Source organism: Microcebus murinus, chromosome 6 (genome assembly GCF_040939455.1).
Source record: "Microcebus murinus isolate Inina chromosome 6, M.murinus_Inina_mat1.0, whole genome shotgun sequence".
NCBI classification, from domain to species: domain Eukaryota; kingdom Metazoa; phylum Chordata; class Mammalia; order Primates; family Cheirogaleidae; genus Microcebus; species Microcebus murinus.
Genome location: NC_134109.1, coordinates 5729228 through 6843079, shown reverse-complemented (window position 1 = coordinate 6843079; position 1113852 = coordinate 5729228). Strand labels below are relative to the sequence as shown.

Sequence of the window (1113852 nt, the reverse complement as noted above, 5' to 3'; positions counted from 1 at the left end):
CCTTGGCCCAGTGGGTGACCGGACTCCAAGCAGCGGGACCCCGCTCCCTTCTCAGGGTTTGTGCAGCCGCGGCCGGGCGGGTCGGGGCCAGGCTGGGGCTGGGCTGGCGGCGCGTCCAGCTGCATCCACCCCACTCCGCCCCCGGCCTGGCCCCCGCGGCTCCACCGGAGCGAGGAGCGAGGCCCAGACGCCTGCGGGCGCGCCGCCTCCCTCGGGCTTTTCCTGGGGGCACATGGGGGTTTGTTCTCCCGGAAGGTCTTGGGTGGGGGCGGTGGCACCAACAACTTAACAGCGCTCAGCGCCGGTGAGGGAGGACAGAAAGGACTCCCACCCCTTAAAAAAATAGTAACAATGAAACGTACCCCTGCTTGCAGCTTTGCGGACTGTGGGCTACAGGGTCGGTGGACACGAGGCCCAGCGGATGGAGGCGGTGGGGGGGGCAAGCTTGCACCTCCTCCCACCCCCGACCTCGGCCAGCGGACTGCACGCAGTTGCCCCCCCCCACACACACACACACACACACTCCACCTCCACGTGGTCCAAAGTCTAGAAGAGCCTCCCTCTCCTTCCATCCCACCCCGCCACGCAAATCTTTCCAGGAAAGTGGCCTAAGTAAGGAAAAAAAAAATGCCCACACGCGCCTTTAATAAACTTAAGATATCAATAAACTGCCCATCCTGACTCACCCAAACTGTAAACTTGAGAGCTCAATTAGCCCTCTCTTTTTGAGAACTGGAGATGTGAAGCCCAGAGAGGGTTACCACTTAGCCCAAGGTCACACAGCACATCAGGGACAGATCTGGACTCAAAACGCTGCAGCGTGCCTGCTGCCCCGCACCACCGGCAGTCCGGGCCCCAAATCCGGACACGCCACCTTCATCTTCCCCGGGCTGATTACAAGAGGGGAGACCAATGGCTGTGGGGAGCGGCAAGATGCCCCCAGGGAAGGCCCCCCCGCGGGCGGCGAAGGGCGCTAGGGGATCCCGCGGCCAACACGCGAGCGGCCAGGCCTGGGGAGGGAGCACCCCCGCTCCACCCCCAGCAGGAAGTGGCGGGCAGGGGGCGGCGCGGCCCGACTGCCCGGGGAGCACTTCCTCATTGGCCCCCGCGGCCCCGACGGCGGGAAGAGGGACGCGCGGGCGGGCGCGAGCAGGGCCGGACACGCCGCCGCCGCCGGCGCGCTCCACCTCGCGGCAGCCGGGGAGAGGCTGCCCTGCCCCTGCCCGGCCCTGCGCTGGCCCCTTGGCCCTCCTCCTCCCCCTCTTCTTCCTCTCTTCCTCCTCCTCCTCTTCCTCCTCCTCTTCCTCCTCCTCCACCTCCTCCTCCTCCCCCTCTCCCCCCTCGTCCTCCTCCTCCTCCTCCTCCTCCTCCACCTCCTCCTCCTCCCCCTCTCCCCCCTCGTCCTCCTCCTCCTCCTCCTCCTCCTCCTCCTCCTCCTCCTCCTCCTCCTCCTCCTCCTCCTCCTCTCCCGCGAGGCGGCCGGGCGCAGGCAGGGAGCGATCCCAGCTGCCACTCCTGTCTCCTCTTTTTCCCTCTGCCCGTCTGGCACGGGCATCATTAGCGCAGAAAGCTGTTAATGTCTGGTCTCACAGCTCCCCCTTTAGTCTTGCTGCGCTCCCTGTCTCGCGTTCCAAGCCGGATCAATAGCCGCCTCCCGGCCGACCTTGACCTCTCCCTCGACCCCGCCCGGCTTCGCAGCTGGCCCGCACCAATGCTTCCCCACTCTCCGGACGCCCAGACAGCGGGCGGCGCGGGAGGGGGTGGCTGAGCCCGGGCACAGCCCGTCCCCACCGGTTCCCCAGCACCCCGGGCGGCAAGGGGGATCCAGGACCCCTCGGAGAAGGTCGGGGCACCAGGCCACCCCACCCCTTCAGCTACCAAGCCTTTGTTTAGAATAAATGCCATTCTCAACCCCCCCAAGATGGGGTGCAGATGGTTAACATATAAGAATGTAAGAGGAAAAAGTGCAAGGCACAGATATGGTCCTGAGCTGGTATCAGAAAGCTTCCGATTCATTTCGCCAGCACCTGCTGCAGGCCTACTGTGTGCTCTGCCCAAACCTGAGGCTTTGTGCATACTGGAATCAGATGGAAATAAATGCCACATTTTTTTCACTATCTTTAAATACACACACACACACACACACAGCAGATGTCAGAAAGCTTTTTGAACTCACAAATATTTCCCTGCTATTCTTTTTCTAGCTTCACAGTGCATTCCAGCAGATAATCCCCCATATTCTCAGTCACTTTAAATTTCTTTATAGAGGAAGAGTTCAGAAATCAGAAATCATTTCATCAAATCAGAGTGCATTTTTATTAACCTTGTGTGGGGCTTTAATTCCCTGTGTGTGCCGCATGTAACACGCCAGGCAGTGGGGGCAGATTAAACAGACACGTGACCCCCACGCCGGGCTTTTTGTTTAAAATTCTTCGAGCGATTCTCAATACTTAACTCAGCTGAGGTTGGACTCTATTCGAGATTCTACAATGTTATCTTTGCCTTCTGAGCTGTTATATTTTATCTTATGTCTTTACAAAAATTTGGAAAGAATCAAGATAAGAAGTGTCAGTGGAAATGGGAGCTCCTGCAGAGAGGAGAGAGAAAACTGACATTTCATTTGTTTTTGTTGTTTTCTTTTTAACAGGAATCCACCGTCTAAAATGTAGTCAACTTTGTAGCAATACAACAGCACATCTTACCAAATTACTTTGGGCTTCCTTTCTGGTGCTTTAAAAAAATAAAAGAAAGAAAAAGGAAAAAAAAAAGAACTCCATACAAAGAGAAGGCGGATCTTTTCGTATTCACAGGTATGGGGCAAACTCAGAAGCAATCTGTGTCTGCTAATTTCTGTTCCTCTGGATCTATAAACGCTATTGACTATAAAGATGAGGATAAATACAATGTGCCAATCTGATCAGCGGATTGATTGACTTACTCTAACTTTTGAGGAAATCACAGAGGAGGCACTAAACAAATCGTATTTATGTACATAGTAATAAGGCTCTCAAGATGGTGCTCATCTCCTTCCTTAAGGTTCTAGAATCCTTAGGAGCTATCCAATCTAGAAGCATAAAAAGACAAAAGAGGCCTTTGGGGCTTCCTGGCATATCTTCTAGAATTCTCGTATGTCATTTCTGGAAATTGCAGCAAATTTCTGGGTGCCACAAGCACTCAACTGAGGCTTTACTGGATTTGGAGGGGTTTTTGCATTGTCACCTGATGGCAGAGGCAGGACCACAAAGCTCGCCTTTCAACAATTGTTTGTGGCTCTCTCCATGTGCTGATTTTAACAACATTGCTTTTCTTAAAAGATGACATCATTTGCACCTTATTTTTTTCTGCAAGTAATACTCGGGCTTGATACGGTAGTCGATTTCCAACTACTGCTTAACTGCGTGAAGCTCGTGGGTAGGCTCGAGGAAAACCAAGGCATCGTTGCCTGCTGTCTTGATATCTGCAGCCTGCAAGGGGTTAAGCCAAATTCACTGTTCCTGATTCATGTATTATTTTCCTCAAAAAAAAAAAATACTTACCCAGCTCCCCGTATATGAAAAAGACTCACACCCACATTGAATGTTCCTAGCTCTGTCCCTGTCATCAGAAATGATATTGAATGGCTCAGTACTAGGGGATCTGGAACTATTTCTACAGCTTTCTCACCTCATTTGGAATTTTCTTGCCTTGCTAATTTTAATTCTTTAGTTGAGTCATCAATTCAAATTTGGTAGAGACTGGCATCACCCAGTTGGTCGACTTGGGAGAAATATTGTTCTCGAAGATAATCAGACTCCACCAGACCCCACCCCCACCCGCCCGCATATGCAGACACCAGAATGGCTGTGGCCTGGGTGCCCGTGTGGGCGTGGGCTGTGCACAGGGGTCTCGGCTGCTTTCCCTCTCCTCACCGAGTCTCCGAATTGTAGAGCTGCAATTGCAAAGGGGACAATTTTCCTAAGGATGGTGAAAGCTCTATTTTGAAGACATAAACACACACACACACACACACACACACACACACACACGCATGAGTTTGAATGCCGTGGTCCAGTGCCCTAGGTAGAGCACAGACACGGAAGAAAAAGAGAGCTAAAATGGTTCATCTGGGGAAAGCTCTGGGATTCAGAAGGGAGTTTTCAGTTCCGAGACTCTGGCCGTCAGACAGACAGCGAGCCTGTTGGAGAACGCCAGCGACAATGAGGTGTCTGGTGGTAGGAAATGGGGAGGGGCCGGGGACGGAGGCAGTAATGATCACCTTCCTAACAAGGGTTTTATGAGGCTGTGAGGATTAATTAGTTTGTATCCTTAAGCAGTTGGAGAAAGAGGAAGTTTCAGTAAATGCTAAGCTGGAGTCGTAGACAAGTCTGACTCAGCTGAGAGCTCCCCCCTACCCCCAATCCCAGACTCCTCCGAAAACTCCTATCTGTGCCGTGATGCACCACAGAGGAAGTGAGGGAAGAGCAGAGAAGGGGAGAGAGGCATGAGTCAAGCTAGCAGCCCTCCCAGTCAGCTAATGAGAGCACCTGCAAGGGGGCGCTCACCAAAAAATAAAAATAAAAACCAGCCAGCACCTTGTTTTAGGCATGCCTTCCAGAGCTGGGGAAGAAAGAGAGCTCTGGGAGATCTCATCTGCTGTTTTGTAGTTTTAGAGACAGGCACGTATGCTTTCGAGTGAATTCAACGAAGGTAGTCTGTACCCTAGGACACACATACGTGGCTTCCCTCTGTCTCATAGAGAAGGGTTAAGGTGGCGAGACGACGACAAGGCTCCACGACACAAAGTTTTAGCTGCAGCACGTTATTGAAGATGAAATAATATTTCTATAGTATGTGGAAGTTATGAAAGTTGTCCCATTATGTGCACATTAAAACATTGCATCTGCTTGAAGATGCGCTTTCAGCTCAATTTACAAGGCAGACAATTTCCTACAACAAAAGGTAATTAATGCCGCCCGGGGAAAACCCGAGACGCTGGATTGCTGTGTGTTCTGATATTAGTTTAATCTGGGTCCTTTAAAAAAAATGACTTCACTGTGATTTTTAAGCCTTCGGAATCATCGAAACAGCAATGGCTTCTAAAATATGGATGTGGCAATAACATTTTCCATTTGAACTTGCAACAAAACCCCTCTGCCTGCTTCTCTCTCTCTCTCTCTCTCTCTCTCTCTCTCTCTCTCTCTCTCTCTCTCTCTCCCCACGCCCCCACCTCCATTTCCCTCCCACATGGATCATGAAATCGAACCCTGGACAGGAGCAAAGAAGCCCATCTCTGACCTGTCTCCAGACCACCCTGACAATCTGGATTCTAAGTAGGACAGATTTACGGTCAGTTTTTGAAAATCTGCATTTGGACCCCCGGATTCAAACGGGCAGATTCATCAGCTGTTGGGATTTAGCACAGGCATCTGCAGTTTCATTATTTGTATCTGCTTAACAGGAACAATTAGAGAACTGAAGAGTGAGGACGCCTGTTTGGGGACCGGTTCAGTATTGTACCCAGACCACACATTCCGGCTGGGAAGGAACACAGTAATGTATAAAGCATTAGTGGATTTAACGCTCGGCGTTGTGCTTGGGGAATCGAATTGTTGATGTTTCTGGCAAGAACTCATACTCCAGTTGAAATCTATCAAACACCTTAATTAGCTCCGGGTACCTAAATGCACCCAACCCAGAGGCAAGTTGGAAAGCAGGAGAAGGGCAAGGACAGGAGCCCACGCAGAGGTGGCACAGGCCTCCCCCGGCACCCCCAGGGCCCTACGGCCTCAGTTTCCAGACCAGGATGCATGGGCCATGGTGCGAAGTCAGACAAGTGGCGGCTCTCGCTGCGGCAGCCCTGAGGACGTGAATGAGGGTGCTTGGACGGCCTGACCGGGGTTGGCGAAGGGGATGAGAAGAGGCCGCAGTGACACAAAGCTGTTGCCGACAATAACCGGAGCCTTTTTCTGAGCCAACCGTTCCACCTGGACCTCAGTACAAATTATTGTTTTCAATTACCACCTGTGTATTCCTTCCCATGCAACTTATTGATGTAAAATTACAGCTACACCGGTATAAATAAGTTATGCTGCAGTTGTAAAATGGAAGAAATTTTGTTGTAGCAATTATGTTCAGCAAGATGACAAAATAAATTTCCAGAGCTGTGCCTGCAGTAACCTGGGGAATTTAAACCTCATAATTTCCATTCATTTCAGATAATTTGGAGTAATTTCTATATGTAATAACTTTGTAATGAAAAACACAGCGGTACTGAAGTGATTTCGCTCTGTTTTTTTCTCCTATGGTATACATGGCACAAAATAAATGATAAAAATATTATTTCCTTTTTATATGTGTGTGTGTTGAGTAATTCCTTCAGTAAAAATCATAAACTAATACCCAGACTAAATCTCTGTCCACAAAATGAAAAATAAATTGAGTTAAAGGAAGTGAAAAAGTATGAAAGGCTTTGGATGTTTTATTGTGACTTTATTGAATTGTTTCGCTCCCATGCTCCTTCTGATCTCTGAGGGTTACAGTTCCCAAGTAAGAGGAACCTGCGGGCAAGCCCCCAGACTGCCCGGGGCGGGCGGCAGGGAGACCCCAGCAGGCTGGAGTCCCCTGGCCAGGGGGCGATTTCCCCCTGAAGCGCCAGGACACTCCTTCGCCTCTCGGATGCGCGAGGCTGTGCTGAGCGGCCGATTCCCACCGCAGTCTTCAACGGCAGGTGCCGCTGCAGATGGAAACGACCTGCCAGGCTGGGCAGTGGTCATGTAGGCTCTGACACATTTCCTCCTTTAATTAAAGACAAGGCGAGGTGGAGCTGTGCTCCCCGCAGCACCAGTGCCCTGCCTGGCCTCCAACGGTGACACCTGCGACTCATGTACACAGCCCCTGAGCGGCCCGAGTTATTCATCGGAAGCTCCCACTGAGCTGTGAGAAGGTGACAGGAATCACAGCGGCAGCATTAGCTCCAGCTCCACGCAATTAGCCCCCGCCGCCGCGACAGCACCCATCAAAGGCTTCCTCTCAATGAAACATGGAGGCTGGGTCTGGGTGAGGTGTCCACCCCCTAAAACCTGCCTGCCAGCAGGAATGGCCAGTGACTGTCAGCCCCCCTCCCCACCAGCCATGAGGGCTGCCAGCTGCCTTGAACCAGAGCCGCTTCCCTGCCCTGCAAAACCCGGCCCACTGCACGCGGCCAGGGGTGCAGATCTGGAGGCTCAGGCTTCGTGAAAACGTGCCCGCTGGCAGGGTAGCCTGTGGCAAGGGTGTTCCTTTCCCAGACTCCCTTGTCAGATGGGCCTCAGAGCTGACTTAGTGCCAGCGGTGAGTGGACCCATGCAAAGCAGCTGGCCGGGTCTCTGCCACACAGCAGTGGCTTTGTGAGCATCACTGTGATTCTTTCCTTCAACACACACGCATGCATACACATGCATACATGCACACATGCACGCACACACATGTGCACGTACATGCACATATGCACACATATGCACCGACACATGCACACACACACACACATGGGCCACCTGCTGTGCAGGCACACCACAGGGTACTGAGCCCAAACATGGCAATATCGTGCCATGGTTGTGCTATTGATACCCAATATTGTGCTATTGGTACCCAGGTTCCAAGGTCAGACAGACGTGACTTTGACACACCACCCCAGCTACAACGAACAAAGTGAGGTAAGGCAAAAGCTGAGGCTGTGGTTGTACTGTTACAGTAGTGACAATACAGCCCACCAAATGCAGTCTTGACTGTGTCCCAGTTGCCAGGGAGCAAAGGAATGGGCGAGTGGACCCCTGCAGGTGTCCCCATGACAGTGCAGAGCTCCCCCAAGAACCTCAGGCCGGCTGATCACAGAGAGGCAAATAATTATGTTGTTAGGCATTTTATGAGAAGAGAAAGACCTTCCTCCCCGTTACACAGGAAGCCCGAGGCCAGCGGCCAAGAGGTAAAGGCAAGATCAACCCCAGGCCTGTCTCTGAGTGTAACCACCGCACTGTTCTCCACCCAGACTCGCTCCCCCTCCATCCTGCAGGCCGGGGTGGCCGCTGGACACCTCTAGATGTGGAACTAGAACAGCAAGGACAAAGCCAATGCTGGTTCAGGACACAGAGAACAGAAGAGAAAATTGCAAAGAGAAACAAGGTCTGAAATGAGGAAACAGAGTATATCAGGTCAGAAGAAGAGATTTCTTTTTTTTCCTTTGGGACAGCAAAATCCAAGAAGACATGACCATGGCTATGAAACCAAACAACAGAGGCAGAGAAATTTTGAAACAAACAACTCATATGGGAATAGAGTTTTACAGTGTACAAAGCTCTTTTGCTTCCCTGACTTGAGTTTGTCCTTCCAGGAACCTTATAAGAAATTCAGGACAGGGCGCAAACAGCTGGCCATGTACGTCCAAAAGGCATGGGGTTCGCGTCCCCGCTGCACTGCCTGCTAGCTGGAAGGCCTCATGCGGCTTCCCTTCTCAGCATCCTTGGTCCTCGCATACTCTGTCCAAGGCCGCTGGGAGGATCGCGTCAGATAATCCATCAGGAAGCCCCCAGCACAGGCCTGGCGCATAGTAGGCATTTCATAAATTACGCATATGATCATTACACACGCCTTACGCTCGGCTGCAGAGAAGCTCACATTCAATTCCATCTATGGAACACACTTCAACATTACATTTTGGGAGTGACATGAGAAATTTCCCTAGATGTCATTTGTAAACATATTCAGCAAGTATTGACGAAGTACCTTGTCTTAGTCCGTTTGTGCCGCTGTAACAAAATACTTGAGACTGAGTCGTTTAAAAAGAATGGAGATGTATTTCCTCACATTTCGGGAAGCTGGAAAGTCCAGCATCAAGGCACTGGCAGGTCCGGTGGCTGGTGAGGGCCCCGGTCTCTGCTTCTAGGATGCTGCCCTGCTGCTCCACCTGCAGAGGGGACCGACACCATGTCCTCCCATGGCAGGGACCAAATGGGCCTCAGCTAGTTCCCTCCGGTGCCTTTATAAGGCACAACGCCATTCATGAGAGCAGAGCCCCCATGACTCAATTACATCCCAAAAGGCCCCCGCCTCTTCATACCACCACAATGAGGATAAAGTTTCGGCGTGAATTTTGGAGGGGACACATTCAAGCCACAGCACACCACTGTGGCGAGGCTAACCTTGGGGATACCCAGAGGAAATGCCATCGTCATTATCTGCTAGTGTGGGACGTCACTGGGCTCTGAGCTTCTCCAAGCAGACACTGCCTTGTCCTCTCTGCCCGTGACAGGGGCACATAGTAGGGCATCAGTGACTCAGCCAGCTAGACCTCGATACAAGGCCCTATGCATCTGCAAACGAGAAGCCACGCCCCAGAACAAAAACTGGAAAGAGGGCATTTCGGAGACAACAGGGATGGGAAAGGGATTGTCATTCATTTTCTTCTCTTAGTCTCCAAATTTCCTATAGTCCGAATTTATGGGTTTTTTTATAATCAGCCCCCAAAAATTAAAAATTAAAGGTTGAAGCAGCTGAACCTTTTGGCTAATTATTCAAGGGGAAAATAATAAACAGACTACATATGAAAAAAAAAGTCTGGAAGGAGATTCGGAATGACAGCCGCTATTGTGTTAGAATTATGAGATTTAAGGACATTAAAAAAAAAACAAAATTTTATTTCCCAAACCTCCAACATGTCACCGAAGACTCGCGGTATATTTTTACGAACAGTTTTGCAAAACTCATCTTTGTGGAGGATCAAGGGAGCGATTGCTGTGCTATGAAGCAGAGGTTCCGCGGCCGGCCGGGCCTTGAGATTAGGTGGGAGGAGGTCGCTGTCCTGGTGCGAGACCACCCTGGGTGCAGGGAGGACTGCGGGACATGGCTGGACGTGGCCCTTTTTATTTTTTGAGACAGAGTCTCACTTTTGTTTCCCAAGCTAGAGTGCTGTGGCGTCAGCCTGGCTCACAGCAACCTCATTCTCCTGGGCTCAAGCGATCCTCCTGCCTCAACCTCCCGAGTAGCTGGGACTACAGGCATGCGCCACCATGCCTGGCTGATTTTTTCCATATATTTTTAGTTGGTCAATTAATTTCTTTCTATTTTTAGTAGAGACGGGGTCTCGCTCTTGCAGAGGCTTGTTTTGAACTCCTGAGCTTGAGCAATCCTCCCGCCTCGGCCTGCCAGAGTGCTAGGATTACAGGCGTGAGCCACCTCGCCCGGCTTCCTTTTTATTTTTTTATTTTTTTATTTATTTATTTTTTAAGACAGAGTCTCACTCTGTTGCCCAGGTTAGAGTGCCGTGGCATCAGCCTAGCTCACAGCAACCTCAAACTCCTGGTCTCAAGCAATCCTGCTGCCTCAGCCTCCAGAGTAACTGGGACTACGGTCATGTGCCACCATGCCCGGCTAATATTTTCTATATGTTTTTAGTCGGCCAATTAATTTCTTTCTATTTATTGTAGAGACGGGGTCTCCCTCAGGCTGGTTTCGAACTCCTGACCTTGAGCGATCCTCCCGCCTCGGCCTCCCAAGGAGCTAGGATTACAAGCATGAGCCACCACGCCCGGCCTGTTCTTTTTTAAAAGCTACCCTGTTTTTTCCTTCCTTTCCTTGTGTTTGGGGGCCTCCGTCGTGCAGAGGCAAGACGATGGAAGGCTCTCTAACGACGTCCAAACAGGCCGGTTTTAAATGCCACCTCTGCGCACCAAACCTGGTGGAGCTCGCTGGGGCTTTCTGTGCATGGCGGCAGCCTCGCTGGGCTCTCCGCTGGGAGTGCTAAGTGCGGGGCACTTTCAGACACTCCCAGTGAAGAATGTCCTCTAGAAGCTTCCCCCTCCTTCCCACCTTCTGTCATCCGGAGAGATAATTCATTTATGCAGCTTTCACAGAAGACTGACATTTTCGACTTTTTTAGCAGAATAAATTTATAAGGTAAATTAGGGGGTGGGAGCCCGAGTGTCCTAGGCAGATTCAAACTGGTAATTACAGAGGGCCTAATTATGTATTCACCACGGAGCCTTCTGGAACAGCGAGGGCTACAGGATGGCTCTTATTCTTCCTGCAGAGGACCGTCTCCCCTGGAGCCTTCACCCGCAGCCCCCGGGCCACGGCAGGAAGCTCTCCCGATACCCACAGAGAGAACCCCGACACTCAGCGAGCCCAGATTCCCCCCAGAGTCATCAGGGCAAATATTCTTCAGATCAGGGCCCTCACTTGGATAAAATAAAAGTAAAAAATACAGTTTTGTATTTTTGACAGTTTTTTTGAATCTCATTCTGCCCCGTTTTCCCTCAATCCTCCTCCCCAGTCCCCGAGAGTTCTAGATCTACACCTACCAGGTTTTAGTGTCAAAAAGTATCATTTTCACGGCCTTCTCTCCTGCTCAGCAGGGAGCTCCTTGGGGCAGGAACTGTGTTCTTTACTCCCTCTGGTCCCAGCTCGGCCTGGGAGCTGGCCGCAATATAGCTGCTGCATGAAGGAATGAATCAGTACAGGCAAGAGTGCACGGCGGCCCTGGGAAGAGAAAGACCCCAGTAGCCCAGGCCTTTCTCACCCAGCATGGGATGGACCAGCACATTTTAAATGCGAAGTCCTCCTTTCCGGGTCCCGCCTCCCTTTCCAATGTGCTCTCCGCTCTGGAAGCATCCCACTGTTCACTTGGGAGCCATGTCTTGGGCTCTGGTGTGGGCCAAATTGTGTCCCCTCAAACTATGTTGAAGTCCTCACCCCGTCCATGCGAGTGTGACCTAATTTGGAAATAGGGTCTTTGCAGACGTAGTTAGTTAAGATGAGGTCGCACTCGGTTGGAGCCGGCCTCAAATCCAACGACCGGTGTCATAAGAAGACAGTCATGTGAACACAGAGACACACAGGGAGAATGTCACGTGACAACGGAGCCAGAGATTGGACCAGTACGGCTGCGGGGAACACGGAAGAACGCTGGCAGCCGCCAGCAGGCAGGGGAAGATCTGTCCCTGGAGCCTTCAGAGGGTGCGTGGCCCTGCCACACCTTGATCTCAGACTTCTAGCCTCTAAAAGTGTGAGACAAGACAGCAAACGTCTGCTGTTTCAAGCCACCCAGTGTGCAATACTTCCTTGTGGCAGCCCCAGGAAACTGGCACAGGCCCCCGCCCCTGCTGGGCAGTGAACGAGGCCCACGGGAACCATGGGTCACCAACCCTGCCCTGGGGCTCAGAGACCACAGGCCTTTTCTACGAAGCAGTAAAACACTGTGAAAAGCTTCCCCAGCTTTTTCATTTGCAAAGAGGTTGACAAGAACTGCTGGCCATAGTGACTGCACTGCCAGTATCTCCAGGCCAAGACAGTGGACGGTCACCCCGAGCTCAGACATCCCACGCTGACCTCTCGTCCTAGCTCAGGACTTTGCACACAGCTCAAACTTAAAGGCACGCTTTGGGGTGAAGTCACACTCCAGCGGAGGAAATATTTGGGTGCTGAGCAGTTGCCGTGGCCTTCAAATCACACCCTCCAAGTAACCACACGCTCAGCATCTATGTAAGGCTGACCCTAAAATAAGCCTGCACCCCTCCAAAACCCTTGAGCCACTGAGGTGTTACCTCGGTTGTGTGGTTGGGTTTCATTTTCATTTTTGTGTTTAATAAACAAAGAATAAAAAGCAAGAGGCAACAAAGAACTAACTACGTCTTCGTGGCAGCAGTGGATCACCACACAAGGAAAATGGAATTGGATGGAGGACTCATGACTCTGGCGCTTACGGGAAACCATGGACAGCAGACGGTGAAGCGGCCCTGCTTCCTCTCCTCCCACCCCATCCACCCCCGAAATCAGTCAGGCCCATAAAACCACGTCTGCTCCCACACATGGAAGGGCAGAAAGAAGCCTCTCCACCTTGATTAAGAAAAGACCTGGCTCCCGGCCACCTGCACCGCTGCATGTGCAGCCAGGGGAGGCAGCTGAGAATTCACACTTCTGAGAAGCTCGGGGTTCACACCCAGACTCAGGCTTCTGCAGCTCTGACCAGCGTGCTATGGCAGGTGGACGTGACCTCACTGTTCATGGGCTGGGAGCCTTCAGAGGGAGGGGAGTCATGGGGCTGGGGTCACAGAGGAGAGCTAGCCCGGGCTGTGCCCCTACTATGCGCCAGACACGGGCTGGACAGTTGACATCCACTCTCCCAGCACACCCACCGTGTCAGTTGGACACCGGGGTCTCATGTCACAGGACGGAAGCCACGATGTGCAACTTGCCCAAGGCCGTACGGCCAGCAGGAGCAGAGCCGGGCTCAAAGCCAGCTTCCCCAAGGACATGGGCACTCGCTGTGTCCACCGGCCCTCATGAGTCAGGACGAGCCGGGCTCTGCTGCTGTAACAACATGCTCTCCTTATCTGTAAGGTTTGTATTTATACCAGAAAAGTTCACATTGTCTCTGTCGCTTTAGGCTGTTGGCAGCCCTCCTGTCCGTCTAACCACCCCTTGTGGCCTCCAGGGCCACCATGGCAGGGGAAGAGGAGCCAGAAAAGTCCCACTGGCTCTTAATTGCCTCAGCCCAGAAGTGGCACCTGTCACTTCTGCTCACAGCCCCTGGCCAGAGCCAGTCACATGACCCAACCTAGCTGCAGGGCAGCCGGGCAGTGCACAGCCTCTGGGTGTCGGTGGCTGTGCTGGCCAGGAAGCGTGTGTGCACAGTGACCGTGCGCCGGCAAAGGGCCAGGTGGGCCTTCCCTGGAAGCTTCTTCACCGGCCAGTTTGGGGAGCAGGGCTGGGGCTCCAGGACAGCGCAGCACACCTGGGTTGGTTACACAACCTTGCTTGGGACTCCCATCCTGCGCTGATTGGGTTTTTCCCCTCCATCCTCTGATGTGCAGGGATGGCACCATCTCCCCACCCGTCACTCTCGGCGCCTGCCCCCACCACACCGAAGAAGCATGGGACCTTCCAGGTGACACAGAGGTGACAATCTCGGGGACTTGATTCCTCCTTGAGCGATTCGCCCTCGGGAGCAGACGGACCGGCAGGATTCGGAGGTGAGCAGCCAGCTCCCTGGAAAAGGAGCCTCACCGACGGACCCCTCTGGTCCAAAAATGTGTCCACTTGACATGCCAATCAAAAGAGACGTGAGAACTCCAGAAGGTGTGAGGTAGGTGTGTGGGATAAGGTAAAAACACCCAGGCTTCACTTCAAAGCCCTCAAAATAGTGTTTGATGGATGGATTTAGAACATGGAATTTTTAAGCTGGAAGGAACCAGAAGCTAATGCAGTCCACCTACTGCTGGAGGCAGCCTGCGGCCGGGGGAGGCGGAGGAGGCCCACACCCAGGGCGGGGCCTGACTGCCAGGCCCGGGACTGTTGCCCCAACCTGGTCCCCAAATCCCTTTTCAATCTGTCAATCCACAAAGGAGAAAGAAGCGGTTGGGAAACCATAGACCTGTGTCCCCAGTGGGCCTGACAAAGGCTTGGAAAAGGTCATGCACCCCATGACTTAGGCACTGGTGACAGCTGCCTATGTTGACGGGCATGTTGGTGGCCGTCAATCTTTGGGGAAGGGCGGTGGAGCACTTCGGGGCCTCTGTCCTCTGTCTCAGTTCCGGCCGCCCCAACAGAACACCATAACCTGGTGGCTTAAACAACAGGCATCCAAACCGGCATGTACTGCCCGCCGTTCTGGAGGCTGGGAAGTCCAAGGTCAAGGTGCTGGCAGAGCCAGCGTCTATTCCCGGTTTGCAGACTGTCTTCTCGCCAAGTCCTCGAGTGGTGGGGGGAGAGATCTCTCTGGTGTCTCTTTGTACGTGGGCACGACTTGCATCGGTGAGGACTCCACCCTCATGGCCGGTCACCTCCCAAAGGCCCCACCTCCAAATACCATCGCAGTGGGGGAAGGATTTTAACATGTGAATTTGGGGGTGGGGGCACAAACATCCAGAGCACAGGAACTGTCACGTGCCCTGCTCCTAGCTTCCGCTCACTGTGGCCCCGTGAGTTCCACTGAGCCCTCCCGGAAGCCCGAGAGGCTGACCTCGCCCCAGCCCAGGCCCCTCCCCTTCTCCCTACAGGGGCCACCACGTTCGCCAAGAAACCAGGGGCTTCTTCATGCAGAGAGTGGACATCCGGTGGTGACAAGCACCGTGCCACTCCACGTGGGTACCTCATTGACACATAGCGGGCTCCCCGACAGGCAAACACAGCACCCCAGCGCGGCTCGGCTGTGCTCTCCCCAGCTGGTGCCGAGCCCGGGAAACCCAAACTCTCTGAACCGCCCGGGACTCAGAAACGATTTCTAAGGAAGCTTCTTGTCAAAATGGGTCTGGGTGGATGTTATTCCACAGTGCACGTTCAGTCAAAGGAACCCTGCAGATTGTCAGGTTACAGTTGGGGAAACTGAGGCCCACCAAGGGGCAGGTAGTACAGTGAGTTCTGCAGACAGGGCAGGAATGCAGAGCAACCACTTTGGCCAGGGAGGACTAAGGGCCTCCAAATAGCTTGTGTCACCCCCTCTATAAGGCTCCCCGTGCTCCCCGCTGCCTCGGTACAGAGTCTGGGGCAGGAGGAGGCCCCTGGCGTCCTGTCCTCACTTCCCAGCCTCATCGCCAGCTGGGCCACCCCCTCCACTGCACCTGCAGACCCTGCAAACGAGGCGCTGTGGTCACCATGATGTTGGACCATTTCCTCTTGCCTGAGGGGCTCTGGCCAGGTTTCTACAGAGCATCCCGAACGGAAGCTGGTTGGCCAGGGCCCAGCCAGCCCAGGGCCACCTCCTCCAGGAAGTCCACCCTCCTTACAGCTGCTTCCCAGCACACACCTGCTCTGCCTAGCTTGTGCACCACTTAGTTCTGCTCCTGCTCCTGCTTCAGCTCTGCAGCAACCACCAGGTCCCAGGCTCGGCTGGATTTTCTTTCTGTCCCTCCCCTGGGCCACGAGTAACTGTGAGCAGGGAACGCAGCTCACTCACCTGCGGGTCACCCGCTCCCACTCCACGGAGACTCCTGGGAAACGTGGGTGGTGATGCATGGACCGGCGAGTCCATGAGTTGTGTGGATGAGGGGCTGGACGAGAGAGCAAGTGGGGGCCAATGTGTGCGTGGCCCTGTGTCTGCTACACCCAACCCACCCCCATGCTGCCTCCCCACCGGGCAAGCCCAGCAGGGCACAAACCCGCACATACCTCAGGATCCCAATGAAGAAAAAGAAATGAGGCCAGGCCTGGTGGCTCACACCTGTGGTCCCAGCACTTCAGGAGGCCAGGGCGGGAGGATCACTTGAGGCCAGGAGTTTGAGACCAGCCTGGGCCACATAGACCCTGTCTGATTTAAAAAAAAGAAATGAGTCAAACAAACAAATAAAAAGACTTGGAGGGGGAGACAAGGGCTTCAGTTACATTTGTAAGATTCCTTAAAGTGAGTGCTGTGCACACAGATGTTTATGAAATGGTCACCTGCCTTTGTTGTAAACCTGAAAATGCTTCATATTTTTTTAAAGATTTTTTTTTTTAAGAGCAGTTTTAGGTTCACAGCAAAATACAGCAGAAGATGTAATATATACTCATCCTGTTCCCATGTGCCCCCTTTTCCCCATGGGCACAGCCGCCCCTCTGTCACCACCCCCAGAGTGGTGCCTTTGTCACAGGGTGGGGCCTCCACCGATGCCCGGTGTGTCGCCAGTGCACAGGGCGCATTGGGGCTCACTCTGGCCGCCATGCGTTCTGCGGGCTTGGACAGACACACAATGACATGTCCCCACCGTTAGAGTAGCATACGGGGTAGTTTTACTAATTTTTAAGGCCAGGCGCGGTGGCTCACACCTGTAATCCTAGCACTCTGGGAGGCTGAGGCGGGCGGATTGAGCTCAGGAGTTTGAGCCCAGCCTGAGCAAGAGTGAGACCCTGTCTCTACTATAAATAGGAAGAAATTAATTGGCCAACTTATATATATATAGAAAAAATTAGCCGGGCATGGTGGCGAAGGCCTGTAGTCCCAGCTACTGGGAGGCTGAGGCAGAAGGATCACTTGAGCCCAGGAGATTGAGGTTGCTGTGAGCTAGGCTGACGCCACAGCACTCACCCTAGCCTGGGCAACAAAGCGAGACGCTGTCTCAAAAAAAAATTTTTTTTAATAGTTTATTAATTTTTTTAAATAAAAGGAAAGGAAAGTGGAAGGCAGAGAGGAACAGAGATAGAAAGAAGAAAGGAAGAAGAAAGGGAGGGAGGAAGGAGAAGAGGCAGGAGGAAGGGACGAAAGGATGGAAAATGAGGGAAGGCAGGAGGAAGGGAAGAAGGGAGGGGCAGACGGAAGGCGGCCAGGGCGGCCAGGGCGGCCGGGGCGGCCGGGAAGGGGCTGTGCGGCTGGTTTCCTTGAAGGTGATGCTGGAGGGTGTAGCGGAGGTGGGACACGGCACACGGGGAAGGTCCCTCTGCAGGAACCGCTGGAGAGGGCGACAGGGTGAAAAGGCAGCGGGGGGCCACACCTGGTCTAGACGCAGAAGGTGGGCCCACCTGAGCAAAGGCCGTGCTCTGGGGTGGCGGGAAGCGCCTTGCTGGGGCTGTCCCCTTCGCTCCCGCCACCTCCCCTCGCCCTCCCGGAGCAGAGCCCGCCCCAGGGCCCAGGCGGCCAGCTCCCTGGGGGCAGACCTGTGCAGGCCGAGCTGTGTCTGCAGAGTCAGCAGGAGACTGTCCCCTCTCTGGCCTCTGCGAAATCCAGCCTCACCGCACTTTTGTGTCATGTCAAAAGGCGTTCCCTGCGCCCCTACTGTGCGCAAAGGCCTGCGAGGTAGAGTTGCTGGGTAGAAACCAAATCGGACTCCAATCAGAGCTCGGATGCTTCCTTGCAGGGTGACCTTGGGTGACGGACGTTCTGCAACCCCAGCAGGCCCCTGAAGCCCTGACAGTCGCCCCTGACCTTTCTCTCTCTCCCACACCCAACGTCCGACGCGTCGTTAATTGCATCCTATGGTGTCTACCCTTAAGGTCTTCGCAGAGCAGGAACTGGTCCCGCCACCCCACGGCCGCCACCCTAGACCAAGAGCCTCCTCCTTGGTCCTTTTGGTTCCATCCTTGAGTTGATTCTCAGAGAGCCAGTGTAACCTTTTGAAGCATACGTCAGAGCACGGCACTGCTCTGCTCAAAACTATTACTCAGAGTAAAAGCCACAGTCCCCCAATGGCCTAGAGGGTCCTAGGTGATCCGCTGACCTTACATCCATGGCTCTTTCCCTCTCCATCCCTCTGCACTGGCCTCCTTATTGTCCTGCAACACACCAGGCAGGTGCATGCCCCAGGGCCTTTGCACGTCCGTTTCCTCTCCTTGCTACCCTCTTGCCCAAGATGTCTTTGTGGCTTGCTCCCTCCCCTCCTTCAGGTCTCAGTGTATCTATTGCCTGCCCAGCAAGGCCTTCCAGGACCTGCCTATTTTTTATGAAACACTGACAACCTAGATAAAATGGACTCATTCCTTGAACAACACCATGTATACAAATTGACATAAGAAGAAACAGAAAACGTTAAGAGTCGTGTCTGTTTAAGATTGAATCTGTAATTTAAAACCTGCCTTTCTCTGCCTACCACTCCACCACCCACCCTACAAAAAAAAAAATGTCAAGCCTACATGATTCCCCTGGCTAGTTCTGCTACACATTTAAGGAGGAAAATACCAAGTTTACGCACACTCTTCCAGAAAATAGAGAAAGAGCCAACACCTCCCAACTCATTTTATGAGAACAAATTATAACCCTGGTACCAAAACCTGATGAGAACGTGACAAGAGAAGACCACTGCAGGCCGTAAGCCCTCGTGAACGCAGACAGAAACAAATTATTAGGAAACTGAACGTGTATCAAAAGGGTAACGCCTCATGACCGAGTGAGTGAACTCAGGACGGCCTGGTTGACTTACTCACGTGGAATCATTTCTGGAATACAGTAGGAAGTGAAAAACCGCGAATGTCTATAGCAGACTACAGTTGGCATAAGAGAAAAGGAGGAACGCGCCCGATCTCGTCTGATCTCGGAAGCTAAGCAGGGTCGGGCCTGGTTAGTACTTGGATGGGAGAAAAGGAGAAACCAGAAAATATACATCGATCTGCTAATCTAAACAAAAGAAACTGGGAAGATAAACCACAGATGAGTGAGGCTGTCACTGTGTTACCGTGTTTCCCTGAAAATAAGACAGGGTCTTATATTTATTTTTCCTCAAGAAGACACCCTAGGGCTTATTTTCAGGGGATGTGTCATTTTCCCCCTCAAAGTCTCAGCTCGCAGCTCACATAGGATGGCCGGGACCTGACGGGGGGAGCCGACCTTGTTGGTGGGGCTGCCCGCACCTTTCGGGTCACCTCTGGGATAGTAGCTGCCACAATGGGGCAGACGAGAAAAAAAGGCATGGGTTGTGCAGATGCGCTGCGCAGCCACGCCCATCACTAGGTCTTATTTTTGGGGTAGGGCTTCTATTGTGCACATGCTTAGAAATCCTGCTAGGGCTTATTTTATGGGGAGGTCTTATTTTCAGAAAAAGACAGTAGTCTGCAAGGGATGCCCTAGGCCAGGGCCAGGGACCGGGTGGCTTAAACAGCAGCCACGCCTTTCCTGGCAGTCCTGGAGGCCGGAGTCAGATGGAGGTGCTGGCGGGGTCGGTTTCTTCTGGGGCCGCTCTCACTGGCCTGGAGATGGCCACCGTCTCCCTGTGTCCTCACGTGTCTCCCTCCGGGTGAGTCTGCGTCCCCTTCTCCCCTCCTCAGAGGGGATCGGGGCCCACGTGATCCGACGTGTGACTTTGAGGGGACACACTTCAGCCCACCACAGTTCCTGGGTGAGGAGAGTCTGGTGACAGAGGTGACAGGAGGTGACACTTCTCCGGTTACGGTTTGTATAATGCCGACCGTGTTAATGTAACACATGCTCAAAAAGAGAAAACCCCTGTGAAGTGGGGAGGGAACCTAACTTAGGATACCGACAGAATACAGACCTACATTTCGAATAAATAATGTAACCACACTGAGCTCGGAGAACTACCGTGTTTCCCCAAAAATAAGACCTACCCGTAAAATAAGCCCTAGCAGTACTAGAAAGCGGAGGGGTATGGGCAATATATGTAACCTAAACACTTGTACCCCCATAATACGCTAAAATAAAATTTAAAAAATAAATTAAAAAAAAAAGAAGCACAGTAAAATAAAAATTTTCATAGTTCATAAAAAAAAAAAAATAAGCCCTAGCAGGATTTCTAAGCATTTGTGCAATAGAAGCCCTACCCCGAAAATAAAACCTAGTGATGGGCGTGGCTGCGCAGCGCATCTGCACAACCCATGCATTTGGTTGCAGAGCGGGAAAGAAGACGAGCAGCCCTTCTCATCTGCCCCATGAAAGCTCTAGTGCTCGACAGGAGAGACTGGGGCCAATGGTTCCAAAGGAAATAGAGTCACAAGAAATTCAGGATGGGATTCGGGGTTTGGAGAGTGATGATGATGTTCCAGAAGAAGACGACTTAACTCTATTTGAATAAATGTAGATTGTTGTACCGTACTTAAAAAAAAATAACACAGCCCCTGAAAATAAGGCCTAGGGTGTCTTGTTGAAGAAAAATAAATATAGGATCCTGTCTTATTTTCAGGGAAACACGGTAGGTAACTTTTGAACACAATATTTGGGTTATATACCCTCAGGCAATGGACAGAAAGAACTCTAAACAGACGTTAAAGTCTGATTAGTAGGCTTCATCTTTGCAGATGAATGGGTTAGCAGTTCTGAAACTGCTCTCTGTGAGTTCCAGGATTGGACAAATACGTGAATATATGGTTGGTAACAGGAGCCAGCTCTTTCAGCGTTGATAGGGGAGTTACCAATATGGGAAAGGAAGAAGATAAAATGAACCACGAGGTGTTGTTTGGAATTGGAGACATCAGTGTGATGTCTCTGTAGGTTTGATAGAGAGATAGAGAAATAGACATAAATGTGTGTGGTGTGTATATGTGTATGCACGAGTATTCTCTGTCTGCTAAAAGACCCTTGTTGGCCGGGTGCAGTGGCTCACGCCTGTAATCCTAGCTCTCTGGGAGGCCGATGTGGGTAGATCACTCAAGGTCAGGAGTTCGAAACCAGCCTGAGCAAGAGTGAGACTCCGTCTCTAATAAAAATAGAAAGAAATTAATTGACCAACTAAAAATATATAGAAAAACTTAGCCGGGCATAGTGGTGCATGCCTGTAGTCCCAGCTACTTGGGAGGCTGAGGCAGGAGGATAGCTTGAGCCCAGGAGTTTGAAGTTGCTGTGAGCTAGGCTGATGCCACTGCACTCTAGCCCGGGCAACAGAGTGAGACTCTGTCTCAAAAAAATAAATAAAAATAAAATACCCTTGCAGCAATGAGCATATGTACAGACAAGGTCTTGGTTTATAAATACTACTCTCCAATCAAAGGAATTGATGGCTAATTCCAAGACTGGAGCAAGGAAAGCACAAGATGAGCTTAGAACATCTTCTTGCAACAAAAAGTAAGAAAGTGCTCAAAAGTATTATGGAGACGTGTCAAAGGCACATGAACAAGACCGGAGGAGGGTCTTCCACTGGCCAAATCTGGGAAAATTTGAGCATCAAAATAAATAACGGCAGTAAATGGTTATAACCTATAGCATTAGGTAAGAATCTGTGAGTCCATACTGATCTTACAAATGAATAAATGAGGAGAAACCCAACTAGTAAAAGTAGAAGGAATGATAAAGCTAGAAAATCACCACTTGGCAGTCACAATGACAATAAGAATAATGATTCAGGCAAGAGGCATTAATGGATGCTGAAACTGGTGGATAAAACTCTGAGGACTAAGAGGATATTTGCATAGTCTCCAAGTATATTCTCAGACGATACTCTTTAATTGCGAAGGGTAAAACAGTAGCCAGCGTGGAGAGACCTGCCAGATGCCGGCAGTGATCAAAGCTACCGTCACCAACAACAGGACTGACCACCAACAGGCGCCTCCTGACAGCAAGGCTGAGGAGGACACAGCGTCACCCCGTGACATTTCCTCCAAAAGTGCCTCGCCTTGCCTAAATGCAGGAGCCGTCCGGAAACCCATTCTGCTGTGTTCTTCAGAAGGGCCAGTGTCACAAAACAGAAAGCTACGGAGGCATGACCAATGCGTTCAACAGTTTAAAGGATATTATTGGGACCATTCTAAATAAGGACTATAATTTAGATCATAGTTTGTACCAATGTTCATTTTCTGATTTTGATCACTGTGCTGTGGTTACGTAAGAGAAATCCTCGTTTTTAGGAGGTGCACAGGCTGAAATAGAGCACTTTACTCTTAAATAGTGAGAGAGAGAGAGAATATTTTATGTAGTAAAATAATAGCATTTGGGGAGTGTGGGTGAAGGATATCCAAGTATTATTTGTACTATTCTTGCAACTTTTCTGTAAGTCTGAAATTATATCCAGAAGCAATCAATCACTGCAGTAAAATTGCCGCACCATGTTGGGCACTTCCTGTCTCCTCCTTGTGTTTATTTTTCTCTGTAGCGGCTAGTGCCGTATCAATACAGTGGATTTTACTTATTTTGTTTATTGTCTGTCTTTACCCACCAGAAGATAAGCTCCCAAAAGGCAGAGAGCTGCATGTGTTTTGTTCACTGCTGTGTCCCCAGCAGCTAGAGCAGTTATTGCCACAGGATCTTAGCAATATTTGTTAAATAAATGATTTGCACAGAATTGTGTTCAAAAAAGTAAGGTCGAGCTGCGCCTGCAAGGTGGGTGCTCTCAGCCAAAGACGCCTGCCAGGTGAGGAGCAGTCCCTACGGCCCCCAGATTCATGTGTGAAGGTGAACCTTCGTGGGACTGTCCCGACAGAGCGTCCTCACAGCCCGTCACTGGACCTTACCGTGTTTCCCCCAAAATAAGACAGGGTCTTATATTTATTTTTCCTCAAGAAGACACCCTAGGTCTTATTTTCAGGGGATGTGTGTGTTTGGTTTTTTTTAAGTACAGTACAACAATCTACATTTATTCAAATAGAGTTAAGTCATCATCTTCTGGAACATCATCATCACTCTCCAAACCCCGAATCCCATCCTGAATTTCTTGCGACTCTATTTCCTTTAAAGCCATTGGCCCCGATCTCTCCTGTCGAGCAGTAGGGCTCTCATGGGGCAGATGAGAAGGGCTGCTTGTCTTCTTTACCACAACGCGATGAAATGCACGGGTTGTGCAGATGCGCTGCGTAGCCACGCCCGTCACGAGGTCGTATTTTCGGGGTAGGGCTTCTATTGCGCAAATGCTTACAAATCCTGCTAGGGCTTATTTTATGGGTAGGTCTTATTTTGGGGGAAACACAGTACTGCTGTGTTTACCCAACCTGGCTTTGATGTGTCTATTCCCACCCCCAACAGGAGTGCGACTGCGGTTGGCACAGCCCCGGGAGAAACGCCCGAGACATGGTTCCACTTACCCCCAGAGCTGAGAGGAACAATCCTCCTGCAGCCACCAGAACCCACCCAGATTTGGTTGCAATCCCAGGACGATGAGTCAAACCTCCCAAAGTATTGTCTCTGAGCAGACTCAGTGCTTCTCCTCGCAGGCAAGACTGGCCGCACGGGGAGATCCAAGAATGCCAGATTTATAGCACAAGTTTGGGAACAACTGGGGAAGAGGCAAAGGGACCCAAGGGAATTGAGGCAGCAGAGAAAAATGCCTTCTCCCTCCTCTTCCTCTCCTCACTCCCTCCCAGAAAGTCTGTAATCAGCTGCCGCGCTTTGGCAGCTCTGCTCAGAGTATCATTGTCATTGCTGTCCCTTATTCTAGAGCAGCAGTCCCCTGATTGTAGAATCATAAAGCGCACCTGGGAAACTGACTCGCGAGATCTGGAGTGGAGCCCGGGAATCTGTATTTTTAACAAGACAAAGGATCAGGACGGAAACCTGGGATCTAGCTGAGAGCCCTGCCCTCCACCCCTCTGCTGTGCCCCTCTGATTCCCTCACAGGGTCACGCAAGTGCCCGGGAGGCCGTTCCAAGCATGTCCACTGTAGCACTTTGCAATATCACAACATTGGAAACAAAGTTAATGTTTACCAAGGGAAGTGATTAATTAAATTATGATGCCATGGAACTTTCGCTTTCAGCTAGGATGGAGTAGCTTGTAGAAGACCAGCATGCCTGTTAAGAACAACTAAAAAGGCCAGGCGCGGTGGCTCAAGCCTGTCATCCTAGCACTCTGGGAGGCCAAGGCGGGTGGACTGCTCGAGGTCAGGGGTTCAAAACCAGCCTGAGCAAGAGCAAGGCCCCGTCTCTACTATAAATACAAAGAAATTAATTGGCCAACTAATATATATAGAAAAAATTAGCCGGGCATGGTGGCGAATGCCTTGTAGTCCCAGCTACTTGGGAGGCTGAGGCAGCAGGATTGCTTGAGCCCAGGAGTTTGAGGTTGCTGTGAGCTAGGCTGACGCCACGGCACTCACTCTAGCCTGGGCGACAAAGCAAGACTCTGTCTCAAAAAAAAAGAACAACTAAAAAATCTAGATAAAGTTAAAAACAATTTTTTTGAAAGAAGCAGGACCATAGGCTGGATCATAAAACGATACTCAACACATTTCAAAAGACTGACATCATTCAGAGTCTGCTCTGGGACCAGGGTGAAATTAAGCCAGAAATCAATAACTAAAAGAACCAAGGGGAGAAAAAAATCCCCAAATGTTTGAACATGGACCAAAATACTTCTAAATATTCAATTTGACAAATAATAAACCAAAATAGAAAGTTTGGTTTGAAATGAAATGAGACTAAAAATGCAACATATGAAAACATGACATAGAGCTAAAAATGTGATTAGTAGGAAAAATATAGCCTCAAATGCAGATATTATCAAGAAGAAAAAAATTTAATGACCCAAGTATCCATGTCAAGTTATAAAAGAGAAGCAAACTAGACACAAAGACAAAAATAGGGAATAATAAAGAAGAGAGCAGAAAACACACCTATAACAGAGAAAACCAGCAAAGGCAAAAATTATTCCTTGTGAAAAGATGATTACATTGATAAACATCTAAAAAAAAAAAATCAAGAAAAAAAAAGGGAGAGAAAAATATTCCCAATATTAGAAATGCAATGTAGTCATCACTGCAGACCCTATAGGCACATCATGAACAACTATTTTCCAAATCATTTGAACATTTAGGTTACAAAGTCCTAGAAAAGCACTTTTCCAAACTGAGGCAAGAAGATATAGAAAATCTGACCAGCTTATAAATATTTTTAAATTATTGTGTAACTTGGAATCTTCCCAAAAAGAAATGTTTAGGCACAGTTTTCCTGGTAAATTCTTTCAAACATTTAAGGAAAAAACAATGCCAATATTATACAAACTTCCGGAGAATAACAAAGAAGGAATGCCTTCCTACTAATTTTATGATATCAGTACAATCTTAATGTTGAAGCTCCGATGAAGACATTATATGAATGGAAAATTATGGATCAATCTCTTTTAAACGAGATGCTAAAATCCTAACAAAATATAAGTAAATTGAATCCAGTGATTTTTAAAAAGAATAATACATTATGACCATATTTGATTAATTTGAGGAATGCAAACCTGGCTTAATATTTGAAAATCAACCAGTTTAATTCCCTGTATTCTCAGGAGATGCAGAGAAATTATTATCACCTCAACAGATACAGAAGAAATACGTGATAAAATTCAACATCCTTTCCTAATTAAAAAAAGTTCTCTAAGCAAACATAGAATAGAAATAAACTCCCATACTCTTGCAAAGAGTACCTATTTTAAAAACCTCCAGTGACTGTCCTCCTTAGGCTATTTCTCTGATATAGAAAAGACCAGGATTCTCAACACCACCATTTATAAAACATTATTCTGAAGCCCCTAGGCAATATGGTAAAGAAAAATAAAGAAAAAATTAAAGAATTAGAAAAAAAATGAAATTGTCATTTTTCTCAGACAACATAATAATGTATGTAAAAAAATCCCAACCCCCCCCAAACTGTTAAATTCAATGAGTGAAGTTAGCAACACTAACTCGATGGCTAGATAGTAGAACAGCACAAAAATGTCATTCTTATTCCTATATAACAGTAGCAAACATTTAGAAAATGATATGTTGAAAATGATATCACTTAGACTTCTGCTTTATTGTCATAGCGGAATTAGGCAGACACTCTCAAAGATAACAATTGTAAAATCTGGAAAAATGTTATTACAAGAAAAACCATTTCAAGACACCGTAAAGCAATCAAAAGAAGGCAGAAACCAAGGGAGATTTTTGTCATGAGATGGCTATTGCAATGGAAAAGAATCGCAAATTTGTGGCTTTTTTTCTTGATTTGATTGAGGGTGATCTTTAATCCTCACAAATCCTATGGTAGAAAAACCTCATTTTTATATGCTAGATGAGGTAGAGGAGTAAGCTCAGGGCTAGCTGAGTAGCTGGAAATTTAGGGGGGCATTCCTGGAAACAAGAGGACCACAGAGGGAACAAGAGTCAAAAATCTGAGCACAAACTGCCCAAATCCCTGGCTAACTTGCACATGTGGTGGTGGTGGGAGGGGAGGGGTGGAGGGGGGGACCCAGGCAGCCCAGTGAAAAAGAGGCAGAAATCTAAGAAGAGTCTACCCTTGAAAGATAGAAGTGCACTGAAGAGATTTGTCAGTTTGCCACATTTCTGACTAAGGGCATTCCCCAATATGCAGAGCTCAAAGCAGCAGAAATGCGAACCCTTACTGGCTTAAGGTGTTAGAGGTCAGAGAGCTCAGTATTGGCAGAGCAGCAGGAATTTAAGAGAGAAACCATAGAAGCAAAGAAGTCACGGAAAGGGCGAATGCCAAAATGTGGATATAAACTCTTTCCGAATCCTTGGCTGACCACCAATCCATGCTGTTGCAGGAGAGACCCCAGGAGCCAAGCTAAAAATCCAGCAGCTGGAAGACGAAAACAACTCAGCATAGCAAAGACAGTGTTTAAAGACTGAGGCTGGGCATAGTGGCTCATACGCTTTGGGAGGTCAAGGCAGGAGAATCACTTGAGGCCAGGAGTTCGAGACTAGCCTGAGCAACATAGCAAGACCCTGTCCCTACCCAAAAAAAAAAAAAAAAAAAAATAGTAGCTGGGCATGGTGGCACACACCTATAGTCCCAGCTGCTTGGGAGGCTGAGGCAGGAGGATCACTTGAGCCCAGGAGTTGGTGTTGCAATGGGCTATGATCATGCCACTGTGCTCTAGCTTGGAGGACACAGTGAGACCCTGTCTCCCTCCCCTCCCAAAAAGAACTTCAAAACATAAATATTGAGTCCTGGAAAATTACCTATCTGCTAGAACAACAACAACAACAACCAATAATGATTAGAAGAATATAACAGAATCTAGAGTCACTACAATATATTGTCCACAATGTCTAGTTTTCAAGAAAAATACTAGGCATGCAAATAAATAGGAAAATGTGACACATACTCAAGAAAAAAGGCAATAAATAGAAACTAACTCTGAATGGCACAGATGTTGGATTAGGAAAAAATTTCAAAGCAGCTATTATAAATATTTAAGAGAAATAAAAGAAGATATGGTATTTTAAAAGATTAAATGAAATATGGTCTTAATGAGTGAACCAATAGGAAATTTTAACAGAGAAAATAAAACTTTAAAAAAGCTAAAGGAATATTCCATCGCTGAAAAGTGTGTAACTTTGCATTTTCTACTTGAAATGCAAAATTAAACAATTATTAGATATGCTTCAAAGCAGAATGGATATAGACAAAGGAAAAATATCAGTGAATGGGAAGATTAATGAATAAAAATTATTCTATCCAAATCAGAGAGAAAATAGTCTGAAGGAAAATAAACATCAAAGAACTATGAGAAAATGCCAAGGAGTCCAATGTAGACGTAATTGGAGCTCAAGAATGAGGGCAGAGAGAGAGGGACTAAAACACTTGAAGAAATAATGATCTAAAAGTTCCCGTACTTGGTGAAATAGAAGCTGAACAAATCCTAAGCAGAATAAATACAAAGACGATGATACCTGGAAACTCCATCGTCAAAAGGCTAAAAACAAGGTAGAGAGAAATTCTTGAAAGTAGCCAAGAAAAATGAGAGAAAGCAGACTAAAATTAACCACTGAATTCTCATCAGAAGCAGTGAAAATCAGAATGTATTGAAATGACTATATTCAAAGTACTCAAAGAAAAATAAAACTGCCCACAAAGAATTTCATACTCAGCAAAATAGTTCTGCAAAAAGGAAAGCAAAATAGAGACAAAACATGAGACAGTTAGTTCTACATTACAAGAAATGCTGGACGGCTGACTGAGGAAATGACACTAGATGATAATTTTAATTTATAGTAAAGAATAATGTGTACCAAAAATAGAAAATATGTGGATAAGTATTATGGATCTATATTTTTCCTCTCTTAATGTCCTTAAAAGCCATCTGATTGTTTAAAGTGGAATTTACAACACTGTACCATAGGTTTATAGTGAATATAGATATATATGATGATAGCATTAAATGAAAACATTGCTGCAAAGTTTCTAAATTTTTTCTGAAATATTTCAATGTAAACTCTAAGTAGACTGTGATACATTAAAGACATCTATTTTAATTTCCAGAACAACCATTAAAAATAATGCTAATATATAGCTATAATACTGATAGAGGAATCTAAGATCTAAATAAAACACACACACAAAAATGTGATTAACACAGACAAAGATAGAGAAAAATAACCCAAAAAGGAGGAAGAAATATATGGAAAACGAATACCAAAATGATATATCTAAGTTCTAATAAATGGGTAACTAGATTAAATATAAATGGAGCACACACTAAAATTAAAAGGCAGAGATTGTCAAGCTAGATAAAAATACAAAACTCAAGTAAATGCTATTTGCAAGAGTTGCACTTTAAATACAATAACATGGATAATTTGAAAGTAAAAAGATGCAGAAAGATGTATCATATAAACAGTAAGCATAAGAAAGACGGAGTGGCTATATTATTAATTTTAGACAAAATAGATTTCCAATAAAAAGTACTACTAAAGGGAAAGGGGACATTTTATAATGATAAAAGAATTAATAGAGCAGGAATATGTGAAAATTATAAATATACATGCACTTTGAAAAAGAGCTTCAAAATACATGAAGCAAAAGCTGGTTGAAATAAAGGAAAGAATAGATGAATCAATAATCAGAGTTGGAGAGTTTAAGACATATTTTTTAAATCATTGATATACCTAGGGAAAAAATCAATAAGGATATATAGAAGATATAGCAATAGTATCAAGTACATTGACTAATTGATACTTACAGGATAGTACACCAAACATCTGCAAGGTATAAATTTTTTTCAAGTGTATATGAAATGTTCTCTGAGATAGATCATACACTAGACCTTAAAATAAGTCTCCACAATTTTCAAAAGTTCCAAATCTCACAGAGCATATTTCCTGACTAAATTGAAATTAGTTATGGAATTGAATTACTTATCAATAACAATGAGATGCCTAGAAAATCCCCGAGTATTTGGAAATTGAACAACCTATGGGTCAAAAAAGAAATTTCAATCCAGATAGAAACTATTTTTAACTGAATGACAGCAAAAACACAACAAAAGAAAATGTGCAAGGTACAGATAAAGTGATGCTAAGAAGAAAAATTATAATTTTTAAAAGCACATAGTAAAAGAGAAGAAAGGCCTAAAATCTCTGCTATAAGCTATTATATTAAGAAAAACTTTTAAAAAATAAAAATAAAAGTAAGCAGAATAAATAATAAGAAGCAGAAATCAATGAAATGAAAAACAGGCAAACAATAGAGAAAATAAATAAAGCTAAAATCTCCTCTGGAAAAAATCAATAGAATTGGTAAACTTCTAGCTAGAGTAATAAGGGGGAAAAAATTTATCAATTTCAAGAAGAGTGGACACAAGTACAGATCCTACAGACATTAGAAGGGTAACAAGCCGCTCTGTGCTGGTGAATCAGCTACCCGCGGCAGGGAGAAAAGATCTAACGGCAGCGTTTGCCAACGTCCCTGTTGTAAACACTCCCTCACGGCTGCTTTCAAGCTATGGATGTGACGTCACCGAAGGCAAAGTTAGAGAGGGACATCGCGTCGACTCCTGTGAGCCCTTACGATCTGGCTCCATACATTAAAATCCCCCCAAAATAGACACAAAACCCCTTCTGAGATACGATAAATAACTTTATGCCAATAAGTTCCACAATGTAGACCAAATAAACTTTTTGAAAGACATGACTTAGCTCAGGCTGCTATAACGAAATGCCATAGACTGGGTGGCTTAAACATCAGACATTATGTCTCACAGTTCCGGAGGATGGGAAGTCTAAGATGGAGGTGCCAACAGATTCAGTTACCGGTGAGGGCCCTCTTCCTTGGCGACCACGTGGTGGAGAGAGAAAGAGAGCTCTGGTTTCTCCTCCTCTTCATGGGAGGACAGTAATCAATCCCATCATGCCTCACTTCAACCTAATCACTCCCCAAAGGTTCCGGGGATAAGGCTTCCACATGTGGATTTGGGGGGAACACAGACATTCAGTCCACAATCATATGAATTACCAAGAGTAACTAAAAAAGAAATAAAAAAAATAAACAGCCCAACAACTATCAAAGGAATTGAATTTGTAATTCATTAAATAAAAACCCTCCCACAGAAAAACAACGCTCAGGTAAATATAACCGACTGGTGGCTTCTATTAAACATTCAAGGAGCAGATAGTACCAGTCCTACACAAACTCCTTCAGAAAATACAGAAGGCAGAAACGCTTCCTAACTCATTTTGTGAGGCCTTAATGCCAAAATCACACAAAGATATTATAAGAGAAAGAAACTATGGACCAAATTCCTTAGAAAAATACACAAAATTCTTAATAAATACTAGCAAGGCAAACCTAGCAATCTATGAAAGTGATAATACCTTATAACCAAACGGGATTGATCACAGAAATGAAAAGTTGGTTTCAGATTTCAAAATCAATCAATGTAGTTTGCCATGGGATCATCTCAGTAAATGCAGAAAAAATATTTGAAAAAGTTCAACACTCATTCTCTCATCCTTGTCCAAACTAGCAATAGAGGGAAACTTCCTTATCTTGATATAGGGTGCCTAGAAAAAACTATAAAAAACCTAGAAAAAACTAACATCATACTTAATGGCTAAGGAATGAATGCTTCCCTTCTAAAGTTAGGAACAAAGCAAGAATGTTAACTAAAACTGAATATATGTACAACCTATAATTCACTCCCCAACAGAAGTGTGAATATGCTGGCCTCAGAAGACATGTTTAAAATTTTGCATAGTTGTGTTATTCATAGTTGTGTTATATCCCCAAACTGCAACCAGTCCAAATGTCTATCACCGATAGAATGGATACATAAATTGTGGCATGGTCGTAGAATGATCATACTGCAGATGAAGGTCATACTGTAGATCAATGAAGCATGGCTATATGCAGCAACATGAATCAAGCTCACGAGGCCAAACACCTACATACTATGAGTTCATGTACACCAAGCTCAAAAAAAGGCAAGATAGGTCACAGTGATAGGAAGTCAGGCTAGAGGTTACATTCGAGGGAAAGCAGAGACTGGAGGGGGCTATGAGTAAACTTCCGGGGTGCCAATAATTTTCCGTTTATTGCTATGTGTTGGTGGTTTCACAAGGGGGCTGGCCTTCAAGGCATTCATTAAGTTAGATGATATGGGTTGGGTATGTTTTCCTATGTATGTTACAGTTCAATTTTTAAAATTACTTTACAAGTTATGGTGCATCTACACTATAAAATGCCACATAACTATTTTTAATGAGATAACTTTCCCCATACATAATAATTTTAAAATTCCTTCAAGTCACTTTGAGGGAAAATAACAACAACAACAAAAAAAACCCATGTAACGTATTACATTTTTAAGTGGTCTATTTATTACACATTTAAGAGAGAGTATGTCTTAGTCGGTTTTCTGTTGATTTTCACAGAATCCTTGAAACTAGGTAATTTTAAAGAAAAGGGAATTATTTCTTTCAGTTATGAAGGCTGAGAAGTCCAGGGTCAAAGGGCTGCTTCTGATGAGAGCCTTCTCTGTGGTGGGGACTCTCTGCAGGGTCCCCAGGCCATGCCGGGCATCGCGTGGGCAGGGGGCTGAGCACTCTAGCTCAGGTCTCTCTTCCTCTTCCCATAAAGCCATCAGCCCCACTCCCGAGATAACCCATCAATCCATTAATCCCTCATTGGAGCCATCACGACCCAATCACCTCTAAAGGACCCACCCTTTGGTAATGCCATATTGGGGATTAAGTTTCAACATGAGTTTTGGAGGGGGACAGATAATCAAACCACAGCACACAGAGAGAGAGTATACACACACATTTTAGATAGATGGATGGATAGAAAGAAATAGTAAGTTGATAGTTGTGGATGAAGCACCAAGATATAATAAATTTGTAATTCAGAAGTGAAGAGTGCCGACCAAGATGAAAAATTTCAAAGGAACTATCTCACTCTGTGATTTATCGAGGTGGATTCTGGAGATCGGTTCACTCTGTATGCAGGCAACTGTCTATAGATAATTTTAAAACAATAATAAAACCAACTAAAAGTTGATCTGCCTTTTATTACTACCTTGCATTGGCAATTCTAAATAATGCCCGTGATAAGATATTCCTCCTTGGAAAAAGAATTTTTGTTGATCTAAGTTCTAAATAATTCCTGCTATTACAGTTGAGTTTTAATAATACCTATGTGTTTCAAATTAGCACATTTTATTACTTATCCTTTATTAACTATTGTACCTTACATGGAAGTTAATATAAAGAACTTCCAGTTAAATGGTTTGCACTCAACACACATGAACTCAATTACAATGTTTATTTGGAGAGGAATTTCACAATGCTTGGAAATCATTCAAGCTTGCAAACTAAGAGGTGTAGCAGTATTTTTGCTTGATAAGTGAGAATTTCAGTTCATAAATAAAAACTTTCATTGAATTTCAATAAAATATAATCCAAAAATTTTATCTTTAAAAGTTATTTTTTAATTAATTGTTTTAGAACTAACAAATCAAAAACTAATGGTTATTACTGATATTGAAAATAAATTTGTCACATTGAGGAGAGAAAGTGCTAAATATGATTTGCTCCACGTGTTAAATATACTAGGTACACAGCTGCCTACTTCTCAAAGACACAGTAAGGATCAGATAAGAAAAGGTATATGGATCCATAGTGCCTAATGTATAGTAGATGCTCCATGCATGGTAGCTTCTGTTATTAACATTCGTATGTGACTGGTCCCCTGCCCACCTTCCTCAACCACCTGTCCCTCCACTCCAGACTTTGTCCGGGAAGTCGAGATTCAAAGTCCCAGCTATGTCCGAAGCCCTGTGCTTAGCGTTTTATATGCATTATCGGATTTATTTCTCATAAAAACCTCATGAGCAGTATTTTTATCCCCACCTATCCTATCATAAAACTATTCTTGGGGAGTTATTAATTTTCTCATTTAACTAATAAATGAAAGTTTTATCATCAAGCCTAAGTTTTTCTTTTTTCTTTTCTTTTTTTACCCCACTCATTTTTTTATTTCAGCATATTATGGGGATACAAATGTTTAAGTTACATGTGTTGCCTCTTCCCCCTGCTCCCCCCAACCCCGGAGTCAGAGCTTCAAGTAGTTTTTCTGACATTAATCCTGCATTCTCTCCATATGATCATCCTGCAGGTTGTGTGCACCACCGTGGTGACCATCATCCTCATCCTCGTCACTGCCGTTTGTGAGCACCTCCTCAGCGTCTATCCACCAGTCATCACGTACGTGACTAGACATGGCTTTGGTGGCTTTCTTTGTTTCTTTGGGTTTTTTTAGAGACAAGGTCTCACTCTGAGGCCCAGGCTGGAGTGTGGTAACACAATCACTCACTGCAACCTCAAACTCCTGGGCTCAAGGGATCCTCCTGCCTCAGCCTCCAAAGGAGCTGGGACTACAGGTGCATATGTGCCACCATGCCCAGCTTATTTATTTATTTGTATATAGTTTTAGAAATGGGGTCTCACTATGTTGCCCAGCTGGTCTCAAACTCCTGGGCTCCAGCGATCTTCCCACCTTGGCCTCCCAAAGTGGTAGGATTACAGGTGTGAGCTAGTGTGCTCGGCTGTGACTTTGTTTAATATAGTCCATATACAACAATTTTTACCTGCATATTTACCACTTTCCTTTTAGTCCTGTACCCCTTCCTGCACCTCAGACCTTCTATGGGTATGTTCTTTGGAATTCCTTTAGTGCGGGACTGTCGGTGGCAGATTTTCCATTTGCCTAGCTGAACATGACTGTATTGCATCCTCATTTTCGAAAGCTATTTTCGCTAGGTATAGAATTCCTGGTCGGCAACTATTTTTTCTCAGCACATTGAGGGTATCATTTCACTGTCCTCTGGCTCCTTGTGTGCCTGTGGGAAAGCCACCCACCCCTCTTCTGTGAGGACTCCATCTTCTCTCTCCTGCTTAGAACATCTTTTTTTTTATTTTTGGTGCCCTGCAGTTTCATTGTGTTATATTTTTCTTTTAATTTAACTTGGAATGTATCGGGCTTCTGAGGCTTGTTCCTGTTTCAGATCTGAAAAGTTCTCAGTCACCATCCTGCCCCATCACCCACCCTCTCCCTTCCTTCCTCCTCTCTCCTGTCCTCTTCCTTTCTGCCCTCTCCCCGGGAGCTGCGATGACACGACCTTTAAACTTCCCGCTCAGTCCCGCAGGCCTCCTAACCTCGTGTCCGTGTCTTCCATGTGTGTGTCTCTTTGGGCTGATTTTCAGTAATTCCCTCATTTCTATCTTCCAATTCCATAATTGTCCGTTAAGCTTTGTTGGCCGATAACTCTGTCTATTGAATTTTTTAACTCCAATTTTTTTTTTTCATTTCTAGGAGTCTGTTTGCTAATCTTCCTACTTACTCATCTTAAACTTCCTCTTATTTCTTAAGCTAATTAAACTAATATATTAAACTAATATTTTGCATTCTTTGTATAATCACCCTAATATCTGAAGTTCTTGAAAGTCTGCTTGTATATTAACACTCTCATTCTCCTTTCTCTCTCTCCCGACCTGTGTCCTTGTGTGTCCAGTGACTTTTACACAGGAGTTGCTCATTTTCTATGGAACTTTAAGGAACGTTTTCGAAGCCCAGGATGAAAGTGACGTTCCCCCAGAGAGAACTTGTGCTGTCTTCCGTCAGTGCCTGGGCTTGTTCCCCAAACAGGGCCACTCACTGTAAGCTGAAGTCTTGGCTTAACGTTCTTGGGCTCCCAAGTTTTGTGAGTTCAGGCTACAAATTGACCTCAGTCACAAATCCTTGGAGGAGGTGTTATTTCCCCTTTCGCCCAGCACGAAGCTGCAAGACTGGCAGTTCTCCTGGCAGGCTGGGGTTGGGGGGCTCCTGCACCAAGGGTGTCCCCTTTGCACTGGTACCTGCCTTCGAACTTCCCGCTTTGGCAGTCCCCGCGCTGTGTCTTCTCACTCCCTCGCTTCTAGAATTATAAAATCGGTGCTCCCGCTGGCCTGGTGCAGCAAGTGCCTCCAAGTCGAAAGCTGCCTCAGTCCCCTGTGGACCTCTCTGAGTCTCGGTCTCCACTTACTTCCTGGCCTGAGTACACCTTACCATCTCGTCAGCTTATAGATACATTTAAGATGTTTTCAGTCCAAGATTTCCACCTGTTTCCAGGAAGATGGTTGTCTACTTGGTCCACAGCATTGCCAGAAACAGAAGTACCTGGGCCTCAGTCTTCTTATCTTCAAAATGGGCTTCTACCCCTGTCCCCCAGGGTTACTGCGGGGACCAAATGAGCGAACAATTTTGCAAATAAGCGGTAAACTGAAGTTTGCGTGATGAGAAAGAGGAGTCTGATGTCCTCAGGGAGCAGTGGTGACACACACAAAGGTCTCCATGTGCATCCTCCTCCAAGGACAGGCGGTCGCCCCTCAGTGCCACAGAGAGCCTCCGCACCCGCACTTGCCTCAGCATCTTGGTGCCAGGACACCCCATTCCCGGCAAGCCGAGGGCCACGGGAGCACGGGCTTCAGAGACGAGGGGACGTGAGCCAGCCCTGATGGGGGCCCACAGGGGGTTGGGGAGAGACAGGAGGGGTCCACGCAGGCAGACATGGCAGAGCCTGGAAGCGAAGGTGGGTGTCAGTGACTGACGCCTTGTGTGCTGGGCTGAGCAGTTGCCACTTCGTCCTCGGGCACTGGGGAGCCCCTGCAGGCTCGGGAGCAGAGGACTGGCACAATCAGATAAACCGAGGCAGAGACTGTGTCTGCTTCACTCATCAATCTATGCCCAACACCGAGCGCATTGCAGGCACTCAACCAATATTTGACAGATGAATAAATGGATGGACTATTGGCCTGGCCTCTCCAAACTGAGGCATCCAGACAACACACCTTTGCCAGTTTAGTCCGGACACACGTGGAAGGGACAGGAGATAATTTTAATGAAAGTTTCCAAGCATGCATTTGGTAACTCCCTGAGTCGTCAGCTACCCACCGGCAGTCCCAGAATCTCCTTCTTGCCCTTGACGAGCTTCTCCAGACAGTCCCGTGCCATTCCCTGGACACCCCGCCACCTTCCTAGCAAGTCTCACTCCGTTGCAGTCTTTTTAAGCTCAAAACGGCTCCCCCGGCTTACTTGTCCTTGAAGGACAGATCTCAGCCCCTGAGCACAAGGACCAGCTCATGATCCAGGCTGAGCCTCGTCCTGGACATGGGTCTAGACATGACCAGGAGACGGAAGCCAGCCCTCTGAATCCTGCCCCGGGATGGGATGTTTCTAGATGGCACCTGTGGAGATGTCCCCTTTCTGCTCAAGTCATTTGGCTGGAGGGTCTGATTCTGGAACCGCCTGTGGCCATAACCTCCTCTCCAGCCCCCTCTCCACACAGGCCACCTGCAGAGAGGAACAGAGGTAAGCAGAGGGAGAGACCGAGCTGGGGGAGCCAGAGGAGGCAGTGTTGTCTGACCACGTGCCCTGGAGGGTGTTTTATTGCTTGAACCAACAAATCATACTCTTTTCCCTGCTTAAGCCAATTTAAGTTGAGGTTCTGTCATTTGCCATCAGAAGGATTTCAGCTGTTCAGAAAACTTGGCATGCGTGTCACTCTGAGGATGGAGTGCCACCAAAGGTGTGCGGCCAGTCCTCTCCAAGTCCACCCAGCACACTTCGTCATCAAGGTGGGCTCACCACTCCTTCCCCTCGCTGAAACCTGAAGACACCAAGGCCCAGAGAGGTCTGGGACGTGCCCCAAATCACACAGCTACCAGGTGATGGAGCTGGAAACCAAGCCCGGGTCTCTCCACCTGAGGATCGTGGGTGAGGCTGAGCAGAGAAGCTCTGAATGCGGGTGGCCCCTGGGCTGCCTTTTCCTGCTGGGTGGCCTCAGCCTCCGTTTTTACCAATTTACGCCATGGGCGAGGGCTTGGTGAGTGCCCGGTGCGTGTTAACTATCATTATTTGTACAGGACAGAGAACAGATTGGTGGGATGGGCGCAGGCTGAGGAGAGCAGGTGGGATTGACCACGAAGGGCAGCCTGACGTGGTTCCTTTGCACGGAGGCAAGAGCCGCACATCTTGATTGTGGCGTGGGTTACATGGATCTATAGGGGTGACCAAATGTAGAATTATACACAGACATACCAGAAACAAGTGCATGCAAAAAATGTGAGACCTGCATGAAGGTCTATAGCCCAGTGCATTGTATTGTGCCAGTCCTGGTTGTGATAACATACATAATTACATCCTATAATATGTCACCACTGGGAGAAGCAAGTGACAGAGTCTCTACTATGTTTGTAACTTCTTATGAGTCTATAATTATTTCAAATAAAAAATCTTAAAAAGGCCGGGCGTGGTGGCTCACGCCTGTAATCCTAGCACTCTGGGAGGCCGAGGCGGGTGGATCTCTCGAGGTCAGGAGTTCGAAACCAGCTTGAGCAAGATGGAGACCCCGTCTCTACTATAAATAGAAAGAAATTAATTGGCCAACTAATACATATAGAAAAAATTAACCGGGCATGGTGGCACATGCCTGTAGTCCCAGCTACTCGGGAGGCTGAGGCAGCAGGATCTCTTGAGCCCAGGAGATTGAGGTTGCTGTGAGCTAGGCTGACGCCACAGCACTCACTCTAGCCTGGGCGACAAAGCGAGACTCTGTCTCAAAATTAAAAAAAAAAAAATCTTAAACGAATAAATATAGGCAAAAACCTCAGAAATACAGGTTATGCCTGTGACTTTGTTTTTGTAGATATCATGCAATGTAATTTTCACCCATCACTCTTTTGAAATGACAGTAGCTGGTAGCCTGGTGGCTAGAACTTGTTCTGTGGTGCATTCATAAAGAAGCACATGCACTCTCTCAAATTTGTTTTTCAATATTTTGATAACTGTATTTCAGTATATTTAGCTTCCTTTGTCATCTTCGGGTTTTATTTTATGCATTCAGAAAACATTATTCTGAGAAGGAGCTCCTTCGACTTCCTCCCGTCCACAGCACAGAAAGATTAAGAGTGCTGCCCTGGAGCACCTGGGGCCAGCAAAACACCTGGTCCAGGTGAGGAAAGCGGGGTCCAGAAGGTGGGCGTTACGACACCTCCAGGTCTCTGCTTCCAGACTCACGTGGAAGAAATATGTGTCCTCCAGGAGGAAGGGAAACTCCTGTCCCCGCTGGTACCGGCCACCTCTGGGTAGCTGTTTACTCTACCAGGTGGAGTCCGTCCCGGGTCCACTCCAGGGCCTCATGGTGGCCTTTGAGACGAAGAACAATGCCACATTGTGGCCCTGGCTTCAGATAAAAGAGAAACTTGGCCCAACTGCCCAGGCAAGAGCGACTGTCCGCTTAATATTAATACAAGGAGGGTGTGCCCCTGGCCCACACCCTCGCCACTTTGGCCGTTGCGGCGGTTGTGTAGAATGTGATCCCACTGCCTTCTCATGGGTGGTCAAAGGCCAGCACACCGGGCACTTTTATTGTCAGCTGCCTCAGTAATCTTTAACCCCCACTGGCCAAAGGGCTGAAACCCAGAAAGACAAAACAAACATGGGTTGGGCACCAGAGAAGAGTGACTCAAGTGAGCCAGTTCACCCCTCCACCTGTGTCGTGCCTCCCGACACCCCTAAGCCCACAAAGCTGGTTGGAACGCTGGGGACAAATGCCCAAGGACCACCCACTGGGATGCCACCTGCATCTCTCCCTTGGCGGTGGCAGGTTGAGGAGCCCGGGGTTCAGGGAGAGAGGCAGATGCACTCCAGCCACGCTCACCCCTGGCCTGGGGCTGGGGCTGGGCCTGCTCCGGGAGCAAACACTTCACTTCAGCAAACACTTCGGTCAGTCCAGGAGGGAAAGGGGCTGAGAGGGGCAGCAAGTGCGTAGGCTGAAGCTGACCCAGCCCCACCATTCATCTGACTGCCCTCCTGGAGCCTCAGTTTCCTCATCTGTGAAATGGGGACACTGATGTCTTGTCTCAGCCTCATGACCAGCCATTGCCACGTGCTGAGCATTTGCCACTGGCGAAGACATAACTTTCTTCAATCGCCCCACACCTGAGACAAGTGGGCTTTGCTGTCCCCATTTTGCACACCGGAAACTGGAGGGAGGTGGACTGGCCCAATGGCGACACCGAGACCTGCACCCAAGTCCTAATGATTCCAGAGCTGTCCTCTTTCCACCTGGCTGCACTTGGAAAGCCCTTTCAGTGAACGTGTACTGATTCCTCTCGTGGCGGCCGAGATGTGGGGGTCAGCCCCACTGGGCAGATGTGGACACTGAGCCTCAGCCCCCATGCGGGGGAGGAGTGGGTTGTAGCTGAAGCTTGAGTCACTCGATCCCATGTCTCCTGAAGTTTCCAGTACATCTTACTTCCTCTTAAACTGAGGAAGGCTGTCTATATTCATGGGCAACTGTTCGTGTCACTAGCATGAGAGGGTTTAACCACCAGGGCCCGAATCCATTTTGGGGTGCAAAGACAGAGATCCACGAGCCCCTAAATGGTCCCTGGTGGCTCAGCAGTGCCTGCTTCTGTCAGTTGCCTCACTCTCTGATCTGAGCAGTCATCACTGTGCAGAGGAGACAAGGAGAAATGGACCAAATCCAACCCCGGGCAGGGGTCTGTGGACTGGGGGAACACAGTGCGGGTAGACAGGAATGTCTTAGCCTGGCTCTGACTCCTTATAATCCCTCTCTCCACAATGCTGGGTCCCTGCTAAGCTGGCAGCATGTCCCCGCTCTCTGGCCATCCAGGGCTGGGGCCCCTGCCAAGCCCGCAGCAGCCCTGCTGATAAAGGTGCCTTCCGTGCCTGGGGCAGAAGGTCGGGAAAAGCCAGCAGCAGTTGGAAGAAGGTTATGGTCTTGGGGCTCTGCACCAGGGTGGGGCGTGGGGAGGGAGAAAGATAAGAGTGGACAATAAAAGCCGGGCAGAAAGGGACAGTGAGGGGAGCTGGCATGGGAGCATGGCCCCCGGTGGTGCCATCTCTTTATGACCCATAAAGGGCACATAAACAGGCAGCAATGACAGCCTTATCTACCCCCTGAACCTGTAAATGATCACCCAGAGTCCACCACTGGCCTCCAGAGCAACAGCTGTCCTGGCCGCACAGTGGGAACCGAGCCCGGGTCGGAGAGGCGGGGAGGTTGAGCTCCCTGCTGGGAGGCCTGGGCCTGCAGCTGCTGCTCGACGGGGCCCTGGGTGTCCCAAGTGACAGGCGGTCTTTCCTCGGCCGGGCGGCCTGCGTCCGGATGCTGGCACGGACGTCACTCCCACGCGGGTGCTGCCCAGGGGAGTGCAGGCTGTTAGGGGCTGCTCTTTGCAGCATGACAGGTCCCCGACGGCAGGGATGGCACTGGAGAGCAGGCCTGACCTGCGCTGTGGCGCCTCTGAGCAGGGCGGCGGCATCCCAGCAGCCGGGTGCGGTGAGAAACCAATGCCGTGGTTATTCATCGCGGGCCTTGCAACAGGCCTGCGAGGGGTGTCTTCCCACCTGGGCACGTGACAGTGCACCTCGCCGACCTCCAGGCTTGAGGGGACGAGGGGACAGGCTGAAACTACGGCTCCTGCCCCCTGCTATGCTCTGAAATCCATCACTGGGTTTTTGACAAGGCCGGGTCTGGCTTCCCAGGGGCTGCTCCCAGCCAGGGCCCGAGCACGGCAGGCTCCTCAGGCCCCCCAGAACCCCCCCCGAAGCCCGGCGGCATGGCTGCCCCCAGGGTCTTTCTAAAATACGTGGGCATGGCATGGGTATGGGGTGGGGCTGCCCTTGACACCCTGGAACTGGCAGCCAGTGCCCAAAGCCACCCACATTCTCCATGGGCCACCAGCTCCCCACCCCACAGCCTGTCCGGCCCTGCCCTGCCCTGCCCTGCCCTGCCCTGCCCTGCCCTGCCCTGCCCTGCCCTGGCCAGGAGCCGACCCCACTCATGGCCGGCCCCCACACCCGCCCCTGTGCTCTGCCCTTTCCTTTGGGCACACGTTTGCAGCCACCGTCCTGTGGGTGAGTGCTGCGGTGCCAGCGTCATACCCGCTGTCACCAGTGCCACCGGGACACAAATACAATACACACCGTGCCGGCTCACCGCTGTGACGTCGTCCACAGTACGGAGGCACCAGGCAGAGGCGGAAAGAGCTTAAATGTCAAAGCCTGGAGACTTGCAGTATGCAGTAGTTCTGTGCCTAGCAGCCCCTGTGTCCAACGTTTAAACACTGAGTGCACACCTACTGCGTGCCAGACACAGCAAAGCGCTTCTACGAGTTCTCTCGTTTACTTTTTGGAGAAGCACCAGCCCCCCGCCCCCACCCCGCCTTCACTGTGTGGCTCTGCACCTCTCTGCACCTCAGTTTCCTCCTCCATGAAATGGGATCATAATGCCCCATGACTATCCTGGACTGAGGACTGAGGGAGTCTGTGTCCAGCTTACTTGGGAAAAGGAGCATCTGCGAGCATCCATCCGCCCCGGGGGGCCGTGGGCCTCTGGGGACACAGCCGCCTCCCTGGTATTCCTGACACCCCAGCTTCCCAAAGTCTGGCACAGGAGGGGGCTCCTGAGAAGTATTTTCTGGACAAATGAATGTCCAGAATGTTCTACTTTTTTAAATAAATAATTTGAGGGCTTGTGATTTTTTAGTAGAAGGTCAAAACAAAAGAACACACAGGTGAATTGCATTTTGTGGGTCCCAAATGACAAGGATTCGCTGCAGCATGACGTGATGAGGTGAGAGAAGTCTAAGGGACCCGTGGAGCTGGAATCGAGGCACATCCCACCGCCCTCATCCCCACGGGAGAGCTCAGCAAGAAATCTCTTCTCAACGTGGGTGGGGCAGGGCCACTGCAAACTGTCCCCGCTGGGGCCACAAGGGGGCGCCACCTTAGCAGGCGCGCCCTGGTCCGTGCTGCGGTGGCCCTTGGCAGTCTGTGGGCCCTGGCACTCCTGCACACGGCAGTTGCTCCCGGGGACAGCAGTGGGTGGTGCCAGGGGCGCGCTGGCCCTCGGGAGGGGCCCTAGGCGTGCTGGCCCCGTGTGCTGGGCTGAATGCACTAAGGTGGCAGATGATGGGCTGAGAGGTCAGTGCCAGTGAGGTCAGGTGGCTTCTTAGGGGTGCAGGGAGGCCAGGGCCAGAGACCCCAGGACCATCACGGGTGTGTCCCGTGGAGCCGGCCCTGGCAGAGCAGCACCCCCTGCCCGCGCCCGGGGAGCCGGGTGGCCGGGAGAGGTGGCCCGTGGGAATGAAAGCCTGGGCTGGCGGTGCACGAGGCGGGGGCCGGGGCCGGGGCCTTGTGGAGAGGGTGAGAAAATGCCTGTGAAGCGAGCACCGGGCAGGTTCTCACCTCCGCCCACCCGTGTGGTCTCTGCGTCCACTTCCTCCCTGCGCGGCCCCAGGTCTGGGCCGCGACCCGTGGCTCCGTTGGCGCCCCAGGCCCGGGTCCAGCGCGGAGGACAGCCTTGGCTGACCAGACACGCCAGGTGGCCGATGGGCCAGAGCACCTCGCCCAAGGCACACCTTCCCGGGGCTGCTGCACCTGTGCCCTGCCCCGGCAGGTTCAACGGGAGGTCACGGGCCGCTCACGGGCAAAGTGCGGGGCTCTGACCCCCGGCCGGCCCAGACTGAGGAGGTGGCCCTGCCTCCCCAGGACGCCCCCGGGCGATGCCCAGATCCGGGCCACCTGCCGGGAGCTCCCGGCCTGCACACGCCCCTCTCCGGAGAGAGGCCGAGGATCCCACGGCCCCAGCCGAGCAGCCCTGGCCGTCCTCAGCCAGCGTGGGTGGGTGCTGCGGCCCGGGCACTGCCCGCCAGCGCAGACGTGCACGGGCCATCCTCGCCCCTCGCGTGCCGCCAGCAGGCCGCAGCCCACGCAGGCAGCCCGGCAGCACCGCAGAGTCTGCGCCCAAACACACCCTGGGTGGCACTGATGTTGCTCTGCAGGACGTTGTCCTCATGGGTTATTGAGGGTAGACGCACATGTGAGTGCACACACGCTCAGGCATGTACTCACACACATGCACACGCCCCTCCCCCCAGGCACACTGACAGCCCCAGGGAAGAAGATTCTAGAAGGTCCCAGGCCCTGCCGTGGGATGGGTCTGGAAGCCCAGTCATGGAGTCTAGCCCAGCCCCTGAGAACAGGGCCGTCCCCGTCCTCTCTCGACCCCGAGACCCCTCCCCAGTTCACGCCCCAGGATGGCAGATCACACTTCTCTCCCAGCAACTTCATTTGTCACCCAGGCCTGGTCACCTCTGTGCACCTGGACACAGACCCGACCACGGGCTGATTGCCCAGGCTCAGATCCTGCCCTCACCTGCCTATTCCTACCTGCACGGTCTTGGGCAAAACTCATCTAACACCTCCGAGCTCCAATATATTTGTGTCTAAACATCTCAAAGACATACATGGCTGAGAACACATCTCCATCACTTCCTCCACTCTGACCGAATTCCAGCTTACTTCAGCTGCCACCGCCTCCTGGAAGCCCTCCTCGATCTCCCCAGGCAGAGTCAGCACCTCCCGCTGCGGCCACATCGTCCCTTCACCTCACCCGTCTGTCTCTCCCTCCTCGTTGTGACGGCCTGACGGCAGGGGCTGGCGAGACCCCCGTGCCCATCGAGGCAGGCCACAGAGCCCCCAGTCGCTGTCTGCGGAAGGCCTCGCATGGCGCAGGAGGGAAAGGAGGGGTGCAGGCTGCCTGGGAGGGCTGGAGCCCCGGCGGCACCTCCCGTGGCGAGGAAGACGCTGGTTTTTCCGTATGTTTTGCTCTCTCCCCGGCCCGGCATTTGCCTGAGGAGCAAACCTGGGGCTTGGCAGCGACCCCAGGACTCCACGGTGTCCGTTCCTTCCAAGCTCCAGGGAGCATCTTCCTGCTCAAAGAAGTCTGGATGCTGAGGGGAAGCTTCCTGGGGACGCAGTGAAGGGGGTCCCCTCCCCAAGCCAGTTCTCCCTCCCGGGCACCCCCGTTTCCTGCCGCCAGCTCCCTGGGGGAGAGGGAAGCACCGGGACGAGGGTCTGGGACAGGGCTGGCCTTGCGCAGCAGCGCCCGGCTCCGGCCAGCTGGTGTCCCAACCCGTGGCGCTGACCCTCGCCCGTGGCTCTCGCGCTGTCCGTCCGCGCCCTCGGAGCGCCTGCCTGCTGCGGCCCAGCCCCTGTGCCCACCGTGGACCGAGCTGTGCCAGCCTGTGCGAGTCGTGTCTCGGCCTGACCCGGCCCCTCCCCGCCCGGGGCCCGACCTGCCCAGCGCTGGCGCAGGCGGCCCCGGCCCCAGACGAGGCCCGGGCACGTCCCTCCCTACCAAGGTCGGCGATGCGTCATTCGGAAACCCATTTTGGCCAAGGCTGGTTTCCAGCCCTGCTGGACTGAAGAGCGTAGACCACGAGTCAGGACGCTGAGGTTTGCGCCTGGCCTCCCTGTGATGTCACCATAGAGCTTGGGACTCTATGTCCCCCTCTGCAGGGGAGGGGCAGTAGCCCCGACCCAGCGTGGGCTGCGGAAGCTCAAAGAGCAGGTGCGCTCGCTCCCATCCTTCCTGAGACACTGGATGTGAGCACAGTCCCGATCTGTCCACCCCTGCTGTGCCCCCCCTGGCCCCACCCAGGGTCCACACACTCCGGACGCTGTGGCTAAGAGCACCTCGATTCGAGTGCGAGCTCCCCATGAATTAGCGGTGTGAGCCGAGGCAAGTCACTTCACTTCTCTGAGCCTCCTCGCGACATTACAGCGTCGGCGTCTGTGAAATGGGGTCGACAGAGAAGATCGGAGGAATCGTGTGCCCACAGGGCTCTGCACAGAGACTAAATGTCAGCAACTGCTATTGTCATTATCACCCGCCTGGGAGACTGGGGCGCAGGCTCCCCGGGCTCTGTTTGTCTGGGGGACAGGGACGCCTCCTTGGGGAGGAACCGCCCTTAGGTATCAGGGCTTGGCCAGGGACCGCAGGCCCTGGGGAAGGGAGGCTGACGCAGGGCGGGGACACTGCCCAGCTGTCACCGAGGGACCGAAGTCTGCGCCCAGGAGGAAGGGAAGCCCGGCTGGCCCTCCCCACACCGCTGAGGGGTGCTCGGGGCAGCAGCGGACCTCCAGGGCCCAGCGGCATCCGGGGGCCGGGCTCTGGCAGCCATGGAGGCAGGGTCCGGGGGCCCCCGGTGGGGACAGTGCCAGAGGGAGAAGGGTGGCACCGGGAGCCCAGCGGGGCCTCTGGGGGAGTCTTTGCCTGCGTGGCAGCAGGGATTGCGAACCACGTCACCCTTACAGCCCCGATTTTGTGGAGTGGAAAACTTGCTCGTTTTTCCCTCATTGAGAGAAAACGTTAGCTGGGAAATTTGATGTCAGCTCTTACGAGGACGAGCCAAACACCTTTTGCCTGTGGTCCTGAGGGCGGCCCCTACAGTGCCCCTTTTTTTCAGTATAGACTTATAGGGAAGGACGTCTGCCTACTCAACACATTTTTTTTTACTTTTTATTTATTTTTTTATTTTTATTTTTATTTTATTTTTTGAGACACAGTCTCGCTTTGTTGCCCAGGCTAGAGTGAGTGCCGTGGCGTCAGCCTAGCTCACAGCAACCTCAGACTCCTGGGCTCAAGCAATCCTCCTGCCTCAGCCTCCTGAGTAGCTGGGGCTACAGGCATGCGCCACCATGCCCGGCTAATTTTTTCTCTATACATTAGTTGGCCAATTAATTTCTATTTATAGTAGAGACGAGGGTCTTGCTCTTGCTCAGGCTGGTTTCGAACTCCTGACCTTGAGCAATCCGCCTGCCTCGGCCTCCCAGAGTGCTAGGATTACAGGCGTGAGCCACCGCGCCCGGCCACTTTTTATTTTTAATTAACAAATGAGAATTATATATATTTATGAAGTGCAATGTGATATCTTGATGTGTGTACATATATAATGGAATGATTTGACTCAACAAACATTCACTGGGCACCCTCGTTGTGCCGGACCGGGTGGTTCTGTGTTGAACAAGGCAGCCCCGGGCCCCCCACTGCCTGACGGGGAGGGGCGTGCTGCCCAGAGCTGGAGGGGCGGCCCCGGCACCACACAGGCTCACGCTCAGATCCCAGCTCGGCCACGTGCTGCTCTGGGCCTCCGCTTGCCCATCTGTGAAATGGGCATGGCAAGCCTGACTCCCTGCCTTCCCAGGAAGATGAAAAGAGATAGGCTTTTTTAATAAAGTGTTTTTTTTTTTTTTAAGTGAAACTAAACAGCATACTTTTTGGAATATTTACATGTCAAAAACTGTGATTTTCTTTCTTAATTCAAACACGAGATTCAGGAGTGTGGTCGCTGGGTGAGGGAGCGCGGAGGCCCTCGGTGGAAGCAAGTTCTCGGGAATGTTCCGGCTCTCGTGGTGGGTGGTGGGCACTCGGGGTTTAGTGCTCACATACACACGTAAGAACACATGTCGGGCCAGTCCTGAGCGTGTGGCATAAACAGAGGACCAGAGTGACCCAGTCCTGAGCTCCTGAGGTCCTCATAGGAATAAAAAACCGAGATGGCATGATGCACCTAATAAATGCCTCTTCCCCACCTCCCTTCCGGAACATGACATTTCCTCTGCTTTTAAAAAGCAGACTCGTGCCGTTCGGGGAATTTCAGAAGAAACACAGAGCACTTCTCCCTCCCGAGAGCTCGCTCTGCTTCCTTCCTGAGGCGGCACCGGGAGCCTCAGTCACCGCACAGGCGGGCCACGACCTCCCGACCTCCCGCGGCTGGGCCCGCCACGTGCACCCAGCGCCTCCGCCAGCCGGGCGAGGCCACCTGTGCCCGGCGCACGAGGCCTGCGGTGCCAGCCCTGGGGACAGCTGCAACCGGCCGAGCTGCCAGGGACGGGAGCTTCAGACCCTGTACAAGTCAGGGGTCTTCAGAGAAACTGGACCAATGGGACACACACACACACACACACACACACACACACATACACACACATCTAAAGGAGTCGCCCTCACAATTATGGAGATGGGATTACGGAGACAGGCAAGTCCAAGGTCAGCAGCTAGAAACCCAGGAAGAGCTGATGTTTCAAGTCTGAAGGTGGCAAAAAGCCAGTGTCCCAGTTCCAAGGCCATCAGGCGGGGAGAATTCTCTCTTACTAGGGGAGGGTCAGCCTTGGATCTTCTCAGGCCATCAGCTAATTGGACGAGGCCACTCCTCCTTGGGAAGGGCGGTGTGCTTCACTCAGCCTGCAGACCCCAATGCCAAGCTCATCCAGAAACACACCTGGATAATGCCTGGCCACATATCTGGGCACCCTGTGGCCCAGTCAAGTTGACACGTAGAATTAACCATCCCAGCCGCCCAGAGCCCAGAGGAGGGCTCGGCATCCTGGCACCTGCTGACCTGGACCCACGGACCGGTCCCGCCGGCCTGCACCCCTGCGTCACGCCTCAGCCACGGCGAGGGCAGCGTGGGAAGCAGCCAAGAAAGTTCCTAGGGCCCTGGCAGCACCGTCACCCCATCAGATTCAGGAAGTAAAAATAAAAGGATGCCCGGTCAAATGTGCATTTCAGATCCCTGGCGAACGAGTATGCGGTGTGAGTGTGCCCAGGCCGTGATTGCACACACTCTGTGCACTTCCACACTCGTGGCCCCCTATTTTTCCACCATTGTTTTTCCTTCCAATTCCCTCACCTTCTTCGGATTTGGAAGGGTGGACAGAGACGAGACACAGGGCCAGCCCTCTTGCCCTGCCCTGCTCTGCTCTCTGCAAGAATCACCTTCCGTGTGGCCCCACTGTGTGGGCCGGGCCCCTGGGGGCTTCCCACCTTAGCCTTCCCCGAGACAGAACCCTCTTCTCTCGCCTCTCCTGGACTGAAGTGCTTCGCTTACTTGGGGTTCGGCTCTTGAACCAGACTGTACTGACTGAGCACGGTCTGTCCGTGTCCCAGCACGATGCTCGTGGCTCCTGTTCCCCGACCAGCGGCCGGGGTGCTCTTCTGGGAGTCACTCCTCCCAGGGCACCCGTGGGGCCCCTGAGGCTCCCGCAAGCCAAAGGCCGTGAGCCAGGGGCCTGAAGGGCCACCTAGTGGAACTACTAACCTCAAACCCCCAAGATATGCCCGCTGGGCCTGGGGCTGGTGGCCGCAGGGGTGTGGCCTGGACTGAGAGCTGGGCAGGGCCCCATCTGCCTTGGAAGGTTACGGGCACCTTGAGCATTCCACTGCACCACTCAGGCCGGCTTCCTCGCAGCCAGGGGCCTGCCTGTCACCCTAGAGTTCGGTCTTCCACCCAAAATTCTGCGATTCTATTTACGGATAAAGCCGATAGTCTGGCTGGTGTGGAGATTAGGAGGGTAGAGAGACTCTGCTAATATCCAGTCTGCCCCAGAACAAATATTCATCCCTTTGTTCAACAAATGACAAAGGTTTGCCCCTTGATCATGCCTAGAATGTGATGACCCCACACTCGAAATGCCCACAAACGCTGACGTTCAGGGACGCAGGTTGGTGGTGCTAATGTTGGAAAGAGTGGTTTGGTCTTCCAAGACTGGACATCGGCCATGCCTCTCTGGCTAAGGCCAAAAGGAGCCAGCTGAACTTGACCTTGGCTGGAGTGCAAATGCTGCCATTTTATTTGTGCTGTGCGTAGAGGGAGCAGACAGAGAGCAAGGGCTGGAGGTAGAGAGGGGTGGAGCGGGGCGACTTTGTGACCTGCCTCTGTCTCCCGTCCACACCACACGGGGCACAAAGCGGGTCCTTGCTGGGCAGGCAGAGGATGGGGGCGACCCCTCCCCCCTCCCCTGCTGTGAGGTTCAACTTCAGCACCAGGTTCCCTCCAAACTCTCCGTAAGAACAGAGTATGAGGTCTTCACACCCTCCACGGCAGCATTAAATCCATCCACGCCCTCAACTTCAAACTGGAATGATTCCTGTACATCACCTGAGTCTGATATCTTAGTTCATGCTTTTACTAACGGGGAAACTGAGGCTCACAGAGGGAAAGTGGCTCGCCAGAACTGCACAGGCAGACAGAGTCCCGTTCCAGCCACTGAACCAATTGAAGGACTCTGTGGCCCCATCACGGGCCACTTCCCCCAGAAGTTCCACCCAGACACTGGCTGCCACGGAGCAGACAACCTTCCCTTCCCAGGGTGGTGACCCCACACACCAGCGACCATTGGTCACAGGGCTCCGGAACACCAGACGTCGGTCTCAAAGGGACTGTGCCTCCAGTTTTGAGACGAGGACAGTCGGGTGATGGGAAGAGCCTATGCCGAGACCAAACATGCATCAAGCTGACTTCGGCAGCGTCTGGAATCCGGGCTGCACGGGCAGCCAGCTCACCCCCTCCGCCAAGCCCTAACATGTTGCCAGCATCCCCCTGGGTGTCCGTGCTCGATACAGGGAGGCCCAAGCACACAGAGGAGATGAATCGCAGGAATTTGATCTTTCAACACCCAAGGAGCTGGAGCCGGGGGCGAGAAATTCCTTTCTGTCCCTTTAAGTGGCTTCAGCGCTTCTCAGACAGCTCAGAGCAGGATATTTACTGCTAGGCCTTCTTCTAATCTATTCTCATTCACTCATCCGCCAGCAAAAAGGGAGTGAGCGCCTACTGTATACCAGGCCACTGGGGCCCAGAAATGGGCATTGCCATGCTTCCCCCGCCCGTGCTGGGGACACTGCACCCCTCCCCCTCGGGGCACACCTCGCCCCACTCACACCTGCCTTGGTCGCGTCTTGTTTTCCCGCCAGCCCGTGAGAGCTCCCGGGCAGAGACTGGCACACCTGCAGATGATCGGGTCAAGGCGAGGTCACCGGGGTGGGGCCTAATCCGATACGGCTGCGTCCTTATAAAAGGGGAAATTTGGACACAGTCTACAGGGACGGTGCCACGTGAAGATAAAGGCAGAAACCGGAGGGGTGCGTCCCTGAGCTAAGCAGCGTCAAAGATCGCCAGCAGCCACCAGAAGCCCGCAGAGGAGCAGGGACCGGCTCTGGCTCCAGCCCCCAGCACTGCCAAATGATGAACGCCTGCGGTTTAAACTGCCCGCTGTGCGGGTCCTCCCTACGGCAGCCTCCACAAAGGAAGGCAGATCAGGCAGATCGGGTAGAGGTTTGGCGGGAATGGACGCCCATCGTGCGTGCACAATGAGATAGGCTGACATCCCGCCTTCGAGGAAGGGGTCCCGAGTCAGGTGCTGACGACAACAGCAACGTGGGCTGAGCACTTTGCACGTAGCAGGCGTCCTCTAACACCTTCCACGTTTCTCACCTGCCCGGCGAGGTGGAGAGGCGAGCAGGCAGAGACACGGCTGGCGGCCGGCTGGCGTGCAGGCGGGATTCGAACCCAGGAGGTCTGGCGCCAGGGCCCGCACTCCTAAGCAGCAGGCTCTCCTGTTTCGTGGGGAAGCTGCGTGCTGGTCCACGCTCTGCCTCTTACCAGCCGCGCTGTCTGAGCGAGTGACTCATCTCTCTGGGCCTCAGTGTTCCCACCCACAAAATGGAGCCATCAACGCCTTCCTCCAGAAGCAGCAAGGGAGGGAGCCAGGAGGGGATGTGCCCAGGACGGAGCCTGCAGGGGTGGCGCCCCCCGCAGAACAAACGGGGCGAGACTCGTGCGCTGCTGGTTCTCAGACAACTGGGGGGGGGGCGCTCAGGGCCGTCTGAGAGAGACCGAGAGGGCGCAGGTGGGGGCAGCCCCCTGCAGAGGTGGCCTCAGACCGCCACACCTGGCGGGGGAGCGCTGGGGTTAGCACAGACCCTGTCACCACCCGAGTTGGAAATCCAGCAGGGCCCTTCACAAGCTCGTGGGAGAGAAGGGCGCGGGTCTCTCACCCCATTGCCGCATCCGGGGGAGTCCGGGGCTCGGAGGTGGCTCGCTGGGCGCCCCAGGCCCTGGGTCCTGCCCCCGTCATCTCCCCACGGGAGAGGTTAAGGCCTCTCTGCCCCGCTGGCTGTCCCAAGACAGCACAGGAGGGCGTGAGGGGTGATGGGGCCGCCTCCCGCCTCCCCTTCCCGCTTCGCGTCTCGCCGCCCGGACCCCCACTGAAAAGGGGTGCCTGGGGACAACGGGCTCCCCTGCTCCCTCCCCTGAACAATCCGTTCCATCCAGTGCCTCGGGTGTCCTTCCCCGTACCAAGCGGTTAGCGCACACCCCGGCCGGCCAGGAGAGGGGCCGAGAGGCTGTCCACTCCACTCCCAGGGCCGCCTGGCTCCCCAGCGTCCACTGCCGCCTCCACCGCGGGACCCCCACACGCTAGAACACTTGGTGTCCCCCCACGCCCCTGTGGACTCCCCCACGGCCCCTGCCCGCCTGCGGGAGCCCAGCCCCCATCCCTCAACTCTTCAGCACACCTGACTGCTGTGAAGGCCGCCCTGGAGCCCTGCCGCGGCCCTGCCCCACCTTCCTGCCCCGGAGCTCCATGTGGTGGTCAGAGGAGCTCCCCACAATACGCCAGCGAGCGTGTCCCTCTCCTGCTCAAAAACCATCCATGGCTCCCACTGCCCACGGGAAACCCCATCTCCTCGCCCTGGCCTCTGCCTCCTGGGTCTGCCCACCGTCCCCCAGGGCCTCAGCCCTCCCACCCACACCCTCTTGTGGGGCTGGACACACCGGGGTGACCTCGAGCATGTTCCTGTGTGACGTTGGGCATGTCACGCCCACTCGCTGAATGTCCGTTTCCCCAGCTGTTCCTGGGTTTTTAAGGCCCCCGTGGCTCTACGGTTCTCGTGCTGGAGGAGGCGCAGAGTCACGACTGTCTCCTCGGGGTCACCGGGCCGCTCAGGAGGCTGCCGGCCAGCCAGGCAGCCCTGGACATCTGCGGAGGGCTCGTGAGCGTGACCCCGCGCTTCCGTCTACGCAAACCACTAACCTTTGGAGTCGCAGAGAGGACTAAAATAGGAAGCCGTCTCCGCCTCCCACACGGGGTAGACGGTTTTCACAGTTCACACGGCTCTTTGGCTCAGAGAACCGCGGCTGCCGTTCCAGCATTTTCAGACGTGACGATCGACACTTGAAAATGGGTAAAAAAGGAAAGGTGAGCGGCGATGCTGGCAGGCCGTCTGGTTGCCAAGGCCTTCCCCTGCCCACCAAGATGCCGCCTCTTGCCTCCAAGCAGGCCCAGGGCAGGCCCTGCACACGCACGCGCGCACACACGCACGCGCCAACACGCGCACACAGACGTCCACTCACCGGGTGGGTGTTCTGTGAAGCCGACAAGTCAAGCTTCAGGGCTCCTCGCCAGCAGGGCCCTTCTAAGGTCTGCAAAGAGCAGCGGCAGGAGGCCCGGGCAGCGGCCACGGCCAAGGCCGGGCAAAGTGGAACCCAAGGGGACATCGGCACGGAGCTGGCCGGGACAGGCCCTTGAGGCCACCCAGCCCCACCGCCTGCAGATGGGGCCCTCCTGGCCCAGGGGGACAGCGGCACTGGGGGCAGGCAGGAGGCCCCCCACCCTGCCCTCTTTCCGCACCTGCCGCTGCCCTGGCCTCTGACACCGGGCACAGGTGGCCTTTTCTCCAGGCGGCCAGCAGGTGGTGAGAAGGCCGTGAGGCTTGGGCTCTGGGCCAGCCAGAATGCAGAGCTCCGGGAGTGCCATCTGTTCACGGGACAGATACTGATCGAGCCTGTCTGTGCCAGAACCAAGGTCCGGTGGGGGCGGCACCGAAACACTGGATCCTGTCTCCACCCTCGAGAAGCGAGCGCAAGGTCCGGGGAGGCTGCCCCGGGCGAGAGCAGAGAGCAAGGCCGCGGCGGCGGAGTGGGCCGCAGAGGTGAGGGCCCGAGCTCCCGGGAGCCACAAGTGTCTTGGCAGGGCCGGGGCGCCGGGCTGGGGAGCCAGGCGCCTGGCGCGCCACCCCCTGCCTGCGCGGCGGGCGGGGTGGGCTCCTGGCAGCAGAACCGTTTCTTCTGGAGCTGCTGGCTCCCAGAACCCGGACCAGGAACCTTCCTCGGTTCCTCTCTAACAGTTTGCTTTCTGGGCAACCTTTACTGTCTCCGAGTCACACGCTCGGAGGAGACTTCGGGGTGTCGCGCTGACATTTCCACTCCTCCAAGTGCTTGTCACCTCCGCGCTTCACTTGCACGGGGCGTGTAAGAGGGTGGTGTCTGGCCAGCACGGAGCCCAGGGAGCGGGTCTGGCCTTTCCTTGGGGAACGTTTGAAAGGTTCTTGGCAGGGCCCTGCGTGTGCACCAGAGCGGCTGCCGGGCGCACTGGAAAAGCTCCAGGGCGAGGGAAGAGAGTGCCAGAAGCCAGGGAGACTTTCTGAGCCTCCAGTCTGAGGAAAGCACCTGCTGGCAGGCTGCGCTGACCTGGGTTGGGGAAGGCAGCGTGGTAAGCTTGCGAGAGGCCGCCTGCCCCCAGAAACAGTGTGATCCAAGCAAAAGCAGGCAGGGTCTGGAGCTGGAAGAAGCACCCACGCTCCGGGCCTGGCTCCGCCCCTCTCTCTCGCTGTGTGAGGCTTGCCCGTCTGCTGGGCACCTCTGGGTGTCAATCGTGTTCTCTACAAAAGCGGAATAACAACAAATAGCTCATGTGCTTTGTACAGTGCCCACACTTTGTGCAATGGGAAAATACCATCTGCACAGGAGGGGTTATTGCCCTTGATAACAGACACCATGCAAGAAAAACCTGAATCCCTGAGTCACTGCCAGGAGCAGAACTGCCTTTGTCACTCAGCCCTAGGGAGCGTCACCTCAAGTGCGATGCAACTGGCACCTGTCAAGTGGGCTGGGCAACATGCATGGCACCGGTGGCCAGAGAAGATTCTGGAAGAGTGTAAAGACTTTCGATTTCAGCCGCAAAGGGGAGGAGGAAGACGTGGGGTTATGGGGGAGTCATAGGGGACCCACGGAGAGTTTTGGGGAAGTTCTTGAGTTTATTTAAATATTAGTGGAAGGAGCCGGCTGTGGGGGAGGGAGGAGGCGGGTGTGCAGGAGACTGATCGCGAGAGGTCCCTGAGAAGAGGAGCTGAGCGGGTTTGACGGACAGGTGGAGCGGCCGGTCCTATGTTGGCCGGTGGACCCATCTCAGGTTGTCGCTGTGAATATTTAATAATATGAACCATGTCAAGTGCTTAGCATAGTGGCCGGCACACAGTATGAACCAGCCCACATTACATGATATTATTTAAGAATGGGAACATGCCGAAATAAAAAAATAAAAAATAAAAAAAATAAAAAATGAAAAAATAAATAAAATAAAATAAAAGAATGGGAACGAATGTTCATTTTGATCAAATGCCTTTAGGCATCTATTGAGATAATCATGTGTGTTTTTTCTTACGTAACCTATTGTTGTGATTTCTTTTACTAATAGATTTTCTTTAACATTAAGCCATTCTTACATTCTTGGGACAAAGTCTGTGGGACTTTGATGAATAATTAACATGCTATTGAATTTGACTTGTAGGTATTTTATTTATTTATTTATTTATTTTTCTCTCCTTTTTAATTTTTGTTCTTTTCTTTTCTTTGAGGGGAGGACATCACCAGAGAAGAAATATTTAGAATTTTTATATCTGTGTTCACAAATGAGATGGGTCAATTGTTTTATTTCGGGGTTAGCTTTGATAGATTTTTAGTAACAAGATTATTTTAACTTTGCAAGATTATTTGGGTAGCTTTTGGTCTTTTCTATGCTTTGGAAGAGTTATACTTTCCATACATATAAAAATATAATACATATAAATAAATATTAATAAATAAATATATAAATAAGCATAATATGTAATATAAAGGAACAAATAAAATCTGTTCCTTGAATATTCTAAATAACTCACATTTAAAACAACCTAACCTACAACCTTCTTTAGACAATATTTTCATGGTAATTTTAGTGTGTTACATAATTACTGAAGTTTTTGATATCTTCTCAAGATTTTTGATAATTTATAGTGTTCCAGATAATTATCTATTTTCATTGAAATTTTCAAAGCATAATTATTAATGTATAGAGATATATTATTCTTTTATCAGCTCTGTGAAATTGTATTCCCTTTACTGCATTATTTAAGTTTTGTAATTTTTTATTTAACTAAGATCACCAGATTATCAAATTTTCTTTAATTTTCAAATCGATTCACATTTATTTGTCAGCTGTTTTCTACTGCATTGACTTTGGCTTTATCCTTTTTATTTTATGGAGGTTGCTTTTTCCTCTTTTTCTAATTTATTGAATTGGATACTTAAATCATCACGCTTTAGCTTTCTTTCTTTCTTTTTTCTTTTTATAAATAATGCACTCAATACTCTACATCTGCCTTGGAGAACAGCTTTATTCTTCTAAGGTATAATGTTTTTATTTTCATTACTTTCCAAATATTTTCTAAATTGCATTTTGCTCTTCTATGTTTCAATAGCTTTTAAGAAGACTTTTAAAATTTTTTACAGTTACTTATGGTTTAATTTTTTTTTTTTTTTTTTTTTTGAGACAGAGTCTCACTTTGTTGCCGTGGCTAGAGTGAGTCCCATGGCTTCAGCCTAGCTCACAGCAACCTCAAACTCCTGGGCTCAAGCGATCCTCCTGCCTCAGCCTCCCAAGTAGCTGGGACTACAGGCATGCACCACCATGCCCGGCTAATTTTTTGTACATATATTTTTAGTTGGTCAATTAATTTCTTTCTATTTTTAGTAGAGACGGGGTCTCGCTCTTGCTCAGGCTGGTTTCAAACTCCCGACCTGGAGCAATCCTCCCGCCTCCGGCCTCCCAGAGTGTTAGGATTACAGGCGTGAGCCACTGCGCCCGGCCTAATTTTGTTTTGATCAGAAAATGTGATCTGTGAAATTTATGTTATTGTACAACAGTAGGATCTAGGATCTTTCTGACCTCTATATGCTCAGTTCTGGTCAGTGTCCCATGGACACCTGAAAATAAGATATATCTATAATCTCATGCACAAAGGAAAACACCTTTCTGGTTATATTATTAAAATCCCTATTAGCTTATTTTTTTTATCAGTTGACTTCTCATTGCTTAAAAATTGTGTGTTCAAGCTTTCCTTGCAAAGAATTTCTATCACTTTCTCCAGATATTTCCAATAGTTTTGCTTTATAAAGGTTGAGGCTACATATTCTACCCACATTGTGAGTTATGCCTTTATTCCGTTCAAACGGTCCTTTTTGCCTTGTGTTGGAATCTACTTGGTCTACTGGTAAAACTAAAAATCTTGAAGCCTGCACACCCATAGTGAGACTCCATCTCAAAAAAATAATTGTTTAAAAATTAGCCAGGTGTGGGGGCCCATGCCTGTGTTCCCGCTACTCAGGAGGCTGAGGCAGGAGGGTTGGCGGAGCCCAGGAGCCTGAGGCTGCAGTGAGCTCTCACGATGACACTACACGCTAGCGTGGGCAACAGACTGAGACCCTGTCTCTTAAAAAAACAGAACAAAAAAACCTGAAAATCTTTTTTATTATTTTTTTTTCATTTAAATTAGCCTAACACATATTTGCTCGCATGCTCTGTGTGTGTGTGTGTGTGTGTGTGTGTGTGTGTGTGTGTGTGTGTGTGTGTGTGTTTCAGGCATATACACCTGAGCCCCTTGCCTTTGTAATCCATGTGCTGCTTCCTCTTCCCAGACTGTTCTTAACCGTCCCTCGCCATCGAGTCCTCACCATCACCTCCTCTCATCACGTACTCTCTGATTCCCTCCAGAGAGACAGCACTCCATCGCAGGTAAGTGCTATTTCCACGCTTTGATCAAAGATCACCTCCTCCAGGAAGTCTTCTGAAGCTCCCGCCGCTCTCTCTCTCCGTCCTTCTCTGAAACACCTGTCACTTTGCATGGTAATGATTTTCAAAGGCGTTCTCCCAGTGACCAATATATTTCCCCAGTTAGAGCTCAGCGTGTGGGATCCGTCTATATGACAAGTGTGCTCTGGCAGGGGGAAAAAGAAAAAAAACTTGATAAGCTTGGAATTTTTCTGGAAAGTCTTGGAGATTCGGTCGCTAGATTTTCCTTCTTCCACTAAGAGAAAACATGACAAAACAGAGCTGGGCAGACCTGCTTAGCCACCTGGGCAAGCCCTACCACCTCCTGAGACTCAAGCTCACGGTCTGTAAAATGGGGACAATAATGTTGTCATTGGGGTAGTGGGTAGGAGAAAGAGGCTCTGGGGTTAATGTGGTAACAGTGAATTAAAATGGGCTTTGAAGATTACAAACCATGCCTGTGCTAGATAATAAATCCCTTGCAAGCAGGTTCCACAAGTGTCTCCTCTTTGTGTCCCCTCAGTCCTCGGTGTCACTGTCATGGGAGACTCATAGGAGACCCCTCCATTGGCCTAGGATTTCTGTCCCCACCATGCAACTATTTTTCCCTCTTATGGAAAACAGATGGGATTGACAGATTGCAACTATTGTCTCTTGTTCTTAAGCAAGGTACACAAGGATCTGTGTGTCCCCTCGCAGAAGACAGGCTCTATAGCTGCCGCAGGGAAAGGAACATATGAGGTCTGCAAATACCCTCAGATTTCCTCTCTGTTTAGAAATCAAGCTTGCGTGGTGTATCGGTTAGGATCATGTTCAACCACATGTGACTGAAAACCCAAAATAAAAAAATGACTCAAATACAAGAGAAGTTTATTTCTCTTCCACATTACAGAGACACAGAAGTAGGAAATACGGGGCTGATGTGAAGGACACAGGGCCATCAGGAGCTGGGCCCTTTCCAGCTTATTGCTCCACCATTGCTGAGGTGTGACCCTCATGATCTAAGGTGGCTGCTAGAGTTCCAGCCATCACAACCATTTTCCTGGTAGTAGGAGGTAGGAAGGAGCAAAGAAGGGCATGCTCCTACTCTTTAGAGATGACCTCTTGGAAGTCCCACAGGAGACTTCTGCTTATACTTTTTGGCCAGAAATTATTTACTTAGCTGCAAAGTAAACTAGAAAATGTAGTGTTTTGTTGTTGTTGTTGTTGTTGTTGTTTAGCAGTGTGTGAGCTAAAAATCAAGGTGGCTCCACCTAAGGTGAACTGGCAGGAGAAAATTCCAGGGAATTCTGAAGGGGGAGAGCAAAGATGAGGAACAAGAGATCTTGCCAGGCGATGTTGGGTTTCTTACAGGTGGGGCGGGGGGGGGGTGTTGTTTCCAGAACAGTCTGATTCAGCCACACGGCACAAAAGGGATCATTTAAAAAGCCGCAGCTGGGGTTGTGCCGATTGGACCATCCTTCTCCAGTGGCTGTTATGAAGACCCCGGCCTCAGGGGGGCGTGTCTGGGTCGGCGACAGTGGAGACGGCCTTGCTGGCTGAGTCCCCGGTAGCGGCCAGAGGGAGGGAAGAATGGCATTTTCACTCCTGGACCGTGGGGGTGATGGGCTGTGAGTGTGATGGCTTTAGATGCGGGACGGTGTGTGTGTCCGCTTCTTATCCCGAGCTGCTGAAAAGCAAGTATGGGCTGCGTGCGGCCACGTCGGATTCGGTCTCAGCGTCCGTGGGACCTGAGCTCCTTTTTGCCGGAGAATCCTCACCAAAAGGTGAGACGGGCAATGCTGGGACACGTGTGCCCATGTGGAGACGCCCCCGCTGGCACAGCACTTTCATCCTAGATAGGGAAGGGCCAGTACCATGATCTACTAAACCTGGAGGGGCTCTTAGAGCTCCCTCATGTGCATGTGCGTGTACACACACGCGCACACACATGCACACGCACGCACACATGCACACGCACGCACACGCATGCCTGCACACACGCATGCACACGTCTGCACACGCATGCACACATGCACACACACACACACACACGCACAGAACCTTGTTTTGCAGGTGAGGAATAAGACCAGAGAGGTAAGGACTTGGCCGAAGCGGCACAGTGACAGAGTCCCTTCTCAGGAGCCGAGAGGGAGGCGACTGTGAGACAATGACGATGGCAGCACCTCGGAGCCGCACATGCGGCGGATGGGCTCCCGCTGCCGTCCCACCGGGAAGATGGTGGGAGCTGTTTCTTCTCAAAGACAGATAAGCCAGTCCCCAAGGGGACTTCTGATGACTGTCACCCCAAGGAGAGGCTTGCCCCAACCCCTGGAGCCCAGCTCTTGACTCAGCCAATGGGGAATCAGCAGAAATGCAAACGTGGCCCACCCGAGCAAAGGGGCGAGAGGAGGTGGGACCACGTGGCCACGAGGTGGATGGGCACATTGATTTGTCCTGAAAAAGCGCCAAGCCAAGAGTTCCACGTCCCCCACTGCTATTCTAAGATAGCGGCGGAGATGGAGCTGGGCAGGTGGCCTGACAGAAAGAACACAGCCCCAGCACCCAAGGACCCGGCCCAGAAGTCTGAGGCATCTTGGGCAGGTCAGACAACGTCCCTGAGAACCTGTCCCCCACCCTCAAGACGTGAGACCTCTGGACCAGCTGATCTCAGAGCACCAGCAGAGGTCGGCGGACACGGACAGGCACAGCCTGATGACACCCAGGACATCTGTGTACCGGAACTGCCACTGCAGTCTCCACGTGGCCGTTTCTCCTCTCCGCGCCTCTGTTTCCTCATCAGCAAGACGCAAATGCAAGAATGCAAGTCCCGCCCTAGCTCATAGACTCGAGTTGGCATCTAAGCATGCTGCGTTGCCAGCTGCCAGGCAGTAAGCACCGTGCACAGGTGGGCATTTTTTAAATTGCATTTTTAGTTAATTGGATGGAGAAGCAAAAGTCACAGACTCCAGTCTTATGATCTTGGGGGAGCTGCTTTTCTCTGCCTCAGTTTCTCATTGTTCCCACGGGAGGCTAGACCACTGGATGACCCTGATGACTCCTCGAGGCTCCTGTAGTACTAGTTCTAGAACCAGATACCCTCTCACCTGAGCCTCAGGTGCCCTAGGAGGGTGGCAAGGCCGGCTCTGGGTTTCTTTTTTTTTTGAGACAGAGTCTCGCTTTATTGCCCAGGCTAGAGTGAGTGCCGTGGCGTCAGGCTAGCTCACAGCAACCTCAAACTCCTGGGCTCAAGCAATACTTGAGCCTCCCAAGTAGCTGGGACTACAGGCATGCACCACCATGCTCGGCTAACTTTTTCTCTATATATTAGTTGGCCAATTAATTTCTTTCTATTTATAGTAGAGACGGGGGTCTCGCTCTTGCTCAGGCTGGTTTCAAACTCCTGACCTTGAGCAATCCTCCCGCCTCGGCCTCCCAGAGAGCTAGGATCACAGGCGTGAGACACTGCGCCCGGCCTGGCAGTAGGTTTCTAAGTCCTCAGATCCCAGAGCCAGCACTGGGCATGGTGACCTGCTGGAGTCCCGGCTCCCTCTCCAACTCGCGCCGAAGGGGAGGGTCACTGTGCGACGGTGTTTAGGACTGCCCAGGGGGTCACTGCCTTGGTGTCTTATTTGACTGTACGTGCCATGCTGATGAATAGATGTTCCCGGGGGGGATCTGCCTTGCTCACCGTGGCTTTGGCCCGTTCATGTGTCCAGCCTGGCTCACTCGAGTTGTAACCATTGGAGGCAGGTGGGAAGAGTGAGCCACCTGTCCCTTTGGACTCCGTCACCCTGTTTAGCCACTATCTATTTTTAACGCTTAGGGGACTATCCTCTAGGGATATAATAATAATAGAAGACAAGGTTCTGTGGAACACTGTGGAATTTTGTCAGGGTTTCGTGACGTTTGCTATTGTCCCATGGAATGTGATGGGGCTGGAGGCAGTGTCCTGGAGACACTGGTCAGCGGGGTCCCAGAAACCCCTGATGGGGTTCCTGGAGGGCTGGCCATTTCACAAGCCAGGGCAGAGGTCCCTGCCAAGGTCTCGGTGGGGCCGGGACCGGGAAGCCAAGGAAGTCCAGGTCCGCGAACACGATGGGTGGGAAGAGCGCGATGAATGTGCCGGGTTCAGAGCTGGCGGAGCCCAGGCGTTGCCCGGGACAGCAGCGGAGCTGTAGGTGCAGGGAGCTGAGCCCGGCACAGCAGGGGGGCTGCAAGCAGGGAGGGGCTGGAGCATTCTAGAAGACAGCAAAGCAGGGGTCAGAGGCTCTCACAGGCCGGGCAGAGGCAGAGAAGCCAGGGAGTGTTTGTCCCCAAGGTAGTCAGGGACCACAGCGGGGAGTAACAGAACACGTACTTGGGTCCGGATAGAGAAGGATGTCACATGACACCCCTGGCGCACCCGTCACCTGACATCATTCTTCCCTCCTACTCTTTCAGTTCCCAGCCCCCACCATGAGCCACGGGCTGCCCTCCCCTCCCCCCACCTCGTCCTGCCCCAGGAGCGGGGCTCATGCGTCAGGCTGCCTGGCAATGCCAAGCTCCTCTAGGAGGTAAGAGAGGGGTGGGAAAAATTCCTCCACATTCCCAGGGACTGGATGGAAATCTGATTTTAACCCATGCTCCGGCCTCACTAACCAACGAGAGCAACACACGCTTTGGACTTCCACCGGTCTGGCTACACCGTCTACATCAGCACCCACTCACCCGCAGTTAGATGCATCCCCGAGAGTAAATCAAATATTACCAAAAAATTTTATTGTGTCTAGTAGACATTTTTTTCCAAAGTATGGGGTTCCTGGCAGGAGTGGAGGTGGATGAAGCCAAAAGGGAACCACTGACCATTGTCCTCCTACTGGACCCTGGGGTCAGGAGAGCAGGGGCAGCCCCGCTCCACTCTGCACAAGACCCAGAGGCTGTGGCCAGCACCCCCCGCGTGCTCGTTTAGTGAGCGACTGTGGGTCCTGTGTCCTGCCGTTCTCGCACCTACCTGCTAAGGTGGCCCCCAGCCCCTGCAAAGTCGCCCAGCACACACGTGCTCCGGCTGCAGTATTTTGGGGACTCCCCTGCAGGGGTGTGACGTGAGCTCATGCACAGAAGCAGCAGCTCTGGGGCAGCCTCGGGTGTCACTGCTTTCTCTTCCTGCCCAGGGCCCTTCCACCACGCACAGCCCATCTTCCCAGCCTCACCCCCGACAGGCTTCCTCAGGTCACCCCGAATTCCCCCGGGCACCCCCATCTGCTGCCTCTGAGCCGGGAGCGTGCGGCATTCTCGAGGCTTCTGGGAGAGACGAAGGTGGGAAGAAAGGCTTCACTGTCACCTTTTCTGACCTGGGGGGCTGGGGAGGCGCTTGGGGACCCAGCCCGCATCTGAAGTGTCAGACATTCTGAGCTAAGTCTGAGTGAGTGACGTTGATATTTTACTCGGCTACTGATCCACAACGTGCCAGTCAAGATCCACTATCTGAGCAGCGTCCGCGAACCTACACGTGCTGGGTGCTTCGCGTAGGTGAATTAGACGAGCCCACAACCGCCAGGTAGAGGTGGCAAAGGCAGCTATCAGTAACTCAGAAAAGGGAATTCGTTTAAAGCAGCAGCTGGCAGACTTCTTCTGCAAGCCAGAGACCAAATGTCTTTGCTTTTGCCGGCCACACAGCCCTTGTCACGTCTATTCCGCTCATGGTGTGACAGATCGATGAACGGGCGTGTGCACCAGTAGAACCTGGTTTATAAAAACAGGCGGCGGGCAGGTTTGGCCCGTGGGCTGTGGTTGGCTGACCCTTGGTTTAGGGTAATGATAGCTGTGGCCATAAACAAAGCCGAAAATATGCAGCTGGAAGTTTCTCTTTCACTTACGGAGAGCCCCGCCAGGCGTTTGTGGGCAGCGGGCAGCTCTCCGCCAAGTCTCCATTCAGACGCGACCCTGCGGGCGGGCGGCCCCAGCGCCTTCTGCACGGGGTTGCTGCGGTGCGTGTGCCGCGGCGTCGGGGCCAGGAGAGGGCACGGGACAGGCTGGGAGCCCCGGCCCTTCTCTCCTTGCCTGCAAGTGACGGCGTCCCTCAAATCCCACTGGCAGTGAGGCTCCCGGGATGCGGACGGAGCTGGGAAAGCCTCTCCCAGCCACTCCTCCCGCCCCCTCTGCCGCAGAGGCCCGCGCCGGGCATGGGAGAAACGCTAAGTCTGGAGAAGACCGGGGTTCGAAAGGAGCCGGACACCACCGAGAGCCGCCGGGAGGAGAGGGCGCCCCTGCTGCGGGCCGGGTGCCGAGCGGGGGGCTGGTGTCCAGACAAGGGGGGGCAGAGGGAGGGCAAAACTCCCAGACTTGTACCGCGGAAAGGCGGTTCTCCCAGCCTGTCCGAGGAGGCCCTGGAGAGCAGGAGTGGGAGGCCTGCAGCCCAAGAGTTACTCCGACAGTCTTCACGGGCAGTAGCGGGGAGTGTGGGAACAAGAGAGAGAGAGAGTTCTAGAATGTTTCAGGAGGTGAGCCCATAAGGCTAACGGGTGGCAGGGTGGCTGGGTGGGTAGTGGGGACCTTCACAGAGAACAGAAAGCCGGGCAGGGCAGGTTTGGGGAGTGGGGTTGAGCTTTCCAGACGTGCTGAATCGAAGCCGTCCAGGGGACGTTGGGTGATGGGAGACTGGGGGAACCACATGCCCACCAGCTCCCCAGGCGACCGGCCGGGATCCCGGAAATCATCCTGCAGCCTGAGCCAGCAGGGCGTGTGCCCGCCACGGAGATGCCGGGAGAAAAGCCGGACCGTGGCTCGGTGCACAGGACATGTCACAGTTGACACCTGAGAATATTGATTTCAAACAGGTGGAAAATGCGGGCCGGCGAGGGTAGACAGGAAAGAGACCTCACCACCCATTCATCATCGGCTGCAGATCGGGGAGACCAGATGTTTTTGCACAAAAAAAATGCAAAGAATTTCATAATTTATCCCGCAGACAAGAGGGGCCTGTGAAGGTCGGGGCAGGCGGCCCGGAGTTTCAGGTCGGACAGGAATTCTCAGGCAGGAGGCGGTCAAGGCGACTGCCCGTTACCAATTGATGACCGGCAGTGTCAGACACGCCTCGCGGCGCCTGCTCTGGGGGCAAAATCACTGCCATGGAGAAGCGGCAACATCTGGATCCCCACATCCCAAAGCTGGGCTTCTGGAGGGCCCCTGGTGTCCCAGGCGTTCTGAATGCCACCCCACCCCAGAGGGCCGAATGCCACCCCACCCTGGAGGGCTGAATGCCACCCCACCCCGGAGAGCCGAATGCCACCCCACCCTGGAAACCCACCATTCAAGACAGGAGGGTACAGGTGCTATTGTCCAGCACCCCACCCCCACCCGGCCAGGCCTCCACCCATCTTGTGCCATCCTCACCACCACCGGCCTGGCGAGGGGGCTGAGGGCAGGGAAGTAAGGAACGTGCCCGGCCCCACGCTGGGCCTCAGCAGAACCCATCCCAACACCGGCTTCGGAGTTAGAACCAGGGATCGAACAATAATTATTTCCAAAATGCTTAAAGAACGAGTGTCTGATACCTTAACACCCAGCTGGGATTCCAAAGCCCAGGTTTTTCCTACCAAACTGCACTTGTTCCCAAAGTGCACACTCCGGCGAGCGGAGCCCTGCTGTTTGCACAAGCGGCTCGGCCTGACAGTTCCTTCTGTGAACTCGACAGAGACGAGTTACTGTGTCAGCCCTCGGAGTTCATAGTCTCTCGTCCCGTAACAACAAAGGCCTCTCGGCCTGTGGGGCGCGTGCTCAAACGCAGCCTGTGCCACCTTTGAGGAGAGACCAAGGAGTGAGAGCTGGGAGTCCCACCCGAGGATTGCTCCTGGGGACATCAGCCCACCGCGGCCCTCTCCCCCTCGCCCCTGCACGGGGCCCTGCAGCCCCGCCAGCACTCCAGAGAGGGCGCCGGCCGTGGGTGGGGTTTGAGACACGCTGCCCAGGAGGGGACGCTGCCAGCAGTGGAGCCAGCAGTCTGGTCCCCAAAAGCAGTGACAGAGAAAGGCAGCAGGTCAGGGACAGGGACGTGCCAATGACCATCTACAGGCCAGCCAGAAATGGCATCTCTGCGGCTGGACTCAAGCTCCCAGGAGGAAGGGCCTCTGCCCAGCCCTGGGCCTGGCAGGTGGCAGGTGCCCAGCTGGCACTGTGGGGGGGGGTGGAAGATGCGGGTGGGGGAGGGAGGGCCCGGGGGAAGGCCTTTGGCAGCAAGGATTTGACTCCAGGCAGGGCCACCCAGACCTCTGGGGCAGTGGAGTTCTCAGGGTGGCCTGCCTCGGTGGTCCTGGGAGGAGGAGAACCTCCTGCCCATGTTCCATGTCCTCGCCTCAGGCTGGGACAGGCGCCTCTCTGGGTCCCCAGAGCCCCTGGGCGTCCTCGTGCTGAACCTGACTTCTGGGTTCCCCTGCCCTGTTCTTGCCCATCACCCGACTCCCTGGCCAGGCCGGGGCCCCCACGGGCCCAGGGGCTGTGTCTCCAGCCCACCCCAGGGCTGTGCACATGGGGGGCGCCCGGGATCGTTTGCCGAGTGAGCGCGAGGGGAACAGATGGGCTGCGCAGAGCTTCAGAGGTGGGGACGGAAGCGGATGGGGCTGCAGGGAGGAGGAAGAGGCGGAAGGAGGTGAGGCTCCCTCCTCCACTGCCCCCCACGGGCCTCTCGGTCCCCGGTGGCTGGGCCCCAGCAAGGGAGCCGGCGGGGCAGCCGCGTCCTGACTGCCGGGAGCGGTGACTCAGCTGCCATCTGTTATTTAATGAGAAGATGACAAGCCAATTGGCATGTTCCCCCCCTTAATACAGCAAATCGAAAAATGTGACTTCTGTGATCTATATTTTAATGATTCTGACTTGCTCACTCTTACTTCTTTTAATTCAGCAGTAAACAAAGCTGTGATTTGCCCAGGAATCCCAACTGGGGATTCTTTTGATTTTGTGTTGGGGTCCGGGTCTTTTTCTAGCAGGCAGGAAGGCTTTGCCAGGTTACGCACAGGAAGGGGTCCGCTCCAGCTCAGGGTTTGCTCCCTGAATCACAAAGAAATGGGGCCCCGGGGAGCCCCAGCACCCCAGCCCTGCTCAGGGAGGACAGGCCGCAGTGGCGGGTGACAAGCTGGCCTTGCAGGGCAAAGCCTGGGGCTGCACCGTCAAGGCAGGGAGACCTGGGCCCCAGGCCGGTTCTGCAGCCGACCCTGAGTGACCTGGGGAAGACCCTTCCCCCTCTCGGGCCTGGTGTTCTCTGTCTGGCGGATCCCCAGGGTCCTGAGAGGCGGCTCTGCAGTTTTGGGTCTTGTGGGCGGGTTTCCAGGGCTTTGGGTGAGCGCCGGGAGCCTCCGGGCACTGCGCAAGAGTGGATCTGGCCTCCACCCACGTGCCTAGCGCGGCCTCGGGCAAATCCCACCTGCCTCACAAGCCCAAGGTCCGTTCGTATCCATCCGTGGAGGAGCTTGGCCTGGGAGACATCAGCTACGGCCTGCGAGTGTCGCCTCTCCTTGCTGTGCAGAGGCGGCAGGAGGGGCAGTGAGCACGCGTGCACCTCAGCCTGGCAAGGCGGCACGGCCCTGCCTGCGACTGGAAGGGTCCCCTCTGCTACCCGGGCCCTGGTCTCTCTCCGATCTCAAAGATTCCAGTGCACAGAATTCTAGCCCCAGAGACTTTTTGCCCTAGCTTCAAGCTCAGGAGGCCACACGGTGTAGGGAGAACACGGGTTTGGGAGCGTCACGGATGGGGGTGTGAATCTGTATCTCAGCTTGGGCGAGAGACCCCTCTGAGACTCAGTTTCCCCATCTTTTCAGGTGAAAAGCCCACCCCCCACTGCCATGGGGAGTGAATGAAACATGAGGGGCTGAGCTAGGGTGGAAAACCAAGAGGGACGGCCGGTTTCTCCTGCTGGTAGCAAGTCCGGCCCTGAGTGCCCGGGTCTGTGCCCCTCTGCTCCCTGCACGGGGCCCCCCTGCACCCCTCAAGCTGGCCACCAGGTCCCCTCCCCCCGCCTGGACGGAGGGGCCCGTGGGGGGCTGAGATCTAGCCACGTGCTCTGCCTCAGTCCAAAGCCACGCTCACGTGACCATCGACAGCGGATTGATGAAATTAAGCACAGATGGCTACTTTGTTGTTGTTCTTTGAACTGACAGCTGCTGGTATAAAAATAAATTAAATTTCACATAAGTCAGACTTTTTTGTATTTTCTTTTTAAATGATCTAAGTTTTTCGGTGTTGTTGTCGTTAAATTGTTTTCTTTCTTTTTAACATACGGAGGCAGAGAAAACTCCAGGGCAGTAGAAACAAGAATTATAAGGAGACTGCTCCAGCGTGACCCCAGGATTGGGAGAAAAGTCCCACTCCACCTCCCCACAGCCCCGAAGCCCCTCAAGCTAAAAGGCTGCAGAGCTGCAAGGTTAAAATCTCAGCTGCTTCATCTCCAGAGCGTAGGGCCGGAGTGTTAGGCGGTCCTGGGTTTGAATCCAGGTTTGACCCCCAGTTGACCACGTGGCCCTGGTAGAGTCATTTAGCTTCTCTGTGCCTCATTCTCCCGGTCCACAGAGGAACGGTAATGGTGACGCCTCCCGGGGAGGGTCCCTGTGCCTGGCACCCCAGCACTCAGCAGTTCTTAGTGGCTGCATGGCCTTGAGTAAACGGAGAATCTTCACTCTCCTGGAAGGACTGTCAAGAAGATCAAATGCAAGAGTGTTCAGAAAGAAGTCTCCAACCCCACTTGTCTCACAGCAGGTTCTAGAAACACATTCCCCAGAACTGGTCTCACCCACCCTCTCAACCCACCTTCCTCTGCCTCCCTCACACCCTGTGCGCTGAGCTGGCCGCTGGGTGCAGCCTTCGGCAGGCAGAGGAGAAGTGGGAGGCTTGGCCGGGTCTGGCGTAGCTGTGGAGTGGGCGTTTATGGCCTGCCCAGCCCTCGGTTCCCTGTCCCCAGAAACTTCCTTCCCCATGGCCAAGCCAGGAGCACCTGTTCTTAGACAACCTGCCCCGCAGCCACAGCTGATTGGTCCAGGGATGAGCACTAGCCCAAATGAGCCAATCAGAGCCCTTCCCTGGATTTTTCTAATGGGAACTGAGGGGGGTGGAATCTTGCATAGGGTGGAAAACTAGAAACCTTTGGAGCTGCCCCGGCATACCTCCCGCTGTGGGGCTGAGTGGTCTGCAGAGAGTGAGGTGGCCGACAGCCAGGGGCAGAGGCTGGAGCTGGAGAGAAAGCCCCAGCTGCACCCCTTTGCACCCCACGGCATCCTCTTCGCGCTTCCTGAGATTAGGCTGTTTAACTTGCCGTGGGCCTCTCTGCCTCCGCCGGCCCCAGCTGGGTGGCTGTCATGCGACCACGCGGCTCTACTCGTCCTCGCTGACGGTGGAGGGAGAACCTACCCTCCGACTACAGCAGCGGCGGAGCTTGCAGGGTGCCGGTGGGGCGGGGATGCAGGGTCTCCAGGCTCTCCACAGACGGAGAGGCCAGTTCCAACAGGGAGCGGCAAAGCTGCTGGAGGAGCAGGTCCCGGAACCCAGACAGAGGCAGGCGGCCCTGGACCTGGGAGGAGGGAGGGCGTCCAGGCAGAAGGCGGTGGGAAGACGGGAAAGCCGCGCATGCGCGTGGAGGGCGAGTGGAACAGCGGCAAAGGAGGCCGGGGGCAGGGCGGGCCAGCCAGGAAAGGCCCGGATGCGCGGAAAGAACAAAAGTCGGGCGTCGTCCAGGACGAAAGAGCTCGGCAGGTCCTGCTCTTCCCGCTGGCCCAAGTGTTATCTCCCACCGGGGTGGGACACGCTGCAGGATCCTTCTTAAGGAAGTCTGCTCCAGGCACCATGCTGCGCGCAGCTGCTGCCAACTGACTGCGGTGGCCCCGTGGGGACAACCTACTTGCCATCCCTGTCGCCCCTGACTGGGAAGCTCATGGCTCTGCCGACGCCCCACTCCTCCTCCCTGCCCCCAGGGGAGCCACCGGGTCCAGTCTGTGTGGAGCAGGGCACTGCTGGCTCTGGGAGGGAGCAGGGAGACCAGTGAGGAGGCCACTGTGCTAACCAAAGAGTGCTGGTGGTGTGGACCCAGGCAGAGGAGAGACCCAAGGAGCTGTAAGGGCTCCGCACCTGGCTGAGTGTGAGGGAGGGGGAGGGGGAGTTGAGGCTGAGTCCAGGTTTACACCTGGCGCCGGGAGGCAGGCCTGGGTTGGGGAAGGTAACAGCTTTGCAGTTAACCTATGACCCCTCCAGGGGCTGCATTTCCAAGCCCACTGCCACACCTCCCAGGGAGGAATTCTCCAACCCTTTCTCAGCCAGAGGACACCAGGGTAGCCCAGTGGATGAATGGAGGGTCTCATGGTGGGGAAAGAAGGTGGATTTCCGAAAAAGATGAGTTCACCTGCCCCCACGAAATACCTTTCTGAGACTCTACAGAAATGACCAGGGCACTCACCTGCCTTTAGACAAGACCCTGCCCTTTGCTAAGCCTCCAACCGGCATCTGTCTGGCTCGGGCAGCTATAATAAAATACCTTATACTGAGTGGTTTATAAACAAGGGAAATTTATTTCTCACAGTTCTGGAGACTGGAGGTCCAAGATCTAGGTGCTGGCAGATCTGGTGTCTAGGGAGGGTCTGTTTCCTGGTTCACAGATGGCACCTTCTCTCTGTGTCCTCACGTGGTGGGAGGGGTGAGAGAGCTCTCTGGGGTCCCTTTTATAAGGACGCTAACCCCATTCATGTGGGCTCCATCCTCATAACCTGATCACCTGCCGAAGGCCCCACCTCCTAATACCGTCACCTTGGGGGCCGGGATTCCAACATACAAATTTAGGGGACACAAACATTCAGACCAGGGCAGCATCCATAAAACAAGGCACAAAGACAAGCCCTGTGACTTTCAAATGTGTGTCTGTTAAGCAGTTGCAGCCTCAGTCATATCCCACAATGCCCCTAAGTATGTAGGAAGGGTCCCACCAAAAAGTATATTACGTCTCTGCTCTAGGGAGAGGTGACGAGACCAACCTTGGCATCATCTGAGTTCACTGTCCTGAGGGCAGAAGTGTGTCTGACCCCTCCTACCTAGGCGACCCTTAGGGTGGGCAAACCCGTGGGTGACTTGGACAATGGCTGTCCTGGCCTGCAGAGCTGAGACCCACATCCTTCCTCTTCTGGGGGCCAGAGGAGGTTGGCTCTGAGCCAAGCCAGGCCTGGGGAAGAGGGGCACTGGCCTCCCTCCGGGAGGCTCCCGTGCAGCCTGGGGTCAGCGACAGTAACCCCACATCCTGCAGCAGACAGGTGGGGGGCTCTGGGTCACTCAGACGCAGCCCCTGTCCCCCTGGGCAGAGGAGGCGGATGCCGGCGACAACCATCGCCCTCTGGAGTGCCTGAGCCCCAGGCCCCGCCAGCTCTGGGGAGGGAAATGATCCGGGCCAACGGGAGACCCGGACTCCCCGCTGATGGAGGAGCTTCCGCTGTGTCACTACAAAAATGACGAGACACAAACGTTAGAGCGTGTGGGGCAGTTCTTACCAGTTTGATACAAAACAGGAAACAGAAACTGCTCACGTTAAGGAGATGAAAGACATTCCTACGCCCAGGCCTGCCCACGTGCCAGGTGGGCTCCCACATCTGAAGCACCTGCGGGAACCCCGGGCCACGAGGGCCTCTGGGAGCTGCCCCCACGCTCCACTCCCACACCCCAAACTCCGCTTTCAGGGGACCCTGGAAAGCGCCCTGGACTAGGAGTCAGAAAATCATGGTTGCTGGTCCCCACTGTGCCACCTAATGACTAAGCCGCCTTGTGGCGGTCACTTCACCCCACCCTGGTTGGACAGACCTTTCTGCAATGCTGCAAGTATTCTGTACTGTTGCTGTCCAGCACGGTGGCGACTGGCCCCGCCTGCCTGTTAAGCACTTCAAATGTAGCCAATACAAGTGAGGAACTGAAAACATCTAAGTTAAAATTTTATTTAATTTTAGTTAGTTTAAATAGCCACCATGGTGGCTAATAGCTACGATACTACCAACACAACTTCAAATTCAATCCTGAGCCTCTACTTTCCAACCTATAAAATGGGATGATGAATCCTTACCCGTGGGGGGATTTAGAGAATGAAATATAATAACAGCAAGCATAATAACAGGACGTAAAGGAACTTCATAAACTCAAAACTGGTAGAGAAACACACAGGATTCCATTCACGTCTTTCATCCCTTCGCTTCCCAACAAAGCACTGGACACCGGGCTGGGGGCTGGGGGCTGGGGACTGGGGTCCAGGGCAGGGAAGATGAGCTCCTGCCCTCCTGGAGCTATCATCGCAGCAGGAGAAACAGATTCTGAAGACGCATTCATCACAATAAGTGTCACGATTGTGATAAGTGCAACGAAAGAAAGGACAGTCCAGTCACGTAAGTGGCTGTAACTCGGGTTTGTATTCCTGGAAGAACAGCTGCTCCAAGCCGCACGGGTGGTCCCAGGAAGAGGCCTTGGGCAGGGCTAATGTCACCACAGAGCTCCCAGAGGTAGAGCCACTGGCACTTGACTTCGGAGGGCCTCTCCTGCTGCCCAGTCTTGTGGGGATCCTAATGGAGGACGGGGCTGCTCCGATTCCGGGGACAACCCCAGACTCAACAGGAGCCGAGCCTGCGGAACCTTTCTCGTGGAGATCCGACAAGTCGGTGCAGTTGTTTTCAGATGCAGGTGCTTTTGTTTTTCCATTAAAAAAAAAAGGTAGGGAAGAGGAGGAAGAGGGGTGCAACAAGGAAGAACAGAGGGCCCGAGTTCTAATCTCAGCTCTGCTAGTCCTCTGTTTGACCCAGGTTGAGCACAGCATTTCCCTCCTCTTGAAATTGGTTTCCTAATTTGTAAAAAAACAGAAGTTGGACCAGGTGAACTTTTTGGTCTATAACAGCTGTGGCTTTCTCTAATCCTAAAAAAAAAAAAAATCTACATAACAACTACAAAAACAACTGCGATGGTGATGGTGATGATGGCAGTTGCAACTGCTGTTGTAGGAATGCCAGAAACTGAGCTAGTGGCTTCACACTAAGGTTTCAATCCCCTGTACCGAGGGAAGGATTATGACCTCCCTTTGGTAAAGTCAAGGCTCAGAGAGGGGAAGTGCTGCGCCCACCAGGGGCAGAGCCAGCTGACCACTCCAAACACTCCACTATCCAGACGCCCGGGCCCGGGGCTGTCGGTCTGATCCACCTATAACGTCCCGTGGAAGGGACCTGTCCTCCCTGCCTCTGGGATAGGGGTCCTGAGAGGGTGCTGAAGACCCAGGAGAGAGTATCACACCTGGGATCTCAAAAGTAGGACATACAGACACCACGATCCTAATCCCCCAGCCCCAAGGTGGGGACCAAGCCCTGGAGGAGGGAAGGAATGTGCCTAGGTCCTGTGGCCAGTGAGCAGTGGTGTATCTGATTGAAACCTGGCTCAGAGAAGAACAGGAAAGGTTTCTGTCCCTGAGACAGCCCCTTGATGATCTGGGGCAGCCTATGGTGTGGGAGGAGCCTCTGGGGATGACAGACAGACAGACAGACAGAGGGGAAATGGCAGCTTTGCTGATGCTATACAGGGAAGCAGCCTGGGCCAAGGCACCTCAGTTCTCTGAGTGTGCTTCCCCATCTGAAAATGGGGGTGACAACTGTCCTGTCCCAAGGAGGAGACAGCAGAGGCATGGCTGGCACAGCGGAGCAGCTGCAGGCTCAGCTCTGGGCGCACAGTGGTGCTTGGGGAGTGTCAGTCATCTGAGGACTCAGGACAGCTTGCTGTGCCCAGGTGCTCACGAGGCTCTGAAGTCCTGACCAGGAGAGGGTCACCCCACTGCCAAAGAGCCGGCCATTGGGAAGGACAGGGAGCCACGGATGGAGCCCCTCCTTCCACAGGGCCCGTCCTCAGGGCTGAGTCCCCAGCCACATGGCCAGAAGAGCCTGGCAGCTGCCCGTCCCAGTAGCAGCAAGCGAAGAGGATTTCACGTAAATTAAAAACAAGCATGTGTGTTTCTCTTGGGCCCATCTGTGGCACTTTCTTGAAGCACCAGCTCTTGGAGTGGAGGGGAGGAACAAGGCGGAAGTAGAATGGCTCTTGGAGAAGCTGGAAAAATTAGCAATTAGGAGGGAAAATTGTAATGAGAAAATGAGCCTTAATAAGGCAAACACAATACTGCTGTGGCTTCTTTCTTGCTCTCTCGCCGCAAACAAGTGGTGACTTCATGTCTGGGTTTCTTTGCTTTGCGCCAACTGGGAAAGAGCTGGGGAAAAATGTCTCCATTGTCCCAAGACAGTGTCCCTGGCATCCAGGAAACAAAAGGGCTGCTGCCATGAAGGACAGGAAAGTCTTCCCGGCTGCTGTGTGTGGGATACCTCTTCCGCTGCAGGCCCCCCATGGCGCCCACACTGTGCATTCGTCAGGATGGGCCAGGTCGTGCTGCGGTGACAAGGCTGCAGTGACACTCCCAGTGGCTCAACACCACATTCATTCTCACTCACGCCATCCGTTCTGCACACCTTGGCAGCAGAGCTCTGCTCATCACGGCCCTTCAGGCACCTAGAGTAGCCAGAGGGCCCAGGTGGATCCACCTTCTGTGGGTGTCATCCCAGGGGGATGGGACACGGTGACTCTCTCTCATTGGCTGTTTGAGCTTTCACCTGGAAGGGACACTCATCTCTTACACTCACATTCCATCAGCCAAAGAAGTTGCTTGGCTGCACGTAATTTCGAAGGGGCAGGGAACAGCATCCTCACGCACACTCAGAGGGGACCCGGAAAATTCGTGACCAGCCCTAATGACTTCCAGGCATGTGTTATCTGACCCACCCCACCAGACATAGATAGTAGCTGTCACTTTACGGATGAGAAGACGGCCTCGGACTAGTTCCTTCACTCATCCAAGTATCCATTTAGGCTTGACCCCTTCTACATTCATTCAACAATTAAGTGTGTCTTAACTCCTTGGCTTCCAATAATTCACTCAACATTCAGCCAACATTTCTTGAGGGCCAGCCCTGTGCGGGGCACTGGGGATTTAAAACACACACAGTCTCTGCCTTCATGGAGCTCATGTTCTAGAACACACAGACAAATAAGAGAGCAAGTGAATAGACATGAAAATTATGACGGTTATGAAGGATAAGAAGGAAGTTATTAGAACTGTAAGACAAGCCTGCCAAATGAATGAATGAATGAATGAATGAGCGAGCACATACACAAGGTGAACGGATGTTTTCCAACTTTACCCCTCAGGACCCAACCTAAAGGCCAGGCAAGAGCTGGGGCGAGGGCCTTGGAATCAGAAGCTGAGCTGCAGGTTCCATTTTCACCATTTATCTAGAGATCTGGTCTTAAGTAAATTGTGTAATCTCCCTGGGCCTCAGTTTTGTTATTTTTATAAAGATGAGGAAGTTTACCATTGAGGGCTTTACAAACTTCACAGATAATTTATACAAAGTGCCCAGAATAAGCCAGGCACACACATCCAATAAAAGGGTGGCCAGCACTGTAATTATTTACCAATTAATAGTAATTGATTAGATGGAGGGGCCCGATAGTTCATTCTGATGCACAGAAAACTGTGAGCTCAAGCCTGGATGGAGACTGGGCTCTGCTGCTGCCTGGGCTGGCATCCCAGCCTGCACAGGGGAGAGTTTGGGTTGGTTATCCCTGGGCCTAACACTTAATACCCTGAGGGGCAGCAGACAGGCCCTCTCGACAGGGAAACAGCCACCTCTTTTATAAATGTTGATGCTGATCAATATCGCTGGGCCTCGCAATATATAACTCAGCAGTCTGTCTGCAGATGCAGAATTCACTGGGGGTGATGTTGCTGATAGCCTGTACCTGCCCGGCTGTCACTGCGATGCCCCTAGTCCCCTCCAGAGGCCTGTCTCACCTGGGGGCATTGGGACAACCTGGGAATTTAGTCCCCAGGTGCTGACCAGGCACCAGAAGCTGCTGGGGAAGGCAGGGAGCAGTGCCCACGCACGGCGGGATCACAGGAACGGCAGGTGTCCTGCAGGAGGCGTCTGGGCAGCCCAGGTACAGCCTTCCCTGAGCATTTATAGCTCTCTCCCCATGAGGCACGCTGATTGGCCTAGGTTGTTGCTATGGAGACCTTTGGCTCCGCCCCCAGGCCCTTGTCTAATCAGCCCCTAGGCAGGCTGCGCCGCAAGGGGCACGTGCCCTGGGGCCACCTGGTGCAAGAGCCCCATGTCGAGAGAACTCGGTCCCTCAGCTGCCACCACCGCTACCTTCCCGGTGGTCTTGGACTAGACACTTCCTCCCTCATCTGCAAAATGGGGCGAGCAGATGGCACAGTTGCTGCTGGCCCTGCTCGGGTCGCCTTATACCAGGTGCTCAGAAACTTGTTCCTGGGCTGTTCGTGGCACGTGGGGAAAAGGGCAGCCCAGCCACCACATGCACGGGACTGTGAGGACACGCGTGGAGGGGAGAGCAGAGTGGAGGGGCAGGGGACCTCCAGGGAGGTGGCCTGAAGCCCCCAGCCCCACGTCCACAAAGCGGGCGCGTGAACAGCAGCACGTCTGGGCCGTCGTCTGGCCTCCCCACGCGCCAGACCGGCTAGCGGGGCGCCAGCACCATACCTGCTGTGGGCAGAAGGCGTCTGTCTGCCAAGCAGTCAGCAGCGGAGTGTTTCACGGCCCTCCCACGGCCAAACCCGTCCCTTCCAGCCAGGGAGCGGCCAGAGCCGCAGAAACAGCTGGGCTTCCTGCGCAGCCCAAGTTAATGGGAGCTGTAATTTCTCCTGCGCCTGCACCTAGAGATGGGAGCGATGTGCATAATTTATGGGGGCCTGAGTCTGCACAACCAGGCTGGGCACCCGGCCTGATAGCTGGGCGGATGTGAAAGAATGGAAACGCACCCCGAGGGCAGCCTGCCCGGAGCTGCTGCCCTGGCCTGGCTCCGCAGCCCGGTCCTCCAGAAATTGAGCACCCACCAGCTGGAGGTGAGTCCTGGAGCTAACACTTCTCTGGGCTGGCTTACCTGGGACAACAAGGTGAATGGAGACAGGCTCGTTTTATTATTGGTGGCAGCTTTTACAGCTTTGAGTCACCAGCCCGGCTAAGGAGGGGGCGTTCGAGCAGCCATGGGGTCCTCTGGATTGCCCTCAACCCTCACTCCAAACTGGAAAATTGTTTGTTGTCGGACACACACACACACACACACACACACACACGCCCCTTTCCGTGAGAGCAAGGATCTGTTTCACTGACTGTCATTTCCTCAGCATCTAGAATAGGGTCTGGTCCATAGCACGTGCTCAATAAATGCTTGTCGAATGACTGAAAGGGCTCCAGATCCCAGCAGCAATGAAGGGGTGGTTGAGAGAGAAATGAGTTTGAATGTTAATCCCACCACTGGCCAGCTGTGCGACCTCGATCAATTCAAACCTCTTTTTGCACTCTCTGAACCTTTGTCTCCAGCTCTATAAAACGGGGATAACTGGCTTATTCTCTAGGGATCCTAATGGGGGCGTTTTCAGGTTGGGAAGGGAGCCGGCCAAGCAGCTAGCTGGGTGGGCAGGGGCCTGAGAACAACCCCACCCCCACCCCTCAGGGATCAACACCGCAGGGCTCAGGAATTCGTTCCACAGACCAGCAGTTTGCAGCTGGAGGGGGACTTTGGCGATGCCTAGAGACATTTTGGTTGTCACGCCGGGGAATGCTACCAGCATCTAGGGGGCACAGCCAGGGATGCTGCCATACACCCTATGGGGCACAAGACGGCCCCATAACAAAGAATTACCTGGCCCAAAACGTGAATAGGACCGAGGCTGGGAAACTGTGGTCCAGACCAAGGAGGGCATCTGGGGCTCAGTGCCCATCTGTAGGATGGCAGGAAGATCAGGGGGTCCACGCGGGCAAACTTCCACCCCAGTCAGAGCCCAGAGGGCAGTTGGGGAAGAGGAAACAGTGGGTGCCCCCCCAGGGGGTGCTCACCTGAGCTCCGAGGGAGCAGGGAATATACCTGGGGAGGGGAGGCTGCCCCTCCGGCAAGCGGGGTCTCCCCCATGTAAATCAGCTCAGGAAGGCAGGCGCAATGGCAGCCCTAACTGGTGGCTGAACAGCTTTGTCACAGTTCAAAGAACTTTCCACTATTTCTCGTGTATTGTACCTTTCAGGGCAAAGCGGGGGCACCTGCCTTCACTGCTGCCAGGTGCTCACTCCCTAAACCTTGTTTCCCTGGGTGGGCTCTGCCCCAGACGGGTCAAAATGACCTCTGCACAAGTGTGACGGCTTCAGGTTCCCAGGCTGGGCATGCTGGGTCCCAGAACCACCCCCGTGGTTCTAGAGCCACCGACTCTGAGGTTCCAGACCTGCCCACTGGGATTCTGGAACCGATGACTCTGGGATTCCAGAACTGCACCCCGGCCGTCTCGCACTCTAGAACTATGCTCATGTGTTCAAGAGGGCAAAGGTTCAAGGATGAGGGGTTCTAGAATTATGGGCTTAGCATTCCGCACCTGGCTTACGGACCCAGATCATGCTGGCCTCATGGGAGCCGGGCCGTCAACAGACGAGCAGGGCTTTCAACCTGATGGGTCTGGGCGTGCTCGCAGGCACAGGGCTGACATCAGCGCTGAGACCAAGGTGTCCCAAGTTCCAGGTTTTTCTTCTGGAGGTTGGCTCCCCACAGGGATTGAGGGAAGAGCGCCCAGTACCCGAAAAGCCGCCACAGTCACGGCGCACTGGGCCCACGCCACCCGGGAATGGGCTCTTTTTGGCTTGGGGCATGGGTCTCCCAGCAGTGGGGACACAGCTGAGCCGTTTTGTCCAGGAGTTTGGTTGGAAAGCGCCCCGTGCTCAATAATGCATTCCCCCCAAATGAGGACATCCATCAGGTGGCGGAGGCGGCCCTGCCCCCTCCTGGGTCAGGCCAGGACGGCGCATCTGTCCTAGCGCAGGCTGCCTCGCAGAGACGGGCGGCTTCCCGGCCCGCAGGGGCCCTTTGTGAGCAAACAGCGCAGCCAGCCCTGACAGGCTCAGTTCCTCTGCCCGCAGCCTGAATATTCCATGGGCCTGAATAATGCAGGCCCCGGTCGCAGCAAACCAACTGGGGCGCTGGGAAGCTGCAGAGAGAAGGTGGCAGGCTCCGGATTCATCCCCCCAGATCATGACTGCTTCAAGCAAGAAAAGGCCCACGCTAAGCTAGGGAGGAGGCCTGATACGCAGGACAGGGCGGGCAGGGACCCTGTGCCACTCCCAGCCTGGGCTGCGTGCGTTCTAAGCCCCCTGCGAGTCGGAAGGGAAATCCAGGTGTAGGCGCCCACCCCGAGATTCACTGGCTGTGAGCCCTACGCGGGGCAATGAACCTTGCTGAGCCTCTGTTTCCAAATGCCCAAAATAAAGATACTGCCTCCCAAGGTTAAATGAGGCGGGGTAAGCAAGGGGAAAGTGCAAACTGGAAATTTCAACATGCATCGATCCTGCTCCTCCTCCTCCTCCTCCTCCTGGGTCGTCACCATCATGGCCACCACCACCACCACTGCCTTCATCATCTTCATCTTCCTCACCATCAGTCTCCACACCCCAGGCCAGAAGAGCAAGAGCCACTTTCCATCCTTGCTTTCATCATACCCAGTGTTCTACAGATTTTTCCGGACCACTTCAGAGAGCATATTTAGCTAAAAAATTGGGGGTCTGAAAAGGAAGACCTTTCCAGAAGGCAGCTGAAATATCCAATTGTGAAAGGTAAAAGAAAAAATGAAGAGAGCCCCTCAAGCTTGCATCCTAGCTCTCTTTTTAAAATCCTTTGTTTTGTAAATGCAAAACAAAAAGATACATGTTCATTATAACAATTCAAACAATAAAAATGTATTTATAAACCTAACAGCCTCCCCCACTCTGTTCCTGTCCTTCGAGATAACCATTGTTAACAACACAAAAGGCAGTCTTTCCTCACCCGCTGTGTGTATAAACGCATAAATACATGAGTTAATTTCTATTTCCATTGCTACTGTGTGTGTGTTAGTTTGCTAGGGGGGCAAAGTGGGTACCACAAACTGAGTGGCTTAAACAGCAGGTAGTTATTGTCTCACAATAACCTCACTGGAAGTCCAAGATCGAGGTGTCGACAGGTCCTTTCCCCTCGAGGCACTAGGAAGGGTCTGTTCCAGGCCTTCCTCCGAGCTTCTGGAAGTTCCTAGGCTTGCGACAGCCCCATATCACCTGGCGTTCTCCCTGTGCATATCTGTCTCCAAACGTCCCCTTTTCATAAGGGTGCCAGTCACATTGGATTAGGGGCCACCCTACTGCAGCGTGACCCTAACCAATCACATCTACGCTGACCCTGGTGCCAAATAACATCACATTCTCACGCACTGAGGGGCTGGGCCTCAACACACAGAGTCAGGGGCAAAGAGGGGAAGAGGAAAATGCAATTCTACCCCTAACACCCCGCAACTTTCTCTTTCCACTTAAGCATTTATCATGCAAATCCCCCTAGGTCAATTGTTATAACTCATTCTTTAAAAACCAAACCCAAAACAAACAAACAAACAAACCCTCCAGCTTTATTGAGCTGTAATTCACATACCATACCGTTGACTCACTTGAAGTATATAAATCAATGGCTTTTATGTGTATTCACGAATATGTACAATCACTGTCACAACCAACGTTAGAACACTTTTGTCACCTCAAAAATAAACTCCAGGCCGGGCGCGGTGGCTCACGCCTGTAATCCCAACACTCTGGGAGGCCGAGGCGGGAGGATTGCTCGAGGTCAGGAGTTCGAAATCAGCCTGAGCAAGAGCGAGACCCCGTCTCTACTATAAATGGAAAGAAATTAATTGGCCAACTAAAAAATATATACAAAAATTAGCCGGACATGGTGGTGCATGCCTCTAGTCCCAGCCACTTGGGAGGCTGAGGCAGGAGGATCGCTTGAGCCCAGGAGTTTGAGGTTGCTGTGAGCTAGGCTGACGCCACGGCACTCACTCTAGCCTGGGCAACAAAGTGAGACCCTGTCTCAAAATAAATAAATAAATAAAAATAAAAAAATAAACTCCACACCGTTTATCTACAGTTCACTCCCTTACCACCAAGTCCCCTCCTATCCCCATCCTCCACGTCCCTAAGCCACCATTATTCCACTACCTGTCTCTCTAGATTTGCTTCAGGGCATTTTATATGAATGGAACCATACGCAACGCGGTCTTTTGTGACTGGCTTCTTTCACTAAGCGTAATGTCATACGATGCACCCGTGTTGCAGCTTGTGCCGGTGCTCCGTTTCTTGTTGTGAGCTAACACTGTTGCGTCGTGTAGATACACTGCATGCACCTGGTTTGTCCGGTCACCAGTTGACAGGCATTTGGGTCGTTCCCATCATTTGGCTATTATGAATGATGCTGCAATAAACAGTTGTGTACAAGTTTTTGCGTCAATATGTTTCCATTTCTCTTGGGTACATACCTAGGAGTGAAATTGCTGGGTTGTATGGTAACTCTGACATTTAACCATTTGAGGAACTGCCAGGCTGTTTTTAGAAGTGGCTGCACAATTTTACATTCCCACCAGCAAGGTACAATGATGGTGTCAGTTTCTCTATGTTCTTACCCTTCACTTATGGGCTGATTTTTTTTTTTTAAACCTAGTCATCCTAGTGGGTGTGGAGTGGTATTTCATTATAGTTTTGACAATTAATGTTTAACATCTTTTCATGTATTTATTGGCTATTGGTATATTTTCTTTGGAGAAATGTCTACTCCAGTCCTTTAGCCATTTTATTTAGGTTATTTGAATTAAGTAATTTGTCTGATGGACAAGATGAGTTATTTATATATTCTAGATACAAGTCCCTTATCAGATACCTGATTTGCAGATATTTTCTCCCATTCTGTAGGTTGCCTTTTCACTTTATGAATAGCATCTTTGAAGCACAGAGGTTTTCATTTTGAGAAAGTGGAACGTATCTATTCCTTCTTTGGTTGCTCATGCTTTGGGTCTCATACCTGAGGATGCACTGCCAAAACTGCCGAAACGAAGATTCACCCCTATGCTTTCTTCTGAGAGTTTTATAGTTTTACTTGGGTTTAAGTCTTTTATCTCCAGGTTGAGTTAATTTTTCTATGTGGTAGGAGATAAGGGCCCAGCTTCATTCCTTTGCTTGTGACTATCCAGCTGTCCTAGCGCCAATTGTTAAAAAGATAGTCCTTTCCCCATTTGACGATGTTGGCACCTTTGTTGAAAATCAGTTCACCATAGACATATGGGTTTATTTTTGGACTCTTAGTTCTATTTCACTGGCTTGTCCACGCCTATTATTGTCTTGCCAGTCCCACACAGTCTTCATTACTGTTGCTTTGTAGTAAGTTTTGTTTTGCTGTTGCTGTTGTTTGTTCATTTTATAGGTGAGGGCACAAGTGCAGTTTTGTCACCCGGGTATATTGTGCAGTGATGAAGTCTGGGCTTTCAGTGTACCCACCACCCGGACAGCACACACTGTACCCAATAGGCAATTTTTCAACCCTCACTCCTCTCCCACCCTCCCACCTTTTGGAGTCTCCAGTGTCTCTTATCCCACTCTGTTATGGCCATGCATGGAGTCAGTTTTGCAATCAGGAAAGTGTAAATCCTCGAATTTTATTTCTCTTTTTTAAGATTGTTTTGGCCATTCTAGATCCCTTACGATTTCGTATGAGTTTTAGAATCAATTTAGAGATTCCTACAAAGAACTCAGTTGAGATTCTGATAGGGATTGCGCACTGAATCTGCAAATGATTTGGTGACTATTGCCATCTTAATAATACTAAAGTCTTCTAATCCATGAACATGGGATGTTTATTTAGATCATTATTAGATCATTTCTTTGAACAATGTTTTATAGTTTTCAGAGTATAAGTGCTGTGCTTTTGATAAATTTCTTCATAAGTATTTTATTCTTTTTGATAGTATACTAAATGGGATAATTTTCTTAATTTCATTTTCACATTATTCCGAATCTATTAGCCTTCCCTTGTAATTAACATGTGACTTTTCTCTTGCTCCTTTCAAGATTTTCTTCTTGTCTTTGGCTTTCAGTTTTTTTACCATGAGGTCTCTGTTCATGGATCTCTTTGCATTTGTCCTATTGATCCCATTGATGTGTGGGTTCCTAGATTTGTGGGTTAATGTCTGTCAATAAATTTGGGAGTTTGCCATTATTTCTTTGACTATATTTTTCTGCTGCTTTCTCCCTCCCCTCAACTTCCTGTGCTCCATTACATTTATGTTGGTGCACTTAATGATGTCTCACCTCTTTCTGAGGCTCTGTTCATTTTTCTTCATTTTTTTTCTCTTTTCTTCAGATTGTATGATCTCTCTAAACTTATCTTTCTTCAAGTTTGCTAATTGTTTTTCATGGACTTAAAATCCATTGTTGAGGTCCTCTAGTAAATTTTTTTTTCTCTAGTAAATTTTTAAATTGTAGTTATTATACTTGTCAACTTAAGAATTTTCGTTTTGATTCTTTTTTAAAAAATAATTCTGCCTGGCTTAATAAAGCCAACCTCTGCCAGACTTTAAAAATATTCTCCTCTATTCTAATATTTAATTGTTTTAACTTTAATATTTATTATTACTTCATCTGGAATTTATTTTCATATATGGCATGAGGTAAGGATATAACTCTTTCTTTCCAGATGATTGCCAGTTGTATCAAAACCACTTATGAAATTATCTATTCTTTCCCTCATTGCCATAACATTTTCACCAATGCTAGGCATGTAAGTATATTTGCATCTGTTTCCAAACCCTCTTTTCCCCCCTCTGATCAATCTTTACTGATTTTGGTGCTAGTTCCCTATTTATTTGATTAGAAAGGACTTATAAAAAAATTTAATATCTGGTGGGGTATCTCTACCTTTGCTATCCTTCAAATTTTTTCTTGCCAGATCTTTGGTATTTACTTGTCCATGTAAACTTTAAAATTATTTTGTCTAATTTGCCCTCCAAAAAAAAAAAAAAAACAAAAACAAAAAAACTTACCAGGATTCCCATTGGAATTGCATTAAAAACATATATATTAATTTCAGAATTATTGACTTTTTAATGATACTTTTCTTTCTATCCAAGAACATTGTGTTTCTTCCTATTTACCCAAATTTTGTATACTGTCTTTCAAAAATGTAGTATTATTCCCATTGTGAATGTGATGACCTTCATTTCCATTTCTCATTATTTTTAATATAAAGAAAAGTTACTTTGATTTTGCTTATTTATCTAGTATCTAGCCACCTTAGTTTTTTTGTTGTTATTGAATTGCTTGAATTTTCTAGATATATAATTATATCATCTGCAAATAAAGACAATTTTGTCACTTTTTTTTTACATGTTTAGATTGTCACAGTTCATTTTCTTTTCCAATTGCATTAGCTAGAGCAGTGCTAAATAACAGTGGTGATAACAGGCATCACTTTCTTGGTCCTAATTTTAATGCAGTGGCTTTAGAGTTTCTATTTGCTGTTCATTTTGTGTAAAAGGTCTTTGCATGTTTAAGTGGTTTTCCAATATCCCAGTCTTACTTAGGAGAGTTAAGTAGATAAAGTCAGATGGTATAAGACTGAATCATAAGTTACTTACTACATTTGTACCCTTAAAGAATTTACTCTAACCTCAGTCTTCTCATCTGTAAAGTGGGGATAATAATAGCACTGACCTTATGGCATGATTGTATGATTACATTGTTCCTTGTTCTTCTGACTCTTAGGGTGGAAAATGAGAAGGCTGATTTCCATTGATATTCTCTTAGTGAGTGAATTTTTGACCTCCATCTGGAATTTTGAAATCTATTAAAAAGTTTTCCCTGGAATTTAGGAATTTCACCAAGCTAATCCTGCCTGAAATTTGGTATGCCCTTTTGATTTGGAAGTGTATGGGATCCACTGAGGGGGAAAAGGCAGTGACCTCAGAATCCTATACCCAATCATGTCATTCACATGAGTGCCAATAATTGAAAGTGTAAAAAATTTCTAGGCGATGACAATACCAAGTATTGATGAAAATGTGGAACAATGGGAACTTCTTACTGGTGGGAGTCTACATTATTAAAGTTGCTTTTTATGTCATGCGGTAAAGTTGATGAAAGAAACAGCCTACGACCCAGCAGTTCCACCCCAGGGTATCTATAATAGAGGATTCTGGCCAGAAGACTGGCCATGTGTAAGCAGCACTGTTATAATAGCAAAAACAAACAAACAAACAAACAAAAACACAACCCAAACTAGAAATCACCCAAATGACATCAGAAGAATGACCTCGTAAGTTGTGGTCTGTGCATAGGACGGAATGCTACACAGCAGAGAAAAAGAGAGAGCTGCTACTCACCCACACAGTATGGGCAACCTCAGGAACAGCATATGGAGCAAAGGAAGCCGCGTGCAGAAGAACACACCCAAGATAACTCAACTGCATGAAGTTCCCGAACATGCAAAAGTAAACAAAGTGATCATGTTTAGGGCCACCAGCCTGTGGTAAAACAATCAAGAACAGCAAGAGGATGCTCAACAAACAAAACTCAAAGCTTCTTTCTGATTGCACTGAAGGTGCAATCAGAGAAAGGAGGGAACGTGGGAGGGTCCACTGAGGGCTTCCAAGTTCACCTATTGTCCTGTGTCCTAAACCAGATGGGGGGACCTGAACGTCTGCGGGTCGTCACTCTTCATACCTTGTTGCATTTTCACAAATACTCTTCTGTATAGTGTCAGTATTTAACTGAGCAAATATTTCACAAAGAATGGGCGGTGAGGAAGTGGGGGCAGGGGTTGCTGCCAAATGGGGAGAGAAGAGGCAGTGGTCAGAGAGCACGTAGGGTGGGGGGCAGAGCCCCTCGGGAGGGGGGCAGGAGGCGTCACCCATCACGCAGAGCACAGCCGGCAAAAAGTCAGTCTGCTCCTTGTTATCACCACGTGCCTGCAAGTCTGTACTTGTCAGTGATAAATAACCCCTCTGAGAAAGAGTCTGTCCTCTGAGTTCTGGACAACTGCTGTAGTTACTATTGGGTTTTAATAACAATATGTCTATGCTCCAAGTTGGCTATTTTATTACTTATTCTTAATATTGAAGTCTACGTGGAAATAACTTCCACGGACCCTTGAGACAGCAGACTCAGCTACACCTGGGCACCTGGTCTCTTCCCTGTCCCCACCCGGGAGACACCCACCCAGGCGTTCTGCACCTGTCCTGGGCACCCACCACGCTGCATGGCACACAAGCCCCAAACAAGACTCAGTGGGCCTCCCCGTCCAGCTGCTGCCCCCTGCCCGTGTCCCTCTCCATACTGCTGTGTCTTCCGGGGACTACCTAGAGGCTGTCCCCTCCAGGCAACTGTGAGGGGCTCTTTCCTAGGGTTGCCCGCCCCCGCTCCACACTCCCCTGTGAGAATGTGGAGGGGGCAGTCCCTCAGAGAGGCAGGGGTTCCTCACCTGCCCCTGGGTCACTCGGCACCCGGCACCCGGCACTGTCACAGGGCGGGGACTCAGCGAGCATCCAACGGGGTGAGTGAGGGGTAGTGTTGAGCCGGGTTGGAAGCTGTCCTTCCAGTCCAAAGGGAGGCCCCCCAGACCCTGGTGGCCTCGCCCTGCTCAGGAGGGAAACGCTGCACCTGCCACTCAGGCCACCTCTGAGTGCCATCGGAGTGCCCCACACTAGGCACCCTGACCCTGGGGCCAGAAATGGCCTCTGCTGTCCAGAGCGCGTGGGACGCCCACCTTCCTCGGAGAGGTGGCTCCTGACTCAGCAGGAAGCCCCTGCCCACCCCCGCCGTGCCATGTCACAATGCTAAGAGTTAATATTTTGCTCCGTTTTAATCCCCCAATCAATCTATAAATTCCACACAACCTCTATCAAAACCTGATCAAGATCTTAATGGGGCTTGACAAGCTGATTCTGATATTCAGAGGGGAGAGTAAATGTTCAAGAATAGCCGAGACAGCTTGAAAAAGGGAAAAACAAAGAGAGGAATCTTGCCCGACAAGATGTCAAAGCATATTATAAGGTAACTTTAATAAATATAACATGATATTAGCACACGAATAGATAAATAGATCCTTGGAACAAAAATAGAAGATCAAAAATAAAACAGACCCACGTATATACTGGAATTTAGCATATGAATAAAGATGGCATTTCAAATCGGTAGAGGGAAAGCAGGTTATTTGATAAATGATGGAACAATTTTCTGCCCATAAAAAATAAAATTAAAATTTCCCCTTCAGACCATTAACAAAAATGAATGGAACAAAGAGAAAATATTAAAAAAAAAAAACTGTAAGAGTAAGAGAAGAAAATATTGGAAAATATGTTTATGGCCTTGAAGAGTTTTAAATAAGATTAACTGAAAAGCAAAATTCAAAAATTTAACTGCAGAATTTAAGAATCTGTATGAAGAAAGTTAAAAGATCACCGGCAGATAAGGAGGAAGTATCACTATATATAAAACAAACTAAGGATTAGTCTCCAAAATATACAACGATTCCTTCAATAAGAAAATAGGAAAAATTCTTGCTTAAAAATAAAAAGAAAATAGGAAAAGGGTAGGAACAGACAAGACAGAACAGAAATCACAGGGTTAATACGCATATTAAGAGACGCTCAACTTATTAGTAAAAAGGGAAACGCAAATTAATCTGACATATTTTTTTCTATCAGATTGGCAAAAATTTAAACGTGCCAACATCAAGTGTGAGAGGGCTTGTAGGAAAGTAGGTTCTCTCCCACACGCTGGTGAGATTATAAATGGGTAAAGTCACTTTGGAGACCAATTTGGCAACATCTATTAACATTTAATACACAGCCTGCCTGCCTTATTTTTTTCTTGAATACTCAGTCCGAAAGCTGTTCGATCATGCTGAGCAAGGTCGGTGCCTGCACTGGGAGGGGGGCCAAGGGACTGGGAGGGGGGACACCCTGGTCCACATTGAGGACCAACAAATGGGGTACCAGGAGCCCGAGTGGGGTGAGAGGGCATCGTGCAGCCCTGCATGGAGTAGCAGAGAAGTCACAGACAGAGGCAGGGGAGTGGGGTCCCACACACAGGTGACAGCGGTGGGACACTGGTGGGACACTTCCTGGCAGAAGGGGGGTTCCTTGAAGACTGGTCACTTTTAAGGGCTTGATGGGTGAGCGAACATTTAGAGGGCAACGGGACCCTCAGTTCTCAGGCTGGAGAGGGCAGTCGCCCACATGGAAAGGGAGAAGGCGAGGGTGAACTCTGCGGTGTCGGGTGGAACTGCAGGCGTGAAGTCATGGCGTCCAGTCTGTACAGACAGGTGGCGAAGTCTGGGGGAAACGGGCGCACGGGGTCACGTGCGTTTGGCTCTGTCCCCTGAGAGGGCCTGGGACACTGAGCACACGAGGGCCCAGCTCTGGGTCACGAATGCTGTGCTCCACGGAGACAAGCTGGGCTGCTCCGAGAGACGGGGGTCGAGGGCCGGGCTGCAGAGCACAAGGCAATCGACGTCTGGCCGTGAGGCAGGTACGGAGGCGCCCCAGGAACGGGGCGCGCCCACCGGCCAGCCTGCAGGGCTGCCGCCGGCCCAATCGCCGGCAACTTGAGCGTCGAAATAAATACTGCTGGTACCAGACCAGGCAGGTGTGTGCCCACTTGCATGCGCGCACACACACACACACACACACACACACACACACACACACACACACAACGTAACCACCACACACACATGCAATGTAACCACTACCACCTACATATACACACAATGTAACCACCACACACACACACACACAATGTAACCACCACACACACACACATGCAATGTAACCACTACCACCTACATATACACACAATGTAACCACCACACACACACACAATGTAAGCACTACACACACACATGCAATGTAACCACTAGCACCTACATATACACACAATGTAACCACCACACACACACACACAATGTAACCACCACACACACACATGCAATGTAACCACTACCACCTACACACACACAATGTAACCACCACACACACACACAATGTAAGCACTACACACACACATGCAATGTAACCACTAGCACCTACACACACACACACACAATGTAACCACACACACAATGTAACCACCACCACCTACATATACATACAATGTAACCACCACCACCTACACACACACAATGTAAGCACCACACACAAATGCAATGTAACCACTACCACCTACACACACACAATGTAACCACCACCAACTGCACACACAATATTACCACCACCACCTACACACACACAATGTAACCACTACCACCTACATATACATACAATGTAACCACTATCACCTACACACACATACACATACACACAATGTCACCACCACCTACACATACACACAATGTAACCACCACTACCTACACACACACATGCAATGTAACTACTAGCACCTACACACACACAATGCTACCACCACCACCTACACACACACAATGTTACCACCACCACCTACACACACACAATGTTACCACCACCATCTACACACACACACAATGTTACCACCACCACCTACACACACACAATGTTACCACCACCATCTACACACACACAATGTAACCACCACCACCTACATATCCGTACAATGTAACCACCACCACCGACACACGTTAATTACAAAGGGAAAAGTAACTCTGTAGCTGGCAAGTCTGGCAGAAGCTACCATAATCAAGTGATCCCGGGCAAAGGGACAAATTGACATCTTGTACCACCTGGTAGGACGCAAGGAGCAGAACGCAGCATCACTTCTGTGGTATTGCTGACAGAGATGCAGAGCCTAAATTTCATCACGGGGACACAAGTGACAAGTGCCAGGGGCATTCTTGTAGAGGGGCATTCTACAGAGTACCAGGCCCGCGGTCCCCGGGAGTGTCAGAGTCACCAGCGTGGAGGGATGCTGCACAGTCCAGGCTGAAGAAGACCACAGAGGCGCGACGGCCAGACGCGAGGCTCGGCCGGGACCCTTGCACTATAAAGCTCACTATCGGGACAACCGGTGAAAGCAGACGGGTGGTAGTATCAGCGGTAATTTCCTGATGTGATGGCTGTGGTGCGGTTAAGTAAGCGAGTGTTCCTGTTTGCAGGAAATGCACACTGAGGGTTGATGGGGCATTGTGTCAGCACCTTCAAATAAAGAGTTCAGGGAGAAAAGTTCTCTGTGCCCTTCTTGCTTAGCTCGTGTTTGTCGCTGGGGAAGGAGCAGGTGCCCAGAAGGGCGCTGGGTCTGGCTCACTCACCACCAGGTCGCTGGAGTGTGGGCTGCCTCGCTGGAGCTCGTCTTTGTAAGGGGGTTTGGGGATCCGGAAGCCAACCTGCTCGGCAGAGAAGTCTTGTTCCCAAGAACCTGCTCATCCTTGGTTCCTCCAGGGATAGGTCAGCTTTGTGCCTTTGGGCAAAACCCTGCACCCACCCCCAATGTTTCAATGTTCTTGTTTGAAAACCAAAACAATAATAATTGCTTGATTGGACTCGACACTCTGTTGCAGCCACGTGGAGAGGAACTGAAGTCCCAGGCTCCGTCTCAGGGTCCTGCGCCCCACCCTTTCCCCTCTGAGAGTTCCCGGGCGCTGCGATTGGCCAGCCCTTGAGGACCCATCGGACGTGGCCCCGCCTTCAGTCTGCTGGGGGCAGCAGACACAGAAGCAACCAGGACACAGTGGGGTCTCAGGGCCGGAAAGAAAGAGACTGACAGCCGTCCTGGGTTGGAAGAGCAAACCCTAGACGGGACTTGGAGGCAAGGCCAGTCTGGCTAGTTCAGCCCTACACCCCGATGTCTCACACAGCGCCAGGCACGCAGGGGCGGCCGACGTAAATAGAGCGACAAGTCACTCCAGCCGGTCAGTTGAGCGCCCACGGAAAGTATTTGATGTGGTCCATGAAACGGCCCTGTGAGACAGGTGCCGTTACCGCCCCGTTTTACAGATGAAGACGAGGCCGGGGCAGTGAGGACGCGAACACAGGCGACCTGGCCTTCCACGCTGCCTTGCCAGCGAGAGAATGAGTGACCCGGCGCATAAGCCGGGAAGTCCTTGCCGCAGTGTGCCCCGGACCCCAGCTCGTCCCGGCCGCTGGCGGGGTCAGCATCCGTCGCCACGAAGGCTCCTGTGAGGCAGAGAAGGCTCCGGCGAGAGCCCACCCAGGGCCTCACGTTAGCCGGGAGGATTTACATTCTTGTTACTAGAAATGTCACAGGAAGTCCACTCGAACGTCTGAAGCCACTGCCAAGAGTGCACACGTTTGATATTAATTAAAGCAAAAGATGACAGCCCCCAGGAAAAGCAGTAATTCTCTTCTCTCGGATAAATGACCTTTCAGGAGAGCTTGTTCTTCACTTCTTCTTGGTCGTTGCCAGAAATTACTATTTTCAATAACGTCGGGATTGCGGGCTCTGTTTGCTGCTTTCGGCCTCCCGACAAGCGGAGGTGGCTTCATTCCACAGGGACCCCTCACCATCGGTTTCACGCAGCGGATGAAAGAATGGCGGCCTTGGTAAATTGGAGCCCTGTCAAAAGTCCCTTTCGAAATGAGCCCTTGGCCTCCCGGGCCCCACACAGCCCCCGTCTAGGGGAAATTCGCTGGCCCTCACTCCTGTGCTCCAGCGTCTGCCTGTCGCTGCACCTGCCTGTCTCTGCACCTGCCTGTCGCTGCACCTGCCTGTCTCTACACCTGCCTGTCTCTGCATCTGCCTGTCTCTACACCTACTTATCTCTGCACCTGCCTGTCGCTGCACCTGCCTGTCTCTGCACCTGCCTGTGGCTGTACCTGCCTGTCTCTGCACCTGCCTGTCTCTGCACCTGCCTGTCTCTACACCTGCCTGTTGTTTTGCACCTGCCCGTGGCCTCGCCCCGACCTGCTCCACACCCCTCTGACAGCAGTTCCAGCCTCCTGGTGGAGCCCCGCCCTTGGTCCCTCCCATCACACCCCTCAGGTCCTCCCCTGCCGCTCACCCAACTGGGAGCCCTGGGCCCCACATTTTGTCCCTTGGGGGCCTCATGCCCCTTGCCCCTTTTTCTGCAAATGCGCACCTGGATGTGGGTTTCACCAAGCGGAGCTGAACTTATCTCCCCGCGCCTGCGCCGCAGACAGTGGCCGCAGAGTGTGCCCTGGCACCTCCGCTTCTCTTTAGCCTCTTGGTCGCCCCTGCACACCTACAGCCCCTTCCTGGCGTGCATCTCTCTGTCCTCCCGGCACCGCCTCTCAATTCCCCCAGACTCCAGTCCTGCTCCCCACACCCCGATGACACTTACCGCCTCAGTTATGAGAACCGGCACAGTGGGGTGGCGCTCCCTCGCCTCCCTCCCTCAAACCGACCCAGCTTGCAGCTGTGCTGCCTCTGCCCTCGGGGAGGAGGCTCACTTCCCTGAGGGGACAGCGTCCTGGCCCCACCTGACTCCTCTGCACTGGCCCACGCCCTCCGGGCTCTGCCCCCACCCTGTGACCACGGGCAGTCCCGCCTCGCTCCCGTGGCCCCTGCCGCAGGGCATCCCGTGCGTCCCTGCTGTGCCTCCACGCGGCCGCTGCCCTGCAAGTGTTGGTCTTGGGCTGGGGTCCAGGATGGCCCGGTCCCACCCGGAGCCTCCAGGAACCCGGGTGCCCTCCTCCACACGACTCACCATGCAGCACCCCCAGCTCACCCAGCAGGGGCTAGGGGACCTTTCTGTGCCTTGCACCCCTGACCCCAGGCTCCGTGTCCTCCCCAGGGAACTTGCCGCAGCCTCCCCACCCCGGCAGGCCTGCCCTCTCGAGCACCCGCTCCTCGCCAACCTGCTCTGCGTCCCTTTGCTGCCCGCAGTCCTCCGGAGTCATCCCACTGTTGCCGCTTTGCAGCTCCGGGACTGCAGCCCCCTCCCTGGGCAGGGCCGAACGCGAAACACCTGAGCCACGAGTCGTGAGTTCCCACCTGCTTAGTCTGCCCGAGCCTCAGTTTTCTAATCTGCAAAATGGACCAAGCCACACACGCTGCCCATCCCAGCCGGGCTGAAGATCCGATGGGATTGCCTTGGGGCCTGGAGGTCGCTGGGGGTGTGAGAGTGTGACCTGGGCTCACCCCGCCGAGCTGCGCTGCTTATCCAAGGCCGAGAAAGGCCCAGTTTATGCCCAATTTGATGCACTGGTGCACTGGTTCTGCCTCTTTTCCTGAGTCACTTGTTCCTCCTGTCTGAGGTTCCTTCGCTGGCCCCGAGCTTCCCCGGCACGCCATAAATTTCAGTCGCACGAATCAGACGAATAAACGCTGAGCCCCTTTTCTGTAATAGAGAGTAAGCTTCTTTAGAATTACGACTTCTCTTTGGAAGATAAATAGATGGCGGAAAAGTAGTGCCACATAATAGAATATAGGCAAGGAAGGGAGCGCTTTAATAGAGTTGTGCGCAGCACGTGGGTGGTGAAAAATAGCTTGTTTTTAATCAGAGAGAAGAGAGGAGAGCAGTTGCGTCCTGGAAGCAGAGGTTCCTACACGGGGCGGCGGGCGCACGGTGCTCACGGGATCCCAGGCGCGGAGTTCTCGCTGGAGAGAGGATGCGGACCAGAGCCGCCAGGCCGGGACCATTCGAGTCTCAGCTGGATCTGGTCCTGGCAGAGTGACCAGGTTACCACTCACCCCTAATAGGCTGACCCTCCACCTCCGGTCCACGCCCCACGGCTTTCCTGGGGTGCACCGAGTCATCCGTGGGTAAGAAAGCCCTTGAACCTCACAGAAGCCTGTGCAGACAGGAGGGAATGAGTTTGACCTCTGTGGGCCTCAGTTTTCCTCCTCTAGAAAATGGGAGGAATAGATTTTATACTCTTGCTGGGCATAGAAATTTAGCCTTGTCCTGGAAGGGCATGGGCAGGGGGCAGGGAGGGGGTGATCCTTGCAATTTGGTGGAGAAATAAGACGTGCTCAGGTTGCGAGGATTGCAAGGTGAGACGCAAGAGGCCCTGGCAGAGTGTGGCGGGTGTGTGCTGGTCATCCATCCTGCGTTCGGCATCCCTGCCCGGAATGAACATCCCCCAGCGGCGTGACCCAGGGCTGAGCACGTGGACGTCGTGTAGTTTAGTGGCGGGGCAGACATATAAGCAAATCGTTCCAGACCCACAGCAGAGGCGGGGCGGAGTGATCCATCGGAGCCACACCCTGGAGGGAATTCCAAAAGTGGAATTCTTCACTCCGGGCTCATTGCAAGACGTTTCTTCTTCGATTTAAGATCAGAAGGGCCACTCTTAAGCCACCAGAGGCCGACCAGCTGCATGGGTGGAGGGCAGGCTGCCGGCGGAAAGCCCCACTTGGCCTCTTTTTGTCTCTGTCCCTTTGGTGGGTCACAAGCCTCTCTGGGGCCGGTTCCTTCCCCAGAAAAAGGTGCCAGTCTCACCTTGCAGGGTCGTGTGGGGCCGGTGGTGCAGGGGATGAGGGCAGAGCTCTGCAGCGGCCTGCTGGGTCCGGGTCACACACGCACACTGCACACACATACGTGCACACACGTCCTCACACACGGTCACACACGTGCTCTGACCCGTGCCTCGTCTGCACACTCACGAGTGCATATTCACACACACGCTCACACACGCACTCATGCGCACACGCACTGGCCTCACTGGGCCTCGGCATCCTCCATCTGCCAAGCAGACCCAGTGACAGCCTCCTCCAGGGGGAGCTTGGCACGTGGTGAATGTCCGATAGGAAGGACAGACTTTGGGAATCTGCCCCATTCTTTCTTCCTCCCATCTCGCCAGTCACCGAGGGCAGCCTTGCAGGCGGCTCTATTGACCGGCACCTGTGCAGGGCCGAGGCTACAGGGACAGTGGGGCACGCCTCCCCGCGGTGTGGGGAGGGTCACCAGCCGGAGTCAGAGGAGGTCAGGCAGGCGGATGGTGGCAGGAGGGCACTCCGGGCACTTAGGCCCAGCGGGAGGCAGGGCTGGGCACTGCAGCCCCCGCCCCGAGCCTGGCTGGGAGCAGTGGCCGGCACCTGCAGAGCCGCCACCCGGAGAAGTGCCCGGCACGCGTCACTCCCCGTCCCCTGGCGACGGAGCAGCAGCCTGTGTTGCTGTTGGCGGAGTCTTACACACTGCCTGAAAACCCTGTCCTCTTTCCTTTGTGTGGTCTACCAGCCTCTCAGTATTTCATTCGGAAAACAAAAAAGCAACACTTGGACCCTTATGTGCAGCTACAGATTTGTCTGCAGTTCTTGCTGTACTTTTAAAAAAGAAATTGAAAAGCTCTCTGGGCAGCCTCGCAGCTGACTTCCCGGAGGCCCCCAGAATGCAGCCACCGGCCCTGGGGTGCTGTCCTTGGAGCCCCCCGCCCCGGGCTCTCATGCAGACCGCCCCATCCCGCGGGACGACTGGGACCCGATGCACAGGCCTGGGGCGGGCCTAGCCTGGACGTGGGGTTCCGTGTTACTTCGCTTCCAACTATTTTACGCTTACAGAAAAGCTGTGACAAGGGGCAGTTTCCGTACATCCCTCACCCAGCTGCCCCTGAAGTCAACATCGCACAGGACCCTGGTACAGAGCCAGGCGGCCGACGCTGCACAGTGTCACTAACGAGCCGCAGCCGGACTCAGGTGGCACCGTCTCCACTCCAGCCCCCCACCCCCACCCCAGGGTCTCCTCCTCTCCCTCCTGTCGGGGACGGCTCCTCGGCCCGTCTTTGCCTTTCATGGCCCGGACACTTGGGAAGAGGGAGCACTTAGTCACTTTGTCGAGTGTCCCTCAGTTTTGGTTTGTTGGGTCTTTTGTTTTGGGCTGAGTTTGTGCATTTTTGGCAAGAATCCCACAGAGGTGATGCCGTGTCCTTCGCCAGGGTTCGTGGTATCTCTGTCTCAGTCACCGGTGATGCTGACCCCGATGGCTCGGCTAACGGGTGTCTGCCGGGCTTCCCTGTGAAGTTACTCTTTCCTCTGTAATTGATGACTAGCTCGTGTGAATCCCGTTTCTTCTCAAACTTTTTTTTTTTTTTTTTTTTGAGACAGAGTCTCACTTTTTGCCGGGGCTAGAGCGCCATGGTGTCAGCCTAGCTCACAGCAACCTCAAACTCCTAGGTTCAAGGGATCCTCCTGCCTCAGCCTCCCGAGTAGCTGGGACTACAGGCATGCGCCACCATGCCCGGCTAATTTTTTTTCTATATATTTTTTAGTTGGCCAATTAATTTCTTTCTATTTTTAGTAGAGACGGGGTCTCACTCTTGCTCAGGCTGGTTTCGAACTCCTGACCTTGAGCGATCCTCCCATCTCGGCCTCCCAGAGTGCTAGGATCACAGGCGTGAGACACCGCGCCCGGCCCCTTCTCAAACTTTTGCCCACGAAAATTAGCATTCATCGGTGGGTCTCTTCAACACTTATTACTGTGATATTTCCCTAAAGGTGACTTCCTATTTTCTTCTTTCCTTTTACATTAACAACAGGAACTCTACTGAAGGAAGAACTGTCCCGTCTCCCCATGTATTCAATCGATTATTCATTTACATCAGCACGGACTCGTGGCGATGTATTTTGTCCTGTGTGCTGTACTCCATAGAATCATCATTGATTTTGTGGGGCAGATTGTTGCAGTCTGGCCATTGGGAGCCGCTTCATTTTGGGCCCCTGCGTCCTTTCCACAACCCCCCATCTGTTCTGGGCATGTCCTCACTTTCTGACACCACAAGACGTCCCGGGTCATCTTGTATTTTCACTGCCCCGGGCTTGAGGGTGTTCCTCTAAGGAGCCTTTCTGGGAGGGTGCTGCTGAGAAACAGGGAGTGGGTGCTTGGTGTGCCCGCTGTCAGTGGGGTGTCGCGGTGCCCACGGCCACTCAGTGGACAGAGCGGGGAGCACGTGCGCCACATGTGGGCTGAGCCACACGCACGCACATCTGTGATTCTGTGTCTGGTTTTTCCTTGTTTGTTTTTGTTTCAGGCAGGGTCTCACTCTGTCACCCAGGCTGGAGTGCAGTGGCAGGATCGTAGTTCACCGCAGCCTCGAACTGCTAGGCTCAAGCGATCCTCCCACCTCAGCCTCCCCAGTAACTGACGCTACAGGCGCTCGCCGCTAAACCTGGCTAATTTTTTTTTTTTTTTTTTTGTAGAGACGGGGTCTTGTAATGTTGCTCAGACTGGTCTCAAACTCTTGGCCTCAAGCAATCCTCTTGCCTTGGCCTCCCAAAGTGTGGAATTACAGGTGTGAGCCACCACGCTGGCCTTGGTTCCTTTTTAGTATTTTGTTTGTTTTTCTGAGGTCTGGGGGTCTGGCTGAGGCTGGTCTCGAATGCCTGGGCTCAAGCGGTCCTCCTGCCTCATCTCCCGAGGAGCTGGGATCACAGGTGTGTGCCGCTGCGTCTGGCATGTGTTACCACATTAAAAATCACGCGTTCACACTGACACTTGTGCTTCTCGTACACCATGACATCCATTTCAGCCTCCCCTTTTCCTTGTTTGAAACTTTTTCTCCAACAGTGGGAAGCCCAGCTCTTATCTACAGCATGGTGACACACTGGTCAATTCTAGTGGACAGACAGGGTGGCTTCAGGCCTGCCAGCCCATGCCCCGTAAGAAACACGCCCATCGGCCAGATGGCGGCATCTGAGTGCCATCTTTCTGCCTCTGGCCTGACAGCATCTGGTCGAGACGGGGCTTTCCAAAGTTGCTTAGGTTACTTCTCTCCTTCCTGCCCCTTCAGCGGTTGGTCACGTTACTCATCTGTAATATGGCTCAGTCCACTGCTGGGGATCTCGTCCCATTTTGGGCTCTCCCTGTATGCTGCTGTATTTTATTTATTTGGGAGTATGGGCAAAGGGCCTGGGAAACACTGCGAAGGTTAGAGGAGTCAGAGCTACACAAAAGGTACACTCAGAGCCTCGCCCGTCCCTCCCCAGCCCTGCCCCCGGGTTCTGTTCCCCTCCGCCTGCTCGCTGAGACTAACCTGCTTAGCATCTGTTTTGTCTTTCCCACATGTCTTTTGCACAGATGAGCAGATACAGGTGTATTTCTTTATATCTCCCTTCTTAGGGGAAAGGTAACATATTACAGAAACTCCTTTGCACTTAGCTTTTGTTCCCTGAACAGTACATCCTGGAAATCACCCCATCTCAGTTAGTAAACATCTTCCTTGTTCTTTTTCACAGCTGCATAGTACTTCACTGTGTTGATGTACCATCGTTTATTCAACCCCTCTCCTATTTGTGAACTTTCGAGTGGTTCCCAATACTTTGCAATTACAATGTTGCAACAAATAACCTGTGTGTACCTATTTTTGTTGCAGGTGTAGCTTTAGGATAAATCCCTACAAGTACGGTTGGTGCGTTGACAGGTAAGTGCATACAGTTGTGTCTGACGTCACCAAATCCCCTTCAAAAGGCTTGCACGAATTCGCGCCTCTGCCAGGAGTACAGGAAGGTGTCCGTTTCCCTGCAGCTGTGCCAACAGGACATGTGGCCACAGTTTCATTTCGGCTAATCTGATCTGATAGGTAAGAAATGGTATTTTAGTGTGGCTTTAAATTGCACTTCTCAATGATGGGTGAACTTGGGCATTTTTTCTTGTTTGAGGACTTTTTTGGGGGTGTGAATTGTCTGTTCCTGCTTCTTCCCCATTTTTCTTTCAAGTTTTTGGTCCTTTGTCCTTCAGTTAAGAGTTCTTTATGTAATAGAGATATTTGTCCTTTCTCTGTGGTTGATGAATATCTTCTCCCAGTTTATTGGGGAAAACAGTCTTTGACTTTGTTTATGCTGGGTTTGGGGGTTTTCTTTGTCATGCAATGAAAACAAATTATGTAGTCAACTTTATCCATCCTTTACTGCCTCTGGGTTTTGAGGGATGGCCAGAAAGCCTCTTCCTACGAGTGGGTGCAGTTCTTTAGCACAGACCCCACGGGGGTGAAGGATCGGGCAGGGCGTCAGGCTCCGCTGGGAATGTGAGAGGGGCCAGTGCATTGGGAGCTGAAACGGATTACGAAGGGATCCACTCACACAGGTGGACTATTTAAATTTGGGCAGGTTTGCCAGAACTGAGCTAAACACCATGCTCCGTGAAGACGTGGATTTATTTCATGGCGAGGTGGAACTGCCCCCGGTTCCCACATCCTCCCACGAGTCAGCAGAGGGAGGGTGGAGAGAGGGGGGAGTCCTGTTCCAGTGTGTGGATCCAGTCCTGGTGCTTGCCCACATTCCCTCCCTGCGTTCCCACTTTACAGCCGGAGAAACGAAGGCCAATTAAATAGCCCTGCAAAGATCCAAGAGGCAGTGGAGGAAGAGTTGGCACGAGCCCATTGTCCACACTTCACGTCACTCACTGCAGTCTGCTGGCTTCTGGGGAGCAGGGCGCTGAGCTTATTTCTCCCCTGGGGAACCTGCCGCTCATTTCCGTCCTTGAGCCAATTTAGAGCATGGCATCCCCACCCCCAAGCTGTGGTCTGGGTGGTCCTGGGCCCCTGCCATCCTCACTGGGATTTCCCCCTTCCACCCAAACGTCTCAGACCTGCCCTTCCCCCTTGGGCTGTCGGAGGCTGGGCCTTCCCACCTCCCTCGAGACACCTGAGCACTCCCCACCTCCAGCCTAGCACCCCCAGCACACTGCACCCCACAGGGGCTCACCGAAATCCAAAGAGCCACTACCTAGAAGGGAAAAGCCAAGCTGCTTCTGCCTGGCATGGGAGACTCTGCAATGGGCTTGTTCCCTTCGAAAAGGTTCCTTCTCCACTTCAGCCCAGCCCCAGAAGAGCCAGGCACCAGCCCACCTCCCTGTCCACTGGGAAAACCTCTATCTGCTGGGGCTGGGCTCCCACCTCCTGCTCCGGGTGACCTTGGGCAGACACTCACCCCTCTGATCTGCCCACACCTGCCCCACCCACTTCGGGGAGCCTGGCCCCCTGTGGGTACGGAGCAAATTGTAGATACAATAACATCCGGAAGCAGTGCACTGAGGAAAGGGAGAGGAGAAGTGGAGTTACAAAGAATGGGGGAAGATAGGGAGGGAGGAGGGGCCCGCTGGAGCCAGAGGGAAGAGGAGGAGACAGAGAATCTTTGGTGAAGTGATGAATCCTTCTTTAAAAAAAGTATTGGTGAGAATTCAACAAGTGAAAAAAAAATAAAAAAAAAAAAAAATAAAAAAATAAAAAAAAGCAAGTAACTGCCCTGCGCTTCCTCCCGCCAAGGCATCTATCCATATTTGTTCCTGCCCACACGCGAAAAAAGAAAAAAAAAAAATAAAAAAATAAAAAAATAAAAAAACATATTTGTTCCTAGGCATGACCTTGATGGAGCTGTTGGGAAGAAAGCCTTACAGTCAAAGTCGCCATTCTAACAATTTTCCGAATTGCATATTTTTAAAGATGATTTTGTTTGGTTCACGAACAGTCTCAAGGCCACCCGCTGAGCTAAATGGCTTGGACTTTTTTTCTTCGGAATTTTCTGGGCATCTGCTATGTCAAAGGAACAGTGCGTACACAGAGCTGGGTCCGGCAGGGCCCTGGTGACAAACAGAACCTGGAACGTCACCTGCAAAGTGGAATCTGCCCAGGGAGGCGCTACACCACGCAGCGGCAGCCGGGCCTCACCGTAGTCTGAGCACAGAGAGGCTGGGCTGCCCTGGGGCAGAAGAGGCGGCGCTGGCTCCTGTCCCTCCTTGGTACCTGTTGGACAAATAGATGCAGCGTAAATCTGGTTTTTACAACAGAACAGCAGCATGAGGTTGCAAATGCACCAAATGGAAACAAAAAGCCACCCCTTGTCTGTTTCTGGTGGGGCCTCTACTTGGGTCTCACTGGGCAGCATCCTGGCTGGCTGTCAGGTCCAGGCGGCACGGCCACCAGGGGGCGCAAACGGAGCAGGGGATCTGAGGATTGTTCCAGAGGGAGCTCCCCCAGGGCTAAAGGGAGGGCAGGTGGCTCTTCTGGTTTTGACAAGGGTGGAAAGGAAGTTTCGGTTTACCTTGCCGGGTGGAAGAGGAGGGCTCTGTGGACCTTCTCTGCTGTTTCCCAGGCCGTGGCAGATTCTAAAACCCGCTTCCTAAACCACACGCCTGCCCTGGTCCAGGCTGGGGCTGGCCCTGGTTGGTGGTGTGGGGGAAGGGCAGCCCTGGGCTCCCCTGGGCTTGGCCCCTGGTCACACTGTTCATCCTGTTTGTCCGCCTGTCTGTGGATTCATTTGAGGGATGCAGCCGGGTGGGCGACAACTGGTTCTTAGCTCAAGTTGTACTTTGTTGCAAGTTTGCAGAAATTACTTATTTTAAAATGTGCAGATTCAATAGTTGAAGCCTGAAGTCTACATAATTGAATGACTAGAATCCTGAGATGATTTAACAAGCGCATATACTCACATTATCCTACTAACTGCACACATTATTTGGGCTTAATTTTTCTATTTCCTCAGCTTGTAATCTACTTTCCTTCCCATCAGATACACAGCAATTCTATTCTTCCAGTATCAGCTGTTTTATAATCATCACCCTGACAGCAGAACTACATCCTTGTACTCATTTAATAACTATTTATCATCCTCTATCTTCCCATTTTCAAAAAGGAATAAGTTAAATGCTCCAGAAATTGGAAAAAATTGAAATTTGACCTTTATTAACTGGGTTAATTGTCAAAATCTCTGCTTGTAAAAAAAAATTAATGACCAAAAAGTGTAACTTTTAGAGTTTCAAAGATTAGGTTAATGTCCAAGGAAGTATAAACTTTGACCCTTTTGACACATGTCATAAGAAACATCTATCCTAATAAATTGCTACCTGTGAGCAATTATAAAATTTTCCCTGTATCCAATCATGCAATTTAATTGCTGCTGGAAACCCTGGCTTCCTTCGAGATAGCCTGGAGAATCATTTGATGCCTACCAGAGTCGTTTCGTATTTGTTTCAGGGAGGTGTATTTGTGCATTCAGATTTCTAGACATTCAAATACTCATGGACAGAGATCCTAGCTGCTTTAGACACTGGCAGCTTGGGCAGGAAACAACAAAACTTGTCACAGGAATGAAATGGAAACAGAAGACAAGATTCTATGCTCAGATACGGTCCATCATGGAACAAGGGGTTTCTAATTTCCTTATTTATTGTCTATTTAAGACATACTATAGTAAGTGTGGCTGGTGTGGTTTTCCCTGTGACTGGTGACAGTCAACTGACCCCCAACTGGGAGTATGAGGTGGTCCCTAAATGTCATCGTCCTGGGAATGGAAGGACATCTACAAGCCAGCACTGGGACACCCCACTAGTGCCACAGACCCGTCTCATAACCGGCGTCAGGTTTGGCAAAGGACACCGTCAGGTTTGGCAAAGACTTCACCGTCACTTATCGGGTCACCCCAAGGCTGTGATGCCCAGGTCCCCTCTTCTGATTGCACTGCTCATTTGGGAGATCCCAGGGTGTTAGAAAATCTGGAAATGGGGTATCTCAAGGAGGCATGCTTCCAGAGCACTTAAATTGGGGGAGGGGCGGCAAAGACTTAAATTCTCTATCGTTTGGTGACAGAAATGAACCTCTGTGGGGGCAAAAAGTAGCCGTTAGACTAAGAGAAAACACACGGGTAATCTATCATTTTGCATATGGTGGGGATTAAAAGCCCTGCCCAGCCTATTTTTCATTAAGAAAGAAAAATGGGACGCACAGCTCAGGCACAGCTTCCCCGAGGAAGGCCTGTGGTCTCCGGGGACGGGCTGGGTGGCAGTCCTGTTGCCCCACGAGCACCCCGTGGTTCTGGGTCTGCAGCCCCGGCCCCAGCACAGCGCCCAGCACCGTCGGACGTCCGGACAGCTGCCGAGTGGACCCGTGGACGTCACCGATTCGAGGCGTATTGGGGAAGAAAACACGGCTGAGACCATGTGGACATCCGCGTGTCACTTTCCCACTGGCTCAACACGGTGACTGGACAGAGACGTGTCTCCGTGAAACAGGGCTCCTGCCATCGCCTCCAGCCCCTGGGTGTGGCAGGGGCTAGCAGCGGCCACGCCTGCTTGGCCTTGGGCCTCCAGGGCCCGGCGTCTCTGGAGCTCTGGACTCGGTGCGCGGCTGTACCTGACCTGTGGTGGGAAGCGAGTGTCCTCTGGGTGCCCTTTTCACCCCCTGCCCCCCTCCCCGGCCAACTCCAGGTCAGTGGGCGCTCAGGGAGTACCTGAAGGAGACAGCCTCTTCCGTGGTCGCTGCAAAGAGAAGGCTGCGAGCCGAGTGCTACTTGGCGTTGGGCGCACTGAGTGCTCGCTCGTCCTGGTTAACTAACTCATGCAGAGTCGCCAGAGCCCTTCCCCTAAACACTGTGTTCTGAGTCGGTGGCTTTTGTTAATGTTGGTGGCGCATGAGTCACCGGCTCCCACGGCACCCCGGCAGAAACGCGGAGAACCACGCGGTACCCACTCAGAGCCCAAGCCTTGCAAAAACAACGTCGTGAGAGGCTTTTATGTAAAACGCCACCTTTGTCAGAGCCGCGCTGGTAGCTGGTACGGTTGCAGTTGTGTCAGGGTCTCTACTGCAGCGCCTCTTTTTCAGGGGAGGAGGGACGTGAGAAGGGAAGGAGGTCATTAACGTGCCCTTAATTTGATCTAGGCTGATACTCAGCACAGAAGAGCAGAGCCGGGAATAAGATTTTCCTTTTTTCCTGATACAACTTTTCAAAAACACTCATTCTGGTCCTTTTAAAATCCCAGGAGTGTTACAACTGAATTTCCTGACTATAATTATACTGCAGCCTTAATGGTATCAACACTTACGTCATCAGCCACCATCAGCCCAAAGCTTGTTATTTTGACAATTGCCAATGACCAGAATAATACAACCCTCTTCTTTTAATTTCTGTATGAAAAAGCAGTAACTGTTTTCCCAGACGCATTTCAGGATTCATTTGACATGTTCTGGTGCTAGAGTATTATTTCCAAAATCAGGCTGGTTGAGGTGGTACCCGATCCTAACTGCCATCACTTCTGTTCAGTCAGCTATCACCTGCACCTGCATTTGGGGGAGGGCTTGAATTGTAAGATTTACCTGAAAACTTAAAGCCAAGAAATTCAGAGGTGCATATTAGGCTGATGTTCACACTTAAAAAATATATATATGTATAAAATAAGTAAACTAAATATTTACAGTTTGAGATACGTGCCCCCAGTGTGTGGAAGGGGAGGATATGACAGGGGTGTACTGAACTGAGGCCCAAATGCTGACTGAACCACAGGGCTGATGGAGTGTCTCGCCATCCGCAGAACCTCAGAATATGCCTCTCGCCTGCCAGTTCTGAGTCCAGTTCTTGGGTTCACTGCTGGCAATCGCCCAATCATGGTGAGAACCAGCCACTGAGGCCTTGCTACGTTCTTGGTCCTGTGCTAGATTCCCATGCATTATCACGGCAACCTCGTAGGGCTCTTCCATTTTACAGATAAGAAAACCAAGTCTCTGCACCAAAAGGCTTGCTCTGGGCCGCTGGCGGTGGTAGAGAAGGTCTGCTGATTTCAAAGCCTGTGTGGCCCACGTGTTTCCGATGAGCAGTTTCTTCTCTGGGCTAAAATCTTGCACGGGCTAATGTGCAAATAATGCTCTTGAAAGATCTCTGAGTCTTACCAGCAGCTGACGCTGCAGTGAGAGTTTGTTCAGTTCCTTCTCAGAAAAGCAAGTGCTGTGTGAGTGAGAGGTGGACAGAGCTGAGGACAGGCTCCTGGCACACGCTGCAGAGAGGGGCAACGGGCTGCAGACGGGCGTGGGGAGGCCCCTGCTGGCCTTGTGACCCTAAAAGTAGCTCCCCCATAACCTGGTTAAGATGGAAAAGGACGTTTGAGGTTCAAGCCACAACGTGATCCTTTCCTACCAGAACACTCCCGAGGAGAAAGAGGACGGCAAGGAGACAGACGGGGCTGGGGTGGAGACGGTTTCAGGAAAGAGGGGAGATTTCAGGGCCGACAGTCAAGGCGCCCGGTGCAGCCCTCACCGCACGCCGGGTGCCACACGAGGTCCTAGGAATTCAAACAGCCGGCAGGCGGCAGCGCCTACCCCCACCAGAACATACACGCTTGTTTTGTTGTAAAGTGTTGCCTAAACCACGGCCGGTAACTTCTCTGTTGCCTGAAGTGGAAGGATGTGAGATTGGGAAAGTTTTATAGACACCCACATATGTATGCATCCACATGTGTGTATGTATGTGTTCATATATACAATATATGTTTATATATAAAATACACGTATAGACACGCATGCACACGGATATGCTCAAGTCTGGGCCAAGAAAAGTGGCCCAAAGAAGTAAGAGGCTGTTAAATAAAGACTAGGAGTTGGAGTTGACACCAGCGTGACAGTCTTAAGTTCCCAACTCCACAAACTGTGCTAAGGAGTCCAGGAACACAGGTTTCTAGGCACTTTTTACCTTGTTTCTAAGGAACCTACCGAGGGTGGCATTTGTGTTGAAGGGAGCTGGCGATCACATTTTTCCCTCCTAAAGTTGACTCATTACAAGATCTGCACAACCGCACGTGTGCTCTCCTCTCAGGCACCAGGGCTGCAGCAAGGCACTCAGGAGTCACTCTTGGCAGGATTCCTCCCGGGGGCCTGGACTTCTCAGCACCCCTGCAAACAGCTGGCACGCCCGGGCCTCCTGGCTGCCCTCAAGGGCTTGCCCCACCTCCACATGCTCCCAGACGGAGCCCCTAAGCCCAGCCACATGCTGTGGCCTCCAGTGCTGCTTTTCCCTTGAGGGCCAAAGCATGTGTCCACGATTCCCTTGGGCACCACGGCGCACTCTGCCAGTTAGGGTTCAACAGTCTGCCTCAGCACCGTGATGGCAGGGTTTCTTACGAGTCTCTGAATCGCCCATAGAACCTAGCATTGCACCACCACCACCACTGTTGCTGCGTCCAGGGCTGAAGTTCCTGGATCAGTGAGCAGAGGGTGCTCGATGCTTCCGGGCACAGGGCAGGGATAATCTTGCTAACTCCAGTCCCGCAAACACTGTCTGCCCCCCCGAGTGGCTTGGACTTAGGAAACAGTAATAATGACCAACATTAACTGATGTTTCGCGTGTGCAGACATCAGACATCGTGTCAGAAGCTCGTATAGGCATCAGCCCATCGGGTCGGCCCAGCGCTCCCTAGAGGAGGAGCACTTGGTGCCCTGAAGGAGGCTACAAAGCACCCAGCAAACGGCCAGCAAACGGCCAGGGTCCCTCGCCCGGGAGAGAAGCAGGCTGCCCAGAACCAGGTCTGTGGGATGCAGAACTCGAGTCCCGGCTACCGTGTTTGCCTCCCTGATGGTCTGACAGCCTGTCCACATCCAGGACAACGAGCCTGAGCCTCTCACGGCCATCTCGGAGAAAGTTCCCTCTCGCGGCTGAAACTGCCTCCCCGAGCCGGTGGTGGGAGTGCCTTCTGCAGAAGTCCGAGCCTCCACGCGACAGTTCTTCAGATACGTGAAGACAGGAAGATCATGTCCCTGCCAAAGGCTTCCTCTCTCCAGCCCAAGCACACCAGGACCGGCACCTCAGCTTCATTTAAATAACAAATTTGTCAGTGCACTTAAATACAGTTTGAGTTACTCAAATTCAATTTACACACAGAATTTTTAGGAATATATTATGTAAGGTGCTGCTGATTAAAATAATGGGGTGACCCTTAATGAGGTTACTGGATTCTACTCTATACCCACCTCAAATTGACATTTAAATAACAGTGAGCCAAACTCTTGGGTCAGGTCATCAGCTATACCCTATAAAACACACTCACTTCGCCAGATCAGTCACAAGAGGAACACTGACCACACAAGACACCATATGAAAAGCTTCTCACCATAGCTATGGCTGGTCACAGTGACACTAAGATCTGGGCTCTCTGAAAACCACCCATCAACCATCACTGTGTCTCTACAGAGTCAGTGACATTTAAGTTCTGAGCTCAAGTCACAGGTACTTTCTTTGGATTAGCTTTTTTATTCTTTCTTTCCAACATGTACATATTAACCACCAAAAAAAATTAATGATTTACAGAAAATTAATTTCCTTATTTTTAAGTGGAGGTTTAATTTAGCATAACCTTGTATGTTGGGAACCTGGGAATATTTTTAATGTCTTACCCCATCTCTTAAAAGAAAATTAAACACATCTTTTAGTGAGCCTATTCTAGAAACTATTGGGGGAAAACCACCTATCGAATGCCAGTTTTCATGAAAAACTGGGTGTTTTTTCTAGGCTGGTGCAATCTAATTGCTAACTGTTTACACAAATAACACACAGAGCTAACGAAACAGAAGCGGAGCCTGGCGTTTTCCCAATGACCAGCCTGGGCAGCTTCTTATCCAAAAGCATTAAGAAGAAAGTAAACTTTAAAATGATTTGAGAGAAAGGTCTATTTTCATGACAGATGGCAACGAGGGTTCTTCAATGCCAATCTCATCACTTTCCCGCAATTTTCAAATGCTTAAGTTGCAGCTCCAAGTGTCTGTACGGGCAGCTCTGCAGCTGCCGAACCGGAACAGGGCAGAGAGGCGCCCGACGCGTGCGGCGGTCCCGCCAGCGGTCAGGAGTCGAGTTAGGGCAATTCAACCCAGCTCGGGCCAGCAACGCCGCCCAACAGATACTGACTTCGGACGGGAAATGGTTCTGTTCTCATGAGCACCCTACTATGTCACAAACGCAGAAGGTGCTCTCGACTGGAAGCATAACTTACACAACTTGACAGATAAACTGTCCATGAACTAATTGACAGGAAAAAAACGGTCTCGGGATTTTTAAGCAAGGACCTTTGACGATTTGGTGCCGTTCTTTCGCCTTACAAGTAATGAAGAAACAGGTCCCAGGGGCAGGCTTGACGACACCCGTTACAGGTGGCATCGGGCCTGGAGCTTGGGACCCCGTCCATCCAGCCTGGCCTCCTCCAGCTGTGTTGGAATGTGAACCTTTTCCAAGAAACATTTTGAAAACTATCCTGTCTCCTGATGCTATTTTACATTTTAGCTGGGTATGTGTTTTTTTTTTTTTTTTTTTAAAAGGACATTTTTAATATTAGGCTTAAAACTTTTCATCCAATGAGAAAAGGTATCCATAGGCAAAATGGCCATGAAAGTTCTAGTCTCTTGGGCTCCTGTGCTGGAGTGGAAAACTCCTTGAGTGCCACAGCACGTTTGCCTTTTGGAAATTAATAGGTAAGCTTTGCAGGCCATCCAATACTTGTAGTAAACCGTCTCAGGTGTAAGGCTGACATGAGAGTTGGTGATCACATGCTTCCTCTTATCCGTAAGTTCAAACTGTGTACACAACAGCTTGGGAAAGTTACAGGTGTCAACACCAACAAACATTCCCAAACCCCCAGAGATGAAGCTGCCACTAGTGTCCAGTGTAGCTGGCAAACCTAACCGGCTGGGCAATCCAAGGCAATGACTTCAAGAGTTATTCATCTGAACTATCAGGAGAGAATTAGGTAATCTATCTGGGTCTTCTCCAAGGAGAAACTCCAAGAGCATCCTTCAGACTACCTATACTGGGGCAGCGTTTATCAAACCAGTTAGGTGAATAGTTACATAGCATTTTCAAAATAAGCAGTGTACTTAATAGTTAGGATATCAGAGACAATGTGAAAATTTGTGACTGAGGAAGACGAGCAATCATTGACCGGAAAACTGGTGGCTTTCTGGAGACAGTTCCTGCTCTGACCCCAGGAAACTATCCCAACCTTTTACTTCCCCTAAAAGCTAAGTACTCCTTTTCCCGTGTTCCTGCTGCCTTCGTGGGCAGGTGGGTGAGGGGCCCCACTGCAGGCCTGTCGGCCCCATGGCTGGCTCTCTCACCCCACTTTCTTGTTCCTCTCTGTGCGCCCAGGTGAGCAAAGCCTGCAGCCCAAGTCAGGGTTCAGACAATGCTTGGGGAATAAGGATGATGGTTTGCATAAAAGCTCGACTCAAAGGGCCTGTCCCACTCCCCAAAAAAAGTAATAGACAAAAATATTAATCATGTTTTCCTTTTAATAAGGGTTTTTACTCAAAAGTGTAGCTTTGAAAATCTCTAGCTTGGTGTGAAAACCAGAAAAGCTGGGGAGCTGCCTCACTTTGAACACCACCGTGTAAGGCTGTGGGCCGCTGTGTTTGCAAACTCTCCATTACCAACGCTGGAAATCAAATGCACCACTTTAAAATCAGAGCCAACATTTAAAATTAGGAGGATGATGCATGTCCTACTTTGATTCAAGGAGAAAGGACAAGTTTTTAATACAGTAAAACAAAACACAAAAAGTAAACAAATCTTTAGAAATCACTAGATATATATGTGTGCATATATATATATTTATGTAATTAGGATTATCATCAACATTTAAAACTATTAAAAATAAGGTTGCCACCTTACCTTTTCTTTTGGTACTGGGGTGTTTTTTTTTTCCCAAGGAGAAAAACCAAAGATTTTGCCCAGACTCTAAAGTTTCCCAACTTCCATCCTATTTTCTGCTGTGCAGTCTCTCCACCTTCATCTGAATACCCAGAGTCCCGCCAGCAACTCATGTTGGCAGGAGGCAGAGCAGGCCTTAATTCTGGCTGTCAGGATGACAGGCCTACAAAAGCACAGCTGATAGAAGAACTGAATTCTTCCCCAGGAAGAAAATACATTTGCCCACAATGGGTCTGCAAAATCTTCCAAAGGCACCTTTTCCCCCTTTGTTGTTGTTTGTTAACTAGTTTGTTTTCCCTAAAAGTAAGATGGCAATCTTAATCAAAATGGGAAGCTAGTTTTTTTAAATAACTTAAAAAAATCATTTTTATATAAAGCAGCAAAAACATATTTTCCTCTCTGCAGAAAGAGAAATGTTAACAAGGAAACACAGCGATGTAAATGGACTGTCCATAAACTTTTGCTAAACTGAATTTCCCACCAGCTCGAGCCTCATCTCGGAGCTACTTTTTAACCTCATCAGTGCTGTCTGAAGAAGATCCTTTGGCATCTTCAATCGCTCTTTTACTTTCTTCTTGATTTAAATTTTCATTTTCGGAACTGGTCCCGTTAGGGATAGAGTTCTCACCATTTACCAGCCCGCTGTCTGTAGCCTTGGCTTTGCTGACGGCCTCTCTGATGTTCAAGGCCTCCTGCACTCCAGCCTCCTCCTCAAGGTTTCTCAAGACCAGGGGGAGCCTCGAGTCCCCCACGCTGCTCTCCAACAGCCCAAGGTTACTCTCTTCGTATTTGGGAAGTGGAGCCTTTTCCTCCATCTGTTTGCGGTAGTATTCCCGGTTGACAGCTGCACTCTTCACTGCCTTCTCCAAAATCTCTTTTTCACCTAAACGCAGTTTGATGGCCATTGTCGCACGGACAGAAAGGTCATGGTTTTTCAAGACGGATTTATCTTCCTGGAAAACAAAAAGTGGCAAAATTAATTACAAGAAGTCAAAACCAACAAAACTATAGAGACAGAAGGCAGGTCAGCTGTGGCAGGGGATGGGGAATGAGGGAACTTTTTGGGGTGATGGAAGGTTCTAACACTTGCCTGGGCAGGTGGCTGCATGACTAGACACATACAAACATACGACTCAGAAGTGTGAATTTTATTGTATGTAAACTATACCTCAATAAAACTGCTATAAAACCAGAAAGAAGAGCCTGAGCCAGTGTCACCACATCTGACAGAGAACTTTATTTATTTTTAAAACCATCCTCTATCTTGTGCGCTGCCGAAGCCCCCAGGGCAGCAGCTGGGTGAATGGTACCAGTGGATGGCTGAGAAACATATTTGAAGTTAGTGGCTCAATGGTGAACTTTAAAAGTACAAATGAAAACTTATGTTTGTGGAATCACATAAATGAGAAATTATAAAAAGATATTAAATAATTTAAAAAGTATATCTTCTAATGAACAATGCCTAAATATGATATTTTTGGTTAAGTATAAATATGTTAAACAAAAATAGTAATATGTTAAACGAAAAACGCCAAATATACAATTTATTTTGCTAAAAATTATAATAATTTACATTTAGGAAGAAATCTCTTATTAAACATCTATAAAAACACAACAAAGTGCGGGCCGGGCATGGCTCACGCCTGTAATCTTAGCACTCTGGGAGGCCGTGGCGGGCGGATCGTTTGAGCTCAGGAGTTTGAGACCAGCCTGAGCAACAGCGAGACCGTCTCTACCAAAAGTAGAAAAAAATTAGCCAGGCATGGTGGCGCATGCCTGTAGTCCCAGCTACTTGGGAGGCTGGGGCAGAAGGATCTCTTGAGCCCAAGAATTTGAGGTTGCTGTGAGCGAGGCTGATGCCACAGCACTCTAGCCCGGGCAACAGAGTGAGACTCTGTCTCAAAACAAAACAAAACAAAAAAACCCCACAAAACACAACAAAGTGCAAATTCTCATTTATTCAATCTAATTACCTCAATTGTTGTTTTATATGTTTTTAAAAGGAGTGAGGCTCTATCTTCAAGAAATGTCCAAAGTTTGACCTCATTGTCCCAGCTAACAGGAAATTCAGAGTTGCCCAAGGTGAAGATTCTATCAATAGCATTGTCTCCTAGCAAATGTTCTTTCAGTTCTTCTACAAAAAATACAAACAGCAATCTGTTAGGAGGAAAACACAGTGCTACTTCTCATTTTAACAAGCAATCTACCTTAGAAAGTATCTTTTCCAACAGTGTCATTTTTCCCTCAGTTAAAACCCCTCCCTGATCAATCAGCCAGGCCATCTCTAGACTCTCCAAGGTGGGGACAGAGCTAAGTTGCAGGGGAGGTGAGGTCTTCTTTATTTGGAGTCCAGGTTAAGCCTTGGCATGGCACTCCATTTTTCATTGTTTTTATGAAGGGAACAGAGAACCGCTAGATAGTTTTACAAGATTTTTTTTTAAAGACGATCTATGTGCCCACATAACCCTTGTTTTGACAATAGCTTTTCAACTAGCCCTGAGCTCAGTCATGCCAACTGGGTCAAAAAGACATCCAGCTGAACAACGTAAACAGTGAAAACAGACAGCAGTCCCAAAGATCCAGTGATCCCTCTGCACTGAAACCTGAACAGCGCTTCCTCCAGCAGCTGACCTGCAAAGCTACTCATCTCATCTCACAACGAGTAAGCCACAAACTGAAACAAGAAAATGGACTATAAAAACCTTAGGTAATGAAAAATACGACCATATCTTTCACTTGTCAGAAATTTAAATGGGAATTACAAATAAACACAAAGTGAACATCTCAATTACCTTCAAATATATTTAAGAAGAGGAAAGAATCCAAGTAACTGCTCTGAGCACTTTATCTCCCATTTTATCTCACATTATCTCAAAAAGACCAAAACATGTCGATCCTATTCATGCTCAAGAAATATACCCACGCTTCTTATATCATTATGAGACAGTATTTCTTTCAGAGCAAAATGCCCCACAGCTGTCACTATTTACAATTCAAATGGAAGAACTTCTGCTGCCAGCAAACCAAACTTTTATTAGTATTAGAGTAATTCAAAGAATACATCAATTGTCTTGACATGACAAATTGTCTTCCTATGACTAATGAGAAACTAAGGAAAATCAACGGACTTAAAAGGATTCAAGTACTTTTTTTTTTTTAAAGGAAACAGAAGTTATCTAATGCTCAAAAAAGAAGTTTATTAAGTTGTATCTAACTTGTATTTACTTAATCATGTAAAGACCATGATAATATTCAGGTTAGATTTTTGATTCTTCATTTTAAATTCTTTGTATAAAGCAGTGAAGTTTTTTTTTTTTTTTAAATAAAATCTCCCTCAGTGGTCACGAATTCCTTTCCAGAAGCCCCAAACACTAAGGTTACTATTTCCTTCAACCCGCCCAGGTCTTCCTCTGCAATGAAGAAAGCTAAGGGGTGAGGAGCAGAGCTTTCTCTCTGCTACTTATAACCATGAAACTGGACTCATTTCACATTCCTAGAGAAATAAAAACCTAAAAAAAGGGGAGTAAGACAACGTGAGCTGCCTGGAACACGGAGAGGAACCAAGTGCTCCTGGAGCAGGTGTCCACCCGCTTTCTGCCAGCAAACAGGTCCCCGATGCTACTCCCTGTGCTGACGTCAGCCACATCCCTGTTCGGGCCCACGCAGCTGTGTGTTTGGTCACACACCGGAGAGGGGCCCAGGGCCCTGCCCCTCAGCCTGGCTCCTGCTCAAGCTCCTCCCTCTGCAGGGAATGTCCTTATAGCTGTCCCCTCCTCCTACTCCTCCTCCTCCCACCAAACCCAAACCTTTATGATGCCCCAGGGTCTAATGCAAATGCTGTTTCCTCCAAACCTCCAGAGTGCCAGCAATGTTTTCCATGGATTATGTTAACAGAGCTGGGTTCTATGTCAGGGTCATAACTTGTTAGCTGAGTGACCTTGCCAAGTTACTTATCCTCTTTCCATATCAGTAAAATGGGAATACTTATCTGATAAGATTAAAATTAAGCATATTGCACATTTAGTATGGCGCCTGGAACATAGTGAGTGCTCCACAAATTCTAGGAATATCATCACCCTCAGGTCTCTTAATTATAAATTCTTTGAGGATATGAACTGTAATATTCAATTTTGTATCTATCTACATATGGATATATGTAATTTATCAAGAAATATATATACACACATATATATGGAAAAAAGCTCAAGTTAACCCTTAACTTGTGGTCATTCAATTGAATTGATGAACCAACACCAAAGCACAAAAATCTCCAAAAGCTCCCACTTGAATGACAGTAAAGCTACAGCAATGCAGTTCCTTATAAGTAACAATTACGATATTTCACTTCCTCTACTTTCCATGCCTGGTGTCTAAGTTGCCTCTCTGTGTTCTGGGACTAAGTTTCTTCTGCCTCCTATGTGATGTCAAGCCTTGGACTTAGGCAGCACAGCTCCCTGGATGCAGACATGAAGATTGGGGGGGGGGCACAGACAGCAGGGCGCAGAGTGTCCCTGCCACAGGCCACAGCTGCCTGCTCCGACCCCACTGCCCTCTCCCTAGTGCCCGGGCAGCTTCCTTCCAGGAGGAGACTTACTTGTCTGTACACTCAGTTGATCATTCATGCATTCGTTCACTTATTCCTACCCAATGTGTTCTGCACAGGATTTAAGGCAGTCTACCATAACAACAGTATCACTACACACACACACACACACACACACACACACACACACACACTTAAAAATGAAAGCTAGGACCAGGGAAATTGGAGGAGTACATTTTAGGATAAAAAATAAAAACATAACCACCACAAGAGGTCAAATCTCAGTATAAGAAACCCCAAAGGACTTGTCTTAAGCAAATATAAAAGAAGATGCTCAATACATGTATTTAACTCTTTCTAGGCCTGATATGCAAGCTATAGTCAAGAACGTTTTGTGCTCTCCACACATTCTGTCTGCAATGTTAACAGGTGCCTGGCATTAAATACTTGCTGGCAATTTCAGAGTTAGAATGCAGAATCGGTTAGCAAACCAAGTCCTACGGTCCACATACACCACTGCAGACGATATGACACCAGTGTCAACTGATCATGAACTTCTCCAGTAAGTTAGAGACTAAGGTCCTGTGAGTGGAAGTATGCCCTTGTCAGTCTTAGGTAATAAACACATCAAAAACTCCCATCTACAAATATAGAATTTTTATAAACTTAGACAATCCAAGATGCTTTAAGTTTCTTTCTAATGCAGTAGAGAATTACTTGTGTGTTACAAATGAATACTGGCAACACATTGAAGATTTAATAAAACATTTCCAGGGTAAAACAGATCAATTTCCTCTTTCTTCAGTATTGCCACCTTAATGATTCCCAAAAGTGCTTTACTTTTAAACAATTTCATCTTTAATCTGAATCCCTATGCTTTACACTTCCATGAATTAAAAAGAAAAAAGTCACCATCCCTTTTTTCCCCCGACGTGATTTACCTTCGGTCATGCAGAAGACTCGGAGAAAAGCCAGAAGCTGGGCAGAGATGGGTGGCTCCGTAAAATGCAACGCGAAAACGCTGGAACTGACAAAGCAGGAAGCAAGATCAGTCACCCCGCAGCAGTTACCCTCTTGTCCAAAGTGCCATCCTCAAGGAGAGCTGAGCTGGAGTGAGTCATTCCGACCCCTCCTCTGAACTAGGACTGCACAACTGTCAGTCCTGGCACAGTGCAGCAGCCGGGCTGACGGGCCAGACGGCCATGCCTTGGTGGCCCATCTCCCCAGCTCTGCTCACAGTCTAGCAGCAGGGATCTTAGGTTGCATACAACACGTTCAGAGAATTAAACATATTTATGGTTCTTAAAAAATGTTTATAATAATTTATGTTGAGTTCACACTTTAATCATTAATCAAATATTGACAAGCTCAATAAAAAAAGGTCTGGATAATCCATTTTCATTAAGAATGGTTCCTCCATTCCCTGGAGAACTAATAAATCATAATTCCTGTCTTCTTTATCATTTTACACTGCAAATGCAAGAAAATCTTAAAGAATTTAACTTGAAATTCTTGAAATCACTGAGGATCATGACTTCATTATAGACACTAATGGTGGCAAAGAATTAAATGAAACAAATTGATCCAGGTCATTAACCTTTTCAAGGTGAAAGACATTAATGATACCAAAGTTCTTATTTAACTTAATGAGGATTTCAGGCCATATCCCCTAGAACTGACTGCAAATGCTCCCAATGACACAATTCTGTTTATCTGAAACTGCTGGTAAATCACCAAGCATCACCATGGTTTAAATTTGCTGTGTAGCAGGGATAAAGGGATTAAGACAAGCTACTGTAGAGAAGTTTTATTAACACACCAAGTAAACACTAGGCAACTGGAAATATTTCAAGTTTTTCTACGTACGTGGGGATGCCAGCTCGAGCCAAGACCTCGGCCTTCATGGCGTAGAGCCTGTCACTTTTACTCACTCCAAGCTTTATTTTCACTCTGTCGTGTGAGTTATTGTCAAAGAAAAAACCACTGTGGATCACAAACTCTGCATTTGACCGAGTGCCATAAAAAATGTAAATCTGAGATGCAGTAAAGAAAAAATAAAAGGACATAAAACAAACTTAGCATGCATTCTCAATACAGAGCAGGGCAAATCATTAGTTCTCGTATATTTAATGCTACTTTACATTAACGAGACAAAATAGCTTAAAGTAACTGTGCACTTATTTGATATATCATGTGTTGCGAAGGTGAAGGTGTGCCATTTTCCCAATTTCCCAAACTGTCTGAGATGCAGTGAGGCTGAGCACCCACTTGTACCACCACATGGCAGAGGGGAGACCACCAAGGAGAGTACTCACCGAGGCCTTCACCAGTACACAAAGGATCCCAGATTCCTGGGGTCCCTGGGCCTTTCTTACAGTCCTCTTTCTTTTCCAAGGGACAGCAAGGCTATTACTTTAAGATCACACTTTAAAATTCACCATGTTCTTCCTCTCCTTTTAATATAGGAGAGACTTTTCTTTTAAAGCAATATCTGTCAGACATTTATTTCTAGATTCTGTGGCAATTAATTCCAAACCTAGCAGGAGAGTTTGGGAACTTTTCTGAAGAAAGACCAGATCAGTAAGTATTTTGTTAGACTAATATTTTTCATTTTGTCTTAACTGGAATGTCAATAGTCTCTATCAATTCTGTTTTTGTATTATCTGCTTAGGTGTAACACTGATAGGTAGAATGCAGGTATTTATAGATGCATATTACTGAAAGGCTTAACCCTGTTCCCACCCAAATCATTAGATTAAAAAAAAAAAAATCACAGATTAAAGTGAAAGTGTAAGACAACAGATCTTAAGATTCCTGACTCCCTTATGGTTTTGACATTTAAATACTACTCCTTTAACATAATATCTCTTTATAAAGAAAGTTCCATTCCACAGAAAAAGAAATAAAAGCAATATGGTTTATGAAATTAAAAAAATTATTTTAGTACCATAACACAGAGTTTATTTCCGGTTAAGAGTGTTACAAATACTTGGTCAATTGTGCAAATAACTGCACTTAAATCATTTTTAGTACACCCAAACAACAATTCAAAGCACAATATGTGTATTACAGCTTTGGGTCTCAAGATACGTTCCAGAAAACAAACAATCCTAAATATGAATCCCAAATGTTCCTTCAAGTTAAATACCTTTTTAAAATTGCCAACACAGTATTATTTCCACGCCCAACAGACAGCCCACATTCTGCAACACCCTGCATGAAACCTACTATGAAACCTACCTGCTCCCCAGCCCGAAAGTCCTGCAGGGCAACACACTCACAGCGGTCGTCCTCCAGGTTGTAGCCGGTGGTGATCTAGCCGCGGAGAAAGGACAAAGTCATGATGCAGCAAACATGTCTACGCATCGCTCGATCACGAAGTTCTTTTTTGGCAATTGAGGATAAAAGGTATCCAAAGGTACTCAAAAGTGCGTAGCTACGTGCTTTATAAAACTGAGCAAAGAACTGCTTGAGTATTTTGATTAATCGTAGCTATACCAGAGATTCTTATGGAAAGTTACTTGGCTGAAATGAAGGAAGTACAGCTAGGAAAATACATCGTGCAGATTATCACATGCTGGTCTCAACCAAACATAATCACTTATTACCAAGTACCACCTTTGAGCCCTCCCACTCGGCAGTGAGGCACAGGCTACGCCTCCCACGCAATGCCCCGCCTTCCCTTTACACAGCCTCTATTCTCTGGTGTTCTGGAGGAAGCAGGATCTCTGGAGAACTCTCATTTAGGTGCAAGTATTATCTTCACCTAATGTTTGGCCATTAGGAAACCAAAGTGGGTTTTCCACTGGACAAATGGGAAAAGCAAAGCTCTGTTTCTGAATTGTATATATATATATTACTCTGAAATTAGAGAAATTGAAACTTTCTGGCAAGCAAAAGCAAAATAAAATAACTTAGTCGTTTCTTATTCCCTTTCTCTGCTGCGAGATATAATGTGAGAGTTTCTAAGCCCATTAAAATAAGTACAGGAAATCCTCTAACTATACCCTAAATCTGCATCTTCTCCTACGCTCTCCTGTCTTAGTGAGGGCCAGCCATTGCCATGGTCTCAGCACAACTCAACTGGTCAGCATTTTATCTTCTTAATATTTTTCAGATTATTTCTTTCCTCCTCATTCCTCTGCTACAGTCCTTATTCTTTGTTGCCTAGCTTATTATTTGCAAAAACCTTCCAATTTTTAAAACCAGGTCTCAGAATCCAGGACTGTCCTCCCTGCATTGCTAATTGTACAATGTCACTGTACTGTTTAAAATCTTTCTATGACTCCACTAGGCCTTCAGAATAAAATCCCAGTTCCTGAGCAAGGCCAAATTAAAAGGAGGCCTGCATTTCCCTTCAGTCTCAGGAAGTGCCACTCACCTGCCATACCAGGCACTGTTCCAGTTCCCTCTTGCCTGGGAATACCTTCTACTCTTGGTATGCCAAAGAGACACAGCCGAGGCCTGGCTTCTCTGAGAAGCCGCGCTCATCCCACCCTCCTGAGCATTCCCACAGGCCGCCCTCACTCCCTCCAGCCTAGAGTCATGTCACCTGTGCTCCTGCCTCCCGGCCCATCAGAAATGAAAACCCAGAGCTCCCAGTCAATCTCCATGTCCCCAGTGCTTAGCACACAGTACCAAACACCTGGCACTGCCTTCTAGAACATTAATTTGATGCATGAATCCCCAGGGGAAAGAACAGGTCCCTAACTTATGTAAAAAGCTCCTTCTCAGAGTTCTGTCCCTCAGAGGAGCCCTCCAAGCTCTTAGATTGTCTGTTCACGCTTATCGACTGCTTTTTGACCTACTCATTTATCCTGGACAAAGACTGAAGACAGACACCTACAAGTGCTACTTGCCAATAACGGTATCAACATCTTGGATTCAAAAGAAGATTACTTTTGATTCTAGGGAATGACATTTTGGGAGAGAAGGCCACGTGACACTAATCTTTAAACCCAAGATCCCCAGAACCAATTGTTTATTAACCATATGTCTAGAAGAAGCCTTCATACTTCTGACCTGCAAAGACCAATGAGCAGTATGCAGCAATGTGAAGTAAAGGAGGCCAAGGATTCTAGAACATTTTCACTCATAGAATATTTTAAATACTTTATTTGAATTAAAATCAGATCCATGAAGTTCCTGTCCAACATCTGACCCCAAAACATCGCCCTGATAACAAAGTATGGAATAAGCAATTGCCTAGAAGGGAAAGCCCAGGCACTCCTGGGCATCAGCAGCCGTGTTACACAGGGCCCCTACCAGCAGCGTACCCAGGAAGGATGGCAGTGAGGGGGAGGGGGAGGAAAGTCAGGGAGATGATGGAGAAAGGATCACGGGTGTTTAAGGATATTTTACAGATATCTCCCACTCTCAGTAACCTCAGTGAACAGCAAGGCTTAAGAAATAGCTTCCTGTGCCCACAAATAGGCTTAGTCCCTGCCTCCTCCTGCAGCCCTTTCTCAGCAAGAGGCAGAATGTTTTGAGGCAGAATGTTTAACTTGGTGGCATCAAAGATTCATCAAAATGCAAGGAACCACAGACCAAGCCCCTCCCTCGCCTGAGAGCAGGGCAGTCCATAGCCTGTATTCTCAGCCTCTGCTCTCCCTGGGAATACCTGGCTGTTATTCAGAAAAGGAGGCCAGTGCAGGCAACCACAGAGGCCTTCCTGGCTGTTGGGACCCCACTGCTCGGCACAGGCCCTCTGGCGGGAGCCCCTGGAAATTACCACCTACAACCAGGAATCTGCAGCCACTGACCAGCACCGACTCAAAGCCCAGGCGGGACAGGGAGGGGCTGGGTCCCTCCACATGCTGCTTCTCCCGCCCTCAGCTGACTTCCCTTCTATGAATATTTACTAAGTGCCCATTCTGTGCCAGGCCCTAAGCTAGGCACTTGGAAAACAGGGTGAAAGGCCTCAGTCCCCACCCATAGGGACATCTAGTGAGGGGCAGACATAGGAAAAGAAAGGAAAACACAAGAGCACAGTGGAGTTGAGAATAGCGCCGCAGGAGCTTGCTGGCAATACTGGGGACATGGGCGCATACCAGGGAGGGGGCCACGGCCTGCGTGTGTGCACCTCACGACTCTCACTCGTGCTGGGCTCTGGAACACGCTTGGCCGGCAAGGTCCACAGCTGTATTCTAGTTTAATTTACGTTAGAAAAGGAATATAGGAGGAAGACCATGACACACACACACACCCTTTAAGATGTAAACTGAGTGAGGATTATAGATAATTTAAATTTCCTTCTTTTTTACATTTTTCACACTTTCTGCAAGTACCTACTATATTGCTTTCTTCGGCAGGGGGTGGGGATAAAGTAATATAGGCTTCTCACATAAAATTTGGAAAATATTAAAAAAAAACAAAGACAGGCCGGGCGCTGTGGCTCACGCCTGTAATCCTAGCTCTTGGGAGGCCGAGGCGGGCGGATTGCTCAAGGTCAGGAGTTCAAAACCAGCCTGAGCAAGAGCGAGACCCCGTCTCTACTATAAATAGAAAGAAATTAATTGGCCAACTGATATATATATAAAAAATTAGCCGGGCATGGTGGCGCATGCCTGTAGTCCCAGCTACTTGGGAGGCTGAGGCAGGAGGATCGCTTGAGCCCAGGAGTTTGAGGTTGCTGTGAGCTAGGCTGATGCCATGGCACTCACTCTAGCCTGGGCAACAAAGTGAGACTCTGTCTCAAAAAAAAAAAAAAAAAAAAAAAAAAAAAACAAAACAAAAAAAAAAACAAAGACAAAAAAGGTCAGAATCACGTTAACATTTTGGTTTACTTCTCTCTGGTCTTCTTTCCTAGGCATGGGTTTTCACGTTCATTTATTCACCATTCATGAATTCATTCAAAAAATACCAGGTACTGGGATATAGCAATGAACAAAATAGACAAAGAAATTCACCCTGCCTTCGTGGAACTTCCATTTAGATGGGGAAGGAGGTAAACCAACAATATACAAAAATAAATAGGTAAAACGCAGGATATGGACAAAGGAGGGAAACCCAACAGGATGAGAAGTAGGGTTTGCGGCCGGGAGGTGTAGCCTCGCTGGCGTCCGCGAGTCCTGGGAACGGCTGAGGACCCGGCAGCTCAGGCAGAAGCAACAGCAAGTGCAAAGGCTCTGAAGTGGGTGTGTGCTGGTGCCTGAGCCACAGTGCGAGAACCCGAGGCTAGTTACACCTGTGGGGTGGGCGGGGGTCGCAGGGACAGGCTGTGTAGGGGCCTTGGTCACTGCTGTAAAAACTCGGGCTTTTACTTTGAGACTAAGACTCATCTAAATCTAAATGTTTTCGATTTTTCTTCAAAACACAAACGGAAAGAAAGACCTCAGCAACAGCTTCCCTCCATTCTGCCTGAATTCTCAGCTGTCCTTTCATGCTGGCTGGTAGAGTCGCATATTCAAACTCGAGGGCTGAGGACTCCAGCAGGCTGCATGAACTGGAACTAACTGCTGTCTATAAACCACTTAAAGGGATCTTTCTCAAGTAAACTTAACAACTTCAAGAAAGAAAACCTGCTGTTTATGTTACAATAATTTTGGACAAACTGTGCAGGATAAAAAGACAGGTTATTTCTTGTAGTTAGGACTATACCTTCTAACCTTTCCTACATGTTTCTCCGGCCGGCTAGGAGATCAGTGCACATTCACCACAATCTCCGGTTAGGTGTGCACTCAGCCTTTTATTTTCTCCTGTACTTCCTCGCTGTTACTGGTTTGTCATTACTGATATCGACTTGATTCTTTGGTTTCTACTGCCATAATCAGGTTTTTGGTACACGGTTAGAAGCAGACAGTGTTGCTGGGTTACAAATTTCCACCTACTCCCGAAGTGACAGTTGGGATAGACTGACAGTAAGAAAATGATCGTCAGGATAGACGCACACACACACAAAAAATCTCTTGTCTGAAAAGCTTAGCCTTGATTTCAAGTACCTTATTTTAAAAAAGGTTAATTAATAATTAGATTAATTATTAATATGTATAATATACAACTTTATAGTATTAAAGAAGAGAATTTCTTAAATTCTACCACAGTAAATTTCCCATAAAGTCTTGTGATTAAAATGGGAAACGGTTCAACAAAGGTGTAAAGTATGCAGGGAAAATAACCATTATCAGAAAAAGTACCAGCATCTTGAATAAGCCTTCTAAAGGTTAGCAATGTTTTTGCCAGGACTGTGGTAGCTTAAAAACTATTTGAATAGTATTAGGGAAAATGCAGCATTCATTGTCATCGATTATTTTTATTTGGAGATAAACCTTTTTTTTTTTTTACTTTTACTTTTAAGGGAGAAAAGGGTGAATCATTTTATTCCATTTACATGGAAGCAAAACAAAACCCAGCACGCATATGAGGGTGTGATGGTGCCAAAGCGCAGCAACAGGATGGGAGAGACTTGAAGGAAGCCACAGACCAGAGTGACCTGAGGCATCAAGGGCGCCGTGGGGCGCTGGGAAAGGGACCTCTCCTCTTACTGGAGAGGCTTCTGTGTTGTTTAAGTCTTTCTGTTTGTTTAAAGTAAAGCATGTGCATTAAAAATAATTTTTTTTTTTTAGAAATAAGAAAATAAATCCTACAGATCAATCGAGTTTGGGAGCCAATGATCTAATCCAAAAAGAAAAAAATACTATAGTCATATATTAAAAGCTATTTGAAAATTTTTAAAAGTTCATAATCATAAAAGCTTATGATCAGGTTAAAATATCTCTGAAGGAAAGAAATCAAAAATTACAAAATTATATTCATCAATGAACACAATTTACAAAACATGCCACTATTTCTTAGTATTGCTAATTAAATTAAACATATCTAAATTATGGCAAATATGTAATTATAAAGGCAGAACTATTCTTTCTTACTACAATTTAAATACGTTTAAGATTCAAGAGCTTACTTGTTGCTAGACCTTCCCAAATTAGCACAAGAATATTCTATCTTAAGTGTCTGGCATACATTACATGTGTTTTGGCCATTTTGTAGAATTAGATGTGAAATAATCATTTACAGCACTTCTTTAGTCTATTTATAACACTGCTAATAATAACAAAGAAAGCTGACATTGAGAAAGGATGAACAAAAAACTAACCAACCAGTATACTAGTAGAATAATGTCTAAAATTTCAAAATACTCTTAAATTTCTCATATTTCTACCTATTAACATCAGGAAATCTTTCTCAAATAACCACCTCAGCATAGAGAGCTTCAGCTTGCGCTGTTGCTTGGAATCCCAAGAATGCGGAGAAACAGAGAGCCGTCCCCCTGTGCTAGCTGTCCCCCTGTGCTAGCTGCACTTCGCAATAATAGTAAGTCTCCCACCCAGTGCTTCCCATGTCTGATGACACCAACTGCCTCCCACATTCGAGGGACAAGAGGCAAAGGTGCAGTCCCCCTTCCTCCCCACCCCTCCACACCAGGGAAAGTGAGTATTGGATCCTGAACAGAAGCAGGTTAATAAACACGGCCAGGGATTTGTCAGCCTATCAAGGAAGGGACAGGGGACAAGAAAGAATCACGGAAAAGTACATAACGGGAAAGAGAGAAAAAACAAAACATGCGGTTTTTGAAAATGGTATAAGATTCAAATTCCCAGTTTTTAGTATTAACACAGTGAAAGAAAAACACCAGCTTCTGTTTGTGGGCAGTGGGGAGGAGTGGCCCTTTTTGTTTCTGTTGGAGGGAGGGAGGGAGACATGATGGTGGGGACTGGCCACTTGGAAGCTCAGGTACAACCGCCGCCCGGACCCAACACCGCACAGAGGAAGGGGACGGTTACCAGGCCGTTGGTGTGATTACACATGTCCCACAAAGGAATCAGAGCCAGGGTCACCCGGGAACCGTCCTCCGTGGGAATTTGGTTTTGTCGAGTCATAACAGAAGAGACTGCCCACCTATAACAATAAGAAAAAAGGTGATTTAAGGCTGGAACATTTAAAAGCCAATTGCAGTAAGAACAATCCGACCAGAAATTTTGGTTCGGCTGACCTCTCACAAATTTTAAAAGCCTTTTCCTAAGTACCAAAGGTAATGTTTGGCTTTCATCATCATTTAAAACTAAATCTGAGCTTTAGGGAATGAGAGGAAATGGACGGCCAGGGAGAGCTGGAGGAAGTGCAGGGAAGAGAGAAAGGAGGCCGTGTATTGGCAGGGAGTGAGCGGGAAGGCAGGCTGTACACAGGTCTCAGGGCCTTCCAGGGGGGCTTCATGATCCACGAAACCTCCTTCTCCAAACCAGCTCTACCCTCTTTTCCCCAAATGCTGACTCTCACCTACATTAAGCCTCAATGAGAAGCAAATGATAAAACTGCTTTCTGATCAGAATCCTCTAAGAATTGTTATGAAACGTAAAATGTGATTTTTTATTACATTGTGCAGTGAATTAAATCTTTTCTTTTAAAAAAAATCCCCATTTTACACTAATGTAGTCTTTTTTAAATAAGAAAAAATATCCTTAAGACCACCGAACACTAATGTTACTCTTAAGTAGCATTTGGCTACCTCAACTAATCCTCTACTACTACAGGTTAATGGCAATTTCCACATGGCTATTAAAATGCCGATACTTATCCAAGCTGCTCATTATAACTTCTGAAAGACTATCTGTTTTGATGCTTTAAATGGTCACAGCAGGCCACTTCTTACTGAAGCATTCCCCTCACTTCCAACACCCCACATCCACTCAGAAACCACCCCTCCACACACACATATGTACGTACACACACACACACACACACAGCCTGTACCAACCTGTAGTCCTCATAAGTGAAAGAATCCTTCAAGGGCAGTTTGTTGGCATGAGGATGGGTCTGGGAATTAGAAGTTTTAGAAAGCAGAGGTGAAAAGAGAAAAAGGGAAAACAGAAATCAGTCAGCGGAATTTCATTATTTAGCTGCCTAACAGATCCTAACAAGAGCCAAATGAAGCAGGAGGCGTCCAGCCGCGCTACTGAGGGATCACCGTGCTATTATGCTCTCATACATCACTGTCAACTTAATTTGTTGTGCCCAGCAGCCGCCATAAATCTGCTTCTTCATATTTCGATAGGAGCACCCACAGACACCGTGCAAAATAGAATTTAAGGTGGACTGACTTTACAAAAGGCAGGCACACCCACACTGTGAGCCTTTGATCTACACCGCAGCAGAGCCTCCAAAGCCAGGTGTCCGTCCTGGCCTTTCCTTACACCCCATGCCACGACGTGTCACACAGGCTTTTGGAATAGATTTCAAATCTCTTCTTGTATCAATAAAATGAACAATTAAAGGCACTCTAATAAATTAAAGGTTCTTTCATTCACCTCTTACTTAAATCACTTGATGGGAATCAACTTGCTATGTGCAAATGAATCATATACATGGCAAATATGGATCAAGTGCAGAAAATCCAGAGTACAGTTTTATGAGATTATAAGATAAATAAGATAAACTAAGATATAAAATAGGATTATAAAACAAATAAGATAAAGATAAAACAGAGATCAGCATATGTAAATTTTACTACTATTTTTTTCTGGACAAAAAGAACATTTGGTAAAAATATCCAAAACTTCACACTTATGAAAAATGTTATACGTTTCATATTCTCTCTTCACAACATCCCTCCCTTAGACCTTTTAAGCACTTAAAAACTTTGTCTCAATTAAGAAATTAAAAGCTGTAACAGTATAATTTTAATCTTCAGTTTCAATTACAGTCTGATAGACAGATTGCAGTAAGTGATCAAATGAACAAATGGTTGTTTCTGAGACACAAATGAAATTCTGCTGTGGCTGTCTCCGCACCACTGTTAACGCACGAAGCTCCGTGCAGCGTGCAGTTTTACTCTTGACGCATTGGCATCACAAGTGCACTGTAATTTATCATCGCTCACTGTAATGTACTCGCTGGCACTGTGTGCAGGACAGTAGGGGATGAGGTAAAAGTGGCTCAAACCGTAAATCAATTAGAAAACAAAAGCTTGTGCTCAGCGCGCAATTTTAGGCAAATTATGTATTACAAAAGGCTGCCAATGGGTGTTAGCTCCCAGGTGCCCGCCTCTCCCCTCTAGTCTTTAGCCCAGTTTTAACCCTTTGGAGGAAAAGTCAAAATGTAAAAATATATTCACGTAATTTTAAAAATGTATTATCTGTGACAACAAAAATGAAATTAAAGGAGATATATTTTAGGTCAACATATAAAATAACATACTGCCCAAGGAAATTTTCTACCTGGTACAGAATGATCAGGAAATCCCATGGGGGCTGGGGGAACCAAGAGCATGGGCAATTCAGCCAGGAGGTGAGAGTCCCAAGGGATTGCAGCCTCTTGCTTCTGAGGGTCCTAAATATGTTCTCCACTTAATTATTAAACTGAACTGCAACAGCATGCAGGCTTTACCTTATAAAAGTGCAAATTGGCATATAAGAACCACCTCACCTCAAAACTAATTTGATCACAAGAAGTACTACAGAAAAACTGAGAAACTGCAAAGAAAGGGAATTCCATTGCTAAAATTTCTTTTCACTTGAAATGAAATTTCAAATTATCTGATCAACTGGGAACTTTGCACATCCCGTCTGTTTTCATGCACTAGGAGGCAGGAAAGTGTTGTTTTTGTTATTTTTAAGTATTTGAATTCATTTAAACTGTACGAATTTTCTATGATATTTTGAAAGTTGGTAAATTCCAATGCTAAACCCCACAAGTACTAAAAATTTGACACTCTCAAGAAAAAAGTCTGACTTATTAAATAGCAGAAAAGTTCACAATTATCAGCATTATTGGAATGCTGAATCTCAAAATGACATGAAGAAGAATCTCGCAACACTCAGATTATCTTGAGCCTGGGACCCGATAACACTATTCAAACATGGGTGATATCAGGGACCAAAGAGATGGAAAATTAACTCTCCAAAATGTTTCCCTTTCTACTAGTCATACATATTTCTTACCCAACATATACGTTTATGCTCACAGTCCTGATGAAGTTGTAAAAGAAAAAAAAAAAAAACCACAAGGAAAAAAATGTGTAAATGCATTCTTCAGATTGATTTTGAAGATTATTTTGGCTGTATCATATAATATTTGCAGAATCTGTTAGAAATCGTTGTTCTTATCTTCTTTAAAACCCAGGGTGAGCCCACTGTATGTAACTCTAGTATAAAAAGCTATTCTGCCACTGACACATGCAGTTACAGCAAAATGTGACACTGGAGAAAGGAAATAACTTTCATTTTAACAAGGCTCTGACTACTGGAACACTATCGCCACCTACTGGCTCTAGGGGAGAGTAGGTTATAGCCACAGAGTTCCTGAATTATTTCCCAGGGCAAGGCCTCGGCGGCAACTTACTCTAAACCAAAACCGGGTGTATCCAAGGAACGTGGCTACTGCTTCAGCTTTACGCAAGTAAAATTTGGTTTCTAAAAAACAATTATATCTCACCTCTCAAAATCATTATATAATAGTTTTAAAATTATTTTGAAAAATTATAATACTGGAAATGATTTGTATGTAAAAAAATATTTAACCGTGAAAATAAATGTTTTTACTTATTCTGAGAAAATGAACAAGGATAAGGCAAACATCTATTACAAACAAATTTCACTTAAGCTCTAGAAAGGATGGTTTTATTTTTAAAAACACCAACCCTTTTCCCTGTTGAAGATCAAGTTATGGTTGAAAAATACATCTTCCAAAAATTATAATATTAATCTGAGGTTACTTGAAAGTTGCTAAAATGTTCTTAGATGGAAGTATTTAAGCTCACACCTTATAGAGAGGATAAATGAACATTCCTCACTTCACAGAGTGAACTCCCAAAAGGGTTTTGTTGATCATAACAGCCTTTTCCAACAGAAGACATTCCTAGCCTATACTTCAAAAATAAAAATGTAAAAATTAAAACAGAAAACTTACTCTTTGTGGCCAATTGATTTTAGCATCCAACCCAATTGTAACTTTGATTTCTAAGAAACAGCTACACACGGAATAGGTGAGGAGGGTCCCAAAAGAGCTTCGTCTGGCCACTGTCGGGAAGATGACAGAGGCAGGGCTCCTCAGGCACAGGCCCCACAGGAGCAGACGGTGGGTCTGCCCAAGCATGAACTCCCCACAACCCAAACCTCCCAATAAATGCAGGGTTAGAAACTAGCCACTAATTTTCTGAAAACTTCTTAAGTGATCGATATTTTTACTTTCTTGAGCATATTAAATATTTGAAGTTGGAAAAATGAACAATTGCCGTAGCTCATAATTAGACGTGGAACACTGAAGAGCCTACTTTCAACAGAGGATTCTGGTTTTCCTTCTGCCAACCCAGGCAACCCACTGAAGCACCCTTCCTGTTTCCTTTTCCATCAAAAGGAGGCATTCCTTGTGAGACAGTAATATTGTACCTAGTACAAAATAATCACTATGTTTGGGAAAGATTAATATCTAAAATTGTTTGTTTGGCTTCAATAAAAAGGAGCAATATTGCTAAATATGTAAGTATGACATTTTGAAGAATTTACCATATTGCATGGGTCTGCTAGCTATGCTTAAGGAAATTAAAAACCACTACAGTCAGCATATTTGATCCTTATTAAAGTTCTATCTTGAACTATCGCTCACATAAAACAAAAATAACCAAGAAGAAATTTAAATAAAACCTATGGATTATAAGTGTTTGAAGATGAAAAAATGAACAATATTCCGGCTTAAAAAAAATTGATTTAGCATGCAGCTTCTCTTTATAGTCCCTTGATAAAAATGAAATCTCCCTAACAAACACTTAATAAAACCTGTCAATATCTCTGGAAAGAAAAATGACACAAATGCATTAAGTATTAAATACCCTTGGAAAAAGTCACATATTCCATGAATTTTTGATGTACTATCTTGACATTAATGTAAAACCTTGATATTTATAATTGACAGATATTTAATAAAGTATAAAAGAAGATGGCTGCTGTGCAGCATGCAAATCGTTCAGGCTGATCAGAAACAAGAGATACAGATGTGCACTTACACTAAACACACACTTAATGTGTGTTACACACATCAGCCGTAGTCCTATTTGAAGCTCATATAACAAACCTTTGTGGAGAACCAAAATAAGCAGAATTCGTTATTATGTGATTCCCTAATTCAGAAACATCTAGTGTGTGAAACAGCTTTGAAACATTAATAGCTCTGTACAGAAACAAAATATTTTTAAGTTAAAGGGGTTTTTTGTTGTTGTTGTTGTTGTTTTTTGATATTTAGTAAGCATTTTTAAAATAAATAAGTACTTCCATAAATATATGGAGAGATATTTCCAAAAACAATTCTTAAAAAAAATCCCACATTTAACCTAAAGGAAGATGCAAAATGCTCTGAAGGAAAAAAAAAAAGAAATGATTAGGACACATACATGGCCTTTAAGACACAAACATTTCTCAAAATCTAATCTTTACTTTTCTAAAGAATATTCTTTTCTACCTAGACTGATTTTTATAAGGAAACCAAGATGAATACATTAAGTAATCACCTTCAATGACGCATTTAAATATACTAAAAGGAAAAAGTTGCTCAATTTATAAAAATGACTCCTAAATACTATATTTCAAAGAATTTATATCTTTGCTATACCATATAATTATTAGTTTCAAAAATATATATGGTAGTTCAGTGACTCTGCTCTATTCGATGACTCTATAGCATCAGAAATGACAAAATTTAATTCAGAAGTTGTACCTAGCTTGTTCTGATAAAAACCCATAATACCAGGCAATTGCATTTTTCTGACTAAAATACATCTGGATTGCATTTTTCTTTACTTCTTAAGCATACATAAAGAGGGACAGTCAGGGGCTATAATTAACACGGACAGACACACCTAACTCTAGTGATGGTTCCACTCCACTTATTTCTACAGGGATGTGATCCGTCACAGAACCTCACATTCAACCTTTTGGGATGGATGCAATTACCTAAGTTTCAGAAACATGACCCCATCTCACGTGACCAAGGCCCCATCTCTGTTGCTTCCAATGCCACCTGAGCAATCCCTGCACGGGACAGCCTGCTTGCACCCTCCCTAAGCCCACTACAGATCCCAGAGCCTTAGCAAATACTGTGTTCTTTGCAAACTGAGAAGAAAGAAGAGAAGCAACAGACAGTTCCCTTGACCTGTCCTGGAGAGACCCTCTTCCTCTTCAAAGCAATGCTGCACCAACCACAGAGGGGAAGCGACAGACAGGAGAAGGAAAGAGGGATTTCTCCGGAAGGAATAAGAGTGAAATAGGAGATGGGAAACAAAAAGAAGCTGATAACTGAAAAGATGGCAGGCGGGAGAAAAATTTACATTACATACCTCAAGGTTTCTCCTCTCTATCCCCAAATGAAGGCTAATTAGAAGCAGCATGCAAGACAGCAAGTTTCTAGTGGGTCAATCAACCCTTTTGCTGGTATTTTATTCTCTAAGTTGATACAACAGAATGACAAACTGCAACACATCTACTGAATCTAGAATTTAGTTTTGATGACAATAAATCAGAATCAAAACATGGTTCATATATTTGGCTCTTGAGGGAAAAAGTCAATTTTTAAGACTCATTTTTAACACAGATTACATCCAACTCTTCAGGGAATTTTTCATCATAAAGTTCATTGAATTCACTCAATATGATCAAATAAAAATTTAAATATGTCAATACACATTAAATTAAGATTTTCTGCTTTTCACTTATATATATAATTTTTCTATAACAAATGTGTATTACCTTATAAGTAAAAAATTTAAATTAAGAAAATGAGATTAGTGGAAAAATAACATTGTTCAATAAATTTATAAAATTGCTTTATGGTGGGAGATTTTTTTTTCCCATTAGAAGACATTGAATCTATAATCTATATCCAGTTTAAATTTAATTAAAATTTTGTTTAACTATTATAAACATATGCCTCTTTAAACACTTTTTTATTAGTTATCATTTGTATAACCCGAAGATGGACAACCAACTATGAACCAAATTTAGTCATAATCCATCAACATTTTTGACTGCCATTTATTCACTCAACAAATATTTCTTTTAGAAAGAAAAAAAGTGATGATAGGTGAAGACTAGAAATTCATCCATTCAACAAATATTTTATTTACTGAATGTCCCCAAGTGAAAGGCACTATTAGGTGCCCTGTGACATCTTAACATCCTCAGGTGTTTATTGCCTAACAGCAAAGACAGGTCTGCGAACGACAACAAAAAAGGACGGCAGCTCAAACCCCTCTTCCTCAAGGGCACCTCTGCCCTCCCAGGTCTCTGTGGAATCCTCCTCTGGGACCTGTCTTCCATGCCATCCTCAGGTGACACCTGGCAAGTGCCTGTGCTGTGGGCATTGACTCCCACACCCCCCACAGGTGGTAAGCCCAGCAAGGCAGGGCCCACATCTCCTTGGACCACTGTGAGTCCCTGGGCCTAGCACAATGCCTCATTGGAAGAAATCCTTCGTCCCAGCTAGAGGGAACACTTCTGCCCTTTTCCCTGGGACAGGGAAGGAGAGCTGTGACCCGGTAAACTTCGAAGGCTTCATCACTATCAATCTGAAAGGGCCTGAAGTATAGGTAAGAATACAGGAAATAATGACTTTCCCAAAACACCAGACCCTAAAGTCCTTGAGAGACAGCCCGAGGGGAATCTGGTCTCCACATTCCTCTTCAGAGAGCTCCAGCCTGCAGAGCTGGAGGTGCTCTCTGAGACACCCCTGCCATACCAAGGCAGTGCCACAGGATTTCAGAAACACAGCTTTCCACTTCCTCTTCTTCAACATTCCATTTCTTTTTGTTTCTTTGTTGTTTTTTTTTGAGACAGAGTCTCCCTTTGTTGCCCAGGCTAGAGTGAGTCCCGTGGCGTCAGCCTAGCTCACAGCAACCTCAAACTCCTGGGCTCAAGCAATCTTCCTACCTCAGCCTCCCGAGTAGCTGGGACTACAGGCATGCACCACCATGCCCGGCTGATTTTTTGTATATATATATTTTAGTTGGTCAATTAATTTCTTTCTATTTTTAGTAGAGATGGGGTCTTGCTCAGGCTGGTTTCCAACTCCTGACCTCGAGCAATCTGCCCCCCTCGGCCTCCCAGAGTGCTAGGATTACAGGCCTGAGCCACTGTGCCCAGCCTAACATTCCATTTCTTAAGAACAGAGTATTCTTCTACCATCTAGGGGTCAGAGAATCATCTCTATTTTTTGTTTTCAGATCTGTCTTTAAACACCTTTCAGAAAGCCCTACTCTATTTTAAGAACCCAAAAGAAGCAAAATAGACCAAACCCACCAGTTCTCTGTATCAAATGGTCACCAAAGTTCCATCCACTACATTCCAACTCGGCCCCAGTGCACAGTGCACACCCTTTGAAGAGGTTAGCCCAGCAACTTGCTGGGTCATCACAGCAAGCCACCCAACCCTCTTGTGCGTCTATTTCCTCCTCTGAAAAGGGAGTCAGACAAGTTAATTCCATCTTCCTTAAGATCTTAAATCGTTTGTTTTTCTGCCTTTTGACACTTCCCCACCCCAAATACCCCAATCTGCCAGATGACTTAAGGACTCTAAAGCATGATTAAACCTCATTCTTCGGTCTGCAAAAAGTCAACTTCACCAAGTAAGTGATCAATGCTGATTCAAAAGGTACATGCACTTGCAACTCCTCAATCTTATCATTAAACACACTAGAAATAAACAGAATGGTAAAAGCAGTTATTTTATAAAAACACACATGCATCAAAAAAGCAGGCTAAAATTATTCATCATCAGTTTCATAATATACTATTTCATTTTCATTTCAGCTATTTCAGGTTTCAATGATTCAGGATACTTTGGTCTCTTGTTTAAATAAGCTAGCATGACCAGAGTCACCAGTCATTTATAAGAGAAGAGCATTATGACCACCATTATGAAACTGACTTCTTTTATAAGGTAACTGACATTCAGAGCACGAGTACAAAAACCCTGTCCTAGAACAGGAACGGCCATGGTTAGTACACAGGACAGCTGGCTGTTATCTCCATGAGGATGCGAAAGTGGGAGAGTGGGAGACAGATACTAACAATCACCATTTGCTAACCACTCTGTACAAAGCACTAGATTGAGAACTCTAGGTTGTATTCAATTTAATCACAGCACTGTTATTAGCCCTATTGTACTGATAAGGAGACAGAGGAACAGAGAGGTTAACAGGCACCCAAGGCTACCCAGTTAATAAGTGATGAGGCTGGGAGAACAACCCAAACAACAGCTTTTTGGAGTTTACTCCAAGGCAAAGAACAGTTAGTTGTCCTATTTTTGTAAATAAAGTCTTATAAGTTCTGATATGGTAAATACATCTTTGCTCAGTGAAATTCTAGAAAAATGTTTAGCAAATATTGCTCTCATTTAAAATTTGCCATAGAGATATTATAAAAGGCATTCTAAAATTTAGAGCCAGGCAATATTTGCAAAACTAAGACAACGAATATTATTTTCCAAACTAGCACTGAAAGGACACCATGTTTAGTTATGTCTTTAACTTCAGTCATAAAATATCAGACGTGGGTGGTAACTTAGAGATTATCTGATCCAATTTCCTTCATTGTGGACATGAAGAACTCTGTCCAGAAAACACATGTATATCAAAGACATGTATGATAGAAGGCATATGTGAAATTCGTTCTCTGGTATTTTCTTCACTAGAATTATGCCACATTGCTATCCCAATAACTTCCAATATCCCATTATCTGGAATTCCTATCATTTTCATGATAACCCTAAATAGTCTCTAAGACACCCCACAGCTTTATCAATCATTAAACCAGCATATCTCTAAGTTATTACACTGGCATTATCTTTTGGGCTACTTTCAACTTTCCTTGTAGTCATGCTGTTAGGGAAATGAACTTTGGTTCCTTAAATGTTCTGCCTCTAAGCCTAAAGGAAGTTGAAGACCTCTATGAGTGGCTAGTGAGTAATGAGCTCTAGGGGTGCGGCAGAATCTGAGAACCCATATATTTGGGGTTCTGGTAAAGGCAAATTCTGACGTAGTAAGTCAATCCCGGTGATTTAGGAAGAATGCCATAACTGAGTGAGCTCTGAGAGATCCACATTCTCAGGCACCACGCGAATCCATACATCACATATACTACTTTGTCACCAGCGGCCATGAGTTTGCTGTAGAGAAGCTCACTGATAACACAATCTAGGGTAAAGGTCCCTGGGGCACCATGCCCGCTGCTGGCCACAGAGGAGGTGGGTGCAGATGCAGGGCTGAAAACACCGCTCACAGCCTCCTGCACCAATGAAGGCCGGAGGCACGACCCCGCTCAGCCCTGCGGCTGCACCAGGTGCCCAGGTGCCCAGTTCTGTGGACACAGCGAGTTGTGGGTGTACTGGCTCCACTCTTTCATCTTCGGAGTCTCAGTAACTTGAGGGAAGCAGTTTTCAGTTATTCACACTCCCGCCTTTTCTCTATTTCCCACAGTTAAAGAGTGTTCAAAAGGTAATAATCAGAGAAAATCCCAAAACTATTTCTCTAGGTCATTCTGGGCAGAGCAAAATTACAAATATTCTTACCAAGAGGAGAGAGGTATATGGGCCTTTGAACAAGATATAAAAAAATTATCTTTTTGTAATATGAAATTACTAATAAAGAGCTATAGCTCTGAAAAATCTAAATAACCTTTTTTTATATCTTCTGAAAAGGGAACTTTCAAACACACTACCCTGACATTTAATAAATAAATATTTCAACATTACTGGTAAAATGTCCCCATTAAAACTGCAATGAACTGAATTATAGGATTATAATTTATTAGAGTCAAAACAGAATGTTATTATACCGGTAGTAAGTCAGGACTTTCACCCAAATTACCAAATGTAATTTAAGATGTGCATGCCTTGGGTAGAGTCGCTGAGAGTTTTCTTTTTGATTAAGCAAAATTATTTTATATTATCCTCAGTTAATAAAAAATTCCCTCTTATGTCATTAAAAGTCCAAACCAAAATAGGTACCAAAAGTCTCAAGCATTGTTCTATTAAAAAGAAAAAAAAGGTGACACTAAGATGTCATCAGTACTTGCTGGATATTTCACCATTAGCATTAAGATTCGTTAGGAAAAAAAGTCATAAACAAAAATTCTTTTGTAAAGTATTGTTAGACTCTGCCTTTAAACTGAACAAGGTATAAAATCCGGGAGAAGAAAGCAGCAAGGCTAAACTGTACAAGGAATGGACCACATTTTACCTGGTTTCTATCTTATAAGGCTAAGACAAATGACAGCCAAAGAGTACAAGTTAGAAAATGCAAATCTGACTACTTCTTTTTCCATAAAATATTATATTTTGCCTTATATTTTCTTAATTAAATGCTTTACTAATCAATAGTTATGAAATGGATTTCACTCTGGGTCCTCGGCCCCCCCCGCCAGAGAAAATAATATCTCACATTCTAAAAGTAATAGCATTTTGTTGGAGCAGTCAATTTCTGTAAACAAATATTCAGTGAAGGAATAGTTTAATCAGTGGTATCGTTTAAGCACTACCTCAAAAACAGATAATTATTAAATTTTTCACTTGGAACAGAACGCAAGAAATTCAATATATTGACTTTGTTAAGCCATCTTTTGATATAAGATGACATTTGATTATAATCACAGATGAGAAAAGACTTCAGAACTGGGTTATGAAAACCATGTCAGCTGACTCCCAACCCAAGGCCCAGAAACTCAGGGAGCACTTACATTCAGGGACAGGAGTGATAGTGCCAGGGAAGCCTAGAGAGGAAAGAGCAGGAAGGTGCGGAGGCAAGGAGACCGGCGGTGACACAGGCCACTGGCCCTGTAACCCGAGACCCAGAGCCCTAAGAGGGCAATGCCCTACAGGCAGCAGGGGCTTGAAGAACTCTCTAGTGTGTCATATTCTTGATAAATGTCATGATTAAACACAAGGAAACAGAGAAAGTTGTTATCCCACAGTCTTTCTCCGCAGAGTAGGAATGAGGGAAGCCAGGAACAGCTGAGACAAGAACAGAGAAGCTAGTAAGACACAGGAGTAAGACACAGCGGCCAGGCGGAGGAGGCTGGACTCACACGGTGCTGTCATGCAACCTGGATACTCTTCACGACATTCCAGGGCCCAGGAACAGAAGCTGAGGAAGGGGACAGTGAGGAGGTTGTGGGGTTGTCGATGATCACAAACGTGAGAAATCTGAGAGTGCTACAGAAGGGTACCCCTCAGACACAGGAGGGCAAGGCAGACCAAAGGGAGGACAGGTACGCTCCAATCACGCCTAGACCAGGCTCTCTTCAAACACTCTCTACTGCTTTGAAATTAAACTGTACCACACAAAAAGAAACAGGACTAGAAATGATTTCCACGTGGATGTTAATTGCTGTATTACCACACAAAATAGCACTCCACCAGGTTTGCTGAACTAACGAGTCCTATTCTCTACAAAATGAGAGGTTAGCAGACTACCTTTCCAAGGTCAAGCAGGGACTCTGTCATCAACGTGTCTACCTTGGTATCAACTCTCCTAGGGCAGAAGCTACCAGGGGCAGGTACACGTGAGAACAAGAAAGGCTTGCTGGTGGGCGTAGGGGCTGCCATCTGGCCCAGCAGACCCAGTGGTTAGAGCACCAGTCCCATGTCCAGCCAACTCTGAACACGGATGACCTGCAGCCCAAGCTTTCTGTGCTCAGTGGAACACTCTTAACAAGCAGTAAGCGTGCAGTTAAGTGTCAGCTGTTATTATTATTCTTTAACTTCTGCCATATTCATTTTGTACATGTCAGCTGCAGAGGGGATTATGTGACTTTAAGCCAGGTACTGGCAGATGACTTGCTTCAAGCCTAGAGACGACCTCAGTCCAAGTGATCGTCAACAGCAATCCAGCTACCTCTTTTGTAAAAGGCATAAGACAATGTGGAATGTAGATTTAGCCTCAGATTACTCAGGCTGCGGAAGATGGTACAGAAGCAAGCTTCTTCCTAAACACTTAATGAATCCACTGCAAAAAGAAAAAAATCTGTTTTCCCATCTGCACTTCCAGACACATATAATCAAGTGACATTTTCCAACATAGGTTTTTCTAGATCATTAGTTTTGTCAATTAAGACTTTATGCTCAGCAAAATGACCGTTATTTTTTTATTCACCTTTTAATTTCTACAACAAAACCAAAACACCCAAGGTACAAAAGCTGGATGTAATCTTATTCATCCTTGAAAAAGTACGACGTGGAATAGTTTCCTTCCATTTTCACAATTTTCCAGACTGTAATAATCCCAACACCTTCCCCCCATTCACTTAGCCAAATCCTAAAACAGGGTTTAAGATCCCTTTTCCTTCAAACCTTCACATGACCTCCAGTGACCTCTAAATTTTTAACACATGCAGTCTACAAAATGTCACCGAGCACTTTAGTTTTACACCATATTAAATTGCTCTTGAGTTGCTTCACGGCATTTGTTCACTCATTCAACAAATATTTACGGAGTGCCCACTGTGTGAAATGGAAAACAAGAGAGTGAGACATCCAGTTTCTGCCCCCGGAGGCTTCCTGCCAGGTAGATGGTCGACACTGAGGAACCATCAGAGTGGGATGGGAGCAGCGAAGGAACAGGATGTCAGGGCAGGCAGAGCAGGTGGAGGCGAAGGCTGGGGCCTAACCGTGGAGAAGGGTGGGAGGGGGGCCCAGCAAACAAGGTGCCGACAGACAGGCACCAACCCCTCATTCACTGTTGCCACTTGGTGTTTTCCCCAGAAGTCATAAACTTGGTTTAGAAGAAAAGGAAGAGACTGTCCATCTTGCAGTGATCACCGCCAATGTGTAGATTTCTTTCTCAATGGGTCCTTTATTTAAAACGAACATAAAAAGGAGGTGGCATCTCCCAGGTGGAAGCACATTTAAACTAACACTGGAAGAGCCACAGCGCTTAGATCAAGAAAGCAGCTCCCAGTCCCAGACACCAGGTTCAGGACCGCCCCGTCCTCTCATGCCCACTTACAACCTTGCTCAGCCAAGGAGGGCAGAGGCCTTGCCTTTCATCTTTATGTGCCCTCCCCTGCTCCCTCCCACACAAGCACAGCCCCCACGGGCACTGCCCCCTTGTCTAACAGCAACTCAGGTGGCAAGTACAGGAAGCAGGAGGCTATGACATTCCTGTTTGGGCCTGGCAGAGTGGCTGGTTCTGAAGGGAGCTGGGTGGGCAGTGGGGAGTGTCCTGGGCACTTTAGAGTGTCTACTAACTTTCCCACATGTGGTCATTTTGCAAATTAACCTTTTAGTTTGAAAAATAAAGCTAATTACTCCAAATTATTCTGGGTAACTTAATGGTGCTAACAAAGTAAACATACCTTTGGATTATTTGAAATGGACAACTCCATTCAATTCAATAACCACTGACGTTTAGTGAAAATAGGTTACCCATCATAAAATAACCACAGTAACCACATCTTTTGGCTACTACTTAACATGCATGTCCATTAAAAGAACAGGACATAATAAAATAAATGTGATATTTACTGTACTACTCTTGTGAGCAAGTACTAGCGTGAAAACTAGGATGAACTATATCTGCAAAAAAGTAGGAAAAGAAACAGGTGTTAAACTTTTAAGAAAGGTTTTGTTTAATCTCAGAAGAGTTATCAAAGTAGCTATTATTTCAATAATAAAGAAAGTCAAGTCAATTAGTTGGAACAATTTTATCCTAGATGTGCTATGTTTCTGCATCCTCAATGCTACTTTAAACCCATTGTAAAGCTTTCTAGCAAAGCTTCACTCACCACCTCCCCAAACCTCCACAGAGTGTCTGCTACATGCAAGGCATCGTGGGGGAACAAGTAAGACAGGTTCTTGACTCTCAAGAAGCTAAGGAAGTCATACATAGCAGGGAGTCCAGATGGGCAAGCTAGGATGTGTCACACCAGGATAAACGACATGTGCTGGAATTCAGAGAAGAGCTGCAGACATTGTCGGGAAGAGAGAGATATGGCAATGACTCATGGAGGAGGTGGCATGTGAGTTAGCTCTCTAAAGATGGGCAGGTTTTTTCCACGTGGGAAGGGAGAACACATCCTGGGCAGAGAGCACCAGAAATGGCAGCAGCAAGCAGGAAAGGAAGGGCTTGTTTGGGAAAGCCGAGCAGCTACAGTTTGCAGAGTCAACTGCACGTGGTGGGGAGTAGTGAGTGAAGAGGTGCAAGGCTGGTGGAGCCTGAGCACACAAGGCCCACGGACAGCGGCACAGTGCCAGAGCAGGAGTGCCAGTCTCAACTGCGTGGCCCTGAGCAGCCACTACCTGTCTGTTGTCAGTTTCACGCGTAAAAGACAATGCCTACCACTGAGGTTTTCTGGCACTTGGGAGGCTTCAGTAAGTTAGTACTCTTCCAGGAACAAGGACTTAGTAGACATTCGTAAATTAACGGAAATGACGAAGAGGACGATCACCATAAAAGTAATCTAACAAAGGATGGATAAAAACGGGGGGGGGGGGGGGGCGGGAGGAGAGGGACTGGTAAAGCTTGAGAATCTGAAAAAAACTACAGGTCTTACGTGCCAAGGAACTGAGGCTGTCCTCCAGCAACCGCCAGCAAGAAACTGAGGCCCTGAGGTCCTGAACCCTGCTGCCAATCACATGAGCGAGTGTGGATACAGACCTTCCCCAGTCAAGCCTCTAGAAGAGACTGACTGCAGCCTTGTGGGAGACCTGCAGCAGGGACCTAAGCCATGCCTGGATTCCCGGCCCAGACAAACTGTGAGATAACACATGTGTGTTGTTTTAAGCCTCTAAGAAACAAATGAAAAAAATTTATTTTAAATTATGAACTTCTGGGTATAGTCCTCAAAAATATTCACTCAAGACAAGACATGGTCAGTTCAGGCTAGAGTTTGTCATAGTTAAGTTTCTTTAAAACCTCAGTGACATGTCATTTCTCAGTCACTGCATGTTCCCTGTGGGTTGGCTATGCCTCTGCTCATGGGATCTTCACTTTAGGACCCAGGCACCTGGTAAATGTTAGTGCCTTTCTGCCTTCTAGGAAAGAGGAACTGAACACACTTGCAGGAAAAAAGACACGTGGGCACCACACTACTGAAAGCACAGGCTGGATAAGGACAGAAAAGTGAAGAAAATGAGGATGGTTGAAGGTATGGGAACATTCTAAGAAGGGGCAGAAAGAAGCCAAGAAAACTAAATTCTCTCCAAACCAAAGGCAGGAGACTGCTTAGGGTGAGTGCACTGGGTCTGTTTTACTATGATCATTAATGTAGTGATACAATTTCCTGTCCTTTTTGTCCTCCTTTATGCTCAGCATTCACTCAGGAACCTGAAGACTAATATTCTATTTCAGTCCTAAATTTATGGCTTTTGACTGTATCCCAGTTCTTTGAAACATATGCCAAGCACTCTGAACAAAGATGCTGGCTAGTTAAACGTGATGAATAGGTGCTTCTACACTGGTGGTCTTGAACAGAACCAAATCTAATATAGAAACCCACCTGAGTTTCTTCAATTCTCAAAATTACTTATGAAAATCAGGCAATTTTAAGGCCTCCATAAGGCCTACCTTATATGTTTAAGGACTTATTTTGGTTTCTTCAATTCCACACACCTGTTTTCGTTCTTTGAAACAGATGAAAACTGTGAAGTATAAAGGAAATGGTAAGATAATTCTGGAGTGGCTCCAACAGCAAGCACTGGCTACCCCCAGTCCTGCAGCCCCAGATGCTGTTCTTGGGGTGTGCTGCAGCCTGGCCTTCAGTCCAGGCCTGTGGGCCCAGAGAAGGGAACCCAGGAAACACCATTTCTAACAAGTTTCCCAGGTGACTTATGCTCAAATTGAGTTGAATCTGGGAACTGGGTTCAGTGCTGGCTCACACAAAGGAGGAGAACAGTGAAGATCTTTGCCATCTGATTAAATCCCTCCCTGTCCCCGGCACACACAGATGCACACACATCTGAAGGGTGGAAAACAGAGTATGGAAGAAGCTGAATTTCACACTAGGCTTCCTGGCCCTATCTCTGTCCAGCTCTTCCCACTTGAAGTTCTGGGTCAAGGAAACCCTGTCGAACAGAATAAATGAAACTTTAATTTTCCTCCTTATGCTAATTTATATTTTCTAATATTTTATACTGTATGTATATATGACATAATTTTTTTAATGATTTAATTTAAAAAGAAAAGAGGAAAAAGGTCAAAGGTCTCCCACATCAGTGCCAAAATCTCTGGCCGTGTTACTTTTTCCTCAGGATAACTAATACACCTTTTGACCTAAGCTTCAAATAATGAAAATTTATTCAACAGACATTTATTAAGTGCCAAACATTAGACTAAGAACTGTAGAAACAAAAAGGAAGAGAGTTTGTTCTCAGCCCTCTAGGGGCTCAAAATGGTGCTGTTAAAGAAATTAGTGAAATAAAGCAGGTGACTCATTAATGAGTGATTAAACCTCTGAATCTGCTGAGCTAAAGAGGTGCGTAAATGGTGAGCATCTGGCTCACACGCCACTTTCTTTTCCCATAGCAGATCCTCCAGGAACCACCATGCCTACTTTACTATTCAGTGCTGACAACCAAAACGAAATATTTCAAGAGTGAATCAGACCTGTTTCAATGGACTGGTCAGTTTATGCAGAAAAGGGTCTGACTGAGGTAGGTCCTGAATTTCACTATTATTTAAGTCAGCTCTAACAGTAACCCTAAAAATAACATTTACTGAGGGTCTACTATGTGCCAGGCACATAAACTATCCTAAGCTTTTTATATGCAGTGACAAATTTAGATCTCCTGACCCTGCAAGATGGGTGCTACCATCACCCCCACTTTACAGACAAACTAAGGCCCAAAGAAAACATGCCCAGGTCATCCAGCAAGTAAGTGGAGGAGATTCCAACCCCCCTCACCTGGCCACCTCCAGTGCTGTCTCTATACAAATACATCGCATAGGACATTTTAGGGAAAAAAATGGGTGGGTCCACGAAGTTGATTCCTCATATTTCTGTGAAGATTAACACTTCACAAAGTGCTCTCATACCTCTCATCTGATCTTCCCAATATCAACACAAGGCAGTGACTGGCACTCCCGTTACCAGATGGGCAAACTGAGGCTAGGTGATCTGCCTGCCCTTTGGGTATTTAGAGGTAGAACTGTGACCCAAATCAGGAGTTGTGATTCCAATTCCAACACTCTTTCCAGTGCACACCATTGCTGCAACACAGAGAAGCACAAGAGGGAGCCAGCAGGCCCCAAATAGCAGCACTAGAAAAGATTTTATCAATAAAACAAGATATTAGTGTCTAAACCTAGATCATCCCCTTACCAGAGTCAGTTTCAACAGCAGAGCAATTACTACCCCATCCTTAACTGGGATTACCACTCTATAGCCATAATTTTTTTTTTTTTTTTTAGATACGGTCTCTCTGTCACCCAGGCTAGAGTGCACTGGCTTCACCATAGCTCACTATAGCTTCAAACTCCTGGACTGGGCTCAAGCCTCAGCCTCCTGCCTCAGCCTCCCAAGCATCCAGGACTACAGGCACATCCCACCACACCCGGATGATTTTTCTCTCTTTTTTTTTCGTAGATATGGGGTCTCACTGTGCTGCTCAGGCTGGTCTCAAACTCCTGGACTCAAGCAATCCTCCCACCTTGGCCTCCCAAAGTGCTGGGATTATAAGCATCAGCCACCATGGCTGGCCACTTAAATTCTTGTGTAGATTTTAATACAAAGATACTATGAATTTTTTCAACATGATCATGAACACAGAGAAAAGTTTTAATAATAACATTTCTCCATCATTCTCTGTCTTGAATGACACACAGCTGCCCATGTGTTCAAGAACACTACTTTTGAAGGTATTTCTTGTCTTCCTATCCTAAATTACTAAGGTTCATATATTTAAATGACTAGTTTTATGGAAGACCTGACAAGTGGAAATAAAAGTGAGCTACAAGGAAAAAAATTAAAAGACAAATTCCCCTCTCTCTAGCAAATGTCCAGTTAATCATGACACTTAAGGGCAAAGAACAAGATAACAGTTCTGATAAAAAACTAACAGCATTCTTTTGAGTCAATTTATTTTCTGAACTGAATCATTTGTGCAGGGGAAAAAAAGCTAGTATTTCAGTTTTCATCATGGTTGTGAACTAAAAGTTAAAAAGCAACAAAACTCTAAATCAAGTTATCAATAATCATATCAAAGGGTAAAAGAAGAAAAATCTTTGATTCTGCAAAAGCCATTTACATTTATACTTCAGATATTGCTTTCAAACCACCAAATAGCAAAACTTTAGTTCCATATGTGAATATGGTCCACATGAAGCTCCTGGTAATTAACGTACTGAGTTTTGTTTTGAAGAAAAGTCTAGGGTCATGTGTGGAACGACCAACATTTCTCTCAGGTTCTTCTCATCACATCCATAAGGACTAAGGAGAGATGGATCACAGGCATAACCGTGAAAGGCAAAGCACTAAAAATTCTAGAAGCAACTATATAAGAACATCTTCACTATCTTATGCTACACCAGGGTTTCCCAACTTCAGCCTACTGACATTTGGGGCCAGATAATTCCCTGTTGTGGGGCTGTCCTGTGTACTGTGACATATTTATAGCATCTCGGGCCCAGCTGTGACATATTACTATACCCCCAAGGGACAATCACCCTCAGTTGAGAATCACCGATGAGACAAAGCGTTCTTATAAAGGACAAAAAAAGCGCTATCTTTAAAAAATAAAACTGATAAATCATACCTCATTAAAATTAAGAATTTCTAGTCATCAAATAATGTTATTAAGAAAGTGACTAGACAAACCACAAACTAGGAGAAGATAGTCACAAAAACCTATGTCTTATAAAGGATACATGTCCAGAAGAAAATGCCGATTAAAAAACAGGCATAGGCCGGGCGCGGTGGCTCACGTCTGTAATCCTAGCACTTTGGGAGGCCGAGGCAGGCAGATTGCTCGAGGTCAGGAGTTCGAAACCAGCCTGTGCAAGAGTGAGACCCCATCTCTACTATAAATAGAAATTAATTGGCCAACTAATATATATAGAAAAAATTGGCCGGGCATGGTGGCGCATGCCTGTAGTCCCAGCTACTCGGGAGGCTGAGGCAGGAGGATTGCTTGAGCCCAGGAGTTTGAGGTTGCTGTGAGCTAGGCTGACGCCACGGCACTCACTCTAGCCTGGACAACAAAGCGAGACTCTGTCTCAAAAAAAAAAAAAAAAAAACAGACAATGGTGGGGAGGGGAGATGGAGAGTTACTACTTAACATGTTCAGAGTTTCTGTTTGGGGTGAAGAAGTTTTGGCAATGTATAGCAGTGACGGCTACACAACATGCTGCATGCAATTAAGGCCACTAAATTGTACACTTACAAATGGTTAAAATGGCAAATTTTATGTGTATTTTACCATAATTTAAAAAATAATGTAATATAGGCCCCCCAAAAATACAGACTAGATTTCAAAGACTTATAAAAAATAATATAATTCAGTTCTGTGATGTTCCATGAAAAAAAAAAAAATAATAATAATATAAAATATATCACTAATAACTTTTATATTGATTAGATGTTTAAAGGATATTTCAGATATACTAGGTTAAATAAAATATATTATTAAAATTTTTTTTTAAATGAGTAAAAGATTTGAACAGGTACTTCCTAAAAGAGGATATCCAAGTTGCTAGCAAGCCTGTGGAAACATGCTCAACACCATTAGTCATCAAGGAAATGAAATTAAAATTACAATGAGATACTACTAGACATCCATCAGAACGCCCCCAAAGACCACGCACTGGTGAGGCAGTGCAGCAACTAGAATGCTCATGTGTTGCTGATGGGCACGTAAACTGGTTCGACTGCTTTGGAAAACAGTTCATTTATCAAAGTCTACTGAAAATAAGCATATGACTGCCCAAATACCCCAATAATTCTTCTCCCAAGAGAATACCCAGAAGAAATAAATGCATATTTCCACAAGAAGACATATACAAGATTACTTATAGCAAGCAACTTCACTTACAATAGCTCCAAACTGGAAGCAACCAAAATGTCCATCAACAGAAGAATGGGTAAAAAAAAAGTATGGTACATTCATACAGTGAAAAGTCACACAGCAATAAAAAGAGAATAAACTACTGCTACACCCAGCAACATGGATGAATCTCACAGGCATTTCACTGAACCAAAGAAGCCAGCTGCAAAAGAGTTCGCACTGGGAGACTGTTTGTAAGTGAAACTCACTAACAGGCATAGCTACCCTGTGGCAACAGAATCACAATAGTGGTCAACCCTTAAAAAGGGGGGTGGGTGCTGACTGGGAAAGGACTCTGGTGAGTTTTCTAGGGTGGTAGAAATGTTCCATAGCTTGATCTTGGTCCCGGTTACTTGAGTGTAAAAACCGATCTACATTTAATACGTGCGCACTTTACAATGTGTAAGTTAAATCTCAATTTTTAAAGAAGTGCAGTGGCTCACGCCTGTAATCCTAGCACTCTGGGAGGCCAAGGCGGGAGGATTGCTTGAGGTCAGGAGTTCGAGACCAGCCTGAGCAAGAGTGAGACCCCCATCTCTACTAAAAATAAAAAGAAATTAGCTGGACAACTAAAAATATATAGAAAAAATTAGCCAGGCATGGTGGCGTGTGCCTGTAGTCCCAGCTACTCGGGAGGCTGAGGCAGAAGGATCGCTTCAGGCCCAGGATTTTGAGGTTGCTGTGAGCTAGGCTGACACCACAGCACTCTAGCCCAGGCAACAGAGTGAGACTCTGTCTCAAAAAAAAAAAAATTTAAAAAGTCAAAGTCAACAGAAAATTCACCAAACTGTTCATCTTTGATATAGGAGGTTACTATTCACCTGTTTAATTACATATTTATTCTATTTATATTGGCCATTTTAAGGAATCAGTGAAGTAGTCAAAAGCCTATTCTTTATTATTATGGTACCATTTATCAATAGGCACATAGTTTTACCTTTTTCTATCACTCACCCTCTATATTTTCTGGATAGACTACAGATAAATCTTACAAAAAACAGTATATAATAATCAGTGTTTGGAAGCTACTGTTAATTGCCTTTAGTGTTTAGCTATATTTCTTACATATTAAACTCACTTAAGTCTTTTAGACTCACTTGAGTCTTTCCTGCTTCTGAAATTTTCTCAGCAATTTTTTTTTGGATACAAGGTCTCACTCTGTTGCTCGGGCTAGAGTGCAGTGGTATCATCATAGCTCAGTGCAGCCTCTAACTCCTGGGCTCAAGTGATTCTCCTGCCTCAGCCTTCCAAGTAGCTGGGACTACATACACATGCCATTACTCCTGGCTAATTTTTAAAATTTTTGTAGAGATAGGGCATCTCAATATTGCCCAAGCTGGTCTCGAACTCCTGGCCTCAAGCAATCCTTCAGCTTTGGCCTACTCAAGGGCTAGGATTATAGGCATGAGCCATCATGCCTGGCTTCAGCAATTTTTACCTAGAATTTTGGTAATTAATCCTATATCTACTGGTGAAATCCTTCTTTTGTGACAAACTGCTATTCAAATATTTTATTGTCATTTAGCTTTTCCCAATTAGTCTTATTTCCTCAACCACCTCCTCAACTCAGGAACAAAGAGAGAACAGCTGAAGCTTGCGCCTTTCACACCCACAGATGCCTTGAATGTACCAGTTATTCAGTAGTTCACTAAGCTGGGAAGAACCATCACAGGCCATCCACCTCATTTCACACCTAATCCAAGAATCACCTCTTCAACACCCTGGAAGGGCAATAACAAGTAGTTTCTTTTTTAAAACATGCATTTGTAAAATCCTCTATATCTGGAAATCTTTCCTGATATTTCTCACCTGGCTTCACAATCTCATAGGGGAAAAAAGGCAGTTTCCACTCCCCTCTCCCCCTTTTTTAAATAAGTGTGGAAACTAAGGCTCCAACTGCTTGAAGGACTTGTCCATGGTTATAAAACAAGTAATTGACAAAGAAAGAAGACAACTCCAGGGCTCTGATGTCTGGTCATCAGTCTTCACCGTGGCATGCCTTCTAGGTCTTCTCCATCCTGCCTGCAGTGTAGGCAAGACAGGGTCTGGGACAGAGCCTGGGGACCAGCCACCAGAGGCCTCGCTGCAGCCAGACAGCCATCCACCAACTGTAACCAGGTTGAGGTGGCACCTCTCCTTTACAGCACAGTGACAGGTGTCTGGCTGAGATTAAGCAGCCCCCCTCACATTCGTAGGGAAAAAAGCAAGTCAGGTGGGATCGGAATGACTTTTTCTTAATGCACACTTGCTTTAGTCCATTGTGTTCTTAGGATGCTTCAATTCCTCGGGCAGACTCCCCAGGAAGGTAGCGCCCACCCACACACTAACAGAAAGTCCAGCACTGTGCTGCAGAGTGCTGATCCTACACACACAGTTACTCCAGCTCTTGGCCCCATACAGGAGTTGCATTTCTTATTCAGTAAGTGCTCACTCAGTCCTAACTACGTGTCAGCACTGGTCCAGGTCCTTGAACAATTCAAGCAAAACCCTTCCATACTAGCAGGATTCCTGAGCACCTCACGCTGCTGTTTAAAACATTTCAACAGCTTGTGTGGAAATATAAATCAGCAGTAGGCGAGCAGTAGGCACTCAATGGAAGTTTATGGAATGAACAACCAGCTTCCATGGTGATGAGATTGAAGTCAGCACGATATGGTGGCTAGAGAAGATAGATCAGAGTTAGACATGAATTTAAGTTCAGGCATACCACCAGCTACCTATGAACTGAAGTCCTGAGACAGACCAGCAAACAGGCCTCAATTTCCTCACTGTCAAATGGGAACAGCAGTAACTGGACTTCCCAGGATGCTGTGAGGATTCAGTGGAACTGTGGTCATGCAGACACTGGCAATGAGTGGCCACACTGTGCCCTTAGTCCTCCACCGGGCAAACTCCTAGACCTTCTCCAGCGGTCAGTGATCAGGCCCCTCTCTGGGAAGTCCTTCCTGATTCCCAGCTTTCCTGCTACTTTCCTTGCCTCTGGGCTAACTCCTACTGCTGCTTCACATCACCTCCTGGATCTGGTTTTCCCTAGACTGAAAGCTCCTTGCAAAGAGAAACCACATGTACCTCTCTGCAGCCCCAGCCCCTAACCATGTTCCTCACAGATCAGCGGTACTTGATAATAGGTGGTAACCATCAAAAAAGAAAAGGCACTTGATACAGGGAAATTCCTGTGTGATTGTGTGAGTGGGGGAGGGTGTTAGGGGGCAGAGAAGAAGAGGGTGGGAGAGGATTGAGAAAGGGAGAGAGGGGGAGAGAGACTGATTCTTCCCAATAGATTTTCCTCGGTTTGGGAATACTATTCCTGAAGACCTCAATGTAACCTGGTCCAATGCTTCAATGGCTCAAAGAAGCTCCATTTCACACCCACATTAACTGAAATTCTCCCTGTGTCATTCCATCATCTACAGTCCAGCTAAGAAGTGTCTGCTGTTAAGATACCAGCACCTGTATCTATGCAGTCCCTCAGGTTAGTCCACCTGCCCATTGATGGGAAGCCCTTGTCCTTCTGGTTCCAGAAACCACAGCCACCAATTCACTTTAAACTAATGAAAAGACCACATGAGAGCAAGGACTTCAAAGCCAATGGCAGCATTTCTGTTGCAAACTCTATCAAATATAAACTGGCTTATTAATTTTAAATGACTTCACAGTATTTAAGGAAAAAACATGAGACTGATACAAAGATTTTAAAACTCATTCGAGTCGGTCTTGAAATCATTGATACATTTAAATTGAAATCTGCTCATTCTGACAGCTTTTCCTGCAGACTCGCTAATGTTTGTGTGTCACTATGGTTAAGGTTGGGTGAGCACTTCCATTAAAACCTTCACTTTCACAAGCTTATAATTTAACAATAAAAATTTGCTCCAGGCTTGACTTCTGCATACAAAAGTTTTCTGCTTGAAATACACATTTCAAAATACAAAATAAACCTGTCTAGACTGAAGGATCAGATGCAAAGTAGATTACTTTTAGTGTGTCTTGGGTTTAAACAAGTTAGAGTAAGCTAGGAATTTAGGATTGAAGATTTCCTTTCTCAATCATAAAGGTCTGAAATAGAGAAAGGTCAATAAAGTCACTTTATGAACAAGCTAAACTTAAAACCAATTTATTCCAGAAACCTCAAGACCACCCTTGACTATCTCCCAAATGCTCCACATCCAGTTTGTCACCAGGCACTGTCAATTCTGCTTGTAATTGCTTCTCAGATTCACCAGGGTATCTGGTCTTCTAGCCTCCAAACCATCCACCTCCCTGCTGCTGAGGTTATCTTTACACAAGCAAAGAACCCACACCAATCTGACCATGTGGCTTCCCCAGATCACTGTCACCTGCAGGACACACTCCCAGCTGCTTAGCTGAAGGCTCTTCATGGCCTGGCCCCTCTGGCCCCTTTCCCTCTCTCTGGGGACAGGCCTTTCTGTTTCGTCTTCTTGCCTTTTACATCCAATACAGGAATTTCCTTTCCTACATCACAGAAGGGTGCTCAAATCCAGCTTCTGGTTAATTACATTAATAGAATGTTTTGTATTTTAAAAACGTATTTATATTCATTATAGCTCAGCTGAATTTGCAAGTCTGAGAGACAGGGTAGGTTGTAAATATGGAAACTGAGGCTCAGGGCAACTGAGTAGCCTGAGCGGGTGTCACATAAATAGAACTGCTAAAGCAGCAGCCATTTCACCCCAACTCTGGCCTGAGCCACAGGAGCTAGAGGCATCCTTGGGAGACCCACGCATCAGACTCCTGGGCCTGCTCCCACTGCAGATGCACAGCTGGCTTCCGTCCACTCCAGGGCTGCGCCCTCTGCTAGGCTCAGGTTGCTCTTCTCATGCTCCTCTGTATATGCCCGGCTCCCCCCTAACTCCAGACCTTTGCTGACAGTATTTCCCCCAATGGGATAATTTTATCTTCAAGCCCCACCCAGGTACCACCTGAATGCCCCAGGCTCCACAGAGCTCAGACAGCAGAGTCACTGCCTCAGTTTACCATTTTTGATCTTCAGTATTTCCTGCTTATTTTTCTCCCATCTCCACAAAATATTTCCAGAAGGCAAGGATCTCATGTTGCTTTTATATCTCCTCATAGCACCTACAACTGAACTATAGGAGAAGCATTCAGCAAAGCTCCATCACTATCAGAAAATATTTTAAACAGGTAGTTATTTGACTTCTTTTATAAGAATAAGAAATGAATACTAGTGTTATTTTTTCCTGATGAGACTGAATGTAAAGAAAAATAAACACAGTATCTGTGCCATGTTTTCTATTGCTAATTTTAGAACTCATTTTTTCTTTTAAGCTGAAAGAACAAAGTTGACTTGTGAAAGGACAAAATTACCCGAATCATAATGTGTGACCAAGCCTGAGGACTACAGAACACAGGCAGGCCTAAAAGTAACAGCCTCCAAAGATAGAATCCAGGTTTCCACTGTTGGTGGTTACAGGGCATTTGCTACACGAGTGAGGCCGCCACACCCAGGGATTTCCAGGAGGAGACAGTAGGGGAGGGGTCAGGAGCAACACAGATGGCCTCTGACGTCCACACGACACACAGAGTTACGCATGTGAGCACCACCAAGAGTACACCCGAGCCTCGGCATTGGAAAGCCCAGGCTGGAGAGCATGCACGGTGGAACAGGGCCACAGGAGGGTGCTCCAGTGAGGAGGAGGAGACAGAGGGCACAGGCGTGCCTGCACAGAACTCCTTGAATCTGGGGGAAAAGGGCCTCATGGAGAACACTGCGTGAGGATGAAAGAAAAAGCAGGAGTTGACCGTGTCATGGCAGTGTATTTCACATCACCCCACCTTTTGGAGAATATAGAAGGCACTTGTTTTTTCTAACAAGGAGAAAAATACAATAACTCAAGAGAGCATAAGGCAGTTATCTGGAGAGCTTCTGCATTAAATCTGTTAAAAGCCGAGGATCTGATAATTCTTTCCTCACTATGAATTTCATCTCTCGGAAGACAAAAAAAGAAAGGACAGGAACACCAAAGCTCAGGGCCACCAAAGGCTGTGAGCAGAGTGACAGTATGTTCTGTCATACCCCCGACAATCCTCATTTACCTTATTTTTTCCTGGCTCAACACTAACAGACCAAAAATCCTCATTTCTGCCGGCTACTCTGAGGTCCCATCGAGCTAAGCATCCATCCCAATAAGGATAAAAGAGTCTGAGAGAGAAGAAAGTGTCCACTGGGGACCTATGTACAAGCTGGGAAAAGTTGCCCATCTATGAGGACCCAGTCTGGTGGAGACATGGCTTGGGTGTGGAGGGTGGCCGGACAGTGGGCTCACCCCCACCTAACCAGGCACTTCCACGTGCATAGAGGGCTCCCTGCCCTCAGAGGCCCAGGCCACACTAGGCTTACATGTGGAGAATCAGAAGGCAATTGCTTTCCCTCTTCAACAAGTGCTACCTGAGTCCTCCTGCATGACAGGCGCCGGGCCAGGTGGCAGTGCCACATCAGTACCCAAGGAGCCAAAGGCCTAGCCCCTAGAGCTCACTCTGTGGAGGAGGAAACAGGTAACAAATACAAAGGCAATCACAGTGACACATCTGGAAAAGAAGGAAATAGCATGCTAACCAGACAACAAGGGGCTGTGCCCCACGCCAGGAAAAGGCTCGTTCAGGAAGCGACTCTGTGCTGACACTGGAAGGTTGAGGATAAGTGGGGAAGACTGCCACAGGCAGACCAAGAGCAAAGCCCTGGGGCAGGGAGGCTCACAAGTCCCAAGGCCTGGTCCAGGCCAAGGGCGTGGACTGCAGTGAAGTGGCGGAAGCAGCAGCTGGGCAGCCCTGGCCTCTGAGCTTGTTCTCAGTGTGGCACGACAGGATTTATCATTTATGTTCCAGAAAGATCCCTTTAGCTCTATACACAGAGCTAGACTAACAGAGGCCAGGAATGGAGAAGGAGGCATGCTTCTACTGAGAAGTTTGAGGGGGATGTTTAACTTCTGTTTTGAAACAGGAGAAGTGGAATTTGGAGAAGATTTCTTGTATTCAGACAGTTCTCTAATTGTCCATGGTTTGTAAAAGATCACCAGCAACGCTGTGTACCAGTACTTTAAATATTCAGGGTCAGATTTCTTTTTCTGGAGATATTTGGATATTTAAAACGCCTGGAGCTTTCTTACTATTTCTCTCACTTTAGATTCGATTCCTCCCCAGTGATGACTCACTCTGTCACCCAGTCCAGGCCACTGTCCTCTCTGCTAAAGGGTCTCCAGAGAAACTGAATCTAAAGTGAGAGAAATAGTAAGAAAGCTCCAGGCGTTTTAAATATCCAAATATCTCCAGAAAAAGAAATCTGACCCTGAATATTTAAAGTACTGGTACACAGCGTTGCTGGTGATCTTTTACAAACCATGGACAATTAGAGAACTGTCTGAATACAAGAAATCTTCTCCAAATTCCACTTCTCCTGTTTCAAAACAGAAGTTAAACATCCCCCTCAAACTTCTCAGTAGAAGCATGCCTCCTTCTCGGAACTCCCACGATTTTGTTTTTGTTTTTAAACTGTGCCCTAACATTTCACTTTTTACTGAATTAATTATATATACACCCAAAATGTGAGCTTCAGAAGACAGGAATTATTCTGATTAATTTTGTAAATCTTTGGTTCCAAGCAGGTGCCTGACAAAAAAGGTATCTGCTGGATGAGTGTTTCAGCTGGTGAGCAAGAAAGAAGATGAAGTCAACGCTCTTGCTCTAAAAGCCAGAAACAAAACTACTAGATGAAGGTTAAAGGGAGGCCAACTTTGCCTCTACATAAGGAATGCCTTTCTAACTATAAAGTCTTCTAATACTGGAAAGGGCTGCTTAGCAAAACCGGATCTTGAGCAGGGTCAGGCTCCGGGACGAAGGGTGGGCCAGCACAGCTGAGTGTCCAGAGCACCTGCATTGGTGCAGGCTCGGTCCCTGCACCCTGGGTCTCACAGAGACATCACCCTCTCTATCCCCACCTAGCCTGGCTGTAGACATTCACAGCCCCTTTCTACACTGAAGACTCCAGTTTAACTTGGGCAGATTCAGGTAGCAGGTGACAAGCTCAAACTCTGAGGTCTTATTCTTTCTTCCACAGTACACTGCATCCTACTGAAACACTAATGAAACAGTCAAAGTTGGCAAGCTGTGAGTAGAAGGGATAGCAGGGCAGAGTCAGAGAATCTGCCATTAATAAGACTGTTTTTAAAAATATTATATCACAAGTGTACTTTTATTGGGATAATCAGTCCAGTAGAATCTTACTGCTAAGATGAATTTCCATGATAGTAAAAGAAAAGGTCCACCTGAAGTAGACTGTATGCTCCTTAGGACTTAAATGAAGCAAAAAATATTCAAAACGGAGTGTACAGGCAGTGTCAATCCTAGGTTGAGGTAGTATGCGATGCAAATGCAGAAAGCTATCTAATCCTCCTCTGCAATATCCCAAATGAAGAGCAGCAGCCAAGCCTCACCAACACTCAGGCTCTCAAATGCAAAGAAACGAAGAAGACTGGAACCGAACTTGTGTCTAGTCAATGGCATCTTATAAACCAACGGCAACAGAACATGCCGTGCCCTCGCTCCCTGTCTGCGAAGATCCACTACTCCCCACATTTCTGTTAGGGCAATCGCTCCACCATCTCACTGTAAATTTGTTCAAGTCCACCTCAGTGAAGCTCAATCCACTATTCCACTGGGGATTAAATGCAGCAGGGGTGAAAAATCTCAACTGTGCTTCCACACCAGGCTGCTCAGAGGTCCCCATCCCGACCAGATTAAGATTATTATATTAATGATAATTGACATTGACATCCTAGAGGTTCCAATACCTCTGTTCTTCCTTTTTGTGCTTTTATCACCACTATTTTCTTCCTTGAGAATAGATGATGGATACAAAAGATGACCAAGGGATGGCTACAGCCTGAAGCACCTGGATCATGAGAAGTTGCAGGACAGTGCAGCTCTGCAGGGACGGCAGAGTGTGGTGTGCCAGTATCGAGTGACCTACGCAACTATAACATGTCTGTTAACTCTGTGGAGTGCTCTCTGCAAGGGTGCTCATCCAGGGCCACCTCAAAAATATAAGCAAGTTCCCTCTTCTATCATACACATTACAAACAACAAAAAACAAAGTCTAAAACTCCTGTCCCGGAGGATAGAATTTACTCAGCAAATAAAGACCTCAAGATTTTTTTTTTAAAAAGCAGGTTTCAAGACAGAATTTTTTGAAGCTTCTTTTGTTTTTAAACCTCTGGGGATTTTCACAAAGTTCTATTTGACCAGATTTGTGGGAAAGACCCAGGGCAAGTACAGCCAGGGCTGGAGCAGTAACCATAGAAAGGACGGAGACAGAAAGTTGGTGAAGGAAAAGCAGTCCTTCAGGGCTTCCGTCTTGACCCGGCCACTCAGTGGCTTTGGTGACTTTCTTGCCCCCAAGCCTGGTTCCCCACCTGTCACACAGGATGACGCCCAGCTCTGGGTAATTGCCAGAGGCCAGAGTAGCCTCTGGCAAGGCCCTCAAGCAAGAGGCATGCAGAGGCGCTCTGTGAACGCCATCTGAGTAGCCACGCCTGTCTTCTGGCAGGTACACGAAATATTAAACTACTAACTGCAGCCTAGATCTGGTATTAGAGGTTTCTTCTGAATCTAATTTGGTTAATTCTGTCTCAGATTCTTCCGGGAAGGCAGCAGTTCCGGATGACTCCTCAAGGTAAGAATAAAAGTGAATAAAGGTCTTACAGAGCTTGGCACACGGCAGGCATTGCCATAAATGTTCATTTTCTTTCCTTCCTTGGACAAGCTGCCAGCCCCGAGTCCTACCACTAGGGACTCGAAGCAGGTGTTTGCCCCTATAATTCTGTTTGCCATACCCATGTGGGTGCTCCGCTGCCATGTAAGTACCTAGGTCATGGGTAAGACAGGAGACTGGCAACAACAGATGTGCATGGCTGTGCTGGATGTCAGTTCCCAAGCTGATTAGCAAAGTCAGAAGTTTTCCTACAGGGGCCCAGGACTGTAGTCAGGTGGAGATGAGGAGGAAGAGGAAGGTCATGGTCTGGCAGGAGGGCTGCTTGTTAAAGGAGTCAGCAGGGCAGGCCAGGGAGAGCAGGAGTGTCACCAGTCACCAGGGCAGGCTCAGAGGTCAGGATCTGAGCCGAGAAACTCACATGCACCTCATGTGGACACACCACTCAGTGACCTCCACGGTGCCTCCCCAGGTCACCAAGATAGGGGCACAGACCATAGACAGGACACCAGGTATAGCTCCCCTAGCTACAACCACAAACACAAAGAAAAAGTTTCATTTCTTGAGCTCCTCGCAAAAGCCACTGAAACTAAAGCCGAAAAAAAAAAAAAAAAAAAATAGAAAAAATGAGGAACACTGAATTTCCAGAAGGTAAAGTCTCTATCTATGTGAACTGCTATAACATTATACAAAAGAAGTAAACATAGTTAAAAGCACAAATAAGATCTTTTAAAATGATCTATCTACAGCCTTTATTTATGAAAATGATGAAAATGAGATGCATGTTTAGAATGAATAATTTACAAAACTGGAAGCCTTAAACAGTACACAATAAGGATGACACTATTACACATTTAGCACAAATTAATAATAATCAAGGTCAGCTATTAGAACAAGCAAGGACACAGTTCAGGGCACTCGAGACACTCGATGGCTTTAACAAGATGACAAAGGCACTGGCAACTCTCCAGAGAATACACAAACATGGATTGATCCCCCATGTTCTTTTTTCCCCCCATTTTTTAAATATCATTAAAAGTCAAATAGGTAAGGATAACAATAAAAAACAAATAGAGCAATACCAGCTTCCTCACAGCTAGGGAGGAAAAGCAAATAGCCTTATCACTGCCTCTAAGGATGAGTATCATCCACCTCTGGTCAGAGTGAAACTACAGAAATGGACAGGAGGGTGACCTTTAGGAAGCCAAAAGAAACGGCCAGCAGGCTCACCAGTTGGCCATGGCAAGCACGTGGCCCACCAGTCAGCAGGGTCACACTCAACTTTCTGTAAAAATAATGGCCCAAGAGAGGAGATTCTAGGCAAGATTGTTCTGCCCTTAAAACTAGACTATTTCTTTGTCCCAAAATTAAGACCGGAAATAACCTTTAGAAAGACTAAGACTGTGGCTTGGTGAGCCCCCGTGGTTGGAAGCACAGGCTCTGGGTCTAACAGACCTGCTCTGACTCCAGCTCTAGGACACAGACATCATAAGCCTCTGGCAGAGGGCTCAACATCTCCCACTTTTCATTTGCAAAACAAAGACTCATACCTCCCTCACCAGGTGACTCTAAGGGTCAAAGTCCCCAGAAGAGAGGCTTTGCACTAGGGGGAGTCACTCTTACTGAATTTGTCATCATTACAGTGGTGACAGCAGCAGAGCATCTTCTGCAGCTCTGAGCAGAGCTTCAGCTCTGTCCCCATGCTGTGCTCTCTGTTTGCAGACAGAGGTCCCTATGACATGCAGAGGAGCCAGACTGAGAAAAGTCCCGCGGACACACAGTGGAGAACTCTACTTGCCTAAATGGGAAAGTCCCTCAGCCAACCCTGATGAACAACCTGACAACATTCTTTCCCTTCATAATCTCTTCCCAGGTCCCATGACCACAGAATGCAAGGACCAAACCTAGATTCACTGCTCATTAACATCAACACCCCCAGCCTATGACACTGGCTGCCTTCACCATCATCTTTGACTCTGTTCCTTCCCTCCTCACCTCTCAAGCTCATACCCCTCCATCAGTAGATGCGATGTTACCAGGAAACTGAGAACAAAAAAGTCACATATGGAACACATTTACCTCCAGGGGAAAATTTAAGTGGGAATGAGGTCAGGAGAATGGTACCTAGGAAGCAGTGCCCACAGCTACTCTTTCAACTTGGAGGCCACATGAACTTTATAAGTAATCTGTTGAGCTGTGAATCAATTAATTTTAACAAATTTTTATTAAGTACCTCTGTGCATTTAGCTTTACATTAAATACTACAAAAGACACAAACATTCAAATTATAACAGAAGAGAAAATCAGACAGCTCTATATGAAGAGCCATTTTAAACAATTTTTGTACTAAATAAATAATACAGTAATGGATTATAAAACTCACCAAACAAAATAAATATCCATGAGTCCATATTGATATGAATGGCTGAATGAATGAATGAATAAATGGGAAAGAAAAGATAGCTCTTCCTTACAGTAAAATTCCAATAAATACGTGTAGAAGGCAGATAGAAAATCACCACTTAGCAAATACCACAGTAACTACTGCAGACAAGAATCAGGATGGGGGCCGGGCGCAGTGGCTCACACCTGTAATCCTAGCTCTCTGGGAGGCCCAGGCGGGCGGATTGCTCGAGTTCAGGAGTTCGAAACCAGCCTGAGCAAGAGTGAGACCCCGTCTCTACTATAAATGGAAAGAAATTAATTGGCCAACTAAAAATATATACAAAAAATTAGCTGGGCATGGTGGCACATGCCTGTAGTCCCAGCTACTCGGGAGGCTGAGGAAGGAGGATCACTTGAGCCCAGGAGTTTGAGGTTGCTGTGAGCTAGGCTGACGCCACAGCACTCACTCTAGCCTGGACAACAAAGTGAGACTCTGTCTCAAAAAAAAAAAAAAAAAGAATCAGGATGGGTACAAAAACTAGCGATGAAAGTACAATGAGAAACTGGGCATATGCACAGTCTCAAAGTATCTTTCTATGAGGTATTTACTAATTATAAAGGAACAATGGTAACTTCTGGTAAAAACCCCAGTAATAAGATATATTGATTCACGTATCCCCTGAGAAGGACACAACTTCACTTCTGTGGTATTGCCAAAAATGCATCATCTCAGTGTGATCGTGACAAAGTATCAGCCAAATGCAAATTGGGAAACTGCTACACAGTAACTGGCCAATAATACTCTTCAAAAGTGTCAGGGTCACAAAAGACAAGGAGGGACTGAGGAACTATCCCATGTTGGAGGTCACTGAGGAGATGTGACAACTCAATACAATGTGGGATTCTGGGGAAAAAAAGGACATTAGTGGAACAACTGGTGAAATCCAAATGAGGTCTGCAGATAATTAACATCAACAGTATTGAGCCAAGGCTCACATCCCGGTTTAGATCACTGTACTGTGGCTGTGTAAGATGTTAACCTCAGGCAAAGCTGGGTGACGTGTACATGGCAGTTCTGTGCACTATTTTGGAAATTTTTTTACAATTCTAAAATTATTTCAAAATTAAAAGTTAAAAAAACTATGTATCCCCAGAGATATCAGTCCCCATCCCCAAATGTGATACCTCACACTTAAGAGACACTCAGTAAATATTAGTTGAATTGATTAAACAATTAAGAGGATACAATGGATGAAGAACAAAAAAGATAGAGAAGTAACTACAGGAAGGTCCAAGGTCAGAAGGAGCTGGTTGGCTTGTTTAGGATGAAGACCCTTCACCAGCTTTCTGAGCAGAAGGGAAGGAGCCAACAGTGAGAAAAGGTAAAGAAGAGCCAACCCCACACTGATTCAGAGTGACAACTGGAATACAACATGTGGACAACCTCTGCCACTAAAGGAGACAAAGTTATACAAATGCGCGTGCATATTTTCCCTTACAGTATTGCCAGAGCATTTGTGTCTATAAAGAGCTTTAGATTCTGAGGATATTTTTCCATGAGTTTCAGGACATTGGGATCTTTAAAGTAAGCTGATGCCCAGAGGTTTTTCTCTAATTTGGTGCACATTCCTGAAGGCCTTATGCATTACCAGATTTCTATATGTAGATTTGAGCGTTACGAAAACATAGGCTAAATACATCTCTGGAAATTCACATCTTGTGCTGTTCTTGTGGCTCTGTCAGAGACAAGTGGAAGAGTGGGAAATGGGAGAAGCAACTGTTTGTATTTAGCCACAACTGCCACAGGATGCCAAGAACCAAAAGTGACATCTTCCTCTGCCTCTTGGCGGGCCCTATTTTCGGAGACAGGCTGGAGCAACAGTGAGTTGTGAATACGGCTGCTCGTCTCTCCTGCCACTCCAGCCCTGGCCAGGCAGGAGGAGCTGCCTGTTCAAGGAAGACAGCCAATTTAAAACTGCCTTACCCCATCCTGAAGCATAAGGCAGGAGAAGTGGGAGGCTGCTGCAATGGGTGCTTGCCTCGAGATAAAATTCATGGCAGTTAACACACCAGTGAGTTTCTCCATCTCCATATCTTTCCCTGTACCTTTGAAATTGTTGGATCAACGCAAACCAGGACATCCATGTAAGGTGTGACAAATCACTTATGACATCAATGGAAAAACAGTAGTAATTAATTTAATAGATATGCCTCTATTCTGTTAAACCCTGTATGCTTGCATTTACTTCAAAAGCATAATATTCAGTCTCAACGACACAGGAAAATGTGCATGTCTCTAAGATAACTCCTAATCTTAGGATAAGCTGGCACCCCAGGTTATAGCACCTGAACTGTTACAAGGGACTGATTATCAATTAAATGAACAGTTCATTAACAAGGTCTGTAATTTCTTTTTCACTGACATGTGAAAAATATCCGGACTACTATCCAACCATGTCAAGGTAAGTAAAAAGTGACAGGATCTGCTCCCCTGTCACATAATCACTCTACTTCAGAGTTGGGTTTAAACCAAATCCTACTTTGTCACTGATTTCCATCATGAAGCTGGTCATACATTTCCATGAAAAAGTCTGAACTTGGAGTTGAACTTCAGTATGTTCTGTTGTGTTAGGATATTTTTACAGGTTTAAAACTCTTCACCTGTTTCAAATGTCAAGTTCTGCCTTGCACCATTAGCCCTCTCTCCCTGGGCCCCCTTTTCACAAATTGACATAAATTGTAGCCCCACTTCACACAAGCCTCTCCCAGCATTTGACTTAGCCACAATTTCTAAACTTAGCTTCTTGAGTTTGGGTATTAACATTCCTCAACTGTTAAGCTGCAGTATAATGTTTCACCAGTAGGTGCTGTATCCTAATACAAGGTATACTCTCAAAATTCCTGGAGTTTGAAGCCTCTGGTTACATACTATCATCTGTTGAAACCTAAAGGATACAATGTATATTGAATGTCTCAAGAAGGATACAATATAAAAACTGGAAGGACTTTTCAAAAATCCTAAAGCCTGAGCCCCTGGTACAACAGATGAGGCCCAGAAAGACTTTGTTTTAAACAGACTCTGTAAAACAAGGTAAAAACAGAAGGTAATCTGAACTAACAAGTACTCATACTATAAGGCTCTTCACTAAGGAATATGCTGGGAGGAGAGAGCATAAGAAATTATTTTTCTAGTTTTTAAGCAACAACCAAAGATAGAGAGAGAAAAACATTCAAAGTGCAATGCAGAGAAATCCACCTGAAGGAATTTATAATTACTACAAGTTAGTACTGGTGCTTTTAGAATAAAACCTGAAACCCCAAAGCAAGATGGAAGTCTGAATGGATATCAACACTCTGTTGTGCCCCTCTCCCAAGTACTAGGATCACCACATAAATACACAGAACTGAACTGTACTTGCTACCATCCCTGCCGTACTGGGAGACAGTGGCTGAGACCTGTGGCCTGCAGACCTTCAAGCCAGCAGTCAATCAGAAGAGTAATAGGTTTCAGTTCAGATGCAAAGTTTGGTACAGGATCCCAGGAAATCATAACTAAAATCTGCAAATGGGGTTGTGGAATTTGGACCACCCCTCCAAATGACCTGCAAACATGTGTGATACATGTGTGTTTCTCTGGGGAGAGGGTTCCTGGAAAAAGGTTAAGAGCCTCAATACCAAAAAACAAACAAACAAACAAACAAAAAAACCAAAGGCAAGTCACTGTAACGAAATGTTAAATATGAACCCACTTAGTAATACTCTCTCTCCCCGCAGGTGACAATGCATTGATGAAGGGACGTACCAAAAAGAAGCAAAGTCCTAACATTTGATCCTGCAAAAGCATGAGAAAGATCTGTGGTTTGGTCTTATAGTCTCAACAGGGTCTCGCTCTGTCACCCAGGCTGGAGTGCAGTGGCACAATCATGGCTCATTGAAACCTCCAGTTTCTGGGCCCAAGCAATTCTCCTGCCTCGGCCTCCGGAGTAGTAATAGCTGGGAGGGACTACAGGTGTGTACCCCCAACTGAAGACTTTCTGAAGTGATGAGAACATTCTAAAACTAGAAAAACAGCTAGACTCAAAAGACGTTTTTTAATAAGACAACTTACGCTTAAACCTGGTTTTCCTGGTCATGAACCCTCATGCAAAAGCCTTGCCACCCGACAGACTATCTTTTACTTACCACAGCAGCACATCTCATTCTAGGCCACCTGCGGTTCCTATGCCAATGGGAACTTAATTTATTTTGGGGAGGGCAGGCACTTAATTTAAATCACTGGTTAAGAAATGTTCTACAAAAGCTCATTTATTATGTATTTTCAATTTCTAATGAACTCTTCTGCTGCTTATTTTTGCCAATGTTAAGGGACTGTCACATTTTCTTCTCCTGAAAAAGAACCACACTTGGACTGACTGTCCCAGGTTAATGGCACTTACTACAGGTTAAAGCTGTGCTTCTCACACTGGAGTGTTAGATATCTTGAGGTCTTAGGAGAAAGCAGGGTTGCCAATCTGACTTGACGGTAAGTCATTTAACATGATTTTAAAAGTACAGCAAATATTAATATTTGCAAGAATTCTTTTTTGCAAGAATTTTAAGATTTAAAAACATGAGTACAAATACCAACAACAAAAACATGAGTCTTGGATGCAATTTTCAGCTTGTGATGGGTCACTTGGGCTTAGTCCCTAGGCTTCCAGGAACGCTCATTATTCTTGGCCACCAGGAGTTTTTCAGTAGAAACAGTTAAGAAATACCAGCATAGGTATTACAAGGATGGGGAAGAAAATAATCTAAAACAATGAAAAACAAAGCAACTGCCAGGCAGGCATGGTGGCGTGCACCTGTAAACCAGCTACTCGGGAGGCTGAGACAAGAGGATCACTTGAGCCCAGGAGTCCAGCCTGGGCAACACAGCAAAACCTTGTCTCTAAAAAAAAAAAAAGTTTAAATAGATAGATAGACATATAGATATAAAGTGAGATATGAAATCAGTATTTCAGCTCAGGTGTGTCTTACTACATAGCTTGTGCTCTTTCCACGTGGCCACTAAGCCTCTCACTTGGACAGTGCTGCTCAACTCTTCCTGACCACACTCAGTCAAGACCACCCAGCTCAGGGGCCAGGGCCTCTCCCTCCCATCATTCAAATGCCTCTTCCTGATTAGACCCCCCAGCTAACATGGAGAAGTGAGCACACCCAACCACACATAGTTCACTTTCAGCACACAATGCCAAGGATCTTGACATGACTCCTGACTCCAAATTTACATGATTTTATTAACAGTAACTCGAATCTTGTGTTTACATTTTTCCAGTGTTTGTTCCCCTGAATCTGAATCCTTCATAAGTCAAACATCTCCAAACCTGGTCTTGTATTTGCAGGTTTTTAAAAAGAAGGGATGTGTGTCAAATGGTAGTAAGCACAAAAGTGCTCTAAAGGGTGTTGTCACCACAGCATGCAGCTGTGAGGGTCTGTGGAGGGTCTGGGATCTGCTCAGGAGACTTTCTGACAAAACAGGTAAAAACCTCACAACAAGTGTTAGTCAGACCCCAGGCTTCCAATCATTAGAAGGGAAGGATTGGGATTTTCAAAATGCTTTAAGGTGCTTTGTTCTGTATATAAATACAAAGCAGGGTTTCTCAACCCCAGTATTACTGACATTTTGGGCTGGAAAATGCCTTTGTGGGGGGTGCCCTATATGTTGTAGAAGTTTATCATTATCCCCAGCCTAGATGGCAGTAGCATCCTCCACTCCAATTCAACAATTAAAAATGTCTCCAAATATTGCTAAATGCCTTTTAACTGAATGAGGACCAGTGGTGTAAAATAAGAGAATTTATTTATTTAACCATAGACACATCTTTCTCTCTCTTGATACTTCTGACAGAAAAATATCCAGTTTGGTTTATAAATCATAATTTTTTTTGAAATACTCAGATTGGCCTTATTGTAAAAAAAAAAAAAAATCAATTGTGCAAACACTTGATTACCTGGTAATTTTACATTTATATATACCACGTTCCACATTGACTAACTAAATTTTTCAATAAAAATGAATAATTGCTTTAAAAAGATATGTCCATTAACACTTTAAGAATGTGGTTGTTTTTTTAAAAAATATTTATATTCGCTCTTTTCCTCCCTGGCTGCTTGAGGGTCTACCGCCATCATGAACGACACAGTAACTATCCGGACCAGGAAGTTCATGACCAACCGACTACTTCAGAGGAAACAAATGGTCATCGATGTCCTTCATCCTGGGAAGGCAACAGTACCAAAGACAGAAATTAGGGGAAAACTAGCCAAAATGTACAAGACCACACCAGATGTCATCTTTGTATTTGGATTCAGAACTCACTGTGGTGGTGGCAAAACAACTGGCTTTGGCATGATTTACGATTCCTTGGATTACGCAAAGAAAAATGAACCCAAACATAGACTTGCAAGGCATGGCCTGTATGAGAAGAAAAAGACATCAAGAAAGCAACGAAAGGAACGCAAGAACAGAATGAAGAAAGTCAGGGGGACTGCAAAGGCCAACGCTGGTGCTGGCAAAAAGCCGAAGGAGTAAAGACTCTGCAGTGACGTTACCTGCCGCCATCGTTTGGATTTTTCACAAGAAGATTAATAGACTTAAAAACTTTCAAAAATATATATATATTTATATTCATTATAAGTTATAAAACTGTTATTAGTCATGTAGGAATTTTATTACCTTGGAAAAACTTCTGAATTAAGAGTTTACTTTTAGAATGTTCTCTAATTGCTGAGTTGTAGGATATGGCATAATTCAGTCTTCTTAGATCATTAGCATCATCTAAGAGGGTTTATTTCAGAGGGTTATGAAGAGACCTTGCTCTTAAACAAACAGACATGAAATAGCTCCATCTATATAAAGAAAGTATTTCAGTGGCTCAAGGCCATTGAAAATTTCCTTGAATTCTGAGGCACAGCTGCATTACTTAGTTAACACTAAAATAAACAGACCAGTGAGCACAATGAAATATCCAAAGATCATCCATGCCACACAGTTACCAGAAGACCTGTGATCCTTCCAGACTGCCCAACCTGACAGCAGAATCAAGTCCTCTCAGGGCAGGCTACCAGCGTTTGCCCACTAGTCACAGTCCAGATTTGAGACACACAGTAGTGAAAAGACTAGTTTGCAATTCACTGTGCAACAACAGAAAATGACAAGGACTTACATCTGCTAAAGGCAGCTTTACCTGAGTCATGAAAGATACACAATTGAGAACTAGGAATAAAAAGCACAACCCTTTTAGGGCACGAAGAGCCACACCAAACTTTAGACCGCAGGCATGTGGGCATACACTGAATGAAGAAGGCAAATTCTGATGTGGCCCCATCAACAGTTTTTAAATCAAGCAAACTTGAAATAAAAGCTATAGCGCATGATCATTCTTAATAACTTCCTAAAGTTTAAGGTTTAGAAAAACAAAGTGATTTCTACTTGAGGACAAGAGTCATATAATTTTTGACATATTTGAAGCATTTGGTGGGGAGAAAGGCAAAAGTTTGTGTACAATATTCTTGTGCAGTAAGCATGCTGTAAAGTGAAAATAATGAATGGAAAACAATATTAGCCACAGCAATGAAATGAGATTACCACCTCTAGCAAATAAAACACACCAGGGACAGACCATTTAGGAAACAACCAAATCAAGCCTAATTCAGGGTATCAAATAGCCCAAATAAAAGGGCACGGGAACAAGGAGTTCACATGCCCACTTGCCACATACCAGGTACAGCAGCCCAGGGGCTGATTCTTGAATGACTGAGAAGAGAGAGAGGAGGAAAAGTCACCCCCCTCAGCTCTGAAAGAACTGTGGCACTGGCCCTAAACCTTCTAACTGCTGTTCAACTGCAAATGCACCACCAAAATACAGAAAGGTGTAATCACATGTAGTTTAAATGCTCACAGCCTTTTAGAGATTTCTATACAAGACTTTTGCTTAGAACTAATTAAAATAATATATAATACATATTTTGAAAAACAAATCATGTTAAAATTTACTAAATTAATTGTCAATATTTTACTACTAACATACATTTAATAACAGAAATGGACTTTCATTTTCTTGGAAAATTTACAGAGAGATTATCTTTTTGTATTAGCTACACTTTCAAATTTTCATTGTAATCTTTTGTTTTAGAAAACTTAAGTGATTTCAATAACTCAAGAATAACTGCTGCTTGTATCAACACTGACACTGATGAAATGAGATATACAACTCTCTTTCAGTGGTATTTCTGTGAAAATGGAAACAATGGAATGTACTTGATTATCTTTTAATTTAAAAGGCAAAACGTTTGTGTCCTTTTAAGATGTCAAATTAAACATTTACGCAATCAATTCCTCTCTCTTCCCTACCCTGTTCAACATACACTTAAACAGTAAACAGCAGCTCACCTGGATAACTTTATAAAAATAGGCATACTGTCGAGCTGTATTTTTATACTGGCTGAAGACATCATGTATAGCTTGTGTTGACTGAAGATACCGAACTTCATCTTCCTCAAAGTAGAGAGGAGTGTCATATTCACTGGGGAGGCTCTGGATGTAGGGCTGCCAGAAGGAGTTAGGGCTGGCTCGCTCACACAGCAAATGGAAGGCCAGCGCGATGTTTCCCATGGCTTGCAGAATTCGGTCTTGAGAATATAAGGGCCCTGAATCAACCCAGAAATTAACATCATTTAAGTTCCACAAACTTCTTTAAAAAGTATTCATTCAAAATATGTTATAATTATTTACAAAAGCTAAGAAGTTTTTTAACATTTAAACTCATGTGCATCTTTCTTTTGACATTAAATGGAAAATGTTTAATGCATAGTTGAGGGAATATTTTACCAGCTGAGAAAACCAAATGGGGTCCTTAGCCCCACAAAAGGGAATTTTATAAATTTTTGTCATTTGCACTTTGCCTTGAACAAACAGTCAGAAATTATTCTCACCCAACACTGAATTTTTAGCAGATTCAACAGTCATTAGTAATTTTCGTGGAACCCATAAAAATAATTCTTCTGCCTAGGGAAAAAAATAAGAAAATGGTAAAATCATCAAAACATGTTACAATCTTTAATCCAACTATATCTATGGTCAGAAACCCAATCATACATGAAATACAATTTAAGGTTTGCATATCAGCATTTCATTTCTAAATGCCCAATGTATTTTAAAACGTAAGCACTTATGTTATAGCAAAATGAGAAGAATAGTTTAAAATCCTATTTCCATTAGAAAATCTACATATACTAAAAGAAGGTAAAAAGTCAAAAAGGGACTTTCAACTTTAACGTGAAGCAAATATAACATTTGCAGACAAGCACAAAGGTGCTTTATTCTCTGCTATACTTATTTTTAATTTCTAACACCAAAACAAAATAAAACTTCTACCTCCAATCAAAACCCTAATCTGTCAACATGAACTGCTCCTACATTGAGTTTTTGAAGCCAGAGTAACATTCCTTCCTCTACATATTTGTCTTTAAAACACAACAGTTACCAGCAAAATCTTTGGTTTACTCATTTTTTTTAAAGCATTATCTCATTTTTTGGCAATATGACATGCTTCTTTTTGGCATGTTCTATGTACATATACTGCTTAAAACATTCACATATCTCTCCACGATGTGAGGATACAGCAAGAGGGCGCCGTCTGCAAACCAGGAGGAACCAGACCATGCTAGCACTTTGAACATGGACTTTCCAGCTCCCAGAATTATAAGCAATAAATGTCCGTTGTTTAAGTACCAACCCAACCTCCTTTCCATAAAAAGCACATGGTGAAGACAGACCACAGCTAAGATATTCTGGGAAGCAATCCACTAATGATGCTTCATGCCTGAAATTAGAGAAGAACATGTGACATCCTGCCTTCACCAATGTCTACTATATGAATTATTTTTATGTGCCATATCCCTTACTACAGATTATAAGAATGATAAAGGAATAGACTCTGGGGTTTTTTTTTTTTTTTTTTGAAGCCTAGAGCAATAACAAGCAAGGTACTATTCACATAGCAGATACTTAACAGGTATCTAACAAACTGGTGTGTAGTTATCAATGTATCAATGAAAGGTCAACTACAACTTGACCAAAAATGTTGCTCAAAGTTTGAGGGACCCAAACATCTAACACTCACTTACTCCACCCAAGTTCTGAACCAACTGAGAGAAAGACAAGAATACAACAGATGGTCATCCAAAATATCACCTACTGAATCCCAGAATTAGACAGACTCCCCCACCTAGTTACAGGCAGAACTAGATCCCCACAGCCCTCCCCTCGTGTGGGCCTACCCTGTAAAGCCTACGGGGTGCAGAGAGTGGAGAGGAATAAATGCGTATGGGCAACCAGCTGCCACCAAGAAAAAAAGCTAAGCCCAGTTCCTTCTCCCAAACTCGGCAAGCAGATTAAATTATGCCTCCTCTTGAGAAGAGGCATGAATGAGGGTACAGAGAGGCCAGGAATGTTAAGTTACTGCTGCTCCCTTCATGTGGAAGGAAGAACCAAGAGTAGGCAGAAAGCTTTTCTCCCTCAGCAGAGGTCTATTTCGCGTCCCCGAGGGAGCACATGGTGCCTCCAGCCAGGCAGCTACCCATGTAAGCACCCTCACACAGCCCGTCCTCCACCCAGCCCACCTCCAAGCCATCACAGGATCCTGCGAGCTCTCCCTCCAAACCATAAGTGCACATCCTTTTAAGCTAAATTTCCAAATCCCGTGAGGCACGTTCCATAGTCTCCTAACAGAGGCTCAGAATTGTGAGCTGGCTTGCCTCACGTGACAGGTTAAAGGCAGGGCTCCCAGGAGGAGGAGCTGGGAGAGGACATGGCCTGCGGCTCTTTGGGCTCAGAAGAGCCCACGGCAGCTGCCTCCGTGCCGTGTGCCCTCTCCACCACAGCATGGTTCACACACGTGTAGGCCCCTGACACAGCATTTTATAAACTCACCTTGATATCCCTTGTTGCTCTCAAACCAAAGCCCTCTTCTTTGAAGTTGACCATTTCAAAACCCTCGACAGAAGCCCCATTTTCAGAGGCCCATTTCATTAGATCAGGAAAGTAATCTTCTCTTTTTCCATCAAAAGTAACAGACAGACCTGTATTAATACATGTTTTGGAAAACAAGAACTACTTTTAGGACATATATCATTCACAGATGTCTCAGAAAATAAAAACAGACCACAACTAACACTGGAAATAGTCTTAACACTCTAATCTTGAAATAAACAAAACTAATGACCAAATAGTTATAGTACACACATTAACTAGTGATACAAAAGGCTAATTAACCTCTTAAACTCCCTGTCAGTTACAGAGAAATATTTACTGGTAACAGGTAATATGAACATTAAATATTAGGAACTATTAATATGATGGCAAAGGGGAAAAAAGCCAGCATTACCACTACTATGGATTTATAGAGCAGTTTTTCCATTAGAAGTCCAATATGCCATCTCTCATATTCACATTTGCTTTAACAAAATTCCCACCAAAACAAAACTCAGTAGCTCGCACATGCACACAGGAGACTGGGCCGGGGGAGCAGAGCGGCCCCGATCTGAGGGCACAACAGTGCGGTCTCTGAGGAGACGCTGTGGAGCAACTGCAGGGAGTTCGCTCTAGATGCGCCCACAGGAAACACAAAATGGAACACTATGAGTTTTTTTAAATCAAGTAGTATGACACCATTTATGTAAATTTTTAAGATATCAACTAGAACCATATATTTTTATGGGGTTACATGAAGTGGAAAAACATGCCCAGAAAAGATGAACAGTCTCTCAGGAGGGAGGGATGGAATGGGCTAGAAATTCGAGGCTTTGGTTATGTCTGTAATGTTTTATTTCCTAAAAGCAAATACAAAAATAAAGCTAAGGACCAAGGGTGGTAAAGGGAAGCTGACCAGTAGGTGGGAAAGAAGGAAAGGAGAACTTGAACCAAGTTAACTTTGGCATGTGCTCAATCTGGGTAGTAGACTCTTGGACATCTGTTGCATTAACTTTTGGACTTTTCAGTATGTTTGAAATATTCAAAAAGATGAAAAATCATGCACAGAAAAAACCCATTATGTTTTGATGAATAAAAGGAGAAGAACAGGAATTTCACTAATACGAGGCATGGCTCTAGCCCAGGTGCTTGTGGCCATCTCATCCCAATATAAGCAACAGTAACTGGATCTGTGAGGAAGTAGGTGCTGGCACACTGCTGTGCCATACTAGATATGCAAAGATACCAGCTAAATGACAAAAAATGACCAGAGGTAGGAATAGCCTAAGACAGAATTTACTTTTCATGCATTGAGAAGTAACAAATACTCTAACTTTAGTGACAGTATCTACTCAGAACAGAGCCTCAGGCTATGCAAAATTTTTTCAGCTACCTATTTGGTGAGACTGGTAGCATGGGCCACCATTTAGTGGATATAAACACATTAGAAAGGAAGCTGTTCGCTATTTTGGGGTTTGAGACCACTTACGCTAAAGACTACATGTTTACAGGTGTGTATGGTAGAGCAAGAAAAGCACAACTTAAGATGGCAAATAAAAGCCATATATATCCTCTTCTGACTTTCTTTCACGACAATAAGAAAGGGAGTCTCAGAAGGTTTTTCCTTACCTTTTTTTTTTTTTTGAGACATAGTCTCTCTCTGCAGCCCTAGGTAGACTGCAGTGCCATCATCATAGCTTACTGCAACCTCAAACTCCTGGGCTCAAGCGATCCTCCTGCCTCAGCCTCCCGAGTAGCTGGGACTACAGGCCCTCATCCTTTCAAATGTGCACTCCTTATGACACACCAATCTTTACTTTTTGTGCTTTACAGGAAAAAAACAATATGTTGAAAAAGCTGTTTCTAGGCCGGGCGTGGTGGCTCACGCCTGTAATCCTAGCACTCTGGGAGGCCGAGGCGGGTGGATCACTCAAGGTCAGGAGTTCGAAACCAGCCTGAGCAAGAGCGAGACCCCGTCTCTACTAAAATTGGAAAGAAATTAATTGGCCAACTAAAAAAATATGTAGAAAAATTAGCCGGGCACGGTGGCACATGCCTGTAGTCCCAGCTACTTTGGGAGGCTGAGGCAGAAGGATCGCCTGAGCCCAGGAGTTTGAGGTTGCTGTGAGCTAGGCTGACGCCATGGCACTCTAGCCTGGGCAACAGAGCGAGACTCTGTCTCAAAAAAAACAAACAAACAAAAAAACAAAACAAGCTGTTTCTGACACTTAGTAGCCCCATCACCAGCCTGGATGAGAATCATTATGATGCCTACTGAATGCACCCTGTAAAAACACAGCTTAAAAAAGGCCTCACGCCTGTGATCCTAACACTCTGGGAGGCCAAGGCAGGCAGATCTTTTGAGACCAGCCTGAACAAGAGCAAGACCCCGTCTCTACCAAAAATAGAAAAAATTAGCCAGGCATGGTGGCGCATGCCTGTAGTCCCAGCTACTCGGGAGGCTGAGGCAGTAGGATCGCTTGAGCCCAGAAGTTTGAGGTTGCTGTGAGCTAGGCTGACGCCACGGCACTCTAGCCTGGGCAACAGAGTGGGCAACTCTGTCTCAAAAAAAAAAAAAATATATATATATATATAAATATAAATATATATATAACTATACCTGTTATTCAACAAGATATGTTTGATTAATCATAAATACTTGATAATACATTAGCCAATTGGCATATATTTGTATGTTGACCATATATGGTATTATGCACTGTTCTAAAACACAAAAGGAAATACTGTATGAAAAACAGATTTAAACATATGTTTCATAATTAAAAAATAAATAAAAGTTTTATCACTTTAGCCCCCAGATACAAACCTTTTTTTCCCCTAAAGCTCAATATAAGTACCCTTTCCAAGCAGGTAATAGCATTGCAGAAAGGGAGAAATACTGACGGTCACCTGTGTGACCTCCCTCTCAATCTGCAACACCCTTTCAGACGGCATCAGTGACACTAAGACCTTTACTACTCTCAAACCTTTCTGACTGAGCCAAGTTTCTACTACATAACACTATTAAAATATGATTATCATTCCAGCAATTTTACCTTTTTGCTTTTTCCGTATTTTCTCAACTAGAGACCGGATCTGCACATACTCTTCCCATTCTTTTCCTGGGCCCGGCGCAGGACTGCTGCATTCTGTAACACAAGAGCCACGGCACTGAAACACTTCTCTCCTTCAACTTAACTCACTAGTATGCAGAAGGAAGAGGAGGTGGATTTTGTTGTTGCTGCTCTGGTCGGTTTAGTTTTAAAGGGTAGAGATGCTACAGCCATGATGATAAATGTGAGGATACTTTTCACAGCATGTAAGCCCTCTGAAACCACAGAAACACCCCTCACTAAACTGTGAGCTGGTACCCCAGAGTGAGAACCTAATCGCACCTACCTTATTCTTGCTGCTCTGTTAACTTTTCCTCAGAATACACTTATAAACAGGAAAATCTAAAAAGCTAAGCTAAAATGCAAAATATTTCCCCAAAACTCCTCTAGATGGCAAAAAGAAGGTAATATTAAAAGTCAACATTTCTTTTTAGTTAAACCCCATAACAATGGCTCTCTAAGGGAAACAGTTAAATTGGACATAAGGACAATCAGTCTACAAACGTTTCATATCCATGTGTACGGCACTATATTTAGCACTCTGGGGGAGTTACAAAATGAGATAGCACAGTCACAGCTAAAATAGAAGCTAAGATTCTACTGTAGGCCCAGAACTGAAAGATCAACACTCAAGATCAGGACCAGTGGGTTTGGAAGGCTGCAGCTGGGCACCCTGCCTGTTGGCAGCCTGTTCCTTTCACATGATTGTGTCGTGTAAAGAGACAGCCCCTCCCCATGCTCCTGCTAAACCTCTCGCCCCCCTTCGGTCTCTAAGGAAAAGAATATACATGGCAAATAATTAACAATAACTGGCTAGGTGTTGACTCCTAACTGTTAAGGTTGACCAAGCTTACTTTGTCTTGCAGCAATAAGCACTGACCAAGCCTCTGGGATACAAGGGTGAGGAAGACACAAGCCTGTCCTCAAGCTGCCCCAGATAGTGGAGGAGACAGCCAATGTGGGGTAAGGACAGCTGCACTCTGTGGGGCCCACTGGGTCCAGAGGAGCACTCAGGAGGGGCCTGACCCTGACTCAGCTACTGCCAGATTTCAATCAAGGAGGGAAAGCTAAATTTTTGTTTGAAGTTTAGCCTGTCACATGATTGAAACACAAGGGGCAAAAGGTCAACAGAATGATCACAGCTAAAACTGAGGCATACACAGCACTAATTTAAACGTAAAATTTTAAAAAGTTACCACATTATACTAACTCACTAAAGCAAGTACAGGCACTTAATAGATATTTCATTTCCTTGAACCAAGAATTCTCAAATTTTAGCAAGTGAAAATCAGAAACGTTACTAACTGAATCACTGAAAATAAAGGTGAGAGTTCCAGTCAGGGGCACAGCTCCAAAGGCCTGCTCTCTAAGAAGCGTGCTGGACCCGCCTTGGGCTGACAGCCCCCGACACACCTTCACATACCAAATCTCACAGGGTCCTCGTTGTGCTCCCTAAGACAGTAGGTAATTATCTACAACCCTGGGCCTCAAAGGGGTTCAGTAACTTGTCCGAGACCACACTGGGAAAAAGTAGCAGAGCTTGTTCTTGCCCACTGGTCCCCAGGGAAGACTGTGTCCTGGGTGGCTGTGCTAGAAGCTCTGCATTTGCTGTTTCATCCACGCCTCATTAACAGCTATGAAGTTCCAACAGGTACCAGAATCTCCCCTATACAGACAGGGACGAGGAGTTCAGGAAATTCTGTAACTTGCCCAGGTCACACAGCTAATAAGCTGGACGTGACACAAGCTCCTCGACCCGTGCTTCCCCACCCCAGGGAGCTTCACACGTGGCACCGGAGACACACAGGAGCGAAGGGCACACCCGCCAGACATGGGCAGGGAGGGCCTCGACAGGCACTTACTCTGCAACAGTTCACTGGTCAGGTTCAAGATTTCTTTCGGTGACACAGTTGCTGTAGCACCAGTGCCTGATTTCTGAGTTTTTACTCGACTCTTCTTACCCATTTTCTGACTACAGAGAAGAGAAAGGAAAGACAAAAAGGAAAAAAAATTACATTACCAAAGAACAAAATCAAGTAATAAAATGTGGCACGGCACTGTCTTCGTCTTAAGATGCTAAGATCTTACCTCACATATGCCATATCCTAAAGTTTCCTTCCAGAAAAAGAAATGTGTAATATTAGTACTTGGAGGCTATCAAATGTAAAACAAACAAACAAAAAATTTGCTTTGACATCTCTGGAAGAAAAGTTCATTGCTTTGCACCCACAAAACCTATAGTAGAGGCAAATTTTACTCCAGAATTTCTTTAAATTACATAGATTTTATTGTGTCTCTTTTATCACTAGAGATAAAAGTTATGGATACATCCTATACATACAAACTATCATAAGGGCACAAAGACCTATATATTCCCTCTTCACTTTGTTTTAAAAGAATCACTTCCCTTGGCCAGGCACAGTGGCTCATGCCTGTAATCCTAGCACTCTGGGAGGGCAAGGTGAGGATCACTTGAGCTCAGGAGTCTGAGACCAGCCTGAGCAAGGGCGAGACCCCACTCTACTAAAAATAGATAAATTAGCCAGGTGTTATGGCACCTGCCTGTACCCCTAGCTACTCAGGAGGCTGAGGCAGGAGGATTGCTTGAGCCCAGGAGTTTGAAGTCACAGTGAGCTATGATTAGGCCATTGCACTCTAGCTGGGGTGACCAAGCCAAGACTCTGTCTCAAAAAAAAAAAAAAAAAAGAAAAGAAACAATCATTTCCCATTAACTATATCATAAGTGACTGATTAAACTTTTTAAACAAATGCTGAAGATGTATTAGAGCTCAAAAAAACTTTAGAGAGCTAGTCTAACTCCTAAACTTTGTTCAGCAGAAAATCTCAACAGCCTTTCCTAGGGTTTCACATTAAGTCCATGGCAGACCCTAGACTTGAACAAGGTCTCCCATCGCCTTCTGGCCTGGCACTCTGACCACGCACAAATCCTGTATTGGGGACACATGACAAATGACTAGAATATTTCACAAGCAGAAGAGACAGTGTGACACAGGACATACCAGTGACATTCTGGGTAAAAACCTCTATGTTTATCTGAAAATGTTCTACAACAATAAATCTTAAAGTAAGGGACGTGGACGTGTGAAGGGCAGGGCAATTCAAAGACAAGGAAGGACAGGCCTAAGAAAAGCAAAAGCAAGTGCTGTGAGGAACAGCACCCAGCTGGAGAGGGCTCCCTGGGGAGCTCAGCCAAGACCCCACTGAAAGAGGGCAAGAATTATGGTCAGAGGAGTCTGGCTTTAATCCTCTGGAAAAAAGACATTAGGACACCAACCCAGGAAGATGTAGAAAGAGTGTCCAGCCAAGAAGCTAGTGGAGCAATGAGTAACAACCACACGATGATGTCCTCCATGGAGCCGCTGACCAGTGAGTTACCCTTAAGCCCAAGGGAGAACCAAAAGCATACTTTGATCCACTTGCTTTTTTTTTTTTTTTTTTTTAGACAGAGTCTCACTTTTGTCGCGCGGACTAGAGTGCCATAGTGTCAGCTTAGCTCACAGCAACCTCAAACTCCTGGGCTAAAGCGATCCTCCTGCCTTAGCCCCCTGAGTAGCTGGGACTACAGGCATGCACCACCATGCCTGGCTAATATATATATATAGTTGGCCAATTAATTTCTTTCTATTTATAATAGAGACGGGGTCTCATTCTTGCTCAGGCTGGTTTTGAACTCCTGACCTTGAGCAATCTACCTGCCTCAGCCTCTTAGAGTGCTAGGATTACAGGAGTGAGCCACCGCGCCCAGTCGATCCATTTGCTTTTTACAAAAAGAAATAACTATTGGCTGGGCTAAGTGGCTCAAGTCTATAATCCTAGCACTTCAGGAGGCCAAAGTTGGATGATAGCTTGAGGCCAGGAGTTAGAGATGAGCCTGAGCATAGTGAGATCCTATTCCTACAAAAACATAGAAAAATTAGCTGGGCATAGTGGTGTGTGCCTATAGTCCCAGCTACTTGGAAGGCTGAGGCAGGAGGATCACATGAGCCCAGGTGTTTGAGGTTGTTGTGAGTTATAATAAAACCACTCTATCCCAGGCAACAGAGCAAGACCCTCAAAAAAACAAAACAAAACAAACAAATAAACAAAAAAATCCAACTACTGTAGTGTGGAGAACTGTGTTAGGCAAAGGTTTAAAATGTATATTCTCCCTATACAAATGATCACTGATTCCATTGTAACTGAATCCATGCAAATATGGCTATGTGCTAAAATAACAGGAAACAGCCTTCTTTAAGGGGCAAAGATGTCTATCTTCTCCTCCATATCTAACATATAAAGAATAATGTGTAACTTATGTATCTAATAAACCTTCTTTAAAAAAATAGTGTCAGTCACCCTGGAATAAAAGACAACTGGTAAAAATATGTAAAACTTTTGCAGCAATAAAAGGAATTGGTCATTTTGTGATCAAAAGCAGAAAACAACAAGTATGGGGAGAGCAGAAGGAAAGATGGCTTAAGCACCTTTTACTACACTGAAGGACAATCTTCTCAAGGGGGAAAAGGCTCCCATGTTTACAGCTCACAGCCAAGAGAAAGGGCACAGCCTGGACAGAGCATCTCCCGCACCTACTGAGGGCATCTCTGTGGAGGACCATTGAACCTAACCTGAAAATAACTGAAACCACCAAGGAGTCTGGAAGGACTTTAATCACACTTGCAAATGTCCAAATATAGTGGACCTGCTGTCGTGGCAGGGTGAGATGCAGAATCACGCTGTCAGTGATGGGCTGAACTGGCCTCTCCCTCCAGCCCTGCGAACAAAACCTTCTGTCGTGTGAGCCCTAAATGACTCAAGAATGTCACTTTGATGAGGAGCTCCAAGACCCTTTCCCTTCTTTAACAGCAAGTGAGCCTGAAACGGCCAGGCTGTTCTGCACTGGCTTCCCATGCAGGTGCCCACCAACAACTGCAAAACAGGCTTTGTTCCCTCTGCTGCTGCCGCTCACCTCCCTAGAGCCTTCCCTCAGCCATCCACCCAATGCCAAGTGCTCATTAAAATGGCAGCAGCCATCCCCAGGATTTAGTACTTACCCTCTGCCAGGTACCGGGCTAAGATATGGCTCCTCATTTGATCTTCTAGACACTCTAACCAGTAGATATTATCCTCATCTTTTAGATGACATTCTCAGAAAGGTTTAAGCTCTTTCTCTTTGCTCAAAATCACAAATCAGATAAGGTGAGGCAGAGCTACAATCTGAACTCTGAGCCACTACCACACCGCTTCTGTTTAAATACAAAGTACATGGCAGCAGGGGCCAAGAGAGCTGAAAGACCATACACCTTCAGTTATGACACACTCCCACGTCCCTGCCAGCAGCCACTCAGCACCCAGCTGAGCAGCCCTAGCCACCTCCTCCTGCACATTTCCTGGACTCGCCCTCTTGCTTAGACCATAACACGAGTCTCCAGCATGTCTCCTTGCCCGAGCTTGTCCCTGCTGCTTAAATCTACCCTCATGCTGCTACCCCACCTAGCACTTAATGCTACAGCAGTACCAAAGACTCCCGTCCCTCATCCAGACCTGGTCACAGGCCTCCTGTCTCTATACCTCCCCATCTCATCTGCAACGCTTTAGTCACTTGTTCACAAGCTCTTGGTTTTCTCTAAAAATCATGCCCAAACATCCCCTTCCCCCTAGTTACAATCTTCTCTCCTCTGCACCCCTGCAATTCCTTGTACATTCTTCCATTACTGTTGGACCCCACAGTACCGAAAGGTTTGCTCACACACACCAGCTTCCTCCGAGATAACAAGGTCCTGAGGGTACCCTCTCTGTCCTTCTACATGTGCACCCCCAACATCTGGCCCAGACCTCAGCACACAGCAGGTGCTCCACAGAGGCGGCTACCCTCAGCTTCCAGGGAAAAGCACTTGGACAGTTCTTAGGTCAAAATCTGTATTCCTGAAGTTTCTACCCAACTTTCTATCCCCATGGAACATACTGAAAATGCCTAATTCCTGCTCCATATGAGAGGCCATTAAATATATAGGTACAATGATTTGAAAACACAATAGATTCTTTTGGCAGTAATATTCTACAGCCAAGTACCTACAACTCAAATTGTTCTCAAAATTTCTTTTTTAAGCCAGAAAACTGCCTGCATTTATAAATGAGTAATAGGTGCAGAAATACAGCAGAGGTGAAACTTCAAAACACATCAGTAAATCAGCCCCTGGGAGGACAGATATACTGGAATGTCATCTTTAGAAGTTCTGTAGGGCCATGTTTATGCAGTCACTAAAGCACTCCCAGCTAAAACCCTCATCTCCATCTCCTTCCATCCCTTCCTGCCTCCAACTGCTCCCCCACCACACTGTCAAGGGTCAGCCTTAATAAATCAAGGTAGCAAATACAAAGCACACAGTGCACAGCTTCGTGGACTTATCCACATGCATGCAAGGCCACCACCTGGAGTAAGGCAGCAGACACACCAGCCCTTGCCAGCACCCCTTCGCCAGTCCATAACCACCCCCAGGAGGAACTTATTTTAACTTCTATTATTTTACCATCGATTAATTTTGCCTGTTCTTGAACTTCATTACATAGTGGAATTCTACACTACATAGGTTTCTTTCACTCAACATGATATCTTTCCACACCTCATAGGATAACAGCTAGCCTCCCTAGCACGGTCGTTCAGGGGTGAACTCCCTCACCCCATTTCACCTGGCCGGCTTCATACCCATTCTTTACACAGTGCAGCCCCAGGGGTTTGCTCATGTTTTTCCCTTTTTCTGGAATGCAGCTGCCCCTGCTCACCCCCACCCCCGCTTCTCCTGGCAACATGGTTTACATACTTTGAGGCTCCACCAAAATGTCCCCAGTGGGCCATAGGGGAAGTTCTAGGCTCTTCTATGTATCCCTCACTCACATGAAAGTCAGCAAGAAAATGACAAATTCAAGGTGGTTAACAGATGCTAAAGGCTTGGCTTACCTTGGGATTCAGTCTTTTGGAAGTCTCTTTGGACTGTTTCCCTCCCACAGGGACATAGGCCATGAGGGAGAGAAAGCAGGGGTTCAGCTTAAGGATGGGGGAAGGTTGCCTGTCCTTGCCCCCCTGTGAATGTATCTTCCTAGGGCTCAGGATCCTAGGCCCAGGCCATCTCTTAATCTGTTCCACCCAGAAGTTGTGTTTCCAGCACCCTTCCAGAACAGCTTCCTGATGCCTGGGCTTGCCCTGTCCAGGAGCTCCCAGAATTCTCAGCCCTCTGCACACTGAATCCCAGGCAGTCAGGGGTGGCACCTAGCCTTTACAATTACTTTTAAAACCCAGTCTCTGGAAGACAGGTGTTTCTCTGTACCAGTTCTACAGCCCAGCAGATGCTACTCGGAACTCAGAGTCATCAATGTCTATAAGATTCTTTTGCCTCTGGATACAACAGGGTTTGGCACTAATTCTAGTTTTTGTAGGTCATCCCTAATTCAAAGCACCTGGAAGGCAGAAGACCTGTGTTTACTCCACAAAGCATCAGGCTTTCTTGTCTCATCAACCAGCTCCCCACACCTTGCCTTTCCTCAGCCCCCGGCCTGGCTGCCATTCCCTGATCTACATACTCTTTGCTCCAATATTTCAGCTAGATGGCCTTACCCCTTGGTGAGTGTAGTAGAGTCCTCTACCTGAAGTCTTGGCTTTTTAAAAGCCCACCTCACTGACAAGGTCTCCTCCCCAAACTCCCACAGCCCCTGCGACACTCAGTGACCTCACCCACTGTGGTCTAGATTATTTATGTACCTATTGTACCCACTGTCTTGTGGCAGAAAAAAACTAAAGTTCCCCTCTCTGTATTATCTATAGGGTCTAGAATAGTGCCATGGACACAACGATAGTCAAATATTTGTTGAATGAAGGAAAATCTTTAGATATCATATTTGGATATATTAGTATTACTAGTTTTAACATTTCTCCCACCTGTGATTAATACAGTAGTCGAAATGAGACATTTACTAAATATTTACTTCTACTATGGAACTAGAGCAACTCTTAAAGGCAAAAATATAAATTTATATATAAAGAGATAGATGGATGGATAGATAGATAGGTTGGCCACAGCATGAAGGTCAGGGGTCATGGTTAGGTTAAGGTTAGGTAATATCACACTGAAAAAGATGGTTTCTTTTGGGAACTAACAATGTATAAATAGAAAAGTTTTAGAATATTAAATTTAATAAGAGAAATTCTGAAAAACACACTTGCATTTTTTAAGTGTTGTTGGTCTTAATGGCCCAAGCACAGCTGGAAGCCAAATGAGCACTTGTGATCAAGGACATGAGCATCCACCCATGATATCTCTGTGTCCCCATCAAGCCTACTGAGGCCAGAGGTGACCACAGCCAGCTGTCAAGAGGCTTAGAGAGGGCTGTGACTTGGCCAGGAGACCACGGCTGCCAAGCAGCACACCCACAGCTGAAATCCTGTATTAGCTCCAGCATTCAGGTGGACTCTAAGTGTAGGCACACCTGACTATTAAGCAAGCTCTCCTATGTCTCTGTGCCTAACACTGTGCTGTCTGTTACAGAAGGCAACAAGATTTGGGAAAGGCAGGCCTGTGGTTCTCAAAGATGAGGCTGAGGAACCAAGACTCACACTCAAAATAAAGCAGCATGGATAATTCCTAAAATACGTAAGTAACTAAACATAGAAGGGCAAAGAATAAAGTACAATTCAAGAAGGATGACTAAATTTTAAGATTCAGTTTGAGAAGGTGTTAGTATCCAGTATGGGTGGTTTCCTAAATTCAACCCCCTTCTGCCTTTTTTAGCTATCAAAAAAGATGTGTGATTTCCTCAACCTTATGGATTTGAAATAACTAGCTGAGCCTTTTCATTTATGATTCAAAAATTGGTTACATGTAATGAATAATTTTCACTGTGATTTCAGGTGAATTTAGGGCTAGATTCCAAGTTTAAGCAAATGAAACAATTAGGTATCTAAAACATCCTTAATGCTCTCAGTGAAACACAGCTACCTACTAGACATTCATCAAGTTCCTACAAAGACCAAATATTTATCTTCAATATTTATTATGAATATTTATATTAGGAAAATATAAACACATGCTAAATTAAATATATATGTGTTCTCTAAGCTTAAATACATATATGAGCCAGAAGGTACAATGCTAAATGCAAGATTTTGCTCCTCAACGTTTATGTGAAATCAAGTATAATTTACAAATACTTATTGAATCATCCTTGAGGAAACAGAAATACACAACAAAAAAGAAAAAGGATTTAAATAATACTTAAGAGACAAAAAGAAAAACATGAAGAACAGCAATACAGGATTGATAGATAAATGGATTATACGACTACAGTTATAGTCATTCAAAGGAAGGGATATGTATCTATAAAAGGAACAGGTAGCTAAGAGTTACACACATATCTACATTTCTTCACCATCAAGATATTTTAAAAATCTACAGAATCTTCAAATTCTGGTCCTTTAAAACATAAACTATTTGTCAAATTCACCAACAATCTCCCCACCTAAAAGACAAGACAGGCTTTATAAGACAACAAAATCAATGGTATACTCAGTTATTATTTAAATTGCTGACTGACTTGCAGGGACATCTGTCATCAACAACCACTTTTGACCAATCAAGTGATTCTTTCCCACATAATCTATACAGATAAATAAATAGGTCAGGAAAAATAAAATAAAGCAAATTTAGCAACCTGATTAATGCAGGTGGTGGTGACGGAGTGGGGGGTGCTAGGTACATAATCCATTTTTACAAAGTATAGTTCATACATAGTGAAACTGACACTTGCATCTTTTTTCAAACATCCTAAATAGAAAGGATATTTATTTGTATTTTTCTTGAGTTCCCCTGAAAAAGCTGCTTTCAACTAAATACAGCTAGAATAAGCACTTCTGATTACATTTATCTGGCAATTTATCCAGGAAACCTTAGCCCAAGCACAACATCTGTTTTCCAGTAACATTTACCCAATTTGACAGCTGGATTGACTAAAGCAGAGAATGGTCCTATGGATGGATGGCTTCCTCCCACCTTAGGCTCCCAGCTGTAAAATGACTAGTCCTTGAGTAGGAAGAATAGGAAACATTCTATTCTCCATCTCACTAAAATACTTTGCAGGCCATCAGGATCAGATCATTACATTCAGAATGAAATACACAAATTATAGGATGATGAGTTAGGAAAATGAAAGCACTCTCAAATTCAAAAGTATTTAACTGGACAATGTTTTCTTTCCTATAGATACTGATAAGGCATATACAGTCCTTGCTTTGCATGTTACCATGTTAACTGAAACTGGTGTATATCAGAAACATGTTCCGGCTTTGCATAACAGCGGGGCCATACCATACTAACTTATACCAGTTTATGTGGCTAACTAGCACCCACGATACCAATCTCTAATTAAAGGATGTGCTGAAAAGTACCAAGAAGTCAAGGGAAGCAGGCAGGAAGGTGGAATTACTTTTAACTCAGGAGCTATTAAATACTTAAGTACTGGGATGAATGAATATAGACCTATAAGTTGCATGTAAGTAAAATTTTAATCCTTATACAAAATAATTTGGCCTGTCCTATATACATATTATGATTTGAGATTTTAAAAAAATACAGTTGTTGCTTTTCACAATGTTTTTTGCTATTTTTCCACTAATTTACACAGTAATTTTAGAGATACTTATACCATATCTGATTGACTTTTCAATACATAATCATTTTAGTTTTGAACTGCTGTTGAATTAAACTGTAAATATACTTAAATTAACAAGAGACACCTATTTAAAGGAAGTTGTCAAAAAACTTTTGTAAGCTAAGAATCACTTGGTATCATGAATAATCATTTCCTATTATATCTTTCTAAAATAAAAAAGACAATGGTAAGTGTGAAGTAACAGCTGTAATCTGTCAAGAAATTACCTTCAAACCACCCACATTCCTAAAATAAGGATTCTAGATTCTGGAATTGTGGAGCACTAGGATTGAAAGACACCTTTGGGATTATTTATCTATGTTAACCCTCAACCCCACACATTTAGAATAGTGTCTAAGATAGCAGTTACAAAGTGCTTTGCCTGACCCAGGTCTGAAAAGAATGAGAGACAGGCAGGACCCAGCACGTTATCCCTAATAAGCTGGTAAGCGGCAAAGGTGGAACCAGATCCAAAGCTCCTGACTGCAGTCCTGGGCTCCTCTGTCAGTAGGAGCAGCAGCTACTCCACAGCAGACTCTCCAACTCTGTGAGTCACTCCAGGACTCCACTGCGTGAAAGTCTGCCATCCTCTCAGACCTGTTCAAATTCCTTCCTTCCCTCTTTTTTTATTTCTTTATCTATTGACAGGGTCTCACTCTGTTGCCCAGGCTTCAGTGCAGTAGTGGCACAATCAGAGCTCACTGTAACCTCAAACTCCTAGGCTCAAGTGATTCTCGTGCCTCGGCCTCCCAAGTAGCTAGGACTACAAGTGTGCACCACCAGACCCGGAGAATTTTTTAATTATTTTTTGTAGAGATGGAGGTCTCACTAGGTTGCCCATTATGGTCTCAAACTCCTAGCCCCATGCAATCGTCCTGCCTTGGCCTCCCAAAGTCCTGGGATTAAAGGCGTGAGCCATCTCGCCAGCCGTATCCATATTCTTTGAAGACAGCTTTCCTGCCCTCCCCAAAGTATTCTCTTCTCCAGGCTTAATGTGCCCCTCATGATGTACCTCTCAAAAGTGAGCAAAACCACTTAGGCATATTATATTTCAATGAACAGTTTTTTAAAAAGTCAACAAAACCCTTTAGATGTGCTCTAAAATGGGCAGAGGTCAGTGAGACTACTGCCTTCTTGGAATTCAGCTCAAAGAGATTTGACTAATATTCCTAAGACTGCTCTAGCTTTTCTACAAGCCAAGTGAATTCATTCACTTGTTCTGTGCAAATTTCTTATCTAATCTGAAATGCAAAGATGAATGGGACATGGACCACAGCCTTTAGGATAAGAAAGTAATCAACTGAAGCCTTTTGTTATATAAACTGATCTTCAGCAACATAGATGTGCTATATACTAAACAACTGAGTTTTTGAACCTAAATGCAATTATTCATGCTGTCGTGTTGTTTGTTTCAGGATCACAATTCAGGCAGATGAAACTATATCATCTCTGCCATGGACAGTGTCTTGTTGCGGTCCGCCAACGAGGTCATCCCCCCATCACAATCATTTGGGCATCAGGAACTAAGGTAAGCATTTTACACAATAGATTAGGTAGATATTATTGTGTCCCCTTTATAGATGAGAAAGCTGACACTTAAAGGGGTTAATTAATTTATGCAAGATAATAGACTTGTTTTGCAGCAGACCCTCACCTGCACACCTCAATGACAAATTTTACTGATATTCAGTTGTATTGCATGAATTCAGCTCAAAACCAACTTACTTATGAAGGCCTCAAAGGTTCATTGTTATCTCTGCTGTTCAACATAACAGTATTCCCTTACAATAGAAAAACATCCAAGTGTAAAGGTTTTATCTCTTTGGCCTTTTAAAATATAGAGCTATTTTGCTGGCCTTATCCAAATACACGGGAGTGGCCTCAGGTTAAATTTGGGGTATGAGCAAAACTTCCAAAAGAGTGTCTGCCCAATCTAGCACAACCCACAGTGAGCTCTCCAATGCCACACTCTTGTCGTGGGTCACAAATGCAGAAACCAGTTAGGGGACCATGACATGTATCAATGCTAATTACTACAATCAACAAATGAAAAACTTTATCAGTCACTGGTAAGTATTTTACGGCAAGAACAACTTTAATGAGTATTTTTCAACACTAATCTTTACTTTCTCTTAACTGTGCTTAATAGAAAACAGATATTGAAGAGTCATGCCTATTTCCTGAGATTGACACTTCTAAACCATTTAATCGGAAGAGTTTAGTAAACTTTGTTATGCTTTGATGCAGGGGTCCTCAAACTGTGGCCCATGGGCCACATGCGGCCCGCCAAGGACATTTATCCAGCCTGCTGGGTGTTTTTGCCCCGCTGCCTGTCCTGCTTAACAGCCAACTCCCCATAGCGTGCATGTGTGGAATGTGCGTCACACCTCTCCAACGGCCCTCCAACGGTCTGAGGGACAGTGAACTGGCCCCCTGTTTAAAGTTTGAGGACCCCTGCTTGTATTCTAGAAAAATGCAAAGTGAAACTTGGATCATAGATAGTAATAAACCTAAAATACTGCATACTTTTAACAGTACTGTGTATTATTAAATACATAATTTTTATCAATCGAAAAAATAAAAAAGTTCTATATAGACACTCAGTTACATTCTCTAGACCAGTGGTCCCCAAACCTTTTTGGCACCAGGGGCCAGTTTCATGGAAGACAATTTTTCTACAAAAGAGAGTGGGGGGGAGTGGTTTCAGGATGATTCAAGCACATTACATTTATTGTGCTGTCAATCCTCTCTGCTAATGATAATCTGTATTTGCAGCCCCTCCCAGCACTAGCATCCGGCCTCAGCTCCACCTCAGATCATCAGGCATCAGATTCTCATAAGGAGCCGCAACCTAGATCCCTCGCATGTGCAGTTAACAGTAGGGTTCGCACGCCTATGAGAATCTAATGTTGCTGTTGATCTGAGAGGAGGCAGAGCTTGTGTGGTGATTTGAGCAATGGAGAGCAGCTATAGATACAGATGAAGCTTGGCTCCTGCAGTGCAGCCAAGGCCCCCACAGGCCACAGACTGGTACCGGTCCACAGGCTGGGGAACACAGCTCTAGACCATTTTTTGTCCTTCTAAAACATGGTAGAAATAATTCTTCCCGCTCTGTCCCTCTGCCCTCCCCAATCTCCCCATCAAATTACTGAGGCTAATTTTACAAAAGGTTAAAAATTCACTTTGGCTCAGTAATCCAAAGATCCATTTCAAAATCTTAACTCCAGAGATAGACAGGTCTTCTAGTCAGCCAACAGGGTTTGGACTTAACCTTGATGATTAGTTTACTTCTACTTGGAAAGTACTTGAAATAAGAAAAAAACAATTTCAAAGTCTTAACTTTGGTATTTGAATTTTATAACCAATTAGAAATATTTTTCTTTCATTCAAATTTACCTCAGTCAAAAATTATCAATATCTGTTTTTACCTCTTGTTTTATGATGTTTATTTATGAAATCTAGAGAAGATTCCCAAATGGAAATGGGGTTGACACAGCTAATCTATGGTTTGAATTACTGGGTGAATTTAACAATAAAAAGCAGGACTTCTAATTTTGCAGATTCTGCTAATTAAGTTTTCTTTTCCATAAAACTGTTAAATGACTTTTAAAAACACCAAGTTTCAAATTCTTTGTAATAGAAAAATATATTGTCTATTAATATTTCATAAAAATTTATTTTTACATTGAGAGTAAACATTATGTTAATTAACTATTTGCATATCAAGATATTTAACATCTCAGATTTTATGAATAAGAAAATGAGATGATAAAAGGAAATCCAACATACAGAAATCCATTTAGCCGAGTATGGAATACCTGCAAATGCAACAAAGTGAAAACGGTAGAAAATTTTAAAATCAAGGAATCCTTAGTCTAATACTCTTAAGTGGTTAAATATGACCCAGGATGACCTGTTAACCCAGATTAGCACTTACACGACTGTAGCAAGAGCAAAAGGATGCACAGCAAATCAAAATATTTTTTACTGATTAAAAAAAATGGGCCTATATATAATGGTAGCCAATTGAGAAAGCAAATAACTAGTCATAAGCAACTTCCAAAGTAACATAAACATAAGGACATATTTACTGTTCTGTCAAAAATATTTAATGCCATAGTAATAAATGACTCTTATTCCCTTTGGGGGAACAAAATGATCACTCCATCCCAGGACTTTGGTCCAATGGGAGGAAATGCTCTTGAAACTCTTCCTCCTCACCCCCAACAGAAGCACCACACACAGCAACAGCCAGGGAACAAACAAACCAGTTTCTAAAGATAAACAATCTCCCCAATGAAAGATATTCATCAAACTACACACAAAAAAGATACAGTATTAGTATTTACATTTCTAAAAGCTACTTCAGACTAGTGATAAGAAAAAAGGCTATGTAATTCAAACATTTAAGAGACTTGGAAAGCCTCAAAATAAATTGACATCTAGTCAACATCAATGAGTAACCCTGTCTTGGAGGTGGACTTTTACTCATATTTTCACCAAAATTCCACACAGTACAAATTACATACCTGGTTTTCATTGAATTCAATGATTATCTAATAGCTATTTACAAGCCTGCCTCTATCATGCTGATGTCGATAGTTTCCCCTACAGCTGTCACCTTCTTTGTCATTCTCTTTCCGATGGGAGAGCACCACGTTTTAAGAAGGCTGTTGTGACCACTTATCAGAGTCCTCAAAACAGAAACAGTTTTCTAGTGGTTGAACTTTAGAACAGAACAACATCTGAGTACAACCTTCACATTTTTCTCATTATCCAGTGGTTTCTAAAGCAAAAGTTTAATCATCATTTAAAATGTGGTCTAAATGTCCATGACATGTAAGAGAAGCTCAATAGCATTACTTTCTTACTGACAATCTCATTGCACTCTTATGGACAGGGCTTGAACAGAAACTTTCACTTCTACAGTACATATAGATATAAGTGTTTTAAGCTTCAAGTCCAACATCACCCCTATTTCAGGAAAAAAAGCACTGAGATGTTAGCATACTGAAGAAGGAAGAGGAGCAGCAACCATTTTAAAACTCAGACTAGAGTTCCATTTGAGATATTAACTTACAACCTTGAAAACACAGAGAGAAAGGAGGGCAGACAGAAAAGGGGAAGCAGAAGGCTAAAAACCAAGGCTGTGTGGGGTACCAAGAAACAGGCTGTTCTGTAGCTGTTTCAGAAATTGGCTTTGTAAACTACTTTCTTGGGCCAGAGAAAAACTCGTCCGTAAATGGTTGGAACTTTACCACAATATCAATCACAGCAGCCCCTGGGACTAATTTGGTACTGCAGGAGTCTATGCAGAGTAGCCCGTATAAACACAGAATAGAGTGGTTAAGCAAGTCTTGGCAAATTTAACCAGTGGAGAGGATAGCTGCTTTTATTTTGCTGTATTCTTGAGTGAAATGCATCCACCTAAAATAGTAAAACACCCCTCTAAAACTATTGTTGGTTAGTTCAGTTTTGAAAATACCGGTAAGGTCAATTTTGAGAAGAAAAATGGGAGAGAGTCAGTTTCCAGTTCTGAGTTTTGACAAATGCCTACCATAATCAAGCCACCATAATCTAGCCATCAACAGATCCATCGCGAAAAGGTTAACTCTTGGAAGGCTCTTAAAGGCAAAATTAATCTGTCAACGCACTTTACAAGTATTTGTGCCTTTGAAACATCACCTCCTTGGTCCAGAAAAGCATAACACGCTCAGAGTGCTTCTAAACACGTGACTTACGCGTCCTCCTCCCAGCACCGGCACCGCGGGGTGAGGGCCCCATCAGCAAGTGGCGCACGTCACTGATCAGCTCCTGTTCCCCGGTGGAGACCGGGTGCAGGCAGAGTTGCAACGCCGGGCTGGAGCCACGAGGAGGGAGAGTTTAAAACCGGAATGACAAACTCTAAAGCACTGAATTCTTCTCCCTAGTAGGGCACTGCGCGTGTGGAATATGGCCAGGGGCGCGTGGGAAGAAAGATGACCTATTTCCTACGACTGTCTTTATAACTGGACGCTGACGGCAGGGAAGCAGGAACTGGTGCCCAGGCAGCCTGGTGGGCACCTAGGACAGAGGAACGCGAAAACCACACAGCCTTCCCCCAGCAGTGGGGTGACGGGAGGAAGGAAGGAAATGAGAGCGCGACCGGCCGCGCGCAGAGCCCAGCGGGCGAGTGCGAGTGCGAGGGGCCCGGGCCCCACCCGAGAGCCGGTGCGCGGGGCCGGGCGCGAGGGGCGAGCGCGGGGAGGGCGCTCCCTGCACCTGCCACCCCCCGGGCCTCGGGACGCGCGGGCGCGCGGAGCGTCGGCGCCGGTAGGGGACGGGGGCAGCGGCGAGCGCGCGCCCCCGCCCCGCAGGGCCGTCAGGGCAGAGGCCGAGCGGCGCCCCCCGACCCGCCTCGCCCCCTCCCGGCGCACCCCCGCCGCGGGGCGCCCCGGGCCGAGTCCGGCCGGCCGGGCGCGGGCAGGACCTCGGCCGAGGGACGAGGGACGCCGGCCGGGGAGGGGACGGCCTCGCAGCGCCGGGGGGCGGCGGCGCGAGTTTCCCCAGCGGCCCGCGGCCGCCAGTACTCACCTGCCCGCTTCCCCTTCGCGCAGCGGGAGCGACACACTCCAGCCCGGACCCCACCGTCCGCCTCAACCAACCCCCAGGCGGCGGCGGTGGCGGCGGCGGCGGCTGCCGGACGGCAGGGGCGGGACGGCGGCCTGAGACGGCCCTGCCGCCGCGGCCCAACCCGGCTCCGCCCGCCCCCGGACCCCGCCCCCGGACCGCCGCCGCCGCTGCTCATTGGCCCGCGCCTCAGACGCATGGGCGCGGCCCCGCCCCGCCGCCGTTCCGCGCGGGGTCCTCCCCAGCCAGTGGGCTGGCGGCTTCCCGGGGCGAGAGCGGCCGGTTCAGCCGCCGCCAGCCCCGCGACCACCATTGGCGGGACTGTGCCCACGCCCGAGCTCTGATTGGATGGCATGCGCACCGGCCCCGCCCCCGCGTCCAAGTTCCGTTAGCAGGTTCGGTTGCTTCAGAATTCCCTTTCGCCCGGGGGGCGGGACCGACGGGTTGGGCCCTTTGGCTAGCTCCTCCTCTTGCACGCAGTCGCCTCTGACCCACGGGGCGGACGGGGAGGAGACAGGCGGCTCGTTCCTCCTTTGAGTGCTCTACTTTCTTCTGATTGGTTGACAGGCACCCCACTCTCACCGCTCCTCCGGTCGCTTGTTTTCGTCGCCAGACGCAGCGTGATGACGTAGTTCCCCGACATTCCACATCCAAGATGGCCGCAGTCAGCAAGGAGAGACGTCGCTAAGGGGCTTGCCTGAGGCGAGGGGTAAGTGACCGACTGACTGCGGGCAGCGCCGACCACACCTCCTGGGTACCTGGAGGTTAGAGTGAGGTATGGTCAGCTGCCGCCATCCATTGGCGGAGTCTCTCTTCCGGGATTCCGCCTCCCTCCGATAACCCTCAGTGCACATTGAAGTTAGCGGGCGACGAGGGGCTGTGGAGTGGGCTTCGGAAGAGGGTCTGAGGCGCAGGGGCGAGACAGCGAGGATCCTGGAACTGGTAGCGGCCCTTGCAGCGGGGGACGGTTAGAGTTTGGAGACTTTCGGGCAGGTGGGGGAAAGGGGCAGGGACCTTGCACACACGCGCCCATTCTCACAGCCGCAGACCACCCGCATCTTCCCAATTATTTCGCGGCCTGATGGTCCCAGCCTTGGTTAGGCCTGAGACTTTGGAGATTGTTTCATATCTCTGTACTCGACTTTGGAATTTGAAGAGCCACGTTAACAAGGGTGGGACTAGGAACGAGGAAAAGGCACTTCCGCGATTAGATTCGTTCTTGCCGAGACACTGTCCTTACCGACCCTTTCCTGAGTCGTTGATTTGGTTTCTTACGGAAGGAATCGTTCTTTAAAAAGTTGAAGCGTCAGTTTAGAGGTTATCTAAAAGCTCTTAAACTATTATCTGCACAAAGTACGCTCGGTAACACTCCCTAAATTTGGATTTCCAGTTAAGCGGTGCTTTCGCTAAGTCATCTGAGGTTAGTAACGACTTCAAAGAGCGTTTCTTAAGGGTGGTCTTTTATGTTTTTAAGGCAAACTTGGTAATGTTTGTGTATCGTGTTCTAAATCGCTCTTTACAGCTGTCTGGCACGGCGCCTTGCGATTGTAGGTGCCCATTAAAGGTTTGCTTTAGTGATGTTGCTAGAATGAAAAGCGCGGCGTTTTCGATCCCCAGCACCTAGAACACTGCCTGACGTTTAGTAAGCCCACTATATTGCTGAATGAAAGAATGGACGGATGGTGGTAGTGGTAGTGGTATTGATAGACATTTTGTTTGCAATTGTTAGTGTCCTTAGAATGCTTACCTGTTAAGTAGTCTTGACTATAAATGTAATAATTATCAAGGATTGTTTTATTTTTTTCAGAGTAACTACCATTGGCATCTAATTCTAGGGTTTTCTCCCCTTTTGCCTCATTTGTATTGTGCTGCATTATTCAAGCATATTATTTGATTCTTGCTCATATCACACTTAACATTTGTTCCATTTTGAAAATGTTGTTTGCACCAACAAGCAATAAAGAGACATCATAGTTGTTAATGAGGTTCTTAAATTTTAAATGCTACTCCTAAAATTGAATGTCATAAAGAAAAAAAGTGGTCATAGTTTTGGCCTATAAAATGAGCTAGTTCATTTCAGGACATTGTGTTTGAAAGCAATGAATTTGCTAAGTGTCTAAAAAGGAGGAAAATGTTTTCTGATTGTTTTCTCTAAAACTGTGTAAGGACAAACAAAATCAAAAGGAATTAAATACAAGGCAATTGAGGAGATTATAAAGAATATCTAACTGGGTCCAATCTAATTTACATTTTCAAGCTTGGATAAATTATATAGCAGAGTAATTGCAGATAAGATTGTAAAATCATTGTTCATAGCTTTTGAGGAATCCTAAAAGTACAGTTAATAGAAGATGGGAGCCTGTCTAGTAAATGTCTCAGTTTTCATAGCAAGCAATTAGGTGGCTCTTGGATGCTAGAACCTTTTCATAATCTGTTTTACAGTCTTGTTGAGAGAGCAAAAAGAGAGTTTGTGAGTACTTGGGAAAGAAGATCTGATTCCCTCAAACCAGCAGAACTTCAATAAGAAAAGGTCAGGTGACACAAATCATATTTTGTTTATAAGCTTACTAGACTGGTAGTGAATGAAGGCTTGCTAGCCATAAGTCCATTTAGGTTTCTTTAAGACACTCAACATAATTTCTCTTTCTATCCCTGTAGACACAAGAGATAAATATACACTGGGTAAGGTATAGTTAGATAGATTTGTATCCGATCAAATTACCAAACCCAAAATGTTGAGTAATGTGTTGGTGTCAGCCCCGAGAGAGGTCTTGAGATATATGCTACAGGGCTCTGGTCTTGCCCTTACTCTGGTTAATACTTTTTTTTTTTTTTTTTTGAGACAGAGTCTCACTTTGTTGCCCAGGCTAGAGTGAGTGCCGTGGCATCAGCCTAGCTCACAGCAACCTCAAACTCCTGGGCTCAAGCGATCCTACTGCCTCAGCCTCCCGAGTAGCTGGGACTACAGGCATGTGCCACCATGCCCGGCTAATTTTTTACATATATAAATCAGTTGGCCAATTAATTTCTTTCTATTTATAGTAGAGATGGGGTCTTGCTCAGGCTGGTTTTGAACTCCTGACCTTGAGCAATCCGCCCGCCTCAGCCTCCCAGAGAGCTAGGATTACAGGCGTGAGCCACCGCGCCCGGCTTGGTTAATACTTTTTTACTACCAACTTTAAATATGTAAGAAGCATGCTTCTCAAGTTAATAAATGCATTCAAACTTTGTAGTGATAATTAGCTTGCATGTTAGATGACACTCATTCAAAGAGTTCTTAAATGCTGAAATAATAGGCCAAAACTGACAGAATACAAATTCCTAGGGGTATTTAAATTTACAAAAACTCAGTTGTACATGTTTGAAATGAGGAAGAGCTGGCTTGACAAAAGTGGTTCTCGGATGTAATATTCCATTTACAGAAGCAAAGTGGTGTCTGCATTGAGAGAAGGCAGTATCTTAGTCTAAAGTAAGACAGATTGTGGCTCTGCCATTTGATAGCTGTGTGAATTAGACAAGTTGTTTCATGTCTCTTTGGCTCCATTTTCTCAGTGATAAGTTGTGAGGATAACAAAATATAGCTCACAAGCACACCACAACTCAGTGGACACATGGTGAAGGTGTTGCTAAGTGTTAGTAGCCTCCCTCCCACCATGTACTATGCAGATCATACACACAGTATTTTTTTCCATTTTGATTGCTAATGTTTTGGGGACCTGGAAACACTAAAAACCACATTGAGAAAAATGGTTAGATTTGTTTACCCTGGACAAGAGAAGGGAATGTAAAAATTGTCTTCACGTGTTTGAAAAGCAATCAGTAGATAAGAGAAATGTATTTTCAAGGCTTAGGCAACTAGGTGGGAGTTACAGAGAGTTGCTAAAAGGCAGGTTTCATTCATTCATTATTTTGTGCCATCTGTGTAGCAGATCTAGGGGATGAACAGAACAGATAAAAATCAATACAAGATTAATACAGAACTTATGTGAACACCAATTATTAATACCCAACAATGCCATAGGCTGCTTTGTAAACTAAAAAGTTCTCATTGATGAAAGTGGCCAAACAAGGTTAGTGAGTGGCCACATACTATGGTTATTAAGAGGGAATTTCTATATTGGGTGAGAGAATTGAGTAGTGACCTTTATTGTTGTTTCCATAAGTCTAAATGTTGAAAATGTATTTAATCTTTCATCATGTAAAATGATATACTTAAAGCACATTCCTGAAAGGTGCTGCTAAAATATCTTGACATGCTGGTTGTTTATGGAGAGATTTTCATTTTATGGATCTCATAAATAAATCCCAGTCATTTTCACAGTAATCACAAACTGCTAATGAGAAAATTTGTAACATTAGGGTCTTGTGAAAAAATAATTGACAAATAATCAGAAACAGGATTATAGAACTGAGGCAAGAACTTTTTCAGAGAGATATGTTATTTAGAGGACTGTTTCTATTCTATTTATGTACATTTGTTTTCATTTTTGTTTCATGTATTTTCATTCTGCCCCAGAGTCTAAAGGGACTGGGATTATTAGCATAGAGTTTGGCCAATGATAGCAAAGTAAACAGACTCGAATGTTTATCTGTTTGCGGACTGAGATGCTTTTTTTGTTTGTTTTTAGAGATAAGGTCTCACTCTGCTGCCCAGGCTAGAACTCAGCTCAAGAGTTCGTGCACCACCATGCCCAGCTAGTTTTTTGTTTGTTTGTTTGTTTTAAGAGACAGGGTCTCACTGTGTTGTACAGGTTTGTCTTGGACTCCTGGCCTTAAGCAATCCTCCCGCCTCAGCTTTTTAAAGTACACTGGGGGCCGGGCCGGTGGCTCACACCGGTAATCCTAGCACTCTGGGAGGCCGAGGGGGGCAGATTGCTCAAGGTCAGGAGTTTGAAACCAGCCTGAGCAAAAGTGAGACCCCATCTCTACTATAAATAGAAAGAAATTAATTGGCCAACTGATATATATAGAAAAAATTAGCCGGGCATGGTGGCAAATGCCTGTAGTCCCAGCTATTTGGGAGGCTGAGGCAGGAGGATTGCTTGAGTCCAGGAGTTTGAGGTTGCTGTGAGCTAGGCTGACGCCATGGCACTCACTCTAGCCTGGGCAACAAAGCAAGACTGTGTCTCAAATAAATAAAGCACACTGGGATTATAGGTATGAAGCAGAGTGACCAGCTTATAGTGACTGAGATTCTTTGCCATTATGATTTCATCCTAACTGGGTTATTCCTAACACCTTTTCCCATTCTGCCCCTTTCCTCTCAGCAGATGTCTTGGCACTCTACTTCTCAGAGAAAATGGAGGAACTCTGAGATCTTTATGAGTTACTTCCTCCCCCTTAAAAGAAATATATTCCTCTGTCACCTAGGCTGGAGTGCAGTGGCAGAATCATAGTTCACTGCAACCTCAAACTCCTGGGCACAAGTGATCCTCTTGCCTTCCGAAGTGCTGAGATTACTGTGCCCAGCCAAAAGCCTTTTTTTTTTAATCTTTCTCAAACTTTTCCTTCCCTTCTCAGAGAAAGAACTTCCTAAGGTTAACTTTTTTACCATTCTTTTGAATTATCACTTGGCCCAATGGCTTGATCAGACTCCTCTAGTGATTCCTTGTGGCTGCAGACATTTTTCATTCTCTATGCTGAAAAAAAAAGAAATAAAACAACAACAAAACCTACCCACTGCTATTCCATCCTGTCTCTCTCTCTGAGCAACAGATGCCTCAAAAGAATAACTTGTTTCATAACCTCTTCATTCCTTATCACCCATTGTACTTATCCTTTTCCCCCACTGTACTTCTAAACATATTCTCTTATTTATATGTGTGTATCATTTTATTGAGATATAATTCATATACCATACATATACCATTTAAAGTATACAAGTCTATAATTTTTAGTATTTTCAAAGTTATGCAACCATCACCACAATCAACTTCAGTCTCTCTAATAAACAACTAATGACTGATTCAAGTAACCTTTCCTTAATTCCTTGTCCTTTCATTTTTCTTCAGCATTTGTCACTGTTGACTACCACCTCTGGTTTAAAGCTGATATCCCTTGGTTTCTTATGTAATTAAGGATGCAAGTTTCCCTGCCTCTTTGGCCATTCCTTCCCGATCTCTCCTTTAGTGATTCTTCCTACGTGCTACAAGTTCATCAGAGTTCTGTCCCTAGGCCCCTCCTTTTTCACTTTCCTCCCTCTGTCATTATGACTTAATAGTTGTCACCTCTCTAGATGAATTACAGTAAGTTTTTTCCAGATTTCAACAGGCTTGTTCATCTGTCTGAAAGATATTTCCACACAAGTATCTTATAGGTTCTTCAAACCTAAAATTTATAGAACCAAATTCTTCTTTTTCTCCCCTCCCCCAATAAAACCAGGTATTTCTCGTGTCTTCCCCATTTTTCTTTTTAGTATCACCCTTCTCTGTCAGTCAAAGTTGAAATCATCTTTGTCCATTCTTTGCCTCATGGTCAATTATGACTCCCCTCTTTTTCCTACTACCATTGTGTAGGGACATGCCTGTACTAGGCATTACTTAAACTGCTACAGTAGTCTCCTAACTGATCTATTTGCATCCTCTATAGCCCCTACCAACATACTCTCTCTTCCCTTCCTATGTTTTATTATTTTTCATGGCACTTATTATTCCCTGACAAATATTTACATATTTGTTTCTCTTTGCCTCTCCCCCTAGAATGTAAGGATCTGGTGAGGCAAGGACCTTGCCTGTCTTGTTCTTTGCTATGCCATTGGGGCCTGGCTCATAGTAAATGCTTAGCAAATATTTGAATGAAAAAGTACATGGAGAGCTGTTAGGTTTAGGCATCTTAAAGTAGTGATTTCCAACTAGCGTACCATGAATAAATTCCTAATATGCTAAGATACTGATTCCCTCAGCCAACTGACCAGTTGCCTTCTGTCCTGCTAAAATGTACATAAATATTTTACACTTGTTAATAACCAAGAACCAAAACATCTCAAATGTCCATACAGTAGAATGGATAGACAAGTTGTGTTATAGAATAAAACACTATACGGCAAACTTTCTTAACTTTAGCACTATTGACATGTTGGACAAGATAATTTCTTGTGGGAGATTATTCTGTGCATTGCAGAATGATCAGTAACATTCCTGGCCTCTACTCACCAGATGCCAGTAGCAGCCCCCCAATTATGATAACCAAAAATGTCTCAAGACATTGCCAAATATCCCCTGGGATGCAAAATTTCCCCTGGTTGAAAACCACTGCTCTGCAGCAGTGAGAATAAAGAAATACTACTAGATGCAACAGAAGGGATTAATCTCACAAACAATATTGAGTAAAAGAAGCCCAGCTGTGAAAGAGTGACATTGCATCATTGCACAATCCTTCAAAAACAGGCAAAACTCCTGATAGAGGTAGAGGTCAGGCTAGTAGTTCTGTTTAGGGGGATAGTGATTAGGAAAGGATTAAAGAGAGCTTCTGGGATGTTGGTAATAGTCTGTTTCTCAACTGGATAGTGTTACACAGGTGTGTTTACTTTGTGAAAATTAATCAACTATACACCTATAATAGTGCACTTTTCTTTTTGTATGCTATAATTCAGTTTAAAATGCCTTAATTTGTAAAATCACTACCCACACATAAGGAAATATTCCTTGGCTATTAAGAAATTCTGACCTAGAAGAGAGAAGGATATAAGGAGTCCTCCTAGCCTCCTAAGCAGTCCAATTTGATTGTTTTCTCTACTTTTTATTACATGAAGGAATAGTACAATGACTACTCTTCTACCTATGGTCTAGACTAGACACATGTTAATATTTTGCCATGTGACTGTATTTTACCTAAACCATTTAAAAGTAGGTTGTAGACATTATGACACTTTGCACGAAATACTTCAGCATGCATCTGCTAGGAATAGCCATTCTCCTATGTAATCACAGTATCATTATTACCTGTACGAAAATTAACTGACATAATTCCCTAATATCCTCTAATGTATAGTCTATATTTATAATAAATAAAATTTCCCTAATTGTTTGAAATTTCTTTTATAGCTTTAAAAAAACAATCAAATCAATGTTCACACATTGCATTTGGTTGTTAGGGCTCTTTAGCCTTTTCAGATGGCGGACAGTCTCTCCCACCTTTTTGTTTTCATACATTCACTTTTTGAAGAGACCAGGTGAGTTGTCTAGTAGAGTGTCCTACCTTCTGGATGTGACTGATAGTTTCCTTGTTGTCCCATTTAACTTGTTCTACCTCCAGTAGTTATTGTAAACTGGAAGTTAGGTCTAAAAACTTGCTTGAATTTTGGTTAAGCTTTTTGAGGGCCAGAAGACTACATAGGTAGGTAATATTTATTTCACATTGCATCACATCAGAAGGCGTTTAATGGCAGGTTATCACCCTGTTAGTGATATCAAGTTTGATCATTTTATTAAGATAAAGATCCTTTTTTTTTTTAACAGTGGTTATTACCAGTGCTAGCAAAGTGGATTTATTCGTTTTATATATATTATTACTATGGACTCACAGATTGTTTATTCACTATTTTACAATTAGCCACAGTCATTTTTCGTTCTACTCTTCAAATTACCTGGAGTTTGTCCATTGGGCACCCATCATACTGGCTTCTATGTCTTTTGATAAGCTTTGATTAGTCTGAGTACATCCCAAGCAGGCCCCTACCCCAGACTAGAAAGAAGCCTGCTTCCTTTAGAGTGTGATGATATTGAAAAACTAAGATTTGGTATTAGGCATGTCCCTTATAGGGGTGTCATTGCTTCTTGGTACTTGAAACTGACAAAGCTGGGATATACATGTCTATATTTTTAACCATGATTTAATTTGATGTTTTTAACATTTGATCTTGTGCATGTGTATATTTGTTTCCTTTGCACTGGAAATCTTGGTTCCTAACAATGTTAACATATTTACATATTTGCTTTATCCTGCAATAAACAAAAAAAGTTTGAAAATTATGATATTAATGCTACTATTAACAGTGTGTTAATGAAGTTTAAGATTTCTTTGCAGTTCTTTTTGTCCTTAGAATGTATCTCACTAAGGATGTAACAAGATCCAAAATTACTTGAAATAGTTTTGTGTGTGTTTATATTGCCCATTTAGTGTACAATGGGTTTATTTTGGGTTTTAGGATTTGCTTTTATTTTTAGTTATGGTCATGATTATGTTAAATATTTACATAATTCAAAAGTTAAAGTTACAGAAGGACTCAGGAGCCAACCTGAAAGAGCCCCCAGTGGCCATACTGGAATAATTTGAACAACAAAATAATGATATTACAGTATTGGATTATAACCCAAAGAATAAGAACCCACAAGTCCATGCTAAAAGAAAGGATTGAATAAATAAATGAGAGAGAAGGAACAAATCTTTCTTACAAAAGAATTCCAAATAATAAATGTTGAAGGAATGAAAGAAATAGAAAATCACCGTTAGAGCACCACAATAATTGTTGCAGGCAAGATCCTTAGATGAATGCTAAAGCTGGTGGATGAAAGTTTAAGGAGAAACAGGTATTTGCATAGTATTTTGCATTGTACAATATTTCCCCCAAAATATTTACTTATTACTGTGGCAATTTTAATATATGTCCTCAAATTCTTGGATACTTCTCCCTTCAGAAGATGGGACTTCTTGAGTGTAGGCTCGACCTCATGACTTGCTTCTGAGGAACAGAAAATGGGAAGGGAAAAGTATTATTTACTTACCTTACAGCGAGAAACCTGGCAGACCCCATCTTAACCAGAAGATGATGGTGAGCATCAACAGTAACAACTTCTGATATCACCTATCCTCTGTTACTCAGTAACGATGTAGGAAAGTTAATTTCTTAGTTTTGATAAATGTACCATTAAGGAAGATGTTAACATTAGGGGAAGCTGACTGAAGGATATAGACAAAAACTCTTTTACTACCTTTATAACTCTTCTGTAAATCTACAATTATTTTAAAACAAAAAGTTTTATAAAATATAAAAAAATATATACTCAGAGAAGTCTTGTTCCCATCACTGTCCTTTCCATTCTGTTCTTCCCGATTCCCTTATTGGTAATCATTTTTGTAGTTTTTTGAAAACTAGGGATGTCTATTCTTCTTTCCCCTCTTTTCTTACATAGGTGCTAACATACTACACATACTGTCCTACACCTTGCTGACCCTGGATCTCTCCATCCAGTATTTAAAGGTCTTTTTCATTCTTTTTAATGGCTGCATGGTATGCTGTCATATTCATGTACCATATTTTTTCCACCCTGTTGGTGGATATTTGGATTGTTTAGTTTTTGCCATTATAAATACACTGCAGTGAATAATTTTGTGCATATGTTGTTTTATAATTGTGACAGTATTTTCAGAGTATAGATTTCTAGCAGTGGAATTGGTAGGTCAAAGAGCATGTGTCGTTTTGTTAGATATTGCCAACTTCCCCTCTGTGACAGTTGTACCGATTGATACTCCCACCAGCAGCATATGAGATTACCTGCTTCTCCCTGGCCTTGCCAACAGAGTAAATTGTCAAACTTTTGGATTTTTGCCAATCCAATATGTGAGAAATATATTTCAGTATGATATCTGATTATGAACTGGTCATATTTTCTGAGGCTTTAATTAACTGGTCTCTCCTCCTCCTGCCCCCAACATTGCCCAGTTTAATCAATCACACACAAAAATGTAAGTTATTAGTTCAAGCAGATTGCTTTTCTTCAGGTACTTAATTCTTCCTCTTGGAGGAAAGATCAGATTCCCGTTAGAGCTTCAAGATAAAAGAAGGAGAATACTTAACAGTGCCATGTCACTTTCCCCACCAGAAATGAGGCAGGTACACAAAAAAAGGTGAACTAATGGGACCCCTGTCCACAGAACTTCTTTGCTGCTGTTTTGGTTTGGTTTTTAGGTAACCAGACTAACCTGGTTCCAGCCACCTCTTTTGGAACCTTTTTGCTGCCCTATTGAAAATTTCTATTGTCTTTTTTTTTTTTTCTTCTCTCAACATAGAGCTTTTAGGCCAGGCTGGGTGGCTCACGCTTGTAATCCTAGCACTCTGGGAGGCCGAGGTGGGCGGATTGCTCAAGGTCAGGAGTTCAAAACTAGCCTGAGCGAGACCCCATCTCTACTATAAAAATAGAAAGAAATTAATTGGCCAACTAATATGTATATGTATATATATATAAAAATTAGCTGGGCATGGTGGCTCGTGCCTGTAGTCCCAGCTACTTGGGAGGCTGAGGCAGGAGGATCGCTTGAGCCCAGGAGTTTGAGGTTGCTGTGAGCTAGGCTGACGCCACGGCACTCACTCTAGCCTAGGCAAGAAAGCGAGACTCTGTCTCAAAAAAAAAAACCAAAAAAACATAGAGCTTTTAGAGAATCTCTTTATTCTGAATGAAAGGAAAGAGGATGAGAAAGCAAGAATGATTTAAAGGAACTTCTTCCCTCATGGACTGCCTCCTTCTACCTCCTCCCCTGAATCACTACACCCACACCTGGTTTATATTCTTCAATTTAGTGACTTATGCAGATGTAAATTAACCCAGTCCCATGGCTTTTCTAAGTGGAAATCAAAATAAAAAAGGGAAAATTTGATCAGGTGCTGGATGGAAGAGATGGATAATTTTGGAGCATAAATCTTTGTAGAGGATTAAGATAGGCCCATGTTTGATTGAAGAATGGAATCTAGACCAGCATTAGATGTGTCTGGTGAAGAAAAGCAGAAGGGAAGTGAGATGTACTAAGTTTCCAAAGTTTTATCAAACAGCTTTCATCCTTTAGAAAAAGAGGGGGAGGAAATGCTCCTCCTTTGAAACTACCATGAAGTTTGGGATTTATTAGTTCTGGGTCACCTTATAGTATGTGTTAAATTGACCTTGGAGGTTAGCCTGGGCAATTGATTAGTTTCTATGGGAAACTTTGATCCCAAATCAGGCACAATCTAAGGTTGTAGATTGTTTATAATGATTGACACGGCTTTTAGTATGGAGTATCCCTTTCCAACTTTGCTTTCTTTTTCTCTTAGGATTCTAACATTTTCAGAGAACCTTTTGGAAAGAACAAGTCTACTTCAATAAATGAAGGAGAATAAAGAAAACTCAAGCCCTTCAGTAACTTCAGCAAACCTGGACCACACAAAACCATGTTGGTACTGGGATAAGAAAGACTTGGCTCATACACCCTCACAACTCGAAGGACTTGATCCGGCCACTGAGGCCCGGTACCGCCGAGAGGGGGCTCGGTTCATCTTTGATGTGGGCACACGTTTGGGGCTGTATCCTGACTCCGTGGAATCTGTTGTAGATAGGCTCCACCACTGCTGCCAGGAATTAAATTGGATACTATAGACACAATATACAGAAGTTTCTCTGTACCAGAGTAGTTCTTAAATACATGTGTTATTTAAATGTTTCTGCTTTGCCTGGCTTTTCAGGGTTTTTTCTGTTTCAGGTTTATCATTTGAAAGTGTAGACTTAGCCATTGAGCTTGTGGCTACCCAGAAGGAAGACAGGTGCCTGTTAAGATCACAGTTTCAGAGTTTCTAAAGGCTTATAAAAACATAAAACTTCAACTCACTAATTCTTGTACCAGAATTCCAACACCCTAAGATTCCCATCTGCCTGCTTTGCCACTGATGCTGTTTACCATTGATTTTTTTTTATTGTTATTGTTTGTCCGTATTGTTTTGCTGCATGTAACTAAGAGCATACCTATAAAAGTTATTGGCTAGAGTCCTTAACCAGAACAACAGACACTATGATACCCTGGCAACTGGAATAATTTATTTTCATCGCTTCTATATGTTTCATTCCTTCAAGCAATTCCCAAGATATGTAAGTAGTTGAATTTTGTTGTAATTCTTTGTCATATGCTACTATTTCCACACAGTTTGGTAGATTAATTATAATCTCTCTTTTTATCATATTTTCCAGAAAATGTTTATTTTTATATGGTATATACTAGATATAAACAGAACCAGGTTTAAGCTTTGTTTTTTCCAATTAACCACGTTCAAATTTTTTTTCATTTAGGCTAGTATGGACCATAGTCATATTGTACTTTGTATTAAAGTTCATTTCCTTGTTACCTTTCCCAAGATAAATCTGGGCTTATAATTGAGACACAACAAAGGCCAAGAAAGCAATATGGGATGGAAATTCTCTATGCCATGTCACTCGTTCTGCAGTTACTCCTTGGCTCTGCACTTTCTTACTCTCCGTAGGAAATCCAGACAGGGAAGCTGCCTCAAGTAGCTTTTAGTCCAGAGTAGGTAGTATGACAAGTACAGAATACATGGGAGAAAGTGAGCCATGGGAGAGGTACAGGTAGAGGGCTGTGGCATTCAAGGAGGAGATTAATTGCATCTTAGAGGAAGCAGGGAAAATGCTAAGGAAATGCCAGCGGTAAGTTAAGCCTTGAAGACACATAGCGCATAGACTTGCTGAGATCGGCTAGGTCAGCAGTCCAAGAGAAACCAGCATAAGTAGATGCAAGGGGACGCAAGCAGCATGTTGTCAGCCCAGCCAGGAACTTCAATTGGGAAGGGAATGATGAAACCCTGGGTGAAAGGGTAAGCAGAGTCAGACCATGATAAGCCTTAAATACCAGACTATAGAAATTTGACTTTAGGAAGTAAACAGTGAAGTGATTGAATGGTTTCATGAAGAAGATGACATAATTAGACTTAACAGGAAGGTCATTTTATTGGTTTGTTTTGGTATTGGGGGGCACGGTGCAAAAATTTTACTTAGATTTGTATTCATGTCTTCCTTAATAATTTGTAAAGTTCTTAAAGGAGAAAACCATGTCAGAATCAGTTTGGTACCCCTGGCATAGTGTCTGACATCCAGTGTGATTGGGATTATGTGAGGAGAGTGGGGTGTGAGAGCTATTGGAGTGTGTGAAGAGAAGCTGAAGGTAGAGTGGTGCAGACCTCAGTGATATAGGGACTGAACCAGGGTTGAGGCAGCAACAGAAACTTATTCTACACAGTTCTGGAGGCTGCAAAATCCAAGATCAAGGTGCCGGCAGTTTGATCTTTGATAACAAAGATCAAGAGCTTTTATCTCCCTTTTAGGTGACAGGAGCTTGTTGTCTATTTCTGGCTGGGAAAGTAGAAGAAACGCCAAAAAAATGTAAAGATATCATCAAAACAGCTCGTAGTTTATTAAATGATGTACAATTTGGCCAGTTTGGAGATGACCCAAAGGTAAGAACCATAACTTACTGCCTTCAAATCTTGATTCCTTGGGGTAGCATCGGGAAACCGTTCCTTATGTTGGCAATGGCTCTGGCCCCTGTGTCTGCCAGTGCCTTGAGCTCCTAAGAGGGCCTTATGTAGAAGGTACAGCTTGCTTTTGTAAGAGAGGAAGATAATGTAGCCTACACTCATGTGGTACTTCCTAATATGCCTAGTAGTATTGTAAGCACTTTAGAGACAATAGTATGTTTTATAGATATGAGCAGAAATCTTCTCATTGCCATTAGCACTCCACTTCTTAGTTTGGTGATGATGGTGGGTCACATCTCCAGCCAGCTTCTGGGTCAAACAGAAGTGTGTATGCTACATGTACATGTGCAGATGCCTACATATGCTGTGTGTCTTTTGCTTTCCAAGAATATCAGAAGGATTAATGTTTGCAGCGTTTTCAGAGACCCAGAGATTGATACTGGTCATACATCCATCCTATTCCTTCCTCACAACCTCTGCCAATGTTAGCAAATGGTGCTCAAATAATCGAACACATGCTTTTATTGTGTTCTAAAAATACCACTTTCGGGGACCAATGTCATTTTTCCTCCACCTCCATTCTTGCCAAGTGCCCCTGTTGTAACCCTTATATAGCACCTGTTAATTATCCTTCATAACATTTATCACAGTTTGTAATTGAAAGGTTTTTTTAAAGACTTTAGTTTTTAGAGCAGTATTGGGTTCACAGCAAAAATCAGTGGGAATTACAGAGATTTCCCATAGATCCCCTGTCCCTACACGTGCACAGCATCCCCCAGTAGCAACATCCCCCACCAGAGAGGTGTATTTGTTACACTTGATAAGCCTGCATCAACACATCATCATGCAGAGTCCATAGTTTATGTAAGGGTTCATTCTTAGTTTTTTACATTCTGTAGGTTTGGACAAATGTGTAATGACATGTGTGCACCATTACAGTGTCACATGGTGTATTTTCACAGCCCTAGAAATCCTCTGTGCTCTGCCCATTCATCCTTCCCTCCCTTCTAACCCTTGGCAACCACTGATCTTTTTACTATCTCTACAGTTTTGCCTCTTCCGGAATGTCACAGAGCTGGAATCAAACAGGATGTAGCCTTTTCCGATTGGCTTCTTTCACTTAGTACTATGCATTTAAGTTTCCATTAGATAAATTTTTATCAAATAATCACACATAACTCTCTCCCCTTCTCAACTGTAAGATCCATGAGAGCAAGGACTGTGTGTCTGTTTTGTCTAGTACCTAGTTCAGTGGCAGGTCAGAGGAGGCATTCAGCAGGTACTTGTGGAGTAAATGACTAACGTTATAGGGGAAAATTCAAAATCACAGTCTAAACAAAGCTAAGGCAATGAAGTTCAGCACCAGTCATGGTCTTGTTTTTTTCTAACCAGCTTGTATTGTCTTACAGTTGTTATCCTTCTCTTTGCCAAATAGTATTTATATATGTGTATGTAAAATGTGTAGTCATTTCCTCATTGCTTTGGGTAGTTAACAGGGGCCCAATATGCTTTTGTATATATTGTGGTTATGGTTAACACTAATATTTTATAAGTATTGTCAGTGTAACTCTGTCCTTAATTATAAATCTGTTAGCCTATTTATAAAACTTTAAGCCTATTAGGAACTCATACTGATGATAATCAAAAACTCAACCATCAGATAAAGTTTTTGATGCTCTGGGTATTTGATTTTTACTAAGTCATGAGGCTCTGTGTCCCTGATGTGACTAGTCCAAGTGTGGGGACATGTGGTGCTTCAGTCAGTGTTGGTCATGGGGCAGGGGAACCTTGTGACTGACAAGCTATGGTTTAAGGAGAAGGCATCACACAGATCTGGGACCATGGCAGGATGAGGGCGTGTGGCAGTTGCTTGTGTGTACTATCCCAGGGTGCCTTGGAGAAGTCCCCCTTTACTTTGAGCATGTACCCACTATATCATCAAATCAGAAAACCAGAACTGGGTCCAGGCACAGTGAAGTAGAGGTACTACAGCTCCAGTGCCCCAGAGAATAGGAAAAGGGGGATTGCCATACCAGTTAGACCAGAATGGGCAAGAGGGCTCTGCAACTTGCCCCTCTCCTCCGCCATGTGCAGCCTCCCCACACATGATTTGGGGAATAGGGACCAAAGGAGAGCACCCTAAATCTGGGAGCAGTGAAGACATTGTGGAGGATGCTTTCCTTGGCAGAAAGGAGGGCAATTATTTGAGAGAGGCAGTATAAGTATTTAGGAAAAATAAGATCATGAATCACATGGAACTTTTTTTTTTACCTTAATTATAATAGCTTTGCTTTAACTATGTAGCTTTTCCCAACAATTTTAGCTTTTCATGTATTCAGCAAATATTTTATCCACTATGTTAGGCACTAGACATAAAACACTTGGCAAAATAGACATGATCTTTGCTCTCATGAATTTTACAGTTGTATAAATTTTAATCAAATAATTTACAGTTGATAAATTTTAATCAAATAATCATATAAATAACTATTTGATTATGAGCTATGATAAATGCTATAAAAGATCATTTAAAGATGCTATGACTGCATTCTACCCAGAGACCCAGACAAGTCTCCCAGAGAAATATGGAGTTGAGGGAAAGCTTCCCTGAGGAATGATGTTTGCTCAAAAACCTATAAGTATCCCCATTAATTGAATATTTGAGACACAGAGAAAGGGCAGGCCTTGGGCTATCTTGTGACACTAAATGGGATACAGCCTAGAAGCCAATTGATACACTTGGTAAAAAAAATTGTTTCTAAGTTTAGAGAAAATGTTGAAGCTTCTGGGAAACAGGTGGTGACAATAACAGGTGAATTTTAAAAAAAAAAAAAAAAACAGCTTTTTTTTATACTGTGTGAATTCTTCTAAGATTTTAAAAAGTTTTCATGAGAAAACACTTGGAAAACTAGGTTAGAAAAACCTTAGTCTTGCCATGTTATTTGGTATAATAAATCATCATAGAATCATTTCTATATCCTGTGAAGTAATGCCATATTTCTAAATGAAAACCTGTTACCTACATGTCTACTCTTTCTGGAGTTAATGCAACCGCCGATGAGATTTTCCATCCTCTACAAAGTCCTTTCTTCTCTGATGCCAAATAAGGAATTCTGATTGTTCTTCCTATACAGTGTCTTGATTGTGTTTTACATTATCTTTAAGTGCTAGGTTCACTCAGGCTATTCATTTAAGAAGTACCAGTTGAGGGACATTAACTAGTTAGAGAGTATAATAAAAGAGATTTCATTTACAATAGCAGCACTTAAATAAAATATCCAAGGAGAAACCTTGTAGAAACCTTGTTTTGGGTGTAGAGAGGACTTTAAAACTACTAAAGGGCTGAAAACAATTTAATAAATAAATAAATTTTTGACAGGAAGATTCAATATAGTTAAAATCTCCATTTTTCGTAATTGTTCTATAAATTCATTGAGTTCCCAATCAGAATATCAATGGCTTTTATTTTTTCTGGGATGATACTAAATAAAATGACACTAAAATTTGGGCGAGAAGGGACATGCGAAAATAAGAACCTTTTTGAACAAAAGGAATAATAATGGAGCTACTATATCCCTTCCATATCCCTTTGATCCTAGTACAGAAGTAGACACACAGATCAATAATAGAAAATATTTTATATGTGTGTATACATATAGTTTAGAATGTGATTAAGGTAGCATTTTAAATAAAATAGGAAGTGATAACTTATTCAGCAAATGATGTTGGAACAGCTAATTTCAAATAAATGAGAGATTTAGATATAAAAATAATGTGCCTCTATTCACACATACGCTATTTGTGCCTGTGTATACATACACATACATACGTACACACACAGGTACAACTTACTGAGTTTTCGTGAAGCTAGCTATCATCTCTTTCTTAAAGTTTTCAATGAAAATTCCTCAGGGATTGTTTTTTTAATGGGGTCTTGAAAGAAACTACAATTCAGTTAAAGAATCTATAAAGTGAAGCTAAGTTTTATAGAGTCATGTATTTATTGAAAGTAACAATATTTCTAAGGATCTTTGTTTCCAGCCTTTTTTTTAGTTAACCCTGTGATTGTTTTATCTTCCTACTTTGAGTTCTTCTCAGAATCTGTTAGTGTCTCTGAGCATGTTAAAAGCCTAAGTGGGAAAGAGAAGAAAAAGAATAATAAACAGTTGTTAAAATATAACTTGAAGAGATAATAAACAAACAAGAAAACTCACTTTTTTAATGCTGTTTGAAACTTGTGATTGTAATTACTATCCCAACATGTGTTATTTATTTTTAGGAAGAAGTAATGGTCCTGGAGAGAATTTTACTACAGACCATAAAGTTTGATTTACAGGTAGAACATCCATACCAATTTCTACTGAAATATGCAAAACAACTCAAAGGTAAGAAAAAAGTTGTGGTTTTTTTTTATTTTTTGGTTCTTTTGTGTGTGTGAGTCAGAGTCTCATTCTGTTGCCCGGGCTAGAGTGCTGTGGCATCAGCCTAGCTCACAGCAATCTCAAACTCCTGGGCTCAAGCAATCCTTCTGCCTCAGCCTCCTCAGTAGCTGGGATTACAAGCACGAGCCACCATGCCTAGCTAATTTTTTCTATATATTTTTAGTTGGCCAATTTATTTCTTTCTAGTTTTAGTAGAGATGGGGGTCTCGCTCTTGCTCAGGCTGGTTTCGAACTCCTGACCTCAAGCCATCTGCCTGCTTCAGCCTCCCAGAGTGCTAGGATTATAGGCGTGAGCCAGAGAAAAAAGTTTTTGAAAGAACTTTTTCATTCTGAAATCAAGTCTTTATAATATGATGATACTCAGATTATGTTTCTCAAAAGAGGAAAACAAAGTTCAATGTGTAAAGTACCAGAGGCATAGCTTGCTCAGACAATTCAATATCATAGCTGTTAATGCTGTTTCCTTTTATACATAAACAGATTCTGTCATCTAGTTGACAAGTAATATGAGAGAGAGGAAAATGAATTAGAATTTTTTAAATAGACTAATAAAATTATCTCTGGAGCCAGGTTTCCCATAAATGGTGGCTCAGTATAGGTCACGTGGAAAAAGAACAGAGGTAAGATATGGACCCACATCATTTGTCCTCATTTGCCAGGCTAAAGCTCTTTGCTATGTATTGGAATGATGACGAGTACATAGAAGGTTTTAAATAGGAGGTTACCTGCTGCTTTGTGGCTTCTGGTGGAGTTTTTTTTTCCTATTGCTATTAATTTACCTTTTATCCCCATTTCTAGGTGATAAAAACAAAATTCAAAAGCTGGTTCAAATGGCATGGACATTTGTAAATGACAGGTACTCATGTTCAAGTGTTGATTTAATTATAGTGTTTTAAAATAAGCAGAGACTTTGTGGCTCATTTAACCCAAACCCCTTATTTTGTATCAGAGGAAACTGACTTGCCCCTACTTGAAGAGCCAGTTAATGGCAGAGTTGGAGCTAAAGTTCAGGTCATCTGCTTCCCAGCAGAGGGGTTTCTTTCTGCTCTGCCATGTCATGGTGGTATGAGATGCTGAAATCTTATCACCAATTTGAAACTTAAGTCCAAAACAGTATACCAGAGAATTTTGGCAACTGAATACTTAGAACCCATTTGGTTCTGTAAAAATATACTTCCCTGTAATGGTGTTAGAGCTTTGATGTTCTTCTTAGAGCCCAGAATCTAATGAGGTACCATGGTAAGGAACGGAATGCCTGTGGATGGAGTTGCTGTCAGCCCTACCCTCCAGCAGTCAGAGAAGCGTCTCATATTTGACATCCCCATAAGATTTCGTTTGAAGAAGCAGTTCAGTGGCTGGGATTTCAAAAGTTTAAAGAATATAAACCATTTTTGTTTGTATTTCATAAACTGTAGCAATTTTTGAATGTGCTAGAATCCTTTTGATTCTTTAAGGAACTTTTAATAACTATGGTTAACTTATTTTGATACCTTTATAAGACTAAAGACTTGCTGTTTTATTTATAGTAATTTATTTAAGAATGTTTAAGGGAGAATAAGCAAATGAACATTTAGATGTGACATCTAATCTCCATGCATTGTTTAATCATAGTGTTAGATAATACAAGTCAAGTAATCTTTTTTTTTTCCTTATTGAACTAGTCTCTGCACCACCTTGTCACTGCAGTGGGAACCAGAGATCATAGCAGTAGCAGTGATGTATCTCGCAGGACGTTTGTGCAAATTTGAAATACAAGAATGGACCTCCAAACCTATGTATAGGAGATGGTGGGAGCAGTTTGTTCAAGATGTCCCTGTTGACGTTTTGGAAGGTACTGGGCATGCTGAGCTTTCTAACGATGGTGTTCCATGTTAAGATTATTCTTGCCCCTGAACCTTGAGTCCTAAGAATGAATTTTCCCAAATAGGCATATGTAAGGAATTTTTCAAAAGCATCTTTTAAAAAATTCTCTAATATAGTTTTTTTTGTTGTTGTTGTTTTGTTTTTTAGAGACAGAGTCTTGCTTTGTTGCACAGGCTAGAGTGAGTGCCGTGGCATCAGCCTAGCTCACAGCAACCTCAAACTCTTGGGCTCAAGCAATCCTGCTGCCTCAGCCTCCTGAGTAGCTGGGACTACAGGCATGTGCCACCATGCCCGGCTAATTTTTTCTCTATATATTAGTTGGCCAATTCATTTCTTTCTACTTATAGCAGAGACAGGGGTCTCGCTCTTGCTCAGGCTAGTTTTGAACTCCTGACCTCGAGCAATCCACCCGCCTCAGCCTCCCAGAGTGCTAGGATTACAGGCGTGAGCCACCGCGCCCGGCCTCTAATATAGTTTTCACTTTATCCAAGCACATAGTTTTGGCGAACTGAAAAATACACACCAGTGTTGTGTATAATAAAGATGAATAAGTTACAAATGTGATTCCTGCTTTTTGGTCCTCCTAGGGGAATCATAACTGATTCTTTTGCTAGGTAAAATTTTATATAAAACATCAAGTTGTGCTAAATATAATTGTTGGCTATCATTTAGACATCTGCCACCAAATCCTGGATCTGTACTCACAAGGAAAACAACAGATGCCTCATCATACCCCCCATCAGCTGCAGCAGCCCCCGTCTCTTCAGCCTACACCACAAGTGCCACAAGTACAACAGTCACAACCATCTCAAGGCTCTGAACCGTCCCAGCCCCAGCAGAAGGACTCCCAGCAATCAGCCCAGCAGCAGCAGCAGCAAGCACAGCAGCCCAAGAAACCCTCTCCACAGCCTAGTCCTCCCCGACAGGCTAAACGAGCCGTGGTGAGTGAGACATGGCAGGGCCTGGACATAGTGGGCTTTCCAAATGGCAGCACCACACCTGAGCACTGTTTCCATTTCTGACAGATTGAACTGAACACCAGAAGCAGGGGGCGACTCACCCAAACTCACTGACTGTGTGTGCTCCAAGGAAAGGCTCCTCTAAGAACCAGGAGGGAGGGGTCTGTCCTCCTCCTCCAGCCCCCACTGCCTGTATCATCTCTGCTGGGGCTCTGAAACTATTAGGGTATATAGTTTCTGCATCCTGGCATTGTCATTGTGGATGCTGGTTACCTGCAGCTGCCTGACCCAAAGGGTAAAAGTGTTCCCTCCATCCCAAGTGGTCCTCACTGCTGTATGCTGGCTGCCAGAGTAATTGTCTCTTCGGTGCTCTTCTTGAGCGTTGAGTTCTTTAAGTGACACAGAGTATTTGTAAAAGTTTCTAGTAGTAGGAGCACAAATCTATTTTCCCCATGATAGCAACCCTAGCCAGTGGAGGAAGCCATTTGTTGTTCCCCAGCCCCCACAGGAAGCCATGTGGGATGCACCCACGTCAGCAAAACCAAGGATCCCCTGTAGGAAGTGCAATAGAAAGCCAGAAATAGTGTTAAGAACCCGCTGTTCCTAGGAGTGAGTCTTTCTGTCTGATTTGGAAAAGGGAAAGAGGAAGGAAGTAGCAATGATGATCTGTGAGGTGCCATGCCCTGCAAGTTCAGGCCAGAAATAATTTTTAGCTGAGGCCATGTTCTGTCACAATTCTGGGAGTGCCCGGATAATCCTTAATTTTCTTCAACATTCCAGGACTCAGTTAACAATTGTATATTTTCTTTTGTAATAGGTTGTCTCTCCCAAAGAAGAGAACAAAGCAACAGGTAATATCCTATTCTGATGTTTTGTTTTTTAGCACTATGTATCTCTATACAAAACTAAATTCATTTAAATTCTTAGCCAACATTGTTTCCTTCCATACGTAGATTGGCCTTAAAATTTAACCTTAGAGTGCATAGAAAATGTTTCCCTGTCTATAAGAAAAAGTGCATCACCTTCTCTGTTTATCACCTGACCATATATTTTTAGGTTGTACTCTGACAATAGATGTCAATACAGAAAACATTATTGGCAATAAAAACGTAACGCAGTAACATATATAAAATATAATTATGGATGTAGGAGAGCTCTTGCAGCAATGTGTTTTTAGAGACTAGTTATGCCCATCACAGCAGGGCGAGTCCAGGGCCAGGGCAATCCCCTCAGGACCCCAGTGCAGCAGCATGGTGGGGGGAAGGTGGGAAGTGGGCTGTAGTGTGCTGCCCAGAGCCACAGTGGCCCAGCCCTGCTGCCGACACAGACCTGGCCTCTTCTGAATGCTGTGGGGCTTTCCACATTTGTAGAGCCCAAAGTTGGTTAATTTGTTTCTATATTGGAAATAAACAGAAGGAGAGAGCAAAATCTGAAACAGAACAAAACAGAAAATTAGAAATGTTTTGTCTCTGTGTCAGTGTGCCCTGTGAAATTGAACTCTTTGAAGGCACAGACCGTATTTATTCATTTATGTTTCTTTGTTGCTTAGTTCTTAGTTCCACTAAATTATTCATTAAACTACTGTAAGATCTTAAAGTTAGGATAGAACTACTTTTTTTTTCTCCAGTATCTTTGGGGAAATGATGAGTTCAGTACAGGTGAATTTTTTTTTAGCTCCAAATTGGCAGACGTTAAGCATGAGACACAAGAGTGGGCCATGCCATGTGGAGTGTGCAGTCGGGTCCAGATGACGTGCAGGTCTGTCAGAGAAGCAGGAGACAAGCCACAGTGACCCTGGAGGAGGAGTTGCCTTTGAGCAGCTGGAGCTCAGGGGATGGAGCTTTTAGGTAGAAGGATGCAAGTGAGCAAAGGACTTGAGCATTTAGGGGGAAATGGAGAGGAGTCCTGGAATGTGAAGAGTTGAAAGGGAATAGCTCTTGATCAGATTGAAAATGTGGATTAGGACCAGATCACAGATTCCACCTGGAGGAATATGGATTTTGCAGAGGCAGTGGAAGCCATTGGAGATAGCAGAGGAATGGTGGAGTCCAAATTTCATATGAGAATAGTCTCCTGGCAGCAGTAAATAGGACACGTGGTTGGAAATGGGGGGAAGCTTACAGGCACCTCAGTGAGGCATGGTGCCGAGGACAAGCAGGACAGGCAGGACAGGCAGCGCTGGCCCCCCATGGTGTGAGGTCGCAGCAATGCACGTGCCAGCAGCACAAAGTACACACCAGATTTCCAGGAGTTTGTAAGAAAAGAGAATGTAAAGTATCTCTTTAGTAAAGTTTTATGTCAATTACATGTTGAGATCAAATTTTTGACCTATCAGGTTAAATAAAATACTATTAAAATTAGTTTCAACTGTTTTTAATTTTTAACATGGCCCCTGGAAAGTTTAAGTTTTAAAGTGTGCGTATGTGGCTCTGATTATGTTGTTGGACAGCACTGATCTAGACAGCTTTAGCTGGCTGGCTGTGAGAAGAGAGGGAGGAGAGGTGGGTGCCTGAGGTGAGAGTAATACCAGTTACAGGAGACAGAGGGAACAGGTGGAGTGCACGGTGCTGGCTGCTGTGGTCTGGGGATGGCCCGTGGTTTTGGTGGAGAGATGGACGCTAGAGATATAGGTTCACAGTCATCCACTTAGAGGGGGTTTGCTCGCTGAGGAAGAAGGTAAAGAGAGAAGAGGTCCTGGGACCTTGAATTCAGCCTGTGTTTGAGAGGAAGGAAATCAAGAGAAAGTGTCAGTGATGCCAGAGGAGATGCAGATCTGAGTGGTATACAAGGCAGATTAAAGTATGTTTCAGGAAGAAAGACCCACAACATAAAAACAAGCAGAAAGATAGAGTTGTTTTTCCATCAAGTGTGCATGCTGTCTGCCGCCTTAAACAGAAGAGATTGGGCTTCCTGTAGCCTGTCTGGGAGACTTAGCACTGTTATTGTGGGTGCTGGTTACATGCTGCACCCCAAAGAATAGACTGTTTTTTCCACTCTGAGTTGTCCTGACCTCGTGCTTTTATGAGTGGTGGATCCTTCCTGCTGTCAGCACGCCAGCCTCCGTCACTCTGCTGACTCCAGTCAGTGTGCTTCCTCTGACATGTTGCCAGCTGGAAATAGTATTTGTGAGAGAGAAAATAAAAATATGTCTAAAAATAAAAAAGTAGAAATTCCTCTTGTGAGCACCAGGGGCCAGGTGACATGCCTTTGCTACTCCGGCTTGTCTCTGTACGTCTGTACACGTGAGGACTGCCGGTGGATGACACTTGGTCGCTGAGATGCTGCTCTGCAGTTCTCACGTTGAAGGACTTGCCCGTAGTCGTCAGTGAGGACACCAGATGGATGTGGAAATGGCTGTGACCAGTGGGTTTCTCTTTCGTATTCGATTTGTTTTGTTATCTTAACAGGGTCAGGCATGTGGTTTAGCTGAAGCCTTCCTGAAGTTCCCCTAAAGTCTTGGTCATATCTGTTCTTTCTCTCCCAAAGAACTCTCTGGTAGTACAGTTTCCTTTCCTTTTTTTCATTATGACATGCTTTTTCACATAAAAAGGTATGAGTGGTTTTTTTAATCCACTTTTTCTTTTTAGAACCACCACCACCTAAAATCCCCAAAATTGAGACCACGCACCCACCATTGCCTCCAGCCCACCCACCTCCAGGTAAGCATCTGCTGAAGCAGCTTGGCCAGCTGTCCTTGTCACCTGTTTGAAAGACAGATGTGGCAGGTCCTTGGAACTTACAGAAAGGGGACTATGTGGCCAAGATTTAAAAGACAGCCATGAGCAAGGATTTTGCAAAAATTGTCCTTATTTTTACAAACCAGGTATTTTGAGGATGTTGTAAATGTTAAGTTCATCTGAATATTCTCTGACCTCTCACATCCAGAGATGCCGAAGTACACAGGATAAATGGCTTTAGAATCAGTTTTAGGAAAACAAAACCCTGCCAGCTGAACGTTTATCCAGATCCAAGCGGGATTGCCGCAGATACTAGACTCCAGTCTCTCTCACACCTGCTTCCTGTTGGCAGGATGTCTTCTCGGTGCATTTTGAAGAATAAGCAATTGTTCAGAGTCACATGGCGAGTACATGAAAGAGTGAAAAGTTCTCAACAGGTACACAGTGAACTGAGAAGCGTCTCTGACATCACTAGGAGTAGAGGAGGAAAGTTATAAAGAATACAGCATTCTTTACCTGGGGCACCATTTTGGAAGATACAGCATTAAACTAGAGAAGGCCAAGGCGATGTGTGTCTTCCAAAAGCTGGTGGCAGTTCCAGAGACGTCTCTGCGCCCTGTCAGCAGCAGCTCTTTCAGTCTGCTGCGCTGTCGGTCGGCACATGTGGCTCATAGCAATGTGTGCCCGCAGCAGATGTGCCGCTGAGTAAGTTTCTTTCTGTTTATATTCAATCACAGAGGTCTGTATGCTTTGAGAGAGCAGAGGCATCGTTTTCCACTTTGGGCCAAATCCCACAGTCCCCAATTTAATATGAACCTTGCTTAAAAAGATGCCTGCAGTTCTCATTTAGTATTTATGGGGCATCTCAGCAAGTGCGGTTCCCTGCTCCTGAGCTAGTGGCTGTGTCTCCCCTGAGGAGATGTGGCATGGGGGCCGGGCAGCCGGCAGTACTGCCGCCCGTGCTTGAGGGCTCCAGCAGTCTGCCTGAGCTCCCACCGTGGCTGACTAGGAGCGGGACTGGGACTTGAGTGGGACCTAGGAGCGCCCCCAGACAGCTGCTGGGGGCCGTGGCTGGGGAGAGCAGAGCCCGGTAGCCAGAGCACCTCTTTAGGTCAAGGCAGCAGCAAAGGTGGGCAGTGAAGAAAGGAGAGAGCTGCAGTTCCCGTGAGGTTTGGTGGCAGTGTGTGGCAGTCAGGTGCCAGGAACTAGTATGCACAAGGGAGGTGCTGAGGGGAGACCTCATCCTGTTCCAGCTCAATCACAAAGGATAAGGCTGGGTACGCTGGCGACTGAAGAGGCCACAGACTTGAGTGTCACGAGAGTTGGTTTCTTAAAAGTGGAAGAGTGTGTTTGTGGACCTATCTTGCTGTGGCATTTCAGCTCGTGTGGGAACGTGCCGGCACCCTTTAAGGCCTCCTGTGACACATGGAGGCATCAAAGGGGGCTGGCACTTTCACACATGGGTCTTTTTAGTCAGCTTCTAGAACCAAAGGGCACCTGACCCTGAACTGGAGTCTAGGCAGGTTCTCTAAGTTCAGGTGTGTCTGGTCTTCTGACTGGGTAGGGCACAGGCAGCCCCAGTGACACATCTGTGGCCAACCTGAAATTTTCACCTTCACTGTGCCAAGAACAAAAGCATTGCGCACCTAGTGTTGGCATCTGCACAACCATGAGCGTGTGCCATGCCCTGTCCAGGGGGCAGGTGCTTGGGGAACTAGAAACCCTCTTCATGGCCTTTGCTTCTCCTGTTTTGTGTTCTTTTCTGGAACCAGAAATTTCTCCCTGTGATTTGTCTTCTGGGCTATATTGGGGGAAGAACCCACATTCTAAGTGTTTGGCTACCCTTGTGGGGTGTTCTGATGTCATTTTCCAGGGATCTGCCCATGACTCGGGGATCACAGGCCGAAATGTGTCAAATGAGGCACTGGGGAAGGGAATGTGGGCTGTGGAGCACTGTAGGAGGGGCCTCTGGTGGGTTCTGAGCACAGGAGTGTCTCAGGAATGCCACGTGCTGCCTGCCCCTGCCACACACACACACACACACACACACATGCATATACGCATACGTGCAAGCACTCATGTTTTGAGAAAACTGAGAGTATGCAGTGGGATTTGATCTAGCTTCTCTTTAGTAAAATAGAACCAGAATTGCTACTTTGATGAGTACATTGGGAATGTCAGAGACTTGTACATTTTTTAAATGCCACTGCATTCATTTAACCAACTCTCAGGCTTTCTGCAAAATGCCAGCGCTGCAGACAGTAATTCGATGCGGCCCTGGCTCCCAGGCTGTCTCTGGGGGCAGAAACAGGCAGAAAGATGGAGGGGCCCCTGTACCATTTGTGTGAGGAAGAGGGCGCTGGGAACTGAGGCAGAGGGGGCTCCAGGGCTGAGGGAGGGTCGTTGGAGCAGGGGAGGGCTGTTCTGACTGGTGTGGGGGAGATACCTGATGGTACACACATTGGGCCAGAGATGCTGCTCCCTGCTCCTCTGTAAGGACAGCCCTGGGGGACACCACTGCCTACCAGTCCCTTGACAGGGAGCAGACGCACTGAGCCATGGACGGACACTGACTTGTCTCTCTTCTGCAGACCGGAAGCCTCCCCTCGCCGCTGCCTTAGGTGAGGCTGAGCCACCAGGCCCAGTGGATGCCAGTGACCTCCCCAAAGTCCAGATTCCTCCTCCGGCCCACCCGGCCCCTGTGCACCAGCCACCACCGCTGCCACACCGGCCCCCGCCCCCGCCCCCCTCCAGCTACATAACGGGGATGTCTACCACCAGCTCCTACATGTCTGGAGAGGGCTACCAGAGCCTGCAGTCCATGATGAAGACTGAGGGCCCCTCCTACGGTGCCCTGCCCCCAGCCTATGGCCCACCTGCTCACCTTCCCTACCACCCCCACGTCTACCCCCCCAACCCGCCCCCACCGCCTGTGCCCCCTCCCCCAGCCTCCTTCCCCCCACCCACCATTCCTCCTCCCACTCCAGGCTACCCCCCACCTCCACCTACCTACAACCCCAACTTCCCTCCCCCACCTCCACGCCTGCCCCCCACACATGCAGTTCCACCCCACCCTCCTCCAGGCTTGGGCCTGCCACCGGCTAGCTACCCACCTCCCGCTGTCCCCCCTGGAGGACAGCCACCCGTGCCCCCACCCATCCCACCACCTGGCATGCCTCCAGTCGGGGGGCTGGGGCGGGCAGCCTGGATGAGATAACCTGACGCCTTTTTCCCTTTGTTTTTTAACAAGAGTTTTTCTAATCAACTTGAAGAGTAGCTTAAGTGGGTAAGCAGCAGGGTACCTTGTATAATGCTAGACAGTTGCAGTATGGAAAGAAGGAACCAGACCCCTGGGATGAAGTTGGGGTGGTCCTCACATCTGGAGGATGGGGGCAGCCAGCTTTCACTGTAGCCTCGGCAGCACCACTTGCCGTCTGACCGTGTGTGCTTGGTTTCCGCTAACGTCGCCTGAGAGGCCTGCACTGGGTTACTTTATACTAGTAAAAATGTTAACCAGCCATATTGGCTCAATAAATAGCTTCAGTAAGGAGTGATTTTTCCTTCTAGAAATCAGTGCCTATTTTTCCTGGAAACTCAATTTTAAATAGTCCAATTCCATCTGAAGTCAAGCTGTTGTCATAGTTTTTATTCAGTCATGTTCTCTCCCATGACACCCAGAGGGTCAGATGAACCACGTTTTTGATTTATAAATGTTTGCATCCTTTGTATTAAAATTATTTTGAAGGGGTTGTCTTGTTGGATGGCTTTTTTTTCCTCCAGGGAGGAGAGAAATGTACTTGGAAAGTAATGTATGTTTACATCTATTTGCAAATTCCTGTACATAAAGATATATTTTTTAAGTGTGAATGTAACAACATACTGTGAATTCCATCTTGGTTACAAGTGAGACTCCTTCAGTCAGTTATCCAAATAAAATCCGTTCTGAAACTACCCCTCTGTTTGTTACGGGCAGGAGGTGGGGCTCCAGGCCTTAGCAGCCCCTGGGCTGCGAGACCTGCGCAAGCATGTGGCCTCCCCTGGGCTCTGGGCCTGGCTGCAGCCTCACAGCAGGGCACCTCTGGGTGGGCTGGGGCAGCTGCCTGCTGGGACAGCCTGCCACCATCCCACGTCTGCACGGGTTTTCTTTGGAGGAACTGGATGAGTCCCAAACCAGTTCGGAACTTTTAAGTATGAATGCATAAACACGGGTCCCAAAGTCAGGAAATCCTTTCTATTTCTGGCTGTGACTAGACACAGGCAACTGGACTGGCAGTGGCCTGCACCATTCACCTGAGGGGCCAGGGCTGAACATCTGGGGCAGGAGCTTGAGGGGCCACTGCCCTGTCTGCCCAGCAACCTGCCACCCGCAAAGGAAATAAGCATGGAGCACCCAGCCGGGAGGCTCGCAAAGAGGCCTTTATTTATCTAGCTCAAAGTATACACTATCACAATCTTATTTGTTACTCCTTTTACTAAAATAGTTCAAATCAATGTTTTTACCACACTATCAAAAAGTTCAATTTCTTTTTCTCTCCCCAAATCAAAGTGGTTCGACAGAAGGTAGAAGCGGGCCGGGAGTCCCAGGCCCCTGGCGCTGCACGGTGCTGGGGTGGGAGGGCCGCCCCAGGTCTCACCGCAGTCACGTCTACAGAAAATAGAGCACAGCTGCCGGGCCTGGGGACAGAAACCAGACGTTCCAGCCCATCTCCAAAAAGCAGCACAAATACTTTCCCCCCACAGTATGAAAAATATACACCTCTACCTCTGCAGTCATGCATTTAGTTTCTTTAAGAAAAAAGAAAAATCAGTAGTATGTATTTTGTTTCTTCTCAAGTTCTAAGAAAAAAAAATGAAAGGTCACTTTTTTCTCTTTAAACACTGATGTGTAGCTAATAACTTCTGGATAAAAATGTGCTCAGCAGATTGATGACTCCAGGATGGGCCGGGCCACCTGGGTGAGGCTGGAAGGGTGTGTTTCGTCACAGTGGGACCTGAAGCCCAGCGCAAGCCGAGCTTGAAATGGAAAGGGGCCTCTCTGAAAGGACACCCCATCAGGTGCTTTAAGAGCTAAGGCTCCAGAAGGGAAGTGTCACCCTGCTGGTGGCAGAGCCAGGAGTCACACTGAGCTGCAGCCCCCCAAGCCTCCCCGTGTGGGAGGTCCCATCTGACCCTCCCCAGCCTGTGGCTCAGCTCTGCAACTGCCACCTGCACCCAGGAACCTGGGGTCAGAGTCACTGCTGGCTTTTTTAAATCAGCTAGTATGTCTGAGATGTGACTGTCACTGAATTCTGTCCTAGAAAACCATCCCAATGCTGTGTTGGCTCAGGGGCACAGCTTGTGCTGCCTCCGTTGCAGGCAGGAGGGTTCTCGAAGATCCCTGGATGCCACTGCAGCATGAGGGGTGGGGTCACTCCCCTCCAGAGGGAAAAGGTCGCTTCAAGGCTGCACCTCCCTTGGCCAACTTGCAGGAGATCTGCAGGTGCCAGGAGCCCTTACTTATTGCTTTCAGTGGTGGCCAAGCCAACCGGATCCAAACAGGATTCACGTGGGCTCCCAGACTCAAACCCCACCCAAAATGGACCCACAGCCCCCCAGGCTGCTCTGTGGTTCTTTGGACTCCAAGACCCAGAGGGGCCTCCTCCCCCTGCCCTCCAGTCCAGCTGCCCACTCGGGCAGGAATCGCCCAGTACCGTAGCCAGCAGGTGTTCATCCAGCTTCAGTCCACACCTCTAGTGACAGACAGCACACTCCTTCCAGGAGCCCAGGGAACCTCTGGTAATGCCCACAGCAGGAGCAGCAGGCCCAGGCCCATGGCCAGCACCCGCTCAGCACTCCCTGGACACAGTGAGGGCATGAGCCTTTCCCCTGAGAGTGTGTGACCCAAGGGTGCTGATGGCAGACATGGAGCGGGAACTGCTCAGAATAAGGTCCCCCGATGGGGAGAAAGAGGGAGAAGCCGTCCCCTTCCCCTTGCTTGGGCCTGAATGAGACCTGTTGATACAAAGACCACCTCTTCAGGCTCCTGGCGTGCTGGCGGCACGGAGCGCTAAGTACCGTTGGGGCGCAGCAGTCTGACGGGCGAGGAGCTGAACAGAAGGGCAGGGGGTGCCCGGGGCCAGCTACAAGGGCGTTCACAGATGTCGGGAAAGCGGTCTGTCCCTGTCCTAGGGTCTGGGATCTCATTCCTAATGTGCCGTATCACCGCTTAGCCCCTCTAGGCCTCCTCCTCCTCACACACACACTGCCTTTGCGTGGTCATTGACACTGACAATCTCGTGTGACCCCAGAGCCCAGTAAGGAGAGGCTTATGCTGCCCATCTGCAGCTGAGGACACTGGGCTGGGGGGGTGGGGAGGGGGCGGCGACTGTCTGCCTGTGATGGGACAGCGAGGCAGCGGAGCTCAGCTTGGGCCTTGCTCCACCCAGCCCACCTGCCCGGCACCTCTGTAGCAGGTCGGCCCCTCAGGTCGTGCTGTCAAAGAGGACCCAGGCCATCTGGAGCTGGATGGCCTTGCACTGGGAGCAGGGCTGAAAGGAACCTTGGAGACCCCATTTTTCCACCAGGGGCCCAGAGAGGCTGAGTGACTTGCTGGACGTCACACAGCAAATTAAAGCCAGAACCAGGTTGGGCTCCTTCCTTCCCAGGGAGAACAGAACTTTTGTCATCTGCTGCCCTGTCCACAGTGACCCAGGAGGGGGAGGCCACAGCTGACCAGAGGCCCAGCTGTGGCCCAGTGCTACCCACCTGGAACGAGAAACTCTCCCCAGGACCTTCCCAGGTAGCTGGCCCGTGGTGGAAACCACAGACAGGGATGTGCCTCGGGCACTGGGCAGGAGAAGCCCAAAACGATGGGGCACACCTGGCACAGGGTGGGGGCACGCTGCAGAGAGTGTTGGGGGTGGAGGTGATGAACCCTAAAAACAAGCAGCAGCTGACATCAGGGCGGCTGGGCACAGCCCGGGCGGGGGAGGGGCCCTGGCTCCAGACTGAGTGTCGGGGACGGGGCCGAGAGCCCAGAGCAGCCTCCAGCCAGCCGTGCACCGGCGAGTGTCTCTGTCCATGACACAGGGGACCCAGCGCTCGGTGGGCCGGGGCCAGGCCGGCAGGCGGGCGAAAGTGGCGCCCCTGCATCGGGACCCAGGTGCCGGGGCCTCTGTCCAGTGCAGGTGGCGGCTGGGGGTGGAGGGCACAGGGACAGTCCTTGGGCCTGGCACCTCAGAAGCAGCCTTCAGCGTCTCGTCGTGGAGCCCGGGGCGTGAGGCTGTCCCGGCCGGCCTGCCCCGGGGACGGTCAGCAGCGCCCACTTCCCGGTGTGCTGGTGTGGGAGGCGGGACGCGAGCCCGGCCGCCGCGAGCCCGGCCGCCGCGAGTCCGGCCGCGGCAGGGCCCTATGTACAGTTCACCGCAGAGAGAGAAGACAGTGGCTCAGCCGGAGGTCCTGCCCACGTCTGGGGCCTGGAGCCGCCCTGGGGACCCCAGGCGGGGCCGGCCCACACCCGCGGAAGAACAGCCCTACAAGGGCCCCTTGAACTGGTTCCCAGACAGGTGCTGCCGGATGGAGGGCTTGGAGCTGGCGGCGTCTCCCAGTTTTCTCCAGACCACCTGTGGGAGGGCGGGATGTGAGTGGAGGGCTTGCCCCGAGCCACCTGCTGCCTCAGTGCTCTGCAGAATCGCCCATGTCCCCAGAGCCGTGGAGCCAGGAGGGGAAACTGAGGCGCCAGAGGCCCAGAGTTGGTCAGACCAGGTCTGTGCACATCCACCCTCACCTCACACCTGCCCCCCTGGGCGGGTCACTGCAGGGCTGTGGCTCAGCCTTACAGCTGCCCAGTGGGAACACAGACCCCAGAGGCAGTGTGGGGGCATCAGGACCCCAGGGTCAGACCCCGTGAAACCGCTGCCCTGCTGGCTCCCCCAAGTGGACAGGTGGGCCAGGGAAGAGGTTCTCCTGGGCAGACCCAGAGACAGCCCTGCTTCTAGAAGGGTCCCACCACCTGCACCACCAGCTCTGGGCACCCCTTGCCTAGCCGGCAGCCACCAGGGCCACCAGCAAGCTGGGAGGACAAGGCCAGTCCCGGGGTGTGGGCCAGCGCAGGCTCTGCCTGGCTCCCCAGGGGAGGAAGACATCTGCAGAGACCAGGGACCTCTGGGAGAGGCAGGGGCAGCGGCGACACGCCTGGGCTCCAGGGTCTCCAAGGCCTCCCCCAGCCACCCAGGACACCTGGTGCTAGTGGAGTCCTACACAGGGAAGGGTGTGGCCATGCTGGGCAGGTCACCCTGCCGGTGCCAGGCCCCTGCCCCCAGCCCCGGGAAGTGGCTCACATTGCACATCTCACGGACGATGGCCTTCTCCTTCTCACTCAGGTCCTCCTCACAGCTGTCCTGGAGCTGCCGGTCCAGGTTCTCGTGCACCTCCAGGACCTGAAAAGAACAGGTCCCACAGTCGGGCACAGGCCACCAGCAGGCCTCAGGGAGGTCACCTGGCACCCCAAACCTCAGCTTTCCCTGCTGCACAATAAAGCTGAGGACCCCAGCTGCCAGGTCTCTAAGGACAGAGGCAGGTCACCCCCTCACCTGGTGACACTGTGGACACCTACACTGTGGACACCCCCCTTCCCTGGCCTGTCCTCGCAGCAGAGACCAGCGTCCTTCCTTCTCTCCCCACCCACGGCGGCCCTGGCTGGTGCTGGGAGAAGGGCGGGCAGGCTGGTGGGCTCGCCCCATCACCCCAACCCAGGGCCCACCAGCTGGGGAGGAGGGGCACTTGCACACGTGGGCAGGTGTGAGTCGCTGCCAGTGGAGGTGCCAGTGCAGGTGTATCCGTGCACACCTGTGCGTGATGTCCATGGCATGCACACGAGGAAGGCAGGGGGCAGTGGGCGCTGTGCTCAGGTGTGCAGCCCCAGGGGAAACCAGAGCACCATGGACCTGCCCGTCTGCACCGGGGGCCTGTGAGGGCGGCGGCTGCCCAGAGGCAGGGCCTGGGAGTCCTTCCAGCCCCTCCCGTGCCAACTCTCTGGCTTTGGGGAAGTGCCCGCCATGGTCACCAGCCACCGGCATGGAGATGAAACCCCACCCCTGCCACTCAGATGCCCCCAGACTCAGAAGGCAGGTGGGGTCACAGGTCCTACAGCCCAGCAGTGCACCTAGCACCTCCTGGAGAGCAGGTGGTGGGCCTTACCTTCATGGCGTGCACGACAGCCTCGGGCTTCTGTCCTGCAGAGCCGTAGCCAGCAGGGGGTGGCGAGGGCAGCTCAGGAACAGGGCAGGCCGGGCCCTGTGGAAAGGAATCACAGGCTTAGCTCACCCTGGCTGGCCCCCAGGTGGTGGCTGTGGGCGTGATGGGCGGCTGAGGGAGGTCCCTGATTGTGTGGGCCAGGGCCCAGGCGCAAGTGGGGACGAAGGAAGCAGGTGTGAGGACTGGGCACCCGCGGAGCCCCGGCCCCATCGCACCACGCCAGGTCCTCTGCAGATGGAGCGGTCCCTCGCAGCGTGGGGCGAGAAGAGAAGTGCGGGGCACCACTGTGTCCTGCAGGCCCCCACAGCAGCCCACCCGCAGGTGTGGCATTTTGCAGACAAGGTGCAACACGGGAGCTGGAGACTCCAATCACACAGCAAGACGAGAAAGGTCTGGATTCAAACCCTGCTCCAGCTGACTGCAAGGCCTCGCCCTTCCCACCCCAGCACTGCCCAGGGCTGAGGACCCTCTCCTGGCCCTGGCCCGGCCACCTGGGGGATGAATCGGCCCCAGGTGCCCAGCTCCCATCTGAGGCCTGGGGTAGGGGACCCGGCCTCTGGCAGAAGCTGAGGGTCTGGCAGGGCATGGGCCGGGTCCCCAGCTTCCCTCCCGCGGGGTCCAGGTGGCCGTGGGGCAGGGTGCCAGGCTTCTGGCCTGGGGTGGTGGTAGGGACCCTCGGCGCCCCAGGAACCAGCTCATAAGACAAGGGGAGCGGGCTCGAGGGGACCTGCGAGTGCCGAGAGCAGACAGCAAATAGCGGGAGGCGCTCAGGGACAGGAGAGAGGGAAGAACGTCCCCTGGGCGTCCGGGCCATCCTGCGGCTCCCACAGGCAGCCACAGCCAGCCTTGGAAATGGAATGTTTCCCTCCCGGTCAGCGTACCTCCGGTGACCCCCCCTAGTGACCCGGCAGACGCGGTGGCCTGGGCTGGAACCCTGCCCAGCCGCAGCCCACACGGTGTCACCGCCACACTGCCCCGGCTGCACTACGCAGAACCTTCCACCGCCCTGGCGGCCACTGCTCTGGACTCCCCACCCGCCTGGCCTCCACCTGTCCCCGGCCTCCCAGGCTGCCGGTTCCTGCTGTGCCCACAGACACCCAGCCTCCCTGAGGTTAAGGGGGCACTGGACCTCTGCCAGCCACCTCTGGAGGCCCCACGGCCTTGGGGCCCGGTCTCAGGTGCCCAGGCCAGCCTGTTGTGCAGGGAAACCAAACAGGGACCCAGGGGTGCTCCCTGGGCGGCCAGGGAGGCAGCCGGCCTGAGGCAGAGGCCACACTCCCCTCATCGGCCAGCAGGGGGCGCCAGCCACACGCGGACGGCCCTGGGAGGCCTGGCCCTGGTGTGTGTGTGCCCCTGCGGGCACCACCGCCCGGTCCTGGGGGAAGACCGCGTGTCAGCGGGCCCCTGGCACCTCTGGCCTCATGCCCCCACCGTGCCCGGTCCCGGACCGCCTGCTCCCTGGCGGTGACACCTGGAGCACAGGCAAGAGGGGGCAGCAGCCTCGGGGGTGGGCTGCGCCATCCAGCCCTTTCCTGCCCCCTCACTGGGTGGTGGCGGTGCCAGTGAGGCCTGGGGTCCTGCAAATGATGCCATCGACTAGACAACATGCATAAGGAGTAGCGAAAGCCTGGCTTTCCTGTCCTGTGCTCCCCAGGTGCAGCTCACCCCGAAGCTGCACTGGAAGCTGCACTGGAACTGCGTGTCCCCTTCTGCCCCCTGGGGCCACACGCTGGGAGAGCCCTGCGGCTCTCCTGCTGGGCTAGCGCCTGCCCGGGCAGACCAGCCACCGGGCGTTTGCGACAACCCTCCAGCAGACGCTGCATCTCGGCGCGCCCATTTAGGGGTGAGCAGAGCGCGGAGGCTGAGAATGGTCTGCCCAGACCAGACAGCTTGTGAGACATGGGCCGGGCCTCAGACCCACGTCGGGGACCTCCAGAGCTGATGCCAGAAGTGGGGGGACCGGTGTCCCCCCGAGAGAACTGAACACAAACCAAACGTCCACAAAGTGCGTGTCCACAAGCATTCACAGCCACGCAGCTGACCACAGCCACACAACGGAAATGGCCGTCGCTGTTCCGGCCGAACAGCATCCCCTGTGCGGGGAGACCTGCCACCCACCGACGAGACCGACCCAGCCCCCAGTCATGAATCTTGAAGATGTGATGGAAGCCAGACACGGAAGGCCACATATTGTATGGTTCCGTTTCTATAAGATGTCCAGCATAGCAAGTCCGTGGGGACAGAAAGTAGACTGGCGGCTGCCGGTGGCTAGGGGGTGGGGGGCAGGTGACTGCTGATGGGTACAGGGTTTCTTTTTGGGGTGATGACAATGTTCTCTTGTGACGACTGCACAACTTTGTGAACACACCTTTTGTGCCACTCAACTGTTATGCTCATAACCAAAGACAACTAACCAAACAAAGGTGGGGAGAACACCATCCCCAGGGGCCTGTCAACAGCCTGGCTCCTCCTGTCAGGACGTGACACCCACCCCAGAGCCACCCGATGTACCCCTGCGCCCCGCCACCCACCGGCAGCCCTGAAGGACACTTGCCCGGGTGTGCCAGGGCCTCACTCTCCCGGGGGCCCAAGCGCCGGACGCGGGCTCTCCGGGGCCCAGTGAGTCCCTGTGACCACGCCACGGGCTTGGACACCGGCCCCACTCTGGCAGCATCCCTCCGACGTGGGGCTCCACCTCCAAACACAAGACTCGGCCCTCACGGGGCGCCAAGGCTGGGGGAGCCCAGCGCCCCTTGCTGGGAGGGTGCGGATGGAAGACAGCAGAGGACAAGGGAGGCCACCGTGGCCACAAGCCCCAGCCCTGTCCCGCTGCCTGTCCAGGTGGACACAGAGCTGGGCTGAGACGGGGGCCCAAACCCTCTCGCCCGGGTTGGCCACTCGCGGAGCCTGGCCCTCTCACGCGAGCATCTGGGGTCCTTGGGGCGGGGGAGGGCACGTACGTTCTGCAGCGAATCCTGGTAGGAGGGTGGCAGGGACGCGAGCTGGGACTCCGAGTGGTACGGTGAGAAGCCTTTCCGCAGCGTCCGGAACTCGCCGGAGCCCGCCTGCTGCAGGGGACAGAGGGAGAGGGTTAGACTGAGGAGCCTGGCTGAGAAGGCAAAGCACGGTCCCCAGGGCCTCGCGGTGCGGCCCCAGGGTCCTGGCTGTGGCTCCTCACTCCCGCAGCTTGGCCTGCTCAAAGGCTCCGAGTTGGAGGCCCCCTGCACCCCCCTTCCCTGGCCTGTCCTCCCAGCAGAGACCGGCGTCCTTCCTTCTCTCCCCACCCACGGCTGGCATCCTGCTCCCCAGTGTCGCGTTACCAACGTTTGCTGAATGGCTGGATAAATGGGAATGAATGAAGGACAGTGAATGAATGAGTGAATAATGGCTTTCGCAACCTTCAACCCCGGTTCCTCTGCACCAGCATCCCGCGTGCAATTAGGTCCCCACACAGGCCGGCTCCTCACCCTGCCTGGGGCCTCGAGCTTAGCCCCCCACCTTCCCCGGGCTCGGGGGCTCCCTCTGAGCCTCCGCACAGCGCCCCGCTCAGGCCTCTGCCATCGGGCAGGGAGCTCGCAAAGCAGCCGGGCATCGCCTCTGAGTCCACAGGAACGTGCCGGCCGGCCGTAACTGATGTGCGGCACTTGGCCTCAGGTCCTTTGTCCGGGGGCAAAGCGTGTCCTGCCTCGGAAATGGGTGGGGCCGGGAGCCCACAGTGGCATCCGAGGTCCGAGAGGAACTCGCCCTGGGTGGCCCGCCCAGTGCAACACCCACTGGCCTCCCTCCTGGCCCCGCCAGCACAAGGCGCGGCCCTCCCTTCCGCATCAGTTTTCGGCCCAAACACCCTTTCCTACTTCAGAGGGACAGAGACAAAGCCGCTGTGCAGATAAAATGCACCCATGTCCCCAAAATCAGCAGGCTGCTGAGTTACCCAAACAGACTTCGGGAGTAGAGGAGGCCTGGGCCTGGCCCGGGAGGGGGCGGAACAGGGAGGACGGGCAGCAGCCATGTCTGGGGGTCCTTCCTCCACTCACTGGTCCCCGTCTCTCACCGGGTCCCCCAGGTGTCCTGCCCTCCCACCCCCGTCTCTCATGGGGTCCCCCAGGTGTCCTGCCCTCCCACCCCCGTCTCTCATGGGGTCCCCCAGGTGTCCTGCTCCCCCACCCCCATTTCTCATGGGGTCCCCCAGGTGTCCTGCCCTCCCACCCCCGTCTCTCATGGGGTCCCCCAGGTGTCCTGCCCTCCCACCCCCGTCTCTCATGGGGTCCCCCAGGTATCCTGCTCCCCCACCCCCATTTCTCATGGGGTCCCCCAGGTGTCCTGCCCTCCCACCCCCGTCTCTCATGGGGTCCCCCAGGTGTCCTGCCCTCCCACCCCCGTCTCTCACGGGGTCCCCCAGGTGTCCTGCCCTCCCACCCCTGTCTCTCACGGGGTCCCCCAGGTGTCCTGCCCTCCCACCCCTGTCTCTCATGGGGTCCCCCAGGTGTCCTGCCCTCCCATCCCCATCTCTCATGGGGTCCCCCAGGTGTCCTGCCCTCCCACCCCCGTCTCTCACGGGGTCCCCCAGGTGTCCTACCCTCCCACTGCAATCAGACCCCAGGGCAGGCCCCGCCCCCTGTGAGGCTCCAGGGCACTGGTGTCCTGCAGGTCACCCCCTATCTCTCATGGGGTCCCCCAGGTGTCCTGCCCTCCCACCACCATCTCTCATGGGGCCCCCCAGGTGTCCTGCCCTCCCACCCCCTATCTCTCATGGGGTCCCCCAGGTGTCCTGCCCTCCCACTGCAATCAGACCCCAGGGCAGGCCCCGCCCCCCCATGAGGCTCCAGGGCACTGGTGTCCTGCAGGTGGGGGGAGGGCAGTGAATGCTCACTTAACAAGGCTCCCATGGGAGGTGGGCGGTAGTCAGAGCGGAATGGGAAAGCACCTTCACTCCCCAGGTTCAAACCCCGGAGATGCTGGTTAGCCAGAGAAAGGGACACAGAGGGGTCAGCGGTGTGTACCTGCTCTAAGCCACAGCAGTCAGGCACCTGGGAGAGCAGGAGCTGTTTCTTGGGCCTCAGGGAGGACAGGGGTGTGATCCAAGGCAATGGGGCACAGAGGGACACGAGGGAGAGTGAAGGGGGACCCACCCTGCTGTGGCAGCCCCCAAAGTGTGGGGCTTCAGATGACCCAGCAGCAGCATCCGCACAGGCCTCCCCAGGGTGGCTATGGGAAGAGTCTGCCATGCCCTGATCGCTCCCGGCCCCGCCCGGGTTAACCCCAGTGTATTAATCCTCCTGACCCAGCCAGGGGTCCGATCAAGTGAGGCCCCTCCCACTAGGTACCAAAAAGAGAAAGAGGCCATTGCCCAGCCCTGCCCCAGCACTCATGGGGCCCCACCACAGGTGGCCCCGTCTGAGCCACCTGTGGTGCAGCCACCAGCCTCCCTGGAGCATCTGCCCCGAGGGGTACACCCCGGCTCCACTCAAAGCCAAAAGCCCCAAGCCAAATGATTTTCCTGGGCAGGTCTCTGCAAAAACAGTTATAAAATCGTCTCCAGTGGAGAGTGCATTCTACACCCCAACCCAGTGGGAGGGGGAGACAGGATCCTCCCCTCACCCTCTGTGCTGTTCTCTAGGAACCTCGCCACCCCCCCAGGCTGGTGGGAGCAAGGAGACCGGGCGTGAGGCGGGGTCTTCAGGCCGCGAAGGCCCCGGTTTACCGTTCGGCACCTGGACCGTTCATAACGCGGCACTGACCAGCCCCGGGGCCTCTCGCAGTGCCTCCTCTCACGGGGACAAGGGGGCAAGGAGGGGGTCACCAGACCTTGTGGACAGGGTGGTCACCGGGCCCTGGTCTTGCCCCCTGCACCCCACCTGCCGCCTCCCTGGTCGCCCCTCTGGGAGTGGGATCAGCAGAAAATGTGAACTGAGCTCCTCGCAGCCCCGGCCTCCAGCCTGGTCCCCGGCCCGGCTTGGGAGCCGCAGAGTGGTCGCCTGGCCCTGGGACCGTCTCTGCACACGCACAGCAGACTCGGGGTCAGTGCCTGCAGCAGCCGCACAGGGCCTGGGTTCCTTCTGGTACTTTCCTGCCAAGTTCCCATCCCTGCGAAGGTAGAAGTAGACTCCCCCTCTGCAGTCAAACTGGCCCCCCACAAGGGAGCCCCTGAAGCTCCCCCTCCCCGGGGGGGCCTGAAGCAGGAGGGAGCCCCCCCCCCCGGGAGACCGGGGCCCGGGAGGCCCGTGTTTGTGTCCAGGTCAGACCCATTGGCAGGACCTCGGGGTGGTGAGGACGCGGCTGTGTTGCGGTCCACCGCCTGTGGTTCCGGCCCCCGGCCACACTGAGCTGCGCCACACCGTGCCGAGGGCCCCTCGCTGCTGACGGGCGCCCTGGAGGCCACTGAGGGAGGAAGAGCCCCACAGGCGCCCGTGCCCTGTGAGGTGCCCACCCATCCTGCTCCGGGGCTGAGGGACAAGTCCAGAGTCACTTGGGATGGCCCCCTCGGAGGGGGCTCCTGCCCCTGGTCACTCCATACACATTGGCAGAGGCTCTGGTGATGTGAGCGGTCACCTGTGAGCAGGCTGCCAGGTAGGGACACAGGGCACCCCCTCAGTGCCCACTTCTACCTCTACCACACAGCCCTCGTGTCACCTGTCCTGTGCCCAGCCCGCTGCATAGCAGGTGCTCTGCGTGTGCTGCTTTTTTATCTTTCTTGGAGACAGTCTCAGAGTCTCACTCTGTCACCCCAGCTACAGTACAGAGGTGTCATCATGGCTCACTGCAACCTCAAACTCCTGGGCTCAAGCCATTCTCCTGCCTCGGCCTCCCGAGTAGCTGGGACTATGGGCGTCACCACCACGCCCAGCTAATTTTTCTATTTTTAGTAGAGGCAGGCTCTCGTTATTGCTCAGGCTGGTCTTGAACTCCTGGCCTCAAGCCGTCCTCCTGCCTTGGCCTCCCCAAGTGCTAGGATTAGAGGCGTGAGCCACCGCGCCAGGCCTCAGTGTGTGCTTCTTGAACACATAACTGCTGCAGCAAGTGGCACATCTGAGGGCCCAGATGCCCTTCGGGAACAGGAGGGAGGGGTGAGAGCAGCTCCCCTGAGCAGAGCCCAGAAAGGGCGTTCCTGCCCTCAACGGCTGCCGCCCACCTGTCTCGAACAAGGAGATGTAAGGGACTGGCCCAGGCGCTCGGTGGCCTCTTATCTCCAGGTGCCACCCGTCCTTCTGTTCAGTTCCCGTCTCTGACAGCGCTCCCAGGGTCTACCCAGGGTGGCCCCGATGAGCCCCTGCAGCTCTGAGAGCAGGAATCCCCGGGAAGATGAGAAGGCCACGGGCCGGGTGTCCCTGCTGCGGAGGAGCCTCTGGCAGCAGCCCAGAGGCCCAGAGAGGCTCGGGGAGTGGCCGCAGCTCACACAGCAAGTCCGCACTGGGCCTGAGCAGGGAAGCGTTGCCGTGAAGGGCAGAGCCCGGGGGTGTCCTGAGACCTGCCACCTCCTGGGTCTCTTCGCTCCCGCCCGGGACTCTGCCCGGGACTCTCGGGCTGCCCTTCAGAAGCCCTAGAAGCGGGTGCTGGGGATTGGGCGGCCACGCCTGCCTGGGCGGGGTGGAAAGGGCTGCCGAGTGTTTACAGAACTGGGCCCGCAGTGCTTAGGATTTGGGAGACCTGGTTCCGACCCTGAGGGGGCAGACAGCCTGCTGTGTGTCGCCCTGGGTCCTGGAGGATCTGCCTTAGGGAGACAGCGGCAGGGCACCGCCCCCCCGCCCCGCCCTCCCCTCCCCCGAAGGAAGGGCACCTGACTCAGCCGCCAGCTCTGCTCCATGTGCAGACCAAGCCTGGAAGGTGGTTTCGGCGATGAAAACCTGGGGATCTCATTCTGCAAAGGGGCCAGCATGGCAAATAGCAGGATTTTTAATTTGGATTTAAGTGCAATCACGGTTACTCATTTGATGCGTCATTAGTCACACTGCCCCTTAATGAGAGCCTGTGCGTTTCTCCTGCCTGGCTTTGTGGCTTGCTAATAAACTTCTGTGGACATGCAAAATGTTTATAGATGCTCAGCGAAGGCAGGAGTGGGAATTGCATGCTGCTAATTAAAAAGCTCCCCCACCCCCGTGTACACACACCTCCTCCCAAGGAAACCGCCTAGAGAGGGGAGGAGACAGCGGCCCAAACCTGTGTGTGCAGTGGCAGCACGTGGCTGCCCGGAGCCCATGTGGCGGAGGGTCAGAGGGGCTCTGGGGGAAGCAGCGTGGCTTGAGCCCAGTCTAGGTGGTGTGTGGATGGGGACAGGCGGGGCCTGGCTGGTGGGAGGGATTGGGGGGGTCTACCCCCAATGGCTGTGTGGCCGAGTGGATGTCACTCCTGTGTCTCTGTATGTCTGTGTGCATGCTGGGCCAGGCGCCCGCAAGGTCTGGTGACCCCTTCCTTGCCCCCTGTCCCCGTGAGAGGAGGCACTGTGAGAGGCCCCAGGGCTGGTCAGTGCAGAGTAATGAACGGTCCGGGTGCTGAGCAGTAAACCGGGGCCTTCGCAGCCTGAAGAGCTGCCATCTCCGCCCAGGAAACCTGGCAAATGGCTCACTGCCCACTGGTGGGGCGCAGGGACAAGCCTGGAAGCAGAGGCTGGACTGCACGACCTCGGGCGGCCATGCCCCCACCAGGGACCCCAGCAGCTCCAGGAGAGCCGGGGCCACAGGCCTGCCTGGGCTCCACTCTCCTGACCACCCCACAAGGTGCTCTGAGAGGGGACTTCGCCAGACCTGGGCCCACTTGGCACTTGGTAATGACCTTGCTAGTTTACGGTGTGCGTGGCTGGACAGTTGTGGTTCACAGCGCGGCCCCAAGCCCAGGGCTGGCGTGCAGTCATGTCGGTTCTCACGTGGGGTGATCTTGCCCTGGCAAAGTCTACAGACATTTCTCATCTTTACAGCGGGGGCAGTGGGTGCTGGCACCTTGTGGATAACATCTCACCTTGCCTGGGGAGATCAGAGCAACCCACCCACTTTCTGGGCCTGTTTGCTTGCACAGAGGTGGGGTCAGCAGAGGCTGCCGGGTGGCCCACAACACACAGTCCAGACCACGAGGACTGACCCACTGCCCTAACCACCAGCTGTCCCGACTCTCAGTGCTCCCCACAATTTGCCCTTTCATCCTCTGAACAACGTACGTGGCAGGCACCATCAGCGTCCTCACCTTACAAAGGGGAACACTGAGGCACACAGAGGTTACAGCACTGGAACCGGGCCCTCTGGCTCAACACCTTACAGCGCACACAGAACAGCAGCCCCCACAACCAAGAATTCCCGGCCGCATGCTGCAGTGCTGAGGCTGAGAAAGCCTGGGCCAGGCAGGGCGGGGTGGTGGAAAACCCCGGGAGAGCAACGTACCAGGGCAGGTACTCCGCGGTGGGCATCCTCAGGCCTGGGAGAAGGGGACGGAGATGAGGCCATCCAGAGGCCTGCGGGCTGGCAGGAGAGTGGCCAGTGCCTGAAGGGCCCAGCTGCCCCCAGCCACAGGCCTGTCCTGCAGGGATTCGACTGCAGCCCACGGAGCCGCACACGTGCTGGCCCTCAGGACAGCGCAACCCGTGCAGGATGCCACCCAGGGCCCAGCCAGCTCAGCAGCCCCGAGACCCTGCTTGGGCCCCTGGGCCAGTTCCCACGGGGAGCCACAACCAGGCAGGCTGTGGCCTTGCCTCCACCGCCAACCTGCGTGGCCTCGGCAAGCCCCTCCTCCCGGCAAACACCACGAAGCGGGGTCACCATCAGCCCTGCCAACTGCCCGAGTAGGGAGGGCGTGGCGCCAGGCGGCGAGACAGGGCTTGCCGTGGGGTGCCTGGGGGAAGGGGGCGCTGCGGGACTCTCTCGCTGCTCTGCTGCAGAGCTGGAAATTAATGCCACCTCGGAGACGGGGCACATCCCAAGAGGAATCCAAAGGTAGGACCAGTGCGCCCTGGGAAGGAAGTGCCACCAAGAAAGGACAGGAGGGCGCCGGGGAGGGGACACAGCACACGGCACACACAGCACTGCAAACAGGTCTCCCACGGGGCAACGCTACCTGGAGCCAGCTCCTCGGGTGGCCGTAGGGGCGGGGCAGCTGGAAGAAAGGACAACAGCGTCACAGCAAACGCCAGCCACACCCGTCGCCTCGGCCCGACCCCTTCCCTGGGCACCTGTTAGCCAGAAGCCTCCTGGACCTCAGCTGGGCCGGAGTGGCTTTCCCACTCCAAGGTGACCCCCACCAGCGCATGTCTTGTCTTTAGAAACTGCAGATTCAACAAGGACGAACGGAGCACCTGCTACGTGCCGGGCACTGGGGCCCTGGGGATGCCCAGCCAAAGCTCACACCAGAATTCAGCTGCCGCAGTACCCTGCCACCCTCCTAGGGAAAAGCAGCCCTTCTGAGAGGTCCTCAAGTGGGGTACACTGGCCTGGAGCACCCCAAGATCACAGCCAGCTCATAGAGGGCAGGTGGGGATGCAGCCCCCGCCTGGCCTCCTGTGGGCAAGGTTGGCCTGCACGGTCCCTCGCAAGAGCTACCCAGTAATGCCAGTGGGTTTACTGTCTCTTTTGTTTTTGTCCTTTAATCTGTAAGAGAACTCAGTTGCAGGCCTTACTTAGGAACAAAGGGGCTGCCACTGCAGCCGGGTGTGCAGAGACTCCTTCCCGATTTGCACTCAGACCAGGCAGTGGAGGAGGAACGTGTAGCTGGCACGGGAAGCTGATGTTACTTATCCACGGCTGGCACTGCTGCCCCCCACGCCCCTAGCAATTTCATGCCCTAAATCCCATGTTTGCACCACCCAGGACCACATGGCCTGTGGTCCCCCTCCACAGGCCCCCTCCATGGGGCCTTCCACAGGCCCCTGCTTGTTCTAATGAGGTGAGTGGGGGACAGGCCCATTGAGGGGCTGGAGGGACAGATTTGCAAAATATAAATCCCACCTTGCCTGGGCCGATGAGAGCAACTCACCCACTTTCTGGGCCTGTTTGCTTGCACACAAGTTGGGGTCCGGCAGAGGCCGCCGGGTGGCCCACAACGCACAGTCCAGACCACGAGGGCTGACCCACACCCCCAGCACCGGCCACCATAGCTCTCAGTGCTCCCCACAATTTGCCCTTTCATCCTCTGAACAACGTACGTGGCAGGCACCATCAGCGTCCTCGTCTGACAAATGGGAACACGGCGGCACAGAGGGTAAGGCACTTGAACCAGGCCCTCTGGCTCCAGAGTCCTGGGCGTGGCCCCTGCGCCTGGCGGACGCTCGTCAAGCCCCCAGTGCCAGGGCAGGGAGCTGGAATCCTGTCTCTAGTCCCGCCCACGGCGCTAGACTGGCCATCTGCTCCCAGGCTGGGAAGAGGCAGTTCCCTCCCCGGCCGGGGGGGAGGCTGGGCCAGCACTAAGGTTCAGCTAAGGAAGCACTTAAAGTCCTCCAGAGACCCAGACAGAGGGACAGGGACAAGGCGGCCAACCCCAGGTGCCACCCGGGCAGAGGGGGAGGGCCCAGAGCCTGTTCCCACGGCAGCGTGTCACAGAAGATGCAGACGCCAACTGCCCACGTCGAATACTGCAAGGCCAGCATCTCCGGAGGGACACGGGGGGCAGGACGGTGCCACCCCCCTCGGCAACATAGGAAACAACTGAGGCATCGGCAATGGCAGGGACGGTGGCAGATAATCCCTGTCTCCCCAAGCCTGGATGGGTTGAGAGCTCAGACAAAGGTCACAGCTCAGCAGCTCACTGGGACGGGCCAGGCCCATGCCGCCGGCCGGGGGCACGGTCAGCCACACCTTGCAAAACCCCAGGCCCGTGGGACCAGAAAGATGCGGGCACGGCAGGTATGACCCACGAGCGTTCCCAGCTTCCACGTCACGTGCTGTACTGGGTGTCACCATCAGCCCGTTTTACAGGTGAAGAAACTGGTGCCAAGAGATAAAGGGTTTTCGCCTAATGCCGCACAGCAGGTGAGCACTGGGGCAGGGATTACCTGAGCCTAGACTCCTCCAGGGCCCGAGCCCACCTTCTTGCACCATCGGGCCAACACCGCTGCTGTGGGTTGAATCGCGTCGCCCCAAAAATTCATATGTTGAAGTCCTAACCACCAAGACCTTTGAATGTGACCTATTTGCAGATAGGGTCTTTGAAGAGGTTCAGATAGTGAGAGTACCATCTTTGGAGGTAATCAAGAGATGGCGAGATGTCTGGACGACCACATTTGGGAATCCTAAGGGTATTAGGGTGGGTCCTATTCTGATATGACTGGTGTCCGCCTGAAAAGGAGAAACGGGACACAGACGTGCACAGAGGGAAGACGACCTGAGGACACAGGGAGAAGACCACAGCTTCGGAGAGAGGCCTCAGAAGGAGCCGACCCTGCTGACAGCTCCACCTTGGACTTCGAACCTCCAGAACTGTGAGGCAGCAAGCCTCAGTTGGCTAAGCCCCCCAGGCTGCAGAGCCCTGCTACGGCAGCCCAGCAAACTCACACAGCACCCACGTCAGGAAACCCTCTCCACCCAGGCCTCAGTTTCCCCATCTGTGCCTGGCGTAAACCCTGGGCCCCTTTCAGCAGCACCGCGGGACGTGACAGGACGCAGGAGAGGTGCAGAGGTGAGGAGGGGCGGGCTGGGGCCCCTCACAGCCCGCAGCCTGGAGCTCAGCCTCACACCGCAGCCGGCCTCTGGCCTCCGAGAGAACAGGACCGGGGCGCCTGCTCCTTTGTGAGGCCGGCTTCTGGGCGCACAATGGAGGCTTCATTTATCAGCCCGGCAGGGGGGTGAACTGGAGGCCCCAGCGTCAATTACAGTCGCCCCCACCCCAGGGCGGCCGGGCACAGCGGATCCACAGGAAAAATAATAACGTGCGCGGAGTCTTGGGATGAATCATCGCGGAGGAAGCAGCTGTGTTGATGAAATTTTAAAGCCAACAGGAGAAAGAAAATACGAACTGCAATACAGTAATTTAGCCCGTGAACACGCTGGCACATTTTTAATTAAAGCTATTTTGGAGTTAAATAGAGGCCGTGGGGGGAGGGGCAGGGCAGTGGGGCGTGGGAATCTGGAGGGGCGCTCTGCCCTCCCCTCCCCTACCCAGGTCACCTCGTGCCACCTCAAAGAAGAACACTCCCCTCTCCTGCCTTTCACCAACAGAAGACTCCCCACTTTGCGCTGAGCTGGGGGTTTCTGTACAATTTGATTTCGCGGAAAAGATTTCAACGTCAGGATCATAAACTCTCACAGGCCAGAGCCCATGAGGCTGAGGACAGCCACTCACAGCCACAATCTCTTTCTTCAAGATTCCCAAATGTGGTCATCCGGCCATCCAGCCATCTCTTGATTACCTCCAAAGATGGTGCCCTCACTACCTGAACAAAGACCACCTCCCTTGGTTAAACAGACCCTTCTTATTCTGAGCAAGACACAGCCTCCTCTCTTGGCCTCGGAGACTGGGAGGGGAGTGGCACGGCTCCCCAAGGTGCATTCACCCAGTTCAGCTGCGCCGGGCACTGGAGACATGGATGTGACTGCAGCCCAGGACGCAGAGCTCGGAGGAGGTGCTGGGCCCCCTGAAGGTGGTCAGGGAGGGCTGTGGGCAGAGACAGGCCAGGAGGCAGGAGGCTAAGAAAATCCCACCTTCCCTGGGCTCCCCCCAGAATGGGACCACTACTCTCATCGTGGGCTGAGCCCTGCCACGGGCTCTCCCCACTCGCTTGGTCCTTCATCAGCCCTTCCCATGCACGCGAGTCCTGCTGGCTGGGACCTGGGCAGGTGAGGTACCACCTGCCACCGGGAACCCCCGAGCAGGCTGGGGGCCCCTCCTCACGCTGTCTCTCCTCCTCTCTTTCTCCTACACGCTCGCGACAGCAAAGCCCTCCTTCTTGGCCAGCAGCGCCACATGCCCTCGGGTGGCAGGGCCGTGGTCCCGGAGACTCTGCGGCTCTGCGGACGCCAGGGGCTCCTGGTGCGTTTGCTGACGGTGAGGTTCGGGGCCAGCCCCTCTGCCACAGTGTGGGAACGGGGCAGGAGGGCATGCAAGGCGGGGTGGCCACGGCCCCAGCACCAACAGGCAGCCCCCTTCCCAGGATGCTGGGCTCGGCCCCGACACCCGCTTGCTGAGACCCTGGCAGAGCCCACTGGCCGCAGGGTCCGCACTGAAGAAGAAACTAGGGATGGGACCTGGGTGCCCCCTGTCCCCACAACACACAGACGCACCCACGGGCTCATTCAGCCACCACTGGCTGAATGCTCAGCTTCACGAGGCTTCGTCTGGGAAGGAAGCAAAGTTCTACTAAAGCAATGCAACACGCTGAACGCTTCTACACTGGATGATCTGAGTCCCGCGCCCCCTCGTGTGTAACAAGTGTGCAAAAGCAGGTTTCTGCCCTTGAATCCCGGTCTAGCTGCCTGCAGCCAGCAAGCCCGGGTCTGGGGCCAGGCGAGAGCCGGCACCTGCACAGCTGATGGGCGTCTGGGGTCTGCGCCCAACCCGTCTGGCCCAGGGCGTGGGCACAGGTGGGGATGAGGATCTGGGCAGAACCCTGCTGCTGCCTCCAGGGACAGGGCAGAGCAGAGCCGGGGACAGAGGGGGCCCTGGGCAGAGCCACTCTCCACGCTCAGGCTCCCATCAGCCTCCCACTCTGCACAGACGGGCAGGGGCCGGAGCACACAGCCATGGCGGGAGGGGCTGGCGAGACCTGGGTGCCCCGAGAGAAAGGCGGGAGCAAGGGCTGCTGCTCCACGGCTCGCACGGGCACACGTTTCCAGCGAGTCCACGGTCGGGGCCACACTTGGAACTGGGGTGTCTCTTCCCAGTGGGACAATGTGGCCCAGGACAGCAGGGACCAAGGGGTCAAGGATACGCCTGTCCTTGTGGCAAGAAGACCAGGCGTGGTCTCTGGTTGGACCTAACGTACTTCCCATGGAAAGGACGTGGCAAACAGCACCCTAAATACGCAGCTTGAGCTCTCGACCTGCTTCTCCACGGGGACAATGAAAAGAAGCATGGCCAGGTCCGGGCACATGCAGGAGGCCGCTGACCCATGCAGGAGGGCCTGGGCACACGGGCCTGGCCTTTGCTCTGCGGAGCAGCCGCCCATCCCCCAGGAGGTGGCCCTGCCGTGCCCTGGAAAGAGAAGGGCCTCCCCAGCCCACTGGCGGGGACCTGCTCCAAAGCCAAGGCCTCTGCCCCCTCCGCCCCTCCGCCCTTCCGCCCCCCCAATGCTCCTGGGATCTCCGCTGCAGCAGCCCCCGCAGCCCACCCTGCACACCCTCCTGAGCAACCACGGCCACCCTGTAGGGCCCACATGGACAGTGCGGGTCTAGGGAGCCCACCCCACGGCCAGGCGAGACCCCAGCCGCCTCCCTGCCCTGTCCAGCCCCCCAGAGCCGGCACATCCTTGGGCTACAGCCCTCCTGCCACACAGCACCTTGCACCGACTGTAAAATCACACCAGCCAGCCTTGCCATTCGGAGCCTGGCTGTGCGCCCGGCGTGTGCGTCCTCGTCGTGGCGGTGGAGGAGGGTGAGAGGAAGCCAAATAGAGGACATGTACTCTGCTCAGTCCTGCCGGGCTGTGGGGACTGTCCCCACGGCCCACGCAGGGGCAAGACGCGGGGATGACCAAGGCTAGGGCTGCACCCCTGCTTGAGCCATGAGCCTCGCAGCAGCCACCCGTCGGGCAGAGAGGGTACCTCGTGCTTCCTGAGCAGGGCAGTCGGCACCAAGCCCAGCTGGTCGCCTAGCAACGGGGCCAGGCAGCTGAGCCATCCCTGGGGTTGGTTCCCAGAGAAACGCTTCGGGCATCCCAGGCGAGCGAGGACAGCAGGGGGGCAGGCTGGGATACAGCCAGGGACGGATGGTACGAGGGGTCGGAGGCTGGAGGGCTCAGCCAAGGCAGCTGGCCCCTGCCACCCCTCACCAGCCCCCACCCACAGCGGAGAAGGCCCTTGACCCAGCAGTCACCGTGCCCCTCCACGCTCCGGCCATACTCGAGAGGCACAGCCGACCCTCACCTGAACCCACCTCCTCCCTGCAGCCCGCACCCCTCACCCTGTCTCCAAGCTGCCGTGCCTCTGCTGCCTGGCTCTGCACAGGGGCTGCAGCCTCCTCTGCCTGCAGGGCCAGGACTGGGAAGGCAGAGCAGGGACCCCAGCCCAGAGAGGAGCGGGCCGGCAAGTCTGGCGTGGCGGAGGCGGGGAGGTCTCCGTGTGAGTCTGCCCGCCTCCCCTGCCTGGATCTGCCCAGATGCCAGAGGGGCACAGCAGTCCATTTCTTCACCAACTGTGTGTCCCTACCCTCCCTGGGACAGGCCCAGAGCCAGCCCCCAAGGAGCTCACAGACCACTGGGGACAGTGTGCATGGGGGCTGGGCCAGACGGAGGTCCTGCAGGTGTGGGAGGCGGGATTTGATCTGTGGCCCCAGCTCTCCAGGATGGGACTGGGGCGGGAGTTGGGCCACCTGGCGGGAAGGGAGCGGGGTGAGCCGGGGCTGCCGCCCGCAGCCGGCCTACCTGCGCCAGGAGCTTGTCACCCTCCAGCAGCTTCACCTTGGTCTCCAGCTGCCTGATGTAGGTGGACGAGGGATCTGGAAGGACACAGAGGAAGGGCACGTTAGGCTCCAGCAGACTCCACCCCAACAGGCAGAACCCACCCTGCCCCCGGCCTCCTGTCCGCGGCTTCTGAGCCGGGCTTTCTGATCTAGACAAGGTATGAGGGGTTCCCTCACCAGGTCCTGGGACGACTCCTTCAGCTTATTAGAAGCTTCAGGCCAAGAAAAGCTCTCATAGCCACTCACAGCCCACCCCAGGGTCCAGGGTCCGGGGTCCAGGGAGCCCCTGTCCCCTCCACGGTGGGGAAACTGAGGCTCCCGAGCATGCCACGCCAGCACCCGGAGCTCATGCCGGTCGGCCGCACCTGCTCACAGGTGAGCCATTCCACCCAGGAACTGCTCACAGACGACGTGCGGGCGGCAAACACGGCAGGCCGGGAGCCCCAGCCAGACACACCTGTGGCCTTCCCAGTCACGGGCCCCAGTTTCTGAGTCAGGCTCAGGGGAGGCCAAACTGGCAACCCGAGCAGACAGACTGCCGCTGCAGGGGTGACATCTACCCGCCCTCACCACACCCACCCAGCTCTTCAATGACATCAGAAAAACAGTCGAAATCCCACCCCTCCCACGGCCACCAACAGCCCGGGCCTGCCCCGCCAGGCTGGGCACTGCCGCAGAGGGCACAGCGATGACCGGGGCACGCCCGGGCAGCCCAGGCCAGGACGGGGGAGTCTGCTTCAATGAAGCCAAAGGGTGACTCAGGGCAGAAGGGCTGGGGGCTGGGAGGAGGAGAGGGGCAGCAAGGCCTGGCCCGGCGCCCCCGTGAGCCAGATGGCATGAGGAGCCTCTGCGGTAGCCACGCAGCCATGGTAAGGGACAGACCGTCGCACCTCTGTCCACGCCCATGGCCGGTCACTGCTCCTCCTGCCATACCAATGCCCCAACAGGGCACAGGGTCCTCCCAGACTCACGCCGCTGACCTGTGGTCTCGGGAGGCACCAGACATCAGACCCTTCCACCCAAGCTGGCTGGCTGAGCCCGCACCACCACGGCGGGGGACTCGGGGTGGGGAAATGGACTTCCCCGGCTCTTAACATTCCCGGGTGGGCAGAGGGGGCTCAGGTGCTGCTGGGGACGGGCAGGCCCGCCATGCCAAGCAGGGAGCAAGGGAGCGTCTGTCTACCCCAGCACACCTTCAGCAGGACCCTTGGGAGGATCCACACCCAGCCGAGCGTCCAGCCCAGCCACAGGCGGGAACAGGGTGCTTGGAGCCCAGCCTCGTCCCACTCGCTTCTGGGGAACCGCACAAGACAGACCCTCCCTCCCATTCCAGCCCAAAGAGTCACCTCTCAGGAATGTGGAGCCTTCTAGAGAGGAGAGAAGGGCGGATCCCCAACCAGGCAGACCCGCCCTGCCCTCGGGTGACCACAGCATACCTCAGGCCTCACTACCACTACCACCCGCTCTAACAAAACAAAGTTCCAAGAGGCTCAGTGGCCTGTTCTGGCACAGCTCGGGGAAGCAGGGAGATGGGATTTGACCACACGGGCCCCTCCGCTCAGGATCCCGGGCCCAGCACCTGGCCGCTGAGAGACGGGCTCCCTCACGCCCTTCTCTGGCTGGGGGTCACCAGGGCCCCGCCCGAGCCTGCCCGGGCCCGCCCTCGCTGGCCTCAGTGCTCCGTCAGCACTGGCGACAGTTCCCACGCTGCCCCACACAAACAGGCCGCGGGCAAAGGGCCTCAGTGTTCAGGGCTTGCTGGGCCCAGGGAAACAGGGCACAGCCCGGGCTTCCCAAACCTTCCGTCCTGCACCCCGTTCAAAGGAGAATTTCCTGGAACACCCGCTGGAAGCAGGGAGCAGGTAAACCCAAAGACCCTTCCGGCTCCCTCATCCCTACCCAGTAAAGACAAGAAGCCCCAGTGACGACCTGACCCGAGTGGGGTGGGGAGGGCCCAGTGCCCCACGTGGGACAGGCAGCATCCCCGGCATCTTGCACCTGGTTGGAGCCTTGTGGGGGACAAGAAGCCACTGTCCCTATGTCCCAGATGAGGAGGCCACGAGGAACAAAGGGTCCCCACTCGCTGTGGGCGAGCCTTCCAGCCCCTCTCCCCGCCACCCAGGCCATCCCCACAGTTCAGTCCCTGGGACCACCCCCTTTCTGGCCACGCTGGTTAGAGCTAACTGCACCCAGCCTTGGAGAGGGGCTGGCACAGACTCACCGGAAGAGGCGGGTCTTGGTCAGACCTCGGCTGGGTGCTCCACTGCAGCCCTGAGCAGCAGGAGGACGCGGCTGCTGTGTGTGCCACCAGCCCAAGGCGGCACTAACTCTGCCCTTAACAGCCACAGAACCATTGAGAGGGCGGCACGCTGCCCACCCATCCCCCTCTGCCTATGCTGGTGGGGTGAGCAAGGGGCTCCCGGCATGTCCCTTCCCAGGCAGACCACGGTCTGAGTTGAGGACTGAGACCCACAGTGGCAGATGTGCCCCAGCACCCTCCCTGGTGCCCCCGGACACAGCCGGGGTCTAACACCACCTCCCAGGATGGTGGCGAGGACCGTGATCGGGCCAGCGCCAGGACAAAGGACTCGGGCCATCCCACAAGTCACCAGCAACACCCAACCGCAGGGCCCACAGGCCACTGGGCCTCCCCAGGGGGCCACTCGAGGGCACAGACCAAGGAGCTGCCCCCGCTAAGCCCATCTGTTCAGGCTCACCCCAAACCCCGAGGGGCAACAGAGAACAAAATACACTTCAGATCACCAGGGTTTGCTGGGCTTTTTTTTTTTTTTTAACTTCAAAAGAGCAATATAACAGTCTAAAAAATATTTTAGACCATCCAGTAATCCCAGTGGATTAATTAGAATTAATCCTAAAGAATTAGTTCTAATTATGAAGAACGCAGATACTTGCCGTGGCCAAAGCTGGAAATAACTATTTGTCCCACAATAGCAGAGGGCTCCACCCTGTCATCGTCACAATGATGTTTAGAAAGAGTTTCTCTCCTAGACAATAGGAAAGACACTTAAAATGCCAGTGGAGGGACTGGACGCAAAATTATGTGAGTAATGGCTGCTGTGCTTAAAATATCCGTGCACGGACGAGGATCCAGGAAGGAAATGCGCAGGAACGCTGGCTGGCGGCACTGCTCAGACGAGGGAGCCAGTGATTTTATTTTTTTTATTTATTCACATGACTTCTTGTTAATTTTCAAATAATCTACGTCTAGAGTAGAAACAAATCTTTCTTTTAGAAAAGAGAAAAGGAGAATGGATGAAATTATCACACCTTCCCATCACATGGCCACCCACTGAAATCACTGGTATTTTAAACCCACCAGTCCTGGCCCGTCTCTACACTTCTGCTCCAAAAACCAGGCTCTGCACGCGGCCAGGGCCAAGCGCCAGGCGGCTCAGGTCAAGGGTGCAGGCACCCTGCAGAGAGGTGGACCCTCCCGGGGTTGCAGGGGGGGCAGGAGACCCTGGGAGGGGCCTGGCGCCCTGGGGGTACCATCCTTCCCAGCAGCCGCGAAACTCGTGATCCCGCCGGGCGCCTGGGAGCCCCAGCCTCTTGCAGACAAGCGTGTAATTAAATTAATCCCAGGGTTTACCGTAATGAGGACGGGAGCCACCGGGGAGGGAAACATCATTTCCCAGCCTGGCTGCTCCTGGGCAAAATGAGGGAGGTGACCACAAAGGGACCCTGGGCCGGCCAAGGTGCCCCATGGACGCTCCCCAGACACCTCCGGGGGCCCAGCAGCACATCCTGCTTCTGCCTGGGAGGAGAGTCTCCCTGCAATGTTCTTGCCTCCTGGACCTCATGGGTCCCTTGCTCTCCAGCGAGTAAGAGAAGCCGTGTAGCCCACGGTGGGCAGGAGCCACACAGCCAGGGTCTGCCAGGCCCTCCCTACTGGCGCTGTCCTGGCTCCCTCCCGGGAAACCCCGCACCGTGCCGCTGACCACAGGCTGCCCGGCCTTCTTGGAAGCCGTGGGGCAGGGCTGGTTCCCATCATCCCTCCTGGCCTGGTTTTCCCCTGACACAGTGACATTGCCCACAGTGTCCCATGTCCAGACTGTACAAACTAGGGGCCAGAAGCCATGTCCAATCACCTCTGTAACCCCCTCCTTGCCTAGCTCAGCACCTGGCACACAGTAGGCCCTCAGGAAGAGTCTGCAGCCCTAACAGGCACTCGTCCTGCAGGGGACGAGACAACTCTAGTTCCAGCTCCTGCCAGCAGCAGCAGCAGCTCCCGCAGCTCCGGGAAGACCTGGACAAGGACCTGCAGAGGCCACTGGCAGCGCTCCCAGGCCCAGGGCACCTGCTTCTTAGACCTGACCTGACAGCACCCGGCACTATCCCTGCCTCCCCCAGCTCCCTGGGAGCTGCAGAAGCAGACAGGAGACAGGGGTGCAGTTCCGGTGGGTTATTTGGGAAGTGAGCTCAGGATGCCCCGGGAAGGGAGCGAAGAAGTGAGGCGGGGAAGGGAAGAAGCCAATGGAAGGGGTTCCGGGGGCTCACTGCGGGGCTGTTATGCCCAGCAGCGCCCAAGAGTGGACAGGAAGAGCTCCCAGGCGGAGCGGCAGGTGCCAGCAGGTGAAGCCGCAGTGGGCTCAGAAGCCGTAGTGGCCTCGGAAGCGGTAAGCACCTCGGGATCCGTGCTGGGCGTCCGCAGTGTCTGCCATGGTGCAAGAGCAGGTGTGGTTTATCCTCTCTCCATAGGAGGAGGACATGCAGTGACACGAGGGGTGAGCTCCCCAGTTACTGGCCCGCCTTGCAGCCCCCTCCCCCTGAGCAAGACCCTACAGCAGGGCTTCCCTGCCCCTGTCACTTTCTGCAAAGTCTAGGGACAGGCAGGCCTGTGGCAGAGCGTCAGCAGGAGCCCAGCCACAGGGGCCTCAGGCCTCCTCCGCGGGGCTCCCTGAGATAGATGGCTGACATCTCGCTGCACTTGGCTGATTAGATCCCTTCTTCTTCCACTTCATTAGGGAGGGTTGGCTGCAGCCGCAGGGCAGGAGGGCCTCATTAAACACAAGCCCCTCTTTGCCGGCTTCCTCCCTTCTCCGGCCCTGGAGGATGGAAGCAGCCCTGAGAGCATCTCCTGCCCCAGCTGGTTTCTCGCTTCTCTCTCTCCCTCCTCCCACCCAAGGACTTAACCTGGGCGGGGCAGGTGCAGTGTCCACACACCTGGTGTCAAGCAAGTGCACAGCAAAAAGTCCACAGAAGGAACACCCGAGACATCTCACACTGGCACAAACACCACCACACATGCACACGCATGTGCGCACACACGCACCCGTGCACGCACACGCAGAGCAGGTCCTGGAAACCCTGCAGGACAGGCCAGGGAGGCGCCTCCCACTCTGCCACCACCATGGAGCCACCTCAGCCTCTACCCTCGTCTCCTACTTCCCTCACACGACACGGTAAGACCGTCCTCCCTGACATGTGCAAAGTGCTCCTCTCATAGGTAACCTGACACCCTTTACCCACCACGGGAGGTCCTGTCCTCTCCAACAAGGCACAGAGACAAGGTGCAGACCTGCACAGAGCCACAAAACACGGCAGGGCCGGCAGAACGGGCTCCAGACTCTGAACCCAGTGCCCCTGCGGCCACCAACTGCAGGGAGCTCCAAGCACCAGGGACACAGACCGAGGTGCTCCAGAGAGACCTGTTAGTTACCACACGCTTACCGAGCACCAACCAACGGTGTGCCTTACACACATTAGTCCTCACCGCTCCTCACTATGAGGCCAGTGATCAGACGCCCAGTTTGCAGATGAAGAAACTGAGGCTCTAGCAGGTAAAGTGGCAGCCGCAGGCCCAGGGAGCGGTGGAGCAGGGTCTCCACGGTAGGCTCCAGGGTGCAGCTCCCGGCCTCCTCTTCCCAGGCAGTCTCCCCTCCCCACCACACGCCCAGCGCCTCCCTGCGGCGCCCCTTCCTGCTCCGCTGAGCTGATCCTTGGCCACGGCCACGGCCAGTGCTTTGTGCCTGGGCAGCCACCACCTGCATCAAAGGGTCAGAGAGAGGAGGGAAGAGGTGCAGCCACAGAGGTGAGGCACAGAGAGCACAGGGTCCCTCCTGAAGAAGGTGGCACTGGAGCGGAGCATGAAGAGCAAGCAGGGCTCGGACGGGCAGGCGGTGAGGGTGGCAGACATGGAAGGCAGGTCTGAGCGGGGGCACAGCTGGAGCAAAGGCAGGGAGCTGGGACCACAGCAGGGACAGGCGCACCCGTGCCGGGGCCCGTCAGCACCGGGGGCTGTGCCAGTCGCAGCCTCCCCCTGGCAGACACCGCGGCTCCGGGAGGTGCAGGCCGAACGAGGAACAGGCGTTATTTATGGACCAGGCCAGAGAACCAAGGGGCCACGCGGGAGCAGCAGGTTCCTGCGAGGACGCCTCTCGGCAGTGGCGGCGACAAGCCAGGCAGGCTGGGGCGTGGGGTGGGCACGCGGGGCGGCACGAGGCGGGCACGCAGGGCCACCCAGGCCACGGCACTGCAAGCTCGCAGTGACTTCCGGCATCTCACAAGCACTCAGGGCACAGCAAACGGTTTTTCCCGTTCACACACAGGGGTTTTACTGAGCCCCTCCTGTCTGCCAGCATGCACCACGCAGAGCCCTGTCACCCCGTAACCCTCACGCCAAGCTGACGAGGTGCTCGCTGTCACTGCTAGCACTACTCAACTGACAGGGCCACAGACTCCGAGAGAAGTGGCAGGTCCAAGGTCACACGGTGAAAATGCTGCAGGGCTGGGATTTGAACCAGATCTGTGCAGGGCCAAGGCTCTTTCTGCCCACCTCGACGCCCCCGCCCCTCAGCAGCCATGGGGGTTCAGCACGATGGCCCCTCACCCCTCAGAACGTCATCACTGCGGTTAGCAGGGCTGCTCTTTCTATGCTCCGACCTGTCACGGAGGCTCAGGAACGTTCGCCCGTTCCCCCGACGAAGAGACCAAGGTTCAGAGGGGTCTGCAACCTCCCAGTCACAGAGCTCATAAAAACAGGGCTGGAATTTGAAGTGTGTGTGTGTGTGTGTGTGTGTGTGTGTGTGTGCCCGTGCCCAGGGCTCTTCTAGAAGACCCACTGAGGCAGAGGGGCAGGGGCTGGGGAGGCTGCCTTTTCCCCTCCCACCCCTGCCGCTGGCCCAGGCTCCAGGGAGCCCAGTCTGGACTCTGCCCTCCTCCACCCAGCTCCCCTCCAACAGCCCCAGACGAGCCCAGCTACAGGTGTGAGAAGACTTGGTGTAAGGTTTTCGGTCTGAGCCAAAGACCCCGCGCCCTCTGGGCCTCACCCAGTCACACGTGCCCCACAGGCTGGCACCAGCCCCTCCCGCCATCCCCCTCCGTGCCCGGAGATGCAGGATCATGGAAACCTAACGTCCCGCCTCACAAAGTCAAGTGCTAACCAGGAACCTCGAGGACCGGACCGGAGCGCCGCCCCCCACCGTGTGATCAGAAGCCCAGCTCGCCAAGAACGCCCTCTCCAGCGCCTGCAGCGGACGGAAAAGCAACTGGCAACGAGGAAACGCCAGCGATGGCACTAAGGAGAACTGGCCCCTCCACCTTCCCCAATAGGCCACACCTGCCTCCCGCTGCTGCCATCTGTGCCCTCAAGGGCCAAGCACCACACTGCTCCGGGCTGGGACTCCCAAACGTCCCGGCTTCAGGGGCCATGGGGGGCGTTCAGTCCAGGAAAAGCCACGAGGCTTCCCCCAGGCCCTGAAACCCGGAGCCAGCAGCAGACAGACTCGGTCCACTTAGAAAAAGCGCCCCGGCTGGGACCTGCCTGGCCGCCTCCGATGTTCTCAAACCAACATGCAAACTCCTTCTTCCATCTCCTGCTGGCGAAGCCTGGCGGGCCAAATTAAGATTGTGTAATGTTGCAGATCAGGGGACAAAAAGGGAGAAAGGAATTCCTTCCCCGTGCTTGCGACTTCTGCATCTGGAATTAACCTGTGTGTGCACAGCTGACGGTGCAGGTGTCGGCATGCCCGCCACACTCCCCCGCCCCCGCGCACTCGTGATGACTGGGAACTTCTGGCATTTGTGCAGACGTCAGCCAGCCCAGCCCAGCGACATCCAACCACACAGAGGCCGCGTCACACTCAGCCTGTGGCTCTCAGCACCAGGCTGCCTGGGACACTGGCCTGGCTCCCTGGAGAGCTTTTAAAATCTGATCTCTTCCCCTGAGACCGACTGAACTGGACTCTCTAGGGGAGGGCCTGGCCAGCAGCACACATCCTAGACGCCCGCTGGTGAGTCTAGCGTGCACTCGGGGCTGGAGGCCCCTGATCGGAGCTGTGTAGAGACTGTTCAAATCGTCCGGTTCCCAGCTTCCATCCCCAGGGGACTCTGTCCCTGCAACCCCTGCCAGCCCTGGCTATTAATCAGTGGGGCTCAACTCTGCAGCAAACACCACAGAACCTGCAGGAATTACAACGAGACCAACTGTGCAGGAACGAAGCCTGGCGGGAGAGGAAAAGCAACACTTACTGAGCCCCGGAATGTAGGTGCCAAGCCCCTCAGTGACGTGAGAGGGAGAGGTTTGCTGGTTTCAGGATAAAGGGGGCATGCTCTCACCACTAGATGTCAATCAAGTCTACCAGGTTCCAGGCACTTGTAAGGGGCTGGGGGGGCCCCACTGTCCAGCCTCCCGGAGCCTGCTGTCCAGCAGAGAAGGCAAGAACGTGGGGGGCATGGAAGGCGGTGGGACAGTAGGGGACACATTCCAGCGTGAGGGTCAGGAAACAGGAGGATCCAGGTGTGGCTGGGTCATCACACCCAGGACACGGGCACGGCTAGAGAGAAGGCAAGTATGACCCCTCGCTGTGTGCGAGCAGCACTGGTGGGTCCAGGGCTCCCGGCAGTTCCACCTGACAGCAGCGACACATCTGGACCGTTTCCCTGATGCAGTGAAAACAAGAATCAGTCCTCATGAGCCAGGTGGTAGGATTCCTGGGGTGGCCAGAGCTCAGAGAAGAATGAGCGCCCTGTGTGCACTGACTCCATGAGAAGACAGCGCGGCCACGTGGAGGGGCAGCCTGCAGCCCTGAAAAGACCCACATGGTCTGGAGCCGGAGGGGAAAGGACCGAGCCCTTCCTGGATGGGGCTGCAGCGGCTACTGGCTGTCCATCTATAAAGGGTAAAATTCAATCCCAGCCTCACACCATGCACCAAAAGCAGTTCCAAGAAGGTCAGAGAGTTCTATGTGTAAAAACAATTTTCAAACTTGGGCTTTTCTGAGGCCAAGGTGTGGTGGCACATGCCTGCAGTCTCAGCTACTCAGGAGGCTGAGGTGGGAGGATCACTTGAGCCCAGGAATTCAAGGCTGTAGTGCACTATGGTCACACATGAATAGCCACTGCACCCCAGCCTGGGTAACATAGCAAGAGCCCATCTTCACAAATAAAACTAAAAACAAAGTTAACATAAAAAATAAAAACTTTTGCCTGGTTGCAGTGGCCTATACTCCTAGTACTCTGGGAGGCCAAGGTGGGAGGATCGCTTGAGGCCAGGAGTTCGAGACAAGCCTGAGCAAAGGCAAGACCCTGTCTCTACAAAAAATAGAAAAACTAGCCGGGTATCATGGCACACACCTATAATCCCAGCTACTCAGAGGCTGAGGCAGGAAGATAGCTTGAGCCCAAGAGTTTGAAGTTGCAGTGAGCTATGATGATGCCACTGCACTCTAGCCCGGGTGACAAAGCGAGACCTTGTCTCCAAAAATAATTAATTAAAATAAAATAAAGTTGGGCTTTTCTGACATATGCTACAACATGGATGAACCTTGACAACGTTACGCTATGGGAAAGAAGCCAGACCCCCAAAATCACATGCTGTATGATCCCATTTACACAAAATGTCTAGAGCAGGCAAATCCAAAGACAGAAAGTAGATTAGTGGTTTCTGGGGGCTGGGGAGGACAGCTGATGGAGATGGAGTTTCTTTCTGGGGTGATGCACATGATCTGGGATTAGATGCCGATGACGGCTGTACAACTCTGTGACTACAACAAAAACCACTGAGCTGTACACTTTCATATGTCTATCTACATATATGTACACACACATACATATAACGTACTTATAACTTGTGAATTCTATCTTCGTAAAGCTAGTATTTTTAAAAAGAGAGAAAGCTTTAAAAGAAAACTTGAGCCCTCAGGTAGGAAAGGATCTCTTCATCAAGAAACAAAAAGAGCAGAGCATAAAGGGAAAGACTGCCAAACCTGACTATGTGAACATTAAAAACCGTGCTGGACAACAGGTAACGTGAGCAGGTTAGGAGACAAGCGGCCACCTGGGAGGGGCTGTGCACACGCCCCACCCCCGAGTGGACGAAGGATTCCTCCGGCCCACACATCCCTGCAAATCAACGGGGAAGTGCGTGAGCAGGGGCAACAGCGACTCGGAGAGGTGAGCCACAAAGGAGGAAACCCGAGTGGGATTGGCAGGGCGTGGAAAGTGGCGCAGCCTTGGGATGGCGTGCAGGAGGGAGGGGCAGCCCGAGGGACACTGGGCTAGCTCAGCAGATCAGGGGGCAACTGGCTCGGTTTCCCCCAGCTGACAACGCTCACTCCTTGAGAAACGGTGGCACAGGTGTCCCAGGAGACAGGTGCAAGAACACTGTACCTGCCAGCGCCGCTACGTTAGTGAAAAAGTAGAAACCACCTAAATGTCTTCCTCAGGAGACCAGAGAAGTTGTGGTTTAACCAAACAATGAAATACTATACCAAGATCAAAACGAATGAAGGCGGCACACCCCTATAGCCCCGGCCACCCGGGAGGTGGGAGGATCGCTTGGGCCCGGGAGTTCAAGACCAGCCTGGGCAACATAGCGAGACCCTGTCCCTAAAAAACCCCCAAGCAAACAGCAACAACAACAAAAAGTGAATGAACTAGAGTCACACGTATCGACAGGGCTACATCTCAAGAACTTCAAGGGGAGCAAGTCCCCAAGGGACACACGATGCCACACCATCTACACAAAGCCCGAAGACCTGCAAAGCACCCTCCTGCCCCTCGGCCTCCCACGCGGGAGGAGCGGAAAGCTGCAGGAGACCGATGCCCGCCAACTGCACCTGCAGGGCCGGGGCTCGGGCGCGCGGAAGACACGCAGGGACCTCAGCTCCTCCTGTCAAGCTTCGTTTCTTAGAAGGAAAAGATGGGAAGCTAAAACGCTTTGTTGTTGACAATGCGATAAAGGCCGTCTGCGGAGAACTAATTGTCTCATTATTCCCCAAGCTTATTGCTTTTTATATATTTCTTAATTAAAAAAAAAAAAAAAGGAAGAAAGTGTGGGCAGCACAGCAGACCCTCCAGAAAAGACACCGGAAACTGCTGACGCTGTAACACCCGCTCCCCGGGTCCGATTCCCAGGCTGCTTATGGAAAAGCTCCGAGTGTCCCCGGCGATGACCTCCTTTGGTGCCACCCTCCCCACCCCACCCCCGCCCTGAGAGCAGCCCATCAACAGCAGGTCGGGGGCCGTGGGGAGAAGAGGGGTCCACGGGGACCCACCTGGGAGGCGGGAAGTCGTCTAGCAGCAGGAGGAAGCCACCCACCAGCGGGCGGGGGGCCAGAGCAAGTCCCCTCTTTGTCCCAACCTGCCCTGTGACCTTGGACAAGCCGCTTCCCATTCCCAGGCCCCAGAGAAATGAGGGCAGGAGGCCCGGATAGCTCAGAGGGCTCAGAAGGCAGGACAGGGACGCGACTCAGCCTCCCGAGGGCGAGCAGACGGCAGCGTGCCCACAATTAGGCAGAGCAGCGAGGACCCGCCCGATTAGAGAAGCGAGACAGACTCGGTGTGTGCACAGCAAATTGGGCTTCCTGTTTCACATAAAGCCAACAGCAGGGTGATTGTTGCCCGAAATGAGCATCAACAGGCCGGGCTTCATGGTGCCATCCTCCCAGAGGTCCCAGGGAGGGTGCATTCTTCAGCCATGGCAGAGGCCCAGCTCCTTTCAGACCCAGGGCGTGCAGCAAGAGGAGATAATTGGCGCTGAGCGACCAAAACAGAAGCCGAGCGCATGTGACAGAGCTGCCATGCTGCTCAGAAGAGGCAGCATAGCGTGGGGCAGAAACTGGGTCAGGACTCCCAGGCCCAGCAGCGCCCCCCACGCAACCCTGGGCCTCAGTTTCCCCAAATGACAACACAAGGGTCTTGTGCTGGATAGTGTTCTCAGCCTGGGCTCATGAACTGTAGTAGGCAGGGTAACATCCCCTCAAAGAGGCCCACATCCTAATCCCCGGGATCTGAGACTGTCACCTGGCATGGCAAAAGGGACCCTGCAGATGAGATAGATGAAGGTCAAGAAACTCAACATGAGACAAGCCTGGGTGATCCAGGCGGGCCCAGCCTAACTGCACCAACGTTTAGAAACAGCCTTTCCCGGATGAGGTCAGAGGAGATGTGACTAGGGAAGAATGGCCAGAGAAATGCAATGCTGTTGGCTTTAGAGACGGAGAAGGGACAACTCGCCAAGGGATGCAGGTGGCCTATGGAGGCTGGACGTGGGTCCTCCCCTCTGGCCCCCAGAAGGGGGTGCGGGCAGCCCTGCTAACCCTTGATGCCGCACTTCTCACCTCCACAACTGTAAGAGACTAAATCTGCATCGTTTAAGCCACCAAGCTTGTGGTCCCTTGTGATAGCTTCTATATGAAACTAACGCAGGAACTAAAAGTCGTGGCCATGTGGCTTTAGATTCCTTGCCTAGCCACTCTGAGCCCCAGTTTCCTTTAAGAATGAGATGAAAAGCCAAGCTTGGAAGCTGCTGGGAGGACATGGGAGGCTCCAGCTCAGAAAGCCCTGGCACGCGGCCTGGACTTTGTGGACACGCCACAACAACTGCCACCTTCCCACCGCCACACCTGACCACAGGGCCTCGACAGGAAAGGACGGTGAGCTGAGATGCCAGCACCAGCTCACCGTGGGGACAGCAGCACCTTGCCGGGCCTGGGGTGCCTAGGCCACACACTCCCCCCTCCTCGGCACAACTGCCCGCCTGGGCCTGGCTCCACCAAGCCCCTGGCACCAGCCTCCTTCTCAAACCCAGCAACGGCAGGAGCAGCACGGCAAACGTGACAGAGTGGGGTGTGAATGCAATTTGGGAAAGTCACACCGGAAGGCTGTTTGAAACAAAAGCAGTATCATTCATTCATGAAGTGAAATGTCCCCGTCTCATGTTAAAATCGAGACTTTTGTAGAGCGCGGAGTACTAGGACCACTAGCTAGTGGGACATGGGGACAAACTAAGGCCGATTCCAGCCACAGCAGAGGAGACGCCCTCCCGGCTGGAATGGGGCACTGCAGCTGGGCAGCCCCTGCACACTGACCGCCAACCCAGCCCCCCATGTTCAAGGGCTGGCAGCTGTTGCCAGAGCCCACATGCGGGGTGAGAGGGGGTGAGGGAGCGAGCAGGTGAGTGTGCAAGCGTGTGAGTGAGCGAGGGGGTGAGGGAGCGAGCAGGTGAGGGCATGCTGAGACCAGAGCCCCTGAGTGGGGGGGGGAGGCTCAGAGCCTCCAGGAAACAGAGCTCAAGAGACAGCGCCAGCCACATCCAGGCAGAAGGGTGGGTCCAGCGATGGCAGCCAGGCCCCAAAAGAAGACAGGAGGGCACCAAGAAGGAAAATGAACCCAGGGGCCCCAGGCCCTCATGACAGTGAGGACCTGAGGCTAAGGGGGAGGCCAAGGAGAATGTCCTTGGTCCCAGGCCACCTGGGAGTCTCATCTGAAAGCTTCAAGGACAGGTGTCCAGGTGGGAGACTCAGCATAGGGTGGAGGGGGTGAAGCTCCTCCCAGGCCAGGTGAGCCCACACCCCTGAATGTACCCAGCCCCGTGGCCCATCGGACTGTGAGCCACCTCCAGCTGCCCTGCCACGCTGGGGAGGAGCTGGGCAGGACCTGGGCTGCGCTGGGCGGTGCTGCACTCCCCCACATGGCCCAGCCACTCTGGGCAGGCTAATACACCTGCCCTCCACGGGCCACGGTGGGGCCCTGCTGGCTCCAGGGCGGCCTGGACTACAGGAGCAGGGACCAGGCCCTGCAGGGAGGGGACAGGCGAAGCCTTGAGCCACCGTGTGCTGCACAGAGAGCCTGGGCGTGCAGCCAACTAGTTCAGGCTGGCTGTGTGTGCTGGGCAGGAGTGTCCCCACCCAAGCCTCAGTGTCCCCTCAGTACACAGGAGGCGGGTCAGGCTCCCCAGACCTCTCTGAAGCAGGGACATCCTGCACAACCCTCCTCTGGGAGGGGGCCCCGGCCAGTTGCAGGTGCAGGCCTGATGGTGCTCTCAAGGCCTAAGAGCTGCCAGGCCAACCCCACTCCAGGTCCCTCCCTGCCCTCCCATGGCCAAGTGACCCACAGGCCAGTCTGCCTTTTGTCAGTAACTGCAGCTGAAATGATTGTCCTTTGGACCCAAGGTTCTCCTCTCAAGGGGAGGGGGCATGAGGTTCCAGGGCTCAAGGGTCACCTGCTCACCTTGGGCAGGGCTTGGAAAGCCTTCTGCTTCCTTCATGGCTCTTGGCACTGTGACATCAGAAGGTGACCCAAAACAGGCCAGGAGCCCATTGTCCTGCTGGTCAGGGCGCTGGGGATGGGCTCAGGTGTGGTCCTCACAGGAGAAGGACCCCAGGTCTCCCCGGCAGAGCCAGGGTAGAAGGTCAAGAGAGGCCTGGGGCCAGCTGGGCCTCTCTGCAACCATGGAAACACTCATCCACATCATAGCTGTGTGACCTCGCACCAGTGACTAACTGTCTCTGAGCCTCTCAGGGTCCTCATCTGTAAATGGTAGCCGCCTCCCCTGTACGGCAGGTGACCTCGCTGGGGCCTCGGCACCACCTCTGCAAAGGGGCCTCCTTCCCAGAGCTCCCTGCGGAGGACGGAGGCGGCCCATGTCTGGCAGCTCACACAGGCGGCCCACTCCCTGACCAGGAGCCGCCCCCACGGGCATGGATGGGAAGGTGAAGGCCCAGGGCTGGGCACCTGCAGTCAGGGCTGGGGCAAGGACCCAGTGCTGGGGACAGGTCCACCAAGGAAGCAGCCCCGGGCCTGTGCCAGGGACGGTCCCCTTTGCCCATCCCCTCCAGAGGCTAGCTCAAACTTGGAGGACAGAGGGACCACAGTCCTGCCCTCTTCCGCGCCAGGGAGCAGCCAATTCTGTGCTCTGGGAAAGTACAGGTGACCAGAGGGACCCTAACCCAAAGGGAGGGCGTGGGCACCCACAGTGAAGGGGTAGAGTCTGAGACTCCTGGGCCCGCCACCACCTTGCTGTGTGACTCTGAGCAGGTTTCCTCCCCTCTCTGGGCTCCAGAGAACCCCTCTGTACAATGAGGGAGGTGACAGCTTCCCAGGACCCTTCCGGCACAGGTGGACGCAGGTGGGCCAGGCCCTTGGAGCCAGAGGAGGCATGCACAGAGCCTGCCCACACGGCTGTTTCTTTAAGAAAGAAATGAACAAGAACAGACTCGAAGGTCGGGGCAGAGCCGGTGCCAGGGTGAGGTCAATGCTTGGTTACTAATGAGAACAAACAGGCCTCGATCCGGCAGGGGAGGGGCAGGTGCTGGGAGCCTCCCTCTGTGTAATCACTCCCACGGAGACCGCTGACAGCCGGCCAGGCCGCCAGGAACTGCCCCGTGCCAACACCTGGTATCTGCAAGAAGATGGCACAAGGCAACGGGAGGACACCCTCAGAGCCTCATGGGACGGGACAAATGGACTTTACATGTCAGCCCGTCCTAACCTCTCGTACCAACGGGGCACACAGGGGACTCTCTAAGGTGTCCACCAGCTTGTCTGAGGTCCCAGGCCAGGCCAGCGGCACGGCCCCAGGCCCTACAGCAGCCCTAGAAGGACACACACCTTGGCCATCAAACCCCTTCCCCTCCCTGGCACACAGCCAGGTTTTGTCCCAGGCCAGGTGGCAAAGACAATGACAGCCAGGGATTACAACCCTGTTGCATTATATAAGAACGCTGGAGTCCATGCCAGCAGAAAAGCACCCACACACGGGCCACTGAGGGACAGGGAGCTGCCCTGGCAGGAGAACACAACCACTGAACATGGAAGGACAGAAGTCAGGAATCCACCTGCTGCCGCCCATGAGCGATGACCACGGACGCTAAAACAGGTGCATGGACGTCCGGCGGGGGTCAAGACACCTGCACAGGCTCCCACAGAGCAGCGACTGTCCACGAAGACACACAGTAACCTTACAGCGGGGCACCTGCTGACCCGACTGACCAAGCCCTCCCACCACACACCAGCTGTCCCCCGACTGGACGCACCGAGGACGCCATTCCCGCCCAGAACGCACAGCCCCAGCCTCCCGGACGAGGAAACATTAGACAGAGCCAGATTGGTAGAAGATCTACTACCAAAGAACCGGTCTGCACTCTTCAAAAACATCAAAGAAAGAGGGAGGCACGGTTCCAAATGAGAGAAGAAGGCCGCAGCGAGAAGGTACCGCGTGTGATCCCGGATGAGAAGCTCATCGCTAGAGCGTCGCGCTGGGACAGGTGCCGTGCCGACGCCGAATTTCCTGACACTGATCACTGTGCTGTCACTGTGCTGTGTGAACATCCTTGTTCTCGGGAAATGCACCCCTAAGTAGGTAGGGTGAAAGAGGGGTGTTCACTGCAATGTCTCTCAAATGGTTCAGGAAAAAAAAGAGTCCACAGAGAGAGGGAGGGAGGGAGGGAGGGGAAGGCAATGAAGCTGTACAGGAGCCTTTGGTGTATTCTTGCCACTCTTCTCTAAGTTTGAACAGATTTCAGAAGAAAAGAAAAAGCTTCGCCGTCATTTATAGAAGCGCGTGGGCGGTGCTATGCTGCGCACCTCACCTCCGTGACCTCACCTGATCGTCACGGTAACCCTCTGAGCACAGAGCTGGGCGGAGACGCCGGCGCAGGGCAGGGCGAGGGGCTGCTGCCACCCAGCCCGATGGTGTTGGGGGGGGGATGCCCATGCAGCCTTCGCCGACTCCCTCCCCAGGTGAACGTACCTGGCTAAGGGGGGTGACGCACTCTGCCATGACTAGCAAAGATGCGCAACGTCTCTCACTGCCCCGGCCTAGGAAGGAACAAGTGCGTTTGAGGCCACGTCCTTCCAAACGTAAGCCACAATCGTCCACAGAATGAGATGGCACAGGAGAAGATGCATCTTCAGCTTAACCACAAGGGAGAAAAATAATCAACTGAGCCGACTTCAGCCGCCTGTTTAAGTCGCCACTGGGAAAACCTGGCCACACCTCGAGGGTCTCCTAGAAGCCCCGAGCTGCCGTGTCGACCCATGGCAGAGAACTGGGCACCAGCGCTGACAGCAGGCGGGTTCCGCCCCCTCTGCCAGCCCCTCACCTTCCTGGGGGACAAAGGATGACACAGTGGGCTGAGGAGTGTCCTCCCAAATTCATGTCCACCCCGAACCTCAGAGTGGGGCCGTTATTTGGAAATAGGGTCTTTGCAGGTGTAGTCAAGGTAAGAACCAAGAGACCACACTGCGTTAGGGCGGCCCCAAATCCAATGACTCGTGTCCTCGTAAGACACAGAAAAGGACACACAGAGTCACGGGGGGGGGGGCCACGTGCAGGGGAGACGCAGCCACAAGCCGCCCCCAGAGCCTCCGGAGGGAACCAACCCCGCCGACACCTTGAGTTTGGACTTGCAGCCTGCAGGCCTGTGAGAGTCCCCATTTCTGTGGACGGAAGCCCCCCACTGTGTGGTCTTCTGTGGTGGCAGCCCTAGCAAAGTAACACGGCTGGCTTCTCTTGTAGATTTTTAACGTTAAAAATAAAATCCCTGATGGGCGGGTGCTATGCCAGTTCCAGGCACACTTGACCTCCCCGACGCCAGCCCTCCGGGCACCGTCCGGCCTCACTGCCCACAGCTGCTTCACGGGGGGACCCGTGGCCCCACCACAGCCCCCACACCGGTCGCAGCCTCAGCCAGCCGGGGCAGCTGTTGACCAGAAGCACTGCAGAAAACGAAACCCCGCCAACTACACCATCGGGAAACAATCTATACGGGTCCAACAAAAGGGGAGTCATTCTGGTTAACCCACTGGAAGGGACGTTAGGTGGCCGCTGACAGGTCACACAGAGTAAGACGCACGTGGAGCGAGAAAGGCGGGATTCGCCACTCAACAGCCAGCTGTGGCAGGAGAACAGGAACAACAGAGAAACGAGCTTCCCGGCAGGGTCTGCGGGACGGGCCGTGTGGGTTTGGGTTTTTCTTCCACTTGTCCACGTCCTCCTAAGTCTCCCTAACGAACAGGTACCCATTTGAAATTAGAAGATAAAATAAAATCTGCACCTGGCCCCACTCACACCTGCACACTGCCAGGTACGTGTTCCTCACCTCCCCGTAGGAACCGACTCGCACCAGCACCCCCGACCCAGGACGTGCCTTGGACACCAGGGACAGGGACCCAGGAGGCAGGAGGCCACCCCTGGCCGTCGAGGCACAGGGGAACCCACCTTCAGGCCTCACCTCCTCATCGTTGGGGGCTCCCAGATCAGCCCGGTCGCTCTAAGAAGCTTCATGGGCTGGTCCCCAGGGTCCCCTCCTCGGTGACTGGTAGTCTGGTCCCAAGCTCTGGGGCTGAGGAGCTCACAGGAGGGGGAGCCAGAGAGGAGCTCCAAAATCACAGCCTGCAGCCCTCTGCCCCGCACACAAACCTGCACTGCAGCCCCCTGAGGGCCACCCCTCAGCATGCAAAGACCCCCCCCCAGGGCTTTGGGGGATCTGTCCCCCACTTCCCAGCCAACAGCTCACCCCCACACCTGCCTGGGCCTGAGCCACACCCACCCGCGAGGGATGCTCAGGCAACAGTGGCCCTGAGTCAGGAAAAAGCCAGTGTCTCACACCTCCCGGAGAGGGGCCCTCCTGGATCTTCAGGACCATCCACTGGGCCAAGCCCCCTCCCCGCCTCCACCCCCACCTGTGAAACTCGGGGTGCACACAGGCTGGGGGCAGCCACCGTGGAGGCAGGCCCTGGAGGTGCCTCCCTTCCACCACCCAGCAGCTTCCAGAGGCTGTGCCCCTCGCCCCGTCCAGTGAGAACCTGGAGCCTGGGGCCGTCCAAGAAGCAGGAGCGCCCGAGGGTAGCCTTCCCACAGCCACCGCCACAGTGACGGCAGAATTAAGCCGGTGGCATGGCTGGATCTGAGCACCCGGCAGGCAGCACAGCACGAACTTGGGTGAGTTGCTGTGGCAACCAAACAACACTGGTGACACTCCCTTTACCCGGCTTGAAAAGACGCTCGGGGAAGACACGCCGGGCTGGCGGGGTCAGAGCGAGGAGGGCCTCCAATCCCAGAGCCCAGAGGCCCGCAGCCGTCCGCAGGTGGGCAGAGCCCCGCACCGACCCCAACGCCGACCGCCTCCCTGCCCGGCTCTGGGATCAGACACAGGCCAAGGGCCTGCCCCGCAGCGCACAGCAGCCAAGAGGAGGGAAGCCAGGGTGGCACAAGGGGCCACCTGGCGGCACCCACCAGCCCCCAACAGGGCTGGCACGTGTCCTCCAAGGGCCACCGTGCCAGGACAGACCTCTGCCTGGGACCCTGCCGGGCCCAGTCACAACCCCTGGCCCTGGGACTCTGTCTGCCACCCTCCATGTTGCAGTGTGGGGGTGCAGCACACACAGCCCAGTCATGGCTGGACACGCCTGTTTTTCAGAAAGTACAACTGAGGCCTGGGACGGGGAGCTGCTTGGATGGCCACACAGGCACAGTGCAGGGACTGGGACCCCTGGGCTGGCGGGGACCATGAGGTTGGCCCAGCCTGGAGAACCTGCAAGCTCGCAGCATTTGGCCCGGGAAGCTCGGTAAACGTGGGGACGCGCAGATGGGGCTGCATAGACGGGGGCAGCGAGGGGGCTTCGGGCCTGGCCCTGCCTGGTGACTTCGGAACCCAGCTGGGAAAGACTCACCTCTGCTGCGGCGTTGGTGAGATTAAATGAAACTCAGTACAGGGAGAGCCTGGCACACGGTGGCACATGTGTCCTCTCCTTTCTCGTCCCTCTTGCAGGGCTCCCCACACGATGACCTCCATGCAGAGCCGCGGACTGGACCTCTCACGCCCTTCAACTCCAACCATGCACAGAAATGCCGGGGTGCGGGGAGAGCCCAGAGTCAGCCCCACAGGGGGTGAGGACATAGCAGGTCATGGTCCATGTCTTCTTACCCTTCCACGAAACAAAAATCTCATCGGGCAGAAGAGAGTGACATTCTCCAGCAGGGCTGACCCACCACCCCATGGCCTGCACAGCCCTGGGCAGGCAGCAGACGCAGACACACCGGTGGCCTGGGGCAAGGCCCCGGGTCCTGTTCCCATTCTGTCTCCGCTGCCCATGACCTGGGCTCTGGCCCCTCACTCTTCTGGCTCCCCTGAGGCAGTGGCCAGCTGGGGTCACCTTTCTGCCTCCACAAGCCCTAACCCAGGGCTTGCAGAACCGGGGGTCAGGCACACAGTGTGTGGGGTGAGCCCAGTCACCTTCGTGGTACCAGCACAAGAACCAAGCCCCTGCCTGAGGAAGGGCAGCCTGGCCACGGCCACGTGGGGCGAGAGCTGGAGCTTGGATGGGGGCTGCCTCACCCAGGAACCAGACCCAAACCTGCCGGGTTGGCCCTGCCTCCCAGGTGGAAGGGGAGTTGATCCAGGACAGGATATACCTCCTGCCTGGGCGATGCGTGTGCCCCAAGAGCTCTCAAGAAACTAGAGGTCATGAAGGAGCCACCTCCTCCTCCATCCTTCCTGCATACCTCACACTCACATGCACACACGTGTGAGCACATGCTCACACGCATGCACACATGTTCTCACACGCATGTATATGCACACACATGTACGTATGTGTGTTCTCACATACAGGTACACACGTGCCCATGTACATACAGGTATGTGCACATGTGCTCATGTACATACAGGTATGTGCACACATGCCCATGTACATCCAGGTATGTGCACACATGCACGTGTACACACAAGCATGCCCCCACACATGCACATACAGGTATGCGCACCCCCCCATGCTCACTCTGTCTCCCCAGGGTCCTCACGCTAAGGAAAAATAGTATCAAGCCAGGAAGCAGTCTAGGGGTCATTTATTTTAATTATTAAAACAGAAGCCACTTACTCTCAAGCCGTCTATAATGCCACTTAATTACCTAGTACATAAAACTGCCTATGCATCTTAGCAGAGCAATAAATCAGCTCAGAACCAGACTTGTTTGAAGCATTCTAGCTGCAGACTCTGGAGGGGTGGAGCCATCCCCTGCCCCCTCAGCACCCTCCGCCCCAGCCCAAGCAGCAGCAAAACGGATCCAACGCCCGGCCCGGCCGTGGCAGGACAAATGGGCTGACCCCAGCTAGCTGATGTGCTGGGAGGCCAGGCACCCTCCCTCCTGCTTCTCCGTCCACTCCCGGCCCGGCCCCTGCCCTGCCGCACTCCATCCTTTGTGTGGTCAACAATAGCCCCGCCAGATGGCGCGGCGTGGCCAGCAGCCTCTGCAAGCCCATCGCTCATGCTGTCGGGACCCAGCGGGGCTGTGGGCAGGAGACCTGGGAAATCGGCCCAAACCACGTCCCCCCTTCCCTGGCCGCCTTCTGCTCCTGAGCTCATGGGCACAGGTGGCTTCAAGCAGAGCTGGGCTATCAGGAGTCCCTCAGGCAGGTGCATCCCTCCAAAGGGAGCAGCAGAACCAGGTGACTGAGTGGTCACTCTGCATCTGCGAGACAGCAGGAGGAAGTGGGGAGGGTGAGAGCGAGGGCAGGAGACGCCAGGCACCACGCTTCCCACGATGCTAGCAGAAGGCGGTGGCGCGGTGCTCGCCAGCCGGCGACATAAATCACCCCTTCCAGTGGGCTGCACGGGTCTCCATGTGCCAGCACCGCCAGCATGCCTCTCCATGGGCAAGGGGCCTGCAAAATGGCACATGCAGGGGCAGGGGCCGTGCCACTCCTGGGCGCGAGCCAGACTGGGCCAAGCCACACGCATCGCTCTCTAAGGACGGCCCGAGGGAACCTCTGGCACTGGCTGTCTCCAAACTCAGCCATTTCGAGCACCTCTTTGAGTGATAGGACTATGCATTAACGTGCCAGTTTCCTCGTAGGATAAAGTCCCCGCGGTGGGATTACCGGTTGAGGGGGACAAGCCTCTGCAATTGTCTAGAAATTACCCAGTGGCCTTCCATAGAGGCTGGATCCATTCTCTCTCGCATTAGCCATGGAAGAGAGAGCGCATCTGTCTGCCCGTAGAAGTTTCTGTTCTGTCCTTGGTTCTGTGCAGTGAAGGCGTTAGACAGGTGGGGACCTCTCCACAGCCCCGGCTGCCTCCCTGCTGCTTGCTGGTCCTCCTACCTGGGAAGCACCTCCGCCCTGCATCCTCCCCTCCACCCACATGACGGGAGGTGGTGGAGAAGCCAGTGGCAGCAGGACACACCCCACATTCCCAGGCCCACTGAGCAGCTGGGCATGTGCACGCCAGGATTGAGCTTAGCAGGAGTGAGTCAGTGCTTTTCTGAAGCCTCCTCCTACAGGCAGCCTTCCAAGATTGCCCTACCCAGTTGCATGAGATCGTTTATCTGCCCTCAGCAGTGGCACCTCTAGCTCTTTTTGATCCTATCACCTTGTAACCTTGTCCTGCATCAGCTTCCTCCTCTGAGTCCCCCAGGGCAAGACACAGCTGGCCTGCGTGTGCAGCCCCTGGGGTTTGTCACGGGGTCCCCATAGCAGGCAGGGACTGGTTAAGGCAGTCAGGAAGCTGAGGCAGTGCCCAGGCCCATCTCACAACTCTGGGAACAACATCCAGCATTTTAAGTCCCCCTGGCAACTGTCCAAATTAAATTTTCCGTCCAGAAAGATAGGAATCCAGCCAACCCGAGCCCTTCTGGACACTGCATTCTGCCAGCGGGACACCGGGCACGGAGGGGAGGTGTGTGGGGGCAGGGGCAGGAGAAACACTCGGCAAGAGAACGTGCATGTGTCCACAGACTGCTCCAGAACTGTTAGGAACCTGCACGGTGGCAGCTGCCACCGGGGGCGACCAGCCACCTTCGGGGGGGAGGGGACACCCCCCCTCTCCGTGCAGCCTCCGGCCTCTGGTCACGCAGCCGAGTGGCTGCACTCAGCTTTTAGTCACGGGCCACCGATGACCTCACTGTCCCCACTGGTTGTGCCACTGAGAGCTGCTGAAACTAAAGTATGGCCTCTTGGGGACGCTGGGACTTCACCCTGTTCTTGGGGGTCCCTGGTCCCCACGCCCCCACAGTACTTCAGCTGCCCCCCACGCCCCGGGGCCCATCCCACACACGGGCCTCTCGCAGCTGCCCGGGAGGTCTCTCCCTGCCACAGCTGCAGGCCTCCGCACTGAGCAAGAGCCCGGAGGTCTGCAGGGCTGACCCCCAACGCAGGGGGGACGCCTGGCGCTGCTGGCACGCGATGCCTGGCACCATGAGCAGAAGGAGCTTCGGTCCCTCCCGTAAAAGGTAGACAACCCGGGACCCTCTACAACAGATCATCCAAAACCCGACTAGTACTAGCCTGGGACAAATTCCAGTTCTAGAATAACCGGAGACCTAAGAGTTAGGCTGCTAATGTGCCCCGAGTGCATCAATGCAGGGCAGCGTGTGTCCCTACCACGCGTGCAGCCTGGGGGCAGACTGCGAGGGGGGCGGGGAGGCTGCCTGGGCAGCTGGGAAGAGCCACCTCTGCTCCCTGGTGCAGGTGGACACGGCAGCCCGGGGCCACGCCAGCCCCCACCACCAGCCCCCGCTGCTGAACACCTCATGGTCCAGCTGCTCTGCTCATGGCGGAGTCTACACCGGACGTGCAGCCCAAGCAGAAAAGACTGCCGAACAGCAAAAAACACAAACAGGCGCCCAGCAGGCCAGGCCAGGCCAGGCTGGGGAGCCGGGGGACCCCAAGGAAGGGGCATAATGACGCACAAGGCATGCACCCCAAAGCAAGGGAAGGCAGCCGGTGGCCGTGTGGCTGCCCAGCCCAGAGCCCAGAGTCTCAGGGAGCTGCCGTAACGTAAGGTGGCACCCAAATGTCCTGGGTGCTACTGACCATGAGGCCGGCTGAGGGGACAGCTCTGACAGCAAGCAGGCAACTTTACAGAGGGTCCCGGGAGAGGAGGGAAGGACACTGCAGCGGCTTCCCGGCTGTATGTTCCAGAATTGCACTGAACGCAACTTCAAAAGGAGACTGGTCTTCCCTGAGCGCCAGTCACCACGGCTGCCAGTGTGTGCTGGGCACCGTGCCGAGCACGTCACATGGATCATCTCAGACCCAATACCACTGGCCCGTTTCACAGAGGGGGAAACCAAGGCTCTGGGCAGGGGTGTGAATTGCCCGCATTGCCCCAGAATGGTACTCGGCAGCCTCAGGTTTCAAAGCCAGGGCTGCCAGAGCCAGGCTCTTCAACGATACACCCCGGGCCCCCATCTCTGGGCCCGACCCCTGCTTCCTCATCTATGACATGGGGAAGCAGCCCTGTCCCGATTCTCAATCTGTGCTGCCGTGCGGATGACACCACAGCGCACGGTCACAGGCACACCTGGGAAGGCAGGCTCGCTCCTAACACGTTCACGGGACAGCCCACGGCCCCGCTCGGGCCCAGGTACCAAGGCACGGTCTGTCCACAGTCACGGCTGACATGGTAACTTCTGAGACAGGCCACACAAAGGGGGACCTAGGGGAACACAGCGGAGGGGACTTTGGTTCACCCAAGGGGTCAAGAGAGGGACAGAAGTTTTTCAGGCGGACAAGGTGGGGAGCTGCACCAAGACAGGAACCTCAGTGCCAAGGACCCGGAGTTTCGTACAGAGCTTGGTGAGGGCTGAGCGCTTACCAGGAGGAACCCAGCCCGGGGTAGGACAGGCGCAGCGGTGCAAACTCACTTTAAGGGGGGGTGGGGAGCCTCCAGGGCCTGTCTGTGACCTCTCCGGGGCTTCCCCTTCTCTCCTGCCCATGAATTTGCTCCCCAACACGCAGCTCTTGCTAGACTAGAGGCCACCAGACCAGGACCCATCCAAGCTGGGGCAGCTGCACCAGCCTCAGCCCCCTCCTGCCTCTGCCAGAAGGGGACAGGGCTAGCCTGGGACCAGCACCCCAGAGTCCTAACATCTCAACCTGCCTCTGCCACCCCTGGGCCAGCCTTGTGTACCTGGAGGCATCCCAGATGCTCAACAGAATGCCCGGGAAGGACCTCTGGCATCCATGCTGGGCCGTGGCACCCTGAGGAATCCAGGCCCCCAAGGTGGCGGGCTGCTAACCAGGTATGTGCATCTCCGAAAGGCTAGGGCAGCAGTGCCCCGGGCCTGGGCCCAACCCCCTCCTAGTCCTCCTGCGTCCTCTGCTCCTCTTCTCGCCTCTGCCCAAGGCGCCTGGGGCACAACCCACCTCCCTGGCCTCGTTGAGGGTGGGGGTAAGCCCCAGGCCCCACCTCTGGGGGTGAAAGTCTCGGACACTCAGGAGACAGCAGCCTCCTGATGTGCCGGCCGACAATCCTGGCAGGAGCGTGAGGACTCTACTGAGGACGCTCAGGAGAGAAGGGCTGCTGGACCTTGTGCCGCCCGCAGGGGAGCAGAGGGGCGAGGGGCAGGACCCTCAGGCGGGGCGTGGCCCTCAGGCAGGGCGCGGCGAGGCCTCCCCCGGGACAGGAGGAGGGGCAGGCCAGCCGCACAGCCCACAAATGCAAGGATTACTCCGACTTGCATTATTATTAGTGGTTTGGCCAAAAGCCAGACACAGGCTCAGAGGAAAGGGCAGATAAAACGTGACTTCAGTCCATCAGCCAGGCTGTCAACAAAGCGGAGCGTTACTGCACCGCAGACAGAACTGGAGCGGTGGGGGAGGGCGTTCCTAGCAGACTTCTGTGGGGTGCTGGAGGTGGGGAGGGCTGCTCTCTCCTGGGGAAGCTGGTGCCTGGCACAGCCCTGGGGCCGAGGGCCTCAGAAACACAGGTGGGCCGCCCGAGCGTCCCGGGACCCTGGCGGGGGCCGCTGCCAAGAAGCCACTGGAGGGAGGTCAAATCCCCAAATCCCCACTCCTGGCCTCCGTCCTTGCAGTGTGCCGAGCCTGTGCCCAGGCCCGGCCGGGGCAATCTCCTACTGCAACGAAAGAATAAGGCAGCGAGACCCACATCGGTCCATCTGTTTAGGCAGGAAGGAAGATCCCAATCCTTCTGACTCCTGGGCATGGTCCTATACGGTCAGGAAGCTAAAACCAGGAACCAGGAAACAGGAATCACACGACACAGGGCTCTGGTTTCTGAAGCGCTGATGTCCCCAAAACAAACAGCCTGCTGGGCCCACGGTGTGTGCTCAGCTGCTCCAGACAGTATTCCAAAATGGCCCCTGCGGCATCTGCGCCCATGCACCGGGCGCCGTAAGGCTGGCCCTGCCCGGTGGCAGCACCCACTACTTACTGCCTGGGGTCTAAGCAGTCGCCGCTGCCCCTGGCGCTGGGATCAAGCCCGCCGCCTCCTCCACAGAAGGCGATGCCACCCACCCAGGAAGGCTTCGAGACGACGAGAGGCAGTGATCCCATCGTCCCAGGCCACAGAGCCGGGACTCCTCAGAGCCAAGAGCTGAACCCACGGGCGTCCAGCCTCAAATCCAGACCCCACACCACCCTGGGCGGCCCCATCAGAGTTGGCGACGACGGTCGGTGAGCTCTGCGCACCTGCAGGTGGGAGCCGCAGGCCCTCCAAGGAGACTCGGGGAAGGTGCTGGGAGGCGGGTGACTGTCTGAGACTACGGTCACCGTCCTGGGGAGGCACTAAACCAAGGCGGGGCTCACTTAGAGCCTCTCAGATGCTGCAGCTTAGAAAGACCCTGAGCCCAGGCCCTCCTTGAACCTGGGCAGCTCCAACGTGAGTGGGGCAGGGACCTGTGGGCCAGGGACTCCACAGAGGGAATTTTGACAGGGGTGGGAGGTGAGGGCTCGAAATGTGCTCTCCTGAGGCCAAACCGCCACCACCGTGCAGTGACTTCCATGCGCACCCTTCACAGTCTGTTCTGAGTGCCTTACGCACCTCATCCCATCCCCCCTCACCATAAACCTGCCATACGGAAAGTTCTGGCATTTCCCCACTGTACCCCTACGGAGAGAGGCACAGAAAGGCTGCCCATGCCCAAGGCCACACGGCAGCCAACATGGGGCCCCAGGCGGTGCTCTTCCTCCCAGCAGGCTCAGCATGGTCAGGAAAGCGGGGACATTGATCCCAGAGAGTCCTGCAGCACCTGCGCACCTGGCCACACCTTGACCCTCCATGCAGCTCCCTGAGGGACCCCACTCTGTGTCCGGAGGAGGGACACAGCAGGGCCTGAGGCCAGGGCTATAAGCCACCACGCCAGAAAGGAGAAAAGACAAATGCAGCCAGAGACGACCTGCAGGCCCCCAGGCTCCTCCAAGTGCCAGATCCAGCTTATCCAGACTCAGCCTCAGGGGACAGATAACACAGACCTCACAGGCTACAGCTCTGGAGGAGGAGCAGAAAGCCCCAGACCCTGAGCACAGACCAAGGGGCATTCGCAGAAAAGGAGAAAAGGAGAAGGGTGGCAGAGACCCCCCTGGTTGGGCACAGACCTCTGGCCCGGGTGGCCCCAAGAAATGGAATGGGGCCTCCTTCCCTCCCGGGGAAAGTGGCCACCCCCTGCCTCCTGGCCCCCACGAGGTGCTTCTCCATCCCACGGCCGGCGCAAAGCCAGCCCCTGCTGGTGGGTTCCCGCCACCTCCCCACACTGTCCACCCGCCTCTGCCCAGGTGGCCCCATCTGCCAGGGCAGACCACCCCACGCAGACCGGAAGGAGGAATGAAGACAAAGGGAGCCCAGCCAGGGGCCAGCCAGGGCCAGGACTTGGGGGAGGCGCCGGGAGACACTACAAACAGGCCTTTCCAGAACTAACACGCCAAAACCCAACAGGCCTCACCAGGCCTCCTCCCAGGGGTCCTTCGGGGGTCCGCCTGCCAGGGCTGGTGGAACGGTCACAGTCACTGCGACACCAACACTAGTAATAATGAAGGCCACCAGTTTCTAACAAACACCCGGCTCCAGCGGCTGTGACGCCCAAGTGCCTTTCCGACGTGCACTCGCCCAACTTGCACAGCAGAGCTCGACCAGCGGCCCCACGCAGCCCAGAGCAGCGACCCCAGGCAACAGGACCAAAGGCAGCGGCCGTAAGGGGCCTGCCTGGCCAGGACGCTTGGCCAGCATCTGCAGGGGAGCAGAGGCCCCCACACTGGGAAGATCACACACAGTCACGGATGTTAAAAGTTGGTAGCATCTCGGTTTCTTTTCTGCTCCACCATTTGCAGTAAAATTTAGGATGCCGGCAACTCCTTGGAGAAAAAGGTGGAGGGGAAATTGAATCACACGCACAGGGTTAATTTGTGTCCTGTCCGGGGCCTGCCAGTGTGAATGTTTCGGGCAGGCAGACGCCCAGTTTGAGGCCCTGTGACTGTTCCCGGGAGCCTGTCTCCAGGCTGATTAGAACAAATCCCACTTGCCCCTTCCCCTGCTGCTTCTGAGAGCTCGTGGCACATGGGTGATCCAGAATATCATGCCTGCCCAGCCCTCTGCCCCCGTAAGCTTGGCCCCACAGACACTGGGAGTGGAGCCAAGGGGAAGGGGGGGAGAGGGGGATGGGAGGTGCGTGGGCAGTGGAGCAGGAGACCACCCCATGCGTGGACCCTCCCCACGGGGTGTGCCTAGAGCACGAGGTCCAGACTCTCCCTGGGCGGTGTCCTGCGACCCTGGCCCTAACCCAGCCCCTGGGGGTCTCTGGAAGTCAGAGGCAGAGGTCACATGCCCTCCCAGGCCCCAGGTCCCACATTCACAGGGCGATGGCCCCTGGAGGAACCTCCGGGGTGGGCTTCCGTGACCCTGGCCTGGCACAAGTCAGCCCAGCGGTGGCACCAGCAATGTTTGTGAATAGCCAGGCCATGCCCCCTGCCCAAGAAGCCCTCCATTCCTGGGGGACAGCTGAGCTTCTCCAAAAATGAATTGGTTTTTGCAAGAAATAACATCTATGTGACTCCCAAGGCCTCATGTCTGCGCCATTCACACCATCTCTTCCCCCCAACTTCCCACAAGGAGACTGAAAGCTGTGGCATGTGGCCCTTGTCACCAGGACACTGCAGGGCTCCTGCCTGGTGTCTCAGCCTGCAATCCAGGCACCCGCAGCCCAGGCCATCCCCGCAGGGAAGCCAGAAAGCCTCAGAAGTGTCAATGACATGGTGTCACACCTCTGCTAAGCTTCAGATAAAACTCTAACTCCAACAGCCCCCCTACCCTGCCCCCTGCAGTCCCCAGACTCCAGCCAGCAGGGCCTCCTCCAGCTTCTGCAAAGCCCCAGGGATCCCTCCTCACCATCTAAGCCCCAGTTCACCTGGCCCTCCTCAAGACGCCACCCCCTGCCACCACCTGTCTCCCATTCTCCCAGCACTCGCCAGTATATGAAACTATCCTATCCGTGGACTCTTTTGCTAGTTCATCCACCTCTCCAAGGAGGCCTCTGTCTGTCGTGGTCACGGAAGCACCCCAGGAGTGTGGCACCCCAGGAGCGTGGAAACGGGGCCTCACTGCGAGGGGCGCTCAAACACCAGCGAGGAAGGAAGGCGAGGGCATGGGCAGGGCAGGAGGCCCTAGTCCCAATTCTTCTTCTTTTATGTCGACGACCGTAACCAGGCTACCTGACCTCTGAGCCCTGTCCTCGCCATGTATAAGACAAGATGACAGCAACTTCAGAGCCGGGGCCTCAGGGTGACCATAGGAGACACCACACACAAAGGCCAGGACAGAGCCTGGTGCCAAAACCAGAGGGGACAAACAAAGCCACTGCGGCTCCTGGGGGCACTCAGAGACCAGGCAGGGTCCCGTGTGCCACTTCACTCTCCTTGGTGTCCCCGTGTCCCCAGCAGCACCCACTGCTCAGCTGTGCAGAGTCAGCCCAGCCTCCCTCCCACGGTGAACATGAGCAGGGATGGGCGCGACACACAGGACCCTCGGGAGCTCGCAGCCGGGGACGGAGCCGTGGTTTGGGTGGGGGGACCTCCACTGGCTCCAAAAACTGCTCCCACTTCCCCAGTCCCCTTAGGAGAGTGCTGTTTTGAGCTCCACTGAAGGTCATTTAGTCTCACGTGGGAGCACAGAACTCGGCTGTCACGGGTGTTTAGGGACCAGCTGAGACCACGGCCTTCGAGATCAGTCGCCCCTCACCCAGTTGGGCCTCAGTTTCCCCATACAGGAGCTGGCTAAATGGAGCCTTGCTGACGGCAGGCAATCGGTGGGGAAGCCCCCATGGTTTGTGCGCTCACTCTGGCTGGAAGGGCAGCGCACAGCCCAGAGCCTGCAATTCCCCGCACGGCAGGGACCCGAGGCAGCAGCACTCAGCTCCAAACGATGCCAGTCTCTCCTCTCTGAACAGTCCCGGGGTGGCACCACAATCCCGTTACACAAGGCAGGGGTGCTGCCACCAGAGGGAGGGGTGGCAGCCTTCCAGGAGGATGCACCCTCCCTACATCCCCCAGCCCCGTGGCCCTGCCCGGGGAAGCCTGGTCAGACCCCATCTAATCACTTCTCTGAGCCTCAGACCTCTGGAAACGTGAACGCCTGCCCCAACTGGCCTCTCCAAGGCCTCTGCAGCCTACGTGCAGTGGGGGGCTGGCCAAGGGGGTCTCCCTGATCTTCCCTTGCTGGAATCATCACCTCCTCTCATCAGGGATGTGAAGGACGGTCGAGGATGGCCCCATTTAGGAACCGCCATTTGGAATTCAACTCATCTGGATTTGGACAGGACATCCTTGTTGACGGAAGGGCTCGGCACGGGTGCCAGGGACACGCAGGGGTTAAATCCTGAGACAGGAGCACCTGCTCCTTCCTCCTGCTCCCCCAGCCTCCAGAACAGGTCCCAGTCCTGGAAGCTGTCGTCCTGCTGTGCTCTCTGACCTACACCTGGCTCCCCCCCAACCCCAAAGCTCAATAAAGAAGTAAAAGTTGCTCTGGGACTTCTGTCTGCTCCCCGGCAGATGCAGTTAGATCCTTCCTGGAGCAAGAGGCACAGACACGCTCACTGTGCCAGAGCCCCCACAGCTCGCTGCCCCCAGGCCGAGGCACAGGAACCCTGTAAAGTTCAGCCCAGACCTAGGCAGGGAGGTGACAAGCTGGAGCACAAGGTGGGAGCCAGGCAGGTGTGGAATTGGGAAGGTGGGGCCCAGGGTGGCAGGAGGAAAGGCAGTCGGTCCTGAGGGCACGGCAGCATCATCTGACTTGTTTGGTCCTCATGCCTGCCCACGTGGCACCAGCCGGGCCGGGGACCTCACTGCCTGCACCTCTGTGACCCTTGCACATTCCTGAACCTGCTTCCACATCTGCAAAAGGAAGCAGCGAGGGCCTGCCACGGGGGGGTGGGGGGCAGGAGGCTGCGAAGGTCAGGGGCCAGGTCCTCCCCTGGGGACCGGATGTGGAGGCCATTCAGCGGACGCTGGCCATCCCATGGGCCGTCCCCAGGTTTACACACGCAGACCATGAGAAGCCAGTGACTCACCCTCAACTAGCAATGGGGCAGAAAGGCTTCCTGGAGGGTCAGGACTGCAGCCAGAGGGTGGCCTTTCAGAGCCCGGTGTCCTCCTCCTTCCTGCTCTGCTGGCAGCACCCCTGGGATCCGGCCCCATCCTGCCTGAGTTCCCTCACGTGGGAGCCTCCTGTGGGGCGGGGCCACGAGCCAAGCCCGGCCAGCACACGGGGATTAGGGCGCTCAGGGGGCTGTCGGCCCTGACTGTGCCAGGGCAGTGCAAAGACCTCAGGAGCCCGGGGAGGCTCCGTGACTCATCAGCAGGGGTCCTGGGTCCCTCTGCCACCAGGGCCCTGCCAGTACCCCGTCCACCCCGAAGGTCCCCCTCCTCATCCCTTCTGATGTCCAGGGTCTGGCTGGCACCAGCGCTGAGCAGTTGCTCAGGGACCCTTGTCCCCTTCTGCGGGTAACACGCCTCAAAGTGTGGCCAGAAGGACCCAAGAAGAAACGGAGAAAACTCCCCCAAGAACCCCAAACACCACAAAATGCAAGCTGCCAACTCTAGAGGAAATCGTCACAAATGTCTGTGACAGCAGACTTCCTAAATAGACAACGGGGGAGTGGCGGGGGGGGGGCAGCCCCGCAAGCCCCCACCTGCTTTGGGGTCCTCTCTTACTCACGGTCGGGCAGAGCGAGCCCCCGTGCGCTGGGCCCTGCAGCAGGCCGCCAGGGAGGTGCAGGCTGTAAGGTCACCCCCCACCCCAGGCTTCCCTGGGCCTGCCCTTTGTGGCTGGGACAGCCGCGGGCTGTCAGAGATGAAACAGACCAGACAAACGGGGAGCCGGCTCCCAGGGCCGCGGCCGGCACGCTCCTACACGGACTGAGCCTCACAGGCAGGTCGAGTTTCACGGCTGCCTGCCGGGGATGGGGTGGACATGAGGGATCTGAATCACTTCCCAGGCCCAGTCACACCTGCAGGCAGAGAGACCCTCCACTCCCTCCAGAGCTCCCCCTGCAGCAGGAGACGCTGGGAGCACCAGCTGCACCAGCCGCCAGCCCCACGCACCGCCACCAGGCACCAGGCACGGCTCACACTGAGGGTCCCACCTCCCTCCATCCCCAAAGAGTAAACAGCTACAGTCCCCCAGAGGGGCCCGGGGCACATCCAAGGCAGAAACAGATCACAAGTCGGACTGTGACATTTTGTGGGGATTCCTAGAGTCCCTTAGGAAAACCAGAGTGTGGCTACTAGCCTCCCCAGAGCCATGCACACAGCCCGCCCAAGGCCCACTGACCCCACTAAAACCCAGGGCCAGGGCCCCAAGACTGCCTTGGCCCTGAGGGTCCCCAGGCCACACAGCTCAAGGTGCCCCTTCCCGCTCCGACCTGCAGGGCCAGGCTGGCCCAGGAGACGGGCTGGGTCCAGAGGGGCAGCAGCTCCCAGGCCTGCCCCGGCCTCCGCCTGGCGACCCTCGGACCTGTCTGCCGTCTCTCCAGGACGGGACGGTGCCGTCCACGCACCTCCGGTGAACCACACGTGGGGCCAGCCTCTGGCCCCGAAGCCTCAGCTCTGAGAGCCCGAGGTCCAGGGAATCTAAAACGAGGGGCCAAGTCGCAAGTGCAGACAGGGATGTGGGGCAGCCGAGATGCTGACGGTTCCAGAGCTCCACGTTCACCCCCGGCCCTTTCCCACTTGACCTGGGGGGAGCGGGGCTCCTGATCAGGGTTGCTGGAGACAGGCAGCTTCCAGGGGTGTCGCACAACACCCTGGGGACTCAGAGGGAGGAACAGACTATCAATCACTCTACATGAAACTGGGGGCTCAGAGAAGGTAAGCAATAAGCCTGAGGTAACACAGCAAGGCAGCAGCTCTTTCCACACTGCCCTGGATGCTTTTACCATAGCACCCACCTGCACCCCTTGCTGAGCTCCCCCTGTCCCCCCAGGCTGCCTGGGCACCCAGTGACATCAGTGAACACCATGGCCCCAGGGACCCCTGCTCTCCCCTCCCTGATCAGCGCCAAAGCTGGAGGCCTCGTGAGTCAGAGCAGACACCATCGGGGCCAGGGCTCTCTGGCTGGGCCGATTCCAAACCCCAGAAAACAATATCCCTGGGACGGACGTCTCCTCTCTGGTTTCAGGTCTGCATCTCGCCCCACACCCCCCTCCCAGCAGCCCTGCTCCAGGCTTGGAACAAACACAGGCTGAACAAACAGCCGCACGGCCACCCTTTAAGAACCTGCTGCAGGCCGGGTGTGCGTCCCGATCTGCACAGGGCGTGTGAGTTTCCCAGAGCCCACTCAACAGCAGAGGAAACTGAGGCTGGGAGAGGCAGGGCAATTTGCCCAGCAAGCGGGCGGCTGCTGGAGTCAGGCTGGGCCTCCCTGGCCTGCTTCTCCTCCACTGGCGGAGCAGGCTCCACGGGGTGTGCCATGGGGACGCCACGTCCAGGGCAGTGCCCACAGGGGACAGCCCCGCCACTCCCCTGTCTCGCTTGGCACCGCGGCCAGAGGCAGAGCTCCAGCCCGGGACTTGGGGTCTCCCTGACCAACCCCCCGGGGGAAAGGACACTCAGGAGCCCAGGGGACTGCGAGGGTCAGGGGTGCAGGCATCTCAGGGCTTGGGGGCCGCCCGGGGCCACCAGGCCTCCGAGGTGTGGCCTGAGCAGCTCCCTCCGGGCTCTGCGCCTCAGTTTCCTCACCTGCAACGGCAGCGCCATAAGCAACGGAGAGGGGCCGCAGGTTCTCAGCACCGAGCCCCGACATAGGAGGCTGTGGGGAGGCCAGGTCAGCGAGCCCCTCCTCCTCCACGCCCCCAGCAGGCCGGAGGCAGGTGCAGGGAGCGCATAAACACCAGCGGGGTCGCCCCGACCGCATCCGCCTGCCACCTAGAACCTTCCAGATTATGAAATCTCACCCTAGGGCAGAGCTTAGAGAAGTCAGCTCTGTTCTTAGAAGGGGCCGGGGGGCAGCGCTTGTATGAAAGGAAATAAAATTGTCCTCTCTCCCAATTACACATGATAAACTCACCACTGCGCCAGCGGCCCAGCAGTTGTGAGCATTTAACGAAAGGTCAAAAGCAAAAATAGAAGCAGCGGAGAGAAATGCTTTTACACAACTGGACGTGACCCAGGAGAGCGTGGCAGGCCGTGGGGACAGACACTCACAGACCTGCGGGGCCCGGGGTACAGGTGCCGGCTGTGCGTGGAAACCCAGGCACGCTCACGCTCACACCTCCCCCTTCCTTCCCACCTCACCCCACACCTTCCCGGGCTGAGCTCCTCAGCGCCCCACAAACCAAGGACCCCGTTCCTCGACCCTGCCCCCGCCAGCGGAGGGCCTGGGGTGGCGCTGCGTGAGCCCTCGGCCTGCCGCCCTGCCTCCTGCAGCTGCGCCCTGGCTCTGGGGCAGGGCAGGGGCGCCCCTCACCCAGGCTCCTGCCAGCTCGCCCCACAGGCCCCAGGACGTGCGGCCCCAGCCCCCCACTGCCTGACTCACGCCCCACTCTACTCGGAGCCTTGCCCAGAACCCAGCCCCAAACGGCCCAGGCGAGAAACCCAGGAGGGAGAGGCGGGGAAAGGCGTGGCCGTGGATTTGGGATTGCTGAGGGCAGGCCAGTATGCTGGCCACCCAGGGCGCTGGGGCTGTGCGGTCAGCTGCCCGGCACAAGAGCGGCTCTCGGGGTGGCAGGGACAGGCCCGGGGCTCTGGGGGATGACAGTCCAGGGTGGAGCTGGGGGGTCCCCACACACCAGCCCCCACCTGCTGGCACCTCTCCTGACCTTTACCCCGGACTCATGAGCAGGGGTTGGTGGCTCTCTTCTTCATCCTACTAGTGAGGAAACTGAGGCACACGGGGTTGTTAGGTTGTCTACCAGAGGGGGCCTGAGACTCAGCCCCAAAGCTCCGGGTGTCTCAGCCAGGGGTAGGGCCCCTAGGAGCAGGCCACAATGACAACCTCCCACACCCCGGAGTGAGTCATTTGGGCAGGGCTGGGCCCTCCGTCTCGAGCTCCTGGGGCGGCTACTGGACAACAGACACCTTCCAGGAGCTCGGTCAGCAAGGCGGCTGGAACCGCTGGACAGGAAGCAGCAGGCCTGACCCCCGGGAGCCCCCAGAGGAAGGAGAGGCCGGGCAGCTCGGGTGCGGCCCCTAAGCTCAGCAGGTGCAGCCCTCGGCGTCGGGCCTCACCTGTAGCCAGCACCCACCAGCCACTCTGGGTCACAGCACAAGTGGACCATGGGGGACAGACCAAGCGCAGTTCAGATGCGGCACCATCCTAGGAGGTCAAAAGACAGACACGGCCCAGAGACACGCACGCCTCACAGAGGTCCACACACGCACTGGGGCGAAGGCAGGAGGGGTCTGACCCCGGGGGAGGGGTGGCTGGACAGTAAGAGGGGCCGCGTCTCAGCCGAGGCCCAGAGACAATGGGGTTTTCCAAGAGAGGGGAGGGGAGAGGAGGGAGAGGGAACTGGGGGTGGAGAAGACAGCCAGGGCAAGGGCAGGGGAATATGGAATCACTGGGTGGTCCTCAGGAACTGCTACTAGCCTGGGGTCACGGAAGCTTCCAGAAGTCACGGGAGAGGAGTGTGGAGGACTCAGAGCCAGGTCACAGAGCATGTCCAACTGTTTCCAGGACCCTGAACTTCATGCTGAGGCTGAGAGGTCCCTGAAGGGCGGGACGCAGGGTAGGGGGTGTGTTTCAGGAAGAACACTCCGGAAGCGCAGTGTGAGGGCTGGAGATGGCAGCCCTGGAGGCAGGGAAGCAGGTGGGGGGCTCGACCCAGGACCGCTGGAGCAGAGGTGGGTGTGTGAGGGTGAAACCCCACCATCGGCCCCGGAGAAGGTGCACCCAGCCCGGTGAGATCACACGCCCGCCAGCCCGGTGAGATCACACGCCCGCAGTCAGACTGGCCCGAGCTCCACAAACCACTGGGCTGTCTGGGGCCAGGCAGGGTGGACAGAGCAGACCACCAGCTACGCCACACCAGGCTGGTCAGCCCCACTGGGCGCTTGAGCCCCACCGGCAAGAACCCCTGAAGATAAGGGGTGAAGCTCTCCCTCCCGGGAGGGCACTGCTGGCAGAGGACAGAGCACGGAGCCTCAGACCGGGGGTCTGGCACTGCTTCTCCTCCTCCCTACGGTGCTCACGGCCACCCCACTCGCAGGCAGAAATCCGGCGACCAGCACGATGGCCTGCCTGCCCCAGCCCGGGGCATCTCCTGACCCCGGCCTGGGCAGCCCGAACAAAAGTGCCTTTTGTCCCCCGCTTCCCCATTGTCTCCAATTCTCTCGCCTGCCTGTGCCAGGGCCAAAGGAGGATTTCCAGGGGGATTTCTCAATGGGCTGGCAGAGAAACACCCCGTTGGTGGGACCTGCTGCTCATGGCCTTCCTTGAAGGGCCACAAAAGGGGGCTGCCAGCTGACGACCCTTTGGAAACGTCCCCAGATATGAGCAGCTATTTTAAACTGAATCGACCTCCGGGCTGCGTGGTCATACAACAGAACAAAAATCTGTGGTCTTAATTGTTACTGACGCAGTCACAGCGAGTTCCTTCACGTGCAAACCCTCATTCGCTCCCCCCAGCAAGCCTAGGAAGGACATCTGAGTGTGTCCAACTTCCCCAGAGGGAAACTGAGGCTCATGGGGGTGGTGGGACTCGCCCAAGATCCTGGGCCCAGCAGGGGCAGAGCCGAGCTCCGATCTGTTCCTCCAGGCAAGGAATCCCCCCTCCCTGCCCTGCCCGGAGGTTTCAGACATGCGTGTTCACTCAGGCTCAGCCATCGCAGGGGGGCACACCCAGCGGATAGGGGGTCCTGGGAGAGGCCCGTGTGCCTCCAAAACTGTCACCTCCCTACACAGATGCGGTGCTGGGACTGGGCCTCTGACGGCTGTCAGGAAGGGACAGCCATGACCAGCAGGAGGCCACAAGGCTGCACCGAGGAGGCAGCATGGCTTCTGACGCTGACCACCCTGGGGTCACGGGGGGGCGTCCATACGATGGACAGAGCAAAGGGCCACCTGCGATGATGTGTGTGCAGAGGACAGACGAGGATGCGATGAGAGATTCTCAACATGCTCATGTTAAAAAAAAAAAAAAAGTGGGATCAAAAACTGTAGGAATGCAACGTGGCAAAATGTGCTTTTGAAAGTGGGTGTCTTGGACAGGATCCGGAACAGAAAAAAGGCGTTAAGCAAAAACTCAGGAATCTGCAGAAAGCACAGTCTCTGGCTGGTACGAGGGTACCGATGTCTCTCCATTCATCATAACACACGTACAGCACCCCTGTAAGAAGTGAGTATCGGGGAAACCGGGTGCAGAGTTTGCGGGAACTCTCTGTACCATCTTCTCAGTTTTTCTGTAAATCTAAAAACTGCTCTAAATAATGAAGTTGGTTTTTTTTAAAATAAGCGTGTGTAATGATTCTACACATGTGGTAAAATCTCAGAAAGTGCCCACACACACGTACCCACACGGAAACGAGTGCATCCGAGTTCAGGTCTGCAGTCTGGTTCGCTGTGCCGGGCCTGAGCCGGGTTCCTGGCTTTGATGACACACTATACTTGTGTGAGATGTCACCGTCGGGGGAAGCTGGGGGAGGGGACACGGAGCCCTGTGCACTACCTTTGCAGCCTCTTTTGAAGGTAGGATTAATTATAGATGGATGGTTTTTAAATTTCGATTTTGAACTTTGCAGTGTCTTCCAAGTTTTTCCACGATGGGCAATGGATTATTTAGGCAGACGATAATCTGCAACTCCACCGGCGACGAATCTCGTTGGGAATGGGGGGCTTGGAGCCCGAGGTCTGACCGGGCCAGGTGAGAGAGCCCCCACCCGGGCAGGATGCCTGCCAAGCGTGACGGCCGGAGCATCCTTGCCACGGCCCTGTGCCCTGTGCACTCCCCCTCGCGCAGAGCCCAGGCAGAGGGGCCTGCCTCGCTCCCCACCCCCGGTAGAGCTCATATGGCGGGTGCTTCACATCAGCAGAGGTTCTCGCCTCCCGGGCTGCCGCCGTCAGGGGAATCCCAGGATAAATCAGGAAGACAGAGCTGGGGCTCACAAGGGAGGCTGCGAGTCCCAGATCAAACCGCAGGCAGAGACGACATCTGGGGCGTGTGACGCACCGGGAGAAATGTACAACATGGGGCACGCTGCGGAGAGCCAGTCCTGCACGGCTCCGGAGCAGGATGTACCCAACTGTCGAGTGCGCATAACTCCGCCACGGGAGGGGAAAGAAATCCAGCGCCAAACGAGAACTGCCCCACACCATGCCCAGTCCCCCAGCCAGCGCCCCGGGGTCAAGGAGGACAGGCCAAGAACTGATAACAGCGTCACCACGGGCCACATTCACAGCCACAGGCAGAGGCCGTCTGGGTGCTGGAATCAAAGGTAGCTATTTTTCTAAATCCCCTACAATAAAAACGTAGTAGTTCTGGAAGAAGAACAAGTTGCTGATGGGGGAAAGGCTGCTTTTACATGGACAAAGGGGGTAGGTATGGGGCCCCCGGAGCCAGGGTGCGGGGGTCAAAGCCCAGCTCTGCTGCTTCCTACACTGGGACCTCCTCGAGCTACTCAGCCTCTCTGCTCAGCTCCTCTCCGGTGAAATGGGGAAAATGCAAGGGTTAAATGAGTGAATACGTAGAAGGCGCTGAGCGACTGTTAAGCTTTTATTGTTCCTGCTAGTATTGTTGTCACAGTTCCTGTTACTATGTACACATCTTGCCTGATCCTCAGCAGCCCGTGAGACAGAGCGGACGGGGCACCTCACTGAACAGGCACAAAGGTGGGGCGCGCGGGTATGCGCATTTGTCTGGGGTCCAACAGGTGGACCCATGACCAGAGTTTCAGGTGCAAGGACTCACCCCCTCTGGACCCTCTTAGGGGGTACAGACCCTTGGGGTGCCAGGCAGGTAACCAAATACCTCCTCACCTGGGACCCACCTGGCAAGTCGGCAGGGGCTGTCCCAGCCCTTTGTCAAATGCAGCAGGGAGGTGGACAAGACAGCCAAGCCCGAGCCCTTGCTGCCCTGGACCTCAGGCCTGAAGCCGGGAAGTGACCCTGCTCGGGGCTGGGGCCCAGGCCTGCCGACCGGTGACCTTTCCCTCTTCCTCACACAGAGCCACTGTCCTTCTCTGGGTGGACCTTTTTTTCCAGGTTACCCTTTCCTGCCTCGGGTGACACCCAGACCGAGCAGTAAGTCACAATAACGCCCCCCATGAGTCTGAGGCCCAGAAAGGGGCAGGGCGGCAGGGGACCGCAGGGGTCTCTTATAGATGAGGCTCCAAGGAGTAGCGCCTGGCTAAAGTCTCCCAGTGAGTCCAGGGCCACACTGGGCCCAAGCCAGGCCCCTGACCTCTCTTCAGGGTGACTAAAGCCACCCTGCCCCCACCCTGCACACACGCAGAAAAGCCAACTCGGAAACGCCAGACCCATCTGTCTCCCAAACACAGCCACCAGGGCACGGCCTGGGGGTAGGGGACATGGCCATCCACAGGCGCCAAACGCATGGGTCCCATCTGCCACTAACGTCCCTCACAGCGGGTGGTGCTGCTGGAGGTGGCCCAGCCTGGAGCAGACCAAGTCCAGGTGCTGAACCACCAAACCCACCACTTGCACAGGCAGGAAACTGAGGCACAGGCTTGGTGGGGGGGCACTTGCCTAAGTGCCACAGTGGGGAACTCACTGGAACGTGCTGCAGTGTGGGGCATGGAGGGGGTGCAGGTGAAGTCCCACGGGCTGGGGGCCTCCGTTTCCTCATCCGCGTGTTTATAAGACTAAGGCAGCCCAAGGATTCCTCCTCCCAAAGCACCTTCGTGATAAATGCACACATTTTGAGAAAGAAAGCTCTTTAATGAGGCATCATTTCCAGATGCCAACTCATCACTCTCGAAAACAAGTATCTCTCATCTGAGCCACTGGGGACGTGGACAGCAGCGTCCCCAAGGCTCGGGGTGCCAGCGGGGCGACCCAGCAACACCACCCCAGCTCCTGCCACTGCTCCTTCCCGCCCCTGCTGCCCAGCCAGTTTCTCCAGCTGAGAAGCTGGACCTTTGGCACGGCCCCAAATAGTACGAGGCAGCCCGGGCTGGTGAGCTGCAGCCAAGCACTGCAGCCCCAGATAGAAGCCCCACACCACAGGGGGGTCTCGCCCTTCCCACCCAGGGGCCTGCTTGCTCCTGTGAGTGGGAGTGGGAGGGACAGTCCCAGCAGGACAGGAACACACAGCGGTGGCCAAGATGCCAGCCAGGCTCACCAGCCCCTAATGGCCCCACCAGCCCAAGGCTCGGGGCAGCCTCCCCACTGGGCCCTTCCCCTTCCCCCCAAACACCCCTCCCAGGCCCACCAGGGGCCTCATGCTGCTTGAGGGTATTAAAGGGATAAAATCTCAGAACAGAGGCCGGGGCTCATGACCCCAGGCAGCCACTGCCACAGGAGAGAACCCCAGGCAGTTGCGCCCCAGAGGTTTGGAGCAGAACCCCCTCGGTGGCACCCCCTCCGCCAACACCCCCATTGCCGCTGGTCAGTGCTCCTTGTCCGCCCAAGACCCTTCCGCCACCCTCTACAAGAAAATTAACTGCTGCTAAAGCCCTCGGAGCCTCGTTACCAAAAAATAGCCTCAGCACCTGACGTTAATGGTCAGAACTAAGTCTCATTTAGGGCCTCCAAGGGAGACTTTGTTAGTTTCCTAATTTTTTAGAAAGGAAAAAAAAATCAAGAACAAGGTTCATGAATTTAGTCCATGCCCCTATGGATGGTCCTCAGAGATCTCTAAGCCAAGACTCCACTTCGCAGGTGACAGGGACTCTTCCCAGGCTCCCAGCCAGCCCTGCCCCTCCCACTGCCTAAGGAGCTCAGACCATCACTCACCCAGCCCTGGGCCCACGCCTCCTTCACTGCTGCAGGAACCGCGTCCCCACATGGGAAAGGACCCGGCCTGGCGTGGGGGCAAGACACAGGCTTAGAGGCCTGGGCGCTGGGGGCAGCCGTGTTCTTGGGAGGCGGGTGCAGTCAAGCAGGGCTGCGGGGCCGGACTGTGCCTCTGCACAGCCAGAGAGCCTGAGGACCCCAGCGCCCTCCTGGCCCCTCCAGGGGTTCTAGGGGGCTGACCCTACCTCTCCCGCAGGCTCACCCCCAGGTGCCGCTGCAGGACACCACAGCAGGCAGGAGGCCACTCCAGCCTGGAGGCCCCTACACCAGTCGGTTGCAGAAATGCCTGCTATGCAAATAAACAAAGCCACATCACCCTCCCCTCGAGCCTCAGCGTCCCTGTCCTCATGGAGAACACGGCAAGCCCCGGTCCAGCGCCTGGGGTCTCCCCTGGGCCCCCCCAGCCTGCCTCTGCCTGCCAGCCCTCACCGAAGGCCCCCGCACGCCGAGGCCCATGCAGACCTCCTAGGCAGGGTTCTCCATTTGGACTGTCTTTTCCGCTTCCTCCAGCTGCCAGTCAGCAAGCCAGCCAGCGGCAGGTGGGGATGGCCCTGGTAGGCACCCCCCCCCCCAAAGGCGGCCTTCCCTGCTGCATCGAGGAAGAGGAGGGGGAGAAGGAGGACAAACACATCCTTCCTGCAGCTGGCATGCGAGTACATTAGCACCTCTCAGAGTCAAACCCGGTGGGGACGTCTGCCCGGGGTGCCCGCAGCGGCCAGGCCTGGGCACACACTGCCTTCTCCTCGCCCCCAGGCCCTCCGGGTTTCTCCCCAGCCTGCCATTGTCATAGAGGCCAGTGACACCCGACGCATGCATATTTAGCCAGAGAAAAGGGAACCCACAGACCTATTCAAAAGTCACCAGAGGCCTGGTCTGTAGGAGTGAGGAGGAGAGATCAAGGTCACAATTCAAAAGAAGAAAACGAGAAGACTCCCCCATTTTTATCCTGCTCCTGCTGGCAATGGGGCTGGCCTGCGTGGAGCCGGCGGGAAAGCGGAGCCCGAGGGCGGGAGGTAAGGGCGCCCCACCCTCTCTGATTCTGGGCCAGATTGTTCCCCCACCGGAGGAGCACTGGAAGGTGAGGGCCGGAGGTCAGGAAGCAGGCCACTGCAGGTCCTCAAGGCCCCAAAGCAGTAGGAATGTCCAGAAAAGCCCCCGAAAGTACTGGTTCTGCTGGTGGGAGAAGAGGCTGGGCCAGAAGCAGACCCTAGGCAAGGCTGGTGACAGGGAAGGCCCGGGCTTTTGGAAGTTTCCTACGTTCCATGGGGGTCTCTGAGCGCCATGGATCTGGTCCAAATGGCTCACCTCACAGATGAGTAAACTGAGGCCCAGGGAGATCGGGCAAAGATGAGGCAGAAAGAAAACAATTAGAAGGAAGAAGCCCAAGAAACAAAGGCTTGCATGCCAACACTCACCAACCCCAAGACCTTATGTAAATAGAACAACTCCAGGAAAGAGGCACAGGGTGACCCGAGGGTGCCTGGGCAGGGGCGAGCACAGGGCTTGCTGTCCAAAGCTGCTGGGCAACAGGCACAGCCGGGACCACTGGGATGTCCGGAGCACCCGGGCACCTACAGAAGACCTTTAAGTTCTACTCTACCCGATGCCTTGTGTTCCGTGTGGCGTTTGCTGACTGTGAGCGCACATCATGCTCATGTGTTTTTTTAAAGGCTTCGGGGCAGAAGCCTCACTGACCCTCGGACTGAAGTTCTTCATCTTTCGTGACCCAGGACCATGTCCAGCCCCTGACTAAAGCTATGGGTCTATCCCAGTACCCACACGAGTGCATAGTCATTTTGGGGTCCCCTGAAGCCTGTCATGCCCCCCACCCCCAGTTAAGGAGTCCACGGAGGACGCACTGGTCGGCCGGCTGCAGAGGTCACTGGCCACTCGGTCAGTGCGGAGAGGAGGCCAGGCTGACTCAGGCTGTGGGGGCTGCCCAGGGTCCAGGGACAGCCCAGAGTTGGCCCACACATCTCCCTCCTGTCACATCCCCCAAAACAAAGCACCAGGCTGGGAGGTTCCAACACTCCTGCCTGCCCTGCAGGGTTCCGAGGCCCCAGGTGACCTGGAGCATTTGCTGATGGCAGCAGCCCCCCCCCCCGCCTCCCTCCTGCTCCAGAGTTTGGGTTGCGCCAGACACAAGGGGTCTTTTCATCCAGGGATTCTGACAACGCTTCAGCTCCACGCACTTTGGAGCAGATCACGTTGCCCACACCAGGCCAGCACTCGTGGGGGACAAGCTTTAAACTCACCAGAAAGGGATTAGGGCCTCTGCAGATCCAGGCAGCCCTGGCGTGTGGACCCAGCAGGAGGGCACGGAGCACCCTAGGGCGTCGTGACCACCTCCCGGAGCTGCCCACCCTGTCAGCCCCTCCCTGCCTGGACGAGGGCTATGGGCCCCCCATCCTGTGGCCTGTCCCCCACCCCCAAGGGCTGACCTATGCCTCAGAGGAAGGCTGAGATTCCCGTCTGTGCAGGAGGCAGGACAGGGCGACTCGTGTACGGGCCTGTGGCGTGCAGCACAAGCGGGTCACGAGGCCGCAAGGCCAGGGCCAGGGCAGCCTCCCATGTGGCCGCCAGGGAGGCAGCAGGAACCCCTGACACATGGTCAGGTGCCCAGGCCTCCTTCTGTGGACATCGTCTAGACCTGCGCTGCCGACAGGGCTCTTTCAACAGTGGAATGCTCCTCGTCCACTGTCGGCAAGGTACCCGGCATGTGCAGACCCAGAGTGACCAGCGCGACTGAGCGGCTGAAGTGTTTCCTGTTACTCAGATGTAATTCAATCGAAGGGAAGCAGCCACATGTGGCCCGTGGGCAGCTCAGGGCCAGAGCCGGGAAGCTTGGCAAGGGGGTGGCCACGGGTTAGGGGGAGGGTGCAGGAGCGCAGGTGAGACAAGAAGGGGTGCAAACCCAAAGGGCACTGGGTCGCCAGCGTGATGACCAGTAGCAAACTGGAACCTAAGCCTTGAGATCAGGAGCAAATGGCAGAGAGAGACTCGGGGCTCAGCATGGGGGGGGCTGTTTCCTACCACGGGCAAGAGGGGCTGTTAGGGAGGTCAGAGGTGACCAGCACACCACCCTGTCCTGGAAGATAAGACATCGAATGCCACCGAGAGGTCAGGATGAGAAAAGACCACTAGACAGAGACAGAGCCGCCATTCTGGGGTCTGGGACTGCCCGGGATCAAGGAGCATGGTGTACAGGGAGGTGGGCTTGGCCTCGGGGCTCCTGGCAGGAATCCCAGCCCACAGGGAAGGGAGGGGCCCGAGAGGCAGGATGGTGGGAGAGAGGGGATTTGTATTGTTTTGGCCCTGGAAACAGGAGTCTGTTCGCAGGGAAGGAGCCAAGGGACAGACCAGAAGGGAACAAGAGGAGAGACAATGCCCAGGGGGCCGGGCAGGGAGAGGGGAGGGGAGCCCCTCTGCCAGCCAGGGCAGTGGGCGCTGGAAGAGGAGAAACTTGCTTCCTAATTTTCTGGGGAAACGGCAGGCTGGGGGTGGGGGCCGGGGAGGGGAGCGTCCCATTGTCCCGCCAGCCACCAAGGGACGCTAAGCAGCCGGGAAATGGAGCCTTGGCCCGGGCAGCGTGGCCGGAACCCGCCACAAAGGGCCACTCCCAAAGCGGGCTCATTAGGGAGCTGAGCCGGTGCGCGGGCGGTGGCGGGCGGGCGCGTTCAGGGCCCCACACAATCGGGCCCTTGTGGCGGGCGGGGAGCGCGGTGCCCGCCGGAGCCTCAGATTCCCAGACAAGCGCAGCCTCCTTCTTGCCTTACAACCTGGGAGCCGACGGGTAGACAGATTTGGGGAGACAAAGAGATGCTTCCCCTGACAGCGGATGGTCTATTTTTGGAAATGGGTCGACGCTTTTCCTTAGCTGCCGTTTCGGTGCCACTGGCTCTGCCTGCATCCCTCTCCTTGAAAACAGCCTAAAAAGGGCGCCCCCGACCCCCGGCTGCCCAGCCCTGCACAAATGGGGGTGACGAGAGCAGCCACCCCCAGGACGCTGCCTGGCGGTCGGGAGGCGAGAGCCAGGCCGTGTCCCGAGCGAGGCCTGGACCGGGTCCGAACCAAAGCCACGTCCCCGGGCGCCGTGCAGCGCGGGTCAGCGAGGGGGCAGCGCACACTGGCCGTCTCTCCCTCACCGCTAACGCGAGCTGACACCAGCTCCCGACCTGGCCAGCCAGGCTCCGTCATGTCCAGTGTGGGGCAGTGTCCTCGCGCCCCCCCCAGCTGAGCTACTGACAGGCCCAGCTCCAGCTTGAGAGGCCCCGCAGGCCCGGCGGCTTTTCTGCCGGATCTTCCCGGAACGGCTCTGTCTGTCCAGCAAACCCCCGGGAGCCGTTACACTCTCTGATGCCCCCACGACCACATGGGCCTATGATGGGCCCAGGCTCTGGTATTTTCTATCGTTCCCTGAGTGATACCTAATATACAGCCAGTTAGCAACTACTGATAAAAGCAAAAAGGTATGTTTTTAGTAATTATTAAGGGGATACAGGGAAGGCAGGGCTATGCGTGTCACCACCTTCTTGGGGAGGTTTGATTTTTTTTTTTTTGGAGGTAGCTAAAGGCCATGTGGTGCCAAGTGTACAAATGAAAATGAAAGGCAGGTGACCACAGTGGCTTCACCACATCCAGGGTCTCGTCCAAGGCCTCCTGGGCTCCTCATTCCTCCCTCTAATGCTGCCTGAGCACCTACGACGTGTCAGGAGGAATGGACTGTGTCCTCAGGAAAGTTGCAGGCTAGGGGAGAAAGTGGAGGGGCCTCTCGGGTGCAGGCAGCCTCGTCCCCAGCCAACCTGCACCAGGAGTCGGAGCTCAGTGTTTTCCTCTGGCACTCAACCCGTCGCCTGGTCCTGTAAGCAGAGGCGATCAGATAGGGAGGCAGGTAATTCCACCGGGCCCTGCAAGAGGACAGGCTGGCCCAGGGGTCTCAGCCCCGGCCAGTGTCTGGGCAGGCCACCATCTCCAGGCCCCACGTTGGCACCTGTGCAGCCACACCTGCCCCAAGCTGAGGACCGACCACCAGGCAAGAGACAAAACCCGGGCCGTGGTGCATAGCGAGAGAATGCCCAAGAATGTGTCATAAAACTGGCTCGTGGAAGCACAAGTGTGCCCAGCGCCCTGAGAGGGCACCTGCTCTCTTCCTCCCTTCTCTCTTCTGACTTTGCTGCTCTCCTCGGCCCACAAGGCCCAGCTCACCTCCCAGCGTCAGCGCCCCTTCTCTCAGCTCCCGGCACATCTGGACAGATGGAGAGCCAAACCTGGCCCTTCAGATGGAGCTCCTGGACATGTCCCCATCCCCACCCCTGCCCTGGGGCCACTGGCCCCACCGCCCTGACCCAGTTCCTCAACTGAAACGGGGACCAACGGGCACCAGCAACTCACCTGGGAGGCGAGTGAGAGGGAACCCACAGTGCTCAGCGCAACGCCAGACATGTTTGGTTCCATCTAAAACACGTTCTCGGAACCTGCCCCTCTGTGCCAAGGCTGGGAGTCAGGAGGACCAGGGCCCAGCCCGGGGCGGGCCCTTCCCCTTCCAAGCCGCTTGGTGCCTCGGTTTGCGCAGGGGCTTCCGGCTCAGCCACGGCATTTCCTCCATTCTCAGATACCACCACTCAAGAGCTTTTCCAGGGTGAGGGAGGGAAGACCCTAGAGCAAATGACACACTGACTACAGGACACGCCCACATGCAGGGAGAAGGGAAGATGCCCATCTTCGCAGAGGAATCAGAAGGAAGGAAGGGGAAGTGGAGGCTCACTCACTCCCCAGGGCCACCGCCCTGGCTTTGCTTAGGCGATGCTCCACCTCTGTTTAAACAGCACGCACAGGGCAAACCCGGAACATTTACAGGCCAATCAATAAAACCTCTGATCTTTCTGCCCTGCTCCCCTGAAAGCTGGAGGTCAGTGGTGACTTGCTAGAGAGCAGGCATCCATCCCTGGGTGACCAGCTCCTGACCTGGCCAGAATCCCCACCTGTCAGAGCAGGGACAGTTGCAGAGGCCAGAGGAACATGTGAGTGACCAGTTCTGGGTGCTCGCTTAGGGGAGACAGCCACTCATGACTTCTCGGGATCAAAGGAATATCACATCCCCTTAGGAGACCAGCTTGTTCCTCTGTCCCCAAGCTATTGGGGGAGCCACCGGGGTCCCTCCTCATCATGCACCAGAGAGATGGGAATTAGCTGCCTCCCAGCTCAGCCATCCAGAGCAGGCCCTGCATGGATCCCAGGCACGGATGCTGGCTGCCCTGGTTGTAGGGGCAGGGAGAGCAGCCGGGGCTGTGACCCGCAGGCCGGGCTATTCTGTGAGTGGGTGCAGGGCTAGGGCTAGGCATGCAGATGCAGAGAGCCCAGCAGTCACGTGGGGCAGCCAGCACCCCCACAGGCTCTGCCCTACCTGAGCTCCCCCTCCACAGCTCGGCCTGACCCTGGAGGTTAGAGGTCACAAGGAGGCAGACAGGCTAGGGAGCAGCACTTTATAGCAAGCCACTCCCGGGGCCAGACGGCACTACTTGCTGTGCAGAGAGGCACGCAGAAGCCAGATGCAGCAAACTCTCAACAAACGCTAATGCTTCCCTTCCTGCTCGAAGAGCAAATTCCCTCACCACCTGTGAGGTCAAATCCCACTACCCAGCTGGCCCTCCACAGCCCAGCCCCGCCCCCAGCTCCGACAATTCTCAGTGATTCTCCACCTGCACAACCAAAGACTCCCAGAGCTGCCCACAGCACAGTGGACTCAGGAGCGACCTTCACCAGGGTCCAGGCAGGGCTCGCAAGCCTCCCCTGACTGCAAGGCTCCCAGGAACGGTGCTAACCCCGCAGGGGCTATTTCCCCACACACATCCTGAGTGTGCCTCCCAGGCCCTGGGCTCTCGGAACTGTGGTCCAGACCCGCTTCCAGCTTAGCCGTCCTGCTTATTCCTTCCTGGAATGCAGCCTTCCCTCCATTCAACTAGACAAGGACTCAGCTGGCTCTGACACAGGGCTGGGCACAGGTGTGTGTCAGGGAGTCCCCAACCCCCACCTCCAGCCCAAGGAGGCAAATCCGTGGGAGATCCAGAAAATAGTGAAAGGTCACAGAACCTGTCCTTTAAGGCCCAACTCTAGGACCAGGGTACTACTATATTCAGGATACAGATGCAGAAACTGAGGCTTAGAGGTTCGGTACACTCTCATGGTCAGAGAGCAGGTAGCAAGGCAAGATTCACTCAGGGCTTGTACCCTGAAGCCAGAGCACTAACCACCAGCAGGCTGCACCCAAATAAGCATGCCCAGGGTGGAGTACTGCAGGAGACAGCTAGGCAGCTGAGTTTATGCATCCCATTACGCCTCCTCGTCCCCCCACCTGGAAGTTAGTAATGTTTCCCACTTTGCAGATGAGAAAACAGAGGCCCACGGAGGTTCAGGAACCAGCACTAGAGTGCAGTGCGGTCATCACAGCTCACAGCAACCTCAAACTCCTGGGTTCGAGCGATCCTTCCACCTCAGCCTCCCAAGTAGCTGGGACTACAGGTATGTGTCACCATGTCTAGCTCATTTTTCTATTTTTTGTACAGACAGGGTCTCACTCTTGCTTGGGCTGTAGACTTTCAATTGTCTGTGCAAGTGTGGTATGGAAAATCGCCACGGGTGGAAGAGACTATGCACAACCACTGATTTCCTTTTGTATCGTGCTGGTCAACCAAGTGCCTGTCCTAGGAGTGCAGAGGCCAGGCTCGGGGGAGGGGTCTGGCGGGGCACCTGCCACAGGGGGAAGCCGCTGGAGCCATCCCAGTGAGAGAAGAGAGGAAGGACACCCCTCACCCACAAGGCAGCCGGTGCTGCGCCACTTTTTGCTACCAGGAAACAGGGCAGCAGCAACCAGGCTCAGGGTCTAGCTTTTGGGGAGGAGGTGCCCCAACTTTGCAGCACAGGCCACCCCTGGAACTCTCTGAGTACCAGGCACAAGGCCACGGGCTTGGTCGTCTAACACAGGAGACCCAGGGCCCCCCCAACAAGCCCCATAGGACCCGGAGCAAGCCACCACACCTCTCCAAGCCTCAGTTTCCCCTTCTACAAAGCAGAGATGCTAAGGCCTCCCTCCTGGGGCCATCTGGAAGCTCTGCAGGGAAAGGGGTTAGGATCGGGAAATTCTGTGCGGTAAACTGTGAAGTGCTGGGCACATCTCACATTCCTGCCTACTGGTGCTCCTCGGGGCCAGCCCTCCTTGAGTGTGAGGCCCAGGGCACCCAACACTCCAAGGCCATTGACGGATCACTAGGGACAGGCAGAGAAGGGAGGGGAAAGGCTTATCTCACCCAGCCCATTGTCTTCCCTGACCTTTGCTCCCAGCCTGCCAGGGTTTAGGAAAAGCGGCCTTATTAGCTGAGTCCCTAGGCTGCACAGAAAAGACCTATTCAGGGCAAACTGCTTTTTTAAAGGCCCAGACCACCCGCTCCATCCTCCCTTTTAAACCAACAAAAACACAAGCAGGAGAACAAACCCCGGCTCATTTTGAGAAGCTCAAAATTTTAATCCAAACTTTACAAAGTAAATGGGGCCCATTCACGGGCTTGCAGGGAGGTTCTGGTTTCTCTGGTTTAGCTAAGGGGGGGGAGGGGAAGACACCGCCTGGGGACAGGGGGCTGCAGCGGGGCACCCGGGATGGGGATGGCAGACAGGCAGGTGGAGACAGAGCTGAAAACTCTTCTGTCTGAAAATCAAACCTGACTTTCTGGTGTTTGGGGTTCCCCTGCCTCAGAGTGCCACACTAGATTGGAGCGAAGAGCACCCCAGTCCAGACTCCAGCCAGCCCAGCCCAGAGCTCGATCTGACGCGCCCAGGAGCGGAACCATTTGCATAGGCATTCACAGCCCCGCCAGGCAGGGACTGCCCTGAATGCAGATGGGCCACCTCCCACCTCGGCCACTCGGGGCCTTCCAGGGCACCCAGCGGCGGGGCTGCGGGCAGGCGCCACCAGCTCCCCAGAGAGGACTGCAGGGCCACCGTCCCCACCATCAGCAGGTGCAGCCACACAGGGGAATCCAACACAAACATTCGGGTGAGCTGTCTAAACACCGAAGCGTTGTAAGAGAAAACCGAAGTCTGTTTGGCAAGCCCCCAAGGACTCTGAACTGGAGAGACCCACCTACTGCGTGCTGACCCTGACCTCCCCAGAGTTGTGTGGGTAACAGGGCACTTTGCCTTCTCCCCACCTTACAGAAGAAGGGCAGAGAGGAGCTCAGCAAAGTTTAGCGATTTGCCCAAGGTTAGCGGAGGAGCTGAGATTCACACTCAAGACAGCCTGACCCTCTGGGTAATGGGGTTATCAACCATCTGCTCAGTGGTCACCGATAAGGAACTGACACTTCCCAGCGTGGGAGAAAGAGAGCAAACCTGGGTCAGGCACCAGGAATCAGGAGTCACCAGTGTCCTCTGATTAATAGTAACAGCAAAAGTGACAGCAGGCCAGGGACGCAAGCCAGCCTGTGGCCTGAGCAGCAGATGACCCTGTCCTGGCCACCCAGGACAGACACTGCCACCCAGGACAGACACTTCCAATGTCAGCTGCCTTCCCAGGCAAGGGGAGGAAGCTCTCTGAGCCTCCACTTGCTTGTCTGTAAAATGGGCATACCACTGCTTCTCCAGGATTCCTGTGAGAAAAGCCCAGTTTCTAAGAGGAGGGTCTTTCCTTGTTCCCAGTCATTCTGTTCACATTGGTGGGAGGACACCTTAAGGCTGCACAAGACTTTGAGACAAAACTAAACAAGAACAACCCCATCTGTAACTGAAATTCGTAATAATAATGCTGAATTTCCGTTTCACCCCAAAGCAAAGCTTTGCTGTCACAAAATTTGCAGCAGTCCTGTTCTAAGTGAACTTGGGGCTTGGGGGAGCACGGATTCTGCAGGAAGCCCTACACCTCAACCCCCACTCCCACCCCACCAAGTAGGGTGGAAAACCTCCAGGTCTAGCTCACCCTCCCTCCTCATTATTCACTGTTGGGACGCAAACACTGGGCCAGTCTGGGGCCACATCTTGTCCAAAACATGACAGACACTTTCCTGCAAATGTGCTACAACACTCCAGCCCTCCAGTGTCCTGCAGAGACCCACTCTTGCCAAGTGTCACTGGTGACGCAGCTGAAAACCTGAAACATTTCATTTCCCAGCCACAGGACTGCAGCAATCCACTCCCTTAGCACCGCACTTGGGGAAACTGAGGCCCAGAAAACTGACCCTCCAAAAGCCCCCAACAAGCCCCTTTGGTGAGGCCGAAGAGGCTGAGGTGCTCTAAACAGCAGGGTGCATCTCCAACAAATTAAACCACCTAACTTAGCTACTCCCACCGGCCTTAAGGAGCCCACGGTGGGAGGTGCAGTAGGTACAGAGTTACAAAGAGAAACCTGAGTTGCAGTTGTAGATTGCTAATCAGTAACAAAATATCCCTCTAAACCCAGTCCTGCCCTGAACTCACAGGCCAGGATGGTAAATAAAGGCTGCACTGCCACCCCTCCCCGCCGCGGTATAGTTCCCAGCCCAGCCCCCACTCCAACACGCCTGCAGAGGTCACTTGGCCACCAAACCGAAGAGAAAGCCTCCCTCCCCAGCTCCTGCTGTCACTCTGGGGAAGAGCAGCTATTTAAGGCCTTGGATACATTTTCTCTACATTAGGAAAGGCTTTAAAGGGAACCAGAAAGGGCTGTTTATTCTCACTCTTCAGGCAAACAGTCCAGGCAGTCGAAATTGCCACCAGAACTGGGAGCCAAGCCACCAAAAATGTGGAAGAACCGGGAGGCGCAAGCACCAGGCAGGAGCGGACTCATCGGAGGGCTGGGACAGGTAGCAGGCTGCTGGGGCCCGCGGATCCCAGCTGGGCACCCTACACACAGGCACAGGCCGGGCAGTAGCACAGGTGTGGAAGACGGTCCCGAGTTTTCCCCCAGGCCAAAGGCCCTCCCGCCCACGCCCGGCCTCGGGTGACCACTGCACTTCCTGTAAGGCGATCAGCGGCTTCCAAATCCCTTCAGAGGCCTTATCTCCACCTCAAACGCATAAAGCAGTCTTGGTAATCTCCATTTTACAGACAAGGAAACTGAGGCACACAGAGGAGAAAAGCCCGGCTCCATTCCACCCACATGTCCCTCGGGAAAGTATCAGAGCCTCAGCTGGGAAAGGTAACCCGACCAGAAGTGCGGAACTTGCAGCCAACCAGGAAGCGCCCAGCCCCGGGTCCTCTGCCTCAGGAACGGACCGCTGGGCTCCTTCCCAATCCCCAACGCCACCCGGGGAAGCAGGGGCGGAATTCCAGCCACCGCACACACGCGGACGCTGCCTGGGTTTGGGGGACGCCTGTTGCTCCCCGCTGGAAACAGGGGGGGGGGATTCTCTAGGGCTCAAGCGGCCTTTCATTTTTTTCCGTTTAGAGCTTCCCACTGCCAGGCGTAGATTTCCAGACCGGGATGAGGCACCGCCAGCCAGCCCCGCGGGGCCACACGCTAATACTGACAACTAGGCAAGCGACAAACTTTTTCAGGGGCGGGCCGGCTGAAGATTCCGAGCTGGACAGGGTCAGGCACTATCACTTGACCAGGTCGCCGCCACCCAGAGCCCCACTGCGGGCGGGCGCGAGATCCCCCGGCCCAGAGGTCAGCTGGAGGAGGGGTCTGGAGAAGCCGCCGCGCCAGGCACCAGAGGGGTGGCCAGGGAGGACCCCCGGCGACCAGCTGAAGTTAGGGGCTCCGACCCAGCAGACCCGCGCTGCCCGGCCCGCGCGGTCCTTACCGTGCAGGCCATTGGGGATGCTGCGGTGGTGCGGTGGCGCCGACAGGTCGTCCAGGGACCGGTGCGTGGCTCCCGCCTTGCAGTCGGGGGCCTTGTGCGGCCCAGGAGGCAGCAGCGGGGGCGGGACGTGGTGGTGGTGGTCGGGGCTGCCGCCGCTGCCCGCGCTCGACGTGCTGCTGCCATCGCCCACGTCGCGGGCCCCCGCGCCCGCCGAGCCCCCGGCCAGCGGCCCGCTCAGGCTGGCCTGGCTGTCGATGGAGCTGCGGGAGCCCGCGCCGCCGCCGCCCCCCGCGCCCCCCGCCGCCGCCAGCGCCGCGCGCTCCTCGTCCAGCAGCAGCACCAGCTCCTTGAGCTCCAGGTTCTCGCGCATCAGGGCCTCCTGGCGCGCCTCGAGCTCGCGCAGCTTCTGCTGGGAGCGGGCCACCTCGTGCCACACGGCGCCGGCCGCGTGGCGCCCGAAGCGCTGCCACTCGCGCGCCAGCTTGCGCCCCTTCTGCCGGTCGTCGTCGAGGAAGCAGCAGAGCTCGCGCAGCTCCTGGTTGTCGTCCTGCAGCCGCTGGTTCACGTCCTTGAGACCGCGGATCTCCAGCAGGTGCTGCTGCAGCCGCCGGTTCACGTCGCGCATCAGGCCGCCGTGCTCCAGCATGAGGCCCACCTTCTCGCCCTCGGCGCGCCGCAGCCGCCGCGCCAGCTCCTCCTTGCTCCAGCGCAGCAGCTCCTCGTCCGGCACCTGGCTCAGCTCCTCCGACGCCGCCGCCGCCGCCGCCGCCGCCGCGGGCTTCGCCATGGCGGGGCCGTCACCGCGGCATCGCCCTCGCCCTCGCCCGGCCCGCGCTCCCCGCGCGGGGGCTACGCTGGGCCGGTCCGCGCGCGGGCGGGGAGAGGCCGGGGGCGCGTGCGGCCCGCCCCGCGCCGCCTCGCGCCTCGCGCAGCGCCCGGCCGGGCTTCCCGGGAGCTCGCGCGCCTCGGGGCTCAGCTAGCGGAGACGACCGCCGAGCCGGGACCGCGCTGCCGGGCGCTCTCGGGCTCCGGCGAGGCAGGCGGAGGCCGGCCCCCGGCTCAGCTCCCGGAGCCCCGCCGCCCCGCCCACCCCGGGCGGGGAGAGGGCGGGGCGCTGCGGCCCGGCCCCGCCTCCCGGGGAGACGTGGGGCGAGCGGGGCTCGGCGGCCCCGACGTCCCCCGGCGCGGTGCGCCCGCCCGCCCGGCGCCCCGCCAGAGGCGCGTTCGGGCCGCAGTCCCGCCCTCCTGCCCGTCTGATTGGGCCTCTTTGGGGGTGTGTGGGAGGGGTGGGGCGCACGCGGGGAAGCCGTGGAGATGGTACAGTCCAGCCGCTGGGTTTCCAACCCCCTCTCTCCGCGGTTCAAGTTTCTGCGCCCGGAGGACGCGGCCTTGGCCAATCCCAGGGCTACAGGGCGCTTTTAAAATGCAGGTACGGCTGCGGGGCGGAGGGGCACGGTGGGAAAGGTAGGGCAGGGCTTCCCTTAAAGGCGACGCGAGCAAATGGGCGCCTAGGCCCCTCCCGGGCCCGTGTCCCCCGCCCTCACTCCCTCCCTCCCTCACCCCCAATAAACAAATACCCACGATCTGGGCGACGGCTCCCCTTCTCCCTCCCGGGGGCACCAGAGTTCAGCGTGGTCTGAGATACGACGAACAATAGGACTGTGACACGGAGGTCGCTCTCTCCCCGCAGCAGGGCTGCTCTTTGTCCCTTCCCTACCCCCGGGCTCCTCCGCCCATCCCCACCCAGGTCCCCTGCTGGAGCGCGCGGAGGGGCTGCGTTTCCACTCCCAGCCCGGGACTGCAGATCTGGAGTCTGAGCCCCAGGAGGCCGGGCCTTGCCAGCTTTGTCCCGGAGCTCTATCCCTGCGCCCTTCGCTGCCCCGACAGGGCGAGGGCGCTGGGAACTGGCCCCTGCCCGGAGCGGCGCTCCGAGCCCTGCTTCTCCGCCCACTCGGCCGCTGAGTCCCTGGAATTCCGGGGAGAATCTGGGACTCGCGAGGGAAACCACTGGGAAGGATGGGGAAGGTCTCCCATGGGGGCCCCAACGCCGAGGTCCCGGGGCGCAGAGCCGGCCGCAGAACTCCCTCCGCGTCGGTAGCCTCGCTGGGCACGCGGCTCTTCCCACAGCCCGTAAATGTGTCTCGTTATCCTCCGGTCCCCAAAGCGCATTTACGGAGCGTCGGCTGCCAGCCGGCCGAGGCGGGTTTCCCTCCCCCAGGACAGGCAAAAAGATCAAACCCTCGCACGCGACCGGGAGCGGCCCACACTGGGAGCGCGCGCCCGCGCAGCGGCTGCCGTCCCCGTTTACGGTCGCTCAGCCATTCATTCGTCCCGCCGCGGGGCGGCCCGCGCCCGCTCGCCGCCACTCCAGCTCCAGCCCCACCCCGCTCCAGCCCGCGGGATCGCGCCGCAGCCCTCTGGGGGGACTTGGCATCCCGGGGAGGAGGAGGGAGAAGATAATAAACAGACTAGGTAACCGAGCCCGGGTGCTGTGCAGGGAGTGAAGACAAGCCGCTGGCACAGAAAGCGGTAATCAGTTACTTTAGATCCCTTAGATCCAGTGGTCAGGGAGGGACTCAGGAGGCGAGTCTAAGCCCAGATCAGAGCGACAAGGACAAAGATAAGGGGAGGGCATTCCAGGGGGAGGGAACGGCTAGTGCAAAGGCCCTAGGGTTGGCCTGTTCAAGGAAGACCAGGGGGCTGGGGGTGGGCTAGGGAAGAGGGATGAGAGATGAGGTCAGAGGTCAGAGGGGCCAGATCATGTCTGATTCTGAGGTAGCTGGGGAAACCATGAGGGCTTTAGCCGGGAAGGAACGTGGCCTGGTTTACCTTTTAAGAGGCTCACTCTGCCCATCCGTGGAGAAGGGCGCAGAGAAGTCCAGGTCCAGCAGGGGGCCCACCCATCTCCCCCTGTCCAGATCGATGGTGGGGGAGAGGAAGGTGCAAGAGGCTGAGCTGGAGCACACTTCCAGGGTTAAACCACAGGGTACTGAAGGTCCTCCGGGCTCTGCCCAAGTGAGCCAGCTCCTGCGGGGAGGGGGCATCCTCCCTACCGGGGCACTGTGCACTGCAGGACCGGTCCAGCCCAGTTTGGGTTCAGAGAGGAAGGGGGTTTCAGCTTGCACCCCAAGAAGCTGCAGGTCTGTCTTTGCCCCCAGGAAGCCAGATTAACTAGCTCCCTGCAGAAGGAAGCTTGCGTACAGAGAGCTGCTGCTGGGGATCCAGGGGTGAACACAGGGTGCACTGTAGGGCCCACTTGCTCACCAGGGAAGCTGCTGAGACACTTAACGCTGCGCTTTGACCATGGCCTGTGTCTATGCCCCCTGATCCTCTGGGCTGGCAGCTTCAGTTGATCTTTCCAAGAAAAAAACAAAGCCTCTATCTAGATGGGGTGTGTTCGCACCTTCTGTGCAGACCAGCCAAGACTCGATAGCTTTGCTAACATCCTCCTAGCAGGGCAAAGACAAGGTGCTGGTGTTACTTAAGGGAGGGTCTCTTTGCTCCCACACCAGGGCTGGACATGCTTGCGCAGGACAGGACAAACAGGAGGGAGTGAGAAGGCCAGAGCTGGAACAGGGTCCTGACAGGAAGAGACCCAGAGGCCAGAGCCTCCCTGAGGACCCATGTCCTCCGGGTCCAGCGAGAGACACTGTGCCCCTGGAGCACTTACAGTTCAACAGAACCAGGATCCCCAAATGTCTAGTGACTTCACTGGACTATGGGGTCTTGTCCTGAAAGGACAGTAAGAAATCAGGGCCCATTGAAAAATGACTACAAGTATTACCAGTAAAGGACATGTCTGTACCCAGCACAGTGTTAGGGTTTTACATGGATTGTCTCACTGAGTCCTTACCGAAGCCCTTCGAGGAACCCTCTGTCCCCGTTTTATAGAGTAGGAAACTGAGGCTCACAGAGGTTAAGTCACTTGTCCGAGGTCACACAGCAAGCAAGTGGGTGAGCCAGGATTCGAGCAGAACACCTTTGAGCCCAAGAGTGTGCCTTACCTCCTAAACTAGTGCCTCCCAAGCCTCGGTTCCCCCTTCTCTAGGAGGAGGAGTGGGCTGGATGCTCCACGATGTCTGTTCTGTGTGACGCTGGCTCTGTGATGCGGGGCTCTGCACTGTACCTGGACCATGTGCCCCGCCCACTTCCACCTGCTCCAGGCCTTCCATGTTGGAACCAAGCCTGAGATGCCCTGGAGCCCCTGGACAGCATTGTGCTCGCAGCTTTCCGGCTGTTTCTGCTAAGAGATCACTGCATGTCATTAGCTCGGTCTCCCAGCAACAACTCCATCACTGACTTGCCAGGTGAGCTTAGGCCAGTCCCCTACCCTCTCTGGACCACAGTTTTCTTATCCAAGCCCTCTCCCACAGGGCCAGTTTCAAGCACCTGGCAGAGGAGAGCCAGGCCTTCTGTCCCTGCATGTCCTCCCACCTTCTGCACCAGGACAGTCTTCCCACAAGGATATTTACACCCATTTTCCAGGGGCAAACACTAAGGTCCAGTGAAACAAGGACTGTCCAGGAAACCCAGTGCTTGCAGGCTGGAATACAAAGGATGCTGGGTATCTGTGGACTGCTACTTCCTTCCATTTGGGATGGGACCAGCACAGAGTGTGGGGAACCTCAAGGACATAGAGTTCAGAGATTGAGTTTCTCAACTCCCACATTTATAGGGGGGGAAGTTGCATTGAAGCTGGGACCACCAGTTTGCCTGCATATTGGCTCCCGGGGGCAGCAGTAGGAGGTCTAGGGAGGATGGGCTCACTTGTGTACACTGTTAACAAGTGTGCCAGGCACTGTTCTGGGGCTCAAGAAGTCAGCAGTGCACAAGACGGGTGTCTAGAACCACTGGTGTTGTAGGGACAAGGGTGGAGCTGAAGTCCAGAGGGCCTCACATGTGTCAAAAAAGCCTCAAGTTTAACCTGAGGGCAGTGGGGAGCCCACAAAGGGCTTAGAGCAGTGGAGGGACCTGGGCAGACTTGTGTTTGATCAGAGAGCACTTAACGGAAAGTGTGAGGGGAGGCTCAGCTGAGGCTGGGAGACAGCGAGAAGGCTCTGAGTGGGGTTGGAGAGGAAGGGACTGCCTGTAGACTGTCGGCATCTGAATCCCTCCCCCGCATCTCGCTTCCCAGTTGACTCCATGGAAATACCCCATCATCAGCTGCTGACATCTCCTCATGTACTTGCCCCAGGAGCCAGACAAAGAGGGAGATTCGATACACAGGGGAAACTGAGTCAGGAGAGCTCTGTGCAGGGCTAGCTGTCACTTACCCTAAAGCACTTAAAAATGTCATTCTTGCCAGGCAAGATGGCTTGTGCCTGTAGTCCCAGCTATTCAGATCACTTGAGGCCAGGAGTTCAACATTACCTTGGGCAACACAGTGAGAGCTCACCTTTTTTAAAAAATGAAAAAAATTGGCCAGGCATGGTAGTGTGCACCTGTAGTCCCAGCTACTGTGGAGGCTGAGATGGGAGGATGGCTTGAGCCCAGGAGTTTGAAGTTTCAGTGAGCTATGATCACACCACTGCACTCCTGCCTAGGCGACAGAGCAAGACCCCATCTCTAAAACAAAAGCCGAAAAAAAATTATTCTAGTGATAAACTAGTTCATGTCGCACAGAACATCAAGAAAGCAGACGCCCAGGGAACCGAACACCCGGATTAAGAAACCACCCTCCCCCCACCCTGAGGTAACCATGATTCTGAGCGTTGTGTTGGTAATGCCTGTGCTCTCTGTTTACTATACTCCCCTATGATACAGTGCTTGTTTTGCACACTTCTGAACCTGCTTGCACGGCATGATACTCACGTGCTCATTTGCAGTGTGCTTTTCCACTCCTGGTTACGTTGGTATACGTTGCTGTGGCTCATACATTTTCGAAGCCGTAGTGCAAGGTTTCTCAACTGATATTTTGGACCAGAGAAGTCTTTGCTGTGTGAGGCTGCCTATGCAACGTGGGGTGTTGACCGGCATCCTGGCCTCTACTCATTCCATGGAGGTAGTCCCCAAAAACATCTCCAGATGTTGCCAAATGGCCCCTGGGGACAAAATTGCCCCAGGCTGAGAACCACTGCTACCTAAGGTCCATTGCATGCACATATTACCCTCTATTTTCTCTTCTCCTGTGGAAGCGCATTTGTTTCTAGTTGTCTTTTGGTTTTGGTGGGGTTTTTTGCTGTCACCGGCGGTGCTGCCAGGGACGTCCTTTTACATGTGTCTGGGTGCACGAGAGTGGATTTCGCTCAGGTCTATGCCAAGACACAGAACGGCCAGGTCATCAGCATACACAGCTTCAACTGGACCAGGTGATGCCAAACTGCTTTCCAGGGAGGTGGCGCTCATTCGCCCTCCTGCCAGCAGGACGCAGGGTGTGCCTTGCCCACCCTCGCTGACGCCCAGGGCTGTCACTCTGGTGAGTGAACCTTCCTGCTCTGTCCACAACCCACTTTGTCTTTCTTGACGCTCTCGAGAGAAACCCAGGCCAAATTTCATACTCTAGGAGCCCAGTGTATTAGGGTAGAAAAAAAAAAGAAAAGAAACAAGAAAACAGCCTAGCAAGTTTACCCACCTGGGATTTAATTGAAATGTTTGTATTTATCAAATTGGTGCTGTCATGCATACACAAATGCAATGCAACATGATTGATGCTACTTATAAGATAATGACAGGGTTCACTTCAGGTGAGAAGTTCCAGGCCCCAGACACAGCCTCTGAGCCGGGTTGTGTATCCCTGTGACTGTTGGCACCTCTGTGTTGGGAGGGGTGAGGCCCAGGCCAGGTGGCCCTGCCTCCTCGCCGATTTTGCACTCCTTGAGGACTAAGTCTCTCCTCTGGCCCCTCAGTGCCCGGCCCAGGTGGCGCTCTATGGGTGTCTGCAGCTGCCCTTTCTGTACCAGACACCTCTGGGTCACGCCTGCCCAGCCCCTTCAGCCTCTGGACGCCAAGCAGGCCAGGCCTGGAGTGTTGCCCTAGGCCCAAGGTCTATAACCAGAGAGTCCACCCCACCTGGCCCTGCCCTGCCCACTGCAGAGATCTGAGCCCCATCTCCTCTGGTGCTTGAATATTTCATGCAGTGGGGGTGGAATGAAAGTCGCAAAGACCTTAATTGTTAATGTGGCTTCTGCTGGCTGCAGGCCCAGCCCTCCCGGCCCCCTCCCATTTGATGCAACAACAGCAGTAACAGTAATTCCTCGTGCACCCCAGGCCTTGCCATGACCTGCCCTGGGTGAGGCTGGGCTGAAATGAAGTTATCCCCCAATCCTTGGCTGGCCAGAGAGAAGTGGTGACGTGAGTAACCATAATGACCAAATCATTCGGCCCGCCGCTCCCCAAGGCCCACTCAACACGGTGCCTGGGAACTCACTGAATGTTTGTTGAATGAATGATAAAGAAGGAAGCTGGGTTAAGTAGAATTGCATCCTCCTTGCAGGTTGGGGGGATACCTAAGTGCACGAGGACAGGTAATCTGGAAGCCTAGGCCACGCCGCGAGGCAGGTGGGGTTGCTGTCCTGGGGAAAGGGCTGGGAGGCCTGTGAGTGCTCGGAGCCCAGGCTGGAATGTGGATTCTCAAGCCCAAGCACTGGGACACATAATTGCACAATGTAGAATCGCCAGCTTAGCGTCCTGAGCACTCAGAGCCCCTGTGAGCACGTCAGGGGCCTAAGGGGGCAGCTGGGCAGGCTCTCAGAACCAGGGAGGCAGGTAAGCCCAGTGGTTCCAGCCCTGGCCACTCCTTAGAGTCACCGGAACGCTTGTAAAATGCAGGTGCTCGGCCCCACCCCAGACCAAGTCCATCAGAGGTGGTGCCTTAGCAGCCAGGCCGAGAAGCTCTGGCTTAAATGAGGCTCTTATTCACTGGCATCAGGCTGAGCTAGAAGGAGACACCCCCATTTCTGTGGGGCATCCCCCTCCCCGAGTGCCTGGATTAGAGACACTCTCAGCATCAACTCCAGAAGCTGGAAGATCACGGAGCCATGACTCAACCTCCTAAAGGAAAACGATGTCAGTACCTCTGCAAGCCAGCGTGAGGCTAGAGTAAGACATTTTCAGATTAAAAAACCAGAAGATTATTTCCCAGATATCCTTTCTCTAAAATGAGGAATTGAACCAAGAAACAAGGAGACATGCCACTGAGGAAGCAGGATCGGAGGGTGGTGGCCCAGGGCAGCCGCAGGCTGAGGGCTTCACTGCCAGAGCCTCAGTGCCGGCCAGGCGGCCGGAAGGGCCCAGGCCCGGGGAGAGAACAGAACCCGTGGATTCCCTGGGGCCTGGCGGGCTGGAAAGGAAGATTAGTGCTCTGTCAGAGAGTTTGGTGATAAATCCAAAGACAATGAAGCAAGTCCAGACAGGGAGGCAGTTATTCATCCCCAGGGAAACCAGAAGCTGTACCAGGAAGGAAATGTAGTCACAGGACAGAGTGTGGCTCAGTTGGCCGCAGTGCTGATAGAGTCGTGTGCTGCACACACGGGGGGCGGGAGACACGCGGTTATAACGCTGCACTGTGACTGTACCCTCTCTGCCTTCAGACGCACAGCCGTGCACTGTGTCACAGTTGCCCGCGGTATTCAGGGGAGGAACGCACCGCACAGGGCTGCAGCCGCGGGGCCGTGGGCCGCACCGCACTGCCCAGGCGTGTAGTAGGGTACGCCGTCCAGATTTGCACACTCTACGATCACACGGCGACAAAATCGCCTCACGACTCATTTCTCAGAACACATCCCTGCCAGGTGAGGCCTGACTGTGGTTTATTTATTTTTATTTTATTTTATTTTTTTTTTTTTGAGACAGAGTCTCACTCTGTTGCCCAGGCTAGAGTGAGTGCCGTGGCGTCAGCCTCACTCACAGCAACCTCAAACTCCTGGGCTCAAGCGATCCTCCTGCCTCAGCCTCCCGAGTAGCTGGGACTACAGGCATGGGCCACCATGCCCGGCTAATTTTTTCTATATATACTAGTTGGTCAATTAATTTCTTTCTATTTTTAGTAGAGACGGTGTCTCACTCTTGCTCAGGCTGGTTTCGAACTCCTGACCTTGAGCGATCCTCCCGCATCGGCCTCCCAGAGTGCTGGGATTACAGACGTGAGCCACCGCGCCCGGCCCTGACTGTGGTTTAATACGTGAACAATATTGACTTAACAAAACATCGTGACATAGCCACAGTGTGAGGATGGGGGAGGGCTGGCCTTTGCAGGCTGTGGGGACCTAGGTGAACTAAACCCTCTTCATCCATAAGAGAAGGGCAGTTGGAAATGTCCGAAGTTGGAGAAATTAATAAAATAACAGTCCCAGGGTGTTGTTTCCCAACACGGAGAGAAGTCGCAGAGAAGCTGAAAGCACAGGAGCTGCCCCTGCGATCGGGTGGAGGGAGAGAAAGCAGGGACTTTTCTTTTAACAAGCCTTATAATTTTATTTTTGAAACTCTGTGCACGTGTTTTTAAATTTCAAAAAAAGCCTGGCATTGCACCTCTCCTTATTGACACTGGAAGCTAGAGGGCCACAGAGCAGTCAGTGGCTTAAAAACCTGAGGGAAAAGGACTTCCTGCCTGGATTCTATGTCTATGCAAAGGATCAACCAAGGATAAGACTGGAATATAAATATTTTTTTTTTAAATGAAAGGTCTCAAAAACAAACAAACAAAAAAAACCAGCTAGCTGCTGTGCACCACCTCGGGAGCCTTTGGAGCTCGTGTTGTCACAGGCAGGAGAGACCAGGGAGCGGGGCTCACCAGGACAAGGATCCTTCCCTGGCAGAGAGGCAGTTTCCAGGGCAGAGGGTGGGCCCAGAGCAAAGGGAGCAAAGGTATTAAATGTCAGCGCCTTTGGCAAGGCGGTTTAGAATAGATCCGATGGAAAATTAAGAAGAGACGTGTAAATACCTTGCAATGAAAGAGCGCATCAGCTCCAGGGCATAAACAAACGGCACTGTACAAGGAACTGCCATTGCCCATTCCCTGACTTTCACGGGATAACATTTACATAATCGCGGTAATAAAGCCCTTGACCAGCAATTAACTGAGAACCGGATAAAGCCCTCTAGAGAGGCTGGGGGGGGGGAGATCTGGCAGATACTGGGGGCGTTTGAGAGAGCCGCAGCCTCGGCTGTCCCGAGGGGAAGGCCACAGAAGTGTCTGGAATTGAAACATCGAGAAGCAGCAATGTCAGTGGGTTACTAAGAAATGTGCAGGCGGAAACTGGCTGCTCCGGGGAGTGGGAAAAGAGAGGAAGGGACAGGGAGCCACTTAATTTCCTTGTAGACATTATAGTGTCATTTGATTTTTTTTTTGACCTAAGTACATGCATTGTATTATTTACAATATAAATATGCTTTATTTAAGTAGTAATAAAACCTAGCTCTAGGCTGTGGCACATGAAACAAATGAGGACCGGGAATGTTCCCTGAAGGAAGCCCCCAGACCTGACCCTCATCTGACACCCCAGGCCGGGGCCTCCCTGCTGGAGCGGGGAGCCTGTCAGCCCCTCGCTTTCCCGTCGTTTCCAGTTTAGAAACGCTACGGGCTGGTTCTTCCTCGCATCCTCCCAACCAGCCTGCAAGGTGGGCAGGAATGATTACGCTCATTTCACCTACAGAAGCTGGGGCTCAGGTGTGTATATGGGGGTCTGCAATAGGTCTCCTCCACAGCAGGTGCACCGTCTGCAAGGTGGAGGCAGGTGGAGGCCTGAGTGGAGGCTGGTGGAGGCCGTGTGCAAGGTGGAGTCAAGTGGGGGACCTTTCCTGAGAGCAAGGGACACACAGTCACGGCCGGAATTTCCGAAGGGGGAATCACCCTGCCCAGTCCAGGCGCTCAGCAAGGGGGCTGCAAACCCTTCACTTGACTGTACCATTTATTTTTCTTAATATTTGGTCACACATGGCACCCTCAGTGTGTCTGCAGGGAGCAGCATTTCGCCAAGCAGGTGGGGGTGGCCTGTAGGGTGGGCACCGCCCGCTACCAAGGAGGAAGGGTGGGCACCACTGGGGCCGCGCAAAGTCTTGGCATTGGGGGACCCCCAGAACTTCGTCCTGGGAGTCCATGGATCTGTCAGGGCAGTGGACAGGCTCCTGCTGGACTTAGGAAGGTCCACACGGGGCCAAGATGCACCGACCTAATCCAGTTCCTCCCGTGAACACACGTGACACTGAGACGGTTGGGAAGGGACTCTCCAAGGAGCGAAGCACCCAGCTCCTCCCCGGCCTGCGCATGTAGATCTTCTCTTGCTTCTTGGTTGCCAGGAGAGGTGCGCTGGCTGTGGCTCTGCCATCCCCCCTATAGCCCGCTCTCCCGCACCTCCAGCCCCGACCTGCAGCTTTAGACCTGTGCACACAGCCACCTACCTGATGTCCCTTTGGCCTCACCCACTCAGCAGAAAACCTACCAGCTTCAGCAGGGCCTTCGCCAGGCTTTTCCTCCTCTCTAGAAGATTCTCTGGAGTGCGGCTCAGTAGCTTCTTTCAGGTGCCGCCTCTCCAGGGGCCCATCCCAATGCCTGGACCAGCGACCGACGTGGGCACAGAGCAGGGGCTCAGACACCCCAGGAATACCCCTGGCTCTTGGGGACACGGGTAGGAAAGGAACAGAGAGGTGCTAACGTGCGCAGTGCACCGGGCTGGCCACGTGCTCCTCGGAGCCTCTCTCCTCCTCTCCGCAGAGATAGGGGCAGAGCCTGGTGGGGCAGCGGGAGCGTGGTGGAGGGTGCCCTGCGGAAGCATCACGCAAAGGCTTTGCGCAGCCCTGGGCCTTGGGATGTCCTCAAAGCAGCCTGTGTGGCTGGAGGCCGTGGAGGGGCAAGGAGACAATTGGGGGATTGTATGTCACTGGGATCTCACTGCACCTCCCGGCACCCCAGGGGCCTGCCCTAGTGTTCAGTCCATTTTACAGGTGCCACGACTAAGACTAAACAGGGTTTAGATGCAGCATCCTTGAGGGTTTCTCACACCTGCCTGTGATAAGAATCTCCTGGGAGGCTTGCTAGGCAGCCTCCCAACCTAGAGATTAGACTGGCCACCTCTGGGTGAGCCCTGGAATCGTCTGTTTCCCGGCACCAGACGGAAGTCAGAAATCCCAGGGTGACTAAGCCAGGACCTCTGCGCCCCCCCTCCCCCCCTCGCTCGCCCTGTGCCCCAGCCGGCCATATTTAACCTGGCTGGGGTGCGCGGCTGGCCCCCTGCTGCTGGACACAAGGGTTATTTCCAGGGCTGTGCAATGCCAAAGAGCTCCTACGGGGACATGTTTGTGCACAGCTTTGTTTTCCTGTTGGATTGTTTCCTTGGGATAAGTTCCCAGAAGTGGGATTCCTGAGTGGAGGATGGATGTTTTTCCGCTCCTGACCCCCATCCCTAGCGGAGTCTGGCCCCAGGATGAGGATCCGGCCTTTCTCCGGCTTCAAGGAGGGGCAGCCGGCGATTCCTGCCTGGCACTTCCGGAGGGAAATGACAGATCTGGCCCTTCCTGCAGGAGCTAATTACTGGCTCCACGTCCAGCCTGTCAGGGCGATGAGGGCCCAGGTGGCTCGAGGCCTGGACTGCTCGGCAGCCGGTGATGGACATTCCCCTGTGGAGGTCACAGGAAGCAGGAAAACTGTCCCTCTGCTCCCCAGGGAGGCAGATCTGTCAGCAGTGTCGGGAAAGGCCAGAGAGGCGGCCTGGACACCCAGTGGGCAGATAATCCCTCTCATGGCAGACGTCAAGTCGCGCTGGCCCCTGGCCCCCCGACCCGCTGCACGGACCGGCTGGCTGAGGGGCCTGGCGGAGGGCTGGGGAGCCCCCTGAGCTGACCTGGGCCTCTTGCAGAGAACTAACACCCCCCCCAGGTCATGGTCCCTGGGGGACCCAGCCTCCGAGAGGCTTGGGAAGGGTGTGCTCAGTCTCCTCCCCAAAGAAGCCTGTTCCTCCTCCCAGGTGAGCGAGGGCCAGGAGTCAGCCCCTCCCAGATGTCCCTGAAAGCTTGGGGTGCTCAGCTCAGGGAGGAGGGGGCAGGGGAGCAGTGAGGGGAGGCGGGGGAGGGGAGCTGTGAAGAGCCACCTGAGGGCACAGGAAGGAGGGGTCCCCACACCTGGGGCCTCCTCTGTCTGCAGAGGTAGGTGGGCCAGGCCTCTGGGCAGGGCCCTCTGTGGAGTGCTCGGACCCTTCCCCCAACACCCTCTAACGGAGCAGCGACGGCAGGCCTGTGCGGCCTCTCCCTGACATTGGTTGGGTCCCACAGAGCCACAAAGCTCTCACCAGTGCACTTCCCCACGAGACCTTGAATTCCCTGAAGGCAGGGCCAGTGCTGGCCCTGTCTCAGGCTCAGGTAGTGAGTTCCCTGTCCCTGGTGGTGAACCAGCTAAGGCAGCATGGCCATCTTGGCAGAGGTGTAGGGGAGAGGTTTGCAGCGAAGGGAGAATATTTATTTACTTTGTTCATTATATTGCGCCCACTTTACAGCTGAAGAAACTGAGGCACGTGGGCGAAAATGGTTTTAGGCATTGTCTGAAATGGTTTAGACAGCTGACGCCTTCATGAGTCATCACTAAATGTTAAGCACCTGCTGTGTGTCCGGCCTCCTTGCTTCCTGCGTCTACGCTTGACGAGTCCTACCAGCTGTTGTCCCTAGATCATCGTGGTCACAGGAGGCTGCCCTCTGTCCACGCCCACAGGAGACGAATCACCCCCACCAGCCCCCGCCACCCAAAGTGGCTGTTGGCATGGAGATGGCCCTCTGTCCACTCCCAAGGCAGCTGGGCTGTCTGCTCCCGAGTGGACTGGGGGCTTCTATGCGGGCTGGGCCATCCCTAGCAGTTGCAGGTGGGCATGGGCGCCTCCCGGGCACTGCTGGGGCTGGGCCCTGTCCTGGGCCGGGACTTTGCCTGCCTCTTCTGCAGGACTCTCTCGGGCCAGGACACCCATCCAGGCCTGCTGACCGCAGGTGCCTTTAGAAAACCCGTGGGCAAGCCCAGGAAACAGGTCTCTCCATCTCACCTCAGGAGATTCACTTGTTAAAGACAACTGAGGAGGAAAGAAATCCCTTGCCAGTAACTTGTCAGTTGGTGCAGCTGACCCGTGCCGCGTGCAGGTTATTCTTGCTCTCCCTGTTCAATTCCAGTCTGTTGGTTTCAGTCCCTGTTCCACCTGCTGAGGTTCCTGGAAATGCAGTGTTCTCATGGGTGTTGCCATTGGCACATCTGATCAACGGGCCTCCGGCGGCCCTGTCCAGGCTCTGTCCAGACTCTTGAAATGGGCCGGACTGAAGGCGGAGACCTGCAGCCCACCCTGAGAGACCCTCTTACTCCAGGGAGCACCGATTTGCAAAGAGTCGCCTCTGGGTCGTTCTGTCCGGGGAGCCCTGGCCTCTCCTTGCTGCCCGGCTCTCCAGCCCACGCTTCCCTTCCTGCCCAGAGGACAGCACGGAGGGCTCGTTTCCCAGACACCTGCTACCTGTCACACCTCCGTGCCTTTGCCCACGGTGCTCTCTGCCGCACGCCCTGTCCTCCTTCCCCTGGTTCACTCCCACGGCAGGACACAGGCTTGTGAAGTTCTTCTCCCTCCTCCCCACTCTGTTGGCTCCCACACCGCCCCAGGTTCCTCGGTGGCGGCACCGGGGCGTGCCAGCCCTGCCTGCCTCCCTGCCGTGTGCCGTGCCAGCCCTGCCTGCCTCCCTGCTCAGCCAGCTTTCCACCCGGGGCAAGGGCTCCTGCAGAGGCTGTGCTGTGATTTGGCTCTGGGGCAGCCAGGCTCGGGCTAATGGTTGAATGCCTTTGAGCCTCAGTTTCCTCATTTGCAAAGTGAGGATGGTTGTCACACTGAAGGGTAGCAACGAGGACCACAGGCCAAGAGCATACAGTGCCCAGCATGCTGCGGACTGAATGAATGGGCTGCCGTCCCCGTCCTCAAGTTGACAGTCCAGCTGGGAGGGGGAGGGAGGCAGCAGCGCAAAGTGCCATAAACGAGACCAACGTGCTCCAGCAGCCACCTTAGGCAGGGCACTGATGTGGGCAGAGGAGCTAGGGAGACCAGGTACGGACACCGTGCCGAGCCCGAAAGGAGACTGCTTCTGTAGGCAGCAGGGTAGGTCAGAGCATCCTGAGAGGAGAGCCACGCTGTGCACGTGCGAGTTTCCCACAGCTCTGCCAGCATCGGCTTTTGTCATTTTAATGTTGTGTGTGAGGTTTAGTAGGGGGTAACGGTGCCCAGGAGCAGCCTCAGTCTGCATTTCTTTGAATGCCGACTGCCCTGTAAGGCTGGCTCGGGGGAAGCGCCACTCCTTAAGGTATGAGTCCAGGGACATCGTTCTCCACCAGCTTGAGATTATGGAAAGGACTCAGTGCCGCCGGAGAGTTCGGGTGAGTTTGGGGAAGTGGCGCACGTGAGATGACGATGGACCCTCTTGGAGGGGAGGCGGCGCCAGCCTCCCTGGGCGGCTGCCGCTGTGGTTCGAGGAGTTCGGGGAGCGTTTCTTTTTTTTTTTTTTTTTTTTTTTTTGAGACAGAGTCTCACTTTGTTGTCCAGGCTAGAGTGAGTGCCGTGGAGTCAGCCTAGCTCACAGCAACCTCAAACTCCTGGGCTGGAGCGATCCTCCTGCCTCAGCCTCCCGAGTAGCTGGGACTACAGGCATGTGCCACCATGCCCGGCTAATTTTTTATATACATATCAGTTGGCCAATTAATTTCTTTCTATTTATAGTAGAGACGGGGTCTCGCTCTTGCTCAGGCTGGTTTTGAACTCCTGACCTTGAGCAATCCGCCCGCCTCAGCCTCCCAGAGAGCTAGGATTACAGGCGTGAGCCACCGCGCCCGGCTCGGGGAGCGTTTCTGAGCTGCCTGCAGTCCCACCACCACTCATGCCCCTCGCAGACACCCAGGACTCCATTAAAATGTAAATATTTTGTCTGGGAGAGGGAACGCTTTGTTTTGTTATAGAGGGAAAGAGGGATGGAAACTGACTTTACTCGAGTGCCCACTGTGTGCCAAGCTCAGAACGGACACCTCTCACATTGTCCTTGAGCCCACAAGGCGAGGCAGGTGAGGGATGGGGCCTCAGGGGGCCGGGAGGTTGCCCGGGACTGGGACCAGCGCTGACCTCGACCCTCGCTCCACCCTCAGCTCCCAGCCCTCCTCCTCCTGCTGAGCCCCCGCGTGTGAGAGGTCGAGACACAAGGGTTCTGGGCACCTGGACGAGGGTCTGAGAGCAGCCCTCCTCCCACTAGCTGTGCGGCCTGGGCTCGTCTGTGGATGGGGGACAACAGCGCCTGCCCCATGGGGCTGTGGCGGGGACAGAGGAGACACGCAAAGTTGGAGCCATGGCATCCGGGCCCAGGGCACAGCAAAGGGCAAGCCTGCACATTGGTATTGGCGCGCCGTGCTTAGACGTCCACAGGCCCCGCTCCTGACCCAGGCACAAGCCGTCCCTTCTCCGCCCCTGAGACCTGGGAGAGAACGCAGGTGGTCGCCCAGGCAGCTGGCTGCCGAGCGGGTTTGTTCGTGGGTGGCCTCTGCTAGCCACGGAATCGCTCTCCCTCCTCCCACCCACCACCCTGATGCAAACACGATCCCATCCGCCTCCACGGCCCATTCCCTTGTCCCCAGGAGTCTAGTCCAGGGAGCTACCGGAGGCCAAATTCAGAACTCCTGCTCGGACCACTGCCCTCCCTAAGGCCGGAGCAGGCCACTTGCCTGCTGTGCGTCTCTGAGCCAGGCGGCCCATCGAATTCCCATCTCCTTGGCGGGGAGGAGTCTGGAGAAATAATTAGCACCTGACCTAGTGAAAATTGCACGGTGCCTGGAGCGTGAATTGGGTCAGCCACCAGCCAGTGCTGTCATTACAGAAGCGTAGATGCCTAGCAGCTGATGGCCGGCAAGGGCAGCCCTGGGCACCTTTAATTGCAGGTTCCTGGGTATGCTGGCGGCTCACTCCAAAAGCACACAGCGTTGTGGGCCTGCCTTCCTGTGGCCACAGCTCAGGCTCTGTCCCTGGTACAGACCCAGGCGGGCAGCCCAGACAGCAGGCAGGAACTGATGCCTCTCGGCAGTCTCGTCTCACTCTGCAGAGGAGGAAACTGAGGCACGGGGAGGTCAGATCACTGGCCTAAGGCCCCGCAGCCAGAGGCGGCTGGGAGGTGAAGCCAGGTCTGCGTGACACAGAGTCTGGTCTCTTGACCATGACGCCAAGTGGCCTCCCTTGGTTATTACTGTCATCGCAGTAGAATACTGATAAGTCACTGAGATTATTATCATTGAGCAGGTCTGGGTGACTGCACCGTTGGGGTCAGGGGCCTGGCCAGTGCCCATAGCAAGGTGGGGTCCTGTCCAAGCCGCGCTCAGTTCAGGAGAGCGCTGAGCCCCAGCCTCCATCAGCGCCTGCCCATGTGCCCCAGACGCCTTTGGCGACGGATATGGTGGAGATTCAAGGACAAGAACATTGGAAACGCAGCCAGGGGCACTCATTGCTTTTACAGGACATGATCCCCCCACGTGAGCCAAGCCTCCCACTCCCAAAGGCTCCCCCTGCTGCTGGTTGAGAGCAGGGATCAGGCGTTTGCCCTGGGCTGGTGAGGCCAGAGGGGGGGGGTCTCCTGGTTCCCAGGGGCCCAGAGGCCACAGTGGAGCCTGCCAAACAGGTTCCCTGCTTCCCTGCTCCCGTCAGGACTCCAGCCAGATCTTGTTCTGGTCTGTCCTGCCAGCTGGGAATGCAGGAAAGAGGTGGAAATTGCTCAAGACCCATTCCTGGCCTCCGGGACACAGTGCATCCAGCTGCCTCCACTCTGTGCCTGGAGGCCAAGGCTGTAGCGTCAAGCTGGAGGAGTTGGCACTTGTGTCAGCCCAGAGCTGGCCCCTTGGGCTCCCGACAGAAAGATGTCCGGCCCACAGGCTGCCTGCAAGGGATGGCTCCTTGGGCGCAGGCCGAGAAGGGTCACCTTCCTGGTGCAGAATTCTGAGTCCTGGGCACCTGGGGCGTGGCCAGGGTTCCCCTTTCTCTCCCCAACCTCCGTCCTGCAGGTTCCTGTGCCGAGGTGACACAACACAGGAGCTCTTGCTTGGGAATGGCTCCCTTGGCCCAGCCCCTGAGCTCAGGGGTTAGCGGTGCGCAGCTCAGGCTCCCGCTCAGCATGCCGGCCACCTGCGGCGCCTGACGCAAGGCCCACGGGGGAACACGGGGCAGTGAGGGCGAGAGTGGGTGTCACTGAATGGCTCAGGACAAAGGCCACCAGGGACCGGGTGTGGTGTGGGGTTAGCGCTCTCCGGGGTACTCGAGACTGCATCTTCCCAGAGGCCCAGAGCCACAGCTGTCACTGGTGAGACCGCACCAGCCATTTCACCCACCATTCCTCCACGCGTCCGTCCGTACATCCACGTGCGCCCCTGTCCGTGCACCTGGTCATTCAGACATAGTGCGGCACGAACACCGAGGGCACGGAGTGTGGGCTTGGGCAGGATTCGAATCCAGGCCCCACTGTTACCACAAGCTGTGAGAGGCCAGTTACTGCAGCTCTCCACCTCCCTTCCGCAGCCATGCACTGAGGTGCACGGCCCGGTGACTCAGGCCGGAGTGGGGGTTAAATGAGATACCGGGTGGGGAGGGCTCAGCACGTGTCTGGCACGGAGTGAGGGCCTGGTGAGCAGCTGGCGTTCGCCTCCCTGCACACCCCTCTCCGAAGCCCCTAGCGGATGCCGGGTCCTGCGCCAGGTGCCAGGTGCCAGGGCTGAATGAGGAGGGGTCCCGGTGCTCATCTGAGCCGGAGCAGGGACGGGGGAGCAGACGCTCTGGAAGGCAGCCCAGGGGCTCGGGCCACTTCCGAGAGGAAGTGTGGCTGAAGCGGGGTGGGCTGGGCCGGGTCGGAGGACACACCAGTGGGAGTGTTGGAACAGACCTCGCGAGCAGAAGGGAAGTCTCCAGGCAAGGAGCGGGCAACAAGGGCAGCCCAGGCAGAGGCAGCAGCACGAGCCCGTGCAGGACAGCGGGGCTGGCGGTGCACACGGATGAGCAGAGCCGGTAGGTGGGAGGAAGGGCAGGAAGGGCAGGTAGGGCCCCAGAGAGCAGGTGCCGGGTGCCTGGCCACGCTCTGCACTGGCTGGGCAGGGCTGGGGTTGGGGACAGATGCCAGTTCGGACTTGGTGTCCTAGAGGGGGGTGACTTGGAGGAGGCAGGGCCCGAGGGCTGCTGGGACTGGCCAGTGACCAGCACTAGTGGGAGGACTGAGGCCCAGAGATAGGGGAGACCTGCCCAAGGTGCCCCAGGGCGTGTTCCCAAGCGGGCCAGAGCCGGGTCTCCAGGTAGAGCCGCATCCGGCCCAGGTGCTGAGGGCATGGGGTGGGATGGGCCAGGTGCGCATGGCCCTGTGGGGACAGTCTCTTCCTTTCTGTCTTCTCTGCATAAAGACAACACCAAAACCCACTGCTAAAAACCACTTTTCTTTTCGGGAGAGGTGAGTGGGGTCACAGGTGACCCTAGTTTCTTGTCCCAACTCCTGGATCCCTCTGCCTCCTGCTTGCCGCCCCTGAGGTTTCACGGTCCAGCCAGTCCCTTCTAACTTCCCAAGTGTCCTCGGTTGGGTCACTTCCCATCTCTGGGCCTCAGTTTCCCTTGGGTTCATGGAGCTAGTCATACCTGCCCCACCCACGTGAAGGAAGGCAGAAGATGGAAGACAGGTCAGTGCTTCAGCTAATTTGAGGCTCTGAGTCCCAGCCCACGTGCTACCCTCCTTCCCTCCAAGGAGCCTCCCCTGTTGTCCTGGTCACCTCTGGACCGTGGCGAGGCCACCAGCGAGATGGGCGGCACCAAGGGGCCCCCTGGTGGCCTGAAGAGTTGCTGCAGCCACACAGGCCCGGGCGCGCTCCCTCCCTGGCTTCCACTGACATAGGGCCTTCCTGTCTTGGGGACCAAGACCATGTGCCAGGCAGGGGCAGCATCGTCTCCAGACAGCCCCATGGGGTGGGCATTGCCCTCACTTTGTACACGTGGACACCTAGACAGGACTGCTCCGTATTATCAGGCTGCTCAACATCCATAGGATAGACTATGCAAACCTGTCGTTCTACCTGAGTGTGCTGCCTCTGACCTTCTTACCACCAAGTGGCTCTGAGAAGCCAAGCTCCGAGAGGGGATCACGCACCTGGTCCTGAGTGTTAGACCTCTATTAATGCAGCCAGGACCACAGTGGCATTTTGGGTGGCTGTATCACCTGACTTCTGTTTGGACTACCTCACAGGTGCTGTTCCTATACAGGCAAGTGTTTGAACTTAAATTAATCCCTTTAAATCTCTATTATGGTACATTGATTGGCCTATCACTTCAGCTTGTTACAATCCTTTGGGATCCTGAGTCAGTTATGAGATGATTTCCGCTCTCACCAGCCTTGGGCTATTCCAAACTCACATTATGTGCATGTGCGTGCACACACACACAGACACACACACACACACACACACATCCCACCTGAGACTGTCTGCCCGTACATTGCGGGGGAAGGAGAGGGTGGCATGCAGGCCCAGGACCCTCAGCTCCGTCCGTGGCTGGGATTCAGGCCTGCCTGGGCGGGTCCTGCCACGCAGTGAGTGGCTGAGCCAGCTGGTGGATTTGCACTAGGGACCGAGGAGCCTCCCAGGGCAGGTGGGACCCACAGGAGGGGGGGTGCCCAGTGCACGGGGGAGGGCAGCTGCCATGCCCCCACGCCCCTGCCAGCCGTCACGGAAGCAGCCTTAACCTTTCCAGCCTCTGCTGTCTCAGCTGCAGCCCCGGGAAGCTGGGCGGGCAGACACTGTGGGGACAGCCCAGCCCGTGATGCCTGGCAGACCCCCAGCGTAACCGAGCAGACCTATAAGACAGCCCACCCTGGGACCCCAGCGCCATGTCATGGCCAGTGGAGTGTGGGCTGCTGTGGCTGGAGAGCCGCAGGGTTGGGAGGGGCGAGCCAGGCCTGGGCCCAGCCAGGGCCCCCGAAGCTGGGACGAGGGTGCTATGGAGTGGTCCCGGGCTGGGGCGCACAGACCTACATGAGGCTCTGGCCAATGTTCTAGACTGGGTTTCCCTACTCCCCTCACCAAATCCAGGCTTATCGGGTGGGGGCTGCCCCCACGGAGGGGGAGAGTGGGCAGCCCCAGCCTTCCCGTCTGCAAACAGCAGCCCCGTCTCTAACTCTGACATCCACGTGCTAAGCTTTCCCCTGGAACTCTGGTTTTGAGACAAATGCTCTGACACCTTTTGGTTGGCATTGGCCCCTTCCCCCAGGTCCGGGACAGGACTGGAAGCCCCCGGTGTGTGAGAAGCGCACTGGGCGTGGAGTCAGGGCCTGTCCTAGAGCAGGGCTGCTGCTCAGAGAAGCCTGGGAGCCTGGCAGGGGAGGGGCAAAGCTGCATCATTTGTCCTTGGACTTGGGTGAGGACAAGGAGGCTGCAGAGGGGCTTCCCTGGCGGCAGGAGCTCTCCCAGTTGGCTCCGGAAAATCTCCCAGCCCAAGGCCCCCTGGGGAACTAAGGTCAGGGCGTACAGACACGCGCCTCCCAGGGCTTCTGTGCAGTGCATCGAGAGAGTATTGGGGGGTGGGGACAGAGGTGCCATGGGGCTGGGGTGGCATCTGGCAGCCCCACTCTGGGGGCCCCTTCTACTACATTTCCCACTTAACTCTTCTCCACTCAGATGAGGAAATGACGCTGTGAGGGCTGTGACTTAGATGTGGGCTACAACAGCGTTAATAGGTGCGCTAGGAAAAACAAGTCTTAATTAGGCAAATGAATGAACCAGGCTTTTGCTGCAGGACTTTTCAGAGCCTTTAGCGTGCAGAGCTGCGTACTGAATCTCTAGGAGGGGCTTAGAATGTGATGTTTCCCAAACCTCTCTGACCGTGGCACCGTATGTGGCCCCAGCCCCTGCTAAGAGTGCCGAGAAACCGTATTTTACAGAACAGAGCACTGAGATGCTAGAAGAGAACATTCGAAATCTGAATCTCCCAGAAGAAGCTGGGCCTTGCGGTGCAGATAAGGAACGCAGTGGTGCAGATGGGGAAACTCAGGCTCAGGGAGGGCCTTCTCTAAGGCCACAGAGTAAGTTGGAAAGAGCACAGGTTTGAGTCCCAAACTGAATGGCTGGAGGGATGAGGCCAGACATCTGGTGGCAACTTGGAGGGAGAAGGCAGGCCGAGGTGACAGGCTGGCATTCCGCCGGACACTCTAACGGGAAACTTCAGACACGTACAGCAAGGCGGGCAGCGTAATGACAACCAGCCCTGCGTCTCCATCACCTGCTCCACCTGTCCTCACTCGCGGCCAGCCTCGTGGCCCTGCCCACCTGCTGCCTCCCCTCTGCGGGGTACATCCCCAAATCCAGTGGGTTTGGGGCTGGGACATAGGTGGGGGACACTCAGTGTGCTAAAGGCAGAAGTGGGGTTTGTGGGGAACGTGGGGGACCCAAGGAGGAAGCACCCCAGAGGCCCAGACAGGACAGGCCTGGAGGAAACCGACTGGAGGTGGGGGCATCCGGGAAGCGGAGCAGGAGCCCCTGCCCACTGCCCCGAGCGGGGACTTCGGGGCAAAGCGGTTGAAGTGTTTGGACAGATGGGGCCCTTCCTTGGAACTGATCTCAGGGAGCACAGTCTAAGGAGCACCCCCATCCACACCCATGCTGTAAAGACTCCAGGGGCTTCGGACTGGTAGGCAGGGGAGGCAGGTGGGGTGGGGGTGGGGCAGGAGAAGCATCCAGGGGAAGAAGTTGACCCTGGGCCAGGCGTCTCTGTTTCTGGGCCTCAGTTTCCCTGTCTGGACCAAGAAGGGTTTGACCTGGACTCTAAGGGTCTCCTCCTCTCAGGACATCGTTGGTTCTGTGATGAAGGGCTTCCTCTTCACCCTCCCCAATCTACCCTGCAGTAGCGATCCGATCCCATTCATTCATTCATTAGTTCCTTCTGCTGCAGGAGGCCACACAGAGGCCCACGGGAATAAGGTAAGCCAGGCCCTGCAGCCTAGGAGGGACACAGGGGCACAGAGAGCAAGTGCCACCTGCTAGGGTGGACCAGCAAGGCAGGCCTCTGGGGCAAGGGACACCTGGGCTGCAGCTTGGTGCTTCTCTTTCCAATCAATCGCTCGTATGAAAATGCATTTTTGTGCGAGGTTATCGAGAGCCTTCGGCAAGGCTGGAATGTGGAGCGGGAGTCCTACTGTGCGTGGTCTCGGAGGGTCTAGGCCTGAGCACTGTCCTGGGAGTCAGGAACCTGGGTTCCTGCCCTAGAGCCACTGGGCACTGGGTTCAAATCCTGAGCCCTTCACTTTATGAGCTGATTATGACTGACTTATTGTTGTCACCTCCCCACGCCTCAGTTTCTCCATCTGCACATGATGGGGAAAGTACTGACAACACAGGCTGTCCCGGGCTGGGGGTTGGGGTGGGGCAGCAGCATCTCAGCAAACTTGCCCCTGAGTTCCTGCGACAGGCCTGGAGACTCGGGAGCAACGGGGGAGCCCTGGGGTCCTGCTGCAGCTGGGGGGGCTGGGAGCAGCAACGGACCGGCGCCAGGCAGTGTCCGTGCGCCACTGTGCCGGCCTGAGGCCCGCATGAGGCGGCGCAGGCGAAGCCCCCGCACAGTGGCAGATCTTTAATAAACGCCCATTTCTGTCTTTTGTTTTTTTCTTTTTCCAAGCTTAAAATTAAAAATAGGTGTTTTGAAAAGAGACCAGCAGATTGGCAAGCAGGCCGGTCTCAGGGACGGGCTGAGCCGCGTTTGCTGGTTGGCAAGATCTGCAGCAGGTGGCACGGCCCAGCAGTGGCGCCCAGACGGCAGTTAAGTCACATGAGTGGCCCTTCGGCACAGACGAGTGGCGGGCGAACACTGGCGGGAGGGGAAAGACGCCAGCTACCAAAACAAACAAACAAAAAGCACGGAAGAGACCATGTTCAAGGACGTTCTCTGTGGTGCCTGCACACGGCCACCTTCGGAAGAACGTCCCCCAGGGGCAGGGGAAAGGGTCATTCAGCTGACCTGAGGGCCTGTGATAGCTCCTGCTTGCCGAGCACATACTACACGCCAGGCACTGTCCTCACAGCTTCATACATCGTCCCCATTTAACAGATGAGTTGGCCGAGGCGCAGAGAGGTTGAGTGACCTGCCCGAGGCCGCACAGTCAGTAAGTTGCAGAGCCAGGACTCGAACCCGGGGCTCTTGATGGTCAGCCCACATGGCCTCTCACGCTGTGGTGCACAGTTCATGTTTTTTTTTTTTTTTTTTTGAGAATAGAAAAAATAATTAAAGCATTAAATTGTACAAATTACAAATCTGTTCCAAAATATACTTACATTAAATAAAATACGCATTTCAATAAGAGATCTGCAGTGAATGGCTCTATGCGTTCTGGAGAGCTTCACGACAGCTAGGCAGGGCCAACATTCATGGAAGAAGCTGAGAGAATTTGCCTCCAACCACAGTTTGTAGCGGGTTTCTTACTGCCAACCTGCGCGTTACACTGAACACAGCATTAGCGTCACCTGTGCAGGAGACCAGTTTTGTTTGGGGAAGGGTAAGCAAGCTCTAGCCTCAATTTTGAGTTCATCACAACTTCTCAAGAATTTCACCAACAGCCTATACAGTACAATTTCAAAAAAGTAAACATGTTAAGGTAAGCAGACAACTCTTTAGAAACCCAAATACATGTTCTTGCTGTGTTTATGTGGAATTCTCCATCTACGATGGGCAGTCATGAAGATGGTCTTCTTCAGGACAACATGGTCACAGGGCTGGGACAATCCAGTGGGACTGAGAGGGAGCGTGAGGACGGGGGAGAGGTGGGGCTACCTCTTGCTGTTTCACGTTAGAGACAAACTGTAACACAGTCCGTGGGCCTGCAAGCTGCCCCTTCATCATCTGGCGTAACGTTTGATGTAGTCGTCCACTTTGCTCCGGAAGTCCTCCTTGTCCCGCAAATGATGCCCTGCAGCTTCAATATTCAGTGGATCATCAAAATTCAAAAGATCAGTAAACAAAGAGTTTAATCCCCAAACAACATCCTTCAGTGTCCTTGTGGGAGCCCAGCCATTGCCGTCAATTGAGTGTTCCCTCAGTAAACTTAGACAAATGTCACCTGTCTCTGTGATGTTGGGGCGCCAAATCCTGGTCAAGCATTTCACTCTGGGAGGCACCATGTTGTATGCATCGGGAACTTCAGTTTCAAACTGAAATTCTCCACCCTGGTAGTAACCCTCATCTGGGGTTACAGTTAGCTGAAAGCAGTGAAGCTTGTTTGGATCGGGAAAATGCACTTTACATGTACAAGGTAAATTAGCTTCAAGTGCTGCAACCTCTTTAACAAGCAACTTGTCTCTCACAGAAACCCTCCGAGTGGAGTCGGACGCTGTGGCTGACGTCCGGGACCCTTTGAAACCGTCATCGCGCTTCAGTTTGCTTGCTAGCGTTAGCATTACTGCCACCTGTACCCTGGGCACCCGGAGACAGGCGAGGCGGGCCCGGCGCCCAACACCATGCCCGGCCGGGCGGCGGCGGCGAGACGCGGCCTAGTTCATGTTTTAAAAAAGATTTCAGACGTCGGAGTTGATGGGATCTAATATTAACATTGGTGAAGCCTGGCGGTGCGTTCTTGGGTGCTCCTTCCTGTGTTCTCTGTGATTTCCCGGCGGCGTGGGGTGCTGGGCTCTCGTCCCAGGCCTCTGCCGGCTCAGGCCGCTTGCCTGGCGGCGATCCACGCCACACTGGCCGCCCAGCTGCCGGGGAGGCAGTGCGGCAACTCACCCCCACACGCACAGGCCGATCCCAGCACATGCTCCCAAGAGTGGCAGGGAGAAGGGGGGCAGCAGGGACAGGCAGCCCAGCGGGTCCCTGGAGGAGCTACAGCATGTAATTAGCAGCCGTCTGGCTGCGGGCGCTGGTGCTCAGCTGCCCACACTGGGCCGGTCTGGCCAGAGAAGCGCTGGCTGTCCCGCCAGCCTGAGTGTCCTGGTCCGGCCCACTGCGCTCTGGGAAACATGGGTGACGCTCCTGCACCCACCTGCGGCCCTCACGACAGAGACAGGCCAGGAGCTGCCCCTCTCCCACTGGAGAGTAGGGAAACTGAGGCTGCGGTGGGGGAGAGTCCTGCATGGGGTGTCCTGGGCAATCTGAAGCAGGGCTGGGCAGCCCTTGCGCCGGGCAGTGGGAGGTTTTCTCAGCCGCAGCGCCGGCTCCTGAGGCTGCAAGTTTCCATCAGACAGGGCTTGGGGCACCCTGGGCTCAAAGGGACAGCTTTGTCCCCCAGCTGCCCTGGGGGTGTTCTCCCTGGCCCTGCCAACAGCCCTGGCTCCAGACGGCATTTGTGACATCGTCTGGTCGTCTAGCCCGTGGCAGCCGGCTCTGGCAGGAGCTCAGGCCGCAGAGATAGCCACGTCAGAGCGTTTGATCACTCACTCGTTCATCCTTGCACCCATCCGTTTGTCCATTCACAGGCCCATTTGTCCATACAAACAATAAATTGCCCGCCAGGCGCCAGCCGCTGTGCTCTGGGGTTCAGCAGCAGGGCCCGTCCTTAGGGAGCTGCCCGACTTGGGGGACTAGAGGACTAGAGTCATCCCCGAGGTTAGCTTTATTTGACATGGACGCAGCCCTCCCAGCTTTGTTTCCATTAGTGGTAACATGGTACATCTTTCTCCTTCTCTTTATTTTTCACCTGAGTCTTCATTTTTAAAGTGGGTTTATTGTAGACTGCACATAGTTGGACCTTTCTTTTCAATCCGCTCTGACAATCTATGCCTTTTAATTGCTCTGTTTCAATCAATCTCATTTAAAGTGTAGATTATTGCTACAGATAGGTTAACACCTACAGTGTGTATACAGCTTTTCTATTGATGATACTTGCTCCTTGGTTGCCCCTCCCCCCACTTTTTCTGCCTTCTCTGGTTTTAATTGAACATTTATTAATATTAATATAATTTCACTTTACTTTTCTAACCATATCAATTACACTTTTTAAAATTATTTTAGTGGCTCCCCTAGAGCATTTAATACACATTTTGTTTATATAGTACTTTTTAATTAAAATGTTTTATTTTAGAGTAATTTTAGATTTACAGAAGAATTTTAGCAGATAGTACACAGGTAAATACATTTTTTTTTTTTGAGACAAAGTCTTACTCTGTCGCCCTGGGTAGAGTGGAGTGGTGTCATCATAGCTCATTGCAACCTCAAACTCCTGGGCTGAAGTGATCCTCTTGCCTCAGCCTCCTGAGTAGCTGGGACTACGGGCTTGTGTCACTACACCTGGCCAATTTTTTAATTTTTGGTAGAGACAGAGTCCTGCTCTTGCTCAGGCTGGCCTGAGTGTCCTGAGCTCAAGCAATCCTCTGGCCTCGGCTTCTCAGAGTGCTAGGATTACAGGCGTGAGCCACTGTGCCTGGCCAGAAATATATCAATACATTTTAATATAATTTTTATATTTTCCGTTATATTTTATAATATAATTTAATATAAGTCCACCTTCAAATAACACTATACCACCTCATGTGTAGTGCAACTGACTTAGAGTATTTCCAATCCCCCCTCCCATCCCTTGTGACATTCCCTTACTCACAAGCTATAATGGGGTTTCTGACATGTATCAATTTCCTTCTCCTTGAAGAACTTCTTTTAACATTTTTTGTAGGGCAGGTCTCTTGGCAATGAATTCTGTCCATTTTTGTGTTTCCGGGAAAGTCTTCATTTCTCTTTCCCTCATAAAGGATAATTTCACTGGATATAGACTTCTATCTAGGTTGATGGGGTTTTTTCTTCCACCATCTAAAATATTTCACCCCACTCTCTCCTTGCACCATTTCTTCTCCTTGTTCTTCTGTGGGCAGGAGTTTTCCTCTGGCTTCTTTCGAGAGTTCTCTTCATCTTAGGTTATCTGCTGTGTGCATATGATCTGCTGGGGTGTAGGTTTTTTTTTGGAATTTATCCTGCTCTATGTTCTCTTAGATCCGTGGACTTGGTGTTTGGTATCTGCCATTCATTTAAAAAAATTCTCAGCCATTACTTCTGCTCCTTCTTTCTTCTCTGCCCTATTTTCCAGTTATGTGTATTTACATCTTTTGAAATTGTTCCTTAGTTCTTGGATGTTCTGTTGTTTGTTTTTTAACTTCTTTTCTCTTTGTATATTAGTCTGAGAAGTTCCTGTTGACCTATCTCCAAGTGCACCGATTCCTTCCTCAGCTGCGTCCAGTCTACTGATGAGCTCAGCAAAGGCATTTTTATTTCTGTTACAGTGTCTTTGATTTCTAATATAGCTTTAACATTTTTTTTTAAGTTTATTACCTCTCTCTGCTTCTATTACCCATCTGTTCTTGCTCGTTGTCAACTTTTCCCATTAGAACCTTTAACACATTAATCATAGTTATTTTAAATTCCTGTCTGATGATTTCAGCATCTATGCTGCGTCTGGTTCTGATGCTTCTTGAGACTGGGGCTTTCCTTGTCTTCTATCATGCCTTGGAACTTTTCTGGAAGGCCAGTCATGCAGTACTAGATAACAGGAACTGAGGGGAGTGGGTCTTTAGTGTGCGGATTGATGTTAATCTGGCTAGTGGTTGGGCTGTGTTCAGTGTTTTCTCTGGCAGTAGGAGCCCCAGCGTCACGGCTATGGTCCAGGTTGTCACTCCCACCTCGGTACCGCCATCCCGGCCCTGCGTGGATGTGTTAGCATCCCCTTGTTCTGACTCCGGCTGGGAAGTGGGGACCTTCGCAGGTGCTCTTCCCAGGCCAACTCTTTGCCGGGCTGTCTGTGCAGGGCCCCTGCAGGCTGCACTTCCCAGGCTCCTGCCTCAGCAGCCCCCTGCTAGGTTCAGCCAGTGAAAGGCACAGTTGGAAGCCGGAGGGCGGGAGGAAGGGAGGAGCTAGGGCATTTCTCCCCCTCAGTCCTGGGCAGAATCTCTGCCAGTGGCTGTCTCTAGCTCCCACCAGACAGGCCCACGGGGCCCCCACTTCTGCCAAGAGACCATGGCTCCTTGGCTGCAATAGCATCTCCTGATGTCCCTCCATCAAGGACTTGGGGATGTTTCCTGCCGTTGCTGATTTCGAGGTTGCCACACTGTCCCTTGTACGGACTCTTAGCCTCTCTGTCACCAATGATCTCCATTCAGTCCCCTCTGCTTCAAATACTCAGAGATGTTGGGCCGTGTGTGGAGACCCTGACTCATGCTCTGCACCTGTTCGGCGGGAGCCTCCGCCCTGCGAGACCTCACAGCCCTGCAGAACCCACCCGAGCCCTGCCAGGGGCTCTGGCACAAAGACACAGACCCGTCCCGGGGCAGCCCAGAGATTCCTGCAGAGGAGGAGTGTGTGCACTGGGGCGGGCAAGACAGAGTAGGAGTTTGCCAGAGAAAGTGGGGAGGTGCATTCCAGGGAGGAGCAAGTGCTGTGATCCCCGTGGTAAGTGCAGGGGTGTTTCTGGGGCTGTGAGATTGGGGGGGGGGGTGCTGATAGGGAGGGGCTCTGAAGCTGGGGCAGGGGCTGCAGGATAGAGACCTGGATGCCCACCCCAGGAGGTAGACCCATCAGGGCCGCCCATGTGGGAGTGAGAGGGGGATGCCCAGTGGGTCCCACTCTACAGGGGAACGTGCTGGCCCAGGAGGGGAGACGGGGAAGAAGCCAGGGGGTGGGGGCCAAGGGTGGACTATGGGGGCTGTCCCATCCTCTCTCCCAACCCCTAGGCCTGGGTATCACTTCCTGAGTTCGGGGGCAACACGGCCTGCCCTTTACCCCTCCCCCATTTTTAAGTGCTACGTGGGAGTTCTGGTCACTGGCCACTGGGCGTCCCTCCCCTAGCCCAGTGGGCGGTGGAACTGGAACCCAGGAGTCCAGGCCTCCTACGCATCCCTGGCTAAATAGCGCGGGGGTGGGGGGTGGGGGGAGGAACCTGTGTCCCCGGCGGAGACTGGAAGCACGCTGGGGACCCGGGGCTTCCAAGAGGCCAGGCCCCTGCCGCCGTGTTTGGAAAGGCTGGGTCCGGGAAGAGGCGGCAGAAGTCGTGCGGAGTTCTGCGCCCTGCTCCGCGCCGCGCCCCTCTGCCCTCAGTCCCGCCGGATGTCCCCGCCACAGACCACTTTCCAGAGGGGGAGGGCCCAGACTCGAGGCGCTGCGGGGCGGGCCCGCCCCTTGCCCGCCGCGAGCGCCCGGGAGGGTGCCGGCTGGGCGGCAGGCGGGCGCTCGGGGCGCGGCAGGCGGCTCCCCGGGGCCACGGCGGGCCGGGGGCGCCCGCCCTCCGCCGCCTCCTCCGCGGGCCGGGCCGGGGCGAGGCGGGGCGGCGGCGGCATGGCGGGGCGGCGGGCCGGGCCCGCGGCCGGGGCGCTGCTGGCGCTGCGGGCGCTGCTGGCCCTGCGGGCGCTCCGGGCCGCCGCGCACCCGCAGTGCCTGGACTTCAGGCCGCCTTTCCGGCCGCCGCAGCCGCTGCGCTTCTGCTCGCAGTACTCGGCCTTCGGCTGCTGCGCTCCTGAGCAGGACGCGGCGCTGGCCCGCCGCTTCGGGGCCCTGGCGGCCCGCGTGGACGCCGCCGTGTGGGCCGAGTGCGCCGGCTACGCGCTCGACTTGCTGTGCCAGGTGAGCCGGCGGGCGACGGGGCGCGGGCGGGCGTGGCCGGGCAGGTGGCGGGAGGGTGAGCGCTTGGCCTGGCCGCCGAGTCTTGGAGCGAAGATCGGACCCCAGCGGGGCGAGGATCAGGAGTGGGCGGCGGACTCCGGAACTTTAGGCCCCGAGTGGGGAGACCGGGCATCCCCGGCCGGCTGTTGGCTTTGTCATTCATTAACTTTGCGACTTGGGCCTTCTCTAGGCCTCAGTTTCCCCTCCTGAGACAGGAAAGACGCGGACAGACATCATCACTTGTTCAGGGGTCGGGGGCTGACTCCCTGGGATCCCTGGAGTCCGCCCCGCAGTACCCCACCCTGTCCGGTACCAGGGTCTGCAGGCTCACTGCTGCCCTGCCCGCCCTGGGAGGAGGGGGCAGCGCAGCCCTGCCGCAGGGGTGGCTTTGTCGAAGGCTGTATGTAGGGGTACGCTTCCCCCATGAGAGCCCCTCACCACTCCGATGCCCTAGGCGCTTCCAGCCCCACCTTTGCTGGTGGAGCCCCCTGCCTGGGGTGGCACCTCGCCTGGCAGGGGCTCTCGAGCCCACCTGAGCACATCCTCTGGTGCACCCTCCCTGCCCCCATTGCTACCTGCTGCAAGCTCCTCCATCTGTGAGTGTGGAGCCCGGTTCTGCCACCCCCTGCTGGGCCACAGCGTTTGTTCTCCTCCTGTGGGGTCTGCCGCCTGAGTGCCTGACCAGAACCGGAACCGGCCGGCAGGTGCTGCCTGGCTGAATGCAGAAATGGGGGCAAAACCCAGAAACCCCAAGGCCGCCCTGGCCCAGCACCTGGGCAGAGAGAGGCCTGGGGGGTAGAGGGGACCCAAGGGACAGAGCAGTGTCCCAGACTCAGCCACAGGAGGCAGATGGTGTGGGGAGGGGCCGGAGGGTGACTTGGAGTCAGACAGACTAGGGCCTGACCCTTGCATTGCCACCTCCCCGGCTGCACGACCTGGGCAGGCCTCTGCTGCACTTCAGTTACGGGATCTTTACAATGGGGACAACCTTGTGCCCCAGGGGAGCCATGAAGATCAAATGACACTTATTAGGGGCTCAGTAAATGCTTGCTGTGGACTTCTCTAGTGCTTCCTTGGCCCCTGCTGCTGCCTAGCCCTGGGAGGGACGTTCACAGTGTCACACAGCCCAGTAGTGGCTGAGGAGGGGACTTGGGGACATGTTCGTTGCTGATATGAACAGGGTATCCAGGTGGGAAGCCAGAGGCGCTGGGAGGATGAGGAGAGGGGCCCCAGGGAGCTCCAGAACACTCCAAAAGATGGGCCCTGCTCCTTTTGGTGGCCTCTGGCACTGCCACACTGCATCTGCAGGGAGCTAGAGGGGTCTGGCCGAGCGTCAGCCTCTCCCGTCAGCCTGGGGGCTTCTCGGGACCAGGTCCTTCCGTCTCCCCACCCCAGTCACATGGCAGGGCTCATGCACCCATGCCACATTAGTTTCGTGAGCACTTATGATGTGCCAGGCTCAGCAGGGCAACGAAGCGGGCAGGTCCAAAGAGGAGGAAGGGAGGGTCCACTCTGACGCTGTCCGCTGGCAGGAGGCCCCTCTCTTCCCCTGGGAACCGTCCCAGGACAGCTGGCTTGAGCAACCAGCGGTGGGATGGCTGCGAGCACCTCAGCCCAGGCGTCTCGGGGAGTGACCTCATGTCTGGAGTGAGCTTGCAGAGGGCAGCTGAGGCTGGGCCACGGTTCCCCTGACGGGGCCTCGTGGGGCACGCTGGTGGGCGGACTGTGCTCTCGGCCAGCCAGGGCCAGTCTGGATTCAGGGCCTCCCGATTCCCCTGGGGAGGTGGCCAAGGCGCCTTAATTAAAGGTTTCCATCAATGATGGCATTCAGGCCTTCACATCTGCGGGGGTGGGGGGGGTAGGAGACCCTTTCCTGGGGCTTTGCCCTGGTCGCCTGCTAGATGCCTGTGTGCCTTGGGGAGAGAGGACAGCTGTGGCCTGCGGTGCCCCAGTTGGCTGGTGTGAGCCTTCCCCATGACTGACCGCTCCTGCGGCTGGGTGGCGTCTGTAAGAACCTGAGGTCGTTGGCGGAGCCCGGTTCCTGATGGCAGTCTGCACACGGCGTGCTCCGTGGCTCGCGCGTTCAGCGGGCTCTCCTCTGCAGCTCGTGCGGAGTCAGCCCTGTGCTGCCGTGTGCCCAGAGGCAGCTGGCAAGTGACAGTCCTAGCCTCCCCTTGTTCCGTTCAGGAGACTAACACCAGAATGTGCAAGAGTATCCCCAAGGGGCACTGACCGCCATGGGGGCGTAGGGAAAAGGATGCGTCATAAATCAGGGAAGGCTCCCTGGAGGAGGGAACGTTGAGTTGCATCTTGATAGCTCATACCATTTGAGCACTTACCAAACAAATATTAATACTTGCATCATCTCAATTTATTCCTCCCAAATACTCTGAGGTTGGGATTCCTTTCCCCTTTTACAGATGAGGACACAGGGCCAGAGAGGCTAAGGAGTCTGCCCAAGGTCACACAGGGAATGTGTGCTCCGGCTCCAAAGCCTTCTCCTAACCACTCTGCCATGCTGCCTCCCTCCTTGAAGCCCTACTGTGTGCTGGGCCCTGGGCACCCTGCCCAGGGGCCCCACAGTCTGTGGAGAGGACAGAGGTGGGAAGAGATAGTTAAGTCCTAGCCGAGCAGACCTGCTGAGCCCCCTGCGGTGACACTGCAGGACAGGGGACAGCAGCTGTAGAGCGCTCAGCTGCAAGCCACAGCGGCGCAGTGTAGGGAATGTCCCGTCTGAGATACGCACAGAGCTGCGGGAGCACCGTGACGGCCGGGAGGGGCAGGCTCGGCCCTGGGAGAATGGAGGATAAGACGGGACCTTGGAGCTGGCCTTGAGTGAAGAACAGGAGTTTGCCAGACGAAGGAGTGAGTGGGGAGAGAAATCTGGCTGAGAAAACATCACGTACAAAGGCTGAGTCTTTCCAAAGAACGGGCGGTGGACGTAAGAAACAGGCTCAGGACCATGAGTCATGAGTGCCAGTGGCTGCGGTTGGGGCGGTGCGGTGGGCTGGCCGCCTGCCCTGCACCGAGTGGCCCGGGCAGCTGGGCAGTGTGGGACCGGGCTGGCTTCCCATGGGCTTTCCTCCCTCCCCCCGACGCCGTGAGGCCCAGTTGCTGTGGGCCTCCTCGCCAGCAGCCAGCGCTGTGCCCTCTGGTCACTTCCTACTTGTGGACCACGCTGGTGCAGGCCCCACGCTTGCATTGTGTGTAAGAGCACGTGGGCCACGCGCAAGTGTCTGCCGCACCCAGTGTCTGAGGCGCGGACGCTGACGCCTCCAGGCCGGCTCCCTGCGCGGCTCTGCGCGGGGCTGTGCCGAGTGCAAGGCTCTCAGGCTGGATTCCCAGCCTGCCCTGCTCCGTGTCGTGTCTCCGGAGCGGAGAGTGGTGCCTGGAGCAGTCTGTGCCCAGCGAGCACTTGTTGCGTGAAGTGTTTCGGGCTACTTTGGAAAGAGCACAGTCTGGGCGTCACGAGGCTTGGGGTACAGCCCTGGTTTTGCCACTTCTTGGCATGTGGCCCTCTTGAAGCCTCAGTTCCTCCCGACCTAAGAAATACGAGTCATTAGGACCGTGCCTTGCAGAGATGACATGAGGCCCACGTGCACAGCCCCTCCCGGGCCCGCCCTCAGCTGTGGGGAGAGACGACACCACGCAGGGGGCCATGCGGCCAGCCCGTCCACAGCATGTGAGACACGCTGCCCCGTCTGGGTCTGGGACAGTGGCCAGAGACCCCGGACACACATTGCCAAGTGGGCTTTGGCCTGTTGGATGAGACCCAGCCTCACAGCAGTTGAGGGGCCAGGAGGACAGGCTGTGGTGGCAGGAGTGCGTGGGCCTGGCCCAGGGCTTGAGAACACAGGGTGGAGGCAGCCTGCCACACCCCTGCACTCCTCTCCATACTGCCCCGACCCTGCAGGCCTCCTGTTGGAACCCGGCCTGGTCCTCCCAGGAGGGGAGGCAGAGCAGCCGTCAGTACCCCCCCTCGCTGGGGGAGAGTGTCCCCCAGGCCGCTGGGGCCCAGAGCTGAGTCAGACCAGGCCTCAGCCTGCCGAGCTCACCGCGGGGCAGGGGTGTGTGTCAGATACATATGCCGCGGTAGGGCTGTGACACAGGGAGGGCCCTGCTGACCCGGGAGCCGAGGCTCTGCTCTGGGCAGGCTGGGGGCGCGCGAGTGGGGTTTGGGGTGGGCGGTGAGGAAGCAGCCAGCACATTTGGGCAGACGTGGCTCACACCCTAGGCATATGACCTAGGGCTGGTGGCCTCCTCCTCACAGTCTCTGCTTCCACTCCGCACAATGGGAGGAACAACCTCCCTCCGCGGAGGTGGCCCAGGAGGGATGCAGATCACACAGAGCCCCAGCGCGTGCAGGCCCAGCCTGCGCCAAACCCCAGGAGCTGTTGTCATGTGTTGTTACCGTGTCTCCGGTAGTGATGGCTGTCACTTAAGGGTAAAGAGAGTTCTGCCTGCCACAGAAGAGCTGAGGGAAGGGCATGCCCATCGAGGAACAGCATGTGCTAAGGCTCAGAGGTGTGCAATGGCAAGGAGCGTTAGGAAATGGAAGGTGGGCAGAGCCGGATCAGGGAGTGCCTGGTTTTGGGTTTTGGTTTCTAAGCAGAGTGGGGGGCCAGAAGGTAATGTGGAGGGTGGGGTGGTCAAGGAGGATCTGAGGAGGTGAGCCTTGAATAGGGACCCAAACAAGGTGACAGAATCAATCATGCAGATGTGGGGCAGAGGCATGACAGCAAAAGAGAAAGGGCATATGAGGTGCCTCAGACCCTTGCTGGCATACAGCCGGTGCTCAGGAGCAGCCGCTGATGCTGTTGTTGCTGTCAGCAGTAGGTGTTGTGTTCCCTGTTTAACAGAAGCATTGCGGGGAGAGAGAGCAGGGAGGCTGAGGACGTGCCAGGCTAGGGTTTGAGGCCGTAGCTGAGACTAACCGTGGTAACAGAGGCGTTGTCCCCACTCCCAGAGCAGCAGACTGAGGCTCCGAGAGGGTGCGGCCTGCCCAAGCATCTCCAGGGAGCGTCCCTGAGCTGTCCCTCTCTCTGCAGGAATGCTCTCCCTACGCAGCCCACCTCTTCGACGCCGAGGACCCGTCCACGCCCCTGAGAACGGTGCCCGGGCTCTGCCGGGACTACTGCCTGGACATGTGGCAGACGTGCCGGGGCCTGTTCCGCCACCTCTCGCCCGACCGCGTGCTCTGGTCGCTGGAGGGCAACCGTGCCAAGTTCTGCCACTACCTGGCCCTGGACGACGCGGACTACTGCTTCCCGCACCTGCTGGTCAACGAGAACCTCAACTCGAACCTGGGCCGCGTGGTGGCCGACGCCAAGGGCTGCCTGCAGCTGTGCCTGGAGGAGGTGGCCAACGGGCTGCGCAACCCCGTGGCCATGGTGCACGCGCGGGACGGCACCCACCGCTTCTTCGTGGCCGAGCAGGTGGGGCTGGTGTGGGCCTACCTGCCCGACCGCTCGCGGCTGGAGAAGCCCTTCCTCAACGTCAGCCTCGCGGTGCTCACCTCCCCCTGGGAGGGCGACGAGCGGGGCTTCCTGGGCCTCGCCTTCCACCCGCGCTTCCGGCACAACCGCAAGCTCTACGTCTACTACTCCGTGGGGGTCAGCTTCCAGGAGTGGATCCGCATCAGTGAGTTCAGGGTCTCTGAGGACGACGAGAACGCCGTGGACCATGGCTCGGAGAGGTGGCTTCCCTGGGGGCCAGGCCCGGGTGGGGGCGGGTGCCCGTCCGCACCCGAGTGACAGCGTCCGTTCGTGTCCCGTTGTTAGCTATCGCCACCACGGAGCACGCGCGCGCGGTGGGGGGACTGGGTGACATGCTCTGGGGCCGGGGAAGGACAGTTCTGCAAAGCAGGCCTCACACAGGGTCACGTCCAAACCCCTCGACCAGGCCTGCAAGGCCTGACGTTGCTCCGGCAGCTCTTTCGTCTCAGGCTCTATAGATGGTGCATTTCACTGGCTCCTCGTGAAACCCCGTGAGGTTGTTGTTATTGTCCCCATCTTACAGATGAGGAAGGTGGAGGCTGAGAGAGAGGAAGTGACCGGGTAGGTCACACGGCCAGGAAGCATCAGAGCCGGAGCCCTGGTCTGGCCCAGGGGCACTGTTCTAGAGCCCCACCTGGGTCCTCTGCCCCAGGCCACCTGTTCCCCTTCCTGCCCCCAGGCTCATTCTCCTCTCAACGCCCACAGAGCCTGCTCTCTGCGTATGATATATGCGCCACCTGTTTTCAGAATGGGTGTGACCTGGCCTGGCACAAGGGGCCCCTGTATCAATCTGGGCCCAGTAGGAAATAAACCCCGTTTCAGGTGATTCACTAGCAGAATTTGATACTGGGGTTAGTTACTCGGATGTCCGAAATGATAACAGCCACCTGGGCTAGGAGGGGCCTCTGAATGTAACAGCTGAAGGAAGCTGCCTCCACCCCTGGGGCTGGAAGGACAAAGTGAGGTGGGGACACCGGGCTCCAGGAGCTGGGGCCACCCAGGGAGGCTGGCACCATACTGGGCCCGGGCAAGAGAAACTGGAGCCAGGGAGCAGGTGCAGCTGTTGCCAAGAAGCACAGAGACAGGTAGAAATCCACGGCCCTCTCCCCTCGCCAGCGTCCTGCCAGGGCCTTCTCCCTGCCGAAGCTGGCGGGATGCCAGCTAGCAAAGGAGCCTGGGAAATGTAGTTTGAAGGAGCTGACCCCCTGAAGTAGAGAGAAGGTAGGGTGAGGGCCAGGAGGTCTGAGGTCAGATTGGCAAATAACAGCAATCATGTATTTGATAAAATCTTGACATTGAACATATAAAAAGGAGAAGGAATCAAATATGCTAGCTGTGAGGATTTATGTGGATCTTGTGATGCAGCATTAATTTTGACTATGAGCTTCCCGGCAGCCAGAGCAAAAGTAGGAAATATCATCCTCATGGTCTCAATTGAGCCTGTACAATCAGTTCTCCAAGAGAGATCACATTTATCTCATGGGCCTGACAGCGGGGAGATGGAGGGACAGAATGGATGTGTCTTCAACTGTGACTTTTAAAAACTGATTCCTGATAAAGACTAAATGTGGAACACAAAATATACAGAAGAGCCTTTTTCAGAGTAGGGGTTCAGCACAGGTCCTCTGGGGACCCCACAAGTATAAGCCTAGAACGAGACTCACTCTGGAGAGAGGTAGGCGTGGGTAGCTCAGGGCAGGCAGGAAAGGCTGGTCCTCCTTGCCTGAGTCAGCTGTCGGTCTCCCTTCCCAGAGCGGGGGTCCCAGCGGGAGGGGCTGACGGACAGCCCGAGCTGTGCTCTACCGGGGTCTGTGCACCCAGAATTTGGGGCTCTGTGTCACTCACCAAGTCTAGTGGCCTCACAATGCAAAGACTTCCAGTCTTGGCCCTGAAGGAGCAGAGTCCTGGGTTCAAGTTACCTGACCTTTCTGTATGTCGGGTTTTCCTGTTCGCATAATAAATCAGTGGCCGATCCTGGCAGAGGTAACCCCCCTAAGTGTTTCAGCCAGAGGGAATTTAGTGCAGGGAGTTGATTACAAAGGCGTAGGAGAAGGAGAAGGAAGAGAGGAGGGTCAAGTTACCTAAAGATTTGCCTCTGCAAGAAGCTGCCGCCCCTCTTGGGTAGGAGGAAAAGAGGGGAAAGTTCTTGGCGCCGCTGCCGTGTTTGTGCTCTTGGTTCCAGGACGTCTGGGTGGAAACCGGGAGGCCGCGTCCCCCAGCCGCGGCTGCTGTCCCTGCAGCTGCTGCTTCTGGAGCCAGGAGCCAGGAGCCAGGAGCCAGGAGCCAGGAGCCAGGAGCCAGGAGCCAGGGCTTTCCCTGTCCTCTCCAGCCCTAAGCGCAAGGCGGCCGACTGGGAAGGACAGGCGGGAGGAGTCAGGCTTCTTGCAGCGGCGTGAGGGAGCTTCCCGAGGGGCGGGCGTGGAGCTGGGTGCAACCCGCACCGTCCAGCCTCCTGGCCCTAGAAGTTCCGGGACACGACAAATGAGGGAATGTGTAGAATATGCTCGATGTGCTCACCATATGTAGCTGGTGTGTGAGAAGCCAGGATGAGGAAGAAGCCAGTTGTGTCAGTGACTAGGTCGACAGTTTCACATAATCCTAACAGGGCAGGCGCTGGCAGTAGAGAGCAGTAGAGAAACACTAGACCAGAGCTAGAAGACTTGAGTTCTAGTCCCAGCTCAGCTACCTATGGGCTGTGTGACCTTGGGCAAGTTGCTCAATCTCTCTGAACCTCCAGGTCTTTCTTTTTTTTTTTTGAGACAGAGTCTCGCTTTGTTGCCCAGGCTAGAGTGAGTGCCGTGGCGTCAGCCTAGCTCACAGCAACCTCAAACTTCTGGGCTCAAGTGATCCTTCTGCCTCAGCCTCCCGGGTAGCTGGGACTACAGGCATGCGCCACCATGCCCGGCTAATTTTTTTTTTTTATATATATATCAGTTGGCCAATTAATTTCTTTCTATTTATAGTAGAGACGGGGTCTCGCTCTTGCTCAGGCTGGTTTTGAACTCCTGACCTTGAGCAATCCGCCCGCCTCGGCCTCCCAAGAGCTAGGATTACAGGCGTGAGCCACAGCGCCCAGCCTCCAGGTCTTTCTTGACACAATGGAGTGAATTATTCCAAATTATTCCAGCCCAGCTTACATACCAGATCTTTGTGAAAATCACTTGCTATAAGGATATGAAAACTCTTTTCCCTTGTGAGATGACATCCGAGAGAGGAGGTTTTATTGCTGTGATCTTTTTTTTTTTTTTTTGAGACAGAGTCTCACTCTGTTGCCTGGGCTATAGTGCCGTGGTGTCAGCCTAGCTCACAGCAACCTCAAGCTCCTGGGCTCAAGCGATCCTCCTGCCTCAGCCTCCCGAGTAGCTGGGACTACAGGCATGCGCCACCATGCCCGGCTAATTTTTTCTCTATATTTTGAGTTGGCCAATTAATTTCTTCCTATTTATAGTAGAGATGGGGTCTCACTCTTGCTCAGGTTGGTTTCGAACTCCTGACCTCGAGCAATCTGCCCGCCTGGGCTTCCCAGAGTGCTAGGATTACAGGTGTGAGCCACTGCGCCTGGCCCTCTTTCTGTTTTTTTTTTTTTTTTTTTTTAGTAGAGACAGGGTCTTGTTCCTGCTCAGGCTGGGCTCGAACTCCTGAGCTCAATCCGCCCGCCTCGGCCTCCCAGAGTGCTAGGATTACAGGCGTGAGCCACCGCGCCTGGCCTATTGCTGTGATCTTGGCTTGTGCTTTGGCCCATGTGTGAAAGGCTGAGCTTTGGTGGGGGGCTTATCTTCCTTTAGGATAATCTTGGAGATCGAAGAACCAGCCTCGAACCACAACGGGGGCCAGCTGCTCTTTGGGGACGATGGGTACCTCTACATCTTCACTGGAGACGGCGGGATGGCCGGAGACCCCTTTGGAAAGTTTGGAAATGCCCAAAACAAGTATGTGCTGTGTTTGGTTGGCTGGCGGGTTGGTTTACACACTCCTGGGCTTCTTCCACTCCTCCGGAGGGGAGTGACTTCCTCAGCCAAGCAGTGTAGGGCAGGGGAGAGGGCTCTGGGCCCAGCTCGGCTGCAGCTAGCTGCGCAGCCCGGGCAAGTCACTTGCTCTCATCAGGGGGGAGTGCTCACCCCCACGGAGGGGCTTGTCATGAGAAGTAAAGGCAATTGTGGTTTCCAGGGGTCAGGCACAGAGCCCACTTGTCACAGGTGCCTGCCAGGTGACATCAGCGAGGCTCTGGGAAGCTAGGATTTTCTCTAAGGCCAGCCCAGCCCTGCTGGAGCCCCGCTGGAGGAAGGGCAGGGTGCTCCCCAGATCAAACGGGAAGAGTGTGCTGGTTGGAGCAGCGTGGCGTGGGCACGCGGGTGTTCTGTCCCAGGGTCACCCATGGAGACGCAGAGGTCAAAGTGCAGGTCTCGCTGTCTTACCCACTTCCTAGCTTGAGCAAATGAGCTTAGGAGCTTGTTGCTTTCCACATGTACACACGCACGTGTGTGTACACACACACACACACACGTGCACGCACGCATGCACGAGTGTAGAGCCTTGTGAGTGTAAACAAGGATTTTCAGGGCTCTCGAGTCAGCCCCCTCCATTCCCTTAGCCAAAATGACAAAATCGTCCTCAGCCCAGAAAGCAAAAATAGCGAGTATGATGTTGATTACAGTAATTAAAGTGCTCACAATTTGTGACTTGTGCTTTTACATGTGACGGTGTTAGAGTCATCCCAGCTTTCTCATGTTTGGGGTATGTTTAGAGATGAAGCTGAGAAAATAGAAATTAAGGATTTGTGGATAATTGGGCAGAGCTTAAAAACACTATTTTGCTGTTATGAGTCTTGGTGCGTGGTGTGCGGGCTCAGGGTGCGGGCTGAGCGTGGCGTGGAGCAGGCTGGGGCTCAGACAGGGGTTCGAGGCCAGCAAAAGGGGCTTAACCACAGGCCTCTATGGAGTGGGGCATTTTGTCATCATTAGGGAGGACACGTGTTAGCTGTCCCTACTGATAATGGAAACACTAGGGTGCTAATGCGATGTGAGAGTGGCTCAAACTATATCAGCCCCGACTTGAACGGCAGCCTGAAGGGAGTACATCGAATGCCAACAGTGAGGGGGAAATGATACATTAAGCAGGTGCATCAGTAATCACGGATGAGACCAGGCACAGTGGCTTGCCTGTAATCCCAGCACTTTGGGATATACCAAGGCAGATGTATCACTTAGGGCCAGGAGTTCGAGACCAGCCTGGGCAACATAGTGAGACCCCCCCATCTCTACAAAAAATATTAATAAAAATAAAAAAAATTAGCCGGGCATGGTGGCACATGCCTGTAGTCCCAGCTACTCGGGAGGCTGAGACAGGAGGATCACTTGAGCCCAGGAGTTTGAGGCTGCAGTGAGCTGTGATTGCGTGCCACCAGTGCACTCCGGCCTTGGCCACAGAGCGAGATCCTGTTTCTAAACAAATAAAAATAGAAAATCATGCATGAAAAGGCAGTGCTCCTCTCCGTACTGTCTTCAAGCATATTGCAGATTTTCCCCATCACGGGTTACTTTTGTCATGAAGCTACGGGTCCCCATAGCTGCATGGAGGGCGGGGCTGCGCCCCTGTGCTCTCCCCTTCTCCCAGCCCTCACCTGCACTCTCTGTTCAGGGCGCTGACTTTGCAGTCATCCAGTCACGGACTCAGCAAGCACTCCTTGGTCGCCTGCTATGTGCTGGTCACTGAGCCGGGTCCTGGAAGAAAACTGTAAACAGGAGTCATTTTCCTGGTGGGATTTTCACCCTACAGCACAGTCCTGCGGGACTGAGTGGGTCCTAATATCACAGCTGAGGACACTGAGGTTCCGGACAGTGTTGCGGTCACCACCCTGGGTTTCCCGGGCCAGGCTGCCTGGGCAGGATCCCAGCCCTGCCGTTTCCGTGTGGCAGCTGGCGCGGTGTTTGGCCTCTCTGAGCTCAGCTGCGCCATCTGCAGAGTGGGGACCATCATAGTGCCCGCCGACTGAAAGGCTGCCGTGAGGATGAAAGGAGGAAAAGGAGATGCGTTGTGTCCAGTGCTTGGCACAGGCCTGGCGCACGGGCGAGTGCCGGGTGAATGTTGAATGCATGAACGAGGTTTCCAGGCTGCTAAGTAGCTGAGCAGGATGGGACCCGCGCTGGCGCCACAGCCCAGGCTTCCTCGCGGCTGGCGCAGCTGTCAGCCCCGGGCCCCTGCCCCTGCCCCTGCCCGTGCGCCCTGGCGTGGGGCGACCCCGAGCCGGCGCGCTTTGCCCGCCCGCAGGTCGTCGCTGCTGGGCAAGGTGCTGCGCATCGACGTGGACCGCAACGAGCGCGGCCCGCTCTACCGCATCCCGCGCGACAACCCGTTCGTGGGCGACCCCGCCGCGCGGCCCGAGGTCTATGCGCTGGGCGTGCGCAACATGTGGCGCTGCTCCTTCGACCGCGGCGACCCGGCGTCGGGTGCGGGCCGCGGGCGCCTCTTCTGCGGCGACGTGGGCCAGAACAAGTTCGAGGAGGTGGACCTGGTGGAGCGCGGCCGCAACTACGGCTGGCGCGCGCGCGAGGGCTTCGAGTGCTACGACCACAAGCTGTGTGCCAACGCCTCCCTCGGTGACCGCCCGCGCCTGCGCCCCGGGGACCATGACCCGGATCCGCCCCCGCCCCCACCCCACGGGCTGCGCGCCAATGCCTCCCCCCTGGGGGACCGTCCCCATTCCGCCTTGGGTACCCCAACATCTTGGATCCACAGCCCCATCCCAAGGGTCGTGCACCAGCGCCCCCACCCGGGACCTCCTCGCGCCTCGCTCGCTCCCGGGTTCCTCCCAGCCCCATCCCGCGCTGGCACCCCTGCAAACACGCTTTCCACCCCGCCACGCCGGCGGTGGGCGCCGCCGTCCCTCTGGGACCGCAGGGCTCAGGGCTGCCCTGTAAGCTTTGTCAGGGGGAGGGGACCCATTGCCCACACCCCGGAATCCATCTGGCGGTGGACCGGCCACCGCGTGCTCATCTGCCCCCCCTCCTGCAGACGACGTGCTGCCGATCTTCGCCTACCCGCACAAGATGGGCAAGTCGGTCACGGGGGGCTACGTGTACCGGGGCTGCGAGTACCCCAACCTGAACGGCCTCTACATTTTCGGCGATTTCATGAGCGGGTGAGTGGCCTACTGCCCTGGCTGCTGCCCTTGGCTCCCTGGGACTGTGCTAAAAAGGAATGTGTGCGTCACGTGCACAACTGCTCTCACACGGGTCCGAGGAGTGGGGCAAACACCCGAATCCTCCCCCTTTTTCTCCTGATATTGGCCGCCTCAGTACCACCGTGGCAAAGTCACAAGGCTGGACTCCTGTTTAAGTGCAGTTCCCCCACTCTTCCCCTCCCCCCTGAGGCTCAGGGGCTCTGGGCCTGACAGCGGTTCTGATGGGCAGGAAAGCAGAACATGAGCAATTTCCCGGCTCTCAGGGCCACCCTGCTCCTGGGGAAACCGGACCTGCCACTGCACCAGCTGACGTGCTCGGCTTCCCCTAGCCAGGGATGCAGGCAGCACAGGTCTAGGGACCCTGGCCCTGGTTGGGAAAGGAAGCTGGAGAGGGCAGTGGCCTGAGGCCCCCCTGCAGGGGAGAGGGGAGAAGGGCCTGTGGGGCCCCCCCGAGCTGACCATGGTGGCTGGTGGTGCCTTGCTGCTGGGTTCCTGTGCTCTGGGGCCATGTCACCTCCACCCACTGAGACCCTTGAGGGTGTAGGGGGGCGGGGAGTTAGTGATGTGATGAGTCACATCACAAACAGGTTTTGTGGCAGGGAGGAAACACGCCTCCTGGGCCTGCCGTGAGCCAGCCCTGTCCCCAGGGGAGCTTATGGAGCCCCGTGACCACCTGGGTGTCCCCTCATATGGAGAGGAAGCTGAGGACCCGAGAAGCCCCGGGGAGACACACGCCTGGCACGCCGCTTGCCAGTGCAGGCTGCGATGGCCGGGTCTGAGTCCTGGCCACTTACTGGCCGAGTGACCTTGAGCCTGTTACATCACCTTTCCTCACCTGCAGTTTCCCTACCTGCAGTGGAGGTGACAGGACTACCTACCTGCTAGGCCGTTCGGAGGACTGAGTCGGTTAACACACATGCAGCACTCAGAATCTAGTGGTAGTAGATAGTGGCTCTTAAGGATTCCCACCCTGCCTCCTCAGAGGGCAGCCCAGGAGAGGAAATAAGGACGCCCAAGGCTGTCGGGGGGATTGTCACCTTGCAGAGGCTGCTGGCCTTGTATTCAGTCTGCAGCCTGTAGCTGAGAGAGATCCCTGACCTGAACCCCTGGATGTTGCTTCTTCCTCCCAGATCTGCCGCTTCCTCTGAGACTCAGCTTTCCCATCTGGAAAATGGGTCCAGATGAAGCCTGCTTTTGCTCCGGATTCTCCTTTCCTCCATCTGTCTTTTTTTTCCGGGGTGCCTAGGTCTTCTGACCATAGAAATCCAGTTAATTTTGCCAATATTTCCTAAGCCCTTCTGCTGGCTCAGGCTTTGGGCCAGGGCCAGGCCCGGGGTGACAAAGGTGAGAAGCACGTCACACCTGAGTCAGGAAGATAGACCCATCCTCGGCCCACTGGGTCCACTGCAAGCTAAGAGCCCAGGCGCTGTGCTCAGGGAGCCTAGCTCGCAGGCGGTCAGGGAGGGCTTCCCAGAGGAAGGGGTGTCTGGGCAGGGCCTGGCAGTGCCAGTGGGTGACTGCCAAGCAGAGAAGGAGTAAGGGGAAGATTAGCATATTCCAAAGATGACTTAGCTCCAGCTCCTGATCTGAAGTGGAGGTAGTGCCCAAGTATGTGCAAGCTCCCAGGCACCAGCCTTGGCGGGGTCTGAAACAGGGGTCAGCGCTCGAAAGTGCTGTGCCCTCTGCTGGCCGGTGGGCTGCACTGCACTGAGGCGGCAGTGACCGAGCTGGTCTTGTTCATTCATTCCAGCGTCTCTCTGGTAGGTGCCAGTAAAGGCGGCACACAAGGCCAGCTTCATGGATGAGCAACTTGTGCAGTCACACAGGGCCCATGCTCAGAAAAACCGACACTCGGTCTAATGCTCTGGGGTCACCACCTCAATAATTTTTGACCAAGTGGCCCTGAACACTCATCTTGCACTGGACCCTGCAAACTACGTATGGTCCGGGTTGCAGGGATGAGTAGATGAGTGGGTGGGTTGATGGATGGATGGATTGTTGGGTGGGTTCCCCTGGGGGCCAGTCACGACCTCACAGCTCATCTTCCTGGGCAGGCGTCTGATGTCCCTCCGAGAGAAGCCGGGCACAGGACAGTGGCAGTACAGTGAGATCTGCATGGGCCGTGGCCAGACCTGCTTGTTCCCAGGCCTCATCAACAACTACTACCCACACATCATCTCCTTCGCGGAGGACGAGGCCGGTGAGCGCTCCTGAGACCTCTCCATCTGGGCTGCCCATGCCGGGGGCTGGACCCCCACCTGTGGGTCCTTCCAGCCTCTGATGCAAGGGGCGGAGCGTCAGGCCTGAAATGACCTGCACGCCGGGGAGGGAGGTGTTCAGTGGGCTGGAGACCTTGCTTGTGCGTCCGTGGGCAAGTTCTCACCTCTCTGAACTTCCATTTCCTCATCTGGGAAATGGGAGCAGTGACCCTCCCTTGCCCCCTCGCCTGGGCAGGCTTGCTGTGATGGTTAGAGCAATAATGTGGGTAAGAGTCTACAGCAGTCAGCGGACCAGGAAGGATCTGGAATAGTGGAAATGCAGGCAGGTAGGGGAAGAGAGCCTCCCCAGAGACCTCCACTGGCCCTGGGTTCCAGATGGCAAATGTATTTAGAGCATTAAATGAAGCCACATTACTTCTTCAAAGTGGGTGAACACAGCCTTCTTGCTGGTTAGTGGGTCCCACATTCAGGCACTTGTGTTTTCAGTGCAAGGGACAGAGCAGGGGGGGAGAAGAAGAGGAGCCAGGGAGCCTGGAGCCTGCTCCGGCCTCAGCCTCCTGTCTTTGTTCTGGTCCTGGGATTGTCATCAAACAAAAGCTGAGGGGCCCCCAGTGGGCCCTGATGGATGCTTGTTGGGGTTGCTAGGCAACACCCATCCTGGCCTTTGGAGGGGTATTCCCTGCAGGGCCCCATGCCCAGAGCCCCCTGGGCGAGTCTGGGAAACCTTTGTTGAACCATAGAATCTGAATTTCCAAAGGGATGCCCCTGCCCCCACTGCTATCCTAAAGCCCACTGGGCCCTTTCTTTTGGTCAGTAGGAGGTTAATGGGTTTTGGAAGAAGGGGATGGAACAGATGCAGGGCCTGGAAGGAAAGTGCAGTTCCTTAGCCCTCGGAGCATGGAAACCCAGGAGGAGACACCTGCGAGACAGCCCCCAGGGACGGCTCTGGTGGGTGGCCCCCAGGAGGCACAGAGCTCTGGGGACCAGCACAAACAAACCTTTCCTGCTCCCGGCTCCAGCTGCCGCCTCTCTAGTTGTTTTTTGGACACTTGCAAGTTCCAAAACAATGATCTCTGCTGGCCTGGGGTGCTCCAGGGACCGCCCACACCACAGAGACCAAGAGGACAGCATGGGCGGGCGGGCTAGGCTGGTGGGGGCGGCTGCGTGTGCATGGGCCGGAGGCCGCAGGTCCCAGCAGATCGGGCGTCTTGGAGTCTGCTTGGCCCGATCCTGCCACTTTACAGATGGGGAAACGAGGCCGAGTATTCATGCCCAGTTATGGGGTGGGGCACCGTGCCCAGCCTGGCCCCTGGAAGCCTCCCGGAGCAGGGCCAGACGAGGGGGATGGGGAGGGTGTTCCGGACCAAGGCAGCAGTGCAGGCAGGGAGTCCCTCCAAGGTGTGAGGGCTGCATGGCCAGAGGGGAGGCCGGCCTTTCTCCAGGAAGACGCCCAGAGAGGGAAGCTATAGCCCAAGGTGGCTTGGTAGGGCCATCTCGCCAGGTTGCTCTGACTCCTGCAGGTTGCATCACCACCCCTCCCCCACCTCCCTAGTGGGGCTGGTGCTCCTGGAGGGGGGTCAGGGGTCACTGCTACTCAGTGTCTGCTCTCCTCATCCCCCAGCCCTGTCACAGCTGGGTCCACCCCAGTTACACTAGTTGCCCCTCAAGCATCTTTGCGGAATTCCCTGATTCCCTGGGGGACTTTTGATGCCACCCCTATGAAGCCCTCCCTGACTGCACCTGTCCCCAGGGACATGCTTTCCTCCAATCTCTTACCAAGTTGTCTGTTTCAGCCTCTTTGGGGAACCCGCCCATGCCCACCCTGTCCCCAGCCCTGGGGGTCTCTCCGCTACCCTTTTACAAGGATAGAGGTATTTGCGTGGCTGAGTCCTGATGTTGAGCCACTCGTGGCTGTCTCTGGGCTCCCAGCCACATGCATCCTATGTCGGTGTGCGGTTGGGCAGCAGACCTTCTTGAGTTCTGGGCCTGGCTTAACCATTCACTGCTGTGTCACTTTGGACATGCCACTTGACCTCTCTGAGCCTCTGTTTTCTTGTCTGTAACATGGGCATAATGAAGTCCATTTTTGGACATAGGTGCCTCTGGCAGCGGGGGTCTGGGATAGGATTGGGATGAGAAGAGCAGGGAAAACTAACATTCCTGATAGCGTCCTCGAACATTTCCTGAGAACGTCACAGCACCAGGTGATGTTATTATAACTGTATCGTTACATTGTCACCACGGCTCTGAGAGGTGGAGACACTGAAGCTCAGCGTGGGGCAGTGGCAGAGCTGCCGGAGGTCACACAGCTGGGCGGGCGGGCGGGCTGGAGTCACACTCCCCACCATACGTACTTTCTGCCCTGCCTGACAACAGCGGTGGCTAATACTGAGCACTTACTCTGTGCTCTTTTAATGCTTGTAACAGCCCCATAGGACGTGCCCATTTTAAAGATGAGGAAGCTGAGGCTCAGAGGGTCGTGTGTGCCTGCAGGTCACCCAGGAAGTAGTCGGTGAGGGAACTGGGCTGTGGACCCTCGTTTGTGCCCAGAGGCGTGTGGTGCTGGGCATGAAACCACCTGGGCAGGGACCAGGGTGGGCTGGGTCACCAGGAAGGAGGCAAGATTGGACGTCAGAGCCGGGGCGGGGCGGGTGGGGGATCCAGACAGAGCAATGGACACCCAGGACCCCACACTGCAGAGCCCGTTGGGCATGTCTGGACACCTCTCCCAGCCAGGTTTTAACCCTGGGGGCTGGCAGCTGGGCTGACCTAGAGCCCTCACCTGTGGCTGGCTGAGGGAGCCTTGATTTCCGGTCCTCAGGGCAGCTGGGGCTGAGGCGGGGCTGGCCAGGACAGGATCCCAGGCAGTGTTCCCGTTCATTGCCTTGTTCATTTCCGCAGGGGAGCTGTACTTCATGTCTACCGGCGTGCCGAGCGCTGCGGCTGCACGCGGGGTCGTCTACAAAGTGATCGACCCCTCCAGGTGAGTCCCGTGTGTCCGGGACGTTAGCTGAGTGCCCGTCGTCTGCCAGGACACCTCCATTACCTCATTCCCCCTCTACCTCTCCCTAAGGTGGGTATTATTAGTATCCCCATTTTTCAGATGAGAAAACTGAGGCCCAGAGAGGGAAGTGAGTAGCCGAGCCTGCACCACTGGTGAGGGGCAGGTGCAGTATTCAGTATTTTTTTTTTTTTTTGAGAGTGCAAAATATTTTATTCAACAATTTGCAGTGTAACAATTTGCATTTAGGAAAAATAGCAGCTCCCACCTGCAGGAAGCTTCTAGAATCAAAAGTGGTGAGCAGTCCACCAGAGAACATCGGGCAGGGCTGGGCTGGAGGAGGTCCTGGAATCCCAGGACCTCACCAAGGGACACAGGGCTGCCTGTCCTCAGGGACAGGCCTTTCTCAGAGTGACAAGAACAAATGCATCCAGTCAGACACGTCTGTGGAACAGCCTGGAAAACAGCCTCAGGGTGCGCACAGACAGACAGCACTTTTCAGACAGGACGGAGCAGAAGCCGCCACCTGGGGCGGCTGAGCGCTGAGTGGAGGCTCGACTCAGCTTTCTTGCCTGGCTGCCCTCCCTGCGTCCAGCCTCTCCCTGCACCCCAACCCCCGACTGGCCTCTGAGGGGCCTCCCAGATACCCTGACCCTGTGTGATCCTGCACCTGCCCCGGCGGGGCGGCACCATCAGGTGCTGGCTAGAACACACTGGGGCTCCCCACTCTGTCTCCATCTCTGCCTCTGGGTGTAAGGCCACCAGCTCTGTGCCCGGCGATGTTCCATGTGTAACTCATGGACTTCTTAGCTGCCCGTGTTACAGGGCTGAGTGAGTGCAAAGATAGGAAGTCACGGGCTGGGCAGGGCTGCAGCCCACCGGGCCCAAGTGCCTTCCCCAGCCCACTGTCTTCTCCAGGCCCTGCCTGCCCCTCGTTCAGCTCTCGTAACCCAGGTTTGTAACCTGCGAGGTACACGGCTGTCTCCCAGCTGCTCTGGAAGTCTCCAGGCCAAGGCTGTCTCTTCATTTCTGCAAAGTCAGCCCGGCACCAGGAGTGGCACAGAGCAGAGACGCAGGGATGTTTGTTGAATGAACAAATGATCGTCTTTCTCACGCAGCTTCTCAGCCCTTAGACTTGCACTTCTCTATGTGGGCTTTGCCGCCGGCTGCACCCCTGCTCAGCCCGCCTCGGGGTGGGACAGCTGGAGCCCCCCTCCCGCACAAAGCCCGAGTCGCACTCCCACAATCTGGTCGTGGTTGGCAGACCCTGGGACACCCCGCAATGTGTTTAAGTTCAGTTACCCTGAACTTTGAGACACACTAGGTTTGGACAAATCCAGAAATATTATAGCACTTAAAAATTTTTAGAGTAGTTTTAGATTTACAGATAAGTTGCAAAGGTAGTGGAGGTTCCCATGTACCCCTCCCCCACGTGTCCCCTGCTGTTGACATCTTACGTGACCACGGTACACCTGCCAAAACTCATCAGCTAATATCGGCACCGTACTATTAATTAAACACCACACTCTTTGTTTAAAGGATTTTTCTAGTTGTCCCCTAACGTCCTTTTTCTGTTCCAGGATCCCATACGACATTTAGTCACCTTGTCTCCTTAGTGTCCTCTGGTCTGTGACAGCTTCTCAGACTTTCCATGTTTACACATTTTTTTTTTTTGTAAAGCACAGACATATTAATTGACATCTTTTCCTCAAGAAAGACATAATTACTTCCTCCTTTCATCCGTCTTTCCTGCTTCACCGAGGTCCCATCCATCTTCGTCTGTGTCGTGTTTGGAGCCCGAGAAAGCTTGGCGTTCTTCGTTTATTTATCCCTATTTTGTATAAACGTTTCCATGTTGCAACATCACCCTCGAACAGGCTGTTCCTGATGGTTGTGTAATGTTCTCCTGAGTCACTCTGCCATAATTGTCTTATCCATTCCTTGGAATCTTAGGTTATTTCCAATTTTTACAAAAGAATGCTTCTCTAAGGGAATGCCACGTGCATTGAGCGGCTGATTCCTGCCAGATGTCGCCTTAGATCCGTCATCTCCTTTGGTCTTTGCAGCACCCCTTCCCTTGGGGCTCATTGTCCCATGCTGTAGAGCTGCCGTCCCCAACTCTAAGGGACCCAGCCGCAGACGGTCCCTGGTGCCAAAAGGTTGGGGACCACTGTTGTGGTAGAGACATAGGGAGTGTCCTGCAGATATCTTGTGGTTAGGAGGAGCCGGAAGCAGGCTGGACCCTCCCTCCCACCCTGACCCTTCGCCTCCCCTTCATTTTTCTCCTTTGGAACCAGCATGTCCCTTTGCACCCACAGACTGCATCACAGCCCTGTCACAGGAGGTCTGCAAAGCAAAGAAACAGGGAATGGCGGGGTGGGGGTTGGGCCATCCATGACTGCCCAGGCAGAACTCCTATGGCATTTTGGGGCGTATCTCCCACTCGTTTGCATAACAAATATATTTTTTTTAACATAATTTCCCAAAGGAACGAAACCCCTGCCAGTCCTATCTGAAGCGCGGGCATGTCCCTGGGGGGCAGAGCTCCAAGAAAACTCAGCTCTGAGAAGCGTGTGTGCCTGCTTGTGTTTCTGCAGCCTCTGGGGACAAAGGCCCGTCCCTCCTTGGTTTCCCTCTTCTGCCAAGCTTGTTGGAAGGCCGCTCCACGTCACGCGGCTGCTCGCCCCTTGGGCTTCCCGCCTCGGGCTGGCAGAACCCTATTCAAGTCGTGTGCCCACGTGGGTCAGTCCCGGAATAGTGTCGGTCCCATTCAAAGAACCACAGATCCATAGCCAAAAACCAATTAAAATGGAATTCCACTCCCTCCTGTGCCCCTCAGAGATGTCACAGCAGACCCAATTCATAGCCCTGGCACCCTTCTTAGACTCCTTTCTGTCCCAGCTCTCGCAAACCCACGCCAAGGCCCCAGTCCCCCGCTCTGCCCCCAGCCCCCGCCTCATCCTTTAGGTCGGCTTGACCCTCCCAGGCCCTCCAGGCGGAGGACTTTCTCAGACTCAGCTTCGCCAGCGATCCAGCAACCAGAGGGGCGCAGAGACCCTCCTCAAAGGCTGCGAGTGGGGGGCGAGGGGAGGCAGAACCGGGCTGCAGTTATAGGAGTCAGACCGGCAGGCTGGGGTAGGGGAGGGACTGGCGTTCGATGGCACCCGAGGACAGAGGCCATGCTCTGAATGAGAAGTGGCTCAGGCGCGAGTAAGCCTCCAGCCCTGGTGCCATTCGGGCAGAGGCCAAGCGGGCGCCTGGCGGGCTGTTACGGAGGTTTGTGTCTTAGCATTGGGCTCTCAGAGTCCTGGGGCATCTGGAGATGCCACAGGCCACACGATAGGCGCTTACTAAGTGGCCACTTGTTGCTATTGTTCCTGTCCACACCTGCCTGACCCCTCTCTCCCCTTGCTGCAGGGGAAGGGCAGATGCCAGGGAGACACACTCAGGGCGGGGCCCCAAGGTGGGACTCATGACCTCCTCTGTGTCCTTGGCAGACGGGCGCCACCTGGCAAGTGTCAGATCCATCCTGCTCAGGTGAAGGTGAGGAGCCGCCTCGTCCACTTTGTGCCCAAAGAAAGTAAGTGCCCACCAATGGGGACACTGCGGCGGGTGGGGGGAAGGACTCCTGCAGCTGACACCTGCTGCCCCTCCAGCCGATGCCCGCCCCGTGCCCAGCACTTGCCTGGCACACATTAGATGTCGTGTTAAAGTCGGTGGAACTTTAAAGTGGGTCCTGCTTGACTGGCCACAACTCCTTAAACTAGGTCCCAGGCCGTGGGTGGGTGGCCCCAAGGGGCTGCAGGCTTCAGAAGGAGCAGAGCAAGGGGAGCAATAGCTGGTGCCTGGCCAGGTGTGCTCAGAGCTCTCGGGAGGGACGGAGAGAGATGACATATCTGTGTGTGAGCAAGGGAGATTGGAAAGTTACTTGAGGGGAGAGGGTGGCCTTTGGGCTGGGCCTTCCATGAGATGGTTCCACATTGACAAGCTTGGTGAGGAGGGAGGAGGGGAGGGGCCAGGAGGTCACAGATGACTGCCCAAGGGGTCTGGGGCCAAGGAAAGGGCATGCCCGGAGGTGGGGCTGTTCCACCAGCCCGAGTTAGGTGGGAACAAGGACCCAGTGTTGCTGGATCTTCAGTTCTCAAGAGGAGCAGGAACCATCCTTCGTTCCTGCACCACCTACATGAGCCTTGCTGAGCGGACAACTGTGGTCCTTGCCTTCTCAGCCTGTTACGTACAGTCTCCAAATTCGAAGTGTTGGCAACTAGTTCAAAATTTTAAAAACCACTCTGTAGGCCAGAGGAAGTATTTCAGCAGACCGAGTGTGCCGGCACGTTGCCAGTTGGTGGACGGGGTGTGTCGGGGGTAGATAGGGCAGGAAGGGGGTGGGCAGGAATCTGGGAGGGTGGGTGCCCAGCCCCAAGGAGGGGGTGCCAGGGTAGTGGCAGGCTGGGGTAAGGGATGAGCTCAGCGTTTTCAGAAGTTAGTTCTGGCCGCAGTTGGTTTCGGGGCTTGGAGCATTTCCCATTCACTCATTCAGCAGTGTCTGCCGCTTTGGTTAGTTACCAGCTCCGGGCTGGATCTGGGGCCACTGGGAGAAGTGAGACCAGGCCCTGCCCTGGCTGGGACAGATACAGAAGTCATTTAGTATCCCAGGCCCTGTGACTGAAGTGTGTGCCAGGTCCTGTGGACCGACTTAGAGCAGTGGAGTCTGTGGTGGGGCTTGGGGTTCCTGGAGCCTGGAAAGAAGAGGGGCAGGGTGCTGGAGGGGTGGAGGGTGCTGGGGGGAGGACAGTGCAGGCAGACGGAGCAGCAAGAGCCCAGGGGAGGAGCAGGATGCCCTTCCCTGCGGGTAGCGCAGAGAGCGCATCTCGGAGCTCCGGCGCTGGCTTACGCTGGCCTTGTGCCGAGAGGCCCTTCCTCGGCCCCATCTCAGTGGTCCTCAGAGTGGGACTGGCTGGGGCAAGGGGATTAAAGGGGTTAGGCTGGTGGCCCAGGATCCCCCCATAGTAACTGTGTAGCCTGGGATTCAGCCCTCCCCTGAGGGATGTCACGCAGGTGGCGCCCAGTACCTGGCACTGCCCTGCATGGGGTAGGGCTGGACACAGCGCCGGGTCTGACGCAGAGTGAGGTGTATCCCTGTGACTGACCTGGGCCAAGCGTGCCCTCACACCCTGCGGGGACGGAGGGAGACACCCGCCTCGGCTCCCAGCACCTGCCGTGCCCCAGCCCTGCCCTGAGCTCCCTCCCCCTCAGCTCTGGGCCGTGTGGGCCCAGCCACACACCCGGGAGCTCCCATCTGGCCTGCTGGGATAGGTGGCAGGGCCAGCAGCCTGGGGAGCTGGGACAGAGACTCACCCTGACCAGCGGTCCCTGTGTGGGTACAGCTCCCATCCTGCTGGTCCCTGACGGCCTTGGACCCTCAGCAGTTTTACCTGTCTCTAGGCCTCAGTTTCCTCACCCTAAAACCAGGAGCAGAAAGGGTGACCTGCTCCTGGAAGCCCTTCCAGCCACCCCTTCCCTTCCACTGTGCTCCTGAGTTTAGTGTCAGGGTCTGTCTCCCTGCCAATCCAGAGAGTCCCAGGAGGGCAGGTTTGGGGGGAGGGGGCGCAAAGCAGCTGCCAAGAGTGTTTGCTGAATGACTGAAGAAGCACCTGGCACCCAGCTCCAGGCTGACATCCTGTGAGGTCAGGGTGACCTGGGAGGCACGGCTGGGACCCCAAGTGACACCCCATCTTCAAAATTTGAATGGAGAGCAGATGAAGGACATCCTTCCCTGGGGTCTGTGTTCCCCAACAGGCTGGAGGGTGGCACGGGCAGCGGGCCCCTCTGACAGCAGGCTCTTCCTCTGCGCAGAGTTCATCCGGAGGACGGAGAGCACCCCACGGCCCACCACTCGGGCGCCCACCCAGGCGCCCCGCCGCAGTCGCCCCACGGCGGCCCCACGCAAGCCCACCCCGCGGCCGGCACGGCCCACCCGGCGGCCAGGGGGCCGGAGGGGCGGCGGGCGGCGGCGGGGGCGGCCGAGCACGGCAGGCCCGGCGCCCTCCGACGGCGCGGTGCGCCTGGTGCGGCCCGCAGGCCTGGGCCCCGGCCGCGGGCGCGTGGAGGTGTTCGTGGGCGGACGCTGGGGCACCGTGTGCGACGACTCATGGGACGCCAAGGCTGCGGCCGTCGTGTGTCGCCAGCTGGGCTTCGCGCACGCCGTGCGGGCCAGCAAGCGCGCTGAGTTCGGCGAGGGCCGCGCGCTGCCCATCCTGCTGGACGACGTGCGCTGCGCGGGCGGCGAGCGCAACCTGCTGGAGTGCACGCACGCCGGCGTGGGCACGCACAACTGCGGCCACGCCGAGGACGCCGGCGTGGTGTGCAGCCATGAGGACCCCGACTTGTAGGCCAGAGGTCGCTGCCCTGCCAGGCCAGCCTGCCTCCCGGGGAGCCTGGCTGGGGCCCTACTGCCCCGTGTGCGCCGGGGGCTGCAGGGCACCTGGAGGAAGGGCTGCACAGCAGGATCACATCTGGCCCTGTGACCCTGAGGACTGAGGGCAGCCACCCTTCAAGGGCAGACATGGCCCCTGGCTGTGTTAACAGAGGCACAGCCAGCAAACGCAGGAAGAAGACCGGGCTTGTCCTGCCCGCAGCCGAGTGGAAGATGCCGGATAAACTGGAGCAGGGCCTGAGGAAGGTGGCCCAGAGAATGTGGACTGGTGGCTCTGCAGGCAGAGGTGCTGGAGAGAATAGGAAATCGTTCAGTGGGGCAAAGAAAAACTCCTCTGACCCGTGGGTCCAGGGTGACCCGTGGGTCCAGGGTGACCTGGGTCTAGGGTGACCTGTGGGTTGTGGCTGCCCAAGGGAAGGTCAGGTTACCTGGGAGGAAGCCAGCGCCTGTCTGGGGGAGGGTCCCTAGGGAGGACAGGATGACTTCTGAGGCTGCATGCTGGCCGGGTCATCTCGGACTTCACCTTCGTGCCAGGCCGTGTGGGTGCCCTGGGCTTCTTCCCACCCTGAGGCCTCACCCTTTCCCGCTCCCAGGACGGGAGCCACCGCACTGGCTGGGTAGGGCTCCCACCCTGGCTCCTCTGTTGGGGGCCACCTCTGTCACCTCCATCCCCATACTGCTCAGTGGAACCCCGGGGACCCTCTGGTTCCCGTGTCGAGCCGACCAGGCTGTGGGGCCAGTGCGACTGCTGATCCTTTGTCACCCAGGGCTGTGCCAACAACAACATGGCTGTTCACAAACCACCCTCCTGCGTCTTCTCTCTGCCCTGTGCCTGCCTGGGCGCTGGCGTGGGGGTGGGGGCCAGGCCCGCAGCCTCCCTCCTGCTTCCCAGGCAGAGGTTCTATTGCTCGCCCAAGCCCTCAGCCCTGCTCTGCGCCAGGCCTGTGGAGGGTGTTAAGTACAGCTGGGCTCAGCCTCTGGGTGGGGGGCAGGGGTGGTAAAAAGATGGGTCACTGGGCAGTGAGGACACGATGTGGCCTATGTCAGGAGGTGTAAGTGGTCCGGGTGAGGCACACAGACCCAACCTATGCATTGGGGGTGTTTGGAGTCGAGCTGGCACCGGGTGGGGCGCCAGGCAGGCAGATGGTGCAGGCCCAGTCTAGCAGGCTGTCCCAGCTGCTCAGTGGAGCCACGTGTAGCATAAGCAGCAGGAGAAAGCTTGAGGTCACCCTCTCAGACTCGTCATCCCTGCATGCTGAGTGGGGTTGGTGGGGGACTCAGGCCCCAGCGGCTTATCTGGCCCTGTGGAGCCTTGCCACTGAGCGTGGCCTGTGTGCTGGGCACCATGTGAGACTGGGACAGCATGTGCTGGCTCATTCAGTCCTCAGCACCGTCCCCTTCTGTTACAGAGGGGGGACCGAGGGCACAGAGGTTAAGTGTCCTAGCTGAGAGCACCCAGCCTGGGATGGGAGAAGCCAAACTTGAACACTAGCTAGGGCCAGCTCTAGGGCCCCCTGCACCCTGGCTTCTGGGCTCCCTGCCCCAGTGCTACAGAGGCATGATGGCTTAGCCCAGGGGTGTGCCAGGGCCCTGTGTGGGGTGCCAGCCTGGCTGTGAGGCAGTGGCTTCCTGCTCCTCCGAGCCTCTGGCTGCCCAGTGGTGGTGGAGTGGCATTTTCCAGGATGCGGGGAAGTTCTGAACAGCGTTAGGAGCTAGGAGCGTCCTTGGTAACTGCCCAGGCCAAGACAGTTACCCAGGGAGCCCAGGGAGAGGTCACCAGATGGGCCAAGCTGAGGCTGGAGCCCAGGGAAGGCATGGTGGTCCTCGAGGCCTTCAGGCCACAGTGGCACCAGGGCCCTGCTCACTGGGTCCCAGCAGCTGTTCTGTCCAGAGAAGGATGGGGGGTTGGCAGAGGGAGCCTTCCCGCTCCCCGACTCATCACCTCTCAGGCCCCAAACAAGCTTTGGGTGGTGGAGGCTGACTACCATTCTTTTTTTTTTTTTTTTTTTTGAGACAGTCTCACTTTGTTGCCCAGGCTAGAGTGAGTGCCATGGCGTCAGCCTAGCTCACAGCAACCTCAATCTCCGGGGCTCAGTGATCCTACTGCCTCAGCCTCCCGAGTAGCTGGGACTACAGGCATGCGCCACCATGCCCGGCTAATTTTTTCTATATATATTTTTAGTTGGTCAATTAATTTATTTCTATTTTTGGTAGAGACGGGGTCTCACTCAGGCTGGTTTTGAACTCCTGACCTTGAGCAATCCGCCCGCCTCAGCCTCCCAAAGTGCTAGGATTACAGGCGTGAGCCACCACGCCCAGCTGACTACCATTCTTAAATAGTAAAAAGGGTGGCCGGGGGCCTCTGCCGGGCACCGGCACCAGGCACTGCTCTCAGTCTCGTATGCCAGTCCCTCGCTTAGTCCTTACGCTGTTATATAACAACATGAGTCAGGGGCTACGATTCAACTCGTCTCCCCGTTTTACAGATGTGGAAGCTGAGTCTCAGGCAGGGTGTCACTTGCTAGATGTCACACAGCCAAAATTTAAATTTGAACCCAAGCAGTCCAGCTCTGGAGCCCCAGCTCTGGGCCTTTCTGCTGTGCTGCCTTGACAGCATTGAATGTCCCCACCCCAAGTACAGGGACGGGCAGAGCTGGCTTCCTGTCTGCTGCTCCTTTCACTTCCCCACCTGTGGCTGGCCACTGAGGGAGCATTTGCAAGTGACTCTGTCCCCAGGGACTTCAATCCTGCCTTAGAGTCCTCCAGAGCCTCTGCTGATGGGGTCAAGGCTCCCCCTCTTCCCTATCAGCCTCCACCCTGACCCCCTCTAATCCAGCCTCCAGGCAGCAGCCTGGGTCAGATGCCCAGAGAGGGGCGGCCTCTGCCCAAGGTCACACAGCTTAGTTCTGGACCTGGGGGCCTTGTGCTGCAGGGATGGCCCCAGGCCCTGACTGAGCCTTTCTTGTTCCTTGTTCACCTGTGTCCCTCTGGCAAGTCCCAGCTGAGGCTGGGCTATGGGTGGCTGCCCTGCTCCCCCAGTGACGCCTCCCATAGCCCCAACCCGTGGCTGAAGCCGAGCACACCAGTGGGCAGCCTCCGGCTCCTCAAGGTACCCCTGTGTTTACACCTTGCAAATGTTTGGGTAGTTCACGGAAGCTGGAGATCAGGTTCCAGTCCCGGTTGTGTGACCTTGGGCCAGTCACTTTCCTCTTTGAGCCTCACTGGAAAACAGAGGTAGCCAGCAGGATTATTGGGTGAAAAATGAGTTTAACATCGCAGATGTGCTCAGCACATTCCAGGCTGCTTCCTGAACAGAGAGCTCAATGCCAGGCTGGCAGCTGACAACTGTCCAGGACAGAGTGGGGAGGGGCGTGCCATGTGGAGGGAGCAGCATCAGAATGACATGGGAAGAAATCCTGAAAACAGGCTGAGAAAGAGACCCTTCACGCTAATAGGTAGAATCCAAGTCTTCTTATGGTGGCATCTGTCCTCATCCCTCCTCCCCTGCTAAGAACTAGCTTTTATTGAGCACTTACTACATAGCCTCAGGTGTGTTGGCTCATTTAATCCTGACAATGGCCTGACAATGAGGCACCCTCAGCATCACTGTCTGTCTTTTCAAGACGAGGGGACAGATCACTAGGGGTTATGTAACTGGTCTTTAGAGGCAGCGAGGAATAGAGGCCCACCCTCCCGAGCCTGACCTTCTCCATTCCCAGGCTACTGGACTTCTGCCCTGCCAGGCCACCCAAGTGAGGGCGGCTGCTTCACACCCACCCCCTGTGCCTGCATCTGCCCCAGCAAGTCCTCCTGGGAAACCACTCTCTGTAGGTGTCAGCTGCAGTTTGGTGGTTTTCAAACTCGAGCAGAAGCAAGTTCTGCAGGGCTGCTTAAAACACAGGTTGCTAGGTCCTATCTCTCAGAGTTTGTGACTCAGTAAAAGTCTTGGAGGAGCTGAGAATTTCCAGTTCTAGCAAGTCCTGGGTGATGCTAATGCTGTTGGCCTAGCGGCCATACTCTGAGAGTCACTGTCCACACTAGTGCTACCCAGTAAAAACACAATATGAGCCACATGGGTAATTTAAAATTTTCTAGAAGCCATGTTAAAAGAGTAAAGGGTGAAATTAATAGTATATTTTATTTAGCCCAACATATTCAAAGTAGTATCATTTTAACAGGTAATCCATACACAAATATGAGTGACTATTTTTACATTCTTTTTTTTTTTTGTATGCAATCTGGTGTGTATCTTACACGTACAGCACATCTCAATTTGGACTTGCCACATTTCGAGTGCTGGATAGCCACGCGTGGCCAGCAGCTACCATACTGGATAGCTGAGTCTAGACCTTCCCATGGGGGCCGGGTGGCTGGCAATGCCCTTCCAGGGAGTGCCCTCTGCTGGTGGCTGGCTGTGCTGCCTGCCCAGGGACAGGGCCTGGGGCCGGGGTGGGCAGCCACAGGAGAGCTGGGGCATCAAATGCAGTGGTGATGGGGCAGCTGTGGACTTGGTGCCCAGGAGGAGGGGAGACCGTGGGATCGCCCACTCGGGGACAAGGGCTGCTCTGTGGACAGAAATATGCCGAGCCAGAGGTCACTGGTGTTGCCGGATGTGCTGGGGAATACTAATGCCAACTTCCCCCAACCCCGCCCTCGTTGGACAGGCTCACGCTGACAGTCGTATCTGCTGCTGCTCTATGCCCACCTCAGGTGGGGCCCCAGGCTGTGCCTGGAGCTGTTCAGGATCTGGCCCTGCCTTCAAGGAACCACTGCTCCGGGTCCAAAGAGAAGAGAGGCAAGAGGATGTCCTTGGCGCACAGCAGATACGTTTTGCAAACTGAGGAAGGCGTTGCACTAACTGGAAACTAAACATGGACATGTCACGTTCCTTTCCTAGCTAACTACCCCGACTCACTTGCCAGCATGCAGAGAGCCCACACCCTTCTTCTTGCAGCCTCATCCTCCCTCCAAATTGCCCCCAAACCCTGCAGCTTTCACAGCCTCGAGTTGGGGGGACTGTCTGAGCTCCCGGTCCCCGCCCCGCTGGGCCAGCCTGAGGCCCCGGCGCGCGCCTGCCGCTGCTTCCCGCCGCCACGTGGGGGCGCGGTGGCAAGCCCGCGTCCCCGAGTCCCACCCGCAAGCGGGTCCGGGAGCCCGTGCCTCGACGGACGCCTGGCTGCCCGGCCTGTCCAGGCTGCAGTGGCCCCGGGGCAGAAATCCTGCCTCCTCCGTGCGGGGCACAGCTCTTAAACCTGGCCCTCCCGCCACCCCGCAGCGCACGCACCCCTGTCCCCGGCCCGGCTGTCCTAGGCCGTACATGGGAAGGGGGTCCGCAGGTCTCCGTGTTCCGACCCCCGGACCTGTCCAGGACCGGCCCACGCGTGGGGGCCCCGCAGCACCTAACCTCCTGGGCGCCCCTGCCCAGCACGGGGGTCTCTATCCGGAGTAGGGGCGCGCACGCCTGGCCGCCCGTCCGCTGCCTTCACTCCGGGGGCCCAGAGCCGGCCTCCCGGTCCCACCGGACGGGAAAGGAGCAGCGGGACCCCCAGGGAGGAAAGCCTCGGCTGTTACTTCTGACACAGCTCTCCGCCACCCCGCGCACGTCGCCCGCCTCCCTCGCGGGCGGCCCTGCGTGCCAGGCGCCCGCTGCGGACCGCAGCGCCACGGACGGGCGTCCCCTGGCGGGAGGGGCCAGAGGCGCCGCGACCCCGGGGGAGCCTCGGGGCCAGCTGTGCGCCCTCAGCCGCCTCCGCGTCCCACCGCGGTCCCGGTCACCTCCCCTGGGCCCCGCGGCGCTCGGCGTGGACGGGCGGGCAGGGAGGCGTCCTGGGGACACTTGGAGACGCCAACTTTGGGGGCCTGGGGCTCCAGGGGGCGGTTTGGGAAGAGTCGGTGTACCGCGGGGATTTGGAGGCGGGGATGGGGTCTCCAGGAAGGTTTTAGGGAGAAAGGAAGGGGCCTCGGGCCACGCGGAGAGATGCCGTTATTCGGAGTCGCCAGAGAGGGCGGAGCCAGCCCGCAGGACTTCGCGCCGCCGCCAGTAATCGGTGTTGGGCAGGGCCAGTGCGCGGAGGAATCGGTGTTGCCAGGGACAACGCGTTGTGGGCGGAGCTGCTGTTGGGGCGGAGCTTGAGCCTGAAGGAGGCGGGGGCGGAGCCAGAAGCGGAGTTGTGATTGGTGGAGACTACATGCTCTGGGCAGTGTATGGGCCTGGGAGGTGTTGAGGGGGGCGGAGCCTTGGGGGGCGGGGCGGAGCGTGGGCGGGCCCAGAGAGCTGGAGCTGGAGGCGGAGACGTGGTTGGCGGGGACTGAGCGCCCTGGGCGGGGTCGGAACCGGCGGGGGCGGAGCCGAGCGGGCGGGGGCGGTGCTGGGTCGCGCCGGGCCTGGGGCCGAGGCGGCGCGCGGCGCTGACAGCTGAGTCGGCTCGCGGCCTCCCGGCCCCTCGGCGCCCGGCTCCGACCCCGGCCTCGCCTGCCCCGGAGCCATGAGCCCCGGGCTACTGCTGCTCGGCACCGCCGTCCTGCTTGCCTTCGGCCTCTGCTGCACCTTCGTGCACCGCGCTCGCAGCCGCTACGAGCACATCCCCGGGCCGCCGCGGCCCAGGTGAGCAGGGGGGTGGGGGGCGGGGCCTGGCTGGGGCGCTCGAACGAACGGGAGGCCGGGGGCCGCGTCTGAGCCGGCGTCGAGGCCGGGGGTCAGGCCTCGCCTTTTGCGCGGGGCCGCTTGGAGACTGCGGCCGGGAGAGGGGCGCTAACTATTCTTAGTAACAAATTACTCACAGCCGCAGCAGCTGTTGGGCGCCCACCGCGCCCGGCTGGGCCTCACAAACGTGCTGGCAGCGACAACCCTGCCAGGTAGGCGCTATTGTTACCCCATCGTTCAGACGAGGAGACTGAGGCTCGCAGAGGCGAAGTCACCTGCCCAAGGTCACACGTTTGGTAAGCTTAGATTTAAACCCAGGTCAGCCTGGCTCCAAAGCAGGTGCTAGTAACTTTTGGACTTGGACAGGGTCTACGTGGATTAGAGCACACTGTACTTTGGTCATATTCCCATTTTTGTATTTCCGTCCTGGGACTTCCCATTTGTCTTCTCCTTAGTGATTCCATGCCATTCTTTGCCCCCACCCCCATCCAACTTACCAACCCCCCCACCAGAAGCTTAGCTTTGTGAAGCTTAAATTAGATGTGTCACTTCCCTGCTTCGAGGGCTTCCTGTCACTTTAGAACTAAATCCAGTTCTAAATCAAGTCCGCTGCATGGCCAGCAGGGCCCCTGCTGAGCTCTCCGAACCCACTCTGTGCTGCTGTTCTCTTCCCTCTTGTTTTCCTCTCTGCAGTCCCAGTCTTTCTGCTCCCTACCCCCCAGCAGCTTCCCTCCCCCAGGATCTTCCTGTTCCCCTTTTCTCCAGCCTGGGCATGGTGGGCTTCTTCCTCTGCTCATCTCAAACGGGTCTTCCCCGACCAGCCTGTGTAAAGCCCACCCGGCCCCAAACTCCTTATGAGGCCATCACCCCTGAAGTTACCTTCTTTCCACCTGTTGACTGTCTGTTCACCTGTTGACTGTCTGTCTCCCCTTTTAGAATGTGAGCCCCAGGAGGGCAGGGATGTTGTGTGTTCGCTTGTGTGTCCCCAGTGCCTGGCATGTTGCAGATGCTCAATAAATATTTGTTGAATGAATGAATAAACAATGGTATTAGACACACTTTTTAAAATCTCAGGACATGAACCTTCTGGAAGGTACCTATCTCCAGCACAAGCTAGATGTACTGGCTCTAGCAGCCTGAGTCTCTGGTGGGTTCAGGAAAGAGCTATGTGGCTGGCTGGTGACATAGAGAGGACACTGTTGTCCCTGCTGGCTGTCTGCCCTCCCAGTGTCTTTTCCCACCTTGCTTAGCAGCTCTGCCTGGGTGGTTCTAACCCCAGCCTTCCAGGTTTGGCTTAAATGCCAACTTAACCTCGGGGAGGTTCCTCCTGCTCCCCTAAATATGTTATGTTCTTTTTATAAATCCTTAAGTCACTGTGTGATTTCTCCTTCACAGCATAATGTTAATTGGGTAATTATTTGTGCAACTGCTTGTTAAGTGTCTGTCTCTCACGTGGGGCCCACATCTGTCTCAGTCACTGCTGTGTCCCTGACGTCTAGCACAGCAGCACGTGGTACGTGCGTAGTAGACACTCGATAAATAGTGATTCAAGTTGAAATGGTGGAAATCTCATACCAGTTCTGTTATGTACACTGTCACCCTTTCAAGTTTTCAAGTTGGCCATCGACGCTTGGAATTGAGTGAGTTTTGTGCTTGTTCTGATAAGTCTCATCGTTACTTGGCCTTGTCATAAACTCAAGTGACCTGCTCACGTCTCTCTGTCTTGAGAAGGCAGAACTTAAATCATCTTTAAAAAAAATTGAAATGTAACTTGCATACCATAAAATTTATCCTTTTAAAGTGTACGATTCAGTGGTTTTTAGTCTCTTCGCAGCATTGTGCAACCATCATCACTAATTGCAGAACTTTTTTGTCACCCCAGAAAAGAAACCCTGTACCCATGAGCCATCACTCTTCATTTCCCGCACCTTCCACAGCCCTGGCAACCACTAATACGCTTTATGTCTCCATGGATTTTCTTATTCTGGACATTTCATATAAATTGAATCATACAATATGTGGCCTTTTGTGTCTGGCTTCTTTCACTTAGCATAATGTTTTTAAGGTTCATCCATGTAATAATACCATGTGTCCATATTTCCTTCCTTTTTATGGATAAATTCTCCCCAAATCTTATGCCACAGAGTCTACATGTGACCTACGTCTGTGTGTAGGGGGGAAGGGAGGGGTGGGAGGAGGATGAATATAATTATGGTTGGGCTCTTTATTCTAAGGAGGTGAACTGAACAATGCATATAAAAAATTTTGGATTAAGAATTGGTTGGTGGTCAAATATAAAACTGCACTAAATGAAAGTTCTGGGACTTCTAGCACAAATCAAATGCTTTGGCATTAAAAGCCTGGATCTTTAAACCATGATTGGCAACACCGTGGTTGACAAGAGATCTGTGTGTTGAGTCTCCAGGAGTGGCATTGCCCCTTGCTGTTCCAGGGCTTTGCCAGCTTGCAGGGAAGGAACTGTCTGGCTGCAGGAGGCGTCCCTTCATCCTCCTTGTTCTGCGGGGGGGCCCTCCTCTGTGCTCTTATTGCAACATGCTACTGCAACAATCCACGTAACAGCTGAGAGCTCAGACCCCCACACTCAGATCCCACACAAACATTTATAGCTTCTTTATTCCTCTGCCACTGATTCAGCTTCCTCCTCAGCCCCTACTCTCCTGGTCCTGGGGGAATGGATGTAAACTCAGCGACGAAAAGTCGCTGTCTCCCAGTTTTTATTTTGGAATACATTTTTCAAGTTTGACTCCGGGGCAGTGCCGGTTCCACTCCAACTTGTCAAGTGGCTGGGTGGGAGCATTCAGCAAGGAGCAGCGTGGCTCCTAGCCGTGGTGGAGTCCCACTGCTGGCCCTGTTGGGTGCTGCATCAATGGACTTTGGGTGCCTGGCGGAGCACTCACCACCCCGTCCCTCCGGCACAAGGCATGGTCATGGCCCCTCACACTCACTGTCCCCCTAGTGGGTAGCCCCCTCCTCAGCCATTGCGTGGGCTCCCTTCATCCCTCTGGGTGGCTTCACACTGGGCTCTCCAGATGACCTCTGCTCCGGTAACTGTGCCCACAGGAAACCTTGGATTCCCAGCCAGCCCATAGCAGTGTTACAGGAAGCCCCATGGCTGGGAGGTGCAGGGTGGGGAATCCTTGCCTGCCCTCCCTCCCTGGCTTCTCTGCCATACCAGTCTATGACCAGGGGCATGCCAGGACAGCTTCTGTCTGCCTGGGGTGCTGACAACAAATCCCAGTGTTCTGCCGTCCCCTCAGCCTTACCTGCCCATTTCTAACACCTGGTCTCCCTGCTGTGTTGTCTCCTCCCCAGCGCCCCCTGCAGGAAGCAGAAGGAATGGGTTTTAGTGCTCTCTGCCTTCTTGAGGTGGCACTCACCTTCCTCCCCAGGTGGCAGTGGACCCCAGTGTTTAGGGTGGAGGATCTGGGGTCAGACAGGCATGGAAGGGGACGTAGGGTCCAGACTGTCCTGACTCAGGTGCCTCAAAACTGAGAACGTCCCCCCAAAATGTAAGCCTTGGGGAGTGGGAGTGAGGATGCTAGATGATTCTGGAAATACAGCCAGTTGTGCGTGATGTTCGTGGCCCGTCTTCCTGCAGGTGGTTCAAGGCCACTCTCCTGTAGGCCGCCCCCTGCCGGGGCCACAGTTCACCTCCCCCCCATTTTGCTCTCCCACTCTTCCAGAGGCGTATTGCTTCCCCTCAACCCTGTCACCTCCCCCTCCATCCACAGTCGCAGCTTTTATTTTTGCCTCCCACTTGCCCTAGCAAAGGGAGCAGCGGGAGAGAACTTCCTTCCTGGCTCCGCTGCCTGCTGCAGCTGCCCACCTGCCTGCCCAGCCTCGGCTTGCGCCTGTTCTTGCTGCCCAGGGTGCTGCGGCCAGCCTGCTCCTCTGTGCCGCGGGCCTGGCCCCACCCCCATCACCAGTGTTCCTTCTCTTCTGCTTCATTCCTCTCTTTATATAATCCGCTATCAGAATCCCCGGCTCTGACAAAGCCCTTCTCTCCCCCCTCCCATTCCCCTCCAGCTGCTGCCCCCACCCTGCAGCAGCCCCACCCCCACCCCTGCCTGGCTTTGGGCCTCCACTTCCGCCCCTCCTGTTCTTTCTCACACCCACCACCCCTCGGGCTTTGGCCTCTACCTCTCCACTGAACCTGTTTTGGTCAGGGTCCCCAGTGACCTCGGTGTTGCTGGGCCCAGTGGTCATCCTGGGTCCTTATGGGACCCGGCCCCGCAGCAGCCTGGGCAGAGCCCAGCCCTGCCGCCCCGCGCTGCTCTCTTGCCTGGCTTCCCCTCTCTGCTGGCTCTGCTCCTTCCTCCCGCCGCCCCTGCTCCATCTCTTTGGCTGGCTGTCCCTTGGCTCAGTCCTTAGCCCTCTTCTGTCTCCACTCATCCCCCTGGGGCGCTGGAAACACCACTTCTCCACGGCGAGCCCTGCCCCACGCTCCGGACCCGAGTGTCTGACATCCCACTTGCTCGCTCGCTGGACAGGTCACCGCACACCTCACAGGGCCATGGCCGAGCCCCTGATGTCGTCTGTTTGATCCGCTTGTCTCAGTTGTGCCCCGCTCCCCTCAAGCTGACCCTAAGACATGGAGTGTAAGTGGTTTCTGAGGGGTGATCCCAGCTTGGGGGAAGAGTGGACAGAGAAAGAAGGTAAAAAAAACCCAAGTAAGACAAGTTCCCTCTGGGGGAAACTGAGGTGCAATGGCCCTGGGGACTCTGGGGGCTTGTGTACAGTGTGTGCCCCAGAGCTACCCCACCAGCGGTAAGGGGAGTTGGGGTCACTAGGACAGGACTACTGCCACATGGTCATCTCCTGGGACTTCCAGCCTGCCCTCCTTCTGGGCAGAGTCAGGGAGAGCCCTGGCGCAGGGCGGGCACCGTGGCGTCTGCTGCCCCAGGTTTCTTCTCCGTCCTCCCCATCTCAGCTCCATCCATTGCTGCCGTTGCCCAGGCCCACAGCCCCGGGGCGTCCTCTTTCACGACCCCCCACCCCCACTCTCAGCACGTCCCCTGGGCTCCAGCTTCCAAGCGCACACTCCTGACCACCTGCTGTGCTTCTGCCCTTGGGTCATCCTCAGCACAGCACAAAACAGCCCGTTCAAACCCAGCAGGACTCCAGCTCTGCTCTGCTCAACACCCTCCAGTGCCTCCTCCCACCGAGGTTAAAGCAAAAGTCGGGCCAGCAGCTCACAAGTCTCTCTGTATCTGCCCCCAACTTTGGTGACCCCATCTTGTACTACTTTTCCCTCAAGGCCACTCACCTGCCACACCAGCCGCCTCGCTGTCCAAGCACACTCCTACCACAGGGCCTTTGCACCTGCTGTTGCTGTTGCCTGGATTGCTCCTCCCCCAGATACCTGCGTGGCCAAATTCCTCTCTTCTCCCAGGTCTCCGCTCACAGGTCAACCTCTTAGAGGGAATTCCCTGCCCTGCCCGTGTACATTGGCCACCCGCACGGCCATCCCAGCACTCCTTTCCCCCATGCTCTGTTCTGTTTTTCTCCTGTCACTCTCTGACATCATACTTGTTTGTTTGTTTATTTACTCTCCGTCTCTCCCTGGGAGAATATGAGTTCCATGACCCAGCAACTCCACGTGCAGTTTTGTCATCCCCCATTTGGGACGCTACAGTGACCTTGATTGGAATAAAGTCATAGAGGAGACAGGAGGTCATGGGCACCTTGGGATGTGCTTCAGGGTGACCCCCACCGGGCTTGTTTGCAATCTGGTGATCACACTGCAGACGTACACGACCAAACCCTCCCCCAGGCGGCAGGGCTTTGGGCAGCCCGGGTCCCAGCTGTGCAGCGGTGGGCAGGTGGCTTCACCTCTCCCGTCCGGGCTGTGCTACCTCTAATGTGGTCAATAACAGATTAACTGGCTGATGTGGGAGGTTGGGGGGTGAGGCTAGCGTGGTGCCAGCACAGAGTAAGTATCCAGTGACTGTCTGATGGCGTGTCACAAGTTATTTTTGAGACCTTTCCATGTGCCAGCCCCTGACCTCTGTGCCTTGGAGCTGGTCAGACCTGGTTTGCATCCTGTCTGCATCCTTGCTGCCTGGTGACCCCGAGCCAGCACCATAACCTCCCCGAACCTCAGTCTTCCCGTCTGTGAAGTGGGTCTAGTCACGCAGACTCAGTGTCCTGTGGGGAAGGGAGCACTTTTTAGTGGTGACTGCTGGCAAGCCTAACGTTCCCTATTTCTTCTAGCTTCCTTCTAGGACACCTCCCCTACTTTTGGAAAAAGGACGAAGTTTGTGGCCGAGTACTCCAAGATGTGTTTTTGGATTGGTGGGTTTTCTAACTTGTCACTGGTTGCCCTTACTCCATGTCCCCCCGGGGCAGGCCCCCACCCAATCCAGCACACAAACTCCCAGCCCCACCCTCCCCTGGCCCAGGGCCCCAGCCCCAGCAGATCGTCCCCTGAGTGGAGAGGCAGACGGCACTGGCTTGGAGGTCAAGTTCTGCCATTCGCCAACTGCAGGCCCTTAGACCAGCCATCAGAAGCTCTCTGAGCCTCAGTTTCCCCATCTGTAAACTGGGTGGGGGTACAATGAGATAACGGTCATTGTTTGGGGCGGTACTGTACACCCTTCAAAGCGCTTTCAAGGATACTGTACCATTTGGTTCCTAGCACAACCTTTTGGGGCAATCAAAGGAGGGCGTTGCAACCCTCTTCCATGGATGTGGAGACTGAGGCCCAGCGGGCAGAGCCTCACCCCCAGGCCTCTGGGTCCCCAGTGCAGCGCTCGTTTTATGGTCCGGGTTGAGTACCTTCTGGGATGGGCCACTTCTGTTTCTCCTACTGGGTGGGGCTGCTGAAACTCATGTCTCGGGGAGGTGACAGCTTCCTTCGGGTCACTTTGGTTTCAGGGCTAAGAAGTACGGACCTGTCGTGCGGGTCAACGTCTTCCACAAGACCTCCGTCATCGTCACGAGCCCTGAGTCGGTGAAGGTAGGCAGCGGGATGGTTTCTGTGGGGAGGCCCCTCCCTTTCCCTGGGTTGGGGGTGTGAAGCTTGGTCCCAGGGACTGTGGAAGAATGTTCCAGAGCCAGGTGTATTTGGGATGGTTTCCCAAAGATCAAAAAGGAAGGGCATCTTTCTCTGTAGTCACCCACCGTTTGGGGGCTCTTCCAGGCATTGCTATTCAATGTGGGGAGTGAATGGGAACTTTGCTGTCCCCATTTGTGTCGGGAATTCTGTCCAGCTGGTGTGCACATATTTACTTTAGCTCTCGTAGCCTCAGTTCCTTCATCTTCAAGATGGGAATTATAACCCTGTCTCCCAGGGCTGTGATGAGAATGAACTATTGATTGGTTTATATAACAAATGAAGTGTCAAAAGATCCTGAAACAGTGCTTAATATGGGCTGTGTACTTTGCTATGCACGCCACACTTGGTAACCCATTTAATGCTCACGGAAGAAGGGATCTTATTAGTCCCCATTTTAGAGATGAGGAAACTGAGGCAGGTTGCCTTATCTGTAATGTCTGCCAAGAAGGTACTAAGAACGGGCATCAGAGCATCTACTTTGTAGTTGGCAGAACTAGGCTCAAATCTGGGCTCTGCGACCAACTGGCCGTGGGACCCTACACAAGTTGCCTCATCATTCTGGGCCTCAGTTTCCTCGTTTGTGAAATAGGGATGATGCCTCTCTTACAGGGTGGTTGTAGGAATGGAACTGAAATGATGTGTGTGAGCCGTCTAGCCCCTGCCTGGCACATAGCAATTGCTCAATAAACAACGATGGGTTATTCTCACAGTGGGTGCCCAGCAGATGTGTGGGCTCATGATGCTCTGCATGAGGGTGGCTCTGGTGACTCTGAGAGGGATGAAGTTCAGCCCAGGATCCAGATCACGAGACAGGTTGAATAGCCATGGTGTCTCTAACAGAATGTTAAAAGTCACTTTTTAAAAAAAGTTTAATTTCAAACACTGACACCATTTAAGACTTTTAAAAGCATGTTGTGAAACACCATGCCAAAAAAAAACACCCCATGCTTAATGAGACGTTTAAAGATACATATTAATATGGTGAATTGTATTGATTGATATTCAAGTGTTAAACCAACCTTGCATTCCTGGTCATGACAGACTATCTTTCTTTATGCATTGCTAGATTCAATTTGCTAAGGGTTTTTGTTTCTATATTTATTCTTCTCTCGTAATGCCTTTGTCTGGTTTTGATAATAGGTTACTCCTGGCCTCATAAGTTGGGAAGTGTTACCTCCTCCTCTATTTTCTGTAAGAGTTTGTATAGGAATGGTGTTATTTTTTTTTCCTTTAATGTTTGGTAGAACTTGCCAGTGAAGCCACGTGGACCTGGAGAGTTTTCTTTGAGGAAAGTTTCTGTTTTTTAAATTATACATTCATTTTTTAAAATTTTGTGTTTTTTAAATTTTAAATTGTGTTAAAATGTACATACCATAAAATCGACCATCATAACCATTTTTAGGTGTACAGTTCAGCAGCATTAAGGACATTCACATTTTTGTACATCCATCACCACCATCCATCTCTGAACTTTTTCATCTTCCCTGATGGAAACTCTGCACGCATTAAACCAGGGGTCCCCAAGCTTTTTGGCATCAGAATCTGTTTCATAGGAGACAGTTTTTCCATGGATGGGGGTGCATGCGTTGGGGGCTGCAGCATTAAACAATAACTCCCGATCTCCCCTCCCCCAGCCACTGGCAACCCGCATTCTACTTTCTGTCTCTATGAATTTGACGACCCTAAGTACCATACAGGTGGAATCACACAGTATCTGTCCTTTCGCCTCTGACTTATTTCACTGCCCATAGTTTCTTCAAGGATTGTCCATGTTAGAGCAGAAGTCAGTGTTTCCTTCTCAACTTACCCAGCTGATGTATGGCTTTCAGAGTCTTTCTTGAGTTTGGTACTTGATGTCTTTCAAGGGATTTGTACATTTCACTTAAATCGTTTAAATTATTGGCATAAAGTTGTTCATAAATATTTACTTACTGTCTTTTCAATGTCCCTAGGATCTGTGGTGACATTCCCTCTTTCATTCCTGAGAACAGTTGTTTGAGTTTTCTGTTATTTTCCTGGTCAGTCTAGTAAGAGGTTCATCAGTTTTATTCATCTGTCCCAAGAAACAGTTGTTGGTTTCGTTGGTTTATGCCACTATTGTCCATTTCTGATTTTACTGATTTCTGCTATTTTTTTATGTCCTCTTGCATTCACTTTGGCTTTAATTTGTTGTCATTCTAATTTATTAGGACAGAAAGTTCAGACAATTGATTTTAGACCATTTTTCTTTTCTGATACAAGCATTTCAAGCTACACATTTCCCTCTAAACATGGCTTTAGCACAAATTCACCACAAATGTTGATGTTACACTTTCACTTTCATTCACTTCAAAATATTTTCTAACTTCACTTGTGATTTCTTCTTTGAACCATGGATTATTTAGATGTATGTTATTCAATTTCTAAATATAATGGGATGTTACAGATAGCTTTCTGTTATTGGTTTTAATTTAATTCTGTAAGGTCAGCGAAAATGCATATCATGATTTCAATCCTAAATTGATTAAAACTTGTTTTATGGCCCAGTGGGAGATCTCAGAGAATGTTCATGAACACTTGAAAAGAATGTGCATTTTGTAATTGTTGAATGGGGGTGTTGTAGAAATGTCAGTTTAGCTGGCCAATAGTGTTATTCAAATCTTCCAAATGCTTACTGCGTTTCTGTCTGCTTGTTCTAGCAATGACTGGAAGAGGAGTGTTGGACTCTCCAACCACAGTCGTAGATTTTCTGTCTCTATTTTCAGTTCTATCCATTTTGCGTTATGTATTTTGAAGTTCTGTTATTAGGTGTGTACATATTCAGGATTGATACGTCTTCGAGATGAATCAACCCTTTTATCCTTAGAAATATTCTTTTTTAATCCTTGGTGGCATTCTTTGCCCTAAAATATATTTTGCCTGTTTTTGTATAGCCATTGCGCCTTCTTATGCTTGGTTTCGCATGGTATATCTTTTTTCTATCATTCTCCTTTTAACCTATCTGGGCTTTTATATTTAAGGTAGGTTTCTTACAGATAACACATAGTTGGGTCTTGCTATTTTATATAGTCTGATACTGTCTGCCTTTAGAAGGCCATTTAATGCAATTATGATATGGTCGGGTTAAATCTTCCATATTACTGTTTTCTATTTGTCCCATCTGTGGTTTGTTCTCGTCTTCTCCTTTCCTGCCTCGCTTCGGACTAAGTGTGTTCTAGTACTCTATCATAACCATATTGGTACTCTATCATATCCATATTGGTGCTAAGGACGCCGCACCTGTGCTGCGCGTCTGCGCTGGGTGCCCGGGCCTCTCCCTTCCCACTCGGCTTCAGAGCAGCGTGTGCCTTCTCCTGTCTTGCTGCTCCGGAAGGTGGCCCGGGGTGGGTCCTGAATGTGGGCCCTGCAGGGGGCAGCCGCCACACCACTCCCCACTTGCATGTCCCTGGGAGAGTCGCTTTGTCCCCCGGTGCCCCCTTTCCTCCCCTCCACACGCTGACATTCCTTGAACACGGTACTTCCCTGTCAGACGGCTGAGGGTGACGCGAGACTGCGCGTGAAGTGCTCCCCCCGTCGCTGGCCTCGGCTGGGGGTGATTACTTGGGGCATGTCTCCGAAGAGTCCTTCGCAGCTGCTCGTGGCTGCACGAGCTTATGCTGATTTTTTTTGTGTGTGGGGTGGTGTTTAGAAGTTCCTGATGTCAACCAAGTACAACAAGGACTCCAAAATGTACCGTGCGCTGCAGACCGTGTTTGGTGAGAGGTAAGGTGGCGAGGTGGGAGGCCTGGGTGGGAGGCCGGGAGAGCCCCGCTGTGAGCCAGGGCCCCTGGGGTCCAGGATGGGGGTGTAGCATCGAGGTGCGGGGCCCTGACTGCCAGGCACGCCGTAGGCACGCCATAAATGGTGGCACTGCACTTGTCATTGGCCCTTCTCTCCTCCTCCTCCCCTTCCAGATGGCAGGTGGGAATATGGGGTGATGTAGGTTGGGTAACACGATCACCCTGTTATTTTGGGTTTTTTTATTGTAATAAAACGGACATAACATTCACATATTAGCTCCTGTAAAGAGCACAGTACGGTGGCATTCAGTGCATTCATAGTGTGGCCCAGCTGCCACCAGGATCGATCGGCTCCAGGGCCGTTTCACCACCCCAAAGTGAGCCCATCCCCGCCAGCCGTCACTCCCCGTCCCTCCCCCACTTTCTCGCTTGGGTGTTTGTCTCCTGCAGACTGTTCGGCCAGGGCTTGGTGTCCGAATGCAACTACGAGCGTTGGCACAAACAGCGCAGGGTCATGGATCTGGCCTTCAGCCGAAGGTGAGTGGCCAGAGGTGGCACGGGCCGCTCAGCACAGGGGGACCTTGGCAAGGGGGTGTCTTCATCTGGGGGGGCTCACCCAGCTGAAGGGAGAGGGCAAAGAGAGGGCACGAGTCGTCGTCGGAAGAGAGCGAGGCCGGCCAGCCTCTGAGGGCCGCTACGCAGCCCCCTCGCTGACCTCCCTGCCTCCTGTCTCCCTCCTCAATCAATGCACCACCGCCTCACGGGCCTGGGAGGATCTTGCTAAAACTCAGCCCTGACCGTGCCACTCCCCTGTTCTGCAGCCTTCAGTGGCTCCCTAGCATCCGAGAGACGAAGGTCAGCCCCACTCACCCTGATCCACCCCTAAACCCCTCCAGTCTTTGCACCCCCTCGTCCCTGCCCCTCTGGAAACCACTGTGCCCTTCCCGGCATCTCTTCCTCTGCACCTGCCCTTCCTCTGCTTCATTTTTATTTTTTAATCTCACGATGAGGTGTCATCTTAGAGATGACGGTTTTATTGTAAATGTCAAGGTTATGAGGTTGTACGAAAGAAGCGTTGGAAGATGCTTGTAAGAGTTTCTGAAAGGATTCCTGAGCCTAGGAACCCTAATTCACTAATGAAGAGAAAACAAGAACCACTGGTGCACTATGTTGTTTTCTTTCAGAGACAGGGTCTCACTCTGTCACCCAGGCTGGAGTGCAGTGGTGTTGTCATAGCTCAACGCAGCCTTGAACTTCTGGGCTCAAGAGATCCTCCTGCCTCAGCCTCCCAAGTAGCTGGGACTATAGGCACATGCCACCATGTCTGGCTAATTTTTCTATTTTTTTGTAGGGGCAGGGTCTCGCTCTTACTCAGGCTGGTCTCAAACTTCTGACCTCAAGCAATCCTCTCACCTCTGCCTCCCAAAGTGCTAGGAATATAGGCGTGAGCCACCATGCCTTGCCTAATTTTTATTTTTTGTGGAGATGAAGTCTTGCTATGTTGTCTAGGTTGGTCTCAAGCTTCTAGCCTCAAGCAATCCTCCCACTTTGGCTTCCCAAAGCACCGGGATTATAGGCGTGAGCCACTGTGCCTGGCCCGTCATGTAAATTTCATAAAATGGAGAGAGTAAATTGCCAGTTTCTACTTTTCTAGATTTTACTTATGGGAAGACCTGGGTCCCAGTCCTTTACTTAAAAGACAGGGGAGTTGAAGTCTTACCTTACATCTGACAACCCGGCCCAGCATTTTGTATCTGCAATAGCTGCCAGAGATTCAGTATTGGTATGATAACCAGCCACATGCTATCCAAACAGTCACCTTGAATGGGATTTTTAAAAACAAAAGGACAACTACAAATAATCTTGCAAATAAATATATACTTGCAAGCCATGTAAATGTTATGAAGAACAAGTCATGGGTGCTATGAGGGCAAATGCTGGGCCTACCTGGGGCTCAACAGACATCGCCCTGAAGAAGAGCCATCTGGTGTCCATCTGCAGAGGGGAGGTGTGCAGGTGGGAACAGTCATGGGGTGTGGAGGGTGGAGGGAAGAGAGCTCCAGGCAGAGGGGATGCAAATGCAGCGGCCCTGAGGTGGGCAGAAACGTCCTGCTTTGGAGGAGCGAAGACACCATTGTAACAGGAAGGAATCGTAGCAGGTGGCAGTCAGACCAGGTGAGGATTTTCCCCTCTCTCCTAGGAGCAACAGCGTACTGACCAATCAGAGTTGTGGCCTCAGGCTCACTGCTGCCAGGGCCTGCACAACGGCCAGATGGGCAATGGAAAGCTGATTTTCTTTCCTAATTAAAAATTTACTCTTGGGCCGGGCACAGTGGCTCACATCTGTAATCCTAGCACTCTGGGAGGCCGAGGTGGGCGGATTGCTCAAGGTCAGGAGTTCGAAACCAGCCTGAGCAATGACCCCTCTCTACTAAAAATAGAAAGAAATTAATTGACCAACTAAAAACACATATACAAAAAATTAGCTGGACATGGTGGCGCATGCCTGTAGTCCCAGCTACTCGGGAGGCTGAGGCAGGAGGATCGCTTGAGCCCAGGAGTTTGAGGTTGCTGTGAGCTAGGCTGACGCCACGGCACTCACTCTAGCCTGGGCAACAAAGTGAGACTCGGTCTCAAAATAAATAAATAAATAAATAAATAAAATAAAATAAAATAAAAATAAAAAAAATAAAATTTACTCTTTTTGTTTCTCTTCTCCCATTTTCTCTTTGAAAAGGCTTTTTATTGAGAAATAATTTCAAATTTTCAAATTTATTTAAGAATAAGAATGGGACAAAGTATACCTATGTACCCTTTACTCAGATTGATATGTTTAAATTATGTTAAAAATGTCATTAAATTATAAAAGCAGCACTGTCTCTTAGTAAAATTCAGAAATTTGTAATGTACAAAGTGGCAGTCTCTTCTCTTCCAGCTCTCTTGGGGTTGCCGGTTTTTGTGAGTTTGGAGCGCATCCTTCCATATCTCTTTCTAAGCTCTACGCCTGGGAGATGAGCTCTCCCAGGGCAGGGAGCCCTGTGGGTTGGGAGCTCTGGGCTGCAGGTGGCATCTGAGGACTCATTGCCACATAGAATTGGGCACTATGATTGTTCAAGGACAGGAAGTGAAATGGGAAAACACAATGCTGCAGATGGTCACCTGGGCGGGGCAGGTGAGGAGAGTGGGCAATGTGAGCAGAGGGATAGGAGGGGAACCAAGGCAGCCCCATCGTGCACTCTAGGAGGCCCCAGAGCTTCTACGCTGCCATGTCCCTTTGGTGTCAGAGTTGAGGGGCCACAGTGGCACACCCGTGGAACTATTAAGACAGGGGCAAAGGGACAGCCTCCATCCTGAGTGGAGGGGAGTGGTGAACCCAGTCACTTCAACCCTAACCTGCAATCTGGGCCTTGATGGGAGGCCAGAAAGGCTGGAAGGGGCCACCTGCCTTTGCTCTCAATATCCTCCTTGCAGAGAGGGAGGGCACACGGCAGCCCTCTGGCCTGGGCTGGTCTTGGTGGCTGTTGATGCCTGTGCTCTTTCTCCAGCTCCTTGGTTAGCTTGATGGAAACGTTCAACGAAAAGGCCGAGCAGCTGGTGGAGATTCTAGAAGCCAAGGCGGATGGGCAGACCCCGGTATCCATGCAGGACATGCTGACCTGCACCACCATAGACATCCTGGCCAAGGTGATGGGCGATGGGTGGGTGCTACCAGGAGGGCCACATAGGGCAGAGGGTCCTCTCATTTCCCCCTTTCCTTCTCTTCCCTTTTCCTTTCCCTCTTCTATTCCCTCCCCTCATCCCTCCCCTGTTCCCTTCCCTCTTCCCTCTTCCTTCTTCTCTTCCCTCTTCCCTCCCCTCTTTCCCTCCCCTCCTCTTCCCTCTTTCCCTCTCCTCCCCTCCCCTCTGCTCCCCTCTCCTCCCCTCCTGCTCCTCCAGTGTATCAGTAGCCCCTTCTCTGTGTTTCACATGTCTTTCATATATTTTGTCTCCTTGGATATTCAAAGCAACCTAGCATCAAATCGAGGCCACTAACTTATTCTCTAGAAATGGACACTAAGAGGTGTAGGGCCTGGTGTAGCTGGTCCATGGCAGAAGCAGGATTCGATCTCAGGTCTGCCTGACTCTCAGCCCCAAAGCCTGCCTTCCCTCTGCACCTCCCCTGGGGAATAGCGTGGCTCTCATCCCAGCAGCCTCAGTGGTGGCCCAGATAACCCCAAACCACATGTGAAGGTAGGTCAGGCAGCCCCATATAAAAGTGGGGACAGTGAATGGAGTCATCATTATCATTGTTATTGCCACAATACACTGTGACGCCGGGTGTAGAATGAACACCTAAAGAAAGTTGCATTTTAGGGAAATGCATCTTGTCAAGGAAGGGAGCCAAGGTTTATCAAGTAAGTACCATGAGCTACTTAATCCTCACACCATGCCATGGGATTTGAATCGTCATGGATTGTTGTGAGGAGTTGGTGTGATGCACGCAAACCCTTAGCTGGGTCTCCAGCTGATTGTGCCAGGTCTGCCCTGGGTCTGCCGTCCTCCTACCCCAGTATGACCTGGCCCTTCTCTCTCCCCCAGGCAGCTTTCGGAATGGAGACTAGCATGCTGCTGGGTGCCCAGAAGCCTCTGTCCCAGGCAGTGAAGCTCATGTTGGAGGGTATCACCGCATCCCGCAACACTCTGGCAAAGGTACTGCCCTCGCACCCCCTCGGGCGACCAGCCCCACAGCTGCGTTGTCCTTATTTGCTAAAGCACCCCCTTCAGTGAGGTTGTTAAGAATGGGTTTTGAGCTCTGATATGTCTGAAATGACTTCTGAATCAGGACTTGTACGCCTCGCCTAAAGTAGAGGCTCAAAATCAAAGTGGCATAAAGTAAATTAGGAGTTAATCTTTCTCTTATGTAAAAAGATCCCCAAAGCAGGCAGTCTGGGAGGGCTGTGATGGCTCCACAATGTCAGCTTTTTCCTGGATCCTTATGTCTTTCTCTCCACTGTCCTCAGCTCATCATCTCATTGTCATAGGATGGCTACTGTAAGAGGTACACCCTGCCCACTGCCACCGATGCCCATGTGCACTGTCTGGGGGCCTGGGGATTAATCTGCCATGCCCACCACCGTGAGCACCCACACATACCACTGGGGGCCTAGGGAGATGCCTGCCCTGCCCACTGGTGCCAGAGCCTGTGTGCTCCATATCAGGGCCAGGAGCCCCACCCACCTTGCCTGTCACTGCGGGAGCCTACACACCCTCAGGGGACCTCAAGATTGACCCATCCCTGCCCAAAACCACTGTTGCCCTCACATACTACTGGGGGGCCTGAGGACAGGCATACCCACCTGTCACTGGTGCTCACATGTGCCATCTGGGGGCCTAGGGATCAGCCTGCCTTGGCTGCTGGCACCCATGTGCACCATTGGGGGCCTAGAGATTGCTCTGCCATGCTCATTGCTGCTGGTGCACGTGTGCACCATCCAGGGGCCTAAGAAAAAGCCCACTCATCTCACTGCCACCACCCCCTGTGCCAAGCATGCCATCTAGAGGTCTGGGGAATGACCCACCCTGTCCACTGCAGCTGACAACTGTGTACAATATTGGGGGGCCCTGAGAACAGGTTCTCCTTGCCCACTGCTGCCCGTGTCTGTGCATATTATATGAGAGCCTAAAGACAGGCCCACCCTGCCCACTGCTGCCATCATTCATGCCTGAGGACTGGCCTACCTGGTGTCCCCATCCCCAGCAAATTCTGACCATAGCCTTTACTAACAGCTGCAGTTTAGGCCACTGAAGAACTCACAGAGACCACTGATGCTGATTATAGCTGAAGAAATCATATGAAGACTATACTTCTGCCCCCACCCAAAATCAAAGCCAAAGCTCCTTACTTACTCAATAATATATATACATCTATAGAAAAAAGTCTTTTCCTATGAAAGTCAATCTAGAAAATGGGAAGAAGCAACAGTTACACTAGCTGAGTAGATATCAATATAAGGATACAAGAAACATGACAAAGCAAGGAAATATGATACCTCCCAAAGAACACAATAACTCTCTAGTAACAGATCCCAAAGAAAAGGAAATTTATGAAATATCTGAAAAAAATGATATAATGATATTAAAGAATCTCAGTGAGATAAGTGAGAACATGGATGAACAATATAAAAAATCAGGAAAAAAATTCATGATCTGAATGAGAAATTCAACAAAGAGATGGATATCATAAAAAAGAAATAAACAGAAATTCTGAAACTGAAGAATTATGTGAAAGAAATAAAAAATACAGTTGAGAGTTTCAACAATAGATTAGATCAAGCAGAAGAAAGGATTTCTGAACTCAAAGGCAGGTCTTTTGAAATAACTCAATCAGATAGAAAAAAAAAGAAAGAAAGAAGAAAGAAAGAAAGAATGAATGAATCAAGAAAATCTGTGTGACATATGGGATACCATAAAGTGACCAAATATTCAAATTCTCAGTGTTTCACAAGGAAAAGAGAAAGGCAAAGGCATAGCAAACCTATTTAATGAAATAATAGCTGAAAAACTTCCCAAGTCTTGCAAGAGATACAAACATCCAAATACAGGAAGCTCAAAGATCTCCAATTAGTTGTAACCCCCCAAAGTCTTCTCCAAGGCATAATACAGTCAAAAGTCAAAGAGAAAATTCTAAAAATGTGGGGTGGTGGTGGGGAATCCACATCAAGTCACATGTAAGGAAATTTGCATCAAAATAAGAGTGTATTTCTCAGCAGAAATCTTATAGACCAGGAGAGAATGGCATGATGTAGTCGACGTGAAGAAAGAAAAAGAAAGAAGGAAAGGAAAGGAAAGGAAAGGAAAGGAAGGAAGGAAGGAAAGAAAAGAAAAAGAAACTGTCAGATGAGAATACTATACCCAGCAAAGCTATCCTTCAAGCGAAAACTGAGGGAATTCATCACAACTAGACTGGCCCTACAAGAAATTCCTAAGGGAGTGCTATGTCTAGAAGTGAAAGGATGATATCTACCATCATGAAAACATACAAAAGTATAAAATTCATTGATAGAGCAGATACACAAATGACAGAGAGAAAAGACTCAAACATTACCATTACATAAAACCACCAAACTGCAGGATTAAACAATAAAAGAAAAAGAAAGGAACAAAGATATACAAAAACAACCAGAAAACAATGAACAAAATGACTGGAATAAATCCTTACCTATCAATAATAATCTTGAATGTAAACAGATATATTTCCCAACATAAAAGATATAGACTGGCTGAATGGATTTAAGAAGTAACCAAACCATATGCTGCATACAAGAAACTTACTTCGCCTGTAAAGAGACATATAGACTGAAAGTGAAGGGATGGAAAAAAATACTCCATGCAAACAGAAAGCAGAAGCAAGCAGGAATAGCTATTACTACATCATATAAAACAGACTCTAAGTAAAAAACTATAAAAAGAGATAAAAAAATGGTCATTATATAATAATAAAGGGAGGAATTTGGGTAGAAGGTAAAGTAATTCTTAAGATATATTCACCCAATACTGGAGCATCCAGATGTGTAGGGCAAATATTATTGGATCTAAAGAAGGATTAGACTTCATTACAATAATAGTCAGGGACTTCAACAGCCCACTCTAAGCATTAGATAGATCATCTGGACAGAAAATCAACAAAGAAACATTGGATTTAAACTGCAATTTAGACCAAATGGACCTAACAGACATTTATAGAACATTTCATCCAACAGCTAAAGAATATATATTTTTGTCATTGGCACATAGGGCATTCTCCAGGATAGACCATATGTTAGGCCACAAACAAGTCTCAACAAGTTTTTAAAAATTGGAATCATATCAAGTGTTTTCTCAGACCACAATGGAATAAAATTATAAATCAATAGCAGGAGAACTTTGGAAACTGTACAAATATGTGAAAATTAAACAACATATTTAATTTCAGGAGAACAAGCATTGTGTCAATGAAGAAATCAAGAAGGAAATAAAAAATTTTCTTGAAACAAATGAAAATGGTGTTAGCAACCAGGTCCAGGTCTATTCTGCCTGTATGTAATAAGTCATTCACTGTGTCATGGGTTTTGCAAAGAGAAAAGATTTATCAGCCAGGCGTGGTAGCACCTGTAGTTTCAGCTACTGAGGAGGCTCAGGCAAGGGGATCGCTTGAGCCCAGGAGGTTGAGAGTGCACTGAGCTATGCTGATGCCACTGCACTTCAGCCTGTACAACAGAGCAAGACCCTGTCTCAAAAACAAACAAAACCCCCCCCAAAAACCAAACTAAACAAACAAAAATATTCAATCTTAAGCCAAAAAGTGAGGAGGTGGGAGAACAGCACTCAAATTCACCTCCCCAAAGATAAACCTTAGGGATATTTATGGGTTGGGGAAGCAACCCATATTTATGGGTGGGCTGAGGCATGGGGAAAGGCAATTGGCAATGGGGAAAATTGAAGTAACAGGTTTATTCTATGCAAGCGTAGTCAGGGTTCATGGCATTTCATAGGACATGAGTACAGAAAATAGTGGCATGAACATGATCTGAGGGCAGAGTTTTGGGCCCTTTGACATGAAAAGACTGTCTCTTGGGCACTTGTGCAGGCCCAGTTGAAGGGTTGTTGGTTTCAGCCGGTTTGAGGTAGACAGGAGCTGGCCCGAGTTCTCAAAAAACACAACTGAAGCAACCATTACCATGGTGACTTATGAATGTTTTCTATAAAGTAGCCAGTGACAGTTAAGTTTCAGCATTCAGCAGTGTGACCTTCGGCTATGGCAGGCTTCAGCTTCAGAGAAAAAGGGGAAAAAAAAGCAATTGACAAAAAGCAAGCAGGGCAGGCAGACCTGATCAAATTAACCCCTTGATTTTAATGGAAACACGACACACCAAAACCTGTGGGATACAAAGCAGTGCTAAGAGGAATGTTTACAGCAATAAATGCCTACATCAAAACAGTAACGATTTCAAATCAAAACAGTAAATGATTTCAAATAAACAACCTAGCAATGCACCTCAAAGAACCAGGCAAGAACATACCAAACCCCAAATTAATAGAAGGAAAGAAATGATAAAAATCAGAGTAGAACTAAATGAAATAGAGACTAAAAGAAAGTACAAAGGATCAATGAAATGGCTGGGCGCGGTGGCTCACGCCTGTAATCCTAGCACTCTGGGAGGCCGAGGTGGGTGGATTGCTTGAGGTCAGGAGTTTGAAGCCAGCCTGAGCAAGAGCGAGACCCTATCTCTACTATAAATAGAAAGAAATTAATTGGTCAACTAATATATATAGAAGAAATTAGCCAGGGATGGTGGCGCATGCCTGTAGTCCCAGCTACTCGGGAGGCTGAGGCAGGAGGATCGCTTGAGCCCAGGAGTTTGTATCAAAAAAAAAAAAAAGGCCGGGCGCTGTGGCTCACGCCTGTAATCCTAGCTCTTGGGAGGCTGAGGCGGGCGGATTGCTCAAGGTCAGGAGTTCAAAACCAGCCTGAGCAAGAGCGAGACCCCGTCTCTACTATAAATAGAAAGAAATTAATTGGCCAACTGATATACATATAAAAAATTAGCCGGGCATGGTGGCGCATGCCTGTAGTCCCAGCTACCCGGGAGGCTGAGGCAGAAGGATCACTCGAGCCCAGGAGTTTGAGGTTGCTGTGAGCTAGGCTGACGCCACGGCACTCACTCTAGCCTGGGCAACAAAGCGAGACTCTGTCTCAAAAAAAAAAAAAAAAAAAAAAAAAGGATCAATGAAATGAAAAGTTGGTTTTTTGAAAAGATAAAATTGATAAACTGCTAGACTAACCAAGAAAAAGAGAAAATCCAAATTCGAAAAATCAGAAATGATAAAGGAGACATTACAACTGATACCACCAAAATACAAAGGATCTTTAGATCTGTTATGAACAACTATATGCTAATAAGTTGGAAAACTTAGAGGAAATAGATAAATTCCTGGACATATATCACCTACCAAGATTGAACTAGGAAGAAATAGAAACCTAAACAGATCAATAATGAGTAATGAGATTGAAACAATAATAAAATGTCTCTCGACAAATAAAAGCCCAGGACTGGATGGCTTTGTTGGTGAATTCCATCAAACTTATAAAGAAGAACACTATTTCTTTTCAACTATTCCAAAAAACTGAAGAGGAAGGAATTCTTCCTGACCCTTTCTACTAGGGCAGCATTACTCTGGCACCAAAATAAGACAAAGACACAACAAAAAAGAAAACGATAGGCCAATATTCCTTGTGAAAATCGATGCAAAAACCCTCAACAAAGTGCTGACAAATGTAATCCAACAACACATCAAAAAGATAATTCACCACGATCAAGTGGCATTCATCCCAGGGATGCCAGGATGGTTTAACATGCACAAGTCAATAAATGTGATACATCACTTCAACAGAATGAAGGACAAAAACCATGTGATCATCTCAATAGATGCAGAAAAAGCATTTGATAAAATTTACCATCTGTTCATGATAAAAACTCTCAACAATTTAGGCACAGAAGGAATCATACCTCAACATAAGAAAGCCATATATGACAAACCCACAGCTAACATCACACTGAATGGGGCAAAAGCTGAAAGCCTTTCTTCTAAGAACTGGAGCGAGATAAGGATGCCTATTTCACCAGTCTTTTTCAACATAGTACTGGGAGTCCTGGCCAGAGCAATCAGGCAAGAGAAAGAAATAAAAGGCATCCAAATTGGAAGAGAGGAAGTCTACAAATTGCCCTCTTCTCAGATGACATGATCTTATATATATAAAAACCTAAAGACTCCACCCTAAAACCCTTAGAGCTGATAAATAAATTCAGTAAAGTTGTAGGGTACAAAATCAACATACAACAATCGATAGCATTTCTATACAACAAGAACTAAGTAGCTGAAAACAAAATCAAGAAAGCAATCCTATTTACAATTGCTCTAAAAAAATACCTTGGAATAAATTTTTCCAAAGAGTAGCAAGATCTCTACGAGGAAAATTATGAAACACTGATGAAAGAAATTGAAGAGGATACAAATGAATGGAAAGATATCCCATGCTCATGGATCACAAAAATTAATATTGTTTAAATGACCATACCACCCAAAGCAACCTGCAGATTCAGTGCAATCCCTATCAAGATACCAATGATATTCTCCACAGAAATAGAAAAAACAATCCTAAAATTTGTATGAAACCACAAAAGAGCCTAAATAGCCAAAGCAATCCCGAACAAAAAGAACACACCTAGAGGCATCACACTACATGACTTCTAAATATACTACAAATCTATAGCATAGTATTGGCATAAAAATAGACCTAGATCAGTGGAACAGAATAAAGAACCCATAAATACATCCACATATTTACAGCCCACTGATTTTCGATAAAGATGCCAAGAACGTACACTGGGGAAAGGACAATCTCTGTAGAAAATGGTGCTGGGAAAACTGGATGTCCATCTGCAAAAGAATAAAACTGGACCTCTATGTCTCACTACATACAAAAATCAGCTCAAAACGGATTAAAGACTTAAATGTAAGAGCTGAAATTATAAAACTACTAGAAGAAAACATATGGGAAATGCTCCAGGACATTGGTCTAGGCAAATTTTTTTTTTTTTTTTTGGGACAGAGTCTCACTTTGTTGCCCGGGCTAGAGTGCCATGGCGTCAGCCCAGCTCACAGCAACCTCATACACCTGGGCTCAAGCGATCCTTCTGCCTCAGCCTCCCGAGTAGCTGGGACTACAGGCATGTACCACCATGTCCGGCTAATATTTTTTCCTATGTATTTTAGTTGGCCAATTAATTTCTTTCTCTTTTTAGTAGAGACAGGGTCTTGCTCTTGCTCAGGCTGGTTTTGAACTCCTGACTTTGAGCAATCCACCCGCCTCAGCCTCCCAGAGTGCTAGGATTTCAGGCGTGAGCCACTGCGCCCAGCCTAGGCAAAGATTTTTATGGCTAAGACCTCAAAAGCACAGGTAACAGATCAAAAAGAGACAAATGAGACATTAAACTAAACTACATTAAACTAAAAAACCTTCTGCATAGTGAAGGAAACAATTAGTGGAGTGAAGAGACAACCTGTTGAACAAGAGAAAATATTTGCAAACTCTTCATCTGACAAGAGACTAATATCCAGCATATACAAGGAGCACAAACAACAGCTAAGAAAAAAACCCTCAGAATCCTATCAAAAAGTAGGCAAAGGATCTGAATAGACATTTCTCAAAAGACATACAAATGGACATCATGTATGTAAAAAAATGTTCAACATCACTGATCATTGGGGAAATGCAAATCAAAACCACAGTGAGGTGTCATCTTACCCCAGCTAGAATGGCTATTATTCAAAAGACAAAAAGTAACAGATGCTGGCAAAGATGCCAAGAAAAGGGAACTCTCCATACACTGTTGGTGGGCATGTAAATTATTACAGCTATCGTGGAAAACAATATGGAGGGTTCTCAACAAACTAAATGTAGAACTACCATAAGATCCAGAAATTCCACCACGGGGTATTTACCCGAAGGAAAGGAAATTAATATACTAAAACAATACCTGTAATACCTGTACCCCCGTGTTTACTGTAGCCAAGACATGTCATCATTCTAAGGTCCATCAGTGTATGTATTGATAAAGAAAATGTGTATACACAATGGAATACTATTCAGCCACAGGGGGGAAAAATGAAATTCTGTTGTGTACAGCAACATGGATGGAACTGGAGGTCTTTGTGTTAAGTGAAATAAGGCAAGCACAAAAACACAAACATTGCATGTTCTCACTCATATGTGGGAGCTAAAAAAGTTGATCTCACGGAGGTGGAGAATAGAGTGATGGTTCCCAGAGGCTGGGAAGGGCGGCAAGGCGATGAAGAGAGGTTGGGTACAAACACACACGTTACATAGAAGAAACAAATTCTAGTGTTTGATAGCACAGTGGGCTGACTATAGTCAATAACAATTTTTTGTATATTTCAAAATAACTAGCAGAGAAGATTTGGAATGTTCCCGACCCAAAGAAGTGATAAATATTTGAGGCGATGGGGATCCTATTAATAAATACCCTGATTGGATCATTATACGTCATATTCATGTATCAAAATATCACATGTACCCCACAAATATGTACCATATTATGTATCGATTAAGATAGACAGGTGGATAGGTGACAGCTGCTGCAGCTCCCACTATCCTCTTTGTTCTAGGCGTGAAGAAAGGGGAAAGGTGGAACTTGAGTTCGTCCCAGGGCCATCCTCCTATTCCCGGGGACTTCAGCCTCTGAACTTGCAGCCCCCAAGGCCACCCGTTATTTTTTGGTAGCTGATTCCGCTCCTCTGGCTGTGATTTCCTCCTAGCTGCCTCCATCCTCCAGGGTCCCCTTACCTCCATGGCTCCGTGGCTGTCTAAATGCACCTTTCCCACCACGTCTGCACAAAGGGGACAGGTGCACAAAGGGGACGCTGATGCTTGGGCTCGGTCTGCCATGTGGACCTAGTCTCCCTGGCTGCTTTATCTTTTCTAGAATTTTCTTACATTCCTCTGACCTCCCAGCTTGCCAGTGCTGCTGTGGGTCTCTACAGTCATTTCGGGGTAGCTGGGGCGAGGGCGAGGGAAGCGCGCGGGCTCAGCCGAGCATCTTGAGCTGACTCTCTTGCCCAGTTTATGCCGGGGAAGAGGAAGCAGCTCCGCGAGATCCGGGAGAGCATCCGCTTCCTGCGCCAGGTCGGAAAGGACTGGGTCCAGCGCCGCAGGGAGGCCCTGAAGAGGGGCGAGGACGTCCCGGCCGACATCCTCACGCAGATTCTCAAAGGTGCGAGGCTGCCTCCCGGGGCCGGGGAGGGCCAGGTGGGCAGGGGATGCTCCGTCAGGCGACTGAGCACGGTGACCCGTGGTTTGTCCCTGCCTGGCTTGAGAGGAGAAGGGCAGTTGGTTCCTGTGAGCCGTGGGGCGAGGGGGCAGAGGTGGCTGGGCACTGAGGCTGTCCTTGTCTTTCAGCTGAAGAGGGGGCCCAGGACGACGAGATTCTGCTGGACAACTTCGTCACCTTCTTCATTGCTGGTCTGTAGCTTCCGCGGTGACAAGGGCTCGCGGGGCTTTGCGGGAGTGTGGGGACCACGGGTCACCCAAATCTCTGCCTCTGGGAGACAGTCCGGCCGTCTGAGCAGAGTTCCGTGCCGGGACGGGGGGCTGGGGTGAGGGGCGCAGAAGCCCCCTCTGGGCTGTGTTGGTGGCCTCCCAGCTGGGACGGGGCTGTGCAGCTGGCTCTTCCAGCTCAGGGGAGCCCGGCCGTGTGGACGCAGGGCCCGCTCTCAGAGTCTGTGGGAGGCCCTCATTAGTCTGGCGCAAAGAGCTGTGCTAAGCCACTCCGTCCATTTGCTCAAAGCGTTCCTCCTCGGCCTCCAGCCAGCCCTCAGGTGCTTCTTCCTGGGGGCCCCCCCAGTGGCCCCAGGCCCTGGGCTGCAAGCTGGCCCGGCCCCCAGAGGGCCTCTGCCCACACGTCTCGCCGTGCTAAGCTGCATATTTGTTTGTGGCAATCGGCGAGGTCTGAGTCCCTGCCAGACTGTGCGCTTGGCGAGCGGCGGGGCCGCGCTTTGCTCGCCGCGTCTTCCCAGGGCCGAGCGTAGGCGCCCTGAAGACCGGGCACTGGGGAGCCGGAGGGGAAGGAGAGGAGGCACAGTCCACAGTCTGGTGGCGGAGGTAGACAGACAGACAGGCGGCGTGCAGGCGTGGCGTGGAGAAGGCCCTCCCGGTGGGAGGCGCGCTCACAGATACCAGGGGGCTCAGAAATGGCCGGCGCTGGGGCAGGGCTGCAGGGCTCCGTTCCCTGCGCAGGGCAGAAAGTAGCCGCAGAACGACTGGACGGCCTTCGTTCCTGCAGCCGGGAACCCAGGTCCCGGGCAGACCCGGCCTCAGTCTCCTCGTCGGTAAACTGGGGGCCTTGAGGTGCTCTGCAAGCTCCCCAAGAGGATTTTCTAGTCCCCTCATGTCCTCACAGCCCATCCCCAGCCCTGTGCCAGATGCTGCAGGGGGCTGGGGGAGGGCAGGGCGGCTCGCACCTCTCCCTCCCTTTGCCTGTGAGGAAACTGAGGCCTAAGAGGAAAGCATCCTGCTAGAGCCACAGCTCGGGGTGCAGAGCCAGGGCCGGGCCGCCCTCTTCCCCCACCCACTCCCCTCGTGGCCATCCTGGCTGTGACGCTGGTCCCCACCTTCCAGGCCTGGGGCAGCTGGGCCTCACTTCCCGGCACTTCCTTGCTGTGAGGGGCAGGCCCTCCACACACTCGCTGGCCTGAGCATGGTTGCACCTGCTAAACCGCTGCCTCCTTTACGGTAAATTCATGCAACTCTAGATTGTTCCCTCCAGACCACCTTGGAGGGTTTTGTCTCTACCAGCTTGGCTAGATCCTGCCAAAACTCAAATGGGCCCTGCTGACATGGTGCCCTGGCTTCCCCCGGGGAGGCCACCCTGTCAGGCTCGCGGCCAGAGGGCCGTGGGCAGGTGCCGCAGCCTGGGAGGGAGGCAGGCAGGCCCTGGGCTCGCAGGCTTTGGGTTGGGTCCCGGCTCTGCCCCCCACCTTCCGTGTGGCCGGAGAGACCCGTGCCTCTCAGCCTCAGTGTTTGCTTCTGCAGAATGGAGGTGGGCCCCCCTCCCGGCCAGGGGAGGCCCAAAGGATAGTGAAGGGAGGGGCTTTTGTTGCGTGACGGCCTGATGCAGGGGACAGACACCATGCGCTTGACCACCCTGGCTGGCACAGGGGTCGTGGAGGCAGACACACAGCTACTGTCCTCCTTCCCCGCAGGTCATGAGACCTCTGCCAACCACTTGGCGTTCACCGTGATGGAGCTGTCTCGCCAGCCAGAGATCGTGGCGAGGTATGGGGGCTGCCCTCGGGGTTGGCAGAGGAGTTTGTCTGGCGTTTTGTTCCCGAGGGTCACCTGCCCCCACCTCCCAGGCCCGAGTCCCCTCCCATGCGCCCTGCTTCCCTTCACCCCAGGGCCTTTGCACGGGCTGTTCCCTCTTCTGGAGGCTCTTCTCCTAGGGAACAAGCCTTTCTCGCCCCATTCTCCCTCCTCTTCCTCCTGCTCTTCCTCCTCCTCCTCCCCGCCTCCTCCAGAAAAGCCCTCTCAGATCCCTGAAGTGTAGCCACCCCGTGTTCTCCCCTGCCGACTTCCTCCAGCTCCCGAATGTGCTTTCTCCCGGGACTGTTTGCTCGAGTCTGTTGCGGCCGAGAGACCAGGAGCCCCAGGAGGGCAGGGCCCTGGCCTCTTTCCTTCCTCCCCACGGCGCGCCTGGTGCCTGGCTGGGGCTGGCAGTGAGGACGGGACAGAATTCCAGATAAAGTGCTGAGGGAGCGCTTGTCCTCGGTGGGCAAGATGGGGAAGGGCGTCCCTGGGCAGATGGCGTTTGAGCTGGGCCGTTGGTTTCCTTAAATACGAGCAGCCTCCCTCCCGACTGTCGTGTGGACTGGCCGAACCAAGTGGAACAGCTCTCAGTGCCACAAGCTCAGGGTGGGCGCTCTGGGCAGGTGAGGACAAGCCTTCGATGACAGTTATTAGTCGTCACCGGCATGAAAGGGCAGACACGAAAGATTACGTGAAAGTGTAAAGTAGTTTATTGGGTTTAAAAATAAATCAAATAGTAACATATATTTATACAAAAATTTTGGAAAAAATCAGAAAAGTTAAAATGATAATAATAATAAACCCATGATACCCCACCCACCCGGAGGCAATATACCATTAACTACTGAATATAGTTAATGCGACATCTTTTTAGTCTGTGCACACGTAGCTCTAGTGTGTTTCTCACCACCTGCTTGTCTAACCGGTTTGTATTCCCCGTGAACTCTATCACAGCACGACCCACATTATCGTAACCTCTTCCACTCTTTCCTTATTGTGGTGAAGTATACATAACGTAAAATTTAATATTTAATTACTTTTTTTTTCTAGAGACAGGCTCTTACTCTGTCTCCTAGGCTGGATTGCAGTGGTGTGATCATAGCTCACTGCAACCTCCAATCCCTGGGCTCACACCATTCTCCTGCCTCAGCCTCCCGAGTAGCTGGGAATACAGGCACAAGCCACCACACCCAGCCAATTTTCAAAGTTTTTATAGAGACGGGGTCTTGCTCTATTGCCCAGGCTGGTCTTGAACTCCTGGCCTCAAGTGATCCTCCCGCCTCGGCCTCCCAAAGTGCTGAGATTACAGGCATGAGCCACTGTGCCCTGCCCAATATTTTAGTTATACTTAAGCATATAGTTCAGTGGCATTAGTACAGTCACGCTGTCGTGCAGCCATCACCACCATCCATCTCCACAACTTTTTCATCTTTCCTAACTGGAGGTGCAACCCCATTAAACAGTGCCCCCCCATCCTCCCCCCCCAGCCCCTGGTAACTGCCACTCTGCTTTCTGTCCCTGTGCATTTGTCTAGTCTAGGTTCCTCATGTGAGTGGGATCACACAGTATTTGTCTTTCTTGTGCCTGGCTTATTTCACTCAGCATAGTGTCCTCAAGGGCCACCCATTTGTAGCGTGTGTCAGAATCCGCTTGCATTGCAAGTATAGACCCCGCGTTGCCTACCCACTCATCTGTCCCCCGACTTGGGTTGCTTCTCCCTTTTGTCTGTTGTGAATGCTGCTGCTACGAATGTGGGCACACAAATATCCTTTCGGGTCCCTGCTGTCAGTTCTTCTCGGTATATACCCAGAAGTGGAATTGCTGGGTCACATGGGAATTCTATTTTTAATTTTTTGCAGAGTTGCCACACCATTTTCCACTCCCTTCTATAGTGCACAAGGGTTCTGGTTTCATCACATCCTCACCAGCATTTGTTATTTTGTTGTTTTGCGTTCTGTTTTGACAGTAGCTGTCCTATGGAGCAGGCATCCCCAAACTAGGGCCCGTGGGCCACATGGGACCCACCGAGGACATTTATCCGGCCCGCCGGGTGTTTCTGCCGCCGCTGCCTGTCCTGCTTAGCAGCCCACTTGTGTCCCGGGCCCACAGTGCGCATGTGTGGAATGTGCACCACGTTCTCTAACAGCCCTCCAGCGGTCTGAGGGACAGTGAACTGGCCCCCTGTTTAAAAAGTTTGAGGACCCCGGCTATGGAGTGTGAGGCAGTCTGAATCTGCTCTTAAAGCTGCCTGGGATGTTAGCAGTGCACACCCTACAGTTTACTCAGCCAGCATGCTGGTGCTTTCCATGCTGCTGTTTCCAGCTGTTGGCAGCTGTAATCCAGGCTGCATCAGGCATCTCCATGCATAAGCTTTGTTGTGTGGTGTGTTTTATTTCTTACAGCCAATTCCAAACATCAGACACAAAGGGCACATCTTTAAGGCCCCTGGAGTTCCCGATGGCTTGGGCATTTTATGTTGGACGTGGCAGCTGCCGGGATTACCTTCACAGTGTCTGTGGGTGGGGGACACTTTGCGCTTGCTTCCGTCCCCTCTTCTTAAACTAACGTGGGGGAGAGTCCTTCTTTGCAGATGACCTTGTCTCTGTCTCACCCGGCAGGCTGCAGGCCGAGGTGGACGAGGTCATCGGTTCTAAGAGGCACCTGGATTTTGAGGACCTGGGGAGACTGCAGTACCTGTCCCAGGTGCGGGAGTAGGAGGAAGCTTCTGGGCAGATGCGGGTGATTCACCAAGTCAGGCGTGCTGCCTCCTTGGACCCTTTAGTACGGTGGTTCCCAAACTCCGCTGCCTGTGAGAGTCGCTGGGAGATTTAAGACATCCCGAGGCCCAGGCTGCCCCCAGACCAGGGACATCGGGGTGGCGGGGCTCCCCGGGCAGTCCCAATATGCAGCCGCGGTTGGAGACCGGCCCTTTGGTAAACGGTCCATGTTTGCGCTTCGCAGCTCGGCAGGCTTAGGCCAGGCCCGGCTGAGCCAGGCCCGGCAGCCCCCCAGGCACTGTGGGAGGCCGCGCTCCGCCCGCGGGGAGCACAGCTTGCCTCTGCCCGTGCCTCTCTGGGCAGGTGGGAGCCCTGGTTCCTGGGCCTGCCTCTGTCACCGTGGCCTTGCTCAGCTCCCTTCCCCTTCTGGGCCTCGGTTTCCCCATCAGTGGCATGAGGAGCTGGACATGATGGTGGGGTGAATGTGCCTGGGGTCTGGGCGCCGTCAGGGTTAGCATGCGCATTCAGCGCTGGGGAGGGGGAAAGATGGGTCCCAGCGTGCCGCCGGCACGTGCTGTGGGATCCCCCGACTTCTCTTCATGTCTCCCCTGTGGCTCCTGCAGGTGCTCAAAGAGTCACTGAGGCTGTACCCGCCGGCGTGGGGCACCTTTCGGCTGCTGGAAGAGGAGACCTTGATTGACGGGGTCAGAGTCCCTGGCAACACCCCGCTCTTGGTAAGTTAGGGTCTGGGGTGGGCTGGCCTGCTTGGCCAGGGTGGCCAGTTTGGGGCTCTCCACTGGGGTCGGGGAACCCATGGCCCTGTTCTCAGCACTGTCCCAGGCTCCCCTGGCTGCCCTGTGCTTCTTGCAAGTCTCACTGACCCTGCGAGCTCTTCTCCGCCTTCACGCTGTCCTGTCAGGCAGAAGCTTACAGTGGACAGCTCCGGGAGGGAGCACCCATGTCCAGCTGAGCACACTGAGGTTCAGAGAGGTCTGGTCACTTTCCGGGGGTCACACAGCTGGCGAGGGGCAGCTGTGGGATGTGCCTGGTTTCACGTTTGACCCAAACTCATTCTAGTTCTTTCTCTCCCTGCGTTTTACAGCCCCTTCTCCACTGTGGTCACTTTCTCCCCCTACCTGCCTTTACACTTTGTTTCTTTGTCCATTTGCTCATCCATCCATCCATCCATCCATCCATCCATCCATCCATCCATCCATCCATCCATTCATTCAGGCACCCGTTCACGTACAGTGAGCCCCACCCCACCACCCACCGCCTGCTCCCCCAGAGTAATCACAGGCCTGAATTTCGTATTTGCCACGCCCTCACCCGCGTGTGTGTGTGCGCGCGTGTGTGCAGGTGGCCACGCGGTGATACGCTGTAGGACGTGCGTTTTGACTCAGTATAAAGACTACTAAGATCTGCTAGCTTCCCCCGTCAGATTCCAGGCCGTTCACTGTAGCCGATCAGTTCTGGGGCCGTCGGGCCTTCGAGAGGTTCCCAGTCTGTCGCTGTCACGAGCGGCTGTGAGCGTCTCTGTCCGCACCTCCTGGCGCGACGTGCAGACGAGTTCTTGGGCGTGCCCAGGAGCGGGAGGGCGGGGCTGCAGGACACAGGAGTGCCCCGCTGGACACACTGACGCCAAGTGCTTTCCCCAAGCGTCTGCGCCAACGCGGACGCCCGCCGTGGCACGGCAGGGAGCCTGTTCCATACTCTCCAACACTTAGTGGGGCCCAATTTCACGTTATTTTTTTGACAGCCAAATACATGTGCAAAAAGTATTGCTCTGTGGTCTTAACTCCCACTTTCCTGATTACTAGCGAGGCTGAGCCTCCCTGCACTACTGTCCTCGTCTGTGAGATGTTGGCTCAGTTTCCCCTGTTGGGTCATTTGTCCTGTCTTATTGATATGGAGAGCTTTATTTTTTTTAAATTCATCTTTTTTTTTTTTTTTTTTTGAAACAGAGTCTCACTCTCTTGCCAGGGCTAGAGTGCCGTGGCGTGGGCCTAAATCACAGCAATCTCAAACTCCTGGGCTCAAGCGATCCTCCTGCCTCAGCCTCCCGGGTAGCTGGGACTACAGGCATGCGCCACTGTGCCCAGCTAATTTTTTCTAGTTTCAGTTGTCTGGCGAATTTCTTTCTGTTTATAGTAGAGACGGGGTCTCACTCTTGCTCAGGCTGGTCTCCATCTCCTGAGCTCAAGCAATCCTCCCGCCTTGGCCTCCCAGAGTGCCAGGATTACAGGCGTGAGCCACCACGCCCGGCCCTAAAAATTTATCTTTTGTCCATTATCTGTGTCTTCTCCAGATTTGTGGCCTGTCTTCATTGATGTGCTTTTGATGATCTGAAGTTCTTAATTTTCTTTGAGTGATTTGTTCTTTTGTTTTATCTTAAGAAACGCTTTCCTATCCTGAGCTCGGAAGGATATGCGTTTACATTTTCCTCAAACAATTCTACGTTTTTGTTTTGAAAGTTGAGCTCTTACCTACCCGGGATTGCTTTCGCGTATGGTTTCGAGGTAGGGATCTGTACTGGGTTGCCAGAGTTGCTGTAATGAAGTGCTGCTGTAGACTGGGTGGCTTAAACAACAGACATTTATTTTCTTACAGTCCTGGAGGCTAGAAGTCCGAGATCAAGGTGTCGACAGGTTGGTTTCTTCTGAGGGCTCTCTCCTTAGCCTGCAGACGGCCGCCTTCCCTGAGTCCTCAGATGGGCCTCCTTCTGCGTGTCCCTGTCCTACTCTCCCCTTCTAATGGGGACGCCAGTCAGAAGGGTCAGGGCCCAGCCTGGTGACCTCGGTTTACTGCAGCTCCCCTCTTTAAAGACCCTGTTCCAAATACGGTCACATTCTGCGGCACTGGAGTTGGGACTTCACCCAACTACGAACTGGAGGGGGGCACGGCTCAGCCCACAAGAGGCCCCACATCTGTTTTCTCGCGTGGAGAGCCACGCGCTTCCCGGGGCTCCGCATGCCGTCTCCAGCACCGTCAGACCCGCACCTGCGGCGGCTCTTTATTCTGTCTGCCCGCCTTTTCCTGTGCACCCCGCACCGACACCTCTGTGCCTTCACGGCCCCCTCCCTGGCGTGACCTTCCATCTGGCAGGGGAGGCCCTGCGGCTGACGGGCAACTCGGGGTACAGCCTCGTGGGGTCCGAGTGGGCCCACCCAGGCTCGGTCCCAGCCCGCTCGCCGGCTCGCGTCTGCCAGGCCCGCGCTTCTCTGGGCCTGTCTCGCCCTTGTCCCGTGGGGCTGATGGACCCGAGCCGCAGCCTGTGAGGAGTCCGGGGGATGATGTTCGTCACCCGTCTGGCGACAGCCCTGGCCACTAACCCCAGCCCCAACGGCGAACGCTCCTGCCCTCTTGCCCGAGGTCAGCCCCCGGCCTCCTCTGCGCGCCTGCCCTGGACCCTCGGCGCGGGGGACCGGGTAGAGCAGGCGCAGGGAGACGCTGACCAAGGGTGGGAAAGGCCGAGACCGGCACCCAGCGCCCACACTGGGGGGCACGTTGTTCTCCAGGGCCGGAAGCCTGGCATCGGAGGCCAGGGGCAGGCAGGGAGCGGAGCCCGAGTCAGGAGGCATGGCGTGCCGGCCAAAGGCTGGTGGGGGTCTGCGGCCCCTCCCCCAGCCCCACTGAAGCAGCGTCCGGTTGAAGAGACGCTGAACGGCAGCAGCTCTCAAGGACCTAGAGAGACGGCCTTGAGTGTCAGATCTGAGTTCAAGTCTCAGTTTGGCCACTTATTTGCCTGGTGGCTTTAGGAAAGTCACCGGACCTCTCTCTGAGCCTCAGTTTCCTCATCTGTAACATGGGGGGAATTGTAGCTCCCCCACAGGGACGTGCCGAGCCTGGGATGATGTGACACCCCTATTGGCACATTGGGTCTCCCCCTTTCTTCCCCTTAGAGATCTTGCAGGGGCCGGTGGGATCCCACACCCGGCTAAATGGGGTGAGGGCGTGGGGGCCACTCTGCTCTGAGTCACCCCACTGGGAAGCTGAGTGGGTTGGGAGGTGCGAGGGACCAACCCTGGGAACCAGAGACAAGCAGACCCTCTCCCCACAGTTCAGCACCTACGTCATGGGGCGGATGGACAGGTACTTTGAGGACCCGCTGACTTTCAACCCCGATCGCTTCGGCCCAGACGCGCCCAAGTAAGTCCCTGGCCGAGCAGTCCACGCGTGGGCCTGGTGGGACAAGGACGGCCACAGCAGCCTCTGGTCTGAGCCACCAGTGCCCACCGAACCCACGCAGCCTTCCAGGTCCCTGCGAGGCAGTGCCGGAGGAAGTCGCAGCGCGGAGGGGCTGGGGAACTTGCCCGAGGTCAGAGCTGGGGTCTGACCCCAGTTCAGTCCGGTCCTAAAGCCTGTGCGTAACCAGAGCCTTGTGCCGGGAAGCCACGTGACTGGGCCGGTCACTTCACCTCCCCCGGCCTCAAGGTTCCCGTCTGAGAAATGGGAATGCCGGTGGCCCCACGTGGAGAGGGCTCTGGGGGTCAGTGCGGTGATGTCCCAGGGCCGTGTGGGAAGGGCTGGGCGCCCCTGACGTTCCGCCTGGGCTCGGGTCCAGACTCCGCCCGGAGCTGGGCGTAAGTGGCGAGTGACCTGCGGCAAGCTGCTCTACCTCTCTGAGCCTCGGTTCCTCCACCTGTGAAATGGGGTGATCGCAGGAGAAAACGAGCTCAGCAGAAGGAACTGTGGGTGTCTTCCGTGCACAGAGCCCTAGACCTGGCTCGAGCCAGCCACTGGAGGGGGAGGGCTCTGTCACTGCTGTCCCCCCTGTGCTGTGCGGACCCCGCCAGCCCCCGGGTGGCCGCTCCTGACCCTCTCTCCCCGCAGGCCACGGTTCACCTACTTCCCCTTCTCCCTGGGCCATCGCTCCTGCATCGGGCGGCAGTTCGCTCAGGTAGGTTCTCCCGGGATGACTGCAGGGTGGCGGCTTGTCCCAGGCCAGGGAGCATTTCCGAGTCCCTGCCCTGGGCCCGCTGGGCTGGGGGCCGGGGACATGGCCCCAGCCGTGTTCTGCTCTGGAGGTTGACCCGGGGAGGGGAGCCAGGCCTTGCGTTTGCCGCCCGTGAATTTGTGCACTGCATCTCTCCTTCGTTCCTCCCTCCTGTCCTCGGCGTGGCGCTCGCCGCCCCTCCCGTGCACAGATGGAGGTCAAGGTGGTCATGGCCAAGCTGCTGCAGAGGCTGGAGTTCCGGCTGGTGCCCGGGCAGCGCTTCGGCCTCCAGGAGCAGGCCACGCTCAAGCCGCTGGACCCTGTGCTCTGCACCCTGCGGCCCCGGGGCTGGCAGCCTGCTCCCCCACCGCCGCCCTGCTGAGGGGCCCCAGGCAGGATGAGACTTCTCGGGCCAGGGCCGCGCCCGCCCTCCTCTCTGCCCCGTCCCCCAGCCACCCTCCACGCTGGCTCCCAGGGGGGCCCTGCCAGCCACCTGCTTCACGCCCCCAGCGCTCCCTGTCGCCTGCTGACTCCATGGCCTGTCCTGGACTAGCCCTTGCCTAGCCCCCAGCCGCCAGCTTCGTCTCTCCCCAACCTCCAAACCTTTGCACCGGCCTCCTCCTCTGCCAAGACGCCCTAACTCTTGCTCACTCCCTAAAGCCCTCTTCAGGCGTCACCTCCTCCAGGAAGCCCTCCCTGCCACCCCCGGCTGGGCCAGGGGCCCCTCCTCCCTCAGTCGTCACCTGTGCTACCTCTAACACCACTGACCACACTGTATCGTGAGTGTCTGTCGATATGACCAACGGTCCTGCCTGGCCGCGAGGGCCGCAAGGGCAGGGTCTGCGTGTGACTCGTCTCTGAGTCCCCTGTGCCCACCAGGGCCTGGCACAGAGTCGATGCTCAATAAATGTGTGTTGACTGCATGGATGAACAGTGGAACCAGGCCGTGGTGCTCTGGCCTCAGTTTGCTCATCTGTACGACGGGGCAGATACAGAGGCTGGTCTCTGTAAGGGCTGGCACAGCACTGACAGCTGCCACCTCCAGATGCCCCTGCAGATGCCCAGACACTGCCACCTTGGACAAGACGGCCCCAGGTTACCAGAAACGCCTGGCGTTGAAGCCTCTCCCCTGCGTTGGACACAAGGCTGTGCCCCTGGGCGCTGTGTGAGGTTGGGGTCACAGGTGGGTGACTGGCTTTGAGAGCTGGACTTGAGAGGTCAGGGAGGCCTCCTAGCCTTTCTTGGGAGCGGCTTGGTGGAGCTGAGCCCACGTGCCTGGCTCATGGCTCTGGGCACCTGCTACCCCTGCTGGCACCACACTGCCCCCCGACCCGGCCCGAGTAGCTGATCGTGCCAGCCCCAGGCGGTGAGACTGTAACCCTCACAGTGGTGGGTGGAAGAAGCCATCCCTTCCTCCCCAAGGGCTAGGGGTGGCTGAGGAGCAGTAAATACTGGGTGGGCCACGTCCCCTGAGCCCGCCCAAGGAAAAGGACCTGGAGTGAGTTTCTCCTTCAGCACGTGGGAGCTTGTCTTTGCACAGAGAGAAAACACTCACGCTCTGCCTGGGATATACCCCCCAGAGGTCCCTCTCCACGCCTGGGGAGGCATGGATCTGTGTCGGCCCCTGATGTACAGATTGTCTTATTCACTGCCTGCCACAGCCTTGAACGACAGCTCCGAGGGATCGTCCCATGGAGCAGATGAGGAAACAGGCACAGGGGAGGAAATGACATGCTCAGGGCAGGTGGGGCCTGGGGTGGAGATGAGAATGGAGGAGACAGGTGTCTGAGTTCCCAGCCTGTCCCTCTCCCCAGCCCAGGTGAGCCGTGGGGACCTGCACCAGTGATTGCACCCCCACTCTGGGCAGAGGGGGGCCCCGGAGCTGCAGAGTCTTGCAGAGTGGGGGGCCTCCTGCTCCCTCGGCACCGTGTCCGACCACCTGGTGCCCAGCCCAGCCCTTATCCAGCTGCACCCTCCCTCTCTGTTTCCATTTCCTTCCTGGGGGCCCAGGACCCCCTGCCCACTGGAGGGATGGTGCCCTCAGGCTCGCTCTCCAGCTGCACGGCCACACCCACCCTTTTCTCATCACTGCTCTGCCCAGAAGCAGCCCCTTCCCGTGGCCACGCCAAATGCCACTGTCTCCTCTTGTGTTGTTCCCGCAGCCCTGCGCTGCTCCCCAGCCTGCCCTGCTGCGACCCCTCCCTGGACTGCTGCAGCCCTCTGAGATTCACCAGCCCCACCCCCGTCCCCCCTCTGCCCCCGCCATGGCCAGGCTAGTCCCAGGCTACGGCACCTCCTTCGTCGTCCATCTAGAAAGGTCAGAGGCCACCAGGCCTCAGCACTGCAGGGGCACAGCCTGGCATTGACTGGAGGGGTCTGGAAGGTTCTGGAGGGGTCTGGAAGGTTCTGGAGGGGTCTGGAAGGTTCTGGAGGGGTCTGGAAGGTTCTGGAGTGGTCTGGAAGGTTCTGGAGGGGTCAGCTCCCACCGGAAACTTCAAGCTGCCGCTTTGCCATCCCTGATTCAGCAAGTGTCCACCCACTGCCGAGCCTGAGCCTTCACACCAGCTTCCTTCGGTCCTCCCAGGAGATGGGTGCAAGCACACCCATGTCACAGATACGGAGATCAAGGCCGTAGCCACAGCCAGGCCACAGTGGGGTCAGGACTGGAACCCGTGACCCATGACCCTGTGCACCTGTGCCCTTCCACAGCCCAGCGTGCCCGTCACCGCAGGCCTGGGCTTGCCTTCCGAGCGCTGGGCACCCAGGGGCCGGAGGTGCAGATGGGTGGGAAGAGCAGAGCAGGGTCCCCCAGCCCCGCCCCTGTCACTGCCTGTGGGGCCAGTGTAGCCATCCTGCCCTCCTGGAGCCACTTCCTCTTCCACTGAATGGGCAGGTGGTTCCCAGTCCTGGCTGCAGAGAGGAGTCACCTGGGCCGGCATCAAACCCAAGGCTATGCAGCCAGACCGCCTGGGGCCAATTCCTGCCCCAACCTGTCACTGGCTATGGGACTTGGGCCTCAGTTTCCCCATCTGTAAGGCAGGACAAATAATAGGACGCACTTCCTAGTGTTGGCGGGGGAAGTAAGAGAGTCCACACGTGGAGTGGGCCTGTCTTAGCATCCTCGTGGTTACCTGCGGGGCTGGGGGTGGGGAGGGGGACGGGCGGGCGTCCCGGGCAAGGCGTGCAGTTCCCAGAAGCGCCGCACGGTGGCGCCCTGGCGCAGCGCTCCGACCGCTCGCCGGCGCGCGGCAGCGGCCCGAGGTCCGAGGGGGAGGGCGGGGGCGCGCGAGGCCCCTGGGGGCGGGGTCAGGGCGGACGTCCACTGACCCCTGGGTGGGGGTGGGCTTCGCCGTCCCCGTTTCACAGATGGGGCCGCCGAGGCGCGGCGCGGTTGCCGGACTCGCGCGGGGTCAGGCAGCTGGCGGGCACGCGGGTACGGCCACCTAGCAGACGGCCACGACGCGCAGACGGGCCTGGGTCTGGCGGGCCGGCCGGCCGGACTCGCCGGGAGGGGCGGCTTCCGCGAGAAGCCCACGGAGGGCGGAGGGGGAGGCCCTCGCCAGGCGGCTCCGGGGGCTCCGGGCCCCTCCCTGCGCTGCCACTCCCCCCGTGACCCTGGGCTGCGCAGCGGTGGCCCTCGTCAAATCTGTCCCCTCCTCTGGAAGCTCAGACACAAAGACGTGGGGAGCTTTGGGTCTGCACTCTCGCCCCAGAGGGCAGCTTCCAGTTTCACCCGCCCCTGCATGTGCTTCCTCGGTGCTGAGCTGCTCTGACTCTGAAATGTCTCTTTAGGTCACTCCCATCCCGGGGGGGGGGGGGGGTGACAGGGCCTGAGCGCTGACCCAGCTCTCTGGGCGGCTAGTAGCCTGGCTGGGTTGGGGGCTGGCTCAGGGGCCTTGGGCTGCGGGGCATGGGGTGAGCGCCTGTTCCCCCCTGACCCGTGGAAGGTTTTCTTCCCTGTGCTCTAGCCGTGGTGGCTGGAACTCCAGTGACAGCCAACAGGGGAGACAGAGGACCACACCCCGTGTCCCAGCAGTCAGCTGCCCACCTTGGAAGGTTCTGGATGGGGGCCCAGCAGGGAGCCTGAGCCAGCACCCTGGTACTTCTGGCCGAGCTGCCACCAGATCCTTTGCACCCGTCCTGAGTCAGGCGGTCCATGCACCCCCTGCGGCGGGTGACTCCTAAGTCCACCCTGCCCAGACCTCACCCCTGGGCTCCAGACAGCCTCAGGCATCTCTGTCTGGACGTCCAGAAATAGCCCCCCCGGGGGGGCCTGCAGGCCACTGGGGGTATTTCTGGCAGGCGGCTGGGACTCACTGCGGGAGGGAGGGTCATTTCTCTGAGTCAGGGCCAGGGCTGGGGAGAGACAGAGTCAGGGCCCTGCGTTGGCCTGGAGCTTTAAAAACACTAATTTCTTCCAGAGCACGGCCTCTCCCTGCACTTCCTTCTCACTTGAGGAAACCGTGTCACCCTCCTGGCGCTGGGGGCAGCCCCGCCGGCGGGCCGGACCTGGCAGAGTAGCCACACCCAGGCGAGGACGAGGCCGCCAGTTCCTGGGGTGCCAGTCCAAGGGGCAGGACCAGCAGGAGGAAGACCAGCCGTGGAGGGGGCTCCGTGGTCTCAGGGCACGGGCCGGGCAGGGGGCGGGGGTGACAGCCCTGGGCCTTTCACTCGGGCCAGGCCTGCCAGGTGGGGTGTGGAGGCTTCCAGGGTCTGAGCTGGCGGGCAGGGGCAAAGGGCCCCCCTGTCACCCCCACTCCCTGTCCTCGAGCTCTGGGGAGGCAGAGAGGGATGATGACAGCAACTGTGTCAGGGCCCCTCAGTCCCCAGCAGAGGGCCAGAGGGCAGGGGCTGGGCCTTACCCTGCTAGGAGCCCAGGACCCTGAGCCTGGGAGGCCTCCCCACTAACCCGCTGCACCGTGTCCCCCTCACCAAATGACAGTGGCTCCCTGGCCCCCACCTCAGAGGCAAGGGGGTGCCCCAGGGAAGCAGGAGCTGCCCACACCCTCACACCCAGGACACCCAGGGCAGCTGGATGGGCCTCTCGGGCCTGGCTGGGAGCCCAGAGGCCAGGAGGTTGCCCAAGGCCACCCAGGCGGCCAGCTCAGGGCTGCCTGGGCTGGACCAGGGGCCTTGGGCGTGGGAAACTGGCTCCCAGAGCTGCACTGGTGCGTGTTTGAGCCCCATGTGTGTGAGCTGCGCGTGTGCATGTGTGTGCTGCGTGTCTCTCCACGTCTCTCCATGTTCCTGCGTCTCCCTCGCCCTGTGCCATTCTGTCTCTCCGTGTGGGTATGGGCGTCTCAGGCTCCGCGTGTCCCTGGTGTGTCCTGACTTGAGCTGGACGGAGGTGCCTCGGTTGACCTGGGGCAGTGGGCGGACACGAGGAGTGTTGCCGGGGCCAGGCCCTGCCGGCGTCCTGCCAGAGAGGTGGGGTGACCTGCCCAGGGCCACGTACCCAGGAGGTGCGTGTCCATCCAAGGAGGACATCCATTGTCCTTCAGGTCATGGCCACTGAGGCTCCCTGTTTACGGCCAGCCCAAAGCCCAGAGGGTCTCCAGCAGGGAGGAGAGGTGGGGGGACAGTGGGGCAGGCAGGCGCCAGTGAGTGGATGTGGATGGGAAGCAGGTCCTCCGCCCTGACATCCCCGCTCAGATGCCCTTTCACCTTTGACCACTGACTCTCCTCTGTCCCTCTAGTGACACTTTCCTCCCAGTGGGGGCGCTGGCTGGCCGAACAGGGTGGGAGCCCAGGGCCTGCGTCTCTCTGGTGAGGGGAGCAGGGCGGGGCCTGGGGGCAGAGCGACCACGCAGCCGTCCCTGCCAGGCCTGCCCCATGAAACGGCATGATGCCGTGACGTCAGGGCTGGGTCCCACTGACATCCAGCACGTGTGTGCCCTTACCTTTGCCCCGTTTCCCTTCAAATGACCCCAACTTCTGCCTGATCGCATCTCCTGCCACTCTTTCCATCGCCAGCCCCTTCTCCTCCCATCCATCCCCTCCCCGTTCCTCACCTCTTAGGTCTCTGCCTATTAAAGACTCTGCTCAGAGGTCCTCCCTGACCACTTGCTCCTTCCTGGCCTCAGCTCCTCCACTGGCGCCTCCTCCCCACCACGAGTGTCTGATCCCCAAGAGGCCTGGTTCAGGCCTGGCTGCCACGTCGTGGTGCCCATTGAGTAGCTGTCGAAAGTGGTGCCAGACACTGGTGAGCCCACGGGGGCTGGCGGGCACACAAATGGCTGACTGGAGAGAGTCGGGGCCCTAGGATGAGCTGGCAGGAGTCACGTTAGGGACACGCACACGCCCCATGCACGTACATGCTCCTGTGCACGGTCATCACAGGCTCACACGTGCCCGTGGTCATGCACATATGTGTGCACACACGTGTGCGTGTGCACACCCACACCCATTTGCTGACACACACATTGTCATGCTTGTGCAGTGGGCCCCCTGGCTGCTGCAGGGACCTCAGGAGCAGGGACTTGAGTTGTTTTGCCCTCAACACATGTTCCCACAATAAAGAAAACAGGAAGGGGCTTGGGGCCAGGGACAGGAAGGGAGGCAGGGGAAGTGGCCTGCACATGGGAGCAGCCAGTGGACACTGGGCGGTCCGTGTGGCGGGAGGCAGGGCAGACGGACAGAGGGCTGCAGGCCGGGAGGAGGAGTGCCCTCCATGGCGTCTGGGTCCTGGCGTGAACCCTCTCCACAGCCCCAAGGGGCGCCACCCCTTCCAGGCGAGAAACTGAGGCTGGGGACAGGCTTGTCCCCGTCACCCAGGAGGGCTGGTGGAGGTGGCGCTGGACCTGGCTTCGTCTGCCACCAGGCTCCTCCCTGGTGCTGGCCAACGGGAGGGCCTCGGTCTGGAGGCCGGTGGCTCAGGGGGCCCTTTCTGCCGCCCATGGCTAGTGTCTGGGACCAGGGCACGCCTCACCCTCATGGCACCCTGGATTGGACTCCGGAGCCTCAGGGGCACCCTGGGGGCACGTCACCCCCACTGTTCCGAGGCGTGCCCCCCGACCATCCAGCCCGTGCGGGGAGCCCAGAACAGGTGCTGCGGGAGACGGTCCAGAGATGGGCCCCAGGCCCTGCCGCAGCGCCCCGCGGGCCCGTGCTGCTTGATGGCAGGGACTCCTGGCGCTCCTGCTGCCCCCAAGCCTGGCCCAGGGCCCGGTATACAGGAGGTGCTCAGAAGAGCATCGCAGATATGGAAACGGCGGCCTCTGGTCCCCAGGGAGGGGCATGGTGTGCAGGAGCCCACACAGCGAGGAGGACCTGGGGACGGGGCTGGCCCCACCTGGCGCCCTGGCGCTCCCCGATGCCTGAGTCCTGCTGCAGCGCCGGGGCAGCAGAGGTGCCGGTGAGGGGCTGGCAGACTGGGCCATGCCTCTCCTGGTCCCACCTCTTCCCTGGGGATGCGGCTGCCACCTGCGGAGACCTACCACGCGCCCGAAATCTGCCAGGCGCTTTGGCAGTGTCTCCCTTAGTCCTCCGGCTCCACTCTGCAGGGGAGGGTGCCCCGCCTCACTGTCCCCTACGCCCGCCAGCCTCGCCCAGCCCCACCCCGCCCCTGGCACAGAGCCGCTGGGTCTCCATCCGCCCACAGAGTTGTCCTGGGGCCACCTAGGTGGTGGGGAGGGAGGAGGGAATTTCTGGGGTGGAGGAGGTGGGGGCCGTGGGGTTCCGGAGACAGTTCCAGGGCTGGTCTGGTTTTTGTCTCTGTCTTTTTTCACTTAACTAACAATCTGAGGAGGAGCCCAAGACAGCCAACAGTCCTGGTTTGCCTGAGACTGGGGGGTTCCCAGGATGCACTCAAGGCTAAAACAGGGAAATTGAAGGCTAAAATAGGGACAGACTCAGGCAAACAGGACAAGAGGAACCCCAAAGCCATTTAATCTAACCCTACCTGATGCTTGAACTCCTTCCCTTGTGTTCCCACGCAGTGGCTGTGCAGACCTGCTTGCATTACCCCCAGTGACGGTGAGCTCATTATCTTTCAGGGCAGCAAGGGTCGACCGAGAGGTAGACATGGCCAGGACGAGGCCCTGACCACAGTGAAGTCACAGTTGGCAGAGTGCCCCTGATCTGCCTTCAGGAGCAGTCAGGGAAGGCTTCCTGGAGGAGGAAGAGGACAGGGAATTCCTAGCCAAGGGAACACCACAGGCAAAGGCCAGGAGCCCTGGAGCCACTTCGTAGGGATGGCATTCCTTTGCTGTCCTCTCTGAGGGCCAGTGCAGGGGTGAAGGGTGACGGCTGTGACTCCGCCACCCTCCGCCCTGCCCCACCCTCAGTCAGGGCTCCTTTGCAAACATGTGGCCTCATCCTCCTGCCTACACCCCCAGGTCTCTGGGCTGGGCAAGGCCTCAGTGTGGGGCGTGCCAGGAGGCCTCAGAATGCTGCTCCCCTCTCGGTTTCCTGAGACTTGTTGCCCCCCGCACTGACATCTGCCCCTCCTCCAGGAAACCTCTGACTTCCCCAGCCCTGGCTGCCTCCCTTCCACTGGCATCAGCCTTCTTCTCTCCTCAGGGTTGCACCACCTCCAGCCTCTGCCAGGGACCCCCGCCACTCTCCAGCTGGGCTGTCCCGCCTTTGAACCTGCCGGTCCCTCCTCCTGGAGTGTCCTTTCCTCTCTTGAAAAAACTTTCTTGTCCCTTAAAGGTAACCCAAATGCCAGCTCCTCCAGGAAGCCCTCCTAGATTTCTCTGGCTGGGCTTTCTGTCCCTTCTCTCTAAGCCATTTCACTTCCGCTGTACTCTGCATACAGAACTGGGTAGACTTCGAGCCTGGTGGGGGTGGAGGGACAGGGAGCAGAGCCTCTCCCTTGGGTGATGCCTCTGGGAACTCTGGCCCTTGGCTGGACCTGCCCTTCACCTTGTGGGGACCCAGGAGAGGGGCTGGGTTGGATCTTAGCCAAGCACACAGCAAGAGCATACTGAGTGCTTACTGGAGTGTTTGTTCTCCCGACCAGTATTCTCAGCGCATCTGCTCTGTGCCCAGCGCAGGGTCACATGGCTCCGGGGAGCCGCCTCCACCCCACGCCGGCCCCCAGCACCTACGGGCAGTTAGCACCCAGTAGGCGCCCAGAGGCGTTGGCTGCTCTCAGCCAAACAATCCAAGGCAAGGGTCGTGCCTTCCTGTAGCCGTGGAGACAGACAGCCCGGCTCCAGATCCCAGTCACACCCCTGACTCGCCGGGTGGCCTTGGGTGGGACACTTAGCCCCTGCTGTGACACGGACACAGTGGCCGGGGCAGCTCCGGAGAGCAGAGCGGGGCGGCAAGTGTGGCCGCGATCCGCGCGGCTCCCGGTCCCAGGCCTGTGCCCGGCGGTGGCGTCCCTGGTTATTCTCCTTCCCCGAATGCCCCCAAGTGCCCCCTGGCTGGGTGGCCGTTCCTGGGAGGGAGGGGGCACCCAGGGTGCTGCAGCTTCTCAAGCGACACTCCGGGCCGCCCGGGAGAGGCCGGGCAGGGGAGGGCAGGGCCCGGATTTATCCGCCAATCGCACGGGCCCCTGGCACCGAGCACGTTCTCATCTGCCCAGCCCAGTGTGGAGGGGGGTGGCCGGGCGGCCGGGGCGGACGCTGCCTGGGGGCTGGACACGGAGCAGCCTCAAGCCCTGCTGGGTGGGTGTCAGCCACCGAGGGCTCTGAGTGCCCCTGCAGGCTGGTGGCCAGCCGGCTGCCCATCTCCCACACCATGTCGGACGGCGAGGGCCCCTCGGCCGGTGAGTGGCAGCGCTATATTTACCCGCCGGGGCTCCGGTTGCACAGCCAGGGCCGCCCGTCGCCGAGGGTGCTGGGGGCCCCCCAGGCTGCAGGCAGCTGTGAAGCTGGCCCCTTCCCCGGCCTGACTCCTGGGGGCTGTGCCCCTGGACACGGGAGCTTGACTGTCAGAGCTCGGCTCTGCCGCACCCCGTTCCCGGTGGGCCGGGGCAGGAGGCTGCCCTGCTGCTCAAGCCCTTCCCGGCTGGCAGCAGCGAGGGCGGAACTGACCCGCAGGGTGACGGGACATAGGCTGCGGCTGGACCCCTGGGTGGACTCAGGGTGCCATGGGCCCCGACACCACGTGCGCATTTATTTGGGGAGAGCACACAGCTTCCGTCTGATTCCCCAGGAGTTGGAGACGCCCCAGTGGTCCTGAGCCCCCAGTCCGCCAGCATGCGAGGCAGGCCCTCTGTGGGTCCCCAAAGGCTCTAGGCTGGAAATGGCCAGGGTCGCAGGCAGGCGGAGGGGGGGGTGTCAGGTTTTGGGGGTTGCCCGCCTGCCCTCTGCCCTGCCCAAGGCAAGAGGCCGTGGTGGGCACCGGCGGCCAGTGCCCCTGGCTGGTGCCCCAGCTCCTTCCAGTTCAAGAACCAGGTCCGGCGTGGCCAGCCCCCCGAGCCAGCCTTGGCAGGGTGGGGGCTGGGGACAGCCTAATCCCGGGGCTGCGTCGGGACTCTGGAGTCAGGCTGCCCTGGTTCAAATTCTGATTCTTTCACTCCCGGGTTGGGGGACCTTGGGCAGGTGGCTTGGCTTCTCTGAGCCTCAGAGTCCCCAGGTGGAAGTGGAGACGGTGGCGTGGTACCCTGCCCGGTGGCTCCCATGAAAACTAAACGCAACAATGTATCATAGTGGCTGCCAGTGCCTGGTGAGCGCCAGTGAGCGCCCAGTGGTCCCGTGTGGCAGCAGTGAGACACCCTGGGCAGGCGCCCCGAGGGACACGCAGCCTGCGCATCCAGGTCTGGCCTCCTTTGCGCCGTCAGTCGTCTCTGGCCCGTGGATTCCTCATCCACAAAACCCCGCCTTGGAGACTCTCGGGGCACGTCAAGCTGCCCCAGGGGTACAGGGGTGGGCTGTGGGTGACAGCACCCTGCATGGCGTCTGGGGGACAGTCCAGCGCCTGGGCCCCGCTGGGTCAGATCGGAGAGAGAGAGAGAGAGTTGGGGAGGGGGCACTGACTAAATGACCTGACCTCGCCCTCTTGCGCCGCTGCCAGTCTCGCCGGCGGCCAGGAATTGCCCGCCGTGGCCGCAGCCGGGGAGCCAGCAGACGGCCCTTTCTGGCTGGCCCTGCCCCACACCTGACGCGAACCCGGAATAGCTCTCCCCCTCCACTAGGGACACAGCCCTGGTTTTAGCAGCTTGTAAAGCTACCCGCATGGAGATGGGTATTTCAGGAAGGCCAGGACAATATTTAGCCCTTCGGGGCAAAGGAACGGGTGCTGAGCATGCATGTGTGTGCGCATTCTGGGGGCCGGGGGCAGATGCGGGCTCCCTGTCCCTTCCCTGTTAGGACAGGCCAGCCCGTTTGGGCTGGGAGGCGGGGCCGTCCTGGTCTGTCTGCGGGCCGGGCAGGTGACCCTGGGCAGGCTCTGGGCTTGGTTTCCCTGTCTATAGTGGACCATGTGGTGGTGGCCCTTCATCTTTGATACGTGAGCTTGAGCTTGAGCATGGGCGGCAGGCGTGAAGACAGCGCCTGGGTGCAGGGGGGTATGTTTATTGTGGGGTGGGCGGGATGCCCCAGCCAAGAAGGGCTCCTGGAGCGTGCCCGAAGTCCACGCCTCTCTGGGCTCCTGTGCCGCAGCAGTGGTTGGGCCAAGGGCACCGCTGTAAGATATTTCCGCCTGTTTCCGGTAACCAGTCCCTGAGCCTGTGTCAACAGTGGTGACATCCTCAGCTCTCCCCTCACGACCTAGGGCAGATTATGCAAGGGAACAGTGCCTCAGTTTCCTTATCCGTCAAATGGAGTCAATAACAGGACATTAACTCTTCAGGTTTCGATTAGGATTCTATGACTAAGAGCTTGTAACTCACTTAAAGCAATGCCAGGCTTAGTGTTAGCAGTGATAGCTGTTGTTACTGTTATTCAACCAATAGAGAAGATGTCCCAGACGGGGAAATGAAGAGGCCAAATTATCCGCTGTGTCCTGGACATCTTGGACACGCTGTTCTGTCTATTCCCTGGAGGTGGGCGCCCTCAGCTCCCCTGTATAAGCAAACACCAAGGCTCAGAGAGGCAAACGGACGTGCCCAAAGCCACCCAGCTGGTAAACAGCAGGGCAGGGATTCGAACCCAGCTCCCCGAGCCCTGTTAGCACAGAACCCGGGTCAGCTCCCTCTTTCGGGAACTCCCGCCCTGCACCCCGAGGCCCGTGGGCTGTCGTCTGCAGAAGCAGCCCTCCTCTCTGCAGAGACGGCAGCTCAACGTTGCCTCCAGTAACTCGGAGCCTGTAAAAAAAGTGTGGCGCCTTGTTAAGGTGTCAGGAAAACTCTGCAGAGCAGGAGCGCAACAGGAGGCTGCGGCTCCTGGATTTATGGCCCCGAGCCCGAGCGGGGAGCCCGGAGGCTAAGGTTACCGGGAGTCAGCATCGTATTTATAGCAGGAACTCGCCTGACCGAGAGCTGCTGGCCCGCACGCCCTGGCCGGCCGAGGCTTCCTGTACGGTTCCCGCACTCTAGGCTTGGCTCTGCCCCTGGGGTGCTGGGGAGCTCTGGATGGGTCACTTCCCCCGGCAGCCTCAGTTTCTTCATCTGTATGATGGGGGGCTTGCCCTGACCCTCGCTGGGGCTGGAGATAGGATCTGTGAGTGGCTGTCACCTGCCTGGAGCAGAGGGGCCCGGAAGGTGCTGGCTCCACACATCCTGGGCCTGTTGATTGTCTTTTCCTGCCTTTGACCTTGCGGTACACCCACCTCCCGCCTTGGCAGAATCTGCAGGAAGAGAATCCAGGCCTCTGTGCTGTCTGTTCCCCCCGGGCTTGGGAAAGCTTCCAGCAAAGCAGCTTTACGGCTCCAAGCATGGAAGAATAAGCCCTTGTGTTCTCAGCAGGGCACGGAACGCAGGTCAATCAGAGCCCAGGGTTCGAATCCGCACTCTACCGCTCCCTGGCTCTGTGGCCTTGGGCAAGTTACTTAACCTCTCTGAGCTTCGGTGATGGTAACAGGTGGGCATTTGCCCTGCCGTGGAGGGTCTGGTAAGGACGGACCTCTAACCTGAGTAAGTGCCCAGCCCGCAGAGTGACCCTCTGTCTCCTCCTGCATAAACTTCGCCAATCCCATCGCCCTCTGGGCCGCAGTCACTTGTTCATACAGGAGAAGTGGCTGCCCTTTTGGCGCCTTTTTTTTGGGGGGGGTTTCTTACCTTATCTTCGTCACCTCCCTCCATGCTCTGTAGCTTCTGGAGGTGTCCCCAAGAGAGGGAGGGCCGGCAGCTCCCTAGGGTCCCCAAAAGGCCCCAAGCACCTTGCTCTCCAAGTGCCTCTCACGGCCTGAACTCAGGGTGCTTTTCCAAGGGAGGGGCCTGAGGACACTGAGGGCCCCCCACAGGTCACTCAGTTCCTCCGGGCATCCGGACCCAGAGGCAGCCTGGCTTCCTGCCCCCTAGACCTCACGGTGGCCGCTCTCCTTGCCCTGGCATCCCGGTCCCCAGGGAGGTTGTGCTGCACTCCCAGGAGGGGGCCGCGGTTGTCCGTTCTCTGGATTCAGGCCCGGCCGTGCTGGGATAGGGCAGGAGGGGCTGGGAGTGGTCCTGGGACACAGGGGCACTGGGAGACGGCCTGGTGCCCCCGGCCCTGGGGTGGGGCTGGGCACGGCTGGGTCACTCTGGCTCAGTGGTGGCAGGGCATGGTCAGCTTTCCCCGAGACCCTCAGGAGCAAGAGGAGGTTCTGCGAGATGCCAGCGGTGCCAGGGCTGGGAGGCAGCATGTGGCCTGGTGCTGTTCTCCTGTGTGACAGCTGACCGCCCCGCTCTGCTCGGGCCCGGGCCTGGGGCGAGCACCGCCACGAGGAGCTGAAAGCACAGCTGCAATTATTCAGGCCCTGCTCTGGCAGGGACCTCAGCGTCTCCTCCAGGCTGTCCCGCCCGTCGGCGAGGGCTGCCCGCACCTCACCAAAAGGCCAGTGACTGCATGCAGGACTCGGTGCTGCTCAGGGCGGGACCGGGCCACGGGGGGTCCCCTGAAGGGACAGCGATGCATAGAGAAGGGGCCTCCATCTCACTCGGGCACTCGGCTGAGTCAGGAGTGTGAGACCTGCAGGAGCAAAAGCAAAACAAAACCCAAAGCCGCCCCTCATGGACTGCCTTTCTTTTTCTTTCCATCTTGAAAAGTCGAGGCTGTTATGAGAGAGGTGAGCCTTAGCAACGACCAAACAACCAGGGGCGAGGTGCCGTGAACAGGTGTCATTAGGGCCGACGGCTGTGAGGTCCGTGAGATTTTGCGTGTCCGGGGAGCCGGGAGGAGCCCCGCTCGGTGCCAAGCAGGAATTCACTCGGGCAGCAGTGTGGCCGCAGCCAGGATTTCCTGGGGCCCTGTGGGATCTGTCCCGGTGGCCTTAGCCCCAGGGCAACAAGGAGAGCCTGCAGCAGGGACGGCGTCGCTGCCCCCGGACAGCCCCTGTCGGCAGCCCCAGGTCCGCCTGCTCTGAGCACGTGGGGCCCTGGGGTCCCAAGCCTGCCTGAGGCTGCGGGAACTGGGGGCGGCAGGCAGCCAGGAAAGTCGTGCTCGGTTCCTCCGAGGTCCCGATGGGAGGGCGAAGGGAATGGCCAGGACGGTCAGGGCTGCAGGCTCTGCAGAGTCCTGTGCAGACACCACAGGTGCCGTTTCTTGGTTTCGGTAACTGCTTTATTGAAATGTATCATCTAATTTGCCCGCTTAAAAGTGTGCATTCACTGGGAGGCGGAAGGGGCAGAATCGCTTGAGCTCAGGAGTTCGAGACCAGCCCTAAGCAAGAGTGAGACCCCGTCTCTACAAAAAATAGAAAACTTAGCCAGACGTGGTGGTGACTCCTGTAGTCCCAGCTACTCGGGAGGCTGAGGCAGGAGGATCGCTCAAGCCCAGGAGTTGGAGGTTGCAGTGAGCTACGATGATGACACTGCACTCTAGCCTGGGCGACAGAGCAAGATGCTGTCTCTAAATAAAGAATAAATAAATAAAAGTGTATATTCAGTGGTTGCTGGTATATTCACAGAGCTGCGCAGCCATCACCATAACCAATTTTAGCACATTTTCATCACCCCAAAGAGAAACCCCGCACCTGTTAGCAGCCACCCCCTCCGTTCCTCCTCCTCCCAGTCCCCTGGTAACCACCAATCTACTTTCTGTTTCTATAAATCTGCCTGCTCTGGACATTTCATAGGAGTGGAATCATATACTGTGTGGCCTTTTGTGCGTGGCTTCTTTTCACTCACGGTGACATTGCAGGCTCAGCCACGCGGTGGCCTGTGTCAGTGCCTCGCTCCTTTGATTGGGAATGGCACTCTGCTGTACGGACAGACCACATTGCGTTGGGCCGTTCATCAGTTCATGGATACTCGAGTTATTTCTGCTGCTGTGAATAATGCTTCTGGGAACACGAGTGCACAAATCTCCGTGTGAACATGTTTTCGTGTCCCTTGGTGTACACCTGGGAGAGGCACTGCCGGGTCACGTGGTCACTCTGCACTGAGCCTTTCTGGGGACCGCCGGGCCGTTTTCCACAGTGGCCGCACTGTTTGCCATCCCGCCAGCAGTGCCCGTGGGTTCCGATTCCCCCTCTCCCCTCAACTCCACTTACTGCCTCTTTGATCCCAGCCATCCTGGCGGGCGTGAAGTGGTACCTTGTGGTTTTGATTTGCATTTCCCTGGTAACTAATGGTGCTGAGCGTCCTTCCACATGCCGACCTTAAGCCTCAGTTTCCTCATCTGTGAAATGGGGATACGCTGTGGCGAGGGCTCAGCGGGACCACGCCAGGGGCCCGGCACAGAGTGGTCGCCCAGGGACATTAGCTGCTTGAAGCTGCCGGCTGGGGTTGGGGTCCCTCATCTGAAAGCTGGTGGGAGGAAGGGACATGGTTGTTTCTGGGAATTCCAAACCCATTTAGAAGGGGACAGGCATGGTTAGGAAGGTCACTGGCGCAGTCTTCCCCAGCGTGGACGCTCTGCCGGGCTGGGGCAGGCCCCGGCCTGTGGAGGTGCCGTGGCCGGGCCTGTGTGTAGCTGTGACCCCAGCCAGGAGCCAGGTGAGAGGGGACAACCGCAATCAGCTTGTCACCAGTGGAAATAAAGCCACCCGTGGAAGCGTCTTGCCAGGCCGCCCCAAAGGGCGCGATCAGCGTCTGTCATGGACCCGGCAGGAGAAGCGAGAAGCTCTCCTGGCGGCCGCTGGATGTTCCGCTGAGTCTACGACCCGGGAAAAGCAGGTCACATCCAATGAGCGACTCCAGGAGCCAGGTGCTGGCAGCGTGCGGGGGCAGGCTGGAGTCCCAGGCTCTTCCCTGGTCCTGCCACTGTGTCTCTGGCCACTTGGGGCCACAGGCAGAAAATCAGGGAGCAAGGTGTGACTGAGGCATCAGGCAGATTGACATTGGCATTTCAGCTCTGCCACCCGCTGCTGTGTGATCTTTGCAAGTCATATAACCTCTCTGGGCCTTTGTCTTCTCCAGTGGAAAATGAGCCCTACGAGACCTTACAGGGTGGTTGCTCCGCATGAATGAAGTAGCACCTGTGTTCCGGGGCAGAGTTGGGGGGACGGCGGTGGGTGCTTATTTCAGGCCAAGTCCCCTAAAGGCAGAGCTTCTCTTCTGTGGACGTGGCTTGCTGAGAGAGGCTCCCAGGAGAAAGCCGTGAAGCAGAGAGGGAGGCAGGCTGGGGCGCCAGGGGAAGCCAGCCTTATTCTGTCCATAGTCCCTGGGACACCTCTCCTGCCTCTGAGTGTCAGTGCCCCGGGGGCAGGAACTGTGCCCTCTGTCTGCAGCTAATCAGATGTTTGTTGAGTGACCAACTGACCGCACGCTGCTGTTACCTCTGCTCTGTGTAGGGTCGCCCAGGACCCTCCATGCAGCCCATCCTGGGGGCATCTCTGGAATGCAGTCGGCATCTCTGGAATGTCCCCAGGCCCAGGTGTCTCCACCTCAGGGCCTCTCTCCTCCCGGCCCACGCCTCTCACTCCTGCGCACGGTGGCCGTGGAGCTGCACTCGTTTCCGGCTCTGCTGTCACAAGCCACGGCGGACTGGGCGGCTTATTGCAACAGGAATGCATTTCTCACAGCTCCGCAGCCCTGACGTCTGAAATGAATGTCACTGAGCCACATCCAGGGTGTCTGCGGGGCTGTGCTCCTTCTGCCTCTTCCAGCTGCCGCAGCCCTGGGCCCCGCTCCCCGCCTGTGAGGTCTCCGTCCCTCTCCTGTGCCCGCCCAGCCATCTGCCCCTCTCTCTCTCTGACGGGCGTTTGCGACTGCATCGGGCGCTCGCCTGCAGGACTCGGGACACTCTCCGTCTCAGAATGGCAACTCAGTGGCGTCTGCAAAGACCCTTTTCCCTGTGGGGTGACATTCTCGGGGCCTGGGGTCAGTGCCTGTATCTGCGAGGCCGCCGTCTGCAGGTTCCAACACGGGGTCGCTCAGAGAAGCCTCTGGGCTCTGGCCGGGGACGGGGGGAACGGCTGGAAGGTCTCAGATCTCCTCAAGGAGGCTTTGCTGCCCGGGGAGCTGCCACCTCCTCGCCTGTGGCCACCTGCCGTCCCCCGCCCTCCCGGGCACCTCCACGGCCACTCTCCTCTCTGGCCGGAGGGGTGCCCCCTACCTGGGGCGGCCGCGCCCTGCACCCTCTCACGCTGGGACTCAGCGCTCCGGCCTTTTCTCTTGGTGCGTAAAGGGAAGGTTTGGATTTAGGAACCCTTCTCATCTTTCTGTGAAACCTGCGTGCTCAGGCTGCTGTCTGCAGATGGACTCAGTCTAACCTGAGTGTCCCTCGGTTCAGGGCCGTGGCCCCTGCCCCCGAAGGAAGGATGGGGTGACCTGGGGGGTCACCTGCTCAGATGCCAGGGCCTGGCTCTGAGACGACGTTCCACGGGTGTTAGCTCTCGTACCGTCCGTCCTCCAGGCCTCAGTTAGCCCATCTGTGAAATGGACTGGCTGGAGCAGGTGTCTCTAAGGACCTCCCGCTGTGCAGAGCCCGCTCCGTGAAGAGGAAAAAGAAAACAGAGACACTCTCCAAGCGATCGTCTGCTTAACTGCCAATCATGCCCTGAGCACCCCCCTGCGGGCCAGGCCACTGCTGGGTCCCGGGGTGGAGAGGACAGTCTGTCCCAACGCGCCACAGGAGCTCTCGGCAGACGGGGAGACAGATGAGCAGGCGGACAGCGAGAGCCCAGCTCTGTGCGGTGCGCTGTGCCGCGGCAGTCACGGGGAGGGGCGGGGGAGGCTCCCGGCCCCCGAGCTGGGTCTCGAGGGACGAGTGGGAAGTAACGAGGGGCCGCTGTGTGGAGGGTCCTGGGTGGACCAGGCACAGAAGCGGAGTCAGCAGCAGCACAAGGTCAATCAGCCATTCAACAAACGTTTTCTGGACAGCTGGTGGTGGTGAGGCTGATGAGGGTGGAGGATCGTGAACCGGGGAGGGGAGTCAGAACGGTGGTACGGAGAGGGGCTGGGGCGTCTCTCTGAGAAGGCCATACCTGGGAAGGAGCTCGGGGACATGAAGGGCCGAGCCAGGGAGCACCCGAGGGAGGGTGTTCCTGGCCGAGAGGCGGCAGGTGCAGGCCCTGCGGTGGGGGTGCCCGGTCCTCCCAGAACACACCGGCCAGGTCAGCGTGGGCAGAGCGAACGGGGAGTGGCTGGAAGAGGAGCTCAGACGGGGGGTGCTGGGAAGATCGCCGAGGCCTTTCCGCGGCCCGAGAGGGACGTGGGTGTTGAGCTCGCGTGAGACCAGAGCCGTGGGAGGGTTGGGGGCAGAGGGCGGCAGGACCTCGTCTGGGTTTTACAGGCGAGCGGCAGCAGGTGGGAATGTTCGCTTCCAGCAGTTCTGAGCATCCAAAGAGAAGAGAAATCAAACCCAAAGCCTCTTGCCAGCGCATGCCGGAGCCATTAATCACAGCGTCCCAGACACTGCCACTCCAGGGACACTGTCAACCAACCCACGGAGCGGCGGCTGATGTGTGAAATGCCATCAGCTGGGCCTCTGGCTCACACGCGCCTGGGGGCTCTGAGTTCTTTGCCTTGAGACAGCGCAGCCCCCAGGAGGGGCAGCACCCTTCCCGTGTGCCCACGAAGACACTCGACATCCCAAGTCCTGGTCACTGGATTCCCCCACGGCAAGGTCTGGCGACGATGACACACGCCCACGGTCCCACACGCATCAACACGGTCCAGGCGCACACGCGTTTGCGGACAGCAGGGTTGCCGGGTAGGACGCAGGACGTCCTGCTCAATTCAAGGTCAGGTAAATGCCAGTGGTTGCTCAGTGTGGGTGGGGTATACCCCGGACACTGCTCCTTATGGACAACTAAATCTCCCCCGACCCGGCCCTTCACCCCAGCACCTCCCGACAGAGGGTCAGGCCGGGGCCCTCTCCCGGGCAGCGGCAAGTGTCCTGGCCCCACTGGTGGGGAAGGGCTGCCTGCCACAGTGCCTGTCTGGGAGGAGGAGCGCATCCCCGGGCAGGCCCTGTGGCGGCTCAGCTGCTCAGAGGCTTCCTCGGGGCCCCAGAGCCTGACGCCTCCGGCTGGCGACCTGCGGCTCGCCAAGGGCAGTTCTCTCCCCCCTTGGCTCCTGGCCCTCTTTAAGGAAGTGATTTAGAGCCCTGAGAAAACAGGGTCAGTGGGAGAGGGTGCATGGTGGGGCGCTGACTCCAGGAGGAACAGCAGCTGCTGCCATTGAAAAATATACATTAAAAAATGCACACTTTAGGCCAGGCGCGGTGGCTCACGCCTGTAATCCTAGCTCTCTGGGTGGACGAGGCGGGATGATCGCTCAAGGCCAAGAGTTTGAAATCAGCCTGAGCAAGAACAAGACCCCCGTCTCTACTAAAATTAGAAAGAAATTAATTGGCCAACTAAAAATATAGAGAAAAAATTAGCCGGGCATGGTGGCTTGTGCCTGTAGCCCCAGCTACTCGGGAGGCTGAGGCAGGAGGATCACTAGAGCCCAGGAGTTTGAGGTTGCTGTGAGCTAGGCTGACGCCACGGCACTCTAGCCCAGGCAGCAGAGTGAGACTCTGTCTCAAAAAAAAAAAAAATGCACATTTTGAAACGGCAGTTTTTTGAAATAGTGAAGCCTGAGTAAGGAAATAAGCCCTGCAATGTGTGGGTAACGGGAGAAACACCCCAGGAAGCCGGACGGCAGGGGAGGGATGCAATGAAGGGACAGCTGGCTTTGACTCCCTGCGCTGCCCTTCATGGGCAAGTGACTGCACCTGGCCCAGCCTTAGTTTCCCTATTTGTAATTCAAGGCCCACCTCAGGATGACCGTGAGAAGGAAGCAGAGACGTCGGCATCGTGAGCACAGCACACGTGGAGGGGTCCCGCAAAGACACCTGGTGTTGATGCCTCGATGTCCCCATCACCTGCTTTTCCAAGGGGCATTTCATCTCAGCCCAGTGGCCCGGGGGACCAGTGGGACCCCTCAGCGAGAGCTCTCCACCGAAGCTAAGTCTGAGCACCTTGGCCTGGCACACGCCAGCCCTCCCGGGGTGGCCAAACTGACCCCCGTGGGCCCCTCTGGCCCCCTGCCCAGCACTGGCAGCCCCCCCCACACGCCCTAAGGGCAGCCGAGGCGGATGGCATTCCCTCGCCAGCAGCGGTCCCCAGCAAAGCCCTCCTTCCCTCCCCGGCTCTTCCCCGGCAGGGAGGCCCCGCCGTGGGGCAGCAGCCGCGTCTGCGTGTTGCCCAGGAGAGCATGGACTCTGAGCGCGGGGCCTGCGTCCGGGTGGTCTCCACCCCCCGCACCCGGCACACAGTAGGTGCTCAGCAGTGGGCTTGTTACGTCTCTGACGCCGCTAGCCGTTGTTCCCCAAGCACTTAGGGTACGGCGCCAGCTGCGAGGCCCTTGCAAACTCTCTCCTGTCTTCCCTTCCCCACAGCCCCCTGCTAGCTGCTATCATCGCTCCCACTGTGCAGACGGGGAAGCTGAGGCTCGCGGGGCTGGGGTACCACACTCCTGCTGGGCCATGGAGGCCCCTGCAGGGCTGCTCGGTGGCAAAGCCAGAGGGCTTTCCAGCAAGTGCCGCCAGCCCAGCTCTAAGACCCCCCTTGGCTCTGCTGCTGCATCACTGGGGGCCCCTGGATAAATTCTTCCCCTCTCTGGGCCTCAGTTTCCTGACCTGTGAAATGGGGAGAGCTGCGGCTGCTGATCCCCAAAGTGCCTCAGCTCTGGGGTGGGAGGACACAGCGCCATGCCTTGCTCGTGTCCAGCATCCCTGGAGCGCCAACCTTCCAAAGATGCTTATTTGTCCAAGCACTAAGCTGCTTCTAGTGACATCACCTTAATCCTGCGGCAGGAAGCAGGCGTCAGCAGCTTGGCAGGGGCTGCCAGGGTGAGGAGGGGCCCTACACCCCAGCCTGGAAAGCTGCCTCCCCTGTCCCCGCTTTTCCGCCATGGCAGTGCACAAGCACTTGGGGTCGTGGGCATCCCCTCGGGCGCAGGGGGCTCCGACAGACCTCTGGGTGGGGCTGTGACTTGGCTCGACCCCGGCGGAAGGGGGAGGAAGGGGCAAGGCACACGGACCGTCCAGGGCTCCCGTTGGTGCTCTTGAATCCTGGCTCTCTGCTTTCGACTTCTGCTCGACTTGACCGTGAAGTTGGAGACAGGAGCGTGGGCGGCCGGGTTCGCACGCACGCACGCACTGCTTCTGAGTCTTGTTTTGAGGACAAATGAGTCAGCGTGGCATCCCGGCGCGGGGCAGAGAGTGCTGGCAGGGCCGTCTACCAGCTGTGTGATCCGAGCACGGCGCGTGGACTCGCTGAGCCTCAGTTTTCCCGCCTGTGACACGGGGTGAGGGGTGCCCAGCCCACGAAGCCCAGACTCTTCCAGGCCATGGGTGTGAAGGCTCGCACGTGGGAGGGGCTCGGCAGAGCTGCCGCCTCCCCTGCCCCTGCGACCCCAGAGACAGCAGGCAGCTGCCTCCCGGCCCATGCGGGGTTACAGCAGGGGACAGGTGGCCGAGGAAAAGCTGTAAATCTAACTGGCCGTAATCCCGCTAATAAATGGTTTATCTTCCTTTCATGAGAAAGAGGCCGGGCTTCCCGCACGGGCCGGGAACAACAGGCCTTTGTGTTCTTTCGGGAACTGGAGATGGAACGCAGGAGAAGACAAGTCAGGTGTTGGGCCTTATCTTTCCTGGCGAAGCCGGGGCTCCGTGCCCGGTCCCCGCTGGCAACCGAAGGGAGGCATGAATAATAGAGCGGCTGGCACTGTGCCCCCAGCCACACGAGCGGGGTGGGACGAGCCTCGGAGGACGGGCAGCCTTGGACAGCAGAGGGATCCCGGAGGCCCAGAGGGCTCGGGCCGGGGAGGGGACGTGGAGGGGGGCTGGGCCTACGCTGCGGAGAGTCAGGTCGTCTCTGTGTCAGTGTCACTGTGAAGCTTAAAGCTCAGGTCCCACAAGCTGTGTGTCCTTGGGCAGGTCACCTAACCTCTCTCAGCCCTCAGCCCCTTGTTGGTGACATCCTCATCCACCTCTCCCGGTGGTTTTGGGGGCTCCAGCCTGTGACATGCCTGGTGCACTATAGGTACTTGGCGGTGGCAGCCCTGGAGGGCAGGCAGCAGGGGACATCTGTTCTGGTCCTGGCCATGGACTGGCTGGGCCACCCTCTTCCCTGTCCTGGGGCCACTGGCCCTCTTGGGAAACGGCACCTCTCCTGGCCCCCCAAAGCTTGCAGGACTCCGATTCTAATCCACACTGAGGCCGACAGGTGGCTCCACTGCCGACCCCCAAGGGGCGGGGGTGGGGACAGAGTTTGGCACCTGGTGTGTGTGAGGACCACGCAGGAGCCGCCGAAGGAGGTGTGGCCTGAAGGAGTCCCACCCCAGGCCAGAGGTCAGCACAGATGAGGAAACTGAGGCTCAGAGAGCTCAAGTAACTGCCCAGGGTCACCCACTGGCAAGTGGCAGAGTCTGACTCCTGCACCTGCACCTGCCCCTCCCCCTGCTAGTATGGGCTCAGCAAGGGGACGGCTTCCGGTGACAAGGAGCCGGGGAGTGGAGCTGCGCAGGCTGGTGAGGGCTCCAGAGGCCGGTGTGTGCTGGGCATCCGGGGAGGGTGCAACGAGGCCCCTCACTGCGTGACTCGGGGTGGCCCCTCAGTGACGTCAGCCCTGGCCCTGCCCTGCTGCTGCTGCAGGGAGGCGGGAGGCAGAGGACGGCCACTGTGTCCTGCCACCCTGGCCTGCTCCTGTGAGTCACAGCCTGGCGGGAGGCCCAGGCCCAGGCGAGAGAGGCGGCTGGCTGGGGCTCCCTGCGGTTAGCAGCTCAGCAGTCCCCCGGTGGGCTCTGGGAAACCTGGCCTTCGGCCCACAGAGCGGGCGGGGATGTGGCCTTGAGCCGTGTGGGGCTCTAGGCCCACCCTTCAAGAACGCTGGGGTCGTCGCCTGACTTTCAGCACCTAAAACCTGTGGCCAGCAGTTCTCAAACCTTGGCGGGCACGACAGTCACCCGGAGGGGGAGGGGCTCATTAAAATGACACATTGCTGAGGCCCAGACCTGTGGAGTGTGAATCTCGGGGTCCTGGCGTGACCCCCGTGGCCCTCGTGTTTGAGACCCGCCGTCTCCCGCACCCTCAGACACATTCACAAGGGTTCTCGAGTCCCCTCGCACGGCCGCCTTCCCGTGTCCCCGCCGCACACGTCCTGCCACGGCCTACACGCGTGCTCACGCTCACCGGTATCTGTGCTCTCATGCCCACGCGGACACGCGGTCACACGCGTGTATGCCCAGGACCAGCTGCGCAATGTGCAGGGCCCGGTGCAAAATGAACCTGTGGGGCTGCTGTTCAGGAATTATTAACAACTTCAAGACAGTGACAGCGGAATGTGAAGCCAAACCAGAGCCCCGTGTGACAGCACAGGCCTTTGTCAGCAAAGCTGGCCTCGCGAACACTCTGGCGTGCTGCTTGCATGCACCTGGGACCCTCGCGGATGAATGCCCCGCGGCAGAGGCGCCCGTGAATACACGCTCGTGTGCACACGCGCTCACACGCGGTGGCACTTTAAAAATGACTTTTCATCGGGATGAGGAAGGGTGCTGGTTAGCATTTAATAAGCAAAATCAAAGTTGAGTCATATGTGAGTTGTTTGAAAGCAAGAAATGCCAGATGGAGTATTAAATGAATCACAGTCTTGAGTTTCATGAGTAACATTTTAATTGGGTTGTGACTAGTTTGGGAAAACTTTTAAGCTCCCACCACCCAAATCCAAATTAAACCAGCACTTATCTAATGCTTCAGTGCTGAAGCTCCCTGGATAAAATGTGGACCTAAGGAGTTTCATGAATATGCTTCTTAGCTACACGAACTGCAAAGCAGGGGGCAGCTCTTTCTTCCCAGGAACAAGAAGAGGTGGAAACTTGCGTTTAGTGAGCACCTACTATGAGCCGTCTGTGCTGGGCGATGCATATATTATCTATGCATCACTATTTGCAAGTGCTGGGCACGGTGCCTGGCATACAGTAGGTGCTTAGTAAATGGTAGCTTATTGCTGTATTTTTTTAGAGCCTAGCATCTGTAGGACATAGGACATATATCATTTTCTGGACCACTAAGAAAGAACAGAACCCTGCCCTTGCCTGACACCAGCCAGGACACACTGAAGGAAGACACGCTGTAGTCTCAGAGGTGCTTAAATGTGGAAAGTGTGTGTTAGAGCTGGCGGAAGCCAGGACCATAAAGGAGAGATGGCCTCCTCCGCCCACGGAGGGGAGAGACTGAGGTGCAGAAAGGATAAGAACCTGCCAGAGGCTCTGGATATTATGTCATCAGAGGCCGAGGAGGGCTCATTCCTGAGTTCTGCCAACACAGAGCAGGTGGAGCCCCACTCACCATGTGTGGGAGGCTGGGTTCGGGGAGGAGGCCTGCCTCAGTTTCCCCTGAAATGCCACTGATGTACTCCGATCTGTGCAGCCTGGCTGTTAAGGACAGAGGCTTCCTCCTTTGGATCTCCCCACATTTGATCAAAGGCAGGCACAGCTGGGAGTATTGTCCTCAAACTGAGTTTCAGAGGTTAGCAGTCATTTTGAGGACCCCAGGCCTGCCCCACGCTGGTCCTTGGCCTCCTCACACCGTCCTGCAGTGACTCATTAGGCCAGGAAACTGGCCTTGGAAGGCAATGAGCTCATGAATATGCGCAGGTGGGTCCTCATAAATTATGCATTCCACACTGGGGCTTCTGGGGGGAATCGCTCAGCCTGCGGCAGAAGGCGTGCTCACAAGGACTCCTTGTGCAGTGCACATTCCTGCCCTCCCTCCTTCCTCATCACAATGGACTTGCGGGGACTCTGGTCTGCAAAGAGACTCGAGTCGACATGGCTGTGGCTTCACTGATGGCAATGCCGGTGGGTCTGGGGTCAGACCTGTGCTTGGCGGGGCAAAGGCCCCCTCCTTGCTTTAGGTGCATGGATGTCAAGAGCTGTCTGACCTTACAGAGGCTCCAGCAGCTGAAAAGATGCTGCCCAGGTGTGTGATTTGCATGTTCTTCCAAATTGGAGCATACTCAGCTGTCATGGAACACGGCCCAAGTGTCACAGAACAAGCACTGGGCCAGGAGTCAGGGTGGGACCCAGGTTCTAGCCGGAAGGGGAAGGAACGGGCTCTACCTTCCCTAATGCAGGCATCGGGGGTGAGCACAGGAGCTGGCTTCCAGCCCCCTCCCCGCCCCACCCTCCTAAAGCCAGGCTGGGCACACAGTGGGCGGCCGACAGTCGGGCTGGGGCTCCAGGTGAGCTCTGTGGGCCGTTGGGCTCCAGCTCATCTCTCCCCAGTGGGGCCCTCCCTCCTCCTGCCCAGCACACCTGCCTTCTCTGGTGGGTCTCTGGCAGGTTGCTCCTCTGAGCCAGCCTGGAGGGCAGCCCTGGGCCGGGAGGCCCCCTTCTTAGCGTTCCTCCTTCAGTGACTGTTAGCTCCTTTCCCGAGTCGATGGCCACTCGCGTTGCATCCTCCAGCAGCTGGGAAGGACCCAGGCGCTCGGCCTCTCAGTTCAGGCCTCCGTGGAGAGGTGGCCCTGCTGGGTTTGCGCCACGCCCAGGCTCGGTTACTGTCCCCAACCCTGTGGCTGCAGGTTGAGCCACGTTGAGCCTTAACTGTCCTCATGGCAGGGCCTGGGGAAGCCGCCTCAAAGTCCCTGCTAACGTTCGTGGATCAAGACCTATGAGACTGGGCTTCAATCATTCCATTTGGGAGAAAAACCCCCAAACCTCAAACTTCCAAATGTGTATGAGAAACAAAACCGCCACAGAAAATGTGTTAAACCGAGAAAAAGACGATGAGGTCAGCGTGGTCCCCTTGCTCGCAAACCCAGCCTGTTTCTGAGCAAAGCTGCCCCAACCAGCAGTCCGAGACGCGGCGTCTCCTGCTTATTTCCCTCGCCTTATGTCATAAGCGTGTCCCATGTCGCCGCGTCACCGCCACAATTTCCGCTTTTAATGACGCAGAGTGTGGAGCGAAATGTACCGGCCTTCTGCCTGGAACCATTCTCTGAAGTCGGGATCACCGTGTGGGGTTTTTAAAAGTCACTGTTCAAAGGAAATGACTTTCAGCCTTCTGCACATTGAATTCTTATGTCGCGTTGCTAATGGAGGACTTCGATCGACCTGTCCCTCCCCATGCGGCAAGCCTCCTACCGCATGCGACATGCTTAATTTGCCCAACCTCACGTAACGGCCCTGAGGACAGGGAGGGGGCCCGGCTCAAGCCCCGGCACACGCTGATGGTTGCCAGTACTCATCTGGGCCCCATCAGTCGAGCCCGATCTTGGGCCAGACGCTCCCCAGTGTGTGGCCTCACTGGTCCCGCCGTGGAGCGGAGCAGACGGGACCTTGCCCGGCACCTGCACTCAGCCACTCAGTGCCGAGCTGGGATTTGAACACACATCTGTCCCATTCGAGTGCCTCCTGTGTGCTACCTGTGGGCCACAGAAACGATGACGGCCTTACAAATGTTAACTCGCTTAGTCCTCACTGCACCCTGGGAGGCGTTAGTATTATCCCCACTTTGCAGGCAAGGAAACTGAGGCTCAGAGAGGCTGAGTAACTTGGGCAGAATCACACAGCTCGAGAGTGGGGGAGCCGGGATTTGAACTCAGGCTGCCCATCTCCCAGAGTCTGTAATTATAACCACCGTGCTCCTGTCCGCTCCAAATTTAATTTGGCTTTGCATCTGCTGTGGCCGCTAGCGCGGGGCCTTCCCATGGTACATGCCCCATTAGTACTCGCCGAATGAGTGTCTGGCGGGTACCAGCTGTGGTAACACAGAGGAAGGAAGGCTGGCAGCGTGGCGGGTGTCACAGAGAGACATGCACCGCTTGCCGGGTGTCGTGGGACCTGGCTGTTCCTCCCAGGTAGAGCAAAGTTGTAAAGTGCTTGCGTAAGAATCTCTATGGGCACGTGGGAGGCCTGCCTCCGCAATTGGTGGAGCCAAGGTGAGGATGTGGCGTGGGAGATCACAGAGTGAGTGTCGGAAATGATGTCCTCCGGGGCTAGAACTGGGGGCAAAGTAACATGAAATTTGAGGGTGACGAAAATCCAGCACTCAGATCACCCTGAGGGGTGACCTGGCTGGAAACCGTGGCAACCAAAGAAACACGTGTGGGCAGGGCTGGTGGACTCAGGGCTGAGCAGATGTGGGCACGGCCGGGAAAGGGACTTCGTGTAAGTTAACTCCGACGGTGAGCCCTGCACCAGGCAGTGGCCTCGACCTTTGGCGTCTCCGTCTATATCACAGGGACAACAGCAGCACCCGTGCCACTGGGCTGTTTGTGCATGAACTTTTCTCCCATAAACTTTTTTTAACCACTTCAGTGCGGCGCTCACTGGCCGCGAAGCCTCGCCCACAGCGGCACTCACAGCCCGCACGGTGGTGTGCGCTGCGCATTGACGACGGGTCCGTCTTGCTCTTGTGCGATGAGGAAAGCTTGAAAGCACTGACAGCTTGTTTTACTTTACAGGCAGCTTTAATTGTCATGTCAATCAGAATAGGTAACATTTACATATATGTTTTCATTACGTTATTTTTAAATATTCACAATTTTATTTTGATAAATGAAAAATTAGAAAAGTCAATTCAAAATTATACTTTTATTTCATTCATATCATAAAGAAATAAGGCACGTTTTTGAATATTATGATAAATTTTATTCTTTGGTATGACAAATTTCGAAGCATGGGGCTACACATAGGCCAACAGTACATTGTTTACAACAGTATCTGGTACTGCGCCTTTTATTATTTTTTGAGCACACAATACATATTCTTAAGGGATTTTTCCTTTTTGTTTTATCACTATTGTAAGGTGCTGGAAAATGTCTTTCTCTAAAATGCATGAGATTTTCTGATGCAGTACAAGGGTTGTATTGCCTCGATTTGGAGTACTGTTGTAGAAGTTTTGTTATTAACGCTAAAGTCGACGCTCGGCTGTGTGCCTTCATCTGCGGCCGTTGACTATAGTCGACGCTCGTACCGAAGTGGTTAAAAGTGGAAACGTGCTGTACTTACCAAAAAGTGCCAGGTTGTGAGTGCACAGCCTGACGGGTGTTCACCAGGTGAACCCACCCTCGTGACCAGCCCCCACCCCCCCCAAGCCCCTTGCGGCTGTTCACGCTTCGCATAAATGGAAACTGCAAACGTTGGCGAAGATACGGAGCAACTAGAACTCACACACGTTGCTGGAGAATGTAAATTGCTAAAACCAATTTGGAAAGCCGATGTTATCTGCTAAAGCTGAATAACACTCCTCAGTATGTACGTAGGATGCATGCTTACATATGTATGCAGGCATGTGTGTAAACATACACGGATGTATCTGGCAGTGGACACGCGTCACAGGTATGCCTGTATTTACTAAGAGACAGCATCTGTGGCATTTGTGGCCGCTAGCAGTGAGATGATAAATGCTCGGTACACTCGTGCCGTAGAGCGCCGTTCATCAGGAAGACGGAGACAGGCGGGACGGCAGGACGGACGCCCCTGAAGGAGCCAGGCGCACGCGCACGCCCAGTGAGGCCCTGCGCTGCTCCCAGGAATAACCGAGGAAACACGGAATTGTGTAGAAAAGTGCCCAGCGAGTGCACTGCTGTCATATCCTTGCTCCCGCTGCTGTGACTGTTTCTCTAGACCTCACTAAGCTGTGCAATGTTTTGGTTGATTTTGCCACTTACCATTTACGTCCCTTAACCTCTCTGAGCCTCAGCACGCTTATGCAACGAGCAGGAGCATGGGTGGTCATGTGGGCTGGCTCTCAGGGCAGGAGGGGATGCCGGGGGACCCTGATCCAAACCGCCACACCCGCCTCTGCCATGCAAGGTTGGGGACAGCCCTGGAGAGGCCAAGTTCTGCAGGAAGCTTTGAGTCTGGGAGGTAGCTGGCCCATTGCCCATGGTCTCAGGGCTGCCCTTTGTTCTTGCTAACACTATGGGACAGCCAAGGGTCCCAAATGCTTCCTGGAGGAAGAGACAGCTTGCATCAGGGGCAGGAAGTGCTGAGTGGGGGCAGCAGAGACAGCCGCCAGTCCCACACTGGCCACTGATTTGCTGTGTGATCTTCCTCCTCTCCCCACCCTCTCTGTGATTCATTCTCCCATGAGGATGTTGGGCTGAGGGACCTGGGGCTGCCCTCGTCCCCCCTGCAGCCTTCTTCTCACCCACCTCTGGGAGGTCTTAAACAGCAGCACTTTCCACAGGTGGTTTTCCTTCTTCTCAGCAGCCCTGCAACGCTACAGATGAGGGAAGTGCAGCTCAGAGAGGTTAAGTGACCTGCCCAAGGTCACACAGATAGTGCAAGGTGGGACCGGAATTCACCCCATTGTTTGGATTTCCTGGCCACCATTCTGGCCAATGCAGACCCCTTGGGTGGTCTTCCCCTGCTAAAATCTCTCTGGACAATGTACATTTCTAGCAAGCCCCCAGGTTTTGCTGGTGCTGCTTGTCCCAGTCACGGGCTTTGAGCACCATGGCTCTGTGTCATGCTTCAGGGCACCGCAGCCTAGTGGAGCTCATGGACTTGTCAGCAGATGAAGGCTGCAGAGGGTCAGGGCAGGTGTCCTGGAGGGGTGCCCAAGGTGCTATCGGAAGGAGAGAAGGAGGCAGCTGGCCAAGTAAGGAAGGGGAGAGGTCACGATGTGCATTCCAGCCCGGGTACAGAAAAAGCAGGGTGGCTGCCACATGGCCCGGAGCCATGCATGCCTGTGAAGCATGTTCTACAGTTCCTCATAGACCTGTGGCTGGCAGGCAGTGGGCTGAAGTCAGTGTATAGGGACCCCTAACCCACCATCCTGCCCAGTCCTTAATTAGTACTTTTTTTTTTTTTTTTGAGACAGGATCTCTCTCTGTCCCCAGACTAGAGTGTAGTGGCATCATCAGAGCTCACTGCAACCTCCAACCCATGTGCTCAAGCGATCCTCCTGCCTCAGCCTCCCAAGTAGCTGTGACTACAGGGGTGCACCACTGCTTCTGGCTAATTTTTCTATTTTTAGTAGAGACGGGGTCTCATTCTTGCTCAGGATGGTCTCAAACTCCTGATACTCCCGCCTCAGCCTCCCAGAGTGCTAGGATTACAGGCGTGAGCCACTGCACCCGGCTGTGCAATCAGTATTTTTTAAAATGTGGTGAAATTTACATAGCAAAATTTACTATCTTAACCATTTTTAAGTGTACAGTTCAATGGCATTAAGTACGTTCACATTGTTGTGCAACCATCGCCACCATCTCTCCCCAGAACGCTTGCAAAATGGAAACTCTGTCCCCATTAAACAATAACTCTCTCCTCCTTCCCCCGGGCTCCCAGTAGCCTTCATTCTGCCTTCCCCCTCCATGAATTCGATTGCTGACGTATGTCATGGACGTGGACTCAACAGTATTTGTCCTTTTGTGTCCGTCCCATTTCACTCAGAATAATGTCTTCGAGGTTCATCCATGCTGTAGCACAGTCAGTATTTTCTTGCTGCTTAAGACTGCATACTATGCCACTGTGTGTGTATATACCACGTTTTATTTATCCATTCATCTGTGGATAGACATTTGGGTTGTTTCCACCTTTCGGCTACTGTGAACGGTGCTGCTACTTTCTGTTTGAGTCTCTGCTTCTAATTCTTTTGGGTATATACCAGAAGTAGAATTGCTGGATTATATGGTAATTCTATTTTTTAATTTTTCAGGCACTCAACTGGTATCTTTTATCACACATAGATCAACTAACAATTTTAAGGGGGCTTACCAACAACAGCTTAGAGCCATTACAGCAAGGCCCTTCTAGCATTATTTAATGTCAAATGTGGCTGGGCGCGGTGGCTCATGCATGTAATCCTAGCACTCTGGGAGGCCGAGGTAGGTGGATAGCTCAAGGTCAGGAGTTCAAAACCAGCCTGAGCAAGAGTGAGACCCCGTTTCTACTAATAATAGAAAGAAATTAATTGGACAACTAAAAATATATAGAAAAAATTAGCTGGGCATGGTGGCACATGCCTGTAGTTCCAGCTAAGCGGGAGGCTGAGGCAGCAGGATCGCTTGAGCCCAGGAGATTGAGGTTGCTGTGAGCTAGGCTGATGCCACGGCACTCACTCTAGCCTGGGCAGCAAAGTGAGAGTCTGTCTCAAAAAAAAAAAAAATCAAATTAAAAAAAATTTAAAAATAAAAAAATATTTAATGTCAAATGAATAGCCCCATCATTCTAAACTTAAAAACCAGGTTTGAACTCTTCACCACTGAAATTCTATTGGAAAATGTTAAATGTCCGCCCAAATCAACAACAATAATTTGTTTCACTTGGCAAGGAAAAATGTTTAAAATTTAATGAAACCAGCAGATTTCCACAATCCTAGGTTGCCAAGCAGCAATTATACTAATAAACGGCCAATGCTTTCCTTGTGAGAAGAATGTTTGCAGGGGAGAGAGGGCCGGCCGCTAATGGGGAGAGGCTAGCTGTCCGCCTTCTATAGGAAGCAAAGTGCAATCCATCATTTTGGAGTGTTTACTTTGAAAATGCAGCGTGTCCACTGGGAGTCACAATTTTCCAAAGGTCTTCTTGCTGGTCCTGCTGATTCATATTCCCATAATTCCTCTACCGCATAATATTTTCCCATCACCATGGAGACGGTGTGAGAAGAAGCCACAGTGAGAAACTTCGGGGTTTACTTCTTATTCCACAGAACCAAGATTTGGCTTCTGCTGAAAAGTGGGCTCCGAGCTCATGTTTTAAAGGGAAAAGTGGGTCCCACCGAGCAGAGCTCGCCCCGGCGGACGGGGCACAGGTCAGGGAATAAGAGCTGAGTGCCTGGCCCCGGTTCTGGCACTTTCTAATCACTGGCTCTGGGCATGACTCTGTCTCTCCAAGCCTCAGTTCCTTCCTCTGTAAAATGGGATGGAGACCGGGAATTAGGGTTCTTTGAGGAATTGGCAGAGAAAACTCGAGACATTTACACATTGTAAAACTTTATTCAAAACAAAAAAAATCCCAAACAGAACCCAAACACGACCCCCCTTGTTCCAGGCCACGGGGCTGTGGCAGGTGGCTCTGTCTCAAACCCTTGTGGCCCTTCCTCACGATCTCCCCCCGTGCCCCGTTCACACACACCCGCACCCTCGGAGGGGACGGGAACTTTGCTTTATGTCATATTCATTCCCAACCCTCCGCTTTGCCGAGCACACGACTCTACTGGGAGCAGGCCTCAAGAAACACTCGCGTGCAGATCTGGATGCAGCACAAGCTTGCCAAGTCCCGTCCGTCCGTCCGTCCGTCGTCGGAGCCAGGCTGGGAGGCCCAGAGATAGATGAGGGGAGGGGCCGAGTCACCCCGATGCAAAGTCGCTCACTGGTTTCCTGGCAGCTTCTCCGGGGCGGGGGAGGGAGACGCACTCCCACACCAAAAGTGCACACGGAATGCGAGATCCATGCTAATTTCAGAAACCTTCCAAAGCGGAAGGTGTGTCTCAGAGTCCGCAGAAGAGCGAGCCGTTCTTACATCCACTCTGCACGGAGAGCCGGGACCTGGGGTTTCCGGGGCTTCACGGAGCGGCCGTCTGAGGCAGGGTGGTGACATCTGCGGTGGGAGGGACCGTGGAGACCAGGGAGCTGCCTCAGAGGAAGAGACCGACAATGGCCGGAAGAGCTGGGCAGAGGCCCAGAGGCGCAGAACAGCGTGCCGTGGCACCAGGAACCGGCCGCAACTCCACGTGGCCAGCCGGGGAGAAGAAAACAGAGGAGCTGGAGATAAGGCGGCCACCTGGGCCAGGAATGACCGCCCGTCACTGCGCTGGGTGGGCTGGGCACACACAGAGTCCCTGCGGGGCTTGTGTGTCGCGGCTGCAGAGCAGCTGGGTGAAATGTGTTAGAACCGCCCCCTGTGCTGGTTGTGTCTTTTTTGTCAGCAGTTTGGGGTTCCGGGGTGACCCGAACTGGAACTGGTTGGTGTTTTTGGTGTGGAGTCGAGGTTACCAAGCACTGCAGACCCCTCTACTTTGTAGGGGAATCACCCGGAGGGTCTCTTTCTGGTCCTCCTTTCTCAGCCTTGCATTTGCAAGAGTGACTGTTGTCTCCTGTGTCACTCAGCCCACCAGGGGCTTTGCAGCAGTGCTGGGCACTCGTGGAGCTGGAGGTGTCGGCGTGCAGACAGCCAGCACCATCCCAGGGCTCGCTTGCCCTGACCACAAGGCCCCCACCGTGGGTGCCAGCAAGGGAAGGCCCCCGGGGACTGCTGCGGGGGACGGCTCTGCGGGGCTTGGTCTGGCCCCGTCAACTCCTCCAGCTACATTTCCCACCAGTCCCCTCTGTCCCCTCCGAGTTCCAGCCGTCCGACAGCCCCAAAATGTCACACACACAGTTTCCCACATCTCGTGTTTGCTCACTTTGCTTCTCTCTCCTTGCCCACCTGGTTCCAAGGACACCCAGCCTTGGTTGTGCGGTTCCCCCACAGTTTCCTCCGACGTAAAGGAATTACCCTCCTCTGGCCTTCTGTGGTGGTTCCTAGGAGTCAGAGCTGTGTTCAAATTCCAGTTCTGGCTCTCACTGGCTGTGAGGTTGGGCTGCTATAAAAGAATACCATAGCCTGCGTGACGTAAACCACAGAAATGTATTGCTCACAGTTCTGCGGGCTGCTGGCAGATTGGTGTCCAGTGAGGGCTCACTTCCTGGTTTGCGGACGGCTACCTTCTCATCATATCCTCACACAGCAGAGAGCAAAGACAGAGAACACTCTCATGCTTTTTTTTTTTTACTTTTTAAATAAATTTATTAATTCATTTATCTTTTTATTCTTTTATTATTTTTTTACCTTTTTTTTTTTTAACAATCATATCCTAATTATTCCAAACATCTCATGCTTTTTTATAAGAGCACTAATCCCATTCATGTGGGCTCCACCCTCATGACATAATCACCTCCCAAAGGCCACACCTCCTAATGCCAGCACTGGGGGTTAGGATTTCAATATATGAATCTTGGGAGGACACAAACATAGAGTGTACAGCATTAGCCCAGTTACTGTACCTCCCCGGGCCTCATTTTCTCTGTGTCTAGAACAAGGATGTTAATACCACCTGGCCAAGTAACAAATTTAAGTGGGTAGTATGCTGAGCCCGGGGCCTTGAAAATAGTAGTTGCTCAAGAAACGTTAATTTCTTCCCTTTCCTACTCTTCCTTACAGCAGTTTCCACTGGTATTATAATGATTTTGTGTATGTCTCACCGACTAGCTATTGAATTTTCCAGGGTCAGTGGTTCAATTTACTGTGTTTGCCCTGGAAGAGTGATTTTCAAACTTTTTAATCACTGTGATTCAAACTTTGAATCACAGTAAGAAATATATTTTATGTCACAGCCCATATGTATAAAAATCAGTTAGGCCAAGGTGTGTTGGGATCTTCTCTGTCATCACAGATTTTTTTTTTTTTTTTGGTCTAACTATCTTGTAAATTGCTGAGAGAAGGGTGCTAAAATCTCCTAATATGATTGCGGGACTGTCTGTGCCTCCTCTTTAAGGCTGCCAATTTTTGCTTCATGTATTTTGACATTCTGTTATTAGATACATCCACATTTATCATTGTTTTGTCTTCCTGATGAATTGACCCTATAATCATTACGAGGTGATCCTCTTTATCTGTAGTAATATTCTTGGTCTTGAGGTCTATTTTATCTTAATAGAGCCATTCTCACCTTGTCATACATACTTTTTGCATGTTATATCCAACCTGTATGTGTCTTTATATTTAAAGTGGATGTCTTGTAGAAGAATATAGTTGAGTCTTACTCGTTTTGCCATTCTGGTAATCTCTGTCTTCTAAATAGAGTATTAGCTCATTAATATTTAATGTAATTTTTGGTTTGACTAGATATGATTCTACCATTTTGTTATTTAGTTTGTGTTTGTCCTCTTTATTTTTAATTTCTCTATTCATCTTTCCCGTTTTTTTTCATTATTTGAATATCTTTAGAATTCCATTGTAATTTATCTATTGGCTTTTTAGCTATACCTCTTTGCAATACTCTTTTTAGTGGTTGCTCTGGGGATATTGTTTAATAATATACATCTTAACTTTTCCCTACCTACTTAAAGTTAATATTGCACCACATCATTCAAAATGTAGAAATTTCGCAACAATATAGGTCCTTTTATCCTCGCTTCTGCTGACCATTCTCCTACAATTGTCATATGTATTGTATCCGTGTATATTATAAATCCCACAAGAAAGGGTTGTAATTTTTGTTTCAAACATTCGCATGTAATTTTTTAAAATTAAGAGGAAAATGGTATTTTATATTTACCCAAATACTTACCTTTTTTCATGTCCATCCTTCATTCACGAAGACCTGAGTTTCCTTCAAACATCGTTTCCCTTCAGACTGAAGAACTTAGCACGTCTCTCGCTGTGGGGCTGGTGGTGATGACCTAACAGAGTTTCCTTCATTGTAAAGTTTCTTTATTTCATCTTTGTCCTTAAAGGATATATATATATATATATATTTTTTTTTTTTTTTTTTTTGAGACAGAGTCTCACTCTGTTACCCAGGCTGAGTACAGTGGTGTCTTCATAGCTCACTGCAGCCTCCAATTCCTGGGCTCAAGCTATACTCCTGCCTCAGCCTCCTGAGTAGCTGGGACTACTGGTGCGCACCACCATGCTTGGCTAATTTTTTTATTTTGTAGAGACGGCATCTCACTCTTGCTCAGGCTGGTCTCAGACTCCTGGGCCCAAGCGATCCTCCCACCTTGGCCTCCCAGAGCGCTAGGATTGCAGGTGTGAGCCACTGTGCCAGGCCCTTAAAGGGTATTTTTACTGGATATAAAATCCTGGGTTGATAATATTTTTTCTATCAATGCTTTTTTTAAAAAAAAACAAAAACATTCCACTGTATTCTGGCCTCCATGGTTTCTGATAAGATGTCCGCAGTCATTCAACTCCTCTCTCCCCCGTGTGTGATGCGTCTTCTTCACCTGTGTTCAGGCTTCATCTTCCTCTTTGGTTTTAGCAGTTTGTGATGTGCCTGAGGTATAGTTTTCTCCATATATATCCTGTTCAGATTGTCCTAGACTTCTTGGAACTGTAATTTATATTTTCCTCCAAAATCGGGGATGTTTTCCCTTCTAATTTCTTCAAATACCTTTCCTCCTTTGTTCTCTCTCTCTTCTCCTGCTAGCACTTTTAGACTTTTGATACTGATGTACATGTCCCTGAGGCTCTGTTAATTTTATTTGTTTTTTTTCTTCTTCTCTTTTTCAGATTGGAAAATTTTTATTTGTCTGTTTCAAGTTTACTAATTTTTTTCCCTCTGTCATTTTCATTCTGATACTGAGTCCATTGAGTAAATGTTTAAGTTTCAGACACTATATTTTTCAGTTGTGAATTTTTCATTTGATTTACTTTTTAGTTTATTTTTTAAGTGTACAATTTAGTGGTTTTTAGTATATTCACAAAGTTGTGCAACCATCACCACTATCTAATTCCAAAATATTTCATTACCTCCCAAAAGAAACCCCATACCTATTAGCAATCCCTCCCCATTCCCCCCCCCCCCCGCGCCCCCCCCCCCCCACAGTCCCTGGCAATCACTGATTTACTTTCTGTCTCTATAGATCTGCCTATTCTAGATGTTTCCTGTTAATGGAATTAAAATATTTGGCTTCTTTCACTTGACACAATGTTTTCAAGGTTTGTCCATTTTATAAGCTGTGTCAGTATTTTATTCCTTTTATGGCTAAATAATATTCCGTCATGTGGATTTACCACATTTGTTTAACCATTCATCAGCTGATAGACATTTGGATTGTTTCCACTTTTTGGCTATTATGAATAATGCTGCCAATTGGTTCATTTTTATATTTTATATTTCTTGGCTGAGATGTCTTATCTTTTTACTTATTAGCACACGTTTTTTCATTACCTTGTTGAGTATTGCTATAATAGCTGCTTTGAAGTTCTTGTCTAATAATTCCAATATCTGGTCATCTTAGGGTTGGTATCTATTGATTGACTTTTTTCTTGAGATTGAGTTACATTTTCCTGGCTCTTTATACATGGAACAATTTTGAATTGTATCCTGGACGTTGTGAATGCTCTGTTGCGGAGATTCTGGCTTCTGTGATACTGTTTTGAAGAGTGTTGATGTTTTTGTTTCAGCAGACGATTAGCTTGGTTAGACTCAGACTTCCACCTCTGTGACACTGTGGTGGGTGGGGGCACAGATCTCTATTCAGAGTGCTTACGATATGCCCCGCAACACGTGTGGCTGGGGGTCAGCCAGACAGTTGGGCAGAATCTACATAAAAACCCGGGGTTCCCCTTCTCTGGCTCCCTCCTTTCTTGGGTCCTCTCCACTCTCCAACAACCCTGGTTGTCTGAGGCTCCTTCTCCTGATTCCTCTGTCCAGAGGAGCAAGAGGCCTCCCACTGTTAGGTCACCTTATGTGACTACTACTTAAATGTGGCTGCCCTCAGGGCGAACCTGGGAAAATGACCCCCTGCGGGCTGATGCTCTAGGTTTGGGTGCTGCTCCCAAACCTGCCTGTTCTTCGTAAGTCTCCCCGGCCCTCGGGAAGTCATTTGTAACATTTCTTGTAAAGTGTGTGTTGTCTGCAGGAGGTTTTTAGGGCTTTATTGCTTCATACTAGAAGCGGAATGTAAGGTTTATGAATCAATACTTATCCTACTTCGTATCTACATATAGTATATTTGGATATTTTCCGCTCTATTTCACAACATTTCATTTAAAAAATGCTGGTCGCAGTCCCTGCTAAATTGATTTCATGACCCACTAATGGGTCACAACCCACGGTTTGACCCCTGGCGCCTGATGCTTGACAGACAAGGAGCAGGTGCCGTCCCCGTAAGCACTTGTTAAACGAATAAAATGCGAGTTTCTCCCTCCCCTGCCCGAGGTTCAGTAGGCTTCACACCCTGGACGTACCGGGTGCAGCGTGTCACACGCCGTCCCCACACTGGGGCGCATGACTGTGTTCCCTCCCCCTCTATGCTCTGCTGGGGCTCACAGCAACCAAAGCCCAAAGTCCTGCAGGGGTCCGGGCTCAGCTTCACGGCTAAACAGTGATTCACAGACTTGCATGGCTACCCTGACACCCTGAGGCTGCCAACTTTTTGTTTTTCTACATAAAGACATTTAAAAGTAATGACCCACTACGCTGGCCATCATTTCATGAAAGAAAGGCTATTTTATCCACAAAAATGTCAGATGAACTATCTCGCATGAAGGCAAAGTCATGAAATTAAATGCATTTTATTTACTGACAAACTCCATCCATGTTTTCCTCACTATTCCTTGGACAGGCCTTTAGGAGCCTCCTACCCAGCTAGGGTCATGGGAAGCCGGGGCTGGGGGGACACTGGGAGGTCCCAGCACCTACCTGTGTCAGGCCCCAAGAGGGGAGAACACTGCCCAGGACCATGTCTAGTTTTTCTCTCCGGGTAATTCTCCACCAAAATTCCATCTGGCTGCAAAGATGCAGGCACTTGCTCCCGGACCCCTCTCTGATCTGTAGAATTCCCAGGCCAGTGAGCTCATTTCAATAACTGCCGCCGTCCCCTGTGGCAGCTCTGCCTGCCCTATTTGCCGTCACCCAGATAAGCAGGGTCTGTGGCAGAGAGCAGGAGCCCGGACGGGAAGAGGAGGCAGCCAGGCCCAGGTGGGCGCCGCTGCCGCTCCCTGACCCCACCCAGCCCCTCGGAGCAGCCCTGGGACCCATTAGTGCCCGCGTAATGGATGCTGCCTCCTCTCTTCTGGGAAATCACAGGCCCATCTTGCTTAATGGCCATGAGGGAAGTGGGAGGCAGGCGCTCGGCTCATAAAGCTGCCTGTGCCTCCCCATCTGCCCTCCGAGGAGGGGCAGCCTGCACGGGGAAGACCCGGCCTGTGCTTTCTTCTGCTTTGCGAAGGCTGGGTGAGCATCTACCCCACTCCCACCCTTAGTCTGTCCCGCCGAGGGGCTGGGACACCAGGCTGTGGCGGGCCTCTGAGCCACACTTGGGGGTGGGCAGAAAGAGCCTGGGCCCGGGAAAGAGCCCTTGGCCGGGCGCCAGGGGGAGAAGCCGGGGAGGGAGGGGAGCAGAGAGTCCCAGGCAAAGAGCAGAGGGCTTGGAGGTGAGACGGTGGGATTCTGGGGTTGGAGGGGGCACTTTCCCAGGCTCTCAGAATGACTCTGGTCACAGAGACAGGGGTGGCCTTGTGACCTCCTTACTAGCACACGTTCACGCTCCTCACCATGCTGCTCTTAGGCACATGTGGGGCCTGGCAGGGCCCAGAGTCAGCTGGAATACCCTGGTTTGGCCATGGCAATTGTGAAAAGATTCAAATATTTCTGTGATGCTCAGTATCTCTGTAATGTTGCCCTACCCCTAGTCCCCCCCAGTGTGCCATTCCTTCCTGCCACCCAGGCTCCTTTTCTGGGATCTCCCCATGCCCATCAACCAAAGGGGTCATACCCAGCCCACCAGGGGCCTCCAAGCCCCTACTGCAGCCCTGGCCATGTAGGTTGCTGCATGTTTTGAATAACTCCTTTGGGATAGGCCGGGGTTTCAGCTGCATGCCAGGGAGATGGATTGCAGCCTTGGGTATGTGCCCTTCCAGCCTGGGAGGGCCATGCCCCCGGGTGCCCACCCCTAGGGGTAAGGAGCCTTCCTGTGCCCACGGGAGGACCTGGGGAGGGGGGAAGCTGAAGGGGGAGGGGCAGGAGGAGGGGTGCCTTGCCAGCATCCTCTTGAATTGAGAAGGAGAGTTGAAAGTGGAAATTTTAATTGCAAAATCCACTGACAGCTTGACTTTAAGAGAAAAGATGAGCTAAATTTAACCTAGCCAGTTAAAGAGCCAAAAATTCAATTTACTAATTAGCTTAAAATGGAAAGTAGTCCAGTGATCATAAAAAGCTTCTCTGGTTAAAAAATACAAAAAAAAAAAAAAAAGAAAGAAAGAAAGAAAGAAAGAGTTTGTTCTTCTTTTCATACTGACATGCAGTTGAATACTGTTATGTAATTAGGGATGCAGTTTGCGGGCACCGTGCCCACGGCACGGAGGCAGAGCATCACAGCCTTCTTGGGAAGTCGCAGGAGCCCTGAAGTATGCACGGTGCTGAGCCGTCAAGTCGGATCTGTTTTCCAATTCCAGAGCATGCAGGAGGGTCGGGTCGCTGTTCTCAGGGAGTGCAGGGCCCAGTGGGTAAACTGGGCAAGGTCACAGAGGACTGTCAGAGACCTGGGCAAGTGCCAGGTGCCGATGAGCTCGGAGGAGGGAAGGAGGGCATCTGGAAGGGAGGCAGGGGTGGGCTCCGGGAGCAGGTGGCGTTCGAGACCAACCTTGAGAGGTGGTCACTGGGCAACCGTGAAGCCATAGGGAGGGGCCGCACAAGCCAAGGTGTGATGTGGGAAAGGCAGGGCAGACCCAGGGGACAGCAAACGGTCCACTGCGCAGGTGAGCGGGCTCCGGCTCAGACAACGTGACAGATGCCACACTAGCAAGGCTGGCCTGGTGCCACCTCAGTGGGCTCGCAGGCCAGGCTTACTCTTCGTTCTGGGGCAGCAGGGGTCCCCTGGGGGCTTTGAGCTGGGGGGCGACTAGATCAGAGCTGCACTTTAGCAGGCTGAGCTGGCCACGGTGTGGAAGATACGTTTTCACCACTGTGGCGTGTGTTTTACTTCGTGTAATCTTTGCACCCATTTCGGAGGCATGCCGATACACGCATATAACTTACTAGCCTCTTCCACCTCCTGCATGGCGGCAGTGTTGGGAGAGCAAAAAGGACTTTGAATAAAACACTTTGTGGATTCATCCAGGACGTTAGAGAAACGTTATTAGTTAGGGCACAAAAAGTAACATGTGGGAGAAGGAAGATTTTCACAGCACATTTTCGTGATACGGTTTATGTTTATGCTCTCCCAACTAAAGCAGATGGTTCTTCTAAACCACGACTATCTTTTAAGAGCATTTTCCTGCTGCTTTAAAATGGTGCAATAAAATGTTCTGCAAGCAAAAAATTAAATCTTAGCAGGTAACATAGCCATTCACATATTAAATATATAGAAGAGGCCCTCCTTGGAGCCCTTACAGACGAAGCTGAAAGGAAGCAGTTATATCTGTTATAAATGGAGGAAATACAAAAACCTATGAAATTAATTAGTGTGGACTCCCTGTGTTGTACAGCTGAACATTTTACTATCACGTTTATTGTCTATGATTAGTTTTTATTTATTTTTATTATTTTTTATCTTTATTTTTTTTATTTCAGCATATTATGAGGGTACAAATGTTAAGCTTACGTATATTGCCCATGCCCCCCCTCCCTCCTTGAGTCAGAGCTTCAAGCGTGACCATCCCCCAAATGTTGCACATCTCACTCATTGTGTTTGTATATACCCATCCCCTCCTCCCCCCTCCCACCTGCCCAACACCCGATAAATGTTATTCCTATATGGTTATTTTTTTATTTTTTTTTTTATTTTTTTATTTTTTTTTTTGAGACAGAGTCTCGCTTTGTTGTCCAGGCTAGAGTGAGTGCCATGGCGTCAGCCTCGCTCACAGCAACCTCAAACTCCTGGGCTCGAGTGATCCTTCTGCCTCAGCCTCCCGAGTAGCTGGGACTACAGGCATGCGCCACCATGCCCGGCTAATTTTTTATATATATATCAGTTGGCCAATTAATTTCTTTCTATTTATAGTAGAGACGGGGTCTCACTCTTGCTCAGGCTGGTTTTGAACTCCTGACCTTGAGCAATCCGCCCGCCTCAGCCTCCCAAGAGCTAGGATTACAGGCGTGAGCCACCGCGCCCGGCCCCTATATGGTTAGTTTTTAATCACTACAGGACATCAGTAAGAGTGCACATAGTGTAATTAAGGGCCACATTACAGTATATAAATGAATCCTATTTTTTTCTTTTTTTTATTTCAGCATATTAGAGGGTACAAATGTTAAGGTTACATATATTGCCCTTGCCCCCCTTTCCCCCTTGACTCAGAGCTTCGTGTGTGTCCATCCCCCAGATGGTGCACATTACACCCATTATGTATGTATATACCCATCCCCTCCTCCCCCCACCATCTGCCCAACGCCCAATAAATGTTATTCCTATATATTCACTTGGGTGTTGATCAGTTAATACCAGTTTGCTGGTGAGTACATGTGGTGCTTGTTTTTCCATTCTTGGGATACTTCACTTAGTAGAATGGGTTCCAGCTCTATCCAGGAAAATACAAGAGGTGTTGTATCACCGTTGTTTCTCAGAGCTGAGTAGTACTCCATGGTATACATATACCACATTTTATTAATCCACTCATGTATTGATGGGCACCTGGGTCGTTTCCACAACTTTTCAATTGTGAATTGTTGTCATTAGTAATATTGGTCCTAGTGATTTCCCTCTTCTCCAATGGTGATATGTTGCCCATTAATTTATTCTTGAGCTACTGCCGGGGCCACATTGATTTCTTATCAGAGTGGCCACATAAGAAGATAGGAGTTTACACATTGACATATTGTGCAGGAATTGTTTTTCTGAAAGATTTATCATAGGATCCCTTTAAATCATAAGTTTCAGCCACACACTGTCCCAAAACATCAATTGATTTGCAAATGTAGAATTTAGAGTCCTTCAGAAACCCAGCTACTATGTAAAACAAAGTAAAAAGGCACATAGATCATTAACCTCCTTGAAGTTTTTCTTAGTAAAAGGGAAGGACCTTTTGGGGCAGGAAGTGAGACTTCATCCATCTACCCCTGGCCCACCAGCCAACCTTTGGGAGAAGGTTCACAGCAAATGTATATAGACTGAGTGAATGAACAAACAAACAGAAACACAAATAAACAAATGGAAGCTCAGGAAGTTAGGTTGAAATGTACATATGATTTTTAAACTTAATTTAAATTTATCGAAGACACCTATTCTAAAAACATCAAATAGTTCTACAAGGCTTAAGACAAAAAGGTATTAATAGCAGTCACTTTTCCTCATTTCCCATGACATCCTTACAATCTTCCCACCTACCAGAAGCAGCTGCCACTTCCAAATGTGTCATCCCTGCCTTTGAAATAACATGCATGTACGCCACGTTCAGATTGTTGTCTGTTTCCGTCTCACCTGGAAGATGCAGAGCCAGCTGTCCACGCTGCGCATTCCTCACCCTCCCAATGGACTCATGTCAGAACTTTAAAATTTCATTCATATGTGTTTATATTACTCTGACTGTGAGACACTGTTCAAGGTCCAGCCAAGTATGAGCGAATTTCCTTTCTTACATAAGTTTTTGTTTTTCCTGGAGTAAATACCTGTCTTCTGTTTTCCATGTATTAATATCACTCACTTTCACCATCCCCAGCTCTTCTGCCTTGTATGTAAACCCTCCTTCCAATAGTTTCCCATTTCATCTCCCCGGTGGCATTTCTCCAAAGAAATGTTTTCTGGCTGTGATCTGGATCTGGCTGCCTGGACTTAGCATGACCTTTACTGTCCCCTCTGTTTTCCTGGGGATTCCTTTCACTTCTCTCCTGTGCCGATCCCTTGTTTCCTGGATCCCATGTCACCTTCTTTCTTGGCAACTCCCTCGTTGTGTTGGAGCACATCCTGCAACAGCTGCCTCAGAAAGGAGGCAGCAGGGCGCCATGTTTCTGAGATCTTGTGAGACTGAAAATGGCTTTGTTCCATGTGTACACTTGATTTGATGGTGTGTCTGGATGTGCCATTATAGGTTGAAAATCATTTTCCCTCAAAAATCGACTTTTTGCATTTTTCTATTGTCTTCTAGTTCCTGTCATTGCTGTTTAGAAATCTAACACCGTTCTAATTTTTAATCCTTTGTCTGAGACCTGTTGTTTCTCTCTGGAAGGTTTTTGCATGTTATCCTTATCTCCTGTGTTCTAAAACATTTAGTGGATATAATGTGTGGTGGTGGTTCCCACCTTGCCCCCACTGTGCGGAGCACTCAATCGGCTCTTTCAACCTAGAAATTCGTGTTTTTCCTTACTTCGGGAAATTTTCTTGAGTTATTTCTTTGATGATTTCCCTCCTATTTTCTTTGTTTTGTCTTTCTGAAACTCCTGTTATTCAGATGCTGAACTTCCCAATATGATTATCACATTTTCCCTCCTATATTCTGCATTGCTTTGTCTCTTTTGTTCTATTATCCCGTGTAATTTCTTCATCTCTATCTTTAGCCACTTCTATGGGGATTTTATTTCTACTGCCACACTTTTAATTGCCAAAACCTCTTTTTGTCATCTAAGTTTATAAATAGTATCCTTTGCTTGTTTTGTGGATGCAATAATGGCAGCTCCTAAGGATATTGTCAATAGTTTTATATCCTGCTGCTCTTCGTGTTTTCTGTTTTCTCATACTCCCCCCCTTTTTTTTTTTTTTGTTCCTTTTATATTTTCTCAAATGTTTAGAGATTCTTGGCTGTCTATTACAGGGGGACATTCAAAAGCTGCCTGGAAGCTCTGAGTCCACAGATGAGACTCATCAACAGGAAGCCGCTGTGATTCCCGAGCAGAGCAAGCTCCAGGTCCCCCCCCAGAGCTTGTCACGTTCCCTGCAGAAGGCGCTTCCTACCCTTTCCTGAGAGCAGCGCCCGGCTGCCAGCGCCCTGGGAGCCGAGGGTAGGGAAGGGGCTGCGGCAAGGTCCTGTCACTCAGCATTAGGCTGCCACTTCTTTGCCACCTTCAGGATGGTCCCCCTGGTATCCTTTCATGCAGAGAACCCCTTGGTTCACCCATTTCAGAGATTAAACCTCCGGAGATGGAAGGAGGGGACCGTTTCCATCTGCTTCTGTCTTAGTTGCCTCCGTTCCGGCTGCCATAGCACATACCACGCCTGTGTGGCTTAAACAACAGAAATTTATTTCTTGCAGCTCGGGAGGCTGGGAGTCCGACCAGGGGCCAGCGTGGTTGGCTCCTGGTGGAGGCTCCCTTCTTGGCGTGCAGACTGCCCTCTTGCTGTGTCCTCATATGGCAGGGGCTCCCTCTTCTCATAAGGCCACCGACCCTATCAGATCAGGGCCCCACCCTTAAGACCTCATTTAACCTTAATTACCTCCTAACGGTCCTTTCTCCAGAAACATCACATTGGGGCTTGGGGCTTCAACGTACAAATTTGGAGAGGGACAATCCAGTCTGTGGCAGCTTCTTAAGCAGCCCCCCCACACACCCCCACTTCCCGAGCTGCCTGGTCCTGTCCATTCCTAAACCCCTGGGGTTCTGTGGCAGGAAGTGGGCTGCTTCTTGGCTGCCCCAGACTTGCTGGGTTTCGAGTTCGGCTTGTCTGGGGCTGATGGGACCGTACCTCTCCTTTAGCTGTTCTCCAGTTTGCAAAGCTGTATCGAGGCTGTTTCCTCTTCCGTCCTCTTTGTCCTGTGGGCACAAGGAGTTCCAACAGGATGTGGGGGCATCCACTGCCTTTCCCTGGAAGGCCACTGTCATAGCTTCTCCTCAGTGAGGATTACGTTGCCAACCAATATGTTGTTATGTATGTGCTGCATAGCGACGTTCGGTCAGCAAGGGGCCACACATACGGTGATGGTCCCATGAGATTATATTAATAACATTTTTACCATACCTTTTCTATGTTTAAATGTTTACATACACAAATACTTACCATTGGGTTACAATTGCCTACAGGACTCGATACAGTAACACGCTGTACAGGCTTGTAGCCACAGAGCAATAGGCTGTACCGTCTAGGGCCATGCAAGTCCATTCTGTGATGTTCACACAGTGATGGCATCGCCTAACGACACAGTCCTCAGAACACACCCTCACCGTTAATTGATGGTTTGTTGAATGAATGACTGAAACCTCACATTTCCTGTGGCTTTTCATCCATCTCATCCTCTCCCAGGACGAGGCATCTCTCCTGCCTTCCAGGCCACCCGCCCACCGCCTGACCGTGCTGGGTCCTGCTGCATCCTGGACATCTGTCCCATCAGCCGTCTCCCTGCCCCTTGAATCGTTCCCCACTTCCTTTCCTCTGACTCCTCCCCCCAGCCAGCGGGCTGCGCTCTTCCCATCCTGACGAAGCCCCCGATCATGCCCCCCAAGGTGGGCTTCCCAGCTCTTCTCTCCTCTTCCAGCCACCTGTGTCCTGGCCACCTCGGCCCTGGGGACTGCCCCAAGGCACACTCACTGCCACAGCCCTGCCTTCTCCTTGCGATCATCTCTCCTCCTGACACCCTATGCACCCACCACTCCTCCCCTCTCGGACCCAGATCCTCCCCCTGCTTCTTCTGCATTAGCAGCCTGGTCTCAGCCGCCAGCTCCACTCCCAGGGGCTGAGAGAACGCCGCCAGCCCCGGCCAGGCTCTCAGCACCTCACCTGGGACCAGTCCCACTTCCTTGTCTTCGTGGCTCCTGTCCCTGGTCCAGCCATGTGCATGTGCCATCAGTCCACCTGAAGCACAGCCCTAATGGCATGGCTTCCCAGGGGCTCCCGTGGCCCACGGATGCAGCCCAGCCCCTCAGTGTGGATCCCAGGCCCTCCTGGCTCCTCTGGTCTGAACTGCTTGACTCACCCTTGACTTTATCAGAGCTGGTGGTTCACCAGTTCCCAGCACCCTGAGCACAGATCCCTAGCTTGTTTCCTGGAGGCCTTTCCCTTCTCCTCTCCACTCATCTCATCTGCCCGGTCCATCAGGCTAGAGCTAGCCCCCCCAGAACCCCCGGATTCCTTCCCCATCTGTCCCAGCCACTGGGGGTTCAGTAATCCTCGTGCATTTCTTTGTCCCAAACCCAAGCAGCAAACACTTGAACATGCCTCATGGGGAACAGGCGGTTGAACCCAGGTCTGCATCCCACAGGATGAGGCCCAAGACCCCCCCCCCCATCTTAGGTACTGTTATTCCCGCCTGTCCCCAACCAGGCTGCCAGTTTGTACCTGTGGGCCGATCTCCCTTCCTCCTGTAGGCTGGTTGTCTCATCTCCACTGCAGTTGAACAGGTGGCAGTTCAGAGCAGAAAGTAAGCGTTTGGGCCGGACAGGACTAAATTTCAGGGTCCTTCATGGCTTCCCCAGGTCTGCCAGCCATGTGACCTTGGTCTGCCCCTCTGGTGCAAGGGCGTTTCCTTCTATGCAAAACTGAGGCAGCTCTAGCTAGGCTGCAGCAGGGACTGGAGCCACTGCTCATAGTGACGGCACGTTCCTCCTCTGAGTTCCTGTCACCTGGTGCCTACCTGCTCCCCTCTTGGCTGTGAGGCCCTCGGGAGCAGGGTGGCCCATCGTCCCCTGTGTCCGGGCACAGAGTGGGCACTCAGTGTGGGCAAACCAGTGACCAGTGGTCAGCAGCCAGCAAGTCCGTGAGCGGGGGAGGTGGAGTCCCTCCTTGTCCAGGTGGTTTCCAAAAGGTCACCGAGGACTTCAGCCTGAGTCAGTGGTACGGACTGCAGACTGGGATCCATGGGCACCAATTTTAGCAGAGTTCTTGGACTCTTTGTTAATCACAAATGCCTATTTTACATCTAGCAGAGTTCTTGTTAATCACAAATGCCTATTTTACATCTAGACCATAGGAAGACAAAGCCTGTGAAAGGGTGACGGGAGGGGACCAGGCAAGCCACAGTAGCGGAACATTTACTAGACTTTCCTAAGAAAAATAGAGATTTCTGGCAACTTCTCTTTATTTCTTGCAACTTCGATGCTGTGAGGCAGCTTAGGATGGCATTTTAAATACACCTGTATGAATCTTGATAATTTCCCTCAATGCACAATATGGATAGATTCCAAATCTTTCCTTATTAGCTAGGGTGACCATCTAATTTGTCATCCAAACCAGAATACTCCAGAGAGTCAAAGAAGGGGCTATTCGTGATCACCCAGGACACAGGCACAAACCCGTGCTGTCCCAGGCCCACTGGGATGAGTGACTGCTCTACTATTAGTTTATTTATTCTGTGGTTAGTCTGTGGTATGCCTAGAACTGCCATAAAACCTTAAAGGCAATATGATGGAGCCAACGAATAAAAAGCCCTGAAAATGGCATTGTTTGGGTGGAGATGCTACAGCTGAAAGTTCATTTGTAACCTACCGTGGTACCTGCATTATTGTACGAATCAGGAAAAAATCACAACATCGTTTCCTGAATGCAATTACATTTTAAGAAGAGAAAAATAAGCGAATATTGCTTTTAACTTTCACTTCAGACAGTTCAAAATATGCAAATTCTGTTGACTGATGCAAATCATGGAGAATGCTTCTGAGTAAACAGCCTACTGGGCTTCTTAGATAATAAAGAGTTGTCACATCCATTTGGACTGTCAGCACATTATCTGTGGGAGGCTCTACAGTTCCTGGTTCTGCGGGGTTGGCATTTCTGTAATAGGACAACAGAGCTGGAGAGGCCCTTGACAAGGCCGCCTTTATGACATGGTGCCGTTTCCCCGCCAGCCTGCCCATCCAGGCCAGATGACACACAGGTAGTCCCGAGCTAAGAATGTCTCACCTTTGCAAGATAAACTGTTAATCTCCCTCTGCACCTGAGGCTCCCAGCCAGGGCCAAGGCCAGGAAGCTCACAGAACGGCAAAGAGTGAAAAGACATTTCCAACAGCGGGAATCTCACAAGCAAAGCCCCAGGGGCAGACAGTCGTGGGGTGTTTAGGAAATTAGAAGCAGAGTGGGTTGACAGGGGCCAAAGACACACAAGCCAGAACTGGAGGAGCCATGAAGAACCCTGGAAGCCAGTCTGCATATTTAGGACTCTGCTCTGTGGTTTCTTTTTCTCTAATAAGGACAATCATCTTAAAACTGGAAGGGATAGAAGAAACATCACCTGGGAGGAATTGTCAAGAGCCCAAGAAAGGCAAGAGATGTCAAGAGACTGTTTAGTTACCAGGATACATTCTGCAGGCCTCGACCAACCACCTCTGATTTCGCCAGATGGGAGTTGCAGAAAACTGCTAAGGGAAAAAAGGTCATAATTTTCTACAAATCAGAAAAATTTGGATTCTGGAAAATACAGATGACACATTTGATATTAATATTGGTTCTGAGCAAAAATTTTCACAGATCTTTGAAGAGCTAGCGAGTAAACACTTGGAAGGAGCGGCGGTTCCTAAGAGCCAAACCAACCTCATTTTCTCATTTCATGGTGCGCTCAGCCCGGAGTTCCAGAGCGGTGGAGAAGATCCTTCACAAAATCCTGTGCACGGTGCAAGGAAAATAGGCTGGATGAACAAACAGTTGGGGTGATTTCATTTCTGGTTGGTCAAACATATCCAGGGTATTGATGAAGAGATCAATAGAGATGCAGCTGGGGGTGTCCCCAGTGCTCTGCACAGGGCCCTGCCCCCCCCTGCAGTGCTAACGCATCCATCAATTACCAGGATGAAGAAGACGTTGACGGATGCATTACGGCACGTTCACTGCTGACACGATGCCAGATTTAAGAGTTTAAGAGACTTTGGTTGGCTAAAATGATGCATGGAAACCATTAAATTGGCATTTTACAGGGCTAAAGATAAATCCTGCCTTTAGATTAAGAAAAAAAAATCAAATAGCTCAGTACAGGATGGAGAAGACCCAACAGCAGTCATTCGAAAAAGACTGATAGGTTTATAATTGACTGGAAGTTTAATATGGGCCAAGAGCATCCATCCTGGCTGCTCAAAAAAAAAAATCAATACAAGCTTCAGTTGCATCAATAGGATCATAATATTCAAGTTATTAAAGGGAAATGCCACCCAGGTCAGAGTCCTCTGAGGTTATCGCATGCAGTGCTGGTGGATACTCGGATCTGGTTGGCTGGGATGGGCGTCTCTGCAGACAAGGGGTCTGGGAACTATGTCACATGATGGACAGGGAGGAAATGCAGAATGTTACCCTGGAGGGGATGAGCGCTCTCTTCCAAGCATTTGAAAGTCTATTGTGTGAAATGTGCAACCGACTTTGTCTAGAAGGGTTCATGCATTCACTTAGCACTGCCAGCTACATTCAACGTCATGTCAAGCATGATACGCGTTAGGGGCATATAATCTCCCAGGAGACAGATGAGCACACAAGTTCCCACAAGGCAAGGCAGATTGACACAGGAATCTGTAAAGGGGTATCGGGGGCGAACTTGCTCAGGATTGCAAAGGCCGGTCAAGGCCCTGCTGATGGGGCAGCTTCCATGCTGGCAGGAAGCGAAAGGGAGCACTCAGCATGGGGAGCAGCAAGGCCAAGGTCCGGAGCACCCAAGGGCCTGGCGTGTCTGAGAGTCCTGCGGAGGAGCTTGTGCAGAGAGTGGTGGGCAGAGGGTGTTGAATGCCAAAGGTGGCATTTGTAGCAGGAACGCAGATGGACTTAGAGACCACGCCAAGATCTTTGCACCTAGTACAGTGGGCAACAGAGAATGAAATGACATCAGTTAACCCTCTTTGGGCAAGTTAACCGAGGAGTGACGGAGCAGAGCTGGGGGAGCCAGGACACAAGCTATTCCTGCGACATTTCACAATAGACAGAGCCTGAACCAGGACAGAGGGAGACCAAACTGACCAGACAAAAGTAGGATCAATGAAGGATGCTTTGGCAAGGGATAAAAATAAACAACAATCTTTTTAATAATTGGAGCTCTTCAACTCTGAAAGGGGCTGAGTGACCATTTGTCAGGGACATTATTGAAAGGACAGCTGCATTGGCAGGCGTTCAGAGGTCACAGAGTTTAACACTCCCCTATTGATGCTTAGGAGCAGTGATTACCCCTCATTTTATAGAGTGATGGTTTTATCATGAGCAGCTCTATTTGATATTTTCATAGCAGTGATGAATGGTGTACTGAATCTGTGGCATAACCAATTCTTGACTTAGAGATTTTGCACTACCTATATTAGTTTGCTGGGGATCCCATAACATGTGCCACAGACGGGGGTGGCTGAAACAACAGAAGTCTATTGTCTCACAGTTCCGGAGGCCGCAAGTGCAAAGTCAAGGTGTCAGCACTGTTGGTTCCTTCCGAGGGCTCTCTCCCTGGCTTGCAGACGGCCGCCTTCTCCCTCTTCGCTTCATGTCCCTCTGCATGTCTGTGTCCCGGTTTCCCCTTCTTGTAAGGACACCGGTCCTACTGGATCAAGGCCCATCCCAGTGACCTCAATTTACCTTGATTACCTCTGAGAAGACCCGATCTCCAAATAAGGGCACAATCTGAGGTACTAGAGTAAGGACCTCAATATATAAATTTTGGGGAGGGACACAGCTCAACCCATAACACTAACTGAAGGTCAACTTCTCTTGCTCTTAGAATAAAATCGGAAGTCCCTGCCACATCTCCAAGGCCCCAGAGGAGCAGGCTGCCCGCTCTCCTGCCCCAGCCAGCCCCTCGGTTCCTCGGAGGCCATGCTTGCCTTTGGTGGCCCTTTGCTCTGTCCCTGCTGCTCCAGTGGCTTCTTTTCCTCCTCGGTCCAATTCAGACCCGCTGGAATAATCTAAGATTATTCCTTCTATCTTTGTTCCACAGAACATACAACTTGTAATTACACTTTTTTTTTTTTCCTTTGGGAAACAGGGTCTTGCTCTGTCACCCAGGCCGGAGTGCAGTGGTGTGATCCTAGCTCACTACAGTCTTGAACTCTTGGGCTTAAGGGATCCTTCTGCCTCAGCATCCCCAAGTGGCTGGGACTACAGGCGTGCGCCACCACACCTGGCTAGTTTTCCTCATTTTGTGTGGAGCTGGTGTCTTGCTATGTTGCCCGGGCCGGTCTGGAATTCCTGGCCTCAAGGAATCCTCCTGCCTCGGCCTCCCAAAGCACTGGGATTATAGGTGTGAGCAGTTGCGCGCCCTATACATTTATTTGTATGATTACTGTATGTCCTAACATTTCTTAGACTGTGACTGTGACCTACAGAGAGGAATACATTTTATGTTGTGATTCAGCACACATAGGTACGTCTCAAGTAAAGGTATTTTAAGTACAAATACTTGTTCTTACTGTGTTCGATGAACTCTGATATTTTCCATTCCATTTCATTTTTTAAATTATGGTAAAATATACATAACAGCTAGATGTGGAGGCAAATGCCTGTAGTCCCAGCCACTAGGGAGGCTGAGGTGGGAGGATCCCTTGAGCCCAGGAGTTCAAGGATGCAGTGAGATATGATCATGCCATTGCACTCCAGCCTGGGCAACAGAGTGAGACCGTGTCTCTTAAAAAAAAAAAAAAAAATATATATATATATACACACACACACACACACACACACACACATATATATATAAACATAAAATTTACCATTTTAACCATTTTAAAACCATTTTGTGTACAGTGTACAGTTCTGAGGCATTAAGGACATTCACATTGTTCTCCTAACATCACCACCCTCCATCTCCAGAACTTTTTCACCATCCCAAACTGAAACTCTATATCCATTAAGCTTTAACTTTCCTCCCTCCCCCCTCCCCAGGCCCTGGCAACCACCACTGTGCTTTCTGTTTCTTTTTTTTTTTTTTTTTTTTTTTTTTTTTGAGACAGAGTCTCACTTTGTTGTCCAGGCTAGAGTGAGTGCCGTGGCGTCAGCCTAGCTCACAGCAACCTCAATCTCCTGGGCTTGAGTGATCCTTCTGCCTCAGCCTCCCGAGTAGCTGGGACTACAGGCATGCGCCACCATGCCCAGCTAATTTTTTTTTTTATATATATATATCAGTTGGCCAATTAATTTCTTTCTATTTATAGTAGAGATGGGGTCTCGCTCTTGCTCAGGCTGGTTTTGAACTCCTGACCTTGAGCAATCCGCCCGCCTCGGCCTCCCAAGAGCTAGGATTACAGGCGTGAGCCACAGCGCCCGGCCTGCTTTCTGTTTCTTTGACTACTCTAGCTACCTCATATAAGTGGAATCATATAGTATTTGCTTTTTTGGGGGACTGGCTTCTTTCATTTAGCGCAATGTCTTGAAGGTCCATCCATGTTGTAGCATATGTCAGGACTGTCTTTCTTGTTAAGATGGAATGATATTCTATGGAATATCACATTGGATATTGGATATATCCAATGGATATATGGATCCATTGTATATACCACATGGATATGCCACATTTTGTTTATCCATTCATCCATCAATGGATACTCTGTTATTCCCACCTTTTGGGTATTGTGAATAATGGTGCTATGAATGTGGGTGCACAAACATCTGTCCAAGTCCTGCTTTTAATTCTTTTGAGTCCCAGAAGTGGAATTTTCTATTTCATTTTTTGAAGTGCTGATTGTGACTCTTTAAATTGACTTCACAGCCACCTGCAGCTTGGAAAGCACTGTGTTCTCCATGCTATATTCCCAGCCCCAAGCATGGTGCCTGGCACTGTGTAACTATTTTTGGAGGGGTACTGAGTTCAATAATAGATGTGCAAGGCTGCACATTTCTGGGTGATTTTTTTTTTATTGCTTGTCTATGAATAAAAAATACAGAGCTCTCATTTTCCTTTCTCTTTTTCACACATTGTACAAATGCTGCTATTAATTCCACTGAACACTATGGTTATATTGTCCTAGAGAGTGTACATCATTTAATACAATGACAACATTTTTTTGGCCTCATGCCATAAATTATCTCAAAATGATGTGGAATACCAGTTTGTTAATATGTTTGGGCACAAAATCACACATTATTAATTAAGTATTCAGAGATTTTTCTTGAATTTTCTCCATAGATTCTTTTTTTCAATGCTGTGTAGATTACACCTAATTGACTTAGCATGCATATCCTTGTAATTATTCTAAATTTTGCTTTTTTTAAGAGTAAGATTTTATCATTGTGGGAAAAACATAGCTGTTTCATACTCTAGGTTAAGAGGGTGATAATGATCTTTATCATATCAAAATCCAGTGGACTGAGTTCTTAATTGTCTTATTGTTAATTGCTCTAGTGGAAATAATATCTTCTAAGAAAATTTTGCAGTTCAACTTTTAAAAATATTTCTCCTTTCCCACTTCTGAATTTTCTTTATTCCCTAATCTTAGTTAGTTGTGGCCACCAAATATCATAACATTAAAATTCAGGAATACTAACAACATTCTTAAAGAAAACCGCCTTTTAATCATTTATCCAAGATTACTTCTTTTCGAGAAATAAATAATGCCACACCTCAGCTTTTTGTGCTAACTATCCAAGTATCCTAAAGGATAAAACTGCAAAGTGGATTATAGAGAGCATGACGCCTGGAATAGAAGGGAGAAAGACGGGAAAGGGGAAAACAGAGGAGGGACCTGGGTGTTAAGCCCATTCCCATAGCACCTGCCTCGGAGATGCAGACGCTCCACCTGCATCTTTACCCGACCGCTACCTTTGGCCTCAATTCCTTTCCCTGCCAAGGCTCGCAAACAGGCATGTCACGTACACGTGCTCTCCCTTTGATGTCCAGCAACCCGCTGCCTCAGCAAGGTGCTCCGGGTCACCTGGGAGCCCTCTGCTGCCAGATGGAAGGGCCCTTGCCCAGCCTTGTCCTCCGGGACCCATTCTGCAGAGAACCCTATGAAAACGCCCACTTTGAGGCTTTCTGTGCTCTTAGCTTACGGGGACAACCTCCTCTGCTGGTTTTCCTGCCTGACTGCCCCTTCGGAATCTCCTTCGCTACCCCTTGCCAAGGCTCTGCCCCAGCCTCTGACTGACTGTCCATTCTTTTCTTTAGAGGCTTCATTTACAGCCTCTTTGCTGGCAACTCCCAAATCCCAATTCTTTCTCTCCAATTGCTACAGGGTACTTCTAATTGGAGGTTTTGCTGTCCTTACTTGACCTTCCTGTCTCTCTGGCTGTATGGTCCTACAGCAACTTCCCTCTGGGCCCGTCTCTCTCTTCCTTCGGACTGTCCCTTAGTGCCTCATTTCTGGAGCCCTGCAAACACCCTGGGCTGCTCCAGCAACAGGCCCGGGCCCCTGCCACCCAGTTCACACCTGGGCTCAGCACCCTAACATGGCTCTCATCAGCCGGCAGGAGCCGTCCTGGTGTTCCTCCATCTCGGGGGGTGGGGTGGGGGGCTGGTGCAGGCTCCTCTGCTGCCTCCCACTTTGTCTGCAGTATGAGCCATCCATTCGTGTCCTGGCCTGTCCACAGGCTCCGCTCCATCTTTCCTCCACCGTCACTAGCATTGTGTTCCCCACTGTCCTTCATCCACCTGGTCACAGTCAAACCAACAGCACCTTGGTTTGACCGAAGGTTTAGCAGAAGGGGGTGGCCCTTCTGCCTCCACCCCTTAGCAATCCTGCTGTGACAGGAATGAGGTCTCCAACTTCTCCCTTCTGCCTGCAGCATGTAACATCAGTTCTCACCAACCCACGTGCTAAACATGCCACACGTGGAACCTCAGAGCCCTGTCCCTGAGCTGACATCTGACGGCTAAGCCAGAATTCTGGAAAGACAGGCCTCTGGCCTCCAGTGAGCCCCAGAAATGTTCCAAATTGCAACTTCTTATTCAGTTCTCATTTCACCTACTATGTTTAACCTACACAAGTTAGTACCTCCAACTTCAGAGTTTTGCACGTAACTGACTTTTGCACATTATGACTGTTGTGCGACAAGGAGTGTGTGTAAACGCTGAGCGGACCAGGCGTGTTCTCGGGTTAGACCACCCAGTGCATATATTCTCTCTTGATTCCTCATTCTTTATCTGCAGCGTCCTTATTTACTTCCGGCCATGGGTAGAACCACCACTAACCTAGCATTTATACGTGTGGGGTGGAAAAGTTAGGAACTGTTCTTGGATTCGTGCATTTCTACTGTGTTATTTTCTCCCAACTCTTGGTCTCTTTCTGAGGTGGAATAAATACAGATTTCCTTAGGCTTGCAGCGAGTTACCGGGCCTGGGACAGATGCGCATCCCAGGGCTGACCCTCGGGGAAAACAAACAGACTGGCCGCTCTAGCGCGGTGTCGTCCTCCAGGCCGAAGCCGAAGCCGCGCGCTTGCCGGCCTGCTGTGAGGACGGCCTTGCCCGCAGCCGCGCTAACTCCGCCGCGCCGGGCCTCGCCACAGCGGAACCGTGTGGGAAGCGGGGCGCGCCTCGCAGCCTGTGGCGCACAGCGGCGCTGCTCCGAGGTGGGAACACAGCTGGGATGGGCTGGCACGTTGTCCATGTTTGGCCCGCAGGCGCGGGGACGGCGCGGCGGGGGCGGGTGGGCTGCGGTGTCCCCCGGTGTCGCCGGCCTCGCCCTTTGTCCCCGCGCCCACCCCGCGCCGCGCCCTCCGGAGGCCAGCCCGCAGCCCCGCAGCCCCGCAGCCCCCCGGACCCCGCGGCCGCGCGCGGAGGCGGGGCCTGGCCGAGGGGCTGCGGGCGGGCGGGCGGCCGGCCGCGGTGCCCCACAGCATCCCAGGCCGCCTGGCCCTCCCGCCGGGGAAAGGCCGCCCCGCGCTGCGCGGGCGCCTGGAGGGCAGGCCCGGCCCCCGCCCCGCGGCCGCGCCGTCCCCGCCCCGCCACGTCCCCTCCCCGGCCCGGCCCCCGCGCCGCCGAGGCCGCCCCCTCGCGGGCAGAGCGGGCGCTGGGCTCGCGGGAAGCGGCGCGGCGGGCCCGGGGTTGCCATGGCAACCGGCAGCAGCCGCCGCCACAGCAGGGCCGGCCCCAGCGCCAGCGCCGGCCGCGGCTCGGGCTCAGTGTGAGGGCGAGCGGCGGCGGCGCGGCCGGCCGGGAGCGGGCGCGGCCCGGCGGCCTCAGCATGGAGGACGGCTTCTCGAGCTACAGCAGCCTGTACGACACGTCCTCGCTGCTCCAGTTCTGCAACGGTGAGGGCGGCGGCGCGGGAGGGCCGGGCGGCGGCGGCGGCGGCGGCGGCGGGCGGCGGCGGGGACCGAGCCGAGGCGCCGAGGCCCGGCGGCCGCGGGCGAGGCCGCGCAAAGTTGCTTCCGAGGGGCGCGCGGTTCCCGCCGCCGCCGGCGCATTGTGCTCGGGCCGCGGGCCCGCGGGGCCGCGCCTCGCCCAGGCCGCCCGGCGCTCCCCGCCGCCGGCCCGGGCTCCCGGCCAGTGGGCGCGCGGACCCCGCCGGCCGCCGGCCCCGCGCGAGCGCACCGGGCGGGAGGCGCGTGGGGAGCGGGGCGGCGGGGGCCCGGGCAGCCTCCGCGTGCCGGGGACGTGTTGCTGCTTTGCTTCCAAACTCGCCTGTGTTTGGAAACCCCTGGGTGAGGAGCTCGAAGACAAATCACTTAATAACAAAACCCTCCTGCGAGGATGCACGCCGTGTAGCTTGCGGATGGACCCCCGAGTCCATTCGGGTCTACTTTAATTAAACCGTCACAGTTTCACGCCGCCTGGAGCGTTGTAGACGGACAGCCTAAGTGGATCTGGCTTAAAAGTGTTGTTTTGTTTACGGGGTAATGGATTCTGTTTTCTTTCTTTGCAGTTTTTACAGGAAGGAAACATATAATATCCACCAATATGGCATCTTTTAAATAATATAAAAGCCTACATGCTTGAAAGGTTTCAGTCTCAGTAGCAGGGTTGGAAAAGATTTCCACAGCACACTGCATATTTTATCAGAACATGATGTGTGATAATTCATGCACAAAAGTTAACCACACATTTTTTTTTTTACATGTTAGATTTATGGCTTCATCAGAGGACCCCAAAAGTTTGTTAAAGGACAAAAAAATGTATTTTATAGAATTTGCTTAAATGCGGTAGGAATAATTTTGAATTCTATATCCTTTGACAACCGGAGCGATTTATTTTGTGATTGTAATTGTGATTTAGGGGAACGTTTCTAGTTATTCGACACTTGTTTGCAAATAGGAGTTATCGATGTAGCAATAAAGAGTAGTGAGTGTGTTGATTCATCTTGTATAGTGATGTTTTTATCTCTGGTGAAATTTATTATCTTTTTCATGGCAGAGTGTATACTCTGTTAGGTTTTGCAGCTTATAATTTTCATGTGAACCACTTGTGGGCCTTCATGAACAGTAATGCCCTCTTGAGTGGAATGAAAGAAAGTTTTTACTCTAAATTTAACACCGGTTTCCAAGAGCAGAACACCTGTGATTTTTTAGCCTCAGACGGTGTTGAATGCAGGTGGAATGTATTTGGTACTCTGGTAGCCATTGGAATACTTTAAAAGAGTCATGGGAATGGTTTTGCTCTCCAATGGGTTGAATAGATTCCTTAATTAATTTTTTGAATAGGTTCTTTAATTGACTTATACGCAGTCATATTTGAATCAATATTTTTGATCTAAAAGGAAGGTATAACTTCCTATATGTTTATGGTAGAATTCTTTGTATGTTAATTGGAAAGGCATGTGGCTGAAAATTATGTTAAATGACTTCCAGGCGTAAAGTCTTTTAAAAATTAAGCTGTGTACATATCACTGACAGCTTGATTTAGGACATGAAAATGAGCCTAGATATTTTTATTCGAGCAGTTGTTTGTGGGCCTGGTCATACTGTTCCTAAATAGCAGTTTAATCATGAAGTTGACCTACACATCTATTCATAAATGTTTTGGTTTTCTGCCTTTTCCTGTTAATTGCCAGCATGAAGATATTCGTATGGTATTTTACTGGTAAAAATGTCTAGAAGAAAGTAAAAACCAGCTCTTAAATATCGTTAGAGGTAACAGTTTAAAGAAAATCCACTTTAAAATCAAACAACAAGATCGTTCGAAACACAGTCGAATCATAACTGTTGAATTACTTTTCTCTAAAAGTTCTTAGCTCTGTATTTTTTAGGTTGCCTTATGAATAATGTTTAAAGCAAGAGTAGCCTATAGGGCAGAAATGAATGTTAACTGGTGATGTCTTAGGCAACAGATGTTTTGATGTGAAATTATTGATTTTAAGAGGCTTCCATTAAGTGAAAATATAAATGAATAGAATTCAGTTAATTATTATGATGATTCAATTAAAGCGGGGGAATCACAGAAACACCATTCACCAAGAACTAGATTAAACATTTGGATATTTCATTAGCTACATTGAGATTTTTTTTTCTTTTTAAATGAGAGATTTACATTTCAATGGCAAGACTACAACAGCATAATATATGAACTCATACAGCTTTATATTTTGAGTACACCCCATGCTTTTAATAATGACAGGAACTAAAAAAGTCATTTAATTAGCTTCAGAAAATACAATCCATACTTATTATTTGGATGACTGTCATAGTTAATGTCCTTCTGGTGAGCTAAGATAGAAGAGAATGTTTAGATGAAAGGGAGAAAGAGGAAACTGTGATCTAATGAATTAAATTTCTGTCTTCCCTTATACTTTTTTCCTTGTTATCTCTCCTCTTAGTTTGTAATGGATGCTAAATGTAAAACTGGCACTGTCTGGCCTCCTGAAAAGGTTGTCCATTCTCATCTTTTTAGGAACTGGCTCTCCTATTTAAGTTGAAAATGTATACATTATTTTTTCTTCAAAGTATTTAAAATTGGTAAAGTGAGCTAGAAATCGCAAACCTCATTGAAAACTAAAAGAAAAGCTATAATAGTTTGAAAAGTGGGCAGTAGCTACCCTTTATAAGCCTATTTATGATTTGGGAAGTACCCCATATTTTCTTCAAAGCCTCCCTGTGAAGTAGGTAGTATTACATTCTCCCTTTACATACGAGAAAACTGAGGCTCAAAGAGAGTTGGTGACTTTATAAGGCCACACAACTAGTAAGGGCTTGGATACAAGTCTGAAACTTTTTTTGTGTTAATGATAGAGTTTATTGCGATATTCACATACCATAAAAATTTTCCCTTTTCAAGCATATCATTAAGTGTTTTTATTCTATTCACAGAATTGTGCGTGCACTACTATTATCTAATTTTAGAACATTTTCATCACTCCTCACTTCCCCATTACCCTAGTCCCTGGTAACCACTAATCTATTTCCTGTCTTTATGGATTCTGGACATGTCATATAAATGGAATCATTCAATATTTGGTCTTTTGTCCCTGGCTTCTTTCACTTAGCATAACGTTTTAAAGTTCATCCATGTTGTAGCATGTGTCAGTTTGCCATTCCTTTTTATGGCCAAATAATATTCCATTGTATGGATATACCACACACTTTGTTTATTCATTCACCATTTAATGGGTTATTTGGGTTATTCCCACTTTTTGACTGTTATGAATAATGTCACTATGAACATTCGTCTACACATTTTTGTGGGGACATATGCTTTCATTTCTGTTGAGTAGATACCTAGGAGGAGAATTGCTGGGTCATATGGTAACTCTGGGTTTAACATTTTGAGGGACCAATCTGAATTTCTTGAAGTCTAAATATCAAGCTATTTTTATTATACTTTGCTGATAAAAGAATAAGAAATTAAGGAAATGGATGAAAGAGGGAAAGAAGTAGGATCTCTTTCCTTTGTGTGAGTCCTTTACGGCGTTGGTTCCCAAGCTATGGGTGAGTCGTGTAATTATTTCATTATATATTACAATGCAATAATAATAGAAATAAAGTGCTCAATGAATGTAATGTGCTTGAATCATCCCAAAACCGTCTGCCTGCCCCAGTCCGTGGAAAAATTGACTTCCACGAAGAGGATCTGTGGTGCCAGAAAGGTTGGGGACCGCTGCTTCAGGTGGTTTCATCAATCACAGCTCACCATAGTGAGTGCACGTCCTTGCTCAGTTGTCCTAGGTTGTAAGAATCTCCACATTTGAATGGACTTGCCAGGTAATCTCATCTCGTGGTTTACTTTCTTAAGCCTCTGAGCTGTTTCTCCAGCGTAAAGCTTACCCAGGAACTCAAGTGTAAAGCAGATAAATGTGGAGCTGCCCTCTCGGAAGTGGGGAGGGCAGCTCTCTGGCCCTGCTCTCCTGCCCCACCCCTCCAGGGCTTGAAATCCCTGCTGTGTTGGGGAGTTGGACAGGTTATTCAGCCTGTGCTTTGGCAGTTCCTTGGAAACTCACCACCTCCCCATGCGATCCATTCCTTATCTGGACAGTTCAGATTGTCATTTCCTATAAGCAGTCAAAATTTAGCCTAAGTTCTGCCCCTTGGGTCCACGGAGAATAGGGTTAATCTCTTTTCGATATGGTAGGTCATCACATGTTTGAAAACAATTGTGATAGCTCTTTTCTCAAGTCTTCATCTAGCTAAACATTACCATTAAAAAAAAAATTCCTCATAAGATACAATTTTAGACCCTTCCTCATCCTGGTTTGCTGCATCTATACCTGTTTCCTTTTGAATATATTCCTTTTAAAATTTGGTACAGCTGAATGTGATATTCCAGGCATGGTTTTTAAACAGAGTGTACTACAGAAGGTTACATCACCTCACTTATTCTAAAGTCCATATCTTTAATAATGTAGCCTAAGATTGTATATTAGCTCCTTTGCTTGTCACATCACATTACTGATTTTCATCTAAAATTCTTGCCTGTTTTACATGTACCATGAGTAAGTCTTTTCTTTTAATTACTTTTTTTTTTTTGAGGGGGCGTTTCCTCCAACAGGCAGAGCCCCGTCAGATTACAACCTGATTATAATCTGTGTTGTAACGCTAGAAATAATCCCAGCATTCTGTAAAATATTTTGGCATGATAATAACGTGGAAGTTGATCATGGCCTTAAAGGGCTGTGATTCTGGCTAATAACCTGTTCTCCTCCTTGCCTTAGAAGGTGACATGAGAGAACTTAGAAAATCCCCTCCAGAGCCTGTGCTGGGTATATCTACCACTTCCCAGATGTAGCCTGGCTGCTGCTCCTGCAGGTGCTACCTGTTGGTGACCACCAGAGGGGCAAGTCCACGGGACCTGCCACGTCCCTCTTTGAAATCACTTTAATAATCTTATGAGCTACTGCAGTTTTTTTTCTAGTTTTGAAACGGAACATTGTTTTCATTTCTAAGCATTTAAACCTTGAGAATTAAGAATGATTTATTTGGTGATCTTAGACGTCTTTTGACACAAGTCCTGCTGATGGCTTTCTCTTAACTCTGGTTATGCTGGAATTTTCAAGTTGGCAAATAGTTGGATTTAAAACAGGATCAAGGAACTCCTGTGAGGAAATTCTCTGAAATCAACACTAAGAAGTGTTTTCAAACCTCTTTTGCATTCTCACGTGGTGACAGAGGACTGACTTAGGCATTCTGTGGTAGCAAAATCAAAAGGAAATGCTTTCATGGAAAAGTGCGAAGCAGTGCCCACGCTAATCGAGAATTTCTCATTGGTGCGCTTGGTACTCCACCCAGCAAGGAATTTATTTTATAGCCAGACCACAACCATTTATGACATTATAAACAAACCCACGCATTTTAGTGGAAAATTCACAAAACAATGTTTAAAATGTAACCATTAATTGGTTACAGTTAATGTCTGAGATAGTGAAAACCTTTTCATGTATTCTATTAAAAAACATTTTAGGTGGGTGGCGGTTGGATAAGAAAAGAGAAATAGCATCTTTGTTTCTAGTGTTACAGCCTGTTCATGCTGTAAAACTAGTAGCACGAAAACCTTAATCATGGGTAACACTGAAAATTAAACATTAAAGCATTGCTCTCACTAGTAATGCAATGTCTTCAAGGACTGGAAATCAGTGGCATTTTGTACTACTTACAAAAATCTCTTTCAGGAAAAATTCTTCTTCTTTAAAATCCTAGCTTATTAATAAAGGGTTTCTAGTATTAGCAAAATGTTTTAAATACCTTTAGACACGTTGGTAATTAAAAAGAAAAAAATGTTATAAACTCTAAATGCTAATAATTATTATTGATACAACTCCCCCCCAAGCTTCATGTTTTTCTTAGTAGATGTTTGACACATATATTTAATTTCTGCTGAAGGCAGCATGTTTATTGTAATGCAGTCCAGGACCGGGGTGTCCTTAAGTGTTGGCAGGAGCAAGTGCACATCCTCTTCGGTTTGAAGAAATAGCTCTTTAGAAGAGTTTTTCTTTCTTTAAAGAACTTATTTTTTAATTACCAGTTAGGTAGACACAGTTCCATTTTTGTTTACTCTAAAGCTCTCCCTTTACTAGGAAACACTGTTGGTGTGGAAAACCACGTTTTTGCAGAGTACTTAGTTGTGTCTTAAAATTGTAGTGGTTTATTTGTTCTGCCAGCTTTCTGGAAAACACTCAAAACTCTCTGTCTTTAATAAACGACCCTCACTGCGTAGGGGCAGATTTGACCTGTGGACTTGGATGGTGCCTGAGGGCAGGAACTCCAAGCCCAGGGCCTGCCCACGGTGGGAGACGAGCAGGAGCCCTTCACACCTGCTCTACTGTCAGAGGGAGGGAGAACCTGAGGGGGCCACCAGCTTTCTGCGGGTGACAGCCAGGTGACGTCCTTTGCTCTGCACCCCCTCTTTAGGGGAGGCAGACACCACCATCCTGAGCTGCAGATTATTACAAATAACCTTTCAAGGACAATGGGCAGCCCACAGTGACAGATAACGAGGACAGAAATGGTTAGGTGAGTATTCATCGAGGGACCTTTAAGTCCATTTGGCAACTTGAGCTGATTTCTAGTGAATACCTATGAATGCATAGGACAATTAAAAATGTCAAAAACATGGTCTCCCCTAGAAGCATTAGATTTTCCTAGTAATCATTTTAGACTCCCCTCCCCCACCCAGTATCTCAATTGGCCCAGTGGTTTCTGTCTGCTCCTCAGATATGCCATCACCCCTCCCTTCTGCTCTCACTGGGACCCTCATCAGTTCTCATCTGGGGTTTGGTTTTGTTTGACAGCAGCTCTGCCCCTTCCATCCGTTCCCTTGTGTATTAAGTACTTGAGTAGTCACAGAGCTCGCTATCCATTGTTCTGAGGATTCCAGCAAAACCCGAGGATGACATGGTCCTGGTCTTCAGGAAGCCTACTTTGCTCCTTGGGAGCTAGCTATCCAACGTTATCTTCAGACTCCATGACAGCAGTGATGGGTTGTACTAGGAAGTCCAAGGAACAACAGCAGGATGTTGCAGGCATGGGACCAGGGAGGGTGTATCAGGGCAGCTTCCTAAGGAAGGCGTCCTCGTGTCTCTCTAGCTCACTCCCTGGAGGTGGGCAGGCAGGGGTGGGCGAAGAGCCACTCAGGCCAGAGAAGCTTCTAGAAGCTCTAGATGGGAAAGAACCTTTTGGGAACTGAAAGAAGGTGGCATGTGGGGAAAGAGAAAGGAGCAGAGCGGCTTGCAGTGGGAGTGGGAGCATCGTTTGGGGCCGTGTTAAGGAGTGTGGTCTTGTTCCTGGGAGCAGGGAGAATGTAGGGAAGAATTTCAGGCAAGGGAGTGACTTGATCAGGTTTTTTTGTTGAAAAGTTCAAGCTCCCTCCAGGGGGGAGGGTGGGTTGGAAGCGCAGTGGAGGGTGGAGATGGGCAGGGAGGAAGTGGGAAGCTGTGACAGTGACCCTGGGGAGAGGCGAGGGTAGTTTGCACTGGTGGGGTGGGAGCTGGGCACGGGAGACACTTCGGGGTGCATCACCTGGACTTGGGCTAGGAGTTGGGAGGGGGGGAATGGAGGCCGATGCCCAGGCCTCTCGCTTCTCCAGCTAAGCAAGAGCTGTGCGCAGAGATGGCAGGACGGGTGGGGGGTTAGGGGGTGGGAGAGACCTATGGGTCAGATACACTGAGGTGCTGAGCAGGGTGTCAGTGAAGGGTCTGGAGCCTGGGAGGCGTCCGGACTGCAGATAAAACACTCGGGAGGCGTCAGTAGGTAGGTAGTAATTGGATCTGTGGGCACAGAGGAGCTCGGCTAAGAAGTGAGACGTTTAGGGTGCCCCTCCCGAGAGACCTGGTCACAGCAGCTGCCCGTGGAGAGCCTTCAGCACCCCTTCCCCGCCATTGACACCCAAGGCCCTTTCGGGGGTGGCTCCGCCTGGCACCCCCGGCTCCCTCAGGCTTGCTCTCCTGTCACCACTCGGCTCCCTCAGGATTGCCCTCCTGTCACCATGCCCCGTTGCCTTCTTCAGTGGCCGTGCAGTGTTTAGTATAAACCTCTGTCACTGTGATTATCCCAGAGGCCGGTCACAGGGTTATTTTCAGAGCTCCCGTTAGGTCTAAGCTCCTTCTGGGCGGTTTCCCGGCGATCATCTTTGTCTTCTGCGCTCGGCAGCACCTGGCACGGGATGGGTTTCCCGGTGAATGTTGGTTGAATCAGTTCAGGGACCACCGCTGTATTTATCTCACAGACCCTTCCCAAACCCACACAGACCAGGTGCAATGCGCACGTGTGACAAGTGTGCGCTAAATAGTGGTGAAAGAGGAAGAGCACCCACACCACTCCCCTGTGTGCTTGGGACAGAGTGCACGTCTTTGTATAGTGTGTATCACATGCGCATTAAGTACATGTATATCTGCGTATCTGCATGTGTGTGTACACACACCTGGCATTCAACTCTCCTCCCTGGCAAAGACCCAGCAGACTTAAGCATTCAGAAGAGGAGGGCTTCCAGATGAGGGACACTTATTGGCACAACCTACAAACGCACGCATGCAGGACGACTAGTTGGCCTAGGACAGAGCCAGACCTCCTCTGCAGGCTCACCAGAGTGCCTCTAGCTAGACACTGTTTCACTTGAATCAATAAGTAGAAACATTTGTGAAAAGCATTTGGTGGTTTAACAGGCTTAAAACAAATTGCTTTCAGCCAAAGTAATTGACACAATGAAGTAGTTCTTGGCAAAACCAGCATTGAACAGTAAAAAGGATTTGACTTAAATCACCCCCAAAAAGTTATGTAACAAGAATTTTACCATTCTTAGAAAAATATGTTCCAGTTGAGAAAGAGTTGAATGGAGTTAGGACTCTCTTAGTAGTGTTACTGCATGGCTTAGCCCAAATCGTAGTCATCATAAGCAATTGAAAATCCTTAGGGATAGGATTTAGTGATGATGCTTTATCTATTGTCAGTCACTCACTGTGCTGCCCATCCCATGAGTGAAACGTGGCAGCTACTCCCTAGGGGTCGTGTGGAGATATAATAAAGATAATGATCTGTTAGCATGACTTCACCAAATGACTCTGTGAGAAAGTAATTAAGCAGGATTGACCACACTCCACTGCTCTTAAAGACTAAAATCTGGCTTGGTGTGTCTTTTTTTTTTCCTTCCTTGAAAATGGCCTTTTATTGAGTTGATATAATTTAATTATATAAAATTATGTGTTCAGATGGCATTATATACTTAATTATATCTTAATGTCACAGAGTTACTATTTCCCAACCAGAGCTTATGCTATTTGAAGGTAGGGTCCATGTCTCATTCATCTCTATCCCCCAGTGCCTGGCTTCATATACATATATGTGCATGCGTGTGTGTGTGTGTATGTGTGTGTGTGTGTGTGTGTAGACATAGATGGGGGAACATAGAGGAATACCGATGTTATGGAGTGCTCCCCAAGCATCTGGTGTTGGTCTGAGCACTTTCTGTGTATTCTTTCGTCTAATCCTCACCACACCCCGTTCAGGTGGGTACTGTCGTTGTCTCCATTTTGGCTGATGAGGACACGGAGGTCCAAAAGTTTAAGGACGGAACTTGCTCAGGGTCCTCTGGCGAGTATGTTTCAGAGCTGGGATTTGAACCCAAGCATTCTGGCTTCAGCGTCTACAGCATACTAAATACTCAGTTGTGTTTGGTGAGTGAGTGGTGGATCAGAAGATGGGAATGATTGTAGACGTGAAAGGGGGTTAGAGTGTGTTAGCCTGCCCCTTGCCTCTAGGCGAGGCCACACACAGGTGACTAGTTCGGATCTGAAGGCCTTCCACCTGGATTATTCTAGGCGTCTCTGGACAAGTTTCCTTGTCTTCTCTTTTCCTTTAAAACTCACCACTTTTTATTTTTATTTATTTATTTATTATTTCAGCATATTATGGGGGTACAAATGCTAAGGTTACATGTATTGCCCTTGCCTCCCCTCCCCCTCGAGTCAGAGCTTCAAGCGTGACCATCCCCCAGAGGGTGCACATCGCACTCACTCATGTATGTATATGCCCATCCCCCCCTCCCACCTGCCCAACACCCGATAAATGTTATTCCTATGTGTCCACTTAGGTGCTGATCAGTTAATACCAATTTGCTGGTGAGTACATGTGGTGCTTATTTTTCCATTCTTGGGATAATTCACTTAGTAGAATGGGTTCCAGCTCTAACCAGGAAAATACAAGAGGTGCTATATCACCATTGTTTCTCAGAGCTGAATAGTACTCCATGGTATACATATACCACATTTTATTAATCCACTCATATATTGATGGGCACTTAGGTTGTTTCCACAATTTTGCAATTGTGAATTGTGCTGCTATAAACCTTCGAAAACTCACCACTTTTTAAAACAGAAGCCTCATTTATCTTTGCATTGCCCAGCATCCCACGGAAGTTCCTGCCACTCTTAGGACATAGCTCTGGCTCTCTGAACTGCCTCCCACTTGCTTCCCCAACCCGTGGCAGCCTGTCCTGGCAGGCACCCTTGGGTCCGGCCACCCTGGACTTCTGGTAGTTTCTGGAGGTGCCAGGCTGTTTTACCTGCATTCCCACATGCTGTGCCTCCTGCCTTCCCTGCAGTCCCTTTCCTCTTCTCCTGCACTCAGCCAGCCCCTGGTGCATCAGAACCCGTGCACGGCCCGCAGGAGCCTCCCTAGCTTCCTGGCATGTAGTTCTCCAGGTGCAGCTCGCTTGGTGCCCCAGAGCCTTGCACTGCGTGTCTCATGGCACCATGAACCTGACTTTCCATTCAGACCTGCACCTCCTAAGGACAGCATTCTGACTCATTCGGCTCGGTGGACCCTCAGTTCCTGCTTGTTGAACAAAAGAGGGAGTCATTTCAGAGTGGAAATGTTACATGGTAATTTCAGTCTAGTAATTGCCTAGTTAGAACGTTCTGACAGTCTCTGTTGGAAGCCCCTCCAAATGCTGTCACCTAGGGCTAAGGAAACTGTTCGGGCTTTCTGTTAACAGTTCTAGTTATTTCGGTTTTTCTTCAGCAGCTTTATTTACTTATTCTCTTGCTTTTCTCGGAACTCTCCTTTTTTTTGAAAAACAAAAAGCAGTGTGGTAAAATACATATAACATAAAATTTACCATCTTAACCATTTTCAAGTGTACACTTTAGTGGCATTACGTACATTCCCATTGTTGTGCTACCATCACCACCGTCCGTCCACAGAACTCTTCTTACCATCCCAAGCTGAAACTCTGTCCCCATTAAGCACCAATCCCCTGTTCCTCCCCACCCCAACCTCTGACACCCCCCATTTTACTTCTAGCTCTATGAATTTCACCACTTCAAATATCTCATGTAAGTGGAAACGCACAATATTTGTCTTCTTATGACTGGCTATTTCACTTTCAGAACCCTTTTTAAAAACAATATTTTCATGACGTTACAGAATCCCAAACTGAACATCTAACTAAAAAAAGGTTCCAAGCCCAGTGCAAATAGTGGGATAATCACCCCTACATTTGAGGTTGTCAGAACTCCTATGATGTGTCACCAATCACTCCCACGTGCATTACAAGCAACTCTGCTAGCCTATGTAAAGTTTAAGTCTCTTATCTCTGGAATCTCTGTAATAAAAAGTATGTTCCTTCCCCCAGGCCACAGCCAATCCTGGGCCCTGCTGTGCTCGAGAAGGGTAGTGCAGAATACTGGACGGGGCTCAGAGTCTGAGCTGCCCTTTACGCCCACCTACAGCAACAGAGGCTGCTCTGATTCACAAAGAATGGTGACAAGTGTCTAAGCTCTTTTTGGAATGGGGGAGGTGGAAAAAATTTAGGGCGGTTTAGAAAAATGATGAGGGGCATATGTTTGCTGAAGAAATTTCATGACATATGCCTTCTGATCACCAGTAACATGCATTCTCTCTCAACTAGCTAAGAATCCGAGAAGGGAAACAGCAGATGTAGGACCCAGGATCTAGGAAGGATCTGGACTGGAGTCTTGGAATATCTCTGAGTTTTTGTTTTTTTTTTTTTTTGAAGATTGCTTTTGTACATTTGGCACAGTTCACTGACATGAAAGTCTGATTGGAGCATCTCGTTCGCAGGACCGTTTAAAAAGGCAAGCAGGCATCGGCTGCACGTGTCTAAGTGAATAATACAAAAGATTATGTGCATTTCTTCCAAGATCCTCTGTAACCTCCCACTAAATCACTTTCCCAGAGGTTGAGGGCGTAGGCTTTGGATACAGGCAGCTCTGGGTTCCAGTCGTGGTTCTTCTTTATAACCACTCCAGTACGGCGCTGGCTGGCCGCGAAGCCTCGCCCGCAGCGGCACTCACAGCCCGCACGGCGGCGTGCGCTGCGCATTGACGACGGGTCCGTCTTGCTCTTGTGCGATGAGGACAGCTTGAAAGCACTGACAGCTTGTTTTACTTTACAGGCAGCTTTACTTGTCATGTGAATCAGAATAGGTAACATATACATATATGTTTTCACTACGTTATTTTTAAATGTTCACAATTTTATTTTGATAAATGAAAAATGAGAAAAGTCATATCGCGGCTGTCGGCTAAAGTTGACGCTCGGCTGCGTGCCTTCACGTCGCGGCTGTCGGCTAAAGTCGCTGTGCGCGTTCATCTGTGGGTGTCAACTATGGCCGATGCTGGTACTGAAGTGGTTATAATGAAATGACTGTGAACTTGGATAAATTGCTTATTCTTCTCTGGCCTCAGTTTCCTTAGCTCTAATATGAGGACGTGGTCTCTAAAATACAACATTTTATCAAGAAAGGCAAAGAGAGAGCTTGCGAATCCTGAATAGTTTTTCAGTATTACCAAAAAGAAAATTCTTCATTGTTTATGGTAATCAGATAACACACATTCATAGGTAGCAAAGCCTCCTGTTTGTTGTAGGGTGGGGTCAGAATGTATAAATTTTCAGTGTTTATGGATCATATGTATTTATGTACATACTTGGAGAAAAATATATTGTTTAATTTTGCTTACTTTCCTATTTTTGTTTAATAAAGTCTTTAAATGTAGGCCAATCACAGTGTGTGTTCAACTCAAGAAACAGTAATAATCTGTTCTAGCATTGGAGGGATTTACTGAGAGATACAATCTATACAAAACCATATAGTAATGTTCTTCTCCACCATGGACTATTTAAGGAATTTTTCAAGAGTAATTTTTATTTTTTATTTTTTATTTTTATACAGGGTCTTGCTCTGTTGCTCAGGCTAGAGTGCAGTGGCTCAATCATAGTTCACTGCAGCCTCGTCGAACTACTAGGCTCAAGCGATCTTCCTGCCTCAGCCTCCCTAGTAGCTGGGACTACAGGTGCACACTGCCACACCTGGATAATTTTTAAATTTTTTGTAGAGATGGTATCTTGCTATGTTGCCCAGGCTGGTCGGAAGCTCCTGGCCTCAAACAGTCTTCCCACCTTGGCCTCTCAGAGTACTGGGATTACAGGCGTGAGCCACCACCCCCCAGCCTCAAGAGTAATTTTGACACACTCTATTTTCATCGAATTCAGTGACCTTAAAGCATAACTCCAGTATAAAAGAATCTCCTTTCTAGTATTTTATAGTTTTTAAAGTATGTTCAGATCTGTTTCTCACATAATTCTCATAACCAAACTCTAAGGTAAGCGAAATACTGTTTTATGACATTCATCTTATGCCTGATCAAAACATCCATCCACCCAGTAAGCGACTGGTCTCAAACCCAGGTCCCAGACAGAAACCTCCAGGGATCTTTGAGCTAAACCAGGTTCCCTTCTATTTGTTGGTCTTCATGTTAGCATCTGTGTGGATCTGGTAAAGTACCTTTATGGGAGCCCTTTACTTTATTTGAAAAGAACATGTGATATAGATAGTTGTATCATTTGTTCTGTAAACTTTATTTTTTCCCCTGGACCTTAAAAAGTATGTATAGCTATGGTCTGCTTTAAGAATATCTGACATTCAAAATTCTGAATATATAAAACACAAACCATTACAAGATTACTTACAGAATTCCATAGCATTTTTTAAAAAGTACAAATTGCTTTATTTGCTTACATATTATATTTGCCAAGCTTTGACCTTGTTTAGCAGGCCACATCCTGGGTAAAGTGGCTTGCATTTTTTTTTTTTTTTAATTCATGTCCTCCCTCAAATCACAATATGATGCGTGGTAGTGGGGCAGGGAAACTGCTGACTTTGCAGCGTACGTCCTGACGCATGCGGTTTTCCATTCTGGCTGAAGCGAGGGATGAAACACAACGTGCCCAGAAGTTGTGTCCAGTGCCTGGACAGGTGCCCTAGGCTGCTGGGCCTGTTTGCTGGGTCCAAGCCCAGCACAGGGTTATCTCAGATGCCTTGAGATCCAGCAAGCTCCTGAGTCAGGAACGTAATCCTTTACCTGTGATTTCAAAATCCAGGAAGCTCTGAAAACCACACATTTTATGGTAATTGGTTTGTTACTTAGACTTGGCCTGACCTGAAATAATTTGGTGGGGGTGGAGGGTGGGAGGAACTCCCCTGAACTGAAATGTGGCTTTTCATGGTTCATATTTATTTAGTTAGTTTTTTTCTGTATGAAAGTCCCTCTGCTTTTCTGCAGAGATATTTTTGAGTGTGATTACTTTTCAGTGTCCCGGACTCTTCTGGGCGTACTGGGTGGGATATGCACCATACTTCCATTCCGAAGTCTGAACCTGAATGCAGAAACATTTCCGCATTTCCAGGGGTCTGGGGAAGGGTTTCCAGGCCAGGATGACTTGATGACCAAGTTGGCCCTGTACCCACACCCAGTTTCTAGGGTGGTTCCTGCTGCAGTGCTGCCTGGCCAGGCCACAGCCACTGTCGTACATCTGTGGACACTCACCCAGCACTGTAGTGACATTCACATGGAAACCTGGCTCACAGGTGAATGGTGCCCCTGGGGGAGCTGTAAAGCCATTATGCCATATTTCCTTGTCACAGTGTCCTCTAGAATGAGCCAGGTCCCTGCAGAGCCAGACCGTGCCAGAGTCTTATCCCAAGAAAGCAAAAGTTCGGGGAGATTCTGTTGATTTTGGTAAATTCATTTGTTCGTTCATTCATTTCTTTGCTCAACAGGAATTTGTGTGTCTACTATAAATAAGGCCTGGCATTTGGCTCATGAAAAGTAATGATGACATTTCACATCTGCTTAATAGCTACAGTTTATAGTTTTATTGTAGCGTGTCATTTTGTCCCCCAACAGTTCAGGGGACGAGCTGGTGTCGGCCTTTTCCACAGATGAGGAAGCTGAAGGTTAAGTAGCTTTTCCCATCTGCAGACTGGGAATCTTTGCCTGTCCTGCCTTCGTGGACCTGCAAAATTATTTATTGATTCCAACCAAATTTCTGCCTTCTAAGACTCAGCTATTCTTCAGAACCCCATCCAACGGAAGCGGTGGCTCCTCTTCGGAGACCAGGACAAATTGGTTAACCTGATGTCTCAGTGTCTTATGCTGTAAAGTAGGGTTCCTCTTCCTCGCATGTCTTAAGTGAAATAATCTAATGACTCGATTTTGTCAGCGGTAAAGCTCTGGTGACTGTAATTCATAATGTATTATATATTTCAAAATTGCTAAAAGAGCAGACTTCAAATGATCTAAGCACAAAAAAGTGATAAGTATGTGAGGTGCTGAATATGGTCATTGACTTGATTTAATCATTCCATATCATGTACATATATCAAAACATCACATTGTACCCTAAAAATATATATAATTTTTTAAAATAAAAAAAAAACAACAAAAAAACCACTCTATCTGATCACATGGTGCAGTATTTCCCAATCTTCTTTCTCTACGCCTCCATCCAGACATGTCTGTGATCCCCATGGCAGTTTCCCCATCTCTTGTAGGGTTTGCCTCATGTACAGTGGACAAGGATTTGAGGCACTGACTACTGCATAGTTCAGGATCCACATATAACTGTGGACTCCCCGGGAACTTAACTACTAATAGCCTGTTGGCGACTGGAAGCATTACCAATGACATAAGCAGTCAGCTAACACATACTTTGTATGTTATATATATTGTATACTATATTCTTACAATAAAGTAAGTTAGAGAAAAGAAAAAAATGTTAAGATCATAAGGAGGAGAAAATATATTTACTATTCAGTAAGTGTAAATGGATCCTCATAAGGGTCTCCGTCCTCTTCGTCTTTACGTTGAGTAGGTGGAAGAGGAGGAGGGAGAGGAGGGGTTGGTCTTGCTGTCTCTCGGGCGGCAGAGGTGGGAGAAGACCCACGTGTGTGTGGACCTGTGCAGCTCAAGCCTGTGTTAAGGGTCGACTGTGCTTATTCTGTCCTCTCCTGTCTACATCCTCAAGAGCAAAGCCTCTGCTGCATTCGTTCACGGGTGAGAACTGTGCGTCGCCCAGCCTCTTAGTGAACAATAAACGTTTGTTGGAGTTCGTGCAGTGGAGAGATGTGCTGCTTTCACGTTGGGGGCTTAGGCCTGCTGACTGTCAGCGGTGCCCTGGCAGGGGACGCCTCCCCGCCCCTTCCTCCGGAGCCACGGCGTACGTGTGCCTGACCGAGGGCATCACGGGCCTGTGTCTTTGTGAGGCCAAAGCAGCTGGACATAGACTGGAAAAGAAAGTCAGCCAAATGAATGTTTTCTAACCTAAATCCAGAAATGCAGATACTAGGCAATATCCAGGTGATGGTTCTTTCTTTGAAGCTGACATATTGGTTCACAAACCATCTGGCCTTTTGGACAAACCATATAGCATTGAGGTGCTTGTCAGAATTTCTCCCCGCTGTAAACCTCTCTGTGACCCTTTATCCGTTGCATAATGCACCGCCCAGCGAGCATTGTCCTGCTTCCCTCCCTACACAATTGCCTCTACAATTTGTCTGGCTCAGAGGTTTCCTCCATACCAAAGAGGCCCAGAGTGTCAAGATTTAGGGAGGTTGGAAGCCGGTGGGGGAGGGGAGAGGGCTGCAGCCTTCTCTGCAGGGTTGCTGAAAGTTGCAGGGGTCAAGGAAATAATATAAACTTTTGAATAGGGGCTCAGGAATAGTTGAATAGTTTGCTGGGAGTTCCCAGTGACTAGTATCTCAGTTACCAACTGCTTTGTTACAATTTGCTTTTCTTTAGCTAAACATTCTTGCATGGTTTTAAAAGCAAGTGAACAGATAAAGTGTTTCTAAGTGTAATCATTCTCTTTTCTGATGCATTGCTAACAACAGAGGGGCCATAAACTAAAGTGTCTCTAATTTACTCTGCCAAAAAATCTGTTCCTCACTCTGTCAGCTCCACAGCTTTCTCCTTAAGGCTGAATAAATTGGGTGCTGCCTTTGAAATGCAGTGCCCTGGTTGGCCCAGGAATCTTAGTTAGCTACCTTTCTTGAGGAAAGATGATTAATCTTGTTATGCCCAGCAAAAGGATTATAGGTATGGCTGAACCAGTTTTGTATGGTTTGAAATACCAACCCTGTCGATTTTGTTTTTCAGTGAGGCCATATAACAAAGGATAATCTCATGCAAGAGAAGTACTGGCTTTTGATTTAAGGAAAAAAAATAAAACAGTTGCTTAGCTTTTTTTAATTTTTTAAATCATTGTCTTTAAGGCAAAAATTCCAACGCCCTAGCATATACACTTATATAGTGTTTTGGTAGTAGAAAAGATCGTGTGGTAGATTATCAGGACTGACAAAAATATCTATTAAAAACTGTGGGGATGTAAGAGGATAGTCAACTTTGCAGATCATTACGCTGATCTCAATAATCATCAGTGACTTCATCAACTAAAATGGAATTCAGATTTGAGTTTAGACAAACTGAATATTTACTTTTATGCCCTGGAAAACCTGCCCCAAGAATTCCTTTCCTATCTGCCGGGAGGTTGCTGGTGCCTGGGTGAGCCGCCCAGAGCACGCTGTGCCTGCCCGAGACCTTTCTTAGCAGACGGGGGCCAGCAGCTTCAACGCACTGCAAACGGCGAGTCCCGAGTCTAAAACAGGCCACGAAGACCCACGCGTTTGCCCCGTTTGTGTCCTTTAGCAGTGTCATGTAACTTCCGAGAGCTGACACGGTTCTTTCCCCAAACACTAAAAAAATGAAAGAGGAATGGAGAGATGTCATTTTCATGAGAAACCTAGAGATGGGAAGGACCTAAGAAGATTCAGGGCTGAAGTTCATCTTAAAGGCGACATTAAGAAACAACCAACCATCCAGAAGGAAGGTCAAAGGACCAGACCATATTTTATCATAAAGCGTTTTTAAATTAATAGCTCATAAAATTATTAATATAAAACAAAGAATGGATTACATAATGGATTGTGTTAAAATATGAGCTAAAGCTATTTTGCAGGGTAGTCGGAGGCTTATGTCATAGCAGAGCCTGTAGATGCCCCTCCCCACCCGGAGAACCCCACCCCAAATGGGCCAGTTAGCGCGGGGCCAAGAAGCCGTCCCTTCCTAGGCCACAGACTGCACCTCTAGTGCTGGATGGCCTTATGCACGTGGGTCTCAGTGGCCATTATCCCAGCAGGGACAAGCCCCTAGTGACCTCGTGCCAAACACTATGCTAGTGTCTGTGTTCTTTATGGCAGTGATCCTTGGGGTAGTTTGGGTTACAGTTTACAGATGAAACAGCAGAGGCTCAGAGAGGAAAAGTAAGTTGCTCAAGATCACACAGCCAGGGAGGGGCAGAACTAGTCCTCAGGCTGGTTTGTTTGATTCTAGAAACTTCCTATGGAGCCCATAGCTCGTGGTGTGAGCATTGCCTAGTCATTTTGAGATCTGTGAACTTGAGTTTCCTCCTGTGCTGAAACTGAGATCCGTGAGGCTTTGTTGCTGAGAACTGCACGCCTTCTTAGTACAGTAACCATAGTCCCACTTGTCGTGTCCTGGCCAACGTTGATTTATTTTAGAGAAAATTGTAATTGATCTGTTTTTCTTCTACAAACAATGGTTTCTTTTTGTCTGTCTTTGCTAAAATGAAGATGAATAGATATTTATTTTAGACAGCCAAATTGTAGCAGCACTTTGTCATGCTTTCTGCAGTCTGGGAGAAACAGCTTTGATTGGATGGCAGAATTGGAGATTAGTAGACTAACTCATACGTGATCAATGAAGGGAAATTTCTGAGTTACTCTTCGTTGCGTTTTTGTAAGCTAAGGAGATTTTTAGGGTGTTTGTGATATTTCTTCTCTGTTTTCTTCATGAGTTGAAGGATAACCCGCGTTGGTGATGCCGGCCTTGATTCTGCTGTGGAGATGCTTGTGAGATAAACATTCTGTGTTCTGCTCAGAGGTAAAGGGCAGCTCCTAGAAGATAGGAATCTGGCAGGGTAAGAATGTGGGGATTCTTGTGAAGCAAGTACTTCCGACATGATGACTGCTGATTTTCATAGCGTGGACGTTTAAACCGTGTTTTACTTTTCCTCATTCTAGCCTTTCCACTTCGTTTCTCAATTCCAGGTTTGTTCTGTTGCAATCCTTCCCTTTGGAGGATTATCACTGATACCGGATGCTGTCAGGTGAACCCTAGGGTGCCGCTGTGGTCAGTGAGATCTGACTGTTAGCACTTATGCTCATATTTGGTTTGATTCCCACAACAGTCCGGCTTTATCCAGACAGACAGTCGTCACTGGGGGCTCAGAGGCTGGTGGAGGCTTCACACAGCTCACCCGGTGACCCAGGGTCAGGGTGACAGTTCCTGCTATTCCTGGTCCACAGGTTTCTCCTGACCCATGTTGTCTTCTCAGTCCAACTTTGAAAGTTGTACATTTCATTTGGAATGAGGAAAGCCTAAGTTGAAATGATACAACTGTCAGATGCGAGTACAAGATACATTTCTATCTGCTAGGGTGCGTGGCCGATGCCTAAGAAAAGGAAGGGGTCCCCTTTGAATGGCGATGCACACGAGTGACATCCTTCTACTCCAGGTCTCTCACGGTTTGGCACAGGAGTTAGCGATTCTCAAATGTTTCGACCTGTCTTGCATTTGCCTGGCTCTTTCCCTAGGCTTAATTTCATAGCATCATGCTTCGGTCACTTGAGAAACATTGATTTACCCAGTTATACAGATCTTCCAAAGGTGACATTTCTTTACACAATATCAAAAAAGAAATCACACAGGTTAATGTCTCCCTCGATGGCATCAAAAAAGTCCTTAAGGTGTTGGGAAGCTGTCAGGCTCACAAAGCTCGCAAGTTTTCCAAAGTTCTATTTTTTTTTTCTTTCTGGAAAGCTCAAGTGTTGTCATTGGCAGCAAACTCTATCCATTGTTTTTCTCAGAGTGACAGCCTCACTACATTCGTTTTCAAGAAAATGATTATAGAATGCTCAGGTCTGATAACCCCGGTTGTCCATCAGTTGTTCTTTTGAGTGAAAATGATGATCCCTGAAAAAAAGCTCACTAGTCAATTGCATAGTGCTCAGCTTTGCGATACCCGGCACACTTAGCATGCAGCAAAAGTGCTTTATAAAGAGACACATACTCAAGGGTTGGGCTTTAATGAGATTAGTATTTTGTACAGCTTCATCACAGGCATTCCTATATGAACTTGGCATCTTTACTGTAAGTGGCAGTGAAGGGCTCGATGACATGACTTGATGCCAGTGCCTTGATTGGTGCTAAGGCACCAGCAGTGTCACCACCATCGCTTTTGCACCATCTGGGCAAGTGTCAACACAGTGACAAAGGAAGTAATGTCTCGGTATTATTACAAGGATAGTTTTGACCTCGTGGATTTCCTGAAGGGGTCTGGGATGCTCAGGGGTCTGTACTTTCAGAGCTGCTGCCGTTGAGTGTTAGAAACAGTTACCCATTTGGCAGGTTTCCTGAGGGCCGACTCCATGCCAGGTCATGTGCTGGGTGCCGAGGATACCAAAAGTGAAAGGCACAGCTCCTGGTTGCCGGGAGCTCCCAGTCTGGTGGAGAAGGCACCCAGCAAACAGTGAGCACTGTGACCGTGGCAGGCAGAGCTCTGCGGGTGTGCAGGAGGAGCCCCGCCCAGCCAGGTATTCCAGTGGTGAGGAGGGTGTTTCCTGGAGCTAAAAGCATCCTCTATGGGATTTAAGCAGGGCTGTGAGATGATCGAATTTGCATTTTACAAAGATCACTCTGACACAATGAGGACGATGGAAAGGGGGCGGGTGAGATGTTGATGGCGCCGGGGCGGGATTCCAGAGAAAATGACCAGGGCCAGACCAAGGAGGTGACAATGGCGATGGAATCCATAGGCGGTTAGAATCGGCAGGATTTTGTGATGGATTTGATGTCGAGGGTAAGAAGTGTGGACTCAGTCAAGGATATTCCAGGGTTTGTAGCTGAAGAGCTGGCTGCACAGTGGAGCGTGGGAAGAGGAGTAGAGGCAAGGTGACCTTTGAACTTCACGTGCCATATTCACGCACACACGTGCATGCACGCATACATATCTGTATCTTCAGGTGAAGATGTCCAGAATGGAGCCAGACCTGGAGCTTGAGAGGGTTCTGGGCTGCAGATGGCAGCTGAGGAGTCCTCAGTGTAGGCCACGGTCGAGGCCCCAGGAGCCGATGGCATCACCCAGGAGCGGGGTGTGGACTTGCTGAGTCTACAAGGCTCAAGTCCAGAGAGAAGTCAGGGCAGGTAGGTGGGCTTTCGGAGGAAGGAAACCTGGGGCCAGGAACCTCCTGGTCTTTCACATCTATAGAAGAGAACAGAGAAATATTTAAAATCATAACTCTTCAATTAAACATGTAGATATGGTCCAACCATGCTTTAACTGTAACGTACTAAATGTGATACTATATGAGCAATGCAACCTATCGAATACATATTTTTGTTCCTGAGCTAATACAAACTTTAGATCTGTAAACAGTGGTAAAAATACCAATAATGGTTTATATTTCCTTTTCCCACCAGAACATTTTTCTTTTAAAAAGGGTTAAGCTAGGCACACAGGTGCATACCTGTAGTCCCAGCTACTTGGGAGGCTGAGGTGGGTAGACCGCTTGAGCCCAGGAGTTTGAGGCTGCAGTGCTCTATGACTGTACCTGTGTGAATAGCTGCTGCACTCCAGCCTGGGCAACATAGCAAGATCCCCATAAAAAAAAAAATAGGATGGCCTTTTCCCCATCTATGGGAATTCACAGTTCTCAGAAGGTTTACCTTTCTTTCTTTATGCTAATAAGATGCACTGATAATTTTGGAAGTTATGATTTCTATTATGTTGAAGAGCCAAGATAGGAATAGTCACGTTAGAAGTGTCATCTGCCTGAGCTTTAGACAAGAACGGGTCGTTGGCATTGCAGTGATGGGAAGGGAGAAGTCAGGGGTTTTCGCTCTCATCTTAGAGCTGAAGTAGCCTGTGGTGTCGGGAAGCACTGTCTGCTGGTTTCCGTCGGTGGTACTCGGTGTGACACGGACGTGGGTGGGAGGAAAGGCAGGTCTGTAACAGGAGCCCAGCCTCCCCCTCAGCACCCCAGGTGTGACGCCGGCCCATCTGGAACCACGCTCGGCACGGGCAGCCAGCCGCACGCTGGCCGGGGAAGGGCTGATTATTTCTCTTTACATTTGGAAATCTTTTCTAATGTGTTTCTGACATTTTAAAATCAAGACCAATAAAAGAATAACCAAATAAAGTGACTCCTAGCTCTAAGCTAGAGACTCACAAGCAATCTGCTCGTCACCCAGGCTGTCCATAACAGTCCTCCCCCGTAACTCAGCACCCACGAGAGGTTGTGCTGGGGTGACTGGGCATAAATGTTGAGGGTGTTACTATCTGATATGATCATAACTTCCAAAATTATTCAGGTGACTTGGCAGCGAGGGTTTTAAGAATATTACAAACCTGCTAGGTGGTTTTGGAAGTTGATTGATCCTTAAATATTTTTACTTCAAGCTTTTTAGCTCTACCTTTACACCATGTCTTTTTAGGAGTGTAGGGATTAACATAGGATTTCATTTTATTGATATATTCTTAGTTTTGTGGTTACTGAAAGTGAATTGTGTGGCATTTTGCTCTCACTTGTAATCATCGATAATGTATCTGAGAAACCTGGTCGCGCAACTGCATGGCACGGTGCAGAGGAGCCTTCAGAAGGAAAGGTCTGCACATCTTCGGTCCTGCTGTTGGTTGTCAGTGCCCAGTACGTGGCAGCTTGTGGGGGATCAAGGATGAAGGAGAAACAGCTTGACACCTCAGCACCTTCTCAGTCTGGTTTCTGCATCATAATTTTCCTGTTTAGTTTGAAGCAAATTCTTAGAAAAACAGTTCTGTGCATAGTCAGATATACAATGCAGGCAAAACATCAGGTTAAAGGTACAGAGCAATTATTTTTCCATTAACCTCACATACCTTTTATGAGCAAACTAATTCCTACCCACAAGGTTTACATTGTGTCTTAACATCAGATAAGGATCAGGGGCAGGTTCAGAATTGAAGCTGTATTTTGCTGTAGTTTGTCTCCATTAACACTTATGTTCAAGTGTCATATCTAAGCAGTTGCTGTAAAGCGAACCGAAGTGCATCGATTACAGGGAGATGGGAAGGGCATGAAGGGAGGCAGTGTGTGGTGGGAAGGTGCACAGAGGCCCAGTGGCAGATTTCAGCTGAGATTGTTAAAAAGCCTACACACGTCCCAGCAGCGGAATCACCTGCCTTAGAAAGTACACTCCTCTAATAGCATTTGAAGGTTAAAGCAGAGGCTGGCTGATAACTATTAATAACATGGTTATTGCAGCCAGTACTCTTGCATCAACTTTGCAATTTTTCCTGCTTTTATACAGAGCTCTTTAAATTTGAGCTTCTCAGCAGCCCTGTGAAATAGGGTCATTGTCCCTATTATACAGGTGAGGAAATTGAGTCTAGGGTTAAATGACTTGTCAGACTCCACACGTTTTGACATCCAGGGCTTGCCCTGTTTATTACAGCAGCTGCCTTCTGCTCCAGGAGGAAGGAAGGGTATACTGTCACTTCCAACTCTAGAGATTCTACACTGTGTGACGACAAATGAGTTGGAATAGGAGTGGATCTCAGATTCATTTAGGTTACGATCCATGAGTGCATTTCTATCTGCTAATATGCTGGTTTTGTAATGGACATCTGTGGCTGACCGTAGACCATTAACAGCAGACACATCTGTGGTTAGATAACTAGAGTGTTCACTCCGTAACAGGAGGGCAGTAAGTCAAGACGGCGGGGTGACGCACTGCTTCAAATGCCGCCACGTCGCTGTGGAATACTGCGCAACAATCAGCAGACAGCCTGGTGTGCAGAAATGAGAGATCCGGGTTGCTCATTTTGGAACAAAGGCATTTTGCAGTCTGTGAGGTAGTTGCAAATGATTGCAAATTGAAGCTCTGGCATTTAGACAGAGGGCAGACTACATATATCTTCAATATGGTTAGGACTCATTATTCTAGGGTTCTTTTTTTTTTAAACTCCACCTTTTGATACATGGCACCATCATTAATTATGTTTTTGACCAGGTGCAGTGGCTCACAACCATAATCCCCGCACTTTGGGAAGCCGAGGTGGAAGGATCACTTGAGGCCAGGAGTTCGAGACCAGTCTGAGCAACACAGCAAGACCCCATTTCCACAAAAAATAGAAAAATTCGCTGGGTGTGGTGGTGTGTGCTTGTCGTCCCAAGCTTCTTGGGAGGCTGAGGCAGGAGGATTTCTTGAGCCCAGGAGTTTGAGGCTACAGTGAGCTATGATCATGCCACTGTACTCCACCCCAGGCAACAGAGGGAGGCCCTGTCTCAAAAAAGTGATTTTGAAGATCAAGTGCAGGAACTATATATGAAAATACATGCATACGTGCCTCTCTGAAAGAGAGAGAGGGAGGGAGGGAGGCTCCCTGGCAACTGATGAGTAATCACTTAACAACATTCAATTGTTTGAGTAACAATGGCAATAATCCCTTATATTTATAATGTTTTCAAAGTGCTTTCACAAATATCATTTGAATGGTAATTTAGCCAGGGTTACAAATCGTTCTTGTTCCCACCAGTGCTCTGAGGATGTTGAGCCCCTAGCTGGGGATTGAGGGTAGAGAAGTAGAGATCTGTGCCCCCCGCTTCTTTGTCTTCCTTTATTTTATTATTTTCACTCATATTATTTCTCCAGCCCCCTTACCCCCAAGTCTCTGTCTCTCTCGTGTTCTTTCTTCGCCCCTCTTGTAGCATACCTCTCAGACTGGGACTTTCAGAACCAGTTATTATTGCAAGCATGTTTGTTTCACTTTAAAATGCCAATTTTTTTTTTCCCGTTTATCGCTGTGTCCCGCATGAAAGCCCCTGAACTTAAGCTTGCCGGCACAGGTTGGCAGTAGAGAAGCCCACTTGGAGTGGATTTGCTAGCCAAAGCCACACTTTCTCCTTTCTTCAGCTGTGTTTCTTATTTCCATTTCTTTGGTTCCCACTCAGGCTGCTGAAACATCTCTAGCCTTTTCCTATTTTAGCACTCCTTCTTTTTGGCCTGCTTTGCCCCACCAGACATGCAGGCTGTCACCAGTCCAACCCATCTGTGTTTTCTGGATACACACTGGGTGCCGATGCTTTGACGGTCGTGTGGGTTCCAGCAAGCCCAAGCGCCAGGCCCCATGGAGCCATCTCCTCCGGGAAGAAGACCAAGACCCCTCTGCCTTTCTTGTCCGAGACTCGTGATCCTCGCCTGCCCTCCAGTTCCAGGGTCTGGTGGGCGCAGCCAGCTTAGGATGCGTAACTAGCTTCTTTTTATACTGACTCAATTAATTTTTATGAAATTGCCGCTTAGGAGACCCTGCTGCCAGCAGCATGGTGGCTTTTTGCAAGCTCGTGCTGGTTCCTGGTTCGCAGCAGCGTCTGCCCCACCGGTGGGAGGTGTCCACCTTGCCCTGGCCGCACTGCAGCTGTGTCCCCGCACAGCCGTCAGAGCTGGGTGCTTTCTGGGGGAGTGCGGTGTAGACATAGGATCACCAGGCTTGGCATCATGGGGCCTGGAGCAGACCCCGGGTCTGGACATGGTGCATCCTCCCTGAGCCGGAATTCCTATGATCTATAAAATCGGATTAAGTGCCAAATAATACCCATCCTAACTGCCTTATTCACTGTGTATGTGGGAAGACCCTGTGGACTTTGAAAGCACTAGAGAGTGTTAGTGTGTTCATTCTTCCAACACGTGTCTACTGGGTACCCCCAGCATGCCAAGCCCACTTCTAGGTTCTGGGGAGAGAACAGTGAAGTAAACCAGCAAAGAAGTCCTTGCGTTCTGGTGGGAGAAAGACAACAGGAGGGTAGGGAAGTAAGTGGACAAGATGATTTCCTCAAGTGTCGAGTGCTCTGAAGCACTGCAGCAGTGGCTGAGGTGGCTTAGAGTGGGTGGCCTGGGCACCACTCGGTATCACTCCTCTCACCCTGGAGTTAGACGCCCTTTCTTGCAAGGAGCTCTCCCTGGTTGTTCCAGGCTAACATAATGATAGCTGGGGTTTGTTGAGTAACTGCTGGGTGCCAAGGACGTCACCATACATTATCTCCAATCCTCATGCTCCTCCATATGCCCGGTGTTACTCTCTCCGTTTCTAAATGAGGACATCTTGGCTCAGCCGCAAGCTATTGCCCAGCATTACAGACTGGCAAGTGGCAGGACTGAGTCTTGCCATCTCTCTCACATCTCCTACCTGCTCCGCCCCTAGGACCTTATGTTCACCTCCCTTCCTGCCTCACTGTGGTCTATGGAAATTATGTTTCCGTGTGTTTCCCCCGTTAGCCTCTGAGCTCCTGAAGGATAGGAACCGTTATCCCTAGCACCTGGAGCTGTGCCGGGCAATTAGCAGGAGCTTATTCCAAGTTTACTGAATTCATAACCAGCCACAGCCGCTTGCTGTGTATACAGATGCCTCATATTTCTACTTAGGAATTCTCAGAAATTTGCTCTGTAAATTGCAACGGGAGCAGTCAAGTTTTATATGCTTGGAGAGGAAATTAGGAAAAAAAATAAAGTGTTTTTCATGTAAAAGAAATCATTTTAGATATGATGCATATCTGTTCAGAGAAGCTATGACTTTTCACAACTTTACAGCAAGCAAGCTGAAATCTATACTTAACAACTGCAAGAAAACCTGGTGGGCAGTTGTACAATCATAGGCAATTGTGTTGGCTTAATGTGAGTGTTCTTGGGAAGGTTGACCATTGTATATCTGGAAAGTCTGTAGCATTTAAAGTCTGCTTCTGTGTATTGATTTTGAGCAAGAAAGGGACAGAATTAAATGATGTGTGTGTGCTGTGCAGTTCTCTAGGAGGCTGGAATTCAAGTCTGGACCACCACCCTCCTCCAGAGGACTGAAATCTGATCACCTGAACAATCATTACTTTAGGCAAAGTGTCACAGCCTTCTGCAGTTGCCTATCAGTGTAGTGAAACTGAGGTCTTGTTCATTGTTAATGGACACCCTTCTTTGCTCATTGACTTGAGTAACACCACCGGCATGTAACAAATGGTAGGGTCCAATTTTAGTGTCACCTGGCTGCTTCAAAAAACACTTAGTGGGGGAAAAAAAAAGACTATATAAGAATTTTGTGCATGTTATAAATGTCATTCCACTTTAGAAAAAGCTGAAGTCCATGTTGATATAAAGAGAGGAAACAAGTCAGGAACAGAATTTGTGTTAGACCTTTGTGGGACTGGGAATGTTGTACAAAACAGAGAAGTTTGTATTGACCAGCAACAGAATATGATTATGGTTCAGAACACCGGGGAAGACTGTTCAAGGTAGGACCAGATACTGGGTTCAGCTAGTTGAGAGTGTCAGTAAACTCAGCCATTTGTTTTTCATTCATTCAGAGCCAGATATTGTGCACGTGCTAAGTGTGAAATAAATGCAGCCGTGGTGAGGGCATCACAGAGTGCCGCCTCGCAGACTGCGAACGCCCGGCAGGGCGGCTGGGCCTAGTAGGCACGAGCACTCTAAATGTTGTACCCTGTCTTGTGGGCAGAACTGTGTCCCCCCAGATTCGTATGTTGACTCCCCAACCCCTAGTACGTCAGAGTGTGACTGTATTTGGAGACGGGGCCTTCAAAGAGGTAAGTTAAAATGAGGTCATTAGGGCGGGCCCTAGTCCAGTCTGGGGAGTGGTGTCCTCATCCGAAGAGGAGTGAGGACACAGACACACTGGGAGAGAGGTGTGGAGAGAGGCCTCAGATGAAGCCAGCCTGTCATCTCTCATCTGGGGCTACAACCCCCACGGGACAAGGGCGAGACAGGCCCAGAGAAGCGCGGGCCTGGCAGAGGCGAGCCGGCGAGCAGGGCTGGGGCCGAGCCTAGGTGGGCCCACTCGGACCCCACGCGGCTGTACCCCGCGTTGCCCGTCAGCCGTTGCCCGTCAGCCGTTGCCCGTCAGCCGCAGGGCCTCCCCTGCCAGACGGAAGGTCACGCCAGGGAGGGGGCCGTGAAGGCACAGAGGTGTCGGTGCAGGGTGCACAGGAAAAGGCGGGCAGACAGAATAAAGAGCCGCCGCAGGTGCGGGTCTGACGGTGCTGGAGACGGCATGCGGAGCCCCGGGAAGCGCGTGGCTCTCCACGCGAGAAAACAGATGTGGGGCCTCTTGTGGGCTGAGCCGTGCCCCCTCCAGTTCGTAGTTGGGCGAAGTCCCAACTCCAGTGCCGCAGAATGTGACCGTATTTGGAACAGGGTCTTTAAAGAGGGGAGCTGCAGTAAACCGAGGTCACCAGGCTGGGCCTGGCCCCCTGACTGGCGTCCCTGTTGGGAGAGGCGATCAGGAGGGACAGAGCACATGCAGACACGGGGACACGCCGGCCAGGGAGAGGCCTCAGAGGAAACCACCCCTGCCCACACCTGGCCTCAGGCTTCCAGCACTGTGAGAAAACACCTTTCTATTGTTTAAGCGCCCCAGCCTGTAGTGCTTTGCTGCGGGAGCCCTTGCAAACCAGCGCGCCCTTGCGCAGTGCCCGGCCTGGTGGGCTGAGCGCCGTGCACGCTCTCGCCGCCTGTCGGGCGCACTGGGCACGCGGCGCGGTGGCGGATGAGCGGTGGCGGGTGACGGTGGGGCTCTCTCTGCAGGACTCTGGTCTGTGAAGGAAGTGGAAGGAAGTGGCGTTGTTGGTGTGCTTGCGGTCTGGGTGTTCACCTGGGGTCATTTCATAGGTGTCTGACAGTTATCATTCTTTGTCATTATGATTCTGTCTATATATTCATTGCCCAACATTTCATTTTATTTAAAAAATACAGTTCAAGTTTCTCGGCTCTCATGTGTTGAATATTTCTGTTAGCTCTTCTTATACAGTAGTCCGCCCTTATCTGTGTTTTGCTTTCCTTGGGTTTAGTTACCCACAGTCAACCACAGTTGGAAAATATTAAATGAGAAATTCCAGAAATAAATAATTGTTGTTTTCGGGTTTTTTGGTTTGTTTGTTTGTTTGTTTTTGAGACAGAGTCTCACTCTGTTTCCCCCACGAGGGTGCTGTGGCATCAGCCTAGCTCACAGCAACCTCAGACTCCTGGGCTCAAGCGATCCTCCTGCCTCAACCTCCCGAGTAGCTGGGACTACAGGCATGCACCACCATGCCCGGCTAATTTTTATATATATATATATATTTTTTTTTTGGTTGGCCAATTAATTTCTTTCTATTTTTTGTAGAGACGGGGTCACTCTTGCTCAGGCTGGTTTCGAACTCCTGACCTTGAGCAATCCTCCTGCCTCGGCCTCCCAGAGAGCTAGGATTACAGGCGTAAGCCACCACACCCGGCCCAATTGTTGTTTTCAGTTGCACACCATTCTGAGTAGCGTGATGAAATCTCGTGCTGTTCTGCTTGGGATGTGGGTCCTCCCTTGGTGCAGCCTCTCCAGGCTGCCTGTGCTCCCTGCCCGCGGGTCCTTGTAGTCATCTCGGTTATCAGATCCACTTTTGTGGTGGTGCAGTGCCAGTGCCCAAGTCAGTGCCTTATTTTATGTATTAATGGCCCCAAAGCATGAGAGTAGTGATCCTGCATGGTGTTATAATGTTCTGTCTGATGATTAGTTATCATTGATCTCTAACTGTGCCTAATTTATACATTAAACATCACCATAGGTATGTATATGTAGGAAAAAACATAGTACATATATGGTTTGGTACTGCCCTCTGTGTCAGGCGTCCACTGGGGTTCTTGGAATGTATCCCCCATGGAGAAGGGGGTCTACTGTGCAGATTGGGGCCTCCTCCAGATGCCTTTTTTCTCTCGGTTTGACCAACTCCTTTCGTTCTGTTAAAACTCAGCCACTAGCATTACCTGGACCGAAAAGCCTGTCCTGCCCTCCAGTCTAATCGCAGGCCCTCTCCGGGGCCTGCCTCCTTGCATGCACTTGCCTTAGAGTCGGGTCTGTGTCTGCCTAGGCCTGCCTCTCCGCCACCCAGCACAGTCTCTGGTGTGGAAGATCCTCTTACTAGTGCTTGCTGAGTGAACAAATGATCCAATATATCATTTTCCTGAAAGCCACTCATTCAAAATGATTGATTCTTTTGGTGGTTTGTTTAAATTTTGATGAAGTATATATACTAAAATTTGTGATTTTAACCATTTTTTAGTGTACAAATGTAGTGTCATTAATTACATTCACAAAGTTGTGCAACCATCACCACTATATATTTTCAATTTTTTTTTCATCTCCCCAAACACAAACTCTACTCATGAAACAATAACTCCCTATTTCTCTCACCTCCCAGACCCCGGTAACCTCTAATCTACTTTCTGTAGCAAGTCTCTATGAATCTGCCTATTCTAGATATTTTGTATAAGTGGCATCATACAGTGCTTGTCTTTTTGTGACTGGCTTATTTCACTCAGTATAACGTTTTCAAGTTCTGTCCCTGTTGTAGTACATCAGAACTTTGTTTTTATGGCTAATATTTCATTGTGTGGACAGAACACATTTTGTCCATAGACACTTGGGTTGTTTCCATCTTTTGGCTATTGTGAATAATGCTTGTTTATACAAATACCTCTTCAAGCCCCCGTTTTCAATTCGTGTGGATGTACAGCTAGGAGTGGAATTGCTGGTAATTCTATGTATAACTTTTTGAGGAAACGCCAAACTGTTTTTCACAACGGCTGTACCATTTTACATTCCTACCAGCAATATAGAAGCATTCTAATTTCTGCAAATCCTTGCCAATGCTTGTTATTTTCAATTTTTTTGATTATAGGCATTCTAGTATGTGTAAAGGAGTATCTCATTGTGGCTTTAATTAGCATTTCCGTAATGGCTAGTGATGTTGAGCATCTTTTTGTGTACTTACTGGCCATTTGCATATCTTCTTGGAGAAACATCTATTTAAGTTCTCTGCACATTTTTAAACTGGTTTATCTTTTTGTTATTGAACAAAATGGTTAAAATTTGAAAGAACAACGTATGCTACTTAAAAGGGTAGACCTCTGCTAATACTTGGCTTTCTATAATAGGAAGCTTATTCTCTGACAGTTCTAGATTGACAATGTTATTTTAATCGTCTGTTCCTCTCCCCTCTTGCTTTCTTGGCTTTCTTCTGCTTTTTTTCTTGTATTCACATTTTAGATTAAACTTCAAATGGCATTCAAATAAAGAATCAAACTGCAGACTTTCACTTTGGAAAATGCAACAGCTCGAGTGACTGTCCCCTTCAAGTGCATTTGAAAAATTAGAGAACTAGACTGGCAGTTTGTATTACATGACTGTTTTTTTTTGAGTCAGGATCTTGCTGTGCCACCCCAGCTAGAGTGCAGTGGCGTCATCATAGCTCACTGCAACTGCAACTCCTGGGCTCAAGTGATCCTCCTGCCTCAGCCTCCCAAGTAGCTGGGACTACAGGCCACTACACCTGTCTAATTTTTCAATATTTTTATAGAGATGGGGTCTCACTCTTGCTCAGGATCGCCCTCAAGCGATCCTCCTCCCTCAGCCTCCCAAAGTGCTACGATTACAGGCGTGAGCCACTACACCTGGTCACGTGACTATTCTTAAAAAGTGATAATGTTTTATAAGCATACTCTGAACAGCATTTTCCAATGTATTAATATTTTGGTGTGGGGGGTTGAAGCAGGCTTTGAATGTGGAGAGGCACATGTTTTCTTGGGCAGATTTGAATATTCAGTGAAATGATTCAGTTGATGGCCCAGTTGCAACTGACTCTCTGAACTGTAGTGGAAATTTCCTGGGGAGGGTGCAGCCGCCCCAGGGACAGGTACTGGGAAAGGCTGTGGCCCCAGCCCTGGGCTCCATGGAACTGCTCCTGGGGCTGCCATCAACAGCTGTGGGCCAGAGGTTTCTCATCCTTTGTGGAATTTGGAATGAAGAATTTCCAGGGGGGTTTAGAAAGCTGTTCTAAGAGAGTAAAATGGTATCGGGGGAGGTGGGATACACTTTTGCTCTGACTGCTAGAATATGTAGTAGTGCTGACCTTGAATACAACTATTTTTTTTTTTTGTTTTAAAAAGTTCATTAAGAAAAAATTCTATAACCTTTAGGTCCAAAACCAGTTTAATTTATCTTTTTTTAGTTTGTCCAAAACTACTATTTTCTTATTTTAAATATCCTGCCTCTTTTTGTGAAGGATTTTTGGTATGTTCTCATACTTGAGTAAGTTTTTTGGAATTATTAACAAATGTATAATTTTTTTTCTTTTTTACTAAAAGATGGCACTTTCCCCTGCTTCTTCTCTTTAAAAAAAAAATCTTTCTTTCATGAGGTATCATTGACATACAATAATCTGAAGGTATTTAAATGAACAATTTGATAAGTTTTGACATATGTGTCTGTCCATGAAACCATAACTACAATCAAGATAATGAAGGTATTCGTTGTCCCCTGAAGTTTTTTTGTGCCCCATTGTCAGCCCTCCCCCGGCCCCTCCCTCCAACCACCGACCTGTCACCATTGATTAGTTTGCATTTTGTGTAATTTTGTATAAGTGGAACCATATTCTCTGTCTTCTGGCTTCTTTCACCTAGAATGACTGCTTTGATCCTTATCTGTCTTGCTTGTATCAGTGTTAATATGTTTTTATTGTAGCGTACCATTGTGTGAACACCCCACCTTTTGTTTATCCATTTCCTTGTTGGTGGACATTTGGGCTGTTTCTTTTGGCTGTTACAAATACAGCTGCTTTGAATGTTTGTGTCTGTGTGTTTGTATGGATGTAGGCTTTCATTTCTCTTGGGTGAATACTTAGGTGTGGAATGGCTGGATCCAACAGTGGGCATGTTTAGCTGTTAGCAAAGTGGCCGCACCATTTTACACTCCCACAGCCATGTAAGCCGTGTGTCAGAGAGCAGCTCCACAAGCTCACCCACACTTGGGATGGTCCGGCTTCTTCTTTTTTTTTTCCCCCCCAGACCTTCTAATAGGTATTAGGTGATAGCTCTTTTCAGTTTTAATTTGTATTTCCCTAATTTGCCATCTGTATATCTTCTTTATGAAGCCTCTGTTCAGGTCTTTTTGCCTCATTTAGAAATTATGTTAGTCATTTTCTTATTGAGTTTTGGAGTATTTCATATATTCTGGATACAAGTTCTTTTTTTTTTTTTTTTTGAGACAGAGTCTCGCTTTCTTGCCCAGGCTAGAGTGAGTGCCGTGGCGTCAGCCTAGCTCACAGCAACCTCAAACTCCTGGGCTCAAGCGATCCTCCTGCCTCAGCCTCCAAGTAGCTGGGACTACAGGCATGTGCCACCATGCCCGGCTAATTTTTTTTTTATATTATATATATATTAGTTGGCCAATTAATTTCTTTCTATTTTTATGGTAGAGACGGGGTCTTGCTCAGGCTGGTTTTGAACTCCTGACCTTGAGCAATCCGCCCGCCTCGGCCTCCCAGAGTGAGTGCTAGGATTACAGGCGTGAGCCACCGCGCCCGGCCTGGATACAAGTTCTTTATCAGATATATGATTTGCAGATATTTTCCCTTGTTCTGGGGCTTGTCTTCACTCTCTTAACAGTGTCTTTTGAAAAGCAGAAGTTCTTCATTTTGATGAAGTCCAGTTTGTCGTTTTTTTCTTTTATGGATTAGGACTTTGCTGTCATATTTGAGATCTTTGACTAGCCAAAGTCACAAAGACTTTCTTCTAAGTTTTCTTTTAGAAGTTTTATAGTTTTAGGTCTTACATGTAGGTCTGTGATCCATTTTGAGTTAATGTTTGTATATGGTGCAAGGTATGGACTGAAGTTCATATGAGTTTGTGTGTGTGTCTATGTATGCATACTCGTGCCAGCATAATTTGTTGAAAAGATTGTCCTTTCTCCACTGAATTACCTTTGTACCTTTGTCAAAAATCAGTTGCCCATATATGAATTGGTCTGTTTCTTAGCTCTGTTCTGTTCCATTGACGTACTTATACCATTACTGCATTGTCTTGATTACTGTAACTTTATAATAAAGTCAGGTAGTGTAGGTCTTTCAACTTTATTCTTTCTTAAAGTCTTTTTGGGTATTCTAGGTCCTTTGCATTTTTATATACATTTTAGGATCTGCTTTTGAATTTCTACAAAATTTCTGCTAGGATATTGATTGAGGTTTCATTGAATTTATAGATTAGATTTTTCTGTAGAGAAAAATTGTTATTTCAACAATAATAATTAGTCTTCCAACTTTTTGACACAGCCTCTCTCTTTATTCATTTAGGTCTTCTTTGAGTTCTCTCTCTATTCATTTAGGTCTTCTTTGATTTCTCTCAGCATTGTTCTTTGAGAGTAAAAGCAATGTTATTTTTTAGTATATCTGTAACATCCTTTTTCATATTTATCCCTAAGCATTTCATATTTTTTATACTATAAATAGTTCCAATCGTTTGTGCAAGTATATAGAAATCCAATTGATTTTTGTTTGTTGATTTTCTCTCTTGCAATGTTGATAAACTCACTTATTAATTCTAGTAGCTTTTTTGTAGATTCTGTCATATTTCAAGTTGGACAACCATGTCATCTGTGAAAAAAGGCAGGTTTACTAATTCTTTTCTCATGTGGATAGCTTGTATTTCTTTTCTTTTTTTGCCCCGACAATATTGGATAGTGTGATGTTTGTTGTGGGTGTTCTATAGATACCCTTCAGATTGAGGAAATTCTTTTCTATTCCTTTACTGAGTTGTTATGGGGAATGGACATTGGATTTTGTCAAACGCTTTTTCTGCATCTATTGACATGATTACATAGTTTTTCTTTTTTTAGCCTGTTAATATGTATCACATTGATTTTTGAATGTTAAACCACCCTTGCATTCCTGGGATAAGCTTATGAATAGGTCATGATATATTCTCTTTTACAAAATAAGACTTTGATTTACTAAAATTTTAAGAAATTTTGCAATTACTTTTATGAGGGTTTTCTTTTTTGTAATATAGTTGTCTGATTTTGATATTAGAGTAATTCTGGCCTAATAGATGAGTTGAGAAATATTTCTTCCTCTTCCATTACCTAGAAGAGTTTGTGTAAAATTAGTATTATTTCTTCCTGAAATGTTTGGTAGAATTCACCAGTGAAGTTATCAGTGAAGCTATCTGTGTAAAGGTTTTTAGCTACAAATTCAGTTCCTTTAATAGGGCTATTTAGATGGTCTATTTCTTTTTGTATGAGCTTTGGCAGTGTTTTTCTTCTTTCAGAGAATTTTTGCATTTTATCTAAGTTACTGAATTTGTTGGCGTAAAGTTTTTTCCCTTATTATCCTTTTACCATCTGTAGATCTGTTGTGATGTCACTTCTCTTATTCTTGATAGTGCTATTTTGTGTCCTTTCTTTTTTCCTGATCAATTTGACTATAGGTTTGTCGATTTTATTGATTTCTCAAAGAATTAGCTTTTCATTTCATTAATTTTGCCTCCCTCCCCCCTCCCCATGTCATTGATTCTGCTCTCATATATATTTCTTCCTTTTCTCTACTTACTTTGGGTTTATTAAGGTAGATGCTAAGGTCATTTCTCCTCCTCTTCTCCTTTCTTCTCTTCTAATATAGGTGTTTAGTGGTATAAGTTTCTTTTTAAGCTGCATCCCACAAATTTTGATATGCTGTCTGTGTTTTCATGTTCATTGAGTTCAAAATACTTTCTTATTTCCCTTTCTATCTAATTTGAGTTCATTGTTGTGAAAGGTGGAAGGTCTGTGTCTAAGTTCACTTTCTTGCATATAGACATCTACTTGTTCGAATGCCATTTGCTGAAAATACTGTCCTTTCTCCTTTGTCAAAGATTAGTTGACTGCGTTTGTGTGTATCTGTTCTGTTCCATTGATCTGTATGTCTGTTCTTTTACAAACAGCATGCTGTCTTGATTGCTGTAGCTTTATAGTAAGTCTTAAAGTCAGAGAGTGCCAGTTCCCCAAGTTTGTTGCTCTTCTTCAGTATTGCGTTGGCTATACTGGCTCTTTTGCTTTTTCCATATAAACTTTAGAATCACTTTGTTGATATTCACAAAATAGCTTGCTGGAATTCTGATTAGGACTACATTGAATCTATAGATACAGTTGGGGAGAATTGATATCATAATAGTATTGACTATTCTAATCTGTGAACATGGAATCTCTCTCCTTTTCTTTAGATCTTCTTTAATTTCTTTCATCATAATTTTATAGTTCTTTGCATATAGGCCCTATACTTATTTTTTTAGATTTATACATAATTATTTTGCTTTGGTACCATTATAAATGGCATTGTTTTTATTTTTTTTATTTATTTATTTATTTTGAGACAAAGTCTCACTTTGTTGCCTGGGCTAGAGTGCCATGACGTCAGCCTACCGCACAGCAATGTCAGACTCCTGGGCGCAAGCAATCCTCCTGCCTCAGCCTCCTATGTAGTTGGGACTACAGGCACGCACCACTATGTTCGGCTAATTTTTTTCTATATATTTTTAGTTGGCCAATTAATTTCTTTCTGTTTTTAGTAGAGATGAGGTCTCGCTCTTGCTCAGGCTGGTTTCGAACTCCTGACCTCGAGTAATCCGCCCGCTTCGGTCTCCCAGAGTGCTAGGATTACAGGCGTGAGCCACTGTGCCCGACCAGCATTGTGTTTTTAATTTCAAATTCCAATTGTTCATCTTTGGTCTATAGAAAAGTAATTGGCTTTTGCATGTTAATCTCGTATTGTGCAACCATGTTGAGGTTTTTTTGATTTTGGGAGAATTTTTACATAGACATTAATGTCAAAGACAGTTTTGTTTCTTCCTGATTGTTATACCTTTTATTTCCTTTTCTGGTCTTATTGCACTAGCTATGACTTGAAATGCAATGTTGAATAGGAGTGGTGACAGGGAACTTCCTTGCTTTGGTCTCAGTCTTAGGGAGAAAACATCCAGTTTCTCACCATTAAGTATGTTGTTAAGTATAAGGTTTTTTGTAGATACCCTCTATCAAGTTATGGAAGTTCTCCTGTATTCCCCCATTTGCCAGATTTTCTCTTTATCACTGGTTTTAAGCAATTTGACTTTCATCTGCCTTGGTGTAATTTTCGTGTTTCTTGTGCTTGGAATTCAGGGGGCTACTTGATCTGTGGCTGTATAATTTTCATCAAATTTGGAAAATTTTCAACTATTATGTCTTCAGTTATTTTTGTTCTTCCCTGTCTTTTTTAGGGACTCGAGTTACATAGATATTAGGACACTTGATGTTGTCTTACAAGCTCCTTGGTGCTCTATGCACCTCCCCCCACCCCCGCCCCATTTTCTCTCCGTAGTTCATCTTGGATAGTTTTTGTTGCTGTTCCTTCATATTTACTGATCTTTTCAGATAATCTCATCCAGTATATTAGAGTTTTCATACCTAGAAGTGCGACTTATTTTTAGTGTGTATCTTCCATGTCTCAACATATTCAGTCTTTTTCTCTAGCTTCTTGAACATGTACGATAGTTATAGTAACTAATTATCCTTGTGTACCAATTCTATCATCTGTAATTTCTGGGCAACTTTTGCTTGGTTGATGCTTTTCCTTATTATAGGTCAACTTTTGTGCTTCTTTGAATGCCTGGTAGTTTTTTATTAGATGCCAGGCTTTGTGAATTTTACTTTATTGGGTGCTGGATATTTTTGTATTCCCATAAATATTTTGAGCATTGTTCCTGGATGTGGTTATGTTACCTGGAAACATTTTTTTTTTTTTGAGACAGAGTCTCGCTTTGTTGCCCAGGCTAGAGTGAGTGCCGTGGCGTCAGCCTGGCTCACAGCAACCTCAAACTCCTGGGCTCGAGTGATCCTTCTGCCTCAGCCTCCCGGGTAGCTGGGACTACAGGCATGCGCCACCATGCCCGGCTAATTTTTTTTTTATATGTATATCAGTTGGCCAATTAATTTCTTTCTATTTATAGTAGAGACGGGGTCTCGCTCTTGCTCAGGCTGGTTTTGAACTCCTGACCTTGAGCAATCCACCCGCCTCGGCCTCCCAAGAGCTAGGATTACAGGCGTGAGCCACAGCGCCCGGCCTCTGGAAACATTTTGATCCTTTCGGATCTTAAGCTTGTTAGGGAGGACCAGAGTTAGCATTTAGTCTCGGGCAACATCCTCTGAGTTCTCCACCCTCCGCAGGGCTGTGGATGATGAGGTTTTCCACTGTGGCTGGTGGTGACAGGAACTGTTTCCAGACCTGGTTGAGCTCTGGTGATAGGTTTCCCTAATTTGGGGGGATAACTGTTTCCCAAGCCTTGGGTAATTTCCTCACACTTAGATGCTGCTAAATACTTAACCTGAAGACTTGGGTGGGGGTGGGGGTGGGCATGGGGGAAAGGTTCCCTGTGGATCTCTGCAGTTTCCCCTCTTGGCAGTGCTCTCTTCTCCATACTCTGCTCTGTGAACCCTGATCATCTTGGCTGCCCTGGGCTTCCAGCTCCGTCTCCTCCACCTGAGTTCTTCCTCCCTGGGAACTCTCTGGGCTGCATCCTGGGGCAATCATAGGGTTTACCTCTTTGTTTAGCATCTTGCTGTGATCGCTGACCCTCGCTGTCTAATGTCCAATGTCTTGCAAGTCATTGTTTAATATAGTTTGTCTGTTCCTTTTAAATGTTTAAGGTAGGATGATAAGTCCAGTTCCTGTTATACCAGCTTGGCTGGAAGCAGAAGTTGATGGCACTTTTTAAAAAGTGGTTACAGAATGTCAATAAAAAAGGATAAAAAAAAAAGTAGTTTTACAGTAATAGCAATTACAAAAAAGGAATGCGGATGGGAGGTTAGAACTCAAACTTTTCTTTAGATTTTAGATCCTACCCTTAGAATGTTGTATTTCTACTTTTTGATAGGAACCTAAAGGATATGTTCTGCAACAAAAACCTAGATATTTTCATTCTTAAATGTCATCTATAAGCCAAACATATCTAATGCATTATTCCAAAGAAGGACTGCCAGCTTCAGTGTGTTTTAGAAAGTTTTATCTTGGAAAACTAGTTACCTGGCTTTAGTCCCATTGGTGGTTTTAAACCATTCAAACTGTGCTTTTCTGATTTTCTTAACCATGAAAGGACAGGCTCTCATGCAAGGGAATACTGTCTGAGACTAATCAAAATGATTAAGTCTATAAGACAGCTGGTTTTATGCATAGTATAACCATATGTACTTCAAATACAAAAAAAAATTATACCTTTGGAAGTTAATAGAAAAAAATTAAGATAAGAATAGTTTTTATTTTATTCTTTTTGAAGAAAGATTTTTTTTATTTTTTTTGAGACAGAATCTTGCTTTGTTGCCCAGACTAGAGTAAGTGCCGTGGCATCAGCCTAGCTCACAGCAACCTCAAACTCCTGGGCTCAAGCAATCCTGCTGCCTCAGCCTCCCGAGTAGCTGGGACTACAGGCATGCGCCACCATGCCCGGCTAATTTTTCCTATATATATTAGTTGGCTAATTAATCTCTTTCTATTTATAGTAGAGATGGGGTCTTGCTCTTGCTCAGGCTGGTTTAGAACTCCTGACCTCGAGCAATCCACCTGCCTCGGCCTCCCAGAGTGCTAGGATTACAGGCATGAACCACCGCGCCTGGCCTGATGAAAGATTTTGAAATCATGGTATCAAATAAAATATTGTCAAAGCTATCTTTTTAGATACTTTTTGTTAAGTCAGCTTATGAACTGACATCTCATCTAGACGTAACAAGTGAATGTTGTAATAATGTCAATGCAAAATAAAAATTTTGACTAACAGTTTTAGATCTTTTTCAAGTTTTACCTTTATGCTCATTATTTTGTCTGCTCTGCCCTTCCCCACTTCCATAATTGTCATCTTTCCTTTCATGGTTAGGATTTGGAAATCTTGTGTGACTTTTAGGGAATGTTATTAAAACGCTGTAGTCTTTTTTCCTCTCATCCCAGCTGTCCCTGAGCCTGGATGGACACCCAGCCTGCAGTGCAAAAGGAGTTTTATTTTCTGCTCTGTTCAGGAGTTTTATTTTCTGCTCAACTGCAGCATCTCTTGTTTGCTTTATAACCATAAAGTGGAGGGGGAAATTAACAACCTTAAAGCGCCCAGGGCTTTAAGTTCCTGACAGAAACAAGATTACTTCTGCAAAGGTAGGGGTGTGCATGTGTGCATATGTATGTGTGCATGTTTGTAGTATGTAATAAACATTCCACAGACCAAGGGCTCCCAGGGTTCCATGGGAAGTCCTTGTTGGCCTGATAACTGTGGTTAGAGACACTGAAATGAGAGCACAGTGTAGTTCCAGATAAAGTGGTTAACAGATGTCCTAAATACTCAGAGAATTTCATGGCTGGTCTTTCCATAGATGATTGTTCTTATTCTTCCTGTTTTGTTTTCAACTGTAATTCACAAATTGAAACTAGTAATTGGCCTGAAGTTCTGTTGTTCTTTCCTCACCTGTGTTTGCTCCTGGTTTGTCTAGTCCTCGTGTTATTTTTTGCTGAGCTTGTGATTTGGCACGTGAGCGTTGGGGTGGGATGAGGACTGGCTATCCACTCTCTCTGCGCCCTGCATTTCCATTATGGTTATTTGTTGGCCAGTGTCTCCCTGCTGGACCCGGTGGCCTAAGATTGGGAAGGTCACAGGGTTGACTGTGTTGCCCAGCACTGGTCTGGCCCGGAAGAATACTCAGTAAGATTTTACTGAATTGATCTGGAAGTTTTTAGCTTCGAACACCATGTCATCTAAGGTAAACAATGTCACGTGTTGCTTCTTAGGGTGATTTTGTGTATTTTCTCTAGTCTTCACCACCACTGTTACACAAGCTAAGATTTGTTAAAGATTCTTTATACCATTTCTTTCCCGATTCGAGAAGCTCTGCTGATGTTCTTTTAATAAATAGGCAATGGCAGCGTTTTTTATATCAGTCAAGGGCTTTTGTAGAATTCGTTCCCAATTATATTGAGCTTCATTTGAGACACATTTTTTTGAGATGGGGTTGAATCTTGCAATTTTCTATGAAACGGTAAACATTAGAGTCAGAACAGGTTCAGCCCAGGGATGAGCAGGATTTAGGGTTCCTGACTGACCCAGATGATCAGAGGAGAACTGGGAGTCTGAGAATAGAAATAACGCTGGGGCCCTTGGGCTGGGAGTGAAGCAGAGCTGGGCATCCGACTGTAGCGCTGAAATCCAGGTCTTAAAATGACAGAGGCTGTGTTGCTTGTTCGCACTCATTGTTATATTTCTTTTGCTATCGGATATAATAGAATGGTTCAGAGTTTGACAATATAGCATAACTGTTCTGCAAACAGTGTATAATATGGAAAGCCAGCTCTTTTCTACCGCCCCCCATAAGGTCTTGCTCTGTCACCCAGGCTGAAGTGCAGTGGCATCATCATAGCTCTTTGTAGCCTCGAACTCCTGGGCTCAAGTGATCTTCCTGCCTCAGCTTTCTGAGTAGCTGGGACTTACAGGCATGTGCCATCATACCCTGCTAATTTATTTTATTTTTTGTAGAGACATGGTCTCACTGTGTTGCCCAGGCTGCTCTTGAATCACTGGTCTTGAACTCCTGGCCTCAAGCAATCCTCCTACCTTGGCCTCCCAAAGTGCTGGGATTACAGGCAGGAGCCATGATGTCTAGCCTTTACTTGTCATTTGGATGGAAAACACATTTGGTAAAGAGAGCCTAGGCTTATAGCTAGCCTTTGGCTTGCCACTTTCTGGCTTTGTGACCTTGGATGAGGTGGACCACAGACCTAAGTTCTCTGACCTCACCTGGGACTTGGGGACAACACCTTAGTGATAGGATTGTTGTATGGACTGGACATAAGGCACTACAAGGCATAAGCTCTGACACATGGTGGGTGAATCAAGGGTAGCTGTTATTGTTTTGATGTTATCCTTATTTTAAATAATTAAAGGACAGAGAGTAAGAACATCTCAAGATAAAGGGGTCAGATTCTAAGTTAACCTTTTAAAATTAATAGGCCCCCTTGACCACCAGGAACGTTATTCAGACAACAACAGCGTCTCAGTATTACCAAGAGATTTATAGAGTCAAGAGCCTGTTTTCATCTGTACATAATGAGGTAATTATATGAATGAAGAAAAAAGTACACTTCCCTCTCCTTTTAAATAGAATAAAACAGACAAGTTATTATAGACTTTTTGTGCCATTGGTTTTTACAGTAAAAAACGAATTAAGCTTAAAACACATAGCCATAAATAAGCTACATGGGGACCTAGTAAAGACAGAGATGCGAAGTCATCTACCTGAAACTCAGGAGGAAGCCGCGTGCGGTGGGCTCTCCCGGGAGTCAAGGTGGGCGTGGAGGCCAAGGGCTGCACTGCTCGGCCCACCCTTTTGCCACTAATCACGCGCCACCAGGTGGGGGGCTCGTATCTACCAAACTGTATTTTCTTTTAGGGCTAACATCACGATTCTTCAGCTTGGCTGGAGACACTGCAGAGGCAGAAATGCTCAAGCACCGTGTAATGCTCGCAGAATTTGTTCCATAACTGTCGTTAATCATTAATTTCCCTGAAGGCCAATGTTTGCTTTTTGCTGTTATAAACAATAATATTCACAGCAATAGACTATAACACTAAAGTACAGTTTGTGCTGAGCACCTGTCTGCCGTCGTCATGTTAGATGTTCCAAATACACCAACACTTATCCCCACAAGACCGTCAGAGGCAGGCGGTGTCACTCCTGCAGTGGTCAAGTCATTTCCCAAGGTCAGGCAGCTAGTAAGTGACAGATCCAGGAATCGAATCCTGCCCAGTTTGAGTCCCACATCAGCGCGCTCTGCATCGTACTTTGCTACCTCTGAAGCCCCAGAACCCAGACAGGTCAGTGCAGGTGACCCTTCGCGGACGAGTTTTCTGAACCGTGTTTGGCCCTTGACAGAATGCCTGGAGTTGCAGTCTGTAGCCCCGAGAAGCTCCGCCGCTGGCAGGGGACGCAGAGGAGCTGCCAGAGCAGTTGGCCGGGGAGGCGTCTGCGTTAAATGCCTCGCATCACTGCAGGTTCAGTTCTTCCTCCGATTAAATCTTGTCTGCGCCTTTGCCCGTGGAGTCAGGGTGTGCAAGGTGATCGTTATCTGCGAGACGGCCACTCGATACTGAGACAGGGACACCCCGCCACACATACACAGTTGCGCACTGTCGGGTGTAAGTGGATCAGGAAATGAGCAGGTGTCCCAGCCCCAGCCAGTAGTCAGTCCTGCAGAAGTTTTAAAAACCCAAGAGGTGGAAGTACAGAGAATATTGTCTTTTTCAGACCTCCCTCTAACACTGCAAAGTGAAGTGAGAATTGACAAGCACGTGAAAACTTTGAGGGGCAAAAAAGGTAAAAAGGCTCAATTATTGCTATTGTTGTAATGACCTCCATAGATGCACTTTAGAGGTACGGGAACTGTACTTTAAAATAAATAACTTGTTAAGGTTTTTTTTTTTTTTGTGCTGCACTCCCAATCTAGTGAGATTTTCTTTGCTGAAATTCAGACGAAATTTCCCATCATGTGCTGTGGAATGCAGAGAAATGTTTCGAGGTTGGAAGTGGTTTGTGTTGTTTAAACCAGGCTTTGGTTTTGTTTTTCATTATGCAGATCAGTTTTTTTTTTTTTTCCCTCAGCTGAATTGAAGTGCAAAGTCATTTGAACAACACTGGTCTTTTCTGTACACAAGAAGGTTAAGAACTTCAGACAGCGCACGCTGCTGCCAAGAAGTCTCCCAGTCGTATTCTTGAGATTAATTACCTGCAGAAACAGAAGTGAGGAAGCCCATTATGGGTTAAAGCAATGATTCTGGCAGGATTTGAAAAGCACTAGGATTATGTCGTGGGGGAAACTTAAGCAAATCTCACGAATGGAGGCTCTCCTAAGCAGATCCGACATTTCAGTTTTTATCCACTTACATTTGAAGAGAGATATTGAGATGTTTGGGAGGTTTTTCTGTTAAAATATTAAAATTAGACTTTTCCCCATTCAAATTTGGAAGTATAGTTAAAAGAATCTGATTTATGCAGTTTTATTAAAGCCATGTCTGTCTATCTAGCTGTCCGCCCATCCATCCACCCACCCAGGCCACAGTGATGCTATTTGAAAACATAAATTTTTCAAATGCAGGGAGCAGGCCAGTCTTGTCTTACTCTGTGTGTTGTTATGCAATATTGATCTGAAAATTGCAAGGTTGAACTTCAGAGGCTGACTTTTTCCTCTTTAGTACAGTGCTGACAACCACAGTTAACATGCTGAGGTCTCATGAGTGTGTATGTCCTCTTTCAAAGCTGCCGTCTACATGAACAAACCAACAACATCATAGAAATGCGTGATTCTATGCTACAGATTCTTTCATAACTTAAACACGTGTTATTAATAAAACACTAATCTCTAATTAATCAGTGCTCATTTGCATAACAATGTTCACACAGCACATAGGAATTTTGAAGGAAATGTTAAACTTGAATTTACTTTGGTAATTTTTACTGGTAATGATAATGACAATAGTTTAATTATAGCTTACATTTACTTATACATGCACTATGTGCAAAAAGATATTCTAAGTGCTTTATATATATTAACTCATGTAATGTTACAACATACCTATGAAGTGGATACTGTTGTTTTCCCTATTTTACAGGTGGAGAAATTGAGGCACATAGAGATTAAATAATTTGCCCTAGGTCACAGATCTGGGATTTGAACCCAGGTAGTTTGACTCCAGAGTCCATTCTCTTAAGGACTAGAGCATATGCTACTTTTGTTGGTATTTTCCCACATGAGCTTAGCTCTCGAATGTCTTACTAGAACCCTCCCTGCCTTCCTCCTGAGGCCAGAGACCTTCGCAGTTAGTCTCCCACAGCGACGACTGTCACACAGACCTGCCCCTCCCTTCTTTTGTTCATATGTTAGAAGATGTCATTGGGCTGTTTGTTTGCTCCTCAGAGGGAAGACAGATATAAAAGACCTTTTAATCCTTCTAATTTCTCTCTTCCAGTTGGCTTGTCATTATGAAGTGGGCCTTACCTATTCTCCTATCCGGGTCAAAGGATAAATGGAGAAATCGCACAGAACTTCTGTCCATTCACAGAAAGTTATATAGCACTTAAGGATGGTCTCTTTCCAAAGAGCAATAAGTATTCCATTTTCATTGAAATATTTGTCTGCTAAGATCACATAGTATGATAGCAACCGACCCCAACAAGCAAAAATAATAACTCCCAAATTGGCAAAACCAATAGGTAGAAATTATCTCGCTTGAATGCTCATAAAGTTTTTTTATATGTTAACATTCAACAAAACTCGTTTTTGAGACAGTTTTATGTGTTTTAACACAGTATAGATTCACGTAACTACCTCCCCCAAGGATGCAGAACATTGCTGGCACCCTCCGGAATTCCCTTCTGCTGTGTCCCTACCCAGCCCCGGCAACCACTGATCCACTCTCTTTCACTGCAGTTTTGTCTTTTGGAGAATATCATATACATGGGATCGTACAGTAGTATGTCACCCTTTGAGGCAGGCTTCTTTCGCTCAGTAGAATGCCTGTGAGACCCATCCACGTTGTTGTTGCGTATCAGCCATTCATTCCTTTTCATCACTGAGTACTGTTCCATTGTATGGACGGACCACAGTTTACACACTGGGTTGATTCCAGTTTACCAAGTCTGAATAGAGCCACTATAAACATTGGTATACAGGTTTTCATATGAATGTGTGTTCATTTTTCCAGAGTAAATACCTAAGGATTGCTAGGTCATATGAGAAGTGCATGTTTAACTTTATAAGAAAAAGCTAAACTGTTTTCCAGAGGGGCTTGTGTGCCCACCAGCAATGCAGGAGGATTTCATTTTCTCCATATTCTCACTACACTCGGTTTTGTCAGTATTTTTTATTTTAACCATCTTCATAGGCGTGTAGTGGTATCTCTTTGTGGTTTTAATTTACATTTCCATAATGACGAATGATACCGAGCAGCTTTTCATGTGCCTGTTTATCATCTGTGTAACCTCTTTGGTGAGGCGTCTCTTCAAGTCTTTTGCCTATTTTTCTCGTGCCTATTTTTTAGTTAGGTTGTTTTCTCATTGTTGAATTTTAAGTTCTTTGTATGTCTCAATCAACAAAGAGAGACAAAAAAAAAAAAAAAAAGAAGCCATATACATATACACACCAGTACCTCCTAACAAACAATGTGGATCCCACATTAGGAACATAAAAGATGGTATATTTAGTTCTAGGAGGGTAGGAGTGTGAGAAATGGATATTTGCAAGTTGTTCTTGTTTCGTAGTTTGATTTCTTTAAAGGGGTATGCCTAGGACATAATCTTTTAAAAGACTTAATCTTTTCTTCATAAGAGCTTAGCAGTTTTAGATGTACATAGGTACTTAATAAGTACTTTTGGTTAACAGATATTAATATCTGTTCTCTCTCAGAAGTGTCATAGACACACTTGAAAAATATTTCTATATATGAAACAATTACTTATAACTTAGGAAGTAAGAGGCTGCATTTAGGGGCAAGAAAGAATTATAGCCAGTAAGCAGAAGTTACAGGATGGCAGCCTTCAATTTCAAAAGCTACTTACTATTATCTGAATATTCCATATGTTTTCATATTTATATATTTTTGTTTAACTTGTTTCTTTTGCCTAGAATGTCATTCTTCTTGCTTTTCTACCTGGTGAATTTTTTTTATCTAGTACTGTTCACTTTCTCCCAAGAGTCTGGGTTTGCATCTTATATAATTTCTCTTTAGGCTAAAGAATTTCCTTTAGCATTTCTTGTAGTACAGATCTTCTGGTGGTGAATTCTTTCAGTTTTTGTAATTCTGAAAATATCTTTTTTGCTGTTATTCTTGGAAGATATTTTGCTGGATATAGAATTCTGGGTTAAATTTTTTCTCATCCAGTACTTAAAAGATACTGTTACTGTCTTCTGGTCTCCCTGGTTTATGATGAGAACTTCGTTGTTAATGAGATCGTTGTTGCCTTATATTTATATGTTGTTTTTCTCTTGCTGCTTTCAATATGTGCTCTGTATGTTTGGTTTTTTAACAGTTTGACTATGATGTACATTGGGGTGGGCTTCTTTGCATTTATTTTGGTCTTTGATTAGCATTTTGTAATTGTACATTTCTGCCCATCACATTTGGTATATTTGGGCTATTATTTTTCAGATAATTTTTCTGCCTTGTTCTCTTTTACTTTTCTCCTTCTGGTATTGCAATTAAATGTATGTTGGACCATTTGATATCATCTAATAAGTCCCCAAGGCTCTGTTAACTTTATTTTCAATCTTTCTCTCTGTGTCTTCACCTTGGATGCTTTCTGTTGATCTCTTTTCAGGTTTACTTCCTCCTCCTCTGTTATGTGCATTTGGCTAAGTTCATCCAGTGAATTTTTATTACAGAAATTGTATTTTTTAGTTCTAGAATTTCCATTTGGTTTTTTTTTTTTTTCATTGTTTCTGTTCCTCTGCTGAGACTTCTCATTTCTCTACTGAAATTTTCATTTGTTGAAGAAATGTTTGTTTTACTTACTGAGGATAATTATAATATCCATTTTAAAATCCTTCTCTGTTAATTCCAATATTTTGTTCATTTTGGAGTTGGACTCCATTTATTTTCTTTTCACTTGAGAATGTGTTTTATTTCTTGATTCTCTAGTATGCTGGGTGATTTTGAATTGTGTCCTGGACATTGAACGTTGTGTTGTAGAGATTGTGTTGTTATTTTGCTCTGATGAGGGTCATTTCCTTTGGTTTAGTAAGTGCTCTTCGTGGCTGGGCTGAACTGCAAACTGCTGCTTGGTCAGCAGCTGCAGCCTCAGTACTGATCTTTTGTATTTAGCTGGAGCGCTCAAGTCTGTTCCATGTGTGTGTGATTCACGGCTCATCCACACACACAGATGCGAATAGATGGGGTTTGGGGAACCCTCTCTTGCTTTTTCCCTTCTGGGCTTTTCCCAGTCTCTTCAGCATCCAGTTTTCTTGACTTCACTGTTTTTGGTTTCTTAGGACAAAAAACCCCTCAGTGTTTTCCAAGTGTGCCCTCAGCACCACTGTGTCATCACTTAGCCACAGGCTAAGAACCATGAAAAAGGAAATTTACTTGTACAGTTCCCTCTCTGCCCTCCTCCAAGTGAGTGTGAGCTCCCCACCAGTCTGAGTGTGAGCTCCCACCAGAGCCCAAGTGTGAGCTCCCACCAGAGCCCAAGTGTGAGCTCCCACCAGAACCCAAGTGTGAGCTCCCACCAGAACCCAAGTGTGAGCTCCCACCAGAGCCCAAGTGTGAGCTCCCACCAGAGCCCAAGTGTGAGCTCCCACCAGAGCCCAAGTGTGAGCTCCCACCAGAGCCCAAGTGTGAGGTCCCACCAGAGCCCAAGTGTGAGCTCCCACCAGAGCCCAAGTGTGAGCTCCCACCAGAACCCAAGTGTGAGCTCCCACCAGAACCCAAGTGTGAGCTCCCACCAGAGCCCAAGTGTGAGCTCCCACCAGAGCCCAAGTGTGAGCTCCCACCAGAGCCCAAGTGTGAGCTCCCACCAGAGCCCAAGTGTGAGCTCCCACCAGAGCCCAAGTGTGAGCTCCCACCAGAGCCCAAGTATGAGCTCCCACCAGAGCCCAAGTGTGAGCTCCCACCAGTCTGAGCGTGAGCTCTCACCAGAACCTGAGTGTAAGCTCCCGCCAGAGCCCGAGTGTGAGCTCCCACCAGAGCCCGAGTGTGAGCTCCCACCAGAGCCCAAGTGTGAGCTCCCACCAGAGCCCAAGTGTGAGCTCCCACCAGAGCCCAAGTGTGAGCTCCCACCAGAGCCCAAGTGTGAGCTCCCACCAGAGCCCAAGTGTGAGCTCCCACCAGAGCCCAAGTGTGAGCTCCCACCAGAGCCCAAGTGTGAGCTCCCACCAGAACCCAAGTGTGAGCTCCCACCAGAACCCAAGTGTGAGCTCCCACCAGAACCCAAGTGTGAGCTCCCACCAGAGCCCAAGTGTGAGCTCCCACCAGAGCCCAAGTGTGAGCTCCCACCAGAGCCCAAGTGTGAGCACCCACCAGAGCCCAAGTGTGAGCTCCCACCAGAGCCCAAGTGTGATCTCCCACCAGAGCCCAAGTGTGAGCTCCCACCAGAGCCCAAGTGTGAGCTCCCACCAGAGCCCAAGTGTGAGCTCCCACCAGAGCCCAAGTGTGAGCTCCCACCAGAGCCCAAGTCAGCTCCCACCAGAGCCCAAGTGTGAGCTCCCACCAGAACCCAAGTGTGAGCTCCCACCAGAACCCAAGTGTGAGCTCCCACCAGAGCCCAAGTGTGAGCTCCCACCAGAGCCCAAGTGTGAGCTCCCACCAGAACCCAAGTGTGAGCTCCCACCAGAGCCCAAGTGTGAGCTCCCACCAGAGCCCAAGTGTGAGCTCCCACCAGAGCCCAAGTGTGAGCTCCCACCAGAGCCCAAGTGTGAGCTCCCACCAGAGCCCAAGTGTGAGCTCCCACCAGAGCCCAAGTGTGAGCTCCCACCAGAGCCCAAGTGTGAGCTCCCACCAGAGCCCAAGTGTGAGCTCCCACCAGAACCCAAGTGTGAGCTCCCACCAGTCTGAGCGTGAGCTCTCACCAGAACCTGAGTGTAAGCTCCCGCCAGAGCCCAAGTGTGAGCTCCCCACCAGAGTCTGAGTGTGAACCCCCACCAAAACCTGAGTGTGAGCTCCACACTAGAGTCTTCATGCTTCTATTCACTCTTCAGTACCTTCAGGGAGTTGTTTTTTCTAGGCTTACTAATTTTTTTCTGCACAGGAGATGCTGTCTAGTAGGGTCTTAGTCTGCCATGCCCGGAAGCAGAAGTGACTCTATGACGCTTACCTTTCGTTTCAGAGAGGTAGACATAAACCGACAAGATGATTATAGTTTATAATATATGCTGTGGAATAAATAAGGTTGATGAGATAGCAACCACTTTAGATAAGATTTTTAGGAAAGTTCTTTTAAAAGAACTCCTATTTGAGTTGATACCTAAAGAACAAGACAAATTTGGTCATGTTAAAAGCTGGCTGAGAAATGTTTTGAGCAAAGGCAACAGCAGATACAAAAGCCCTAAGATGGGAGAGAGACACCAGTATGGCTGGAACAGAGTGACCGAAGGAAAGGATGGTGTGAAATGAAGTTGGAGAGACAGATCATAGAGAGCCTTGTAGACCCCTAAAAGCAGCTGGGAGCTGTGATTCTGTACAAGAAAATGTGATTGGCATAGCTGTAAGCACAGCTTACCAAACAGATTTGACCACTCATGCAGCTTTGTCCTTAAAAACCTTGACTGATGGGTGTGTAGCCTTGTGGCTATAGGACCTACCTGTCCGCTAGTGTCTTTGGCACAAAAGCGAGGAGACCCTGCAGAATGGATTTCTGCAATGTGTGGGAAGTTGACAAAGACATTCTAAGATCTCTTCTACCTCTGAGGTTCTCTGATGTCATGGAAAACAAGTTGGCCTAAACATAGAAAAATATAATGCCCAGTAAGACCACAGTTTACAAGTGAAAAGCACAAATGTGGAGAATGAAAAGACTACCAGTAGAATGTTGAGTTGTAATTCTATGTGGCAAAAAATTTCCCACAATTTCTGCATAAGAGCAGTCGCCTTCAGTTGGCCAGTTTTATTATGTTAAAGCAATATGCTAGTGTATGTTTATAGATCTGATTTCTCTGGGGAGCATTTAGAACTCACTGGATCTTTTCTTTTGGTCTAGATGACAGCGCTTCTGCTGCAAGCAGCATGGAGGTGACAGACCGCATTGCCTCACTGGAGCAGCGAGTGCAGATGCAAGAAGACGACATCCAGCTGCTCAAATCAGCCCTGGCTGACGTGGTCCGGCGGCTGAACATTACTGAGGAACAGCAGGCCATGCTTAACAGGAAAGGACCTACCAAAGGTGAGCATTTTGGATATATAGGAACAACAGTGGAATCAGTCTCATTGAAGATTATTGCTCTAGCAAATGCATTGTATTCTTTAATATTGACAGAGAATCAAAACTTAGATTGACAATAAAACAGCACTGTCAAAATAATGACACAAAGTGTAACGATATTATTTGGCTTGATGTTGGCGAATCGTATAGCCCAGTGGTGTATTAATACATCGTAGGTGATCATTAAATGCTTGTTGAGTCAAGGAAGGAAGGAACGGACCAAAGGGACTGTTGAGAACACTTGTCTATCAAGATTCTCTGGGACAGAGGAGCTTGCAAAGAGAGCCACCATCCTTTGCATTCTTTTTGGAGGCTATTCCGCCTAGAAGCTTTTTTGAAAACTCTCATCTCTTTCTGTGTACTCAGCCTACTGTGTCATTCAGTTCTGCACAGAAATTCTTAGTCATATGCCACATGCAAGGCTCTGAGCCAGGCACTGGAGCACAGAGGCGGTGGGCCTGCGTTTGAGAGGCTCAGACTCCTGAAGTTATCACTAACTTTCCCCCTCTTGTACCTGTCAAGGCAGGTCCTCCTGTGCAAAGCCTCTGCTGTCCCTGAGGATGGCACTACTGCAGAGATCTATGCCTGGAGGGTTTCTGGCAAATTGAAGTCAACATTTCATGTCCCTGTGGCTCCTGGGAATGAGACATAAAAAAGCAATATTTGTGATAAGTAACTTTGTAGTGATCCCCTTCTTAAAATTTTGGAAATGAAAAACCTCACAAAAGTTTCTGTCCCACTAGTGCCCTGGTGTCTTTGGTGTACATTGTTGGTCTTTTGCCAGAGTCACTTTTCTTTGTTGCTATCTCTAGAAAGGAGACCTCATCTTGGCTGTAAAATTCCTTTGCTTAAAACATTTTGAGAGCACGACATGTAAATGTCGCTTTAAAGATGCCTTTCATTTTTGTTTGGATTTAACAAATTATTTCACAGTTAATGTATTTTCCTTGGAGTTAGGAGAAAGGACTGTCTCACGTTGCATCTTTTACTTGTTCCTCAAGTACTCGACTGTGTTTTCACGTGTCTGTGGGAAGAGGTCTATTTCTTGTGCTGCCGGGCGGTTACCGCCAGCTCCATGTGAGATAGATACCTGGGCTGGGCTGATGTCTACGTCCGGAATAATCCTTTTAAGTAATCTTTTCCCCCTCTGTTATAAAGCGATAAGGGTATTTTAAATAGAAACCAGGTTATTTTAGGTATTCTTGACCTACTCAGCTTTCCCGAAATAAATCTGATGACTGCTGTATCCTAAAGGGCACATGTGAAGTAGTTGCTTTATATAAAACTTCAGACTTCTGAAAACTCCTTTACTTTTAGAAAATTAGGGGAAAAAATTAATATAAAGGGCTTGCCCAGGAGTTTTATTTTCTTAAGAGTGAAGTTTGACTTTTATAAAACTCCTAAGAGAAATAAAATTTTTCATAGCTATCTTCTGTTTCCTTATAACATTCTTTTCATAAATGAAAGTAAATCAAGGTATGATAGCCAGAAGGTCACACCAAGAAATAGAAGAAAGATTCGCGAGAAAGCGGGTGGGTGGGTGGTATCCCCTGCGTGGAGGTGGCCAGGGCTTCCCCACTGTCTTTGCTCCTAATGAGAGGACGGAGAGCAGGGAGGGGGGAGGGGGGTGGCTCACAGCAGCAGCTCTGGCCGCTGCTTCTCTTCCAAAACTGCTGTGTTGGTTCTGACTCTGTGCCTGTCTCCATAGCCGGCAGTCTGCAGTCAGGGCTGGGCTGGGGGATCTTTGGGGCAAAACTCCTTTGGTTAAGTGGCCACATCACCGTCATCATCATTATCACATTGTTGTCACTTCACAATATTTTGGCTTGCCACCCTAATGTACACTTGAAGTAGCCTGAACACATGACATTCTTCTTTTTAAATATTTTAAGTGATCTTTTTTTCTTCCCAAAGTTAGTTTTCAGAAGCTTGGGGCTCAGTATTTTGAGCTTCAGGTGTACAGTTTATGCTGTTTGCCCGGTGACAGGCGTGGCTGGAACACCGAGAAGCAGGTTGTCTGGGAAGTCAGTGAGCGTTCCCAGTGCTCAGTGTGGTTCGGCTCAAAGAAAGTACACGATCAGCGTGTGTCTTTGTACTGTGGTTGTCCCTAATCGTTGGGCTGCAGTTCACACCCGCTATCCTTGATATGGCCTGTGAGGCCGTACATACTGACTCCAGTCCCTTTCCACAGCGGTACTTCACTTACCTGAAGAAAGCTGTCATGACCTTTAAGCTTGGACTGACTTTATCATTCTTCATATGACTCGACTAGTATAATGATGAGAACGGCAGTTCCACGAACGTAATTCACTAACAGCCTGAGTTCCAGGCTTCCTGAGACAGGGACAAGATCCTGGCCCACTCCACAACGTTCTGGGCCTGCGGACTTGCAGTCTGTATAGAAGGATCTGTCTCTCAGACCCTACTTTTTTTTTTTTGGCAACACTTTCTTGCCCCCGAGATTGGCCTGATCACACCCATTATCCAACTCTTCTCTACCCAGTGGCTTCTGCCTGCGTCTCAGGCTTTACTCAGTCTCTACACAAGTCCCCCAACTTTGCTTTCTCCTTTTCCTTTGGTATTTTTTTAAATATTAAGCACGAGTTTTCATGTCACACCTCTTCACTGTGGAGAACCGCAGCCTGCAAAGTTAGCTTTGTGCATGTTGGATTTACTTTCAGATAGAATGATTTGGTCTATTTCCATTTTGCTGAACTTGGATTACCATATAGCATATAGTGGAGAAAAGAGAATCAAATAGTTTATAGAGGCATATATTCTTAAAATTCTTGCTGTTATTAAAGTTTTTCCATAGTTGTGGTTGGAGTGGGCCATTACTCACTGCTAGCAGAATGCAGTGAACAGGTCTCTTAGAGATTGCTGTTGTGAATATAAATCAGAAAAGTGATTGATTAATAAAGGAGTTCATTGTAGCATTATATACAAAGGAGAAAAATTATGTAGGAGACAGTAGGGGAAGAGAAATCAGTAGGGACATGGCCAGGAAATTATGGTACCTCCATATGATTAAATGCTGTGTGGTCTTTAAAAATGTTTGTGTTGTTGGTACCAAGAGGGAAAATGCTTATGCATTGCATGGAGAGTCAGAAGCAGGCTTTCAAACCATATGTGCTATATCATTTCAACTAAGTAGACAACATTTATGCAAAGAAGACTGGCGTGAATTACTATATACCAAAAGTTATCAGTGGGCTTTCTTCTGAGTAGTAGGGTTGTGAATTTTTTTCTTTTTCATACTTGTAGTTTGTTTCTAAGTGTTCTGTGGTGTGTATTCCGTGATAAGCAGAAGAAATTTATGTTTTAAAAATCGCTCCTTTCCCGCCGTAGGATCTGAGGCCAGAGCAGGGTCCAGGGCGCATGTCAGGCGACTGGGGTTTGCTCACATGTGTTTTCAGGAAGACAAGGAATCATGGTTCGGAGCTCAACTGGATAATAGATCCATTGTATATGCACATGGCTGATTTCCATTTCACTGCCAGGATTTTAAATGTAAATGTAGGTTGACATGCAGTCCTTGTTCCATGTATCTGGAGCTTGTTGTGCCTTAATCAGCAAGTAGTTATTTCCCACTTTAAATTTTGCTTATGTGTTCAGACCATAGTTAGGCTGTTCGCCTCTTAAAATACTTTAGTATGCCATTTGCAAACTCTGTATCAGTTATATCAGGTAGTAGATCCATGAATTAATAGATCAGAGAATTATATTAATTATTGGCTCTATTAATTAATAGATCAGAGAATTACTAAACACAACCAAAAGACTAATGTTGGAGAGGTTAAAAAGCAAGTCAGTCCTGCCATTCCAAAATGAAACCCTCTGGCCTCAGAACTTAGCTTCTGCAACCACTGTCAAAAGCAGATGACAGGTCCTCTGTGAGGAGCCCGTGCTACGTTAGCACTTAACACTAATACTCAAAATACTGCTCGTAGCTGCCATTTACCGACCGGCTAAGTGCTGGACTTTGCAGTAGGTGTTTTGGATATATGAGCTCATTTCACCTCTCCACAGTTTTGGGAGGCAGATATTATGGTGCCCATTTTACAAATGGGAGCATAGCCTCAGGAAGTTGAGTGATTTTTGCCCAGGTTACACAGCTAGCTAGGGAGAAGTCTGGGACTGGCCCCAGGGCCTGGCTGAACATGTGTTCTTCTGTCATCCACGTTGCCTCAGTGTGCACGCCTCTTGGCAGTGTTACTTAAATTAGCATTATTCAAATCAAACCAAATATTTAAGAAATGAATAACTATATGACTTGAAATGACAGCCTCTTTTTCAGGGTTTAATTTGATTTGCAAAGTGTTCCAAATACAATAGATCACATTCAGCACATTGTTGTGTGAAATATTATGGTCTCTTCACAAATTTTATTAGATAGATTCAACAGACAAATTAACCTTTTTAAACTCTTTGCAGTCAATGAAATTAATGAATAATTAACTTAGTTCTTTATCTTGGTTAACCAAAATTAGAGAGTAAAAGTCTTTTTTCCCTTGTCTACTACACTTTCTCCTTTTAAGTTGGCAAATTACAGGAAAAAATACTTTTCTCTTTTGCTCTTTTATAATAATAGAACACAGTATAGTTTCTTCAGTTTTTCTCATTAATTGCCAGTTTAGATAGGTATTCTGTTATGATGTGTAGAAAAAGGTTAGTAGATGTTTTTAGTTTTTCAGGGATTAAGAAAGACCTTTTAAACTTTGTATTATGAAAATGTTCAAATGTATACAAAAGTAGAAAGAAAAGTACCTGTTACCTGCCTTCATTGTTTATCCGTAAATATGTTAGCGTGTATTTAAGATGTGAAGATTCTCTTTTTTAAAGCCTATAATACCATTATTACACTTAAAATTGATAATAATTCCTTAATATCATCTAATATCAAGTCAGCATTCAGATTTCTCTAATTGTCCAATCAATGATTTTTTAATAGCAGTTTTATTGAGATATAATTCACATACCATAAAATTTACCATTTCAATGTGTACGATTCATTGATTTTTAGCATATTCACAGAGCTGTAAAACCATCACCATTATCTAATTTTAGAAAATTTTTATCACCGAAAAGGAAACCCCTGACCCATTAGCAGTCATTTCCAGTTGCTCCCTCTTCCTAGGCCCTGGCAACCGCTAATCTACTTAATGTCCCGTGGTTTTGCCTACCTTGGACATTTTCTGTAAATGAAATCATGCAATATGTGGTCTTTTGAAATTCTCTTCTCTCACTTAGCATAATTACTTTCAAGGTTCATCCATGCTATAGCATGCGTCATTTCTTTTTACTGCCAAATAATATTCTACTGTACAAAACATTTTTTTTCTCGGTTGATAGATATTGAGGTTGGTAGTAAATGGCTTTATGAAATCAGTTCATTAATATCTTTTTTCCCCATTTGTATTTCCATTATATTAAACTGTTAACGTTACAGGATTCCTGCACTACTGGACACATGCCTGAGAATTCAAATAAACACAGCACCATGGACAGCCTTGCCTACCTGTTAAACAGTATTTTAAAACTTGATTCATGTGCATTTTGATAACTTCAAAATATTTTTTAAATGATGCAGTGAGTCAGGATTTTAAATGTGCCATAGGTCTTCAGATTTCTGGCACAGTAGATACAAGTGAACATCCTCTACTATTCTGTACCTTGCTGTTTTCACTTAATGACATGGCCTGGATTGAGGTCATTCCTATGCGGTATGGAGTGACCTTCCTTATTCCTTTTACAGCTGCTCAGTATCACCAAGGGTCTGCCATGGTGTAGCCAGCCCCTGTGATGGTCTTTGGTGTTACAAATAGTACTGCAGTGATTGGCCTTGTGCATAGGGTGTTTTGTGTTTTTGCCAGTATCTTTGCAGATCGATTCCTAGAAGTGGGGTTGCTGGGTTGAGGATAAAAGCATCTGTGATCTTGCTAGGTACTGGTGATGGTGACGATAGGATCTTCCCCAGCACTCAAGTAGTTATGTACTTGGTCACACAGCTTTGCACAAGCAAGTTGCCTTTTCCAATTTCAAATACAGACATCTTTTAAATTTCGAAATAGGTAATTAGGCATTCTAGGATCATAATGGTAAGATATGCTAAAATTAAACTTTGGATTTCTACTCACATGTATAATCATGCTTTGAAAATTAAGTTTATTTTTAAACATAATGGATATTTTACTTATTGGCTATTACACATTGAGTCATTAATATAAGTTTAAAGGGTTTCTTGATCTTTAGATTGTAACTTAATATCATAATAATATGCATTAGTAGATTTGACTAGCTGTACTTGAATTTTTATTTTTATATCAACTGTCATTTTGAAAATACATTATCATGGTTAGTACTTCCTGAAGTCTGGGTATTCCCATCCTACCATTTAGAAAGAGGAAAATAATTTTTTCATTTCAGGCTTTATTGTGAATGTTTTTAGACATGAGATTTTTAATTCCTTAGTTAGAGCCAGAGATTTTCAGTTACCCGACTGTGGAGGCATGTTGCAGGGAATTAACTCAAGATAGTTTGTGGAAACTTTACATGTAACGTAACAGGAAACTGCTAACCATAAAAATTACACGTTCCTGGAAACCACAGATTTCAGCTCGGGAGCTCTTTCTTCTCCTTCTGTTGGTCGGGTCTGCCTGGCAGAAGGATTTACTCCGAGCGGCTAACTCACTCAGAAGCTCAGATGTTCTTTGCAGAACACTCTCTTCACATGAATGAAAGATCATCGATTCCAGAGTGGGAAGATACCTTAAGGGACCTTTTAGACTAAGGCCTTTCCTTTGTGGACAAGGAAAACACGGTCTTGCCGACCGTGGGGCACAGCTGGGACTGGCGCCCTGACTGCTGACCCCAGACCGGGCTTCCTTCCCGCCCTCTGCTGCCCGCCTCACTTTGCCGTGTGTGCGTGCCAGAGGTGACCGTCTTTTGAATGGGAACGTGTGTGGGTCTTACTCTAAGCCTCCTTGTGTGTCCAGGAGGCAGCCCGTGGTCTGACTCTGCCTCAGGCACCTCAGGCCAGAACTTAAATGCTGCATTTCATTCTTTTCGTGCTGTATTCCAGATACTGATCGCACCCTGATGTCCACAGTAGAGCTTTTCATCATCTGGACTGTTGCCAGGGCATAAGAGCGAGCACTTCCTGGGTGCCCACCGTGTGCCGGGCACTGCGCTAGCAGCTTTCCATTGCTCATTTCGAGTCCTTTTAGCAGCTGGCAAGGTGGGCACTCGCACCTTCCTTTACAGAGAAGCCAGGACTTGGGAAGGGTGGTGACTTAGCCAAGGCTCACAGCTCAGCTAAGTCTAGAATGAGTCCAGTCCTGTCTGGCTCTGGGGTCTTTGCCCATCATCACCTGCACCTCTCCACCCCCTGGAGACAGGATGCCAGGCGTCCTGCACCCCTCCAGTGAGTGCATTCTAAATACGGTATTTATCATTCTCCTTTTACCTGAGAAATTCTCCTTTTGGTGTTTTGTTGCTGTGTCTTACCTCTAGGAACAGTTAAAATGTTATTTTAAAAAAAGAACCCTTTTATGAGCCAGAAGAATATTTCATATCTTAGTGTCATGCAGAAGTGAGGGACCCATTTATTCATCTGAGCACTTGAGGAGCAGGAAATTGTGTTTGAGCCTTCCCTGGTGCTGTTGCTCTTCTGCATTTTTAAAGGGCACTTATCTGAAAATGATGCGTTTCAGCTGCTCATCTTTCCTGCTGGCTTCAAGATCCAGGCTGGCACTTGTTCAGACTGAACACCAGGAGGTATTCCTCCCACCCCCAGTTTCTTTCATGGCAGCAACCTCTCTTCCTTGAGTGGCTAATAATTTTTAGTTATAGTAACAGGAAAAAATCTGGTGTGATATCAGGTGCAAAACAGGTATTTAGTAAGCATGGTGGTGGCAATGGTCATGAAGCTATTTAGTCAGTGGTGACAAAAATCCAGGGATATTATCAAGATGGGGATGTAGCAGTCATTGGATTTGCCAAAGTCGGGATCTTTCCAACTTCTTAGTCATCCCAAGAGCAGTCACTGTGCCCCCTCTCCATTCTCTACTTTTCTTTCATGATGTCTCATCACAACTTTAATATTCTGTTTGCTTTTGAGGCTGCTCTATTTTAAGATATAACATTTATTATACACTGTGGGAAAGCTTGTTGCATTGCACTTGATTTTCTTTTCATGGGCTTTTAATATCCTATTTCTTCTTTTGGGAAAAGGACAATAACAGAGTATCATGAGACTGAATTTTGAAATTATGACTCAAGAAAGGATTAACAGTTTAGTAGTGACTCCGAAACAACATACTGTCGTCTTTTAGAAGCAAGGTTTTCGCTACTGAAAAGTAACGCAGTCTGACCAAATACACGTTGACTCCCTTCCGTGGGTGGGCTGGTGCCAGGTGCTGCCTTCAAGGGGCTGCAGTGGTGAAGTAGCCATGGACAAGCAGGTAGACAGGCCATTGCTGTGTGGCGTTCTAAGCGTGAAGACGGTGGCAAAGGCAAGGACTGTGGGGCCACAGGGGAGGCTCCCACACCTGCCGGCTGTGTAGGTGCGGGAGGCGGGGGCTGGGCCGGGTGCCTGCGAGGAGCCAGGTGCCCAAGAGCCATGCTGGCCTCAGCAGATCCCTGCCCTGGGCTGCTCTGTGTGGACCACATCACCAGGCTCCCTCCTCTTCTACCTGCCGGGTAGGTTGGAGCGATGGGGATGGAAGGGAGGGAGGAAGTGAGGCTGGAGGACTTATTCCTTTAGCTCCTTCCACATGGGCTCCCTCGGCTGGCTGTCCCTCTGCTGAAGGCTGCTCAGGCAGCCTGGCTCCCCAGGCAGCTTCTTTCCTTCCAGGTGCAGGTCACTGCCCTTCTGCCCTTCGGGTCCAAGAGTGGGGACAGCTGCACCCAGGGACAGCGAGATAAGCCTGGGCCCTGCCTTTTGAGCAGGGGACGGACAGTTGAGGAGGGATCTAGGGGACCCCTTCCCCGCACTCCCCCACAGCACAGATGTGTGCCATCCCCCCTATGGGGAGGGTGTGACGAGCTCACCTGAAGCTCTATGTAATCAGTGATAGATTGCGAGGTGCAAACCGGTGTGCAATGGAAGTTCCGGGAAGGCAGTCAGTAAGGGCTGGATGAGCAGGAGACGACCTTCAAAGCCAGAGGGTGCCATAAACCAGCGGTTCTCAAAGTGGTCCTCTGGCCACAGCAGCACTACCTGAGGACAGCTAGAAATGCAATTTCTCAGGCCCTCGCCCAGACCTCTGGAATCAGAAACTCTGGGGGTGGAGCCAGCAGTGTGGACTTTGACACGCCCTCCAGGGATTCCCACGCACACTCAAGTTTGAAAGCCCTGGACAAAGCTAAGGAGGCCAGAATGAGGTGGGGTTTTGTTTGTTGTTTTGTTTGTTTGGGGGTCACCAAAGAGTCTGGGTGCATCGTGTGAAAAAATCGGAAAGGTAGAATGGGACCAGATCACAGTAGTTATAAAAGGACACAAGTATGACTTGGCAAAACGGAGTGGAAGAGCCCTAGCTGAGAAGCCAGGGGCCAGTAGCCTCTCCCTGCCTCAACTCCAGGCCTGGGGGTCAAATTAGACAAGATCTTGCAGTTTCAAGCTGGTAACGCTGCCTAACACCCAGCACTCAGTAGCCGCTGTCTTGATTTCAGCTCTTAAACTTTGTCTTGGTTCTGATAACCTGCGACAGGACGCAGCAGACCGTCAGGAGCCATTGGAGGTCCTTCGTGGGGACTTCAAGGCGAGAGCTTTCAAAGAGATTGGTCTGGACAGAGCGAACATGGGAAAGGACAGACAGGCACCGGCAGTGATGGCTGCATTGTGTCCCTCTCCTAGGCCCGCCAGAGTGAAGCACTCCGAACAACAGACCTTCGTCCTGTCTCACTTCTGCAGGCCCGAAGTCCAAAAGCAGCATCACAGGGCCAAAATAGTTTAGAATAGTTTTGGATTTACACGCAAGCAAGTACAGACAGTTCCCATATACCTTGTGCCCAGTTTCCCGTGTTTACCATCTCACAGTGGTCTGGCACATTGTCACAACTAATGGACCAATTAATGGTCACACTTTATTCGGGTTTCCTTGGGTTTATCCCTGATGTCCTCTTTTTGTCCCAGGATCCCACGTTTTGTTTAGTTGTCATGTCCCCTTTGTCTCCTCTACACTGACAGTTTTCCTTGGCTTGATGACCTTGCCAGTTTGGAGGAATAGTGTCAGGGGTGGGGAACCGTGGCCTTGGGGCCACACGTGGCCTTCTGGATCCTTGAGTGTGGCCATTTGACTGAGTCCAAGTTTTACAGAGCAAATTCTTTGACTAAAGGGATTTAGTGTGATTTTCCTGTGAAGTCAGATTTGGTCGAGGGCCGCACTCGGGGATCTGGAGGGCCACGTGTGGCCTTGAGGCCGTAGGTTTGTTGACTGTCCTTCAATTTGGGTTTCTTATGGCTGGACTAATGGGTTTTAGGGCGGACGACCAGAGAGGTAAAGTGTCCTTCTCGTCATGTCATATCATCACATGGCATCCAAGGGTGCGTGCTGTCAACGAGACGTACACTGTGGGTGTGGACCTTCATCACGTGGCTGAGGGGGTGACTATCAGGTTTCTCCTCCCCACTCCTTACTGTGCAGGTTGGAAGGAAGCCCCTGTGTGCTGCCCGTGCTTAGGAGTGGGGACTCGTGCACTGCCTTCTTGAGGGCGGGGTATCCACGTAAATTGGAATACTTCTGCATGGGGATTTGTCTGTTCATTTATTTATATATTCAACCATTTATAGCAGTATGAATTGAGAGATACTTATTTTATACTTCACTTATAAGCCAGTACTGTTATTTATTTTGTTGCTCAAGTTGTTCCAGCTTGGGCCTCTAGGAGCTCTTCTGGCTGGCTCCTGAGTCCCTTTGACTCTCCTCCCTCACTCAACACAGTGGTTTTTTGCTTTTATTTTTGTTGTCAGAGCACTTCCTTACTTTCTGGCACTACAAAATGTTCCAGACTGACTTTGTGTATTCCCTGCTCCAGCCTGCATTCAGCCGTTTCCCCAGGGGGCTGGTTCCTTTGGTTGTGGCATGGCCTCAGAATCTGAGACTGGGGCCCTGGGTGTCATTGCTGCAGGCCCTCTCTGCAGATAGAGCTCAGAAATGTGTGTGTATCCTAGCCTGTGTACACACGCACGTTTGTAGTTACAGCTCTGTGTCTGTGTGAAGGCAAATGTCCCGCTCTGATCCAGCACTACATGGGTCATTCTCACCTCCCCCATCCCACCCCAGCATACTGACACCTCCCTCTCCTACAGGGCGACACCTGGCTCCTCCCCCCCACCCTCTCCATCCACTTGCTTGATTGTTGCGTTCCAGTGTTCCCATTGAGTGGTTTCAGCCTTGTTAACCTCCACCTCCACCCTGGTGGGAAACAACCCACCAATTAGAATACAGTGCTTAGGTGCAGTTCCTGTTGTCTTTAGTCTTACTGTCTCTACTGATTTCTAGAATTATTTAGGTCAGCACTTCCCCACCCCACCCCTTCAGTGAGGTGATGTCATGTATTTGTGATAGAGGTAGACTCTTTTGTCACAATTTGCATTCTACCATGGAGTTCCCCCATCTCCTAGTGGTTTTTATTAGCATACATTAAGGTTCACTCTTTGTGCTGTGGTGTCTGTGGGTTTTGACAATGCATAGTGTCACATATCCAAGATATTCTGTATCTTACACAATAGTTTCATCACCCTAGAAAATCTCCTATGCTTCTCCTGGTCAGCCCCACCCCCAGCCTCTGGCAACCACAGGAGCATGTGGATTTAAGACATATCCATGTTGTTGTGTGGATTGGGTCATTCCGTTTTGTCATGGAGTCATATTCCATTGTTTGGTTGGACCAGTTTGTTTTATCCATTTACCTGTCAACATCTTGATCACTTCCAGTGTTTGACAATTATAAATAAAACTGCTGTAAATATTTACATGCAGGTTTGTGTAGGCATAAATTTTCAAATCAATTGGGTAAATACCTAGTGTCAACACAATTACTGGATCGTATGTAAAACTATGTTTAGCTTTATAAGAAACTGCCAAACTGTCTTCCAAAGTGGCTGTGCCATTTCACATTCCCACCAGCAATGAATGAGAGCTCCTGTTGCTCAGCATCCTGGCCAGCAGTGGGTATTTTGTCTGGTTTTTGGATTTTAGCCATTCTAATAGGTGTATAGAGATAGCTCATTATTGTTTTAATTTGCATTTCCCTAATGATAAATGATGTATGGAGCATCTTTTCATATGCTTATTTGCCATCTGTATATCTTCTTGGTGAGGTGTCTTTTCAGATCTTTTGCCCATTTTTTAATTAGGCTGTTTATTTTCTTACTGCTAAATTTTAAGAATTCTATTTATATTTTGTATACAAGTTCTTTGTCAGATACGTGATTTGCAAATATTTTCTCCCAATCTATGCCTTATATTTTAACCTTTGTCTTCCATAAATTTTAAAAAATTATAGTGAAGTCCAAGCTATCAGTTTTTTTTTTTCCTTTCATGGGTTGTACTTTTGATATTTTATCTAAAAACTCATCACTAAATGGAAAGTGCTCTCCTTCTAGAAGTTTTGTAGCTTTTTTTTTTTTTTTGTAGCTTTGCATTTTTCATTTAGGTCTATGGGTCATTTGAGTTAATTCTTATGTAGGGTGCAAGTTCGGTGTCTAGGTTCACTCTTCAGACCCTATTTGTTGAAAAGATGATCCTTTCTCCATAGAATTGCCTTTGTACATTTATTTGTCCATTCTGCTAGCATTTTAAAATGGGTATTCCTTTCCTTTCTACATAGCTTAAGTTCTGTAGAGTGTTACCTTCAGAAAGGGGAAAGCTCTGACTTCCTTTTCCGCCTGTCTTACAGCAAGACCCCTGGTGCAGACCCTGCCTTTAAGAACCGCCATCAACAACGGGACTGTGTTACCAAAGAAGCCCAGTGGTTCTCTACCGTCCCCCTCCGGAGTCAGGAAAGAAACTGCTGTGCCAGCAACCAAAAGGTAGGCCCAAATAAATGCCTCAAATAAATTCGAAAAGTGGTTCTCTCAGATTTTAAAACGAATCCTACTTTTTCATATGGTACTGCATAATTTCCCATCTGAATTAAAGCTTATTAAAAAATCCAGCATTGAGTGTGTTGCCATAATGGGAACTAGATAAACTTATTATTCTTCTTGTTTTAGATTTAATCATACTGTCTTTAAAATCTCATCAGCCAAAACCCCAGTGGGCCATTTTGTATGTTTACTTAAAGTTCTCTTTTGGAAAAAAAAAACCAGTGGGAGAATAACCTAGGTGAAAATGAACATGCTGTTCCCAAGTTCATACTTGGAACATAGCAAAATCCAGATCGCCGTAGCAACCTTAAATTTTTATCCATAAAATTTGGATAAGCTCATATTTTCATATTGTGCCTAACAGTAGAGTTTAGATATTGATACTGCAGAGCATAATTTGCTCTTGGTTTCCTATTATTTCATAATTGTCATATTAAAATTTTATAGCCAGTCTAAATGTTTAGGCTCTGGAAAATTAAATACCTAATGTCATATAGTTTAGAAAGCCTTAGAGATTGTTCTGCGACTGTACCTCATGGACTTGTTATAAGATGCAACAGGACTCCAGAGCTCATGGCAGTGCTACTGCCTGTGGGTGCTGTGGACATGGCATGCTTGTGCTCCGTGGAGCGCTAGGATACGCAGTGGCTTGTGAGAGTCAGTGCTTCTTTCAATGCTGGCTTGTGACTTGGAATAAAAATCTAGCGATCCCATCCTCTCTTTTGTTGGGTTTTTCCTCTGATTTGGTCTTGAGGTCTTCTTCTGGAAAGTGGCTGTAAACTGTAGCCCTGCCCTGACGGGGCTCCGGCAGAGGCGGTCGGAAGCATTCACAGTGTGCCTGTCACGGGACTGTCATTTATCATGGCCAGGTGTTCTTCTCGCAGGAAGCTCGTTTATACTGGCAGGTGCCCTTGTGGCTCTTGTCTGACCTGTGTCCAGTTTATTCCTACCAAGATAGTCTCTCTTTAGGACAGCTCCAACTAGGACAGAAGTTAGGTTCAGGTGTGTCGGTCAGGTGAGACACAGAGGAGGCAACTCAACAAAACACAGGAAATAACAGAAGCAGTTTATTTATTACCCACAGAGCCACAAGGGAAGAGGGGTGCTCACAGGGCTGGCAGCAGGGTGCTCAACCAGAGGGTGGGGGTGGGGAGAGGGAGAGAAAGTGAGGATCCGAGGAACTATCCTTTATTCAGGTGCAAAGATGTTAGCCCTTAGGCTTTCCCAAGGGGGTTGTGGATTGGCTAATTTAAAGAAAAATGCACAAAGTAGGAAATGTATTTACATGAGTCTAGTATTGACCATTAGGTTTTATCTTGGTCTGCAGCTGTAGGTTGTGTTGGGTTTTGGGTCACTGAGATGCGGAACAAGTAGGTTATATCACAGCCAACCCAAGGGGAGCAGAGGCTTTAACTAGGCCAAAGGTGATGTGGTTCAGCTGGGTTTCAGACAACTATGTCAGGCCTAAAAATGGATACTGATGCAGCAGCTATATTACATAAATTTATGATATCTTTTAAATATGTGGAGTGTTTATACATAATGGCCCATCCTTCACCAAGCAGGTTTTCATTGTGTTTCATCAACATAGAGTTTCATGTGTTTATTTTTTGTGAACTGTAAGAAAATTGGTTTTGCAGTACTTTTCAGATCTTTAAAATTCTAGGCCTCCTTTCATATCTATTAAATACTTGTTTGAATAATTTATATTTATAATCAGTGTAAAATGACCTGGTTTCTAATTAGCAGTAGGTAGATACAACTTTTGTTCCTCTAGATGTTGGGAGATTAATGAGATTGACTTTTTTTTAAGATTTAGGTTTCCATCTGTTATGATTTCTTTCTTTTTTTCTTTATTGTGATTAAAAAAAAAAAAAAGAAAAAATATAGCCAGGGGTGGTGGCACATGCCTGTAGTCTCAGCTACTTAGGAGGCTGAGGCAGGAGGATTGCTCAAGCCCTGTTCCTGTCTAGCCTCAGCAACATAGTGAGAACTTGTCTTTTAAAAAAATGAAAAAAAGACCCAAAAACTTCCAAACACATAACATTAAATTATTATGTTACCTATTTTTAAGTGTACAGTTCAGTGGTGTTAAGTATATTCACACTGTTGTGCAACAGATCCCTAGAACATTTTCATCTTGCAAAACTGAAACTCTAAACCCATTAAACAATAACTCTCCTCCCACCCCACCACCCTGGGCAACCACTTCTCTATTTTCTGTTTCTATAATTTTGACTACTTTAGGTAATACATGTGAGTGTAATCATATATATGGCATTTATCCTTTTGTGATTGGCTCGTTTTGTTTAGCATAATGTCCTTTGGGTTCATGCATGTTGTAGCATATGACTGATTTCCTTTTTGAGGCTGAAGAATATTCCATTTTGTGTATTTATATCATTTTTTAAAAATGTATTCATCTGTTGATGGACTCTTAGGTGGCTTTCATGTTATAGCTGTTGTGAATAATGCTGCTGCGAGCATGGGCGTACAAATATCTCTGGGACCCTGCTTTCAGTTCTTTGGGGAATATCCCTGGAAATAGGATTGCTGGATCATATGATAACTATTTTTAATTTTTAGAGGAACCTCCGATCTGTTTTCCATGACCACACCATCTTACATTCCTACTAACAGTGTACAATGGCTCCACTTTCTCCAATCCTCGTCAATACTTGTTATTTCCTATTCTTTTTATAGTGGCCATCATAACGTATGTGAGGTGATAGCTCATTGTGATTTTGAATTGCATTTCTCTTATGATTAGTGATGTTGAGCATCTTTTCATGTGCTTGTTGGCCATTTGTATATCTTCTTTAGAGAAATGTCTATTCAAGAACTTGGCTCATTTATTAATGGGGTTATTTTGTTTTTGAAGTGTGAAAGTTACTGATACCGGATATTAACCACTTATCAGATGTATAATTAACAAATACTTTCTCTTTTTCTCTAGGTTGGTTTTTTATTCTGTTGTTTGTTTTCATAGACACACACAGGTTTTTAAGTTCCATGTAGTCCCATTTACTTATTTTTGCTTTTGTTTTCTGTGCTGTTGGTATGATATTCAAGAAACCATTACCAAGTCCAAAGTCCTGAAGCCTTTCCCTTCCATTTTCTTCTAGGAGTTTTATAGTTTTAGATGTCATGTTTAGCTCTTTAATTCATTTTGAGTTCATTTTTTATATGGTGTAAGGTAAGGGTCCAACTTCATTCTTTTGCATGTGGATATCCAATTTTCCCAATATCCGTTGAAGAAACTGTCCTTTTGGCATTGCGTAGTCTTGACACCCTTGTCAAAAATCATTTGGTCATATATGCAAGGGTTATTTCTGGGCTCCCTATTTTGTACCGTTTATCTACATATCTGTCTTTGTGGCCAGTACCACACCATCTTGATTACTGTTGCATTGTAGTATATTTTAGAGTCAGGGAATGTGAGGCCTCCAACTTTATTCTTCCTTTTCAAGGTTTCTTTGGAGATTTGGAGTCCCTTGAGATTCCATATTAATTTTAGGATTTTTTTTTTATGTTTCTGCAAAAAGTACCCTTGGGATTTTGATAGGAACTGCATTAAATTTATAGATGACTTTGGGTAGTATGAACATTTAAACAATATTAAGTCTTCCAATCCACAAGCATGAGATGTTCTTTCAATTTATTTGTATCTTCCCTGATTTCTTTTTAGCAAGGTTATATAGTTCTCAGTATATATCTTTCACCTCTTTTGTTAAAATTATTCCTAAGTATTTTATCCTTTTTTATGCTTTAGTAAACAGAATTATTTTCTCTCTTTCTTTCTTTTTTTTTTTGGAGACAGGGTCTCTCTCTGTCACCTGGGCTAGAGTGCAGTGGCATCATCATAGCCTACTTCAACCTCAAACTCCTGCCTCAGCTTCCCAAAGTGCTAGAATTACAGATGTGAGCCATCATGCCTGGTCTATTTTCTTAATTTCCTTTTCAGATTGGTCATTGTTATAGTATTGAAATACATCTGATCTCTGTGTATTGATTTTTGTATCCTGCAGCTTTGCTGAAATCATTTATTAGCTTTAGCAGTTCTTTTATGGAATCTTTAGGGTTTTCTACATATAAGAGCCTGTCATCTGTAAACAGAGTTTACTTCTTCTTTTCCACTTTAGATGTCTTATTTCTTTTTCTTGTCTAATTGCTCTGGCTAGAACTTCCAGTACTATATTGAATGGTAGTAGCAAGAGCGAGAATCCTTGCCTTATTCCTGATCTTAGAGGAAAAGCTTCCAATCATTCACCATTTAGTGTGATTTTAGCTGTGGGCTTTTCATATATGATTTTTATGAAGTTGAGGTAATTTCCTTCTATTCCTAGTTTGTTGAGTGTTTTTATCATGAAAGGGTGTTGAATTTTGTTAAATGCTTTTTCTACATCAATTGAGATGATCATGTGGTTTTTGTCCTTCCTTCAATTCATGTTGGGTATTACATTGATTGATTTTCATATGTTGAACCATCCTTGCATTCCAAGTATAAATCCCAATTGGCCATGATATATAATCCTTTTAATGTACTGTTGAATTCAGTTAACTAGTATTTTGTTGAAGTTTTTTTTCATCAGTATTCATCTGGGATATTGGTCTGTAGTTTTCTTGTGTCTTCATCTGGTTTTGGTATCAGTGTAATGCTGACCTTATAGAATGAATTTGGGAGAGTTTAAGGAGGTTTGGCATTAATTCTTTTTAAAATATTTAATAGAGTTCTCCAATGAAGCCATCTGTTGGGAAGTCTTTGATTATTGCTTTAATCTCCTTACTAGTTATGGGTCTATTTATATTTTTATGACTTTATGAAGAAATAAAATGTCAGGGTTATGTTTCTAGGAATCTATCCATTTACTCTAAGTTCTCTAATTTTTTGTCATATGATTATTCATAGTAGTCTATAATTCTTTTTATTTCTATGACATTAGTTGTAATGTCCCCTCTTTCATTTCTAATTTTAGTTATTTAAATCTTCTTTTTCTCTTTTTTGTCCTAGCTAAGGGCTTTTCAATTTTGTTGATCATTTCAAAAAACCAACTCATGGTTTTGTTGATTTTTTTTCTATTGTTTTTCTGTTCTCTCTTTTATTTCCTTACTTTTGATTTTGTTTTTATTTTTCTAGTTCCCAGTTAGGTGGTTTATTGGAGATCTATCTTCTTTTTATGTAAGCATTTACCACTATAAACTTGCCTGTTAGTTCTGCTTTCACTGCATCCTGTAAGTTTTGATATGTTGTGTTTTCATTTGTCTCCAGATATTTTCTAAATTACCTTATGATTTCTTCTTTCACCATTGATTGTTTAAAAATGAGTTGTTTAACTTCAAGATTGATTTTTTATAGTGGCAAACACAGGTCTACCTCATTTTATTGTGTTTCATTTTATTGCATTTTGTAGATATGTTTTTTTATAAATCGAAAATTATAACAACCCTGCATCAGGCAAGTCTGTTGGTACCATTTTTCCAACAGCATGTGCTCATTCAGTGTCTCAGTGTCACATTTTGGTAATTCTCACAGTATTTCAAACTTTTTCATCATTATTTTATCGTTTACGGTGATAAAATCAGCGATCTTTGATGCTACTATTATAATTGCTTAGGGGCACCACAAACTGTACCCATATAAGACAGTGAGCTTAATAAATGTTTTGTGTGTTCTGACTGCTCCACCAACCAACCGTTCATCCGTTTCTCTCCCTCTCCTCAGGCCTCCTTATTCCATGAGACACAACAATATTGAAATTAGGCCAATTAATAACCCTACAATGGCCTCTAAGTGTTCAAGTGAAAGGAATAGTTTCACATCTCTCACTTTAAGTCAAAATCTAGAAATGATTAAGCTTAGTGAGGAGGGCATGTCAAAAGCCAAGATAGGCCAAAAGCTAGGCCCCTTGCACCAGACAGTTAAGTTGCAAATGCAAAGGAAAAGTTCATGAAAGAAATTAAACTGCTACTCCATTGAATGATAAGAAAGCTAAACAGCCTCATTGCTGATATAGAGAAAGTTTTAGTGGTCTGGATAGAAGGTCAAACCAGCTACTACATTTCCAAGCTAAAGCCCAAACCAGAGCAAGGCCCTGGCTCTCTTCAATTCTGTGAAGGCTGAGAGAGGTGGGGAAGGCTGCAGAGAAAAATTCGAAGCTAGCAGAAATTGGTTCATGAGGTTTAATAGAAGATGCCATCTCCAGAATATCAAAGTGCAGGGTGAAGTGACAACAAGTGCCGATGTAGAAGCTGCATCAGGTTATCCTGAATATCTAGCTAAGATAATTGATGAAGGTGGCTACACTCAACAACAGATTTTTGATGTAGACAAAACAGCCTTCTATTGGAAGAAGATGCCATCCAGGACTTTAATTGCTAGAGAGGAGAAGTCAATGCCTGGCTTCAAAGCTTCAAAGAACAGGCTGACTCTCTCCTTAGGAGCTAATGTTGTTGATGAAGCCAGTGCTCATTGACCATTCTGAAAATCCTGCGGCCCTTAAGAATTATGTCAAATCTACTCTGCCTGTGCTCTTTAAATGGAATAAAGCCTGATTACAGCACATGTATTTACAGCATGGTTTACTAAATATTTTAAGCCCACTATTAAGACTTGCTTAGAAAAAATATTTCTTTCAAAATATAACTGCTCATTGACAATGCACCTGGTCACCCAAGAACTCTGATGGAGACATGCAAGGAGATTAATGTTGTTTTCCTGCCTGCTAACACAGTGTCCATTCTACAGCCTGTGAATCAAGGAGTAATTTTGACTTTCAGGTCTTATTATTTAAGAAATGCATTTTATAAGGCTATAGCTGCCAGAGATAGTGATTCCTCTGATGGATCTGGGCAAAGTTAGTTGAAAACCTAGGAAGGATTCACCATTCTAGATGCTGTTAAGAAGTAAGGAGGGGTCAAATATCAACATTAACAGGAGTTTGGAAGAAGATTCCAACTTTCATGGATGACTTTGAGGGTTTCAAGACTTCAGTGGAGGAAGTAACTGCAGATGTGGTAGAAATAGCAAGAGAACTAAAATTAGAAGTGGACCATGAAGATGTGACTGAATTGCTGCAATCTCATGATAAAACTTTAATGGATAAGGAGTTGGTTCTTATGGATGAGCAAAGAAAGTAGTTTCTTGAGATCGAATATATTCTTGGTTAAGATGCTGTGAACATTGTTGAAATGACAACAAAGGATTTAGAATAGTACATAAACTTAGTTGATAAAGCAGTAGCAGGGTTTGAAAGGATTGACTCCAATTTTGAATGAGCTCCTGCTGTGGGTAAAATACTGTCAAACAGCATCACATACTACAGAGAAAATTTTTGTGAAAGGAAGAGTCATTTGATGCTGCAAACTTCATTGCTGTCTTATTTTAAGAAATGTCCACAGCCTCTCCACCCTTCAGCAACCACCACCCTGCTCGGTCAGCAGCCATCAAGTCCAGACCCTCCACCAGCAAAAAGGTTGACTCACCAAAGGCTCAGATGATTGTTAACATTTTGTAGCAACATAGTTTTTTTTTTAAAATTAAGGTATGCAGATTGCTTTTTAGGCATAATGCTGTTGCACACTTAGTAGGCTATAGTATAGTGTAAACATAACTTTTATATGCACTGGGAAACCAAAAAATTTGTGTGACTTACTTTATTGTGACATTTGCTTTTTTTGTAGTGGTCTTACACTGAACCTGCAATGTCTCCAAGGTGTGCCTGTAGTTAATGAAGAAGTGAAATTTTTCCCTTTTATTCTTAAAAAAACAGAATTTTATAATTCATATCTTTATATTTGGAATATAAAATAAAAGAAAAAAATTTTCAGCACAAAAAACAAAAGAATTGAAATGTAGATAAAATTTCTAGTTTTAGTTTATTTGCTTCTTCCTGAGAACATATGTCATACATGTTTGCTGTCTTTGATTTTGTAGAAGTCCAAAGTAACTTTGCTGTAGTGCAGTAATGCCCATAACTTAATTGACTGTTTATGATTTTCTTAGATCTCATAGGAGTAGTTGGCATGATTGTTAAAATTCCTGAGAGATTGTATTTTTAGTTCTAATATTTGAAACATTTATTCCAGTTAGGATAAGCATGGGGAACAAATTTTCTGAATCTAACCACAGAAGTAAAACTACTGTCAGCGTATAGCTGCCAGCTCAGAGTCATGGTTTTCTAGACTTGAGTGTCCAAGACTCTGGGTTTTGAGTTGAGAGTATAGTGATTCATTTGTTTTGTTTTGGTTTTTTTCTGGCCTTTATGGACTTCCATGAATGTGAGTTCCCATCCATTTGGAAGTTGGAAATATGAACAGTAGCATCTAATTGTTACTCTGTGGTAAAGTTCCTATAGAACTCTCATTAGGAGAGAATTTTGAAAACAGAAAGGAGCTAGCTGGGCAATATTAGGATTAAAATAACTTCCAAGTAATTTCAAATATGTTTACAATCATGTAGGAATTTTTCTGTAATCAGAGTTCCAAATTAAATGAGTTGGGGCGTATGTGGTGTGTGGATAGGTATGTGTTTGTTTTCTTTTCTCTGGGTTTTTTCAGCCTAGTGCTTAAGAACAAAATCCCCCTTGGAAATAGTCCAGCACCCAGTGGTGGTGCTTTGTGTTGCCAATTAAGACTTTGATTGAGGGCTTGATTTGGAATCCTTGGGAAAAGCTTTGTTTCCATTAGTCAAAGAAAAAAGGCTGAAAATCCAAGGAAGACATTGTAGGTCATACCTTGCTCAGTGGGATGCCCAGGCTGACAATGGAGGGACGTTTCCACTGGCTCAAAAAGGAGACAGTCACTCATGCTCTCAGCTCCTAAGTAGCACATTCCAGTGGGGGGGAGCTATGAGAATAGAGTTCAAAAGGACACACTGGTACAGAAAGCATTATTTTAAAAATGCTCTGTGACAAGTGTGAGATAGAATGGCAAACATCTATTGCCTCCAAACAAGCAGCCAAGCTCCCAAGCTCTTTGGAAAAATAGTTCCACTTGTTAGAAGTACAGCATCTGTAACTGTGCCGAAGTCAATGCTGGATGTATGATGTGACATCTTAAAGAACAGAAAAATGAAATATGACTTCAGTTGATTTTTAAAAATGATTTCTAATATATTTCTTTATTATTCAGATCCATTGAAATGTAGATTCATTTAATCCATGTTTTGAGTCTGTTCTCAGTAGGAAAAGAGAGAAGGAAGTGTTAACCTCCTTGAACAAAGGAAGAGCAATTGGTACTTTGTCAGAACTGAGATAGCCCTCCCCTCTGGCTCAGGTAGTTGGTGTCACCTTACAGAAAAAACTTTTTCCCCCCTACCGTATGGAATGTTCTAAGATTCTCTAAGACCACCAGCTTTCCTAAAAAATTACTTGGATTCGCCACAAAGGTTTTTTTTCAGACAAATTAAGAATGTTTCTTAATTTGATTTTTGAAGTGGCTTATGTCAGGCTGTCAGAACTATCTCACAATTTGCAGGACAAAAGCCAGGTAGATGCTGTCCCCTGTTGACTCTCCAGTGCTCAGCAGAGTGCCCAGTATGTGGTCGGTGCCCAATAAGTATTTGTTGACCACAAAGGTGTTTGTCTCTAGTGTTAGTCACCCCAGCCATCCTGACAAACGAAACCATCAGGAAATCTCTGGTCACACATCAGAACTACCTGTCAGATTTCTGCTCTGGTTTGTATTTAATAAAATTTGGGATCCTTTGGCAAGATTTTGGAAGACCAATTCTTGATTCCAAATCACAGGCTGAAAGAAAAACATATTGTGTAATAGCTTCTTATGCTTGGAGTTATCATGTAATCACCAGAAGAAAGCCAGTTTTCTTCCTATCACCAGTCTCCATTGCAGGGACTTTATTATGTCTAAAATTGGTAAAAAAAAAAAAAAACTATTGAATGTGCACGTAATGCAATGTAAAGAGCCATCTTATTTTCAGAACTTATAAGAGTTTAGGCTTAGCTGTGAGGGAAGAGTGCAGAAGGGAAAGGAGTAAAGGATGGCTTGTCTGCATTTCTACACCAAAAATACTTTACTCGCCTTAAACACTAAAAAACGTACTGCACTGTTGTACAGTCTCTCGCAAGCCAGCACTCTGCCACTTTCACAATAGAGAGCATTATGTTCCACTTGCTGTCCAGAGGGAACGTAACTTCTCTGCTATTCCCCGCTGGTTATTTAAGGAGGCTCCCTGCGGTGAGTGTGCAGTGTTGCTCTCTCTGGCTGCCCTTGTTACTGCAAATGTCTTGTCTTCAAGCTTTATTTTCTGTCCCTCATTTCGAGTCCTAGTAAATCCTCTTTAATTCGTAAGAGCCCTTGGCTCTCAAAAGGAAATGTCTTGTTTTTTTCTATGTAGAGGACAATACTAAGATTTTTTTTTTAAGTTCAACATTTTAATGCAAATGTGGGAATAGACAAAAATCTTGAAAGAGCTTTGTTGGATTACATCCAAGTCTATATATGCAAACCAAAATGTTTTTCCATTGTGATGTATGCATCCTGCAATTTATTGGAGCTCATCAGACTATTTTTCCACGCTTATATTATAGCGCTCATGTTTACTCTGCTACTACTTTGTTTTCGTGCCTCTTGCATGTAGATCGAACAGGTCTGTGCGTCGTCACCGTGCGTGCAGACTGAATTGATGGACACCCAGGGGAGGGAACTGAGATTTATTTCGCAACTTCAGCTGCGCCTCTGGTAGTTTTTATCTCCCTTTTAACACAGTAGCTTAAAGGTCTTATCCAGTGCCTACCATTCGTCAAGTCATAAATCATGCAACTGTATTAATTATTGGCCTTCACGGGTTTTTTAGGGGCTCAACAGGTCCTCCAAAACGAGTGTGCTTTGGGGCCTCATAAACTGCAGGTGGTCCCCGGTGGCCCAGCAGAGGGAGCATCAGATGAAGTGGTCAGCCCTGCCACGTGCCCTAACCTCAGACAAGTTGCTTCACATCCCTGAATTTGTTTCCTGCTCTGTGAAATGATGATAGTGATATTTTTGCAGGGATCTTTGAGGTTTAAATCAAATAACGCAGTATATGTAGAGTGTAGAGGGCTCAGCACGTGCTAGCTGCTGCTGCTGCTTCTGTCACTGATGTCCCCGCAAAGTCTCCCAGCCACCTGGCTGCGTGTTAATTATTAGAAAATCAGTTGGTGTTTGCTATGATTGACTAACAGTCATGGCTTTGCAGCTCCTTAAGGGTGTTTTGCACACTTCTTTGAGTTGCCATGAACTCGCTGTGAACTCCCTGAGGAACACCCCAGAGAACATGCTCCCGGCCGCCTTCTGCCGCCAGGTCCCCCGGGACCCTGCCAGCTGGGCAGGGCACAGTGTGCTTCAGAGCCTCGTGTAGGTACTTGGCAGAGAAGAATCCCACTAAATTTAATTAGCCTGATGTTTTTCGTCACTGGGACATCTTGAACTTTAAGCACACATGTTTCTGTAATTTCTAGACTTCAGTCCCAAATTTCAGAAATGTAATGCTCTCTCCTAAGATCTATAATTTCCTTATCCCCAAATTGAGCATTCTAAAAACTCGCATTGTGGCTTCAAGGCGCGCCCATTCAGATTGCAGCTGTAAGATTCTGCTGTACGTGCAGAGCCTCCTCAGTTACCAAATGGACGGCAGAAAGTGCATTAAAATAAATTAATCATTCATGTGGTCATTTTATTTACATTTGCTCACACTGGGAGTGAAGTAAGTTTTCAAACGCCAACACACCGTGGGGTTTATAAAAACATGCTAGGAGATTTCTTACTGAACGGCTGGAGCCACGGAGCAAGGAGGACTTAAAGTTAGGCCAAGGGAGGCATAGACGGAGAAAGAGCGAATGAATGCAAGGAAGGTAAGGAAGAGGAGCCGCTGGCCGCCAGGCAGCAGCCGGGCAGGGGCTGCCCGTGTGGGAGGCGTGCTCTTTAACTGCGAGAGATGAGGACTCTGGAATTTGGCGGTGGCAGCAGCCTCACTGTCGTGAGTTCCCCGGCTCCTGCGCACCCTTGCCGAGGGGGGTGGCTGTGCAGCCCCCGCTGGAGCGTGCTAACTCAGCCGCCCGAGGCTCTTTCTCCGGTCCTGCGCGGTGCCCGGCGCTGCCCGCCACTCCTGTCCTGGTGTCTCTGCTGCCCCACACTCCCCTGGTGGTTTCTCAGCCCACGTCCTAAAAACCACTGTTTCCCTGGGGGCCTCTCCCCTTCTCCTGCCGTGGTGACTTCCTCCCATGCATGGCTCAGTGCCTACCAGATGGGCAGATCCTGTCCCGGGCCATCTCCCGAGTTGCAGACTTGTATTTTCACCCACCCACACCTCCAACTCTGTGTGTCGAGGCCAGACCCCCCCCACGTGTGTGCCTCTTCCCAGAGCCGAGGCCCTGGACCGCCCCCCACGCCTCGCCTTCTTGCTTTACAGAGCAGGTGCTACGTTAAAGCAGCTGGTCTGCGGTCGCGCCACTGCACTCCTGGGTGACAGAGTGAGACCCAGCCTCTTAAAAAGACAAAAATAAAAAAAGCAGTTCGTGTCTCTTCTTGTGACAGGGTCAATGTGTGACACTTCCATTTATTTCACCCTTTCATTTTGTAAATATGTATCAAATTTATATAGGAGGCTCTGCAAAGTAGGCAAAATGATGAACATGATAAGATCTCAAAAAATGTATGGATTAAGAAAAAATCGCAGAGATACCTACAATACAGTTACATGCTCTGTCTTAGTGAGTTCGGGCTGCTGTAATTAAGCGCCATAGACCGGCGGCTTGTAAACGACAGACATTTATTTCTCACAGTTCTGGAGGCCGGACGTCTGAGATCAGGCACCGCACGGCTGGGTTCTGGGGAGGGCCCGCTTCCAGGGTGGAGACGGCCTGTCTTCGCACATGGCAGAGGGCGAGGCAGCTCTCTGGGTCCCTTCCATAAGGCACTAATCTCATCATGAGGGCTCCGCCCTCGTGACCTGATCATCCCCCAGAGGCCCCACCTCATAACACCATCACACTGGGGTCAGGATTTCAACAGGTGAATTTTGGGAGGACACAGACATCAGTTAGCATGCTCTAAGCGGGGAACAGCCCACCTTCACCCCGGGCCCTGGCTCTGGTTTACCCCTCATGCCTGTGCTTTACCTGTGTATAGGGTGTCCCTCTTCCTAGACCAAGCGCTTCCCACCTTTGTGATAACAACACATCAAGCCACTCCCTTGATCTTTCCCCAAAATTTGGTCTTCAGGAAACCTTCCCAGGCCCCCCTCCCAGGCTTCTAACCACTCCAGCCCCTCTGGGTATGCAGAATGAAGTTGAGCACTTATGTGGGCACCACCTCTAAGCAAAGATTTCACATACAGTGGAATGTTTTTGTCGTTACCTTGGCATCCTACTTGTTTTTGTCCCTCGGGTGCCTTTAGCCAGAGTTCTTCAGTACTGGCACTATTGGTATTTTGGGATGGATAACTCTTGGTTGTAGGGACTGTCCTGGAGTTACTGTAGGTTTCACAGCACCCCTGGCCTGTACCCACCACATGCTAATAGCAGCCCCTCCCCCAGCCGTGACAACCGAATATGTCTCCAGACGTTGCCAGATGTCTCCTGGGGCAACATCGGCCCTGGTGAGCGCTACTATCTAGACTGAAGCCCACTCAAGGGCAGGACCTTCCCTCTAAGGCCCTGGAGGGCTCTCACACAGTACTGTTGGGGATCTTAACTTTTCCTTTTTCTCTGTGACTTTGAACTGTGCTAATTGCCTCAGTTGCAAAGGCAGTGAGCAGAGAGAGTGATTCCAAGTGACGTTCTGAGATGCTTTTTTGATCTCTTTTTGAACCAATCTATCTTTTGAATATCCACGTGGAAGTATGACATTCTCTTTTTATATATTTTTATACTTAGCAGTAAAATAAAACTCGGCATTAAGGATCTCATCGTCATTTACTTTTATGCACCTTCGGCAGCATCAAGCGGACCAGCTCTTCGGAACGAGTCTCTCCTGGTGGTCGCAAGGAGAGCAATGGGGACTCCAAGGGAAACCGGACTCGGACCGGTTCTACCAGCAGTTCTTCAAGTGGCAAAAAGAACAGTGAAAGGTAAGGATGTCGTACCTGCTGGCTCCCTCGGTCCAGACATTTTGTCACCTCTCACGCCCAGAGGTGAACGGAAGAGTCCCCAGTGTTCAGACAAGCTGGCAGCTGTCTCGGGGGCACAGGCCTTGCGCTGAGGTTGCCGGGGGCGCCGCTCCAGCAGCCGTTTGGGGGCGGCTGCCGGTCACGCTTCCGACAAATTACCGTCCAGGTAGAAAAACTGTAACCCGAACTCCCAGCACCCTGTGTAGACAAAGTATTTCCTGAGAATTTGCCTGGTGCCGTGTGTGTGGAACTTGGAGAGCTGTTCTGAATTTCCATGTGGAGCACCTTATACTTCTGTGCACCCTGCTGACATTTTAAAATTAATTTTAATGGACTGTCTTAAGTTTGTCAGCAGTATTTTCTGAGACAGAGTGGGTGAAAAGCTGCAGTTTTGTGATTTGTCAGAGACTGTTTTTAATATTGATACTAACATCAGAAATGCGAACCCCTTTTTTTTTCTGGTTATGTGGAATACAATTCTAATTTTGAATTTTTCTATAAGGTTAGTTAATAATGGATTATGATAAATGTCTGTGAAACTAATAGTCACATTTCATTTTTGAAAGCTGCTTTTTGGCATTTTAGCAGCTTGTCTTATGCCTGCATAATGTATTTATATTTACATAATGTATTATGCAGATGAGATCAGTTTCTCTGTGTGTATCTACCTAACGTGGTACTTTAATTTTATTCTCTCTGTTTAGCAAAACTTGGGAAGATATTTCAGCTTCAGAGGCCAAACATTTTTTTTCCCCAAATGTACATGTAAGGAGAAGGCTTAGTCATAAAGCATTTGACTCCAACCCATAGGCTGTAAAAATTCCAAGTTTGTAGATCTATTGTTGCAGTTCAGTCCTATAAAGAAAGCTTAAACTTTTCTTCAGTTTTATTCCTTAAAGATATCTTTTGTAGAAAAGATAGACACTTCTCACATCTGTAGCAGGTCAAGTCCACGGGCAATTAACAAATTCACAAACTGTCGTTATGGGTTCTGTCTTCTAACTTAGACTGCTCAGTGGCGACAGGGTGTGAGTTAGTCGAAGGTGCTTCTCTGAATGTAGGGTAAGCTCAGAAGTTGACCTGAAATGTCTACATTTTGGCAGTTCTTAAAAACTTGGCTCCTCCCCTGCACATCTGATTTTTATTAAGAATTTCCAAAAGACTCTGCATTGTGTAAACTCCAGATCCGTTTTATCTTTAAAGTCTCATGGCTTTGGTAAATGTGCTGGGTAAATATTTCCTAAAAGATATTTACAAAGGGATTTTTGAAAAGTGCCATGCTAGGAAATTTTGATTTGGAAATGAGGGACTAGGAAAATTTACTAATCATTTCCCCAGAAGAATTCAGGCAACTAAACATGTCCATTTAAAAATAAATTATTGGCCGGGTGTGGTGGCTCATGCCTTTACGTAATCCTAACACTTTGGGAGGCTGAGGCAAGAGGATCACTTGAGCCCAGGAGTTTGAGGTTGCTGTGAGCTAAACTGACCCCACTGCACTCTCACTGGGCAACAGAGCAGGACTCTGTCTCAAAACATATATGTATAATGATAATAATAAATTCTTTATCTCATTAGAACCCAGGGATGGTTGAGGCCAGCATAGCGCAGAGCTGATTGAGTTGCACAAAAGGCCCAGGGGGCTTTTGGAGAGAGTTACATCTTCTCTTAGGTAATTGCTGGATTGCTGGTGCTGGTGGATACCTTTAAGGGGCCCATAGGAATAACAGCAGGGGTAACTCAGACAGACAACAGCAGCTAGGAAGCAGTAGAAGTGAAGGTCAGCTTGGCAACTCAGTGGCTGCCTGACCTCTTCTTCTCCATTCTTCCTCTCCATTCCCGTGTGAGCAGCCCCAGTCCTGGGCTGCTTTGACCCAGCACCAAAGTAGAGCTAGTGTCTTGCTGAGAAATGCCTGTCTTGGGGACCTGGCGTGTGCAAAGAAAAGATGTAGAGAGGTGGCCCCCTCCAAATTCCTTTCTGAAACATTACTGCATTCGGTGGTGGTCTCAAGATGGTACAGTCTCTTCCCCAACATTTACGGAATTTGTTCATTGCCCTAGTAGGCTGTCCTGCATTTTGAAAGATTGTCCTTGTTTGGTTACCAAAGGCAGCAAGACAATGGAAAGGGCACAGGAGCTGCAGTAAAAGAAAAATCTGGGTTTGTAAACCAGTTCTTTCTGCCTTAACTTCTCCAAACCTCAGTTTTTTCTTCTGTGATTTAGGAAATTTAAACCTAATTCCCTTGAATCTTATAAATGAGCTAACTCATAGGAAAACGCCCAGCATAGTACTTGGCACTCAGTAAGTGGTCATCATCGCTACGATAGTTGCTATAAAAAGAGACTGTGCACAGCAGGGAAAAATAATTTATGAGACTTTCCAAAGTTCCAAACTTTATTTTCCTCATTTGTAAGATGAAGGCATTAGATGACATCTGAAGTGCCTAGTCTTTTTTCTCATATGACATGCTTTAAATTACATTCACATAAGTGACGCAGTCCAATGAGTACAACCTGGATTTTGACAAAATCTACCAGTGGAAAATAATGTGTTATCAATCCTTGTGATTCTTCCAGTTGGCATCAGGAGGTAGCTAGTCTGCAGGTCGTGGGTGATTCCAGTGCATGGTTTCAGTCTACCCACCGTTCCGGAGTCCTGGTCTACACTCCGGAAAGCTCACTGGAATGTAAGCGAGTGAGAATGCTGACACCAAAGGCATAACTTTGAATCTGTCCTGCTTTGTAGAAGCAGCAAATCGGTCCCACGTGGCAGTGCTTTAGCTTGTATCAATTACAGATTATTAGCTATAAAGCTCACAACTTTTCACACACCCTGTGCAAAGCTGTTGTTAGCACATGTGGCAATGTTGCACAAATTAGAAAAAGGCTCCCCTTACTCAAGAAAAACAATTCCATATAAGCATGTATGTATTTCTCAATAATAATAATTATGGCAAATATAAAGCCATTCCATATAAATTATACAAATCTTACTATTGAACACAAAATAAATGTTTGTGAAGTCCCAAACATTCACTTTTTTTAAGATATGATTTATTTTAAAATAATTATCTGTTTTGCTGTCATAAAACTGTACTATGACAATTTCTTTTTCTTTCTTTCTCTCTCTTTTTTTTTTTTTTTTTTTTTTTTTGAGACAGAGTCTCACTTTGTTGCCCAGGCTAGAGTGAGTGCCGTGGCATCAGCCTGGCTCACAGCAGCCTCCAACTCCTGGGCTCAAGCAATCCTCTTGCCTCAGCCTCCCAAGTAGCTGGGACTACAGGCATGCGCCACCATGCCGGGCTAATTTTTTGTATTTATATTTTTAGTTGGCCAATTAATTTCTTTCTATTTTTAGTAGAGACGGGGTCTCGCTCAGGCTTGTTTCCAACTCCTGACCTCGAGCAATCCGCCCACCTCGGCCTCTCAGAGTGCTAGGATTACAGGCGTGAGCCACCGCGCCCGGCCTACTATGACCATTTCAATCATCTTGCTCCTATATCTCATTTTCTTTAGAAATGGTCACTAGGTTTAACATTTTCTTGTGACATGGTAGACCTTTATCTTAGAATGTTTATCATTTTAAAATCCTTTGCAACAGCTACTACATTTTAACAGCTTTCAATCTTTGCACTGACATAACTTCCATTAAAAACAAAAGCCATATAAGACATTGCAATATTTTTATTTATTATTGATGGTAAATGAATATTAATTATATGGTGATTCATGTCATCATAAAGGACTTACTAAATCTACATAGGGAATCATCAAATAACATTGTCATGGAAGACTTGTAAAATATAGCCAGCGTACTAATCTGGTGGGGAAGTTTTTTAAATTGAAGTATTTTATAGCAATAGAAAAATAGCTACTTATTTAGAAGCGCAGTTTATGTTAGATGTTGCTAGATTGATAAAGTGTTTCAGCTATCAAACTGGTTCCCCCTTTGTAACTCTGAGGGGAATGAGATATGTCAACTTTGTAATAAGCAAGACACTGGTCCCATCTAAAAGTTGTCACAATGAGCTGATTTTGTCAGAGCAAGAAGCGTTTCGGCCATCTGCCGGAAACTTTGCTGCAACATGTGTGTAAACTGTCCCCCTTTGCAGTCAACAAATATAAAAGAAGAAAACTTCAAAATAATGAAGATGCTCACAAGTGAGAAGTGTCCCCTCAGGTGTGGTGCCCTTCTGTGTCGCGTGAGCTGAGCGCCCGTGTGCGACAGCCCCGCGGTCCCATCGAGGCTGTGAGGACCGGCGGGGTAGGCGCCTGAGACTCCTTTCTGAAGCCCCGGCGCCCGGGGAAACGGCCTTTTCACTATTTCGCCTGGAGGTGCTCAAGGCTCAAAGTTGCTTTTCCTCTGCTTTCTCCAGTGCAGTGTCAAGTGGTGTGATCTCAGTCTCGATTTGTGGCCTGGGGTCCAGGGCCCGTCATCCTCTCCTGTGCCCTGACCCCTACTCCTCCCCAACACGTCACACACTTCCCCAGCAACGTTTTTTCTTTTCTGACGTAATTTCTTTCTTACACAAGTAACGTGCCTTAGGAAACCCAGAGGCACAAAACGGAGGAAGTGAGACTCACTGCCACCTCACCACTGCACGCGCTCACAGATAACCCGCGTCGCACTCCCACCTGGGCTTTATTTCCAGGGTGTTATGTGAGCCTGGCCTATAATCCTGGCATAAATGGATCCTCCTGCGTATTTTGTAATCCCCACCTTCATTTGCTGTGTGGGCACATCTTGCATCAGTAAATACACTCTGACGACATTATTGTAGATGGAGTGTGTCCAGCCAGAGGTACATTGTTTAGTTGGACATTTAGGTACCAATAGGTGTTTCCAGTCCTGTCAGACCAGGCCAACATCTAGACCAGTGCTCAGCACAGAGTAGATACTCAGGCGTCTGTTGAATGAATATTTCTACCCAATCAGTGTAACAAAAGAAGATTAAAATGATGGGGCTTTATCACCACAACCGAGTTTTAATCCCAGCTCTGCCACTGTTTGTTGTGTGATCGTGAACGACTTACTTAATCTCTTTGGGGTTTTCCTCAGTGACTGCAAAAGCAGTACCTGTCTCTCAGGGTTGGAGTAAGGATTGCAAGAGATGGTGTGGAGTCCCAGGCGCGGAGTGCACCTGCAGGTGGCACTCCCTGAGGGGCAGCTATGAGGATCGTCATCCGTGTCCCACGGTACCGGAATTGTCGTCTGCTCACCGTTTGTCCCGCTCCCCAGATTTCAAGTGCTTTTAATCTTGGGGACATTTTGGAATTCCCCAACTCCTGTTTCTGTCTTTACCCCATCCTGAAAAGGGAGGAATCAGAAGTTCTGGAAGTTTCTTTGATCCCCTTGCTCATTGAGTTCCACAGGCCTGAGTAACTTATTGAGCACCAGCTGTGTTCAGAACGTAGTAATAGCAGTGAAAGGTGTGGTGGGGAGTAGGAAGGAGAAGCACAAACAGATTCGTTCACTCCACAAATGTTAACGACACAGTAACTGAAGGGTCAGTTTCTTCAGTTTTCAAAGCTCTCACCACAAACCAGGGAGAAAAAGATGACACAGTAGAAAAACGAGTAAAGGGTCTGAACAGGCAATTCACTGAGAAGGAAATGCAGTTAGCCAATCAACCAATGAAAAGGTGATCGATCAGGCTCAGTCTTCAGTAAAGAAATGCCAATCTAAAGTGAGAAAACAGCATATTCAGAGAAATCTTTTTATTTTATTGTAAAATAAAGCACAGTTACAGAAAACCACACAAACAAATGCATAGCTTAATGAATTATTCTAAGGCATACACCTTCTAGAACTTAGGAAGGGGGTGGGGGTGTTTCCTTCTCCCAAATGACATTTGTGTGTATCTGGAGTTTGGGGGGAGGCAAGAGGGAGGAGGGCGAACATATTTGGACAAACTCTAGCTCAGCCTTCAGGACTGGTTAGGGTGCTCCTGTCTCCGGGAAGCTTCCCAGGCCCCTAGTCTGAGCCAGGTGCTTTACAGGTTGTGTTACCTTTGCCTGCAGCTCCAGCTCCCTCCTCCCACACCCACGCACCCCCTGCCCTCCCTTAAGCTTTGCAGGGTGGGTGGAGGCAGAGCTGTGTCACTTCTGTGTGTCTCTAGTACTTCGCACAATGCCCGGCACACAGTGGCTGCTCCACAGATATTTGTCGAATGAGTGAAAGGATACTGTGTGCAGTCAGGTGCCCCCAACGTCAGGGACACGTCGTGGGAAGTGCCTGGTCCAGCGATGATGTCGTTGTGTGAGCATGGTGGAGCGGACTTCGCAATGCTAGCCTAGGCTCTGTGCGGGTCGGCCTGTTGCTCCTGGGCCAGGAGCCTGTGCATGCTATTCCCATGCTGAAGCCTGTGGGGAGCGGTGACATAGCGGGAAGCGTTTGTGTGCCTGCACACATCTAAACACAGAGAAGGCACAAAGTGCATGTTATAATCTTACGGGACCCCCATCATACGTGTGGTCTGTCATTGACGGAAAGGTCCTTATGCTGTGCGGGGACTCTGATTTCCTTTAAAAAGCATAGCTGCTTAAGAACTGTGTAAACAGCACCACCTAGAGGTGGACAAATTTAACAGCACATTTTAGATTTTAAAACAGTTTGTGTTGGAAATCAGGTGACTTAAATCAAGCATCTTTTTACTGAAAAAGTTGTTTTACTCTTCAAGCCATGGGGTCGTTTATATTTCAGTAAATTCAAAAATAAGTGCCAATATTCTTTATGTTGTTTTAGTTTTGAGGCTATTAAGTGAGGAGCCCAGAAATGCACACAGCTTCTTGTTAGTGAAAGTAGGAGAAATAAGTAAATTAGTTCATAACCATGTGTCGAGCGCTTTGTTAGACATTTTATTTACTCCCGCCGCAGCCTGCGCCTCACAGCCGTGTCCCCACTCTGTAGACGAGGCGGCGGGCCGTGGGGGGAAGCGCCTTGCCCGCGCCCGGGGGCCGCCCCGCTCGGCTCTCGGCCACCGAGGTAGGCTGCAAGTGTCGGCTGGAGATGTCTGTGAAGCAGTGGGTTTTGTCCCCAATAAAGTCTCCGGAGACTTAGAAACATTTTTAATAGAGGGTTCCTAAATGACCCTCTTTCTAGTGAAAAGCTGCCTAAGGGCAATTTTTGTGAAGAATCATTATTTCCATCGTGGAATATTTAGACTTCCAGCAGGGACTGTATTTTATCACATGAAATCGTTTTCAAAGGAAGTCACGTTACGCCGAGAGCCCTGGTATTTATGACGTGAATGACTTACAGGGAAATAACACGTTGAACTCGTTGTAGGCTCCTCCGGGATGAAGCCTTCTTAATCACTTCCGTAAGCCAGTGTCTCTGCTCAAAGGGCATTCGGCCCCTGTCGCTTCTGCTCCGGTGCTGGTCTCCCGGGGCTCCGTTACACACTCCCCTGTGTGTCCAAGACCTGCAGCATTCGGGACCAGCCCTGGGCCCCGTGCGGGAACGCAGGGCTGAGTGGGCTAACCTAGATGCACGTGCTGAGCGCGGCACCCCCCGCAGAGGAGAAGCGCGGTGACTGTCGAGTCGCAGTCTGAGCAGGTTCTCATGGAGCCTGTTTCCGTGTAAACGCCAGTTCACAGTGTGACACATATGAGTTTTCTCAAATGAATAAAAAAAAAAACATTGTTAGATGGTGTCTGCATCCAGAGTCCACAGTGAGCACTTTCAGGACTTGACAGCGTGCGACTTAGACTTGGTCGGTTGTAGCTGCCTCACTGGTGGCGAGTGCGCTGCTCTGTATTGGTGAGCCTTGCACCTCAGGCTGCCAGTCTGTCCGTGAGCCAAATGTCCAGTCCTCTGCCACCTCCATATATGGCTACTGGTCTGGCCTGGTGAAGGCCCAAGTGCACCTTGCATCCTCCACAAGTCCCCAGGGACTGCTCATGTCTTCTAAAGGTCCTTCGGATCGTCTTCGGAACCAACCAGCCCGAGGGAGCGTACGGCTAAGCTCCCTCAGCAAATCTCCACCCTGCCGAAACACACGGTAAAAACGGCATCGGATTTCAGCACTGTTCGTGCTGGAGATGTTGGCCACACCTGTTACCAGAACAGCCAAGCAGTGAGGGTCTGTTCCCCAGACGGAAAATCCTCTCTCTCCTCTGGGCTCACCTCTGCCGTGGGCGTCAGGTCGTTATCGACTCTGTCCTGGGCGAGGGACGAATGCAGTCTCATTCTGGACCCAGTGTTTGCTCGCCCTTCCTACAACAGGGCTGGGCATTCTAACCCGCAAGGAGCCACACCCTGCCTGTCGGGAAAGTTCTGGATTGCGTCCTTCTGTGTTCATAGCTTTTGCATCTTTCTACTTTTGTGATCAAAGTCATGATGAAAAAAATGTCTTTCACTTCCCTACCTGGCTTCCCATTGATTCTGTTTCTGCCATTTGGGGATGTGCCTCGGGGTGTGTGTTCCAGCTTCCCCCCTCCTGTCCTCCCCCTGCCTTGCACCTAATGGCGTGTATAAAATTTGGAGTTAAGACTCCTGCTTCTGCTTAGCGCACAGAGAAGCACAAGAACGTCCCTCCCACCCTAACAGTGAGAACAAGCCAGATAATCTCCCAAATCATAGCTATTTGAAACCCGCCTTACAGCTGAGGTCACAAAGTAGTGTCATGAACTAAAATCCAAAACGTGTCAAGCCCCTCTTAGGAGGGACAGGCCCCCTGCCTGCTTTCATCTTCGGCAGAGCAGCAGGAAGAGGAGGCAGCCCTCGTAGATGGAGTAAGAAGAAAACAGCAGAAACTTTATAGAATTGTTAAAGGCTCAGTGTGGACTGGCAGGAGAGTTTGGAATCACCAGGGGCTCCAGACACAAGGGGACCCTTCCCCTTCACTGACACACACCCCTTTCCACAGACGCTGTGTGAGCACGCGTGGCAGGCGGGAGGGGGCAGCACGGGAAGCTGAGAGCCCTAGCGAAGTCTGAAGACGGGAGGACCGAGAGACCCTCGTCTGCACGCTGGGCCTCACACCAGGCGCGGCAGCCGCTGTCTCTGGTTCTAGGCAAGGGGAAGGTAGCAGTGGACGAAACGGATCCCTGCCCTCGCGGAGCTTACCTCCTCCTGGGAGACACAAAGTGACCGAGTGCTGCAGAGACAGTGAAACAGGCGGGGAGGGGTGGCAGAGGCCTGAGGAGGGGAACAGGCTCTAGCAGCAGCTGTAGGGATGAGGTCCAGGAGGGACCCTGAGCAAACGCCGACACAAGGACCTGCCTGGCAGGTTCAGGGAACACAGGGAAGGTGGGTGAGGTCAGAAGGATAAAGGAGTACCATGAAGATTGTACAGGTCCAAGCCAAGAGCTAGGCTTGTAGGTTAAAAGGTGCTGCCGTGCTTGTATAGTACTATTTCCAATTACTGTAGTGTGGAATTTGGAAAAGGAAGCCTGTAGCAGAATTATCTACATAAAACGAGTGCGAACAGTGCAAACCACTTTTAAAGCATCAGCAAAGCGGTAGCCCCCACTAGCTCACCCTACATACTACGGGAAATCATCGGGAAATCAATAACATAATAATGTTATTAATATTTATTACATCACAGGATTTATGCTAATTTTTATTCATGATATTTTTCATTGTATTTCAAAATAAAAATTAAGGAGGAATAATATTAGGAATAGATCTACTGAGGTTTTTTTAAAAAAGTATGCACAACAAAAAATGCATGTGTGCTTCTAGCAATGTTTAAGGAGTGAGGATAAAAGCAGCACACTTCACGGCTCTCGCCCGTGTCCCATGTCTTGCTCCGTGTCTTAAACCGGAAGAAGTCGGCGGATGTGGATGGTGTGTGGAGAACAGCATGAACTTGGGTGTCTCCCAGACTCGGGCTTGGTTGCCGTTCACACTCCCTGTGTTCCCTGAACGTCCCTGTCCCAGGCTGGAATGAAGATGGTGCCGTCTCCCCGCAGGCGGTCCTCTTGGGAGGGGTGCCCCTCACGGGAAGGGGTGGGCCTGCAGCCGTGGCCCCCCTCTCCTGCACCTGGGGACCCCTCGGGGAAGCCTTCCTTGCGGAACACTTGCCCCTAGCGGTGACCTCCGTCCATCTGCGGCACTGTCCTTGAACATTCGTGGGTTTGGTTTCCCAGGTGCGGGCACAGGGCGGTCTCAGCCTGTTAGTGCCGGGCACCCAGGGTGGCTGGAGTCAGCAGTGGTGTCCCCATGGGGTGGCTGAGCTGGGGCACCACACCCCGTAACCCTCCCTTCTCCCTGCCCCTCTGTCCCCCCCTCCCGTCTCCCTCAGAGCAGTGTTCCACCTCGGAGGTGAGCTCTCATCTCAAGGCCTCACCCGAAAGGTCTTTTGTCAGGAATTTGATGGTGTTGAATAAGTTCTTTAAATAATCTGTCAGAAAAGCGAGGGGGAGAAAAACAACCCTTTTCACACATTGAGGCAGGGCTGTTCCCATCTTGATTAACCAGAATTTCCTCCCCCCCCCCCAAACTCTTACTTGCTCTTTCATGAAAAGCACAGCTCTGGCAATAAAGTTAGGATTGTAAACTCTTGCACCTAGTTTTGGACATTTTTATTTATGCGTGTTCCTTTTTGTGGGAAAACTGGTTTTGTTTTTCCTGTTAATGTGTGAGGCCAAACTACTGCAGCCAGCGAGTGGCTGTGAAGTCTTAAGTGAATGAGATTAAACACCCAAGGTGACCTTTAAAAACTGTTTTTGATTTATTTTCACAGCAAACCCAAGGAGCCCGTGTTCAGTGCAGGTAAGTCTGATTTGATTTTCGTCTGGGTCCCCCTCACTCACTTCCTCAGAGCTTGGGGGATGGATAAGATGCAGCTATTTCGGGGGCTTTGGTGTTTGTGCGGACCAGATGGAGAGCTGCCAGCTAGGTCCTGGGTACCAAGGGCTCTGATAATGACGGCAAGACCACCTGTCACACAGTCACAGAGACCAAACCCTTCACTTCCCTCCCGCTAAAACCAATTTAGGGCAGGGCAATAAGGGAGAGTGGAATGCCACCACCCATGCAGTCATGGAATTTCTAGATTTAAAGACTTCTGTTGCCTTGGCTATTCCTTCCTTACTAACTGTATTCTGTCACCAACATTTGCATTTCTCTTCAAGGGAAAGTTTCTGATGCATCAAGTTATATAACTTTGTTCTAAAAGTAGCTTTTCTTTTTCTGCCTATGATCTCCTAAACTGCAAACTAATAGTTCATATATACCTTTCTGTAGATCTTTCCATAACATGTCTTTTAAATAAGGCAGATGCTGTTTTTTAGCATCTTAACCTTATTTAAAAATGCATTTAAAATGCAAAAAAAAATGAATAAGTATGTAATTGGTTACATAAATTCATTTAATTATAATGTTTCTGGTTTTTTTTTTTCTTAAATTCAGAATTAAAACATGAGAGTCAAACTTTTGTATTTATCAGCATGTGCTTTAGTGTTCATTTCATTCCCAGGAAGCATGAAATTACTCACCGAAAAGGTAATTGCCTTAAGCGCGCAGGGCCACATGGTGAGCGCGCTTGTCAGAGTCCCTGAGCTGTGTCCGACCTTACTACGGGGGGCAGGGCAGGTCTCCCGCCAAGAGCCAGCGTGCTCTGGGAGCAGGCAGGCCAGTCACACTTGCAGTACTCCCGTCTCTTCATCTAGCCCTTCTGTCTCTGTCTCCGAAATCACAAGGGAAACGCCGGGTGACACACTGCAAAGGTAGGCAGCATTTCTGAAACCTCATAGCTCTCTGAGCAAAGCTGTTACCCAGGCTACAGAAACTTTTTTCATACAGGCAAACAGATACTCTTCTTGTATGAAAATGTTTTTGTGTTGCAAACCACTCTGATTTATTTTAAGTTAAAAGCATCCCTGAGCATTTCCTTGGATGGGCTTTAATAAGTGGCTATCATTTGGATCTTCATTGATTATTGGCTGATTGCAGGAATTTTTTTCATCTCTGTAAACCACAAGAGAGCTATAGGGCTACCCCTGGATGTCCCACCGTTTGACATGGTACCCTGCACTGCTGCTGGCCTCTCCCCACTAGCGCCTTTGGGTTTGGTGGTTGTGTGTGCTGTTATCCTAACATGCCTGGAAAAAACATTGCTTCCCCAGCTGCATTTTTATTTTAAATGTAGCCTGCTGAATTATCATTATAAAACAGTGCCAAGGCTAAATTTAGTGCTTTTTTTTTTTTTTTTGCCTAGTCCAGTAATTTTAAGTTGTGCAATAAGTAAGCCTCAATCATAAGGGTCCTTACCCAGCACATACTGCAATGCACTCAAGTAGGTATCTCACACATTGATTGTGTGCATCCACAGTGGCCTTTTCATGTGTCACAGACATGGCACTATATGTCATCTTTGCTCCTTACAAACATTCTGTGAGTTTTCTGGAAGGATAGGTTCATCTTTTACGAGGAGAGTTGATAGAATCACTTTCTATTTGATTTCTCACTCCATCGCTCCAGCCCCTCTTTTCATTGTCCATCTTTTGGGTGCTTTTAGATTCTTCAGGTTTGGTAGCCACAGTCAGGGGAGCTTAGATCTGGGTGAGGGGTTAAGGGGCAGAAGAGGTTTCCAAGGAGAGCACACAAGGAGAGGCACAGAGACAGGCAGGCTGCATTCCCCACGGGGGTGGCCGTGACCACTGGGGCCCTGCGCGGGGAGAGCAGAGCAGGGCAGGGAGACCGCCGCGCCCACCAAGTACGAGAGCGAGCGAAGCAGTCAGCGTGGAGGAAGGACCCAGTAAAATCCAGTTTGGGCCATGATGGATTTGGCTGCAGTGTGTAAGCTGACCCCAGTCTCCATAAGAGAGCCTGCAGGGAGGGGGCCTCAGATCGGCTGGCCCCGGTGCAGCGGGGCAGGTCGGCGGCAGCCTGGCGGAGGATCAGTGGGACAGGATAACTGGCACATGCATGGATGAATGCCTCCATGGTTCTCACTTAAAGTCAAACTTAATACGCAGCGTGAAGGGTGTGTCACACGCATGAGTTTAAGACCTGAGGTGCACGCGCACAATAACATAAAATGGGGATGCCTCGTAACTTTTAAGTAATGCTGCATGTGGCATTGTTTGGAAATCCTTAGGACTAAGACTTACAAAACTCATTTATAAATGTGGTACTTACAATACTGTAATTATTTTATGACTTTTCCTTACCGATTTCCTCTCTGTGGATGATTTTATTTTTTTAAGTTGTGTGCAGATATCCCTGGTTCCAACTGCCCAGTTTAAATGCCATTAAGGCCGGGGCCTTGGGTCTGCAGTGAAGCATCAGAATTCAGCGAATTCTGAATCTGAACAGAATTCATCAGGAGCTCACGAGATATTTTCTTTGCTTAGTGTATCCTGAACACTCTAGTCAGAACACCCAAGCTGGGGTTTTCTTTTTTTTTTTAAGGTCTAGGAGTTACCCTGTCAATATATTTGCCTTTGTCCCTATAACTTATTGAAATATAAAAAGTGACTTCATTATAGAAATGTTTGTTCTAGAAAGTTTTACTTCCTAATTTCTCTCTCTAATGGGTCTTTTGTTCTTTTGTTTTCCATTTCTAGCTTTTCTCTGAGCATTTTCCTTTTTGCATGCATCCTAGCATGCATTGCTGCTGATTTTGTGTTCTTTACACTGGAAAGAATTATCCAATGTAAAAGATACATAAAGATATATTTTTACATTGCAATATAACAAACCAATTTAAATATTGGAAGATATTTTATAATATTTAATATTGAGATTGTATATACATTGAACTCAATAAAAAATTTAAGTGGATTTCTTATGTTGTAATTTTTTGGGGTATTTTTTTTTCCCCTTCTGCTGACAAAACATAAGCACTAAAATCTCATGGAAAATAATTGTTGGAACCTAATTCTTTTCTGCCTTTTACAATTTCTTGTATCTTTCCTGTACTGAGTAAGCCAAATGTCAAAAGCAAACAAGATGCAAACTTTTATTTCAAAGTGTGGTTTTATGTGTTAGTTATTTTTTCTCTAGGATGTGAATTAGAAATGATGTAAGGGCAAAGTTTTCACTTTGACGTAGAAAGGCTAGAGAGGATATGACATTTGTTTTCAGGTTTGCTGGGGGCTGAGGTGTCTTACTGACTCTTTGTTCTTTTTGTAGAAGAAGGCTATGTAAAAATGTTTCTTCGTGGACGCCCTGTTACCATGTACATGCCCAAAGATCAAGTGGATTCTTACAATTTAGAAGCAAAAGTAGAACTTCCAACCAAGAGGCTCAAGCTGGAATGGGTGTATCCTTTATTCACTGACTAGATCTTATACAAAGTAAATCAATACTCGACACTTAACTGTAGAAATTAATAAAACTTCAGTCCTAAGCTTTTAAAAAGTGAAATATTTTATTCTCACTTTAAGGAACCTTCATTTGACAAAGTTGGCCACGTGTCAGATCCCAGCATAGTACCTAGCAAAAGAGGCGCTCCATAGGAGCTACTGATTATGGGGAAACCAGTTTATCCTTCCTGAGTGAAATATAGGTGGTTCTTGCTCTAATTAATATACATATGCTTTTTCCCTGAAAAGAACATATTAAAATGTTATATTATTATATCAATGATTTTTTGGGGAGATAGGTCATGGAAAAATGAACCACTAGCTTCTGGTCTGAATTTTAATCTTTCCAAAAGAATAAAGCTGATTAAAAACTTATGAAGGGGCCGGGCGCAGTGGCTCACGCCTGTAATCCTAGCTCTCTGGGAGGCCGAGGCGGGCGGATCGCTCGAGGTCAGGAGTTCGAAACCAGCCTGAGCAAGAGCGAGACCTCGTCTCTACTATAAATAGAAAGAAATTAATTGGCCAACTAACATATATAGAAAAAATTAGCTGGGCATGGTGGCGCATGCCTGTAGTCCCAGCTACTCGGGAGGCTGAGGCAGGAGGATCGCTTGAGCCCAGGAGTTTGAGGTTGCTGTGAGCTAGGCTGACGCCATGGCACTCACTCTAGCCTGGGCAACAAAGTGAGACTCTGTCTCAAAAAAAAAAAAAAAAAAAAAAACTTATGAAGGAAGCAAGCTTAGGCCGGGCATGGTGGCTCATGCCTGTAATCCCTGTACTTCGGGAGGCCAGGAATTCAAGACCAGCCTGGGCAACATAGCGAGATCCGTCTCTACAGAAAGTTGGGAGAAAAAAAGAAAAGAAGGAAGTTTAGTAAAAATAATCAAAAATGGGATAGAATTTAGGATTCTAATGAGAATGAGAGAACTGATTAGCAGGAACTATCATATACTCAGTCAACTCTTCAGGCATATATTGGAAAAGCCAGGAGCTCCGCATCTTTACAAGGAAACAACAGTGAAAATGCAGGAAAATATTGAACTTGTGAATGAGAAAAATAGAAATATCAGAAATCGAAGCTAAACCACATTGCAAATAAGTTTTTAAACCTAAAGAAAAGAGAGGGGTACCCTGAAAGGAAGGACTAGCATTCTCTCCTTAAGCCAAGTAGGGACTCGACCAGCCTGAGGAAGTTGACTTCAAGAGTAATCCCAACTGCTTGGAGGGGGAGCACAACGCTATGAGTACCACAGCCCTAAGTGAGGGGAGTCAAATGAATGGCATAAACAAAGTTGACGTGAAGCACAGACATAACCCTACCTGCCTTTGTGAGACTGAGGCGGAAGGATCGCTTGTGTCCAGGAGTTTGAGTCCAGCCTGGGCAACACAGCAAGACTCGGTATCAAAAATGTATATATAAATAAAAAAAATAAAAGGCTCCCTGAAAGCCTAGGCCACAAAATTCTGAATCACCCATATGACTGACGTCTTGAAATAGAGCTACTGGCAGCTTCGTAGTATGAGGTTTGGAAAGGTGAGCTTCCAGGGAAAAACGGCTGAAAGACAAGAAAATAGGACCCGTGAGAAAGGAGAATTAAATGTTGGTATTTTTTCCCATTTAATTCCATTTATTTACTTATCTTTGACTTTAGAGGAAGGTCACAGAGGCTACCTTTAGTCCATGCACATTTCAAGACAAAGAATAAATTTCCCTTTTTTCACTTCGAACAAATATTTATTGAGTACTTGTTTAATGCCAAGTCCGGTATACAGATTATAAGAAGTTGGTTTAAATTGAAGCTGTTGTAACTTCATTTAGAAGAAATACTTTTTGAGATTATGGAATCATATTCTTTGAAAAGTTTTAAAAAAATATCACCTGTACCTAAATTTCTCCTCCAAAATGCATTTTTTATTTTTTCAGATTCAAATGTCATAAGCATTTATTTGCACCTGTTTTGGAATCTGTTTTGACACATGTCATTTAAATGATTCAGCTCTTCTTTAAGTCAGTAGTGTTTTATTAAATGGTTAAATCTGGAAAATATTATTCAAAACACATTCAGCTTACTTCCTGTTTATACTTTAGAAGGTATAAAACTGAATTTTTTCCCAAATAAATGGTGTTTTTTGCCAAGTTATTTTTTACATCCAAGTTCCAGTGATGTTTTGTTCTCAAAATAGTTTTCAAGCTTTGGAAGCATATATGCCAAAATTTTAATAGGGGTAATTATCCCTAAGAAGCTGGAGCAAGGGGAACCTCATTTGTTGTACCTTTTAAGTATTGTTTATGTGCATGTGTGTGTCATCTGTACACTTGATAAATGAATACTTATCGTGTTTAAAAAAGGTTTTTTTTGAGTAGAAGATTTAACTCCTAGATTCCAATAAAAAATAGACTCATAATTGGCTCAGTAACTTTCTAAACATAAAACGAAATCTTTGCAATGTGAAAAATGTGTATTCACGTCACATTGACCATTTCCAACTTCACTGCATGCCTACTGGGGGCCAGAAGCATCTGACACTGAGTATTTATAATTCAATGTTATTTAAATTAGTGAAATTGATGGTAATAGTCATATGGCGTTTTATTGCCTGTGCCTGTTAGATGAAGCTAATGTCTGTGAGCTCTTAAAGGGAAAATGATTTTTTCTTGACACGCACAAAGCTATGGGTACCGAGGCCGAGACTGTCGTAACAACCTGTACTTGCTTCCGACGGGAGAGACGGTGTATTTCATCGCGTCCGTGGTGGTGCTGTACAACGTGGAGGAGCAGCTGCAGCGCCACTACGCCGGCCACAACGACGACGTGAAGTGGTGAGTCCACCAGTGTGGCTCCGTTGCCCAGGCGGAAACAGCATTTGCAGGAAGAAGTCAGTGTTGGGATGTAACTGCAGAGAAGAAAGGGGTCTGAGAAAACAGGATCAGTGAGGAAAGCTCCTTTCTGTTCTCTGCAGCCCATGAGTTACCTGGCCCAGGAAGACACCTGTCATTCTCAGTTTTCTGTCCTCACAGCACATCATCTTGACTGTCTTACCTAAACACGTAGCTCCCACCTGTTTGGAGACCACCTTCGCACATCACTTGTTAAAGGCTTCTAATTTGGGTCTTTATTTTTTGATGAAGATAAAAATGTTTTGCTTCATGTTTATGGCTGGGTCTGATATTCCCATAATTCATTTATAGCTTTTCGTAGGGGTTTTTGTATCTTGGAAGGATGGATGGATGAATAGGTGGATTTGTGGATTTGTGTTTATCCTGGGTCCTTGGTTAATGATAAAAAATCCCATTGGCAAAAGATGACATCTTTCCTCTTTTATATACTCAAAACGACTTATTAATAAACGTTGTAGACTAATTAAGAAGTTCCGGATTGAAATGGTATTTTCTTAGCAAAGGGTGCTTTTTCCTTAAGATTGAATATTCTCAAGAAGAAACAAGGGAATTAAGATGAAATGAAATAAGCATTAGTTGTCTAAGGTCGGGGTGCTCAAAGCATTTGTCATGAGTCTGTAAGAAGCTAGGCATTCTGTATTTCTTACATTTAAATGTTCACCTAGATTATATTCGATCAAGGGAAAAATAAAACTTACCTTTAAAGTATAGATTTTTACAAATATTCTTTTTTTAGCCTAGCAGTTCATCCTGATAGGATCACGATAGCAACAGGACAAGTTGCAGGCACATCTAAGGATGGAAAAGTGAGTTATCTTTTCATATTTTTGTAATAAACTGGTAACACAAAATAATTTCCTGAAAACGTTTTGCTGATGAGTAAGTATGCTTGGATATGGTTACAGTATCTGAATACTTCTGGCCTCCTCTTTAGAATTTTTTATTGTAAATTAAAAGTCTTACAGTGACCTTAAAAATCTCTTGAGCTCACGTTAATTTCAATGAATCTTTAAATAGCATTGTTCTTGCCAAAGAATTCACTAATTCCTTCACAGCTTTGGTGGCTGTCTTAAGAAAGAGAATTCACTAATTCTTAAACTGCTTATTTATACACATGATAAGCATTAAAATATGAAGGTATACATTTAATGAATAACGTTAAAATTATAATAATCAGTTAAATATGGAGCATCTTGCCTCTTCAGTAAATTTCAGCCACCCTCTGTCACAAATGCCCTGTAATCGTGACGTCAACTTTCAGAGTTTGTGTCTGTGTGCAAGTCACAAAAGCTGCTAGGAATCTTTTAGCACACAATCTTTTCTAAGCACTTTAGCAAGACTTTATTGTATTTTAAGGCATAAGAAAAAGAGAGCTTGTAGATTCTTTGATATCTACTTTTATATAGCTTATTAATGCATAATATATTATCTGGAACTAATTGCATTAAGTACTTACGTTTCTATCAAAGTGCTTTCTTCTGGAAAATGAATACTACCATATTTCAGAAAATATTTTAATAACATTGGATTTTAAATGTTAACCTTGTGCTAGTTTCCATTAGAATTCTACAATTGAAAAGAGTTAACAGGAATGATGGAAATTATGTAAATTCACATAAATGGAATGGGTCTTTTTCTTTTTTAAAAAATGTTAAATGGCCTTGAAAAATTCTTTGAAGTTAATAGTAAACCTTGTCCCTCCCTCTAGTGGCTTAAAAGAGTATTTCAGTTTCTGGCATCAAAATTGAATCCCAACTTTAGAACCAGAGAAAATGTTATAGCTTTTATCAAGTTTACCTGCGGATAACTCTAGAGAGACCTAGTGACTGCCCGCAGATACCCAGCTACTTAGAGACAAGACTGAGCTAGAACCCAGCTCACCTACCACCTAGTCCGTCCACTAGGTGCAATGCTTGTACCTGTTCTTGTTGATAAACCTGCTCGTCGCTCTATGATATTTTCTTCTACTAAAGAAGAGAAAAAGTAGTATAAATAACCTAGACACACAGTTGAGAGAGTTTTGAACTAATCATAATTGTGCATAATTGATTGCCTGTTTTGCACAAGAATGTTAAGCTCTTAAGACTATTTGATGATAACTGACTTGACGAACATAGACATGCTGACACCTTAGCAACAGACATTAAAAGAATGACCCTTATGTGAGATTCCATTTTACTTGTCATCTTTCATTTCTAAAATTCAGACTCATGTACTGTCTGAATTAGAGTGTCGGTTCCTGTGGTACAGTTGTCAAGAGTTGGTTATTCAAACTGGGAATGTTTTAAAAAGCAGACTCCTCAAATGCAGGAAAAACCCGTTCGTTTTGACAAAACTGAAGTTACTACCCAAGTAATCTTGTAGCTAACTGTATAACCATCACGATCGGTGACTCTGCATTTTTTCAAAACAGCAATTGCCCCCACATGTGCGCATCTGGGATTCTGTGACATTGAACACTCTGCACGTCATTGGAATAGGTTTTTTTGACCGAGCTGTCACCTGCATTGCGTTTTCTAAATCTGTAAGTATGAGCCCATGGGTACGGTGGTCTTTTTCTCAGGGAGCAGAGAATCAACTCGATATCGCAAAGGGGCAGGCTTAACACACATATTAACTGCCCAGGTGCTTGTAGAGATTGGAGCTCTGACCTTCCTGTTTTCTGGGTCCCCTCATTCAGAGGTCACACACGCGTCTCATCACACACACTTCAATCAGGCATCTTCAGCCATGTGGGCTTGGTGAGCAAAGAGGCCCCCCACGACATTGTTCTCAGGTCCTTAAGGCAGCTTGCCTGCTCTGGCCTTGAACTTGACCTGCTCCCTTCACAGGTGGCTCTAACATGTCTCTGCCATCCCGACGTGGGCTGCATCCCGACACGGGCTGCCCATCCGCAAGCAGGAGTTGGATGGGGCCTCGTGGTCTTCCAAGCTTCCTGGGGATGTGCTGGTTCAGCAGACCACCCCACTTGCAAGCGACTTCTTCACCCAGTTCAGAAACTGATATGCCCACACACAGGGTCATGTCCACGTCACGGTGGCCCTAGTGCTCAGTCCTTGTGCGGCCTCACAGGAGCCGTGGCCACCGCTGGTAGCAGCCCCTGTGCTGTGCCTGCTGTGGGCACTGGCTGCTCTAGGAGGACGGCTCTGTGTCCAGTGGTGAGGAGCCACCTCCGGACCCGCTTCCCGATCCTGTCCCTTCATTACCCCCCATTCACCTGCTAACGTTGGCTGGCCAAGAAGGCAGGTCTCAAAAGCAATGGGTGAATATTCTTTAGCACAATGTAGCAGACTCTTTATTAAAAGTAAAATTGATGTTCATTTTAATCACGTTCAACCCAATTTATTCTCAAATGTGGTCTTCCTGTGAATAACTTTCTTTCCAGAATGGAGGAAGCAATCTCTGTGCTGTGGACGACTCCAACGACCACGTGCTGTCCGTGTGGGACTGGCAGAAGGAGGAAAAGCTGGCTGATGTGAAGGTCTCGCTTCAAGCCTTATAATTTTCCCATTCGGAGACTCTTGGGCACAGCCGTAGCCTCCTGCCAGCCGGCTCCAGGGCCCAGTGTCCCTGTTTCTTGTTTCCCATAGAGGGCTGCCCATTCCTGTCCCTGCCCTTGGGCGCAAGCTTCTCCATCTGGGAGGAGGGCAAGGACAGGTGGGCGCCACCAGCACAGGGGCTCATCCAAAGTGGAACAGGCTCAGGAAAGGCAGCGAGAGCCCCTGCTAAATCCCAAATCCCTCCCAGTGGGACCCTTCTGCAGTGTCCCCTCTTGGACTTCTTCTGCCTCTAACCCACCTTGCACGGTACATAAAATCAACTTCCCCTGACTTTCTGATGTTTTTCACCTATTAAAATCATGATTGGATCCCTATTTTTATAGAGTTGACTTCAGCTGTCTCAATTTGCATCTATTAACCTTAGATAGCCTTACTTACCTAATATTAGAATTACCATTAAATAACCTTACTTATCCAGCGTTGGAACTACCACGAGGTAACCTCACTTACCTAACTTCCTCTCTTGTGTGTCTCGGATGCAGGAGACATTACGTACTAATCAGGCATGTTTCCTAACACCTGTTTTCATGCCATAGCCCTGCCATCTAATATCCTGGTCAAGTATTTAGTTCTTTTTGCTGTGTTGCTAGGTTGGAAATAATCAGAGGCAAGTTATCCAGGTTCATGAATGTGTAACTGTTTCTTAGGTAGAAGCAACAATGAGTGCCAGATTTAGCAGACCAGGGTGCAGGTCCTGGAAGTCAGGATACGTGTTGAAGCGTGGTGAAGTGGCAGCCACAGGGCCAGATCACCTCCTGTGTCCCAGGAATTGGATGCAGTAGGGACTCCCTGGGGAAAACAGGGCAGCCACAGTCAGCATGGACAATGTAGCTGTGTGAAATCCAGATTCCCGGGCCCTTCTCTGGAGATTTCAACCACTAGATGGGGGTCAAGGCCTAGAGATCTGCATTTTAACACCCAGCATTGGATTCCGTTGCTCAGCCAGGCTGGGAGCCCCTGACTGGCAGATGAGAGCAAACGCTCACTGTCCCTGGGTCCCCACTGCCCCAACCCCTCCTCAGCAAAGCTTGCTGTGTGCCCGCCGCACACCCGGCCCTGTGACAGGCCCTAGCATGGGAGGAGGACTCTGATCCCCCACCTGCCCCCAACGTGCTCAGGGGCCCAGCACCCAGTTCCAGAGACAGGGAGGAGGGAAGGCACGTGGCCATCGTGCGCTTGATGTTTACAGCAAGAGGAATTCAGTGGGGGAGAATCAAGCGGCAATGGCACAGTGCTGGCTGGAATTAGTTATTTCTTTGTGCTTCAGATTTATTTATTTTCCTAAGTGTCTCCTAAGTGCCTTAAGAGAGTTGAGGCATGTGATTCTCCTGTTTTTCTTAGTGCTCTAATGAAGCTGTGTTTGCTGCGGATTTCCACCCCACGGACACCAACATCATAGTGACCTGTGGAAAATCTCATCTCTACTTTTGGACACTAGAAGGAAACTCCCTTATTAAGAAGCAAGGGTTATTTGAGGTAGAGTTACGTTACACTTTTTGTTCTGTTTTTCATTGTGTGGTACCTGTGATCAGCTAGATTTAAGGGAGCTTTGGGGTATCTCAGCCTCAGACTTGGTTTTAATGGCAAATATGGGGAAGCGTCTGCCAGGCAAAGCAATGAGGACTATCTCTGGGGTCTCTCCTTGTGGGGGGAGCCCCTTGTGACTTGTGTATGACACTGGTAACGAGGGGAGAAATAGGATGAGCACCCACCCCAGGGAGAGGGGAGGGAGAGGAGCACCCAGCCCCAGGGATAGGGGAGAGAGAGGAGTACCCAGCCCCAGGGAGAGGGGAGGGAGGGGAGCACCTAGTTCCAGGGAGAGGGGAGGGAGAGGAGCACCCAGCCCCAGGGAGAGGGGAGGGAGAGGAGCACCCAGCCCCAGGGAGAGGGGAGGGAGAGGAGCACCCAGTCCCAGGGAGAGGGGAGGGAGAGGAGCACCCAGCCCCAGGGAGAGGGGAGGGAGAGGAGCACCCAGCCCCAGGGATAGGGGAGAGAGAGGAGTACCCAGCCCCAGGGAGAGGGGAGGGAGAGGAGCACCCAGCCCCAGGGAGAGGGGAGGGAGGGGAGCACCCAGGCCCAGGGAGAGGGGAGGGAGGGGAACACCTAGTCCCAGGGAGAGGGGAGAGAGAGGAGCACCCAGCCCCAGGGAGGAGGGAGGGGAGCACCCAGTCCCAGGGAGAGGGGAGGGAGAGGAGCACCCAACCCCAGGGAGAGGGGAGGGAGAGGAGCACCCAGTTCCAGGGAGGAGGGAGGGGAGCACCAAGGCCACTCAGAGCCTGGCGCCAGTGGGCTGGTCCAGGAGATAGCACTGCTTCCTCCTGAGGCTAATTTAGAGGACCTCTTTTTCTGGTCCTGGGCTATGTCCTTTAGGCTACAGTCATGACAGCACAGCCCCTTATTCCCTTCCAATACCCTCCTCTGCTCACTCTCTGCAGCTTTATGATTTCCCCAGCCATTTAGAGTTGCCAGAAATTTCTTTATCTTAGAGTAATTAACCCCGTGGCTTAAGTAACATAGTGGTAGATAAGAACAAAAGACATACAGGGTAGATTCAGAAGCTGACACTACCACTTGGGGATTACGATGATTCTAGATATTATTAATACAAACGAAAGGCTGTCTTGAGTCAATATATCTATGTTCACTACATTCTGCAGAAACAAGAAAAGCCAAAGTTTGTCCTTTGTGTGACTTTTTCTGAAAATGGTGACACCATTACCGGAGACTCAAGTGGCAACATCTTAGTATGGGGAAAAGGTAACAAGCGATTGTTCCCAAAGCCAACTACTTGTGGTAATGTTTTAAGTAAGAGGCCAAGTGTGACTTCTGTGAGAATTGTCTGTTTATAGAATGTACAGGATTTCTGTTGCATCCCACCTTATAGAGATACATAGTACGTGTGTGCATGCAGGACTTGAAACCGTAAAACTAGAACAGAGGAAAACGGAGAATAGTGAGAGTTACTGACCTTATATCATCCTCAGAGGCTCTTTAAACCCAAGGTATTGTGATGGAATTAATAGCTTTATTAGGAGATGAGTTTAATGATGAAGTTGTTCGTGACTATTATATAGCCATAAAATATTTAGGTAACTTTCCTGATTCTTATAACACCAGCAGACGCTTACCCAATGCTGATATGTGCTAGATGCCGTGAGCATACCAGTGAGTCAGATCCAAATCCCTGTCGGGGAGCAAATAGTTTGGTGAGGGAGATTTGTCACTTAGAAAATGCGTATTCAGTAGAGTCCAGTGAGCATTTATGAGTGCTTAGCCAGGTGCCAAGAAAAAAGAGAAAATACACCATTCCTGTCCTCAAGGGTCTTAGAGTTCGGGTTGGGAGTGAAGGTAGAGATAGACCCATAAATGTAACTTTCAAATAATAGGTGACTTTTGCATTATGGCCACTGCTCTAGGTGCTGTGTCTACTGTTCATTTAAACCTCACAGCAATCCCGTAGGGTGGGCAGTAGCCCCGTTCCACAGAGGGGGACTGAGATGCAGAGGCGTTTCCTCACTTGTCCTCACCGGGAGCCGAGCTTGGATTTTGTAAACTCTGAGCCCACGTCCTCGGCCACGCTGCGCTCCAACCACAGATGCTTTGTGTTGGCACGATTTCCTTCTTCGTACAGTGATCCAGTTCCTGCTTGTCTGGTGCTCTGTGAACATCTAGAGATTGGATCCTTCATAGATTTGTGTTGCAGTGATGCTCTGACTGGCAATATTGCATCTTAAAAACAAAAATGAAATGGATTTGAAATGGGCAGAGGTGAACCTTTTGGTAACGATGGTTTTCTTGGTGTGTTTAGGTACGAATCGAATAAGCTATGCAGTTCAAGGGGCCCACGAGGGTGGCATTTTTGCACTTTGTATGTTAAGAGATGGCACGCTGGTGTCGGGAGGTGGCAAAGACCGGAAGCTCATTTCTTGGAGCGGAAACTATCAAAAACTTCACAAAACTGAGGTAGGTCAGCAAGATGACTGTTGAAATTCGTTTTGAACCTTAAACGATTATCCTCACCGGTTTCTTAGTTAGTTTAAAATCTTTAGCTTACAGTTTTGGAAATTATTTAGACGAAATTATACTATATGGGGCAACATATTAAAATCATGGAGGCAGTTTAAGTACAACTGCTAAAATGGAATTAAGTTTATAAAATTTGAGGTCATAATACGTTTCATATTTAGAATATTTTTATAATAGAACCAATCTCAACTTTCCAAGGGACTATTGCCCACATATTGATTTATCATTAAAATCATTCTTCTTTTTTCACTTTTAATTTCCAGCATGTTGTTTTGGAGACATTATCGCTTTGATTGAACTGCAGTAGAGTATGTGCTTTGTATACGACTCTCAGCTATGCCAGCGGCTCTCTAGGGCTCTAACTCATCTTATAGCCTCTTCACTGACTCATTACCTAGTTAGCAGTCCTGCATTCCAGTAGGAGCCCAAGGCAAGAAATTTGATAATCCTTCTATACACTCATTGGATTTTCTCCCCCCAGTTCCAGGAAATTGTGAGCAGACAGATTGCAAAATCTGCATCATTCTTAAGGTTGATGCTCTTCATCCCTGGCTTAGAATGGACACATTTCTAAGTCTGATACATACAAAACCCTTACACATTAGTTACATCAGTGAGCAGCAGGGCACCATTCTTTGGCAGGACGCAAATTTGGCTCTGTTGATTATTGCTCTCACTAAAGGAAGGCCTTCCTCTGAGCTTTGGAAATCACTTCCCCTTTCAAGGAGATTTCAGTTGTGATAATATTTTTTATTAGATTTGACCAGCCTTTGGTTGAATGTGTTGTGAATTGCTAGAGCCGTAGACATACCTATATTAAATTATAACTGCAAAGAGAGCTCCAAAGCCTCATCTAATTTCATAGACGTTACCATGTGTTAGTATCTGTGATTCCTCTTCATTAGCTTGGATCACGGACATCTTTTCTCAAGTCTGCGCTAGCAGACCACACTGGGGATGGAAAGTTCGTATGACGCCAGGCCACTTGTTAGGGCCCTGGAACTGGAGTGGCAGCGTCAGCCTGCCAAGGCCTAGCTGTGCTGTTTGTTGTTTTCACGGTGTAAAAATTTATTTACTTCATCATAGCAAATTGCTCTCAGCAGGTGTACTTCGAAATTCTTTCTTTGTTTTTATTGAAATTCTTTTTCTTATCATGTAGATTATTCTGTATGTTTATCAATATAAACAATGGATTTTAAAACTAAACACAGTGTCATGGCCAAAGAATTTACCATTTTAAGTTACAATAGGCGTTCAGGAGCTCTCACTATGACAGTGTTACATTATTGTTTGCTTTACAAACTGTATTTGCTATTGCTATCAAAAGTCCTAAGAAGTGAAGAGGAAACCAACCAGTAGGTAGGCCTTATTTTTTAATTTTGTCAAGGTAAGTGCTTTTTCTTAACAATCTCACTCTTGCTGATTCTTGTAAGATATACAAAGATTTATTAAAAAATGTTTGTAGTTCAGAAATAAAGTTTGGGGCTTTGATCATTCACTCAAAAACTGTGTATCTACCTAAAACCTCCTCTGTGTGTGTGTGTGTGTGTGTATATATATATATATATATATATATATGTATATATATATATATATATGTGTGTGTGTGTGTATGTTATAGGGGATATAATTATGATATATAAACAAGTATTTTGAATGACTAAGCTAATAATTTGATGAAATTGTAAATATTTAATTTTCATATGACTCTTTTCAATGCAGATTCCAGAACAGTTCGGCCCAATACGGACAGTGGCCGAGGGGAAAGGTGATGTGATCTTGATTGGCACGACTAGAAACTTCGTCCTACAAGGCACTCTGTCGGGGGACTTTGCACCCATCACTCAGGTACGATCCACTCAGCAGGCCCAGCAGACACTTCCATCTTGCATTCTAGCAGACTGTCATCAAGCGTTCCGAAGAGGGGATTATTCTCATGCTTTATACTGAGATAGCTTCCTCCACTTCAGAGTTTTTAGCCACTGCCATAAGTTAAGTTGGGAGGAGGGAAACTTACGAGGCCAGTTACGAACTCGGCATGAAGCCATGGCTAGTCATCCCTTAAGGCTGCTGAGCCTTGGCTGTAGTAACTGAGAGTGCTTCTGTCTGTCTTGGTTCTTTGTAGGGTCACACTGATGAGCTTTGGGGACTGGCTGTCCATGCCTCGAAACCTCAGTTCTTGACCTGCGGTCACGACAAGCATGCCACTCTCTGGGATGCTGTTGGTCACCGGCCCGTCTGGGACAAAATAATAGAGGTAACATGCACATTATATTTCCATTTTCTTATAAAAATTCATTTGGAACATATTCATTTATTTTTTGCATGAAATTAATGGTGATATCAAATTATCCCCAAGCCAATGTCATTTAATTTATCTCTTTAGAACTGCATTGCTTTTAACATTGCCTCGAGTAATCTCCTTCATGTAATTCTGGAGTTTCCTGTTGAATTTTTTGAGAGCAAATTTGGTTGGTTGTCAGATTTCCTGAGTGCAGAGTCTCTTAACTGGCTTAAATGCTGCGAAATACTTGTTATAAGCCTGTGTTCTATTTACAATGGACCGTGTGCATGAGAGTTTACAAGCTGTACTGAAAACATACAATTTAATTTATCTCTACATTTTGAGTTTGATGGTAGAGGTAAAGCTTGTGTTTTAAAGTCTTCATCTTTGTGAATGTTGCAAAAGGAACTCAGCTTGTGTACCAGAGGGTTGAAATACCCTTTCCCTGTAAGTAGGACGGTCGTGTGTTTCTTCAGCACTGACACTTACATGCCAGCCGCTGTGCGTGTATCATCCTTAATCCTGCAGCAGCCCTGCAGGTGGAAGTTTTTCTTTTTCACCCCGATTTTACTGATTAGGAAGTTGAGGCTTAGAGAAGTTAAATAACTTGCTGAGGTCACTAAGTTAGTAAGGGACCTAGCCCGTGTTTACACCTGGCTCATTCTGGCTCCCAACACAGGTTCCTCCCGCTGCTTCACACTGCAGTGAACCCAAAGCACGTTCTCTGTTGCCTGTGCCCGCAAAGGCATGTACAGCCCCATTGAAGGAAATAGCCTCTCTGTAGACCACACACGACATCCCTTCATCCCCCTAGGGTTACTGGTGTGTCCCACGGCTGGGCCCGAGCTTGGGCTCTCCCCCCTTCACTTGCAGAGCGGGTGCGCCAAGGGCTGCCAGTCCCCGGCAGGCAGCTAAGCACTGCGAGGGAAGGGCTGGGGGCAGCACTGCCACTTGGAGAAGAGAGCGGTGTGGCCCGAGATGGCAGGAAACCGCTACAGGAAATGGTGTTCTGTGTTGTACCTGTGTCCTGGTGGTCCAGGAGGACAGTTTCCAGGCTGCCACCTCCCCGGTGTGACATAGGGTAGGGGCTCAAACTGGTGGCCAGTTAAGTTCCATCTCCACTGCCTGCTGGCCAAGCGACTTTGGACAGGGACACTTAACCTCTCTGTGCCTGGGTCTTCATCTCAAATTGTTCTGAGGCTCAGATGAATTATATATGCACAACTGCTCTGCAAGTGGTAACGCTGCGAGTGAACGTGGTTTCTGTCGGTGGCAGTCCTGAGCTTAATTACAGCTCCCACTTCAGAGAAAGCGTTAAAGTGGTGCAGTCACGTATCTGAAGTTTCCTTCTGGCCTTTTGTATGTCTTAGTTTATCCAGCAGTATGTTAACGCCTCCTGTTTTCGTTCCCATCCCTGCTTTTTCCCTGATCTTCGTGTGATTAATCTCTTCTCACTCCAGTCTATCCTAAACACTCCGTCCAAATGATCTTCTGCAAGACAGATTCAGTCATGTCACTCATTTTATTGAAAGAAACAATCATTCACGGTGTTACTTCCTAGCGATCAAAGTCCTCAACATGGTGATGCAGCCTGCATCACTAGTGTCACCACGACCCCCCTGTGTGTCACCATGCTACACAGTCTGTGCCATAAACCACCGACCACCCGCCATTCCTCAAACATGCCCAGAATGTGTTGCTTCCACCACTTTGATCATGCCGTTGTCTCCTTAACTCCTGATCCAAGAAACTATTGGCGTGCCCACTTCTCACATCCACCAGTGATAATTCTGCCTCCACTGGAAGACCCAGGTCTTGTGCTCTCTGCACCATGGAGCCCTGGCCCAGCTTCCCAATGCGACTTCATCTCTCCCTCCCCAGTGGCTTCCCAGCGCCTTGTGTTTTCACCTCTGCCATCTTGTATCAGCGTTAGTAACCAACCTGCATATGCACAACCAGGTCAGAGCCCAGGATGTGCCTCGCTCTTCTCGTGACCCTTCCAGGGCTGCCCCATTGTCTGCACCCAGCGGCCACTCACCCAGTATCTGCGTGATGCACTCGGGCGCCACAGAGGCATCTCCAGACAGCTGAGCACGCCGGCCGGCCGCTCACCCTTCCGCACGGGCTCAGCCGAGGGGCCGGGCCTGTGAGCTGTAACTTGGAAGAAGAGTATTTACCTGTTTGTCTTTCATCTGATTACTCCAGATAGGAAAGGAAATAGGACAAAAGACAAACATTCTAAAGGGATAACAATTTAGCGTCATTTAAACATGGCATTCATTCAGGCAGGAAAACATTTTTCTCTCTGGAGAGAAAAAGCATTTTTAAATAGAGCCAGATAGCCCTGAGGAGTTGGGGCTGTGTGTGTGGTGTGTGTGTGTGTGTGTGTGGGGTGTGTGGTGTGTGGGGTGTGTGTGTGTGTGTGTGTGTGTGTTTTATGCGATGGTGCTGTATCTGTCCATCAATTTACACTTCCTTTAAAATATTTTAGGATCCAGCTCAGTCTTCTGGTTTTCATCCTTCAGGGTCTGTGGTTGCGGTTGGAACACTCACAGGCAGGTAAGTCCACGCCGGCACGGCCTGTGCTGTGAGCGCGCGCGGAAAACAGAGAGGCTCGTGGTTTGCGTTTCCCCGGGGACGTGACTTCCCAAGAGTTACGTCAAAACTCAGGAGCAAAACTTAAAACAGTGGTCCGTTACATTTTGAACCTTGGGAAAATCTGAGGAAAGCTATGGACCTTCTCTGTAGAAAATCGCCCCAGAGCCCCCACCAGTCTCTCTCTCCCTCCAGCCCCCACCCCACAGTCTCAGAGGTTCGTGGAGCTCCCTGCCCTCATCTTGGGGCCGTGGGAGGAGGACCCTCGACTTTGGAATTGGAGGAGAAAGCGTTTCAAAATGCAGAACATTTAAAAATGGTTTTTCTAACTGGCCTTTCGAAATTTTAGAGACTGCCCAGACCGCGAGCCTCACATTCCGATCTAGCTGGTATTTACCTGGCACCTCTGGTACGCCCATCTGCGTTCCAGTCTGCTCGGCCACTTAGCGGCAGCGTGTCTTTAAGCCAGTTACGTAAACTCTCTGAATCTGGTCCTTTTCCTGTAAATGATGACACTGTTACCCGCCTGGCTGTGACTGAAGGAGATGATATGTGTAGAGCATCGGCTGGGGTCGCCTGGCAGGTGACAGCGGGGTTATTATCACGGTTTTACAAGTTTTGATTGTGCCTTCATGTTTGTCATCGTGTACACATTTACTGTGGTTTCAGTCAGATATTTTTCCTCCCTTCCTTCCTTTCTAAAAAGCGTACCACTTGGACTCTGTTGTCATGAAGAGTATGTATGTATGAAGAAAGAGTAACCGTGATAGGTTGCAATAGCTTAAAAGTTGGGCTCCACATAGCCAACAGGATTCTTCATGGAAATGCTTGCATAGCCCCCCCCACACACACACACACGCTACTCCACCTTCTGTTTAAATCTCTTTGAGACAGCTGAAGCTTCTAACTCATCAGGACCCCAACCTTCTGACAGCTGTGGCCGTATCTACGGCATGTGGTAGGACACGGTGGCAGTGCGCAGAATCACACAGTGCCCTGGGATGGCAGAGACGGCTCTTGCAGCCTCCCCCGTCCCCCCACCACCCTGGTCTATGACTCCTACATCGCAGATCTAGGGCCAGGCTTAGGGCTGGGCTTAGCAGGCTGCTGCTGTTGATTTAACAGGACCATTGGAAGGAATATTCTTGTCAGTCCTGGTCTCTCTTTGTTACAAGAGAGGCCAGAATCCTTTATTTTGGCCTCTATTAAGGTTAAATAGCATGTTAAAGGTAAATGTTTGTTGAAGATGCAAGAAATCAATGCTGAGAAGCAAAATCCAAATTTCACTGGGGCAGGACCGTCACCAGTGCGTGGTGACAGTGAGGGCGTGTGTGGGAGGTGAGAAGACCCCAGAGGACAGGTGATGAGATGTGTGTCATCCACATTTGAAACTGCAGTAGCAGGGAGCTCGCGTTCCGCCTTATCCTTAAAAGCACCAGGGGCAACTTACTGCCACCTCTGAGAATGCGACGGACAGGGAGCTCAGTCATTCCGAGAGTCACAAACGTTGAGTGAGTGCTGTGACCTTATCAGAAGATGCAGAGCGCTTCCACATCCCTTATAAAGTGGCTTTAACATTTGGCTCACCAAGTTGCATAGCTGGACTCATCCCATTTACAATTGAGGAAACTGGGCCCAGAGAGGTTAAACTCAGAGACCAGTCCTCTGCTCACCTTTCTCCCATTCTCTCTGCCCGTATATCTCAAGAAACTTCCACCGTGTTGGTTGCACACTATCAGTCGCGTAAGGTCTAGACTCTCGGCCCACCTCTGCTTGTGCAGTGCGATTCCGAACATCGCCACCCTGAGCTGTCCCAGCCCCGTCCTCCCAGACCAGCCCTGCTCTGCCCTGTGTTGGGTCTGGAGAGCTTTTGCTGACCGTCCTTTGCTGCCACCGCCTCTGGCCGCGGACTCGGCACCGGGTGTTGGCAGTCTCTTCCCTGCCAGGGTGTCTCTTCTGCTGCGTGTGAACGACAAGACACAAACACGGAGAAACCACGGCATGGTGTTGATAATGGAATCGCCTTGAATGGTAGCCAGCGTGCCATTCTTTTCTTTAGGGAATGTTTACATAGAGGAAATTTTCTTTCAATAAAAGCTAGGAATAATAAGCTTTCTTGTTAAGCAAATGCAGAGTTTTTATCAAGCCATTATGATTAATAATTTTAGTAGTTGTAATAGTCTTTTTCTCACTGAACGACTTACTCCGCTTTTCCTCGTGTTTATGACAGGTGGTTTGTGTTTGACACGGAAACAAAAGACTTGGTCACCGTCCACACAGACGGAAACGAGCAGCTCTCTGTGATGCGGTACTCCCCAGGTCAGAACACAAGCGCTCACTACTCTCAAACTCCTACGGAGTGATGACATCCTGGGTAGATGTCTTTAAAGAAAAAATTTCACAAACCTCCTCAGCGTGCAATTTAAATTAGTGCAATTTAAATTAAATTTGTGCAATTACACTAATAATAGTGGCATTTGGGGGTCCTCTTCTCTGCCTTGGGTCACTGTACCTGTGTGTTTCCTGATTTTGTGTCACGGGAAATTTCAGGCATAGACAAAATTAGACAGCATAGCACGCCGAACCCTCGCACTCTCATCAGCCAGCTTCACCAGCGCCCAACTCTTAGCCTGTCCCGTGTTATTTTGAAGCAGTTCCAGACATCGTATCGTCTGTTAGTATTTATGCATCTCAGACGGATGAGGACTCTTTTTTAACAGCTTTATTGAGGTATAATTTACATACAATAATTAACCCTTATAAATGTACGATCGAGTGATTCATAGTAAATTTGTAGAGCTGTATAGCCATCACCACAGTCCAGTTTTAGCACCTTCCCATGACCCCAAAAGGTTCCCCCCATGCCCGTTAGCAGTTCACCTCCGCCCCTACCCCCATCCCAGCAACCACTGATCTGCTTCTGGTCTCTATAAATTGCCTTTTCTAGACATATTTAAATGGAATCATATAATATGTAGTCTGTTGCATCTGTTCTTTCATTTAGAATAATGTTTTTGAGATTAATCTGTGTTACTGTGCATGTAGCAGTAGTTTATTGCTTTTTAAATGCCGGATAGTATTGCACTTTATGGATAAATGCCACGTTTTGCTTATCCATCCATCAGTTAATGATGGATTTGGGTTGGTTCTGGTTTTTGACTCTTAAGAATAATGCTGTGAACATTCATATATATATGTCTTTTTGTAGACATGTTTTCATTTCTCTTGGGTAAATTCCTAGGAGTAGAATTGATGGATTGTATGGTAAATGTATGTTTTAACATTTTATGAAACTGCTAAACTGTTTTTCAAGGGGCTGTACTGTTGTGTATTATCACCAGCTATGGATAAGGGTTCTAGAATCTCCGCATCCTCACCAACACTTGTCATTGTCTGTCTTTATTGTAGCCATTCTGATAGGGGTGTGATGGTGTCTCACTGTGGTTTTGATTGGCATTTCCCTAACAGCTGTTGACATTGAGCATTTTTTCATGTGCCTGTTAGTCATTGCTATATCTTCTTTGGAAAAATATCTATTCACATGTTTTGCCCATTTTTTAATTGGGTTCATCTTACTATTGAGTTGGAAGAGCTTTTTATATATTCTCTATTTAAGTTCTTTACAGATATGTGATTTGCAAATATATTTTTACCATTATGGCTTCTGTTTTCCTTTCTTAATGGGGTCTTTTGAAACACAAATGTTTTAATTTTGATGAAGTCCAGTTTATCAGTTTTTTCTTTTGTGGATCATGCTTTTGGTGTCATACCCAAGATCATAAAGATTTTCTCTTACGCTTTCTTTTAGAAGGTTATTGTTTTAGCCCTTACATTTAGGTCCATGATCCATTTTGACTTAATTACAGAAGAGTTACAAGAGTACACAAGAGTTAATTCTTTTGCACAGTGTGAGGTAAGAGTCTGAGTTTATTTGTTCTGCATATAGATATCTAGTTGTCCTAGCCCCTTCTGTTGAAACCATTTCCCTGTTGAATTACTTTGAGCCTTTTATCAAAAATCAATTGATTATAAATGTAAATGCTTATTTCCAAATGCTCCAAAATGAAGTTCTGTCCCCTTCACCTATGTTTATCTTTGTACCAATATCATACAGTCTTGATTACTATGACTTTAGAGTAAGTTTTCAAATTTAGTAGGGTAACTCCTCCAACTTTACTTTTTTTCAAAATTGTTTTGGCTATCTTAAGTCCTTACTATATATAAATTTTAGGATCATCTTGTCAATTTCTAATTTTAAAAAGCCTACCAGGATTATGGGATTATGTTGAATTTATAGATCCATATGGGGAAAATTGCCACCTTGACAACATTGAGTTTTCTAAGCCATGAACAAGGAATGTCTCTCTATTTATTTAGATCTTCTTTAATTTTTCTTATAGTTTTTGATATACACATCTTACACTTCCTTGATTAAACTCATTTCTAATTAAATTATTATGCCCTTGTGTATGGAATTATTTTATGAATTTTATTTTCCAATTGTTGGTTGCTAATATATATAGATATAATTGAATTTTGTACATGGATCTTATACCTTATGATCTTTCTAAGTTCTTTTATTAGTTTTTTTTTTTTTTTTTTGAGACAGAATCTCGCTTTCTTGCCTAGGTTAGAGTGAGTGCCTCGGTGTCAGCCTAGCTCACAGCAACCTCAAACTCCTGGGCTCAAGCGATCCTCCTGCCCCAGCCTCCCGAGTAGCTGGGACTACAGGCACGAGCCACCAGGCCCGGCTGATTTTTATATTATATATATTAGCTGGCCAATTAATTTCTTTCTATTTTTATGGTAGAGACGGGGTCTCACTCAGGCTGGTTTTGAACTCCTAACCTTGAGCGATCTGCCCACCTCGGCCTCCCAGAGTGCTAGGATTACAGGCGTGAGCCACCGCACCCAGCCTTCCTTTATTAGTTTTTGTACAACAATCCTCCCTTATGCACAGGGGGCATATTCCAAGACCCCCAGTGGATGCCCCAAACCATGGATGATACCCTATATTTATGTTTTTTCATACACACACACACACACCCCTGTGATAAAGTTTAATTATAAATTGGGTACAATAATAACTAATAATAAAAGAGAACAATTATAACAATATATACCATAGTAAAAGTTACGTGAATGTGGTCTCTCTTTTTCTCAAAGCATTGTATGTAGTGTTTTCAGATTGTGGTTAATCGCAAGGAACTGAAACCACAGAAAGTGGAACCTCAGATAAAGGAGCACGCTTTAGGGTGTGTGTGTGTGTGTGTGTGTGTGTGTGTGTGTGTGTGTGTGTGTGTGTGTGTAGAGTCCTCAGGATTTTTTTCGCACAGGCTTATATCATCTGTGCATAAGGACAGTTTTGCTTCTTACTTTGCAATCTAGGAGCCTTTAGTTATATTTTTTTCCTTATTGCATTAGCTAGTACCTCCAGTACAGTGTTAAACAGAAGCAGCAAGAGTGGGTCCCTTGCCTTGCTCCCAGTCTTAGGACAAAAATCATTCGGTCTTTCTTCATTAGGGATAAAGGTACCCTTTATCCTGATGACAACGTTTCCTTCTGTTCCTGATTTGTTTAGAGGTTTTAGTGTGAACAGGTGTTGGCATTTGTCAGGTGCTTTTTCTGTATCTATTGAGATGATTATGTGGGTTTTGTCCTTTATTTTATTACATCACATGAATTTTCATTACATTACATTAATTTTCAGATCTTAAACCAACTTTGCATTCCTGTGATAAATCCCATTTGATCGTGCTGTATAATCCCTTTTATATATTGCCACATTCTGTGTGTTAATACTCTGGTGAGGATTGTTGCATCCATGTATATGAGGGATCCTGGTCTGCAGTTTTCTCGTGATGTCTTTGTCTTAGTTAGGAGAGTACCGCTTACCTTATAGAGTCACTTGAGAAGTGTGCTTCCCTCTTCTACTTTCTGAAAAAGTTTTTGAAAGATCAGTATGTTTTTATTTGATATTTGATAGAATGCATCTGAATTCAGTGAAGCCATCTGGACTTTCCTTTTTGGGGAAGTTTTAAATGTTTACTAATTCAATTCTTTACTTGTTGAGTCAGTTTGGTAACATGGGTCTATCAAGGAATTTTTCTGTTTCATCTAAGTTGTCTAATTTGTTGGCGTAAAGTTCATAATATTTGCTTACAGCAAATATTAATCTTCTAAGGCAGTTAGTGAATAACCCATCTTTCATTCTTGGTTCTGGTGACTTGTGTCTTCCCTCTTTTTTTCTTGGTCAGTCTAGCTACAGGTTTGTCAATTTTGTTGATCTTTTCAAAGAACCAACTTTGGGTTTCATTGATTTTTCTCTATTTTTCTGTTTTCTGGTTTTTTTTTTTCTGTTCTGATCTTTATTATTTCCTTTCTTCTCCATGATTTATGTTTTAATTTCTTCTTTTTTAGTTTCTTAAGGTGAAAGCTTGGGTTTTATTGGAGACCTTTCTTTTCCAGTATAGTTGTTTAAAGCTATGAATTTCTCATTAAGCACTGCATTGGCCACATCCCATAAATTTCGATGTGTTATGTTTTCATTTTTACTCATTTCAGAATATTTTCTAATTTCCTTGATAATTTCTTCTTTGGCCTGTGGATTATTTAGAAATGTATGGTTTAATTTCCAAATATTTAGAGATTTCTCCTATTTCTTCCTGTTGTTAATTTCTAACTTAACTTCATTGTGGTCATGGAATATATTTTGTATGACTGATCATTTTAAATTTATTGAGACTCATATTACAGCCTAGCAGATGATCTATCCTGGAGGATGTTCCGTGTGCACTAGAGAAGAATGTATTGTGTAGCCTTGGGGTGGAGTGTTCCATACAAGCCAGTTAGTGCAGGGAGTTAACTACACTCCCAGCAAAAAATCGGGTCCTTTAGGCAGGGGTCGTCGCAAAGGATAAGGAAATAATAGAAAATAATAGAATATAGAAATAAAAGAATATACAGAGACGAAGGTACAGTTTTATAAAGTATAGATTTTATAAAAGTTGGGGGATCGGGAGACCCCCCCCCAGCATTCCCATGAGCTGTGAGGCCCCGAGTAAAGTTTCACATGGGTATTTATTGGTACAGTGATCGATTGCCAGGGATAACAGATTTATTTAATAACAGGTAGTTTGTTTTAGGTTAAAAAGTCTCCCAAAAAGCTTCTAGAGATAATTATCTATGTGAGCAAACAGTTACAAAATCTTTCTAAGACAAACTTTTAAGTTCTAAGATAAAGCTATCACTTAGCAGAAAGGCTAAATGGAGATATAGTGGCTCTATATTTCTTTATCTGTTTATTGTGGATGGAGACAGGCAGTCAGGAGTGAAGCAGGAACTGTCCATTGGGCTAATTGCTTTTAGCCTGCAGGTGTCTGTCTGTCGGGCACTCTTTGATCAGCTCTCATACTGTGGCTCCATGCAAATCTGCTTTGTTGTACAAAACAGGCAAAAGCCACAAGTTTGTGACTGCAGTGTCACCTTGGAAAGAAGCTGCCACTGACCTGTGAGATGCCCCCCTGAGGCAAGGCAGCTTTGGATATGTGAACTAACACGTTCCTCCAGGTCAAAGCCCTGGAAAACTCCTGAAATCATTTCTGTCTCTATATAGCATATTAATCCATGGAGCAACATCTCTATGGGACAAGTTAGGACAAGTTGGTCGATAATGTTCAGAGTTGATAGTGTGTCGTTCAAGTCATCTATATCCTTGACGATTTTCTATATAATTGTTCTATCAGTTGCTAAGAATGAACTATTGAAATCTCCAAATAAGATTGAATTGTTCATTTCTCTTTTCAACTCCTTTCGTTTTTGCTTCATGTATTTTGCATGAATGATTGGACAGAGGCTGTACACAGACACCTCAATCCCACCAGGCTTCTGTCCTCAGCCAGTGTATCTGTGTGCAGGTAGAAGAGCATGTTCAAAGTTCAGGCCATTGCCAAGTCTGCCTGGCTTTTACTTTCCACTCACCTTTTTGCATGTCCTCTGTGCGTATGTGCAATCAGTTTGGCCAGGAGGGTGTAGATAGGTAGGGTCCTCTCCTGCCTCCCCTGTGCACGCACCAGCCTCCCATTAGCCAAGGATACACTCTTGAATGAAAACCACCATTTCAGCACTCTGGAAATTGACCAAAGACATAGAATAATCTGAGACATTGTTTATAAATATCTGTGGAATTTCAGGTGAAAACTGGCGAATCTATGGTGGTCTTCCCTGAGCTGCCCTGGGCCCCTCCCAGCAGCTGGGCTGGCACAGAGGCTGCCCAGGGAAGCCACAACCGTAACCTCAGGCTGGTAGAGCCATTGGCTCTCCCCACCCAACCGCCCTAGTGGTTGTCACTTCCATTGCCAATGCTGCTGGACCTGGATGTCACCCAGGCCTTCATGTGGAGAGAGCCCTTTAACCACAGCCGTGCATCTGCTCATCCTCAGAGCTGCTCTTCCCTGGGCAGCCTCTGTGCCAGCCCAGCTGCTGGAAGGGGCCCAGGGCAGCTCAGGGAAGACCACCATAGATTTGCCAGTTTTCACCTGAAATTCCACAGATATTCATAAACATGTCTCAGATTATTCTATGTCTTTGGTCAATTTCCAGAGTGCTGAAATGGTGGTTTTCATCCGTTTTATACAGTTTCATAGTTGCTTTATGGGGAGAGGATTTGCCAACCATCTCATTTGACCTTAGCTGGACGTCCTGTCCTCTTATTCTTTTTAATTTTTTTTTAATATACAAGGTGTCACTGTGTTGCCCAGCTGGAGTGAGTGGCTATTCATAGGTGCAATCATAGCACACTATAGCTTTGAACTCCCAGGCTGGATGAGCTCCAATGATCCTCCTGCCTCAGTCTCCCAAGTAGCTGGGACTACAGGTGTGCACCACCGTGCCTGATTTTCAATCATGTTTTAACAACTATTTCTCATTTATGAAATATTTTACATAAAATGGTCTTATGCTAGTAAGCTAATGTTATGTGGAAGTTTATTAAAATCACAATCAACTATGTTTGTTAGCAAAAGGCCAGCCCCCTTATGTTTATCAAATATAGAAATTTATTTTTTATTTATTTATTCTTTCATTTTTTTTTTTTTTTTGAGACAGAGTCTCACTGTGTTGCCTGGGCTAGAGTGAGTGCCATGGCGTCAGCCTAGCTCACAGCAACCTCAAACTCCTGGGCTCAAGGGATCCTCCTGCCTCAGCCTCCTGAGTAGCTGGGACTACAGGCATATGCCACCATGCCTGGCTAATTATTTTCTATATTTTTATTTCTATATATATTTTATTTCTATATTTTTAGTTGGCCAATTAACTTATTTCTATTTATAGTAAAGATGGGGTCTTGCTCTTGCTGAGGCTGGTCTCAAACTCCTGACCTTGAGCGATCCTCCCACCTCAGCCTCCCAGAGTGCTGGGATTACAGGCATGAGCCACTGTGCCCAGCCAAATGTAGAAATTTAGTAGTGACAATTCTCATATTTAACATGCATATCAGGAATCTTATTGAGTATTGATTGGACGAAATGGAACTTTGATTGAATCAAAATTGTATGTTTTTAAAAGAAATACAGAATTAGGAAGAAAATAATTTTATATTCAGTAAGCCCAACTGCAAATATTTAGCCTGACTGTTCTAGTTTCAACCCATTGAAATGAGGATAAATATCTAAAAGTAGAGATGAGGCCAGGTGCAGTGGCTCATGTCTGTAATCCCAGCACTTCGGGAGGCTGAGGCAAGAGGATCACTTGATGCCAGAAGTTCAGACCAGCCTGGGACACAGAGTGAGACCCGGTCTCTACTAAAAATTTAAAAAAATTAGGCGTTGCGGTACACACCTATAGTACCATGCATTCAGGGCTGAACACCATCTTGTCACAGTGGAGAAGCTTCTCAGGAGGCTGAGGCAAGAGGATCACTTAATCCCAGGAGTTCGAGGCTGCAGTGAGCTTTGGTCGCACCACTGTACCCCAGCCTGAGCAATGAGTGAGACCCTGTCTCTAAAAAGTAAAAAAAAAATCTAAAAAAGTAAAGATGAAAGAGAGAAGATGCAAATGGACCAGGTACCGTTGGTCATGCAGTCATATTTCTGCTCTCCAATCTTACCATGTCATTGAGATGTGGAAGCTGCTATTGTTCACTGTGTCACCTGCAGCATCAAATCCCACCTCTGCTGCCTGGGTCTAAGACCTGCCCTGATGCAGCCCCTGCCACCTAGTGTCCCCTACCCTGGGCTAGACCCTGTGCAGAGGCAGCAGCCTTGTCTCTGAGCCCCAGGTCACAAGGCCCAGTGTAACGCAGGGAGGCCACACAGCGGCCACACAGCTGTTCTTCCACCTGCAGACCGTGCCCCACCCGCCGATCTCGCTCATCATCCCGAGCCCTGGCGAGCCAAGCATGCAGCTCCCTGCCTGTGCCCCTCGCCCTGCCTGTCCTGTAATTCACAGCCCCCATTTCCTCATCTGCAGAGTGACGCTAATTGTGCGTCTACTGCGGCCTGTTGGGCTTGATGAAGATCTGTGTGCGAGTCCCCAGCCCCGACTGGTCACGAGCAGGCAGTCACTGAAAATAGCTGTGAGGTTTCCTCCTCTTCCTCGCGGCGGGACTTGGCGCTCTCGCCTCCGACGTTCTCCAGCTGATTCTCGCTGGGGGCCGAATGCCGGCTTGTCACAGCGGAGAAGTTTAGGGATTTCGGTGTCTCTGGGAAAGCTGGGATGACGCGTAGAGGGTCTCAGGGCAGAGGAAGACAGGTCACGGGAAGACAAAGGGCTTCGCAGGCCCCGGACATGGGCTGTGCCTGGGCTCCATCTGTCCTCTGGTTCGCGGCTGAGCGGCACTGGTAGGTTTGGCTGTGGTTTTATATATTTGTGAGTGAATATAGGGAAAAGAGCTGGGATTTGGACGCAGGCTTTCCCGACCCAAAGCCCACGTTCTCAGCCATGTGCCCTGCCGTCTTCCGGGGCGGCCGTGGTGGACGGGGAGTCGTCTGAGTGGCTGGATGGCTTTCGTGCGGGGCTGTCAGGGCTGGGGTCTGGGAGGCCACCACCCCGAGGAAGGGAACATTCCTCTCGGTCCTGCCTTTATCTTCCTAGACGCTGCTGCTGGATTTTCACGGTGAGGCAGCGCCGGGGGATGCATGCGTTCGGGATCTTGAGACGCTGGGGTGAGGGGTGGTCGCGGTCATCCAAGTGAGGACGAAGGTGTCCCCGGACTCTGAGTCTCCCCGTGCCACGCAGAGGCTGGGACTGCAGCCGGTGCGGTCGGCCGGCTGCTCTCTGCTTTGAGGATTTCGAGGGTTTCCTGCCAGCAGCGAGCTTCAACTGCTGCGTGAAGACGGATGAGTGGAGTTTTAAAGGGGGATGGCCACCCGACTGAGGCTGTCGGGGGTAATGGATTGCCGAGGGAGAGCGTGAACCCCTATTTTTCATTCGTCTTTATAAACAGATGCAGGGATGCTAGTTACACAGGCACGTTTGCCAAAACTCTTTGCTCTGTGGGCACTTCATTACGTGTGAATTACACCTCAAAGTTGATTTTTAAAAGGCAGGGGGGATGCTCTGACTTGACTTTTTTTTCCCTTAAATAATTAACCCATTGCCCTAAACTTGTTGGTCAAATAACAAATGGTTCCGTTATGAAAGAGGCCTTGTTATTTTTGAGTTCGCAAATGACCAGGCAGTTCTCTGAGGCCATTTTGCTCGGGGCGCACAACCCACCCCAACACGGCACGTGTCAGACTTTCAGCTGTCCTTTCCCCTTATGCTGTGTCACAGGGGCAGTGAAATTTAGCGACAAAGTGCCCAGACCCCGTCAGGGGTCAGAGCGCCTGGGTTTGAGTGCCAGCTTCAGGACGCCTGCATGACTGTGGGCAGGTTGCTTTACCCTGTGTGCCTCAGTTTCCTCTCCTGAAAAGCAGCAATAATTATATCTACCTCATAGGGTTATGAAGACCGAATAAGTTAACACAGGAAGAGTGCAGTACCTCGTACGTAGTAGGCACTCAATGCATGTTGGCTATTGTAATAATTATAATTATTATCATTACGTAGTGATTACTAATAGTGTTTGGTATGGCAGGGCTGGTCACTTGAAGGAATCATCAGCTCAGCTGGGTTTCTAGCACCGTGACTGATGGCGGCCAGGCTCCGACTTCAGCAAGAGCATCTGTTTGCCTGTTCCTCCAGGGCCCCTGGTTTGAACAGGCTGCCCCAGTCTGCTACCACCCCTATTTGACTGGCCTAGGCCAAGACTTCTTAAAATACCATTTCCTGCTGGCACCAGCCACGCCTTGTCCTAGGATTCCTACCGTGGGAGAGGTGGATAGAGTGCCCGTACTGAAGCCTTGTGTGCTGCCAGCGACTACTGGGTACTTGGCAGACAGTGTCCAAGCAGACCCTCGACTGCTGAGAAAGGCTCCGTTTGCCAGTGGGGGTCTGACTCAGTGAGAGCGGGGACTGGCTGCAGCCCGCGTGCTGGTGTACAGGGACCCCCACTGCTCTGCACCCTGCCCTGGGCCTGGGTGGGTTTCTGGTCCTTCCTTTTGCTTCCTGGCTCAGGAGAGGCTGCCCTCTTCCCGGACTGGCCTCCCAGGCCCTGTTTCCTGCCCGTATGTCCTGGGTCAGCAGCAGGCATGGCTCGTCCGCTTTTCAGCCACAGGGCTGGTCCTGCTTCTTGTTAGAGTGAGCGGCCTCCCTTGTGTTTCAACACGTGCACTGGGGCCTGATTCCTTGGGCTTTCCTGGACTGGGGACCCAGGGGAAGGAGACACTGCATGGCGGCCCACGGGAAGAGATGGGGACAGGGCCTCCCAGGTAGGGCCCGCAAGCATGGAGGCGCAAGAAAGCCTGCGTATTCCGGAGCCCGTGGGCCCCTCGGAGGGACCGAATCTCCACCTTCAGTGATGGGCACAGGGTGGCCAGGAAAGGGTTGTGTAAGAGTTCATAGAAAGAGTTTATAAAAAGTTTATAAATCTTTACCGGATTTTATAATCTGATCAGGTGTGTATTTTTCAAAAGACAGCTTTGGAATTCATTCAAAAGCAAATTTTTCTCTTTGCAATACTTCACCAAACTGGTTGTTATGTCTGGATCTGTGGTGGCAACTACCGTTATCCTTTGCAGTGAGTAAAATGTTTATTTTTAACATCTGAAATGTAACGTGTCATGTTTTTATAGATGGGAATTTCTTGGCAATAGGCTCTCACGACAACTGCATCTACATATACGGAGTCAGCGACAACGGGAGGAAGTACGCTCGCGTTGGCAAGTGCTCAGTAAGTGAACTCGCTACTCCTCACGAGCGTGCGCGTGGTCCTCTGATCACATCCGTGTGGTGCGTCCAGGATAAGGCGAGAGGAGCTCACGCAACCATCTCTCTCCCAGGGTCACTCCAGCTTCATCACTCACCTGGACTGGTCTGTAAACTCGCAATTCCTCGTGTCGAATTCTGGAGACTATGAAATCCTTTACTGTGAGTAGCAGCAGGAGTTGTCTGGGCTTTAGGTCACACAAAGCATAAAGCATTCACTCCGAGACCCAGACGGGGCTAAGACCCACTTCTGTGTGACCTGGGCGCATGATGTCATCTCCGGCCTGGGTCCCTCCTCTGTACGCGGAGGAGGTGGGTTGCGCAGCTTCCCAGGTCCCTCCTGGCGCTGAGACATCTGGGGTTCGGGCTGACCGTGGGCCTCACGGAGGGGAAGATGCAGGGCCCACCCGAGGAGAAGGCCACACATGCACGGAAGGGCCCCGTGAAGGTGCCATCCCAGGCAGGCAGACAGCAGGAAGTCCCTCCCGCCTGGGTGGACAGCAGCCCCTGTGGCCCCTCGTCCTCCTCTCCCAACCCGTCCCTGGCCAGTCTCTGTGCCTGGGCGGGGCCTGGGAACGTGAGGGTGAGGATGGCCGGCGCTTACTGAGCACAGGCTACCTGCGTGCACGGAGTCCTCAAACAGTTACCCGCCACTGGCCACGTGCCCAGCGTGAGGCTAAGCAAGAGGGATCATGGGGCACGAGAAAGAGTTGGCCTCTGCCCCACTGGAAGTTACTAGAAAGTGCCCTTCACCTTCACCAGCCATGCCTGCTGCTGACTGGAGGAAGACCCAGGACACACAGGAGGAAACGGCCTGGAAGGCCAGTCCAGGAAGAGGGCAGCCTCTCCTGAGCCAGGAAGCAAAAGGAAGGACCAGAAACCCACCCAGGCCCAGGGCAGGGTGCCCCTCTGGAAGTTACTAGAAAGTGCCCTTCACCTGCATTTTCCCATACTATCCGCAGCACTTTCTGGCTTAGTCCCATTTGACACATGAAGAAACCAGGGCTCAGACACCAGGCCACAGGCACCAAGAGCCAGTGAATGGGGAGGAAGGAGTCACACCCCTTGGGCATGTCACCCACTTGTTGTGGAACCAGGACAGGCAGGACTGCTGGTGGTAGGGGCAGGGGGACAGTGTATACTAGGAGGAGACCCCTCTCGGGAGAAGGCAGCCACGTGGTCTCCGCTCTCCCCCTGTCCGGGCCGTGTCTGACTCAGGCAGAAACAGGGTGATGGTTCCCAGGGATAATCCTTGGGCCTAGAATCTTCTCAGACTTGGTCTCATACTCCACTAGTGAGAGCTCGTTTGCAAAACAAAAAACCTCCTGGAGGATCTGGGCACTTGGGGTGACCAGTCTCCATCAGCTTCTTAGCCCCGAGCTGGAGGAAACAAGGGGTGGGGGCTGACGGCAGGGGCGGGTTGTGTCCAGGGGCTCCAGTGGGGACAGCACGGCAGAGGCCAGGACCCAGAGATGGTCAAAGACGAGAGAGTCCAGCCCGTGGGAACAGACTCGGAGGAGGAGAGCAGAGGAAAGTGGGAGAGGAGGGTCTCCTCCAGCCAGGCGGGGCCCGGGCTCGGTTCTGGGGCGGCTGGCAGATGCGTGCATGGTCCCCAGGGGGCTTCAGGTGGAGAGTGTCCTTCCCTGCAAGGGCTCTGAGGGCTCAGCCTTGCTGGGGGAGGGGTGGGGCCTTGGCTTAGATGTCACCAGACTGTTTGCCTTTTCCAGGGGTTCCCTCTGCTTGTAAGCAAGTCGTAAGTGTGGAAACTACGAGAGACATTGAATGGGCTACCTATACCTGCACTTTGGGATTCCATGTTTTTGGTAAGTTTCCCACGGAGTTCACTGGGTTCAAACACAAGACGTGTCCACATGTGGAGCATTGCTCTAGTGCTTATGAAATCTCATCGTCACCACTCTTGTCCCCCTGCTCTGCTGCTGCATGAATCCCCCAAGACACACGCCGCCGCTCCCTGGGGTGCCGGGTGGGGCAGGCTGAGAAGATCTTAGGAAGATGGGTTTTTAACCCTTTCCCATTGTACAAATGGGTCCCGAGATAATTCTCTGGAACCTTTTTATATCACGTTGTGCCAGACTGACTTAGGTGGACCAGATGGAGTTAAGTCAATTTACTTATCATTTGTTAGGGTCATTATATTTTTTTTTGGCTCTTAAATGAAATATTTCACTGCCTTCAAAGTTCACTTTAGGAATATATTCATAAATGACCTAAATTAAATTGCCACAATTTAGTAGGATAAAAAAGAACAGGCAGTCTTTGTAATCTCTTTCCGTGAGGCCACGGCCAGTAAGTTGGTGAGACTCACCGGTCTCCCGAGAGCGGCGCTCTGCTGACTCCTGGTGGGGAATGCCCAGAGCTGCGGGCTGCAGGGCTGCCGCTCACAAACTGGTGTGCGCTGCTCCGCCCTCTCGGCTCTGGAGTTACCAAGACCCAGAGAGAGTCCCAATAATGGTCAGAAGTCAGCGCCCCCCCACCCGGGCTCAGGCTGCAGGTGCAGCTGCCAGGGACCAGCGTCTAGAAACGCCTGGAAGGCACACGCAGACCCAGGGTTCAACTGTCCTCTGGGTAGACGCTCAGAGAGAAGAATTACAAAATAAGAAAGTCAGGAAACCGCAGGCTTGAGGACTAGTCCGCTCCCTTCGGAGGCTTTGGGGTAAAGGGAAGGTGTCGAGTTCAGAACCAGGGTTTCTAGTACTCTCTGCTATAGCACCAAGAAGGGGCCCCAAAAGAAGTGGGCAGCCCAGAAAGTCTGTCTTGCAGCCCCCATGTAGTGGCCAGGCGTTGGAGGGTTCCCCGAGAGTGGCCGGGGGTGCCGTGATGCTGGGAGCCAAGACTAAGTGCTCTTCTGACCCTTGCTGCTAAAGCTGGACTCCGGGCATTTTATTTGCACGGCAGCTCCGTGGCCAGTTCCCCCATGATGGGCCCCGTGTCTCTGGTGTCGCCTGTGCTCTGTTTGTGTCCTTTGTTTTAGGCGTGTGGCCAGAAGGCTCGGACGGAACCGACATCAACGCTGTCTGTCGGGCCCATGAGAAGAAACTCCTGTCAACGGGCGACGACTTTGGCAAAGTGCACCTGTTCTCTTATCCCTGCTCACAGTTTAGGGTAAAGGACTTGTTTCTCCACAATCTTGTCCCTTAGGGGGGCATGCACGTATGGCCTGACCTGTCTGGAAGCCGAACAGAAATGGGCTATCCGTGAATGTCACCAGCCAGGAATGCAGATACGCCCCTGTTAGCCACTGCTCCCGGCTCCCCGCTGCCCTCGGGGAAACCCCGGCCCTCCCGTGACCTACACGGCCGCCAGGTCTGGCCTGTCTCCCTCTGTGGCTCCTGGGCCTCCCTCTCCTCCCCTCCCCTCCACCATGACTCCCTTGCCCCGGCCCTGCCGAGCTGAGCCAACCGATGCCTAGAACGCCCTTGCTCGTCCTCCCGCACCGACCCTCCTGCGCCTCAGTGCCCCGCCTCTGCTTGGTCCCGCCTGTGGGCGACCCGGTGCCTGGTACAGCCCTCTGGTGCCCAGCCTGTCTCTGGGCCGAGCCCTCACCAGGCCGTGGGGACTCCGTGGGGGTTGTTCCTGTGTCCCTCCTGTGCACAGAGAGCTGCCGAGCGAAGGGAGGAGTAAAGGAATCAGGGAGTGAACCCGGAGTCAGGCATTTTCTCATCCAGATAGCTGGCTTCGTAGTCAGCTTCCCCCCAATCGCTCTTTTCCAGGCCCCCAGCCACATCTACGGCGGGCACAGCAGCCACGTCACCAACGTCGACTTCCTCTGCGAAGACAGCCACCTCATCTCCACGGGCGGGAAGGACACCAGCATCATGCAGTGGCGGGTCGTCTAGCCCCCGGCGAGGCCGGGAGCGGGGCGCGCACGGAAGGCGCGCCTCGCTTTGCGCTTGGTCACTGTGATTTCTGTTCTGTTTTAAAAAATTCTCACAAACCTCAGGAAAACCATGCCCTCTGCCGCTTACCTTCGCCGAGCGGCCGGCGGGCGGCGGCGGGCGAGCGGTTCCGACTCGCAGTTCCGCGCGCCAGGCGTGCAACAGCGCGCTGAACACGGAGAAGGTTTACACTGCGGTGACGTCAACACAAGTGACTGGTACATCCTTGGGAACTTTCCTACGAACTCTTCAAAAATGGTCACAGAATGCCTTTTAAGATACTGTGGATAGTCTGTTTCACCGTCTGGCCTGCTCGGTCAGGATTTATGAGGATCGTGAGGCAGCGGCCGCGACCGGTGGCTGTTGGCGAGGCGGTCCCAGCGGGCTAGGCCGCCGGAGGAGAGCGGGAGCGGGGACGTGCGGAGCAGCCTCGGAAACGCGACCGGAGGCTGCCCTGGGTGCGCTCTCTAAGGCTCCACGCGCCTCCCCTCCGGGGCTGCGAGGAGGCTTGCATTCATTCTTCTTTGTCCAGCAGATTCCACTCCAAACCGACGTACACGCACCGTCCTGCCCAGCCGGACGCAGCCAGCCGCTCACCACCGACGGCACTCGCGCCCTCCGCCCCTGCTCACGCGCCCGGTTCACCGTGAGCCGTGCCGCCACCGCCGTGTGTACAGTGATTGGCATGATATGACATTGTACTCGTATAGGATTTTAGCGGTTCATGACAAACGCGTAAGACTAGGCTTTCCTGTCGATGCTTATGGACGCTGTACATTTGTATTCTACGACCAAGCAGACCAAGTCAGCAGTGATCTCCTGAGTGCCCCGCACACCCGCGGGGAGGAGAAGTCTGGAGAGCGCCACCAGGTGCCAAGGGCAGCTGCTGTCCTGTCTTTCGTGCATGGACGACTCGTGACAGTGTGAAATAAGGTTGTGTTCTGAGGAGTAAAACGTAGGTGGCAGAAATTTGTCAAGAAGGCCTTACCCATTTTGATTGTGTGACAGATTGAAATTTATTGTTTACATTGGGGAATGTATCTCGGATTTTTAAATAGAAGAGTAATAAACAGACTTTAAAACAAATATTGAGATTTTTACCCGTTCTAGGCAAGCAAATGAATTATCTGAACTCTAAGGCGCTGGTTGTTTAGAGTGGCTGAGTAAGTGCAACTTCTGGAAACATGTTTGATGCCGGCACCAGCCTGCCGCAGACAGGCGGGGCACCAGTAAACAGCTCGTATTAAAGATGACTCTGTTTGTATGTATCCCTGTCAAATATATTCTATAATGAAATAAAATCTGAAAAGTGGATTTCTTACTGACCTGTATTCATGAAAGTACATAAATTAAAATATTTAAAATTAGACATGATTCACACTATATTCTGTTCCCCCTGCAGACTTTTTCTCACCTGGGTCGTTTATAAACAAACACAGTTTGCATAGGCTATGGAAGCGTCCATCAGACCAGGTACCCATAAAGAATCTGGCTTAATTGCCATATCCATTTGTGAGTTTACTTAAGTATGTAAACGCTGGAAACAGCAGTCATTTTTAAGTTGATAATTGAGGGAATAAGATCAGGGAAGGGAAAGAGACCCATCATTGACTTACAAGTCAGTGAGATCGACTCATTTCTATAAACCTCTACTCTCTGCCAAGCCCAGTAATGGAAAAGGGAGAGGTACCCCCACTGCTATTGCGTATTCATAAAAACTGCTATCTTCATATTTGCCTACATTTTAAATGAAATTCTTTAAACAGTGCAGTATTAACACATTAACTGCCATGAGAGTAGTATTGAACTCACTCTAGTTTTGACCCTGGGGCCACGCGAACCATATATAAAATCTTGTTGATGTTCTTATTGTCAAATTCATTTTTCTATTTATGTTTACCTTTACAGCACACTTGATTTTTTTATTCTGTTTTCATAATAAAACACGGTGGCCCCAAGGAAAAGTTTTTGATTTTTTTTCCTGTGGCAGTCAATGTGTTAACCTTGTAGATATTCATTATTCACTCATTAACACAGTGAGCTCACCACCCCTCAGGCAAACAAGGCCTAGAACCTTCAGGATTCTTCTGGAACAAGAGGCTCCAGGAAATGGGCAGTCGCAGGCCCATGTGACCAGGCCTCTTTCTCCCACAGCTCTTAGCCTGGCTTCCTGTAGCACATAAGACAAGAAAGGTAGGCCAGGCGCAGTGGCCTGTGCCTGTAATCCCAACACTTTGGGAGGCTGAGATGGAAAGGTCTCTTGAGCTCCAGCATTCAAGACCAGCCTGAGCAACATAGTGAGACCCCATCTCTACAAAATATTTTTTAAAAAATTAGCCGGGCTCAGTGGTTTGCGCCTGGAGTCCCAGCTACTCTGGAGCCTAAGGCGGGAGAATCACTTGAGCCCAGGAGGCTGCAATGAGCTGTGATCGTGCCAGCCTGGGCAACAGAGTGATGCCCCATCTCAGGAAAAAAAAAAGTAATGATTATTTATTTGGAGTTACAATAATTAAGTTTGTTAGCATAAGAATTTTCCAGTGAAAAAGTCCTCAGGGGAATAACTTACTATTTTAAATATGGTGTTAATAACAAATGCAGTAAAGCCTCCATGGCAGTCCTGTTTCGATGAGGTTGAGGATGGAGGAAAGGCTGGGTTTCCTCGTGGCAAGGTGGCCCCTGCGCTCACGTGCTTCAGAGCTTGTGGAGGAGCACAGTTGACTCTTGAACAACACGGGAGTTGGGAGTGCCAAGCCCTGTGCAGCTGAACATCTGTGTTTAACTGGATCCCCCAAACTTAACTAATAGCCTCCTGTTGACCTTACCAGTAACGAGCAATCCACGAGCACGTGTTGCTTGTTACGTGTGTGGTACGCTGCACTCTCACCATAAAGCAAGACAAAGTGTTAAGAAAATCATAAGCAAAAGGATATATATTTATTCATTAATGCAAGTGGGTCATCATAAAAGTCCTCGTCCTTGTCCTCAGGTAGAGTAGGCTGTGGAGGAGGAGGGAGAGGAGGGGTTGGTCCTGCTGTCTCGGGTGGCAGAGGTGGAAGAAAATCCACGTGTTATTGGACCCGTGCGGTTCAATCCTGTGCTGTTCAAGGTCCAGCTGTATACATCCGGCTCGGTTTACTTTGCAGCTTGCAGTGTTGTTAAAATCATACCACCCTGGGTTTCTGAGCCAAGCCAGTCACAAAGATGCATGTTGACTTCTCTCGTGGATTCCCAAGCATTTTGGGGGTTCCCACGCTTCCCTGGCCACAGTGAGGACACCCAGGGGCCTAAGACAGTCTGTTCCCTAAAGCAGCTTACAGTTCTGGGGTGTCGTGCTTGGCAGAGCCCCAGCTGTTCTCTGACAGGGAGGGAGAGGTCAGGGAGGTGGCGCCCAGAAGAGGGGCGGCAGCAAGACAGACGCTACCTGGCACGAGGTGGAGACGGTGTGAAGATGGGCCGGGTGGGCGTGTGCTGGGCAGGGAGGAGGAGCATGGTTTTTAGGGAGCCCGAGTTGGGGTCTCTGCTCTTAGCAGCCGCTACCCTGGGCCATTTGGGGACTGGTCCTTTGCCAGCCTGCTGCAGCCTGCCCCTGGGGCCTGGGAAGTAGATCCAGAGCGTGCCTGCCACCAGAGCAGGGCAGGGAGGCCAGCTGTCCTTCACTCTGCAGGCGCCGAGGGGACACTGTAGGCGTGTGACATCCCCGAGGGAAAGCAGCGTATCCGATGGATACGCTGAGGCTTGGAGAAGGAAGTTACTTCCTGAGGCTGGCGCTTGCTCCAAACTTGTCTTAACAAATATGTGCCAGGTGCTCGGGGTGGAAGGACGGCAAAACCGGGCCGGTTCCCACCCTGGCGCACCTGCGGTGCGTGGAGGGCATGACTGTTAGAGTGATTGCCCAACCGCATATCGAGATGACAGCCGTGGCAAGGGTGAAAGAAATGAGCATCTCACAGGGAGACGGGAGCGAGCCTGGGACTCTGCAGAGCTTCCCTCCCCGCGCAGAAAGAGAAGGAGTGGCCCAGGTGGGGAGCAACGACACGGAGGCCTTTCCCTTGGAGGGGAATGGAAGGGCACAGAGGGGCACAGGGGCCGGGGCGTGGGGGAGGCAGCCCAGGCAAGGCCTGGGGGGCACATTAAGGGCTTATTCTGAATGCTGAGAGCAAAGGGAAGCCACCGATGGGTTAAGCAGATCGGCCTTAGGCAAGGCGGCCAGGCTGCGGAGGGTGGCAGGTGCGGGGCGTTGGCATAGTCTGTTGGCAGTGGTGGCAGCGTGGGCCGAGGTGCTGCCGAGACAGGCTTACAGGGGGACCTCAGCAGGCCTGGGGAGGGACCAGGCGAGAGAGGGGTGAGTCCTCATCCCTGACTAGTTCTCAGGCCTCTGGCAGGGCCTGCAGGAGGGTAAGGGGTCGGGCCTGGAGCAGGCGGGGGTGGCGTGAGGTCAGGGGCAGCCCCGGGCCTTGGCTGTGCGGCTGGTTGCGGGGTGGGGCAAGCCTGCGAGGAGAAGAGGGCCTCCGACCCAGCCGGGCAGCGGATGCCAGAGTTCAAGGGCAGGTAAGGGAGCTGCCAGCAAGGAAGGGGGCGGCGGGTGGTAGGGCGGCCGCACTTGGGGGCCCTTGCAGGCCCAGCAGCAGGGAGGCTTGATCTGGGGTTCACCACCGAGCCAGTGTGAGCTCTTTCCGGCTCCTCCACGCACAAGCGCTGCTGGGCGGGCGATCCAGGCGTGGCGGGTGGAGCCTCCGCCAGTGGGGAAGGGAGGGTCCAAGGTCAGCCGGGAGCCCAGTGGGGGCAGGGGTGAGGGGTGGAGGGGAGCCTCCAGGGCCAGCTGGAACCGGGCAGAGGGAAAGTTCGTGGATCTCTGGCACCGGTAGATCCTGCGTCTGTGGTTTCCACTGTGTGTGGCTTGCTGGCCGCAGGGCGGGAGAGCCTGCGTGGGCCGGGGCTGTCTGTGGTTGCTGGGAAGTAAACCACTCCAGCACCTTCCCAGCCCCCAAATGTTTTTGGGTGATGACTTCCACTGCCCAAGGGTTAGACATTCTCTCAACCATCTTTTCTGTGATCTGGTGACAGGCTACTGTCATCCTATCTCACAGGCAGGAGAACTCATAGAAAAAGCATCGTTTGAGACCCTTGGCCTATTAAAATGATGCATTTAACCCACAACCGGGGAGGCAGCTTTTTGGTGAAAGGAGCTGAGAAGCACACACTTGCTGCAAGGTGGAAACCGATCCCAGGCCTATTCTTCCTGCAAATTCTCTTTTTGTAAAACTTCATAGAAAATGTCAAACATACACAAAAGTGGAGAGAGCCTCTCACCTAGCTTCAAAAATTATCAACATTTAGAAAATCTTGTTTCCTGTCTCCTTTAACTTTTTTGAAAGGACCAGAGTATTTTAAAAGCAAGTCCAAGCCACCATGTCCTTTCGCCTATAAATACTTCAGTCTGCCGCTCTGGTGAGGACGCCGTGACGTCATCACAGCTGACAAGCTTCACGACGATTTCAGCTTCCCGGGCTGTGAAACCGGACCCCGGGCCCCAGTGCCTGGCACTGCCTGGGGATGGGACGCCATGAGGCCAAGTGCCGGACATAGACTCACCCGGGACGTGCGTGCACATGCAGCCTCCGTTCTGAACCTTTCTCCAGAGCCTACTTCTGTCCCCCACCCTCCTGTCCAGGGTGCCCTGGCCCCTGGCCCTCCCTCCTGTGGCTGGGTGCTCAGCGCTGTCCTGAAACCTGGGCTGGCCCCTCCTTCCCAGGTCCCCCATTCTGCTTAGGCCCCCTGGGGAACACCCCTCCCTGGTCCCCCGACCTGGATCCTCCCTCCCTCTGCCAACAGATGGGACCTGACACACACAGACCGTTTAAGAAAGCTGCTTCCTCTCGCAGGAGGGAGCCCCGTTTCCCTAGCAGGAATTCCATGCCCTTCCGGGGTGTCCCAGAGGACACCGTCTCCTCCCTGTGAAAATGGGACACACACTCACGCCACCCTGGGGCCTGGGAGCGGGGGAGGGGTGGGAGCAGCAGCGCAGCTACTGCTGCTGTCCTTGGTCCTCCTCGGGGCACCCCTGCATTCAGGGAGCCCCAGGAGGCGGGAGATTTAGGAGCTCTTGAACACAGAGTATGCCTGAGCTCGTAATGTGGATGAGTTAAGAACATATTTTATTATTTAGGCTGAAAACAAAAGTAGATGCCTTAGCAGACCGAATAGGTCGGTATCAAAAAACTTTGAACATGGGTTAAACTTAAAATTTCCCTCTTCCAAGCCCTGCTGCTAGCTGCAGGTGCGCCACCTGGTGGCGGGACTGCAGAGCATCGCCCTTCCCTCCAACTTGCCAGCTAGGTCCGGAGCCAGGTGGGGCTGGGGTGTGAGACAGGGACAAAGGGAAATTCTTACTGGACCCTCTGGGGTGGACGGTATGTTTCAACTGGCCCTTCTCGGGAGAGCCTTCAGAGGCTCCTGGAGAAGCCCAGCGCTGCTGACGGGCTCCCGCCTGCAGTCCCCTTGCGCTCTGTCTAGGTCGCTGCTTTCCCCCTCTGCAGCCCCAGCGCACAGGGACCCCGGGCCTCCCTCCTGCAGAAGTCCCAGCACCCTCCAGGTGGCCCTGCTGGACAGCATCTTAGATGACCCATCCCCGTCCTTGCTTGGGGGCTCACGTCTGCCTGAGAAAACCAGCCTTGTGCTGCCCGTGCCCTGCCCCTGGGGGTGGGCAGTCACCACCTCCCACACTCAGCCTCCTCCGGGCAACTGCTGGGAGCCACCTTCTTGCCTTGGACTTTGTCAGCCACTGATCCACACACTCCAGAGGACAGAGGTCCAGCTCTGCACATGGGCTAGGATGGGGCAGAAGCAACCACCTCTCCTCCCTCTTGAGAGAAGGGGATTTGGAATCAACAGCTCAACTTGCCCCCAGAGAGATACTCCTTACAAATACTTTTGAAGATTTCTCACTGCTGACCATTTTATACTCTAACATGGATCTAAGAGGTTTCATGGGAGCCTCTCTTGCCGTGCCTTTGGAATGCCACGTCCCGTGGATCTTGACTCCGCAGCTGAAATGTCACTTTGGCATCCAGTTACATAATGGTGAGTGTCCTTGTGCAGTGTCTTTGTGCACATGTGCGAGATACTCTCTGGGATCCCTCCCCAGGAGTGGGCCTGTGAGTTTCTAGGGCACTAAGTGTTGCCAAATTGTCCTCCACAGCAGCTGTGCCAGCAGTGTGGGAGCGTCCCTGTTGTTGCACTTCCTCCCCCACACTTGGAATTGTCATTTCAACTCGTTCATACAACATCCAGAGAGGTAGGATCATCACAGAGACGCTAAAGAAAGAGGGCTGGGGAAATCGAAGCACTGGCCCAAGCTCACAGAGCCAGGTGGTGTCAGAGGTAAGGGCAGAGTTCCCAGTTCCCACGAGCCGCCTTCCACGCCAGCGTCCTCAGATGGGTGTCTGTGGGGCAGGCACCGTTTGAGGAGGTGCTAACAGAGGGTTTCCGGATAATTTTAGAAGGTGCTGCATGCTGCATACTGCAAAGGGGAGAGAGAGACAGAGAGATCTGAGTGCAAGCTGCCTGTGAAAGGCATGGAAGGTTCTGCAATTGTCGAGTTGGGCATTTCCCCAACTCGAGCATTGGACACTGGGACACTTTGCTCCCAGGCACTGATTGTTGGCTGCGGGATCCAAGTTGCACACGCGCCGTCTTGGGAGCTGCCGTGGGAAGAGATTAATCATACCGAGGCTTAACGTGGAGAGACACGGAAGGGACCTCCAAGGCCAGATGATTCCCTAACACCAGCCCCCACCCCGCCCATCCCCCAAGTCTGCCAGGAGTGGCTTCCAGGCCGAATTCTGAACCAGCGGGACTAGGTGCATGAGGGCTCTTCTGTCCTTCCTGTGTTCCCAGGCAACTGCTTTGGGCCATGTCCCACGTTCCTCTAATGCGATCAAGCTCTCCCTGGAATAAAGCCAGGTAACTGGAGCCCCTCGGGGCCCAGTGATGAACATTCAGTGACAACAGAACAAGCCCTTGGGTGAGGCAGGACCCGAAACCTTTCTTCTCTTGTTTAGTAGGTGAGTTGCCGTGTCACCAGGAGGGGCAGAACGGGGGACACTGGAAAAGAACTTGGCTGTGACATTTTAGTTTATACTATTTGGGGCAATTCCTCCCTCCTTACCAGGCATTAACTAGGAAATCGCCAGACTCCTGCCCTGGAGAGACCAAGGTCATGCGCTCTATGACACTTCTGAGATTCTTTTGGCCAAACGGGCTTCTGTGTCTTTCAGGCCCCCAGAGAGTGGCTCCTGAAAAGAGAATGGGCTGCGACACCGAAGCCCAGCACCGCCCAGCCCCTGTACCCTGAGGGCCTGCAGTGTCCCTCCGATTCGCACAGAAGAGGGAGGTTTGGGACAGTGTCTGCTCATTGTCTGTGTCCAAACCAAGCCTCGGGAGAAGCCAGGCAGCATCCTGTGCGCCTGAGGCCACCCCATTCTCACCTTCAACCACCGTTGGTCCTGGCATCCGCCGAGTCAATTGCATGTTCAGAAACTCGGATGCTACAGGAAGGGCTTTTCCCTTGTTCTGGCAAGTTCCTTCCTGCTCATGTTCCTTCTCAGGTTGAGGCAGCTCCAGGGTTCAGACATCAGCGGAAAGCAGGCGAGAGGGAGGACCCAGTCGGAGAGGGCAGCGGGCAGCCACCACGCTCGCTCGCCTCCCTCCACACGCCCTGGCCACCTGCAGCAGGGACTTTCATTTGAGCCACTTGTGGAATGGCAGCCCCGCAGTGGAGCCTGGGGGCCGTCGTGGGGAGGGATTTCCCAGAGTACATTCCGTGGAAGTCAGTTCCACAGCGTGTCACCAGCCCCTGGGTGTAGGAGGCGCCACGTCTGATACATTCGCGTGCACTGTGAGTTCGGGCGGGGGGTACCATGTCCGTCCATCCATCCATCCGTAGACACCACCCCTACTCTGAGCCAGGTGCACCCCAGGGCCGGGGTGCCGAGGTTCTTGCTCTCACGGAACTGTGAGTGGAGAAAGCAACAAGGACATGGAGGAGAGAGTGCCGGCTGGGGACAGGCAGGGAGGGCAGCATGGTGGGGGCTGCTGGAGTCTGGGCACCCAGGGGAGGTGGCCCTTGAGCAGAGAGTGCAGTGGCAGAGTGAGGGTCTGAGCCAGCAGGGACACCCCCAGCTGCAGATACTGGGTCCCCAAGGCTGTCTGACCACACAGCCGTTCCTTCCTGGGACGTCACTGCCAGGCCAGAGACTCTGAGAGCACACCTTGGGAGAAATGCTGTTTCCTTCAGCTTCCTCTTTTTTTTTTTCTTTTGAAGGGGTGGGGGGTCGTGAGGAGGGATGTCCAGTTGCCTTGTTTGTTTTTATTGAGACAGAGTCTCCCTCTGCCACCCTGAGTAGAGTGCAGTGGCATCCTTGTAGCTCACTGCAGCCTCCAACTCCTGGGCTCTAAGTGATCCTCCCACCTCAGCCTCCCTGGTAGCTGGGACTATAGGTACGCCCCACAATGCCTGGCTGGGTTTTTTTTCAGGGTCACAACTGTCCTCCTTTGTCCCTTTTTTTTTTTTTTTTTTTTTGAGACAAAGTCTCAACTCTGTTACCCGGGCTAGAGTTACATGGCATCAGCCTTGCTCACAGCAACCTCAAACTCCTGGGCTCAAGTGATCCTCTTGCCTCAGCCTCCTGAGTAGCTGGGACTAAAGGCATGTGCCACCATGCCCGGCTAATTTTTCTATAGATTTTTAGTTGTCCAATTAATTTCTTTCTATTTTTAGTAGAGACGGGGTCTTGCTCTTGCTCAGGCTGGTCTCCAACTCCTGAGCTCAAACGATCCACCCGCCTTAGCCTCCAGAGTGCTAGGATTACAGGCATGAGCCACTGCGCCCAGCCTGTCCCTTTTTATAAAACAAAGGTTAACTGTATTTTTAATGATACAATACAGACATTGTAGCAAATTCAGAAAGAAGCCCAGACACATTCCTACCACCCTAAAATAGCACTATTACTTCTTAGTGCATCAACTTCCTGTATTTTTTTCTATGAGTGGATTTTTGGATGTGTTTCCATGGTTAACATATTGCATATACAATGCTCTATGCTTTGTATATTTGTATTGCTTTTTTCACATAACTTTATAGGCATTTTCCCATGTCATTATAACTTTGTTAAAAATAACTCTGATCAGCTGCATAATGTGATGCCATGATCGATATCAATTGATCCTTGATCGGTCCTCTCATGTTGATAGTGACAGTAATGGTGGTGGTGGTGGTGATGGTGATGATGGTGATGATGGTGGTGGTGATGGTGATGATGGTGATGATGGTGGTGGTGATGGTGATGATGGTGATGATGGTGGTGATGATGGTGGTGATGGTGATGGTGGTGATGATGGTGGTGGTGGGGGTGGTGGTTGCGGTGATGGTGATGGTGATGATGCTGATGGTGATGGTGATGATGCTGATGGTGATGGTGATGATGGTGATGCTGATGCTGATGCTGCTGATGGTGATGGTGATGGTGATAATGATGATGATGGTGATAGTGATGATGGTGATGGTGATGGTGATAATGCTGATGATGGTGATGGTGATGATGGTGATGGGATGCTGATGATGATGGTGATGGTGATGGTGATGATGGTGATGGTGATTGTGATGATGCTGATGATGGTGATGGTGATGCTGATGATGATGGTGATAGTGATGATGGTGATGGTGATGGTGATAATGCTGATGATGGTGATGGTGATGATGGTGATGGGATGCTGATGATGATGGTGATGGTGATGGTGATGATGGTGATGGTGATTGTGATGATGCTGATGATGGTGATGGTGATGATGGTGATGCTGCTGCTGGTGATGATGATGGTGATGGTGATGATGGTGATGGGTGGTGATGGTGGTGATGGTAATGATAAGAAAAGGTGATAAAGTCCACCCTTATTGAGTGCCATTTCTCCACAGTATACTTGCTGTTTGTAGGCTCCTTCATCAACATTTGAACAGGTTTGAATCTTCCCATTTAAAAGGAAACCTTCCTGGTCCATCCCTTTACTGCAGGGCTCTCTCCTGGGCCCTCTTTTTTTTTCTCTTCTCTCTCCACCTTCTCCCTGGGCTATCTCATCATCTCCCAGGGGCTCAGTTGCCTCTTTAATCCTTTCAAAGCCCAAATCGATATCTTTGGCTCAGCCTGTCTGCTTAGCTTCACATGTGTCTACTCAACAGCCCACGGGATGTCTCCATCTGCTCACTCCACAGGTGCCTCGTTCTCCACATGCCCCAATTCACCCACTTCTCCCCACAAGCCCTGTACAGCGTCCTCCCCACTGCCCAAGCCAGGAATGTGGGCATCCCTCCACACCCCTCTCTTTAACCCACTCACGGCCTGTGTCAGCAAGCTGCCCATCAATGGTGACAACTCTAGCAGCTTCACTTGGAGAGCACGCCCCACTCCAGGCACTGCTGGAGGTGCACACAGCCACGCCCTCAACACTCCCAACAACGCTCTGGGGTGGCTTGTTATTATTACCATCTGCCTTTTACTCAGAGATGTTAGTTGACTTACAAAGGGTCACACAGCAAAGAAATTGGGATTTTAGCCCACATAGTCAGGTTTCAGAGATCACCCTCAACCACTGCACCATTCTGCCTCTCCAGAACACGAGGGCTCTGCCCCATGGGAGCCATGGCGCGTGTCCACGTTGTGCCTCCACGGGGGCTGCCTCTGGTCTGGCTGCAGCCATGCCAGTCCTCCCCCAGGCAGTCGGACTGAGCTTTCCAAACCATAAATAAATCTGACCATTTCACTCGCCTGTTTTAAACCCCTCGGTGGCTCTAAGGGAAAGGCTCCTCCACATTGCACGCTGGGCCTGTCCGGGCAGCTCTGGGGCCTCCAGCACCATCTCTCTCTGCTTCCACCACTGAGCTGCTCTCTGTCCCCGACCATGGCACACCCTCTGTTGCTACCCGGGCTTCACCCATACTTTCTGCCCCAGCACTCTTCCTCCCATCATCCTGGCCAATCACCATAGCTTTCATGACTCAGCTTAAAGGTCACTTCCTCCAGGAAGCCTTCCCTGAGTGCCAAGTACTGCCCTTGTACTTCCCCCATCACATTGAATTGCAGCTGTTTACTTGCCTCCAGCCCTGTGCCCAATGGCCCCGAGGTGGAAACTCTGCATCCTGTTCACTCTTCCTTCCCCAGAACCCAGCACGGTGCCCGGGACCCACAGGTGATAGGTCAGTGTTTGCTGAACACACAAATGAATGGGCCTCTGTGTGGCTGGGCGAGCCTTTGACCTTGTATGACACAACCTTTGCTCTTAACCCTAAATATCTTTTCCTGCTTCCTGTGTTTCACTACGGCGGGGGAGACGCAGTGAACAGCCAAGTCCAATGAGCTTTTCTTTTAGTTAAATTTATTTCTTTGGAGCAAATGCCCAGAAGTGGAATTACTGAGTTAGCGGGCAAGAACATCTTTATGTCTCCAGATACGTTTTGCAGAAACGAATTCCAAAATTATGGTAGCAATTTGGTAGGCTTTTTCTTTTTTAGCAAACTAATCCTCTCTCCCTTGTTAAGTGTCTTCCTGGCGGAAGCCACACAGAGCTATTTCTACCACAAGGCTGTAAGCCTCATCATCCTCCAAGAGGAAAGTCAGCCATGTGTGAGGAAGCTGCCTACCCACCTCCCAGCCCCGTCAGCCTCTGTGCTCTTGCCAAGTTCTAGGTCATTCAGGAAAAGCGAGTTTAAATTATGTTCCAAATTAAGCTGTGGTCTTGTAAAAGAAGGAGAACAGACACACACACTCACATGCATGGACACATATCCATCTCCATGTGAAGGCTAAATCACGGACATCTTTAAAATCCTGGAAAGCCGGAAAGTTGTCAAAGGAAAACCAATGCACTCTGGCGGGTGAATGTTATAAAAAGGTCAGAGCTGGAAGCAGCTTGGGAGTTGGGGGGGACCGTCTGGCTTTCAAACTCTGTTTCAACGATGAGATGGTTAATTTTATGTGGCAACTGGACTGGGCTAAGGGATGCCCAGATAGCTAGTAAAACATTATTTCTGGTCGTGTCTGTGAAGGCAGAAGAGATTAGCGTCTGAATCAGTAGACTAAGGAAGATGGATCTCAGCAAGGTAGGAGAGCACCACCCAACTCGCTGAGGGCTGAACAGAACCCAAGTGTAGAGGAAGGGTGAATTTTCTCTCTGCTTGAGCTGGGCATCGATCTCCTGCCCTTGAACATCAAAGCTCCCAGTTCTTAGGACTTTGGACGGGGATTGGGACTTACACCATTGGCCCCCTGGCTCGGCTGGCTCCCAGACCCTCAGTGTGGACCAGAGCTACCCAGCTGGGTCTCCTGGGCCCCCAGCCTACCGACAGCTGACTGTCGCGCTTCTCACCTTCATAATCGCATGAGCCAATCCTTCATAGTAAATCTCTCTCTATATATGTAGACACTATATATCCTATCGGTTCTGTTTCTCTGAAGAATCCTGATTAATACAAGCGGCAAAACCTTTCTTTGGATGAAGTCGGGACAATCCGCTCTGTCACGCGGTGGAGAATGTGGCTGCTCTGGCTGGGCAGTCAGAGGGTGGAGGGGACTCGGAAACACTCCCACCCGGTGCTTGTCCTTCCTCCTCCCAGAACCCCGTGCCCCGGCCACCTCCAGCTGCCCCCTGGGGCCCCAGTGTCTACCATCTTGAAGCCACTTCTGGAGGAAACCGAGGCCCAGCAAGGGCACGGGCCAGGGCCACACAGTGGGTGGTGGCAGAGCAGGCTCATCCCGCCTGGCTCCTGCGCAGTCTCGATGGCCCTCAGCTGCTGTCCTGCCAGGAGCCCGCCCTGGGATTCGCAGTCACAGCGCCCGACACCCCTCCAAGGAGAGGCCGCTGGCTTCCCCAACCCCTAACCATCCAGCCGCCCCAGGGCCCAGTTTGGTTTCAGGGTTCTGCCGAATGTAAGGTCCCCTATTACCAACATTTCTGCCTATTTGATTCTTCAGAAAATCAGCCCTTTCGCAGTAGGTCCTCAAATTTACTGAAATAAAACTGCAACAGCATCCTCACCCTCACTTACCCCAGTCCTTTCTCATCCCTAGTGCACTGCACTTCTGCTGTCTTTTCCTCCATTTCTGGGACTTCATGGCTTTCAATTTTATTTCTTTTTGAAGTGGCAGGTTTTAATTTATGTTTCAGGTTTTTAAAAATATGATTCATTATTTTCAGCTTTCATTGTGATTCTTTCCCTCCTCCTAATTTCTTTTGCTGTGTTTGAAGCAGATGCATCATTCATTTATATATGTTCTTTGTTGCATAATAATAAAAACATTTAAGGTAGGCTATCTCTGCATCCCATAGCTGTTGCTGCGAAGTTTGCTCAGTTTCATTAATTTCTTTTTTCTTTTCTTTTCTTTTTTTTTTTTTTGAGACAGAGTCTCGCTTTGTTGCCCAGGCTAGAGTGAGTGCCGTGGCGTCAGCCTAGCTCACAGCAACCTCAAACTCCTGGGCTCAAGTGATCCTTCTGCCTCAGCCTCCCGAGTAGCTGGGACTACAGGCATGCGCCACTATGCCCGGCTAATTATATATATATATATATATCAGTTGGCCAATTGATTTCTTTCTATTTATAGTAGAGACGGGGTCTCGCTCTTGCTCAGGCTGGTTTTGAACTCCTGACCTTGAGCAATCCGCCCGCCTCAGCCTCCCAAGAGCTAGGATTACAGGCGTGAGCCACAGCGCCCGGCCTCTTTTTCTTTCTTTCTTTTTTTTTTTTTTTTTGAGACAGCATCCCACTCTGTTGCCTGGGCTAGAGTACCATGGCATCAGTGTAGCTCACAGCAACCTCAAACTCCTGGGCTCAAGTGATCCTCCTCCTGCCTCAGCCTCCTGAATAGCGCTCACCACCACGCACAGCTAATTTTTTTTTTTTTTTTTTTTTTAGTTGCCCAGCTAATTTTTTCTTTTTCTTTTTTTTTTTTTTTTAATGGAGACAGGGTTTCACTCTTGCTCAGGCTGGTCTCGAATTCCTGAGCTCAAGCAATCCTCCCACGTTGGCCTCCTAGAGTGCCAGGATTATAGGCATGAGCCACCACACCTGGCCAATTTCTTATTAATTTGTAGTTTTAACGTTGATTTCTTCCTTAAGCTAAAAGTTATCTAGAAGAGTATCTTTATACTTCTAGGCTAATTTTAATTATTTTTAATGGTTATTTAGGGTTTTGTTTTTTTGTTTTTATTTTTGCACTCTGGTGAAATTTATGAACTCCAAGGATAACAAGAAATTCTTTTCAGCTTCCAGGCAGAAAATACAGATTACTTTTGTGCAGAATGCACCCCTTGTGCCCATCCCAATGTGCCCAACCCTAAGGCCTGGGAACGTGTCGGTCACATGGCACAGGGGAATTCATTAAGGTTGCCAGTCAGATGACCTTAAAATAGGGAGAGTCTCACGGACTCCACACCTGCAACCGTTAAGCCCAGTGCAGCCACAGGGATCGTGAACACTGGGCAGTGGAGGCAAAAGGGATGGCCAAGGGAGGCGAGACTCCAGGAGAAGGGTCAGTGGTGCCACATGAGGACGTGACCCGGTGTGGCGGCTTTGACGGCCCCTTCGAAGTTAAGGGCCCACGAGCCCAGGAATGTGGGCAACCTCTGAGAGGAGGTGGAAGAGCAAGGAAACAGAGTCTCCCTTGGAGCCCCCAGAAGGAACGCTGCCCTGCTGACACCTTGCCATGGGCCAGGGGAGGCTGTAAGATCCACAGAACTCTAAGATAATCGGTGTGTGGTGTCGGAAGCCGTACGGTTTTTGATAATTCGTGACGCAGCAATAGGATACTATTACACTATGTGAAAAGAGAATCAGACTGGGTATCACGTTTCTCATCTGCCATTTGAAACTAGAAGTTTCTAGATCTCTGGGAAAAGAGAATTGCAGGCCTGAAATCTCTAATTGGCTAAGATATGGTTCATGTGGGAGGGCAACACAAGGGCATGCTACCAGAAATGTCCAGGTGTGTGTCTTTCTACTCCTCCCTGATACCTGTGAGCTCTTTTTTTAAGCAGCTTTATTGAAGTGTAATTCACGTGCCACAAAATCTAGCCGTTGGAGGTATGCTGCCCGATGGCTGCAGCACTCTCCCCACTACCCAATCTCAGAACATTTCCGTCACCCCATACCCACTGGCCGTGTGTTCGCTTGCCAGGGCTGCCGGGACAAAATGCCACACGCTGAGTGGCTAAACAGCAGAGGTCTATTTTCTCACAGCTCCAGGGGCTGGATGGCCAAGATCAAGGTGCCACCAGGTTTGCTTTCTTCTGAGGCCGCTCCCGCTGGCTCCCGATGGCCGTCTTCCTCACGTGGCGTTTCCTCTGTCCCCGGTGTCTTTCTACGTGTCCTGATCTTCTCTTCTTACAAGGTCACCAGTCACGTCTGGACTAGGGCACACCCTAACAGCCTCATTTAACTTAATTACCTGGGGGTTTTTTTGTTGTTGTTTTTTAAACGCCTCGTGAATCTGCCTAGAAATACATTTTGAAGTCCTAGCGGTTAGAGCTTCAACACATGAATTTGGGGGAAACAAAATTCAGTCCCCAAGGGGCAGTTACTCCCTGTTCCCACTCTGCCCCCTCCCCTGCCCTAAGCAACCATCCCTTATGGATTTGCCTGTTTGGACACCCTGTGTAGGTGGAATCATATAATATATGGGTTTTTTGGTGCCTGCCTTCATTCACTGAACATAATGTTTTCAAGGTTCATTAATGTAGCATGTATCCCTGCTGCATTCCCTTTTATTGTCAAATATTCCATGTATGAATATACCACATTTGGTTTATTTATTCATCTTGAGGGACACTTCCAGTGTCCTTCAAGGACACTTCAACTCATTCAAATTGAGGGACACTTGGGTTGTTTTCACTTTTGGGGTATTATGAATAATGCTGCGATGAGCATTTGTGCGCAGGTTTTTCTGTGGACCTATGTTGTCATTTGTCTTGGGTATATATACCTAGGAGTGGAATTGCTGGGTCATATTGTAACTCTATGTTGACCATTTTCAGAACTGCCAATCTGTTTTCCAGAGTGGCTGTACCACTTTACAATTTCACCAGAATGTATGAGGGTTACAATTTCTCAACATCCTCAACATCACTTATTTCCCCCACCTTTTAAAAAAAATTATAGCCATCCTAGTGGGTGTGAAGTTGTATCTCAGTATAGTTTTGATTTGTATTTTCTTGATATCTGATGATGTTGAGCATCTCTCTCTCTCTCTTTTTCCTTTAAGACACGTGGTCTTGCTCTATTGCCCAGGCTAGAGTGCAGTGGTACAATCACAGCTCACAGCAACCTGGAATTCCTGGGTGCAATTCCTGGTGCAATTCCTTCTGCCTCAGCTTTCCAAGTAGCTGGGACTACAGGTGCACATCCCTATGCCCAGCTAATTTTTTTAAGTTATTTTTTTAGAGATGGGGTCTTGCTGTGTTGTCCTGGCTGGTCTCAAACTCCTGGCCTCCCACCTCAGCCTCCCAAAGTGCTGGGATTACAGGTACGAGCCACCACACCGGACTTTAAGTATCTCTTTATGTCCCTGTTGGTCATTTGTATGTCTTCTTTAGAGAAATGTCTATTCAGATCCTTTGCTCACTTTTTTTTCACGTTCCACATTTTATTTACATTTTAAGACTAACTTTAATCTCAAAATCACATATCCGTACACCTAGTTCCTTTTTGTTGACTTCACTTAAACTTAAATGTGTGGTTTGTTAAACAAAGACTATAAACAAATATTTACCATGTCCGTTACATGTAACACAGAAGAATAGCTTTTAACAGAAGCTCATCAACCACCCCCCCCCAAGATTTTTTAGTATAAATACAGGTATCAAAACAATCCTGAAAATATTTTTGATACTACTAGTAGTCAGCACCCACACCGCTTCAAAAATTAACACAATTTGTGACAATATTCATTGTACCTGCTACTTTAAACAATGTCAACTGCAGCTCTTTCACTAAGCAAGATGGATAACGCATGCCAGTTCTGTTTTTCCTTCTTGAGATTTTTACTTTCCAGAAACACACATGCTTCCACTGCCATCTGACACCTCTTCACGCTTTCATCTTGTAAACCTGAATTCTGTCTCGAGTATTCCAGGTTTATGTTTAAATGACAATGCCTTAACAAGAGAAAAAAAATTGTGCTGCATTTCTCCTCCTGTTACCTGAAAACATAACGGGAGTACATATATTAAATATAGTCTCATTTAATACAAATGTCCAGGTTATGTTTACCAGGTGGAATTATTTTACTTAATGTGTGAGTATTTTTGCATTGTGATATTTAATCAAGACGTAACATGAGTAGAAGGTTGTTGCTTTAAGACAAGTTTGAGATCCACTAAAATTAATTGTTGTATATTTGTCCTTCTGGTAGCTGTGGAAGCTTCATATTTTCTTTGGACATCATTAGACGTCTTAGCTCTTGAAGTACAACTTTAATGCTATATGAATTTTGCTAACACTGGTATGCTCCTTGCATCCATCATCCCACTGGAATTATTTATTCCATTCATATTAATTTTTGTTACAAATCTAACTGATGGAGGAGCTTCTGGGTATTTAGATCCACATTCTACTTTCAAGCTGTACTTTCTGTTTTCATAATTTGTCCTTGGTGGCCCAATAATCATGCCTGCCCACCTTGTAAGTGTCATATCTTCATCAACTTCTAGGCCCTTAGCTAACTGTACCATCGCCTACTCCTTTTTGTCCTTCTTTAAGTTCTTCCAACAAGCGAAAATTACGAGGAACTTTAACTCCTGTGGAGACCGCCATCTTCCCTTTGCTCACTTTTTAATTGGGTTATTTGTCCTCTTATTATTGAGTTGTAAGAGTTCACTATATATTCTGGATACAAGGCCCTTATCAGACATGATTTGCAAAATTTTTTTCTCATTTTTTGGGTTTTCTTTTTTTACTTTCTTGATGGTATCATTTGCAGCAAAAGTTTTTAATGTTGATGAAGTCCAATTTATCTATTTTTTCTTTAGTTGCTTATGCGTTTGGGGTCATATCTAAAAAGCCTCTACCTAACCTAAGGTTGTGAAGATTTACATATTTGTTTGCTGCTAAGAGTTTTATAGTTTTAGCTGTTATATTTAAGTCTATGACCCATTTTGAGTTAATTTTTATGTATGATATGAAGAGGGTCCAACTTTAGTCTTTTGCATATGGCTACCTAGTTGTCCCGGCACCACTGATTGAAGACTTTTCTCTCCCACTGAGTACCTTAGCACCGCTGTTAAAAATCAACTGATTGTAAAAGCAAGGGTTTATTGTTGAACTCTCAATTCTATTCCATTGATTTATATATCTATCCTATGTCAGTAAGACCGAGTCTTTATTACTGTAGCTTTTCAGTAAGTTTTAAAATCAGGAAGTATGAGTCCTCCAACTTTGTTTTTCTTTTTCAAACTTGTTTGGGCTGTTCTAGATCCTTTGTATTTTTAGGTGAATTTAGGATGAGCTTTCTAATTTCTACCAAAAACAAAAGGCAGCTGGGATTTTGACAGGAATTGTATTGAATCTGTAGATCAATTTTGGGTCTAGTGCCATTTTAACAATATTCAGTCTTCCAATCTATGAATGGATGTCTTTTCACTTACAGGTCTTCTTTAATTCCCTTCAGTGATGTTTTGTAGTTTCTCAATGTAAAAGTCTTACACTCCTTTTGTTAAATTTATTCCTAAGTATTTCATTCTTTTAATGTCATTGTAAATAGAACTATTTTCTTAATTTTATATTCAGATTGTTCATAGCAAGTGATTTGTGTACATTGATCTTATATCCTTTAAAGTGCTGAACTAGTTTATCAATTCTAATAGTTTTTTAGTGGGTTCCTTAAGATTTTCTCTACATAACAGCATGTCATTTGCAAATAGAGATAGTTTTACCACTTCTTTTCCAGTCTGAATGCCTTTTTTTTGTTTGTTTAATTGCTCTGAGTAGAATCTCTAGTACAATACTGAAAAGTAGTGGTGAAAGTGGACAAACTTGTCTAGTTCCTGATTGTAGGAGGAAAGCAACCAGTCTGATAAGCTCTTTTGATTTAAAAACTCTATTGTGTCTTCAATTATGGCTTCTCCTCACTTTACCCCTTTTGGAACTCCTATTATTGAAAAGTCAGATCTCTTGGCTCTATCAGTTGTGTATTGTATTTTGTCAATGATAATTTCCATTTTGTTTTATTTTTTTATCTGCTTTGTGAATTTTCGGGATTTGATCTTCCAGATCACAGGCCAACAGACTGTAGAGCCCACAGGCCAATTCCAGCCTGTCTCCTATTTTTGTAAATAAAGTTTTATTGGAACACAGTCACATCCATTCATTTCCATATTTTCTATGGCTGCCTTCAAGTTACTAGGTCGAGTGGAGTAATTGTGACAGAAAGCAAATGGCTAAAAAAGCCAAAAATATTTATTATCTGGCTCTTTACAGTGTAGATCAGAGTCTTTTCTGTGTTTTACTGGCTTTAATTAATTTTTTTAATTTTAAAATAATGTATTTTGTATTCTCAAGAATTATTTTTTGTTCTCAGATTGCTCTTGTGCAAGATCTTCTTGACTGTCCTCTTATTATTCTCTCCTCTAGGCACACCACCTTCTGAGTGTTCAGCTCAGCAGAAGAGGGTGCCTCCCCTTGTGTGGGAAGGTTGCAGCCTTCAACCCTCCCAAGTTCCCTGAAATGTCTGCTCCAACATCCAGAAGCCCCGCCTCCGACCCATTATAGGTGTAAGTTCCCTTGGCTCTCTTCAAGCTCTGGCTGTCAGTGTCCAAGGCCAAGGCCATTGTGAGACAGCAGCGGAAGTAGCAGAGACGTTTCTTCCCTGCAGCTGATGGTGAACAGGCCCCCAAGTGGGGGCCTGATGATTGGCCGAGAATGAAGGGGGACTTTCAGTTTCTTAGGTGTGAGCTGGGTGGGGCTCCCCTTCCCAGTGACCTGAGGGCTGGTGGGAAAGGACACAGACTCTGGTGGCATCAGTAGCCTTCCCAGGGATTGCCAGCCGGGCTGCCCCAGGGATGCCCTTGGCTTAGTTTTCTTCACTTAACTAAGCGGGAACTTTGAGTTCTCCTCAAGTGGAAACACTCAGAATTGGCTCTAGGAGATTTCAGAACAGCAGGCCTGCTCTAGCTGGGGTCCTCAGTCCTCTCTCCCTCATTGTAAACAGTGGTGCTAAGAAGTTGCCTTCCACAGGACAGGTGCCAAATGTTCCCTCCCACCCACATCTGGCCAGGCTTCCCTGGGACTGGTCCAGGTCTTTGAGTCACCCCAGCAGGAAGCTGGAGTCTTCCCCAAAAGACTGCAGGGCCTTCTTCCAAGTCACCCCTCCTGAGCCTTCCAAGCCAAGGAAACATGATCTAAGGAAAGTTACTTTTTCAGCTGAGGAGCCCAAGAAAGGTAAAGTCAAAATAAGCTCCAGCTGTGAACCACAGGCCATGCTCAAGGTGAGGAAGGCAAAATGGGCCAGCAGTCATTTAGTAAATATATTTCTTGCCTGGCGTGGTGGCTCACGCCTGTAATCCTAGCACTCTGGGAGGCCGAGGCGGGTGGATCGCTCAAAGTCAAGAGTTCGAAACCAGCCTGAGCAAGGGCGAGACCCTGTCTGTACTAAAAATAGAAAGAAACTAATTGACCAACTAAAAAACATATATACAAAAAATTAGCCAGGCATGGTGGCGCATGACTGTAGTCCCAGCTTCTTGGGAGGCTGAGGCAGTAGGATCGCTTGAGCCCAGGAGATTTAGGTTGCTGTGAGCTAGGCTGACGCCACGGCACTCACTCTAGCCTGAGCAACAAAGTGAGACTCTGTCTCAAAAAAAAAAATTATATATATATATATGTATGTATATTTCTTGTCAGGTGGAGCCAGAACACAAGTAGGAGCTTTGGTTTCCAAAAACGCCAGGGCACTGCTTGGGTTGGCCTTCAGGCCTTCAGGCCTGTAGAGGGTTGTGCTGGGAGTTCCAGGAGGGAGGTGACATGCAGGTGGAACTGCAGATGATTTGCCAGGTAGGCAGAGACAGTGGGCTGGGCATGCGGGGAGGCACACACATGCTGGGGAGCTCCATACACACTGAATGAATGAATGTTAGAAAACAAATCATGTCATATTTAAGGAAAGCAACTGTTGGTAATAAACTGAATGGGGCAATGAGATTCACGGTGTGAATGAGGAAGGGATGCAGCCAGGTGTGGTGGCTCATGCCCATAATCCCAGCACTTTGGGAGGCTGAGGTATGAGGATAGCTGGAGCCCAGGAATTCGAGGCTGCAGTGAGCTGCCATCGCACCGCTGCAGACAGAGCGAGACCCTGTCTCTGAAAACAAGGGGAGTGAGGGGGGCACGACAGGGTCACAGGTGCCCCCCCACCCCAGTCCCCTGAGACATCTGCTGTTGTCTAAGCATGCTTTACTTTGATTCTGGCATGATAGTAACTTGCTTATGCTTGTTAATATAAACCAGACATATTGTCATTGGTGAATCATCCAAAGCAACTGTGTTTCTTTAGATTATTTGTGGTGAGTGTGGTTTGTTTTGCCAAAAATACTAAGTCCTGGAGAAGATGGTCCATGGGGTTAGTTCCTCAGCAGTGACTCCAGGCTGGAAAAGCTTCACTAACCAGGAAGGCAGCATGGGACACTGCAGGGAAGCAAACCAGGGTCTGGGAGTCTGCAGAAATGCATAATTTTTAGGGTGCAACAAGGCTCTTCTGTAACAAAGAGGCCAATCTTGACCCTGGGAAGAGAGGGGCAAATGAGGTTAGGACACACTACAGGCCCTCAGGGGCTGCTAACAGGACTGCAGGAGATCGAGGCACCCTTTCAAGTTTGAGGACTCCAGGCTCAAACAAATATAGGAAGGACCGTGGAGATGCTAAGACCAATCTCTAAGGACCTCTGATGACCTGTGCACAGTGAAGGACAAGGAGCACACAGAGACCCAACCTGCAACCCGCGAGAATGACGTTTGACCCCAGCAAACTGGAAATGGATGTGCTTTGAGATGGTGAGTCAGAAAAACACTGGCTTGAGAATTGGCTTCACCGTTTACTATGTTCTGGACACAACTACGTAACACACACAGCCTCCCCTCGATCTGCGCCAGGGACAGGACAGCGACCGTCACTGCCCTCCCACTGCCAGACACTGGCAATTGCTTTCCATGCTCTTGTTTAGACCCACTTTTTTAAAGGTAGCTATTTTTTCAATGTTACTGCGACACAGGGGGAGGTATTGGCTGCGACACTAGGGACTGTGTAGGCTCACACTCTGCACGGTTTGGGGTTTCCCGCCAACAATGAGGATCCCTAACCTTTAGGGAGGACGAGGATTTAAAAACCAGAAAAAACCTGGGAGGTGACCTACTTGATGCTGTGTGTCCTAAATGTGATTTTCACAGGCTGCGGTTTTGGGGCGCCGGGTGGGGCTCTCGCTGGGCCGGGAGAGGTGCTTCCGACACTGACAGCGCCCCAAAGATGCGACTGCAGGTCCCCGCCTCGCGCCTTGTTTACAAGGAGGGGGACTCCATCGTCGATGACTTCGACGCCCCTCGGACCAGGGCTGACCCCCGAGTCCGAGCAGGCTGGGTGCAAGCCGGGGCCGGGTGCTGGGGAATCCTCCGGCCACCGCGCGCGGCCCCGGCGCCCGCTGCAGCCTCGGTGAGTGCGCGGGGCGCTCCACGTGCCCGCCGGCGCCCCGCCCCGTCACGGGCCCCGCCCCGTCACGGGCCCCGCCCCCGCCTCCCGCGAAGCCCCGCCCTCAGAAGCCCCTCCCCGCGGCGCGGCCCCGCCCCTCGCAGCCTCGGGCCCGGCCCTCCCGGAGGCGCGGACCGTGGGGCCCCGCGCCTTTTGTGTCGGGTTCGGCCGCCGCGCGCGCTCGTTCACCTCGGCGGCCACGGTCCGAGGGACGCGCGCGCGCCTGGTCCCTGCCGCTGGCGGAGGGGCGCACAGCGACGCGCGCACCCTCCATCCCAGCTGGCGGGCGGAGGTTCGCCCGACTGGCCCTCGGGGACCCCGAGCCGCCCGCGCTCTCGCCCTGGGCCGCCGCCCCGAGACTCAAGCGGACGCGCGCGCGCTCTCCCGCCAGCCGGACCCCCAGCAGGCTCGCCCCCGCGCCCCCACCGTCGGCGGGCGGCCCGGGCACGCGCCCGCGCACACGCCGGCCCGGGCACGCGCGCCCGCCAAGATGGCAGGGGCCGGGGCCCAGCTGTCAGTCGCCGCCGCCGCAGCCCTTCCCCACAGCTAGCGGCCCGGACGCCCGCCCTGAGAAGATGAGCCCCCGCTGCCGCCCGCAGCCCAGTCAGACGCGGAGCCGCCGCGCCCGGGGCCGGCTCCCCCGCTAGCGCCCGCGCCCCGCCGCCGCGCCGGGTCGCCCCCGGCCGCCGCGCCCGTCCCCGGCAGCGACAATGAGGTGAGTCGGCCGGCGGCTCGCGTGAGGCGGGAGGGGGGCGCCGCAGGGGTTGGCCTGCGGGCCCCCGAGGGCGAGAATGGGGGGCACTGGGGCGTCCCTATAGGACCGTGGGGGGCTCTGCAGAGATTTGGGGGCGCTCAGAGCGCGGGAACGGCTTCAGGAGACTCGTGGGGGGCCGTCTGGAGGGCTGGGAAGGTCTGGGGGCATGGGGGGCTGGCGTTCCGGAAGGAGCGGCGGCGCTGGCCGCCTGTGGGGACAGTCTTGGGCTGCGGGGGGCCTGGGGCGGGGAGGGCAGGCCGACCCCCGCGGGCAGGTGTGGCCACGAGCCCCCCGTTCGGCGCCTCCGGGCCCTGAGGAAACCGGCCTGAAGCCCCTCTGGCCTTGGCTGCAGCCTCGCTTACTTTCAAAATGGTAATTTCCCTTGGATCTGGAGCTGGTTACCCGCCGCTTCTCCCATTTTCCTTTCTTCTGGTATTCCTGTAAAGTGCAAACCCCCCAGATGCACCACTGGTTGATTGAAGGAGCCTGGTGGTTATCGGGTCAAGAAATAAAATAATGCCAGCGACCAGAAAAGCCAGGTGCCCTCTCCCAGTTGCTACACCCTCCTTGCTCTTACAGAGATAACTATATCCTGATTTTGGGGGGATAATTACTTGTTTTTTCTGTGTAATTTTACCTTCTAAACATCTGTCCCGTAGAGAGTGTTGTCTGTAGTTTCATCTTACCTGTTTTGTGAACTTTATGTAAATGAAATAGTAAAATATATAATCTTTTGTGTCTGGTTTCACTCAAGACATGTTTGAGATTGAACCATTGTGCTGTAACAGTTAATCATTTTTATTGATCTATAGTATTCCGTTGTATGAATATACCACAGTTTATCTTTTCTACTGTTGGTAGACATCTGAGTTGTTTCTAGCTTTACTGGCTACTAATAATGCTGTTATGAATATTCCTGTGTCTCTCCTGTTGCATTCCTTTGTGTTGGATATGTGCCTACCAGTAGAATCTTTAGGTCAAAAGATGTGCTTATCTTTAGCTTTAGTGGAAAATACCAAGTTTCCAAAGTGGTTGTACCAGTTTCCATTCCCACCGCAAGTCTGTGAGAGCTCTTACTGCTTCACATCCTTGTCAACACTTGGTATGTCAGTCTTAATTTGACACTCTGGTGAATGTGAAGTGGTATTCCATTGTGGTTTTAATCTGCAGTTTCCTGTTGACCAATGACGTTGAACTTCTTTTCATGTTTATTTGGTATCTTTTCTGAAGTGTCTGTTCACATATCTTGCCCAGTTTTCTTCTGGGGTTTACATGCTCTTTTCTTCTTAATTTGTAGGTGTTCTACTCCAAAATCAAGAAAATGGTTTCCTATAACATCTTCTAGAAGCCTTGATATTTTGCCTTTCTCATTAAGATATTATAGTCCACCTGGAATTGATTTTTTGTGTAACATGAAAAAGTGATTAAAGTTGATTTTTACTTGACACTATTTATTCAGTACCATTTATTAAAAAGATTAGATTGTTTCTTTCCCCCATAGCTCTGCAGTGCAGCCCCTGGCTGACCTCAATACCAGCCAGCAGCAGCAGCTTCTTTGGCACTGGGGCTGAGTCGATGCCTATGCTTATGGGGTTGGGGATGAGGCATACCAGCAAAGAACCACAGCGGCCTGTCATTTTACAAGAGATGACGTGGGGCTTGCCAATCTTGTACCCCCAGTGGCCTCTCTGCATAGAGACAGTGGAGACCTTGGCCAGGATGATGGCCCCTTGGATGGTAGTTGCCACCTCCTTGGAGCACTTAATACCCAGACTGACATGGCCATTGTAGTCTCCAGCGGCAACAGATGCCTTGAACCTGGTCTGCTGGCCAGTGCTGGTCTGCTTTTGCACTGGCATAATCTTCAAAAAAAATCCCTTATTCTTGAAGGATGCCAAAAAGTCAATGATTTCAGACTACCTGCCCAATGATGGGCAGGGAGGAGAAATAGATCTTCTCCAGGGTCTTGATCTTCATGGCCTTGACCAGGTGGTCCAGTTGGGTGACTCCTTGTCCTGGGCCTTGCCTGCACAAGCCCCAGCCTTGGCTGCTGCTGCTGAAGCCTTCCTTGTGGCCTCCTGTTCCAGGGCTCCTGGTGCCTCCAGGCCCTCCAGCTATACCAGTGTCATCTGCCATTTGGTGTTTTCTTGCCATTTGGTGTTTTCTCAGAGAACTCTTTTAGCATTTTAAAGCCATCTCAATATCTCTGATGCCGGATGGTTTCTGTTGCAATGTCACTTGTCAGTCTGTTGTTCCTTGAAAGTGGTCTGTGTTTTCCCCTGCTGCTTTTGTCTTTGGTTTTCAGCAGTTTTTCTGTGCTGTCCCTGTATGGATTTCTTTTTATTTATAAGTGGGGTTCTTAGGGCTTCTTGAATCTGTGGCTTCATGTCTTTCATTAGTTTTGGAAGTCGTCAGCCATTAGTACTTCAATTATTGCTTCTGCCCCATTTTCTCTTGTCTTTCTTTCTAGGACTACAGTGTTAGATGTTTTATTCTGGATATCTCCTCCTCACTTATTTCTCTCTCTCCTGTTGTATATCATCTGCTGTAAAACCTATCTATTGAGTTTTTAATTTCAGTTATTATGTGGTTTTTGATTTTTAATTTCTATTTAGTTCTTTCTTATAGTTCCCCATTATCTGCTAAAATTATTGAGCTTGTCTTTTATCTCCTTGAACATGATATACACACTTAAAGTCTATATCTGATCATGGCAATATCTGTGAGTCATTTCCAGTGTTTTTTGGTTTTCTTTCCTATTGTCTTCATACGCGCCTCACGTGTTTTTTTTTCTTAATGTGTGCTCACATGATGTATATGAAATCATTTGTAGAAACAACTGGAGGCCAAACATGATGTTTTTCTCTTCCAGAGATAATTCACATTTGCTTTTATCAGGCAGATGGGGGCACTTACAATCTGGGATCCTTTCAGTCCAGTTTTAGGGATTGAGATGTTTCTAAGCTGAGTTGCAGTTCTTGTGAGGACAAGCCTGTTCTGTTCACCTCTTTACCTACCCCTTGACTCTCTTTCACAACACCAAACTTAACATTCCCTTTAAAATTGACAAACACCCCTAGGAAAAAGTAGTCCCAACACTAGTGAGCCCCTGACTTGCCTCCAAGCAGATATTTGTTACATCTTTCCCTAGCTTTTCTAGTTCCCTTTAGCTAGAGTATTGTTCTGAGTTACTTAGTTTGCAGTTACTAGAAATAAAAGCTCCTGATTTTTGTATTTTCAGCAACAGTTTGAATCAATATTCAATTCTGGAAATTTATGCTACCAAATTATGGAAGCTGTGGAAAACAGTAACACTTATTTTCTTGTGTTCTGCCCTAATATATTCGATTGTTTCTGTCAGTTTGTGAAACATTCTTGCAATCAAGATAATTTTAAGAATAAATGTTTAACTCCTCTTAATATATAATTAATTGGAAAAATGGCCATTTAGCTCAGGTCATTACTGTAAAGCAAAGGATTTGGGGGCAGGTGCTTTTCTCTCTTCTTTCTGTGTTCACATCTTTCTCCTGTCTTGATTTCCTTAATTGTTTATTTGATAAAAATTACACTGTAACTGGTCCTCTTGAATAGAACATTTAATTTTTTGATCAACAATAACCTAATAGCATTCTCAGATCCCATTCTATTGGATCAGATAAAAAGTCATGGATGTAGAAATGAAAATTCTTACAAGTAGTTTTTCCAAAATAAAAGACCATTTTCTTTTTTTGAGTCAGTCATTTGTTTATATAGTTTTTTTAAAGTGATGCTGACAGTATAATGTGGTTCTCTTTTTCAGACTGCTCATAGTTAAGCATCTGTACGTATATATTTATTGTACCTGAGGTATACAGCTTTAGCAAATGGGCTTAAATTAGTCCAGGTACAGGGGATCTATTCATTACCCCTGTTGTCAACTGATTTGATTTAGTTATTTATAAGCAATTTGATTCATCCATGACAAACATTTCCCTTTTTGTTCAGTCCTGAATTTTTTTAATGAAAGTAACACATCATTTCTCTTGATAGATAATCTCATGGAAGTATATAGATGTGACCTATTGATAAAAGTCTGAAATGTAGTCCCCAAACTGTGTCCTTTTGGAGTGTCTCAGAAAGTTGCAAAGCTGGAGGTGAGCTCTAATAGATAAACTGAGTGCTCGAGGCACTTGGACACTTATTTTAGCAAAAGAGTATTGTTGAATCAAATTACTCAGATGATTAAGGCTGAGTCTGAGTTTTTCTTTATTTTCTAGACTCTCGTGAATTCTTGTTTCCCTTTTCCTAACAGACCATATGTATTGTATCTTTGTTCAGAAATAATTCTGTTGCCTGACAGTGGATTAGATGGGGTAAGGAGATGGAAGGAACTAAACCCTCCCCCACCCTTCTGGACTCCCACCACAAAAATAGTCCCGTACCTAAAAGAGTTACAGAGATTTACTAGGTCCCTTTGTGTACCTACTTAAAAAAACAAACAAACAACAACAACAAAAAAAACACCACCCACACATACACAATATGCAATATATTCCTGCTTATATATTTGAGTCATTTATCTATTGGGAACATTCTCTTCTGTGAACATTTTTTCCTGTCTGCGTTTTATCGTTCAAAGATTAAATATATAAAGTTTAAAATGTTTATGACTTTAAGTTGTTTTTTTTGTGATTTTCCCATAATTTCTAAAACTTATGATAGCATTTTTCTAGAAGGTTGATTATTAAATTTTTTTTCTGTTATGCATATACAGTCAGCCCTCTGTATCTGTGGGTTCTGTATCCGTGGATTCACTCAACCTCGGTTCAAAAGTATATTTTGAAAAAAGGATGGTTGCATCTTTACTGAACGGACTTTTTTCCTTGTCATTATTCTCTAAATGATATAGTATACAACTACTTACATAGCATTCACATTATATTGGTTTTTAGAAGTGTTCTAGAGATGATTTAAAGTATGGGGGAGGATGTGTGGGGGTTATATGCAAATACTGTGCCATTTTATGTAAGGACTTCAGCATCATCAGATTTTGGTATCTGAGGGAGGTCCTGGAACCAATCCCCTGTGGATATTGAGGGACAACTGTATAACAATTTTTAAAAATTCTTCAAATTGTCTGGAATATGAGGAGAAGACTGTAATTATGTTTTTCTTCAAAATTGCTGGTCAGATAAATTTGATTATATCAGTAGTTTATATGACAGAGATATCCGCAACGTTTTCTATTAATAGTTTGGATGGCAGTGCATATATTTGGATCCCAAAATCCAGGAGACATGGTTGTAGCTGGTCATATCTCAATGAATAAGGACCACCTCTAATCCTCAGAAAGCTTACCTGCCCCCACCGGGGCCAGTCTTGTATATGTGAGGCATGGCCATTCTGGCATATCAGCAGGTCTGTTTTGTGCCAGGAACTGCCTCATCTGGGCCAAGGGCACTTTATCAATCTTGAAGTAATACAGAATGCAGTGTGATTATGGGGTACAGTATAAGATACACAGGCACAAACACAGTCCTTATTTATCACCCTTTCCTTGTACTAGCTAACAGAGCTGGGTCCAAGTACATTTTTGAACTTAGTGCTACAGATTGGGGGGTAAGGGAACATTTCTCCAGATGGCATTGGAAGTCATGTTAAGAAGATGAACTGTAGGGGCTGTAGGACTTCTGTGTATGTATATTTTTCTAGGCTTTCTTCTGTCTGCCTGTTTTTAGGCCAGTGCCATTACTATATTTGCCTTGTGGACAGTGATTTTAATTTGAGCAACATCCTTTTATTAAAGTAATGTCATTTTGAATTTTGCTGGTTTGGTGATTGGTTTTGTTTGTATTTAATTTATAGGTTTCTTTTGCTTATCTAGTTATATAAACATAAGACATTTAAACTTAGGTTTATTGCCAGGTGCGGTGGCTCACGCCTATAATCCTAGCACGGTGAGAGGATTGCTTGAGCTCAGGAGTTCAAGACCAGCCTGAGCAAGAGGAAGATCCCCATCTCTACTAAAAATAGAAAAATTAGCTAGGTGTTATGGCATGAGTTTGTAGTCCCAGTTCCTCTGGAGGCTGGGAGCAGGAGGATCACTTGAGCCCAGGAGTTTGAAGTTGCTGTGAGCTATGATGATGCCACTGCACTCTACCCAGGGAGACAGTGCGACTCTGTCTCAAAAAAATAAACAAACTTAGTTTTATAATGGTATATATATATAATCCTCATGAAAATAAATTGAATCAGTATTGTTCCACATGAAGATTTTTCCACTTTAAGGGGAACCTGTATACTACCCAAATTTGAGAAACCTTGCAGTAGACTAACAGGCATCCCTCAGGGCATTGTAGGTTCAGTTCCAGACCACTGCAATAAAGCAAACATTGCACTAAAGTGAGGCAAATGAATTTTTTGGTTTCCCAGTGCATATAAAAGTTATAGTTATACTATACTGTAGTCTATTAAGTATGCAGTAGCATAATGTTTAAAAAAACCAATATGCATACCTTCATTAAAAAGACTTTGTTGCTAAAAAATGCTAACGAAGTGAGCACATGCTGTTGGAAAAATGGCACTGAAAGACTTGCTCAACACAGAGTTGCCACAAACCTTCAATTTGGAAAAAAAATTGCGATATCTATGATGCTCAGTAAAGCAAAGTATGCCTATATTAGCTTGATAAATAGACTCTGAGTTGTTAAATGAAGGTATCATAAGCGCTATAGTAAGAGGGATGGTAACTGAAGCTAAAGCGCTTCAGCTGACGTCAGAGTGGGAAGGGTAGCAGGCTGCCTTGTCAAACAATTGTAAGTAGAGTTTCCTCTTTGCTAGCCTAAAAGAAATCTCCGTAGAAATAATTTTCTGGTGGTATTTTTTTTTCTTACCTATTTAAAAAATAACATTTTTTTTCTGATTTAAATGTATATGTTGAACATAGAGAATTTGAAAAAAGAAAGGTATAAAGAAGACAATAAAAATCACCATTGATCCTGCTGTTTACAGATAACCACATTAAACATATGGCATGGTTTCTTTATCTTTTTCAGGTATATGCATAACATTTTTACGAAACTGATAGTATACTGTATATTTGTATTGGGCATTTTACATTTAACATGTGTGCATTTCACCTTTATTAAATATTCTTTGAAAATATTTTAAATAGCTAAATAATAGTCTGTCAGACTGATTACTATAATTTATTTATAGTATATATTTTAATAGTATTATTGAAACCAAAGGGCATAAACATTTTTAAAAGGTTATCAATACATACTACCAGAATGTTCATGTTAAATAAGAGAGAAAGTTAATGAAAGGGATTTTAATCCTGTAGGTTTAACGTGGAGATTCTCCTGCAAAAAAAAAAAAAAAAGGCAAAGGAAAGTCTAGGAAAGGAATCAGAAGAGAGAAGAGGGTAAAGGAAAAAAAGACAGTATTATGCTTAGGAATGGGGTAGTTCCATCTGCTCACCAGCGGAGGGAACTCTGCTCCCAGTTCATCAGTAGCTATGGTGCATGAAGGTGGACTTGTCTTTGTCTTTAGGGCTGTGCAAGACATCCACTATTTGGTCTGCAGTTAATGTAGGTATATGAGGAAACTTTAAAAAAAAATTCTGAGTTAGATTTTAAAGTTTAGAGTTCAATTTATCCCCTGTATTCTAAGCAGCCTGGGCTTTAGAGTCAGACCTGAATTCTGCCCCAGAGCTGCTCCTAATCAGCTGACTGACTTTGAGCAAATTACTTAACCTTTATGAGCCTCTATTTTTCTCAAACATAAGTGAGGACAATCCCACTTTCTTCAGAGGGTTTTTGGGAGGATCAGATGAAAAAATATGAAAATTCTTAGCTTATGATTTTCAATAAAGGTTAGTTATATAGCTTTTCACCTCAATTTGTTGTATCTGTGAAGAAGATAAACCCTGGAAAATCTGGGACAATTCTGATGTCAAATATTCTGCCCTTTTGTCAGATCACTATATAACTTACCTTCATATGTGATAATTTTTTGGTTTAGAAACCTCAGTTGCTATTGATACATCAACTTCTGAAAAAGATTCAGGGACATTCTCTAAAAAAGATGTGAAATAGAACTATTAAAATAATGATAGAACAGGAGGATGTTATTTTGGGGGTATAGGAGATAAGTGTATGAGAAAATTTACATTAAGAAATAGTTACTACAGTTGAGCACACTTAGCTGTGAATTGATGGAAGCTGTGGCAGAAAAGGGAAACATGAACCAGTGTATCTCTCATTGTGTAATGAAAGAAGACATGCCTTTGTATAGTTCTAAATACATGTTTTCTAGGGATATTTAAGAGGCAATGGACAACGGACCCGTATTTCTTCTTTAACTGTTTATATGTGTGTAATTACTTAAATTTTCCCTGCTATCCTGTGGACTTCATAAAGGCAGGGATTATGTCAGGTTTGCTCTCTGCTAGGTCCCTAGAGCCTATCACTTGGCACTTGGTGGCACTTAGTGGATGCTTAATAAACACACTGCCACATCTACCTAAAATGGATAGTTTATCATGGCATTCATCCCAGCTTGGCATGGATCCTTCTAAGTACAGCATTCCAGGTAGCCACCCCCAAATAGTAGAAGCTACCACCCAAGTGAAAGCTGTTTCATTGAGTGCTTAATGACTTCATGTGTTACTGAGGTGACAGTGATTTAGTCTGTTGTATCCACACTGCTGCCATGAGTCATGATTTGTTTGATGATATGTGGGTGGATTTTTTGCCTGTTAAATCTTTCTAAGGACATTATCTACTGTGACCCTCAGTTCTTAAGAATCACTGGGGGGAAGAGTATGTGTGTTATGTGTCCTTCCAAAATGGAGATCCCAGGTCACGTTCCCAGGAATGAATGAATGCTTTTCTTTTTTTCTTTCTATTTTAAATTAATAGACTTTATACTTGATAACAATTTTAGATTTATAGAAAAATTGAGCAGATAGTACAGAGAGTTCCCATACACCTCCTCCACATGTTACAGTTTCCCTTATTATTAATAGCTGATATTAGTATGATACATTATTATTATTAATTTAATTAAAGTCAATAGTTTATTCAAGTTTCCTTTGTTTTTACCTGATGTCCTTTTCTGCTCCAGGGTCCCATTCAGGACAGTATATTACATTTAGTTGTATATCTATTTAGGCTCCTCGTGGTGGTGACAGTTTCTCACACTTTCCTGTTCTTGATTATTTTGAGGAGTGCTGGTCAGGTATATTGTAGGATGCCCCTTTATTGGAATTTGTCTGATTTTTTTTCTCATGATCAGACAGGGGTTGTAAGTTTTAGCAGGAAGGTCACAGGGGTAAAGTGCTATTTTTATACATCATATTGAGGGCACATACTATCAGTGTGGGGGTTGATGCTGACCTTAATCACCTAGCTGAAGTAGTGCTTGTCAGGTTTTTTCACTATAAAGTTACTTTCCCCCCCTGCTTTCCTTATTGTACTCTTTTCAAGGAAGTCATTATGCACAGCATACCATTAAGGAGTAGGGAATTATGTTCCTTATCCTGAGGAATGCTTTTGAAATTTTAATAATTATGTATTTATTTTCATGTGTTTTAGAAAAAAATGAGCACATCAGCTCTATGGTGTTTTAGCTGTATTTCCCAGAAAACTGTACCTGAGACAAAGGCTCATGTGAGGGGATTTTTGGAGGGGGGAGTATTACCACAGGAAAATGGAAAGAGAGAAAGGGGAGAGAAACAGGAAAGATGAACCAATACAAGTATTCATTATGGGTTAGGCCCTGCAGTAAGCCCCAGTTACTTAGTCCCACGGGCCTTGACATCTGGGGAAGAAAGGAAGAAGCACATATACGTTAGCTACTCTCTCCATTTGTCAGAGTGGCCTCACAGGACATTAACCCACCTGCACTACTGGCATTCACAGGAGGGCTCTTAGGGGGTTCCTGTGGCATCCCACTGGGGCAGCAATGGAGAGCCCAGGAGTGGGGCTGGAAGAAGGCTTGCTTATTATTAATAATAAATAAAAATAAGTAGATTTCTTTCTTTCTTTTTTATTTTTCCCAATCTTTTCCCTCATTGCGTCTCAATTTTCAAGCACAGGTGGAAAGCTTTCTCCATTTTCAGGTTGAAGTCAGCAGTGTTTTTTCTAATACTTATATGTTTTGTTTTGTTTATTTCAAACATTTAAATTTCTAGTCCACTTGGAATCAATATGTGGTTTGAGAGTTGGATTCAGTTTTATCCTTTTCCACCTCATTATTCAGTTTTTCCAATAACATTTATTACAAAGTCCATTTTCTCCCAGTGTTTTGAGATGCTGTCTTTTGTCATATATAATTACTTGGACCTATTTCTGGATTTTCTGTTCTGTTCCATTGATCTATATTTATCCATGTCCTACCGTCTCACTTTTAATTAAAGAGGCTTTCTAATTTGTGTTCATATTTGGTAAGGTTAGTATTCTCTCAGTGTTCTAATTTGATTTTAAAGATTAGGTAAATAATAGCATTCATGTAAAACGATCGTGACAAAAATTATGAACAAAGTTTGAGAAATAGTGTTTTAACCCAAGGCAACAAATCCAGAATGGTGTAATTTAGGCATCTGTGCGTCCCTCGGGGAGAATTCTCATTTGTGACTTGATTCTTGCCGCTTTCGAATATGAATCTCCAGGGAGACACGGGTGAGGCTAGAGGTCATTCATAGGCAACATGACTTTTCAGGATGGGATCGTTAGCACAGTTGAGGCAACCCCTACCATCAGTCCCTCCACATGCACACACACACAATTATGAATGGGAACATGATTTATTTTGGAGATTTTTTCCTGTAAAAAATACTTATTTAGAAAACCATAGAAAGTTAGATTCAGAAATTTAGAGTTCAGTAATTTTCAGCCCACGCTAGCATCAGAAACACATGTAAAGGTCCTCTCCACCTGGTGCCCCCCCCATCCCCTACCCCACCCTCCCTGTGCCAGAGCCCTACCTCAGATATTTAATTAATCTGGGGTAAGGGTTAATTTGTTTTGTTTTGGTTTAAATCTTAAGGTACCAAAATGTTCCGCGAGAGTTAGGGACTACTGACCTGGTACTGAGGTCAGGATACAGCATTGCAGTCCCATACCCGTCAGTGAACCTGGAACGTGGGAAGCACGCAAGAAATGTCTATGGAATCCTCATTTCTCAGATGAGAATACAGAGACTCCAGAGTTCACTTGCCTAGGGCTCACAAGTTAGTGGGGTACTAGGGACATAAAGCCCATGTTTCTTGTCTCTCAGTTCTATTTTTTTCATTTCCTCCATCCATATTTTCCTCTTTAGTTATAGACAAATGTGACCAAGAATGTTTATGCTATCTTGACTCATGTGTTATCCAATTAAACCCTAGCTCCTACTTATACAGAAAAAACATGGAATGAGTCTTAGACTTTGTGGCAAGATGATTGGACTGTGCTGAAATTTCAGCCTGTGCTCTGTGTCAGCCCATCTCTAGGTTTGGGGGTGGGATGGGGAGAAGGAGGCAAAGGAACGAGGAACCAACTTAGTCATGTGATCTGTTAGGTACCAGGCTCTGAGCCTAGGAGTTTACAGCTATGATCTCTTTGTTTGGCAGGGGAGGGAGCTCCATAATTCCATCAGTAAAGCGTGTTAGATTTTTAGAGTGCTTGATGACATTACTTTTGATTAATGCTTTATTTTAATTGGGATTTTATGGACTTCTGTTAGTCAACAGTGATTCCAAATTTCTGTTTTCCCACACCCCAGTTGTGTCATCCAGTCTTGATTTGGGTAGTCCTCTGGAAAAACCCAAATTTCAAAACTACAGAAGTTGTGGCGACCAAGTAGAAAAAACCTGGATGAAGTGATAAATGATTACGTAAGAAAGCTCACCTCTGGTTTAGTTTTAAACAAAAGTCCTGGTAAGTTGTGTTGGAATGGGGGTTTTCCTTCTAGCAGTGGTTTATTAGGTTGTTTGGACCAGTCCTACTAACAACACAAGAAAAGATAAAAAATTAAAAATGAAAATTAGTTTAAAGGCACAGGAGAGATACAAGGGAGAAAGGATCTGCCAGACCAAGATTTGGTAGAGGATAGAGCCCAACAGGTAGGGGTGACGTTTGGCACTATTTGTCTTCTTGAAGCAGTTGTCAGTGCTTAAATTGTCACTTGAGAAGATGATTAGAGATTTAGCCGGATTCATGGGGCTGAGGAGATTAAAATTGGCATTTAGAGTTTGCTGTGGAGGAGGAGTCCCAGTAAATGCCCCAGATTTTTCGTAAGGGCTAGGCTTAGGGGTAAGGATGAAAGAGAAATAGACTGTTCCTCACGGAAATTGAAGTACTGCTTTGAATCAACTCAATGTCTGATTAGATTAAGGTGATCTGGGGTTGGTTTGGGCCCCTGGCCCACCTATCTATCAGAAGCAAAAGTAAATCCTCTCTAGAGATGCATGGCATCACCCAGAGCCTTGAATTAGCTGTAAAATTTTCATATGCAATGATTAGCACCCAATCAGAAGTTATCAGATATGTGAGAAGCTATAACTTAACCAGGAACCAGGAGAAAAATTAGACAATAGGAACAAACATAATGAAATCATCTCACTTGGATTTTAAAATAACTGTCATTAGTATGTTCAAGGTAATTGTGCTGTACCTTTCTTGTTCACCATGGCCATCTCAGCTTAGAGGCTGACTCAAACTTCAGATAAGATTGTGTATAGTTTGTCAGGGGTGGATACGTATGAACAAGTGTATCTGCCACTTGTCCTCAGGTGTATTTTCATGATTGTAAACATCTTTGCTTAATCCCATACTGTGTAGTTTTTAGGTTGGGACAAGAGAGAAATTGGAATGATGGTCACAGGGTTTTAGAACTTACAGCCAGCAGAGCCCCTGGAGATCAATATTCTGACCTTGTGTTTATCTTTGAGACAAGCATACCTTGTGATTGGTTTAGGCAACGTAAACACAGGTGTATCTTATTTTATACCATAAAGGTGGTGTTCAATATTTAATTGAAACATAATTTCAGTAAACATGACTACTTGTAAAAATACTTTTATTAATAAGACCAGGCATGGTGGCTTACACCTGTAATCCCAGCACTTTGGGAGGCCAAGGCAGGATAATAGATTGAGGCCAGGAATTCAAGACCAGCTTGGCCAACCCTAGTGATAACCAAAGTTAAAAAAAAAAAAGAAAAAAGGAATTAGCTAGGTGTAGTGGCACATGCCTGTAGTCCTAGCTATTCAGGAGCCTGAGGCAGGAGGATCACTTGAGCCCAGGAGTTCAAGGCTCAGTGAGCTAATAGAATCATGCCACTCACTGTACTCCAGTTTGAGTGACAGAGTAAGACCCTTTTTCTTAAAAACAAAAAGAAGAAAGAAAGAAAAGAAAGGGAAGGGAAGGGAGGGGAGGGGAGGGGAGGGGAGGGGAGGGAAGGGAAGAAAGAAAGAAAGAAAGAAAAGACGTTTTAAATTGTAAATTTACTATACTAAATGTAGATACTTTTTAAAAGTGTAGATTACTTTGTATAACAAATATATGGCTACTTATTTATCTGTTTGCAAGTATCATATCTGCTTAAATTTTTACTTGACAGGTACATACATATTGAGTACCTGCTATAAGCAAAACAGTGGGGCTAGGAATAGGGCTACAGAGACCCACAGAGGCCTTAAGGAGTTTATAGCCAAGAAGGGAAGCATGGGGCTTCTGAGATGAAAGTGCCAGAAAATAGGTATGAGCATTGCAATTTTTATTTCTATTTTTTTTACATTTGGGATGGGCCTTGGGGAACTGGCAGGGTATGACTGGTCTGGGGACCTTATCTTCTGTTCTGGTTCTTCACCTTTGTGCTTCTTTGAACTGGTTTATTCTTACTTGCAGTTGGCTTTTCAGAGGCTTGAAGACAATGGTCTTCAGAAAGTCTTGCCTTTTCTTGGTTAAATGTCCTTGGGTCTTTTAGTCACTTATGACTTATCTCTAATTAGTGGCCCTTCTGAGGACTTCACTGTCTGTCCTGTTGAAGTCCATTACCAATTTAGATTCTCTAACTTTGACTTGAACACAGAAAGATATTGGGCCTGGCACACAAATAAAACCCTAATATAACATAGGAACACACCACACCTTGGAGCCTATATGCTGATAGACCAAAATCAAATGTATCCATTGGCACTGTTTCCTTGTACCAGCTGAGATTTCTAACTGAGCAGCTTCAGGATCCTGTTTATAAACATTTCCTTTCCTGGGAAGAAGGAAAATGCTCTCCTCAGTTTGTCACTTAGCAAAGTAGAAGTGTAAGCAACAGACTGAGTTAGATAAAGAGACCATCTCATAAAGGAGCAGCACTAGAAAGAGAACCAGCTGGTCCTTTCACAAAAGCAAAGAGTGATGTGCTTCAGAGGGTTCAAGCCTATGGGTGATGAGGCAGCATGATTGTGAGTCACACAGATTGATAATAATTCATCAAGCGTTTATTAAGTTCCCTGTGCTGATTCCTGGGCTATGATTAGAAGACATCGTTTCTACACATGTAGCCTAGCCCCACAAAAATAGAGCATAGAAATGTCAAGTTCAGCATGTCTGAAACTGGACTTATTGCCCCTACGTTTATGAGCAATTGTTTTTCCACAAGGGTACCAAGATACTTCAATGGGGGAAAATGGTCTTTTCAACAAATACTGGGATAACTGAATACCCACATAAAAGAATGAAATTGGACCCCTTCATCATACTATACACGAAAATTAACTCAAAATGGATCATAAAACTAAATGTAAGAGCTAAAACTTTAAAATTCTTAAAGGAGAAAATATACGAGTAAATTTTTGTTTCCTTGGGTTAGGCAATAGTTTCTTAGAAATGGCACCAAAGCACAAATGGCCAATAAATAAATAAATAAATTGGATTTCATCATATTAAAAACATTCATGCTGCAAATGGTACTATCAATAAAGTGACAAGACAACCTTCACAGTGTGAGAAAATATTTACAAATTGAATATCTGATAAGAGATTTATACCTAGAATATATAAGTAACTCTTTTTAAATTTTCATTTATTTATTTTTTATTTTAAAGTATTATAGGGGTACAAAATTTTTTGGTTACATGAATTGCTTTTGTAATGCTTGAGTCAGGGTTAAAAGTGTGCCCGCCACGATAGTGTTCATTGTACCCATTAGGTAGGTTTTCGCCCATCTCTCCTCCCCCACTGCCACCTACTTGATTTCTATCGAGTTTTACTTCCCTGTGTGCGCATGCGTGTGCTTATCAGTTACAACTTGCTATGGTCTGAAAGTTTGTTTCCTTCCAAAATTCATATGTTGAAATACTACCCCCAGGGTAATTAAGAGGTGGGACCTTTGGGGTATGGTTGATTAGGTCATGAGGGCAAAGATTCATGTGTAAGCTCAGTGTTCTTATAAAAGGCCCGAGGGAGCTTCAGCTCTTTGCCCCTCTACCATGTGAGAATGTGGTGGGAAAGCTCCAACTCTGAGGAACAGGCCCTCACTGGACATTGAATCTGCCAGTGCCTTGATCTTAGATTTCCCAGGCTCTAAAACTGTGAGAAGTAAATGTTGTTTATAAGCCACTCAGTTTCTGGCATTTTTGTTATAGCAGCCCAAATGGCCTAAGACATACCTCAATAATAAAAAGATAACCCAATTTTAAAATGGGCACATGATTTTTTTTTTTTTTTTTGAGACAGAGTCTCACTTTGTTGCCAGGCTAGAGTGAGTGCCATGGCATCAGCGTAGCTCACAGCAACCTCAAACTCCTGGGCTCAAGTGATCCTCCTGCCTCAGCCTCCTGAGTAGCTATGACTACAGGCATGCACCACCATGCCCGGCTAATTTTTTCTATGTATATTAGTTGGCCAATTAATTTCTTTTTTATTTATAGTAGAGACAAGGTCTTGCTCTTGCTCAGGCTGGTTTCAAACTCCTGACCTTGAGCAATCCACCCGCCTTGGCCTCCCAGAGTGCTAGGATTACAGGTGTGAGCCACCACGCCTGGCCTGGGCACATGATTTGAATAATACTTTTCCAAAGAAGATACACACATGGCCAATAAGCACTTGAAAAAGTGTTCAGCATCATTAGACAAGGGGAAATGCAAAACAAAACCACAGTGAGATACCATTTTACACCACTAGGAAGGCTAGAATAAAAAAGACAGATAATAACAAATGTTGAGGATGTGGGTAATCCTTACACATTGGGTCTGTGGCTATGTGGATGAACCTCATATATTAGAACCTTCATACATTGCTAGGAGGGTGTAAAATGATGCAGCTATTTTGGAAAACAGTTTGGCAGTTCTGCAGAATATTAGATACAGAGTTATTATATGACTTAGCAGTTCTACTCCCAGGCATATGACCAAGAAAAATTAAAACATATGTCCACAGAGTATTTATACACAAATGTTCACAGTTTGTACTAGCCAAAAAGTAGCAACAACCCAAATGTCCATTAACTGATGGATAAACAAAATGTGGTATGTCCATACAATGGAATAAAAGGAAATATAAAGTACTGATAATGAAGTGTACCTATTGTATAATTCCAGTTACATGAAATGCACAGAATAGGGAACCCCATAGACACAGAGTAGATTAGTGGTTGCTTGGTGGGGATGAGGGTCAGTGTGAAAATAAGGAGTAGCTGCTGAGGAGTATGGGGTTTCTCTTGGGGATGACAAAAATATTCCAATATTGGATTGTGCTAATGGTTGCACAACTCTGTGGATATACTAAAAATCATTGTACACTTTAAATGGTTAAATTTTATGGAATAATCTGTTTCTTAAGAAATCTGTTTCTAAAAAAAAAAAAACCTGAACTTACTGCTTTTCTTCCCAGACCTGTCTTCTTCCAGAATCCCCATTCCCAAAAAGATAAACTTTGTAATCCAAAATAGAAACCTGGGGGCTTGACGGAGTCATTCAGCTCCCTCTTATCACATCTAGGTGGACATGTCATATTTATTTATTTATTTATTCAGTTTTTGAGACAGAGTCTCGCTCTGTCACTGGGCTGGAGTGCAATGGCATTGATCATAGCTCTCTGCAAGCTCAAACTCCCAGGCTCCAACAATCTTCCTGCCTCAGCCTCTAGCTGGGACTATAGGTGCATGCCACCACACCCAGCTAATTTTAATATTTTTTGTAGAGACAGGGAAGGGGAGAGAGGCATCTTATTTTTGCTCAGGCTGATCTTGAACTCCTGGCCTCAAGCAATCCTCTCGCCTCAGCCTCCCAAAGTGCTACCAAGCCCAGCCCATTTCTTCCTCCTTAAAATATCCTCTGTCTTCATCTCTCCAGACCCATGATACTGATTTAAGTCAGATCTTCATTATATTTAAATGCTGTAATTATTTGTTGTCTACTTTTGTTGTCTACTTCTTAAAGTGTCTCCTTTGTGCTTTGTTAAGTTGGTAATACTCAAATCTAAGTTGATATTTTCTTCCTAAGTTTCTTCAGGATATTTGTGTGTCTTTCTGGATAAAGTCCTGACTCCTTAGCATAGTATGTAAAGTCTTGTATGAACTGGCCTCTCCAGACTAGTCTCCTCTGTTTTCCTTATTATGAGGAACCCACCCTCACATGTTCTTTTTAAATCTTTTACTTTGTATTAATATATAATATTCCTACTGATTATAGTGTCACATTTCAAGTGATGAACAGGCACATATTGAACAGCACAGATTAAAGAACACTTCTGTCACTGTGGAAAGTTCTCTTAGACTGTGCTGGTCTAATACATGGCATAGTATGCATGCAGTAAATATGTGTTGAATGAATGAATGTAATCAGAGTTGTTATCTATGACAGCATTCACCCAGCCTCTGCTTTTATTACCTCAGCAGAAAAGCATTCCCTGGATTGTGAGGCAGCTAATTGAATCACTAAACCAACCCTAGGTATCTCTTCCTTCTTATACTCAGCTAGTACTTCTCTGAAATTTCTAGTGATTGGCCCAACTTTCACATAATTCCAAATAGCCCCCAAGAATTAGAATATGGCAGTCATTTCCCCCAAGTCTGCTTTTCCCTAAATTAAACACTTTGCTCACTTGAGCCTTGTATAACATAGTCAAAGTCATCCATGAGGTTGAAATCAGCTTTTTCCAAACTCTTGTTAATGTTGGTATTTTGACCTCTTCCCATAAATCATGAATGTTTTCAATGGCATCTAGGATGACAGCTCCTTTTCAAATAGTTTTCAGTTTACTTTGGTTAGATCCATCTTCTGACACATTCCACCAGGATATCAACAGTGTTCAACAAAGTTCAGAAAACTTCCCTAACACTAAAAGTTATTTTTTTCCCAGTGTTCTCTTTCTCTCTCTTTCTTTTTTTTTTTTTTTTTTTTTTTGAGATAGGGTCTTGCTCAGTTGCCTGGGCTAGACTGCAGTGGTGTCACAGCAACCTCAAACTCCTAGGCTCCATCAATCATCCTGCCTCCCGAGTAGCTGGGACTACAGGCACTTGCCACACCCTACCTGGCTAATTTTTCTGTTTTTTGTAGAGATGGGTTCTCGCTCTTGCTCAGGCTGGTCTGAACTCCTGATCCCAAGTAATCTTCCTGCCTCTGGCTCCCAGAGTGCTAGAACTACAGGCATGAGCCACTGTGCCTGGCCATATCCTTCTTTTTTAAGGCTGCATATTATATTGTATATATCTACCACATTTCTTTATTCATCTGTCAATGGACATTTGGGTTGCTTCCATTCTTGGCTATTGTGAATAATGCTGCAGTGAACATCAGTGTGCAAATATCTCTTTAAGATCCTTCATTGCATTCTTTGGATATATATCCAGAAATGGCATACACACACTCACACACACCACACATGTGTGTGCACACACAGTTAACCCTTGAACAACACGAGATTTAGTGCTGTGGGTCCACTTATATGTTGATTTTTTTTCAATAAATATATTGGAAAAAATTTTAGAGATATGTGACAGTTTGGAAATCTTGCAGACAAATTGCCATCTCTAAGACAGCAGGACCAACTTTTCGTCTTCCACCTGCCTCCTTTGCTACTCAGTGTAAAAATGACAAGGATGAAGACCTTTATGATGATCCACTTCCACTTAATGAATAATAAATACATTCCTCTTACTTGTGATTCTCTTGATGATATTTTCTTTTCTCTGGCTTACTTTATGGTAAGAATACAGTATATAATATATATACAAAATATATGTTAACTAATTCTATAATGTCAGTAAGGCCTCTGGTCAACAGTAGGCTATATGTAGTTAAGATTGGGGGAATCAAAGTTATACACAGATTTTCAGCTGCCTGAGGCAGGGTCAGCACCCCCATATTGTGCAAGGGTCTGTTGTGTGTGTGTGTGTGTGTGTATCAGTGATTGCTGCATCATATGGTAATTCTATTTTTTAAATTTTTTTAGGAACCTCTATACTATTTTCCATAATGGCTATACCATTTTATATTCCCACCAACAGTACACAGTGGTTCGTTCCAGTTGTTCTGCATGCTCACCAATACTTGTTATTTCCTGTTCTTTTGATAGTGCCATCCTAATGCGTGTGATGTGGTATTTCACTGTAGTTTTGATTTGCATTTCTCTTATGACTAGTGATATTGAGCATCTTTTCATATGCTTTTAGGCCATTTGTATATCTTCTTTGCAGAATTATCTATTCAAGTCCTTTGCTCATTTATTATCTTAATTGGGTTATTTTTTATCAAACTGTAGGAGTTCCTTATATATTCTGGATATTAACCATTTACCATATGTATGATTTGCAAATGTTTTCTTACGTTTTGTAGGTTGTCTTTTCACTTTGTTGATTGTTTCATTTGTGTGCAGACATTTTTAAATTTGTTGTAGTCTCATTTATCTGTTTTTGCCTGGGTATGATATCCAAGAAATCATTGTCAAGTCCATTGTCCTGAAACTTTCCCCCTATGTTTTCTTCTAGGAGTACTATAGTTATAGGTGCTATGTTTAGGTCTTTAATCCATTTTGAGTTACTTTTTGTACATGGTGGAAGGTAAGGATTCAGCTTCATTCTTTTTCTTGTGGATGTCCTGTTTTCCCAACACTGTTTGTTCAAAAGATTGTCTTTTCTTCGTCGTGTACTCTTGGTGGCCTCATTGAAGATTATTTGCGCACATATGCAAGTGTTTATTTCTGGGCTTTCCCTTGTGTTCCATTGAGTGATATGTTTTTCTTTATGCCAGTACCTCACCATTTTACTGTTGCTTCATAGAATGTTTTGAAATCAGGAAGTGTGAAGCCTCCAACTTTGTTCTTTTTCGAGATTGTTTTGACTATTTGGGGTCACTTGAGATTCCATATGAATTTTGGGATGATTTTTTTCTATTTCTGCAAAAAATGCTATTGGAATTTTGGTAGGGATTGCATTAAATCTGTAGATCACTTTGGGTAGTACAGATATTTTGACAATAGTAAGTTTTTCCATCCACAAGCACAGGATGTCTTTCCATTTATTTATCTGTATCTTTTGAGATCTTTCTTTCTTTCTTTTCTTAAAGACAGGTGCACTAGAGAGAATGGGAGGGAAGAGTAGAAAAAGGAGTTTGAGCTGTAATTGATTTCAACAATCAGTTGAGATAACTCTCCTTTTGGATGAGCCACATCTTTGATCTCTTTTAGCAGCGTTTCGTAGTTTTCAGCATACAAGTATCTCCCCTCCTTGGTTAAGTTTTATTCCTAAGTATTTTATACTTTTTGGTGCTGTAGTAATGGGATTGTTTTCTTAATTTTCTTTTCAGATTGGTCATTGTTAGTGTATAGAAATGCAAACAATAGAAATGCAACTGATTTTTGTGTGTTGATTGTTGTATCCTGCAATGTTGCTAAAGTAGTTTGTTAGTTTTAGCACGTGTGTGTGCATGCGTGCGTGCGTGCGTGCATGTTTTGAATCTTCAGGGTTTTCTACATACAAGATTCTGTCAACTGTGAACAGATATAGTCTTACTTGTTCCTTTCCAATTTGGATGCCTTTTATTTCTTTTTATTGTCTAACTGCTCTAGCTAGAACTCCTGGTACTATGGGGCTTTTTTTGTTGTTGTTGTTTTTAAGAGACAGGGGTCTTGTTCTGTTGCCCAGGCTGGAGTGCAATGGCACAATCTTAGTTCACTGCAAACTCAAACTCCTGGGCTTAGGTAACCCACCTGTCTCAGCCTCCCAAGTAGCTGGGACTACAGGCACTTGCCACCATGCCCAGCTAATTTTTCTTATTTTACTTTTTTTTTTTTTGTAGAGATAAGGTATCACCATGTTGCCCAGGCTGGTCTGGAACTGCTGGCCTCAAACAATCCTCCCATCTCAATCTCCCAAAGTGCTGAAACTACAAACATGAGGCACTTCACCTGGCCTAAGTCTTATACTATGTTGAACAGAAGTTATGAGAGTGGGCGCCATTGCCTTGTTCCTGATCTTAAGAGTAAAAGCTTTCAGTCTTTCACCATTAAGTGTAATATTAGCTGTGGGCTTTTCATATATGGCTTTTATTATGTTGAGGTAGTTTCCCCTATGCCTAGTTTGTTGAGTGTTTTTTTAATCATGAAAGGGTGTTGAATTTGTCATATGCTTTTTTTGGTCCTGCATCAATTGAGATGATCATGTATTTTTTTGTCCTCCATTCTGTTGAGGTAGTGTATTACATAGATTGATTTCTGTGTGTTGAACCATCCTTGCATTCCAGGTATAAATCCCACTTGGTCATGGTGTATAATCCTTTAAACGAGCTGTTGAATTTAGTTTGCCAACATTTTGTTAAGGACTTTTCATCACTATTCGTCAGGGATATTGGTCTGTAGTTTTCTTTTCTTGTTGTATCTTTGGTTTTGGTATTAGAGTATTGTAAGTCTTATAAAATGAGTTCAAGAGCATTTCCTCATTTTCATTTCTTTGGAAGAGTTTGAGGATTGGTTTAATTCTTTAAATGTTTGGCAGAATTCTCCAGTGAAGACATCTGTCCTGGGCTTTTGTTCATTGGGAGGTTTTTAACTAGTGCTTCCATATCCTTACTAATTATAAGTCTGTTCAGATTTTTTATTTCTTCATAATTCAGTCTTGGTAGATTCTATGTTTCCAGGAATTTGTCCATTTCTTTTAGGTTATCCAATTTGTTGGTATATAAAAGTTCATAGTAGTCTTTTATAATCCTTTTTATTTCTGTGACTTCATTTGTAATATCCCCTCTTTCATTTACTTTTTATTTTTATTTTTTTGAGACAAGGTCTTGCTCTGTTGCCTTGGGTTAGAGTGCAGTGGAATCATCATAGCTCACTGCAGCCTCAAATTCCTGGGCTTCAGCAATCCTCCTGCCTCAGCCTCATAGGTGGCTGGGACTACAAGCACATGCCACCACACCTGGCTAATTTTTTTATTTTTTTGTAAAGATAGGGTCTTGCTGTTGCCTGGGCTGGTCTCAAACTCCTGGGCTCAAGCCATCCCCCTGCCTCGGCCACCCAAAGTGCTAGGATTACAGGCGTGATCCACTGCACCTATCCCCTCCATTTCTAATTTTAATCTAGGTAGGGACTTGTCAATTTTATTGATCTTTAAAAAAAAAAAAAAACTCTTGGTTTCATTGATTTTTTTTTTTAATTGTTTTTCTGTTCTCTATTTCATTTATTTCTGCTCTGATATTTATTGTTTCCATCCTGCTAACTTTTGGTTTAGTCTGTTCTTTTTTAGTTTCTTGAAGTGTAAAGTTAGGTTGTTGATTTTTTTTATCTTTCTTTATAATGGAAGCATGCTACTATAAACTTTCCTCTTAGGATTGCATTCATTGCATCTCATATGTTTTAGTATGTTGTATTTTTATTATCATTTGTCTCCAGATATTTTCTCAGTTCCCTTATGATTTCTTCTTTGACCCAATGGTTGGTTAAGAGTGACTTGTTTAATTTCTACATATTTGTGGATTTTCCTGTTTTCCTTCTGCTATTGATTTCTAGTTCCATTCTACTGTTTTTGGAGATGATACTTTGTATGATTTCAGTGTTTTTAAAGTTGTTATGACTTGTTTTGTAGCCTAACATGGAGTCTATTTTGGAGAATGCTCTGTGTGTGTTTGAGAAGAAGGTATAATCTGCAGTGTCAAGCTGGTTCACTGTGCACTGATTACCAGCTTATTTGAGTGCAGTGAGGCAGAACACCCCTGCACAAACCCAGTTACATGAAGCAGGTTTATTACCTACAGATACACATTAAGAGACAACAGAAGCCTAGGATTTATTGCAAGCTGGTCCCCCAAGGCTCAGATAAGCTTCCTAAGTCAGATGGAGTCTTGTATGTGTGTCTATCACTTTCACTGCATCTGAGGGGCCCAAAAAACAGTCCACCCTGAGTTTTAAACCCTGGAGTCACATGAGTCACTGGGCTAAAGCATTGAAAGACATCCTGTTTTAAGGGGGACTCAAACAAAGTCTGGGCTTTTCTGGTCAGCTCCCCCCTTATCTCAGGATGTTGCATTCCTTTCCACATTCTACAGTGATTTTTGGAAACTACAAATGAGAAAAGAACAGTCCAAGGCCACTTGGAGCACTATCCTTCATGCTGTTGTTTGGTAGAGTGTTCTGTATACAGTAGTCCCCCTTTTTCTGCAGTGGACACATCCCAACACCCCTAGTGGATTCCTAAAACCATGGATAGTACTGAACCCCTGTATGTGCTACATACCTATGATAAAGATTAATTTTTAAATTAGGCACAGCAAGAGGGTAACAGCAATAACTAATAATAAACAGAACAATTACAGCAATATACTATAATAAAAGTTATATGATTGTGATATCTCTTTCTCTCAAAATATCTTTGTACTGTACTCACCTATTTTGGGGCCATGGTTGACCATGGGTAACTGAAACTGCAGAAGGAGAAACCATGGATAAGGGGGACTACTATATATATGTCTGTTAGATCCAGTTGGTCTATAGTATCGTTCAAGTCCTCTGTTGCCTTATTGATCTCCTTTTTTGTTGTTGTATCTATAACTAAAAGTGGGATATTGAAATGTCCTACTTTAATTGTATTGCCATCTATTTCTCCAATGAATTCTGTCCATGTTTGCTTCATATATTTAGAAACTCTAATGTTAGGTACATATATATATTTATAATTGTCATATCTTCCTAGAGAATTGATCCTTTTATCTTTGTCTAATGTCCTTTGTCTCTTATGACAGTTTTTGACTTATAGTCTATTTTTTCTGATACAGAAGGTTCCTGTTTGCATTGAAAATATTTTTTTATCATTTTACTTTCAGTCTGTTTCTTTAGAGCTGAAGTTGGTCTCTTATAGAAAGCATATAATTGGATCCTTGATTTTTATCCACTCAGCCTATCTCTATTAATTGGGTAATTTAATTCATTTACATTTAAAGTAATTACTGAGTGGGAAGGACTTAATGTTGTCATTTTGTTAATTGTTTTCTTTTATGTCTTGGAGCTTTTTATCTCTCCTTTCCTCTCTTTATGTTACTGATAATACAAATTACTTCCTTTTTACTACATATCCATTTACAGATTTATAGTTACTTTTTATGCTTCTGTTTTTAAAATTCGATACCATTTTTATTTACTCACCTACATTACAATACTATAGGATTTTATATTTGTCTATATATTTACCTTTACTAGGTAATTTTATATATCCATATTGTTTCATGTTACTGTTTGGCATTTTTTCATTTCAACTTGGACTCCCTTTAGCATTTCTTATAGGGCAGGTTTAGTATCAGCTTTTGTTTATCTGGGAAAGTTTTAATTTCTCCTTCTTGTAGGACAGTTTTGCTGCATACAGTATTTTTGGTTGACAATAGGGGGGTTGTTTTTGTTTTTGTTTTTTTCTTTTAGCACTTTGACCATATCATCGTATTCCCTTCTGGCCCGCAAGGTTTCTGCTGAGAAATCCTTGGATAATCTTATCAGCGCTCCCTTGTACATGATGAGTTACTTTTCTCTTGCTGCTTTCAAGATTCTCTTTTTGACTCTGACTTTTGACAGTTTGGTGATTATGTGTCTTATTATAGGTCTTTTTAGATTTATTTTATTTGGAATTTATTGAGCTTCTTGAATTCATGTGTCCATTTCTTTCCTCAAACTTGAGAAGTTCTGTTTCTTCAAATAGGCTCTCTTCCCCTTCCCATTTTTCTTTTCTTCTGGCATGTCCATAAGTGAACATTGTTCCACTTGATGGTGCCCTATAAGTTCCTTAAGGCTCTCTTCACTTTTCTTCATTCTTATTTCATTATTCCCCTCTGACTCAATAATTTCAAATGTCCTAACTTTGAGTTCACTGGTTTTTTCTTCTGCCTGTTTAAGTCTGCTTTTGAACCCTTTTAGTGAATTTTTAAATTGGTTCTTCATAGTTTCTCTTTGTTGACACTCTCATTTTCATCCTGAATTGTTTTCTTGATCAGTTTGGTTGTCTATCTTGCTGTCTTTTAGTTCATTGAACGTCCTTATACTGTTTATTTGACTTCTTTGTAATTCATGTATCTCTGTTTCTTTAATGTCAGTCTTTGGAGATTTAATTTGTTCCTTTGATTGGGCCATGTTTTTCTATTTTTTTGTACACTTTGTTATCTTTTGTTGGGATTTAGGCATTTGAAAAAACAGCCATCTCTCCCACTCTTTGCAATTTGGCTTTGCACAGGGAGAGCCCTCACCAGTCAGCCTGGCTAGAGATTCTGGAGACGTCTCAAGCCTTTTCTTGGGGTGGGTCTGCTCTGTGCATGTATTGTCCGTCCCAGTTGAAGTTTCCTGTTTCTACTTAGAATCCCCACTTCCCCACCCCCATGTCTGTTTGTGGTACTGCAACCTCTCTGGTGCTGTAGTAAGCCTTGGTACCCGAGTTCCCCTAGTGTCTGTGGTACTGCACACTCTCTGGTGCTGGAGCAAGCAGCAGTGCTCTCCTTTGTTCTCAGTGGCTCCCAACCTGGTGCCCCTTTCTGTCCGAGTTTAGATTCATTTGTGACTGAAACCAGCCCCTTGGACAGCTCCTCCCGCAAAAAGTAAGAACATTGAATGTGTGTTCTATTCTTCTCTTTTCCTCCTCAAGTTGAAGCTAGGATTTGGACATTTTTTTCCTAAGGGTGTTTGCTGTGCTGAGGGAGGGGCTGTGGCAAGTAAAGGCCATACGTTTTCTGCTGCCTATGATGAGGTTCTTCTTGGCTTGCCTGAGATGCAGAAAACCCCTTACCTGGTTTCTGAATTTCTCACAGAGGCCATCTGTTGTTAATTCATCACCATGGGGGAAGGCGGGCCTGGGGCTTTCTATTCCATCATCTTGCTGACCATAAACTCTCCAGTGCTCTCTCTTTTGAAGTCAGCTTTCTCTGGGGAATAATTTTATCCATTTCTGTAGTTTGTGAAATGTCATAAAATGTGAACTTTCAGTTCAAAAGTGAAACTTGGTAAGAAGAATTGTGTGGCCCAAAATGTCAGTAGTGCCAAAATGTCAGTAGTTGGGAAACTCTTCTCTGTACTTACTACTAGGAGGGCAGAAAAGCTAGGAAAAGTTGTCGGCGCTATTCTCTCTCTTTAAAAGTATCTATCCCCTTTAGTTGGAGGTTTAGTTCTCTTTTAAGAAGATAAACTCTGTTTCTCTTTTAACGTAAATAATAGTAACTAATTTGTTGAGTATTTTTCACATGCCAGAAATTTTTCTAACTATTTAACATACATTATCTCATTTAATCTTTGCAATATTTCCAGGAGGTAGGTATTGTTATTGTTTTCTTTTTATAGGGGAGGAACCTGAGGCACAGAGAAATGAAGTGACTTGTCCCTTTGGCTGGAAATTGTGGACTCTCTAAGCTTGGGAGTTACTGCACTGGATTGCTGAAAATGTCATAGCCCAGGAATTCCAGATAGTCTGTTAATACATTCTCTAGGCCTTCAGGTTGTACTGGATATTCCCCCTTCTTTATTATCACATTCCCCTTTTTAATCACTTGCAAGCATCATTGTTTGCCTAAGTGTAAGTTTGGCATTTTTTGTATGGCTAACTTAGATAGCTGGCTTCTCATTGAGAATTTCAACCTTGGAATAAGGTAAGCAGCTGGAAGGGAAGGATATTGTAGGTGTTTAGTTATCACAATTCAGTTTATTTTGCTCAGTTTGTTCTTGCCTGAAGGGCAGCATGATTACCATCTAGTACATGTTAGTCAGTGCGGAGGCTCATCCTTTACGTAGTCAAGGTCAGGAGATTGAGGTGTTTGTACTACAGTTGAGCATATGGTATATGCTCAGTGACCATTGACCAGGATTAATGATTTTGATTTCTGGGAGAGGAAAGGATTAGGACAAGGAATGTATGGGAAGGAGGGACTGGAGTGGAGCTTTTATCAAGTGGAGGTATGTTTGAAGTCAGCGTTTTGAGGAATGGGGTGAAGAAAGCATTGGGCTTGAATTCTGGGGAGCTAGGTTCTAGGCCTCCTCTGCCTGAGCTCACTGGTGACATTGATGAATCATTTTCCTTTTCTGAGCCTCGTCATTACCATTATTTATGAAAGGAGAGGATTAAACTAAATGAGGTCGAAAGGCCTGTCCAGTTTGGTAGTCTGTGGTTCTATGGATCTTTCTAACTCAGGAGGACAGGCCTATTCAGGGTGCTGTACATCCAAAACTAGGGAAGAACCAAGTCAGGTGAGGCAATAATCATAAATATCTTCTTTTCTTTGGCTGTTTGCATTAGGGAGAAGTGATCCTGATGCAAGTAAATTTCAGACTCTATTCCGTGATGTCAGCCACTGGCCCTACTCTTGATTAGGTAGAGCCTAAGGTACAGCTTTATTTTTCCTCTTCTATCTCACCTTTCCTTAAGGGAAGTACTATTTACAGTTCCTTTCTGTTATCAAGTATGATTAGAAATGCAAGGTCTGACCTTGATCATGTGACTTAACCTTTGGATCCCTAATTTCCCATCTGTTAAATATAATAGTAATCCCTGGCTTGCCTGCTATGGTAGATGATTCTTTGGTCATTGGTCATAGGAGACAATGTATGAGAAACACTTTCAAAGAATGCTATAAATGTTAGTTATTATTAAGATGCTACACAGCGGGAACGTGGACATGCCAGTTATGTAAGGATTTCAGCTGGTAGCACCTCACGCTAGTTAACACTTCCTCCTAAATAGTGGAAAGAAGCAAGGATTCCCCTGTTTATCATTAGAAGAACAAAACCAGAGTCACAGCAACCTAGCACTTGTGCCAAACTAGTTCATTGTGTGCTGTGTAGTCAGAACAATGGGCTAAACTAGACCAGGGTTTCTTGGGAGCCAAATGGTTCCAATCAAATCAAGGAAGGCTTTATTTTCAGGTATTTAGGGAGCAGGCTATTCTGGGAACCTCACAAAGTTCAATAAATTATTACTAGTTAATAAAATCTTTATGTTTGTCAGATTTTAAAAGCTACTTGAATTTAGTTTATTAGAGCCAAAGGGCTATTAAATAATCTGACCAAAAAAACTAAAACATAAACCCCACGATAATCACAGTAAGTCTTTCTTCTTGTATAGTACCTTATAGCGTACATAGAGCTTTTATGTAATTATCACAGCATCCAAGGACTAGGTAAATATTCCCATCTTATACATGGGAAAACTGAGGCTCAGAGAAACACCTTGTCAAATGTCACACATTTAACATTGGCAAACCTAGCGCTAGAGGGAAAGAAGAATGAGTTTATTGAATGTAGCAGCTAAATGCAAACTGCTTTCACATTGACTATCTCGTTTAACCCATGTAATAGTTTTATGAATTGATATTATCTATTCTATATTAGGAACCTGAGAGTCAGAGGGGTTAAAAGTAAATTGTTCAAGGTTAACAGCTAGGAAGTGACAGAGGTGATATTTAAATCCATCTGTGGTTGGCTCTAGAACTCAATATTGCTGTACTGTATTGCCTGTCAGTTCATTTGTTCATTCATTCAAAAAATATTCGTTTTATGCCTAGCAGTGTTCCAAGTCTAGATCTCACTCTCCCCAGCCAACAGACTTCCAAACTCCTCATTATACACCTATCTGTATCCATTAAAACATAATAATGGAACAGCTATGTTCACAAGCTATTATGTACTGGCTCTGGGCTGAGCAACTTTATATTCAGTATATCATTTAATTCTCACCAGAAACCCCTATGAGATACATACTGTTGCCCCCACTTTGCTCCAGAAGGGAAGTTATGTTTAGAATAGTGAAGTAATTTGCCCAAGGTCAAGTATTGGTAAGGTCTCTGAATCTAAATACCATGCTTGTATCTATTATGCTATGTTCTATACAATATGTATGATAGCGCATAAATCAGAATGTACTATCTATGCTTTTCTATAACGTGCTTTTTTTGTTTGATTTGTGGAAGTGTTTATTATATAAGAAGACATAATTTTTTTTTTCGGAGACAGGGTCTCACTCTGTTGCCCAGAGAAGAGTAGTAGTGTCATCATAGCTCACTGCAACCCCAAACTCCTGGGTTCAAGCCATCCTCCAGCCTCAGCCTCCCCAGTAGCTGGGACCATAGGCAGAAGCCACCGTGCCTGGCTAATTTTTCTATTTTTTGTAGAGACAAGGGTTTCACTCTTGCTCAGGCTGGTCTCAAACTCCTGACCTCAGGTGATCCTCCCATCTCAGCCTCTCGGAGTGCTAGGATTACAGCTGTGAACCACTTAGCCACGGAAACTTAATTTATAATGATCGTCTATGATGTTTTTACCCAACAATAGTAATGTCTATACAATTAATGAAGGTCTACATTTCTAATGACTGTTTGGTACTGTATTGTATGTACCATACTATATTTCAGCGAACTCTTGTTGATGAGTATTTAGTTTTTTTCTGTTTGGAGTCAGAATAAACATCTTTGTGCCCTTTTGTTTTTAATTTACTCTGTAGTAATTCATACAGACTCTTGGGCCAGGTGTGGTGGCTTACGCCTGTAATCCCAGCACTTTGGGAGACTAAGGCAAGAGGATTGCTTGAGGCCAGGAGATCAAGACCAGCCAGAGCAACATAGCAAGACCCCTTTTCTCCAAAAAATATAAAAATTAGCCATTTGTGGTGTTGGGCACCTGTGGGTCCCAGCTTCTTGGGAGGCCGAGGCGAAAGGATCACTTGAACCCAGGCATTTGAGGCTGCAGTGAACTATGATCATGACACTGCCCTCAGCACCAGGCAACAAAGCGAGACCCTGTCTCTAAAAAAAACTTTTTAAAGTACAAACTCTGGAGTGAGGCAGCCTAAGTTTGAATGTGATTAGCTCTGCCACTTTTGAACTGTGTAATCTTGGGCAAATTACATCACCTTTCTTTTTTTTTTTTTTTTTTTTTTGAGACAGAGTCTCGCTTTGTTGCCCAGGCTAGAGTGAGTGCCATGGCATCAGCCTAGCTCACAGCAACCTCAAATTCCTGGGCTCAAGCAATCCTACTGCCTCAGCCTCCCCAGTAGCTGGGACTACAAACATGCGCCACCATGCCTGGCTGGTTTTTTCTCTATATATTAGTTAGCCAATTAATTTCTTTCTATTTATAGTAGAGACAGGGTCTCGCTCTTGCTCAGGCTGATTTCGAACTCCTGACCTCGAGGAATCCGCCCACCTCGGCCTCCCAGAGTGCTCTAGGATCACAGGCGTGAGCCACCGTGCCGGGCCTACTTCACCTTTCTGAACCTCAGGTTCCCCATTTGTAAAATGATAAAAATAACAGAACCTAACTCTTTGCCACTCCCCCAGGATTAAATCAGTTGATTCGTGTAAATTGTGTAGAGTAGTAGCAGTACCTGGGACACAAGTGGTCTATAAATGCTAGCCTTTATTTATGGGGTGGGGTGGTGATGGGAGTTTTTCATTTGCGGTACCACAGAATGCTTCTGTGAAAAGATATCTGTGCACCCCTTGAGCGTAATTACTGTGAATAGCGGATCACCTTGAGTAGGGTAACCCCTTTCACCTGTGAGGCCAGCAGCATAAAAGTTTGTATTTTCTGGGATTAACAAATGCCCCAGAGCAAAAAGGAGCTTCTGTGTTCATTTTCCTTTTTGAGACTCCTGCTTTTCTTTTTAGTTTTAGCCTAGTAATTCCTTATTGTCTCGGCACCAATTGAATCCTTTAGAAGTGTTTTTTGTTTGCTCGTTTAACTGTTTTACTTGATTTTTGGGGTTATTTTCACTAGAAGTGTTGATCTAAACCTAGTCCACTATTACTAGAAATAGGGTAAGAAGTCACTTTGACTTTTTTTTTTTTAAGATCAGTGCTGCTCTATTCTTTAATCACAGCATGTGTGACACCCTCAGGAGCAAGATGTAGCTGCTTGCAGTGGGGAATGACTGGCCTTGGGGGCTGAGGCTCTGGCCTCACAGGTAGCCAAGGAATCAATATGTCACCTTGCCTTGCCTATCTGAGGCACACCAGTGGGAAAGCACAGCTTTATAGGATACATTTATGAAAAATAACTAAACCTTCAACTAAAGGGTATAAACACTTTTAATGAGAGAGGTAGTAGCACTGACAACTTTTCCTAGCTCATCTGCCCTCCCAGCAGTAGGTATAGAACAGAGTTTCTCAACCTTGGCACTGTTGACATTTGGGGCCAGACTTTGTTGTGGAGGGCTGCGTGTCCATAGTAGGATGTTTAGCAACATCCTAGCCTCTACCCACTAGATGCCAGAAGCAGCAACACCCCAGTCCAAGTTCTGGCAGCTAAAAATGTTTCCAGATGTTGTGAAATGTCCCCTGGGAGGCAGAATCACTCCCAGTTGAGAATCACTATGTAGTGCAGTCAGTGGTTCTAGACTTCAACATGCATCAGAATCCTCTAGAGGGCTGTGAAAACAGTGCTGGCTTCCATCCTCCCAGATCCTCTGATTCCGTAAGTCTGGGAAGAAATCTGAGAATTTTCATCATTAACAAGCTCCTAGGTGATGCTGATACAGCCAGTGGAGGACCCCACTTTTGAGAGCCACTGATGTAGAGGAAAATCACTTGAGTTAGAAATCAGGACACTCCATTCCAATTCCATCTCTGACTGTGATTGTGTCACCCCAGGCAAGGTGCTGTGTTTTCTCTTTCTTTGGTTAAAGTGAGGAGATCAGACTGACACTTTTCTTAGGTCACTTCCCACATTAATGAAATCTATGAAACCCCTTCATGTTCTTGTGTATAATGTAGTGGTTCTCAAGGTTTGGTTCGTTTAGTACTTGACCAAGTGTCTGAAGGCACTTGCACCTTTACCGTTCTTTTTCTTTCTTTCTTTTATTCAGTATTTGATTTGCGGTCTAAGAAAGTCGTATGGTTTGAAAATGAGGCTTAGAAAATAATCAAGTGCTTGATTTTTCGTGTTAGTGAGAATCTATCTTTTTTTTTTTTTTTTTTTTTTAAAGAACTGCAGTTTCAAATGTAGTCAGCCACCTACAAATTCCAGTGTGGTATTAGCAATCCACGGGAAAGTCTTAAACAATTTGTCCTCATACCTCTTAATTTAAATATTGTGGTTATAGGTTGGGTGTTGCGGTTTTTTGTAAGAAGGAATGTAAACAACATTGCAAGATTCATGAAATGAAATGCAAATAGAACTCTCTTGGAGACTAAGAAGCAGTGCTATTTTAGATGAAGAAAAACACTACCTGTACATTTTAGTGGGAAATCAGAAATAGAGAAGGCCTGATTATCAGAAACAGAATGTGAGAAAGCAAAGCTAGCTTTTTGAGGGAACAAAACGCATTTATCAAATTACAACTCATTTTGGCGTATATTTGTGCAATTTCTTTATCATTATCTCAGCCTTCCCTCTAACTCCTTCTCCAGTCAGAACATGTATTAAATGAAGGTTTTTCTTTTTACTACATGTAGATTAAGAAGGGGTTGCGTGGCCAGGATTGGTACCTAGACTACAGACCTAAGGTTTTCAAGACATAGAGCACTACTACTCTCTTTGAGGGTAGACCTGTGTAGTCTCATTTCAGATGTACTTAGTTATAACCCCTCCTTGACTTCCTTACCTTCAAAATAAAATACCTTCAATTTTGCCTTGCCAATAGATGCTTGAAATTCCCACAGTGTTCATTCATTTGGTCTCTATTTCTCAAGGCCCTCACTGGACTAGTCCCCGTAAATTCCCTTCCTTACTTGGTTTCTTGAAAGACATTTAACATGCCAAAGCCTTTGGAGTCCATTCATTCTTTCAGTTTTTTAGTCCATCCAATTTATTTGTTTGTTTGTTTATTCATTCATTCCAATCCCCTAGCCTCTGTGGAAAATACAGATATGAACAAGACATTCTCAGGTTAATTATATTTCTCCTTTGACTTCTGTTATTGTGCTGGTTAGTGTGGGTTGGGTTTATTTGTGCCTCTGTAGTGAGTTTGGTTTGTACCTTCCAAGCACTGTTATATTGGAAAGAAAGGGATGACAGGGCTGGGTTTGTGAAGACTAGGAAATTAGGGTTAATTATGGCAGCTGCCTCAGAATAGCCAGAGCATCTTGGGAGTTTATGAAGTCTATGAATCAGATATTCCTTTTTTTCATCTTGAGATGTACAAGTGAGATGGTTGGAAAGAATTCAGAGAAGCACTGAATGCTGGAAGTTCTGGAAAATAACTCCCTCTTCAACACCAAATTTCAAGATGATTTGATCTAAGAAGACTAAGCAATCATTTATAATTGACTTCAATCATTTGAAGGATTTTCATAAATAAAGATGATGTGAATGAGGAAGAAGCAAAAATGGGCCAGACAGTAAAGAATTTGTTATTTAATCAGTTCACTGGAATTGGGTAATAAATGATGGTTAGCTATTTTAAAGATATTTTAGAAAAGTTATCTAAAACTTGGAGAAAAGGTAAAAAGATTATTGTGTGCCGTTTCAATATCACTCAAGAGCATTTGTCTAGCAAGGGGCATAGGACATTTCTGGAGAAACTGTTTGACTTTTGATTTGGTTCTGGTTTTGTAAATTTAGATGTTAACTTATAGTATATTGATAAGTTACAAATGATTTTTGTCCAGTAGAGATCTAATTCTGTTTACCAGAAATGATATCCCCATAGGTTATGGTTTCATTGCTCTGTAGAACACTACCCAGTTTCGTATCTAACTTTGCAGCTTTTTTCCCCAATGACTATGTGTATGTTTCTTGTATTACGCTTGAACTTGCTTTGCCTTCTTGCTGGTTCCTTCATTAAGGAATTAAATCAATCTTAAACACATGCATACTATATATTTGTATGAGAGTTATGTTTTTAGCTTTTTGAAAATTAGACTTTGACAGAAATGAGTACATATTGTGCATGTGAGCATCTTAGATGGTTTGGACTTTTGCCCAGCGGTAGGGGTTTGACTAAATTGTCTTTGAGGTCCTATCAGGCCTGTATTTCTATAGTTAACAGGTATTTATGTAAATTCTCTCGGTCACTTGGATAATAAGTTGCATTTAAAGACCTTCTAATTATATGACTTGGATGAAGACTTTAAATTCCTGCCTTATTAAGAACTTAGATGGCACAAAGTAGAAAGCGATAATTTATTTTGTTGTTAATAACAGTACTACTATTGACTTATATGGCACTTAAGATTTACAAAACACAGGCATACCTATTATTATATTTGATCCTCAGAATATCTGTGTGAGGGAGCAGGACAGCAATTATTATCTACATTTTATAGGTGAATAAACTGAGCTGCTGACAGGTAAAGTGTCTCGTCAAAGGGGACTCAGCTGGTAAGGAAGAGAGCTGGGACCACAGCCCAGCTATTCACACTCCAAATTCATTCAGCAACTGGGGCTGGAGCCAGGGTTCAAAAGGGACATTGATAAGAACAGTGAATTGAGGTGGGGGGAAAAAAAACCTAACATTAACAGAGTACATAGAAAATCCTATGCCACAGCTTCAGACACCTAGCATGTTGATTTACCATTGCTGACTGTCATTTCAGGTTTTGAGTTTATAAGGTCTGTTTCTAATTGTCAGAAAGGCCTGAAGTGTGTCTGAATCTTCTTTGACCTCAGGGATAGAACAGTGCTAGACACATAGCAAGTGCCCATAAATATTAATATTTCTAACTGAATATATATATTTGCTTTATATGCACTTATCTTCTTGACACTTCCTCTATTCCTGGAAAGACCTTCTTGCCAAATTTTAGTACATCAGGGTGACACTAGAGCAGCTGTACTTTCTCATTCAAAAGGATAATCTGCCTCATAATTTGATGCTTTCACTGGAAAAAGGACTGCTGACCTAATCTAATTTCATCTTTTTATGAAATCTAAGTCCACGGACCATTGATTAATTAACTCAATAGATGAATAATTCTGTGTGCCAGGCCTGGGGATAGAATGGTAAGGCGAGGTCCTTCTTTACATGGAGCTTACATTTCCTTTGGCTTATGGTCCTAGTGGTGTGCTTAGTTTTTCTTTTGAAATGTTTTCAGTCTTTGCTCTGCTTCATTGGTAATCTAAGAACTGCATGAAACAATTGAGTTGTGAGAAATAAATACTGTCTCCAAGCCATGTCTAAAATCCATCTACTTGTCTCCTGTCTGCTGCTGCCAGCTGAATCCAAACTCTATCATCTCTTACTTGGCTTCGAAGTGGTCTCCCCACTTCCATTTTTCTTGTAAAACTTAAAGTCAGGTCACGTGACTCCTCTGCCTACAACCCTCCAGTGGCTTTCCTGGCTAGTAAAGCCTTGTTTACTGTTCTGTCTTCATCTCCCTCTATTCTCTTCCTTGCCCTCTCTCTTCCACCCACACCATATGAGATGGACAAATGCCACACCCATTTCCTCCCACCTTCAGCATTTACATAGCTATTTCCTCTGCCTCTAATGATCGCTCTCTGATATTTGCACAACTGGCCCCTTCTTGTCATTCAGATCTCAGCTTAAATGTCACTACCTTAGAGCTTTTCCTATCACCTATTCTAAATTTACTAGCCCCCAATTACTCTCTGGTACATTGCTCTATCTTATAATCTTTGTCTTATTCATTTATCATCTGACTTCCTTCATCAGAGTATAACCACTATAAAACTGGGGGCTGTAGCTTATCCACTGCTCTCTTTGTACCTCTTAGAATAGTATCTAACTCACATAGTAGCCCTTCAAGTATTTGTTGAGTGAATGATTTTTCAATAAATCAGATGCGGATACTTAGAGAGTGCTTATTTGATGGGAAAGATTGATGTAGACTGCAATGTAGAAATAATTACCAATAAACTCCTGGTTTTGAGTAGTGGTAAACTAAAAGACACTGTTGTTTTGTTTTGTTATAATAGAATGTTTCTTTTTAGTAGCTTTTAGTTTGAATAGAATTCTCAAAATGGAGGTAAGGAATGGCTTTATATTAAACTTTTATTTTAAGGTTAAATATTACTGTAGAATTATGTAATTTGGGAGAAAGACTTAGTTCAGAGTGTAGAACTCAATGTTTTTTATCAATTCAAGAAGGTTTATCTGTTATTTTAAATATTTGAAAAAATTCAACTGAAATTAAAGGGAATTCAGTTAATTCAAAAAAAGTTTAACCAAAGATCTACCATTAATATATATGCTTGTGAATTGCCATGCTTCTGAAAGTGTAGAAAGTACTAAAAACAGGGTCAATACTAGTGGGCTCCCCACATTCAAAATAGTCAAATTTGAGGATATTGGCCCAAAATTGGAATGGGTTTCTCTTGAATCTGTGTTTGCATAGTGAGCATGCTGTTGCTACTTAGACGTGTGCACATTTCTGGGGATGAGGACTGATGTCTGGTGGAGGTTGTGGAGATCCCCTCAGGCCCCCCATTCCAGTCCCTCTAGTCTTGTCCCCAGCAACTCCTGTCTAGTGAGGGGCCTAAGACATACAATGGACTGAGTTACTCAGCACAAGGCAATATGTACGATTTGTTTTAAATGGATATTGATCATCATAGGAATTCTGGAGTTTTCAAGATCAATGTAGGATGGTTTTGGTCAGGAGCAGAACTCAATAGAGTTTTGTAGCATATGTGATGATATTACCTACCACTGATTGTGGTTAATGTGTGCCAGGCATTGCAGCTCCATAGTATCCCCATAAAATATGAGTTGCTTTCTCCATTTTAGGAAGAGGAGACTGAGGCTTAGAATGGTCAGAGTTTCCCCAACGCTTCTCAAGTGGATGGTAGTAGACCTGAGTTCACAACCAGACCTTTCTAAAACTACTTGTGGAGAGAAGGCAGGAGAGCAGTCTGGACCCGGGCCAGGGGGAGCCAGGAGGAGCCAGGAGCAGAGATGGCATGAGTTAGGGTGCAGGCTCAATGAAGGGACCACTTCAGCCACCCCAGGGGATCCAGGTTGGTAAGTGCGATAGGAGGGCAGAACCATAGGATGGTCAGATTGTGGAGGAGCTAAAAGCCAAGCTGAGGGGCTGAGACTGTTTTCTGCAGTGAAAAACAGTTGTGGGTTTTTAAGTTGGGAAGTGTTGGGGTTGGTAACTGAGTGCAGGAGGGGGAGTAGGAAAGGCAGGGAGCCCGGATAGGTAGTGTTGAGAAAGGTTTTAATTAGGGTGGTAGAAGTGAGATCAGGAAGAAGTAGGCCTCTGAGGACACCATCAAGTTCCTCTTGTTACCACTTAGTCCCCTGCTCATGAGAAAATCCTTGGTTGGAACATGAGAAAAGAATAGTATTTTTAGTGAAGATCATAACTGATTTCCATTTATGTCTCCTTCTGTTTCATCTCTGCACAGTGCAGTAGTGAATGTGCATATTTGTAAATGTCAGAATTCTTGTTTTACTTGATTGGCACATTAGACCTGTTCATATGCTTAGTCCTTATTTTGCTGCACATACATCGTGGCTGCATGCCTACAACCTGAATAAAGTTACAGGGCCTCAAACCCACAGGACATCAGAACCGTAAACTCTCCACTTGAATATTCTCATTTAGCTTTCCCAAATTGTCAGGGACCTGGGAATTTCCTGTTAATGCTTGTGTTTCTATTCAGTGTCTCCACGGACTGCTTGCATGTCCAGTAACTGCAGATGAGGGTTCTGCCATGACAGCAGGGACCACTCAAGGGGCTTTTATTCTTAGGAATGAGACCAGCAAGAGGAAATGAATCCAGGTTAACCAGGGCGAGTGTGATAATTTGTAGTTGGGAGAGATCTACAGAACATCAGCACTGACAGAGACTGCTGGAGTCGGTTAGGCCAGGTGTTTTGGGCTGAGTCTGGGCCTGTCCCTGGTGGAGTGAGAAAAAGCATCACAGCAGGGACTCAAGGGCTCCTCCACCCTTTCTTTAGTCAGAACCTTTCAATGCGTGTCAGTTTTATATATTAGCACTCCATGGAAGTGTTATTTTAAAAAATAAAAGGCTGAAAAATTAGTATCTGGCTATTCCTTCGTGGTACAAAGGAAAAGTCCCAGCATAGGAACATGCATCATCTGAGCCTTGAGTTGTTGGCAGATGACCTGGAATGCTCTGTTCGTTTTTAAACATTGTATGGTCATAAAAGTGCCTTTTGGAGCCCTATTCTGGGCAGGAATGGTGCTGTCAGGAGTTGTGGACCCTCACTTAAGTTCCCATTCCTGAAACTTTGGTGTTATCAGTAATCAAGTGGCCAAGCCTGTGAAGCAGACCCTTGTTCCCACTGGGTTCCCAACGCCATGTCAACTCAGGTTTCCACCCTTCCTGGGGCAGTTGAGGCACTTTTTCAGCCCTTACAAGTCTCTTGCCTGTCCATGAAATTTGAGGATTAGCCTAGCCAGCTGAATAAAACAGTCCAAAAGGATCACAGGGTGCCAGCCCCGCCTCAGGGCCACAGGCTGCCTGACAGTCTATCGAATAAAGTCCTCTCCTGGAGGCAGCCTCAGCTAGTTGGATCACTAGTATTAGGGCACCAGTAGGACATGTTGGAGTTATACCAACCCAGGGTCCGAGTCATTGCTCTGCCACTTATAGCTCTATGACCTTGGACAAGGTACTTACCCGCTTTGGCCTCTGTTTCCTTACTATTGTAGTAAATTGAGGAATCTCATAAAATTATGTCTAAAGTAAACTTGGAGCTGGGATTTGATTTTTTACCATTTCTGTGAACTCTACTTTCTACTAGGACTTCATGAATTGCCCTGAAAGTTATAACCAGCCCTCCAAGAGCAGAGTCTTGAGTGACTGGTAGAAAATAGGCGCAGGGTCTACAGGTCCTTCATCTCCCTGGGCCTTTGCCACACTGGACCTGGGCCTGCGTTATGGGCTTTGCCAGGATAAAGTAGATCATCCCAGTTCCCATCATGTCAGCTGTCTAGGAGTTAAGACCCCTGCCGCTCCTTCTGCACCTTGCAGAGAGTGCCAAGACATAGGTTTGACCTTTAGGCCAACCAGCAAATCCAGCAGTCAAAAGTAATTTTGGAGTGTCTGCTAGTTAGTAGCCCTGTAACTGAGGCTGTGAAAGACTGAAAAGAGGATGCACTGGAATCTCCTTCTCTTGAGAAGCCTATGCATGGTTGATTCCTAGCTGCCCTTTCCCCGTCCCCTCTGCAACTATACCCAGAAAGTTTAACAAAGCAAACAGCATGTAATTGTGTTTCGTCAGGAGAATCGTTCTTCCTTAGACTTGGGTGATCTCTACTGCTTTTTTTTTTTTAACTTAGGACAGTGATTTTATATAGACATACATATAGATGTGGATATCCTTTGATCTGAGAATTACTTTGCTTCCTCCTACCAGATGAAATGAGCAACCAGTGAGCAGACAGGACACTTCTGATGAGGGGTGGCCTCCCCATGAAAAAGAATCCCCCCATAATCAGAGCTGTCCAGTTAGAGACCGTCTTGTGAGATAATAAAGATGATGAATATTTACTTAACTAATATGTTTGATAAATATGTTAAATATGATAAATAACTAATATGTTTGATAAAAATTCATCCTGCCTTATGGTTTCTCACAACAATCCTATGAGAGGCATGGGCAGTATCAACATTATTCGAGATTTACATATGGGAAATCCAAGACTCAAAGGATTTAAGTAGGTTGTCAGTGATCACAGAGTTAGTTAGTGGGAGATCTGGGACTTAAAACCAAGTTATTTAATGACTCTGAATATCCTGCGTTTCCTGTTATATCACGCTTCTGCCGAGAGGCCGCCATTACCAGAGGGTCTCAAGCAGAGACTTGTCGGGAATGTTGTGGAAGGCCTTGCAGAGTAGCTTAGTTGATTGCTGTATGGTTTAAGGAACCACAGCATTCCCTCTATCCCCACCCCCAAACTCCCACTAATCAGCTGGCCTCAGTTGGCCTTTATCACGGCATTTCTCTGAGTCAAGCCCTGTTCCAGACAGGGATGAGCATATGAAGAGCTGCACATTCTTCCCACAACACCTTTGTGCAGGTACATGTCCTAGATCACTCTGCTCTCTGATAGAAATCTGAGGCAAAAGGAGGCTCATTCAGCAAACCTTTTTTGAATAATTCCTTTTTGTCAAGAGCTGTACCAAGCGTTGGGAATACAGAAATTAATCTCACACATCCCTGTCCTCAAGAAACTCCTAGATCTGTGGGGGAAACAGACAGAATGCTGCATTGTTGCGCGGTTGGCAGCAGAGGAGAGAGAGTGACTAACTGACCTGGGATACTGCTGGCCCTGGAGGGGGCTGCTGAGGGCTGCCCTGCATGCGCAGCAGGTCATGTTTAGGGATAATCTGGTCCAGCTGGCCCGTAGACCCACGAAGGGAGGTCTTGACATATTTTGGGAATGTCAATGGCTAAATTTTGGGATTTGTGAAGAGTCTTAATGGAAGAAAAAAATTGGAGAAATAAAATTTTGTATGCCAGGCTGAGACGTTTTTACTTAATCTTGTGGGCACTGAGAAACTAGTGCAGGGTTAGAACAGGCAGGCAGCAAAATCAGATTTAGAAGAATTGCTCTGGCAGATTTTTAGAGAAGGAATGGAAGAGGGAAAACCAGCCACTGACGCAAGAAACTGAGGAACGCTGAAGCCACAGCTAAGACCATGGGTGTGGGTGAGGATGAAAGGACAGCTTAGGCAACCTTTGGGAGGCAGCATCACAGTCAGTGACTGATTATAGTGCAGTGTGAGGAAGAGAAAAAAGTCAAGAGTGACTCGCAAGTTTTTAATTGAGATCTGTCTCCCTTATCTTACAAAGATTGCAACCCAAATGCTGAAGACTCTCCTTCATGCAAGTTTCAGAATACTGCCACAAACTGGTAAACATTTCTCTTTTGGGGGCTGACATCTTGTTTCCTTTTTCTTAACTCTGTTCTGAAATTGTTACAGCAATTTTTGTACTTCGAGGAATTGATGAGAACCTGGTATGTATTATACACTCAGTAAATAAATAAGCAGGTAAGCGAGGTCACTAATCATGGTTAGCACACAAGACCACGCTAGTTATGGTAAAGTTGTGGTCATAAAATGTGACTTCTGTGATTCTGAAGCAGCTTATACATTTGTGCCAAAATTATGTTTGGTAAAACTATGATTGGTAAAATACATAATTCTGAAGAATTTTTCAGTACTTAAGCTTCCTATGAAATGTAGCCCAAGTGTCACCATACACTGTGTTCACTTATAACATTGGTCATGCATGATCATTATAGCAGCAACAGCCACAGGAAGATGAAGTAATTAGATCACAATGAAACAGGTTGCATTCTCATTCCTTTAAACCTTCTGCCTTCCTCCCCAACCTGCATGATTCTGATGGGGGGTGGGATGTGTTACGTGATTTACCCAGGATCCCAGGCGTGCCCTGGGTTCGACTTATTTCCCTAGACTAATCCAGCTCCCAGCCTGGATCCTGAGCATACCCTGCATTAATCAGACTTGCTGGAATGATCACATGGTTCTCTAGCTGCCTCCCGTTAGCTGCCGCTTGTCAGCAGCTGGCGGAGCTGGAGGCTGCAGGCCCCTGTCTGCAGAAAGCCTTTTACTTCAGAAAATTGGGGGGTGTGGAAAGCCCGCCTCTTTTTTCTGCACTTTGCACCATCTGACTGACTAAATGGTTGTCCTCCGTACCCAAAAGCCTACCACACAATCTAAGGAAATTGTCTCTCACTAGGTCATGTTTGCATTTGAAGAATTCAGGTATGTTCTGGGTTTTCTACATCAGTCTGCTGCTGGGTTTTTGTTCTCGCCGGGTTTTTGCTGTGTAATGACAGCTTATGCTCTGGCTGGTTCTCACAAAAAGCAGGGTCCCTTTCAGCATTTGGTGGGGCTTTTCCCAGTCATGGTGGTGGGAGGAGCAGAGGTGGTGCAGGTCAGGGGTGTTTACTGCATGGGAAAGTGCAGCACGGATAATTGGTTTGATCATGTGTAAATTTGTCGAGGACCCCACCTTGTGCCTCATTGAGCTGCTGTTGCTATTATAGAGTTATGAATACAGAATAGCAACTGTTTGTCCAGAATGAGTCTCTTGCTATCTTTTGTTTTTCTTCCTTTGTCAAACTAGTGCAGTCTAGTGCTCTTTTTAAAAAATGCTAATTGTAGCAGTGAAGGTGAAAAATTCTGCAGGTCTGTCCGCATAGTTGAGATTTGATTTTTGGCTCTGATTTTCCTCATTATTGTTAGTAGTAATCTCGTGGACAGGGTGTTTTCTGGGAAGTGCCCTGATGATGTTTTGTTAACAGGGTCCTTTGCTTTCATAAGCTTTCCAGCTGCTGTAATTATTAATGCTCCAGATTAGATCTTTTGTGACTCTTATTTCTTCTCTTTCCTCCATCTCTTCTCCAGAAATCTGTCTGTAGGTACAAATGTGGGAAGGGATGTTCCAACAGAGATAGTTTCTAAGAAATGGAAATAAAGGAGGCAGAATGGGAGGGTAATCAGATTCTTCTGCCTCTTTGAAACATATGGAAGAGAGTATCTGTGTGTGTGTCTGTTTCTGACCTCTGACAGCTTCTCATTTTTCAAGTGGTATTTCTGTGTATTTTAGAACTGAGTGTAAGTGTATTGATGGGCAAAGAGAGTGGTTGTGCGGGAACGTCCATTCTACTTCTACAGGCCTTTTTTGTTCCCTCCAAATGTTGCTGCATAGACATTAAAATAATAAGAGAATAACCACTTTTCATTATTGTAAGAGAAAACTAGAGACCTTTTAGCCAACCAAGGGAGTAGACAAGAGAGGATCATTACATTTCCACAAAGAGTAGTCGAGCTATAAATGCTATCCCCCGCCCTTTTCTGTAAACTTGATGCTCTGGATCCAGGAAGTTATCCTTTGTTTAAGAGCATGCCTCTGCATTATTTTTATGGACTGGGCTTGTGTAAAGGAAATTCTTTCTATGTGGCAACGTGCTCCAGTGACATGGGGGCATCACCCTCACAAAGTGGCCAGAGCTTATTGTTTTATAATGGCTCCATTAGATAATAACTAGCAAAAATTTATTTAATGTCTCATGTTGCAGTGGAATGAATTGAGAGTCCTGAGTTCTAGTTTCAGTTTCAAAATTAGCTTTTGTGATCCTTATGAGAGTTATGGAAGAGTTCCATAGTTTGTAGAAGGTAATACAATTGTATTGTAATACAATATTTCATTGTTAGCATTTACTCTAGAGAAAGTGAGCCTTAGCTACCCTCTTGAACAGAGCTTGGAGCCTTTCATTCCATTTCATAGTTAGAGAGGAGGGATATGTATCCACAAACCCATTCCCAATTGTGGTGGACTCCTAGTCCAAGAGCCAGGAGCTGGGTTTGATGAGGTAGAAGAGGGTGAGTTAAAGGCCTTTGTGCTAATTAACTGAGAAAGTGGGCCATCGTTATGGAAAGTTGACCAGAAAGGGGAGGTCTGTTATCCCCTACTTCAACCTTCTGCCTAAGCTGGCTGTGAACAATTTTGCTATATATGATTGCATTTTGTGACTGCTGCATGGTACCAGACAAATGGCTTTCTTCTTTAGTCATCAGGTTTGTGTATGTGGGGGTCAAGTGATCATGGTGGGACAACATAGGGGCTGTAGAGGTGCTTAGCTTTCTAGCTTAGCTTAGGGTGGTTCTCAGGCTTTAGCATGCAGCAGAATCCCTGGAGAGCTCATTAAAATTCAGACTGCTGGGCCCAACTCCCAGAATTTCTGATGCAGTCAGTAGATCTGGGAGCAGATGAGAATCTGCTTTTCTAACAAGTTCCTAAGTGATTCTGATGCTGCAGGTCTAGGACCAGACTCTGAGAACCATTGGCTTACAAGGAGCAGACATCCCATCTCCATGTCTGCTCCTTGACTGTCATGGAGATGGGAGGTTGGAGGTGAAGGCAGGATGGAGGCACAGGTGAGAAAGAAGTCAGGAGCAGGAAGAAGCAGTTCAAGTACAAGTAGGTGGACCAGAGCCACCTGTTAAATTATGGCCAGGTCAGTTGGACACAGCAGCCCCTCCTTCTCCTGAGAAGGCCTTGCAGAACAGTAGAAAGAAATACTGGGATGATAATCAGTGAACTTGGTTTATAATCCTGGTGCTGCCATACACTACTTTTGCAGGCTTGGCAAGTCTCCTGATCTTTCTTAGTGCCAATTTTCTCAGCTGAAAAATAGGGAAAGTGATTTTTGCCAAGGAAATCTGTAATGCTGTTAGAATTAAATGGAATAATATAAACTTACTTTATAAATTATAGCAGTTCTTTATACATGAATATAAAGGGAGAAGCTGCCTGGGGGCAGCTCCATCAGGTCATCACATGTGTGTATAGGCCTCAAGTGGGACACACTCCTCCATACACACCCAGCCCTGACAGTGCAAGGTTGGCACGTGCCTGTTTATGTGCCATTACTCCTTATTGGACTATGAATTCCTTGAGAGCTTTTGTGAATCCTGTCTGTTTTTAACTTTGTTTCTTTAGTGCCTAAAACTGCTCAATACACAGTAAGGCCTTACTAAGTAGCTGGTGAAGAACGTGGAAAAGACAACACCTGACCTGAGGAAAATGTAGTGTCCTCAGCATGACACCCCTGCTGCTGGAGTGCCAAAGAGCTCCATCACGTTTCATTAAGGAATCTCTGCAGATGATCTCACTCTAGAATATGCTGATGGTTGTCATAATTTGCTGTTGCCTGGGTCCTAAGCTAGAGAGTTACAGGATCCTAAGAGCTTGAGAGGTTGGGCCAATATTTTCCAGCTAGTTAGGGGATATTTTTTGCCTGCACAAGACTGTATTGTTCTAATACCAGGCAAGCTGTCCTAGCTGGCGGTTGGGATAGACACACGTCACTTGTGTTTTTGCCTTTTTAAAAAGCTTTCTTTGGCCGGGCGCTGTGGCTCACGCCTGTAATCCTAGCTCTTGGGAGGCCGAGGCGGGCGGATTGCTCAAGGTCAGGAGTTCAAAACCAGCCTGAGCAAGAGCGAGACCCCGTCTCTACTATAAATAGAAAGAAATTAATTGGCCAACTGATATATATAGAAAAAATTAGCCGGGCATGGTGGCGCATGCCTGTAGTCCCAGCTACCCGGGAGGCTGAGGCAGAAGGATCACTCGAGCCCAGGAGTTTGAGGTTGCTGTGAGCTAGGACGCCACGGCACTCACTCTAGCCTGGGCAACAAAGGGAGACTCTGTCTCAAAAAAAAAAAAAAAAAAAAAAAAATCAAAGCTTTCTTAGACAAAATGTGTACTGAACTAATAGTTTTAAGTAAAAATTTACCTGTTACTACACACTACAGAGATCATCTATGTACTTTGTGAAACACCATTTCATTTTCCTCCTACCTCAAACTCAGAACAGTGACTACTTTCCCTAACCACCCCAGAATGAAGAGTTTTAAATGTGATTTTTCCATAATCCCCCAGTGAGAATAGAACTCAAGACTCAGAGACCTGTTTCTCAGAATTCCTGGTACTTGACTTATTCTGATTTATTTCCAAAAGGAATGTGGTATACCAGCCAACTCCAAGATCTAAAATCCACAAGTGGAATGTGTCAGTCACATGAAAATGGGAAGTTACTATTTTGAGTCTGTTTTATTTTAAATGAAACATTATCATGGGAGGGTTGAGGTTCAAACTCTAGCCAACTCTCTTTATTAATTTAAATTTATATCTAGTTTTTAGAAATGTGTTAGTCTGTTTTGCGTTGCTCTGAACGACTACCTGAGACTGGGTAATTGATAAGGAAAAGTGGCTTATTTGGCTCACAGTTCTGCAGATTGCACAAAAAATGTGGCACCAGCCTCTGCTTCTGGTTAGGGCTTCAGGGAGCTTCCAGTCAAGGCGGAACACAACAAGGGAGCAGGTGTGTCCCATGGAGAGAGAGAGAGCATGCATGCACGCACTCTGGTGTGGACTAATTACCACAGAGAGGGCACCAAGCCATCAGTGAGGGATCTGCCCCCATGACCCAAACACCTCCCACCAGGCCTCACCTCCCACACTGGGGATCAAATTTCAACATGACATTTGGAAGGGCCAAACATCCATACCATACTAGGAAATGTTATGATTTTTTTTACCCTTTCACTGAAATATTGAAACGAGTTAAGGCTGGTTGTGGTAGCTCGTCTATAATCCTAGCACTCTGGGAGGCCGAGGCAGGAGGTCAGGAGTTCACTTGAGGTGAACTCATGACTCACTTGAGGTCATGAGTTCAACACCAGCCTCAGCAAGAGCCAGACCCCCATCTCTACTAAAAATAGAAAGAAATTAGCCAGGCAGCTTAAAGTAGAAAAAATTAGCTAGGCATGGTGGCGCTTGCTTGTAGTCCCAGCTACTCAGGAGGCTGAGGCAGGAGGATCACTTGAACCCAGGAGTTTGAGGTTGCTGTGAGCTAAGCTGATGCCATGGCACTCTAACCTGAGCAACAGAGCGAGACTCTGTCTCAAAAAAGAGAGAGAAAAAGAAAAGAGTTAAAATGAGTGCTACTGGGGAAGACCTGAAGTTTGCAAGCCTAGAGATTCCACCCAAGTGTCAAGAGCTGAAGTCAGCTTAGTCCCTCTCATTTTTCAGGGTCCTGTAAGTGCCTGGAAAAAAAGACATTTGGGACATTGACTTTCACACTATACTGAAGAAGTAAGTCTCAGATTAACAGGAGGTGGAAACTGGGCTGTGTGGGGAAGGGGTAGGTAAAGAAACTTGATCATTGGTTACTTACTAGGTACCAGACACTGCCGTTTGCCTTGGCATGGTAACCTTAACCCCCATAAGTGAGATGGATGCCCTCCTCCACGCTGTTAGCCATATTGGTCTCGTGCTGCTCCTTGAACATGCAGGGCTCTTTTCTCCTTGGGGCCACCCCACTCACTGTCTCTCTGCCTGGATTGCTCTGCCGCAGGTGGCCACATGAGTTACTAAAGATGAAAAAGGGTCCAGCTCTGACTTTGCCCCAAACTCTGGGCCTACATATCTATCCACTGGTTTGATGTCAATACTGGAATCCTAATGGGCATCTCAAACTTAACATGTCTAATGTGGTTCTGCTGCTTTCCTGAACCTGTTCCTCCTTCAGTCTTCCACAGCTCAGTCAGTGGCAACTCTTCTATTTGTTCAGCCATCCTTCTCTCCTTTCTGTCTCTTACTCTCCATGTCTCATCCATCAGGGGAAGTCCTGCCAGCCCTGTCTCAGAATACACCCAGATTCCAGCCATGTTCTACCAGCTCTAGTGCCACCCTCTGGTCCAAGTGCCACCTCTCTTACCTGAACCACCACAGTAGCCTTCTAACAGGCTTCCAAGCTTCTTGTCTTGTTCCTCTGTTCTGAATTCTTCACCCGTTTTCCTTTTTAAAATATAAAATCAAATCATGTCACTCCTGGACTCAGAGACCTCTAGTTGCTTCCCGTCTCCCTGAGAGTGAGAACCCAGGCTCCTGCAGCGGCTTGCGAGGCCTAATCATTCTGGCCCTGGCACCACCCAGATTTTGTCTCCAATAGCACTTCTCTCCACGCCACTCTAGCCTATACCTGTACCTTCAGCACACCAGGCCCTTTCTCCCTGGGCCTCTGCACCTGCTCTCTCTGCCTAGGTCGTGTTGCCCCCAGGCCACCTTGGGGCTGTTTCCTCATGTCCTCCAGGCCTTCACCCAGGTGTTGGCCTGACCTTTCTTTGTAATATACTCCTCCCCATAATGGGCACCTCCTTTCTCCTTAACTCTGCTTTCTTTTTCACTAGATCACGTGCCACCATTTACATACTGAAGATTTAATTTTGTATTTGTTCATAATTGGTCCCATACCTCAGCAGAATGTAAGTGCCACAAGGATAGGTTTTTAAAAATGCACTGCTATATCCCTAGTGCCTTGCACACAGTAGGTATCTAATAAATATTTATTAAATGAAGAAGAGAATGAGAACAGAGAACATATTACCTAATCAGAGAGATTAGGTAATATACCCGAAGTCAGCCAGCAGTTAAGGGTCAGGTCAATTTAAGTCCAGCTTATCTTTCCCAGATACTGTGAGCCTGAAGTGCCATCCTGTAAGTTGACTGCATGTCTTAGCAGTCAGCCCAGCCTTTCAGAGTCTTTCCTATGGACCCAGAGCCTGTCCTAGTGCCTGGCACGTGCGCCGTGTTTGTAGAGAAAGTACGGAACAGAAGAGAGCAGAGGATCCCCTAGGATAGAACGCCTGAGTCCTCTTCCCAGTTCCCACTGCTGTAGCCCATCTGTAGTACTTAGTGCAGTGTAATTGTATCATGATTAGTTTCCTTCACATCTTTCTACTCTACTAAAGTATGAGCTCCTTTGAGGTCAGAGAGTATATCTTAGGCATCTTATATCACTACCAATTATTAGCATATGTCAGTTCTAGGATTATTGTCTAAATGTCTAGGATTATTGTCTGAATTATCCTAATGTCTAGGATTATTGTCTAAATTATCAGACATTTATTGATAAATGTCTGATAATTAAAATAATTTGATTTAAGTAAGTCATAGTCCCTGTGAGGAGCTGTGATCCCTCTGACTTTGATCCCCAGGGCCCATTGGAATCCACACCATGTGGGTCTTTCTTGGGTGACAGTGGAAGCACTGGTTGGAGGATGTAGGCAGATGGTGGCAGGGTCAGAGAGAGAGAATAGAGCAGGAGTCAGAGGGACTGACGGACCTCACTGTTGTGGCAGTTGTGTCTGGTGTCTCTCTGACGAGCCACAGCAAAATGTTACTTTGGGAAACACTTTAGCTATTAGGATGGCAAAGCAGATATATTTAAAAATACCAATCTATTCTCCATTATTAAATAAATGTTACAGTTATTGTTGAGTTTTACTGAGAGGCAGTGTTGCAGATCTGGGGTCCAAAGGTTTGGCTTTGGTTCCCACAATGGAAATGTAAAAGCTATGACTGTAACTTTATTTCTTTAGGCCTTACTTCCCTCACTTATAGAAAAAGGACTATTTTGAGGATAATGTATAGGAAATAAAGTGTATAAATTATAAAACTTTGCTACAATGTTTGTATTTTATATTTTGGAATCAGTGAAAGTTTAATCAGTTAATGTTTAACTGGTTCAGATGCTACTTTTTAAAAGTCCTGTCGTCCCCATTCCCCTTTGCTTAGTGTAATAGTCGTCTCTTATGTTAAAAACATAAAACTAGGAGGAAAGAATGTAACTGGACTCAGTCCTCTAGGGAGTCCTGGAATAGAATACCAACTTGGATCTCTGTGGCTCTTGCTAGCTACTTAGGATACTTGCAAAAGTATCTCCAGCTCTGTAGGTTGTGAAAACTCAGGGTATGTCTTTTTGGAAGTAGAGATATGGGGGGCCCTTTTGCTATTTGGATAACCATTCATTCAACAAACATTTCCCAAACATCTACTAAATACAAGCCGCAGTAGAAAATGCAAATACATATACTTCTTAGTCCTGCCTTCAAGAATTTACGTCCTCAAGAGGCTGAACAAATAGACTGAAAGCATTGGGTAGGGGTTAGCCAAAGATAAGGCTAACCCAGAGGAGAGTTGGATAGATTCTGTAGGGATATAAGTAAAGTGCTGTGGGCCAGGAAGGGGACATGCTTTTGCCATATGAGAGTTAAAGGAGACTTTCAGGAGGAAGCATCTCCTGGAGTAAACCTTGGAGAGGTGTGAGATTGGGGTGGATGAAAGTAAAGAGGAAGGCTGTTAGTAAGTCTGCAGGAGCTGGGAGACAGTGTGCTCTTAGCCATACTTTAGCTCAGCGGTCCTCAACCTTTTTGACACTAGGAACTAGTTTCATGGAAGACTATTTTTTTTGTGGACGGTGGGGGTGTGGAGGAGATGGTTTTGGATAATTCAAGCGGATTACATGTATTGCGCAGTCAAATGTCTCTGCTAATGATAATCTGTATTTGCAGCCACTCCCCAGTGCTAGCATCAGCGCCTCAGCTCCACCTCAGATCATCAGGCATTAGATTCTCATAGAGAGCGCACAACCTAGATCCCTCACAAGTGCACTTACAGTAGGATTTGCGCTTCTGTGAGAGTCTAGTGCTGCTGCTGCTGTGACGGGAGGCGGAGATCAGGTGGTGATGAGAGAGATGAGGAGCAGCTGTAAATACAGGTGAAGCTTCTCTTGCTCACCTGCTGTTCATCTCTTGCTGTGCAGCCCGGTTCCTAACAGGCCACTGAGCAGCACTGGTCCACAGCCCGGGTATTGAGGACCACAGCTGTAGCTTATAAAACCAGAGGAAAAGAGATTTTTCTGATATACTTCAGGGTATAACCTGTCTCTTTTGTCCTTTCTCCATGACTAGGGGCTTCTCTCTGCTCTGAAGTTCACTACTTTGCAGAGGTAAACACTTTCACCTTTAGGGACTAAGTGGTATTTATGGGACACCCTGCTAGATGTTTTGCAATGCTAGCACCTTTGCTTTTCCACTAGTCTTATTACCGCAAACAAGTTACTTAAGTTCTCTGTGCCTTGGTTTCCCTATCTGTAAAATGGGCCTGTTACGTACCCCCAAGAGTTATTGTACTGATAAGATTACTTATATAAAGCATCTAGCAAAGTGACTGGCACCTAGTAGATACTCAATAAATTAATTCCTTTAATTTACAGTAAACAGCAAAACATTTCATTGGACTCTTGTCCTGGATTAGAAATTGCATAGCAGCCAGGAAGAAGGCTGACACAGTCTATGGATTGAGCACTTTTAATCGCCTCTTCTCCCTCAGTGTTCAGACTCAGAATGCCAGAAATGAATTCTTGGAAGTTAATCTTGTTTGCTACTGAAATGTTTATGACATTGTGAACCAAACATTATATGACTAATCAGCGGAGAGCTTGAATCTTGGCTTGGTTGGCATGCAGATTCACTGGTCTGAGAGATTAAGTTCCCTGCAGTTGACAACAGGGACTATAGTGCTTTCTGGCTAATTATGATAATATAGTGAGTGCCCACCACCAAATGCCCCCTCCCTGATGATTTTCTGAGTCCTCAGTGCCTATATCCTTAGTCCACGCCTATTGTTCATTGTTCTGTGTTCCTATGTGTCATATCTCTTTATCCTCAGAGCCTGCATGATCAGTAAATAAATGTCTGTTGAACTAACTTGGACTGGACCAGGCAGGTATGATGTGTGAGGTCTCTTCTGTAGGGGGAGGAGTGAATTACAAGAGAAATCAGTGAAGAACACACTTACAACAATTGTAGCTATGATGGGATACGTTCTGGGGTGGTTCTCTTGGACAGCGGGAAAAGCTATTGAAGAGCTGTCAAGAGTGACCTTCAACTTGGAAATCCGCTATAATGCTTTTCTACGGGGAGGGCCCATTGCAATCTGAAGATAGGTGCCCAGGCTACTCCTCAAACCTCCTGAGTCCAAATAGGTAGAGGTGAAACCCAGGCATGTGCATTTTTTTAAGGCTCCACTGATGATTCTGTTGCACATCCCTAGTTAGGGTTTATGGGAAGAACCTGAGCTCAGGAACCTGGAAAGCCTAAGTTCTAGTGACATTAACTGTGTTACTTTCATTATGTCACTTAACTTCACTGGGACTTAGTTTTTCCACCTGAAAACTGGAATGTTTTATTTGAAAAGATGTTGTTCAGAGAGAATACAAATGGCTATGTGTGAGCTTTGAATAGTCAGGAGCACTGAAAAGTGAAAGGTGCTATTAACCTGTGCTTTTGAGTTCAGCTGGCACCTCCTAAGGAAGATTGAACCCAGGTGTTTTAAATGTGGGGATTGTGCAGACTAGGACATTTGATCTAGAACTCATGCTGGTTCATGGTCTTTCTTGTGTTTGGTACCTTCAGGGCTAGTCATTTGGCCCTGAGGAGTTCATTTTGTACTAATTCACAAGCAGGAGGAATTGTTTTCACTCCAGTCAGCAGTTCAGAGCCCAAATGCCAGGGCTCGCCTAGCCCACACTCCATGCCCATCTCTATCAGAGCAAGGGCTGAAAGAGAGAAAAGACTGTCTGCTTTCACTTGTGTGGCTCTGGAGAAAACCTGAGAACTGGTGCTCTTTCACCTTTGACGATCACCTCTTGGCCAACACACACAGATTGATTGGACAGTGGGGCCACCAGGAGCAAGGAACACAGGTGCTCACACACAGGGCTCTCCTGCCTCATTTTTCAGAAGTTGCTACTCTGTTATTCCTTTTTTTATTGTATTTCCTAGATCAGACAGCTATGTGTTAAGTCAAGATAGAACCTTCTTGAGGAAGATGGGGAGATGGATAAGTATGTGGCTAGATATATTTTTATGAGCAGGACAATGAAACAAATTCTACTATTCCAGAAGTGTTTGTTCTCAGGGATTAAATTCATTTTCCTGGAGAGAGGATGCACTCATAATCAAATGAACCTTGGAGCACTTCCAAGCCATAAAGTGAAAACTGTGTACTTTTATTTTTTTCCAACTTATTGAAGGGTGAAGGAATAGAGATTCCTGAGCAAGAGGAAGGTTGACACATTTTGCTACAGTTGATAAAATTCTTGTCTGTTATGCTGGGCTTCTTGGTTGGGGCATTCATGATTATCAGACTCCTAGTATGAAAGAAGTGCAAGTGAGCTCATCCCTGCTATGACTGAAAACTTAAACACAGCTTGCTGCAGAGAAAGGTGAGAACAAGAGGAACAGATCCTAGTACTTTGGGGACCGTCCTCACCATGTTGTAATATAGAGCTCTGTTCATTGCCAATACAGCTTCTTTTCTGCAGAAGACACCCTCGTGACCTGGCTGTGCTTTCTCAGGAAGCTTAGCTCCTGCTCCTGATTTAGTCGTGGCTCTGCACTCACCGCTTTGCTGTCCTGTCTCTAAACCTTTGTTTTCTCCCCATGAAATCCTCTCAAACCCAGCCCTGTGCATGTATTCTTCCTTCAGGAAACCTTTTCTCACCACTACAGCCCACATAAATTTCTCTTTTTTTCTGAACTCCCATATAACATTTGAGGTATATAACAAATAATGTTTAATTTTCCTCAATCTCATTCTCTTAACTAGATTGAGGGTTACTCAAAGGCAGGAACAATGTTTGATATGTTTTTATCCCAATGTCTATCACAGTTGAACAGAGCTGGATACATTTGGCTTCTTAGCACTTTTTATTACTTTTTTAAAACTTCCTGTGATATGCCAGTCATTATTATAGGCCCTAGAAGGGGAAATGGCAGTAAGAAGACAAAAGGACAGTTGCTGCTATTTGATATCTGTTCATTTCTAAGCATGCAGGCATTTTGGAATTTTTCTTTCTTTCTGGAGACAGGGTCTTGCTCTGTAACCCAGGCTGGAGTGCCATGGCATTTTCATAGCTTACTGCAGCCTCCAACTCCTGAGCTCGGGGGATCCTCTAGTCTCAGCCTCCTGAGTATCTGGGACTACAGACACACACCACCACACTCGGCTAATTTTTATATTTATTTCTGTAAAGATGGGGTCTCGCCATTGCCCAGGCTGGTCTCGAACTCCTGGCCTCAAGCAATCAGCTTACCTCAGCCTCCCAGAGTGCTGGATTACAGGCATGAGCCACCGTGCCCAGTGGTGTTTTGGAATTTTGATAGAGATATTGAATCCAGTGAGCAAGACCAGTTTGTGAATTGGTGGAATTTGTCCAGACAGATCAGTAGAAAGGCCTAAAAGGGCTGGATAGTAGATTTTTAAAGCTATTGGGATTTATAAAAGGATTTCAGTTGTAAAAATGCATGTGTAGTTATAAAAATCCTATGTATTTAAATGAAAGCTTCTAATTCTTCTAGATTCAGTTATAAACAAGATAAAACCTATGCACGTGTACCCACTATATTCCAGGCACTTTTATTATCACATCTAATTTTCATAATAATCCTATGAGCACCAGTCAAAAGCAAAAATTCCAGAGTCAGATGGTAACGTTATCATTACCATTTTACCTAAGAGGCCCCTATGATTCAGTGTCATTCTGCTTAATGATGGAACTTGGATCTGCGTCTTCTAACTAAAAAGTCAATGTTTATTTTTATTGTTCCATAGCTGCCTCCCACCCTAATTTGTTGAGAATCTGGGAAATCTGCCAGGTATTCTAGTGATATTTGTTTTATATAATGTTTTGTTGAATAAATGAGTATCTTACATTTATTGAACTTGACTATGATCACTGTAACCCACTAAGCAATTTATATGCATAAATGCCTATACTTCTATCCTCCTAAGAACCCTATGAGATAATTGATGTTATTGTCATATCCATTTCACAGATGAAGAAACTGAGTCATATGCTGGTTTAAAAACTCATCCAGAATCACACAAAGCTGAACTCAAGACCATCTGACTCTGGAACCTGTGCTTTTGACTGCTGTCTTAGTCATACAAGAGACTTCCTGGGGCAAAAAGTAGTTCTGTGGTCAAGCCCTCCCCCACAAAAGACAGTGCATAGTAGCATGAAGGGTCTGTGAAGACTTGCGAGGAGAATGGTGGTGTGTATTTTGTCCCTAGTTTCCGACATATGTTTGATGAAAGAACCTTTTATTGCCTAACACTTGAGTTTACTCTCTGGTAAACACTGATGTAATAGAAAGAAAATCTGGACCTGGGAATTAGAAGAATGGGGAAAAAGAGAATCTTTAGGTCAAAATGCATAAATGGAAGAAAATACAGGAGCATAAGATAAGAAGTCTTATTCAGATATGAGTTCAGACCCTTTCTCTTACATAATTTTAGGCAAATCATTTGTTCTTTTTGGATCTCACTTGCCTTATCTGTAAAATGGAGTTATTGTGAGGGAAACTATGCTTATGCATATAGAAATGCTTTGTAAACAGTAAGGCTCAAAGTTGTTGTTTTTTAAAATTGTTATTTACCAAGTTCATTTCTGTCCCTTTATCTACCATAGCATCTGCCAGCTATTAGGACAATCAACAGTTGGATGAATGAATGAATTTTGCCTTCTGTGTTTATGGGTTCTGTGACTGGTATGTTACAACTGAAAATTTTTTGAAATGAGATTTGTTCCTTGACTTTTCCTTCTAAATTGTGTTTTTGCTAGTTTTTATGTTTTTGGAGTTATAATGAAGTCACTCAATTGGAAAATCAGAAACCATGTTTCTTTCATTCACTATATTGTACCCCAATTTGGATTGCTAAAGGCAGTTTATTTTATGTTCTTCTGGCAACAAGAAATTTTTTGCATAGTTCCAAAATGGTAAATTTCACTCAACAGTGTGTGTATATTGCGTTTTGTTTTTTTTGTTTTTTCTTTTTTTTACACTGCTCATTCTCTCAGTTGTGGCCATCTGGTTTTTTCTTTTTAAGAACTCTCTAATGTATCACCCTATTGATGTAATTACTCTTAATGTTTCCATGATAAAGTCTGGCTCTCATTAAAGACTGTCAGAAAGAGACATGCTGACATTTTGCATCCCAGTGCAGTTTTTACTGATGGGGAAAGTACTGAGAGGTGCAAGTGTATTATTTACCCTCTGTAAGTTGTTTGTTTTTTAGCACCTGGCCAAAGAGGTAGATATGAGTTTCAGATTGTTCCAATAAGTAAGATACTGCACAAAGATCCAGAAATTTAAAAGAAGAGACATTTAAATCATTTTTTAGCATAACTATTTATCTGCTACGATAACATTGTTATTTCTAGAAAGATATATGTATTGCCAGGAGCCAGTTTGGAGAGTAGTTGGGTAGAGGGGAACTAGATTTCTCCATTCCACAGTAATCTGACCTGGTCATGTGGTTCGTGTGGGCACATGACCCCAGGCCTAGCCAGGCCAAGTCTCCATCCCCTGGGTATGGTGATTGGTTTAGGCGCAGGTCTGTCATCTAAGAATCATCTATGGGACTTGAGGTAGAACTATTAGGAAAGATGCTCTTTTTTTCTGGAATCAAGAGCTGTCAAGATCATGAGAGCTTCAAGTCATTGTTAGCCTTTCCCATCATGTGGGGAAAGACTGGTAATGAAGCCAACAGAGAGAGAAGCAGTTTCAGTGATGGCAAAGAGAGACCAAGTTCTCATGGCAGCATTGGCCATGTGCACTCAGGCATTTAGCCCTGTGTAAGCCAGGCTTACCCATGAACTTTTTTTGTTGTTGTTACATTATATGAACTAATAAATTCTATTACTTTCCTTGTGAGTGTCTGTGACTTACAACTTAAAAGGATCCTGAATGATGGAAAACAGTGCAAGAGAAATAAAAACCAGACTAAAACTCATATTATTTTTACCTCTAAAGTGGATGACCATTCCAGTTATCTTCAAAATTTTCAGACCATACTTGCAGTATTATATTATGTCTAGGTATTTAACAGAGGACTGTGGAACTCTAGGACACTGTTACAGACTAAATTGTGTCACCCCAAGTTCATAGGTTGAAGCCCTGACTCCCAGTGTGACTTTTTTCAGAGATAAAGGAGGTAGTTAAGGTTAAATCAAGTCATAATAGTAGGACCCTAGTCCAATAGGACTATAAAAAGAGGAAAAGGCACCAAGGATGCCCATGCACAGAGGAAAGGCCACGTGAGAGCAACAGTCTGCAAGCCAAGGAAAGAGGACTTCAGAGACAGCAGACCTACTGACACCTTCATCTTGGGCTGCCAGAACGGTGAGAAATTACATTTCTGCTGATAAGCTACCCAGTCTGTGGTATTTTATCGTGGCAGCCTGAGCTGACTAATGTAGGGACATTCTAAAGCAGGGGTCCTCAAACTTTTTAAACAGGGGGCCAGGCCAGTTCACTGTCCCTCAGACCATTGGAGAGTGTGCACTGTGGGCCCCGGGATGATCCGGCTGCTAAGCAGGACAGGCAGCGGCCGCAAAAACACCCGGGAGGCCCAATAAATGTGCTAGGTGGCCCACATGTGGCCCGCGGGCCATAGTTTGAGGACACCTGTTCTAAAGACAGGAGCAAGATGAGGGTGCTCAAGACCATGTCTGAAGGATATAGTCCACTGAAGGTCTGTGTGCCTAAAAGGAAAGGCTCTAAAGAGATAGTCTCTGTCCTCAAGTCATGTCTCCAGGATGTAATATCAATATAGAAAGCACATGACATTGATTCAAGGAATCACTTCAAGCAAAGTCTTTCTACCAGTGGCCTTCTGCTCAGTGTTATGGCCTGTCATCTGTCTTACCCCCACCCCCAGGTAGAATTAATCTTCCTTCTCTTACACCTTAAAAATGCTTTGTACCTACTTCTGTTTCTGTACTTATCATACCCTTTTGTAACTGTACTTGTCAGTCCCTAATTCTAGATGATGAGTTGCTGGAAAGAGCACATGACATTAATTACAGGCTTGGCAGGTACCCAGCATGTGTTCCAGGTCCTCAGTGGTGTTTGCTAAGCAAATGTGTAAACAAGGTATAGAATGTTAGAACTAAAGAGCTTCTTTAGGTATCCTATGGTTCAGATCTCGATGAGTCACTTTTTTGGGCTCGGCATTTACTTTTCACTTGCCCAAAACAGACATGGCCAGATGCCTGGAGGTATTTCCAGTGGGTAAGGGAAAGGGGAATGATATTTCCTGAGCACTCACTATGTCCCAGGCAATATATAATCTTCTTTCATTCTTCCAGACCTGGGCATTAAGTATACAATTGGGGATAGCTCCATTTATTCAGCTATTAAGGACCAAGAGCTGTATTAACAATATAGCTTTTTAGTTAACATCACATTCAACAAGTTAGAAATTAACTACCGTGTGTCCCCAAAAATAAGACAGGGTCTTATATTTATTTTTCCTCAAGAAGACACCCTACAGCTTATTTTCAGGGGATGTGTTATTTTTTTTCAAGTACAGTACAAGTGATCTCTCTGGGCTCAGTAGGAGACTGCTTGCTGAAGCTTTTCCCCTAACCCCTGGTGTTTGTGGATTGTGAGAGAGGCCCACAGTACTGAGTAAAATGTCAGCCACAGCTTTCCTTCTTCTCCCTGGGGACACATAATACCTAAAACGGAGCATCCCGCTCCTCACTTCACTGAGGAGACTTTCCCCTCAAAGCCTTAGCTTGTCCCACGCACAGGATGGCCAGGACCTGACACGGGGAGCCAACCTTGTTGGTGGGGCTGCCTGCACCTTTCCAGTCACCTCTGGGATAGTAGCTGTCACAATGGGGCAGATGAGAAGGGGTGTCCCTCATCTTTACCGCTCCGCGACGAAATGCATGGGTTGTGCAGATACGCTGCATAGCCACGCCCATCACTTATTTTCGGGGTAGGGCTTATATTGCACAAATGCTTAGAAATCCTGCTGGGGCTTATTTTATGGGTAGGTCTCATTTTCGGGGAAACACGGTATAGATGAGGAAACATATATAGAAAGGGTCAGAACTCAGTCATGGTGACCAGGTTAGTTAGCAACAAAGCCAGTACTAGAACTGGCTCTACTGATTCCATTCTGTTGCTGTCCTTCTCTTACCCTGTAATGAAGGGAAGGCTTAGGCCAGAGAAGGCTGGTGGAGAAGTTGGTCCTGAGTAGGATGCAGTGGATGGAGAGCTGAAGGCAGCAAGAGGAAGTGCCAGTGGCCAACTCTGTTGATCTAATAAAGTACCACATTGGCCATGCCCTAAAGAATTAGGAGGAAAAAAAATTAAAATCTAAAGAAGTTGTGGCAAGTAGAGAGAATTGTTAAGCATGGACAAAACAAATATGGCAAGTTTTAGACAAACTGATCTTATCATGCCGTTGTCTGAACAAACTTCTCAGCTCTGTTGGGCCGTAAATACTCTGACCTGCCATATCAAAGAGCAGGAGTGATGGACCAAGCTGGTAGGCAAGATAGACCACCACTACCTCCTCTTGTTTTTAATGCCCATGTGGTCTGGATAGCAGGGTTTTTAGTTCTAAATCAGGTGATAAGCAGGGCTAGGCCCCATTTGCATTTCACTTGTCCTTTTGTTCCTTTAAACTTTATTTTTTTAAATTTTAGTTTAGGTTTTGAAACAGGGTCTCACTCTGTTAGCCAGGTGCAGTGGTGTGATCACATAGCTCACAATAGCCTTGAACTCCTGGGCTCAGGTGATCCTCCTGCCTCAGCCTCCAGAGAAGCAGGGACTGCAGGCTCACACCACCATGCCTGACTAATATTTTTTTCTTTTTGTAAAGATGAATTCTTGCTATGTTGCCCAGGCTGGTCTTGAACCCCTGGCCTCAAGCAATCCTCCCACTTGGGCTCCTGAAGTGCTGGGATTACAGACATGAGCCAACATACTTGGCCTAAACTTTATTCTTTTTAATAAGCTAGTTTTATTAACTGAAAAATTAATAACTGCTTATATTAAAAACTCACATAGAATAATGTTAGAACTTCACTGAAATCCTTAAATTCAGCAGAGGCCACAGCTTGGATGGGAAGCTGTCTAGGATGATCTTAGGATCCTGTGTGCCCTGGGGTTTCATCATTGTGTGTGTGTGTGTGTGTGTGTGTGTGTGTGTAACGCGTTACACACAGGCAGAATGTGAATAGGGGGAAGGATGAGGTAAAGTGCCCTGCCATACAAAAATCCAGGTCCAGGCCGGGCGCGGTGGCTCACGCCTGTAATCCTAGCTCTCTGGGAGGCCGAGGTGGGAGGATCGCTCAAGGTCAGGAGTTCGAAACCAGCCTGAGCAAGAGTGAGACCCTGTCTCTACTATAAATAGAAAGAAATTAATTGGCCAACTAATATTAATATATATATATATATATATATATATAGCCGGGCGTGGTGGCACATGCCTGTAGTCCCAGCTACTCAGGAGGCTGAGGCAGGAGGATTGCTTGAGCCCAGGAGTTTGAGGTTGCTGTCAGCTAGGCTGACGCCATGGCACTCACTCTAGCCTGGGCAACAGAGTGAGACTCTGTCTCAAAAAAAAAAAAAAATCCAGGTCCACACCACCGTGCTGCTTACTAGCTGCGTGGCCTTGAGCCACTGTCTGAGCTTCAGTTTTCTCATAGTTCAAATAGAAATGTAGATGATAAATGTAAAGAGCCTAGCACACAGCAGATGCTCAGTAAATGTCTTCTAAAAGAGATTATTGTGAGACTTATATCCCAAGTACCACATTTTCAACGTGATATAGCCAAATGGATTTCACCATGGACTTGGACTCCATAAATAAATTTGTCTGTTTTAGTATATTTTCTCAGGTATTTTTGGAGAACTGTTTTTCATTTGTGTGCCAATGATAATACCTGCCTTAGAAAACCCTGTCTGAAAGCTTTGCTTTTGATTCACAGGATAAAACATTTCTAAGGTGGGAGTCATTCAATCAGTCATTGGTAGAGAATAGAGAATAGTGAACAGGGGTGCACTGTTACCTCTAAAGCAAGCTGTTCAGTGGAAACAGCACAAGCCACAAATGGGAACTACGTGTGCAATTTTAAATACCTAATACCCATGTTAACAAAAGTAAAAAAAAAATCACATTAATATAAGTAATGTATTTGTTTAAACTGCTGTGTCTAAAAGTAGAATTTAAACAATGTTACAATGGTAATATGAAAATTATTAATAAGCTATATTACATTACTGTTTTGTAATAAGTCTTTGATGTCTGGGATGTGTTTTACACTAACGTTACTTCTCATTTTGGGCTGGCTACATTTCAAGTGCTCAGTAGTCACATGTGGCTTGAGGCTACTGAATTGGACACCCAGAGCCCTGATGAACTGAGGCATAGAAAGTAAGACAGAGACTCTCTATTACATTGTTGCATTTAGCAAATGGGCCAAATAGAATTCCCAGATTTATGCATTATTCCTTGCTCTGTTTTAGATTTGCATTGATATTGGTAGTTTCAAAGTACTCTGAGTTGCAAGAAATGGAGAGATTTCTCTGTTGCTGACAAGAGCACAGTGGAGATGCTTCCTCCTTAAACTCCCTCATGTGTGGGCTTAGTGACCTCTGACCAGAGTGACCATAGCATGACAGTGCTTCAATAGTGTTCACTGGGCCCAGGGCCAGTGCATATGATTTCTTTGGTGGGAAGGTCTCTTTTTGGGTTCAGGAGTGACTTTGATTATGATAGTTGTTGACACAATCCCTTGAAAAGGTGTAACATGCTTAAGCCACAGCATTGCATAAAATTTCAGGGTTTTATGGATCCCTGAAGCCCATCTGAGTACCTCAGGTTAGGAACCCCTCTGTATCAATTAGGATCCTCCAGAGAAACAGACCCAATAGGATATATAGGTAGGTAGGTAGATGATGGATGGATGGATGGATGGATGGATGGATGGATGGATGGATGGATGGATGGAGAGATGGATGAATAGATGAGAGAGAAATTAAAGGGGAACTGGCTCACACAATTATGGAGGCTAAAAAGTCCTATGACAGGCCTTCTGCAAGCCGAAGACCCAGGGATGTTGGTTACCTGATTCAGTCTAAGTCCAAAACCCTTAGAACCAGAGAAGCCAGTGGTATAGCTCTCAGTCCAAGGCTGAAGACCTCAGAGCCAGGGGGTTGGGGAAGTTAGTTCAAGTCCCAGAGTCCACAGACTAGAGAGCATAGAGTTTTGATGTCCAAAGACAGGAGAAGAAGGAAAGAGAATTTGGCTTTCCTTTGCCCTTTTGGTCTTTCTGAGCCAGTAGCCAGTTGGGTGGTGCTCACCCACATGGAGGATGGATCTTTCCCACTTTGTCCCCCAACTCACGTTTCAATCTGGAAACACCATCACAGACACACCCAGAAATAATGCTCTACTACCTCTCTAGATATTCCTTAATCTGGCCAAGTTGACACCTAAAATTAACCATCATACCCTCTTTCTATAATATAATGGTGTGTAACAGCATTATAATGTGTGCCCAATGTGAGGGTAAAAGGGGGTGGGGGATTCATAGCATGCATGAATATGATAGAATAGCTGTGAGAGAATGTACAGGAAACTAGAACCAGTAATTGCCATAGGAGGGGGCTAGGATAGAAAGGAGAATAATCTCCATCTTTTTAATATTTTAATTTTTCACAATATACAACATTTTTCATATAGAGATTTTGGGTTAAATACACACACACACACAAAAACAACAACAACAACAAACAAGAACAACAGCAGCAAATCCTTGCTCCAGAACTACATATTAAACCTGTTCAGGAAACTTCAAAGGAAAGCTGTATGAAAACAAACACGATTTGAGCACTTTCAGTGTGCTAGGCGCTGGGAAGGACAGATGAATAAGAATTGATACCTGGCTTCTAAGAGCCCGCAATGTAAGACAGACTCAGAAATAGAGCACTGGACTTACAGTGTGATTCAAGCAGTGCCACAGACAAACCTGGGATACGTGTGGGTCTCTAATGCCCAGGCCCAGGCTTCCTGGATAAGACCAAGCCCGAACTTAGTCCAGTCCCCTCACATCAGCTGGAGTTAACTGAAGCAAGGACAGGCCTTGCTGCCTAAATAGACAGTGAGAGACAGAACAGGGTGTTTATGAGCCCCCCAGGTAGCTTAGATGTAAGGTTGAGGCAGATCACCCTTGGGGTGGGGGTGGAGGAGCATGGGCATCTTTCCAATACTTTGCCACTGGGAGGAGTCTTCAGAGAATTGTGTGTGGTTAATGACAGTGTCAGATTTGTATGTTGTCTGGATTACTCTTGGAACAGTGTGAAAGATGGGTTTGAAGGAAATACAGTGAGAGGCAGGGAAGCCATTTAGGAAGCTGTTGAATTAGTCCAGGTGAGAACTGCTAAGGGTTGACCTGTCTAATCAGTACTTGGCAAATAATCGGATGCAGACAGTGAGGGATAGAGAAGAAATTTCCAGATTGCCTGCCAAATAAATTGTGGTAGCATTAATTAAAATGGAAAAGCTAGGCCTAGAGACAGTAAAAGAGGGAGTAACTAATTACAGCCAGTGTGTTGAATGCTGTTGCTAACTAAATAATAATAATAATAATGAGGTTTATACTTTGGGAAAAGAAGAACTTTATTTCTTAAAAAGGGTAGCAGCCTGCTAGGTGGCCGTTCCAATAGGTGGGAAGCTGAGCTCCAGCCAGAAGCCAGGCACACATGCTTCAAAGAAGAGACAAAAGGCAACAGAATTTTATACTGAGTGGGGTGGTCAAATGTACATATTTAACAAGCTATAGGAGGAGTCATGAATATTTGTGAAGGGAAATCATATGGTTGTAATTGTGCTTTATCTCTCCCATCCCAGCATGGCTGAAAACTCAGTTTTAAGGTGTTTCTGGAGTCCTCTGGGCCAAGAGGGACCCATCCAGTTAGCAGGGGGCTTAGTATTTTATTTTTAGTTCACACTGTCATAGGGTTTGGTGAGCCTATTGATTTTTTTAAAGCAGCTTAGGAACTCTGGATAGCAATAGCATAGCTGACCAGTGATGGGACAGGTAGCCGAAAGGAGGAGACCACTTAAAAGTGGTCTTATTTGGTCATCCTGGAGACAGAAGCCAGCAGGAGGAGGTTGAGATCGTCTGCTCATCTCTCCACTGTTTATAGGTACACTGAGACCCAGAAAGGGACTCACTTGCCCAAGGCTCCTAGAGAATTAATGAGAGAGGCAGAACTATCAGCCCACATCTCATGACTCCTGGGTTAGGGTTCTGTCCTTAGGGCCACAAAATGAGGGTCTCCTAAACTTAAACTTTAACAGAAAATGTTAGTGCATAGGGCTAGCCTGGCATTCTCATGTTTGCTAGGTAAGAAGCACCTGGCAGTAAGTTTTAATTGACAGTCACTATCCCAAATGCCAGGTATGAAAGGTTTTTGTTAAATAAAAATAACCCTTTACATTTGCACTTGCTTTAGAGTATACCTGTGGCTTCCAGGTCTGTATCTCCACATCAGTCCTATGGCAATAAAGACCAGGGACCTTATCTTACAGGTGATGAAATAAGCCCAGGGTAGTGAGGTGAAGCGACTTGCCTGGACTCCCACAGAGCTTGGACTTGCACCAGGTCCTCTGGTTCCAAGAGCAGGCTATTTTATTGTAATACACTGTGTGTCCCCAGTCAGTCCTCCATCCAGTAACCCACCATCCCCACAACAACTGTGTGTATCTGTCCTGTGTCAGGGCCGGGGCTGCAGATATGACTAAAATACAGTCCCTGCCTGAGTTGCTTAGTTTGGTGGGGGAAAAACACTTTAGGTAACTGAAACATGTCCCATTAGGCTGTGTCCTATGGACGCATCACACATGGGGTGCCATGGGAGCCAGAGGAGGGAATGAGGGAGTCACCTCTGGCAGAGGCAGGCAGGGTCTCAGGGAACCTGTGTGCTGTGATAGATGGAGATAGGTGTAGCAGGTGTGTCTGTCTCTATGTCCCTTGCAGGATTCACAGTATGTTCCTTCTCAATCGATTGTGGACAGGGCCATGATTAGGGACACATTTCCTGACAGTAAACTCGAGGTTGAAAAAGAGACTGAAGGCCGGGCGTGGTGGCTCACGCCTGTAATCCTAGCACTCTGGGAGGCCGAGGCGGGCGGATCGTTTGAGCTCAGGAGTTTGAAACCAACCTGAGCAAGAGGGAGACCCCGTCTCTACTATAAATAGAAACAAATTAATTGGCCAACTAATATATATAGAAAAAATTAGCCGGGCATGGTGGTGCATGCCTGTAGTCCCAGCTACTCGGGAGGCTGAGGCAGGAGGATCGCTTGAGCCCAGGAGTTTGAGGTTGCTGTGAGCTAGGCTGACTCCATGGCACTCACTCTAGCCTGGGCAACAAAGCGAGACTCTGTCTCAAAATAAAAAATAAAAAAAAAGGAGACTGAGATGAAAAGACCTGGAGGAATCTCAACTGCATCTTACTGAGTGAAAGAAGTCGGTCTGGAAAGGCTATACGCTGTCTGATTCCAGCTAGATAACATCCTGGAAAAGTCAAGACTGTGAAGACAAAAAAGATCAGTGATTGTCAGAGGTTGGAAGGGAGGGATGAATAGGAGGATGATAGAGGCCTTTTCTTTTATGACTTTATTTTTTTAGAACAATTTTAGTTTACAGAAAGACTGAAAGGAAGGTACAGAGGTTCCGTATATACTGGCCTCCCCTATTATCAATGTGCTCCACCAGAGCAGTACATTTGTTGCTGTTAACCTAAACAATAAGTGACTGAACACCTGAAAGTCACGTTCAATTGAGCTTCATTAAGCCAAGATTTTAAGGACATGCCTGGGAAAAGCACAGCCCACAAAGTGTCTGTTGTGGACTGGGCTCTCCATAGAAGAGGTTGAGGATTTCACATCTAAAGGAACAAGAGAGGGTGCATAGGAAAAAGGGAGGGTGAAGGGCATGAGCAGAGAGGCAGTTGATGGTATTCTTAGGAAGAAGTTCTGTGTGATGCCCAGATGAACATTCAGAAAAGGGGGTAGAGGAAGTAGTCAATGTGAATCTTCTCAGGGTGGAAAGAAGAGTGCTCATATCTCTTCCTTGATATGTATCTGTGTAGATAAACTTTTAATCAACATTTAAGAGTTGATTCAGGCTGCATTCTTAAGATTATAATTGACATGTATACATTTTATAGGGGCTGTATATCTTGAAAGGTGTTTTTGGTTGGTTTGTTTTTTAGGGCTGAAGGAAATAAGAAATATTTTAACCCAAAATACATTTCTTTGTCATATTTTGAGATGGCTGTGGGCAAACAGGAATATGCTGTAAGGCTGTCTAGCTGGTGAGGCTGGGGGAGAGATGGGTTTCTGCAAAGAATCTCTGTTAAATGCAGCTGGGCCTTGCCTATTTGAGCTGGGATAGGTCTGCTAGGTGTCTGGCACCCTTAAAGTTCTAGAAAAAAACATTTCCCTGAGGGCTATTATCATGAGATTTATCTGCATAACAAGACCAACTGGCCAGCCAGGCTTCCTTTCTCCCTCCCATACCCAGTCCAAAAAGAAAAATCTCATTTAGCCATTTTCTAAGCCTGGACTCTGCTCCTATGTTTTCAGGATCAGGTGTACAACTTCAGGCTGGTCAGCTGGCCTCTGGGCATCCTGTCCCAGTGAGAGGACCATGAAAGCATCTTTAAGAGCTCTCCCTGCTCTAAAAATGGAATCTGCTCTATTAAATATTTTAAAATACCCTTTTCCTGAAACCAGTGGCACTGCTTTCAAGTGTGGCTGACAAAAACCATTACTCGGAAAGTAGCTGGTACAGCTTACTTCCTTAGTTTGAGCTGAAAGGAAATGTACTTACTGTTACTGAATTAATGAATCAATTTTCAATGAAACGGAAACCTTTCTAAGTAATTTTGTCCAAATTTTCTGAATGTTGTTTCAAGCGAATGTGCTGATGCTCTAATGTATTTTCTCGGCTTCTACGCTTCAGTTCATGAAAAGGTTTGGCCCTTTCACGGGCACCGTGCAAGGGACCTTCTAGTTCACATGCTGTCTTCTTTGGTGCACAGGAAAGCCCTCTCAGGGAGAAACTGTGGTCCTGCCTCCATGGGCTGTAGGGGACTCAGGGAACCAGTGGCTGACACAGGGCTGGTGTGGGGCACTGGACTACTGGAAAGAGTGCATTGAATCCTGCAGCCTTCACCTGCCCCCTGGCTGGCAGAGCATTTATGATAATGGAATTAGACAAAGAAGGTGAGACAAGCTTCTTTAAATGCAGATCACTATAGAAATGTGGAAGGGTGTTATATTGTAAGAGTCAGCAATATGCTGGCTACCTACCTCCCATGATTTTTGCTTTCTCCCCATCTTCTGTCCTTTCTGCCCTCTCACTTCTATTAGCTGGTTGGTGGATTTTAGTGTTTCCTGGGACCTGAGTCCAGTTCCTCTGCTGGCCTATCATCCTCCAGTGCTCTTTGCTTATCCACTTGGATGTAGATTCAGAGAGGGTTATAATCTGGGAAGTCTGGCTGAGGTGATAGGTCACAGGACATCTTTTCAGGTTCCAGCCCTGGTGCTAGACTTTTGAGCTGGTTGCCTCTCTTGGTGGGCCTCAGTTTCCTATACTGCTTTCTCAACCTCAGCATGGTTAACAGTTGGGGCTTGGTAATTCTTTGTTGTAGTGGCTGTCCTGTGCATTGTAGGATGATTAGAAGCATCCCTGGCTTCTACCCACTAGGTGCCAGTAGCAGCCCTTCCCCTCTGGCAACCAGAAATGCCTCCAGACATTGCCAGATCTTCTCTGGAGAGCATAATCACTTCTCCAAGTGGGGAGCCACTGCTTTATAGTACAACAGGGGCAATAATAAAAATAGTGCCCACTTTGTGGAACTGTTTTGAGTATTAAATAAAGAGTGCGATATTTTCTAGAAACTTGCACATAACTTGTACTGCTGTAATCCTCCGTTCCTGCCACCACTTCATAGTCACCTTTCTAACTATTCGATCTACCTGATCAAAGGACCCTCCTTGTCCTCTTATATCCCCTGTGCTTGCCTTGTCATTGTACTTGCCATGCTGTGTTATGTATTTGAGTGTCATCTTGAAGACCAGGATTGTTTTATTTTGTTTGTTTTGTTTTTTGGAGACAGGGTCTCACGCTGTCACCCAGGCTGGAGTGCAGTGCCATCCTCACTGCAACCTCAAACTCCTGGGCTTAAGCCATCCTCCTGCCTCAGACTCCCAAGCAGCTAAGACCATAGGTGCATGCCACCACACCTGGCTAATTTTTCTATTTTTTGTAGACATGGGGTCTTGTTCTTGCTCAGGCTGGTCTTGAACTCCTGGCCTCAAGGGATCCTTCCTCTTTGGCCTCCCAAAGTGCTAGAATTACAAGTATGAGCCACGGGGCCCAGTCCCAGGTCTGTGTTTTATTTAACTTCGTATCCATGGTGTTTAGCATTGAGCATGTCATTTAGTAGGTGTCTAACACATGTTTGTTAGATGAAATCTCTCATATAGGCTACAGTGCTTTTCAGTTTGCAAAGCACATTTCAAATCCATGGTCTCATGTGATCCCCACCAAAACTCTGTTGGGTAGAAAGGACTGGGATTATTCCTTCACTTTGTTGGTGAATATGCATTCAGAGAGGTGGAGCTGGGACTGTAAATGGAGTCTGCTGACTTCCTACTGTACCACGCTGCCCATTTGAGAAGCTATCGATAAACTACAGTGTTATTCTTTTTCTGATCTCTGTCCTATCCTGGATAGATTAACTAAATCAGCCAGTGATGTTCTCCCTAGGTGTCTGTGTTTGTGGTTAATTGGCAGAATGAACAATGGAATGAATCAATGAATTCTTGGAATGCTATGAGGCAAGTGTGATCACTGATGATCTTAAGTAGTTTTGACAACTTTCCTCCAGCCATATCCTGAATCTCATAAAAGCCAGGTTTATTTCTAGCCTAATTAGAGTAGTAGGTCATCCAGAACAGCTCAGAGCAGAAATAAAATTTTCAGAGGAGACCTGTTTACTTTGATTTGATTTTTTTCCCCATTTTGTCACTGAAAAAAACTGTTGACATTTCAAATTATAGAGTTCCTTCTCCTTAAAGGCCTCTGAGATAGTGCGCATGAAAGACTGAAAACCTAAATGGTAAGAAAAACTCAGGAGACAGTGCCTTATACTTATTGGCTAAACATTCTCAATGAGGAAATCTGAAATGCTCCAATGTACATTTCCTGTGAGTGTCATGTCCATGCTTAAGAAGTTTCAGATTTTAGAACATTTCAGATTTCAGAGTTTTGGACTAAGGATACTGATCCTGTATGAAGGAGGGATTGAGTTATTTATTCTCTGGCAAATACAGTGTTGATAAGAATTTTGACAAATGATAGGAAGGAGTCCTGGGCTAAGCATCAGGAGAGTGAGTTTCCAAACTCAGCTTTGCAGCCACATTTTGAGACTTTGGACAGATCTCTTTCTTTTACATGACCCCAGTCTTTTCATGAGGCCATTAAACCCAAGTACATTTCATTTGGAATGGGTTGTTGAAAGAAAAATAAAAAACAGAACAAAACAAAAAAAAACCAAGGCCAGAAACAGTCATTTGTTCAAAATAGAGTTCAAAGGAAGTCATTTGATCCAATCTCTTATCTAAACCAGCGGTGCATTATAGCTACAATTGGCTAGATGGCCAATGTCAAACCAAGATAGTTTTTCTTATAGCTTCACCCTCCAAAAATGTGAAGTATATCCCATGCATCCCTGCACTCCTTGTAATTTGGACAGTACCTGATTCCAGCCAATGGTCCTAATCCTCTCCCCAGGGATTACACAGAAGGATTCTTTCTGCTGAGCTCCATTTCATAGGTCCAGAGCTAGCACTCATCCTCTCCTTCTTCACTCCAGGCTAGACAGCCCCCTTTTCCTCAACCAGTCATCATCTGTTAGGATTTCTATTTGCCTTATCATCTTAGTCACCCTCTAAGAATGCGTCCAGGTTGCCAGTACCTTCTTATGTTATAATATCAGAAATTCATCTCAATACTTTCTGTGTGGTGTGGGGATGAGGGGAAATTTCTCCTTCACCCTAGTAGGTTAACTGAAAGATCAGCTCATAATTAAGGCAAATTAATAAGAAAAAGAGGTTTGTTTTTTAGAATACCACATCTAGTATGTTTGTGTGATACCACTTTATAAATGACAGAGCCCAAGTTTATAGTTTGGCTAGCATTTAAAGTGGTATATCTGGGAACAGGGGGTCTCAGATAACCAAGTCCACAGCGTCCTGATCATCTAGGGGGAACCACTCATATACTTTATTGCCACACACAACAAAAGGATCAGTGTTATTTACAGATAAGGTCTGTTGGAACCTGCGACCTCCCAGTCTGGAGTGTGCTGTGCCTCTTCTTTCTCACTGGCACTTGTGTCCATGTGTCCCTGCCAGTCTGTGAAAACAGAACAGCTTGTGAAATATTTTTATATAAAGGGCCTGTGGTCTGGTTCTGGCAGTTGTAGGGCTTAGTTTTGTCACCTAACTAAGTTCAGACTTTTAGTCTGTCTATATGTAGTCTTAGTATTTGGCAACTTAACACAAGGAACAAGTGAGCTATCCCAAGTTGCAGAGGCCTGGCTTGTGAGCTGTCCATAACATCTGGTGATTTGATGAGTGATGACATCATGAGGGTTAGTGTCAGCATCATCTAAGACAGGAGTGGGAAACTTTTCATGTTGGAAGGCCACATTAATTTAGCTGTAATGAAATAAGGCCACATTCAAGAAACTTTAATTGAATATACTTAAAACTATACATTATTTTGTAAAAATCTAACTACTGTGTACTTAATAATTTCAAAAAATGAAAACTATTTGTTAATTTTAATGTTAATTAATCTTTTAATGACTTTGTTTTATCTGCTATTTGTTGGAAAGAATTTGAACATTTGGTGGTAGCATGGAGGTCTACAGCTTCAGTTAATCACCATAGGTCCCCAACCTATGGTGAATTGTATAATTATTTCATTTTGTATTACAATGTAATAATAATAGAAATAAAGTACACAATAAATGTAATGCACTTGAATCATCCCCAAACCATCTCCTACCTCCTTGGTCTGTGGAAAAATTATCTTCCATGAAAATGGTCCTGGTGCCAAAGAGGTTGGGGACCAGTGCTCTAGATGCGTATCAGTCATTTGTGACCTTACAAGCATCTTGATCTGGGTTAGGTAGGAAAATGTAGATTCACAGCAATAAGTGGTTGAAAAGTAAGAAAGCATTTTTCGGGCAGGTTGCCAAAGGTGTAAGTATTCTGCATTTTTCCATATATCAATTGGATCTTTCTTAGCATCAAACAATGACTTTAAAATGTCATGGTTTGGGACATAATGAGAGTTCAATCAGTTCCATCTGTAGTTCTTCAGGTGCCTTGGTGATATCAACTAGGTGAGGCTGAAATGCTCATTTGAATGTGATGTCATGATTCTCAAAGTCAGCAAATCTTTCATTGTATTCTCCAATTAATAGGTTCATAACAGTATTCTTCAAATGATTTGCATATATCATCCTGCTCATCAGTGACCTTTGTTAACTATGGAAAATGTTCATCCAAAATTTCCTTTTGAAGAAGCGTTTTGAAAAAAGATACCTTTTTTGAAATGTTTGGATTTTTTGCCACATCTATAGACTCAGTTTTACCTTGCAAAGAATATTCAGGTTGTTTTGATTTGACATGATATCACATAGAATGCTACATTCTTATAGAAATCTTCTTTCAATAATTAACATTGCTGATTTTGTTCTTCATAAAATTTAACTATCTGTTCTCGCAGAGAGAATATTTTGGCTAACACCTGTCCCTGCAATAGCCAGTGCCCTTTAGAATGATATGGCAAATCCACACTGAATACCTCATTCTTCAACTTTAGCATGTTCTGAAACTGACAATGCTGTGTTGCATTTGCACAGACCGTATATATGCAAAATGTCGCTTAAAATAGTAGCTTTAGCACAGAGATTTTGCTGGTGCAAGATACAATGAAAAGAAATGAGAGTATATGGATCTGTTAATACTTTTTTTTATCTGTACAATAAACTCTTCACATGTTCATGTCCTGGAAGGTGCATTATCTGTACATGCACTCACTAAATTTACCAAATTCAGTCCAACTTCACGACATTTATCTTGAAAGTTGTTGAATCTATCTATTCTCCATGTTCTGTTCTAAAGAGTGCCCAAAATGAGTAACTCTTTGTGGCAAAGAAATTCTTCTATTATGACCTGAATGAAGTATAAAACCTGGTCTGAGTCAGTAGTGTCAATTGAGTCATCCAAAGTGATTGAATAATATATATTTTCCTTTTGAAGTATTGCATGAAGTTGTTCCATTAAGTTGAAGGCTAATTCATGATGTCAAGAGCCCATCAAGGACTCAATAGGAATTGGGAAGTCAACCTTGGAAAGAGACTTAATGTAGTTCTGGAATCTCGAACTCCATAGGTGGCCTTAAGGCTAAAGGTTCCCCACCCCTGATCTAAGAGGTATAAGAATGCCGTCCATGGAATCAAATCATAGGGGCTGATCACAGTATTGCCCTAGCATGTTGCCCAGAAAAGATAAAAACACTTTCTAGGGACTTTACCTGAGCAAAAGACAGTTCTTGAGCTTCCACAAAGGTTTTTCTGTGTCTACTTGACTCATCAACAAGAGAAGCAGCATGATGTTTTCTCTGCTTGTGGATGCCACATCTTGTTGTACATCCATCTTCTGGACTGGTTCTACTAGGCGCTTATATTGGTAGAAACAGAATGAGTTCAGATTCCTTTGCATGATCTAGATGTTGGCATAACCAGCAATTAGATTGATAGTTAGTGTGGCCAGGGTTTGAAAGATTGGTGCAAGGGGATTGCCAGGTCAGTGTTTGACCCGCTGGACAAACAGTAAGGGTTAGTAAGATCAAGGCGTAGTTTGAAAGAAGAGTCATAGTAAAAGATTAAAAGGGAGAATAGGACAGACTAACACAGTCTCCAGTCAGCTTCCAATGTGCAGTCCTCGAAAGGGGAGGCTTAAAAGATGAAGTGTTTAAAAAAGACCTGTGGGGGGTGGGTAAAAAGGGAGAAAAGGCAGGAAAAAATGAGTTTTAGATGAAAAATGGGGTTTCTTGATCCATGATCTTGGGAAAAAGCTGTCTACTTTATGAAGACGTCTGCTTCAAGGGCCTGGGAGCTAGCCCTAGAAATCCTTACTCTCGGGTCACCTGTAGGGGTAGTCAGTCCTTCAGTTGTCTTGGTATAGTTTGGTGTGGCTCACATGAATCCAGGAAGATTATTATTTTATTTTGATGGTGGTGTAAGTAGTTAACAGTACTTCATAAGGGCCTTCCCAGCAAGGCAACACATGTCTTCTTCTAAAAACTTTGATGTACACACAATCTCTTGGCCAAAACAAATTGCAAGGCTAGTTAGTTGGTGGAGGCTATTCTTTCACCTGTTGATGATCTGCTCCAAGCCTATTAATTAGCACCTGTGTGTAGCTAGTCATGGTATCAATTGTTCCCTTATGTCCCCATAGTGTTCAGTCAGCCAGGGAATAGGTTTAGAGGTGTCGGTAGGCATGGGGTGACTGAACACTGTTTTAAAAGGGGTTAATCCACGTGTCTTATTTGGAATATTCCAGATTTCCTAATGAGAGCCAAAGGTAATGAATGCTTCTGGCCATTTAAGTCCAGTGTCTTGACAGACTTTTCCCAAAGTCCTTTTTATTTCTAGATTTTTATATTCCACTTGCCCTGAGAATTGGGGATGATATGAGGTATGAAATATTAATAAGTACCCCAGAGCCTTTGCAAACAAGTAGGTTATTTCTGCTGTAAAATAAGTCCCTTGCTCTGACTGAATCCATAAAAGAAAACCAAAATGAGGAACAATCTCATTTACTAATTTCTTTACCACTGTCATACCGTCAGCATGCCTTGTTGGATAGCATCAGTCCATCCACTAATGATGGAAATAATAACCAAACAGTGAGAAAAGCCAAAAGCTGGAGGTAAATCTATAAAATCAATCTGGGGTGCCACAAGGGGCAGTCTGGGCCTTTGGGAGCTTCCTGGAGAGGGTTAGTTTGCTCCAGAGATTTGGTGAGATTTACAAATAGTGTACTGGGAAATAATTTGGTCAGAGATTTTGTGGATCCCAGGGCAGTACAACTATATATATATATATATATATATATTTTTTTTTTTTTTAATTATCTCCCATTTACATGTATGTTCCATCTGATGGGAGATAAGTACAAGTCAAAAAGTTAAAAGGGGCCACAGGGAGTCTGTTTGGCCCAACATACAATCCATCTGATAATTGTTTAGTACCCTTTTGTGTACACTTATCTTTTTCAGATTGTGGGACACTAGCCCAGTGATCAATAATATTAGACCAGGGATTAGGGCAGGGTAATAAATTGAGTGGAAAAAGGACAGGGAGGGCCATTTTTGGCTGTATATTTAGCAGCCCTGTTTTATCACTTCTAGGGATATAGCATTCATTTCCTCAGTGTGGGCGGGGCAGTGAACAATAGCAATCTTAGCAGGAAGGTGAGTAGCTGTAATTGGGCAGGTTATAGGCCCACTGGCAATAGGAGTGCCATCAGGAGTTAAGAAACCACAAGGTGTCCATATTGTGCTAACTGCATGGCAGACTCCAAGGGCATATTTGAAGTCTCATGTAAATAGTGGCAGTTTTTCCTTTTGCTAATGTGCAAGCTTTGGTGAGGGCTGTGAAAAAATTGACTCAAGGCATTTTGGGGTGAGCTTTTGAGTGCCCTGAGATATTTTATGTCCTAAGTAATTGTTATCTGTACCTACTGGAGTGTAGGCCTAGAGGCTTTATGGCCTCATGCAGCTAGACTTTAAAAAAATGAGGAGTCTAAGAGGGCACACTGTTTACCAAGCACCAGATCATCATGTACTGAACAAGTACTAAACAGAGTGGATCCCTGGGTAAAGGTTATAGAATCCAAATCAGCTTTGAGAATTTGAGAGAATATTGAAGGAGACACTCAGCATCTGAGGTTTTTGGGTCCGTGTTGTCTTCCTCTGAAGGCGAATGTGAGGAGAAATTGGGAATTAGGGTGACAGTATCAAAAAGAAAGTTGGGCACAGGTCAATTAAAGTCACGAAAACTAAAAGGCATTTGAGTTAATTTCTGCCTTAATAAAATATTTGATGTAAGTGCTTATTTTTAAGCTAATTAATTAGAGCTCTTTTATATATTTGATAGTAAAATATCACATACACGTATATAGACACGTAGACATATAGACATAGAGGCAGAAGCAGATCTTATAGCTCTTACAAAGAATTTTATTTGCCAGCTCTTAAATATTTTTTATTCAGACTATCTTTTAATTACCTATTTTACTGTTTAAAGCAATTACTTGCTAAGCAACAATTTGCCTTTAGTAAGATTTTGCCATTTCTGTAAGCATTTGCTGCTTCCAGGGCCTAATACTTACACGTGTATAGGTAGGCATAGCCAGAAAGTAGAGCACTCAATTTTTCAGAAATTAACTATCCTATTTTCACCTTGAATCTTGGTGTTGGCTCTCAGATCTCCATAATCAACTCAGTGATTTTTCCTTACCCAAGTGCACAGAAAAAGGAACAAAGAGATGGAACATGGAAATCTCTGTGAATTCCTGAAAGCTGGAGTTCATACCCCTGCAGTATTGCTGTTTACTGTTAGTTTCTGCCTGACCCAGTGGGACATTTGAGGCTCTAAGTGGATCTAAGCTAGTTAATTATTCAATCCAGTCTGATACCAGACCTAGTTTAGTTTCTGTCATGACTTCTGAACCTAGTTAGGATAAAAGAAATTGCTCAAACTCAGAGAGCTCAAAATCTGTGGAGCTTTGGAATCTGAGAGAGGATTACCCGTGAGCCCCAGCTGCAGCAAGAAAGCAGAGGACATGGCAGGTCCAGCAGGTACCTCACCTGGACTCCTGGTGCTCCTGGGAGTCTCTGGGAGCTCTATTTTGGAACCCACTTCTGACAAATTAAATTTCACTGAGCAAAGAGTGATTCACAAATAGGGCAGCTGAACCAGAAGAGATTCAGAGAGACTCCAAAGCTTCAGTGCAATTAAAGAAGATTCTTGGACAGAAAAGAGAAAGTGACACAGAAAATGGAAGTGAGGTATAGAAACAGCTGAATTGGTTAAGCTCAGCGTTTACCTTACTTAAATAGTTTGAACAGTTGGCCACCTTTGATTTGCCAAAACTCTATGATTGGTGAAGAGGAAGGAGTTAGGGAGGAGGGAAAATGAATGGAGCAGACTTTAGCTGGGACAAACAGTTGACATTTTTGCTTTTGAACTTTTTTATGGAATCCTTGTTGCATTGAACTTTTTTTTTTTAACTAAAGTACCCTTTTAAGTGAAACTAGTAAGCCTTAACCCAAGTTATAACTTAATCAAGGAAGCAAGAGGTGTCTCCAAAGAGGTGGAAAACAGTTTTTACAAGGTCCAAAATGTCACAAAAATAGCTTAATGAAAAGATAACTTGATAGTCATACATGAGGAATAACTCACAATTTTTGTCTAGCCATCTTTTCTAGGGTCCCAGTTTTTCAGCTGACCATTTATACACAAATGTCTAAAAGGCTTGTGTGGCCTCACAGAATACAAAAAATCAAAACCTATGCACAGAGGGGAAAAGGTCAACAAACAGCAAAAGTTACACAAACACCAAACCAGAATGGGCTTGTTCCCTGGCTGGAAATCAAACATAGGCTGCTGAGGTAAAAGCACAGAACTTTAACCATTAGGATACAAGGTAAATTGGCCTCTGCCACTATTCCCACAGGGGGCAGTGTTCACAGAATTTTTATCTTTGTTTTACATCGGACATTTGCTCTTCAATATTGTCAAGAGAATTTTAAAGGCCACCCACAACATTATGTGTCTTTCTTTTAATCTAATTTCTCTATTAATACAAATAAGACAAATGTTTAGAATAAGATAGCTCTAAATTTTTTTTTTTTAATTTAGAAGTCTTTTAATTTAAAGGATCCATCTTTTGGCCATTAATAACTAGAATTCTCAATGGTATATTTATTCCAAAAGTGACTCAATCTAATTCCTCTTCATAGAAAGCCCTGGTGGTAATATTTTAGGTTTAGGCTGGACAGGGCACAGAGAAAGCAGTTCCCATGATTCCCAAAAATCCAGTCTCAGAAATAGAAAAGATAGAGAGGATAGGATCTTTTAAGACAAAAAATCCCCTACACGTTCAGTACAAAGAGTGTGCTGCTTAGAATCTCTGTGTCTCAGGCTTCCAGTTTTTTTTTTTTTTCAGACTGGCCACAGGACATGTTTCAAAAAAGCATGTCCCCAGATGGCAGAGACTGAGGAGAAAATTCCCACTCAGCCACAAGACAAGCTCAGGGACATGAAACAGGATGAGAGGGGTGTTACCTCCAAACCAGGTTCATTGACTGCTGCCCCAGAGGAAGCCAGTACACGGAGACAGCAGGCGTTACAGCAGAGAAAGGGTTTAATCCCACATAGCATTAAGCAGGGAGATGGAAAAATTTCTCAAATCTGCCTCCCCGAGAATTAGGAAGACAAGGTTTTTAAAAACAGTTTGGCAGGCCAAGGATTAGGCAGTTAGGTTTGCTGATTGGCTAGGTTCATGGCAAAACTATAGGGGTGTAGAAATCATGCTTCAGTTCCTGGGTCACAATTCCAGTTGAGTCAGTTTCTTAGTATGAGCCGCTGGTCTAAGTGGGTCAGCCAGTCCACTAGAATGTGGGACCTGGAAGATATCTCAGAAACTACCTTCAGGTTTTGAAAGGATGGCATTGTCTATGGAGAAAGTTAAGGATATTTATGACTACCAACTATGGGACTTTAGCAATTATGGACAGTGATTAATTATTATCATTACTTTTAGCTAGGCCTGTTCCTTCACAGAGTTTTGGGGCCCTTACCGCAGTTCTCACCTTACATCCCTTTATTGATTTATGTAAAGGGTGGTTTCAGTTCCCCCTGGCTTTTACCCAGTGTCATTCCTGAGGTGTGGGCAAATGAGGAGAGAAAAGGCAGACCACTGTTCCAGCTTCTTCCAGCTGGTGAGGGGCATAGTTGGTGTTGTGCACAGGGTAAAAGGAACAAAACCATTTTGGGGTCATCTGCAAATATCCATGGTTGCTGGGTTTCAGACCTAAGGTTTGTATAACGAGAACATTAGTACCCTTATTTACAGCCTTAGCACAGTATTGAAGTGAACAGTGGACTGACTATAAGATAGATAATGAGCCCTAGAATGAAGAGTGAGAGTCCTAAACTCAGAGGTCCCTGTAGAACTAATCTGAAGTTCTGGGGAATTCAAGTGAATATTCCCCAAAACCAATCAGGCGTGAGGTCACTGGTAGAGACCTATTGTAGCCACACAGCTTGTTGGGAATTTTTTTCTATTCTGGTTTCAGATAAGTCCTAGAGTTGCAGGCAGGTTTACTAATCATGTCTCTGTTGGCTGTACTCCCTAACTAGGGACTAGTGTCCAGCAGGTTTTGCTATCAGTGTCCTGACACCCTCCTGGCAGCCCTCCCTTAAGAGGTCTGTGGGGGACAAGGCACTGTGGCTCACACTATAATCCTAACACCCTGGGAAGCCGAGGTGGGAGGATCGCTTGAGCTCAGGAGTTCAAGACTAGTCTGAGGAAAAGCAAGACGCTGTCTCTACCAAAAATAGACAAAATTAGCCAGGCGTGGTGATGTGTGCCTGTAGTCCCAGCTACTCGGTAAGGCTGAGGCAGGAAGATCGCTTGAACCCAGGGGTGTGAGGTTGCTGTGAGCTATGATGATGCTACAGCACTCTAGCCCAGCAACAGTGCGAGACTCTGTCTAAAAAAAGAGAGAGAGAGAGAGGTCTGTGGGGAAGGGAGTGGAGAGTCTCAATCTTTTCTATTTCAGCCACAGAAAGACCCGACTGCACTAGTGGAGACTCTCTATAGGTACGGACCTGCCCCTAGTACACACAAAAGACAGCTTTGCAGTGTTACTTCTGTAGCAGCCATCCCAAAATATGTCAAAGAAATGTATTTTGGGGTAAAATATTTCTAATTTCTTTCAGTCCTTACTTTGAAATTAAAGGTTTTACATATTGAAACCCAAGATGTTATCTTAGGACTAAGAAGCGGGAAGACGAAAAGAATCCAAATTGGAGCAAATTTAAATGTATCATTCTGAATCCTTTTGGCAAGTCTCTTAGTCCTGTGAACGGATCAGTTTAGTTACACAGTTGTGTCTTATTCCATGTGCTGGCATTGTAGACAAGGCTAGAATCTAATACAGGTGGACTATAGTATCTTATTTCTCAACCATATTTTTTCTCTCTCTAGTTTCCCATTTTTATTAAAGACGAAATCATAGTAGAATCAATTTATTTGCCAAAATAAACTTTGTTCTCATTACACTTGGCCTGGTTATTTGCATAAGGTACAGTAAGAATAATTATTAGCCATATAGACTTTTCCTTTTTTTTTTTTATTTTAATTGGCTTTACTGGAAATTTTTCATAAGGAATCTCAGGTGAGACTTGAAAGCCTCTTTCGTCAAGCCAAGGGTTTATCTGTGCCGTTAGATACCTGAATGAACTGGGTAAATTCCTAGAGGTCCAGAGGTAACTTGGGGTTCCTGGACCTGTCAGGAAGTGACATTCTTTACTCCCCACAGATCAGGAAATGTTATTGAAGAGGTACCTGGCCAGTTTTTCCAAAGGGTTGTTTTTCAGCCTTTTACAAAGTCAACCTTAATTCCTTAATGCAGTCTGGGCACCTCTGAACATATGCCATTCTAGTCAAAGCCTTGGTATTAATAAAATAACCAATGTCTTCCTTTTACAGAAGAAAACAGATTCTTTTGAACTTATCCAAATAACTATATTGCCATAAATTAAGAACACTTTAAAAGTTTTCAAGGCCGGGCGCGGTGGCTCACGCCTGTAATCCTAGCTCTCTGGGAGGCCGAGGCGGGCGGATTGCTCGAGGTTGGGAGTTCAAAACCAGCCTGAGCAAGAGCGAGACCCCGTCTCTACTATAAATAGAAAGAAACTAATTGGCCAACTAATATATATAGAAAAAATTAGCCGGGCATGGTGGTGCATGCCTGTAGTCCCAGCTACTTGGGAGGCTGAGACAGAAGGATCGCTTGAGCCCAGGAGTCTGAGGTTGCTGTGAGCTAGGCTGACGCCACGGCACTCACTCTAGCCTAGGCAACAAAGTGAGACTCTGTCTCAAAAAAAAAAAAAAAAAAAAGTTTTCAAATTCTGGAGAAATCAAGTAGAGAGTAAAACAAATGCTCCAAATTTTGCTTATAAGTTGATACTTTGTTGTAAGCTATAAATAGCTCAAAAGAAGGAAAAAGATTTTCTTGACTTCTGGAAAACAAAACACAAAAAGAATCAGCAATGTTTCAAATAAAAAGTCATAAAAAATTAGTTCAGTCCCATGTAATTAATTTCTCTTCTGTTTGAGGTTGAATTAGCAATACTCATAGACATATCAGCTTTCTAATTAAAGTCCTAGAAGTTTGTTTTGTTTTAGGCCCAATGATATATAATCTCCAAAGCTGTCAGAAATTTGTATTCAAGAGAACTTGTCAGTTCTTTCCATGACTTTCCTTAAAGAAGTGAACTTTGAATCAAATGTAGCCAGTTAAAACCACTTTTTGAGAAGAATCAAAGTAAAATAATAATTGCCTACAGATGACAGAAGTCTTAGAATAGCCATGGTGAAAGAGACAATTGACAAAGAAAGTTGGTTATTTTTGTGGCATATAACAATTTAACATAATAACCATAATTATTACTGATAACATACATTAAGACATATCCATATTTTATAACATTGGAACATATATTTATGACATGTTTATACAAATATAATCCAAAGAAAGTTAAACACCATTTCATATTTGGCAATGCTTCCTGTATGGTTGTAACATACCAAATAAGCCTAATATGTCTTAGACTTTCAGTGACCCTAATATTTAAAAAGCTAGTTTGAGGTCAGAAAGACTAGATTTAGAATTTTGAGTTTGCAAAGTTTGTCAGATAGCAAAGGCTTAAAACATTTGTTCAAATAGAATCACAAGTCACTGTAAAATAATGGTCATTTATTTAACCAAGAGTGATAGTCATCAGAAGACTCTGAAGGTGGTTCAGAAAGTTACATGGGTATAAACCATTTTAAAGTTTAGTTTTTCTGATTAGTCAAACACTCAACATAGACAACACATGCTTAAACATGATAAAGCATAAAGTATTTGTTTCTTTTAGGTCAGTTATTGAAAAGGTAAAGAAAAACCTTCTGTGGTGCGATTTTTTTAAATTAAAAAAGAAACAGGTTATAGAATTAAAATTAATACATCATGTAATATCATTAAGGGCAAATTAATATTTTAAGAAAACTTTGTTTTAACCAAAATTTTTCTTTTTAATTATAGCCAACTGGATCACATACAAAATTCCTTCATAAATTCCCTTTTATGAACTCTATCCCAACTTACATAGACCATCTACAACATATTGTAAGCTTTCTGTTTTTGTCTCAAATTTCCCTTTTCATAAATAACCAGTCATTTTACAATGAAAAATTTCCATATAGGATCCTTTCTTATATTATTAATATTCTCCTTTCTGTTTAACCTTTCTTACCAAAATATATTTCTATATTCATTGCCTTTTTACATGACTTTCTCTTACTCACAAGTGACTTTCTATCTTGTTTTTTTTTCTCCTCAAATTTGTATTCTGAGTCAACCTTTAAATAACCTCTGAATTAGACAAACATATATATTTAATAAGAACACATTTTATGCTTCTTTGATAATTTTTCTTATTAAAAACATATCTTCTTTGATGTTTATTCATATCAAAGCATGATATGAGTAAACATATCTTTATGTTTACACATAGAATCACATGTATTTACTAGAATTCTTATTTTTAATAACTTTAAATTTTTAGTGAAAACTTAAAAAGCAGGAAATTATGAATCATCTGTCACAAAACAAGATTACAGGTTTCTATAAAACTAGTCATTCACATAGCCAAACTGATAATTAAAAGATTCTTAAAAAGCAAAAATCTTACTCTTTTATAGAAAGGAGACTCAGTTTCCTAAACAATCATGAGACCTAATATTATAGACAAACTAAAATACAAGTTAATGAGAAGTCAAACTAAATCAGTCTCTCTTTCTATCTCCTTACCTCACCTTTTTTTGCAGTTTATTTAAAAGGTGAACAAAATATTTTGCTATTCCTATGAATATAATATGAAAATCTAGTTCAAAAGAGAAAACCAAATTTTACCATTATATAGAGTATTAATGGTAAAGCTAATTTTAATAAAACTGTATAAACAAATCCATCTAATTTTAATCAATTTTGCTGTAAGTTAAGATTTCTATAAACCTTTTATAACCTTTACTTTTAACTTTTATATCCATTTAGTTTTAATTATCTTTTATTTTTTAGTTTAAAACAGTTTTTAAAACCTATGAATTATACAAAATTATCTTTTTTAACAAAAACTATGTTTCTGTCTTATAAATGTTTTTATAAAAAATATATCTTATTTTTCATATATTTGAAATTATTTGTCTTCTATCTAGTAGTTTTAATTACATGTAATAATCATGATGTCAACTCTTTAAAAAACCTGGGAAGTTAAAGTAACTTTGAACTGTTATCAGTCCCCAGTTTTTATTAGCATACCTATATTTAGTTTTCTATATCACATAAAAATAAGATCTCATGGTACATAAACTTAAACTTATGTTTAACAATTAATGTTTTAGTATTAGTAGTATTTTACCTTATAAATGACTCAATTTATGATTATCCTCTTTAACTTAACATGACTTTAAGATTTTAAGTTATTGAAAACAAGTTTGAAACCTCAAAATAGGTTCCATCCCTAAGGTCTTTCCTGGTCCTCCTAGGCCTCACACAGCCCTGTGGCATCAAAAATGGCTATAAAGGACAGGGCTTCTCTGTGTCCTCAATTCATTCACCAGGTGCAGAGTTCAAGACGGAAAACAGGGTGCCTGGAGGATCCAATTCCTGAGGAGCAGCCAGGAGGCAAAGCTGGGACAGGGAAGAAGGGGCCATATTGGGCTAGACTGTGCTTGTAGCTGCTGGTCCGGGCACTGAGGACACGTCCCCAGGCCTCACCATGGCCACCTGTGCAGACCCCAGAATCCAGAGGCTCAAAACCAAAAACACAAGCTCACAGTCAAATCCAGCATATATTGAAAATATTACAGAAGCAGCAGTTTTATGACCTTAAAGATCTAAACTTTAGTAACAGTTTTAAAACTAGTTTTATTTATCAACAATTACCAAAGTCACGTGAACTAAAAGGCATTTGAGTTCTTTCCTGTTTTCCTGATAAAATATTTGGTTTAAGTGCTTAATTTTTACTTTTTTTTTTAAAGTGAATTAATTAGAGCTCTCTTACATATTCTGTTAGTGAAAAATCCCATACACATGACATGTATAGACACACAAATGTACAGACAGAAGTAGAATTTTTATTTTCTAGCATACATATGTATATATAATTCAGACCATCAATTTGTTAATTACCTATTTTATTGACCTAAGCACAATTTGTCTTCTAAAAAGATTACTCCTAGCTGAAAGAAGGCAGAAAATTTATATTTCAAAAGCGCAGAGCTGGGACTTTAGGCCAAAATATTATATCATCATTTACTCATACCAAAGGAAAAAAGATTGTATGTAGTCCCAGATAAGACAGCATGGCCAGGAAAAGTACTCTAAACTAGGTAAGACTTGTCATGTAAATTTAGAACAATGGCGAGAGGTTCTAGTGACTCAGTCTTCCCTCTTAGACAGAAATTTCCTTTTTTTATAGGTATAAAAATTTTTATGAAAGGGTTTCAAGACATCCAATTAAGGGGGGGAGCGGTGCTCATGCCTGCAATCCCAGCACTTTGGGAGGCAGAGGCAGGAGATTAATCAGAGCAACGAAGTGAGACTCCTATCTCTACAAAAAACAGAAAAATCAGCCAGGCATGGTGACACACACCAATAATCCCAGCCACCTGGAAGGCTGAGGCAGGAGGATTGTTAAACTAGTTAATAATCAGATCCATCACGCCTGTAATCCTAGCACTTTGGGAGGCCGAGGCGGGCGGATCGCTCAAGGTCAGGAGTTCGAAACCAGCCTGAGCGAGACCCCATCTCTACCAAAAATAGAAAGAAATTAATTGACCAACTAAAAATATATATACAAAAAATTAGCCGGGCATGGTGGCGCATGCCTGTAGTCCCAGCTACTTGGGAGGCTGAGGCAGTAGGATCGCTGAGCCCCGGAGATTGAGGTTGCTGTGAGCCAGGCTGATGCCACGGCACTCACTCTAGCCTGGGCAACAAAGTGAGACTCTGTCTCAAAAATAAATAAATAAATAAATAATAAAAAAAAAATAATCAGATCCAATCTGATCCCACACCCAGTACAGTTTGTCTTGCAACTTTCAAACCAGTTAGGATCAAGAATTTGCTCATACTTGGAGAGCTCAAAACACAACTGTGTAGAGCTTCACAATCCAAGAAAGAACTTTCCCATGAACTCCAGTAATGGGCACAACCAGGCAGGTACCTTGCTTATCCACTTGGTGCTCCTGAGGTATCTCTGGGAGCTCGATTTTGGAATCCACTTCTGACAAATTAAATTTAACTGAGTTTAATTGAGCAAAGAACAATTCATGAATCAGGCAGCTGAACCAGAAAAAGTTCAGAAAGACTCCAGCTCTGCAACGTGGTTAAAGAAGATTCATTGACAGTATATATAGTTCAGCATTTGCCTTAAACAGTGGAACAGTTGGCCACCTTTGCTTGGTCAAAACTCAGTGATCAGCAAAGAGGAAGGAGCAGGGAGGAGTGAAAGTAAATAGAGCTGACTCTAGCTGGGACAAACAGCTGACATTTTTGCTTTTGAACCTTTTAACTAAAGTACCCTTCTAAGTGAAACTGATAAGCCTTAACCAAGGTTATAACTTAAGGAAGGAAGAGATGTCTCCAAAGAGGTGGAAAACAGTTTTTATAAGACCAGAAAGTCACAAAAGCAGCTCAAAGAAAGGAAACTTTCACTAGCATCAACCTACGGTACAAGTTACACAAATACCAAACCAGAACAAGTTCATAATTTGCCCAAGAATCAAACCTAGGCTTCCAAGGTGAAAGCACAGAACTTTAACCATTAGGCTACAAGGTAAATTGGCTTCTGCCTTCCTTCCCACAGGGGTATTGTTCAAAGGATTTTTATCTTTGTTTTAGACCAGACCCAGATACCTTAGCATTTAATATCGTCTGTGAGTTTTGGTGCTTTTCCTCCTCCTTCACTCATTCATTCATTCATGTATTCATTCATGAATATTCATTCATGCAGTCACCATTTAGCGTGTACCTTTTACATCCTAAGCAGTATACTATCTGCTCAACTAAGTCATGGTGTCATGTTATAAGGTGCTGCCTTAAATAATGCTTATTTTTTAACTTACTTGCTAAATTGCTTCTCAAGTACCAACAGTTCCTATTCTGTTTTTCCAATATTTTCTGTTGCCCTGACATGATCGATTTAGGAACTGGTACTATTCCTGCAGCACATGGTTATTAATAAGGCCGTTCCATTCATCTAACAGATGAGGAAGCCAAGGTCAAAGGTACGAATGTGAATCCCCAAGAACATACAATATATGTCAGTAATAAAGCAAAGGCTAGAATCCATATCTCATAATACCTTGGTCAGAAATCTTTCTACATCTCTTGATCTTTCTCATAAAGAATTACGAGAACGCACTGTTCAAGTGCTTTATTAAAGCTAGACGATAGAGTTAAAAGAATACCTCCAAAACGTTCACTCTTTTCCTGTTACCTATTTAGTGAAACCAACAAAATACAGTGGTAACATGTGAAGGACAGAGGAAATGAGGGGTGAAACTGAAAGGCACTTTTTCGCAGTGAAGGTGTTTACACTTATGCTGACATCTTTTAGGAAATGAAAAAGAAGACCCTTTGGTACTTTAATCGTAATTGGCTTCTGGCCATTACAGAGTAATGACAATGGCTTGCTCTCTTGACAAAAGCAGCTATGAAACTGAATAAAATGTATAAATTAACTGAATACACAATGGGTACTAAAACTCATACAAAATATTAAGTCCTTGCCATTTTCGGGTATTGAACAGAAAGCATAAGATTCTGATTCTTGAGATAAGACCACCATGAAGAAGCCCCACAATGTCTCTGGCTTTCTGCCTGTGGTCACTGACTGGTCGTAGCGCAGAGTGGTGGAGCCAAGCTTAAAGGTGACCTTAATCATCTCAAGAGAGATGATTAAGAATTAGATATTAGAATTTCAGGCTACTGAAATAGTTGGACTTTGCAGGGCAAGGAACTAGAGAATTGGAAGCCCCGTGATAGGGCAAGGCTAGCAGAGTTCTATGTGAGGATTCACTTTGGATTGTTGGCCAAGGGACTGGCTGTACATGTGCAGAGTGAGACTCTCCGTGAGGCCTAGCAAAGATTGTCTGTTGTAGGGCTAACAGCTGAATGATGATGCCAGAGGTCATTCAGTGCTGGGAGATGTTGGATATCCAGCTATCTGTGAATGAAGAGACCTCACTGAGTGCCTCAGGCATTCATTTGAGACCCCCCCCCAACAGCCACACCTTAAGAGAAAGATTGTGTTCTTGAGTAAGGGGGCCACACCCTAGAGCTAAGTTCAAAGTGGAAATAGAACTTAAGAAGGATTTAAACCAAGCTTCACAGCGCCAAAAGGATCTACCAGCAGTTTGCCCACCTGCCACAACAAACACATTTAAATGAAGACAGTGTAATCCTGTCTCTCTTTAATGTATCATAACAGTGTCTAACATACAGTCATAAATTAGCAGAGATATGAAGAGTCAGAAAATGTGACTTAAGGGGAAAAAAGCAGTTAGTAGACCCTGAGATGATCCTGAAGTTAGAATGAGCAGACAGATACTTCAAAGTAAGTGTAATAAATACATTCAAGGACTTCAAGGAAAAGGTGGATAAAATGATCAGATGGGAAATCTCAACAGAGAAATGGAAATTATAAAAAATCTACCAAGGAAAATTCTAGTAGTAGAAACAAAATGAAAAATTTACTGGATGAGATTAAAAGTAGATCAGAGGCTACAGAAGAAAGACTGGTGAACTTGGAAACAGAGCAATAAAAATCATCTAATCTGAAAAAGGAGAAAATATTGAAAAAGAATTAACTGATCCAGATGCAGTAGCACACACCCGTCCCTAGTCGCAGCTGCTTGGGAAGCTGAGTTCAAGGCTGTAGTGTATTATGTTCACATCTGTGAATAGCCACCACACTCAAGCCTGGGCAGTGTATTGAGGCCTTGTCTTAAAAAAAAAGTATAAAGCAAAGGAATTAACATTGTCTCAGTGACTTGTAATATCAAGAGTTCTACATATGTGTAATTTGAATCCCAGAGGGGAAAGGGGAAAGAAAAAAAATATTTAAAGAAATAATGACCAAATTTCTCAAATTTGGTAAAGAAAACCTTAACTTATATATCCAAGAATCTCAGTGAATCCGTAGCAGGATGAATGCAAGGAGAACCACATCTAAGCCTGTTATAGTCACGCTGCTGAAAACCAAAGAAACAGAGGAAATATTAAAAGTGACTGGAGGAAAAAAGATACATTACATATGAATGATGGCTGGCTTTTCCTCAGAAACCCTGGAGGCCAGAAGATACTGAAGCAACATCTTTAAAGTGCTAAAAGAAAAAAAAAAAACCTCTGAATTCTCTATTCAGAAAAAGTGCCAACCAGCATGGCAAAATAGAGATATTTTTCAGATAAGAGAAAACTAACAGAATTTATTGCCAACATACCTGATGTACAAGAAATGCTAAATATATATATAAATATATATGAGATACATGACCATATAGAACAAAAATGTATAAGGTTGTATTATGAACATGTAATACATATGACAGCCATACCATAAAGGATTGGAGAATGAAATTATGCAGTTGCAAGGTTCTTATATTTTACATGAAGTGGTACAATATTAATTCTAAGTATACATACAGTATAAAGTTAAGGATGTATATTGTAATCCCTAGAAAGGCCTCTAAAAAATTAAGAGTTAATAACTAAAAAGTCAGTAGAGAACTTCAAATGGAATTCTAAAAATTATTTAGTTTACCCAAAAGAATTTAGGAAGGGAGAAACGGGGGAACCAAAAACAGATTAGACAAACAGAAAATGAATAGCAAAATAGTGGATCTATCTCTAACTATATCAATAAATTAAATGTAAATGTACTAAATACCCCAGTTAAAAGATAGAGATTGTCATTCTGGATCAAAATGCAAGACTCAATCATATATTGTCTACAAGATACATTCTTTAAATACAAAAAAACAGCTAAGTTGAAAGTAAAAGGATGTATAGTAGAGTAATATTGTCACCCCCACTACCCTGCTCTAATCCCCAGAACATATGAGTATGTTACCTTACATGGCAAAAGGGACTTTGCAAATATGATTAAAGTTATGGACTTTGAGATGGGGCACTTATCCTGGATTATCCAGGGGGCCCGGTCTAATCACATGGGTCCTTAAAAGCAGGGAATGTGTCCAGGCCGTGGTCTGAAAGAAATGTCACTATGGAAGAAGGGTCAGAGCAATGCTGCATTGCATGCTTTAAAGATGGAAGGGAGGGGCCCTGAGCTAAGCAGTGCAGGTAGTGTCTAGAAGCTGGGTATGGTGAGGAAATGATTCCTCTCTAGAGCCTCCAGAAAGAAACAGCATCTCCAACACCTTAATTTTAGCCCAACGAGACCCATGTTAAACTCCTGGTCCATGTTGGACTTCTGACTTAAAACTATTATCTTACAAAACTGTAAGATGATAAGTTTGTATTGTTATAAGCTACTAAGTTTGTGGTAATTTGTTACAGCAGCCACAGAAAACCAATACAGGATGGGAAATGTGCTAACAAAAGTTTTGAAATACATGAAATAAAAATTGACAGAGTTAAAGAGGGATATAGAAAAATCCACAATTATAGTTAGAGATTTTAAGACCTTTCTCTCAGCATTCGATAGAAGAATTGGACAAAAAAAACCCACAACAACAAAAAATAGTAAGAATATAGAACTTCTGAACAATACTATTAACTACCATTTTGAGAACCTAATTGCACCCAATTTTAGAATAAACATTCTTTTCTTGTGTACATGGTACATTCACTAAGATAGATTATATACTGGACCATAAAACACATTTCTTTAAATATAAAAAATCATACCAGGAAAAACAAAAGAAGAAATCATACTGAATATATTCTCTGACCACAGTAGAATTAAATTAGAAACAAACAGCAACAGATGTAGGAAAATACCAAATGTTTCAAAATTAAACAAAATACTTCTAAATAATCTATGGATAAAAGAAGAAATTAAAAGGGAAATAAAAAGTATTTTGAATAATGAAAAAAATGAAAACTACAATGTCAGATTTGTGATTTGCAACTAAAACAGTGCTTAAATTGAAATTGCGTATCTTTAAAAGCCTTTTAGAAGTCCAGCACAGTGGCTCACACTGTAATCCTAGCACTCTAGGAGGCCGAAGTGGGAGGATCGCTGAACCTCAGGAGTTTGAGACCAGCTCTGAGCAAGAGTGAGACTCTGTCTCTACTAAAAATAGAAAAATTAGCCTGGCATCATGGCAAGAGCCTATAGTCCCAGGTACTGGGGAGGTTGAAGCAGGAAGGACACTTGAACTGAGGAGTTCAAGTTTACAGTGAGCTATGATGAGGCCACTGCACTGCAGCCTAGATGACAGAGTGACTGTCTCAAACCCTACTAACTGCATTTTCAACCTTGAAAGTACATTCATCTCTCCAGTTAGAACTGATCTTTCTTTTGTTCTGTACTCTATACAACTATTTTACACTGTTAGTAATATCATTTTAATGCATCTACTTGCTAACTTATCAATCTCCTCCTTTCTAAACTATAAGGGCAAGTACTACATTCTTTAAAATTTTTGGTTTCTAGCACAATGCATGCCGCTTAGTGGGTTCTCAGTAATTTTTTTTTTTTTTTTTTTTTTTTGAGACAGAGTCTCTCTCTGTTGCCTAAGCTGGAGTGCTGTGGCCTTATCACAGCTCACTGCAACCTCAAACTCTTAGACTCAAATGATCCTCCTCTGTCAGCCTCCTGAGTAGCTGGTACTACAAGCACATGCCATAATGCCCAGCTAACTTTTCTATTTTTTGTAGAGATGTGGGGGAGGAGGACTCTTGCTTTTGCTCAGGCTGGTCTCAAGCTCCCAGCCTCAAGCAATCCTTCCATCTCAGCCTCCCAGAGTGCTAGTATTACAGGCATGAGCCACTGTGCCTGGCTTGTTTTCAATAAATTTTGAAACAAAAAAAAAAGGAAGACATGAAAAAGTTCATGGCTTCTCATGAACTCTGTGGAGATAGGCAAAAGAATAATTAAACCCATTTTACAGTTGAGAAAATTGAGGCCACAGGCTCACTTAATGAACAAATAACAAAGCCAGGTTCATTATTCCACAAATGTTTTTATTTCAGGCTCTAAATTGCTCACTGAAACATCATTAGAGAGCACTATCTCCCCAACGGAAGTACAAATTTTATTCCAAACTCAAATGTTAAGTCTTTGTCAACTTACAGTCTTTATTATCTAGTCTTCTGTTCTCTGGAAGATTTGTGAGTACTCTTCCAAGTTCTTGCAGCCGTTTCATAAAGACCTCTAGGAAGTCATCTGTGCTGAGCCTGCACTTTCTATACCAGATGGGAAACCTAGGTCCAGACCTCTTAATGGCTTTGACTTAGACAAGACTGTAGAGCTAGTTAGTGGTGGAGCCAGCACCACTACCTGGTCCCCATCCCCAGCTGGGTTTTGTCCGCCCTTGCAGGAAGCACTTAGAGGCTTGAGGTTGGCAGCCATGGAGGTTTCAGGCCTGTGCAGTTGCTCTCAGCCACCCACGCTGGTAGGGCTCTTGCACTGTTAGCTTCTTGTTTCTCTATTTTCTACCTAGGTTTCAGTTTTTAACTTGGGTTTGTTTCCCCTTTGTCTATGGTTCAGCTTCCTTTTCCTGTTTTGGCTTTAAGTAGTCTAAAAATCGAGTTGCCTTCAGAGGGTCTGTGGTCCTCTGATCAAGGTAGCCTCGGGGCAATAGGGATTCAACTCCTCAGGGTTCTCTGTGCAGCAGCCTCTCAGCCATGGCCACAAGGTGAGTACTGGGACCAAAAAGGGGGACACAGAAGTATGTCAAGAGGAAACCTACAATTTTAACAGTGAAGGGACCATAGAAATTGTCCCAGATCCCCTTGTTATATTGATTGGAAAATCCAGGACCAGAGGGCAAGAGACTTGCCCAAGGTCACACAGCAAGTTAGTTTGCTCACTCTCCATCTGCTGGTCTTTCTATTACACAGGACTGTGTTTCTTGGGGCCTGTGACCTTTAATGGCTTCTGGGCCAAAAGGGCTTACTCTGAAGTTAACTCCTGCCTCAGATTGTAGGGAGGAGGTTCTGAACTGTCTTAGGGATTGTTGTTTGACTCAGAGGTGCAGCTGATAGGACCTGGCTTTTCTCTCTGGAGTGGCCTGAGACATACAATATGTTTTCTCTACATACAGGCAAAGAGGGTTCCTTTTATAATAGAAACTTCATAAACTATAATAGCAAGAACCCTGAACTTCTGCTTAAACTTCTGTTTGAGAGACTTGTAACCTTACGCTACTAGTCCCGTAGACTATTGCTGTTTAGCACGTGTGAGCACCAGCTGCTCTGCAGACTGCACTCCTAATTAGGAGTGGTCTTTCTAAATGTGGGATTACATGTTGGACCTGACTCTTCGCTGCCCTGTGACTCTGAAAGATTGTATGTGGTAGGACAAAATCTTGTGAGGTTTTTGGCATTTATCTGATTAACTCATTACAGCTTTGCATCTTAGCATAAAACAGTAAAGGCGCTATTTCACCAGTTTTCTTATTTCATTCTTTTAACCCTGTTGGATGGGTGAAGAAGCTGTTACCATTCCTGTTTTGTGGCTGAAACGGCTTAACCTCCAGAAAGTCGTGGGACTTGGCCAAGGTCACATGGCCGGTTGAGGAAAGACCACAGCTAGGCTCAACCAGAAAGGTCTCGTCCAGCGGTTTTTCCAGGACATGGCATAGGCTTTTTAGAAGCATTTTGCAGTGAGTTACTAAAATTGACCTGACAATGAGCAGAACTTGTCCGATGTTCCTTCTGGTCCATGAAGGAGGCTTTACCAAGGGGAACATAGATCTTACCTCATGGTGCAGTCTCTGCCAAGCTGCTGGAATTAATTGGCCTCGGGGGAACATGCCTCTTTTGTGTATGTGTGATTGTCTTTATGTCTGCTTTTCTGCAAAGAGAACAGGTAGCTAACAATTAAGACTTAAACTCCCCAATGACTTACCTCCTAGTTTTCTATCATTTTAGTAATTTAGCTTTAAAGCTGTAGTCCTCAACTGGTCTCTGGCCTGTTAGCAACTGGGCCACAGAGCTCCATGCCCCCCTTGGAAAAATTGTCTTCCATGGAACTTTGGGAGGGATGCGTGGGGGCCTGCACGGCAGGAGGTGAGCAAGTGAAGCTTCATCTGTATTTACAGCTGTTCCCCTCCCCATCACACTTGCTCGAAACACGCCCGGAGCTCTACCTCCTCCCCCACAAACTGGGGCCTGCACAGCTGGCGCAACAAAGCCAGACACTGCACCTGAGAGTTGCAGCAGGAGAAGAGACATTTTTATTGCTTGGCACCTTGCAAGGACAATGGGCAGCTAACTCTTAAGACCCACAGTTCCCAATAACGTAGAAGCCAGGGCTTTTAAAGGCAGGGTACATTTTGGGAAGCACAAATTGAAATTAATACATGAAGGTTATATATTGGCCTAACCCAAAAAGGTAGAGTGTCCTGAAACAACGGACCTGTGGATCATAGATAGAATCAGATTCTTTGAATGTTAAGGTGGGTGTGACTTTCTCCAGGCTCCTCATGGGGAAATTTTCTAAATTTAGAAAAAAGAATGGCAGTCAGAGTTCAGTTCCTCAGTTTTCCCTTATCTGCATTTTCTATCCATGGGAGGTTCCTGAAAAACAACTCAAGAACATATGTTAGGATGCTATCTTTTAGTTTCCATAGGGAACCAAAACACCTCCTGATTCTGGCTTGCTTGGAGGGGCACTGTTATTTCCATTCACTTTTCAAGGCCAGCTAGGTGCCCAGAACTTCCCTGTAGGGGCGCAAGGTTTTCCTTTATTTCCATGCTGGGGGGCCCAGCAGGCCCCTAAGAGAGACCCTTGCTCCATCTCAGGGTCAGAAAAAGAATAGGGAGGCAGAAACAACATGAATAAGGGAAGAGTGAAGGGAAATAAGGGCAGAGAAGGCTTTCTCGTGCCTGACTGCATAAAGGCTGGGAGCTGTGCTGTGGAGTTTAGATTTTACTCATAGTATTATGAAAAAGCCTTTGGAGGGTTCTAAGCGGAGGGAAAAACATCTGATAGAAATTTAAGAAAAATCACTGTGGCCACTGTGTGGATAATGGTCAGCCAAGTGACAAGGATGGAGACAGGAAGACCCCTTGGGAGGCTACCACAGTCATCTAGGTAAGAGGTGATAGTGGTTTGGACTGGCAGTGGAGCAGTCAGTGTAGGTGGTGAGAAGTCACCAGATTCAGGAAGTACTTTGGAGGTATGGCCTCCAGGCCCTGCTGATGGATCAAATGTGGGTATGAGAGAAAGACACAAGTCAGGCATGACTCAGGTGAGTTCCTTTTACCAAGCTGGAAGGCATGATACAGGTAGCTGGAATGCTTGCTGAAGGAATCACTGGGGGTTTGGCCCTGCACAGAATGGGTTCCCAGTAATGTTGGCTGGACGAGGCTGACCAAGTGGGAACTAGTTGATATCACAGTGCAGTAGCATGAGACACAATATGAATGAGTGATTATGTGTCTGCCACTTTATGGGTGAACCAGTTAATTTCAGTCCTTTCCCTAGACTGTTGTCTTTATGTGCTTTGGGTTTTTTCCTAAAGCACTTACCACCTTCTGACATCTTAAACTATCAAAGCAAAATAAAAATGCAGAGATGAATCTCTGAAATTAAAATGTTTTATTTGAGAAGAAAGAACTGCAGTTCAGGGCATATACACAGAACAGTTGTCTTCAGTATGTCTGAAGAACAAAGAGGAGGTTGGAGGCTTTATAAGATGAGAAGTGTGTTATGTATTGCTCTTTGAGAAAGTCCGCTGGCATTAGTAAGATTCTGGGGAGCTAGCCAGCTCTGACTGGCGAGCAACGGCAAAATCAGAGGAGAATTGCAGCAAGTTATTTCAGCAGTCAGTAAAACTAGTCTCGGGTTACAACAGGCAGTTTCAGCAGCTGGATTTGCAGAGAATTACATGTTTGGAGCAATATTATGTGTCCTGAATACTTTTCCCCTCGTTTCTGGACTCTGTTTTAGTTGGGTATAATAAGAATGACCCAGTTTGTAGGATCAACTTTCACATTTCCCCCTTTGGATCAAGATCTTTCTCTGAAAGCATCGCTTGTCACCCATTTTGAAGTTAGGCTTAATTGTTTCTCAGTGCCAAGATGGACCTGTCCCTGTTGTCTCTGTCTCATGTCAGGAGGAAGATATGGGGGGGGTCCATGTCCAGGACCCAGGCCACATTTGGGTAACAAAGAAGCCAGAAGCAAAAAATGTTCCCAGGGCAGGTCTGTTTGGAATCTAGCATCATTTCATCTTATAAGTTCCATCAGCAGTCATCTAGAGGTTTTGAGCTAACATCCTGTTAGGAGAGTTGGCTTTACAAAGATTAGACAGACAGAACAAGGTTTAAAAATTATAATACAAATAAAACCAACAATACATCCAATTTGAATAATAATTCCAAACCATGAGCCTAATTTTGAAGGTAACCAACTAAACAGATCAAAAAGTCCAGACGTACCTGATGAGACTTGCTGTAGCCACTTAGTAGCATATTATGCCTGGGTTGAGTTAAAGCAGAGAACATCAGCTTTACAAAAGGGGCCATCAGTACAATTTGAACAAAAAGTTGTGGGGTGTTGTCAGAGTTACCTACTGTATGGAGTAAAAGGATTTTTTTCAGGTCAGGTTTTGTCAAGTTACCAGCAGAAGTTACTAATTGTAAAATCTTAATTATACCATTATCCTGTCAAATGAAAAAGGTATCATTAAGGAGAATGAAAGTCTCATTATGATATGGAGTCTTGTTTCACGTCTTACAAAAAGACATTTATCGTGTGGGAAAATGTCAGTCTCTTGTCCTGGTTTGCAGTTTGAGTATCTCTGGTTAAGCATCAGGCAGTTCTGTGAATCTTCTGTGTTGTCCCAGTGTCAGGCACAAGACTTGTTTCTCTAAAATTTATATAGTTTCAGCTTATAGGGCTTTAGGAACAGAATAGTTTCTGTTTCAGTGATTTTTATGGATTGTCGACGGAAAAAAGCCAAACTCTGTAAAATAATTTTAAAGAGATTTATTCTGAGCCAAATTTGAGGACCATGACTGGAGCCACTGCCAAGAGGCCTTGGGCAAGTGGACTTGCTGTGGCTGGGTTACAGTTTAGTTTTATACATTTTCAGAGAGACAGGGGTTATAGGCAAAGTCACAAATCAATACATGAGAGGCATACATTGGTTTGGCCCAAGAAGGCAGGTTATAGGTGGGTTTAAAGATTCTTTGGCTGGCAATTGGCTGAGAGAGTTAGACTTTATTTAGAAGACCAAAAAGGATATGCTTACTTTAAGATAAGGGTATGAGCACTCTGGGAGGTCCAGACAGGAAGACATTTTAAATTTACAATAGGCGCCTGCTAGGATGCTTGGGTTAAGATATTTTAAATTTATGATAGGCATCGGCTAGGATGCTTGAGTTAAGACAGGGGCTTCCTATCTTTTAGGTGATGTTAATGCCATACCAGAATCAGGTTGGGAAGTAAACCACAGCTTTATTTGGTTAACAAAAGCCGCTTAGTAGGAATTTACCATTTGTCAGCCTGACCCAGCTGGCCTGCTTGGGAAAGAGTTTTTAGCAAAAGAAAAAGATCAGAGTTCAGTCCTCAGGATGAAAGGTGGATTAGAGGAACCAAGAAAAATTTAGGACTTAGTCTATAGGCAGATAACAAGAACTCCAAAACAATGTATAGACTTGCAGTCTAATAACAGGTGTATTATAATTTTTTTCGAAACAACTTTTTTCCCTCTACATTGATTATATAGGAATCTCAGATTTAAAAACTTATTGAGGCTAGGAAGCGAAACCAAGGCAGACTTTAGATTTTTGCTTACAGTCTTAAGGTTCCTGGGCTTGCCAGGAAGTAATAGTTTTTATTTATTTAGTGTAAGATTTGGAACCCTTGAGGACAGGCATTTTATGCATATTTTCAAATGCAACATTTTAGTCAAAGCTTTGGTAGTAACCAACATTTTTATTTTGCTATAAAGAGAAAGCAGATTTTTTATTGGACTTATGTGAAAAAACTATATTGTCATAAGAATACTTGCAAATAGTTTTCTTGGAAGAATTAGGTAAAAATTTTTAAAAATGCTTTTGTCTTTGTTTATAAAAATATACTTTACCAAATTGCTGTAAATTATAGATAGTTTAAGACAGGAAAATTTTGTTAAATCTGCAAGGTAAAACATTTGATGAGTAAAGACCAACATTTTAAATAAAAGTCACAAAAACATTATCTTCCTCAGTTATTCAGTCTCATGTAATCAGCATTTGTTCTGCTTGATCTTGATCAGGAGTTTCCATGAATCTATCAGTTTCTTTATTAAAGTTCTAGAAATTTTTATTTAGTCCATTGATCTTAAAAGGGTCAGAGACCTATATTTTAGAGTCATTTCCATGAATCTGATTGTAAATGTTTTTTTAGAGAAGATTTCAAAACAGTAACTGTGGATAACAAAATCTTAGAATTACTATGGTTAAAAATCCAATAAAAGTTTACAGTCAACAAGGAAATTTAGTTATTTCCATTATATATAGCATCTTAAGATAACCAAAATGATGTCTGATAACATATTAGATTTCTATAAATTTATATAATTTTTGAAACATTCGTATCAACAACCTTCCCATAAATGCAACTAAAAGAAGATCTAGTATCACTTAGCACTTAACAATGTTTCTTTTACAATTTACCAAATATACCTATCTCTACAAGATGAGAGAGATGTCTTTTGAGGCTTTCCAGGGGCCCAATAGAAAATCCCAAAGTCAATTTCAGGTCAAAAAGAATTTAGGATTTGCTATTGGGGATGTTTGTCAAAGATGCTAAAAGACTCAAAACACTTGATCAAAATGGAGTCACAAGTTGCTATAAAGTAATATTCATTCAACAAGAATGATAATCAAAAGACTTGAAAAGCAATGCAGAAAGTTACATGAATGTAAAAACCTTAGCCCCTTTAAAGCTCATTTTTCCTAATTAATCAAAAACCTAACAAAGGTAACACAAAAATTATCTTGATAAAATGTAAAATCTTCATTGTTTAGACCAGCTACCAGAAAGGCAAAGAAAAATCTCCAGTGTGAATGTTTCTCCTCAGGGGAAACTCATTTACATAACCCGGAAGTCAAACCTGATGAAAAGGGTACTTGAATTTAATCAGACTCAGGGAGAGTGTGTCCAGGGTTATGAATATACATTATATTAACATTATAGAGGAATGTAAATAAGAAAAACCAGTATCTTGAGCAGGGGAATTCATGGCTCTTAGTAACAGCAGGGGAAGTTTCCTGGTTACAAGGACAATTCAGACAAATCAAGAAATGCGAAGAGTACAGAATCAAGTTATACTGAAGAAAAACATTGCTTTTTTAGGCCTTCAAGATAAACATTTTAATGTCAGGCCACAGCAGCAGAGTTAGAACTGGAGAAAAATGTTACAGGCGCTGACTACAAAGTTGAAAACGAGAGTTACCATCCCAGGCCTTCACAGGGGGAGAAAAAACTGAAGGCAGTGATGTATGATCTGCAAATCCTGCACGCCAAGATACAGCAGGAGTTGAATGTCTGAGATACATATCTGAAAATTTCAAAAGCAAAACTGTACCTCAAGAAATGAAATTATCATTTTAAATGAAGAGGACGTCATTTTTAACCTTAAACTAGGGGAATTAAATAGGTCTCAGGAAGAGAATGGCCATTTAAGAAACAGATTTTAGAATTAAAAATCAAAAAATTCTCACAGTTTTATTAAGAGTAGATCAACACTTCAAGAAAACATTATTGTTTAAATATAGGGGACCAGATTCTGGTCCTGTGTCAGTGCACTCCTGACACCAATGTTTAATTTCTTTCCAATCCCAGCCAGTGTGATCATACAGAACTTCCTTCATTAGGCTCATTTTTATAAATCTTCTTTGACTTTAGACCTTTATCATTTTCCCAGACCCTCAGTCTTAGTCCTATAATTTTTTAAATTTTATTTTATAACAGTCATTTTATCTTAGAACAAAATTTACCACATAAATTTTTTTCATATAGAATTTTTTTTCTAAATTCATATTTTGATTAATAGACCTAAATATATTTAGGGGTTTTTAAAATGAAATTTAAGTGCCAAGAACAAACATATTTGTTTAGCAATCCTGATTTAGTTTTTTATTTTATTTGGATATGACCGAGATATTTCATGAGTATTTATTATTTAATGTAACATAACTTTAAGATTTTAAATTACATGAAGTCTATTTATAAATGTTTGTTTCATTTATAATTACCTAATTTATTTTTCAACAGTTATACCTAGATTATGAAAATTAAGATACTAAACAGAGCTAGTCATTATTTTATTATTTTTTTACTTACTAATTTTATAGCCTGTTAATATCTTAGGCCTGTTTGCCTAAGAACCTTAAAATTAAAAATATGGGTATTTTATCAAATCAAAATATTAATCTTATTTATTAAAGAATTGCATAAACAGAGATCATTTTGTTTTAGACTGAGTTAACAGTTTTATGACCTTAAAATATCTAGCAGAGAAAATATAAAACTGACCAGTAAACCCAGGCAGAAATATGTGTTAAAAATTGTTGAAGATGTTTCTAATTTTATCAACAATTTTAAAACCAATTAATTTATCAAAGATTTAAGTCACATGAACAAAAAAATTGGGGTATTAATATATATTCATTATATATTAATATATTTTTTATGAGTGCTTGTTTAAACCAGTCAGAATAAATTTGCTTAAGGGAATTCTGACTAAATATACCAGATTTTATTATGTAGATATACCATCTAATCATAATACATGTACATATGCATAAAAACATTCCAAACACATACAAACACATAAACATCTTATAGCTTATATTTTAGAATTTTAGTCATGAGATAGTAAAACATATGAACTTATCAGTTTATAAAAGACATTTGAATCCAAATTATTTTCCTGACAAAGTAGAATAAGGCTAAACTTTAAGGTTTTTTTTTTTTGTGATAGGCATTGACATTAAGACTGTGAACCAAATTTTGAGTAAAGCAGTTTAAGTCATTTACCAATATACTGGATTATACAAAGAATAATTAACTGTGAAAATGTGACTAAATTATATGAGGAGGCCCAGAAGATAACATTTATTCTAACAAGGTCTGTACAGTATTTTCTTGGACTTTGTCCTTGAAGATAAGAATGTTGCCATTCCTTTTAGTATAGAGACAGTACCTTTTACATGGGAATTTCATCTTTTACTTTTAAGAAGCAGCATGAAAGAGAAATGATTTTTAAAAATATTTGCTGGGTTTTGAATGTTTTTACTTACTTATTCAGTATGCCATAATAACTAAGGAGTTTTGGGAAAAGAGAGTTTAGCTTAGAGAAGGATAAAAAGGAGGAATTGTAAGAAGGGAAGGGGAAAGCTCCGAAAAGGAAAGAATCTTAGCTGGCTTTGAGACAGCATTTTGTGGTAAGGCCTTCCTTGAGTCCTGAATGGTTTCTTTTTCTTTAGCCTCAAGATATCAATGAGATATGCGTATCTTATTTAGAGTGTGTGATTTTATAGCCATGGTCTTTTAGTTTTGTTTCAAGAACAACAGACTATTTGAATGATCCCTATAATGTTTGAATATGTTACCAGCTGGAGTTCCAGAAAATATCTTAGCTTCCCTTCGAACTTTGACAGCCCATTTTATGGGTGCCCTGCTTTAATGCCAGATATCCAAACATCAATTAAACACAGGCACTAAATATGCAAAGGCCCAATAAATGCAAGCATAGATGTAAAATAAAGTATGTGCTTACCAGGAGGATGATAAGCCTTCTCTAAATGAAGGGGAAAATATCCTCATCAAAACCTTTAGGTCCAAACCTTATAGCTAAGGTCAATGGGAGGAAAATATCCTCTCCTAGGTATTTTCTTCTAACAGGAGGGGAAAAGACCTATTTAGATCTCCTAAACAGGAGGGGGAAAGACCTCACCACAACCAAATCCCAAATAAAACAGAACTCAACCAAATTTGGGAGGTCTGTGCATGAGACTCACCAGGGGGAAGAAGGGGCAACCCACAGAAGTGGGTGGGGTAGGGGGAGACTCTCCGGGTCCCAGTGTGGGTACCTTATACCATAGTTTCAGAGGCCAGTAATTCTCCCCAATGTGAGTCAGCTTTGTATCTCACCTCTGACACCATGTATGTTGAGGTTAAAAATACAAAGACAAATCTCTAGAATTAAAATGTTTTATTTGGAAAGGAAGAATAACAATTCAGGGCATTCACACAAACCAGGTGGTCTTTGGTATATCTGAAGACCAAAGAGGAGGTTGGAAGTTTTATAAGAAGAAATGTTAAGGCCGGGCATGGTGGTTCACGTCTGTAATCCTAGCACTCTGAGAGGCAGAGGCGGGAGAATCATTTGAGCTGAGGAGTTTGAGACCAGCCTGAGCAAGAGCGAGACCCCATCTCTACTAAAAATAGAAAGAATTTCTATTTTTAGAAATTCTTAGTTGGCTGGACAACTAAAAATATATAGAAAAAATTAGCCAGGCATGGTGGCTAATGCCTGTAGTCCCAGCTACTCGGGAGACTGAGGCAGGAGGATCGCTTGATCCCAGGAGTTTGAGGTTGCTGTGAGCTAGGCTGATGCCTTGGCACTCTAGCCCGGGCAACAGAGCGAGACTCTGTCACAAAAAAAAAAAAAAAAAAAAAAAGAAGAAGAAATGTTATGTATTGCTCTTTGAGAAAATTCAATGGCACTAGTAGGGTTCTGGAGAGCTGGCAAGCTCTGATTAGTGAGCAGCAGCAGTGGGCAAAATTTGTCCTAGAGTTGCAGCAAGTTATTTCAGCAGTTATAGAGAAAACTGCTCTCAGGTTATAACAGGCAATTTCAGCAGCTGAATTTGCAGAGAATAACATTTTTGGAGCAGTGTTGTGTCCTGAATGCTTTTCCCCCTAGCCTCTTCACTGTGTTTTAGTTGAGTATGATAAGAATGACCCAATTTGTATGATCAGCTATCATATTCATAACTTATTTATTAATCTTATTATTTGCTTTCTATCTCCACCCCTCTAAAATGTGAGTTCCAAGAAGGCAAGGATTTTTGTCTTTTGTTCACTGGTGTTTTCCCAGTGCCTAAAACATTGCCTAGCAATCCTCATTTATTGAATTGCTGGATTTAATTAGCTACTTTTGATATATGGTACCTGAAAATGCCTGGGCTACCAAAGCTGCTACTCAGTGGGGCTTCCTGATGTGGCGTATTAGAGAAGAGGTCAGAAAAACAGACATTTTGCTTGCTCTCAGGTACTGAGGAACTACACAGCTCCCTGTATAGTCAGTAGTTGGCTGTCTGGGCACATTTGTCGCTGTGATGCTGATCTTGAAGTTGTAAAGATGTAAGAAGTCTCGCACAGCCTGGGTGCACCCCACAGTCCCTCCTACCCGTGCATATGCCTCTGGTCAGGGTTTGGAAGAATCTGGTGTTTCCCTTGAGATCTTGTTCACACAGGCAAATCAGAGAGTCCCAGAACTTAGAGTCGAATAAGCCTTCAGAGATCATGTAGTTCATTTACTCTCCATAGGAATACACAGTTCCCTAGAAACATGTAGCCAAACCATTCCGAGAGCTTCTGAAACATCTCTGCTGTCCTCCATCCCAATGAATCCAATGTGCCTGTAGTTAAGAAAAATTACCATAAAGACTCCAGTTTTTTCTCATGAAATAGTGTTATGTTCCTCAGGTGGGCTCAGGGGCAGAAAATGGTTGAGAACTGGTCTTTGTTGTGGTCTTTATTGTGCTAATGACATTATATACATTGTATCTTATCCTTATTCTCCAAGGTATTGTGTTATTCCCACTTTACAGATAAGAAAACAAGGATCAGCAAAGTTACTTGTCCCAGGCCACACTGGTATCCCTTGGCAGAGCTTCGATTTGAACCCGGGTCTCCTGGGTTTTCAAAATCTGTCCTCTTAGCTATAGCTTCTCACAGCTAACCTTGCCCAGAATTTGCAGAGTCAAGACAAGAATCAAGGCCTCCTAATCTCTATTAGCTTTGGCAGTCTGTGTCCTTCTACACTGTTAATATCACAAGAGACAGATCACATCTCCTGTCAGTGCTCTGTTTATGCAGGGTCTCCCCAGCAGCATAGAGCTCTTTTAAGAGCAAGACACTTGTGTTGTTCACTTCTGTCTGTCTTGTGCCTAGTAAATAGTTTGCAGTTACTCAACTGTTTGTTGAACTGAGCTGATTGGCTGCCCTGATAATCAGGGATGGCAGCCGACGTGGAGCCAGGGTCTCATTCCCAGGCTATTGATTTACGCTTGGAGCCGAACATAATGTCCCAATCCTTGGCCCAAGCTGAATCTCTACTGCTATCCCAAGACTGTGCTGAAACCTGTTCTACTACCACATGTGATCAAATTTTAGAACACAGGCACATATTAGAATTTATAAATGTGTTTGAGGTTTGAGGGGCCTTGATGTCTATGTGGCTATCAAATGGCTCAACAAGGAAAGAGCTATATCGGTGGCCTTGAAAGAGTTTGGGAGGTGGGTGTGAGACAGATTCAGTCTAAGAATATCAGATTGTCTCAACAGTTGGTTGGAGTGTCTTCTCCAGATTCTACTAAACTTCACAGAGAAGTGGAGATTGGCCGTCCAAGCATCTGGGGCTATGGTCACCCAGGAGATTGGCATGACATAGCAGTCTGAGCCTCCAGCCAGTTTGGGTAGAAGAAATGGTGTCTGGGGTTTAACATTGAATTTAGACTTCATTTACTCAAAGCCTTTCTTTAATTCTAGCACTCACAAAATAGGGCTTAATCATTCACTCTGTGAGATTCTGCATGTTAATATACACAGATCTAATTCACTGTTTTCATTGCTGTAATGTAACAGTTCTCAAAATGTGGTCAGGAGATTGACCCTTTTAGGGGTCTGTGAGTCAAAACTATATAATAATACTAAGATATATTTGCCTTTTTCACTCTTGTCTCATTATGCGTAGTGGAATTTTCCAGAGCTACATGATGTGTGTTAACGTTGACATTGTGGCAGCTAATGAAATGTTTGCTTCTGCATTCTTGTGTTTTCAAAAATTCTTAGTTTTAATTTTAAATAGGGTAAATAATGGATAGACTTACCTTACATAAACATAAACTTTTTGGCATCCTCAATAATTTTTAAGAATATAGGGGCCTGGGCATGGGGGCTCACGCGTGTAATCCTAGCACTCTGGGAGGCCGAGGCAGGAGGATTGCTCAATGTCAGGAGTTCGAAACCGGCCTGAGCAAGAGCGAGACCCCGTCTCCACTAGAAAGAAAGAAATTGATTGATTAGAAAGAAATTGATTGGCCAACTAAAAATATATAGAAAAAATTAGCCAGGTTTGGTGGTGCATGCCTGTAGTCCCAGCTACTGAGGAGGATCGCCTCAGCCCAGGAGTTTGAGGTTGCTGTGAGCTAAGCTGACGCCACAGCACTCTGAGTGAGAGACTCTGTCTCAAAACAAAAGAGTATAAAGGGGTCCTGAGACCAAAAAAGTTTGAGAATCACATCTATAAATCACATCTATAGTCAGTTGTATGGCTGTACTACAAATAGCATGCATATAATTGAAACCCCCCGCATTCATGATGGTGGTTCTCACTGTCAGAGAGGAGGGGTGCTGGGGCCTAGGACGAGGATGCAGGGCTTCCCTTGAACTACGCAGCATTAGAATGTTCCCTCACGTTTCCTAGACTGAGTGGTGGGATCAGGGGAACCCACTTCTCACTGAAATACTTGAGAACCAACATTTTAAGTCTGCTACATCACAATATTATACCTGTTCCTATTAGGGAAAAAAAAAAGTCACCCTATAGAGGATTTAATAATTACCAAGGAGAAAGCATACCTTTTCATCAGAGACTTAGTACTCATTCCCTTAACCAACCTTTGCTTTTCAAGTAAAAGACAGCTTAACATTTCATGCCACCTGATGTGATAGACTAAGTACCCGCTATCTTCTACATAGCATGCTTCCTGAATTTAATCACCAGGAAGCAATCCAGATAGCTACAGGACACTTGGCCTGAATTCTTCACATGCAAAAAATCGTCATCAGTGAAAAATAAAAAAGTAGGCCAACATTATAGCTTAAAAGTAAGCGAACAACACAATCAAATGTAACGCATGAGTGCATCCTGGGTCAAAAAAAATCAGGAACATGTTTGGGAAAAGTGGATAACTTTTTTAAAATACAGATATGGAATCTGTATTTGATTTTTTTAATAAAATAGTTTATTTTCTTAATTGTAATGATGGCATTTAAGTTAAATATTAAAATGTTTTTATTTTAGAGAAATGTATACTGAAGTACCTAGGATTGAAGTATCATGATATCTGCAACTTACTTTCAAATGGTTCAGGAAGAAGACATAAAATGAGATGACACACATGTGGCAAAATATTAACCATGAACAATTTGAGATGAAAGGTACAAGGGTGTACATTTCCGTAGATTTGAAATTTTTGAAAATAAAAAGTTGGAGGGAAAACAGGTTCAAGACAGTAAGAAAAAGTTGGAGTTGGGGGTTTTCTGCTTTGTGAAGTAAAGCAGAAAAACACTATTGTCTGGCAGAAAGTCAGGTCTGTAGTCTAGTCCAGGCTCCACCACATACTAGCCATGAGGTGGCAGGGCAAGTTACTCCCTTTCTGCAGACCTATTTCCTGTGTCTAAAAAATTACTTCAGAATGTTTTCCAGCTCTGATGAGGCTCTGATTCCAAGCATCTCTGTTCTTCAGTCACTGAATTGGGACATGGTGGCGTGGTGTGGGTTTCTCATTCACCCAGAATAGGTGTTGAGAAGCGATGGGACCCCAGGCTGATGACTGAGGATACTACCCCCACCCCACCCCCCATCCCCACCCCATGCCTCCCTGACACTCTTCCCTCTGCCTCAAATGGTTCCCTGCCTCCTCTGGAAGAGCTTTGCTTCTCCTTCATGGCAATGTCCCTTGGGTCCCTTGGGCAGAATTAAATGTCCTCCTCTTGCCCCCATGGCACTTTGCACACACCTTGGAGATATCTATCTATCTATCTATCTATCTATCTATCTATCTATCTATCTATCTATCTATATCTATCTCACTTGTGGCAGTGTGGCTTATTTGTGTATATGTGTGTGTCTCCCACCTGGGGACAGAACCATGTTTTTTATCCAACAGATGGTTGAGTTTCTTTTAAGTATGTAGCATGGGAATATATTTGATATATAGTCAGTACTCAGTAAATGAGGTGTTTTCGTGGTTTATTTCTTAAATAAGCACAGGAAGAGAGAGAGAGAGAAAGCAGAGGTGGCCAGATCTCAAGTGAGCTGCGGTCCTCTCTTCCCCCACAAAGAAAATCGTTGTAGGCTGAGAAATATACCCAACAAAACTCAGCAAACTCAAAAACAAGCATTTATTCAAAAATATTTATTGAGCAATCACTAGGTCCCAGTTACGAGAGCTACAGAGATGAACAGTACTTTAAAAAACAAACAAAAACAACCTGCTTTGTGAAGGTACTTGCCCTTCAGTACAGTGGCAAGTATGGTGGGTGTTATGAAGAGAAGTTAAGCAGCATGAGGAGCCAGAGGGTGTGGGCATTAGCATACTCTTCTGTGAGAGGGAGGGAGTGGCTCTCCCATGAGGGGACAGGGTGAGTAGAGGCCGGAGGAGAGCACAGGTGCAAAGCAGGGATCAGATACCTGGGTGTGGAGATTCCCAAGCAGCGAGGCCTGGGGGTGGGCTCTACGCCATCCCTCCAGTGGACCTCAGTGACGCTCCTCAGTAGACCTGGACTGTTCCGACCTAGTGAGGCCCAAGGCAGTTCTACAGGCTACAGCAAGGAACCTGCCACCTTGTTTTTCTCCTTAGAAGTTAAGAGAGTAAGAGGTAATGGGCCGGGCCTGGTGGCTCACACCTGTAATCCTAGCCTTCTGGGAGGCCAAGGCAGGAGGATTGCTTGAGGCCAGGAGTTCAAGATCGGCCTGAGCAAGAGCAAGACCCTATCTCTTCAAAAAATAGAAAAATTAGTCAGTGTGGTGGCACATGCCTATAATCCTAGCTACTCAGGAGGCCAAGGCAGGAGGATCACTTGAGCTTAAGAGTTTGAGGTTGCAGTGAGCGCTGATGACGCCACTGCGTACTAGCCAGGGCAACAGAATGAGACCTTGTCTCAAAAACAAAACAAAACAAAAGTAAGAGGTAATGACAGCTCCACTCATGGACACAGGAGGCAGCTTCATACAGATTCCACCCTAAGTCTCACATCATGTGGATTTGCTGTTTATCTGAGCTGACCTTGTCCTCATTCAGGATGGTGTCTGCTGGGTGCTAACTGTGCTTAGTAAATCACTCTCCTTTTTAGTTCCTTAGGTCTCCAACAAATTTAAAAGAAAGTCCAGAAAGATGATTACCCTCATTTTACAGAGCCATGAACGTACTTCCCTGAGGTCCCCTGGCTAGCAGGCTGGGCAGAGCTCAGACTCCTGCCCAGCACTCTCTTCACCTCCCCATGTTGTCTCCGTGAGGGATTGCCTTAACTAGCTGTGCCTGGGCCTTGTCTTCTGGCACACTGCTGTCTGTCCCTGTCTGGCACCAACCAATCAGACATTCTCGTACATTCTCTCTCTCTGTCCCTCTCCACCTTGGGAAAGACAGTGGTCAGAAAATGGGCAGTTCAGAGAAGAGCCAAGTTAGTGCTGTGTCACACACGAGAGCCAAGAGAAGAGTTTTGCAAAGGTTAGGAGAGTGAGGAGGGCAAGTCCATGGCCTTGGAGGAAGCGGCCAGGGTGGAATAGTGGGAGCAAGGGGATGGGAAGCAGAGTGCCCCTCAGCTAACACATTTGCCTGGGTTGGGGAGATGGTAAGGCTAGGGAAGAGGGGATGGAGCATGTCTGTGGGTGGAGGGCAGTGTGAAGTGTGAGAGTGAAATGCTCGAAGCTAAGAGAGGCTTCCAGACAGCAGAAAGCAGGGACCTGGCCGGTGGAGCCTCCTGTTCCCTGTGTGACTTTGGGCAAAGCACACAAGATGAAGTGGGAATAAATGCAATAATGACCATGTGACAGTCGTTTCAAGAATCATATGAAATCATGCAGGCTTTCAACTGCAAGGGGTCTACTGAACTAGCAGGTGACATACTTTAGAGACAGATTGGAATTTGACCATAGAAAAGCCTCCTGTTTCCTTTTCCTGCTGGGCCTTGTCTTGGGACCCCACAGGTAAACACTGGCCCCACTCTGCACTGGGGCGCCCAGGCGGGTTTTTACAAGCCTTGTATCTCACGGTGGACTGCTCTGCTCCCAGCTGAGAGGCCTCCTCACTGATAGTTCTCAGCCTGCTTCTGAGGTTTACTCATTGTTTGTATGTTGACAATAAATAGGTCAGGACTTTATAAACTGCCTCAGAGTCTGGCTATGTTTCTGCTTGGCTTTGGGAACATTTATTTATGGCCACTTTCCTCCAGCTTCCCACCATTCACCACTTACTCACTAATGCGTTCAGCAGCTGCTAAACCAGGGCCTGCTCAGAGTCGGAGGCACCATGCTACACTGAGGCAGATGTCTCACTGAGGAGGGGGATCCGATAACTCAGCCATGAGTCTGCCCTCCAAAGCTCATGGTTTAGGAGGAAGATGAGCTCTAAGTAGCTGCCATAAATGCCTGAAAATGATCAGAGGCACACAGCACCTCAGGGTGGGCCTGGGGGTGGAGACACTTGCCTACTGAGTGCATGCAATGTGCCAGGCATGGTACTAGATACCTTCGTGTCTTGTCTATTAATCACAATATGAAAATACTGAGGTTTTATTAGCTCTGGCTTACAGATGAGAACTCCCACAGAACCTGGTATTCTCCCTCCACTAGCATTGTTGTATACCCATTTTACAATTGTCTGTTTTTCCTGCTAGATTGTAACTTCCTTTAGGTCAGATATGTTATGTTCATACCCAGAGCTGTAGTTATTAAACGAATGGGGGTAAATGGATAGATATTTTCTGAAGGCAGTGTTGGTTGGCCTGAGTTTTGAGAAATGGTAATATTCAAACCTCTGGTTATAGGAAGGAGGAGATACTAGGCAGATGAGATATCTTTCTTCCTGCTTACTTGAATAATAGCAGAAAAGTCATTTTAATTGTCCCAATGTCAAAAGGCTGCTTTGTCTGTCACACTGGCTTTACCACCAGGCTGCTGGTGGAGCTGTGAAAACAGACCAGCCCTTCCTCACTGAAAAGTGCTGAGCTGGGGGTTGGCAGTGTCAATTCCAGGAAAGCAAGTAGAGAGGTTTCCTGGGAACAGCAGTGGAATCTGCTGTTTTCTTAGACCTCCAGAGGTCAACAGGTGGGGAGGAAACTATGACCTAAGCCCGTGATCAACTTATCAGCTGTCTGGAGAAAAAATGGCCCTTGGTTTGGAGGTTGTTCCTGGACTAGCCCGAGGACCTACCATTACCTGCAGTAACAGTTACCTGCAGTAATGACCTGCTGTTATGGTGGTAGGCACAGGATACATAATTGAGTCAGAGCAGGACCATCTATCTAACTCAGCTTGGGGTTTTAAGGAAGGCTTTGGAAAGAGGTGACAGGTATCTTAAGTCTTTATGGTTGTGTAGCAGTTAGTGGGCCAGCTGGGCTGGAGAGAGCATCCCAGGCAGAGGGAACGGCTGAGCCAGAGCAGGGAGGCCACAGAGAGGAGATGGGGTTAGGGTCTCTCCACAAGACTAAGCCGAGGGTCAGGGTCAGCTATGGACAGGTAGGCAAGGGCCAGAATGTGAAGGGCCCTGGGCGCCTGCCCGGAGCTGGGGCTGTGTCCTATAATGGTGCTGAGCACGTTCCTGGGTGCTATTCAGTGCCGGGTGTTGCTCCAAGAGTACACATGTTAAGTCTTCTCATTCTCCAAACAACCCTATGAAGAAGATGAGGAAAGAGGAAGGAAAGATAAGGTACAAATAAGGAAACTGAGGAGCAGGGAGGTCACATAATTTGTCTGGGTCATGTCATACTTGTGAGGGAAGAGGTGCAGTCAGATTTGCACTCGATGAAGGTCTTTCTGGTGACATTGTGAAAGGTGAGTGGGGGGCAGGAAGAACAGCCAGAAAGCTATCGTAGTGGCCTAGAGGAGAACTAACAAGGGCCAGGACACTGGCAGTAAGGAGGGAGGGAAAGAAATGGTTCTGAGAGATGTTAAAGCATAGTGGGCTGGTTGGCCCTGGAGGGTGAGGCACGAAGAAGTGTCTAAAATGACTTTCAGATTTCAGACTTGGAGGGTCGGGTAGGTGTTGCTGCCATTCCCTGAAATAGTGAAAAGAATGCTTTCTGTTTTGAGCATTGTAAATGTTGAGGTCGCTGAGGTGCATCCAATAGTTGGAAAAGTGGTTTCATAGCTTAGAAGAAGGGTAAGGGTCACTCACAGACTCCGGGTTTGTCAGCAGGTGAGTGATCATGTGAACCTGCTGTGGATGAAGGAGTCCGCAAAGGGACCTGAAAGCTAAAGTTTCTCAAAGTTTTCTGGATGGACTGGGCATCAGAGTCGGCAAGATTGTGTGTCAAATAGATTCAGCCCCACCCGAGACTTACTGAATCAGAATCTCCTAAAGAGGGGTCTGAGAGTTTGTATTTTAATAAGCATCTTACCCGATTTTTACAATGCATACAATTTTGAGAACTGTGAGCATAGAGTGGAAGGAGAAGAAATTCTCAGTAGTTCACACTGGGAAACACCAAGATTTAAAACCAGCAAGGTGGTTTTAAAATCTGTTTTGGAACCCAGACCCATTTGAGAACAGGGTAAAAACCTACTTTCAGAAAAAACTTATACATTTACTTTTGCAAGTAATGGCAGGTGATTCTTAGACGCCTTAAGCCTTTCCTTAGATCCCAGCTTAAGAACCCTTGGCATAAGAGGTGAGTAGAAAAACTATGAAGGAGGCTGGAAAGGAAGCACCCGAGAGACCAATGGGGAACGGGGAGAATGTAAACACTAGGAGTCAATTATAGGTTTTCAGAAGTGAGAAGGGTCCAGTGATTTGAGAACTGGAAATCAATCGTTGGAGTCAGAAGGGGCAAGTCAGTAACCTTGGCTGGCTTGTTTCTGAGTCTTCCCAGGGCCAGAGCCAAGTTCTGGTGGGAGCTTAGAAGGAGAAGAGTGCTGAGGAAATGGAGGGAGCAGGCAGCCATGGAGCCGGAGGGGAGCAGCTGGGAGTGTGGAGCAGGTCCAGCTCCTGTCAGCTGACCGTGTGTTTACTAGGTCCTTGCCCTGGTGTACCTATTGTGGTGTGAGACAAGAAAGGAGTGCCCAGTCAGGGAACCAACCCACCCTGGTTTGCCTGGGTCTATCCCAGTTTACCTCTCAGGAATCCCCTCGGTTGTGGGCAAATGCTGGTTTGGCCGTATTGGAGAGACAAAATCAGCCCTGAAGACATGAATTGTCTGATGATGAATTGTCTGTCTGAAGGGAGCGACCAAGTCAGGGCGCTAGGACTGAGCAGGACCACTGTGCCAGTTCTGGGGACAGAGAGTGAGGCATTGATCTTCTTTCCAGTAAGAGATTCAGGCAGCAAAGAATGTGGCTCCCAGGCTGACCCTCTAGTGCAGCAGAGGTGGGCAGCCTCACCTTGGAAGTTAGCTTGCGGCCCAGCCTCCGGGTCTGTCTCCCTAGGCCCAGCGGGGCTGAGACGCGCCTTTGGAGGCAGCAGTTGGGTCGGCAGCCTCTCTTCACACAGTAGGGCCCACTGCAGAGTTGTGGTTTCCTGGCTGCCCCCCACACACCAGGCTGTTATGAGACTGAGAAGGCTGATGGTAATCTGTGACAGATGGTTTTACTTGGCAGCTACACTTTCTCTGAGCATAAATGGAGGGGGGTTGTAAATGGAATGTTCCCATGGGCACACAATCATAAATGCGCTTTTTTCTCACAATCAGAGTCATTTGTTCACCGATTATTAGTGTCTACAGCATCTAGGGACTGGGTTTACAAAGATGAAGACAGCAGAGTCCCTGCTTTCAAAGAGGTCACAGTCTTGTAGGGCAGATACCTACTTAGGCAGACAATGAGAAACAGGACACACTGAGAAGCGCCGTGGTTAGGTAGAAGTGAGCAGTGCTGCGGGAGCCAGCCTCCTTCCGGATAGATCTAAGTCCTGTGCTGTTGTCAACCTCAACCCTGAACTCGTATGTTCCAAAAGCCTTTTGTGGTTAGCCCTGTTCCACTCTGTGGCCCATCCTTTTCCCCATACTTTATGAGTTTACACTCACCTTCAAGGACAGAACAGGGCCAGGATGGAGTGTCTGCATAAGCCCATGAGAAATTCAGAAACCTTGTTCCAGGCCACACCTGGAGTGGTGGAGCGAGAGTCTAACAGCTGCTGGGACACAGAGCCTTCAATTTCCAGAAGGATGAGAGCGCAAGAGGCTGAGGCCGACTTCAGTTTGTCGTCACCAAGGGTTGTGCACAAGTTTTTTCCTTCATATTAGTTTTATCTTGAAATGCATCAGTGGTTTCTTATATTGAGTCCAAGAAGACCCATGAGTAGGTTTTAGAGTTGTATGCAGAAAATTTGGGATGCGGTTTGCTTGTTTTTCCTTGTCAGTGAGAGATTTCAACAAATATTCAAATATGTTCTAAGGTGTATGCTCTAAAAAAGTTAACTGCCAAACCCGCGGCAGGACAAATGTGCCTTCTCCCTTCTTCCCTCCCGTGCCTTGCCTGGCACTGGGCTCATGGGCAGAGCTCAGAAGTGCTGTACTCACCCCTTGTCTGAGGTATCTCTCAGGTCAGACTAGTCCGGTACAGATGAGGAAACTGAGGCCCAGACTCACGTGGTCTTTCTTCTCTAAGCTGACAGAAGTGCAGTCTGAAGCTTTGTTAGGAGTTTATGTCTCACATACCACTGGGAGGGAAGTTATAGACTCGAATCATTACAGGGCCCACAAATACCTGTACAAAAGCCCTAAAGGACAATAGGAATTGGAATGCTTGTTCTGAAAGAACCTTCCCCCAGGAGAAAACTCTAGCTGTACTTATTGCTTGGAGAAGCCTGTTAGATTCTTGGGGGGGGGGGGGGGGGGAGGAGTCTATCAGCCTGGTCCTTAAGCACCATATAGTAAAAACCAGTGTGTTTTGACTGATTTCCTCCTTCCCCCACCTAATCTACTGATGGTTTTGATCATATAGAAGAAGCCTGTAAGAGAGCAAGACCCGGTGAGTGTCAGCCTCACTTTTCCTCTCCAGCTTTCTGTGGTTTGGTTTTCATAAGAGCCAAAGGAAGGTGGGGAGCCCTGAGGCCATGTCCACACAGGCATGAATTATACAGGCCTGTTGGGAAGCAAATAGTCTTTTTATTTAATAAAGGGAATTTTGTATGTATGTGTTTAAAAACTTAGTTCATTCATTCATTCAATAAATATTTTTAAAAGAAAATATTCATCTATCAAATTTCCTCAAAAGATAATTGACTTGGACAAATGAAGTTTATGATGCTATGGAGCGTGTGTAATACAGAGTTTGAGTATCCATCCATCCACGTGAAAGTGTTGAGAAGACAGCCAAATATGTGGAGCTCAGAGGCAATGTCTAGGCTGGTAACAATGGAGATTTTATTAAAAAAAAAAAATCCAGGCCGGGCGCTGTGGCTCACGCCTGTAATCCTAGCTCTTGGGAGGCCGAGGCGGGCGGATTGCTCAAGGTCAGGAGTTCAAAACCAGCCTGAGCAAGAGCGAGACCCCGTGTCTACTATAAATAGAAAGAAATTAATTGGCCAACTGATATATATATATATAAAATTAGCCGGGCATAGTGGCGCATGCCTGTAGTCCCAGCTACTCGGGAGGCTGAGACAGAAGGATCACTCGAGCCCAGGAGTTTGAGGTTGCTGTGAGCTAGGCTGACGCCACGGCACTCACTCTAGCCTGGACAACAAAGCGAGACTCTGTCTCAAAAAAAAAAAAAAAAACCAAAAAAATAATAAGCCCAAATTAGAAAGACAAATCTTAAGTAGAATAAATGTATTTTTCTTCCATTTAGGTTTTTGTTAGTGGCAATAAAATAAGCAGAGACAAATAAGCACTACTCACATGGCGGGGGGAAGTGGGCTTTTTGGTTAACCACAAGTTTAATTTGAACCTAAAGTGTTAAAAACAATAGCAAAAAAAGGAAACTGTGAGTATGATTACAATAATAAAAATAGTTATTGGTGTTTAAGCATCTAATGGCGTGCTTGTTGTTGCAAGGTACTTTAGTTATATTATCTCTGATCCTAACTCCCCTAAAAGGCATGTGGGATACCCCGGGTACACTTCTCCCCCACTCGATGCTTGCGGTTCTGTGTATAGCATGCGGTTCTTGCCTCCCTCCCTCTGCTGAGGCTCCTCATCTCCTCCACCTAGAATCCCACTTCCCCTTCCTGAATTCATCTAGAAGTTGAAAGCCTTCTTCTATAAGCCCACACAGCGTTTTCTTCAGAAAGTCTCCCCTGGCCCGCCCCAGATCCTTTAGGCTGGATGTAACTATTCATCCCACTTCCTAACTGCTGTGAGCTCCCTGAGGGCAGGGAAAGGCCTCTCATCTCTGTATCACTGAGGGTTTTTGACCCACTGGCATCTGTGCTGATCAGATGCTAAGTGACCAGGTAACTTAGCTAGGGCTAAATTATTGTGCCCAGACACTAGGGGAAAATGTGACAAATTGGGGACTCAATAGAGGAGAGTTACTGGCATGGCAAGGGGACTTGTAGCTTTGTTCTGTAGATAATGGGTAGTAGAACCAAGATGCTCCCACAGCTGTCCAGTGGATTGTTGGGCTATCCAAAACACCGCTGTAACTCTGGAGAACAGAGAGTAGAATGTCACTCAGAACAACGAGGGCTTGTCAAATTAAAACTGATAACAAATAGGCCACTCTGGAGAGTGGGAAGTTCAAACACTCATTGGTACACTTGTCAGGGCTGCTTTATTGGACATGAGAGCAGATTAGATAGACTCTAGGGTTCTCTTCAGCGAGCATATATTAGGCACCTGTTATGTGCAAGGTTCTGGAGGCACAGCAGAGAATGGGAGAAGAATGCCCCTGCCCTTATGGGACTTGCAGTATAGTAGGGTATGTGCTTTTGGGTCTTCCAAGAAGCAAATGCCAAGACCGTGCAGACAGCGTGTAAAAGATTTACTGGGGATGAAGGGAGCAGGAGTAGGCAGGGAGAACCTCAGGCCATGATACAGATCCAGAGTCTGTGGAAGGAGAGAATCTGGGAAGGATGAAGTAGAAGCATCTCAGACCACAGCAGCACTGAGAAAGTTAGGGCCAGGCTGGTGGGGAGTCCCCAAGCCAAGCTTTCCCCCATGGAGGAGTCCCACGCTAGGCAGGAATGAGCCAGCGCCAGTCCCCCTGCTGTGTCCAGTCAGTGGCTGGGAGCAGCCAGAGGGAAGCAGGGCCTCTGTGCCTCAGCTCTGCTCCCGTGGCAGGTTCTCTTGAAGGAGGTCTGAAGGGCACGCTTCCATGGCTGCCACATGGGGATGCTGGAAAGCACTGCCCTGTCACACAGTGCCTTCTGGATGTGCTCCCTCAGTGTCATTTCGAGGGCTTCTGCAGCTATGTGCCAGCAGATGGTGGAGCTGGATTCCAGCACAGATGCCTCTGACTTCATAAAATCTGTGTGTGTTAACTAATACCCTGCTGTATCTCAGGACTTCTCTCTGCTCGTGAGACGGAGTCTGGAACACACACCTGCTTGCCCACTGTCACAGTTGGCAACTGAGTGTGTCAATACCAGTAAGTGACAGAACTTTGTCTGTAACTTGATTTGTGAATAATTTATATCAGGTTGGAACTGTGATTTGAGCGAAGGCCTGTCTGGTTCTCTGTACAGTTTAATTTCTACTGTGCTTCCTGAGGACAGGGCCCAGAAGGTTTATCTGGGAGAGGAGCAACTCCTCCTAAGCATATTCTCTTAAAAGATACATTGTTTCAGGCTCCAGAACACAGAGACAACTGCTGCCTCCTTAAATATCTGCGGAATGAATGATGAACTGTGGGGAAGAAAAATGCAGCACATTTTGCAGACCAAAACCCTAGAGTTCACTCTCAACACCTCTGCCCGCAGACGTGCCACAGGGCCCACCACACAGGCTTGGATGGCTATCAGGTGTGCCCTAGTCTCCTAAACCCCAGAACCAGAGCTGAGCAGTCAGTGGCAAGATTGAGACCCAGCAGTAGATACGTTCGGTGTGGGTTTGAGAGCCAGTACTGACACTTATCCATAACGTGCACAGGAATTCACTTGAAGTGAAATGAGGGAATATGTAGAGAAGGGCCTCATATGTGGCACTATACACTCAAGTATTGCTGAAAGTAGAATAACTATGTACTGGATTGTCCACAATCTCTGAGCGGCAGGGGGCACTTGGGTCCTGGAGAAGCTCAGCCCTGTAGAAGACTTAGGAACTGAATACACTGACCAAGTTGAGTTTCCAAGTCCCTGAGGACTAGTCTCACAAACAGCACTGCTTTTATCCCCCAGTAACCGCTGGGGATAGGGATCAAATATTTTGTTTCCTTTTTCTCTCGACAGCTTGGTTGTCAGCATTACAGTTATCCATTATCATGCGTACTTTGCTTCTGTATTATTGCTTCTGAATTGTGGGGCATTAGAATTCTGTTTCCAGTTCTTCCCTGTCTTTCTATGCACCCCATCCTGACCACTGTCACTCCTCACTGCTGTCAGTGTGCCTTCCCTCAGCAGCCACATGCCTTTTACATTTGGGAACTGTAATGTGCTGGAGACTGAGAATGTGTTCAAGATTGTTAGGCGTATTTGTAAATGAAGAGCTACCAGGCTCTTAGAGACTTCCTCTGAATACAGGGGCCAGGAATGTTAAGTGTATTAATTTTAGTGATGACTGTTTTCTCTCTCCAAGGGTTTCTTCCTTGGTTCTGTGTCATATTCTGAATGGATGCAGTTGCTTTGTTAGGTAAAGGTCTTCAGCAAAGTGAGGTGCAGCCATCTCTTTATTTTGATTTATGTTGCTTTTTTCTTTAGATAATCTAATCACTTCATTGTCCACATAGCTTATCTGATGCTACCCTATCATGATACCACAAATGGAACATTTCGTTGGATATTGCAAAGGATGTTATCTGTGTCATGTGCTCTAGAGTCAGAATGGGTTGGAAATCTCAAATTTCATCACTGAATACTTTTGTGATCTTGCCTAGATCTTTTCAAGTGTCTGAGCCATACTTTTCTCATCTATAAAATAGGAGATAATAAATAATTATTTCATAAGTTGTGAAGCTTAGGTGCTTTAATGCATTCTCTTATTTAATACAGTACATAGAATATTGTGGATATTGACAAATTGTTATTGTAATTCCTTTCTTATTCAGGCAACTTTTCCCCTGAAAGCAAAACTGTGAGTCTTTTCTAAGCTATTGAAAGTTTTGACACAGAACCTCTTCTCTACTGCTCATGGTCTTTGGAGAATGAAAACTCATCATCTCACAAAGTAGCACTTCCATAGACAGTTGGAAGTTCTGGAAATTAGAAGGTTTCTTCGTGTCAAATAGCAATTGGCCTCTGTTTCAGAAGAGGGCAAAGCCAGCTTCCATCCCCTGTAGCTGAGGCTGATGCTTCAGTTTTTTTCTTTCTCTGCAGTGAACAGAGTATCTGCCAAGCTCGGGCTTCTGTGATGGTCTACGATGACACCAGTAAGAAATGGGTACCAATCAAGCCTGGCCAGCAGGGATTCAGCCGGATCAACATCTACCACAACACGGCCAGCAACACCTTCAGGGTCGTTGGAGTCAAGCTACAGGATCAGCAGGTGAGTGCTTGAGTTAGAGACTACACCCCGAGCCTGTGCACCCCTCCTCACTATCGCCCCCTTACACACACTTATCGTGAAAAGAGGTCAGGGAAAAAAGAAAGGTCAATGTTTGGAATCAAGGATCTGGGTTCAAATTCCGACTCCACGTGCTCATACTCCAAGGTATGACACCTTAAGCAAACTGTCTTTCTGAACTTCAGGTTTCACATCTGTCAAAGGGAGACAGAAATCCACACCTACCTACTTAACTGTGTTAGTGTCAGATGACAATAAAATGATTGGTACGAAAAGGCTTTGAAAAGTATGTTGCACAAATGTGTCTTATTCTGTACCTGCATATCCATACGTAAAGTGGCTATTAGGATTTTTGGTTCATCACCTCCCCACCCCTAAGTCTTATTTTGGAAAGAGTGTCAAGATGATTTACAGAACCTAGGATCATTTCCCTCCTTAATAGTACATCCTGGGCAAGCCAGATGAGATAGTTTGTGAGTGGACTTGGTAAATTCCTATACAAATACACAATAACAACCTTGTCCACCCATGTCACAAATAGTCGTACACGTATAACTTAGACAAAGCAGTCTGATGGGGCATGGGCTGAAACAGACATAGAGAAGTGGGTTGTCTTGCTTAACCGTGGTGACTTTGGTTAGAACTTCAGTGTTCTCCCTCCAACGCTATTCTTAGAGATTGACAAGGGCACTTTTTTTTTTAACTTATTACCATTTTATTTTTACTATAGAAAAACTCAAGAGCAATATACTATTATAGAGGACATATGTAGTATTACATGACATAAAGCAAATTTAAAGTTATTGTTACACAGATGTTTAAAAACACATGACAAGTGGGATTGTTGGCTTCTCTGTTCCTTCCTTGCCCTTTGTCATCTTTGTTACAATGTGTCATGGGGAGCCATATAAATGAATGCCTCAAATGTTTTCTTTTTTTTTTTTATTTCGGCATATTATGGGGGTACAGATTTTAAGGTTTCAATAAATGCCCTTTGCCCCCTCCCCCCACAAGTCTAAGTTTCCAGCATGACCATCCCCCAGATGGTGCACATCTCACTCATTATGTATGTATATACCCGCCCCCCCTCCCCCCTGCCCAATACCCTATTACTGTAGTATCTATATGTCCACTTAGGTGCTACTCAGTTAATACCAGTTTGCTGGTGAGTATATGTGGTGCTTGTTTTTCCATTCTTGGGATACTTCACTTAGTAGTATGGGTTCCAGCTCTAACCAGGAAAATATAAGAAGTGCTATGTCACCGTTGTTTCTTAGAGCTGAATAGTGCTCCATGGTATACATATACCACATTTTATTAATCCATTCTTGGATTGATGGGCACTTGGGCTGTTTCCACAGCCTTGCAATTATGAATTGTGCTGCTATAAACATTCGAGTGCAGGTGTCTTTTTTTGTAGAGTGTCATTGGATCTTTTGGGTAGATGCCCAGCAATGGGATTGCTGGATCAAATGGTAGATTCACTTGTATCGCTTTAAGGTATCTTCATATTGCTTTCCACAGCGGTTGAACTAGTTTGCAGTCCCACCAGCAGTGTGGGAGGGTGCCTCTCTCTCCGCATCCACGCCAGCATTTATTGTTTGGAGACTTTTTGATAAAGGCCATTCTCACTGGATAAGTGAGAATAAGTGATATCTCATTGTGGTTTTGATTTGCATTTCCCTGATGAGTAGAGATGTTGAGCATTTTTTCATGTGTTTGTTGGCCATTCTTCTGTCTTCTTTAGAAAAGTTTCTGTTCAAGTCCTTTGCCCACTTTTTAATAGGGTTATTTGATTTTTTCTTGCTGATTTTCCTGAGTTCTAAGTATATTCTAGTTATCAGCCCCTTATCGGATGCGTAGGATGCAAAAATGTTCTCCCATTCTGTAGGTTGTCTGTTTACTTTCATGACTGTTTCTTTGGCTGTGCAGAAGCTTTTTAGTTTGATAATGTCCCATTTATTTATTTTTGTTGCTGCTGTGATTGCCTTTGGGGACTTCTTCATAAACTCTTTGCCTAGGCCGATGTCTAGGAGAGTGTTTCCAACATTTTCCTCTAGAATTCTAATAGTTTCATACCTTAGGTTTAAGTCTGTTATCCAGCGTGAGTTGATTTTTGTGAGAGGTGAAAGGTGTGGGTCCTGCTTTAGCCTTCTACAAGTGGCTATCCAGTTTTCCCAGCACCATTTATTGAAAAGGGATTCTTTTCCGCAGCGTATGTTTTTGTCTGCTTTTTTTTTTTTTTTTTTTTGAGACAGAGTCTCGCTTGTTGCACAGGCTAGAGTGAGTGCCGTGGCGTCAGCCTAGCTCACAGCAACCTCAAACTCCTGGGCTCAAGCAATCCTGCTGCCTCAGCCTCCCGAGTAGCTGGGACTACAGGCATGCGCCACCATGCCCGGCTAATTTTATATATATATTAGTTGGCCAATTAATTTCTTTCTATTTATAGTAGAGACGGGGTCTCGCTCTTGCTCAGGCTGGTTTCGAACTCCTGACCTCGAGCAATCCGCCCGCCTCAGCCTCCCAGAGTGCTAGGATTACAGGCGTGAGCCACCGCGCCCGGCTTGTTTTTGTCTGCTTTGTCAAAGATTAGATGGCTATATGAGGATGGTCTTATATCAGGATTCTCAGATCTGTTCCTCTGGTCAATATTCCTATTTTTGTGTCAATATCAGATTGTTTTAATTACTACAGCTTTGTAGTATAGTTTGATATCTGGCATATTAATGCCTCCCATTTGGTTTTTGGTGCCTAGAATTACTTTTGATATTCGGGGTCTTCTTTGGTTCCATACGAAGCGTAAAATTATTTTTTCTATATCTGTGAAGAACGCTGATGGGATTTTAATAGGTATTGCATTGAATCTGTAGATCAGTTTGGGTAGTATAGACATTTTAATGATGTTGAGTCTCCCAATCCACGAGCATGGAATGGATTTCCATCTGTTTACATCCTCTGCTATTTCCTTCCTCAGTGTTTCATAGGTCTCCCTGTAGAGGTCTTTTACCTCCTTGGTTTAGTATATTCCTAGGTACTTCAATTTCTTTGTTGCTATTGTGAAGGGAATTGAGTCTTTGATTTGGTTCTCAATTTGATTGTTGTTGGCGTATATGAATGCCTCTGATTTCTGTGCATTGATTTTGTATCCTGAGACTTTACTAAATTCATTGATCAGTTCCAGGAGTTTCTTGGTTGAATCTTTGGGGTTTTCTAAATATAATATCATATCATCAGCAAACAGTGAAAGTTTGATCTCTTCTGCCCCTATTTAGATACCTTTAATTCCACTTTCCTGTCTGATTACTGTAGCCAAGACTTTTAGCACTATGTTGAATAGAAGTGAAGATAGTGGGCAGCCTTGACAAGAGCATTTTTAATAGTGAAGTTAGCAGATCTATGATTTCAGCATTTATGAAAAACTACTTAAAGAGCATCGTCTGGCAACCTTTGTTGGTCAAGTTTTGGCTACGTGGAACAGCACATTAGCTGTTATGGCTGAGAGAATCAGCATGTTCACAACTAGAAAAAGAGAACAGAAACTTTGGGTTCTATTTTTAGTGCGTTGCCTGTTGAATGAGTTTCTGCTTTGGCCCAAATAGGCCTATTAAGTTTCAAGTTCTTGTGGCTAAAAGGGACATCCCCAATTCAGGACCCCTGATATAAGGTACTCTGTCTAACTTTGAGCTCTTGGTATCTCCAGAAGCATCCCTTCCCCTTATCGATGAGCCTTAATGGTATGAAGGTTTTTCTACAAACTTCTAGAAGCTACTTCCGTATTCTTCCAATTCACCAATTCTAAATCTGCCTTTTAGAGACACACTGTGCCACATATTGCAGGATATATAGCACCCTTGGCCTCACTTACGGTGACAACCAAAAACACCTAACAAATTTCCAGAACATGCTATGGGCTGGGGGCTGGGAGGGGACAGTACCATTCTGGTTGAGAGCCTTTGACACAGGGTCCATTCTCTGGTGCAGTTCCTCAACCATAGTAGGTGTTCTCTAAGTGATTGCTCTTATTGTGACAAGTTTTCCATTCCCTTCCTGCCTCTCTGTCATCCTCCAGGACATACTAGAAAGGTAGCATGATGTGTGTGCTGGAAAGGCCTGGGATTATAGCTGGGCTCCCCAAAACCTAAATGTACCTGTTCTCAGGGGCCTCAATACCCCACTGCCTCCTTAAGAGGAAATCACATGTTGAGGAGGAGACCCTTTCCCTGTACAGGGAGGGACTGGCAGCAGGATAACAGTGACACCCTGTTTAAATTTAAAGGGGCTACATTGTTTCTGACTTAGGGGTCTCCTGGAGTCTGACAGAAGAAGTACGAACACAGCCTTCTGCTTGGAATTGTGTGTTCCAGAAACAGGCTATCAGATGGGGCTGAAAGCATCTCCCCCAAATGGCTGTGGTGTGTTAGCTAGAAATGTAAAAGAAATTCCTAGTAAACCTTAGGCATTAGAGGAAGCGGCAGGAAACCTGGTTCATAATAACTGTTGGAGAACTCAAGAGAAAAAATTGATTTTCACTGATGTTTCCTGTCAGTGTGGACTACCATCTTAAAATGGTGAAACATTTTAAGAGCCGAAGATTTCTGGTTTTATAACTAAATAGGAGTATCTTACATGTTTAATGCTCTTCGTGGTTTATGGGGCACTATTCATGGCTATGATTTCATTCTCCCAATAACCTCATGAGGATGATAGTACAAGAATTATTATCCTAATTGTGCTAAATACATGGCTATAAAACCAGATTATTATTTGTGGAGAAAAGAACTAGTAAGGTATATCACCATTAGCCAAAGCCTTTCCTGAATCTCACTTGGAAGGTGAAAAACCTAAAGAATTCTTAGTTGAGAATGAGTTATGGCCACCAAAAGCGTTAGTGAGTTCGTAGGCTGCATTAAAAAAAGTAAAGTGAATAGAATTAGAGTGAACGAATAGAAGCACAGTAAGTTATTAGGAGTAGAGTGAATTGTAGAAGCTGAGTACATTCATTGAGGCAGAGTGAACTGACAAAAGTTGAGGAACAGAAGGAAGATAACAGGCCGGGTGCGCGGTGGCTCTGTCTCAAAAAAAAAGAGAAGGAAGATAGCAGTCCTCTGCTCTGCACTGGTCATACTTCGCCCAGAACGTTGGGACCAAATCTGAGTGCCACAAACGGGAATCTACAGGAAGAAGGGTCTCCCAACTGTTGAGAGATCTTAACACAGTATATAATATGTGGAGCAATTATATGTGGAGTGACAAGAGGTATTTATTTGGAGAAGATAAAAACTGAAGGAGGGGCCGGGCACGGTGGCTCACGCCTGTAATCCTAGCACTCTGGGAGGCCGAGGTGGGTGGATTGCTCGAGGTCAGGAGTTCAAAACCAGCCTGAGCGAGACCCCGTCTCTACTATAAAAATGGAAAGAAATTAATTGGCCAACTAGTATATATAGAAAAAATTAGCCGGGCATGGTGGCACATGCCTGTAATCCCAGCTACTTGGGAGGCTGAAGCAAGAGGATTGCTTGAGCCCAGGAGTTTGAGGTTGCTGTGAGCTAGGCTGACGCCACGGCACTCCCTCTAGTCTGGGCAACAAAGTGAGACTCTGTCTCATAAAAATAAAAAATAAAAAACATCATTATGTGGCACATGACTATATTTAGAGTTGAAAGGCCTTCCTGTAAAAGAATAAGAAAGACACCTCTTATTCCTATATTCCCCAAAATAAAACATGGGCAAACATTGTAATTATGGGCTTTTATACAAAAAGTGATATTTAAAAATGTTCATTCTTTAGCAAGTGTCCAGATTAGTCTTGTCAAAGCTTGGAGAATTATTTTAAGACTAAAACTGATAGTGAGACAGATTGAAAGTAAAAGACTGGAAAAAGATAAATCTTACAAACACTTACCAAAAGAAACTGTTGTGGCTATATTAATGCCAGATAAAATAGATTGTAAGGCAAAAGTATTGCTAAAGATAATGGCAGACCATTTTAATGATTAAAGAGTTGTTTGAAAAAGAAGTCATAACTCTAAATTTGTATGAATCTATGTATCTTCAATTATGTATCTTCAATTATGTATCTTCAAAATATATAAAGCAAGCATGGACAAATCTAAAAGGAAAATAGACAAATCTCTAACATAGAGATTTTAATCATACCTCCAAGTTACTGATTGAATAAGCAGATAGAAATCAGTAAAGACAGAAAATTTGGATAAAATTATTAATCAACTTGACCTAATTTATATTTGTAGAGATTACAACCAACAGTAGTACAGTATATAGTCTTACCAGGTACATGTAAAACATTTCCCAAAATAGATACTATGCTAGGCCATCAAGCAAGTCTCAAGTTACAAAGGATTAATATCATAGAGTGTGTTCTTTGACCACAGAGCAGTTAACAGAGCAGAAGTAAGTAACAGCAGGATAACTAAGAAAATCTCATTGTTTGGAAATTAAGTAGCATATAACTAAATAAACCATGAGACAGAAGAGAAATCACAATGTAAATTAGAAAATATTTTGAACTGAACAATAAGGAAAAAATAACATAGCAAAACATTGTGGGATACGGATAAAACAGTACATATAAGGATGTATATATTTTATTTTAACATTTTAAATTTTTTTTTTTTTTGAGACAGAATCTGGCTCTGTCACCTGAGGCTAGAGCACCATGGTGTCAGCCTAGCTCACAGCAACCTCAAACTCAAGCAATCCTCAACCTCAAGCAATCCTCCTGCGTCAGTCTCCTGAGTAGCTGGGACTACAGGCATGTGCTACCACACCTGGCTAATTTTTCTATTTTTAATAGAGACAGGGTCTCACTCTTGCTCAGGCTGGTCTCGAATTTCTGACCTCAAGCGATCCTCCCACCTCAGCCTCCCAGAGTGCTAGGATTACAGGCATAAACCACCACACCTGGCCTATAAGGATATTTACAGTTACAAATGCATATATTAGGAAAAGAAGAATGATTAAAAATCAGTGATCTTATCCTTCTATCTTAAGAAGCTAGAAAAAGCAAATGCAAATTAAACCCAATAAAAGTAAAAGGAAATAATAAACACAAAAATTAATGAAAGAGAAAGTAGATATATGATAGAGAAACATAAAATGGCTTGATTCTTTGGAAAAAATAATAAAATTGATAAATCCCTATTAAGAACTGTCTAGAAATTAAAAAAAGAGAAAACACAAATTGCCAGGATCAGGAATTAAAGGGAATCTCACTTATAGATCCTATAAACATTAAAAACATAATAAAATAGCATTACAAATAATCTTATGCCAGTAAATTTGACAACTTTAGATAAAATGGACATATTCCTTGAAAATCATAAGGAAGAAACAACACCAATCTTATATAAGCCCTTCAAGAGACTAGAGAAAGGACCACTTCCTTCCTTTATTGGCCAACAAAACCATGATAGAAACTGCCCAAGAACGTTACAAGAAAAGAAAATTACAAATCATTATTTCTAATGAACAATGATGTAGTAATAAAGCCTAAACAAAAGATTAATGACTTGAATCCTAATAATATGTTCAAAAGAAAATTCTGATGAGTGAGATTTATTCCAGGAATGCAAGATTAATTTAATAGAATAAAGGCAAAAAAAATATGGTCATCTCATAGATACAGAAAATACATCTGGTAAAATTCAGTACTTCTGCATGATAAAAGCTACAGTGAAACTAAGAATCAAAAGTGATTTCTGGTCAGGCATGGCAGCTCATGCCTGTAACCCCAGCACTTTGGAAGGCCAAGGCAGAAGGATTGCTTGAGGCCAAGAGTCCTCAAGACCAGCCTGGGCAACATAGACCCCATTTCTATATAAAATTTTAAAAAATAATTAGCCAGGCACAGTGGTGCATGCCTATAGTCCCAGCTACTCAGAAAACTGAGGCATGAGGATCACCTGAGCCCAGGAGTTTCAGGCTGCAGTGAGCTATGATCAGGCTAATGCACACCAGCCTATGGGTGATGGGAACAGGACCTTGTCTTTTAAAAAAAAAAAAAAAATGTAATTTCTTCAGTCAGATAAAGGATATCTATAAACAACCAGAAAACAAAAACTATAGTTGACATCACATCCTGCTTTCCTTCTGAATTCAGCATTCAGCACTAAGACAAGGATGATCACTGCTACCTCTTTGATTCAGCAGTTGGAAAGGAAGAAGTAAAACCATCTTTCATCACAGATGACTTGATAATCTATGTAGAAAATCTGAAAGTACCTATAAACTATTATAGTATTATAATAGTACAAAAGCCAACTGTATTTTTAATATATTAGCAATAAATAATTAGAAAATGAAATTTTAGTAGTACAATATGAAACACCATCAACTTCAAAGACCTAGGAATAATTCTAAGTAAAGATGTGCAACTCCTCTATACTGAAAACTATGAAACATTGTTGAGATAATTCAAAGAAGGCCCAAACTAGTGGAAAGTTGTAATATATTCATGAATTAGAAGACTTTGTGTTACTAAAATGTTGGTTTTCCCCAAATTGATCTATAGATTCAGAGTACTCCCAATTAAAATCTCGGCAAGTGTGTTGTAGAATTCACAAGTTGCTTCTAAAATGTATATGGAAAGATAAGGATTCTAAAATAGCCAAGATAGTCTGGAAGAAGAGAAAGTTTGAGTATTTGCACTATCTTGACTTACTATAAAGCTACAATAATCAAGATAGTGTGGTATTGGCATAAGGATAGGCAAATAGATCAATGGAACTAACAAAAGTCTAGATAGACCCACATATGCGTGGTTTTGTGGGTCTATCTATATAATTAGATTCATACATTTATGACAAAGGCACTATTGTATTCAGTGGGGGAAAGATGATCTTTTCAATAAATAATGGCAAAACAATGGGATATCAATGTGAAAAACTTTACCCCTAGCTCACACCGTACCCTAAAATTAATTCAAGATATATCATTAATCTAAATATTAAAAGTAAATCAGGTCGGGTGCAGTTGACTCATGCCTGTAATGCTAGCTCTTTGGGAAGCCAAAGCAGAAGGATCGCTTGAGGTCAGGAGTTTGGGATCAGCCTAAGCAAGAATGAGACCCTATCCCTACCAAAAATATAAAAATTAATTTGGTGTGGTGGTGTGCACATGTAGTCCCAGCTGCTGGGGAAGTTGAGGCAGGAGGATTTCTTGAGCTCAGGGTTTGAGGCTGCAGTGAGCTATGATGATGCCGTTGCATTCCAGCCTGAGCAACAGAGCAAGACCCTGTCTCCAAAAACAAACCAACAAACAAAAAAGTAAATTAGTAAAGTTTCCAGAAGAAAATATAGGAAAATATCTTCATAACATTGAGGAAGGCAATGATTTCCTGAACAGTAAATTAAAAACATTAACCATAAAAGAAAAAGTTGTTCAGTTGGATCTCTTTAAAATTAAGAAGTTTTCTTTATTAAAAGACACCATTAAGAGAGTGAAAAGGCAAGCTACAGACTGGGAGAAAATATTCACAATACATATATAAGAATATGACAAAGGACTCATGAATATATACAGAACTCCTACAATCAATAAGAAAAAGACACCTCTTTTTCAAAATGGGCAAAAAAGACTTGAACATAGATTTCACAGAAGAGCAAAAGAAAAGAAATGGCTGGTAATCATGTGAAAGGTGCTCTACATCATTACTTTTCAGAGAAATACGAACAAAAGCTACCATGAGACAATACTGCACACACACCAGCAAGGTTAAAATTAAAAAGACAAGCGTGTCAAGTGTTGTCAAGGATATAGAGCAACTTTAACTCTCATATATTGCTGATGAGAATGTCAATTGGTATAGCCTCTTTGAAAAATTGTTTGACAGAACTTACTAAAAACTAAATATACCCCTATTGGCCGGATGTAGTGACTCACACCTGTAATCCCAGCACTTTGGGAGGCTGAGGAGGGGGGATTGCTTGAGGCCAAGAATTGAAGACCAGCCTGGGAAACATAGCGAGATCCATCACTACAAAAAAATGTTTTTAAAAATTAGCCAGGCACAGTGGTATGTGACTATAGCTGAAGTGCGAGGATCACTTGAGCCCAGTAGTTCAAAGCTACAGTGAGCTATGATCACGCCACTGCACTCTAGCCTGAGCGACAGAACAAGACCCTCTCTCTAAAAAAATGAAAGAAAGAAAATACTCAACTATCATATATCCTACTCCTGGGTAGATATACCCAAGAGAAATGAGTGCTGTGATATTGTGAAATATGTATTGGTCTTGGTAGGTTTCCTGGCAAAATGCTTGTCTTTTGTATGATAATGGGTTAACTAGTGGATAGCATCCCCTAAAGAGCTTCAGGATAGAGGCTAGTCACCAGAAAGACCAAGGTAAGAGGGACTTTCAGCCCATCTCTGAACCTCCAGGGACAGAAGGGTTGAAGGTTAAGTTGATCACCAACAGCTGATGATGTACTCAATCATGCCTAGATGAAGATGCTTCCAAAAAAAGACTGGGTTTGGGAGCTTTCGGATAGCTGAGATACGTGGAGGTTCCAGGAGGGTGCTGCACCTGGGGAGGGCGAGGAAGCTCCAAGCCCTTTCCCACATACCTTGCCCTCGGCATCTCTTCCATCTGGCCGTTCATCTGTATCCTGTGTAATATCCTTTATAAATAAATCCATAAACATAAGTAAAGTGTTTCCCTGAGTTCTATGAGCCATTCTGGCAAATTAATCAAACCCAAGGAGGGGATTGTGGGAGCCTGATTTATAGCTGGTCCGTCAGAAGCAAAATAACAACCTGTGCTTACTGCCAGCACCCAAGGTGGAGATAGTCTTGTGGGACGAAGCTCTCAACCTGTGGGATCCTATGCTATCTCCAGGGAGATAGTGTCAGAATTGAATTGAATTAGAGGATACCCAGATGGTGTCTGCTGGAGAGTCTGCAGGATTGCATGCTTGGTGTGTGGGGAAATACCCTTCTGGTGTCAGAAACTTCTTTCATGTATATCCTCATACCAGTGCCCATGTCCACTGAAAGAAATGTACAAAAATATTCATAGCAGTTTTATTCATATAGCCAAGAGGTAGAAACTACCCACTGGGCTATCAGTAGGAGAATGGAGAAGTTATTTGTGGTTTAAAAATGAAATGCTCCATAGAAATCAAAAAGAATTAAATGTGGATACTTGCAATATTACGGATGAATCTCATGAACATTCCACAGAGTGAAAGAAGCCAGAAACAAAGAGTGCCTACCACATGAATCCATTTCTAAGTAGTTCCAGGACAGAAAGAAGTTACTGATGGTAATAGAAGTAAGAAACAGGTTATCTCTATAGGGAAGTGTTGGGCAAGAGGTATTAAGTGAAGCAGCCACATCAAAGTAGACTTGCAGTAATGCAGATGTTCAGTTGGATCCTCCGATTCCTTCTAAGAGTAAACAAAGGAATAGAACCATCAGGCAGGTGCCAAGATGTTAGCTGTCAGCTGGTCAGATCTATCTGATAGTTAGTGAACACTGGACACCTCTCCACAGATTTCAAGTGACATACTCGCCATTTATCTTCAAATACATGCAAAGCATACTGTGTTGGACTTTCCTTTTTTAGAAGGCAACTTTCAAATAGTAAATATAAATTTTTAAATGGTCATGTCCATCCAGCAGTTCTGCTTATGGGAATATATCCTATAGAAATACATCTTCACAAGGATATTTAGTATTAATTATAATATTATCTTCATTTCCATATTCTGGATAGGCATCAGCCTCCCCCCGATTCTCACACCCTCTAAATCCCCCTCTAAGAATTGCGCCAACCAGAGATTTCAAACCCTAGGATTCTAGATCTCACTTCCCCAGAACATCCCCTCAAATACCTGGAGACAGTAGTCTTGATACACCAAAGAGTCTTCTTTTATCTTGCTTCAATATTTCTCAACTATTCTTGACATTGTGTGGTTTCCAGACCTCCTTCCACTTAGAGCATTTCCCTCTGGCTTGCTTCAATTTGTTAATACCCACAAAAAGTGCAGTACCAAAAATAAAAACAAAAAAATTTGAATGCAGAACTTCTGATAGGGACTTACCAGGGCAGAATGGAACGGGTTCTTATCTCTCTCATTCTGGTCACTATACACTATTAATGTTTCCTCTAATCCTAAGAGCTGTTTTAACCACAGTCACTTTGCTAGTTCTTATTATATACTTCACAAAACCTCCAGCCCTTCCTCTAATGACCTAGGGCTAAACCGAGCCATCCCCAGCTCAGTGCTTGTGGTTTAGCCAAGTGTGCATGCGAATCTATATTCCTAGCACAAAGCAAAAAATAGAGACACCAAGGAACTTGTGTGTAGATGTTGGCCAAAATGTGTTCTAGCCAGTGTGTAACAATTAAGTTGTGAAGCAATGACATTCTTTAGCTGATCAAGCACTCTCTCTCCCCACTCCTTCCCCTCTTATAGGAAGACCCAAACCCAACTCCCACCTGACTGAGACATGAACAAAGCTGTTCTGGATTTGCTCGTGTTTGCCATCCTCTGGCCTAACTTTATCCAGCAGCACAGCCGGTAGAGCAGCAAAGGAGAGCGATGAGCCAGACTTCTCACCTTAATGCCCAAGCCAGCTAGCCAGGTGTCTTGGCCATGTCCCTTGGCATCTCCAGATCTCTTCCTGAGCCCACCTTGCTGGCAGTGGTGACAGTAGAGTTTTCCCCAACCTCAGATCACAGAGCCCTACAGCCTCAAAGCCAAACAAGATCTGAGAAATCACCTTGCACCTCTCCTACAGCAAAGTCCTTTCCCTGACATCACTACCGGCAGGCGTGCAGCCTTATCCATACTCTGCTTACATATCTAAACTTACAGCGACCTTAGTGTTTCTCAGTTAGCATTCCTTGACCACCTGCTGCATGCCAGGGGCTGTCAGGTACTTTCTGATATGTAATTTTATTCTTATAGCATAGCCATATCACTTTTTTCGCCATTTTACAGACAAGGAGGCTGATAACTAATAAATCCCATGATGTTAGACCATGTGACTCCAAGCTAGAGGTGCTGGGGGAGCAGAATAAGGGCTGTAGCCCACAGCGTCGTCCTCTCCAGGGCTCCACTGCCTTCACTGGCACCACTTGCAAATATAGTCTTAAAGTACTTTGAAATAATTCTCTTTTAAATGTCTAAAAGAGCAGAAGTTTAGAAGTCAGACAGACCTGGTATTGAATCCCAACAGCTTATAAGCACCTGAATATCTGGATTTGTCTCCATCTTCTCCGTATCTTTCCCTGATGGGCCTGGCATTGCTCCTGGCAGTCTGTTGATGCTTATTGATAGATTAATAATAATGCTGTGTATCTGTGTGCACATTACCTTTTCCAAGTTATCCTTTTAACTCATAACCCGCTCATTAATCCATTCTAAGTACAAGCCATTATGCAGAGAGGTGTGAGTGGCACAAATATGAATTAGAAAGACTGTTGCCCTTGAGGAGCATCATATCTAGAAGATAGGTAAGATATGTGTCACAGTGTGATCCTCACAGTAGCCACGTTAGGTCAGTTAAACCAGGATTATTATCCCCATTTTATAATTGGAAAAACTGAGCCCCAGAGAAGTGCAATGACTGCCTCAAGTGGCAGGGCTGAGAGGAGGGCCAGCACCACAACTGAGGGAACCTGACGTCCCGCTCAGCTCTTCTCATCGGGAGGTGGTGACTGCACAGCATTATTAGTTAAAGGAAATAACAGGTTTTTCAAACTCTCACTGCTCTATAGATTATGGTGTGAAGATTTGCCTGATCGTGCTTTGCCCTTCTTTAAACCCCATCTCCATCTCCCTGTCCTGTAGGGGATATAATATCCTTGCTCCGTCACAGCTCCCTCCAGCTCACTTACATTTTATTTATTTACACGTATTTCTCTCTCTTTTTCCCTCCAGGTTGTGATCAATTATTCAATCGTGAAAGGGCTGAAGTACAATCAGGCAACACCAACCTTCCACCAGTGGCGAGATGCCCGCCAGGTCTACGGCTTAAACTTTGCAAGTAAAGAAGAAGCAACCACATTCTCCAATGCAATGCTGTTTGCCCTGAACATCATGAATTCCCAAGAAGGAGGTAAGTAGGGCTTTTGTCTTGGCCTGATACCAAGACCTTCTCTTGTTCTATCCCTGCCCCCCTACAGCTGTGGCTCTCTGGACATCCTAGCACCACCACTACATTGAGCTGATGTTACATGGGTTCTGCTGCCTCACTCTAGATTTAGAGAGAAATTGACAGTTTGATGGAGGAAAAAATGGAAGTTTGTATCATTTTGCATTTGTGAGGCATAGATATGTATTGATGTGTTCCTAAATCTATATATCCAAGTCTGTTTCATGTTTGCCATCCTAGTTCCATATTCTAGAACACATTTGGCAGAGTAAGAGAGAACAAACAACAATTTATTTTTGAATTCAATTATTCATTCATATGCTTAATGTTTTCTAAATACTTAGTACAAGAGACTGGCTAGACAGAGTAGATAAAAAATATTTAATAAATAGGGTCCTTCCCTTCAAGGCACTTAGTTTTTCGGGTAGACAGATTCATAACTATGATGTATTGCTATAAGTGCTCTAATAAAGGTACGTTCAAGGTATTTAGGGACCACAGAAAAGGAAATAAGTAACTCTACCCATCTGGGCCACTAAGAGAGGCTTCCACAGCAGTGGTGACATTTGAGCTAAGGTTTGGAAGAACTAGGAGTTTAAACACAGAGGCAGGAGTGGGCATCCCAGGCAGAAGGAGCAGCAAGCAAAGACAGAGGGCATGCGCTGGGGTAGAATGTAATGCAGTGTTTCTGGGGCCTGGGATACGGATGGTAGGTTTGCTATGAAACTGGAAGGGTGATGGGGCTTGCACAGTGAAGGGACCTAAATACCTGGAAGACTTTGAGTGGGCTTGATCTTTGGTGTAGACAGTGGGGGCATGGGGGCTAACCAAAAGTTTCTAATCAGACAAGTTAAAAGCAAAAATACATGTGGCTTTCATTGGACATTTGCCATGGTAGCTTTGGAGGGAGGAGCCAGACTTTCCTGGGTGTGGATGTTTTGATTGGGTTAGGTATGGGCCTGCAATTGACATTTAAATGAACTAGAATGTAAAATGTCTAGAAGGCTGCCTTGGCACACGTAGTAACCACTTAGTATTTGTGTTACTACTAGGTTTACTAGAACCTAGTAGTATCTAGTAGTAATGCCCAGTGTGAGTATTATTACTGTGGCTATTGCTGCTGCTGCTGTTGCTACTGCCAGAATGTAGGAGGGAAGTGGGGAGACATGGTGCTCAGAACCTGGAGGGAGATGGTGCTTAAATGTCTGTTTATTGGAGCTTATAACATTGGAGCTTTGGGGCCCACTTTAAACACTAGGAGAATTTTTTAAGTAAATAAGGAACACATTTGGAGCATGCTCCCCATTGGTCGTACCCAGAGCAGGTACTTGTACAGTGCTTTCCTGTCATGACAAGGATCGCGGTTTGTGGATTTTCTGCTTAGAACTGTGTGTGTGGTGAGGAAGCTCCTCGGCCACAGCAGTGCTGAGTGACCAGCACAGGCCTGACACTCGCAGGCACCCACAGATGTTTATTAACCTGTCTTTTCCACCGAAGAGCCTTGATCTTCCTGGTGAAGGGAGTTTAACATTTGCAATCTGAACTTCCCTACCTGCCCCCAGGATGTGGGAGTTAATCTTTATTTTTTTTTTTTTTTTTTTTTTTTTGAGACAGAGTCTCACTTTGTTGTCCAGGCTAGAGTGAGTGCCGTGGCGTCAGCCTAGCTCACAGCAACCTCAATCTCCTGGGCTCAAGCGATCCTCCTGCCTCAGCCTCCCGAGTAGCTGGGACTACAGGCATGCGCCACCATGCCCGGCTACTTTTTTATATATATATATATATCAGTTGGCCAATTAATTTCTTTCTATTTATAGTAGAGACGGGGTCTCGCTCTTGCTCAGGCTGGTTTTGAACTCCTGACCTTGAGCAATCCGCCCGCCTCGGCCTCCCAAGAGCTAGGATTACAGGCGTGAGCCACAGCGCCCGGCCTTAATCTTTATTTTATCTGTGCATAGAGATATGCTGAGGGGCAAAAAGAAAGGTTTTAGTCAAACACTCTTTCAAAGCAAGCACTTAAATTAAATAAAAGCTACTAATTATTTTATTAAATTCACCATAGAATCACAAAGAAATCAGTTAATCCAGTCCTCATTTTCAAATAAGCAAGCCGTGACCCATTATGAGGAAATAACTTACCTAGCGTCGGATAGGGAGTCAGGTTCAGAATCTGACCTCCCATGTCTGTGGGCTAAATGAATGCCTTGTAGGGGTGGGGTGGGAGCCACCAGCTAGTTTTGGATGTGTGGACACACTGTGAGAGTGGCCTGATTTGAGACTTGCCTTAGGAGGAGCAATTGCTAATCCAGGCAGCTGGCATTGGCCGCCTTTCCGTGGTGGGAGCTCACTTGCAGCTGAGGGCTAAACATGCCATATGCAAATGGAGCATTCAGCTCAGTGCGTTCCTACATGTGTATATCCCCAGTGCCGACCGCCAGACCATGACAGAACGTAGTCACACCAGAAGGCCCCCTCCCTGCAGTCCCTACTCTCAAGGACAACTATAGTGTCCACTTCCATATGGCAGAGTCATTTTGACTGTTTTTGTACTTCACATAAATGGAATCATATGGTGTGTACTTCCTGTGTCTGATTTCTTTCGCTGGATGCTATGCTTGAGGGATTCATCACGCACGGTGTGCATCAGAAGTCAGTGATCTTCCCTTGCAGTGTGTGTTTCCATTGTGTGACCCTGTCGCAGCTGATCTGCCCATTCTGCTATCCGTGGGGGGTTAAGCCAGTTAGACCTCATGTGGTGACGGCAGCCTCTCTTCCATCCACTACCACAGAGGCTTGTGAGGCTCTCTATTAAATCCCTTCTGTGTGGGGGAAATTCCATCGTACCCTCCTCCCTTGGGAGGATTCAATTTGTGGTAGTGAAAAAAGCATCTGTTTGGGGGCAACCAGATCATACATTGACATTTTGCTCTGCTACCTGTGTGGCTTTAGAATTATAAACCCTATTCTTAAAGTTGTTAAGAAGATTAAATTTGAAATGCTTATAAAGCACATAGTATATAGTGCCTGGTACAGGATGAGAGCTCAAACAATATTGGTTCTTTCCCTTTTGGTCTTGTTCAATTAGGTTATCAACTCTAAGCTTCAATTTCCTTATCTGTAAAATGACATCTTAAGTCCCACTTTACAGAGTCGTGGGGAGGATTTAAGGGCCCAGAGTGGTGCCTGGCACCTTGGAAACACTCAGCCAAAACTCCTTCCTCTCCTCATGGGCTGGTCTTGTTCGGTGGTAGGTATGTGGGGTCCGTGAGGCCTGCTTGGGGCTGTTTCTCAAACGCCTTGGGATTATGGTCCTTTCTAAGACTCAGCGTCTCCTCAGGTTGGGTCTTGCTCAGCATCTCCCACCTCTTCCTCCCCGTGTGTGGGCAGACACCAATGTGGACTCTTCCTGGTCATCCGGGCCTTGTAGATAGATACAAGACACTTAGATATTAAACCTAAGAGCAAATCGTATTTGCCCTGCACTTGGTATTAGACAGTGTCTTCCCATCTGTGTTCATAGATGATTCTTGCCACAGCCCTGGGAGATGAGTTTCCAGGTAACATCCCTCTTCTTTAGGTTAGTAAGCCAAGGCTCAAAGAGGAAAGTGACTTCCCTTCCCAGTAATCTCACAGCCAGAGAATTAGCCAAAATTTGAACCCAGAACTTCACTCATTCATGCCATTTTTACGTCTCTGTGCTAAAGATGGGCAGGGGCCATACTTCTATTTTCTTCTTTTGTCCTTTCAGCCTCTCAACAGTGAAACCCACTGTTGAATCAGGATTCTTAAAATTATTCTAGAGAAAGATGAGTACAACAATATTTTTGCTGCTTGAATTCTACATGGCAGAGATACTCAGGCATTGAAAGATCTGTCTTTCTGACATTTTTACTTGGTACTCACAGAATCTTACAGCAGTAGTTTTAGATACTCATTCTGTGCCTTCAGGTCCAACCTAGGGAACCTGAAGTCAATTTAGCAAGTAAAACAATAGATAAATAAAATAATAATCATGGGTTGTAGTAGTTACAATTCCCTGGGTGGAGGAAAGGAGTACAGAGCTAGCTTAGAGTTCACTGGAGACCCTGGACAAGGCTCTAGGTTCAGGAATTATCTCAGTGCATAGAGAGAGTCAATTGCTGGGTTATTGGGGCTTTTTCTACAGAAATTGACATCTGGAGATTGTTTGAGGGGACAGGGAGGGGCCCTCTTCTGGGTGAGGAGCTCCTTGAGTGGGTTAACTCTGTGTAGCCCCTATTGGTGGAAACAGAGTGCCACAGCCTAGCTGTGGTCGTGGCTATCTGTGTCCATTGTTGTTCCATGCTATTCATAGAACATGGTTCACAGACCAGCAGCCCAGCTTCTCTGGGTGCTGTGTGATGGGGCATGGGATGGTACACATGCTTTGGTGGGAACCCATAGTGGGGCTTCTTTGGCCAAGTTGTATGATAATGATTATAGTAGTAATAATATCTAGGCTTTCTCATCAAAGCCTGGGCTTTTTGTTTTTTGCCAGGCTACTTCTCCTACATGCCCCTTCCCTGCCCTGCTTAACGAAAGGCTCCCACCAACCAAGCAGCCTAGTGGGGTAAGGGCCTAGCAGCTCCACAGGAAGACGCTATCGGCTGAGAACGTACTTCCTTATACTCTAAAACATTTATAATTTGGCTTTCATTTCCAGTTGTAGGTAGTCAGACCAGCTACTGCTACACACAGTTATTCAGATGGGGGCCTAGGATTCAAAAAAAGTGATGTGTCTACTAGAATCTTCCAGTGGAATTGAGACTGAAATTTAGGGCTTCTGGTTTGAAATTCAGTGCTTTTTCTATAACTCTGCACTGCCTTCGTAGGTCAGAGAGGAAGACTGACAAGCTGTTTTCCTTGTACCCACAGTCCCAAGTAGTCTCACTTGTGGGATCTGGACTTGGGTAGGACAGTGAGCATGGCCATCCCAGCCCTTGACAGAAGAATGACTGAGAAACAGGCTCAGAGTCCATGGTCTGCCTCAGCACTGGCTTGCTGATACCAACTCCAGGAAGCCCCTTACTTAGACTTCCGCTGTCTGCATCTTCAGTGGGAGCACACTTTCCTTCTGGGGAAGCCGGCAGTCGCAGGCGGGAGGAATGTTTACAAGCTGTTCCTTGACACCCCAGCCCAGCTCAGTTTTCTTCCCTTCTACAATTTATTCTCATATCAGATCTCAGTTCATGGTTTAGGAGCCTTATAAAGGCTACTGCTTCTGTATGCTTTTATATGATTCTGCCACTGACTCACTATGTGACTTTAAACAGGTCATTTCTCTTTGGGCCTCGGTTTCCCTATCTTTGAAAGGGCAGATAGGGACTTGATCTGGATCACTACAAGACTTTCCATCCCCAGTGGTTTATGGTTTTATGTACATTGTCTAGACAGGAGTGAATTCTAGTTCACCATGTACAGACATTGTCACTATGACCATTCATTAGGAGCAGGTAAAATCCTGTGAAGAAACTGGAACAACGGAATGAAGGACCTTTTACTTCCTGAAGGACCCTAGGACTTCCGGGAGGCAGGATCCCTCCTCAGCCATAGTAACTGAGTGAACCAGTCCTTTTTCACATAGGAATTCATGTCTATTATTGAAAATAGAAAATACGGACAAGAAAAGGGAGAATTCCCTGTAATTTTACAACACAGAGCTAGCTGCTCTTAACACATATCTTTACAGATGTTTTTGTGTTCACATATGAATGAATAACTATTCCCCTAAAATCATCTGTACATACTATCCTATAACCTGCTGTGGCATGATAGGAAATGTTTACATGGCCTCTGCCCTGGTTCCTGGCACAGAGCTTCCAAACCCTAAAACTTCCTGAGTAAGAAAAGTGATAGAGCATCTTCTGGTGTAATGTTTAGTCTTAATCTCCTCTTCCTGTCATAAGAGCTTCTAAGACCCTTGGAATCTGGGCAGTGATAAGAGTGTCTTTTTGTAAGTTAAAGAGATGGCTAGTGTCTGGAAGCCCATAGATAGCTTCAGAGTGGAGCTTGTTTCCAGAGGAACCAACCTTGTGATTAGAAATTGCAACACTCTGCCCTACCCCTTGCCTCCAGGGAAGGGAGAGGGGTGGGAGATGGAGTTTATCACCAGTGGCCAGAGATTCACTCAATCCTGCCTACCTAATGGAACCTCCTTAAAAACCCTAAACAAAGGGAATCAGAGAGCTTCTGGGTTGATGAACACATCCACTTGTAGGAAGGGTGGCATACTCTAATTCCATGCAGACAGAAGCCCCTGTGCTGGGGTCCCTTCTGGACCTCACCCTGTGTATCTCTAATCTGTATAATCATTGTATCCTTTATAATAAATACAGTTTCTTCCTGAGTTATGTGAGTCATTGTAGCAAATTATCTAAGGAGCAGGTCATGGAAACCCCAATCTGTAGCCAAGTCAGACAGAAGTGTGGGTAACTATGGACCCACTACTTGCAATTAGTGTCTAAAGTGTGGGGGCAGTCTTGTGGGACTGAGCCCATGACCTGTGGGATCTGCACAAACTCTAGGTAGGCAGTGTCACAATTGAATTAAATTGTAGGACATCCAGTTGGTGTCCACAGAGAATTAGAGAATTCCTTTGCTTGGAAATCCACACATTTGGTATCAGAAGTGCTGTGACTAGAGGAAGAGTTTCTCACTTAGCACTATAGTATGAACATCTTTCCATGTCAAGAGTATGGACCTTGCTGGTCTGAGTGCAGTGGTGTTTACAACTAATTGATCACAGCCAGTTCCAGATTCCTTTGTTCCTTCTCCACTCCCACTGCTTCACTTGACTAGGCTTAAAAAAAACCAGTATGGGCCTTCCACCATTTATGTGGCCAGGGTTCTCCATTGAATACCAAGTGAAGATGTACCACGTAAGCATCCTTCTGCTTTTAAACATACTGATTGTCCCCATTTTTTCATTATTACACTCATGTAATAGAGGGCATTCTTATATGTTTGTATGTATATGCTTCATGTCTTCTGTGTTCATCTTTGCACACTTGTCCATTTATTTCCTTGGGCATATTTCTGTGTCAAACACTATATACACTTTTAAAGTTGTGGTATATCTTGCCAAATGCCTTCCTGAAGGAATACCCTAGCTTCCTTCCTAGGAATACCCTAGGAATACTCTGTCCAACATGCGTGACAATTGCCCACTGCCCCAACCTTCAGTAGCACTAGGCATTAGTACTCTCATTAATCTTAGTAAACACAAGAGAAAGGAAACATTTTATTTTGCATTTTTCTTTACTAGTAAGGGTGAACATTTTTTATACATTAATTGGCGATTTCACTTTTTCTATTATTTTCAGCAGCAACTTTGACTAAGTGCAGCACAGCATGGAGAATGCAAACTCCTTGCACCTTTAGTCACATCTGCAATTTCCCACCTCTCTGATGACAAAGGGACCTTATAATTCCTTTGGCAAATGGATGGAGGCAGTCTAGCATCCTGGTATGTTCCAGGCTCATGATTGAGAATAAATAAACCTCCTTCACTGTAATGTCTAGTCTACGTTTTAGGAGTCGTCATTGTTACTTGTGCTTGTCTGCATAGCCATAGACAAAACTTCCATTAGCTTCCATTCTCTTTCATTGCCTGGACCTATCCTTCCACTGGAAGAACTTCCTCTTTAGTGCCTAGAATCATGTTGGCAGGTCACAGAGACATTGCTTGGCCGTTCCTCATCTGGCCTCTGAAGGAGACATTGTTGGGTGCAGTGGAAGGGAAGGGAGAGCCAGGAGTCCCACCAAAAGCACCGGAGGAAGGCTTCAAGTTGTCTTTCTTTAACGCAGGCCCCCACCTGCCCCTCTCTTCTCCTTAAAGGGGAGTTCTGATCAGGGTATTTCCCTGCTGCCCACTGTCCCTGGTTTTTAAAAATAGAAACAAAAGAGACAGGATTCTGTAGCTCTGGGGCTTAGGGTTGTCATTTTATATTATCTCAGTATATTTTTTTTAAAAAGGAAAAGGATACCATAAGTGACAGGAAGGGCACACAGGGAGCCTTCTGATGAGCTAGTGTTTTCCTTTTCTAAGCATTTGCAGGCAGTGGAGTAGGCACACAACCAAGGACAAACCTAGAAAGGGCAGAGTCCTGTCGGAGTTGGATGCTAAGCTTTTCAAATACTGTTCCCTCCCTGGAGTGTTTTCTTGCAATCTCTACTTACCAAAATCTCCCCAGCACTCTAGACCCGGCTCACCACAGCACTCTTCCCAGAAAGCTTTCTCTCATCCCCCCAACCTCTCACCTCCCTCCCTGACTTCCCATGAGGCTTGGTTTCTGCTTCTTCTTACTCAATCCTTCTTCATTTTGCCTGCTTGTGTTTCTCTCTCATTGGGTGTCACTTTCTCTGGGAAGACTTCTGTAGCCCCTTGTCCCACTCTGAGTCAGGGTCAGGCACCTTCCCTGTGCTTCCCTGTTGACAGTCACCACTTTGTAGTGTGACGGCCTGGCTGCTCTGTGGTCTCCCACATGGCTGTGTGAGGCGGGGACACACCTGCCCTGCTCACTGTTGGACCCCAGCTCCCACCGCGGTGCTTGATGTGTTGTCGGTGACATCCATAAGAGCTGTCGAGTGTTGAGTGACTGTATGCTCCTGAGAGCAGGAGTCACAGGTTAGCCACCTCTGTGCACTTCAGAGCCTCGAGTCCAGTGCCCTATAGGTGCATGCATGTTCATGTGTGTATGTGTGTGCTCATGGGTATATGTGCATGTATGTGTGTGTGCATATGTACTTATCCTGAGCAGGTCACTTGATCTCTTTGTGCCTGTCTCCTGACTTGTAGTGTGCCTCCTAGGTGGTTCTGAGAATTAACTATGATGGTCCCTTTAAAGTGCTCAGGACAGTTCCTGATGCACAATATTTGATAAATATATGCTGTTTTTAAAAACCTAGTGTGACCTTTTCAGATGGCACTGGGCTGAGGATGAGTGAAGAGTTAGTTACCTGCCTCTGCATTCAGTGGCCCCACAGGACTTAACTTTCAAGTCTCCTGTTTGTCGTGGTGGTTGCTGTTCAAATCTCCCTCCTCTGCTGGCCCTTCAACCATTCCTTTCCAGTGTCGATCAGGCCCGGGGCTTTGGCTGCTCCTTTCCTCATATTTGATTAATTGGCTATTGCTATGGATAATACTGTCTCAAAGCATGAGTTATTTCATGGGTTGTGTCTCCTAATTGATGAAATTGGCCAGTTGATTTATTGGTAAAAATTCTAAGGATCAGGGCACTCTCAACACTAGTGTAAGGGCCCCAGGGCAGAGATATCCCCTTGTGCCCAACAGGTTCTCTGCACCCCCTTTCATCTTTACCTTTTTTTTTCTTTTTTATAGACATCTTTTTCTAAGCCTTGCAAAGTTCCTATTATGGTGGGGATGAGGTAGTTATGCAGTAAAAAAATAGTAATAATAGTAACACAGTAATGATAATCTTTCTTTGGAGCTGCCAGAAGTTTGGGCTCCTGTTTGAGAATGCGTTTCCTTGAGTGAGTCACCGCAGGAGCATGTAAAAGAAACAAGGCAGCTCCACTGCGAAATCCAAACGGATGTGTAGGTAAATAATTCCCTTGCTGGGCTACAGTCATGAATAAACTTAAAGATAAGAAAGATCTTAGAGATATTTAATCCAGTTCTTCCTGCTCTGACCTATTTTTTAACCTTTGGAGCTGCCACTCTAGTTGAAGAGGAGGAAGGAAGGGCAGCTGGCCTCACAGAGGGCTTTGTAGAGCCGCTGGGCCCAGAGCTCAGACCTTGCACCAGTGGTGCCAGCACCTAGGCCCACACCCTTGCCGCTACACCCACCGCCTCCTGTTGGCAGGTGCGGCTAGCACCCCAGGGCCCTGTGCATTCACTTCATTGTGGTACTTAGAGGATTTATTCAGAACACCTCTTTGGTGCCAGCAGCCTTGCTAGCCTGCCAGTCCTTTGGTAGCAGGACCCCTGCAGTCTCAGTCATGCCTGCCTCTCCAGTGCCAGTGCTGGGGACACACCACAGGTACTCAGGAAACACATGATAAACTGCATCAGCTTTTTCACCTTCTAGTCTCAGTAGTCCTGCAAGAACAGGAAGCCCAGGTTCTGTTCTAGACTGAGCCTCGGGATGGCTGGCTCTAGATCCAGCTCTGCCCCACTCACTGACTCTGGTCTCAGTCAGGTCCAATGACGTTTGTGGGCCTCAGTTTCCTCGTCTAGAATGTGGAGTACTGATTGTCCTCACAGTCTTTTACCAGGCTAGAGGCCCTTTCTCCAAGGTGCCCAGTGAGCTGCCACCTCCTCGGACAATTAGGAGGCCATGGTGCTGAGGAAAGCCAGGGATCTGGCTTTCCTAGACCTGGCTGAGCTGCTTTTTTGCATGTGACTTGGGCAAATCACATCCCTTTCATGGACTTTGGCTTCTTCATCTGTAGAATGAGGATGGTTACCCACGGCTTGTCTGTCCCGCAGCATGAGAATCCAAAGACGATGGGGTATAGGAGATTTCTGGGCATTGCAGACAGGCACGGCTATGCTGGTGACTCGTGCAATAGCGGTTTTAGTAACAGTCCCGTGTAGATAAGAAAAATGCCTCCCCTGCCACAGTGTCTGAAATTCTGTGGAAAGTTTGACCCTCCGTGAGTTCCCTGGAATTAGTGGGAAGAACCTGGCCTGATGTCAGGAGTCTGGGCTTGTGCCCTGACGCGGCCACTGCTTTGCATGGGGCTCCAGGTATGTGATGTGTGCTTGCTTCTCTGCAAGCACTGACTTTTTAGACTCTGAAATGGCAGGGTTGGACTAGATAATGAGCTCTCAACAGGGACAAAGTGGAAAAACTGGTGATTTGGGGGAACAGAGGGACAAGTGTGCTGCACTTTGCAATGTGCAGGGCAAGCCTTACACAATGAAGTATTATTTCACATGGCCGGCTAAATACTTAAAGGTTTATTTGATTGATTGATTGATTGATTGATTGATTGATTGATTGATTGATTGAGACAGACTCTCACTTTGTTGCCCAGGCTAGAGTGAGTGCCGCAGTGTCAGCCTAGCTCACAGCAACCTCAAACTCCTGGGCTCAAGCGATCCTCCTGCCTCAGCCTCCCGAGTAGCTGGGACTACAGGCTCGAGCCACCATGCCCGGCTAATTTTTTTCTATGTATGTTAGTTGGCCAATTAATTTCTTTCTATTTATAGTAGAGATGGGGTCTTGCTCTTGCTCAGGCTGGTTTCAAACTCCTGACCTCAAGCAATCCGCCTGCCTAGGCCTCCCAGAGTGCTAGGATTACAGGTGTGAGCCACCATGCCCAGGCTTAAAGGTTTATGTTTAATTATCTGAGCCAGAACTTAGTCTGTTTTAAGAAAAAGCACTGTTGTTTTTTTTTTTTAACTAATTATAGTATAGGCTGAATTTTCTAGGAATGCAGCTATCACATACTTCAAAAGCAAATTGTACTTAATTTTTTCTGTGACTTTATCAAGAGTTGTTTTCTGTGTTAGAAAATCACATTTCCAGTATTGTCATTTGCTATATTTTAGTCATCCAGATGGCTCCCCTTTATCAAACCCATGGGGGAGCAGCAGCACTCCCAGCGGGCCTGTGGGTAGGTGCAGTGTCTGCTGCTCTGTCTCCTCGAGTAGTTGTGTCTGGCCTTTTTTGCACACCACAGTGCACATGCTTCAATACACTTAAGGCATTACACCTACTTTTTTTTCTAATTTATGTAGGTAGGTTACATAATTTATGCATTTCATTTCAGGATAACACAAGGAGCATTACAAAATGCTTGTTATAAAAAGGGCACCATTGGGTCTGAGAGGATTGAGAATACTAGACGAGAAGTTCTGCAAAACTCAGACGCGTTCCTTCTTGCATCATATCTGTTGTCTTGTTTGATCATCACTTAACAGTGCCGTGTAGATAGCATAATGTCTGCCCTGTCTTTCATCTGAGAAAGCTAAGCCCCAGGAGGAGGAAGTAAGTACTGGGCTCAAACCACTCACTGACATGACCCAGTCAGAAAGAGAAACTGGGATGAGAACACTGTTCCTCTTCTCACCCAGAGTCACTGAGGCATAGTGGAAAAAACACGGAATGGCAGAGCCAGACTACCTTGCATCCAGATTTCTGCTTTACTACTTACAAGCAGTTAAGGCCTTAGGAAGCCACCTCCTCTGTAAGTAGATGTGACAATACCACGGGCCACTGGTGGATTATGTGACATGATACCTACATAAGACGCCTGGTGCCTGGCTGGTATCCTTTAGGGCTGCTCCCCTACCCTGCTACACTTTTTGTCCCCAGATCTAGAAGTCTTTCATTAAACCACTTTAGGTTCTTTCAGAACTTATTGCAATCATTTTATAATTATCTCCCATTATTCCAAGAGAGCAGGGCCCTGGTGGCACTTGAAGCAAGGCCCAAACTCATAGAAATCAGCCACCTGAGGGGAGTGAATTTTCAAGAAAATTTTCCCCTCAAAGCATCTGTTGGTGTAGAAAACAGAGAGTCTAGGCCCAGGTGGGGCCCATGAGTGGGAACCAGGGAAGGGGCCTTAAGTGTCATCGGACTGAGTTTACATTTTGCAAATGACAAAACTGTGACCTGGTGAGGGAAAGGACTTGCACAGGGTCACAGGACAAGTCAGGGGCAGATCTGTGGCCACACCCAAGGTTTCTCCCACCAGCCCAGACCACCTAGGTTTGAAATGAGCTTTCCTTCCTGAAAGAGCATCTTCTACAGGCCTAGCACTGGGCTGGGGCTTTAGGACAGGGCTGAGATAACGGGATTTTTGACTGATTCTTCCCCTCGGTTCTCACTAATGAAATTGTCCCTGGGCTGGGTGGGGGTGGAACAGAGTTTGTTTACCGCTTTGGGGTTGAATCCAGTGGATCTCAAGCTAATGGTTTTTTTTTTTTTTTAAGTTTTATTTTATTTTATTTTGAGACAGAGTCTCACTTTGTTGCCCAGGCTAGAATGAGTGCCGTGGTGTCAGCCTAGCTCTCAGCAACCTCAAACTCCTGGACTCAAGCAATCCTACTGCCTTAGCCTCCCGAGTAGCTGGGACTATAGGCATGCGCCACCATGCCCGGCTAATTTTTCTATATATATTAGTTGGCCAATTAATTTCTTTCTATGTATAGTAGAGACAGGGTCTCACTCTTGCTCAGGGTGGTTTCGAACTCCTGACCTGGAGCAATCCGCCCGCCTCAGCCTCCCAGAGTGCTAGGATTACAGGTGTGAGCCACCGCACCTGGCCTCAAGCTAATGATTTTGAGGTGTTTCCGGGAACCACCAAAGTACACCAGGGCCCTCACCTTGATACAGCCAAAGCAGTTCTATTTTATCAATTTGATACAGTGGGACTCTGGAGAAAAGGAAAAGAAGAAAATCTTGGTAGCTTAATGGAAATCCACATTGGGTCAATTAAAACAGAACAAAGTGCTTGTTAATCATTGGCCTCTTGACATAATGGTATATCCTTTTCTTACTTGGTTTGCTTGTAATAGCATCATTGGTATATTTCAAGATATGACACTCCTGGTACAGGATGATAAATGTTTTCCTAATTTTTCCAACCTCCTTAATCGATACCCAGTGGCCCAGTGGCTGCAGCAGCAGCAGTCATGGGAAGGAGCCCAGATGAGGGACAGACAGGCTTCTTGTGAAGTACTCGGCCCCCTTCCATGTCCTCATCGAAGGAGTGGGACATTGTTAAACTTCATAGCTTCTTGGATTGGGGGCTGAATTTTGAAATTACCTATCTTTTCCCCTGAAGAGAAAGAAACACTGGACTGTCTTCATCTCCCTAGCTGCTGAGGCCTTTTAGCACTTTCCACCTCCTGAGGCACCTTCTGTGCTTGGTATGAACCAGAAAGCAGGCCCAGGTAGGCCCTGCCCCGGCCCCCTGTGTCCTCCCCCCCACTGCCCTCTGGTGGCCACTTTGGGGATCCAGGCTTGTCTGTCTCCTGACCTGGCTCCAAGGCCCACTCCCCGACTGGGGTCAAGCAGGGCCTCGTGGCCCATCCATGCCAACAGCTACACACGTCACACCATCACACTTACTCAGGCTGTTCTGGGCCTGGAATGCTCTTGCTTTTCCCCTCTCACTGTCCCCCACACTTTCAGAATCTTGCTCGTCCTTGAGAATGCTGTTCCTAGACACAGCCTTGTCTAGCCTCCAAGGTGTGATCATTCAGTCCCTTCCCTGGACTCCCATGGTCCATCGTTTTTGCCTCTGTCGTAACAGTCGGCACCACCTGGCATGTCGTACTGTTCCCAGGGTGTGTCTCCAGTCAGGCTAGAAATTGAGAAGTGTCCTCCTTATCTCTGGACCCTCAAAAGCCAGCACACCGTGCAGTGTTTGAGCTCTGGACACATCCACACCAGGCTGCGGGAGCAAACCAAGATCCAGATGCGTGTAGTGCTCAGAGCCCCCGCTCGGCATCCAGGTGTGCTGGGCTGCATCTAGCGATGAAGGGCGTATGTTGGTCTGAGCCCTGAGACACCTCTGACTCATCATTGGCTCCTGTTGTCACCACCTCAAGCACATATACTCACTGTCTCTTACCTGAAGTATTGTGATGGGGTCTTAACTTGTCAGCCTTCTACCTTCTTCAGTCTGTCCTCCTGGGGTGCTTCTGAAGTGGCCCAGGTCTGCAAGCCACCCATGGCCTGGGTCCTGTGTTCGCTTGCATTCTCTGCATGCTTGGCACATGCCACACCCTGCCATGCTCCCCCCTATCTCCTTGTCACTTTCTGCACATCCTTTGCTTTCCTGTGTTTGGGAAGCCTCCCAGGTGCCCCAGGAGACCTCAGGTGCCCCTTCTCCCACTCTAAATGCACTGCTGCTGTGCCATATGTTTGGACTCTGGGTTTGCTTGTCTAGACTGTGAGCTCCTCGAGGGCAGGTGCCTTGCTGTTCATGTCTGTATCCCAGGTGCCCTCAAGAGACACTGGTACACCAGAGGTGTCTGGTGAGTAAGGGAGCTCTCCAGCTCAGTCCCACGTCATTTCCTGCCATCGCACCCTCCTCTGAAGACCAAGACGAGGTTCCTGAGCCAGCACTGCTCGTCTGCAAGCCTGCGAAACTGGGCTCAAGGTGAGGGGTGCTATCTGTGATTGAGGGACATGGACAATGGAATTGTCTCACACAGAAATCGCACCCGTCACCTTGGCCTACTTAGCACCACCCCAGACAAGGAGCACGCCTTCCCCAGCCAACAGCCTTGGTGAAGGGACTTCAGCTATTTGTGACCCTGAGGTGTGTGTGCTACAGAAGGAGCTTCTGACGTGGACTCAGATCTGGGTTCAGGCACACCAGTTGTGCCAAGAGTGTGCCGTTAGGCAAGTCACTTGACCTTTCTGAGACTCAGTTCTCCATCTGTAAAATGGGTTAATCATACCTACCTCACAGGGTTGTTGTGAGGATAACATGAGATGATGCTTGTAAAAGTTCTTTGTCACCTGTAAATTACTGTAACAATTTGAAAGTTATTCTTTTTTAAAAATGTATTTTCAGAGGTAACTAACAATACCAACTCCTCTAGTAGTGCCAACAGCCCACGCTTTGGGAGACAGAAGGAGGCCAAGCCACTTGGGTCAGGGAAGCAAGGCTTGACCCAGGCCCTGCGGGACAGGGGGCAGATGGGGAGAGTCTGACCATAAGGAGAATGGGGTCACAAGCAGCTCTTGGTGGTTTGTGAATTCATATCAAGGTCTAAGGAGAGGCTCTGCAGAGGGAGGGGTCTCCCTCTGCACATTGGCAGTACTGTGTGCCCCTTGTGGGGGCCCCTAATTTCTGAACATCCCACCAGCATCCTGCTGCTGTCATATCTTCATTCAAAGAGCTGCTGGCTTATTGCAGTTTGTATCCCAGGGAAGGAAGGCCACCTCCTCCCACCAGTCCCAGGTTATCTTCCTAATATTAATGGCAAGATTCCTTTGGGCTTATAATCTTCCATAAATACAGCCTGGATACTACACACTCCATCAGGGCTTGAGACATTTAATGGTACATTCCGGAGTGTTGCCTCACCAGTGCCTGCCAAGCATACCTATTGGTGGGGCTCAGGGAGTAGCCAGCTGAGGTGTGCCCCCTCTAGTCAGCACAGGGATTGACAGACATGGCATAGACTCTAGAGGCAGGTGACAAAGTGCTAAGCCCTGGCTCCAGGCATCTGCCCACACCCTGTCCCATGGAGCAGCCATGAAACCCTGAGCAAGCCATTTCACCATTCTCAACCTCAGTTTCCTCATCTCTGACACGGACATAAACACCACCTCACACAGTTGTCATGAGGCTCGAATGATAAATTAGATAGAAATGTGAATTGTAAGCTGTAAAGTACCATAAGGATACAAGTTGTTGTTCCTGGAACACCCAGTCCCAAGGCACTATCTGGGATCACCCCACAGTAATGGCCAGAGTCACCCCATTACTGGTAGGCTAAGTGACATACTTGTGGAAAGGAACGAGCCCTCACCTTCCTACATGCCATGTGCCTGGACCTCTGTTCACTGGGTCTTCACAGCGTCCTCCTGAAATTGTCAGGGAGTCATTAGGAATTATTGTCTCCACTTTAAGAGTAAGGAAATGGGCCAGATCTGGGGGCTTATACCTGTAATCCTAGCAGTTTGGGAGGCAAGGAGTTCGAGACCAGCCTGGGAAACATAGCAAGACCCTGTCTCTACAAAAAACTTTTTTTAATTAGCTGGGCATGATGGTGTATGCCTGTATTCCTAGCTATCAGGAGACTGAGGTGGGAGGATGGCTTGAGCCCAGGAGTTTGATGTTGCAGTGAGCTATGATCAGGCCACTGCACTTCAACCTGGGCTAGAGAACAAGACCCTGTCTCAAAAAAAAGAAAGAAAGAAATGAAGAAACAAAGGTTCACAGCAGTTAAGAAACTTGCCCAGGGCTACACTCGTTTAGCAGTGGAGCCCAGGCTTACAACCCAGGTCTCCTGATTCCAAGTCCAGGGCTCTGCCCATTGGACAAGACCACCTCTCAAAAGAGACAAGTAGCCTCAGCTTTCTAAATCGTAACGTTATTTGGTCAAAGGTTGATTGTTACAGACGTTTCACTTGGCCCATCTTTATAGCTAAATACCCACATCTATCTTCTAAAGTGAGTAAAAGTTACATTAACATCTATTTTCCTTTTTCTCACATCGCCTGTATAATCTCTTTTCTAAAGAATTGTAATTTCGTAAGTAACCTGCTACCAACTTGAGCTCATATAGGATAAGAGCCAGCTCAAATATTTTAGTAGATAAGCATCCCTAGGCACTCGGAAAGCCACGTGCTAAACTTTGGATACAGCTTTGAATTCCTAGAGTAGACAGGGTGTGAGTCTTTGAGGCCTTGCCCCACCTGCTGACTGCCGCCTGCCTTCATTCATCTGTTTATCCATGCAGTGAACTGTGGGTTTCTGCAAGAGCCACCTGCTTACCTTGCCTCCTCCTAAACTCATCCCTTTGTGGTCTGTGCTCCACATAGCAAGCAGGCTGATCTTTTCAATTCTAAGTCAAGTCAGGTCAGCTCTTGCTCAGAACCGTCTAGGACTTGCAGTCCGACTCAGAATAAAGTCCGAATCCTTACCAAAGCCCACATGGCCCTGCATGGCTGCCTTTCTGAGATCACAGCCTCCCAGCTCTACCTCGCCCACTTCATGCCAACTACACTGGCCTCCTCCAGACTCAGGGCCTTTGCAGCTAATGTCTCCTCTGCTCAGAATGTTCCCTCCATTTAACCTCATGGCTCCTTCCCTCACTTCATTTGGGCCTCTGCCTAACTGTTTACCTGTTCAGAGAGCTAGCCTGTCTTAAGTAGGACCCCCACACGTCACTTTAATTCTCTGTTTTTCTTCCTTCATGTTATATCTTTATTTGTTGCCTATGTCTCCTCTCTAGACTATAAGTTCCAGGGGAGCAGTTTGTATCCAGAGCCGTATCCCCTGTGCCTAACACTGTGATATCTATTTGACGAATCAATGAACAGCGCATCTGTGAATTACTGAGCATCTTTTCTGGGCTGTGCACCAGCACACAAAGATGTGTAAGATATGGTTGCTGTGCACATGGAGCTCACAGCCAGCTAGAAGGAGACACTTGTCACTGCAATGTGTCATATGCTATGATGGAAGGAGCCCAGAGAGCAGGCCTGGAATGCAGGCTGAGGTGAGGGAGAGAGCTACTGGGAGAGCTCGGGGAGTGGAGACAGGGTCTGACTTTATTGCCCAGACATGAGGACAGTGGTGTGATCACAGCTCGCTGCAACCTCAAACTCCTGGGCTCAAGTGATCTGCCTCAGCCTCCTAAGTAGCTGGGACCACAGGCATGTGCCACCACGCCTGACTAATTTTTCTCTTTTTATAGAGACAGGGTCTTGCTGTTGTTCAGGCTGGTCTTGAACTCCTGACCTCAAGCAGTCCCCCTGCCTCAGCCTCCCAAAGTGCTAGGATTGATTATAGGAGTGAGCCACTGTGCCTAGCCCTGACCTGGGTCTTAAAGGATGGGGAGAAGTTTGCAAGTTAGAGAAGAGAGAAGAGTGGTCCAAAGAGAGGCAGCACAGTAGGCCCAGCACATGTGAGCCTGGTACTACTACTCATGACAACACCATTCTGGGCACATGTGTGGGAATAAAGGGGTGTGGTTGGAGGAAGAAGCAGGACCAGGCCTGGAAGACAGCTTTGAGTATAATATCCTAGGGCAAAGAGTAAGTGATGGAGCCAGGACTCAAATTCAGCTCTGAGTGGCTTCCAGTCTGTGCTCAGAACAATGCCTGGCAGATAGTGAGCACTCAATAATGGTGGGTGCTGCTGTCATCTTCATCATCATCATCATTATGCATACCCTCTGGTCCCTAAGTCCCAAAGAGGAAAAGTGAGTAGCTAGCTCAAGGTATCAGGCCCCCTGGAATGGATCTGTTAATCGTGGGAGGAAGCATTTGAACAGTGGGACCATGTGAGCCCCGAGTCAGGGAGGAACTAGAGGAAATGAGGTGCCGAGCTTCCAGTGCCTCTCAGGCAGAGAGCCTGAGGGGTGGGGTGGGGATTCCTTTGAACTCCAATGTTGTACTTTTAAAATCCATACATATTTTTTATATTTACATTCTACTCGGGACGAACATGGAGAAATGGTACGGTGTTATAATTTAAAAAAAGGGGTGGGGGAACAGTGTATAGTCACAAGGAAAGACGACAAGGGAGTCAGGACATTGAGGGACAGAAGGAACTTATTGTGGGTGGTGGCCTCATCCAAGCAGCACACTAACAGTGAAAGAAGAGGTCTGGAGGAGTCAGGCAGAGACTAGGCTGGGCAGGTTGGCACTTAAGAGGTCTGGAATCCAAAGTCAGGAACTGCCGTGTGAACCAGTGGGGAACCACAGTAAGTTTTCTGGCCAAGGAACAGCATGAAAGAGCTACCCTTTTTGATGTTTACTCTATAAGCACAGGCTCAGAAAGACAGGCCAGAGGCAGAGAAACCCATTGGGAACTGTTGGAAAGCCTCCCCTCACCCCCCTTGCCCGTGCCACCCCCCCCCCCCCCCCCCAGAGAGCATGAGGTCCAGATCCAGACAGGCCAGAGAGGATACACCCGAGAGATAGTGCAGGAGAGAGTGTTTCATGGAGACCAGCAGAGGGCCAAGAGCAGTAGAACTCAAAGTCAGCGTGGGGAAATGGGCATTGCTTTTGTGAGAGGGTGCTAACTTGGGTTTCCCATACCAAAGTTTGGGGTGATGCCAAGTTTGAGCATGTACCAGAGGCATTCTCTGCACGTGTTTTTTGCTTGAGCCTTGCACCAGGTGCTGGGTACAGAGAAGGGTGAGAGGTAGCGCCTGCTCTCCAAGAGCTTACAGGCCAGTGGAGTAAACAGAAACTCACAGCATTGACGAGTGAGTGCTGTGCGTAGGCCACGTGCAGAACCCTCCAGGGGAGAAGTAGGAGAGAAGAGGAGGACCAGCGCTGCCATCTGAGGAGTGAGGGAAGATGGCCCATGGCAGAAACCCACTTCTCCAGGCCTTATGGCTGCCAGGAGTTTGCCAGTCACAGGTGTGTAGATGAGCCTTCCAGGCAGAATGCACAGTCCCTGTGCTCACAGGTGTGGCTGCTGAGCACAAAGTGCTGCTGCCCAGCCAGTGGCCCAAGGGGTCCCAGGGCAGAAGGAGAGAGGCGTGCTTGTTGGCCGGTTGAGGACCGATATCCTGCAGCCTTGGAGCTAGCTGGGCTGGGAAAGGAAACAGGAGTGGCAGGGACAGGTTAAGAGGGTGAGCAGACAAGGCCAGGAAGGGAGACCAAGTAGCAGTGAACAGGAGGGCCTGGGAAGGCTGGGAAGGACAGGCACAAAGGCGAGCAGTGCTTGGGAACCTTTGCCTGGTCACCTGCACCCTTCTGATGCCACACCTACCTGTTTATCCCATCACCATAGGTAAGAGGAGAGCCACATGGGGGTTCTCTTCTGGCTGACACCTGGTGTGACCAAGGCCAGTGGGCTGAGTCCCACAGGGGTCTGGATGGCCCTGGAGGGCCCCCAGAGATGCTGGAGTCGGGTAGACAAGAGAGTTCTGATAGGTTACCTGGGAAGCTTCATTAAAGATTGAAGTGGTGAAGCCCACTTGACGGCTGGATGGCGTATCAGTTACCCATTGCACCAGCCAGGCAGCTGGGGAAGAAGAGGTAAGTGGCCCGGGTGCGAGAGGCGCCTCCGGCCTGTGCCGAGGAGCCCTGCGGTCATGGTCAGCAGGGAGTGGGCCTTCCACTGCTTCTGCCTCTGCCACTGTGACTGCACCGTGCTTTGCAGAGTGAACTGTAGGTGACGGGAGCTCCTCCCTCTCCTTCCTGCTCCTCATGGGCCTCTCCTTCCTCCCACCTGCTCCTGGGGTAGAGGGTGGGGACAGGGGGTCTGGGGCAGGAGTGCTGGATCTTGGGATGCGTGTCTGTCATTAACCCATTGGAGGGTTCACAGTGGCACCCTTGGGGAAGTGGTGGGGTAGAAGCGACAGAAGCGGCCGGGCTCCTGTTCAGGGGGACCAGTCAGGGAGGCACATGTGATCTTGGGCACGTTGCTCACCCTTTCTTGGCCTCAGTTTCCCCAACTATAAAATGGGGGCTAATAGGCTCAGCGCGAGATGAATGGGCAGATTAATCACAAAAGAATGATGCAAAGATGCTTTGTAAATCATTAAGGTGTGACAGATTTTTATTGCAATTTATTCTATTTGAGGTTCATTTTAAGGTTGGTTTTGTATCCTGATACGAGTTTATTAGGAAAGAAAGAAAAAATATTTTACCAGGAAAACAGCTTACCAGAGGAGCACAACCTGAGTGGCCCAAGCAGGTGGGTTGGAGTGTCCTGACCTGGAAGCCACGACTGGGTTCTAACCCTGCTTTGCTCCTAGTGTGGGTGTGACCTTGGGCAAGACCCTGCCCTTTCCCTGGGCTTCGGGACACCTCTATGCAAGGAGAGGGGACGGGGGACAAAGGGGTGCTACTCACTGGTACCCTGGGTGGCACCGGGAGCCCTGCTGTCATTTGTCAGAATTAGAAGAAGGCCTTTCCTCTCTGATGTATCATTTTTGGTGCAAGGGCTGGTAGGTGCTTCTCACCACGTGGCCTTGGGCAGTTCCCCCATCTCTGAAGTGCCATCTCCGCATTATAAATGATGACCTTCTACTCCACAGGTCTTTAGACTCTGAGCTCTTATGTAGCTTTACCCATGGATCACCATGGAGCTAAGCTGTCATGAAGTCTGGGGCCAGGGCTCAGGTATGAGGGTCTGTTACAGGATTTCAGTGGGTAACATGTCAGTTGGCTCTGATGATCGTATTAACCTGCCGTGAGCCTAAATTCACATAGCAAGGACTAGGCAGAAAAGACACTAGAGAGTTCACACAGAGTTCTTTGAAGCAAGCAACTAAACTACCTCAACTGGAGTTAAAATAGGGAGGGTGGCTGAGTGCAGTGGCTAATGCCCATAATCCCAGCACTTTGGAAAGCTACAGCAAGAAGATTGCTTGAGGCCAGGAGTTCAAAACCATCCTAGGAAACATTGTGAGACCCTGTCTCTGCAAAAAATAAATTAAAAATTAGCCGGGCATGGTGATGCGTGCCTATAGTCCCAGCTACTCAGGAGGCTGAGGCAAGAGGATCACTTGAGCCCAAGAGTCTGAGGTTATAATAAGCTATGATGGGGCCACCGTACTCCAGCTAGCACAACAAAGCAAGACCCTGTCTTTTAAATATAAATGCCAGGCACGGTAGCTCACGCCTATAATCCTGACACTCTAGGAGGCTGAGGTGGGGGGATTTCTTGAAGGCTAAGAGTTCAAGACCAGCCTGAGGAAGTGTGAGACCAAAAATAAAAATAAAAAATTTAGCCGGACATGGTGGTACGCACCTTTAGCCCCAGCTACTTGGAAGGCTGAGGCAAGAGGATCACTTGAGCCCAGGAGTTTGAGGTTGCTGTGAGCTATCATGACATTACTGCACTATGACCTGGGTGACAGAGTGAGACCTTATCTCAAAAATAATAATAATAATAAATAACATAAAAATAGAAATTTAGAAAAATAGGGAGAGTGTCAGTCAGCTATTTGTTTATTACTGAGCGGAGCTTGGGAGATAGGGTTGAACACTACTAGCTACCTTTGTTTCACAGGTAGAGCAATTTGTTTGACCAGGGCTGAGCACTAATATGCTGTGGTGGACAGAGCCTTGGGCCAGGAAGCATTTATCCTGGGCACTGGTCCCAGCTCTACCACCAATTCCTGTTTGGCCTTGGCCAGGTGACTGTAAAGACAGTGGCTAGACCAGGGCTTAAACCCAGGTCACAGACTGCATTCCCACATGGACACCTGCTTGCTCAGAAGTAGGAATGGCACCTATGAGGAAAGCAGGACCTTGAAACAAGAGGGGAAAGTGTGCCAGGGGACCGTCTGGAAGACTGCACCGATCTCAGTCTGACATGGAGGGGCCCAAGGGAAAGAAGAAAAGGAGCCAGAGAGGTGGGGGAGGCGAGGGGGTTCAAAAGGGCTTGGGACTCCGCCCAGCTCGGACCAGGTGGCTGTTGTTTGCTGGCCAGAAATTCCATCAAGCATCACTGAGTGAGTACGGGATCCTTTGTCTCTGGCACTCGTGGGATCTCAGGTTCCATCTTTTCAGGAGGCCCAAGGGATGCCTTTCCTATAGAGACAAACTGGAAACTTAGTCTGTCCCTTCTGTCCCCGAGGAGTTGGGAGTTGGTGTCCCAGAGCCTCATAAATGTTCACAGTAGGCAGGAGGAAGGCCTTTCAGGAGGAGGTGTCAGCAGTGCCCCACTTGTCAGCCCACCTTTGGCTATACAAATTAAAATGCAATGCCTTGGACAGGAGCCACACCAGTCCATGCCTACTCTGCATCTGCCAGACCTCGCAAGGGATGGAGTCACAGAGGAGGAAGGTGGTCCATGCAAACTCTCAGACATCTATTTATTCTAAAGATAGCACATGCTACTTGTGTGTAATTTGGAGATTCAAAAAGAGGAAAATAACTGCTCGATCCTGAGATAGCCCCTGTTAACATTTGGTATATTTCCTTCTTTGTCCTTCTGAATTATAGGGATTTGGAGACTGAAGCCCAGCGAGGGGAGGGACACCCCGCACACTTACCTTCTCCATGGCTGAACTCCAGCAGAGTTCACTCTGGAGAGCTGTGTAAACTGAGCAGTCCAGGAGAGCACAGCCAGGAGTAGGAAAGGGCACTGGGGGCCTGGAGCAGGCCAAGGCCACCCAGCCAGCACTGACCGCTTGGGGATAGACCTGGCAGGATGGATTTCAGCCCATTGAGAGGAAGACTTTCTGCCAGTGAGAACTGCCCACCCGGATTAGGATCCAGCACACCAGGTCAGACCCGGTGTCCATTGGGCTCTCTATAGCCCTAAGAGCCTATGGGCCTGTCCTTTCTCCTGGGACACCTCTCCAGGTGCCATGTGGACAGGGGCAGCAAGGCCAGTGGGTGCTGAGAGGCTACAGTGTGTGCCACACTCCTGTTCAGGCAGGGATTTGCCACGGCACTGAGCCTCTCGTGGCTCCCCTTCCTCATTTATGGCCTTCTCTCCTGTCTCTCTTCCCCTGTTTGTCCTACCCCACTGTGTTCCTGGGGACTCAGCGCAGGGTGTCAGCTTTACAGTCCACTGTTCTTGGGTTTAAACCTGCTTCCACTGTTGACCTGTTCAGGGGCCATGAAAATGCTACTTCAGTTCTCCAGCTCTCTGCTTTCTTACAGGTAGAGATAGTAGCCGGACACCTAGGATGAGTGCAAGGACTCAGTGAGGTGGCATTTGTAAGTCTCTGGCACAGGGCCAAGTACCTAGCACAGTAGCCACTCAGTAAATTGGAGTTCTCTCTTCTTACACCAACTCATTGTATTTTCCAAGTGCCACCGCTGTTAGTGACCTACAGGATCTCACTTACTGTAATGGCTCAAGGCTTAGGAGGCCCAGTCCCTTATTCAGAGCTTTTGAACCATTAGACTAGTGCTATTATCTCTAAGCATGTGTCACCCGCTCTGGTCTCAACCATTGGTTGGAGATCTTTAGGCAGTTTACCTGGGGCCAGTCGTTCCTGTAATCACCTAGTATTCATTGCATGTTGCCTGTAGGTCAAGAGCTATGTTAAGTGCCAGGAATGTGGAAGTGCACAAAACAGCGATGGCCCTGGAGATTAAAGGCAGACTATTCAGCTGCCTCTCTCTGTCTCCGGTCTTTCTTGGCGTGTTCGGACATGCAGAACAGTCCTGGTGAGCACAGGGGCTCAGCATGACAGTCTTGTGAGCAGGCAGGCTCTGCACACCCAGGTCATGCGTGACCTGCCTGAGTCTCAGCACATGGGGGGGAGTCATCTGCATCTGATTCATTCCCCTTGAAGCCCAGGGTGTGCACCCAGGGTCTTCTCGCCTCGGCTCTCCCTATCCCTGTTACACAAGAGCAACTTTCGTGAAAATGATAGCACCTTGCATTGGAATCCTTTGTCAAATACTTATGTCAAAGACAGATGCTATAAAGAGCCCTTGGAGATGTTCAGTACAAGGACCAGGTAGGTTAAGTTCACCCCCTCCTCCGAGTAGCGGGTGAAGAGCAGGTAGCAATCGTTCCTGCCCCTGCTTATGGAGGAGCAAGGGGGCGCAACCTGCCTGACGCCTTCAGTGCATCCCAGGTAGAGACGCTGCCAGGAGAGAGCCCAACTTCTCCCAGTGCTCACTTCCCCAACTCTGAGGGGCTGCCCCCCTGCTGGCTGCAGTCTCCTTCTACCTTGCAGACTCTTCCCCGAGGCCTCTAGTTCCCATCCCCTCTGGCTGGCTGCCTCAGCCCTCCTCCCCATCCTCCCTTTCAGGTGGGCTCGTGGCTCAGTCTAACCCAGCCTCACCTTCTCCTCTTACTTGTTTTCTCTGTGACCACACCTCATGACCCCAAGAGTAAATGGACCTCCTCTAAGTCACTGCCATGTTTGAGAGGAGCAGGCTCTGATGGGACTTAGACATGAAGCTGGGAAGTGGGCCTCAAAGACAGCAGAAAGTCAGCTCCTTCCCCAAGAAGCATCATGATCCAGTGGGCCTTGCAGCAGACAGGCCTGGAGTGGAGTTTCAGCTGGGCTCTCAGCCCCTGTCCTCTGCAGCTCTTTGTAAAGTTCAGGGAAGAGGTCAGTCAGAGGGCAGGTCCCAACCTCTCCCTTCCCACCTGCCTGGCCTGCTACCAGGGGTGAGCCCTGCTGCCGGGGCTGGTCCCACAAGATGCCAGTCATTCGCAGCCACTCTGTCTTTCACAGAAGTTTGTTTAAACTTCCCTTTTTCCTTTCGTTCCTGTCTTGCGAATAGGCTCTTTATTTTGACTTTGGTAAAACTCATCAGAAGTGAGTGAGAAAACAGTGAGAGTTTTTTTTAATTGAAGTCTCCAGTGGGTGGGCCAGGCCCCAGCCTATCAGCAAGATCAGCTCCCAGACTCAACAAGCTGGGGACACCCCGACCAGCATCACAAGCCCCATGGCTTTGGGCAAGTCTCCTCACCTCTGAGAGCCACCACTGCTCATCCTGCTTGCCTCACGGAGCCGTGGCGGGATGGCTGGCAGTGAGTGCAGCCGGCACTGGTGCTGCAGGGGTGGAGGGACCTCCCCCCAGCCTCCTCTCTGATAAGCGCTGCCTTTCTGTTGTTCACCTCTGGGCTTGTCTTTGTCTTCACCCAGGCTAGGGCAGCCTGGCTCTGGGCCTGTGCTGTTCCCGCAGTGTGGGTGAGCACGAGCTCCCTTTAGCCTTCCCAACTCAGCTCAGTAAACTCGCCATGTCTGGGGTAAGGCGGGCCATGAGCTCACAGTGCCAAGTGAGCCTGCTGCCCTCAAAGCTCGGAGTCTAGTACAGACAGGGAGGCAGCTCCCAAATCACTGTAATGTTGGTGAGAAAGTTGTGAGTTTTATGAGACAGGCACATGGGCATTGGGTAGGAGGAGTGTGAGGGATTGGGGAGGGCTTCTTGGAATAGGTGACTATTGAGTTGGGCCTTGGAGTCTTGGCAGGAAAAGAAAGTATCCCAGGTGGATTGAGTAGCTCACAAAAACATGTAGCGGCGGGAAGCACTGTGTGGGATCAGCACTCAGTGCGCAGATGCAGGTCTACCGTGGGGGTATGTCCAGGAGAAGCAGCCACAGGGTGGGCTGGGGCCAAGCCTCAAGAGCCTTGAATCTTGTTCGATTGGGCTTGGACCCAACCCTGTATGGTCATGTCTGTGGTTTCCAGAGATCACTTAAGCTGCGTGTCAAAGTAGACAAGGGAGAGAGTGGAAGCGAGGGTCCCATTTGTAGACTGAGGCATGGGTCCAAAAAGGAGATGCTGAGGCAGCCCTGTGGGGACAGAAAGGCAGGGTGGATTCTGCCGGGCATCAGACACAGCACCAGTAAGACTCAGTAACTGATGGGCTGCAGGAGGCAGAGAAGGGGGAGCTGGACACCCCCCCCACCTTCCCACCTACCCTGGATCCTGCAGGATCAAAGCTCAGCTCAGGAGCTCAGAGGTGACTCCAAGGTGCTCATCTGTAGCACAAGACACATGCCACGTCTTCCACCTTGGCTTCTGATTGCATAATTCAGGGAAGTCATCTGCAGTAACACAACACTGGGACAGATGGGAGTCTGATTACCGCCATCGGAGAGCTTTCCTTTATGCAGGGGCTCCCACCTTGAGAAGCAGCACTCACAAATATGGGCTGCTGCCCAGGGCTTCCCCAGAGAGCACCGACAGTCTGGAGGAATGCCCCTCCACTCTGTCTCTCCCTGCCGACCCTACCCTGAGGGCAGCTGTGCCAGTGGGTGGGAGGAATAGGCCAGGAGTAAGGAAGCAGTGGAATCTGGTGTCTGTCACAGACACCCTGGGTGACACTGGACAAACCCCTTTCCCTTGTTGGGCCTTAGCTCCCACTCCTAAAACAAAAGGACTGTGCTTTGTTAAGGACCCTTGTAGCTTAAAACAATCTAACGTTTTCTTAGTTTAAGAATGGAAGGCCTTATGCAATCAAGTGTTACCTCTTCCTGTTCTATAGTATCTAAAACTGCAGCTACTTTTGAAGTATGTCTTAAGTGCAGGGGCAGAGCCCCTTGGAAGGGGCGAGGGCTCCTGTCGGATTTCCCTCACCCTCTGGAGGAGCAGCTCTTGCTAAGGGTGTTGGAAGGAGTCCAGCCCAGTAGGCAGGATGAGAATCCAAAGCTCATAACCACAACAGGCCACTGTGTGGGCACCTGGCTGCCATCTGGAGTCCTGAAAGAGGGTGGGAAACAGTTACAGTGACTGTAACTTGCTCAGGGTCTTACATATATTAATAGAAAGTGGCAGGGCCAGACACAAACAGCCTGCGAAATCCAAAGCAAGGCCAGCAGGCAAACGAGGAAGGACCTTATGGCACGTAGTGGAGCCCAAGCACCGCAAAGCCTCAAGACTGGTGCTCAGACTAAGTGCTAAACAAGGTCGCCAGGACAGGAACTTGGCTTCCAGAAGGACAGAATCCAGCTCTAGGAGTGGACTCAGCAGCTAGGCCAGGTCTTAGAACAAGGTAGAAGTCGGAGCTAAAACCCACGGCCTAGGCCAAACTAGGCGGCTCGGGCTGAGTTCCACAACGTGAAGCTGAGCCCTGCATCCCTCTTGCCCCAGCCAGGAGTGGAGTCGGTGGGGTACACCTGTCTGCTGCCGTGTAGACACAGGCAGTGCCCAAGAGCACCAGCCAAGGGCAGCTTGCCACTCTATGGCAGCAGGGAGTCTGCCACCTCCACCCTCATTCTTCAAGCTGGCCTCAGTCTCACTCCACAGTGTGATTGGATTTAAGAGTTGGATTTTGCAGGTTGTTTGCATCTGGCTCTGCCACACTCTATATGTAAGACCTTGAGCAAGTCACCTGACCTTTCTGGGCTTGCTTTCCTCAGCTGTTACACGTCCTCGTGGGAGCCTCGGGGTTGTGGGAATTAGAATTAAATTTTTAGAGGGAGGGGGGCAGGGGCAATATTTATAACCCTAACAATATTTGTACCCCCATAATATGATGAAATAAAAGGAAGAAAAAACAAAGAGTTAAATTTTTTAAAGTGCCTGGACTTACACTACATTGCACTAGTAGTGCTCACATATTAACTGCTTTTGGTTCCTGAGAACAAGGAAGGAAGGACCACGAAGACCCCGAGCCTCTGAAGTAGGAAGGAAAAGGGATTGCTTCCACTCCACCCTGTCACCGCATCCTGGGCAGAAACAAAGCTGCCTCCTTGCTAGTCAGGGGACTGTTCTGAGTGACACCAGGGATGGCAGAGGGAAGGACAATCAGCTTGTTCTCAAGTTAGGACAGAGCCTTGATTTCGGCTTAGATGTGACCCAACAGTAGGGTCCTGATGCGGGTGTCCAGCACCACCAGCTCTCCCCTGAACTCCTCCTGCTGCGGGGCTCGAGCAGCAGACCTGGCCTGCTCTGGGGTCTTGTCTTCGGGGTCCAGGTCAGGGTGTGTTCCAGAAGGCTCCATGTCCATCCAGAACAAAGGGAGCAATGGCAGGAGCTGGTTCCTTCCCGCCCCACAGCTCCAGGCTCCTGATGCAGACAGCAGGGCGTCGTGTTGGGGTGAGGAGCACGGGCTTTGGCTCGGACAGACCTGGGTTTTAAACTCTGGCTGTGACACCGTGTCAGTCCTTTGCACAGAAAGCAGAATAAAATGGGTCTTTGGGGTTTGGCCATTCCAAGTCCCCTGGTGCTTTTAGTTAGAACAACTTAGTGGGACGTGGGGAGGCAGAGTCAGTGTGAAAGGGTTGAGGGGTGGTGGCAAGTGAGGAGGCAGGAACAGCAAGTACCGTTTGCAGGGAAGGACAGAGGGGCCAGCAGCTGGGTGGGATGAGCCAGGTCCCATTTACTGACTGAAGGAAGAGCCACGAGGAGGGGGTGATTGGGAGATGGAGGTGGGGCAGGGCCTTGCGCAGGTGTGAGGACAACTTTTAAGACAGGGGTCCTCAAACTTTTTAAACAGGGGGCCAGTTCACTGTCCCTCAGACCATTGGAGAGTGCACACTGTGGGCCTGGACGAGTCAGCTGCTAAGCAGAACAGGCAGTGGTGGCAAAACAGCCTGAGGGCCGGATAAATGTGCTAGGCAGCCCGCATGTGGCCCACGGGCCGTAGTTTGAGGACGCCTGTTTTAAGAGAAGGTCAGGGAGATCTCTTCTGCAGCCAGGAGGGGCAGAGATGGACACAGTCACGAGTTTGTTTGTCGGAGCCTTTCTTCCCTTTGTTAACCACTTGGCTTTTGTGCTTCTGCCCCACAGGCCCCTCCAGCCAACGTCAGGTGCAGAATGGCCCCTCTCCTGATGAGATGGACATCCAGAGAAGGTAACCCAGCACCCAGCAGGGGCCAGCCTGGCAGCCTCCTAGGAGTGCCTGGTGGCAGGGGTACCCTTCAGCAAGTGAGGACACCCCTGTAGCTAGGGCCAGGACTCCCAGAGGCACATTCTGGGAACAGGAGGAACAGGCCAGACCAGAGAGAAAGGGAACTAAAGCATAGATTGCAGCTTGTCCCAGACGTCAAGACCAGGAATGAAAATGAGAATCTATGGTTTACAGAGAGTACCGCTAACCTCCATTTGTGCAGCTCTTTTGATGAGCCTTGCAGTATCCCGAGTACTGATCATTTGTCACTTCATCTAACCTCCCCAGGTGTGCTAGGAGGCAGTTATGACATGGAGGGATTCTGCCTGAGAAGGAGGCAGCTCCCACAGCCTATGGTTTAGGGGCCATAGGAATGACACCCCCACCCCTGCCAATGGAGCTTCTAAAGTGCTAGCGCTGGGAAGAAGGGCCAGGGCAGGGTCCCAAAATTACAGAAGGGGGTCATGCTGGCGACCCATGGAGCAGCCTCCACAAGGTCACATTGCTAGGAAATGGCAGGGCCAGGACTGGAACCCAGGTCTGCCCTCTCCACAGTGGTGTTCTGCCCCTTCTGACTGTGTGGAGGAGGGTTAGGCCTGACCCAGGCCATGCTCACCCAGCTTTGTCAGACAAGGGGAACAGCTCCCGTTCCCTGTGGCTGGACTCCAGCCCAGCCCTGGACATCTGCTCCTCACCAGCAGTGTGAGACTTCTCCCTACAGCTCCTTTTCTCTGGCCTGTCTCTAAGGCTGAGAAATGAAAGCCTTAGGGTGACTGATTTCTTAGGCTCCACCCGTCTCTGACTTTGTGCTTTATAACCTTGGGCAAGTTACTGCTCTAGCCCTCAGTTTCCCCATTTGAAGATGGTGCTAGTCTTGCTCTGCCTTTCTCAAGCACATGAGGTGACAGACGGGAGTGTGCACCCCAAAGTGCTTACAGTGTGACTGATTCATTTCTGTGGACTCGCATGTGTTTATTGACTCCACAGGCCTGTCTCATGGCCTCGCAGGGTACAAAGGACTTTTACATGAATTGTCTCGCTTTAACCTTCACTCTCACCTGAGGGCTTGTTATTACTGTTCCCCAGAGGAGCCAGCTGAAGTTCAGAGTGCAGACGGCTCGCCCAGAATAACTGGGCGCTACAGGCAGAGCCCAGCCCAGGCATTCACGTCTGACTATGGCTGCAGCTCTCTGCCAGGTCCCAGGGCCACCCCACCCAGAAAAGAGCATGAATTAGGGAGCCCCCACTGCCAGGCATGAGGTATAAATGTGGCAAGTATGGCTGCTAAATAGATCCTTCCCTTGTTCTCTCAGAACTGGTTCAGCACCCACAGTGCCCGATTTTTTAACCCGAGGCCCAGGTCACATGCATGCAAGGTTCCTGGCTGCAGAGGGTGTGTCCACGGACCAGAGCACCCCTGCCAGTCGGGACGTGACTGCAGGCATCCAACCCCAGGGTCAGGACCTTCGCTTGGCCACTGTCCAGTGCCACTTCCCTGGGGGCAGGGGAGCAGAGGAGGGATGACTCCCTCGGGACCCCACAGTGAAGTAGTGACTACAAGCAGAAACACAAGTACAGACTGATTTTTAAGTATTTTCCAAACATTTTCATTTTATAATACTGTGGTTTTCTGAGTATGTGGATCCAGCTGAGAAGGCCAGAGTGTTGGGTGATGTTTCTGCAGTTTGAAAGGAGAATCTAATGCAGAGGCTGCTGGGAGCTTTTCAAACACTTTTAATGCCAAGAGGGACATTTCCATTATTTGGGGGGTATCAGGCATACTGCCTACAGAAACCCCATGAAATAGGTGCTTCCAGCACTGTCTCTCTCACCGAGCCCAGAGTTGGCCTCAGCATACTCATTAGCCCTGTGCTTTGACAACAGGTGTTCAGAGTTGGCTCTACACCACTTGCACCCTTGCTGCTGTCCCTGTACTAGATGGTCCCCTAAGGCCCTTCCCATTCCAGTATTTTGGTCTTTGGATTCTGTGGATATATTTGTGGGTCAGTGTCCTCATTCATTCAGCCTTTGAGAACACTCAGGTGGCCATATGCAGTGGCTCACACCTGTAATCCCAGCACTTTGGGAGGCTGAGGCAGGAGGATTGCTTGAGGCCAGAAGTTTAAGACCAGCCTGGGCAACATGGTGAGACCCCATCTCTACAAATAATAAAAAAAGGTTGCCAGGCATGGTGGTGCACACCTGTAGTCCCAGCTACTGAAAAAGCTGAGATGGGAGAATTGCTTGAGCCCAGGAGTTCAAGAGTTTGAGGCTTCAGTGAGCCGTGATCCCACCTGTGAATAGCCCCTGCACTCCAGCCTGGGCAGCCTAGCGAGACCCTTGTCTTTAGGAAATAAATAGATAGTGAGATAGAGAAATGGAGGCTGGGCCTGCAGCTTGTCTGTGGTAAAGAGAATGAGGCATATGGCCTTTATGTCCATTTCTCCTGACAACCACATGTCCCTGAGAATTGTCCCAGGGAGGTTGGCCAGGTACACTAAGAACAGGTATTTCTGGCTGGGCACGGTGGCTCACACCTGTAATCCTAGCACTCTGGGAGGCCAAGGCGGGCGGATTGCTCGAGGTCAGGAGTTCAAAACCAGCCTGAGCGAGAGCGAGACCCCGTCTCTACTATAAATAGAAAGCAATTAATTGGCCAACTAACATATATATAGAAAAAATTAGCCAGGCATGGTGACGCATGCCTGTAGTCCCAACTACTTGGGAGGCTGAGGCAGGAGGATCACTTGAGCCCAGGAGTTTGAGGTTGCTGTGAGCTAGGCTGACTCCACAGCACTCACTCTAGCCTGGGCAACAAAGTGAGACCCTGTCTCACAAAAAAAAAAAAAAAAAAAAAAAGAACAGGTGTTTCTAAGGCTGGGTCTGATGATCCCATCAAGCCTAGGGAAGGGCTTGGTCACTGTAGTAAGTAAAATCAAATCGTCCTTCCACGAGGGGCTCCCTCTTCGGGTGCCTGAGGACCAGGAGACGCCAGCACTCCCTTTGTCAGGAACTTGAGCGAGTCACCTCCCCTTCCTCTGGTACATGGAGGCAGCCCTGGCACAGGGTGGCTCTTAGGGAGTGCCAGGGAAACCCGACTCTGAAGCCTAGGCTTGCAGGCACTGAGCGTGTTGTCCTGACCGCCTTGTTGTGGTTGCTTTGCAGACAAGTGATGGAGCAGCAGCACCAGCAGCAACGTCAGGAATCTCTAGAGAGAAGGACCTCAGCCACAGGTGAGAGCCCCTTCTTGGGGGCCTCCCTCCCACTCGGGTGCTGGGTGGCAGCCCCTCCGCATAGATGAGGACCAGGGGCTCTGGGCCCTCTCTGAGGAGCTGAGGGTTGCCTAGGTCTCAGAGTGTGACGGTCACTTCACATGGCATAGGGAAGTGAGACAGCAGAGCAGAGGTTTGGGGAATTTGCTCAGCTCAGTCCAGCCCCTGCGCATCAACCTTCTGCCCTCCCACCACTCATTCCCAGAGTAGACATTCAATGAGCACCTCCATGTCTCAGGCACCGTGCTAAGGGCTGGGGGCACAACCATGGACAAGGCAGACAAGACAAAGCCCTGCCCCCAGGGAGCCCATCGTCCAGTCAGGGAGGCAAAAGAACCAACACTTACAATATCATCTGGTGCACACCATAGCCAAGTTAAGTGCAGGGTGCTGACGGCACACAGGAGGGTCCCAATCCACTGGGTCAGAGAAGACTTCCCAGAATGTTGCTAAGCTTCAGCCTCAGACATCGAATGGAACTTGGCACGTTGAAGGCGGAGGAGATGGTTTTCTAGACATTGTAATGTTCATGAATAGGTATAGGACTTTATAACTTACCAAGTGCTTTCATATCCTTTGTCTTGTTTAATTTTCTCAAACGCCCTATGAAGTCAGCAGGTGACTATTATCCTATTTTACTGATGAGAAAACCAAGCCCCCGCTGGTTACAGGAGCACCTGCTCGTGAGATGCTGACCGATGCCATCACCTCTCACCTAGACGCTGCAGACCCTCCTCATAGGCCTCCTGCTCCCCTTTGGCCACTCTGCATTTCTAATGCAGGTCGCCTTCTAATGATGTCGCCTTCGTGTCCCCGTCCCCTTCACTCCTGGAACAGCCCAGTACCCACCTGCCTTCCAGTGCCTTGCAAGCACGGCCTGTCCCCTTCCTCCCTCCTCCCACTCGCTACCTCACCTAACTCCTCTCCCACCATGGTCCTGCTCCCTCGCCATGGCATAAGGAATTTTTCTGTGAACTCTGGCCAGCTTGGAGCCCCTCTTTGTATGCCAGCATAGCACCATGTGCCTGCTGTTGGTAGCACTTGTCAGCTTGCCACAGTCCCAGATCTGCACTTGCCTGTGTGATTAGTTAACTGCTTGTCCCCTCCCAGACTGTGAGCGCCATGGTGGCCTGTGGCTGTTACACCTCAGCGCCACCCCCCAACGCCTAGCACGGTGCCTGGCACAAAACCAAGGCTCAGGTGACAGGGTGGGGAGGTTGGATAGACAGTGGAGCCCAGCACCTCACACTGTGTCCTGACCTGTGCTCCCAGTTGGCCCTGGGACCCCAGTTACCGCCAGTCCCCAAAGGCCAAGGGTCAGTCATAGTGGGATCTCAGAACAACTCCTGCCAAGGGGGCGCTATGTACTTAGAAAGCATAGAGAAGAGAAAAGGGGCCATGTGTACTGCCAGACAGCTTCCTCCCCACTGGAGGAGCATGACTGGAGCAAGAGCAGTTGGCTGAGCTCGGGGAATCACTGAGTATATGAGACCTTGGGTCTAGCCTGGGCCAGAATGCTGAGGGGACCAGAGCAGAAAGGAATTGTACCAGGGCCAAGTTCATTCCATGGGGGCTTCCTGAAAGAAGCAACCCTGGAGCTGCTCCTTGTCCCTCTGAGGAGCATGCTACCCTTTGTCCTTCCCCTCAGGGACCTGAGGTGAGAGCGGCAGGCTCAGGCCCCAGCTGGTGCTGGAGGCTGGCTGAGCCCTCTGTTGTGTTTCAGGGCCCATCCTCCCACCGGGGCATCCCTCTTCTGCAGCCAGTGCCCCCCTCTCATGTAGTGGGCCTCCACCCCCACCCCCACCCCCTGTCCCACCTCCACCCACGGGGGCCACTCCCCCACCCCCACCCCCACTGCCAGCCGGAGGAGCCCCGGGGGCCAGCCATGACGAGAGCTCCGTGTCAGGACTGGCCGCTGCCCTAGCTGGAGCCAAGTTGAGGAGAGTCCAGCGGGTAAGTGTCCCTGGGCACGGGGTGGGGGTGGGGCTGGGGTCCTCGCGCCGTCTGCAGAGCACCTTTGTTCCCTCCCTTATCTGTAGGATCCTGAGCATGCACTACCCTCCCCAAGCCTAGCTGTCCCTCTGCCGGTTGTCATTAAACGAGAAAACACACAGGATGGCACTTTGTGAACTATGAGGTGCTTTAATTACACAACTGTTTATTGGTCCTCACACTGGCCTTCGTAAGCAAGACAAGAACATCTCCCCTTTGTAGGTGAGGAAACTGAGGCACAGAGAGTTTACATGATGCATTCACATCACAGAGTTTATAAATTGCAATTTGGACTCAAGCCCTGGGTCTCCTTATGTGAGTCCGTTTCCACTCAAGTCCTCTTTCCACTATACCAAGTCATCTCGTGGAAATCAGTCATCCAGCTCAGTGTGTCTGTCCTCACCCTTCCTCACATACTCTGGAGCGAGGCGAAAGGGGGCTGCTGTTGAAAGAAGAGCGCCTCTGATGTAGACCTTTGGCTTAAATCTTGTTTCCTTCCCACAGAATTGTCTCCCCTGCCTCATGTCACGGCTGGTCTCAGCAAGGGCACTGACCATGAGCATGGCATGCAGGCCTGGCCAGCCCTTGTCCCCCTCTTGGTCCTGGTTTTTTCCCCTGTGGGATTGGGGGATGTTGGACTAGACGACTCGTGTGGTCTCATGTAGCAGTGCTATTGTAGGAGTCACATGTACACACACGGTCCCCTGCGTCCTCTCACATCCTTGCTGCTACTCATCCTGACGTCAGCACCAGGCTCTAAAACATGGCATCCTTTGCCCTCAGCCAGAAGATGCATCTGGAGGCTCGAGTCCCAGCGGGACCTCAAAGTCCGATGCCAACCGGGCAAGCAGTGGAGGCGGCGGAGGTGGCCTCATGGAGGAAATGAACAAACTGCTGGCCAAAAGGTGGGTCTTTACACCTCCCCAAACTTAGCATGCCTGGCAGGATGCCCCTGTCCCTCAGCACTGCATGAAGAATCTTGCGTGGCCCCAGAATCCTTTGTCACTCAGGTTTAGCTGAGCAGGGGAACCTGTTACTGAAGTTTTCCCTTCTCAAGGGTCTCTGAGGCAGCAAGCCAGAGGAGCACTCCCAGCCCTGGCTCCCTCATTTTAGCTTAGCTGGTATCTACTACGGCATCTGTGTGTGCTCGCCCGAGCAGAGATAAATTTGGAGATAATTTCAGAGGGAAAGGAGGAACAGTCCCTGCACTTAAGATCCCAACAGCAGTAAGATGTGACCCACTGCTAGAGTTGACAGAGGACACTCTAGTGCGTGTGTGATGAAGGCGCCCGGTCCTCCAGGGGAAATTATGAAAGGTGCAAGAAAAGGAACTGTGGAGTGGCAGGAGCCCAGAGAGTCGGACAGAGGACAGTTCCATCCATGTCATGCTGGGCTCTGAGCCTGGGACCTAGGTATCTACTTCTCAGTCACACCTGCAGGTGTGGCTCCAGCTGCCCAAGGCCATCAGCCTATCACTGTAACTCTTTGTTGCCCCTCAGATGAAAGGAAGAGAGATCATACAGCTCTTTCTCAAAAGGGATGCGTAGCTTGGCCTGAGAAATGTGCTGACCTAGGGCTACCTGGACACCAGAGGGCACAGGAGCAGCCTCCCCTGTCGGAACAGAGGAAGCTGTACGGCAGTCCTGCTGCCTTGGACACTGTCCCCAATTCTCCATTCTCCTGGCCCTCCCAGCTGCCTTCCAAGTGGCTAAGCCGAGTGGGAACTCCGTGTATGCTGAGGTCTTCACAGCATGTTCCCAGTTCAGCTCATCAAATGTGCATGGTGCCCTGAGGACGAAGTGAGGAGACAGGGGCCACCAAGTACAGCAGCTCCTCCAGCGCTTTGGAGCAGGGGCAGGGCCTGGGGAACCCGCCACGAGTGTCAGGGAGCGGCAAGGCTGAGCCACAGCACAGGCCTCTCCTGAGCCTCCCTCTGGGCCTGAGCACACATAAATCACCAAAACAGGAGACAGACTAAGAGCATTTTGTATAGCAGTAAATCCAGGTGTGCCAGGGTTGACGGTGGTTGCACAAAGGTGGGAACAGTTCACTGAGGGAGAGCGCCAGGAGGCCCTCACAGAAGGGTGAAGGGTACAAGTCTCTGGGCCGAGGCAGGAGCAGAGCGAGCCGTGCAGGAAGGACTACGGAGGTGCAGCAGCAGCGTCAGAGTTCCTGCAAGGCTGAGAAACACTGTGCCTGGAGAATCGGATGTCGTGGAAATGGACCAAAAGTGAGGCTGGACACGATAGCCTTGCTGCGCAGGGCTGTCAGGTTCCACCGCAGAGAGCTGAAGAGGGGCCTCAGAAAAATAGAAGGTGCTTCTGGAAAAGAAACTATTAAAGCTTTCCCCAAGCCCAAAACCAGTGCATTAACGATAACAGCTTGATGTAGACCAAACTGGAGGAAGCACCTTTCTCTCTGAGAACAGGAAAAAGCCAGTGTTGCCAGGAGTCAGTGAGACGCCAGTGCTGGTGGGGGAGTCGAGGCCCTACTGAGAACAAACATGCTGTGTGCACAGCCAGCAGGCTCTTTGAAACCCGCCTTGGTGATAGATGCTGGGTGGAGCTGACGACGTGAATGCAGAGAGAACTGCTGCTTTGAATGCCAGTTCTCACAGACCTAGTCTCCTGTCTCCGAGGGCGTGCAGCTGAGAGCCTCTTCCCCGGCACTGGAGGACAGGAGGGCATGAGCCTGTGGAGAGCTGCTGCGGGGAGCACCTTCACCCCCCGCAGGAGTGGGAGGGCTCGGCCTGCTTCCTGTTCCTGAGACATGGAACGCCGGCGCTGGACAGGAGCGGTTTAAATGGGGCAAAGTGGCAATGGGTAGACCAGTCAGGAGGCGAGTGTAGTCCAGGAGGAGGTGATGGTGACTTGCAGGAAGGTGTTGGAAGTGATGATAGGAAAGAGATTGGCAATAAAACTCAGAGGTAGAATTGATCAGGGTTACTGTGACAAGAAGCTGGTGTCAAGGATGACCCCCCCCCCAGGGTTCTGGGCCAAGGGACTAGCCAGGCGAACTTGCCCTTCTGAGATGAGGTGCTGAAGGAGGCCCCCACCAACATCAGACCAGCTCCATTCTTGGCGGCAGCTCACTCAGATGTCGTGAGCAGTGAGCGCTCTCCACGGAAGCATACCTTTGGGGAGTGCTGAGGCTCTGCGTGTGTGGACTCGGGGTACCAGGTAGAGGTGACCACTGAGGCCAGAAAATACAAGTGAGGTTTTAGAGCATATGAAAAGGGGATTCTGGCAGTTCACGTCTCCCCCAGCCAGGAAGGACATGTTGAGATACCTCTCAAGGACAATAACGACCATGGCTCCTGGCACTTTGACGAAACCTCAGGCGCATGGCGGTTCGGTGTCTGTGGTTTCATGTGGTTGGAGTGTTGGTTCAGCCACAGCAAACTTATGGAGAGATGCAACCCCCAGGGATACAACCAAGAAAGGGGGCAGATGTGGATTTCTACAGGAATTACAGTTCCATGAAAGATGCTGGAGAGAGGAGGAAGGCTGGTGTCTTACAGAGTGCACAGTGATTTGGGGATACAAAGAAATTCCTTTGGGTTTAATTACTTGGAAGTTTGCCACTGACCTGTGTTCCTGAGCCACAAACACTGGGCTGAGGAATAGCTTCTCTGGGTAAATAAAACAATTAACAAGTACTGTGGACAGCTGGGGGAAAAAAAGAAAGAAAAGGGGGTTTCGTACCTGTGGGGAAAGTGTGGACTGACTATAGGGCATCACTTGGAGCTATTCAGTCTTCCGTTTTCTGAGCGAATCCAGGTTCTTAGTGTTGTTCCAGACCAGGGAGGCATGGCTGCAGTAACTGAGTTTCAACATAGGAGGGGCTTTAGGGTAGCAGAAGAAATGTCTTCCTCCCTCCCACAGCTGGTGGGTCTGCTTGCCCCGAGCTTGCAGCAGAGGCTCCCACAGCCCTGACTTGTGGGACGGACGGATAGACAGACAGACTGCAGCCCAGAGAGGCGCCTCTCTGTCCCATGTGGCCACACCTAGCATGTCCTAGGAACAGCTGCTGTTCAGCTAAGCCCAGGCCCCCAGGAGCCTAGACAAGGTGCAGACCGAGTCCTTCCTCCGTCAGGTGCCGTGGCTGTCGCCATTGCGTTAAACAGACAGAAACATCCCAAACCCCATCCTCCCTGCCCAGACAAGTTTCGTGTCCCAGGTTACAGATGAGCACAGAGACATCTGTGCGCCTGGACAAGCCACCTCCTGCACGGAAAACAGGCATCATCGTTTCCATCACAGGGCTGGGTCCTGCGTGGAGGTGGCGGAGCTGGGGCAGTGTGAGGAGAACCTTACGGAGCTGATTGGTATCTTCTCCTTTCCCTGTGTCTAGGAGAAAAGCAGCCTCCCAGACAGACAGGCCAGCTGACAAAAGGGAAGATGAAAGCCAGACGGTGAGCACCCCCGCGCCCACCCACTCCTGGGTAGACCTAAATCTCCTGGGCAGGCTCTCTGGTCCCAAGCCAGGCCTTCAGGGCACTGAGTTGTACCTGGTCTGGCCATACATGTGATAGGCACTTCACTGGGCGATTTATAGGAAGGGCAGGAGGGCCTCTGTGGGGCTTGCTGCTGCGCACCGGAGTCCTGGCAACAGGTCTGCGCTCACGGAGTGCTCCCCCGCCAGACACCGCTCCATCCTAACAGAGAAGCAGGCAGAAAAGCAAGTCTCGCCCCAGAAGTGCTGTGGAAGAGATGCCTAGAGCCCTGGCAAAGCTCAGCGGAGCCACCTCACCTGCCTAGGAGCCCCAGGAAGCTCAGACAAACCAGGGCCTCATCAAAGGATTTGAGGGGGTAGAAGGTGTACTTATGGTACAGAAAGTCTGGGGAACCCCAGGGCGGCTTTTATTTTCAAATTATTTCTGTTCGTAAAGATTTCCCTTGAGTCCATCCATTCCAGCAGGAGCTACAGGTAAGCCATGGGGCGCTTTGGAACCTCTGGCTCTTGTCCTGAGCAGGTATCTCAAAGCCTGGCGTGGCTGCACAACACCTGCTTCCACTTAAGGTGGCAGTTCTCTTGTCCTCTGTGTTAATCTTTTCCTGTAAAAATAGACTCCTACTGACACTGCTAAATTTAGACCTTAACTGTTAATACAAACAGCATCAAGCTTACACGTCAGTGTGGAATGAGGGGAGAAATATACCTGCCAGAAACTAGTGCATACCCGTGCCTCGCCTTCCCCAACAGGGCCAGGCTGGTGCTGTCCCGGGGCCCCAGCCCTCCTGGCCAAGGTGCTCCTCTCATTGCTGCCCAGGGCACGTACGGGCCCCTCTGCCTCCCCAGCTCCTGCCCGCCTGCACTTATCATAGCCTCCCAGACCCCAGGCTCGGCAGGGCTCCCCACTACTTGATCCTGAGCCCACACTTCTCCCGAGGTCCTGAGCACACACACGATACCGTGTGCAGACTCACTCTCTCTGCCAGGTCGTAGGCCCCGGGAAGGCTGGGCTTGGGCTTCTCACTCACCTGCTATGTGCCAACCAACTCGCCACAAATTCCTGGAATTGCAGAGGCCTGTGTGTCTGGGAGCCACAGGAGAGTCACAGGTGTCCAAACAGCAGCACAAGGGCCCGTGGGCCAGCCCTGGCCCTTCCTAGGCGGCTGCTGGTGTGGGAGCGCCAGCTCCTGCACGCTTAAACCCACGCTCCTCCCGCTGCAGGAAGAATGGACTCCAGATCCCAGCAACTTCTGGAAGAGAATCATTCTCGAACCCTTCAGTCTCAAGGACAGTGCTGTCTTCCTGGGACACCCACATTTCTTTAACTAGGCCCCAGTCACTGCTGGCCCACACTGGGATGAGCTTCTGAGAGCGCAGGGCCTGCTCCGGCAGCAGAGCAAGCACAGCGTGAGGGAGAAACCCTGGTGGCTGGCTTTTATTTTCTTTTTTATGCTTTTCAATATTTCCAAGTTCTCTTCAGTGAACATGTACTAAGTTTATGATTAATGGAGAACAAACAAGTATTATTTAAAAGAGCCCCAAATGTGCAGTCAGGCGACTTGGGCAGGCATTCTGCCATGGCTGATTGTGTTACAGTGCTAAGGACCAGTGCCACCACCTGAAACTCAGCCCCGCAGGCAGCACAGCGGGCAGAGAAGGGGTGCGGCAGCCTCTTTCCTTGCCTGAAATTGAAGCAGAACTTCTCTTTATGTAGTGAAGGATTTTTTTAAATAGAATGATATTGAAGAAAAAAATTCTAATTTTTTAGTGACTCTAATTTCACCTGTAATAGCTTTCACCCTCACCTGTTTCCTTGGGCCCTGGCCCCACCGCACATGTATTGGTGACGTAGTCAGACATCTAGATCTCTCTGAGATGAAGGTCCAGGGAAGGAGATGGCCCAAGACCCACAGCCTCACACATCCTTTTGCCCCTGGAAACTCCCAGAATTCATCCATTCACCCACCCTCAGATACTTGGAGCTCCTGATAGGTGCCAGGCCTGCTCTCGGTGTGAGGACAGTGGTGAGCAGAGGTGACACAGACTCTGACAAGGGCTAGGGGTCACAAGGGGAAGTCCCTAAACCAGTCCAGGGGCTCCATGAAGCAGTAATGTTTGCACAGAGCCTCAAAGGACGAGCTGGAAGTTCGTGGGGCTAAGACAAGAGCAGAGGGAGGGCGCCGTGGGCGAAGGCATGGAGTAGGGGGTGCAGGACCGTTGGGCGGGCGAGAGCCGGCCAGAGGTGGAGCTGAAGGGCCAGGCTGGGTGCATGGGACTATCCCTGCCCTGTCAAGCGGCCAGGGGGCTTCCAAGGCTCTTAACAGAAGGGGCGTGAGGTCAGAAGTCAATTTTACAGCTGTCATTTGGGCAGCAACATTGATGAACTTGTGGACTGGCTGGGGACAGACCTTCCTCTTCTTTTTGTAAAAGTGAAATGAGGTACATCTGAGGTCTTCCACAAACAGGTCCGTAGCACATCAGCTGTGCCTGTGGCCAGCTCTGAGTAGACCCTCACTCAGGGAGGGTCTGGAAGATCTCACCTGCCACCAGGGGACCCACCCAGCAGCCTCTAGTGTCAGCCAGACATCTGGTCCTGTCACTGGCCCTCGAGAGGAGTAAGCCAGGGCCTGGAGAGGAGAGGCCAGGTCCCTATGGTGGGTCCTGCCTGGCCACCCCCACAGCCTTCATGGCCACGGAGGGGGGGAGTGGACAGTGGGCAGGGTTCCTGGCGAGCAGCGGCCAGTGCTGCACAGCGAGGGAGCAGTCACTCCACGGGGTGCTCAGGAGTGGTCGGCGAGACAGCGCAAGGGAGGCATCTGGCCCACCCGGGCTCCAAGCTGGGGAGGCGGCCAGGGCCAGCAGGCAGCTCTGCGCCACTCTGCAGGGAGTCTGGACCTGCCTGCAGCCTTCCCCTGCCCTGGCTATGCCCATGGTTTTCATTTTTAAATATTTATTGCTTTGCTAATTATAAAAGTAATATAATTACTAATTTGCTAATTATAAAAGTAATACGTATTCATTGGAAACATTTGGAAAACTGAGGTTTTATAAATGACCCTGGGCCACAGGTATCCTGCCCTGGCCCAAACCAGCCTTCATGGGCAGACTCTAACAGAAGAGCCTTTCTTTTCCATTTTAGGAAGATCCTAGCACCTCCCCATCTCCAGGGACCCGAGCATCCAGCCAGCCACCTAACTCCTCAGGTAAGAGGGTGCCATCCTGACCCCAGTGAGGCACAAGGTCTTAGTGTGGGAGGGAGGGACGCTTAGAAGAAGATAATCCATTCCAACCACTGGGCTGAATGCGTGAGGGAGCCAGGCCACATGGAAGCCCAGCTCCTGTGAGTCCCCTGAGCAGGCTAGAATTGCTTGAGCAAACTGACACGATGCTCCCCAGGGTGACCTGCTGTGTCACCTTGTCTCTCACCAGGACCCCGAGGCCCCTCATAAGGGAAGGCACTAGCCTGAGCATGTGTCCAGTTGTGGAAAAGTACACCCAGGGCTCCTGAGTGCAGGCTGGGCCCAGCACTCTTAAGAGGGATGTTTAAACATGCCTCCCAGTGACATGCCAACTAAGGATGGACATTACAGAGATCACCATTGGAACTTGCTCCACCAGACACGCAGCCCTTACCTTGCTCAGGTGTCTTCCAATCTGAGCTGTGGCAGAGGGGATGTAATTAGAGAGTGTGATGGGCTGGTTGTTCAGTCATTCAACAAACATCTGTGCGGTGTCTTTTCTGTGCCAGGCCTGTGCTCACGAGCAGGGCAAGGAGAGGCAGGGGCTTAGGCCACCCTACCCTGGGCAGGGAGACTCTGGCCAGCTGTTTGCTGCTCTCCCTGGGCATGCTCCATGCCTGCACCAGCCACGTGTGGGCATAACTGCTTCCTTCATGAGGCTGTGTGCTGTGTCCTCTCCTTCTAGAACTTTGCCTGGCTTGTTGATTTGCCAGGATCCATAGGTTCTTGGCCAGTGAACGTGAATGATGTCCCTGCCCTCGTTTGCTAATTATAACCAGCCCAGGGAAGGGGCTGAGTGGTTTCCTGTTAGGAGGTTGCAGTTCTGTGTGGTTTGCTCAAGATCACACACCTGGAGCATGGCTGTGGCCCCAGGTCTGTGCCTGCGGGTCCAGCGCCCCTCCCAGAAGGTGGCTTTGAGGAGAGCGGCCTCAGACCTGCATTCGGTCTGCTTCCCCACTAGCCCTAGGGATTTTGTCTTCTGCCTATGGCCAGCCTGCAGAGTCAGTGCATTCGAGTCAACAAATCCCTTGCAGTAGAATGAAATACCACTTACCACTTACCTTAAAAAAGAGAAGACAAACCAGCTTTCAGGCCCAGGGTGGGAAAGAGCCAGAGCAGCGTGTAGGGCAGACCAAGGTCGTAAGTTGACGAAAGGTACCAGTGGGCTCCAGGGTCCCACAGCAGTTCGGAACACAGGCTGCCCTGGGGGTGTCTGGGGAGGGCTTCCGCTGCCTGCTCAGCCCATTGCTGGCATCACTGGCTCCCTTACCAGCTGGTTCACATTCCACAGAGAGACCCAAGCATGGTAAAAGGACTTGAAACCAGGTCACAAGTCAAGGTCAACCAGGTCAAGGGAATGGGAGCTTGAGTTCTGGAGTGGAGAAAACACAGGGTGACAACAGTGCCATCTACCACCCTCAGGGGGCTGCCCTGGGCCACAGGGGGACTAAAACACGGAGCCGGACTGCAGCTCCACTCTAGGCAGACCTTCCCACCTGGGGGCTCTGCACCCTTGGCATGGGGGCACTTCTTGTCGGGGATGCTTAGGGGCTTGGGGTGGCCGCTGAGTCCTCAGCTCTGAGGCTTTTCGTCCATGCAATGAACTGACAGAGGCTGGCCGGAAGCCCTGGGAGCGGAGCAACTCGGTGGAGAAACCTGTGTCCTCGTTACTGTCCAGGTGAGCTGCCCTGGGGAGGCCCCAGCAGTGACCGGTGGGGCAGAGGCGGGTGCTGGCGCCGGCTCACGTGTCTGTTTCGTCCCGTTGCTGTAGAACCCCGTCTGTGGCAAAGAGCCCCGAAGCTAAGAGCCCCCTTCAGTCGCAGCCTCACTCTAGGTACCGAACAACCCTCCTGCCCACTGTCCCCCGGTCTCTGGGGCCTCCTCTGTCTCCTGTCCCACGACTAACACCCCTGAACCCTGTTCTCATGTCTCGGCATTTAACACCTTGCTCTGGGAAGGTGGTCTTTTCTTTCAGACCTGGGGAAGGGCAGAGCCGCAGGGACTTGGGCTTGTGCAGGTCAGCTCCTCCCCTTCCTCCGCCGAGGAGGGGAGAGGCCAAGCCCCCGGAAGGGTGACCTGTCCAAAGCGGCAGTGAAGTGGGGCTGAGCTCGAATCCAGCTTTCGACTCGCTAAGCGTGACATTGGGCAAGTTAGGCGACCTCTCCAAGCCTGGGTACAGTGAGGGCTATTGATCCCGGCCACACAGGACAGCGGTGGGGCAGGCGCAGGTGCACAACAGGTGGATGTGCGGCGTGCTCGCTGGCCACAGCCCGGCCCAGCACCCCACTCCCTCTCCGCCAGCTCCACCTCCGTCCCCCATGCACAACAGGCTCCCCACAGATCTGCTGACCATAGTCCCTAAACCAAATGCTGGTGTGGCAACAAGATAGGGTATTTGGAACTGAGGTTGCACAAAAAGTCAGAAACAAACTAGCCACATAGTACCATGGGCCAGGTGTGGCCTGAATTTTAAGACCTCTAGTAGGCCAGGTGCAGTGGCTCACGCCTGTAATCCTAGCACTCTGGGAGGCCGAGGCGGGCGGATTGCTCAAGGTCAGGAGTTCGAAACCAGCCTGAGCGAGAACCCCCCCCCCCCCGTCTCTACTATAAAAAAATAGAAAGAAATTAATTGGCCAACTAATATATATAGAAAAAACTAGCTGGGCATGGTGGCGCATGCCTGTAGTCCCAGCTACTTGGGAGGCTGAGGCAGGAGGATTGCTTGAGCCCAGAAGTTTGAGGTTGCTGTGAGCTAGGCTGACGCCACGGCATTCACTCTAGCCTGGGCAACACAGGGAGTCTCTGTCTCAAAAAAAAAGAAAGACCTCTAGAACCTGCACCAAGAAACATCTCCATTGCCCGCCCCAAAGTGAAGGGAAACAACTCTTGTCGCAGAGCAGGAGGGATTTGAAATGAGCCTTGCAGAGCAGGACGGATGATGAGCACAGCAGAACTCCAGCCTGGCGCTGGCAGAACAGCTGTGACCAATGCAGGTGGACAGAGAGATCTCAGCTGTATTCAGGGGACAGTCCCTGCCCACAGAGAGCTCATGTGAACAAGACAGCTGTGGGTCCTGGGGGTGCTCCTGAGAAGGCGTAAAGGGCGTGGTGGACAGGGGGCTTAAGGGAGTGGGGTGGGACAGGCCTCGCTCAGGAGGGGGCATTTGAGCCCACCTGGATAAGGAGCTGCCATGCAGAGGTTGTGGGAACAGCTGTCCACGCTGAAGGAATGGTAAGTGCCAAGGTCCTGAGCCCAAAGTTCAAAGGACAGACAGCAGGCAGTGTGGCCAGAGAGGTAGGCTATGGGGGGTGGAACGAGGTTAGTTTGCATCATATTCCGTGTGCAGGCCCCAGTCGGAGAGCTGAAGGCACGGGCTGTGACGGGAGCCAGGCAGGGGAAGGTGACCAGAGTGGAGTGGGGTCAAAAGCAGGGTCCCGGAACAGGGGCAGCAGCAGGGGGCGAGCCTGCAGCCCTCCCAGCAAAGCCAGCTGTGTCCTGTTGGAGTGAGGGTGGGCTGCCACATTCTCAGTGGTCTGGAGCATCGTCAAGGCCATTGTCACCTGGAATGGGGTCTCTCTCCAGTTCAAGACAAATCTGGTCTCATTTCCCAGATGGCTGCAAAGGGGGTGTGTGCCAGTGACCCCCTCACGCAGCCTTGCTCATGGATGTTTGCCGTGGGGGCCGCCAGGTGTGCAGAGAGGGAGGGCTGAGGCCTAGAGAGGAAGCGCTTAGCCCACAGTCCCCAGCCGTGTCGCTGGGACAGGCCTGTAGAATCCCGGGGCCTCCAGCTAGACCCCAAAGTAATTTCACAGGTGTTGGGCCCATGCTCGGTGCAGGAGCACTTCATTTCTCATCCCCATTCTCCTCGGCCGTGAGGAACACGGCCCTCACCTGCTCCAGAGGGCCCTCACCTGTGCCATGCCCACGCACAGCGGAGCTTGGCCCTGCCACTCACACCCGTGGTCTCTGTCTGGCTCGGGCCACGGACGTGTCCCTGAAACCACGGGCTCCAGCCACTGTGGGGTGGGGCTTGGGTCCCAACAGCATGTCCCTCAGCACCACAGTCGTGTTTTCAAAAGACCAGATAGATGAGCGTTTTGCCAACATTCTCCAGGGAGGATACGTGTGCGAGAGACGTTAAAATCCTAATCGGTCAGCCTTAGTTCAGAAACTTGTTGAAGCAGCACAGTCCACGAAAACTACCTCAAAAGAGAAACCACAGCCACGGATGTTTCTTGAAGGAGTCACACGCACGGCTGTGGGTGCTGCTTTGTGTCAGGAGCCGGTGCCTCCAGGACGGGTGTTAAATCTGCGACCTCACGTACTTACTGTCACTGTTGCTGGTTTCCTGAGCCTCAGTTTTAGCCGGGAACGTAGACCCCCAGCGCGAGGGTAGGTTATCGGAGCTGGTTTCTTTCCAGATAGGTGAGGGTAGCGTGCTCGAGTTGCCACTTCTGTGCCAGAGCTCTCAAACCAGAACGGTTCCTCTGTTGGACCCCAAGTACTGACTCTTGGGAAATATGGTCCCAGTATCCATGGAGACCCTCTTGCGGTAGAGACTGGGCATCAAGAGCCTTTCCAGGTAGTCTAGGAGTGGCTGTAGGTAAGAAGCAGACGAGGGCAGCAGGCGGCGCGCAGCCCCGCGTCGGGCTCAAGCACACCCAGTGTTCCTGCCCACACAGCCACTAGCATGGGTGACCTCGGGCCCTGCCGTCCCCTCACTGCCCTGCCACTCTCCCCAGGATGAAGCCTGCCGGGGGCGTCAATGACGTGGCCCTGGATGCCTTCGATCTGGACCGGATGAAACAGGTGAGCATGTCCTTCCCAAAGAGGCCAGGGGCAGCCAGCAGGCGGGGCCGTCTGTGCCCACAACCCGCGCCCGGCAGCCCTAAGCCTTGCCCACGCAGACCTGGAGGGTGGTGGGCAGCAGGACTTCCCAGGCGTCCCTGGGCATCCTGTCCTTGACGTGGGGAGGGCAGCCAAGGGGCCACAGGAGTCGGGCAAGGGTGAGGGCCGTGGCTATGGAGAGAGGCCCGGGAGGCCCAGCACTTCTGACACGTGCCCACCAAGGCCAGCTCCCCCACCTCACTGTCTGTCCCCCCACTTTGATGCTGTGCTCCCACCAGGAGATCCTAGAGGAGGTGGTCAGAGAACTTCACAAGGTGAAGGAAGAGATCATTGATGGTGAGTGAAGGGCCCACAGCCGGGAGAGGGACATCGCCCTAGGCTGGCCACGGGATGGAGGGTCCCCCAGGGTGCGGGCCTTCTAGGCCAGGCAGCCTGCTGTTTAAGCCGGGGCCAGTACGGTACTAAAGAGACTTGATTCTTGTAATCTCTAGTTGAGGAAACTGAGGCTCAGAGAAGGGACTTGCCTAAGAATAAGTACTGCCCTGGTGTCCGACACTCAAATCTGAGGCCCTTCCGCTTCTCCCTGGGGGGTCAGGGGGCTCATGTGGTTGGGGGGGGTCCCAGCGTACATTCCAAAGCCAAGCCTGGAGAAGCAACTTGAAGTTTTTGTTCTTGCTGCCGCCTCCAGTCACTGGGGTCGGGGTTCTGAGGAGCCTGCCGTCTCCCTGGGGTGCAGGGGGACCAAGAGCCACAGAACTACCTTCTAGGCCTGGGCCTGCATGGCCCGGGGCTGAGGAGCAGGCACGAAGCAGCCCCAAAGGAGCCGCTGGCTCCAGAGAACAGGACGTGCCCCCTGCGGCGTCACATCCGTCCTTCCGGTTCCCCCATCCCCACCCGAGCTCCTGAGGGGCCAGCTCAGATCTGCGAGCTCCTGAGGGGCCGGCTCAGATCTGCAGCCAGCGGGAAAGGGAAGGTTGGGCAGGGCAGGCTCAGGCCCGCCACAGAGCAGCCAAGCCACACGTGGCTGGGCAAGAGGGTCCCATGAACCCAAAGGGGTGGAGGCTGGTGGCAGAGGGAGAGGAGGCCCAGTGGGAGCCGGCCTCCCCTCGCAGCCGCCACGCCCTTGTTTGAGCAGAGAGCACTCGGTTCCTGTTTGTCCACCTCCCTGGAAGGCCTGGGCTGGGGAGATAAGGCGCTAATCAATGAGCAGAGCCGGAGCCACGGAGGCAGACACGCAGCCAACAGTTGCCGGGGGCCAGAGCAGGGCAGACACCTGCAGCAGGGCGCAGGCAGTGGGGTGTGGTGGGAACCTCGAGCCCCAGCCTCAGTCTCTCCACCTGCCACAGGTGCCACCCCAGTCTGCAGGGAAGCACAGGCCACGCTGGGGGCACTGAGCAGCGGCACCTGCTACTGGTGGTGCCCACCCTGGCCCCATTAGGTCTGTCTGGGAAGAGGCCTCAGCTGATGTGGAGGAAGCAGAGCAGGAACAGGGGACACCAACGACCTAGGGGGTAGCAGGGGGCTAAGAGGGAGGAGGGTCGGGCCCAAATCTGGGGAGAGGACCGAGAGCAGCCCCGGCCTCTGCTGAGTAGGAGGGGCTCAGGCTAGGGGTGTGGGCAGAGCCAGTGCAGCCCCCACAGGCTCCCAGGCCAGGACTTTGCTGCCCCTGCAGAAGCCAGATGTGCTGGGCCCAGCCTCCACCCTGTCAGTGAGGGGCTCCTGGGCCCCCCAGTAGACCTGGGTGCCCATACGTCCAGGGCCTTCAAAGACCCTGCATGTCAGCATGGCAGCTCCTCACGCCACGGTCCGGTGCTCAGCGGCCCTGAGGCCGTGGGCTGGCGACCGGCTGCGGCCCGCAGCAGGGACTACCGCAGCGCTTTCTTGTCACCCAGAGGTCTGCCAAAGTCCACGGCACTGTTGGGGCTCCAGCCTGTGCCCCCAGCTGAGCGCCTGGGGGGCCCGGGAGACAGTGGGGGGACAGGCACAGGCAGGTCTGTCAGGTGGGGCCAGGCGGCAGGAGTGGGGCGGGGCTGGCCCTGCGCACTGAGCCCCCATGCTGTCCCCAGCCATCAGGCAGGAGCTGAGCGGCATCAGCACCACGTAAACGGCGCCGAGACGTCGAGGCCATCGGAGGACAGCGAAGTGCCCTCCCAGCCCTGGCCCAGCACCCGCAGAGCCGCACGGAGCTGGGAAGCGCATCATTTAAAGTCTTAACCTGTGATAAAATGTTAAAATGAGGAAACAAAAGTTCAGTTCCAGGATTTTTTTAGATTCTACCTGACACAGAACACCGGGTCTACTCGTCTTTTTTGTATTTTATATTTGCTTATTTAAGTGTACATTTCTTTTGGATAATAGAGAGGATGCCCCCACATCACCTGCTTCATTAGACGGTTTCCGAGTTTTCTCCTAGGTGACGCTTAGCGCCTCAGCTGCCGATGACAGCAGGCACAGCGTGGTGTCACCACACACAGCAGAGCTGTCTGCGCGCAGCTCCGTCCCCAGCAATCATGGTGTTGAAACTGTCTGTCCATGCACCGCGGTGTCTGTGTCCACACGGTAATAAACAGTTTACTGTCCACACCTTCAGGCTCCGGCTCTCACTCTGTTGTGCTGGCTCTGGTGGCTCCTGGCAGGGGACAGGCCCAGGACCATGGCAACAGGAGTCACAGGAGCAAGACAAGGTCTTCAGTGGGTGGCTGGGCTCAATCAGAACATCTGAGACCTGGAAGGGTGAGCTGGGGCGGCTCCGGCACCTCCGGCCCGTGCCCTGGGGCTGGGCCTCCGGTCCTGCCTGTGGGGAGCCCCCCATGGTCCCCGGGTAGATGAGCCCTGAGTGCAGCCCAGAACGCCACAGGGCCCGTGTGCATTCTGGCCGGCAGGACCCCATGACTGCCCCGTTCAGATGGAGGAATGGGACTTGGGGCCCAGCAGGTGGCAGGCAAAGGGAAGGCGGCTCTGCCTCTTGTGTCCTCCGGGGTCTCCGCCCTGTGGCAGCAGGTGCAGGCCACACACCTGCCTCGGGCACCGGCTCCCCAGCGCAGCCAGAGTCTGACCCTTGCGGCCTCTAGCTCCCATGAGTGTCATGCTCTGGGTTGTCCCACGTGACCTCCCACAGCCACAGAGGGCCACTGGGCAAGGTCCTCACCTCCTGGGCCCTGGTCTGCTGATTACAAGGGGCACTGCCGTTTCCTGTCCTGGTCTGGCTCCTGACGCGCCTCAGTTCCCTGAGTGTCCTGCAGCCCTGAAAGACGGGGGTGATCGTGTGCCCCCGGGAGGCGAGCCGCGGAGGCTCCCAGGATGGCTTCCCAGGTGTCACGGCAGTTCTAAGCCAGGTCCGGGAATCCCAGTCTCAGGCCTGGGGAGCCAGCAGGTGGCCTTCAGAGGGCTGACGCAGCCCTGGGGGCTCCCAGCCCGTGCTGACACCCGCTCCCCAGAGAGGAGCGGCCTCCTCCTGGGAGTGCTGACACCCTCAGACCCCAGGCCCAGCTTGTGGGTGCGGCCCAGACATGCCCTTCTGTGATGTCTGCAGGAAGGTGGCGAGTGGGTGGGGAGCCCTCTAGGCACAGCCACGGGAGGGGCCGCCGCCCAAGATCAAAGTCCTCGAAGAACACACCCAGGGCGACCATTCAGAGACACAGGTGCCTGGTACCGTCCAAGGCCACTGCCAGGCCTCCTCCCAGCCCTCCCTCCTCTCCCAGGGCAGCAGGGACAGCCAAGCCTCAGCCACCCTTCCCTAGGCCATGGAAGCTGCCTTCCCAGGGCTGCGGTGGAAGCTGCGGGGAGGGCCTCACTCCGGCAGCCCACTGCTGCCTGCCCGCCCGTCTCTGGGACACCAGGACCCCCTAACCCCACCCCAGTGCAGCCCCCAGGAGAAGGCAGCCTCCTTAGGTCCCAGCTGTGCCATCAGCCCTTCTGCAGAAAGGACAGACGTGTGTCCCTGCTTCACAGAATCCAAGGACACTGCCCAGCCTGCTTCCTGCTGAGCACTCAGCTGTCTGTCCAGTCCCCGAGCTCAGGCACCTGTTCTGTGCAGCGCTCCCTACGCCCCCACCCCTGAGGGTGGGAAGACAGACCCCAGTGCCTGGCCTGAACCGTCTCTGGGCTCAAGGAAGGCTCCCTGCAGGGGAGGGCAGAAGGCAGAGTGAGGGTCCCTGCAGAGCGCAGCCAGGAGGGGAGGGGCTTCAGGCCACACAGTATGCCTTCCGCTGCGCACGCCCCAGAGGCCACCACTTGCCACGCAGGGCCCTGGGGACCACCACCCAGGCAGCAGCCACCATCCTCCCAAGGAGCCAGAGCAAACGGGACACCACTTGGGACTGGCTAGGAGGAAGGGCAGCCGGGCCACCACCACCCCTCAGAACACAATCCATGGACTACGACAACACACACTGGGTTTAATTTAGAGCACAGGAACACCAGAGAACTCCGCTCTGTGGCAACCACGGACACAGAGCGCCTGGGTCACAGTGGGCGGGGCCAGAGGGGAGGCCTGTCCCAAGGCCCACCGCGAGTCCATGTGCCGACCAGGCAGCGCCAGGCTGCAGCCCTGCCACTGTCACCAGGGCTGGCTGCTGATGGCAATTCCAGGGCCTGCTGGGGGACAAAAGCAGCAGCCCCATGCAGGAGTCAAACACGGCCGAGCCAGCTCTCAGGCGCTAGCCCATGGCAATCGGCAGGAGCAACCTAGGGCTCCCACCCCCCCGGGGACGGGGGTCCGGCCAGGCTCACAGACGGTCCTCCGCCAGCTTGCACACCCGCTTCACCCTGGCGTAGGGCCCCAGGGAGTCCTCAAACACAAAATCCCAGAGCACCTTCACCCACGAGTGGTGCTGCGGCAGGTGGTCGTAGTACTCGGGCGCGATCTTCCGCACCTGTGAGAGGAAGGGCAGGTCAGGGCGCCTCAGTGGCTGTCCTCTCCGCCACATGTACTCACATGCGCACACTCCGTCCCGTCCTGGGGTGCTGGTGTCCACCTCCCTGCCTGCCCCCCACTCCTCAGGCTCCCTGAAGGCTGGTGCTGCCTGAAGTGGGGGAGGGGCCCAGGCTGAGCCAAGACCCTGTGGCAGCGGGCGCCAACAGGCTCAGCTCCGGGCCCCGCCCCAAGTGGGAGTCCAGGAGTTCACATGTGCCCCCTCCCCCGGGCCCACCCCCAACTTTCTGATCCAGGACCGGGGGCTTCCTTCCCCTCCCAACACAGTCTGGCCGGAGTCCTGCTGCTGGGCCACGGGGTCACAGGCTGCTCTTGGCCTCGCCCCATCAGGCCCTCCCACGTCACACCCTCCTCCTTGCCTCAGTACTTGTCACTTCCCAAATGCCTGTCCTGTACCTCCTCTCCCCAGCCTTGGCTCCCGCCTCCAGGAACTGCTGCAAGCAGCTCTGCCTGCCACCAGCACACGGCCTTGGCCCGCAGGATGCCCTCCCGCCCCCAGGGAGCGTGCACCCAGGACACGGGGCACATGGAGCCCCACTGCACGGGAGGACAGTGGGGCTGAAGGAGACATGGGGCCTGCACCTGGCGCCGGGGCCTTTCGCTTTGCTCGGGAAAAGTAAAGCCTGGTGGCTGACAGTGGGCCCTCGGTGACCCGCTCAGGTCAGATCCTCACTCTGCCACTTCCTGAGCGGGTGGCACCCCTCTCTGAGCCTCTGCCTGCCTGTAAGATGGGGGTGATGGATAACGAGGGCACCTGCCTCCTGGGTGCAGTGAGGGTCAGGTGAGTGGCACCGGCACAGGGCAGGCTCTGGAACTGTCGGCGGGGAAGGAGGGGCAGGCACACGGGCTGTCGGACCAAGATCACACAGGCCAGGGCACACGCATGTGCACACACAGAAGTGTGCGCAAACCCTTGCACATCCAGACGAGCACCCACAGGTACCCACATGCACAACACCTGCACTCACGCATAATCATGGGACAGACATGTTCACACACAGACTCGCACACTCAAGCACCCAACATCCTCCCCACCCCGCCTTTGCCGCAAGTCACCTCAGCTCTTTCTAAATAGCCAGTTGCCATCGAGGTGTCAGACGGGGACCAGCTGAGGGGCTCCTCCTCCTCCCCTTCCCCCGTCACCGTGTCTCCTTCAGAAAGACTCCAGCTCCAGGTCTCTAAGGCGGAGGTGCCAACCCCAGCAAGGCAGAGGTGCCAACCCCAGAGGCCTCTACCTCCGGCAGCTCAGACCAAACCCCTCGGTTTGCAAAGGGCCAGGCCCACCCTGCCCACTCTGGCCACGTCTGAGCTAGGAGGGGGCCCTGGAAGGTCACAGGGCAGTGACAGTAAGTGAGCAGGGACAGGGAGTCTGGAGGCAGGAAGGAGGGTGCTTCACATGCAGTATCACTAACACTGGCCCACTTTGCAGAAGAGGAAGCTGAGGCACAGAGAGGGCAAGCAGCTTGCCCAAGGACATACAGCCAGTAAGCGGCAGGGTGGGCTCAGGCAGGTTTCCACTGAACCAAGCAGCCCACAGGACATGTGCCTCTGGAGACCAGCTGGGGACTGGCCTTTTCTAATGCCTTGGGGACCACAGGTGGGAGTGACCACCCCATGACCAGCACGAAGAGGAAAAGGCAGCCCGAACCTGGCCCAGGGCCCTCCCCGGGGTCCCCACCGCCTTTGACACGCTCAGCCCCGCGGGTCCCCGGCCACGTACCAGGGGCAGGTTGCAGCCCGGGATGCTGGGGAAGTCGTGGTGCTCCACGTGGTAGCCCACGTTGAAGGTGATCCAGTTGAGGGGCCCGTAGTAGGAGTAGGTCTCATGGCCCTTGAGGAACATGTAGTGCTCGGCCACGAAGTGGCCCGAGATGGGGTGCAGGCCCAGGCCCAGGAAAGAGCTGGCCAGCAGGTAGACGATGGGCTTGAGCCCCCACAGGGCAAAGATGGCGGCATTAGCCGCCAGCTGCACCAGGGTGTTGAGCACCTCCATGCGGGTCACGGCCTTGGGGTTCACGCAGAGCGGTCGCAGCGAGTAGAAGAAGGGCTGGAGCGCCAGCCAGAGCAGCTTGCGGGCCGGCGTGCAGAAGAGCCAGCCCTCGAGGCGCGTGGGCACGTCCACGTCCAGCCCGTCGCCACCTAGGTAGCGGTGGTGGTCCACGTGGTACTTCTTGAAGGAGGCGGCGTAGGGCAGGCCCACGGGCAGGTTGGCGAAGATGGCAAACCAGCGGTTGTAGGCGGCGCAGTTTGTGCCGAAGGCGGCGTTGTGCGAGATGTCGTGGATGGCCAGCGTCAGCGAGTGGTTCACGCAGCCGCCAAAGACGTAGGCCCAGAAGAGCAGCCAGCGCCACGCCAGCCCCTGCACCAGCCAGCAGGCCAGCAGCTGCGCCAGCACCAGCGCCAGCACCGTCCACTTGAGCTGCGGGTCCGGCCGCATCAGGTCCTTGATGGCCGGGTACTTGGCTGCGGGAAGGACAAGGGGGACATCTGAGACGCAGCCCCTGCCCAGCACCCTCTGCCCACCCCAGGGCCGCGGAGGGAGGGACGGGAGTCACTGAGACCCGGCCCTGCCTTTGTGCTTTGGGGCCTTGGGTGTGCACACACACACCCCCACCACCTGGGGGGCTCTGGGGGGGACTTGCCACCACCCTAAATACAGATCAGCTGTCAACACGGGTCACAGAAACGTGCTGACGTGATGCTGCAGAGCTACGGCCCCTGGCGTGCCAGGCCAGCCGCACACCCGGGCCGGCGCCACTGGGGCTCAGACACGGCCTGGGCGTGGCAGTGTAGCCTGCACACCCCAAACCCGACAGCCACCCTGGGCGGGCATCGGTGGCCGGGGAGGGGAGCACTGACGGCTCCGGCTTGGTCTCAAGAGTTTCAGTTGGTAAAACAAGCAAGAACTGAAGGAAACGTAAGACGCTGGATGCACGCGTTTGCTAGAGTATCTTTTGTACTTTTCTGTATTTTGTTTTACAAAACTGGAAAAAACAACGAGAGTAGGAGTCGGCCGAGCAGGGGAGGGCCGGGAAGGAGCAGCGTCGGGGGACACCCGGACCCGGGGGAGGCAGGCCTGGGCGTCCGGCAAGACGGCTGTGCCTTCCGGAAACCGGTGGCTGCTCGGCAGGAGGGGCTGGCAGGTGGGGGGCGGAAGGTGGGTACGGAGGCTGCGTAGGAGGGACAGGGCAGGGGGTCACCTCTTACTCCAGGTAACAGACACCCCCCGGTCTGCTCTGTCCCCTGGCTTCCCAGGCAAAGACAGACCCTGAGAGACGAGGCCACTACTGTCGCGCACAGGTGCGGAAACTGAGTCAGAAGGGCGGGGGCTTGTCCCAGGGCACCCCAGGTCAGCACTGGTCTCTCAGGTCCCCACACTGCCTGTGTCCACTCCACCAGCAAGCTGGCGGCCCGGCGCCCCTCCTCAGGGCTGGCTGTGAAGAGGGGTCCCCAGGGCGGTAGCGAGGGGTCCCCTGGCAGCCTGGCATCGCCAGGGCCAGGGCAGGATCTGCCCCAGGAAGGGGCGCCATGCAGAGTGGGGCGGGGCCAGCGCGGCTGAGCCCCCCGGCCCACAGCCAGGGTCCCTGTCACAGCCAACAGGCGAGGACAGGCGAGGAGACCGAGGCCCGGGTGATATGGGGGTAGGGGGATTCCCACACCCAAGGGCGTGTCCCCGGCCTCCAGACCCTGCTGGGTCACCAGCCTGCGAGGCACAGTGACGTCTCTCCAGTGGCTGAAGAAGACAAAACATCATGTCTGAGAGAAACACCAGCGTGCAACGGGACTCTGCCCGGGCAGAGGAGACTCAGGGCTAGGACCCCCTGCCGAGCTGCCGGGCCCCAGGCCGTCCTGACCTCACCCTCGCTGTGTGGCCGGCTGTGTCCTGCCCTCTCTGGGCTCGGCGTCCCCAGCGTAGGCTGGCGAGGGTGTGCTGTGCTCAGGAGCTCTCGCTCCCACTGAACCACACCGGTCCCCCGGTGGCACGGCCCATGTCTGCTGGGAGCCGCTGGGAAGAAGTCGGTTCCCAAGTCCTATGACCCCAGGCCCACCTGCCCGGGAAGCTGACAGAGTCCCTCCAGCCAAAATCACAGCGGCCCCGCGGCTGCCTGCATACTGGAGCCCGCCGAGCCCTGCCTCTCCTTGCAGCGACATGCTCCTGGCCCCAGACCAGGTGAGCAGCAGCCCCGAGGACACACCCCGGTGGCCCAAGGTGCTGCCTCCACCTCTCAGGGCCGATGCTGCGTGTGGCCCCCGAGCAGCTGGCAGGGGCGGGCAGAGCAGGACGCCCCACCGCCAGGCCCCCGCTCCATCCGCCTCAGGACTGACACGGCGTCACCAGCCTGGGACAAGCTGCAGGCAATGTGACCCCGGCCCTCTGACCCCAGGGCCACCTCCTGGGAGCCAGCCAAGAAAACCACCCAGTTAGAGCCACAAGATGACGGCCCCGGCATGGCACATGTAAGCAGAACTTCGGAGCGAGCAGGGAAGCCCAGCGACAGGCACAGACCTCAGCCCCACTCGCTCAACAGGGGCCCGGGGCGGGGGGGGGGGGGGGCAGAGCCCGTGGGGGGATGGGAGGAAGCAGAGTTCAAGTGCAGGCCAGCCCGGGCTCAAATTCCTGCTCCAGATAAGGGCTTTGTGTCCAGAACGTATAGAAAACCCGCACGACTCAACGACAAAAAGACAAACCACCCAAATGAAACATGGGCAAAAGACGTGAACCGACATCTCTCCAAAGACGACATCTACCTGGCCAACAGGCAGGCAAAGAGACGCTCAAGGTCGTCAGCCATCAGGGAAACGCAGATGGAAGCCGCAGCGAGGAGCAGACAACGCTTCACACTAGGACGCTGCCACGGCTTGGTGTCCCCTCCCAAACTCATGCCACGTCTGACCCAGCGCGCAGGGCTGGCAGGTGGGGGCTTTTAAGAGGTGATCGAGTCAAGAGGACTCTGCCCTCAGGGACGTATCGATCCATTCCCGGACTAACGCGTTACCACGGCAGGGCAACTGTGGCTTCGCAGGTCCCCCGGCGGGAAGGCCCTCGCCAGCGCGGGCCCTCGGCCTGGGCCTCCCGGCCTCCCGAACCGTGAGCAACGGGAAACAGACTCCAACAGACGGCTGGAATGTTTGTGAAAAAGGAAAATAACGGCTGTTGGCGAAGATGTGGAGGAACTGGAACGTTCGCGCATCGCCGTGGGAACGCAAGGCGGGTGGCTGCTCAGAAAGCGAAAGGTCGAGCCCCCGTGAGCCGGCAGCCCCTCCCAGAGACAGCAAACGGGGACTCGGACGCCGTGTCCGCGGCAGCATGGATAGATGGATGGACGGACGGACAAACGAGGTCCGTCCGCACCGTGGAAGGCTGCTCGGTCTGAAAAGGAGGCCGGTAACCTGGTCACCTGCGTGGTGCCCCTGGACGGGCCTCCAGGGCGCTGTGCTGACACACGGCCACAGCAAGAGGACTAACACTGTCCGGCCCGCTAACCAGAACTCTCTAGAACAGACGAGACCACGGAGAGGGAATAGGTTAGAGGTTACGGGGGCTGGGCTGGGGTCGGGAGTGAGTTTCGATTCGGGGTGGGGATGAGTTTTGAAAACCGCAGTGTTGACTGCACAACATTGTGAATGCCATTTATGCCACCAAATTGTGCGCTTAAAAATAGTTAAAAATGGCAAATCTTACGTTATGTATATTTTACCACAATAAAAATACACGTTTGAAAACAAATCCCAGCTCCGGGCGGGCGCCTTGGCTCCCGGGGAGGTCAGCGAGAAGAGGGCCGCGGCAGCGCCCGGCCCAGTCCTGCGCCGTCCTGGCTAACAAGAGTGGCCACGGAGGCAGCGGCCAAAAGGCAGGCGACCAGAACGCCGCCCGCGGTGAGTCTGGGCTGTGTGACGTGCTGCAAACAAAGGCGGCAACAAAGGTGGCGGGGCAATTAATGGTTTTCTTTTCCGCCCTGCCCACGTTGCCTCATGGTGGCTTCCCGGGTTGTGCTTGGGAGGGGGCCTGGGACAGGCCTCCCTGCAAGGAGGCCCAGCCCCCGCAGGCTGAGGGAGGGGCCCAGGCTCCGGAGCAGCACCCAAGACGCAGGAAGAGGCCTGGCGCCTGCGGAGGGCCGGACGGCAGGCCACGAGGATGCCCACACCCCCGACCCCGGCCGGCGGCCGGGGAGAACCCAGAACAGACGGAACTCAGGCTGCCAATCAGTGGCCCTAAGATTCGAGGTGCCCCTGGGCTGTCCTGCTGGGCCCGGTGCCACCAGAAGGCCCTGGAGAGTGGGAGAGGGAGGCAGGGGAGGCGGCCCCGGTGCGGCGACCCGAGGCAGACCCGTCCTGCCACTGCTGGCTTTGCAACGGAGGACGCAAGGCAGCTCCGGACGGATTTCCCACCGGCCTCCAGAGGATCGCCGCCCGCGCACGCCCCGGCTTCAGCCCGGCGAGACACGGGGCAGGGTGATGATGCGGAGGGAGATGATGCGCTGCTTCAAGCCACCACGACTGTGGCCCTGTCACCACAGCAACCAGAAACTGACACAGCGGCTGAGAAAGCAGGAGGGGCTGGCAGGCCCGGCCAGGCGAGTCGGACTCGGCCCTGCCCTGCCCTTTGGGCGCCGCCGCCCGCCCGCCAGCCCTGGCCGAGCGTCACACACCGAACGTCACACACCGGGCTCAGAGCAGGCGCCACTCTGGCAAGAGGGACAAAGGACACCTGTGGGCCACACGCTAGCCTTTCGCTGCGGGGCAGTGGGGGGCAGCCGGGTGCCTGCTGCGCCCTGGGGCAGTGGATAGAGGGGGGACAGGTGACCAGGCCTCACCCCAGCTTGTACCTGCCCCAAGGGGGACCCGGCCAGGGGGACACTTCAGAGAGTGTGCCTCAGTGTCACCCAGAAAATAGAGCTTTTAATGGGGGCCCTTGCAAGGTGGACTCGGGCAGGAAGAAATGTCTTCATGGCAAACAAACAGGGCAAGAAGGACAAGCGGCAACCTCAGGGAGACCCTGGCCATGGCCCCTGCAGGGAAACCCTGTGCAAAGTCCCCTGGACCTCTGCACACCTGGATGTCAGGCTGGGGCTGCGTGGGCTCCTCCAGCCTCCCTCTCACCCAGGGGGTGGCCTCTGGACACCAGCCTCCCCCTAGGCCCCTGAGGGCAGTGGCCAGCCCCTCACCTGTATACCTGGGGCCACCTGAGGACCCACCAGCTCAAGGCCACAGGTTTTCAGAAAACAGGCAGCTCCAGCTTCCCCTTAGAAGGAGGCCAAGCCTGGGAACAAGAGGGCGGGACAGGCCACACCTGTACCAGGTGAACCACAGGTGGGAGAGCTTTGAAGCGCGGCCCAGGCCCCCCGGTTCTTGGATCCAGGCCAGCGCATGATGCCACTTCTGTGCCCCTCAACGGCAAGAGCAATGACAAGCCTGGCAGCTGCGACCTTGGACAGTGAGCCTCAGCTTCCCGATCTGTTGAACTAAGATAACAAGCCCACCTCAAGGGTAGGGCATGGGATTCCCCCCCACCCCCGCCCAGCCTGCCTTTGGGGAGCTCCATGCCCCATCCTCCTCCTCCCAGCAGCTTCCCAAGGACCCGCTGCCCCTTCCGAGCCCCGGGCTTCCCTCCACCGCCCCACGGCTCCACCCCGCACCTGCAGAGAGGAGTGGCACATGCTGGGAAGGACAGCAGCGCCCGCCCCGCCGGCCCCTCGCCCAGCCCCAGCTGTGTGCCATCCTGTCTCCCACAGGTGCGCCCAGGCCCGCAGAGCTGCTGGAGCCCTGGGTGCAGTCACCGCACTGGCCCATCCCACGGCCATGCCACGGGCAGACGCGGACTGTTCTCAGCCTGGCCTGAGCACAGGCAGGAGGCCTAGCTTGGCGAGGTCCCGACAAGGCCTGGGGGGCCTCGTCCCCAGGCCCTCGTGGAGCCAACAGCAGGGGGCCCACGGCCTCCCCAGCCTGGTCATCTCCCCTGGGAAATGGGGTGACACTCCTGCATGCCCATCGGCTGCGCGGAGGCCAGCGGGACGGCCCGAGCCAGGGGTGCAGGAGCTCAGTAAGCACGAGCAGGTGTGGCTGTTACTAAACACGGTTCTGTCCCAGAGTCGAGGCTGGTCTGAGGACACAATCTGGCCCCAGGCTTATTTTGACGAGAGTAGCCCGGGCCCGGCGGCCATGGGAGCCACCGGATGCTGCCCTCCTGCCAGGAGCAACTGAAAACTAGGCAGAGGTGCGCGGCAGCCAGATACCAGGCAGCGCAGGGGTGTGACAGAGGGGGACAGATGCAGTGGGCCCCGGATCACTGAGGCACTTTCTGGCCACAGCACAGGGAAGAAGAGCCCCAGGGGCGGGGACAGCACGCAGAGGCGAGGACCCACACTGTGGTCCCGAGGGCTTTGCTGGAAGCAGGAACCCTGTGACAGCTCTGAGTCCAGTGGGTTCTGGAGGTGGCTCGGGCTGGGAGTCCCAACCACTGGGCCAGAGACAGCTCACTGAGCACCCCAGCCTCCAGGGACAACCCCAGCAACCCCTGCCTTAGCGTGGGGGGCTGGCCTAGACCCCCAACAACACTTGGGAAGAGGATCGAGCTAACCCAAAAATCCACTCCCAGGGTAGAGCTCGACCCTCACTCAAGGCGAACGGCAAAGATCCACCACTTTCAATTCCAGTCTCCAGGTCCTGGGGCAGTGGGAGGCCGGGGGACACTGGGGACCACGCACAGGAGAGAGGTTGAGGCTGAGGTCGCTTTGGGTGCACTCAGGACATGGTAGTAACTGAAGCCTGGACGTGTCCAGCTGCCAGGGGTCAAGGAGGGTCAGGGACAGGAGGGGACAGGCACCCCCTGGACTCAGCTCGGGCGCAGGGCCTCAGCAGAGGCGAGGCAGTGACGACTGGGGACTGGAGCACGGCACGGGGCAGGGGGCTTGGCTGTGTGGTTGAGGTGGGGGAGAGGAAGGCCCCGGGGAGGGCAAGAGGGAGACATGGGTGGTGTCACAGAGGAGGCAGTGGGGGTGCTGGTGCCGGTGTCAGCTGGCCAGGCAGAGGGACACCCAGGGAGCGGGGAAAGCATTACTTCTGGGTGCACCGAGAGGGCTCTTCCCGAGGAGGGGGGCACGCCAGGCGGCTGAGGCCCGGAGGGAGCACGAAGGCAGAGGGAGGGTTTGCTCTCTCCCTCCCACACCCTCTCGGAGCTGGGACAAAATCTTCGCCTGTCCTTGAACATCAGTCAGAACTGCAGCCTTTGGACTCCAGGACTTGTGACCACCCCACCCCGGCTCTCAGGACTTCACCCGCGAGTTACACCATCGGCCTCCCCGGTTCCGAGGCTTTCGGACTCGGACTGAGCCACCAGCGACCCGGGGTCTCCAGCTTGCAGACGGCCTGTCGTGGGACTTCTCAGCCTCCATGATCGTGTGTGCCAGTTCCCCCAATACACCCTCTCTCGTGGACAGAGAGCGAATGAGATCCTACAATCCTACTGGTTCTGTCTCTGCACGAGCTCACTAATGCAGGGCCTCTTCTAGGGGCCCGGGGGAAGGGACACGTGGAAATGGGAGGGACTCGGCAGGGAGCTGCTGGGCTCTGGCCCTGTGCTCCATCTTTTCTGGCCACAGAAGGCCCGAGGAGGAGGGGAGCAGCACAGAGCCCTGACAGCCCCACCAGGAATCGCAGGCCGGCGCAGGCTGGGCCTGGCCCTGGCTGGACACCCAAACCTGGCCCAGCCAAGCCGGTTCTACCTGGCTGTGGGTGCTCAGCTGACCTTAGGTGTGACCCTGCCTGTGCAGGCCCCAGCCTGGATGGCAGGGAGCTGGGCTACATACACACCTCGAGGGCTCCCTGCTCCATGGGGCACCCTGAGCCCGACACGCACAGCCGCCTGGAACCGAAGGGAAACAAACCCATGTAAATGGTTTTCTAGCAGCCGCCCGAGGTGGGGCCCAGGACAGCTGGGCAGCTGGCCACGAACAACAACATTGCTAGAAGTCACGTCGTCCAGGTGTGACACAGGAAGGAGGAATCTGAGGTCCAGGGAGGCTCAAGGAAGGGCCCAGCAAGGCACAGCAAGACAGAGCCAAGACTTGAACTCAGGACCCTACTCCAGGCCTGCACGATGCCAAGCCGGGGTCCTGGCACAGGCTCAGACTATCAGAGCATACCTAGTGGGCTACATTGGAACAAAGCACCCAGAGAAAATGCTGGGTTGGACTCAGGCTGACCACCGTGTGACCTTGGGCAGGCCCCTCTCTGGGCCTGTCTCTTCACTTTCCACCTCCAAGGCGTCTGTGCTGCTAGCCCCTGCACTGCAAGCACACAGAGGTGGGGTCCTTCCTGGGGGGCCATGGGGAAGGGGGGCGCAGCAGGTGCCAAGGTGTGGGGATGCATGGCACCATCTGGGACTGGATGCTCCTGCCACTTTCCCAGGGAGCCAATGGCCATCAAATGGCAGTCACTTGCTAGCCACAGGGGAGGTGGTCCTTGTCATTGCCTGCCATCACCCAAGTGCTCCCCAAGTTTCCAACATTCCAATCTGCTGCCACCTGCTTCCTAGCTCCTGCTCGACCACAAAGCTGCTCATGCCTGATGATGCCACCTGGTGGCCTCAGCAGGAAGTGCTCAGATATGACATCTCTCGGTGGCCAGAGTAAGCGGATCCTGGCCACGCCTCTCTTCACAAAGACACCCGAAGCCCTTTTAACCCGCCTTCCCAAACATCCTCCTGCCAGCTCTGGCCTGATGCTTGAGGAGGCTGTCCTCCCACGGCTTCTACCTCTGCCACCTCGGGTTTTGAGCCAAAAAACAAGCCTAACCCTGTCCATTCAGTGCACTGTTTGACATAGAAACCAGGGACCCAGCTTGACATAGAAGATGCAGAAAGTGGCCCAAAGTGCCTTCAGGAGTGACTGTGCTCCGCCTCCTCACGGCCTCCCGAGAAACCTGCTTTTCACCCCACTGGCAAACACGTAGGGACAGCCGTGAGCATCCAGGCCCGGGTCGGAGACGGGAGGGGAGGGGTCCCACCCGGAGCTGGTGACCCCACGGCTAGGTGGCGAGGGCCCACAAACTTTCCGTGTGGCTGCGGCCAGCTCTGTTCTGGATTTTACCGCTTGCACTGGGAGTCCCAGCCTGGGCCTTTCCTAAGCAAATAATCCTGCAATTGCCAACAGTCTTACTTCCTTGTTTTCCTCTTTTGGTTTTCTTTAATTATTTGAATGTTTTTTCCTGTGTGTGCCCTGCTTTCATAATTTAAAAAGCAAACAAAAGTAGAAAGCCATTTGTTTTCAAAAAAGCAAATCCAAAGCCTGCGTATTCCACCAGCCACGCCTCGCTTGGTTTCTGCTGAAACCAGAGTCATGCTGGCTCCGTGCTCACCCTCTCGGGACGGTGCCTCGGCCCCGACCTGGGAGACACAGTTGGTAGGGGCTGCAGGGGACCCCACTTTCTGAGGACACTGTGCCCTGGGAGCATGTCCCCATCCCAGGCAGGAGCTGCAGATGGACTTGGGCTCCACTGGCAGAGCCCTCCTCATGGACTTCCCGGGTTCTGCTCCAAAACTAGGATCCTTATTGAACAGCCCTGGGCTCCCAGGAGCTTGGCACAGGCTGCTGCAGCTAGTGGGGGAGGCCAGGAGTTGGCCTGAGCACCAGCCTGGCCTGTGTGGCCTCCAGGCTGTGTGGCCCTGGGCAAGTCACTTTCCCTCTCTGACCCTTACTCTGCTGCAAAGACACACTGGCAGTTACACATGGGATTTCTCAGGGGCTAGGGACAGCACAGGCGGCCAGAAAGCAGAGGTGAAGGAAACGCCCCATCCTCAGGAACCACAGGCCTTGCCCATGCCTGTCATTGCAGCTGACATTCACACTTCACATGTCACCTCCTTTAATTTGCACTACTCCACAAGGAAGATGCTATTATTAACCTCTTTTAATTTGCCTGGGCCTCAATCTCCTCATCTGTTTACTGATGCACCCATGGCCAGTGAACGGGCATTGGGGTCCTTGCCAGGAGATCAGCTCCAAGGTCCAGCTCTTGCCCTCTGCCCCGGGCCAAACGGACTGAAGTGGTGGAGGGGAAACCCAGGCGTCTCATGCAGCCACGTCCTGCCTCACGGCTAGACAGACAGCAGGAGCCAGCCAGAGCAGGGAGGGAGGACATTCACGCAGCTCGTGCAAGCACCTGGGAGGAAGGGAGAACGGCACATTCTGAGTTCATTAGCTCCAAATTGGTCAGGTGGGTAGGAAGCCACAGCCCTGATGGCAAAGGAGCATGGGTCAAGGGCCCCAGAGAGCCAGCCTCGAGAACAGGTGCTCCGGGCCCTGGCCGGAGATGCCTCTCACTGCGAGCCTTCCAATCTTCTCAGCCACCCCCTCCAGAAAGCCCCCTAGGTTGTTTCCAGGGCTTGTGGTTTCCATTTTTAGAGAGACATCCTTCCCCATTCCTGGAGTGCCATGTACCACGCTGGGCACCTTCCCATCTGAGATCTCATTGCATCCTCACACCTACTCTGCCTGGCAGGAAGACAGCCCATTTTGCAGACCAGGAAAGTGAGGCTGCAGCCCAGAGTGTCTGGATCTGTCCAGGGGGCTCTGGGGTAGGCCTAGGCTCCCACCCTATGGACCATGAGCTCCTGCAGGCCGGGACTCCAACAGCCTGTCTCCCAGCCTCCACCACCTGGGCCCAGGGGCCCAGTGAGTCCTTCGAGGGGAAGCTGGGGCCAGAAACAAACAGGGCCAAGGAGGCCCTGTTCTAGCCTAGCCCCACTCAGACCTGCTGAGCAGTAGCCAGGATGCCTCCCACCTGTCCACACAGTGGGGAGGGGGGCCCGATGACCCCTGAGGTCCCTGGCGAGGCAGCCAGAGAGCTGGGCTCTGCTTGCCTCGCAGCAGAAACCTCCGGAGTCACACACCCAGCTAGGGCTACCTGAGGGTGCAGTCACATTATAGCCACTCAATGTATCTTGTGTTTGAAAGATTTAAAAGTCATAGTACGAACATTTCCGCAGCCTTGGGTGGGGCAGGAAGACACCAAGGTGCAGGGCTCTGAAGAATAAAGCCAATTGATCCGGCTGCATTAGAACAAATAAAGCCTCTGTGATAGCAAAACATGAACTACAAACAGGACGATATTTGCAGAACATAAAACACAAGGGTCAAAGGCCTCCCATACAGAGAGCTCTAACAAATCAGCAAGCAACCTGACCAAACCCAAGAGAAAAAGGAACTGGCCAATTAAAATTTGAAACCATCAAATAAATGCAAATTTAACGCACAACGGAGAAAGTATTGTTTCCCCAATCTGGGCGGTAAAACATCAGAAGGATTACCAGGCGTGCCGTGCCAGGTGTCCCGAGGCGGGGTGGTGGTGGGGCTTGGGGAGGCAGCGCACGATTTAGTGGTTTCTACCAAAAGCGTGTAACCTGTAATCCCGGGGAAAGGACCGCACACCTGGGTCGGTCCTATTTGTGGGTTAGATGGGGCCGGAACGAGGGCGGATCCACGTTCGTAAAAATGACCCCGCAGAGACCACTAAGCGACAAGTGGGGGCGGCCACCGCGCACTGAGCTACGTGAAGAATAGACGGGATTCTTTGGTACAATCTTTGGGGTTTTTCCCCCCAAAGAAAACGAGCGCGTCGGTGGCTCCGCGTTCGTACTCCCGCGTCCGGGCCGCTCCGGTGATGCGCTGCGGGCTCGCGGGACTCGGACTCGCCGCCTCCCGGACACGGGCAGAGACTCGGGGACCCCCGGGCGCCCGCGGGCCGGGCCGGGGCGGGCGGCACTTGCACGGCCCGGCCCGGGAGGGAGCGGCTGGGGGGGCGCCCGCCGCGTCCGTCCGTCCGTCCGTCCGGCCCGGCAGGGGCGACCGTCCGGCCCGGGCTCGCCCCCCACTGCGGCCGGGCCCTGGGGCCGTCCCCCCGCGGGAGCCGCGCGCTCACCTAGCATCTCTTTGCGCCGCTGCGTGTGCGGCTGGTCGGTGTAGACCCACTCGAAGTCGCTGCGTCCCGCGCTGTTGCCCATGCTGGGGCCGGAGCGGCGGGCTCTGCCGCGGGCCGCGCGCGGGTCCAGTTCAGGGCGCGGGGCGGGGCGGCGCGGGGCGGGGCGGGCGCGCCAGGCCGGGCGGGCCGCCCACGTGGGTCCCGGCTCCGGGCCCGCGCCGCCCACCTGCGCCCTCGGCTTCTCCCCGCCGGGCTCGCCCGCGGCCAGGCGGCGGGTTTGACCGAGACCCTCGGCGGCTGGGCGCCAGTTCTCGCCGCGGCCCGGAGCCGCCGGCGTTCGGCCCTCCGGCCCCGCCCCCGCCCCGCCGAGCAGGTAACAGCGCCCGGCCGGCTGGCGGGGAAAGGGAAGGCAGGAGCTGAATGGACGCCGCGTGCCAGTAAACAGGAGGTGCTCGGAAACGTTCCATGCAGCAGTCCTTCCTCCCTCGACCCGCCCTTCATGCAGCAACGCGAAGGGGAGACGAGGTGTGCGCAACAGCCTCACGGGGGCGAGTCAGACCCACCCTGCCTTCAGGGAACTTGAGGTCTCCGTGTGACACAGGACAAGGAAGTGGCCATTATGATTCAAGGTGCTACGTGCCATGATACAGAAAGGCCCTGAAGGACTTAGGATCCAGTAGAGGAGACTCTTGCATTGGGCCTTGAAGGATGAGTAGGAGCTCAACAGCTAGAAGGGAAGGACATTGGTGGTAGAGGGCACAGCACACGCAGAAGCTCAGAAGCAAGGAAGAACCTGGACGTTCTGGAATGGAGAGTCAGGTTTTGGGGGCTAGGGGCACAGGCCTCCTCATCTTCAAGTTCTCCGGGATTTTTCTCTTCCTCTAACCACTCCTTCGGAATTTTGGAGGGTGTGCCTGGGACACCTGAGCACCAGAGCTGGCCTCTGCTGGGAGCTGCCTGGCCGCTGACCGGCACAGCAGCCAGAGTCACCTCAAGGCAGGAGCTTCCCCCATCTCCTGGAAGCCCACCGCCCAGGTGTGGTGCAGCAGGCAGGCTCCTTCAGCCCAGGGCCAAGGCAGACCTGGCATGAGCCAGGAAGGAGGGCCTGGGTGGAGCCCAGCTCCACCCTCTGGGACACCACCAAGCCTGTCAGCTTCCTCTGCCCCAGGACAGGAATCCAGAAACCTCGCCCACACGTATCCCAGGACACTGCCCATCCAGAGGAAACGAGCACATGCCCTCTTTTTCCAGATGGGGAAACTGAGGCCAAAGAGGGGACAAGTGAAAGGACATACTGGAGTGATGCATGAAGTGGGATACAAGCTCAAGATGCATGACTCCCGTCCAACGCACTTGCCAAGTAACCCCGAGGCCGTGGGGCAGCTCGGCCGTGGGAACTGTGTTTGGAGAAGAACTAGCCAGGGGTGCCGGCTGGCACCCCTCCCACCTCCCACCCCGTCCTTGGTCCTGGGGTTGGAACAAACACATATTCATTCATAACGTGGTATCCTGGAGGGGTTAATGGAACAGAAAAAGGACATTAGGCAAAAACTAAGGAAATCTGAGTCAGTAATGGCCTTGAGTTATTAATGGGTCAATATTAGTTCATTGATGGTAAGCAAATGGCACCATATAAGACAGCAAAGGAAACTGGGTGTGAATTATATGTGAACTTTCTATGCTGTCATCACAATTTTTCTGTAAATCTAAAGACTCTTAAAAATAAAGTTTATTCAAAAAGTAAAGTTGTAGGGGGGTTTGTACAGATAGATGTTGTTAAGGCCCTAGCAGCACTGGGAAAGAGGGGGGCTCCCCTGGACTGGCAGCTGCCATGGCAGCCACTCTTCAGTGACTCCATGGCATCCTGCCCGCCCCAGGCTGCAGCCAGGTGGGGTGCAGGCCCAAGGCCAGAGCCCTCAGGTGGCAGCAGCTGCCGGAGGAACAGCGAGTGCGGGCACCCAGAACGTCAGCCGCAACGCTGCTGCCCAGGCAGAAAGGCCTCCTGTGCCACGTACTGCAGAAAACAGGCCAGAATACATTCCTCGCAGCCCCTCCCGGCCCTCCCAGAGCCAGCAGAGTCAAACAGCCCATGACCAGACTTAGTAAACAGCGGAGGGAAGTCACACTGCAAAAGAAGGGCAGGACGCCCACAAAGGGCCAGAACTAAACACGTGAGAGACAGCTATTGAAGAAAGCACAACCAGATTGCAGACTGAGAATAACACCTCCCAAGAGACACAGAAGCCTCTTGCATCCATTGCAAAAAGTAAAGACTAGGCCAGGCCCGGTGGCTCACGCCTGTAATCCCAGCATTTGGGGAGGCCAAAGTGGGAGGATCATTTGAGGCCAGGAATTTCAGACTAGCCTGGGCAACACAGCAAGGCCCCACCTCTATACAAAAAGAAAAAATAGCTGGGCATGGTGGCAGGTGCTTGTAGTCCCAGATACTTGGGAGGCTGAGGCAGGAGGATCCCTTGAGCTCAGGAATTGGAGGCTGCAGTGAGCTATGATGAGGCCACAGCACTCCAGACTGGCCAACAGACAAAGACCCTTTCTCAAAAAAAAAAAAAAAAAAGTATTGAAATGGAGCGTGTGAAGGAATAGAGACCCAAGGACGGTTCCAGAATCCCAGCTGCCGGCTGGCAAGACTTCTAGGAGAAAAGGGTGGAGGAGAGGTGACACTTGAAATTATAATTATATATAATTAGGGCTATCTCTATCTAAAGTAAATTATTACGACAGGTATTTATGTGGCTGCATATTACATGCTCTCTCCTGTAGAACGCCCTGTTTCTTTGCCAGTTTTGGCAAAGGAGATGCTCTTGATAATGATTTGCTGAACGAAGGGATGAGCGAATGACTCACATTAAACAAGTAATACACAAGGATGCCTCAGAACAGAAGACATACTCGGGTCTTCAGACGGAAAGGTTCAAAGGTGGCAACAACATTAAAGGTTGGTTCAACCACTTTGGAAGACTCTTCAGGAATATCTACAAAAGGTACGCCTGCATCTGCCTTGTTCCTCGGGGAGTTTTGCTCCTGGGTCTGTAACCGAGAGAAATGAGCCTGTGTGTCCACCAGAAGGCACGTGCAAGGAAAGTCACGGCAGCTTTGTAAGAGCCACAACCCGGAGGTGGCTGCAGTGTCCCGCCGCAGGGGGACAGACAGACGGCTGTGCTGCGTGCAGACCCTGCGAGCTCCCAGCAGTGAAGGAGGAGGTACTGGCACTCACACCAGCATTTTTATTTTCTGTAATTCTGATGCTTTGACTTCTTGGCGCCTACAGGACCCCGCAGAGACTGCCCCTCCTGATGATTCCTTTTCAGATGCAAACGAACCAGGCCAGAGCCCTCCCACCACCTCCTTTCTGGGGCTCTCACACTCAGGACCAACACTGCCGCAGCCTCATCATGCCAGGGCCAGGTAACGGTGACGCAGGGCAGCCCCTCCGCCCCAGAACGCTGAAAGTATTCAAACGAGCCGATGAACGCCAAGCGTGCTCACCCTGCCCTGACCCTTCCTGCCCACCGAAACCCAGGGAAGGCTCAGACTCACATTTCCCCCATTCCCTCTGCCCCCATCGCCGGCATGGCGTGTACCTTTCTCCTGGGAGCTGTGAGTGACAAACTGTCTTCAATGACAGTCCTCTCCCATCTACCAACCTCACTACCCCCGAATGGTGATAAAAACCTGTATTTTAATAGTTTGGTTTTTTTTTAGACAGAGTCTCGGTCTGTCACCTGGGCTAGAGTGTCCTGGCGTCAGCCCAGCTCACAGCAACCTCAATCTCCTGGTCTCAAGGGATCCTCCTGCCTCAGCCTCCCGAGTAGCTGGGACTACAGGCATGCCCCATCATGCCCGGCTAATTTCTTCTATGTAGTTTTAGTTGTCCAGCTAATTTCTTTCTATTTTTAGTAGAAACAGGGTCTCACTCTTGCTCAGGCTGGTTTCAAATTCCTGACCTTAAGTGATCCGCACGCCTCGGCCTCCCAGAATGCTAGGATTACAGGCATGAGCCACCACACCTGGCAAAAACCTGCATTTTAAAACAATTAGCAAGGCCAGGCGTGGTGGCTCACACCTGTAACCCTAGCACTCTGGGAGGCTGAGGCAGGAGGATCACTCAAGGAAGGGCAGGAGTTAGAGACCAGCCTGAGCAAGAGTGAGACCCCATCTCTACCAAAAATAGAAGTTAATTGGACAGCTAAACATATATAGAAAAAATTAGCTGGGCATGGTGGCGCATGCCTGCAGTCCCAGCTACTCAGGGGCTGAGGCAGCAGGATTGCTTGAGCCCAGGAGTTTGAGGTTGCTGTGAGCCGGGCTGACACCATGGCACTCACTCTAGCCTGGGAAACAAAGTGAGACTCTGTCTCAAAAAAAAAAAAAAAAAACAGGCCGGTGCAGGGGTTCATGCCTGTAATCCTAGCTCTCTGGGAGGCCGAGGCGGGTAGATGGCTCGAGGTCAGGAGTTCGAAACCAGCCTGAGCAATAGCGAGACCCCGTCTCTACTATAAATAGAAAGAAATTAATTGGCCAACTAGTATATACAGAAAAAATTATCTGGGCATGGTGGTGCATGCCTGTAGTCCCAGCTACTTGGGAGGCTGAGGCAGCAGGATTGCTTGAGCCCAGGAGTGTGAGGTTGCTGTGAGCTAGGCTGATGCCGTGGCACTCACTCTGGTCTGGGCAACAAAAGCAAAACTCTGTCTCAAAAAAAAAAAAAAAAAAAAAACAATTGGCACAAGGAGCAGGGTGGAAGGGACGGCGCTGCACTGCTCTTGGCTTGCTAACTGGTTCCACCTGGCAGCCCTGGAACTGGGGAGGCCACCACCTGCTGGCATGCACTTGTGCTGGGTACCTTCCTGTCCGGAACTCAGAAGTGAGCCAGTCTGAGCTGTTACTCACGTGGGTTCCAGACGGATGAGCCGAGTTTAGGAAGGCACCTCCAGAGGAGCCAGGTGTGACTTCGCTCCCGTGGAAGCGAAGTGAAGTGAGCCTGTCCCTCTGACGGGCGCTGCGGGGCCGATGGAGTTGCTGTGCTCCCGTCTTTCCAGCCTGCCCGAGGGAGGAGGGAGAGCTCCTCTCCCCCTGCAGGACCTTGTGACGCATCCCACCTGCGGGGACCAGACGCAATGTTTAATGCAAAAGAAAAGGGGAGAGAGAGCGCATCGCCCCTGCCCTGCCTGAGACCCTGGGGCAGATGCACAAGAGATTCAGGAGTGGACGGTGCTCGCCTAGGAGCCCTACCGGTTCCCAGAGGGCCTCCGAGCCTCACGGATACCCATGAGGCCACTGTCACTCTCCCGGAATTGAGTCCAGACCCTCCAGAGGTCAGTTAGGATGTCTGGAAAGGGAGGCCACCACCCAATGCTAGGGCCCCTGGGACTTTATCTGATAAACACCTAGAAGGAAAAAAAGGAGTGAGACAGAACCGGTAAGGGACAGGGACAAAAAGAAAGAAAGAAGAAAGGGGAAAATGTCACCCACCTGGAGATACAAAGCCATTCTAACACATTTTGATTTTAAAAGAAGAAATAAGAAAAAGAAAAAAGAGGAGGAAAGGGCCAGAGTTGCTGCGACAGGGCTGCCCCAGGGCCAGTTGCCTCCCTCTGCCCTCGCCCCACCAGCCTGAGACGCAAGTCAAAACCCAGGGCTCCTCGGTTGAAAGCCTAAAATGGAACAAAAGTGGGGGGGATCTAAAGTCTATATCTAAAAATATATATAACCAGTTATATATATAACAAACATATAACACAACGTATGTACTGAAAGGATTCACATAACAAAAAGATTAAAAAGTCACCGATTGGCTTTTGTCTCTAAAACACAGCTTCTAAATGGACTTTGGCATTTGCTAAAATGCACTAATTGGCAAAACTGCATGGACTTCATCCATCCTGGGGTTCAAATTATCGTTATACCTGGAGATCCCACTAAATTTAAACATTGCACCTCCTATAATCTTAGGGAAGTAACTTAACATAAAATAGCGGAAAATAGATAACACCTCACTTTAATGGCAGCCTTGCCTAAATTTCCATAGACACCGCATGCATTGCCTTAAAATAGCCCACGTTGGGCATAGACGCTCTAACACAACGAATAATAAATTAAAATTACAGTAAGTCTTTGGTGGTTACAAATTGGCTTGCCAATGGGCCATGGGCCCCCTAGTTAAAACAGTTAATATGGCTCCATGTAAGTTGAAACAGGGCCTCCAAGGAGTAAAACTTGTTACATAAAACCTACCTAATAAAGAGGTGACTTGCCTCTCCATTTTTTTTTTTTTTTGAGACAGAGTCTTGCTTTGTTGCCCAGGCTAGAGTGAGTGTCATGGCGTCAGCCTAGCTCCAGCAACCTCACACTGCTGGGCTCAAGCGATCCTCCTGCCTCAGCCTCCCGAGTAGCTGGGACTACAGGCATGCGCCACCATGCCCGGCTAATTTTCTCTATATATGTTAGTTGGCCAATTAGTTTCTTTCTATTTTTTTATAGTAGAGACAGGGTCTCGCTCTTGCTCAGGCTGGATTTGAACTCCTGACCTCGAGCGATCCGCCACCTCGGCCTCCCAGAGTGCCTCTCCATTTAACAGCATGATTTTGCCTGTTCTTCAACCTGGGATAACAAAGGGCTCCCGGGGTGGATCACTGCAGCCTTGATGCTGGGGTCTACCCTTCAGAGCCCCCGTGCCCAAGATTACTCTAATGACCGACTCTGCCCAGTCAACAGAGTGAGTGTTCGGCTCTGCCACACCCGGCTAACAGGTGCTATTCGGTGGCTGCTCCAGCAGCCTCCGCCGGGGTCCGCCTTCCCCTCCAAGGGACACGTGGCAGCCACACCAGGCTGCCCACGGGGACTCTGCAGCTCGGCCACCACACACAGCCTCTGCAGACAAGCCTGTCCCCGCACGCGCCGTCTCCAGGAGCCCAAGCACACTGCACGTCGATGACATCCCCCTCCGTGGAGACTGTTGGACGCACCCGTGAAGGGCACACAAGTCCAACGTCTTCTAATTCTCTGTGGGGCCTGGTGGCAGCATATTGCTCACTCACAAATTTTGCTTAATCCTGCTGATGCTGCTACTCATAAATTGGCCAACTCTAAATCGGGTTCCTGGCACAAAAGGCTCCAAATCTGTCCAAACTGAAACCCAGAGGCACTCGTGTTGGTGTCCCCAGAGACTCCTGAGCTGTGGAGGCTTTGGCGACTTCTGCTCGGGTGTCCTGCGGTCTCCGGACCACCCAGGGTGGCCGTCAGGTGCCCAAGGGCTTCTGGTGCAAGAAACTGTCTCTCTTGGCCTCGCAAGCCGCCGGCCAGGGCCGGGCTCTCCTGCCAACAGAGGCCCCTCGGCCCCCGAGCCTGTGCCCGCGCCCAGCTGCCCGTACGCACGGGGTCATGGGCACAGCGTCCTGCTGAGACACACGGGGCATATTCCACCCCCGGCAGGGAATGGCCCCGCCGTCCTCACGCCCTTGCCAGGCTGGGGTGCTGGGGAAGGCCGAGCTCTCTGGAACCCCCAGACGCCCCGGGAGCCCCTTGGGACTAACTGAGCGAGCAGAGACTGTGGGAACGGCACTGCCAACCCTCCTACGAATGCTGGAGCCCAGGGACCACGGCGGCTTCCCGTCTCTCGGCCAGAGTGTCCCCGACGGAGGCCAGGACCCCGGGGCCCGCACAGCTGGCCGAACTGCAGGCGGTCACCTGAGTGCTGGACGTGCTGGCCAACACGCGGCCCCGTCTTCTCGTTTGGTATGGACTGTTCACGGTAAAGAACCCTGGACTGCCCCGCCTCACGGATGCCCAGCCTCAATCCAAAGTCGCACGTGTCTCCACATGCCCGGAGGCCTTGCCGGGTCACTCCTCGCCCGCTCAGAGCCACGGGCACTCTGACGGTGACCGAGGCACACAGCTCACGTCCCAGAACACACAAGGCGGGGCTCTCGGGAGCGGCAAGCGATAGGGCCGTCTCGCCCACAGCCCCGGGGGCCGCTTCAACCCAGAGAGACGACTGTCCCCTCGAGCAAGTCCTTCCGCAGTCCGGACACACGCGGCCCCTACGTGGACCCTGATCTTGCCCCAGGCCTTAATCACTCTCGGTTCGAGGTCCCTTGGCAAACTCTCACCTCCCATCAGTTCTTTAAAATGCTCGCATCACCCTTTCGTGTGTTTAACCACTCTGGTGTGGCGCCCACCGGCCACGAAGCCCTGCCCGCACTCACAGCCCGCACGGCGGCGTGTGCTGCGCATTGACGGGTCCGTTTTGCGCTTGTGTGGTGAGGACAGCTTGAAAGCACTGAAAGCTTGTTTTACTTTACAGGCAGCTTTACTTGTCATGGAAATCAGAGTAGGTAACATATACATGTATGTTTTCATTACGTTATTTTTAAATGTTCACAATTTTATTTTGGTTTTTTTTTTTTTTTTTTTGAGACAGAATCTCACTCTGTTGCCCAGGCTAGAGTGAGTGCCGTGGCATCAGCTTAGCTCACAGCAACCTCAATCTCCTGGGCTCAAGCGATCCTCCTGCCTCAGCCTCCCGAGTAGCTGGGACTACAGGCATGCGCCACCATGCCCGGATAATTTTTTGTACATATATTTTTAGTTGGTCAATTAACTACTTTCTATTTTTGGTAGAGACGGGGTCTCGCTCAGGCTGGTTTCGAACTCCTGACCTCGAGCAATCTGCCCACCTCGGCCTCCCAGAGCGCTAGGATTACAGGTGTGAGCCACCGCGCCCGGCCTCACAATTTTATTTTGATAAATGAAGAATTAGAAAAGTCATATCACGGCTGTCGGCTACAGTGGCTGTGCGCGTTCATCTGTGGCTGTCGACTACAGTCCACGCTGGTCCCGAAGTGGTCAAAGGAGGAGACATCTCACCCCCCTGTACAAAGGCTCACTCACAATATAGGAGGCCCTTTAATAATGTCTCCCCTATTGCTATAAATTTTTGATCTTGGCCCCATCCCATAAGGGCTGGAGGATGGACCAAGGGCACATGTTCTTTTGAGACCCTTAAACACAGGTTGTCCCACCGGCCAGTCAGCGTCCCCACTGACAGGGGCCCATCTGAGCCCAAACGTGCACACACACCGGACGGAAGCCCGTCCGGCGCTGCTGTGTGCCATCCTGCTGGTCTGGGTGCTTTCGTGGCTCTGTAACCCAGAGGCCCAAGCCCGCCGCGTGAGCCACTCTTCCAAGCAGGCATGACAGTGCTGGTGCCCACGGGCCATCGAGTTTGGCTCTGCAACCCAAAGACCTTTCCAGATTTCCTGTCGCCAATCAAACCGGAAACTGAAGCAGCAGGCCAGCAACGGCTGCCCAGACGGAGCCGCCTGGCCGGTCACACCACATAGCCACAGGGACAAGCTCCACAGCGGCCGAGGGCCACCCAGAGAGGATTGCCCAGTCCCAGGCCCCGGACGACACAGCCCTGGCCGGGAGCCTCCTTCTGGAGGTGACACCACCCCACATGCCATGGCCGCCACCCAAGACCCCACCCTGGGCGATGACTTCACCCCAGACACTGAAACCCCTGCCCCCGCAGCGGCCCCGGGCTGCCTCTCCCGCCGCACAAAGTGGACACAGACGTGGACTGCTCGCTCCCTGCGACAGATAGCGGGGCTTCTCTTCCGTTTGCCGCGCTCCGCCTCTGCTCCTTTGGGTTCATTGCTTGCTCTCTGCCGAGCCCACACCCTACGCTCCCAGCCCTGAGGAGGAATCTAATAGGGGTTACTGGGATCCGTGCCAGTCCAGAGGGGAATGGAGATTTCCACTTCCCCACGAGGCGCCGGTCTCATCTCGGCCACCCTGCACCCCTGGGGAGAGGACCACCCACTCCCCAGGGCCTTTCCTACTCTCCTGGCCCAGCTTCCACCGCGACCCCCACCTGCCTCTCCAGCCACGCCCCCCACAAGCGCCCCTTCTTGGTTACACAAGCACCACTAGTCTTTCCACATACTGTGCTGAACCACGAGTTCATATACTGCAGCGATACACCTGCTGGGCCTTCCACTCTGACCCAAAGACACACCAAGGCTTCGCTGTGCACCTGTGGGAACTTGCTCATGAGCCGTCCCGTGAGGGCTCCTACTTCTCCTTCGTCAGTCTTTCTGCTGTCAACATGAAATGTTCCACGCTGCTCAGGCAACTTGTGCCCTGCTCTCTAAGAGTCTCCTCTAGCCTCACCCAAAGTTTCCTTAATATTATGGAATGTCAGAGCATCACAGGGCCAATGGTAGGCATCGTGCCACTGTGTTTTCTGGGACATCGGGGCCTTGCTGACCCTGGAGAGGCTGCCCGTCCCGGGCTACCCAATTCCTGGAGACAGCGGGCGACTAGCTTGGCAGCAGACTCGCCACCCCAGGGCTCACACCCCCCCACCTCCTCTGGGCTGTCACACGCAGGCCCCGGTCACCTGCGGCCAGGTGCCGGACCACTCCTGACAGCTCCTACACCGCCAGCCTGCTGAAATCACTCAAACCGGCCAACCCTAAACTCGCTTACCCGCCTCGCCCGTTCCTTCCGCAGAAACCACAATGAAGGCTCTTCCCCACATTCCCTCCTCCTGTCTTACTGGAGCTCCCCACAGGGCCCTGCGTGGCGCGGCGCGCCCTCGCCTCTGGGACCGTGCGTAACAAGCCACCGTTTCCATGCCACTCGTCTCCTGGTCTGTGGGCCTCACCGTGCCAGAACAGTGACAAAACCTGCGCTGTGAAACGTGGATGGACCGCGCGGAGGAACACCGGTCACAGGAGTGTGGACCTCGAGCTGTATCTTAACGTGCTTTATGTAAGTGACACTGCAATCGGAAAGTGAACACCACTTGAAACAATAACAACAAAGCCCAGCGGCACCCTCTAGGACGGGGGCCCTCAAACTTTTTAAACAGAGGGCCAGTTCACTGTCCCTCAGACCGTTGGAGGCCGGACTATAGTTTAAAAAAACACTATGAACAAATTCCTATGCATACTGCACATACCTTATTTTGAAGTAAAAAAAAAAAAAAAATGCAAAAACACCTGCATGTGGCCCACGGGCCGTAGTTTGAGGATGCCTGCTCTAGAAACATTGTAGAGAAATTTCTGAGCAACCAAAATGAAGACAAAGGTCCCCAAATCTCCAAGCAGAAACAGAAAATAATTACCTGTAAAAAGGACAACAGTCAGACGGGCCACAGACTGCTCAGTGACGCTGTGTGCGGGAAGGCCATGGAGCAGGGTGGTCTGTGTCCAGCCCGCTGTCCTCTCCCGTCTCCACCCCCTGCCTGCCCCGTGCACCTGGCCCAGCCCAGGCCAGCTGTGCCCACCCAGGCCACTCCTGGGCCTGCTCCTCCTACCGCCCCCCATGCTGGTCCCCACACGCCTTCCCCATCTCTCTCCACACGGATTCCACACGCCAGATTCCACACGCCTTCCCCATCTCTCTCCAAACCCTCATGCCAAGCCCAAGTGCCGCCTCCTCCCAGAAGCCCCTCTGTCTGTCAGTCTGCACCAGTGGCTTGTCCTTCTTCCACCCTCCCCCCGACACTGGTCACTACCTCTGTGCTCCTGATTAATTCCCCGTCTTTCCTATTTGGTCCAAGGAACAGCACATACGGCCTCTGGACACAGGCAGACCCTGCTGGGGTCCGCTCTCAGCCCCTCACATGCCAGCTGACCCTGGGCAAGCCACCTCACCTCTGAGCCTCAGTTTCCCTACCTATAAAGTGGGGTCGGTAGGTAGTTAGGATCTCTTGCCCTTCTAGGGACGAGGGTGCCCTGCTTTGCCGCTGCCTCGAGCAATTGCTCCACCTGGGAAGAAGGACAAGGGCGGGTACTCAGTTTTGGTGTTGCCCCATCCTTAATCCTGTCCTGAGCACGTGCTACACCCGGGGAAGGAGAGCACGCTTTATCAATCTAGGAATCCCCAGCCCAGGCGATAGGATTCAGAAAGTCACCTGGAATAAACTAAGGGTAATTATTATGCCATTAGTTTGAATCTGCATTGTGGTTCACACACACACACACACCGCCCACCCCGTGCTGTTGATCATTTGATGACATCCCACACCTCCGGAGAGCCCGCCCTGGACGGGGCTGGTAAGAGGAAACCGCCCAAGGGTTCAGCGAGGGAGTTAGCGTTGATCTGTCTCCCCCCACTCGCAGAGACAGGCCCACTCTGTTCTGCACTAAAGAGCAGCTCCTGTGAAGCTGCTTCCCGCCTGGGCTGGCTCCGTTGTATCGGCCTGCTGTGGTTTTTTACAAGATAATAGTCTGGACTTGACCCTTTGGGGTGTCTGGTCATTTTTTGGCGAAGAGCACGCTGAAAACCGAGGACAGACTGCCACCCTGACATCTTCGGTGCCATGACTAGGATTTCTCTAGGATTTAGGTAAACCAGCTCGCCTCTGCCCATGAAAACACTCTGACTTGGGTGACTCTGTCTAGGAGGTGCCTTCCTGGCCGTGGCCGGCCACCCAGTCGCAGCGGCTGGGACCCTAATAAACAACCAGGTTGTTATACCCACAGATATCATCGTCCTGGTGTTCAAAAGAAAAAAAAAAAAAAAACCGAGTAGCTCTTAGGTTTGAGGGGTTGTGCACAGCCCCTCTTCCTACGGATCGGAAAGGAAACGTCCATACTTAGTGGCCTGGGTCGTTACCTGGGGACATTACCCAGCTCTAACAGACCCCAGCTGGCACGGTTTGGGGTGATGTTCCCCCAGAGACCACTCATTACAGCATAGTGGATGTAAAGGATGCTTTTCTTTGCGTTCCTCTCCACCCTGACTGTCAACATTTATTTGCTTTTGAATGGACGCCCCCACATGGCACACCCCACCAGTTAACCTGGACGGTGTTGCCACCAGGGTTCCGGGACAGCCCTCATCTTTAGGCCAGACTTGGGGGAAAGATGTAGACAACCTCCAGCTCCACTGGGGAGTGGTGCTTCAATATGTCGATGACCTGCTGATCCGCCACCCGGGCTCAGAGGAGGCGTGGGAACATGCCATTTGAGTCCTGTGATTCCTGGCTGACCGTGGGTCCAGGGTGTGCCACCCCAAAGCTCAGCTGGCTCAGTCTACAGTGATCTACTTGGGGCTCATGCTCACCCTGGAAAACGAAAACTGTCCCTGGGGCACGTCCAGCCACAGTCTGTCCCCCAGAACACACCACTCAGCCCTTCTGCTCTCTTTTCTTGGACTTGTGGGGTTCTGCCGAATTTGGAATCCTAATTATGGGCTTCTGGCTAAGCCCCTTTATAAAAGCCTAAGAGGAAACAACAATAAGGAACCTCTAATATGGGCCTGAACGAAAACCGGCTGTTCAGGCATTGAAAAGGCTCTATGCCAAGCCCCGGCCCTGGGCCTGCCTTGCCCTCAGAGAACCTTCAGTGAGAGCCAGGGAATAGCTCTGGGGGTGTTGACACAGCTTTGGGGGCCATGGTCACCACCCGTGGCCTATTTATCAAATAAATCGGGCCCCACGGGCGCAGGCTGGCCTGCCTGCGTGAGGGCAATGGCAGCCGTATCTGTACTCCTACAAGAGGCCACCACATTCACCACGGGAGCGACCCTCACTGCGAGAACCTCCCGCCGGGCCTCCGAGCTCCTCCAGGGAGTTTATAAAATTCCAGGCTACGTTAATAGAAACTCCTGACTTAAAAATGGAGACGTGCTCTGGGCTCAGCCCTGCCACTCTTCTTCCAGAAGAGACGACAGGGGGAGCGAGCAGGCCATTGCACAACTGGGAAGAGGTTGCTCCACCACTGTCTTCCCGGGAAGATCTAGCCTTGACCCCCCTCTCTCGAGCCCACCAGGGGCTTCTGATGGCAGCAGTCTGGTCAAGGACGGACAGCGGCATGCAGGCTGTGCGGTAGTGACCGAGAGTCTAGACACGGTGGAGGCCCAGGTTTTACCAGCAAGTGCATCTGCACAGTTAACCGAACTCATAGCCCCAACCCGAGCTCTCCAGTTAGCCGAAGACAAGAAAGTGACCATCTGTACAGATTCTAAACACGCTAACTTGGCGTTGCACGCCCGTGCATCTATTTGGAGAGAGCAAGGATTCCTTACCACTCAAAGAGCGCCCAGTAAGTATGGGCCACAGATTCATATGCTCTTAGAGAACGTTTGCAACCAGCTGAGGTGGCAGTCGTTCACTGCAGGGGACATCAAAAGGGAGCGGGTCTAATAGCTCGAGGAAATCGGGCTGCAGCTGCGGCTGCCAATCGGGCAGCCCTGGGCGAAGGGTTTCCTGACCTAGCTGGAGCCTTGGTCCCGTCTAATCCCACTGTCCCTGTTCCAGCTTGCTCCATCTCCAGTATCTGATGGACTGACTCAAGGGTAGCACTGGAGCCCCCCTGCATGGTTGGCTAAGCACTTCGGTACGAGCGTCGACTATGGTCAACGGCCACAGATGAACACGCACAGCCGAGCGTCGACTTTAGCGTTAATAACGAAACTTCTACGGCAGTACTCAGAATCGAGGCAACACAACCCTTGCACTGCATCAGAAAATCTCATGCGTTTTAGAGAAAGACCTTTTCTAGCACCTTACAATAGTGATAAAACAAAAAGGAAAACTCCATTAAGAAGATGTATTGTATGCTCAAAAAATAATAAAAGGCGCAGTACTGGATACTATTGTAAACAATGTAATGTTTGCCTATGTGTAGCCCCATGCTTTGAAATTTATCATGCCAAAGAATAAAATTTATCATAATATTCAAAATCTTGCCTTATTTCTTTGTGATATTTATAAATTAAAACTATAAATTTGAATTGACTTTTCTAATTTCTCATTTATCAAAATAAAATTGTGGGCCGGGCGCGGTGGCTCACGCCTGTAATCCTAGCACTCTGGGAGGCTGAGGTGAGCAGATCCCTTGAGGTCAGGAGTTCGAAACCAGCCTGAGCAAGAGCAAGACCCCGTCTCTACTATAAATAGAAAGAAATTAATTGGCCAACTAATATATATAGAAAAAATTAGCCGGGCATGGTGGTGCATGCCTGTAGTCCCAGCTACTCGGGAGGCTGAGGCAGCAGGATTGCTTGAGCCCAGGAGTTTGAGGTTGCTGTGAGCTAGGCTGACGCCATGGCACTCACTCTAGCCTGGGAAACAGCTAGATTCTGTCTCAAAAAAAATTTAAATTAAATTATGAACATTTAAAAATAACATAATGAAAACATATATGTATATGTTACCTATTCTGATTTCCATTGCAAGTAAAGCTGCCTGTAAAGTAAAACAAGCTTTCAGTGCTTTAAAGCTTTCCTCACCACACAAGAGCAAAACGGATTCGTCAACGCACAGCACACACTGCCGGGCGGACTGTGAGTGCCAGCTGTGGGCAAGGTTTCATGGCCAGTGAGCGCCGCACCAAAGTCGTTAAAAGAACAGTGCTGCTTTCTTGTTAGTAAGTCTAGACAGGTTCGGGATAATATCGATGCCATTCTAGAGTCCGCCTCCAATCTCCAGATGCACGGTGAGGCTGCTAGGCCCTGGTGGGTGTCTTTGGTAATCCCCTGGGTCACTCCGTTACTCTGTATCCTGAGAATTCTGATGTTGGGGCTGATCCTTACACATTCTCTAAGTAAATTAATTTCATCCCATCTGGAGGCCATCAAGCTAAACATGGTCCCACATTCTCTGCCAGCCCTATTGTCTGCCTTCTCACACCTATAACTATAGCAGTCTGCCAAGGGCATGGACCAAAGCCCCCTGGAGAACTCGCAAGAGGCCACCCTAATAGCAATCGTCGCTCCACTCAGCAGGAAGCAGACAGATGCGTTGATGCCCCCAACCAACAACCTGGGCCTCTAGGCTAGAGGTGGGGAACGTTAGGTAGGTAGTTGGGATCTCCGCCTCTTCTAGGGTCGAGAGTGCCCTGCTTTGGTGCTGCCTCGAGCGACTGCTCCACCTGGGAAGAAGGAAGGACGAGGGCGGGCACTCCGTTTCAGTGTTGCCCCATCCTTAATCCTATCCGAGCAACTCCTACACCTGGGGAAGGAAGGCATGCTTTATCAACTTGGGGATTCTTCAGCCCAGGTGTGACAGGATTCAGAAAATCACCTAGGCCGGGTGTGGTGGCTCACGCCTATCATCCTACCACTCTGGCAGCCCAAGGCAAGAGGATCGTTTGATCTCAGGAGTTCGAGACCAGCCTGAGCAAGAGTGAGACCCCTGTCTCTACTAAAAAAAAAATAGAAAGAAATTATCTGGACAACTAAAAAATATACATATAAAAAAAATTAGCTGGGCATGGTGGCACGTGCCTGTAGTCCCAGCTACTCGGGAAGCTGAGGCAGGAGGATCGCTTGAGCCCAGGAGTTTGAGGTTGCTGTGAGCTAGGCTGACGCCACGGCACTCACTCTAGCCTGGGCAACAGAGTGAGACTCTGTCTCAAAAAAAAAAAAAAAAAAGTGACCTAGAGGAAACTAAGGGTAATTATTATGCCATTAACTTGAATCTGCATTGTGGTTCACACACACACACACACACACACACACACACACCGCCCACCCTGTGGGCTTTCAGCAAGGGAGTCATAAGGAGGGCGACCTATTGATCATCTGATAACATCCCACACCTCCCGAGAGCCCGCCCTGGACTGGGCTAACGAAAGGAAACCATCCAAGAGCTCAGGAGGGAGACACTCACAGAGACAGACCCTTTTTGTTCTGCACTGAAGACCTGCGCCTGTGAAGCTGCTTCCTGCCTGGGCTGACTCCGTTGTTATTGGTCTCGCTGGTGATTTCTGAAGATCGTTGTCAGGACCTGACACTCTGGCGTGTCTGGTCATTCTTCAGTCAAGAGCTCACCAAGATCCGTCCACCCTGATGGAGCTCGCTGCCCTGCTTCCCAGGATGGCTGTGAGCAGGGGGCTGCAGGGGAGGCGCCCGCCACTTCACCTGGCCCACGGCAGGCCCTCGATCACCGGCAGGTGTCAGCTGGAGAACCAGGCTTCGGGCCTGCCAGCGAGTCACGAACCGCCCGGTGATGCTCTCGAGAGTGCCTGGGGCCTCCTGGCTGGAGAGGCAGGTGGGAGGTCGTGGTAGCCGCAGGAGCAGGACAGCAGCAAGGGCACTGGGGAGTCAGTGGTCCTCTCCGCAGCAGGTGCAGGGGTGACTAAGGTGAGACAGGTGCCTCCTTGGGCCCTCAGCGTCTCTCACACCCCGAGTACTCCCGTCAATATTTAATTCATGGATGGGCATGGTGGCTCACACCTGGAATCCTAGCACTCTCAGAGGCCAGGAGGCCAAGGTGGGCGGATCACTCTAGGTCAAGAGTTCAAAACCAGCCTGAGCAAGAGATCCCGTCTCTACTAAAAATAGAAAGAAATTAATTAACCAAAAACTAAAAACATATACACAAAAAATTAGCCGGGCATGGTGGCACATGCCTGTAGTCCCAGCTACTTGGGAGGCTGAGGCAAGAGGATCGCTTGAGCCCAGGAGTTGGAGGTTGCTGTGAGCTAGGCTGACGCCACAGCACCTTAGCCTGTGCAACAGAGTGAGACTCTGACTCAAAAAAAAAAAAAATAATAATAATATTTAATTCATGACACTTCTTTGATTAAGTCATTTTTCAAACATGTGGCTCACAGATAAAATGAAAACCAGTTGGAGAAGTCTGCCCTGTTTCTGGGGGGAGCCCCAAGTGCACGCCACACACAGACCCAGCCAGGCGTGGGCATCTGGAGCTCAGGACGTGGCGCTAGCCCCATGGGCAGGAGCCAGCACCAAGGAAGAGCTGGATCCTTCTCCAGCTTGCGCCACCTTCACCCCGGGCCAACAAGGACGGTTCTTCCTGTGCTGTCAGCTGGGCGCCCTCACCAGCACGTGCTGCAGCGAATGGAAAAAGACACTGACTCATGGGGACAGAGATGCGAGCTCTGGCTGGGGAACACCCTGGGAGCCGGAGATGTGGGGGGCTGAGATTGAGACGCCGATGGGACAGCACGAGCCTGCTCACTCTCCCCACAGGCTTAGGGGTCGCTCAGGGGTCCATTTTCAGTTGTATGTTTGCATTTCGGGGCATAATCAGTGTTTGTGGGCGACACAGATCTGGAGAGCCCCCAAAGACCTCAGGCGTGTCCCTCAAGAATGTCAAGGGTTGGCCCCCGGCCAGCTGCTCAGCTCTGGCGTCTCTCCCTGGCTTTGCCCGCACGCCCAAGGCACCCTCCTGGATCCCGGAGGTGGGCGATCTCTATGTCCACAACCCCAGGGCACCCATCGCTACCGCCCACACGGCCTGGCCACGTGTCATCAGGCACCAGGGTGGGATGTGTGCCACCCAGCGACCACAGCAGGACCACGCCCAGGTGGGGAGGGGCGGGAAGGGGCGGGGTTCCCGCAGTGTCTGCTCTCATGGCAAACCCAAGAAGTAAAATGTGCGTGGGCTCATCACTAGAGATGTGTCTGATAGACACGCCCACGCCACTCACCATTCTCACCGCTTTTTTTTTTTTTTTTGACACAGAGTCTCACTTTGTTGCCAGGGCCAGAGTACCGTGGCATCAGCCTAGCTCACAGCAACCTCAAACTCCTGGGCACAAGCGATCCTCCTGCCTCAGCCTCCCGAGTAGCTGGGACTACAGGCATGCGCCACCATGCCCAGCTAATTTTTCATATATATATTTTCAGCTGTCCAAGTAATTTCTTTCTATTTTTAGTAGAGATGAGGTCTCGCTTTTGCTCAGGCTGGTTTCGAACTCCTGACCTTGAGCAATCCACCCACCTCGGCCTCCCAGAGTGCTAGGATTACAGGCGTGAGCCACCTCGCCCAACCCTGACTGCCTCTTTATGTAATCAAAGTGTGTCCTTGTGCTGTGCAGGTGCCTGAGTGTCCCTGCGTGCACCTGTGTGTGTGTGTGTGTGTGTGCGCGCACACACGTGAATGTTCTGGAATAGGCCTAGAAGGATGTTCCCAAAGTGGAGTGGGTAGCAGGGCTGTAGGATGAGGATTTTTATAGCCCTGAGTTTTACAAGTGTGAATCACTTACAAGCATTAAAAATACCTAATTAAAAATTTAAAAACTAATGGACACCTCATGGGCAGCACCTTGGGGCTCTCTGTCCTCCGCCATGCTCTCCATAGCCCCATCCCCTGCCAGTCTGGGGTCGCCAGCCCTTACCAAGCCCCCAAGCCCACAGGCCCAGCCGGCAGCCCCAGGGCCTTTGCACTTGCCGTTACTGCTCTGGGAGCACCACCCTCTTGCCTGGAATCCTGGCCCAGACACTGTCCGTGAACACTCCATCCCCCACCCCGTGGCTCTCCTGAGGACCCCGTGCTCCCCTCCTATGAGCTGGTCCTGAGGTAAGAAAGCCCCAGAGGGCCTGGGGAATCACAGGCCAGCATCTCATGGGGGGACGAAGGGAGGAACAGAGAAATTCTCTTGTGAAATTCTTACATTAACCTCTTTTCTGTGGGGCCACTGGTCCCCTATCTAGGAGGAGGGGCAGCCCCCTGCGCCTGGTGGTGCTCAGAGCTCAATGCACACAGGTGCCACGGTGGGGGGTGCTCAGATGCCACAAGGGGTTAATATCCTGGGGCCTAGGCAGGGACGGGGAGTCTGGAAAGTGTGAGTTGGGCCTTGAAGGACATGGATGGGAGCACTCCTGACCGGGAGGGAGGTGAGACAGAGTCCCAGCCCGGGCAGGGTGGGGCTGGGGAATCTCCAGGGGCCTGGGGGGCTCAGCAGAGGGCGCTGGGTCTGGGAGGGGCCCACTGGGGCTCTCATAGTTGGGAGGTGGGAAGGGAGGGACATGGGTGAGGTATGGCCATTAAAAGGCCCTTAAACGAATCCATTCAAGCAAGAATCCTCCTGGACCCCTGCGCCTGGGGCCAGCTCATCAGGGGCCAGGGCAGGACGTGTCTGCAAAGAGCAAAGGCACACCAGGAACTGCACCTGAGGCCTCGAAAGAGACGGCAACCTAGCAGATTGGTCTCTGGTGGAACCAGGAGAGGCAGCCAGGGCTCTTGAAGGCCCTGCAAGAGAAACCAAGGTTGGGCCCCCAGACCGGGGAGGGCAGGGCGGCCCGCTGCAGGTGAGAACGGAGAGCATGGCCAGCGCACCTGGGACTAACTCTGGTGCTGCCTTAATTGCCCTGTGGGATTCAGACCCTGGCCAGCAGCTCCCAAACCCCACTTGCTGACACTGCACCTCCCCTCCCCCTGGTCCATCTACTGTGGGAAGGAATCTACCGAGTGGCTAGGCAGGGCCCTGCCCCTGGGGACACCAGTGCAGGGTCACACAGGTGGAGGCAGGGTCTACAGCCAGGGTCCTGCACCTGCCCAGGACTGTCTCAGGATCTCTGACCCAGCTTAGACCAGCCTCTCTCCTGAAAACTCCCAGGAGCCGCGTGCAGCCCAGCCACTGGTCCTAGAACCTTGAACATTCCCACTGCTCAGCCTTCGCTCAGGCAGGAATCCCCCTGGATTGCCCTCGATTGGTCCTGGCAAAAGGCCCACTTACCTTCAAAGGCCACCTCCTCTATGGAGCTTTGACCCCTCCTCTGAGCGTGGCTCCCCTTGACCTGGACGGGTGGGCTTAGCTCTGGGTCCTCACTGCCAGGCCAGGGCACTCCTCCGCCACTCGCCGAACGGTGACTCAGCTTGCACTGAGAGCCCTCCCGTCTGGGAAATGGGTATTGAGGAGAGCAGCCACTTCCTGTCCCTCCTGGAGTGACAAAAACCTGTCCCCGTAGCCTCTGGGTAAAGACCAAGGCTCAGGGATTTCTACCTGGGGGCTCTGGAGCAGGATGAGGGAGTATCTTATCCCATTGAGACCAAGCCAAGGGGCACATTCTGAGTCTCACCCGGCTCCCACTGCAGACCTCAGAGGTCAGGATCTGGAATCCAGCTGACAGGTGGAGACACTAGGGAGGGCAATGAGCAGGCGCCTGCCCTGATGGACCAGGGTGGAGCCCACGGTTAGGGCCAGGAAGCTCCTTCCCCAAGGAAGGACCACAGCCACGGCCCAAGGTGACCTCGGGCCACTGCCAGGGGCATTTCTAAACAGCCAGGGCCAAGACAAAATACAGATGCCAGCGCTGGGAAGCGAGCTCCTGGGCTTTCTCTCCTGCCCTGACTACCACCTCTCAGTGCCCTTTTCACCAACGGATTAGGCTCGAGTCTCCTGTTAGGATAAGAAGAACTTGACAGGGCCAAGTTCCCTCAACCAAGACTCACTATTAATTGATCACCTGCCATGTACACGGCTAGGGGGAGGAAGGATGCAAGTATTATTATTATTATGACAATGACCTAAACAACACAGAATGACGCTGAGTGAAAGCAGACAGAGCCCAAGAGCACATACTGCATGATTTCATTTATATAAAGTAAAAACCCAGACAAGATGAATCTGTGGTGGTAAAAGTCTAAATAGTAATTGCCCCTGATGGGGGCTTCTAGGGGCTGGAAATTCGCTGCAACTCGCTCTGGGTGGGGCCACAGTGTGGGCATATGGAAAAAGTCATGTGGATGTCACGTTACTGCAAATGCACCAGTAGCCTATTATAATAATAACACACTACTATTACTAATAATAGCTCCCCAATTTCGAGCCCTTCCATGCAGGCAGGCAGGGCTTCTCTGCTGCTATGTCCCCAGAACCAAGCCGCGGGCAGCCATCCGTCCTCACAGTGGTAAAGGATCACCACTAGTCCATTTCACCACAATGGAATTGCAGTTCGGTGCAACCCAGGCCTTGTATGACTCCAAAACTCTTCTCAGAAATCTCTGTGGCCTTCCTAGCTCTGCCCAGGGAAGCTCAGGTCCAGGAGAGTATGCAGAAACAAGAGTCAGGGGACGGAGGGAAGCCTGGGCTGCCAGTGGTGGCACCGTGGCCAGGTATCACAGTCAGGCTGTGATGGGGCCACAGGAGGATGGACTGATGCTCTCCAGAAGGAATGATCTTCAGGCTGAGTCTTAGAGAATGAGTGAGGGCTAGACCAGCAAAAACCAGAGATTGGATGGCATTCTAGGTCAAAGAAACTGCAGAAACAAAGGCTGGGGGGAGGGATGCACGAGGCATTGGAGCACAGTATACTGGACGAGGCTCAGCAGGGCAGACGTGACCAGCACGGCCATTGGCACTAGTCAATGCTGGGTTCCTCCAGGAACTCAGGGGTCCTGAAACTCAGGCAGCTGAGAAACTTCCAGAATGCATTATCAAGATGATATCAAGGCCGGGTGCAGGTGCTCACGCCTGTAATCCTAGCACTCTGGGAGGCCGAGGCGGGTGGATTGCTCAAGGTCAGGAGTTCGAAACCAGCCTGAGCAAGAGCGAGACCCCGTCTCTACTATAAATAGAAAGAAATTAATTGGCCAACTAATATATATAGAAAAAATTAGCCGGGCATAGTGGTGCATGCCTGTAGTCCCAGCTACTTGGGAGGCTGAGGCAGGAGGATTGCTTGAGCCCAGGAGTTGGAGGTTGCTGTGAGCTAGGCTGACGCCATGGCACTCACTCTAGCCTGGGTAATAAAGTGAGACTCTGTCTCAAAAAAAAAAAAAAAATGATATCAGACCTGATTTGCACAAAAGTGGCTGGAGAAAGAGGAGAATCTGGCAGGACAGATTGGATGTCACCCACCAAGGCACAGAGCCTTGTGCTGTCTGAGACCCAGGTGACACAGCCTGAGCCTCCCCACCCAAGTGGCTCCCACTGAGACACCCACAGCTGTGATGAGTGACAAGGACAGCAGACACTTCCTCCAAGCAAGCCATGGGAGGGTGAGGACTGGTTGGGTGGCTTGGAGCAGAGGGAGGAAAATAAAGCTGTCCTCGAATTCCATCTCAGGTATGGGCACTGTGGACCTTCTGCAGGGCCTGTGGGGTAGCAAAGAGTTTCATTTTCATTTAAAAAGCTGTTACTACATCAGTGGATCATCTCAAAATTAGTGACATCTTAGACACAAGGACATATGATAGATGTGCATATATATATATATAGTATATATGATGTCTTTGTTTTCCATTGCTTATAACAGAATAACTGAAAATGGGTAATTTATAAAGAAAAGGAATTTACTTCTTACCATTATGGAGGCTGAGAAGTCCAAGGTCAAGGGGCTGCATCTGGTGAGAGACCTCTTAATAGCAGGGACTCTCTGCAGAGTCCAAGGTGCAGGGCATCACATGGCAAGGGGCTGAACGTGCTCATGTGCTAACTCAGGTCTCTCTTCCTCTTTATAAAGCCACTAGTCTCACTTCCATGATAACTCGTTAATCCATAAACTGATTAATTTCATTAATCCTTGAATGGATTAATCCATTTTTGAGGGCAGAGCCCTCATGCCTCAATAACCTCTTAAAGGTCCCTCAAAATTATTAATATAAAAGCCATATATGACAAACCCACAGCCAACATCATATTGAATGGGGAAAAATTGAGAATATTCCCACTTAGAACTGGAACCAGAAAATGCTGCCCACTGTCACCACTTCCATTCAACATAGTGCTGGAAGTCCTACACTGAAGTTGAATGGCCACGCACAGTGCCTTCTGCCTGTAGTCCCAGCTACTCTGGAGGCTGAGGCAGGAGGACAGCTTGAGCCCAGGAGTTTGAAACCAGCCTAAGCAAGAGCAAGATCCTGTCTCTACAAAATAAATAAATAAAAAGAAGAAGAAGAAGAAGAAAGAAACAAAAGAAAAGAAAAATTAGCTGGGCATGGTGGCTGGTGGCTGTAGTCCCAGCTATGTGGGAGGCTAAGGCAGGAGGATCGCTGATCGCTGATTGCTTGAGCGGAGGGCTGCAAGGCTGCAGTGGGCTATGATCCTGCCACGGCACTCTGGCCCAGCAACAGAGTGAGATGCTCTCAAAAAAAAAAAAAGTAAACTAATGATTTAGAAAAAAGGTAAACAGTAGAACTATTAAATAAATCAATCCAAAAAATAAAAAATATATAAACCTATAGTTCATCTAGTTAAGAAAAAATTTAATTATTTAATGCAAATGCATTAAATAAAAATGATAGAGGGGTATACTTCTCCTGTCTTTTAGAGCTGACCTTCTAGAGGGGGAGAGAGGCCATGACCAACATAAATCAGTAAGGCTCCGTTTCATCCAATGTTTTGGCAAAGCCCTTTTCCCCACAGGGGTTAGTGGCCTCTCCAACAGCCCCTCGTGAATTCTGGAAGACACTGTTTCCAGAAGCTTTGCTTTGAGAATGTCTTGGTGCATTTATGTATGTATGTATGTATAGACAAGAGTCTCACTCTCACCCAGGCTGTAGTGCAGTGGCCTCATCACAGCTCACTGCCCTCATCGGAACTCACTGCAACCACAAAGTCCTGGGCTCAAGTGATCCTCCTGCCTCGGCCTCCCGAGTAGCTGGGACTACAGGCATGCACCACAGGGCCTGGGTAATCTTTCTATTTTTTGTTTTCTATTTTTTGCAGAGAGGGAGTCTTGCTCTTGCTTAGGCTGGTCTCGAACTCCTGGCCTCAAGCAATCCTCCTGTCTCAGCCTCCCAGAGTGCTAGGATCACAGGCGTGAGCCACCGTGTCAGGCCATCATTCCTTATTTGTGATGCCAAGTTGCAAGTCCTTTTCCTGGGTTGACACTGGATGCAAATGACACTCCCTTGAGTACTTTCTAAGGAGCATGCCTTCCCCCGTCCGAAGGGTGGAGGCCCATCCGTGGTCCAAGCAGGTACAGGCACAGTGTGGGGGTCGCGGAGGCCAGGGGACCCTCCACGGCTTCCCAGCCCGCGCGCCTCACTGGCCTCGGCAGGGCCTTCCCTGCCTTGCGTCCCCCCCAGGTGCTGGGAGACGGCCCTTGCCACGGCCACGGCCTCACCCGACAACGCGCCGCCTTTCCCGCGCCTCGGTGACCCCCAACGAACCTGCGCCCTGGCTGGGGGTCCCCCGCGCTCCGGGAGCAGCGCCCTCAAGTGGCCTCGCTTAAAGGCCCCACAGACCGGGCTGGGAGAGCCTCGCCCGGGCTCCAGGGGAAGCTTCCCGGAGGAGGCGGCGCGCTGGGGCGCAGAGGCTGAGACCTCACAGAGCGGGAGGAAATGGGGACGGGCGCTGGTCACCGACGCCCCGCGGGGCCGAAGGCCGTCGGAGACTGGCAACGGAGGCTCGGCCGGGCGGGCGGGCGGGGCAGGAACGACGCGCCAGACGGCGCGGGAGGCCACCGCTGCGCGCGGTTGCGGGGCGCGGGCGGACGCGGCGGACACCCCCGCACGGGAGGTTCCCGGAAAATGACGGCGGCGGACGCGCGGGAAACGCCCCGGCGCACCTGCCGCCCAGCGGCCCCACCTGAGCCGGGCCGCCGCGTTGCTCTGTCGCCCCCTGCCGGCCGGCCTCCGCCGCTGCGGGCGGAACGCTCCGAGTCGCCGCGCTCCGGAACCGGCGGGCTCGAGTTCCTGAGGCGGGGATTGGCGCCCTGGGTCACGTGCCCCGCTCGGGCCAACCAGAGAGGGAGGCGGGATGTGGGCGGGGCCGTGGGCGGGGCCGAGAGGCCCGCGGCTCCCCTTGGCGGGAGCAGGGGTTCCCGCGTCCCCCGCCCCGGGACCTCGCGCCCTGGCCCGCTGCTTTCGCCTCCCTTCCCCACCGCGGCCAGAGCAGGGTTTCCACGGCCCGGAGCGGCCTTTTCCGGATAGAGACGCGAATCCTTGCTCGGCTCCGGCTGCCTGGCCTCCTGCCACGTGCCCCGGCGGGCGGGTCGCACCCAGGCTGTGCCCGCCTCCTCACCTGCCTCCTCTGGCTGTGCCTTCCACACCCAGCCGCGGTTGGGTTAAGGGCTCTCTGGGGCCTCTGCAGACCTGGGCATCTTCCTTCTTCTGGCACCGACCACCCTGCCCTGGGCTGCCATCTGCTTGTCTACACCTGCTGACTTGTCATCTCTGTGACTGCCAACTGCTGTACTGATACCGTCTTTCCTTCCACCGTTTCTTTGTACTTAAGTAAATATGTATCTGGTTGTATTCCCTTTCCTCTTTTTAAATAGACGATGACATAATATACACGAGAATCCAGTGTTTTTAAAAAATACTGATTACAAATGTAGCCCATGTTTATTGCAGAAAATCTGGAAAGTAGAACTCCCCCCCCCCCAGTAATCTCACCGCCCGGCTCTACTCAGGGACCACATCACAAGAACAGTTAGAAATTGACAGAAAGGTTTAGATAATTTTTTCTACACTTTTTAATAACACATTTGCTGAGATATAATTTTCATACCCTAAAATTCACCATTTTAAAGTGTGCGGGCCGGGCGTGGTGGCTCACGCCTGTAATCCTAGCACTCTGGGAGGCCGAGGCGGGCGGATTGCGCAAGGTCAGGAGTTCGAAACCAGTCTGAGCGAGACCCCATCTCTACCAAAAATAGAAAGAAATTAATTGACCAACTAAAAATATATATACAAAAAATTAGCCGGGCATGGTGGTGCATGCCTGTAGTCCCAGCTACTCGGGAGGCTGAGGCAGTAGGATCGCTGAGCCCCAGAGATTGAGGTTGCTGTGAGCCAGGCTGACGCCACGGCACTCACTCTAGCCTGGGCAACAAAGTGAGACTCTGTCTCAAAAAAAAATAAATAAATAAATAAAGTGTGCGGTTTAAGGGGGTTACAATATTCACAGAGTTGTGCGACCGTCACCACTGTCTCATTTTAGAACAGTTTCAACACCCCAAAAAGAAACCCCATAGGCATTAGCAGTCACGCCTCGTTCTCTACCGTACTCCCCATTCCTTGGCAAGCACTAGTTTGCTTTCTGTCTTCCTGGCATTTTGTACAGAGGGGACTGACTGCACAGCCTTTTGTGTTTGGCTCCTTTCGCTTAGTATGATGTTTCCAAGATTCATCCATACTGCAGCATAAATCCTCATCCCTTTTTATGGCCAAATAATATTCCTTTGTGGTTACACATTGCTTTTAACCTGCTTTTAAAAATAACTTTTGCCAAAAAAAAATTTTTTTAAACATATATTAGGAAGAGAACATATATGTTATTGCAGGCAGCTCTTTCTGCAATGTGAGCCCTGGGAGCAGCATCTTTGTTTCGTTAACTGCTGTCTCCAGCATCCACACAGCACAGTGCCTGCCACACAATGTCTGCTCAGTAATTACTTGTTGGATGCATGAAAGTTAAAAAGAAAAGAAAAAAAAAAAAAACAACAACAGCAAAAAGCCAACACTCCCAAACAGAATCATCATTAACATTTTGGTGTATATCTTTTCAATCTTTTTTTCAATGCCCACATTTTATCTTGCAACATTGGAATCACATTGCATTACAGTTTTGTGAACAGTCTTTCTTGGAGCCATAGAAGTTGACCATTTTTCTATTCATCGATTTCCTACTCATGTTTCCCCTTGACCCAGGGTACTCAGACCCATGGCTATACCTCCATCTATTTAACAACACCCGGCTCACCCCAATCCCCACCATGGGACACTGAGGTTCTTTCTAATTTGGAGAAAGGGTAAACAAATCTTGGAGGAATATCTGAGTCCCTGATTTATTACCCTGGAAAAGTCCTAGAGGTGGAATTGCTGAGCCAAAATGCATGTGTGTTTTTGAGGCTTGGGACTCAAGAGTTCCTAAAATAAATTTCACTTCATTCCAGGTTTCCTGTGCAATTTGGCCATCCTATCTGCCAATTCCCAGCTTGGCTGCCCCATTTAGAATCAGGCTGTTTCCCTCATGGGTTTTTACCATAGGATATCGAAAGCATGAGTCATTGCCTTCAGCACGCTGGATTTCAGAGTGTGAATTCTACATGGCCATTGCTCAGATTGACAAACCAGTCGTGACAACACAGCATCTGATATGTAACCTCTATGCCAAAGAAGTTCTGTAAATGAAAGATACCCACAAATGTGAAGTTTCAGAAGCCCCCTGGGTCACCCATGGTGAAAAACAGTTTCTCTGCACTGTCACTCAGAGCACTGGACACCAGATGAGCAAGTTTTTCCCCCATTCTGAGCATGATCTGGGCATCCTACAATTCAGTTTAATGCTGACACTATTGACAAGTTAGCATCAGATCCCACAAGTTAAGGGCTCAGTCCCACAAGAGTGCCCCCATTTCAGATCCCAATTGCAAATCCAGCCTCCCATGTTCCTGACTGAGCAGCTATAAATTGGGGGTCCCCACCACCCCCTCCTGGATTAATTTGCTAGAGTGGCTCACAAAACTCAAGGAAACACTTTACTTAACATTTACTGGTTTGTCACTGTGAAGTGAAATAATTCAAACTTAAACCTGTTGGAACTTGAAATCATTTTGAGCCTTGAGAGAAATGTGGCTATGTGGCCCCAGACACATGTGCAGCTGCAACTTCTGCTTTTTCCTATAAATGATTAGGAAAAGCCTTGTGGTGCCAGAGATCAGACCCCCTCAGATCATCCACCCTCCTCATGGACTGCTAGAGCAATCTCCCTTGGAACGTTCACAAGCTGTAACCAATCGGATCACTGTAATGTAGGTACTGACCTTGTATGGAAAAGGTCGCAACCCTGTCCCCCGCCGACTAAGTGAAACCTTACCCTCCCCACTTTGGAACGCTGACCTATTTGTTTGGAGTCTGTGCTTCTCAGGTGGCTATCTTCAAGCTTTGTGCTCGAATAAACCCCATACTCAATCATATTTTCTGAATCTCATTTTTAAAATGTTTTTAATTTTTTTGTAGAGACAGGGTCTTGTTATGTCGTACAGGCTGGTCTTTTTTTTTTTTTTTTGAGACAGAGTCTCACTCTGTTGCCTGGGCTAGAGTGCAGTGGCATCAGCCTAGCTCACAGCAACCTCAAACTCCTGGGCTCAAGCAATCCTCCTGCCTCAGCCGCCCGAGTAGTTGGGACTACAGGCATGCACCACCATGCCCGGCTATTTATTTATTTTTTTTTAGTTGTCTAGCTAATTTCTATTTTTTTTTTTTTTTTTAGTAGAGACGGGGTCTCGCTTTTGCTCAGGCTGATCTGGAACTCCTGAGCTCCACCTGCCTCAGTCTCCCAGAGTGCTAGGATTACAGGTGTGAGCCACCATGCCCAGCCACAGGCTGGTCTTTAACTCCTAACCTCAAGCGATCCTTCCACCTTGGCCTCCCAAAATGTGGGGATTATAGGTGTGAGCCACTGCATCCGGCATGAATCTCATTATTTAGGGTGACATTCTGGTAACCACAAAGGGACTTCCAGTGGTCCCCATCACTTGACCGACATCTGGAGCCCTGGTACCAGCATGTATGACTTTTGTTCACCCAACCTCACTGGAGTTAGTGGGGGACATATGGTGAGACCCGTCCTGGGGTCTGAACCTCCTGGCATGGTTACGGTTGAGGCTTCATTTGAGGTATACACACTCCTAAGTTGACAGGGTTGTAACTGAAGTTCCACTGCAAGACAGGAGTTTCATTTTTTATTCTCTAGAGATTCTACCTGCAAGTTTGGGACTTTCACTTTTCTCTGAGGTTGAGGTTTTGTTTTAAATTACTCAGAGTTTCTATAAACTTTTCCCTCATTTGAAATTTTGGTCAGGGAGAAAGCAGTCTCTCTTTGAAAAGAAGAAGTGAATCACTGTGGCTTAAGCAAAATTTCTAATCTTTAAAACTGCCCAGGGCCAGGCACAGTGGCTCATGCCTGTAATTCCAGCACTTTGGGAGGCCGAGGCAGGAGGGTTGCTTGAGGCCAGGAATTTGAGGTTACAGAGAGCTATAATCATGCCACTGGACTCCAGCCTGGGTGACAGAGTAAGGCTCTATCTCTAAACAAACAAACAAACAAACAAATAAAACTGGCTAGATTCTGAAGTTCAGTTCAATTGACAAATCTAAATTTTCTTCTTGACTGATCAAAATTATACAAGGCTCTCTTGGGTGATGAAGTATTTCCCAAAGGTAAGAGATACTGTTCCTCCTGGCTGAGGAAGAATAAGATCTTGCAGGAGTGTCATATCTGTCACTCATGACATGCAACCGTCTCACAGGGAATCTCTTAAAGAAGAACGTGCAGGGAAACTCGCTGCATCCGGTGGGCACATAAAGGCTTCCCGCCCAGTGCCTTAAGCACCCAAGTCTCTTAGGGCCTCCAAGACATGCACAAGGAGGAACCTGCTCAAGGGTAACATCTTGAAGAGCTATTCCACAGGCAGCATGCTTGGTCCAAAACACCTCCCACTAAGTCTTTGGGTCATTCAAGAGGATAATCTAAATCTTGGGCAGTCATGCATCTAAAACTGGGTCTTCCTCCTTAAAGACAGATCTCCCTCTAGAAACACCAGCTGGGTTCAGGTTTAAAACTTAGGGGCATCTCCATGCAAATATTTAGAAAATTAGTCACACATAACTCGCGATGACCCCAAATGACAGGGACCAAAATGGGGTACCTTTGAAATACCTAAACTAGTTTATCTGTGTGCTCAATTAGAAAAAGCTAGCTCTAAAATTAAAGAAAACTTGGAGAGCTATTTTTTTTTTTTTGAGACAGAGTCTCGCTCTGTTGCCCAGGCTAGAGTGAGTGCCGTGGCATCAGCCTAGCTCACAGCAACCTCAAACTCCTGGGCTCAAGTGATCCTCCTGCCTCAGCCTCCCGAGTAGCTGGGACTACAGGCATGTGCCACCATGCCCGGCTAATTTTTTCTATATATATTAGTTAGCCAATTAATTTCTTTTTTTTTAAATTTATAGTAGAGATGGGATCTTGCTCTTGCTCAGGCTGGCTTTGAACTCCTGACCTTGAGCAATCCACCCACCTTGGCCTCCCAAAGTGCTAGGATTACAGGCGTGAGCCACCGCGCTGGCCACGAGAGCTATTTTTAATAGTACTTAGAAGCCTCTAAAATAGGTTCTGGTATAGTCATTTCTTTGCAGGGGGAAAACAAAACAAAACAAAAAGCATGTCTAAAACAATTTCTGAATTGAGAAAGACTGTTGAACTTTACTCTCCTCTGTCAGTCCCCCCCCCCCCTTTATCCTGCATTGTCAGAACTTTCTTGCCCAAACTTACCTCCCCTTCCTCCTCCTCCTCCTCCTGTTCTAGCTCCATTTCAGGAACACCCTGTTTCCAGTAGAGGAAACAGGACTTGGTTTATCACCTGTCGTCAAAGTTAGAACTTAAAGGTATAATTAAATAATTCCATGATCGTCTTCAGGACCCTTGTGGATTTGGTAGAGAATTTACATTAAACACTCAAGCTTATGATCCCAGATTCTCTGATTTATATCAACTGGTCCGTATGTTACTGTCAGGAAGTAAAGCCAAAGGTTGGTGGCAAAGGCAAAGTGAAGTCCCGTAGAGGACTTCCATAAATCTCCTGGAGCTGCCGCTAAGGCTTCACTGCCTGCTATCTAAGGACATAAACTGAGTGGGTCTCCAAAAGGTGGTTGATTAGGACAAAATATTAATACAACAAAGCCAACAAAATTCTGATGAGCCTATAATGTCATACTATGAAAGATGTGAGCAAAGAATGTTTAGACAATGCCCGTCAGGAGAAAGTTATGCTAACCACCAAAATTATGCTCTCCTTAACTCAAACCTTGTAAATGGATTAGATGAATAATTGGCAATTGCAATAAAGAGACAACGCCCCCCTTGGGCTAGCTCTCCAACTCAAGGCAGCTACATCAAACCTTGATTCAGTAAAAGACTCCATAGCGAGTTTCTAGGAGATTAAGAACTCAAGGACCATGGAATTCAACCAAGAGACTTCGTCTATTGTAAATAGCATTTTTTTAAGGACTTCCTCAAACCAAGGTGGAAGGGACCTTACCAAGCGCTCCTGACTGATCCTTGTGCCACCAAGCTAAAAGGAATCATTTCCTGGAAACACATCACCCACTTTGAAAAAGCCACTTCTCCAATTTGGACTTCTTCTCAAAGCGGTGACCTAGAACTGAAATTCTCCAGGACCAACAAGGACAAGAAAAAGGCGACATCAGAGGTAGTCTGCTTTCCCCAGACACTGAACCAAGCCCGTGACTAAACGAACTCTTAAATGTTAATAATGGTTAACAGATGGAGAAGGTCCTCCTTTGCGAGGAGTTCCCACTAAATTTCTTCCTTTCCATCCCTAGTGCTTACGCTTTGCCACTGCTGTCACCAGTGGTTGCACGAGGAGCAAACCTCGTTCTGCAGTGGGCTCAAGACTGTGCCTGTGGATTACAGAAAAGCAGGTGTTGGGTCTACTGACACGCGCCTCTCTCCGGTGGTTGTGACCTATCACGGTGGCTGTCTCCTTTCCACGGACAAGATTGGATAGAATATGAAAAATATGCCCGTGTTTCTCAAGACCAGTCTTTGATGAGAAACACTAGTCTGACTAAGGATAATGTGTATTGCTAGCCTAGTAATAATTAGCTTTACTGCGGGCACTGCCTCAACTAAGAAATGAGACAACTGGCTTTCAGGACGGTGTGACACAAATTTGGGATGGTGTTATCTGGTTTACTCCCTCTTTTGATCAGCTTAGTCAGTTTGTCCCTTTAAGTTGGGAACAAAAGAATCACACCAAAGATACACAGCCCAGTAGGAAGGGTCTATCCACACCATTATATTACAAAGTACTAGTCACTTGGTCTTCCTGGAGGCTACCTAGGGCTCCACCCTACATCACCTCATTAGCATAAACTCAGTGTGATTGAAAGGGGCTTCTTATGAATAACAGAATAACTTGATTACTCGGGGAAATTCCTAGGATTTCAGGAGCTCTGTGCCTGGTACCTGGAACAAAGACCAAATAGATTTCTTACTCTACCGCATAGCTACTGCAGGAACATGGGTCCTGCAGAGACCTTTGAAGGAGCACCTAATGAAAACTTTTTAAAAATTTATTTATTTATTTATTTATTTATTTATTTTTGAGACAGAGTCTCGCTTGTTGCCCAGGCTAGAGTGAGTGCCATGGCATCAGCCTAGCTCACAGCAACCTCAAACTCCTGGGCTCAAGCGATCCTCCTGCCTCAGCCTCCCGAGTAGCTGGGACTACAGGCATGCGCCACCATGCCCGGCTAATTTTTTATATATATATCAGTTGGCCAATTAATTTCTTTCTATTTATAGTAGAGACGGGGTCTCGCTCAGGCTCAGGCTGGTTTTGAACTCCTGACCTTGAGCAATCCACCCGCCTCGGCCTCCCAAGAGCTAGGATTACAGGCGTGAGCCACAGCGCCCGGCCCTAAAAATTTATTTTACTTTTGATTTTTAAAACAATTTATTTTTAGAGACAGAGTCTGGCTCTGTCACCCAGGCTGGGTAGTAGCGGTACGATCATAGCTCACTGCAGCCTCGAACTCCTAGACCCAACCATTCTTCCTGCCTCCTGCCTTAGCTTCCTGAGCAGCTGGGACTACAGGTGTGCACCATTGCTCCCTTTCATAATTTTTTTATTTTTTTTTTGAGACAGAGCCTCACTCTGTTGCCTGGGCTAGAGTGCCGTGGCATCAGTCTAGCTCACAGCAACCTCAAACTCCTGGGCTCAAGCGATCCTGCCTCAGCCTCCCGAGTAGCTGGGACTACAGGCATGCACCACCATGCCTGGCTAATTTTTTCTATATATATTAGTTGGCCAATTAATCGCTTTCTATTTATAGTAGAGATGGAGTCTCTTGCTCAGGCTGGTCTCGAACTCCTGACCTTGAGCGATCCTCCCGCCTCAGCCTCCTAGAGTGCTAGGATTACAGGCATGAGCCACCTTGCCCGGCCTCCATAATATATTTAAAGGAAATTGATTTATACTACTTTTTAGTGTCATGCCAGGCCTCCTGCGTACTGAGAGCCTACTTTTCTTCCTGGTCTCCGATGCCAGCCCTGGTTGGTGGCGGCGGTGGTGGGGATTCCAGAGGGAGCTTTCCAGACCAGCTGTGAGCCCCGGTAATGTCTGCCTGTCAGGCAGGGGGTTGCAAACTTAAGCGACCGCCCTGGGCTGCTTTACTTCCACCCCAGTCTGACTCACGACCAGCCTCGCTGTGAGCAGTCCCCGTCCGGGAGTGAGCACATTGAGTGTGAAGCCGGGCTGGCCTCCTTCCCTGCTGACTCTCCAGACCTGGTGCAGGGCACATGGTAGGAGCTCAGAATTGTTTCCCAGATAAAGGAATGAATGAATGAACACACAGAAAGTACAAATGAATGGACACTGAGCAAGTCCTGGTCACCAGGAGATGTGCCACACGTCCAGCACATAGCCTGGGAAGGGCCGTGATGCTTTCAGCAGAAAACAAGCAGGGCACAGGGCCAGGCACCTGGCACTCACTGCCTTTCATCTTCACCATAGTCCGGCCAGCTGCTACTACCACCCATGTCACAATGACGGGAAATGAGGCCCAGAGAGGTTCAGAAAGTGCACAAGGGCACACAGCCCGAGGAGGCCCCTGAGAGGAGGAGAGAGAAGAAAAGAAACAAAAACTCCCCAACTCACTTCAATCCTACAGGCTTTCTTTTAGTTAGGTGTTTCTTTTCAGTTGCTTTCCTCTGGCTTTTAAGGAAAAAAGTGTATCTATTTGTGTCCTATCTCTATGCAAAAAGAATTTGGCGCAGCTTGCGATAAAAATGAATATAAAGAAATAAAGATGGAGGAGTCAATGTAGAAAAAAAAAGTTAGTATTAAAAAATGCAAGCTAGAACATTCTGCTACAAATGACAAAAATGTGAGGGAGGGGAATTCGACATTTGACATTGAGCTTCCCGGTGGCCATGTAACAGAGGTACAGGTCTAAAAAAGGGCAATGAAATGTTTTACAACGAAATGTTGTCTCTTTAAAACCCCCCACCATTTTTGGGAATTAAAACCTGCATTCCTCCCAAAGGTCAGTAATCAAAGGGGCAGAAAAACGTTCTCTGTTGTTCATTTTCCAGTATCTGAAACCAGCAGTCCCCCAATTTTTTGGTACCAGGGACCAGTTTCCTGGAAGACAATTTTCGCAGGGAGGGTGGGGGAAGGCGGAACTCGGGCAGCCAGGCAAGCGATGGGGAGCGGCCGTAAATAAAGGGGAAGCTTCGCTCACTCACCTGCAGCTCACCTGCTGTGTGGCCCAGTTCCTACGTTTCATGGAGGACAATTTTTCCGGGGACCAGGAGGCGGGCGGGGAGGCATGGAGCTCAGGCGGTGATGCACAGCCTGGTTCCTCACAGGCCACGGACAGGTACTGGGGTTGGAGACCACAGTCTTAAATCACAGAGGACAGCTCAACAGAATTGTCCAGACGAGGGTCATGGAGATAAGGTCTACCATAACCACCAATTATAGTGAAACAGCAATAGCCTGGAGCCACGGCATGTGACACTGGTCACGTAGAACCAAGCCCAACCGATGAAAACTCCCCTTTTAAAAAGCCCTGTTTCATACTCTGGTTTCTCTGCAGGTTGAATAAAAAGCTCTGTTTTCCTGCTTCAAGTCTGGGCAGCAGTCTTTGAGATGCTAGTCCACTGCCCTCCTCATTTATTAGCAAATTAATAAACTTTTCTTTTCTTGTTTTTGACACAGAGTCTCATTCTGTTGCCCAGGCTAGAGTGAGTGCCGTGGCATCAGCCTAGCTCACAGCAACCTCAAACTCCTGGGCTCAAGCGATCCTCCTGACTCAGCCTCCCGAGTAGCTGGGACTACAGGCATGCGCCACCATGCCTGGCTAATTTTTTCTATATATATTAGTTGGCCAATTAATTTCTTTCTATTTATAGTAGAGACGGGGGTCTCCCTCTTGCTCAGGCTGGTTTCGAACTCCTGATCTTGAGCAATCTGCCTGCCTCGGCCTCCCAGAGTGCTAGGATTACAGGCGTGAGCCACCGCCCCCGGCCTAATAAACTTTTCTTCAAATCACTTGTCCTCGTCCTTCATTCTCACTGATTCGGCCGCGGGGACAAGCACTGAACTTTCAGTAACAGCCAGTGCAGAAAGAGAAACACGGGATGGAAGGGCACGATTGGGATCCACCGGTTAAAAGTCTCAGCAGGTGCTGAGACGCGCGGGAGACGGAAGGGAGAGGGACTGCATTGCCGTGCGTGGACGGTTAGAAAACACAGTGCCCCGCAGCGAGCAGTCCGCGCAAACCTACCCCGAAAGGCCGAGGGAGCCGAGAAGAAAGAGGCTGAGATACCCAGTTTCTCAGAAAGAAACATCTAACAGGGACTTCCGCACAGAAGCCACGGCCCGGGCGGCTGCGAGACGGGGTGGAGGATCCCCCACGGCTGCCCCAGACCCAGGGCTTTCGTGCCCCAGGGCAGGAACGTGGAGGACACTTGGAGTCGACCCCGCAAGGAAGGATGAGAATTCTCTGTGAATCTGCTTAACAGAAGGATTTACGGTCAAGGTTATTTTGATCTAAGGTCAGGATTCTTGGTAACAGCAGATAAAGTTGAAATCTTCGCGGCATTTCCTGAACAGGGGTTCATCAGAAGGCAAAGTGGCAGATTAGGGTCCAAGATGGAGTTGCTTTAGCCTCCACCCCAGACCCGACCCCGGCTCTTTTTTTTTGAGACAGAGTCTCACTTTGTGCCCAGGCTAGAGTGAGTGCCGTGGCGTCAGCCTAGCTCACAGCAACCTCAAACTCCTGGCTCAAGAGATCCTGCTGCCTCAGCCTCCCGAGTAGCTGGGACTACAGGCATGCGCCACCATGCCTGGCTAATTTTTTCTATATATATTAGTTGGCCAATTAATTTCTTTCTATTATAGTAGGGACGGGGTCTTGCTCTTGCTCAGGCTGGTTTCGAGCTCCTGCACTCAAAGGATCCGCCCCCCTCGGCCTCCCAGAGATCTAGGATTACAGGCGTGAGCCACCGCGCCGGCCGGCCCCTGGCTCTTACCATCTCCTGCGTCCTCCTCTCCCTGCTGCTCCCCCAGCCTTGAGAGAGCGGAAGGTGCTTGATCGGGCTAAGGTGAGCAGCGGCGCGGGGGCCACGGAAGGCCGATGGGGCCCGGAACACTTCCAGAGGAGAGAGCTTTGCAGTCTTTGCTGAATCATCTCTAGTCTTTGGAATACTGCAATTTTGGTTTTCTCAGAAGTAAAAAAATGAAAGATATATAATATTAATAATGTGGACAGGCCGGGCGCGGTGGCTCAAGCCTGTAATCCTAGCACTCTGGGAGGCCGAGGCGGGTGGATTGCTCAAGGTCAGGAGTTCGAAACCAGCCTGAGCAAGAGCGAGACCCCATCTCTACTATAAATAGAAATAAATTAATTGGCCAACTGATATATATAGAAAAAATTAGCCGGCCATGGTGGCTCATGCCTGTAAGTCCCAGCTATTCGGGAGGCTGAGGCAGGAGGATCACTTGAGCCCAGGAGTTTGAGGTTGCTGTGAGCTAGGCTGACGCCACGGCACTCACTCTAGCCCGGGCAACAAAGCGAGACTCTGTCTCAAAAAAAAAAAAATAATAATAATAATAATGTGGACAGTAGAAATAGAATGCACTCAAGGACAGCAATCATGAGAGAATGTGTATGCCACAGCAATGAACCAGTTCCACGAAGGAGCCTACTAAAAGCCTCATGAAGAAAATGAAAACCCAGTTCTTCAGAGGCTTGTTGTGGCCAGGAAATAATTCAGTCTTTAGCCCAAATTGTAGGCAAATAATAAAAAAAAATTCAAAAGCAATGGTTAGGGCTAGACTCTATTAATGGGTGTACTATAGTTTTCTTTTGAAAGATAATTTTTCTCTCTCCAGTTTTCCCATTTCTACCAAAGAGAAATCATAGTAAGACGAATTTCTTTGCAAAGTAAGTTTTAGTCTTATTATATTTGGCCTGATTATTTGCGTAAAGTGCAGCAAGAACAGTGATTGGCCATTATAGGCTCTTTTTATTTATTTTTGTTTTTATTTTTCAAACAGGGGGTCTTATTCTGTCACCAAGGCTGGAGTATAGTGGCTCGATCATAGCTCACTGTAGCCTGGCTCAAGTGATCCTCCTGCCTCAGCCTCCAGAATAGTGGAGTACGTATCACATTATCCCAGCTAATTTTTCTTATTTTATTCTTTTTTTCAGAGATGGGGGGCTCGCTATGTTGCCCAGGCTGGTCTTGAATTCCTGGTCGCAAAAGATCCTCCAGCCTCAGCCTCCTGAGTCACTGGGATTACAGGAGTGAGCCACCATGCTTGGCTAGGGTCTTTTTAAATTGGCTTTGCCAGAACTTTCATAAGGAATTTTGGATTAGACTTTCTAAAGACCTCGAGGCCAGGAAGCCAAGACAAGGATTTGCCATCAGACTGAAAGAATTGGTGACCTCCCCTCCCCTTGAGGTCCCAAAATATCAGAAAGTGACACTCTTTACTTGCCACAGGTCAGGAAGCTTGTAAGGGAACTGTATAGACGAGGGACCAGGTCAGTCTATTTATCAACTCTATAAAGTTAACCTGATTCCCCAAAGCAGTCTGGCCATGTCTGAAAAAGCGCCGCTCTGGTAAAGGCACCAGTGTCTCCAATGTGTCCTGTTACAAAGGAAAACGGGACCCTTATTGAACTTATGCAAATAACGACATTGCCATAAAACAAGAATACTTGGGAACAGTTTCCAAGTTTTGGAGAAATCAGGTAGAGAGAAAGGTATATTTTGGTTACAAAAGTGCACTTTACCCAATTTCTCTATGCTATAAATAGCTCAAAGGAAAACAGTTTCCTTGGCCCTTCTTCTATCAGAGCAGCAGCCTTTGGACAGGGTGCTGTCTGTCCAGCTTGGAGCTGCCGTCCACACACCAAGCAGCTCTTCATCAGCGAGGTGAGGCCGGTTTACCGGGCATTCCAGAAGCGCCTCGCGTAGTTCCAGCGTCAGTCCTGGGGGAAGACAGGCTCCCTGCTCATGGTATCTCCTCCTTGCACGGTCCCGGTAGCATGATCCCATACAAACCCTTTCCATTTTATTTACAGAACTCATCTGGGCGCTGCCATCTCCCTTAGAGTGTGTCTCTGGTGTCCCAGAGACAGCGTGCTTATTTCAGGTGTCGAGATCACTTTATGCCCTTCAGTCACGGGGATAGCCCATGGCAAGGAAGTAAATGCCACCTCAAGGGGAAATTCTCTAGTCCAAAGTCCCAGTAGTGGTCACTGGGGAGGTGGTCACGGATCTTTGCCATATGATATTCAAACTATTTCATACCAAGGTAAAAGAAAATAAAACGTAATTAATAAATTTATAATTATAATTTTTTTTTTTAAAAAGATCTTTGTCATAAGTCCTAGTAGATGCTCTGCAGAGGGCTGTCGGGGAGAATTTGTCCCCACCAGAGCCCCAGCTCCTATTCTACACTCTGTGGGCTCAGGCGATCTTGCTGGTTTTCATTTCGCAAATCCAATTAATATTGCCCAACGGGCAGATTTACGTGCCTGTTTTACACGGCTAAAAAGCAGAAACACTCCCTGGCCAGATGCAACGCCGTTCCCATAAAACATTTAGGGAAAGGAGACACAACTGCTTTACATATGACGTCTGTTTAAATATTCCAACCTCCATAATCCTACCAACCCTTGTATTTTTGTGTTCTAGTCCCAGGAACTTCTCTTTTCCACTGTGAGACCATTTTGCACTCTCTTTCGAAAAAGGATTTGTGTTCCCAGCAGGGATTTGAGCCAACAGACCTGGGACCTTTTGTTGATCTTTATCTTCATTAACCTGCCTCAACATTAGCGGTACTAACCCAGGGAGATATTAGTCACGTTTGTATCCCAGTCTTGGATCATGATTTTTTTTAAAAATAAACTTTTATTTATTTTTTAGAGACAGGGTCTCGCTCTGTTGCCCAGACTGGAGTGCAGTGGCGTCATCATAGCTCATGGCAGCCTCCAGCTCCTGGACTCAAGTGATCCTCCTGCCTCAGCCTCCCGAGTAGCTGGGACTACAGGCATGCACCACCACACCTGGCTGATTTTTAAATTTTTTGTAGAGATGTGGTCTTGCCATGTTGCCCAGGCTGGTGTTGATCCCCTGGCTTCAAGTGATCCTCCTGCATTAGCCTCTCAAAGTGCTGGGATTACAGGCATGAGCCATTGCACCTGGTATGATCTTTTTTTAAAAAAAATCTTTTTTGTCTTTCTGATTACAGAGGTAACACATGCTCATTATATATATATGTATATATCCAACAGTTCAGAAATTTACAATACAGAATGTGAAAGTTCTGTCATTCTAGCTCAGATCTAAACATGTATCATATTTTTTGAATGGATGAATAATGATCTGCCTCCTTCTCAGGATGTGCGGTCAATCAACGAGATGAGACGTCTGTACCCATTGGGTGGGTGGGTGGGCGTGTCAGGTTCCAGGGCCTGCTGGGAGCCTTGGTGTGAGTGGCACCCCCCACCCCTCCCCTGCCACCCTCCCCCTAGTGCCAAAGCTCCAAAGGCCTCAGTGGCTCTCTGTCCCCGCACACCACCACCCCTGCAACCCCCAGCCTCAGGTGCCTCCACCTGGTGTCCCAGGCCCTCTGCCCCAACCCAGCCCCGCTGTCCGGGCTCAGTTCTCACCCTTCCTCCAGCCACAAGGCACCAGGCAGCCTCACTCACCCCCCTTCCAGTCTGCGTGCCTTCGAGAGGGCTGTGCCCTCTGCCTGGGTGCCCTCCCCACTCTCCCCAGCACCTCTCAGCCCCCCCCTCCGTGGCTGGAGGCCCATGCAAATGGATTCTGCTGTAGGGTTCCCCTCCCCAGGAAGCCAGCTCCATGCGGTTCTCTCAATGTCGCCTGCAGAAGTAGAAGCCGCAGCACACCCACTTCCTGGCTTGCGGCTGACTGCCCTCACGTGCTGTGCTGCAGGCTCCCCAGGGCCAAGGCCCCCACGCTGAGCTCACGGTTGCCGCCAGAGGACAGGCAGGTCCACCCCTGGGCCTGTGCACACCGTGTCCTCCTCCTCCCTCCACCGTCTACAGGGAATTCCTATTGACCCACTGGGCCTCATCCAAGCAGCGCCTCCTCTGTGAAGCCCTCTCGGCCTGCCCCAGTGGTCCCTCCACTGCCCTCCCAGCTCCAGCTCACAGCCCGGCTGCCCCCACCGGGCGAGGAGCTCTGAGGCAGCTGCTGCTTCTCTGTCCTCTGTGTCCTAGCGTCCCTCAGCGGACTGTGGGTGCACAGGGTGAATGAAACCAGAAGTGGTTTTGGTTTTTGTTTTAATGGTGACTTAACCATTTAATAAAGTGTTTTCGGTCAAAGGCGTCCCCGTCAGAGGGCATGGGTTTATTCTCACAAGAGGCCACCAACCTCCATCAACCTGGGCCTCTGCAGAGGCCCCTTTCCCCCAAGGCACCCTGTAAATGCTTCCTGGAGGGCAAGATCACCCGAGAGATGGAACCCCTCCTGCACCACCTGCCGACTGCCAGGCAGAGGGGCAAGCCACCGCTTTCCCTCGAGCCAGGCTCCCCCCCTGTGAAACGGGCTCTCGGCAGAACTGCCTGCGAGGTCTGCAGGGTGGTCCGGGGCCTGGCTGGAGGAGGAGGTGGGCCAGCACTAGCCGCTGCCTCTCCTTCCTGCCAGTCTCCCCCTCGGGGTCCCAGTGCTCACTGTGGGGCCGGCAGGGGCTCAGGGGAGGGGGCCCAAAGATGAGTCACAGGTGGCTGTCCCCCCCTGCAAAGAGCTGAGAGAACACGGCAGGGCACGACTTTGTCATTCCTCTGTTCATTTAAGAAACACTGAGCGCCGGTGTTGATCTGGGCCCTGGAGACGGGGGCAACGCGCAGCCCCAGCCTCGCATGGCTCGGCCCGGCAGGGGCCCAGGCGGGAACTCAAACCCGACATCAACACGCGTGCCCTCAGCTGAGAGGGTGAGACTCCAGGGAGTGAGAGGCGAGCCCTGCTGGGCCGCGCGCAGTGGGTGTTTTCAGGGAGGAGACACTGCAGCGGGGGAGGGGGGTGGCGGAGAGAGCAGCAGGTGCAAAGGCCCAGAGGAATGGAAACTGGACCTGAGTTTCCCTTTCAAACAGACCACCCAAGAGGAAGGCCTTTCCTCCCCGCCCTCTTCCACGCCCCATCACCTGGAGTGGGAGCCTCACCTGGGGTCCTCAGACAGAAAGAGGGGAGGGCAGCTCAGAGGACAGAAGTCAGGGCTTTCCAAGTCGGACTGAAAAAAAACCGGACGTTCTCATTGCCACCCACCTCAGATGTCTATGTTCCCATCGATTAAGAAAGTGGCCAAAAACCTCAGTAGTGTTGGCTATACCTGTGAAACCCAGATATTTCAGCTATTGCAGAAATCTCTAAATATCATGTATGCTCACTGCTACTTCAAAATTATGAATGTTAGATTTGCAGCTTTGATCTTGTTATTTAACGCATTCATAAATAGAATCCATGACTGCTTTGCACGGTTTAAGCATTTTATTAACTTTATTTCTATGTATTGTAGTTGATTTTCTTCCTAATCTTCCTATTTTATTCATTTAAATACTCAAAATACTATTTTGAGAAGTAGTCAGTAGGCTTCCCCAGCCTGGGTTGGAATAGGGGAGGAGGTGTCCCAGTGGGTGGGGGCTGACTGCGGGGTGGGGCTGGGGAGGGAAGTGGCGCACGTGCCCCCCAGGCCCGGGAAAGGACCATTGGAGGAGCCTGCGGGCCCGGCCACGCGGTCCACGGAGAACACAGGCAAAGGCCAGGCCTTGGGAGGGAGGCCCGGCCGGCCCCTGGTCTGGCTGGTCTAGCCCAACCCCAAGCTCCCAACTGTCGAGGATAACAGCAAGGGCTGCGGTCTGCATCTGCATCTGTGTTACCATCGTTCCTCCCTATAACAGCTGAGGACGCGCAGGTGGGGGGTCCTAGGCTGGTGCAGCCCACGGAGATGGGGTCGGGGGGTGGGGGTGGCAGACACCCAGGCTGCTTCCAGGGGCAGGCGCGTCGTTTGGGACGTGCTTCCTTTGGGGTCGTCACCATGGCGGGTACTTGCTTGGTGCAGGTTTCCCCTGCCTCTGTGGGGTGACTTTCCCAGTCCTCCTCCAGGGTGCCACCCTCCCGGCCCCGTCCCTCCTCCTGTCCCCTCCCCAGAACCCCAACTGGCAGGAAAGCGCCCATACCTGCGAGCCAGCCAGGGGCTGGCTCCTAGGGGACAGGATCCCGGAAACTGAGGCCCAGGGAGGCCGAGTCTGCCACCGCACAGTGCGTTGGTGGCGGGGCTGGGAGAGCTCCGGCGGGGTCCCAGGTCAGCCAGGGAAGGAAGCAGGTAGAGCAGGTGCGGTGTGACAGCGAGATGGGGGCAGATGCGCTTCGAGTTCCCAAAGTGAGATGTGTATAGGAGGGTAAGGGAAAAATTCAGGCCCCCAAACACAGACACACAGTGAGACCCATTATATATATTTTTATATATAAAATATATATTTTATAGTGTATATATAATATAATGGGGAGGTTCTGAGTCAGTTACTAATAAAATAGAGACCCCTGGCAGGGTGGGGCATCTCACACCTGCACGGGGAGGATCACTTGAGGCCAGGAGCTTGAGACCAGCCTGGGCAACATCAAGAGATCCCATCTCTCAGACCCATAATTCTGACACCTTGTAAGCTTTGGCTTAAGTATTCTGTGCCTCAGTTTCCTCCTCTGTAAAACAGGGTAGTATGTACCTATTCAGGTAGGTTATTATATGCATTTTTAGAGCTGGGAAGAAATGCTCTGAAACATTAACACTGGGATTCTGGGTGACTTAAATTTTTTTGTATGCTCGTCTGTACAGGGACCACTGTTTTATTCCAAAGCAGCTTTGATAATATGCAAGACAGAGAGCTATAGGGGGGAGGGGACCTGCAGCTAAAGGTAAGGGGTGGGCTTCCGGGAAGCGGTGGCCTTAGTGGCACGAGGAATCTGGATGGGACAGCCTTTTGTAGCAGTCCACATGGACCGAAGCTGACGCAAGAGGCCCAGTGTGCCTCCAGCTCAGCAGGGCACGGAAGGGAAGGACAGACAGGTGGTCTGGACAGAGCTGAGGGCCTTAAGCACCTGGCAGTAGATCTAGATTTTATCTAGGGGCAGCAGTGGGTGTTCTGAAGCAGGAGAGAGCTAGGATCAAGGAGGAGTTTCAGGAAGAAGAACTGGGGAGGAGGTCGGAGGCAGTGACCCTTTAGGGCGCCACGATGGCCCAGCTGTGTGGTGGTTTGGTCCAGGAGGGTGGGAGGGGAGGAAGGAGATTTATGAAAGAGCAAGTTGATCAGCCAACCTTCCCACAGAGCAACCTCCAGGCCCAGATGGTTTCACCTGTGAATTTTAATGTGCATTTATGGAACAAAGAGTTCCACTCTTACACAAACTGAGACCGTAGAAGGAGCCATCCAACGCCCTCTGTGAGGCAGTCGTATCCTAATCAGATCCGTGATCACCTGTTAAGGGAAATGGGAGAAAGCACAGAGCAATCTCCTTCGTGAAAAACACACACAAAGTCCTACAAGTAACAAACTGGACCTGGCAAAACATGCAGAGCACAATACAGCACAGTCAAGCTGCTTTCCCTCAGGTGTGCAGGATCCAGTCAGCATTGCAAAACTCAGCATAACCTGTCATTTTATCAGAAAAAAGAAGTCCTACCGTTTTCTCTATGCTTGCGATAAAATTTAGGATCCATTCGCATGGAAACTCTTAGCAACCTAAGAATGCAGGGAGACTTCCTTGCCCTGACAAAGAGTACCTGCAAACCCCCCGACAAACATCATGTGTAGTGGTGGAATGTCGAAAGCCTTCCCTGTGAGAATGGAATCACGACAAGGATTCCTACTGTCACCACTTCCAGTATGGTTCAAATTGTACCTGGCCAGGTACAAGAAAAAAAAAAGGGTCTAAAGATTTGAAAGGAAAAAATAAAACTGTCATTATTTAGAGCTGATACAAAAGTCAAAGAGTGAACAGGTAAGTTATAGAATATGCGAGTTTAACAAGGTTGCTAGATATAAAAATCAATATGCAGGCCAGGTGCAGTGGCTCATGCCTGTGATCCTGGCACTTCAGGAGGCCAAGGCAGGAGGATCGCTTAAGGCCAAGAGTTCAAAATCAGCCTAGGCAACAGAGACCACATCTCTACAAAAAATAAAAAAATTAGCTGGGCCTGGTGGCACATGCCTGCAGTTCCAGCTACTTGGGAGGCTGAGGTAGGAGGATCGCTACCTCCAGGGGTTGGAGGCTGCAGTGAGCTATGACAGCACCACTGGACTCCAGGTTGGGTGACAGAGTCTCTTAAAAAAATAAAAGTAAAAAAACCACTACTGTATTTTAACTTTTACTTTATTTAGTTGCTTTTAGAGATGGGGTTTCAATCTGTCACCCAGGCTGGAGTGCAGCGGTGTCATCGTAGCTCACTGCAGCCTCCAATTCCTGGGCTCAAAAGATCCTCCTGCCTCAGCCTCCCAAGTAGCAGGGAGGCTGCATTTTAAAATTCTAGCTGTAACTGTTAGAAAATGAAATAATAAAAATCATTTATAATAACATCCCACTAAAACAATATCAAAGCCCCACCAGACCCAGGGCTCCAACTCCTTAGAAGGTAGAGCCAACTCAGGCTCCAGGCGCAGGGCCCAAAGCCATGAGAGTTCAAGAGCAAATACAAACCCAGGCTGCCGGGCTCCTATTCTCCTCTGTTTGTGGTGTCAATTTCCTTTTCTTAATTCAGTCTTTGTCCTAGTTAACTCCAGGTCTTTTTAGCTAACTTAAAGGTCATTTTAAAGGCAGATACGAGAGAGCCAACACTGGAAGCAACTCCCCAGTAGTCGCCCCCAGGAAGTTGGGTCCCTCACGTCTGCCCTGCTGGCCTCTTCCACACATCCAGACGGCTCTCTCCTTACCAAAGAGCTTCTGAGACAGTCGGCCCACTCCAGAATCAGCACTTGCTGCTTTCACAACTTTTAAGCTGATTTAGATTCCAGCCTCCTTTAAGGCTGAGTTGTTTCTTTGCCCCTGAGGTAGGACTATAAATCTGCTCTGCTAGGACAGAGAGTTACATCCATGACCCAGGCCCCGCCCTGGGAAGCCGTTTCCCAGTTCCTGGATGGAACAGGTTGTCTGTGGGATTCCGGCCTTGTAAAACCAGCCAGGAACTTGGTTTAAGGCAGGGGGCTGCCAGCCTAAAAGAATCCCAGGCATGTGCAATGTGTAAATTGCAGGTTGAATTTACAGCAGCAAGTGGCAATGCAAGTTAGACCTACTCCCCTCCCTGACACTCAGGGTCCTTGTGCATTGGGAATTGGAAAGATGGAGGCCCCCAAGGGGGACTTGACTTTTGATCCAGTTGAGACATTGAGCACCTCTCTGTGTAAGGCTTGGGATATTATTAGCTGTTTGCTAACAACCGCAGCCAAAAATGCTCCTGTTGACTGGGCGTGGCCTAAGCTGCTGACCCTTTAGGCTCTCACTTGGGGAGCAGTGATTGAGCAGCTCTTTGTGGGAGGCCCGGGGATCAAGTGGCAACCAACAATGCGGAGAGAAACTAAGCACCCAAAGCAGTACATAACTACAAACTGAGACACTGTGAAAAGAGGCAGGGTGCAGGGAGGAGGAATAATGGGGAGGTGAAGCTGCTATTCTGGGGATGAGGGAAGGCTCTTTGCAGTGGTGATGTTTAAGCTGAGACCCCAAGTGAGAAAAGGAACTGCAGAGTAAGGAAACAGGACAGCAAGGGAAGTATTCTAGGCAACTGGGAGGGGCTTGGTATGTTTGAGGACACAAAACTGGCCCATGCAGGTGGGGAGCAGGGCATACGGGGTGGGGGTGGGGGCACAAGAGCTGGAGCAGGTAGGGGAGGGTCATGCAGCGCCTTAAGCCTTGAGAAAGGGTTTGTATTTTCTTTTCAGTAAAACATGTCTTTTGAAGGGTTCTCAGCAAGGGAGTTCCATGATTGGATTTGTCTCTTTTTTTTAGAGACAAGAGTCTTACTTTGCTGCCTGGGCTAGAGTGCCTAGCTAACAGCAACCTCAAACTCCTGGGCTCAAGAGATCCTCCTGCCTCGGCCTCCCGAGTAGCTGGGACTACAAACATGCGCCACCATGCCCGGCTAATTTTTTCTATATATGTTTAGCTGTCCAATTAACTTCTATTTTTGGTAGAGACAGGGTCTCACTCTTGCTCACGCTGGTCTCAGACTCAAGCTCAAGTGATCCTCCCACCTCGGCCTCCCAGAGTGCTAGGATTACAGGCGTGAGCCACTGCGTTAGGCCTGGATTTGTCTTTAAGACACGGTGGGCTGTGGGGGGTGAGTCACGAGAGGAAGCTGGGAGGCTGCAGGGAAGCCACGGGGACTTGGTGTGCAGCTCTAAGTCGCAGGAGTAGGAAGCTACTCTCGGCGTTTTAAACTGACAGGGGTTAATACGGGGAATTAAGAGCTTACTGGATGGCCGAAAACAACGGGCTGGGGATCCAGGAATGGCTGACCCACCAAAAAGAGTCCAAGCCAGGAAGGTGGAGATCAGGCGGCACTGGCACTGCTGAGTTCAAGAATGTGCAGCTGCGCGGTGACCAGGGCTCAGACCTTGCGACCACTGCGCAGGAACTGCCCCCTGGTGCCCAGAAAACCCAGGCACAGACATGGAACATGTTACATGTCTGTGAACTTGCTTGCCAGGAAACAAAATACTGTGTAGAGTGCATTAATCTGCCTTACTTCAGCCTTCCAAAATTGGGCATCTGATTGAAGGAAGCAGTCACCAGAGAGGCTGGGAAACAGTTTTTACCTTTCCAGTCTCTGCAGACAGAGGAGCTGCAAGAGAGAAGGCCCAGCCCATCCTCCTCCCAGCGCCCAGGAAGGGGAGAAACCTTTCAGAAAGACCTGACTCGACTTGTCCGTGGCGTAGGAGCAGGCATGAAGGCCGACGCCTGGGTCTCTGGTTTGGGGGGTGTTAGGGAGGTGGCAGAAAGAAGACAGAGCGTGAGGGCGGGGTTCAGTGAGGCCCATGAGTTCAGTGAGGCCCATGAGGTGCGCCAGCGGCTCAGGGTTGGAAAAGCCCTGTAGTGCATAGGGTTGAGGAGTGTCTCTCCAGCTCTTTGATCCACGGGGACAAAAATCAATTAAAGCCCAGGGAATGAAATATAATTCAGGCTGGAATTTTTCTACCAAAAAAAAAAAAAGCACCAAAGCACAACTCATCTACTACTGGTAACACATAAAGCCATGGCCAATAAACAGAACAAAGGTGAGATACATACAGTGACTGTTAAAAAGGGAGGGAAGTGAGGAAAACAGATAGGAAGAGAAGATGAGAAACCATGGGGAAGAAAGGAAGAGCCTGGGAGAGACGACAGAGGAGGAAGGGAGGCCGGGGGCAGAGACGAACAGGCATGCAAGGAACTAGCAGGCGATGCAGCTGCAAGCAAATAAAGATAGTGAGGGACTCGAGGAGTGATTTGGTTCTTTCTCTTGTAAATAAAAACTGTTTAGTTCACTGTCAAGGCTATATCATGCTTCTGGAAGCAGTCTCCACAGCTTTGCCCAGAGCGCGGATGTGCCCTGTAACCAGCCTTGGTGCATTCCTCAGTCCGATTCCTAGTGACACAGACATGGCCTGCCACATCCCGCCTAGCTTGGAGTGGTGAACTCTGCTGCACACACTTGCTGGGAGGTCAGTAGATAAGTTTCATCTCTCATTCTTTTTTTTTTTTTGAGACAAAGAGTGTCACTTTGTCGCCCAGGCTAGAGTGAGTGCCATGGCGTCAGCCTTGCTCACAGGAACCTCAAACTCTTGGGCTCAAGTAATCCTTCTGCCTCAGCCTCCCAAGTAGCTGGGACTACAGGCATGCGCCACTATGCCTGGCTAATTTTTTCTATATAATTAGTTGGCCAATTAATTTCTTTCTATTTATAGTAGAGATGGGGTCTCACTCTTGCTCAGGCTGGTTCTGAACTCCTGACCTCGAACAATCCGCCCGCCTCGGCCTCCCAAAGTGCTAGGATTACAGGCGTGAGCCACCGGCTCATCTCTCATTCTTTATTCTCTTACTTGCCTCGCAGGGAGGAGGATCGCTCAAGCCCAGGAGTTGGAGGCTGCATTGAGCTATGATGATGCCACTGCACTCTAGCCAGAGCAACAGAGCGAGGCTGCCTCCAAAAAATAAAATAAAAATTTCTAAAACCCTAAGGCTGAAACACAAATACCATACTGATCCGAGGACTGTGGCTGCTCAAAAGAGGGAGGGCTTATGCTGGGCTAGGAAGTGGCATTTGAGGCAAAGGCTGAAGGATCACGTGTCCGGAGGCAGAGCACGGGAAGGAAGACCTTCCAGGCAGAAGGCAAGGAAGGACGAGGCCCATTTGGGACATGGTAGGCAACATCGTGTGAGTGCAATAAAGGCATCTTGCAGAGGGGTTGTGGCTGATGAAGTTTTTTTTAGAGAGAGGGTCTCATTCTGTAGCCTAGACCAGAGTGCAGTGGTATGATTGTCGCTTACTGCAACCAATGGAAGCTTTTGAGTAGCGGAAGATAAGTGCCAAAGAGCTGACTCAAGATGACTAAATCAACCAGGATGAGAGCAAAAAAAAAGCCCTTGCAGTTCAAAAGACAGCTTGAGGACCATATTTAGGTATCAATATCAAGGGGTTGGACTGCATCAGTTCTTTTGATTCAAATGCTATGACTCCCACCATGTCAGTAAACTCTAAATACCACTTCCTCCCACCTTAAAAAAGAGAGATCCCATGAAGAATGTTTTGGTACCCAGTCGGCTTGTTGAGTTGAGCCCTGGGTACCCAGCAGGGTGACTGCCACGTGGCAGCACTTGATATTTAGTGAACCAAGTAAGTTGCTTTTTTGGTCTCCTGTATAGTTCACTGGGGGAAACAGACTGACAATTCCAATACAACATAGGCAGTCCAACGAAGGAACACCCAGAGCTTTGGGAACATGGTGACCCTCCTGGGAATGGTTTCGGAGATGGAGCAGGCAAAAAACTGTGAGAGGAGAATATATATGTCATGAAAAGTTAAAGAAGTTCAAGAACTTCTTAGCTATGAGGGAAAGAAGGAAATAGGAAGTAGGCAGAGCACTTGAATTCACTTAACCACAAAACACAGTTAACCACTTCGCTACACCATTGAGTTTTAAATGGGGAAACCAACTACTAGCTGTAATTTTTCTTTCTGGTGGGAAAATGTTTCAGTTGGTTAAAGTAGCCAAAAGATCTGATACAAAATGAGAAATGATGGGAAGAAAAGCACACATTCAAAATAGATAATTTGGCTTCCACAACTTTATTTTTTTCTAAATGTAAAACACACGTGTATTTGTACACTTATGTTCACAGCAGTATTAACAGCAGCTAAAATATGGATGCGATCCAAGTGTCCACTGATGGATAAATGGATACGCAAATGTGGTATCTACATAAATGGAACATCATTTAGCCTTAAAAAGGAAGGAAATTCTGACACATGCTATAACACAGATGAACCCTGAAGGCATTATACTAAGTGAATAAGCCAGTCACAAAAAGACAAATACTGTATGATTCCACTTACATGAATGAGGTACCTCGGGTAGTCGAAATCATGGAAAGTAGAATGGTGGTTGCCAGAGGCTGAGGGAGGAGAAAATGGGGAGTAATTTTTTAACGGGCAGAGTTTCACTTTTGCAAGATGAAACGAGTTCTGGAGATAGTGGTGACGGCTGTACAAAAATATGAATATACTTAATAACATTGAACTGTTAAGATGTTAAATTTTATGTTGTGTATTTACGATAAAAAAAAATTTTTTTATTTTTTATTTATTTTTTTATTTTGGCATATTATGGGGGTACAGATTTTAAGGTTTCAATAAATGCCCATCCCCCCCAAAAAAATTTTTTTAAATGTGTAATAATTACACACAAATATAAAGTAAAAAAAAAAAAAAAAAAAGAGGCCGAGTACAGTGGCTCATGCCTGTAATCCTAGCAGTCTGGGAGGCCAAGGCAGGAGGACTGCTTGAGCTAAGGAGTTTGAGACCAGCCTGACCAAGAGCGAGACACCATCTCTACTAAAAATTAGCCAGTCAACTAAAAATAAAACAAAAAATTAGCCGGGCATGGTGGCTCATGCCTGTAGTCCCAGCTACTCGGAGGCTGAGGCAGGAGGATCACTGGAGCCCAGGAGTTTGAGGTTGCTGTGAGCTAGGCTGACGCCATGGCACTCACTCTAGCCTGGGCAACAAGCGAGACTCTGTCTCAAAAAAAACCAAAAAAACAAAAAAAACAAAACCATTTATAAAACCTATGGTTTTATAATATTCCATGAAGTCCACATAGACCACCAAATTCCCAAGAGAAGACACTTTAGCCGGACAGAAGCATTAACTCCCCTTTGACTCCCTGCTCCCATTTCCACAGGGAGTCTGATGTGTGTCAGTGGGGGAGTCCGCTGCAAGCTGCCAACACCCCTGCGCCGTGGCTTTCACCTGCAGCCCAGTGGGAGCAGTGAGCTCGTGCTTGACAGTGCACGGCCAATGACTGGCATGCTCTTAGCCTCTTCCTCATGGTCATCAGGTGGCTGCCACAGTCCTAGCTATCACACCAGTTTTCAGCAGGAAGTAAGAAGAGGGGCTATCAGAGAGTAGTTGTAGGGTAGGCAACGAAGTGACCGCCACAGGGACCTCATACATTCTCTAAGCAAATGCATATACACACATATGTGTGACACGTAGGAGTGAACTTAACCATTTCCCCTAGGTTGTTTCTAGAAGGCATTTATGATGTATAACTCAAGTTTATACTAAGTATAAAGTTGAGAAAGCACCCTATAAACTGTATATTGATTACACATCTGAATATTCCTAAACTGTAAAACTGAGTTAACAGTACCTATACCCCAGGGTCACGCCAATTGAATGAGTCAATGTATGTGCTTAGAACAATGCCTGGCACATGGTAAGGGCTACAGGAGAGTTAGTTGCTATTAAGCTGACAGGAGAAAAAATATGTTGGATGACAGTCAAGACACGTCCCCAACATCAATAGGTTCATGACAGATACAGCCAATAAGATGAAGATTTACACATTACGTTTATTATGTAATATGTAAGTTACTAAATTTGACCCTAAAAAGAAAACAGTTCAAATATAGGATGAGGAAATGTATAACAACTACACAACTGGGCACAGTGGCTCACACCTATAATTCTAACACTTTGGGAGGCCAAGGCAAGAGGATCGCTTGAGGCCAGGAGTTTGAGACCAGCCTGAGCAACAAAGTGAGATACCATCTCTACAAAAACAAAAGAAAAATTAGCCAGGCGTGATAGTCCCAGCTACCTGGGAGGTTGAAGAAGGAGGATTCCCGAAAGCCCAGGAGTTTGAGGTTGCAGAGCGAGACCATGTTTTAAAAAACAAAAACCTCCCACACCTGTACATATGTGAACTAGCAGTGTCTACTTTGTAACTCTGAACATTGAAAGAGATAAGTAGTAATGAATTTTGACAGTATAAACTCACTGTTAGACATGGCTACCTACTCCAGGTGGAATCCAGAAGTGGAACAGTTCTATTCTCTCATCCAGTAAGCGTGCATGTAGAATTTAACGGTTTGAAGAAAAAAAGGGATGTGCAGACACCAAGGGACATTACTACTTAATGGCTAGAGATGTGTGTGAGCAGCCCTATAAAACATCCCCATCTGCATGCAACACACACAGCTTTGTTACCTGCTAACTACTGGATTAATACATCAATCAATTAGGCGTTTATTTCTACAGGACATTGTCTTTTTATATGGACTCCCTCTTTGTGGTGGTAGTTGTAACAGGATTTAATGTACTTGTAATACCATTTGCTTTGAGGGCCTGATGAAGGATTGTGTCGTCCTCACCTGAGCTGGTCAAAATAAGATTATCTTTCCAAAGTACAGTCTACTTTAAGGATTTCCTTAGCACTAACTCTTTTTGGAATACTCTTTTGAGAAAATAATTAGAAACATACATCATTTTCATGGCTGGGAGTGGTGGCTCGTGCTTGTAATCATAGCACTCTGGGAGGCGGATCGTTTGAGCTCAGAACTTCGAGACCAGCCTGAGTAAGAACAAGACCCCGTCTGTACTTTCTAAATAGAAAGTAATTAGCTGCATAACTAAAATATATATATATATGTTAGTTGGGCATAGCAGCGCATGCCTATAGTCCCAGCTACCCGGGAGGCTGAAGCAAGAGAATCGCAGGAGCCCAGGAGTTGGAGGTTGCTGTGAACTAGGCTGATGCCACGGCACTCTAGCCCTGGTAACAGAGTGAGACTCTGTCTCAAAAAAAAACCACACTCACACACAAAAACATCATTTTCATGTAGTTAGGGAAAAGCAATATTCCTCACTTTCTTCATATTATAAACTAATTCCAAGATCGATCATTTTTCATTGTGTTTGAAATGAATTTTCTAGAATGTCTAATTTTCAGATATTTTATTTGCTTGGTAATGTGGAAATTCATATCACTCAAAAATCCTTAAGTAGACATAGGGAGAATAAAATCTTTAAAAATATAAGAAAATAAATAAAAAGAATAAAGAAATATTAAAAATTATTTTTTAAAAATTCTTAAGGACAAGTAAGCTAAAATTCAGAATTCCCAGAGAGTTTGACTTCTTTCAGACTCTGACAACACTGTTTAGCCCAATGGAGAAGTATCTTCCTATCCTCCCCAACCCTCCTATCCTCCCCCTACCTCCAGTTAAAGTAAACAAACACTTAACACTTAGTATGTTCCAGGCGCCCTGAGTGCTCAGAACCATGGAAAGCTACAAAAATATAGAAGAAACATCCTGTTCCCCAGAAGCTTCCATCCTAGTTAACTATCTACAAGGAATTAAAATAAAAGACAACCGAGTAGTAAGTTAGGAATGTCACATGCGATAGGGAAGTAGGAGACCAGGGAAGAAATTCCTTTTAACTGGAGGACCTAAGCAAGCCTCAAGGCAGGATGTGGATGCAGTACAGAGGTGAGGTGGCAGGATATGAGGAAGGCACCTCTTCATGGAGGGATGGAAGACAGAGGGAGGACATATTCACCAACAACAAAGCTCTGGAGGCTGGATGTGTCTGTGTGGCGGTTGCGGTGTGGTCAGAATAGAGCAGGAAGGAGAGAGAAAAACAGTAACAGATGAGTTTATTTAGCACCTATTACAAGCTAGGCACATTATACATATTATTTCAATCAAAGTTTACAACAGTCTTGAACAGTAATATTTGTATTTTACAGATGAAGAAATTGGCCCAGAAAGTTAAGAAACTCCTATAAGATCATTTAGCTAGTAAATGGTGAAATAAATATTAAAATCCAGGTCTAACTGCAAAGCTCCTATTTTTTCTGCTATGCTATGCCATGCCGTTTCCTCAAAGCCCAGCTAAGGATTCTGGACTATTCTACAGGCATAGGTGGTGGAGGAAGACAGAGGTAGTAGCATCACCAGGTATTTCTGTTCAGATGGGGCTCACCGTGTGTTCAGATTGGGCTTGCCCTCCAGAGACAAGAGGCAAATGAGACGCCATCCCTGCCCTCAAAGATCATGTGCTTTTGTGGAGAAGCAGAAACATTAATGGACAGTTGTTATAAGTACAAAAGCAGTTTGGGCAGAGTGCTATGAAAATACTCTTCCAAGGAAAGCTTCCTAGAGATGTCACTGGGCTGATCTGGAAGAAGAATAAAGTTGAAGGTGGTAGGAAAGGTTATTTTAGGCAGAGGAAAAGAACAGTCTAAAAACAAAGGTAGGAGCTGTCGTGGTGCATATACCTTTTGTAGGAGACAGGACCTTAGGCCAGAAGGCTTGAGAATGCCTTGCCGAGCTGGTCTATTCTAAAGCCTTGAATAGCCTCTGAAGAGCTGGATCAGAGGAGTGATATGGTTACATGTTAATGTTACTAAAATTCAAGAGTGCCTGGTAAAAGGAGGGTTGGAGGCAGGTAGAGCAGCAGCTGGTTGGCAAAAATTTAGGTGGGAAAACCAGGGCCTGTATAAGGACAGTAGTAAGACGAATGGAGAAGCTGGATTTGAGAAGTATTTAGGAGGTAAACTCATCAGAATTTGGTGGCTACATGTGGAGAATCAGGGAGCAAAAGGAGTCAAGGCTATTTCTAAACTTTGGTCCTGAGCAGCTGGATATGACTGGTAAGAACGACCGCCGGGGAGGAAGCAGGTCTGGAGCAGAAGGGATGGAGAGGGTACAGTCAGTCAGGCCTGGTGAGTCTGAGGTGCCTGTGGGACACCGAGTAGGGCGACTGAGAACAGTGGAACTTGGATTAGAGCTCTGGGTATATTCCAGACTAGAGACAGAGGTTTAAGAATGCTCAGCATGCAGGAGGCAGGGTAAAGCCCGAGCATGGAGGGGATGGACCGGGAGAGCACGCAGAACAAGGAGAGTGGTGAGGAGGAAAGGCCAGAAGCAGCGAGATAAGGGAGAAGGAGGAAAGAGTAGTTAAGATAGCCAAGTCAGGAAGCCCAGGGATGGAGTGACAGGTGATGTCCAGTGTGAGGGGACGAGTAAATAAAGTTAGAAAAAGTCTGCACGTATGTGGGCACGATGCAAGGTTGCTGACAGAATGTCTGGCAGGCTGATGGAGACACGGTAGCTGGGGTTTAGAGAGATGAAGTAAAGACTACAAACACAGATGGGGGGGGTCTCAGCATGCTTAGCTGGGCATGAAATAGGACAATGGCTCAAGGAAGACACAAGGTCAAGAGAGCACTGTTTTTTAAAGGGCAGGAGAGACTTAATGTCACAGAGAAGAACCAGTAGCAAGGAGAAAATGGCAAGGTCCCAAGAGAAGAAAGGTAGTGAAGGAGGGACCCTGAGGAGCGAGGTGGGGTATGTGAGCACAGGTGAAATGTGGCTTGGCCCGAGCAGCCGTATGGCCTGGGAACGGAAGGGGCTTTCTGTTAGTTGATTTGCAGAGGAAAATGGGTGCAACTGGCATGTGAGGAAATGAATTCTGATCCCTTCAATTTTCTTAAAGTGGGAGGCAATGGAATCAGGCTACCAGAGGGGACTGGGAAGACAGAAGCAAGTAGATTTGTAAAAATGTTGAGGAAAGGCCGGGCGCTGTGGCTCACGCCTGTAATCCTAGCTCTTGGGAGGCCGAGGCGGGCGGATTGCTCGAGGTCAGGAGTTCAAAACCAGCCTGAGCGAGACCCCGTCTCTACTATAAATAGAAAGAAATTAATTGGCCAACTGATATATATATATAAAAAAATTAGCCGGGCATGGTGGCGCATGCCTGTAGTCCCAGTTACCTGGGAGGCTGAGGCAGAAGGATCACTCGAGCCCAGGAGTTTGAGGTTGCTGTGAGCTAGGCTGATGTCACGGCACTCACTCTAGCCTGGGCAACAAAGTGAGACTCTGTCTCAAAAAAAAAAAAAAAATGTTGAGGAAAGTAATTTGGAGAATTTTTGGGCAAATGGTGGAGGGGGGAGGGTTTAGTTAAGACAAGTAAAAAGAATTTTCAAGTGACATTAAGCACTCAGCTAACGCTGGAGACCAGGAATTAAGTCATGTCAGAAGTCTACATACGTGAGTGGTTTTTCCACCAGCAGATCTCAGGAATTTCAGAAATATGGAGACAGAAGTGGGTTGATCCAAGGGTGTGGTTCTATCAGACATAAGCAGTAGGCACAGTGGAGGATGCTGGTAATCACCACGAACTTCCAGTCTGGGGAAGGAAGAAAAAAATCAGAAATTAGAAAACTGAAGATCTCAGGCCAAAATAAATGGTTAAGGGGAAAGAAGGTGTGAGAAACTGGGGGGATAGGATATTGGGAGTTTAAGATTCCAGGTATGGTGCTGTTCTAGGAATAACATGGAAGCTGAAAAGAGGTGGACAAGAAGGTAACTGGAGTTGCAAAGGTCAAAATATAAGGAGGCTGAGGTAACTGAAGTCAACTAGGGTCTGGTGTGGCTTAGGTTAGAAAGGAAGACTGTAGATGAAGCACAGGTCTTCAGTGAACACTAGTGAGGGTGAGGAGGGAGGGGGCACAGAGCATGCCGTCAGGGACAGCATTAGCCTCAAACCATGTCAGGGTTAGCACTGCCTCAGGTATGACTTGGTCAGAAAATCACTAGGAAAAGATTTAGGCAATCCAAGATTGCATTCTTACCACAATGACAACGGCAGTGCGGGGGTACTCCTAATCCATTCCTCAGGTGGTAAATGGGATATCTCGATTTGCAAGATAATAGAATATAATAGCGCCCTCCACCCTGATCCTTTAATTCCCAAGTTTAAAATTGTACATGTCATAAGGAAGGAAAGAACTGTGCCCTAAAGAACGCCAAGCAGGTTTGGTGGCAACTGTGCTGGAATGTGGTTCACTGGAGTGTACAGGAGAGAAAAGACGGATGTGTCTTCCTCTTTCCTTGTCTCACCACTTCTGGGTTGTTCTTTTCCTGAGCGACAGCTGTTGAAACCTTGTGGTGCCCTTGTGAAGTCTTCTTGTGTTTACCCTCTCCAGCCAAAGCTCCTTTGTGTCACAAAGGAAAAAACACCAGTAAGGCACCAGCAGCTGGATCGTAGATATATTACAGAAACACTTCCAAAAGGAGCTCCAATGTTGAGAAGCAGACTGGCACAGAAAACACTAAAACGGGTCATCTAATTTCACTTCTAATAGACAGTAATTCACCACCTCAGAGAGGTTAAAAAGCCATCACTAATATGGTAAATCTCTTAAAAAAAAAGTCTGCTAGCAATGAATTCTTCCCTCCCCTAAGAGACTAAGTGAACACTGTCCTGTCTGTAAGCATGAGCCTTCAAGTCAGCACTGCCGGATGCAAAGCATAAACACAGAAGCAGAGATGTGAGTGAGCAGGAGCCAGGTCACCTAGGAACGAGAACCAGTTCTGGCAAATACAAACACTTTGTCCTCTTTCTTTCTTTCTTTTTTTTTTTTTGAGACAGAGTCTCACTCTGTTGCCCTGGCTAGAGTGAGTGCCATGGCGTCAGCCTAGCTCACAGCAACCTCAAACTCCTGGGCTCAAGCAATCCTCCTGCCTCAGCCTCCCGAGTAGCTGGGACTACAGGCATGTGCCACCATGCCCGGCTAATTTTTTCTGTATGTATTACTTGGCCAATTAATTTCTTCCTATTTATAGTAGAGATGGGGTCTCACTCTTGCTCAGGCTGGTTTCGAACTCCTGACCTCAAGCAATCCGCCTGCCTTGGCCTCCCAGAGTGCTAGGATTACAGGCGTGAGCCACCACGCCCGGCCTGTCCTCTTTCTTAATAACTATTTGCACACCTGATTCAGGCATTTTACGCACTGTTACTGATTTCTATAACCCCTGAAGACTGGCATTCTTGTTTTATAGCTGAGGAAATGAAGAGTTAAGAAGTCACAAGCCTTTTTTGATGGTTTCACAGATGATAAATGGCAGAACCAGGATCTGAACCCAAGTTATGACTCCACAGTCTCCTCTTCCTGCTCACCAGCAGTTTCACAGCTAAGTACCTCCCTAAGTACCTTCGCAGCTGGTCTGCCTTCCAAGGCCTGGAACCCTAAAATGATTTCTACTACCAATCCCCAAATTCAAGAGGGAACTTAGAACAAGGAATGGCTCATAAAAACAAAAAATTTAGGCCGGGCGCGGTGGCTCACGCCTGTAATCCTAGCACTCTCTGGGAGGCCGAGGCGGGCGGATTGCTCAAGGTCAGGAGTTCAAAACCAGCCTGAGCGAGACCTCCGTCTCTACCATAAAAATAGAAAGAAATTAATTGGCCAACTAATATATATATATATAAAAATCAGCTGGGCATGGTGGCTTGTGCCTGTAGTCCCAGCTACTCGGGAGGCTGAGGCAGGAGGATCGCTTGAGCCCAGGAGTTGGAGGTTGCTGTGAGCTAGGCTGATGCCACGGCACTCACTCTAGCCTAGGCAAGAAAGCGAGACTCTGTCTCAAAAAAAAAAAAAAAATTTAAAGTAGGAAGTAATGTTTTTGGGTTTATTTGAGACAAGAGTCTCCTCGCCACTTGGGCTGCGGTGCAGTGGCGTCAGCCTAGCTCACAGCATCCTCAAACTCCTGGGATAAAGCGATCCTCCTGCCTTAGCCTCCTGGAGTAGCTGGGATACGCACAACCATGTCCAGCTAATTTTTTCTATTTTTAGTAGAGACGGGGTCTCGCTCTTGCTCAGGCTGGTCTCAAACTCTTGAGTTCAAGTGATCCGCCCAACTTGGCTTCTCAAAGTGCTAGGATTACTGACGTGAGCCAAGGGCACCACCACGCCTGGCCAGATCTAATGTTAATAACCAACTGCTGAAAAAAACTTCAGCCACCTTCAGTAGCAGCTTCAAATTAATACCAGTGTATTAATTTGACTTTCCAAGGTTAAAAATAGCCCTTTAATACTGAGCTGCTGTGAGCTCATCCCAAATATTTACAAATTTACCATCTTTTTAATTTTACCTACTCCCTTTTCATATGGTAATTAACATTAAAAAAAAAAGCCACACACTGGGTGGGCACTTTGTGTTCTGTGCAACTTTTAAGTTAGACTTGAAATGTCCCTTTCTCATGAAGCCTTTTACCTTACTACCATGTTTCCCTGAAAATAAGACAGAGTCTTATATTTATTTTTCCTCAAGAAGACACCCTAGGGCTTACTTTCGGGGGATTTTTTTTTTTTTTTTAAAGTACGTACAACAATCTACATTTATCTAAATAGAGTCAAGTCGTCTTCTTCTGGAACATCATCATAACTCTCCAAACCCTGAATTCCATCCTGAATTTCTTGCGATTCTATTTCCTTCAGAACCATTGGCCCCAATCTCTCATGTCAGCAATAGAGCTCTCATGGGGCAGATGAGAAGGGCTGCTCCTCTTCTATACAGCTCTGCGACAAAATGCACCGGTTGTGCAGATACCCTGTGTAGCCACGCCCATCACTAGGTCTTATTTTTGGGGTAGGGCTTCTATTGCACAAATGCTTAGCAATCCTGCTAGGGCTTATTTTATGAGTAGGTCTTATTCTGGGGGAAACACGGTAGGCTAGGATAGATCCTCTGTCCCCAAACTCTCCACTTCTTCTTACGACTTCCACAACTGAAAATTAGATAAGTATTTGTTAACTGCCTGTTCACAGCTGATCTCCCCTCTGGCCTGCAGACTCCATGAAGACAGGCAAGTCTGTCTTGTTCACATCTACTTGTTCATATCTTGTTTCTGTATCCGTTGCATTGCAAACTCTGGGCAAATGGTAAAGGAGCAGCTGGGTTCACCTAATCCCCCTGGGGTATCACTCCTCTTTAACAAACAGAGAAAATCCCTATCAGAGAGGTTACTGCTCACTTATAAGTTCTTCCTACTCACCTGCCTTATATACACAAATACAGGTAAGTCAGCTTCCTGCATTTCAACATTGCAGTAAGTGTAGCATGAAAACAAGTATGGCTATGAAAGTTACCTTGGATAAAAGAATTTTCAACTCATTCTGTTCAATTGTGCATTCCACATTCCTTGGATGGGCAGGTAGTAGGAACTGTAGTATAAATAAGTTGATTTAGCTTCTTCTCTGGAGGGCACTGTACTAGCTAAGTATAAAAACCAGATGCTAATTTATTACTAAACATTTCAACTTTCTTTATATTTATAGGTAATAACCAGGTTTATTCATTATAATAAACCACTTGGCCTTAGAAAAAGAATTTGAATAAGATCTTATAAAAGGACAAAAAATAAAATGGTGTTAGCTTTATAGACATGAGACCTCACCTATCAACACAGACAGAGCATGTCACCATAATTTAAGCTCCAAATCTAATACTGATGTGGGGAAAAAAGTATCCCTTTAATGGCCCAGGTTTCAAAGATTCCACAACCAAGAACAATACCTATAGCTTAGATGATTAAGAAAACTTGCATTATACAAACCTACAGTTTTTAATTTAACTTGCATGGATCCAAACTAGGGGTAACTAATCTAAATCCATACACATGAATTTTCACTCTCTGATTTTTCTAAACATTTCATTGGAAACTGGGCATGGATCTGAAATAGAGTCCTACCACCCAACTTAGAGGTTTTGCAACCTAACACAAGGCAGGAAAGTCTAGCATTCACGGCAGCCCCATTCTTTTTCACCACCTTGCCAGGTGACCCTGAGCAAGTGTCCTCTCTCAGCTGGTTCCCCTGTCTACAAAATGAAGAAATTGGACTAGATGCTCTGCCTAGCTCTAACAATCTTAATACTGTAACTGATGAAGAGCACCAATTTCCTACTTGAAGTAACTCCAAAAGAACTAGACATTGGAACATATCAAAAAGCAATTTCAAGAGGCAGCCAAATTAGTTTGTGGTAAGGGAAATTATTTAACATGAGTTCACTGCCTGAATCAATCCCAATCTGTTAGAAATAGAAATATGGCAGAATCAGATTTAACAATCAGCCTCCCTATAATCAATAAATTAGAAGATACTATCTTGACTACCCAAGAAAGAGGTACCAGGCATCTTTTAACATCCTTTATTCTTCTGCCAACTTCCACCCCTCAACCTCCCTACATGCATCCCTTCCTAAATTACATGCTCTTAAACCCAAGTTTGGGAATATCATTTTCAAGTTTTAGAAAAGCAACCATTGGGAAATGAAGGTGAGGAGGTACCAAAGGAGCTGTCAGCTAACAGTCCATATCTTTGCCCTGCTGCTGTCCTATTCAGCTAGGCAAAGGACATATTCCTTGAAGGAAGAGCCACTAGTGAGCTCTGATTTCTTGGAGATTCTACTAAACTGTGCACAACTGTTATGATGCTTTCAATATTCTTTCTTCCATAGTTTTTTTTTTTTTTTTTAAAGACAGAGTCTCGCTTTGTTGCCCAGGCTAGAGTGAGTGCTGTGGTGTCAGCCTAGCTCACAGCAACCTCAAACTCCTGGGCTCAAGCGATCCTCCTGCCTCAGCCTCCCAAGTAGCTGGGACTACAGGCATGCACCACCATGCCCGGCTAATTTTTTCTATATATATTAGTTAGCCAATTAATTTCTATTTATAGTAGAGATGGGATCTTGCTCTCGCTCAGGCTGGTTTCGAACGCCTGACCTTAAGCAATCCACCCGCCTCGGCCTCCCAGAGTGCTAGGATTATAGGCGTGAGCCACCTCGCCCGGCCTCTTCCATAGTTTTGACATTCATTTTCCCAGTAGACTGGAAGCTTTGTAGAAAGTTGGAGCTTTTGAAACATTTGAATGACTAAGAAATGGTCAAGGCCAGGCGTGATGGCTCATGCCTGTAACCCTAGCACTCTGGGAGGCCGAGGCAGGCTGACTGTTTGAGCTTAGGAGTTTGAGACCAGCCTGAGCAAGAGTAAGACCTCATCTCTACTAAGAAAATAGAAAGAAATTAACCGGACAACTAAAAAATACACACACACACACACACACACACACACGTATGTGTGTGTATTTATTAGCCAGGCATGGTGGCACATGCCTGTAGTCCCAGCTACTTGGGAGGCCGGGGCAGTAGGATTGCTTGAGCCCAGGAGTTTGAGGTTGCTGTGAGCTAGGCTGACACCATGGCACTCTAGTCCGGTCAACAAAGTGAGACTCTGTCTCAAAAAAAAAAAAGACAAAAAAAGAAAAAAGAAATGGTCAAGCACTATCACAAAGAACTCCCATCATGGTGTTTTTAAACTTCATTTTGTTTGTTGCATGAATCAAAAAGCATGTGTGAGTCATTAAGCTGACAGATACAGCCATGGCCTTTGCCCAGATAGGTGGGAGCATAACAGCATGCAAACATTGGTGTAAGAGAAATAACAGTTTAATTGACAATAATCATTTCTCTTGTTGCAAACGTAAAGGGACACTAGGAGTTCAGAAGGAACACTCGTTGGTCCAATATATTTTGTCTAAACAGAACAGAATTCAGTGAAACCACCCTTAGAATCCCATGGTTTTGAAACTGCAATTTAATCTGTCCTTTTAAATTGATTTTCACCTTTAGCAGCAAGTGCAAGCAGGCTAGAGCCAACACAACACAATGTCTTTGCATGTCTAGTCATAAGATACCCATAGCTAAGAGTGGAAGATGAGAATATCTCCCACTGCAGAAAACTTAAAGCCTGACTAACAGAGGTCACCTGCTCTGGGGCAAGTTTCAAAAACTATTTCTGGAGCAGGTGCTAGGATAGCATTAGGGAGCATCTTAGAGCTTTCTGACCTGCCACCCTTCCCAACAGTTTTACTCTTTTTGGCTATACTGATCTATGACTCAGAACCAGGCTGCCTAATGAGCACTTCCCCTACTTCTCTTGCTCATTTGGTATTTATGGGAAAGTATCAACTACTTGCAAAGACATTCCTCCATCAATTACTCGAGTGGAGAACGTGGAATTAAAAAGCATTAAGCCACATAAAAATTCTCCCACAACTGGTTTTCATTTATGAAATATTTATGCCGGGTTTATAAGCAATAAAGCCAGAAATGATTTAATTCAACAGATTTGACTTTGCCAAACCATGTGGATACAGCACTCTCAGGGGAATTACTTAGGTTTTAAAGTCCAAAGAGAAAATGATTTAATTTTTCACTATTTACACTAATAGTCTCAAAAATCAAGTCCAATGCCACTTAGAAGTAGAGAGTGAATTGCATCTATAAAGTCACCTTTTAGTTAGAATATATAAACTTTCCCTTAATATGTTTCCAATAATAGGGCAGCTTGTTTTAACAAGTTGGATCTCAGATTAATGTATTACAGTTCAAAAGACCCACAGCTTCAAATAAATGAACATTATTCAAAAAAAGAGTAAATTGTTGAGAATATTCAACAACAAACTCACATGGGTGTTAAATTGGCCAAATGAGGACAACACAGACACACCTTTCCAACTTTTCAATGTCATGGTTTTTCTTAAAACCAGAAAATCTTTATATGTCTTGCTTTAAACAAACTGTCAGATCGACCAAAAGAATGGATAAGAGCAAAAACACCTCACTGCAATATACCTTATACAGGAAAGCTTAACGTGCCAATTCGTGCCAGAAAAAAATTTAGGCTCTGTGTAAGAATAATGGAGAACATAGAAAAAAAAAATGTAGAATTGTCAATGATTGAAAGAAATGCAAAACCTGCTGGGTAAAAGGAGGAGCAACTACAGAGTGAGAACTAGGTGAAGACGGTGGGAAAAGAAAACAAAGACTGGCTGGACAGCGAAGAAAGGGAAGCTCGGAAGGAAAATTTAGAAAGCTACAAACAGCAAGGCCACAAGACAAGAGCCGCCAGGACCCTGGAGCTCTAAAGATCTACGGGGGAAACAGGCACTCAACGGCTCCGTCTCAGGTTTCCGCGGGTCACAAAAGAATAACGGACATCCTCCCAACGGTGGACCCGAGCTCCGCGCGGCGCTTCCGCCGAGCCGCAGCCGCCCCACCCCGCGCACCGCCCACTCGCACTCGGCCCCGGGACCACGCCGGGCGCTCGCGGCGAGATGCGGGACGCCGGCGCCGGCGGACACGGTCCTCCGCTGCCCGCCAGCCGTCTTTGTTCGCCTGGCCCTCCACGCTCACCCCGCGGCCATCGCCCGCCCGAAGCCAGGCGCCTAGAGCAAACGTCGCCCGACGCGAAAAACGAAGCACAGGCGTTTCTCGTCAAAGCAGACTTTATTGGGGCGACGGGGCCGCCCCGCGCTCGCCGGCCGCTCCCCGCACGGCCCCCGGGCCGCCCACCGACCTCAGCCCGGCGCTCGGCAGGCCACTCCCTCCCTTCCGCTCAGTCCCCCGCCCCCGTGGCGCCCGGGTCAGCGCGGACCGCTCACCGGCTCCCGAAGCGGCGGCTGCGACGGCGACGCCCCACTCCCGAGTCCGGCCAGGGCCTGAGGCGGCGGGTTTTGTGGCTGTTGCACCGCGGAGGGAGGGAGCCGCGCGACACGGAGCAGCGGGAGCCGGCGGCGGCGACGCGCTGACGTCACGCGCCGCGGGCCAGCCTGCGCGCGTGAGGGCCGCCCCACCCCCTGTCCCACCGGCCCCAATCCGGGAGGAGCCCGGGTGAGTGGGCGGGGCCGCGGCGGCGAGCAGAGCAGATCCATTGGCAGAGAGGGAGGAGCGAGAGGGCAAGCCAGCGAGTGGGAGCGAGGTGGGGCGGGCTGAGGCCAGCGCGGAAGTCTCGCGAGGCAGAGCCCGAGAGGAGTGTGGCGGCGGCGGCGGCGGCGAGATCTGGGCTCGGGTTGAGGAGTTGGTATTTGTGTGGAAGGAGGCGGAGGCGCAGGAGGAAGGGGGAAGCGGAGCGCCGGTCCGGAGGGCGGGAGGAGGCGCGGCCAGGGCGGGCAGCTGAGGCGAGGCGAGGCGAGGGGAGGCGGGGAGCCGGGACGAGCAGCGGCCGAGCGAGCGCGGGGCGCACCGAGGCGAGGGAGGCGGGGAAGCCCCGCCGCCGCGGCCGCCGCGCCCGCCCCTTCCCCCCCGCCGCCCGCCCCCTCTCCCCCCGCCCGCTCGCCGCCTTCCTCCCTGTGCCTTCCTTCCCCACGGCCGGCCGCCTCCTCGCCCGCCCGCCCGCAGCCGAGGAGCCGAGGCCGCCGCGGCCGTGGCGGCGGAGCCCTCAGCCATGGCCTCGGGCGACACCCTCTACATCGCCACGGACGGCTCGGAGATGCCGGCCGAGATCGTGGAGCTGCACGAGATCGAGGTGGAGACCATCCCGGTGGAGACCATCGAGACCACGGTGGTGGGCGAGGAGGAAGAGGAGGAGGACGACGATGAGGACGGCGGCGGTGGCGACCACGGCGGCGGGGGCGGCCACGGGCACGCCGGCCACCACCACCACCACCATCATCACCACCACCACCCGCCCATGATCGCGCTGCAGCCGCTCGTCACCGACGACCCGACCCAGGTGCACCACCACCAGGAGGTGATCCTGGTGCAGACGCGCGAGGAGGTGGTGGGCGGCGACGACTCGGACGGGCTGCGCGCCGAGGACGGCTTCGAGGACCAGATCCTCATCCCGGTTCCCGCGCCGGCCGGCGGCGACGACGACTACATCGAGCAGACGCTGGTCACCGTGGCGGCGGCCGGCAAGAGCGGCGGCGGCGGCTCGTCGTCGTCGGGCGGCGGCCGCGTCAAGAAGGGCGGCGGCAAGAAGAGCGGCAAGAAGAGTTACCTCAGCGGCGGGGCCGGCGCGGCGGGCGGCGGCGGCGCCGACCCGGGCAACAAGAAGTGGGAACAGAAGCAGGTGCAGATCAAGACCCTGGAGGGCGAGTTCTCGGTCACCATGTGGTCCTCAGGTGAGCGCCGGCCGCGCGCCCCGGCCCCGGGATGTTTTTGTTTTGAAGGGAAGCCATGTTTTATGTGTGTGATGGGCGCCGCCATCTTCTTCGCCAGGGCAAGTATGGCGGCCCCAAAAGATGGCGGGCCGTGCGGCGGCGGGGGCGCGGCGGGCGGCGGCGGCGGGCGGCGGGCCGCGAAGATGGCGGCCGGCCCGCGCGGGGGAGGGGCGGCGCCGCCCGGCTAGGCCGCAATGGCGTAGTTTCTCCGAGAGGGGGAAGCGCCGCGCGGGGCGGGGACGGGCAGGCGCGGCGGGGGAGGGGCCGGCGCTCCCGCCCCGCTGAGCTCGAACCAACGGACTCGCCCGCCGGCCCGTTACGGCGGCCGCCCCACGCCGCCGCGCGCCGGGGCCCGGGCGGGACGCGGGTGGACGTTGGCGGGGTGGGCAGCGGCCCGCACGGGCTCGGGACCTCGGCCTCCGGGCGCACGCCGCCGCCCGGCGCAGCTTTCCCCCCGCTGTCCTCTGGGGGGCGCCGCTGGCGCGCGCTCTCCGCCCCGCCCCCAACTTCCCTGGACTCCCAACTGCCCTCGGGAGGCACCTTCCAGAAGGGGGGCGGCGGGGGCGGGGGCGCCTCCTGGCCCTTTGCTCCCCACCCACCTAGCACCCGGCTGGACCCTGCCCCGGCAGTCCCGCTCCCCCCGAGGCGTCGCCTGCTGCTGGGCGGGACTTGGTGTTGCACGTAGGGCTCGCGTGTGCAGGCTCTGAGCGTCAGTTGGAGCCTGTCACCGGCGTTGCCAGCGAATTCCTCGCTTTTTCAACCCCCAGCAGTGCCTAGTGGAAAGGGCCTGTGAATCTTAGTTGATCTTTTTAGTCCTTTACGTTTTGGGAAAGCGTCTTTCCTTTTTTGTTTCTTTCTGAAGTATTTGGCTCTTTGTAAATAGATTGGGTTAGTTTACACTACTGTGGACGCTTGCCACTGAATTAATAAAATCGGATAGTTTAATTTTAAGCCTCGATATGCTTTTTTCTTTATGGAAATGTATGTCATTTTCTCCGTGAAAAGGATTCTAGAAAGCGGTTTTTATTTTAGTATTTTAATATTGACTTTAAAGAAAGCCAGAAAAACCGTCTAGGGCAAAATGAATCTTATCTTCATTTTGTAAAATCTTTGCTTTTTGCTTTAGAACTATGGAAAGACTATTATATCAGTATCTGGTGTGTCAGTATTTGCTGGTTTTTTGATGTCGGTATCTTATTACTATATTCATATGCTACCGAGCTAAATTGGTGGGACACTAAATAAATTGAGAATAATCCTGAAATAGTTACTCTGAGACCTGTGTTGACTAAATTTAATGCTAAATTTAAGTGGTAGCGCTATTCCCCCATGATTATTTTAAAGCTATTTCATAAATGTTCAGAATTGGATGGAGGCTCAAAATATGGTGACCCTTGAGTATTAAAAGAATGTTAAAATTCAGAGGAATGAATAAAATAGAAGATGAAAAGGCTGGACTGAAAAGCTGGTTTGGTTGTGTCTAGTGAAAGCTCCAAGATGAGACAACTAAAGCTGGATGGATCTGTGATTCAGAGAGTCCTGAGCAAAGGGATCAGGGTGCTGCCAAATCTAATAAGTGGTTAACAGGCACTGGATTCAGAGTGTCTTGTAGTTTGAGTTTAGCAGGAGCTGTATGTTTAAATGAAACATGACTACTTTAGTGCTTAATGAGTATCAAAAGACATCTTTCGTGTGCTTTGATGGCTCAGAGTGATTACACATTGTTCATGTTGGAAACAAAAAGCCATGGCTTTCCCTTAATAGGAATGGAGTAAGGTAGGGGATTTTAGTTATTGATGAATTTACAGAATTGAGGATAATGTTTGAAATTGGATATTTAGGTAACAAAATAACCACTTAAAATTCACAGTGTAGTCATATTGGTTTTAAAGTAGTTTAAATGACCAGCATATTTTACGTGTTCTGCATTTTATCTTACCAAATTGCTAACCCACTTTTCCAGACACTTGGTGTAGTGTATGGCTTTGCTTGATGAAGTGGTGTGATGAGTAAGCCAATTGCGGGAGAAAGTCTGAAGGGCTTGACTAGTGGGAGTTAATACACACTTAAGTTGGCATTTAAAGGTCCTTACTTCTGTGCAGGTGTGATTTTAATGTCCATTTCTTTAATGTGTTGGTTGTCCAGTGTGTTACAGAGTACTCACATAAAGATAGTTGTAAATATTTGATGGCGATAACATAGGGTGGCCTGTTTCCTCAGACATGTTTTGAGGTAAACTATCCCACTTCCTTGTCGTTGTGGTTTGGAATTATTAATATCATCAAAGAGAAGCTATAGAGTGCTCAACCATGCATGTCCCAAGTTCAAATTCTGAAAATAATTTCATGTTCAGAACTGAAATGAACAGGGTATAATCAATAACAAGTGAAGTAAAAGCAGGCTAGTTGTTGAGCTTAAATTTGTATGTATGTACCTATTCACTGTGGTGTAGTCAGTGTGTTGACTGCTGTTGGGTACTTGTTCTCATTTGATGCTAGGCGGAAGAGTGTTAACTACACTGTAGTTTCACTAGAATAGATTGGAATGAGCTATGAAGTAACAGTTTTGCATAAGCTCCAAACTTATTTACCTGAAGTCCTTTTTAAAATAATCCATATGTACAGGGTATTCTTGAGGGTCTAGTTACTTGTTAGCACTCCATGCTTTTCTTTATTTTTAAACCAGTTTAGTAGGCATCAGCATGTTTGTGGAAACCAAATATTTTGATTTTCTGGGTTTCTTTTGCTTCTATGCCATCTTCCTTAAATCTCTCACAGAGTAACAACACTCTATGGTGGGCATCTTTTGAATGGGACAGCAACAAAGGAATCTAACAGATTTATGGTAGAATAGTTTCAGGCCTTAGAGGTTCCTAGGGTCCTTAGAGACCTGTTAGCAGTCACCCCTCCATATTACCCCTCCTCCTGGCCCCTGGCAACCACTAATCTACTTTCTGTCTCTATGAATTTGCCTATTCCAGACATTTTATACCAATAGAATCATATAATATATGACCTTTTATGTCTTACGCTAGCATGTGTTCAAGTTTCATGCATGTTGTAGCATGTACTTCATTCTTATGACTGAATGCTATTCCCTTGTATAAATAAACTGTCCGGACCTTATTTATTTATTTATTTTTAGAAAGAGGCAGGATTTTGCTATGTTGCCTAGCCTAGCCTTGAACTCCTGGGCAGGCATTGCAGGCCTGTGCTACCACACTGAGCTTCAACTGTGTTTTCAATATTCTTAATCGATTGCTTTAAGTCAGTGTTTACTTTGGGTTTTTCCCTTACATATAATTAATGAACATTTCAATGTTGACAGATTTAGAGCACAGTACTATATATATTTTCCTAGATATTCATCGCTATTATATAGGAGTAATTTTGTGTTTTGTAGAGCTAATTATAAACTAAACCGCTTAACTAAACCATTGGGTTGAGTAGGGAAGCTAGTGATAAAAGCTGATCATTTAAAATATTTAGTTTTGAGAGAAACCTAGGTGGCTTTAAAATCCTGAGGTTTTATTAGATGTTTAGAAATTATGGCCATCTCTAAGGCTGTTGATATTTTAATTACTTCAAACAATTAATTTGGAGTAGGCGTGCATAACAGTGCATGAGTCTACATGAACTGCTACATGGATGCTTAGAAACCTGGATGCAGCAGATCAAGCTAGTGTGTCTACAGCTACCCCACCTTGTTTCCATTTCTACAAATATATTTCGTGAGGTGGAGGACAGCTGTGTGCATACTGTCTTCCCCATAGCTTATGAGGACAGCACATGGGGACGGTTGGTGCTTCAGATGAGGTCTGACCACCTTCCATCCTGTCCCCTGCCAGCAAGTGCTGGTAGCCCAGACAGCCTCATGCTCTAGGCAGAGAACCCCTTGTTTGGACCTTGTGGGCATGGGGTGTAGTCAGACCTCACCTGAGCTGTGACCTCCTGTAAGTGGACAAATAAATTGCTGGGGGAGGGGCAAAAATAATAATTACTATCGTCTGTTAGACTGAATATAGAAGTGCTCTGAGCTGGATTAAACAAAACATATAAGACCAGAAATCCAATGCTATTAAATAAGTAAATTGAAAGTCAAAATGTATTAAATTTTTCTCAGTTTTATGTGTTCAGAAAATTTGGGTTTACTAAATAAACATCACTAGTTGTGACCATGTGCCATTCCTCTGTGGAGTTTTCATTTCCTTTTACTGTGCTGTTTATCACTAGGTAGAGATGCCATAAACAAATTTCCACGGAGCCAAACCGAAAAGAAAAAAAAAAAACACCCTCCAAAGTAATCAGTTGAACCTCATGACCTAAATAGGGCCATCTAAGTCACCATGGATCCGACTCCTTATCTGGGAGCTCTGGAAGCGTTAGCTTACTGATAAAGCCTCTCGCGCTGTCTGGCTCTCCAGGTTGTTAACCTTTCCTTTTCCCCTCCCACTAGCAGCAGCAGCTCCCTCTAGTGGGAAAAGAAAAATCCATATCAGGAAAAGGTCAGGGCTCCTGTCCTACCTACCAGCTAGCATTTTATTTTAGGCTTTTGGATGAGCGTAAATTTTTTTTAAAACACCCATGCCAGACTCCCGCATGGATATTCACAAAACACATTTCTATTTGTTCTCTTTGTTTTTGAAGTTTGCTTAACAAGGTCATTCTGTTTTAAGGCTGGGAAACTTAGGGCCTAACAGATTATTAGCAAAACAGTTATTTCAGTGAACATTTCTTAATATCTGTATTCTTTTGTTTAACTTTTGATCTGTTCAGGTGACCATTTTATTCTCTCTATGCTCTTATTACTTCAATAGGAAGAGTAAGCAAAAGTGAATATTTTAAGACTCTGAATGTTTACCAATGAGTTATAGCCTATGGTACAGGAAAAAATACTCAAAACTTTAAAAAAAAAATTGCATCTGAACCATGATTTGGATCTCAAAAATAACAATTCATTACCGTTAGCAGAATACTAGGAAGTTGTAGGGAGATCGTGGAAGTTAGTTGACTGTTGGATAGGTTTGTACTTTCATATATTTGGTGGACTTTAATTACAGTACATAAGGGGGACCATTTCCTAGTTCTGAGTATCTTGTAGTAGTAGGTCTCATTCTGCTTAATTTCTTTTCTTTTTTTTTCTTTTTCTTTTTTTGTTTTGAGACAGAGTCTCACTTTGTTGCCTAGGCTAGAGTGAGTGCCGTGGCGTCAGCCTAGCTCACAGCAACCTCAAACTCCTGGGCTCAAGCAATCCTCCTGCTTCAGCCTCCTGAGTAGCTGGGACTACAGGCATGCACCACCATGCCTGGCTAGTTTTTTCTATATATGTTAGTTGGCCAATTAATCTTTTTCTATTTATAGTAGAGACTGGGTCTTGCTCTTGCTCAGGCTGGTTTTGACCTCCTGACCTTGAGTGATCCTCCTTCCTCGGCCTCCCAGAGTGCTAGGATTACAGATGTGAGCCACCTCACCTGGCCTTAATTTCATAATTAATTATCAATAACAGAAAGCCTGGTGGGTTTTGGGAATCATACTAATAACAGCATCATATGTCCTCTAGGGAGCATTGATCTTGCCATGCTTTAACTTCTGACCTTGGGGTCTTTGTAAAATGAGTTGTTGGAGTACCAGGATCCTTAAGTCATATTCAGTCTTTTTTTTTTTTTTTTTTTTTTTTTTTTTTTGAGACAGAGTCTCACTTTGTTGCCTAGGCTAGAGTGAGTGCTGTGGTGTCAGCCTGGCTCACAGCAACCTCAATCTCCGGGGCTCAAGCGATCCTGCTGCCTCAGCCTCCCGAGTAGCTGGGACTACAGGCATGCGCCACCATTCCCGGCTAATTTTTTGTATATATATTTTTAGTTGGTCAATTAATTTCTTTCTATTTTTGGTAGAGATGGGGTCTTGCTCAGGCTGGTTTCGAACTCCTGACCTTGAGCAATCCGCCCGCCTCAGCCTCCCAAAGTGCTAGGATTACAGGCGTGAGCCACCACGCCCGCCCCATATTCAGTCTTTATAGTGAAGAAATTCTATTCCATTACAGATTGCTATGTGACAGTAGAAGGCAATTCCTTAAAGCAAAACTCTAAGTTTTTAAAAATTCTTTGTAGAGATGGGGTCTCTGTGTTGCCCAGGCTGGTCTTAAACATCTATCCTCAAATAATCCTGCCACCTTGACCTCCCAAAGGGCTGGCATTACAAGCATGAACCACTACACCTGGCCTCTTTCCAATTTTAAAATGATCTGGCAAATGAGATATTAAGAACTCTCTTGAGTAAAATTCTTCCCCTGCCAGCCCCCCCAAAACAAGGTCTGGCGATACTGCCCAGGCTAGAGTGTAGTGGCTATTAACAGGCTCCATTATAGAGTACTACAGCCTCAAACTCCTGGCCTCAAGTGATCCTCCCCTCTCAGCCTCCTGAGTAACTAAGACTATTGGCATGTACCACCACGCCCGGCTTGAGTAAAATTCTTAATAACCAATTCAATTACTTTAGTTTTATGCAGTGGTTTCAGATATGGTTAAACATAAAACTACATCTGTGGTTACCTATGATGGACTTTTTGTTTTGTAAATTCCCCTCATCATACAGAGAAAGCTGTCCTGTTGGAGTTTGGCCCTGTTTCTTCTAGGAGAGTGTCAAACTTCTAATAGAATGGAATTCTTGATAAATAATCCAGTGAACGAATGGATAGGGTTTATGCTATATCATAGCTTATAGACCAAAATACTAGTTTATTCCTATATAGGTGAAAAAAGAAGTGTTAGGGATGGGGAGGAGGTGGAGATGGGTTCTGTTTTAGAAGCTGCATGAGCTTTGAGTCAGTCTCCTAGAGTTAAATCTCAGTTCTGCCACTTAACTCTGCTTCTTTAGATACATGGCGTTTCTCAGGCTCGATTTCTTCAACTTAGAACATAGGGTTTATACCTTAAAGATTTTGTTTGGATTAAGAAATGTGACAATTGCCAACATGAAATGGGTACTTAATAAATGATAGTATCCTTTCTTACAGTCTTTATCAGTAGGGAAAAATGGGAACCAGCCTATGTCTGATTTTTTTTTTTTTTGCCTGTGAATACCAAATATTTAGATCTCCCCCATTTCAGTGAAGATTTGGGTGATGGCAGTGGTGAATAGATAATGTCTTTTTCCCCAAAAGTAACTTGGAATAGCCAGACCAAAGTTAATGGCCTAAGATGGAATATGTGGAGAAACAAAATCTAGCCAAAACATACATGCATGCATAAATAGGTAAATAGCTAAATTGAGGGAAGTAGAATGTCAGGATCACAGAGAAAAGGGAAGCTTTAGGGTCAACCTTAAATGAGCTTCTGGGCAATCAAGGTAAAAAGGAAATTATATTACCTTTATCTGATACTTAGATGGGAAAAACTTCTAAGGACATCAAGCTTTTCTTAGGACTGAATTTGAAAATGAACTCCTTTGTATACAAAGGGGACCACTGAGTGGTCCTCCACAGCAACGTGGCATTTTTCTAGGGTGTAGTGTCAAGTTTCAGTGTTGTCCTCGTCTTAGGGCTGCCAAAGAATCATTAAGCCTGATGGAGAATACCTTATTTCACCAAATCACTGAGGTTCCAATATCAAGGGTCTAAAATAGAGGAAGAAAAATCTATTAGAATCAATGAAATAAAATAATAATTTGAGCGTGGCCATTTTGTGTGAGCGAGGCTTGCCTTACCATATCATAAGTTATACGGTTAACATACTGTGGTAAGTTGGATGATGGCTCTAAAGATATCCAGATCCTAACTCCTAGGACCTGTAGATACTATCTTATTTGCAGGTGTGATTGAGATGGGGAGAGTATCCTGGTTTATCCAGATGGTCCTTGTAATCACAAGAGGGAGGCAGAGGGAGATTAACTACAGAAGAGGAAGTAGGAGAGGCAAGGACAGAAGCAGGAGGTTGGAGTGATGTAAAGAAAGGTACGGGAGCTGCGGAATGCCGGACGGAGCCTGCAGAAATGAGAAAACCAAAGGACTGGGTTCTTCCCCTAGAGCCTCCAAAAGGCCCACACAGTGACTTTGTAGCTCTGTGGAATTGATTCTGACTCTTAGAGTGCTGGCCTCCAGAACTCCAAGGGAATAAAATCATGTTTTAAGCCACTACTGTATGGTGGCAACAGGACACTAATACATATGCTAGGTCCCCTGTGTACTTCAGTCTGCAGGAACTTGGCAAGTCCCTGTTATATGCAAGGCATAAGTCCCCGCTGTTCTCCTTAAACCTAGGAGGGAGGAGAAATAGAGTTAAGGTTATTTGCACACTCCAGACATAGTGGTTGGCATTAAACATGCTCTCTTGTTTCGGTCTTCTAGGTGGTATTCTCATTATTTAATAAATGAGGAAACTAGGCAAGGTTGAGAGTGGAGACTGGAGGGGAATGAAAGGCCTCTCAGAGGAAAGAGATCTTGGTTTTGGAGAATGCACTGAGCTTAGATAGGTCATGAGAGGAGGGCTAGAGGGGAAAGATATATATTTAGTAAGTACCCTTTATAAGGCACCAAATAACACTGAGCAAACCAGTTTGGTTGGAGTGTACAGGGCAGATGGGACTACATTTTTTGACCTGGACCTGTAGTGCTCCTAGCTTTTCCATTTAGTTCCTTATTTATATCTTTTTGATTGTAGATTGTTTTGAGTCTCTTGCTTTGCCACTCAAACTAGACTGGAAGTGATTATTCTTTGGTAACATAGAAGGAAACTGAACAGCTAGAAGATAAGGATGGACCAGGGACTTTTTTTATACACACATATACAAACCTTTTTTTACCTTTCAAATAGTGCCATATGCACAAATAGAGACTGTTGTAAGTGTAAGTGGGTTAGTTGTACTGCTACATTGATGGGTGGTGTTGCCTACATTTGTTTCTCCATACTTTCCATCTTAGGCTATTTAGCTTTGGTCTGGTTGTTCTAAGTTATTTGCATTTAGCCATGGTGTTGGTAAGCACTGGAATCACCTGATTGACAGTTTTGGCTAGAAGTTCCCGGCATGACAATTCTTCCCCTGCCACCCTATCCGTTTGAATCAGTGACTTGTATTCTCAGTTATTTCCAAATAAGAATTCTGAAATTTGGCTTTAATTTGCCTTGCCCAATTGTGTTTATAGAGACGAGGTCTTGCTGTGTTGCCCAGGCTGGTCTTGGACTCTTGGGCTCAAGCAATCCTCCTGCCTTCGCCTCCCAAAGTGCTGGGATTGGGAGTGTGAGCCACCACTTGCCTGTCAGCAATGAAACTTCTAAAAGGGCTGAATTAAGTCTGTCCCTTGAAACAAAGAGGGGATAATTAAGTCCTGGGAACTCCAGCAAGGAGTATATATACAACAATTTTTATTTCTTTTTTTCTTTTTTTTTTTTTTTTTTAAGAGACAGGGTCTCGCTCTTGCTCAGGCTGGTCTCGAACTCCTGACCTCGAGCAATCCGCCCGCCTCGGCCTCCCAGAGTGCTAGGATTACAGGCGTGAGCCACCGCGCCCGGCTATATACAACAATTTTTAAAGCATATTTGGATACTTTGCTTCCTGAATATGCTTTACCTAGATGTGTATTCACTATGACACTATTGATCAGTAGCATTCATAGCATACTTGACATCCAGAGTGGATCGGTTAACACCCTCCTTTATATAGCAGATCTTTTTCAGTAGCAATTATGAAATGAAAGGAATAATCAGTGCAGACAGTAAAAATCTTCTTTATTGAACTTTGTATACCTATTATACCAGTAATTTTCTTCTTCTTCTTGAGACAGAGTCTCACGCTGTTGCCCGGGCTAGAGTACCATGGTGTCAGCCTAGCTCACAGCAACCTCGAACTCCTGGGCTCAAATGATCCTTTTGCCTCAGCCTCCTGAGTAGTTGGGACTACAGACATGAGCCACCATGCCTGGCTACATATATTTTTAGTTGGCCAATTAATTTCTTTCTATTTTTAGTAGAGATAGGGTCTCGCTCTTGCTTAGGCTAGTTTCGAACTCCTGACCTTGAGCCATCCTCCCACCTTGGCCTCTCAAAGTGCTAGGATTATAGACATAAGCCACAGTGCCCAGCCCAGTAAATTTTTTTTAATGCTACAAAAGATGAATTAAAAAAAAGAAAAGATGGATTAGTATTTTTCACCAAATTATTTTTTTGACCAAAGAGAGAAACTTATGTACATATGGTCTGTAATGTAATAAATAAAAATTATTCATTTCTTATTTACAGCAATTTCTATTTGGTAAGAACTTTCTGAAGATTTTCTTTTGCAAAAATTGGATAATATGGCCAAATGATAGCAAAATATTGACATTGTTTGATCTATTGCTTTAATATGTATCTTGTTTTTGGTAAAAAAAAATGAGGCAGGCGGTCAAACATTGTCCTTTTGATTTATTCTGGTAATAGAAGCTAGTATCTTTTTGTCATTTTTCTAGCAGTCATCTTTGCAGTTTGATTTTTTTTCCTTTATAAATGTTTATTTGTTTACATTTTGTTGTTGAGTGGTTCATGACCTTCTCTATAATTTCTGTGCACTGGTCTTCAAGGAATTCTCCAAATTAACTTTCATGTAGAAATATACTGTTTATTAAGGAATAAATCATAAATGTGGTAATGTGAGGCTTAAATATATCTTATGAGAACATACACTAACTGCAGCAATTATTTCAAACTTAGACCAACAAAATTTTTTTAGGCAAGAATACTGTGTCACTAACATTGTTTAGAAGTGCAAGTATATGGTAATAATCAAAAGCAAACTGATTTTAAAATCAGTTTTATGGTTTTAAAAATTACGTACAGGCCAGGCACGGTGGCTCACACCTGTAATCCTAGCACTCTGAGAGGCCGAGGCGGGCGGATTGCTCGAGGTCAGGAGTTCGAAACCAGCCTGAGCAAGAGCGAGACCCCCATCTTTACTATAAATAGAAAGAAATTAATTGGCCAATTAATATATATAGAAAAATTTAGCTGGGCATGGTGGTGCATGCCTGCAGTCCCAGCTACTTGGGAGGCTGAGGCAGCAGGATCGCTTGAGCCCAGGAGTTGGAGGTTGCTGTGAGCTAGGCTGACGCCACGGCACTCACTCTAGCCTGGGCAACAAAGCGAGACTCTGTCTTTAAAAAAAAAATTATGTACAGACCACGCAGCCCCTTCTTTTCTATGCCCGGGATAGACTGGTTTCACAGCACACCACTTGCACTTGATGTGGCCCTGTCTTATTAGACTGACCTGGTTGTCTCTCTACCTCTAAGACCTGTCTCAGTAGTATCCTTTGCAAAGTCTTCCTCATTTTCTCAATATTGGAACTGACTAGCCCTTTCCTCTGTCTAGATTCTTTTTCAATAGCAATCTTACATATTTCTGTGGCTTTGAATATAGTCTTTATGCCAGTGATTCCAACCTAGATTTCTTTTTATCTCCCACACTTGCATTTCCAATTGCCTCTTTGAGCTCTGTCTATTAGATATTGCACAGACACCACAAACCAAAGAGAAACTCTAGATCTTCTGCACATCATCTCTTTACCCCATGTTCCTCCATCTCAGCAAATGATACCACCATCCTCCAAGAAATGCAAACAAGAAACTTAGATGGCATACTTGCCATCCTTAGTCCTCCCCCATTCATCTGGTCCATTACCTAGCCATGTTTATTCCTTTCCCCAAATGAAGTTTTGTTTTGACATAGCATCTCACTCTATTGTCCTGGCTAGTGTGCAGTGGTATAATTGTAGCTGCAACCTCGAACTCCTAGGCTGGAGCGATCCTCCTGCCTCAACCTCCCAACTAGCTGGGACTACAAGCATGCACCACCACACCTGGCCAATTTTTATATTTTTTGTAGAGATGGGTCTTACTCTGGCTGATCTTAAATTCCTGGCCTCAAGCAATCCTACCTCGGCCTACCAGAGTGTTAGAATTATAGGCATGAGCCATCTAACGTGGCCCCCAAATGGTTTTAACCTAATCTATTTTAAAGACCTGACAAACATCTTACTTGGTAGTAAATACCATCTTTTGGTAATTTAATTGTCAGAAATCATTTCTTGTTTCAAATAGAAAAATTTCCACTGTAGTTTAATCCTGTTTTCTCTTCATAAAACCCCATCATAAGGTCAAAGATCAGCAAACTTTTGCTGTAAAAGGCCAAGTAGTAACATTTTAGATTTTATCAGTAATGTGGTCTCTGTAATCAACTCCATGTTTCCTGTAAAACTTTATTTACAAAAATAGATGGCATATTTTGCACATCAAGGTTTATATCAGTGTCATTCATAATACCTAAAAGGTGGGGAAAAACATAGTGCCCATCAGCAAATGAATGGGTAAACAAAGTGTGGTATGTGTAGATAGGAATATTATTCAGCCATGAAAAGTACTGAAAGTTTGAAATGTGCTACAATAGAGGGACCTTGAAAACAAGCTTAGTGAAATAAGCCAGACACAGAAAGCAAATATTGTGTGATTCTGCTTATATGAGGTACCTAGAATAGGGAAATTCATAGTGCAGAAAGTTGACTACAGACAGACAGGTTAGCAAGGGTTGGGCAGGTAGGGAGAGTTATTGTTTAATGGGCACAGAGATTTTATTGGGGATGAAGAAAAAAGTTTTGGGTATAGATCATGGTGATGATGATTACACACATTGTGAATGTATTTAGTGCCACAGCATCATACACTTACAGATGGTTAAGATAAATATTATGTTAATGTATATTTTATCACAGTTTTTTAAAAAATAGGAAGGCATGGAAAATGAAAGAAACAAAAAAAAGATGGCAGGTTGGATTTGGCCCACTGGCTATAGCCAACCCCTGATATAGGTCATAAAATCTTGTCAGCTTCTACTTTAAGCTTATTTCATACATTTTGTGTGTGTGTGTGTGTGTGTGTGTGTGTTCTAATTCTTTTTTTTGTTTGTTTGTTTGAGACAGAGTCTCACTTTGTTGCCTGGACTAGAGTGCCATGGTGCCAGCCTAGCTCACAGCAACCTTAAGACTCCTGGGCTCAAGCAATCCTCCTGGCTCAGCCTCCCGAGTAGCTGGGACTACAGGCATGCGCCACCATGTCCAGCTAATTTCTTTATATTTTTTAGTAGAGACCGGTCTTGCTCTGGTTCAGGATGGTCTCGAACTCCTGAGCTCAAACGATTCTCACGCCTCAGCCTCCCAGAGTGCTAGGATTACAGGCATGAGCCACTGCGCCAGGCCCAATTCTTAATCATATTAGTGATGGTCTTCTGGGTTTTTAATATTCATGAATGTTAGTACTAAGAACTGAACCTCAAGAAGAACTTCCTCATTTGACTTCCTCACTCAAAAGTTCCATGAGGGCAGAGACTTTGTCTTATTTCTGGCTGTTATTCCCAGTGCCCAGAATAGTTCCAAGCATAGGAGGCCCTCCGTGTGTTTTAAACTAATATAAGGAGTAATTTAGTCTCTGTAAACTAATGTGGGCTCTGTAACTAATCAATTCCATGTGCCCTTGTAGCAGGAAAGCAGCCATAAACAAATGAGCATGACTGTTTCCAGTAAAACTTTATTTACAAAAATGAAAGAAACAAAAAAGATGGTAGGCTGGATTTGGAATAAATGATTCCTTTTATGCCATAAGTTTGACCTCATTTCTTTGTCAGCACACAAGAGACATATTCTCTTGCAGTGGACTGAATGTTTGTCATCCCCCCCCATTCATATGTTGAAATCCTAACCCCCAAGCTGATGGTATTAGGGATAGGGCCTTTGGGGGGAGGTAAATAGGTCTGAGGGTGAGCCCTACTGAATAGGATTAATACCCTTATAAAATAGAACTCCAAGTGCTCTCTAGCCCTCTTTCTGCTATGTGAGAATGCAGCGTTGAAGATGGCTGTCTGCAAACTAGGGAATGGGTCCTTACCAGGAAGGAAACCATGCTGGCATCCTGATCTTGAACTTTAACCTCCAAACTGTGAGAAATGTTTGTTGTTTAAGCCACCCAGTCTGTTTTTGTTGTAGCAGCTCATAGACTAAGACAACCCTCATCAGTAGCTTATTCAGAGTAGCAGTGATTCTCAACCTTGCTATCATTCTTGTATTTGAAATATAAAACATCAGTGAAGAAAAATAGCTTCCTTGCCCACCAGTGTATTTCTGTACCACTTCAAAGTTTTGATGCAGTAGTACTTGTGCCTAGGCCAGCAAAATTGGCAGGTGAAGGGGCATCATTAGAAGACAGGCAGCCCCGAAAGAGAAGGAAACAAAATTCGGATACAGTACAGAGTCGCGGCTTTGTAACTTATGATCAGTAACCACATTTCTTGCCCTTTTCTTTAATATCCAGCTCTTTTTTTTAAGGTCCCCTTCATCCAACCATGGATAGATATTCCTCATCTGTAAATGGATAACCTTGAGTGTGTTACCTCCAGTGTTCTTTGTGGTTTCAAACAAGAGGCAGCCAAGCTTAACTGTTAAATATACAGTTAAGCTTAACAGTTAGGGTTAGACTTCGAGTTCACATCTTCCACTTACTAGCTAGTTAACCCTAAGCAAGATACTTAACACATTGACTGCCACACCAGAGAAAAATGTTTTTCCCTGTGTCCACAGTCTTTTATAAAACAAAACAATCCTTTTTAATTTGTTCTTTTTTATTTTCTATGCGTGAGTTATATGCAACGCTATCCATGTTTTTAGAATTAAATTGTCAATATTAATTGTAACAATAAGAATATCAACAAGTAAGACTTTCATGGATGAACTGCAGGGTTTTGCTTCAAGAGGCCCCAGGCTTAAGACTAGCCGGAGTTAAATACAACTCACATGGCAGTCAATGTGTTAAAAACTCCCTCTGCCTTTCTCCTTTGTAAAATGAATGTATATGGTTCCTTGTAATGACTTATCTAGTGTTTTTAGAATGAAGAGTAGTGGAAGTAGGGAGGCATTTAAAGTTTAAAATTGTTGTTTTCTGTGTTTTTTGTTGCTCAGAGTGATCGAATTTGGTAATGCTGCTTGAATCAAATGAATCTGCATTCTGTCTTTATCTTACTCTGATACTCTAGCTTTGCTCTGATGTCAGAGCTGTATGCTAAATAGGTATATGTAGGTTTGGGTAGTGACATCAACTATAGAGGTTTGGTTTGGTCTTTGGTCTTGCTTTTGGACACTGGTAGAAAGATAATTCAAGGTAAGAGTTGAACAAGCCAGTTTTCACTTCTGAAAGATCATATGGTACTGCTGTTGGTGAAACAGACCATTTGATCAAGAAGCAGAAAATTTCAGTTAGCACTGAAAATTTTGAAGTGCTTATTTTCTGCTTTAGGCATCAAAGGTAATAGAAGACTGTCTTTGGCCTCTGGGTACTTCCACTGTAGCTTTAAAGAGGGAAGGCCAACAAAAATTCAAAATGGAGAGCTTTAGAGTCTGTCAGTCTTATCAGGAAATTAGGAGTTCAAAAAAAAGGTAGGAATCTGGCAGCAGTGGCTCACACAGCACTCTGGGAGGCCAAGGTGGGAGGATCCCTCAAGGTCAGGAGTTCAAGACCAGCCCGAGCAAGATCCCATAGAAAGAAATTAGCTGGACTTCTAAATACATATATAGGAAAAATTAGCCAGGCATGATGGTGCATGCCTGTAGTCCCAGCTTACTCAGGAGATTGAGGCAAGAGGATTGTTTAAGCCCAAGAGTTTGAGGTTGCTGTGAGCTAAGCTGACGCCATGGCATTCTAGCCCAGGCAAGAGAGCCAGACTCTGTCTCCAAAAAAAAAGGTAGCAATCTGCGCCTGGAGTGATAAAAATCAACAAACCCTTATAGAATTTGGGAGGGGGGAGGTGAGGATGTTTGAAGCAAAGGATGGGGGGACTTAATGAATACCACCTGTCAGACACTTATGGATTAACCTGTGAGAAAAACTGGCTGGTTGGAATACAGAGGGCATATGTAAAAGAGAAGTAGAAGGTAAGATCAGATTTGTGAAAATGGGACCAGACAGCCTAGAACCCAAAAAAGCCAAGTTGGAGTAATTTATAGCACAGTTGAAGGGCTTGCACCAGGGGTGAAAGTATCTTGGCTGTATTTTCTGTGCCAGTTTATCCTTTTCAGCATCACTAGAGTATAGAACAGCATTGTGAAGAATAAGAACTGCTAAAGTCATTTAGTTTTGAGATAGTAAGAACTAAGTTGATGGCAACTTAGGGGGACAGAGAGAAAAAACTTATTCACTTGATCATTAGGGTTTGGTGTCTGCGATATAGGAGATTAATTATAGGGTCAGTATGGCTTTTTTTCCAACCTGTTGGATTTGAGATGTTGGTAAGACATACAAGTTAGAGATGCCCTACATTCTTTGAACACTTATTTATTGAGGGCCAGCTACATGCAGACTTTGAACCAAGGCTCTTGGAACACTTGAAATTAAAATTGACCAACCTGTCTATCCTTGTGGAGCTTACAGTCTAGTGGGAGAGGCTAATGAAAATCACAGCTATAATTACAAATTGTAGTTAGTGGAAATTGTGTGAGTAAAGGCCATGAGGTTAGGGTGGGTGGCCCGTGATACCAGTGAAGGACTTGATAGTGACCAATATAGGTGGGGCAAGGAGTGAGGGGAAACCAGAGGAGGAGGCTGCAGAGGTAGGCAAGAGGTTAACTAAGAGGCGAAAGCCGTGAAATCAGATTTGAGTCGGCATTGCTGAGTTGGTAATTACCAGGAAATGCATGTGGTGGATAAAAAGCAGAACTCTGACAACTAGGAGGAGAAGCCAAGAAGCTGAAAATAAGCCACTCAGAGAAGCGGGGTAGAATCAGGGAAGTGCAGTGACTAAGCCACTAACAGTGAACTGCTCCCAAGAGGCTAGGGAAGAATGCTAGTATAAAGGTCTATTGGATTTGGCATTGAAGATTTTGGTGACCTTTGAGCAAAAACAGGATTTCAAGAGATTGAGGACAAAAAGTGGGTGGTTAAGAAATTGACGTAGTGGCTATTAATTACCCATTTAAGAACCTGGTAGTGAAAGCAGTTTTTATAATTTTAAAATGTGTTTATTGAGCTAAGATAATCTCATGATGTGTTTTAGATGAAAAAAAAGATATTGACCATGAGACAGTGGTCGAAGAACAGATCATTGGAGAGAACTCGCCTCCCGATTATTCAGAGTATATGACAGGAAAGAAACTTCCTCCTGGAGGAATACCTGGCATTGACCTCTCAGATCCCAAACAACTGGCGGAATTTGCTAGGTAAGTTATAAGAACTTTTCCTAATTCTTTTAATTATAGACAGTGCTTGAATCTTGCCAGCTGTGCTGTTTTTGCCTCAGTCACAATAGTGGTTTATATTATATTCTTTCTCTAGAGAAACTTGTGAAAATAAAAGCAGTCAGCTTTATTTTTAGTAGTAACTATGCTATTAATGTGAGTGGCAGCATTTGAGATCATTGTAGACAATAAGATGAGGCAAATACTCTTTAATTCCATAATTGGCATTGCTTGTGAGTAAATAAAATTGCACATAATTTGTTTCGAAATGGATATTCTTACACTACCTCATGGCCTCTTTGTATACATTTTAAACTTGGATGCGTTGTATTAGACTAAGCTGTGGGAGACCTGGGTCTGTACAAGATTTGCCCAGCTGACCCCTGGAACGGATATCATAGTTCATATTTTGGAATGTCATCAGCTAAGCCTCCAGCATTTTGTTAAGTTGGCATGATAAGAAGAGGTCAGGTATTTATGGCTGGGACTCCTGTGCCTGTCCAAGGTGAGCAGTCAAGAAGACCTGAACCCACTGAATGTTTGTTTGTTTTGCAACGAAATGAACTAATACGATCTGGAGCAAAAGACCTAATGCCTTTCCATTCCTGGGATTGGATGGAAACTAGACTAACCCAGGAAATTTAGGCAAGGGCAGGAACAGGAAGAAAGAAATATTTGTGATCTTGCACATTCTTAGAACAGAGTAGGACACATTTTTTTCTTTCTCGAGAGGTTACTGGTAGAGGGAAAGAGCTGGAATTCCTGGCATGTCTGTCTTCCCTGCCAGGCCTCTCCTGGTCCTACTGAAAACAAGGTGGGCAACTGCTGCCACCGGGAGCCTGTTTCCCAACTTGTGCAGTGGGCATAACAATCCCACTGTGACTTGATGAAGAGGGTTCTTATCCTTCTTTCCAATGAAACTACAGCTTTAGAGAATATATGCGTTGATTTATTTCTAATTTATCATGGCTTAACAAAGTTAAAGCTCTATCCTTTTCTTGATGACATTCCAGCTTTTATTGCCATTCATGTTTCAAATACAATTATGTGAATCGAATATTAACTGCCCTTCTCCCTCCAAAAAATATAAATAAAAGTTGAATCTGTAGGGCACTTAGTCAGCAGTGAGGTTAGAGTTTTTGGACAGATAGGGCCAAATACTGTGCCAGTGTTCAATGTTGTCATACATTCTTAAAACTAGGCAGCTATTCCTTATGTTCTCAGGATTTGGAGATGGAAGAAAGAAATTAAGGAAAGCTTTATGGAGGGGTGGCATTTGATTTGGGCCTGAAGAGCATAGAGTTTTGATAGGTAGAGATGGAGGGGTTTCCTGGGAATTAGGATGTTTAGAGGGAAATGATTAGGTAATTTGGAATCAGATCATTAAGGTCCACGAATCCTGGGGCCAACCCATGTGGACTTTTTAGTGTGCAGTGGGCAGGTGCTAACAGTTTTTGAGCAGTAGAGAAAGGGGGCTTTAGGCCAGGTACAGTGGCTCACACTTGTAATCCTAGCACTCTGGGAGGCTGAGGCGGGCGGATATAAGAGAATTACTTTGCAGCAGTCTATCAGACTGGATTGGTGCAGGTACAACCAGGAAGTGGGAGAAGTCAGTTGAATAAGAACTAATGAAAGCCTGAGCCAGAATTGTGGTAGTTGGTTAGTAAAAGAATAAATGTGATAGAAATTACAGGAGACAATGGAAAAAATTTAGAAATGGGTTGACTATGTTTAGAAGGGTGTTGGGGGACAAAAAGGGCAGAATCAAAATTGACAAAAGCTTCACTCAGGTGACAGGGAAAATGAGGAGAAAGCTCTGGTTTAGGGGTCAGAGCAGTCAGTGTTTGGTTAGAGATGCTAATTAATCATCCATATTGGACTTGAGGTGTTTTTAGGAAGTAAGTTAGGGCCAGAGTCATCTGATATGGAAGGAGGGGGTAAAGGCATGCATATGTTAAGTAATCTCTTTGAGGGGAGAGATTTTGGAAGGAAAAGACCCCAGCATAAAATCTTGGGGAAACCCTTGTATTGCAGGGTAAGAGGAACCAGTGACAGAGTAGGAGCATCATTGAGACAAGTAGGAGGAGACTTAGGGAGCTACAGCATCACAGCAGTCAGTGAAGAAGTTTCCAGAAGGTACAGGAGAGGGATGAGTAAAATCTCTTCAGATTATATATTGTGAAGTAATTTATGTGGAGGGGGGCAGAGAGAGGACTGGAGTGAAGTTTAGAAGAGAGGGGAAGGGGGGATAGTTAAGCAGTAGAAGTAGTTAGGTGTCAGTGACCTTGGCATTGTTCACACTCCCTGGAGAATTGGAGCAGCTGATAGGAGACCTTGTCCCCAGTCCTCTGAACAGAAAATCTAGGGGCATGTGTCAGAGCCTGAAGGCTTCCAGTGAGATAGGCCATCTACGAAAGAGTGATAGACTTGAATGAGACTTTTCTGCAACAGCAACAGGTAATTAGGAGACAATAAAACATTGAGAGGAAAAATTGTTGTAAATATAGAATTCTTTTTAATAATTTTTTTGTTTTGAAAAATCTTTTTCTTTAAAATCCTTATTTATCTTATTTATATATTTTTTTGGATTTTTAAGAACAGAATTCTTGATCCAGCAAAACTGTCAGTCAAAATACAAGAGCAAGAAATGACAATTTTAGAGACCTATGGATTCATTTTAGGTTGCACCCTTTCTGAGGTTATTTGAGGGTATACTACAACAAAATGAAGATGGACATCAGAAGAAAGACATCTAGTGAAAAACAACCAAGGGGACAGCTGTGCAGCAGGCTGGAAAATACATTCAACTTAGAATAGTCAAGTCAGCCAGCTGTAAGAATTTCTTTAAGAATAGTCAGTGTTGGCCCACGCGGTGGCTCACGCCTGTAATCCTAGCACTCTGGGAGGCCGAGGCGGGCGGATTGCTCGACATCAGGAGTTCAAAACCAGCCTGAGCAAGAGCGAGACCCTGTCTCTACTATAAATAGAAAGAAATTAATTAGCCAACATATATATATATAAATAAAAATTAGCCGGGCATGGTGGTGCATACCTGTAGTTGCAGCTACTCGGGAGGCTGAGGCAGAAGGATTGCTTGAGCCCAGGAGTTTGAGGTTGCTGTGAGCTAGGCTGACACCAGGGCACTCACTCTACTCTAGCCTGGGCAACAAAGCGAGACTCTGTCTCAAAAAAAAGGAATAGTCAGTGTCATGCAGTAGTGGATAGAATGAGTAAGAAGTGTGATAGTGTGGAAAAGGCAACCAGGAACTTTCCTGAAAAGGGGCTAGGGCTAAGAAAGCCATGGCCTAAAAATTGGGCATAATTTTGACAATATTTAAAGAGAGAGGACTCACATGACCAGAATCTAGCAAGATTCTCTCCTTTGGACTTGCAGAGCAAGAAGTATAATCCTAGCATACTGTTTAACCCTACAGTAAGCAATCTTTATATACTCACAATATGAATATAAATGGTATTTATTTTCTTCTATAATCTGCCTGTTAAGGGTTTTATGTATAGAGTAGAATGAAATCTTGCTCTCTTGACAATGTGTAAAAAGTAAAGATGCAGAGTTTGGGCCCTGTGAGGTGGATTGAGGGTCAGGTTCATTCTCATTCTCATTCTACATAGTATCTCTTGAAGATCATGTTCATCTAAATAAATCTCAATAATTGGAGGTGGTGGTAGCAAATATTTGATCTTGGCCGGGTGCGGTGGTTCACGCCTGTAATCCTAGCACTCTGGGAAGCCGTGGCGGGTGGATTGCTTAAGGTCAGGAGTTTGAAACCAGCCTGAGCGAGAGACCCTGTCTCTACTAAAAATAGAAAGAAACTAATTGACCAACTAAAAATATATAGAAAAAATTAGCCGGGCATGGTGGCGCATGCCTATAGTCCCAGCTACTTGGGAGGCTGAGGCAGTAGGATCGCTTGACCCTAGGAGATTGAGGTTGCTGTGAGCTAAGCTGACACCATGGCACTCACTCTAGCCTGAGCAACAAAGTGAGACTCCGTCCCCCCCCCCAAAAGAAAGAGAAATATTTGATCTGGGTTGCCGTATTTTGTTAAGTCTTCACATTTTGAGAATGTGTAACAGTTGAATAGGATTTTCTGGAGGCCCCAGAATTGGTGACTTGGACTCTGAAGACTGAAGATGAAGAGGCACCAAGAGTTTCAAACTGCTGAGGACCAGACCACATCTTCTTCACTGATTAAGATCCACAAAACTTGCTCTGATAGCTTCCATTCCTCATCCCCTGCAACCCTGACTCACAGAGTGGCATTGGAGGCCCTGAGCTGTGGGGTTAGGGTAGAGTGTTAGCTGTTTTTCCCTCTTCTCCATGTACTGGAGTGATGGCATGCTGAACTGGACTTGAAACTGACAAAAGAATGTTTAAGGCTCCTGCCACACTCACCTAGACTGCTTAGAAAATCAGTTGCAGGTACATTGTGGACAAAGTATAGGAAGTAATGACTTTTATTTGAAAGTCATGGCATTGGGGAGATGGCACTATGAGTGACTTTGGATATGTCTGTTCAGTAAATACTTTAAAAAGTGGTCAGTGAGTGGGACTTGAGAAGTTCCATTTCCCAGTTAAATTGACAACCTTTGTGCCTGTTTCATTAACTAAAGTTAGGCCTTTGAAAACCTTTGGTCTAGACCTTTGAAACCTTTGGTCTATTATAAATAAATAGTGGTTAGGCCAATCCCAAATTAGTTTTTTGTTGTTGACTCTTTCACAGGATTAAAGATGAAATAGGATAATGAAGATGAAAATACCTTAAAACACTTCAATATCATCCCATGAATATATGCTGTCTATTTAAGAGATAGTTGATTAAACAAACTTTGTTTCATTTGGCTAAGGCCGTATCTTTACATAAAGAAGAGAGGTGGATCGTGCTTGCAAATGGTAGCTGTATTACACAGGAACTTCTCCACTGGCACAGGTCAAAATTGGTGGTTCTGGTCTGGAACTCAACTTAATCTTATTTTGTAAGGAAAGAGGCTTATTTTTATTAAAGAATCACCACTCCAAAAATGTTTGTCTGTACTCCTGGGACATTTGGAGGTTTCAAGTTAGTTGGAACTTATGGTTTACACAATGCCCTGCTCAAATTGTGACCGAAGTTCCTGCAAATTTGGGTTCTGGGCTCTATCTTCATAATGTTTCTCCCATATATACCAGAATAAGATATTACAAAAACAGCAGAGGGAGCATATTCTTCACCTTTATTTGAATAGGAAACTTCTGTGGGTTGGGGGCCAGGCTCCACCATACACATGTAATACATTCAGGGGTGCATTTTTACTAGCGCCATTCTTTCTCCAGTCCCTCAGTCCTTTAGTCAGAAGAGTAGTTTGGAGCATCAGAACCATCTGGGGTGTTAAGCACAACTGGCATAATATTTTTAAAGAATGAACGCATTTTTAGCCCCAACCTTAACCCTAACACCCTAAACCCTAATGCTAACTCTCACCTTCACCCTTACCCTAATTCCAAACCTAACCAAACCAAACCTAATACCCTAACCCTAGCCCTACACCAAGCCCTAAAACAATAAACTTTTTTAGTGAGGCCCATTTAACATGTAGTCAGTGGTAATGATAGCTGTCATTTCCCATGCTTAACATATATCATCTCTTTTAATCCTTGTAGCTCTAAAGTAAGTAGCCTTTTTGCAGATAAGAAACCAAGGCTGAGAAGTTTAAGTAGTTTGCTCAAGGTCATGCAGCTAGTAGAAGTCAGCTCCAAGTCATACATCCCATACTGTCTTGTTCATAATGTCTATGCTGTTGTCATCATTGTCTCTGGATTCAAAAAGATCTTTGTAAAGTATCACAGTCAGTGAATGGGAAACTCAAATCTTAGTTACCCCTGAATAGTTTGGGAGGGCTGAGAAGATATTCTTAGTAGTGGTATATGATTTTAGTCTTTACTGACAAAACAAAATGCTTTTAGCCTAAGCGAACTTTTTGAAAATTGACCTTTTCATTGTTTACATTTGATTAAAATGTAAAATGTACCAATATATATAGCCACATTTGCCACACAGTTGTGAAGGAGGAGGATATTTCTAAAGAGTACCACACATTTTGAAAATGCCATTTTAAGAAAAATATAACCACTTACAATAACAAAATTAAGAGTTGGATAAATGGTACATGAGACTATTCTCTACCTTTGTACATATTTGAAATTTTCTGTGATAAATGTCTTCTAAAAAATTAAGTTCCTTTGGGAATAAATCTAACAAAATGTATCACGGGGGGAGAATACTCCTTAATTCAGGTTTATTAAGGTACAATTTTACATACAGTAAAATTCACCTCATTTAGGTATGTACCATTCTATGAATTCGGACAAACACAATCACATAGCTGTCTCCACCGTAGGCACATAGAATGTTTCAGTAGAATCATCAAAGAATAAAATGTTTTAATTCAAAAGTTTCAAACTTAGTTCTTAGTGTACATTTTAAAATTAGTATTTGAATGGAATAGAACCTTTCATATGAATCATTGTTGTTTTTCAAGCTGATCTAACCTCCAGGTGGTGCAGTGGCACCAAACTTTTGTCCTGCCTAGGTTTGTGGACTTAGGCCAAAACTCTAGTCAAGTCCAAAAGAGCTTTTAAAAACAGAAAAAAAAAGCACTCTGGGGCCGGGTGTGGTGGCTCATGCCTGTAATCCTAGCACTCTGGGAGGCTGAGGCGGGAGAATTGCTTGAGCTCAGGAGTTCAAGACCAGCCTGAGCAAGAGTGAGACCCCGTCTCTACTAAAAATAGAAAAATTAGCTGGGCATGGTAGTGCATGCCTGTAGTCCTAGCTACCCAGGAGGCTGAGGCAGTAAGATTGCTTGAGCCCAGGAGTTTGAGGTTGCTTTGAGCTAGGCTGATGCCATGGCACTCTAGCCTGGGCAACAGTGAGACTCTTGTCTCAAAAAAAAAAGCATTCTAATACTTATTGGTATTCAGGATAACAAAAGCTAATCAGAGCCCTGTTACACAAAAGACACTTAAAAAAATACTCACTTAATGTAGTAATGGAGATTTGAGTATCCCTCATCGGAAATGCTCGGTAGTATTTCAGATTTGGGAATTTTGCATGTGCATAATGAGATATGAAAGTGGGACTGAACTCTAAACGCGAGATTCAAAGAATTTTGTGCATGAAACAAAAGTTTTGACTGTCTTTTGAGTGCGACCTGTCCATGAAGTCACAAGTGGAATTTTCCACTTGTGGTGTCATGCCAATGCTCGAATAGTTTCAGATTTTGCATTTTTGGAGCAGGGATTTTCAATCCATAATCCATTTACATGAAAGAAAGAATGAGTATTCACAAGGTTAGAGTAAGGGAGGATACCAGACTAAAAATGTTCTCGTAGAATTTAAAGCAGAAATTGTCAAGTACAGTCTTGAACACAACTCCATGGAGATGAGTAATAGCTACCAAGTACATTGTTCCTCCTATACTCTTCTCTTCCAGGGCATGGAAAGTTTAACCAGGTGATTTCACAAGTTCAGGTTTTATAAATTAATATGGATCAGGTAATCCTTTTCCCAGATCACAGGATACAGGAAAGGAAGACATTGTTTGGGGCTTTGTTAAATCTCCCACCCCCCACTGCTAAAAGTCAATGCTATAATAAAAATTAAATAATATACAGAGTATGTTGTGTTTCCTTCAGGATACATATTATGCTTATGTGTAATATAAATCTTCATTTAAAAGGACTATTCTGTACCCTTCTTTAAAATGATACATATTTTTTAAGAGACAGGCGCTCACTGTGTTGCCTAGGCTGTAGTGCCCTGGCTATTCACAAGTACAATCATGGCACACAATAGCCTCAAACTCCTGGGCTAAAGCAATCTTCCTGCCTTGCCTTCTGGGATAGCTGGGACTACTACAGCCATGTGCCACCATGCCCAGCTAAAATGATAATATCTTTTTTGTTTGTTTTTGTTTTTGTTTGTTTTGAGACAGAGGATCGCTCTATTGCCTGGGCTAGAGTGCCGTGGCATTAGCCTAGCTCACAGCAACCTCAAACTCCTGGGCTCAAGTGATCCTCCTGCCTCAGCCTCTGGAGTAGCTGGGATTACAGGCATTCACCACCACACCCAGCTAATTTTTTCTAATTTTAGTCATCCAGCTCATTTTTTCTATTTTTAGTAGAGATGGGGTCTCACTCTTGCTCAGGCTGGTCTTGAACTCCTGAGCTCAAGCAGTTCTCCCACCTCAGCCTCCCAGAGTGCTAGGATTACAGGTGTGAGCCACCACGCCTGGCCTAAAAGTGGTAAAGCTTAAATGATCATTTGTATCAGTGCGAAATGGATCCATGTTGGACCCACTTTCGAGACAGAGTCTCACTCTGTTGCCCAGGCTAGAGTGCCATGGGATCAGCCTTGCTCATGGCAACCTCAAACTCCTGGGCTCAAGCCATCCTTCTGCCTCAGCCTCTACAGGCATGCACCTTCATGCCTGGCTAATTTTTTTTTCCATATATTTTAGTTTTCTGGCTAATTTCTATTTTTAATAGAGACGAGGTCTTGCTCTTGCACAGGCTGGTCTTGAACTTCTGAGCTCATACAATCCACCCGCCTCAGCCTCCCCGAGTGCTAGGATTATAGGCGTGAGCCACCATGCCCGGCCCCACTTTGTGTTTTTTTTTTTTTTTAAGTGGGTGTGTAGAGGTGTGTATTTTTAAGATACTCCCATGTTTACTGTTCCTCTTTAAGGCACCTATAGCATCATAGCATCTGCTTTTGGATACCTTGCCCTACCTCCTACTAGATTTGTCTGTAGTTATCTGGGCTGTTGATCTTTTAAAGAGTTTGGAGGAAAGAGGTAGTATTTGAATCACACAGATCACAGTGCCATTGCAGGCTGCACCAGCTTGTAGCTGTGAGACTGTAGGCAGCAACTCACCCTTTCTGAGCTTCATCACTCTTATCTAAAAAGTGGGAAGGCTACGTCACAGTCATTGGCACTCAGTGTCAGTTGTCTCATCCTTTCTCCTTATGGAAGCATATTATAATTTTAGTTTTGTTACCTATAAGGAAAGCATGTTAGGGACTATATGATTTATACCAGTTAAGTCTACCCACTCCTACAAATCTGTCTGTCTCTCTCTTTTTTCTTTTAATAAGAATGAAGCCAAGAAAAATTAAAGAAGACGATGCTCCAAGAACAATAGCTTGCCCTCATAAAGTAAGTAATGCTAGGGGAAAAGTGTTCATTAAACTGTCAGTGAAGCTTTAGAGAGTTTATAAGAAATTTGCACAAATCAACATTAAGATACTGGGTTGTATCTCACTCTTAGACATTTATGGGATCATAGGCTTGTTATTGAATTTGGAAATTATTTTAAATGTTGCTAAAATAAGCTAAATAAAGACTTCACAATTCTTTTCTTTTTATAAATTTGACCCTGTTAATTACTTAGAGTGGTACTTAACTGTTTTCAAACATAGCTAGTCTTTTAAATAAAAAGGAAACCTGAAAAGCACTTAGAAGGTGTTGGAGTCTACTTTCAGACTTAACTTGGATGTAAAACTAACAGAATAACAAAAGTATCACATAGGCACAGAGAAACAAAGGGGGAGGAATTATGAATGGAATAAGTAATTTTTAAAAATTAAAAATTGGGGAAGGATAAATTTAGCTCATGATATTGCCCCCATAGCGTCTATGCATTCACAACTTTTTTGTATTGTTTTTTAATGCTCTTTATGTGGAGATTTTAAAATGTAATGATTTTCACTGGGGCCAAAGATAAGCACTTGAAAACAGTCAAGCCTTAAGTGCCTGTCATCTCTCTAGCTTTTCTGTATGCTTTCCAAATTTAAGTTTTCTTTTACTTATAATTGACACATAATAACTATACATATTTATGGGGTACAGTGATGTTTTAATGCATGTATATATCGTATACCAATTAAATATTTTTAAATTCCATTTTCTAAATGGAAACTCGGTCTAGAGGTCAAGGTGAAAAAACTGTGGCTCCCCTCGTGCCTGTGAAGCTGTCCAGTGGTGACTTGTGCTGTCCTTCTGTCATGCTGTCTTATCATTTCCCCCACTCACCCCATTATTGGACAACAACTGCAGAAGAAATTGTTAAGGATATGCTTCTCTCGAGCACCACACATCCATCTGCCCCCTCCCCTGCACTGGTATCAGTTTGCCTGCTTCCTTTTCTAGTGTCTCACAAAATAAATTTCTTCTGTAGTTGCCATTCCTTGGAGACCCTCTTGCTTCTTTCTCTGTCAAGAAGGGGAAAGAGGCAAAGAGAGAAGAGGGAACAGTAGGCGATGGAGAATGACAGCCCATTGTTGCAGCACAGAATATGGGGCCCACCAAAGGTAGTGGTGGACTACCGTCATTTTAACTCCATTTATTTATCAGTGCTTCTGTTACTTCATTTTGGGGGACATAGTTGGGTGAGGCGGCTGTGGTGTAGCTGGAAGCCAGGGTGTTGGGTTCTACTCCCAGTTTGGCTACTACTAGTAGTGTGACCTTGGGCAAGTCTACTTAAAGACATCTCTAAGCCTCAGTTTCCTCATCTGTGAAACAGGGTTTGCATTAAATGATAAGTACTTTTCCGCTGTCTGTTTTTGTCTTAGATTATTGAATGTTCTATTGTAATATGAAGTCAAATTAAAATGGGGGATGGGGAGGTTGTTTTGTTTAAATCTGTCAGTAAAGGCTATTAAGTGGTTGAATCCTTTCTTACAGTTTGCAATGTGAACCACTAAGCTTCTTTCTCTGTTTTAAGGGCTGCACAAAGATGTTCAGGGATAACTCTGCCATGAGAAAACATCTGCACACCCACGGTCCCAGAGTCCACGTCTGTGCAGAATGTGGCAAAGCTTTTGTTGAGAGCTCAAAACTAAAACGGCACCAACTGGTTCATACTGGAGAGAAGCCTTTTCAGGTAGAGCCAGTTCCTTCTCCCCTCCGTACTGCCTTGCCCTTCTGAACACGGCAGGCGAGGGCAGTGTGGTGACGGCACAGGAGGTGCCGGCCCAGAGTCAGGGTCTTATTATTGCTCCTTAATGAGAAACAGAAATGGTCTCCTGCGGAGCCACAGGAACAGTTGCCCAGCTTCTCGACTTCCCCATGTCTGGTCTATGGTATCGAAGACAGAATGTATCAGTGTTTGTGGAGCGTGCTTTATGGCAGGAGAAAAACAGGATTATTCAGGAGTTAACCTAAAACTAAATTTCTAGTGTATTCACTGTAGGATCGAAGTAATTTATTTTTGATGTTTAATAGTATATTGAATTACTAATTGACAGGGAATTTCTAAAATTTTATGAGAGTAAGTATAGGTAATATGTTATCTTGTTTTAAGCATATAATAGTAAATAAACTAGCAGTGCAGCCAGTAAATCTTAACGTGATTCTTTTTGGATAATTGACACCAGAACCTCCTTAATCATTTGTTTTAGTATTGGCAATATTCACAAAATACTTACTAGGGCCTTAACCTGATATTCAGGATAATTCTAGCCATTTTGCCAAGAGATTTCTCTTACATTGTGTTAAAACAATTCAGGAGGGTTATCCATGGGTTTTAGGGGTTGTCCAGCCTGTGGAGTTAGAGATCCCTGGCCACTAATTCTAGAGTATTATCTAGAAAGTTCGCCTGGGGCAGGGAGGAAAAGTGTTTGGTAAAATAAATAGGCTGTTCTCTACCAAAGCAGTGAGCTGCTGATTCCCGGGTCTGGTCAAAGTTGCTGAGTGGGTTGATCTCTGGTCTTTCCTCGACAGTGCACATTCGAAGGCTGCGGGAAACGCTTTTCACTGGACTTCAATTTGCGCACACATGTGCGAATCCATACCGGAGACAGGCCCTATGTGTGCCCCTTCGATGGTTGTAATAAGAAGTTTGCCCAGTCAACTAACCTGAAATCTCACATCTTAACACATGCTAAGGCCAAAAACAACCAGTGAAAAGAAGAGAGAGAAGACCCTTCTCGACCACGGGAAGCATCTTCCAGGAGTGTGATTGGGAATAAATATGCCTCTCCTTTGTATATTATTTCTAGGAAGAATTTTAAAAATGAATCCTACACACCTAAGGGACATGTTTTGATAAAGTAGTAAAAATTAAAAAAAACTTTAATAAGATGACATTGCTAAGATGCTCTATCTTGCTCTGTAATCTCGTTTCAAAAACACGGTGTTTTTGTAAAGTGTGGTCCCAACAGGAGGACAATTCATGAACTTCGCATCAAAAGACAATTCTTTATACAACAGTGCTCAAAATGGGACTTCTTTTCACATTCTTATAAATATGAAGCTCACCTGTTGCTTACAATTTTTTTAATTTTGTATTTTCCAAGTGTGCATATTGTACACTTTTTGGGGATATGCTTAGTAATGCTATGTGTGATTTTTCTGGAGGTTGATAACTTTGCTTGCAGTAGATTTTCTTTAAAAGAATGGGCAGTTACATGCATACTTCAAAAGTATTTTCCTGTAAAAAAAAAAAAAAGTTATATAGGTTTTGTTTGCTATCTTAATTTTGGTTGTATTCTTTGATGTTAACACATTTTGTATAATTGTATCGTATAGCTGTATTGAATCATGTAGTATCAAATATTAGATGTGATTTAATAGTGTTAATCAATTTAAACCCATTTTAGTCACTTTTTTTTCCAAAAAATACTGCCAGATGCTGATGTTCAGTGTAATTTCTTTGCCTGTTCAGTTACAGAAAGTGGTGCTCAGTTGTAGAATGTGTTGTACCTTTAACACCTGCTGTGTACATCCCGTGTAACAGAAAGGGCGATAATAAAGCAGCAATCCTAAAGCAAGGACATGGCAGAGAAAGATCTGTAAGCACAGTCTTATTTTCTTCTGTTGTCCAGAATACTTATAATTCTTGAGCCTCCCAGAAATTGGAAGCTAAATAAAGCAACTCAAGTTTCCTTTATTTTGCACTCAATTACAGTGATTTGTGGTTAAAGCAATGCATGAATATTTTAATACTTCTTACATGTCCTGAATTCTGAAAGCAAGTAACAGGCAACCCAAGTTAAGGAGCTACCTCAGAGAACCCCAGACCAGGCCATTGGTGGTAGGATGTGATTTTAACCTGTCCCCGCCCCCTGCAGGCATGTGAGTGAAGCATCTGGGCCTGGGCCTGAGCGCCTCCCAAGGTAAGGCGCTAGCTGGCAGTGGGGCGCACAGAGGCAAGAGCAAGCCTTTCCATCACCCAGGCTGCCTTCGGAGCAGTTCCTGCGGGCTCTCTAACAGAAAACACTTACAGTTGGTGGTTATTGGGTTTGAGAGTGTTTGTTCCTCCATCCATTGGAGTCCTTACTAAATGTTAGCAAATGTGGCAATTGAGCGCCAGTAGCTTAATTTCATGCTTCTAAATGGGTACTGGGTGCAGATTGGAGAGGTGATTAGATTATCCAGAAATTGTGCTCAATGAGTACTTTACCTCTCACATTGTGACCTCTTAAATATACAATTATAATTTTGGACTTTACTTAGGGTCAAATATCAGACTTGTTGAAAATATTTTATAAACTGCCATGATACAGCAAAATTCCATTTATTCAAAATGCAAACATACTGTGTGTCTTCCTATGCTATGTATGCTTGACTCTGCGAGATAAATGACAAACTAGGTAGTACCAGATTTATTTACAAAATGGCCAGGACACCATCAGCTCAAACATGTAGCCCAATCTCTTATAGCTTCTCCATTGGTCCTATACAGGAGGATGGGTGACCCTGTGGCTCTGTGGAATTTTGAAGTGCCTTTTGAATCATGAATGAAAAATATAACTTGAGGCCCTTTTTTTTATTCGTCCAGAATCTGTTATCCATTGGTAGTTTGGTGGAACTGAGTTAATCAGAAGACCCCAGCTGTTCTCTGGATAAGCCAGGCTTTGCTGTATCTGGCAGTCAGGAGAGAGGTAAGCCCCTGGTGGAGATGCCCTTCACGGCCAAGTGCCCTGATGAGAACGTGGGATTCTTTGGCGAGACCTGGGCAGAAGATTCCACTGATGCCCGTACCTGCCCTCCCCACTGTCAGGTTGAGCAGTCCCGGTGTGGCTGTACTGAAATGCCACTCCGGTTGGTGCCTGTAGCAGGAGTCCAGAGCTGCATCACCCTCGCCCAGCATTATGCTGCACTGAAGCCTGGCCCTGGCACCGTCCTCAGGACCCTGCCCAAGGGCCCACAACAGCACACCTGTGCTGTGGAGAAGTCCTGCCAGCAGCCCTGGGAGCCATGCCATGACGTGCAGGAGCCAGGCTCCCGGTGGAAGGAGGCCCCTCTTCCTCTGTGCCTTGATCCCTTGGGGGATGCCTTTGGTCATCTCTTCTGTCCCTTTCTGTCTCTGAGTGGAATAGTTATCACTCCCCTTGACTCTTCTCTGTTCACATGTTTTCTCTCAGTCTGCAGAGTTAACTTCTGTAAGTTTAATCTGGGATTCAAAGCAAACTTAATGTACAAGTACCTTGCTGACATAGCACTCTGAATTTCCAACAATAGTGTAGGAAACTAATAAATGAGCAACACTATAAAAAGTAGAGGGAAGTCTCATTGGGTTTAGCCTAAACCCGTTTTGCTTGTGGTTAGATTTTATAATTTTGCTAAAGATGTAATTTACTAAAATTTGAAATGGTGTTCTAATAGTCCATTGTCTTGAGGATTAATCTAATTTATAAGTAATACTGATAGACATATTTTCTTACATCTGAGCAGAAATAAATGCATGTTTCTAGCATATGTAATATAAAAACTCCAGAGGATAAGTTTACACTTAACAAGATGTTGTTTTCTATTTTTGAATTTATTATTTCCCCCCTTTTGGTAGTGGGGTTGAGAAGGGGGAGCATAATATTTATATAAAGAACTGTCACCTCAGGGTGGCATTTATTTTCCAAGGTGACCCTGAACTCATGCTGTTGGTTTCATATGGTGTTTGTATGCTTTGCCTAAACTCAAGGCCTGAGGGTTTGGGGAAAATCAAGATTTTTTTTTTCTATTTGGTTTAACATACAGGTTCTTACAAATGTCACTTATTTTGCTAAATAGTATGCGCATTGCCTGCCCATGTTCCTAAGCAGAGTTCAAGTTCATTTCTTTACAAATAGGTGAGTCACTTCAGTCAGGAAGAAGCCTACCCAGCAAGTCGTTTGAGAATTCTTAGGTGGGTTTGCTGCTGCCCCGGTATACATTGTTTACACTCTGCCTAGCAAAACTTGATTATTTTAATGTGCCTCAGATGGGTCTCAGACTAGAGTTTATCTGTGGCACAGGGAAACCAGGCCTCCTAAAATAAGTTTTTGAATTGGAAACCTAATAATTCTATCTACCCCCCATTCCTGCTATGGCAGAGCGAAATGATCACTTCCTGTGTCTCTGACTCCTCTATGATCTGGAATCAGTGTGGCTTAGGAAGTCCTTGTTAATCTTTAATTCCATAAGTTCCTGTGTTTTTTGTTTTTTTTTTTTTTGACGTCTGGCCACCAGAGCAAGCAACGATCCCAAAGGTCAAAACAGCAGTAAGAGCTGAAGTTGCTCACAGGTGTGTACCTGATGGCCACGCCAGTGCCATGAGGTTTCCTCCTAGCTGCTCTGCTGGCCTGCTGAAGTCAGCTCCTTGCCTGTCACTGGACTGCCTTGGACCCCTGGCCGTAGGGAACACTTAGGGCCCTTTGTCCCAGCTCCACTGGCATTAGTGTGATTGTAGCACTACTTCATAATTCTGGCTCAGGAGGTCCTGGTAGGTGCATTTCACCCAAACCCAAGAGGTGGGGGAGGAAGCCAAAAGTCGAGGGTGTACTTCCCTGCGGTTCTGGTCGTGCACTTCTCTTTGAGTTTACAGAAGGTACTCCATGCTTTCAGAATCACCAGTCACTCTTTGGCATTTGACTGGCTGGCTGGCTAGATATCATTCACCCTAAATTACTGACCTTTGAATTTTATCTTGTTACTGCTCAGATTGTGGGCAGATGCCCTGGTTGCCTGAAGATGGTTTAAGTGCAGGCCCTTCAGACAAGCGCGGTATCAGGCAGGAGTGGGCTGGCCTCTCACCCACAGGAGGGCAGATACAGGGCTAAGAGGCTTTCTGGCATCTGCACCAGTCCCGAGTGGTCATTACGGTGCTGGAGAGGACCTTTGAGCTGGGACTGTTGGGAGACTTGGTTGGGAGGGACAGGTGGCGTGTTGTTGATGCCCATTGCCCAGTCCCCCTTAGTAAAACTGGAAGGGAATGTTGAAGTTGTATATTGGCATTAGGTTAGCAGGCAGATCATACCTCCCACAAACAAGGTGCAAGAAGGTGTGAGCTGCCAAATGGAGGGCTCTGGCCATGCTGCGCATCCCAGCGCCCTGGGTCCCAGCTAGCATTCTGGGAGTCTGCAGAGGGTCGGTGTGGTGGCATCTCATTCATCTGATGCACAATGATTGAATTTCCACAAAGTGGCATGTTTGATCAAATTGCTGTTCATCAGACACTCAGCCACCATAAGAAACAGCATTGGGGTCTGTGGGGAGGGGCAGTTTGCTGTGGTCTGTTCTGTTGGCTGCCCTTGGGGCTGCAGGGTATCTGCATATGTTACAGAGGGAGACGGGCATCCATACCTGTTATGAGGCTCTGTTAACCTACTACAGATGGTGAGAAAAATTCTGTTTTTGTTCACTTTCTGGTAATTTCTGTAGGCCCTGACTCAAGGACTTAGCATTGTGTCTCATGTACATCTTTTTCTTAAGTGTTCTTTGCCATTTCTGGAATTGTCCTTGGTTTTTCCTTAGCTCATAGGTCATAGATGCAGAAATATTATAGTGTTTAAGGCATCCGCATCAAGCATCAGATGGCTTTGCATCCAGAAAAACATTGATAACTCAGTTTGAAGCACCAAGCATGTGTAACATGGCTCTATAAAATACAATAAATGCATAATGTTAAGCTTTTTAATGCCTGTGGTTCTTGTTTGTTCCTCACTCCTCTAAGCCGCCTCTTTTGCCCTTCATTACATATTTTCTTTTTTTTTTTTTTTTTTTTTTTTTTTGAGACTGAGTCTCGCTTTGTTGCCCAGGCTAGAGTGAGTGCCGTGGCGTCAGCCTAGCTCACAGCAACCTCAAACTCCTGGGCTCAAGCAATCCTGCTGCCTCAGCCTCCCAAGTAGCTGGGACTACAGGCATGCACCACCACGCCCGGCTAATTTTTTCTATATATTTTTAGTTGGCCAATGAATTTCTTTCTATTTATAGTAGAGACGGGGTCTCGCTCTTGCTCAGACTGGTTTCAAACTCCTGACCTCGAGCAATCCGCCCGCCTCGACCTCCCAAAGTGCTAGGATTACAGGCGTGAGCCACCGCGCCCGACCCTCATTACACATTAAAGCCAGTGATAAACTTTGCCTGGTCAGTCTGGGGGTTGCCAGAACTGCCAGGGCAGATCCTTGTGGCTTTCCTTCCTGCATAGGAATGGAAACGCTCAGGATTCAGTCTCACACCTGCAAGAAATGCTTCCCTTCTCACTGCGTGATTTCAGAAAAAGAAATGCTTCCTTAACATAGCCTTACAGCTCCAAGATGGACTGATGAGCCAAAAATTTTAAGGAGAACCTCACCCACTTTTCAGAAAGTGCAAGCAACAGCCCAAATGAAATTCCTGGGCAGCTGAGCCTGTGATTCTGTGTCAGCCCTGGAAGCTGTGGAGCCAAAAAGAAAAGCTTACTAACTGGGATGGACTCTCATAACAACTCAGTAATGTATATCTAGAGCTGCCTAGGATTTGGCCAAAAGCAAAGTGCAGTGCAGCATTTTCCTCCCCTGGCTGGAGCCCTGTGTCTAAGGTGCTACAGAGTGAGACTCTTTAATACACGTAACTTTTTTTGCTAGTGACAGAAGGGGCTGCTGACAAAACGTTGCCGAGGTGGCAAGTCCCAGACTTGGGTGAGCCCAGGTGGCCCAGTGAAGGCCCAAGGTTGAGTAGAGCTCTGCTGAGGAAAAGCCGTGGTGACAAAGTGTGTGCGTTGGTGGATTTTAGATGGAAAGGAACTGAGGGCTTTGGAATTGCTTTCTGGGGGGCACCCCCAGGTAAAAACGAAACCAGCACCTCTCCTTTGCACTTGCCCAGATCTCTGCCTGGCTGTACTCACATTTGTTGAGTTCCTAACTTGTGCCCAGGGTCCCATGTCACTTCATTTACTCCTCCAAGCCACCCTTTGAGGAACCAAGGTAGTATAAGCACCATGTTGTGGGTGAGGAAACAAACTCAGAGGTTTACTTGCAAAAGTCTGGGCAGCAGAATTCAAAACCCAGGCCTGCCTGGCTTCCACTCCCGATTGCCATTGGTCCCTTGACCTAAATACAACCCCCTTTCAAAGCAGCACATGGGCCTCCCTGTCTCTGGCTTGTTTTGCAAGGGGCCCTCAGGACTCCCCCACTGCCCACCTACCTCAGTTCCTTCTGGCCTCAGCTGCTCCCCTCGGGCCTTGTGGACACCACCCACCATACACATCTAACCTTCAGTGGCTCACCATTTCCTGCTGAAAATCCATAGTTTTTCCCACCCTCACAGCCCATCCACAGCCTTCCTGAGTGATTGCTATCCTGTCCCTCACCTCCCTCTTGCAGTTTTCATTTCCAGAGCTTTCCTATCCTGAATACCTGGGTTCACTTGTGGTCTGAGTTATGTGCCACGCCCTGTTTTAGGCTCTGATGACATTGCCCCAGTGGAACTTGCATTACCTCTAGTAGAGGAGACATTCCGAGGAAAGGTGGGCAAGCTAAGTGCTGTGAGTAGAGTTGAGTGGGCTGGGGAGGAAGAGGAGGTGTGACAGGTCAGAGCAGGTCTGACACTGGCTTCCTCCTGTGCGTTGTCACGTGCCATCCCCAACCCGTCTGCTCCCCGGCGCTGGCTGCTGCCCACCCTTCCCTTGCCCCTCACTCTCTCTGTCCCCCACTTCGCAGGAGCTGCTCCCTACCCCGCTAGATCCTTCTCTCCCCCAGGCTGCCTGCGGGCCGGGCTGAGGGTGCGTCCTGCTGTCGGCCCGCGCGAGGGCGCTGCGGGCCGGCCTGGAGGGCAGCGGCCTCGGGCGGGGAGGCCATGCACCATGCGCAAGCGAGCAGCGCGGGACCGCCCAAGAAGTCTTCTCTGTGCCCTTTCAGGTGACACTCCCGCAGCTAGCAGCGCTGGTCTCGTGCTGGGTACGCTCCAGGCGGCGGAGTGGGCTGGAAGCACAGGTCGCTCAAGGCCTAGAGGGACAGGGCAGGGGGCCAGATTGGAAAGGCCTGGAAAGTGGGCACTTGGTCTTCCTCGCTGGTGCAGCACAGTTGGATCGTCTGCTCACGGGGGCTCCAGGTAGGGGGGTTCCAGCCAGCAGGGGGCCGGCCACAGGAACACAGAAGGGTGTGTCTGTGATGCCCACGCAGGGGAGGGGACACATTCCTAAGGACCCCTTGAGCATGGCCTGGAGTTGGGAGGGAGCCCGGTGCACCCCTAGACCAGAAGGAGGTGCAGGTCCCTGCATTAGGGCCTGGAAAGAAGTAGGCACCTGGTGTGGGGGAGGGGAGCAGGAGGAGCAGGTCTGAGGCAGGAGGACGAGTGAGGACCCAGGTGGCCGGGGCAGGGGAGACTGAGGGCCTTCAGTGTGTCAGGTTGGATGGGAGGGGCGGGCGGGGGTCCTCTCTCACCCTCATACTACAGGCAGCCTGTGGGGTTCCCCCTCACCATCCTCTGCCTGATGAGTCCTGAGGCCCCTCCTTCCCTCCCAGGGGCCCCAGCCTCGCTCCAGCCCCCAGTGAGGCCTGTGCCCACCATCCACGGCCTGACTACACACTCCTATATTCTTGCCTTCCTTTTCCCTCTCTGTATTGCCTGGCAAAAACGCAATCTGGCCTCTGCCCTCATCCATCCTCCCATTCATTCATTCGTTCCACAGTGGACTGATTTTGCACCCCCTGGCCCTCTTGGAGCTAAAGTAAAATTGGGAGATAAGCAAAGAGTAAGCACTGTCACCATATTAAAGGGAGCTCACCATGTTCCCCTATGCCTGCTCCCTGGCCTGTGTCCCACTACAGAGAATGTCCCCCCTTCACCCATGGGGACATTCAAGCCAGAATTCCCAAATGTATCATTCACTCCAACTTCATGGAGCATTACAGCCTGCATGGTGTCATCTAGCCCGGCAGAGCATGGCTGGGGAGGGCTTGAGCGCAGCGCCGTTTCAGATGGGGAGCAGGGTGCCACCAGGTGGGCTTGGGGAGACTGGTGTTCCCCATGGGCTGGGAGAGGTCAAGCCAGAGGGAACCAGGCTGAGCAAGGGGGCCCCAAGGAGATAGGCCCAGCCCCCTGCAGCCGCTGCCCTATCTCTGGCCGTGAGGGACACTGGCCCCACCCCGCCATGCCCAGTCCCCTGGGAAGTGAGCTCTGGAGCCAGCTATGTGCATCTGCCGCTCGCTGGGCAGCTGGGTGCCATGCAGTCAGGAGTGAGCAGCAAGCAAGCAGCAAGGAAGCCGAGACCAAAGAGCACATCGTGGGGGGAGGGGGGGGAAATGGACATTTATTGAAACCTTAAAATCTGTACCCCCATGATATGCCGAAATAAAAAAAAAAAAACAAACAAAAAAAACCAAAGAGCACATCGTGGGTCCTGGCCCTGCCCCCTTTGACTCCCCCTCTGGTGCTTGAACTGTCACTCCAGGGGTGTCTCTCACTTCCAGCCACAGAGCTTGGCCCATTGGCCACCTGGAGTCTAGAGGGCTGGCCCAGGCTGCAGCCCCAGCACAAACTGACTGTGTGACCTTGGACAGGGCCCTCCCCCACTGGCATCCTGTGCCAGCACTGACCTTGTAGGGCTGGTGTGCAAAGGGCTGAGCCATTGTCCCTACAGTCACAAGAACCACGTAGGGAGGGCTGAGGTGGGACGAAGGGGACCTAGGTGCATTTTATTTTTTTAGAGATGGGGTCTCACTCTTGCTCAGGCTGGTCTCAAATTTCTGACCTCAAGGGATTCTCCCACCTTGGCCTCCCAGAGTGCTAGGAGTACAGACTTGAGCCACCATGGCTGCCCAGGTGCATTTTATTTTATGAGAAATGCCTCACTAAAGGCTCAGGCTGGTGGTGGGCGCAGCCCAGGGAGGCTCATGCTGCTTTCTTTCTGAGCACCTGAAGTCTAAAGGGACCAAAAGAAAAGGGGAGGGAAGCCAGTGTGTGAGACCCAGGGTGGGCCAGCCTTGGCACTGGAGAAAACGGCAAAAACAGTCTCTCAGGTTTAGACTCAAAGTGCCCCCAGACTGCATGGGAGGAGGGATGCTGCTTTGCTTGGACTCTGAACCAAGGCCTAGAGCTCCACTCAGCCCTCACCGGGGGTGTCGCCTGCTCCCTACCCCTCCAGGCTTTGAGCCCCCCATCCCCTCCCGGAGACAGCAGCCTCAGCAGTGCCCTTCCAAAGCCTTTCTAAGGAATCAAGGAAGGAGTCTCAAAGAAGGTTCCAGATCCCTGCCAAGTTCTCAGACTGGCTCCTGCCACATGGTTTTGCCTCCCTTGACTGCACCCCTGACACCTCCACGGCCTTTGTCTTCTTCTGCCCTTTATTCCCCAGAGTGACCTTGCCCGCATGCCACTGGGGCCCTCCATCCTTCACCTCGGATGCCCTTTGGCTCAGACACCCACAGGCAGCCCCTGGGGCCTTTGTCTCCCACCCCAGCCTGCCTCCTAACCTCCTGTGGGATCTTTAAAGCAGAGGTCAAACCCTGTCACTCCCCTGGGTAAAACCTGCCAATGGCCTCTGGACACAACAAAATACACTCCCAACTCTACATAGTGGCTTGTGGTGCATTTGGGTGCAAAGGAGAGGTGTCAGTGAGGTGGCTTAAGCCTGTGATCCTAGCACTCTGGGAGGCCACGGCAGGAGGATTGCTTGAGCTTGGGAGTTCGAGACGAGCCTGAGCAAGAGAAGACCTCCTATCTACCAAAAACACAAATATTAGCCAGGTGTGGTGGCACATGCTTGTAGTCAGTCCCAGCTACTCGGGAGGCTGAGGCTGGAGCATGGCTTGAGCCCAGGCCTTGGAGGTTGCAGTGAACTATCATGATGCCACCGCACTCTAGCCAGGCCGGCAGAACAAAACTCTGTCTCAAAAAAGAAAACAGAGAAAAATATCCCTGTTGTGGGTCAAATTTTGTTCCCCCAAAAGATATGTGGAAGTTCTAACCCCAGGTAACTGTGAATTTGATCTTATTTGAAAACTGCGTCTTTGTAGATGTTTTTTAGTGAAGATGAGGTCATACCGGGGTAGAGGCCCCTAACCCAATAGGACTGGTGTCCTCATAAAGAGAGGACATAGAGACAGACCTCAGGGAGAAGGTCGGGCAGAGACGGAGGCGGCGGCTGGAGTGATGTCACACACTAAGGCGGCTACCACCAGAAGCTTGGAAGATGCAAAGAGCGGTCTGTCCCTCTGAGCCCCCTAAAGGAAGCGCGCCGCCCGCGCCTGGATTTCGGTCCTCCAGCACTTCAAGAGAATAGAGCTGTCGTTTTAGCCACACCGTTTGTGACATTTTACGGCAGTCCTCGTGAACTATTAATAACAATACAACCTCCAAGATAACTGTCAAGTGAAGAAAGGCCACGCCTTGCGGGGTGTGGACGTCCCAGCGCTGGGGCCTGTCCTTGACTCCGGCGGGGAGTGGCCGGCTCCGGGGGCGGGTGGGGAGGTTTCCTCTTCACTGCACAGCCTGGGTTCTACTTGGGTTCTTATTTTTACCACTTTCATATATTAGTTATTACAAATAAAATTAATTCAAATTAGGGAGAAAATGAAATGCAAAATAAACTTGTTTAAAAACCCTCTGTTCCCTGCCTCCCAGATCTGTTGGGCACGTCTAGCGATCAGCTGTGAGGATCGGGGCGGGGGCCCCACTTTGTAGCATTTGCCAATTTCTCCAGGGTTTGCCCCACTGTGGCCAGTTCGGAGCCACCACTATGAAGCCACTGATTGGGGAAGCGGCAGGGAGCCAGCAGCGTCACTCCTCACTTCCGGAGGGTTTGTCTGTTTACCGTCCAGCCAGGACTGAGCCCCTGGGGGGCAGGCAGCAGCATGGGTCGGTGGCTGCTGCCTCCCTAGAACCCAAAACGGCCTTGAGGTGAACAAGTCCCAATAAATACTTTGCTTAAATCAGTTCCCAGGAAGGGTCACGTTGGGGCGTTTCCAGAGAGTGCAGGTGTGGGACAGATGGAGGGTGATGGGACGTTGAAGACGTCATGGCCATAAGCCCCGCCAGGCTGTCACTTAGAGATGCAGCCACCCAGGCTCAGAGAGGCAAGGGGTCTGGCCAAGGCCACTCAGCTAGGAGTAGAGGAGCAGGTTGAGGCCAGAGTGTGTCCCCCACCCTCAGAGTGTCCCCTGGTTTCTTTCTGAGGAGAGTGAGAGGCCAAGGGGACCCCAGCCAGCCTTCCTGGCCTTCTGCCCTGGAAACCGGAGGAGCTTGACATCAGTCTGGCACCAGTGACGAAACATGGTGCACTGGCCCAGGACTGCTGGGGCCCCTCCCTGGGCAGCGGGCAGAGCTTTTTGGCTCAGTAGTTGGGAAGGAAGGAGCCTCCCTGGCTGGTAGGTGCAGAGGTGCTGGGTGCCCAGGGCTGACTCCAGGAGGCAGAGCAACACTCGGTGGGGTGGGCAGTGAGGCCCCCCTGCTTTTGGCAAGCCTTCAGGAAGGCCTCTTCCAGGAAGCCCTCTTAGGCTGGGTTAGGTCCAGGCTGCGCAGGCTGGGACTGGCAGGAGGCTGCTTCAGGATCCTCCCAGTCCTGTCCCCCTCACCGCAGCCTCCCATTGCTGGGACAGGGCACTTGCTGGACGGCTGAGCATGTTTACAGGCTTGGAACACCCCCCCCCCCCCCGTGGCCTTCCTTAGCTCACCTTGCAGATGAGGACACTGAGGCACTCAGACGTAGCCGTAACCTGCCCCAGGTCGCATGGCTAAGCCGCAGGATCCGAGGGCACCCAGGCCACCGAGCGGGCCTCTGACTCCAGGGTGAGGGTGGGGAATGGAGCCCCTTTCTCCGCAACGCACAAAGGAAGCCTCACCACTTAAAAAAAACGAAGAATACTTTATTCCCTCAGAGTTTCTGTACAGTAACATCACACCACACAGAGCTGGAGCTCGTCCTCACGGAGCACGGCCTGCCTCCTGGGGGCCTCTCCCGCCCCGGCAGGCACGCCTGGCCATCCCTGTGCCCACTACCAGGCCCTCTGCTGAGGGGTGGACCAACTGACCTTTGGCTTCTTTGTGGCCTGAGCTGGGCGAGCCCGGGGCTGGGGGACCCTCTGCACGCCCTGGGGACTCCAGCTGGTGGTAGTGGGCCAGGGACCCAAGCATCCCCCAGCTGGCCCATGTCCCAGCCATTTTACAGGTGGCAGCCTGAGGCCAGAAGCTGAAAGGATGTCCCCTTGCCACAGCTGCATCGCACTTTAACTGCAGAGACCACGCCCCACTGGCCTGTGCACGCTGCCCTCCCAGCCCCGGCTGATGTGGAGCCTCCGGCAGACGGTGGCTTCCCGGTCTGGCCTCCAGTGGCAGGAGCAGCAGCTGGCCATGCCGTGTGGAGCGGTGCCATATGGAGACGCTGGGGTGCACTGGCAGAGCGTCCAGTCCCGTGACACCAGGAGGCACTCCTAGCTGCCCGCTGTCCCTAACAGACCAGGGAGGTGGCCAAGAAGTCTCCCTGGAGCTCAGCCAGGTGGAGGGTTTGGGGAGTTAGCAAGTCCCTGGGCAGCCACTGGGGGCTCATCAGAGACCCCTGGGAGCCAGCCTGCAGGACAGGAGCACAGGGGCGGTGGCCAGGATGCCAGGTGGGGCGGAGGTATCCCCAGTAACGTTTCCAGGTGCAGAGAGCCATGACTCAGCCAGGCCTGGGGATCGTCTCTGAGCTTCCTGACTACACAATGTGGGTATGAGGGTCCCCATTTCATAGGTGAGAACACTGAGGCCAGCAGAGTGAAGTTCGTTGCCAAGGTCACCCACCTGATGAGCGAAGTTCCACCCAGGTCTCACAGAACCCACAGCCCACAGCACCTGGGCCGGGCAGTCAGCTAGGGGGCCAATTCGCGCCATTGCGGGGTTTCTGAAGAGCGATGCCTGGGGAAGCAGGGCGGGGGACGACGGGCGTCACAGGCTGGAGGGCTGGGCCAGGGAGGGCCCCGCGGGCGCAGCGGGCACAGCCTCGCCCTCCGGCCGGGCCTCCTCGCCCCGCACATAGGTGAGCACCACGGTGACGGTGGCGAAGGTGGCGGCGTTGACCGGGAAGGCGCGCAGCAGCGTGGACGCCAGCCCCCGCGTGAAGACGCGCCAGCCCTCGGCCTGGTAGCTCTGGCGCACGCAGTCGAGGATGCCGCGGTAGCGCGGCGCGCCCCGCAGCCCGTCGGCCTGCAGCCGCGACTTGACCACGTCCACGGGGTAGGTGGAGAGCCAGGACGCGATGCCCGCCGTGCCGCCCGCCAGCAGCAGTTTGGGCACCAGCAGGCGGTCGCCCGGCTCGCAGCCCAGCGCGCGCGTCAGCACGTCGTAGGCCAGGAAGTAGACGCCGAAGCTGGGCGTCTCGCGCAGCAGCGTGGCCAGCATGCCGCGGTTGACGCCGCGCACGCCCTCGCGCCGGTAGGTCTGCGCCAGGCAGTCCAGGGAGCCCCGGTAGGCGCGCGCCGCGCCCGCGTCCTGCAGCTGCAGCCGCGTCTTGGCCAGCTCCATGGGGCAGCAGATGACGCACTGGATGGCGCCCGCCGCCGCGCCCGCCAGGAACTGGTTGAGCGGCGAGTCGCGGCCCAGCGCCCGCAGGGTGTTGCCCTGCACGCCGAACACCAGCGCGTTGATGAAGGTGAGCCCCATGAGGGGCGAGCCCAGGCCCTTGTACAGGCCCAGCACCTGCGGGGACAGAGGCGCGTCAGGGCCGCCAGGGCGCCCAGCCCACCTCCCCAGCCCTCTATGCAGCGGGGGCAGCCCCCGCCCACCCTAGATGCTCCTGAGGACCAAGCAGAATTTTATCAGAGCCCACGTCAAGGCCAGGGGCGGTGGCTCACACCTGTAATCCTGGCCCTCTGGGAGGCTGAGGTGGGCAGATTGCTCCAGGTCAGGAGTTCGAAACCAGCCTGAGCAAGAGCAAAACCCGTAGACGTAAATACTCGACTATAAATACAAAGAAATTAATTGGCCAACTAATATATATAGAAAAAATTAGCTGGGCATGGTGGCGCATGCCTGTAGTCCCAGCTACTCGGGAGGCTGAGGCAGGAGGATTGCCTGAGCCCAGGAGTTTGAGGTTGCTGTGAGCTAGGCTGACGCCGCGGCACTCACTCTAGCCTGGGCAACAGAGTGAGACTCTGTCTCAAAAATAAATAAATAAATAAAAGAACCCACGTCAAAATTCGCCTGGCCACCACCCCGATGCCTTCCTTTCCCGCTCTCTGGCCTGGAGCGTGGCAGCCTGGGCTGGCTCCCGCCCTCCACACCGACCGCCCAGGCCACTCACGCTCTCCTGCTTGACGATGGAGCGGAAGCAGTGCAGGGTGCCGCGGTACTGGGGCTTCTCCACGCTCTGGACCTGCAGCCGCACCTGCAAGGAGAGGGCCCGTGAGAGGCGGGCAGGCCAGAGCACCAGCACCCACGCCCGGCACTCGCCACTGCCCAGACGGGCTCTTGAGGAGGCCCACAGCAGGATGCACGAGGCAGGGACCCAAGGAGCTTTCCATGGCTTTTGGAATTCCAGGATGTGGCAGGGAGGGGTGTATGTGGGCAAACAGCTACAGGGACAGCCAGCTGGAGACAGGGCAGGGGGTCCCCAAGGGCTCAGACAAGTCAAGGTTAAGCCTCTTGTTTTCACTGTGGCTGCACCATGCACTCACAGTGCGGCATGAACTGCCTCCTGAGACCGACCCACCATCCAGGTGACACCTGTCCTCCTGCTGAGTGGCTAATGTCCCAAACCAGAGCTGATGCCAGAGGAGCTCCCAACCTAACGTCCACCACGTAGCTGTCAGGGGCTGGCATCGAGGCAACAGAACTCTCGCCTGTAGCCTTCTGGGAGAACCGTGGTCATGACTTAATAGAGTGGTGACAAGAGAAGAGCTGACAGCCTCCTTGGGGACAATGTCAGCAGCTCCGGGGCCTGGGACACTGGTCAGGCCCAGCCACCTCCAAGCCCTGTGGCCCAGAACCTCTTACATGTCAAAGGGCCCTTTGTTGCCTGAGAGCTTATCTTGGCTCTTGGCGGAGCAGGAGGGACACTTCCTGAACTCAGGAATCCATGTCACGGGGGTGGCAGTAAACTAGGTCATGTCACCATCTCAGGACCTGGCTCCCCAGATCTAACTCAGGGAAGATTCATGATCACAGCCAGGGCCACAGGCAAGCACCCTGTGCCTGGTAGCGGGGGGCGGGGGGTGGGGGGTAGAGGGGCTCCACCCTCACTATCTCAGGGCATCGGAATCACCTGCCGCGATGGGTGATGGGTACGTTGCCCCCATTTCCAAGAGGGGAAGACTGAGGCTCAGGAGTTTTGCAGCGCAGCCTCTCCAGGGACCTGAGCTGCTGTGTGGTGAGGGTGAGGGCGGGGTGGGGTTCTGGCAGGCGAGAGTCCTCGCAGGGGAACAGCCGGCTTCAGCCGGCTTCTGGAACCTTTTCCAGTTCTCTCCACCAGAATAGGTGGATCTTCGATCGGTGAATGCACTTACAACAAAACGTTTTGTTACCAAAAAAGAGTGCGATCTCTGCACCTGAGGACTGGGCGGCTGGCAGGCGCTGCTGTGAGGGGCAGCGGGCAGCCGGTGTACCCTGCAGCGACTGGCCCACAGAGCCCCTTGGCGGCAGCCCCGCCCTCTGACGGCACCTACAGGGCAGGGGGTGGCTTCTCAGAGAAGAAAAGCACAATCACTTGTTGAACTTTAACAACGCCTAACACCGTGAGCTCTGGCTCAGGAGCCGTTTTTGTGCTGTGAGGGTTTTTACTTTCCCTCCAATGTTCTGGGGTCTCTGGCGGGACACTTCTGTTCCTCCTGCAGCCCCGACACTGGCACTAAGAGGGCTTGGGTAGCAGAACAATGTGAGGTGGAGCTGTCCCTTCCTCGGTCAGGTTTTCGATGCCACCTGGGCAGTGTCTTTAAGTCTCTGCAGGTCGCAGACACTGCTGAATGCCCGGGTCCTGCCACCAAAGTGGCAGAGGCCTCTCTCCACTGTGTTTCTGACCCTGGGTCTGCGACAAGCCCTGGCTGTCCGGGACTCTGGGGTACCAAGTATGGGGGTGAACTGTGGCCCAATGGCCCAAGTTCTGTGGTATCTAGAGCTGAGGATCTTAATATTTTGGGGTGACAGGATCTCCTCTGAGGACTGATGGAAACGGACCCCCCCTGGGATAGTGGTCATTTGCTCGCAAGCCCAGGAGGCTTCCAGCTCCCCACGGGGCCGGAGACCCCCGGTCCAGAGCGGTCTGATTACTCTCAACTAGCCCCACCAAGCCCCCATCCCGGGACCTGTGCTGGGCCCACGCTGGCCTCACACCCTCCCTGTCCCCTGCGGGTCACAGAGGGAACACTGGGGGTTGGGGGCAGGGGTCTGGGTCAGCGAGGACGGACGGAGAAGAGGTTCACCTGGTCTGTACTTACTAGCGCTCTCCGGGGTGAGGCTTACGCTCATCTACAACAAAGTTACACTTTTGCTATGGATGGAGACAGCCCCTAGCTCAGAAAGTAAAGGCGGTTAAAGCAACACAAAATTTCAACATCACATCTAGGCGCGGAGCCCCCGAGGCCAGCCCCTCCCTCCCTGCCCCTCCCCTGCCCTGGGCTGGCCAGCCACGCTTCCAGGTCGGTCAAGAGGAAAGCTCGTCCTCCCAGATGAAAGCAACCTGTCCCTGACTGTAGAGCCCAGTGAAGCAGGACAGCACGGGCTGACACGGACTCGGGTGGCCCCCTGGTGTGTTCCAGGGTACAGCTCCCATTATATTAAGTTCAAGACAAGCAAAAGGAGCCCGTATTGTTAGAAGTCTGGACAGTGGAAGCCTTGGGAGGAGGAGAGGGAGGAGCTGCTAGGAGGGTGGGGGTCTCTAGGGGACCGGCCATGGGCTGCTTCTCCTGCGTGGCGGCTTATGGCCGATTTGCAGACTTTACACCTAGGATGTCTCTCTGTGCCTTGGTGCATGTGTTAAACGTCAATTAAAACCAAATAAAAAACGACTATAGCAGAACCAGGCATCGTGGCACATGCCTCTAGTCACTGAGAAGCTCAGGCAGGAGGATCGCTCGATCACCCCAGGGGTTGAACGTTTCAGTGAGCTGTGATGACTCCACGGCACTCCAGCCGGGGCGACAGAGTGAGACTCTGTCTCAAAACAAATAAACAACAACAAAAAGTAAATCAATCCCACGTTTGCCAACAGCGAACAATGTACGTGGGTGGTCTGTGCACACTTGTGTTTTGCAGCAGAGGTCATCTGCAAGGTGGGGGAGAGGATCTATGAAGAGCTGGCTTTTTTCTTTCTAGTTTATATACCTCTATTACGGTTAACAATTTTCTTACAACCTACACTTTTGTAATAGAGAGCCAACAAAAAATGTGCATCCACCTGATGATTAAAACATATTTTAAAAATATCACAAGGCAGGGCGGAGGGTGGATTCTGAGGGCAATGTGTAAAATGTAAACGCTGATTTGTGTGGGGGAGAGAAGAATTGGCTTTTCCCCCTACATTTCCCAATTGTCTTTTTTTTTTTTTTGAGACAGAGTCTTGCTTTGTTGCCCGGGCTAGAGTGAGTGCCGTGACGTCAGCCTAGCTCACAGCAACCTCAAACTCCTGGGCTCAAGCGATCCTCCTGCCTCAGCCTCCTGATTAGCTGGACTACATGCCCGGCTAATATTTCCTATGTATTTTTAGTTGACCAATTAATTTCTTTCTATGTTTAGTAGAGACGGGGTCTCGCTCTTGCTCAGGCTGGTTTCAAACTCCTGACCTTGAGTGATCCTCCTGCCTCAGCCTCCCAGAGAGCTAGAATTACAGGTGTGAGCCACCATGCCTGGCCCCCAATTGTCTTCTTTTTTTTTGAGACAGAGTCTCGCTTTGTTGCCCAGGCTAGAGTGAGTGCCGTGGCGTCCGCCTAGCTCACAGCAACCTCAAACTCCTGGGTGTAAGCAATCCTCCTGCCTCAGCCTCCCGAGTAGCTGGGACTACAGGCATGCGCCACTGTGCTGGGCTGATTTTTTCTATATATATTAGTTGGCCAATGAATTTCTTTCTATTTATAGTAGAGACGGGGTCTTGCTCTTGCTCAGGCTGGTTTCGAACTCCTGACCTTGAGCAATCCGCCCGCCTCGGCCTCCCAGAGTGCTAGGATTACAGGCGTGAGCCACCGCGCTGGCCGGCCCCCCAATTGTCTTTTAAAGAGAATGTGTAACCTGTGTAGCGGAAGACAGCGCGAGCGCTTAGCCCACGGGTGACAGCACTGCATCGCGCCAGGGGAAGGCACTCTTGAGGGCAGGGAGCCCTTGGGAGGGTGCGACTGTTGGGGCAAGGAGGTGCTAACCAGGGCAGGTTTTCTCCCCTTTTATAATAAAAAGCTCGGCTTTTTAAGGCGGGTTTGCCCAGATGTGATGCTGGTGGGCCACAATGGCAAAAAAAGAAAAAAAAAAAATGTCACAAAGTCACAAATGATCTTTTCAAAGACCACCCTGCAGGCGCCAGGGGAGTGGGGTCTGGGAGCTAGAAACCGGTGAGGTGGGGAGGGGTCCTGCACCCGGGCGTTCCCAAAGGTGCTGGCCACGCGCTGGCAGCTCAGATGGCCGCGCAGGCACCGGGAGGACAGCGCACAGGGCTCCCCGGAAGCCCGGCCTCCGAGCAGCCGGGCAGAGGAACGGCACCCGAGGCACTGCGTGGCTGGACACGGCTGTGAGAGGCGTTCCCAGCACGTGACCACGAGACACAAACACGGCGTGACGTGGAGACCGCCAGGCTGTCCCGGGCTGCTCCAGCCCCTGGGTAGGTGTCACTGGGGCCTGGCGAGGTGGCGTGGGGGCATGGCGGGCAGGCTGCACGCACGGGCTCTGCCAGGGCCTCCCTCTTGGCAAGCCCGTGGACGGACCTCAGGGGCCACTGTCTGCCAGGAAAGCCTGGCCCTCAGCCTCCTCCCCGGACCTGCCCGCTGGGCTAGCGTCTCGCCCACCGCGAACTGCACTGCCGCACACCCGGCACCAGGAGGGGGCTGGACAATCTCCCCAGCCCCTCATTTTGCACATGAGAACGCGTGAGCCCAGAGGTACAGTGACTGGCTCAAGGTCATGTGTCAAACCAGCTGGCAGAGGGGCTCTGCCAGCCCCCGAATAACAAGTTATTTTCTCTGCCAACAAACATCTGGGCTCCAAGAATGGAAAAACAAGCACCAGATATATTCTCCAGCAAACTGGTATTAACTGAGTAGCATCTAAGTGGACACACAGGTGCTACAGTAATAGGGTATTGGGGAGGTGGGAGGGGGGAGGGGGGCGGGTATATACATACATAATGAGTGAGATGTGCACCATCTGGGGGATGGTCATGATGGAGACTCAGACTTTTGGGGGGAGGGGGGGAAATGGGCATTTATTGAAACCTTAAAATCTGTACCCCCATAATATGCCAAAATAAAAAAAAATAAAAAAAAAAAACATCTGGGCTCACTGAAAAAAAGAGGAGACAGGAAGTCTATCTCAGACCCCGCTCGGGGTGACATGTCTTGCTTGTGGCTCTGCCCTCCCTCCACCGGGAGAAGGTGCCAAGTTCAGTGTTTGTAGCAAGTACGGGTCTGGCCTCTTGCCCGCTGCTTGCGGCTCGCCCTGGCTCCCAGGGAAACGGCCAGGAAGGGTCCTGGCGTGGCTAGTTTAAGAGCATAAAACCCCAACCGAACACTTATTCGGGAATTTCCAACTGGAGGACATGGAGTTCTTGGTTTCTGTTCTGGGGCCTCTGGGACTGGGACCTCCCCCTTACCATGGCGTGGGGCACATCCAGGCGGAACCGGCCGGCTGGGCACCTGCCCCAGGGCCTGAGGTCCCCAGCAGGGGCGACCCTCCGGGGCCCCGCCCTAGGTCTCTGGCCACGGACCCCTGGCAGGTGCATGTGGGCACTTGGGACGCAACTGCTCACTTTCTCCATAATGACAATACCGCTCTGTGAGGATCGCGTTAGTGGGCAGCACTGCCGAGCTTGGATTTCTCTGTTTCTGTATTTTCTCTCTGAACTCTCTTTCGAGAGGCCGTCAGGAAGTTCTGCATCAGAGCAGCGTGCGGTCCTCGCTCTGGGCGGGAGGCAACGTGCTCCTGGCACCCTGGGCTCAGCCGGCCAAGCCCGGGGATGGACCTGGCCGTGAACCCAACCTGGCTCGGCCAAAGACACAGGGCAAACCTGCAAGGAAGTGATGTTCAGCTTGGCCCCGTGGGAAAGCAGCTGCCACTCGGGCATCCTGGAGAGCTCTTACTCTACCTCTATTCTAAAACCCAAGCGAAGACCTTGACCGTCGTCCTGAGGTTGTACCTGGAAAGGGGCCTCCAGGCACCCCTAACCCTGCCGGTCCCTCCCAAGGCCTGAGAAGAAAATGGTGACGACAGACTCACCTTGACAGTGTCAAACGGGTGTCCCACAAGCACACCTGCCACACCTGGAGGAGGAAAAGGGAACGTGTGAGCCAAATGCCTCAGAAACGTGCAGCGCAGGGCGCCGGGGCACGGCGGGGTTCTGGCAAGGAGGACCGGGCAGGGCTGTGGGAGGGAAGGGACACTGGCCAAGCACCTGCTGGGCACCGGGCACATCCCCCGAGCTCCCGTAATCCTCACGTCCAGTGGGGGTGGAGGGGCGTGTGAGAGAGAGAAAGGCATCCCAAGGTCAAGCCTCGACTGCTGCCAGCCGCAGGGGACTGGTCTGGGTGGCTGGCCACAAACGTTGTCCCCTGAGAGGTTGCACACACTATTTCTGGGATGTCCCATTGCTCTATACACCTTCTAGTATGAGCAGGAGGCTTGGGGGATGTTGCACTTTGGGGTCAGACGCTCACCCAGGCTCGAATGTCCCCTCTGCCACTGATCAGCCAGGCAAGCCCCCAACCACTCCCTCCTGAGCCTCACTCTGGTCACCTGCCACGGGTTGTCTTCCCTCCCCCAGGGCAGCCTGGAGATTAAACGGGGAAACGGCCCCCCTGGGAAACGGCGACCCCAGGTCCCGATGCGTTAGCCGACACCTCTGCTCCACTCCACTCCCCTCACGGAAGCCACCTCAAGCCTAGGGAGACGTCGCGTGACTTTGCAGTCATGCTTGGTTAGTGTTCAGTGCAGACCGCCCTACAGAAAGCCAGCCCCCATCAAAGGACAAAGGTTACCCCTCCGAAACGGCGCACAAACACCGCTCAGAGTCCTGCGTGCCGAGCAGGCTGTGAACATGTCTGTGGACTTCGCCAGCACCACTGTGAGTAAGGCAGCCTCGTTACCTGTGTCACGGAAGGAGAAACTGAGGCTCAGTGAGCCTCAGTCAGATAACTGACACTGACTCCCACACGCCCCACCCACCCAGAGTTTTACCGGTGTGTCTATTAAAGTTCTCCTTTTGTTGCTAACACCATTTCTATATAATTAAGATAGCCCACATTTGCTGAATAACAAATAACAATATTACAACCTGCTGGTTACTGTTCTTAGCTTTGCATACTTACTAACTCTTCCACTTATCTACCTAGTAAAGGACTATTAACCCATTTTACAGATGAACAAAGCAAGGCACGGAGAAGTAATGTATTCAACGTCACACAGCTAGCAAGTAGCTGGAGCAGGGATTCAAACCCAGAGCTTCTGGCCCTGGCGCCCTCCTCATCAACTACTCACCTCTCCCCTTCCCTGCTAGACTCCGGTGTCACAGGAGTGCATGCCCCAAGGTTCGTGGAGTTAGTATGCATCTTCTTCCCAAATTATCCTTCTAATCTTTATTTTTCATTTTATTTTACTTTTTATTTTTGAGACAGTCTCGCTTTGTTACCCAGGCTAGAGTGAGTGCCGTAGTGTCAGCCTAGCTCACAGCAACCTCAAACTCCTGGGCTCAAGCAATCCTGCTGCCTCAGCCTCCCAAGTAGCTGGGACTACAGGCATGCGCCACCATGCCTGGCTAATTTTTTCCATATATATATATATATGTTAGCTGGCCAATGAATTTCTTTCTATTTATAGTAGAGACAGGGTCTTGCTCTTGCTCAGGCTGGTTTCGAACTCCTGACCTGGAGCAATCCGCCCGCCTCGGCCTCCCAGAGTGCTGGGATGACAGGTGTGAGCCACCGCGCCCGGCCAATCCTTCTAATCTTTATATAATATCCTCTTCATGTTGTTAAATGCTTTGGACCTTACAGTCCACTTTGAATTAACTTTGCCAATCCCTGCTTTCTTTCAAGTTACAGGTGGCTGGTACAGTTTTACCCAACTCTTCTTTTGTTTTTTAATTTTTCACAGACACTTCTAATACCATACAGTTTTGTCCAGCTCTTAATTTTGAACCTTTTCTTCCTATTTTGTTTTAGATGTTTCTTGCAAACAACTATAGCTGGATTTTGTTTTCTAACCCAGTCTGAGATTTCGCTGAAATAACGGAGGGATCTGGCATTATGCCACCGTACTTTACGCGAATGATTCGTGTCACTACTTTTCCTTTCCACATTTTTGATGGTTTGGGCAAATTACTGTTTATCCCCCTTCTGATTATTAATCTGTAAGTTTGGCAAAGGCTTACTTCTTATTTCTAACACTCACTACACAGAGACAGAGTAAGCGCCTGTCACCCCACCCCCCAGGACTCTCCACCCCTTTCTGCCCCAAGCCACCCCCAAAAGCTCCCACTCCTGCCACCAAACTCTGAGACTCAGAGTTCACAGCTATTCTCTCTCCTCCCATTTGGGGTCTCTACTCTGATCAACCGCCATTTACCTGGCACTTTCCTGATTGTTTCCCTCAGGCGCAACACATGGGGGAATATCTTCTGAATTCTTGCTCATCTGCAAAATACATTTCTTAGTACTGTAAGGCAACAATATTAATGCTCTGGTAGGATTCCTGGGCCAGGCCAGCAAAGGTCTGCAGTCTCCAGTCTTCTGGCTTCCAGGGCTGCAGGTGAGAAATCTGCTGCCAGTGTGTTTTTCTCCCTTGTCAGTAATTTAGGTATTCTGTCAGGAAGCCTCTGAGATTTTATCTGTGGATTTCAGGAACGTCACACCAGGAGATGCCAAGGGTGTGTCTTTTCCTTAAAGCAACCCTGCCCGGAACTCTACCAGCCCTTTCACCCTGCAGACTCCTGTCCTGTCTGATCAGGGAAAATTTCCACGACCTATTATTCATCATCTCCAGACCTGCTCCCTCTTCTCCTTCTGGAACCCCTAAGGTCCACAGGTGGATGAGAAGACGTCCTCCAAGCCTCTCTTTTCCTTTGTGACTTCCATCTGTGCTTCTGGTCTTCTGGGACACACTCTGTTTCTTCCCTTTGAGAGCCATCATGTCTTAAATTTTCTCAATTCCTAGTTCTAGAATGCTTTTTCTTTTCTTTTTCTTTTTGCTTTTTACATTTTTATTGAGGTGCATTTTTTTTTATTTCGGCATATTATGGGGGTACAGATTTTAAGGTTTCAACCTAGAACGCTTTTTCTTAGACAGTATCTGGATTTTCTTGGGTTTTGGAAACCTAGCATCTGCCAGGGTGTGCCACTTGACCTCCTCTCTCCCTCCAGCTGGGGGCCCCTTTTGGCCCTCCATGCCCCCCTGCAGCCAGGCCCAGCTGGGGCCTCCTTCCTGTGGGTCATGCCTCAGGCCCAGACCTGCCCAGGTGCCAGCAGCAGCTCTCAGCAGCCTCTGATGGGAGGGGGAGAGGAGAAAGCCCCTTGTCCCACCAGCTCTGTTGGGAGGCCAGCAGGGAAGCCTTACTGGAGGGCTCCGAGGGCAGGCACTCACACTCCCCCTGTCTCCCAACTTGTTTCAGTGCTCCCTCGAGGGGCTTGGTCCCCCTCACCCAGAACGCACCCATCCACGGGTAGAGGAGGCTGCAGAGGTGCCCCCACGGGGCCTCCCCAGAGAAGGTTAAACACTTGAACCACATTAGGCCAAACTGGGGGATGGACCATCCCCTCCCAGGAATCTGAATCAAGAGCTACCTAGCAATGCCATCAGCCCCGCCCTAAGCCCTTGGGCTGGGAGGGGCCCAAACCAGAAGGAACCAGCAGGATCCTGTGGGGGCCAGGTAGGGGGAGGGTAGTAGACCAGACCCCGGCCAGGGCTCTGCAGCCTCCGACGCAGTAAGATCACAGTCCTAAGGGTGGGACCCCAGCACCCTGGAGCCTGGGGCAGGAGGAAGAGGAGGCAGTCCCCAACCTGCTGGAACTGGGGAACATGCAGTTCCTCTTCCTCTCTGGGTCTAGGTTTCTCCTCAGTCACATGAGACCAGGAGTGGGTCCCCAGGTGACTTCTATACTCACTCCGAGCGGCTCAGGCCTACCCTTACAGAGCAGTGCGGTAGGCGGGCACCAAGTGTCAGGGCTTGCAGGAGGACCAGGGCCTGGGGTGTGGCCCATGCCTAAGCCTGCACACTGGACAGCTCCGCAGGGTGCTGGTCCCAGACCTGGGGCAGGGGGCATGGACATGACTTCTCCCAGGTGGGCCTGTGAGGATGGGCAGAAGGGCCTTTCAGGCAGGGGTGCCTAGGTGAGCTGGGGTTCAGAGCAGAGACTGCCCACGTGTCTGGGGACGGGGCGGGGTCTCCAAGCAGGCCTGCCCTTAGCAGTATTCCTCCTCAAACCCCGCGGTTCCCAGGACAGGTACCCACGGACTGCGGTGCAATTAGAGGAACCCCGCCCCTCTGGGGAAAGAATCCACACTCCCCTAGAGATTGGACGGGGCCCGGCCCGCGGACAGCCCCCGACGCGCTGGAGCTGGAAAGAAACCCGCTGATCTGATGGGCAGCAAACTCTGGGCTTCTCCTCCCGCAGCTCCAGAGATCTGATTGGGCGACAGGCTGGGCCGTTCTTAAATCACATCACTTCCCTGGACACACTCCCTCCTCGACCAGTCAGGAGGAAGCAAGCTCCACAGGCTTCCACGCTCAGCGGGCCAGCCTCTCCTCCCTCCAGGGCTCCCACCGCGGCGGTGGCTGAGGCTCTTTCGCAGCCGAACCGGAGCAGAGAACACGGGCAGGTGCCCAGGAGAGAAGCCGCGCCGTCAGGGCGGGGCGGGCGACCCGGGCTAACCAGCCTGCCCTCGCCCCCAAGCCTGACTGACGGCCGCCCCGGCCCCGATGAATACCTGTTGAATAAATTAACCCTCACGGCCAAAGCAGAGAAAGGAAAGGCCGAACAGGGAAGCGCCGGCCAGCGCCCTCGACCGGGCCACCGGCACGGCCTGGACCGCACCCCCGGGCCTCGGGGGCACCCAGCGCCCAGCGCCCAGCGCAGAGGCTCGGCCTCGGTGAAGGTGGCCGTACTGGCCGGCCCGGCGCGTCAGGCCCACCCAGCGCCCGGGGGATGGCCGCCCCCAGCCGCTCACTGACCCGTAGGGGGGGGCCGCGAAGTCAAAGCGCGACTCGGCCGGGGTCTGGCCAAAGCGGTTCAGTGCCCACCAAGGCCAGCTCGCTAGGGGGTCGCCCGATGGCCCCGCCCAGACGGCTGCAGGGGACGGGGTGGAGTCAGCCCCAAATTCAAGGCCGGGGGAGGGGACCCTGCTCCCTTTGGGCTCCGGATGGAGATGGGGGAGGGGAGGGGATGCGCCCAGGATCCCGGCGTCCGCTGGTCTAGGGTGCGGAGACGCAGGAACAGCGGGGCATCCTCCGGGCAGCCCCTGCCGCCGCCAAGCCCCCGTGCTGCCCCCAGGGCTCCAGACCTCCTCCCAGCGCGTGTCCGAACGGATAAGGAAACACCTGCCCCCGCGCACGGGGCGATAGGCTCCCGGGGCTGTAAGTCGATTTACGCCCACGAGAGCCGCAGGCGACAGAGCTTTGTTACCCCCATTTCACAGACCTCAGCCCGAGGGCGAGCCGAGCTGGCTCCCACCCCAGGGGAGATCGGGCGCAGGGGCAGACCCGCCGGCCTCCTTACCCCCAGCGCATCCAGCCAGGAAGTCGAGCGCCATTGCCGGGCCCCCGGCGAGGCGGCCCTCCCTGCTCGTCCTTCTCTCCGGCCCCTCGCCCGCTGGGCGCCGTCGGGGACCCCCAGCCGGCCGGCTGTGCTGCGCTCGGCCTGGCCGATGCCGCCTGGCGCGGAGCCGCGGGCGCGCGAGGTCGGGGACGGTGGCTCCGAGCGCGACTCCTGGCCGGCGCTCGTCCCTCGCTGGCCGGCTCGCTCGCCCTCGGGCCGTGCGCCCGCTAGCCGCCCGCGGTCCCTCACTTCGGGCCGCGCGCCCCGCCCCGCGCGCCCGGCCGGCCCGGCCCTGCGGACGCAGAGCGCGGCCAATGGGCGGGCGCGGCGCGGGCAACACCCGGGCCCTGCGCGCCGCCGCCGCGCCGCATTGGCCGGGCGGGCCGGGGGGCGGGCACGCGGGCGGGCGGGGCGCTGGAGGCCGAGACAAAGAGTGTGCTTGCTGCGCCCGCCCGCGCCGCCCGGCGGGAGAGGGGGCGCCGCGCGGCTCGCGGGGTGGCCCGGCCGGTTCCGCGGGAGCCCGAGACGCGATCGCGGCCTGCACCGGCCCGGAGCCTCCTGAGCGCGCGGCGCCCGCTCCGGACTGGGCCCGGCAGCCCTGGACCTGGGTTCGGATCCTGACTCCGCCGCTGAGCCTCCGCGCCCTCGCCAGTGTAATGGGGACGCTGCCGCGATAAGGGACGGGCGCGCCGGGACCCCCAGGTCTGCAGGCTCAGACACGACTAGTTGTGAAACTTGGCGGCGAGTAGCCCCTCGCGGAGCGCTGGCCCGTCTCGCCTGCGCGCCCGCCTGGCGGCGGCCTCGGACACTTGCGGCCCCAGGCCCACCCAACTCAGGGTTCCGAGGGTCCGAGCGCGCCCAGGCTTCCGGCGGGGCCCGCGGCTGAATTTGGGGCGAACTTTAAAGCGGAAGCGGGCGTAGGGCGCGGCCAGGCCCTCGGGCAACCGCACCTTCCCGTGGCTTGCGGAGTCGCGGGAGCCGCCGAAGCTTGTGGAGCGAGGGAGGTTCCGGGACTGGACGAGAGCTGCGGGACAGGGCCTGCGGGTCGGGCGCTTCCCTCGGCGGCGGCCGGGCGGGCGCTGTGTGCCCGCAGGGGGCGGACATCGGGCCGCGCGTGACACGGAGGGGGGCCTGGGCTGGACCCGCCGGCCTCGGGACAGGGCACCGGGCGGCGGCGAGGGCGTGTGCACAAACGCCGAAGTTGGAGAGGCTTGACTCGGGTCACCTTGGGTAGCTACGCGGCCCGGGCGGGGGGGCAGGTATGTGAGAGCCCAGTCCGCAGTCCCTGACATTCGCTGTTTCAGGGGATCCCCCCTCCCCGGTCCCTCCAGCGGGTCCCAGTCTCCAGCCCCCCCCTACCCTGTCCTGTCGCCCGAGAAGCCCGGAGCGCTGGGAGCCTTAGGGCGGGGCGGGGCACTTTCTCCTTCTCGGCGAGAGTCACGGCCTGAGGCCCGCCCGACTTCCTTCTAGAGGACCTGGAGTCCGGGCCGCACTCGGCCACGTTTCCAGGTTCCAGAACACACGGTTCTTTTACTCAAACGTTACCGTTTCTAAAATCAGGACGGGCTTGAATGGCTGTGCAATTCACGGAGGCACAGGTTTTAGAGGTTATGTGTGTTTGGTCCCAGGGGGTGCGTGTTGGTGTTTGTCAGTAGTGAAGCCGGGTGATACAGGGGACCCCAGCCCTCACGTGGGGACTCCTTTTGCTCTTAGAATGTAAGTAGACCATTCGTTAAGCAGAGACCCAAACCCCAGGTCTGCTGACTCCTAGTCCAGTGCTCGTGATGGCTGGTGGGCCCTGAACTAGGGGTCTGGAGGCCTGGGTTTGAATGTCGCCAGCCTCTCTGACCCAGCTGGATGCTCCAGTGAGGCAGGTGTTGCGGGAGGTGGCCCATGGGCCAGAAAAGCAGTGGCACGTGGGCCCCAGGAGTTGGCTGTGTGGATACTCAGGTGTCTGAGGACATGGTGATTAAACGCGACAGCCTTCCTCAGGTCACTTGCTCCTAGGTTCTGGGTGTCCCTGGGCTATCTGAGGACTCAGGAGGTAAAGTGCAGATCCCTGCAGCATTCATCCCTGTTTCTGGAGGTTTGGGAGGAAAACCAAGTACTTTAATGGGGCAGTAAGTCAGAAAATTATTATGGAAAAATTGATAAACAGACAAGAATGACTTGCTTTGCTTTTAAGAGAACACATGTGCCTTTAAGTTGGTGTCATGCTTGGGGCAGGTTGCACTGACTCCTTGCAAAGAGAGGGACCTGGCAGTCTGGTAAACAGCAGGCACTCCATAGTTGAGCTTTAGAAACCCCCTTGAAAGAAGGTCCCATTTGGACAGACCTGCAGGGATCCAGGTGAGAGCTGATGGGGGTGCAGTGAAGGCCGCAGTGGGGACTGGGGGGCAGGGAGGAGAGGCGTGTGGGCCTCCAGCTGTGCACTTGGCAGGGACAGCTTGGAGGGGAGCCAGTGGGGGGGAGCGGGTGTTCAGGCTGGGGCCGGCCAGGCCGTCAGTGTCTGCGGGGGGCCTTGGAGGGCTGGGCTCTGGGGAGGTCCCCCTGAAGTGGGCTGGCACAGGGGCCTCAAGACATGGGAGCCAGGGGGCTGTCTCCAGCCAGAAGCACATAGCAGACCCCGGTTGCTACCAAATAAATACATACATACAACCAAAGTACATCCTGACCTCCATGGCAGAGCCTCGGTGGCAGTTGGGAAGGGGCCAGAAAGGAAGATAAAGAAATCTTTGTGCCAAGTACAGGAGCATGCAGTGCCCACGTCATTGCATCAGCAGTGGGCCTCCGTGTCTGTTGTTCGGTTTCATTTCCGGAGGATAAAATTACAGTACAGGCCGAGCGCGGTGGCTCACGCCTGTGATCCTAGCACTCTGGGAGGCCAAGGTGGGCGGATTGCTCGAGGTCAGGAGTTCGAAACCAGCCCGAGCAAGAGCGAGACCCCGTCTCTACTATAAATAGAAAGAAATTAATTGGCCAACTAAAAAATATATATATATATAATTAGCCAGGCATGGTGGCACATGCCTGTAGTCCCAGCTACTCGGGAGGCTGAGGCAGCAGGATCCCTTGAGCCAGGAGTTTGAGGTTGCTGTGAGCTAGGCTGACACCACGGCACTCACTCTAGCCTGGGCAACAAAGCGAGACTCTTGTCTCAAAAAAAAAAATTACAGTACAGAATGTGCTTTTTCAAACTCCAGTTTTCAAACTTCAGTCCGTGTTCCACGGACTGTCCCATGCCTGGGGAGGCCGCCCTGAGGACCCCAGCCTTTACCGGGGCAGGAACTGTCACAGGCCCCAGGGTCAAGCCAGTTCACTGAGAAGTGTGTGTTGGACTTTTTGCTTTGTACAGTTTTTATACTTTCTTGCACAGGTCAGGTTCAGTGTGGGAAAACCAGAAACACTGGCGGCGAAAAGGAAAAGCAAGTCGCCTCTGTTCTCCCCACCCTGGAATTTGTGGAGCTGGAGGCGCCCTAGCAGGAGCTTTGGGGCCGGGGATGGGAAGGGAGGCTGGCGCTCGGGGAGCCACAGGGCGAGTGGGGGGAGGTGGAGGCGCCAGCGGTGCAGCCCGTGGAGGCGGGAAGGCTGTGGGAGCCCACGGGGTGGCACGGGGCGCACGCGCAGGGGCTGACCCAGGACAGAGCCGCCTGAGCAGGTTGCACAGGTCCTGGGCAAAGACTCAAGAAGGGAAGGGTGAGCTGTCACCTGTCTCCTGTCTCAGGTGGAATAAGACCCAAGCTCAGTGCCGTGCCCTTTGAGGCCCAAGGTGACCTAGCTGCAGCCTCACCTGTCACCTTTCGCCCACTCTGGCCTTCTCAGCGAACTGGGCCTCCAAGCTGGTTCCTACCTCAGGGCTTTGTGCTTTCGGCTCCCCCTGCCTGGGGGCTTCCACCCAGCCCAGCGGGTCATCTCCAGAACCCGGCCCCTGCTCAGTTCTCGCCCCCTCTGGAGGGGCTTGCCTGACCCTCTGCCAGCTCTAAATGTCTGTGTCCCCCCAGAATTCCTACACTGAAGCCTTAACCCCAAGGTGATGGCATTAGGAGGTAGGGCCTTTGGGAGGTGACCTGGTCATGAGGACGTGGGATTAGTGGCCTTATAGAAGACCCCAGGGCCCTCCCTCACCCCTTCTGCCACGTGTGGACAGTGAGAAGGTGCTCTCGGTGAGTGAGTGGGCCCAGCCCCTGGCTGTGCTAGCACCTTCGTCTTGCACTCTCCAACCTCCAATCGTGAGAAATAAATTTCTGTTCATAAGCCGCTGAGTGCCTGGCGTTCTTTGTCACAGCCTGAACGAACTCCCTTTGTTTTCCTGTGTTCACACCTGTCTTCCACTGTAAGGTCAGCTCCACCAGGGCAGGGCCTTTGTCCTCTTCGCCAGCGCCAGACGGGGCCTGGCCCCGGGGTCCGGGTGCTGGGGGTGTCAGCAGTTTCTGTCAGTGGCTTCGTTTTGGTTTCCAGCTTTTCCAAAATGTGTTTTTAGAATTAAAAACATCAGGCCGGGCACAGTGGCTCATGCCCGTAATCCTAGCACTCTGGGAGGCCGAGGCGGCAGGATTGCTTGAGGTCAGGAGTTCGAGACCAGCCTGAGCAAGAACTGAGACCCCCGTCTCTACTAAAAATAGAAAAAACAAAAACAGGAAAAAAAAAAAGGGTGGAGGTGGGAGCAAAAAGAAAAACAAGAAAAAAAAAATCTCAGCTCAGTCCCCTCCTTGCCTGTGACCCCAAGAGCCTTCTCTGCCTCAGGTTTGCCATCCATGAAATGGGCTGGGGAGGGTTCTAGGGGCCAGCCCGTCCAGTGGGGCCTCACCGAGCCAGGCTCTTTCCCACAGCAAGACAGCGGGCTCCACCTGCATCTGTGGCCTGCAGCACCCCAAGGGAAGAGAGGAGTTAATTAATCAGCTGAAGGTTTCCTGAGGGCGTCTTCAGCTGGCTGGGCGGGGAAATCCTGGCCCTGGCTGGCAGATGTCCCAAATGGCAGCAAACAGGTTGGGTGGCTTTGTGCTGGAGACTGAGCCGTTGGTTGGACACCTGGCACTCAGTAACAATGCACCAGGTCTCTCCGGCTCTGAGTCTCCAGCCTCTCGTCCACTCAGTGGGAGCGATCCCCCCTTCCCAGCAAGTCCCCTCTGGGCCTCACAGGGTGGAGGGCCTGGGACCCCCTGGAGACAAGTTAACAAGCCCATCGGGACTAAATTTCTTTTCTCTGGCTTGAATTTTCTCTCTCAACCCCACAGTCGGGACCACGTTTCTTGGGCTTCTTGCATTTCCATGGGTTGGGGACATTTACAGTCACCCAGGGCCACCGTGCTGGTGAGTTGTGGACTCCTGGCATGCTGAGGCCATTCAGAGCGTGCTCAGTGCTGGCTTTGGAGGCAGCCAAGAGGCCTGAGGGAGGCTCAGGCCAGATTAAGAGATGACCAGAAACTCAAGATGGGGGGTGATATAAATAGACACATGGCTCATGCTTCTTGAATAAAAATAGAGCCAGGGTGGCCACGGTGGCTCACGCCTGTAATCCTAGCACTCTGGGAGGTCTAGGAAGGTCAGGAGTTTGAGACCAGCCTGAGCAAGAATGAGACACCCCTCCCCCATCTGTACTAAAAATATAAAAATTAGCTGGGCATGGTGGCGCACACCTGTAGTCCCAGCTACTCGGGAGTCTGAGGCAGGAGGATGGTTCGAGACCAGGAGTTTGAGGCTGCTGTGAGCTATGATGATGCCACTGTGCTCTAGCCTGGGTAACAGAGTAAGATCCTGTCTGTCAAAGAAAAAAAAAAGTGCTGAAAGGGCCTATGCTTGGGGATTGCCCCAAAGGCCAAGGGAGTGGTCCTGGCCACCTGGTCAGGACAGAGAGGGATGGGGCGGGAGGAACTGAGCTGGGCACAGTGTGTTTGCTGCTGTTGCCCAGAGCTTGTGAAACCCAGTGTGGGGCCCTGCCATGAGCTGGCCTGGACCCCTGGGTCCTCCCAACAACCGTATGGAGTTAGGTCATAGAATTTCCATTTTATAGATGAGGAAACTGAGGCTCAGGCAGACTAAGGGATTGACCCAGGTCATGCAGCTAGAAGTGGCTGAGCCGGGGCTGAGCCCAGGAAGCCTGCTCAGAGCCTCTGGCCCCATGGCTGCTTGGCCATGCCGAGGGGTGCAGTGGATGTGCACAGGAAGGCAGTGGGTCCCCAGGCGCCCAAGTGGCAAAGCATCTAGACACCCCAACAGGGAGAGGAAGCAAATGGCAAAAACGATATTAGAAAAAAAAATGTGGCCAGGTGTGGTACCTCACACCTATAATCCGAGCACTTTGGGAGGCTGAGGCAGGAGGATCGCTTGAGGCCAGGAGTTTGAGACCAGCCTGGACAACACAGTGAGACCCCATCTCTACTAAAAATAGAAAAATTAGCCAGGTGTGGTGGCACACACCTGTAGTCCCAGCTACTCAGCTTGAGATGGGAGGATGGCCTGAGCACAGAAGTTTTAGGTTGTGGTGAGCTATGATGAGCGAGGCCCTGTCGAAAGAAAGAAAGAAAGAGAGAGAGAGAGAGAGAAAGAAAGAAAGGAAGGAAGGAAGGAAGGAAGGAAGGAAGGAAGGAAGGAAGGAAGGAAGGAAGGAAGGAAGGAAGGAAGGAAAGAAAGAAAGAAAGAAAGAAAGAAAGAAAGAAAGAAAGAAAGAAAGAAAGAAAGAAAGAAAGAAAGAAAGATTACAGGTATGAGCCACCCCGCCCCGCCTGGATTTTTTTTTTTTTAAATAACATGTCATTCTTTTAGCTTCTGAAGACAGTTTGAAAAAGAAAAGAAAAAAAAAAAAGTATAAGTGCATTTTGGGCCGGGCATGGTGGCTCACACCTGTAATCCTAGAACTCTGGGAGGCTGAGGCGGGCGGATTGCTCCAGGTCAGGAGTTCAAAACCAGCCTGAGCGAGAGCGAGACCCCGTCTCTACTATAAATAGAAAGAAATTAATTGGCCAACTAACATATATAGAAAAAAAAATTAGCCGGGCATGGTGGTGCATGCCTGTAGTCCCAGCTACTTGGGAGGCTGAGGCGGTAGGATCGCTTGAGTCTAGGAGTTTGAGATTGCTGTGAGCGAGGCTGACGCCATGGCACTCACTGTAGCCCGGGCAACAGAGTGAGACTGTCTCAAAAAAACAACACGGCCGGGCGCGGTGGCTCACGCCTGTAATCCTAGCTCTCTGGGAGGCCGAGGCAGGCGGATTGCTCGAGGTCAGGAGTTCGAAACCAGCCCGAGCAAGAGCAAGACCCCGTCTCTACTATAAAATAGAAAGAAATTAATTGGCCAACTAATATATATACAAAAAATTAGCCGGGCATGGTGGCGCATGCCTGTAGTCCCAGCTACTCGGGAGGCTGAGGCAGGAGGATTGCTTGAGCCAGGAGTTTGAGGTTGCTGTGAGCCAGGCTGACGCCACGGCACTCACTCTAGCCTGGGCAACAAAGTGAGACTCTGTCTCAAAAAAAAAAAAAAAAAAAAAAACACGTGCGTTTTGGAATGCGCCACCCCTTCCACGGCACCCAGGGAGAAAGCCCTCTGGCCCAGCATGGCCGGCACTCCCCTCCCTTTCGGGGCCAGTGAGGGCTGCTTGTGCGATGTCTGTCGCCCCCTAGGGGACTCCGGGCCTTCCTCCCGTGGGCCGGCCGGGGAGCACAGAGCAGGTCTTGGGGCTGGCGGAGGCTACAGTCAGCCTGGATGCCAATAACAGTAACCCGGGCCGTGGCAGGGGTGGCCCGAGGCGGCTCCAGTGGGCACCCCTGGGGCTCTGCCTCCCGCCGTCCACGGAAGAGCCCAGGCCCGCTGCCTGTTGGAGAAATGGACGCAGAGAGGTCACGCGATGGCCCAACGTCACACAGCTGGGAGGGGCAGAGCCCTGGCCCAAGTCCAGGCTGAGGGCTCCTCCCCCGGCCCGAGTGGGGCTGCCCCCTGGCCAAGGCCACAGTGAGTCCTCGATGTGGCCTCCCTCGAAGGAGGCTGGGCAGGGCCCAGGCAGCTCCCTTCTTGTTCGTGCTACTTTTTATCGTGGCCCATGACAGAGGCCACACCCCAGCGCCTCTCTGGGTGCAGGGGGAGAAAGATAGGTGTCAGGCCTGTTCCTCCTGTTAGACCACGCGCCCCACGCGCCCTCAGTGTCCTAGGCTGCTGGCTTCTCAGGTGCAGCGTCTGCAATTGACCCTGAGTGCCAGCTGCGTGTGCCCTGCCCAGAGCAGGCCCATCACCTCCTTCCTCTAGACCCCATGCTTCTATTAACATGGCCTTAGCATCTGGCTGGCCGGTCTCACAGGGACATGCCCGGAGCTCCCCCTGAGTGGTCGTTGACGGAGGCAGGTACTGCCCTCACTTCGTGGGTGCAGAAGAGGGGGCACAGAGGCTGAGGGAGGTGGCCTGAGGTCTCAGGCCACGAGTGGGGGAGCTGCGCTTGCAGGCGGGCAGCCCAGCTCCCGAGCAGACACTGAGCTTCGTCTCCCTGACGCCAGGACCAGCGTCAGGACTGGCCTTGGATGGGGCACTGCCTGCCCTTTGCCCTTTGGCATGGCAGCTGGCACTGCCCGTCCTTGGTTCCCAGCTTGCCCACACACAGGCGTGCAGGGGCATGCCCCTGGTAGCACCCGCCTGTTCAAGGCCGGCCTGCTGGTCAGCCCATCAGAGACAGGAAGTCAAGTGGACACGAGGACTCTTGTCCCACTGCCCTGCCCATAAGGACACCCGGACAGGCTGCCTGGAGCCCTCTCGCCATCCCACCGCCTTCTGCTCAGCAGCTGTGTGGCCCTGGTGCGTGCAAGGCCTTCCTGAACATCACCTTGCAGGCTGCAGTGTGGTCACGCAGGGCGTGCACAAAGCCCCTGTGGGAGCCCAAGGGGCGACGGACTCCAAGACGTGGCTCACGGCACCAGGGCTGTCCCAGTGCTGCCCCGATGTCACAGAGGGCCGGTTGCATGACAGCATCAGGGGGTCAGATCCAGCTCTGCCGCCTTCGTGGCCTTCGACAAGCCCCCTTTCTGGGCCTCAGTGTCTCCATCTGTGAAATGGGACCGCTGGTGCTGCCCTGCCTCCCTTCTGGGGCTGCGAGGAGGATCCCAGGAGCCAGGGAGTGAGACCTGTGAACCTGGTGTGGGGACCTGTGTGGCAGTGGGGGCGGGGGAGGGGAGGGTGTCACTGTTTTTATGATCTTCGCACGAGGCCGGCAGACAGCAGTGCCTCCTGGTGGACGGCGTCCCCTTTGGGAGAGCCCGAGCCGGCTTGGTTAGGGGCTCAGTGGGCAGCCCTGTCCCCGGTTCATGCTGGGCACGGGGCACTCAGTGGGGCAAACCTGGACAACAGGGGACCAGGGCAGTGGGGGCTGGAGGCAGACGTGGGAGCTGAGCCCAGGTGGGCTCAGTCCTCCCTGGCCCGTCACCCCCACTCCCTGCCTCTTGGTTGCCTGGTGCAGCCTCAGCTCAGAGTGTTTGTTGAATGAATATGTGAGGGAGCTTTGAGGGCTCCCCAGGCAGGAGTCCTAAGCAAGTCCAGGGCAGTGAAGAGGCCCAGAGGACACAGCGAAGGCCTGAGCTTGGGCTCGCAGGGGACAGTGGCGGGGCAGTGATCCTGCCCCTTGGCCCCTGCCACCTCCAGCGACCTCTCACAAACTGTCCAGATACCTGGTCCCCAGGGAACTGGGGCAAGGGTCCCTAAGGGGAGGGCTGGGAAGCAGTCCAGCTGTGTGGCACGTGGTTCTGGGCATCGACCGCCTGTCCCTCAGCACGGCTGGGTCCCTGCCTTTGGGCCACTGTCAACAAGCTCCGGCTTCCTGTCCCCTGCCCCCAGCGCAGGTATTTAAGGTCTGAGAGGAGCAGACGTGAGGTGCTGAGGCCGCCCCAGTGGTGGCACCAGAGCCCTCCAGGGCAGCAGACCCAGGGCCTTCCCTCCCAGCCGAGTTGTTCATGGATTTTGTCGCGGGAGCCCTCGGAGGTAACAGACAGGGACGGAGGGTGTGCAGGGCGAGGCCACTCCGGGTTCCAGGAGGGCTGAGGCAGGGCAGCGCTCTGCCCTAGCTGGGGGACAGCTCCTGGCAGCAGTGGGTTTTTTTTTTTTTTTGAGACAGAGTCTCGCTTTGTTGCCCAGGCTAGAGTGAGTGCCGTGGCGTCAGCCTAGCTCACAGCAACCTCAAACTCCTGGGCTCAAGCGATCCTCCTGCCTCAGCCTCCCAAGTAGCTGGGACTATGGGCATGCGCCACCACGCCCGGCTGATTTTTTCTGTATATATTAGTTGGCCAATTAATTTCTTTCTATTTATAGTAGAGACGGGGTCTCACTCTTGCTCAGGCTGGTCTCGAACTCCTGACCTCGAGCAATGTGCCCGCCTCGGCCTCCCAGAGTGCTAGGATTACAGGCGTGAGCCACCGCGCCCGGCCCAGTAGCGGGGTTTGAGGAGCTCACTGAAGGGCTGTGGGAGCGGGAGGAGACAGTAGGCTCTCCGGGAGACAGAGGCTGCGTACAGCCACGGCGACCCAGCCCTGGGAGGGGGAGCAGGTGGTCTGCACGGCCTGGGGCGTGGGCAGGAGGCTGAGGGCAGGCTGGGGACCAGGCTGTGGGCCAGGCGTGGGGGCCGTCCGTTGGGTGGCCGAGGGTCATTGCCATCTGGGCTGGGAGTCCTTGGCTTGGAAAGGATGACGGAGCCACAGCCTGGGAGGCCCCAGGGGAGGGCGGAGAGTGAGGGACACAGGCCTGGGTCCTGGAGACCCCCGACCCTTCCACCGCTCTGGCCGTGTGTGCCCGGCTGGGTCTCCGGGGAAAGGGCTTTTTGCAAAAGACCCAGAGAGGCCTGTAATCCTAGCACTCTGGGAGGCCGAGGCGGGCAGATTGCTCAAGGTCAGGAGTTCCAAACCAGCCTGAGCCAGAGCGAGACCCCGTCTCTACTGAAAATAGAAATAAATTAATTGGCCAACTAAAAATATATAGAAAAAGTTAGCCGGGCATGGTGGCGCATGCCTGTAGTCCCAGCTACTCGGGAGGCTGAGGCAGGAGGATTGCTTGAGGCCAGGAGTTTGAGGTTGCTGTGAGCTAGGCTGATGCCACAGCACTCACTCTAGCCTGGGCAACAAAGCGAGACTCTGTCTCAAAAAAAAAACACACAAAAAAACAAACCCAGAGCGACCAGCAGCCCCTTGGGACACAGGCTCAGAGGCCATCGACCCTGCAGGCTGCAGGGCTGTTTTGAACAAGGCACCCAAGGCCTTGCTGGTCTTGTGACATAGCAGTGGCAGCATCGAGGCTTCTGGGAACAGCGCCCGGGAGAGGGGAGGAGCTCCCTGCCAGCCAAGGCCAACTGCTCCCTCCCGTGTCCTTCCTCCAGAGCCCTCGGGGAGGCGTGGGTGGAAGGGCCCCTGCTCTGTGCCTGGCCCTGGGCCTTGTCCTGGAGGAACGCTAGCTCTGCAGGTGGAGACGGCATGGGTGGGGCAGCAGCAAGACCATCTGTGATCAACACCTTTCTGGGCACGGAAGTCAGGGAGGGCTCCAGGGAGGCGGTGATGCTGTGGTGGGGTTTTGAAGGGCGTGCTGGAGTCCAGTGAGGTGTGTGAGGGCACTTCTGCCCAAGCCACTCGGTCTTTTGCTCATCCGCACCGTTCTTTCACTCATGCGTGTGTATGGAGGGCTGGGACGCGCAGCGGATGGGCCACAGCCCGTGTGCCCGGCGTCCTCCCACGGCCTTCATCTCGCCCCCTCAGGGTAGGGCACGGTCCCCCCAGGCACCAGCCTGTTCCTTCTCTGGCTTGCCCCTTGGACATCGAGGCCCTGGTGTCGGGGAACAGGACGGTGGCACCCGGGCGCCCCGGCAGAGGGCGAAGGGCCCTGGTCCAAAGCCTGGGCTGGCGCCTGAGGCCTCTGCAAGCCGTGGACTCTCGCTGCACTGGCTCTAGGCACCAGCGGCCCCAGGAGCTGCTGGCTTGTCACAAAGCCTGGGGCGCCCGGGGCCCTCCTCCCACCGGGGCTGAAATGTGCAGTCACCTCCCGGCTCGCGGGCACACCCCACACCCTCACAGACTGCTGGCTCGGGGCAGGGGTCGGACCAGAAATTCTCCCGGACACCACACTGGCGGGGAGGCTGAGGAATGTCCTTGGCTCGAGGCGATGAGGGCAGGCCACACTGGGCCAAGACTCAGGCAGGAGGATCGTTGGCGAGCCTGGCGGAGCTCACCTGGAGGCTGCTCCCCACCTGCAGCGTGGGGCTGCTGCCCGCATGGAGGGCCGTGCAGACCAGACGGGCGGGGGCTGCTCTCGGCGGGCACGTCCTGAGTGCGGCTCGTCCCGCTCTCCTCACGGGCTCTGCTCTCTCTCCTCCAGGTGTCTGCGGTGTTGCTGTGGGCTACCCTCTGGACACGGTGAAGGTGCGGCAACGGGCACCCCCACCCCAGCGCCCCTCAGCATGTCCTGCACCCCGTCCATGGCCAGAAGACTTTGTGGAATGCTAATCAGACCCGGCCCTCTCCTGCTCACACCCCTTCAATGGCTCCCCATGGTCCCTGGACTATTTCAGTCTCTCTCAACCCCAGGCCTCAGGTTTCTCACCTTAAATGGGGCTCATTGTCCCCGCTCTGCTCGCAGACCAGCATGACCGTGACAAGCACGGTGACTCCGCCCTTCCCCGGGGCCTGCTGAGCATGCCCTGGGCCTGGGACCACCCGTCCTGAAGCCCCCTTCTCCCCTAGGTCAGGATCCAGACGGAGCCAAAGTACACAGGCATCTGGCACTGTGTCCGGGACACGTATCGCCAAGAGCGGGTAGGCCTGGGGCCAGGGGATGGGCGGGGGGCCAGGGAGGGGGACGCCGGGCCTAGCCCTGCCATGGCCGGCTGCGGGCGATGCCTCAGCTCTCACCTTCCGAGTGGGAACAACTGTGCCGGCCCCATGGGCTCTTCCAGTGTGGACGAGGGGCTCGGAAGCAGGTCCCTGACCCCAGCAGAGGGTCTGGAGGCGGCCCGTGAAGGTTGGGGAAGGGACCCATGTGTGGCATTTCTGTCCCCTCCAGGGCAGGCACTCCCGGAAGGCAGTGCTGGGTGGAGTCATCAGGGGTCTCAGGGTCCTGCTCAGAGCCCACCCAGGGAAAGGACTTGGAGGCCCTTACCCAAGTGCACCCGGGGTTCGGAGCAGCCGTGATAGAACATGCCTGTTCTCTGTCACCGTCATCAAACAGCTGCCCGTCAGGCCTGGCCCCACCCAGCCTCACAAGTAGAGTACTGTGAGCCAGGTGACAGCTGAGGAAAAGGGCCCTGAGGCCGAGACTTGCCCAGATCTATCCGAGCCCAGGCTGGGCTCCCTTGGGCGGCCCCTCCTCCCGCCTGGCCCTGGCCTGACTCGCGCCCGTCCGCCAGGTGCGGGGCTTCTACAGGGGCCTCTCGCTGCCCGTGTGCACCGTGTCCCTGGTGTCGTCTGTGTCTTTCGGCACCTACCGCCACTGCCTGGCCCACATCTGCCGGCTCCGGTACGGCAGCGCCGAGGCCAAGCCCGCCAAGGCCGACATCACCCTCTCGGGATGCGCCTCCGGCCTCGTCCGCGTAAGTGAGGCCTCAGAGAGGCTGAGGTGGGGAAACTGAGGCGCGGTGAGGGCAGACTGGAGGCCACGCATGGAGCCAGGGGACGGTGGGTGTGGAGCTAGTGTCCGGCCCAGGCTCAGCAGCGCACGGGTGAGGGGTCTCGGCTGTCCTGCCGCGCAGTCCGGGGTGGGGGTGGGGGCTAAACAAAGGGACCGTCCCTGCCGGGGTCTGGGGACCCAGAGAGACAGGAAGTCACCTAGCAGCCACCACGGGGAGCTGAATAGGCATGCCCGGGGGCGCTGAGATGCCTGGACACAGTCAGCCGCTGCCAGACACTTGGCGCTCCTCATGGCCAGGCGTGCCCGGCCGGCTGCTGGGTGAGCGCCGTGGAGGCCAAGGCAGCCGCGGTCCCTGCCTCCTGGGGCTCACACTCCAGCGGGGAGCCAGGCTTGAACCAGCACGGCACCACCGGGAGCTGCCGCAGGGCCTCCAGGGAGACCGAGGAAGGCGTCCAAACACATGCAGGCAGCACGGAGGCCAAAGGCCTGGCCAACTGGTCCAGAGGACCAGGCTCCACTCCTGGTTCTTTTTTATTCTTTTGAGACAGAGTCTCACTCTGTTGCCGGGGCTAGAGTGAGTGCCGTGGCGTCAGCCTAGCTCACAGCAACCTCAAACTCCTGGGCTCAAGTGATCCTCCTGCCTCAGCCTCCCGAGTAGCTGAGACTACAAGCATGTGCCACTATGCCTGGCTAATTTTTTCTATATATTTTTGGTTGTCCAACTAATTTCTTTCTATTTTTTTTTTTTTTTGAGACAGAGTCTCGCTTTGTTGCCCAGGCTAGAGTGAGTGCCGTGGCATCAGCCTAGCTCACAGCAACCTCAAACTCCTGGGCTCAAGCAATCCTGCTGCCTCAGCCTCCCGAGTAGCTGGAACTACAGGCATGAGCCACCATGCCCAGCTAATTTTTTTCTATATATTTTTAGTTGTCCAGCTAATTTATTTCTATTTTTAGTAGAGATGGGGTCTCACTCTTGCTCAGGCTGGTCTCGAACTCCTGACCTCAAACGATCCTCCCTCCTGGGCCTCCCAGAGTGCCAGGATGACAGGCATGAGCCACCATGCCCGGCCTTGGCTCCTGGTTCTGACTCTCGTTAGTTGAGTGACCATGGGCCAGCATGGGAACGTCTCTGAGCTTCTGTCTCTTCTTCTGTAAGAGAAGAGACAGCATGATGGGAATTAAGTGATGTCAGGAGTGTAAACTCCCAGCACCCCCCCCCACAAAATGGCAGCTAACATTAGTGACACGACCGTATTACTGATACGGTATTTACGTTCTCGAACCCGAGTCACAGGCATTTACTTAGCTCCCTGACATCACTGTGGGCAGCGTGAGGCCCACGAGGCCAGGGCCAGGGTGTGTGGGCGGAGCTGCAGGTGCCGCCCCATGCCTGCCTCCTGCTCCACTCCAGGTGTTCCTGACGTCACCCACTGAGGTGGCCAAGGTGCGCCTGCAGACGCAGACGCAGCAGCGGCGGCCCTCGGCCTCGGGGCCTTCCACTGTGCCCCCGCTGTGTCCTGCGCCTCCTGCTGCATGCCCGGCGCCCAGGTACCGCGGGCCGCTGCACTGCCTGGCCTCGGTGGCCCGTGAGGAGGGGCTGCGCGGCCTCTACAAGGGCAGCTCGGCCCTGATGTTCCGGGACGGCCACTCCTTCGCCACCTACTTCCTCTCCTATGCCATCCTCTGCGAGTGGCTCACCCCTGCTGGCCTCAGCCGGCCAGGTGAGTGGGGCCGGGGCCCGGGTGGGCAGGGGCCAGCCCAGCGGGAAGAGCAGGGTGAGGCGAGGTCGCGCTGCATGCTGGTGCCCCGGCGGGGACTTGAACCCAGGGCTCCCGCCTCCCAGGGTGGGAGCCCCAGTTCCCTCAACACTCCGGGCCAGGACAGACCTGCTCGGGCTCAGTCGCTGTGTGGCCTTGGACAGGGCACACCTCCCTTCCCAAGTCTCAGTTTCTGCACTGGCAAAATGCGGATGGGCCGGCAGGGAGCCAGGGTGCCCGTCGGGCTCCCAGCGAAGGCCCTTGGTCTCCCTGCAGATGTGCTGGGTGTGCTGGTGGCCGGAGGCTGTGCAGGGGCGCTGGCCTGGGCTGTGGCCACCCCCATGGACGTGATCAAGTCGCGCCTGCAGGCGGACGGGCAGGGCCAGCAGCGCTACCGGGGCCTCCTGCACTGCGTGGTGACCAGCGTGCGGGAGGAGGGGCCGCGGGTCCTTTTCAAAGGGCTGGCGCTCAACTGCTGCCGCGCCTTCCCCGTCAACATGGTGGTCTTCGTCACCTACGAGGCTGTGCTGAGGCTCACCCGGGACCTGTTCACGTAGCTCGTCCCGACCCCCCAGCAGCCAACCGGCCAGCAGCTGCCAGAGGTGGTGGTGGCTGGACGAGGAAAGCGGAGTGTTGCTGGGGTCGGGCCCCCACAGGGCCACCAGCCGGGACAGCTGGGCGCCTCCCTGTGCTGGTCACCCGAGGCCCGAGCTTGGCCTGCCCAGCCACCGACCACAAGAAGGTCCAGGGGCTGATCTGCCGTCAGCCGGGGTTGGCCTGAGGGTCACACGAGCCAGGGAGGAGCGGGCCTCAGTTACGAGCGCATGTCACGTGGAGTCGGTCGTCATGTGGTCAGTTGTCCGTGCAGCTTCCCTATGGCCTCTGTCCCGACCCACGCCTTCGGAATATCCCTGCATAGGCCCGGCCGCAGGCTCCGCACCCCCTACCCCATCCCATCCTTCTGCCCCCACTGCCGTTTCTCCCATGCTCTGCGCGCACTGTCCCCTCAGAGGCGGGCACAGCTGCGCCCCCCACCAGCCTGGGGGCTGCGGTGAGCCTGCTCTGCCGGGCTGCCACCGTGGGTGGCTCCAGGCCCGCCTTGTTCCCTGCACCAGGCCGTGCTGAGAGGACCCTGCCAGGACAGCCGTGCCCACCTGGGCTTTGGCTCTGGCAGGGGCCTGGGGTCACCGTCCCTGCCCAGGAACTTCGTGCACCCTTGCTCACACCCTCGCTCTGCCTGTAGATGCCGCGCCTGCCCGTGAAGACCCCAAAGGCCCACTGGGAGCTGTTGTCAATAAAAGGTTTCTCGGTTTCTGAGGCGGCTCAGTGGTGTTGCTCCTGGTCCGTGGTCTGCTGGCCCCTTCCCTGCCTCCAGCGCATCCCTGGACCCCCGGGGGCCTGGGTCATCCCGGCAGTGTGGGGCCATGGCCCGCCCAGCTCCCGTCCTGCTGGACATGCCCCCAGCCTGTGTGGCCAGAACTCCCTCTGTGCAGACGGGCACCTGAGGCCCCGCCCGCGCCCTGGCTGGCTGTGGGGTCCTGGCCTGTGGCTGAGCCCTGCAGCAGGGGTCTGTTCAGCATGACGTCCACGCTCCTCAACATCCGTCCCAAACCCACCTGCTTCCTGAGTGCGACCTGGCTCCAGCCAGCCCTGGCTGTGAGCCGCCCCCCCAGAGGGGTGGAGGTGGGAGGGTGCCAGGCACCTTACCCGGATTATCCCAGCAGCCTGACACTAGCAAACAGCTCAGGGAGGGAGAGGGGCTCGCCCGACGCCACACAGCTGGGAGGGGCAGGTGGGACTTGGTGAGCTGGCACACACCTGCCTCGACTACTCTCACGCGTAGACACCGGCCCTGGCTGAGTCTGTGCACCCGATGCCCACCAGTGTCCTGCTGAGCCAACCCTCCATTCCCAGGGTGTGGGGGAACCCTCTTCCCGTGTCATGCTGGTCCCGTATTGGCTGAGCTTGTGGGTACCTGACCTTACGCCCTGTGCCCTTTGCCAGAGATGCCCTCCCCCGCCCTGCCTTGCTGACTGCCCCTCAGGCATCACCTCCTCTAGGAAGCCCTACCGCCTCACCGCCGAGCTTTCAGGTGTCTCCTGCTCTGCTTCCATGGGGACCTGGTTGGTTGTCTGTCACTCATCTGCCCCCAAGCCCACTCCGAGCCTGTGAGCTGCCCAAGGACAGGATGTAGCACCTGGGCTTGGTGCATAGCAGGTGCTGAGGGCTGTGGAATGAACGATGAGTGGACGGATGGATGGAGTCCTGCGTTAGATTCCTGCAAGCACATCCAGCTTGGAGTGAAAGACGCTGAGATGCTCCGGCCAAATGCTGGGAAAAAGCACCAGCTAGTAAAAATTTTAAAGAATCCCTCAAACCCTGCCCACATGGCTGAGACTGACCTCATGCCTCACCCGCAAACACCTGCTGGGCCACCGCCCTGTCCCTCCTCATCCAGATGAGCCCTTGCTTAGAAAACTTCAAGAAGCCACCGGTTTTTAGCAAAATGTGGAGGAGATGCGGGAGCCCTGCGGCTCTCCTCTGTCCTGACCAGCCACATGACCGCTGACCACACTTGTCTCGTCTTGGAAGGAGGGTTACTGGCAGCACTGCTGGCTCCAAGGGTCCTAGTCCGGGAGGGTGTATTGGCTCCTTCTGAGCAGCTGGCTCACTGGGCTGTCACCGGTGAGGTGGCTTTGCAGGAAGGACCCTGTATGTACTCTCCCTACAACCTGTTTGTGGCAAGGACCTGCCCCCTCTTTATTTATTTTTTGAGACAGAGTCTTGCTTTGTTGCCCAGGCTAGAGTGAGTGCCATGGTGTCAGCCTAGCTCACAGCAACCTCAATCTCCTGGGCTCAATCAATTCTGCTGCCTCAGCCTCCCGAGTAGCTGGGACTACAGGCATGTGCCACCATGCCTGGCTAATCTTTTCTATATATATTAGTTGGCCAATTAATTTCTTTCTATTTATAGTAGAGATGGGGTCTTGCTATTGCTCAGGCTGGTTTCGAACTCCTGACCTCGAGCAATGTGCCCGCCTCGGCCTCCCGTGAGCCACCGTGCCCGGATAGTCCCCTCTTTAAAAATAGAGAAATGAGTCAGGGTAATCCTAGCACTTTGGGAGGCTGAGGCAGGAGGATCGGTTGAGGTCAAGAGTTCAGGAGTTCAAGACCAGCTTGGGCATCGGCGAGACCTAGTCTGAAAAAAAAAAATTTGCTGGGAGTGGTGGCTCACGCCTGTTGTCTCAGCTTCTTGGGAGGCTGAGGCCAGAGGATCCGCTTGAGTCCAGGAGTTAGAGGCTGAGGCTGCAGTGAGCTATGATGATGCCACTGCACTCCAGTGCCAGTGACAGTGTGAGACCCTGTCTCAAAAAAAAAAAAAAAAAAAAAGAGGAAGTGAAGGATCTGGGAGGAGCTGACCTAGAATCACACAATCTGGCGACAGCGGGGTCCTCCCGTTACGCAGCGCTGCCTTAACAAAGCCAAGGTGGTGCTTGCAATCACAAATGGGAGCTAAAGGGCGGCCCCTAGGCTCCCACAGAGGCCCAGAGCGTCTGCGTCTGGGGAAATGCGGGGGAGCGGTCTGCCGTTGCAGCGTGGGCTGGAGGCTGGAGGCCAGAGGCAGGCCTGTTTCCTGCTCCACAGCCACCCCCTACCAGTCCCACCCTCAGCCCCAAAAGCAGACTCAGCTGCTCCTCCCAGCAGGCTGGGGCCGTGCGGCGAGAGGCAAGCTGGGCTGGCACCACGTGGCCGCAAGTTGGCGTTGCCTGCTGGAGTGAGGACTGCTCCCCCAGCACTGCTCACCACAGAGGGCTGAGACTGACCTCACGCCTCACCCCCAACACCTGCTGGGCCACCGCCCTGTCCCTCCTCATCCAGATGAGCCCTTGCTCAGAAAACTTCAAGCCACCAGTTTTTAGCAAAATGTGGAGGAGGTGCGGGAGCCCTGTGGCTCTCCTCTGTCCTGACCAGCCACCTGACCGCTGACCAGGGCACTGCGCAGACCCTGAACACCGGGCAGCACTGCTTGCTTTCACAGGGCAGGAGAGGGAGGGCCTGAGCGGTTAGTGGCTTGGCCAAGGTCACACAGCTGGTGAGGGAGGAGCTGTGTGGGTGTGTTCCTCCTTGGGCCCAGGCCCCACCCAGGCCCTGCCAATAGACGCTCTGGCTGGTCCGTAACCGAGCCCAGCAGCTCTCCCGCCCTGGGGACTGCGCACGTCGGCCCTTACTGTATCCACATATGTGCACCTGTGACTTAGGTATGAGGGAGCCACCTGGCTACACCACCCCGTGCAGGAAGCTCGTCCACACTGGCCACTGCATCCAGGTGGGCAGGGGCTGGGGCCTGGGAGGCCCAGGGGGAATGGAGGCTGGGAAGATGAGACCTAGGTGAGCTCATACTGTCACTTGAGTGGGGACTTGAACTCAGAGCTCCAGCCTCCCATGGTGGGAACCTCAGTTCCATCAATTGTAAAATAATCCCTGTGTGTGTGGAGGCAGGAACACCAAGAGTAGGGCAGACCCATTCTGTCACAAAGTCACACGTGGCCTTGGACAAGTCATGTCCCCCCATCCCAAGCCTCAGTTTCCCCACTTGCAAAATGAGGATGGGCAGGTAGAGTGAGCCCTGGGCCCCATGAGAACGGGGCTTGGCCCAGCCCCCAGTCACTACATGGCAGTGCCTGAGCGGCCATGGCCGGCCTCCTCCTCCACAAAATGAGGACAACATCTGTTTGCGTTCCCCACCAGGCAGCTGGAAACATCCAGTGAGGTGAGAGAGGGCCCTCGGGGGAGGCTGTTGGGGCCACTTCCCAGCGTGAGCAACTGCAGCCCGGGCTGATTCCTGGGAGCCCGCATCTCAGCGCTGTGTGGTTTCTCAGACTGCGAGTTCTCACCCCCAGATGTGACCCCAGCAGACTTCAGGCCATTCCCCGAGGGGCCAGGGGAGGGGCCTCGGCTCCCTCTTCAGACGTCCCAGACAGAGCACAGCCACGCGGGCAGGCAGGAGCAAAGGAAGTTTATTTACTCCAACGGGCAAAGCCGTCAAGAGGAGACCCAGACATGTCAACCAAGGGCTTTCCCTGAGATGTGGCCTTGCTTTTCCAAGCCTGCACGTGGTTTGTGACTCCAGGCAGCCTGCCCACAGACACCCGAGAGGGCCTCAAGGGCTGACACCGCGCTTTTCTAGCCATGTCCGCCGCTGGGGACACAGCCAGGGCACTGCTCTGCTGACTTCTACACCAGTCTAGTGCCAAAGCAAAAGCCACAGTCTCTCCTCAGCATCGAACACAGGCAGGGTGAAGCCACCTCTGGTTTCTGCAGGATGGAGTGTCGAGGATTATTTGGTGGGCAAAAAATTAGTATACTAAAGGAAAGAGCATGATTTCTGGAGTGGAATACATGCATGGTCTGGAGTTTAGTAAGTAAACTGAGAAGTTTCACCTGCAAGACTCAATTTAATAAAAGTTGCCCAATTCTGTGCAATATTCAACGGTAAAAGTAGCTTTTAAAGCTGGGTGGTTTCTTAGTTAAATGTTTAGCAAAGCTCTTAGTTATTATTATTTTTTTTGGCATGAGCTGAATTACATCTTGTGCTCATTTAGCTTCCCTATATCAGTTTTTCAAAACACTTTTTAGCTTTACAATAATGACATTTTGATTCCATATATGCATACATAGAATAGTTTTTTGTAGCATAGATTTTAACAGTATATTTGGAAGCCTGGGATGTTTCCAAATGGACAGTCCTCTGTGGGTCACGGCAGGCTGGCCAGGGGACTTCCAGGCACGGGCTCCACTCCCGGGGTTGCTTTGTGGGAGAGACTCCAGCTGGATTCTCTATCTGACCATGCAAAGTTAGCTAGCACCCTTATCACCCCACAGTGTCTTGCCCACAAGAGACAGAAGTGATGATAGTCACAGGAAGAAACAGTCTTGGAACACTCAGGGGGCTTGGAGACATCAGGCCCAGTAATTGCAGTGTGACAGAAGTCTACAGGTAGCAGTGCTTTGATTGGGCTGGGATTACTGATACGTGACATCTTTTTATATGCATATACAAAATGAGCGTTACTGAAAGTCGAAGGAGAGCTTCCGGGGAGTCATGAACTCTCTCACTATCTCATCCGTGACCTCCTTGCGCCGGGCCTGGTGCTCGGCAATCAAGGGCTGCAGCACGTCGATGAGCATCTTCTTGAGCTCGCCGGTGAGCATGGCTCCACTGGTGTAATCCTGCGGGGGAGGGGGGACAGAGGGGCTGAGAGATGGCCGCTCCCTCCTGCCTCTGGACACCAACTCAGCCCACAGCACCCTATCTTTCATTTCTGTTACTGTGACAATAACCCACACCTTACACTTTTCCTAAAATGACTGAAAACCTGGCTCTGCTAAGCAGCTAAGACTGCCCGAGCACACCAAACAAACCATCATCCTGTCAGCCTGCTTGGCTTCTACAAAATCTGTGATTTTATTTTTCCTGATCGCAACAAATGCTCATTAAACAAACTTAATGAAGTACTCAAACAACAAAGAATCGGCAAGGTAAAGAATGAAACACCCTCAATTCTAATACTCAGAGGTTGATGAGCACTGCCAACATTTCACATTTTCTTTTAGTTTTCTTCCCTGTGTGTTTTATCTAAACATAGTTGATCTCTCACAGCATTTCAATTTGGTGTCCTTTACTCACTGCCGCAGGCATGTTTTCCTATGTCACTAAAACTCAAAGTAGTTAACGCCTATACAATAATCCGTCCCATAACAATTCTTTTCTCTTTTTTTTTTGATCGAAGTGAGCACCTATAACAATTCTTATTTACAGAATTGTTGTACAGAGTCTGTTTTGAACTTTTTTGCTATTATCATTTTGAACATTTTTACATGGAAAGCTTTTTCTTCTTCTTTCATCTTTTTTTTTTTTTTGAGACCAGGTCTCACTCTGTCACCCAGGCTGGAGTGCAGTGGCCTCATCATAGCTCACTGCAACCTCAAACTCCTGGGCTCAAGTGATTCTCCTGTGTCAGCCTCCTGAGTGGCTGGGACTATGACAGGTACAAGCCACCACGCCCGACTAATTTCCTACTTTTTAATTAAAAGAGACCGGGGTCTTGCTCCTGCTCAGGCTGGTCTGGAACTCCTCACTTCAAGTGATCCTCTGGCCTCTCCTAAAAGTGCTGGGATTACGGGCGTGAGCCACCCCACCCATCAGAAGCTTTTCTTTATTCAGGATTATTTCCTTTGAAAAAATACTAAGAATTGGAATACCCGAGGCGAAGGCTGTGAACATGTTTTGGGCTGTTGGCACTCAGGGCCACACCGCACACGGAGCCTGTGCCCGTAGATGCTCCGCTCACGAGGGCGTGACCTGGAGCCTCTGGTATGCGGTCGCTGAAAACCCGGTCAACAGCAACACAAACCCCCCTGCTAATTCCATAGGTGAATTGTTTTAACTTTGATGGTGTAAACGTATATTTCTCTGATGACTAGTAAGATGAAATCTTTTTGTGTGGCTACCAAATAAATAGAAATTTGTATTTTCTCTTTTGTGATTTGTTCAAGAGGTTTTTCGGCATATGATTAAAAAACACAAGTGACCCTACTCAGTTTTCATCTCATTTCAGTTGAGCACCTGTTCCTAAGGCCCAGACACTGAGGAAGCTCCAGGCGCCCCCCCAATGCCCAGCTTGGGGGTCCCCAGGCCCCGTGTGAGTGAGTGGGGGATGGTGTCAGAGGCTGGGGCTGAGCGGGCCCTCAGGGCTCCCATCTCACCTTCCTGATCTGCTCAAGCTTGTCGTCATCCTCAAGGAAGAAGGTCAGGTACATGAAAGACACATCCACGTCACAGTTGCCCCCAAACTGCCTGTGCTCCTCGATGGTGTCTCTCCCTCCAGAAAACGCATGCTTATTGACCTGTGCCAGAAGAGGACACACAAATGCTTGTCAGTCCTGCCTGTCCTGCACCTGGAAACTGGCCGGGAGCCCAAGTGCTGGAAGTCAGGTCAGTGAGTGCTGTCACATTCCGAACCACAGGCAGGCTGGGACCCACAGCTGGCAGAGGGTCCCACACAGTTCCTTCCTGGGGAGGGGGAAGGGGAAGGGGAGAGGAAATGAGCTTTGAAGGCCCCTCTTCTCAAAGACCCCAGAGAACGGAGTTGGGAAGACCAAAGCACTACCTGGGCTGAAATTTTAGGAAAATGTCCTAAGTATTCTCCAATGATGAGCTTCAAAAAAGGATGAGTAAAATTCATGTTCAGAGAAAAGGATGACCAGGAAGGGCAGCCTACTCCCTGGGACCGGGGAGCTAGGTTAACAGGGCACACGAATGCAGGACCCAACCCCAGCTGGGCTTCTGCCTTCTCTACAGTGAACATGAGAACAAGGAGACATAGGATGAGGCTAATGAGGGAAGCGAGACACGCGAGGCGCCTGCTGTCAGGAAGGGCCTACGCACGGGCCTCCACTGAAAAATAGGCAAACTTCTGGGAGCCAAAGAAAAACTCAGAAACTAACAAAATGGCCTTAGGAATCGCCTAAGATAAATTTGATAATCTTGGAGTAATTAGGGCCAAGAGGTGGGGAAAATAAAAGCCAGGAAGGACAGATAAAATCCCTTTAACATTCTTTCAACGGGTATTTGAGAAACCTACTATGTACAAATGTCATACAAAAAAATTTTTTTAATGGTAAAAAAGGGTGGGAAGAGTCAATAAATTCCAAGTTGCTATGTTTAGTAAGTCTATCCAGAAGGATTCCAGAGCAGATTACTAACTGGATAATTTGGGATTATCTAGAAGCAGCAGATGGATGCTAGGGGTAAAGGTCACCAGGAACAAGTGAGGTCTGAAGGAGCCCATCTCCTTTCTGGAGGGGTGTTGCCAGGAGGCTACTCAGGGAAAGTAGAAGTTGCTCAAGAGGCCTGGGCAGGGCCTTGCACAAGGGGAGTTGGCGCAACGTGGCTGGCTGGTAGGGCATCTGGGAAGCTAAAAGAATAAAGGTAACAAATGGAAGTTTGCCTTCTCTTTATGCAAACTATGGAGACTACCAAATAAACAGGAAGAAGAAAAATCAACTAGTACTGGCCTCTCCTAGGGTCGAAAGGCCTGGTGGAGTCACTGGCTGTGTGGCAGCCCTCACACCCCACCGTTGCTGGGCCTTGGAAAAGCAGCTCCAATGTCAGGAAGAAAGTCTAAAAACAGTCTCCCAGACTCCAAGGGCAGTTCTACGGTTACTTAAAAGGGCAGTTCCCAGCCCTTTGTCAGAGACGAGAACAAGGAAACTCACTTCTGCTGCACGTTTTCCAGGATGCTCAGGCACTGCCCAGTACCCACGTATTATTCCTCCCTGGGGCAAGCCCCTTGTCCTATGGTGGGCACCCAGCAGATGTGCCTGCCACATGGGGTGCAGGGGGAGGCTGTTAGGATTATTACAAACATTTTATCCCCAATAACCTAAAGACCTCTGTTACTGCTTTCTCTGCCTTACAGGTGAAGAAAACCAGACCCAGAGTGTCAAGAGCCTGCTTCGTGTGGCAGGGAGTGTCGGGGCTGGGCTGACTCTTCCTAGAACCCCAGGCTTCCGGATGCTGCTGAAGAACTGCGAGTGGCTTAGGTCTGCCGCGTGTCAGATCTGGCCAGTGCTCAGTAGTGCTGGGGCAATAGTTTGTCAGGCCTGACTTAGGAAAGTGGGTTTGGGATAAGGTAGAGAACAGTCCTGGTGGCACGGCCCAGAATGCTGCCACCAGGATCTAAGATGATGGAAGAGGTGAGCACTGTGTCTCTGAGTGACAGGAAACGATGCCAAGCAGGAGCCTGGGTTGAGGGGCAGAACCCTGGTTTACCCACAAAGCTCTTAGAGCCAGTGAGCTGCAGCTGCTGAGCTGTAGCCCAAGGTCTGCGCTGGGAACAGGGCCTGAAGGGGCCCTGTGACCAGAGATCATGGGTGGGTGGCCAGGCTGGCAACCTCTGTTATGGATATCTGTCCTTGTCCTGTAGAAGAGATCCCTCATTCATTCATGCATTCATTTATTTTTAATTTTTAGACATGGTCTCGCTCTGTTTCCCAGGCTAGAGTGTAGTGGTGTAATCATAGCTCACTGCAACCTCCAACTCCTGGCCTCAAGCAATTCTGCCTCAGCTTCCTGAGTAGCTGGGACCACAGGTACACCACCATGCCCTGCTAATTTTCTATTTTTTGTAGAGATGGGGGTCTCACTCTTGCTTAGGCTGGTCTTGAACTCCTGGCCTTAAGTGATCCTCCCTTGTTGGCTTCCCAAATGCTGGGATTACAGGTGAGCCACTGTGCCTGGCCGTAAGATCCCACTGAAAAAGGCTGCCTGTGAAAGGTGCTGGCTGACTCTGTGGGCTCTGGCAGGGTCCTGGGACAGGCCAGGAGACCCATGTTTCTGCTCATACAGTACTAGGCTGTCCAGCTGTTTGCTGAACTCAAACCTTAAACTAGGGCGGTATGCCGCACTTCACACTTTTCACAGGTGATCTCGGGCAAGACCCACGGCAGTCTGTGAAGCCAGAACGACTGCTCCCACTTCACAAGGACACCTGGAGAGCAGAGGCCTGTGTACAATGTGAAATATGCTTGGTCTTTGCTGCTGACACAGAGCTCCCAAATTCCTTGTACTTTCCTGAGTAAGAAGGGTGATAGGAGCATCTTTTGTTATAATATTAGGCTCCTAAAAACTTTGAGTGATAGGAAAATCTTTTTAGTCTTTTTTTTTTTTGAGACGGAGTCTCGCTTTGTTGCCCAGGCTAGAGTGAGTGCCGTGGCATCCGCCTAGCTCACAGCAACCTCAAACTCCTGGGCTCAAGCAACCCTGCTGCCTCAGCCTCCTGAGTAGCTAGGACTACAGGCATGCGCCACCATGCCCGGTTAATTTTTTCTATAGATATATTAGCTGGCCAATTAATTTCTTTCTATTTATAGTAGAGACAGGGTCTTGCTCTTGCTCAGGCTGGTTTCGAACTCCTGACCTCGAGCAATCCGCCCGCCTCGGCCTCCCAGTGAGCCACTCAGTGAGCTACAGCTGTGACCAGCCATTTTTAGTCTTTTGATCACACCAGAGATTATGTGAATGAGGTGACTTAGGGCGGAGCCCCAGAAAGCCTACAGGTGGGGCCAGTCACCAGAAAGACCAGGTGATTAGAGGATTTGAGGGTCAGATCTTCCAGCCCCACCCATCTGTCCCTGGGAAAGGCAAGAGGAACAGGCGGCTGGAGACTGAGCTCAGTAGAGACTCCTGGACAGAGATGTGCTGAGCTGCACTCTGGGAGAGTGGTGCGCCCAGAGATGGCACAGAAGCCCTGCGCTGTGCATGCCCATGCCCTGCCCTACCCATCTCTTCATCTGGCCGCTCATCCGTGTCCTTTGTAACAGCCACGATAATAGACCAATAAATGTGTTTCTGTGAGCCATCCTAGAAAATTAATCAAACCCAAGGAGAGGGTCATGGGAACCCTGGTTTGTAGCCAGCCAGTGAGAAGAACGGGTGGCCCAGACTCTTGACGGGCATCTGAAGTAGGGGCAGTCTGCCGGGACTGGGCCTCCAACTTGTGGGATCTGGCACTGCCTCCAGGAAGACAGCATTAGAATTCAGTTTAATTATAGGATATCCACTTGGTGTCCTCTGGAGAACTGCTTGGTGTGGGGAAAAATCTCTGATACACCTGGTCACAGAAGTGTTCCGTGTAGATTGATAAGAGGGGAAAGAATGGATTGCTGTGTCATCTTAGAATCCAGAAAACCGGGGCTCTGCAGTCTAGGAGGACCTAGGTTCCCATCCTGGCCCTACTGCTTCCCAGCTACGTGGACATAAGAAGGCTGCTGGACCCCTGAACCTTGCTTTCCTCAACCACAAATGGACACAGCCTGCTAGGGAGGGTGTCAGGATTCAGCTGGATCACACAGCAAAGCCAGCTGCATCACTGTACTGCTTCTGTTCATCACTGTACTTTTCAGGAGGAGGCTTGAGCACATACTCTCCCTCTCTTCTAGCAAGGAGATTCTGATTCTGGAGCTGCGGTTGGGCGGAGGATCTACAATGAGGGCCGGGCGGGCCTGACCTCATCCCATTCTATAGGCTGCTGGTGGCCCTGGTGACCCTTTGTCTACCTGTGTGGTTCCTAGCTCCCATTCACTGTTCACCCAGCCCTCCAGGTCTTTGCTGGTCTTTAAGTGGATTAAAAATGCTCCAGAGCCATATGCAATTATTGCAAAACAACTTCTCAAAAGCAAAAACAAAACAAACTTCTCAAAAACAAAACAGATGACTTCTCTTATGGCCCTTCCCTCCCCTTCCTCTGCACTCTGTGCTCTGGAAGTTTCAGCTAGAAGTGAAAGGGAAAGAAAAAGTCCCAATTACACCAGCTTCAAGCTGAGGGGGAGAGTTGGAGGTCATTCCCTAAAGGAAGGATTTTAGATGAAGGTTTTCCCCATTGTCAACCAGAACCTGCTTGGGATTTTCCAGAAGGGTCAGAGGCCTGGCAGTGATTCAGACGGTTGCATTACGCGGCTAACATACAGTTCCCATCACTCTGCAATCACTCCTCCCGCAGACATATGCTTGTTTCCAGGGAAATGGCTTTGCGTAATAGTGAAGGGATTACATGTATGCTGGCAGTTCAGAACTGAGCAATAGTCTGGGGCCCTGAAAAATAAGGAAGCTCAAACTAAGTTCTAGTTCTAGTTTCTCTGGTAACTTGACAAATATTTACCGAGTGCCTGCTGCATGCAGCACTCCCAGGGCTGGCAGGACTGCCCTGTTGAAGGTCATTTCCCAATTCTGTGTCCCTCAGCAAGAATGTCTATGGGAGAAAATCAGCACCTAAACCCCCTTAGCAATGGCGCTCATTTCTGGGCGCAGACGGCTGGTCCAGTGGGTGATCCTCTGAGCTGCACCTCTCCATCTCTGAAAGGAGCAGCACTGCTAGCTCCCAGAGAGAATTAAGAAGAGCAAACATAACTAAGGCACCTGGCCCAGCATCTGGAACACAGAGCGTGCTCAAAAATACACGAATATCTTTGCTATGTTTAATAACATCCACATTGATTATAACTTTAAGCTAACTGCCATGACTTTGCTTCTACAATACAGTGTTAGTAAGAAAAGCAGGGAAAACAATTCAGAGTTTTACCTAGAGGAAAGGGCACAAACAAAACAAACGCACCTGGTGTCTGGGAACAGGGACAGGCTGCCTGCAGTGACGCAGGAGCACAGCTGGCAGCCCTGGAATTCAGCACTGCTATGGCAGCCGACGCCGAAAGGACTGAGCAAGTGGGGGGTATGTGTCCCTGCTCTCATTGGCAGGCTCTGCCCGGGGCACTGCTCACCTTGGTCTTGATCTGCTTGGCGGTGTCGATGAGGAAGATGGAGGAGTTGGGGTCGCTGGCACTCATTTTGGTCTGGGCGCCCTGTAGGGCGGGGAAGAAGGTCGAGTGCAGCAGGGCTGGTTTAGGATAGCCGATCCTGGGGGCGACGTCTCTGGTCATTCTAAAGTAAGGATCCTGTGGGGAGAGGGGGTCTGCTGAGGACAGCTGGTCAAATGGCCGGCTTCTAGCCACTGAGCAGCCCCCGAGAGGATCTTCACAGAAGACGCTCAAGCTTCCACTCAGTTTACAGAAACCGGCTCCCTCTTCCCCTAGGACCAGTCAATGGCTCCCTGCCCCGCTGAAGAGTGCGAGGAACTTGCTGCCGGCACCCCAGACTCACAGACCCAGGTTTTTTTTTTTTTTTTGAGACAGAGTCTCGCTTTGTTGCCAGGCTAGAGTGAGTGCCGTGGTGTCCGCCTAGCTCACAGCAACCTCAAACTCCTGGGCTCAAGCGATCCTTCTGCCTCAGCCTCCCGAGTAGCTGGGACTACAGGCATGCGCCACCATGCCTGGCTAATTTTTTCTATATATATCAGTTGGCCAATTTATTTCTTTCTATTTATGGTAGAGATGGGGTCTTGCTCTTGCTCAGGCTGGTTTTGAACTCCTGACCTTGAGCAATCCGCCCACCTCGGCCTCCCAGAGTGCTAGGATTACAGGCATGAGCCCCCGCGCCCAGCCACAGACCCAGTTCTGCCTGCTGACCTGGTCAATGGCACACGGGATAAGGCACTGGATGTCCGTCCTGTCACCGAAGATCTGTGGGAATGAGCTGCTGAAGGAGGGAGCAGCCTGGATGGCAGGAAAACTGATCTTCCCTGAAAGCAAGAAAAGAGCATTTGATGCATGAGACCAATTCCTTTTCTGGTTAACTAATAAAGGAATCAACAAAAATAGGTTTTCTCCCCATTATAAAATAGCCAATAAAGAAAACCTCAAAAATGCAAAAAAGTAAAAAAACCCAAAAAACTATAGTCCCAATTAATGTCCTTTTATCCATTTTCTTTATATTTTACTTGAGGTATTTCAGTTGTGATTATACTATATTTAGTTTTTTCCTTCCTTTTCACTTCGTAGTGTTACCCACATCGTTATCAGACACGCTCTATTCTGTCCATGTACCATATTACTTCACGATTCTCTAATTATTGGGCATTTAGGTTCTCTATCTTTAATTATCATAAATTATGATGAATACTTTGGTATACAAAGCGGTTTTCAGTATTTTGGGTGTTGCTGATGTAATTACTGCCCATTTCAGAATGAGACACCCCGTGTCCCTGGGGAGACTAAGAGGACGGCAGCCATCGCTGCCAGCACCATCGTTAAAAGCACAAAGCAGCGGCCACTCCCCGGATAAAGTGCCAGGCTCCGCCCAGGGCCAAAGTTGTCCTCATAGTTTTCTTTCTTCTAAACCTTAAAATGGATGACTGAGGAGAGGACAGACTTGTATCCTGCAGTGCGGCCTCACATAGCTCAGGAAAGTGGCACAGTGCATTTTGTGCCAGGGAAAACCACGTCTGGGGATCCTATTTTAAGAGACAATTGCAAATGATAACATCTCAGAGACACTTTAACCCTGGCGTTTGTCTCCTCCTGAACTCAGCTCCTGTTTTGGCGGGAGCGGGTGGGGTGCGCAGGCGGCAGCAGCCCCTTACCGATGCAGTCACTGTCCGTGAAGCCGAAAATGCCTTTCACTTGGTTGAAGGTAACGTGCTTCTGAATCTTCACCACGTTCTTGTAGAAGCCTGGGCTCATCCTGCAAAGACAACTGGAATCAAACCCCAAGCTGGAGGGTGGGCTTCCACTGAGGGCAAAGTCACAGCAGTTAGAACTGGATGTCAACAAGGTTCAGCACGGGCCAGACACTGGGCCACAGACACAGCCTGGGGACCACATTGTGGTCGACATGTGAGCACCAAGAAGCTGTGAAGAAGCCACATGTAGGCAAAGACACCTGCAGCAGGCAGAGCAGACAGACTCTTACCTGTGGAGCTGACTGGGGAAGGTGGAAATCAGCATGGAACCAGGGTGAAGCAGACACGCAAGTGAGGCCAGAAGAGAAGCAGATTCAGAGGCCAGTGGCTCACACAGAACAGCTAAGCTCTGCCAGAGCCAAGCGTTCAGCGGGCTGGAGAGCTCCAGCTTGGAGCCTCGGAACTTTTCTGCTGAGACATACGGTGTCGTGGGAGACTGTCTGCCTGTTGCTGCATGACATATATGACGGAAACTGATGGGCCCCAGGAGGAGGAGGAGGGTTTGTCTTGGGCAGCTTGTCCTCCCAGCATCTGGCCCCCACTCCTCCTCCACTGTGGGGCAGTCCTGCTGTCTGCCCAGGACTGACCCCATCCCTAGCAACAAGGCTAGACCACAGCGGCTGACTCAAGCAACCTGACTCTCTCTTCTGGATGATGAGGGGTGTGGATGCAAGGCCTGGATCTTGGCAGCCAATCTGCTACCAGAGGGAATTGGGCTGAAGATGAAGCAAACAGAGAAGGGGCAGAACCCAGAGTGGCTTCTTATATTGTACCTTCTGACTACTACATTCGGCAGCTTTTTCTCTAGACCCTACCCTGTGCCGGCCACTGTAAGGACAGAAAGAAAAAAGCAGCAAGGTGATATTTCCTGTGTTTACCTTGTGTGGCGGGAGCTGCGCTAGGTGCTGATCACATGTTAACACGCCCGATCCCTTCAAGTAGCAGCGTGGCCTCCGCTGCACAGATAAAGCTGAGCTCAGAGCAGTGAAGGGTCATAGTCACTGGCCTGGTGAGTACAGGAACTGGGCTCTGAGCCTAGGCCCACCTGCCCCAAAGCCCGTGCTTTTCTCACTGCATCTCACAGCTTCTGGTGACAGTGAATACACCTGAATGTCTCCCAGAAACAGGTGACTGACCAGGTGCCTCCAGCGAGCATCTGCCCCTCGCACTCAGATAGGGTTGACAGCCGGAAGAGACGTCAGCCAGCAACATCCACTGAGTGCTTCCCAGGGCCAGGCGTGCTTGGGGCTCTCACGCGCAGTAACTTGAGCCCTCAGAAACCCTGCGGCACAGGCACTCTCACCTCCTGACCTTCCTTTATCCTCTGCCCGCCACTGCTCGATGGTCACCATCGCCCTGCTGACTGTTCGTTGACTCTCCCAGTCTGAAGACAACTCGGGACAGTTGTTGGGATAATGTTTTTTTGTTTCCTGCTGTGTCCCCAGCATCAGCCTGGCATACAGTAGACGCACAATACATATCTGTACAACAAAGGAGCTGAGCTGAGCAGGCAGGGAGTTCTTCCTGTGCACATGCCACACAGGGGGTGGCTGTCAGGGTCTAGCCCAGGTGAGCACTGGCAACCTCTGCTATGCTGTCTCTCACCAGCATGCAGCTCCACTCACAGGAAAATGGGGGCTCAGAGATGTAAGGACATGCCTAGGGGAACAAAACCACGCGGGGCAGCGCTGGGTCTGAACTCCTAGAGTTTTCAGACTCCCAGCCCAGTGCCTTTGCATTACTCACTGCCTCGGCAGGAAAGCCTCTCTGGGGCCACATGCAGGGGCCAGAAACACGCAGGGGCATCTACACTGACTGCTGTCCTCGTGGAGGCCTCACTACTTTCCTCCTACTCAAAGAGAGGGTGACAGCTGGCTACATTGTCCCAAAAACACAAAAGGAGATTTATTAAGCCAAATATATAGATTTTGAGTTAAATTCAAGAAAGAAAAAGTGGTTGGGCACAGTGGCTCATGCCTGTAAACCTAGCACTTTGGGAGGCCAAGATGGGAGGATTGCTTAAGGCCAGGAGTTCAAGACCAGGCTAAGCATGAGTGAGATTCATCTCTCCAAAAAATAAATAAATAAAAGTAAAAAACATAGCCTGGCACAGTGGCATGTGCCTGTATTCCCAACTGCTCAAGAAGCCAAGATGGGAAGATTGCTTGAGCTCAGGCTTCCCAAAATGCTAGGATTATAGGCATGAGCCACTGTGCCTAGCCAGAAATTCTTTTTTTTTTTTGAGACAGAGTCTCACTTTGTTGCCCAGGATAGAGTGAGTGCCGTGGCATCAGCCTAGCTCACAGCAACCTCAAACTCCTGGGCTCAAGCAATCCTCCTGCCTCAGCCTCCCAAGTAGCTGGGACTACAGGCATGTACCACCATGCCCGGCTAATTTTTTCTATATATATTAGTTGGCCAATTAATTTCTTTCTATTTATAGTAGAGACGGGGTCTCGCTCTAGCTCAGGCTGGTTTTGAGCTCTTGATCTTGAGCAATCTGCTCGCCTCGGCCTCCCAGAGTGCTAGGGTTACTGGTGTGAGCCACTGCGCCTGGCCAGAAATTCTTAAGTAAAGTTCAAAAACAGGATTTAACCTTTAAAACATCTCTCATAACTTTAGGTTCAACATAGAATATAGGCCAGGAGCATTGGCTCATATCTGTAATCCCAGTGCTTTGGGAGGTAGAGATGGGAGGAGAGGATTGTTTGAGCCCAGGAATTTGAGACCCTAGGAGTTCAAGACCAAACCTATGCAACATAGTGAGACTCTGTCTCTGAAAAAAAAAATTAAACAAATATAAAATACTTTTCTAAGGAAATGTATCACAGATCCTTTTGGTTAACATACTGTCTCTTTACTCCATGTTTGTAAAGAAACATGCATCCACCCACTAAATTATATTCATATTTATTATAGGTATTTATTTGTTCCTATCTCACCACCAACGTGTAAGTTCAGTGAGGTAGAAACTTGGCTTTGCTCCTGCTGTCTGCAGGTCCAGGAGGGTTCCCACTACAGAGAGTACAAATACAAGAATCACGTGATTTATCCATTTAGTGGGGCGGGTGGATGTCACACCGTGGCAGGAGACACTGAGTGCTGGGGGATTGGAGAGGAGGATCTAAATCTGACTTTGGGTAAGGAATGGTCCCAGGAAAAGGTGATACTTGATCATGCATTTGGAAGAAAGTATAGGAATCAGCCAAGCTGGGGCCGGCGGGTTCAGAAGAGTGCACGGGAATTGTCTGGGCAGAGCACAGTGTGTACAAAGGTGAGGGATGTGGAACTGCAAATTGTTCCACCTAGTTGATGCCAGAGAGGATCACAGGGGCCAATCACAAAAGGGCTTGTATGCTAAGTGAAGAGTGAGGACTTTCTCTCCATCATGTGATGACAGAGGATAGGGAAAGGCATGCGAGTGGGAGGCGAGATCAGACCTGTGTTTTAGGTGATAGCTGGCTGGTGGGGGATGAAGGGTGTGATGGGCAGGGGTGGGGTGGGGAGAGGCTGCATCAAAGGACACCAGTTGCTGTGCAGTGTCTGCAGTGCTGCCTGGCCTTAAAAGGAGGAGCCGAACCCACAGCATGTCTGTGCTGAGGTTCAAGCAGTTGAATCAGGTTGTTTTAAGAAATCGGGTGATGGCCAGGTGCGGTGATTCACACCTGTAATCCTAGCGCTCTGGGAGGCCGAGGCGGGTGATCGTTTGAGCTCAGGAGTTCGAGATCAGCCTGAGCAAGAGCGAGACTCTGTCTCTACTAAAAAAATAGAAAGAAATTAGCTGGACAACTAAAAATATACAGAAAAAAAAATTAGCTGGGCATGGTGGCGCATGCCTGTAGTCCCAGCTACTCGGGAGGCTGAGGCAGCAGGATCACTTGAGCCCAGGAGTTTGAGGTTGCTGTGAGTTAGGCTGACGCCACAGCACTCTAGCCCAGGCAATAGAATGAGACTCTGTCTCAAAAAAAAAAAAAAAAAAAAAAAAAAAAAAATAAAAGAAATGGGGTGAGAGCAGGGAAATAAAGTGCCATGAAAATAATAATAATGATGACATCTATGTTCTCATGGATATGACACAGACACTAAACAGAGGTGCCAGGACTTGGACCTGCATCTGTTTCCCTTCTTTCAAGGATGTCACAGTGCCTCTACACTCACATGGTAGAAACAAGAGTGATTTTTTTAAAAAAAATCTAATAGGTAAAATCAGAAAATCAATTATTTTACTAGCTGGTAGAAAGGTCACATTTCAGATTAGGGCATCTGTTGCTCTCAATGGGTCTAAAGCTTTCAGTCCACACAAAGGGAACGTTCTGGGGAAGTGGTGATAGGCGAGCTCTGTGCTTACACCACCTGGGTGTCCCACCACACCCTGCTTTGCCTGGGAACGGAGAGAACACGGGGCGGGGTGGTGGTGTGCTGAGGCCACCTGGCCACACTTAGTACAGCAAGATGGAGTCTCCACTTGCCGAATCAACTCTTCCTGGGGAATCACCTTACTGGAAGGACCATGTCCTAGGTGCTCAAGAAATACTGGACCAGCTAAATAGATTTCTTCTTGTGATGGTTGACCAAAGTCGCATTTTTCTAACACATTTCTTGGTAATCATTTGGGATGAAACTTACAGGATTTTCAGGATAAAATATTTTGGCCCATTAAATGGCTGATTTAAAATATCAGACTGTGAAGGAATTGTGTAACCACTGAGTCTTTTCTCTGTGAAGCAAAAGGCACACTGGAAAGGCGAAAATGTCATAACTCTGCAAGACTATCCTTAGAGAGAAACTATAGCAAAGAAGAGCTTTTCAGTCACAGCTGAAGGTAAAAATCTGAGGTGCCATCATGCTATGGCTGAGGGCATACCTTTCTCTAAATATAATTATGAAGGCAGTAACTGAGTCTTTAAGATACTGACATTACTTACCCTTTCTATGTATATACATAACTTTCCACTTTCAAAATTATTGGCAAATGAAACCAATAAGCCAGATCATAACATTTCATAAGGGAAGAAAAACATTTGCCAGGCCTTAAGATCATTTCAAATGTTTCAGGTTTAGCTGTGGTCATGATGACTTGACATCTGCATCTACTTATTTAAAAGGCAGCCAGGCGCCTTCTCCTTACCCCATGTAGTCGAGGTCAGAGAAGATGAAAGTCTTGTTGATATCAAAGCCACAGGCAATGATGTCCTTGGCATTCTCCACGGCATAGCCATAGGCCTGGTCCAGGGTGAGGTCTTTCCACAGGTACTTCTCATCATCTGTCATCTGGATGACCAAGGGCACATTAAACACATCCTGCAGCCACCTAAAGAAACAGGGCAAGAAAGCTGACATCTCGTTTCCCCTTTGGAATGCCACTGTGCATCTGAAAACATAGCTCCTACTTACAATGTATGTTAAAACTTGCTTGCCTACAGAATCTTGCTGCACTGGGAATCTGGCTGTCAACAGTGATAAGGGCTGCTACCATTCATTGACTAACAGGCCCTGTGTGCCAGGCTCTGTGCTAGTTGCTTTACATACTTTATTTACAATTTATTTTTATTTTTATTTTTTTTTTGCAATCACATAAGAGGAGGTTTGTTTTCTGGCTAGCCAGGGTCCAAGCCCCAGAGCACCAACGCAGTGGCCACTCTCGCAGGCAAGGACCTATTTACAATTTAAAAAGGATGTTGCTTACATGATCTCATTTTACCTTCAGAACAATTTATAAAGTAGAATATTTGTCACATTTCACCAGTAAGGGAACCACTGCTCAGAAACCATGCCATCACCTTTGGCAAAGGCTTTGTTGGTTTTGAGGACACTACCTTCTTTAGTCCCCCCCTCGTTACTCTTTCTCAGGAAAGGTTTTTCTTCTGTATTCCCCTTAAATATAAATGTTATTTGGCCTCTCGTCTCCTGTTATATTCGTTCAGTAGATGACTTCATCTATTCTCATGGTGTAAATCATCACATACAAACGGACACCTGCCAAATCTACTATACAGAGCTCAGATCTTTCCTTTGAGCACCTGACCCGCATGTACGTAATTACCTGACCTACACTTACACAATCTCTAAAACGTAATTCATTTTTATCCTATACTTTTTGTTTCTCTTGTATTCCCTATTTTGTCAAACCATATCACCAGTCACTCCAATGATGACAAACAGTGCTTCCCATAGCTTTTCTTTGGCTAATTTTAACAGTTAACTGCAAACATGAACTATTGTTGGGCAATTTCCTTTGTGATATATGACATAATCCTCGAAGGAAAGGGCAGAGTCCACAAAGAACTGTCCATCTGTTTTCGTAATATTACTTGTGATGAAGTTATTTCAGGAGTCAAGATGTCTGATGTCTATTTCATTGACAAAAAGCAGTGAATAAGTATGAATAAAGTTGCTTTCAAATGTGGAAACCATAATTATCCAGTAATCCAAGTAGTAAACTACTCAAAGGTACTACTGGCATTAATGCTGCTACTAACCGAGAAGAAGAGCACTACAGGGATGAGTTAGTGCTCTGAGAATCAAATCTGATGCATAATCCATCCACATAGGATGGTCCCCAAAAACTCAATACATGAATTCTCAAATGCTACCAGTTGCTCCCTTCAAGCAATTCTTCACTTTGCTGAGGATTTTCTTCTTCTTCAGTGTGTTTTGGATGTCGGCTCTCAGATGGAGAGGTGACACCTTCAGACCTTTTGAAACCTGTGTGGCCCTACTCCACTTCACACAAGTAGACTTCAACAAGTCCCTTTGAGCTGTGATAGGATCCTACTTCTCTGCAGCTGGAACATCCAATCTGTTTCTGCGAGAGCTTTAACTACAGTAACAATTGTGCATGGAAGGCTTGAATGCTAGGAGTATCTTGGTATTTCGCACATGCTAGCCTTTCATTTTCTTAGATAACTGCTGAGCACAATTCTTAACTAAATCATCCAATGTATCTTCCATTGCCAATAAGTCAGAATGTTCCTCCTGTAGCTTTTTGTTGGGCTGTTGCTCCAAAATTGCTAGGATCAGATCCTACCCGCCGAATATGGTTCTTAGATTTTTCTTCAACTAGGTCAATTCCATCTAATTCTAAGACATTGGTGATGTCATGTACTCTTAATTTTTGTACTCTGTTTTCTTGCAATCTTGTTTAAATAAAAAAATACCCCCATGAACAGATCTGACAAGATCCCTAAATTTTCTAGTTAAATAAACCAGCGATACATCAAAACAAGGCCTCTTCATTTTTAGAGCTTCCTCAGGCAGCAAAGCACCTTACTCAGAACCTTCATGAAGTCCTACTCAGTTTAAAGATCACTGGTGGTTACTTTGGGAACAAAAGGACATATCTCATAACATATGTCTTCTCTGTGGAGCCCACTCCTACGTTCTCATGGACACACACTGTACATTATCTTCTAAATTATTCCTTATTTTTCATGGCAGAGGTTCTTCATGTTGATGGGGCCTTGGTACGGGGGCAAACCATCCTCTTCCGCTGGGCTGGGCAATTACCTCAGGCTGCTGGCAACTCGGCTGCCCCACCAGGCGACCCTCGCCCCTTGCACCCATGAGCTCTTCTTCCTGCTCCTGCCTGGTTCACCTGCTGCCCCCAGCACGCCTATTTCCGGGATCCATCATGCAGTGGTCATCTGCCTGCTCCAGAGAGCGCTCCCAGCAGACTAGGGGGAGGAGGTGACCAGAGGTTCTTAGGACACCAGGCCTGCCATCCTCCTGACACACACCTTATTTTGAAATTTTACAGCAATTTTATGAGGTAGGTAATATCCTTTTTTTTTTTTTTTTTTTTTTGAGACAGAGTCTCACTCTGTTACCTGGGCTAGAGTGCCATGGGATCAGCCTAGCTCACAGCAACTTCAAACTCCTGGGCTCAAGTGATCTTCCTGTCTCAGCCTCCAGAGTAGGTGGGACTATAGGCATGTACCACCATGCCTGGCTAATTCTATTTTTAGTAGAGATGGGTCTTGCTCTTGCTCAGGCTGGTCTTGACCTCCTAAGCTCAAGGGATCCTCCTGCCTCAGCCTCCAAGAGCGCTAGGATTCCAGGTGCAAGCCACCGCGCCTGGCTGATATTATCACTTTCATCTTGTAGGTATGGAAACCCAGGCTCAGAGAAGTAGTGGGTCTTGGTCACATGGATAGGGAGCAGGATGAGAAGAGGAACAGATCTGGCTGACTCCAAAGCAGTGCTCTTGCCACCACTTTTATTCCTCTAAAGTGAGCCCAGGAACAAAGTGGCCAGAAGCCACAAAGGTACTGATTCCCTGACATCTTGGTTGTTCAGCAAACATGAACTATTCATAGTACTGTCTTGTCAGCTCTAAACATGGTTTGTGAGTAACATTCTTGATTCCCTATGGAAGGGAGAAAAGCTATATGACGCGATACTTACTTTGTGAAGATAAACGGGATGAGGTGACCCACGTGCATGGCTTCAGAAGAGGGGCCTCTGCCCGTGTAGAGATAAAACGGCTGCTTGTTTTCATAGGCATTGAGAACCTGATTCATGTCTCTACAGGAAAACAGAGAAAAGGAAATAGTGTGATTTTCAAAAAATATCAAAGCACTAATGCTCATTTGGAAATAAAAAATAAAGAGACAAAACAACATGGATAATAACTAGAGTTTATCATATTTGGTGTTCATAATGTATAAATGATAGGAAACTTCTAGTAAAATGATTTCTCTTATGAATAATAGTTTTAAAAGGATAAAACATGCAGGTTTAGAATAATGTGTAACAGATGATGCAGCTGCACAGCCACTGGGACTCTTCTGGAATTCCTCCTGACAATGCTGACACTCTGTGTGCCCTGTACACTTCCCTGGAGGGTACCAGGCCAACAACACACAATCCTGGGTGGAAGAATCCAGACAGCCCAGAGGTCTGGGTAGTAGGATCCAGATGGCATTCTAAAGTGACTTTCCTTACACCTCCCAAGCCAAGGGCCAACCAGCGCTCATCTCTGGGCTGGTAGGATTATAGGTATTCTGGTTTTTGAGTTTAGTTTTGATTTCTTTCCCATGGAATGATCACCTACTGCTTTTGAAATACTGAAAGAAAAAGACCTTAATTTTAAGAAAAGAGTACTTCTTTTGTTCTCACAACTAAGTGAATTAACTTTCATGGGCTTATAGAAAAAATGAAGCTGTCCCACGAGATGTTTCTCATGCATTTATAGGAAGTATTGATCTGAGAACTCACTGTGTGTGAGGTCCCGGGGTGAGGTGCTCCTGACAAGCATGCAGGAATTCACTGGGGCTCCAATCTTGAGCTCATATTTTATGAGGATGGTTTCCAGGAGGAAATCATCCAGCTAGCGAGGGAGCCCAGTGACTGCCCAGCCCTTTCAGCTTGACAGTGCACAGTAGATCTCACTGAATCCCCAATTTTACAGGTGATGAAATGAGTTAGAAAGGCATTCTCAAATTTGAGAATAAGCAAAAGCCTCAAGTTTTATGCTTCTCTAAGCCAATAGGCAACAGGATTACTATGTGTAAGTAAATGAAGTCAGTTACAAGGGCAGCAAGAACCATAAAATGCTAAGGTAAAAAACTTGGATTTAGGCTGAACAGAACTGGTAAACCTTGAGCTAAAGTGACTAAGAAAAAGAGAGAGAGAAGATTCCAATTACCAGAATCAGAAATATAGGATGAGACATCACCATGGACCTCACAGGAGTAAAAAGGATTACTGTGTAAGCGAATACCACGGACAACTATAAACCAACAAATTAGATAACCTTGATAAAACAGGCAAATTCCTAGAGAGAAACAAACTACAGAAGCTAACCCAAGAAGAAATTAAAGTCTGTACAGATCTATTACAAGCAAAAAGAATGAATTAGGAATCAAAAGCTTCCCACAAAGAGAAAAGCCCAAAACCAGATGGTTTCACTAGTGAATTCTACCAAATGCTCAAAAAAGATTTAATGCCAATCCTTCACAAACTCTTCTTGAAAAATTGAAGAGAAAATACTTTCCAACTCATTCTGTGAGGCCAGTATTAACCTGATACCAAAACCAAAGACACACAACACACAAAAAACCCCCAACAAACTATAGACCAGTATCCCTTATGAACACATGAAAAAATTCTCAACAACTCACAAACCAAATCCAACAATGTATGAAAAGGATTATATTCTATCTTAAGCAACAGGAGACCCTGCCTCCTAAATAAATAAATCAAAAAGAATTATACACTATAATCAAGTGGGATTTGTCCCAGGAAAGCAAGGTTGAATCAACATATAAAAATCCAGGCTGGGTGAGGTGGGTCACGCCTGCTGCAATCCTAGCACTTAGGGAGGCCAACATGAGAGGATTGCTTCAGGTCAAGAGTTAGAGACCAGCCTCAGCAACAGCGAGACCCTGTCTCTTTTAAAAATGGGAAGAAATTAGCTGGGCAACTAAAATAGAAAAAAAAATTAGCCAGGCATGGTGGCACATGCCTGTAGTCCCAGATACTCGGGAGGCTAAGGCAATAGGATTATTTGAGCCCAGGAGTTTGAGGTTGCTGTGACGCCACAGTACTCTAGCACGGGCAACAGAGTGAGACTCTGTCTAAGAAACAAAAAACAACATGAAAAACAAAAACGAAGAAAGAAAACTCACAGCTAACATTATACCCAATGGTGAAAGACTGGAAGCTTTTATCTAAGATCAAGAATAAGACAAGGATGCCCGCTTTGACTACTACTAGTCAATATTGTACTCAAAGTTCTAGTCAGAGAAGTTAGGAAAGAAAAAAGTATAAATTATAAAGGAAGAAGTAAAATTGTCCCTATTCACAGGTGACATAACCCTATATATAAAAAATCCTATAGAATTTCACACACGAAAAAACATATCAGAGCTAATAAACACATTAGGCAAAGTTTCAGGATATGACTGACATTCAAAAATCAGTTGTATTTCTATACAGTACCAATGAACAATCCAAAAATGGAATTAAGAAAGTGTCATTTACAGAAGCATCAAAAGGATAAAATCCTTAGGAATAAATCTAACCAAAGAAGTGCAAGACTTGTACATGGAAAACGATAAAACATCACTGAAAAGTAAGTGTAAAGACTTAATATTTTAAGATGGCAACACTCTCCAAACTAACCTACAGATTCAGTGCAATCCCTATCAAAGTCCTAGCTGGCTTTTTTCAGAAACGGAAAAGCTGATCCAGCAATTCATATGGAAATACAAGGGACCCAGAACACCTTGAAAAGAACAAAGTTGGAAGACTCACATTTTCTAACTTCAAAACTTACTATATCTTGGTGAATATTAGCTACAAAAAAAAAAAAAAAAAGAAGAAGAAAAAAAGAAAAAAAACCTTACTACAAAGGTGTAGTGACCAAGTCTGTGGTACTAGCATAAGGACAAATAGGTCAGTGGAATAGAATTTAGAGTCTAGAATTAGACTCTTAAATATGTGATCAGTTGATTTCAACAAGGATGCCAAAAAAATTCAACAGGGAAACAACAGCCTTTTCAAAAAATGGTGCAGGGACAACTGCATATCCACGTGCAAAAGAATGAAGTTGGAGCCCTACCTCACACACATACAAAAATGATCAGAGACTAAAACATAAATACTGGCCAGGCGCTGTGGCTCACGCCTGTAATCCTAGCACTCTGGGAGGCCGAGGAGGGCAGATTGCTCAAGGTCAGGAGTTCAAAACCAGCCTGAGCGAGACCCCCATCTCTACTATAAAAAAATAGAAAGAAATTAATTGGCCAATTAATATATATATATATATATATAAAATTAGCGGGGCATGGTGGCGCATGCCTGTAGTCCCAGCTACTGGGCAGGCTGAGGCAGGATGATTGCTTACACCCAGGAGTTTGAGATTGCTGTGAGCTAGGCTGACGCCATGGCACTCACTCTAGCCTGGGCAACAAAGCGAGACTCTGTCTCAAAAAAACCATAAATACTAAAACCACAAAACTCTTAGAAGAAGACAAAGGTGTAAATCTTCATGATCTTTGATTAGGCAGTAGTTTTGTAGCTATGACACAAAAAGCACAATCAAAGAAAAAATAAACTGGACTTCATCAAAATTAAAAACTTTTGTACTTCCAAGGACACTATCAGTAAAGTGAAAAGAATCTATATAATGGGAGCAAATATTTGCAAGTGATAATATTGATAAGAAACTAGTATCTAGAATATATAAAAAACTATTACAACTGAACAATAAAAAGGCAAATGACCCAATTAAAAAGTAGGAAAAGGATCTGAATAGACATTTCTCCAAAGAGGATATAAAAATAGCCAGGAAGCGTATGAAAAAATGCTCAACATCACTGGTTGTTAGGGAAATACAAATCAAAACCACAATGAGATACTACTTCACACCCACTAGGAAGGCTACAAAATAATAACAACAATATAGACAATAGTAAGTGTTAGTAAAGATGCAGAGAAACTGGGACCCTCATGTGCTGCTGGTGGGAATGTAAAAGCATGGAGCTGCTGTGGAAAAATTTGTCAGTTCCTCACAAAGTTAAACAGAATTACCATATGAGCCTTTAATTCTGCTCTCAGGCATACACCCAAGAGACATGAAAAACGTATGTTTACTCAAAAACTTGTACACAAATGTTCACGACAGCATTATTGATAACTAAAAAGTAAAAATAACCCAAATGTCCACTCTCTAATGAATAGATAAACAAAATGTGGGCTATATCTATTCAATAGAATATTATTTAGGAATAAAAAGGAATGAAGAGGGCCAGGCAGGTTGGCGAAACACCTGTAATCCTACACTCTGGGAGGCTGAGGTGGGAGGATAGCTTCAGGCCAGGAGTTAGAGACCAGCCTAAGCAAGAGCAAGACCTCACCTCTACCTCTACAAAAAATTAGGCAGGCATGGTGGTACGGGTTTATAGTCCCAGCTACTCAGCAGGCTGGGGCAGGAGGATCGCTTGAGCCTAGGAGTTTGAGGTTGTAGTGAGCTATGATGATGGCACTACACTCTAGCCTGAGTGGCAGAGCAAGACTCTGTCCCCAAAAAGCAAAAAAAAAAAAGGAATAAGCACTGACACATGCTACAAAATGTAGGAGTCCTGAAAATAATATGCTAAGTAAAAGAAGCCAGATAAAAGGCCAAATGTTATCTGAGCCCATTTATCTGAAATGCCCAAATCTACAGAGAAAGAAAGCAGATTAGTGGTTGCCAGTGGCTAGTGGGAGGGAGAAATGGGGAATGCCTGCTAATGGGTAGGGGTTTCTTTCTGGGATGATCAAAATGCTGTGGAATCAGATAGTGTGATGGTTGCCCAACCTTGTGAATACTCTAAAACCCACTGAATCATACATTTTATTTATTTATTTTTGAGACAGAGTCTTACTCTGTTGCCCAGGTAGAGTGCCGTGGCATCAGCCTAGCTCACAGCAACCTCAAACTCCTGGGCTCAAGCAATCCTTCTGCCTCTGCCTCCTGAGTAGCTGGTACTACAGGCATGCACCATCATGCCCAACTAAGTTTTTATATATATATATATTTTTTTTTAGTTGGCCAATTAATTTGTTTCAATTTTTTTGTTTTTCTTTTTTAGTAGAGGGTCTCACTCTTGCTCAGGCTGGTTTTGAACTCCTGACCTTGAGCGATCTGCCCACCTTGGCCTCCGAGAGTGCTAGGATTACAGGCGTGAGACACTACCCCTGGCCTGAATCATACACTTTAAAAAGGTGAGTTTTATGATATGCGAATTAAATCTCAAATTAAGAAAAAATTTTGATTATATTCTGCCTAGAAAGTGGGCTCAGCAGGGCCTGGAATTCTTTGTAAGGAGAATTGGAAGACTGCTGAGTTCTGTCCTGGGGGTGCTCTCTAGTAACCATGAAGTGCCAGCAGAACAGTACAACCTACCCCGGATCATAAATTCCATAGACACAGCTTTGAAAATGGGCCTGCCCCAACCCAAGTAATCTGGAGGGTGGGAGAGGTAGAAATCCTTTTCGAACCTTCCCATTTCTTGATGTTATCTGCTTGGAATTTACGGTCGAAGTGGGGCTACTTTGTTCCATGTACCCTCTCTGTTAGTTTTGTTTTTGATATTGTTTATGAGTAGGCTAGGACAATAAAAGGAAGAGGGTATGTAATTTCAGGAAGCTTACTATTCATTTCGTGGGAAATGCTAAACTTGGACATGTTACTCTCTTTTGTTTTCATGACATTTTATAATTTGCAACATGAATTCTGGCATGAATCTCATCTGCTATGAACTTGACCCCTACCTAGTGAGGTGGGCCATTTACAGATGAATAAACTAAGGGCTTGAGGGTGAACAGACAAGCAGGATACCACAGTGAGTTACCGACAGGACACAAGGTGATCCCGGTCTTCCTACAAGTGGCTGCTGCTTTCCCCACAGTTCCAGGCAGCTTAAGAGAAGAGCTGCCTCCTGATTTTTGGAACTAAAAGAGGAGGACGGACGAGAAGGCCTGTGGTGAAGGGCCCTGACCTGTGTGAAAAGAAGATGCCCCTGCGCAGGAAGCGGTGTGGTCTCTGGCCAGTGGCTCGCTCTATTCGGTTTATCAGCTCTTTATCAATTTTACTGCTTCCAAATCGAACTGGAAAAAAAATTGGAAAAAATAAGGGATGACTTTTTTAGGTGGAAGAAGGTTTAGTGACCAGATATTACTGAAATAAAGGGGAAAAATGAGTGTTCCATGCACAATCTTAATGAATCCAACCTCTTTAGGTGTTCTGCTATAGATCCTTTCCCCCAACACAAAGTAAAAGGTCGTTTGTATTAAATGACAGCTGAGATCACAACCAGCAAAACAGGAACTAAATTACAGAACAAACTGCTGTTTTAGCCTGAGATTGGATTCTGATGGGAAACATACCCAGAATGCAGGCTAGCTATCAACTTTTTTTTTTTTTTTTTTTTTTTGAGACAGAGTCTTGCTTTTTTGCCTAGGCTAGAGTGAGTGCCGTGGCGTCAGCCTAGCTCACAGCAACCTCAAACTCCTGGGCTCAAGCGATCCTTCTGCCTCAGCCTCCCGAGTAGCTGGGACTACAGGCATGAGCCACCATACCCGGCTAATTTTTTCTATGTATATTAGTTGGCCAATTAGTTTCTTTCTATTTATAGTAGAGACGGGGTCTCGCTCTTGCTCAGGCTGGTTTCGAACTCCCGACCTCGAGCAATCCACCCGCCTCGGCCTCCCAGAGAGCTGGGATTACAGGCGTGAGCCACCGCGCCCGGCCTAGCTATCAACTTTTGACAACCATATATACAAAAACAGGCCGGGCACAGTGGCTCACGCCTGTAATCCTAACACTCTGGGAGGCTGAGGTGGGCAGATCACTCGAGGTCAGGAGTGCAAAACCAGCCTGAGCAAGAGCGAGACCCTGTCTCTACTATAAATAGAAACAAATTAATTGGCCAACTAATGTATAGAGAAAAAATTAGTCGGGCACGGTGGCGCATGCCTGTAGTCCCAGCTTCTCGAGAGGCTGAGGCAGCAGGATCGCTTGAGCCCAGGAGTTTGAGGTTGCTGTGAGCTAGGCTGATGCCACGGCACTCACTCTAGCCTGGGCAACAAAGCGAGACTCTGTCTCAAAAAAAAAAAAAAAAAAAAAAAAAAAAAAAAAAAAATATATATATATATATATATATATATATATATATATATATACACACACAAAAAACATACATACATATATATATATTTTAAGGTAAAATTTATATCCACTGACAACCATGATTTCTCACATTTTCTAGCCCAGGCAACAGAGACTCTGTCTCAAAAACAAAACAAAACAAAAGAGTCTTGTTCTGTCCCCCCGGGCTAGCTAGAATGCCCTGGCCTCAGCTTAGCTCACTGCAACCTCAAATGCCTGGGCTCAAGCAATCCTCACACCTCAGCCTCCCAAAGTGCCAGGATTACAGGCATAAGCCACCACGCCCTGCCCATTTCTCTCATATTTATTGAATTCAATGTTTGTCCTCAAGTGAATTTTCCCTCATGATAGTCTATACTCAAATCATGAAAAATAGCTTTGGCTTAGATAAACATTTTAGTTCTGTTTCTTCCTTGACAATTAGCAATGATCTCAATCTAATGGCAATGGTATTTCCTGAGCAGGAAGACTCTCTAGGAAGGGCTTGACAATGAGGACTTGCCACTTGTGATAAGTCACCCTTCTTAAGCTGACCTCCAGGCTTCTGACTCTATAATCGACATCACTGGAGGCAAAACTCAGTAATCTATGATTGACTTGTAACCACTAAATGACTGCAAAGATGCCCATTTCAGTAGCCTTTCCTAAGTTCTTAATTGCTTAAAAAAGGGGAAAAAGCTTCTACTAAGCTGTCTATTATAGATCACTGTTTTGAAATAAGTTTCATATTGTTACTTTATTTTGAAATAATTCTTTGGGAATATAATGCACAAACAAAAGATTTTAGGATCTATTTTTTTCTTGGCGTTGAAACCTCACTGTATTTATGATTGATTCAAAATTTAAAAACATCAATAGAATCACTTCTAAAGGTTGAGGGTTTTTCTGGAGAAGAGAGCTGAGGACATACCAATGAGCTTGTCGTAATCAATGCCCTTTGCGCTGCTTGTCTGTACCGTCCACGGGTCCACAAAATCCTCTTCGGCTTCGGTGGCATCTGAGCCACAGTTACTCTCAGACGCCGTATTCCTAGGAGGGCAGTCAGCCTTATAATCCTCCCCCATGGCGTCTTTGTAGCTCATTTTTAAGAACAGCAACATCTTCACTGCAGAATCAATTTCATCCTGCACAAAGGATATAAAGGTGAAGGCTATAGTAACAATAGCTAACATCTGCTGAGTGCCTATTGTGTGGCAGGCATTGTGCTAAATGCTCTCACACATGTCACCTTGTTTAGTCTCCCAACAACCCAGTGAGGCAGCAGGCATCATTGTCACTCCCTGTCCTTTCCTAGCTGAAAAATTTGAGACTCAGAGAGGTGAAAGAGCTTACCTACAGAAATCAAAGAAATCATGGGTTTGAAAGTATTTCATTTACACCTGTTATTTTAGTGCTGTGGATTACTACCATGAACACTTTGGAACAGTAATAGTGATACGATATTCACTGTCATTTATGATAAGGTTAAATATGCTAAATATTTCTCAAACATCACTGATGCCAGAGAACAAGCCTGACAAACTCCTTTAATCGAGTATACTGAGTTCTGCATTGAACTAGTTTTTACATTCCATGCAGGTTGAGATGAGCATTTATTGAAACTTAACCAATGATGCCACCAAGGACAGTAACAGCAACTCAAACAGATAAAAGCAAGGGAAAAAATGTAAGCTGCCAGGTTATAAATTAAGGAGAGATTCATTAGAAAATAGTTACACCACCACCACATTTTAGGAATCTTATCAAGCTATCTGAAGTGTTTGTATATTTATTATTTTAAAATAAGGCCGGGCGCTGTGGCTCACGCCTGTAATCCTAGCTCTTGGGAGGCCGAGGCGGGCGGATTGCTCAAGGTCAGGAGTTCAAAACCAGCCTGAGCAAGAGCGAGACCCCGTCTCTACTATAAATAGAAAGAAATTAATTGGCCAACTGATATATATATATAAAAAATTAGCCGGGCATGGTGGCGCATGCCTGTAGTCCCAGCTACCCGGGAGGCTGAGGCAGAAGGATCACTCGAGCCCAGGAGTTTGAGGTTGCTGTGAGCTAGGCTGATGCCACGGCACTCACTCTAGCCTGGGCAACAAAGTGAGACTCTGTCTCAAAAAAAAAAAAAAAAAAAAAAAAAAAAAAATAAAATAAACATAAAGGCCGGGAGGGGTGGCTCACGCCTGTAATCCTAGCACTCTGGGAGGCTGAGGTGGGCAGATTGCTCGAGGTCAGGAGTTCAAAACCAGCCTGAGCAAAAGCGAGATTCCGTCACTACTATAAATAGAAACAAATTAATTGGCCAACTAAGATATATAGAAAAAATCAGCCGGGCATGGTGGTGCATGCCTGTAGTCCCAGCTACTTGGGAGGCGGAGGCAGCAGGATCGCTTAAGTCCAAGAGGTTAAGGTTGCTGAGAGCTAGGCTGACGCCACGGCACTCACTCCAGCCTGGGCAACAAAGCAAGACTCTGTCTCAATAAATAAATAAATAAATAAATAAATAAAATAAAATAAAATAAAATAAAATAAAATAAAATAAAATAAAATAAAATAAAATAAAATAAAAATAAATCCTAGCACTCTGGGAGGCCAAGGAGCGTGGATTGTTTGAGCTCAGGAGTTCAAGACCAGCCTGAGCAAGAACGAGACCCTGTCTGTACTAAAAACAGAAAGAAATGAATTGGACAATTAAAAATATATAGAAAAATCAGTCCCAGTTTCCCAGTTACTCGGGAGGCTGAGGCAGGAGGATCTCTTGAGCCCAGGAGTTTGAGGTTTCTGTGAGCTAGGCTGACGCCACAGCACTCTAGCTAGGGCAACAAGAGTGAGACTCTTCCACAGACCCATTTAATTTTGTTAGAGTAAAAAAAAAAAAAAAAGAGTGAGACTCTATCTCAAAGAATAAAATAAAATAAAATAAACATAAAAGGCAGGGTGTGGTGGTTCATGCCTGTAATCCTAGCACTCTGGGAGGCTGAGGTGGGAGGATCGTTTGAGCTCAGGAGTTCGAAATCATCCTGGGCAAGAGTGAGACCCCATCTCTACTAAAAAAAATATAGAAAGAAATTAGCTGGACAACTAAGAATATATATAGAAAAAATTAGCCGGGCATGGTGGTGTATGCCTGTAGTCCCAGCTACTCGGGAGACCAAGGCAGTAGGATTGCTTGAGCCCAGGAGTTTAAGGTTACTGTGAGCTAGGCTGATGCCACAGCACTCTACCCTGGGCAACAGAGTGAGACTGTCTCAAAATAAATAAATAAATAAACATTAAAAAAAAAAATGTAAAATGGGTACTGACAGCCTAAAGCTATGGTGTTCAAATAATTGTATTGTTCAACAGGGATCTGAGGAGGGGAGACCCACATCTTAAGGATATGATGAGCACTGTAGTGGGGAAAGGATTACCACTATCCCTTTTTAGAGAGAGGCAAAGAAACACACTGTAACCAAAATGTCTAAAAAAAAAAAAAATTTGTTAATGGGAGGTGAACAGGTGGAAGGGGTGAGAAGGGGAAGGGTACCCACTTTCATGGTGGGTGCAGGGCGCACCACCTGAAGACTGGACACGCTTGAAGCTCTGGCAAAGCGGGGTGAGGAGGGGGGCAGGGGCAAGATATGTAACCCTAACAATATTTGTATTGTATTGTAACCCTAACAATATTTGTACCCACAGAATTTGGGAAAAAATTTAAAAAAATGTAAAATGTATCCTTGGGTACTTTGGAACTCTATTAAAGACCTTCTCTTCCAGGAGCCCACAGTGGCCATCCCTGGAGGCCTGGTATTTAAAAAAGCAGGCCTAATTAAACCGATTAGTCATGCTATGCCCTAAATCTCTACTCTGGTAATTGGCTTTGCTGGATTGAATCACAAAGAATATACACAGTCCAATTTGCTTGCCAAGGGAAATACAAACATTTCCACTCAGAGTGTACGATACAGAATGTGCTATAAACTGGGCTTCCTAGTGGAGAACCACAACATCAAGTTCCATTCAGAGAGAACTGTTCCATCAGGTATAGCACCTGGGCCAGAGGACTGTTATTCTGGGGTAATCTGTGTTTTAAACTATAAAATTACCTGGAATTCATCATGAAAATGAGTCAGATTTGTGCAATCCATAACCCAATGGATACAACTCATATAAGAGAGATGTTTGCCCAGGTTAGATAGGTAAGTATGTTTTACTAATTTAATTTCTGCAGTGCAAAGGCTCAGCATCTGCAAAAAGTAAATGTTTAGTAAGTAAATTCTATAGAATTAAATACAGGAAGACTTACCTTGCTTTGAAGTACACTGCAATAGATATTCTTTAATCACTAGCTGTGTTGACATTTCATACTCTATTTAGTCTAATTCTGCTTGTAACTAGGAGGCTTATGGAAAGTCAAACATTTAACCAATGTCCCTGCTCAAGAACCATCTGCAATCTGCAATGGGACTGAAATAGACAAGCAAGCTCTCCCTATCTATATTTTTTTATTCTCAATCTAACATGGACCAGGACACTGAAACAGAATTTAAAAGGTGATGTTCTCTGTAATCCTAGCACTTTGGGAGGCAGAGGTGGGCGGACTGCTCGAGGTCAGGAGTTCAAAACCAGCCTGAGCAAGAGCCAGACCCGTCTCTACTATAAATAGAAACAAATTAATTGGCCAACTAATATATATAGAAAAAATTAGCCAGGCATGGTGGTGTATGCCTGTAGTCCCAGCTACTTGGGAGGCTGAGGCAGAAGGATTGCCTGAGTCCAGGAGTTTGAGGTTGCTGTGAGCTAGGCTGACGCCACGGCACTCACTGTAGCCTGGGCAACAAAGCGAGACTCTGTCTCAAAAAATAAAATAAAATAAAATAAAAGCTGATGTTCTGAAAAAAGCCAGACACAAAAGACTACGTACTATGTGATTCTGTAAAGTCCTGACGCGGGCAGAGCTGTCCATGGTGGCAGGAGTTTGGGGGTGCTCTCAGGGTGTAAGGGTGGCTTCCAGACACTGCTATGCTGGCTCTAGATTTGGGAGCTGGTTACACAGGCACAGTCATTCTGTGAAACTTCAGGGAGCTGCCTAAGATTGCCATATTTCTCTGTATGAATGGTATATTTCAATTTTTTTTTTTTTTTTGAGACAAGGTCTTGCCCAGGCTAGAGTGCAGTGGCATCATAGCTCAACACAACCTAAAACTCCAGGGCTCCAGCAATCTTCCTGAGGAGCTGGGACTACAGGCATATGCCACCATGTCTGGTTAATTTTTCCTTTTTTTTTGAGAGACAGAGTCTTGCTCCTGCTCAGGCTGGTCTTGAACTCCTGGTCTCAAGAAATTCTCCTGCCTCAACTTCCCAAAATGCTGAACTACATGTGTGAGTTGCAGTGTCTGGCCTCGATTTTTAAAGTTTACTTAAACTAAAAGGAAAAGGAAAAAAAAAGGGCTCTTCTCTTGCTCCTAACCCCAAAGATCCAGCATTATTTCTTTAGTCCTGTTCAAACTATCTCCCCTCACAGACCCCAGATTCTGTCCTATCTCCCAGGGAGACTCCCTTCTTTACCAAGCTGTTGTTAGTGGAAGACAGGGTCTTATTCTTTAGATATTCTGGAGCGGAAAAGAACTTGAAGGGCCATGGCCTAGATAAATGGCAGGAGAAGATGGAGAAAGCACTGACAGTACCATTCAGGGCTTGGGTGCCTCCAATGTGGCCCAACCATTTAGCTAAAAGTTAATTTCTGAAACATCAAGTGCTTCTGTTACCAACACATTTCAGGGTCAGACACAGATTTACTTCTGAATTTTTCATCATTTAACTCTGGTCTCATTGTGTAACCTCTGATCTCTCTAGTATATGCCCGCCATATGCGTTAGTCAAAGAATTCACTTGGAAGAGTTATTATAAACTGTATTAAGTATTGCTCATTGACTAAAATATAAATAATGAACATAACTATAGTTGCTAAGAAATAATAACTAAAATTGTTACTAAATATTATTCAAATTTTATGTTATCACTGTCAACTTCCCCAAATGGGCTTATAGAGTGAACAAGCTCATTGGGTCCTTTATTTATCTAAAATTTTTGTATTAAAGCAACTTAGCCCAATCTACCCTACCTGAGTAGGGTAGATTGGGCTACCAACTGAGCCCTGGTAGGGCTCAATCTACCAACTGAGCCCTACCTGGTAAGTAAATCTTTTTCTGTGAATTCCCAAATTCTTTTTTTTTTTTTTTGAGACAGAGTCTTGCTCTGTTGCCTGGGCTAGAGTGCCGTGGCATCAACCTAGCTCACAGCAACCTCAAACTCCTGGGCTCAAGCCATCCTACAGCCTCAGCCTCTGAGGAGCTGGGACTACAGGCATGTGCCACCATGACCGGCCCCAATTTCTTTTTGACATCACTTTCTTTCAGTACTATTTATTTCCTTTAAATTATAATGGTTTACTTGGGGTCCAAATAGTCAAAGCAAACTTTTGTGAGATGGCTGACACCATTTGGTGACAAGCAAGAAAGAGATGTTTGAAAAGAAGATGCAGGAGTTGACAGTGATGTAAAAGGAAGTCACGGAGATGAAGCTGGGGAACTTAGAAGTGGAGGTGCCCCAGAAAGAAATGAGGCACCTATGCTTCAGTTAAGGATATAGACTAACCATGGTACTTCTGAAACCTACATAGAGCTTTTAAAAAGGTATAATCCCATGAGCACAAAGGAAACAGGAAAAAAGATGACAGCAACAAGGTTTCAGAAGCTGGAAAGCTGATGGATGACTGGTGTCTCATTGAGCACGAGAGAAAAACAAATGCCAAGACACTGTGGGCAGTGACTGCGCTTACACTGCTATGGAATTCCCCAGTGGCTCAGGTACTAGTGGCCTTGGGTACTTGCAGGAGTGGTGGTAAAAGGGTTTATAAAAACAGGAGCACTGGTTGAAAGTCTGTTCCAAGAAGCAGTTATTCAGATTCCTTTCTCCCCCTCTCATTCCTCGACTGAGAGGTTTTGTGTTGAAGGAGGACAGAGTTACAAGTGCCTAGACTGGGGACACTAGGCATGGTGGGGGTGGGGGCGGGGGCAGCACACAGAACAGAGCTCCAGAGAAGGATCAAACAGCCCAGCACTTCTCTCCCGCTCAGCTGTGGAGTGAGGGCAGCTAGACTTCCACCCTTTTGAGAGCAAACTGGAGGAGCTTTCTCTGGGGAATCTGCCTCACTTCAAAGGAAAGATCTAAAGACCCTGACACCAAAGATTCCCCAACAAAAGGGAGAAGACTCCAGAAAGTGGAACCTTATAAGCTACTCCCAAATGCCCGGCACATTCAAAAGCTCTCAGTGCTCCCTCTAAAATGCAAGTGGATAGATGTGAAGCCGCAAACATTTGAGGATTGCCTCTAATATGAAAGTCAGATGGGAAAAAAATTAATTTGGAGAAAACTGAGATTATAAAGGGGCAGAAAACATCAGGAAGACTACCATCAAGATATCAGAGATAGGCCGGGCGTGGTGGCTCACGCCTGTAATCCTAGCTCTCTGGGAGGCCGAGGTGGGCGGATTGCTCAAGGTCAGGAGTTCAAAACCAGCCTGAGCAAGAGCGAGACCCCGTCTCTACTATAAGAAAGAAATTAATTGGCCAACTGATATGTATATAAAAAATTAGCCGGGCATGGTGGCGCATGCCTGTAGTCCCAGCTACTCGGGAGGCTGAGGCAGAAGGATCGCTCGAGCCCAGGAGTTTGAGGTTGCTGTGAGCTAGCCTGACGCCACGGCACTCACTGTAGCCTGGACAACAAAGCGAGACTCTGTCTCAAAAAAAAAAAAAAAAAAAAGATATCAGAGATAGACCGTGCACAGTGGCTCATACCTGTAATCCTAGCACTCTGGAAGGCCAAGGTGGGTGGATAGTTTGAGCTCAGGAGTTTGTGATCAGCCTGAGTAAGAGCGAGACCCCATCTTACTAAAAATAGAAAGAAATAAATTGGCCAACTAAAAATATATATAAAAAATTAGCCGGGCATGGTGGCGCATGCCTGTAGTCCCAGCTACTCGGGAGGCTGAGGCAGAAGGATTGCTTGAGCCCAGGAGTTTGAGGTTGCTGTGAGCTAGGCTGACGCCATGGCACTCTAGCCCAGGTAACAGAGTGAGACTCTGTCTCAAAAAAAAAAGATATCAGAGATAAAGGGATGACAGGTACCCATGAAATCAGAGCAGGATGCTATAAGGAACATTCAGACAGCAAACAAGCTCTTGGGGGTTAAGCATGATAGTAGAAATGAAAAACACCAGGAGTTTTACAAGTTGAGGAAATATGGCCAAAAGAAGAACAGCAACAAAAAGAAATGGAGGTCGGGCATGGTGGCTCACGCCTGTAATCCTAGCACTTTGGGAGGCTGAGGCGGGCGGATTGCTCAAGGTCAGGAGTTCGAAACCAGCCTGAGCGAGACCCCGTCTCTACCAAAAATAGAAATAAATTAATTGACCAACTAAAAATATATATACAAAAAAATTAGCCGGGCATGGTGGCGCATGCCTGTAGTCCCAGCTACTCGGAAGGCTGAGGCAGTAGGATCGCTGAGCCCCGGAGATTGAGGTTGCTGTGAGCCAGGCTGACGCCACGGCACTCACTCTAGCCTGGGCAACAAAGTGAGACTCTGTCTCAAAAAAAAAAAAAAAAGAAATGGAAAGTAAAAGTCACAAAATAAGAAAATCAGAGGAATAGTCTTAGAATAAAAAAAGCCTATATTTTTTCAATCTTGAAAATCTAAAAAAAAAAAAAAAAAAAAAAGCCTATAAGGAGAGAAGAAAGGGAACAGAAGAGATCAAATAAATAATATGATTCTGAGAATTAAAGGTCAAGAGTTTCCAGTCTGAAAGGAGCTGTGAGCCCCTATCCTAAGAAATTTCAGAACACTGGAACAAAGTGAAGATCCTACCAACTTCCACAGAGAAAAACAAAGGAATGGCATCTGACTTCTTGGCAGTGACCCTGGAAGTGAGGTAACGATGGAGTAATGGCTTTAGAATTCCGAGGGAAAATCACTTCCATGCTAGAACTCTATACCCAGCCTAATTATAATCAAGTTTTAGATAAAATAAATATACTTTCAGATGAGCAAGATCTCACAAAAAATATTTCCTTTCTACCAATGGTTTTTTTTCAGAAACCATTGGAAGATTTGCTCTGCCAAAATAGAGTAAAGCAAGGCAGGACCAGGAGACAGGGGACCCCACAGATGGAGGTGAAGGGAACCTCTGGGTCAACAGTGAAAGAAGACCCCAAGATGGGCAGTGTGGAAGGCAAGTGCCACCAGTCCGGAGGAAGCAGGTAGAAGTTCCTGGGAGAGACGATCTGAAGGAAGAACATGAATTTGATAGACTAGCTGATGTCTGAGAGGAGTGGCTGAGAGGAGATTCAGCCAACTCAGACAGAGCCTGAAGGTACATTATCTTTAGTACCTAAAAAAGCCAAGCAAACAGAAATTAAGGCAAGTATTAACTCCAGAGAAAACAAGAGTTGGACAGGAAAGGAAAAGTACTCATCTCATACTTGATGGTACAGCTGTCTAAAGTGTTTACATGGTCATAAATCAGGTGAATACTGACCTAAGTTCAGTTATATACTAGGAGACTGGAGGGATGGGAAAATGCATTTGTGAAAATGTGAATTCCTCTTTTCCACGTGAAAGCCTCAAACTTGAAAATCAACAAGGAGAAACGGAACAAGCAGGATAGTTAGAGATATGGGGTGTAAATACCCAAAGAATCAGTTAAAATAATTAAAAATATTTGTGCCAGGGAGCAGGAAATGGGTAGAGGCGGCTTGGAGGGCTGCCATATTTCACAAAGGCTTTGAGAACCACTGATTCTTTACATCACAGGCATCATGATGTTGATAAAGAGAAAAATACACTGGCTCTTGGATGCAGATTATACATTAAAGAAAAAAAAGTTTGAGAAACACCAACCAAAAAAAAAAAAAGAGAGAGAAAAATACATTCATTTACATTTATGACAAAAACACCTCAGTCATCGAAGGAATAGGACCCTGGGAACAGGCACAGTAACACAACCCCACAGATCCGAAGGCTCAGCTGCATGTATGAAGGACCCAATAAAATCACGTACCTTTGGTGCCTTCCCGGCTTTGAGGGAACGCACGAGCTCCCCTTGAGTAGCTATGCTGTTGAACAGCTCCAGCGGAGAGGCACAGGGCTCACCGTTGGGCACGTCCGCCATCTTTTAGGACCAGGATCACAACTGGCTAGGGTGTCAGAGGATTTGTCCAGCAGTTGAGACAAGAATGGGGAAAAAAAGAAAGAAAGGAAAAAGAGAGATTAACAATCCACTGCAGCTGTCCTAGTCCTTTCTGAAAAGGTTGTGAGGGAAGTTACAATAAAGTATATAGATAATATAACATTAATACAAATATAAAGAGAAATTTGGGGCAATGAAAAAGAGAAGAGGAAGAACAAATGCCAATGAGGAGGACTAAAGGAGTTGCTATGATTTACTGACTTGAAGTCTGCAGAGGATGATCCCTCCTAGCCAGGACCAAGTTTGTGTCTGGTGGTGCCTCCTGTTCCTCACCCCATGCCCAGAAGATAGGAATGTCTTGGGTTTGCTCATGGAATAAATATCAGTGTGCTTTAATAACCCTAAGTTCACTAGAGCCAAAAACATTCGATAAATTGCTATTTGCTCTTTATCTTAATTGCCTTATGGATAAACTCTCAAGCTTTTGCAGCCATAACCAAAATAACACTGAACAAATGGATTCCACTGCTGGCCAGCTGCTCTGTTCTCAGACAAAGTAAGCACTGGGGTGGGGACAGGCCATTATCTGTTCTGAATTCCAAATAGGGTCAGGACTATCTACAGACTGTCCATGCCACATGCTGCCTTATTTAACTGCAAACCTTTTAAGTAGGTGTGCCTATAGCCTCTATTAGTCACTATTTACTATTAACCTTGTAAAAGGTGGGGCAGAGGGCAGGCAAAAACTAGGTCACTATCAGCCCCCTTTTGAGTCAGTTACTTCTCCTTTCTGTGTATTAGTTTCCTCACCCATAAAATGGTGCCAGGAACCTCTTCACCTACCTCAAGGGCTATTATGAGAACAAAATGAAAAAAACAACATGGCAGCACTTTGTAAACTGCAAAGCAAGATGAAAATACATTATGAGTACTGTTATTAAATTAATTTTCTTCAAAACGTGGCTGAACTTTAGCTTCGCCTTAACTTGTTGCAATACCTTGGAGGAGGAAGACGATGAGGAGGCTAATGCCAGCACTGCTAAATTTGAACACATCTACACCTGGTATTGTTCTAAGCACCTCATACACATCAATCTGCTTAAGCCTTACAGCAATCCTATGAGAAAGACTTGTTATCTCCATTTCACAGATGAAGCAGGGTGGTTAAAAAACTTGTCGGAGACAGCACAGCCAGTAAGTGGCTATGATATAAACTCAGGTAGTCTGACCCCAAAGCCTACACTTTCAACCATTATCCTACAAATGACTTAACTCTATGAACCAAACACACACATCTGTGGTGTAATTTATTTGTATTTATCCACTTCTTAAATATTTGCTTAAGGCCAGGTGTGGTGGCTCAATCTTATCAAGCTATCTGAAGTGTTTGTATATTTATTGTTTTAAAATAAACATAAAAGGCTGGGCATGGTGGCTCATGCCTATAATCCTAGCACTCTGGGAGCCCGAGGGGGCTACACTGCTCAAGGTCAGAAGTTTGAAACCAGCCTGAGCAAGAGTGAGACCCCTGTCTCTACTAAAAATAGAAAAGAAATTAATTGGCCAACTAAAAATATATAGAAAAAATTAGCCAGGCATGGTGGCGCATGCCTGTAGTCCCAGCTTCTCGAGAGGCTGAGGCAGAAGGATTGCTTGAGCCCAGGAGTTTGAGGTTGCTATGAGCTAGGCTGACGCCATGGCCCTCTACCCTGGGCAACAGAGTGAGACTCTGTCTCAAAAAAAAAAAAAAGTAAATTTTAACTCAATCAATCTTTATATGACTCAATGAAACTATAATACTGAAACTAGGATGGGTCAGCAGCCAGTTTCTTTCTCCTCTTTGATGAGAATCACCCTAAGTCTCAGAAAGGGAAGTTTGGTGAGATTACTTACTCAGATAACAAAGCATCCAGTTTAGGGAGGCCCATAAGAAAGAGAAGGAAGGTAGAATACCTTCTGTCTAGTGCTAGGAAACAGAAACACTCAGGCTCCCCATCCCCTTCCCAGCAACAAGCCGACCAAATTAGCAATTACCCATTTCTCTCCTGGGGGTTTTTGCCAGTATCAAATAACAATCAAAGTAATGAGAATTACTTCTAACCACAAATGATCAAACATCATGTCCAGATACTTTACACATTATCCCAGATTCTCCCAAAACTGGGTGTGACTGTATGCTTTAACAGACAAGAGGCTGGTGGCTCAGGGGCATGAGAACAACCCTCTGAAGTTCCATTGCCAGAGAGTAGCTAAGCTAGGATCTGATGCCAAAGCCCTCTCGATCATGTGCTCTCAGAATTCCAGCTGTTCCCCTGCCAGAAATGTTCTACACCCTCCTCTGCTGGACACTGCTGAATATTTCCAATTTAAACCTCAGTTATTCTTCACAGCTTCTCCTGAACTCTGTGCCTGAGGCCAAGTTGGTGGCTCCACCCTCTATGATCCCAAGCACTCCTTTAGCAACTTTACACTACATTTTAGTTATTCATGTCTTCTCCAGTGGATAGTGAAAGCAACACTAGGTTTATTCTTACATGTACTGCTAGTACCTGGTACACAGTTGGCTTACCAATTAAACATTTACTAACTGAAGAATCTTGTTAAGTCATCGAGTTCAACCTTTTCCTCTAAGGTTTGTGCCCTCTTATAATATCTTTATAAGTGGTTGTTCCAGTTGAAGGTTGATTCTCTAATCTGGACTTTCGAGAGCCTCTTGTTTAACGTCCTGATATTGAGCTGAGCCTTTTGAGATTTGCGGAGAAGCAGGCTGGTCTCCTGGGGTCTTCTCCAGGTTGCACATCCCTAGTCTGGTTTCTTCACTCACTGCTAACCTCTGCCTACCAGGATATACTAATTCTTTTTTTTTTTTGTTCCAATCCTCCAGGAGCATGGACAGGATATACTAATTCTGTGATTTGGAGAAGGGTGGCATCAAAATAGCCAATTCTGGCCAGGCGCGGTGGCTCACCTGTAATCCTAGCACTCTGGGAGGCCAAGGCGGGAGGATTCCTCAAGGTCAGGAGTTCGAGACCAGCCTGAGCAAGAGCAAGACACTGTCTCTACTAAAAACAGAAAGAAATTAGCCGCACAATTAAAAATATATATAGAAAAAATTAGCCGGGCATGGTGGCATATGCCTGTAGTCCCAGCTACTCAGGAGGCTGATGAGAAACATTGCTTGAGCCCAGGAGTTTGAGGTTGCTGTGAACTAGGCTGATGCCATGGCACTCTAGCCCAGGCAACAGAGCCAGACTCTGTCTCAAAAAAACAAAACAAAAATAATAATAATAGCCAATTCTGGAGTAGCCAGGAAGAGCAGATGCCCCAGAAGTTTCTGGATGCTTGGAATACCACCCTTCACATCTTGGCCCCAGAGTGTAGGTGACAATGACTTTGGGCTGGCAAGTTCCCAGAGGACAAGAAAATGACTTCATTAGAGCAAAGAGTTCCTTACACCCCAAACTTTGGAACAGATTATGTTCAACTTTTTTTTAAACACTAAGAGGAGAGATGAGTTTCCCCTTCAGAGACTAAAATGAACATTATCTTAAAAGGCAAAGAAGACATTAATTTATATGAAGCATTACATAATTTTGGGTATTACAATAAGAATGCTAATATGTTCAGATGTTGACTAATGAAGGGGCTGCATCATTGAAAAATATGACAGCCAACATGAAGATGCTGAAAGAGAAGCTATGAATCCAAGCAGGCAAATGCTCATCCAGTATCTATTTTCCCCATGGAAGCAGTGAATCACTTCAACTTTGGATTACTGGAGCGGGATGAAATAAAATGAACAATACTCTAATCCTAAGAGAGAGATAACTCATTACCCCCTTAACCAAGGTTTCCAGCACTTTGGTATAATAAGGCTGGTAAAAAACACTAACAAACTCCAAGCCTGGCGAGGATGGCAATACATACCTAGGTTGTGGGAGACACTGCAGAGGTGGCCACTAGTCACACTGGGCAGTCGAGCAGCAATGAATAAATACCCTGCCCAAGTGCTCTTTAATACTCTTTCCCTCTTTCTTTCAGTTTCCTTTTTAAAACAGGATCTTCTCTTTCTTGTATACCTCACCCTTCAGTTACATGCACATAAGTTTCCTAGAAATCACCCAGATTCCCAGAAACATTAGAGCCTCTAGACCAACTTTCTTGATGAGACTGTCCAATCAGGGGAAGGTTGGCTGGGGGGGCCGGGTTAAGAACAATGAAACCCTCTAGAGAACCAAGCCATTAGCTGGTCATTGCATCAGCCACCCCTTACCCCTTATACGGCTGGCCTCCATATAACCTCCCCGCCCTCTTCCTGTTCCCCACCCTCAGTGTCAGTGTAATTGTGTTTATGTGTAGTAGTGGGCGGCAGAAAGGGCGAACTGCAAATTCCCTGCAGCTATTCACCGAGGCCGCGCAGTGCAGTGCAGTGCACAGATCATGAGTTCTAGGGGCAGAGAGACTTGGATTTCAATTCCAATTTGGGCATTTTCTTGCTTCGAAACTTGGGCAAGTCACATTAATTCTCTGCTCCTCCCTCAGTTTCCTCATCTATGAAATGGGCATAAAGAAGCCTCCTAACATTGGGATTGAGGAGACCAAGTGTGATACTACAGGCAAAGCCTCCGGTACATGGCAGGCACTAAATACAAATGGGGGGCCTCTCTCCTTGGGAAACGGGAAGAGGTGGGGACGGTGAAGGGCCCGTGACAGCGGGAGGGGGCGACAGGGCAGGTCGGCGGCGCTCGGAGCAGAGAGGCTAGGGGGTCCGTGGCAGCCCCCGCGCCCCTCGCGGTGCCAGAACGCGGCGGGCAGCGAGCCGGGCTCCGAAGAGGACACTCCGGCAGGGGGCCTGCGGAAGGCCCAGTCACCGGGCGCCGCCCCTGCGTCCCTCCACCACTCCCTCTCTCATCCCCTCGCTTCATCGCCCCGGGCCTCCCTCCCCTCACTTACCAGGCCCTGCGGGGCCAGTCAGCGTTGCCGGCCAGCCACGGGTTACCTCCTGGTTGTCCGTGGAAACGCCGTCCGGCCGGAACAACTTCCGGCCCGGCTCTGCCATCATTGGCTGTCACGCGGGGGCGGGGCAGAGGTCTCTGCTGATTGGCTGGCGTCCCCAGCGCCGCGGCGGAACACGACTTGGCGGCGGAGCGCAGGCCGGTTGGCCTCCGGTAGGACCAAGCGCTTCCGGTGCGTGTGGTGAGCGGCGGGCCCCGGGCGGGAGCGGGCCGGGACGGGGCAACGCCCGGAACGCTCCGTGCCTCTTAGCGCGCGGTCTTTCCTCGCCGCTCTCCTTCCTTTTATTTCCCGTTCCTTCCAAAAGGGCAGTGCTTTGGACCACCCTTACCTCTTATCATTGACAGTTCAGCTGACTCCTATTCATCCTTCAAAACCCATCTTTCTTTGTATCTTGTTTGTTGCCTTCATCGGTCTGTGACCTCCGGGGGCGGGATCTGTGTTTTGTGTTTAATCTCCGCCCACACCAGACCCAACTTGGGGCTTGACACAGAGTAGGTAATCAGGAAATGTTTGTTGGATGACAATATTCTTTTTTTTTTCCTTTGCCGCCCCTCTTCTCACCAGTTTGCATTCCACAAATATATGTAGACGCTGGGAATTGAATAGTGAACAAAACCAAAAATTCTGCCCTAATGGAGTTGACAAACTAATTAATGACTGTCAAGCCACTCTCCCCTTCCTTAGCCTCTTTTCTCCAGTACCCTTGCCTTTTCTTCCATCTGGCTGCCTCTCTTCTTCTTCGTTTAATCACTCCCCTCTTTCTATAAAAAATTTTCTTTTGTTTTAGAGACAGAAAAGGCAGCAAACACTTCCTAAAGTTTATGTTGTTCCCACCAGTTCCCAGCCTTCTCCGATTTTGTCTGTCTTCCTTGAATCTTCCTTGATTCCTCTCTCGCCCCATTTAATTGGTTCTCTTGGTTCAGTCTGCATCACCTCCTGTCACCTCTGCTCCCTGCCTTCTCCAGGGCATTTCCCAGAAGTGACCTCCTCTGAGTTCTGCCTCAGCCTCCTTATGTGATACTGCAACCCTAAGCTCACCTACCCTTCTTTGTTTTACTTTTCTCCTCAGGATTTGTCACCACCCGATGTCTTCTATTTCATTTGATTATAGTCTGTTTCTTCCCACTGGCCTGTGAGTGTGGTGAGCGTCATTTACTGTTCTGTTCACTACTGTGTTCCTCGTGCCCAACGTGGGGCTTGGTGAGTAGACAACACTTCATCAGTGTTTGTTGACTGACTGAACGAAATGCACGTGCAGCAGGGTGTATCAGGAACCCTGTGGTCCACTGTCTTGCGTTCATTCAGTCCTTTCTGCCTTGCCCTGTCAGGGCCATGCTACTGTTGGATCTTCAGCTATAGACCTCTGCTGTGAGTCGACTGCTGGGGGTGCTGGTTTTTTTTTTGTTGTTTTCTTTTTTTTTGCAACAAAGTCTTTTATTATGTATGGGTTTTTAAAATTACTTCCTCAATCTCTGCATACACAGGCAAAAATGTGTTATTTAACATATTGGAACTTGCAAAGTTGATCATTGCCTAGAGAAGGGAAGATTATTCACAAAATATGCTTAGCCAGGAGGCCAATTCATCTGCCCACCTCCAAGAACATGCAGATGAACATGATTGACAGACTGTCCCCCATCTGACAATCTGGGGAGGGGTGACTGGGTGGGGATCCATCCTAATGGCTAAGGACGGGCATCCTGTTGAGAATCTGGTGGGGTCCCACTGACAGGAAGGAATGGGGTGCTGTGGTGGGCAGTGCCTTGGCACAGGAGTTGAGACTGGCTTCAGGACCAGGCTTAGTATTTGGAGAACAGAAATGCCAAATCATTTTGTGAATGGTTCTAGTAGTTCCTAATTAGTCTCTCATACTAGTTTCTATACTAGTTCCATTTGAGATGGACCGGCTGGTTTTAGAAGTTTTATTTAGAATGTGGCTTTGTGTGTGGAAGTTGTTACCTGCCTGGATTAGGCTTCGAGGGGGTTTGGCATTATTGAAGGAGGCTGACCACATGTATTGAATGGTGACCTGACCTGTATGGCAACAGAGCCCTTCAGTTGAATGTTGCCATTGGGGGATAGGTGTGGAAGGGGTGGGTGGTTCATTCCAAGGCCTGTGGAAATCCATTGTCTATAGGAAGAGGTGAGTGATAGACAGGAATGGCTTGACAAAGGACCTGGAAGGAATCTTTGGAAGTTGACCTGACCTCAAATGCTGGGAGAAGAGTTCAGCTGGAAACCAGGGCACACCTGGTTTTCTTGGAAATTGGTCCATTGCCTGTGTTCTGTGTTGTTCCAGTACGCCCTCTGCTGTCCTGAGTGTGCCTGGCATCCTTATTTTCCTCTTAACTGTGCTTGGTGCTAACAGCACAGAATTAAAATATTGAAATCTAGACCAAAGCACTTCTTTCTGAAACTAGTTGATAACAATTTATTGTACATAGTGGTTCAGAATTTAAGGAAGAATTATTATTATTATTTTTTTGAGACAGTCTTAACTCTGTTGCCTGAGCTAGAGTGAGTGCCGTGGTGTCAGCCTAGATCACAGCAACCTCAATCTCCTGGGCTGAAGCAGTCCTTCTGCCTCAGCCTCCCAAGTAGCTGGGACTATAGGCATGCGCCACCATGCCCGGCTAATTTTTTCTATATATATTTTTAGTTGGCCAATTAATTTCTTTCTATTTATAGTAGAGATGGGGTCTCACTCTTGCTCAGGCTGGTTTCAAACTCCTGACCTCGAGCAATCTGCCTGCCTCGGCTCCAGAGTGCTAGGATTACAGGCATGAGCCACCACGCCCTGCCAAGAATTTTTTTTTTTAGACAAGAGTTTCACTCTGTTGCCTGGGCTAGAGTGCCGTGGTGTCAGCCTAGCTCACAGCAACCTCAAACTCCTGGGCTCAAGCAATCCTCCTGTCTCAGCCTCCCAAGTAGCTGGGACTACAGGCATACGCCACCATGCCCAGCTAATTATTTATGCATATTTTTTAGTTGTCCTAATTTTGTTTCTATTTTTAGTAGAGACAGGAGGTCTTGCTCTTGCCCAGGCTGGTCTTGAACTCCGGAGCTCAAACAATCCACCTGCCTTGGCCTCCCAGAGCGCTAGGATTACAGGTGTGAGCCACCGCACCTGGCCGGGAAGAATTTTTTATATTTATTTATTTATTTAGTTAGTTAGTTAGTTAGTTAGTTAGTTAGTTAGTTAGTTAGTTAGTGACAGAGTCTCACTCTGTTGCCCTGGCTAGAGTGCCGTGTCGTCAGCCCAGCTCACAGCAACCTCAAACACCTCGGCTCAAGCAATCCTTCTGCCTCAGCCTCCCGAGTAGCTGGGACTACAGGCACGTGCCACCATGCCTGGCTAATTTTTTTTTTATATATTTTTAGTTGGCCAATTAATTTCTTTCTATTTTTAGTAGAGATGGGTCTAGCTCTTGCTCAGGCTGGTCTTGAACTCCTGAGCTCAAATGATCCACCCGCCTCGGCCTCCCAGAGTGCTAGGATTTAGGAGTGAGCCACCCCGCCTGGCCAGGAAGAATTTTTGAAAAAGTAGAAATTCACTGTTGTATGAATCTGTGTGGTTAGGGTGAAATGGGTGGATTTAGCTCACAACTCAGAATTGCTCCCAGTGCCCTAGGGACTGATGCCTCAGGGCCTTAGCCTTGTGTTGTGGGTCTGTCTCTCCAACTGGCTTATGTGAAGATGGGATATCAGAAAGAGGCTATCTGTTCCAGGCAGAGAGAAAAGAGGGAAGCGCTAAAACAGAAGGGGGAGAAGTAAGGGGGTAGGTGGCATGCTTTTCCCACCTGGTGGATCCTGGACATCTTTCCATTTCCCTGTTCTCAGACCTAACCTCATTCATGCTGATGAATATATGTCCTTCTGAGTTAATAAGTAATGTTGAAGGCCTTCTTTATACAGTTATCTTTATAGATTTATACATAGAGCAAACAAATGCTAGTATTTGTGTAAGGTAGAGTTCTACAGTAGGGTGATTGGGATAAAGATAATGTATTTATTTATTTCTTTTCTTTTCTTTTCTTTTTTTTTTTTTTGAGACAGAGTCTCGCTTTGTTGTCCAGGCTAGAGTGAGTGCCGTGGCGTCAGCCTAGCTCACAGCAACCTCAAACTCCTGGGCTCGAGTGATCCTTCTGCCTCAGCCTCCCGAGTAGCTGGGACTACAGGCATGTGCCACCATGCCCGGCTAATTTTATATATATATATATCAGTTGGCCAATTGATTTCTTTCTATTTATATTAGAGACGGGGTCTCGCTCTTGCTCTGGCTGGTTTTGAACTCCTGACCTTGAGCAATCCACCCGCCTCGGCCTCCCAAGAGCTAGGATTACAGGCGTGAGCCACAGCGCCCGGCCTTTCTTTTCTTTTTTTGAGACAGAGTCTCACTCTGTTGCCTGGGCTAGAGTGCCGTGGTGTCAGCCTAGCTCACAGCAATCTCAAACTCCTGAGCTCAAGCAATCCTCCTGCCTCAGCCTCCAGAGTAGCTGGGACTACAGGCATGCACTACCATGCCTGGCTAATTTTTTCTATATATTTTCAGTTGGTCAATTAATTTCTTTCTATTTTTAGTAGAGACAGGGTCTCGCTCTTGCTCAGGCTGGTCTCCAACTCCTAAGCTCAAACCATCCTCCTGCCTCGGCCTCCCAGAGTGCTAGGATTACAGGCATGAGCCACCACACCCAGCCAAAATTATGTATTGAAACTTATTGGCCGGGCGCGGTGGCTCATGCCTGTAATCCTAGCACTCTGGGAGGCCAAGGTGGGTGGATTGCTCGAGGTCAGGAGTTTGAAACCAGCCTGAGCAAGAGCGAGACCCCGTCTCTACTATAAATAGAAAGAAATTAAATGGCCAACTAATATATATATATAGAAAAAATTAGCCGGGCATGGTGGCACATGCCTGTAGTCCCAGCTACTCGGGGGGCTGAGGCTGCTTGAACCCAGAAGATTGAGGTTGCTGTGAGCTAGGCTGATGCCACAGTACCTCACTCTAGCCTGGGCAATAAAGTGAGACTCTGTCTCAAAAAACAAAACAAAACAAAAAAACCTTATATACTGCCAAAATTGGTCTCCCAAAGATATCTTTAAAATCTTGTGTCTTGGTTGGGCGTGGTGGCTCACACCTGTAATCCTAGCACTCTGGGAGGCTGAGGCGGGTGGATCACTCAAGGTCAGGAGTTCAAGACCAACCTGAGCAAGAGTGAGAGCCTGGTCTCTACTAAAAATAGAAATTAGCTGGACAACTAAAAAAAATATATAAAATGAACTGTACATTTCAAAGTAGCTATTAATAGAAGGGAATAATTTGGATGTTTCTAGCATGAAGACATATATTTAAGATGATGGATATCCCAAGTACACTGATTTGATCTTTACAAATTATATGAATGTATTGAGTTATCACATGGACCTCAATACTATGTATATCTATTATGCATCAATTAAAATTTTTTTTTTTTTTTTTTTTTTTTTTTTTTTGAGACAGAGTCTCACTTTGTTGCCCGGGCTAGAGTGAGTGCCGTGGCGTCAGCCTAGCTCACAGCAACCTCAAACTCCCGGGCTCGAGTGATCCTTCTGCCTCAGCCTCCCGGGTAGCTGGGACTACAGGCATGCGCCACCATGCCCGGCTAATTTTTTATATATATATATCAGTTGGCCAATTAATTTCTTTCTATTTATAGTAGAGACGGGGTCTCGCTCAGGCTGGTTTTGAACTCCTGACCTTGAGCAATCCGCCCGCCTCGGCCTCCCAAGAGCTAGGATTACAGGCGTGAGCCACAGCGCCCGGCCTAAAAATTTTTTTAAGATTAAAAAAACAATAAAATAAAATGAACTGGGCATGGTGGCACATGCCTGTAGTCCCAGCTACTCGGGAGGCTGATAAGAAGGATTGCTTGAGCCCAGGAGTCTGAGGTTGCTGTGAGCTAGGCTGACACCACGGCACTCTAGCCCGGGCAACAGAACAAGACTGTCTCAAAAAAAGAAAACAGGCCGGGCGCGGTGGCTCACGCTTGTAATCCTAGCTCTCTGGGAGGCCAAGGCGGGCGGATTGCTCAAGGTCAGGAGTTCGAAACCAGCCTGAGCAAGAGCGAGACCCCGTCTCTACTATAAATAGAAAGAAATTAATTGGCCAACTAATATATATAGAAAAAATTAGCCATGCATGGTGGCTCATGCCTGTATTCCCAGCTACTTGGGAGGCTGAGACAGAAGGATCGCTTGAGCCCAGGAGTTTGAGGTTACTGTGAGCTAGGCTGACGCCATGGCACTCACTCCAGCCTAGGCAACAAAGCGAGACTCTGTCTCAAAAAAAAAAAAAAAATTACATCTTCTAATTGTGCCTGGTATATAGAAAAGTCTTTCTTTTTTGTGTTTATTCTTTTTTTTTTTTTTGAGGCAGAGTCTCACTCTGCCTGAGCTAGAGTGCTGTGGCGTCAGCCTAACTCACAGCAAACTCAAACTCCTGGGCTCAAGCAATCCTTCTGCCTCAGCCTCCCAAGTAGCTGGTACTATAGGCCTGTGCCACCATGCCCGGCTAATTTTTTCTATATATATTTAGTTGTCCAGCTAATTTCTTTCTGTTTTTTTAGTAGAGACGGCGTGTCAGTCTTGCTCAGCCAGGTTTTGAACTCCTGACCTTGAGCGAGCCTCCTGCCTTGGCCTCCCAGAGTGCTAGGATTACAGGCATGAGCCACTGCGCCTGGCCATCTTTTTTGTGTTTATTTTTGTGGATCTTGAATTCTTAGATTTCCTAGATGACATGCTTTCTTTTAACTATACAAATATTCTTCCATGCACATTTTATGACTCTTGCCTTGTTTGGTCTTAGGTAGTTTGCCCTGGAACGACAGCAAGAAACTGTCTTTAATGGCTTCGTTGGTGGCTTACGATGATTCGGACTCAGAAGCTGAGACTGAGCCTGCAGTAAGTTTTAATGATGCTGGCCAGGTGAAAGACACTTCTGGTGTGCCCAAACCTCCTGGGCAGGAGGATTTTTCATCTGGTGTACTGGATGTGACAAAAGAGGGGGCACAGCCCTCAAAGCATGGCTCTTGTGAAGACTCAAGGAGCCATTGTCTCCCACTGGCTCGGCTTGGGAGAAGTGATCTGGGATCTTGCCCCAGCCAGAGGCTTCAGTGGCCCAGGAAGGAGCCTGAAGTCACCTTCCCCACCAGCAGGCCTTCTTATTCTTCTTTGTGGACTACCCATGCTCCAGCCAGCCACACGCCCCTGGCAGCTTCCCACTTTAAGCAAGTAAAACTCCCCTGGCGTTCCCCCAAGTCATCTTTCCACGTTCAAAACGAATCTGAAACCACAGATAAAAATGGCAACTCTTTTCAGAAGAAAAGGTGTGAGGACTGTGTCATACCATATACTCCAAAAAGACTAAGACAGCTGCAAGCAGTGAGCACAGAAACAGCCAAGAGTAAAGACGTGGAGCCAGAGGGTACACCTGCTGGCTGTGCCCCAGCCCCTCTCCGTGTGGCCCCTGTAGCATCTGATTTTATTCAGCCATATTTGAGCAGTCATTATAAAGAAACCACAGTTCCTACAAAAATGCTTTTCTACCTGAGAGGCCACAAGGGCCCTGTAAACAGCATTCAGTGGTGTCCAGTCCGTTCTAAGAGCCACATGCTTCTCTCAACTTCTATGGATAAAACCTTCAAGGTAAGACTTGAGAGGAAACTTCTGTTATCAGATGTTCTTAGGAATAAATTGTTGGAATGTTTTGTCAAAACACAATGAGGTAGAAGGGTAGTTACAAGCTGAGCATTTCTTTTTGGAGATTTCTGTAATTATCTTTGGTGCATTCAAGAGAGGTTGTCTGTTGTCAGCTCTGTGTCATGGGTCCCTCCTGCCCCATCCCTTTTCTGATGCTACCTTGCCCAGGCCACCAGATTCTTACCCTCCAGAGGACCCTGGGAGGACAGGTGACTGAGAGTGATCAGAGGGAGAACAGCCTTGGGAACTGGGGACATCCTCTGTGACCCTGTTGAGCATTGAGCAGTGCCGGTTCTGGGCCAGTTCTGAGCTGGATGTGGGGGTGCGAAGGTAGATGGAGCCAGCCCCTGGCTTCAGAGCTTGCACAGTGTGACAGGAGCTATGGACAAGTGGCTGTGGGGATGGGACCGCGGCAGGTTACACAAGAGCAGTGTGTGTCCCAGTGAGAGGGCACCAGCCCTGCCTGGGAGGGCTTGGCGAAGGCTTCCTGACCAGGGGAAGTTTTGCTTGGTGAAGGGGGCAGAAGGGTGGTCTCCCTGTGTGTGCATTGGCCCCCAGCATGAGGGCTTGGAGAGCTGGCTTTGAGCATGAGGGGGTGAGGACCCAAGGCCATGGAAGCAGCAGGGGCCACCAGATGAGGGAGGGCTTCCCGTGTCATGCTGGGGACTTCTGGTTTTACAACAAAACCTTTTTTTCATTGTGTTATTGATTTTTATAAGCTACTGCAGTAATAGCAATACAGTCCCCACGGTATGCAGGTACCTGGTGTGGCAGGGCATGTTGCACCCACCTGGGACCTGTCTCTAGCCCTTCCAGGCTGTGCACTGTCCCTCCTTTCTCTCTCTCTCTCTCTCTCTCTCTCTCTCTCTCTCTCTCTCTCTCTCTCTCTCTCTCTCTCTCTCTGGCATTTGGCAAAGCACCTGATATGTAGTGGGTGCCAAATAAATGCTAGCTGAACAAAAGCCTCTTGGAAAGAAAATGGCTTTGAGGGTCTTGGCTTCAAATCTAGCTTTGCTGCAGAGTAGCTGGTTGGCCAGCCCGAGCTGTCCTGCCTCGGGGTCTGGTGTCTCTTCTGTGAAAGGGCATAATTGTACCTATGTCATGTGATCATGTGAAAAAATTGCTTAAACAACACCTTGCACAGAGCCAGGTACCCCACAGTTGCTCAGTAAACATTGGCTTCCTCCCCCTAGTTTCCTGAGAGTTCTGGAACCAACTTACTCAAGTCATTTTATTTGCAAGTTACATTTTGAGCTTTTTTCCCTAGGAGGCATTTTCTGAAGTGACAAAAGGAGGCTCCAAGTATAGTGAAGTCTTTGAAATGAGCTGAATCGATGGGTGTCATTTTCAAGTGGCCAATTGAAGTCCTGAAGTAGCTTGTCGGTGTTCTTTTCTGGCAAAGCCAATGGAGTTATGTGGGGGATGTCACATTCTGTCTTCAGCCTGGGATCCCGGGGTTTTTACTCAGGTCTTTGGTGTTTCTTCTGAGATGTCTGGGGCTGTGAAGTCTGCATGGTGGCCTCTGGCATCGTGCTGTGGATCAGAGCATGCTTGGATCGATCCCACGGTCCTGGGGCTCCTCCGCTCTCCTTCCTGAGCGTCCGTGTGGCAGAGGGTGGGGGAGCTGTCGGGAGGGTTTCTGGCAGACCTGGGCTAGGCCTCCTCTCCTCTGGGCAGTGTCTGACTGGCCCTGGGGTCCCAGTGATGGTCCATGGTCCTCCCTGAGGTCACCTTCTTTTGGGGACTTGCTCCTGCCATGCTTTGGCACTTTCCCTCCCTCTCTCGAGGGTCCCTTCCCTTTACTTTCCTGCCTGTTAAATCCCTGCTGAACCAAGCCCAGCTTGGAGAGTCTTTGTCTCTGAAGAGTCTCCCCCACTAGACCATCCATTGAGCAAGTGTTTAGTGGGCTCTAGCTTTGTGCAAGGCCCCATTTTGGGTGCTGAAGAAGTGCTGACCAAGACAAAGTCCTCACCCTTGAGGAGCTGACACAGTAGCCTGCCTCCCTTGTCTCTCATTGCGTAGGGGCTTGCAGCCTCACCCCCAGACAGGCTGACATCAGAGTGAACAGGGGTGTCCAGAGCACCCAGTCTACACCCTGGCATTTGGCAGGGGTTTTGTGGAAGATAGCTGTGACTGTGGGGCGGGCCACCTGAGGGGCACAGGCAGGCACCTCTCTACGACTCTGTAGGGAGGATGAGGGCAGTCTGGCAGATGTTGGCAGCGCAGGCTGGAGCAGGAGGTGAGTTGCTGTGCGCAGAGATGGGCAGAGCACCTTCTACCATGTTTCCCTGAAAATAAGACCTACCCATAAAATAAGCCCTAGCAGAATTTCTAAGCATTTGCGCAATATAAGCCCCACCCCGAAAATACGACCTCGTGATGGGCGTGGCTACGCAGTGTATCTGCACAACCCGTGCATTTCATCGCGTTGTGGTAAAGAAGACAAGCAGCCCTTCTCAACTGCCCCATGAGAGCCCTACTGCTCGACAGGAAAGATTGGGGCCAATAGTTCTAAAGGAAATAGAGTCACAATAAATTCAGGATGGAATTCGGGGTTTGGAGAGTTATGATGATGTTCCAGAAGAAGACGACTTAACTGTATTTGAAAAAATGTAGATTGTTGTACCGTACTTAAAAAAAATAACACATCCCCTGAAAATAAGCCCTGGGGTGTCTTCTTAAGGAAAAATAAATATAAGACCCTGTCTTCTTTTCAGGGAAACACGGTACTCGGTGCTGTGTTTCAGAGATGGAGGGGCGGCAGGTGGGTGTCCGCCTGCCAGCCCACTTCCTGAGTCTTGTCTCCTGATGGTGCGGGGCAAGCCTGGACTGGTGGGGACTGGTCTCCACCTTGTGTAGTGAAGTGCCCGTGGTCCCTGCTAGCAGGGTAGAACAACTTGGGCAGCTTGAGTCACTTCTACCTAGATTTCCTAAACAGAAGCATCCCCATGATAGTTTTTGAGCAGGCAGCGTCTGAGTGGAAGGATTGATTTCCGGCCTTGTGGAGCAGATGAATGTGCCAGGCACGGTGCCCTGGGGATGCAGGGAGAGATGTTCCGGCCCCACAGATGGGAAACTGGGCAGCAAAACTGTGATGCCTCATGACCAGAAGAGGGCACAGTTGGTCCAGCTTGGGATGGCAGCTCAGGCCCAGGGACTGTCATAGGAAAGGCCTGCTCCTGGGCAATTCACGGAGACCTGGGTCCAGGTCTGTGGGGCTGCCCTAGGAGGGCTGGGCACTGCTGCTGTGCCCACCTGTCTTGAGGAGGCGGTGTGTGCTAAAGGTGACGATGATGGCCCGGGCCCCTTGCTCTGTCAGGCATTGTCAGTCCCTCGGGATGAGGCCACTGCTGTCCACAGCTGCCAGGGCCAGCATCTGCTGACCCTCTTGTTACTCTGGCATCTTGAAAATCAGGGCTTTTATGAGCCATGGGTGCAAACGGAGGGCCAGGGTCCTCTCTGCTTTGAGATATGTGACAGTTTTCAGTGATAGGGTTATTCACCAAGTTGGTTTGGGGCACATTGATTTTGAGCAACTTTTCAGTGTGAAGAATGTGTGGTGGGGGCTGGAGGAGCTGGGATGGGAAGACAGACCAGGGACTGAGTGGGGGGCCCAGCACGTAGCTGGGGCTGGAAGTCCTGGCTGAGGCTGCAGGGATGCTGGACCCTCAGGTTGGAGTGTGGCCTGGGCAGCACATGGTGTTCTTTTCCTTTCCTGGTGTCAGAGGCGGAGCATGTGGTAGATTTTGGAAACTGTGTGATCTGGGGGCGGTGGGGTGTGGGTGCTGGGTCTGGAGTGAGGATAAGAGTCCAGCCAGCTGCAGCACAGTCTCTGGTGGAGAGCAAATGGTGGGTGCAACAGTGCACCCCCACCTCTGTATTGCCTTCCAAGGGTGCTTTTCCCCTCCTCTGTTGGTTAGTCTGTTGGAGTGCCTTCTTGCCCCACTGGATCAGGAAGAAGGGAAGAGCTTGGGAGATCACAAGACCTGTTTGAATCCTGGATCTGCAGCCTGGTGCTTCTGTGATCTCAGGCAGGTTGCTTCACTTCTCTGAGCCTCAGTTTGTCTGTCTGTAAAGTGGAGATAGTTACACATGCCTTGCTGGATTTTCATGAAAAATAAATGCTTTTGGATATGAATTACTTGGTGCAGTGCCTGGCACATAGTTGGCACTTAGTGTGTGCTCGAGTTCTTGCACTCCCCAAGAATTTTCTCCCTTCCTTGACTTACGGTGGTGTTTACCTAAGTAGCCATGGAACCATATCTGCTTCACCTTGCTAGGTTTTTTTTTTTTTTTTTTTTTTTTTTTTTGAGACAGAGTCTCGCTTTGTTGTCCAGGCTAGAGTGAGTGCCGTGGCGTCAGCCTAGCTCACAGCAACCTCAAACTCCTGGGCTCAAGCGATCCTTCTGTCTCAGCCTCCCAAGTAGCTGGGACTACAGGCATTCACCACCATGCCCGGCTTATTTTTTCTATATATATATTAGTTGGCCAATTAGTTTCTTTCTATTTATAGTAGAGACGGGGTCTCGCTCTTGCTCAGGCTGGTTTCGAACTCCTGACCTCGAGCAATCCGCCCGCCTCGGCCTCCCAGAGAGCTAGGATTACAGGCGTGAGCCACCGCGCCCGGCCCACCTTGCTAGGTTTTAAACTTCTTGAGCATGGGAACCATTGCCGGACCCATTTTTATATTCTCTATAGCATCTGGTACATAATTGTGTGCATGTTAAGTGATCAATAAAGATGCAAACATATTTTTTGGATTTTATCGCAAGCCTTTGGGAATAGATTGTCTTTGGAGTGCATAAATTCTATTCGCCACCAGGGGGCACAGTAACACTTAATATAAGCAGCTCATCCAAGCTTCTAGAATGTGGAAGAATCCTTGATTCAAGGTAACATTTACTGAAAAATGATTTCTTTTCTGATCAGGAGAAAAACAACACAGTCCAACTGATTAATCTGAAGAACGCAGAGTGCCAGTTCCTTCATCTCTTTAAAATGTAGCTTTGGAATTCATAAATTTCAATTGGGCACATTACAGTGGAAAGAGGCTTATTTTAATATGTTCTAAATGTTCTGTGAGCTGTAAAATATGCTTATATTAGTTTTGAAAAATTTACAGCTAGAGAAATTAAGTAAAATAAAACAATGACTCATAATTCCGCACCGATGCTCTCTCTGTTTTCTTCCCCGATGATCCCTTCCTGCCCTTGTCTATGAGTGCGTGTTTTTTTCATAGCTGTAATCCCAGCACGGATACCTTTCTATATGCTCCTTTCATTTCCCAGTGAACTCGTTTGGTTCAACACATTTGAGCACTCACTGCACGTAAAGGTAGAATTCAGACTTTGATGCCTTTTTTTGAAGGAAAAAGCACAAATGTGGTCTGCCTTAAGCAAACACAGCCAGCTTCCTTACCGTCTGCCCCGTGTACAGAGCCCTTGCCCGGCACCGACAGGGGTTCCCAAAGGCATAAGGCACGTTTCCTGCTTCCGGGGACCTGCTGTCCATGTATGAAAACCTGGAGTTCTAAAACACAGAAGGCTTTTAAATGAAATCTATGAATTAGGTATTGTTTATTTGCTTTACAAAGTGATTTGCTCTGGAAATTCTCTTGGTAACAAGCCTCCTTAAAAGAAAAGTTTTTTTTTTGTTTGTTTTTTAAAAAACGTTTTTATTTTTGATCATGAATATATTAGATGTTTGTTGTGACACAAATGCAGAAAATATGAAGTATGAAGGAGAAATTGAAATCATTAGTAATCCCCAGCTCCAGGTCAGCACCTCATTAATGCTAAGCACCTTCCTGGTTTGGGCCACTGCATTCCTGTATGTTTATGTACCTGGGCTTACTGCATACTGTGTGTGGTTTTTTTTTTTTTTCTTTTCTCCAGGTAGGGTCTTGCTCTATTGCTCAGGCTGGTTTTGAGCTCTTGGCCACAAGCAATTCTCTCCCTTAGCCTCCCGAGTAGCTGGGATTACAGGCGCGATTGTAGGGACAGTTTTGAATTCTCCTGTCTCCCCACCATCTTTTGTTATGTTTGTAAGGGGCATTTTTCCACCTTTTAAAAACAACTTTTCTCCAAGATGTTTTTATGACTGAAATTCCAGACTTTGCTTTGTCATTTCCATGTTGTTTCCTATAATTTTCTGCTTTCATTTTTTTTAAACAATCAGTACTTCGGTGAACATGGCTATACATAAACGTCCTTTTTTTCTTGCATTAATGCAGTTAAAATGGGCTTTGATTTACCCCCCGGGAATTAGCTAAAGTCCTCGTTTGTGGTGAGTGAAACCTGAATAGATTGGCAAGCATTCAGTGCCATTGTTGCGTGAGACCTCCTGGGCTCCCATGCTGTATCTTCTGCTCAGTAGCTGTGTGACTTTGGGAAAATCACTTAGCCTTTCTGACCCCCAGTTCCTCACTGGTAAAAAGGGGAAAATGGCCACTGATTAGAGTTGTTGCAGTAGAGATGAAATAAGAAGAGCCAGCACAGGGCCTGACACGAGGGAAGGGCAGAAGAAGCATGTCCCTGACTGCCCTGTACCTGTATTGATTAGTTGTCACACGATTGTAGGAAAGACAAATCACCCAGAATCCTCCAACTTAATGTAACTCTTGTTTTTGTGAATCTTTTCGTAGTCTGTCTCTGTACATACATATTTTTAAAGAATTTTAATCTCAGTGTTCCTGAGATACTTTTATTTTTATTTATTTATTTTTTTTCTTTTTTTTAGTGGGACACAACCAACAGGACCTGAGATACTTTTAAAATTGAAAGAGTTTTTGGGATTGTCTGTACCAAACTGTTCACATGCTTCCTTTTTATGTTCTGTACGTTTGGAAGATCTGTGTTGGAGGGCTGGATCCATGTCTCTAAACTGATCACGTTTAAAACTCGACAGAAGAGGGTGGACGCAGTGGCTCACGCCTGTAATCCTAGCACTCTGGGAGGCCGAGGCGGGCGGATTGCTCGAGGTCAGGAGTTCAAAACCAGCCTGAGCCAGACCCCGTCTCTACTATAAATAGAAAGAAATTAATTGGCCAACTAAAATATATAGAAAAAATTAGCCGGGCATGGTGGCGCATGCCTGTAGTCCCAGCTACTCGGGAGGCTGAGGCAGGAGGATCGCTTGAGCCCAGGAGTTTGAGGTTGCTGTGAGCTAGGCTGACACCACAGCACTCACTCTAGCCTGGGCAACAAAGCAAGACTCAGTCTCAAAAAAAAATAAACATAAAAAAATAAAACGTGACAGAAGAAAAAGAAACGCACAGCTCTTTGCCAGTTCACAGAGCTGCTCTGCCCCTGGGGCTCTGGCAGTGCTGGGGAAGTGACTTTACAGCTGAGAGGACTCGAAGTGCAAGTTCGGGGCAGGGAGGATGTGCCCACCTTCCTCCGGCCAGGCATTGCCAGTTCGCAGGCTCTCGGGCCTCTTTCCATGTGCGTCTGAAGGAAAGGGCTTCGTTCTGGAGGCTGATGAGCCAGGCTGGGTCTCGTGGTGCTGCTGGTCAGCTCTGGGACCTTTGGCCTGTGACCTTGACCTCTGACTGGGAACACAGATGAGATGCTGAAGAGAGCTAACCATTGCTCCATCTCTTCATAACAGGCCCGATAGGCCAGGGCTGTTCTTATGCCCGTTTTACAGATGAGGAAGTTGAGGCACAGAGAGGTTAAGGGACTTGTGCACGGTCACACAGCTGGTAAGTGATAGAGGCAAGATAAGGGAAGCTGTCTGTCAGACTGCAGAGCCTGAGCGAAAAAAGCTGAAACATTCACCCTTCTCTGTGGCTTCTGAGAATAAGGTATGCAAAACTGTGTCCCCTTCACCTAAGTGGCACCCAGGCCGCATCCCGACTTCAGAATCTTGTGGCTCTGTTAAGGGGCATGAGGGGAAGAGAAGATTTTCCTGGTGGTTTGGATTTGCATTTTTATGTATTACAGGATCCTGTTGATTTATCATTGTTAGTGAATCTGATTATGTTAGGGTATCTTAGCTGTGCTTTGTAGAAAGTGATATATTTCATATTCAAAGACAAGGAATTTATGGATCCAAGTGCCAGAGTGAGGGTTTATTCCAGTTTTGAAAGAATTATTCTTGATGGATTTTATGAAATGAGATTGAGAAATGATTTGATGTGTGGAGTGAGGAGTCGTGAAGCATTATGCGGATGATTGGCAATTTATTCTAAGCACGAGGCAAATCTGTTGAAAAGAGGCACAGCTGGGAAGGAGGTTTGGGTTGTGGTGGTGGGCGTTTGGCTTTGGGGAGTGAATGATTAACAGTGCATCGAGGGTAATTAGGTGAAGGTGAGGCGAGAACGGGCAGTGCAAGCGTGTACGTGTGCATATGTGTGCATGTGCACAGAAATCATATGGTTCCATCTTCATTTGACAGAGGCCCAGAGAGGGGAGGACACTTGCCCAAGGACACACAGTGAGGTGTTGGGATGCTTCCCTCTCCAGACACAGTGTTTGCTCTTATCTCTTACCATCTTTCTGGGAAAGTTCAGTGTCGTCTGAATTATCCCAGGGATGGGAATGAGAGGGCTTTAGGCTGGCTGATGGCAGGGCTGCCGAGCCTCTGGGAAGAGCTGTGAGATTCTGAGCTGGAACCTTCTCTTCGTGGGAAGTGAAGTTTTTTGACACTTCTCTTCCCCCATGTGAAAGCCGCGACGTTTCTGAGGCCAACAAACGAGACACTTCTCAGTTCCAGTTGCCTCACAATCTTGTGCTTTACAGAAAAAACCTTGGGTTGAAGAGGAATAAGAAAAGTAAAGTGTGGCAGAACCCAAGCTGTGTTTTCTGCTCTTTCAAAACCATGTTCTGTTTAACTTAAACAGTTCAGTGTACCAAGGGCAGGGCCAGTGAGTTCCAGATGCTGACAGGAAGGAAACAGAGCCACGTGAAGGTGCAAACCCTGTCCTCGGGGAGCAAGCCTCATTCAGTCTCATCCTGTGTCATTAAGGGAAGAACAGAGCAATTTGGAAAAATGCTTTTAATGTAATTGAAAAATGCAAATTGCAAAATTGGCACACTTAGGAGTTGAGACAGTCTAGTAAATTATTTCTTGCTGCTTTTAAAACTTGGACACAGAAGACTTTAAAGATTCCTGTCTAATGCCTGGTGATGGCTTTGCCCTTTTTCTTTTTTAAAAAAGAGTTGTTTTAGATTTAATTAATTTTGTCATAAAAGTAGTAAAATTTTGGAAAAAGTGCAAGAAAATGACAGAAATTAAAAGATAAACTATAGACCCTCCACTCAAGCATAATGACTGAACATTTTGCAAGCAGCATTTCCTGCTATCTTTTTTCCCATGTGTATCAACTAGTTTTAATCATACAATAGGTACTTTGTTTTTGTAGCCCACATTAAACATTACATGATAGTTATTTCCCTCTCAAATTGCTAGTATTTTTTCTTCTTAAGAGAAGGGGTGAGTAATTACTCCAACCTTTTAAGCTTTTCTCCTAGCTTCTGCTGTTTCTAGTCAGGCATTTTCTTTTGTCCTTTCTTCCAGATGGACACAGCTCTCCTGCAGACCCATCAAATACTGGGGGAAGGGAGTGAGCCATAGGGACAGGGGGACAGGGGTGCAGTCAGAAGGTGTAAGCGAGGCCAAGGGTGCCAGCCAGTTTCCCTGGGAGCCTACCTGCACTTAGCCTCCCCTCCAGCAAGCTTCCTGAGGTTTTTTTTTTTACTTGTCAGAGGATAAAAGGGGCCCAATACCGTGATCCTGGCTGATGGGCAGGGAAGACCAGAGGGGCTTTAGAGACCTGGAACCAACGCATTCCCTAACTCTGCTTTCGTCTTCCCTGGCAGGAGTGAGGCCCCAGGACCCCGACCCTCCTGCAGAGCAGGGTCCATACAGAGATGGGTGGCACCCCCGGGGCTGTTGCTGGTCAGGGCCTTTGACTTCGGGTCTTTGATTAGTTGGATGCCCTGGATGTCCCTGGATTGAGTTTCTAAGTTTCTTATCTTTTCTCTCACATTGTCTTGGCCTTTCTGTTTTATTTTTTCTGGGAAATTTCTTCCACCTTATCTTTCATTCCTTTTTTGGGAATTTGTGTTTCTGCAGCCATATACTTAGTTTTTTAGTGAAGTAGAACATATATTCAGAAAAGTGTTCTCTGTTCTATCATATTTTTACATTCAAAGAGCTGTTTCTTACTTTCTGAATGTTCCTTTTTTTAATACAGCATTTTCAAAAGTTGTATATTTACAAGGTCTTTTCTTAGCTCTCCAAGTTCTTTGAAAGTTCCCGTGTTTTCTGAAATGTTTCTGTCTCTTTTCAGCTCCTTTGGTCTTTTTTGTTTTGGTGTCAGTGTTCCATGTTAGAGGTTTTTTGTTGCTCATTCCGATTTGGGAGGGAAACCCTAAAAAGCTGACCTGACCAGAAGCTCTGTGTGGTGTGTGTATTTGTGTGCCTGTGTGTGTGTGTGTGTGTGTGTGTGTGTGTGTCCGTGTGTGTGTGTGTGTGTGCGAGCGCACGGGCTGCGGAAGCGTGTCCACGGGGAGCCTGCCGCAGGCATCCGAGGCTGGCGCTCGTCACAGGGCCCTCGTGTGAATATCTGCGTGTATTTCCTCTCAGCCTGGCCAGTTTCTCAGAGAGGAGCCTTTTGCTCCCCCCCTGGCTCTTGGCCTGCTGCCTGCCTCCTGGAGCCCGACTGGGGAAGGGGGTCTGGTCCCGGTGTTCGGTGTGCCGACTCCCCGCTCTGCACGCCGGCCCGGCTGGCCTGCCGCGCTCGCGGTGCAGCGTTCCCGCGGCCGGCCTTTTCAGGGGCTCCGCAGTGCTCCCCGCTGGCACAGCCGTCATGTGTGCAGAAAAGCGGCGGCATCTTCTCGCCGTCCGCAGTGGCAGAGTGATTACTTTAAAAAAATGTCTGCTAATTGAGTGGTATCTTGTTTGAGAACCAAATGAGTTCATTTATGTGCAGCTCTTTTAGCGCTCGGCCTGGCAAATAGCGTTTGTTGTCATAGTTCTTGTCCATTAATCTCCTGTAGTCTTAGCGTTTCTCTTATCCGGGCAATTTACATACTAATAATATTGACCCTTCGTCATATTCCACCTTCCTCCCCCTGGTGTGTTGTTTGACTTTGAATTTTGGTATTTCATTATTATTATTTTTTTTTGTTAACAGAGAAAAGCTAACGTTTTTTGTAGTCAAGTCTATAGGGCTTTCCCTTTGTAACTATCCGGTAGCTTTACAGCCTGGCTTGTCTCCCCCACCCTGAGATCTGATAAACAGTCACCTATATTTGACCTTCATCTAGCAGTGATTAGCTCGAGCCAGTTTCAATTCTCGTCAGTGGGTGCGTGGCAGGCCATGCGCCGCCGTGATGAATGTGTGCGTGGTGCCAGGGATCGATCCGCATGTTAAGGAGAAGCCCGCAGTCCCAGCAGCCTGCTTCGTGACGCTGCCCGCGCTGACGCTGGCTGCTAATGACTTCAAATGACCTTCTTCCTGTCCGCCTTATTCCGCAGGGCCTGGGTACAGCACAGCTTCCCAAAGCCTTCATCAAAAAAGAAAGGTTGTTTTTGACCATAAAAGAAACAATATGGAAAAAACAGAAAGGTAACAGGAAAGAAAAAATTGCCCATCATCTCTCCACGCAGAGGCAATGATTATAGACTTCCTGGTATATTTTCATCCAGTCCGAAAAAAAAAAAAAAAAGAACATAGTTGAGCTCCAACTATACATCTAATTTTAAATCTTTTATTTCCCTCCACATACTGCAGCAGCCTTTTTTTTTTTTTTTAATGCTATAATTTATTGCAGTGGTTTTCAGTGTGGTCTGCAAACCCCTGGGGGTCCTCTAGACCCTTTCAGAAGGTCAAAACTATTTTCATAATAACACCTAGAAGTTATTTGCCTTTTTTCACTCTCATTCTCTCCTGAGTGTACGTGCAGTTTTCCAGAGGCTATAGGACGTGTGCTGTTGCAGCAGATTAAATACAGAAGCAGCTATGAGAACCCAGCTGTCTCGCATTAAGCCAGACATTAACGAGCTCTGCAAAAATATAAACAATGCCTTCTCACTAATTGTTTTTTGTCTTGGAAAATATAGTTATTTTTATAAGAAGTATGTTATCTCTGTTAACATGCGGTGGGTTTATTATTGTTACTTTGACATAAATTAATAAATATTTAACAATATCCTCAGGTTTCATTTCTAATATGCTAAGTATTGATAGCCATAACCCACGTAAACAACAGCTCTTTGAGGCTCTTGATCATCTTAGACAAGGTAAAGCGGACCAAAACGTTTGAGAAACACTGTTATTTACATCTGCAATTCCATTTTGGGGGGATCTAACTAATGCATTGGTAAACACGGCATCACACGAGACTTGTCCCGCTCTGGGACAAGTGAGTAGGTTCTGCCCCAGCTGTGTCCCCGCTTTCTTCTGCTTGGTTAGATTTGCAAACCCAGTGACAAGAAACGTGATGGGGGGGGGGGCGGGCCTCCATCTGCCCCCTGCCATTCTTTCTACCTTTTGTGAAGATAGTTTAGCAGCATTACAAAAATAAGGGGAAAAAAATCTCCCAACTCCAACATACACTACAATTATGGTGCTCCCTTTACCACCCTCCATCAGTTTTCGGTGCATAGGGGCTTGTGTTTTCTGCAGAGCCCGCATGCAGTTCTGCAGCCGGCTTTTCCCACTTAACATTCTCTCCCAGCCCTCCCCATGCTGCGCCACCACCAGCCGCCTCTGTGTCTTTGGAGGGCCGTCAATTTTCACTGGTTCCATGACGCTCTATCGAGTTGATTAACTGTAATTTACTTAGCCGCCCTCGGACACTTAGGTGGTTTCTAATTTTTGCTATTATAGATAATGCTGAAGTGGTTATCTTCATGCATGAAACCCTTTTCTGTTGGATTATTTCTTTCAGATTGATTCCCAGAAGTGGGCCTGCTGGGTCGAAGGGTTGTACATTTTCATGGGTCCAGATAACGTCTGCTGTCAGATTGCTTTCCAAAAGGATTAGACCAATTTGCACTGCCACCGCAAAGCCTGTGTAATAACCAACTATTTTGCTTAACTATCATGCCTAGAATTTTCCCTTGGAGCCCCGAAGGGCAAAGGCCCTTATCTAAGTGAGTGTGATCTATAATTATTTAGACTAACACCAAAATTGCTTTCAGAACATTTTTAACCTGCTGAGTTTAGAATTCTAATTCGCATACATGCTCGCATTAAAAGTTTCACAAGTAGCAATTTCTCTCTCCCTACTCACAGTGTGTTTACATAGCCAAGACAACAGTAGGGAAAACGAAAGAGCTTTTATAAACAGAAGTGGTCTCTTTCTGAACTAGTTGAAGTGTTATTTTGAAAGGTACAAAAACACAAATTAAAACAGATTTTCATTGTAACCTTTGGTTAGAAAAGTTGTTTGTTTTCGTCCTGGCCTCTTTTCATGTTCTTTTGCTCTCATTCAAGTGTGTTCTGAAATGTGCTGGTTTCTTGGAGTCTTGCCGTGTTGCTGTTAGCGGAGGGGTGGGGAGGGGACGGTGGCTGTCATCAGGTGCAGTGAGGCTGCCACTGGAAGGGGAATGGGATGTATTCTGGTTTGCACCAAGGGTAGAGGTGGGACACATGGTGGACAGCGTGGGGAAGGAGGTCAGCACATTGTGAGGAAGAACTTTCCTGGGCTTAGAACTGTCACCTTCGGGACCAGGCTGATTGGAAAGGGAGTGAGGACCCTGCCTGGAGGGGTTTATGAGGCTGCTGCCTGCTGCGCCAACGGGCTCCTGCGTGGAGGGGTTTAGTGCAGCCTGGAGTCCGGGCTGCCAGTGGGCTGGGAAGTAGATGTAGGCATTGGCCGGGGACCCAGGCAGCGGCTCGGAGGCTGCTCCTGGCATGGTGGTGCCCCTGGGCAGGGCCAAAATGGTGGCCGTGAGCTGCTCTGGAGAGAGCACTGAGCTTGGCCCTGAAGTGCGGAGCCCAGGGCCCTTGCTTGAGTCCAGCACAGTGTTCTGCATGCTGTGTTTATTTGAAGAAGAGTCAGGAACATCTCTTCCTAATTTCTCTGTGCTTTAGCATGCTCGTCTGTGAAATAATTACCTCACAGGGCTGCAAGGATCAGATGAGGTTAGATGTGTGAAACCACTTTGTAAACTATAAAGCTCTTACAAATGGAAGGTATTATCAAGGACTCCAAGGCAGGGTTTATTCTGTAATTGCCTTCTAAGCCGCGTTCCTAAGCGTGTGAGGCTTGCAATCCAATTTGCCTCCAGTTGCCCTGATGCGTTGATCAAATAATCTGGTGTGCACCCATTGACTCCAGCAGGCGTCTCTAGGTGTGGCTTCCTATTTTCCAGCTCAGCAGCGTGACATGGGCTAGTGCTGGTTGAGGTGGTGGCTTTGGGGGCGGCTCAGCTGGTGAGCCTCCGGCAGTCTCCATCAGCCAGGCTCCTGGACTTGCTGCCGTGTGGCCCGTGAGGCCCTCGGGCCTTGCTTGATGCCGTCCGTGCTGTGAGCAGAGAGGGCCCGTGACAGCAGTGTCAGAGGCCTGGTTCTTCCACTTTCTTCGTTTGGTCATCCATCTGTCTGTCCAGGCAGTGATTAAGTTCTGGCTCTGTACAAGGCCCCGGGCTAGGAGGGGACCAGACCCACCCTGCTGGCAGGAAGGCTAATGAAAGACAGACATCAAAGCAGACTCTAGGGAGACAATGTGACAGGCCCTCCAGAGCCACCTATGTGGGGGATTTTGGAATGCAGAGGGGGCATTTGAACTCACCCCTTTCTGTCCCTGCATTCTGGGATTGCTCTCGTCACCTCCCTGCGTGGGAACTCCAAAGGGCAGTCATGGGACTGTGGCGAGGCCCTTACTCTTTTTTTTCATCTTAGCGAGCTCATCCGTAGAACAGCAAGAGCTCTCAGATTCGTTCCAGGGTGGCAGGGAATTTGCTTTTTTCCCTTCTTGTATCTCCAGATCCTGGAAGTGAGCTGGGCACATAGTAGGTGTTGAAACGACACTGTGAATGCATGAATAACACCCGCGCAGTCTGCCTTACTCCCTGCGGGCCTCCCTGCACTCAGGGATGTGGAAAATCTCGAGCTGGTCTCAGCAGCACTCCCGACTCCATCCCTCGCTCCAGTCTATGCAGGAAGCATCCCGGAGGGAGGGCAATTTGTTACATGTGGCCGCGTTTGTGAGAGGGCTTTGGAAACTGTGTGCTGGGAGCTAAATCAAAGTGATGATTGTTCCACATCTGTTGAAATGTTTGTGTTTATGCTCCTAGGTAATGGTCTTGGGCTGATGCTACAGCTTGTGCGTTTGTTTATTTATTATTTATTTATAAAACATAAATCCAGAAAGGATTTGAGGAAGCTTATAAGAAGAGATACAAACACAGTAAAGCTGTTAAAACAAAACACACCAGGAAAAGCCATCCCCAAATGGAGAAGGAAGCGCGTGGATCAGGCGCAGCGCTGACCACTGTCACCCAGCCGGCACTCGCGTCTCACGCCTTGTGCTCTCGCAGCCCAGCCGGGCAGCACGGGGCTGCCCAATTCTTGATGCCCGACAGCAGCCAACGGGAGTGGCCTCATGTGGGGACGTGGGCTAGCAGGACAGTGGTGCTCAGAGGAAAGGCCGTTTGTTTGTGCTGGGGCTGTGTCCTGGCTGTCCCGTGAGGACACGAAGGTCAGGAGAGGTGAGGGGGACGTAGATGGAGGAGTCAGCTAAGGAGAGGTCCCGGGCTCCCCCGGTTTGACCAGACTGCCAGGCTGTTCTTCTTTTTTCTGTGCCTCAGTTTCTCCCCTGCCAAAAGGCTGTGATAATATTTAGCTCACAGAACTGTTGTGAGGATAAATGTGGTGATGTTTGGCCAGGGAGCTGGCCCTTGGAAAGTGCTTTTGTTGTTCATCTGACCTGTACGGGCTGTGATTCTCGTGGTGAACGCTGTACTGGGCAAATGCTCAAGTCCTTCAGTCAGGCCCCCAAGTAGAGAGGAGGGGCTGCTGGAAGGGTGACAGGATGGGGTCTCCCCAAATGCCCTCTGCTCTGTCCACACTGACGTTGTTGAGTGTAGCCTGTTCATTATTGCTTAAAAACACTTAAGGAGTTCAAAGCAAAGGGAACATACTTTTTAATTATTTCCCTGCTTGTCTCCAGCAATGCTGTTGTCAAGGAAACCGAAACCTTTGAAAAGCTTTTCAGCTTCCCGGTTGGGAGAGGATACTTGTACAGTGCTTATATTGTCGGTGGAAATGGACCTGTCATTCTGTAACAAAATCTGTTCTTTTAAAAGGGCTTGCTTCCTTCACTTCTTACAAATAGAATCTTTTTGACCTTTTAACAGAAGATAGAAGGTTTTTATTGGTATTTTCTCTTTTAAAAGAATTGCCTGCATTATTGACTCATAGTATTTCATTCATTCAACATCTGTTGTGAGACTTGGGTGCTAGGGATGGGAGTGGGCTGCAGAGATGAATCTGATATCACAGCCCTGCTCGCAAGGCCGCGGGCTCATTGGGAAGAAGACGCAGGTGGACAGATCATTACAGTGAAGCATTGTGACTGCTCTGAAGTGTGGGGGACAGGATACTCTGGGACATAAAGGACAGCCTGGGGAGGGGCAGTGTCAGTGAGAGTCACAGAGGGGTCCTAGAGGATGGGTAGACATTGCGTTGCTGCAAAGCGACCGAAGATCCTTCCAGGCAGAGGGCACAGGCTATGCAAAGGCGTGGAGGCACGGAGGAGCGTGCTGCCATCAGCAAAGTGCAAGGCAGCTAGTTGAGGCCAGGGGGCCGGACACAGACATCATGGGGAGCGGGACAGGCCGGAGAGAGGACTTGTGAGGCAGGAGATCAGGAGTGGGGAGCGCGAAGAGGCTGTGACACTGCTTTACAGAGTGCGGTCTGTTTCCGTTGGACAGGGCCCTAGCACCTTGACACGTTCAGTTCAGGCACGTCACTCCTTGTGTTCTAGCTTCAGAGGGAAGGGAGGCTGCTAATAACATGCTTGGAAGTTTAATAATTCACTTTTTCGGCACTAGTACCGCTTTTACGGTAATGTTTCAGCCAGCATTCCAGTAAAACTTTATGATAGTTAAGCCCCATCAAGCACATTGGTTTTTATATGAAAAAGATAAACCACTGTTAGAAAAATAGGAGTCTTACTTTTAAATATCCCTCGTTCTTTTTCTTTCTTTTTTTTTTTGAACTGAATATTCAACAGGCTGGTTTCCCTCGTTATTTTTCTTGTAAAACTTTAAAAAATAATTTTAGATTTATAGAAGAGTTGCAAGAATAATACAGGCTTCCTATATACCTTTCATCCAACTAATGTTAACATCTTACATTACCCTGGTGCATTTATCAAACTAAGAAATTAACATCAGTGTAACTCTGATGTTTACTAAGCTATGGACGTCAAGTGGATTTCCCCAGTTTTTCCATGAATGTCCTTTTATTGTTTCAGGATCCAATCCTGGATACCACGTTGCATTTAGAGACCTCTTGTTATTTAACAAATAATTTTTTTTTGGGGGGGGGAGTGGAGGGTAAGGAATGAACTGGAGCTTGTCCTTGCCACTTACTCAGAGTTCCCTGTTCCGAGACAACCTCCCACGTGACCCCTGGCTGATGTCCCATATCAGGGGACCAGAGCTTTGATGCTGCAGCCAAGCTCAGACTGGATGTCTTTTGGTTTTCAAGACCTGTTTCCTTGTTAATCATGAACAAGACAAGCAGAAGGTTTGCACCTTAATGAGGCTTAAAGAGAGCTCACTTATAAAGTGCCAATAGTGCCCTGTACTGTAGCTGTTTAGTGATAAGTTTCTCATTCCCTTTCTTTTCTTTTCTTTTCTTTTCTTTTTTTTTTCCTTTTTCCTTTTTTCTTTCTGGATTTAACCAAGCCAGCCTTTTGGGCTAATGTTGACATGAACGAGAGTTTGGATTTAGACTACTCACCACATTGACGTTTTTACACAGTCTTCCTGTGGTTTATCGGATAATTGAGTGTGTCTTGAGGCAGAAACTGAGAGTTGAAATGTGATGCATTTAATGAGTGAAACTAGAGCATTCTTTGCATACAGATAGATGCACATTTGCAGGCGATTTTCCCAACAAAAGTCCTTGCTTAGGATGTTTCCTCCCTTCCTTGCTCTACCCCCATCCTTTCTCTTGGGTCTTTTTCTTTTTTTCCTTTTTCCTTTTTTTTTGAGACCGGGTCTCACTTTGTCACCCTGGCTAGAATGCAGTGGCGTCATCGTAGCTCACTGCAACCTCCAACTCCTGAGCTCGGGGGATCCTCAGGTCTTTTTCTTTACTTTTTCCCCTCTGCTTCCTCTGGCCTTCCGCCTTGTCCTGTCTCTCCTCTCCTTTTCTCCTTCCCGGCTGGCTACCTCCCCCCCATCTCCTCCCCCTTCATTTTCAATTCCCTTCCATTGCGTTCCTGCAACAGGCCAGTGAAGCTGTTGCCATGGAAACAGAAGCCCAGCAGAAGCTGTGCTCTGCTTTCCGGATGCTTCTAACGATGATGACGCAGATAATGTTGACTTCTAGAATCAGCTAAGCCCTAGCCTGTGGCCTCTGGAGTCCTTTCATTTTCCAAAGGCCAAATCGATGGCACAGCTCATAATTCTGTTTAGTCGATGGTCATTTTTTATTTCAAAATTGAAACTTCAAAATTTGAGTAATCCATCTCCCCTGTTGCTCCAAACTGGTTCCAATTGTGTGAAAAAGACTCACCTGAACTTACTTATATTAACTGAGGGAAAATGGCAGATGATTGGGAGGGTGTGGCAGGTTCCAGGGTTAACTTAAGTTACGCGGCGGGGAGGTTTACACACATTTGTTGAATTACTGGGATGAACGAATGATTGCTTGTAAAGGATGCTGGGGGACACAAAACTACTGTTGGGACCTTATCAAATCTTCAGATACTTAGTTTCATTCAACAAATGTTCTGTCGGGACTGGCCATTTCCAGACCTGGAGTTAGGTGCTGCGGGGTACTGGCTCTGTGAAAAGCACAGTTCCTTCTCTCAAGGAGTCTGTCCTTGAGTAACAGAGCCGGGGTGTGTGTGTGTCCGTGTCCTTTACCGCAGTAACATTCCTTGATGTTTGTCATAGTAATCCAGTGAGTCCAGCTGTTGTCATTGCCGCAGAACAGCCCGCATGCCTGCACATTAACTAGGCTTTGCCGTCCCCTCGGAGGGTTATTGACTCCTGGTCCTCAGTGGAGCTGGTTTATAGCGGTGGCAGCCTTGCTCCTTTCTGGGTTCAATGTAGGCCCAGCTTGTTGGCATTAGCTAGGATTTGGAGTTTTGCCATTCAGCCAGCACCAGCTAATAGCCCAGCAGGGAAGAGTTAGTTCATGGATTATATTTAAGTTAGTACTTATTCCCAAAGGTAACTTTGTTTAATAAAAACCTTAAGCCCTTATTACTGTGCTTCTGGGTAGCTTGGCTCCAGGGTTTAAAAACAAGACTTATAAAATTCAAACATTATTTGTGCAAATGCAAAAACATTTTCATTAATAGAGGGTGTGATAAAAAGCAAAAGGCACTTTCCGTCTGTGCCTAAATGGTCTTTCTGCACTTGGGTCTTTTTATTTTCATAATCACTTCAAGCTTATTTAAATATCACCCTTTCAGTAGTGAATTTTAAAGGGAGGAAGCTTTGGTGTGTGAATAACTTTACAACTACCCACAATATTTCTAGCCAGTTGCTATGACTTAAGTTGATAATGGAGCCCACACAGCAGTCACTAATGGATGATAATCTGGGAGTGTTTCTGTTATTGTTTTTATTTTAGAAGAAAGGTTGGAAATTAGCATAGTAAATCTCTGTGGGATCTTTGCAAATAAAAGAATGTTCACGTTAAAAACAACTTTCAGGAAAGATGTATGGTAATGAATAAAACATCAGTGAGTGAAAATAAGCGTGTTTAATTATTCAAGTAGAAGTAGTAATTTAAACTAATTATTGCTTGTGGATTTCATAATTCAGTTTTTGTCTCACAGTAATATTTCCTCCGGGCCTCCGGGGCGCGTCGACGGCTGCTCATGGTTCCTGGGGCAGGCAAGGCCCCTCCTGCCCAGGCTGCAGCCTCTGCTCCAAGGAGCCAGTGTCACCAGGTCCCTGCTTCCTCCCAGGCCTCGTCTGTCATTATTGATCCCCCTTGCACGGACTAATTAAGCACTTCCTTGTTTATCACCTTCTTCTCTGGTTGATTCTGGAGTCTCAGACCAGTTGTGCCCATTGATGTCTAAGTGTCATGAGGGCCAGGCCCCTCACTCCCTCACAGTGTCCGAGGCTTCCTAGGCAGGGGTGACCCTGTGCACCTTGCTCATGTCCCCATGGGCAAGTCATTGCCCTTCAGGCTGCCACAAGTTGGATTTCCTCCAGGAACCGCCCCCACCTCTCGTTGATTATTTCTTCCTCCCTGCAGCTTTGTATCAGCAGGTTCTTGTGGTCCTTTTTTATGGATTTGTTTGTTTAAATTTTTCTTTTTTGGGGGGCTTTTTACTTTGTTTCTGATCCTAAAGGAAAAAAACATGTTCATACAGAGAAATGGAAAAGTACTGGAGAGTCTAGGAGGCAGGAGGAGGATGATTAATCACCTGGAACTCCCACCCAGGGAGCTGGTCTGGGCACCTGGCCTCTCTCCTCCTGAGCAGCTCTTTGCTGTTCTTAGTTGGCTGTTTTCTGTATGCAGGCACTTGTCATTTCCTCTGTGGAACACTAGGGCTTAGATGTCATTCTTAGCATGGACTCTTGGGGGGGTTGCTCAGCCTCATTCTCCCTGGTACACCTCCTGGGGTGCGGCTGGCATTCAGAGGTGCTGATGAAGGAGCAGTGAGTGCTGAAAAGTACTTTTGCTCAATCTTGTGAAGCTTTTAAAACCCAGTTATTACTGCTACTCCCATGAATGCCCATAATGGCATGGGAGGTTTTCTGAACCTCTCTTTATTGCACAAATGCTCCTGGAACAGATCTTGACAATTCAGGTGAATTATTATTCTACCCCTCAGAAGGTAAAGGGAAAGATTTCTATTTGTAACTTCTTCCCAAGTGCCCTCTGTCAAAAGGTAGTGACATCTGCTCTCCTGACATGTGACAGCCATTATTACCTTAGTATAATCACCATTCTGACTCACGCCCAAAAGTTTCCCATCCATCACTTCGGAAGGACAACTTTTATTTAAGATACTTTTACCTGTTTCCTTTGTTATTACTTTCTCCTAAAAAAACAACCTCCTGACTTCATAGGTATGATCTGGGCAACGGAGTGACTCATTGTTTTGTGAGGTTATTGTCGTGGACAGGGGCAAGACAGGTGGGACACAGGGGATGGAGGGAGTGATGAGCCAGCGGCCAGGGGCCCACGTGTGGTTCTGTCATTTACCAGCTGACACCCTGGGGAAGTCAGGCAATCTCTGGGCATTGGTTTCTTCTTCTGGAAAACACTGAAGTAGTTCCTCTGTGATCTCCGAGGCCCTTTTAAGCTAGGTAGTTTTGTGATCTCCAAACTAACTGAAGCTAAATGAAGTAATGAGAGGATTACAGGTGTCCCCCGAACTCTTCCTGCAGAGCAGTTGAAATGAGCATTCACGATTCTGAATCGGTTTTCTCTCCGTGTAAGCTCAGAGAAAGTCATTAAGCAAGCAGTGAAGAAGTCACTAACACCTTGTGACCACCGTGGAGCAGAGCCACAGGCATAAAATAAAATGGCACAGGGATCAGAGCCATGCAGTCAGCCAGCATGCTGGGAGACCTGCTAGGAGGGCACCACCTTGAAGGGCCCATCCCTTTCTGAGCAGTTGACAGCTGAGTTTTGTTACATTTTTGGCTCTGTCTTGTCCACCTCAGGGCTCCCCGATCACAAGTGTCCAATAAATGGTTGTTGGGGTGAATTAAAATTTCTCTTGTAGATGGTATCCAATCCTCCCTATCAAGTAAGCCTCCCTGGGGGGAAGAAGCCATTTTTTCTTGATTTTTTTTTTTAAACTCTTTTTAAGAATAGAAATACATGAATTTGGTACAAATTTCAAAGAGATGGCTGGGCACAGTGGCTCATGCCTGTAATCCTAGCACTCTGGGAGGCCGAGGCGGGCGGATTGCTCGAGGTCAGGAGTTCGAAACCAGCCTGAACAAGAGCGAGACCCCATCTCTACTATAAATAGAAAGAAATTAATTGGCCAACTAATATATATAGAAAAAAAAATTAGCTGGGCATGGTGGCGCATGCCTCTGTTCCCAGCTACTCTGCAGGCTGAGGCAGCAGGATTGCTTGAGCCCAGGAGTTTGAGGTTGCTGTGAGCTAGGCTGACGCCACGACACCTCACTCTAGCCTGGGCAACAAAGTGAGACTCTGTCTCACAAAAACCAAAAACTAAAAGAGATGAAAGGATGTACGAAGAAAAATGGGTCTCTCTTCCACCCCACTCCTGTCTCACCAGCTCGAAGTCCCCTGCCTTGGGGGGCCTACAAAGGCCACATCTCTGGACCCTAGGGAGTACCCAGCCTTGCTGCAGGAAGCAAAGCTGGCCTGGGCTGCATTGAAATAGAGTGACTGGCTTGCCTTTCCAAACAAAGTATGCCCAAATGCTGGTGGAGTGAATTGGAGGCAAAAGTCTTTGGAATTATTGGGATCATTGGGACCCCTGGGAAGGAGCTGGACAGATGTGTTTGAGCCATGGCTCTTTCTACCCTAGCCTTGGGGAAGGCCCTCAGCATCTCCCCACTGTTTCTTGTGCAGTGGAGCTGGTACCACTCAGCCTACAGGGCTGGTGTGCATGGTCAGCAAGATGGCAGCCCTGAGTGATGCCCGGATCTCGGCACAGGCACAGCAACTCCTGATTCCTTTCCTGTGCTTCAAATTGAAGATGGAAAATGAATATGTATCATTTTGCAATGATAATGTAAAATCAATGTGGAGGTGTGATTCCATTAATAGATTGCTGATGAACTCAACTTTTTAGGAGCTCGTTTGTTGCCCAGAGAGAAGCTGGTGGAATGAGGTGGAATTAGAATGGCAGGCCTACTCTTCTAATTGAAACGCAAGGAAAGTGCTTGGCCCTCAGACTTCCATCCAGATGATTGTAGCGATCAATATTCCAGTTTGCTTGGCTGGCAGCTTCCAGGGAATAAGAATGGATGATGGACCTAGGGAAGTACTGCCAAACAGAGCATTAAGTTAATTCCCGTTTGCCTGGTTTCTGGCCTGCCTGATGAAGTGCCTTGAGTAGAATGAGGCCACGTTGGTGCAGACTTTATTGTGGGCTGTATCTGGTATCACAAGAACTCGAGGTGGCTGGCTTCCTGAGTTGCCCTGTTGGTAGTGATAAAAACTCCCATTTCCTGAGGTCCTACCCATGTGCCTAGCGAGCTGCTGGGCATCATACACACATGATCCATTCTCCTGAAACCTCTGAGATGCCAGTGGCATGAGGACCCGGGGGCTCAGAGGCCCTAGAGGCATGGTGCTACAAGGGGGTAGAGCTGGGGCTGGAGTCCAGTGCAAAGCCTATGTTCTTTGCACCCTCCCATCTGCCCCAAAGGAGAGTAATTCAGATGTTTGGAACCTGGGTTCTCATTTTCCTGGAGAATCAGCATTCACAGAAGTGAGGGCCTGGTGCACAAAAACTAGGTTTGCCACTGACAGCGTCATCTCTCTCATTTTCACCTTGACTTTGCCTCCATGCGAGGCAGAGTGCCCACCCCTCTGGTGTTCCTGCCTGGGAAACGGACTCCTACATGCAGGGGCTGGGGCAGTAAGTCTGCACGGCTCTTTGGGGAAGTACCATCACATTCTTATCTCTTTAGTGTTTCCTCCCAGGAACAGAGTCCCCTGGGGGTTCACTGTACGTGTAAGTGTTCTGTTCCACATTAGTCTGCTGCCCTAGCCCCTGAAAAGCCAAGGATCTCTCTATCCCTCTTCCTGCCTGCATGTTCCCTCTCCTGTTGCGGAGGGGCATCTCCCCCCCCGCAGTTGTAGACTCTGCTGGGATCATCCCTCCAGTGAGTGAAATGGTCATTCCTTCCTTGTTCCACTGTCTGAACTTGGCCTTGGTGTGCCTGGGCCCCTACACTTGACCCTCCTGACTTGTATCCCCACACTAGTCCTGTTTTTTCTGTGCCTGGATCTGTCTGTCCTTTTGCCACCACCTCAGATGGTGGCAGCAGTTTTGGAGTGAGCAAGTTGGGCACAGAGGACAAAGGTTGCTGAAGTCTTTTCAGAGGAAGGAGATCAGCGCCCGGGTTGATCTGCAGTTAGCATCTTGACAGTACCCAGAGTTTCTGAGAGATTAAGTAATGATATATACTCAGTGCTCAGACATTTAATTTGCATTGTGTCCTATATTCCTGAAAAGTTGCTTTCAGATTCTTATTGATGTGTCCACATTTTTGGGGGTAATTGTCCTCCTTTGACATTAATAACCCTTCTGTTTACTCTCGGGCTCACGTACCTCTCAGAGTCCAGGAGGCAGTGAGGGAGAGCTTTTAATTCAAAGCCCTATTCATCTTCCCAACTCAGGTGAGAGGGAGATTGGAAATTAGGCCTGGCTGAGATAAGAGAGGCTGGCCTTCTGGGTGGTGGGTGTGGGATTCTGGATGGGGCTGGTAGTTGTGGGTGGAGCCAGTGGATGGTTTTAGGCTCTTCTGCTCCCTTCTTCAGGGTGCCCTTGTTGGAAGCTGGTGCACTCCCAGGGCAGCTGCTGCTGGTGGCTGCTTATTGCATGCATATAAAAAAAAAAATCTTTGGACCACAAGTACGCTGGGTGCTCTGGGTCTGTTCTTTCTGCAGGCTTTGGAGGAAGCTGTCCCTTGAAGCATAAAATTATTAAGAGCTGGGCCCACAGTTGCACACTTTAATGCCCAAACAGGGCCTGACCCCCAGTTTTGCTAGATTGAGTCTAGGTGCTGGAGATTGGACCCTGGCCAACCCCCTGAGACCTTGTGGTGCTGTGTGCACAGGCTTCCAGACAAATATGTCAAGATGGACCATAGAAGGGCCCTGGAGTCCCATCCCGATGAAGGTGGGAGAGGACCCTTGCACTGGCCCTGGGGACAGGAGGGACTGGGGTGGGGACACGAGGGACTGGGGTAGGGACAGGAGGGGCTGGGGTAGGGAGCTTGGGGTTTTGTGAGGCATGTGGGTGAATCTGGCGGTTTTCCTCTAGGAGCTGGGCCATGGCACATTCATGAACTGGTATGTGGAGTTGGAGGAAAAAAACTCAGGGAGATCTCTTCCGAGGCTCCTGTGATAATCCAGGCCTTAAGATAGGCTGGGATGGGGTTGTGTTATCCCTGACTGTAGGCAGTGCTGCTACTGCTCCCCTCTTTCATTGCAAATTCCCAAGATTTGAGTATAAATGTAATTAAAATTTAGGAGCTTAGAAACTCCTGGGTTTATTGACAACCCACTTAATTTACATGTATTGAATTTCAGTGCTGTTCAGCTCAGTGTGGTGGCTTGTTAGGGTGGAAGAAAACCTGGGATCCTGGAAGGTCATGTTCTCTGCGGAGGGTGCAGCAACCCATCAGGGGCTAGGCTGGAGCCCCCTCCCCCTCAGCGCTGTCTCTTTTCCCTCCGGCACCCCCCGCCCCCAAACTCAAAGCAGAAGGTGAATATTTACACAGGCCTGCACAAGGCTCAGTGACGTTACTGAGAGCCACGCAGTGTTTGGTGACTCATCAGACCTTTTTCCAACACTTGTGATATTTTGCTTCTCTGAAGGGAGGAAGGTAATTAGCAGTTAACCGCAGCATATGACGCCAGAAGAGTACGCAAGCCTTCCCAGCTTGTCTTTCTGTGCCTGGGGTGTTATGTTTTGTTGTTTTTAAATCTATGTGAATTATTTTCCCTTTAATAATGTTTGTTTTCTTCTGATTATTAAAATAATGTATGCTTGTAGAAACTACATAAATGCATTAAATAGGAAATAAAATGCATGAATTATTTTTCCATTATAGTCTTATTAAGAATGTTTTGCTTGTGCAAAGGAAATTTGGAACGCTAGACTTCTTTTATTTGAGGGGCTGGTCGAGGTAACTGAGATGGGTGGTTTGCAGCCTGTGCTTTGGGGCCTCCAGGGGCTTCATGGAAATCTTCAGGGGCTGCCTCTAGGGCAGGGGATCTTGAGGGTTTGAGAACCACTCCCCCCCCCCCCCCCCCCCCCCGCAGCTCTGTTGTTATCTGTCTCATGATTAGGCTTTCTCACATGGCTGCCTTTGAGCAAATGGCTCTGTGGCTTATCAAGTGGGAGACCCATTGATCCGGGCCCAGTCTCTCATTTTACAAGCAGAAGTCCCAGGGTATTGGAGAAATGTGTCTGGCCCAAGGTGACGTGGTAGCTTGGGGCTAGTCTTCATGCTTTCTGATCCTGCATTGCCTTCTAGAATATGAATCAGTTAGAAATATTGGCAATCTAACTTGGATGTCATTGCCACAGCTCTGTCACCATGCAGGCACTCCTAAGAAACCGATCGAGGGTCTCTAAAGGACTTGCTTTTGAGGGGAGGGGAGACCTCAGAGCAGCTGGCACTTGAAAGATAAAAAGTAAAAGCCTCATCATTGTTGTTAGGTACACAAAGGAGGAGAAATTGCTCTGGGTGATCCCTGGTTGTATGAATAATGAGAAGAAATTAAGTAAAGGCCACGTTTCCTGACACTGATGTATTAGAACATGGAGTAACTTTCTACAGGAAATTGGAACAGGGATCCCTTTAAATTGAATTTGAAGCTGTGAATAGCAAACCTACATTGGCCCTGTGTGTCCTAATGCAAGTTAAGTAAGCAGTTTCCTGGGTAAGAGTTAAGTACGTTAGGGATACAGGTTAATGTTGAGGCCAACATGGTGCAAGTTAATCAATTGCCTCTCCCGTGCATTGTCTGTAAAGACACAGAAGAGTAATTTGCTTCCTGCAGAGCTGCTGCAGAATTCTCATACTTACTTTATTAGGTTTTTGGCCCAATACATTTGTTCCCTCTCATTGGTTTTGTTGATAATAATTACCCACCCCTTCCCATCTCTCCATGGATCTCTCTTGATTTTAATTGTTCACAGTAGCCACAAAATTTTACCATTTTAGAAAATAAGTGTTTTAAAATAAGAATGCTCTGGGCCCTTCTGAATTTCCAGAGGGAGAGTGTCAAAGCTCTTGTTTTTAAAGTGATTTCAAAGAAGGAGCCAGTGAGATTAGGAATAAGCGAGAGCTCTCTCCTTCGACCAACATGGCAGTGCTGGTCCCTGGCCTCAGGGAGCATTCTGGGAACTGCCTAACTGGGGTTTAGATATGCTCCGGAATCTGGAGGGAGGGTGCGTGTGGCAAAGGCCTCACAGGGAAGGGTGGAGAGTGCAGAGGACTGGCCTCTGCCTTGCTGCTGGTGTTTGGCTCTTGTCCCTGTGGGCCCAGGGGAGGAAAGGACATTGGTATTAGCACCGGCCACCAGGCACCACGAGAGGGGCTGGCAGTACCTGGCTCACAATCTAATAAGTGAATTCATTAACAAGGTTGTTATAAATTGCACAGTGTTTTTTTTTTTTTTAACTGGGAAATAGAGAAAAATGGCTGAGTGGGGAAGAGCCCATGGAGAAGATGACATGCAAGCGGAGGTTGGAAGTCTGAGACAGACAAGGGCCCTCCTTGCGGAGGGAGCAGCACACAGAGGCTGGGAGGAGCTTGGCGTGGCAAGGGGCGGAACACAAGGCAAGATTTGTCTTCAAATTATCTGTTATAAAAGGGGTGTTTCCTTTATATTTGGGTATATAAGAATTTTCTTAAATTACAGGACAAATTTAATTTTGGACCACAAAGTTTAAGGAGACCTTTTGATACTTTGTCCATAACCTAATTTGTTTCAACCGTTTACCCCATCACACATTTAAATCATCCCTGGTAAGCCATTTAGTAGTAAATCAGTTCCTGAAGGTCGTGTTACTTCATGCTGGGCTGGAACCCCAGGTTCCTAGCTCTTTGATGCTGGGTGAGCAACCCCTGGGGACTTCAGTTTTTCAATCTGTAAAATAGACAAAATAGTGTAGAGGGTCTCAAATGTTTTCAGGTCATGTCCTAAGTGTTGCAGGAACTTTTTGCAAAACCCTTGGGCTAGAACAAATAACTAAACAGTCCTATTTACTAAGGAATGAGAACCAAACAATTTAATAAATACTTATGTCCTATTAATAATACTTTCACACCTGCTGGTTCTCAACATTGGAAGCAAATTGACCACTGCCACCCCATTTCCTGTTCTATGTTGATTTTCACTTGATATTTACTTTTTATCACAGCAACCACTGAGAGCCCAGCTTGGCAAAGATAATGATGTCATCAAAGGAAATGCTGGGTAGTGTTGAAACCTCAGCTAGTAGTCTGCATGTCGTCCAACAGATATTGCTGTGTTTCCCATAAAAAAGTTAAAATATTCCTTGGCACCCCTGTGAGTTGCTGGGGTGCCTTGGTACACAATTTGGGAATTGCAGTGATAGTATTTACCTGTGTGGTTTTGTGAAGACTAAATGAAATGAGCCATAGGAAATGCTCGGGGTAGAGCTCGGTATCAGTGCTCAGAATCATTGTCATCTCTCAGTCTCAAGGGATGGTCTAGAAATATGTCTCCAGAAGTGGGGAATGCTGCTCTTGAGGATGTCTAGGGAGAGGCACATACAATTGCTCCATGAAAAGACAGTGGAAAAATACAGTGTTTCTGCATTTGTTATTATAGGTGATTTTAAATACATACACATGTACATCTAAGTTAATAAACTGAATGTAAAATAGACATCCAATTATTTCTTCAACATCTCTACATGAATGTGTATTCAGGTATTCAAGTATATGTCCCTAACCTTTTGGTTATGTTTTTAATCTTCTCATTGGGAAAATGGGGGAGTCTCTGTGGTTTGCCTTGTATTTGGAATATTAGCAAAGGGAGGGAGTGATTCGAAATGGGGTCGATACTATAGGCAGGGGCCAGGTGGTAAGAGGCCCTTGTAGCACATGATAAGCCTTAAGGATTTTATTCAAAATGAAGTGGAAAGCTACTGAATGTTTTTAATTTAAAAAAAGTAAATTAACTTTATTAAGGCATAATTTACATACAGTAAAATGCAGCCATTTTAAGTGCACTATCAGATAAGGTTTTTTTTTTTTTTTTGTTTTTTTTTGAGACAGTCTCACTCTGTTGCCAGGGCTAGAGTGCCTGGCGTCAGCTTAGTTCACAGCAATCTCAAATTCCTGGGCTCAAGCGATCCTTCTGTCAGATAAGTTTTGACAATCTACATACCTGTGTAACCATCACCCCAGTCAAGACTGGGAACATTTTCAGTGTTCCGTGGTGTCCCAGTGTCCTTTATCAGTCCTCATGCCCCTACGCCCAACCTCAGCCCCAGGCAACCATAGATCTGCTTTCTGTCATGTAAATCAGTTTTGCCTATTCTATTAATAGAATAAAATGTAAATGGAATCATACAGCATGTAGTCTTTTGTGTCTGGCTTCTTATTCTCACTAAAATGTTTTTGAGATTCATCCATGTTGTTCAGTAGTTCATTACTTTTTCTTGCTGAATAGTATTCCATTGTATGAAAATGCCACACTTTGTTTATCCATTCTTCTGTTGTTAGACATTTGGTTTGTTTCCAGTTAGGGGTTATTAGAGATAGTTCTTCTATGAACATTTGTGTGGACATATGTTTTCTTTCTTTCTTTTTTTTTTTTTTTGAGACAGAGTCTTGCTTTGTTGCCCAGGCTAGAGTGAGTGCCGTGGCGTCAGCCTAGCTCACAGCAACCTCAAACTCCTGGGCTCAAGCAATCCTGCTGCCTCAGCCTCCCGAATAGCTGGGACTACAGGCATGCGCCACCATGCCCGGCTAATTTTTTCTATATATATATATTAGTTGGCCAATTAATTTCTTTCTATTTATGGTAGAGACAGGGTCTTGCTCTTGCTCAGGTTGGTTTCGAACTCCTGACTCGAGCAAATCCGCCCGCCTCGGCCTCCCAGAGTGCTAGGATTACAGGCGTGAGCTAACGCGCCCGGCCTGGACATATGTTTTCATCCCTCTTAGGTAAATATCTGGAACTGGAACTGCAGGCTCGTATGGTAATTGTATGTTCAACTTTAGAAGAAACCACCTGCTTTGAACAGAGATGTGACACCACTTTATTTATGTCTTTAAAAGCTCCCTTTGTTTCTGGGTGGAGGATGGATCATGACAGGCTGGGGTGGGGGCATGGAGAACAGTGAGGGGGGTTGCAGGGTCAGGCAGTCGAGGCCAGTGCTAGATGAGGATAGCGGGTAGTGGGAGGGGGCTGGTTCTGGGGGGCGGTTTGGGGACGGAGTGGCTGAGCTTTAGTGATGGATTGGGTGATGATGGGAGTCAAAGATGATTTCACATTTGGCTTGAGCTACTGAGGGTAAGATTACTTACAGAAATGGGGAGACCCAGGAACCTTTAGGCATATTGCTTTATTTCTCTGAGGCTCACATCTACTCTGTCCAGCAAGACTGGCAAATAAATATAAGTTTTATTTCCAAACCAACAAGGGAAGGGGGAGGAAATGCCTCAGATAGGCAACAGGCAGTCTAAAGGTGTATCTGTATGGGAAGGGAGGTAGGTGTGCTCCTGCTGTGCATGGTGCATGTTGGGAGACAGTTCTCCATGGGTCTCTCAGATTTCTGCACAGTCTTCTGAGCAAAGACAAGAACAGCTAATTTGCTCTGGCCTGTCTTTTCAAGGATGTTTGAATAGCAAGCAGCCTTGAAAAATGGAGTTAGCGTCTCCATCCGTAGCAGATTTATTTACATTCCAGGGTAATAAAGACAATGTCTCCCTCTGGAGCAGAGGTTGGGCAGGTTTACTGGCAGCCAGGACTCCTCTCTGTAGCGTCTCCCTGTGTGTAAAGGTAACACCTGGCCTTCGTCACATCACCCTATGGGAAGTGGGGCTTGGGGAACTGGTGTAGGAGTGTTACCCTGGCTACTGCTGTTGCTGTGAGTAATAAACTGTTTTTATCTCTGACCCAGGGGTCTCGTGTCTTCTGACAGTGTGTATGTGGTGGGCTAAATTGGTAGCTTGTTAGCAGAGGACTATCTCAAATCCCACACAGTTCTTGACAGTGCCTCTGGGCTGTGCAGCACAGCTGGCACAGCTGGCCGCCTCCCTGCTCTGCCGCTGACCTTTCCTTCTGCGTCTTTGTAAACGCACTGCCTCCTGAATCTTTGTGGCGTGTCTACTAGTTGGCAGGTCCAGGGTCAGGAGATCGTGTGGTGAGTAAGACAGATACAGTTCCAGCCCTCACAGGGTGTATGTTGTTTAGCCTTTGCTGTCCAATCAGTCACTAAGTTGTGACTTATCTACTTAGCTAATCTTTCTTGGATTCATCTCATTCCTCACTGCCATTTGGTTTCTAACTGTGTAGGATTTTCACTTTCATGGTTATTGCAAGAGTAAGAGTCAGTGTGGGTGAAGTGCCTGGTACCGTGTCTGGTAAACAGTAGATGCCCAGGTGTTGACTATTGCCGTTGTTATTTCCATTAATTTTAGTAAATTCTGATTGCCATTCTTCAGTGTAAACCTTTTGCTGTTTTGCACCAGACTATGACACAGGATGCAAACCCAACCCCATTTCATCCAGCCTGTGTCACCCTGACCCTGTTTATGGTCCTATCACAGCCACCCTGCTGTGTTCCTTGAGTTTTTTCCAGTTGCTTCTCAAACATGACACATCCTTTTATGCCTTTGCCCTTTCCATCTCTTTCAGGCAAAGTCCCCTTTATCCCCTGGGATGTAGCTGCAGGGTCCCCTTCTCTCAGTGCCATTGCTTGAGGTTGCCATTCTCCCTCATCTCCTGGCTCTGCAAAAGGCAGCGTGTTCCTACAGTACCACGCACACCTGACCTGTGGCCCTGAAAGTGCTCTGTCCTTGGGCTCACTGGCTAGGGACCGTTGGACTATCTGCCCCCAGATGTCCAGAAAGCAGCACAGTGCCCATTACTGACTGTGGGCTACTCTCCTCTAGCAGGTATTTGGGGCTCACTTAAGGGACCCAGTGCCCCGACAGTCACAAGCAGCTTGATTTGAACTGACTAGAAAATGTCTCAATACCTTCCCCAGAGAGGGTCACCTTCACAAACTTTGGTCTGGAAGGCCCATGTTAGCTCAGGAGTAAGATCTGGATGGGTGACTTAGAAATCACATTATTCCTAAAAACCAGTGAATTGACAGAATTATTCAACCTTGGAGGAAAGAATCCCTCCAGGGAAAGGCCAGCCACCCAAGGCCAGGGCCCGAGCCGTGATGGGCCGAGCCTGAGCCCTGCCTCCTTCTGTCTTCCGTGGGCTTAGGGCCACTGTGCTTGCGTGTGCCACAGCCAGACTCCTCACCTCACCTCCTCACCTACCTGTTACCTGTGCATGTGTCCTGTGCAAGGCCTGGTGCTGACACCAGCTCAGGGAGACAAGCAGCCATACCCAGAGGGCTCCTTTACAGGACACTTAGCACCTGCCGTGTGCTTTGCAAACTTCTCAGTCTCCATATCACCCAGTGAGTTGGAAGACTGAGTGTCTCAGGCCCAGTGAGGTCAGGTCAGGGCACAGGGCTAGTGATGAAGTCAGAGGTCAGGCCAGCCTCTTTTCCATGACCCAGGCAGCCACCCCTGAAGGCCCTGAGCAGCCGGGGGGGGGGGGGGGGGGGGGGGGGGGGTGTTGCTGCAGCCACTCTGCCCTGGTTGGTTCCCCTTTCCTGTTCAGAGGCTGTTGTGAGCCATCTTCCTCCTCCAGGGAGGGAGGGAGCTGCCTGTGCGTTACCTCCTCTGGCCACTGGGGGTGCCAGAGACCGTGCCATTTCTTGGTTTTCTCTGCTAGTGAGTGCTGGAGAGTGAGCCAAGTGCACGGCCTGTACAAAATCGCCTTTACCCTGACACCGTGTGATTTGTCTACAAGACAGGCTCAGGGCCGAGATCGCATTTTACACCTGACTTCTCCCTGGCTGCAGTGACCTTGAGCTGTTGCTGGCCGCTGCCATCCACCTTCCACCACCTCTGTCATGGACAGGCTTATCACGGTGACCCGTTCCCCCGCCGTCCTGGCCTCGGTGCTCAGGCTCTCATGCATGTACTTACAGGTTTGCACGAAAGTCGTTCTTGATTTCCTCCTGTCTTATTTTCACACTGCCTATGATTTTATACATTATACACACAATGACTCCCAGCACTTGTCTTTCTGACTTTCATGCAACTATTAAAAGTGAAGAATTTGCTTGATGACATGGTAGCACAGTCTGCCGGCCTCAGCCACAGGGGTAAAGGGCAGAGTTGGGGCAGCCCTGGTGGGGGAGTCACACTCAGGCCACACCCACTCCAGCAAGGACCTGACATTGGGCCCAGGTGGTGGGGCAGGGGTGTGGGGAGGTCCCCACACTCACAGTTCGTATGAGTCCCATTGCCTCTGCTCTGTTTTCTCACTTGGGCTTGTGGCCTTAAAATGCGGGGCTCTAAGAAGGTTCTGCTTCCTTTCGTCACGGGGGTGTCTCTCTGTGGCTTCCTGGGGCCCTGTCTCCTTCCCGCCTGCCTCTCACTTCTTTCTCCTGCTGTCTGCCCAATAATGTGATAGCCTTCTTGGGGAGTCTTCGAATGAACAGTTTTTAGAATTGTTGAAAGCTCTGTTGGAAAACAGAAAAGGCTATTTCATGAGAAGTTGATGACCTTATTAACTATAATTAGGCAATTCACAGAGGTTTCCAATATAGTCCAGCATCTTTCCTTGTTGAAATGGGGGGAAAGTTCTGTGGTAATGTCTTTGGAGATGTAATAGTCTTTAACACATTAACAGTTCCATTTCTTCTAGGAGGTTTGGCAGCCTGTTGTTTTCATTTAGAAAGCTGAGGTATAGTTTTACAGTCATCCACATTAATATAATAATAATTTTGAGCAAGTAATTTCAGACACTGACATCAAGAGTTGTTTTTATAGCTGGAAGAAGATCACAGAGAGGGAGGTTGAACTTCACATCTAATCTCCCGCAAATAGGATGACACTGTGAACACAGGCAGCTTGTGCCCCTGGCCCCAGCTGTGTATTGCGGGCCAGGGATGCACATGCTCAGAAACCCTTCCTGTATTAAATCCTCAGAGAACATGCATATTTGAAATTAATGTGAAATTTTCTTTTCTGAAGAATTTTGCATATTTGAGCCTATGCTCCCAAATGTCCCCTGGGTCCTTTGTACCTGGCTGCCCCATTGCCCTGGGGTTGTGGGAGTGGACCTGGGATGCCTGCCCAGGCTTTACCCACGCAGGCCCTGTGGGCAGCCTCCCACCCGCAGGTTCCCTCATGAGGCCTTGCTGCCTGGATCTCGAAGGGCACCTGGAAGCTGCTGCCTCCTGGGCAGGGAGGCCTTTGCTGCCTCCACAGACAGGCCCCACCTGCACACGGGCATCAGGCCTGGCTGCCCCCGCCCCACTAGCTCGGGCTTCCAGGCAAATAACTCCCGCTTGTTTTTCACCTTTCACTTGTGAATACATTTTTTATAGTTCTGTAGGGATTTTTCATATATCATCCTGGATCTTGTTTTTAAAGCTCAATATCTATTCCTGTTTTACAGCCTTTTCGAATAGTCATCTTCCTTCATGTGGTTGTACCACAATTTACTAAATTGCATCCCTATTGCTGAATGTTGAGGTTTTTGTTCCAACAGGTTTTTTATTGTTGTTTTATAGGCAATGCTGCAGTGATCATCTTTATGTACATAATATTTAGCTTCTGTGCAGTTATTTTCTTAGGCTCAATTCCTAGGGCTGGAGTTACTAGCCAAGACTAAGAACAACTTTCTTTTTAATTAAAAATTTTCTTATGATAGTAATAATATTTGGAAAATAGGAAAAGGTAGAAATAGGACAATGAAGATGCGCAGCTGTCCTGTCATGCAGCGTTTACCACTGTGTGAACTAGGAATGCTCTAGATGGCAAATCTAGGAACCTCAACTCCAGCGGCTTCAGCAGGTAGGGGGTTGTCTGTCTCAGGGAACGGGAAGTTTGAGGGAGAGTCCAGGGCTGGTCCCAGGTGAAGCCATGCTATTAGAGACCCTGGCTGTGTACATCTTTCTGTCCCACTGTCCTTGGTGCTGTTGGTTTTGTCCATACCATGCCTCCCTCCTCTCAGCCTTCCCTTCTTAGCAGCTTCCTCCCTGCATCTCTGATGCTTTTCCCACCTCTTCGGCTGGATGAGTTCTTTTATTTCTGCCTGCTTTTGGTCTTCAAACAGTGTGTCTCCTGCATTTGGGCCATTATAAGGAGATATTTACTTATTTTTCCAACATATTCCTCATCTGCAACTGCGTATGTTTGTGACATCCCATTTGGCCAAAGCTGAAATTTTAACCATGTCCAGACAGAGAAGAAGAAGAGTATGCCTCAGGACTAGGAAGGAACTCATCTTTCTTATTAATGGGATTGTCTTTCATCCTTGTGTTTCAAGTCTGCAAAGTCCCTTGGGTTAGAAAATATCCTTTGCTCTCTGCTTGGTTCCTGTGAACCAGAGAAGGGAACAGAATCTTCCTGGGCTTATTGGCCCCCTGGTCAGTCTTGCAAAGGGAAGTTTATTGAGCACCTACCGTGTGCAGTGTGGAATTGTGGGCTGCAGTCACAGCCTTTCAGGAAGCTCAAAGAAGAGGGGAGGAAACAGGCAGAAATGCTCTAGCACCATCACACCAGCATCCTTATATAAACCAAGCTGAGCTTGGCTGAGGAGAATTGAGTGATTTGTGGCCTACTTTATTCCTATAGAAGAGTGCAAAAAATAAAATAACAAGCTCCCATAGACGCACTGCCAGATTTTACAGTTGTTAACATTTGCCATATTTATGTTGGGTCCTTTTGTTTTGTAAGGAATAAATATGGCAGATAGAGCTAAAGTCCTGCTTCATTCCCTTCCTGGCAGCGGCCACTTTCCTGACATTGTGGGTATGCTTTTAAATGCTTCCTACATGTGTTTATCCATAAACAGTAAGTAATGTTGTTTTGGGGTTTTCAAGATTTATATCAACGTTATAATACTCTATGTCCTTTTGCAGTCTGCAAAACATTCAATATTATGTTTTCTGCTATGTATCCATCCATCCATTCGTCCATCTGTCCATCTGGTTCATTCAATTTTAATTGGCACATAGCACCCCACTATATAAATAAGCTAGAGTTTATTTATTCTCCTACTTATGGAAGGTGAAGTTGTTTTTAACTCTTTATCTTTTGCAAACAATATGGCAGTGAACATGTATTCCAGTTATCTATTGCTATATTGTTAGCCACTTCCAAAATTAGTAGCTTAAAACACTAATGTTTATCTTGCTTATGAATCTGTAATTTGGGCGAGGCTTGTTGAGGGTAGCTTGTTTTGGTTCTACCTGGCGTAGTGTGGGGTGGCTTGAAGGCAGGAGGTGGAGTCATCTGCAGGCCTGTCCATTCAGGTGTCTGATGAGTGATTCTGGCTGTCACCTGGGGCCTTGGCTGTGCTCTCTGCCATAGCACTGCATGGGGCCTCTCTGTGTGGCCTGGGCTTCCTCACCCTGTGGCAGCTGGGTTCTAGGGGCCAATGCCCTGAGGGAAAGAGAGAGAGAGAGAGAGAGAGAGAGAGAGAGAGAGAGAGAGAGAGAGAGAGAGAGAGAGAATGCAGACAGTGTTCTGTTGGCTGCGTTCTGTTCTTTATTAGCAAGTCACTAAGGCTGACTCCCATTCAGGGCGAGGAAAATTAAACTCCACTTTTAATGGGACGAGTGTCATAGAGTTGGCAGACCTGTTTTAAAACTAACATCCATAGATGTAGTTTTCTGCATACCCTGTGAGCATTTCTGGGGCTATCACCCTCACAGTGAACTGAGGGCCTTGGCCCCACTTTGCCCTGACTCAAGGTTGCTGGATTGTTCTCTTGCACATTTGTTCCACTGATGTCCATCTGAGTATGAGGAGTTCCGTGTCTTCACACCTTCTCTAACATTTGCTGTTAGGGATTTTGATTTTCATCCCTCTGGTCAGTGTGGAATAAGATCTTGTTGTTTTAATTTGCCTGCCCACTGGTGAGGCCAAGCCCTGTGCTGCCTCCTGGGGATGGTGTTTTATTCCTTTGCCCAGCTGGTTGCCCTAAAGAAGACAGAAACGTCAAAGTGCTATTTTTTGGCTTATGATGTCAATTTTTCAAGAGCAAAGTGGTGAGCATCCCACAGAGTTCATTGCAAACTATTGTGAAGACCTTGGAGTTACTATTGGTATGACTCATTTATGGAAAAAAATATGATTTCAGTAACTGCAGGCTGTATTTGTAATGTGATGGATTTTCATTTAATCTCTTACCTCTCTATAATTTGCCCAATTTAAAAATGCCCTGAAGCCTGTTTTCTCTTTGTCTGGGAGCCCTGTTCTCAGTGTGTGTTATTACAATAACAGTAATAATAAATGCTGCCAGTATGTGTCTCTTCTAGTTCTTGCTGTCTCCTTGGTCATTTAATTACTTCTGGTACCCATTTCCCCCAGCTCTGCAGTACCAGCGTGTACACAAAGCTTCCATGCAGAGCGCCACCGTGGACTGATGCTGCTGGGGGTCAGTGCGCCCCAGTTTGGGTTCACCTCCTGGACCCCTGGGCTGGGTTTGGGCTTCCTCCCTGGGCCGTACAGCACCCAGGCGGGCAGACATACCTTGTTGAGATGATACTGTGAGGTCACAGCGGGAAGTCCATAACCTTCAGATCCTGGCAGGAAGGCTGGCACAGAGGAGTGTTTAGGAAATAGCACTGGAGCAAATAATGCAAAATGCTCGGTTATTGTAATGATCAATGTGACCTACTGGCTGCTTGCAAAAACATCTGGAAAATAGCCACATCTGACCAAGAGTTTTATGATGAATTCTTAAGCTTTCCTTGAAAAGTGAACTTTTGGCTACTTTTTAATTTAATCCAGTTCCGTCTGAACACTCAGAACACTCTGTCTTCGGCTTGCTGGAGAACATTATCTTCTATGCTTCCCTCCTAAGGGGCGTTTGGCTTATCTGTGTCGAGAGCCAGAACCTGTGCTGTGGAAATGAGACTGCTCTGTATGCCGACAGACCCAGCCCTCTGCAGATGCTCAGGAAGCGGCCTCTGCCTCCTGAGGGGCGACTTTTCCAGATTGTGCGGGTGCAGCGTGTCCTTGGAACATTGTGGCACCACTGTCCACAACTTGTGATAGGGGCACAGGCTGCTTGCTCCCGGACTCCCAGGTGGAGCAACTGTCTGGGACAGGCTCAGTGCTGGTCCTGGCGAGGTGCGTGTTGTCTCCCAGAGTGGAGGACAGCCAGGAGCGCCACTGGCCATCTCGTGGGGCACTTCCTGTACCAACCACAGTGGGTGTAAACGAGGAGGTCATGACCTATTGCTCTAAGGGCAGGAAGGCTTTGGAGTCTGCTTGTCACTTATTCGTGGAACCACTGGGTCGGCATGGCATGTTGACTGAGGCCTCCCAGGCTGGCAGGGTGAGTGTGCCCTAGCCCGGGCACTCACATACCCACACCACTTCCAGGGAGCAGAGTTTCAGAGCCCGTGGAGTTTTCACACCACATTCTAGGTGCTAGCAAATGTCTAACAAGGGGCAGGGCATTCGCCTCCATTTCTGTGACAGACTGTTCACAGATTAACAGTTTGTGTCCTGTGTAAACAAACATCAGTGCCTGTTATCCTAATTATTAATAATCCTCAAGCCGGGCGCGGTGGCTCACGCCTGTAATCCTAGCTCTCTGGGAGGCTGAGGCGGGCGGATTGCTCGAGGTCAGGAGTTCGAAACCAGCCTGAGCAAGAGTGAGACCCCGTCTCTACTATAAATAGAAAGAAATTAATTGGCCAACTAATATATATACAAAAAATTAGCCGGGCATGGTGGCGAATGCCTGTAGTCCCAGCTACTTGGGAGGCTGAGGCAGCAGGATTGCTTGAGCCAGGAGTTTGAGGTTGCTGTGAGCTAGGCTGACGCCACGGCACTCACTCTAGCCTGGGCAACAAAGCGAGACTCTGTCTCAAAAAAAAAAAAAAAAAAAAATCCTCAGAGCCCTTGTTTGCACATGGAAAGTTAGTAGGACACATCCTTTGCTATTGGGGACCGGCCCCCTGACCCCAGGGGCTTCCTTGTATGTGGAGGAACAAAATGGCACATGGTTGGGGCCTCAGAGCGGGGCCTATACCAAGTGTGACAGGCCTGTACCAGCCACGGGGCCCTAGCCTCCTGCGAGGCCTTGGGGGCCAGGACGCTGCCACCTGTGTAATATTTGGGCTGGAGCGTCTCGGCCTGGGGACCTGGAGCGTGGTTCTGGAGCCAGCCCTTCCTGCCCCAGTGTCTCGGCTCCTGGTTGGTGACATTCAGGGGTCGGGCTGACCTCAGGGCTCCTTCCAGCAGCAGCAGCATCACCTACCTAGTGACCACCTGCTATGGACCAGACTCTGCCAGGAACCTTGCAGTCTTGCAGAGTAAGAGTTTGATCGTTCTGTTTCCCTTATAGGGAAACTGAGTCTCCATAAGGCGATGCCTTTCTTAGCACACAGGTGTTCCTTCTGCCCTGCCCCTCCCACCACATGGTCTCACTGTCTGTTCAGTGGCTCAGGCCTGTCAGTCACATATCCTGTGTGTCCCTCTGAAGTGTTGCTTGGGTTTGCCTGCTGTCTTCATCTACACCTCCACGGTCCAGGCTACCACCCTGTCTTGCCAGAACAAGTGCGGCAGCCTCAGAAATGTTCTTCCCTGCCTCCCCCTCATCCCCTTCAGGCAGCTGGAGTTTTTAAAAACCTATATGCTTGGGTGTGTCCCTTGTTGGCCTCATAGCCTACAGGGCTGAGGATCGAGTCTGCCCTCCTCGGTGTGGGTCCCAGGCCCTTGGAGGCCGGTTGTGTCGGCCGGCTCTCTAGCCTGCCTCCCTTAGTGAGCACGTTCTGTCACCCATGGGCCTGAGCTGTGAGGGGGTAAGGCTGTCACCTGCACTGACCCATCCCAGGGCCAAGCACGGGGGTAGGGTTTGTGGCAGACACTCAGGAGTAGCTGTTGAGTGAGTGTACCAATGTTGCTGTAGGTTGCACAGCTACAAATTAGGGAGACCAGGATTTGGACCCATATCTGTTAGATTTCAAGCCTCTGCTCTTTCTGCCCTTTCTCATGGATTATTAAATATGTCTGATGGGGTCGGTACCCAGGCCTAGCCTGCCTTGTGCATGTCACAGTAAACGGCCTTGGCAGCCCAGCTCTCCTAAGCACAAAACCCATTTGGCATTACTGTCAGATGCCAGTGACGGTGGGCTCGGCCCTGTGCTGACGCAGATTTGCAGGCTGTTTATGAGGTCCTGTCAAGCTTCTGTTTTGAAGGAGTTCTCGAAAATGACAGGCTTTATTTCGAGGGTCTTTGTTAATCTAATAGTGTTTCCTGGCTGAAATCTGTGGACTGTTTACCAAAGCCCTTGCGTATGATGAGCCAGGGATAGAATTGAAACAATTTCAGCTTGGTTTCCGGCACAGATATGCAGCCAGAGAAATCATCTGGGGCAAGCTGACCCTCAGCATGAGCCAGGGGATACTCAGGTAGGGGCAGGGTGAGACCTTGAGCCCTCTGAGAGTGCGTTCCTGACATTTCCAACTCAGAGTAGATTTGCATGAGCTCAAAATGAGTGCAGGGCTATTCTCTGCACGGTGTCATCGTGAATATGCACTCCATAGCTTCACATGGGGTAGTTTAAAAAATTAATAGTTATATCCTTTATTTCTCTCTCTATGATCCAAAGCTTGGAATTAATTTTTTCTGGCCCACTAACTATTGTAGTTAGAAGTACAAATGAAGCTTTCTGGGAGAATCCATCACAAAATTATTGAAAAGTCAGTGCCGGGAAGATAATGGGCTCCATATTGGGTTATGTCCATAGGGTTATTGTTTTCTGCAATTACACTTTTCTTTGTTTTTCTTCTTCCGTGCTTTGGGAAATCAACCTGAGAATGGGCTTCCAACTCAGAAGAGTTATTGGCTATTTTTCCCAAATGGGATTGCCCTTCCAAAGAACAGTGGGCATCTATTTGACAACAAGTTATAAATTTGTGCTCCAAGTTCTCTGAAGAAAGCATGAATCTTAGACAACGGCGCTGTGTCGCTGTATTTCAGGCGGGTGTGTAGAGCTGTCAGAAGTCAATAAAGCCCTCAGACGCCCGCTGGTACCCAGCCAGCATTTGTCAAGTGTTCTCCGTGTACTTTGTGCAGGATTGGAAGGTGGATTGGAGCTGAGTTCTCCAGTGCTTTTTACTGTATCCCTTCCCTGGGCTCCTACAGCCATCCTAGAGTATGGCCTGCTGGAGCCCCAGATCTCGGGAACGAGTGGCCCGGTCCCACCGTCCTGCTGTCTGTGCTCACAGCATCTTGCCCACGAAAGAGGAAGAGCCCCCAACTCACCATTTCTGAGAATTTGCTTGGTGCCAGGCAGTAGGGCACACAGAAACAAAAGGTTTGCTCCTTCCCCGATGATACTGCCTGGTGTGGGTGCCGCCCCGCCCTGCTCCTGGCTACCCAAACCCTATGGGACCCTAGTGTTGGGGCTCTGTGTCCACTGCCTGCTGTGGTTGCTTCCCTAGTGGCAGCTTCTGACATAGCCGGCAGAAGTTTCAAATACCAGCTGATCACTCAGAGGCCTGCTTAAAACCCTTCAGAGGCTCCTCTTGGTCTCCAAGAAACAGCTTAGATTCCTCAGTGTGTCTTGTGGGGTCTTCTGGAACCTGTCCCTGCCACCTCCTAGCCCCTGTCCTGCTCTCTGTTGCTGTGGCTGCACAGAGCTGTGCTGCCATCCACCTCTGCCTGGCCGAGCCTTCGCCTTGCCCATCCCTCTGCTGGGGACATTCCTTCCCCCTACTCCCTTCCCCAGCTTTGTCCAAGTAATTCCTGCCCATCCTTCCTGGCTCTGCCAAGACAGCACTTTCCCAGGATGCCCTCTCTGGTCCCCCAGGCTGTGTTAGGTGCCCCCGCCGGCGTGTTCCCTTTGCCTCTCAGCCCCCTGTCTCAGCACTGATCTGCCGCCTCTCGCACTGTGTCCGACCAACTGTGGGCCAGGAAGTGTGCCTTGCTCAGCATTGTAAGCCCAGTGTGACCACAGTGAGCGGCACACAGTAGGCACTTTGTAAATGTTTGTGGAGTGACACACAGTGCCTTGGAGGAAGGCACCATCTCCATGGGGCCGGCGTCCCAGAGCACTGGCGGCGCTGGCCTTGGAGGCTGTCAGCACGTTAATGGTGAGTGTTGAGGCAGGCGCCGGAGCGTGCGTGGGTGAAGGATATGGGGGTCCCAGTCATCACTTTCTATATTAAACTGGTCTTATCACTTGACAACTTTCACCGCTGAAGGGAAAATACCCTGTTTCAAGGTACAAGTCCGGGGGTATCTGGGCTGCCCTGCTGTGGCAGAAATGACTGGCAGGAGTGCGGGGCTGGGCAGATGGGCATCCTCACCAGAGCCGCCCACTGGGCAGGAAGGGACACGCCCTGGCCTCCTGACTCCCCCTCTAGTGCTCCTTCTACATGCCCCTGTGTCTCCAGGTGAAAAGAGAGGGCAGGTGGCACTCTGTGGGCTTCTCTGCCCAGGACAGCAGCTGTGCCTGGTGGTGACTTTGCTGTCCCCTCACTCTGATGCTCCTTTGCCTGGGCTGCAGGCTTCTTCCTCCTGGCCCCAGCAGGCTTCCTTTCCTTTCCTGTCTGAGGGGAGCCTGGTTCCCCCAGAGCCGAGGCCTCATCCCAGTTCCCCTTGGAACACACACCCAAGGTCACTTTTCCTGTCTGAGGAAACATCTGTCGTGCGCTCCGATCAAAGCATAGCTACCGATGCATGTGAGTGAAGCATCTAGAATTCTGTGTGCAGAACCCACGGCAAGATGCTGAGCTGTGCTGTGGCCTGCGTCGGGACCCTTCTGCCTCCAGGTGGTGAGGCTGGCCAGAGCCTGGGGTCCAGGGCCAGGTGCTTGGGTGTGGATCCTGGCTCTGCCACCCACTGGCCTAGTGTGGGCAGCCGTCGTGGCCTGTCTGGGCCCCAGTTCCCTCCTCTGCGGGTGGGGATGGTACGAGGGCACCGAGTGGAGCCCTGCAGCGGTCACGTGGACGCGGCGTTTGGGAGAACCGCGGGTGGACCTTCCCACCGAGCCCGCCCTGCCCCGGCGCGTCCCCCTCCGAGGTGTCTGCCGAGAGCTGCCCCTGTGAGGAGCCGTCTCACTTCTTTCACCAAATGGATATATTTTTAAAAATCTGATGCTTTTTCTCAGAAGTGCTGTACCTTTGCTTTTATTCTACTTCAAATGTAACTTTAATTTAGTTGCGCATTCATATTTAAAATCTCATATGAATTAATTTCGTGATATTGGTTTGTTTTTCTTCTTACCTTTCATGAAGCAATATCACTTGAGCTTTCCTCTTGTGTCTTTGGCATCGGAGTCATCATTATCCCCCGAGCCACTCTGAGTCATCTAATACAGTTTTCTCGAGCGTGTCAGCTTCACTTCACATAAGTCGTTTCAGATCCTGCACTTATTGAATCAGCGCGTGCTGCTGTCACTGGGAAGTTCTTACCGAGCCTCGGGTCCTCATTTGTAAAACTTTGAGACGTTTTGTTCCATTTGGCCCTTTGTGTCTTCTTCCTTGGGTTTAGATCTGGGCTGCAGAGCAGGCCCCGCCTGACTCTGCACCCTGTGCTCTACCGAAGGTGCTTTGTCCACCTTCTGGATACAGAGGTCCTCAAACTTTTTAAACCGGGGCCAGTTCACTGTCCCTCAGACTGCTGGAGGGCCGTTGGAGAGTGCGGCGCACATTCCACACATGCGCACTGTGGGCCTGGGATGAGTCGGCGGCTGCTGCGCAGGACAGGCAGCGGCGGCAAAAACACCCCGGCAAGCTGGATAAATGTCCTTGGCGGGCGGGCCGCCTGTGGCCCCCCGGGCTGTAGTTTGACGACCCCTGTTATAGAACTCTGGTCTCCGCTTGTCACCAGCTCCTTCTTTCCTTGGGGCACAGGGTGGCGCAGAAGAGGCCCTCAAGTGGTTCAGGCTGTATGTCTGTCCCTCTTATGTGGGAGCCCATTATGTATCTCTTCAGAGGCCTTTTATAAACAAGACCCTAGGGATCTGGGGGAGGCCTTGGCAGTCCTACACATACAGCTTCTGAGAACCTCAGAACATCAGGGATTCAGACCAATAATATATTAGTATGTGACACTGCTTGTCTTAGTCATCTTGGGCTGCCATAACAAAATACCATAGACTAAGTGGCTCACGCAACAGAAAAAGTCTATTTTCTCATAGTCCTGAAGACTGGAAGTCCAAGATCAAGGATCAGCCACAGGGTTGGTGTCTGATGAGGGCTCTCCACTTAGGTCGGAGACAGCCATCGTCTTGCTGTGTGCCCACATGGCCTTTATTTGGGGTGTGCATGCTGGTGGGGGAGAGCCAGCAAGCTCAGATGTCTCTTGTTGTAAGAACACTGATCCTGTAGGCTCAGGGCCCCACCCATATGATCTCATTTAACCTTAGTTACTTCCTAAGAAGCCCCATCTCCAAATGCAGCCACACTGAGGGCGTTAGGGCTTCAACACGTGAATTTGGGGGAAGACACATCTATAACACACCTAGTATGTTGCCTGGCACATGGCAAATGCTCAGTGAATGTTAGTTGCATTTGAATCTGAGAAAGATGAGATGGAATTGGCCCCAGAGGCTCTAGGCAAATCTGAAAGACCAAGAGGGCTCAGGGTGTGTGTGTGTGTGTGTGTGTGTGTGTGTGTGTGTGTGTGTGTGGTGCAGGATGCAGGTGAGCTACCCCTCTGCCTTCCAGTCTGAGCCGTTGCCATCCTCAGACCTTCTGCTCTCTGGGCTCCGTGGCCCCTTGGGGAAATGGAGGAACTGTGACACTTGGCCATAGCGAGGGGACGGTGCTATCAGGGCCATACATTGTGAAGTCCAAATGCTTAGTGTCTTTATTTGTAATAATACCTTACTTTTGAGTAGCGAAAACTCCATGAAAGCAGGGAGTTTGTTTTATCTCCAGCACATCAAACAGTGTCTGGCGCAAAGTAAGTGCTCACCCATTGGGTGTCGACTTAATTGAAAGGATGGATGGTCCTGACGGTGTACAAAATAGCTTCATGTACTAGTGACCTTGTAGCTTACATCAGGCAGGACTGTGGTCCCTGCTTGCAGATGGGGACACTGAAGCACAGAGGAAACTGGTAGCTGTTATCGATTACCCAGTGAGGGAGCCTGCACCCTGCTAGGCTTAGGGGAGGGGACGCTGAGGAGTGTCTGGAGGCCCTTGTTGGGTGGCCTGCACAGACGAGGCTTGCTTCCTGCTGGACCCTTCTGGCTGGCAGGGAGCGGCCCAGGAAGTGCCCACTCCCCTCCTTGTGGGTCATTTTATTCTCCAACTCCTGAAGTGCCAGAGGTGCCCCCTCACCACAGCCTGCAGGGACAAATTGCTGGAGAATGGCGTCCTTCCGGCCTCATCTTGGCTTTCTGTGTGGCTGGCCTGTAATAGGTGTTTCCTGAGCGAGTCAGTGAAGGGACACATTAACCACACTTAGAGGTTTAAATCAATGCCTTTTCTGCTCAGCTAGCTAACCTGTCACTCTCTTTGGCCCCTGACATTTATTATGAGGTACACTCTTATTTTATTAGTGTGGCTAATTAATGCATGACATTAAAATATTGACATAAATTGATTTGAGTATCTGTATCCTTGGAGCTTCAGTTAATATAATAACTTTTGATAAGACTAGTGCTTTTTAGAACATTTAGACTTAATTATATTTTCGAAAGGATTTTTTTCTAGAATTATATAACCGCCTGGCAAGGTACTTCAATTCCCTAGTTAACTGAAAGAAATTGGTTTTTCGTTTGGTTTTGCTTAATACAAATTAAAAGTAATATACATTTGATAAAAGCGGTTAAAGGACTATTTATTAAAGTTTCCCTCTTTATATATTGGAAAAAAATCCATAAGAGCTGAATTAATTTTGAGGATGATGTGAGGAAAATACAGCAGTTGGAGAGCTATTTGATCCAGAGAAATAGGAGTGCATTTCTGTTCGTAATTTCTTTTGCCATTCTTTCTCAAAGATGAGTGCTTTTCTTCTTTGAGTTTCTTCTATGCAGTTGACATATTACACTTGTGCATCCCAATTTCAGCATCAGCAAGTTGTGAATTGTGACAGTGGTTGAAATCGGAGAACTGAGGAGAATTCAGGTGTTTCTTTCTCATCTCACTTAAGTTAGGAAGTCTGCCAAAGCTAGCAATTTGAAAAGAAAGAAGAGACAAAATGAAAAGAAAAGGAAAGTATCTTACGGAAACACTCACTATAAAAGTGTATTAAGTCAGTGGTTATTGTCCCACTTGTAAGCGTCAACTCCTCTCATTATTTGTTTTTAAAAAGCTTTACTGTAGCAATGCTTGAATCTTCCAAAAGTTTAGCCTGCCAAAAGAGACCTTTCAAATAATGCCACCAAGTTTTCCAGGCCTCAAAAAACCCATCTTCTCTTCTTACTTCCTTTTTTAAAAAATGTTGACATAATTTCAGACTTACAGAAAAGTTGCAAGAATAGTACAAAGAATTTCCAGACACCCTTCACCCAAATTCACCAAATGTTGTTATCCTTTTATCGTCTCTCTCCATATATAAATATTTATATATGTATTTTGGTATATACATGCATACATACATTTTTTTTTTCCTGACCTACTTAAGAGTAAGACTGATGGTCCTTTTCTCCTAAATACTTCAGTGTGTATTTCCTAAAACAAATTCTCTTCTATAACTACAGTGTAATAATCAACTTCAGGAAAATAACGTAGAAACACTACCATCTTGTGTCACTTAACAGTGGAGATATGTTCAGAGAAATGCATCCCTAGGTGACTTAGTCGTGTGGGAACATCATAGAGTGTACTTACACAAGCCTACATGGTGTAGCCTACTACACACCTAGGCCATATGGCGTAGCTTATTGCTCCTAGGCTACAAACCTGTACAGCATGTTACTGTACTGAATCCTGTAGGCAATTGTAATTTGATGATAAGAATTTATGTATCTAGCCTGTAATCATGGCAATTTGGGAGGCTGAGGTGGAAAGATCTCTTGAGGCCAGGAGTTCGAGACTAGCCTGGGTAACACAGAGAGACCTTGTCTCTAGAAAATATAATCATAATAAAAAAAAATTAGCCGAGTGTGGTGGCATGCACTTGTAGTTCCAGCTACTCAGAAGGCTGAGGCATGATGATCACTTGAACCCCGCAGTTTGAGTTTGTAGTGAGCTATGATGATGTACTGTGCGCTAGCTTGGATGACAGAGTGAGACCCTGTCTCAAAAAAAAAAAAAAAGAATCTGTGTATGTAAACATAGAAAAGGTATAACAAAAATACAGCATAATTTTATGGGACCACTGTCATATATGTAGTCTGTTTTTGACAGAAACATCATTATGCATCATGTGACTGAATTGTTTAATCTACGTTACACACTTTATTGAGATTTCGTCAGGTGCCCCAAAAATATAGCAAAAGAGAATTCAAGGTCATGTGTTACTACCTTCATTGTCATGTCTCATTGGTCTCCTTTAGTTTGAAACAGTTCCTGTGTTTCATGATGTATGTATTTAAAGAATATAAGCCATGTATTTTGTAGATTGTCCGTCACTTTCCGTCTGTCTGGTGTTTCCTTTGAATTAGATTCAGATTATGCACTTTTGGCAGGACTGTCCTGGGCGGTGCGGGGTCCTCCCCGCGCACCCTACCAGGAGGCATTGCTGTTGGTTAGGCCCCTTGCTGGCAGTGTTAGCTTTGATCACTTGGTGAGGATGGAGTTTGCCAGGTTTCTTCAGTAATTATTTTACCTTTTGCAGTTAAAAAGTGCCGTGTGGAGAGACACTTTGAGATGACATAAATACCCTGTTATTCCTCAAACTCACCCACTAGTTTTAGCACCCATTGACGACTCCTACCTCAATCAGTCCCTGTGATGATGGTTGTCAAATGGTGATTTCTAATTCTATCATTTCTTTCTAGCTATAAAGAGAAGTTTTCCTTTTCCCCATTAGTCTATTTATTTATTTTGTACCCATATGGACTCATGCATTCTTGGTTTAATAATAAGTTACAATACATTTTTATCATTTGACTAATAGAAGTCCCTTCAGGCTAGCTCCTGCATCCATGTGAGATGTTCATTCTTTGAACATGTCCTTAAATTTTGGTACAGCCACATGTTCCAGGCTTTCTTGTTCTTTCCCTGCCCCAGTCCTAGGGTCAACCATCTTCAAGGAGCTCTGGTTCCTTTTAGTGGAGAAAGGTATTTAGAATCTAAGATTTGGGTGTTCAGTGTGCTCATTGCTGTTGGGGTGTCATTGTTTCTCAGAAGATAGATCCAGGCAATAGATGTCTGCTTATACATGTTCACGTGTGTGTGCACACACATACCCACACATGCCTCTATACAGTTCCTTCTGTTTCTTAAAACCTGTGAGTTCACACTGGTGTCTCTAATTTTGACCCAGTACTGCAGGATTCTTCTGCCGTGTTCCATGTCCATATTTGTAGCTCCTTTCTCCATCAATGTGAAACCTGGCTCCCATTCTCACAGTATATTTGCAATCTTGCTCAATCTTACAATGTCAAAAAGTTGTTTCAAAATTGCGCTAGCAGAGGCTACTCTGCCAAAAGAGAAGTCTATTAATTAGAAGGGAATATTACAGTTCTTTTTGGCTTTAGATTGAAGTATATAGTCCAAATTTCAGGTATCCCTTAGAGTTAGTTTTTTTTCCTTCTTCTCCCCCTTCAGTGTTAATGTTAATGTTGCTCATTTGAAATACAGTTTTCTTGTTTCTCTTTGTGTTCTGTTTTAGGGACTTCTCCAATAGTATGGATTTTCTCTTCCCTCCCTCCTTCCCTCCTTTTTGTGTGAACCAGTAACATTTCCAAAAGCCAGGTCCATACAAAAAGTTCTATTTGGAGAAGTATCTCCTTCCCATTGTTTTTATCCTATCTACCTGACTCCCGCCCCTGCCCTGCAGGTAACCAGTGTCATTAGTCTTTGTTTTTTCCTTCCTTGTTTCTTTTTGCTCAAATGAGTAGTTTTTCACTTCTCTTTCTTTCCTCACAAAAATTAGAATATTATAAATCTCACTTTGCAGTTTTCTTTCTTTCCCTTGACAATATGTGCATTCAGGGTACAGTGGTCCCTAGCGCTCCCCCGATCCTTTCTCCCAGCTGCTGGGCGGTTCACTGCACACTCCTTCTTGGCTGCTATTTAGGTGCATGGGAACTGTACCGTGTATATCTAAGTGCTGGTTGACAGCACAGCCTTGCTGGGCATCATTTCTTTCCACCTGACTTTGGAACATTGGCACTGTGTGTGGAGGAGGAAACTGAGTCTCAGAGTAGTCATGTGACCCCACATTACACAGATATGAGCTGGGTCCTGGAACTTGAGGCCAGATTATGGTGTTGGAGCTTGAAATCGTGAATGGCAGGTGCACTTGGCCCTCCTGTTGGGGTTCATTACATGCCTGAGATGCTAAGAGCAGGGCTGACATCACCCTGGGTGCCATGTGAAAAGACCCCAGGGAGGGAGGGATAATGCAGGGGAAAGTACGAGGTATTTTCCTTATAGCTGCTTTTCATATCATCCTTCTAAAATTTCTGTTCATGTGTATACATGTTTCATAATGAATATAATGTTTCAGTAGAATTTTATGTATATACTCAAAGTTGTATGCTCAAAATAATTTTTTTAAAAAATAAAAGTGATAATCAAATAGTGTAATCAAAAAAGTTTAGAGACCACTGAAAGAGGAGCTCTACAAGTTGTCTTGGAGTAGAAGGAGCCCTGGCTTGGCCTTAATGCCTGGGGAAGAGGGCCTGTGATCCCACCTGCCCCTGCCCTGTGGGGTGACAAAGCATTTGTTCATTCATTCGTTCATTCATTCAGTATGGCCTGGACGATGAAGTTAACACAGGATGCGGGGGTGGGGGGTGGTTGTGGGGGGGGAGCGGCTGCAGGACCAGACAGGGAGCCCCAGGGCTGAAGGGCAGTCGGGGAAGGATGTGGTGCTGTGGGTCACCTAGGAGGGGCATGTAAGTGAGATTAGGGGGTCCGACATGACATCCAGGGAGAGGCAAGCAACAGCTCAGTATAGGTGTGAGTCCTCGGGTGGTGAGGAGTGGCGCAAGGCGTGGAGGAGGGCAGTGCAGCTGCTGGCAGACAGCATGAGGAGTGGGCCCTGAGCAAATCTTTCATCTCGCTGGGCCTCAGTTGTCTTCTCCTTAAAGGGGAAGCACAGCCTCTTGGGAGAGCTCTTTGTATCTGCTGAGGCCAGACACAGGCATCACAACTCCTGGCTCTTCTACTGACCAGCCACGTGTCCTTGGAGCGTGTCATGGCTGAGCCTCACTGTGTAACTTCCTCTCTCACCTTATTTCGTTCAGCCCTCTGGCATTGTCCATGTGAGCACCTTGAGGTTCAGAGAGGTTAAGAGTTTGTGGAGGGTCACACAGCTGGTGGGAGAATGAACACAGAGCTGACTGCCAAGCCTGGACTTTCAACCACAGACTTGTGTGCTGGTCTTAACTCGGAGTTCTCTTGTATTCGAGAAAGGGGTTCAGTTTGCTTTAATGTTACTTTAATGCTTTTTGGATTTCATTTCCTTTGTTTATTTTACAGCCGTATAATTTGCAATGAAATAGTTTTACATTGAGCTCACATGTTTTAATGGTGTTTTAATGGCGTCTAAATGGTGTCTCCATGGATTTTTCAGCCAGATACTTTTGTCATCCTAACTTCTCTGCATAAAGGCACTGCGTGGCAGCGTGGCCCTGAACTGTGGCCTGGCTGAGTGGCCGAGTCAGGTGTTCAGTGTCTCTCGGGGGTGCAGCAGCTTCTGTGCACTGGGGACAAGGGAAAGTCAGGCCCCTGTGCAGCTTGGTTTCACTCTGCCGTATCACTGGGCCCTTCGGAGGTGGTTTTTTACGTGGCAACATCTGCCTGGGCATCGTGTGTGCAGAAGAGAAAGTCCGAGTCTCTTTTTCAAGCTCTTTGAGCTGTGGAGGATACATGCCCACCCTGGAAGCAAAATGCCGGCTCCCAGAGGGCCTCGGCTTGCTAGGTTGGCCCTGCTTTCAGTTGCTGTCCTCGTGCCATACCATATGCTGAACCATCTGTTCCTCCTTTTTGTTTTGGAAAACGTGGCACAACAGTTAGAGTCTTGCCTAGAAGAGCACTGAAGGCCTTTTAGCACTGGGTCTGTGCCTTAGCCATTTAGGTCCCTCTGGTGCTTGGCGAGGGGCTGGAGCCAGAGGCGGGCTCAGTGCTTGCTTGTTGAATGCATGTGTGCCTGCCTGCTGCTTTGTGTGGCTGAGGGTGGAAGAGGATGATGAGAAAGGAGGAGGTGAAACCCAGAGCAGGGACTTCTTTTCAGGGCCCAGCCCATGTGCTGGCCTTACTTTTGGAAGCCCACCTAGCTGCAGAGAGCAGGTCCCTTCTCCACCACCACCCAGCCTCAGCACCCCCGGTTCCTGAGGAGACACCACAGCTTGGCTTGAGCAAGACTCGTATCCGAGATACCAGTCCGGTGCCCGTTGAGGGTTGAGCCTCATTGTGGTTGTGGGTTTCAGCTCCCAAGATGTGGGGCGAGAGTAGTTGAGGCAGGCCTGCAAGGAGATTAGCTACTTCTCCCAACGGAGCCAAGTCCCTAAGATGGGGGTCACCACAGAGGATAAGGAAATTGATAGGCAACAGAGAGAAATAAAAGAATACACAGACTAAGGTATAGTTTATAGTTTTATATATATATATATATATATAAAGATCAGATATAACACAGTGGGGAGTACCTAGGAGTCTGGCATATCTTCATAGATGCCAGCAGTATGGTTAGATTCATACAGGTTTTTATAATCACAGACATCAATTACTAGTTGTCAGGGTAACATATTTACATATCAGGGAATGCAGTTGCTAGGGGATACAGGTAGTGGGTTAGGGTCAAAAGTCCTCTTAAGGGGCTTCTAATCTATCTAGGTGAACAAACAGGTACAAAGTTTTTTTAAGGAGCTAGCTTCTAAGTTCTAAGAGGTAGTTGTCAATTAACAGAGGTAAAACAAAAGAGGTATAGTGACTTTCTGTTTCTTTGATTAGTTATGGTGGACTTAAAGGTAGACAGACAGGAGAATAAGTGAACCATTGAGTCCACACATGCCTTCAGGGCAAAACCCTGCAAACTCCTGTTTCTATCTTTAATATAGGGTTATACAATAAAATAATGATCTTATGAGCCACATTTCATTAATTCCTCAATCATATTTTCCCAACATCAAGAAGAGGTGCTATCGTGGTAGAAAAGCCACCCAGCACTGGGCTCATACTCTGGCTTCGGTGCTTGCTAGCTGGGTGGCCTTGGGCAAGATGGGTGCTTAACTTCTGGCAACTTTGATGTCCATACTGTGAAGTAGGGATAGTATCTCTCAATTTGCAGAGTGGTTGTAGAGGTTTGGGATGACCTCCAGACACTCAGAGGTTAGTTGCAATTATTATTATTGTCACTGTTATAGCTACTTATAGCACCACCACCACCACTACTGTTCATTGCCTCCCTGCCATACCCCTCACCCCCACCCCCATTCCTGCATATCCACCCCCAGCCCTCTTGTGTCACACACCCCCTAGGAAGGAAGAGGAGAGAGAAGCTGGCTGAGCCCATTTGCCTGCCCAGCTGTTCCAAGTCCTGAGCTGATGACCAAGGATCCTAAGGAGTTCAAGGGGAACTGTGCCCTCCCTCCTTTCTTGCTTTCTCATCCCTTTCTCTCCTGACATACCATTGTTTTCTCAAAAGAAAGAAAGAAATGGTTTGAGTCACGGAAAGCAATCCCCAGGGCCCTGTTTCAGACGATTGTCCCATTTCTAAACTTGAGTTAATAAGACTAAACAAAGTAGTAGGTAGATTTGCACAGGAGGAGAATATTATTCTGATGATTATGTAAATATTTATGTATTCTGGCTTTCTCATTTTGTTACTGGTGTCTAATTTCCGAGTCTCATAATGAAGTGTAATTTGGAGAAGCTTTGCAAAGACAGGCACAGCAGTGAAATAATTTGATTTGTTCAGTAAACTTGGTTTCAGTTATTCCTTTTCATGAGTTGTTTTCAAACCCCTTCAAGTTCTTTGTGATTTGACAACAGCTTTCAGCCCAATGAAGATATGATTCTTAAACATTGCCAGGAATTCAGAAGAGGTTTATAATATTGTCGCTTAATAAGAAAATGGATTCATTGGCAGGATATAAAATTTATGGGCTTCAGATGGATTTCAGTTTGCAGTGTTAGCCCTGTGTGCTCCTGCCATTCTCGAGGCTATGAGTAAGGTTTTTTAATTAAGTCAAATTGAATTGAATGAGCTTTTATTGAACGCCCACTCTGTGCCAGACACTAACTCCTTAACCCTTGCACTGCCCTGTGTAGGAGCTGAGCCGGGCTGGGCTGGGCAGTGCCCGTGGCCATTCAGCAGGCAAACCTGGGTGGTGGGATTTGAAGTTTGGTCTGATTCTTATGCTGTTTCATCCAAAGCTGATTGTAGGCAGAGTCTATTAGAGAGAGGAGATAGATTGAGTGGTTTTGCATGTTATTTCATTTAATCCTGTTTAATCTTCTCAACCACCCTGTGAAGTTCATTACATGTTCTCTATTTTACATCTGAGGAAAGTAAGGCTCAGAGAGGTGCAGTGATATGCCCAGGGTCACACAGCTGATGAGAGGCAGAGCTGGGTTTGAACTCAGAACTAACTGGCTCCAAAACTGGAGTTACTTCTAGAAACCCTCTAGAGGTCTGCACTTCTTCCAGTGTATGACCTGTTGACCATCTTCCCATGAAAATGGCCTGGAACTGGCAGTGCTGCACCTTCCTGTGAATTGAGGTAGGGAATAGTGAGGAGAGGGGCCTGGGCTTTAGTTTCCTGTGGGCTTTCTATCTTTGCCATGGGCAAGTGATCTCTCTCCTCTGACCCTCACTTTACCCACTAGTGAATGAGTGGCATGATGCCATCCCAGATTACTGTTAGGATCACAGATAACACATGTGAGGCACTGGTGGTGTGTCTGACATGTGGTGGGCACTCAGAGAGGGGAGGACCCTGCCCTTTGGAGTCTGGTGCTTGTCGGAGTGCATGGATGGCTCTGGCCTTGGTTAAGCAGCTGCTGTTACTTCAGCCCCCGGACTCTGTGCATCCTGGAGCTGATTGCCAATGGAGATGGGTGACTCATTCAATGGCATTTTGTGTGGCATTGTGCAGTTCAGCCTGGCACAGCACGCCCCACCCACGGCAGGTACTCAAGAGCCATTAGTGTTTATGAAGGTGATAAAATTGCCGAAACGGAGGGAAGTCATCAAAACAAGAGCCTATGCCTGTCTCGTGAAAGTTAACTTGCAAACCTAATGACCATGGGGCTGTCGAAAAAGTGTCATCTGGATTTCTCACTGGAGACAGAACTCTCTGGAAGGGCAGTCGGGCAGCCCCTGATTGCTGTGTGGGGGCGGACACTTTTTATGTGACAGTGAGCTGGAGAAATTAACGGTGATCTTGGAGTTGTGCTCAGCTTAACCCTTTGAATTGCCATGGCTTTAAAATGAAAATGAATACTATGAAAATAAATATGATTTTTGAATGTTTGAGGTTTTTGTAGCAAAAATCCCTCCCATTCTTGTTGTGGTGGACAGGTACAGAATGAGCTGTCTGCATTCTCATGTGCCACAGGGGAGGCTGAGAGATTTGCCCGAGCCCTGCTTCTAGTCCGGGGGAAGCAGGGACTCTGACTTTTGGTCCATACCAGGGAAGGGTTCATAGTTGAGAAACAAACGTGGGAGACTGTCATGTGAGAGTCCCTGATAGCAGTGTACTCATTTTCAAGTCATTCTCTGATAAAGATAGAAAACTTAATTTAGGCAAATGTCAGATTTCAGAGCATTTGGAGTGGTCCTGGGGTAGAACACAGTGTTTTCCTGTTTCAGGTTCAACCTGACTCCATTCCTCTCTATGTGCTAAGTGTCAGCTATACCAGGGGAGTGTTTTCCTCCTGGATGCGTTTGCACCTGGCAATTGGAACGTGCAGGGATTCCTTGATTGCAAAATAGCTACTCTCAAAATGCAGACAGGCAGCCACACTCAGGGAGCCCTTCGGCCACGGCAGCAGGGTGGCGCCAGACACCTGGCTTTGAGTCCCTGTGGCGGCACGACACTTGGTCTGCTCTGAGCTGCTGTTTGCTCGCTCGTAGAATGGGGCTGTAGAATGGGACCCCTCATGAGGGTTTGGGGGTAGGAGGGGCTGGCCGGCATGATGCATTGTGTTAGCTCTGTGGGGGCTGGGCACTGAGGGACATCGGGACGAGAAGACCAGCCCCTGCCCTGTCCATGTGGAAGAAGCCCCGGCTGCCCTGGGCTGCTACACTTACCCTTCCAGGTGGTCTCTACCTTCTGGTCAATTTAGAGTTTCTTTTTATTTGTTTTTATTGCCTTTTTTGTTGTTGTTGTTTTTTAGGGAGATTCAAAGCAGCAATTCTGATCAGGTCAGAATTATTTGGGAGATCCATATTACTTCTGATTATTTACGAAGGGACAGGCCAAGGGGAGGTAACCAACTCGATTAATTCATCAGCGAGGCAGCTGGAGGGATGTGTGACAAACAGACCAGGCTGTCATTTGGCCAGAGATTGTCTGCACTGGGATTGTTCCCCCAGGATAGCCCTGATGACAAATGTAATTGACATTTTTTATTAACCCTGAAATGATTAAAGATACCGCTGCTGAATTTGTGTCAAAGCCCCAGTCCCTGGCATTTCAAGTGAGGGGTTCTGTGTGGAGCCAATAAACAGCCAGCTTTGTGTTTATTTCCTGCTCATCACCTTAATCAACCAAGGCATACAGAGCCCTGCCTGGTTTGGTCTTGAAACCAGGCCAGGGAGACAAGACTCTGCTTCCTGGCTCAGGTTTCCAGAGCATTCTGGTACCAGCATCACAGTGGGCACGTGGGAGGTACTCTGTTCATTTACCCAATTAGTCATCAAACATTTGCTGAGCTCCTACTGTGTGCTAGGTCCGTAGGTGTGGGTCGTGGGCCCTCTTCTCAAGGGGCTGGTCCCTGTAGAGTGGGAGGCAGGCAAATGTCTATGGGAATGATTGTATGAACACTGAGAATTTATAGGCAGGACCTGGGGTGGAGGAAAACAGTGCAGGTGGCAGTTTGGGTCTTTGGGTCTTCAAGGGAGGGGTCTCCTCTCTGAGCAGATCTCACCTCTAGAGCTCTCCAGGCAGCACTGCCCAGGCGGTGCTGGGCAGTGAGGGTCTTGGAGTGCCAGAGTGAGGGTACATGGAGGGGCAGGCAGGGGTGGCACACCACAGGGGCTTGGCTGGCCCTGCGGATGGGCGAGGGACCATGGAGAAGAGCATGGGCTTTGCTGCTTCCTAGTCTGCCACAGGAGTTACCAAAGCTCTGGGTTTTGGTTTCCTCTTCTGTGAAATGGGGACAGTCATAATCTCTCCTGTGTCCTAGGGCAGTTGCAGGAGGAAATGATGAAGGGGGGGGGGAAGCTCCTGACTGGTGCCTGCCATATAGAGCCTAGTCAGCGAGTGTCCTCTATGGTGACAGGATGGAGAAGAAGGAGGGAGGTTCCTTTAGACACACGGCCACAGTAGCAGCGGCCAGGTATTGAGTGCTTACTGCATGCCAAGTGCTGGGCCGAGGTTCTCGCACCAACCCTCTGTTAAGTGTCTCTCTCCCCACCCCCATTTTGAAGCTGAGAAACCTCGACATAAGAGGGTACAACAATTTCACGCACAGCTAGAGAGAGGCAGAGAGGACTGTTGCTCTCAGGACTTCCTTTCCACAGAGCAGGGGCTGGGAGGAGTGTGGGGGGCAGTGCTGACTGTGGCTGGGCCACGCTTGAGCTCTCCTCTTAGAGGAGTGCGCTTGGCTTGCAGAGGTGTTAGCATGTGACCTGTCGTGGTGAAAGTGGACTTGTCACACTATCCCTGGGTGGACTGATGAATCGAACACTTCTCGAGCACCTATTTTGTGGCCAGCCCTCGCTTGGTGGTGCACACATTCATGTGGTCGCTAAGCCAGTATTTAGTAAGCACCTGCTGTATGCCATGCAGTTTACCAGGGCAGTGGTGTACCAAGGCATAAGGTTTTTACCGTGGCGGAGCTCCTAGGCTGGCAGGGAAAGAAGAGAAGGAAAGAAAAGAAAGAAAATTATCACACATCTAGCAGTGTGGATAAACAACATTTCAGCATTGAAATAGTGGGTCTGTGACATTAAGGTTTGATATGCTAGGCTTCCCCTCCCCCAAAGCCAAACTAAAACTACTTCTGTTGCCCCGAAACAACATAAGTTTAAAAGGAGATTTATCATTTGTGTCTTAGACCTGTTGCTTGGGAGCCTTTCCCATCAGTTTAATTTCTTTTCCCTTTTAATCTCATGGCTGGCAGGATGTTACAGGGGCAGTAATTTAATAAAAGTATGCAGTTTGTAAAGCAGCTGCTATTCTGTGTACTAAGCACATTTGCCAGCCTTTTCAGGGAAACCTCCAAGCTGTTCTTGGAACTTGGTGATATTGCAGGGAAAAAAAGTTATATTTAATAACATTTCATCCTTTGGGTTCTGCGGCTAATAGAAGCATAAATGGAGGCCACGTCTGAAAGCCATTTCTTTATGTAATTCAGAGAATCAGTACACAGCAATTACACTGTGTATGGGATTTATGAAAACATTAATGCCTAATGAGAAGAAAACATCTCAGTAAGTTATTCAATTTGAAGTCTCAGGCCTGTTTGCTGCTCCGTTTCAGACCTCGCGCACCGCACACAGGTGCTGGCCGCTCCCGTCCTGCTGAGCCCTGACCTGGCCGTGGGTGAGGGCCCGGGTCTGCGCAGGGGTGCGGCAGAACTGGGTTTGAATCCCGACCATCGGGCTCCAGCCTGTCTCTCTCTACCACTGCACATAACAACCTCGTTAGGTTTATAACATGTGGCAGCTGCATGATCTGCTGGATAAGAGACACACATTTAAAAAAATTTACGTGCCACATGCTTTCCCTCTCTTTATATCTCTTTCCCCTGAACTGACATAAAAAGGAGAGTCACACAGAAGCAGACGTCAAAATGACTGCCGCGCTTTGCCTGCGGTTGGATTACTCCCGACACCGGTTCTGTTTATGGCAGATGCAGAGTGGAAGGGAGGCGGGAGCCCTATATCCTCCTGCCTTTCGTGCTAGCTGAAGCCTTAATTCAAAAACAAATTGAGTCCTTCAGCTGTCACTCGATTTTCCCTCCGATCTTTGGGGATAAATATCATTGCTCTTGCCTCATATCTCATCTCTCCCCTTTTCCCCGAAGCTTTTCCCCCTGTATTTTTTCTCTCTGCCTGGAATTCAACATTTCTCTGACAAAAGCATGCATTATTTAGAGCCTGTCGCCTCTTGAAGTTCTTTAATTACAGAATTAAACCAAAGTAATGACAGTTTAATTTGTTCTTTCATTAATTGGGAGCGCTCCGGGCTGATGTGAAATGAGCGCATTTGGAAGGCGTGAGGAATGTGTGGTGAATGATTGGAGCATGAGTAATAATAATCGCTGTCGTTTAGTGCGGCACCGGCTAGGTGCTGCTCACGCATGTTCATGGTTTATCCCCCCGCAACCTGGAGATGTTACTTTCTTTGCCTCATGGCTGAGGCTCAGAGAGGTGACCCAGCACAGTGAAGGCTGCCCAGGGCAGGGCAGAGCCAGGCCTGGACACCAGGTGCCCAGCTTGAGGACTCCTGTCCTGTCCACAGCGACACTTGGTCTTTAGGCCACCAGCTGTGGGCTCAGGATTCTGCGAGGGGCTGCCCACAAGAAGTGGGGCACACCCAACCTGGGTGCCCCTGAGAAACGGTTGTGTCTGGCTGAATTTGAGGCTGAGAAGAAACATTTGAACCCATAAAAACCCAGCACCAGTGAAGCTGGTCTTCACTGACGCGGATGGTAATTTTGGCACTTTGAAGGCAGTGGTTCATCCTTCAGGGAGGCATGCGAGTGCTGAGAGACCCATTCCACTTAGTTGTGGGTCAGAGAAGCTGCCACAGAGAATTGCGGGACGATGTCTCCAAAGCATGTGTGAAGGGCAAGCCCTGGGTGTGCGGGGCCATGTCAGGCCTGCAGCTCCCGCTCCCCCCAAGCCCTGCTGCCCCCTGGCTGAGGCCAATGCCAAGGCTACGCCTTTCCATGGACACATCTGTGCCCACGTGGCATCCTTCTTGCACTGGCCCCAGGGCCTGCCACACCTGGCAGATGAAGTGCCTTAGCTGCCCTGCCATGGTCTGCATTGGCCCTGGGCTGGGGCTTTGGTGTTGAGCCTCTGGGTGGGGGGTTAGCGGGTAGAGAGTTGGTACATTCATATGTGCTGGTGACTCATCTGCAGGCTTGTATCTAGAGGGAGCTGGTAGACAGCTTGTCTTCCTTCTTACATCTTTAGGGCTTGAACCCTGCATGTACCAGCGCTGTACTATTTTGGCAGCAGTGGTGACAGTCAGGAAAGAGAACGAATGGTGCCTTCTCTAGTCCCTTCTACTGTGTTACTTTAATTTCCTTTAAGCTTCCCCAGGACTCTGGGAAGTGGTAGTATTAGCCCCATCTTCTAGCTGTGGAAATGGAGGCTCAGAGACATGATCATTTGCCCAGGCCACATGGATTGAAGGGGGCAGAACAGGTTTAGGAGTCACAGGGATGTCTGGCTCTGAAGTACTCTGTAGAATTGGGCCTCCACGTCCTTCCTGCTGTCACCTTGTGTCCCCGCTAGGCCTCCCCTTGCTCACACTGTTCCTGTCTCCTGGCACCCTCAGAGTTTTACTCCACGAGTACTCATGTGGAACTTTGGAATTTATTATTAATGCATTTCTCTGCCACAAAGTCTGGATGAATTTAGAATCAGAGGATTCAGTTACACTTTATTATTGTTTGTCATTAAAAATCATGCAAATAAGCCATGGAATAAAGCAACTTATATTGTTTTGGACACCAGATTTACATGTTTACTGGAAGAAAAATGATACTGAACTCCTTCAAGGTGGTTAATAACATTTTGCCTCAGAGCCTTAGCTTTGTTGGTCTTTATCTATAATTTATTCTCCGACAACTTCCAAAAGAGATTTTAAACTAGTTTATCATAAAAACTCATACACAACAAGAGGGTTTTAAAACGTACGGTTATGAAGATGAAAAGAAAACTTAGAAGCACAAGGGATGGGAGCAGAGAAGGAAAGACTTATTGCAGCATCTGACCTGAGGGCCGAGAAAGAAACTGGAAGCTTCCTAGTTGCCAGAGACAAAAGAGGGAGCCGATGAGTTCTAAGTTTCTCATGTCTGGATGAATAGGAAGCTTCCAGGTACCTTTGTTCTGACACCCCCGGGTTACTTTGTTGAGCTTCAGACTTCCCTGTAGGCGGAGGCGGGCACGGAACCTAGGTGGGAGCATCAGGGGGAATAGGAACCCGGATAGAATAAAACCTTCGTTCCACCCTGACTCGGGCATGGGCCACCCTGTCAGATCCAGTTGGTTGGAGCAGGTGGGGTTTCAGGATCCTGCAACCCCAACTCCGCACTGTCTCTGAGGAAACAAGGGCCAGGCCCAAGCGATACCAGTGGTAGGGTAAAGGCTTGGGGGTTGGTTGGCCATCCTGGTAAATGAGGAGAAGGTAAGTCCGTGATGATGCCAAGCCTCCGGATCGACTGTTAGGTTTGGCATTTGCCCTGGGTGGTGTGACCCCTTGGCTATTTTAGCCCTGCTCCCTAGCACAGAGGAGAAGCCTTCTGGCTCTGTAAGCACCTGCTCCTGGGGCCCCGAGGGGGTGTTCCCAGATGACACAGAGCCACGACAAGCACACTGCCGATGTGGATGATCAGCACCAGTCAGAATGTGTAAATCACAGTCCATGGCAAGCAATACAATGCCAGCGATAATTCACTTCAAAAACAGCAGCTTAAAAATTAATCCGCAGTTGTGCTTTTTCCAATTAAAGATACGGAAAGCCACCCGCCAGAAGCCCGTGTGCATGAGTGCAGGAGAGGCGGCCAGATCAGCCAACGGAAGCATGGGCTTCTGTAATCAGCACAGGTATTGCCGGTCACACCTGGCCCTGTGGGGACCGTGCGCCCTGACGCGTGAGTCCCTGCTGCTGTCAGCACTGGCACAGATGAAGGGATTCCTGACTGCGACTCCCACAGCCAAGCGGCTTCTGTAAATCACAGCCTGTGACCACAGCGAACACCGACTTAAGTGCTGTAGACTTACCATTATTATCCCATTACATGATTCCTCTTAATCCCTTAGAATCACTTGTTAAACTTTAACAGGTAAAATGATTTTGTGCTTACTGAAGTAATGTAATTACACAGACCAATTCAGTGCCATCAAAAACTTTTTGGGCTTCATTTATAACACCGCCTAATGTGTTCAAAGTACAGTGTGTTAGGGAACGATGCATATTTAACCCGAAAGAACCCCAGGCCTGGGCACGAACGAACTTCGGTGCCAAGTGTGAGTGAAATGGAAACTACTGGAAACTATCCCATTTGTCCTTTCCTGGCCCTTTTAGAAGTGATTAGACTCAGGGATTGTTTCTTGGAAATGGACTGGAGTCCTATAAATCTACTCTGATTTTATTTTTGGACATCAACCTGGAGCCCACAAGGGTAATTTCTGGTGAGTCAGCAGCAGTGCTGGGCACAGAGGAGGCCTCCTGCGGGGCGGCGTGGGTGTGCACCTCCAGGTGGGGAAGGGAGCTGCTTTTTTTTTTTTTTTTTTTTTGAGACAGAATCTCACTCTGTTGCCTGGGCTAGAGTGCCATGGTATCAGCCTAGCTCACAGCAACCTCAAATTCCTGGGCTCAAGCGATCCTCCTGCCTCAGCCTCCCGAGTAGCTGGGACTACAGGCACGCGCCACCATGCCTGGCTAATTTTTTCTATATATTTTTAGTTGGCCAATTAATTTCTTTCTATTTTTAGTGAGATGGTCTCGCTCTTGCTCAGGCTGGTCTGGAACTCCTGAGCTCATACGATCCACCCGCCGTGGCCTCCCAGAGTGCTAGGATTACAGGCTTGAGCCACTGCGCCCCGCCAGGAGCTGCTCTTTGTCAAGCGTCTGCAGCTCTTTTGCTGTCTCTAAATCGAACAGATCAGGGGAGCCTAAGAGGACATTCTGCTTATCTTTCAGGAGGTGTTTTGGGGTATTTGGGTTGAGGGGCTCAGCCTCCTACCACCCCAGACCCCAGTGCTCTGAGTTGGGCAGCACCCGCCACCGTGACATGGACGATATTGAGCAGGGTGGGGGAGGCAGTGAGGGCCAGGCCTGCAGAATGACATTTCTGTGGCCTAATGATTTTCAAAAACCATTTGTGAGATTGAGGTAATGTATTTTCCAGACTCAAGCAATTTACTCCTTCCCACCGTGCTGAATCAGGCTGTTAAATCCTCTTGCTGTGTGCATATAGCTATCGGCACCGGGGGAAAATGGTTAGGTTCAAGGCCCCTGCCATATCTGTGCTCTTCTCGTCTGGAATTGATGAGTAACTGTACTTTTTAAAAATGCAGTCTTTAAGAACATTGGAAAATGTTAAGTGGAGAAAGCAGGATGCCAAATTGTATATTCAGTAGGATCTCAGGAAAAACAAGGTATGTTTAGAAAAATACTGTTCGGAAACTGCCAGCAGGTGCGTGGCAGTTCGAGTTACCTGTGTTTGAGTGCAAAGATTACAGCCGGTGTCACCTTCTGTTCATTTTCAGTACCTTAGCCATTGCTCAGGGTGGTAACACGTGGCCTTCAGGTAAGACGCACCCCAGAGAGAAGCGAACAGACTCTGTGCGTGCTGGGCCTGTTACTTGCTCGTGGTGTAACCTCAGGCAACTTCTTTTATATTAATACTTGGAGCCTCAGTCTCCTCATGTGTAAAATGGCCTAGTTACACCCACCTCAGAGGAGTGGGGGGAGGGGCCGTGAGGATTCCGTCACCTGTGCAACACCTGGCAATGTGGCACATGTGGGAGTCTAGGTGAACCATAGTCTTGTGGTGGTGATGGGATTATTATAAAAATGCATGTATTTTTTTCCCAAGCAGAAAATCATTACAAGTGAAATAACAGGGGAAAGGAGTAGTGACTGCAGATGGAAAAACAAAGCAGGCCACCAGGTGGCATGGCCGCCCTCTACTGATGATACTGGCCATTCTTTACTCATCTTCCAGGAGTGGGGAGGTCAGGTGGCAACTGGATCTGTACCACAGGGTGCACCCTGACCTCCCAGAGGGGAAGCATGAGTGCTATGGGAACATCCACCAGGCCTTAACTCCACCTGGGGGAGTCGGGAGGGCTTCCTGGAGGAAGGAACATCTCGTGTGAGACTGGAGGGAAGAGTAGGAGCCAACCAGGTGGACAGGGAGGAATGTGCTTCAAGTAGAGAGAAGGGCATGTGGAAGGCTGGGGGTGGCAAAGGACAGCGTTTGGGAAACATGGCTGGAGGTGGCACGCGGGGAACACAGTGGCGAGAGATGTGGCTGGGCAGATGGTTGGGGCCTGCTGGGGCAGCCAGGGTTTTCCCACTGTGTCCATTTACAACTCCCACTGAGCCCCGGACGTGCTCGCAAAAGCCTGTGGCTTGGTGAGGCCTTATGTTTAGAATGCTTGGAGAGCACCTTGTTACTGGCTTCTGGGGATGAGGGGCAGATACTCATTTTTGTGCATATTGAGAAATCTTGATGACAATGATCACTTCCATGCCAGCCCAATCAGGGAGGGCGAGTGAGAACCATGGCTTTGGTGATAGCGTGGGCTTGTTGGAGCCTGCCTACAGGTGTCCCTGGGAGGCCTCCCTGGGGAGCAGAGACAGTCTGGCACTGGCTGTGGTGGTTGTCGTGGCGGCAGGACCTGAGCAACCTCACTTTCTCAGAGTGGTCCCCTCTGTTCTGGGGCCCTGCTCTGGCTGGCTGTTGGGGGGCGTGGAGGGCAGAGGCTGTCTCAGCTGGGTCTCTGGAAAAGCTGAGATTAGGAGGCCTGTGCCCTGGGCCACAACAGTGTATGATACTCAGACTGGGCCTTTAGAAGGAATTAAGTTACCCTTTGCACTTGCTTGCATTTTTCTTGATTCCTTTATTCTACTCGGGATTTAATTTTTTAAATAGCCCAGATTTTACAAAGTGTGGCAGTAGAATAAAAATCAGGAGTTTTTTTTCATACAAACTTATTTATTTGGATTTTTTTACATTTCAAATTATTGATACATTCAAAGAGTAATTTTAATCTCTATAATTTTTGCTAACCGTGTTGAGTCACACTCGACATCCAAGTGCAAAGGGTTAAGTTGGAGGTCATTAGAGCCAAACTAGATTGTGCTCCAAGGAGCCCTTAGTAGCTGCCGAGAGCAGCCTCTAGTCCTTGCATGTGGATGAAGCAGGCAGAGGGATTTAAAACTGGCTCCTGGCTGGGCGCGGTGGCTCACGCCTGTAATCTTAGCACTCTTGGAGTCCGAGGCGGGCGGATAATTTCAGCTCAGGAGTTCGAGGCCAGCCTGAGCAAGAGCGAGATCCTGTCTCTACTAAAAAATAGAAAGAAATTAGCTGGACAAGTATAGTCCCAGCTACTCGGGAGACTGAGGCAGGAGGATCGCTTGAGCCCAGGAGTTTGAGGTTGCTGTGAGCTAGGCTGATGCCACGGCACTCTAGCCTGGGAAACAGAGTGAGACTCTGTCTCAAAAAAAAAAAAAAAAAAAAATCTGGCTCCTTGTCCTGGCTTGGGTATACATCTGCCATCACTTATAGAGGTGGTGCCCTGATATGGCCACAGGGATGAGGAGTGTCAGGTTCCTGGTCTCCCTGCCTCTGCTACAGTGTGATCAGAAACAGGCTTGCTGCTGACCCCCACGTGCCACAGCACCCTACCTCTCACTGTTCTCCTGCCCCCCTCTGATCCCCCAAGTCCCAGTGTTTCTTCTTCAATACAGATGTCCAGTGTGTCCACAGTTCTGTGGCTCAGGCCTGCAGTCTCCTCTGGACGCTCTCTTCACTGGTCTCCCTAAGTTATTCTGGCCTCTTCTACAGCAGCCTCTGTGCCCTCTAAAAATGGAAATCTGATTATCGCATTGCTCTGCTGTTTAAAACCCTTTAACAGCCTCCCATTTTACATAGAGGGAAAAAATTACAAACCTGCGCGGTGTCTGCCAGGCCCCACAGGTTTTGCACTTTGCCCGTTCTTGTTGCCCTCCCCCTTCACACAGGGCTCTGGCCACACCAGGCGCCAGCCTCCAGCCTCTGTGGCTGTCCCTGCCACAGGCCTTACCCAGGCCCTCCCCACAGCACCCCTTCCTCAGGAGAAGCCCACCTACCTCCCCAGTGGAAATTAAGGTGAATCAATTTCACCTGCTGTTAGTATCGCCTCGAGCCCAGTTGTCCTTTCACAGCACTGATCTGAGTTGTGACGGGTGTTGCTGTGTATCTTTCTCTTCCACTAGACTCACGTGAACTATTTTGTTCTCTAGCACTTCCAGCAGTGAGCAAAATTCTTGGCACATAGCAGGCCCCACATGAGTATCTGTTGAATAAACCCAGTGAGTGAGTCACCCAGTCTTTCTAAGCCTCCACTTCCAAATCTGTAAAATGGAGATAACATAACTTCGTAGGCAAACTTGCGAGTTTGTGAGAGGGGCACGTGATATTTGTAATGTGGAAAGTGCTGTGGGAAGGTGATGCACAAAAATACAGGTGTAATGTTATTACTATTCTTTCTCACCAGGTCATGCCCTCCTCTTCCCCCTCAATTACTGAAGGAAGGAATACTTCCTAGGATAAGAGAGTAGTGCAGGGGCAATCCAAAACGCTTCTTACTAACTGTGTTCAAACTAACACCCAAAGAGGGGAGAGGCCTGGGTCTCAAGGAAGAATATGACACAACCTGGAAAGATCCCTAAAACCTTCACAGTCCCCATCAGATGAGGCTGGTATGAAAGAGCATTGAACGGCGTGCAGACCAGCTCCCAGCATTTAGACCTAGAAGATTCTAATAGTGCTGATTGATTGTGAGAGTGCTTAGAAATTATAGAGGGTGGGAGAGAGTTGAGGTTGCCTCCAGTTGCCAACTGGAGGTTGGCAAATGGTAAACACATTTTCCAAGAGCAATAAAAGGTAGTTTTAAAAGCCCCATGTACCACACTAACTGAATGAGGATGGGGCATGGCTCCCCAAGGTAGGGAGGGACACTTATACCAGAGAAAGAACGAAGGGACACCAGACATACAGTAGAACTCATAGCGTTGGAGGATTAAAACAAAGACATGCTCACCAGGAGCCAGCATTCATTTGCCAAAACAATTCATTCTCTTTTATGAGTTATTAAACTTATAGAATCTGTGTATATTGAGGCCAGAGACTGAGTGTATCTTCATTTGGAAAAGCACATGGCTTTTAGAGCCTTGGTGATTTCATCACATCCTTATTTTACAGAAGAGCAGAAACCATCCAGAAGTCCTTGTGGTGCCAGAGAGTCAGGTTGTTCTTGAGAACATAAGAGAGAGAAAGAGGTTATCTACTCAGTGATACAATCTGACTGATGCCCTATGGCTTGTAGAAAAATAGCACCCAACTCTAAGAATTAGTTGTTTACTCTCAGAGTGGAGGAGATCTCTTATGACCAAAAGGGCTCTGTATTTAGTATTATTGTGTTCCATACTTAATAATAAACAAATTGGGTAATGTTACAGAAGGAAGGTCTGCTTTTCCAATCTGCAGATATCTCAAAGCTAGGATAGCCATCCTTTTGTCCACCTGTTCTTCCATCCATTCTTCTGTGTATTCATTTGTCCATCCATCAGTCTGTCCATGTATTCATCCATCCATCATCAACCCATTCCATCTATACATATTCATACATATTCATACGTCCATTATCCCATCCATCCATTCATATATCTGTCCACCCATCATTCACGCACCATTCCATTCACCCATTCTATCCATTCTTCATTCATCCATACTTCCACTCATCCATCATCTGTCCATTCCATGCATCCATCATCCATTAATTATCATCCATCCATCCATCCATCTGTGCCTTCATCCAACAGCCATTTATTGAGCTCCTAGTATGTGTCTGACCCTGTTCAAGACACAGATACAGAAGTGAACAAAACAGACACTGAATACATAGTGCTTTATCCTCATAGAGCTTATAATCTAGTGGGAAAAACAAGCAAATAAATACATAAATATGTTAGGGAATAACACAGTGCTCCAAAGAACAGTGGAGCTAGCTGAGGTGACGGAGAGTGATGAGAGCAGTGTTTCGATGGCGTGGTTTAGGGAAGTCTCTCCGGGGAGAGACTTGAGCCAGCCCAGGTGCGGTCCGGAGAAGGGCCTTCCAGGCAGGGAAATAGCAGGTGCACAGGCCTGGGGAGGAAGGGGCTGGGTGTGTGTCAGGAGGCCAGCGCGGCTGGAGCGGAGCTAGGGCAGATGCCACAGGATTTATTCCAGGTATGATGGAAAGGCACTGGAGAGTTGAGTAGGGGAGGATGTAACCTGACTGACTCAGAGGACCACTCTGGTTTCTGTGTGGTGGCAGTAGATTGTGGGGTAAAAAAGGAAGCTGAGACACCAGTTTTTTTAATTATACAGTTAAGTGGCATTAAATACATTCATAATGTTGCACAACCATTACCACCACCCTCTCCAAAATTCTTTTGTCATATAAAGTTTGAGACATGAGCTTTGAGATTGTGGCAGTGGTGTGAGGGGAAGATGATGGTGGCTAAGATGAGGATGGTAGCAGCAGAGGTGACGAGAAGTGGTAGGATTTAGGATATACTTTGAAGACAGGGCTGACGGGTCAGGGGAAGGGCATAAAGGAGGACTGCAGTACTTTAGACAACCAAATTAGGAGACAGTGATTCAGTGGGGGAAATCACCATGAAACAGCTAAAGGGCCGACAGTGGGAAGAGGGGTTGGTCTGGCTTTGTGTTGTATTTATCCAGCGTACAAGATTAGGGGCAGGGGCTGGACCTTGGGGGACATTGCAGGTGGGAGGTAGAAGAGTGGTGACGCCTGCAGGCTCTCTAGCCAGACGTCCTGGCTCAGAGTCTCTGCTCCACCTCTCACGGCGTGGCCTGCGACAGATACCTCTCTGTGCCTCAGTTTCCTTATCTGTGAAATGGAGCTAATAATGTAATAATATCTATCTTACAGGGTTGTGGTAAGGATTGAGTTAATTCAGTTAACTCATTTGACTCAATAAACTCAATTGTAAAGTGCTTAAAAGCATGACTGGCTCATAGTAACTGGCTCTACGTGACTATTGTTATCTAGAGGTAGGAGACAAGGCGGTAGATTTCATCTCAGAATAATGTCCAGAATGGCGATGCTTCCAAAAAGGGCTCTGGCTCCTCCTCAGACTTGCACTCCCCACCTGCTGGTCCAGCACCTCCTGGGGGACCGTCCCCACTCTGTGAGGAGGGTGTACCTGAAGGTCTGCCGAGGCCCCCACCTCCAGCTCTCCTTGCTCTCTTCTCCCTCTGCAATATATCTTGCTCTTAATCCTTTTTTCTTTAAGAAAACTCTTCTTTGCCCTTTTACATCTTCTGTTGACATTTAAAACTCCTTCCCTTTGTTCTGACCTTATTGAATAGAGAGAATAATTTCTCGGGATTCTCTGTATAATGAATGTTCATGCACTTACAGATTCTGATCTAGTTTCTCCTCAACCTTTGCTTTGAGAGACCTTGCATGATTTGCTATGGAAAACATTTTAGGGAGCACTGAGGAGGACGGTGTAAAATGAAAATTCTGCTTTTGCTTCTGCTGTTTCTGCAAATGTAGCCCCCTGTAACCCAGAAATCAGCTGGGGTACCCTACCCTTAGAGATCCAAGCGGTTCAGACTCCTTTACCATGTATGCTAGAAACCCAGCAGTCTTCCCAGGTTCTCTACACAATTTTCTGAGGCTGGTAGAGGTGAGGGACATAGTGTGGGAAGGGTCATCTCTTCAAATCATTCCTGGTTCTGAGTTTATGCATCAGTGGATGAGATCAGTTTGTAAATCAATGCCGGCCCTCTTGTTATCTGTGCTGCAGTGGCTCACCCACATGACAAATACTCTGATGCCCTCGCTCTCCTAAATATTCCTACTAGAAGGTTGGGTGTGGGCCACAGGTGAGAGGAGACAGGATGAAATGTTACCCTCCATTCTGCAAAACAGATGCTAAAAATTGGAAATTAGGTTTGACTTCCAGTAGTAAAGCAGTAGTTCTATTAGACTAACCCTCCTACAGCTAACAAGTGTAAACTCTGTACAACAGCAATAACAACAAAATTACCTGATGATATTAGAGAACAACAAAAAGCATGCTAACACTGGACAAAAGTCCACCCTTAAAAGAAGGAAATGGCACTGGGTGAGTTTCTACTTTTATGTTTTTCTGCCTGAGGGTAGGCTTCAGTCCGTGCCAAACAGGCTGCTAAAAAGTTGGATTAAAAACCCTGCAGTATTACTGTCTTGAAGAACCAGAGAACAGAGTTTGGGGTAGCCACAGTAGCTGGAAAGTATGTATAAACTCTACTCAAATTTCTAGATGACTCCTGAACCCAAGTATGAAGCAAACTCTAAGCAACTCAAGAGAGAACTGAATAGAAATTCTGCTGCTGCACACCATAAGAGAGACACAATTTGAAATTTGAGTAGAGCCAGGTTAGTTGCCTTAAAAAAATAAAAAAATAATAATATATATATACATATATATATATATATTCTTCAGAGGAACATAATTCCAGAGTTAATGCAACATATATTTTGTAATGTCCAGTATTCCACCCAAAATTATTAGGTGAAGCAAGAAATAGGAAAAGGAGACCCATATTTAAAGAGAAAGGCAATCAATGGAGCTTATCTCTAAGATGATTCAGATGTAGAAATTAACAGATATGTATTTTAAAACAGTCATTATATATATGCTTAGGAACACAAAGGGAAATAGTCTCACAGTGAATAAAAAGATAGGAAATCTCAGTAGAGAAATAGAAACCATAAGAAAACAAATGGAAATTGCAGAACTGAAAAATACAGTAACTGAAGTTAAGAATTCACCATTTGGACTCCATCGCAGAATGGAGATGACAAAAGAAGGAGGCAGTGAACTTGGAGATAGATCAATAAAAATTATTCAGCCTGAAAACAGGGAAAAAGAATGGGGGAGAAAAAGAACAGATACTCAGGGGGAATCGTGGTATGAAAAATCACTGACTTCTTATCAGAAATAATGGAGCCCAGAAACAATGGGACATTACCATTAAAGTGCTAACAGTAAACTAAAAACATCAGCCTATGATTCTGTGTCTTTCAAGAATGAAGGTGAAATAAAGTCATTTTCAGATAAATAAAAACTAAGTGAGAATTCATTGCCAGCAGATGTGCACTACAGGAATGTTAAAGGAAGTGCTTCAGGATGAAGGAAAATTATACCAGATAGACTCAGATCTTCAGCAAGGGATGAAGAGCACTGGAAATGGTAAATATGTGGGAAAATATAAAAGACTACTTTTCCCTCTTAAATTTTAAAAAATACATATGTACAAAAGTACATATTTAAAGCAGAAATTATAATACTGCATTTGGGGTTATGACATATGTAGACATGTAATACATATGACAACTTTGGGTAAAGGATGGGGGTTGGTAAAAGGACATTTATAGTTGCAAGCTTTTTTATATGAACATGTACAATATTGACTATAGGAAGACTAAAATATTATGAATGTAGAGTAGCAACTAAAAAGAAAATATGAAGAAGTATAGCTAAAAAGCCACCAGATACATTAAAATGGAATTATAAAAACGTTCAGTTGTTCCAAAGGAAGGTAGTAAAGGAGGTAGAAGAATGAAAGAAGTAAAAACAGAAAATAACAAAGTGGTAGATGTAGATCTGATCATATCAATAATTACATTAAGTCTAAGCCGACTAAATACTGTAACTAAAAGAGATTGTCAGAATGGGTACAAAAGCAAGACTATATACTGTTGACAAGTGGTACACTTTAAGAAAAAAAGAAATAAGCTAAAAGTAAATAGAATAAAGAAGTATCATCCAAATCGTAACCATAAGAAGATGGGAACTATTGCAATACTAACCAATAAAATAGACTTCAAGATAAAGAGTATTACCAGAGATAAGAAATATTTCATATGATTAAGTATATTAATTCATCAGGAAAGCATTATGATCATATATATGTATGTAACTAATAACAAAACTTAAAAACACATGAAAAAATTTTTCACAGAATTAAAGAGAGAATAAACAAATTCACAATCACAGTTGAACATTTTAGCACTTTTCTCTAAGGAGTTGATAGAACAACTAGGCAGATCAATAAAGATAGGAGATCTGAATGATGCTGTCAACTACTGTAATTGACATTTCCAAAACACAATACATAACCAGTGCAGAATACAAATGCTTTTCAACTTCAAATAGTACTTCACTAAGATAGGCCACGTGCTAGAACATAAAGCAATCTCAATGTATCTAAACGGATTGAAACAATACAGAGCCCAGTTTCCGATTGCAATGGAGTTAGTAAAAAATAATAAGATACTGGACAGTAAGAAAAACCAAATACTTGGCAACTAAACCACACACTTCTGAATAACTTGTAGACACTTATGCCTTTAGACAAGATGGAGTAATAGGGACCAAATTTATGCTCCAATGTTAAACAACGAAAGAGTTGTACAAAACATAAGGAACAGCGGTGTTCAGACACTGAACACCAGGCAGTGCGGACAGTGATCCCCCGAGAGAGGGGAGACAGCGAGGTGAGCCCTGTAGCTGTTCCCACTTAACTGCCTGGTGAGAGTTTCCAGACTGGAGCACAGGAAGGAGAAATCCAGCTGGATCTCAGTGATCTACATGAGTTGAGGAGATACAGTTGGGAGTCCAGGAATGTTAAGTAAGCTAGAGTTCTCAGGACAGAGAACGAGAGAGAATGAATGAGAGAGAGATCGATCTTGTGGGAGGTTCCCCCAAGTCTTCAGTGGAATTCTGACCCGGAGGTACATGCATGCGAGGACACTCCTTGAGGTGGGGAGAGAACCTCCTACGAGAAGCAGGGTGAACAGTCCCTAGAGCTCACAGAGCCGAGGCTAGTTCATGTTCTTACCAGCCAGAATGGAAAATCCTATATTCACAAAGGTATTGCCTCAGTAGTGAGGTAAAATTAATTAGCCCTAAACTGAATGCCACTCTGGTCCCTCCTAACAAAGCTTCAAAACTATCCTGGCAAGGAGCAGACTGTTTCCAAGTCACTTAACTATGTCCCAGAACAAACCTGAAGAGTATTTATAGGAATACAAAAATATAAAACATGCAATAAAGTAAAATTCATGGTGTCCATGGCATCCATATAAAGGTGGCATACAAAGAAGTAGAAAAATATGAACCACGATGAGAAGAAAAATCAGTCCATAAATATGGACTCAGAAATGGCACAGATGATGCAATTAGTAGACAGGAATGTTAAACCAACTATTATAAATATGTTCCATGAATGCAGAAAGGTAGAGAATAACACAAGCATGTTCAGGAGAGTCATAGATGATACAAAAAGATCCAAATTTGACATCTAGAAATGAAAAGAAATCTTCAATGGAAAACACACTGCATGGGATAAAAGCAGATTGGAAACTGTAAAAGAGGAGGTTAGCAAACTTAAAAGACATAGAAACTATTCCAATTGTTTTTCTTTTCTTTTTTTTTTTTTTGAGACAGTTGCCTGGGCTAGAGTGCCGTGGCGTCAGCCTAGCTCACAGCAACCTCAAACTTCTGGGCTCAAGCGATCCTCCTGCCTCAGCCTCCCGAGTAGCTGGGACTACAGGCATGTGCCACCATGCCCTGCTGAAACTATTCAAATTGTAACACAGCGAAAAGCTTGGGGAAAAAGTAAACAGAGCATCAGTGAGCTGTGGAACAACTTCACGTTCACCCAATGTACATGAAAGTGGGGTCCTCGAAGAAGGGGAGAACAGAAAAAATATTTAAAGAAATACTGGCTGAACGTTTTATAAATTTGATGAAAATTATAAACCCATAGATTTAAGAACCTCAATGAACCTTGGCACAAGAAACATGAAAAAAAAGTTCACCAAAGTATATCATAATGAAATTTCTTATAACCAGTGAAAATGGGGAAAATCTTTTATTTTTTTATTTCAGGGTATTATGGGGGTACAAACATTTTGGTTACAAGTTCTGACTTTGCTTCACCCAAGCCAGGGCTAGAAGCATGCCCTTCCCCTATACAATGCTCACTGCATCCATAGTTGTTAGTTTACCACCCCCGCCCCCCAACACCCAATGAATATTACTACCATGTGAGCACCTTAGTGCTCAGTTAGTACCAGTTTGATGGCGAGTGCATGTGGTGCTTATTCTTCCATTCTTGTGCTACCTCACTTTGGAAGATGGGCTTAAAAGTAGCCAGTGCAGGGGGTTGGGGAAAGGCACCTTACACACAGAAGAAAAGGGAGCATAAAGTACTGAAAGGAAAAATCAAAACCACTGTCAGCCTAAAATTTAATACCTAGTGAAGTATCTTTTAAAAAAGAAAGGCCAGAATACTTTTTCAGACATGTAAAAGCTGAAGTGATTCATCACCAGCAAACTTGCACCGTAAGAAATGTTAATAAAGGGAGTCCTTCACACAGAAGGCAAATGATACCAGGTAGAAATCTACATCTGCACAGAGGAATGATGAGCACTAGAAACGGTAAATATGTGAGTAAATGTAAAATATTTTTCGATCTTATTTAAAAATCACTTTCAATAATGATTGTTTAGAGTAAAGAATATCAAGTGTATTGTGCAGTTTATCATGTGTAGATGTAAAATGTGTGATAGCAACAGTACAAAGGCTAGTATGGAGGAGGGTGGCATATATTGTTGTTATGGTTCTTGTATTATAAGGGAAGTGATCTTACTTGCAAGTAGACTGTGATAAGTTAAAAATGTAAACCTTAAAGCAAGTAGTAATAAAACAAAACAAAGATTTATGGTTACAAGACTCATGATGGGAGATAAAATAATGAACGATACTCAATCCAAAAGAAGATAAAAAAAATAGGAAAGAGGTGGCCGGATGTGGTGGCTCACGCCTGTAATCCTAGCTCTCTGGGAGGCCGAGGTGGGAGGATCGCTTAAGGTCAGGAGTTTGAAACCAGCCTGAGCAAGAGCGAGACCCCGTCTCTACTAAAAAACAGAAAGAAATTAATTGGCCAACTACAAATATATAGAAAAAATTAACTGGGCATGGTGCTGCATGCCTATAGTCTCAGCTACTCGGGAGGCTGAGGCAGAAGGATTGCTTGAGCCCAGGAGTTTGAGGTTTCTGTGAGCTAGGCTGATGCCATGGCACTCTAGCCCAGGCAACAGAGTGAGACTCTGTCTCCAAAAAAAAAAATTAGGAAAGAGGGAACAAAGAACAGATGGGATAAATAGAAAGCAAACAGCAAGATGTAAAACCAAACCATATCAATTGTGGATGAAATGGTCTAAACACCACATTTAAAGACAAAATTGTTGGTTTGGATAAAAGTCAAGACCCAATTGTATATAGAATGCCTACAAGAAACCCACTTTATTTATTTATTTATTTTTTTTGAGACAGAGTCTCGCTTGTTGCCCAGGCTATAGTGAGTGCCGTGATGTCAGCCTCGCTCACAGCAACCTCAAACTCCTGGGCTCAAGCGATCCTCCTGCCTCAGCCTCCCGAGTAGCTGGGACTACAGGCATATGCCACCATGCCCGGCTGATTTTTTTTTTTATATATATATATTAGTTGGTCAATTAATTTCTTTCTATTTATAGTAGAGACGGGGTCTCGCTCTTGCTCAGGCTGATTTCGAACTCCTGACCTCGAGCAATCCGCCCGCTTCGGCCTCCCAGAGTGCTAGGATTACAGGCGTGAGCCACCGCGCCCGGCCAGAAACCCACTTTAAATATAAACACAAGGTTAAATGTAAAAGGTGGGAAAAGGTACACCATAATAGTAATGAAAGAAAGCTAGAGTGGCTGTATTAATATCAGACAAAGCAGCTTTCAGAGCAACGAGTAGTGCCAGGGATAAAGAAAGTTGTTTGATAATAGCAAAGGGGTTGGTTCATCAAAGGATATAAGATCAGGTGTATAATGTTAAGTGCCTAAACAGGTGTATAAATGTTCATACAAATAAGAGAGCTTTGAAATACTTGAAGCAAAACTGACAGACGCTGAATGGAGAAATAGTGAAATCCACAATTAACATTGGAGATTTCAGCACCCCTCTCTCAATAATCTATAGATCAAGTAGACAGAAAATCAGTTAAGATATAGAAGACTTGAACAACACTATCACCCAGCTTGTCTTAATTGACATTTGTGGAACACTCCTTGTAACAACAGCAGAATGGATGTTCTTTCTAAGTGCCCATGGAATGGCTACCAAGATAGACTATATTCTAGGCTATAAAATAAGTCTCAGTAAATTTGAAAGGATTGAAACCATTCAAAATACATTCTCAGATTGGGATTAAATTAAAAATCAATAATGAAGATATCTGGAAAATTCCCAATTATTTGTGAATTACCCAACACACCTCTAAATAGCCCTTGGGTCAAAGAAGAACCAGATAGGGATATTAGAAAATATTTTGAACTGAATGCAAATGAAAACACATATTTGAGGAATGTAGCTAGAATAGTTCTCAGATAATAATTTATAGCACTAAATGTCTGTATCAGTTGGGGAGAAATTTTCAAATCAATCAGTAAAATCAGTGAAACAAAAAGCTGGTTCTTTGAGACCAATGAAAGGTATAAACCTTTAGCCAGACTTATGGGAATAAGTGAGAAAAGACACAATTTACCAATATTAGGGATGAGAGAAGTGACCTAATTATAGATCCTTTAGATATTAAAAGGATCCTAAAGTAATGCTATGATCAACTTTATGTCAGTGACTTCTACAGCTCAGATGGTATAGATAAATTTCTTGCAAGACCCAAACAATAAAAGCTCATGAGTCCAGGAGTTTGAGGCTACAGTGAGCAATGATGGGGCCACTGCACTCCAGCCTGGATGATGGAGCAAGACCGTGTCTCAGAGGAGGGGGAAGAAAATAGCCTCAAAAGCCTCATATCTATTAAAGAAATTGAATTCATAGTTAAAAACTTCCCACAAAGAAAACTCCAGGTCCAAATGGCTTCACTAGTGAATTCTACCAAACATTTAAGGGAGAAATAATGCCAATTTGTTATGGGTTGAGTTGTGCCCACCCCTCACCTCAAATTTATATTTTGAAGTCTTAATCCCCAGTACCCCAAAATGTAGCGTTATTTGGAGATGGGGTCATTACAGAGGTGATCAAGTCAAAACGAGTTTATTAGGGTGGGCTCCTAATCCAGTATGACTGGTGTCCTTATAAAGAGGGGAGATTTGGAAACAGATACATGTAGAGGGAGAACATCATGTGAATATGAAGACAGCTGTCTGCAAGTCAAAGAGAGAGGTCTAGAGTGAGCAGATCCTTCCTTCATAGCCTTCAGAAGGAACCAACCCTGCAACACCTTGATTTCAGACTTCTAGCTGCCAGAACTATGAGATAATAAAATTCTGTTGTTTAAGCCACCTAGTTTGTGGTACTTTGTTATGGCAGCCCTGGGAAACTAATACATAACATACAATAATACACACAAACTTTTCTGGAATATCAAAGAGGCGAGAACACTTCCCAATTCATTCTACGAGTCCACCATTACTCTGATAGCAAACCAAGAAAAAGACATCATAAAAGAAGAATGCAATACAACAATATCTGTCATGAACATAGATGCAAAATTTTTAAATAAAATTTCAGCAAATCAGTGCCACTATATGTGTGTGTGTGTGTGTGTGTGTGTGTGTAGTCATAATATTGTGACCAAGTAGTATTTGTCCCAGGAATGTAAGCTTGCCTTAGCATTTGAAAATCAATGTAATTCAGCATTAATAACTTAACTATAATGAACTATGATATAAATGATTAACAAGAAAAAATATATGATCATCTCAATAGATGAAGAAAGAGCTTTTGACCATGTCCAAAATTCATTCCTGATTTGGAAAAAATAACTTTCAGCAAACTAGAAATAGAACTTCCTTGAACTCATAAGGGGCATCTCCGAAAACATTAGCTCCAGTGTCATTCTGAGCTGTATAAAAGCCTGACTAAATTTCACATGAAGTCAGGAACAGGCAGAGGTATCTGCTTACCCCATATTTGTTCAGCATAGTGCTGGAGATTACAGCCAGTACAATAGGGCAAGAAAATAAAAGGATCCAGACTAGGAAAGAGGAAATAAAATTGTCTTTATTCACAGATGACCTGGTCATCTATGTAGAAAATTCCACTGAATCTGTTAAAAAAAGCTTCTAGAAATAAAAGGCGAATTTAGTAAGGTTGCAGAATTCAAAGTCAACATACAAAAGTTAATTATATTTCTGCACACTAGAAATGAACAATCTAAAATTAAAAATACTATTTAGAATATCATCAAAATATGAACTAATTAGAGATAAGTTTGACAGAAGATATGCCAGGTCTTTTCATTTAAAAACAACAAACTATTGCTCAGGAAAATTAAAGAAGACCTAAACAAATGGAGAGATATATCCTATTCATGGATTAGAAGAGTCAGGATTATTAAGATGTTTCCCCAAATTGGTCTTTAGAGTCAATGTAATTCTGGCGATTGAATACACACTTCATGAAGGATTCCCAAGCTTTTGCAGGCAGATTGATCCCATCCGGTTGGGATCCTTTGGTGAGGGGTTGGGCACTCTGCACGAGCTTGTGGTGAGCTCTGTGAGTTTGAGAGTGGTCTCTAAACTTGTTTTCTGGGGCAACAGGGGCTGCCAAGAGTTGGTGGGGATGCCAGGAGCCAGGGCTGAACTCGGAAGATCCTGAGGCAGGAGATAGCAAGAGAAGGCCACACGGGAGGCAAAGGTTCACCCAGAAATTTGACAGCCATTATTTCCAGGCAGTGAGGTTATGAATGACACTCTTATTTTCTTTGTGTTTTTCTGTTTTGGACTTTTTGTTGTTGGTTTTTTTCCTTCCTTTCTTTTTTTGCATGACACAGTTATATTTCCAGAGAATCGGAGAAACCAAAATCCCCATCGTTGATTCCTATGGGATTTTGCTTTTTACAGTTCTGTAATGGTTTGAGTACTTTACAAGGAGACTGTATTTCTCTTATAATCAAAAACAAAAGGGAGGCTGGCAAGCGGAAGAACATGACCTGAGGCTAAATCAATAGTTCCTGTTCCTAATCTTAGGAGACTGTGAGAATTCCCAGTGGTGGCATGTCTCGGTGACCAGGACATGGGAACCGTGGTAAATGTGCGGCAAGCAAGTGACGGCACCATATTTTACCTGTCATGTTCTTTTCAAGACTGTTACTTTTGTTGGACGCAAAGAATGTCTCTAGTTAATACATCAAGTCATCTTAGAACGCTTGACAGAAGACTTAACTCCTTAATTCCGTGAAGGCAGTTTGGGATCTCTAATTACTTAATTGAAAAAAGGCACACACTTCAGGCTGCCACAGTGTTTGGGAATTAATCTTTAAAACCTGACAGTGAACATTAAATTCAATTAAGGAGAGCGATTGGCAAAGATTCTTCTCTCCTTCACCCTGGGTAGCTTTGAAAGGTAGCTGACTGGTCTGCATTGATTCTGACGCTATCACTGTCTATGCATCAACTGGGACAGCCAGGTGTGCGTTTTCCACTTCCGAGAGGACATGTCAGATGGTTTACAGTTTGATGGATCTCCTTAAACACGCTTCCGTGGTGGATTCTGGAGGCCCCTGGCCAAGAATTCAAATGTTCTGGTTTGTTGCTTTTGGCCTTGGATGTCACAGAGTTCAAGTTTTCTTTCTTTCTTTCATTACTGGCGTGATCTTTTCTCACCCTCCTTCCTCCGCCTCCTCCCCCTGCCTTCTGCCTCCCGGCCCTCCCCATCCCCTCCCTCCTTCCCTCCTCCTCTCCCCTTTTTCTTCTTCTCCTCCTCTCCCTCCTCATTAATTTAACGTTTTTATTTTAAATTATGAAATATTTTAAGCATAGAAAAGTAAAGTATAGAAAGTAAAATAAAAGATACCAGGTGCCCGCCCCTTGCCTTGTTAAATCCCCAATCCTCACCTGGAGGACTTCTCAGCAGCATTTGATGTGTTGACCAGTCTCTTCTCAAAACACTCGCTCTTGGCTTCCAGGACACCTGTCTTCTGTTTCTGTTCCTACCTCACCAGCCTTTCTTCTCAGATTTCTCTGGTTTCTCCTTTCCCATCCCCTGCTCCAAGCCTGTGCGCACCAGAGGCCCCTGCGGAGATGTGGCTCCCCTCTGCACTGTCTGCACTGATTCCTGTGGAGAGCTCGTCCAGCTCAGGACTGAAACACCATTTCAGTGGCAGCGACTTCCAAAGCTCAGTGTCCACCCTGGACCTCTCTTTTGAACACCACACAAGTATATCCAACAACCGTCCCCATGCATTTTATAGTCTGTCTACAAATGCATGAATGCATGAGATAGGGGTTGCGTGTGTGTGTGTGTGTATTTTTAAAAATTGTGGTGAAATACACATAACAAAATTCACCATCTTAACGATTTTAAAGTGTACACTTCAGTGGCATTGAGCACATTCATATTGTTGTGCAACCTTCATCACCACCCATCCACAGAACTCTTCATCTTATAAAGCTGAAACTCTCCCTGTGAAACTCCCTATTCTCTCCTCCCCCAGCCCTGGCAACCATCACTCTGCTTCCTGTCTGTATGATTTTGACTACTCAGTGTTCCTCATGCAAGTGGAGTCACGTCGTATTTGTCATTTTGTATCTAGCTTATTTCACTTAGCATACTGTCTTCAGGTTTCATCCATGTTGCAATGTGTGTCAGGATTTCCTTCCTTTTTAAGGCTGAGTAATATTCTACTGGATGGATATAAAACATTTTGTTTATCCATTCATCCATCCATGGACACTTGGGTTGCTTCCACCTTTTGGCTACTGTGAATAATGTTGTTATGAACATTGGTATACAATATTTCTTTGAGACTCTAGTTTTGGTTTTTTTGGCATTTACCTGGAAGTGGAATTGCTGGATCATATGATACTTCAGTGTTTAATTCCCCGAGGAAGCACCGTGCCGTGTGCCATAGTGGCTGCACCATTCCTGCCAGCAGTGCACAAGGGTTCCAATTTTTCTGCGTCCTTGCTAACACTCATTATTTTCTGTTTTTTCATAGTAGTCATCCACAGAAAACACATGAGATGGTGTTTCATGTGTTTTAAAACTTAAATGGCATCATACTTTGTATGTGCAGCTTGTCTTATGTACTCAATGTTATTTTCTTACTGTTTAGCCATGTGAACCCTGTAGATCTAGATTATTCATTTTATTATTTTTAAAATTAAGTTATTCTTCTACATAGTTTTTAAAAAAAAACAGCAGTCCCCACCTGTTGCAGCTCTACCTCCCTTCCATTAATTCTCACTCTACCTTGGAGTGTTCTGGCTGTTTCTTCTGTTATTTCTGTTCATGTTTCTAAATGTAAATACTGCTGTTTCTTGATTTTCCAGTTTGAGATCCTAGCTATTGACCCCTAGTAGGGAAGAAAGGAAATGAGCTCTCTGAACATTTTTCGAAGGCTACTCTTGACCTCTTGTTTTCTTAAGCTTAGACATTTGCATAATCCCAGGAATCAAGTGTTCAGAGTTCTGATCCTTTGCATTCTGAGAACCTTTAGTAGTTGGCGGGTTGAATTTTCTCATCTTCAGTGAGAAGGTTATCCCTAGGATCATGTTTGTGGAAGTACGTGGATGTACTTTGTTTGGGTTTTTCTCTTACTAAGGAAAATTAAGCTCGGTTTTCCTGATGGAGTTGAAAGGAGGTCGTGGAACCCTGCTGTTAAGAACCGTGGCTACTTCAAGCCCCAAGCAGTGTGTCCAAGGCACCGTGGCCCTCGCTAGACCCCAGCCGTGGTGCTGCGTGCTGTGCAGAGGATCCCTCCCCAGTCTTCTCTACTGCCCTGGGCGGTGCTCTGCACATCCCCACTTCCTGGAGGAGGAGACTGAGGCCCAGAGAGGCCAAGCCATTCAGCCAAGTCACATGACTCGTGGGAGGCACTTAGCCCTGACTCCCACGTGGAGGCTGCAGGTGCTCTTCTTGCGTCCTGGGTTTAATCCTCTGAGCCACCCAGGTGGTAAGTGAGAGCATCCCCTGCATCCTGTAGTGACAGTGAGGGTGGGGGACTGAGCACCTCTGCATGCCAGGCGCTGGGCCAGCCCCATCGCCTTCTAAGCTGCAGGTGTTTGCTAGGGGAGCTGGTGAGAAGCTACTCAGGTGCTCACGTGCTCACGCACGGTGCGGCCCTGGCTCCAGAATGTGTAGATCTATGCTTGGGTTCTTAAATCACTTTGCAGAAGTCATGGAGGATACATAGGGCTTTCTCCCACAAGCCTTGTTCCGCCATGGAAAGCCAGGATGGGAATGGGGGACAATATCTTCTCTCCCAAAGAAAAGGACAGCTGCCCTCAAGGCAGATGTTTGCTCTTTGACCAGTTGTAAATACAGGTGTGGCAGGTTCCTTTTTGAATCTCAGTTTTAAAGTAAAACCCATGAATATAGCCTGGCCTTGGCAGTGTCCATCACAGCACGGATGCCAGCAATGCAGGGGAGACTGGGATGGGACTGCAAGTGCCAAGGGGCAGGATTCCCTGGTGGCCAGCAGGTGTGGAGCAGGTAGGTGTGAGGGCTGGGGAGGTGAGTGACAGACTCAGGAATGCTGTTTTCTTAACTCCAAAAGAAATTTTAGAAAAGGCTAACCCCAACTCATCAACCCCAAGTCTTTACATTTCTGCAGTGAAAAGTTTAACATGTAGATATAGTTTAGATGGTAAAATAATGGGAAGATAATTCCACTGTGAGACTGACCATTTCGCCCACACAGAGGGTCAGCTGAGCCCTGGATCAGGCCTCCTCATGACCTCCGGTGCTCTGCGTCTCTCTCACAGGTGTGGAACGCCGTGGACTCGGGGCGCTGCTTGCAGACCTACTCCCTGCACAGCGAGGCAGTGCGGGCTGCCCGGTGGTCTCCTTGTGGCCGGCGCATCCTCAGTGGTGGCTTCGACTTCGCGCTGCACCTAACAGACCTTGAAACAGGTACGTTTCCCTGTGTCACTGTCCCGAGGTGAGCTGGCAGCTCTCCTGGTGGAGGTTCTCTGGTGGGTTCGCAGCCACAGGCTGCAGTTTCAGAGCAGAGGGAGGGGGCCTCAGGGTAGGCCCATGCTCGCGAGAGTGTTCCCAGACTGTTTGCCTGTTGGAAGCTCTACTCCCCACAGAAGGTTCGAGGGGGGCCTCTGTCAGCCAGCACAGAGGACAGAGCCCCAAGGTTGTCTCAGCCCCAAGCTGCGGGGCTGGATAAAGAGGTGGCTTTTTAATCAACTTGTGACATGCAATTTGTACTGAAATAGATTTAACTTTATCACTGTGTCCTTTGGTTGGAATCAGTTTAGAATTCCTGTCAATTCATTATCGTTGAAAGGCTGTAAGGAATGATTCCAGCTCATAAGGAAAGTCTTCAAACGAGTTCTGCTTTAATGCCCATTTGGGTAAGATGGATTCGTGCTGGGTAAGTCCGGGGGCTCTTGCCAAGCAGGGCGAGAAGGAGAGAGAAGCCAGTGGAAGGAACTTCCCCTGACTGAATGTACCTACATAACAGGCACTGCTGGCAGCCCCAGGCCAGTCCCATCAATGTGTTTCAGGGAGAGCAGCGGGGGCGGGGGCTGGGATCTAACCCCACACCACCTGACTCCCACTCCAGCCAGCATCTTTCCATACCGCCTCGCCTTGTCTCCCCCGGGGTTGGTCATGCTTCTGCTGGGGGAGAGGCTGGAGGTAACACTCGTGCCTGGGACCTGCCCCTTGCCCGCCTAGCCCAGCAGTGGCGTGGCTGGCCCTGTGGTGGTAGCTCTAGGGTGTGCCTCTCCCAGGGTCTGGCAGGAAGGAGATGGTGACTCCAGGGTCCTGCAGCCCAGCGCTGGCAGCTCCAAGGAAGTGCAGAGAGGAAACACAGGGTGGTTTGGGGTAACTGTGTGGTTTGTTTCCACCTCGAGTTTCTCCTTGTCTCCTTCTGGGCCACTGAGGGGCAGCCTCGAGGCTCCTTTGAGCCCCATGATGCTGAGTAGAGGAGGCAGTAAGACTGGTGGTCACGGGACCCCTGCCAGCTGCCTGGGACCATGCCACAGGCTTTGCACACAACAGGCCTAATCCTCACTGCAGCTGCTGGCAGCAGTTGTGTCCATTTTACAGGTGAGGAGACTGAGGATCAGAGAGGTGAAGTGACTTGCTCACAGCCTCCCAGTGGCGTGTGGCCAACAGGGATTTGGAAGCACGTCTGTGCAGCTGCAGAGCCTGCACCCTTGCCACGGTGCTGAGCGTGCGACGTTTTCTCCTCCTGAAGCATTTCCCTGCTGTCTGTGGTCTTACCGATCTTCTCAGCGCCCTGTGAAGTTGCCAGGGCTCAGGGAGTTTGGTGCCACTTGATGGCGGTAATGACTGGGCTGACGATGACAGCAGCAGTTGCTGACAACGGGCACCCACTGTGCGCGGGCCTTCCATACAGCCTCTCGTCTCGGCACCACTCGCCCTTTGAGGCAGGCGCCGTCAGCATCACCTTACACGCACTGGCCACGGGCACAAACCAGTAAGTGACAGGGCCAGGTCTGCCAGGCTCCCAACTGTTATTCTCTGATGCTGGCATGCCCCCTAAGACGTGTTTGGTGTGGGAGACAGCTGAGCAGGCCCCAGTGCCCACCTGGAGAAGCTCGCGTCTGCTGGGAGAGTCAGAAGAGCAGCAGCGACCATCCCAGGTTGCAGAGATGGAGCAAGATAGAGGAATCATGAGAACGCTCAGCTTGGAAAATCAAGGAAGACTTCCTCAAGGAAGTAAAACCTGAGCTGAGCCGGGAATTAGGTGGACAGAGAATTCGGCTGGAGGAGGTGTGGTTGAGGGGGAGGGAAGTGGGCTCTTAGCAGATGGAACAAGAAGGACAGAGTTGTCACAGGAACAGGATACCATGTGCTGTGTGTGCAGACCAAAGCAGTGTGTAATGTGGGGTGCAGGGGTCCAGGAGAGATGTGTCTGAGCAGTACAGGGGGAGAGCCCCTAGCCTGTGGGTCACGTGGGTGCCACACTGCCCACAGAGTGACAAGTGTACTCACTCATGCCCACGCCACTGCTTTTCAGACGTGGGTGAGCTGTTGGCTTGCTCAAATCAAATCCATTTGGTAACTTTGATGGTTTCATAGTGGCCCTTTGTCATTGTCTATTTTCTCAATCAACAGATGTTAAACACTTGCCAGTGTGTGTGTGTGTGTGTGTGTGTGTGTGTGTGTGTGTGTGTGTGAATGTTGGGCAGGTTCTGAAATTTTTAGACATTCAAAGAGGGTCCTATTGCCTGACATGTCAGGGACTGCCACAGCAGGTGGCGGTAGGAGGCCGCGGCTGAGTTTGGAGCAGCAGGAATCATGGCTTAGTTTGTGCTTTGGGCAGGTCTCCCTGCTAGCTGCAGCTGGTCTGGGGTGATGGGCAGCCCTGGCTGGAGAGGTGGAGAAGGAGGTGGAATATTTTGTGCAGTTGCTGGTAGCACTGCGTCTGGAGGGCAGCTTGTCTGGCCCCAGGCCCAACACTCCCCTCCAGCTGTGGTGTGTCGGGTAGGTACAGAGAGAAAGGCATTGCTGTCCAGCTGGGGAGGTGATTGAGGACTTCTCCACACCTCTGGCAGGAATGGTGCTCACCATTGACTTCATCTGTTGCAGCCCTGGCTCAGTCATCAGCAGTTGCCTGTTGCACACCCCCTGTGTGCAGGACCAGGTGCTCGGGCTACAGGGGAGGGTATGTTGGGTGTCCTGCATCCCCAGGGACATACAGTTGGGGGTTTTGAACCTCAGCCTTGGGGAAGCCCTCCAGCCCTCAAACAGGGCCTCTCCTGCTCTAGGTGGTTGGTTTCTGTGTTGCCTTCCTGGCTAGCATGGAGCTCCTTGAGGAGGGGCCCTGTGCTCGAGGACTTTGTGTCTGTCATCTGGCCGGGGCTGGCTGGGAGCGGCTGCGCAGTGCAGGTATGCACGAGACGGAGTGGAGGCTGGACCTCACTGGGCTCCACTCCTGTCTCCCACCTGTGTCTCCTACCCCGTTCCTACGCCCTCTACCTGCAGCCTGGGTTTTTCTGGGTGCTCTTTTTAGCTGAGATTGGGGTGGGCTTGTGTACCCACTGTGGCTGTTGTTCTGCTTTGACTTATATTGTCCTTTGTCCTCACTGAGTCTGATCTCCCATTTTACTTGGTCTGCCTTTTCCCACCCTCGGTGATTTGGCTTTTTCATTTCAATCTAATTAGAGCTTCCTGCCAGGAGAAGGCAATGCAGGGCGTTCGCACCACAGCGCTTTGGGGATTAGTCACTCGGTGCCCATTGTCGTTAATGGGAATTTGGCGCCAAGGCCATTTATCCTGGTGTCCTCAATCAATACAGTTAGAAATCTGTGGATTCTAAAATGTCAATATCTGGCCTGAAATATGGAGGGCCAGCAACATTTTATCTCGTTAATTTGTAGTTCTGACAGGCTGTTGGCTTATAGAACAACCATGAATCAACACTTAAATAAAACCTGCTCACAGATTAATTATTTTTGGTGCTCCTGTTTCGGTCTGTGATCTTCCTAACGAAACATCTCTGGCACATTAGGCTGAGGTGGCCTCAGGGAACACTGGCCCACTCCAGTGGGCACTAAGGTTGCCTGCTTTACGAGTCACCTGTCCTGCATACCAAATCAGCCGGTCTCCTCGAGTGTCCGAAGTTTGTTCAGTTCGCAGCAGTTGCCGATGTTGAGGCTGCGGCTGCAGAGGTATGCGGCCTCTGTGCTTTGCATCTGTTGGCTACAGAGGAGTTTCCTTTCCCTGGAGCCTGTGGGACCCTGCTGGGTGGGCACCCTGTCCTTCCTCTGCATGGGCCAGCTCTCCTGATGTGCGGCCTGCCCATCTGTGTCACCTGTGCCATGCCTCCTGGTCCCAGCACCCGGATACTGGGGCAGCATGTGCAAGACGGCACAAAGGCAGGATACAAATGCGGCTCTCCTGGCTGCCCTAGCCAGGTGACCTAGGGGTGTCTCTTCACCTCTGTTTTTGCAGCACTGCCTGGCTGGCGGGGCTGCTGTGATAATGTATGCAGAGGTGCTTGGCAGGATGCCTGGCGCCTGGCAGGTCTTCAGCAAAGGGTGCCTCTTCCCCTCTTCCGCCCCTGCCCTATGAGGCCCTTGCTCCTGCTGGACTGTCCAGAGAGCCCGAGTTGCTGGGCCATTTTCCCAAATGGGGCCACTTTGGTAGGTCAGTTCCAAAGGCCCCCCAAAAGCCCCCTCAGCAGGCTTACTGGTGTGGCTTTTGGGCCCACGTTGGGTCTTGGGGGCAGACTGTGAGGAGGCCTTGGGCCTTCTTGGGTTCTCCTAGCTTCTCTTCCATGTTTGCTTTCTTTCACAGCTTCTTCCTGGTGCTGGGACAACGTGTGCCTTTTGCGAGGGGTGCAGGGTGGGCATGTGGATCCCCAGCCTGCGCTCCGGCTTGACCCTCTCCAGAGCTCCTGGCACCCATTGCTGGGGGAGGTCCATGGCCTTCTTTCCTCGGACACCCACAGCCCACGGCCCTGCCGTCCCTAGCTCAGGGCCAGCTGCTCCTGCCCTTGGAGTCCCTCTGCCTTTCAGTGGGGGTCACGGGTGTGGAGATGAGTGGCCACCTGGGATTGGACCCGTAAATGACCATTTCCCTTGTTTTCCAAGAAGTGTCTTCTGGTGCCTTCCTTGTGTTGGGGCCTCTGTCACAGAAATGCTGCGAGGACAGAGAGAAGGACAAAGGGTCTGAGCCCTTGCTGCTGGCCGGGCCCTGGCTGTGTGCCCCTGGTTCCCAGCACTCTGCCTGGCCCGTGTCACGCTGAAATGAGCGAGTGGTGGTAGACTCTTTGCTTATTTGACAAGTGTGGTCTCCACACTAGCCTTTGAGGGAGGGCAGTGTTTTTACCCCCATTTCATTGCCCCAGAACGTGTTAGGTGACTTTCTCAAGGCCAGCCAGTGCAGGCCTGCGTGACTGGCAGCAGTTTCTGTTGTGGAGGCATGGCACAGGACACCCCCTTGCCACCCCCCCGCCGCCACATGTCTGTTTCTGTGCTGTGGATAAACAATTTGCTTAAACCTGCTCCCGGGGAGCCAGCTGCGCTCTCACCAGGCTGCAGCTCATCACCTGCAGAGGCGAACAAGAGGCCTCTGGGGAGGATGGCGTGCCCCAGACTGATCTTCACTGATCCCTCTGCTTAAGTGACCCGCTGAAGGATGCTTCTCCAGCTTTGGACGGCTGCACTCCAGTGGGAGAAATGTTAGCTCCGACGACTTCAGAACACTTGGCACAGGAAGAGTGCGAAGCTTCCAAATGCAAACCATGGCAAAGAGCTCACGGGGCTTTGCAGAAGGAGCTGCAGAGGAGGCTTCTTCTTGGGCTAAGCCTTTAAAGTGGCGCCGGCTCCTGTGGGTGCTTGGAGGAAGTGCTGCAGGGGCCTTCTCCATCCTTCGGCTCATGGGCTTCCCCAGCACATCTCAGGAGGACTCCATCAGGCGTCCTCCAGGGGCCCGTGGGGACCAGGAAGGAAATACATAGTGAATGCTGGCTGTGTTGTGTGCCTCTAGCTAGTGGGCACATGTAAAAAGTCTGACACCTTTTATGTATTTGCTCCTTTAGTCCTAGGGGTTGTTGCTACTAGATCCCCGAAGCAGAGGCTTAGAGGGGCCTGTGGCCAAGCGCCTCCTTGCTGGTGCACAGCTCCCCACCCACCTCCCTCCCACCGTGCAGGCGAGACCCTTGCAGACTCTTCCTCCTTCCCAACTCTCTTTCCTTTGTCATCTGCAACCCCACTTGGCTCCCCTATCTAGCCTGCTTGTGAACGGATGTTTCCCCAGGCTGTGTCCTCTTTAGCCTCTGCCGCCAGTCTCTGTTCCCACGAACATCCTGCCTCTCTTACTCTGAAAAGTGTTTCTCCCCTGTCTCAGCCTTGTTTTCTCCCTCTCTTTCTATACAACTCTGGAGTGAGACACTGACCCTAGTTCTTGATATTAAACCAGATATTACTAGACTTCATTAAACCACCATGCCAGTTCTTACCCAACACTAGGGAAAGTGCCTGGAGGTCTTCGTGTCTCCACCAACATTGAGCTCATGCTAGCCCTCTGGATGAATAAAAGGTGGTTTTTAATCCAAAGTATTTTTTTGGTATTTATTGCACAGTGGTGATATTTACTTGTGATATTTATATTGTATATTTAGTTGCAGCTGAGTTTTACAGTTTGGTGTCCTTCTTAAGTAAGACTACCTTCACTGACTGACCGTAGAGCTAATCATGGTTATTGCATGCTGCTGTTGGAATGGTGAGTTCAGAGTTCCAGAAAACCAACTTGCAAATAAGCCATTGAGACACACCTTGTTTGCAAATTGAGAACTCTTTCTTTTTTCTTTTTCAATTTTGGAAAATTCAGTCTTGTCTAGAGAATTAAAAGCAGTGGCTGACTTTGGTCTGGGCAATGATTTTTTGGATATGACCCCAAAAACACAGGCAACCAAAGCAAAAATAGACAAATGGGATTGCATCAAACTAAAAAGCATCTGTACAGGAAACAATTAACAGAGTGAAGAGAAAAACCATGGATTGGGAGAAAATATTTGCAAACCATATATCCGGTAAGAGGCCAATATTGAAAATAGATGAACTCAATTCAGCAGCAAGAAAACAAATAACTTGATTAATGTATAGGCAAAGGATCTGAACAGACATTTCTCAAAAGAAGAGATGTGAATGGCCAAAAGATATACGAAAAAATCTGCAATATCTCTAATTATCAGGGAAATGCAAATTAAAACCACAATGATATATCATCTCACACCTGTTAGAATGGCTGTTATCAAAAAGACAAATGATAATAAGTGTTAACAAGAATGTGGACAAAAGGGAACCCTTATACATTGCTGGTGGGAATGTAAATTAGTTCAGTCATTTTGGAAAATAGTATGGAGGTTCCTCAAAAAACTAAAAAAGAGAATTATCATATGATCCAGCAATTTCAATTCTGGGTATATATCCAAAGGAATTGAAATTGGTATGTCCAAAAGATGTCTGTACTCCTATGTTAATTTCATCATCATTCACAATAGCCAGAGTATGGAAGCAACCTAAGTGTCCATCAGTGGATGAATGGACAAAGAAGATGTGGTTGGCCAGACGCAGTGGCTCATGCCTGTAATCCTAGCACTCTGTGAGGCTGAGGCGGGAGGGTCACTTGCAGTTAGGAGTTCGAGACCAGCCTGAGCAAAAGCGAGACCCTGTCTCTACTAAAAATAGAAAAAAATTAGCTGTAACTAAAAATAGAAAAAAAAAATTAGCCAGGCATTGTGGTGTGTGCCTATAGTCCCAGCTACTGGGGAGGCTGAGGCAGGAGAATCACTTGAGCCCAGGAGTTTGAGGTTGCTGTGAGCTAGGCTGATGCCATTGTACTCTAGCTCAGGCAACAAAGCAAAGCTCTGTCCCCCCCCCAAAAAAAGGGAAGATGTGGTGTATATATATACACAATGGAATACTACACAGCTATAAGAAAGAAGAAATTCTGTTATTTGTGACAACATAGACAACATAGCTGAACTTGGGGGACGTTTTCACTAAGGGAAATAAGTGAGGCACAGGAAGACAAACACTACATCTCACTTTATGTGGAATCTAAAAACATCCGGCTCATAGAAGCAGAGAGTGGAAAGGTGGTTACCAGAGGCTGTGGGGAGGGGGATGAGGAACGTAGAGACATTGATCAAAGGCTACAAAGTTTTAGTTAGACTAGAGAAATATTTTAGTAAATGATTGCACTAGATGGTGACCACAGTTAATAATGTCTATTTCAAAACTGCTAAAAGAATGGATTTTTGATGTCCTCACCACAAAAAAAAACCAAGTTGATGAAATGATAGGTATGTTAATTAACTTATTTGAATCTTTGTACAATGGATACATAGATCAGAACATCACATTGTACCCCTTATGTGTACATAATTATTATTTGTCAATTAAAAATAAAAAAGAAACAAAAAAGAATGAGAGGGAAAGACAGAGTTATTTCAAGAGTTCCAAGTGTGTTACTAGAAGACAAATAAAAAAGTTAACTGTAACTACTCCAATTTCTTCTGTTAGTGCTGTCACTCTGCTGCAGCCACTGTTTATTGGGCCCTGTCATTTGTCTGGGACTTACTCTCTCTTATATGCATTGTTTCTTATTCTCACAACAACGTTTTAAGGTGGGTTTTATGATGCTGGTTTTATAGACGAGGACCTAGAGCTCTGAGAGAACTGCTGCTGGATCTGGAGGACCCAGTTGACAGGGGACATTCAGGTACAGGCCCGTCGGCTGGGCCTGACCCCTTGCTGGGCCTCTGCCCAGTTTGCCAAGACAGCCACTGTTGTGATACATAGAGTTTGATTTGAAAGTTAGTAAGCTCCTTTTCTCGTTAACTTTGAGTCAGGATGGTTAAATTTACAGCTGGCTGAATACTTCCCAGAGGATGAGTGTAACGATATTGATTTTAGCGGAATGAGTCATATGCCTACTGCTTGGGAACACAAGCTCAATTACCACGAGCCAACAACATAAGCTTTCCCTTGTCAACATTTTTCCTACATGTTCGTGAGCCTGTGGATGTGAACAAAGAGCTAAGGAGAAGGAAAGGTCACGAATAACTGGCGGGTATGAAGACGAGTGCAGAAAGCTGGGCCCCGAGATTGGACGAGTCCAGTCTCTGTCTTGGCTTGGCCAACTCGTGGCTCTGGCTGAGTCTCTCACCTCGCTGAGCTTCCGTTTCCCCAGCTGTGAGAAATGGGTTAATTATGTCTGCCCCCCAGGGTGGTGGCGTGACACATGCAAGCTCCAGGCAGGTCTGGAGGTAACAGTCTCCTAATAAATGTCAGCCCTCTCTCCTGGACTGTGAATTGCTTGGCCAAGGCAGCCCCTGAGCTCCGTGGAGAGAAGGACAAGAGCTTCCTTTCTCTTTCCTGGTGACCCATACTTGGGCTTCATTTGACATGGATCACATACCCAGCAGGTGCCCGGAGCTAGGCTGGGAGCCAGATGTGCTGAAGGGAAAAGGAGGGCCCTCGTCGACCCCGAGCCCTGCGTAGTGACAGGGTCCCAAGGGTAGGTGTTAAGGTGGACAGATAGTGTTGCCCTGGCCACACGGTGGTCACCTCAGGGGAGCTCCATGTCTGCACCTGAGAAAGGAAGAGGGGCAGCTGTGAGGAGTTACCTGTCTGTTGTTGCCAGTAATCTCAGGAATATCGAGATGTATCGAGATTACTGTATCTCAGTAATATCAAGATGGGAGCACTGGTAGTAATGATACTGTCAATCGAACAAATTGAGTTTCTGCATTAATGTTATTTATTTTTATTTGTATCATAATTGATTCAAGGTGAGAAGTGATTTTTCCTAACTCCAAGAAGATCTGAACAGTTTTTATACTGGTTGAGCTCATTATAACAAGATCAATACAGTCAGTGTCGGTGGATTAAATATTTTAAAACTCAATTTCCTATAACAAGCATATAGTGAATAAACAGAATTTTCTAGAACAAACAGATAAACAAGCAAGATGTAGCTCAAGGTTAAAGGTTATGTACTAACTAATGATGGAACTTAAAGTAGCATTGCCCAGGAGAGGATATGGTAAACAAGCTACTTCATTTATGAAGAGGTAGAGTAAGAACAAACCTGACAAGGTAAGACCTTCACCTCCAGCATGGCTCGTGTTTGTGTTCAAGATGTTTCACTGATAAATATTTTCCAGCCTTTATCCATATTTCTTTAACAAATGGAAAGGGCAGCCCAGGGCATTGTATTTTCATTGCCTCATGACAGAAGCTCAAAAATCATTAATCTCTCAAGGTTCTCGCCGTTAAAAACCTGGATCCCTTGGTCTTAGCATTTAATTTAAGCAAGGATGAATCCAATAATTTGGGGTTTAATCTTTTAAACCATAATAGCTCCCTTTTGTGGTTTTGCCGTTGGCGTGCTCTGTAGGATGCTTTGTGTACCATGTTGCATTCTGCCCCCACGGTGGCCTTGTATTTATGAGGGCATGAGACGCAGCAGTGAAGGGACTCATCCAAGGTCTGCGTGGCTCTTGACTCTTCAGCAGTACCACCTCCTGCTTCAAACATCGTGCTAGACCATGATTGCTATGGTCCTGGTTTCTGAAACCAAGTCTTGTTTGAGAATGTCTTACTTAGTAGACTTTTTCCCTTAGTGTTTTTCACTAGGTATCTGGAAGCTTCTTCAAAAATTTTAAAAATCTTTTAGTCTTGGACCCTTTTAACAAAGAAAAATAGTAAAGGTCTGGTTATTATAAGGAAAAGTAGGGAAAATGTATAAACCATAGCTTATCTCCTAAATCGAAAATTTTAGTATTTAAAAGACAGATTCTCAATCTCTTTAGGGGGTTGAGGAAAAATAACATTCAGAATTTTTTTTTTTTTTTTTAGCAGAAAAAGTTCAATCATCATCTTTTAGCAATTCACTTTCACTTTTCCTCCCCTTTTTCTTCCCCATCGTTGGCAAGACTGTATCACTACACTTTCTGAAAAAACATATGGATAATTCAGTGCCATTTCTGAAATTAAGCATATGGCTATATGCTGTGGTCCAAGAAACAAGGAAAAAATTTTCTCCAGGCAGATAGAGTTTGTCTTTCCTTTTGGATTTAAGGATTGGCCATGAATTCCAAATGAGCAAGAAGCTGGCCACTGAATGTTCTCAGCAATTAAGTGTAGGTGTCCCTGTTGGGAGAAGAAACTTCTGTCCCGTCTGGGCCTTATCGGTGGTGTGGAGGCTGCAGCGGTATCCTGCCTTGTCCTTTTCTGTTTTGGGGACATGATGGTGGTCCCTGCCCTCAGTCTCCAGGTGGTCCCCTGTCACTTGGCTGAAGCAAGTGTCCTGGGGCCTCGAGGCTGCCACAGTGGTCCTCTGAGTCTCTGGCATGGGCATGTGGGGACTGAGGTGGGGAACTTGCCAACTGGGCATGTCCTGGTTGGTTTCTGATCACCAACTGTAGCTTAAAAGGCAGGGAAGAGCTTGGGTTCTAGGTGAGTTTCAGGAAAGAAAGAGAAGAATAAATTTGAGAAATACTAGATCTCCAGTTATATTAATTAACCCAAAAGCAGTGTTTTGGTTTATTTGAGAGTGTTTGTCTGCTGACCTAGTAAGAGAGGGACATAGCACCCAGACCACACACAAGTCTGCTCATCTCTGCGATGGCTTAAGAAAACATTATTAGAAAAACAATATTACAGCAAAAATATCAGTATAACTAAATTTATCTCACTGCTACTAGAACAGCTCATTTCATTTTGGTGAGTCTCTCCCCAGTCTTTGTCCATATCATTTCCTAGTTAATACTCTTGTAGTTGAAGAACAGGTATCAAGTATTGCCAACTTGCCACAGTCTGTTCATGATTCCGGTGTTAAATGGCTTTTCAAATGACTCTATTGGTTATTTTATCCTTGTCTCACGCTTATAATGTTCTATTTTTGGTGTTTTTGGTATTTCTCCTGTGTGGCAGAGAACCATGCTTGCCTCAACTGCTCCCCGGGGGTTGGACAGTGAGGCGGCTGTTTACTGTCCCTTCACCGTTATGGATTATGTGGCCTGAATTGGCTGGCTCCTGACGACATTGCGATGACACAGGTGGCCACAAGCACCCTCTATGCCCCCACGTGCACCGCGCCTCGCAGCGAAATAGTCGAGAGTCTTCTGGAGCTTAAAGAGGTGTAGAGTCTTCATTTACAAGAAGTCATGTTTTTCCAAAAACCTTCTCTGATGACAGATGACTGCCAATGGTAGGCCCCTAGAAGACATTAGAAAAGAAAATCAACACACTTAATTATCCATTATGGTAACCATGATGCTTGCACAAAGGATGAAAGGGTGACTGCTTTGCAAAACATTTGGAAACGGTGTTTTGCTAATCGGTTTTAAAATCCTTTAAATGAAAGTTTCAGTGGCTTTTGAGCTGGGTTGTTAAAAAGATGAGAATGCAATAATGCCTTCTGATTAGTTGCTGGAGGCCTTATTTGACTTCAGGGGAAATGGAGCTTGGCCAGCACAATGCTCACAAAATCCTTTGCATCCCTGGTGGATGGAAGTGGAAAGTGTCTCCCTTGTGGCCAGTGGTGTACATCTTCCATCCAGGTCCACATAGCTCTGGAAAGAACCTTTGTCAGCTTTGAGAGAGTACAGTGGATAAACTGAACCTACAGCCAGGATACTTTCAAATCACTGAATCACAATAAGCTCCCTACATTAAAAAAAAAAATGGAAGCATATTCAATCCTGTTGCTCATATGGTTTCTAATGATTTCAAAGAGGTTTGTTGACACTCTTAATAAATGGCATATCAAAATGTATTTTAAAATATTGGTTATTTTATCCTTGTCTCACACTTAATAACGTTCTATTTTTGGCATTTTAAAAATGTTCCTAATATATTGGCACAGTGGCACGTTATATAACTAATTAACAGTTCTTATGTTGGCGATGTGTACTTAAGGGTTTGCATCGAGGGGGTGTATGGTCAGATGAGTTTGGAGACTGGCTCTGGGCGGAGCGGATCTATGCAGTCTCCTGCGGTGACTCTTCTGAGAACTGATGGTGACTTTGCCTCCTCGCCTGGGAGCTGGTCGAGCACTTAAGTAAGCATGTGGGGGTTGCCAAACACACAGCAGGACAACCCTTAGTGCTTTCTCAATCGAAAATTCAGAAACACCGCTTCTCGGGTTTCTGATCTGGGTATCTTCTTAGTCTTCTTCTTGCTCACCCTATTCCTGTATCCCTAAGCTGTCCACTGTCTCCGTCCAGTGGAGGGGTTGCCCTGAGCCCAGGGTGGTCACAATTCTCCCTCCTTGGCCATGGGAGCCCCTGCAACATCTCCGAGGGAAGCTTCCTCCACGTGTTGGGCTGGGTGGCCTGTAGCAGGTGCTGTGCCTGGTATGTGGGCCCACCCGTGGGGGTCACGCTCAGACTCTTTGAGGCTGGCCCCGTTTCTCCATGCAGTTTCCAGCAGATTAAATGTGAATGGATAAGAAAGACCGTAAGTGTTCTGGGACATAGAGGCAGCTCTGGACAGTGGAAGGAGCCCCAGCTTTGACCTGCCCTGGATGATGACATTTCTTAAGTCTATGTAGCTTACCTCTGAAAGATCATGGTGACTAAAAAAGGACATTTTCACACTGTGTGTGTGTGTGTCTGTACAAGCACACAGACATTTACCACAATGCATATAAGTGCTTGACAAGAGTTTAGGACAGATATGTAAAGGCTGAGGACTGTCTTGAGTCCTGTGACGCCAGCAACTTCACCCCTGTAGTCCACACCACCCTGTCCATTCAGTGGGTTTTGGGGTACTGTGATGACCACTCTCATTTGTCACCCAGCGTATGGGTCACCCCCACCTGCTACGCTCTGCAGCAAGCCATTCATCCATTATTGTAAGATGGCTTATCCTGAAAAATATCACCTTGGAGCCATCCTGTTTTTGGCTTTCAGACTCCCAGATATATAATCTACTGCATTAACTGTGCAGCCTTGGAAATGTTACATAATCTCCTTGGGCTTTGTTGTTTTCAACTGTAAAGTGGGCTTAGGGTCCTCGTGTGCGGTTTAAACGAGTTAATGCGTGTAATGCTTACAGAGCATATGGAAGGTGGCATTTGTGGATCCAGCCATCTGGCCCAGCCCTGGGGGAAGAGAGATGTTCAGCTGGTCAAGGGTGGGGCTGGCGAGAGAATGAATGAAGGCAAATGCCGCTGCTGCTGTTGTGTTTTCAGGAAGTTTCCATTGGGCCACATGAGCTGTTTGCCTGTGGGCTCCACACCGGACGATATCTTAGTTTTAAGATATTTATTTATTTTGTGATCTAAGTATTTTCTAACCCTCTCTTCTCTTTTTATGTTGTAGGAACCCAGCTATTTACTGGTAAAAGTGACTTTAGAGTCACTGCCTTGAAATTTCATCCAAAAGACCACAGCATTTTTTTATGTGGAGGCTTCAGCTCCGAAATGAAAGCTTGGGACATAAGGACCGGCAAGGTAATGACCATCTTCCTAGGCTGGCATTTCCACGGGAGAGCTCGCCTTGGCAATTTGAGTAATTGGAGGCAGGTCAGCATCTATATATAGGACCCTTGAGATGGAATAATTACCACTTAATATTTAATCAGTGCTAAGCATGATTTTTAGATGTTTTGAAAGAACATTCTTGAGTTGTCAGATTATTAAAACATCATAGGTTCAAATCTGTGTAGCATATTACTAAAAATATTTGTTGAACACCTACTGTGTACAGATCCGTCCAGATGATATAAAATGAATCAGCCTTGGGTTGCTGAAGGGGATTAGTGTATGGATACAGACAGATCTGGTGCAGAGAAGTGCCGTGTGTGTGTGTGTGTGTGTGTGTGTGTGTGTGTGTGTGTGTGTGTCAGCGCTGGTGAGAGAGATGAAGGGAAGGGCTGGCATGCAGAGGGGCTGAGTGCTTTCAGTTCTCTGCGGGAGGCTTCTTAGAGGAGTTGCTGTTCATGATTTCCACTCCCACCCTCTCCCACACACTGCCACTCCTGTTGCCATCCCCACTTCGTAAGTGGCAACTCCGTCCTGCAAGTTGTTGAGGCCCCAAACACCAGACCCAGCCCTGCCTCTGCTCTTCCCATCTAGCCTCACACCCAGACCATCAGCAGATCCTTCAGAACCTCGACACTTCCCACGTCCTCTGCTGCAGCTCTGGTCTCAGCTATTGGGTGTTGTCCCCGGCTGGGATGATTGCAGTATTTCCCCATCTGATCTCTCTCTTTCCCTCTCTCCCCTCGCTCTCATTCTTACCACAGCAGCCAGAGTGGTCTGTTACAGTATAACTCAGACATGTCACTCCTCTGGTCAGAGTCCTCCAGGCTCTGATCTCGCTTGCAGTCAAAGCCGGTGTCTCTCTGATGGTCCACAAGGCCTAAACGAGCCTCCCTCACCCCCTTCCTATTGTCTCCAGCCCACTAGCCTCCTTGCCTTTCTTAGACCACACCAGCACATTCCTGCCTCAGGGCCTTTGCACTTGTTGCTCCTTCTGTGCGGAGGCTAGCTCCCTTCCTCCTGTGCTCTGCTCACATGTTACCTGTGCAGTGAGGCCTCCTCTGCCCACCACCCCCTGGCGTCCATTGATCCCCTCTGCTACCTTATTTCTCTCCACAGCATTTATCACCTGGTGGTCTATGGATTTTACATGTTCATGCATTTGCCTGTCTCCCTCTACTCCCATGTAAGCTCTTTGAGGGAAGGGATTTTTGCCTGTTTGCTCCTCTTTCCTGGCTTCTAGAGCAGTGCGTGGCACATAGCAGGCACTTGGTAAATCGTGTTGCCTGAGTGAGTGAATGAAGGAAGAAGGCCGCCGTGCGGAGTGTGCAAATATGGGAGTCAAACGTGGGATGTGTGCAGGGACCAGAGACCAGCTGGGCTTGGCTGGGTGTGGGCTCCAGGCCCCAAATGGGCCTGGGCAGAGAGACGCTCAGTGCTCTGGGTCTTGGTGTGGGTTAACAGTAGGGAGCCACTGAGGTTTGCGAGCACCCCCTGCACCCGTCCTGGACGGGTATGGCCTCCAGGCAGGTCTGTACCGAGCAGAGGCTACCCGAGTGGCCTGGAGGGAGGAAGGGGACACAGCCTCCAAGGCTGAGGTTCTAGGTTTGACTTCATGCTTCAGACTGGCCCCCACAAGTCTGACATAAGCAGGCACTTGATAAATTCCTATGGATTGAATGAATCTGATGAATGAATGCTTTAACTTATGAAACCATTACCTTGTGTTAGAGATGTAGGACATTTCGCAATTGTTTTGCCTTTCCTGACAGGCACTTGGAAGGGGCTGCTGAGTTTTCGAGGAGAACCTAAAAACAGAGACCCTTATCTTTATAGAGAACGGGAAGTTTTATCCGTAGATGAAATCTTGCTTAAAGTACTTCGCAAGTGGGAACACAGATAGATGTACTCTTTAAAAAAAAAGCATACACTTTTCTTTTACAAAGAAACTTTTCATAAAAATATTTGGAAAGGAGAGGAAAATGACCCATAAAGAATTGGACACAGTGGACTTAAAAAAAAAAGAATATTTTATATTTAGGATATAAATACATGATAAATGAAAGAAAACATTTGAACATGGTATATGAATTGGAAACTCCTAGTCATATTATTTGAAATAGGACCTCCTGATCACCCTGCCCTCCTGACAGCCATGTCCCCTAAGGATGCACTCACTGTTTTTAGCCTCAAAGACCAAACACGAAAGAAATTACTCACCAAGGACGCCATCTGATTTAAGAGTTTGTTAAAAATATCGGATTTTTTCCTAGGGCAGACGCCAGCTGACGAGCTCTGCAAATGCTGGGGGAGAAGCAATTAGAAGCAGATGTTGCTGTGACTGGTATTGGCATGTTTGCGAGTCTCTCCCAAGCTAATAATGTGGGTAAAGGGATCTGTGCAATATTTGTTTTTACTTCCTTTTTACCAACAATCCTCCCCCGCCGGGTCACAGGGCTAGTTTCATTTGCATCAGTCAGGCCCAGGGGATAATACTCCTTGCTGATTTGACAGGTGGTGGCCAGGTGCCTTACATGGACTCAGCAGGAGGACCAGGCAGGAAAGGCTCAGGCTCCTTGCCCTCCAGGGGCTCCTAACTGAGGGGCTGCTGGCTTCTGAGCACTGTGGGCTTTGACGGAGCTATGGCTCTGTCCCAGGTGCTGAAATCTCCAGTCCAGCCTGGGCATGTGTGTGAACATCCAGAAGCAAGCAGCCGGGCTTTTTCTGACAGCCTTCAGGGACAGCAGTGGGAACTGTACGTAGGTGGAAGCAGGAGCACACAGACCTTATCTTAAAATCCAGACAAGTTTCCCCTTCTGAATGCAATGGGGAAGGAGTGTTTTGTTATAAAAATAATTCGTAATCACATGGCAAAATTGGAAAATTCAGGGGAAGAGAGCAGAGGGGTGGTCCAACCAGTCAAAGGTAAACATGTCTGTGGTCTAACCTTTACGGTACTGTGGGGGTCGTAATGTTTTGATATTTTTCTTTTATTTTTTTCCCCTGTGGTTTTTTTCTTAAATAAAAACACTGGTCTTATTTTTATACGCAATTTTTATTTTCCTTTTCATGTAGCATTATAAAGATATTCCGTGTTCTTACAGACTCTTGTAAAATTTCCAGTGACATTCCTTTGACTCAGTGTGCCTTCCCGACCCACTCCCTGCCTTATCCTTAGGGTGCTCAGTACAGGGTCCAACATAAGCAGGCACTTGGTAAATACCCATGGCTTGAATGAATTAGATGAATGAATAACTTACTAAACCATTTCCTTGTGTTGGACATGTAGAACACTTCAAACATTTTTTTTTTTGCCATTTAAAATTAATCGATGTGAGGGTAGAGATCAGGGATCAGCACACTAAAGCCCAAGGCTAAATCCAGTTTTCTGCCCGTTTTTGTAAATAAAGTTGTATTGGAACACAGTCATGCTGATTCATTTACATATCATCTGTTGCTGCTTTCACACTACAGTAGAAGAGTTGAGTGGTTGCAACAGAGACCACATGGCCCTCAAAGCCAAAAATATTTACGATCTGGCTGACCCTTGGTATAGAGAGCCGTGGTCCCGACATCTGTCACTCTGGAGAGAGCGGCCCTCACAGTACCATAAAAGTGAGACCGCAGACATCCTGGGTCCAGATCACACCCATGTTCAGGCAGACTGCTGGGAAGAGTCAGAAAACTCCGCGGCAGCGGCATTAAGCCAGGATTGATTGTCAGGACGAACCCTTCTGAACTGGCTGACGTGGTGGGGACTTTACCCTATTCTGTGTATCCTTGCAGAAACCATTTGCTCAGAGAATGTCTTTTCCTGCGGGAGAAAGGGACGGGCAAAAACCTACCTCATGGGTACAATGAGCACTATCTGGGTGACAGGCACATTTATAACCCTGACTCAAGCATTATAAAAGCAACCCATATAATCAAAACCAAAAGCAAGCAGCATTGTACCCCTGTAATATTTTGAAATGAAAAAAAAAAATGTCTTTGCCAGATGGTGGAGAACTGTTCTTCAGTCAAGGCTGTATAAATAATTTCTCTCTCTTGCTATAACCTCCAAACTACCAAGATTTACTGTATTATAATTCTGTAAGAAACAACTTTGTGCATATAGCTTTTCCCGTATTTGGGGTTTATTTCCTGAAGCTTAGGTCTCAGAACTCAAAATGCTGGGTCAAAGCGAGTCAGGTAAGGAGCAGGTTTCTGCTGAAAAGCGCTGGGGCAGGTGGGGCCCTGGAGGGTGACCGTGAGGCCAGACGGCCTCTTACTGGGTCTTAGGGTTCGGGGTCTGATGCACAGTTGGAACAGATAAAAGATACTTTTAAGCTGTGTTCCAGCCATGAGATGTTTTGATTCCTTAAACCTCGCCAAATGATAAATGTTGGGATTTGGACTTCTCCAGGCCAGCCCAGCTCATTACAGCAAGTGGGCTGTCTGGCTCTCCTTCCTTCTCTCCTTGGCCGAGCTCTCCTCTGCCTCAGGGTTGATGCCTGGGCACAGCTCATCAGTGCAAAGCGCCCGACTGCCTTTCCAGAGGGTCGGCGGGATGCGTTCTGCATGGGCTTGCTTCCTCGGAGCTGGCCTAGTGCCACTGCTGCGGAGTTTCTGACTCTTCCTCTCCGCAGTCTGCTCGACACGGGTGTGGTCTGGACCCGGCATGTTTGTGTTCTGATCTTTGTGGTCCTGTAGGGGTCACTCTCCCCAGAAGCCCCTCTGAGCATGCGGTGCACTGGCCTGAGCTGCAGAAGGTCGGGGCCCATGCCTCCCTCAGCCACTCGCTCAGCCGAGTGACCCCAGGCACATCCCTAAGCAGAAGCCTCTCTAACCCACAGTTTCCCAATCGGTGTAGGAAAGAGGCAGGATAAGGCCATCTCCAAAGTAGAGTCTCTCAAACTCAACCTTAGGAGAGCACCTGGGGCTCTTGTTGGGGTATGGATTCTGTTTCTGCTGGTCTGGCGTGGGGATGGGATCCTGCATTTTTAATAAGCTCCCAGGAGATGAAGGGGAAGATGGTGCAGGGACCACTCGGAGAAGCCAGGGCCCAAAGGGCCCCTGAACTTAGAAGTTGGTCGCTTCTCCCGTGTGAGTTCCCTTGGCCTTAACCCTTAGTTGGCTTGTACCATATGTGACCTGTCTCGGTGATATCAATAGCTCCTGACCAGCCAACTTGCCTGTGAGCGCCTGAGCTCCTTCATCCGTAGGTGTTTGTGCCAGGGTCTGAGTCAAGTGGTCTTTGTGCCCTACGTCCCCCACAGGACATGGACCAGAGCAGGCTCTCAGGGTAACCTGGAATGAACTGGTGGGCCAGCTGCCACTGGCGTACAGGAGCACCCACCTGCCCTCAGCGTCAGGGGCAGTGGCCACTCTGGGATCTGCACAGTGGGAGTAGCCCCTCCAGCCAATAGGATGTGGTGCTAACTGCAGTTCAGCTGTGGCTGGTTGTTCCAGAGAGTGGACAGAGGCAGGAGAACTTAGGAGAGCTTGCGTCAGATGAGGTACAGCGTGGAGGTGCAGGCACTGTAGTTCTCAGCCGAGGCTGAGCTCCTGTGCTCCCCTGTATTTGGTGGATGACAGAGTTACTAGCCTTCCTGATTTCCAGGCTCTGTCTGTGCCCAGCGTGGAGTGGGAGCTGTAGAGTTGCAGAAGTCTCAGGCATGGACCCAGCTCTCCAGGGCCCCCAGCACTGTGGGAAATGTTCCAAGGCAGTCACCTTTAAGTTCACTGTAAGAGAACTATATATTTTGAGCCAAAAGTTAGGATAGGTGATAAAAGGAATTTCTCTTCTTGTATCATGAATCAAATTTGTCATGAAAGCTCACATAGAGTCTTAAAAATCATATCACATATTTAGTGAGTCACCCTTTTTGCAGGACTGAATTACGGAACCCCAATCTCAGCAAATTACCTCTCTGTTAAGGCAAGATTGAGCACTGGAAATTGGAGCAGCTCTGGAAAATCTAGGACATGTGGCTCCCGTAGCTGGGGAGCTTGGACTCTGCCCCAGTTCTTCCTCCTCTCTGCGTACAGGGCTGACATCGGGCAGGCTGGGGGCCCAGTGGTTCTTTTGATGTTGAGCTCCTGCTCCAGCCCTGAGAAGGAGAGTTTCAGATGCATTCAGATTGCTGCCTTTGCTCCTCCAGGCCCTGTCGGTCCTGTAAACCCCGATTCCCTACTGGCGTTGGGGTTCTCATGATAAAATCAGCTCTGACAGGCCGGCTCACTTTTCCTCCAGCACATTCTGGTATTGCTTTGACACGAATCATCAATATTTCATGCTTGTTCTACATCTTTTCTTTCTTTCTTTTTTTTTAAGTTTGTAAGGGGACGTCTTGACTTTGAGATCTGAAGTTGGTTTCTTGGCCTCCTTCTTGAGCTATGTCCCAGAGCCTCTGCAGGCATATGTCCTCACATGCGGGTGGCAGTGGAGCAGGTGGCTCGCCCTGGGGCCCGTGTGGGTCCTCAGTTCGGCTTCTCTTACCCCAGCCCCTCTCCCTCGTGTGCTGCGGCATTCCCAGTGCCTAGCGTGGTGCTGAGCACAGAGCAGGCCTGTCGCATGAATGACTGGTAGCTCTAATCAAGACCAATTTTAGAAGTCCCTTTGAGTAATTAGCCCACCCAGCTGAAGGAGAAGCTGAGCCACATTCATTGATTTGCTCACCTCCTGCCTGTGCTGCGGCCTTCTTCCCTGGTTGTGGGTCATACCAGCTGGTACGGCAAGCCAGTGGTTTGCCGGCCTGCACTAACTGACCTAGGGCAATGGTCAGAGCCACCTGGGCAGTGCTTGTAACTATGGCTCCCAGGGTGGCCCAGGCACTGAGATTTTTGAAAACTCCCTAGGTGGTTCTAATGTGTAGCCAGAGTTGGGGGCTGCGGTTTGGGCATCTACGTGAGAATCCTGAGTGGTTTTCTGTAGGGCATCTGCCCGTGTGGGTAAGAGCATCCTTGGAATTTGCATTCCTGTGATGGCAGCTGTCTGAAAGACTCAGCTTTGCCTGCTTGGTTCTAAGTGCCATCAGTTTCTGTGGCATTGTAGGCAGGTTGCTTATTTGCCCTAATGAGATTTTGATTACTCTCCATTTGTCTCTTTCATCCATTTTATATTAAGAAGCCTTTTTATTTGGACTACTTGTACTTTCTACAGTTCTGACTAAGCTTTGCTGCAAACCAAACTTTTTATGCAGACGAGAGTAGGAACCTAATGGAGGCAGAGAGATGGGGACAGGGAAGGCCACGATTCCCTCCCCGGTTGGGACTTGGGGCTGTTCCCTGTCTTTTCTGAATTCCCATGTCCCCATCTGCCAAGGGGGGCAGGGCTGGGGCACTGGATGATCTCTAGAGCCCCTTTCAATGTCAGTACCGAACACCGCGCCTGCTGCCTGTGAGTGTTGTTCTGCGTGCTGTGTGTGTGATAGCTCGTAGCTCATTTCCTTAGCCCTGGGAGGCAGGCTGGGTGCTGCTGTCATCTCATGCCCTTGTCAGGGCCTCCGAGGGCTCAGAAGGGTTTAGTCACATATCACAAGCCTGTGGCCAGCTGGTAGTGGGGTAATACCTTGAACCTGGGTGTTTTTTGTTTGTTTCTTTGTTTTTTAAGAGATGAAGTCTCGTTCTGTTGCCCAGGCTGGAGTGCAGTGGTTTGATCATAGCTCACTGCAATCTCAAACTCCCTGGCTCAAGCGATCCTCCTGCCTCAGCCTCCCGAGTAGCTGGAATTCAGGCATGAACCACCAAACCTGGCTGAACCTGGGTGGTTTGACACCCAAACCTTTGCAGGTCTTTTCGTTCATGTTGTGAATGAAGCTTTAGTCTTGAATGTAAATACAGGCATGTACTGCATAATAATGTTTCAGTGAGCGTCAGGCTGCATATATAATGTGATGGTGGTCCCATAAGGATATAACAAAGCTGAAAAATGCCTATTGCCTAGCCATTGCCTGTAATATTCAGTACAGTAACACACTGTGCAGGTCTAGCCTAGGAGCAATAGGCAATGCTGCATAGCCTTGGTGTAATAGGCTGCACCGTCTAGGTTTATTAAGTACCGTACACGCTGTGAAGTTCCCACGATGACCAAATCACCTAACGACACATTTCAGAACGTATCCCTGTTGTTAAGCTATGCTCGACTGTAAAGGTTTGTCAGTGAGGGCTACGCACTTTGTTCTTGGAGAAGCCTGCGTGGGACCACTCTGGGGTTCACATGTTCACTCAGCCCTGCTGGGCGCAGCTCTGTGTGAGCACCTGGCTGTGGGTTGGGGCAGTGGTGGACCCTGCTCTGGCAGACCATAGCCCTGCAACCTCAGGCCTGAAAACATAGTCCCAACACCTCTGTGAGGGCAGACTTTCTGCCCCTACAGTGTAGGCAAGGAAACTGATTCTGAAAGGTTTGGGTCTCAGTGCAGGGGTGGGCAGGCACTGAGGGGGCTTGGGTATGAGCCTAGGTCTTATTCTAACTTCCCCCCTCCCTATCGTAGGAAGAGTACACATTTCATTTGTAAGTGTCACAAATATTTTCTGAGCCTCCACCAGAAACCAAGTATTGTCCCAGGGCATGGGGCGATCAAATCTAGTCAGTCTACACTTTCAAGAAGTTCACAGTCTGTAGAAGAGAATACAGAGCCCACTGCTGAAAACATCTGTTTCTTTTGATGGTTGATGGATTTATCGTCCTCACTGGCTGCCTTCACAAGTGGCTGGGCAATCCCTGTGTGTCTCGCAGGCTGTCCAGAATCTTGGGCATAGGTGGGCAATTGGTTCCCAGGATCCAGAACCTCTGAGATCTGTCCCTAGCCCAGACTTCCTCCTGTACCACTTTCCTTGGGGCTGAGTAAGAAGACTCCTGTTTAAACCTGATGTGTGAACTGCCGATGAGCTTGGTGGGTGACAACGGGAGGCCCACAGCACCTGAGAGGCTGATGTCCCAAGACTTTCACTAACACCTACCCTGTGTGATAACTGTTGCCCTTAAAAATGCAGCAGTGGACATCAGAAAATATAAAGCAGTTTCTTTGGGACTGTAATGATTATATAAATACAGTGTTTATATAATTCTAATTTATAAATCCTCTTTAATACATTTTGTCACTAAAATAAGCTCTGTGATACACTTGAACACACTTGAGGTTTTTGGAAATTTTTTTTTTTTGTTATTGATTCACAGTGTTTTCACTTGAAAACTTATTTTAACCTTACCATAACTAATAGTGTCCAAAAAATCATGGGCTTGATGCCCTAGTTGTTTTTTTGTCTTAATATACTTTAAAGTAAGTACTTACTAAATATCTTTTGGTAACTGCTGTATTCACATACCGTACAATTCACTCATTTAAAATGTACAATTCAGTGGTTTTTAGTGTGTTTACAGAGTTAGGAAACCATCACTATAGTCAACATAGAACACTTTCATCACTTCAAAAAGAAACCATGTCCTTTAGCAGCCACTCCTACCCACAAGCCCTTGGCAACCACGAATCTACTCTCTGTCTCTATAGATTTGCCTGTTATGAACATTTTATATAATGGGATCATACAACATGTGTCTTTTATAACTGCGTTCTTCCACTTAACATAATGTTTTCAAGGTTCATTTGCATTGTAGCCTGTATCAGGACTTCATTCCTTTATTTTATTCTGTTTTTTTTTATTAGACTTTATTTTTTAGAGGAGTTTTAAGTTCACCAAAATAATTGAGCAGAAAGTACAGAGAGTTCCCATAGACTTCTGCCCCTACACATGCGCAGCTTCCCTCATTATCAACACCCCCCTCAAGAGTGGCCCCTTTGTCACCTCTGAGGAACCTACACTGACACGTCATTATCACCCAGAGCCCTTAGTTTACATTAGGGTTCACTTTTGATCTTGTACCTTCTACAGGTTTAGACGAATGTGTAATGACATGTGCTATGGACTGAATTTTTGTGTCCCTCCTCCCCAAATTCATATGTTGAAGCCCTAATCCCTAATTTGCTGATATTAGGAGGTAGGGCCTTTGGGTGGTAATTAGTTCATGAGGGTTAGGATGAGTGCCCTTGTAAGAAGACACATGACAGAGAGAGTCTCTCCCTTCATGCGAGGATACGATGAGAAGGCGGCTGTTGGCAAACCTGGAACTGTGCCCTCACCAGACACCACGTCTGTTTCTATTGAGATATCCTCAAGCTCAAAGATTGTTTTCTTAGCCATGGCTAGAAGACCCATAAAAGGCATTCTTCATTTTTGTTACAGTGTTTTTTATCTCAAGTAGTTCTTTTTGGTCCTTTCTTTAGAATTTCTACCTCTCTGCTTACAGTGCCCCTCTGTTCTTTGCATGATGTGTACTTTGTCCATTAGCCCTTAGCATGTTAATCATAGTTGCTTTAAGTTGCAATCATAGTTGCTCTGAGTCTGGTTCTGTTGCTTGCTCTGTCTCTTCAAATTGTTTGTCTTTTCTTTTCTTTTCTTTTCTTTCTTTTTTCTTTTTTTTTTTTTTTTGCTTTTTTTCCCTTTTAGTACGCCTTGTAGTTCTTTCTTCCTAGGCAGACGAGGTGTATGAGGAGAAAGGGACTGCTGTAAAAAGGATTTCAGTAATAGGGCATAAGGAGTGAGGATAAAGGGAAGTGTTCTGTAGTCCGGTGACTAGGTCAGTCTTTCAGTGAGCCTGTGTTTCTGGACTGTGAACTTCACACTTGCTTCTCAGCTCCCCTTCCCCTTTAGCTGAGACAGGATGGCTGGAGTGCCCGGAGTTGGGTATTTTCTTCCTCCACATAGAAGGCTAGAGCAGACTGGCATTGAGTATTTCCCTTCTCCCACCCACATGAAAGGCCAGCACCAGCTGGGCATGGGTAGTCCCCTTCCACCAGGTCAGTTAGGCTGTGCCCATACCCTGGTTAGGTAGTTTCTCCGGAGGGCAGACCTCCTTAAGAAGAACAGAATGCTCTGGTATATTTCAAAGTAGTTCCTTTTTTCCTCCTGCCAGAAACATGTGGGGACTTTTCTTCAGTCTTCGCTGTGAGAACCTAGTAGAGTTCCTAAAGGTGAAATGCACAACATTTTTTGGCGCCCCCTGGTGACTGGGTCTCCAGAGATTTTAATCTCTCAGACTTGTCCACACTGAGCCTCTAACAGCTTGTCAATTATAATTCATTTTTCCTTGCACGATTCCTGTGGAGGTTTCTGCTCCGATAGATTGAAATGCTGTGTATTCACCTATCTCTGTCTCCAATTTTGAGGGCAGTGGTTTGCCCTGTGATTTCACTTCTCTTATGGATCTAAGAAGAGTTACTCAGTTTGTTCAGCTTTTTACTTGCTGTTAGGACAGAGTATTGATTTATAAGCTTCTTACATGCCAGACCATTAGCCAGAAGTCTCTCACTCCTTTTTATGGCCAAGTAATATTTCATTATGTGGATATACCACATTGTGTTTATGCATTCACCAGTTGATAGACATTTACATTATTTCCATTTTGGGGCTATTATTAATAATGTTAATATTAATATTATTGTGCTGTTGTGAACATTTGTTTATAAGTTTTTGTGTGGACATGTTTTCATTTCTCTTGATTCTACCTAGGGGTGAAATTGCTAAGTCATAGGGTGGTTTTATTTGTAACCTTTTGAGAAACTGTTAGAGTGCTTTCCGAAGTGGTCATACCATTTTACATTCCCACCAGTAGTGTATGAGAGTTTCAATTTTTCCATGTCTTCACCAATGCTTGTTATTATTTGTCTTTTTGATTATACCTGCTCTAGTGGGTATAAACTGGCATCTCATTTGGTCTCTTTGAGATTTGATATAGGACAATTCAGATTGTGTATTTCTTTATGAGTGAGCTTTGATAGTTTGTGTGCCTCAAAGAATCAGTTCATTTCATCTAAGTTGTGAAATTTATGTATAGAAACTTATTCTTAATATTCCCTTATCCTTTTGGTATCTTTAGAATCTATAGTGATATTTCCTCTTTCATTCTGATGATGGTATTTGTGAGTTTTTTTACTTAGTCATTGTAGCTAGAGATTTATCAGTCTTATTGATCATTTTAGTAACATACTGATTTTCTCTATTGTTTTTCTATTTTCAACTTAATTTCTGGTTTAATTTTTATTTTTTTCTTTCTGTTTGCTTTAAGTTTAATTTACGTAGCCCCTCCCCCAATTTCTTAAGGAGGCAAGTTAGGGCATTGATTTGAGATCTTTTTAAATATAAACATTTTAATGCTATATATTTTCCTCTAAGCACTGCTTTATCTGTATCCCACAAATTTTGATGTGCTGTATTCTAATTTTAATTCAACTAAAAATATTATTTTATTTTCGTGTTCTCTTTGACATATTTAGAAGTGATTGATTTCCAAATATGTGGAGATTTTCCATATATCTTTGTCATTAATTTCTAGTTTAATTCTGTTATAATCAGAAAATATACTTTATATGATTTTAATTCTTTTAGATTTGTGGTAAAGGTTAGTTTTATGGCCCAGAATACAGGCGTTTTGTTGAATGTTCCACGTGCTGTTGTGCATTTTGCTACTGTTGGGTGGCATGCCCTATAAATGGCAGCTTGGTCAGCTTGGTTGATGGTGTTCAGTTCTTCTATCCTTGCTGATTTTTTGTTGACTTGTTCTTTAGTTATTGAGAGAGGAGTGTTGACATCTCCATAATTGTGGGTTTGTATATTTCTCCCTTCAGTTCTGTCATTTTCTGCTTTGTATATTTTGAAGCTGCCACCACAGCTCCAGCGGGGTCCTCCTCTCAGGTCAAAGCTGTTAGAGAAAATAAGAAAAAAGAAAAAGAAAAGAAAATATACACTCACTTCCATACTGGTCGCTTCTCCAAGTTTCTACCTTTCTCTCAAGCCACCTGCTTATGTTTACTTTCTGCGTCCTCAGGGAGTTGTTTTTTCATATTTTGTCCAGAGTGTTGGTTGTAATCAGTGGAGAGATAGGCTGTAGTAGGCTCACTGCAAATTGGCAACAGGTCGATTTTGAACATATTTTTCTCTTTCCCTTGAATTCCCCCTCTTCCTTTGGCCAGATGTCACCTGTCCCGCAGGTCTCCCCGAGCCTCTTCTCCAGGAGCTTTTATCCGCGCCAGCCCCCCAGGTGTACTGCTTCCATAGTCTGACGCATGGGCCGTGGCAACTTGTCCCCACTGAGGGCTGGGGGACACACTGGTCTGTTCCAGGGGCGGGAACCTGCGGCCTTGGGGCCACGCGTGGCCTTCTGGATCCTTGAGTGCGGCCTTTTGACGGAATCCTAATTTTACAGAGCAAATTCTTTTAGAAAAGGATTTGTGGCTCGGTCCCTGTTTCTTGAATAAATGATCACTTCAATCTCCATGAATCCGCAATATATTTTTTTGTGACTTTAGGAAAGGTTTTTGAAAATTTTTGTGACTTTAGGAAAGTTTGTGAAATTTAACGTGTGCCCCTACAAATCGATCCCCAATTACTGGAGGGGGTTGATGGCTGCGTGGTTTTAAGCACACAGACGTTCTATGTTTGCTGTCAGTGGGCAGACTTTCCTGGCAGCCGCAGCCTTTCTCACACCCCGAAGGAAGGCTGCTTGGCGCTTCCTAGCAGATCTGGCACGAGGCCGGCGTGCGGAGAGAAAAGCGAGCGGCTCGTCCGTGAGGAGGCTGCGCTGAGTGGTCCACTCACCATGCCGCGCTCGGAGAGCACCCGAGAGGTGTATGTCTTCCCTCACTCTCTGCATGCCCCTTTCATCAAGCAGATTTCTTGGTTTTTAATTATAGTCTTTCCCAAAAAGACCTGGTTATGTGGTTCGCCTTACTTATTCATTGAGCATTTGCTGACCACCTGCAAATGCTCTTCCTAGCCTGCAGGACTCAGAGAAGCTACAGGGGATGCCTCTTGCCCCATTGCTGGCATCTCCATGTACCCGGCCAGAAACCTCTGTAGCAGCTTTAGGAGTACCTCCCCCCATCCCATGCCCTGTGCTTCCCTCCTCTGGGCCGACATGTGAGGCTGTGCAGTCTGTCCACTGCACACAGGCACCTGGCTGAGGGGTGAGCGGGGGCTAGAATGCATCCCATGCTCTGCTGGCCAAGCTATGCCTCTGGTGTGGGGTGGTCTCAAGCTGAGGGGGTGTCTTTTCCTAACACAAGCCAGGGTACTTTGTGGGCCTGCAGTGGCTCTGTCCTTCCCTTCTGTCTGTTGCTTGGCCTAAGTGGGGCCGCAAGCTAATGAGAGGGCCTGTGGTGGGGTCCCCCTTTGACCAGTAGAGGCAAAAGGGCACTGGATACCCAGAGACACAAGTGCTGCTCACAACTTCAGAACGTAAGGGGGTTGTTCTCTAAACATCCATTCTGATTACAAAAGGAATGTATGCTCTCTGTCAGAAAATGAAAAAACATAGAGGAAGATAAACCCACTAATTTTCAACCCAGCCATGGCCACCACTGACAGTTGGTATCCTTCATTCCAGTTTTTTCCTGCATATATATTTACATTTTTACATAATTTCCCCCAACTTAATATTATATCATTAGCATTTCTCATATTGTTGAGAAGTTTTGGGATGCTATATAATTTTTAATAATTGCCCAATATACCATAATGTATTTAACCAGCCCTCTATTGTTTGCTATTTATGATATTTCTAGTGTTCCCTTTTTTACAAAACTAAGGCAAACATTTCTGTGCATAAACTCCTAGATGTGGGATTGTTCAAATGGTGTGCATGGTTTTAGGTTCCGGATACCTCTGCACATTTCCTTCCAGAAGGGATTATCAGTTAACCCTGAAGAATGGGTTCCCTTGTTAGTTTGCTTGTTTTTGGTGTAGGTGAGGCTTACGCATGCTCACCTTCTTCCTGGGGGAAGGAGCAGGGTCGGGGAGAGAAGAAAGCTGCCTTCTTTGCAAGGTGGGCAGGAAGTGGGGCTGGGGGCTGGGGCAGCAGGACCTACTTCCTTCCAGAACTTTTGCTCTGGGCCGTGGAATAAATAGACTCCGGGTATGAAGTTCACCGTGTTCTGCTTTACCCTTCTCTTAGTCCTTGCTAATCAGCCCAGCCAAGTGCCTCAGCATTCAAATGGGCAGTCAGCATTTATTGCAGGCCTGGTGAATATAGAATTAGGAGTTTGGAGTTGGCTGGGATATAAGGATTGGAAATCAACCATTGGTGGCAAGAGTAGTGTTCCGAGCTGGAGCAGGGGTAACAAGCATTAGGAAATGGGGTCCTACAGCCTGCTTGCCCCAGCCCCACTGAGAGGATCCCTGGGACCTGGCTACTGTCCTCCCGGGGGTGCCACAACCCCCCGCCAGCAGCTCCTCTCTTACTTGTTGCATCCTTTCAGTGCACCAAGTAGGAAGAGGAGCCTGACTGGATGGGCAAGCTCCCTGCTAGTTGATTGGGTGGGTGGGTGGCCCACTAGCTCTCACCTCCGCCCTGCTGTGGTTCTGTGTGGTTCAGCCCAGAGTATGACTGAGCCTCTGTCCATTACTCTGCATAGCTTCTTGAGGGCTGAGGGTGCTAGGAAGGGGTGCTTGCATGCCGTGCTGCCGCCTGGGGACCTGGCTCTCCAGGGTCTGGCTGCCCTTGGGGGTGGTTGCATTGTTAGAACCCAGTTTTAATTTTGTGGCTCCATTGTAAAGTGAAGAAAACCAATTTTTCACTTGAGAGGATCAGCAACATAGATACATGTGTAATTGTCTATTTCTGCTTTTCTTCCTTTCCCTTGTGTTCTGTATCCGTAATTTGAAATTTCACAGTCTCCAACGTGACAGTTTCTCTGTGGGTATGTTCAGACTCAATTCAAATTCAGCAAGCGCTAATTGAGCAGCTATTCTGTGCTTCAAGCTGGGTGACCTGGTGCAGTCAGGGTTCAGGTGCGAATGTCGGGCTGCAGATTTGGGTGACCGTGGCTCTGCCCCTACCTAGCTGTGTGATCTTGGGCAGGGCATTTCACCTCTCTGAGCCTCGTGTCCTCAGCTGCACAATGGGGGCGGTGATCCTGACTTCCCAAAGTGGTGGTGAGGGTTAAGTGAGGTCACATAAAAATCACCTCGAAAGAGATGCATGGCACACAATTAAGTGCATACTCCTTGCCATCTTGATTCTTTCAGATGATCACAACGGGGCCATGCCCCCCACAAGTTCATGATAATTGGCTGCTGTGAGCTGTCTTCAATTTTGCTAAAAGCTGGGCAGAGATTGTACCTTCCCCCCAGCCAAGCAGCGTACCTGACCAAAATGTCAAGTGTCTGTGCTTTCGGCTGAAGATGTTCTAACCCGGCGCAGTAACACGGGTCATCTCGGGCTGATCAGAAGCTCAGATATACAGTCTCTTGTGTCTTTGATTAATTTTTAAAAGGGAGAAATGAATTAATTATTCCCCAAATACGTGTGGTTGCTCAGAATGTGGGAGAACTAACGCAGGAACTTAGGAGCTGTCTCGGCGGGAACCCTGGCCCAGGGCATCCCAGGGGCTGTCCAGGGTTCTGTGATTCCCACATGAAACACTGGCCGGGAAATACCCTCAGGGCAGAGAAGAAGGTGGCCACTCAGCTCTTTCCCAGTGGAGAGAGACTCTGACAACCAGAGAACACCGAGCACGAGGGGCTCACGAGGGCCACTGGGGCCTTTTCCCTAGGGCGGGGATGTTGGGAAACTGTCCCTCAGACATCTCAGAGAGGAGGGTGGCACCGTGTGCCCAGAGCTGGGTGAGAGGACAGGGCTAGCGGGGGGCACCTGGAGAGAAGCAGCCAACGTCCCCTCACTCTCCAGGAGCTCCCAGGCAGCCCCTCCCTCCCTACCGCCCCTCGGCAGGTCCCTCAGCCCCCACCCCCAGCACAAGGCCCCATGAGCTGCCCCAGACTGCTCTCCAGCCTGCGTCTGGGGCTCACAGCTGGGAAGGCGGTCCGTGGGGGACATACGCTGCTTCCGCCGGGCCCCAGGGGAAGTGCCTCAGGCACGCCGCCCAGACAGTCCTGGGAGGTGCAGGGAGAGACCCCCTCGCTGCCCTGAGCTCCGTGGGGCCCGTGTGGAGCAGAGCACCCCATCTTTAGCTGGAGGGGCTCAGCAGAGGTTTTCCTGCTGTGCATAGTGAGCGCCCTCTGGAGGCAGGGGAGTTGAGCGGCTGCTCCCCACCTGCCGGCCCGCTCCTCCCAGCGTCCTGGGGCTGCTCAGTTTAGATGTATTCATCAGCGGATCCTGCAGACACTTGCTAAATTGCCAGCTGCGTGGCCAAGTGGCCGAGGGTTGGAAAAAAGACCCTGAACTCAGGGTTGAGGGGAGGAGCCAGTCTCGGCCGTGCAGTGTACAGGGAGCTGCCGTGGGGTGCTGAGGAAAGGCTCATGGAAGGAGGAGTTGATGATTCTGCTTGCCACATTGGGAGGCTTGATTGGCAGAAGGTTTTGAAGGATGCATAGGAGTTTTCTAGGCAGCAAGTCAAGGTGGGGTATTTTAGGCATAAGGAATGTGCAAAGACACAGAGATGCGAAAGGACCTGACACATGAGGGATTGGTGGGGGGTTTGTGTGTGTCCCTCTGTGCGTGCACTCAGAGGAGAATTAGGAAACAAGGTCAGCCCGGCCTTCTGACCTGGCCGGTGCAGGCCTCTACTGTGGCCATCTTTAGGTTGTGGCCCAGTGGAGGCTTTAGAGACAAGGGAGACCTCCCCAGACACACCCAGCACGCTCCCAACTTTGCCTTTAAAGCTGTCCTCCGGGAGCCTGAGCCCGCCCGTCAGTTGCACTTGAACGTGAAAGGGACCCGTGTCCTCCCCCCGCAGATGGTTATTAAAGCTCGCCATCTTTAAGCCTCATTAAGGAGTGTTAAATGCTAATGAATTTAGAGAGGGGTGTCTTGGGGCCTCTGTTTCCTTGGAAACATTTGAGAGCAGGTGCTTTATAATGAGCTGTACCTATTTTAAAAGTGAGCTGCGAGGGCCTCTTTGATAGGCTGGATCTCAGATGCTGATGGGCAAGTGTGAACAAAGCCGGTGGAGGCCAGTGGAGACGCTTTGTGCGCTCTGAAATATCATTTCTCTGGTGGTTTCTATAGAAACCACCAGCACCTAGGTAGGAGAATTGCCGGGCTCCAGGGTTTCACTTACGCCATACAACGTGGTCCCGAGCCTTGGCCGCTTAGGCCGGTCTCTGAAGACTATTGGATTCCTGTTGGCAGGGAGGGACTAGGTTCTGGACAAAACGGGACAGATGTATGTTGCCATAGTTGTAATTCTGCTTTAATTATGTCTGTTCCGTACCTACTGCTTGATCTCAGCTGGTCCCCACTCTGCTTATTATTTCAGGCCCAGCTGATAAGAATTAACATTTGTGGAGCTAATTTCTCCCTGCAGAGCACTTTAAAGAAACTTTTTATTACTGAAAAATTTAAATATATACCAAAGGAGAGAGACTAATTAATGAACTTTTGTGCAATCAGCATACTGTTTCAAAAATTACAGATTTATGGCCACCAGGCTCCACTTTCCTCACCCCTAACACCAGATTATTTTTGAAGCAAATCCCAGACACTTTATCATTTTATTTATAAATATTTTGTTTCTTTGAAAGGTAAGAGCTTAAACAAATATTATAATACCGTTATGCCTTCTAATAATTTAGCAATACTTCCTTAATATCATCAGATGTCTGATCCATGTTCAAATATCCCTGGTTGCTTCATAATTTGCTTTAAATAGTGCCTTGTTCAAATCAGGATCCAAACATGTGGGTGATAAGTCTTGTTTAATCTGTTGGTTTCTCTCCTGCTTTGTTTTCTTTGTAACTTATTTATTGGGTAATAAATCAGCTGTTTGTCCTTTATTTTTCTGATTGCATCCCTGTGGTGTTATTTAACACATTCCTCTGTTCCCTGTATGTCTTATGAATTGGTGGTTTGATCCTGAGCAGTGCTTCTGAGGCAGGTTGCCTGGGGAGCGTGCGATTCTGCTTCTGCTTTGGGGGCCCCCTCCTTGCCGTACGCTGCTGTGGGGCCGTAGTCGGTTGTAAGGACACACCACAGTTTATCCACTTGCCTGTGGGTGGACATTCAGGGTTATGTCCAGTTTCTGCTATTATCAATAAAGCTGCTGTGACCATTCATGAACAAGTCTTTGTGTGGTTATGCATTTTTGTTTCCTTGGGTACATAATTGGTAGTGGGCTGCTAAGTGATATGGTATGTATATATTTAAATTTGTATTAAATTGCCAGACTATTTCCAAAGTTGTACCATTTTGCACTCCCATTAGCGTAGGATAGTTTCAGTTGCTTCACGTTCTCGCCAACACTTGGTCTTGCGGGGCTTTTTCATTTTGATTGTTCTACTGGGTGTGTAGTGGTATCTGACTGTGGCTTTAATTTCTTTTCCCTGGTGATGAATGATAGTGAGCATATTTTTTTGTGGGCTTATTGGCCATTTGAATGTCTTGTTTTGTGAAAAGTCTGCTCGAATCTTTTTCCTATTTAAATTTTTTAGTAGTAATAGTAGTGAGTTCTAAGGGTCTTTATATATTTTGGAACTATTTTCTCCCATTCTGTAGCTTTTTGTGCTCTAAGAAATCTTTGCCTGTCTTAAGGTTGCAAAGACTTTCTCTTATGTGATCTTCTAGAAGTTTCATAGTTTTTGCTGTATGTTTAGGGCTATGGTCTATTTTCACTTAATTTTTGTGTATGATGTGAGGTAAGTTTGATAGTTATTTTTTTGTGCTGTGTGGGATACCCAGTTGTTTTAGCACTGTTTGTTGAAAAGACATTCCTTTCCCCATTGGATTGTTTTTGGAGCTTTGGTGGAAAATAAATTTGCCATGGAAGGGTCTCTTTCTGCGTTCTCACTTATGTTTTGTTGATCAATATGTCTATCATTTTACCAATACCATCCTCTCTTAGCTGTAGCTTTATAATAATTTTTGAAATTGGGAAGTGTAAGCCTTCTAACATTTTCTTTTTCAAGATTTTTCTGGCTATTCTAGGTTCTTTACATTCTCATTTCAATTTTACAATCAACTTATCTTCTACAAAAAAGCCTGCTAGTATTTTGATTTGGATTGTGACCAAGCTATAGATAAATTTGGGGAAGGATGGACATCTGAATAATATTGAGTCTTCTGATCCACGAACATAGTATGTTTCTTTGTTTACTTAGATCTCCTTTAGTTTCTCTCAGCAGTGTTTTATAGTTTTCAGTGTCCAATGTTACTATATTGTATTAACTTATTCCTTAGTATTTTGTGGTTTTGGACACTAATGTGAGTGGAATTTTATTTTTTCTTTTCCGATTGTTTGTTGCTGGTATATAGAAATACTATTAACTTTCTTATATTGACTATGTATCATGTGATCTTACTAAATTCACTTCTTAGACCTCACAGCTTTTTCATAGATTCTTTAGGAATTTCCATGTACATGATCATATTGTCTTTGAATGATATAGTTGTACAGCATTCTTTCCAATGTGTGTATAATTATTTCTTTTTCTTGCTGTATTATAATGGCTAGAACCTCTACTTCTTTTTGTGCCTTTAGGACTTCCTTTAACATTTCATGTATTTTTGGGCTGCTGGCAATAAATTTTTTCAGCTTTTACTTCTCTGGAAAAAAAACTTTGTCTTTTGTCTAAAAGATATTTACACTTGGTAAAGAATTTTAGGTTGATAATTTCTTTTTTCTTTTAATACTTTAAACATATTGCTCTCGTGTCTCTAACTTGCCTTGTTTCTAGTGAGGAGTCTGCTGTCATTCTAATCTTTGTTCATCCGTATATATCTTTTTCTCTGTCTGCTTTTAAAATTTTTCTCTTTACCATTGGCTTCAAGCAATTTAAATGATGTGCCTTGGTATAGTTTTCTCTATGTTTCTTAGGCTTTGTTTAGTTCCTTTTATCTGTAGGTTTATAGTTTTAATTGAATTTGGAAAATTTTTGATCATTATTTCTTCAATTTTGTTTTTCCTCATCCCTTTTTTCCTGTTTACATTAGGTTTTTGTATTTGTTCCATAACTCACTGATGCTCTGTTCTCCCCTGTGTTTTCAAGTTTACCAATCATACCTTATGTAATTTCTAATATGCTTAACATAGGAGACATTGTTTTATTTCACTTCTACATGTTCCATTTGGGTCTTTTATAAATATCTTACATGTGTATCATCCTTAACATTCTCATGCTGTCTCTACCTGCTTCATCATAATGTATAGAGTTATACTGGTTATATTGTCCTTCTCTACTTATTGTATTATCTGTGTCACCCATAGGTCTCTTTGTGTTGATGGCTTTTTTCTTCATTATGGGAGGCATTTTCGTGCCTCTTTCCAGTGTGATGATTTTTGACTGGATGTCAAACATTGTAATTTTACTTTTTGGGTGCTCAATATTTTGTTGTTCCTTTATGTTTTTTCTTGGATGCAGTTGTGTTGCATGAAACTGTTTGATCTTTTTGAGGCTTGCTTTATTTAGGCTTTGTTCGGTGGAACCCAAACAGCCTTTACTGTGGAGCTACTTTTGCCTCATTGCTGAGGTCATATTCTTTTGGGGACTCTTTCCAATGCTCTATATATTTTCACATCTCTACTTATTAATATTTTACCACTTCAAGTAAAATGTAGAATTCTTCTAACCAGATAGGTCTATTTACTGTATACTCTTTATGTTACAGTTGTGATATAGATTACGTCTTCATACATTGAAGATCCACCTCCCAGTCAATGTTATAATTTTTGTTTTCTATACTTGTACATATTTTAAATAACTTAAGTGGAGAAAAATAGTTTTTTTAATTTACCCATTTAGTTTCCTATTTTTTCTTGCTATTCCTTCATCCCTGAAGTTCCAAGTTTTCCTTTGGTATTATTTCCCTTCAATCTGAAGAACTTCCTTTAGCATTTGTTTTAAATTGAGCAGGTTTGCTGATGACAAATTCACTTAGTTTTCCTTCATTTGTGAAGATCTTCATTTCATCCTCGTTCCTGAAGGATATTTTTGCTGTCCATAGGATTCTTAGTTGACACTCCTTTCTTTCACCACTTTTTATGTTCCACTTTCTTCTGGCCTCCATAGTTTTGGACAAGAAATCTATAGTATTTCAAATAATTGTTCTCTTATGTTGTAATTCTTCATTTTTTTCCTGGGTGATTTCAAGATTTTTTTCTTTGAGGTTTTTAACAGTTTTGAGATGTGTCAGGGCTTATTTTTTTTAATTTATCTTTGTCATTACAGAGCCTCTTGACTATAAATTTGTGCCTTTCACCAAATTTGGGTAAATTCCAGTCAGTAGTTCTTTAAATTTTCTTTTTTCTGCATTACTCTCTTCCCCCTTTCCTTTAAGAACTCCATTTATAAAAACATTTAAATCTTTGGTATTAACTCATAGGTCCTTATGGCTCTCTTCCTTTTCTCTTCACATTGAGCATCTGGCCAGAAAGATGATTGTATTTCAGAATTGTTGCTATCCATGCCCACGATGTAGTTCCTTAATCCACTCAGTCCTTGGGTCAGTGTCAGGAGTCAAAAGACAAAAACAAAAACAAACTAAGAACCTCATCTGCTATACTGGTCTTTCTTCAAATTTTGACTTCCCTCTCCAACTATTCTGCTATTATTTATTTTTCAGAGCCCTCAGGTAGTTGTTGTTTGAATTTTCTCCAGAGTTTTTAATTGTAATTTATAGGGGGGAGGGAGAGGTCTTACTGGGTTTACTCCATTTGGGGTTAACATTAGATTTTGTTCATTTTTAAATTCAGTATTTTTTTTCTCGCTGGTAGATGTTGAAAAGTTTTAACTGCTATGTCTTCTAGTTCACTAATGTTTTCTTTTTCAGTGTCTCGTCTGCTTTTACTCCATTCTGTTGCATTTTTCATCTCAAAAATTGCGTATTTTATCTCTAGAAGTTTGATTTTAGTTTTTTCTGTATCTACAGTGTCTCTACTTACCATGGGCAATCTCTCTTCTACCTTTTTAAATGTATGTTATGGAATTATAATAACTTTCAATGTTCTGATCTATCATCTATGTCACTTCTAATCAGTTTAGCTGGGTTTAGGGACCATAATCTGAGTGCTGAGGTTGCTCATTGTTTCTATGCCCTTTATGTGGCTAGAGCTAGGAAATATTTTTTTGGTTAAGATAAATATATATTGTTGTTTATACTGATTTATCCAAATCAAATTTAGGATTACAGAATTATTCTTTTACTTTTTTGTTTTTATATCTTTTATAAAATTTATTTTTAAAATCTCTAACACTGGAAATGTTTTATTTCTATCTGCCTTTACACAGTTATTTTTTATATATTTTGACACTAGCAATAAAATAACCGAAAAAAGTTTTAAGATTTCTTGCAGTTCTTTTTGTTCACAATGTATACCCAGTTAGGATTTACCATCAAATTATAGGTTTTCTATTAGCAATGTATATTCAACTAAGGATCCACCATTAAATTACTGTGCTGTAAAGTCTCTTAAAAGAAATCTTATTTATATGATTAAGCTCCCAAATCAATACATGGTTAATTTCATTTGCTTAATTTTATTTTCACATTTTAGAGATTGCTTTCTAATCTAGTTTTGTTGTATAATTTAATAAAATATGTACATTAGTCTAGAGAAAGAATTGGCAAACTACAGCCCATGGGCCTGATCTGGCCTATGACCTGTTTTTATATGGCCTTGAGCTAGGAATGGTTTTTACATTTCTAACCAGTTCTAGCATGCACACACACACACACACACACACACACACACACACGAAGAATATGAAATAGTGACTATATGTGGCCCACAAAACCTAAAATACTTGCTATCTGGACCTTTACAGGAAAAAATTGTGATCTCGTTTGAGGGTCACATCTGCAAAGCAAGGTACATTTAGAGAAATAATCTAAGTTCTACCTATAATCCTGTCTGTTCTCTCCCTTCCTCTAGAGGTCATCTTATTTATTTACTTATTTTCATTTCTGGTTTATTATTTTATTGTTTTTTAATGGAAGCAAACTCATACACTTACGTTCATATCACTTCTCTTCTACATACTTTACCCACTCCCCTGCACCCTTGCGTTTGTATTTTTTTATTGAACAACAGATCTTGGAGATCGCCCCATAGCAGGATAGGGAGATACTCTTTCTTCATGCTTACGATTGCGTAATAGTCCAGAGTTTGAATGTACTAAAGCTTACTCAGCCAGTCCTTTCTCGATGAACATTGAGTTGTTCCCAATTTTTTTTATTTTCACAAGTGATGCTGCTTTTAGTGGCATTGTACTTGTATGTTTTTGGGATTTTACCAGTGTAAGTTTAGGATCAGTTTTTAGAAGTGGGGTTGCTGGATCATGCGTATTGCTGAGTAACAATGTGTGTTATTTTGCGTGAAGTTGCCCAGATCGTCTCCACAGGGATTGTTGCATTTTGCATTTCTGGCAGCAGTGCATAGATACCTGATACCCTGAGCCACCTAATGGAGGCTGTGGCCACACTGTTGGATTTCGCTAATTTTATTGGTAAGAAATGGTGTCTCTGTGTAATTTAAATTTGTCTCGCTCTTTTTATGGTAGAAGGACTGTGTCTTTTTTTATGAGCTCTGGTCACTTCTCTCGCCCACTTTTCTGTAGAGCTGTTGGTCTTTTTCAGGTATATTTAGAAACTATATATTACAGATAGTAACCTTCGACTGTAGTATAAGCTGCAAATATTTCTCCTGTTTGTCATTTTTACTTATTTGCTTTCTGCCATACCAAAGTATATTTTTAAAGTAATTATTATTTTTATGTAGTCAAATTTATTCATCTTTTCTCTTAGTGCTCTGGCTTTGGAGTCATACTGGGAAAGTTTCCTCAAGTCCCAGGTTGTAGAGAAATTCAATCATGTTTTCCTTTCATATTTATATGTTTTTTTTTTTTTTTATGAAAACTTCATTTCCTTTTCGCATGTATCAATGGGGCACTTTTGATAGCCACTATCCTGTGTGATTGGCTACTTTTACTTGTGTGAATTTAAGACACAGAAAAGAGCCTTGTGCCTGCCCCTCCAGTTTGCCTTGCATCTTAGCATTTAAAGAGATTAGTGCATTTATTTCATGTAGGAGTTGAAATCTGGGGAGAAGAAACTTTTCCAAGAACTCACAGTTCTATCCTAGGGACTTTAGCTCTGCCTGGCCTGGGAAGAGAAGGTTTATGAGCATCTGCTATGTGTAGGGCTCTTAGCTGGACATGTCACCTTTATTTACTCCCTTAGCTGAAGGTCCGGCTATTTTCCCCACTTTATAGGTGTGGAGACTGAAGAGCAGAGGAGTAAGTTACGTGCCCAAAGAAACACGGCCAGTAATAGGCCATTAGGCCTGGGTATGCAGGGTGTCTGCCCAAGAGCTTGGGGGCTCCCAGTTGCCATCTCACCTCTGTTCATCCTGGGTCAGGAGAAGCCCCCTGGCAGGCTCTGGGCTCTCCTGACAACCAGACATTGAGCACAGACCCCCTGCTCTGCTTCCCTTCCCCACTGTGGTTTTGGAGCAGCTTTCCTTTGTCTCCATGTGCCCAGGCCACAGCAGGGGACCTGTGAATCTGTGAATGAATGTCATCTCCCTAGGGGGCTCTGGTGGAGCCAGTGGCAGAGGCTTGGTATGTTGCCTCAGCCCCAAGTACCAGGATATTGCTGGGAGCCAGAAACCCCTAGGTTGTTGCATTTTTTAAAGCTGTCGACCTTTTGCTCATTCATCCATTTGTTTATCCATTCATTTACTTATCTAGCTGTTAATTCCACACACCTTACTGATGCCTGCAGTGGGTAGACCCAGTGCTGGCCAGGGGTGACCTAGAAATGCCACTGGCGGAGTGTCTGTCCCAGGACCTCACAGTCCTATGGTGCAGGCAGGTGGCCCAGGTGGGCTGCTGAGGGAGCACAGGGTCCCAGGGGAGCCAGAGCAGCATCCCCCTCCTCCTTTCCACCCAGTCTGGGTGCAGAGGACTGGCAGGGTGGGATAGGGAGATCTGGCACCACCCCCAGATCTTCCTCTTTCTGAGGACCAGCAGTACTTAGAGGCTCAGATGTTGTCCAGTCTAGGCCTTTCATGGTGATGACTCAAAAACTTTGGCCCAGAGTGGGAAGGGACCCTCCCCTGGGCACACAGTCAGCTGGCAGCTGGGCCAGGCGTGGAGCCTAGCCTGCAGCCCGACCCTGCACCCCCTGGAGCCTCGCCTGCATCCTGGAGGAGCAGGAGCCCGAGGGGAGGAAAGCTATGCTTTCGGACGAGCCAGCAGCCTCCCACAGTGACTGAGGTGTGCTGGCAGGCCAAGCGGTGGGCAGATTTTAGGGACATTGGTGGTTCTCATCACCCTGAATGTGTCACGATTGATCTATTTTCCCCAAGACCAAGTCCTGCTTATCCAATAGGCCCCACCACTGCCGAGCGAGCCTGAGCAAGGCTCCCTTTTGGGTCCAGCCAGTCAGGCCCGAGCGGCACCATCCTGCGCCCTGGGATGGGATGCGCCAGCTGTTGGTGTAATTAAGGTTGCCATAAAACCCACCAGCTAGACGCACAAATGGCTCCTCTGCTCTTTCCCGGGGCACGAGCAGTTGTGCAGGCAAGTAAATCATGTTCGGCGGCGCTCCCTTCAAAGGCCAGCCTTCCACTTAGAGCCGCGCTATTGGCAGGGATCGCCCATAACACGGCTTGTTTCCCGGCCATTCACTTTTATGGCACCCTAATGAATTGGGCCATTTCCATCCATTCTCAGAAAATGTACAGAACAACGGTTTTCGTTCTCCTCGGAAAGTTTGTCTTGGGAGGCAGGTGGTGTGTTGACAGGGGTCCGCGGGGCGTTCTGCCGTGGACAGGCTGGCGGGCCCTGGGCACGTTGCTTCTCTCTGGAGAAGCTACTCTGGGGCCGTTGTCCCAAGGTAATTTTTGTGAGCCCCCCCAGTCCGTGACTGGTACTTAGTGGGCACTCAGCATGGGGAAGGTAGGCCCTCATCTCCCTCCACCCTTTCCTGGGGCAGCGCCTGCAGGGACGGAGGTGTGCGGGGGCTGGTGGTGCCGGGGCTGGTGGTGGCTGCGGCGTTAGAGCCGCAGGGGAGCTCGCGGTCCCGCCGGGCAGCTGTGCACTGCCTGCCTAGAGCCACTGGGTGTGGGCTCCGGAGGCTGCTCTGTGTCCCTCTCCCCCAACCAGGGAAGAGACGCGCCTCCGTGCATGGGCCACGTGCGGGGACCTGTGTTGGGCCAGACCACTCGTCTCTTGGCACTTGGGCCCCGGCCATCTCTGGGCTCCCTGCTCCTCGTCTGAACTGTGGTGATGGAGAGGGCTTCGGGAGAAGAGGAGAGGGGGGCATCCGAGCCTGATGCGGCCTGGGTACATGGAGGCCCCAGGGGGGGGGTTCCTGGGGGGTGTTTTAAGTGAGGCGAGGCTGGAACGGCTCTGGGGATGGGAGGAGCAGGTGGATCTGGAGCCCGTAAAGAGATTGTTTCAGGGCCATGATGTTGGGGCATTGGTGCCTCCCCTCTGCTCCCCACCGACATAGATTCCAAATTCCGCCTTGGGATGGTGCTGTTCTTGGTGGGGGCATCGGGAGGGGTCCCAGTACCAGGACTAACACGTAGCTCCATTTAACAAACTCATGGAGGGCAGTGCTTTAAATTGCAACACTGAAGTAACGGGCCGGGGCCCAGCAGCTGCAGTGGAAGCGCAGCAAGGGCTCAGGCCTGCCTGCTGGGCCTGGCCAGGCCCAAGTTGGAATGTTGTGCAAACTCATCAGAGCAGATGCTGGGGACGGCGATGATGTGTCACTTCTCCAGATCCTACTAGCCTGCAGCCCCAGCTCCAGAGCCAGCAGGAGCAGGAGCCCTCCACTCCTGGCAGGGAGCGGAGCTTCCCTCCAGCCCACCCTGTGAGACTTGGGGCTGTGCCTGGTTAGGGCCACCCTGGAAGGGCAGAGCAGGCAGAGGGAGTCCTGGTGCCTGCAGGAAGGCAGCCGGCCAGGGAGGGGCAGTCTGGCTCCCTGCCCTGCATTCAGAGGCCTCCAGGACTGGCCTCTTTTTTCTGCCCCTGGACTGTTCTTTATGTTTCAGGGGTTCTACCCTGAAATCCCCCTAGCTGAGGGCTGCTTCTGAAGTGCTCAGAGAAGGAAGTCATTTGTTGCCCACCCTCCACTAGAAATTTATGGAGGCAAGAATTGGCCTGCAGACTGAGTTGTGGGGCCTAGGGAAGCCCCTGGGGTGGGGAGAGGATCAGCCATGCCCTGGCTTTGCAATCTTGAGCAAATCCCCTGAGCCTCAATGTACCCCATCTGGAGAATGGGTCTTCCCCTGGTCTAAACTGAATTTATAGAGTGTTGCATTTAATGTGACTTTGACATATCATTTGAAAGAGGATGATGGGAAACGTCAGCAAAATTGGAAAGTTGTGAACTTTTTTTTTTTTTTTTAATTTATCAAGATGGCTCGTTTTGAAACTGGTGGGGCCAAGGGCCTGGAGAACAGTGTTTATGCTGTAGCCACATGGTGGCGCCCCGGGAGCTGGTAACGGGCTGGCCAGGCCCAGCAGGCCGGCCTGAGACCTTGCTGTACTTCTGCCCACGGCTGGTGGGCGCCTGGCCCATTATCTCAGTGTTGCAAGTTAACGTCGTGCCTTCCGTGAGTTTGCTAAGTGGAGCTGCTTGTTAGTCCTGGTAGTGGGACCCCCTCCCAACCTCCCTGCAAAAATTTTAGAGCAGAAGATGAATGTGATAAAAATGCTCTAAAGAAAGCAAAACAACTGCTTGATACTTAATAACGTCAGTTTATGAGACAGGAGGCTATGAAATACTGGTGATGATGCTAAGAAAATAAAAAGTGTCTTTAAAGCTAAAATATGTTCTGTGATTCTGGCTTTATGGTCTGTCTCCAAGAACACTTGCTCCCTGCATTACTGTGACTCCTGCAGGGACAGTAGTCTGGAACTTTGTGAGCTGTGAATTATGTGACATCTTCAGAAGCAAGACCCGCTCACAAAATATGACCCTGGTGTTGATGGCTGTCATCATGCCGTTTAGGTGCCCTTGGGCAAGGCGTAGGCTCTTCCTGTAGACTTGCCCTGGATACCGCGTGCTCTCCAGGGGCCCTTCTGACTGGGGAAAGAGGATGGGAGGAGGCCACCAGGCAAGGCTTATCTGGGTGGTTTCGCAGAGTAGCTGCAGGGGGTGACGGACGTTGTCCTGGCGGAGAAGCAGGGGCTGGGCGAGAGGGCGCCGTGACTCTGCGTGGGCCTGTGGCTGCCCAGCGTGGTGTGTGTGGCCCGGTGTGGCCGTCACCAAACCCGCCCACCGCCTAGGCGCGCGGCGGCCCTCCCCGGGCAGGCACCTGTCCTGTGTGCCAGGCCTGCCAGCGTGACTGGTGCCTGCCCTTCCAGGTGGTGAGGCGCTACAAGGCGACCATCCAGCAGACCTTGGACATCCTGTTCCTCGGCGAAGGCTGTGAGTTCCTGAGCAGCACGGACGCTTCCACCCGCGACTCCGCCGACCGCACCATCATCGCCTGGGATTTCCGGACCTCTGCCAGGATCTCTAACCAGATTTACCATGTGAGAGAGCCTCCGTGGCATTACTCTCAGTTTCAGCCGCAGGACATACCCGTGTGGCTCTGGTCTGTCTGGGGTCCCAGGCCCCTTCCCGTGGGAGGGGGTTCGGCTGTCTGAAATCTCCAGGATGGCGGTAGGCAAGGCTTGTGCCTGCGCAGAGAGCTTGCTGCAGGCTTCCAGACGCAGCTCTCCTTCTGTTCCTCCTGTCCCTGCACGGCACCGCAGAGTGTAAGGGCGTGGGGGCAGCCCCGTCCAGGTCAATGGGGAAGATGGCTGTGCAGCCTGAGAACCCCCTACCCCGCCCTTCCCGCCACCGCCACCCCAGCCAGCCGAGCAGAGGGGATTTCTGACCTCAGTGGCTTGGCAGGTGGTATGACCCAGGGGTTTAGAGCAGGGGCCCCAACAGTAGAGCACCTGCCTTAGAGTCCTGGATTCACCATTACAAGGTTGGGGCCCCTGAGCCCGTTATTTGGCCTCTTTGACTCTTCCCTCATGAGAAAATTGAGGATAATAGTATTATTCACTCCAGAGTAGTTTAAGGGCCGGGCATGGTGGCTCACGCCTGTAATCCTAGCACTCTGGGAGGCCGAGGCGGGTGGATTATTCTAGATCAGGAGTTTGAGACCAGCCTGAGCAAGAGCGAGACCCCATCTCTACTAAAAATAGAAACAAATTAATTGGCCAACTAAAAATATATGGAAAAAATTAGCCGGGCATGGTGGCGCATGCCTGTAGTCCCAGCTACTCGGGAGGCTGAGGCAGGAGGATCGCTTGAGCCCAGGAGTTTGAGGTTGCTGTGAGCTAGGCTGACGCCACAGCCAGCACTCTAGCTTTCTCAAGAAAAAGAGTGCTTTTCTTGAGCTTTCTCAAGAAAAAAAGAAAAAGTAGTTTAAGAATCGGGGGGAGAGAATGCTTACGAAGGCTGTAGCATAGTGCCAGGCACAGGGGCACAGTTACGCTTTCACTGTTGTTACCACCACCTCCACGGCTGTCAACTGTCGTCATCATCCCCACCACTTCACCGTCTTTATCACCAACATCGTGACCGCCACTATCTCTGTCACCACCACCAGGTGACCATCTCTATCTCCATCAGCGTCATCACAGTCATCTTCTGAGATTTCATCTAAGCCATGGCGAATCTCTGGGGTGCTCCAACCTGAATTTAAACATACATATCGTGGCCAGGTGTGGTGGCTCACACCTGTGATCCTAGCTCTCTGGGAGGCTGAGGCGGGCGGATTGCTCGAGGTCAGGAGTTTGAAACCAGCCTGAGCAAGAGTGAGACCCCGTCTCTACTAAAAATAGAAATTAAGTGGCCAACTAAAAATATATAGAAAAAATTAACCAGGCATGGTGGCACATGTCTCTAGTCCCAGCTACTCGGGAGGAGGCTGAGGCAGGAGGACCGCTTGAGCCCAGGAATTTGAGGTTGCTGTGAGCTAGGCTGACACCACGGCACTCACTCTAGCCCAGGCAACAAAGTGAGACTCTGTCTCAAAAAAAAAAAAAAAAAAAAAATCATGTGTGCATGATATGTATGTGTGAGTACATGAAGTATATGTCATGTGTATACCTTCTTTTTCTCTCTGTCTTCTCCTTGTTCTCAGAAGGTTCTACGTGACCCTGAGCAACCCCCCTCTATACCTGCATGCCCGGTTTCCTAGTGCACTCCACTGGGAAGGACAGGCCCTCGGTGGGGGCTGGAGGGGTCCTTCTGGCCACTGAGGGTGTCCTGCCTCCAAGCGTCCCAGCAGAGACCAGGATCAGTGTGGCAGATGAGGGTGCCTTGTGCCTGAGCTATCGGCCCCTCTCTGATGACGTCTCCACGCTCTGTGCGGAGTGAGCAGGGGCTCAGCCCAGTAACATCGCGGCAGGGAGCTGGTCATCTGGCCCCCAGGGCCTCCGGGCCTCTGCTGGGCACGTCAGCCTGCAGCTGCCATTCTGTCTGCTCCCCACTTTGCCCTCTGATTTGGGGCTTGTTTCGACAGGGTGGCTTAGGGACAGTACTTAGAGCAATGTCCGGCCAGGTCGAGAGGGAGTTTTAAGGGTGTTTTCTGTGTGGCTGTGCCCGTCCTGCGGGGAGGTCCCCACCCCCTCGTGTCGACGTGTGGTCACGCATTTATATCCTCGTCTGGCCGTCCACCTCCCCCCTTGCGGTGCATTTCGCTGTGCGGGGCCCTGGGCTGGGCTGGGGCTGTCCCCGAGGGGCTCACTGCGCAGGTGGGAGATAGCACGTGGATTTGTTCTCTATCCTGTGTAACGAATTCTCACAAATGTGCTGGCTTAAAACCACACACACTTACCCTCTCACAGCTCTGGAGGCCACGGTCCTTACTCGATGGTACGTGTTGTTGGGTTGAGATTACGGTGCCAGCAGGGCGTGCTCCCCCTTCCCACCTGACTGCCGGCTCTCCTGGGCTTGTGGCTGCGTCCCTCCAGTTTTCAAGGGAGCGTCTTCACATCCCCTCCACCGTGTGTGTCAGACCCGCCCCGGCCTCCATCTAGGGTGAATGCGGTTGCATTTGGGCAGTAGTATAGGATAATCTTCTTATCTCAAGACACCCTTCCATATGTCTACAAAGACCCTTTTTTTGACCACATGAGATGACATTCACAGGCTCAAGAATTGGTATGTCGGCCGGGCGTGGTGGCTTACGCCTGTAATCCTAGCACTCTGGGAGGCCGAGGCGGGCGGATCGTTTGAGCTCAGGAGTTCAAGACCAGCTCTGAGCAAGAGCCGTCTCTACTAAAAATAGAAAGAAATTAATTGGCCAACTAAAAATATATAGAAAAAATTAGCCGGGCATGGTGGCGCATGCCTGTAGTCCCAGCTACTCGGGAGGCTGAGGCAGGAGGATCGCTTGAGCCCAGGAGTTTGAGGTTGCTGTGAGCTAGGCTGACGCCACGGCACTCACTCTAGCCTGGGCAACAGCGCAAGACTGTCTCCAAAAAAAAAAATAATAATTGGGACATGGATGTTTTGGGGGGCCCTTTCCCCGCCTCCCACAAGGGCTGCAAAGGGGAAGGAAGGAGGGTCCCTGCAGCCTCTGGCAAGGAACACAGCCAGCCGGCACCTTAGTTTGAGCCCAGGGAAGCCTGTTTCAGACTTCTGACCTTAATAAATGTGTGTTATTTCAAGCCACTAAGTTTGTGGGAATTTGTTGAAACAGCACCAGGAGATTTATACAGAGCCCCCAGACCAAAGCCTGGCAGGGCACACGGCCTCGCGGGAAGAGGGCAGGGTGGGGTGTTTGCTGGAGGCGGAAGGGTGGGAGCCTTCCTCGACCCCCCGTGCCCTGCTGTGACCCCCGTGCCCTGCTGTGAGCCCCCTGTGCCCTGCTGTGACCCCCCTGTGCCCTGCTGTGAGCCCCCTGTGCCCTGCTGTGAGCCCCTGTGCCCTGCTGTGAGCCCCTGTGCCCTGCTGTGACCCCCCTGTGCCCTGCTGTGACCCCCCTGTGCCCTGCTGTTTCTCAGGAGAGATACACCTGCCCCAGCCTCGCCCTGCACCCGAAGGAGCCCGTGTTCCTGGCGCAGTCCAACGGCAACTACGTGGCCCTCTTCTCCGCCGTGTGGCCCTACCGGATGAGCAGAAGGCGGCGCTACGCAGGGCACAAGGTACCCCCAGCCTTGCCCCCGTCCGATGCTGAGCACTGGCCCCAGAGTCTCCCACCAGACAGCGCCAGGAATGGCTGCGGGACCCCAGGGTGTGCGAGCCTCTGTCTGGGTAGATTCTGCTTTCAGTTTCCTGGGTGACTGCATGCCATGTGGCCTGGTGTCTCCTCAGGACCCTGGGCCACATCTGGTCCTGGCTCCCAATTACCGGGCTGGAGAGCATTGGCGGGCTCCTGCAGACAGGGCAGGGTGGGGTGGGCGTACGGGAGCAGGACCGGGCAGGCATGGGGCCCTTTCTATTTCCTCCCCCTCCTCCCCAAGGCCTGCCTTGCCGGGGTGCGGGGCTGGTGGCTGTCAGCGAGGCTGGAGCCGTTTCAGCAGGATTCCCCTGAACTGGCCTCTTGAAGCAGGACCCCTGCCAGGCCCTACAGCCTCAGGGACACTGGGCGTGAAACCCCGTTCTGCTCTTTGCCAGCCCGGGGCCTCAGCCCGCTCCTCTGTGGAGTGGGCATACGCCCCTGTCTGACTCTCGGCCGCTCGCCCCCTTGCCTTCGCAGGTGGAAGGCTACTCCGTGGGCTGCGAGTGCTCCCCGGGCGGGGAGCTGCTGGTGACGGGCAGCGCCGACGGCCGGGTCCTGATCTACACCTTCCGCACGGCCAGCCGGGCGTGCACGCTGCAGGGGCACGCGGAGGCCTGCCTCGGCACCACCTTCCACCCCGTGCTGCCCTCCGTCCTGGCCACCAGCTCCTGGGGAGGGGAGGTGAAGATCTGGCACTGAGCGCCCGTCGCTGCCGACGTCGCCGCCGCCGAGCCTTCCTGACGCGGCCCGGGCCCCTTCTTCCCTGCGGGAGGGCGCGTGAGCACTGCGTGCGGCTTTGGGCCAGACCTGGGCAGAGGCCGTCTCCACTGACCTCTGAGCCTCAGTTTCCTCCTCTGTAAAACGAGGACAAAAATCTGTTTGTTACAGGCTTGTGAGGACTACAGCAGTGGAAGCCCCTGGCAGGGGGCCGGTGTTGCCCAATAAACGTGTTTCTCGGCTTCTTGAGTGTTTCAGTGGCTTCCTCGCACCTTCCGGCTCCCAGGTCCGCTGGGGCTCTGGAGGCAGACTGGTGGGAGCTTGAGGGCACAGCCCTGCCCTGCCGGTCCCAACAGGGGAGTCCCTCGGGCAGGAGGGTTCTAGGTCTTAGGTCTGCCCTGGGGGACTCTGCTGGAGCTCAGTGGGCCCCGCCCCTCGCCCCCTCCCCGCAGGTGTGGCCATTGGGTCCCTGGTCTGCCGGAGCCCTGGGCGCTCCAGGCTGGCTGTAGCTGGTGAGCTTGCTGCCCACGCGAGCGGCTGTGTGGGGAAGGGGGCCTGGGGGCGAGGGGCCCTGGGGCTGGTGGAGGCACGGCTCCCAGGGGCCTGTGCAGGCCCACAGTCACTGAGGGCTGCTCCACGAGCCCAAGGGTCTGCCGACAGGTGAGGGTGGGGAGCACAGGTACCTCGGAAGGCTTCCTGGAGGAGACAGACCTCACCTGGTGAGGAGGACATCCCTGGCGGTGTCCGTGGGGCGGTGCAGAGGATGTGAGGAGGGGCCCCGGGACCAGGCAGAGGGGTCACAGGAGGAGGGCGCCCCAGCTTTGCCTCTCCCAGGACCCGAGTCCAGTCCCAATGCCACTGTCACTGAGGTGGAGACAGTGTGGGAGGTGGGCC

The 1113852-nt window shown here is 49.0% G+C and overlaps 14 protein-coding genes, 1 long non-coding RNA gene and 2 pseudogenes across 34 annotated transcripts; 9 read left to right on the top strand and 8 right to left on the bottom strand.

Moving 5' to 3' along the window:
* Window positions 1–107900: 107900 nt before the first annotated feature.
* Window positions 107901–187614, bottom strand: SETD3 (SET domain containing 3, actin N3(tau)-histidine methyltransferase). Of its 2 annotated transcripts, none has more exons than XM_012751722.2 (13): window positions 187417–187614; window positions 172008–172117; window positions 170089–170181; window positions 166994–167142; window positions 164995–165067; window positions 164453–164709; window positions 123635–123693; window positions 122664–122778; window positions 116122–116196; window positions 114748–114914; window positions 113823–113908; window positions 110312–110472; window positions 107901–109291 (listed from the first exon to the last, which is right to left on the bottom strand). In XM_012751722.2, the coding sequence occupies exons 2-13, from the start codon at window positions 172108–172110 to the stop codon at window positions 108842–108844; spliced, it is 1788 nt and encodes a 595-aa protein (XP_012607176.1). In that variant the 5' UTR covers window positions 172111–172117; window positions 187417–187614; the 3' UTR covers window positions 107901–108841. The 2 variants fall into 2 exon arrangements, with proteins under 2 accessions (XP_012607176.1, XP_075859842.1); XM_076003727.1 differs by lacking the exon at window positions 187417–187614 and adding an exon at window positions 175200–175379.
* On the top strand, window positions 162131–162662 carry LOC105864075 (small ribosomal subunit protein eS24-like). The gene has a single exon (XM_076003728.1). The coding sequence runs from the start codon at window positions 162191–162193 to the stop codon at window positions 162590–162592; it is 402 nt and encodes a 133-aa protein (XP_075859843.1). The 5' UTR covers window positions 162131–162190; the 3' UTR covers window positions 162593–162662.
* Window positions 187615–187709: 95 nt separating the features above from the next.
* CCNK (cyclin K) lies at window positions 187710–216369 on the top strand. The gene is made up of 12 exons (XM_012751723.3): window positions 187710–187847; window positions 188020–188161; window positions 199475–199723; window positions 200201–200282; window positions 201527–201658; window positions 205959–206064; window positions 206920–206977; window positions 207783–207952; window positions 208657–208925; window positions 209761–209794; window positions 212531–212602; window positions 215212–216369. The coding sequence occupies exons 3-12, from the start codon at window positions 199527–199529 to the stop codon at window positions 215835–215837; spliced, it is 1746 nt and encodes a 581-aa protein (XP_012607177.1). The 5' UTR covers window positions 187710–187847; window positions 188020–188161; window positions 199475–199526; the 3' UTR covers window positions 215838–216369.
* CCDC85C (coiled-coil domain containing 85C) lies at window positions 216246–292435 on the bottom strand. The gene is made up of 6 exons (XM_020285628.2): window positions 291585–292435; window positions 238340–238413; window positions 224815–224922; window positions 221798–221893; window positions 220939–221037; window positions 216246–220221 (listed from the first exon to the last, which is right to left on the bottom strand). The coding sequence occupies exons 1-6, from the start codon at window positions 292369–292371 to the stop codon at window positions 220132–220134; spliced, it is 1254 nt and encodes a 417-aa protein (XP_020141217.2). The 5' UTR covers window positions 292372–292435; the 3' UTR covers window positions 216246–220131.
* Window positions 292436–315924: 23489 nt separating this feature from the next.
* LOC105861543 (NEDD8-conjugating enzyme UBE2F pseudogene) lies at window positions 315925–317041 on the bottom strand (annotated as a pseudogene).
* Window positions 317042–321804: 4763 nt separating this feature from the next.
* On the top strand, window positions 321805–347266 carry HHIPL1 (HHIP like 1). 2 transcript variants are annotated; one of them, XM_012747106.3, is made up of 9 exons: window positions 321805–322093; window positions 327181–327827; window positions 331413–331556; window positions 333895–334223; window positions 334639–334765; window positions 336862–337007; window positions 339928–340009; window positions 343525–343607; window positions 345884–347266. In XM_012747106.3, the coding sequence occupies exons 1-9, from the start codon at window positions 321809–321811 to the stop codon at window positions 346417–346419; spliced, it is 2379 nt and encodes a 792-aa protein (XP_012602560.3). In that variant the 5' UTR covers window positions 321805–321808; the 3' UTR covers window positions 346420–347266. The 2 variants fall into 2 exon arrangements, with proteins under 2 accessions (XP_012602560.3, XP_075859840.1); XM_076003725.1 differs by lacking the exons at window positions 343525–343607; window positions 345884–347266 and adding an exon at window positions 341608–342238.
* A 5588-nt stretch (window positions 347267–352854) lies between these two features.
* Window positions 352855–388456, top strand: CYP46A1 (cytochrome P450 family 46 subfamily A member 1). Its single transcript, XM_076003724.1, has 15 exons — window positions 352855–353067; window positions 359341–359421; window positions 360004–360085; window positions 363852–363925; window positions 364393–364479; window positions 367488–367626; window positions 368521–368631; window positions 377603–377753; window positions 377939–378001; window positions 379741–379813; window positions 382462–382546; window positions 383184–383294; window positions 386621–386709; window positions 387394–387460; window positions 387708–388456. The coding sequence occupies exons 1-15, from the start codon at window positions 352949–352951 to the stop codon at window positions 387876–387878; spliced, it is 1503 nt and encodes a 500-aa protein (XP_075859839.1). The 5' UTR covers window positions 352855–352948; the 3' UTR covers window positions 387879–388456.
* An 8611-nt stretch (window positions 388457–397067) lies between these two features.
* On the top strand, window positions 397068–571258 carry EML1 (EMAP like 1). 3 transcript variants are annotated; one of them, XM_012747101.3, is made up of 23 exons: window positions 397068–397211; window positions 495649–495831; window positions 508774–508906; window positions 522894–523025; window positions 533759–533787; window positions 534687–534743; window positions 537154–537283; window positions 539998–540147; window positions 540962–541031; window positions 542639–542749; window positions 543611–543706; window positions 545127–545261; window positions 546443–546542; window positions 547594–547748; window positions 549534–549659; window positions 549937–550068; window positions 552587–552654; window positions 554921–555009; window positions 565863–565960; window positions 566070–566157; window positions 567723–567818; window positions 568988–569118; window positions 569727–571258. In XM_012747101.3, the coding sequence occupies exons 1-23, from the start codon at window positions 397184–397186 to the stop codon at window positions 569850–569852; spliced, it is 2463 nt and encodes an 820-aa protein (XP_012602555.1). In that variant the 5' UTR covers window positions 397068–397183; the 3' UTR covers window positions 569853–571258. The 3 variants fall into 3 exon arrangements, with proteins under 3 accessions (XP_012602555.1, XP_012602554.1, XP_012602556.1); XM_012747100.3 differs by lacking the exon at window positions 397068–397211 and adding an exon at window positions 444348–444552; XM_012747102.3 differs by lacking the exons at window positions 397068–397211; window positions 534687–534743 and adding an exon at window positions 444359–444552.
* A 17054-nt stretch (window positions 571259–588312) lies between these two features.
* On the bottom strand, window positions 588313–588743 carry LOC109730471 (ubiquitin-conjugating enzyme E2 variant 2 pseudogene; annotated as a pseudogene).
* A 5028-nt stretch (window positions 588744–593771) lies between these two features.
* Window positions 593772–775890, top strand: EVL (Enah/Vasp-like). Of its 4 annotated transcripts, none has more exons than XM_012747077.3 (14): window positions 593772–594376; window positions 711293–711461; window positions 725388–725565; window positions 755402–755465; window positions 758667–758734; window positions 760497–760726; window positions 761549–761670; window positions 765119–765179; window positions 768360–768423; window positions 770071–770137; window positions 770231–770293; window positions 773202–773268; window positions 773586–773643; window positions 775374–775890. In XM_012747077.3, the coding sequence occupies exons 1-14, from the start codon at window positions 594372–594374 to the stop codon at window positions 775409–775411; spliced, it is 1254 nt and encodes a 417-aa protein (XP_012602531.1). In that variant the 5' UTR covers window positions 593772–594371; the 3' UTR covers window positions 775412–775890. The 4 variants fall into 4 exon arrangements, with proteins under 4 accessions (XP_012602531.1, XP_012602533.1, XP_012602529.1 ...); XM_012747075.3 differs by lacking the exon at window positions 593772–594376 and adding an exon at window positions 626815–636495; XM_012747076.3 differs by lacking the exon at window positions 593772–594376 and adding an exon at window positions 684213–685345.
* Window positions 761665–768102, bottom strand: LOC105861546 (uncharacterized). Of its 2 annotated transcripts, XR_012919672.1 has the most exons (4): window positions 766249–768102; window positions 765276–765422; window positions 764054–764587; window positions 761665–763957 (listed from the first exon to the last, which is right to left on the bottom strand). It is a non-coding gene; the product is annotated as an uncharacterized LOC105861546 (long non-coding RNA). The 2 variants fall into 2 exon arrangements; XR_012919671.1 differs by having other exon boundaries at window positions 764054–765422.
* A 1794-nt stretch (window positions 775891–777684) lies between the features above and the next one.
* DEGS2 (delta 4-desaturase, sphingolipid 2) lies at window positions 777685–856856 on the bottom strand. 2 transcript variants are annotated; one of them, XM_076003722.1, is made up of 6 exons: window positions 856725–856856; window positions 848491–848629; window positions 842486–842544; window positions 797069–797277; window positions 779961–780703; window positions 777685–778181 (listed from the first exon to the last, which is right to left on the bottom strand). In XM_076003722.1, exons 2-6 carry the CDS (start codon window positions 848578–848580, stop codon window positions 778035–778037), a joined length of 1248 nt encoding a protein of 415 aa, XP_075859837.1. In that variant the 5' UTR covers window positions 848581–848629; window positions 856725–856856; the 3' UTR covers window positions 777685–778034. The 2 variants fall into 2 exon arrangements, with proteins under 2 accessions (XP_075859837.1, XP_012602534.1); XM_012747080.2 differs by lacking the exons at window positions 797069–797277; window positions 842486–842544; window positions 848491–848629; window positions 856725–856856 and adding an exon at window positions 792158–792301.
* Window positions 856857–857370: 514 nt separating this feature from the next.
* On the top strand, window positions 857371–892409 carry YY1 (YY1 transcription factor). The gene is made up of 5 exons (XM_012747104.3): window positions 857371–858185; window positions 875278–875440; window positions 884611–884671; window positions 886239–886397; window positions 887237–892409. Exons 1-5 carry the CDS (start codon window positions 857507–857509, stop codon window positions 887417–887419), a joined length of 1245 nt encoding a protein of 414 aa, XP_012602558.1. The 5' UTR covers window positions 857371–857506; the 3' UTR covers window positions 887420–892409.
* Window positions 892410–899532: 7123 nt separating this feature from the next.
* On the bottom strand, window positions 899533–913782 carry SLC25A29 (solute carrier family 25 member 29). 3 transcript variants are annotated; one of them, XM_012747107.3, is made up of 4 exons: window positions 913558–913782; window positions 908069–908112; window positions 901965–902048; window positions 899533–901360 (listed from the first exon to the last, which is right to left on the bottom strand). In XM_012747107.3, the coding sequence occupies exons 1-4, from the start codon at window positions 913589–913591 to the stop codon at window positions 900611–900613; spliced, it is 912 nt and encodes a 303-aa protein (XP_012602561.1). In that variant the 5' UTR covers window positions 913592–913782; the 3' UTR covers window positions 899533–900610. The 3 variants fall into 3 exon arrangements, with proteins under 3 accessions (XP_012602561.1, XP_075859835.1, XP_012602562.1); XM_076003720.1 differs by lacking the exon at window positions 901965–902048; XM_012747108.3 differs by lacking the exons at window positions 908069–908112; window positions 913558–913782 and adding an exon at window positions 902925–904239.
* A 9650-nt stretch (window positions 913783–923432) lies between these two features.
* Window positions 923433–930243, top strand: SLC25A47 (solute carrier family 25 member 47). The gene is made up of 6 exons (XM_012747121.3): window positions 923433–923551; window positions 925925–925968; window positions 926290–926361; window positions 926952–927134; window positions 928584–928893; window positions 929206–930243. Exons 1-6 carry the CDS (start codon window positions 923524–923526, stop codon window positions 929484–929486), a joined length of 918 nt encoding a protein of 305 aa, XP_012602575.2. The 5' UTR covers window positions 923433–923523; the 3' UTR covers window positions 929487–930243.
* Window positions 930244–933929: 3686 nt separating this feature from the next.
* WARS1 (tryptophanyl-tRNA synthetase 1) lies at window positions 933930–974996 on the bottom strand. Of its 3 annotated transcripts, none has more exons than XM_012747094.3 (12): window positions 974891–974996; window positions 972906–972999; window positions 969809–969944; window positions 960629–960842; window positions 958550–958658; window positions 952467–952586; window positions 949192–949374; window positions 943965–944065; window positions 943012–943124; window positions 942268–942441; window positions 936697–936837; window positions 933930–935160 (listed from the first exon to the last, which is right to left on the bottom strand). In XM_012747094.3, the coding sequence occupies exons 3-12, from the start codon at window positions 969917–969919 to the stop codon at window positions 934999–935001; spliced, it is 1428 nt and encodes a 475-aa protein (XP_012602548.3). In that variant the 5' UTR covers window positions 969920–969944; window positions 972906–972999; window positions 974891–974996; the 3' UTR covers window positions 933930–934998. The 3 variants fall into 3 exon arrangements, with proteins under 3 accessions (XP_012602548.3, XP_075859833.1, XP_075859834.1); XM_076003718.1 differs by lacking the exon at window positions 974891–974996 and adding an exon at window positions 973865–974080; XM_076003719.1 differs by lacking the exon at window positions 972906–972999 and having other exon boundaries at window positions 974891–974911.
* Window positions 974997–975066: 70 nt separating this feature from the next.
* On the top strand, window positions 975067–1113202 carry WDR25 (WD repeat domain 25). Of its 7 annotated transcripts, none has more exons than XM_012747083.3 (8): window positions 975067–975124; window positions 976023–976153; window positions 981795–982633; window positions 1064851–1064998; window positions 1078911–1079041; window positions 1108379–1108549; window positions 1112024–1112164; window positions 1112719–1113202. In XM_012747083.3, the coding sequence occupies exons 3-8, from the start codon at window positions 981833–981835 to the stop codon at window positions 1112938–1112940; spliced, it is 1614 nt and encodes a 537-aa protein (XP_012602537.1). In that variant the 5' UTR covers window positions 975067–975124; window positions 976023–976153; window positions 981795–981832; the 3' UTR covers window positions 1112941–1113202. The 7 variants fall into 7 exon arrangements, with proteins under 7 accessions (XP_012602537.1, XP_012602542.1, XP_012602544.1 ...); XM_012747084.3 differs by having other exon boundaries at window positions 975114–975133; XM_012747085.2 differs by lacking the exon at window positions 975067–975124 and adding an exon at window positions 975148–975444.
* Window positions 1113203–1113852: the final 650 nt, after the last annotated feature.

Excerpts from the sequence above, each read along its gene's own strand:
- WDR25 (XM_012747083.3), top strand. The coding sequence starts at position 981,833 with ATGGCTTCGTTGGTGGCTTACGATGATTCGGACTCAGAAGCTGAGACT. Across the intron at positions 1,064,999-1,078,910 it reads CCTAACAGACCTTGAAACAG|GAACCCAGCTATTTACTGGT; the intron begins GTACGTTTCCCT and ends TTTATGTTGTAG. Across the intron at positions 1,112,165-1,112,718 it reads GGCGCTACGCAGGGCACAAG|GTGGAAGGCTACTCCGTGGG; the intron begins GTACCCCCAGCC and ends TTGCCTTCGCAG.
- SETD3 (XM_012751722.2), bottom strand. The coding sequence starts at position 172,110 with ATGGGTAAGAAGAGTCGAGTAAAAACTCAGAAATCAGGCACTGGTGCT. Across the intron at positions 167,143-170,088 it reads AATACGGAAAAAGCAAAAAG|GTCTGTCTGTTACTTTTGAT; the intron begins GTAAAATTGCTG and ends GTATTAATACAG. Across the intron at positions 113,909-114,747 it reads GCTCGAGCTGGCATCCCCAC|TTCCAGCGTTTTCGCGTTGC; the intron begins GTACGTAGAAAA and ends CTGCTTTGTCAG.
- CCDC85C (XM_020285628.2), bottom strand. The coding sequence starts at position 292,371 with ATGGCGAAGCCCGCGGCGGCGGCGGCGGCGGCGGCGGCGTCGGAGGAG. Across the intron at positions 238,414-291,584 it reads CATCCCCAATGGCCTGCACG|ATCCCTCGTCCACCTACATC; the intron begins GTAAGGACCGCG and ends GTGTCCTTCCAG. Across the intron at positions 224,923-238,339 it reads GTGACAAGCTCCTGGCGCAG|CAGGCGGGCTCCGGCGAGTT; the intron begins GTAGGCCGGCTG and ends TGTCCCCTGCAG.
- EVL (XM_012747075.3), top strand. The coding sequence starts at position 636,473 with ATGTTTGCATTTGAAGAATTCAG. Across the intron at positions 755,466-758,666 it reads GAGATGGACATCCAGAGAAG|ACAAGTGATGGAGCAGCAGC; the intron begins GTAACCCAGCAC and ends GTTGCTTTGCAG. Across the intron at positions 758,735-760,496 it reads GAGAAGGACCTCAGCCACAG|GGCCCATCCTCCCACCGGGG; the intron begins GTGAGAGCCCCT and ends GTTGTGTTTCAG.
- SLC25A29 (XM_012747107.3), bottom strand. The coding sequence starts at position 913,591 with ATGGCGCTCGACTTCCTGGCTGGATGCGCTGGGG. Across the intron at positions 908,113-913,557 it reads CCTGGCTGGATGCGCTGGGG|GTGTGGCAGGTGTGCTTGTG; the intron begins GTAAGGAGGCCG and ends TTCCTCCTCCAG. Across the intron at positions 901,361-901,964 it reads CCATCGTCAAGCAGGAGAGC|GTGCTGGGCCTGTACAAGGG; the intron begins GTGAGTGGCCTG and ends CTGTCCCCGCAG.
- EML1 (XM_012747100.3), top strand. The coding sequence starts at position 444,486 with ATGGAGGACGGCTTCTCGAGCTACAGCAGCCTGTACGACACGTCCTCG. Across the intron at positions 533,788-534,686 it reads GGAGCCCGTGTTCAGTGCAG|CCCTTCTGTCTCTGTCTCCG; the intron begins GTAAGTCTGATT and ends CTCTTCATCTAG. Across the intron at positions 542,750-543,610 it reads GCATTGCGTTTTCTAAATCT|AATGGAGGAAGCAATCTCTG; the intron begins GTAAGTATGAGC and ends CTTTCTTTCCAG.
- SLC25A47 (XM_012747121.3), top strand. The coding sequence starts at position 923,524 with ATGGATTTTGTCGCGGGAGCCCTCGGAG. Across the intron at positions 923,552-925,924 it reads TGTCGCGGGAGCCCTCGGAG|GTGTCTGCGGTGTTGCTGTG; the intron begins GTAACAGACAGG and ends TCTCTCCTCCAG. Across the intron at positions 926,362-926,951 it reads ACACGTATCGCCAAGAGCGG|GTGCGGGGCTTCTACAGGGG; the intron begins GTAGGCCTGGGG and ends CCCGTCCGCCAG.
- DEGS2 (XM_076003722.1), bottom strand. The coding sequence starts at position 848,580 with ATGTCTGATAGAACCACACCCTTGGATCAACCCACTTCTGTCTCCATA. Across the intron at positions 842,545-848,490 it reads CTGGTGGAAAAACCACTCAC|CCTCTGGCAACCACCATTCT; the intron begins GTATGTAGACTT and ends CTCCTCCCTCAG. Across the intron at positions 780,704-797,068 it reads CTCATCCGTCTGGAACCCAC|CCAAGTACCCGGCCATCAAG; the intron begins GTGAGTAACAGC and ends TCCTTCCCGCAG.
- YY1 (XM_012747104.3), top strand. The coding sequence starts at position 857,507 with ATGGCCTCGGGCGACACCCTCTACATCGCCACGGACGGCTCGGAGATG. Across the intron at positions 875,441-884,610 it reads CAACTGGCGGAATTTGCTAG|AATGAAGCCAAGAAAAATTA; the intron begins GTAAGTTATAAG and ends TCTTTTAATAAG. Across the intron at positions 884,672-886,238 it reads CAATAGCTTGCCCTCATAAA|GGCTGCACAAAGATGTTCAG; the intron begins GTAAGTAATGCT and ends CTCTGTTTTAAG.
- HHIPL1 (XM_012747106.3), top strand. The coding sequence starts at position 321,809 with ATGGCGGGGCGGCGGGCCGGGCCCGCGGCCGGGGCGCTGCTGGCGCTG. Across the intron at positions 340,010-343,524 it reads AAAGTGATCGACCCCTCCAG|ACGGGCGCCACCTGGCAAGT; the intron begins GTGAGTCCCGTG and ends TGTCCTTGGCAG. Across the intron at positions 343,608-345,883 it reads CCACTTTGTGCCCAAAGAAA|AGTTCATCCGGAGGACGGAG; the intron begins GTAAGTGCCCAC and ends TCCTCTGCGCAG.
- CYP46A1 (XM_076003724.1), top strand. The coding sequence starts at position 352,949 with ATGAGCCCCGGGCTACTGCTGCTCGGCACCGCCGTCCTGCTTGCCTTC. Across the intron at positions 359,422-360,003 it reads CAAGATGTGTTTTTGGATTG|GGCTAAGAAGTACGGACCTG; the intron begins GTGGGTTTTCTA and ends CTTTGGTTTCAG. Across the intron at positions 363,926-364,392 it reads CAGACCGTGTTTGGTGAGAG|ACTGTTCGGCCAGGGCTTGG; the intron begins GTAAGGTGGCGA and ends TGTCTCCTGCAG.
- CCNK (XM_012751723.3), top strand. The coding sequence starts at position 199,527 with ATGAAGGAGAATAAAGAAAACTCAAGCCCTTCAGTAACTTCAGCAAAC. Across the intron at positions 208,926-209,760 it reads GACAGGCTAAACGAGCCGTG|GTTGTCTCTCCCAAAGAAGA; the intron begins GTGAGTGAGACA and ends CTTTTGTAATAG. Across the intron at positions 209,795-212,530 it reads AGAAGAGAACAAAGCAACAG|AACCACCACCACCTAAAATC; the intron begins GTAATATCCTAT and ends TTTTCTTTTTAG.
- LOC105864075 (XM_076003728.1), top strand. The coding sequence starts at position 162,191 with ATGAACGACACAGTAACTATCCGGACCAGGAAGTTCATGACCAACCGA.
- WARS1 (XM_012747094.3), bottom strand. The coding sequence starts at position 969,919 with ATGGCGGACGTGCCCAACGGTGAGCCCTGTGCCTCTCCGCTGGAGCTG. Across the intron at positions 943,125-943,964 it reads CACGGACAGTGACTGCATCG|GGAAGATCAGTTTTCCTGCC; the intron begins GTAAGGGGCTGC and ends TCTTGCTTTCAG. Across the intron at positions 942,442-943,011 it reads TCCCGTGTGCCATTGACCAG|GATCCTTACTTTAGAATGAC; the intron begins GTCAGCAGGCAG and ends CTCTCCCCACAG.